Source organism: Pan troglodytes, chromosome 3, assembly GCF_028858775.2.
Source record: "Pan troglodytes isolate AG18354 chromosome 3, NHGRI_mPanTro3-v2.0_pri, whole genome shotgun sequence".
Classification (NCBI taxonomy): Eukaryota; Metazoa; Chordata; class Mammalia; order Primates; family Hominidae; genus Pan; species Pan troglodytes.
Window position 1 is genome coordinate 47,790,001 of NC_072401.2, and position 1,136,039 is coordinate 48,926,039.

At 39.2% G+C, this 1,136,039-nt stretch overlaps 1 protein-coding gene, 3 long non-coding RNA genes, 2 other non-coding genes and 3 pseudogenes across 15 annotated transcripts; 4 read left to right on the top strand and 5 right to left on the bottom strand.

The window, feature by feature from the left end:
• Nucleotides 1-67,178: 67,178 nt before the first annotated feature.
• On the top strand, nucleotides 67,179-109,300 carry LOC134809880 (uncharacterized). The gene is made up of 3 exons (XR_010156555.1): nucleotides 67,179-67,306; nucleotides 105,349-105,467; nucleotides 108,098-109,300. It is a non-coding gene; the product is annotated as an uncharacterized LOC134809880 (long non-coding RNA).
• LOC471187 (bridging integrator 2-like) lies at nucleotides 75,829-77,525 on the bottom strand (annotated as a pseudogene).
• A 68,212-nt stretch (nucleotides 109,301-177,512) lies between the features above and the next one.
• On the bottom strand, nucleotides 177,513-177,619 carry LOC112209035 (U6 spliceosomal RNA). Its single transcript, XR_002943722.1, has one exon. It is a non-coding gene; the product is annotated as a U6 spliceosomal RNA (small nuclear RNA).
• Nucleotides 177,620-224,198: 46,579 nt separating this feature from the next.
• Nucleotides 224,199-225,342, bottom strand: LOC100615436 (heterogeneous nuclear ribonucleoprotein A3-like; annotated as a pseudogene).
• Nucleotides 225,343-309,700: 84,358 nt separating this feature from the next.
• Nucleotides 309,701-930,436, top strand: RASGEF1B (RasGEF domain family member 1B). Of its 10 annotated transcripts, XM_054682938.2 has the most exons (18): nucleotides 436,157-436,204; nucleotides 526,755-526,808; nucleotides 529,438-529,600; nucleotides 531,446-531,506; nucleotides 754,162-754,245; nucleotides 897,617-897,799; nucleotides 899,516-899,638; nucleotides 900,349-900,486; nucleotides 908,876-909,091; nucleotides 909,582-909,656; nucleotides 911,316-911,411; nucleotides 911,526-911,628; nucleotides 914,773-914,852; nucleotides 916,226-916,321; nucleotides 922,085-922,180; nucleotides 922,856-922,979; nucleotides 924,449-924,521; nucleotides 929,041-930,436. In XM_054682938.2, the coding sequence occupies exons 4-18, from the start codon at nucleotides 531,489-531,491 to the stop codon at nucleotides 929,063-929,065; spliced, it is 1,530 nt and encodes a 509-aa protein (XP_054538913.1). In that variant the 5' UTR covers nucleotides 436,157-436,204; nucleotides 526,755-526,808; nucleotides 529,438-529,600; nucleotides 531,446-531,488; the 3' UTR covers nucleotides 929,066-930,436. The 10 variants fall into 10 exon arrangements, with proteins under 10 accessions (XP_009445930.2, XP_054538912.1, XP_054538909.1 ...); XM_009447655.5 differs by lacking the exons at nucleotides 529,438-529,600; nucleotides 531,446-531,506 and adding an exon at nucleotides 309,701-309,870; XM_054682934.2 differs by lacking the exons at nucleotides 529,438-529,600; nucleotides 531,446-531,506 and adding an exon at nucleotides 359,424-359,439.
• LOC107974261 (uncharacterized) lies at nucleotides 369,469-373,489 on the top strand. Its single transcript, XR_001716887.3, has 2 exons — nucleotides 369,469-370,541; nucleotides 373,202-373,489. It is a non-coding gene; the product is annotated as an uncharacterized LOC107974261 (long non-coding RNA).
• LOC100615702 (cytochrome c oxidase subunit 5B, mitochondrial-like) lies at nucleotides 431,122-431,514 on the top strand (annotated as a pseudogene).
• LOC104006054 (uncharacterized) lies at nucleotides 859,436-886,520 on the bottom strand. The gene is made up of 3 exons (XR_679603.4): nucleotides 886,265-886,520; nucleotides 870,765-870,851; nucleotides 859,436-859,652 (listed from the first exon to the last, which is right to left on the bottom strand). It is a non-coding gene; the product is annotated as an uncharacterized LOC104006054 (long non-coding RNA).
• A 92,267-nt stretch (nucleotides 930,437-1,022,703) lies between the features above and the next one.
• On the bottom strand, nucleotides 1,022,704-1,022,819 carry LOC112209171 (U5 spliceosomal RNA). Its single transcript, XR_002943819.1, has one exon. It is a non-coding gene; the product is annotated as a U5 spliceosomal RNA (small nuclear RNA).
• Nucleotides 1,022,820-1,136,039: the final 113,220 nt, after the last annotated feature.

The window sequence follows — 1,136,039 nt, forward strand, 5'->3', positions numbered from 1 at the left end:
TGCTACCAGATTAATTTTGATTGTTGTGTTAAAATGTTTACAAGCTGCACTTTAGGCAGATAATTAGTACTAAATGAGAGACACTACTTAGATTTAATTTTAAGGATTAATTTTGGAGATCAAACCCATTCTTGAAAAAAACTTGTAACCCGATTTTTGTACTGTTTTGTTTCTGTATGTCTGACTCATTTAAATTGCAATTCTCAGAGCCGTTTCTAGCAGTACCTCTTGGCCTAGATAATTTTCTGTCCAGCAGACACTGATTTTCAAACTAACAAGAATTGAAAAAAGATTTTTTATATACATCAATTTGGTAATTAGTTTCATGTTTTTCTTGATGGTTTTCTGTGTTCTAATCTGAGCTGTTTGCCCTTTTTGAATTGTTGAGTAACTGTTGAGTTGGGGCTTTGCCATTGTTCTGGGTTTCCCTTTGCGCCTCAATTTATGATCTGTTTCCTAGATCTGTGGCTTTGTTGGTTTGGTGTAGGACATCTTCCAATAGCTTAGAGACCTTCCTGTCTGTAAAGTTCTATTTTGCATTGGATTACTAAGTTTAGCTACGTAGAGAATTCAGGTTTGGTGAAGAAATTTATTTTATTTGTTTTTGAGACAGCATCTCACTCTGTTGCCAGGCTGGAGTGCAGTGGTGCGATCTCAGCTCACTGCAACCTCTGCCTCCTGGGTTCAAGCGATTCTCCTGCCTCAGCCTCCTTAGCAGCTGGGACTACAGGCCTGTGCCACCATGCCCAGCTAGTTTTTGTATTTTTAGTAGAGACGGGATTTCACCATGTTGGCCAGGATGGTCTCAATCTCTTGACGCTGTGATCCGTCCGCCTTGGCCTCCCAAAGTGCTGGGATTACAGGTGTGAGCCACCATGCCTGGCCAGAAATTTATTTATTTTTTTTATTTTTGAGACGGAGTTTTGCTTTTGTTGCCCAGGCTGTAGTGCAATGGCATATCGGCTCACGGCAACCTCCGCCTCCTAGATGCAAGCGATTCTCCTGCCTCAGCCGCCTGAGCAGCTGGGATTACAGGTGTGTGCCACCAGGCTCGGCTAATTTTTTTTTTTTTTTTTTTTAGTAGATAATGGGGTTTCACCATGTTAGGCTGGTCCTGAACTCCTGACCTCAGGTGATCCACCTGACTTGGCCTCCCAAAGTGCTGGGATTACAGGTGTGTGCTACACTGTTCTTTGACCCAGAAATTTATTTTAAATCTTGGTCTTACATATGGAATCTTTCTTAACTCTGAAATCACTTGGAATTTTACCATTGTTCTTATGGTTCACAACTGTATCTTGGGCTTATTTAATACATTGTACTGGTCACTCACTGAATCTTGTCATTGTATAAACTTGCTCTTCAGATACGAGAAATATTACTGAACTGATTGTTCTTTCCCCATCTACCATCTCGATCTTTGTTCTCTGGAATTCTTGTTTGGGTATAAGCCCTGGACATGTGTTTCTGTTAATCTTTCAATTTTTGTAGATATCAGGTCTTGCTATGTTTCCCAGGCTGGTCTTGAACTCTTGGCTTCCCAAAGTGCTGGAGTTACAGGCATGTGCCACTGCACCTTGCCTAATTGTCAACTTTTAAAAACATCCCAAAATTTAAGTTGTGTTAGTTTCTTTTTTGGGTGTGGGTGTGTGTGTGGGGTGGAGTTCTCTCATCGCCCAGGCTGGAGTGCAGTGGCACTATCTCGGCTCGCTGCAACCTCTGCCTCCTGGGTTCAAGCGATTCTCCTGCCTCAGCCTCCCAGGTAGCTGGGACTACAGGTACACACCACCATGCCCGGCTAATTTTTGTATTTTTAGTAGAGACAGGTTTCATCATCTTGGCCAGGCTGGTCTCCAACTCCTGACCTCAGGTGGTCTGTCCGCCTCAGCTTGGCCAGGCTGGTCTCCAACTCCTGACCTCAGGTGGTCTGTCCGCCTCAGCCTCCCAAAGTGCAGGGATTACAGGCGGGAGCCACCGCGCCTGGCCAATTGTGTCAGCTTCTAAGACCACCCCCTCATCTGTTATAAATAAATATCAACATACCTTTTTCTTATCTCTAAGGTTATTAATGATAACCTGTTTAAAAGTTTGTTTCCAAGATGCTTTGTTTTCCTGTTGCTTTGGCTTCTGGTTTTCATGTTAGAAAATTTCTTAAGGTGTTTGGTGATCCTTGGGTCACATTTAGGAGTGGAACATTTTAAATGCTAATTGAATGTTATGTGTGTGGGTCTGGCAGGGTGCTTTTCAATCACTGGCTTCACTGTTGGGTGATATGGCTGTGTCATTTTATTGAGAAATCACTTGATACATTTCCTTGTTTTGTTTTCTCAAGCTGGTCAGGCTTACCAGAGGTGTCTTACTCTCCTCCCTAAAGGATAAGAAAAGGTGGTCAGTTTCTGATCCCAGTGGAAAAAGAGGTTGAGGGATCTCAAAAAGTAAACTGTTTATTTTCATCACTGTGCCTATTCAGTCCAACAGCTCTTTTCTAACTTGCTTAAGAGAGTACATCTCCAGTTTTCTGCCAGGGTTCAGGAGTCAATTGCCAGCAGTATAGAGGATCTGGAGGTTTAACTAATTGTTAAGTGACTTTGAATCGATCTTTTGACCTGTTTCATCTATGTTTCTACGGGTACTTGGGCTGCCAATTCCTAAATCTTTGCGGGGAGTCAGGGTGTTCTGTGATGTAATCTGTGATATAATCTGTGATATCCACACTGTTGACAGCTGGCAGAATATTTTTTCCTTCCTTCTTTCTTTCTTTTTTTTTTTTTTTTTGAGACAGAGCCTCACTCTCTTGCCCAGACTAGAGGGCAGTGGCACGGTCTTGGCTCCCTGCAACCCCCACCTCCTGGGTTCAAGCGATTCTCCTGCCTCAGCTTCCCAAGTAGCTGGGACTAGAGGGATGCGCCACCAGGCCTGGCTAATTTTTGTATTTTTAGTAGAGATGGGGTTTCACCATGTTGGCCAGGCTGGTCTCGAACTCCTGAAATATTATCTTATCCCCCCATTCCCCAGTTTTTTTAGATAACTCGTTTTTAGTGTGACTGCAGAAGAGACTGGGCATGACACAGATTATTTTTTGTAGCTTTTTTGTGTAGGTGGGTGATTGGTGTAAGGTTTAGGAGAACAAAAAAGGACAGGTAAATTAATATTAACAGGGAGCTCAGTACCCCTGCTTCTAGAATTTGACCAACAAAGTGAAATTTACAAATAGTTGGCTGGTTTATTATCAAATTAACCTGTGTTTACTAATGGGTAGTGTCATGTAGCTTTGATCTCAATTCTCAAAACAGTTTTGTAGACTCTGGTTAGAATCCCACTTTTTCTCAAGTAATGAGCTTTCTAGGTCTGTTGTTCTGAATCAGATTTTGATACCTTTTGGTTTAGTAGGTGTCTGCTACCAGGTGAGTTAATTTCTCTTCCTTGGGTCCTGGGTTTCCTTTTTTGTCTGTTTCTTTCCTAACCTTCGATGTGTATAGGGTTGCAAGTCATGTAAGCATAATACTCTTTACATCCTGGGATAGTATTTGCTTCTTTGTACTTGGTCGTGCACAGTTGAGAATACAGTGTGGGTGTGGAACACCTGTCCAGGTGCCAGTTCATGCTGACAGTTTTGAAAGGTAGTCTCATTAGAATCCAGTTATTAAGCCTGTCTGTTGTATACATGAGAAACTAATTTAGTCTCTGCTTTTACTATTTTAGTGCTTGGAAAGTTTCTTTTTGTAGTTAAGACTAGTACTTTAAACGTATGTTTAGGGCCTTTGAGGTATTAGGAATTTTGGAAACTGGAAAGATACAATCTTTCTATCACAGTATTTGTGTTGATCCTGAAATGTCTGAGTTTATTTTGTTTGGAGTGAGTTTAACCTGAAATGTCAAAACCTAGATCCATAATATAGCATCACATCTCAATAAATTTATTTGGAAGCAGTTTCTTAATAGTGCAGTTTATCAATGAACTAACATTTAAGGATGACCCTAAACTATCATAAAATTTGATTTTTTTTGAAAGCTACCTTTCCCTTTTTTTTTTGGTTGGGGGGGAGGTGGTGGAGAAAGGATCTTCTTGCTCTGTCGCCCAAGCTGGAATGCAGTGATGTGATCACAGCTCACTTCAGCCTCAACCTGGGCTCAAGCGATCCTCTCACCTCAGCCTCCTGAGTTGCTGGGACTGCAGGCAAGCACCACCACATCCAGCTTTTATATATATATATATATATATATATATATATATATATATATATATGTATATATATGTATATATATGTATATATGTATATACTTTTTTTTTTTTTTTTTTTTTTGAGACTGAATCTCACTTTGTTGTCCAGGCTGGAGTGCAGTGGTGTGATCTTGGCTCATCACAACCTCTGCCTCCTGGGTTCAAGTGATTCTCCTGCCTCAGCCTCCTGAGTAGCTGGGACTACAGGTGCACGCCACCACATCCGGCTGATTTTTGTATTTTTAGTAGAGACGAGGTTTCACTGGATTGGTCAGGCTGGTCTCGAACTCCTGACCTGGTGATCTGCCCGCCTCAATCTCCCAAAGTGCTGGGATTGTGTGAGCCACCTCGCCCGGCCCAGTTTTTTTTTTGTTTTTTTTTCATTTTTATTTTTTGAGACGGAGTCTCGGCTCTGTCTCTCAGGCTGGAGTGCAGTGGCGCAATTTTGGCTTACTGCAACCTTTGCCTCCCAGGTTCAAGCTATTCTCCCGCAGCCTCCCGAGTAGCTGGGATTACAGGTACACGCCACCACACCTGGCTAACTTTTGTATTTTTAGTAGAGATGGGGTTTCACCATATGACCAGCCTGGTCTCAAACTCCTGAGCTCAGGTGATCCGTCCACCTCAGCCTCCCAAAGTGCTGGGATTACAGGTGTGAGCCATTGCACCCGGCCTAATTTTTAAAATTTTTTGTAGAGATGGGGGTCTTACTATGTTGCTCAGGCTGGTCTCCAACTCCTGTGCTCAAGTGATGTGCCTGCCTCGGCCTCCTGAAGTGCTGGGATTACAGGCGTGAGCCACTGTGCCCAGCCTAAGATACCTACTTTTGACAGGGTTGAGAAGGGTATATCCTTTCTTTAATACTAGCCATATTCAAACTGTTATTAGGCATAGTTAGGAGTCGCCTGAAAATTTCCAATGAGGTAAAATGATTCTAGCAAGATAAATATTCAGTTGTGCAAATGGAGTCTGCTTGTCCTGTTAGTTGGTAACAGTTGCTTTTAATCTGGTAAATTGGGTAAGGGTTGATTATAAGCTGGTTGGCATTTCAAAGAGGCTTGTAGGCATCTATATCAGAATCACTTAGAATTGTTTGGGAGTGTTGCCTGGGATTCTGTATTTCACATACACCACGTGATTTTTTTTTTTTTTTTTTTTTTTTTGAGACGGAGTCTCACTCTGTTGCCCACACTGGAGTGCAGTGGCACGATCTCAGCTCACTGCAATCTCTGCCTCCCGGGTTCAAGTGATTCTCCTGCCTCAGCCTCCCAAGTAGTTGGGATTACAGGCTCCTACCACCATGCCTGGCTAATTTTTGTATTTTTAGTAGAGACAGGGTTTCACCATGTTGGCCAGGCTAGTCTTGAACTCCTGACCTCAGGTGATCCGCCTGCCTCGGCCTCCCTGTGTGCTGGGATTACAGGCGTGAGTCACCGCCCCTGGCCTCCAAGTGATCTTAATTGCATAGTAATGTGTTAAGGACTTTAATGTGTTAACTCTTTAAGATAGAGTTAAACACACTGTTTCCTAAGGGTTTGTTTTTACATCTTCTGTAAAAACAAAGGTATATGTTTTACTAAACCAGCATTTTAGTTGTGGACCCTAAGTCTACCTTGAAAAAAAAAATGATATGATTTTTAACATTCTAATGAGTACAAGATGACAGTGAACAACAGTAATGTACCAAGTCAGGGAAAGTAGGTGGTGGGGGTGGCTACAGGCTGGGAACATGGTGAGTTGCTTGGTATTGTTTTAAAATTCTCTACAGCCAATACACTCCCCTTATTGTCTGTATCTTGCCTCTGCCCTGATCTTAGCCATCCATTGCATTATTATGAATTGGTAATCAACAACTCTGATAGAAATTGACTTGCTATTTTCTCTAATTGGGCTGGTTATATATTGCCCTATTGTCCTTAGCGCCTTTTCGATTCTCAAGAAGGTTGCATAATTCCAGCAGCCTTCCATGTAAATGGCAGTAGTATAGAGTAGCTGAGATAAAGAATAGTCTCCAGGGGACTGACTATATAATATAGGAAGTTGAAGCAGTAGGGTAGTTCCTAAATGTTAATAAATTTCCCCCAGTAAGCCCTGTAAAGGCAGGGAATTGGAGCGGGGGGTGGGGGGTAGGGGGCAGGTGTTCTCCCAAGGGCAAGGAGAAAGGACCTTACAAAATTATTGTATTAAAGTCTGAAATGCTTTATAGGATTTAGAGCCTAAGTAGGAGCATGGTGTTCTTGTAATAGCAATCCAAATCTGTTATTTTAGTTGTTAAGGGAGAAATTCTTTAAAAGTCTTCAAAGAAATTAGAGATAGGCATTAATTTATTAAACAGTGATAATAGAGGTTATTGGAATCTATTTTGGGAAACTTTAAGTCATTTGGTATTGGGAAGAGAGTACTTCAAGGTTAATTTGTATACATTTAATTTTGTTATAAGAGGCTGTACTCTGTTTGCACTCTAGAATTAGGAAGGTTACTTTCCTGACTTTTGTATTTCTCAGGAAAAAAAGAATTGGAAGAAACTTAAGAGGTCTGTTAATGCCAGTACCTAAACGTGACATTTAACATGGCATGGAAGCTATGCTTTGAATAAACACTTGAGAAAAGGAATTACATAATTTCTTTTTTGTTGTATGGATGGCTTTGGATTATACAGAGCTTAACATTTATATAAAACACCAGTCTGAGACTGATGAAGTGAAAACCTTTTTATTATAAAATAAAAATTGGAAGAATGGCATTTTATTACAGTATAGTTAAGAGATTGGCTAAGGCAGTAAATAAAACTTAGAAATGCTCAAATTTATTGTAAATTGCTTTTATAATCATTGATATATAAAGCATGCTACTACTAATCAATTAGTTTTATGTATTAAGACCTATCAGCATGTCTTTTTTTAGTATCTGGTTGACTTAAACATGATGTTCTCTGTACCATTTAACATTTTCAAGACATATTCTCCCCAAGCAAATTCTGTTGGAACCAAGTGTTTCCAGTTCTAGAAGTTTACTTCTAGAGTCTTCGTATGAAATTTACAGTTGGGCTTTCATAGGGTTTTAATTTGCACTGAATCCTTCCTTCTGAAAGATTACTTATGTTTAAAGTATAATGTAGCAGTGCTTTTGTCTTACAATTAAACTCTTATAGCACTCATGCATTTTTTGCACTGTCTTTTTTTTTTGACTTAAGCTTTTTTCTCTTGAATGAATACCTTTAACATAGAACTTATTAGTTGAAAAGGTAAGGCAACTACTGGAATGTTAACACATCACATAAAATTTTTAAATGATGGGATTGTTTGGAAAGTTAGCTTATGCTAAGGAGCAATTTCCAGTTTTCTTCGGAATGTTTATGAGGCAGGGTATTGAGGGCAGGAAGATTTTGTGGGGATGTTCAATCTTTGTAATCTGCTGGGCTTGCTATCAAATGTGACACCACTACAAGTGCTGGTAAGCATTTGCCATTTTATGTTACAACATTTTTGGAAAATGGTAAATTGAATTTGATGGCTAAGAGCAATAATGTTAGCAAAAGTACTCATTATAAATGCACTATTATTTCACTATTCCACTTTTTACTTTTATGTCTCAAGAACTTTTAAAGGAATGCGGGTCACTTAGTGCTGGTCTGTTAAGAGAGAAGTCACCATTATGTTGGGTCATGGTGTGGTGCTAAGCAGGTCTGCTCCTCAACAAACGACCTCTTTGTCTGTAACCAGCTTGTGATTTGCCTTTTTGTTCTAAAAAATCAGAGGCCGGCCGGGCACGGTGGCTCACGCCTGTAATCCCAGCACTTTGGGAGGCTGAGGTGGGTGGATCACCTGAGGTCAGGAGTTCTAGACCAGCCTGGCCAACATGGTGAAACCCCATCTCAACTAAAAAAAAAAAAAAAAAAAAAATTAGCTGGGCGTGGTGGCAGGCGCTTGTAATCCCAGTTACTTGGGGGGCCAAGGCAGGAGAATCACTTGAACCCGGGAGGCGGAGGTTGCAGTGAGCCAAGATCGCGCCATCGCACTCCAGCCTGAGGGAAAAGAGTGAGACTTTGTAAAAATAAATACATAAATAAATCAGAGGCCAGAATTTAATGGTTTTTGTTATTCTAGGTTCTGCCATGATTCTATGAGATTCTCTGAGAGGCCTTGATCCTATAGTGGGATAATATAAACTTTCAAAACAATTTAAAATAATCCTTTTTAGACTTATTAAAATATGTGGGGCATTCTATTTAGCAGATTTTTCAAAGTTTCTAGTTTAATACATTCAGTGGAATAGATTATTTCAAATGAATGCTTTTGTGGCCCAGCTCTGTCATTTGCCCAGTGATATTGGGTAAATTAACCATCTCCAAGCCTCAGTTTTTCCAAGTGTAAAATTATATTACCTTTCTTAGGAATGGACATTAAATGATAGTCATGTAAAAGTGCTTGAGGTTAGCAGTTCTCGGCCTCATTGTGAGGTTAAACAAACATTTTGAGGCCCCATCCCAGGCTTATGCAGAATCTTCAGGGGTGGAGCCGAGGAACATGTATTATTAAGATCATTAGGTGACTCTGATGCTGAGAATTGAAAACCAAAGCTTCACATTTGTTGATATTAACCATGTTTAAGAGCTATGGAAATCATGCATCTGAAAATACCAAATGTTAATACTTACATGTGCTGGGCATACTGAATACAAAGAGGAGTGTGATGTGGCCAGGCTCGGGAGTAGAGACAGCCATCAACCATGATAGAAGGAGTGCCCTTTCTCGAAGTTTGCCTCGGCACCCTCAGGGAACTCCCTACTTTTGCTTCTGCAGCTCTTCTGGACTTCCTTGGCCGATGAACCTTCAGGAGATTTGACACAGAAGCCCTATGATTTTGGTGACTAATTAGGAAAGAGAAGATGAGCAGAAGGGAGGAGTCAAGGTAGGCTAAGAGTTTGTAGATTACAGGATAGCTGTGATCCCATTTATTGAGATTGGAAATCAAGTCAAATAAGCAGGTTTTGTGGGGGAATGGAAGAATGTATAGTTTGGGGATCTAAACTTAAGTGTTTGCATGGTATCCAAGTGGGTATATCTAGTAGAGAATTGGAAAATGATTTGGAATTCAGAAGAGGGGTTAGATCTGGAGAGAGCAACAGCATGGGAGTGATTAAGAGCACGTTGCAGAGTGGGAAATGAAGAGAACCAAAGACAGAGGTCTGCTGCAGGCCACTTGAATGACTGAAAGATACCATAATTGAACACACCAATGCATAGTCCACCTTGTGCACCCCCACAGCAAGCTGTTCCTCTTACTAGCGCAGTAGACTTGGGCATTTATGCTTCTGTTTTCTCATGTGTAAAATGGAAATAACAGTAGTGCCTACATCAGGGTTGTGAGAATTAAAGAAGGATTTCTAAAGTACTTACAACAGTTACTGGAACACAAGTGCTCAATAAGTTAATTGTTAACTGCACTGCCTTTACCTATTGATATAAATTCGATTTATGACACTTCATGGTAGAAATAAATTCGATTTCTAATAAGATCCAATTCCTATCCCACTTATAACCAATGGAATCTTCCTCAGTGATTTGAGCCTGTGTTGATCATCATCTCTTAACTTATTCTCTGCCATGCAATGTACCACTTAAATATTGACGCTGTTGCTTTAACCTGTTTATGATATTTGTTGGACTTCTTCCTTCAACTGGAATGTAAGCTTTCCTAAAGGATTAGAGATAGGCCTTAGGGTTTTTTATTTTTATTTTTTGAGATGGAGTCTCACTCTGTTGCCCGGGCTGGAGTGTAGTGGCGCAATCTCAGCTCACTGCAACCTCCGCCTCCCAGGTTCAAGTAATTCTTCCTGCCTCAGCCTCCCGAGTAGCTGGGAATACAGGTGTCTGCCACCACGCCCAGCTAATTTTTATTTTGTATTTTCCGTAGAGACAGGGTTTTCCATGTTGGCCAGGCTGGTCTTGAACTCCTGACCTCAGGTGATCTGCCTGCCTCGGCCTCCCAAAGTGCTGGGATTACAGGTGTGAGCCACTGAGCCTGACCAGGTCTTACATGTCTATATACAAACATCATTCTATTTTTCAAACATCAGTTATTTCTATCTATGTAGTAGCTTAGGATAAACCATAATGTTTTAGAATTGTTTTGGTGCAGAGTAGGAGCTCAATAATATTTGAAAGCATAAATAGATGAAAAATCTAAGATCACTTAATATTTGTTTCTGCCAAGCTATGTTCTGACAGTTCTAGCATAAATACCAGGGAAACAATCCTTATTAGGCAGCATTCGACAGCCCATAAAAATATAAATTATCTTGAAAACTCTTAAAGACTGCCTTAGAAAACAAGTATTATGTAGGACTTCTTGCTTGGAACCAGGGTGATAGCCTGTGCTTTAAGCATGCTACCAGTGAAGAGAAAATCTCAAAGACACATAATTCACTTAGACTTTTGGTCTTGGTATCCTAACATGTAAAGTGCAAGGGGTTAGATTAGGTGATCTTTAAGTTCACAGTTCTCTAGCAATAATTATGCTACTAACTGGTGATCAGGATACAAATATGTTTTATACATAATTTTACTTTACAGAGATGTTAAGGGGCAAGTTTTATAGGGCTTCAAAAATAACAGCAGCAAAATACATGACTATTCCTCTTCCAACTACTCTTGTCTCTACCCTGCCAAAACAACCTACTAAACTGACAAGAAGTGAAATAATACGATGTATCTTGTCTGACCCATAATTAAGGGATCTTAATTATTACTCTATGGGTTCCATGGCTATATGCCACAGTAGGGCTTATCTTAGCAGTCAGTAAAATCTTAGCTTTCCAGCTGTGTGACCTTGAACATGCCATTTAACTTTGCTATTTTCTCATCTGCAAAATAAAGCTGATAATATGAACTAACTTACACAGCACTTTTATGCCAGCCACTGTTCTGTGTGCTTTATGTGATACTCGCTTAATAGTATTATTGTAAAATTAAATGAGACACCCCTCTTCCAAGATACTTAGTACATTGTATCAGAGTAAGCAGTCAACATATCGCCTATTTTTTCCTGAGTCTGAACTGCAGAAACTCCAAAGTTTCTAACATTTAAGATCCTTTAAAAAATATTTTGTGAATGGAAAGGTGGTATTGCATTGGAGGAATAATGAGCTTGGTGGCTATTTAAAATGCTGGTATTTGATAATTACCAGAATTAAAATGAGTTATCCTGAAGTCAGGATGTCTGTTCCTCAGGAATCACTAACGGACTTATAAAACAGACTTCAGACCTCAGTTTCCCACTTGGGAAACAGAACCCATGACGCCTTGTTACTAACTGCAAAGTAAAGTTGGATGCTTTAGTTATTTGAAATCTTAATAAGTTGAGGTTACTGGAGGAAGTGTATTTTTTTAAAGGCTGTTAGGATGGTGAGATAGGAGGAGAGGACCTATGTCCTCTCTCTATGATTTGTTAGAGAAAATGATATGACTTACTAATTTTTTAATCCTTACACAAGGAAATACATAGTATAAAACATGATAGTTTGAATTTTCATTTCAAATGAAAAAACTGTACAAGAGGTGAATGTGTATCTCTGAACTGTACTGATGTTAAAATTCTCATTTCTAAAATCTGATTTTAAGGTCAAAGTCATTTCATTTCTGGCTAAGCAGGAAGATTACAATAATTTAATCAATGCCACAAATGCAATTATCTTTTCCTATTAAGTAAGAATTACTATGTGGGAGACATAACTTTATTCATTAAATATTACTAACAGCCCCATTTTACAGATGAGGAAAAGGTGCACAGGTTAAGTAGCCTGTCGACATTACAGAAATGGGAGAGGTACAGTGACAAGAGTTAAGGGACAAGGAAATACTTCCAACCTCCTTTTCCTCCAATCTTATTACCACTACAGAATGATTTCATAACTGTTGGTTGTAGAAATCTCTAATTACGTATAGCCATTTACTGGTGTCTGTTGAGGATGGCAAGAAAAAGGGTCATGTTGGTATTACATTTGTACTTAAAAGAATGATAATAATTGAAAGGAGGATTGCAATGGTGATAATTATGATCTTTTTGAAGTATTTCTACCAAATCCTCCTAGGAATCTTTCTTGTTTTTTGGAATTCTTTGGCCTGAAATAAAAATAAATACAAATGTCATGTTTTACTTCCATTTCTGGATTAATGTGCACACTCTAATACTTCTCAGAGCTATCTGAAAGAACAGATGTAGCTTTATTTTGACGAATCCTAAAACCTCTTAATAGGATTCAACAGATTTTTATAAAGTGATGCATCAAGGTTCCAGGCAGCTGCCTTGTTGTGTTCAGCTGTAATTTTATTAGCCTTATTAGCTCTGTGACCTTGAACAAGTTATAATTCTTTTAGCCTCAATTTCCTCATCTTCCTGTATGATTTTACTTAAATGCTATCATCTCTTACAATAATTGCTACCTCCGTTTCTATTCTGAAAACCCTATTCTCCTTCAATACTTAGTTCTTCTCCGCAGTACTTACCTCTTAACTAACATTATGTAAATTTTATTTATTGTTTGTCTAGAATATAAGCTCCATAGAGGCAAGGATTCTTGTGTTTCATTTACTGCTGTAGTCCCAGGATGGAACAGTGCATGACAGACAGCAGATGTTCAATAAGTATTTGTTGAATGAATGAATACATAAATCTATAAAATTGTGATAATAGTGAGAGGTGAAGCCAGCTGGACTTCCTCGGTTAAGTGGGGACTTGGAGAACTTTTCTGTCTAGCTAAAGGATTGTAAATGCACCTATCAGCACTCTGTGTCTAGCTAAAGGATTTTAAACGCACCAATCAGCACTCTGTAAAAATGCACCAATCAGCACTCTCTGTCTAGCTAAAGGTTTGTAAATGCACCAATCAGCACTCTGTAAAATGGATCAATCAGCGCTCTGTAAAATGGACCAATCAGCAGGACATGGGCAGGGGCAAATAAAGGAATAAAAGCTTGCCACTCCAGCCAGCAGCCGCAACCCTCTCGGGTCCCCTCCCATGCTGTGGAAGCTTTGTTCTTTCACTTTTCACAATAAATCTTGCTGCTGCTCACTCTTTGGGTCTGCACTACCTTTATGAGCTCCAGCATTCACCTCGAGGGTCTGAGGCTTCATTCCTGAAGTGAGACCAAGAACCCACCGGGAGGAACAAACAACTCCGACATGCCACCTTTAAGAGCTGTAACACTCACTGTGAAGGTCTGCGGCTTTACTCCTGAAGTCAGTGAGACCATGAACCCACGGGAAGGAAGAAACTCCAGACACATCTTAACATCTGAAGGAACAAACTCTGGACACACCATCTTTAAGAGCTGTAACACTCACCACAATGGTCTGCGGCTTCATTCTTGAAGTCAGCGAGATCAAGAGCCCACCAGAAGGAATAAATTCCGGACGCATTTTGGCGAACCAGCTGGGACTGTCACCAAGTGGTGAGTGCTCTTGGACCCCTTTCGCTTGCTATTCTGTCCTATTTTTCCTTAGAATTTGGAGGCTAAATACCAGGCACCTGTTGGCCAGTTAAAAGCGACTAGTGCAGCCACCGGACTAAAGACACGGGTGTCAGGCTTTCTGGGAAAGGGCTCTCTAACAATCCCCGACTCTTCGGAGTTGGGAGTGTTGGTTTGCCTGGAACCAGCCTCCGCTTTTCCTGTACTTCTGGGCTGAGCCAAGGGTTGACAGAGAGGGAAGCCATTCAGCTCCAGGGTCCCGACAACAAGTTGGTTGACCCTGCGGCCATAAGTGGAACTCTCAAAGTCATGTTGCCCAAGCGAGACTCACCCATCTATCCTATCTATCCTGACCCTTGCCTCCTGGGTCCTAATGCCTGTCAGACAAACTTCCTCTTGCCTCTCTTCTTTGAGGCTAGTCCCACTTCTAAAAACCACTCCCTGTCTCTGGTGCTTTTCTAGTTTCTCCTATAATAATGATTTCTAGTATAAACCTCAGGACTTTGTTCCCTTCTTTAGGCACCCAGGCTCACCAATCAGAAAGACATAATTTTTGCCCAAAGCCCCATCTGGGGGGTGGGACTATCTGGAATTTTAGGATCCCTCCTCAGACTAGCAGGCCTAACAAAAGCTATTCTTGAAGCTAGGATATGGGGAGCTTCAGAAATGATATCCTTCCTATTCAAGTGAGGACAAAAGGTGTCACATTTCCAACCTTGAAGATCCCTTCCCTCCCTCAGGGTATGGCCCTCCACTTCATTTTTGGGGCATAACATCTTTATAGGACAGGGGTAAAGTCCCAATACTAACAGGAGAATGCTTAGGACTCTAACAGGTTTTCGAGAATGCATCGGTAAGGGCCACTAAATCCGATTTTTCTCAGTCCTCTTTGTGGTGCAAAGAGGAGGACAGGCAAGGGTGCAGGTTTTTGAGAATGCATTGGTAAGGGCCATTAAATCCGATTTTTCTCGGTCCTCTGTGGTCTAGGAGGACAGGCAAGGTGCACATTTTTGAGAATGTGTTGCTAAGGGCCACTAAATCCAACCTTCCTCGGTCCTCCTTGTGGTCTAGGAGGAAAACTGGTGCTTCTGCCGCTGTGTTGGTGAGCACAACTATTCTGATTAGCAGGGTCCAGGGACCATTGCGGGTTCTTGGGCGGAGGTGGAAACAAACCAAAACTGTGGGTGGTTTTTTCTTTCAGATGGGAAACACTCAGGAGCCAACAGGCTCACCCTTGAAATGCATCCTAAGCCATTGGGACCAATTTGACCTGCAAACTCTGAAAAAGAGGTGGCTAATTTTTTCTGCACTATGGCTTGGCCCCAGTATTCTCTCTGATGGGGAAAAATGCCACCTGAGGGAAGTATAAATTACAATACTATCCTGCAGCTTGACCTTTTCTGTAAGAGGGAAGGCAAATGGAGTAAAATACCTTATGTCCAAGCTTTCTTTTCATTGAAGGAGCATCCACAACTACGCAAAGCTTGCAATTTACATCCCACAGGAGGACCTCTCAGCTTACCCCCATATCCTAGCCTCCCTATAGCTCCCCTTCCTATTAATGGTAAGTCTCCTTTAATCTCCCCTACCCAGAAGGAAATAAGCAAAAAATCTCCAAAGGACCACAAAAACCCCTGGGCTATTGGTTGTGTCTCCTTCAAGCTGTAGGGGGAGGGGAATTTGGCCCAACCTGGGTACATGTCCCTTCTCCCTCTCTGATTTAAAGCAGATCAAGGTAGACCTGGGGAAGCTTTAAGATGATCCTGTTAAGTACATAGATGTCCTACAGGGTCTAGGGAAAGCCTTTGACCTCACTTGGAGAGATGTCATGCTATTAGATCAAATCCTGACCTTTAATGAAAAGAATGTGGCTTTAGCTGCAGCCCAAGAATTTGGAGACACCTGGTATCTTAGTCAAGTAAATGATAGAATGACAGCTGAAGAAAGGGACAAATTCCCTACTGGTCAGCAAGCCATCCCCAGTATGGATCCCCACTGGGATCTCAACTCAGATCATGGGGACTGGAGTTGCAAACATCTATTGACCTGTCTTCTAGAAAGACTAAGGATAATTAGGAAAAAGCCCATGAATTATTCAAATGATGTCCACCATAACTCAGGGAAAGGAAGAAAATCCTTCTGCCTTCCTCAAGAGGCTATGGGAGGCCTTAAGAAAATATACTGCCCTGTCACCCAACTCACTCGAGGGTCAACTGGTCCTAAAAGATAAGTTTATTACCCAATCAGCCGCAGATATCAGGAGAAAGCTCCAAAAGCGAGCCCTGGGCCCTGAACAAAATCTGGAGGCATTATTAAACCTGGCAAACTCAGTGTTCTATAATAGGGACCAAGAGGAACAGGCCAAAAAGGAAAAATGAGGTCAGAGAAAGGCCACAACCTTAGTTATGGCCCTCAGACAAACAAACCTTGGTGGTTCAGAAAGGACAGAAAGTGGAGCAGGCCAATTGCCTGGTAGGGCTTGTTACCAGTGTGGTTTGCAAGGCCGCCTTAAAAAAAGATTGTCCAACGAGAAACAAGCTGCCCCCTCACCCATGTCCACTTTGCCAAGGCAATCACTGGAAGGCACACTGCCCCAGAGGACAAAGTTTCTCTGGGCCAGAAGCCCCCAACCAGATGATCCAACAACAGGACTGAGGGTGCCTGGGGCAAGCGCCAGCTCATGTCATCACCCTCACTGAGCCCCAGGTATGTTTAACCATTGAGGGCCAGGAAATTGACTTCCTCTTGGACACTGGCGTGGCTTTCTCAGTGTTAATCTCCTGTCCTGGACAGCTGTCCTCAAGGTCCATTACCATCCAAGGAATCCTGGGACAGCCTGTAACCAGGTATTTCTCCCAACTCTTCAGTTGTAATTGGGAGACTTTGCTACAGATAGTAAGTATGCTTATCTAATCCTACATGTCCATGCTGCGATATGGAAAGAAAGGGAGTTCCTAACCTCTGGGGGAACCCCCATTAAATATCACAAGGAAACCATGGAGTTATTGCATGCAGTGCAAAAACCCAAGGAGGTGGCAGTCTTATGCTGCCAAAGCCATCAAAAGGGGAAGGAGAGGGGAGAACAGCAGCATAAGTGGCTGGCAGAGGCAGGGAAAGACCAGCAGAAAGGAAAGAGAGAAAGAGACAGAAAGTCACAGAAAGAGAGAGGAAGAGACAGAGACAAGGAGTCAAAGAGAGAGACAGAGGAAGAGACAGAGTCAAAGGGAGAAGGAAAGAGAGGAAGAGACAGAAAGTCATAGAAAGACAGAGAGAGGAAGAAACAGAGAGACAAAGAGAAGGAAAGAAAGGAAGAGACAGAAAGTCATAGAAAGAGAGAGGAAGAAACAGAGAGACAAAGAGAAGGAGACAGAGGAAGAGATAGGCAGTCAAAGAAGGAAAGAGAGGAAGAGACAGACAAAGAGGGAGTCAGAGAGAAAGTCAGAGAGAAAGAGAGACAGACAAAAGAGTCAAAGAAAGAGAGAAAGAGAGAGAAGTAAAGAAAAAACAGTGAACCCTATTCCTTTAAAAGCCAGAGTAAATTTCTGTCCACCCAGCCAAGGCATATTCTTCTTATGTGGAACTTCAACCTATATCTGCCTCTCAGACAGTTTGCAAGAAATAACAAAATCTATCCTTACTCTACAATCCCAAATAGATTCTTTGACAGCAGTGACTCTCCAAAACCACCGAGGCCTAGACCTCCTCACTGCTTGAGAAAGGAGGACTCTGCACCTTCTTAGGGGAAGAGTGTTGCTTTTACACTAACCAGGCAGGGATAGTATGAGATGCCTCTTGGTGTTTACAGGAAAAGGTTTCTGAAATCAGACAATGCCTTTCAAACTCTTATACCAACTTCTGGAGTTGGGTAACATGGCTTATCCCCTTTCTAGGTCCCGTGACAGCCATCTTACTGTTACTTGCCTTCGGGCCCTGTATTTTTAACTTCCTTGTCAAATTTGTTTCCTCTAGGATTGAGGCCATCAAGCTACAGATGGTCTTACAAATGGAACCCCAAATGAGCTTAACTAACAAGTTCTACTGAGGACCCCTGGACCAACCCACTGACCCTTTAGTTGGCTTAGAGAGTTTCCCTCTGGAGGACATTACAACTGCAGGGCCCCTTCTTTGCCCCTATCCAGCAGGAAGTAGCTAGAGCAGTCATTGCCCAATTCCCAACAGTGGTTGGGGTGTCCTGTTTAGAGGAGGGATTGAGAGGTGAAGCCAGCTGGACTTCCTGGGTTGAGTGGGGACTTGGAGAACTTTTCTGTCTAACTAAAGGATTGTAAATGCACCAATCAGCACTCTAAAAATGCACCAATCAGTGCTCTGTGTCTAGCTAAAGGTTTGTAAATGCACCAATCAGCGCTCTGTAAAATGGACCAATCAGCACTCTGTAAAATGGACCAATCAGTGCTCTGTAAAATGGACCAATCAGCAGGACGTGGGCAGGAACAAATAAGGGAATAAAAGCTGGCCACTCCAGCCAGCAGCAGCAACCCACTCAGGTCCCGTCCCACGCTTTGGAAGCTTTGTTCTTTCTGTCTTCACAATATATCTTGCTGCTGCTCACTCTTTGGGTCCGCACTACCTTCATGAGCTGTAACACTCACCGCAAGCATCTTCAGCTTCATTCCTGAAGTCAGCTAGACCAAGAACCCACTGGAAGGAACAAACAACCCCAGACACACCACCTTTAAGAGCCGTAACACTCACTGAGAAGGTCTGCAGCTTCACTTCTGAAGTCAGCGAGACCACAAACCCACTGGAAGGAAGAAACTCTGGACACATCTGAACATCTGAAGGAACAAACTCCGGACACACCATCTTTAAGAGCTGTAACACTCACTGTGAGGGTCCGCGGCTTCATTCTTGAAGTCAGTGAGACCAAGAACCTGCCAGAAGGAATAAATTCTGGACACATAGTACATACCACATAGTACCCTAGATTATGCAGATTAACTGAGATAGTGAATACAAGACATCTAGACTGCCATATAAGAGTAAATTATGTCACTATTCTTGTGACACTTTTTTTTTTTTAAGACAAGTACTCACTCTATCGCCCAGGCTGGAGTGCAGTGGCATGATCTCAGCTCACTGCAACCTCCACTTCCTGGGCTCAATGGATCCTCTCCCCTCAGCCTCTCAAGTAGCTGGGACTACAAGTGTCAAAAATTAGCCACCATGCCTGGCTAAGTTTTGTAGTTTTTGTGGAGACAGTTCACAATTTGACCATGCTGGTCTCCAACTCCTGGCCTCAAGTGGTCCAGGTGCCTCAGCCTCCCAAAGTGCTGGGATTACAGGTGTGAGCCACTGTGCCCAGCCAATTGTGACAATTTTTTGATGAATAATGAAATACAGATCTTGTTAAGTATTTTGTGATACAAAAAAGCATCATATTTTAACCCAGCTAAATCTAAATAAGCTTACTTTCATTAACATGCAAAACATTATTAAAACAATTCAAGGATTGCTGAGCACAGTGGCTCACACCTGTAATCCCAGTACTTTGAGAGGCCGAGATGAATGAATCACTTAAGGTCAGGAGTTTGAGACCAGCCTAGCCAACATGGCAAAGCCCCGTCTCTACCAAAAATACAAAAATTAGCCAGGCGTGATGGTGCGTGCCTGTAATCCCAGCTACTCGGGAGGCATGAGAATCACTGGAACCCAGGAGGCAGAGGTTGCAGTGAGTTGAGATTGTGCCACTGCACTCCAGCCTGGGCAACAGAGTGAGACACTGTCTCAGAAAAAAACAAAACAAAACAAAACGGCCAGGCGTGTTGGCTCACGCCTGTAAGTCCAGCACTTTGGGAGGCTGAGGTGGGCGGATCACCTGAGGTGAGAAGTTCGAGACCAGCCTGACCAACATGGTGAAACCCTGTCTCTACTAAAAATACGCAAATTAGCCGGGTGTGGTGGCACGTGCCTGTAATCCCAGCTACTCGGGAGGCTGAGGCAGGAGAATGGCTTGAATCTGGGAGGTGGAGGTTAGAGTGAGCTGAGATTGCACCATTGCACTCCAGCCTGGGCAACAGAACAAGACTCCATCTCAAAAAAAAAAATTATATATAACTGTTTCTGCTTCTTATATAGCTATGATACAACCACATTGCTTGCTGTTTACATGGACTTCTGCTATCTGCACCTGGATAAGAAGTAAAATTGTAACATATTTCAATTAACGTTCTTTATGTATCAGATAAGTTTCTTTACTCAATATGTATGGTCACTTTCCACAAGCAAAGTCAAATGTACATGGTTACAGTGTATGCTATAGGTGGCCTTGGTCCTGGTATGCCACATGGCCTCACAATTCTAATGTATAAGTTATGGGAGCCCCAGGTTTATATATCCAAGATACTGTTGGTTGTTTGCAAGAATCTGGCATATGGAAGCAAGGCGAATTGGTGTACTTTCCGGGACATTTTAATTTATTGAGTGCTTTAGATGCAAGTACTATATGACACACATATGTATTTTTGCATCTTAATATGCAATACTCATAGTAATCTTGTGAATATTCCTATTTTACAGTGTTGAGGAAAATGAGGCTCAAAAAGGTTTAAGTTACTTGCCTAAGGTTATATAGCTAGTAAGTGGTGGAGTTGGAATTCAAATCCAGAATTGCATGACTACACTGCCTTGTGTAGAAATTTTTAACTAAGGTATGAATGGAGTTTATATTCTCTTAGATGATTTGCTTTCTTTTTTATTAATGAAATGTGCATATATAGTTTGAAAATGCAGAATTCTGTAAAGTTTATGAGTAAACACAGAAGTCTGTTTTCCTACTCCTTACAACCCCCGAATCTATTTCTCAGAGGTAACTACTTTTAGTTCTTTTTGTCTGTTTTGTTTGTTGCGGTATCCCTATTATTTAGATCAACGGCCCTCAACTGGGGGTGATTTTGCCCTCCAGGAGACATTTGGCAAGGCCTGTAGATATTTTTGATTCTCACAACTAGAGAGCGTGCTACTAGCATCTAGTGGATAGAAGTCAAGGATGTGCTAAATATCCTAAAATGCATAGGACAGGCCCCCCACAACACCGAGTCCAAAATGTGCTAAGGTCAAGAAATCTTGACCTAGAACAGTGTTTGATATATAGTGGGCACTCAATAAATATTTGTTAAATGTACCTCAGTTAGATGTTTATTTTTTTCCCCTCGAGTTTGTTTTCCTCTGCATTTCTAGAAAGTGTATATATTTCTTGATTTTTCTGTTTTCATCTATGGAAAAGAGGATTTAACTCTTATCATACTCCCGTATTCCCCTTCCTCAAACAGACATCTTTTCCTTCTTTTCTGTCCTTTCTTTTTGTTTAATCAAAACTGTAAATATTAACTGAGTCATGGATTAAACTGACTTTAATGCATAACTCTTTGGTTTTTGTAGAGCTAATTATATATATATAAAATTATATATATAATTAGCTCTAGATATATATATACACTTTTTTTTTTACTGCTCCTTGCAGAGCAGGGCTACCCCGTAGGCAGTGTGCCCAAAATAGCCATATACCTATTATTCATTTGGTCATTATGTTGCTTCTCTAGAGCTAATAATAGGTAATAATATACCTATAATTAAACAATATGTTTTCATTTGTTTTTAATCCATCAACCATTATTTAATTCTCAAACTCTCCAAAGGAGCTGAAAAAACATCCTCCTATTGTTCATTCTTGCGTTGGATCTTTCTGCTTTATCCTGAAGAAGTCCTTAAGAGAGCCTTTTGACCTGCTGCAGTCTGGTTTGGTTGGGCTCCATGCAGGTTTGCTATAGAGTTTCAATCTTGGGATCATCGCTAATATCCTGGTAATGTCCTCCTCTTGTGTTGAGTTTTCTTTCTTCTTTCTTTCTTTTTTTTTTTTTTGAGATGGAGTCTCACTCTGTCACTCACTCTGTCACCCCAGGCTGAAGTGCACTGGCATGATCTCGGCTCACTGCAACTTTCGCCTTCTGGTTCAAGTGATTCTCCTGCCTCAGCCTCCCGAGTAGCTGGGACTACAGGCATGCACCACCACACCCGGCTAATTTTTTATATTTTTGGTACAGATGGGGTTTCACCATGTTGGCCAGGCTGGTCTTGAACTTCTGACCTCAAGTGATCCACCCGCCTCAACCTCCCAAAGTGCTGGGATTACAGGCATGAGCCACTGCGCCCGGCTGTGTTGAGTTTTCTATTTTTGTCTCATGTCTTTCTTGATTTATTCACTCTTGTTGGTGGAAAATACCTGCTAAAAACTTTCTTGGGATAAATGGGAGGTATATTTCTGAGAACATAAATGCCTAGAAATGTCTTTATTCTACCCTTACATTGAGTTGGTAATTTGGTTGGGTATATAAATCTAGTTTGGAAATCATTTTCCCTCAGAACTTTGAAAGCATTCCTCCATTTTTCTTTAGCTTCCAGTATTATTATTAAGAAATTGATAGCATTCTAATTGCCAATTTTCTTTTGTCTCTCTCTCTGAAAGACTTCACAATCCTCTCTTCTTGTTTCATGTTTTATAATTTCAAGATTACAGGCTTTCCTGTGGTCCTGATTTCTGTTCACTGAATCTAGAAACTCATGTTATTTAGTTCTAGGAATTTTTCTTGTATTACTCTGATTTCTTCATTTTCTTTTTCTGGAACTCCTGTTATTCATATGTTGAATCTCTTAGATTGATTCTTATTGTCTTTCTCTCTGACTGAATATCTCAACTTTATATTACAATAATTCTATACTGAATTTTGATTTTTTTACTATTGTTTTAGTTTCCAAAGCTCTTTTTTTCTGTGAATAAGCTTTCATAGAGCTTTCTGTTCTTATTTTAGGAATACATTTTCTTCCATTACTTCTCTCAATGTATTAAAGACATTTTTTTGAAAAATGAAGCTTTCTTTTGTTCCTGCCTTATATGTTTTGTCTGAGCACCTTTCCCCCATTTTTTTATTATAAAGGATTTTCTCAAATATCTCATGATCTTTATTGTTGATTTACTAAAATTATAACTGGAAACAGTATGAGTGAGTGAGGCTTGTGATTTGGTGGGGTTCCTTGTAGAATAATTCAGTGTGGATCTGGCCATTTCAGTGAGGGTATCTGCAAGTCTTTTTCCTTGGACTAGTCAGCTTTTCTAGAGAGGAATTTTTTAATCTCTTGCTGGGGTGAAGCTGGGTAGGAGAGAGGTTGGGGAGTGATGACCATATTCAGGATGCAGACTTCCACTTAGGCCATCTGATGTTAATATGCTCATCACTCTGGCCTCAACTGGACCTAGTATCTGAGTTTAGAGCCTCTCTGCTCTGTTGTCTTTAGACAATAAAATTTCTTTTCTTTTCTTTTCTTTTTTCTTTTTTTGAGATGGAGTCTCACTCTGTCGCTAAGCCAAGGCTGGAGTGCAGTGGCGTGATCTCAGCTCACTGCAACCTCTGCCTCCCAGGTTCAAGCTATTGTGCTGTCTCAGCCTCCTGAGTAGCTGGGATTACAGGCGGGCGCCACTACGCCCGGCTACTTTTTGTATTTTTAGTAGAGACAGGGTTTCACCATGTTGGTCAGGCTGGTCTTGAACTCCTGACCTCGTGATCCGCCCACCTTAGCCTCCCAAAGTGCTGGGATTACAGGCGTCAGCCACTGTGCCTGGCCAAGAGAATAAAATTTCTATCCCTTCTCAGGGATAAGGCAAGGAGGCAGCATGGCTGTATAAAATAGGTAAGGGGATCTATGGGTAACATGTTCCTTTTAAAGGCTTTACATGTAGTTTTTTATTTCTGGACTAATACTGCATGTCTACTTTTAGAAGTACCATTGCATCTCCAATTTCTTATCCAATTTCTTTCCAAGGTTCTATGGCTTGGATCAGTTTGCATTTTAATGCCTTTTCCTGTAATAAACTTATGCTTTGCTCTATCTACTGAGGCTAATAACAACAGACATCCAGTTTCAGGGTGAAATAAAATATCTTAAATTTTTTTTTTGCCATGGTTTTCTCAAATTTTGATGTTGCCTCTTTTCCTGTAAGAGACACTTCATACAGTCATGGGCTGCATAATGACGTTTTGGTGAATGATGACATATACAATGGTGGTTCCATAAAATTATAATACCACATTTCTCCTGTACCTTTTCTATGTTTGCATATATTTAGATACACAAATACCATCTTGTTTCAATTGCCTAGAGTATTCAGTACAGTAACATGCTGTACAGGTTTGCAGCCTAGGAGTAACAGGCTATAGTATATAGCCCAGTTGTGTAGTAGGCTATACCATCTAGGTTTGTGCAAGTGCACTCTATGATGTTCACCCAATGATGAAATCACCTACTGATGTGTTTCTCAGAATGCCTCCCAGTTGTTAAGTGATGCATGACTGTACATATAATGAAAAACTTAATAGATCCATTAATATTGTGGATTATGTATCTCTATAATCCTGCCACTATTACTACCCAGAAATACTAGATAAACAACAAGAAGCAAACTTTTAAATGCAAAACTGAACTTGAAAGAAAGTAAGGGTAAGGCCAGGTGCAGGAAACTAGGAAAGCAGTGAAAATTCACACTGATGCTGCTGCTTCTCTGAATTTGAGAGAGTGATGAAGATGTTGGCCTCTGTCATCCATGGCCTAGGATTTTGGGGCTCACAGGAGACAAGAGGCCAAGCGTGGGCTCACATGAGGAGTACAATGGAACTACACTGAGGTTCCATCCTTCCTGCCTAAACAAACAAACAAACAAACAAACAAAAAACCAAGAAAATAGAAAATAGCAAGTGTTGGAGATAATGTGGAGAAATTGGAACCCTCTTACATTGCTAGTGGGAATTAAAATGGTTCAGCCACTATGGAAAACAGTTTGGCAGTTCCTCAAAAAGTTAAACAGAGAATTACCATATCATCCAGCAATTCCACTCTGTTGCATATACAAAAGAATTGAAAACTGGTGCTTCCAATTATGAACAAAGTTCTATTCAAAAACAAAAATGTGTACACAAGCATTCATAACAGCATTATTCACAATAGCGAAAAGGTAGAAAAAACCCGAATGTCTATTAACTGATGAAGAGGTAAGCAAATTGTGGTATATGTGATGTTGGAATAATGGAATTTTTTTTAGTCTTCAGAAGGAATGAAGTACCGATATGTGCTACAACATGGATGAAGCTCGAAAACATCATACTAAGTGAAAGAAGTCCAATACAAAAGATCACATATAAGTCAATTTATAGGAAATTTCCACAGTTGGTAAATTCATAGAAAGAGAAAGCAGATTTGTGGTTGTCAGGGGCTGCTTAATGAGTATGGGGTTTCCTTTTGGGGGTGACAAAAATGTCTTGTAACTAGATAGAGGAGATGGGTGTACAACATTGTAAATACACTAATTGCCACTGAAATGTATACTACAAAGTGTTAATTTGATTTTATGTGAATTTTACCTTGATTAAAAAATATTCTGCCCTGCAGTAGAGAACAGATTGTGTATGTAGGCTTCCTACTCAAACCTAGTGGCCTCAAGGTAGTTGCAAATAAAGAAAGGTTAGGAGTGAGAAAATAGAACTGACCATTGGCACAGGATGGACTAAATGAATTACAGTCATCTTTCAGTATCCATGGAAGGAGGAGGGCTTGGTTCCAGAACCCCTGAGAATATCAACATCCAAGGATGCTCAAGTCTTTTATATAAAATGGCATAGTATTTGCATAACCTATGCACATCCTTCTGCATACATTCAATCATTTCTAGATTACTTAGAATACCTAATACAATGTAAATATTATGTAAATAGCTATGTTGTATTGTTTGCATTTATTTATTTATTTTTAAAATTATACTTTAAGTTCTAGGGTACATGTTCACAACATGCAGGTTTGTTACATATGTATACATGTGCCATGTTGGTGTGCTGCACCCATTAACTCGTCATTTACATTAGGTATATCTCCTAATGCTATCCCTCCCCCCTCCCCCAACCCCACGACAGGCCCCGGTGTGTGATATTCCCCATCCTGTGCCCAAGTGTTCTCATTGTTCAGTTCCCACTTATGAGTGAGAACATGTGGTGTTTGGTTTGCCGTCCTTGCGATAGTTTGCTGAGAATGATGGTTTCCAGTTGCATCCATGTCCCTACAAAGGACATGAACTCATCCTTTTTTATGGTTGCACAGTATTCCATGGTGTATATGTGCCACATTTTCTTAATCCAGTCTATCATTGATGGACATTTGGGTTGGTTCCAAGTCTTTGCTATTGTGAATAATGCCACAATAAACATACATGTGCGGTGTCTTTATAGCAGCAAGATTTCTAATCCTTTGGGTATGTAATACACACCCAGTAATGGGATGGCTGGGTCAAATGGTATTTCTAGTTCTAGATCCTTGAGGAATCGCCACACTGTCTTCCACAATGGTTGAACTGGTTTACAGTCCCACCAACAGTGTAAAAGTGTTCCTATTTCTCCACATCTTGTTTGTATTTTTTAATGTTGTATTTTTTTTGTTTTTGAGATGGAGTCTCACTCTGTTGCCTAGGCTGGAGTGCAATGGCGCGATCTCGGCTCACTGCAACCTCTGCCTCCTGGGGTCAAGCGATTCTCCTGCCTTAGCCCACGCCCAGCTAATTTTTTGTATTTTTAGTAGAGACGAGGTTTCACCGTGTTAGCCAGGATGGTCTCGATCTCCTGACCTCGTGATCCGCCCTCCTCCGCCTTCCAAAGTGCTGGGATTACAGGCGTGAGCCACCGTGCATGGCCTGTTATTTTTTTTCATTAATTTTTAATTTTAATTTTCAAATTTATTATTATTATTTTTTTTTTGAGATGGAGTCTTACTCTGTCACCCAGGCTGGAGTGCAGTGGTGCAATTTTGGCTCACTGCAAGCTCCGCCTCCTGGGTTCAAGCGATTCTCCTGCCTCAGCCTCCCAAGTAGTTGGGACTATAGGCGCCCGCCACCACTCCCGGCTAATTTTTTGTATTTTTAGTAGAGACGGGGTTTCACTGTGTTAACCAGGATGGTCTCGATCTTCTGACCTCATGATCCACCCGCCTCGGCCTCCCAAAGTGTTGGGATTATAGGCGTGAGCCACTGCGCCCGGCCTAATTTTTATTTTTTTGAGACAGGCTCTTGGTCTGTTGCCCAGGTTGGGGCGCAGTGGTGCAATCATGGTTCACTGCAGCCTTGACCTCCCAGGCTCAAGTGATCCTCCCGCCTCACCTTGTTGAGTAACTGAGACCACAGATGCACACCACCACACCTGGCTAATTAAAAAAAATTTTTTTTTAGTAGAGAAAAGGTCATGTTGTGTTGTTCAGTCTTGTCTCAAACTCCTGAGCTCAAGCAATCCTTCTACCGTGGCCTCCCAAAGTGCTGGGATTACAGGCATAAGCCACTGTGCCTGGCCTCTGTCATTATTTATGTACGGTATGACTTCTATGCAGAAAATGCAAAGACACTTACAGACAACAATATTACAATAATAGAGTTCAGCAAGATTTGGGTCATAAAAAATCTGTAAAAACTGATGTGTTCAGCCGGGCACGGTGGCTCATGCCTGTAGTCCCAAAACTTTGGGAGGCCAAGGCGGGTGGATCACTTGAGGTCAGGAGTTCGAGACCAGCCTGGCCAACATAGTGAAACCCCATCTCTACTAAAAATACACACACATACACAAAATTAGCTGGGCATGGTGGCGGGTGTCTGTAATCCCAGCTACTTGGGAGGCTGAGGCAGGAGAATCACTTGAACCCGGCAGGCAGAGGTTGCAGTGAGCCAAGATTGCACCATTGCACTCCAGTCTAGGTGACAGAGTGAGACTCCCTCTGAAAAAAAAAAAAAAAAAAAACCAAAAACTGATGTGTTCCTGTTAAAGAAAATTAAGATGCATTTTTAGAAATATTTACTATCAAGCAAAGTCCTATGGATAAAAAACATTAATTTACAGTAGCAACAGAAACTGTAAAATATAAAGAAATAAACCTCACCAAAGGTGTACAAGACCTTTATGAGAAAAATGATAAAAATCTACTGAAAGATTTTGAAAGAGGCCTAGAAAAAGAGGAGTAGCGTGTTCAGAGATGGGAAACAATATTTTAAAGATGTCAGTTCTCCCTATATTAACATAATTCCAATTAACATACTAATATTTATGTGTGTGTGACTTAAGATGTAGATTCTAAAATTCATTGAAAGAGAAGCCTTGCCAACCCAAATTTCAATAAGTATAAAGTAGGCAAGCTTGTCCTACAAGACATTGAGACTCCTTCTAAAGCCAAAGTAACTAAAATGATAAAGTACTGGCCCAACAATATATACATAGACCAGTAGAATAGGCTATATAAATCAAAAGCATAAAACTTTGTCTGTAATCCCAGCAGTTTGGGAGGCCGAGGTGGATGAATCACCTGAGCTCAGGAGTTCGAGGCCAGCCTGGCCAACATGGTGAATCCCTGTCTCTACTAAAAATACACAATTAGCCAGGTGTGGCGGTGCGCGCCTGTAATCCCAGCTACTCAGGAGGCTGAGGCACCAGAATTGCTTGAACCCACGAGGCGGATGTTGCAGTGAGCCAAGATCACGCCGTTGCAGTGAGCCGAGATCACGCCATTGCACTCTAGCCTGGGTGACAAGAGTGAAACTCTGTCCCCCACCCCCGAAAAAAAACAACTTTGTCTATGAAAACTTTATATATGACAGAGTTGGCAGTATAAGTTAAGTAGGAAAGGATAATATAGCCAAAAAATAATGTTTGGTCTACTGGTTATACAGAAAATAATAAATGATTCCTATCTCATACCATATGCAGAAACAAATTCCAAGTGTTTCAAAGATCTGTTTGAGAAACAGAATTTAGAGCTTTTAGGGACAATATAAGAGTATCTTTATAACCTGGGGTAGGGAAAGAGTCCTTAAACAAGACACGGAAAGCATAAACTGTCAAGGACAAGTGACTATGTGAAAGTTAGACGGTTTTGTCATAAAACGTTACTATGCGCAAAGTTGAAATTATTTATTAAAAATTATTTTTCCCTACCACATTGTTAAAAATTATAAGTATCAGAAAGAATAGGCCAGGTGTGGTGGCTCACACCTGTAATTCTAGCACTTTGGGAGGCCAAGGCGGGTGGATTGCCTGAGCTCAGGAGTTTGAGACCAGCCTGGGCAACATGGCTAAACCTTGTCTCTAATAAAAATACAAACAATTAGCCGGGCGTGGTGGTGTGTGCCTGTAGTCCTAGCTACTCCGGAAGCTGAGACACGAGAATCTCTTGAACCTGGGAGGCAGAGGTTTCAGTGAGTGGAGATTGCATCACTGCACTCCAGCCTGGGCGACAGAGTGAGATGCTGTCTAAAAAAAAAAAAAAAAAAAAATGCAGAGCAACAGGAACTCTCTAGTATAAACTGGCATAACACTTTGGAGAGCAATTTTGAAATATCTGGTAAAATTAAAGATGTACATATTTTAAGATTCAGCAATTCTATTTCTATGTTTACATCGTAGAGTAAAGGTCCCCAAAATGTGGTGCAAGCAACCCAGTGGGTGCCAGCAACCCAGGAGATTGCATAAGATGATCTACATTTGAGGGCAGGAAAACAAGGTTGGACTCTCTACCCTATGTGGGCATAGGGGCACCGCTGAAGGGTTTGAAGAAGTCCACAGATAATGATCACACTTGGATTTTAAAAGATCACTCTGGTGCCAGTGTGGAGGATGACTGGAGTGGAATAGAACAAAAGGCAGGAAGAACATTTAAATCTGGGGATTACCACAGTCAGACAAGAGATACAGAGCTTGGAGTGACACCGTGAGTGGCCTGGGGAGGAGCAGGAGAGGAATTTTAAACACAATTCAGCTGTACTGTATGATTCTATTTATATAAAATTCTAGAAAAGGCAAAACTATAGTGACAGAAAGCAGATCAGTGGTTGGTGAGACTCACTGTCAAAGGGCATGAAGATTTTAGGATGAAGGAACTCCTATATTTTGATTGTGGTTACAGACAGTATACAATTACCAAATTCATCAAATGCTACCCTTAAAATGAATGAATATTATTATATATAAATAATACCTTTTTTTAAGTGAAAAAATGGGGCTAAGAAAAAAGATTTAGGAGGTAGAATCAATAGAACTTGGTTATGTGCATATTTTGCTTTATACATAGTGGCTGTTTTTCTAGAAAAGATGTATAGAAATAAAATTGAAAATGCTCTAAGGAAACTATCAAAACTAGTATTCAGGCTAATTTCTAATAGAGAATTTCAAACATACACAAAAGTTGACAGAATGACATAATGAAACCCAATATACTCAATATTCAGCTTTAACAATTGTCAATTTATGGCCAATTTTGTTTCATTTATATCCCATTCTGCTTTTACCCTGCTACTCAGTTATTCTGAAGCAAATGCTAGATATTATATAATTTTAACCATAAAAATTTTAGTATAAATCTGTAATAAGTAGAGTTTTTAAAAAAAAACCACAATACTATTACACCTAAAAAATTAATAGTAATTCTTGAATGTCATCTAATATCCAGCCATAGTTCAAATATCTAATTTTCTCACAAAGTTATATATTTTCCTTTTTACAGTTTGTTTGAATTAAAATCCAAATAAGGACCATTTGATATACCTTTTAATTCCATTTAAAAATTATTATTATGGCCAGGCATGGTGAATCATGCCTGTGGTTCCAGCACTTTGAGTGGATTTCTTGAGCCAACATAGCAAGACACATAAATTAGCCAGGCGTGGTGGCAAGCTCCTGTAATCCCAGCTACTCAGGAGTCTAAGGTGGGAGGATCGCTTGAACACGGAAGATCAAGGCTGCAGTGAGTTATGACTGCACCACTGCACTCCAAGTTGGGTGACTGAACGAGACCCTCTCTCTCAAAAAAAAGAAAAACAATTACTATCATTTTACAGAGACGGAGGTCTCACTGTGTTGCTCAGGGTGGAGTGCAGTGAATATTTACAGGCACAATCACAGGTCATTGCAGCCTCGAACTCTTGAGCTCAAAAAACCCTCCTGCCTCAGCCTCTTGAGTAGCTGGGATTACAGGCTCATGCCACTGCGTCTGGCTTTAACTTCATTTTTAAAATAAGTTCCCTTTCTCTCCTTTTTACCTTTGCAATTTATTTGTTGACTAATCTGTATTTTCTTAATGTAAGAACTCCTTCTATTATGCAAATAAGCACTGTTTAATTTAGTTAGTTTCTTTTCTATTTTTTTTTTTTTTTTCAGAGACAGAGTCTCACTCTGCTGCCCAGGCTGGAGCGCAGTGGCACGATCTCAGCTCACCGCAACTTCTGCCTCCTGGGTTCAAGTGATTCTCCTGCCTCAGCCTCCCGAGTAGCTGGCACTACAGCCGCGTGCCACCACACCTGGCTAATTTTTTGTATTTTTAGTAGAGATGGGGTTTCACCGTGTTAGCCAGGATGGTCTCGATCTCCTGACCTCGTGATCCGCCCACTTCGGCCAAAGTGCTGGGATTACAGGCGTGAGCCACCGCACCCGGCCGAGATTGTCTTGCTCTGTCACTCAGGCTGGAGTGCAATGGCATGATCATGGCTCACTGTAGCCTCAACCTCCCAAGTTTAAGCGATCCTCCTGTCTCAACCTCCTAAGTAGCTGGGTAGCTGGGACTTCAGATGGCTCACCACTGCGACTGGTTAATTTTTAATTTTTTGTAGAGACAAGGTCTCACTATGTTAGCCAGGCTAGTCTGAAACTCCTGAACTCAAGCTATTCTCTGGCTTTGGCCTTCCAAAGTACTGGGATTACAGGCATGAGCCACTGTGTCTTGCCATGGGTTTCTTTATTTGGATTGTTTTATAATTAATTCTTTTTTTTTTTTGAGACGGAGTCTCGCTCTGTCGCCCAGGCTGGAGTGCAGTGGCGCGATCTCGGCTCACTGCAAGCTCCGCCTCCCGGGTTCACGCCATTCTCCTGCCTCAGCCTCCCGAGTAGCTGGGACTACAGGCGCCCGCTACCACGCCCGGCTAATTTTTTGTATTTTTAGTAGCATTCCAAGAATTTTTTGATGAAGTCATAGATTGGTGACATAGGATTATCTCACAGTATGCCTAGTATGTTTTTGCTTTTGGCAATTTGTCTCAAGGGCAGCAATCGTATGACTTACAGCACTGTTTAGACATCAACACAGGTGTGAGTCACTTACAGTTGTTTGGAGATCATCTGTTCTATCAAGGAAGGTATTCAATCTTTCTTCTTTTTCCAAAATTTTATCGATATTTTGTGTCATTACATTTTTTACATCAGTCACTTGACGGCTCATTGTGGAAATGGTGCGGTCACCTGGATTTTTATTGTATTTCATCTATATAGAAATGAAATATAGAAATTTTATTTTATAAACGAAATCCATTATAATATACTGTACAAACTGGAACAATAATGTGAAAGGCGTATTTCACTTTTATTTCAGTATAGAGAATCAATTGAATCTCACATTGTCCCCCCTTCATCTTGCAAAACAAAACGAAACAAAAAGGCAGAGGGAACGGATAAATCAATGTATTCAATCAGCAGTGGAAAGTTTTAAAAAATTTAAATTTGTTTATTTTACAAAATAGACTTTGTTTTTTGGAGCAGGTTTAGGTTCACAGTCAAATTGAGTAGAAAGTAGACAAATTTCCCATATATATTCCCTTGCTACCACAAACGCACAGCCTCTCTATCAACATCCTGCACTAGAATGGTACATTTGTTACAACTGATGACCCCACAGTCCATGATTAGGGCTCATTCTTGGTGCTGTATCTTTTATGTGTTTGGACAAATGGAAAATGACATGTATCCACCATTACAGTATTATACAGAATAGTTTCATTGCCCTTAAAAGTCCATGCTCTGCCCATTCAGCTCTCCCTCCCACCAGGCACTGGCAACCACTGACTTTTTTTACAGCATCCATAGTTTGCTTTTTCCAGAATGTCATAATTGTTGTAATCATATAGTGTGTAGCCTTTTCAGATTGGCTTCCTTCACTTAGTAATATGCATTTAAGGTTCCTCCATGTCTTTTCATGGCTTGTTGCCTCATTTATTTTTAGCACTGAATACCATTCCACTGTCTGGAATTACCACAGTTACATCCATTCACTTACTGAAGGACATCTTGGTTGCTTCCAAATTTTAACAATTACAAGTAAGGTGGTTATAAACATCCACATGCTAGTTTTTGTGTGGACATGTTTTCAACTCATTAGGGCAAATACCAAGGAGTGTGATGGTTAGATTGTATTGTAAGGGTACGTTTAGTTTTGTAAGAATCTGCCAAACTGTCTTCCAAGTTGGCTGTACCATTTTGCACTCCCACCAGCAATGAATGGAGTTCCTACTGTGCCACATCCTTGTCAGCACTTAATGTTGCCAGTCTTTTGGATTTTGGCCATTCTAATAGTTATAATGGTATTTCATTGTTATACTTTGCAATTCCCTAATGGCATATAATATTGAGCATCTTTTTATATGTTTATTTACCATTTGTATATCTTTTTTGGTGAGGTGTCTATACAGGGTTGTTTTGTTTTGTTTTTTTTAAACCAGCATCCTCTATGACTCACCTGATGCCTATTTTAAAATCAGGTTCTAAAAAATTATTGTTGTTGAGTTTTAAGAGTTCTTTGTATATTTGGGATAAAAGTCTTGTCAGGTTTGTCCTTCTTCTTCTTCTTTTTTTTTTTTTTTTGAGACAGGGTCTCACTCTGTTGCCCAGGCTGGAGAGTACACAACACATGGGAATTCTGGGAGATAAAATTCAAGTTGAAATTTGGGTGGGGACACAGCCAAACCATATCATTCTGCCCCTGGCCCCTCCAAATCTCACGTCCTCACATTTCAAAACCAATTATGCCTTCCCAACAGTCCCCCAAAGTCTTAACTCATTCTCATCTCAGCATTAACCCAAAAGTCCACAGTCCAAAGTCTCATCTGAGACAAGGCAAGTCCCTTCCACCTATGAGCCTGTAAAATCAAAAACAAGCTAGTTACTTCCTAGATACAATGGGGGTACAGGTATTGGGTAAATATGGTCATTCCAAATGGGAGAAATTGGCCAAAACAGAGGGGTTATAGGGCCCATGCAAGTACAAAATCCAGTGGGACAGTCAAATCTTAAAGCTCTAAAATGATCTCCTTTGGCTCCAGGTCTCACATCCAGGTCACGCTGATGCAAAAAGTAGGTTCCCATGGTCTTGGGCAGCTCTGCCCCTGTGGCTTTGCAGGGTACAGCCTCTCTCCTAGCTGCTTTCATGGGCTGGCATTGAGTGTCTGTGGCTTTTCCAGGTGCACAGTGCAAGCTGTCAATGGATCTACCATTCTGGGGCTTGGAGGATGGTGGCCCTCTTCTCACAGCTCCACTAGGCAGTGCCCCAGTAGGGACTCTGTGTGGGGGCTCCAACCCCACATTTCCTTTCTGCACTGCCCTAGCAGAGGTTCTTCATGAGGGCCCCACCCCTGCAGCAAACTTTTGCCTGGGGGTCCAGGCATTTCCATACATCTGCTGAAACCTAGTTAAAGGTTCCCAAACCTCAGTTCTTGGCCTCTGTGCACCTGCAGGCTCAACACCACGTGGAAGCTGCCAAGTCTTGGGGCTTGCACCCTCTGAAATCACAGCCTGAGGTGTACGTTGGCCTGTTTTGGCCATGGCTGGAGTGGCTGGGACACAGGGCACAAAGTGCCTAGACTGCACACAGCACGAAGACCCTGGGCCCAGCCCAGGAAACCATTTTTTGCTCCTGGGACTCCAGGCCTGTGATTGGAGGAGCTGCTGTGAAGGTCTCTGACATGGCCTGGAGATATTTTCCCCATGGTCTTGGGGATTAACATTAGGCTCCTTGCTACGTATGCTAATTTCTGCAGTTGGCTTGAATTTCTCCCCAGAAAATGGGTTTTTCTTTTCTATTGCATAGTCAGGCTGCAAATTTGCCAAACTTTTATGCTCTGTTTCCCTTATAAAACTGAATGCCTTTAACAGCACCCAAGTCACATCTTGAATGCTTTGCTGCTTAGAATTTTTTTCCACCAAATACCCTAAATCATCTCTCTCAAGTTCAAAGTTCCACAGATCTCTAGAGTAGGGGCAAAATGCCACCAGTCTCTTTGCTAAAACATAACAAGAGTCACCTTTGCTCCAGTTCCCAACAAGTTCCTCACCTCCATCTGAGACCACCTCAGCTTGAACCTTATTGTCCACATCACTATCAGCATTTTGGGCAAAGCCATTCAACATGTCTCTAGGAAGTTCCAAACTTTCCCACATTTTCCTGTCTTCACCTGAGCTCTCCAAACTCTTCCAACCTCTGCCTGTTACCCAGTTCCAAAGTCACTTCCACATTTTCAAGTATGTTTTCAGCAAGGCCCCCTTCTACTGGTACCAATTTACTGTGTTAGTCTGTTTTCATGCTGCTGATAAAGACATACCTGAGACTTGGAAGAAAAGGTTTTAATTGGACTTACAGTTTCACATGGCTGAGGAGGCCTCAGAATCATGGCAGGAGGTGAAAGGCACTTCTTACATGGTGATGGCAATAGAAAAATGAGGAAGAAGCAAAAGCGGAAACCCCTGATAAACCCATCAGATCTGATGAGACTTACTCACTATCACAGAATGGCATGGGAAAGACCAGGCCCATGATTCAATTATCTCCTTATGGGTCCCTCCCACTACACGTGAGAATTCTGGGAGATTCAATTAAAGTAGAGATTTGGGTGGGGAAACAGCCAAACCATATCACATTGCTTTCACTGTATCCCACATGTTTTGATACATTGTATTATTATTTTCATTTAGTTTGAAATATTTTAAATTTTTCTTGAGATTTCTTCTTTGACTTGTGTTACTTAGAAGTATGCTGTTTAATGTCCAAATACCTGGGGGACTTTCCAGCTATCTTTCTGTTACTGATTTCTAGTTTGATTCCACTGTGGTTTGAATAACTATATATTGCATTATTTCTTTAAAATTTATTAATGTGTGTTTTATGGCCCTGAATGTGATCTCTATTAGTCAATGTTTCATGTGAGCTTGAGAAAAATGTGTATTCTGCTGTTGTTGAATAAAATATTCTATAGATGTCAATGATAACCAGTTGATTAATGGTACTGTTCAAGTACATTCTTTCTAATTTTCTGCCTGCTAGAACTGTCTATTTCTTAATGAGGGGTGTTGAAGTCTCCAAATATAGTAGCGGATTCATCTATTTTTCCTTGGGATTCTATCAGTCTTTGCCTCATGTATTTTGCCATTCTTTTGTTAGGTGAATATACATTAACAATTGCTATTTCTTCTTAGATAATTGACCCTTTTATCATTTTATAATGCCTTTTTTTATCCCTGACAATATTCCTTGCTCTGAAGTCTACTGTTTGATATTAAAATAGCTACTCTAGCCTTCTTTTGATTAGTGTTAGAATGATATGTCACTCTCCATACCTTTACTTTTACTCTCTATGTGCCTTCGTATTTAAAGTGGGTTTCTTTTAGCCAACATATAGTTCAGTTTTGTTTTTTGCTCCATTAGGACAATTTCTGTCTTTTATTTAGTATATTTACACCATTAATGTTTACAGTGATTATTAGTATAGTTGTATTAATACCTACCATATTTGTTACTGTTTTCTATTTGTTGCCCTTTTCCTTTGTTCCTATTTTTGTCTTCCACTCTCTTCTGCCTTTTTTGCTTTTAATTCACCATTTTTATGTGACTATATTATTTTATTTTCTCTCCTGTTTTTAAAAGTATCAATTATACTACTTACTTTAAAAAAGTGGTTTCCAGGCCGGTGCGGTGGCTCACACCTGTAATCCCAGCACTCTGGGAGGCTGAGGCAGGCGGATCCCCTGAGGTCAGTTCTTGACCAGCCTGGCCAACATGGTGAAACCCCGTCTCTAATAAAAATACAAAAATTATCCGGCATGGTGGCAGTCGCCTTAATCTCAGCTCTCGGGTGGCTGAGGCAGGAGAATCGCTTGAACCTGGAAGATGGAGCTTGCAGTGAGTTGAGATTGTGCCACTGCACTCCATCCTGGATGGCAGAGCGAGACTCCATCTCAAAAAAAAAAAAGAAAAAAGAAAAAAAAGTAGTTTCCCTACAGTTTGCCATATACATTTACCACTAATTCAAGTTCACTTTCAAATAATACTATACTACTTTATGGGTAATGTAAGTACTTTATAATAACAAAATAATCCTAACTCCTCCCTCCTGTCCCTTGTATCATTTCTACCATTCATTTTACTTATATATAAGCTATAATCATTTAATACAGATGCTCCTTGACCTATGATGGGATTATGTCAAGATAAACCCACTGCAAGTTGAACATATGTGTCAAAATGTATTGAATAACACCTAACCTACTGAACATTATAGCTTAGCCTGCCCTACCTTAAATGTGCTCAAAACACTTACATTAGCCTACAATTGGACAAAATCCTCTAACACAAAGCCTATTTTATAATAAAGTGTTGAAAATCTCATGTAATTTGTTGAATATACTAAGCTGAAAGTAAAAAACTGAATGGCTATATGGGTACTTGAAATGCAGTTTCTACAGAATGCATATTGCTTTTGCACCATCATAAAGTTAAAAAAATCATAAGTTGAGCCATCACAAGTTAGGGACAGTTTGCATATTGTTGTTATATTTTGAACAAACCGTTATCTATTAGATCAATTAAGAACTAAAGTTTAGGCCGGGCGTGGTGGCTCATGCCTGTAATCCCAGCACTTTGGGAGGCCGAGGTGGGTGGATCACGAGGTCAGGAGATCGAGACCATCCTGGCTGACATGGTGAAACCCCATCTCTACTAAAAATACAAAAAATTAGCTGGGCATAATGGCGGCTGTAGTCCCAGCTACTCAGGAGGCTGAGGCAGGAGACTGGCATGAACCTAGGAGGCGGAGCTTGCAGTGAGTGGAGATCCCACCACTGCACTCCAGCCTGGGTGACAGAGCAAGAATCTGTCTCAAAAAAAAAAAAAAAAGAACTGAAGTTTATATTTTACCTTCATTTATTCCTTCTGTAATCTCCTTCCTCCTCCTCCTCCTCCTCTTCTTCTTCTCTGTATATACTGTGGTTTTAATGTGTCCCACAAAGTTCATGTATTGGAAAGTTAATGCAATAACCCAATAGATGTGTTCATTGTAATATCCAATAATCCAATAAATTTCTATTCATTATAAATTACCCATTCGTAGTATTCTGTTTTAGCAGCACAAAATGGTTGAAGACAACACAGATCCAAGTTTCTGACCTATATATTTTTATCTTAGATTCTATATAATTGTCTTTTTAAAAAAATCTTTTATTTTGTTTTTAACATGATACACCTAGGTGTAGTTTTTTTTCTTTTTTTTCATTTATTCTACTTGGTGTTCTCTGAACATCCTGGATCTGTGGTTTGATGTCTGACATTAATTTGGGGAAATTATCAGTCATTAGTGCATCTAATATTGCTTTTTTTCCTTTCTCTCTTTCTTCTACTTCTGATATTCCCATTATGTGTATTGATCCTCACAAAAGTGTGGGAGAACCTCCTATTACTGGGCCCCCACTGAAGCAATTTGTCAGTTACTGTTTAGGTTTTCCTACCCTATTACTGGTTCATGTGAAGGTTTCTGCTGACGGGTTTCTGTTCTAGTAAGTTGTGAATCTCTGTATTTGTCTGTCTGGATCTTCAAGTGGCAGCAATTTGCCCTATGACCTCACTTCTCTGATGGATATATAAAAAATTGGTGATTTTACAGTTTGGCCAGTTTATTACTTGTCGTTAGGATGGAGTGGTAACCTTCAAGGTCCTTACATGGTGGACCCGAAACTGGAGGGCCATATAAATATTTTTTTATTATTTCTAAAAAAATTTTTTAAAAATTACAATGGATTTGGGGGTACAAGTGTTCTTTGGTTGCATGAATGAATTACATAGTGGTGAATTCTGAGATTTTAGTGTACCTGTCACTTGAGTAGTGTACATTGTACCCAATATGTAGTTTTTAATCCCACACTCCCTTCCTACCCTTTCCCTTCTTCTTTTTTTTTTCTTTTTTTTTTTTTGAGATAGAGTCTCACTCTGTTGCCCAGGCTGGGGTGCAGTGGTGCGATCTCGGCTCACTTAAACTCTGCCTCCTAGGTTGAAGCGATTCTACTGCCTCAGTCTCCTGAGTAGCTGGGATTACAGGTGCATGCTACCACACCGGCTAATTTTTGTATTTTTAGTAGAGACAGGGTTTCACCATGTTGGGCAGGCTGGTATCGAACTCCTGATCTCAGGGATCCACCCGCCTCGTACTCCCAAAGCGCTGGGATTACAGGTGTGAGTCACCGCGCCTGGCCACCCTTCCCCTTCTGAGTCTCCAAAATCCATTGTATCACTCTGTCTGCCTTTCTGTACTCATAGCTTAGCTCTCACAAGTGAGAACATGTGGTGTTTGGTTTTCCATTACTGAGTTACCCACTTAGAATAATGGCCTCCAGCTCCATCAAAGTTGCTGCAAAAGATATTGTTTCATTCCTTTTTAGGGCTGAGAAGTGTATTCCATGAGGTATATACACATTTTCTTTATCCACACATTAGTTGATGGGCACTTAGGCTGGTTCCATATCTTTGCAATTGTGAATTGTGCTATAGTAAACATATGTGTGCATGTGTCTTTTTCATATAATGATTTATTTTCTTCTGGGTAGACACCCAGCAACGGGATTGCTGGATCGAATGGTAGACTTGCCTTTAGTTCTTTAAGGAACTTCCATGATGTTTTCCATAGAGGTTGTACTAATTTACATTCCCACCAGCAGTGTATAAGCATTCCCTTTTCACCACATTCATGCCAACTTCCATTTTAAAAAATTTTTATTTATTTATTTATTCATTTATTAACTAAGACCACTCTTCCAGGAGTAAGGTGCTATCTCATTGTGGTTTAAATTTGCATTTCCCTGATGATTAGTGATGTTGAGCATTTTTTCATATGTTGTTGGCCATTTGTATATCTTCTTTTGAGTAATGTTTATTCATGTCATTTATCCACTTTTTGATGAGATTATTTATTTTTTCTGCTGCTTTAAGTTTCTTGTAGATTCTAGATACTAGTCCTTTGTTAAACACAGTTTGCAAAAATTTTTTTCCACTCTGTAGGTTGTCTGGTTACTCTGATAATTATTTCTTTTCCTATGCAGAAGTTTTTTAGTTTAATCAGGTCTCATTCATTTATTTTTGTTTTTGTTGCATTTGCTTTTGGGGTCTTAGTCATGCATACTTTGCCTAGGCCAATGTCCAGAAGAGTTTCCCCAAGGTTATCTTCTAAAATTTTTATGGTTTTAGGTCATATTTTTAAGTCTTTGATCCATCTTGAGTTGATTTTTGTACAAGATGAGAGATAGGGATCCAGCTCCATTCTTTTACATGTGGCTAGCCAGTTTTCCCAGTACCATTTATTAAATAGGGTGTCCTTTCCCCAATTTATGTTTTTGTATGCTTTGTCAAAGATCAATTGGTTCTAAGTTTTTGGCTTTATTTTTGGGTTCTCTATTCTATTCCATTGGTCTCTGTGCCTACTTTTATAAGAGTACCATGTTGTTTTGGTAACTATAGCCTTGCAGTATAATTTGAAGTCCAGTAATATGCCTCTAGATTTGTTCTTTTTGCTTAGGATTGCTTTGGCTATGTGGGCTCTTTTTTGGTTCCATATGAATTTTATAATTCTTTCCTAATTCTGTGAAAAATGATGTTGATATTTTGATGGGAATTGAATTGAATCTGTAGATTGCTTTGGGCAGTGCCCTGGGGATCTAAATAAACTTGAAAGGCAGTCTCGGCCACAAGGAATGCAATTCCTGGACAAGTCCTGGTGCTGTGCTGAGCTTGGAGCTAGTGGACTTGGGGGGCAGGTGAGCTAGTGAGACACTAGCCAGGGAGGCCAAGGGAGTGCTTGTGCCAACTCTCCCCCAACCCCAGGCAGTGCAGCTTGCAGCTCTCAGAGAAATTCTTTCCTTCTGCTTGAGGAGAGGAGAGGCAAGAGTAAAGAAGACTTTGTCTTGCAACTTGGATACTAGCTCAGCCACAGTAGGATAGGGCAACAGGTAGAGTTTTGACACCCTCATTCCAGGCCCTAGCTTCTGGACAATAATTTCTAGACATATTTGGTGCCAGAAAGGAACCAAAGGAACCTGCTGCCTTGAAGGAAAGAACCAGTCCTGGTAGGATTCATCATCCACTGACTAAAGAGCCCTTGGGCCCTGAATAAGCAGCAGCAGTAGCCAGGTGTTATACGCTGTGGGCCTTGGGGAGACTTTGAGATGTGCTGGCTTCAGTTGTGACCTAGCACATTCTCAGCTGTGGTGGCTACAGGGAGAGACTCCTCCTGCTTGAAAAAAGGTGATGAAAGAGTAAAGGGGACTTCATCTTGCAGCTTAGATACCAGCTTGGCACTAAGTGGGTTCTTGGGATCCCTAAATCCAGGCCTTCACTCTTGGATGGCATTTCTGGACCTATCCTGGGCCAGAGGGGAGCCCAATGCCCTGAAAGTAGAGTCTGTGGCCTGGCAGCATTGTGTGAAATGCCTCTGGGTCTTGTGTGAGTATCAGCAGCAGCCAGGCAGAACTTGCTACGGGCTTGGGGAAGTGCTGGCCATGGAGAGAGACCCCTCTCCTTATGGAAAGGAGAGGGAAGAGTGGGAAGGACTCTGCCTTGTGGCTTCGGTGCCAGCTTAGCCATAGTAAAATAGAACATCAGGTAGATTCCTAAGGTTTCTGACTCCAGGCTCTGGCTCTTAGATGGCATCTCTGGACCTGCCTAGGGCACTGGGGGAACTAGCAGTTCTGAAGGGAAGGACAAAAGCCTATCTGGCTTTGCCACCTGCTGATTGTAGAGCTCTAGGGCTTTGAGCAAACATGGGCAGTGGGCCTCGGGTGAGACCTAGTGCTGTGCTGGCTTCAGGTCTGAATCAGAGCAGTCCTAGTGGTGGTAGCCACAGGGTGCTTATATCACCATTCCCCCAAAGCTCTGGGCAGTTCAGCACAGAGAGACTCTATTTGGGAGAAAATAAAGGAAGACAACAAGAGTCTCTGCCTGTTGATCCAGAGAATTCTTCTGGATCTTACACAAGACCATCAAGGGGGTACCTCTATGAGTCTGCAAAAGCCACAGTGTTACTGGCTTTGGGGTGCCCCTGAATGCAGATATGGCTGCAGTGACCAAAAACTTAGATCACAATACCCAAGTCCCTTTGAGTACTTAGAAAGCCTTCCCAAGATGAATGCGTATAAATAAGCTCAGACTGAGAAGACTACAATAAATATTTAACTCTTCAATGCCCAGACAACAACAAACATCCAGCATCAAGACCATACAGGAAAACATGACCTCACCAAATGAACTAAAGAAGGCATTAGGGACCAATCCTGGAGAGACAGAGATATATGACCTTTCAGACAGAGAATGCAACATGGCTGTTTTGAGGAAACTCAATGAAATTCAGAATTCCATCAGATAAATTTAATAAAGAGACTGAAATATTAAGAAGAATCAAGCAGAAATTCTGGAGCTGAAAAATGCAATTGACATACTGAAGAATGCATCAGAGTCTCTCTTTTTTTTTTTTTTTTTGAGACGAAGTCTCGCTCTGTCACCCAGGCTGGAGTGCAGCAGTGTGATCTCGGCTCACTGCAAGCTCCGCCTCCCAGGTACATGCCATTCTCCTGCCTCAGCCTCCTGAGTAGCTGGGACTACAGGTGCCCGCCACCAAGCCCGGCTAATTTTTTTGTATTTTTAGTAGAGACGGGGTTTCACTGTGTTAGCCAGGAAGGTCTCGATCGCCTGACCTCGTGATCCGCCCGTCTTGGCCTCCCATAGTGCTGGGATTACAGGCATGAACCACTGTGCCCAGCCCACATCAGAGTCTCTTAACAGCAGAACTGATCAAGTAGAAAAAGAATTAGTGAGCTTGAAGACAAGCTATTTGAAAATACACAGTCAGAGGAGAAAAAAGAATAAAAAAGAATGAAGCATGCCCATAAGATCTAAAAAATAGCCTCAGAAGGGCAAATCTGGCCAGGTGCGGTGGCTCACGCCTGTAATCCCAGCACTTTGGGAGGCCGAGGTGGGTGGATCACCTAAGGTTGGGAGTTTGAGACGAGCCCGGCCAACATGGTAGAACCCTGTCTCTACTAAAAATACAAAAATTAGCCGGGCATGGTGGTATGTGCCTGTAATCCCAACTACCTGGGAGGCTGAGGCATGAGAATTGCTTGAACCCGGGAGGCAGAGGTTGCAGTGAGCTGAGATCATGCCACTGCACTCTAGCCTGGGTGACAGAGTGAGACTGTCTCAAAAAAAAAAAAAAAAAAAAAGGCAAATCTCAGAGTTATTGGCCTTAAAGTGGAGGTAGAGAGAGAGAGATAGGAGTAGAAAGTTTATTCAAAGGGATAATAACAGATATCTTCCCAAACTTAAAGAAAAATATCAGTATTCAAATATAAGAAGATTATAGAACACCCAAAGAGGATTTAACCCAAATAAGACTACGTCAAGGCATTTAACATTCAATCTCCGAAAGGTCAAGGATAAAGAAAGGATCCTAAAAGCAGCAAGAGAAAAGAAACAACATTCAATGGATCTCCAATACATCTGGCAGCTGACTTTTCAGTGGAAACCTTATAAACAAGGAGAGAATGCCATGACATATTTAAAGTGCTGAAGAAAAAACCCTACAATAGTGTATCTGGCAAAAATAAAACATAAAAGGGAAATAAAGACTTTCCCAGACAAACTGAAGCTGAGGGATTTCATTAACACCAGACCTTTCCTATAAAAAATGCTAAAGAAAGTACTTCAATCAGAAAGAAAACAATGTTAATTAGCATTAAGTAATCACCTGAAGGTACGAAACTCACTGGTAATAGCATGTACACAGAAAAGCACAGGATATGAGAACACTGTAACTGTGGTGTGTAAACCACTCTTATCCTAAGTAGAAAGATTAAATGATGAACCAACAAAAAATAATAGCAGAAACAACTTTTCAAGACATAGACAGTACAATAAGATATAAATAGAAACAACAAAAAGTTAAAAAGCAGGGGGGATGAAGTTAAGATATAGAGTTTTTATTAGTTTTCTTTCTGCTTGTCTGTTTACGCAAACAGTATTAATTAGTTATCAGGTTAAAATAATGGGTTATAAGATATTATTTGCAAGCCTCATGGTAACCTCAAACCAAACAAATATACAGTGGATACATAAAAAATAAAACACAAGAAACTAAATTATATCACCAGAGAAAATCAACTTCACTAAAGGAAGACGGGAGGGAAAGAAGGAAAAGAAGACCACAAAACAACTAGAAAACAAAGAACAAAATGAAGAGTAAGTCCTTACCTATCAATAAAATAACATTTAATGTAAATGAACTAAACTCTCCAATCAAAAGACATAGAATGGCTGGCCAGGCACATTGGCTCATGCCTGTAATCCTAACACTTTGGGAGGCTGAGGCAGGTGGAATGCCTGAGCTCAGGAGTTTGAGACCAACCTGGGCAACATGGTGAAACCCCATCTCTACTAAAAAAAAAAAATACAAAAAATTAGTTGGGCATGGTGACGTGCGCCTGTAGTCCCAGCTACTCAGGAGGTTGAGGCATGAGAATTGTTGGAACCCAGGAGGCAGAGGTTGCAGTGAGCTGAGATAGTACCACTGCACTCCACCCTGGGAAACAGAGTGAGACTGTCTCAAAAAACAAAAACAAAAACAAAACAAAAAAACAAAAAAACAAAAAACAAAAAAACAAAAAACAAAAAAACAAAAAAACAAAAAAACAAAAAACAAAAAAACAAAAAACAAAAAAACAAAAAAACAAAACACACATAAAGGCATAGACTGGCTGAATCAATTAAAAAAACAAGACCCACTGATATGTTGCCTTCCAGAAACACACTTCACCTATAAAGACACACACAGGTTGAAAATAAAGGAATGGAAAAAGATATTCCATGCCACTGGAAACCAAAAAAAAAAAAAAAAAAAAAAAAGAAAGACTGGAGTAGCTATATTTATATCAGACAAAATAGATTTTTTTTTTTTTTTTTGAGATGGAGTCTCACTCTGTCGCCCAGGCTGGAGTGCAGTGGTGCAATCTTGGCTAACTGCAAGCTCCGCCTCCCGGGTTCATGCCATTCTCCTGCCTCAGCCTCCCGAGTAAATGGGACTACAGGCACCTGCCACCATGCCCAGCCAATTTTTTGTATTTTTAGTAGAGACGGGGTTTCACCATGTTAGCTAGGATGGTCTTGATCTCCTGACCTAGTGATCCACCCACCTCAGCCTCCCAAAGTGCTGGGATTACAGGCATGAGCCACTGCGCCTGGCATTTTTTTTTTTTTTTTTTTGAGATGGAGTCTCGCTCTGTCACCAGGCTGGAGTGCAGTGGCGTGACCTTGGTTCACTGGTTCACCACAACCTCCACCTCCCGGGTTCAAGCGATTCTCCTGCCTCAGCCTCCCGAGTACCTGGGACTACAGGCACGTGCCTCCGTGCCCAGCTAATTTTTGTATTTTTAGTAGAGATGAGGTTTTACCATATTGGCGAGGATGGTCTCGATCTCTCAATCTTGTGATCTGCCTGCCTCAGTCTCCCAAAGTGCTGGGATTACAGGTGTGAGCCACTGTGCCTGGCCTGACAAAATAGATTTCAAGACAAAAATATAAGAAGATACAATAAGGTCACTATATAATAATAAACGGGTCAGTTTGGCAAGAGGATATAACAATTTAAAATATATATGCACCCAACACAGGAGCAACCAGGTATATAAAGAAAACATTAGCACTATATTGCCCAGGTGGAAGTCTCTTTTAATCTATGGTTTCTCCTTAACTTTCTCCACTTGGCAATTTATTTTTTGAAGAAGTTAGGTCATTTGTCTTGTAGAGTTTTTCATATTCTGAATTTTGCTGATTATATCACTTCAGTATCATTTAATGTGAATGCTGATCTCTCTATTTCCTATAAACTGGCAGTTAGAGCTAAAGGCTTGGTCAGATCCAGTTTTGATATTTTTGGGTAAATGTGTTTCAGATGTGTGCTTTATAAGACTCATTGTGTGGCATCAAGAAGCACATTACTGTCTCTCTTATTTTGAGCTTAAGAAAAATTAGTGGGTTTAGGTGTTCTGTTTCATCCATTACAAAGTTCCTCATCAGGTTTTTACCTAATTTTTTTTGTCAGTTATTGATGATGATTGTCTAGGTCCATTATTTCATTAGGGATTCCACAATGGTGATATTTTACCACCTCTTCATCATTTATTAGCTAGAATACTTCCATAAAGAGAAATGACTTTTCCCTATCAACTTTCTGGTTCCTTTGAGGTATGGTTCATACAAGAATGTTAGAATAAATGCTTGATTCCTTCCTTTTATTTATCAGTTTTCAGAGTAATGAGGTAGATTAGTAGTACTTATCAAAGTTGAGTGATGAAAAATTTTTCCCCCTTTGGTGGTATCTAGCAACTCATGGAGTTTAACATTTTTGATGTGCTAAAATCCACTGCAGTTAGGGTCCTTTTTGACGCTCAAATAATTCTATCACTGGCCAGAGGCAACCTCTTCAAGTTGTCTCCTACAGTCTTTTGACATGAGCATAGACTTTGATAGCATCTTTGTTTTTGATGGGGCAAAATGTTTCTGGCTTATATGTTACCTGTCCCATATTTGGAACCAGGCTTGATTTCATTGAGGGGAGGGTGCTGAAGGAAAGTGCTGAAAGAAAGGAAATTGCTGAAGGAAAAAAGTATTTAGAGACTATAATCTAGAAACTAAGGTGGCTGACTACTGTTGGGGTTGGTCATTGTTTCTAGGCTTTCTCAGTGGATAGGCTAGGAAATTTTGTTTAAGAGAAAACATATCATGTAATATATTTTCAATGAAATATTTTTAAATATTTACTTTACTTTTTTTTTTTTTGAGACTGGATCTGGCCCTGTCTCACAGGTTTGAATGCAGTGGTGTGATTGATCTCAGCTCACTGCAACCTCCGCCTCCTGGGCTCAAGCCATCTTCCCACCTCAGCCTCCTGAGTAGCTGGGACAACAAATACATACCAACATGTCCAGATAATTTTTTTTTTGTATTTTTTGTAGAGATGGGGTTTCACCATGTTGCCCAGGCAGGTCTGGAACTCCTGAGCTCAAGTCATCTATGCCCACCTTGGCCTCCCAAAGTGTTGGGATTACAGGCATGAGCCACTGTGCCCAGCCCTAATTTTCAATTAAAATTTGAGATTAGAAGTTTTACTTGACTTCTTTGATTTTATATTTGCAACTCTTTTTTTTCTGAAAATCTTGAGTCTTAACAACATTAACAATTATACAAAGTAATATATCTATACCTATAAAAACCAATTTTAGAATAGCAATACCAATATTATTAGCAATAATGTGATGCTTAAAAATAAATACCTTGAGATTTACTTTTAGTTCTTCAGTTTTTTTTTTATTAGGGTATAATCCCACTAGGAATATATAATCAAATTACTGTGTTTTAGAGCCACTTGAAATAAATTTTCACTGTCTTTTAAGCCACTAACTCAATACACAGGTTTTTTGTTTTTTCCATGTTGTTTTAGAGTTTTAGAGATTATCCTAAAAATTAGAATAAAATTCTATAATGACAAAATATACATAAAAATTTTACCATTTTTCCTATTTTTTTCTTTTTTCAATGATCCTAGAAATCCTTCCAACTGACAATTTTTAAGTATATAGTACAGTGGCATTGAGTACATTCACATTTTGTGTAACTATCACCACCATCCATCTCCAGAATTTTTTTCATCTTCCCAAACTGAAACTCTGTACACATTAAACACGAACTGCTCGTTTTCCCCTCCCCCTTCTATTTTCTGTCTCTGTGAATTTGGCAACCACCCTTCTATTTTCTGTCTCTGTGAATTTGGCTACTCTAAGTACCACATATAGGTGGAATCAGGCACTATTTGTTCTTTTGTGACTGTCTTATTTCACTTAGTAGGGATTACTTTAAAGTTTTAGAATTAAGTGATATTTTAAGCCGGGCGAGGTGGCAGGCGCTTGTAGTCCCAGCTACTCGGGAGGCTGAGGCAGGAGAACGGCGTGAACCCTGGGGGGCAGAGCCTGCAGTGAGCCGAGATCGCGCCACTGCACTCCAGCCTGGGCGACAGCGAGACTCTGTCTCAAAAAAGAAAAAAAAAAAAAGAATTAAGTGATATTTTATGATTGTGTAAAACATCTACATGGTTTTGCAGTCAAATTTGCCAAATGAGCTTCATACAGAAGGACCTAGTTCCTTTTTTCTCTTTTCCGTAAGAAAACATCAGCAAGAAAGAGAGGTCCACTTTCTACTCTTGTCATTTCTTTTCCCCCTCATCCTCACATAGGTAACCACTTAATGATTTTGGTTTGCCTTTCCCTGCCTGTAAAAAAAACTGTAAGTAAACAAAAAATATATTTGTTCTTATTCCTTCTTTCTTAAATAATTGCATATAAGAATATTAAATAAATAATAGTGTATCATAAATTCTTTCCTTTTTTTTTCTTTTTTGAGATGGAGTCTCTCTCTGTTGCCCAGGCTGGAGTACAGTGGTGCAATCTTGGCTCACCACAACCTCTGCTTCCTGGGTTCAAGAGATTCTCCTGCCTCAGCCTCCCAAGTAGCTGGGATTACAGGCATGTGCCATGAAGCTTGGCTAATTTTTTTTTTTTTTTTTTGTATTTTTAGTAGAGATGGGGTTTTGCTGTGTTGGCCAGGCTGGTCGTGAACTCCTGACATCAAGTGATCTGCCTGCCTTGGCCTCCTAAAGTGCTGAGATTACAGGCGTGAGCTACCATGACTGGCCAAAAATTCTCAACCTTTATGTTGCTTTATTAGCTTATCAATATATCATGGATATCATTCCTTATCATTTTATAGAGATAGTTTCTTATTCATCTTTACAGCTCTTAACTCATAATTGCTAACTGATTTGTCAGCTTTGTAAAACTGGTAATACGATGGGTTCCAAGATGGCCGAATAGGAACAGCTCCAGTCTACAGCTTCCAGTGTGAGCGATGCAGAAGACGGGTGATTTCTGCATTTCCAACTGAGGTACCAGGTTCATCTCACTGGGGATTGTCAGACAGTTGGTGCAGGACAGTGGGTGCAGTGCACCGAGTGTGAACCAAAGCAGGGCGAGGCATCGCCTCACCCAGGAAGTGCAAGAGGTCAGGGAATTTCCTTTCCCAGCCAAGGAAAGGGGTGACAGACGGCACCTGGAAAATTGGGTCACTCCCACCCTAATACTGCGCTTTTCTGACAGTCTTAGCAAGTGGCGCACCAGGAGATTATAACCCCGCGCCTGGCTCAGAGGGTCGTATGCCCACAGAGCCTCGCTCATTGCTAGATCAGCAGTCTGAGATCAAACTGCAAGGCGGCAGCGAGGCTGGGGGAGGGGCGCCTGCCATTGCTGAAGCTTGAGTAGGTAAACAAAGCAGCCAGGAAGCTCAAACTGGGTGGAGCCCACCACAGCTCAAGGAGGCCTGCCTGCCTCTGTAGGCTCCACCTCTGGGGGCAGGGCACAGACAAACAAAGACAGCAGTAACCTCTGCAGACTTAAATGTCTCTGTCTGACAGCTTGGAAGACAGTAGTGGTTCTCCCAGCATGCAACTTGAGATCTGAGAACGGACAGACTGCCTCCTCAAGTGGGTCCCTGACCCCCGAGTAGCCTAACTGGGAGGCACCCCCCAGTAGTGGCAGACTGACATCTCACATGGCCGGGTACCCCTCTGAGACGAAACTTCCAGAGGAACAATCAGACAGCAACATTTGCTGCTCACCAATATTCGCTGTTCTGCAGCCTCTGCTGCTGATACCCAGGCAAACAGGGTCTGGAGTGAACCTCTAGCAAACTCCAACAGACCTGCAGGTGAGGGTCCTGACTGTTAGAAGGAAAACTAACAAACAGAAAAGACATCCATGCCAAAACCCTATCTGTACGTCACCATCAACAAAGACCAAAGGTAGATAAAACCACAAAGACGGGGAAAAAACAGAGCAGAAAAACTGAAAAATCTGAAAATCAGAGCGCCTCTCCCCCTCCAAAGGAACGCAGCTCCTCACCAGCAACAGAACAAAGCTGGACGGAGAATGACTTTGATGAGTTGAGAGAAGAAGGCTTCAGACGATCAAACTTCTCCGAGCTAAAGGAGGAAGTTCAAACCCAACGCAAAGAAGTTAAAAACCTTGAAAAAAGATTAGACGAATGGCTAACTAGAATAACCAATGCAGAGAAGTCCTTGAAGAACCGGATGGAGCTGAAAACCATGGCACAAGAACTACGTGACAAATGCACAAGCTTCAGTAGCCGATTTGATCAACTGGAAGGAAAGGGTATCAGTGATGGAAGATCAAATGAATGAAATGAAGCGAGAAGAGAAGTTTAGAGAAAAAAGAATAAAAAGAAATGAACAAAGCCTTCAAGAAATATGGGACTATGTGAAAAGACTAAATCTACGTCTGATTGGTGTACCTGAAAGTGACGGGGAGAATGGAACCAAGTTGGAAAACACTCTGCAGGATATTATCCAGGAGAACTTCCCCAACCTAGCAAGGCAGGCCAACATTCAAATTCAGAAAATACAGAGAATGCCACAAAGATACTCCTCAAGAAGAGCAACTTCAAGACACATAATTGTCAGATTCACCAAAGTTGAAATGAAGGAAAAAATGTTAAGGGCAGCCAGAGAGAAACACTGGGTTACCCACAAAGGGAAGCCCATCAGACTAACAGCAGATCTCTCGGCAGAAACTCTACAAGCCAGAAGAGAGTGGGGGCCAATATTCAACATTCTTAAAGAAAAGAATTTTCAACCCAGAATTTCATATCCAGCCAAACTAAGCTTCATAAGTGAAGGAGAAATAAAATCCTTTACAGACAAGCAAATGCTGAGAGATTTTGTCACCACCAGTCCTGCCCTACAAGAGCTCCTGAAGGAAGCACTAAACATGGAAAGGAACAACTTGTGCCAGTCACTGCAAAAACACGCCAAATTGTAAAGACCATTGATGCTAGGAAGAAACTGCATCAACTAATGAGCAAAATAACCAGCTAACATCATAATGACAGGATCAAATTCACAAATAACAATATTAACCTTAAATGTAAATGGGCTAAATGCTCCAATTAAAAGACACAGACTGGCAAATTGGATAAAGAGTCAAGACCCATCAGTGTGCTGTATTCAGGAAACCCATCTCAGGTGCAGAGACACACATAGGCTCAAAATAAAGGGATGGAGGAAGATCTACCAAGCAAATGGAAAACAAAAAAAGGCAGGGGTTGCAATCCTAGTCTCTGATAAAACAGACTTTAAACCAACAAAGATCAAAAGAGACAAAGAAGGCCATTACATAATGGTAAAGGGATCAATTCAACAAGATGAGCTAACTATCTTAAATATATATGCATGCACCCAATACAGGAGCACCCAGATTCATAAAGCAAGTCCTTAGGGACCACAAAGAGACTTAGACTCCCACACAATAATAATGGGAGACTTGAACACCCCACTGTCAACATTAGACAGATCAACAGACAGAAAGTTAACAAGGATATCCAGGAATTGAACTCAGCTTTGCACCAAGTGGACCTAATAGACATCTACAGAAACTCTCCACCCCAAATCAACAGAATATACATTCTTCTCAGCACCACACCGCACTTATTACAAAATTGACCACATAGTTGGAAGTAAAGCGCTCCTCAGCAAATGTAAAAGAACAGAAATTACGACAAACTATCTCTCAGACCACAGTGCAATCAAACTAGAACTCAGCACTAAGAAACTCACTCAAAACCGCTCAACTACATGGAAAGTGAACAACCTGCTCCTGAATGACTACTGGGTACATAATGAAATGAAGGCAGAAATAAAGATGTTCTTTGAAACCAGTGAGAACAAAGACACAACATACCAGAATCTCTGCGACACATTTAAAGCAGTGTGTAGAGGGAAATTTATGGCACTAAATGCCCACAAGAGAAAGCAGGAAAGATCTAAAATTGACACCCTAACATCACAATTAAAAGAACTACAGAAGCAAGAGCAAACACATTCAAAAGCTAGCAGAAGGCAAGAAATAACTAAGATCATATCGGAGCAGAACTGAAGGAGATAGAGAAACAAAAAACCCTTCAAAAAATCAACGAATCCAGGAGCTGGTTTTTTGAAAGGATCAACAAAATTGATAGACCGCTAGCAAGACTAATAAAGAAGAAAAGAGAGAAGAATCAAATAGATGAAATAAAAAATGATAAAGGGGGTATCACCACCAATCCCACAGAAATACAAACTACCATCAGATAATACTATAAACACCTCTACGCAAATAAACTAGAAAACTAGAAGAAATGGATAAATTCCTTGACACATACACTCTCCCAAGACTAAACCAGGAAGAAGTTGAATCTCTGAATAGACCAATAACAGGCTCTGAAATTGAGGCAATAATTAATAGCTTACCAAACAAAAAAAGTTCAGGACCAGACGGATTAACAGCCAAATTCTACCAGAGGTACAAGGAGGAGTTGGTACCATTCCTCTGAAACTATTCCAATCAATAGAAAAAGAGGGAATCCTCCCTAACGCATTTTATGAGGCCAGCATCATCCTGATACCAAAGCCTGGCAGAGACACAACAAAAAGAGAGAATTTTAGACCAATATCCCCGATGAACATCGATGCAAAAATCCTCAATAAAATACTGGCAAACCGAATCCAGCAACACATCAAAAAGCTTATCCACCACGATCAAGTGGGCTTCATCCCTGGGATGCAAGGCTGGTTGAACATACACAAATCAATAAACGTAATCCAGCATATAAACAGAACCAAAGACAAAAGCCACACGATTATCTCAATAGATGCAGAAAAGGCCTTTGACAAAATTCAACAGCCCTTCATGCTAAAAACTCTTAATAAATTAGGTATTGATGGGACATATCTCAAAATAATAAGAGCTATCTATGACAAACCCACAGCCAATATCATACTGAATGGGCAAAAACTGGAAGCATTCCCTTTGAAAACTGGCACAAAACAGGGATGCCCTCTCTCACCACTCCTATTCAACATAGTGTTGGAAGTTCTGGCCAGGGCAATCAGGCAGGAGAAAGAAATAAAGGGTATTCAATTAGGAAAAGAGGAAGTCAAATTGTCCCTGTTTGCAGATGACATGATTGTATATGTAGAAAACCCCATCGTCTCATCCCCAAATCTCCTTAAGCTGATAAGCAACTTCAGCAAAGACTCAGGATAAAAAATCAATGTGCAAAAACCACAGCCATTTTTATACATCAATAACAGAGAAACAGAGAGCCAAATCATGAGTGAACTCCCATTCCCAATTGCTTCAAAGAGAATAAAATACCTAGGAATCCAACTTACAAGGGATGTGAAGGACCTCTTCAAGGAGAACTACAAACCACTGTTCAATGAAATAAAAGAGGATACAAACAAATGGAAGAACATTCCATGCTCATGGGTAGGAAGAATCAATGTCGTGAAAATGGCTATACTGCCCAAGGTAATTTATAGATTCAATGCCATCCCCATCAAGCTACCAATGACTTTCTTCACAGAATTGGAAAAAACTACTTTAAAGTTCATATGGAACCAAAAAAGAGCCCACATCGCCAAGTCAATCCTAAGCCAAAAGAACAAAGCTGGAGGCATCACACTACCTGACTTCAAACTATACTACAAGGCTACAGTAACCAAAACAGCATGGTACCGGTACTGAAACAGAGATATAGACCAATGGAATAGAACAGAGCCCTCAGAAATAATACCAGACATCTACAACTATCTGATCTTTGACAAACCTGACAAAAACAAGAAATGAGGAAAGGATTCCCTATTTAACAAACGGTGCTGGGAAAACTGGCTAGCCATATGTAGAAAGCTGAAACTGGATCCCTTCCTTACACCTTATACAAAAATTAATTCAAGATGGATTAAAGACTTAAATGTTAGACCTAAAACCATAAAAACCATAGAAGAAAACCTAGGCAATACCATTCAGGACATAGGCATGGGCAAGGACTTCATGTCTAGAACACCAAAAGCAATGGCAACAAAGGCCAAAATTGACAAATGGGATCTAATTAAACTAAAGAGCTTCTGCACAGCAAAAGAAACTACCATCAGAGTGAACAGGCATCCTACAGAATGGGAGAAAATTTTTGCTATCTACTCATCTGACAAAGGGCTAATATCCAGAATCTACAATGAACTCAAACAAGTTTACAAGAAAAAAACAAACAACCCCATCAACAAGTGGGCAAAGGATATGAACAGACACTTCTCAAAAGAAGACATCTATGCAGCCAACAGACAGATGAAAAAATGCTCATCATCACTGGCCATCAGAGAAATGCAAATCAAAACCAAATGAGATACCATCTCACACCAGTTAGAATGGCGATCATTAAAAAGCCAGGAAACAACAGGTGCTGGAGAGGATGTGGAGAAATAAGAACACTTTGACACTGTTGGTGGGACTGTAAAGTGGTTCAACCATTGTGGAAGAAAGTGTGGCGATTCCTCAGGGATCTAGAACTAGAAATACCATTTGACCCAGCCATCCCATTACTGGGTATATACCCAAAGGATTAGAAATCTTGCTGCTATAAAGACACATGCACATGTATGTTTATTGCGGCACTATTCACAATAGCAAAGATCTGGAACCAACCCAAATGTCCAACAATGAGACTAGATTAAGAAAATGTGGCACATATACACCATGGAATACTATGCAGCCATAAAAAATGATTAGTTCATGTCCTTTGCAGGGACATGGATGAAGCTGGAAACTATCATTCTCAGCAAACTATCGCAAGGACAAAAAACCAAACATCGCATATTTTCAGTGATAGGTGGGAACTGAACAATGAGAACACTTGGACACAGGAAGGGGGACATCACACACAGGGGCCTGTTGTGGGGTGGGGGGAGGGGGGAGGGATAGCATTAGGAGATATACCTAATGTAAATGACCAGTTAATGGGTGCAGCACACCAACATGTCACATGTATACATATGTAACTAACCTGCACGTTGTGCACATGTACCCTAGAACTTAAAATATAATAATAAAATAAAAACTGGTAATACTTAGGAATACAGTTTGAGGTTACATACCATATACTTTCATAACACTTGTTGAAAATCTGCAGCAAATGCATTTGAAGGAGAAAAATGTTCTTGTGACATCAAAGGATTTCTTGTAAAAGTATCACTAATCTGGAGAAATTAATGGAACTATTTAACCTATATAGATCATTTTAACTGGAGAATTATAGAACAAACATTCATTTGAAGCAAAGTCTAGCAGAATCCTGAAAAATAAAAGAAAACACATCATTTTTGGCTTTTTGGTGGCAGGGCATCCTTTCCATTTAAAGATGGCATATTCATAAACACCGTGTTTGTCCCAGTCTTACACGCTGCTGTTGTACAGATTAGAACCTCATACAGTATGATTGCAGGTGCTATTCCTTGATATATCTGAGGACTTGAGGGGAAGAACAGATGTTTACCTCTGGCAGACAAGGAAAGATGGGATTTTATGGTATTTTTTAAATAGTGCTTTCATTTTCCTCTCTCACCCATACCCTCAAAATCCATTCAACAATAATGAAACAATGCTAAATAAATGTCTTAATAGAAATACTTAATGAATTTCTCAGAAGCAGTGGTAAAAAATGACATGGTTAGTAATGTTGTGTTACCTAGTTTTGGAAAGGTTACAGAGTTGGGATGTTTTGTCATAATGCACAGAAAAGAAAAAAATTACAGTACATTAAGCTAAAATGACTTACAGTGTTTAACATCTGGACTCTGGCAATTTTCTAGGCATAATTGTGGAGTTAATTTTAATATTTAGGCCTTATAGCCCTTAACTCTATATTAGTTTGAATTGGGTTAAAGCAAGCAGATACATTAAACAGAAAATATATGCATGATTCATGAATGTGACTGGCAAATAACTACTACATTGGTAACTATAGTATAGCTGACTAATTTTTGCATTAATATTTTTTACTAAAATATTTATCCTGAATTATATATTTATAAGTAATTTGAAGATTAGTATCATTTACTTTTTAAAATAAGAAACAGTCACACTATTTGAACCATAAAATTACCAGAATAACGGTTTGGCTCTAGTCTGTCTCAAAGACTGCGTTTCATGAACTCTCCTTCTGCTCAGACATCACACTCAGGATGCTATGAGCAGCAGGTGATATCTAGTGAGAAGGTTAATCGCCTTTTAAGATATTTATAAAAATCTTATGTATCTACATAAATACATACACAAAAGTACTCTGTTTATCACAGTTTAGACATGCTGGCTATTGTCAGTTAAAACTTTCCCTAGAGACGGTATGTCTTGATTTAAAAAACATTTTTTGATTAACTCTTCTAATTGATATATATACTTTAACACAAGTGTCTTTAGACTACCGATCTAAAAAATTTTTGATCACTTACCTCCTCACATACATACTTTGTAAATTAAGTACATGTGCCATTGAAAAAGTATATTAAACACTAGAGTAGCTTAATTTCTTTCTTAATTTTTAAAACAAAATAAATATAAGGAGAAGTTCTAATAAATCTGAGTGGATGATCTTTGCAGGCCTTACTTTAGGGCCAGGCGAAGTATGGAAACACGAGCCAGATGAGGGATGCAGGTAATAAATCTCTGAAGGTCAGGAATGGCTCTGCTTTACATATAGCAGGTGAGTGAGCTGCTTTTGTTTAGCACACTACTACTAATAAACTATAAAGCAGAGACCTCACAATTTCAGTAACTCAAAAAGTCCTTACAGTACAATAAAATTACTTACGTTTTTAAGAAATGCAGATGGTGTCACAGAATCCAAAGCATTGTCTGTAGCACATACATAAGTGATTCCATCAATAAAGACAGTATGGCAAACATAGCTTTGAAAAGAAAACATGATAATATTAAAGAAGTACCCACACAGAGAATTTAACTTCATTTTTCAAGCTTTCATTAGTGGTATTAAGAACTATATAGATAACTTTTTATAATCAGAATAATTGGTTGGGTGCAGTGGCTCATGCCTATAATCTCAGCACTTTGGGAGGCTGAGGTGGGAGGATTGCTTGAGCCCAGGAGTTGAAGATTGGCCTGGGCAACATAGCAAGACCCCATTTCTACAAAAAATACAAAAAAATTAGCTGGGCATGGTGGTACACGCCACACTGTATTTCCAGCTACTTGGGGGGCTAAGGTGGGAGGATTGATTGAGCCAGGAGGTTGAGACTGCAGCGAGCCATGATCACGCCACTGTACTCCAGCCTGGGTGACAGAGTGAGACCCTGTCTCAAACAACAATAAAAAAACCAAAACCAAAGAAGCATAATAATTAGAAGACCTCTCATATATTTGAAAAATTGAAGTAAATTATGTTAAGTGAAGTCTGTAGAATTTAAATATGTATTTAAAATTGCATCAATATAAATAAATCAAAGAGAAAACTAATAATTTGGTATATATATATATATATTTTATTTTTTGAGATGGAGTCTCACTCTGTCGCCCAGGCTGGAGTGCAGTGGTTCGATCTTGGCTCACTGCAACCCCTGCCTCCTGGGTTCAAGCAATTCTCCTACCTCAGCCTCCCGAGTAGCTGGGATTACAGGCATGTGCCAACATGCCTAGATAATTTTTGTATTTTTAGTAGAGACAGGGTTTCACTATGTTGGCCAGGCTGGTCTCGAACTCCTGGCCTCAAGTGATCTGCCTCCCATGGCTTCCCAAAGTGCTGGGATTACAGGTGTGAGCCACCACGCCCGGCCTATATATATATCTATATTTGAAGTCACTCACATTCCAAGACTGAATCAAGATTCTGACTAAATAGAAAATGCTATGTTCGGCCGGATGCGGTGGCTCATACCTGTAATCCCAGAACTTTGGGAGGCTGAGGCGGGTGCATCACGAGGTCAGGAGTTCAAGACCAGCCTGGCCAATATAGTGAAACCCCGTTTCTACTAAAAATACAAAAAATTAGCCAGGTGTGGTGGCGGGCACCTGCAATCCCAGCTACTCGGGAGGCTGAGGCAGAAGAATCGCTTGAACCCAGGAAGTGGAGGTTGCAGTGAGCCAAGATTGCGCCATTGCACTCCTGCCCAGGCGAAAGTGTGGGACTCTGCTCGTAAAACAAAAACAAACACAGAAAATACTATGTTCATTGAATTTTAGTATGCCTATATTTTAGGTAGACATATTTAATTTTGGTACATCTTGGTTTTCTATACATTAGAATTAAAAATTTGTAAACTGCAAATACCAAATATTCAGGATGAGTTGGGGAGGGAGGAATGAATGTTAAAGTGAACCACAGTATGTTAAAATGAACCTTAGCATGACCACTCAACCATCTAGACCTTTCTGCCTTCTCAGAGTCCCACAGTAGGGGCTAGAATCCCCTTGGAAAGTGCCTCCATCCTTTACTGCCCAACAATCCAGAAAATGCAGGAATATGCAACAAAAATAGTTGCTTGGTGCCTAGACTTTAGTCTTTGTGAATACTATCTCTAAATGGTTAACAGGCAACAGACATGGTCAAATGCTAAATTGAATGTATATGAGAATGAGGAAACTCAGAAACAGGAAGAAAAGATAATTTCAGAGGCAGAAAATTTAACATATGAACCCTTTCAGTGTAAATCCTTCACATCATATCATGAATACAATATGCTACAAATGTTTTTAATGATTATATTGATTTATACACATAATCTCCACCTAGAAAACATTTTTATTTAAAAATTTGGTGGAGTCCACTGAAAAAGAGTTGCTAATTGTACCATCTATCTGAAAGTTACACATGTAATTTGAAGTAAATTGATACTGCATGTAAAAAAGAGATATTTTAAATTTATGCTTAGTATGTTATTAATACTATGAGTAATATTCAGAAAGCATCTATAATCTTAAAAACAACTTGAATATCTGATGTTCAGGATATATCATTAATTGACAAAAGCCAGGTGGAGAAAAGTGTGCATGATGTGCTATCATTTATCTATCACATCATACGCTACCATAAGGGAAGTTCAAATGTACATACAGTAGTCTCTTATTTGTGGCTTCACTTTCTGTGGTTTCTGTTACTCATGGTCAACCGCAGTCCAAAAATAGGTGAGTAAAATGCAATGAGATGTTTTTGTGAGAGAGAGAAAGAAAGATGACATTTACATAACTTTTGTTACAGAATATTGTTATAATTGCTCTATTTTATTATTAGTTATTGTTGTAAATTTCTTATTGTACCTAATTTATACATTAAATGTTATCATATATGTATAAAAACACACAGTATATTTTATAGGGTTTGGTACCATCTGTGGTTTCAGGTATCCACAAGACTGGGGGTCTTGGAATGTATCCCCCTCAGATAAGGGAGGGCTACTGTATGTACTCTATATTGTGTTCTTTTTTTTGAGACAGGGTCTGGCTCTCTCACCCAGGCTGGAGTGCAATGGTGTAATCTCTGCTCACTGCAACCTCCACCTCCCGGGCTTAAGCCATCCTCCCACCTCAGCCTCTCAAGTAGCTGGGACTGCAGGTGTGCACCACTATACCCGGCTAATGTATTCTTATAGAATGTATTTCTTATAGGAAAAAAGAAAAGAAAAAAAGATAAACCAAAAACTTGTTCAAAATGGTTACCTACATAGGGGGAAAGAGTAGTAAGGAGAGGAACAGAATGCAAATTAGACTTCTCGAAGGAACTGTTTTGTAGATTTGACTTTGGTACCGCATATATATTTTGCATAATAAAAATGTTATTAATGAAACTTTAAAAAAAAGTAACCATTAGGTCCGGGCACGGTGGGTCACGCCTATAATCCCAGCACTTTGGGAGGCCGAGGTGGGCGGATCACAGGGTCAAGAGATCGAGACCATCCTGGCAAACATGGTGAAACCATGTCTACTAAAAATACAAAAATTGCTGGGCATGGTGGCGCGCACCTGTAATCCCAGCTACTTGGGAGGCTGAGGCAGGAGAATCGCTTGAACTTGGGAGGTGGAGGTTGCAGTGAGCCAAGATTGCACCACTGCACTCCAGCCTGGCGACAGAGCGAGACTCCGTTTAAAAAACAAAGAAAAAAATAACCATTAGAAATCAGAAACAAAATGAGAAAGATGACTTTGTATTGAGTGATCAAGGCAGGAGATGATGGTGGCTTGGTTACTATTTGGAGAGGACAGGCAATGGGATTTGCCCATGGATTGGATTTCAATATAAAAGAGACAAGAGTCAAGAATACTATAGGTTTTAGGCCTGAGGAACTAGAAAAGTGATATGTGGAAGACTTCTGGAAGAGGCTTAGCTTTGGATATGTTTGAGATACTTTAATTAGACATTCAAGCAGAGTGGAACAAGTGAGTATACGAGTCTGGAGTTCAGAAAAAAAGGTCTTCAAAAGATTCAAATTAGAATGTAGAAAACAGGTAAGCAAACAGCAAATAAGAAAAGTATCTCTTTTTAAAATCATTTCAGCTAATTTTGTCTGTGAATACAAAACTAGATTATTACCATTTTGCAATCCCTTATAAATTAGTGGCTCTTGGGCCTAGCAATGAGTATCGATAGCTGCTAACATCTCAAAAGGAGATATAATCAGATACCACGTACCATCTGATGCAAAAACACTCGTACTACAGTCCTGCTGAAGGGGTTGAGCCTCTGGGTTGGCTACTTGGTAAATGGTGACCTGAATTTTGAGTATGCAATCAGCAAACCTACACTGTGGGAAACTCTGTCAGTTCTTCAACAATAAACTGCAAGGGAAAAAGAAAAAAGAAATGGAGGGGGAATAAGTGGATTTAAAGAGATTTAAAAGACATCAAATTAAAAAATGGGCAGGATTGGGCTCCCATCTGAGGATGTGTATTTGGGTGCTGATGCAATGAAGAAACAGGGAAATGACTACTATGGAAGCTGGGATGGTGTCTGATTTTGCTGGGATGGTGTTTGATTTTGCAGGGATGGTGTTTGCTTTTGCAGAGATGGAGGAAGCGGTGAATGGGACAGGACATATGGTGGGGGTGGCTGGCAGTATTCCGTTTTCTTTGGCCTAGATGATAATTGCTGCTGGAGAGAGTCCCTTGCTACACTTCACAAAGCTATACATTCATTAGATGTGATATCTTTGTATCTCTGTTTTACTTACGATAGAAAGGTTAAAACAAACCTACTCTAAAAAAAATGAAGAGCCTTAAAAATAATAGAACCTTTCTTTTCCCTCACTTCTTCCTTTACTAGCAACTGTTTTCAAGACTGATTTAGGCCATACCATGTAATGTCCTAAGTGAAGCTTAAGAGTGATGTCCACTGTTTTTTGTTGTTGTTGTTTTGTTTTGTTTTGAGACAAGGTCTTGCTCAATTGCCCAGGCTGGGGCGCAGTGGTGCGATCACAGCTCACTGCAGCCTTGACCTCCCTGGCTCAGTTGATCCTCCCACCTCAGTTTCCCAAGTAGCTGGGACTATACAGGTGCTTGCCACCACACACAGCTAATTTTTTGTAGAGATGGGGTTTCACCATAGTGCCTAGGTTTGTCTAAACTCCTGGGCTCAAGGGATCCACCCGTCTCAGCCTCCCAAAATTTTGGGGTTACAGGCGTGAGCCACCATGCCCAGCCAGCCACTGTTCTCATTCTTATTAAAGATATTTTAAGGTAGATGTTTCCTTTTTCGTTAATGAAATGTTTTGGGTATACCCAAAAGAATGGAGAATAAGATAACAAGAACACTTTTAGACCTGTCTAAAAGTGCTAGACTAGTTAGATACAGTTAATATATCCTCTTTATACCCTTCCTTAAATTTATTTTCTGTTTTCCATTTGAAAAGGTAAACACTATCTTAATTTGGTGTTTATCATCCCCATTCCTGATTTTATACTTTTACAGATAGAAGTTCTCCTTTCTGAGGGTTCGATCAAGAGTATGTGTAACTAGTGTTTACGTCATCATCGGAATTATTTTCTGGTAATTGTTCAAAAACAGATCTGTATTAGAACTTACTTTACCTTCCCATTTGAATTATGGTCTTTGGTTCAGCTCTAAGAAGCACTAATCTAAGCACTTTTGCCACTGCTTCCTAAAAATAAATTGTCAGCATTTACTTTGCAGAAGATTGTAGTGTATTTCATTATTCTCCTCCTAAATTTATCAATGTTCTAATTAGTTTATTAAGGAAAACCAGTTCACTAGGAGAACTAATGAGTGGGGATTCATAATGCATGGTAACAGTCAAGTGATCCTGAAATATTCATATGAATCTGAAGAAAAATATTAAAACCACATAAATATACATATAATATACACATATATGTGTGCAAATATAGGTTGAACTACATAATCTTATTTTTATTTTTTGTTTTTTTTGAAATGGAGTCTCGCTCTGTCGCCCAGGCTGGAGTGCAGTGGCGCGATCTCTGCTCACTGCAAGCCCTGCCTCCTGGGTTCACGCCAGTCTCCTGCCTCAGCCTCCTGAGTAGCTGGGACTATAGGCGCCCGCCGCCACGCCCGGCTAATTTTTTTGCATTTTTAGTAGAGACGGGGTTTCATCGTGTCAGCCAGGATGGTCTCGATCTCCTGACCTCGTGATCCGACCGCCTCGGCCTCCCAAAGTGCTAGGATTACAGGCGTGAGCCACTGCACCCGGCCCCATTTTTACTTCTTTTGTGATACTGCAGTTGCTTCAGGCCATCTGGATCAATAATCTTATTTTTACAATCATATCTTATACATGGTTTCAAGGCTGGAAAGCACTATCTAATCAAACATCTTTTCAGTAACCACTAGCTACTGAAACTATAAATAAAATGTTAATAGTTAAGGATATTCATCTTTTATTTTCTGAATACCCTAAGCAGTCTTACCTTATTTTTTAAGATAAAAATTTTTATTCACTATTGTTCACTGATCTCTTTCTAAAAAACAAACAATTGCTAAGAACTCTTATACCTGTTTCTTATAAGGCTCATTCTTTGGGGAAAAATTTGTAAGATACTATGACTATCCAGAATAACTTAAATGTAATCAGTTATATTCAGTCCCATTAATTTACTTTAGAAGTGTTAAAGAAATCTGAAAGTTACCCGAGAAGTCTTGAATGGCTATAATCCCAATTAATTTTTCCATTTTCACAAAATAACACGAAATAAAAACTTTTATGGAAGGGCAAAAGTTATTATTAATGGTAGAAAGTAAAACCGGAAACTCTTGGTATTGCCTGAAAAGTCCCAGTGATATTTTCTAGGAAAGGATTTCCTAAAAAACTTGAAAAATTAAAGGGACACACAAACTCTCAATTATTAGTAATGGAACATATTCCCACATTTCCCCCAAGTGTCTCTTTTAGTGTATAGTGTAAACATTGGTATCTTAGCAAAATTTGAAACAAAACAAATGGCAATATGAGGCAGTAAAATGAATGGCAAAGTGGGTTCTAGTTGTGTTTCTAGAATTAATGTGTTGCATGACTTAGTGACTTGTCTGGGTCTGTTTACTCGTGGGAAGAATGAAGAGATTGGACAGATGATCTCTAGGATCCCGTTCAGTGCCAGGATTCTATAATAGCAGTTAGTTGGATCTCATGATTAAACTTTGGTACTCATGTTTTTCAAATGGATATAAAATTTTTTATATCCTTGGCATTGAGGGAAGATGTGATACTTTTTTCTTTTCTTTTAACCTGAACTATTTCTTGAAGCTCCTTGCTATTCTTTTTCTCCTCCCTAGTCAGCTTTCTGCACAGCAGTCATTCCAGGCCTTCAATGCTCTCCTCCAATTATATACTGCCTTATACCTCTACTTTCTTCCCTTCCTGTATGCTTCACCAAGAGAGGTCACTTGGGGCTTATGAAAGATTTTAGTTTTCTCTCTCCTTTCTTAATTAACAAATTAAAAAAACATTTATTGAGAACTTACTGCCTATTATGTATTAGGCACTGTACACTGGAAAGACAGAGATGAAGACTGTCCCTGTCCCTGAGTTCGATGGCAGAGACAGACAAGTGAAAGAAGATTCTAATTCAGCCTGGTAAGTAGTTTGGTAGAGGAATGTAAGTTAACCTGTGTGTAGTGGAGGCTTCAAGGGGAAAAACTGAGAAGAGTCTCAAAGCATAAATGTTATACTGCCCCAAAATGGAGAAAAGTAATTTCCAGGTAGAGGGAAAAGGAGATGCAGAGGGAGACCATGGTGAGATTGCAGAACAGCACGAAATTCAGGATAGTTGGAGCACATGGGTATGTGGGGAAGGGAAGGAGATAACCAGAGAGGGCCTTGAGTGCCAGGCTAAGGAGTGTGGGTAATGTAATCAGTAGCCACCAAATTATTTTAAGCAGGGGAGTGATATGATCCTATTTGCTTTTAGGAACTATCATTGGGGCAGCAGTGTGGAAGTTGTTTTTTAGTAGGACAAGGCTGAAGTCTGGGAGATTAGTTAGGAGGCGTTTTCAATAAGCCTGGTGAGAGGGGCTGGGATGAAGACATGGTTCAGAAACAAGGAGACAGATTTGAGATATACTCAGGAGATACAAAACTGATAGAACTGGGTGATGAATGAACAGATGTGAAGCGGAAGAAGGGAAACAACTGGAGGTGACTCCCAGTTTCCAGCTTGAATAGCTCAGTAGAGCTACTAAGCAAGTTCAGAAATAGTCATGTGTCACTTAACGACAGAGATACGTTCTGAGAAATGAGTCATTAGCCAATTTGCTTGTGTGCAAACATCACAGAGTGCACTTACACAAACCTAGATGGTCTAGCCTACTACACACCTAAGCTATTATGGTATTGCCTATTGCTCCTAGGCTACAAACCTGGACAGTATGTTACTGCACTGAATATTGTAGGTAATTCGAGCACAATGGTATTTGTGTATGTAAATGTCATAAACACAGAACAGGTACAGTAAAAATGTGGTATTATAATCTTATGGGACCACTGTCATATATATGGCCTGTCATTGACCAAATCATCATTAGGCAGTGCATGACTGTATGCAAGGAGGAATCTGTTAGGAAAGACAATTAATTTAGTTCTGGACATGATATGTTCTATTAGGCAATCTAACTCAGGAGAGAGATAACTTTGGAAGTGGGTTTGGCTGTAATCAGAGGAAAGGTGTCTATGGATGTGAATGAGTGTGTCAAGTTAAAAGAGGACTACAACGAGAACCTTAAGGAACACAGCATGTAAGGGATTGGTAAAGAAGAGAGCCCCAGGAGGAGACTGAATCATATGTCTATATCCACATTCTCCTTTCCTGAAGAGAAAGAGGGTATTCCCCTAATCTGAGGCTCACATCTCTACTGCCAAATTGGATTCCATACTTTTGTGCCCCTTCAAGCCTTACTCCACCAATAGCCCCCTCGTCTCTTATATCTTTGACCTTTTCTTTCCATTAGCTTAACTTACATGTGAAAGTTTTCCTTATATTAAAAAAATGAGGTGCCTTCCTGGATCATGCTGCATCTAGCTTTCACTCCATCTCATTCCCTTTCTAAATTTTTGAAGGAACAGTCTAACCTCATTCTCCCTACTTTCCTATCTCTCACTCATTTGGTGTAAAGGTACTGGGCTTCTGCCTCTGCTCTTCTCCCAAACTGCTTACAGTACAATCACCAATCATCTTCCCATTGTAGAGTCTAATGAACACCTTTTAGTTCTTGCTCAAGGTGTTGACTGGACTAGACATGAACTTATTGGGGACATGCTCAACTTACTGGGGATATGAGAAATTCTTGTAAATTTCTTCTTTTGGCTTGTAGGACACCACAGCTCACATTTGGTGACCCATCTCTCTACTTTCTTCTTAAACCATGTTCTGCCTTTTGGTCCTCCTCTTTTCTCACTTTCTATACATTTCCTGGGCAGTCTTACCCATTTCTACTCCTTTTAACGGTCAGTCTTGACTCTCTGAATGCTAGAGCAATATATTCATTACCTACTACACATTTTTCTGACTTAAAACCCTTTGGAAATAGGTGGAAAAATAAATACACATATAGATTTGGCCATTTTCAACAGGTAACAAAATTCAACATGTCCCAAACTCTATTCTTCTCCCCTACATTCCCTCCCACCATTTTTCTCCTCTTTCTATGTTCTCTTTGTAGTTCAATGCCACCTATGAAAAAATTCTGAGGCTTATCCTATGCATTACCTTGTCCAGCATCCGACATATTCAACCAGTTATCAACTCCTGAGAATGAAGTTTAGAAAGTCTCCTTAGGGGCCGGGATCGGTGGCTTGTGCCTGTAATCCCAGCACTTTGGGAGGCCGAGGCAGGCAGATCATCTGATGTCAGGAGTTCGAGACCAGGCTGACCAACATGGAGAAACCCGGTCTCTACTGAAAATACAAAATTAGCTGGGTGTGGTGGTGCATGCCTGTAATCCCAGCTACTTGGGCGGCTGAGACAGGAGAATTGCTTGAACCCGGGAGGCAGAGGTTGCAGTGAGCCGAGATTGCGCCATTGCACTCCAGCCTGAGCAACAAGAGTGAAACTCTGTCTCAAAAAAAAAAAAAAAGTCTCCTTAGGATCTGCCCCTTCTTTCCATTTGCACCATCATTGTCTTAGTGCAGGCCCATCCATTCTAAATGGATGTCACCCTCCCAATCTACCTTCCACATTGTAACCAGACCAAACTTATCAGAAGGTAAATCAGATCTTGCTATTCCTCTGTTTATAAATCTTAGTTGCTCCCCAGGTTCTCTGGGATGAGAAAACAGCTGTATATAGGACCCTTCATTTGCTGTCTTCTGCCCACTTTCCTGGCCTTATCTCCAGCCTCTACACCCTCATCCTTGTGTTCCAGCCACACTGAGGTTCGTGGGAATCTGCAGACACACCATGCTCTTTTCTCTCCATGGAGTTCTCATTCCCCTTTCCTGTGCCAGGCTAGGACTAATTCTTACAAGTTTATAAGCCAAGAGCCCATCTTAAAAACTACAAGAACAATCGCAACCTACCTCCGTTGAAATACTTTTTACACTCTAGGACAATTGTCTATAGCCCTTGGATATGAAGGGGCAACGCCAGGCTCATGTTCACTGCTGAATCCCTGATATTCTTTACTCTGGGATTTTGTGACAGAAATATGTTCAATAAATGTGTGCTGAACTGCAGGTCATTTCTCCGCAGGAGAAAGACAAATTTTAGGGTCTATCAAAGTTGGACCTGGGTTCAAATAGCCACCAAACCCAGCACGTGCAGCGCCAGCTCTGTCCCCTAGGTGACGCACGTGCGGCTGCCGCCGGGACGCCAGCCTCTCGCGGGGGCGGGGCCTCTTGCGGGGGCGGGGTCTCTCGTGGGGGCGGGGTCTCTCGCGGGGCGGGAGCTTGTGTCCCCCGAGCCGGTTCCGGACCACCTCGCAGCGCCGCGTCCTTAGGGGCGGGCTCGGGGGGCACCACCCTCGAGGGGCGGAACCCGTGGGGGCGGTGGCGTGGATCCGGAGGTAGCTGGTAAGAACCTCCAGTCAGTGTCAGCTCCGCTAGGACCGCTCGGCCATTAGCAATGCAGCTGTAGATGATCGTCATAGCAGGCGGGCCAGTGAAGGAAAGGCTCCTCGGGACCTAACCGTCCGGGACAGCCTCGGGGCGGTGACCGGGGCGGGGCTTCGGGAGAGGGCGGTGCGTGCGCAGGCTCGAAGAGGGACTGATTGGCAGGGAGAGAGGCGGGGCCGTCTCCAGCCCTAGCGGCGCGTTTGACGGGACACGGGCGGGGTCTCTGGAGAAACCTGCTTTGGGTGGCAGCCTTTCTCCTTAAAATCATTTGTCGAGCGCCAGTGTACTTCATAGTGTTTACCTCCTTATGATTCATTCACAATCTAGAGCATGTGAAATGTAGACCTTGATTTTAAAGAAAATTAATTCATTAATCCAGGCATTTATTGAACTCCGGCTGTGCGCTAAATGCCTTAGATTCCTGGGTATGCAAGTAGGTCGGCCCCGACCTTGAAGTTGAGGAATTCATATTCTAGTAGTGGTTACAGAGGCACAGGCGGAGAAACGCCAGTCTCAAGTGGTATGCGTGTGCTATCAGGGAAAGATGAACAAAGCTGCAGAAGATGGGATGGAGAGCTAGCAAAGCTTTAAAAGTCCTTGACTTAGAGGATGGGTTGGCGTTCTCTAAGTGGGGAGGAAAGAAAGATAGGAGAGTCTAGGCAGAGGGAATAGCTTCTGTAAAGGCTTGAAAGAAGGCAGGTGGGTTTGGGGGATGAGTGTGGCAGAGAAAAGGTGTATGAGAGAGTAGGTAGGAGGGCAGAGTGGAAGGAATGGTAGCATGACTTTTGTTGTCTTAGACCTTGGGTGCCTTGACAATAATTTTTTAAAAGTGTGACCTTATATATTTTCATCACCAAGGTATTGTGGTAGAGTGGAAAGAGTTTGCATTTGAAGTCAGACAAACTTAGATTCGTATATGGGCATTGCCCATGTACTCCATGCGTTTATGTAACTTAATCTTTCTGAGAGTCAGTTTCCTAGTTCATAAAATGGGGGTAATTGTCAAGTTTAAATGAAATAATTATGCAAAAATATTAGCATACAGTAGTTATGCAATTGCAGTAATTTGTGATAAGTACATATTACTTTCTTGCTCCCAATGGTGTAATCTTTTTTTTTTTTTTTTTGAGACAGGGTCTAGAGTGCAGTGGCATGATCACGGCTCACTGCAACCTCCACCTTCTGGGTTGGAATGATCCTTCCACCTCAGCCTCCTGAGTAGCTGGGACCACAGGTGTGTGCCATCACGCCTGACTAATTTTTGTATTTTTAGTAGAGACGGGGTTTCACCATGTTGGCCAGACTGGTCTTGAACTCTTGACCTCAAGTGGTCCACTCTCCTTGGTCTCCTAAAGTGCTGGGATTACAGGTGTGTCACTGCGCCTGAACCCAATGGTGTAACCTTAAAGAATGACAATCAGTATCCTGGGTGTCTGGGTGAAGGCAGGTAGTCAATTCCGTTTCCTTTAACACAGGGTAATCAAATTGGATTTGACAAGGAAGGAGCGAAACTGGTCTGCACTATAGCTCCTGAGAAAAATGCCTTGTTGAATCATGTATCCTATATACAGGAAATCTCGAATCAGTGTGTCTTACCAGCTTGATAAGTGTGTCTGTGTTACAGGCAGGGTGACTGATTAAAAGCACTGGTCACATTACTTATACCTGGGAAGAGGAAATTTGTTAACTCTGGGGTAATGCTTTTGCTTACCCCAGGGTCTTGCTTACAGTAAAAACAAACCGAATAAACCTCACCACAAATCTATCTTTTTTGAGCCCCTTCTCCCTGGTGAGCTTTCAGCACAGCAGTCATTCTAAGCCTTTAATCCTCCCCTCCAATTGCATACTGTCCCTTGTGCTTTCTTTCCTTCCTGTATGTTTTCTGTATGCTGTATTATTCCTGATAGCCAAGGCTTACTCTAGTCAATGCCAGGTTTCCTCACTTCACTCAGGATTTCTCCCTTTCCTTCTTTCCCCATGGGGTGGCATCTCTGAGTGTGGGAAACTTGGTGGAGGGAAAGAGCTCCAATTAGTGACCTTCGTCCCTCTAAGGTGGAATCTGCAGCTAATGTTTGTTTTCTGTCTGTCTCTGATCACCAGTCACACACTCTACTTGGAACCCCAAGGCCCCTTTAGGTGCTCTGGTTCTCTTTCAGCCACTTTTTTGGTCCTCTTGGAGGCGAAGAAAAATTCCCACTGCTCCCACATGTCATTCTGAGGCTGCGGGTGGCTCCAGAGGCTGTGTCACATTATGCCCTCCTGTCGCACTCTCCTGTTGTGCTGTGTCACTGCTATCATGTGGGGAGCAGCTTTTAGACCTTACTTCATTTGGGAAGCAAGCTCTTGGATCCCCAATTTACTAGGAGTCTTCTCATCACCACACTATGTCACCCCTCACTTCCTAGAGAGGGCTCTAGCTAGTTGGAGTGCTTCCTTCTCATTCTGTCCTTCTCTGACATGTGGACATTCCAGCAAGTCTAGGTAGGTCAACTCTGACCACCCTGGGCGTTTTCCCAATTGATGCCATGAACATTGATTGTCTGAAACCTTTTTTTCCCCATATACTCTGTTTTCAGAGAGTTCCCAAAATCTATTTTGAAACTTTTTAGAATGAGAAGCTTTTCTGTCTTACTCTCTTCTTCCTCCATCTCTCCTTCCTCCTCCTCCATTTTTTTCATTCTCCATTTTTGTGCCAAAGAGAATAACTGAGAATGAAAACCATGGCAGGTAATATAAAATATCACAGACATTTCCACCTTTCCCTTGATAGTTTGATACAATCTTGAGGATGCAGCAGAAAGAGTGGTGAGAAGCTAGGATCCTGGGAAGGTGAAATGGGACATTTCACTGTTGTTAATTTCTTTCACAACATGCTTTTAGACTCATCAGTACTTTGACTGGTGAATACTACTATCATTGCTTTTTATTTTATTTATTTTTGAGACAGAGTCTTACTCCGTTGCCCAGGCTTGAGTGCAGTAGCACGATCTCGACTCACTGCAACCTCTGCCTCCTGGGTTAAAGTGATCAGCCTCCTGAATAGCTGAGATTACAAGTGTGCACCACCACACCTGGCTAATTTTGTATTTTTAGTAGAGACAGGGTTTCATCATGTTGGTCAGTCTGGTCTCGAACCCCTGACCTTAAGTGATCCGACCCCCTCAGCCTCCCGAAGTGCTGGGATTACCTGCGTGAGCCACTATGCCTGAATTATCATTGCTTTTTAGAGGTTAGCTTCCCAGAAGGAAGAGCAACTAATTTTTTAGTCATCTGACTTCTTAGGTCATTAGAGAGTTTGTAAGTGTTTTTGTCAGCTGGAGACTTTCAAGCACTCACTAATTCAAGATGCGTCTTATTAAGTATTGAAGTTCTCTCATAAAGGACTGTTTTTTTAGTTATTGTTCTTCAAAATGGAACATTTTTATAATTTTTTTCTTTAAGTATGTGATCACTGTAAAAATTTAGGCTGGGCACAGTGGCTGAAGCCTGTAATCCCAGCAGTTTGGGAGGCCCAGGTGGGAGACCCACCTTAGCCCAGGAGTTCAAGACCAGCCTGGACAACATGGTGAAACCCCGTCTCTACAAAAAATAGAAAAATTAGCTGGACGTGATGGTGCGTACCTGTGGTCCTGGCTACTTGGGAGGCTGAATTGGGAAAATTGTTTGAGTCTGAGAAGTCAAGGCTGCAGTGAGTCATGATCGCACCGCTGCACTCCAGCCTAGGCAATAGAGTGAGACCTTGTCTTAAAAAAAAAAAAAAAAAAGCAAACAATACTAGAGTAAAAGCCTGTCTATTTTTACCATCCCATAAAAGAACCACTGGAATAATCTAATTTATATTTGTCTTTTCATTTTTGTGCATTTTATATACATTTTTCTGAAAAAAATTTTTTTTTAGACCGAGTCTTACTCTGTTTTCCAGGCTAGAGTGCAGTGGTGGGATCATAGCTGACTGCAGCCTCGAACTCTTGGTCTCAAGTGATCTTCCTGCCTTCGCCTCCTGAGTAGCTGGGAGTACAGACAAGTGCTGCCATGCTCTGCTAATTTTGTTCTTTTTATTTTTAGGCAGGGTCTCACTGGTCACCTAGGCTGGAGTGCAGTGGCACAATCTTGGCTCACTGCAGCCTTGACTTCTCAGAATCAAGCTGTCATCCTACCTCAGTCTCCTGAGCAGCTGGGAATACAGGCACATGCTACCATGCCTGGCTAATTTTTGTACTTTTTGTAGAGACTGGGTTTCACCATGTGGCCCAGGCTGGTCTTGAACTCCTGGACTCAAGAGATTCATCTGCCTTGGCCTCCCGGAGTGCTGGGATTACAGGCGTGAGTCACCATGCCCAGCCTGTTCTTTCTTTTCTTTTTTTTTTGAGATGGAGTCTCCCTCTTGCTGCCCAGGCTGGAATGCAGTGGTGCGGTCTCGGCACACTGCAACCTCCATCTCCTGGGTTCCAGAGATTCTCCTCCTCAGCCACCCAAGCAGCTGGGATTACAGGTGTGTGCCACCACGCCTGGCTAATTTTTATATTTTTGGTAGAGACGGGATTTCACCATGTTTGCCAGGCTGGTCTCGAACTCCTGACCTCAGGTGATCTGCCCGCCTTGGCGTCCTAAAGTGCTAGGATTACAGGCGTGAGCCACCGTGCCTGGCCTGTTCTTTAAATTAACAATGTTTTCTTTGACTATCATATATATATCTCAGATGTTTCTTTTGAGGTTTATTATTTGATTTTTCTTTTTCTTTATGGTGTCTATGTTTTTATTTAGACATTTTTGTTGGACCTTAGTGTCATACTAGGCAAGGCCTCTTTTTCTATCCCCATCCCCAAATGTAAATGTTTTCTTATTTTTTTCTGTTACTTTTATATGTTTGTTTTAATGTTTAAATCTTTAATCCACCTGGAATTTGTTTTTGTGCCCTTTATGAGGTTGGAATTTGCATCTTCCCAAATGGACAGCCAACGATTTTATTTTTTTAATTATACTTTAAATTCTGGGGTGCATGTGCAGAATGTGCAGTTTTGTAACATAGGTATACACGTGCCATGGTGGTTTGCTGCACCCATCAACCCATCAGCTACATTAGGTATTTCTTCTAATGCTATCCCTCCCCTAGTCCCCCACCCCCCAACAGGCGCTGGTGTGTGATGTTCCCCTCCCTGTGTCCATGTGTTCTCATTGTTCAACTCCCACTTATGAGTGAGAACATGCGGTGTTTGGTTATCTGATCTCGTGATAGTTTGCTGAGAATGATGGTTTCCAGCTTCATCCATGTCCCTGCAAAGGACATGAACTCATCCTTTTTTATGGCTGCATAGTATTCCATGGTATATATGTGCCACATTTTCTTTATCCAGTCTAATATTGATGGACATTTGGGTTGGTTCCCAGTCTTTGCTATTGTGAATAGTGCTGCAATAAACATACGTGTGCATGTGTCTTTACAGTAGAATGATTTATAATCCTTTGGATATATACCCAGTAATGGGATTGCTGGGTCAAATGGTATTTCTAGTTCTAGATCCTTGAGGAATCGCCACACTGTCTTCCACAATGGTTGAACTAATTTACACTCCCACCAACAGTGTAAAAGCATTCCTATTTTTCCACACCCTCTCCAGCATCTATTGTTTCCTGACTTTTTAATGATAGCCATTCTAACTCGTGTACGATGGTATCTCATTGTGGTTTTGATTTCCATTTCTCTGTTGACCAGTGATGATGAGCATTTTTTCATATGTCTGTTGGCTGTATAAATGTCTTCTTTTGAGAAGTGTCTGTTCATATCCTTTGCCCACTTTTTGATGGGGTTGTTTGCTTTTTTTCTTGTAAAAGTGTTTAAGTTCTTTGTAGATTCTGGATATTAGCCCTTGGTCAGTTGGATAGATAGCAAATTTTTTCTCCCATTCTGTAGGTTGCCTGTTCACTCTGATGGTAGTTTCTTTTGCTGTGCAGAAGCTCTTTAGTTTAATTAGATCCCATTTGTCAATTTTGGCTTTTGTTGCCATTGCTTTTGGTGTTTTAGACATGAAGGCTTTGCCCATGCCTGTGTCCTGAATGGTATTGCCCAGGTTTTCTTCTAGGATTTTTATGGTCCTAGGTCTTACGTTTAAGTCTTTGATCCTCTTGAGTTGATTTTCATGTAAGGTGTAAGGACAGGGTCCAGTTTCAGTTTTCTACATATGGCTAGCTAGTTTTCCCAACAACATTTATTAAACAGGGAATCTTTTCCCCATTGCTTGTTTGTGTCAGGTTTGTCAAAGATCATATGGTGGTAGATGTGTGGTGGTATTTCTGAGGCCTCTGTTCTGTTCCATTGGTCTATATATCTGTTTTGGTACCAGTACCATGCTGTTTTGGTTACTGCAGCCTTGTAGTAAAGTTTGAAGTCAGGTAGTGTGATGCCTCCAGCTTTGTTCTTCTTGTCCAGGGTTGTCTTGGCTATGTGGGTTCTCTTTTGGTTCCATATGAAGTTTAAAGTAGTTTTTTCCAATTCTGTGAAGAAAATCAGTGGTAGCTTGATGGGGATAGCATTGAATCTATAAATTACTTTGGGCAGTATGTCCATTTTCACGATATTGATTCTTCCTATTCATGAGCATGGAATGTTTTTCCATTTGTTTGTGTCCTCTCTGATTTCCTTGAGCAGTGGTTTGTAGTTCTCCTTGAAGAGGTCCTTCATATCCTAGGTATTTTATTCTCTTTGTAGCAACTATGAATGGGAGTTCACTCATGATTTGGCTGTCTGTCTATTATTGGTGTATAGGAATGCTTGTGATTTTTGCACATTGATTTTGTATCCTGAGACTTTGCTGAAGTTGCTTAAGGAAATTTTGGGCCGAGACGATGGGGTTTTCTAAATATACAATCATGTCATCTGCAGAGACAATTTGACTTCCTCTCTTCCTATTTGAATACCCTTTATTTCTTTCTCTTGCCTGATTGCCTTGGCCAGAACTTCCAATACTGTGTTGAATAGGAGTGGCGAGAGCGGGCATCCTCGTCTTGTGCCGGTTTTCAAAAGGAATGCTTCCAGTTTTTGCCCTTTCAGTGATATTGGCTGTGGGTTTGTCATAAATAGCTCTTATTATTTTGAGATACGTTCCATTGATACCCAGTTTATTGAGGGTTTTAGCATGAAGCAGTGTTGAATCTTGTCGAAGGCCTTTTCTGCATCTATTGAGATATTCTGTGGTTTTCGTGATTGGTTCTGTTTATGTGATGGATTATGTTTATTGATTTGCATATGTTGAACCAGCCTTGCATCCCAGGGATGAAGCTGACTTGATCATGGTGGATAAGCTTTTTGATGTGCTGCGGGATTCGGTTTGCCAGTATTTTATTGAGAATTTTCGCATCGATGTTCATCAAGGATATTGGCCTGAAATTTTCTTTTTTTGTTGTGTCTCTGCCAGGTTTTGGTATCAGGATGATGCTAGGCTAGCCTCATAAAATGAGTTAGGGAGGTTTCCCTCTTTTTTAATTGTTTGAAATAGTTTCAGAAGGAATGGTGCGAGCTCCTCTTTGTACCTCTGGTAGAATTCGGCTGTGAATCCATCTGTTCATGGACTTTTTTTGGTTGGTTAGCTACTAATTACTGCCTCAATTTCAGAACTTGTTATTGGTTTATTCAGGGATTTGACTGCTTCCTGGATTAGACTTGGGAGGGTGTGTGTGTCCAGGAATTTATCAATTTCTTCTAGATTTTCTAGTTTATTTGCATAGAGGTGTTTATAGTATTCTCTGATGGTAGTTTGTATTTCTGTGGGATCAGTGGTGATATACCCTATATCATTTTTTATTGCATCTATTTGATTCTTCTCTTTTCTTCTTTGTTAGTCTGGCTAGCAGTCTATCTATTTTGTTGATCTTTTCAAAAAACCAGGTCCTGGATTCATTGATTTTTTGATGGGTTTTTCCTATCTCTATCTCCTTCAGTTCTGTTCTGATCTTAGTTATTTCTTGTCTTCTGCTAGATTTTGAATTTGTTTGCTGTTGCTTTTCTAGTTCTTTTTTTTTTTGTCAGAATCAGACTTTATTTAGCAATCTGAAAATGTGTTCTTCTGGCTTTAAGTCTTGCAAAATGGGTCATAAGTCAAAGATTTATTCACTGTCCTCTGAGTATGTGTGGTTATGTCTCTGTGTAGACAAGTGTCTGTGTCTATAGATACTTTTGCTTTTTATAGTGATTATAGCTCCACCTTAGTTAATGTATAAAGTCTTATTCTAATAATGCTAAAACCTGAATTAAATATTCCCTGAGTCTAATGTTCTCTTCTCCTCCCAGCCTGCCTCCCTCCATCCCTCCCATAAGGCTGCTCCTCCACCTCCATTAATGCCAGGTCTTTAGACAGCACCATCATTTTACTGAGAACCCAGGGATGGATGCTGTCTCTTATATCCCTCTGACCTATACCCTCTGGTTGAAGAGCTTCTCTGGGGAGGTGTGGGGCTTGGGGAATCTTGGCAGTTTCTCTTCAGAGTTATGCATTTTCACTTGTAGATACCTCTTCTTGAGGTTCAGATGCTGTGAGGTTGCTCTTGTCTGGTACTGTGGAGACTTTAAGCTGGTCTTGGCCCTCCGAGGAGTCAGCTGAGACAAGCTTATTATCATTTTCCTTGTCTTCCATCTTCTTTGCCTCTCCAGGCTCTGAAGCAATCTGAGATGTCATTAAGGTGGGGGAAGTACAAAGTTCTTCGAGGTTCTGATTGTGGATGTTTTCATTTTCTTTGGCCTCAGGAGTTCTTACTGGCTTCTCTGGTGGTTCTGGATTAGGAGAGACCTCTAGGGAGGTCCTAGGACTTGGAGTCCCAGTCCCCAAGGAGGCCCTAGGGCTGGTGGGTGAACCCCCTCCAGAGGCTGGAGGGCTGGAGGGTATGTTCCCTGAGGAGGGCCTGGGGCTTGCGGTGGCTCTGGGTGGAGGAGGCCTACTAGGGGGTGCTGAGGTCCTCTGGATAGAGGCTCTCTTCTTTGATTGTTCAGATTTGTCACCTGCGGTGCGGGTTCAGAGGACTACTTCTGCGGCAGATGATAAAGGGTGTCCTGAAGGGCTTAGGGCTCCACCTGGTGATAGAGCAGGGGAGCTGGGGGGAACTTCCTCCTGGGACCTGGCACTCTCAATGATAGGAGAGGGCTGGGCCTGGGAGGGGCCATTGCAGGTTAGTAGAGGCTCTTCTTCCTCAGAGGAGCTTGCTTCAGATCCTTCCTTCCCTATTTCCTCATCTTCTAAGAGCTCCTTGATCTAAGAATTGTCTTCCCCCTGGGCTGCATCAGGTGCCAGATCTTCAGTTGCTGAGACGGATTCACTCTTACTCTTCGAGGAAAGTGTAGAGGGACTAGTAGGTGAGGTAAGTGGACTGGAGACTGTAGATGTTCGAACTGGGGGAGAAATGACTAAAGAGCGCCTGCTGCTGCTTGATAGTCTCTTCACCACAAAGACTTTACTGGAATGTTGCTTCTCCAGTTTGCTCATCACCTCGGAGAGATTGTGGTTCAGCTTGCTCATTTCCCTGTAGAAGACATCCCTCAAGTTGGAAATGTTTTGGAAGATGGTCACATCGAGCCAGTATGACTATTGTAAAGAATAGGCAACTCCTCTAGTAGTTTGTTGATTTGCATATGTTGGTTCAGATCTTCACACACAGTCTGGGCTTTGTTGAACTATTCCTCTGCCTTGGCAGTCTTGGCCTCATCTTTCTTGGCATTCTGCACTGCCTCCAGGTGATGTCAGGCACTGTCACAGTCCACGAGTTTCCACCCCGCTTGGCAATTCTCTCCTTAGTTTTGCTGAACTGGGTAATGTACTTTTCCATGGTCCTCACAGCCCGGTCAGCAAGTTTCTCCTCTAGTCTTCCCAAAGGAGATCATTATTCTCTATGATGGCCTTCAGCTCCTCATGACCATCCCACTCACTGCTGTAGATCTCCTGCAGGGTTTCTTACACTCTTTTTGAGCTTTCATGCATCACTTTGACTGCACTAAGGAAGTTCTTCAGGTCCTTGTATAGTTGTGGCCTTCTGCCTGTTGTTGGTAGAAGTTGTTAGCACTTTGTTCAAATTGTTCATCTTTGGTTTCTACAGTTTTCCCCGATTTCTGCAGCACCTTCTCCTGGGCCCTGCTGAACTTCTGCACCTGCTTGGTGAAGAGGCCGGCTGTGCTGCCCGCCTTGCCCTCTGCCATCCTGCCGGCTCCCTGGGGGCTGCCACCCTGGCCCCATGCCCTGTGGTTTTCTTGCTTCCCTAGTTCTTTTAATTGTGATGTTAGGGTGTCAATTTTAGATCTTTCTTGCTTTCTCTTGTGGGTATTTAGTGCTATAAATTTCCCTCTACACACTGCTTTAAATGTGTCCCAGAGATTCTGGTACGTTGTGTCTTCGTTCTCATTGGTTTCGAAGAACATCTTTATTTCTGCCTTCATTTCTTTTTACACAGTAGTCATTCAGGAGTAGGTTGTTCAGTTTCCATGTAGTTGTGTGGTTTTGAGTGTTTCTTAATCCTGAGTTCTGGTTTGATTGCACTGTGGTCTGAGAGACTGTTTGTTGTGATTTCTGTTCTTTTGCATTTGCTGAGGAGTGTTTTACTTCCAATTATGTGGTCAACTTTAGAATAAGTGCAATGTAGTGCTGAGAAGAATGCATATTCTGCTGATTTGGGGTGGAGAGTTCTGTAGATGTCTATTAGGTCCACTTGGTCCAGAGCTGAGTTTAAGTCCTGAATACCCTTGTTAATTTTCTGTCTTGTTGATCTGTCTAATGTTGACAGTGGGATGTTAACGTCTCCCATTATTATTGTGTGGGAGTCTAAGTCTCTTTGTAGGTCTCTAAGAACTTGCTTTATGAATCTGGGTGCTCTTGTACTGGGTGCATATATATTTAGGATAGTTAGCTATTCTTGCTGCATTGATTCCTTTACCATTATGTAATGCCCTTCTTTGTCTCTTTGATCTTTGTTGGTTTAAAGTCTGTTTTATCAGAGACTGGGATTGCAACCCTTGCTTTTTTTTTTGCTTTCCATTTGCTTGGTAAATATTCCTCCATCCCTTTATTTTGAGCCTATGTGTGTCTTTGCATGTGAGCTGGGTCTTCTGAATATAGCACACTGATGGGTCTTGACTCTTTATCCAACTTGCCAGTCTGTGTCTTTTAATTGGGACATTTAGCCTGTTTACATTTAAGGTTAATATTGTTATGTGTGAATTTGATCCTGTCATTATGATGCTAACTGGTTGTTTTGCCCATTAATTGATGCAGTTTCTTCATAGTGTCGATGTTCTTTACAATTTGATATGTTTTTGCAGTGGCTGCTACCAGTTGTTCCTTTCCATGTTTAGTGCTTCCTTCAGGAGCTCTTGTAAGGCAGGCCTGGTGGTGACAAAATCTCTCAGCATTTGCTTGTCTGTAAAGGATTTTATTTCTCCTTCGCTTATGAAGCTTAGTTTGGCTGAATATGAAATTCTGGGTTGAAAATTTTTTCCTTTAAGAATGTTGAATATTGGCCCCCACTCTATTCTGGCTTGTAGGGTTTCTGCAGAGATCTGCTATTAGTCTGATGAGCTTCCCTGTGTGGGTAACTCTACCTTTCTCTCTGGCTGCCCTTACCATTTTTTCCTTCATTTCAACCTTGGTGAATCAGGCAATTATGTGTCTTGGGGTTGCTCTTCTCAAGGAGTATTTTAGTGGTGTTCTCTGTATTTCCTGAATTTGAATGTTGGCTTGTCTTGCTAGGTTGGGGAAATTCTCCTGGATAATATCCTGCAGAGTGTTTTCCAACTTGGTTCCATTCTCCTCGTCACTTTCAGGTACACCAGTCAAACATAGATTTGATGTTTTCACGTAGTCTTATATTTCTTGGAGGCTGTGTTCATTCCTTTTTATTCTTTTTTCTCGAATCTTGTCTTCTCTCTTTATTTCATTAAGTTGATCTTCAATCTCTGATATCCTTTCTTCTGTTTGATTGATTCAGCTATTGAAACGTGTGTATGTTTCACGAAGTTGTCGTGCTGTGTTTTTTAGCTCCCTCAGGTCATTTGTGTTCTTCTCTACACTGGTTATTCTAGTTAGCCATTTGTCTAACCTTTTTTCAAGGTTCTTAGCTTCCTTGCATTGGGTTAGAACATGCTCCTTCAGCTCAGAGGAGTTTGTTATTACCCACCTTCTGAAAACTACTTCTGTCAATTTGTCAAACTCATTCTCTGTCCAGTTTTGTTCCCTTGCTGGCGAGGAGATGTGATCCTTTGGAGGAGAAGAGGCGTTCTGGTTTTTGGAATTTTCAGCCTTTTGCACTGGTTTCTGCCCATCTTTGTGGATTTATCTACCTTTGGTCTTTGATGTTGGTGACCTTTGGATGGAGTCTTTGAGTGGACATGCTATTTCTTTCTGTTTGTTAGTTTTCCTTCTGACAGGCCCCCTACTGCCCATCTGCTGGAGTTTGCTGGAGGTCCACTCCCAAACCTGTTTGCCTGGGTATCAACAGCGGAGGCTGCAGAACAGCAAATTTTGCTGCATGATCTTTCCTCTGGAAGGTTTGTTCCAGAGGGGCACCTGTCAGATGCCAGCCAGTGCTCTCCTGTGTGAGGTGTCTGTCGGCCCCTACTGGGAGGTGTCCCCCAGTCAGGATACATGGGGGTCAGGGACGCACTTGAGGAGGCAGTCTGACCCTTAGCAGAGCTTGAACGCTCTGCTGAGAGGTCTGCTGCTCTCTTCAGAGCCATCAGGCAGGGACGTTTAAGTCTGCTGAAGCTTTGCCCACAGCTGCCCCTTTCCCCAGGTGCTCTGTCCCCAGGGAGATGGGGGTTTTATCTATAAGTCCCTGACTGGGTCTGCTGCCTTTTTTTCAGAGATGCCCTGCTCAGAGAAGGGAAATCTGGCAGTCTGGCCACAGCAGCCTTGCTGAGCTGCTGTGGGCTCCACCCAGTTTGAACTTCCCAGCAGCTTTGTTTACACTGTGAGTGTAAAACCACCTACTCAAGCCTCAGCAATGGCAGGCACCCCTCCCCTCACCACGCTTGAACATCCCAGGTTGATCTCAGACTGCTGCTGTGCTAGCGGCGAGAATTTCAAGCCCGTGGATCTTAATTTGCTGGGCTCCGTGGGAGTGGGGCCTGTTTAGCCAGATCACTTGGCTCCCTGGCTTTAGCACCCCTTTCCAGTGGAGTCAGCGGTTCTGTCTCTCTAGCATTCCAGGTAACACTGGGGTATGGAAAAAAAGAACTCCTGTAGCTAGTTCGGTGTCTGCCCAAATGGCCACCCAGTTTTGTGCTTGAAACCCAGGGCCCTCGTGGGATGGGCACCAGAGGGAATCTCCTGGTTTGCAGGTTGTGAAAACAGTGGGACAAGGATAGTATCTGTGCCAGCGTTCCTCAGGCTCAGTCCCTCACGGCTTCCTTTAGGTGGGGGAGAAAATTCCCCGATCCCTTGCACTTCCCGGGTGAGGCGATGCCCCACTGTGCTTTGGCTCACCCTCTGTGGGCTGCACCCACTGTCCAACCAGTCCCAATGAGATGAACCAGGTACCTCAGTTGGAAATGCAGAAATCACCTGCCTTCTGTGTTGATCTCACTGGGAGCTGCAGACCGGAGCTGTTCCTATTTGGCCATCTTGCCACAGAATCCTACTGCCAACTATTTTATAACACTTACTGAATATCCTTTCCCCACTCATTTTTTTTTTTTTGAGGGATGGGGTCTCACTCTTATCACCCAGGCTGCAGTGCAGTGGGGTTATCATCACTCACTACAGCCTCGAACTCCTGGCTCCATCCTTCCATCTCAGCCTCCCAAGTAGCTGAAATTATAGGCATGAACCACTGCATCTGGCTTCCACAGTAATTTGAAATGCCACTTTTACCATAGGTTAAAGTCCCATATATATATATGACTTTATATATATATGACTTTATATATATATATGACTTTATATATATTGTATATTGTTCTATATATATATATTGTTCATTGGACTTTAGGGTTGATTTCTGTGCTCATTTCTGTGCTAATATCACAATGATTCAGTAATTGTAGCTTAAATGACTTTACATTTAACAATTTGGAGATAATTAATATATTTACAATATTCAGTCATTGAGTCTTCCCATCTAGAAACATGAGTTGTCTTTCTGTTTATTCTACTGACTTCCTATGATCTTTTTCATAAAGACTTGACAAATTTTTGTTACATTTATTCTGGGATATTTTGGCTGTTCTTGTTAATGGAATTTGTTCTCCATAATGTTTTCAAACTGGCTAATTTTGGCATGTAGAAAATCTATTAGCTATATTTAATTATTTGCATATAGTCTGTGCTCCATTATATTTTAATTTCCTTAAGGCCAGTGGCTTCCCATAGAGCTCAAAGAGCTTTGCTCAGCATGAACATGACATAGGATACTATTGCTGACTGTCATATTAGTCTTTTCCACTATGCTTAGCAACCAGTGGAGGAAACCTCAGGTAACAGTATTTGTGGAAACTGGATAATGATTCAAGGTAGCGTAGTAAGAAGACACTGAAGGGACTTTGGCATCAAGCATACCTGGATTTGAATCCTTACTTTGCATCTCTGAACTACACTTTGTTCCTTAGGCTCATCTCTGTGCCTAATTCGTAAAATGAGCTAAGGCATATAAAGCATAAAGCATATAGTGACTGGCCTTTAGTAGGTGTCCATAATGGGGGTAGCTGTAACAGATGGCAGTTATGATCATGATGGTTTCATATTTTCATGTAACCAAATCTATCCATTAAGATGCACATTACATTTTTTTAAAATTTCTTCCTTTTTTTTTTTTGAGACCAAGTCTCACTCTATCGCCCAGGCTGGAGTGCAGTGGCACGATCTCGGCTCACTGCAACTTCTCCTCTTGGGCTCAAGCGATCCTCTCACCTCAGTCTCCCAAGTAGCTGGGATTACAGGCATGCACCATCCCACCAGGATAATTCTTTGTATTTTTAGTAGAGACGGGGTTTCGCCATGTTGGTCAGGCTTGTCTCAAACTCCTGACCTCAAGTAATGCGCCCACCTTGGCCTCCCAAAGTGCTGGGATTACAGGCGTGCACCATTATGTCTGGCTAATTTTTGTATTCTTTTTGTAGAGATAGGATTTCATCATGTTGCCCAGGCTGGCCTTGAACTCCTGGGCTCAAGCAGTCCTCCTGCCTCAGCCTCCCAGAGGGCTGGGATTACAAGCATGAGCCACGGCACCCGACCCACACCTGGGTCTATATTTACAAAACTTTATGGAAGGTATATTAATATAAATAATAAAAAATCCATAAAAAGAGTTATTTGAAGTGTTGGGTGTGTGTGTGGGGAAGGGTGCGTGTGAGATGGGCTGGTCAGGAACACTACAAACCTGTGATTACAGAGTGGATGTATCAAATATTTCCTTTGACCTTCAGAAATACCATATATCCCAAATCCAAAAACAGTCATTTGCTACCTGAACCTTCTGCACCAGCTACCAATTGTGAAACTCAACATGATGGGCTTCTGTTCTTTGCCTAAATCATGGTGAAAACATTCACACAAAGCCATTAGTTCTCTCTCTCTCTGTGTCTCTCTTTCTTTCGATGAGGTGTCTGTCACCCAGGCTGGAGTGCAGTGGTGCGATCTCAGCTCACTGCAACCTCTGCCTCCCTGGTTCAAGCGATTCTCCTGCCTCAGCCTCCTGAGTAGCTGGGACTACAGGCGTGCGCCACCATGCCTGGCCAATTTTTGGGGTATTTTTTTTTTTTGTAGAGACAGGGTTTCACCATGTTGCCCAGACTGGTCTCGAACTCCTCAGCTCAAGCTCGAACTGCCTCAGCCTTGAGTGCTGGGATTACAGGCGTGAGCCACTGCACCGAGCCCAAGATGAATATTTAAGAAAGTCCAGCCTGGACTGTGTGAGGTACCTCTTTATACGTTTAGAGGACATGTTTGAGTCATCATTTAAGGCATATGTTATAGGAATTTTCTAAAATTCTTCGTTTTGAAAAGTGTGTTATATGTCAGTCTCCCCTCACTAGCTTGTAAATTTCCTGAGAGCAGGGGCCATGTATTACCAAATCTTTTTATCCTCAGTACCACGCACAGTTGTGGACACAAATTAAGTGGCTGCATTTCATAGTATGAAGTACAATAATTTATTTAATCATTCCCTTCCTGTCTCTAATTTTTTTTAATAATACAAAAGAGGTTGAATTTTCATTTTTTGCTAAGAAGTATAGCCATATTTAAGACAGCATGTACAAGTGGGAAACATTGCTGAAGGCCACCCAAATGTGGGCATTGTACTATCCTGTGGTTGTTTTAAATGTAGCTGGCATGTGAGAGCCAGCAGAGGGAGCACAGAGCACAGCGTTGAGGGAGAAAGCAGCCTACAGTTGTGCTAGGGAAGAATTGAAGAGGACACTCAGGGATTTTACAGAGGAAGGAAATGAGAGCTGGGAAGAAGGTCATTTCTCATCTTCATTCTTGTCTGCCTTGCTCTCTTTTGTAACTCATTCAGGCTCAGACAGGCTTGTTCTTATCTTTTGTCCCCTGCACTGCAGCTTTCCACAGCCCATTCCTGTCCTTTAGTTAATTACACAAGAAGACCCACAAGTGCCATCATGTTCTCCACGCTGGTTTCTCTTTGGGCCAGCTCAGTTACTTAGCTCAGATGCAGCAGGTAAGTATTGGTGAGATTCCCAGAAAAACACTGAGGAACCCAGGAGCCTTGATCACACATCTGTACTGAATAAAGCCAAGTGGGGACCTGAAGGATGGGAGACAGGACTGGGCTTAGCTCATCTCTGCACTAGGATTTAAAGAGGCAAATGAAGCCTGGCCAGGGGAGTGCTGTAGGGAGTGGGGTTTCTGGAGAGAGGAAGGAATACCACTTCCTGTTATATTGTCTTGCATAAGCAGATCTGAGGCAAGCACAGAACCACATGTGACATGTCCCCGGTCACAAAGAAGCCAATGTAGGCTGGAGTTTCTCAGCTTTTCCTGTGCAATACTAGAGTGTTAATAGGTATTCTGTAAGAATAAGATTTGTCATCAAATGTGTGTGTGGATTGAAAAAATTAAACAGTTTTCTTTACTGTGGGAGTCCTTAGGTCCTTCATTAGGCATGTTAATATAGTTTGTGAAATTCTGATAGAAGGGGCTATGCTATGTGGGCTTTCCCAGCTTATGTGGACTGAATTTATTTCATTTTATTTTATTTTAGAGACAAGGTCTCACTATCTTGCCCACACCTGAACTCCAGTGCTCAAGCAATTCTCCCACCTTAGTTTTTTGAGTAGTTTGGACTATAGGTGCATGTCGTCATGTCTGGCTTAATTTTTAATAGATGGTATCTTACGAGATGAGTATACTATGAATTACATTTTGGAAAGTGTTGAAACAGATTTGCCTAATGTTTAGGAAATTAGGTCATTAAACCATGAAATACAGTCATAACACTTTCAAAAGAGCACTGTCTTCTAAGGTCTCCCGTGGCTTTTCATTCCCAGGGAGGTGTGGAGGGGTAGGATGGTGAAGGGAGGCATATCAGAATCCTGAGTGGGGCTTTTTGAAATCTCTTCCTCTCAGTTATTTCAATAACATTCTTACTATCTCTCCCCATAGTTGAGGACCTTTTGAATAGTGAGCCACTGCTATTACTGGAAATGATTGCATCTCTCAGGTGTATTGGAGGAGAGAAAGCAATTGTAAACCATTGTTCTACAAGTTGAGTCAAAAATTCTCTACATGGCTGGGCATGGTGGCTCATGCCTATAATCCCAGCACTTTGGGAGGCTGAGGTGGGAGCATCACTTGAGCCCAGGAGTTCAAGATCAGCCTGGGCAACATAATGAGACCCTATCTCAAAAACAAACAAACAAACAAACAAACAAAAAAAACCCAAATTCTCTACATGTTGTTTAAGGTTTTCTATTGCATTCTCCAACTCCAGTGTTTTCCTTACTTTAACCTTCTTCTCCTCCCCATGTTAATCACTACCATAGCCAAATTAGTTTACTCACTTACCTGAGATTATATTATGCCAGTGACAGAGTGGAAGCTTGTGGTTATACAATCTTTCCCATGTTCTCCTAATTCTTTCTCCATCTTTCAACATCTAGCTTAAGTCTTACTTCCTTCTGAGGTCTCTGGTAATCTACAAGCCTACATCACCTAATTTTTACATTATTGGCTTCTGTAATTAATTGCATACAGCTGATTCTTTGTTATCAAATTTATTTGGTTTCAAAAGTTTGTAAAGTTGATTGTTTGGAATGTAGAGCACATTTCTCTGCAGCAATATTGTAGCTAAGTCAAGGCACATTTGCAATAAAAATAGTAGAAAGCAATCTCTAGCAATTAAACAAATCAGAACTCTAGTAATTAAACAAAACAGGGAATCAATAAGACTGAATTAGCTTATTCTCATTTATCTTGGGGTGCTGGTTTTTAAGGAATAGTAGGTTTAATTAAAAGAGGATGAAGAGGTATTGGAAATTCATGGATATTCTGAATGGGCCTTATGGGGCAATTTCACAGAAGACATGGGCTCTTTGTTATGTCTTCATTATTTCGCAACCTGTAGCCCTCCATTTCCATGATGCTGATATCTAGCTACTAGCGCTTTTGTACTTAGCCACGATTTGGATTATTTTTGTCTTAAAAAACATTGTGGGAGAATGTCAGCAAAAATGGCTGAGTAAGGACCTCTCAAAATTTTCCCTTCCATAAGAGAAATGAAAAAACTGGCAAAATTATTCAGAATTAACATTTTCAGAACTCCAGAAATTAACTAACAGCTTGTAGCAAACCAGGGATCATTTATTTAAGAAAAATGGCTGCATCTCAGTAAGAATAGTGAAGTCTGTGGCATTTTTTAAATTATACTTTAAGTTCTAGGGTACATGTGCACAACGTGCAGGTTTGTTACATATGTATACATGTGCTATGTTGGTGTGCTGCACCCATTAACTCATCATTTACATTAGGTATATCTCCTAATGCTATCCCTCCCCACTCCCTCCACTCCACAACAGGCTCTGGTGTGTGATGTTCCCTACCCTGTGTCCAAGTGTTCTCATTGTTCAATTCCCACCTATGAGTGAGAACTTGCGGTGTTTGTTTTTCTGTCCTTGCAATAGTTTGCTCAGAATGATGGTTTCCAACTTCATCCGTGTCCCTACAAAGGACATGAACTCATCATTTTTTATGGCTGCATAGTATTCCGTGGTGTTTATGTGCCACATTTTCTTAATCCATTTGGGTTGGTTCCAAGTCTTTGCTATTGTGAATAATGCCACAATAAACGTACATGTGCATGTGTCTTTATAGCAGCATGATTTATAATCCTTTGGGTATATACCCAGTAATGGGATTGCTGGGTCAAATGGTATTTCCAGTTCTAGATCCTTGAGGAATTGCCACACTGTCTTCCACAGTGGTTGAACTAACCCTAGTCCCACCTTCTACTTTCCAGCTATGCAATAGCCTTAAAAAGTAACAACCCATATTTTTGGGGGCAGCCACCAGAGTGGGTCTATAACTCTTTCAAAGCCTTGTGCTCTAAGAATTGTCATCCAACTTGTCTGATGATTCCCTAGAAGACCCCACCTATAAGGCTGACTGAGAACTCACTCAGTGTTAAGTCCCTTTCTGTCCTAGGGGGCATTGTAAAAGACAATTGTAGGCAAGTGTTTTAACTTTGCCTACAAAGTTGCCTGAGGTGATGGACAATAACTGGGGCAAAATAGACTAACAAAAAGCTTAAAAGGACTAACTGGAGAATGAAATATGCATAGGGGCTTTGCAAAGCTTTAATATATTCCTGGTATCTGGAAGGTAATTTACATGAAAGGGCTGTAAGCATGCTTAGAAAAGAATTGAGAAGACTCTAAGCTAAGCTCTCAACTCTGGTTTATCTTGAGATTCTGTACAAGCAGGAAGTGAAGGCTAAGGTGGAGTTGTAAGATTTTCTAGTTTTAAAGGTGTGCACTAGTACCCACACAAAGTCACTCAGAATACTCTGGGAGATGTATTGGTTCCAGATGTAAGGAAATCTCTGTTTAATCATTAGCTTGTCAAAAGTTAACCAAGTAGAGACAGGAACATGGCAACGAATACAGACTTTACAGAATTAGTTCTGAATAGTCACTAAAACAAACAACAACAATTCCTGTAGATGAGGAGGGAGGGATCTGATTGTAAGAGTTGTAACATTATATTATTATATTTTTTTATTTTTAATGTGTTTTTTTTTTTTGAAATATAGTCTCACTCTGTTGCCCAGGCTGGAGTGCAATGGCGCGATCTTGGCTCACTGCAACCTCCATCTCCCGGGTTCAAGCGATTCTTCTGCCTCAGCCTCCTGAGTAGCTGGGATCACAGGCACCCGCCATTATGCCCAGCTAGTTTTTGTATTTTTGTAGAGATGGGGTTTCACCATGTTGGCCAGGCTGGTCTTGAACTCCTGACCTCAGGTGATCTGCCCCCCTTGGCCTCCCAAAGTGCTGGGATTACAGTCATGAGCCACTGTGCCTGGCCAACATTATATTATTTTAAATGTCCAGTTTTCAACAAAAAACGAGTGCACTTTACTAAGTTTTGAACTTACTTGGGATCCATTACTCTTTCTTATATCCTATTTTTCCCTTTTGGTATGGGAATGTCTTTCCTATGCCTGTCCTACCATTGTATTTTGGAAGTGCATAACTTTTTTAGTTTTACAGGTTCATAGCTGGAGAGGAATTTTGCATCAGGAAGACTTGTCACTTGTCTCACCCACATCTGATTTAAATTTTTTTTTTTTTTCGGAGACAGTCTCACTCTGTCACCCAGGCTGGAGTGCAGTTGCATGATCACGGCTTACTGCAGCCTTGACTTCCTGGGCTCAATCGATCCTCCTGTCTCAGCCTCCTGAATAGCTGGGACTATAGGCATGTGTCACTACGCATGGCTAATTTTTGTATTTTTTGTAGAGATGGGGTTTTGCTGTGTTGCCCAGGCTGGTCTCAAACTCCTGGGCTCAAGGGATCCTCCTGCCTCAGTCTCCCAAAGTGCTGAGATTACAGGCATAAGCCACTGCACCTGGCCTGATTTAAATATTTAAGTGAGACATTGGACCTTAGACTTTAGAGTTGATGCTGGAATGAGTTACGATTTTGGGGGCTGTTGAAATAGAATGAATGTATTTGGCATATGAGAAGGACATGAATTTTGAGGGGCCTGGAGTAAAATGCTATGGATTGAATATCTGTGTCCCCACAAAATTCATATGTTGAAACCTTATTCCCCAATATTATGGTATTTGGAGATAGGCCTTTGGGAGGTGAGCAGGTCATGAGGTTGGTGCCCTCATGCTGAGATTAAAATGCTCTTCTTATAGGAAGAGACATAAGATAATTTACTTCTTCCCTCTCCACTGTGTTAGGGTACAATGAGTAGGTGGTGGTCTACAAACCAGGAAGAGCCCCTTGCCAGACACTGGATCTGCTGGTGCTTTGGTCTTGGACTTCCCAGCTCCCAGAACTATAAGAAAAACACGTTTGTTGTTTAAGCTACCTAGGCTATGGTATTTTTGTTATAGCAGCTGGAACTAAGAAAGAGTCCTTTAGGTTGAATCGAAAGAACTCTATACAGTAACTCAAACCTATATGAAGAAATAACACAAGTAAAGTAATCATGTAGGTAAATATTAAAAGCATATAAATGTATTTGTTGTTTATTATTTATCTTTTTTTCTCATATCTGACTTAGAAGGCAATTGCATGGGGCAATAACTATAAATCTGTATTGATGAGCACATAATAATAATAGCATAGAGGAGTTGAACTATTTAGAGCATTTAAAAAAATATACCATTGGGCTGGGCACGGTGGCTCATGCCTGTAATTCCAGCACTTTGGGAGGCCAAGGTCTGTGGATCATTTGAGGTCAGGAGTTTGAGACCAGCCTGACCAACGTGGTGAAACCCCGCCTCTACTAAAAATACAAAAATAAGCTGGGTGTGATGGCACTTCCCTGTAGTCCCAGCTACTTGGGAGGCTGAGGCAGGAGAATTGCTTGAGCCTGGGAGGCAGAGGTTGTAGTGAGCCGAGATTGCACCACTGCACTCCAGCCTGGGTGACAAAGCGAGACTCCATCTCAAAAAACAATTATATATATATATATATATAATTGAAATTAAGTTGATATTAATCAGAACTAGATCGTTATAAACTGAGATGTTAATGGTAACTCCCAGGGCAGCCAATAAGAAAATAACTCAAAAATATATAATAAAAGAATTGACAAGGGAATTAAAATGGTACATGAGAAAATATCTATTTAACACCAAAGAAGACAATATTGGGGGACTTGAGGAATAAAAAAGACAGGTAGAAAACAGATAGCAAAATGGCAGACATATATCCTACCTTATCAGTAATTAAATTAAATATAAATGGGTTATGCTCTCTGTTTGAAAGCAGAGATTGGCAGCATGAATAAAAAAAAGATCCAACTGTATGCCATCTACAAAAGACTCACTTTAGATTCAAAGACACAAGTAAATTGAAAGTAAAGGTTGGATAAAGATATGCCATGCAAATGGTAACCAAAGAGATGGAGTAGCTATACCAATATGAGACAAATAGATTTTAAGACAAAAAATGTCACTAGAGACAAAGAAAGACATTTTGTCATGCTTAAAAGGTCAATCCATCAGGAAGACAAATTTATAAACATATATGCACCTAACAACAGAGTCCCACATTACACAAACTAAAAACTCATAGTTGAATAAAAAAAATAGAAAATTAAAAAACAATAGTTGGGACTCCACTTTCAGAAGGGGAGAGAACAACTAGGCAAAAAAGTAAACAAGGAAATAGAAGACTTAACACTATAAAGCAATGATGCCTAATAGATAACCATAGGACACTCCAACAGCAGAATGCACAATATTCTCATGTACCCATAGAATGAATATCCTCCCAGGTAGACCATATATTAGGCTACAAAAGAAGCCTCAGTAAGTTTAAAGGGATTGAAATTATTACAAAATATGTTATCCAACCACAGTTCAATGACATTTGAAATCAGTAGCAGAAGGAATTTCTGGAAATTCAACATATGTGAAAATTAAACAACATACTCCAAAATAACCGAGAAGTCAAAGAAGAAATCACAAGAGAAATTCAGTCACACTTGGAAATGAATAAAAATGAAAACACGACCATGAAAACCTGCCAAAATATAGGATGCAGCTAAAATGGTACTTAGAGGGAATTTATAGAAATATAAATTCTAAATTCAAATTCTATCAATTAAAGTCAATCAATAACTCTTTAGATTTAGTAGAAAATCCTAAAGAATCCACTAAAAATCTGTTAGAACTAGCAAACTATTTCAGCAAGATTGCAGGATACAAGATCAACATACAAAGGTCAATATACAAAGATTAATTATAGTTTTAGACACTTGCAATGAGCAATCAAAAAATAAAATTAAAAAATTCCATTTATGATGTTATCAAAAATAATTAAAAGAATAGGAATAGATTTAACAAAAGAAGTACAAACCTTATAGTCTGAAAACTAGAAAATATGTTTGAAAGGAATTAAAGAAGGTCTAAATAGAAGAAATCCTATGTTTATGGATTGGAAGACTAAACATTGTTAAGATGACAGTATGCCCCCAATTAATCTACAGATATGATACAATTCCTATTAGAATCCCAGTTGACTTCTTTATAGAAACTGTCAAGCTGATTCTAACATATGTCAAGAGATATTAATAGCCAAAACAATCATGAAAAGGAGGAACAAAGTACAATAGCTCACACTTCCCAATTTCAAAACCTACTACAAAGCAATGGTTATCAAGACAGCATGGTACTGGCATAAGAATAGACATGTAGATTAATGGAGTAGAACCGACAGTACAGACATTGGTCCTACATTTATGGTCCACTGATTTTTGACAAGGGTGCCATAACCATCCACTGGGGAAAGAATAGTCCCTCCAACAAATGTTGCTGGGACACCTGGATAGTTACAAACAAAAGAATGAAGTTTACACTGTATAAAAAACTAACTCAAAGTAGATGAAAGACCTAAATGTAATAGCTACAACTATAAGACTCTTAGAAGAAAACACAGCCAGTAGGTAAATCTTCATGACCTTGGATTTGGCAAAGCAGTCTTAGATATGATACCAAAAGCATAAGTAACAAAAGGAAAGACAGATAAATTGGACTTAATCAAAATTAAAAACTTTTGTGCTTCAAAGGACACCAACAAGGAAGTGAAAGGCAGCCCACAGAATGGGAGAAAATATTTGCAAATCATATATCTGATAAGGGACTTGTACCTAGAATATATAAAGAACTCTTACAACTCAGTAATAAAAGACAAGTAACTCAATTAAGAAATGGGACCTAAATAGTCATCTCTCCAAAGAAGATATACAAATGTCCAATAAACACATGAAAAGATGCTCAGCATTATTAGTTATCAGAGAAATGCAAATCAAAATCTTTCTGAGATATCACTTTAAACCCAGTAGGATGGCTTGAATCGAAAAGCCAGATAATAACAAGTATCACTGAGGTTGTGGAGAAATCAGAACCTTTATACACTGCTATTGGGAATGTAAAATGGTGCAGCTGCTGGCAGTTCCTCAGATGATTAAACATAGAGTTACCGTGTGACCCAGGAGTTCCATCCAAGAGAAATGAAAACACATATCCACATAAAAACTTGTACATAAAATTTTACGTTATTTTTAGTTGACACATAATAATTGTACATATTTATGGGGTACAGTGTGAGATTTCAATACATGTATACAATATATGTGCAGTGATCAAATCAGGGTAATTAGCATATCCATCACCTCAAACATTTATTATTTCTTTGTGTTGGAAACATTCAAAATCCTCTCTTCTAGTTATTTGAAAATAAACAATAAAATATTGTGAACTATAGTCACCCTATAGAGCTATAGGACACTAAAACTTATTCCTCCTATGTTGCCATACTTTTGTATCCATTAACCAATCTCTCCTTATTCCCCTCTCTTCCCACATTTACAGCCTTGAGTAATCACTATTGTACTCCTTATTTCTATATGAACTTTTTAAAGATTCCATCCAACCCCACTGGAAATGAGGAAAAATAAAAAAAATAAAAAATTAAGATTCCATATGAGTGACAATATGTGTTACTTATCTTTTTTGCCTGGTTTATTTCACTTACTAACGTAATCATGGCTATACTAATTTACATTCCCACCAACAGGGTGTAAGAACTCCCTTTTCTCCATATCCTTTCTGACATTTGCTATTTTTTGTCTTTTTGATAATTGCCATTCTAACTAGGGTGAGATGATATCTCACTGCGGTTTTGATTTGCATTTCCCTGGTAAGTGATGTTGAGCATTTTTTCATATACTTCTTGACCATTTGTATGTCTTCTTTTGAGAAATGTTCAGTTCCTTTAAAAATCAGATTATTATTATTATTATGTTGAGTTGTTTCAATTCCTTGTATATTCTGCATATTAATCCTTTGTTGGATAAATAGTTTGCAAATATTTTCTCCCATTCTGCAGGTGGTCTGTTCATTCTGTTGATGGTTTCCTTTGCTGTGCAGAAGCTTTTTAGTTTGACAGAATTTCATTTATCTATTTTTGCTTTTGTTGTCTGTACTTTTGAGGTCTTATCCATAAAATCTTTGCCCAGATGAAGGTCCTGAAGCATTTTCCCTGTTATGTTCTGGTAGTTTCTTAGTTTTGATCTTACATTAAAGTCTTTAATCCATTTTGAGTTGCTTTTTGTATATGGTGAGAGATAGGGGTTTGGTTTCGTTCCTCTGCATCTGGATATCTAGTTTTCTCAGCACTATTTGTTAAAGAGACTATTCTTTCCCCAATGTATGTTCTTGGTGCTTTTGTTGAAAATCAGTTGGCTGTAAATATTTGGATTTATTTCTGGGCTCTCTGTTCTATTCCATTGGTCTATGTGTCTGTTTTTATGCCAGTACCATGCCATTTTGATTATTATAGCTTTGTAGCATATCTTGAAGTCAGGTAGTATGATGCCTCCAGCTTTGTTCTTTTTGCTTAGGAGTGCTTTGGCTATTCAGGGTCCTTGGTGGTTCCATATAAATTTTAAGATTGTGTGTTCTTGTATGTGAATTTTTATAGCAGCATTATTCATAGTAGCTGAAAGATAGAAACAACCCAAATGTCTATCAGCTGACAAATGGATAAATAAAATGTGATGCATACTATAATGGAACATTTTTAAACCATAAAAAGAAATAAGGTACAGATAAATGCTACAACTTGGGTAAACCTTGAAAATACACTAAGTGAAAGAAGCCAGACACAAAAGTCTACGTATTACATGATTCTATTTATAAGAAAGTCCAGAATAGGGAAATAGATGAAGACAGAAGGCAGAATAGTGACTGCTTTGGGCTGCAGGAGAGATAGCAGCCCAGAGGGAGGGTTATAACTAAAAGACGTATCACCTTTTTTGAGGTGATGAACTGTTCTAAAATTGGCGATGGTTGCACATATCCGTGAATTAAATCTTTGAACTAAAAATCATTGAGTTGTATACTCTAAATGGGTGAATTGTATGGTATGTAAGTTATAGCTCAGTAAAGCTGTTTTTTTTTTTTTAAGATATCAAATCTACAATCTCAACTTCCATCTTAAAGTAGAAAAAGAAGAACAAGGCTGGGTGTGGTGGCTCACACTTGTAATCCCAGCACTTTCGGAGGCTGAGGTGGGTGGATTACTTGAGGTCAGGAGTTCCAGACCAGCCTGGCCAACATGGTAAAACCCCTTCTCAACTAAAAATACAAAAATTAGCCAAGTGTGGTGGCACATGCCTGTAATCTCAGCTCCTTGGGAGGCTGAGGCAGGAGAATTGCTTGAACCTAGGAGGGAGGCGGAGGTTGCAGAGAGCCAAGATCATACCACTGCACTCCAGCCTGGGTGACAGAGTGAGACTCTGTTTCCAAAAAAAGGAAAAGAACAAATGAAACCCAACATAAACAGAAAGAAAAAAATTAGACTGGCAATAATGAAATAGAGAATAGAAAAACAGTAAAGAAAATCAACAAAGCCCAGGTGCAGTGGCTCACACCTGTAATCCCAGCACTTTGGGAGGCTGAGGCGGGTGGATCACAAGGTCAGGAGATTGAGACCATCCTGGCCAACATGATGTGAAACCCCATCTCTACTAGAATACAAAAAAAAAAAAAAAATTAGCCGGGCATGGTGGTGCACACCTGTAGTCCCAGCTACTTGGGAGGCTGAGGGAGGGGAATAGTTTGGACCTGGTAGGCACAGGTTGCGTTGAGCCAAGATTGCGGCACTGCACTCCAGCCTGGTGACAGAGCAAGACTCCATCTCAAAAAAAAAAAAAAAAAAAAAAAAAAATCAACAAAACTAAATGCTGGTTTTTAGAAAAGACCAACAAAATTGAGTGAAAAAGTAACTAATAGGAAGTCAAATAAGAATAATAAGAATTATTATTATTATCTTTAGAGATATGGTCTCATTCTATTGCTTAGGCTGGAGTGCAATGATGTGATCATGGTTCACTGCAGCCTTGAACTCCTGGGCTCAAACGATCCTCCCACCTCAGCTTCCTAAATAGCTGGGACTATAGGCGTGTATCACCACACCTGGCTAATTTTTAAATTTTTAGTAGAGATGGGATCTAGCTATGTTGTCCAGGCTAGTCTTGAACTCCTGGCCTCCAGCAATCCTCATGCTTCAGCCTCCCAAAGTGCTGGGATTACAGGTGCAAGCCACCGCACCTGGCCAAATACCTATTTATGTACTTGGGAAACTGGATTTGAGACCTAAATCTGCTACTAAGTTTCTGATGTGAGTTTGAGAATTTTCCTTAACCTTCTTAGGTTTCACTTCCTTATCTTTAAAATTAAAGCAGTTCATATGGATTCAATAAACTCTATTTCAACAAATTCAGCATTAGCAAGGTCCTACCATTAATAAGATATAATTCCTGTTGTGCCAGATGTGGAATTATTCTGTTTTGCAAACTGACCTAAGCCAATCTGGCTATTGTCAACAGACAGATTCTCTCAGTAAATGTTGGTACCTGTGATCATTAGAGGTGGGTGGAAGCTGTATCTCCTTTGCTACAACCTTGCTACCTAGAGCTATTTTTTGATAAAAGCAAGCTTTGAATCAAATTTTGCCTCAGGTACAAGGATCTATTGTTCCGCAAGCACAAAAACAATTATATAGCCAGTTCATATAAGCACAGTGAAGTCCTCATTCTCTCTCCTTTTAGGTTTCTGAGCAAGATGCTTGCATGAAAGATTCAATCTAGGGCCAATGCAAAAATATTGTGAAAGCAGCAGGATCAGCTAGCCTTCCAGTTGGGTGAGGCAATCAAATTCTTTGTTTTGATGTAGGTAGGGGGAATCATAGCATTGAATGCACTTCTATTTCTAGAGTTAATTCTAAAGATGTTAAGCTGCTAGTCTTGGCTGATTCTTACATCAAAGGGCAGAAGTGATTGCACAATTTATTAAGCTAACTACACATTAAGAACATCACTCATTTCACCAATGAAACATTGTATCTAACCTTGTATCAGCTATCTGTTGCCACAGTGATACTGCATAACAAACAATCAGAAAGCCTTAGTGCATAAAAAATAAGTTTATTGCTAAAGTGCCTGAGTTCAGTGGAGGGTCAATTAAGCAGCTCATCTGATCTTGCCTGGGTTTGCCTACATATGTGGGGGTCAGTTGGCTGTTGGCTGGGGCTACTGGGGCAGCATAGTTTTGTTCCATGTGCCTGTCGTCCTCCAGAAGACTATGCAGGGCATGTTCTCATGGTGATAACAGAGATGCAAGACCAAATAAGCTCAATCAGCAAGCTCTTTCCAAGTGTGTGCTGATGTCATGTCTGCTAACATCCTATTGGCCAAAATAAATTATGTGACTGAGCTAGAGTCAAGGGGTGGGGCAAACACACTCTCCATAGTGGAAGGGCACTGGTGTTCTCACTGTGTTATTCTCTGTAATGTTGCTTGTTTCTGTTTTTGAATTAGGTGTAGAATTTTAAAAACCCAAGATAAAAGCAGTGAACATCATGTTGCTTTCATTATCCAAGGTCTGTGGCTGTGAATTAACACATGCCATGAGTTCATATGTCAGAAAACTGCTTCAGTGTTGTATTCTAGTCATTGGTGTCCATGGAGGAAATATTTATCTACTGTTACACATCTTTATCAGCAGTGTTAGATACCATGGTTTAAATGGTACTGGACAATGATTTTTAAATCTGGCTTATCTTTTGAGGCTATCAGTCTTCAAATAGTGAGTCTTGCTGGGGCTCTATTAACTAGGCCAAATCAAGAACGCTTTGCTAACCTGTGAAGTTGGAGAATAGAAATGGAGAAAGTTGAACATCATATAAGCTAATTTTTGTATTGTCCACTTGGTGGTAGAATTGTTTTCAGAAAGTAGTGTGAAGAGTAATGAGCCAAGTAAAAGAGAAATAGAATGTTATGAATTCTTAGCCAGGAGAAAAATGCAGCACATTTTACATAGGTATTCTAATCAGCATTATTACTTTTATTAAAGTATAAAAGATAGTATAATCCAGGGTAGGTGTGTTTATATAATAAGTTTTAAATGTTTTTAATTTTTTTTAAGGAGTAGTGATAATTCTATTTCCCAACACATCAAATGAAGCTACTTGCTTACTGGTTAGAGTTCGGTGCTCAGAAATACAGATTTTAGAGATTGTCTTAATTTGGGTATTCCTTACCACCATTTAATCTTTTCTTTCTCCTATTAAAATTAGAAAAGTTCTTGTATATAACACTACTCTTACAATGTTATGTAAGTCCTTCCTACTCAAATTGTGCTGGGAGTTCACAATCAGTCTGGGCAATATGGCAAAACCCAGTCTCTACAAAAAAGAAAATACAGAAATTAGCCAGGCATGGTGGTGCACACCTGTAGTCCCAGCTACTTAGGAGGCCGAGGCAGGAGGATTGATTGAGTCTGGGAGGTCGAGGCTGTAATGAGCCGTGATCATGCCATTGCACTCCAGCCTGGGCAACAGAGCAAGACCCTGTCTCAACAAAACCCCCAAAACAAAAAACGAAAAACAAAGTGTGGTGAGCAACATTGGCATCACTTGGGAGCTTGTTAAAAACATGTGGAATCTTGGCTTTCATTCCACACCTACTCAAACCGACTGAAATTTAACAAGGAGAATCTCCCAGGTGATTTGAGTATAGTTTTACATGCACTGTTCTCCACTGGTAGAATGCAAACAGTGGATGATGAGGTACGAAGTGAAGAAAAGTGGGACAGATATCAGGACTGGAACCATTTAACAGGTATTCATGGATCTATTCTGAACTTTCAATTGCCCATGCTCCAGCACTGTAGATTGTGTTTAAGAAGCCATCTGTAGTTCTTTTAGATTCTAAAAGAAAGAAGGCAGAGTGTGTTACTAATTCACCAACTTATCAATCAATCATCAAAATACAGGAGATTCTATTTTGGCCTAGCCAGCCACTGATGGTGTGACATTTGGTAGGGCATTAATCTCTGAGTCCTTAGCATCCTTATCTGAAAACAATGAGATGGTTGGGCAAGTTCATCCTTTTCAGCTTTTTGGAAGATGCTATGCTTTTAGGCAGGGTTGATAGTCAACTGGTAAACACAGGTGGCCCTGTCCCCATCTTTAGACTGGGTTTTGTTTGGACTGGCTGGTGCCAGTCACCTACTGGTACTTAGGTGGTTTGAATATTTTTCCAAACAATGATTATAGGGGAACTTGCCAGGTGCAGTGGCTCTGCCTGGAAGCCTAGCACTTTGGGAGGCCAAGATGGGAGGATCGTTTGAGCCTTGAAGTTTGAGACCAGCCTGGGAAACATAGCAAGACTCTGTCGCTATCAAAAAATTTTTTTAGGCTTGGTTCAGTGGCTCACACTTGTAATCCCAGCCCTTTGGGAGGCTGAGGTGGGCAAATTGCTTCAGCCCAGGAGTTTGAGATCAGCCTGGGCAACATGGTGAAACCCCATCTCCACTAAAAACACAAAAATTATCCAGGTGTGATGTTATGTGTCTGTAATCCCAGCAACTCGGGAGGCTGAGATGAGGGGATTGCTTAAGCCTGGGAGGTCGAGGCTGCAGTGAGCTGTGATCATGCCACTGCACTTCAGCCTGGGTGGCAGTGAGACTCTGTCTAAAAACATTTATTTTTCTAAATTTAAAAAATAATGATAGGGGAGCTAAGTGTCAGGGACTGTTAGGGACTAAGTAGTACCATCATAGGTTCCAGAGTACTTGCTTGTCATGGACTCAGATACATGTCTATGTAGAACTGAGGAATCAGAAAGTTGAATTAGGCAGAGCAGAGAATGGAAGGTACATGGGCTTTAGTGTCAGTCTTGGGTTTCTATGCTAGTTCTGTTGTTTACTAGTTATATGGTTTTGAGTATATTACCTGAAATCACTTAGTATCTTTTTTAGGCTATAACATGAGATTAACATAATAATAACATGTACCTCAAAGTAAAATTGTGAGGAATTAATAAGAGAATTTATGTAGAGGGTCTGGCAAGTGGCAGATGCTCGGTAGATGTTAGTTTCCTTTTCACATGTGTGTCCATACCCAAATAGCTTGTATGTAGAGCTTTACTTCTGCAAACTTCTATAAGGTGATACAGCAAATGAACAAAGACACCAGGTACCTTAATAAATTACAAAAAAGCTAATCATTAGGGCAATTCTAGTTGGGGTGGAGGGAGGTTATACATTCACCTGAAACTCTTGCCAAAATCAAAGATGGACTTTCTTCTTTCAGCCAGTGATCTTTCAACATTTTTGCTTGCATGCTCTCTTCAAGCATTTTGAAAAAAACAAACACAAAAATAGCTATGTATTCCACATACATTTTAGAGTTGACATCTAAAATTAATCATCATAAGTTTAAATAGTTGCAAAGGATGTAATTTCTGGCATAATATAAATATTACCATTTGAAAATAAAACTATTGTTTATCTATCATAGATTAGAATATTTAAAGCAAGAAGCAAGAAGCACACTGGGAAATACCAATTTACAAGGTGGACCATTCTGAATTTTTACAGTTCTTAGTGAGAAACAGCTTGGTGAGGACTTGCTTTCCCAGCATCTCATTCTGTGTCCTGGGTGCTCCTTTAGGTTTATTTCAAGGAAGAGAAGGTGAAAGTTTACATATTTATTCCTGACAGTTCAACGCTGCATCTTTGAATAAAAGCTGGGGTTGGCAAACTTTTTTATTTTTATTTTTTTGAAGAGGAGTCTCGCTTTTGTCACCCAGGCTACAGTGCAATGGCACGATCTTGGCTCACTGCAACCTCTGCCTGTCAGGTTCAAGCAATTCTCCTGCCTCAGCCTCCCAAGTAGCTGGGATTACAGGCGCCTGCCACCACACCTGGCTATTTTTTTTGTATTTTTAGTAGAGACGGGGTTTCACCATGTTGGCCAGGCTGGTCTCGAACTCCTGACCTCAGATGATCCGCCTGCCTCTGCCTTCCAGACTGTTGGGATTACAGGCGTAAGCCACCGCACCTGGCCGGCAAACTTTTTCTTTTCTTTTTTTTTTTTTCTTTCTTTATTTTATTATTATTATACTTTAAGTTTTAGGGTGCATGTGCACAATGTGCAGGTTAGTTACATATGTATACATGTGCCATGCTGGTGTGCTGCACCCATTAACTCATCATTTAGCATTAGGTATATCTCCTAATGCTATCCCTCCCCACTCCCCCCACCCCACAACAGTCCCCGGAGTGTGATGTTCCCCTTCCTGTGTCCATGTGTTCTCATTGTTCAATTCCCACCTATGAGTGAGAACATGCGGGTTTGGTTTTTTGTCCTTGCGATAGTTTACCGAGAATGATGATTTCCAATTTCATCCATGTCCCTACAAAGGACATGAACTCATTATTTTTTATGGCTGCATAGTATTCCATGGTGTGTATATGTGCCACATTTTATTTCTCAAACTTTTTCTTAAAGGACAAAATAGTACATACTTTAGGCTTTGAGGGTCATACAGCCTCTGTTGTAATTACTCAGGTCTCCCATTGCAATGTGAATGTGGCCATAGGCAATACATAAATGAATGAACAGGCCTATGTTCCAATAAACTATGTACTCTTTTAGCAGTCACTCCTCATCTCCCCCATCACACTCATAACCCCTATCTCCCATCCTCTGCCCCCATCCCTAGGCAACCACTTACCTACTTTCTGTCTCTGTGCATTTACCTATGCTGGACTTTTGGAAGCCTAGAGCTCGCTCTGTGATTTTGTAAAAACCCAATTCTCTATATTAAATCTCTTTTTGCTTAAAATGCCTTGAGTGGTTTCTGTTTCTTGTACTGAACCCTAAGTGGTTCAGAGTTAAAGGAGAAAAATGAAGAATTTTCATCTTTTAAAGAAGAGGTTTTTTTTTTTTTTTTTTTTTTTCTGAGAGGGAGTCTTGCTCTGTTGCCCAGGCTGGAGTGCAGTGGCATGATCTTGGCTCACTGCAACCTCTGCTTCCTGGGTTGAAGTGATTCTCCTGCCTCATCCTCCTGAGTAGCTGGGATTACAGGCATGTGCCACCACTCCCAGCTATTTTTTTTTTTTAAATGGAGTCTCGCTCTGTTGCCCAGACTGGGGTGTACTGGTGTGATCTTGGCTCACTGCAACCTCCACCTCCCAGGTTCAAGCTATTCTCCTGCCTCAGCCTCCTGAGTAGCTGGGATTACAAACACGCACCACCACGCCCAGCTTAGTTTTGTATTTTTAGTAGAGACAGAGTTTCACCATGTTGATCAGGCTGGTCATGAACACTTGACCTTGTGATCCACCCGCCTCGGCCTCCCAAAGTGCTGGGATTACAGGCGTGAGCCACTGTGCCTGGCCTAATTTTTGTATTTTTAGTAGAGATTGTGTTTCACCATGTTGGCCAGGCTGGTCTTGAACTCCTAGCTTCAAGTGATCCGCCCTCCTCGGCCTCCCAAAGTGCTGGGATTACAGGCGTGAGCCACTGTGCCTGGCCTAATTTTTGTATTTTTAGTAGAGACTGGGTTTCACCATGTTGGCCAGGCTGGTCTTGAACTCCTAGCTTCAAGTGATCCGCCCTCCTCGGCCTCCCAAAGTGCTGGGATTACAGGCGTGAGCCACTGCGCCTGGCCAAGAGCTTGTTTTTTAATGAGTGATAATGAGTCTCAAATTGCTATATTTAGATTCAATTGTACACATGTTAAGACACCAATACTTACAGCACGCCAAAAATTATCCTTTTAAACTAATTATATTTATAATAAAAATTTAGATGTTTCACTTAAAACTGTGCAGAAGAGCACTAAAGTCATAATGGCAAGCTCACTAGTTTTGCAAATTTCTTAGAGGTGAAATGCAAGTGCAGGAGTCTGAAGACTTGCTTCAGGCTGCACATGATTATCTCCAGAATGTTCTTGGAACCTAAGCCTTTGACTTTATACTTTCTGGCTTCATTCTTTAAAATATGTCTATTAGCATTACAAGTCATTTTTGTTTGATTCCTTAAATGTCAAAACACCATGTATTTATTATTTAAAACTTTCTAACAATACAGACATGAAGGTTCTACCTTTAACTACACTTTCTAGGGGTCACCGTAATTAACATATTTTATCCTTTGAGATCTTTCTCTGAGACAGGAGCTGTAAGGGAAACTTACTCTGTATAGTAGATGACTTCTTGAGGTGTCTCCAAGGATCTAAGATCTACATACAAAATTAGTGTATTTCTTTGAAAGCCTAGCACAGTGCCCTACCTGTGGTACTTAAATGAATCTTTGTTGATACTCTTCTCCAATTTAAATGATTCAGAGCCGTGACAAGGAGTTAAAAAGTAAATCATTTAAGACATGAGTCTGAACTGCACATCTTTATAAGATCCTCTGCACAGCCAGTGCTTTTTTTTTTTGTAATTACGTTATTCACCTTTTAAAGAATGTGGATACCTATAACACAGAAATAACAAATGTCTTTTTTTGTCAAGTGTTATTTTTGTGATGTGAACAAAATGAGGTGATTCTTTATGCTATATCATATTCAGTAAAAATAATACTGATAATACCTGAATTTATAATTGTTTTATTAAGTGCTTTATATTTTACTTCATAGGACTTTGAAATGTATCTTATTTGATCCTAGTGAGGCAGACTTAATAAGGTCATGCACATTTTAGAGATGAGTAAATAGAGGCTAACAGAGGTTCATCAACTTGTGAAGGTCACACAGTTAGTGGTAGAACTTCAACAAAAACATTTTGACCTTAATGTTCTTTTCCCTATGAATGCACCTTACATTGTCTAGCAATTGCCTTTATTAATTGGGTAAGATGACTTTGGGGGACAATTTTGAGACAGTTGGCATATGCCTCTGCAATTTTTGCTTATTATTGCATCACTTTCTCGTTTTGGAAGCCAAATGATAGTTTAGCACAGTTACTATAACTCAATAAATTAGTTGTGGCCTGATGAGGGTGCTCTTATCCAATGCATGATTTGAGAATTGATGTTCAATCTAGTTTATAACATCACATATTGCTTAAGTAAATGAGTGTGTCAGTATATTTATCTTGGACCAAATAGAGTATTTTAGTTTAGATCTTCCTCTCTTTTCCCACCTGTGCAAAGAACTGGAACCTCCACTTTCCCCCTTATTCTGAAGACACCACACTGTAGTTTTAAAATAATAATGAACCTTCCAGAGATCAGATTGATTTAACTCTGATTCTGGAGGGAGAGTATGGGAATATGGGAAGGGAGGCTGGATCTGTCCAGCACTGAGAATGGTCAGCAGCTGAGGAAACTCCTTTAAAAAGCCCTTCTGACCCTCTTCTCCCAACCCGAGTCCTAGCAGTCCAGGCATCACATAGGTAGGATTCCTTTGTGCACGTCCTCAGCTCTTAGATTAGCTTCCCTAAACTTTTGGCTGATGACAAAAGTTCTGAAGTGTAGATCTGTCCTTCTTGATTTACTGATGGAAAAATTACCTTTAGGTTCTGCTTTTGTATCCTATCTGCTCATTTATGGACTGACATGGATAACGCCTTCCTGGCTGGACCTTCTTCTCCGCTTCCGCCATCATACACACACACACACACACACACACACACACACACACACACACACACACACACACACACACGTCTCTCTCGAGCAGGTGCCGTTCCACCCCCTAATCCTGGGAGGCTCTAGATAGTACAGGAACATCCTGTGCTCTGTCAACCCATTAAGCACTTTCATTGGCTTGCCTCTGGACAATACAATAATTTATTGAAACCCATTATAACTTGGAACATTTGATTCCTTAAATTAAATAGTATCAGACAGCAGTGACTCTGCCACTTCCTAGCCTGGAAACTCTGGACAAGTTACCTAACTTCTTTAGTTTTCGGTTTCCTCTTTTACAGAGTAGGGCTAATATGATAGTACCTACCTTAATGTGTGGTTGTGACAATTTAAAGATTCTGTAGGAAAACCAGTTCGCTTATGGCCTGATCATTATGTCTAGAATATCCTTTAAAACAAACTGACTTTATACTTTGTGGCTTCAGTCTTTTAAAAAAAGTTTTTTAACTTTTAGAAATAATTTTTCTTTGATTCCTTAAATCAGTGGTCCCTAACCTTTTTGGCATCAGAGACCAGTTTTGTGGAAGACAATTTTTCCATGGACTGGGGAGGTGGGGTGCAGGGACATGGTTTTGGGATGATTCAAGTGCATTACATTTATTGTGCACTTTATTTCTATTATTATTACATTGTAATATAAAATGATGTAATTATACCACTCACCATAATGTAGAATCAGTAGGAGCCCTGAGCTTGTTTCCTGTAACTAGACGGTCCCATCTGGTGGTGATGGGAGACAGTGACAGATCATCAGGTATTAGATTCTCATAAGGAGTGTGCAACCTAGATTCCTCACAGGCACAGTTCACAATAAGGCTTGTGCTCCTATGAGAATCAAATGCTGCTGCTGATCTGACAGGAGGCGGAGCTCAGGCAGTAATGGGAGCCATGGGGAACAGCTGTAAATACAGATGAAGCTTTGCTCACTCACCTGCCACTCACCTCCTGCTGAGCAGCCCAATTCCTAACAGGCCATGGACTGGTACTGGTCTGTGGCCTGGGGGTTGGTGACCCCTACCTTAAATGATAAGACATCATGTATTTATTATTGATATATGACAAATACTCAGTATTGTTAAACATACTTGGTCATAGGCACTAACTTTAGGGACCAGGGTATTTTGGAGTGGGGGCAGGACTAGTAAGAATAATCTTAGGAACAATAGCTTGAAATAGGGACCAAAGAATAGATCCTATAAAGTCAAAAGCAAGAACTTAATGATAAAAACTTAGGGTAGGGGGAGAGATTCAGGGTCCACACAGGAAATTAGTTATCATTTTGGGATATAGCATCTTGGGTATAAGTGGCAGTAAAGGGTGCTCAGATTACATTGGGAATCCCAGTCATTCCCTCCCTAAGCAGCCTAATAGGAAGGATGACTCAGTGTGAAACCTCCCCAGGTTGAGTGCTGGAGCAGCTCAGGGAAACTCGGATCAGTCCATGCATTATACTCAGAAAGGCAGAGGTAGAAAAATCTACAGATTGGCACCTGAAATGATAAAATACAAGTATTTGCCTTCCTCCCCCAGCGTTTTACTCTTTCACAGTTTATTTTTATACATTTGAGATGATGTAGGTGCCCAGGATTTTTCTAGTCAAGAAAGTGCTCATTTGGAGATCTCAGATATTTTTGGTTTGGCACACTCTTTATAGTAATGGATTACTGAATTCCAGAGCATTTGAAATGATACAATTGATATGATTTTTAGTGCTGAAAAAAGAGGACTCTCCCAATATATATATAAACTTTCAGTGATGTTCTTTTTCTTACCATCACTAAGTTGGTGTTTTAAACTTATCCTTGTCTTCTTTCTCTGTTTTCAGCTTCTTAAATGCTGCATTGAAAGGATGAAACAGAACGGATGTGAACAAGAGTTCCCTGAGAAAGGACAGCTCTTAGAGAGATAGGATAATTACTGGACTCAAGAAGATACCAAATCATGGTGTGCATTTCTGCGTTGTGTTTGGAAGAGGAACTAGGATTGTTATGAAAAGGAAGGATGTGTTCAACTTAGAAGAATTAAACCTCAACCATCTGTCTCTTCCAAATGGCATTCTTGATTCTAAAATCTTAAGTAGAGTGTAAAGTTATTGATGGATACTGTAGTAGCCAGGCTAAGCTGAGCTATTCAGTGGAACAGATAAACCCGAAAATCTCAGTGGCTTAACACAACAAGATTTATTTCTTTTTAGTATCACAATCTGATGTAGATTGGGTTGGTCTCCTGCTTGGCTTTCCATCAAGTGACAGCTCAGGGATCCAAGTTGCTTTTATTTGGAAACTGTCATCTTGAGAGCATTTTGTTTCCAGCTGTATGGACAGGAGATCCAGAAGGTGTGGAGAAGTGCATCCTTCCTGGATCACAAATGATACATCACTTTAGCTCACATTCCATTGTTAAGAATTAGTGACATGATCCCACTGGGATTCATGGGGTCTGGGATATGGAACACATGGATATTTGGCGAGCATGAACAATCTTTGCCATAGAAACATTACCTCTATTATGTTATTCTGTATCCCTTATCTTCTCATGGTAGATTTCACATAGGATAAGTATCAGGAAAACGTTTTTCTCTCCTAAAATGTTGGTATTCTTCTTTTTTCCCTCTGGAGTCAGGAACTTTAGATTTAATATTAATGACTATCTAATCTGAGATTTTTAGTAGCATCATGTATCCTATTTCTCTATTGTGTTTCTGGAATAGTTTTATTATTGCATTTTAACTGACTAACTGTATTTGATTTTTTAAAAATTGCCATAATCCTTTCTAGTTTTAGCTGTTCATTTAATGAACACTTACCAATAGCAGATGTGTTGATAAGGATGAAGGATGTTTTTGGCTGCAACAGAAAAACTAATAAGTGGTTTAAGCAATAAGAGTTTAATTATCTGACACAAGAAGTCTGGCAGTTTCAGGATAGGTTAATTCAATGGTGTGATATCATAGAGGATCGTGTATACTCACTTTTTCTGTTTTATAAACGTCAACGTTTGATGGTGTTCCCCCTTCCTGTCACATACAGCTTAGTAGTTCCAAGTGTTGCTTGTCATGGTAGACCCTAGTCAGGCCTGGGTCTTGTGACGCAGGAGACAAATATGCTCACAGACTGGTCGTTATGACATGGCTGCAGTGTGGTGCCACCAGGCCTGCATCACGCCTACTCATCATATAATATTAGATTATATAGTCTGTGGAAAATGTTGCAAAATGATACTGGTGGCAGGGTCAGAAATTGTATTCAGACTTGGATGTTAGATCCAGGCAAATGGCTTGTTGAAAAGAGATTTCTCTTTAGAGAGAAATCATGTTGGTGTACCAGGTGACATGTTTGGTTGGGGGTGGGGTGGGGGGGACTGCTTGGATAGCATGGTAGTGATAGAAGTGTGATAAGCTGGATGCTGGATATAGTTAGAAGGATTTACTGATCAATTGGATGTGAGGAGTGATATAGAGAGAGATGTTGGGAATGACTCCAAGTTTTGGCCTGAGTGATGGGAAAAATTGAGTTGCTATTTATCAAGATAGGGAAGACCAATGAGTTTGGTGCTGTCATAAAATAAAATGTATCAGATTTTTAGCAACAACTGGAAGTAAGACATTGCAAGGAGTCTGGGCTGGGCTGAGATAGAGTTCAGATGGCGAGCTGGAATCAGACTGCTGCCCCAGGTCCTGGGACCCTGCCATGCAGAAAAGACACTTGGCATGGGCAAGGACTCCAGTATGCCAGAGCCTCTTCCTCCTTTCTCAGGCCAAATTTGTGTCCTTGCAAAATTTGGCTACAAATGTTAAATTTACAAAGACCTCTGATACCCATCATCCCACCCAACTCTCTGGAGAGCCTTTGTAATGTGGTAACTGCTCTTATGCACATAGCCAAAGACTTGAAAACAGTCTCAGAAAAGTTGTAATTTCTACCTTCATTCATTTAAAGAACACTTACTAAACACTTATTTATTTATTTTTATTTTATTTATTTATTTATTTTTGAGGCACAGTCTCAGTTTGTTTCCCAGGCTGGGGTGCAGTGGCACGATCTCGGCTCACTGCAACCTCTGCCTCTCGGGTTCAAGCGATTCTCCTGCCTCAGCCTCCCAAGTAGCTGGGACTACAGTCATGCACCACCACACCCGACAAATTTTTGTACTTTTGGTGGAGACAGGGTTTCACCATGTTGGCCAGGCTGGTCTCGAACTCCTGACCTCAAGGGACCTGCCTGCCTCTGCCTCCCAAAGTGCTGGGATTACAGGCATGAGCCACTGTGCCTGGTCCCAAACATCTATTAAGTACTTGCTGTATGTGGTGAAATAAACCCCAGCTCTCCTGATTCAAGGTTAGTGTTCTTTTCACAAATCTACTTCAATACATCAAATCCTACTTCTCTTTCTTTCTATATTTAACTCATAAATATTCCTCTTCTGTCATTTGTGGTTTTGAAATGTCTGCAAACTCATGGATACTATTCACTTCTAATGAATAGAATAAAGCAGAAGAGATGGAATATAACTTCAGAGGCCATTTCATGAAAGCCACTGTGGCTTCCTACTTGTTCTCTTGCTCTCTCTCTTAGAACACTTGCTCTGGGGAAAGCCAGCTGCCATATTGTGAGCAGACCTATGAAAAGGCCCACTTGGTGAAGAACTGAGGCCTCTGGCTGATGGACACATGGGTGACCTTGCAATCAAGTCTTCTGGCCTCAACCAAGCCTTCAGCTGAGACTGCAGCCTCATGACAGATCCTGAGCTAGAAGCATCCTGCCATCCTAATAAGCCACTCTTGAATTTCTGACCCTTAAAAATTGTGAGATAAGCACCTGTGCTTTTTTTAAGTATTAGATTTTAAAAACCCTGAAAAAATAAAGAAGAAAAAAGACAACTCATAATCTCACCACATTAAAAAGAATAGCTATAGAAAAATTCCAGTAGTATAAAAAGGAAAAATGGAAATAACTCCCCACCATCCCTGATCTTTAGTTCTTTTTCCCAGTGACATTTTCTTTCCCAAGAAATGTTCATGCATATGCAATATATGTGTAAACCCTTTAAGATGTTCACAAAAAGATCATGTTACACTCATTCGAAAAACTTAATATTATATCTTGAAGGTGTCTTCATATCAGTATACATACATCTATCTTAGTTTGTTAATAGATTTCCCATAATTTAAATGTACCATATTTCTTTTACCAGTCCCCATATATGGACATTTAGGATATTTCCAGTATTCTTTTCTGTTATAAAAATATGGTGATAAACATTTTCATGCTTTTTTGAGTATCTTCAAGTAAAGTCCTATGGGTAGCATTCTGGTATCACGTTGTATATGCATTTAAAGTTGATGCTATTCACTTGTTCCACAATCTTTGCTCCGAGTTTACACTGATGAAGCATGAGAATGCTATATCCCCACAAACCTGTGCATATTGTTGATAGTAAGCATTGTTTGCTATTTTCTGACTATTTATTTTTCTTCTTTTGAGAATTGCCATGCCTAGAAGAGTGCCTGTCTTATAATATATAAGATAATAACTTGATAGCTAGCATTTCTGAGGCTTCTTGTGCCTTTAATGTATATTTACTGTTTTGATACTTACAAAGACCCTATGAAGTAGGCACTATTATTATCTGCTTATGGCTGGTGGGAAAACTGAGCTGTAGAGAATTTAAACAAACTGTCCCAGGTCACACAACTAGGAAGGGTGGAGCCAGGATGCAAATGATATGGAATTTTAAAAAATGGGTAGTTGAGTGAATGAATAAATAGATGACCTGTTTACATCCTTTCTCATTTTTAATTGAATTTTGTTTCTTTTTCTTTCTTATTTGTAGGATCTTTGTATATATTATGAATATTAACTTCTTTCCTTTTCTACATGTTGCAGATATTCCCTCTGGTCTGTTATTTGTCTTTAACTTATTTATTTGCCACCTTTTGATACTCATTTCTTATTCACATTAGAAAACCCTCAAAGTACTTAAAAATATGACTCCAGATATTGTTGTTAGGACATGTTTGAGGAAAATAGTGATGATAATTTAGGTGTACAGAGAAATTCTGACGTGGGTAATACAGAGTCTCCCTAAGTTAATCTAAACATGAAAAATAACCACAGGGGAATTAGTCGCTTTGTTCACACTGCGGTACTTTAACATTATAATTCCCCTTTAGGCATATTTATAATTGAAAAAGAAGGTGTTGGGGGCTTTTGTATTATTAGATTGACATTTGGGGAAATGAATTTTTACTTTATCTGCAACAAATGAATCCCAATTAGTTAAGTGGCTCTGGGCTAAAGGAACTATAGCGACTTTCTCATTTTCTTTCTACTTTTTGAAATGCCCTTCCTTCCCATTCCTATGAACTTCTCTCATCCTGCTGAGCCAAGTCACATTTCACTTTGCTTGAGGCCTCTAACCCTTCTCTGATGTCCTGAAGGATTCTTCAGGGAGACTCTATGGCAAACGTCTTTCTTTCCTGTGACAGCCCCACATTTGATTAGGTGTTCACTTTCCATCCTGTGTCCTCAGGAATGTGATCATATCTCTAGCTTCAGAGTTTAAGTTTGAATTAGTCTAAGCCTAAGCCAGTGTTCTCAAACTCTAGCATGCATGAGATTCACTTGGGGAATGTATTAAAACACAGGCTGCTGAGCTGCACCCCCAGAATATCTGATTCCATAGGTCTTGGGTAGGGCATTTCTATTAAGTTTTGAGGGAATGCTGATGCTGATGGCCCAAGGACCAAACTTTGAGAATCAGTGTTCTAAGCCAGTCATGATGATCCAGTATTCTTTGCCCAGGATTCGTTTAGGAATGGACGTGTGCCCCAAATCCTGGTCAATGGCACTGAGGAGACATCTTCTGTAGAAGGGTTGTCTCACTAATAAATGCATGGATGGAGACCCTCCTTCTTTGCTGGGTATATTCCTGGGTTTTTGTAACATTTGGAAGTTCTGTGGTCAGTTTGTGAGCAGAAGGAAAAACTGTTGATAAATTGAGGATTGCAAAGTGAGCAGAAGAGTGGAGAGGATCTTGATCCTGGATGATGTCATTGTGCCACTGAAGAGCCAGCTCTGGATCCAGCCTAACCCTGGGCTTTTTTGTAGAGTTGTCATAGATACTTTGTGGAGTTTTATTAATAATTTGTGTTAAGCATTAAATAGCATTAAATCTATAAAATACAGAGAATAACAATATATGAACACGCATTCACACAAAGCCTAGCATAAGAAAATGATATTACCATTACCCTTGCGGTCTCCCAAAGGCAATAATGGGTATTGAAGGTAATAAGGGGATGGAAGCTCCTGCTTCCCCTAACAAAATTTCCATCCCTGTAAAATTTGTGTACATCATTCTCTGGCTTTGTGTATGTGTTTTCAGTTCATTTGTTTTTAAATGTTTTTTTTTCCCACATGTATTTGTATTCTTAAAAGTATATTACTTAATTTTGCCTGGTCTTCAATATTGTACACATGGTATCATACTGCATATTTTTTTAAACTTGTTTATGCTGGACATTATGTTTCTCAGATCCATTCATGTTGTTATTGCAATTTATTTGCTTTTACTGCTATATTCTGCTACATGACTCTTCTGTTAATGGATATTTTGATTGTTTCTAGAGTTTTCTATTCTTTCTGTATTTCTCCCTCTCTTTCTCTCCCTCTTTTTTTTTTTTTAGAGTCAGGATCTTGCTTCTGTTGCCCAGACTAAGGTCCAGTGGCATGATCATAGCTCACTGCAGCCTCAAACTCTTGAGTTCAAGCCGATCCTCCCACCTCAGCCTCCTGAGTAGCTACAGGAGAGCACCACGACTCCTGACTATTCTTTTTTATTTTTAAAATTTTATTATTATTTTTTCCAAATAAAAAAAATAGAGACAGAGTCTTGCTATGTTGTCCAGGCTGCTCTCAAATTCCTGGGTCAAGTGATTCTTCTGCTTCGGCCTCCCGAAGTGCTGGGATTACAGGCACGAACCACCGTTCGTTTGTTCGTTCTTTCTTTCTTTTGTTCTTTCTTTCTCTCTTTCTTTCCTTCTTTCTTTTGTCTTTTCTTTCTTTCTTCTTTCTCTTTCTCTCCCTCCCTTCCTTCCTTTCCCTCCTCCTTCCTTCCTTCCTTTCGTTCTTTCTTTCCTTCTTTCTTTCTTTCATTCCCTCCCTCCCTCCATTTCTCTCTTTCTTTCTTTCCTTCGTTCCTCCCTCCCTCCCTTGCTCTTTCTTTCTTTTTCTTTCTTTCTTTCTTTCTTTCTTTCTTTCTTTCTTTCTTTCTTTCTTTCTTTCTTTCTTTCTCTTCCTTCCTCTCTCTCTTTCTTTCTCTTTTCTCTTCCTCCCTTCCTTCCTTCTCTCTCTCTCTCTCTCTCTCCCTCTCTTCTTTCCAGGGTCTGGTTATTCATGTGATCTCGGCTCACTGCAGCCTCAACTTGCCAGGCTCAAGCGATCCTCCCACCTCAGGCTTCCAGGCAGCTGGGACTACAGGCACACACCACTGTGCCCAGGTAATTTTTATATTTTTCATAGAGATGGGTTTCGCCACGTTGCCTAGACTGATCTCAAACTGCTGAGCTGAAGCGATCCTCCCATCTTGATCTCCCAAAGTGCTGGGATGACAGGCTTGCACCACTATGACCGGCAGTCTCCTATTTCCTATGGTGAACATGTGAGAGTGTTTTTCTACAGCAGCATTTCTCGAGTGATGTGCTTTGCACATTGCTGTGCTGCAAATGGGTTACAGGGGTGTGGAGATACTGATTCCCTCTGGCCCTTGGGGTGACTGGGCAGGGCCTGGGCAGTGATAGCCCTGGAGCATGTCACCCCCTGGCCCAGTCAACTCTGGTTCAGAGCAAGGAGGGCTTCCCTAAAGATGGAATTGCTGGGCTGCAGGAAGGTACTTTTCAACCCTGCTAAGGATGAAGTGATTCCCAAGATGCTTATATTTATTTATCCTCTTTCCATGGAAATAAGTGTTCTCTTGTTCTACATCCTTGAGAATCCTTGCTGTCTGACTTTAAAATTTTTGACGATATGTTGTTGTGAAATATTTCACTGATATTTTAATTTGTATTTATATGATTATATTTTTGTATGTTCATTAGCTATTTGGCTTCCTTCTCTGAAATACTTAATTTTTTTGCCTGTTTTTTCCTATTTTTTTTCTATTGGATTCCATGAATTTTACTTATTTATTTTTAGAAGTTCTTTATATATTTTAGATGTGAATTCTTTAATAATTATATAACCTACAAAGATCTTTCAGTGAAGACTTAATTTTTGACTCATTTTATTGTGCCTTTTGTTGAATAGAGTTTCTTAATTTTAAGTTACTCAAATTTATTATTTTCTTTTATGGCTTCTGCTTTTTGTGTCTTGTTAAATAAATCCTTACTTTGAGTACACATTATCTTCTAACAGTTTTATAATTTTGCCTTTCACAGCTAAATGTATAATCCATCTGGAACTGGTGTGAGGAAAGAGGTCCAATTTATTATTATTACTATGATTATTATTTGAGGCGAGGTCTTGTTACATTGCCCAGGCTGCCTTTGAACTCCTGGACTCAAGTGATCTTCCTGCCTCAGTCTCTTGAGTAGCTGTGACTACAGGTGCACACTCCCGTGTGCAGCTTTTATTATTTTTTTTAATACAGTTAACCAATTATCCTAGGAGTATTTATTGGTGTCTGTCCTCTTCAGTGATCTATCTTACCAGCTCCATCGTATCAGGTTTCCATATGTGTGAAAACTGCCTATCCCTTCACCAATACCAGTATCTTAAAGCCTTGTAATAATTTTTGATATCTGGTAAGATAAGCCCCTTCACCTCCAACTTGTTCTTCTTTATTGCTTTCTTGGCTATTCTTAGCCCTTTGCTCTTCCATATTTTTTTTTAGAATCATGTAGTCAAGATCTGAAAAAGAGTATCTTTTGGGAATTTGATTAGTGTTACATTCAAACCATGGATTGGTGTGATGAGAATTAACTTTTTTTTTTTTTTTTTTTTGAGACAGAGTCTCACTCTGTCACCCAGGCTGGAGTGCAATGGTGCGATCTCAGCTCACTGCAACCTCTGCCTCCTGGGTTCAAGCGATTCTCCTGCCTCAGCCTCCCTAGTAGCTGGGATTACAGGTGCACGCCACCACGCCTGGCTAATTTTTGTATTTTTGGTAGAGACGGGGTTTCACTGTGTTGGTCAGGCTGGTCTTGAACTCCTGACCTCGTGATCCGCCCATCTTGGCCTCCCAAAGTGCCTGGATTACAGGCGTACCACCACGCCTGGCCTGATAATTAACATTTTTATGATACTGAATTTTCTAATCTGTTAATATGATATTTAGCCTTTTTTTAAAAATGAAGTTTTATAGTTTTATCAGAAAGGTATTGCTCATCTTCTAATAAGTTTATTATTAGGGACTTTATATGTTTTAGTGCTATTATATATGGTACGTATTCATTAAATATTTCCTTTTTGTTGATAGTGAATGGAAATGCAATAGATTTTTATACCTTGATTTTGTATTGTTCAACTTTGCTAAACTCTCTTATTATTAACTCTTTTATTAACTCTCTTATAGGTTATTATTTAATCTTTTACATAGACAATTACATCATCTGTAAACATGACTGTTTGTTTCTTCCTTTTGATTCTTTATTTTTTTTTCTTGCATTACTACACTGGTTAGGATACCCAACCAATGTTGAGTAAGAGTGGAAGTACAGGAACTCTTGTCTTCTTCCTAATCTTAAAGTGAATGCTTTTGGTATTCTTTTTTTTTTTTTTTTTTTTTAGTCAGTCTTGCTCTGTCGCCTAGGCTGGAATGCAGTGGCGTAATCTTGGTTCACTGCAACCTCTGTCCTATGGGTTCAAGTGATTCTCATGTCTGAGCCTCCTGAGTAGCTGGGACTATAGGCACCCGCCACCACGCCTGGCTAATTTTTGTATTTTTAGTAGAGACAGGGTTTCACCATGTTGGCCAGGCTGGTCTCAAACTCCTGACCTCAAGTGATCCGCCTACCTCAGCCTCCCAAAGTGCTTGGATTACAGGCATGAGCCACTATGCTTGGCCACTTTCAGTGTTTTATCATTAAGTGTAAAGTTTCCTATAGGTTTTTATAGATATTCTTTATTTTTATTTTTAAGTTTTGGGGTACATGTGCAGGATGTGCAGGTTTGTTACATAGGTAAACATGTGCCATGGTGGTTTGCTGCACCCATCAACCCGTCACCTAGGTATTAAGCCCAGCATACATTAACTATTTTTCCTGATGTTCTCCCTCCCTTTACCTCATCCCCCACAGGTCCCAGTGTGTGTTGTTCCCCTCCCTGTGTCCATGTGTTCTCATCTTTCAGCTCCCACTTATAAGTGAGAAAACGTGATGTTTGGTTTTCTGTTCCTGCATTAGTTTGCTGAGGATAATGGCTTCCACTTCTATCCATGTCCTTGCAAAGGACATGATATTGTTCCTTTTTATGGCTGCATAGTATTCCATGGTGTATGTGTACCACATTTTCTTTATCCAGTCTATCCTGGTTGGGCATTTGGGTTGATTCCATGTCTTTGTTAGTGTAAATAGTGCTGGAATGAACATATGTGTGCATTATCTTTGTAATAGAATGATTTATATTCCTTTGGGTATATACCAAGTAATGGGATTGCTGGGGTCAAATTTTTATAGATATTCTCTACTAGGTTAAGAAGTTCTAGTTTGCTAAAAGTTGCTGTTATGAGATTTATCAAATACTTTTTCTGCATCTGTTGAGGTAATTGTATAATTCTTTCCATTAATTTTTAATGTGGTAAACTATATTTTCTGATTTTCTAATATTAGACTAAGTTTTCATTCCTGGGGTAAAACCAACTTGTTTGTAATATATTTTCTCTTTTATGCATTGTTCTGTTGTTCACCGATATTTTCCTTAGGATATTTGCATCTGTGTCCCTGAGAAATACTGGACTGTAATTTCTTTTGTCCTTCTGCCCTCGACAAGTTTTTGAATCAAGGTTTTGCTAGACTCGTAATAAAACGAGTTGACTTGTAGATGTATCAGTCCAATCTCTGCCTCCATCACCAAGTGACATTTTCTTCCTGTCCGTGTGTCCAAATTTCTCTCTTCTTTTAAAGATACCAGTCACTGTATTAGGGCCCACCGTAACTCAGTATGACCTCATCTCAACATCTGCAAAGACCCTATTTCCAAATAAGGTCACATTCATGGGTATTGGGAGTTAAGACTTGAACATATCTTTTTGGTGGACACAATTCAACCCGTAACATAAATATGTATATTTAAGTCACCTAAGTCTAAAATTAGCCAATGTCTTTACTTTCCTTTAGACAACATAATAATGGTAGAACATTTCACTGCTTTCTGTCTCCTTAACTTATGTGGTATCATTGCTGTTTTTCTTTACCACACAAGTCCTTTTTATTATTGTGTTTATAGTCTGCATTTGTTTAGATTTAAGCATGCATTTGCCACTTTGGTTATCAATCCATTATCTTCTTGTCCACATTATTGCTGTTGCGTAGTCAGCTCACAGTCCAATTGCCATTCCTCTGCCTTTCATTAGGGTGTTTTTAAAAAAAGCTTTACTTTTTCTTTTCTGTTCTACAGTTTCAATATAATTTGTTTAGCTGTGTTTTATATATCTTGTTTGAAATTCATTGGAATTCTCGAATCTGTGGATTGGTATCTTTTTATCAGTTCTGGAAAATTCTTAGCTATTATATCTTCAAATATTGCCTCTACTCTCTCTCCTCTCCCTTAAAAAAACTCTCCTATTAGAGGTTTATTTTTAGTCCCTTTCATTCTTTCTTCCATGACTCAATTTTATTTCATATTTTTCATCTTTTTGACTCTGTTTTCTATTCTGGATAATTTTTTTTTCAGATTCATCTTCTAGTTCACTAATTCTTTTGTCAACTATGATACAGTTTTTTCAAATCTACTTGGAGATTTTTATAGTGTGGTGCTCTTATGTTTTCAATGCCTTCATTTATTCTTTATATTATACTATGTTGTATTATACTTATAGCAAGATGCATCAGAGTATTCTAATAGCTGAAGTCTTGCAGATCTGATTCTGCCAACTGCTCTTTCTGCCTCTAGCATATGTTGTTCCCGTATGTGTTCTGTATCTCTTTTGTTTGTATTATGAACTCATATTTTTTTGAACTTATCTGTGATCATTCCTTTTAGTTTAGGCTGAAGGTAGCTTACATCATGGAGGATTTGCCCTTGTATCAGGTAACTGCAGGTATCACCAGCCTGGGGCTATTTTAAATTCTGAGTGAAGTTGAATTTTTTAGGTAGGAATTTGGGCTGCTATGAGGGCCAACTTGTAGATACAAAAATTCTCAGGGTTGATATTTAACACCAGGATTGAAATTTCCCTTTTGGAGATCTGGTTTTGTTTTTCTACTCCACATGAATTTTGAGGGTGTAGTTTCTTTGGGGATAGGCAGTTCCTGCTCTGTGTGGGACCATCTTCTATGTGCCTCACCTCTTGGGATGGCTTGTCATTGACTTCTATCCTCTATGGCCTGTGTGTTAGTCCAGTCTCACACTGCTATGAAGAATTACTGGAGACCGGGTAATTTATGAAGAAAAGAGGTTTAATTGACTCGCAGTTCCACAGGTTTACAGAAAGCATGACTGGGAGGCCTCAGAAAACTTACAATCATGGCGGAAGGCAAAGGGGAAGAAAGGACCTTCTTCACATGGTGGCAGGAGAGAGAGAACAAGGGGAAAGTGTCACACACTTTTAAACCATCAGATCTTGTGAGAACTCACTCACTATCACAAGAACAGCAAAAGGGAAATCCACCCCCATGATTCAATCACTTCCCACCAGACCCCTCCTCCGATTCGACATGAGATTTGTGTGGGGACAGAAAGCCAAGCCAAATCAGCCTGTGAGGCCTTGAAACTCTCATGGCTCAGCTTCATACAGTTCAGTGAATCCTTCAAGGTGAAAGGCAGCTTCTGTGTTCTTCCTCTCTGGTCACCATTTCCACCCAGTGTTTTTTTCGCTCTGAATATTTATTACTAATTGGAATACTCAGCTTGTCATTTAGAAGACTAAAAATATTTTATTCAGTGTTGTCTATTGTTTACAATGGTAGTGTTAGCCATAGTACTTAGTAATCCATGTTGCTAGAATTGGAAATGCAACACCTTAGTTTAATTGGCTCTTATCTTAATTGCTACATTTAATTGGCTCTTATGTTAAGTGCAGTTGAAAGCTAGCTGACTTACATGCTATTTAGTATTTTTTTAATTTAATTTTTTTATGCCTTGCCCCCTCTGTGTGAAAGTATCTTATAAGTAGGGACTCTGTCTCATAGTTATTTATTTATCTATCCTTTATTTTCTGGAGTGATTTAAAATTTCCTTCTTCTTGTTCTATGAACACCATCAAAAATTCCATTGTGGTGTAATCTACATTGTATCATACAGATTGGATATTACATCCAGAAATTGACACAAAATAATTTCTCAGATAATGTCTTGATATGTACTATGTAAAATATGACCACCATCTTAGATGATTTCTATGTTTTTGTTTCTAAAGACTGTACACATAAAACAGATCCAAGTGTATAAAAAGTTCGCATGGATGCATAAAGATACGTTTGCAGTTCTACGCTTCAGGTAAGTGGGTTTGTGAGGAATTCTGGTACATGGACTTGGATGTCAGACTGGCCTATTTGGGTTATGCTTTTTCTGCACTGTACTAACTACATGTACTTGGTAAATGACTTAAGTTCTTACCTTCAGTTTTCTAATTTGCAAGATGGGGACAATCATTCTGATCTTGTGGAGTTGTTTTATTAATAATGTTTGCAAAGAGTCTGTCAGATGGTAGGCACTCCAATTATTATTATAGTTGACTTGACCATTTCCGAGGGCATCTAGCCTAGTAGCAACTTGATTTTTAGGTATCCAAGCCCTACCACTAGGCTCCTAATAGTCACATTCTTAGTTAAGACTATCCATGTACCTCCTGGATTACTCTGCTCCTATCTGTCAGTCCCATAGCAACTACCCATTTTATGGGCCAGCACCCTAAATGGGAGTAGGAAGTCAAGTAGACGTTGCAACAGGTGCAGCCTTGACCCTCATTCTCTAGGCTTCTGTGTCTTGGTGAATGTGGCTGCTTCCAGGTGTTGCATGGTGAATATTACTATGGCAGAAAATCTCTTGTTCCTTTTTAGTTAATCAACGGAAGAATATTCTTTGAATTTCTTATTAAGACCAAGCCATTCAATATTACTTCTAGTCACCGGTGAAATTTATTTAAGAAGATAGGGAGACTTTGCCAGAGGGTGACCTTCATGAGTTTGTCTTTTGCTTTCTCAATACAGACTCAAGGAGAAGTCCTGAGAATAGCCTGGAAGCCTAAGGCTGTAGAACTTATTGTCGTTCCTCAGGCCACTTACACCTTAACCAAATATGAAGAAAATTGAAATTCAAAATAAGCTTTGATGAAGTCACCATTTTTCCTCATTTACTTCTACATTTGATGGGTATAGTCAATAGTATTTGATAATATTCATATGACTACTTCATGTATTATTACCAGTTATTCATTTAAAATCTAATTTATCTATAGGGCAAGGGTTTACTTGTGAAAACTCTGATTCTAGAAACCATTAGAACTTTTCAAATACAGATTTTCAGTGCACTTGTAACCACTTCAAGCCTGGCTTCCAAATCTGTCCTAGTGGTACTATGGAAACCTTTTAGTGTTGTGCATGGGTCATATAATTATAAATTATAACCTCTTGCTCATTTTGATACTTTTGGTATTCTTAAAAAAACTTGAAAGGGCAGGGAAAATGCTTCACGGGGAAAAACAATATAGTAATTTTCTTTTCTTTTCATTGAATCAATGTCAATTTATTTTAATTATTCTTTATTTGCTTTATTTAAACATTTAAAAAAAAGTCTTTTTTTTTTTTTTGAGACAGGGTCATGCTCTGTTGGCCAGACTGGAGTGCAGTGGCATGATCATTGCTCACTGCAGCCTTGAACTCCTGGGCTCCGTTAATCCCCCCCTCCTCAATCTCCTGAGTAGCTGGGACTACAGGTATGCACAACCATGACTGGCTAATTTTTAAATTTGTTTTTGTAGAGGTTGAGTGTCACTATGTTGCCCAGGCTGGTCTCAAACTCCCAGACTCAAGGGATCCTCTCGCCTCAGCCTCCCAAATTTTGGGTTTACAGGTGTGAGCCACTGCATCCAACCTCTAATTTATTTTAGTTGTTTAAAGTGTAAGTCACTCAAATTGCCAACCAATCAAAAAAATCAGTCTTGAAGTAGACAACAATATAGAATTCCCAAACTAGGCTTTGCTCCAGTTTTTTTCTTTTTCTTTTTTTTAAGGAGAATCCGATTCTAAATACAGTCTCTTATCAATTTACAGATCGTTAGAAGTCACATATTTTAAACCAGTTTGGATTTTCTGTGATTATCACTCAAACTTATTTACTAATTATTTTTCTAAATAGGAAGATAAATCTCTACTCAGTCTTTCCCCCTCTGATGGTCCCATAAGAAATCATTTTGCTATTAGCCTGGAAATGTTCCAAAAACCTAACAGTGTGGTGGCAGTCTGCAGCATGGTATCAAGGGAGACATCAGATGTTAGTTCAAATGTGACTTTTATGCTCTTGATCCCACATCTGAAAGTAAAGATGCAATGTATCTCTCAAAAGGTGGTGCTGAATAGGAGTGTTCTATCTCTGTCAGCTCATCAGCCTCTGGGGAAGTACAATCTAAAAGCCATCAGTGGGCTCCTGGGCATTGCCTTTAATCTGGGTCTTTTTTTGGGTCTTGAAATATGGCAGTAGTAACCAATTTAAAGCAAGCAAATGCTAATCATGCAGAAGCCAGCTGTATGAGCAGCTCTCATCTGGGGATTTAAAAACACTTTGCAAAACACAAGACATTAATCTTCACAGTGGTCCTTTGGAGTCATAAACATTCATCACCACCCATCTTTGCCACTGGGAAATCTGGGATTTCAAAGCCTTGGTGCAGGGCTGCCCCCAAGGTCCTAGGCAGGTCCCGTAATCCAAGCTGTGAGCAGACCATAAGGCTCTGGAATTAATGTAGTGAGCAAGGCACAATGGGCCAGTGGGGACTTGTGGCTGACAGGATGGGGCCACTTTTGGGTCTGTGAAAGTACTGGCTCTACCTGGACCCTGTTCAAATGCTCTGTGTTATCTGAGGAAGTGTTAATGGGAAACAGAGTGAGCTGTTACTTTTGGCTTTGGTCTCTCCGTTTCCCTGATTATTTCTCTCTCTATAGGTCTGTCTTTCCTACGATCACTCTGTTAATTTGATTTATCATGTCTGAAGTCATAGATTCCTGGCCTTTTAGGACGCAAAGAATCCTCAGAAATCTACCACTTTTAGTCTCTCCATGAAATTGGGCAGGGGTGAAGTTATTGGCAGTGAAGTCTTAGGCATAAGGGAAGAACTCTATTCCTGTTTCTTTACCTTTTCCCCTGAAAATTCTTGGCCCGTGGCAGGTGCTTCATAAATATGTTCTGAATAAATGTATGAATGAGTAAAACCATGTTGGGGGTAGGGGTTGGAAGAAAAGGAATCGTGGCAGTGGTAATTGTTCCAACATTGTTCAGGTAAGGCTCAGAGATTTGTTGAAGATCCATGTCTTCAGGTTGCTATCCTAGTGGCTAGGTACCTTTAACCAGTTCACATCCCTAATTTTACAGAACAAAATACTAAGGACCACAGAGACTTTAAGTGATCTGCCTAAAGTCTCGTAATTCTTAAAAATGCAGGCATATAGCAAAATATAAGAAATCACTGGATTCTTTCCTACTTAATGTAGAACCAAAAAGTAATTGGTATAATGTCTCTGGACAAGTGGGTTAAAGTCTTGATCTGTCCTTTGTTATTTGTGACTGGCCAAGGTCACTTAATTTTAATAAGTAGTTATTTCTTCATCTGTAAAATGCTAATAATGATGCTAACTGAACAGGGTCATCATGGAGATTAAATAGGAGAATGAATATGAAAGTGGTTAGCAGATGGTAGCGTATATATATTAATAAATAGGTATTTTATAATTCTGTTTAAATATTAAGGTTCTTATTGGATTTTTTTTCTTACTGAATTACATATAGCAACTTATTCATGGTGACTCATTAGACTTCCAGACAATTTGGTAGTTATTTAACAAAGGGTGTATTATCGAGGAATGAGATTTTGTAAATATATCTGGGGAGTGTCAACCATACCCAACAAAGAACAATTACGTATTGCATCAATGACAATGTTGAAATAAAAATATTGGGAAATATATTGCAGGAAGTTTGAGGCTTCCTTGTGTGTGAGAGAGAAGGGAGTGGGTGAGGCAGAATGCCTGTGAATGTTATGAGCTGTGTGATACATAGTTGATAGAAATCTCGAAGGTAGAAATTTGGGCCTTAGAGTTTTAGAAAAAGACTTTATCTATATATAGGTATGTATGTATGTATTCACCTATCTATCCGCCCCAACCCCATCCATCTATCCTGTATCCATAGCAGATGCTTGGTTGTCTACTCAGTAAACATTTTCTACTACCTCTTCCCTTCTGGAAAACACACCTCTTAAGTGAAGCTGAAAATGACAGATTCTCCTTTTCTCAACAGTGAATCGTATTTATATGACTCAGTTTTGACCAATGAGATGTGAAAAGAATTCTTCCAGGATGTTTTTGGGGAAGACCTTTCTCCCTGTTAGATTTATATGAGGAGGACATTTTTTTCTCTTCCTGTTCTGTGCCCTGTGGTGTGAGGACATGGTATTTGGAGTTGTTGCAGTGATCTTACTTCCTGAGACAATCAGCCAAAGGATGAAAACCCAATGTGCTGAGCATATCAGAGCAAAAAGATGGAAAGAGCCTAGGTCCTGGATGACACCATAAGTTGCTGGACCAATTCTTGAGCTACGTGCCTTCAGATTTTGTCGGACTTGAAATAATTAGATGTCTTTATTGCTTAAATCACTCTAAGTTTGGTATTACTTTAACACAGTCCTAGGTATACAAATATTGTCTCTTATTTTATTTTTAAAGAGACAGGGTCTCACTCTGTTGCCTAGGCTGGGTAGCCGGGATTATAGGCATGAGCCACTGCGCCCAGTGTACAGGTATAATCTTAATGTACTTTTTCGCCTCTTTGTCTTAGAAAGAATTTAAGGTATGCCACAATGCAGTATGGTTAAAGAAAGTTGAAATAGGTGAAAAAAGAGGCAAAAAAAAAAAAAAAAAAAAGGAATATGGAGTGAGGACTGATGTCAATACACAAAAGGTATATCATGAAATCTTGTATACTTTCTAGGAGAAAGCAATATTTTATTTTGTGGTAGAAGAAACACTGTTAGCACGATGTTCAATAGTTTCCCATAAAAGTTTGTTGAATGAGTGATTAAGATTAACAGCCCCTGTGGGCAGAAGCTCCTTCCTTCTCTCCTTCCCTCTTTTGAGCATGAAGATTTTAGCATGGAGAGTCGGGGAAGTCTCCAATGAACAAGTGTTGAGACTGAGGCACTGAAGTGCCATTATCAGATGGTTTCCTGACCCTGGGGATTTTCATTGGCCACTCTGCCAGAAGGAAAAAAGGAACTCATCTGCAGAGAGGAAGGCTGAGAAGATTAAAAACTAGTCCTCGGATCTCAATTCTATAAATCTATTAAAAAATGACAAAACATGGAAAGTGTTGTCACTACATAATTTGTAATGCCAAGAACTGGAAAGAACTTAAATGCCAACCTAAAAAGGTGGGGACCATATTGTACAGTTTCACATTGTAAATTGTGATTTATCTGGTGGATGGAATGTTAGGTGGTTAGCATTTATTTACATACTTCTACCCACATTTACATTTTCCACAACAATAACATGTCCCTGCCTAAGGTTTCGCAGTTGACTCGGTCCAATGGAAACACATTTTCTCCCCAGCACAGGCAAACCTAGCATCCTAGCAGTCAATGCCTCTACCTCTGCGGGATGTTGGCTTTCCCCCCAACCCCTTTAGATCCAGCTTGCAGAACTGCATTCATCATCCTCCTTCTTCAGGATGCACTCTCATCATTGGTTCTGAGTGATGATCATACCTATTTTAATTTGGTTAGAATCGCAGCTAGATATCCTATATTTCAAGGACTATATTGTAAAGTTAATCACATCAATATACTTTATATAAAATGGGGAAAAAGTGGATGGAAAAATGTATGGATTAAGAAGTAAGGAAGAAAATATATAACGTATAGCTGCTACAGTCCTCATTTATGCAACTGGCTGGAAGAATAGTTGATATTCATAACCCTTTTTTTCTACCATTTATGCTGTTTCCTTTGCTCTCAGCCAGCAGGTTGTGATTTTTTTACCTGGTGGGTGACCCAAACTCCCATTTCTATTACATGTGAGCCTTTAGTTGTCCTGAATGCATCAAGTGGCTAAGTCTTCTATTCATATTTTACCAGTGGGCATGACGGTACTAGGAGCCACCATCTCCTGGTTCCACGTATACTCCTCCCTAGCCCTAGCCCCACGGCATTGCCTGCTTTTTTTTTTTTTTTTGAGACAGAGTTTCGCTCTGTCGCCCAGGCTGGAGTGCAGTGGCATGATCTCAGCTCACTGCAACCTCCACCTCCCGGGTTCACGTCATTCTCCTGCCTCAGCCTCCCGAGTAGCTGGGACCACAGGCGCCCGCCACCACGCCTGGCTAATTTTTTATATTTTTGGTAGAGACGGGGTTTCACCGTGTCAGCCAGGATGGTCTCAATCTCCTGATCCGCCCGCCTCGGCCTCCCAAAATGCTGGGATTACAGGTGTGAGCCACCGCGCCCGGCTGCATTGCCTGTTTTTGATCCCCAAGCCAATAGGTAGGTCTTTGTTTTCCGCTGTTGCTTGTCTCTAGATTTTTTCTGGGTCACAGATAAACTTATTTTATTTTTGAGCACTGCTATACCTTTGAAATATTTTAAGTTTCTCATTACTATGCTTTTGGAAAGGAGGTGGGCGTGAGATCACTTCTGCTATACTATATTGACACACTGTGGTGCCCCAACCCAATTCCCTCTTCAGGGCTGGCACTTCCGTGACTGCTAAGAGGATGGGACACCCAGGCTCACAGCTGTGTCCTTCACTGTGATTTGCCTCGGCTGCAGGTAACTGCCTCACCCAAGCTTATGCCTCCTCTTGGCTAATGTGGCTGTACAAACATCTACCTGCTTGCTTCAATTTGGAGCAACTTCTGCAGGGCCATCCCAACCTAGAGCCTCCTGTAGATGGGCTGGCATCTCAGCTGCAACTGCTTTGCTATCAGCTTCTCTTTCTGCCCCCTCCTGCCTTATTCAACTCTTTACAGGTGAAGCAGCTTATTTACCTCCTCACAGGTGAAGCAGCTTATTTAACTCCTTACAGGTGAAGCAGCTTATTTACCTCCTTGCAGGTGAAGCAGCTTACTCACCTCCTTACAGATGAGGTGGAGAGTAGAGTGCTCCTGAAAACACTGAACTTTCCACCTCAGAGTCTATTTGGGAACCAGTCTAAGACTAGAAGTTCACCAGAGAAACTATTCAGTGCCCTGCTAATGAAACCTGTGCTTTAACTGGTGCGGTGGGTATCTATTATATTTTTCCTAGCAAGCCTTCTCTTTTCTGGAACTTGCTCTTCTTTTGGAAACTTTCACTCCCTGTGACCCCAGTCACATTATTTATTGTAAGATCTTCAATATTCTTATGTGACCTTACTTTTTATAATTCCTCTTTTGGCTTAATCTAGTTCGAACTGGGATTTCTCCTTTTTGCAAAGAAGCATTAGAAAGTAGTTCACTAGGTTAAAGCATTATTTTACAAACCACTATATTAACAGGCATGGTTTATTAGATTAACCAACTGCAGCCCAACGAAGGGCAGGTTTTAAGACAAGATAAATGAATTAGGAAATATAGTATTTGTTATTTATTTTTCTTAACAGAAAAAGTAGTACAGCTTATTGTGGAAAACTTGGAAAGTAGGGGGGAAAAGCTCATAATCCCACTGCCTAGAAATACCTAACTTTTATCATGATTATTTTGTATATTCCTCTATTCTTTTATCTAGAGATATGTGTTATGTATACATATTTTCTTTTAGAACAATGGGATCATACTGTTGGTGAGCTGCTTTGAAACGTTCTAATATACTATGAAAATATTTTGTGTCATTAAGTACTCTTTTATCACATGCTTTTGAAAAAACTGTTTAAGTTCAAGGGTACAAGTGCATGTTTGTGGTTTCTGTTAAAGTTGTGTCAGGGGGGTTTGTTGTACAGATTATGTCATCACCCAGGTATTAAACCTAGTACCCATTAGTTATTTTGCCTGATCCTCTCCCTTCTCTCACCCTTCACCCTCTGAAAGGACCCCTTGTGTGTTGTTCCCCTCTGTGTCCGTGTGTTCTCATCATTTAGCTCTCACTTATAAGTGAGAATATGCAATATTTAGTTTTCTGCTCCTGTGTTAGTTTTCTAAGGATAATGGCCTCCAGCTCCATCTGTGTCCCTGCAAAAGACATGATCTCATTATTTTTTATGGCTGTGTAGTATTTCATGGTGTATATATACCACATTTTCTTTATCCAGTCTGTCACTGGTGGACATTTAGGTTGATTCCATGTCTTTGCTATTGTAATAGTGCTGTAGTGAACCTACGCATGCATGTATCTTTATAATAGAATGATTTATATTCCTTTGGGCATATACCCAGTAATGGGATTGCTGGGTGGAATGGTATTTCTGTCTTTAGGTCTGTGAGGAATTGCCACACTGTCTTCCACAATGGCTGAACTAATTTACACTGCCACCAACAGTGTATAAGCATTCCTTTTTCCCCACAACCTCATCAGCGTCTGTTAGGTTTTCTTTTTAATTATAGCCACTCTGACTGGTGTTAGATGATGTCTCATTGTATCACATAGTTTTTAATAGCTGCATAGTATTCCACCATATGGTTGTATTATAATTCATTGAATCAAACATGAATTCAGGTTGTTTCCAAATTATTTCTGTTGCCAATGATATAGAGAATGAGGTCTTAGCTGAATCTTCGAACATAATTCCTGGAAGTGTAATTGATGAATCAAAACATTTGTATATTTTAAGACCTTTTATATGAATTGCTAAATTGGTTTCTAAAATGATTGTATCACCTTACACAGCAGCAGTATATAAAAGTACACTTTTCTGACATTGAGTTGTTTCCTTAAAAGAATTTTGTCAATTTGATAGGCAAATGGTCCTTTCTTTAACTCATGTTTTTTTAATTACCAATAGATGAAACATATTTTCATGTTTATTGTTTCTGTGTGTGTGTGCGTGTGTGTGTGTGTGTGCATATGTATGTAAATTATGTCCTTTGTCCAAGTTGTTTTGGCATGTTAAAAATTTTCTATATTTTATAATGCAGATATTTTTTCCAGTTTGTCATTTGCCTTCTAATTTTATTCATGGAGTCTTTTGATGTGCACAGTCAAATTTAATAAGTTTCTTCTGTGGTTTCTGTTATGCTTGAAAAGGCCTTCTCCCACCCTAGGGAAGAGGAACTTCGCTGGGAGGTGGGGTCACCTCTGAGGGAAGACAAAAGGGAATAGACAGAGAAGAAGGCAGACTAAGCCTGCGGCAAACTCCAGAATCCTGACAGGGGCCCTGAATTGTGTCTTCTCTCTCCTTCATTTTACAGATGAAGGAGCAGTGGTCTGGGGAGAATAAGAAATCAGATTGAAGTAGCAGATTACAAAGTCTCATAATAACAGCATTATCCATGGAGGGATCTATTATATTTTTGTAAAAAATAATTAATTTAGTGATGGTTAAAAGCTTAAAAATTCCTTTCATGCTCATTTTATAGTCTAATGCTGGTCACAGTATTGAAATAAGGAATTAAAAATGCCCCTGCAAGCTGATTACATCTTTACACTTAGAATTGATGGTTCTAATTTCTTTTTATTGATTGTGTAGCATTTTATAAAAGCTATATGGATGTCATGGTGCTTACCCAAAGCAAACTCGCTGTAGCAATCATCATCCATCTATAATTGTTAACAGTGTCCACAAATTAAACTGGAGGAACTTGAACCTGAAGAGGGAAAATAGGCTGTGTAGCACTCAAAATGTGGTAGCTTGTCTTGTTGGCTCAAGGACTGGAAACAAATGGCAAGTAAGTCAATGTTCCAGAAACAGGCTTTCCATCCATGAAGTAGTATATAGGGCTGCCAGATTTAACAAATAAAATGTGGGACACTCAGTTAAATTTGAATTTCAGATAAACAATGAATAATTTTTAATATAAGTCTGCCCTATGCATGATTTGGGGCATACTTGTACAATAAAATTGTTCATTCTTTATGTGAAATTAAAATTTAACGATGCATCCCTGTTTAATGCAACAGAGACCATTTGTTATACACATTAAATACTAAACCCATTCATTGCATGTATTATATGAGGTTCTTTCTTTAGCACTCCAACTGTAGTGTAGTTGAATGAACAAGATACTTTCAAGGAAAAGTGGACCAAGAATCTCATATAGATTAGAAAAATGGCATGAAGTAGAAATATTGTATTAGTTTCCAAAGGCTGCTGAAAGAAAGTAGCACAAACTGGGTGGCTCAAAAATAACGGAATTTATTGTATCATAGTTCTGGAAGCTAGCAGTCTGAAACCAAGATGCCAGCGGTGTCCTGCTCCCTCAGAAACGTGGAGGGGAAGCCTTACTTGCATCTTCCTGGCTTCTGGTGGCTTGCAAATAATCCTTTCTGTTCCTTGATTTGCAGCTAGCTACAGCACTTTAATCTCTGCCTCTGTTGTCACGTGGCAAGCTTCCTGTGTGTCTCTCTTCATATGGTATTTCCTCTTTTTAGAAGGACAGCAGTGGGTTAGGGACTACTGGGTTAGGGCTCACACTAATGACCTCATCTTTAACTTGAATACATCTGCAAAGACCCTGTTTCCAAATAAGGTCACATTCACAGGTAGCAGGGGTAAGGACTTCAACATATCTTTTTGGGAGAGACAATTTAACATATAACAGACATGCTTGCTTAATATCCTTGGTTATATATTACAAATTAGAAAGCAACTTTTACTGTAGTCATTTTACTATTTGCCAATTACAAGTGCAGATACTGCCCAAATCAGTTTTTGATTGGAAAGATTTTCATTTTTGAAAGAACAAATAGACATTTTTATGTGGGGTTCTAGAATTTAAGCTTACATGTTTGGCCAGCAGCCTAAACTTCATGCTAGAAGGAGAAAGCTCTGGGGACTGCTGTATTAATCAAACAGAAGTTTATATTTATCTGAACATAAGGTAAATTTTTCCTTTAAAGGAAAATAATAGTACTGCTATTAGACTCTCAGATGTGATGGTCAGGTGAAGGCCCCCTCTGCAGTCCCAGAGGGATCCCTCATAGCATCTTCAGTGACTTCTAGTATTAGTGTCATAAGAAGTGTGTGTAGGGGGATGTTATACAATTTCCAGGGAATTTTGCTTTAAAAAATTTTTTTATTTTAAAATACTTTAGGGGAGCATTTATACAACAAAGTCCAAGGAACTCCTTAGTGGTGAATAAATAACAAGAGCCTAAAATAAACAGCAAAGGTGGCCAAGTAACTTGAAATTAAGTTATGGTGTTGGTATCACATGGTATAGTTCATCATAGGCTAGATCAGATCAATTTTCTAATTCACACTAAGTCAAGGAAAGTAGGGTGTTTGAATATATATATATGTATATATCTATATGTACATATATACACACATATATATGTATATATCTATATATACATATATACACACATGTATATGTATATATCTATATATACATATATACACACACATGTATATGTATATATCTATATATACATATATACACACACATGTATATGTATATATCTATATATACATATATATACACACATATATGTATATATTGATATATACATATATACACACATATATATGTATATATCTATATATACATATATATACACACACATATATATATGTTCTTGGAAAGACAATATAACAGCATTAAAGAAAAATTAGAAAAACATTTTTGAAAAAATTTAAAATTACCGTAATCTCAGAAGCCTTATACAAATATGTTCATTTTTGCATACTACCTTCCACTCTTTTTGTAGTGCAGTGACATACCATTTTAAAGTTGGTAATTTCCTTATAATAAAGTAATGCATGTGTTTGAAACTTCAACGTTTCCTTCTTTGAAATGAAGGCCACCCAACTTTAAAAGACATCTTCAACTTTGGCCTGTCATATAAAAAGATCACAATAAAAATATTAAGAAATTGCTTGGCATGATGTATAAGGTTGGGTTGTCATAACAGAGGATGTTGGTTGGCCTTGGGAAGGATTTGTAGGCTGAGTTTTTTTTTTAAAGACAGAATTTCACTCTTGTTGCCCAGGTGGAGTGCAATGGCATGATCTTGGCTCACTGCAACTTCCACCTCCCAGGTTCAAGCGATTCTCCTGCCTCAGCCTCCCAAGTAGTGGGGATTATAGGCCTGCACCACCACGCTTGGCTAATTTTTCATACTTTTGGTAGAGATGGGATTTCACCATGTTGGCCGGGCTGGTCTTGAATTCCTGACCTCAGGTGATCGGCCCGCCTTGGCCTCCCAAAATGCTGGGATTACAGGCATGAGCCACTGTGCCCAGCTGGTAGGCTGAGTTTTTAAAGTACAAACTCGTGATTCAGGTTTGCGAACGTTTTACCCAAATTGTTTAAGTTTAGATGTATTAGTCTGTTCTCATGCTGCTAATAAAGACATATCCAAGACTGGGTAACTAGAAAGAGGTTTAATGGACTCACAGTTCCACGTGGGTGGGGAAGCCTTACAGTCATGGTGGAAGGTGAAAGGCACATCTTACATGGCAGCAGGCAAAGAGAGAAAGAGAGCCACGTGAAAGAGGAAGCCTCTTATAAAACCATCAGATCTCATGAGACTTATTCACTACCCCAAGAACAATGTGGGGGAAACAGCCCCCATGATTCAATTATCTCCCCCCGGTTCCCTCCCACAACACGTGGGAACTGTGGGTGCTACAATTCAAGATGAGATTTGGGTGGGGACACAGCCAAACCATATCACTAGACATAAATTATTTTACTTCTCATTATTTTTGTGTGCTAATTTTGAGGAGAAATTGCTTTTTGAAATGGATTCATCTCTGATATGTTAATATTTTTCATAGGGTATTCTTTGGCAACATCTATTAGTCGCTAACACAGAGCTTCTCTAAAAGCTTTCACGCTGTAATCAGGCTAATGCGTTTTCTTGGCAAATCCTGACACAGTAGACCTTTGGGTGCTTAGATATTTCCAAGATAGGAAGGACCTTGATTGGGAGTAAGTGGACTAGGAAAATCAGGGAGCCTCATGTGCATCTTTTCTTGACCACATTTTAAAGTTGAACCACTGGTTGGCTCAACCCCTTCCCATCATCACTTCTGCTTTGCCATTTCTGGTGCTTCATGGCTGGTACCACGGAAGCCTCTTACCTACCAAGCTCATCCTGACCCAGGTTCAAAGCCAGTTATCATGGAGGCAGGACATTGTAGTCTTGGGTTCCTTACTTTCTGCTTAGCATGAGTCGTTTTCTTAAACCTGGGATTTGGATCCACCTCTGGGCTTCTGTTAGACTGGCTGACTCTAAGCCCAGGTTTCATGCTCCAGTAACTACTGGGCTCCAGTTCTACTCCCTGTGCCTCATCCTGTCTACTCCTGTGTGCATCACCTACCTGCTCTGGTTGTCAGCTCTGGTACCTCTTAACTTGCCTTGTTCTTGCCAAGCCTTTTCCCAAGAGCCAGTACCCTGCCTTAGCTTCTGAGCTAGGTCACGAAGGCTCTGCTTTTATCCTGGGCAAATGTTGTAATGTCACTCTTTTCTTTCCCTTGCATTTATAGCTGCTATTTTTACCCACGTGCTGAGAGCCCTCCTCCACTCTTCTCTTAGACTTCCTTGGTGGACCTTTGTTTCAATAACTGACATTGTTTTTATTGTACCTAGCCCATGTCCCTATGTTGGCTAGGTCTCTCTTTGAGTGGCTGTCCTAACCTGCTTCTGAGGCCTATATGCTGATTTTTTTTTTTTTTTGAGACAGAGTCTCTCTCTGTCGCCCAGGCTGGAGTGCAGTGGTGTGATCTCAGCTCACTGCAACCTCTGCCTCCTGGGTTCAAGCGATTCTCCTGCCTCAGCCTCCTGAGTAGCTGGGGTTATAGGCGCCAGCCACCATGCCTGGCTTATTTTTGTATTTTTAGTAGAAATGGGGTTTCATCATATTGGTCAGGCTGGTCTCGAACTCCTGACCTCAGATGATCCTCACGCCTCAGCCTCCCAAAGTGCTGGGATTACAGGCGTGAGCCACTGTGCCTGGCCTATCTGCTGAATCTTTAATCCCCTTCCTCCCTATCTGCTCTGTGCTGCTGTGAAACCCTGTTTTGTCATATACCAACTTCTGAGACAAAATGAAATGAGCCCACTATTTCTGAATGATTCGTGGATTTTTGTCTTGAGAGTTCAAGGTTCAGGTTTTGAGAGTTCACACAGGTTCACACAGTGTGATATTGGTTTATTTGAGTTCCTTCTGTTCTGTATTATCTGTTAAGGACCTTCATAGAGACAGCTTATAGCACATAGTGAAAAAGTGTTTACTGGCTAATGCATGCATGAATGAATGAATGTGTAAACCGTTGAAGGTTGTTCAGATGAAAAAATCCAAAGCTCAGGAAGGATATCTGCTTGAGGTCATTCATAGTAGATAGTAGAAGAGCTGATATTCAAAACCAGTTCTGTTTGACTTCAAAACCCATAGGAAAACACCAAAAGTGGCAGCTAATTTGTGTAGTAGAAGAAATACCCTTGGGAGGCCAAGGTAGGAGGATTGCTTGAGGCCAGGAGTTCAAGATCAGCCTGCGCAACACAGCCAGACCCTGCATCTACAAAAACTTAAAAAAATTAATCGGGCATATTGTGCATGCCTGTGGTCTCAGCTACTTGAAAGGCTGAGGCGGGAGGATGGCCTGAGCCCAGGAGGTCGAGGCTGCCATGAGCTATGATGGTGCTACTGCACTCCAGCCTGGGTGACAGAGCCCTTATCTCTGGGGAGAAAAAGGAAATACCTGTAATTTTCTCTCTAGGAAGGGCGTATTTCAACAGGTAAAGAGGAAATACTGATAGGTTTTAACCTTTTCACATGGCTTCTAGTTTTATTGATTGTGTCTTGGAATGTTGAGTGTGAGCTATTGTACTGCTGCAGTGTCTGTGATTACATTGGAGAAATGGCAGTTGCTTTGTGTGTGACCCAGTCAATGTGTGATGCTCCCTGAGAGCAGTGAGAGTAGAGGGTTCTCTTGAGAGACCCCCTGGAAGAAGAAAAGCACCAAATGAAGATTTGAGACTTGATTCATTGTGTTTATAACACAGGACAAACCTGTACCCCAAGCCATAGGTCTGATGTTTTGTGGTCACACACCAGGGCAGGCCTGAAACAAAAGTGTATTTTTTTTCCCCTGAGACCTAAGGAAGCTGTTAGGAAGGTCTTCAGAGGCTTCTACAGATGCCCCAGTGCTTGAGATACCTCTATGTAGAGGATTTTAATATTTGTTTCCTTTTTTGGTGCCATGGATTCCTTTGGAAGTCAGAAGAATGTTTTTGAATGCATCAAATGAAATATATAGGATTACAAAGAAAACCAATTTTATTGAAATCTGGTGATATTACAGTAGGTCTAATAGCTGCTGTGATTTTGAAGTAGAGATGTTTGTAAATGATGTGGTGAGGAACCAACAACAATGTGATGTGACATGGAAATCTTTGGGCTTTTGATGGGTGACAAATTCATAGGCGCTGCTAAAAGTACTGTGGCTTGTGCCCTGCATCATGATGGAAAGAAACTTAAGTTCGGGGTTTGTGAAAAAAAGAGAATCTTTTCCTCATCCAGGTTCACAATGCCCTAGGTGAAGAACCCTTTCTCTTTGGGTAGGAATATAAACTGGTTGCAAAGCAGCTACAGCAAACTCAGTTGCCCAGGCCTCCCAGTAGGTGGCAGAGGGATCTATAAGGCAATTACTATGTGAAAATTGAGCCCAGATTCATCACTTCACCTCTTTATGCATCACTTTCTTCTGTGTCACTGAGTGAGATGTGCTGGCTCCATCCTTACCCGAAGGTTAAATGCAGTGATCTATGTCAAATAAAATATGTCACATGCCTTAGAAGCAAAGTCAATATTTAGTAGGTGTAATTTCATCCAGACAGATGTAGGGAAAATTAAATGGGAGAGATTAGTTTTCATTATTCATGATTCTTTCTTTATCCAGTTTTTGTTCTCTTTGATACCCTTCCTAATAAATATTGCCTCATGATGATAATTTGTAGAATCATCATTTTTTAAAAGATCTGGATTAATCCTATCTCTTCCTTTAACAAAATTTGGTTTGTTATCACATTACTACCAATAATTTAAAATTTTCTTTGTTAGTTAAAAGATACTGAAAAAAAAAAGCCGAAGAAAAGAAAAAAATCACCTGTAACTTTTCAACCATTTTTGGGAGCTGCATAAAGAAATGAAAGTGATCCTGTTCTCTGTACCTCTACCCTACAAGAGAAACACAATTAATGGTGTGATTTTTAAAGAATTGTCAACTTTTTGCAGCTTGGGTGTGCGTGTGTGTCTGTGTTTGTGTGCATATGTGTGTGTATTTTATTGATCTTTGTAATCATTGTGGTAATGCTAATGATTTCTCTCCAGGGTGCTTTTCTATACCTTTCTTTGGTAAGATTAGTCTTTTTGGGAGTGGCAGTTCTATTTCATGTGGTCCTTGAGTTGATCACAGAACACTGCTGTCCCCTGACACTGAGATGAAAAATTAAGACCCAGGTCTGGCTGACCATAGGAATTCATTGGTCAGGAATAGGTATTTGAAGGATATTATCTAGATTGGTATATTCAGCAGTCTTTCAACATCTACTTCCTTTGCTATGGAGCTTGGAATGCTAATTTTCTCAATTTACCTTTACAGAGTTGTGGCCTTCTGACACCATTTTGCCAATAAAAAGTGAACAGAGGTCTGCTGAGGGTTTTGGAGGAAGTCTTTGCTTTCCTGATATAGATGTTGCTACTTTTTTCTTAACACCCTGTCCCCAGGGATGTGTTAGTTGGAGCAGCAGTGTATTAATCTGTTCTCACACTGCTATAAAGAAATACCTGAGACCGGGTTTTTCTTTTCTATCACGTTGGCAGGCTGCAAATTTTTTCAAACTTTTATGCTCTGCTTCCTTTTTAAACATAAGTTCCAATTTCAGATAATTTTTCTCAAGTTCAAAGGTCCACAGATCTTCAGGGCAGAGGCAAAATTCTGTCAGTCTCTGCTAAAGCATAGCAAGACTGACTTTTTCTCCAGTTCCCAAGAAGTTCCTCATATACATCTGAGACCACTTCAGCCTGGACTTCATTGTCCACATCATTATAAGCATTTTGGTCAAAACCATTCAACAAGTCCCTAGGAAGCTCCAAACTTTCCCACATCTTTCTGTCTTCTTCTGAGCCCTCCAAACTTTTTTAACCTCTGCCTTAGTTCAAAATACAATCATGCCTTCCCAACAGTTTGCCAAAGTCTTAACTCATTTCAGCATTAACTAAAAAGTAACAAAATGACCAACTATTTCCAAGAACTAGCAAGACATTTATATTAGACATAAGCCTTTAAGCCTTTCTCAATAAACCTTTAACCCTTTCTCAAGTTCATTGAGAAGACTCTCCTTCTCTTGAAGGAGTCACCTTCATTTCAGTGCTGCCACCTTTGGTGGTTCCTTTGCTTTTTGGAATCTGAGTTGAAGCTCTGGCTCTGTTTAGCACTCACAATGCAAATGCTGGGCCCCACCTGCATGGAAGTGCTTCTTTACTCTCATATTTGGCTACAATGCTGCTCAAGGCATGGGATCTAGCCTCCTGAGAAGGTTCTGAGGGGTGAGATGGTCAGTTCCAAATGGAACTTGATTAACAGACACTGGAGACAATAGAGAACTGGGTAAATAAGCCTTCCTCTTTTTTTCCTTTACTGGACTGCTCCAGGATGGTTTCTTCTTGTAGCCTATTACAGAGAAGTCCCTGTACCAAGTGAACTCCTGTTGAGTGAGCTGTTGTGTCTCTGCAGATTGTTGTGAACTGGCTGGTGGCTGGTTCCACCTTCCTAGGTGACGCAGCAATGCATTGCTTCACATCTTTCCTTTCGTCCCTTCCCTTTCCTCTCACTGAAGCCTTTTTGGGCTTGCAACTTCCTAATAAAAATTTAGCACTTTAATTCTTACCTCAAATTCTGCTTCCTGAAGGATTCATGCTAAGACATCACTCAATGTATATTTTGTGATGATTATCCTAACTAGCAGACCTTAAGACTATGGATGATTGTAAGGTTCAGTGAACTCTGATATTTCCAGAAATGCTTGTTTTAAAAGCAGTTCAAAGGTCCCATTTCTCCATGGTATTAAGCTGTAGTTATTGAAGTTCACTAAAAAAAATTCTTATTGAGAAAAATAAGATGACCTCCTCATCATATGATTATCTTTTCCTGATCATACATGTAATACATATTCATTGCAGAAATATCAAAAGATAAAATAAACTAGAGGAAAGATAGTAATTATAACACAGAGACCACAATTGGCTGATTTCTTTTTAGCCATTATCTCTCTTTATATATGCATATGCAAGTATGTATGTATATGGATATGTATATATATCTATATATAGATATTTACATACATCTTTTTATAAAAATAGGACCAAGAAATCCATTCTGTTTTGAAGCCAGCATTTTACATTCAACATGTTATGGATATATTTCCATCCCATTAGTTCTACATTATTCTTTTGCCTCACTGTATAATATTCCATAATTTTTATAGGATGACCTAATATTATCTTAAGTAGGCTGTTGTGAGAATCAAGTATACAGTAATATATTTAAGTGTTATTAGTAAACTATAAAACATGATACTAGTATAAATTATAATCTTATTTGCTGAACTAGAAAGTTGAAGATATTTTGTTTGTGGCTATGTTTTTCTGTCTAATTTATCACTTTAGTCTTTGTTTTTTCTGAGTCATCCATTCAGAAGAGGTTAAAATAATAGTAATTGAAATTAGTGAAACTTTTCCTGCTGTAGTGTATGAGATTTGAATTCTGCTGCTCTGAAGATAATGCATGAAAGGTGTTGTGTGAGTTTTTTTGCCTCTTTGGAGGGCTGGTGAAGCTAATAAATGAACTCATTTTGTCTAACCTCTTTATGCGTGCTTATGTTTTTACATTCCTAACAAGAAATGCATGACCACTGCATACTCTTAAGGAGCAAATGTGCAGTGTAATTTCAGACCTGTCAACCCTTTCTGACACCGCTGAATGACTTTTGCTGTGCAAAGAATAATGTCACCTGGAGGGGCTATAATAATGAGGAATTTTAAAATCAATAATAGATAGAACTTGTCAGTGCCAAGGTTTAAATTGTTAGGTAAATTAGGCACAAGTGCCTAGTGGTCATTGTTGTTTCTTCATGATTATCAGGATTTCACTTACTGGAAGACCAGAAAGCCAAGCGGGTGATTTGAGTGTCTCCTAAAGGAGATATATATGTATATATGCATGTATGTGTGTGTGTGTGTGTGTGTATATATATATATGTATGTGTGTGTATATACATGTATGTGTGTGTGTATATGTGTGTGTGCGTGTGTGTGTGTGTGTGTGTGTGTGTGTATATATATATATATATATTTTTTTTTTTTTTTTTTTAACCTAAGAGTGAATTCCTGGGTTTGGATAGGAATTGGCAGAGCATTGGGTCTTGTGTATTGAAATAATCTTTAGTTAAACAAGTTGTTAAACATCATCATTTTACATTACAGGCTACATAATATAAGACACTGCTTGTCTGGCAGCTTAAGACAAGGTTTCATTTTACTCAAGTATTTGACTATGGTGTTCTTGAGAGTCAAGGCATTTTTCAATTTTGAAGATTCTTTGAGGATTTTACTTGAGTCAGAAAACCTCAGTAAAAGGAACAAAGAGTTTTCTTTAAGAGTAAACAATTCTGAATTTGGCCCAGAAAAATGTGGATTGTTTCTTAGCACAGCATTCTTTTTTTTCAGGCAGGGTTAATAATGATTAATGTTTTATTTATAATATTAGCTTGAGAAACTGCAAGGCTGTTACTTCAGAAACCTGCCTAAGGAATCAGAGAGGATCATTCCCTTTTCTGGGAAAGACACTGTTCACTGTTATATCTGAAGAGGCTGAGAAACACCTCTAGCGTGCTTCGAGCTTCCCTCACTTTCCAAGCTGCTGAGGGAATTACCTCATTGCTGCTCACCCTCTCCTCCCTCAGCCTTCATTGGAGAGATGGATGTTAAGCTGCAATTAAATACCTAGAAATTTATTGGTGTTATAATAAAAACATATGTAGTATTCCTCTAATCAACTTGCAATGTGGTAATGAAGCAGGGGAAGCATGAAATTGACAAAATTGTTTAAGCGTTTTTAACAGTACTGTTTAGAGTTTTGGATTCTATTACTGTCAAAACACAAATTCACCTCCTGTGGTGCCAATCAGAATGTTTGTTTTTCTTATTTATCAGTTAAGCACTTTTGTGTTTACCTTATTAAAGGGTATTTTTTTTTGTGGGGCAGGGAGGGAAGCAGGGTGGTAGCTATTTATGAATATTGGTTATTAAGATGTGCAACTTTGGATCTGCTTCCTCTTAGAAAATAGATTCTAACTAAGATTTGTGGTTACTCTTCAGTGACATTTGATATGGTTTCTTTAGCAAAGCTACCTTTTGTTCAATCCCAGTAGCCTTTGCAAATGATTTCTTTATACTCCTTTTCTTCTATGAGTCTTAGAGAATGGCTTGTCCCTCCTGTGAGCTGTCACTCAGCCATTAGTTAGCATGTGTCAGTAAGGAGGCAGTCCTGCCTAGGAGGCAGTCAGTAAGGAGAGGTCGAGAAAGAACTTGAAGTTGGGGATGGTCTGTACAGACACAATACCAAGTCTGTCATCATTGCCCCCTCAGATTCAGCCAATGAACCCCCGCTATTATTTCCAGGGACTTCACCATCCTTCTCTGTTACCACATTGGCTTTTACATATTTGTTTCCTGGCTACTCTTTGATTGCTCCAAGTGTGGACAGGTAACAATCACACCAAGGACCCACTCCTTTTCAGAAGACGCAAAGGAAAGACATATTTCTCTTTCCTCTTCAATGGTGTGGACATTCTGCCTACATTTGTTGGTGACATTTTGTTATTGATTGTGGAGATCTGATGTGGGCCCAGGAACATGTTGAAGGGAAAAGAGGATTTCCCATTCTTCAGAGCTGCTTTTCAGCCACATAACTGTGCTTTATTAAAAGCATCATGTCTGGTGCATAGTAGTTGCTTAGAAATATTTGTTAAATTGTTAAAAGTAATATTTAACTTTTGCCGAGTGCTTACAATATGCTGGACACTCTTTTAAGTGCTTTATATGCTCTAGCTCATTTAATTTAACAGATGAATGAATGTTAGGAAAGATAACAGAAGAAATTGCCTTTCAGCTGGTCAGATGCTAAACTGGTCAATATTTTATTAAAATTCCTGGACATGTTCAGTTCAAATTCACTTTTGAGGCTGGTAGAAAATATTTACTATATGTACCCAGCACTGAAAAATTTTCACTTTCAATTTCTGCGATCAAGGTAGGTGTTTAAATCTCAGTGATCTGAAGAAATAGAAATAAATTTCTATCTCTCTTTTTTCAGATTTGATAGAGTGAGTGGATGTTTGGAAGTTGTTATTGTAAATTAAAATTATTAAATCTTAGTAGTATTTTCTCACACATGTTTGAAAATGGATATTACAATTTTATACCACAATGCTTATATAATAATAAACTCTTAGCAGATTGTTTGTGATCATACAGTTTTTCCTAAGAGTTCTTTTGCAGGGAGAACATGACTGTTCAGAATATTATAAGAATAATTCACGCACATTAATAAGCGACATGCAGTACCTTATACATCTTTGTTGTAGTCAGTGCCTTTTGCTTAGGATCTCAATAAATGTTTGCTGAATTCAATAAAGATAATTTGGAAAACACACAAAAAATCTACATTCTCATCAATATACACTTACACTATTAGTGTTTAGAGGAGTTTCATTCCAGATATTTTTTTTTACAAAAGGATAGCAAGCACATCTTTTATTTATTACAATCTTTGTAACTATTGTTTCAACTATATTTTCAAAATGGAAATATCTTTATATCCTTTTTCTTGTTATAACAGGAAAGATATAGCAAATTCAAACATTTAGAAATGCATTAAGTACCAAATGAAAATTTTTTATAATTTTACTTCCCATAGATAACATGTTTAACTGTTTCATTCATCATTTGAAATACCTACTTATTATTCCATTCAGTTGGTATAACCATAATTTACTTAGCTTTTTCATTATTATTGAGTATTTAAGATTTTTCTTCAAATTTTTGTTGTTATAAATACTCTAATGAATATCGTTGCACATAAGGCATTTCCTATATTTATTTCTCTGAGACAAATTTCTCAAAATGGAATTACTGAGTAAAAGGCTATGAATGAATGATAGGCCTTTGATAAATATTTTAAATTACTTTCAAAATGGTTATGCCAATTTATATTTTCAACAGGGGTATATAAAAAGATCAGGTTCACAACATTGTTGCCAGTATGGACTATTATTCAACAAAACACTTGCTAATTTCGTGAAAAAACATAGCACTTTTTTACTGTAGTTTTATTTGCATTTCTTTAATTTCTGTTAGGACATTTCCCAATGTTGGTTTGTCAGTTGTAGTTTCTTTTGTGGATTGTTTATTTGTTATAAGGCTATCAGGTTCATCGTATTGTATATGTGAACCTGTAAGTTGTAAAAAGATTAATCATTTACTGCAAAAGCTAATTTTTTCTCAGTTCATGCCTTCTAATTTTTTTTTTTATTTGGAGAGATTTCCAATTTTTATGCAGTAAGGCTATTGATCTTGTTTCTTCATTGCTTTTGAGCTTAGGAATTCCTTCTTCTTCCAGAGGTTTTATAGTTTTTCTTTTTCTTTTTTCTGTTTGTCACACTTAATTGATGCTGGGGGTCAGGAGGAGACCTGGAGGAGTGTGTGGGGGCAAACAGCTGCAGGTAGGGACAGGGCAAGTGCTGAGGCCTGGCTATTGGGCAGGGAAGACAGTTTCCACTGAATGCACAAGGGATGAGCAGCAGCTGGTACTCCAGGGGCGGGTGCTACTTCACAAGCACGTGCAGTAAGACATAGTCTGTGACCAGGCTCTGCCTGCAGCAGAGGAAGAGAAGGGACAGATAGAATCAGCACTCCCTCATCCAGCACCTTCCCCTTCCACCCACTGAGAGTTTTTCTATGCTACGAGCTGTAACTACTCAACTTTTTGATCCATCTGGAGATTATGATAGTTATGGCAAAAGAGGGAATTCTCTATTAGTTTGTTTTTCACATTTTTATTTTGTTTTATTTTTTGAGACAGGGTCTTATTCTGTCACCCAGGCTGGAGTGCAGCGGCACAATCATGGCTCACTGCAGCCTTGACCTCCAGGGCTCAATAGATCCCCCGCCCCAGCCTACCAAGTAGCTGGGACTACAGGCGCACACCACCATGCCCATCTAAATTTTTCTATTTTTTATAGAGACAGGGTTTCATTATGTTGCCCAGGGTGGTCTTGAACTTCTGGGTTCAAGTGATCTTCCCACCTTGGCCTCCCAAAGTGTTGGGATTACAGGTATGAGGCACTGTGCCCGGCTCTTTTTCACATTTTCGTCTCATTTTCCCAACATCATTTATTAAGTAACTTTTTCCCTCTCTCTTGATTTATAATGACTACAATATCATACTTTTAATTTTTAGGGTCTAAGTTTTAGGGCCACAGGGTCTAATTCTCATTATTTATTTGAATTTAGGCATATGAGCCGTTTATTATTTGTATATATATTATTTTAACTACCTTAATTTTGTAGTTGGTTCAGCACGTTTTTTGAGAGCTTACATGTATACAGTTCAGTAACTTACAAATTTTTATTTGTAAATATTCTTACCTGTTTATTCTATTCAAATGAATTTCAGAACACTTAAAGTCTCCTTAATTCTGTTGGGATTTTAAATACAAATATACATTTTGGAAGCCTTTATATATTTATCATAATTTTCCTATTCTTACTCAAATATTATTCTATAAATATTTTTGTTTTTTCATGATGTATGTATTTCTCATGGAAATTTTCCCTTTAAAATTTTTTTCTTTCTATAGTAAATAAAATCTGTTTTAAGATTATATTATCTAATTAGACTACTATATTGGAATGTTATTTATTTAAAAATATTTATGTTCGGCGGGGCGCGGTGGCTCACGCCTGTAATCCCAGCACTTTGGGAGGCCGAGGCGGGCGGATCACGAGGTCAGGAGATCGAGACCATCCTGGCTAACACAGTGAAATCCCGTCTGTACTAAAAATACAAAAAATTAGCTGGGCGTAGTGGCGGGCGCCTGTAGTCCCAACTACTTGGGAAGCTGAAGCAGGAGAATGGCGTGAACCCGGGAGGCAGAGCTTGCAGTGAGCCGAGATCGCGCCACTGCACTCCAGCCTGGGCGACAGAACGAGACTCCGTCTCAAAAAAAATAAAAATAAAAATAAAAAAATAAAAATTAAAAAATTATGTTCTATCTAGCCATTTTTTAAAACTTTTTTTTTAGTTTTACTAGTTATTGGAATTCTCTATTTGGTTATTCAAGGTAGCCACTCATCTGCAAATAATGATAATTTTGTCTTTTCCTTTACTGCATTCATGACTTTTGTTTTATATATATAATACTAAATATTGGTAATAGAAAGTTTCCTTATTTTATGCCTAATTTTAATATTATGCCTATAGAACTTATTAAGCATGAAGCTGGTTGGTTGGTTGATATAGAAATTACTTTTTGTTTATTGGGTGTTTATTATGTGCCAAGCACTGGGCTATGTATACATGAGGTTAGTGGTGGTGTTTTTATTTGACCTAGGTCTGTTTCACTTCAAAGTCTTTTCTCCTTTTTGTCCTATTTTAAAGCTAGTAATGAAATCAGGAATGGAGGTTAATTTTATTAAATGCCTTTTTGGCAGCTGGGGAGTTTTATTTATTGATGTTATAAATGTATATTTCATCTTTAGTATAAATTGATATTCTTCCTTATTCAAAGAAAGTATTTCAGTAACTCCTATATATTCATATATTAGGATAAAAAAATGAATGACAAGTTGGGGCAAATGATTAAATGGTGAATTACGGATCTTCTTGTTTGGCTTTTTCCGTCACAGCATATTGTATTCATAAGTTTCTCATTACTGGGCCATTCTTGTTTTCTCTGCTTAATTTTATTTGGTTACCATAGATGATATTTTGTTGAATTATATTTGCTAACATTTTATTTGTAATTTCACTCTTATACTCTTAAATGAAATTTTTCTAAGTCTCCTTCCACTCTTTTCTTTCCTTCCTCTTCCCTTTTCTTCCCTGTCCCTTAGCCTTTCCAAAAAATTTTTTTTGTACTATCTTTGTGAAGTTTTGGTATTCAGGCTATATTTGCTTTTCTAGAGTTTATGAGATTGTTTTCCATTTCTTACTTATGTTCTTTCTGGTGCTGGATCCATTTGCTTCATATGATACTATCTGTCCCTCAAATTTTGAAAGAATTCACCTGTAAAACATGATGAGCTGGGAACATAACCATTCTAGTAAACAAGATAAGTGGGAGAGGAAAGTTGGTATATAGTTTTTATTCTTTGAAAATGCCTGCCCTTCTTTGCAAGTTAATTCTCCTTCTAAATGAGAATAATAACAAGGACCTTTGTACCTTTGAGATTAAGCAGTATCTTAAACTGGAATTTTCCTGGCGCAATAATTACATTTGCTGCTCCATAAGTTCAGACTTGATGGTTTATTGACATTAGTGGTCCCTGAAAAGCTTCTTGATGATTTATTTTGTTCCTGCTCTGCCCAGGTGACAAACCCACTTATTTTCCTCTTTGTTGGCATATTGAGGGTACAATGTCTTCCTACTTTGGGAAAAATCATGATGTAGTGCTGAGAGCATGGACTACTTTGGAGATCATTGGATCTGACTTTCCAAGCCAACCACACTGCTTATTATAATGTCAACTTTCCTCATCCCTCAAGTGAGACTAGAAATAAAGTCAAGCCATTGGTTTTATGGAAAAATTAAGTGAAAAAATCTTTTTCAAATGCTGAGCACAGATGGTAGCTCTTTTTATTCAATGCTTCATATTCATTGCTTCTTTTTTATTACACCAACAGTGTCAAAATGTAGTCAGAAATGTAAAAAATGTTAACTTTTTAAGTAAAAAATAACTTTATTGAGGTATAATTTACATACAATAAAATGCTTCCATGAGTGTGTATGTATATTTTTAATTTTTAATTACTATGGGAACATAATAGCTGTATATATTAATGGGGTACATGTGATGTTCTGATACAGGCATACAATATGTAAGAAACACATCAGAGTAAATGGAATATCCATCACCTCAAGTATTTATCATTTCCTTGTGTTAGGGACATTCAAATTCTATTCTTTTGGTTATTTTTAAATACACGGTAAATTATTAATGACTTTAGTCACCCTGTTATACTATCAAATAATAGATCTTATTCATTCTATCTATGTATTTTTTGCACACATTAATCATCCCCACTCCATTTCCCCTCACCCCCATGTTACCCTGCCCAGCCTCTGGTAATGATCATTCTACTCTATAGCTTAATGAGTTCAAATGTTTTAATTGTTAGTTCTCACAAATGAGTGAGAATATGTGAAATTTGTCTTTCTGTGCCAGGCTTATTTCACTTAACATAATGTCCTCCATTTCCATCCATGAAACTGACATGAAATGACAGGATTTCATTATTTTTTATGGCCGAATAATATTCTATTTTGTAATATGTGCCACATTTTCTTTATCTGTTCATTGATTGATGAACACTTAGGTTGATTGTAAATCTTGGCTATTGTGAATAGAGCTGCAATAAACATGGGAGTGTAGGTGTCTCTTCGATATACTGATTTCCTTTCTTTTGGATATAAATCTAGCAGTGGGATTGCTGCATCATATGGTAGCTCTATTTTTAGTGTTTTGAGGAAACTCCATACTGTTCTCCATGGTGGCTATACTAATTTACATTCCACCAACAGTGTATGAGGCTTCTTCTTTCTCCATATCCTCACTAGCATTTGTTATTAGTTTTTGATAACCATTCTAACTGGGGTGAGATGATATCTTATTGTGGTTCTGATTTGCATTTCCGTAATGATTAATGGTGTTGAGCATTTTATCATATACCTGTCTGCCATTTTTATGTCTTCCTTTGACAAATGTCTGTTTAGATCTTTTGCCCATTTTTAAATCAAATTATTTATTGAGTTGTTTGAATTCCTTATTTATTCTGGTTATTAATCCTCTGTCAAATCGGCAGTTTGAAAATATTTTCTCCCATTCCGTGAGGTGTCTCTTCACCTTGTTGATTGTTTCCTTTGCTGTGCAGAAGCCTTTTTACTTGATGTAATCCCATTTGTCCCTTTTTGCTTTGGTTGCCTGTGCTTTTGAGGTATTACTAAAGAAATCTTTGCCCAGATCAATGTCCTGTAGAGTTTCCCCAATGTTTCCTTTTAGTAGATTCATAGTTTAAAGTCTTAGATTTAAGTCTTTAATCCATTTAATTTGATTTTTGTATATGGCGAGAGTTTCATTCTCTTACATGTGGACATCCAATTTTTCCAGTACCTTTTATTGAAGACTGTCCTTTTTCCAATGTATGTTCTTGGCATCTTTGTCAAAAGAGCTCACTGTAGATGTGTGGATTTATTTCTGTGCTTTCTGTTCCATTGGTCTATTTGTCTGTTTTTATGCCGCTACCATACTGTTTTGGCTACTATAGCTTTGTAGTATCATTTGATGTCAGATAATGCTATTCCTCCAGTTTTATTCTTTTTGCTCGAGATAGCTTTGGCTATTCTGGGTCTTTAGTGGTTATTATGAATTTTAGGATTATATTTTCTATTTCTGTGAACAATGTCATTTGTATTTTGATAGGGATTGACTGAATCTATAGATTGCTTTGGGTAGTATGGACAATTGAACACTACTGATTATTCTAATACATGAACATGAAATATCTTTCCATTTTTCGGTGTCCTCTTCAGTTTCTTGTGTTAATGTTTTACAGTTTTCATTGTAGAAATGTTCCACTTCTTTGGTTAATTGCTAGATATTTTATTTCATTTGTAGCTATTATGAATGGGATTACTTTCTTGATTTCTTTTTTCAGATTTTTCACTGTTGGCATAAAGAAATGCTACTGATTTTTGTATGTTGATTTTGTGTCCTGCAAATTTACTGAATTTATTTATCAATTCTAATACTTTTTTGTGGAGTCTTTAAGTTTTTTCCAAATATAAGATCATATCATCTACAAGTAAGGATAATGTCACTTCTTCCTTTCCAGTTTGGATCCCCTTTATTTCTTTCTCTTGTCTGATTGCTCTAACTAGGACTTCCAGTACTATGTTGAATAACAATGGTGAGAGTGGGCATCCTTGTCTTGTTCCAGATCTCAGAGGAAAGGCTTTCAGTTTTTGCCTGTTTAGTATGATACTAGCTGTGGGTCTGTCATATATGGCTTTTATTGTGTTAAGATATGTTCCGTCACTGCCCATTTTTTTAGAGTGTTTATCATGAACGGATATTGAATTTTACTGAATGTTTTTTCAGCATCAATTGAAATGATATTATTATTTGATAACGATAATTTAAATGATCATATTCTGTTTATATGACATATCATGTTAATTGATTTGCATATCTTGGACCATCTTTGCATTTCTGGGATGAATCCCACTTGGCCATGATAATGATCTTTTAAATATGTTGTTGTATTTGGTTAGCTAGAATTTTCTTGAGAAATTTTTATCTATGTTCATCAGAGATAGTGGCCTGATGTTTTCTTTTTTTCTTGTGTCTTTGTCTGATTTTGGTACCACAGTAATACTGGCCTTGTAGAATGGGTTTGGAAATAGTCCCTCCTCTTCGCTTTTTTTTTTTTTTTGGTATAGTTTGAGTAGGATTGGTGTTAGTTCTTCTTTAAATGTTTAGTAAAATTCAGTAGTTAAGCCATTGAGTCCTGAGATTTTCTTTGCTAGGAGACTTTTTATTATGGCTTCAATCTCATTACTTGTCACTGGCCTATTCAGATTTTGGGTTTCTTCATGGTTCAATCAGTAGGTTGTATGTGCCCAGAAATATATCCATTTCTTTTAGGTTTTCCAGTTTATTGGCATATAGTTGTTCATAATAGCCTCCAATGATTCTTTGAATTTCTGTGCTATCAGTTGTAATGTCTTCTCTTTTATTTCTGATTTTATTTATTTGGGTCTTCTCTCTTATTTAAGTTAGTTTGGCTAAAGGTTTTTCAATTTCACTTATCTTTTCAAAACACCAACTTTTCATTTTATTGGTCTTTTGTATTATTCTTTTGCTATCAATTTCATTTATTTCTTCTCTGATCTTTATTATTTCTTTTTTCTATAAATTGTAGGTTTGATTTGCTCTTTCTTTTCTAGTTCTTTAAGATGTATTATTAGGTTATTTATTTGAAGTTTTTCTACTTTTTGGATGTAGGGACTTATTTGCTATAAACTTTCCTCTTAGTACTGCCTTTGCTATACCTGATAGATTTTAGTATGTTGTGTTCTCATTTTCATTTGTTTCAAGAAATTTTTCTATTTTCTTCTTAGTTTCTTCATTGATCCACTGGTCATTCAGGAGCATACTGTTTAATTGTCATGTTTTCATATAGTTTCCGAAGTTTCTCTTGTAATTAATTTCTAGTTTTATTCCATGGTAAGCAGAGAATATACTTCATTTTATTTCAATTTTCTTTTCTTTTTTGTAAATACCAGGCAAAGATCAGGTGAAAGATTTCAATTTTTGTGAGTTTTTAACGACTTGTTTTTTTGCCTAATATATAGCATGTCCTTGAGAATGATGCATGTGCTAAGAAGAAAGTGCATTCTGTAGCTGTTGGATGAAATGTTCTGTAAATATATCTATTAGGTCCATTTAGTCTATAGTGCAGATTAAGTTTGATGTTTCTTTGTTTATTTTCTGTCTGGATGATCTGTCCAATACTGAAAGTGGGTTGTTGAGATCTTCAGCTATTATTGTATTGGGGCCTATCTCTCTCTTTAGCGCTAATAATATTTTCTTTATATATCTGGGTGCTCCATTGTTGGGTGCATATATATTTACAATTGGCATATCCTCTTGCTGAATCGACCCCTCTATCATTATATGATAACCTTCTTTGTCTTAAGATTTACACTATCTAATATAAGTATAGCTACTCCTGCTCTTTTTTGGTTTCAGTTTGCATGGGATATGTTTTTTCCATCCCTTTATTTTCAGTCTGTGTCTTTATAGGTGAAGTGAGTCTCTTGTAAACAACATACAGTTGAGGTCTTATTTTTCTATCCATTCAGCCACTCTATGTCTTTTGATTGGAGAGTTTATTTCATTTACGTTCAATGTCATTATTGATAGTTAAGGACTTACTACTGCCATTTTGTTATTGTTTTCTGGTTGTTCTGTGGCCTTCCTTTCTTCCTGTCTTCCTTTGTGTAAAAGTGATTTTCTCTGGTAGTATGTTTTAATTTCTTATTTTTTATCTATCTGTTGTAGGTCTTCGATTTTAGGTGACCATGAGGCTTGCTTGCAAAAAACATTTTATAACCCATTATTTTAAACTGATGACAACTTAACTCTGATGACCAAAACAAAAAACAAAAAAACCCCCAAAAAACCCCAAAAAACCACACTCCACTAATAAACAAGCAAAAAGAAAACAAATAAAAACTCTACACTTTAACACCATCCCTCCAAAACTTTTTAACTTTTCACTGTTTCTATCTTTCAATACTATCTACCTGTTAAAAAGTTGTTATAGTTATTATTTTTGATTGGTTTGTCTTACTCAAGATATGAGTGGTTTAACACTACAATTATAATATTACAGTAGTCTGTATTTTTTTGTGTACTTACTGTTACTCATGAGTTTTATACCTTCAGATGATTTCTTATTGCTCATTATTGTCCTTTTTTTCAGGTTGAAGAACACTCTTTAGCATTTTTTGTAGGACATGTCTGGTGTCAATGAAATCTATCATCTTTTGTCTGGGAAAGTATTTTTTTTTTCTCCTTCATGTTTGAAGGATTTTTTGCTAGATATAATATTCTAGGATAAAAGTTTTCTTTTTTCTTTCAGCAATTTGAATATGTCATACCATTCTTTCCTGGCCTACAAGATTCCCATTGAGAAGTCTGCTGCCAGATGTATTGGAGCTCCTTTATATGTTATTTATTTCTTTTCTTTTGCTGTTTTTAAGGTTCTTTCTTTATCCTTGACCTTTGGGAGTTTTGTTTATTAAATGCTTTGAAGTAGTTTTATTTGGGTTAAATCTGCTTAATGTTCTATGACCTTGTACCTGAATACTGATGTTGCTCTAAATTAGGAAAGTTCTATGTTATTATTTCTTTCAATAAACTTTCTACCCCAATCTCTCTTTCTACCTCTTCTTTAAGGTTAATAACTCATAGATTTACCCTTTTGTGGCTATTTTCTAAATCTTGTAAGCATATTTTATTCCTTTTTATTTTTTTAATCTTTTTTATCCTCTGACTGTATATTTTCAAATAGCCTGTCTTCAAATTCATTAATTCTTTCTTTTGCTTGATCAATTATGCTGTTGAGAGACTCTGAAGTATTTTCCAGTTTGTCAATTGAAGCTTTCAGCCAGAATTTCTGCTTGATTTTTAAAAGTTATTTAAATCTCCTTGTTAAATTTTTCTGATGAGATTCTCTGAATTCTTCTCTGTGTTTTCTTGAGATTTGTTGAACTTCCTCAAAACAGCTATTTTGAATTCTCTCTCTGTAAAGTCAAATATCTCTGTCACTGGGGGATTAGTCAGTGGTGACTTAGTTCATTTGGTGAGGTCATGTTTTCTTGGTTGTTGTTGATGCTTGCGGATGTTCATCCATGCATGTTTGGGCATTGAAGAATTAGGTATTTATTCTAATCTCTCAGTCTGGGCTTTTTTGTACCCATCCTTCTTGAGAAGGCTTTCCAGGTATTCAAGGGAATTAAATGTTATGATCTAAGTCTTTGGTCACTGCAGTCATATCTGCACTAGAGGGCGCCCCATGTCCAGTAATGCTATTATTCTTGTAGACTTCTACTGCCTTGGTGGGCTTGGGTAAGATGGGGAGAATTCCGTTATGAGGCAGTTTCTCATTCTTTTTCTTCACTTTCTTCAAAACAGGAGTCTCTCTCTCTCTCTGTGCTGGGCTGCCTGGAGTTGGGGGAGGGGTGACGCAGACACTTCTAAGGCCAGTACAGCCAGGACTATCCTGGGTCACATCTGAAGCCAGTACTGAGTCTTGCTCAAGGCCCATGGTAACTACTGCCCAGCTACCACTGGTATTTATTCAAGCCCCCAGGGGTCTTTAGTTAGCAGGTGGTGAATCCTTCCAGGACTGGGTCCTTCTCTTTGGGCAGCAGCTTCCCTTCTGGCCCAGGGAGGATCTAGAAATGATGTCCAGGAGCTAGGGCCTGGAATTGGGCCATTTCAGAAATCTGCTTGGTGGTGCTGGTGCTGGTGGTGGTTCTTCTTTCTTCTTCTTTTTCTTTTTTAACTGTGTCTAAGCTGGTTCCCAGGTTGCAAGATGAAGTCCTCTTTACTCTTCCCTCTCCTCTCCTCAAGTGGAAGAAGTCTCTCCCCCAGCTGCACTGCCTGGAGTTGGGGGAAGAGCAACAAAAGCACTCCCTTGGCCACCACAACTGTCTTGATGGATTGTGTGCACTCCAGTTCCTCTGGCTCCCAGCCCAGTGCAGCAACCAGACTTGCCCATGGACCGCAGTCCCTGTGGCCTGACTGCCTTTCATATTTATTCAGGACTCCAGGGCTCTTTAGTCAGCTGGTGGTGGAGCTGGCTGGCACTCAGGTTCCTACCCCGGGGCAGAGGATTCCCCTCTGGCTGAGGGTAGTTTAAATGCTCCCTCCCTTCTCCAAGTACCGGTGTACTTGGAGATTCTCTCTCTGCAGGCTGCTGTTGGGGTGAGGGGCCATGCAAGACTGTCTTTCTTACCGTTTTCAGTGCCCCTTTCCCTTTTTTTTGGCCTCTGTTTCTTGATTCATGACCCTTTCCTTGATATGGTGTTAAAACCAGGCATGGTGATTGCTCACTTGATTTTTGGTTCTTATGAAGGTGGTTTCTTGCATGGATAGTTGTTCAATTTGGTGTTTCTGTTGGGGGACGATTGCTGGAGGGTTCTGTTCTGCCATCTGGCTCTGCCTGTCCCTATTCTATGAGTTTTGAGAAATGTTTACACAATCAAAATATAGAACATTTCTGTCCACCCAAATGGTCCCCCTGTTCTCCTTCCCATAACCACCATCTCCCAATCCCAGTCCTAGGCAACCACTGATCTGCTTTCTATCATTATAGATCATACTTGTCTTTCCTACAGTTTCATATGAATGGGATTATGAAGTAGGCACTCTTTTGTTTTAGGTCCCCCCCACCCACCGCCGCTCACCCCTCAGTGTAATGTTTTAGAGATTCCTCTATGTTGTGGCATGGAACAGTAGTTGTTTTTTTTGTAACAATTTGGGCTGTTTTCAGCATTTCGTTATTATTATTATTATTAATACTGCTATAAACCCATGTGTACTTTAACAATGAGTTTTGTTTTCAGTGTTTTCATAAATTTTTAAAAATTATTTTTTGGAATTTTTGTGGGTACATAGTAGGTGTATATATTTATGGGGTATGTGAGATGTTTTGATACAGTCCTGCAGTGTGAAATAAGCATATCACAGAGAATGGAGTATCCATCCCCTCAAGCATTTTTCCTTTGAGTTTCAAACAACCCAGTTACATTCTTTAAGTTATTTTAAAATATGCAATTACGTTATTATTGATTATAGTCACCCTATTGTGCTATCAAAGAGTAGGTCTTATTCATTCTATTTTTTAATAAGTGAGAATGTACATATGTTTTCTTTTAAAGGATACTTGGGAGAGGAATTCCTGAGTCACATGGTAAATGTATGTTGACCTTTCTAAGAAACTGTCAAATAGTTTATCCAAGTGGCTGCATTGTTTTACATTTCTACCAGCAATGTCTGAGAGTTCTAATTGCTCTATATCCTTGCTAACGCTTGATATTCTCAGTCTTTTACATTTTTAGCCATTTGAGTGGGGATGTTGTGGTATCTTTTGTGGTTTTAACTGTATTTTCTTTATGACTAAAGATGGGGAGCATCTTTACATATGCTTTTTGGCATTCTATGTATTCTTTCTGTGAAATTTCTGTTCAAATATTTTTCCCATTTTAATTGTGTTATTGGTCTGCTTTTTATAAAGTTATAAGAGTTCTTTATGTATTGTACCTACAAGTCCTGGTCAGATAAATGTATTTTTTTCTAGAAGTTTTATAGTTTTGTTTTTATGTTTAGGTTTATAACCCATTTCAAATTAATTTTTGTGACTAGTGAAGTAAAGGTCAAGGTTCACTTTTCCCCATTTGGATATTAAGTCTTAAGATCAGATAGTATGAGTACTTTGTTCTTATTTTTCAGAATAGTTTTGGGGGTTTTAGGTCTTTTACTTTTCCTTATAAATTCTAGAATCAGCTTGTCAGTTTCTACAATAAAGCCTGCTGGGATTTTGATTGATATTATGAAAAATCTATAGACCAATTTGGTGAGATCTGATGTCTAATCAATATGGAGTCTTCTGACATGAATATAGGTTATGTCTTCATTTTTTTCGGTCTTTATTTTGTCTCAGCAATATTTTATTATTTTCAGTGTAAGGACTTGCATACTTTAAAAAAATTGTCCCTAATTATTTAATATTTTTTGATATTATAAATGGTAGTATTTTAAGATTTGAATTTCTAATTGTTTCTAGAATATAGAAGTAGAATTGATTTTAGGTATTGTTTTTGTATCCTGCTACCTTCCTAGATCACTTGTTATTTCTAGTAGCTTTTTTCTAGGTTCCTTAGGATATCCTATGTTCATGAGCATGTCATGTTTACTAATACAGGCAAATTTACCTCACCTTTTCCAATTGGCATGCCTTTTATTTCCTTTTCTTACATTACTGCACTGGCTAGGACTGTTAGCAAAATGTTGAGTAAGAGTAGTGAGAGAAGCCATCGTTATTTCTGATTTTAGGGGGAAAGTATTCAGTTTTTCACCATTAAGTAAGATTTTTCATACATCAATTGAAGAAGTTCCATTCTATTTCTAGTTTGCTGAGAGTAATTAACATGAATGAATTTAGATTTTTAATTAAATGCCTTTTCTGTATTTGTTGAGAGGATCATACTGTATTTCTCCTTTTTTTGGTTAATATAGTGAATTTGCATTGATTACTTTTCTTTTTTTTTTGAAACAGAGTCTCACTCTGTCACCCAGGCTGGGGTGCAGTGGCGCGATCCCGGTTCACTGCAACCTCTGCCTCCCAGTTTCAAGCAATTCTCCTGCCTCAGCCTCCTGAGTAGCTGGGATTATAGGTGCCCACCACCATGCCTGGCTAATTTTTTGTATTTTTAGTACAGACAGGGTTTCACCATGTTAGCCAGGCTGGTCTCGAACTCCCAACCTCAGGTGATCTGCCTGCTTCGGCCTCCCAAAGTGCTGGGATTACAGGCGTGAGCCACTGCGCCTGGCCACATTGATTGCTTTTCTATGAAACCTTTTGTTTCTGGGGCAAATCCCATTTAAACACGGTGTTTTACTCTTTACATATTGCTGGGTTTAATTCTGCCTAAAATACCAGTTATTTCATAAAATTGGGTACAGATCACATAGGATTTCACGTAGCATTAATTCTGTTGAAAGAGATAGTGAGATGCAAGGTATAAAGTAAAGCAATTGTTTTTCTAAAACTAAGAGTAAGACGGTAACAATTGAGGAAAATTGGTGATTTGTTTTATTGCTATAGTATTAACTGACACTGAGCCAAAGCTTTCTGTTTTATAGAAATGTCTTTAGAAACATGGGGGAATTCATAGTGAATATAATTTCCTAAGAATTTCCCTTCCTTTTTTGTTGAACTTGTCAGTTTATATTCTTGCTAGTGAGTTATGAAAAGCTTTATAAATGGACTTCAATTACTCTACCTGCCTTGAGAGTTGACAAATGCAATAGCCTAGATGTTTTACGTGGGCTCTGCAATCCAATATCAAGGCCTTTCTTCCCAGTAGAATTTAAGTAATGTAAACAAAAAAAGGGCATGGGGGAATGAAAATGTGCAGAGCAAAGTTTTTAGGAGTAAATCAGTTTGAGTGATGATATAAGCGTCATGCTTGTATTACGATTGAGGATTGTTCTGCATTGTATTATCTGGGGCTACACATGGAGAGTGGTCTTTAAAATTGCCACTAGATTTCTCACAGTGGAATCTCTGCCTCTGGTAAGAGGTAAAGTTCTGGTGAGAGGTAAGAGGAAAGTTCTGGTAAGAGGTAAAGTTCCAACTGGAGCCTTCAGGACAAATGTGTTGTGAGCACCTAAAAATATTTAAGGAACACCCTTTACATTTGTATAGAAGTGTGTGTATCCTTCTTTTGAGAGTATGATACTCATTTCCCAAGGACCTCCAGATTCTTCCAGTGCCTCTTGCTGTGTCCACCTATAGAAAGAGATAGCTATCCCAAGAATAATCCAGAAGGCGTGGTGTAGTCAGCAATCAGCAGTCAACATAGTTCCTGTATGTATGAGACTCAGGAGTTTTGCTCTAGTGTGAGGACTAGAAAGCCAGGTCTGCACACAGCTCAGTGGTGCATTTTAGGGGCACATTAATGTCTGTGTATGGAATGTATGAATATTCAAATGAAAGAATGTTTGCTAGCTTAACCAAAAGTTATGATGTCAGAACTACCTGCATGTGATAACTGTAGACACAGTGCAGTTATTCCTGGGATATAGATTTTAAACATTTGAGGAGTATTAACTCTTTATTGATAAGGAATATTGGGAGAATGAGGAAGAGAGGGTTAGGTGTTAGAGGTTTAACCTTATTAGGAAAGTAAGTAAAAGTCGATGGTTCTTAAAGTGTGGCCTGTGTTCTGTGGATCAGTAGCATCAGCATTACCTGAGGTGTTAGAAATGCAAACTCTCAGGCTCTATCCTAGACCCATTTACTCAGAAACTCCGAAAGTGGGGGGCCAATCATTGGTATTTTAATAGGCCCTTTAGATAAGTCTGATGTACGGTAAGGTTTGAGAACGCTGGTATAACACATTGGCTCTCAACTCTGGCTGCAAAGGATAGAATCACGGGAGGAGTTTTAAAAATATACTGATGGCTGGGCCCCAAACCAGATTGATCAAATCGGAATTTCTGAGAGTTGTGGACTTAATGTTTATTAACATTGGAGCAAGGATGTTTGTTATATATTCCCCAGACGAATTTAATATTCAGTCAGAGATAAGAACCACAGACAGAGGGCACTGGTTTGATTGTGTCGTTACTTTAGTTGTGGTTTTATATTTTTATTTTTTTATTAAAGAAAAAAACATATACAGAAAATTGTGTGTGCAACTTGATAAATTATTACAAGGTTAACCTATCCATGTAGCCGACACCTGGGCCAAGGTATAGACCATTACCTGCACCTTACAGTCTCCTTGAACTTTCTCCTAATCACTACCGTCTCCCACATCCTCTCATGTGATCACTATTTTGACTTTTAACATTATTGATTTGTTTTGTAGGGCATTATTTTTTAAAAAGTATGGTCCTATATCATTGACATCAAAATAATCTGACATTCCTATTAAAATGCATATTCCTGGGCCCCACTTCAGACCTTCTGAAAAGATGGAAGCAGAAATTTCCAGTAGGGATGGAAGTAGAAATTTTAAACAAATTCTATATTTATTATTTTGTACTAAAATTTGAGAACAACTGTTAAAACGATTATTGCTATCACTCATTGCGACTCTATGGGCCAATCCTATTCCAAGTGTTCTTCATATACGCATCTTATTTCATTGTTACAACAACACTCTGAGATAAATCCTAGAACTATTGCCATTTTTCAGAAAGTTGAACAGAGGCTCATTTAGGTTCAGTGACTTGCGCAAGTTTATACTGCTTGTGAGAACTAGATGCAGTCTCCAGAGACTGCATTCTTAACATGCTTATTCTGTTTCCCTTAGGGAAAGCAGGTAAGACACGCAGATGTATCAGAATAGCACTGCCCTATCACTAACCTTTAAAAAAAAAAATTGATCTGGAATTAGGAAACATTCCAAATTTCCATTGGGAACAACACTTGTTCCCTCTCCTTTCTTTTGGTGTTCTTTTATTTTGCATACATTGTTCAAGATTCCCATATGATGCCAGGCGTGGTGGCTCATGCCTGTAATCTCAGCACTTTAGGAGGCCAACTCAGGTGGATCACTTGAGGTCAGGAGTTCGAGACCAGCCTGGCTGACATGGTGAAACCCTGTCTCTACTAAAAATACAAAAATTAGCTGGGCAAGATGGCACATGTCTGTAGTCTCAGCTAAACAGGAGGCTGTGGCACTTGAACCCAGGAGGAGGAGGTTGCAGTGAGCCAAGATCGCACCACTGCACTCCAACCTGGGCGACCGTGCGAGATCCTGTCTCAAAAAAAAAAAAAAAAGAAAAAAAAAAGATTCCCATGTGAGAAAATAAAAATTATTGCTAAAATTTTAGTGACTTAAGGTATTGTCCCTTTAGATGGTTTCTTAAAAAAAAAAAGAATTATTTAGTACTAAAAGTAAAGTTTGGAATGGAGGATCTAGGCAACAGTAGATGGGCCATTTCAGGTGGAAATGGGATATGTTTTGGGGCTAGAGCCATATTAGAAATTACAGACCATATTTTGTGGGTGAGTGCTAGTACAATATATCTCCTGGTCTGTTTGGTGAGAATGTCTATTAGAAAGGAAGTGCATTCTCATTTGCACTGAAATTTGAAAAGTAATACAACAGTTGAAATTCTTAGCTTCACCTTTTTAGTACAAGGTTAGCAAATGATGGGCCCTTGGGGTAAATCTAGGCCTTGAGCTATGAATGGTTTTTACATTGTTAAATGTAAAATTTAAAAAGACTGTTGGGTTTTCTATTAGAACACTTGTTTAAGAACTGACGACATTGCCTCTTGGTTTGTAAAACATAAAATGTTCTTCTGGTATAGAAGATAATTCCAACATTGCAATTTACACCAACAAAAAGGGGTGCAGTCATGTTTGTTTACAACATAAAAACATAAATATTTCTTATAAAACTTAAAAACTCAATTAAGAAGTGTTTGTTGGATGTGTGTGTGTGTGTGTGCACATGTGTGTGTAAGCCAAAGGCCTGGGATCCTCCTCTTAGTTGTGTTTGAGTGTAACCCAATATGGCAGTCCCTGGACTCTGATTATTGACTGACAATCAGCCTACCTGGGCCTTCCTTGCAGTTAGGCAGTTAGATGAACATCCTCCCCTGTAGCACATCTGTGTGTTCAAGGGCCTGCTTATTTTCTTCCTAAGAAATCAGTGAGCACTGGATAACTATACCTACAAAACACAGCATAAGATTTTATTGTGATCTCTCAGACAAGCCTGGAGCTTGTTAGGAAAAATAAACTCTCCAAACCTGCTTTTCTAAACTCCTCCCATTACTGATTGCCTTCCTTGTATCGGATGTTGATCTAGGTCCTTTACATGGTCTCATTTAATTCTCTTGACTTCACTGTGAGATATTATTATCTTCCTTTTACAGATGCAGAAATACTAGGCACAGAGACTTTTCTTAGAGCTTTGGCTCTGATTCTTCAACACGTGATGCAGGGATAGGGAAACCAAACAGGTGTTACGCAGAAACACAGAGGAAATCTCTACATTAAATAATAACCTATGAGAGCATTATTATTTGAATGTCTAATTCATATATAAATAGGAAATCTCATTTTTTTGTGGAGTATGCAAGCAAATTCAAAAACATCCTTTAGGCACAGCAGGAATTTCAGGAGCAGATGCTTGCTTTGCTGTTTGCTGCTTGTTTTCTATTTGTTCTGCAGGCCATGGCCACAGGCCAGCTCTATATGTAGGTGGGATAGAAAATGGCCCAAATGCTTGACTTCTCTGTAGCTACAATGTAAGATTACGGATTAGGGACGTGGGGCTTCCTTCCATTCCCCTATCTTTTTTGCCTATTTACTGATGTGTGAAATGCATTTAACAAGAGACAAAAACTTTCAATCACTAATTGAAGATACACTTCTTAGCAGCAACTCCCCAATACTCTGATACCAATCCATGTCTCAATTCTGGCACGTATCATGCTGTGCAGACTGCAAGTTATACTTCCATGTCTGCAACATCCAGCAGACTGTCAAGCCTAAAATAATTTGCTTATTAAATATTTGTTGAATGAATGAGAGCATACATTTGCACTTATGGAAAAATGACTGATATCAGAACTTTCCCTGATAGCTGTTTTTGACAGGAATGGGTCTGGGTGCCTAATGGGTGAGGAAGGAGCTCCAGGAGAAGGGGAAAGAGCCAGAGAGAGGAGACAGAGAACACTAAAGCAAACTTAGTCTCTTTCACAGTTTCCTTTACAGTCAACCTCACATTGGCTAGCTGAAAATGGAGCTGTTTGAGCAACATGAGAAAAATCTCTTACACTTGTTCTAGTGCAAAATTAAGCCAATGGGTACAAGTCTTTCTAGTATCCAAAGTGCATAGCATGCTACCTAGAACTATAATACTATCAAAAATAATGAAGCATCTTTTGGAAAATGAGTCTTAGCAGAGCACTTCAGTTTTGTGTGTTGGCAGAATTTTTGTTTTTGTTTTTTCTTTTTATCCTCTATGACTTGTTTTTAGGATTTAGAGTTAGCAGCCATCTACTTCACTGATTTAATCTGCAGTTCCTAGGGAACTGTTGTGAGGCAACGTGCATTGAACCTAGTAAGTTGGAATTAGTGGCCTGTCCACAGCAAACTGGAAGTGCTAGACTGGAAATGCTCAGAAATTAATCCCCCCAGGCAGGAGCCCTCAACCAATGAGTGATGGGAGTCTGAGGACAAATACCCAAGCCCCCTTGCTTCTCTGGGCAGACACCCTAGGTAGGTGTTTTATACCATTTCCCCTTTCCCATAGGATTCAGCTCCATTCACTCCCAGTGGTAACTGCTTGAGGACACAGCCTTTATTTGTAGCCTTTCCTTCCTTCTCTCACTTTCCACTCACCTACTGGAGGTAGTGCTTCTTGTGCCTCCTCTAGAAATTTATTGCATTTGAATTGTTGCCATGGGGTCTGTTGAGAGAATGAGTGGCAGGGGAACCAAATGTCACAGAGAACCCAAATGAAGACAATGGGTTTTGCTCAGTAAACACAAGTATTTTGTGATCATCATTTAAAACAAGCTTGTCCAACCCACCGCCTGTGGGCTGCATGTGGCCCAAGACAGCTTTGAATGTGGCCCAACACAAATTCATAAACTTTCTTAAAACATTATGATTTTTTTTGCGATTTTTTTTTTTTTTAGCTCATCAGCTGTCATTAGTGTTAGTGTATTTTATGTGTGGCTCAAAACAATTCTTCTTCTTCCGTTGTGGCCCAGGGAGCCAAAAGATTGGACACTGAAAAACTACTATGTATATGTGTGTGTTTTCTTCTTTTTTTTTTTTTTTGCCGTGTTGGGGGTGGGTAATGGAGGGACAGGGGTGGGCTGTATGGGTTTCCCTTGACACTTGACCTCCCTGGCTTACTGTGGGCTATTAACTCATTGGTGTTGAGGGAGTGAGAGTCATTCTTGTCTACAAGTAACTGCATCATTCAGGAAAATCTCCTTTGCTTCACAGAGTCCTTTGCCATCGGCCTATTCATCAGCTCTGGCGCAGCTGATGTTGATGGCATTGCTCAGAGAGCCTCCTCGAAAAGCCGAGATGAGAAAAGCTATTTAGCTTCCATTTTAATCAGGTGCTAGTGCCTCTTTGACCTTGTCCTTGTGCACTTCCTTTTCCTCACCCGGCAGTGTTCCAGTTGTACCAGCACGTGGTGGATAAATAGAGCATTTAGGTGAGGGTAAGGGGTGAGGCTCCTCTGTTCCTTGTGATGTGTCTCCCTTAGTTACACAATGTGGGTTGCAGCCCTGTAGCACGGGACATAATAGGACAGCAGTGTCAGACATTATGAACGTGTCAGGATGATGAATTTACTATTACAGTATCACCATTGGCAGCACACATAATGCACTATATCTCAATCAGTCATTTTCCATGGTTACATGTTGTGTGGGATCAAGCTACTTTTTTTTCTTTTGGTTCTGAGTGATGCTTGTAAAGGTGGTGGTGAGAAGAGCGGCAGGAGTGGATAATTTTGGATAGCCTTGTTTAACTGTTTTTGGCAGGAGGCTAGGGGCTGTGGGGTGTGTGTGCGTGCGTGTGTGTGCGTGAGAGAGAGAAACAGAGAAACAGGAAGAGACAGAAAGAGGGAGAAAGAGAGAAAGAGAGAGACAGATGTGGGAAATGGGAACTGGGAGGGGGAAAAAAGGATGGAAGCAATATTATTATTAAAGCGGTTAAGCCTTAAAGTAAAAGTCTTTATTAGAAGCCATTTAGGAAACTTATGCCACATAAGAATTTACCTGTACTCCCCTTCCAGTGCCAATTTGCTCAAACCTAGGGTGGGAAATTGGAAGCTGTTATTTGTAACCACTGCTGGGGTATCAACCTGGAAAATGATCTTTAGCATCTCGTGTTTTCTCTGTTGCTTTCAGCTCTGCTGTGGACCCTCACTCACCTTGTGGCTGCTGGTCACTGCCTGGAACCCTTAGGCACATCTCACTGGTACACGGCTGCTTCCCTCTGTAGGATAAGCAGGGAGTTTGATCAGGACGAGGCATCCTTTCCATTTCTGCCGTCTTCCTTTATTCTCCATTGCATTATTAACACCACTCACAGGGCGATAGGAGTGTATCTGACTTACTGTGCTGGAAAGTTTGGGACAATTAAAGGAAATTAAAGGGTGTGAGTTGAAAACTTAAATCTGTGTGATAAGTATGACCTTTAAGAGGGTCTACGAGGAAAACATCAAGAAATGAAATTCTTCACAGTAGGGTACTTGTAGTAGGCCAATTAATAGTTAACCAAAGATGTCAGATTTTAATCCCTGGAGCCTATAAATGTTACCTTGTAAAGAAAACGTGTTTTTGCAGATATGGTTTGGCTAAGGATCTTGACATGGGGAGATTATGCTGGATTATCCAGGTGGGCCGTGAATCCAGTCACATGTGTCCTTAAAACAGAGACAGGAGATTTTGCACAGAGAGGAGAAGCCGATATGAAGATGGAGGCAGAGATTGGAGTGATGTAGCCTCAAGCCAAAGAGAGCGAATGGCTGCAAAGCCTTGAAGAGGCCGGGGCCGGGCCCGGGTGCTTCCTGAAAGCCTCTGGAGGCAGCGTTGTTCTGCTGATGCCTTGACTCCAGACTTTTGGGCTCCAGAACTGTGAGAGGAAACATTTGTGTTTTCTTTTCTTTTCTTTTTCTTTTTTATTTTTTATGAGACGGAGTCTCATAAAAAGCGGAATGAGCGATCTCCGCTCACTGCAATCTGCGCCTCCTGGATTCAAGCAATTCTCCTACCTCAGCCTCCCGAGTAGCTGGGATTACAGGCACACGCTGGATGCCCGGCTGATTTTTTGTATTTCAGTAACGACGGGGTTTCACCATGTTGCCCAGGTTGGTCTCAAACTCCCGAGCTCAGGCAATCTGCCTGCTTCGGCCTCCCAAAGTGCTAGGATTACAGGCGTGAGCCACTGTGCCCAGCCAACATTAGTGTTTTCTTAAGCCACCATTCCTCTTCTCTTTCTTCTTGGAGTCAGTTTTCCCAAGGCTAAGTGGCTGGGCCTAAAATAATTGTGGCCACTCCACTCTGGGAGATGCGATTGTAGACTAAAGTACAATAAAACTGTCTAGATGGAGATGGGGACTCTGGCACTCCAAGACTCACAGTGTGGTCCAGGGTGAACAGGGGTCTCTCTTTTGTGTCCTCTTTTTTTTTCATGTTTTTAAATCAATTTCTTTGTTTTTTCTTTTTTTTCTTTATTATACTTCAAGTTCTGGGTTACAAGTGTAGAACGTGCAGTTTTGTTACATAGGTATACACATGCCATGGTGGTTTGCTGCACCCATCAACCCGTCACCTACATTAGGTAATTCTCCTAATGTTATCCCTCCCCTAGCCCCCCATCCCCCAAAGGCCCGGGTGTGTGATGTTCTCCTCCCTGTGTCCATGTGTTCTCACTGTTCAACTCCTACATATGAGTGAGAACATGCGGTGTTTGGTTTTCTGATCTTGTGATAGTTTGCTGAGAATGATGGTTTCCAGCTTCATCCATGTCCCTGCAAAGGACATGAACTCATCCTTTTTGATGGCTGCATAGTATTCCATGGTGTATATGTGCCACATTTTCTTTATCCAGTCTATCATTGATGGACATTTGGGTTGGTTCCAAGTCTTTGCTATTGTGAATAATGCTGCAATAAACACATGTGTGCATGTGTCTTTATCGTAGAATTATTTATAATCCTTTGAGTATATGCCCAGTAATGGGATTTGCTGGGTCAAATGGTATTTCTAGTTCTAGATCCTTAAGGAATCATGATGCTGTCTTCCACAATGGTTGAACTAATTTACACTCCCATCAACAGTGTAAAAGCGTTCATGTTTTTCCACAACCTCTCCAGCATCTGTTGTTTCCTGACTTTTTAATGATCGCCATTCTAACTGGCGTGAGATGGTATCTCATTGTGGTTTTGATTTGCATTTCTCTAATGATGAGTGATGATGAGCATTTTTTCATATGTCTGTTGGCTGTATAATTGTCTTCTTTTGAGAAGTGTCTGCTCATATCCTTTGCCCATTTTTTGATGAGGCTGTTTGCTTTTTTTCTTATAGATTTGTTTAAGTTCTTTGTAGATTCTGGATATTAGCCCTTGGTCAGGTGGTGGATGGGTGGCAAAAATTTTCTCCCATTCTGTAGGTTGCCTGTTCATTCTGATGATAGTTTCTTTTGCTGTGCAGAAGCTCTTTAGTTTAATTAGATCCCATTTGTCAATTCTGGTTTTTGTTGCCATGGCTTTTGGTATTTTAGACATGAAGTCTTTGCCTACGCCTATGTCCTGAATGGTATTGCCTAGGTTTTCTTCTAGGATTTTTATGGTCCTAGGTCATACGTTTAAGTCTTCGATCCATCTTGAGTTGATTTTTGTATAAGGTCTAAGGAAGGGGTCCAGTTTCAGTTTTCTGCATATGGCTAGCCAGTTTTCCCAACACCATTTATTAAAAAGGGAATCTTTTCCCCATTGCTTGTGTGTGTCAGGTTTGTCAAAGATCAGATGGTGGTAGATGTGTGGTGTTATTTCTGAGGCCTCCATTCTGATTCATTGGTCTATATATCTGTTTTGGTACCAGTACCATGCTCTTTTGGTTACTGTAGCCTTGTAGTAAAGTTTAAGTCAGGTAGTGTGATGCCTCCAGCTTTGTTCTTCTTACCCAAGACTGTCTTGGCTATGCGGGCTCTTTTTTTGGTTCCATATGAAGTTTAAAGTAGTTTTTTCCAATTCTGTGAAGAAAGTCATTGGTAGCTTGATGGGGATAGCATTGAATCTATAAATTACTTTGGGCGGTATGGCCATTTTCACCATATTGATTCTTCCTATTCATGAGCATGGAATGTTTTTCCATTTGTTTGTGTCCTCTCTTATTTCCTTGAGCAGTGGTTTGTAGTTCTCCTTGAAGAGGTCCTTCACATCCCTTGTAAGTTGTATTCCTAGATATTTTATTCTCTTTGAAGCAATTGTGAATGGGAGTTCACTCATGATTTGGCTCTCTGTTTGTCTGTTATTGCTGTATAGGAATGCGTGTGATTTTTGCATGTTGATTTTGTATCCTGAGACTGCTGAAGCTGCTTATCAGCTTAAGGAGATTTTGGGCTGAGACGATGGAGTTTTCTAAATATACAATCATGTCATCTGCAAACAGAGACAATGTGACTTCCTCTCTTCCCATTTGAATACCCTTTATTGCTTTTTCTTGCCTGATTGCCATGACCAGAACTTCCAATACTATGTTGAATAGGAGTGGTGAGAGAGGGCATCCTTGTCTTGTGTCGGTTTTCAAAGGGAATGCTTCCAGTTTTTGCCCATTCAGTATGATATTGGCTATGCGTTTGTCATAAATAGCTCTAATTATTTTGAGATATGTTCCATTGATACCTAGTTTATTGAGAGTTTTTAGCATGAAAGGCTGTTGAATTTTGTCAAAGGCCTTCTCTGCATCTATTGAGATAATCATGTGGTTTTTTCATTTTATGTGATGGATTACATTTATTGGTTTGCGTATGTTGAACCAGCCTTGCATCCCTGGGATGAAGCCGACTTGATCGTGGTGGATATGCTTTTGATTTGCTGCTGGATTTGGTTTGCCAGTATTTTATTGAGGGTTTTGTATCTATGTGCATCAGAGATATTGGCCTAAAATCCTGTTTATTTTTTTGTTGTTGTGTCTCTGCCAGGCTTTGGTATCAGGATGATGCTGGCCTTATAAAATGAGTTAGGGAGGATTCCCTCTTTTTGTATTGATTGAAATAGTTTCAGAAGGAATGGTACCAGCTCCTCTTTGTACCTCTGGTAGAATTCGGCTGTGAATCTGTCTGGTCCTGAACTTTTTTTGGTTGATAGGCTATTAATTGTTGCCTCAATTTCAGAACCTGTTATTAGTCTATTCAGAGATTCAACTTCTTCCTGGTTTAGTCGTTGGAGGGTGTATATGTCCAGGAATTTATCCTTTTTTTCTAGATTTTCTAGTTTACTTGCATAGAGGTGTTTATAGTATTCTCTGATGGTAGTTTGTATGTCTGTCGAATCAGTGGTGATATCCCCTTTATCATTTTTTATTGTGTCTATTTGATTCTTCTCTCCTTTCTTTTTTATTCATCTTGCTAGCAGTCTATCTATTTTGTTGATATTTCAGAAAACCAGCTCTTGGATTCATTGATTTTTTTGAAGGTTTTTTGTGTCTCTGTCTTCTTCAGTTCTGCTCTAATCTTAGTTATTTCTTGCCTTCTACTAGCTTTTGAATTTGTTTGCTCTTGCTTCTCTAGTTCATTTAGATGTGATGTTAGGGTGTCGATTTTAGATCTCTCCTGCTTTCTCTTGTGGGTATTTAGTGCTATAAATTTCCCTCTACACACTGCTTTAAATGTGTCCCAGAGATTCTTGTACATTGTGTGTTTTTTCTCATTGGTTTCAAAGAACATCTTTATTTCTGCCTTCATTTTGTTATTTACCCAGTAGGCATTCAGGAGCAGGTTGTTCAGTTTCCATGTAGTTGTGTGGTTTTGAGTGAGATTCTTAATCCTGAGTTCTAATTTGATTGCACTGTGGTCTGAGAGATAGTTTGTTATTTCTGTTCTATTACATTTGCTGATGAGTGTTTTACTTCCAATTATGTGGTCAATTTTAGAATAAGAGTGATGTGGTGCTGAGAAGAATGTATATTCTGTTGATTTGTAGTGGAGAGTTCTGTAGATGTCTATTAGGTCTGCTTGGTTCAGAGCTGAGTTCAAGTCTTGGATAGCCTTGTTAATTTTTTGAGTTGTTGATCTGTCTAATATTGACAGTGGGGTGTTAAAGTCTCCCATTATTATTGTGTGGGAGTCTAAGTCTCTTTGCAGGTCTCTAGGAACTTGCTTTATGAATCTGGGTGCTCCTGTACTGGGTGCATATATACTTAGGATAGTTAGCTCTTCTTGTTGAATTGATCCCATTACATTATGTAATGGCCTTCTTTGTCTCTTTTGATCTTTGTTGGTTTAAAGTCTGTTTTATTAGAGACCAGGATTGCAACCCCTGCTTTTTTTTTGCTTTCCATTTGCTTGTTAGGTCCTCCTCCAACCCGTTATTTTGAGCCTATGTGTGTCTTTGCACATGAGATGGCTCTCCTGAATACAGCACACTGATGGGTCTTGACTCTTTATCCAATTTGCCAGTCTGTGTCTTTTAATTGGAGCATTTAGCCCATTTACATTTAAGGTTAATATTGTTATGTGTGAATTTGATCCTGTCATTATGATGCTAGTTGGTTATTTTGCCCATTAATTGATGTAGTTTCTTCATAGCGTTGATGGTCTTTACAATTTGGCATGTTTTTGCAGTGGCTGGTACCAGTTGTTCCTTTCCATGTTTAGTGCTTCCTTCAGGAGCTCTTGTAATGCAGGCCTGGTGGTGACAAAAAGCTCTCAGCATTTGCTTGTCTGTAAAGGATTTTATTTCTCCTTCACTTATGAAGCTTAGTTTGGCTGGATATGAAATTCTGGGTTGCAAGTTCCTTTTTTTTTTTTTTTTTTTTTTTAAGAATGTTGAATATTGGCCCCCACTCTCTTCTGGCTTGTAGAGTTTCTGCTGAGAGATCCACTGTTAGTCTGATGGGCTTCCCTTTGTGTGTAACCCAACCTTTCTCTCTGGCTGCCCTTAACATTTTTTTCTTCATTTCAATCTTGGTGAATCTGACAGTTATGTGTCTTGGGGTTGCTCTTCTGAAGGAATATCTTAGTGGCGTTCTCTGTATTTCCTGAATTTGAATGTTGGCCTGTCTTGCTAGGTTGGGGAAGTTCTCCTGGATAATATCCGGAGGAGTGATTTCTAACTTGGTTCCATTCTCCCCGTCACTTTCAGGTACACCAATCAAATGTAGATTTGGTCTTTTCACATAGTCCCATATTTCTTGGAGGCTTTGTTCATTTCTTTTCACTCTTTATTCTCTAATCTTGTCTTCTCACTTTATTTCATTAATTTGATCTTCAATCACTGATATCCTTTCTTGTGCTTGATCGAATCGACTATTGAAGCTTGTGTATGCTTCTCAAATTTCTCGTACTGTGGTTTTCAGGTCCATCAGCTCATTTAAGCTCTTCTCTACACTGGTTATTCTAGTTAGTCATTCATCTAATCATTTTTCAACGTTTTTAGCTTCCTTGCAATGGGTTAGAACATGCTCCTTTAGCTCGGAGAAGTTTGTTATTATCAACCTTCTGAAGCCTACTTCTGTCAATTCATCAAACTCATTCTCCATCCAGTTTTGTTCCCTTGCTGGCAAGGAGTTACGTTCCTTTGGAGGAGAAGAGGCATTCTGGTTTTTGGAATTTTCAGCCTTTCTTCTCTGGTTTCTCCCCATCTTTGTGGTTTTATTTACCTTTGATCTTTGATGTTGGTGACCTACAGATGGGGTTTTGGTGTACATGTCCTTTTTGTTGATGTTGATGCTATTCCTTTCTGTTTGTTAGTTTTCCTTCTAACAGACAGGCTCCTCAGCTGCAGGTTTGTTGGAGTTTTCTGAAGGTCTACTCCAGACCCTGTTTGTCTGGGTATCACCAGCACAGGCTGCAGAACTGCAAAGATTGCTGCCTGCTCCTTCCTCTGGAAGCTTTTTCTCGGAGGGGCACCTGCCTGTATGAGGTGTCTGTAGGCCCCTACTGGGAGATGTCTCCCAGTCAGGCTACATGGGGGTCAGGGACCCACTTGAGGAAGCAGTCTTTCCATTATTAGAGCTCAAATGCCATGCTAGGATAACCACTGTTCTCTTCAGAGCTGTCAGGTAGGGACGTTTAAGGCTGGAGAAGCTGTCTGCGGCCTTTTGTTCAGATATGCCCTGTCCCCAGAGGTGAAATCTAGAGAGGCAGTAGAGCTTGCTGAGTTGCAGTGGGCTCCGCCCAGTTTGTGCTTCCCTGCCACTTTGTTTACACTGTGAACATAGAACCGCCTACTCAAGCCTCCGTAATGGCAGATGTCCCTCTCCCCACCAAGCTCCCGCTTGGTTGATCTCAGACTGCTTCACTAGCAGTGAGCAAGGCTCCATCGGTGTGGGATGTGCCGAGCCAGGCATGGGAGGGGATCTCCTGGTCTGCCGGTTGCGAAGACCATGGGAAAAGTGCAGTATTGGGCAGAAGTGTACTGCTCCTCCAGGTACAGTCACTCATGGTTTCCCTTGGCTGGGAAAGGGAAGTCCCCTGACCCCTTGCACTTTCCGGGTGAGGCGACGCTCCATCCTGCTTTGACTCGCCCTCCATGGGCTGCACCCGCTGTCCAACCAGTCCCAGTGAGATGAACCAGGTACCTCATTTAGAAATGCAGAAATCACCCCTCTTCTGCATTGATCTTGCTGGGAGCTGTAGATTGGAGCTGTTCCTATTTGCCCATCTTGGAAGCAATCCCCTTGTGTCCTCTTTAAGCTCTCATGGCAATATGAGTGCAGTTGCTCCTGTTTATTCTCTGAACTTACATGCAGGCATGCATCTGTGCACACGTGGGCACACATACATACACACATTCCTTTTAGGGGTACACGTGAATTCTCAGAGAGAGAGTGCAGTCTAAACTCATAAGGAGAAAGAAAAAAAACCTATCCCTAACTGCTTTGTAATTTGCAAGGTGTGATTCTTTCCACAGAGTCAGGCAACTATACTATTATGCCAAATAGTGTGGATTCCCTTCCTTTCTTCTCCCTTCCAAATTGCTCCCCTTTGGGATCTTGTGGAAACAGAGGGTCTAGTGCTGTACCATTGGGCTACTGGTGGCTGTCCCCTTAGTTACCCAAAGATGAGCATTGAGATTATTGCCTTGAGAAGGATTCCATTAAAATTTTAGTCTAGATTTTGCAAGGCCGAAGGCAGGTGACTGACTTATTTTCCAGCTTACTCAGTTGACTGGGACAGTGGGACTTTGGTCAGAAGGGCTGGGAGAGAAGAACTAGTTCCATCATAGAAGCAGGCAGAGGAAGCTCTGCCTCGCTTGGGGGTCGTGTTGCCAGTTGATGGTGCGGCAAGATTTAAAGGAGGGCTAAGAGCTCTCATGCCCAAAGATACCCTAACCTCTTCACCAGTCAAATTCTCACCATTAACAAGAGCTCAGTATCTGGTTGTCTGGAAAGCAAAGTGGAACCTTGGTCGGGCTGTCTTTCTCAAGCTGTCTCCCAGAATACCTTAACTATGTTTGAGAATGTCCATCTCTTAACATCTCAGCTGATATTGTTAGGCTTTTTAATCTTGTGTCACTCTTTTATGTAAGAAATAGGATCCTACTCTGATTTTAATTCACATTTCCTTGATTACTATTGAGATTAAACATCTTCTCATATGTTTATTGACAATTTGGGTTTTTTCTTCTACAAATTTCCTATTAATAGCCTTTTTTTCTATTTGTGTAATTTAGGTTTCTCACATTATTAATTTGTAGAAATTCTTTATATATTCCTGAATATATAATACAAACAGTTGTTGATATATCTTCTCCCAGTCAGTTGCTTGTCTTTTCACTTTATTTATTTTTTAAGGGGGGGTTATGTGGGATTTTATATTTTTATGTAATTGAATTTATTACTCTTTTTTCTTTATGGTTTGGCTTTTTGTATCTCATTTAATAAATCTTTCCCTACCCTCAGATCATAATGATATATGGCTATATTTTCCTGTAAAAGTTTCAGAGTTTTTTTATATTTAAGTATTTTAATCCATGTGGATTTTAGTTCTTTTATACAATATAAAGTAGGGATATAAATTACATATATATTTCCAGTTGGAATCCATGTTTTAGAGTTATTTATTTTGATTATAATGCCACCTTTATGTATATGTGAGTGTGTGCATGTATGCATGTGTGTGTATATATATGTATATACATGTGTATATATGTATATGTGTGTGTTTGTGTGTATATACATAAATTATATCATATATAATTTATGTTGCTGGGTGCAGTGGCTCATGACTGTAATCCCAGCACTTTGGGAGGCTGAGGTGGGCAGATTGCTTGAGCTTAGGAGTTCGAGACCAGCCTGAGCAACATGGTGAAACACTGTCTCTATGAAAAATACAAGAATAGGCTGGTGTGGTGGTGTTCATCTGTAGTCCCAGCTACTTGGGAGCTGAGGATCACTTGAGCCTGGGACTTTGAGGCTGCAATGAGCCGAAATCATGTCACTGCACTGCAGCATGGGTGACAGAGTGAGACTCTCTCTCAAAATAATAATAATAATAAAATCAAACAAAATGAATAAATAGTCTGTTCTCTTCCATTGATCTGTTTGTCTATTTCTGCCCTAATATTCATAGTTTTAATAATTACAACTTAACAGTAAGCCTCGATATCTAGAACAGTAAAATTCCCCTCCTCCTCTAACTTCTTTAAAATTATCTTGACTACTATTTGCCTTTTACCATATTTTTGCATGTTTTAACATAATTGAGAACATGTTATGTATATAATTTCATAACCTGCTACTTTTCACTTAACCTGATAACATATGCATTTTCAAATGTTATTAAAACTCTTGACATTTAAAACAGCTCAATAAAATATGATGGAGCACATAGGGAAATAACATGAACTGTATCGTATTTTATTTAACCATTCCCATATGGCTGGATAGTTGCTTTATTTTCATATTTTCTTGTTATAAATAATCATACCATAGTGAACATCTTTGTGTATAAAGTTTTTTTCCATCTTTAGGATGATTACACTAGAATATATTATCAGAAATAGAATATAATTAAAATTTTATTTTTAAGAGAATTTAAAGTTCTCCCCAGGACTTTTAGAGACTGTACATTTAACCAGGTCTTAATTAGCACCGGGTACTCTAATTTTTTAATTGAAAGATAAACTCATCTTGTTTAATAATTTTGCCTGTAGCTGGCTCTAAAAAGACCAAATTTTCCTTCTTTTTTTTAAAAACTTTTATTTACTTATTTATTTATTTATTTATTTTTTATTATACTTTAAGTTTTAGGGTGCATGTGCACAATGTGCAGGTTTGTTACATATGTATACATGTGCCATGTTGGTGTGCTGCACCCATTAACTCGTCATTTAACATTAGGTACATCTCCTAATGCTATCCCTCCCCCCTCCCCCCACCCCACAACAGGCCCCGGTGTGTGATGTTCCCCTTCCTGTGTCCATGTGTTCTCATTGTTCAGTTCCCACCTATGAGTGAGAACCTGCGGTGTTTGGTTATTTGTCCTTGTGATAGTTTGCTGAGAATGATGGTTTCCAGCTTCATCCATGTCCCCGCAAAGGACATGAACTAATCATTTTTTATGGCTGCATAGTATTCCATGGTGTATATGTGCCACATTTTCTTAATCCAGTCTATCATTGTTGGACATTTGGGTTGGTTCCAAGCCTTTGCTATTGTGAATAGTGCCACAATAAACATATGTATGCATGTGTCCTTATAGCAGCATGATTTATAATCCTTTGGGTATATACCCAGTAATGGGATGGCTGGGTCAAATGGTATTTCTAGTTCTAGATCCTTGAGGAATCGCCACACTGACTTCCACAATGGTTAAACTAGTTTACAGTCCCACCAACAGTGTAAAAGTGTTCCTATTTCTCCACATCCTCTCTAGCACCTGTTGTTTCCTGACTTTTTAATGATTGCCATTCTAACTGGTGTGAGATGGTATCTCATTGTGGTTTTGATTTGCATTTCTCTGATGGCCAGTGATGATGAGCATTTTTTCATGTGTCTTTCGGCTGCATAAATGTCTTCTTTTGAGAAGTATCTGTTCATATCCTTCGCCCACTTGTTGATGGGGTTATTTGCTTTTTCTTGTAAATTTGTTTGAGTTCATTGTAGATTCTGGATATTAGCCCTTTGTCAGATGAGTCGATTGCAAAAATTTTCTACCATTCTGTAGGTTGCCTGTTCATTCTGATGGTAGTTTCTTTTGCTGTGCAGAAGCTCTTTAGCTTAATTAGATCCCATTTGTCCATTTTGGCTTTTGTTGCCATTGCTTTTGGTGTTTTAGACATGAAGTCCTTGCCCATGCCTGTGTCCTGAATGGTATTGCCTAGGTTTTCTTCTAGGGTTTTTATGGTTTTGGGTCTAACATTTAAGTCTTTAATCCATCTTGAATTAATTTTTGTATAAGGTGTAAGGAAGGGATCCAGTTTCAGCTTTCTACATATGGCTAGCCAGTTTCCCCAGCACCATTTATTCAATAGGGAATCCTTTCCCTGTTTCTTGTTTTTGTCAGGTTTGTCAAAGATCAGATAGTTGTAGATATGTGGCATTATTTCTGAGGGCTCTGTTGTGTTCCATTGATCTATATCTCTGTTTTGGTACCAGTACCATGCTGTTTTGGTTGCTGTAGCCTTGTAGTATTGTTTGAAGTCAGGTAGTGTGATGCCTCCAGCTTTGTTCTTTTGGCTTAGGATTGATTTGGCAATGCGGGCTGTTTTTTGGTTCCATATGAACTTTAAAGTAGTTTTTTCCAATTCTGTGAAGAAAGTCTTTGGTAGCTTGATGGGGATGGCATTGAATCTATAAACTACCTTGGGCAGTATGGCCATTTTCACGATATTGATTCTTCCTACCCATGAGCATGGAATGTTCTTCCATTTGTTTGTATCCTCTTTTATTTCATTGAGCAGTGGTTTGTAGTTCTCCTTGAAGAGGTCCTTCACATGCCTTGTAAGTTGGATTCCTAGGTATTTTATTCTCTTTGAAGCAATTGTGAATGGGAGTTCACTCATGATTTGGCTCTCTGTTGTCTGTTATTGCTATGTAAGAATGCTTGTGATTTTTGCATATGGATTTTGTATCCTGAGACTTTGCTGAAGTTGCTTATCAGCTTAAGGAGATTTTGGGCTGAGACGATGGGGTTTTCTAGATATACAATCATGTCATCTGCAAACAGGGACAATTGGACTTCCTCTTTTCCTAATTGAATACCCTTTATTTCCTTCTCCTGCCTGATTGCCCTGGCCAGAACTTCCAACACTATGTTGAATAGGAGTGGTGAGAGAGGGCATCCCTATCTTGTGCCAGTTTTCAAAGGGGAGTGCTTCCCGTTTTTGCCCATTCAGTATGATATTGGCTGTGGGTTTGTCATAGATAGCTCTTATTATTTTGAGATACATCCCATTAATACCTAATTTATTGAGAGCTTTTAGCTTGAAGGGCTGCTGAATTTTGTCAAAGTCCTTTTCTGCATCTACTGAGATAATCATGTGGTTTTTGTCGTTGGTTCTGTTTATATGCTGGATTACATTTATTGATTTGCGTATGTTGAACCAGCCTTGCATCCCAGGGATGAAGCCTACTTCATCATGGTTGATAAGCTGTTTGATGTGCTGCTGGATTCGGTTTGCTTGTATTTTATTGAGGACTTTTGCATCGATGTTCATCAGGGATATTGGTCTAAAATTGTCTTTTTTTGTTGTGTCTCTGCCAGGCTTTGGTATCAGGATGATGCTGGCCTCATAAAATGAGTAGGGAGGATTCCCTCTTTTTCTATTTACTGGAATAGTTTCAGAAGGAATGGCACCAACTCCTCCTTGTACCTTTGGTACAATTCAGCTGTGAATCTCTCTGGTCCTGGACTTTTTTTGATTGGTAAGCTATTAATTATTGCCTCAATTTCAGAGCCTGTTATTGGTCTATTCAGAGATTCAACTTCTTTCTGGTTTAGTCTTGGGAGGGTGTATGTGTCGAGGAATTTATCCATTTCTTCTAGATTTTCTGGTTTATTTGCGTAGAGGTGTTTATAGTATTCTCTGATGGTAGTTAGTATTTCTGTGGGATCGGTGGTGATATCCCCTTTATCATTTTTTATTGCATCTATTTGATTCTTCTCTCTTTTCTTCTTATTAGTCTTGCTGGCGGTCTATCAATTTTGTTGATCGTTTCAAAAAACCAGCTCTTGAGCTCTTGGATTCATTGATTTTTTGCAGGGTTTTTTATGTCTCTATTTCTTTCAGTTCTGCTCTGATCTTAGTTATTTCTTGCCTTCTGCTAGCTTTTGAATGTGTTTGCTCTTGCTTCTGTAGTTCTTTTAATTGTGATGTTAGGGTGTCAATTTTAGATCTTTCCTGCTTTCTCTTGTGGGCATTTAGTGCTATAAATTTCCCTCTACACACTGCTTTAAATATGTGCCAGAGATTCTAGTATGTTGTGTCTTTGTTCTTGTTGGTTTCAAAGAACATCTTTATTTCTGCCTTCATTTCGTTATGTACCCAGTAGTCACTCAGGAGCAGGTTGTTCAGTTTCCATGTAGTTGAGCGGTTTTGAGTGAGTTTCTTAATCCTGAGTTCTAGTTTGATTGCACTGTGGTCTGAGAGACAGTTTGTTATAATTTCTGTTCTTTTACATTTGCTGAGGAGTGCTTTACTTCCAACTGTGTGGTCAATTTTGGAATAGGTGTGGTGTGGTGCTGAGAAGAATGTATATTCTGTTGATTTGTAGTGGAGAGTTCTGTAGATGTCTATTAGGTCCACTTGGTGCAGAGCTGAGTTCAATTCCTGGATATCCTTGTTAACTTTATGTCTCGTTGATCTGTCTAATGTTGACAGTGGGGTGTTAAAGTTTCCCATTATTATTGTGTGGTAGTCTAAGTCTCTTTGTAGGTCCCTAAGGACTTGCTTTATGAATCTGGGTGCTCCTGTATTGGGTGCATATATATTTAGGATAATTAGCTCTTCTTGTTGAATTGATCCCTTTACCATTATGTAATGGCCTTCTTTGTCTCTTTTGATCTTTGTTGGTTTAAAGTCTGTTTTATCAGAGACTAGGATTGCAACCCCTGCCTTTTTTTGTTTTCCATTTGCTTGGTAGATCTTCCTCCATCCCTTTATTTTGAGCCTATGTGTGTCTCTGCATGTGAGATGGGTTTCCTGAATATAGCACACTGATGGGTCTTGACTCTTTATCCAATTTGCCTGTCTGTGTCTTTTAATTGGAGCATTTAGCCCATTTACATTTAAGGTTAATATTGTTATGTGTGAATTTGATCCTGTCATTATGATGTTAGCTGGTTATTTTGCTTGTTAGTTGATGCAGTTTCTTCCTAGCCTCGATGGTCTTTACAATTTGGTATGTTTTTGCAGTGGCTGGTACCAGTTGTTCCTTTCCATATTTAGTGCTTCCTTCAGGAGCTCTTTTAGGGCAGGCCTGATGGTGACAGAGTCTCTCAGCATTTGCTTGTCTGTAAAGGATTTTATTTCTCCTTCACTTATGAAGGTTAGTTTGGCTGGATACGAAATTCTGGATTGAAAATTCTTTTCCTTAAGAATGTTGAATATTGGCCCCCACTCTCTTCTGGCTTGTAGAGTTTCTGCTGAGAGATCTGCTGTTAGTCTGATGGGCTTCCCTTTGTGGGTAACCCGACCTTTCTCTCTGGCTGCCCTTAACATTTTTCCCTTCATTTCAACTTTGGTGAATCTGACAATTATGTGTCTTGGAGTTGCTCTTCTCAAGGAGTATCTTTGGGGCATTCTCTGTATTTCCTGAATTTGAATGTTGGCCTTCCTTGCTAGATTGGGGAAATTCTCTGGGGTAATATCCTGCAGAGTGTTTTCCAACTTGGTTCCATTCTCCCCATCACTTTCAGGTACACCAATCAGATGTAGATTTAGTCTTTTCACATAGTCCCATATTTCTTGGAGGCTTTGTTTGTTTCTTTTTATTCTTTTTTCTCTAAACTTCTCTTCTCGCTTCATTTCATTCATTTGATCTTCCAACGCTGATACCCTTTCTTCCAGTTGATCTAATCGGCTACCGAGGCTTGTGCATTCATCACGTAGTTCCAGTGCCATGGTTTTCAGCTCCATCAGGTCCTTTAAGGATGTCTCTGCATTGGTTATTCTAGTTAGCCATTTGTCTAATCTTTTTTCAAGGTTTTCAACTTCTTTGCCATAGGTTCGAACTTCCACCTTCAGCTCGGAGAAGTCTGATTGTCTGAAGTCTTCTACTCTCAACTCATCAAAGTCATTCTTTGTCCAGCTTTGTTCTGTTGCTGGTGAGGAGCTGTGTTCCTTTGGAGGAGGAGAGGCACTCTGATTTTTAGAATTTTCAGTTTTTCTGCTCTGTTTTTTCCCCATCTTTGTGGTTTTATCTACCTTTGTTCTTTGATGATGGTGATGTACAGATGGGGTTTTGGTGTGGATGTCTTTTCTGTTTGTTCGTTTTCCTTCTAACAGTCAGGACCCTCAGCTGCAGGTCTGTTGGAGTTTGCTGGAGGTCCACTCCAGACCCTGTTTGCCTGGGTATCAGCAGCAGAGGCTGCACAACATCGAATATTGGTGAACAGCAAATGTTGCTGCCTGATTGTTCCTCTGGAAGTTTTGTCTCAGAGGAGTACCTGGCTGTGTGAGGTGTCAGTCTGCCCCTACTGGGGGGTGCCTCCCCAGTTAGGCTACTTGGGGGTCAGGGACCCACTTGAGGAGGCAGTCTGTCCATTCTCAGATCTCCAGCTGGGTGCTGGGAGAACCACTGCTGTCTCCCAAGCTGTCAGACAGGGACATTTAAGTCTGCAGAGGTTTCTGCTGCCTTTTGTTTGGCAATGCCCTGCCCCCAGAGGTGGAGTCTACAGAGGCAGGCAGGCCTCCTTGAGCTGTGGTGGGATCCACCCAGTTCGAGCTTCCTGGCCGCTTTGTTTACCTATTGAAGCCTCAGCAATGGCGGGCTCCCCTCTCCCAGCCTCGCTGCCACCTTGCAGTTTGATCTCAGACTGCTGTGCTAGCAGTGAGCAAGGCTCCGTGGACATAGGACCGTCTGAGCCATGTGCGGTATATAATCTCCTGGTGTGCTGTTTGCTAAGACAGTCAGAAATGTGCAGTATTAGGGTGGGAGTGACCCGATTTTCCAGGTGCTGTCTGTCACCCCTTTCCTTGGCTAGGAAAGGGAATTCCCTGACCCCTTGTGCTTCCCGGGTGAGGGATGCCTCGCCCTTCTTGGGCTCATGCTTAATGTGCTGCACCTACTGTCCTCCACCCCCTTTTCGACAATACCCAGTGAGATGAACCTGGTATCTCAGTTGGAAATGCAGAAATTATTCGTCTTCTGTGTCGCTCATGCTGGGAGCTGTAGACTGGAGCTGTTCCTATTTGGCCATCTTGGCTAGAGTCCAAAAAGACCAAATTTTCTAACAACACTGAGCAATATTCCTAAATATTGAGGAAGGAATGGAGTAACAATAATTGTTTGCATGGGGTGGCATTTGAATGAGAGAGAGAAGGGCTTAAATAAATTAATCCCTTCTTAAAGAAATTAAACTCTTCTATTTTCGTGTCAGGAATGAGGATATTTCTGTTGATTTAACTAACTATTCTCATTTCTTCCTCATGTTCCCTGATTTCATGTGCAGATTTTAGAATATAGAGCTCTTTGACAGATTATTTAAATCCCAGTGAGGTGGAACAGCATTCAGATTGTTTATAATGACTATCATCAGTGGCAAATTAGTTTAGCCTGTCTCAGTTTATTCTATTTGACAGCTTCATGTTTATTTCACACTATAGAGGCTGAAAAAGAAAACACATGTAAAAGAGAACTTATTTTTCACTTAATTAAATGAATAAGAAACACAACCAAGAATGTGTTTAGGACCCTGTCCTGGCCACAAAAAGAAGCTGACCCTGAAAGATGAAGCCAATTAGAGTTTCCTAGTAGGTTTGCTTTACTATTTTGTTTTTGACATACTAGTTTCTTTTTTATTGAACTGTGTCAAATTTGTATTTTTCTAGGAAGGAAATTTAAGAAATAGTCAACTCATGGTAATTGCATGATTGCTTGGCCTTTAGAATGTGTTATCTGTGACCCATATCTTCTAGCCATGAGTTTGACAAATGATGCACTTTTACCTGTTACTTATTACAATCAGAAGGTTAACTTTTTTTTTTTTAAACAGAGTCGTCCTTGTGCAGGCGCCATGCTAATCTTCTTTGTGTCATTCCAATTTTAGTATATGTGCTGCCAAAGTGAGCACAAGAATAGTTTTAACGTTTCTGCAAATTTGCTTCTTGATGATCTGCTTGGATACTACCCTTTCTTTAGGGTCAACAGATGTTTTGTTCTAGGCCTGTCTGTTTCACCAGCTTCTAGTCAGTGTCTCTAATTAGTGCAAAGTAGTATTGGTAGCATAAATTGAACACAATAAGAAAGAGGGATCTATTTATGGGAAACATATTATAATTTGCTTCCAATAATCCGGTTTCACAAAGAGAGCATGGGTATCTAACTGGGACTGGACATTTACCAACATGTGAAAGCAACCATTCACCAAGCTCAACTGTACAAGGGGTAGTGTAGGGAAGAGATTAGGAGAAGGGCTGCCTGTACCAGAAACTGCCTGGGTGTGTACGCTGATACCACTATATTCTAGTTGTGTGACCTTGATCAAGTTTCTTAATCTCTCTGTGCCTCAGTTTACTTATCTGTGAAAGAAAGTTGTAAAGATTAAATTAGTTAACATTATGTACATTGTTTGGCACATGTAATTACTAGGTAAATATTTGTGATTATTATCATTTTCTATCTGGAACCTTGAACAAAGTCCAAAGGTGGTGAACACATTGGGTCTCAGGGAGACTTCTGGGGTCTCAGTCTATTCCAAAAGAATTACATGTTAGTGTCACAGGTTGAGTTCCCTTGGAAGCAGCCTCTGAGATTACCATGCAGGAACTGTTCTGAGATTAGCATTAGGGACTGTTCTTGAGAATATTACCCAAGAAAGGGAAGAAGCAGATCGGATGAAGGGAGTTGTTGGGCTGTGATGTCGTTTTAACAAAGGCCTCAGGTAGCCATATGGGAGTCTGAAGCTGGTATGGCTCTTCGGAGTTGTTCTGACTTGGGGCTAGAGGTGGAGGCCTTTATATTCCTGCATCAACCAGTCAGTGGCTGTGGGCTTCCCCAGGAAGCCAGTGTAACCTTGGGAGCAGAAGGCTCTCTATATCCAAGGTGGTTCCGGAAGAAGGCTGGCAGCTGAGGACAGAATGTCAGCAGCACTCCCACCAGTTGGGGGAATAAACTCCTCAATCCTGAAGGCTTACTGAGGTGGTACATCACAGTACCCACTGTAGCCAGAGTTACATTGTGACCTTTGAGGTCACTGAATTCCACCTCACCTCCCACTCCTGTCTCATTTGCTCATCTGGTATTTAAGCCACCTCTACATGCCTACCTTACTGCACTTTGTCCCCATTGGTTCATTCTTCCACAGCAACTCCCTCTGCGGACCTTTAACCTTCTTGTCACTGTCATCCACTATTTTTCTCTGACCTGGTCAGATCTTCACATTCATCTCTTATCCCTGACACACAGTCTTCCTCTTCTGTTTAGATCTGCTCCCATTCGAGGCAACTTCTCCATGTAAATGACCCAGTTAACAACGCATTGGTTTCACAGTTCTTCATCACCCAGAGTAGGTCAACTTCTTTCCATCATCATTACCCACTCCAGATCAAGCCAACTCTATTTCTCACCAGGACAGCTACATTTGCCTTTCCAGACCCACATGTGCCCCAACTCAAACTGTTCTGCAGCATTGGGAGTGTTCTCAAGATATTGATGATGTCTTTCCTGCCCTGCTTAAAACTCGTAAGTGACTTTCTGTTGCATATAGAATAAACCCTTAACCCATGGGCTGCAAGGCTCTCTGTGTCCACATCTCTGGTTGCATCTTGCATCACTATCCACAGAGTACTCTGCATTCTGGCTGTACTGACTTTCTAAGTTATTTGAAAACTCCGTGATCCTCTTGCTGTCTTTGCATGTGCATTGCTCTCCATCTCTAATACCTAGTATTAGGTATTACCTAATCACCTCGTCACCTAGTCAATATACGCTTCATACTTCAGGAGCCATTGAATCATCTCTCACTTAAGGAAGACTTCCCTGACTCTCGAGACTGTATGGGGCCTCCTATTACAGGGTCTGTAAATACATTTCCTTCTTCCCAGAACTTAGAACAAGCTGTAATAATATATTTGCAAGGTTTTGATTAATATTTGTCTTCTCCTCTAGCATATCTGGAACTGCTTGCCCTCAGATCTATTTCTTGTACTTTCCCTGTTTTGAACCCTGTTGCAGGCTATGGCTCCCAGCCTCCTGAGTCTGTGAGCTTCAGGCTGGGTTTGCCTAGTGTCAGGCAATGCCAGGAAATTGGGGATTGGGGAGAAGAAGGAAGAGCTCTGACTCTCTCACTCTTTACTTTCACTACAGCTAAACAACAGTTATATAGAAAATACAGAAGCAGAATTTATAGATCTGTGTTTTATAGCAGTCTTTCATTGGAAGATTATTATAATGGGTATTTAATGTGTATAATAATGTGTATTTCTTTCTCTTTCTTTTCTTCCTTTCTCCCTCTATTCCCCCCTCTATTTCCCTTCCCTTCCCTTCTCTTCCCTCCCTCCCTTCCTTCCTTCTTTCCTTCCTCCCTCCTTCCTTCTTTCCTTCCTTCCTTCCTTCCTTCCTTCCTTCCTTCCTTCCTTCCTTCCTTCCTTCCTTCCTTCCTCTGTCTCCAGTTTTCTCTGTTCTCTTTGGAGTTGAGCCCAGTTTCTGCCCTCCACTGCAAAACCCCATTGCAGTGGTCGCTATATCTATCATGATGGTCCTGAATGAAGTCTGCCTTACTGTTCTTTACCAACTGTTATGAACAATTTTTTCTTTCAGAGATGACAAGGTAAATTAATTAGAAAATTAATTAATTAAGGAAAAACCCCAGAAGGAATACAATGCTGGGGCCGGGGTGGTTGGAGTTTAATTTTGGCTTTTTGCATTTTATGTAATGCCAGTTGTAAGCTGTGATCTGATCTAAGCCAGTTTGTTTTTGCATAAGTGTGAGCCAACTGTATATACAAAGAAAAAGATACAGTTGGCTGTATCTTTTTCTTTGATCAACACCAGTTATGCAAAAACAAACTGGCTTAGGTCATAAAATTAGTGATATTTTACCACTATTTTTTGGGGGTTGATAATAGTAACCACCAAAAATTTTAAGGTAGACATATCTTTATGCCGGTATCAGGTTACATTGACAGCAAGTCCAACTCTTAAGATCAATTTCTCTATACACACAGGTTTTATATATAAGAACTTATTAGCAAGCAGTCACAAAAATCATTAATATCAACTGTTTTGTAAAGTTGATGGAACCTTATGCTGTCCTATTAGCTGTCACCATGACATTTATTATGTACTTATAAAAACTAAAAATTTAAAAGTTAGTTGCAGAAAAAATAGTTCTTAGCAGAAATTTAAAACAAGTGATACGGAGGGGTAAGTCTTATTTACTGATATTTATTTGAACATTCCACTGTCCAAAAAGAATTTAAACTGACTTATAGGGAAGAATAAAGATACATATGAAATAGCTCACAAAATTAGGATGAAGAGGAAAATTATAAAAGAAAAAGGGTGGAAATAAATATGCCAACCATAAAACTCCTAAAAAGATTCCCAATTCAGATTTTTTCCCCTGAGCACCAGATTCACATATCCTGTTGCCTATTGGATTTGAATTATGATATCTGTACTTTAAGACAGGGTTGAATGTATGTTTGCATTAGTAAATTTAGGTTGCACTGTAAGTATTATCAGTTACCCTAATCAGAAATCCACATCTGAAGTGGGGTCAGCTAGTGCTCTAATCAAGAAGCCCAGCTCCAGCACTATACAGATGTACTATTAGACGTACTTCTGTATCTTTTTCTTTGATCAAAACAAGAGCTTTAATTAGCATAATGAATGTTAAAAACAGAGTTTCACTGATAAAATTAATAGCCCAGAGGATGTTAGAAGAGATCTCAACCATCATTCTCAGCAAACTATCGCAAGGACAAAAAACCAAACACCGCATGTTCTCACTCATAGGTGGGAATTGAACAATGAGAACACATGGACACAGGAAGGGGAACACTACACACAGGGGCCTGTTGTGGGGTGGGGGGAGTGGGGAGGGATAACATTAGGAGATATACCTAATGTTAAATGACGAGTTAATGGGTGCAGCACACCAACATGGCACATGTATACATATGTAACAAACCTGCACGTTGTGCACATGTACCCTAAAACTGAAAGTATAATAATAAAAAAAAAGAAATGAGATCTCAATGGAGAAATTAGTGATATTTCACTGGTATTTACTGAATAAAATATGTACTTTGGAGACACTCCTTTCCCTCACAAGACAGACTGTAAGAAGATAGCAAAGTCCATAGTCTCAATCTTTATGGACAATACTTGAGATTTAATGTTTACATAGTCTTCTGTCCAGTCATTGGGATTGAGGACTCTAGATACCTAATGCATTTGCCACAGGTGAACTTTTTTTTTTTTTTTTTTTTGTCTTGAGACGGAGTCTTGCTCTGTTGCCAGGCTGGAGTGCAGTATGTGATCTTGGCTCATTGCAACCTCCACCTCCGGGATTCAAGCAATTCTCCTGCCTCAGCCTCTTGAGTAGCTGGAACTACAGGCGCACACCACTACGCCCAGCTAATTTTTGTATTTTTAGTAGAGATGGGGTTTCATCATGTGGCCAGGATGCTTTCCATCTCTTGACCTCATGATCCGCCCACCTTGGCCTCCCAAAGTCCTCAGATTACAGGCGTCAGCCGCTGCGCCTGGCTAGGTGAACTTTTTATGACAGTGTCTGTCTAGAACCATGGCACCTACTGGTGTCTCCCTGCTTACCTGACCTCTCTGGGATGCACTTCTTTTTTAAATTTTAATTTTTATGGGTATAAGTAGATGTATATATTTATGGGGAACATGAGATATTTTGATACAGGCATACAGTGTATAATCACATCAGGGTAAATGGGGTATCCATCACCTCAAGTATTTATCATTTCTTTGTGTTACAAACATTCCAATTATACTCTTTTAGTTATTTTAAAAGTACAATAAATTACTGTTGACTGTGGTCACCCTTTTGTGCTATCAAATACTATATCTTATTCATTCTATCTAACTATATTTTTGTCCCAGTTAATCATCCCCACTTCTCTCCCCACCCGCCACCCGCCACACTTCCCAGCCTCTGATAAACCATTCTTCTACTCTTTGTCTCCATGAATTCAATCGTTTTAATTTTTAGCTTACACATAGGAATAAGAACATGTGAAGTTTGGCTTATTTCACTTAACACATGTCCTCCAGTTCCATCCATGTTGTTGCAAATGATAGGATCTCATTCTTTTTTTTTTTTTTTTAATTTTATTTTATTTTTATTGATCATTCTTGGGTGTTTCTCACAGAGGGGGATTTGGCAGGGTCATAGGACACTAGTGGAGGGAAGGTCAGCAGACAAACAAGTGAACAAAGGTCTCTGGTTTTCCTAGGCAGAGTGTTTGTGTCCCTGGGTACTTGAGATTAGGGAGTGGTGATGACTCTTAACGAGCATGCTGCCTTCAAGCATCTGTTTAACAAAGCACATCTTGCACCGCCCTTAATCCATTTAACCCTGAGTGGACACAGCACATGTTTCAGAGAGCACAGGGTTGGGGGTAAGGTCATAGATCAACAGGATCCCAAGGCAGAAGAATTTTTCTTAGTACAGAACAAAATGAAAAGTCTCCCATGTCTACTTATTTCTACACAGACACGGCAACCATCCGATTTCTCAATCTTTTCCCCACCTTGCCCCCCTTTCTACTCAGAAAACCGCCATCGTCATCATGGCCCATTCTCAATGAGCTGTTGGGTACACCTCCCAGACGGGGTGGTGGCCGGGCAGAGGGGCTCCTCACTTCCCAGTAGGGGCGGCAGGGCAGAGGCGCCCCTCAGCTCCCGGACCGGGTGGCTGGCCAGGCAGGGGGCTGACCCCCCCATCTCCCTCCCGGACGGGGCGGCTGGCCAGGCGGGGGACTGAGCCCCCCACCTCCCTCCTGGACGGGGCGGCTGGCCGGGTGGGGGGCTGACCCCCACCTCCCTCCCGGACGGGGTGGCTGCCGGGCGGAGACGCTCCTCACTTCCCAGATGGGGTGGCAGCCAGGCGGAGGGGCTCCTCACTTCTCAGACGGGGCGGTTGCCAGGCAGAGGGTCTCCTCACTTCTCAGACGGGGCGGCCGGGCAGAGACGCTCCTCACCTCCCAGACGGGGTCGTGGCCGGGCCGAGGTGCTCCTCACATCCCAGACGGGGCGGCGGGGCAGAGGCGCTCCCCACATCTCAGACGATGGACTGCCGGGCAGAGACGCTCCTCACTTCCTAGATGGGATGGCGGCCGGGACGAGGCGCTCCTCACTTCCCAGGTGGGATGGCGGCCGGGCAGAGATGTTCCTCACTTTCCAGACTGGGCAGCCAGGCAGAGGGGCTCCTCACATCCCAGACGATGGGCAGCCAGGCAGAGACGCTCCTCACTTCCCAGACGGGGTGGTGGCCAAGCAGAGGCTGCAATCTCGGCACTTTGGGGGGCCAAGGCAGGCAGCTGGGAGGTGGAGGCCGTAGCGAGCCGAGATCACGCCACTGCACTCCAGCGTGGGCACCATTGAGCACTGAGTGAATGAGACTCCGTCTGCAATCCCGGCACCTCGGGAGGCCGAAGCTGGCGGATCACTCACGGCTAGGAGCTGGAGACCAGTCCGGCCAACACAGCGAAACCCCGTCCCCATCAAAAAAACACGAAAACCAGTCAGGCGTGGCGGCGCGCGCTTGCAATCGCAGGCACTCGGCAGGCTGAGGCAGGAGAATCAGGCAGGGAGGCTGCAGCGAGCCGAGATGGCAGCAGTACAGTCCACCTTTGGCCCAGCAAGAGAGGGAGACCGTGGAAAGGAGAGGGAGAGGGAGAGGGAGAGGGAGAGGGAGAGGGAGAGGGAGAGGGAGAGGGAGACGGGAGACGGGAGAGGGAGAGGGAGAGGGAGACGGGAGAGGGAGAGGGAGACGGGAGAGGGAGACGGGAGATCTCATTCTTTTTTAAGGCTGAATAGTACTCCTGTCTATATATACTACATTACGTTTTCTTTACCCATTTGTTTGCTGATGGACACTTAGGTTGCTTCCAAGTCTTGGCTATTGTGAATAGTGCTGCAGTAAACATGGGAATACAGATACCTCTTTGATATACTGATGCTCTTTCTTTTCGTTATATATCTACCAGTGGGATTGCTGGAAAATATGGTAGTTCTATTTTTGGTTGTTTGAGGAACCTCCATACTGTTCTCCAGGGTGGCTGAACTTATTTACATTCCCACCAGCAGGGTAAGAGGATTCCCTTTTTTCCACAACCTTGTTTGTATTCATTGGTCCCTATCTTTTGGATAAAAGACATTTTAATTGGGGTGAGATGATATCTCCTTAAGGTTTTGATTTGCATTTGTCTGATGATCAATGACTCTATGACTAACTTGTAAGACTATGTGTGGAGTATTTATTGTCCCTTCTATTTTCTTTTTATTTATTTATTTATGTATACATTAAGTTCTGGGATACATGTGCAGAACGTGCAGGTTTGTTACATAGGTATCCACATGCCATGGTGGTTTGCTGCACCCAAAACCTGTCATCTACGTTAGGTATTCCTCCTAATGCTATCCCTCTCCTAGCCCTCCACCCCTCCATAGGCCCTGGTGTGTGATGTTCCCCTCCCTGTGTCCATGTGTTCTCATTGTTCAACTCCCACATATGAGTGAGAACATGCGGTGTTTGGTTTTTTGTCCTTGCGATAGTTTGCTGAGAATGATGGTTTCCAGCTTCATCCATGTCCCTGAAAAGGACATGAACTCATCCTTTTTTTATGGCTGGATAGTATTCCATGGTGTAGATGTGCCACATTTTCTTTATCCAGTCTATCATCCAGATGGACATTTGGGTTGGTTCCAAGTCTTTGCTATTGTGAATAATGCTGCAATAAATATATGTGTGCATGTGTCTTTACAGTAGAATGATTTATACTCCTTTGGGTATATACCCAGTAATGGGATTGTTGGGTCAAATGGTATCTCTAGTTCTAGATCCTTGAGGAATTGCCACACTGTCTTCCACAATGGTTGAACTAATTTACACTCTCGCCAATAGTGTAGAAGTGTTCTATTTCTCCACATCCTCTCCAGCATCTGTTGTTTCCTGGCTTTTTAATGATCCCCATTCTAACTGGAATGAAATGGTATTTCATTGTAGTTTTGATTTGCATTACTCTAATGACCAGTGATGATGAACTTTTTTTCATATGTTTGTTGGCTGCATAAATGTCTTCTTTTGAGAAGTGTCTGTTCATATCCTTCACCCACTTTTTGATGGCGTTGTTTGCTTTTTTCTTGTAAATTTGTTTAAGTTCCTTGTAGATTCTGGATATTAGCCCTTTGTCAGATGGATAGATTGCAAAATTTTTCTTCCATCTGTAGGTTGCCTGTACAATCTGATAATAGTTCCTTTTGTTGTGCAGAAGCTCTTTAGTTTAACGAGATCCCATTTGTCAATTTTGGCTTTTGTTGCCATTGCTTTTGGTGTTTTAGTCATGAAGTCTTTGCCCATGCCTTAATTTCCCTTCAGGAAATTCCTAGGAGTAGAATGGCTGGGTTGTATTTTAGGTGTATGTTTAAGAAAGTGACAAACTATTTTCCAAAGTGGTTGTGCCATTGTACATTCCCATGAGCAGTATATGGGAGTTCCAGTTGCTCCTCATTTTCTCCAACACTTGGTATGGTCAGTCTTAAAATTTTGCCATTCTAGTGTGTATGTATTGATATCTTCATGTGATTTTAATCTGATTGTGGTATCTTGTCAGATACCACTTCACAGGGAAGCAGTTGTCAGCTAAGGAGCTGGCTTAGGGATAAGAGCTTGTGGAATTTGAGTGCTTGTGGAATTTGAGTGGAATAGAGTGCTAACTCTAGCATGTTATCATATAGACATGAAATCAATAGCTGATATAGTACAATGACCCTAAATGATGAACTGATGTCTTTTGCCATCAGTACCAGTGACCCTTCATAAAATACGTGTATCTTGTTCCTATATCCTTAGGTCTGCCACATTAGGAGTCTGATTCCAAGGTATGATTCAGGGCTGGGAACAGTTTTGCCATAGACATGGTGTGTATTCCATTACATTTTGCAGAACCACCATATGAGTCCCTTTGCCAGTAGAGCAAGAGCAGTAACAGTGCAAAAGGCCTAGTGGAAACTTCTGAAACTGTCCCCTTTCTCCCTGGCTAAGCTAATACACAAAAAAGAATCTCACATCTTGACCATCAGGGAAGAAATTAATACCACTCTTAAAAACCTAAAGAATAAAGGAGTGGTAGCCCCATCACACTTTTTTTTTTTTTTTTTGAGACAATCTCAGTCTGCTGCCCAGGCTGGAGTGCAGTGGCATGATATTGGCTCACTGCAAACGCTGCCACCTGGGTTCAAGCAATTCTCCCGCCTCAGCGTCCCGAGTAGCTGGGATTATAGGCATGTGCTACCAACCCTGGCTAATTTTTTGTGTTTTTAGTAGATAAGGGGTTTTGCTATGTTGGCCAGGCTTGTCTCAAACCCTTGTTCTCAAGTGATCCACCTGCCTTGGCTTCCTGAAGTGCTGGGATTACAGGCATGAGCCACCACGCCCAGCCAGCCCCATCATATCTTATTTAATTCACTGGTTTGACCCCTACCAAAACCAAATGGATCTTAGTAGATAGCAATAGACAAACCACCACACACTTAACCCAGTAGTATTTCCTTTGCAGCTGCTATGCCAGATATGGTACTTAAAAAAATTGTACAAATATATGGGGTACATATGAGAATTTATTACACGTATATAATGCTTAGTGATCAAGTCAGGGTATTTAGGTTATTCAGCGCTCCAGTACAATATATTTTTGTTAAGTATAGTCACTCTAGTCTGCTATCAAACATTGAATTTATTCTTCTATTTTACTGTATGTTTGTACACTTTAAGCCACTTCTCTTTATTCTCCTCCCTACCCCCGACCTTATCCTTCCTGGTCTCTGTTATCTATCTTTCTATTCTCTACCTCCATGTGATCAAATTTTTTTACCTCCCACATGTAAGTGAGAACATGTGATATTTGTCTTTCTGTGCCTAGCTTATTTCACTTAAGATTAGTGGCCATTAGTGTATCTTCTTTTGAGAAATGTCTGTTCATGTCTTTGCTCAGTTTTTAATGGGATTATTTGTGTTTTTTTTTCCCGTTGAGTTCCTTGTAGATTCTGGATATTAGTCAGATGAATAGTTTGCGAATAGTTTCTCCCATTCAATAGATTGTCTCTTCACTCTGTTGATTATTTCTTTGCTGTGCAGAAGCTTCTTAGTTTCATTAAGTTCCATTTTTTCTGTTTTTGTTTTTGTTGCATGTGCTTTTGAGGCCTTAGTCATAAATTCTTGGCCCAGACCAATGTCCAAGAGTGTTTTCCCTAGGTTTTCTTTTAGTATTTTTGTAGTTTCAGGTCATACGTTTAAGTCTTTAATCCATTTTGAGTTGATTTTTGTATATGGTGAGACAGAGGGGTCTAGTTTCATTCTTCTGCATGTGGCTACCTAATTTTCCCAGGACTATTTATTGAATAGCATATTCTTTCCCCAGTGGAAGTCTTTGTTGGCTTTGTCAAAGATCAGCTGGCTGTAAGTATGTGGCTTTATTTCTGGGTTCTGTATTCTGTTCTATTGGCCTATGTGTCCATTTTTATACCAATATCGTATTGTATTGCTTACTATAGCCTTGTAATGTATTTTGAGGTCAGGTACTGTGATGCCTCCAGCTTTGTTCTTTAAGCTCAGGATTGCTTTGGCTATTCAGGCTCTTTTTGGTTCCTCATAAATTTTAGGATCGTTTTTCTAGTTCTGTGAAGAATGATATTGGTATTTTGATAGGGATTGCATTGAATTTGTAGATTTCTTTGGGCAATATGGTCATTTTAAACACTATTAATTCTTTCAATGTATGAGCATGGAATGTTTTTCCATTTGTTTGTGTCATCTATGATTGCTTTCATCAGTGTTTTGTAGTTTTTCATGTAGAAATGTTTCACCTCTTTGGTTAAATATATTCCTAGGTATTATTTTTTTGTAGCTAATATAACTGTCATTGCCTGATTTTCCTCTCGTGAGATCATTGTTGGTGTATAGAAACACTACTGATTTTTGTACATTGGTTTTGTATTCTGAAACCTTACTGAATTCACTTCTCAAATCTAAGAGTTTTTTTTTTTTTCCTGGAGTCTGTTCAAGTTTGGTAACCATGTTGCTCAAAGCTTCTGTATCTTTACTTTTTTTTTTTGTCTGATTGTTCTATTAGTTACTAAGAAAGCATATTAAACGTTCTCATTGTTTGTGGATTTGTTTATTTCTATGTTTAGCTCTGTCAAATTTTGTTCTGATACATTAAGGCCATATAATTGGGAATAGAAATTTAGAACTGTTACAACTCCTAGGTAATTAAAACTTTTATCATTATAATTTTGTTTCCTGCCTTTTGTCTAAGTTTTTTTGTCTTAAAATCTACTTTATCTGATATTAATATGGCCACACTGTTTTTTTAAAAATTTTTTTATTTCCGTGGGTTTTTGGGGAACAGATGGTGTTTGGTTACATGAGTAAGTTCTTTAATGGTGATTTGTGAGATTTCAGTGCACCTATCACATAAGTAGTATACACTGAACCCAATTTATAGTCTTTTATTCCTCACCCCCTGCCCACCCTTTCCCCCGGTATCCCCAAAGTCCATTGTATCATCCTTATGCCTCTGTATCATCATAGCTTAGCTCCCACTTATGAATGAGAATATATGATGTTTGGTTTTCCATTCCTGAGTTACTTCACTTAGAATAATAGTCTCCAATCCCATCCAGGTTGCTGCAAATGCCAGTGATTCATTCCCTTTTATGGCTGAGTAGTATTCCATCATATATATATATTCCATCATATGTATATATATATATATATATGTATATATATATATATACTCCATCTATCTATCTATCTATCTATCTATCTATACCACAGTTTCCTTATCCATTCATTGATTGATGGGCATTTTGTTGGTTCCACATTTTTGCAATTTCGAATTGTGTTGCTGTAAACATGTGTGTGCATGTATCTTTTTCATATAATGACTTCTGTTCCTCTGTGTAGATACCTAGTAGTGGGACTGCTAGATCAAATGGTAGGTCTACTTTTAGTGCTTTAAGGAATCTCCACACTGTTTTCCGTGGTGGTTGTACTAGTTTACATCTCCAGCAGTGTAGAAGTGTTCCCTCTTTATTGCATCCATGCCAACATCTGCTAGTTTTGATTTTTTAATTGTGGCCATTCTCGTGGGAGTAAGGTGGTATCACATTGCAGTTTTGATTTGCATTTTCCTGATTATTAGTGATGTTGAGCATTTTTTCATATGTTTGTTGGCCATTTGTACATCTTCTTTTGAGAATTGTCTATTCATGTCCTTAGCCCATTTTTTGATGGGCTATTTTTTTTCTTGCTAATTTGTTTGAGTTCATTGTAGATTCCAGATATTAGTTCTTTGTCAGATGTTCAGATTGTGGAGATGTTCTTCCACTCTGTGGGTTGTCTGTTTACTCTGGTGACTGTTCCTTTTGCCAAGCAAAAGCTCTTTAGTTTAATATAGTCTCACCTATTTGTCTTTGTTTTTATTGCATTTGCTTTTGGGTTCTTGGTCATGAACTCTGTCTGAGCCAATGTCTAGAAGGGTTTTTCCAATGCTATCTTCTAGAAATTTTATAGTTTCAGATCTTAGATTTAAGTCCTTGATCCATCTTGAGTTCATTTTTGTATAAGGTGAAAGATGAGGATCCAGTTTCCTTCTACATGTGGCTTGCCAATTATCCCAGCACCTTGTGTTGAATAGGGTATCCTTTCCTCACTTTGTTTTTGTTTGCTTTGTTGAAGATCAGTTGGCTGTAAGTATATGGCTTTATTTCTGGGTTCTCTATTCTGTGCTATTGGTCTATGTGCCTATTTTAATACTAGTACCATGCTGTTTTGGTGACTATAGCCTTACAGTATAGTTTAAAATCAGGTAATGTGATGCTTCCAGATTTGTTCCTTTTACTTAGTCTGCTTTGGCTATGTAAGCTCTTTTTAGGTTCCATATAAATTTTAGGATTGTTTTTTCTAGTTCTGTGGGGAATGATTGTGGTATTTTGATGGAAATTGCATTGAATCTGTAGATTGCTTTTGGTAGTAGGTCATTTTCACCATATTGATTCTACCCATCCATGAGCATGAGATGGTGTTTCCATTTGTGTCATCTATGATTTCTTTCAACAGTGCTTTGTAGTTTTCCTTATAGAGGTCTTTCATCTCCTTGGTTAGATATATTCCCAATATATATATTTTTGCAGCTATTATAAAAGAGGTTGCATTCTTGATTTGATTCTCAGCTTGGTTGCTGTTGGTGTATAGGAGAGCTACTGATTTGTGTACATTAATTTCGTATCCTGAAACTTTGCTGAATTCATTTATCAGTTCTAGGAGCTTTTTGGAGGAGTCTTTAGGGTTTCCTAGGGATACAATCGTATCATCAGCAAACAGCAACAGTTTGACTTCCTCTTTAACAATTTGGATGCCCTTTCTTTCTTTCTTTTTTTCTGATTGCTCTGGCTGGGACTTCTAGTACTATGTTGAATAGAAGTGGTGAGAATGGGCATCCGTGTCTTGTTCCAGTTCTCAGAGGGCATGCTTTCAGCTTTTCCCCATTCAGTATTGTGTTGGCTGTGGGTTTGTCATAAATGGCTTTTATTACATTGAGGTATGTCCCTTGTATGCTGATTTTGCTGAGGATTTTAATCATGAAGGGATGTTGGATTTTATCAAATGCTTTTTCTGCATCTATTGAGATCATTTGATTTTTGTTTTTAATTCTGTTTATGTGGTGTTTCACATTTATTGACTTGCACATGTTAAACCATTTCTGCATCCCTGGTATGAAACCCACTTGATCATGGTGGATCATCTTTTTGATATGTTGTTGGATTCAGTTAGCTAGTATTTTGTTAAGGATTTTTGCTTCTATGTTCATCAGGAATATTACTCTGTAGTTTTCTTTTTTGGTTATGTCCTTTCCAGGTTTTGGTATTAGGGTGATACTGGCTTCATAGAATGATTTAGGGAGGATTCCCTCGTTCTCTATCTTGTGGAATAGTGTCAATAGGATTGGTACCAATTCTTCTTTGAGTGTTTTGCAGAATTCAGCTGTGAATCCATCTGGTCCTGGATTTTTTTTTTTTTGGTTGGTAATTTTTAAATTACAATTTCAAACTCACTGCTTGTTACTGGTCTGTTGATGGTATATACTTCTTCCTGATTTGAGCTAGGAGGGTTGTATATTTTCAGAAATTTATTCATCTCCTCTAGGTTTTCTAGTTCACGCATGTAAAGGTGTTTGTAGTAGCCTCCGATGATCTTTTGTATTTCTGTGTTGTTGGTTGTAATATCTCCCATTCTGTTTCTAATTGAGCTTATTTGGATTTTCTCTTCTTTTCTTAGTTAATCTTGCTAATGGTCTATCCATTTTACATATCTTTTCAAAGAATCAGCTTTCAGCTTTTTATTTCATTTATCTTTTGTGTATATTTTTTGTTTCAATTTCATTTAGTTCTGCCCTGATCTTGGTTATTTCCTTATCTCTGCTGGGTTTGGGTTTGGTTTGTTCTTGTTTCTCTAGTTCTTTGAGGTGTGACTTTAGATTATCTGTTTGTGCTCTTTCAGGCTTTTTGACGTAGGCATTTAGGGCTATGAACTTTCCTCTTAGCACCACCGCCTTTGCTATATCCTGGAGGTTTTTAAAATATATATATATTTATTTATTATTATTATTATTTTTTAATTGTACTTTAAGTTCTAGGGTACATGTGCACAACATGCAGGTTGTTACATATGTATACATGTGCCATGTTGGTGTGCTGCACCCATTAACTCGACATTTACATTAGTTATATCTCCTGACGCTATCCCTCCCCCCTACCCCCACCACACAACAGGCCCCAGTGTGTGATGTTCCCCTTCCTGTGTCCATGTGTTCTCATTGTTCAATTCCCACCTATGAGTGAGAACATGCGTTGTTTGGTTTTTTGTCCTTGTGATAGTTTGCTGAGAATGATGGTTTCCAGCTTCATCCGTGCCCCTGAAAAGGACATGAACTCATCGTTTTTTATGGCTGCATAGTATTCCATGGTGTACATGTGCCACATTTTCTTAATCCAGTCTATCATTGTTGGACATTTGGGTTGGTTCCAAGTCTTTGCTGTTGTGAATAGTGTCACAATAAACATACATGTGCATGTGTCTTTATAGTAGCATGATTTATAATCCTTTGGGTATATACCCAGTAATGGGATGGCTGGGTCAAATGGTATTTCTAGTTCTAGATCCTTGAGGAATCGGCACACTGACTTCCACAATGGCTGAACTAGTTTACAGTCCCACCAACAGTGTAAAAGTGTTCCTATTTCTCCACATCCTCTCCAGCACCTGTTGTTTCCTTTTTAATGATTGCCATTCTAACTGGTGTGAGATGGTATCTCATTTGGTTTTGATTTGCATTTCTCTGATGGCCAGTGATGATGAGCATTTTTTCATGTGTCTGTTGGCTGCATAAATGTCTTCTTTTGAGAAGTGTCTGTTCATATGCTTTGCCCACTTTTTGATGGGGTTGTTTGATTTTTTCTTGTAAATTTGTTTGAGTTCTTTGTGGATTCTGGATATTAGCCCTTTGTTCAGATGAGTAGGTTGCAAAAATTTTCTCCCATTCTGTAGGTTGCCTGTTCATTCTGATGGTAGTTTCTTTTGCTGTGCAGAAGCTCTTCAGTTTAGTGAGATCCCATTTGTCAATTTTGGCTTTTGTTGCCATTGCTTTTGTTGTTTTAGACATGAAGTCCTTGCCCATGCCTATGTCCTGAATGGTATTGCCTAGGTTTTCTTCTAGGGTTTTTATGGTTTTAGGTCTAACATTTAAGACTTTAATCCATCTTGAATTAATTTTCGTATAAGGTGTAAGGAAGGGATCCAGTTTCAGCTTTCTACATATGGCTAGCCAGTTTTCCCAGCACCATTTATTAAATAAGGAATCCTTTCCCCATTTCTTGTTTTTGTCAGGTTTGTCAAAGATCAGATGGTTGTAGATGTGTGGTATTATTTCTGAGGGCTCTGTTCTGTTCCACTGATCTATATCTCTGTTTTGGTACCAGTACCTTGCTGTTTTGGTAACTGTAGCCTTGTAGTATAGTTTGAAGTCAGGTAGTGTGATTGTTCCAGCTTTGTTCTTTTTGCTTAGGATTATCTTGGCTGTGTCACTGTTATTATTCAATTGAAAGAATTTTTAAATTTCCAATCTTGATTTCATTGTTGACCCAATGATTATTCAGGAGCAGGTTACTTAATTTCTATGTGTTTGCATGTTCTTGAAGGTTCCTTTTAGAGTTGATTTGCAGTTTTATTCCACTGTGGTCTGAGAGAGTACTTGGTGTAATTTCAACTTGTTGAGACTTGTTTTGTGGCCTATCATATGGTCTATCTTGGAGAAATTTCCACGTGCTGTTGAATAGAATGTATATTCTGCATTGGTTGGTTAGAATGTTCTGTAAACATCTGTTAAGTCCATTTGTTCCAGGATATAGTTTAAATCCATTGTTTCTTTGTTAACTTTTTGTCTTGATGACCTGTTTAGTGCTGTCAGTGGAATATCAAAGTCCCCCACTATTATCGTGTTGCTGTCTATCTCATTTGTTAGGTCTAGTAGTAATTGTTTTATAAATTTGGGAGCTCCAGCGTTATGTGCATATGTATTTAGGACTGTGATATTTACATGTTGGACAACACCTTTTATCATTATATAATGTCCCTCTTTGGCTTTTTTAACTGCTGTTGCTTTAAACAGCAGTTAAAGCTGTTGTTTTGTCTGATGTAAGAATAGCTACTCCTGGTCACTTTTGGTGTCCATATCCATGGAATGTCTTTTTCTACCCCTTTACCTTAAGTTTTTGTGAGTCCTTATGTGTTAGGTGAGTCTCTTGAAGACAACAGATTCTTGGTTGGTGAATTCTTATCCATTCTGCCATTCTGTATCTTTTAAGTGGAGCATTCAGGTTATTTACATTCAATGTTGGTATTGAGATGTGACATACTATTCTATTCATCATGCTAGTTTTTGCCTGAATACCTTGGGTTTTTTTTTCATTGTGTTATCATTTTATAGGCCCTGTGAGATTTATGCTTTAAGGAGGTTCTATTTTGGTGTATTTTGAGGGTTTGTTTCAAGATTTAGAACTCCTTTTAGCAGTTCTTGTACTACTGACTTGGTAGTGGCAAATCCTCTCAGCATTTGTTTGTCTGAAAAAGACTGTATCTTTCCTTCATTTATGAAGTTTAGTTTCACTGGATACAAATTCTTGGCAGATAATTCTTTTGTTTATAAAGGGTAGTGAAAAAATCCCAATCCCTTCTAGCTTGTATGGTTTCTGCTGAAAAATCTGCTGTTAATCTGATAGGTTTTTCCTTTATAGGTTACCTGATGCTTTTGCCTTACAGCTCTTAAGAGTCTTTCCTTTGTCTTGGCTTTAGATAACCTGATGACTATGTGCCCAGGTAATCATTTTTTGCAATGAATTTCCCAGGTGTTCTTTACGCTTCTTGTATTTGGATGTCTAGATCTCTAGCAGGGCCAGGGAAGTTTTCCTTGATTATTCCTCAAATAAGTTTTCCAAACTTTTAGATCTCTTCTTTGGGAATAGCAGTTATTCTTAGGTTTGGTCATTTAACATAATCCCAAACTTCGTGGAGGGTTTGTTCCTCCACAACCTTTTTTTTTGTTTTGTTTTTTGTTTTTGAGACAGAGGTTGCTCTGTCACTGTGGCTGGAGTATGCAGTGGCATGATCTCCGCTCACTGCAACTTCTGCCCCTTGGGTACAAACAATTCTTGTCCTCAGCCTCCTGAGTAGCTGGTATTATAGGCATGTGCCACTATGCCCAGCTAATTTTTTGTATTTTCGGTAGAGACAGTGTTTCTCTATCTTGGCCAGGCTGGTCTTGAACTCCTAGCCTCAAGTGATCCATCTGCCTTAGCTTCCCAAAGTGCTAGAATTACAGGCATGAACCAACACACCCAGCCTGCTCTTTTTTTTTTGTATTTTAATTTTCTTTAATTTTTTTTATTATTATACTTTAAGTTTTGGGATACATGTGCAGAACGTGCAGGTCTGTTACATAGGTATACATGTGCCATGGTGGTTTGCTGCACCCACCAACCCGTCATCTAGGTTTTAAGCTCCGTATGCATTAGGTATTTCTCCTAATGCTATCTCTCCCCTTGCCCCCACCCCCTGACTAGCCCCATTGTGTAATGCTCCTCTCCCTGTGTCAATGTGTTCTCATTGTTCAACTCCCATTTATGAGTGAGAACATGTGGTGTTTGGTTTTCTGTTCCTGTGCTGGTTTGCTGTTTGCTGAGAATCATGGTTTCCAGCTTCATGTCCCTGCAAAGGACATAAATTCATCATTTTTTATGGCTGCATAGTTTTCCATGGTGTATATGTGCCACATTTTCTTCATTCAGTCTATCATTGATGGGCATTTGGGTTGGTTCCAAGTCTTTGCTATTGTAAATGGTGCTGCAATAAACATGTGTACATGTGTCTTTACACTAGAATGATTTATAATCCTTTGGATATATACCCAGTAATGGGATTGCTGGGTCAAATGGTATTTCTGGTTCTAGATCCTTGAGGAATTGTCACATTGTCTGCTGCAATGGTTAAACTAATTTACACTCCCACCAATGGTGTAAAAGTGTTCCTATTTCTCCACCTTCTCCCAGCATCTGTTGTTTCCTGACTTTTTAATGATCGCCATTTTAACTGGTGTGAGATGGTATCTCATTGTAGTTTTGATTTGCATTTCTCTAATGACCAGTAATGATGAGCTTTTTTTCATATGTTTATTGGCTGGATAAATGTCTTCTTTCGAGAAATGTCTGTTCATATCCTTTGCCCAATTTTTGATGGGGTTGTTAGCTTTTTTCTTGTAAATTTGTTTAAGTTCCTTGTAGATTCTGGATGTTAGTCCTTTGTCAGATGGATAGATTGTGAAATTTTTCTCCCATCCTGTATGTTGCCTGTATACTCTGATGATAGTTTCTTTTGCTGTGCAGAAGCTCTTTAGTTTAATCAGATCCCATTTGTCAATTTTGGCTTTTGTTGCCGTTGCTTTTGATGTTTTAGTCATGAAGTCTTTGCCCATGCCTATGTCCTGAATGGTATTGCCTAGGTTTTCTTCTAGGATTTTTTATGGTTGTAGGTCTTATGTTTAAGTCTTTAATCCATCTTGAGTTAATTTTTGTATAAAATGAAAGGACGGGGTCTAGTTTCAGTTTTCTGCATATGGCTAGCCAGTTTTCCCAGCACCATTTATTAAATAGGGAAGCCTTTCTTGATTGCTTGTGTCAGGTTTGTCAAAGATCAGATGGTTGTAGATGTGTGGTGGTATTTCTAAGGCCTCTGTTCTGTTCCATTGATCTATATATCTGTTTTGGTACCAGTATCATGCTGTATTGGTTACTGTAGCCTTGCAGTATAGTTTGAAGTCTGGTAGTGTGATGGTTCCAGCTTTGTTCTTTTTGCTTAGGATTATCTTGGCTATACAGGCTTCTTTTTGGTTCCATATTAAATTTAAAGTAGTTTTTCTAATTCTGTGAAAAAAGTCAGTGGTAGCTTGATGGGGATAGCATTGAATCTATAAATCACTTTGGGCAGTGTGGCCATTTTCATGATATTGATTCCTTCTATTCATGAGCATGGAATGTTTTTCCATTTGTTTGTGTCCTCTCTTATTTCTTTGAGCAGTGTTTTGTAGTTCTCCTTGAAGAGGTCTTTCACATCCCTTGTAAGTTGTATTCCTAGGTATTTTACTCTCTTAGTAGCAATTGTGAATAGGAGTTCACTCATGATTTGGCTCTCTGATAGTCTGTTATTGGTGTATAAGAATGCTTGTGATTTTTGCACATTGATTTTGTGTCCTGAGACTTTGCTGAAGTTGCTTATCAGCTTAAGGAGTTTTTGGGCTGAGACAATGGGGTTTTCTAAATATGCAGTCATGTCACCTGCAAAGAGAGACCATTTGACTTCCTTTCTTTCTATTTGAATATCCTTTATTTCTTTCTCTTGTCTGATTGCCCTTGCCAGAACTTCCAATACAATGTTGAATAGGAGTGGTGAGAGAGGGCATCCTTGTCTTGTGCCAGTTTTCAAAGGGAATGCTTCTAGCTTTTGCCCATTCAGTATGATATTGGCTATGGGTTTGTCATAAATAGCTCTAATTATTTTGAGATATGTTCCATTGATACCTAGTTTATTGAGTGTTTTTATCATGAAGAGGTGTTGAATTTTATCAAGGCCTTTTCTGCATCTATTGAAATAATCATGTGTTTTTTGTCACTGGTTCTGTTTATGTGATGGATTACATTTATTGATATGCATATGTTGAACCAGCCTGGCATCCCAGGGATGAAGCTGACTTGATTGTAGTAGTTAAGCTTTTTGATGTGCTGCTGGATTTGGTTTGCCAGTATTTTATTGAGGATTTTGACAATGATGTTCATCAGGGATATTGGCCTGAAATTTTCTTTCTTTGTTTTGTCTCTGCCAGGTTTTGGTATCAGGATGATGCTGGCTTCATAAAGTGAGTTGGGGAGGAGTCCCTCTTTTTCCATTGTTTGGAATAGTTTCAGAAGAAATGATACCACCTCCTCTTTATACCTCTAGTAGAATTTGGCTGTGAATCCATCTGGTCCTGGGCTTTTTTTGTTGGTAGGCTATTTATTACTGCCTCAATTTTAGAACTTGTTATTGGTCTATTCAGGGATTTGACTTCTTCCTGGTTTAGTCTTTGGATGGTGTATGTGTACAGGAATTTATCCATTTCTTCTAGATTGTCTAGTTTATTTGCATAGAGGTGTTTATAGTATTCTCTGATGGTAGTTTGTATTTCTGTGGGATCAGTGGTGATATCCCCTTTATCATTTCTTATTGTGTCTATTGGATTCTTCTCTCTTTTCTTCTTTATTAGTCTGGCTAGCGGTCTATCTATTTTGTTAATCTTTTAAAAAAATCAGCTCCTGGATTCATTGATTTATTGAAGGGTCTTTCTTATCTCTATCTCCTTCAGTTCTGTTCTGACCTTAGTTATTTCTTGTCTTCTGCTAGCTTTTGAATTTGTTTGCTCTTGCTTCTCTAATTCTTTTTATTGTGATGTTAGGGTGTTGATTTTAGATCATTCCCACTTTCTCTTGTGGGCATTTAGTGCTATAAATTTCCCTGTACGCACTGCTTTAGCTGTGTCCCAGAGATTCTGGTAAGTTGTATGTTTGTTCTCATTGGTTTCAAAGAACATCTTTATTTCTGCCTTCATTTCTTTATTTACCTAGTAGACACTTAAGAGCAGTTTGTTCAGTTTCCATGTAGTTGTGCAATTTTGAGTGAGTTTCTTAGTCTTGAATTCTAATTTGATTGCACAGGGGTCTGAGAGACTGTTTGTTATGATTTCTGTTCTTTTTGCATTTGCTGAGGAGTGTTTTACTTCCAATTATGTGGTCAACTTTAGAATAAGTGCGATGTAGTGCTGAGAAGAACGTACACTCTGTTGATTTGTGGTGGAGAGTTCTGTAGATTTCTATTAGGTCTGCTTGGTCCAGAGCTGATTTCAAGTCCTGAAAAACCTTGTTGATTTTCTGTCTCATTAATCTGTCTAATATTGACAGAGGGATGTTAAAGTCTCCCACTATTATTGTGCGGGAGTCTAAGTCTCTTTGTAGGTCTCTAAGAACTTGCTTTATGAATCTGGGTGCTCCTATATTGGGTGCATATATATTTAGGATAGTTACCTCTTCTTGCTGCATTGATCCCTTTACCATTATGTAATGGCCTTCTTTGTCTCTTTTGATCTTTGTTGGTTTAAGGTCTCTTTAATCAGAGACTAGGATTGCAACCCCTGCTTTTTTTTTGCTTTCCATTTGCTTGGTAAGTATTCCTCCATCCCTTTATTCTGAGCCTATGTGTGTAAAGACACACACATGAGTTGGGTCTCTTGAATACAGCACAACAATGGGTCTTGACTCTTTATCCAGTTTGCCAGTATGTGTCTATTAATGAGGACATTTAGCCCATTTACATTTACAGTTCATATTGTTATATGTGAATTTGATCCTGTTATCAGGATGGTAGCAGGTTATTTTGCCCATTAATTGATGCAGTTTCTTCATAGCATTGATGTTCTTTACAATTTGGCATGTTTTTGCAGTGGCTGGTACTGGTTTTTCCTTTCCATATTTAATGCTTCCTTCAAGAGCTCTTGTAAGGCAGGTCTGGTGGTGACAAAATCCCTCAGCACTTGCTTGTCTGTAAAGGATTTTATTTCTCCTTCACTTACGAAGCTTAGTTTGGCTGGATATGAAATTCTGGGTTGAAAATTCTTTTTTTTTTTTTTTAAGAATGTTTAATATTGATCCCCACTCTCTTCTGGATTATAGAGTTTCTGCAGAGAGATCCTCTGTTAGTCTGATGGGCTTCCCTTTGTAGGTAACCTAACCTTTCTCTCTGGCTGCCCTTAACATTTTTTCCTTAGTTTTGACTTTGGTGAATCTGATGATTATGTGTCTTGGGGTTGCTCTTCTTGAGGAGAATCTTAGTGGTGTTCTCTGTATTTCCTGAATTTGAATGTTGTCCTGTCTTTCTAGGTTGGGGAAGTTCTCCCAGATAATATCCTGAAGTGTGTTTTCCAACTTGGTTCCATTCTCCTCGTCACTTTCAGGTATACCAGTCAATTGTAGGTTTGATCTTTTCACATAGTCCCATATTTATTGGAGGCTTTGATTGTTCCTTTTCATTCTTTTTTCTCTAATCTTGTCTTCATGCTCTATTTCATTAAGTTGATATTCAATCTCTGATATTCTTTCTGCCACTTGATCAGTTCAGCTTTTGATACTTGTGTGTGCTTCACGAAGTTCTTGTGCTGTGTTTTTCAGCTCCATCAGGTTATTTATGTTCTTCTCTAAAGTGGTTATTCTAGATAGCAATTTGTTTAACCTTTTTTCAAGGCTCTTAGCTTCCTTGCATTGGGTTAGAACATGCTTCCCTAGCTTGGAGGTGTTCGTTATTACCCACCTTCTGAAGTCTAATTCTTTCATTTCATCAAACTCATTCCCCATCCAGTTTTGTTCACTTGCTGGCGAGGAGTTGTGATCCTTTGGAGGAGAAGAGGCATTCTGGTTTTTGGAATTTTCAGCATTTTTGTGCTGGTTTTTCCTCATCTTTGCGGATTTATCTACCTTTGATCTTTGATGCTGATTACCTTTTGATGTGGTTTTTGCGTGGGTGTCCTTTTTGTTGATGCAGGAGGCCATTATTCTTAGCAAACTTAGCAAACACAGGAACAGAAAACCAAATACCACATGTTCTCACTTATAAGTAAAAGCTAAATGATGAGAACACATTTCTTTATCTCTAGTTGTTTACTTTTGTCTTCAGTCACATTGTCTTGTCTTCTTATTTTCTTGGTAATTTTGACTGAGTGCTAAAGATTATGAAAAACTAGAGATAATTTGTAGCTCTAGATGTTATCTCCCTCTCAAGGAAAATTTATATTTGCATTTATGTAGGCTAGATACACTAGCAATCCCAGATCTTCTTAATCAAATCAACATTTGAAATGATAAGAAGTTGAGTTTCAACCTCTGCTGATTTGTTTTTAGTTTATTCTTACAATCATAGTGGGTAGGTCCTCAGGATCTCAACGCAATGCCAGAGGATTTGTCAGCTGCTACCCACTTCCCAGTGGACCCTGAATTCCAATTTTTGTCATCATAGTCCTGTTAGTCTGTTGAAACCTCTGATGAGCTTCTGAGCCTCTCAGCTGTTTCTCTGGGAACACTGGCAGAGTTCTTTGGTAGACAAGCGGCTCAGATGTCCCAGCTCACTTCTTGGGTTTCCTTATTCTGTATGATGGCTATGCAATTCTTCAATGCTTTACTATCTCTCTGATGCCCTCAAACAGATTTTTAAAAATACTTATTCAGTTTTTCAAGTAGTTTTCAGCAACATGTTTGGTCTAATCACTGTATGCACTAATGAACACTCTTTCCTATGCCTTTAATTCTCAAAGGACTATATTCTTGGTACTCAAGAATTTCTGGAGTAAACATAATGACTGCTTTAAATTATGATGAGAATATTTATTTAAATATGCTTGAGATTGAATAAAAATATATGCCAATTTATAAAATAATTACTTTTTACAATTGAACTATCTCCTTATGTCACAAGTTCTCTTATTTTAAACTTGCCCCAATTATAGGCAAAATCACCCTAAATTTCTTTCCTTAGTCTTTTTTTTTTTAAATGGGGCATTTATTTTTGGCACAGTGTGAGTAAATCAAGTCCTTTAGCACATCTGAGATAGGATTTTAAATAAAACAGGGCTTCTGAACCAACTACGTAAGTCAGCTGGGATCAGGAAACTATACTTCATAAGTTTACATCTTTTTAGGTTTCTTATGTCTTTTAATCCAACTTAGAAATTAACTTTTCTGGTCTGGGGACAAATGAAGTGGATTTTGGTTTTGTTCACATTTGAGCCAGAATATTAAAGAGGAAATAATATTCTCCTGAATGTCAGAGTGTTGACAACAAGGTGGAATTGGAATAATAGACTCTTCAGAAAGAGATAGATGAAAGTCAATAAGAAATAAACAAGTTTCCTACAAAACTACTCACCACTCAGAAAATTTTCTCCAAGAGCTTATTTATGCTCCATCATTGTAAAGGTTTTGTCACCTTCATGCAGTTTCTCTCATTTAGTAGACAGAGCTCACTGTGGATTATACCATTACCATTATACCATTATGGCATCATGTATGCCATATTAATATATCATCCCCCTTATTCGTTGCATTGTCCTAGTTAAGCATTGTACCGCAGTGTACCACCAAACCAAGGAAAATTGAACTGATTTAGTCATTCTTCCTGCTCCCCTGAACCTAGAACACTTGGGGTTTGACTTTTTTTGGACTGGGAAAATAGTGTAAAATTTATGTAGGAAGCAACAATTCTCCAGAGATATGAGCGAGCCAAAATCAATTTCTTTTCATGTTACATAACTAGACTGAAAATGACTGAGTAAAATGGAGGGAAGTAAAGTGAAATGTTCAAAGTGGGTTTCAATGGAAGAATTTTAATGTCACAGCTTATCACATATGGGTATGTCACCCATAATATTTGGACAGCTATGGTTAGAAAGAAAAACAAGGTGATTTCATATTCGATGGGGCAGAAAATGTGCTCACAGTATTTTTTAATTTAGTGAGGTTTGTCGCCTATTTTCTAGAAAATGTTCCTGTATTTAGTGATGTGTATATATGCATAAAATCCTACACATTACTTCTGATTATGTTTGTTACTTACAACTTTTCATATGGGGGTTATTATCATTTTATAGTTTATATATGCACATTATATTAAATATTTCTTTGGTATCGATGGGAAAATAAATCATTGGTATGAGAAAACACTGGCATTGTTAAGGTATTCATCTGGAATTATTCAACCTTTCACAAACAAATGAGAAAGATTATAGGATTAGACCAAATCCTGGATTTCTTTCCCTCTCTGCCCATCTGTATTCATTATAGTTGAAAGATAGACAAATGAAGCTATTGGTAGCTCAGTCTTTAAAGCTTTATTACAATTTAAAAGCGTTGAAAGAGAGAGAAAATAGAAAAATTATCAAAGGCTGGAAATGATCATCATATTAAGTAGTTGAATATTCCTGTTTAAAGACAATGAAAAATGAAGATAGGTGGTGTAAAGATATGACTTCCTTATTGGTATTACTCTATACTCTCAATTTCAAAGAGATTGAGCACAGAGCTGTGAAAGGCCTGTGCAGAATGTAGAACTGACAATTAGGCACATAAATGAAATGGGTCAGTGGTTTTCAGTTCTATATAAATTGCACAAGGCAAGCCCACAGCCTTGGCTAAAACCCACACCAGAATCCAAGACTTCTCTGGACTGTTGATCTGACTATTGTTATCCTTCCTGGACCCCAAGAGAGTGGACAGAGAAAAGGACACAGCTAGGTAGCACAAAGCTACCCCAGGAAATGCAAAGGCTATCATTAGTCTTCTCCCCTTTCCCCAAAGCACCCTCCTTTTAATACAAGAATCCAATATTTGTCACAACAGTCCATGGGCACTAGGGGAAGCTGAGCACATCCCTGTTTCCTGGGAATCCCTGAATGGCATCAACATAATTCTGTCTACTGCCACAGTGATTGATTCTGGAATAGACATGTGTCACAATAACAGATGCCTGCTGGGGATCTTGGATAGAGTGGTTTCTTTAAGAGAGGGCCTCCAGGAGAGATGCTTACTCTTCCTCTGGACATGTTTATGATGTTAGGCCTGAAACTACTATGGCCAACTTGAAGAAGACATATGGAAAAAGAAGAAAGAGAAATGAGCCAGAACCCCGACCAGACCATATCTGACCAATGCTGTTAGAGCTGTGAGCTAATAAATTTATTTAATTGTTCATGCCAACTTAAGGGCGATTTACCTCAGCAGAGATTATCTCTCTTGACAGAGAAAGGAGGTCCACTTTAAACCCAAGTGGTTCCTTAGCCAGAGGACCACCCACAGGGTCTGTTTCAAGGATCCCTTGGCCTATTTGATCTAATAAGAGAGCTATAGAGATGCTCTCCTCTGGTCCAGATATATTTTAAAATTTCACCATTTGTAGTCATGCTCTTCAAAGTTCTCTGATTTATAAGCCTAGAGCATGCCTCCATAGGCCATGCCTGCTAGAATGGATCCTCTGTATGCAATCTGATCTAAATCCTCATGCGTGGGTCCAGAATACCTGCCATGGTCACCTACAGGTTGTGGAATACAAATCAAGTGGTTCTTCTCTCTGATAGTGCCTCATTTCAACACAATGTCTAAGAAGAAAACCTGTTGGTAGAAGATGCATTCTCACTGACAGACTCCTTCCTGCCTTCTCTAATTTCCCATGCCACTTTTGTTTTTACAAAAATATTAGTCCAGGCACATCATCAGTTTCAGGAAGAACTGTTGAGTCCTTCTCATCTGAAAGTGGAAGCTATTGTGATACAGGCAATTTGCCAGTGGAAAGGCTTGGTTAGGTGTGATAATAAAGGTGGCACTTAAATGATCTCTAAGTAGGCCCAGTAAGAATAGCTGGGTTGCACTCCAAGGGTAAAATATCTATAGTGGGGCTATGATATGCTACAAATAAACTTTTACAGTGAGAAATCTGTGATATTCGTGTTGTAGCATATTATAACCTTGCAATCAGATAGGTATGTGTTTTGTACTTTAATAATATTATCAAGTCAAGATCAGTGGTTTTCATGCTTGGTTGGGAGTTGAGGGTAGAGTAGAACAGAGCATGTGGAAGTCATAATACTTTAGATATGGCACCTTAAAGCATGGATGTATTTAATACCATTCTAAATACTAGACAGATTTCGCAGGTAGAATATCTGACTCTATTATGTATTTAATTCCAGTGGCACTGGGCTTCTTTGTTCTAACAATAGGGCCTTTCTCTGTTCATTGTTCTAGCCACAGAAGTACCAGTCTAACATCTAAAAACAATTGCAAAGCAATTACAATTTTTACTATAATCTCTTCGATAATGCCAAATGGAGATGACATTTATAACACACTGCAAAACTTCTAAAAGCCTTTTACCTGTCTATCTTGCTAAAGTCTCATGTATCAGGGTGTGGTAGATGACTCTAATTACTCTTACTCTCCCCAGATTCTTTGGAACTTCAAAAGCAGAACTTACTGGCCTTTCTTTTCTTTCTTTTTCTTTCTTTCTTTTTTTTTGAGATGGAGTCTTGCTCTGTCACCAGGCTGAAGTGCAGTGACGCGATCTCAGCTCACTGTTACCTCTGCCTCCTGGGTTCAAGTGATTCTCTTGCCTCAGCCTCCTGAGTAGCTGGGACTACAGGTGCGTGCTACCACGTCCAGCTATTTTTTTTGTATTTTTAGTAGAGACGGGGTTTCACCATGTTGGGCAAGATGATCTTGGTCTCTTGACCTGATAATCTGCCTGCCTCAGCCTCCCAAAGTGCTAGGATTATAGGCATGAGCCACCGCGCCCGGCCTGGCCTTTATTTTCTTGTCCCTACTCTCTTACCTTCTGGATCTATTTTCCTAGAGTAAATTTTGGCCCTTTCCTATACAAATCAGTCAAGCCAGTATAGGATTTTCTGATTTCTCACTGTCACCCATTTTTAAGATCTGCATAGTGAGACCCAGGAATTGTGCATATGAGGACATAATTCTCCTTAGCATCACTTAAAAATTGTATTTATTCATTTTTATTTTTTAGCATCACTTTTGATGTGTCCAACATTTGCCTCTCCAACATCTCTTCCTGCCACAGCCCCATTTACATGGCATACTTCTGCCATCAAAGGGTTTTTAAGCAGAGGAGTGACATGATCATACTTGCATTTTAGAAAGGTTGCTCTGACTGCTATTTGAAGAATAAATTGGGATTTTATTGGAGTAGGGAGAAGGAGAAGAGTAGAGAAATCAATTAAGAAACCATAGTGTTGTGCAGAAAAGCGATGTTGATAGTTTGGACCAGGGTGGTACTAGTGCGGCAGCAAAGGAGGTAGATATGAATTGAAAGGTTTGAGATATATTTTGGTAATTTCTGGCTAGGGAGGAAATAGAGCTGGTATCCAGAGTAGGGAATACAGACAGAAGATCTAGTTTATAGGAAAATATTGAGATTGGTTTGGGGCATGTCGAGCATAAATTCTATGGGATATCTAGTTGAACTGTTCATTCAGCATTTGACTTAGGTAAGTTTAGGGGTGAGGGCTAGAGATATGGTTTTGGGAGTCATCAAAGCCAGCTTACAGATGGCTTTTGAGCCCATGAATTGTGATGGACCTATCTTGAGAAAGCATACATACTACTGAGCTATTAGAGGGCTGACAGCAGAACCCCTGGGAGCACTACCGTCTAACAGGTGAACAAAGGAAACTTGAGGGAAAACCAGGAAAAAATAGGACAGACTCAGAACTCCTGGTTTAGACCAAGGGAAATAGAGTCCTTGGTCTGATCAATAAATAAATTAGACCACTGCAGGTACAGTGCTTACTTCTAAGTTCCAGCCTTTTACAAGGGCAGCGATAACAACTGTGTGTCAGAAGGAAGGCTACTGGATGGTGGGGAATCTGGAACCCAAGCCAAAACAGAGTGTTGAATACTTTCATACCGAGATGATATTTATCCTATTTGCTATGCAGGAGAGGGATTTAATTTTGTTTTTTTAGTTTCAGAAGGAATAATAAGGGATTAAGGAAGCACATTTCAATCAATATAAATAATAGTTTTTACCAGCTGTTAAAAAATGGAATAGGTTGACTTGTTTGGAATGAGCACCCTTTAATAGAGGAAGTATTTGGGCAGGACCTGGGTGACCCCCAATGAGGCATGGTGGAGCAGGGATTCCAGTCCTGATTAAGAGATTTAACTATTAAGGTAACTTCTCATTTTAGAAGTCAGTGATTCTGTTAAATTGTTGTCTTTCTATATATACATATTTAATGCATATATTGCAGGCTGCCACACACAGAGTGTCCGTGTTTGTGTCAGTCAGTAAACTTAGGGTGAATAGAAGGAGTGACATTTTATTCTTTGGAGACTCTAAGTGAAAGCGACATGAATCTTCACCATGTTCATATGGGCACTCATGAAATTTTGTTGAGAATTCCTCTGAGAGAGAACGTCTCAGTATTGAGTCAGTTTTGCAGCCTTGAACTGAGACAGTTGACGAGACATCTTATAATAAGAATAAGAGGGCAAGATGCCCTAAGGGCTTCACATACATTTATATCAAAATGCTGTGAAGGAAAATCAATGTTTTGCTTCTGGCAGTGAAAATCCAAACCTCACCAAATTACTAGGGATGAACATTTTATTTTCAAACACTAGAGAGAAGAAAAAAGCCCCCACTAACCTTAGCAAGAGCTTCACTGTGTCTCTGGTTGTAACGTGGTGTGATAGGCTTGGCAATGACCCTATTTTGGAACTATAATTCATTCCTTATTTCATTCAAGTGTTTTTTCCTAAATCGCCTTGGTGAAACCCTTCTTGATCACCCAATGTAAAATCTCACATGATGCAATATTTCATTTCTTCTTTCCCTGAATTATGTTTTTCCTTAATACTTGTCATCTCCAGAAAAAGGATCGCTTCTGCACAGCAAAAGAAACTATCATCAGAGTGAACAGACAACCTACAGAATGAGATAATTTTTTTTAAATTACACTTCAAGTTCTGGGATACATGTGCAGAACGTGTAGGTTTGTTATATAGATATACACGTGCCATGGTGGTTCACTGCACCCATCAACCTGTCATCTACATTAGCTATTAGAAAATTTTTGCAATCTATCCATCTGACAAAAGTCTAATATCCAGAATCTACAAGGAACTTAAACAAATTTACAAGAAAAAAACCCACTAAAAAGTTGGCAAAGGACATGAACAGACATTTCTCAAAAGAAGTCATTTATGCGGCCAACAAACATGAAAAAAAGCTCAACATCACTGATCATTAGAGAAATGAAAATCAAAACTACAGTGAGAGACCATGTCACACCAGTCAGAGTGGCAATTATTAAAAAGTAAAAAAAAAAAAAAACAGATGTGGGCCGGGCACAGTAGCTCACACCTGTAATCCCAGCACTTTGGGAGGTCAAGGTGGGCAGATCATCTGAGGCCAGGAGTTCGAGACCACACTGGCGAAACCCCATCTCTACTAAAATACAATAAATAAATAAAAATAAAATAAAAAAATGAAAAATTAGCCGGGTGTGGTGGCGGGTGCCTGTAATCACAGCTACTAGGGAGGCTGAGGCAGGAGAATTGCTTGAACCCAGGAGGCGGAGGTTGCTGTGAGCTGAGATCATGCCACTGCACTCCAGCCTGGGCAACAGAGTGAGTGAGACTTCATCTCAAAACAAAAAACAAACAAACAAAAACCCAGATGCTGGTGAGGTTGTGAAGAAAAAGGACTGCTTTTGCATTGTTGGTGGGAATCTAAATTAGTTCAGCCACTGTGGAAGACAGTGTGGCCTATCTTCCACACACTGGGTCATGTGGTGGAGGGGCGTGGGGAAGGGCGGCATCAGGAAAAATATTATAGCTAATGCATGCTGGGCTTAATACCTAGGTGATGGGTTGATAGGTGCAGCAAACCACCATGGCAAACGTTTACCTACGTAACAAACCAGCACATCCTGCACATGTATTCCTGAACTTAAAATAAGATAAAATAAAATACAAAGAAGGATCTCTTCACAAAGATTTGAGTGCAAGTGGTATTTGGGATATGATTGCAGGAAGCCCAGTAGGGGAATGGGAGGGTGAGACAGGGAAAGGAAGGAAGCCAATTCAGGGTGGAAGGAAGCAGGTTACTGGACAGCTGGGATTCAGTCCTGCTGGGGCTCTCTGGGAGCCTGCACAGTATGTCTTGGAGTTGCTACATGTGAGGCAAAAGGAAGCTGGGGCATTTATCTACCCACTCTCATCACTCTGTGGTCAATGGCTGCTGTGTGGGGGATAGGAGCTTTAAGTTCGCAGCTCTTCCAGTCTCTGTGCTTGGACATGTGTCCTCCAGCTGTCAGAGAAAGCCTCCTGCTTTATTTTGTAGTAGGAACCTGGGGGTCAGAGTGGATGGGAATGGGGAGTCTCAAGGGAATTTGAGAAGGGCACTGATAGTATCTGCTAGAAAGCTTGTTATTCCCTAATGGACTGGGTATTTTACTTGATTATCTGTATTGTGTCTGTCTCCTACTATCACATAAGCTTCATGAAGACAGACTTTTCTCCGTTTTGTTCACTGAGTGGTATTAGAAGCATGACCACTGGGTTATTCATTCAATATTTAACAATTATGATTTAGTGCCTACTCTGAGCCAGGCAAGAGTACTGCTCTCATACTCTTTGATGTTATGATCTCCAGCAGGCTAGGCAGATCTCTGCTGTTTTTGCAGCTAATTTTTAGCCTATACTGAGTCAAGGAATTAAAAGAGTAAGATGATAATTAGACAAATACTTTGCTGTAATGCATATTTTTGGTAGCTAAATAAATAACCATGACAGCATGACCTGCTAGGCCAGAGAAAGATCGATAGGGTGTGGGAAAAATGCAAACAATGTATTAGAGTGGCTACTCTAACCCCAACGTCCATAGACAGTCTTCTTGCTAACTGAGGGGGTCTGGGCACATGGAAACCCAAATCCAAAGCCTACCACTGGCCAATGATTGGATTCAGGTCTTAGGAAGTTGCAACCTTAGGATCATAATCAACGAAAATACTTTTGCTTAAATCTGACAAATTGCACCGATGACTCATTGAGTTTGTAATTAACGCCTCTTTGAGAACATTTTTTAAAACCATGTACAACTGTTAAATTACATTGCACTTGCCCTGAGCTTTTTTCCTGCTACTGATTTTTTTCCTACCTAAGTTCAGAATATTTATTTAAAATATTTGGCCCATCTTTTCGGCTCATCACTGTTCTGTTTCTGAGTCCCAGCTTTATCCCATCTAGCTTCCTATTATTTCTTAATTTACAAGCCAATGTTTAGTTCTCACTTATCTGCTCTATCCTTTGACTCTGATCCATCCAAAACTTACTCCATCCCATACCCATGCCCAAGCCCCTATTCCCTCTGAACACATTATAGATACAATTAATTATTGTTCTCAAAAACTATGAGCCCTAGTGTATTTTTAAATTTTAATCAATAGGCAAATGAATTTTGATTATACATTATTTGTATGTAGCCACACCTCTTTTCCCTTCTATTAGTGGTGTTAATCAAGGATTGATCAGACTGAAAACACTTTCAAGTTACATTTCTACAATTTCTACCTTTGAATTTTTCCTCTGTGGTCAAATCTGTAGGCAGCCAAAGGTATAGATAGACAGCCCATAGTTCTAGTAATCATTCTTGTTAGTACTCTTCAGTGATGCTTCTAATGGGAGACTTTCCTGTATCCAGCACAAGAATATGTACTGTTTTTAAATCATTCATGGGAACCTCTAGAGTGTATCCCAAAGTGGGGGAGTAAATTTATTTCTAAAAGCGAATTTGAAACATTTTAAAGTTTAAAGCAGGGAGAAAAAATTAGAGATGTTTGTTTTATATAGGCACATCTGGCTTGGTAATAAAACTTCAAGAAGAGGCAACTTAGGGGCTTTTGGTAAATTAGGTTATCATTAAATAATTTTTTAAATATTATTTATCATGTGTTATTAAGCTAGGCATTGCCTGAAGCAAGGTGGTCATAGCTAAATGCTTGTAGGAAAATTAAACATGATTTGGAAGGATCTGTACCCCAATATGTTAAAATTTACTAACAGCGTCTGTGAGTACAAGATGCTGGGTCTCTTTTGTCCCAAAGACAGTATTTAGACCACAGCAATCAGCCAAATCGTTAGGCCATGTGGGATCCACCAAGGCCTTGCCTGAGACCTTATTCTTTCCATTCCCAGAAGCAACCAACAACAGTGGCACAAACATGCAAATGAACAAACCATGTGGTTCTGCAAACACTAAAAAATAAATTAGAAAAATAGAGAAAAAGCTTTTACATTGTGTTAAAAATTAGGAACAACAAAATGTACATTTTAATTTATGAGCTCCCTTGGTATTCCATAAATACCAAGTAAAATAATGCGCTTGCTGGTGTGATAAATTAGCAGACACCTTTTTTGGCGTCAAGTATTCCTGTGTTGCAAATCACTGATTTTATTAGATAGTGGCACTAGCAGCAGTCTAATGCTGCCTCATGAAAAAATCCATAATAATTCAATCTAATTTTAATGATCCTGGAAAATAATAGTAGATAGAGGAGTCTACTTGCTCATATTCCTAGTTTCTAGTCATGTCTATGGAAATGAATGTGATTCACAGACATTTGTTGCTATTTTTTTTAACAATGGATGAAACCAACTCAGTTTATCTTCACCTGTCCAGTTCACACATCATCTCTCTCCTCAGCATATTTCTTGCATCTTGTATATGTTTACAGCTTGTTTACTTATTCATTTGGTTTCTAAGCTCATTGGAGGAAGATCAAAACTAATTCAGTTGAACATTTAAACCCATTATAACTCTTCTGCATGGTAAAAATGCACATAATGGTTTACATTTTTATTTTGGAGAATAATTGAAAATAATTGTATAGAACGTTCTCTTTGGGCATATAACTAGAAATATGAGGAGTCTCTAAGACAAATAAAAAATGGATCAATGCCAGTCTTGGAGTAGACTGTTACTCTGTCTTATTTGCCTTCTAATTTCATTTGTTTATTGATATGTAAATATTTATTCATGTGACACCTCCATTGTGTGAAAGTCATGCTATTTTCCTGCTAATGCAAACCCTCTGGGAATTCACAAGAACTTGATGAGTTCTCTCAAATAGGTCTCTATCTTTTTTCTTTGACTATGGGGAATGATTTATCCACCACAGTGTCAACATTGGAAAAGAACAGGACATTATTATATTTTTGTATGTTCTGATTCTTGTGTATTGGTACCAGTATCTACCCATCAATTAGACCATATGCATGTTTCAAATATCTCAGGATAAGAGAACATGCTACTTCTCAAGTTCCACAGTTGTTTAAATTACTTTTCTAGATACAGATAGTTATATTCGTTATATTCAAAGTTATGTTATCAGAATATGTTCTTTGCCTGATTTTGCCTGTTTGAACTATCATTTACCAACAAAAACTGCAATTACTTTTGCACCAGCCTAATATTTACTTTAATAAACTATTACTTGGTCAGTTACCCATGTTTCTATTACTGTGCATTTTCTTGTACATATGCTGTTAGTGTGATGTATATTTATTGGTGTACAATTTTAGCAGTATGAAGAATGATATTATTATTTTGTTTCATTACATTTTATATTCATTTATTTATTTGAGACAGGGTCTCACTGTGTTACCCAGGCTGCAATGCAGTGGCATGATCATGTCTCACTGCAGCCTCAACCTCCCAGGTTTAAGTAACCCTCCCACCTTAGCCTCCTAAGTAGCTGGAGCCACAGGCACATGCCACCACGCCTGGGTAATTTTTGTATTTTTTGTAGAGATGAGGTTTTGCCATGTTGTCCAGGCTGGTTTCGAATTCCTGGGCTCACACAATCTGCCTGCCTCAGCCTCCCAAAGTTCTGAGTTTACAAGCGTGAGCCCCTGTGCTCGGCCTGTTTTATTACATTTTAATGGCTTTCACCACCATTTGTGTCTGATGCTACTGAGAAACGTATCCTTTAATAGATATATAATACTTTGAAAGTAAGTGGTAACAAGAATTTCCTAAGAGAAAATCTGATTACTAGAATTATAATAAAAAGATCTGTTCAGTTTCCTCAGTGAGACAGAAAAGACTCTAGTCTGGAGAAATACAGATTAAAAGTAATGCAGAGTTTACTTGCTAAGTTTGCTTTATGGGCGTGCATGCCTATAACAGACTGTTTACCTGACTCATCGTTCTTGGAGGTTAGGGAGGCCACATTCTATTCTGACATACTGCATAATTACTGTTTTTGCAGACATTGATGATCAGCCCTAGAAGTCCTTGTGTTTTCATGGGTCAGATTCCATCTATTTCTTTAGTCCTACAGTCCCACATTCCTATACTTTTTTTTTTTTTTTTTTTTTTTTTGGGATGGAGTCTCACTTTGTTGCCCAGGCTGGAGTGCAGTGGCACGATCTCGGCTCACTGCAAGCTCCGCCTCCCAGGTTCACGCCATTCTCCTGCCTCAGCCTCCCGAGTAGCTGGGACTACAGGCACCTGTAGGTGCAGGTACAGCCGTGGTGACGCCCGGCTAGTTTTTTGTATTTTTTAGTAGAGACCGGGTTTCACCATGTTAGCCAGGATGGTCTCGATCTCCTAACCTTGTGATCCGCCCACCTCGGCCTCCCAAAGTGCTGGGATTACAGGCGTGAGCCACCGCGCCCCGCCATTCCTATACTTTTACAGCCAAATCTATTTGCTTCGTCCAGTTGTTCCTCAGGTGGGTAAAAGATTTATTAATTCTCTAAAGATAGCATATTCCAGATATCCTGTTTATCTGGAAAATAACTGATTTGGACCATACTGTCTAATAATCTACTCTACTCTCAAAAACCCAAAGAAGAAATACCTGTCTTAATTTATAAATTTTGGCTAATCTTTCTTGTGGCAGATGGAAATGTCAATAACCATTCATAATCTCTCCCACTGAATTACGAAGAGTATTTTGTTCTTAATTGGATTTTGCTTTTTAAGTATGAAAATATCTTACTGTAGCACATGGTTTTTGCTGTTGTTGCTTTCCTCCTGAAATATCTGCTAGGACTTAGGCTGCAGGATAGTTGACTCTTTATCTTCTCCAGCATATATCAGTACTGGTACTGATATCTTCAACATGTAGGCTCAGTCTCTCCAATCCCTAAGTCAAACCTTAATTGATCCTGAGCAAGGTGGACCTTCTAATGGTGGACTTAGACTCTTGGGCAGGTGGGTAAAGAATTACTGGTGCAGCTGTAGTTTCTGTATCCGTGTGATTGGAGTATGCTTGAGTTGTCAGGTAGAGTTGGACTTTGGGGGTATGCATGCTTTAATATACATAGAGTTCCTTACCAAGATGGTTATTTCTTTTATTTGCTGATTCATCGTAATACTGGCATATTGCATTCTTCTTGACCACATTTCGAAATGCTCTCACTTGGAGCCCTACTTCCAAGACCTAAGTTGCCTGGACATAAAAATAAGACAGAAGGAATCCAGTTGTCCAGAAGGTAGTACAGACCATCTTTAGAGCATGTGGGGGAACTTTTTCTGGTTTGGCCTAATCCATATCCACTCTCTAAATTCTTATATTCCTCCTTATACCTGTGATGTTTCCTAAATAATGGATAGCCTAACTTGGGAGGCAACTTGTACCCTATATGTACTGTCTCTTTTCTTTCTATTTTTTAAAATAGAGGTGGGGTCTCACTATGTTGCCCAGGCTGGTCTCGAACTCCTGAGCTCAAGTGATCCTCCTGCCTTGTCCTCCCAAAGTGCTAGGATTACAGGTGTGAGCCACCATGCCTGGGCATGTCTCTTAACTTTTCCTCAGTTTCTGAAGTTTTCCGTAGCATTAGAGCAATACATGGACTTTCCTGTATATAATGTTGTGGTGGGAAGATGTTTAATAGCATTCCCAGGGATATATAAAACCACAAGATAAGTTGGTTTAGTTTCCCAAAACTCAAGCTATTATTTCCTAAAGTTCTCCAGTTTAGCTTGGGCTCAGTGGGAGTAGTTCTGCTGCTCTACCTGGTGACCACTGGAGCTAGAGTATTTAAGATGGAGTGTTTGAGATGGTTTCTTTCTAACATGTCTGGTGCCTCAGCTGCAAGAGCTGCGAGAGCTGGTGGTTAGCCAGGCATTTCTTTCTCTCTCCACATAGTCTTTCCATTAGGGTAGCTGAATCTTTTTATGTGGTGGCTCAGGGCACCAAAAGAGAGCGTTCCAGGAAGACAAAGCTCATTGTGAAAGTACTTACTAAACTTCTGTTTGCATGGTACTTGCTAATACCCCATTGGGCAAAGGAAGTCACATGCCCCAGCCTAAGGTCAATGTGGAAAGGGCTTGAATACTGAAGACATGATTCACTGGGAGTCACCAATGGAGTAATGTGCCATGAATTTTAAAGATGAAGCATGTAATTTCAAGATTACTCTTATGGTGGGCCAGGACTCAACTATACTGGATAGTGCATTTCCTTTTTTCTGTTGCTGAGAACCAGTCTAAGCCAGTTTAGTATGCACAACTATTAGCTTCTTTTTGGTATATCTTGGGAGTTGTTAATGATTGGAGGTAATGAGGGTTAATTACTCTCTCATAACCTTGTATCAGGTTATAAGGAAAGCAAGTCCCAGACCAAATTCTGCTATTCACGTAGAGTAGCATGTCTGAACGCAGGCACAAAACAATCCTAAACTACTCTGCATACATCTCTTAGGGATCTAGCCTAGGGCTCTATTCCTAAGGATGTAGGTTCCAGAGTTCACTAGAATCTTACAACCTCTTTGTGTAAGCATGGAGAACATCCATAACATATTTCTGATTTCCCAAATGAAAGCCAAATTTGTATCAATTAACCAGCCACAAATTCCACCAATAAAAACCCACTTCTAACATTATGCTGATTAGAAAAGCTCCAGCTTTGATGGAAGAAAATAATGACTAAAGAACTTTTAGTCTTTTCTAGTGCATGACCTTTCTAATAAAATTAGCTAATCATCCCTAGAGAGTAGATTTATGATCAGGGCAATATCCTGTAACAAGAGTGTAACTGTAACTGTAACTGACATACACAATCTATACTAAAGAATATTAAAATAAAGTGGGGATAAGTTGGTCAAAGGGTGAAAAGTTATACTTACGCATGATAAATAAGCTCTGCTAATCTATTTTGCAGCGAGAGTAGATACTAAATATTTTTCCCATAACAAGGATGATAAATATGTGAGGCCATGGATAGGTTAATTACCTTGATTTAATCATTTCACAATGTATACATATATCAAAACATCACTTTGTATACCATAAGCATATGCATTTTTTATTTGCCAATTATACTTTAATAAAGTAGGGGTAAAAAAGTATAGATACCGTAATATGTGCCTTTAAGGGTGCTTTGGTGGAAAAATTGGAGAAGCTTCACCAGCTTCACCAGAAAATTAGGACCTTGAGGATTATGCCTTGTGGATGAATTGCTTCTGAGAACAGATTGGAGAAGCCTTCACCAGCTTCAGCAGAAAATTAGGACCTTGAGGATTATGCTTTGTAGATGAATTGCTTCTGAGAACAGCAGCATCCCAGTTCTCAAGGAACTGTTTCCAAAACAAATCTAAGTTTTGTGCACATGTGAAAAATCCATAATGTTAAAAACATTTTATAAAAATTTTTTCTTGTATTTTAATTGTTTATTTTCAAACACACACAAAAGTAGAAGCTATACCCATCACTCAGTTCAGTGACTATCAGTATATGACCAAAATGCTTTATCTCTAACCCCCTGTCACTTTCCTCCCTGCTCTTTACACCAGATACATTATTTAAAAGTAAATCCCAGATACAATGCCATTTCATCTCTAAGTACTTCAGTGTATATTTCTAACAAGGGATAAGAGTTCCTATTAGCCTAAGAATCATACTATCAATACACCTAAAAATGAACAATTCCTCCATGTTGTCAGTGTTCAAATTTCTCTGAATCATAATTAGAATTGCAGATGCTCTTTGACTTACAGCAGGGTTATGTCTTGGTAAATCCATCATACGTTGAAAATGTTGTAAGTCAAAAACGCATTTAATACACCTAATCTACTGAACATCATAGCTTAGCCTAGCTATGTGCTTAAATGTGCTTAGAACACTTACATTAGCCTGCAGTTGGGTAAAATCATTTAACACAAAGCCTATTTTATAATGGTGTTTAATATCTCATGTAATTTATTGAGTACTGTTCTGAAAGTGAAAAACAGGTTGGTTGTATGGGTACTCAAAGTATGGTTTCTACTCAATGCACACCAAAAAATTGTAAGTCAGGGATCACCTGTAGTTTGATTCAGGACTCAAACAAGATTGCATTTGGTTGATATGTACCTTGGGCCCTTATATTTCCTGTAAATTGGTAAATCCAGAGCAGGGTTTTTCAACCTCAGCACTCTTATCAGTTTGTACTGGATAATTATTTGTTGTTGGGGGGTTGTTCTATGTTCTAGGTTGTTTAGCAGCAACCCTGGCCTCTGTCTACTAGTTGCCAATAGCACTGGCCTCCAGTGTGACAATGAAAAATGCCTTTAGACATTGCCTAATGTGCCCTGGGGGCAAAATTGCCCCAGTTGAGAGCAACTGAATGGGATTTGATCCCATTTGTATTTAATATTTTGTCAAAAATATTTCACCATTGATATTCCTTATTGCATCACATTATAAGCACCTCTTTTTGATTATGGGTCCAAGTGCTGGCAACATGATTCATTCATGGCAAAGTTTCCCACTTATCTTTTTTTTTTTTTCCAGACAGAGTCTCACTCTGTCACCCAGGTTGGAGTGCAGTGGCACAATCTCAACAATCTCATCTCACTGCAACCTCTGCCGCCCAGGTTCAAGCGATTCTTCTGCCTCAGTCTCCCGAGTAGCTGGGACTACAGGTGCCTGCCACCATGCCCGACTAATTTTTGTAGCTTAGTAGAGACAGGGTTTCACCATCTTGGCCAGGCTGGTCTTGAACTCTTGACCTCGTGATCCACCTGCCTCAGCCTCCCAAAGTGCTGGAATTACAGGCATGAGCCACTGGGCCTGGCCAGTTTCCCACTTATGCCGAAGGATTTAACAGCTGCTGATGATCATTGCCCAGATCAATTGTTTTATTAGGGATTTCAGGAGAGATTTTCTAATTTTATCTTCTTTCTTCACTTATTTTCTGGAATTTTTCTATATAGAAGAACTTTTCCTTCTTAACTATCTGATTACCATAAAATAATTTCTACAGGAGTGGGAGAATAAATTTGGTTCATTCTCATTATTTACCATTTTTCTGAAAAATGAATTAGTGTCCAGTGAGTCTTTCTTTTAGTATAACTCTGAACTCATGGCTTTAAAACATATATTTGATGCATTTTAATCCACTGTGATCATTATTTTTTCTGATGCTCAAATTGCCCTGTGGGAAATAGGAGCCCCTTAAAGTTTGCTCCTGTTTCTTTGACAAGACGGTGGTGTTTAGTCAGTTTTAAATTTTCTGGTATGACAAGGTGTTATAGGATCATCTCATACAATTTTCTTTTGTAGCCTTGAAGTCAGCTATTTTCCTAAGAAGTCTTGGTTTGTTTCACTGGGAGGTGTTATATAGAGATCATGATCTGTGTGCTAGGGGTGCTCATTAATTTTGAGTTATTATTGCTTCTAGGTTTTTCTGGAGAATAGAGTTTGGAAGTAAGTTTTTCTTTAAAGGGAAAAAATTAAATGAGTTCTCATTGATGTTTCTAATCAAATTTAGTATTATAAAGATTTTTATTTAATTCCTTTGATATACCATTTGCATTTCATTTCTCTTACACTAAACATTTTATTTCTAACAACTTAAGAATTACTTGTTTTTTATTATATAAGTTTCAAAATAATAATATTATTATTACTAACAATATTATTATTGAATGTAGTTTAGGATTTCCTTGCAGTAATTTTTATTCTTAGGATATATACCTTTGGGGAGAGAGAGATTGTTTCAAATTCATATGTTGAAACTTAATTACCAGTGTGATAATATTAAGGGTGGGGCTATGTAAAGACACAGCGTTGATGTCCTCAGGAGGATGTAGCAACAGGGTGCCATCTTTGAAGCGAAGAGGAGCCCTCACCAGACACTGAACCTGCTGGCACCTTGATCGTGAACTTCCCTGCCTCCCAAACTGTAAGAAATAAATTTCTATTATTTATAAATTACCCAGTCTCCGGTATTTTGTTATAGCAGCATAAATAAACTAAGACAGCTTCTCTGATTTGGAGGGACACGTTCAGACTGTAGCAGAAGTCTCGCTTCCATCTCTGCCCCCTCCACTCTATTCCCTCCCTTTTCTTAGAGTATGCACCCTCAATGGAGGTGATATTCTTCCCAAGGGAGTAAAAATTTGTTTGGGTGTTGTGTGAAAAAATGTTAGTAGTCATAATGGTTTGTGGCCCTCCAAATCTCAAAATTACCTAACGAAATCTTGTTTCTTAGTGTTTAATTTCTGTCATTAGAGAGAAATTAAACACTTCAATGTTTCCTTCAGGAAGATGATAAAAAAGAGATTTAGAAACACTGCTCTACAGGTGATCATCTTGTTATATTTGAGTATCCTTCCATTTAATCAAAATATATTCATATAAGTGGGCATATGTAAAAATGTAAGTATTTGTATTTTTTTTCTTTCTCAGATAAAAGGCACAAGCCTTGTGCATGTGCATACACACCGTCCTGCCCTTGCTTTTTTTCACTTAACAATATATTTTGGAGAAAACTCTATGGCAAAATGATCCCCAGCTGAGAGTAATGCTGTATAACAGTACTGAGAGCTATCTCACTTCTTTTTACGGCAGCATCATACCATTTTGTGCATGTACCATAGTTTATTAAAGCAGTAGCCTATTGATGGGCATTGAGTTGTTTCCAGTCTTTTGCCATTATAAAAGTGCTGCAATAAATGTCCTTATGCTTACTTACATCATTTTACTTCTTTGCTAATGTATCTTTGGTAGGATTCTTATAAGTGGGATTGCTGAGTCAATGTGTAAAAGTATATGTAATTTTTCTAGATATTGTCCAAATTCCCCTCCTTAGGGTTTGTACTACTTTACATTTCCAACAGGAAGATATAAGGGTGTCTGGCTTTCCATAGCCTCACCACAGAGCATGTTGTTAAATATTTGGAATTTTGTCCATATGTTTAAGAGACATTTCTTTTTCTGTGAACTGTATCATTTACCCATTTTTCTATAGGTATCTTCATATTCTTTTCTAACAGTTCCCTATTAGAGATATTAAGACTTTACAAGTGATTTATGTTGCAAATCTTTCCCCAGAAACCTCCACAAAAATTTATGTTTGTCTTTTGATTTTGCTTATGTTATGTTATTTTTCAATGCAAAAGTTTCTTTGTTATGTGTGATCAAATGTATCCCTTTTCCTTTATCACGTCTGGCTTTTAAGTCAAAGAAGTTTTCTCCAATTCCAGGCAATAAAAGAGTAACCCATACTTTCTACTAATTCTTATGTAGTTTATTTATTCATTTATTTAACATTTAGATTCATTTGGAATTAATTCTGGCATTTAGTGTAAGAAATGACTCCAGTTTTATATTTTTATACATAACTAACCAGATGTCCATTAGACAGTCCATTTGTTCCCTACTGATTTGAGATGCTGCCTTTAAAACATTCTAAACTTCCATATTCAGTGTCATATACTTTTGGATTTTAATTTATTTTTCTATTTATCTATCTACCAATTTGTATGCTTATACTGAAGGCTTTATGATATGTTTTAATATCTGGTGGGGCTAGCCTCCCTTCCCCATTGTTATTTTTTTATTGTTTCCATTGATATTATTGCTTGTTATTTCAAATAAAATATATAGTTAACTTGTCTAGCTCTGAGAAAAAAGTGATATATACAGGCATACTTCAGAGATATTGCAAGTTCAGTTCCAGACCGCTACAATAAAGAGAATATCACAATAAAGGAAGTAACATGATTTTTTTGCTTCTCAGTGCATATAAAAGTTATGTTTACACTACAGCATAGTCTATTAAGTGTGCAATTGTATTATATCTGAATAAATAATGTATATTTCTTAATGAGAAAAATACTTCATTGCTAAAAAATACTACCATCTGAGCCTTCAGCACGTAGTAATCTTTTTGCTGGTGGAGGGTCTCGCCTCATTGTAGATGGCTGCTGACTGATCAGGGTGGTGGTTGATGAAGGTTGGGGCAGCTGTGCAATTTCTGAAAATAAGACAATAGTAAAGTTTGCTGCATTGATTGACTCTTCTTTGACGAAAGATTTCTCTGTAGCATGAGATGCAGTTTGATAACATTTAACCCACAATAGAATTTCTTTCATAATTAGAGTCAATCCTCTCAAACCCTGCCCCTGCTTTATCAACTAAATTTATGAACTATTCTAAATCATTTGTTGTCATTTCAGCAATGTTAACAGAATCTTCACCAGGAGGAGATTCCATCTCAGGGAACCACTTTCTTTGCTCATCCATAAGAAGCAACTCCTCATCTCTTGAAGTTTTATCACGAAAATACAGCAATTCAGTTATATTTCCAGACTCCCCTTCTATATAGTTCTCTGGCTTTTCCCACCACATCTGTAGTGACTTCCTCCACAGAAATCTTGAACCCTCAAAATCATCCATAAAGGTTGGAATCACCTTCTTCCAAAATACTGTTAATGTTGATATTTTGTCCTTTCAGGAGTCAGGAATGTTCTTAATTGTACTTAGAATGGTGAATTCTTTACAGAAGGTTTTCAATTTACTTTTCTAAGATCCATCAGAGGAATCACTATCAATGGCAGCTACAGCCTTACAAAAAGTATTTCTTAAATGTTAAGACTTGAAAGTTGAAATTACTCCTTGAACCATGGCCTGCAGAATGGATATTGTGTTAGCAGATGTAAAAACAACATTAATCTTCTTGTACATCTCCATAAGAACTCTTGGGTGACCAGGCACATTGTCAATAAACAGGGATATTTTGAAAGGATTTTTTTTTTTCCTGAGTAATAGATCTCAAAATTGGGCTTAAAATATTCAGTAAACCATGCTGTAAACAGATGTGATGTCATCTAGGCTTTGTTGTTCCATTTATAGAGCACAGGAAGAGTAGATTCAGCATCATTCTTTTAAAATAAACTTTACATGAATTTATTAATAAATTTTTATTAATAAACTTTATTTTAAATAAAACTTTATTTTTATTAATAAACTTTATTAATAAACTTTATTTATATGAATAAAAGAACTTGAGACAATTTAGCTCAATTTTAATAAAATGTTTCCCAAGCATTATTTTGACCAGGTACCCAGGTTTAAGTTACGAACATTGACAGTGTCCATTATATAACCACACTGGAAGTTATTAAGGACTTAACCATTTTCTAGTATTAGCCTATTTTCTACACTGCTTTTCACATATATGCCCATTAACAAATGTAATGTCTGTTACATTTATTGGTTTATGAGTGTTTCTGGAAAACTGCCCTATGTGTGAAGACCAATTTCCACGCTGGCATTGCATGCATCCAAATATTAATGCACAGAGGCACAGAATTAGAGCAACAAGAGAGCATATTCAAACACTAGCATGCCTCATTCCCCTTTTTATTGCTTATTTTGCTTAGTACTTCTTAAAACAAAAATAAGAATCTTGAATTCAACGTTCAACTACCAAAGAAAGAATAACAGCAGGGCACATACTCAGGGCTCGAATGAAATTGTAAGCACTAGCTGGTGCCAAACACAGTAGACATTGATATATATATATCAAAACCGTATTATCTAAAACTCTTCTCAACTAGGGCCTTCCAAACAAATTGGTAACAACATGATTTATGTTGAAATATACACAATAAGTAACAGTATGTTCTTTGGGAATTTAAGAACTCCGATTATCCAAATTTGAATTCAGGTCTGTAGGAAGTGAGAGGCTTGTACTAAGCAACTGTGCTACATTTCTGCTGCAGTTAGGTTATTTTGGACAATTATACCTAAACTATCCTTGGTTTCATCCAGCAGAGTGTATAGGGTACATACAGGAAAGAATGTCAGCCAGTTAGGGGTTTAATAATGCATGATTTTTATTCTCTTGCTCTGAGAACTTGTATAAAAAATTTAAACCAAGGAAAATAACTCAAGATGTATGGACTTCTTGTGCTTTCTGAAAGAAAAAAAGGTACCCACTAATTTGCTCAGATATAGCAGGCTTAATGGTTCTATATTTTGAAAAGACTTTAAGAATGGTTTCTAATACAGGAGAGGGAAAACATCCACTATCCCTTTTCAGAATTTAAATGGAGGGCGGTAAACATTCTTTACACCCAAAACCTATGGCAGCAGTTCAAATTTGACCAAGGTAAATATAGAATGGAGATGTTCTAAACACAGCTAGGACTCAGCAAGTCTAACACACTAAAATCATATGATTACATTTTAAAAGAAAATACACAAAAAGCAAATAGAAATTTTGAGATTTTTTTCATTTGAAGGTAATCTTAATGCTATTAAATTCACAAATGCTGATTTAAATACCCAATCCTATTTATCTAAAACATACATTGCAAACACACAGATATCTATTCTCTCCACATGTCAGCACCCATTCATATCATGGTTTGGAAATGGGGAGAACAGATTCCCCATAAACTGAAAGTCAGCAGGTGTTTCTTTACAGTTAACTTTAGCAACGTTCATAAAAAATAATAATTAACAATGACCTTCTTGTTAACGCACAAGGAAACACCTTCAAAACTGCATTTTGTTAAAGTTTCTGTACTAAAATGTAGAAAAACTGAACTACACAAATATTGAAAAGTTAAAAATTCCTTTTTATTCCTGGTACCACTACCACAATTTACAGGGCAATATACCTGATGTAATGAAAAGAAAAAGACAAAGACAAAGCTACAACAGATAAAAGACCTCAGGAATGTACATCTAATTGACACTACATTGCATTAATCAGTAGCTGCACTTTGTGCAAACTGTGGCTATGACAGTCCTGAACAAGAAGGGTTTCCTGTTTAAGCTGCAGTAACTTTTCTGACTATGGATCATCATTCCTTCTGTGGCAGATTTTTACAGTACCTCTAATGCATTTGGGACGACTGTCTCAAAGTAACTGCAGCTTTCCTGACAACTCACTCTCTCTCTTGCTAAGAACTGTAGCCCTTTTCTGCTGTTTTTAGAACCTTCTGCTACCATATCCACCACTTCCAACACCAGTCCCACCACCATAGGGACTGCCCAAGCTTCTTCCACCAAAACTACCCTCTTTCATGGGTCCATAATTTGATTGTTGTTGTCCACTATAATTTCCAAAATCATTATAGTTCCCACCACCACTATAGTTACCACCGCCAAAATTTCCTCCTTCACTGTGACCATCATATCCTCCACCACCGCCACCATATCCACCACCTTGGTTTCCATATCCTCGTGTACCACCACCATAGCCCCCTCTACTACTATAACCAGGACCACTGCGGGAAGTTGCCACCATCACCTCCAAGTCCATTATATCCACCATCACCTCCTCCATAACTACCTCTGCTGCCACCACCTCCACCACCATAGCCTCCTCTTCCACCAAAGTTTCCACCACAGCCAAAATTATCTCCATCACTTCCAAAGTTTCCTCCACAACCCATAAAATTGCCAGATCCACATCCACGACCTCTCTGTGACCCAGCAGACTGCATCTCTTGTTTAGAAAGGGCTTTTTTCACTTCACAATTATGCCCATTATTAGTGTGGTATTTCTGAACAACAATTTTATCAGCTGTATCATGATCATTAAAAGTTACAAAAGCAAATCTTCTCTTTTTTCCATTCTGCCTATCTTCCATAACTTCTATGGTTTCAATCTTGCCATACTTTTCAAAACAGTCTCTCAAATTCTATTTTTCTGTATCTTCTTTAATACCACCAACAAAAATTTTCTTCACTGTTAGAGACCAGGCTTTACAGAATCCTCTGTAGAAACAGCTCTCTTTGGTTCCACTAAACGCCCATCAACCTTGTGTGATCGAGCACACATTGCTGCATCCACCTCTTCAACACAAGAATAAGTCAAAATGAAAGCCCCTGGAACATTTGGTTTGGAGGTCTCTCATTACCACACAATCTGTCAGTGTGTCCCATTTCTCAAAATGTTCTCTTAAATCTGCAGTTTCACAGCTTAGACTACCAATCAACAGTTTTCTCAACTGTTCTGGTTCATTCGGATCATGGCCCTCCTCCCCCTGGCTGCTGCAATGGCTGGAGTTGGGCTGGGGGTGACCTGGAAGTGGTTTTACCTCCATTTTGAGAGATTTAGCATCATTCTTAAGGGCCCTAGGATTTTTGGAATGGTAAATGAGCTTCAACTTCAACCTACTAATTCAACCTGCTGTATTAGCCCCTAACAAGCGAGTCATTCTGTCTTTTGAAACTTTTAAGCCAAGCATTGACTTCTTCTCTCTAGCTGTAAAAGTCCTAGATGGTGTTTTCTTCCAATAGAAATCTGTTTCATTTGCATTGTGTTATTTAGTATAGCTACCTTCGTTGATGATTTTGGCTAGATCTCCTGGATAAGTTGTTGCAGTTTGTATGTTGGCACTTGCTGTTTCACTTTCCACTTTTATGTTATTGAGACCACGTCTTTCCTTAAACCTCATGAATCACCCTCTACTGTTTTGCTAGTGTCCAACTTTTCTTCTTCAGCTTCCTCACCTCTTCCAGCCCAGCCTTTGTAGAATTGAAGAGAGTTAGAGCCTTGTCCTGGATTAGGCCTTGGCTTAAGGGAATGCTGTGGCTGGTTTGATCTTCTACACAAACAACTAAAACTTTCTCTAGACCAACAAGAAGGCTTACATTCTTATCATTCATGTGTACACTGGAGTAGCACTTCTAATTTCCTTCAAGAACTTTTCCTTTGCATTCGCAACCTGGGTAACTGTTTGGCACCAGAGGCCTATCTTTCGGCCTGTCTTGGCTTTCAACATGCCTTCCTCACTAAGCTTAATCATTTCTAGCTTTTGATTTAAAGTGGGAGATGTGCAACTCTACCTTTTACTTGAACACACAGAGGCCATTGTAGTGTTATTAATTGGTCTAATTTCAATACTGTTGTGTCTCAAGGCAATGGGAGGCCTGAGGAAGGAGAGAGATGGGGAAATGGCCGATCAGTGAAGCAGTCAGAACATACACAACATTTATTGATTAAGTTCATTGTCTTATATGGGCTAGGTTCCTGGCACCCCAAAACAATTACATTAGTCACATCAGAGGTCACCGGTCACAGATCACCATAACAGATAATAATAATAAAGAATTCTTTGAAATATTACGAGAATTACTAAAATGTGACACAGAGGCATGAAGTGAGCACATGCTGTTGGAAAAATGCCACGAACCTTCAATATGTTAAAAATGTAGCATCTGAGAAGTGCAATAAGGTGAAGTGTAATAAAACGAGGTATGGCTGTCTTTTTCATTGGGATTATGTTAAATTCATAAAGTCATTTAGGGAGAACTGACATTTTGATGATGTTGAGTTTTCCTAAAAGAAGCACAAGGTGCCTTTTCATTTGTTCAAGCCTATTTCTGTGTCTTTCCCGAGTGTTCTACAGTCTAGACATATTTTGACTGTCATACCATGTAAAGAGCAAGGCTGTCTCCCTCCCATCCCACACACAACTTCCAGTACATATGTTTTCAGACTCATCCTCTCAGTTTTGTAGCTAGGATCATTTAAACCTGATTCTGCCTTTCTGGAAATTTGGGAGATAGGGAGAAGAATTGCACGTAGAATCATGAGGGTATGGGCTTTGGAGTCAGACTGCCATTAGGTTAAATTTGGCTCTGTCATTTATCAGCTCTGTGACCAACAGCAAGTCCTCATTGGCAAAATAGAGATTTTTAGCTGTATTAGTTCGTTCTCATGCTGCTATAAAGACATACCTACGACTGGGTAATTTAGAAAGAAAAGAGGTTTAATTGGCTCGTGGTTCTGTGGGCTGTACAGGCTTCTGCTTCTGGTGAGACCTCAGGCAACTTAAGAATTATGGCAGAAGGTGAAGGGGAAGCAGGCATGCCTTACATGCTGGAGCAGGAGGAAGATAGAGTGAAGGGGGAGGTGCTATACACTTTCAAACAACAGAGAACTCTATCACGAGATAGCACTAGAGGGATGTTGCTAATATTAGAAACCACCCCCATGATCAAATCACCTCCCACCAGGCCCTACCTCCCATATTGGGAATTACAATTCAACATGAGATTTGGATGGGGAGACAGAGCCAAACCATATCATACCTTTCATGGAAATAAGAATTGGATAGGATAACCCATGTAAAGCAGCTAGCACAGTGCCCGATATGAATAAGAGCGCAATTTAAGTGGTAGCTGTTACTTGCCCTAGGCACTGAATTTTCCCAGTAACTATTCTGGTAGTGAATAATTTCCAGTATGGAATTGAAAACCCTATCACAGGCCTCCTGATGTGATGTGTTTGTAACACATCATACACTGTTACATATATTTTTTAAAAAATCTATCCATCTTCCACCCATGTTAGTTTCATTGATTCCTGGCAATACCATGCTATTTTGAGGTTTTTCTTTTTTCCCATGAGTTGGCATTTTTCAGACTTTATATTTTGTCTCACTTTTACAAAATGCTGGACTAACCTGAATGTAGTGGCAGAAGCTTCACTAGTCTGAACAGTGATGGATCATCTTTTCCTGGAAGCCATCAATCAACAGTAGCTAACAAGAATATGGAGTGGGGCAGGAGTGGGAGGGGGTGCGAAGGTCACTTTACTTGGTTCACTGACTACTTGCTGTGAGCCCTTTTGATTGATGTAGTAAAAATTTCTGCTGATTGCATCACTATTTCAGGAGAGTGTTGACTTGCTTTCCCCAAGCAGATTTCCGATTTTAGTTGAGAATCAGCATTCTAAACTCTTACCATGTCATGCAGACAGCAACATTAATTGAGCACCCACTGTCTGCTGACCGCTACACAACAGAGTTAATAGTACGTAGAAGGCCAGGGATGGCTTGTCTTAGGGGCTCGGTCTGGCTGTACTCAGGGGACATGGGCCTGGCTGATGGGCAATTTATTGATTTAAGGAAAGTGGGCTGATGAGTGCTCAGCCACCATGGAGGGTGCAGGGCTGGGTGTGCTTGTTCACCTGACATGTGGGTCACCACAGGGAGGCCAAGGTAGGGACAGGAATGAAGATTCTTTGTTGCAGATGCAGGGAGTGAAGCTTGGGGCTGTGGCCAATGGACTAAGAGGCAGTCATGTAGTCCTAAAGCCTCAAATGAAAGCTATGGAAATCGAGCAGACGGTGGGGCAGAAGGTAAGCCAAGGTCAGAGGCAAGTAGCAAGCTTCTCTTGGGAGGTGGGTTGCCCTTACAGGCTGTGAGGGGAGGTGCCACCCTTTGCAGAGGACAGCACAGGACAGCCCTGGGAGTCGAGCCAGTGAGCAGGGTCTCAAAGGGACCCTGACCTCAGGGTGGGAGAGGCCCTGTGCCTGGAGCTAACAGGCTCCACACTCCATAAGCAAAGTTGCTGTACCCAGTAGGGATGGAATCATATCAATAATAGCAGCACCTTCATTTATTTAGTGCTTTTAATGCCTCAGAGAGCTTTCTCCTCTTTTACCACACATGTATAAAGTGCTGCACTTTCCCTGGGGAGACGACGCCAGTGGCTTCCCATCAGCTCTTGCCCTTTGTGTTGTTTCCCCAGAAGTGTTTATAGACTTGTTTGATTAAACCATACTTTTTGGTCTCATGATAATCCACAGGAATTGGAAATGTCAGAGTGAAACCATATATTGTCCATATCCTCACACTTTTTGAATTTTTAAATTTTTTTATAATAGATTTGGGGGATATAAGTGAAGACTCTTTTACATGCATATGTTGTGTAGTGATGAAGTATACTCACACTTTTGTGAGATATGAACACACACATTCATTTTTTCAACTGAAAATTCTTATTGTGAACGCACAAGGTAGCAGGCACTGCTTGGTGCTATACATGTACACATATTTCTATGTAAAAGATGTGTCTATATGTTATTATCCTATAAAATCTCCTCCTACCCAGAGGTCAGACTGGTGGTGGCCTCAAACATTCAGAACACGAGTTGGAAAAGGGTCGTAAGGGAGGCTAGAAGCTGCAGACGGTTAGAGACTTTATTCCACAGGAAAGACAGAATTGCCCTCAGGCGGTTGCTCAGAACTACTGTGTGTATAACGCAGCAGATGATAGCAGCAGGACTCACTGACCTCGGTGAGAAATGACAGCTGACAGCAGAGGGAGGGGACAGAAGAACTGTTGAAAGCAGAATCATTTCTTCTGAATTCTCTCTGGTACTTCAGCACAATGGTCTGAGGCCATTTCATTCTGAGCAGTGCTACATTAAATAGCACAATAATTAATAGTCAAAATGCTACTAGCTCATGTTTGCATAGCTTTTTAGAAATTACAATTCTTTACAGTATATGGTCTTATTAAATCAATGCAAAATCGCTATGGCAGCATCCATCAGAATCACCTGGAAGTTGTTAAAACACACATTGCTGCTTGCTTGTCCCTACCTCCTCCCATCTTGAGTTTTTGATTCAGTAGGTCTGAAGTGGGGCCCCAAGTCAGTCTTCCTGATAATTTCCCACACGACTCTGCTGCTGCTGGCTGGGGCCACACTTTGAGAACCACTGCCCTCTAGGGTATGTGTGGCTTCTTGTATTATTACTGTCACTATTTTACAGAGGAAAAATGAAGTTTCAGAGAAGTTGAATTACTTAACCAAGGTCACCCAGGTGGCAGATTTCAGACTTCAGTTTAAGTCTTCGAAGAATAAGCCATATGTTTTTTCAACTATGTGCTATTGTCTCAGATATTTTTCCTAAAAAATTAGAGTTTAACACGTTAAATTTTCTTCAAAGTACTTGGAATTAAAACCTTGTCATTGTAGTTTATTAGAACATTTACGTATGTGGCATATATTCTTCTTTGACAATACTGGATGAGGTTCTTGGTATGTGTAGCTTCTGGAGCACTTAGAACATTCAAATAAATGCTAAGAAATTAGGGTGACTGGGTGGAGAAGGAACACATGGAGGAAGTAGGATTTGAAGTGACTGGGGCAGGTGCAAATCCTTTGGAAAAGAGTCATAAAGTAGCGGAAAGACATGACAGTTAGCAGATCAGAGGGAAACTGGTATTTTAGGAGCATTTTCCTGCATGGATAATTTAGCCAACCCAGAATGATTGTATTGACTTTGATTTGATGTTGGTCTTCTCTAGAGGGAGTCTGTAAGGGTTTTTTTCCAGCTAAACAACCATTTTGCTTCCAGATTAAGAATGCCTAAGAAAATATCCTATTATGTTCATGGAAATATCCTATTATGTTCAAGAAAATATCCCTTATGTTCATGTTTATGTGTCCATTTTTCTTTTCTGTGAGTTTTTTCCCAAGTCCTTTCTAAATCAATTTCAGAGTTATGAAGAAGCCTCTTAAGCACCTCTAAAGGCATTTTAAAGAAAATTCCGAGATCACTTATGTCCTTTCATTTCAAGACTGTGATAGCTGCCATTAATGCAGAAATGTGACATTAGTCTTTCAGGTTGTAACCAGGCTGGATCAGGTGGGGTTCAGTCAGGAAAACAAAACCCCTGTAGGCATTTTAAATATGGAGAGATTTAATAAAGGTATCGAGGTGCTTACAAAACCATGGGAAAGACTGGAAGAGTGAAAATCAAGGAGACTGACATTAGTTTCGGGTTTACTGCCACAGAAAAGCAGAGAGCTGTTGCAGCTAAGAATCAAGAACCTGCAGGAATGTGGCCAGTGGCCTCACAGCTTTCTTCAGTGCTGAGGGGCTGAAATGGGAAGGAAACAAAGACGCCACTGCATAAACATACCTGTGAAACTCACGTATTTGTCTGCCAGTGCTTCCAGAACAAGAAAAAAGAATGTCTTCTTCGTCTCTTCCACCTTACTAGTCTTGCAGGAGTGCAATTTTATTGATGAAATCTAAGAACTTTCGAGTTTACAGGATCCATTTGAAGCAAAATTTATGTCACTACACAGATGTGGCTTTTTCTTCAAATTACCAACTAGGGGTGGACACATGGAATTTTGCTGGAAGTGGAGGTCTTCACATCTCATTACCAAACCTCTGAGCTATGAAGTTTCACTGCATTTGCAGTTTCTGCATTTGGTTTTGCTTGACAGGTATTAATGACTTATTGATTGTATTTTTATTTGTAATAAAACCTTAATTCTTAGGAATCATGCTAAAGCAGAAGCTTCCATTAATTAGATTCCCTCTCTCATAGGCCTTCTTTGGAAAGAAGTTTTATCACTGGAAAATGGAAAGTTTTAATTTTTACTGCAAAAATTCAACAATATATCCAATTACCCAATTAATATAAGCCTACTATGGTTGAAATGTGTCCCCCGAAGTTCATGTGTTGGGAACAATCCCCAATGCAACAGTGTTGAGAAGTGGGACCTTTAATAAGTGATTAGGTCCTGAGGGCTCTGCCCTCATGAATGAATTAATGTCATTATTGCAGGAGTGGGTTAATTATTGTGAGAGAGGCTTTATTATAAAGGCAAGTTTGGCCCCCTCTCACTCTCTGGCTCTTGAGCCTGCTCTCTTGCTCTCTACCTGCTGCCCTCGGATGATGCAGCAAGAAGGCCCTCACCAGATGCAGGCCTCTCGACCTTGGACTTCTCAGCTTCCAGAAATGTAAGAAATAAATTTCTTTTCTTTGTAAATTACTCAGTCTTTGGCATTCTGTTATAGCAACACAAAATGGACTAAGACAATGTCCATTATACAAAAGTGGGAAAAAAGATAATATTTTATATATTTATATAACTAATATATATTTGTTTAATCTGTGCTCCTTTATTGGAATTCTAATTGGTTGCAGTTTTTATTTTTCACTTTAAGTACCAATGATTATGTAAACGGTCTGATACATGCATCCTACGATAAACAATATCCTTGGATAAATTCCTAGTAGATTTTTAGCATCTAAAATGATGTACTTTTAGAGGATTTAAAAATATGTATTTATAAATTGACTCCCAGGAAGATTAGGATACTTTTAATCTCCTACTAGCTGTGAATAAAAGTTCCCGATTTTCTGAACTCTTACCAATATTGGGTCTTATATTTAAAAAAGTTTTGCTAATCTGATAGTTAAAATGTATTTAATTGTTTTAACTTGATTTTCTTTGATAACTAGAGAGGATGAAGATTTTTTTATATGCTATTATCTTTTCACATGTATTCTCCTAATGAAATTATACCTTTAGCCTATTTTTCTATTGGGTTGTTAGACTTCTTTAAAAAATGATTTGTAGTAGCTCTTTATTAATTAATGATAAAATCACTTATCCCTTATTTATGTTGGAAATATTTTTCTCAAACTGCTGTTTGCCTTTTAATTTCATTTTATATTTCTGAAAGAATTTAAATTTTTTAGTTAATCAAAAATTCCTTCCTCCTTCTCGACTGCCTGCCTGCCTGCCTTCCTTCCTTCGCCCCTTCCTTCCTCTTTCCTTCCATCCATCCATCTTTCTATCTGTATTTTTATCTTTCTCTCCCCTCCCTCCCTCTCACCCCTTCTCTCTTTCTTTTTCTTCTCGGTCTTTCTCTCTCTCAAGAAAAGGCAAGATACTGGTTAAGCGGGCTCATACATTTTAGAAAGGTCCAAAGAGAATTGCCAAGAATTGCATAAGAACGTTCAGTTTCATAAAACCTGTAGTTCTGTAAGAAGGTTCTACCTAGATAATGTCATAATTAGGGATGATTATGTCATTAGGGATGATATAGGCAAATACAAACTCAGCAACCAAAGTCTGCAATAGGCCATGTGTGAAATGTTTAAAAATTACTGAACAAATGCCATAAAAGAATTGCTTCTTGTCTTTTGGAAGTTAAAAATAAACTAGATGTAGGTTTCTCACTTATGAAAGTAATATGTAATTTTGGTAAAAAGTTAAGAAGGCCACCAGTGGCCTTCTCACACTGTAAGAACTCTACCAAATAGTTTCTTGTGTATCCTTTTAGAAAGTTTCTACATATGCACAAAAATAGAGAATATCCCTTAAAACACCTCCTCTATAGATACATGAGATAATACCGAATGTAATATTCTGCAGTTAATTATTTTGTTAATTAATGTCGAATTTTAGACCTCTTTTTACATCGCTACATTAAAATCTAGTCTTTACTGTATACGGTAGTATGCTCTATGAATATATCATAGTTTATTTTACTAGATGTTTCTAGATGCTCATTTGATTGGCTCCAGATTTTAAAATTTTATTATTATTTTTTAAAGAGATGGGGTCTTGCTATGTTGGCCAGGTTGGTCTTGAATTCCTGACCTCAAGTGATCCTCCCATCTTGGCGTCCCAAAGTGCTAGGATTACAGTCATCAGCCACCACGCCTGGCCCTAGTTCTGTATTCTTGTTCTAAGAAAAACTGCTGCAATGTGATTATTATACAGTTAACTCTATTTCTTTTTTTTTTTTTTGGGATGAGGTGTCACTCTGTCACCCAGGTTGGAGCACAGTGACATGATCTTGACTCACTGCAAACCCTGCCTCCTAGGCTCAAGAGATCCTCTCACCTCAGCCTTTGAGTAGCTGAGACCACAAGCACATGCCACCACACCCTGCTAATTTTTGTATTTATTGGTAGGTATGGGGTTTCGCCATGTTGCTCAGACTGGTCTCAAATTCCTGAGCTCAGGCAATACACCTGTCTTGGCCTCCCAAACTCCTGGGATTATAGGTGTGAGCCACTGTGCCCAGCCTATTGTAAAGTTAACTCTTGAACAACACAGGTTTGAACTCTGTGCGTCCGCTTATAAGTAGATTGTCTTCCACTTCTGCGACCCGTGAGACAGTAAGACCAACCCCTCCTCACCTTCCTCAGCCTACTCAACATGAAGATGATGAGGATGAAGACCGTTATGATGATGCACTTCCATTTAATAAACAGTAAATATATTTTCTTTTTTCATGATTTTCTTTCTGTTTTTTTTTTTTTTGGAAGGGGAGTTTCACTCTTTTTGTCCAGGCTGGAGTGCAATGGTGTGATCTCAGCTCACTGCAACCTCTGCCTCCCGGATTCTAGCGATTTTCTTGTCTCAGCCTCCCGAGTAGCTGGGATTACAGGTATGTGCCACCACGCCCAGCTAATTTTGTATTTTTAGTAGAGACGAGGTTTCACCATGTTGGTCAGGCTGGTCTCGAACTCCTAACCTCAGATGATCCGCCCACCTTGGCATCCCAAAGTGTTGGGATTACAGGCATGAGCCACTGCGCCCTGCCGATTTTCTTAATAACATTTTCTTTTCTCTAGCTTAATTTATTGTAAAAACATAGTGTATAATACATGTGAAATACAAAATATGTTTTAATTAATTGTTAATGGTTTCAGTAAGGCTCTGGTCAACAGTAGGTTTTTTGGCAAGCCAAAAGTTATGTATGAATTTTTGCATGGGAGAGTCAGCACCCCTAACCACTGCATTGTTCAGGGGTCAATTGTATTTATATTTATTGTATATTGGTCAAGAAATTTGTGGATAAAATCTCTGAAGTAAATTCTTGCAATAGAAAGTATGTGCATGTAAAACTTTGGAAGAGCCCTCAAAATATGGTGCCAATTCATTTCCTTACTGACAGTGTATACAAATATAGAGGAAAGCTTAACATGTATATTTCAGTTAAAAATTGTTCACAAAATAGATCAGATTTGCCTAGTTTCAAACCAGAGTGCTACGCCTAGAAGCAGAGGTCAATGAGAGACTAATACAGAAATTATTGAAAAATCAGAATTATTTCAGAAAATAGGCTAAGTAGACATTAAGTCCCTCGGTTTTCCATTTTTGAGTCATAGCTCTTACGTAATTTTCCTTGGGAGATTGTTTCTAATATTTCTCTTTTTAATAATTTCAGCTTTTATTTTAGATTCAGGGGGTACATATGCAGGTTTGTTACCTGGGTAAATATTGCACGATGCTGAGGTTTGGGGTACACTTGATCCCGTCACCCAGGCACTGAGCATAGTACCCAATAGTTAGTCTTTCAATCCTCGCCTCCCTTCCCTTCCTCTCTGCTCAAGTAGTCCCCAGTGTTTATTGTTGCCATCTTCACGTCCAAGTATACTCAATGTTTATAATTTATAAATGAAAACATGCGATATTTGATTTGCTGTGTTCCTGTGTGAATTCGCTTTGTTTCTAATATTTCAATCACATATTTTGTTGGCTATTCATTTCCCTTCCTTTGAGTTACTTCTGTTTGCCCTGACTTAATTCCCTTTTAATCATATTGAATAATTTCTCTCATTTCCTTTAGGAGTTATTTGTTTTCTCCATTTCTCAGGTACTGCCTAATTATTTGCTCTGTGGATGTGGGTGCCTTCATGCCTTCATGCTTTCATATTTGCCTACCTCAATTCAATGATAGTGCCACTCAATATTATCTTCAAATGTTTCAGTATTTTCCTTGATCAGTAGAGCTTTATGCATGTGTGAGATTAGTGGTCAAAGTAATAATTATTTATAAGACCTAATGTGATTAATTTTGTTATTTCCATTATGAATGTAAATAATAATGTATCTCAATTCAGATGTGATCTTCTTATGTAAGTCATTTGTTTGATAAAACATAATTTCTATAAGTAATTAATGTTCATATTCTTTTCTTTTTTAAAAACCACTTTTTCAGGGTATGAGCTATACATATAAGAATACACCTGTGGGGCCAGGCATGGTGGCTCATGGCTGTAATCCCGGCACTTTGGGAGGTGAGGGCAGATCACTTGAGGTCAGGAGTTCGAGACAAGCCTGGGCAACATGGTGAAACCCCGTCTCTACTAAAAAATACAAAAATTAGCTGGATGTGGTGGCACATACCTGTAGTCCCAGCTACTGGGGAGGCTGAGGCATGAGAATTGTTTGAACCTGGGAGGTAGAGGTTGCAGTGAGTCGAGATCACGCCACTGCACTCCAGCCTAGGTGACGGAGCAAGACTCTGTCTCAAAAACAACAAAAAAAATACACCTATGAAACCATCACCACAATTTATGCCATAAACATGCCCATAACATACCCATATGCATCACCTCGAAAAGTTTCCTCCTACTCTCTTTATTATTTTTATGATAAGAACACTTAATATAAGATCTATTCTCTTAGCAAATTTGTAAGTAGACAATATAGTATTGTTATTGTTTACATTCTTTATAAGCATTCACTAATGACTTTTCAAAATAATTCTGACAGCTTTACATTTCATATATTATTAAGCAATCTGTATAATGAGCTTGTTTATTTGGATAAGACAAGTTCAGTTTTGTGGAAAATTTTAGGTTGAGATCTGACAGCAATAAAAATATGGTAACAAGTATTAACAATTTTTACCTCTGGATAGAGGGAAGTTCTTTTTATTTTTTTTGTTTACCTAAGTTTAAAAATTTATTAATAATAACCACATATGACTTTGTTTAAAAAATAAATAACATTTTAAACACAGTGTGTTTTTCTACAGAGCTCAAAGAAGATCCATGGAAAGAAAAAGAAAGGAGTGTAGAGTGTAGAGTGTATGAGATGCTGGCTCACAATTTATGATTCTGTTCCTTCAGTGATTCTTAAGGGAGTTGAGCAAAAATAATTTTTATGTCCTTTATTCTTTCTAGAAATGGATTATTTAAGCAGGTGAACTACTTAATTTTTCAAATTTTATGACCTTGTATATGGAAAAAAAAACAAACCGTGAACACTAGAGGCTTTCCACTTGCAAAATAGCCTTTTCAGGTTTTCCTGAGCAGAATTCTGCGCATTCCAAAATGAATATACTAAGCATCTGCATTAATTTGCTAGGGCTGCCATAATAAAATTTACAAACTGAGTTGATTAAATAACAAATTCATTTTCTAACAGTTCTGGAGGCTGGAAGTCCAAGATCACGGTGTTGGCAGATTCTTTCTGAAGGCCATCTTCTTTTTCATTATTTCAATAGTTTTTAGGGTACAGGGAGTTTTTGGTTACATGGATGAGTTCTTTAGTGGTGATTTCTAAGATTTTAGTGTACCCATCATCTGAGCAGTGTACACTGTACCTAATATGTAGTCTTCTCTCACCCTCTTTAACCTTCTCCCTCCCCCAAGTTTCCAAAGTCCATTATATCATTCTTATGGCTTTGTGTTCTCATAGCTTAGCTCCCACTTGGAAGTAAGAACATACAATATTTGGTTTTCCATTCCTGAGTTACTTCACTTAGAATAATGGCCTCCAGCTCCATCCAAGTTGCTTCAAAATACATTAGTTCATTTCTTTTTATGGCTGAGTAGTATTCCATGGTGTATATATACCACATTTTCTTTATCTACTTGTTGGTCAGTGGGTACTTAGGTTGGCTCCATATCTCTGCAATTGTGAATTGTGCTGCTGTAAAAATGCATGTACATGTGTCTTTTTCATATAGTGACTCCTGTTCGTTTGGGTAGATACCCAGTAGTGGGTTTGCTGGATTGAATGGTAGATCTACTTTTAGTTCTTCAAGGAATCTGCATACTTTTTCCATAGTGGTTGTACTGATTTCCATACTCATCAGCAGTGTAAAATTGTTCCCTTTTCACCACATCCACACCAACATCTATTGTTTTTTGACTTTCTAATTATGGCCATTCTTGCAGGCGTAAGGTGGTATCTCATTGTGGTTTTAATTTGCATTTCCCTGATGATTAGTAATGTTGAGCATTTTTTTTGTATATTCATTGGCTGTTTGTACACTGAAGGCCATCTTCTCTTTGTGTGTTCACATAGTCTTTCACCTGCCTGTGTCTGTGTCCAAATTTCCTCTTCTTAAAAGAACATCAGTCATACTGGGTTAAGACCCACCATAATGATCTCATTTTAGCTTCATTCTGTAAAGACCCTCTCTCCATAATAGGTCACATTCTGAAGTACTGGAGTTAGGACTTCAACCTCTGAATTTGGGGCTGGGGGAACACAATTCAATCCATAACAAAATCTGAAAAACTTTCCTCTCTGTTGAGAAGCTCTTTGGTTCTATAACCACATAGTGGATGTCATATAGTGGTATTTAACTTTTTTTTGAGCTAGGAATTTTTTTGAAAATGAAAAGTAGGGGCTTGGAACCCAGAAAAAAGCACATATATATTAAGTTTCACATCAAGGAGTTTACAGACAGCTACCCCTATCCTCAATCTCTTTCTCTCTATGGACCCCTAGGATCAAGAACCCTGGTACAAATGCTATTACAACCACGAAGTCAGGGAATTCAGTGATCAAATCCATCGACTAGCTCTTTGTAAGTCACACAACTTAGCAAGGTTCATCAGTACTAGGTTACAGTTTTATTTATTTATTTATTTATTTTTTAGGTTTTGGAGCACTGTTCTTCAGTATTTTTTTCTTTTCTTTTCTTTTATTATTATTATACTTTAAGTTTTAGGGTACGTGTGCACAATGTGCAGGTTAGTTACATATGTACACATGTGCCATGCTGGTGTGCTGCACCCATTAACTCGTCATTTAGCATTAGGTATATCTCCTAATGCTATCCCTCCCCTCTCCCCCCACCCCACAACAGTTCCCAGAGTGTGATGTTCCCCTTCCTGTGTCCATGTGTTCTCATTGTTCAATTCCCACCTATGAGTGAGAACATGCGGTGTTTGGTTTTTTGTCCTTGTGATAGTTTACTGAGAATGATGATTTCCAATTTCATCCATGTCCCCACAAAGGACATGAACTCATTATTTTTTATGGCTGCATAGTATTCCATGGTGTATATGTGCCACATTTTCTTAATCCAGTCTATCATTGTTGGACATTTGGGTTGGTTCCAAGACTTTGCTATTGTGAACAGTGCCGCAATAAACATACGTGTGCATGTGTCTTTATAGCAGCATGACTTATAGTCCTTTGGGTATATACCCAGTAATGGGATGGCTGGGTCAAATGGTATTTCTAGTTATGGATCCCTGAGGAATCGCCACACTGACTTCCACAATGGTTGAACTAGTTTACAGTCCCACCAACAGTGTAAAAGTGTTCCTATTTCTCCACATCCTCTTCAGCACCTGTTGTTTCCTGACTTTTTAATGATTGCCATTCTAACTGGTGTGAGATGGTATCGCATTGTGGTTTTGATTTGATGGCCAGTGATGGTGAGCATTTTTTCATGTGTTTTTTGGCTGCATAAATGTCTTCTTTTGAGAAGTGTCTGTTCATGTCCTTGACCCACTTTTTGATGGGGTTGTTTGTTTTTTTCTTGTAAATTTGTTTGAGTTCATTGTAGATTCTGGATATTAGCCCTTTGTCAGATGAGTAGGTTGCAAAAATTTTCTCCCATTTTGTAGGTTGCCTGTTCACTCTGATGGTAGTTTCTTTTGCTGTGCAGAAGCTCTTGAGTTTAATTAGATCCCGTTTGTCAATTTTGGCTTTTGTTGCCATTGCTTTTGGTGTTGTAGACATGAAGTCCTTGCCCATGCCTATGTCCTGAATGGTAATGCCTAGGTTTTCTTCTAGGGTTTTTGTGGTTTTAGGTCTAACGTTTAAGTCTTTAATCCATCTTGAATTAATTTTTGTATGAGGTGTAAGGAAGGGATCCAGTTTCAGCTTTCTACGTATGGCTAGCCAGTTTTCCCAGCACCATTTATTAAATAGGGAATCCTTTCCCCATTTCTTGTTTTTGTCAGGTTTGTCAAAGATCAGATAGTTGTAGATATGCGGCGTTATTTCTGAGGGCTCTGTTCTGTTCCATTGATCTATATCTCTGTTTTGGTACCGGTACCATGCTGTTTTGGTTACTGTAGCCTTGTAGTATAGTTGGAAGTCAGGTAGCGTGATGCCTCCAGCTTTGTTCTTTTGGCTTAGCATTGACTTGGCGATGTGGGCTGTTTTTTGGTTCCATATGAAGTTTAAAGTAGTTTTTTCCAATTCTGTGAAGAAAGTCTTTGGTAGCTTGATGGGGATGGCATTGAATCTATAAATTACCTTGGGCAGTATGGCCATTTTCATGATTTTGATTCTTCCTGCCCATGAGCATGGAATATTCTTCCATTTGTTTGTATCTTCTTTTATTTCATTGAGCAGTGGTTTGTAGTTCTCCTTAAAGAGGTCCTTCATGTCCCTTGTAAGTTGGATTCCTAGGTATTTTATTCTATTTGAAGCAATTGTGAATGGGAGTTCACTCATGATTTGGCTCTCTGTTTGTCTGTTATTGGTGTATAAGAATGCTTGTGATTTTTGTACATTGATTTTGTATCCTGAGACTTTGCTGAAGTTGCTTATCAGCTTAAGGAGATTTTGGGCTGAGACAATGGGGTTTTCTAGATATACAATCATGTCATCTGCAAACAGGGACAATTTGACTTCCTCTTTTCCTAAATGAATACCCTTTATTTCCTTCTCCTGCCTAATTGCCCTGGCCAGAACTTCCAACACTATGTTGAATAGGAGTGGTGAGAGAGGGCATCCCTGTCTTGTGCCAGTTTTCAAAGGGAATGCTTCCAGTTTTTGCCCATTCAGTATGATATTGGCTGTGGGTTTGTCATAGATAGCTCTTATTATTTTGAGATACGTCCCATCAATACCTAATTAATTGAGAGATTTTAGCATGAAAGGTTGTTGAATTTTGTCAAAGGCCTTTTCTGCATCTATTGAGATAATCATGTGGTTTTTGTCTTTGGTTCTGTTTATATGCTGGATTACATTTATTGATTTGTGTATATTGAACCAGCCTTGCATCCCAGGGATGAAGCCCAATTGATCGTGGTGGATAAGCTTTTTGATGTGCTGCTGGATTCGGTTTGCCAGTATTTTATTGAGGATTTTTGCATCAATGTTCATCAAGGATATTGGTCTAAAATTCTCTTTGTTGGTTGTGTCTCTGCCCGACTTTGGTATCAGGATGATGCTGGCCTCATAAAATGAGTTAGGGAGGATTCCCTCTTTTTCTATTGATTTGAATAGTTTCAGAAGGAATGGTACTAGTTCCTCCTTGTACCTCTGGTAGAATTTGGCTGTGAATCCATCTAGTCCTGGACTCTTTTTGGTTGGTAAGCTATTGATTATTGCCACAATTTCAGAGCCTGTTATTGGTCTATTCAGAGAGTCAACTTCTTCCTGGTTTAGTCTTGGGAGGGTGTATGTGTCAAGGAATTTATCCATTTCTTCTAGATTTTCTAGTTTATTTGCGTAGAGGTGTTTGTAGTATTCTCTGATGGTAGTTTGTATTTCTGTGGGATTGGCGGTGATATCCCTTTTATCATTTTTTATTTCATCTATTTGATTCTTCTCTCTTTTCTTCTTTATTAGTCTTGCTAGCGGTCTATCAATTTTGTTGATCCTTTCAAAAAACGAGCTCCTGGATTCATTGATTTTTTGAAGGGTTTTTTGTGTCTCTATTTCCTTCAGTTCTTCTCTGATCTTAGTTACTTCTTGCCTTCTGCTAGCTTTTGAATGTGTTTGCTCTTGCTTTTCTAGTTCTTTTAATTGTGATGTTAGGGTGTCAATTTTGGATCTTTCCTGCTTTCTCTTGTGGGCATTTAGTGCTATAAATTTCCCTCTACACACTGCTTTGAATGTGTCCCAGAGATTCTGGTATGTTGTGTCCTTGTTCTCGTTGGTTTCAAAGAACATCTTTATTTCTGCCTTCATTTCGTTATGTACCCAGTAGTCATTCAGGAGCAGGTTGTTCAGTTTCCGTGTAGTTGAGGGGTTTTGAATGAGTTTCTTAATCCTGAGTTATAGCACTAAACATGGAAAGGAACAACCGGTACCAGCCACTGCAAAATCTTGCCAAATCATAAAGACCATCGAGGCTAGGAAGAAACTGCATCAACTAATGAGCAAAATAACCAGCTAACTTCATAATGACAGGATCAAATTCACACATAACAATATTAACTTTAAATGTAAATGGACTAAATGCTCCAATTAAAAGACACAGACAGGCAAATTGGATAAAGAGTCAAGACCCATCAGTGTGCTTTATTCAGGAAACCCATCTCATGTGCAGAGACACACATAGGCTCAAAATAAAAGAATGGAGGAAGATCTACCAAGCAAATGGAAAACAAAAAAAGGCAGGGGTTGCAATCCTAGTCTCTGATAAAACAGACTTTAAACCAACAAAGATCAAAAGAGACAAAGAAGGCCATTACATAATGGTAAAGGGATCAATTCAACAAGAAGAGCTAACTATCCTAAATATATATGCACCCAATACAGGAGCACCCAGATTCATAAAGCAAGTCCTGAGTGACCTACAAAGAGACTTAGACTCCCACACAATAATAATGGGGGACTTGAACACCCCACTGTCAACATTAGACAGATCAACGAGACAGAAAGTTAACAAGGACACCTAGGAATTGAACTCAGCTCTGCATCAAGCGGACCTAACAGACATCTACAGAACTCTCCACCCCAAATCAACAGAATATACATTTTTTTCAGCACCACACCACACCTATTCCAAAATTGACCACATAGTTGGAAGTAAAGCACTCCTCAGCAAATGTAAAAGAACAGAAATTATAAGAAACCGTCTCTCCGACCACAGTGCAATCAAACTAGAACTCAGGATTAAGTTACAGTTTTATATCTTTCACCTGAATATTGATAATTGAAGGAATTGAAAGCAGTCCTGTAAAACTCACCCTCAGTCCAGCAAAACCAAAGTCTAAGCACAGGTCAGCATCTCTTCCAAATGACTGGAACAGTTCTCTCAGTTTCTAAAGATGTCTCCTGATGCCAGATTTTAAGCACAGATCAATTGTGAGGGATGACAGTCCTGCTTTTGGACATTCCCTGGGTTTAAGGCTATTAAGGATGAGATGCAGCTATGCTTGGTTACATCTGGAACACCATTGAGGTGTGGTCCAGCTTTGGTTAGTCGTGGATGAGGGAAATGTTGGCTAATTGGGTGGACTTTCCACTTAGGGTTCTTTTCCATATAGAATCCATCAATGCATGAGGCTCAAGAGGAATTTAATATTACTTGAAACTGGGTCAGAGTTCCCGGGCCTGGGCCTCTAATCAGTTCCTGAAAATGAGGAGGATTAAGGCATCTTTAGCCGTGTTATCATTTGTAAATTAAGAAGGTGGAAAAATTAAAGTCAGTATTTATAGAAGTGAGCTTGAGACGGGCCCTGTGCCATGTCTATAGAGCTTCCTATAGAATATGTGGACTTGAATTAATGTCTGGGCCCGGTGCTGAGAATATCTGAATGGCCCTGTTTTTTTTTTTTTTCTGGTACATTATAAGAATGTGTCCATCTGAGGCCAGTTCCTCACTTTTTGTTTTGTTAGTGCACCCCTTTGCAGGGTTTGTGAGGAAAAGTTATTAATATTTGGGTTCATTTTATTTCAGTGTTCTGAAACATTATGTGGTTCTAACTTTTGCCTTACAATTCATGTAGATTTAAGTCAATTGTTAAAACAAAATTTAAAATGCTTAGTCAAGAATACAATGAAACTGGAAATCACATAAAATTCTGCAGTATATAGCTACATCAAAATTTTGTATACAGGTGAGAAATACAGTAAAACAAAAAGAAGCTTACAAATATACCAGAAAATTTTAAATTAAATTATAAATTTTGAATGGCTCTGTAGTTTTATATGAATGTATTTTATTTTCTTTGTCTTTTTATTCATGTGAAAATTTATGTACTTTTAAACCTATGTTGTTTTAATATGTTTTTTCTGGAAATTAATTGCCCACCAAAAATTAACAAAATCTACTTTTACTAAAAAAAATTGATTCAATAAAGTATGAAATAAACCTATGTAATACATAAAACTAACTTATTTAAAGAAGGGAATTAGAGATCCTATACTTGATAAATGAAATCAGTATCAATATATTAATATTTTTATTTCTTTACTTAAATATAAAAACCTTTTCAATGTACTGGTTTTTTTTGTGACTTCATCAACCTGTCTGTGCTATTTAGGTGAAAAACTCACGAATATACAAAATTAATGTTTTTTTCTTCCTAACAAGACTCTTAGGAAAAGGTTTATGGGTTTGACATTACATTAAATACTCAAAACAATGCTAATAGATGAAACAGTTACCAACTTTTAACCTTACTAATGGAAATAGTATTTACAGTTTTGGGTACAGATGGCAAGAGTTCCTTAGGATTAATTTTTTAAAAAAACCTGACTTAAGAGTTTATTTGGATTTCATCAGTTTTCCTACTAATGTGTTTTTTCTGTTCCGGGAGTCAAGCCAAGATACCTCATTGCATTTACAGTGCATTTTATTTTAGTCATTTCTATTGTTCCCATATTTTATAATAATTGCCAAGCAGCAGAAATCCTGACCATTGTGTGTGTGTGTGTGTGTGTGTGTGTGTGTGTGTGTTTGTGTGTGTGTGCTGGGATATTTTTTTCCCTCTTCTATGGCAGAATGGTAAAAGTCATCTTTTGGGATTTATGGGATTTGGAATCAAAGTGACCTGAATTGTTTTAAAGTGACCTAAATTTTAATCCCAATTTTGCTACTTAATGTTGGGGCATTGATTACATCACCTACGCTCTCTAAATTTAAGTTTCTTCATCTGTAAAATAGAAACAAAAATGATAATAATACCTATCTCAGTTAGTTGTAAGGACTGTATATGAATATACAATGAACTGCAGTAGTGATTGTTGCTATTATAATTACTTATTGTCTTGTGAAGATACTAAAAGAAAGAAAATTATCTAGAGAACAGATTGTCAAGGATGATTTTTAAGAATGGGGGCGGGGGAATGGCACAGAAAAACCACAACTTGAAAAATCAACTCTGAAATGATCAAGAATCAATTGCTTGGTAAAATTAAGAAGGTTTTCTATTTCTCGCCAGCATATTTATATCAAAATGTGTAACATGGGGCCTGTTTTGTTACTTGGCATGTTCCCGGCCATTTGTAAAGAAAATGTTCAGCAGCTGTTGCTCTGGGAGGCAGATGGATGGATGACATTTGTGAATTGTATTTTTCTGATGGAGAAACTGAGGTACCAAGTGGTTAATTGTTTTTCCCAACCTTCCACATCCATGAAACATCAAATTTGAAATTACAGTTCATGAATATCTTCTGCCTTGCTCGCAGGGAGGCCAGCTGAAGAGTGGGGCTTTTGTGTTTGGTACAGATGGCCAACTGGTAGTGCTTACCAGGGCTTCCCTCCCCTGCAGCCCCCCACCCTCAAGTGACAGCTTTTTGCATCTTCTTGTCTAATTAAACTACCAACAGAGAATGCCAGTTATCTGCTTGTGTGACACCTCTGAATATTAAGTAGCCTTTGTAATTAATTATTTTTTGAAAGGCTTGATCCTCCATAATTAAATAAATCTTTGAGAATTAATAATAGGTTAGCACAGTATATGGACTGAAAAACACCATGAGTGACAACTTGGCTGTGAGGGAAGAATTTTGCATCCAATATAGTGTCTTTATTGATCAATCTTTGAGGCTCTGAATGCTCCCAATACTAACATCACAATGTTATTTCTTTCTCTGTATTCCTGTGCACCCAAGTAGAACCAATAGTTCTGCACAGGGTAAGATATAAAAATGCAGGTTGGCTTAAATATCTTACTGCCCAACAGGGCAGTCTGTGTAGTACAGGAGAATATGCTGTAAGCAGCTGTCTGGCTCGTGTCACCCTTAGAGTTGTGACTGTGATGCTGTTCAGTAACTTTTGTGTCCTTCTGTGCTGGCAGTGACATGGAGACCAGATAATGGATGCTGGCAAGATCTGGGAATCAAAGCCATGGAAAGGGTGCCATTGGTCAGGTGGCCGTGTTCTCTGAAGAGCTTGTGGGGTTTTGCAGACAGGGCTGGCTCACCCCAGAGGACAATCTAGTAATCTACTATGTCATCACTAGTAGATCTAGATAGATGAGGAGCCTGCCTTTTTTTTTTTTTTTTTTTTTTTTTTGCCTTGGTGGGGTCAGACAGCTGGGGAAGCAGAACAGACCTGCTGCTGCAGGGGTATTCTGTCTCCGGGACCCGGCATCATGTGATTTGGTTTGTTTGATGAAGTTGTTTAATATTAATCTTTAGGGGTCTAGGCTGTTTGCTGCTCAAATTGTATAGCACAAGTGTTTAACCAGAAGTAGGGTGGTGGAAGGGACTGTGAGTAGAGTTAGGTGAGCAAAAGTATAGAATGGGTTATACCCATGTGTACATTTACAGACGATTTCCTGTCCGTTCCTTTCACCTTGTCCCCTTCTCTTTCCTCCTTCCTGCTTTCCCAATCGCTGCCTTTCCCCTTGTCTATGTGTCCTGAGTTTGTATTCTTGTTTGGTTGGCATCAGCATTGTCTTGCTTAGATTTTATCTTTGAGAGTAATGGGATTAGCATTATAGAATTTTAGATGTAAATGATGTCTTGGGAGTTCTGGATAAGCCATGGAGACTCTTACGGATTCTGAAAAGATTCCAGGTTCCTCCCAGGGGTTTGACTTTTTGCTAGATAAACTCAGAGAACCTGTGCAAATGCAAATTAGCAGGAACCCGAGGAGTTCTTACCAGCCCAAGGGAGGCAGGATAGCCTAGGGATGAAGATCATAGCTGATCAAGTTAGACAGCGGGGGCGATCCCAGCTCCACCATCCTGTTTTGTTGCCCTGAGTAAAATTCTAGCTGTAAAATGAGGTAATAACAGGTATTCCACATAGGACTGCTGTTTACAATAGCAAAGTCATGAAACCAACCTGAGTGTCCACCAACAGTTGGTTGGATAAAAAAAATATGGTGTGTGTATAATATATAGTATACACGATGGAATACCACACAGCCACAAAAAAGAATGAAATCATGTCCTTTGCAGCAATATGGATGGAGCTGGAGGCCATTATCCTGGTGAACTAATAAAGAAGCAGAAAATCACATATCATATGTTTTCACTTATAAGTGGGAGCTAAATAAGGGTGCACATGGACATAAAGATGGGGAAAATAGGCTCTGAGGACTCCAAAGGGGGTAGAGTGGGAGGAAGGTAAGGGTTGAAAAATTACCTACTGGATACAATGTTCAATATTTGGGTGATGGGTACACTAGGAGCCCAACCCCCATCATTACACATGTAATACTCATGCAACAAACAAGCACACGTGCCCCCTCAATCTAAAATTAAAACAAAACAAAACAAAGCAAAAACCTAGGAGTGCTATCTGGCTCAGAAACTTAGGTGTAAGGATAATGGTTCTCATGATAATTATCATTGTAATAATTTATATACATTGAATGATGTGTACTCCATATATCTTGTCTTTTGACATAGTAGTTAATTTCGAATAAGTACTATATCTGTATGGCTTAAAATTAAAAAATTATAAGAGAGATTTAGTAAAAATTTCCTTCCTTCCCTCTACTGAGTTACCATCTCCCAGATAAATAAATAATGACTGCTTTTCATTTCTTGCATAACCTCCCAGAGATGTTTTACACATAAACAAGAAAATATGAATATATATACATACATACATCTAGAGAGAATATATCTTTTCCCCCACTTCATGGCACAAATAGTAGCGCATTCTACATTGTTCTTCACTTCCTGCTTTGTCTTTAGTTAATCCTTACAGCAGTCCTACACGGAATAGCTGTTATTACCTCATTTTACAATTAGAATTCCGCTCTAGCTGAGTAATTTGCTCAGGGTAACATAGCAGGATGGTGGAGCTGGGATCACCCCCGCTGTCTAACTTGATCAGCTACGATCTTCATCACTGGGCGGTCCTGCCTCACTCAGGCTGGTATGGTCTCCCCAGGGTTCCTCCTGATTTGCACAAGTTCTCCAGGGAACCCCATGTGGTACTGACTGTAACCACAGACTCCAGCCAATAGTTAGGGGTGGCAAGACTCATTCAGCTCTGCACCAGTTGGCAATTTTTCCCATGAAGTAATGATTTTTAAAAACTGTAGTCAAATACACACATAACACATAAAACTTACCATTTTAACCAAGTTGAAGTGTGCAGTTTAGTGTTAAGTACATTCCCATTGTTGTGAAACCTATCTCCAGAACCCTTTTCATTTTGTAACACTGAATTTCTATACTCATTAAACAACTGTCTACCCTTCACCAGCCGCTGGTAACCACCCTTCCACTCTGTGTCGCTAAGAATTTGACTACACTAGGTACTTCCTATAGGTGGAATAACACTGTATTGTTTTTTTGTGACTGGCTTATTTCACTTAGTGTAATGTCCCCCAGGTTCATCCATGTTGTAGAATGTGTGAGATTTTTCCTTTTAAAAGCTGAATAAGATTCCAGTGTATATGCCACATTTTGTTTATCCATTCATCCATTGATGTACACTTGGGTAGATTCCACCTTTTGACTTTTGTGAATAAAGCTGCTATGAACACGGGTGTACTAATAGATCTTTGGGTCCCTGCCTTCAATTCTTTTGGGTTATATACCCAGCAGTGGAAATTCTAGATCAGGTGGCAATTCCATTTTTTATTTTTTGAGGAACTTACCATACTGTTTCCACAGTGCCCACACTAGTTACATCCCTACCGTCAGTGCCTAAGGGTTCCAACTTCTCCATATCCTTGCTTACACTGTTATTACTATTTTTTTAATAGCAGTCATCTTAATGGGTGTGAGGTAGCATTTTTAATAGCATGCCATTAAACATATTTCTTAATTCTTGTATTGGGCACACATGCCATAGAATTCAGAGTTCTTTTCACCTCAGGCCCTCCCCCCCACTTTTTTTTTTTTGTAGAGATGGGGTCTCACCATGTTGCCCAGGCTGGTCTCAAGCTCCAGGGGTATAGCAGTCCTCTTGCCTCAGCCTCCCAAAGGCCTGGGATTATAGGTGTGAGCCACCACACCCAGCCAGGCTCCCTCTTGAAGGCAGGGAAAGGGCCTGTGGAGGAACATCCAGCTTAAGGCCAGGCGAGGCTGGCAGCTCAGCCCAGCACACCTGCTCAGACCCCTCCACCCACCAGGGGCCCTTGGTGGGCTCACTGTGACTTAGTGTGGCTACATCTTTTTGCTTGTTATTTTCCAGCAGAGAGGCTTTCCTGACCTTTGCCAAAAAGAGAGGATGGGCTTCCAAATGCAGAGGAGCCATTTCCATCTCAAAGGTAACGCACATTCTCCATCCTTCCTGGGTAATTGCTTGTTTTGTTAAATTTTTCATTCAATAAGCCAAGTCTTTGTGAGATATGTCCACACTCCACTTCACAGTGTCTTTTTTTTTTTTTTTTTCGGATGAGTCTCACTGTTGTCGCCCAGGCTGGAGTGCAATGGTACGATCTTGGCTCACTGCAACCTCTGCCTCCCCAGTTCTAGCAATTCTCCTGTCTCAGCCTCCCAAGTAGCTGAGATTACAGGCACCCACCACCACGCCTGCCTAATTTTTGTATTTTTAGTAGAGGTGGGGTCTCACCATGTTGGCCAGGCTGGTGTCAAACTCCTGACCTCAGGTGATCCACCCACTTTGGCCTCCCAAAGTGCTGAGATAACAGGCGTGAGCCACCGTGCCTGGCCCACTGTGTCGTTTTAAAAAATCCTCCCTGAAAGAAGATGGCAATATTTTTCTCCTGCAATGTAATGCTGCAGGGTATATCATGTCTTATGCAGACTCCCCAGGTCAGTGACTCAGTTGGACAATTTATTTATTTTTAATTTGTTTTATATTTCAACAGGTTTTTAGGGAGCAGCTGGTATTTGGTTACATGAATAACTTCTTTAGTGATGATTTCTGAGACTTTGGGGCACCCACCACGTGAACAGTATACACTGTACCCAATATGTAGTATTTTGTCCCTCACCCCCTTCTCACCCTTTTCCCCAAGTCCCCAAAGTCCACTGTATCATTCTTATGCCTTTGCGTCCTCATAGCTTCGCTTCCACTTATGAGTGAGAACATACAATGTTTGGTTTTCCTTCCTGAGTTACTTCACTTTGAATAATAGTCTCCAATTCCATCAGGTTGCTGCAAATGCCATTATTTCATTCCTTTTTATGGCTGAGTAATATTTCATGGTATGTATATAAATATACCCCCCCACACACATATATACATATACATATATACATTTACTACATTTTCTTTATCAACTTATTGATTGATGGGCATTTGGGCTGGTTCTATATTTTTGCAATTGCAAATTGTGCTGCTAGAAACATGCATGTGCAAGTATCTTTTTCATATAATGATTTCTTTTCCTCTGGGTAGATAGCCAATAGTGGGATTGCTGCATCAAATAGTAGATCTACTTTTAGTTCTTTAAGGAATCTCCATACTGTTTTCCATAATGGTTGTACTAGTTTACATTCCCACCAGCAGTGCAAAAGTGTTCTCTTTTCACTGCATCTATGCCATCGGTCAGGCAATTGAAATGAGCCATTTTTTCTCATCTCTGGAAATGTTTTCTGGAAATGAGTAGGTGGCTTGAATCGCTTAGGGACCAAGAATGGCCTGCGCTCAGTACCACAGTGAGGTATTTGTCTGTATTCCAAGCCTTCGCCTCTACATCTCCTCCAAGGCTAGTGGTCACTAGGAAGGAGGCGGAGCACCTTAGTGTGTAGTGCAATCTATTCTCAACCTATCTCCTGCATGTCCCTGAATATGGCCATTAAAAATATATGACAATATAGAGATAAATTTTGATAAGAGGGAATGAAAAGAGAAAACTTTCCCTTTGAGTTAAGGTGAACAGAATCTGGGCACTGACACCAACTCCAGAAAACTCAACATCACTATTGCTTTGCCAATTTCATTTGCTACCCAGAGTTCTAAGATGTTCAGAATCCTCCTATTTCTCCTTCTCTGCTGTTGACAGTCCTGATTAGTGGAAGCCTTGGAAACATCTAACAAATCCAAAAGGCTTTGTTTGTTTTGTGAGAAGTTAGATGATCGTAACAGCCTATTTCCTGAAGTAGCCTGTATTTCCTCTGGATGTTCCTTTAGTTCTTACTGTACTGATAAAGAGCATTATGTCATTGTTATTCTGGCTGTGTCCTCTTCATTGGTGATGTACTGCCAGAAGTCCTGGCTTTTTCCCCTCAACATGTTCAATGGAGACTGTGTCCTCAAAAGGATTTTTTAAAATCCTATTTTCTAATGAGAATAACACCACAATGGAAGACCTACATATTCCTACCAATTGTCTTAGAATCAAATAAATTGAAGGTATGGTTAATAATGTGTCATTAAAACAAAGAAATATCTTTCTATAAATTTTCCTTCAAATGCCCAGACATTCCAAGTGGCTCCACTAATTCAGGTCATATAAAGTAAGCATAAATAGCCAGGCACAGTGGCTCATGCCTGTAATTCCAGCACTTTGGGAGGCAGAAGCGGGTGGATCACGAGGTCAGGAGATCAAGACCACAGTGAAACCCTGTCTCTACTAAAAATACAAAAAAATTAGCCAGGCGTGGTGGCAGGTGCCTGTAGTCCCAGCTACTCAGGAGGCTGAGGCAGGAGAATGGCATGAACCCGGGAGGTGGAGCTTGCAGTGAGCCGAGACTGCGCCACTGCACTCCAGCCTGGGTGACAGAGTGAGACTCCATCTCAAAAAATAAAATAAAACAAAACAAATAAATAATAAAAAAATAAAATAAAGTACGCATAAATGTATTGCATGTGTTGTTTATTCAAAGGGCCCCAAATATGCATAGAAAGTTTAAATAGAGATTATAAAAATGCATCTCTACAGTGTGAGAAATTGGGCCATAACTAGACCTTTAGGGTTGAAGAAACTTGAGAAAGATCTATCCTGCCTCATTTGATACATAGGGGAAATGAACCCCATAGCATTAAGTGACTTGCTTAAGGTCACCATGTTTACATTAATTCAGATGTAATTAATGACAGTTTTGCTGACTTTCTTAGAACTTAAGAGTAGTGTGGTGTGCTTATCAGAAGCCCTCTGTTACGTTATTATGGAGAGACTTATTACGGAAAGACTTATTACCCCAGCTGTAGGAGTGTTGGCTGTGGACAGCACTCAGCTTCTGGGACTTGCCCTTGGCTGCGGACTCTTGCTGAACTTGCTGACTCTTTACCCAAGGTCGCCCTCCTATCCCCAATGCGTCTAATGACTAGGGTGTCTGGTTGATGCAGCGGTATAAAGGCCTGGTCCCTTCAGCCCTAACAGGAACAACTCTGAAGCGTCACTAGGAGTAGCTGAAGCCATTGTTGTCCCTGCATTGTGACCCAACTCCTTCCTCTGCCCAATGCTGGTTTCCTCCCTCCCCTCCAGTCATTGATCTTGAGAGCACTGCCTAATAAGTGTCCTGCATGCAACTTCCATGCTTCTCAGGAAGCTGAACTGGGGCATTAGTCAAACCTTTGAAGGATATTTTGGATCAATGGTTCTTTAAAAGATTGTGCCAAGAAGTTTGAACTGATATCTTAAACTCTTTGTACATTTTCTTGGAGAGTAAACATGTATTGAAAGTGGTAAGTTAACTCAAATTTAAAAATATATATGTATATAAATACATATGTATTATATATAACATATTATATATATTTTATTATTGTTGTTATTTCTTTTTAGAGGCAGGGTCCTGCCCCGCCACCCAGGCTGGACTGCAGCGGCTCGATCGTAGCTCTCTGCAGCCTCCAACTCCTGGGCTCAAGCAATCCTCTTTCTTCAGCCTCCCGCGTCACTGGGACTACAGGTATGCGCCACCACACTCAGCTAATTTTTTTTTTCATAGAGACAGGGTCTCCTTACATTGCACAGGCTGGTCTCAAACCCCTGGCCTCAAGAAATCCTCCCGTCTTGGCCTCCCAAAGCACTGGGATTACAGATACAGGCCACTGCACCCAGCCTATAACATATTATATACAACATATATTATCTACAAATTTATATGCACACATATTTCTAGTAATGCTGCAATATCTCAATAAGAACTTTAATTGGAACAATTTGGAAAAGGTGTGTTCTCTTAACTTACTAGTTTTTTTTTTTTGCATTCTTTCCTTTCCTTAAGCAACAAATTGACAGTTATCAAAGAAAGAAGAAAGCTCCCTGGGTTTTGTGTTTGGGAAGAAGGGCAGGATGATTGGTGGGAATAAGGAGATGGAAGACATTTATGATCTGGTCTTGTAAAAATTAAATCTGAGGATTAAAAAAAGAAATATACAGAAAATAAATATTTGTGGATACTATTATCTAGAATTAATATTTATTCTTAAATTGTCATATTTGATCTTTAAACATATGAAATAAGATATTACAGACACAATACTGAAGATTTTCTCTTAACAACCCTGTGGAGCCCTTGTCCTGTCTGCCTTCAGAGCTTGGCTGAATCACTGGCCAGCACAGCAGCAGATCCTTGACACCAAGAACACCGATGGGTAAACGTGGACAGGAGCCAAGGCTGAGGGTTTACTGTTTAGCATCAAATGAGCAGAGTGATGAAATCAGTGTTGAAAGCAGAACACACCTTCCCTGCTTATGGACATTCAATAATAATGGAGTTAGGAAAGTACAAATTGAATTCCAGACAATGAAACTGCAGTGAACAAACCCTTTGGGAAAATAGTTCTTTTATGATACTGCCAGTAACATTTTTAAAGTCTTCCAAATTTGCAGGGATTGCGTGGCTTGTGTAAAGGGGTTTGGAGCTCATAATGAATTCATAAATAACTCCTCACATCCCCAAGTAAATTTCTTCTCCTTCTTCTCTGTTCCAGTAAACTCACTGCTGAGTCATATGAATCAGAAACCTGGGACTCTTCCTAGAATTCTTCTCTGGCATGCCCAGTTGATTTAGCCTCTAAAGAGTTGTTCAAATCCCTTTCTTCCCCTTTATGCTCACTCTGTCCCTATTTGGACCCTCATCAGTTCAGGATTGTTCTATTGCAGAAGCTTCCAGATGGCCTTGATACTTTGGCTCTCGCTCCCCTGCCACCTACCCACCCCACCTCACATGCAGGATTTACACCACCACCATAGGTGCTTCCTAAATTGCTAATCTGGCAGAGCATACCTTAAACAAAAAAACTCATTGGCAGTTCTCCACTGCTCATAAATTAAATCCAAGCCACCCAGGGAGGGCTTCAGCCCCCTGCCTTCTGGCCTCTGCCTGGTCTTCAGCTTCATGCACCAAGTCTCCAGGTCCATACTTTATATTCCTGAGCTGATTGTACACCCCGCACCCCCAAATATTTCACAGCTCCATGCCTTTCATTAGGCCCCTTTTTTTTGTCTTGTAATATAACCCTGGATTTGACTACTTCAGTTGGCTAGCTCATGCTTTAAGACTCAATGCTGGTGATTAAGGAAATCTTCCATCATCTCTTTCAGTGGGGCTCTCTATCCATTTTTATGTCTGTCCCTCCTACTCTACTGTAAGCTTCTAATCTTATTAAACTCTCCATCCCAGCATCAAGAACAGTACCTACACTTAATTATGCTTGTAAGTGTTCATTGAGTGTCAAGTCAGGGCGGCTGGGACAGAGGTTGAATTACTCTTCAGAAACCAGGAGTGTGGCCAGATCTAAGCAGCATGTGAACTCCCTGTTGCTGGATGGAGCATCGGTGAGACAAGGGGGGCATGCCCAACATGAGCAAGAACAGAAGCCTTTGCCTTACCTGCAGTGGTCTCCTCTCCAAGAAGAAGGTGGAGGGCTGGGCTCCAGGTGTGTTTAAGTATTTGCTGAATCTCTGAGAGCCTCTTGGGATCACTTGGGCTAGATCACTGGGGTTGGGAGAGATAGTGTGGACTTCATGTCATAGGGCAAGTGGCAGGGAAGGGTGAAGGTGGTAGGTGGGACAAGATGTCATTGAGCACTGCTGGAGTATAAAAGAACAGTAGCAAATTTTGCATGGAAGGGACTGGTCAGATGACATGTTCCTCCCTTTCTTTATCTTCTTCCTCTTCTTTTCCTCCTTTTCCCTTTTATTATTCTTTTCACTTCATCTTCCTCTGCCCTTTTCCTTTAGTTTTTGCAGACATAATACATTCTGTATTCCAAATAACCTTTTAATAGTAGTGGTATATAAAAAAGGGTAGAGAACGTCTGTAGAAGTGCAAAATAAATTTGGGCTCAAAAGGAAGTTTGAAATTAAAACGATGAAAAATAAAGTAGTTCATTCAAAGTTTGGCATCACCAGCTTTAAAATCAACCGTAAATTAAGCACTGCATTACTCAAGGCACATTGCCTTGAAGCATGAATCTAGTATTATTCTCGCTACTAAAACAAAGTACAAGTTCAAGATGATGGGTTGTGAACCCAAATGGGAAAATATGTGGGGTTAGGTGATATGATATAATGCTTAATTTCCCTCAGCACCTGTCCATCATATATAAGGTAATGAGTTTCTTTGGTCATTTGTGGATCACGATTTGCATAAAATAGTTATGACTTTTTGTCAATGGCTTGAGATGCTAAAGATGAATGCTAGACTTCAGAGCATTTATATCGCAGATAAAACCACCAGTGACAGGACCACATAAGAATTTCTGTTGAAATTGAATTTATGGTGTTTTTTGCATTTTCTGACTTTAGTTTAAAATATGTCCAAAGGCCAGGGGATATAATTTCAGACTCTTCAAAGTATGATCTTTTGACCTGCATTAGAATAACCTGAAATGCCGTTTTGATCCCTGGACCCTACCTCAGAGCTACAAGATCGGAATAGCAGGGAGAAGGTCTGGGCTCTGTGGTTTGTTTGAAAGCAATCAGGGCCCATTTTCTGAGGCATGCTTACTTAGAGTCTTCTGATTGTGCATTATGAAAGCGATGGCTGGTATCAGAGTAGCATGGACTGAAGTGATGAAACATACTGTAAGCTCCAAATGATATTGGATGGAAGATATAGTTTGCTGCCACAAATGGCTGAATTGGAGTTAGAAAGTATAAATGTGGTACTCTTTGTGCCAGACAAATGGCAAAGCTAGTGAGCTTCAAGGAGACCGACTTAGTGGTGGGGAAGGGCTCCTGGGTGGCCATGGGAAACTCTTAACGTGGTGAGATGACAAAGCAATGGCTCAAACAGTGTCATGACCCAGGAGGTCATGGGTCTTAACCACTGCCAGAGGGTCTTAACCACAATTGTACTTGGCTGCCTGACTCATGCACGGGAGGTTTTTTTCTGAGCATAGTCCTGACCTTGAAGAAAACCCCACAGGGAAGTGGGCTGTTTTGTAGGCTGTGAATTGCATCTGAGCCGCAGCCAATTTCATCTGCTGCTCTGTACATCTCCTGGGCCTTCAGCTAGCCAGCCCTTCTGCCACTGTGGTGAGGCAAGCCTGCAGTAAAACTGTGGTGCCAGATGCATATGCAGTCGGCCCATTTTCCTTGGTGCGCGAAACAGAAAGTCATATCATGATCCCTCTTCATGGCTTTCAACCTGTTTGGTGGTATCTAAGAAGAATTTAAACATATTTTCCTGCTCTGATCCATTTCTTTTCCTGACAACTTGAACAGCACTATACCTATTATATAACTCCTGTATCTAGCAACATAATTCCTAATAAAGTGTGTCAGTGAAAAGTCACTCTCTATTTTATTTAATAGAAGCATTACTGTTCATGATATAGTCACATGACATCTTAGAAAAAGATATTAGATTTATTCCCCAAATTTTTCAGGTTACTCTAGCATTGGGAGTATGTGAACACTCACTACTAACTTAGAAACTGTTGCTTCTCCACTGTGCTGCCCAGATTCATCATGAGCAGAGTGAGAGGGTTACGGCTCACTTGTTTAAGCTCTGGATGTTTCTTTCTGGCTACAAGAGAAAACATTTGGGCGCCCTGAGGTCTTGGACATGCCACCATCCTGACCTCATAGAGAGCCTAGCAGCTCTGCTTTTGTGCCAATCAAAGTTAGAACATTCTTGCAGACCTCCGATTGTGGTGCTTACATACACTTCTAGGGGATGCAGCAAGGCTGCCCACACTGAGGTGGGAGGGAGGATAGAATAAGGCAGAGAGCAAAGGGCTTCTACTTCAGGGTCTCTGACAGTGTTGCCCACTGGTTCCTGCCTTCTTGCTGAATCTCTCTGATAATTCTGGACTCTGGGCTTTGTCTGTCTAGAGCTATGGCACCAATTAGTGCCTCCCGGCTTACCTGACCTCCCTGGGATGCACTTCTTTTTTAATTTAATTTTTAATTTTATGGATACATAGTAGGTGTATGTATTTATGGGGTATGAAATGTTTTGATACAGGAATGCAATGAGTAATAATCACATCATGGAAGATAGAGGATCCATTCCTTCAAGCGTTTATCCTTTGTGTTACCAACAATCCAATTATACTCGTTTAGTTATTTTTAAATGTACAATTAAATTATTATTGACTACAGTTACCTTGTGCCATCAAATAGTAGATCTTATTCATTCTTTCTAACTATATTTTTGTACCCATTAGCCATCCCCACTTCCTCTTCACCCCTCCCACTCCCCTTCCCAGCCTCTGGTAACTGTGCTTCTACTTTCTATCTCCATGGGTTCAATTGTTTTGATTTTTAGATCCCACAAATAAGTGTGATGTTTGTCTGGCTTATTTCATTTAGCATAATGACCTTGAATTCCATCCATGTTGTTGCAAGTGACTGAATCGCGTTCTTTTTATGGCTGAATAGTACTCCATTGTGCATAAGTACTACATTTTCTTTATCTACTCGTCTGTTGATGGACACTTATGTTGCTTCCAAATCTTGGCTATTGTGAACAGTGCTGCAATAAACATGGGAGTGCAGATATCTCTTTGTTATGCTGATTTCCTTTCTTTTTAGTATACACCCAGCAGTAGGATTGCTGGATTATATGGTAGCTCTATTTTTAGTTTTTTGAGGAACCTCCATACTGTTCTCTATAGTGGTTGTATTACTTTACATTCACACCATCAGTGTATGAAGTTTCCCTTTTTTTTCACATTCTCGCCAGCATTCATTATTGCCTGTCTTTTGGATAAAAGCCATTTTAATTGGGGTGAGATTATATCTCATTGTAGTTTTGATTTACACTTCTCTGACAATCAGTGGTGTTAAGCATCTTTCATAGACCTGCTTGCCATTTCTGTGTCTTCTTTTGAGAAATGTCTGTTCAGATCTTTTGCCCACTTTTAATCAGGTTGCTAGATTTTTCCCTATTGAGTTGTTTGAGCTTCTTTATTTTTTTTCTTGCTCTGTTGTCCAGGCTGGAGTGCAATGGTGTGATGTTGGCTTGTTGCAACCTGCGTCTCCCGGGTTCAGGCAGTTCTCGTGTCTTAGCCTCCTGAGTAGCTGGGATTACAGGCATGCATCACTGCATCTGGCTAATTTTTGTATTATTATTATTATTATCTTTTTTTTAAGTAGAGATGGGGTTTCACCATGTTGGCCAGCCTGGTCTTGAACTGCTGACCTCAAGTGATCCACCTGCCTTGGCCTCCCAAAGTGCTGGGATTACAGGTATGAGCCACCATGGCTGGCCTGAGCTTCTTATTTATTCTGGTTTTTAATCCCTTGTCAGATGGGTAGTTTGCAAATATTTTCTCCCATTCTGTGGGTTGTGTTTTTACTTTGTTGACTGTTTCCTTTGCTCATGGGGTGCTCTTCTTATATGGCTGAATCTTGCAGCCTTGTTCACCTGCCCTTGCCTCTCTCATTGGCAGTATCTATCAGAACCCCACCTAGGAAAGCAGGCCTCGGGTACTGACCCCTCCTGGCTCTCCAGCTTCTGTTTCCATCAGAACCTAGATCTTACTGAAACCTTCACTTAAGCTCTATGTCAGCAGGCACTATGTTGATTTGCTCACTCTCATATTTCCTGTGTAGTAGCTACCCAATTATTGTTGTTCAAGTGTGGATGAAGCTGTGTACAGACTTTGGCATTTTAAAAAGGAAATCTGTATTTTAGGGTTTGGAACCTTGAAGGAAAATCATTTGGAGAAAAGAACATGAAAGCTGTGATTCCATTTCTGTTTACAGTAATTCATGTAGTTCCCTGTAGTTATCAAGAGATATTTCCTACATTCTTTTCAGCTCTTAGGAATAACAAATAAAAATAGATTTGCCCTTCCAAAATACTGACTTAATAGCATTATTCCTCCCACACCCTCTGTAATATGAACTATACATAGAAGGGTAAAAAAAAACTCTCTAAATCAGAGACTTAAGTTGAATAATACTGAGGCTTAAAATCTTGAAGAGGCCACTATAATTGATGATTCTAACTCCAAAATAAACACTCTTATCCCTCCCCCCAACTCAAATGTCATAAGAGCCAACTTTTCCACCTAAAATTTCTTGGTAAACAAGATTGAAGAATGGAACGAATAGATACATATTTTTTCATCCCAATTCTTATATATTATAAAGTGAGAGGAAAATCACTTATGACCCTGCTGCCTTAACTTCTTGCAACTATGTTCCTAATATTGGGATATTAGTGTCTTATCTGAATTAAAGCCCGAGCTGAACTAGCATGGTGCTAATTCATCCTTTTTTATTTTCTGTTTTTAACTGATTTAATTTGACTTCTTGTTGGTGGTCACTGCAGCATGGCAAATGAACTGAGGTTGATATCACTAACAAAGTTTTTCAAGAAATAAATTAGAAAATTTCTTCCTAAATAGAAGGAACTAGAGAAAGCAAACAGACTCTTAAGACAAAGCCAAACCTGGATAAGAACATGTTTTTACATCATTTTTAAAGGAGCAGAATATACCTTAAGATAGGAGGAGCCCAGTGAATCCTTAAGTTGGTCTCTGTATGTGTTTATGTGGGAGCAGGATGGACAGAAAAGAGATTCTACTATCTTTCCTAGGACAGTTTCAAGGAGCAACCATCTTAGTAGTGATTAGTACTTGTAGGAAGCTGTAAGTTTGCAAATGTTTTCTCATCTGAACCGCACAGCAATCTTGTGATGTAGTAGGATAGGCAATATTGTTTCCTAAACTCATCTTATACATAAGAAATGAGTGCTCAGGGTGTTGTAAATCTTAGCAGTAAGTAAGTATTGGAATTGAGAATCATACATCTTGCTCATTTCCACACACCACCTCCTGAAATATTGGCTGCCATAGTTCTTAGGAGGCCGACCAATCTCATTAGCCATGGATGACCTGAAGACTGGGGTTCGTATGAGATATTTACTTTGCATGCAGTTTTTTGGGGAGTTTCTTTTCTTTTCTTTTCTTTTTTTTTTTTGAGACTGAGTCTCGTCGTATCGTCCAGGCCAGAGTGCGGTGGTGCGATCTTGGCTCACTGCAACCTCTACCTCCCAGGTTCAAGCGATTCTCCTGCCTCAGCCTCCCAAGTAGCTTGGATCACAGGTGCCACCACCACACCCAGCTAATTTTTTTTTTGTATTTTTAGTAGAGACGGGGTTTCACCATATTGACCAGGCTGGTCTCAAACTCCTGACCTCAAGTGATCTGCCAGCCTCGGCCTCCCAAAGTGCTGAGGTTACAGGTGTGAACCACCGCGCCTGGCCAAGTTTCTTTTTTTTTACATGTATTTAGGATGATTGCCCTAGCATCTATTGCTTATTTGGTCCAAATTCTGGAATAAACATTGGAATAAACTCCTACCTGGAGTTTATTCAAATAAACTAGTATCTTACCTGGAGTTTATTCACATAAACTATTATATTTGATATAAATTATGTCAAACCTACAATAAAGAGAAATTTGAAGGATGTTTAAATTCGGTTTGATTTTCTTTGGATGCTTTGTGTTCTTGGGTTTAAATGGTGACATAATTCACACTGTTCCTGACAGGAAGTAGAACGGAAGTCTCATGGCACTGCCAAAATATATCATTTTCCTTTTAAACTCCTTACTTATTTGAGTTTTGCTTTTTTTCTGTTGGAGAAAGAGACATTAAAGCAGATTTACTCTATAGCTAATTCTTGGTTATATTTGCCCACAATCCATTACCTGCAATTCTGAATTCCAGAAAGCCCTGAAAATCCTAAATTTTTCTGTAAGTTTGGTACAAACTTATTTGGTGGAAATACCAGACCTAAACTAAAATGAAGCTATTTCTAGTTATTTATGTCATTTAATGTGGATATTTATGTGTTTTGCTACAGAAATACTAGTACAAGGTGCTGTTCAAATCCCATTCAGGGTATTACCTAAATATGATTGCACTATAAAATCAAAAAATTCTGAATTCTGAAATGCATCTAGCCCCAAGGTTTTCAGGAAAGAGATTCTAGACTGGTTCTGAAGAAGAAAAGGGAGAATATGTGTGGATAACACAGAACAGTGGAGAAGTGCAGTATGGTAGATTACATTACCTTTCATCCACATGAGTGCCTTCCATGGTGGAAGATTACACATCTCTACCCTGTTGGACTCAGATACACCCATATGACTTTCTTTGGCAAATAAATAAGTGGCAGAAGAGATGAGCCACTTTCAGACAAAGTTTTAAGAGCCAATATGTAGCTCTCCATTCTCTCTTTTCCCTCTGCCATGAGCTCAGCAACGCTCCAGATGAAGGCTGGAGTTCCGCCTCCTAGGTCCCCAGTGAAGCCTGACATGGAGCTGTAGCTGATCTGTACTCAAGATGTGGCAAGAATGAGAGAGAAATCTGTGTTGTTTAAGCCTCCACAATATAACTTAGACCATCTTCACTGACACATACAAAATCATATGCCCGCTGGGATGGAGGCATCCATTCATGTAACATCTGTGGGCACTGACACAGTTAAGGTGACCAACACAGTCATTGTCCTCTACGGGTCTGCAGCCTTGCTACATAGACGAATGGTTCAGGAGATGCCGTATCAGGCCTGACCTGCAACACAGCCATTTTTCCTTCCCAACCCCAGTTCTGGTTCCCACGTGTAGGCCCAAGGCCAAGTGTCCCCTGACTTTAAGTATCCAAATACATGCTTAGATATTAATACATACATTTTTTTTCTTACCTTACTGGATTTAATAAATTACATAAGTAACTTGTGCTTATTATCATAAATGTAACGCAAAAGTATACATAGAAAAAAGATTATTCTCCCTTCATCTTCTTCCTCCAAGGCCACCCCTAAGGTAACCAATGTTAATAATTTGTGTACCCTTACATACGTTTTTCTGTACAAGGCAAATTTATATAGATATGTAGGGTTACTTTTTCATATTTCTCTACTTGGAGCATTACTTTGCCAAGGACAGCCATCCAATTCAGTTATTGGATCTAATTAGGCTTAATTAAGTCTTTTAATTATTAATAGCTTTCTTTATTGAATGTTTAGGATGTCCAAATTACTCTTACAAAGACTTTACTATATTGAATCCTTTCAGCAACTCTGTGAAGTAGCTACTATTATTATTGGCATTTTCAGTTTGAGAATGAAAATTGAATAATTTGTGAGTTACCGAGCTTAGGAAGTGGTAGAGTAAGAAACAGGCAGTCTGGCTTTTAATCTCTGAGTTATGTTGCTTCTCTAATTGCAAAATAATCCATGAATGAAGGGGCAATAATTTATTCAATCATTTCCCTACTGATTGGAGATTGAGGTGATTTCCTCTCCTTTTTTTTTTTTTGCCACTGTCAATGATACTGAAATAAACCACACTGAAATAAACAATGTCGAAATACATACTGATACTCTTATTTCTGTTGAAAAGAATACCACATTGATTTTTTTCTTGTGCTTAATTTGAGAAAATTCTACCCACTCTGGCATTCTCAGTCCTGGTTAGGCAACGGGTCCTGGTTCTCATAATTCCTACTCCAAGAACCAGTTTGTTTCACCAGATCCTCTGAATACTCTCTCCAGTCCAGGACAAAGTGGAGAACCCTATTTAAGTCAATGCAGCCTACATTTAGAAACAGGAGGAAGTGAACTGTAAGGAATTATCTTCTCCTAGATGTGTCAGATGCAATCACACGACATGAATTTATGAAGTGAAGTGAAATATTTGTTTTGATTGTTCACTGATTAAGAATACACTCTAATGCACAATCTTGACAGACATCTAGGGCAGCTATTCTTACTGTAAGAATCTAGGTCAGGGTTGCCCAACTTCTAGTATAGCAGTCTCATTTCATTAAGGAATTATGCAAAGAAACCTCAGTTCAGTCTGCACAATTGGTGGCTTCATCTTCAGTATTTAATATTACAGAAGCCCCAGCAGTTGTCAATGTTATTGTCCATTGATTTGAATGTTTTCTTCCTTGTCGCTCAGTATAGAGTTTGGAAAACCAATTAGCTGGGTACTTAAAAAAATGGACATACCATATTGAAAGTGGACAAATAATTTAATATTAAAATAATTAAGATATTTGTGTCAGACTAAACCCCACATTTTGAAGATGCTTAAATTGTAGTTTTGCAAAAACCTGAAAATGATTTAAATGGAAATCATTAAAAATCTCTAGAGGTATGTTTTAAAAATTTAATCTAGAAGTACCACAGGGTCGGTATTTATCAACAGATTGCTACAATGTGCTACTGTATGAAAATTGGACAGTGAAAGAGACTCGGCTACTTTTAGATACATTATTCAGTGCAATGCAGAGAACAAAGTCATAGCATAAATGGAGAGATTTTGCACGTGTGGCTGGGAAATGTATTTTTGTGTTGGATAGGGTTTGGGGGTAGATAAGCATGTGTTCTCCTTTAAATTGGTTCTTTTAGTATATGTAGGCTTTAGGATAACCAATAGTCGTCTCTACTGTATGTATTTGAAAAAAAATGCATTCAAGATCTTAAAAATTGATTATTGCATGTTTAAGAAATTCTGCAAAGCATCACAGCATCTCTGTCCTGGAACGCTAGTTTGTTCATTTCTCCCCTCAACATTCCCTTCCATTCTGTCTGCATTTCTACTAATGTAGGGGAAGGGCACAGGACCATTTAGGTGTGAAACCTCACACAAAGCATTCAGGATGGAGGCCTCAATCAGTTCTTTTACTCTGTTCGTGTGAGGGTGGGGAAGGTGACAAATATTTTAACCAATCCACATTATCTTGAGTATCACTATTTTCACTAGCAGAAGCCTGTTTCCACATTCATGGTGCTGATTAAGATGACTCCTAATTTAACCAAAAGAACTCTCTTTCTGAAATTCTTTATTGTAATTAGCAAAGGCCAGGTGATGGCCAAAATATGAATACTCGAAGTACAAGCACTAGTCCCGCTGGTGTGTGGCCTTTTTTTTTTTTGACATGGAGTCTTGCTCTGTTGCCCAGGCTGGAGTGCAGTGGCGCAATCTCGGCTCACTGCAAGCTCTGCCTCCCAGGTTCACGCCATTCTCCTGCCTCAGCCTCCTGAGTAGCTGGGACTACAGGTGCCCACCACCACGCCCGGCTAATGTTTTGTATTTTTAGTAGAGACAGGGTTTCACCATGTTAGCCAGGATGGTCTTGATCTCCTGACTTCGTGATCCGCCTGCCTAGGCCTCCCAAAGTGCTGGGATTACAGGCTTGGTGTGTGGACTTTTACCCTATTAATGTGGGTTCCTGATTGGGACAACTGACTGTCTTTGAGTAGAGATTAAGCTAACTGATATGGTTTGACTCTGTGTCCCTACCCAAATTGCATCTTGAATTGTAATCTCCATGTGTCGAGGGAGGATCTAGTGGGAGGTGATTGGATCATGGGGGCCGTTTTCCCCATGCTGTTCTCATGGTAGTGAGGGGGTTCTCACGAGATCTGGTGGTTTTAAAGGTAGCAATTTCCCTTGTGTTCTCTCTGTCTCCTGGTGCCTTGTGAAGAAGGTGCCTGCTCCCTTTTCATCTGCCATGATTGTAAGTTTCCTGAGGCCTCCCCAGCCAAACCACTGCTCAAGGAAATAAAAGAGGCTACAAACAAATGGAAGAACATTCCATGCTCATGCGTAGGAAGAATCAATATCGTGAAAATGGCCACACTGCCCAAGGTAATTTACAGATTCAATGCCATCCTCATCAAGCTACCAATGCCTTTCTTCACAGAATTGGAAAAAACTACTTTAAAGTTCATATGGAACCAAAAAAGAGCCCGCATCGCCAAGTCAATCCTAAGCCAAAAGAACAAAGCTGGAGGCATCACACTACCTGACTTCAAACTATACTACAAGGCTACAGTTACCAAAACAGCATGGTACTGGTACCAAAACAGAGATATAGATCAATGGAACAGAACAGAGCCCTCAGAAGTAATGCCGCATATCTACAACTATCGGATCTTTGACAAACCTGAGAAAAACAAGCAATGGGGAAAGGATTCCCTATTTGCTAAATGGTGCTGGGAAAACTGGCTAGCCATATGTAGAAAGCTGAAACTGGATCCCTTCCTTACACCTTATACAAAAGTCAATTCAAGATGGATTAAAGACTTAAATGTTAGACCTAAAACCATAAAAACCCTAGAAGAAAACCTAGGCATTACCATTCAGGACATAGGCATGGGCAAGGACTTCATGTCCAAAACACCTAAAGCAATGGCAACAAAAGCCAAAATTGACAAATGGGATCTAATTAAACTCAAGAGCTTCTGCACAGCAAAAGAAACTACCATCAGAGTGAACAGGCAACATACAGAATGGGAGAAAATTTTCGCAACCTACTCATCTGACAAAGGGCTAATATCCAGAATCTACAATGAACTCAAACAAATTTACAAGAAAAAAGCAAACGACCCCATCAAAAAGTGAGCGAAGGACATGAACAGACACTTCTCAAAAGAAGACATTTATGCAGCCAAAAGACACATGAAAAAATGCTCACCATCACTGGCCATCAGAGAAATGCAAATCAAAACCACAATGAGATACCATCTCACACCAGTTAGAATGGCAATCATTAAAAAGTCAGGAAACAACAGGTGCTGGAGAGGATGTGGAGAAATAGGAACACTTTTACACTGTTGGTGGGACTGTAAACTAGTTCAACCATTGTGGAAGTCAGTGTGGCGATTCCTCAGGGATCTAGAACTAGAAATACCATTTGACCCAGCCATCCCATTACTGGGTATATACCCAAAGGACTATAAATCATGCTGCTATAAAGACACATGCACACGTATGTTTATTGCGGCATTATTCACAATAGCAAAGACTTGGAACCAAGCCAAATGTCCAACAATGATAGACTGGATTAAGAAAATGTGGCACATATATACCATGGAATACTATGCAGCCATAAAATGATGAGTTCATGTCCTTTGTAGGGACATGGATGAAATTGGAAATCATCATTCTCAGTAAACTACTGCAAGAACAAAAAACCAAACACCGCATATTCTCACTCATAGGTGGGAATTGAACAATGAGATCACATGGACACAGGAAGGGGAATATCACACTCTGGGGACTCTTGTGGGGTGGGGGGAGGGGGGAGGGATAGCATTAGGAGATATACCTAATGCTAGATGACGAGTTAGTGGGTGCAGCGCACCAGCATGGCACATGTATACATATGTAACTAACCTGTACATTGTGCACATGTACCCTAAAACTTAAAGTATAATTAAAAAAAAACCACCTCTTTTCTTTATAAATTACCCAGCCTCAGATAATATCTTTATAGCAGTATGAAAATGGACTAATACACTAACACATTCTTGTGTTCCATCATCTGCGCTGAAGACTTTTAAAGTCTTCTTGAACCATGATGGTCTTATGCAAGCCCTTAAACTCAGCTGCTCTCCATGTTGTTGCTGTCTTTCCATATTCATGCAGATTTTGCCTTTGGCCGCATACTCATTTCCATTTCTAGCACAGCTCCTGCCCCAGCTTCACTCATGACAACAGTTCTCTTTTTATAACTAAGTGGATGAAGTGCAGTAATCTCATGGTTACTTTTTTGAGTGATCATTTAAGTACTTTATTTACTATTGCCATTGTGCTAAATGCAGTAAGTTTTGACTTAAAAGATGTAAAGATCTGCTGAAACAGAAAAAATATTTGGAAGTTTCCCTTTGGTGTCGAAAGGTTTCCACCTTAATATTTTAGGGTTCTGCTTCCTTTCACTCTAAAGTTAGGGGTTTGGACCACAGTAGCCCTTTCTTCCCTGTAGCTTTGATAATCTGAGGTGGTCGTCCTTGCCCCAGCAGAGGCTTTCTTAGGCTAATCTGGCAGCTGCCTGAGAGGTAAAGCCATAGAATGGGGCCTGCTTTTTTTTTTTTTTTTTGAGACGGAGTCTCGCTCTGTTACTCAGGCTGGAGTGCAGTGACGCGATCTCGGCTCACTGCAAGCTCCGCCTGCCGGGTTCATGCCATTGTCCTTCCTCAGCCTCCGGAGTAGCTGGGACTCAGGCGCCCACCACTATGCCCGGCTAATTTTTTGTATTTTTTTTTTTTAGTAGAGACGGGGTTTCACCATGTTAGCCAGGATGGTCTTGATCTCCTGACCTCGTGATCCACCCGCCTCGACCTCCCAAAGTGCTGGGATTACAGGCGTGAGCCACCGCACCTGGCCGGGGCCTGCGTTTTAAAAGACCTGCTGACTCGGGTATGGGTCTTTTCCCTCATGATGGTGAATCAGAGAATTCTTGTCATCACTATTTGATAATCCAGTCAGCTCTGTTCTGGTAGTGACAAATGGATGTGTACAGAAATAGTACCAAGACTCTGCTACAGGTGGGGCATCCTTTAGACAAGGAAATACATCAAAGGAGGAATCTGTGGGATTCAACTCCCTTCCTTCAGTTTTTATGCAGACACTGATCAAAAAAACATGATGAGTGTACCACATCTCTCCATCTTTGCTTTTAAATTGAGTTCTGCTCTCTTAGCAGGTTGCATAATTTGTTCAAGGCAGCAAAGACTCTTTGCCTTTGAATATTGAGAGTTGTCTTAGAGGAATAATGGGGCTGGCATTGATGTCTCAATTTAATCTTAATTAAATATTATTTTATAATAGGCCTTGCTTTAATGTCCATTTATTCTTTAATGATAGAGTTATTCCTCATTATACAGAAATTCATGATAGTGAAAATTGAAAGAACTTACAGATATATTTATTTGATACACACTATCTCTTGATTAAATTCAAGGAATGTGCAGCTTCCTTGTCTATGTTCTAATAAAAGGACTCTATTTGTTCATTTGTTTCTGTATTTTTTTTGTTGCTTTTCTCTCTGTTGTCTCTTTAGTTCCTGTGATTTTGTTCATTTCAAAAAAGAGAGCAGCTTAGACCATGTGGTTGGGTACTGTCTGAGCCTACTAGTTACTAGAAAATATAGGGAGGAGGATTGGCAGAAATTGGCCACTTTTCCAGTCCATTTTTTTTTTTTCCTGGAGAGTTTAGTTTAACTCTCTGCTTTTCCTTTAAGTCATCAAGCCGTCAGGTTAAGCAAAGACAAACCACATACACTTATAGTCATATTTTGATTATTCTTAATTTATCAGATATTTAAAATTCAAGGACTTTTTTCTATAATCTTAAATTGTAATTTTTTTTTTTTTGAGACGGAGTCTCTCTTGCCCAGGCTGGAGTGCAATGGTGAAATCTCGGCTCACTGCAACCTCCGCCTCCTGGGTTCAAGCGATTCTCCTGCCTCAGCCTCCCGAATAGCTGGAATTACAGGCGTGTGCCACCAGGCCTGGCTAATTTTTGTATTTTTAGTAGAGACGGGGTCTCTCCATGTTGGTCAGGCTGGTCTCGAACTCCTGACCTCGTGATCCACACACCTCGGCCCCCTAAAGTGCTGGGATTACAGGCGTGAGCCACCGCACCCGGCTTAAATTGTAATTTTTATTATGTTTTAATTCAAACTTTCTCTCTCCCCACCTCCTGCTCTTATCTTTTGGAAGAATATACCTTTCTTTGCCTTTTGTTGCTGACTCTGAAGATATCTCATGACACTGCAGTTCTTACTTAAATTCATGTTTGGTCAGTCTGTTTGCTTTCTCAGGCCTACTCTTTGCCTTTTCCCACTGTGTTCTGTGCCCTGGCAGTTGGCCTACTTCAACAGGCTACCTCACATTCTAGCTTTAGATTGGCTTGGCCAGTGTGAGTGTTGGCGGGGATTAGAGGGAGGAAGGAGCCTGAGGCCTGAAGGTGACCCCCCTTCCCTCTCTTTGTAGTGTCCCATGGGTTGGCTGTATTTCTGGAGTGGGTTACAGTTTCTGAAAAATGCCCTTTGCCACACACCTTGTCTCCAAATTCTAGTAGCTACATTGCCCCTTTAGGCTTATGGGTATAACAGGGACCACTGATACTAATTCTGCATTGTCTCTTAAGGTTTCCCTACCTTCTGTAGACAGGCCCTTTATTACACTTTCCAACTGGAGTTTGCCATCAGTTTCTTGCAGGGGTCCTGATATGGGTTGACTGTGTCCCCACCCAAATCTCACCTTGAATTGTAATAATCCCCATGTGTCAAGTGTGGGCCGGGGGGAGATAATAGATTCTTGGGGGCAGTTTCCTCCCTACTGTTCTTGTGGTAGTGAATAAATCTCATAAGATGTGATGGTTTTATAAATGGGAGTTCCCTTATTCAAGCTCTCTTGCCTGTCTCCATGTAAGACATGACTTTGTTCCTCATTCGCCTTCTGCCATGATTGTGAGGCCTCCTCATCCATGTGGAACTGTGAGTCAATTAAACTGATTTCCTGCATAAATTACCCAGTTTCAGGTATGTCTTTATTGGCAGTATGAGAATGGGGATATTACCAACTTTACAGAATTGTTACAAAAATATGTATGAGTTCTCAAAAATGTTATTGTATTAGCTTGACTATAATATGTTTAATGTAATGTGATGTAATATAATATACTATAATAATATAATGGTTAAGTTCCCCTTCAATATACACTGAATACCTTCCTACTGGTAAAGTCTGGTCAATTACCAAGCAGTCATTTTTTTTTGAGATGGAGTCTCGCTCTGTCTCACCCAGACTGGAGTGCAGTGGTGCAATCTTGGCTCGCTGCAGCCTCTGCCTCCTAGATTCAAGCGATTCTCCTGTCTCAGCCTCCCAAGTAGCTGGGACTACAGGTGTGCACCACCACACCTGGCTAATTTTGTGTTATTAGTAGAGACAGGGCTTCACTATGTTGGCCAGGCTGGTCTTGAACTCCTGACCTCAGGTGATCCCCCCACCTCGGTTTCCCAAAGTGCTGGGTTACAGGCATGACCCACCATGCCTGGCCCAAGCAGTCTTTTTTTTTTTTTTTTAAACTCCCCCACACTTTGTGCTGCTGATGTTGTGTTTCAAATTATGTGGACCCCTTCCACCCACTGTGCCCCACAAGTTCCTGCTTCTCTAAATGGCACTGTATTTCCCATGGGTGGTGGCAACTGCTCTGGCGATCTCACCTTAAGTCTGTGGGATTTTCAGATGAGTCTTCTTCAAATGGTGAGTGGTGGAAGCAGGATTGCCTGGTGAAGTAGAAGTCTTTTGCTGGTGTCTTAATTCTGAGCATAGGCTGCTGACTGTTCAGGTACTATGCATTATTGGGTAATCCAACTGCTTTAGAGGATAGCTGTTTTTTTGCCTCTGTCTTTAAAAATATATATCTCTAAAATATTATGAGACCACTTGCCGAACCCTGAGAGGTGTTGCAAGGATCAGCTAATTGATTATTTTAAATGTTTTGAAACTGGCAGAGTGTTAGAAAGAAAGGCAGGCTCAATAACTTTAGCAGGCTCAATGGGAGTACAAACTGTACAAAATGACTCTCTTAATTTGCTTTGGTATCTAATAGAATTTGCTTATTGGATAACATGTCCCATCAAAATGAGTTATGTGTGTTATTACATTAAAACATGACCTGGGAAAATGCTTTAAGATAAAAAGAGCTATTTGGAAAATATACGGAGCTTTTGTCAAATGGAGTTGCAGCTTCGAAAACCACTTGGGTTTTTCTGACTCAAGGGAAGCCCCGTGAAGCATGATTCATTTGTTAAGAGCCTACTGTGTGTCAGGTACTGGAGATGTGTTACCATAGTTCCCAGCCTCAGAGGCCCATGGAGTAGAAGAAGAGGCAGATAGACAAACAGTCAAAACTCTTTAACAGTATGTGATGGGGTTACCATGGATGAATATACAAGGTACAGAGTGATAAAAAAAAAGTGGTAATTAGCTCAATCTTGGGGGAAATCAAGAAGGATTCATAAAATAGGAAAGGCTTGAGTTGATCTTTAGGAATAAGGAAAATTTGCCACCTGATAAAGGGGTGAAGAACATTCCAGACAGAGGGAACAACATATGAAAAAATTTCTTTCTGTGTCGTTCAAAATATATTAAAGAATTTCAACTTCCTTTATATCCAACTTCTATCTTATTCTTTGCACATAGTAGATATTCAATTAATACTTGTAAATGAGTGGTAGTGGGTGGTAGGATTATACATAGTGAATTCACTTTTATTCATTGGGCTTGTCTATATTTTTTACAATAAGCATGTCTTTCTTTCATAATTAGAATATTTAAAAATATTTGGGGTATGGTTGTCAGGGCCTGGCTGTACTAGAAGTGAAGGTTATTGTAGTGAAAGAAGTCAGCAGACTTTGGGCTTTGGTGTTTGGGGACAGCAGTTGGGCAGAGGCTTGACTGCCAAGGATATTGTTGGAAATGAAGATAGAATGATGGGTTGTGGCTCATATTTTTGGACTTTATGTTGTAGATAGGAAACCATTGAAATTATTAGGCAGGGGGACCATAATAAGTATACTCTGGCAACAATGAAAAGCATAATTTGGTTATGGGAAAGATTTAAGGGAGGGGGACCAGTTGTGGCACTTTTATAATCCAGGTGGGAAGTATGGAAAGTTTTCCTGTTTGGGTAGGGGAAGAAGATAATGCATTTGGTTTTAGGATAAATTTAAAGTGTTGGTGAGATCGTCTCCAGGAAGGCTACTAAGTCCTCAGAACTGCCTGTGGGGACAAATCAGCACCTAAAACATCACTGATGCCAGAGACCTGGGAGAACTGGAGGAGGAGGATGCCTAGGATGTCACAAAGGCAAGAGAAGAGCAGAAGAAAATGGTCCTGTAAAACCCAGGGGAGACAATGACGGGGAGGTGGTTCAGAAATGAGCAAATTAGTCAGGAATGAGGTTATTTTCTTTTCTCCAGATATTTCCTCTTCCTCTCTGCCTTCAGGTTTCTGCTCAAATGACCTTTCTTCTGAGATGTCTTCCCAGACCACCTACCTAAAACAGCACCCTCATCACTTCCTATCACCTTTCCTGAGCACTGTTTTAAAATGTAGATTTTAGTATTATTCAGATGTGATGAGGCCAACAGATTAGGAGAGAGTTGCCCTCAAAAAGAGAGTTGGTTAGTCACAGTTCTGAAGAGGAGGGGGCGTGGCATGCCGATGGCGGGAGGGTGTCACTCAGGGAAGGACCCAGAGTCAGTCGGAAGGAAGAGGGGAGTGAGCGACAAACATGAGCAGAAGGCTTTATTGTGTTTTTTGTGGGAAGGAACAGGAGAAGCAGGATGAGCAGATTTAGGATTGCCTAGTTTGAATAATTTCACTGCTTTGGGGCATAGGGCTTGTCCCTAGCTGTTTGGTACCTGGTACTGGGGTGATTAGGGCAGGGTAATAGTGACCTGAGTGTGAGAGCCCAACAAAGGAGGTGATTGGGGTATGGGCTTCCAATTGGTTGGTTTGCTCATGAAAGATGCACTCTAAGAATTGGCTTGCTCCGGGAGGAGCAGTCTCTCCAGGATCAGTACAGCCCCAGATTTCAAAGCATCACAATAAAAAGACAAGCTTTCTGTTCCTGAATTAATTCGTTTAGGATTATGGCCTCCAGCTATATCCATGTTGCTGCAAAGGACATGATTTTGTTCTTTGTTTATGGCCACGTAGTTTTCCATGGTGTATTATGTACCATACACATTTTCTTTATCTAATCCATCATTGATGGGCACCTAGGTTGATTCCATGTCTTTGTGGAAACTAAACATTGAGAACATATTGGCATAAACATGGGAACAATAGACACTGAAGACTACTAGAGGCGGGAAGGTAAGAGGGGAGTGTGGGTTGAAAAACTACCTATTGGGTACTATGCTCACTACCTGGGTGACAGGATCTGTGCCTCGAATGTTAGCATCATGTAATATACCCATGTAACAAACCTGTGCGTGTACCCACTGTATCTAAGATAAAAGTTGAAATTAAGAAAAAATGAATAAAATAAAAAGTCATGCTTAGTACGAGCACCACCTGACATTATACTGCACGTTTATTTGCTTATATGAAGCAGTGCCAAGGCTGGGACTAGGGTGAGTGAGTAAGGCACTCCCCTTGGACATAAAATGTAAGGAAGGCCCCAAAGCTCAATAGTCAAGATTAAAAAAATATACATTTATTTTAAGAAGCACAATTAATATGAAAATATCGATAATGAACAAAATATTAAAATTTCATTTATTTATTTATTTATTTTTGAGATAGAGTTTTGCTCTTGTTGCCCAGGCTGGAGTTCAATGGTGCGATCTCAGCTCACTGCAACCTCCACCCCCTGGTTCAAGCGATTCTCCTGCCTCAGCCTCCTGAGTAGCTGGGATTACAGGTGTGCGCCACTATGCCTGGCTAATTTTGTATTTTTAGTAGAGACAGGGTTTCACCATGTTGGCCAGGCTGGTCTCGAACTTGTGAGTGATCTGCCTGCCTCGGCCTCCCAAAGTGCTGGGATTACAGGCGTGAGCCACAGCTCCCAGCCAAAATATTAAAATTTTAAATAAAGACAGGATTAGTAGCAGTGTTGTGCTGAGTCATGAAACAGAAGAGCCTGAAACAAAAAGAAAAATCATTATCTTTTGATTTTTAAAAGCTATTGTGTTAAAATAGTGGTTATCTTGGTTACTGAGTTTTTTTGGCATTCCCTTACCTTTTGCATCATGGGCAAGTGCCTTGCTTGCCTCACCTTCCTCCTGGGCCTGGGGAATACCATGGGGGACCCTGGGGTTGGGTGGAAGGTGGGAGGGGAATTAGGAGCTGAGATTCGGCTGTTCTCCTTCAGAGGAGGTGTGCCTTTTCCAATTTTCACTGGTCTAGAACCATTTAGTTTTTTTTTTTTTTTTTTTTTTTTTTGAGACAGAGTTTTGCTCTTTTTGCCCAGGCTGGAGGGCAATGGTGCAATCTCGGCTCACTGCAACTTCCGCTTCCTGGGCTTAAGCAATTCTTGTGTCTCAGCCTCCCGAGTAGGTGAGACTACAGGTGTGCACCAGCACGTCCGGCTACTTTTTTGTATTTTTAGTAGAGACAGGGTTTCACCATGTTGGCTAGGCTGGTCTCAAACTCCTGACCTCAGGTGATCCACCCACCTCGGCCTCCCAAAGTGCTGGGATTACAGGCATTAGCCACCGCACCCGGCCAGAACCATTTAGTTTTAATGAGAAGAGGAACTGTGTTAGTGAAGAATATGTTTAGCAGCAAATAATATAACACTTTGGCTTAAGCAAGAAATGATTTAATTTTCTCACATTGCAAAAAATCTGGAGGTGACCACTGCTGGAGTTGTTTCAGTGACAGTGTGGTCGGATCTGATGTCCCTTTGGGTTTAGTTTTTGTTTTTAGAAGAAGGAGCACCATCCACATCTGTCCTTCACATCAAGAAAGCTCAATTCTTAGAAGGAACATGATTGGAAAAAAAAATAAAAAACAAAAAGAAAGCTCAATCCTTTTCAGAAACATTCTTCCCAACAAGTTCTTCTTAAACCTCTTGCTCAATCCTGAGTCAAATGACACCCTCACCCCTAGCCTCCAGCCACAAAGGAGGCTGAGAAAGTGAGGAGCAGAACTGTCAAGACTGACTAGGACAAATCTTGCTCTGCTGCCTGTGGCTGGGCATTTTGTCCCTTTGCACAGCATTGAAGTTCTTAGCAACAAAGAAAGATTATGAAAGCAATTAATGGTATCTGCCACAGGGCCTTTGACTGCTGACATCCTTTCACAGGAACAGGGATGTTAATATCTTAGCATATTTACATATTTTTCTCCTTTCAAGTATAGTAAACATCTTCCTTACTGTCCTGCATGGCATCCAGCCCACTGATTTTTATGGGCTTAGAACCCTGTAGTATTAAAGGGTCAGTCTGTGGTACCCCTGGAGATCAAGCCCTCCAGCCCTGAGGAGAAGTGAACACGGAAAGCGTTACAGTCATGGCCTGCTTTCTCATAAATGACTCTGAATTGGCTGCGTGTTTAAGTCTTTACTCCTGCTGGGCCTTCTGTCCAGGACCCTACCTCATCACTGGAGACAGATGCCGTCCCTGGGGTGGAGACCCAGGGAAATGGATCATTACATTTTACTATTTATTTATTTATTTAGTATTTATTGATCATTCTTGGGTGTTTCTCGGAGAGGGGGATTTGGCAGGGTCATAGGACAATAGTGGAGGGAAGGTCAGCAGATAAACATGTGAACAAGGGTCTCTGGTTTTCCTAGGCAGAGGACCCTGTGGCCTTCCGCAGTGTTTGTGTCCCTGGGTACTTGAGATTAGGGAGTGGTGATGACTCTTAAGGAGCATGCTGCCTTCAAGCATCTGTTTAACAAAGCACATCTTGCACCACCCTTAATCCATTTAACCCTGAGTGGACACAGCACATGTTTCAGAGAGCAAGGGGTTGGGGGTAAGGCCACAGATTAACAGCATCCCAAGGCAGAAGAATTTTTCTTAGTACAGAACAAAATGGAGTCTCCCATGTCTACTACTTTCTACACAGACACAGCAACAACCTGATTTCAATCTGATTTCTCTTTCCTTTCCCCACACTTCCCCCCTTTCCACTCGACAAAACCGCCATCGTCATCATGGCCTTTTCTCAATGAGCTGCTGGGTACACCTCCCAGATGGGGTGGTGGCCGGGCAGAGGGGCCCCCCACCTCCCAGACGGGGTGGCCGCCGGGCAGGGGCTGCCCCCCACCTCCCTCCCGGAGGGGGCGGCTGGCCGGGCGGGGGCTGTCCCCCACCTCCTGGAGGGGGCGGCTGCCGGGCGGAGATGCTCCTCACTTCCCAGACGGGGTGGCTGCCGGGCGGAGGGGATCCTCACTTCTCAGACTGGGCGGCCAGGCAGAGCCGTTCCTCACCTCCCAGACGGGGTGGCGTTTGGGCAGAGACACTCCTCAGTTCCCAGATGGGGTCGCGGCCGGGCAGAGGCACTCCTCACATCCCAGATGGGGCGGCGGGGCAGAGGTGCTCCCCACATCTCAGATGATGGGCGGCGGGGCAGAGGCGCTCCCCACATCTCAGATGATGGGCAGCCGGGCAGAGACACTCCTCACTTCCTAGATGGGATGGCGGCCGGGAAGAGGCGCTCCTCACTTCCCAGACTGGGCGGCCGGGCAGAGGGGCTCCTCGCTTCCCAGACGGGGTGGTGGCTGGGCAGAGGCTGCAATCTCGTCACTTTGGGAGGCCAAGGCAGGTGGCTGGGAGGTGGAGGTTGTAGCGAGCCGAGATCACGCCACTGCACTCCAGTCTGGGCAACATTGAGCACTGAGTGAGCGAGACTCTGTCTGCAATGCTGGCACCTCGGGAGGCCGAGGCTAGCAGATCACTCGCGGTTAGGAGCTGGAGACCAGCCTGGCCAACACGGCGAAACCCCGTCTCCACCAAAAAAATACGAAAACCAGTCAGGCGTGGCGGCATGCGCCTGCAATCCCAGGCACTCGGCAGGCTGAAGCAGGAGAATCAGGCAGGGAGGTTGCAGTGAGCCGAGATGGCGGCACTCTACAGTCCAGCCTCCGCTTGGCATCAGAGGGAGACCGTGGAGAGAGAAGGAGAGGGAGACCATGGGGAGAGGGAGACGGAGAGGGAGAGGGAGACGGAGAGGGAGAGGGAGAGGGAGAGGGAGAGGGACAGGGAGAGGGAGAGTACATTTTACTCTTTAGCTACACACTGAATAAGCAATCGCTATTTATTGATTTTAAAAAGTTCCTGTCTGGGATTTAAGATCCAGTAGAATGTGATGGAGGTGTCTGAGATTCTTAATAGTATCTCATTAGAAAAAGAAGAGCATACAAATTCCATGGTCTGGATGTCCCCACATATTTTAATATGGAAGAAATGAGTTTATTAATACTGTTTGGAAGGAGAAAAGAAACAGAGAACACATCTGAAGAAGTAACATGTTAAGTTTAGATGTGTGTATGGAAAGCAGACCCTGCCTGGGTGGATGTGAAAGAGTCTGTGTTGATGATAGATGTGCACTGTGGGTCTCCATATCAGCATTTACTGCCACTTGCTTCTTTACCTTTTTTTTTCTCTGCTTCCCTGAGCCACAGTGAATCCATTACTTGTTCCCATGATTGCCTTCTCCAGTACATTTGCAGAGTAAAATCTTCATTTTATGCACACATAGCACACTTTTAAGTTGAACCATGTTTTATTCTAGATTCCTAAAGTTAGATGAGTCCTAACCAAGTAACTCAGTCTAGAATTTCTTGCCTTGCCCTTTGAAAGATCTTTCCAGAGATAATGTCTTCATAGGAACAGTGAAAAAGACTTTGGCAGGGCTGATCCTAACTGCATTCATTGGAAAGCAAATGTGAAAGGCTTGATAAATATGAAACTGCACTTGGTTGTTTTCTAGATAGTGTTCAAAGAAAGGGGCCCCAGTCCTGTCTTCTGGATACTTATTATCTAAAATTTTTTAAAAGTGTAGAATAATTAATGGAGTTGATTGTTCTACTTCTTATCTATAATGCAATAATTTATTATCTTTATTATTATTATTTTCAATAGTGAGAATCAGAGGAACTGTCCTACCAGCTCTGTAATTACAACCTTAGATTGCCTTACCCCTTGCTCAGAATCTTTCCTTGACTGCATTGACCCACCTTAAGAAATCAACGTTCCAAAGATGCACCTGCTTTTCGTACCCTATCTAAGAACTCTGAGCCTAATCTTTAAGCTGTGAAAAATGGACACTCACTTCCCCTAATGAGACAATATTTCAGAACCTGCATGGTGTTCTCTCTTGCTTCAGTAATTCAATAAAATTCAAAGTAATACTCAAAAATAAAACCCCAAATAAAAGTTAGTGTGTATTCTTATAGGGCATTTTCTACATAGGTAAAATAAATACATCTTTTGAGGTTGAGGGTGAAGACGAGGAGCAAGTCCACTGAAGGTCACATTCAGTCTAGACCTGCTGAGCAGACAGTGTGATTGGGTGCTTTTGACTGTTCCAGCCTTTCTCAGTTGGGGTATCGACTTTTCCAGGTTCTCTCTGATATCCCCACGGGAGGTTCTTCCAGAATATTTTCAGTACAGTTTTATAATTCCTGGCATAAATATTTGTTGGATGATCAAACAACTGAATGCCATGCCTTTCTGAGCCTACAACAGACCCTTGACATTTCCGATGACTGTCTCTGGAGACATTCAAGAATCCCTAGATTTGTGCACACCAAACTCCTCTGTGGCATATAATTACCTCACAAAAAGGATATTTTTTGAACTGGCTAGAGCAGTCACTGAAATTTCAGCATTTTCTACCCTGTCTTCATATACAGCATACTGTGATTCTTTCAAGTCCTAGATCCAAGTCCATTGCCAAATTTGACATTCTACTCTTTAATGCGTTAAAAATTCCAGTGGGAACTCAACCTGGATTTCAATTTGAAATGCCCTTGAGATTTCCTCATTATGCTGCAGGTACTAGGTCTCTTTCATTCATCTGGTGACATTTACTCTGATACTACAAGATGGCAACTTGTCTGTCTCATGGCAATTACTCTGGCCCACTGTGGCAATGCTTCCATTTGCTGTTTGTCCTGAGAGTGGTTCCTACATGGCTGATGCCCACTGAAGGTGCTGCTGAAGCTGATGCCTCTATTGCTAATGCCAGCCAAGTCCTGTGCCCAGGAAGCAGAGGATGCCAATGTCTGATGTCAAGGCCCTGCTACCTGTACTAGGAGTACTGGTTTCCAGGCCACAGAGCTGCCAGCAGGAGGGCTGGGATGCCCTGTGATATCCTGTCTCATAAAGGGCCAAAGATTATAATTTTGTTATTTTTCTGCTTCTTAGGCACCCATTCCTTCTTTATGTAAGCCAAAGTACAAAATAATTCAAGTTATAATTCAGCACTCCTTATAGCATAAGAGTGTATAGGAGAAATGCAATTTTAAAAAGGTCAATTTAGGCAATGTGTAAAGTCTGGTAGTCTTTATAATCACTGTGTCTGTAATATGCCAGACTTGGGGAGTTTATTGCTTTTTTGATTTGGGGAAGGTATTGTATCCTATACTGTGACTCAATTCTCAAGTCAACATATAAAGAAAAATAATGAACATAAGCAAGGAATGCTCAAAATTCTCTTAAATTGCTCATAAATATACATGGCCGTATTTACATGTCACAATGAAGACTGACATACTATCCTTTAATAAATCTGACACAGCTGGTTTTCCACCAGCATTGAAACAAATCACTATTTGACTGCTAAAAGTAGTTGTGTTTAGGGGCCCTGTTGTATCAGAAATATAGCTTTAGATTCTATAACGCTATGGAATCCAGCAAGATTTTCATGCTGTGAGAGGTGAAAAACTGAAGCCAACTAAGGGAAAAAAATGGGGCAGATTCACCCCTTCCATGAAATAATAGTAAAAGTAATAAAATAACAAAATTAACATTTATCAGACATTTTTAGGCACGTTACATACATACTCACTTAATCCTTATAATAAAATCAGAAAGTGTTTGCCCTTACTCTGCCCATTTTATAGAAAGTAAAATTGAGGCACAGAGAGGTAGAGAAGTCAAGTGACTTGCATCGTGAGAAGGTGGCAGAGCTGGAGTTTGAACTTAGGCAATCTAGCTCCAGTGCTCTTGTTCTTAACTGCTTTATTCTATACTTTTCACCATGATTGCACTAGTTCAATGATCTTTCCCCTTTTCTCTCTAGGGAGGATGGAATTTAATAATTTAAAATTTTTAAATGATGAGACTTTCTTGTATTTTCTTGTTGTAGCAAAAACTCAAATGATACTAAAAGGCATATAGTATACCATAAAGAGATGATCTCCCATATTCTTGGCCCCACATATAACGAATGCTAGGGATTTGTGTATTTTTCCCCTTAGGATTTCTTTTAGCATGCACTCACACATATATTGTTGTTGTTCACTACATACTTTACTCTAATTTCTCTTTTTACTTATCAATGTCATAGGCATCTTTCTGTATCTGTGTATAGAATTCCACTTCCTCCTCTTAAAGAGCTATTTTCAGCCACACACTCTTCCACTAAATGAATAAACTATCATTTGCGTTTGTGTGTTTCCCTATTGATGAACAGTCAGGATTTATAATTTTTTTGCCAGGTTTTTACTATTATAAACTCTGTGGCAAACATGCTTATTTGTTCTTGTAGTCTTCTGTGGATTTATTTTTTTAGCTTTAAATCTTTAATCCATGTGGAATTTATTTTGTACAGGAGGTGAGGTGGGGATTACAGTGATTTCTTGACTTTCCTCATTCTAATGATTACCCACCTGAAGAGATTCAGTCTCCAGGCACCCAAGTAAACACATTGCATCTGTTACAAAAATACATTGAAAATTGTAATAAGGGGGAGTCTCTGTAGTGGAAAATAATAGGTAGTGTGTTGGGAAGAGGCAGCAGAAACAGCAGGCTTGACCAATATAGGACTGAGCAAGGAGCTCTGCTTTCAGGTTAGAATGCTGCATTCTAATTAGGAATATTACTCCCAAATGTTTAGCTGCAGTGGTGGGGGGATTAGAGACCCCTGCTTGCTCATCATAATTCAGAACCTGAACATCACAATGTCTGATTAGATCTTCTCTCTTTTGAAAGGTCAGCCAACAAAATTGTCATGTTGTGTCATTCAAGGTCTAGAAGTTACTCTGCTATAAGCTTGATGCATTTTTTTTTAAAGTTAAAAATTGTCCTGTTACTGTCTAGTGTCTTTTAGTAACCTTTGCTAGACTAAGATTCTGGCAGGCCATCATACAGTGATATCTGAAATCTTTCAGCCACTTAGAACAATTCTAGGCCTTTATGTATTTTTTCTTTATCACTTTGGACACTATGCCAGAAAGAGCCTCTCCACCTTAAGCCTTGCGGTATGTTTTCCTTGGTGTTTACTCACAAATCAACATTCAATTCACTCTTTGTTTTGAGTCTTGGATACTGTAATTGAATATTACTTTCAATTAATTTCCATGGGAAAAAACTCCTGAGGTAAGCTATGCTCTTCTGGAAACATAATCTTTATACAGAAATTAATGAAGCTAAATTTTCCCAATTTTATTGCTTGGCTGTAAGTGTCTAAGTTGGGGAGATATCTTAATTCTTTTACAACACAAGATTCTTAATTAGAATTCTGTATGGGGTGACAAGTTCAGAGGACAAAAACTGCAATTATGGGCAACCGTTTTGCATGACAGTTGCTGCTGCCTGGCTTCATTGACTTAGCCCATCCTGCAGAGGCATCCTCTTGGTTCTATTGGACCAACCATCTCAGTGCTCAGAGCTGTTGAGCTAAAAAGTCTAAGGATCTGATCTGTGGAGAGGGGTATTCAGGGCTGACAATTATCATTATTACTATTTTACTATTTGTGACTGTCATCTAGACCACTAATTTCATGCACAGGTAAGACTCAACTATTTTAGTTACATTCTGGGTTAAGTCTTGTGGGTTATGAAGGAAATCTCATCACTACAAATACCAATATTTTCTGAAGTGTGGTTGCATCAGATTACTTGGGTGTTTAGTCAAAATGCTGTTTGTTGGATTTTATCCCAGAATCAGAATCTCTGGTGGTAGACCTCAGGAATCTATTTTTAACAAGTCTCCTATGCTGTGTACATTAACATTTGAGTATCTGATTTATAACATTTCTTCTACAGAAAAAATGTACTCCTGGTTCTAACCAGCTGGCTTCAAAGTATATCTTTATGATTTTGTGTGTGGGTGTGTTGGGTCTTGCCTGTGTGTGAAATCAGTGATCTGGATGACAGACACATTTCTAAAGTGTATAGCAAACAACTGGTGAATAGATTATGGCTCAGGACATTAAATGTTCAGTTCTAAGGTATGGTGCTAGGGGACTACGCTGAGAATTACTATGAGAATTAAAGCACAAAATGAATATTCAGCTGGAAGCTGAAACTGCAAGATACCTGCAAATCCTGGGAGACTTACCTTCTTAGGGTTACTTCTGGGAGATCCCTTTTTTTCTGCTCTGCATCTAGGGATGGCCCTTTATCTTCTCTTTCCCAGTATGGTAGACCCCTTCTTCTTGATCTTTCCAGCCATAAACAAAATCTTTATAGAGGATTGAGGAATCAAAGGAAAGTAGTCAGTCATGCTGCTGTATCATGCAGCATAGAATTCAACTTACAATCATGTATTAAACATTCCTGGCCTTGACAGGGGTTTTGGCCAACTCATCACAGGGTATGGCTCACCAGTCAAAGCCACTTCATGTCATATCCTGGCCTCTCTCTGTCTTTCTGGCTCCTTGGTCTCCTTCATTCCTGTCACCTCTCCAGGCTTGCTCTCAGGACTGCCAAGTTCTTATTCTTTTATTCAGAAAACATCAACTTGCTTGAGCTTCTACTCCCAAACTCCCCCCAGAGCAACCTTTACATACCCAACACCAACCAAGGAGCTTGGTTTCACAAAAGGGCTACCTACGTAGTCTTTTCTTTCACAGACTCCATCCTCCTTAAAATACAATTTTGGGATTAAATAGCATTTTCCTAAGGTCTATTATATATTTCTATATAATATGTAGGATATATATTTCTATATAATAAGGTCTATTATATATTTCTTCTGTGGAAAAATTAATTTTATGTGGGCTTTCCCAAATGCATAAAAGCTGAGAAGGAATTTTTCCTTCCTACATTATCAAAGAATCTTTTTGTTGGGAGATGGTCATCTAGAAAAAGTTAAGCAGGATTTTTATAAGGTTTTAAAAGGCAAGTGCACATCAGGCTCTCTCAATTAATCTAATCAGTCTTTACAACACTTTTACTAACACATTAAAGAATGCGTCATTTATGTTTGTGGCCAGATAAAGGAAAACAGAATTATTTCCCACTTGCCAGCAAAAAGAGTTCTCGTGACGCCAGGTGAGTGGCATCTGCAAGGTCACTCAGGGCATTCTGTGTGACAAATCATATTTTGAGAATAAAGCAACAGAATTAAATTGTTTTCAGTAGGATTTACTTTCTTGCTATCTTATCTTTTGTATATCTGAGAGCTTTCTGTTTTGCCTGGAAAGTCATTTTCCAGACGAGAGATCATTTTATTTAGTGCTCTTATTTTCTTGGTAAGTATTCTAAATTTTTCCTAGTAATTCCTATTTTTATGCACAGTGATTCTCAATTGGTGAGAAAATTATGATCTCATAATCTCTTTTCCTTGTACTTGCTGAATGATTAGCCTCATTTGCTGTGTGAGTTCCACTTCACGGTTGTGAAATGATGACTCTCCCTGACTCTGGCTGAGCATGTCGTCTTGATGGCTTTGACCTTTTCCACGAAAACAAGGGAGATGAAAAGATGTGACATGTGTGTAAATTGTCACTCAGATAGGGTTATTTTGGCCAACAGTTCAAAATATATGCTTTGCTAAACTCCCAGAAGGTACCAGTAGGCGTGTTTTGTGTTTGGGGTTTCTAAGGCATATGAGTCTCATTTTTAAGCAACAAGGGTTTTAAAAAATCCTAATTGGTCATTAAATATAAAGAGTCCATTTATATCCTGAATCACAAGATGTGTGAATAAATGCATTACAGACTCCCAAGGAAAACCCTGCTCTTGAGTGGTACGGTTAAATTTGCTTCATCTGCACTGTGATGGATATTACTTCCACTGCACTTAATTGGAATAACTGACAACTTTAGATTCAGAGCATTTTGATGACTTCAAGGGATGTATAAGTATCTTACCAAATCCATTCAGATGGTATTCTCAGTTTGGTTAGGGGTCTCACTGTAGTAATTTGCAGGTGTGACTGATATTAACTTATAAATTTCCTATGACTAGTCCTTTGTTGCTTTCAGGCTTCCCCACATTGGATAATGATTGCTTAGCAAGCATATTTCACCTTCCTTCTCTGCAGGCCCTTTATTGCTTTGAGATGTGCCTCTATGTGTGTGTGTGTGTTATGTGTGTGAGTGTGTGCACGTGTGTTTTTAATAGTGATACATGAGACAGTATTTCCCACCAGAGCATATTAATATGAGATTTTGAAGCCATTTCTTACTTGACACATTTCTCTTTTCACTTGGCTGTGCTTTTAGTTAAGGGGACTTGGACTATGTTTGACTGGCTAGGCAATGATAAAACAGTAATGACAGTGTTGAAATATACACATGCTCTAACAATCTGTATGATATCACACCTGGTCCAGTCCTGTGATATTATTTTTAGTAATCCCCATCAGGGCGGGTTTGAAGTCCTGCATAATAACTCTAATATGTTGCTGTCATGGAGCTGGTAAATTTACATATGGGTGAAGTGATTAATCTTAAAAATTCTTTTTTCATTTTTATGAAAAATGAGATTCTCATTATCTGACATTAGAACATGATCTTTTTTCGTCATTTATTTTTCTTTTCTATCACTAAAAATTTAACCCTATGCAACTACATTGCTTAGGGTTAAATTTATCACCAATTTTTGACTCATTTTAGAGACTTTAGAAACACACGAAATTGTGCTACAAAGATGAGTATAAATTTATTTAATCGTAACAACAATTCTACGAGGTAGGAACTTTTGTTATCCTCACTTTAAGAATGAGAGACTTAAGTACAGAGAGATGAACTAACTCGTCTGAGGTCACACAATCAGGAAGCTGCAGAACCAAGAGTTGAACCTAGGAATGGTTTTGATGCTGGGGAAAAACACACAAAAACAGAACACTCATGTAATACTTGCTCTCTCTTTGTAATATTTCAGACATACTTACACTAAAAAAAAACTTCATTGTTTATCTGAAATTCCAATTTCAATGAAAATGAGTGCCCTGTATTTTATCTGGTAAATTCAAACCGAAGTTGTCTGGCTTCAGAGCCCACGTTCTTATGCTAATTCTGCCTAAACCCAGGCTTAATTGGTTGGTGTTGACTTTGCACATCTTAGGTAATTTTTTTTCTATATTTACCCAAGGTTTTTGGTTATTGTTGTTGTTTGTTTTTAGTTTTTCTATCCAAGGTTTTATTGTTCAAGAAGATTCTTCTATCTAGAGGTATAGCTTACTATCCATGGTAGTGAGAAAGTTAGCAAAGCCTTTAATTTGCTCTATGCTCGGCATTGTGTCAAAGATTAATGAGGATTTGTTTCACCCCTAAAGGAGCTCATAATCTAGTAGAAAAGATGGAATGTAAAAAGCTAATTATATTATAATAGAATAATAGCTTTTCTGTATTATGAGCTGTTAACTCTCCTTAGTAGGTTTGGGGAAAGCATCAGAGATTAGGGAACATTTGAAGTGAGCCTTGAAGGATGAACAGGAGTTCATTATAGAAAGATATTATGGATAGAAAGGAAACAATGTGAAAAAAGGCAAGTATCTGTGAATGTGCGTGGTGGAGACATATTTTTTGTTTTGTTTTTGGTTTGTTTATTTGTTTGTTTTGAGACAGAGTCTTGCTCTGTTGCCCAGGCTGGAATGCAGTGGTGCAATCTTGGCTCAATGCAACCTCCCTCTCCTGAGGTCAAGTGATTCTTGTGCCCCAGTCACCTGAGTAGCTGGGATTACAGGTGTGCACCCTCATGCCTGGCTAGTTTTTGTATTTTTTGTAGAGATGGGGTTTTGCCACATTGGCCAGGCTGGTCTCAAACTCCTGGCCTCAAGTGATCCATTGGCTTCAGACTCCCGAAGTGTTGGGATTACAGGTATAAGCCAGTGTGCCCAGCCTGAGACATGTTTTTTCTTTTTTTTAACATAAGGTATATGTGTTCTGCTTAGTAGTGGATGATGAGAATTAGAGAGTGGGATATGGATATGACTTCAAGGACTTTTAAACTGAAAAGTGATGTGATCAGATATATGTTTTAAAAACATAACTGTAGTAGCAGTGTGGCAGATAGGAAAAAGACTGTGGGTAGACTGGACAACTGAGCCATTTTAAAAGCACTGTTGATCATCTCTTCTTTGTGATGGTTTGGATGTTACTATGGACTGAATTATGTCCCCCACAAATTCATATGTTGAAGCTCTACCTCTCAAGGTAATGGTATTTGAATATGGGGCCTTTGGGAGATAGGCTTAGATGAGGGAATGAAGCAGGGTCCTCACAATGGAATTAGTGCCTTTATAAGAAAAGACATCAAAGAGTCCTGTTCCCAACCCCTCTCTGCCATGTGAGGACACAGCAAGAAGATGGCCATCTTCAAGCCAGGAAGAGAACCCTCTACGGAACTGACCATGCTGACACCTTGATCTTAGACGTCTAGTCTCCAGAACTGTGAGAAATAAATTTCTGTTGTTTAACCCACTCAGTCTATGGTATTTTGTTATGACAGGTCAAGCCGACTAAAACAGGTGTACAATTTGTTACAGGCAAAATTTATGTCAAATGCTCCAAAGTTGACTTTGAGGACATATTCTATAAGAATCCATTCATTTTATTTCTAGGATATACCAGCTTCTAAAATTCTTAATTATTGCATACAAAACAAGAAAATAATTTACATGGGAAAATAATATGGCCAATACTAAATGTAGAGTAATGGTATAAAAGAATTTGTCTGTTTTTTAGTGCCATTAGAGAAAACATGCTACCTACTGTTGGTGAAATTTTGTTGGCTAATCTGCTTTGTTGGCTCTCTTCCTGTTTGCCCTCCATACAGGTTCTTGGTTTTTCTTCAACCTGATGAGTGACTGGGGAAGCTTGCCTATCAGGAATAGAGATTCCTTGCCTTCTGGCTTCTGGTTGGGTTTGGGCAATGCAGGAAACTGATAGGACATCCAAGGGAGGCAAGAGTATGCAGTCCTGTCCTCACTCTGCTGGATCACGCAGGTTGGCTGCTTCCCTCTCTTGAAAGGCATAGCTTCAGACTCAGGTGTGCCCCCTTTCAAAAAGTCCTCTCTGGCTTCTGATACCTCATGTCCTATTCAGGTCTTGGGTGGTAATCTCTTCCCTCCCACCCACCATCATCTTACTAGTTCCAGGTATGTTTCTATTCCTTGCTGATTTCCTTCTTTTTTCCTATTGAGAGGAGAGAGAGGATTGTCCTAAATCATCAAAGGAGCTCTGCTGGCTTCTAGATATTGTATTAAAGAGGGGAACAGCTTTGTGCCTATATGCAAGTCCTCGGCTGTTCCTAGGGTCTGCAAGAGGATGTGGCCTAGCATGGTATTGGGCAAATTAACCAAATGTGTAACCCAGTTCCATCTGTCTTAGTCATACTACATTAGCTTGTAAATCTTATTTTGTTGGAGGTAAAGTAAAATTAGGGAAAAATTGAGAACAAATGTAAGGTTGCTTGGGAATGTATACTTCAGGGTATTACAAATCTGGGAAGGAAAAACAAATTGCTTAGGCAGTATGGAAGAAAGAGATCTGGATGTATGTTATCAAAAATATAAAGGCATTTGGCTGGGCGTGGTGGTTCATGCCTGTAATTCCGGCACTTTTGGAGGCCGAGGTGAGAGGATCACCTGGAGGCAGGTGGATCACCTGAGGTCAGGAGTTCGAGACCAGCCTGGCCAAAATGGTGAAACACCATCTCTACTAAAAAGACAAAAAAATTAGCCAGGTGTAGTGGTGCATGTCTGTAGTCCCAGCTACTTGGGAGGCTGAGGCAGGAGAATTGCTTGAACCCAGGAGGCAGAGGTTGCAGTTAGCCGAGATCATGCCATTGCACTCCAGCCTGGGTGACAAGATATTTTATGAAAAGTAAACACCCATTCATTTCATCACATGACATTAGATTATGCAGAGGGATTATGTAACATAGGCATTGAGTAGGAAACAAATATATGGTAAACACTTTGCAAATTACACCATGCTACAGAAATGAAAGTTACTACAATAGTAATCCTATTTTTCAATATTCTACCATTATTAGAATATTCTGTCTAGATATTACAGGGACATCTTTTTTTTATCAAGATGGCTTTAATTTAATCTCATCTGCTGCAAGTAATTTATGATCTCCTGAGTTATCTTACAACCTTGGGCTTCTGTGAGACGTAAGACATAATGTGAGGAAAAAGATGCTTTAGCTCACAAAAGGAAATCTGAAATATATTCTACACATTCACACTTCAATGATGATGATAATGTTAATTATTAAATGTTCTCCATAAGAGGATCTGAAGGCACTGTGAATAGAATAAGCAACAGGGAGTCTGAGCTAGGTAAAGACGGGAAGTAAAAATGATTCCCCTAATGTCTTAAATGCATGTAGGTCTTAAAGGCATACATTTCCACTCCTGTACATGGTCTTAATGGAGCTTCCCCCTACCTTGTGGAAAAGGAAGTAGAAGCTGTTTGAGTTTGGGTCCCAAAGTGAATATGTACAAAACTGCGGCTGTTATCTAGGTCTCCTAACTTTTACTTTTATGATAGGTTGTCCAAGCTTCCACTCTTTGAAATACTACAATTTTGATGGGAAATTTGTGAGCACATTGAGGGAGAATGAAACCAAACAACCCAGTCAGTCTCTTAAAATTATGTGACCTGCTGCTGATGAGAAAGAGTTAACTTGGCAATAAAGCCACCATAAGGTTATATTCATCTGAACACTATGTGGTTGAAAGACAACTTGTTATAATTAACAAGTTCAGCAGGACCTTGGTAGCAGAGGATAGACATTGAATTCAGAGAATAAGTGCTGATTTGCATCTTATGTTCTTGGTAACTTTTGACATTGATTTGGCTGTATTTGTATTTGATAAAGTTGCTCTTACTACTTAAAAATACTTCAAATGGGAAAACTTTTATTTTGACCTCTTTGGAAACCTTTTGCAAATAAACAGAACTCCAAGTCCCAAATGAATAATAGTGCTCAACTGTAAATTTAATGCAGTGAAACTTACAATTATATCAGTGCTGCCACCCAACTCAAGTAAATCAATAGCTTCCTAGCTGCATTTGTACTTGAGGATTGTTGTGGCAGTGGCAAATTTATTGCTGCAAACCTGAACTGTGAGGAATTAATACCAATGGTGTAGTATGCTACCAATGCAGCTCTGGTTGCCCAGTTGGAGTAGGGAAGGATGCTCTGGTGCACTTTTTATGGCTAATGCAAATTAGTAGATAGTTGTGGGAATAAAGTTCTCTCCTTGATCTATGGCAGGAGATAGCTAGTGTGCAAGAGTTCATTTCAGACTGTAATTAGTTTATTCATTAAGGTTTGGGAATTCAATGACACAGCTGTATGAGGTACCATTGAAAGCTACCTGAGCATATGGCAGAAGGGTAATGCAAATTCAGTTCCTGAAAGAAAAAGGCAAAATGGTGCAGCTCTGTGCTCTTATTTTACATCCTGCAGTGATTCCTTGAAGCAGGAGTGGTGATTTGATTATATTCCAAATCTTCTAATGTACATTGACTTTAGATGGAGGTGATATTTATTTTCCTTGAATGCTACACGAAGTACATATAAATGTATATAACACATCCCCACATGCATCCTTAGACACCTAGATACATAGACAAAAGACTGAACACTGTTTTTTGATTCCCAGCAAGAAAGACTAACATCTGTATCTACTAATAATGACTGTCTCCCTTTCTGTTTTTTAGAGTTAATTACTAGTCTTACGAGATTTTAAGTTTGATTAAGGTGTATATACACAGATGAAATAAAACTATTGGTTGTATCTGATCTTTGTAAGACTTATGGGTATTCATACATATATGTAAAATTCAACCTTGCTTGTGCAATGTAAGCACTTGGGTAGAGAGCTTCTCTGAAATCTGTTTGTATTGTAAAGACTAATCTGACTTCAGACTTAGCCATATTTATGTAAAGTTTAAAATCCATAGAGCACTCGACTTACAAAAACCAAGGATTGTAATTCAAGTAGGTTATAGAAAGAATCAAATTTTCATTGTTAGGAAGGAAGCCCAGTAGGTTGAAAAAAATTGATCGGAGGGAAGCAGAACTCGATTTGAACCATTATGCCAAGCCATCCTTATGCCTCTCTCTATTCTTCATATATCTCCTGTAAACACTCTCAATGAAAATGTTACTGAAGTCAAAGCATCCAACCAGAGAAACAAACAGGTGCAGAATTGTGACAGATCCCTCATACTTTTGTTCTTGGCAATTGATTTACTCTACAATTAGTGCCAAAATCTATTTATTGACTACATTGTGTGCTTATAACACTGTGGTTTCTTCCTCCTGTGACTCTCAATCCATATTGATGGATCACACAAATGAAAGAAAATTCTTCTCCCATACCTAAGATGTTGAAACAGGAAGGATTTTGCAAGAATGCACAGTAAGATGATACTAGTGGCTGTTCCTTCAGAGTCTCAGTATAAGGAAGCTTTATATCCTATTTTGTGGTTTTCTGTATTGTCTAAATTTTGTTAAAATGTGTGTGTTACTTGTATAATAATTCAAAAGTTTTCATTTTCATTTTCAGAAATAGAGACTTTTTTTTCTGGGCAGGACCTAATGTTTGTGGTTGTGGGAGGCAGGTGGTTGCAGGTATATGGGCAGGAAGGGGACAACCATGGCTGTAAGTGGTAGGTTAGGGAGATGTTAGGCGTCAGAGTGAGGATAGGGTCTGAAACTACCCATATCAGAACAGATCTAGCAGCAAATTCAGCCAAGCAATGGGTTGAATTAAATGAACATAAAATCCTTTTAAGTGGTGATAAAAATCAAGGACTCAGGCAGGCAGCATAATCCAAGATCTAGTCTGATGGTCGTCAATGAGAGCTGAAACAAAAGGAATCAGTAGTCAGATGGCACAGTGCTAGAATCAGGAGACTTTCCTAGATGAGGCAGCTTTTTACCTCATCCCCCAAAACTTTCATATCTTTAGGTAAAATAATCCCCATGACAGAGAAATACCTACACAAGTATATATAAGAAGAAGCCTGAGGACACACGTGATGGATGAGGGAGTGCAGGCAGACCTTTACTCCAGTTGCATTTATATCCCTGGTGTGAACCTCATGAGTATATTACCACAGAGAATAGCAAGGCATTCTTCTGACAGTCTGTGGACAATTCTGCCATTAAAAAAAAAAGTCTTTTAACAAGGCATGGTGGCTCTCACATTTGTAATCTCAGCACTTTGGGAGGCCAAGGCAGGCGGATCACTTGAGGCCAGGAGTTCGAGACCAGCCTGGCCAACATGGTGAAACCCTGTCTCTACTAAAAATACAAAAATTAACTGAGTGTGGTGGCGCACTCCTTTAATCCCAGCTACTGGGGAGGCTGAGGCAGGAGAATCACTTGAACCCAGGAGATGAAGTTTGCAGTGAGCCAAGATCATGCCACTGTGCTCCATCCTGGGTGACAGAGCGAGACTCTGACTCAAAACAAAACAAAATAAAACCAACATAAACCAACTTTCCTGTGGAGGTGAGGGGAGAAGCAGCAGAATTCTGCTTCTTTTAGGCTCACACGAATTTGGCTGGGTTATGTTTAGACTGTTTTGTTCTTCGCAATGAGGGTTAGTGAAAGCTGCTTGTCCCCAGAATATGTGTTTTCTAAGGAGTACCTGTTGGCTAATTCCTGATTACTCAAACTTTTGCTGATGTTTTATGTGTGAAGAAAAAATAAAAGTTAAAATCTGCCATTGTGAATTTTATAATACTTTTGAGGAGATGAGAAACAATCATTTCTTCATTTTAACGTTCAATCATTCAGCAATTATTAACTATACTAGATACAATATCTAAAACAACAAACAGGATAGGCACATTTCTGCCTTCATGGACATTACAGTTAAATGAATTACTTAAATGACGCAAAACTTCTATTTTACTTATCTGCCCCAAATGCCCTACCTTCTCACTTAAATCACATTTTTTCTTTTTTGCAATGAAGAATAGTACAAAATTAAACAAGGCCTTGTAATGTTAAAGCTTTTCTAATTTTACAAAATGATTTCAGCACATTTACTAGTATCTGGTGAAGAATTTTGATAATTAAAATTCAGCTATACTAATTAAAACAAATGAACAGTCTGTTTAATGCCCTTTTCCTTACAATTTTTAATTTCTGTTTTGCTTACTCCTGACTTTGCAGAATTCTGTAGTTCTCACTGGGGTTTTCCTGTCATTAGGGAAATTTATGAAATTATGCAGCTCAGAAAACATGAAGGACTTCTACAACAGTAATATCTGAATAAATGTAGGTTCCTTTGGGTCAGCTCCTTTAAACCAATGAATTTAAACTGATAAGTAATCTAAAAGTCAACCTTTACATAGTATGTTTATATGGTATGCTTTAAATATATCTATATGTTATATATGTATGTATATATGTAATATATATAATATATTTTATATATATAATGTTTTAAATACTATATTTAAATAAGTATATATAATGTTTTAAATACTATATATATATACTATATATGCTATATATCTAGTGTATATATATATATAAGGTACTATATATAAATATATAATGTTTTAAATACTATATTTAAATAAGTATAAAGCATGCTAAAATACTTATTATTTTAGCATGCTAAGGTTAAAGTTGATTTCCTATAGGTTTATATTCTCCAAATCTCCTTGGGAATTAAAAGCTATATTTGTGATATGAAATCAACTAAATAAAAGCTACATAGAAAATAGGAAGCAAGAAATTATAACAAAATGTTAACAGGGTTGCCTCTGGGTACCGGGGTCATGAGGTTTTTGTTTGTTTACATCTTTTTTATATTTCTAAGTTTTCAAAAATAAGCACATAGTATGTTTTAGAAACTACAGTAATAGCAAATGCTAAATAATTTCATGGGTTGACATGTCTTCCATAGATAGGACTTTTCTTTCAAAGCAGGTCTCAACTCTCCCTTTAAGCAATCCAGTCACATTGAAGATAGACATCTTTTGGCTCATTTTGTTTTATAAACTGGTGTTTCATATATTTCATTAGAACACTAGCTCTAGGTCCTTTTAAGTGAGTTTGATCCAATAGAAAACTTAGCTTGATCCTTTTGATTTAATCCAACTTTGAAAGTATAGTGCTGCCCTGTGATTTAATGTAATATCAATAATAATAATAACAATATCTTTGCAAAGTGCTAGATCACAGGCATGGAAACTTTTGAGAGAAATCAGAGTCCCATCTGCCAATATGATTTCCACTCCAACTCCAGATCCCCAGAATAGGAGAAACTTAGTACATGGTTCCAAGCGAAATGACAGAAAGTTCAGGCGGGCTTCATGAGAGTGCGGTGAGGTTTTAGGACACGTGTCTTAGACCTGATAAAGATACGGGATTTGGAGACCAAGAGTTCATTTCATTTCCTAAATTTGCCACAGGATAACTGTATGAGCTTGACAAATTAGTTAGCCTGTCTGAGTTTCTCATCTGTGAAATGTGGCAGGTAACTTCTACCTTTCAAGGTTGTTGTAAATAGGTGATGTACATAAAATATTTACCTTCGTGCTAGGGACATGTAGTTATTATTGGAACAGGAGAAAGATGCCTGTGGGTGGAAAAGTCCTCAGGTAAGTTAATATCCCTGACTACCTAATTTAGGAAAGTCTGTCCTTCCCAAGAATAATTCTCAACTCTGACAAGAAGTTATGAAAACACTTTTGGGGTTTAGAACCTTGCTAATGGCACTGAACGGTTCTGCAAGGAATCAGTATCATTGCCCACACACTAGCTAAGTTCATCCCTCATTAGTAATGTGTGCCTGCAGATATTATGTCTTTGCTCTATCTTATCTCCACTAGGATGCCATCCAAGAGAACATGTAAGTAAAAATCTAGTTGTTGTGTCTTGCTGTTAGCTGAGCAATTGTAGGGACACATTTACTAGTATCTGGTGAAGAATTGTGATAATTAAAATTCAGCTATACTAATTAAAACAAATGAACAAAGTCTGTTTAATGCCCTTTTCCTTACAATCTTTAATTTCTGTTTTGCTTACTCCTGACTTTGCAGAATTATATAGTTTAAGCTAAACATCCTTGACAACTGAGTTGCCAATTAAGGTTAAATGTATTACACTAACGTAAGTTGAACGAGCCACAAGAAGTACTCTATCTAGGCTGAAGAACGGCCAACTTTGAATGACAAAATGGCACTTTCTAAACTTAGACCTGGGTTTTACTGGGGGTGTTGGGCATTCTTTCTTCAAATCGCAAGAGGAAAACAGTTTACAATTGAGCCTGCACTTGGGGCTTGTTTATTGCCTATAATTATTCTTCCTCTTCAAGGTTACAGTTGAGCATATTTTACATCCTCCTCCTTTTCCTTTTCATTCTTATCAAGAATTATTTACTGAGCAGCTATTATGGCCAACACACTAAGCCAAATTTTGAAATATCCAAAGATGTAAGACAGAATCTCTGCCCTCTGTATTTGCTTGGGCAGTTTAGTTATACAGAGGGGATGGAAGAGCCTTATAGAAGGTCATTTTTGATGATGAATGCCAGATAAGTTTCTGTATAAAATATTCTGTATCGACAGTTTGGTAAAAGAAACTGAGCCTTTTGGTCTCCTCCATTAACAGTAGGTGAAAACATTTTACTTGCCTTCAATTTTCTCAGATCACAGCAGGTGCTGCTCCCTGATCTACATTTTCTATGGGCAGTAAAAGTCTAAGGTGTCATTTGGAATTTAAGAGTCATGCTCCATTAACACTAATGAGTGACTTATGGTTAAATCTTCATGGATCGGCCTGAACATCTCCCTGTAGGTATTGCTTCACATTTCATTTCAATGGGCATCACACCAGCCTGCACTAAAATTGCTTGCATCATTTAACCTGTAAGGTTGTCCAACAAACCCATGATTGATAGTTTGGAAAGTATTCAGCTTAGTCCAGCCTGTTACTGAAAATTTCCTGGTTTCCTGGTTATAGTTTCATGTTCAGGTCAAATACAATTATAAATTTCCAGGTCCTAATCGTTTCCTGCAGTACTTGGGTCAATATACTCTATATGTGGAATAGTATGACTTTTAAATGACTGTGCTAACAATAATGGAAGCATACAAATTTACTTCTAAAAGCTAGAGGTTTAAGCTAAACATCCTTGACAACTAAGTTGCCAAACTATACATATGTAAGAAACTATACATAGTTGATTTTGTAATGGTTTATAAAATAACCTTCAAATTCACAGGCATGTGGGTGAGCAATTTTTAAAATGCCTTAATGAACAACATAAGAGACCCCAAAAATCCTGCTTCTATTTCCCACATAAGTCTGAATAGTGCTTATATTAATTGTATTTACCTTGATTGCAAATTTAATGTCAGGACACATTGTTTGGACACATTGTATAATTCAAGGTCAATAAGAAGGTGTTTTGTTACATGATTTAGTCATGAGCCACAGCTTGAGGCATCACCCTCCTACCACTAATGAGTTGCCTCCAGGTTTTCCTCTATAACCACAAGATTCTGAACCTTTGAACTGCTCCAGGGGTGGGGGTGTCTTTTTGCCTGTGTGTTTGCTCTTTCATTTGGGGAACTGGTCGTCTACCACTTTTTCCTAACAAATCAAGTGAGTCCCTGTTGCAGTCTGGCTGTTAGATTGGGAGCCATTAATAATTGGCAATTTGTAGCTGTCATAATGATGCTGGGGATTTTCCAGATGGCTTTTCCCTTTCTCTTGAGAAGGACTAAGACTTGTGCTTATTCCCTTTGATGGGGTTTTAATCAACAGACATTGGTCATGACCCTTGACTCACAGTAGAAACAGGAGTCACATGCTTGCCAGAGCTTTGCTTTTCTGATGAAGGAACAAGGCTACAGGAGGGCAGGTATAGGATGTTTTAGGATAAAGATGGTGGAAATATTGGAGTGAGTGGGATTGTGAATTTAAAAAACAATTGGCCAGTGGGTATGGTTAGTGGGTACAAAAATATATTTAGAAAGAATAAGACCTACTATTTGATAGCACAACAGGGTGACTATATTCAATAAAAACTTAATTGTACAGTTTTAAATAACTAAAAGAGTGTAATTTAATTGTTTGTAAAACTGAGGATAAGTGCTTGAGGGGATGGATACCCCATTCTCCATGATGTGATTATTATACATTGTATGCCTGTGTCAGAACATCTCATGTACCCCATAAATATATACAAATACTATGTACCAACAGAAATAAAAAATAAAAAATTGCCCAATTAAACTTTAAAAATAACTAAGTCAATTTTAAAGGGAATAGAAGCAGGAAGTTGAGAGCATTATGTCTCCTTTGGGCCTACCTCGGTGCAAATCTTGGGTAGGCACTTAAGTTTAAATTAGAAACAATATGGTAGTTTCTACTATTATTTTTATAGCAAATAATTTTCTCACATCCAAATTTGTTCACCTTCTTGTCCCTCCACATCGCTCACTCAATCTTAAGAAAAAGAGAAGAAAAATGTGTTCTTTATAAAGTTTTACATTTTAATGTTCCTGGAGGAACATTCTACTTCAGCATGGGGACAGTGGTGGTTGGAAAGTCTCTTTCCTGTGGAGCTGATGAATGTCCCAGCGTCAAGCTGCTTTCCGCCTTATAGTCGATGTGCACAGTCTTCCCTTGGTCTAAACTCCTGTTCCTAGGCTTTCCTTTAGGACTCTGCTTAGACGTTACCTCCTTACCTGCTTTCCTTGACCTGCTCTGTCTACACCAGCTCCTCCCCTCCCTGCCCGTGACACCCTCAGCCTCCTGACTCTGCTCCATTCTCCTTCATAGTGCTCATCCCTCCCATGTAACTGCACATTGTCTGCCTCTGCCACCAGGAAGGAAGCTCCGTGAGGACAGGCACTGTGTCTCTTACTGTTATACCCCCAGGTACTGGTAACTTATAAAGACTGAAAAACCATAAATTGGATGAGTGTATTCATGTTCCACCTTAGGCTCAGAACGTAGAACCTGAGCCTCTAAAGCATGCAGCTCTCCTCTGCTTGTTGCATTATCATGGATCATCTATTCCCCAACGTGCAGTTTCCCACATTTCAACATTTCTAAAATCAGGGTACATATTAAAAACACACATTTAATGTGGTAGTGGTTCCCACCCCTCAACTGATACACAATTAAATGTGTCTTAGAATCAAGAACATCATGGTAGACAGAAAAATGATGCCTTCCCCCAAGATATTCATGTCCTAATCCCTGAAACCTGTAAATATGTCACCTTACATGTCAAAAGGGACTTTGCAGATGTGATTAAATTAAGGATCTTCAGATAGTGAGCTTATCCTGGATTATTCTAGTTGGCTCATGTATTCACAAGGGTCTTTATAAGAAGGAAGAAGGAAGGTCAGAGTCAGAGAAGATACGATTATTGAAGCAGAATTTGAAGCAATGTGGGTCCACAAGCAAAGGAATGCAGGCATCTAGAAACCAGAAATGGCAAGGAAAGGAATTCTCTCTCCCTTAGAATCTACATAAAGAACACAGCCCTGCTGACCCATTTTAGATTTATTTCTGACCTCTGGAGCTATCTCATCACAAATCTGTAGTGTTTTAAGTTTGTAGAAATTTGTAACAGCAGCAATAGGAAACGAATACAGACATGCTATTACAAGCAATAGCATATATTGCATTCTGGAAATTTCAATGTCCCGTTTTATAATCTTCTTGCACATTGATAAGTTATGTTATTGATTTTATCTCTCTGGTAACAAAATGTCATTGATATTTCAGGATCCAGACAAGGTATAATTGCGGAATCTTTGATGCCATTTTGCAGATGCTGAAAATGCCCCATTCATATCCTCTTGACCTACATCAGAGGTCGCCTGTAGTTAGTTCCTACAATAGAGTGAACAATCATACCAGAAGAATCAATGCCTGGGACTTATAAGTTCTCAGGATGCAGCACTTTCCGTACTAAAATCATGAAATTCCTGGGCAAACAGAGATGGGTTGTTCACCCTACTTGTACATGGGGTGGCTACCTGCATATGATGAGGATGTTCTTTGGCTATAGGCCCCTCCCCTTCAGATATACGTGGTGGGAGTTAACACTGCAGAAACATTTCTCAAACAATGAAGAGTGAGAGTTGGTGGCTATGTATCCAGCTTCCCTGATTCCCAGTGGGAACATTCTGAGGCATGTTCCATGTAATCTTCCAGACCGAACCCAGTTGCCCACAGCACTCATCAATGACCCTCTTATTGGCTCACCTTCCTTCCTTGTCTTACTTCTTCAACACTCACCATGCTTCCTGGATTACTTACCAAGTAAAGTATTTGCACTCTGTCCTTGTCTCATAGTCTATTTTTGGATGAACTCAAACTAGGACATCACCTTAGCCTCAAGAGTCTTACATAATGTGTGCAAAACGCTTAACATAAGCCCAAATATATGAACCCTGTTTTCCCCTTGAGCTTCCCTCCTGCTATCCTTTCTCTTGCTCACCAGCATCAACTATACCAGCCATGACTCAGAAGCTACTCTGTTCCCCATTCCTTCCTCAACATAGGCATTTTCATTTGTTGCCTGAATGTTCCTGTCATGGTCATCCTTTAGGTCCCCACTTGAATGTCACTTCCTCATAGACTCTTCTTCTCACCCTCCAGACTATGAATGACTTTCCATGATCCTCCTGTGCTTTCCTTCATGGTACGTGCTCCAAATGACATGAGTCAATTATGAGGATGATTCTCTGTTTATATGTGGGTCTTGCAAAGGACCCGAACACACTAGTATCACATGGCATGAGTATAAAGTAAGGTTTATTGGAAAAGCACAGGCAAAAGTTCATGATGGTGCATGTGTTCTTGTGCTCTGTCCTCTGGCCGACTAGCTGAGATGCAAGCTGGGCTAGGCACATCTGGACATATTGTGGGAAGTGCTCCAGGAGAGGGACCTTGCTGTGTACCATTGTACAAATTTATAAGGAAACTAGAAGAGGCAGGGACATCTAGTCAATGTGTGATAGTAGAAGCTTCCTGGACAGAGAGTTGATGGCCTTATTAGATCAGCACTTAGCCAGGAGATGTATCATCCCAATTTTTTTTGTGTGTGTGTGTGAGATGGAGTCTCACTCCGTTGCCCAGGCTGGAGTACAGTGGCATGGATCTTGGCTCACTGCAACCTCTGTCTCCCGGTTTCAAGCAATTCTCTTGTCTCAGCCTCCCGAGTAGCTGGGACTGCAGGTGTGCGCCACCACGCCTGGCTAACTTTTTGTATTTTTAGTAGAGATGGGGTTTCACCATATTGGCCAGGCCAGTCTCAAACTCCTGACCTCATGATCTTCCCGCCTCAGCCTCTCAAAGTGCTGGGATTACAGGTCTGAGCCACCATGCCTGGCCCATCCCAATTTTTAATGGAAAATTCCATTAGTTAAAAAAATTTGAGTTTGTACTTTGAGCAAATGTATATTTATTTATAAGTTTATACAAGCACCACTGTCAAGCTAAATGTCAAATTGCAGAGAAGCTGAATTTCTTCTTGAAGATAATAATAAAAAATAAATAAAAATAAATAGAAGCTGAACAATATCTTTCCATATGGTAATAGATCACATACCACACTTTGAAGATTATTGCCCTTGAGCAGTGCTTTCATGAGCAGACAAATCACCTGGGGAGCTTGTGGTTTGTGAAGTGGACTTTCAGTAGTCAGGCTTTAAAGCATCTTGCTTTCCAAATATTTATAAGCCACTGACATTTATATGCTCAGGTTAGACAGGGTGAGATGGTCTTTTCTGTTATTTTGGAATAATTGTCTTCTGTCTCATGCCCTGATCTTACCAGGCAGAATCAGTGCCATGTGTGCAAACTTCACTGTGTTGCCCACTGGAAAATACACAAAGTGAAGAGCAACTGGGCGGGTGAAAGTTTGTTGACTCTTTATTTCTCCTGGCCTTTGAAATCTAATTATCTATTTTTATTCCTTTGAAGAGATTGCAAAAACACATGGAACCCCACAAACAGGCTCTACACTGGGTGCTTTTCCTGTGCCATTTCATTTCATATCTTGCTATAACAGCAGAAACCAGCCTGAATATAAAGAGATGCTGTGTGTATGTGTGTGTGTGTGTGTGTGTGTGTGTGTGTAAGGCTTGGCCTTCCCTTCTGACCCTCTATTTGATCTGCTGTGAGGGATGGGGCAAACCACTCAAGCTCCCTGTGCTCTGGGATGCGGGGAGGATTTCCCAGTCAGTGACAGAGTCTGAGTGATTTGTAGGCATTTGTGTGCTCATTGTCTTGCCCTCTAGGCATCTGCAGTGTTGTATCAGGAGGGCAAGAGGGTTCCAAATAGATTTAATATTCCTTGTATGAGCTTCAACCATCTGCCCGCCAGCTCACAGTGTGAGCATAATGTATGTTTCCAGAATCAAACACAAAGAGCTTATTTTTTTCCCTTTCTTTTCATTTTTTTTCAAAGCCTTTTAATTTAGATCATTTGTGTTTTCTTTGTCTTTTGGAATAGGTTACTAGGGTCACCCTTTCTGCAATTATATTTACTCTCATTTTGTTTTCCGATGCCCCTGCCATATTTAAATTAATGGTTTCCCCTTTCCTAATCTCCATCTAGCCCCCACAGAGTGTATCCCTTAAATAAACATCTATAAAATCTTGTGATGGAGCCTATGAGGTGATGGGAATTAAATGACAGGTTTTTCCCAGTGGGTGCAGATTAGACCATGGATACCTGAAAATTATTCCCAGGCTAAATCTGAGTGCTGTTTTCCTGAGGGATGAAACTTTGGCTTTTCTTCCTCCTTCGAGAGAAATGTTGTGACTGTTGATGGGCCTATTCTAGTAGCTGTAGCTCATTGTACGACCAGAGTTATTTGGGTATTGGGTCTTTGAACTAAAATCCCTTTCTCATTTTTTAAAAGGTAATTGACATGAGGGATCTTGAGCTCTTAAAGAGAGGAATATAAGCTGAGTCAGTCAAATGGAGTTTTTATCTTAAAATCTCACTTAGGTTAGAAAAATTTGGTAGCAGAATTTGGAAAACTCTTTAATTTACATGAAAGTTGGGTGGGGATACCACTGCTATTCTCCTAGCATTATTCAGCAAGCAGGTGTGGGCAGGGGTGACAACAGTGAAGTAAACTTGGAATACTTTCTTGTGAAGGCTTAAGGGCATAGGGATCAAAATTCTTTAGGTCTGCTTATTTTTATTCTGTCAGCAAAATTGGCATTGTTTTGCATTAGACAGTGCATAATTAAAACTGCTTCCTCTTTAAACTCATTCCATATTTCCCTCTCACTCTATGGTGAGGCTGAGAGAGCCTGATCCCTTGCTGCTCTTCTAGTCTAAGGATGATGGGATGCCAGGTGAGGATGTGGGTATGGAGGACTGCCTGGATGCCTATTCAGGCTCCATGTCTTCCTAGCTCTGTGACCCTGGGAAGGTAATCAGCATGTCATGCTGTATTTTCCTCAGTTGTAAAGTAGGGATTATGAAGGTATCACCCAAAGGAGTTGATGACAGGATCAATTGTAATAATTGCATAATAATATATGTAGAGGGCTTAGCACAGTGCCTCCCACGTAGTAGCATGCTGGCTATTGTTACTGTTATTATAATGCTACAGAAATGAAGCATGGGGAAAAATGGACCTGTTGATTCCAGATCATGACTTGTTCTGTTTGGCTCTGGAAGATGACTGAAACACACCTCTGCCCATGGAGAATTGAGAGGTGCTGAAGAACGAGAAAACAGAAATAGTATAAAAGAAAAAGCTTTGGTTTAAATATGTGGCTGCTATAGAACTCCTGGAGGTATGTGGTTGGGTGGGAACTGTCTCTCCTTTTCAGGCTGGTGCAGGATTATCCTTGCTCACTCCCCAACACCCTCAGGTGTTTAGATTTGGTCTGACTCCAGTCATTTCTGACCTACATTTGTTGTGAGACTGATAGAGCCCTCTATCAATGGTGACAAAGGGGTGACCTTGTCTAGAACTCTTTAATCTCACCGAGTATCAAACACAGAGCAGATCTGGACCTCTGCAGATAGGGAGAACTGAGACTGAGCCAAAGTTTAGGGGATGGGGTGGATCTGATCTGGCCAGAGCCAAGAGCCTGTGCATTTACTTGTCCCAGTTTCCTCTCATGTGGACTGTTAGGATGGTGGGCCAGTCCAAGAAGGGGTGGAAGCAATGAAATGCAAATAAAATTGGTATTTGCCTCACGTCCCTTCTGGGTGATTTTTTTCATCTTTAGGTTTCCCATAGAGGACCCAGGCTAGCTCACTGTTCAGCACTATACCTGCTGTGGCTCTGCTTTACAGCAGCTGGCTCCCTCTCTCTGCTCCATTGCCTGTGACCTTTATGCTCTTTGATCTCTGCAGCCACCATCACTCACTCGGAAGTGCAGAGTCCTGGCTCTGATGCTTCCTTACCTGCTATCTAGCTATGATCCTACTCACTGCTGCCTGTTGGTGCATTTGGCTCCAAGGGCTCCAGATTGATGCTTTACTTCCTGCCCAAGTGAACATTGGCTCTCCACTCTCGAGCTGTGGTTCCTAAGGGGGTGGCATAGCCTTGATGCCACTGTGGGTTTTGTTGTTGTCACATAGTACCAGTCTCCTCATTGTCATTAGTGTTGGCCCAGGCACTGCCACCATCACTGTGGTGAACCAGGCCCTTTGCCACAGCACAATGACTCTTACATCAAGTCCCAAACTGACGAGAGGGGTGCCTTATTCTCTTAGTCTATTATCACATCAGTAATATTGTAAGTTTTCAATGTTCTCCAGTTTCTTTGGGCTCATTTTCTCCAGGCTATGCCTCTCCTGTGAGTCATAATACAAGTTTCCTCCAGGGCTGGATTAGGAGGGAACTGGCATCACACTGAATGACTTAACTCCTTAAACAGCCTAACCTCCTTTGGTGCTGACCATTAGCTGATTAGACTGACCTGCATCTTGGATCTTTTCCATATTAGAGAATGTCTCCTTCCCATCCAGGACAGCCAGAGCAAGGGTGGAAAGGTTAGGTTTATCTGTTTGCTCATTAAAGAAGCTCTGGTCATCAGTTTCAAGATATACTGCAAAGATTCTCCCAGGGAGTCCCATTATAGTGTTTCAAATAAGGAAACTTAGGTGGCTCACTGTGCCAGGACCTCAAATTGTTATATAAAAGGAGTAAGCTTGGCTGTGATGTGGGAGTGGTACCCTGAATCCATGATGCTGAGTTCTTTTCCCTTCCTTCATTGGTCTTTCCCTTCCTTCTTTTCTCTTTTTTTTTCACCTTGTTCAGAGAAAAGTTCATTTTTCAGTCAAAGTCTCAGTCCAGCATGGTGCTGGGGCAATGACTCAATGGAAAGAGCATGTGCTATCTATCAGGAGATTTAGAATCTGGCCCCAGCTCGACCAATATAGTAGCTGTGTAAACTTGGTAAAAAAACTTAACTTCTCTGTGCCTCTGATTCTTCAACTGTAAACTGGGATATGAGACAGAGAGAGAGAGAGAGAGAGAGAGAGAATGAATGAATGAATGTGTATGTAGTGGGCATGGGATGAAATGATCTTAAAAACACTCTTTTTAATGGATGTTGGCTTCTAGCAACTAGTGATAGAAAAGGCCTGGTATACATAGGCTTTGCCACCCACATTCTTAGGCAGAATGGGGGCCCAGACAGATACCACATGCTTGCTTACTGTACCAAGAAAGAAATGAAGCAAACATTAAATTTAAATCAATAGCATTACTTGAACACAGAAGACAAAACTGTTTTCCCCCAAATTGTTTTGATTGCTGTCAGTAGCTGCTATTTGGTATGGAATCCATTCAGATCATCAAAAACCAGAGCAACATACAGTGCATGAAAAGCTGTTGTAATTGGCACCATTGTAACTCTATACGGTGTGTGATCTTAGCTGGGAGGAGGGAGAGTTGTAGGATAACTTGTAATCTAATTTTCTTTGTTGTAAAATAGAATGTTACCATTGTATTTCTGTGGAATAATAATTATAACATCTCACACAAATAGAGTGCCTTTCTCAGGAGGTGCTTAAAGAGCTCAACAGACATTCATTCAACCTTGTAAACATAGTAAAACCTGGCTTGCTTGCATTTCTCTCAATTGAAAATTCCTATTAACCAGCATCTTTCCTCATCCATCCTACTGGGATAAATGATTTTTATACTCACCCTGAGAGACACTGAGGTGCCTTCTGAATCATCAAATAATTATGAAACCTTTGGTAGACCTTCAATGTTAATTGCAATTTATGACAGCCTAATTTTTTGGAAAGTGGTAATTCATATGTTGCAGAGATGATAATTAGTCAGAATAGTTGGTTAATCAGCCTGCTCTATTTCCTGACCATACTGAAGTACTGAGTTTACAATAACTAACATGGGATCTCCCTCTAAGACCCACAAAGGAAGCCGGGTAAATGAAAGCAGTGTTCTTTATTACTTGGCAGGCATAAATTACCCAGAATTAATCATTCTGGGCAAATGACAATTTCCAAAGGTTGATTCTTCAACTTCTACATTCTCTTGTAAACTAAATAAGACGAGAAAATAAGTATGTTTTAAACATAGATTTCACTTGCCTCTTAAGACTTTCCCATTTCTAGTTATTAAGGCCATTGTTGATAACTATTGGCTCTTAGCAGCAATGGTGAGTGTCTTTAAAATCAAATTTTGGATGATGTTTTGTAGAACCTTTTCACAAGCACCAGAGATTTCTTCAAGAGAGTGTCAGTGCAGTAGATTTAGTTGTGTTAATTGGTCCATCCTAAATGTTTTATTAAAGTGATAAGATCTTAAATCAATTAAGATTAACATGATGACTAAAAAAAGTCTAGGTTCTTAATTATGGGATTGTAAAAAAGTATTTAAATTGGTATTACACTCAAGTTCACTGCAGAGAATCTAGAAAATTAAGGAATATATAAAGAAGAAAATAAAAATAATCCATAATTTCATCACTCACAGAGAACTATTATTGCCTTTTGGTGTATTTCCTTACATTTTGGCCCTAATGTATACATATGCATGTAAGTATTTTATAAATTTAGAATATGCTACATATACTGTATGCTGCCCCCTACTAACATTACCTACAGGCATTTTCTAGGTCATTAATTATTCTTTTAAAACATACTAGGTTTTGATTATATGTACCATGGTATATTAAGTCACTCTCCTGTTGTTTTTATGGTTTACAAATTTTAGCTTTATCATGCTGTAACAAGTATCCCTGTTCATTTGTTTGTCCATCTGTTTGTCCATGTATTTAATCAATTTTTATTGAGTATTGTGTGCCAGGCTTTGGGCCATGAGCTGAGGATATATCATTAATCATCACCCTAGTCAGAGTTAATGTATTACTATTAGGTAGTATGGACCAGGTCCTCTATTAGTACTCATATAATAATTATATGAATCATTCTAATAAGTGAGTATAATAGTATTACCTAATTAAGTTCTTATGAGGTATTATTATCCTTGTTTTCCAGATGAGGAAATGGAAGCTTAGAGAATTGAAGTGACTTGCCCAAGATCACTCAACTGGCAATTGGCAGAGCCAGAATTCAAGCCCAGGCAGCCTGAGTTCAGTCCTAGTCTTTGAACCATGGTGGTTACTGTGTCAGTAGAAAAGACACTCACTTGCCCTAACAGACATGACACAATTTTAAATGCAAAAATCTTTGAGTGATTCTCTGATTATTTTCTTAGGATAAATTCTACAGATGGAAATACTGGGTAAAAAAGTACGAACAACGCTTCTAGTAAATGATACTGCAGTCACAGTCCTAAGTGGGGAAAGACCATAGATGATAAGATTATTTTTTGGTTTGCTTTCCTTTCTTTTCTTTTTTGTCCTGGGTCTCTGTCCTTGCTCTACCAATGACAGGAAGAAATAGACATGGTAGTGATTCAGGCCTGGGCATGCCCTGGAGAAAGTCTGGGCAATGCTCTTGCTGTTCAGGCAGGGTCAGTGGGTTGCTGCCTTTCAGACATGTTTATTTCCTCTACAAGATGCAAGACATCACAGAGGAGAGGGCACGGGGAGAAAGAAGCCATCAAAGGAATGAGTCTAGATTGCAAGTAATGTATAGCCTCTTAAGATGACTGTCACCACAAGAAAATGCATCTGCTCAGTAAAAATCACCAGGTTCAGTTAAATATATATATTTTATATATACATATTTAATAGCTGCTCCTTGCAGAGCAGGGCTAACTCCTAGGCAGCGTGCCCAGAGTCAGCCTAAAGACTTAAAAAAATTCAATTAGTATTTAGTACAGTCTCCCTTGTGCCTAAACCACAGATTATTCATATACAGCAAGTGACTACCTGTAAATATTCCCCATGCTCCTCATTATTGCACACCCCTTCTCAAGTCCCTCTTTCTCAAATGAACATCATCCGTCCTTTGCCCTATCTCCTAGTGCTCAGCACAGACTTGATTGATGGCTGTTCTAGGTTTGATTCCTGGCTCTGCCATTAACCCTCTGTGTGGTCTTGGATTGATTCTCAGTTTCTCCCCTTTAAAATAATAGAGTTGTAGTGTCAATCCAATGAAATGCCATGTGTAGACAAAATAGCTAATCTTTATTGAGTTCTTATTATCGGTACCACAAAATAAAATACCGTTCTAAATGTTTTAAATACACACCTTTACTTATTCCTCAAAATAATCATGCGGTAAGCAGGAGTCTACATAGCTCTTATGATCTTCACCCTGGAATTACTTCTGTGATTATAGTACATGGCAAAAGCAACTTTGAAGATGTAACTAAGGTGACTAATGAGCTGACCTTAGAATAGAAAGATTATCCAGGTGGGCCCAATGTAATCATATGAGACCTTTAAATGGTAAACATTTTCTCTGGCTGTTGGCAAAAGAGGAAGTCAGATTTGAAGCATGAGAAGGATTCAATGCAGTTTCTCCTTGAAGATGAAGGAGGCCGCATAAGGAGTCCAGGAAGCCTCTAGAAGCAGAGAGTGGCTTCTGGCTGACAGTCAGCAAGAAAACAAGGACCTCAGACTTACAGCTGCAAGGAGCTAGATTCTCCCAACAACCTGAAAGAGTTTGGAAGTGGCTTCTTCCCAGAAACTCTAGGTAAGAGGCCAGCCTGGTTGGTTTTAGCCTTGGTTTTAGCCTTGTGAGACTCCAGGCACAGAACCCACATGAACCCACCAGACTTCTAATCTACAGAACTATGAGATAATAAATGGGCATTGTTCTAAGCTGCTAAATTGTGGTAATTTGTTATGATAGCAATATAAAACTAATATATACCATATGTGGTAGGTACCTTTATTATTAAACCCATTTTGCAGATGAGAAAACTGAAGTACAGAGAAGCAAAGTCACTTTTCTAAGTTTCACATTATGTCTTAGGCAATTTTGTGCTGCTATAAGAGAATACCACAGATTGAGTAATTTATAAAAATAGACACTTATTTCTTACATTTCTAGAGGCTAGGAAGTACAAGATCAAGGCTGGCATCTAATGAAGACTGCTGTCTGCTTCCAAGATGGTACCTTGAATGCTATATCCTCTGGAGGGGAAAAATGCTGCTGCATCCTTACATGGCAGAAGACAGGACAAGAGGGGAGAACTCCCTTCATCAAGCCATTTTATAAGGACACCAATGTCATTCATGAGGGTGGAGCCCCCATAAATCAATCACTTCCCAAAGGCCACACCTCCAATACTGTTGCATTGGGGATTACATTTCAACACGAAATTTGGAGGGGATGAAAATGTTCAATTCATAGCAGTATCAGAAATGGGATTTAAATGGAGGTAGTCTGCCCCCAGAGCCCATGTTCACCCTAGTGACATGGTGACTGAGACATTCATTGGTACTTGTTACATATTAGTTCTCTTTCCTTTTTAATATAGCCCGGGGGCACCTTGCTGCCACATTTCTTGATTTCGCTGCTGGGGGTTAGCTGGTGGTGTGGCAGGGTTCTGGAAAACACAGAATAAAAATAACATACTTGGAGCATTAGTTTTAGTCATGGGGGTAGGTCTTTTGGTTTTATAACAAACCTGAATATTTTGTAGGTTAGAATGCAGAAGTTAAAACCAGATAGAAAAAGTTTGAGAAGCACTGAGATGATGTATTCAAATGAATTGAGTTGAACATCTTTCCTTCCTCTTTTATCCCTTAAATTCACAGTGAATTTGTTGCACCAGCTAGAATTCTGGAATGGCAATTAAGGAAATTGGGACCCAGCTATTCATTACCATCTATCTTCTATTCATCCCGTCCAACGAGTATTTATAGGGTGTCTACTCCATGTGCTGGGTGTCACTGATACAGTATGACTTGAAGTAATGAAAACTTTTTCAGTTCTGTTTCCTTGCATATCAAATCAGGTGATTTGACACAACTTTCTCCAGGGTCGTGTCTGTCACCAATCTAGTGTTTTCCCAGTCCTTGAAAGTTTATGTCAGCATTTTTTTTTTTACATAGTAGGGCCATGTTTCTCAAAGTAGAGCCTGGATACCATCTACATCGGAATCTCCTGAGATGGTCCAGGGTCAGAATCAGAATCACTGATTCAGAAACATGGGTTGGGGGCCCAGGACCCCTCATTTTAAACAAGCTCTATAGGTCAGGTCATTCTTATGCACGTTAAAGCTTGAGATGTACAACTATGGGGGTGCAGAATAAATATACAATATAGGCCTGGTCCTAAAAGTCGTTTTTAATGAAAAGACATTAGCTGGGTGTGGTGGCGGGTGCCTGTAATCCCACCTATTCGGGAGGCTGAGGCAGGAGAATCGCTTGAACCCGGGAGGCGGAGATTGCCGTGAGCCGAGATCGCACCACTGCACTCCAGCCCGGGCAACAGTACGAGACTCCGTCTCAAAAAAAAAAAAAAAAAAAAAAAAAAGGAAGAAGAAGAAGAAAAAACAGGGTCATCAGGGCCATACCTATTTCAGTCTCCATGCCGGTCCTTAGCTCTCCGGCCGGAGCCAAGGACAGGGAGGGAGCTGTGATCATGGAGCGTATCCGGCCCAGGCCCTAGTGCCTACAGTCACCTTTCCTCTTTTGGGGCTTACCTGGGTCTGCCCCTTTCACTGGTTTGGGATAATGTGAGAACAGGAGGGGGAGTTCCTCCTCCGAGGCTTAGGGAGCTTTTTCCCTTTCCCAAAGGAAGGGTGGGGCGGCGCCGGCCGGTGCAGGAGCTCCTGCGGGCCGCTGGCATCTGGCAGCAGCGACTCTCCCGGGTCAGTCAGCAGAGCGAGGCGGCCGCCTTTCCACCCCGTGAGTGCTGCCGAGGGGAAAACTGGGGAAGTGGGTCAGCCCGGAGGCTCCCATCCACAGACCCTCCCCCGCCCCGGCCGCCCGCTCTCCCTCGGAGCTTAAGGCGTCTGCTCCCGCCCGGCGGTGTTGCCCGAGTGGCCCTGCCCAGGCGTGGGTCGGGCCGGTGTCTGCGCCAAGGCGCTGCGCCTGCCGGCTGCCCTTGCTCACGCTTGGCGCCCATCCTGAGGCGCCGTTGGCCCTCCCGCCACCCCCTCGGCGGGGCCCTTCCCTTTACTATGGTAATAGTGACATTCAGAGGGAAAGGCTAGCGCGGCGACGGCGCCCCGGTTCCCGCAGAGCGGAGGCTCGGGCTGCGGACGGGGCTGCGCGCACTCGCACCGCTGGACGCCGCGGGGCGGGCCGCCGCCGCGCTCTCCCCGCCCGGCCCAGCCCCTCCGCCGCAGCCGCGGGGCAGCCCCGAGCCACGGCCCCGGCTGGCGGGCGGGCTGCGGGCAGGATCCTGGCGCTCGGGCTCTGGCAAGGGGAAAGGACAGAAACGGCGCATCGGGAGGGACCCTGCCTCACCGCTTGTATATGGCAAAGTTTCTCGCCGAGCTCCTGGGCTGCACGTTGCCGAGCAAGGGCGCCTCTCCCATGTTTGAGGTAGGTGGAGGGTGTGTCCCCTCAGGGACCCCTGGCGGGCCTGGGGGTCTTCCGCAAGTTGACACGTGTGCAGGCTCGCCTGCCTGGTTTCCACCTGGCCATCGGGCGGGACGGGGCAGGGGAGGAGGGCTAGGCGGAGACCTGGACCTCTGGAGACGGGTGTCTCACTCTTGGACCTCAGTGAATCTTTGTTGTTTTTTTTTTCCCCTTCCCAGTTGACAGGTGAACACGTTTTCTGTCAATCTGGCTGAGTTCTGCCAGTTGCTCTTTACCTAAAATGCCAGGGATGTCTAAAAATGAGCAGTATCCTGCAGTCCCCTTTGCTGCCTACTTTGTTTTTTTCTTTTGGTCTGAAAACAACAGAAAAATCTTCCGGTCAAAAGGTTTCCACCTTCTTACCTCCTCTAACTGCTCCCCTCCCCCAATCTCCAGCACAGGGCAAACTCCATTAAAGTTAACTTGTGTCTTCTGTGAATGAGATACACTGGGGATGAGGAGGGTTAAGAAGGGATTTGCCAAATCAGGTGAACAAATAGCAACTCCTAAGGCAAGTTCATCTAATTGCTCACACATGCCTGCGGTGGCAATGCTGCTGCTGTGAGGCATCTCCGCACGGAGTCATTTAGGAGACGGCTGGCTGGCTGGCTGGCTTTCCTATATTGACCACTCAGTAGGGAGAGTTTCATACTGTACAACCCTTCCCCGCCCTCCTTATCTCTACAGTAAGAACAGAGAGTGTCCTTTGTCTTTCTACCCCGCCCTCCCTCAAGAGATTGCCTAACACACCGACCTGACCTAGAGTGCTGAGGCATTGGCCAGGTTAACCAGTGCTGCAGTCTGCGTTGCACTGCTCTCCACTATCAGTCGTGGTCACTGTAGCCTGATGACTCTCCCGGCCAGCCACTCCAGGAGCTGCCCCAGGCTTCCCTGTCTGCAGTTTCTTGACTGGCCAGAGAAACACAACTTGGTCTCTTCTCTGGTGAACGCAGGAGTTTGTCCTTCAGCAAGGCACCTCTTCTGGTTCCAGAATCTTAATATGTTCTCTGGCTGCTGGTGAGTTTCTTCTCACCTTTGGCACCTGTAGCCGTTCTTACCTTCTGAGATTTTATGGTCACATACCTTAGATTTTGAAGCTCAAATTACCCAACCCATAACCTCTGCTGTGTGACAAAATGGCCTTTAAGCAGGGCGATCCCAATAGTAGGTGATAAGGAGGAGCTGGGGAAACAAGAGTAGGGTGGGAGAAGCCAGGCTGAAAGGCCTGGGCAGTTGGTAGCCTGAAACCTACAAAATAATGAAGAGCCTGGAAAAGTTAAGTTTTCCAGACCTGCAGTGAAAATTAGCTGTCACCTTTGGCATGCAACATCACTGCCCATTTGCTGCTCTGTGAAGTGTTATGTAGCATTTGGGGGTCACTCTGGAGACCTGAGATGCTCCCTTAAGTTGCTTTTCTCTTTGGCTTTCTCTTCACTTGTGTTTGGATTTTTGTTCTTAAATCACCAAATGTGCCAAGCGATTTTGGTTGTGTATACTACCTCTTTTATCCTCCAGCCAATAGATGCCCCATCTTGATTTTTCAGAATGATTGGCTCCTAGTCATTCCAGAGAGGAGGCAGCCTATAAAAACTAGCCATAGACATATTTAGGCAATTGCAAAAAATTAGTGGCTGTTTTGTGTTTGAAGAGTTCTCAGGAAGGGGAATTCCCTCAGTCCTTGGTCATGCTTCATGTCTTGCTCTGTGTTATTTTCCACCCATCTAGAGGTAGAAGCTGCTTGTAGCATCTGCCCACTCTGTCTTTCTACAAAGGATTGATTCAGTGTTGGCTGACTCGACCTAACACGTCCCACCTACGTATCATTCTTAATCAGTGTTCCTGGACAAACTCAGTAATCTTCCCTTTCCTACCTTTGGGGAAAAGCAGTGCCCAAAGATGAACTGAATTAGGAATGTGCTTTGAGGATGCTTGCTTCTCAGGCAATAGCCCCTTCAACACACTCTTGCTCAAAAATGAAGAGGCAGTCGTTTGGGAAGGAGGGAAAGAGAAATGTGTAAGAAAGATATTCTTAAACCTTTCTAAATATTCATTTCCAAAAGTGAAAGTGCTAGGACACTTGAGAAAAATTTAGGCAGGTTTTTATTTTCACCAAATGCTCCAATTCTAACTTTGGTTACCTTTAATTTCAGAGAGATCAGGAGAAGAGATGGATGTTTTTCTAATGAATGGCCTTTTGTTTCATTTTGGTTAGAATGTGGACAATAATGTAGTTTCTTCCCACTCAGGCCACTTTGGTTTGCACAGAGGATATTCTCCCTGAGAACTGAATCTGGGACCTCTTGTGTGTTTGCAGTTGTCTGACAAGAGGGAGTGAGTGACAGGTTATAGAGAAAACAGGGCCAAAAAAGTCACTGTTGTTGAAAAACAGCTCCAGTGTGTGCCCTGCTGCACCATTTTCATAGGCTAAGGACAGAGTGTGTACACTGGAAACACAAAGTGTCTTAATGATCATTTTGTTACCCTCTTGCCTTGTTTCTTCCTAGTAAAGTATTTAAGTTTGCACACCAAGTTGTTGAGAACAATTAAATTTCTAGAAAAAAGCAAAGGATCTTAAGTCTACCCCAGGGCCGTGGCAGTGTCCTGAGCAGTGGGCTGGATATTTGGAATAATGATTGTGCCACACCAAGGCAGAGCACCTAGAGAAAGAATGGGCTTGCTGTGTATTCTGATGTCTAGAAACATAGGACAGAAGCATGCAGGCAGGTGGTTTCAGACCTGGCAGTTCCCTGTGTGCTTGAATGGATGGATACATGTCTGGCTCTGGCAGCCACTCCTCCCTCATGGAGCTCTTAAATATTATGAACCTGCCCCCCACCTCCAGCCCCAATCTTTCTTTTCATGGTGCCTTAGTAGCTTTTGGCATGGCAGTCAGTGATGGGGTTTGAGTTCCGGGACAGGAAGTGGGTGGGAAAATAATATAGTCAGAGGCTGTTGCTTTTTCATCTTTTGTGCCTCTCTTCCCCCAATCCACAAATCTGCATTTTTAAATCCCCGTCATTCTTCATCATCTTACCTGGTGGTACACCTTGAAGAAGACAAATTCATTGGGCTGAACACGTAGAAAAGGGATGTTCAATTCTATGCCACCATTCATGGATGTGGTCTCCAGAATTGACAAACCTCATGTATACTGTATGTGTTTTCGCCTGGTTTTCTATCTCCACTTGTACCGCTGCCTAACTGTGACAATACATAATAATGATCAGTTATTGCCTACTCTGGGCCAGGCATTGTTCTGAAGTCATACTATACATGATCGCAGCTATCCTTCACATAGTCTTATGATATAGGTGTTAACAACCATGTGTTACAGATGAGAAGATTAGGGTTTAGAGAGCTTAAGTAGTTTGCTTAAGATCATTCTAGTAATGTATGCTGGAGAGAGGATGCAAACACAAGTCTGTTTTATCTCAAAGTTCACTTACCTTCTCCATATAGTTACTTGGTATTCTGGAGTTTGTTTTGTTTTGCTTTTTGTTTCACGTTTTTTTCTACCTTTTGTTTTTTAGCTTCGTTCTTAGATATATTCTTTTTGGAAGAAGGAAAGATAATCCCCCATTCTCTCACTGCCCTCACTATGTTACCATTGGGATGTGTATTAGTCAGTTTTCACACTGCTATAAAGAAATTAATTACCCAAGCCTGGGCAGATTCAAGTGCAATTGCCATGACCATTTACAGATAGCTTCTACTTATTGAGCATTTCTGTGTATCAGCTTGTTTTATCACCCCAATAATGCTATGAGGTAGGTGGTATTGTCATCCCTGCTTTGGAAATGAGGAAGCCAAGGCTCAGAGTGATTACATGAATTGTCCAAGGTCACTCACCTACTAAGTGTCTGAACTGTAAGGTAAATCCTGGATTCTGGTGCCACAGTGCTTTGCCAGCCATCTGTATTGACTCACCTAGTTTTGTATCCTCTGATTTTTCATCTCATCCCCTCTATCTTTTGTACTATTACCAAAATCATCTTTCTAAAAGCTGAACTCAACATGGTGTCCATTTACTTCCCACAAATACTTAAAAAAATTTTTTTTTAAGTCTGGCATGGTGGCTCATGCCTGCAATTCTAGTATTTTGGGAGGACAAGGCAGGAAGAGCGCTTGAGGCCAGAAGTTTGAGGCCAGCCTGGGCAACATAGTGAGACCTTGTCTCTACAAAAAAAAAAAAAAAAGAAAAAAAGGCATAGTGGCATGTGCCTGTAGTCCTAGCTACTCAGGAGACCAAGGCAGGAAGATCGCTTAAGCCCAGGAGTTCCCAAGGTTGCAGTGAGCTATGATAGTGTCACTGTACTGCACTTCAGCCTGGTGATATAGTGAGACCCTGCCTCTAAAAAACCCAGTTTTTTTTTAGTTTTATTTGTTTATGTTTTAGAGATGGGATCCAGCTATGTTGTTCAGGCTGGACTCAATCCCCTGGACTCGAGGGTTCCTCAAGCCTCAGTCTTTAGAGTAGCTGGGACTACAGGCGTGCACCACCACACCAGCTATTTACCCCAGTTCCATTAGTGGTTCACCATATATGCAGATTCAACAGGGCAAACTTCCTCCACATTATGGTCACTGCCTGGTTAACTTGCCTAATCTTTCCTTCCTACTACTATATTTCTAATATTCCAGCAACTTTACTCCCATTTCTTGATTATGTTCTCTTACCTCCAAGCTGTTCCTCTGCCCAGAATATTCTTCCTCTAATAGTCACCTATTGAAGTTGCATCTTCCTTCGAGGTTCAGCTCAAATCTCACTTCCAGATCCACCCATCTTAAACAATATCCAGGCTCTACCAGAGGCCCACTGAATATTATGTGTGTGTGTGTTTTTTTTCTGAGACCTTGGACAACTTCCTCTTTGAACTTCTCTATGCTCCAGTTATGTCTTCAATAGGGATAACAGTAGTGCTTAATTCAGGGTGGTGAGTGTTAAATGAGTTAATGCCTGTAAAGCACTTAGAATAGTGGTCAATACATGTTAATTTTTGAGACTGTTGCATGTGTCTATGTCCTCTTCAGTGTCAGGAACCACGTATTTCTTAATTCTCTAGTACTTGGCATGTATTTTGAACACAGTTTTGCATCAAATAAATGTCTGATGGATCACATTGATTTTTCTAACCCTCAACATTCATGATTTTCTTTGCCTTTACATTATTTATTGTTTATCTGAAATCCATATTTAACTGGGTACCTTGTATTTTTATTTGCTAAATCTGGTGACCTCGTCTTACCTTCTCCCTCTTTCCTCCAGAACCCTGCTCCTAGAGTCCAATCCCACTTACGTGTGTAATCCTTGTTCCCATCCTTCTCTCTTTATAGCTGCTACGCTACCCGAGATCTTGTCCCTAAGCCAAGAGAGTCACCAATAGGGAGTTGCAGCTGGGTCAACTGTCTGTCCCCACTGCCTCACTGGTATGGAAATGCGGGAGTGAGCAAGCTTCCTATTGCAGTGTCAGGGCTGTGACTGAGAAGTGTATAACTAGCATTCTATGTATTCATGCTTAATGTGTTCACCAATTCATTCAGGCATTCATTTATTCAACAAATCTTAAATACTGTCTTGGTGCTAGCCACCCTATGGAAGCCTTGTTAAGAGACATTCAAACTGTTTTGACTGTGACTCATGGTAAGAAATATATTTTACATTGCAATCCTGGATTGCACCTATTTACACCTATAACAGTGAAATTAAGTTTTCAGAATAATACTTTTCCTTATGACATGGGATATCCTCTGATCTTTGCAGTTTTATTCTTTCCTTTTCATTCTATTAAAAAATAAACTGGTAAAGACCCACTAAATTGATATCATGGGTTACGACCCACAATTTGAAAAGCACTGCTATATAGGATAGTAAGATTCTGTTTTTACAAAACAATTTGTATTACCCCATTATCTCAGTATTATATTTATACATTATTACACTATACTTTGGAAGATTCTTGTGGTCTATCTTGGGAAACCAGTTACCATGTAATAACATTATTTTTTGGGGGAGAAAATGTATTCAGAGTTTCAAACTACTAACTTGCCAAACAACATTTGATAAATATCCTGCCTCTAAATTAGGAGGCATTTGGGTAAAAGATTTGGCATGTTACCCAAACATATTTTATTGCATGGTTTTTTATTTAAACAATGTGCCTGAATTTCAATGATTTCTCTCTTAGCACCCACTAATGACAAACGTGCTCCACTGGTTGGATTGATTTTCAGGGCTACGTTTTATAAATCTTCCCATTTTTATATTTCAGTTAACTCCATCCCTTCTCTCCTTAAAATGGTTATATTTTCAAGCAGTTTTTTTCTTTCTAATTTGCCTGTTAAAGACCTTAATTTTGCCCATTACAGTTGAATAGCTGAGCTCCTTTGTCTGTTTACGTGAATCTTATACACTCTCATCCACTTGGTTATTCCGATGGGCTTCAAGCATCTAGAAGATGAACCATGTGATCAGGCTGTTTTGAAAGCAAATAACTTGGACAAGTATGACTGTAGCTTCTCTGATTGGATGCTGGTGGGTGATCATAAGAGAGAAGTTTACTTTGAGAATAATAGCTCCTATTGCCACAGCTGGGCTTTCTGTGAGGGTCATTTGAATTTTAAGCTAATGGATAGTGGGTTTGTCTTGTAAATTCACAATTCAGTTTGTTTGAGGGCCAATTGGATTGCTCTACCACATCTGAGCCAGTGTATATTCAGGGGCAACTCTACTTACCTTTTGTGTTAGCTGCTTTTAAACGCCACATGTGGTCCTAAATGCTTGCATTTCATTTATAAGAATATTTGGTCCCATTATGATTACATCTGTCTAATGGTTTCTTGCTGAGAAACTGTTACATGATTTTTTTTTCTTTTTGTATTTTGATAAGGAAAGGCTGGTGTTTCAAATCTGTCAAAGGGCCAGTGCTGGCAGCATGTCATAGGGAGCAGGGATAGGAGTTTAATTCTTTGATGTATTTCCCTTTGCTTAGTTCTTTTCAGTTTATAATGGTGTTCTTGTATATTATGAATTTCTTTACTTTGCACGTCTTTGATAAAATACAGCAGGACCAGTAGTGACATTTACATTAGGAAAGTTCTACCTACCTAGAGTTGCCTATTGAGGTAGCCCATAAATAAAATGGCAACTTTTATTTATCTGAATTTGTGATGAGTAGGAGCTGTGCTTTCTACCCTTCAAGATTCTTAAATGTAGTCTAGGCTTCGTTCTCCAAATGCCTATAATACATTAAGAGTATCCTATGATCCTTTCAAGCCCCTACATTTTCAAACCAAAATGGAAGCCATATTTTCCTCCTGGCATCCACCTGAAGCCCACTTCTCCTTTCTAACTCCATTGTAGGCCAAAAGTGCCCATTTTCTTTTCACCTTGAGTAGCACTTTGGTGCCATCTTTGCTTTTTCTTCCTTTTCCTCTATGAACAATCTGTCAGTGACTCCTGCAGATTCTTTGTTGGATTTATTCCTTTCTTTTTATCCATATCACTCTTCATGCACTGATCTGACAAACATTTATCAAATATCTGCTATGACCTAGGAGCAGTAGGGCCCAGAGAGGATTTCACAATAAGCGACTAATTGTTTTTCTTTCCTCAAGTCTCACTTCTCTCCACTCTTCCTGAATAAACTGCTGCTATACCACAATGCCTTTTCAATTATCACTTTCCTATACAAGAGTCTACATGACTTTCTATTTCCAAAGGGTCAAGTCCCTAAATTCTGCCTAGATTATTTCTAATGTGTTCTAGTAAATGTCTCACCCTACCTAGCCAACTTTATTCCTTGCCATTGATTTTCTTCAAGGATCCTCACATGTTGAAAAACAAATTCTTGCCTTTGTTTATGCTATTTGTCAATCCTCTAACAATGACCTATGTCCATTCTTTCCGCTCTTCCTAACTGAACCCTACCTAATCTCTAGGGCCATATCAAAGAGCCAGCCCTCCATGAAGCATTCCCCAATATAGCAAAGAAGCTCAGAACACGCAGGCTGAGGAACACATACTTGGCTTCCAATCCTGGCTCCTCCACTTCTTAGCTATGTGGCCTTAATAAAGTAAGTTACTTCTTGGTGCCTCAGTTTTGCTTTCTGTACAATAATAATAATAATAGCTACTTCATTGGGTTGTCATAATAATTAAATAAGGTAGTTCAAATAAAATACTTAGCATAGTGTCTGGAATATGGTAATGGACAAATAATATGTATAATAATAATTATTATAAAATTTCCCCTTGACCCCAAACTCTGAGTTATCCCTCTTCTTTGACTATCTTAGAACATACCTTATACTTTTCTGAATGTTCTGCATTGCTGAGCAAAACGTAGGTGCTAAATGAATGCTTATTAATTTTGAAAACATTCCATGTGCTGCTTTAGCAGAATCTGGGAACCAGTTTATTTTTGGATATACTTAATTATATTTCATGAAAATGTGACAGCCACTGTCCTTTAGTGATCCCATCTCTGATCTATGGGATGTGTGTTAATGCTAACTTAGGCAGCAGTTGTGTAAATGATGATAATATACATTTATATACAACTGTGGCAGAAGCAGTACTTGAAAAATGTGCCAATTATGAATGCCACTTAAGTGAAATTCAACCATAGATTGCAATATAATTAAATACAGGATATTTTTTATTTTTCAATTGGGTTGCAAACATGTATCCTCAATTTAGGTCAAGTGAAGCAAATCCATGCCATAAGACAAGATTTTATTAATCAGACTTTATTTTCCATGCCGTTGGTGGAGCATTCTGGCTGGAAGTCAGGTTAGATTGCTCCAAAAGTAATTTACTCCAATGAACACTTACCCAGTGGGCTTCCTTATTATATTTCCAGTGGGAAAGTAATGATACCGTAGTTCTCTGGAAGCCCTGTTGGGTGCCTGGAAATATGGGAATTTACTTTCATGGAGATTATTTGAACTTGACTGGAAGTCAAGTGAGTGTACCTACAGGGAGGCACAAAGGCCGGAAAACTAAAGAGTGACAGTGTTACCAATTGCAAAGAACCTGCATAGGGAGTCCTAAGACCTGGATTCTGAGTCTAGACCATCTCCTCACTGGTTGTAAGCTGTTGGAGGAAATCTCCTTATCTCTCTAGTGTCAATTTTCATAGCTCGAAAATGAAAGTATCAATATTCGATTTGCTTCACTCACAGAAATGATGTGAGGCTCTAGTGTGGTAATAAATGTGAAAGTCCTTTATAAAATTTCAAGCATTATACAAATGTGAATTGTCATTACTGATACTGTAATGATGACAGCAGAAAGATAAGGTGTATACTTGGCATCCTGGGCATGCAGGAGCCTGCTGGGGAATGGACTGTTAGGGGTGGTATAAATGGTGAAGAATAGAAATGCTTCTATTTGAAGGGTAGAAAAGGAAAGATGAAGCAGTCAGAATCTTCAACTAGAGCTCAAGGTTTATGAATCCAATGCTTAGATCACCAAATAGGACTCTCATATTTCTTCGAAAGTCATCTTGGAGTGCTTAGGAACTTTGGTGACAGCCTGAATTTCAGGCAGCCTTAAGATCCTATGGTTTTATTTTGTGGAGATTTCTTTCCCAGAATTATGTTATTCTGTTTAGAATATGATTGTGAAGGGATATGGTGGGAATTAATCTGATCATGATTGAGACCTCAGAGGAAGGCTGCAGGCTTGAATGGGTTCCTAATGGTCATTGGAGTTTACATTTTGCCTTGGGCAGAGTCTAATTCTTCTAGAGAAAGTCCTTGATTTATTTTTAGTTTCTCACCATGTCCAGTATATTTTACCTTACACAGTGCATCCTGCCTTGGGGGAGCGCTGTGGAGGATACAAAGTAGGGTAAGATTAGCCCAGCCTCAAGCTCATAGACAGATGGGGAAGAGTGACTGCTTGAGTGTTTCATTCTCCTTTTATATGTAGGTCCCCACAATGGCTGTAACCACTCAGGCATGTGACAGATTCATATATCTCTTACTTTTTCCCTGCAAGTCCTCATACTTAGCGTTTGTGAACCTGGGTTAGGCATAGACATGTCTGGGATTTAATTTCCTCTCTGTAAAGTTGATGTTTTAATAGATCCTACCTTATAAGGTGGTAAGGTAGTGTATGTAATGCACTTAGCTCAGTGTCTGTGACATAGTTATTCATAACAGCAATAATAATTTGTCTACTAAACTAGTCCTTCAGCATCCCATGGTTTTAATTTTTAAAATTCTTAACAATTATCTAAATTGTGCTGTTTACTTGCAATTAGCATAATTGTATTGTAGCCAGGGGGAAGAGAGGGCTTACAGAGTATAGAGAAAAGGAATAGTGAGCATTAAAAAAAAAATCTGATGGATTGTTGGGCCAGAAATTCCATTTCATTCTTTGTTCTATGTTTAATGCCAACTTTGTTATTAGAACCATGTTAAAACTTTTTTCTAAGAGTTCAAAATATTTCCAGTTACCCTTTTATATATGACTACTGATCCCTAGAAGGAATAATAACACACTCGACATTCTCCAGGCAGTCCCTCTCTGGTAAATGAGAACTATCTCAAGGGTCAGTAAGTAGAAGTAACAGAGGCAATGTTCTCAGATGGTATTAAAAAAATTTCCCAGGGGTATATAATGCATTTATAATGGAGGCCCCCCTTGCCATGTCAGAGCTAAGATTTGGCTATGTCCATTGTGTGACAACCTCTGGAATCTATTTGTAGCCAGACAGATACATAGAGATTAAGGTACTTTCTGAGAACTCAACTTCAACTAGGTTTAAGAATGAAATTCTATCAACATAGGGGAGGAGAGATATCCGTGACAGAAGACCAATTGCAAGGAAGGGCTGCTGGGCTAGACCCAGAAAGAGAGTCTGAGGATCTGGGATTATAGATTGCAGAAACAGATAGTGGCTGGTGTTTGAACTCCCTCCTCTTTCCCTCTGTCCCCTGAGCCAAGTGCCCTGTGCCAGGAAAAACAGCTTAACATATCATGATCCAAGCCACCCTGCTACAGTGCCCTTTCAGAGAGCAGAATCAGAGGAAAGAGCTTTTTCAGTGCAAGGGGAGCACTGGTGGCCTGGGCAGAGCGGTCATGGGGAGTTTGCTGCAGGAGTAGTAGGGGTGCACAGGCCACCTGGAGCCAGCCTGGTCCAGTGGCTGCCTGGATTGGTTCAGGTGCTTACATGGCATAATTTCCCCAGAGGACACCTCCTGACACCAGAAGGAGGAAGGATCCTTGGAAGAACATTTGATATTCTTAGGGTGGGAGTGGGTTTGTGTGGCTAGCAATATTTGGGTGTAAGTGATAAGGTGACTTCCTTTGTAATCATATTTGTGTACATAAAATGGGTCCATATAATCCTGTCAACTTCCTTCTTTCCTATTCTGTACTTGAATCAGTGATTCCCACAGGCTACAGGTCGATCTTTTGTGAAATCGAATCCCCCACTGATATGATTTTGCTGTGTCCCCACCTAAGTCTCATCTTGAATTGTAGTTCCCTTAATTCCCACGTGTCGTGGGAGGGACCCAGTGGGAGGTAATTGAATCATGGGGGCAGTTACCTCCATGCTGTTCTCATGATAGTGAGTGAGTTCTCACGATATCTGATAGTTTTATAAGGGACTCCCCAACCCTATACCCCGACCCCCGCTCATTCTTCTCCTTGTTGCTGCCATGTGAAGAAGGACTTGTTTGCTTCCCCTTCCACCGTGATTGTAAGCTTCCTGAGGCCTCCTTAGCCCTCGGAACTGTGAGCCAATTAAACCTCTTTCCTTATAAATTACCCAGTCTCTGGTATGTCCTTACAGCAGCAGGAGAGCAGAACACCCACCAAGCCATTTTTTTCCCCCAATGAGCTTACTTTTAATGTTCATTTTAACCACATTTTATATGTGTTAAAAAGTGTTGTTTATCTGTTAGGAGAAAGTGGGGTGGTATAGAGAGGTCAGTCACACACAGAGCCACATGCAGACAGAAAGACGGACACACAGTGATTTGTGCCTCAAATGGCCATGATGATTAAACCACATCATGACCAGTAAAGTGACTCAAGAAACCTCACTGATTTTATTTACCAACTTTGCTCCAAACCTTAAAACGTGCTTTGTGTACCTGAGGCCAGCCTCATAGGATAGTTCTCAGAGGTTAACAAATAGAACTTCCTTTCCTTTAGAAAGGGAGTTTCTGTTGTGCCTCCTTCCTGTCCTCCAGCTTAGGGAGTTCCTTTCTAAGAATCTGTGACATAGCTATGTGCAACTTCATTTTTTTCCATCTTACTCTGCAAATAGAAACTGATTTCATTTTTTCTCATGTATAAAGAAATAGTGCATCTGATTTCACAGGCCAGAAAGAAATGATTGGAAAGCATCCAGCCAAGCCCTGGGGAACTCCCTAAAATTATCCTCTACCTTATGGACTGTCCAGATTGTTTGCATGTGTGACTGGGGAAGATGGGGGCAGGGAAGAGGGACTTGGGGAAGACAGTTTTCTTGTGCCCAGATGCTGTGAGTATGTCAGATGGCTGGGTGAGCACTCTTGATGCCTCCTGTGATTTTAGGAGTCTATTTGTTTGGTGCCAGGTTTGCACGTCCACGCAGCTGGGCAGACCCTCTGGGGTTCCTAGTTAATGCAACTCCCTCTCTCTGCATGTTATGTAGACTTTCCTTACATGTGACTACTTCCTAGACAAATGGGGGGAGGACTTTTCTTGGCTTACCTTGGGTTGTGTCTTTGATTTGTAATTGCTGTGGGTTGGAGTGACTAAGAAAAATGCTCTCACTTTGTAGCGTTGATGGACAATAAACAATAGTAATGGTTCTTTAGAATTTACCAAAGCACCTTACGTACATTATTTTACTAGAAACAGAAAAATTTCAGGGAGCTATTTTACCCTATTTAGAGCTATTTTACCCTATTTAGAGATGGAAAACTAAAGAACAAGGAATTAAGAAATATTAACTATTGGAAAAGAGCAAAATTGTCCAACCGGTTTTGCAGATATTTAATTTACTACCTTTTTCCATGTAAGCTTTCCTTCTTAATAGGGTAATGGTTATCAGGGATTCGGGTGTGAGCAGGAAATGGGGAGATTTAGGACAAAGGATACAAACTTGCAGGTATGTAGGGTAAGTAAGTCTAGAGATTGAGTGTAAAACATACCGTTGTATAATGATGGCATTTTTGTGAAGAGAGTAGATTTTACATGCCCTTACCACACACACACACACACACACACACAAAGGGTGGCTATGTGAGATGATTGATATGTAAATTTGATTGACTGCAGTACATCCAAACCTTATGTTGTTTACCTTAAATATATACAATAAAAAGATAGCACTGGAAAGTCATCATCAATTGAAATCATTAATATGAAATTTTTGAAAATCATGAAGTATTACAAAAATGTAAGGTATCTATCTCAAATACAGTTTGGGACAATGGAGGCTGCACCTAAATGCCATAAAATGTTATTGTTATTTAAACAAAAAATTCCATCATTATTAAAGGGCCTTTACATCTCTGGCCTTGCACATTTATATGAATACAAATGGGAGCAGCTTTGATTATACGTTTCCAAAATCATTCCCAAGCCTTTTTTGTCTCACAACATTAGTACAAATCACACCTGTCATTTCTGACCATCCTCATCTCTTCCTTCAATTTCTTTATATCACTGGGTAAAGAGTACCCAAGCCATGAACTGTAGAGAATAGTTATATTTTTCTATCTGGAAAAATCATTCCTAAGGTGCAGCTGGTTGGGGTGATGACCCAGGATTTTATGTTATGGAACCTTCTGTTCCGCTGACTGAGAGCTTTATCAGTGGTAGAGAATAATTAACACATTTCTTGGCACAGTGCTTTGTAGATTTTGAAGTACTTTGACCAAATCTCTCTTAACAGCTTTTGATACATTATTATTCCCATTTGACACATTTAGAAGCTGAGGTCCAGAGAGGTAAGGTGAATGTACTGACATAACAACAGGCAGAAACTGATGGAGCTAGGACGTTAGCTGTAGGTCTTCTGTCCCAAGTTCTTCCATTCTTTCTAGGGTAACCTGGGTATTAACTGTGTGCTCTCACCAGTGTAAGGAGGCAAGCAAGACTCATATATATTAACCATCTCAGTGATGACTTTAACATCACCAATGCAAAGAGGTGGCACTTCCCACTTCCTGTACCTAAGGCTGCCCTTTAAGTGATTATCTTCTGGAGTTTAAATTTGAATCATTATTCTCACCTGATACTTACCATCTGTAGGATCGTAGACGAGGTACTTAACATCTCTAAGCTTCAGTGTCTTCATCTGTAAGGTGAGGACAGTGGTTATTATGAAGATTTAATGAAGAAATATATACAAAGTGTTAAGCACTATGCCTGGCATGTAATTAACATTAGATGTTACCTCTCTTCTTATTTTTCTTATTTTCTACTTCGTGATTGGGCTTGAATTACATTTTAGCCTGGTCCCTCCTGTATTAACTTTTTTGGAGGGCAGGCATTGAGTGGACATGTGATGGGAGTGAGAAAGGCTTAGGAGAAGACACCTACTATATACTTTGTCCTCAGCCCACATAGAAACCAAATTAGACTCCAGAGCACTTGCAGTGATAGAAGATTGGTTTGATTTTTTTTGGGGGGGGGGTAAATAGACCAGTGTTTATTTTTCTTTGTGAAGTCTCTTAGCCACCACATACTGTGCTATGCTGATTGTTCATTAAACAAGTTTTTACTTAGTCCCAATTATGTGTTCCATATGTGTGCTTGGTGCTGTAAGGATTACAAATAGAACAAGATGTGGTCTCTGCCCCAAGTTTACTTGAGGAAGCTTGATTTCTAAGCCCAAAAATAGAGTCCTATTCTGAGCTGAGGTGTGGTAGAAAACCACTATGTCTGTTCTAGGGTAAAGATTTCATGAGCTAACTCTTTTCCTAACATGCTTCGAAGTGCTGTGACACCACTTAAAATATTTCTTCAAAAGGAGTTCATTATAGAAGAAATAATGCTTTTCCAGATTCATGTTATAAGTAGGCAGAATACATTATCATTTGTATCTTGCTACTTTCTAAGACACAAATAATGATTAAAAATGGTAAAAATTGAGATTATATCTGAGGTTGTATCTGGTTGTAAAACCTTTTTCAAATAATGGATCTTTATTGGATTTTCTGATTTTGTTTTGTAGTGCCTTAGGCAAATTACTTTCCTCGTATGTAAAATGCTCTAAATGAAAATATCTCACTGCACTGTGCTGCAAATTAAATGAGATATGATGTGAAAACACTTAGCTTTCACTCAGTGCCTGGCGCATGGTAGCAAATATTCAGTTAGCAATATTTTTCTTTCTATATTGATGGATATGCTCCTTGTCTTTCCTAGAGGTTTAAATGAAACCTCCTTTTGAACTCCCATCTCCTGTTGTTCACTTTTATTCTGCTATCCCCTAGAGCATTTTGATATTGTTTACAGCTTGGCACGGCTCTTCATGCATAGCCCATCAAAGAGTTAATAATGCTGTGCTCCAACATTTCTGGGTTGCTGGAGCTACTTAATCAGAGAAATCATTATAGCTCATTTTGTGCAACCCATTGATGTCCAAAGCAACTAATTAGAGAGAGTGTATAGAAAATCAATCTTTACTATAACATTGACATTTCTTCCAACTTAAGCAATTGGTTTGCTTACATTCTTTTTGCAAACCTGTAGAGATTTAAAATTATCCCAGATGACTACATTAGAGGGTTCTAATAGGCTCTTGGTGTTAGAATAAAGATTATTTGAACATTAAATACATAGTTAGAATTTGGAAGGGATCTAGCACATTACATGAACTCACTGGACAAGTAGTTTGCACTCATGACATCATTAAAGAAGCTCTTTGATAATCTAGCCCATTTATAAGTAGAGGGAAGAGGAGTGTGTTAGGTCTTTCCTTTACCCCTGAAGTTCTTGACCTTCCCCATCACAAGTTCCAGGAAGCCAACCTGCATGAAATAGAGCAATAGAGTTCTCTTGGCCTCAGTTTCTAACTGGGTTTGGCCAATGAGGAGTATTGCTGAGAGAGACTGGAGGCAGTGAAAATTGGGCGGGCAGACATTTGTTAACACTGCTCCCTAAATGTGAGACCTCCTTGGGCTGACTGTCCCTCTACCTAAGATCACAGCTCCTATAAGGTGGTCGTCACCACACAGCCTGTCTCCAGTTTCCCGTCATTGTCCCTTCTCTTGCTACTTTAGGGTTGGTAATTGGGCATGTTACTTGCCTCAAAATATTGCACAATGCCTTGTGGTTTTCCTACATCTTTTCTACATCTTTGTAAATAGTCAAAATTTTATTGAATTTTCCTTAAGTTACCTTTTTTGAATATGACATGTATTTCCTACTAGAACCCTGAATGATAGAGGAACAGTAGCAGCTTCTGCTTGAAAGATAAAAGTGACCATCTGAATGACTGGTTTGTAAACAATTCTGTCAATTCATTAAAATGCTGTGTGCTTCATTATACATGCATGTAAAAGTGGATAAATTCACAACATGAAATCACAAGAATGATATATAAAGATGTAACTTGTTTTTGTTGCAATTTGTAGTTAAATGAAAAGTGATTTGGGTTGAATGAGGATATTATTAGAGCTTCTGTAAATGTCAGTCTTAAAACAGTTGAGTGTTTACAGATGTAGTGGAGCACAATATGCATTGCATCTCTACTTCTTAACTTGGAAGTGAGGAATTTGAATCCCCAAGAAGTTAGATCTGAGTTGCCCAAGGTCAGACAACTACTGTATTGGTTCATTTGGGCTGCTACCACAAAATACCATAAACTGAGCATTATAATTAACAGAAATTTACTTTTCTTAGCTCTGGAGGTTGTCCAAAATCAAGGTGCCAGGCAGATTGTGTGTGTCCTCACAGAAGCTGTCTTTCAGTTTAACCTCACTTGATGGAAAAGGTAGGGAGACTCTCTTAGGCCTCTTATAAGAGCACAAATGCCACTCCTGAGAGCTCTGCGCCCATGACCTAATCACCTCTCAAAGTCCCAATTTCTAACTCAATCACCTTGGGGTTGAGGATTTTAACATATGAATTTCGGAAGGACTTAAATATTCAGACCGTAGCAACTAGCATGTGGCAAAGCTGGGTCTTAAATCTCATCTCATGATTCTAAAGCTAGTGGTTTTGGGTTTCGATTTATTTTTAAAAGGGGAATTAAGTGCAAGTGAGGAATTTCAGTTTACAATAAATCACCTGTCATGTCAGCCAAACAAAACAATGTTATGATGATGTTAACACTGTTTTTAAATTTGTTTATTCATAAGAGAATTTTTTGCTGCACAGTGCTTTTTGGTTTAGAAAATGTAACTTATACTTGTGCTGAGTGATAAATTATAAAAACATTTAGAAAAGAATCCCAGTCCCCAAATAGATTTTATTATTAAAAGAGTTTCCAGGGAACTGGTCTGTCTTCACTGTTTCATATCAGAAAAATATTTTATTTTCTATTGTGTATGTGGTATGTGCACCCTGAGAATTGGAGTGGTTGTTACACAGAAAGTGTCAGTGTTTCTGCCCTTAACATAATAATAGCCTAATGCAAGGGAGATAGGGTAGAGATGATACCCAAATTGAAAAATAAACAGGGTAAAATTTTCTGTTTAAGCCAACTGTTAGGACCTACTAGATAATGCCTTCAGTTAAAGGGTAGGGCCCTGAAGTCGAGGGTAGAAACTTACATTTTTTAAACAGTCTCTTCTACCTCTTACATGTGGGCAGGGAAAATGATAATTGTTCAGTAATATTTGACAAATAAATGAAACCGCAGTAGGTGTTCATTTAGTATTTCAGGAATAAGAAAGGGAGTTTGGGCTGGGTATGGTGGCTCATGTCTCTAATCTTAACACTTGAGGAGGCTAAGGTAGGAGGATTGCTTGAGTCCAGGAGTTTGAGACCACTCTGGGCAAGGTAGTGACACCCTATCTCTACCAAAAAAAAAAAATAGTAAAAAAAAAAAATTAGCTGGTTCTGGTGGTGCATGCCTGTAGTCCCAGCTGCCCAGATGGCTGAGGTGATAGGATTGCTTGAGGCTGCAGTGAGCCACTGCACCACTGCACTGCAGCCTGGGCAACAGGGTGAGAGAGACCCTGTGTCAAAAAAAAAAAAAAGAAAGAAAGAAAGGAGGTTAGGTCTAATCTGTGTTTTATCCAGTTCATAGTTGCTAGGCTAGATGGCTTATGCATTGTAACTATTATTTTGCTATATATTGTGAGAGAGAGTGTGGTGATAATTTTTTCTATTTCGGTTTGCATCTAGAAAACCCAATTGAATTATCAATTCAATATTAGCTCTTTAATAAATTAAAAAGTGAAACTGTTTAGGTAAACAAATCAATAACATGATAGTTTAAATCAATTTTACTATGAAACATCATCACTTTTCTTGTGCATAAAACCTTGAAAATTAATTAACATAATCTGTTTATTGGCTTTAGTTTTTATACTTTTATACTGATACATAACAACAGTCACTCACACCAGCTAGTTGTGTTAATTTTCCTGCATTTTTATAATGTACTAAGATGATCTTTGCTCTAATTCTGATTTCTAGTACAGAATTACTATAGTAACATGCAGAGTACACATTACTATATTAAATGCATATGTTAGTATTTTAAACTCTAAAATTTGCTTCTGTGCAATGCAAATATATTCCATTCCCTTTAAAACATCATATATGGGTGCTTGCCTTTTTAATATCAAGACTGGCTTGATTATCTTTTGAGTGGTAAAGCTTTCTGAGAAAGATCTGTTGAAAAGATAATGGACAAATATATGTTTACCCAAATGTAAAAAATATATTGTAATCACGACATTTCCTTCAAAAAGAAAGTTGAATAGAAAATTACACCATTATCCTCTAGGGAGGGTGCCTAATGCCCTTTCATCTTATCAAATTAGTTATCTTCCCCATTGGACTCCGAGGTGGAAGAATACAGACCTAACAGGTTGCAGGACTCAGATGGGCCATATATGAGAGTAGGTAAAGTCACTATATGCATATGTTTGTCTCTTTTTCTTCTTCCTTTCTTCCTTCTAAAATGATAAGAGCCAGGAAAAACTCCCACTTGAGAAAATGCACAGCTATCTCTTTCTCTTTTTTTCTCTTTCTCTTTCTTTTTTTTTTTTTTTAATTATTATTATACTTTAAGTTTTAGGGTACATGTGCACAATGTGCAGGTTAGTTACATATGTATACCTGTGCCATGCTGGTGTGCTGCACCCATTAACTTGTCATTTAGCATTAGGTATATCTCTTAAAGCTATCCATCCCCCCTCCCCCCACCCCACAACAGTCCCCAGAGTGTGATGTTCCACTTCCTGTGTCCATGTGTTCTCATTGTTCAATTCCCACCTATGAGTGAGAATATGCGGTGTTTGGTTTTTTGTTCTTGTGATAGTTTACTGAGAATGATGATTTCCAATTTCATCCATGTCCCTGCAAAGGACATGAACTCATCCTTTTTTATGGCTGCATAGTATTCCATGGTGTATATGTGCCACATTTTCTTAATCCAGTCTATCATTGTTGGACATTTGGGTTGGTTCCAAGTCTTTGCTATTGTGAATAGTGCCGCAATAAACATACGTGTGCATGTGTCTTTATAGCAGCATGATTTATAGTCCTTTGGGTATATACCCAGTAATGGGATGGCTGGGTCAAATGGTATTTCTAGTTCTAGATCCCTGAGGAATCGCCACACTGACTTCCACAATGGTTGAACTAGTTTACAGTCCCACCAACAGTGTAAAAGTGTTCCTATTTCTCCACATCCTCTCCAGCACCTGTTGTTTCCTGACTTTTTAATGATTGCCATTCTAACTGGTGTGAGATGGTATCTCATTGTGGTTTTGATTTGCATTTCTCTGATGGCCAGTGATGGTGAGCATTTTTTCATGTGTTTTTTGGCTGCATAAATGTCTTCTTTTGGGAAGTGTCTGTTCATGTCCTTCACCCACTTTTTGATGGGGTTGTTTGTTTTTTTCTTGTAAATTTGTTTGAGTTCATTGTAGATTCTGGATATTAGCCCTTTGTCAGATGAGTAGGTTGCGAAAATTTTCTCCCATTTCTCCCATACAAACATGGAATGTTTGTATCCTCTTTTATTTCATTGAGCAGTGGTTTGTAGTTCTCCTTGAAGAGGTCCTTCATGTCCCTTGTAAGTTGGATTCCTAGGTATTTTATTCTATTTGAAGCAATTGTGATGGAAGTTCACTCATGATTTGGCTCTCTGTTTGTCTGTTATTGGTGTATAAGAATGCTTGTGATTTTTGTACATTGATTTTGTATCCTGAGACTTTGCTGAAGTTTCTTATCAGCTTAAGGAGATTTTGGGCGGAGACAATGGGGTTTTCTAGATATACAATCATGTCATCTGCAAACAGGGACAATTTGACTTCCTCTTTTCCTAAATGAATACCCTTTATTTCCTTCTCCTGCCTGATTGCCCTGGCCAGAACTTCCAACACTATGTTGAATAGGAGTGGTGAGAGAGGGCATCCCTGTCTTGTGCCAGTTTTCGAAGGGAATGCTTCCAGTTTTTGCCCATTCAGTATATTGGCTGTGGGTTTGTCATAGATAGCTCTTATTATTTTGAGATACATCCAATCATTACCTAATTAATTGAGAGTTTTTAGCATGAAGCATTGTTGAATTTTGTCAAAGGCCTTTTCTGCATCTATTGAGATAATCATGTGGTTTTTGTCTTTGGTTCTGTTTATATGCTGGATTACATTTATTGATTTGTGTATATTGAACCAGCCTTGCATCCCAGGGATGAAGCCCACTTGATCATGTGGATAAGCTTTTTGATGTGCTGCTGGATTTGGTTTTCCAGTATTTCATTGAGGATTTTTGCATCAATGTTCATCAAGGATATTGGTCTAAAATTCTCTTTTTTGGCTGTGTCTCTGCCCGGCTTTGGTATCAGGATGATGCTGGCCTCATAAAATGAGTTAGGGAGGATTCCCTCTTTTTCTATTGATTGGAATAGTTTCAGAAGGAATGGTACCAGTTCCTCCTTGTACCTCTGGTAGAATTTGGCTGTGAATCCATCTGGTCCTGGACTCTTTTTGGTTGGTAAGCTATTGATTATTGCCACAATTTCAGAGCCTGTTATTGGTCTATTCAGAGAGTCAACTTCCTCCTGGTTTAGTCTTGGGAGGGTGTATGTGTCAAGGAATTTATCCATTTCTTCTAGATTTTCTAGTTTATTTGCGTAGAGGTGTTTGTAGTATTCTCTGATGGTAGTTTGTATTTGTGTGGAATCGGTGGTGATATCCCCTTTATCATTTTTTATTTCATCTATTTGATTCTTCTCTCTTTTCTTCTTTATTAGTCTTGCTAGCGGTCTATCAATTTTGTTGATCATTTCAAAAAACCAGCTCCTGGATTCATTAATTTTTTGAAGGGTTTTTTGTGTCTCTATTTCCTTCAGTTCTTCTCTGATTTTAGTTATTTCTTGCCTTCTGCTAGCTTTTGAATGTGTTTGCTCTTGCTTTTCTAGTTCTTTTAATTGTGATGTTAGGGTGTCAATTTTGGATCTTTCCTCCTTTCTCTTGTGGGCATTTAGTGCTATAAATTTCTCTCTACACACTGCTTTGAATGTGTCCCAGAGATTCTGGTATGTTGTGTCCTTGTTCTCGTTGGTTTCAAAGAACATCTTTATTTCTGCCTTCATTTCGTTATGCACCCAGTAGTCATTCAGGAGCAGGTTGTTCAGTTTCCATGTAGTTGAGTGGTTTTGAGTGAGTTTCTTAATCCTGAGTTCTAGTTTGATTGCACTGTGGTCTGAGAGACAGTTTGTTATAATTTCTGATCTTTTAGATTTGTTGAGGAGAGCTTTACTTCCAACTATGTGGTCAATTTTGGAATAGGTGTGATGTGGTGCTGAAAAAAATGTATATTCTGTTGATTTGGGGTGGAGAGTTCTGTAGATGTCTATTAGGTCTGCTTGGTGGAGAGCTGAGTTCAATTCCTGGGTATCCTTGTTAACTTTCTGTCTCATTGATCTGTCTAATGTTGACAGTGGGGTGTTAAAGTCTCCCATTATTATTGTGTGGGAGTCTAAGTCTCTTTGTAGGTCCCCAAGGACTTGCTTTATGAATCTGGGTGCTCCTGTATTGGTTGCATATATATTTAGGATAGTTAGCTCTTCTTGTTGAATTGATCCCTTTACCATTATGTAATGGCCTTCTTTGTCTCTTTTGATCTTTGTTGGTTTAAAGTCTGTTTTATCAGAGAGTAGGATTGCAACCTCTGCCTTTTTTTGTTTTCCATTCGCTTGGTAGATCTTCTTCCATCCTTTTATTTTATCCATAGGCAGAGACCTATGTGTGTCTCTGCACGTGAGATGGGTTTCCTGAATACAGCACACTGATGGGTCTTGACTCTTTATCCAGTTTGCCTGTCTGTGTCTTTTAATTGGAGCATTTAGTCCATTTACATTTAAAGTTAATATTGTTATGTGTGAATTCGATCCTGTCATTATGATGTTAGCTGGTTATTTTGCTCGTTAGTTGATGCAGTTTCTTCCTAGCCTCGATGGTCTTTACAATTTGGCATGTTTTTGCAGTGGCTGGTACTGGTTGTTCCTTTCCTTGTTTAGCGCTTCCTTCAGGAGGTCTTGTAGGGCAGGCCTGGTGGTGACAAAATCTCTCAGCATTTGCTTGTCCATAAAGGATTTTATTTCTCCTTCACTTATGAAGCGTAGTTTGGCTGGATACGAAATTCTGGGTTGAAAATTCTTTTCTTTAAGAATGTTGAATATTGGCCCCCACTCTCTTCTGGCTTGTAGAGTTTCTGTCGAGAGATCCGCTGTTAGTCTGATGGGCTTCCCTTTGTGGGTAACCCAACCTTTCTCTCTGGCTGTACTTAACATTTTTTCCTTCATTTCAACTTTGGTGAATCTTACAATTGTGTGTCTTGGAGTTGCTCTTCTTGAGAAGTATCTTTGTGGCATTCTCTGTATTTCCTGAATCTGAATGTTGGCCTGCCTTGCTAGACTGGGGAAGTTCTCCTGGATAATATCCTGCAGAGTGTCTTCCAACTTGGTTCCATTCTCCCTGTCACTTTCAGGTATACCAATCAGACGTAGATTTGGTCTTTTCACATAGTCCCATATTTCTTGGAGGCTTTGTTCGTTTCTTTTTATTCTTTTTTCTCTAAACTTCCCTTCTCGCTTCATTTCATTCATTTCATCTTCCATCACTGATACCCTTTCTTCCAGTTGATCGCATTGGTTCCTGAGGCTTCTGCATTCTTCACGTAGTTCTCGAGCCTTGGCTTTCAGCTCCATCAGCTCCTTTAAGCACTTCTCTGTATTGGTTATTCTAGTTAGCCATTCGTCTAAATTTTTTTTCAAAGTTTTCAACTTCTTTGCCTTTGGTTTGAATTTCCTCCTGTAGCTCGGAGTAGTTTGATCATCTGAAGTCTTCTTCTCTCAACTTGTCAAAGTCATTCTCCGTCCAGCTTTGTTCCGTAGCTGGTGAGGAGCTGCGTTCCTTTGGAGGAGGAGAGGTGCTCTGCTTTTTAGAGTTTCCAGTTTTTCTGTTCTGTTTTTTCCCCATCTTTGTGGTTTTATCTACTTTTGGTCTTTAATGATGGATGTACAGATGGGTTTTTGGTGTTGATGTCCTTTCTGTTTGTTAGTTTTCCTTTTAACAGAGAGGACCTTCAGCTGCAGTACTGTTGGAGTTTGCTAGAGGTCCACTCCAGACCCTGTTTGCCTGGATACCAGCAGCAGTGGCTGCAGAACACCCCATTTTCATGAACTGCGAATGCTGCTGTCTGATCGTTCCTCTGGAAGTTTTGTCTCAGAGGAGTACCTGGCTGTGTGAGGTGTCAGTCTGCCCCTACTGGGGGGTGCCTCCCAGTTAGGCTGCTCGGGGGTCGGGGGTCAGGGACCCACTTGAGGAGGCAGTCTGCCTGTTCTCAGATCTCTAGCTGGTTGCTGGGAGAACCACTGCTCTCTTCCAAGCTGTCAGACAGGGACATTTAAGTCTGCAGAGGTTACTGCTGTCTTTTTGTTTGTCTGTGCCCTGCCCCCAGAGGTGGAGCCTACAGAGGCAGGCAGGCCTCCTTGAGCTGTGGTGGGCTCCACCCAGTTGGAACTTCCTGGCTGCTTTGTTTACCTAAGCAAGCCTGGGCAATGGTGGGCGCCCCTCCCCCAGCCTCGCTGCAGCCTTGCCGTTTGATCTCAGACTGCTGTGCTAGCAATCAGCGAGACTCTGTGGGCATAGGACCCTCCGAGCCAGGTGCGGGATATAATCTCCTGGTGCGCCATATTTTAAGCCCATTGGAAAAACACAGTATTGGGGTGGGAGTGACCTGATTTTCCAGGTGTTGTCTGTCACCACTTTCTTTGACTAGGAAAGGGAACTCCCTGACCCCTTGCACTTCCCGAGTGTGGCAATGCCTTGCCCTGCTTCGGCTCGTGCACAGTGCGCTGCACCCACTGTCCTGCGCCCACTGTCTGGCACTCCCTAGTGAGATGAACCTGGTACCTCAGATGGAAATGCAGAAATCACCCGTCTTCTGCATCGCTCACGCTGGGAGCTGTAGACCGGAGCTATTCCTATTCGGCCATCTTGGCTCCCTCCTTTCTCTTTCCTTTCTGTCTTGTAAGAGTAGAAAGCTCTTTCTCAGAAAAGGTCTAGCAAGCTTTCTTGCTATCCCTAGATTCACTCTCTTCCTTCCACACTTCAACAAATGTGAAGTTATCCCAGCAAGAGTCTCAATGTTAGAGAGTGACAACTATATCTGTTTCTTCATTGTTGGGTGCCCAGCACATAGCAGTGTTTTCCAGTTAGCAAGCTTGTAAAATGAATATATGAATGAATAAATGCGTAAAACTCTACCATCTTTTTTCCACAGGTCTTCCCCTTCCACCATCTCTTTCATCATCACTAAGAAAACTTGAATGATATTCTATTCCATGAGTGTATACTTAAGGATATAAGATGCTTTTTAAAATTTAAATTATAATTTTAATTTTGAGACAGTCTTTCTCTGTCACTCAGGCTGGAGTGCAGTCCATGATCTCAGCTCACTGCAACCTCTGCCTCTTGGGTTCCAGTGATTCTCCTGCCTAAGCCTCGCAAGTAGCTGAGATTACAGGCACACACCACCACTCTGGGCTAAATTTTAGCAGAGGTGGGGTTTCACCATGTTGACTGAGCTGGTCTTGAACTTCTGACCTTGAGTGATCTGCCTGCCTCAGCCTCCCAAAGTGCTGGGATTACAGGTGTGAGCCACCAAGAAGCTTTTTTTTTTTTTTTTTTTTTTTTTTTTTTTAATAGGCTCTTTTTCTCTTTGGCCTTGGAGGCTTTCAGATTTGACTCTCATATTAACCTGATTACATTTGCTTTAAATATTGAGGGTAGATAGGGAGGAATGTTAGTATCCCTAATGTGATTTTCCCTTCTCTGGGGAAGCACTGGGCCCTTAAATATTTTAGGGGACATTGATTGTAAATTCTAAGATATATTGTGATGACAACTTTAACGTTGTTTAAATTGATTAAGAAGATTTGTGTGTATCTGACTTAAGTTGATACAGTTAAAACTGTTCATGCTTTTCAAGTTACTAGTATTCAGTTGAAGAATACAGAAGCATAAATTTTAATGCACTTTGCACTTTTTTGGGTAACTTTTTGTATGTTCATTTTATTTCCTGAGTCGTTTTCTGTACAAATCTTCAATCACCATTAATTGGAACAGTTAGATAGTAAATACAGGAGGTTTTCTTCTCAAGGCAAATAGTTTCTGTTTTATTCCAAGATGTCGATCATTTTGAAAAATGTTGCAAACAATGAAAATGGAAAAATTTCCTTATTACCATAAACATCACATTAACTTGAAATATTAAAACTATCGGCTGGGTGTGGTGGCTCGTGCCTGTAATCCCAGTGCTTTGGGAGGCCCAGGCAGGGGGGGCCACTTGAGTCCAGGAGTTTGAGACCGGACTGGGCAACGTGGTGAAACCCCATCTCTACAAAAAATACAAAAAAATTGCTGGTTGTGGTGGTGTGTGCCTGTAGTCCTAACTACTCTGGAGGCTGAGGTGGGAGGATCACTGGAGCCTGGGAGGCAAAGTTTCAGTGAGCCGAGATGGTGCCACTGCACTCCACTTGAGTGACAGAGTTAGACCCTGTCTCAAAAAACAAAACAAAAGACAAAACTATCCATGAACTTTTTTTTTTTTTACAATAACTTTTAAAACAACCCTACTAGCTTTTCTCCTCAAGTTCAGTGTCCTTTCCTACCCATAGTGACTGTCCATGGTGCTGAAATCATACTGTCTTTTTAGACATACTCACAAAATGATGGCGACATAAGACAATTTCTATTCCAAGCCCCTCATTTTCAATGAATATTATGGAGTGCCTAACCTACAGCTTGTAATGGCTGATAAGGGCAAGAATCCATGTGCTTTCCCCACTACCCCAGGCTGGCAAACTTGCCTTCAAACCTGGAAGATCCCAACTAGAGTTAAATGTGAAAAACTCTAGGGTTCAATTTGAAAAGTGAGTTACTGTATTATGAGTCTTCATAATATAGTAATGAAGTGTCACCAGCTTGTAAAAACCCTCCTTTTGAGGGCTGTAAATCCTGTTTGAATTTTTTTTTTAATTCTGAATTATTTCTGACATTTGAGTCTTTTGAAAGCCTTCTTAATATTCTGACTGACTTTGAGGTACATTTCAAATACAAACAATTACCTCATTATCTTGGAACCAGTATTTAAAGTGGTTCACTGTCAACTAATGATTTAAAAAAATTTGGGAAAGGATAAGATTTAGAAAAATAAATCTTGAGACTCCTAGGTAAAAACTTTGAGATAAAATATGAACCCATCCTTCTAAATTATGCTTAGCAAAATTTTATCTGATAAAGATTTATTTCCCTTTAGGATTATTTGAAATACTACTTAGCTTATTCTTGCAAATTAGATTGCTAATTTTATTTTCCCTATTATTTTTGTCCTGGTTTGACTGTCTCTTGGAAACACTTGAAATCTATTTTGGTATTGTCTTTTAAAAATTAATAAGATTACTTGTATCTTATTTAGAATATGAAGAAAATTTTAGAAAAATGAAGACATAGTGTCTTCCAAATATATCTATTGGAAAAATAGCAAAAAAATCCCTTAAATTAAACCCATGTATTCACTCTACTATATAAGTACATACTGTTTGTTCATAATTGTGGTAGGAAAAAATTAATTTATGACAGTCCTGGCTTATCCTTCTTAGTTTGTAATTTAGTTTGTTTAAACATCAACACTCATTATTTTTAAAAAGCTTTATTGGAGTATAATTGACATACAATAAATTGCTATAAAAGTGTAAAATTGCTATAAAGTGTACAACTTGACAGATTTTGACATAGGCATATACATGTGAATCTGTTACCACAATCAAGATAATGAACTGGCCCATCACTCTCAGAAGTTTTGTTGGCTCTGTTATAATCTTTCCATGGGTACCTCACTTCTACCACCAGGAAGTCACTGATTTGTCCTCTGTCACTAGGAGTTAGTTCATATTTTCCAGAATTTTATCAATGAAACCATGCATTTATAATCATTTTTGTCTGGCTTCTTTCCATCATTATTTATTATTCACCCATGTTGTAATGTATATAAATGTTCATTCTTTATTTTGCTGAGAGTATTTTATTATGTGAATGTGCCATAATTGGCTTATCCATTTACCTATTGATGAACATTGGATTATATATAGTTTTGGCTCTTACAAATAAAGTTGCTGTGAATATTCATGTACAAATGGACATATACTTTCATTTCTCTTGGGTAATACCTAAAAGTGGAATGGCCAGCTCATGTGGTAGGTATATGTTTGCTATTTAAGAAACCATCAAATTGTTTTTCAAAGTGGTAGGTTCATTATATATTCCCATTAGCAGTGTATGAGCATTCCAGTTCCTTCACATCCTCACTAGCACTTGGGATGGTCAGATTTTAAAATTTTAGCCATTCTAATAGGTGTGGAGAGATATCTCATTGTGACTTTAATTTGTATTCCCCTAAGGACTAATGATGTTGAGCATCCTGTCATGAGCTTATTTGTCATCCACCACTTCTTTGGTGAAGTGCCTATTCAAATCATTTGCCAAATTCTTTCCCTGATTATTATTTAGAGAGTTAAAAACATATGTCTGGGCACGGTGGCTCACACCTGTAATCCCAGCACTTTGGGAGGCTGAGGCATGCAGATCATGAGGTAAAGAGATTGAGACCATCCTGGCCAACATGGTGAAACCCTGTCTCTACTAAAAATACAAAAAAATTAGCTGGGTGTGGTGGTGCGTGCCTGTAGTCCCAGCTACTCAGGAGGCTGAGGCAGGAGGTTTGCTTGAACCTGGGAGGCGAAGGTTGCGGTGAGCCGAGATCACACCACTGCACTCCAGCCTGGCGACAGAGTGAGACTCTGTCTCAAAACAAAACAAAACAAAAAACTGAATACAAATACCTTATCAGATAAAGGATTTGCAAGTATTTTTTCCCCAGTCTGTGGTTTTTCTTAATGCATTCTCTTAACTGAGTCTAGAAGTTCTAAGTTTTGATTAGGTTAAATTTATCATTTTTTCTTTTATGGATCATGTGTTTTATGTGATATCTAAGAAATTATTATTTAACCCAAGGTCTCAAAGATTTTCTCATGTATTTTCTTGTAAAAATGTCTCAGTTTTACATTTTACATTTAGGTCAATGATCCATTTTGAGTGAATCATTACATGTTATTTGAGGTATGAACCAGACGACGATCACTACTACTACTTCTCCTCCTCCAACTCCTCCTCCTCCTTTTTGTTCTTCCTCCTCCTCTTAATTCGTCTCCTTCCTTCTTCTCCCTCCTCCTTCTCCTTTTCTTCCTTCTTTTCTTCCTTTTTCTTCTCTTCCTTCTCTTCCTCCTTCTCATTCTTCTTCTGTCTTCTTTCTCCTCCTCCTTCCCTTTCTTCTGTCTTCTTTCTCCTCCTTCTTATCCTCCTCCTTCTTCCTTCTTGCTTCTTTATATGTATTGCAATCCAATTACAGCACCGTTTGTTGAAAAGATGATCCTTTGCCCACTAAATTATCTTTGTATGTCTCTAAAAAATCAGTTGTCTATGGAACTTTCTGTACTTTCTACTCAGTTTTACTGTAAACTTAAAATTGTTCTAAATAATAAAAGTTTATTTTTTAAATAAGAATTAAGGCTGCACATGGTGGCTCACGCCTGTAATCCCAGCACTTTGGGAGGCCGAGGTGGGCAGATCACGAGGTCAGGAGTTCGAGACCAGCCTGGCCAACATAGTGAAGCCCCATGTCTACTGATAATACAAAAATTAGCTGGGCATGGTGGCACACATGTAGTCCCAGCTACTTGAGAGACTGAGGCAGGAGAATCGCCTGAACCCAGAAGGCGGAGGTTGTGGTGAACCGAGATCATGCCACTGCACTCCAGCCTGGGCAACAGAGCAAGACTCCATCTCAAAAAAAAAAAAAAAAAAGGCAGCAAAAGTACATTCATGCGCAAATCAGTACCTTGTTCAATTTTTTTGGAGAGTCTCTGCAGATCTTTGGAGTCTTCTCTCTATGAAAATTTATCCTCTTTGGAACTCTATTGTGCAAACTGTAGCTGCCTTGGTCTCCCCAGCCTCAGCTCTGTCTTCTCAGCTCAGTGATTTGGCTGGGCTCCACTGGATTCCTTTTCCCTGGGCCAGTGTCCAGAAACTCTCAAGGCAGTAAACTGGCACAATGATAGGTCTCCCCTTACTCATTTCTAGTCTCTCAAGGATCATCACCTGCTCTCCACTGTCTTGAAAATCATTGTTTCATATATTTTGTTGTTTTGTTGTTTCAAGCATGAAAATACATTTGGCCCCTGTTATTCCAAACACTGTTATTATAATTGAGGAGTAATTATATGCTAAGTCATGTGTTAGATACAGTAAGCGTAGCTGTTGGAATTAAGTAGAAGTAATTTCCGGAATGATAGGAGAAAGATACATGAAAGAAGGGAATGAACTGAGATTTGAAAGTTAAATAGAATCTGGATACATATAGCAGAGGTATCATATCTCTGCAGTGATAAATAGTCCCCCTCCTGCCACAAAAGAACTATGGAGACATGAATGAAGAAGACCTTTGTTATCAACTATCTTAAGGGACCAGTCTACATATTTACTTCAAGGAATTTTGTTTGTTTAACCATGTCTTTCAGATAGAAACTATTAAGAGAGTCAGTGAAATGTAAAGTTTAGCCATTTGGGATATATTGTTTGTTAATACCAGGTTTAGTTTTCAGTATCATGTTGTTTTACTACGTGAGTTTTTATTGAAAATAATAAATGAATGAGTTTTGGAAACAGATCCGGATTTGAATCTGGCTCTGACATTTATTAGATGTGTTGCCTTAGAATAGTTACTTCTTTTAGTTTCAGTTTCCTCATCTTTAAAATGGGGATAATGATGGTATGAGGATTAAATGAGATCATTCATATGAAGTAATGCACAGAGCCTGATACAGATTGAACTCTCAATTAGTGTTAGTTGCCATTTATCTTAGTCTGTTTGTGCTGCAATAACAGAATACCACAGACTAATTTATAATGAATAGAAATTTATTTTTTCACAGTTCTGGAGGATGGGAAGTCCAAGATCAAGACACTGGTGTTTGGTGAGGGCCTTCTTGCTGCATTATCACATGGCAAAAGGTGGAAGGACGTAGAGACAAAAAGGGGGCCAAATTTGTTTTTGCCTTTTTATAATGGCATTAATCTTACCCATGAGAGCAGAGCCTTCCTGGCCCTATCACTTCCCAAAGGTCCCATTTCCTAACATTACCACAATGGCAGCCAAATTTTAACATGAGTTTTGAAGGACAAACATTCAGACCATAGCACCATTATATGTTATATTGTAAAGGTAGAAAGGCAGTTGCATTAAATATCTTGTAGCAGTCCTGGTGTGATTCCATCCTGCATGGCTGTTCTCTGGAGCAGTAGTTGATATTTATCTCCATCTGGCTTCTCTCCCACCTGAGTATATGCTACCACCAAGTGAAGACTGATGGACATGACCATGAGCCCCCTGAGGCCCTAGAACTATCTTTTTTTGTCACGAGCTAAAGGCCCACAAAGATTAGTATGTTAAAGTGGGTAATGATGAAAATGAGCACCAGTTATCTTTAAGAATAGTCAGTTTAGAATACCAGAAATTATTGTTCCTAACTGTAACTTTGTACCCTTTGACCAATCTCTCCCTATCCCCCCATGCTCTCCCCTCCCCAGCCTCTGGTAACCATTATACTACTTTCTACTTTTTTTTTCATGAATAATCAGATTACTTTTTTATTGTTCATTTAAAAATTTTTTATTATTTTTTACTTTAAGTTCTAGGATACATGTGCAGAAGGTGGAGGTTAGTTACATAGACTATAGCTAACAGTAATGCATTGTGTATTTCAAAGTAGCTAGAAGAAAGGATTTTAATGTTATCACCACAAAGAAACAATAAATGTTTAAAGTAGAAGATACACTAATTACTTTGATTTGATCATTATACAATGTACCATGCATTGAAACATCACACTGTATCCTATAAATATGTACAATTATTATGTGAAAATTCCAAATAAAATAAAACTTTAAAAACTGGATATTTCACATATTCACAAATTTGTAAATTAATATCAAATTTAATCCAATAAAGAAATATTTGGATTCAAAAAAAAAAAGAATAGTCAGTTGAGGGACTGGTGCAAAGGATGAATTGTACATTGTTGAAGCAGAGGCAACATATGATGAAGGCAGGTTAATTAAAATAACACAGGCAACTTTGAAAATGTCTTCACAGCCAATGGGTTCCTTAAGGGCTTTAAAAAATTTTTATTTTAAGTTCTGGGGTACATGTGCAGGATGTGTAGTTTTGTTACACAGGGAAATGTGTGCCATGGCAATTTGCTGTACCTATATACCCATCACCTCAGTTTTGAGCCCAATATGCCTTAGCTATTTTTCCTGATGCTGTCCCTCCCCCTGCCACCTCCACCCCCAACAGGCCCCAGTGTGTGTTGTTCCCCTCCCTGTGTCCATGTGTTATCATTGCTCAGCTCCTACTTATGAGTGAGAACATGTAGTGTTTGGTTTTCTGATCCATGTCCCTCCAAAGGGCATGATCTCATTCCTTTCTATGGCTGCATAGTATTCCATGGTGTATATTTACCACATTTTCTTTCTCCAGTCTATCATTCGTGGGCATTTGGGTTGATTCCATGTCTTTGCTATTGTGAATAGTGTTGCAGTGAACATACACATGCATGCATCTTTATAATAGAATGATTTATATTCCTTTGGGTATATACCCAGTAATGGGATTGCTGGATCAAATGGTATTTCTGGATCTAGGTCTTTGAGGAATCGTCACACTGTCTTCCACAATGGTTGAACTAATTTACATTCCCACCAACAACGTAAAAGCATTCCTATCTTTCAGCAGCCTTGCCAGCATCTGCCGTTTCTTGACTTTTTAATAATCACCATTCTGACTGGCGTGAGATGGTATCTCATTGTGTTTTTAATTTGCATTTCTCTAATGATCAGTGATGTTGAGCTTTTTTTCTTATGTTTGTTGGCTGCATAAATGTCTTCTTTTGAGAAGTGTCTGATCATGTCCTTTGCCCACTTTTTAAATGTTTTTTTTTCTCTTGTAAATTTGTTTAAGTTTCTTATGGACTCTGGATATTATATCTTTGTCAGATGGATAGGTTGCAAAAATTTTCTCTCATTCTGTAGGTTGTCTGTTTACTCTGATGATAGTTTCTTTTTCTGCGCAAAAGCTCTTTAGTTTAATTAGATCCTTTTTGTCAATTTTTGCTTTTGTCCCTTGAGGACTTTAAAATAACACTTGTGGTCTTCTGGTTGAAGTGTAGTTCAGGGCCAGTGCATATTAGTGGACAGCGCTTAGTAACTATGGAGGAAGATGCAGAGTCAGAAGATGAAGAGGAGAAGGATATGCAACTTTTAAGTATATCTAGAAGGCAGTCCACCTGTGGAGGTGATAAAAGGTTCCACAGAGAAAAGTAAAACTTGCTGCTGATGAAGATGATGATAATGATTTTGATAATGAGGAAACTGAAGAAAAAGCTCTAGTGAATAAATCTGTATGAGATACTTCTGCCAAAAATCAAACCAGAATGGAAAAAGACTAAAAATCATTAACAAGAAGATCTAAAGGTGAAGAATTCTTCAAAAAAACAGGAAAAAAACCCTGAAAACACCAAAAGGACCTAGTTCTGTAGAAGACATCAAAGCCAAAATGCAAGCAAGTATAGGAAAAGGTGGTTCTCTTCCCAAAGTGGGAGCCCAGTTCATCAGTTATGTAAATAATTGCTTCTGGATGAATAAACAGGAGGCTATTCAAGATCTCTGGCAGTGGAGAAAGTCTCCTTAAGAAATTAGTTTAAACAATTTGTTAAAAATTTCCCATCTTATTTCATTTCTATAACAGTTGATATCTAGATGTCTGTTTGATAACACAGAGTGAGAACTTTCCCTACCATGTTTGATAAATGTCCAGGTTCCACTGCTAAGAATGTGTTTTCCAAAATGCCTATTTGGTTTTTAAAGATGGATCTCCACCCTCTGCTTGGTTTTAAATATGTATGAAATGTGTGCTAGGATATAGTAGTTGCAGTGGCCAGACATGGAAATGGCAGGGAGACAAAAATGTACATGTGAAATAAACTCAATGTTTTAATAAAGTAAAAAAAATTGTAATATTCAGCCTTCTGACATCAAACTATTTGTTTTTCTCATAGAATCTTATAACTGAAAAAACTATATTTGAGTATAATATTCTTCTATTCATTTATTTCTTAAGCTTTATTTTATTTAGTACTCTCAGTCTTTGCCCGTATGGTAACAAACATCTTAATAAAAATGGAAAAAGCATTAGCTTTGGATAACTGTGTTCATCTTAATGGTCATGCTGAATTGACTAGACAACTTTGACTAAATTAACTGTATTTATTTGGACTTCCATTTGCAATTTTTAATCTGAGTCTTCTCTCTCAATCTCTATTTTATCCCTGTTACTCCCGTCCTGGTCAAGTTGGCATCCACACCCAGCAGTTTCTCCATGGGTTTTGTCCTGGAAGGAAGCTTTTGTTCCTCAATTTTGAGATTTTATAAGAGCCACGCTCCTCCAGCCCCTTCAGCCCTCCCTTACTGAGAACGTTTTGCACTACAAATTGGAATGTGCAGAGTTCTTTCGAGTCTCAGCCACTGTCCTCACATTGGCCTGCTGTGCTTCCCAGGGACCACTGGTTGATAGTTTTTGAGTTTTCCTGTTCTCAGATCCCTCAGATATTCTGCTTCTTTCTCTTATCTCTTACATGGTAGCTGATACCCTATAGGTCTTGTGGCTGGCTGGTCATTTAATCCCCATCTGTTCATATTTTCAGGTTGCTGGGGAAATCTTAGCACCTCATTGTTACCATGGTGTAAATATTGGCCATGAGTTTTTGGTTTTGATATTCTGCTTGCTCTGTCTGTTTTTATGTGGTGGGGGTGGTGGGTTGGGGAGATTTAAAAACTATATTGTGGTTGCCATCATCTTCCCAGAATTCCTCCCTGATCAGTCCCTTTTCCACATTTATCTCTATTTGAGATATTGCCAACAGTTTTCTGGAAGCGCTGACCCACAGGTTAATTAAATGGAAACTAGATTGTGATAAAAGAAACTAGCCTCACTGGAGGTGGCTTGCTAGTACAATTCTTTTAACGTGGGCATTTAATTTTTCTGGATGTGTCTGTCTGGCGCTTTGGATACATTACTTCCTTATTACTCAATTTGCAAATATGGTGACAGTGTATATATCATTTTTATGCATTTCAGATATGCTGTGAGTCAATTTCTGTTCTCCTGCTCTATAAACATTAGAATTACTTTAAAAAATGGATTTAGCACCATTACCTTAAGATTCAGGTATTGGTTCTAATTCTCCATCATGGGAATTGTAAAGGGGTTTTACTTTTTGCCATGTTGAGTACTTTTTTAAGTGTTCCTGTGTGAGAGGGTTGCTTTCTTTTCTTTCCCTGACCTCATGTCTTTCTTGGTCTTAAAAACCATTCAGGCCTGTAGTCCCAGCTAATCGGGAGGCTGAGGCAGGAGAATGGCGTGAACCCAGGAGGCGGAGCTTGCAGTGAGCCAAGATCACGCCACTGTACTCCAGCCTGGGCAACAGAGCGAGACTCCGTCTCAAAAAACAAAACAAAACAAAACAAAAACAAAACAAAGAAACAAAACAAAACCAAACCATTCAGGTTGGGAATAAAGGAGGTGAAAGCCTTCTTAGGGTTTTCACTGGCTTCAAACCTAGTGTCAATTAAACAAGTCTAATTTCTTTTGGAACTTTGCCTCTATTTTGAGGAAATTAATCATTGCAGAAATATTCATTTGGTCATTTGAAACCTTATGAATTTTTGTTTGAGTTTAAAATTGATTAGAAGTGATGCTGGTAGTACTCTGTGGTGAGTGAGAAAGGAAGGAAGCAGAATTCATTATCCCCTCAAATCTATCACACTGCAAGGGCATTTTCTGAAAAATCATTATTGTGAGCATGTTGTTAGACTTTACTATGAAAGGTGAGTGGATTAGAAATTTTACCTAATTCACAGGAGAGGAAAATAGGAATCTGAGAAATTTCTAAAAGACCTAGAAGATATAATTAATTCTCAAACTTCTTCCTTGTGTTCTGTGCTCAGCTATAGAAATGTCTGATTTTTCAACAGCAATAATCATTGATTACCTACACTTTCTCTTACAATAACAATTTTTACCTAATTTTCAGAGAGATGCAGAAAGCCCTAATTTTGGGAACTGTAGTAATTGCTACTGATTACACACATTTTTTGGGGGGTGCATAAATGGACTTTGATGTACTTGGAGTTGGGTGATTTACAATAGGAGAGGTTTTCTCCATATTTTACCTCACTTCTTGTCCCAGCACAGCCCATCTTCTCCTCTCTGGAGTCTTGCTGTGTGTGGTACCCAGTTCGTGACTACTTAATGCCCACTTCTTCACCCTTGCCAGGCTATTTTCCACCATCTGAAAAGCCTCCCACGTCAACTATATTAGTAAGAGTTAATCTGTCTATTCTTATCTTGATCAAAACTCAATTCCTGCAGGAAATCTTCTATAAATGTTATTCCCTCTGAGTGTGCCATTGGGGCACCATCCCTCTGGCATGTGTATATTCAGTTTGAATAATAATGCTTCTCACTGCATTTAATGTAGCTTTCAGTGCAAGCCGAGATCTTAATAAATAATTCTTAACTAACTAACCTATCACCTTTCCTTGTAGGAAAACCAGTAAGTAGGTTAACCTCATGTATCAAAAGTTTTTATTCAGGTTTTGAGTGTTTTAGCATAAAACAAATGTTCTATGACAACTAGAGGAGGATGAGTTTAGGTGAATTAAGTTTTATAGTGCAACTTGGTTATTTGTATATCAGCACTTAAATATAACATGTAGTAATAACTATATAAATGTTTTTTGAATTATAAAAGGAACAATTATATATAACTGCATACCAGGCACTTTGCCAAGGAATCTGGATCATCCTGTTTAGGAAGTATGTGCTATTATTGTACTTACTTTACAAATGGTGACCTTGATATTTAAAGAAGCTGGGTAACTTGTGGGAGATTACTCAGGCAATAAATGGCAGACCTGTGGTTTCTTTACAGGCAGTCTGAATCTAGAGCTTACATTAACTGCTTCATTCAGTCCTAATTCCAAGAGTAAGAACACCATGATAAATCATCTTTTTTTCTTGTCCATTTTACCGTACCTAGGCAGATTTCAATAGTCCAGAGCAATGCTTCACAAAAACTTTTTCATGATAACCAGCATCAGAATCATTATATTGTATAACTGATTCATTGACTAAACATTGGCCTGTGGGATATAATCTAAGTGCAGCTTTGTTTTTTTCTCTCACTATCCTAGCTTTGTTTGGAGGTCCAGTCCACACTGACTCTTGCTTTAGGAAGTTCTCTGCAGCAGAATCTAAAACAATTTGTGGTCTGCTCGCTGTCCTATATGACCTGCCTTGTTTAGAGGAAACATGCATATATCCATTACCCCCATAAATTCTGGGAGCAAAGACTAAACTAAGCTGGTGGCGATGAGTTCAGCCTGTGCTCCCAGAATCTATGGGGGTAAGGGATATATGCAAGTTTTCATATGTATATATCCTCAGGCACGTTCACTTTTTCAGCAGTAAGTTGAGCCTGCTGTCTTTCAATAGCCAGGAACACATTTCAGGCTCTGTGAATGATCTCGTGGGTGTCCCCTGTCTTTGCACACTCTGACCCTTTTTTATATCCTTGTTTAGATGAGGCATCCAATGCGATGGAACTAGTTTGAATAATTTCTTTTGTGGATTCTGCACATGGGAGGAGTGAGTGAGTGAGGGGTGTGACTCCCACTCACTCTGGTATCTGTCATATTGGTGCCAGTGCAGGACATTTCATTTTGTCCCTCCAGACTCTCTCTCAAGTAAGTCCTCTCTGTCTTCTTGTGCAGCCCAAGAGGCTGAGCCATATAGACCGTATCAATGTGCTCCTACGGGAGCCCTCTGGCTTCCTGTTGACATTTGTCAATTGAGAGTATCAGAAGAAGCAAGAAGGGAGAAGAGTAAGGTGGGGGTATTGTTTCTCTGGGTTCCCTCTCTGGGTTTCCTTGGGCTGCCTGCTTCCCTCGACGAACACCACAGCTTTTGTCAAGCAGTTCTCTCTACCCACTGCCTGTACTCTCTGATTCTGGTAACTAGTCTCTTTCCTTGCCCTTTCAGGTCTAGGGAAGTTAATAGGTGCCTTGTTGTTTCTAGTTTTGGGGTGCTGCATTACCCCTTGTGGTTTCCCTATACCCTTCTTACACCTTTTGTGAATTCTGCCTTTATGAAACATCCCTCAGTTATCTCCTTCAGTGTGACATCTCTTTCCTGGTGGGATCTTATTTGATATGACACCTCAGTTGACACTGACATAGAGATGCTGCCCTTTTAGCATCCTGTTACACATGTTAAAAATATAGATTCCTTAGATCCCCATCAGACCTACCGAATCACAATCTCTGGTGGTAGCATTTGGGATCCTGCATTTTAAATAAGCATCTCAGATGATTCTAATGCTCACTGGAGATTCAGATTTAATAGAAGCTGTATTAATCTGTCCTTGCACTGCTGTAAAGAAATACCCGAGACTAGGTAATTCATAAAGAAAAGAGGTTTAATTGGCTCATGGTTCCACAGGCTGCACAGGAAGCATGACTGGGGAGGCCTCAGGAAACTTTCAAGTATGGCAGAAGGTGCCACGTAAGAAGGTGCCATCTTACATGGCTGGATCAGGAGGAAGAGAGCGAAGTGGGAGGTGCTACACACCTTTAAACAACCAGGTCTCATGAGAACTCACTGTAATGAGAAAAGCAAGGGGAAAATCCAGCCCCATGACCCAGTTACCTCTCATCAGGCCTCTCCTACTACATTGAGGATGCCAATTTGACATGAGATTTGGGTGTGGACACAAATCCAAACCATATCATTCCACCCCTGTCCCTCCCAAATCTTATGTCCTCCCACATTGCAAAGTACAATCATTGGCTGGGTGGAGTGGCTCATGCCTATAATCATAGCACTTTGGGAGGCTGAGGCAGGTGGATCACTTGGGGTCAGGAGTTTGAGACCAGCCTGGCCAACATGGTAAAACCCCATCTCTACTAAAAACATACAAAAATTAGCCAGGTGTGGTGGCGTGTGCCTGTAGTCCCAGCTACTTGGGAGGCTGAGACAGAAGAATTGCTTGGACCCGGGAGGCAGGAGTTGCAGTGAGCGAAGATCACCCCACTGCACTCCAGCCTGGATGACAGAGTGAGAGTCTGTCTCAAGAAAAAAAAATAATCCGTTCTCAACAGTCCCCCAAATATTAACTCATTTCAACACTATACTAACTCAAAAGTCCACAGTCCAAAGTCTCATCTGAGAGAAAGCAAGTCCCTTCTGCTTATAAGCCTGTAAAATAAAAAAAAAACAAGTTACTTTCAAGATACAGTGGGGGTACAGGCATTGGGTAAGTATACCCATTCCAAAAGGAGAAATCAGTCAAAAAAGAGGGACTACAGGCCCTGTGCAAGTCCGAAACCCAGCAGGGCAGTCATTAAATCTTAAAGCTCCCAAATAATCTCCTTTGACTCCATGTCTCATATGCAGGCCACACTAATGCAAGGGGTGGGCTCCCAAAGCCTTGTGCAGTTCCACTGCTGTGGCTCTGCAGGGCTCAGCTCCCATGGCTGCACTCATGGCTAGCATTGAGTGCCTGTGGCCTTTCCAGGTGCATGGTGCAAGCTGTCAGTGGATCTACCATTCTGGGGTCTGAAGGATAGTAGCCCTTTTCTCATAGTAGCTCTCTCATGGTAGCTGTGAGAAGAGGACTACCATGTGTGGTAGATCTGTGTGGGGCTCCAACCCCACATTTCCCCTCTATACTGCCCTAGTAGAGGTTCTCCATGAGGGCTCTGCCCCTGCAGCACACTTCTGCCTGGACATCCAGGTGTTTTCATACAACCTCTGAAAGCTAGACAGAGACTCCCAAATGTCAACTCTTACCCTCTGTGTACCTGCAGGCTTAACACAGTGTGGAGGTACCAAGATTTAGGGCTTGCACTCTCTGGAGCAGCAGCCTGAGACATATCTGGGGCCCTTTTATCCATTGCTGGAGCTGGAGTGACTTGGACACAGGGAGCAGTATCCTGAGGTTGTGCAGGGCAGTGGGGCCCTGGGCCTGGGCCATGAAACCACTCTTCCCTCCAAGACCTCTGGGCCTATGATGGGAAGGGCTGCCAGGAAGGTCTCTGAAATGCCTTGGAGGCGTTTTTCCCATTTTCTTGGCTATTAACATTTGGCTACTCTTTACTTATGCAAATTTCTACAGCAGGCTTGAATTCCTCCCTAGAAAATGGGTTTTTGTTTTCTACCACATGGTTAAGTTGCAAAGTTTTCAAACTTTTGTGTTCTACTTCCATTTAAAATAGAACTTCCAGTTTTAAAACATCGCTTTGCTCATGCATACACTGTTAGAATCAGCCAGGCTACATCTTGAATGCTTTGCTGCTTAGAAATTTCTTCTGCCAAATACCCTAAATCATTGTTCTCAAGTTCGAAGTTCCACAGATCCCTAGAGCAGAGGCACAGTGCTGCTAGTGTGTGCTGCTAGTGTCTTTGCTAAAGCATAGCAAGAGTGACCTTTACTTCAATTCTCAATAAGTTTTGCATTTCCATCTGATATTACCTCAGACTGGACTTTATTGTCCATATCACTATCAGCATTTTGGTCACAACAATTAAACATGTCTTTAGGAAGATCCAAACTTTCCCTTATCTTCCTGTCTTCTTCTGAGCCTTCCACACTCTTCCATCCTCTGCCCATTATACAGTTCCAAAGTAACTTCCACATTTTCAGGTATCTTTATAGCAATGCCCTACTCCTAGGTACAAATTTTCTGTATTAGTTTGTTCTTACATTGCTGTAAACAACTACCCGAGACTGGGTAATTTATAAAGAAAAGAAGTTTAATTGGCTCATGGTTCCACAGGCTGAACAGGAAACATGGCTATGGAGGCTTCAGGAAACTGTCAATCATGGCAGAAGGTAAAGGGGAAGCAGACACATCTTACATAGCTGGAGCAGGAGGAAGAGAGCGAAGGGGAGGTATACACTTTTAAACAACCAGATCTCATGAGGACTCATTATCATGAGAACAGCAAGGGGGAAATCTGCCCCCATGATCCAATCACCTCCCAACAGGCCTCTCCTACAACACTGGCGATGACAATTTGACATGAGATTTGGGTGGGGACACAAATCCAAACCATATCAGAAGCTTAACACCAGGAAGTAGAAATCCTGGTGTTTTGAGTGAGACCCAACAGGCAGGAGTTTAACCAGGGTACACCAGCCTAGAAGGCTTAATGAGTTCAAATTGGCAAAGTGCTTTAAGATTCAATAATAGAAGAAACAATATGTTCATACTACCCTTGTAGCATTTGTGTTTTCTTATATTTTCTTCAAAAGTTGACTTAATTCTTTTGAGCAAATTGATTATTTTTCCACCATTGTATAGCTCCTATGGGTGGTTTTAAAAAACATTTTTCTTGAGATTATAGACATGGCTTACCAGTATCAGTTCAAGTTATTGTGGCCTAATACATAGATCTAATATCATTGTTGTTAATAATTCAATTACATAAATAGTTTTTGAAATAACTCTTATTGCTAAATGTTTTCTAGAACATTTTTTAAAAAGGAGAGTTTTGGAATTACCTTTAATAATGGTATGGCAGGCATAATAATTTCCCCTGCTGCAAATGTCCATGTCCTAATACCTGGAACCTGTGAATATGTTAGATCACATGGCAAAGGGAAATTAGAATTGCAGATGAAGTTAAGATTGCTAATCAGATGACCTTGAGATATTAAGATTATCCTGAATTACCCATTGGTCCCAATGTAATCACAAGGGTCTTTACAGTGGAAAAGGGAAGCAGACGTCAGAGTGAGGTGATATGAAAAGGAGTAGACCTATTTTGGCTTTGAAAATGGAAGGGGCTACAAACCAACGAATAAAGGCTGCCTCTGGGAGAGGGAGAGTCTTAAAAAGGCAAGGAAACAGATTCTCCCCTAGAGCCTCCAGAAAGGAACACAGCCCTGATGATTCCATGATTTTAGCTTAGTGAGACCCATGTTGGACTTCTAACCTACAGAAATGTAAGATAATTTGTTTTAAGCCACTGAAGTTATTGGTAATTTATTAGTAATTGGTAATTTGTTACAGCTGCAGTAGAAGACTGACATAAAGACTTACAACAAATGGGTGGGAGGTGGTTTCAAATAATAAATCAATACTTTAACTGGAGTCATTTACCCTGTAAGCCTCTGAGTATGTAATGGCTATAATTGTCATATTCGAATATTTGAAAATTTAATTCATTCCTTTGGAGACTTAGTGAGTGATATCATGACTTTTTGATATTTTAATTATGAGGTTGGTATGGGAGCAAATTATGCACAGGGAGTGACAACTAGGAACCCGTGGTGCACTACTGGACCCATTCTAAGCCAGGGCTTGACTGATGCTGCCTAGAATGTCACTGACTTTCATTCTGAAGGAGATCAGCCCCCTAAGAGATGATATCTCCATAGAGATCCTGTTCTTTTATGTCTCTGGGAGCCTGTCAGCTCATTCCTGTGTAGGTAAAGAGGCTGGTCAAGGAGCAGGAACATTTCTGCCCAGGAGGGTGGTTCATGCTCCTGAAGTGGGATCTGAACAGCAGCCCAGTGAAGCAGCTATCTTTTGTGTCTCCCTCTTGTTTAGGGATATGGAACTCTTAAGAGTTCCCACTCTTCACTGTATTGCTTAATGGGCAGCACTTGAGACCTGGTTATGTTGAACCAATGAACAAATAATCTTCAGTTCCCCAATTGTGTTCCCTTTCTGAACACAAATTTTTGATGCAGGTGAAGAAAACATGCCAATACTGTTGGCCTTTTATCTTTTCTTTTGTTACCAATTTGGTTATGGGAGGGAACTGGTTTTCTCTTCCTTGAATCTTCCCATTATTCCTTCTTTGGAAAGGTTTTGGAAGGTAACATTTGGGGTGGCTAGAAATATCCTCTGTGGATATTTCCACAGACCAGAGAGGCTCTGGGGTCTCAAGGACGCCAGAGCAGGGTCCTGAGGTGTAGAGAAAGTGGAGGAATGGCCGATTTAAGGGAGTGAGGTGATGGGGTCCTTGAGGTCTCCACCTCATCTACTTCAGCTGAGTAGAGTAGAAAGCAGATGGATTTCTGAGTGGAAACCTTGCCTAGGAACATTTGCCTGGAATGTCCTCTTGTGTTATGTCTCTTGGGCAGCTAAGGAAGAGAGTAGGTGGCTGGACAGTGCATAGTTTAGTTTTGCTGAAACTCTCATAAGAATCAGAAAATATTTTTTATCTATAAAAAATTCTTAATTATTTAATAAGTTTTCAGTTACTTTCAGAACATTTTGCTTTTTTAAGGAGAGAAGTAAATTCATAACCTTTATTATTGGATGTTTTCATTAACCAAAGTTATGTATGTACATGGCTTAGAAAATCAAATATTCTTTGAGGTTTTGACAGCGGCATCCCTGAACTACCTGCTATACCCTCATTTCTGATTTCCAGAGGAAATTTGGATATAATCTCCTAATTCTCATATTAAACATTTTATATTTGCTATCATATTTTAAATTCCCTAGAACTAATTTTTGATTTCTGAATGCTGACAAGGATTTCCTCCTCAGGCTCTGTCAAACTTTCTTCCTGACTAGGCCTTGGCCTGCTGAGCCCAGTTTTAGCAAGAATTCTTCTATGCCAGTTTACTGAGAATCCCCCATTCTTAATATCCAATCAAGTTCCTCATTCTCCCAGGCTTGATACCCAGCAAAGTTTCTTTTAGTCATTTTCCATCCAATGACTCACTCATTCTGCCCATTGGATATACATCTCCAACTGTCCCTGTTGTATTTAGAGTTGAGTTCAGCCTCTTTCTCCTACTGTAATAGTCTTGACTCCTATTGCAATGGTCTTGAATAAAGTCTTTCTTGCCTGCTTAATTAGTCTGGTGCCATTTCTCTTTGATGGTGTTTCTTGCCTGCTTAATTAGTCTGGTGCAATTTCTCTTTGATGATGTTTCTTTTGTATAAATTCTTTTTCTTATTTTTGTCAGTGTAGTATCTTCTTTTATGAACCAGAGAATGTTAGTGACTTTTAAAATAAAAGTTTTCTTTTCTCTGCTTTGTTTCTACAGATTTAGAGAGGCTTTTTTTTTTTTCCTGGAAAATGTTTTTTTTTTTTTCTCTGTTTTCATATTTAAGAATGGAGCACTATTCGGATTGGAACTTCTGTGTGTGAATACTTATCAATTGGTAGCCTTTACTTTAGGATGATTAGGCTAAGCCATTTCATTGCCTCTACCTCCTCCTTCATTCCCCCATTAATACCTGCTCTTCCTTTCTCTGGTGCTGTTTAGTTTCTCCAGAGAGAAATTTCCCAAGCTTCTGCTTGTTGGGGTAGACAAGGGCACAGTTAGTTAAGTGAGTTCTGGAAGCAAGTGTGAATAAGAATCTGGGAATCTCACCTTTAAATGTGTGGTTTTATGTAATTACCCTATTGTAGTAGTCTCTCTGTATCCATGGGAGATATATTCTAAGACCCCAGTGGATGCCTGCAACTGTGGATCATGCCGAACCCCATATATACTGTTTTTTCCTCTACACGCATACCCGTGTTAAAGTTTAATACACAGTAAGAGATTACCAATAAGAATTAATAATAAAATTGAACAATTAAAACATATTATAATAAAAGTTATGTAAGTGTGGTCTCACTATCTTTTTATCTCAGAATATCTTATTGTATCTTACTCACTTATTTTTGGACCTGGTTGACTGCAGGTAACTGAAACCACAGAAAGTGAAACTTCTGATAAGAGGAGACTACTGTATTAGTTCAGATATTCCTTACTTTCTCTATCCCTGGTGTCCCCAGCCCACAATGCCTCCTATTCACTAGATTTAGTGAATCTAGTCTTCTGGAGTTTGGGAAGGATGTTTAGAGGTCAAAGAGCTTTTTATACAGATGCCCAGTCAATCTTCCTGTTTTCAGCCCTGCACAATTTTCTACTGTATGATTTTCTAGTGTGTAGAGGTACAGAGTAACTCTAATTACTGACCATTTTCATGATTCTGAAGACATAATCAACTGGTTTCTTTCACTGCTGGCTTAGGGTTAAACTTTCTTAGGTCTGCTCAATCAGGATCACCTGTCTGTCTGTTGTCTCCTTTCCCTCCTCAAATATTTTGTTTCTGTCTTCTCCTAATTTTTTTGGTTGGTCTTTCCCAAAAGTGGAGTGTCAGAAGGTGTTCGATGCATCATGTTTAACAGGAAGTAAATGCATACATTTTAGAAAGTTTTTCAAGATCTTTCTTAGCCAATTATCTTCTCATTTCCTTTCAGTCAATAAGAAATTCAATTCACCTTAACATCACAGTCCCTCCCAACAAACTTAGAATTAATAAATGATGATGGAACTATTGATCTATTATGTAAATAGATACATTATGTTTCCTTGGCACTTTTTAAAGGTTGTAAAGCAGTACTATATTAAATAAATCCAATGAAGGAAAATAATTCACAATAGAGAATAAATTACATAAGTGAAAACTACCTCACCCCCCATATTGCATTAAAGCTGAGAATTATCTCAGTAATCACCTAACAATAGGGGTCCATATTGATTTTAACTGCTAATTACATCAGAGCTGTGCCCCTGAGTTAGAATTTTAAATCTAATTCTGCATAGTCTGAAAGTGCTTTCCGAACTCTAAGTGAGTTGTAATTTAAACAGAAAGAAATTACAGATCATGGCAAAACAACATATCTGACTAGCTTATCCCACATGAACTGATTTAAGAACTTTTTCATCATCTTTTATCAAGCATGATCTGGCCTTGTATTTTGGACCAAGGAGTTATAAATTGGAATATTTAACACCAACCCCAGTAGAATAAAACTTCCAACAAATTCAGAATTAATAAATGGTGATGGAACTATTCAGACATTAAGATTGGATATTTCTTTTGTTTGTCAAAGCCATTTGAGTGACAAATAAAAATCTGATTAGAATTTAAGGAGATGTAAATGAGGTAAAGAAGTAGCACGAATAAATTCCTGTTTGCAAAAATGCAGGGCTTGTCTTTCTCTGGACTAATGCCTCAAATCTCTACCTTCCTTTTGAAGGATATAGAAGTAAACACTGACAACACAGGGTTTAAAATATTTGTAAGTAGACAGATACGAATTTTTGGTTGTGAAAGAAAGGATGTAGAAGATTAGTTCAATTGACTCCCTCTACATTCCATTCCAAACTCGCATTATAATGTTATAGAACATTCTCCCACATTTAAAAATGCCTCTTATAGTTCAATAATGTGACACCAGGTGATGAGGCACATCAATTACTAACAAATCCTCTGGCATATTTCTGTTTTGATAAGTAATCCTTAACAATATCCTTTCAATAAACTTCTTTTTTCAGTAAAATGAGATTTATTTTCAGATACTCTTTCAACAAAGTCAAATGGTCTTCTGTACAAGGAAAGGTATAGTTAGACTATTGTATTGTCAATATTTCAATCTACAGGTATGTATTAAATATCTCAATATGCTCTGAAGTATAGAAAAACACGGTTTTTTGTTTAATTTTATGAACACACCTACCATAGTGCCAGTCACATAGTAGATAATTATAAACATTTTTTGGATTTCAATAATGCTAAAATTTGTTGACTACCCACTGTAAAGTAAGTCTTAAGAAATAAAATACCAAACAAGACTTAAGCCTTTTAGGCAAATGAAGAAATAGTCAAATAATAATCTCAAAGTAGATGACAGTTACCTATCACTTACTCATAGGCAGAGTTGATATTTAATTAATATTGGACATAGACATAAACTACATCAGTTGGTGTATAACCACTGCTCTGAACACCTACCCATTCCACTGCCCTCAGCACCCTGGCCCTCTACAATCCAGCAACTAAAGGAAGGAAGCCTGACACAACAGGAGGTCTGCAGGGCTGAGAGTCCATTTTGATTGGTCAATGTCTAGGATATATTGTTGTTAAATATCTTGACTATCACTCCTGTCAATATCACCCTTCCCCTCTCACCAGGTAATAATTGCTTAGGGAATGTAAATAAATTTTCATAGTAGCTGGATGCAGATTTTATTAGTGTGCAATCAGTTCTTTTTGGGTGGGGAAAATAGAATGCAGCATTTCCCAAGCTCTTTTCATGGAAGTGTTGATGATTTGCTTGAAAAATGCTGGATTGAACAGTTTATACTTATTTCTTTGGTATAGAATGTCTCAGAGCCTTGAACATATGACTTTACATTTTAAATCTTTAGGAAGGGATATAATATCTCTGTTTCCCAAACCTACTCAACTGTGGAGCCCTTTTTTGCCTTGAACACCAATTAATATCAATGGATATAATGCTAACTACAATCCTAAATATTTAGGATACCTCTTTGCTTCTCCTCATGTGTATAAAAGATTAGCATTATTTATTTTTCAATTATCAATTTTTTTGTCATATTAAGGCAAAGAAAAGTTGTTGACTATTGTTTTAGTTCGGCTACACTAGGTCATTTTGTGGGAACCCAAAATACCTAAATGTTAGTGTTTTGACATAACAGAAGTTGCTTAACAACACAAAAGTTGCTGTGAGTGGGGCTACTGTTCTTCAAATAGTGACCCAGTGATGGGGCAGCTTTTTTCTTACGTTGGGGAGCAGTTGGAATGTTTGGTGAGCCCTACTGTCTGTACCACAACTATATTGAAAAGTCAGGAATATTGTCTAATATATTGATTGTCCTTTGGTTTTATTTTAATAAATAAAAAGCTACATATTTTATCTCCCTCCAAAGGATTTTTACAGTTCTGCAAATTAGCCATTGAAAAGTGTCAGTAGGCCCTGCTTAGCCCATTCTTAGAATGTATGTCAGCATTACATGTTCAGACATTTTGTTCAATCTATGCTGTAGGCAGACAGGATTGAGTTTGGTTATCAGATTTCTGTGCTTTTTGACATCTTGTTTACATATCATTATCGTTCATTTCAGTGTTTCTTATTCTTTCTGGCCATTTGGTTAATGTGTGTCTAGATACTGAAAGAAGAACTCTATAGTTTTTTTCTAGACATCAGAAGTACTGTCTTTTACCATGATTATTTTCCTAAGAGACAGGTGAGAAATCTTCCCTAATTTTGGCACAACTGACTGTCTCTGTTGAAGAGATATTCTTGTCTTTGTTATCAAGGAGATAGTGCAAAAGGATATGAACACTGACAGAAGTTGAACATAGTATCCTGCAGTGCCTGGTCTAAACTAATTGCTCTTAATTTTTCAGTTTTGTGAGTAGCACATTCACTCAAATTTATTCAGATGTTGGTAAAGCCTCCATTATTACCTCCCACCTCTCAGGCTCTCAGGTGTCATCTACCTGAGTCTGAACATTTTATTGGGAGGAAAGAAGCTACCTTAATCTGGTGTAGACCAATGCTGAAGGATGCTGTATCAATGCAAAGGATGAGTCCCTTCTTCTGATTACTTAAAATTTTTCCAAAGTGATTTGGACTCAACAGGGTTCACTAATGTAGTTATTTTTTTTTTTTTTTGGAGACAGTGTCTTGCTCAGTTTCCCAGACTGGAATGCAGTGGCCCTATCTCGACTCACTGCAACCTCTGCCTCCCCAGTTCAAATGATTCTAGTGCCTCAGCCCCCCGAGTAGTTGCGATTACAGGCGAGTACCACCTTGCCCGGCTAATTTTTGGTATTATTAGTAGAGACAGGGTTTCACTGTGTTGGCCAGGCTGATCTCAAACTTCTGGCCTATTAGCATAGTTTTCATCATGGTGCTGTCAGTAAATATCCAGGAAAGCTCAGCGGCCGCACCTGTATCTGACACTTTCCTTCTTGGTTTCTCTTGTTCTTTCTTTTCCTTCCTAAATTCTCCTAAACAGGTATGGCCTTTGTGAATTTAATTTTAAAAATTCATAATTTAAAAAATTCAGCAAGTACTGGTTTGCAGCTATATTATACTAAGCCCCTATTGGCAGTCTTTTCTCCTGGCTTTGTGAATTCAGTGTTTTGAGAAAATAGTTTTCTTTACCAAAAAAGTTTGGGACCCAGCTTAGAGTGTAGAAAAGAAAAAATAATTTCCTTTCTACCCTCTGTAGTTCTTAGTTGGAATAGACCCCTGTAATGAAAGACAGATTAACAAGAGAAAAACAAGCAGAAGTTTAATAACATATATGCCTCCTGTCTACATGGGGGATAACCCAGAGAAATGAGTAAATGTCTAGAGTAAATCTTAAAGACTTGTCATAGACCTCAGGCTTAAATACCATTATTTTCTGAAAAATGGTATTACTTATCTATCAGAGAAGGAGACAGCCTTATAAATGGAGATTTCCTTTTGTAAGACAAAACCTTTTTTTTTTTTTTACAAAAAGACAACTGTTTAGAGATATGCCTATGTCTGCAGTTTCTCAAAATAACCAGCCCAAAATAATCGTTATGCCAAAGAGGCATATTTTGGGGTGGCATATTCTGGTCTACAGTCATATTTTGGGGTGGTGTTTTCTTGAAACCCATAAAGAGTTTTCAGCCTCTTAGACCTTTTTTTTTTTTTTTTTTAAGATGGAGTTTCACTCTTGTTGCCCAGGCTGGAGTGCAATGGCTCGATCTTGGCTCACTGCAACCTCCACCTCCCAGGTTCAAGCAATTCTCCTGCCTCAGCCTCCCGAGCAGCTGGGATTACAGGTGCCTGCCACCACACTTAGCGAATTTTATATTGTTAGTAGAGATGGAATTTCACCATGTTGATCAGGCTGGTCTCAAACTCCTGACCTTGTGATCCGCTTGCCTTGGTCTCCCAAAGTGCTGGGATTTAGAGGCGTGAGCCACCACGTCTGGCCGGATCTTTAAAATAAAAAAACACAATTTAAATTTAAATTAAGAAGCAATATATGCTTATTGTAAAATATTAGAAATAACAGGGAAAGAAAAAAAAATTTGCCCTTAACTCACTCTGCCCCCAAAATAACTACTGTCATCATATTTGTGTATAATATAGTTTTTATGAACTTTTTCTATTGGTATAAATAATTTCTCATAGTTGCAAAAATAGTATAAATACATTCCATTTTTTAATTTGCATTTTATAGACTCTTTTCCATATTTTATTTTTTTACATAATCTTCATATTTATCATTTTAGTGGGTGTTTACCAGTTTACTGGGTTAAAATGATGATTGCAAAATGAGTTATAGTTAGAAGAAATGAATTCTTTGAGAAACATTTCTGCTTCTATTTTGTTTGTTTGAGCAGGGTTCTGAGATACACAGGTCACTCTCCTCCTCACCTGGGCATGTGCACACCTATTTCTTTATTGGCTTTGTTTTCCCTCTTTTGCTTAATACTTGAAATACTTTTTCATGTATATATGAATAATATTAGAAACTTATTTGGAAGGAAATAATGAGTGAAAGGAGTGGTCTCTGAAGATGATCTTTCTGGATAGAGTCAAAGGCAGAGCTTTTCATTTTATCTGACATTTCATTCAAGTGAAAATAAGAAACTGCAGCTGTATTTTGTTAACTGCAAAACTGTGCATATACATCTGAGGAACTTTTATCAAACGTCTTAGCAAATGATCATCAATGCTTCTAATTGATTCATTACAATATGTGTACTTATTTGAGCATATTCTTGGGTCCTCTGCATTCAGATGGCCTGATTTGTAATACATGCCATTCTTTTCCATGGTTTGCATATCAGAGATGATGCTTCTCCCCACCCCACCCCCACTGCTGCTGCTGCCTCTACCTGGGATTATGCAGATTCTGGTTTAAACCTCTTTATTCTTTTCTGCAAGTGCACAGCATGATGGACTTCATTTCTGTGGGTAAATGATAATGGATTTCAGCTTTCACCAGTGACATTTGGAAACTACATATCTTAAATCATATGTGTGCCACACAATAAAAATGATTGCCCTGTTCTAACGATGTGAAAATGTAAATAAAAATGAGTGCTGTAAATATGTAGAGGCCAAATCTTAAAATGAAAGCAAGGAGTCCTAATTATTTTAATGGAGACAATTTTATGATTTTTCAAGCTGGATGTAAAATACAATCTTATCTATAGTGGGTACTTGGGATAATCAAGGGAAGGCCGTTAGGAAGGGTTTAATTTATTCTGTCAGATGTTCAGGGCTCTAAAACATTTCAACAAATCAAAGCCATCACTTGAGAAATAACACATTAAAAGCCAGCATTGGATACCACAAGCCTGCGTCCTTCCTGCCCTTTAATCCCGGTAGCAGTTTTACATTAAATAAAGCATACTTATCATTGATTAGCACTTATTTTGATCTCACTGGGTGTACAGTGCTTTTTGATGCTCTAGATGTCAGAAGATTCAGTTTCTTGTCTAAAATAACTGAGTATCTTTTGTTTATAAAGATAAACATAATGTGTGGACGGTGTTGAAAGAGTTCTGATAAATTTGTCAGACCTGGGCTTTATGGTTGGGATCTAGAGGAGGAGGAGAATCAGGGCAGCAAGAAAGGGCCCGTGGGGCAAGGGTATTTGGAAAAAGCGGGGGTGTTTCCCTAAAGAGCAGTGACCTTGAGAGATGAGATTATTGGAACCTCAGATTCCAGTGATGCTTCTTGAGGCAAAGAAACCTTTGCCTTATTCCCTTATTCCCATTTACTACTAGCAGAGAATGGGAATCAGTTTCCTGCCTTTACTAAAACATAATGAGCTTCTCTTTCTCATGCTTCTATTCTGTAAGAGGAAGCGGAGGCTTTTCTGTCCCAAATGCTGGGGGAGGACCCTTCCTCATTTCATATTCCTGAATCATCTGGGCCTTTGCACTTGTAGTATTGACTTGTAGCAGTGACACCTCCACCTCTGCGTAATATGTCTTTCAAGTGAGAAGGCTTTCCTGGTCAATACTGAATCAATTTGTGCTGGCAGTCTAATTGAATGCCTCCCTCAGACAAATAGGTCACTGGGGGAAAGGGTAAAACCTTGATATGCAGATCTGAATCGAAGCCCTCAGTGAAAGCTGTTTTAAAAATATATATTCCTCTTGACAAGTAGTGTATGTAACAAATGCAGTGCTAGTTATTTGCTCAGCAAAATGAGCATAAATCAATCTCTTTATAGCCTTCTTTTTATTTGATTACTATTATACTTTAACTTGATCTCTGCAGAAAGAGAGAGAGAGAGCATACAAAACTCTAGAATGACCCCTAGGATGGGAAATTTCTTGCCCTAAAGTTTAGGGTATGTGGATATCCCTTTATTAAATGGGATACCATTTCCATTTAGCAAATTATATTGATGATGTTTAAATTATTTGACATCTTTAATATTCACAAATTACAGCTTTTCCAAAGATGAGCTTGGTTTTTCTCAGTGTTCTCTTGGGAACTGATGAGAAGAAAGGGTCAGAAGACTCTCAGGGGAGTGCTCAGAATTGTGTTTGCTTCTTCCTAAAACTCTCTTTTAGTCCTTCTATAGCTCTATATCCAATTTACATGAGGAAATGCAGAAAGCTTAGCTAATTTACTGGTATGAACCAAACTCTGGTGTCTCCAAGGCCCAAATACTTTTTTTCCTTACAGGGTTAATTAAATTTTATTATCACTTATTAAGATGGTATTGGGGATAACCCTTTTTATTAGTCTTTCATCTACTGAAGGAAGCCAGAATATGTTACTCCAAAAGATGCCTCTTAGACATAAAACTCATTTTGAGCTGAGGGCAAATGGAAGGATTCAGTCATAGGAAAGACTCTCTGCTCTTCCCCTATCCCTCCCCGTTTTTTGCCCTGATACATATGTTTACTGCAGGACATATGTTTACAAAGGCAAAGGTGTCTGGCCTCCCTTCCTTACCAGGGAGAACAAAGGTTAACCGCTGAAGACAACTCTAGACCCTTATCAGCCTGGAGAGGACACCAGTTATCTACATAACACACTTTACTAACTAGTCTTTACCATTTATTTGCCTTACCACAATTTGCTGCCCCTAGAGACTCAAAAGTTCTTTTCCTTTGTCCTGACACTTATCTAAAAATTTACTGTTCTTTTTTGAAGATGCTATATAAGCTGGAATTCAAAATGTCCTCTTAGAGAATTACTCATTCCCTGAGTGTCTCCCATGTAGCTGTATGAAATATGCATGTTAATAAACTGCTTGTTATTCTCTTGTTAGTCTGCCTTTTGTTATGAGGTCTGTCCCACCAGTGAAACTAAAGATAGGTGGAGGAAAATTATTTTTCTCCCCCTATACTACATGACATGAAAATGTATGCATTCTCTGTATATTAGTTTCTCATTGTTGTTGCAACAAACTGCCACAAACTTAGTAGCTTAAAACTAAACAAATTTGGCCGGGCGCAGTGGTTCATGCCTGTAATCCCAGCATTTTGGGAGGCTGAGGCAGGTGGATCACGAGTCAGGAGTTCAAGACCATCCTGGCCAAGATGGTGAAACCTCGTCTCTACCAAAAATACGAAAAATAGCTGGGCGTGGGGGCGGGTGCCTGTAATCCCAGCTACGGGGGAGGCTGAGGCAGGAGAATCGCTTGAACCTGGGAGGCGGAGGTTGCAGTGAGCTGAGATCATGGCCACTGCACTCCAGCCTGGGCAACAGAGCATGACTCCATCAACAACAACAACAACAACAACAACAACAAAAACAAAACAAATTTATTATTTTTCACCGCTTGAGGTCAGAAGTTTAAAAATGGGTCTCACTGGGGTAAAATCAAGGTGCCGGCAGGCTTGCACTCTTTTTTGGAGGATGTAGGGGATAATCTGTTTTCTTGCCTTTCTCAGCTTCTAGAAGCTGCCGCTGTTCCCTGGCTCATGGTCCCTTTCTTCATCTTCAAAGCTAGCCATGGCTGGTTTAGTCTTTCACACATTGCATCACCCTGACCTCTGCTTCTGCCATCATATCTCTTGTCTCTGACTCTGACCATCTCTTCCACTTTTTGCCCACTTGGTAATCCAGAATAATTTTCTCATCTCAAGGTTGGCTGATTAACACCCTTAATTCTTTCTGCAACCTTAATTCCCCTTTGCCATATAATCTGACATATTCATGAGTGCAGGCAACTAGGACATGTACATCTTTGGGGGACAATTATTCTACTTCCCATACTCTGTGAAGTCTTTTAGCAGAATTATACAGTGGCAACAGGCTCACTGAAGTCAGACTGCCTGAGTTCAAATCCTAACCCCCTGCTTTCTCACTGTATGATTTGGGGCAAGTCAATGATATTCTCTGCATCTTGGCATCCATATCCGTAATATGGAAATAATAATTTGTGGTGGAGTTTGAGATACTGTATATAAAGTGCTCATCATATGCCAGTACATGACATAGGGTAGATGTCCAATAAATATTGAACATGGGGCTCTGTGCTCCATAAGATTTCATAGATATTATGTTGTTTGTATTCACAGTATGACTCTTACTAGTAATACATCTCTAGTTGATTTTAAACTTCTTTTAACTCAAAGTTGTAATTGTAGAAAACAATATGGCTTACAATTAAAGGAAATCTTGCAGGGGAATCTACCATACTAATACTTTAACACAATCACTTGATTTTTAAATACTTCTAAGTCTGCTTATAAACATTTTATAGTTATTTACAGGCTTCTAGAGAGTAGGGAGGCACTGGCTTGAACATTATTAGCATGCAATGAATGCAGGTGAATGACTGAATGAATCCTAGGAGGCTGAAGTGGCCAGAGGTGAGGGCAGAGACTGGGAAGTGGTAAGGCTTTTGCATTCTCACATTCCTTTTGCCGCACCAAAAGTCCCCTAGCAGGTCACTTAACTTTGCTGTGTTTAAATCTTCTCAACGCAGCAAAGACATGGCAACTTATTTAGAGCTGCCTTGATCAATTCAGTGAATTTGGCTTTAGTCATGTGCAAGTAACAGAAAACTGGGCTCAAATAGGCTAAAGCAATAAGATGTTTATCAGCTCTTGTAACTGAGAAGTCACGGAGGTAGGTCAGGCTTGGGGCCAGCAGTTCACCAATGCCATCCTTTTGTCTCTACCTTTCTCTTCTCTGTTTTCAGTATGTCTGCTTTAGTCTAAGGCTGGCCTCTCTTATCACAAGACAGCTGCTAGCAGTTTCTAGGGCTCTTTGCTTTCTTGCTTCTGTCCTGCAGGAGGAGAGAGAAAAACTCTCAGTGGTAGTCACAAAAGAGTAAAGAACTAGCTTTCTTAGAAACCAAGAAGCAGCTGGGCGTGGTGGATCACACCTGTAATCCCAGCACTCTGGGAGGCCGAGATGGGCAGATCATGAGGTCAGGAGATTGAGACTATCCTGGCTAACACAGTGAAACCCTGTCTTTACTAAATATACAAAAAATTAGCTGGGTGCAGTGGTGGGCGCCTGTACTCCCAGCTACTCAGGAGGCTGAGGCAGGAGAATTGCTTGAATCCAGGAGGGGGAGGTTGCAGTGAGCCGAGATCGCGCCACTGCACTCCAGCCTGGGTGACAGAGCGAGACTCCCTCTCAAAAAAACAAAATAACAACAACACCAACAAAACAAGAAGCAACTCTTCATATCTCATTAGATTGAGTCTCAGACCCTTGAGTCATCCCTGGACCAATCACAGTGGCCAAGGGAAAGTGGATGTTGATCAACTTAAGCCAATTAGAGTTCACCTTTGGCTCTGTGTGTGTGTGTTCAGCTTTTCCCTAAAGTGAAGTTACCAAATAAAATGTAGAAAATGTAGGCTGGCCAAAATACTCAAGCTGCATGAGGGGAGAGGTTTATTCTGAGCAGTCAAACCCAGCAAAAATGTAAACAGCTCGGCCCGTCTGGGGGTATAAAAGAGGAAACTTCTAGGCAATGAAATCTGGCTGAGTGGAGTCAGAGTCTCTTACACCTTTTTAAGCAGGTTCCTTTAATCATCCTTCTGGCTCATCATCTTTTTAATTTATGGAGCATTTCCTAAGGGTTTCAATGCAAAGATTTGCTTTTAAAGTGTCAAGTACTTCATTTATTCATTTGCAAGGATTTATTAAAGACCTACTCATGCAAGCTGTTCTGCTGAGCGCTGGGGATTCAGAACTGAATAACAAAACAGCCGCCAAGTTTAAAGATCTTACTACCAAACAGAGCCCCTGAACTGCTAGGATTCTTGGTTGATTTCAAGGATAAATCCTTGTCAGATTCTCAGTCTGACTGTAATTGGATCAAGAAAGTGAAGTCTTTGTGTCTGTACCTGAGCAGAAAGAACTCACCCACTTGTATCAGAGGGATCAATGTTGGGGGACAGAGCTGATGCATTTTGGAAAGGATGCAAGTAGTCTGGAAGAAAGGTGCATAATCAGTAGCAGAGAATGATACAACTTAAGCTTCTTGTATTAAAGTTGTAAACATAGGACAGCTGGGAGATGGGACGGAACAACTGAAATTGGGATATAGAATGTTGTTGCCGCTTGAAATGCATTCCACGGGGGTCTTGTGTGAACTTAATTGAAAGTGGTTTAAAACCATGCAGTTGCATCACAGTTCATGACCTCTATTGGGAAGCCCTAGGGAGGAATCTGGGATCGAATCTGTCAATTAAAATCCTATTTTCTATCATAGAAGTTGGCCATCTGGGTCATCCTGAGAGTTTCTACTGTTGATGAACTTCACATTCTAACTGCTTTCTCTCTAAATAACTACGTCCCTAGGGTAGAAGGTGCAGATCCCTAGGTGCATATGAAACTTACTTAAGCAGTAAAGTGATTTCCTGCAGGTCACCTTAGGAAATCCTGAAGGACAAGGGTCTAGGCTGGGGCAAAAGCTAGGGTTAAGCCAAGTTGCTTAAACTGTATCCCTTCATGTGGTTACCATTCCCTTTCAATTTTGTAATGTTTGAGTGCTAGATGGACAGAGAAAGCCTAAGTATATTAAAACACATTTAGTATTATAATCAAATAAAATTTCAAAGAAAACTAGGAGGACCCATATTTATGACATTTTTGGTCATTATTATACATGTGACAGTAGTCGTGGTGATATTTTCTGCCTGTTATTCTAATTAGTAGTACTTTGATACAGTCAGACCAGTTTTAAGTTCTCCATTCTTTTTGTTCATTTTCCAGCATCCATAAAACACATTAAGACAAATTGTCAGAATCCCTAAAGGGGGCCTGTCAAATAAAACCCTCTGTCCAACCTGAGTGCTAAGGAAGGTAAGAATTAAAGCAAGAAAGTAAAGCAGATCAGAGTTCAAAATGCCAACTTTATTACTCCTAAAGGCTCACTTGGAGTATGCGTTTCATCAGATGTTCCTACCTAGTCATGGGCTGTGCTGGACCAAGGCCTATTCTCTGTGGGTTGGGGTGACAGATGGCAGGTTTGCTCTTGGAGGAATACAAAAGAACCAGGAGGTAAAAGAGAAGAGCTGAGCGTGTCCAGTTTATTCCTTTAAATTTTTCCCTTAGGCAAGTCACTCCCATAGATCATGGGTGTTACATTAAATGAGCTCCCTCCATTTGGAAAGCTTCATCAAAAGCAGAGAAGTGTTCTCTTTAATGCATAAACAGTTCTTTTGATATTTTATACAGTTTAATCCTCTGTTTATATACGGACTCAGCCACACTATCATCCAAAGACACGATCTTGGATTCAAAATAACTGTGGACCTCCTCTGTCCACTATTATCCCCTCTTCTACCCTTGTTCTTCCTCCACATGCAGTAAAGCTGGTCACTGAGCTCAGGCTTTTTGAGGTTCTCTTCTGTATTTATTTTAAATTATTTAATTGTATTAAATCTCAATCCTACTCATTGGGATTGTAGCTTGTCGTATGCCAGTCATTTTATATACGTCATCCCAATTAATTCATAACAAGCCTTAAGAGTAGGATTTATTCTCATTTATAGAAACCAAAACTGTCTTTTAGAGAGGGTAATTCATCCACGGTTAAAGGATAGTAAGTAGTGAAAACAGGATTCAAACCTGTGTTCTTTCACTCCAAAAGCCTATACAAGGGCTGAGACTGAAAGAAGCTGATAACCCCAAGTAGTTAATTCTGTGGTTTTGGCAATATTGAAGACGGGTCTGAAACAGGTGAAATGCATCTATCATGTCCTGAAAAGTGAGCAAGGCCACATCAGTCTTTCTTTCCTAGAAGAGGAATGGTGAATAGCTTAGTTGGGTATTGAGCTCTCTGAAAAGGGAGAGAAAGGTAAGAGAAAAGCCACTTACATCTTTAATATAGGCATCTGTCCTCCTAACCCCCATAACTTAGAGAGAAGTTGCAAGCTAGAAGGCTGCAGCATTAAGTTTCCTAGCTTTTCTGCACATAGTAGGATGTGGACTTGGAAGAGGCTTGATTTACCTTTGGGTGGGAGCCCTGAGGCAGAGAGAGTCAGGTGGGTAAACAGTGAGTTGCATAGCTTATTGACCTACTGTTTTCAGGCATGTGTTCTCAGTCACTGGCTCCAAAAGGCCTCCTCTCTTTTAGGGCTCCTCTTTCCTTTCTTTCCTCCAGGGAGGACAGAGGGTTTTATTTAAGAGGCCCCCTTCAGGAGTCCTGACAACTTGTCTTAATGGTATTTATGGATGCTGGAAAAACGAACAAAAAGAATGGAGAACTTAAAACTGGTCTGGCTATATCAAAGTAATACTAAGTAGAATAACTGGCAGAAAATATCATCATAACTGTCACATGTATAATAATGACCAAAAATGTCATAAATGTGGGTCTTTTCTTTGAAATTTTGATTGTTAACACTAAATATGTTTTAATATACTTAGGCTTCCTCTGTCTATCTAGCACTCAAACATTATAAAATTGAGAGGGAATAGCAACCACATGAGTGGATACAGTTTAAGCAACTTGGCTTAACCCTAGCTTTTGTCACCAGCCTAGACCCTTGCCTTGTGAGATTTCCTAAGTTGACCTGCAGGAAGTTACTTCACTGCTTAAGTAAGTTTCATATGCCCCAAGGGATCTGCACCTGCACTGCTAAGAACTCATAGCTCCGTGGTCAACAAGGGCTTCTCTGCTGTTAGTGGAGGAGGAGAAGGAAAAGTAAGTGAGCATTCTATATTTCTTTTTGGGGGAGTAGGCAGCTGTGCACATGCATATCTGTTTCTGAGGATACATGATTTCCGATTATCTTTGTCTCTGGAGCAGAATGCTTTCCTTCACTTTCTTCCTGGTGAATAATGCCATAAACATCTATTACTTTCATCTCTGGAAGTGCCATGCATGTTCCACTCCAACTACACCATGTCCCAAACCTCTAATCAAAATATTAAGGCAACCTGTCATTCAAATCCTATCTACCTGCAGCAGTTCCCTAGACAAAGTCATCCACATTGACTACTATGTGCACAGCAAGTTGCTTTTTGATTTAAGAGAAACTTGAAATTGTTGTAGCTCAGGAATAGTGTATTGGTGATGACTACTTTTCTTCTTTCCTAATTATCTGGATATCTGATAAGAATAATGAACATCTCACCCAGAACTATAGGCAAAAACCTATACCTCTGGTGTGCAAATGACTGTGACTGAGAGGGAATGGCAACCACATGAGTGGGTAGAGTTTAAGCAAGTTGGCCTGTTATGTAGTGTGGGCCTGAGTCACACAATCAAATTCTTAATTGAAGAGAGATGGCAAAAGGAGATTTTAGAATATTATTAACAATGTTTCTGAAACACTTAGGATTTCCCATAACAAGGAAATATTCCCAGGTTTCTGGTTCATTGGTAATTTGAGTTTGCCTTTGTAGATTTACTCATTTCTCTTATTAACACTAAAAAGTAAAATAAATAAAATTAAGGCCATAAAAATTCATTCTCTTTGTTTCTGCACTGCCCAAGAATACTATGGAGTAAGAACTCCAGGAAACTTAACTTGATTTTAAATTCTACCAATAAATGTAAAAAAGGAAAAGAAAACTATGTTTCATTAATTTCTCTCACTCTGTGTCCATCTTCTTTAAAACAAAATTGGAGCCTCTGCCAAGATTCTGTTCCATTGGTTTTAGTATTAGTTGGGGTGAAGAAGGAGCCTATCAGTCCTTTCTTTAAAATTGTACCTTGGAGACATTCGTGTTGTTCATGGAGTACTTAAGAGTTTTGCCCTTGAACTGATTCCCAAGCAGGAACTCATTTACAGACTTCAATATGAATATGTAATCCACATGTCCTTGAATTTGGCAGGACCATTGAAAAAGAACCGACATGTTATATGTGATATATTTTTTATAAGGCACCTTAGTGCCATGTCATAGATTAAAATGGGCAGGTGATTCTGGCCAAAAAGATAGTTTGTTAAATCTAGCTACAAATGTGGAAATTTGACTTATGTTTAAGTTTTCCTGTCACTAGAGAATAGTTTGATACAATTTTCTTTGTGTAATTGCAAAGAATTGTTTGTGGTGGGGAAAAATCCTTTAACTTGCCAGAGGGTCTTTCCTTTGCCTTTTCTATTAATAGCTCACATTTCTTGAGATCTAATATTGGCCAGCCCTTGTGCTACATACATTGGTGCATTGGTAAATGTTTAGGAACTGGATCTCAAAAATAGTTCCGATTTGTAGCTTTTGCCAGTTTCTGTGGTGTAAATACTCCCACCATGGTCAGTTTCAAGCCATGATTGTGATGTCACTGAAGGGAGTGGGGAGTTGGGAAGACATGCTACCAGTAGGCTCTTGTGGGAAAATAGGAGTCAATTCCAGTACAGCAGTGGCTAGATGTTTACATGTGCTAACTCTCAACGCAGTTCTACGATTTAGATACTGTAACTACCACATTTCAAAGATGAGAAAGCTGAAGCATTGAGAGCATTAACTTATCCAAGTGACACAGCTGGTAAGTGGGACAGCCAGGATGTGCACACAAACAAACTGGCTTCAGAGTCCATGCTGGTAAACATTTTGCAATCACCTTCAGCCCTGGTAGTGGTTTCACCTCCAGTTCAGAAGTTTGGTGGACATATTGTTTATCAATATGAGGTCACTGAGTGTGAAAATTATAAAGTAGAAAATTGTATTACTCTATAATTCATCTATGTTTTATATCTTTATATATAAGTTCATCTTTGTAAATTACTTAAGATAATGGTTATACGTGGTCATCATTTGGGGGCTAAGATTGTGTCCATTTTTGGGAATATCTCTTAGAGTAAGTAAAAACCATCTCGAGAGTGTCGAGAGTGAGTGTTCTGGTAGAAAATGGAGGGTGGGGAGCCCCTGTGGACAGATGAGGGATGACGGGTAGGGTCTGCCATCAGGGACTGGGAACCCAGGCTCCTGGCTGTGAGTCACATATTACTTAGCTGGAGCAGCTTCCTGGACCACTTCCACTTGGATTTCCTAGGAGTGCCTCTACATGTCTGCTCCTCTGCCCGTGAGCCTCAGGAAGTGGCTTGAGCTCAGCATCTCATAAGTGCTGGTGTCTCCATGATTTGAGCTATGAACCCCAGGTAAAGGTAATATGCCCCCTCAGTAACCTCTCCTTAGGCTTCTTGATGTTGAAATTTTGTTTTTTGGGTAGAGACTTAAGTACATAGCAATGAATGATCTTTTTTAAGGGAGCCTTGACTCCAATTTAGGTATAAGATTCTGTTACCAAGGAAATTATAACTGTAATTACTATTTTTTTAACACTTAAACTCAATGCACCCACAATGGTATCTATTAGGTTGGTGCAAAAATGATTGCAGTTTTTGCCATTACTTTTAATGACAATTAAATGCAATCATTTTTGCACCAACCTAAATATATGTAATTCACATGTGCCCTGAAGGAAGTTGCTTCCCGTCACATCTAGTACTGTTTATAAATCATCTCACTATTTCACATGTGCTATTCGAGCATTGCACAGTCAATACAAACAGAAAAAAAAATAGCCTTTTCTTGGTAGCTCCACACCTCTACTGCCACCCACCTCCCCTGCTTCACCTCATGCCAAAGAAGCACCAAAACCAGTCACCTAAGATCTTTGTGTCTGGATCAGACTTTATAGCGAGTCAAAGGGGCTTACATTCTCCAACAACATTAGTAACTTGAAATTAAAATTTAATTTTTGGTATTATTTACAAAAAGACTTGTCGCAATTTCCTTCAACCTAAACTCTAGTTTTCTTTCATCTCCTTTGTTTTATGTTTCTCTTTTCTGACCCCAGAAAGTTCTATTTCATTGTCTGGTTTTCTCTATTCAACTGCTGCCAAAGTCAGCTCCAGGCATCAGTCTCTGCAAACTAAAATCCCATTAAAAGTGTTCTGAAAAATCCTGACCTTTTCCACCCTTCTCCACTTGCCTTTAAAGGGGGAAGGGCCATGCAGAGCGTTGGTCCTCACTGATATGAGATAGGCCCATGTGCACACACCCCCTACCTGTACCCACTGGGCAGAACCAGCTCACTTTTGGTTCTGGTAACAATTTGATTTTTCCCTTTCACATAGGACACATATAATTCTAGGATTTTCTCTAATGCAGTGTGGTTGTAGATGTAGTGATGATATAGAAGGTGAAATTATAGCTTAGTATGATTGTTCAACCATGCAGTCTGTTTTGTCCTTCAGAGGTTCCATCTCATTTATATCTTTTTATTTCAGTATCAGTTTTATTATTTAAATTAATCCCATTAATGTAGGGATGGATTTTATGGAATAGAGATTATAGAAATATCTGGCAACAAGAATCTGTGTTCAGGTGTATTCAGAGGGTGGGTGCCTTTTGTAAACAGGCCCAAACAAACTTACTTGGATATGCTTTTGGGTAGATCTTAGTAGCCCCCTAATAATTACAGGGTATAATGATTGGCTACCCACTCCTCACCCCCTTGGCACCGGGTCGTAATGAAAGCAAGTCTTAGATTAAATTTTTCCACTCATGCAGATACTTATTAGCAAGCACAGTTATAACACTTGTTCTGCAGGTGGATGAAGCCACAGTTCTGCTCTTTTTGGTCTCCCAAAACATCTTGCAGGTAAGGTTCACTTGAGGCAATGCAGCCCTATTTCAGTGTCAGGAATCAGTGAACTATTGGGAAACCAAAAATCTGCTGACCCACTGGCTGGGCACAGGATGTTTAGCGATTAAGCTACAATTATAAGCCTCATTATATTTTGATACTGTTTTCATGTGTTAATATATGTAGGGGCGTGTCCCAATCCACCTGTTTTGAATCCCTCTAATTTCATCTATGGTAACCCATTTCTAGCATGTGTTATGCTAATTGCAAGCCACTAATTGCACCCATGAAAACCCTTTTTAGCCTTTATTAAGCCACTTGTCAAAGCCTCTGGTGTTGATCAGAGATAAGGACAGCTGAAGGCGCTTGTAGTAGTTGCCCGTGATTACATGGTGGCTGACTATCCCTGGAATGTAAATTTCCAATTCTGGTAACTATAGTTAGATTGTAGTTTAACAGTTATATAACACCATGTTGTAACAAAGTAGGAGTTTAGAAGGAAATATCCTTTGTCCCAAGATATTTAAGATTTTGAATGTTCTTTCTAATCACAGGACATCATTACTCCTCTGCTCCAAAGAGTATCTCCAAGACTACAGAGACAGCATGATACTGTTCCTTTTTCTGCAGCACAAGATTACAAACAGAAATAGAATACACTGTTGGAAATGAACATGAATGAGGCCAGTCTGCTTTGATAGAAATACATCTTGTGATGGGTTAGAACTTAGAACTTTCTAAAGGGACAGATACTCACTTTTCTGGCCTATGAACTTTGTTCCCTAAAAAATGAACTAAAAAGAATGCTAGAAAAATGTAGAAAATAAATCCCTAGAAACATCTATGTGGTTTCTTTGTATTTTATTTCTTTTAAATTCAGTGTGGTAAATATTGTTTATGACACGCAGACCAAATAAAATACATAGCAATTTGAAACTCTGCCCACCATTAAGTGTGGGTTTTTTTTTTCTGGTAATTTTATATCTCAATTCAGACAAACTGATGCTTGTTCCATTAAGGAGAAAAAGACAAATAAGGGGAGTAGGCAATTCACCTTCCTAACCAACCTGCAAAATAAAATATGCATGGAAACTGTGGTTCTTAATTAGCCAAGGACAATGGGAAAACAAGTTTATGCAAGGCCACTTGAAAATTGGTTGCAAATATGTCTACATTTTTATATTATTTAAGTTAGATGGCAGATTTATATTTCTAATTAGGATCTCAAAGGTAAAAATTTTATATTGAGTTCCATTGGAGGAGTTAGAAACGAGCTAATAATTTTGTTGATACTTGTGTTCTAGAGAAGTGAGTTCAAATTTTGATGTATAATATTTTATAGGCAGATTTGAATAAATGGCTTCCTGTCAGTCACGGTAGACTGCTTATGCTTTTACTTTCTGGCTGCCACATCTTTGAACATAATTCTCCTTGTCCTCATTGACCTATTCCCTTACTGCCAATTCACTGACCTCTCCAATCTGAACTGTATAACTTTTATTGTGCTAAGCCTGTGATTTCTTCAATGATAGGATGGCGAAGCCAGGGAGGATACCTGCATTTGGATCTGCATTCATTTGGGATCTTGGTGGTAGGATCAGAAGGACATATCCAGTTGCGAGTGCTGGGAAGTCAGTAAGTGTGTCTCGGTAAACATGGTACCTAGTAAGGAGCGAAATTTAAAGTCGTCCATGATGTAGGGATAGAAAGGATATAGCATTTGTGCTCAGCAGCCCTAGCCTTGTACACAATTGAAAGACATCACTAATTGAGGATGATATTCTTTTTTTAGGACCTTAACATTGCCTTGGACTTCTTCTTAACAAAGTGCTCTATGCAGCCAGTACACTTAAATGAATTGATCCTTGTGGTCTAATTGGGCAACTTAAATAGCAGACAGATCTAGGTGATAAGAAATTGCAGAGCAGGCAATATCTGGAACACAGCAGTTGGACAGTTCATAGGCATTGTTGGAGCAGGCTCTTAGTCACTAATGAGCCTGAAATGCTAGTCCTTTGGAGAGTGACAAGCAAAAGCAAGACATGAAGCATTCAATTGTTAAGGTAACAGGATGTGGGAAGGTTACCAAGATGGGGAACAGGACAGAGTTCCAGAACTGGGCTATCAAGTGGGGACTGGCACTCAAGAAGAAAGAAAAGTCATCTTATCAGGCCTGGGGAGGAAAGTTGAAGCTGAGTTAGCTACAGGGAGAGCTTGATGTTATTCCCTAAAGTGATTAGGGCAAAGAGGGAAGAGAGGAACAGTTTTCATTTGGTACCTGCTGTGTGCCAGGGACTGTTTAGTACTTTACAGACTTGGTCTTATTTCAGAGGCAGCTTCTGTAACCCCTTCTGCCTCATAGTAGGTTTATTCCTGGCCTAGATCCAGGCTGCCCTACAGAGACCTAGCACCAGGCCAGAGCCATCACCTGCCACCTACTCTCTTATTATTTGTCTTTTAAAATCCTCAACTGTATTTTAAGCTCTCAAGGGAAGACACCAGGCCTGCTGCTTCTCTGTATTCTCCTCAGGGTCTTATGTGTCTTAGGTACTTGAGAAACAATTAATTGATTACTATTTCCTGGTACATGTGGCATCTGCTTAGACAAAAAATATTTCTGAGGATTGTGTCTCAAAGCAGATCTCTGTGAGACCAAATCCTGACTGTCCTTGCACTTCAGTCTCATATAGTCATTGTATAAGTAGGTAACACCAGTAAGAAGTAAGCTGCAGATCTCAATATGTCATAAGTAATTAGAGAGAATTCACCCAATGGGATGTTTTTCACACGGAAACTCTATGTGAGGAAGAGTCTGGGCTGCCAGCTGTGAGGCCTAAGAAAGGAAACACAGTACTGAATTCTCACAACTTCTCTAGGATGAGAAACCAAGAATCCCAGAAATGTCCCTGCAACCCCCCTGCTCACCTAATGTGCCTTTTGTTTTGTCTGCAACTCCTATAGTACTTACCTGCACCTTTGAGTTAAGTCCATAAGCGTATATGTTAAAATCTAGTTAGTCTCTGGAATACTTACATTAGACCATTATCAGTCTTCTGTTCTGCAAGATCAAAATGATGATTCTCGGTCAGTCGTGGTGGCTCACACCTGTAATCTCAGCACTTTGGGAGGCTGAGGTGGGTGGATTGCTTGAGCCCAGGAGTTCAAGACCAGCCTGGGCAACATGCTGAAACCCCATCTCTACAAAAAAATTCAAAAATTAGTTGGGTGTAGTGGTGTGCACCTGTGGTCCCAGCTACTGAGAGGGCTGAAGTAGGAGGTTCTCTTGAGCTCAGGAGGTGGAGGTTGCAGTGAGCCAAGACTGCACCACTGCACTCCAGCCCAGGTAACAGAGTGAGACCCTGTCTCAAAAAAAAAAAAAAAAAAAGTGATACTCTTTCTCTAAGGTCTGTCCAGTTAAGCTTGGCATTGCAATATAATTTGAGAGGAAAATTGTGTCCAAATTAAAAATGAAACAAATGGTATGTTTATTATGTCACTGACTTCTTTGGGCAAGGTAATAAACCTCTTTAATTCTCAGTTTCTGCATCTCTAAAATGAAGATAACAATGCCTGCATACATGTTTTTATGAGGATCTAAGACAATGCTCATAAACTACACAGTATGTAGTAGATGCCCAATGAAGTGTGGATGTTATTACTACATTTTAAAATTGGTTTTTGGAAAGTAGGAGATGAACCATTCTTGTCCATCTTTATTCTTTTCTGACTTTTTCTTTATCCAAAAAAAACAAATGAACCAACAAAATATAAAATCATTGTGATGTGTTACATTTTTAGTATTTCTATCCATTGAATATGCAAGTATTTATCATTTGTTACTTTATCACTAAGGTAACATATACCATAATGTAAGTGCAAGTACAAATATTGAGGCATATGCTATAGGGGTACAGCATTTTACCCAAGCTGTCAGGGAATTTAGCTGATAGACAAGGGCAAGATGAACCTTTGATGTACAGATACTATTGAAAAAAGCAAACCTGTGTCTTTGAAGGCACAAGAAATCCAAAATGCAAATATGGAGGATGTCTCCCTATCACACCCCCATCCCTGCCATGTTCTTCAATATTATAGTTTTCAGTATTTGTTCTAGCTCTCAGTGACCTTTCAATCCTAACTGATATTCTTATTTATATATTTAAATATTCTTATTTATCTCATATCTCTTACATAACCATGACAAATCACAGTGAGATGTACAAAGACAATCCTAATCCAACAGTATCTTGGCACAATTAGCTTAAGAAAAATATTAATTCATGATAAAAGCCTGCTGTGTTGTATGTAAGTGTGTGTGGCCTTAGTCACTACAGAACTGATTAATATTCCGCAAAAATATTTTTACAAGCTCAGTTTCAGTTACTATAATCATGACAATAATTTTTCACACCCTGGCACCTATTGAATTAGCAACCAAGTTCTTTTCTTGAGCCATTATTCAAATGGATTCCATCTGCATTCAAATTAATCTCAAGATCATAGAAATTAACAATGGGAAAGGTACATTAAATCACATAGTCCATTTCTTTGCTAGGGGAGAATTGATCTGTACATTATAATCTCTAGTGCTTTGTCTGGTGTGTTTTAAATGTCTCAAATAAGTGTTATTCTGATTCTGGGTGGTCATCTCTTCAAATTCCAGGGGAAATTCTTTTTCACAGCCTACTGGTGTGTGTGTGTGTGTGTGTGTGTGTGTGTGTGTGTATGGATTTTCTGATGCTGTGCAATTTGCCGGTGCTCAGAGCCTCTAGGAATCAGGCAATGAATTTTCCAGAGGGGTGTGTGTGGGGGCGGTGGGGTGGGTGTATGCATTCATTGAAGGGGTTTAGGTGAATCATGGTGAAAGGGAGAGAAAGACAAAAAGAGGGCAACTTGAGAAGGATGGTATGTTCGATTGTATTTGAGATTGGACAGTTGTTTGCTTTCATTTAGTGATACCCTGGGTGGTTTGGGGAAGAGAAGGGGGAAGTAGGCATAGTCACTAAGCCAAGAGAGGGGCACTGAAAAATGTTGATGAGTCTGATGCCAATTTGAGTAGGAATTATGACATTTTTAATGAAGTCAAATATCTAGAAGTCAAGTGAAAAATTCTTTAACTTAGGTTATATATTATTAATCTTACATATGGATACTGTATAAGTTATGTGCTCTAAAGTAGAAAGTCAGAGTCTAGGCATTCTAATGTTAGCCATTTTTCTTTCTTTTTAATTCAGTTGAAGCCTTCCAATTAGACAGATACAGAGACAGATAGACAGAATAGTCATCTATACTTACCATAAAGCTTGAGAAACAAAGCATTATCAGTATAGTATAAACCCTGCCTTGATTGTTGTTTAACTCAAATGTTCTCAAATTTCTTATTTATAAAATAAGATAAACAGAAGTGAATCAAACACTTCAAAAATGTTAGGGCATAGCATAAATGTTAGGTCATAAAATATAAATAACAGCAAAAATGTTAGGAGATAAAACAAATTATATGATTAATAACACATACATTATTAAAATTAAATGAGTTTTATAGAAGACGGAGAAAGAGTTGTCCCTAGAACTGACATGAGAAGCACAAGGATTCCTTCTTTCAGAATCTCATGGAATATAAAGATCATAAAGGACCTTAAATTTATTCACCTTCTGTTGTGTTGCTTGAATTTCCACTTTAACATCCAGGACAAGTATCTGTTCAACTCTTGCTTGGTCACCTTCTGTGGTGAAAAAGTCATTAGCACTCAAAGCTTCAGTTAATAGTAGTTTGAAGGTTCTTATTTCCATTCAGACTCAAACTCTCCCTCCTCAACACTTTCACCCATGGGTCCTATCCTTAAGGGCCATACAAAACTAATCGAATCTCTTAGAACAGCTCTTCACACCGTTGAACACAGTTGTCACTGCTCCTTGCCTCCACCCTCTGAGTGCTCCTACCTCCAGTTTCTTAATCTAATTCACTCTTTCCCAGACACCATTGCTCTGCCTGCTTGTTTTGGACATGACTGTCTTAAGTGGTGGCTCCAGGCAAGCCTATTCTTCACAGTCTTTATGAAATGCATTCCTTCAGTGCCTGGAACATAGCAGGGACTTGATTTTTATATTTGCTACATGGAAGAGCATATTCTAGCTAACCCCATAGAATATGCATCTAGTATTGTAAACCTCAGTTTACAAAAACAATTTCTTCAGTACCTCTCATGTCATTTTCTCCCCAAGTCTCAGTCCTCATTAGATGAGGGAAAAACATCACTTTTGCTTCTAACTCCTTCAGTCTCTCACAAAGTGATCCACCTTTTTTGATAAGCCAAAAACACAGCAAGAATTACTTCAATTACTTCCTCTCCTCCTCTCTTCCAAAAAAGGAAACCAGTTTGCATTTCACACATACAGTACTCTCTCAATTGCTAGCTAAAATGTATTGAGGGTTTACTTTGCACCGAGTACAAAGCCTTCCTGTAACCTCTGAGAAGCCATGGTATAGGCTTTACTGCAGTGACATGATGGTATTACTCAGGCTGCAGCTCATCCATATAAAATCCTTGTGCAAAGTGTGAAAAGGTACCCTCTGTGGTGGGCTCCTAGAAAAGCCTTCTCTGCCCTGCAGGAAGCCCCCTCCCTTCTCTATCAAACACCTTAGTGGAATCACTCTTGGACAAGCCAGCAAATCAGATCTGATAACAGAAAAGCTCTTGGAAATGTTTGTTGATTAAAGAATGATGTTATGAAAAGAAACAAACCAAATGCTAATTAGTGACTTCAAGGGGAATAAGCCAAAATAATTTAAGTTTAGCCCTGCCTGCAAAGTAAGGCCACTTTGCTCAGGCATGTACAATTTTGCGTAGAAAAATACTAACAAATTCCTCAAGGGTGAGGAAGGTTAATAATTTGAAACTGGACCTGCTGGGGTTCCTGATGCTGTTGAGTCCACTGCCTACTGGATCACTAACCTTGCCTTTTCAGTTAAGTGCTGCTGTACAGACAGAAGGTGGAGAAACCACCCCTGCAGGTTGCCTGCTGCCTGATGGTCCCAGCTCTCCATCCCAGGTATTTGTTTGGTGATGAAAAGCTGAGCTCATGAAGAAGTGGAAAGTGCTGGAAGAAAGAATTAACACATCCCTCCTAGGGAGGCCAAATGTTAGATCAATCATGTCTTCCAGCCACTACAGTGATTGCAGGGAATGAGATGTTAATTTATGCACAGTGCCATCAGGAGCCTGGGAAGTGAGTTCTATGATCTGTCTGATTCTTCAGCCAATGTAGCTGCCTCTCTGTAACCTTTGGGCTCATGGCAGGTGCACCCCCCCTGACTGCAGTGGCCACCTATGGGATCCGCAGACCAGGCTTCATCTCCTTACTTTCCTGTCACTTTCCACACTCTCCAGCATTTCTTCCTCCTTCCCCTTGTCTAAGTCTGAGGTGCCCTGGTGGTAGGACAATAAGGAAAACTTTGCAGTCACTTGGAAAAATTGCTGACCAACTGAAAATACATTTCTACAACCTGCAGGGAAACAGTGATGTGTGTAAAAATGAAATAGGTTTATTTTCTGTGGTTTTGAAGAGGCCATTTGGAACTATGGAAAATAGCACCCAGTTTTGCAATACTGGGAAGCTGACCTTGCAGTTTGTATATGGTTATCTACCCACCCCCGCCCCCCCACCGCCATCCCCCACCCTCACCTCTGCAAAAGCCTACGTTCTGTCTTTTTCTGTGAAGGCGGATGGGGAAGAGGTAATGGAACCATCAGCAAGCAAGCCAGAATTCACCCCCTAGCAATATGAATAATTAGACGTTCTTAAGTGGAAATTGGAATGGTTACAGATGATGTAACATTTGTTGATGTAAAATGGAATGTCCCCAGCAGCATAGATAGCTTTAATTGTTCCTATCCCAGAGTTTTTATAAAGCCAGTGATAAACTATATTTTGTAGTATTTTTATGGCAGATGCCCTGGATGGCAAAAAAAATATGGAAAGTTATCTTTCTAGACAGAGCAAGAAGGCTCAAAGAGCAGTGCTTTGTGCTGCATTGCAAGTGTAATAAGCCAAAGGTCATTTTCATTTGCTTTTTGTTTGTGTCCTGTCACAAGGTATAGGACACCTTGTAGGACTGAGCCATGTGCTTGATCTTGATGAAGTGCTCTGTTCATTTTGTTACTCATTTCCTCTGCAGTATCTCTTATTCAGAGGGACTGGGAGGGAGGATGACATGATAGAAGTTTGGAGAAGAGGATGAGAGAGTTTCTTGGTCTGGTGTGTGGAAAGGTCAGATTGAATGAGGGGACCTTTCTGGTAGACCTCTTATGCTGATGACTCCGGTCACCCTACAAGAGCTTGGAAAAGTGTCATGGCTCTGGGTCATAGAGGAGAGGTTTGTGCCATTGTTTCCAAGGCTGTTTCGTTCTTGATATGAACCTGCCGTCATGGTTCAGTGATTATTCACAGACTCACAGATGGAAAAACTCAACCTCCAGGGGCCATCTCTGTAGTGTGTCCAAATTCATATTCTCTAATTTCTAAGCCATGTCTCAGTACAAGCTATCTTTGAGCATATGGTGTCCATTTTAATGCACTACACTGACTTGTCTTCTCAGTAAGGTGTTTCACATAGTACTCTGGTACAGCAGTACAAACATCTGTGGATTGTGAGAAGTGCAACCCACTTCCACTTCCATGGCTCCACCCTGGCTTCAGCTAGGACTGGTTCATCACTGAGGCCTAGACACTGCATTTCAGTTTCACTCCTTTTCTTTGCATCACTCTAAATCTCCTGGTATTGGCTGTGGATCTCACTGTGATATCTGTGCTCTGGACTTTCCTCCTGGTCTTTCTGCCACTCTGGTCTCCACTGCTTGCGCATTTCATGGCTTATCCCTCCATTCAACACTGTTCTAAAAACAGGAAAAGAAATCCTTGTCCTTATGGAGCTTACATTCTAGTTAGAGAGAGCAAGTTAAAAAAACAATAAGTAAAAAAATACTCCAAACACCCAACATCCATATATGTATGTAGAGGAGAGTGTTGGTGGCAGGGTTAATTTTGTGATACAGTCAGTGCTGCTCCTGTTCCTATGCTGAAGAACTCTACTACGTACCTACCACCTTCTTTCTGGGTAGCCATAGAATCTACCTTCCTTATCATTTTTGGGTTTATTTATTATTTATTTTTATTTTTAACACCTTTATTGAGCTATCATGGACACATAAAATAATATATATATCAGTTTTTCATATATATCATATGTAAATGATATATAATATATAAATGATATATAAATGATTTTTTTTACTTTTTTTTTTTAATTTACTCTCTCCAACTAGAATGTAAGCTCCATAAGGACAAGGATTTCTTTTCTTGTTTTTAGAACAGTGTTGAATGAAGGGATAAGCTATGAAATGCACAAACAGTGGAGACCAGAGTGGCATATATGTAAATGTATACATATACATATGTGTACAATTATATATGATATATATGTATACATATCATTTTGCTATATCATGATATATATCATATATATCATTTATATATATGGTGTACAACTTGATGTTTTCATATACATATACATTGTAAAATGATCACCACACTCTAGCTAATTAACATTTCTATCACATCTGGTTACCATCTAGTTACCATTTGTGTGGGTGTGTGTCAAGAAAATTTAAGATCTCTCCTTTTAGCAAATTTCAAGTATGCACTACAGTATTTTTAACTATTGTCCCTGTGTTGTATATTAGACCTCCAGAACTTATTCCTCCTGTCTGACTCAACCTTTGTACTATTTGACCAACATCATGCCATTTCCCCTTGTCCCCTAGCCCCTCTTTCTTCTCTTCTCTTTCTGTGCCTTTTTTATTTCACTTAGCATGAATCCTCCAGCTCCATTCATGTTGTCACAAATGGCCAGATTTTCTTCTTTTTTAAGGCTGAATGATATTCCACTGTATAATTAAATAAACATACAAATGTATGTATACTACATTTTCTTTATCCATTCATCCATCAAAAGACATTTAGATTATTTCTGTATCTTGGCTGTTGTGAATACTGCTGCAGTGAGCATGGGAGTGCAGATATCTCTTTGACACAGTGATTTCATTTCCTTTGGATATATACCCAGGAGTGAGATTGCTGGATCATATGGTAGTCTATGTTTGAATTTTTGAGGAACCTTCATACTGTTTTTCACAATGGCTGTACTAATTTACATTCCCACCAACAGTGTACAAAGGTTTATTTTTCTCCACATCTTTACCAACACTTGTTTTCTTTGTCTTTTTGATAATAGACATCCTGATAGGTGTGAGGTGATAACTTGTGGCTTTGATTTGCATTTAGCTGATGGTTAGAGACATTGAGCACTTTTTTGTATGCCTGTGGAACATCTGAATTTTTTCCTTTTTTTTAGAGAAGTGTCTATTTAGGTCTTTTGCCCATTTTTAAATTGGGTTTTTGTATTTTTGATACTGAGTTGTATGAGTTACTTGTATGTATTGAATATTAATATTTTATCAGATATGTGGTTTGCAAATATTTTTCCCATCCTATGGGTTGCATTTTCATTTTGCTAATTGTTTCATTTGTGGTGCTGAAGCTTTCCCCATTTGTCTATTTTTGCTTTTGTTGCCTGTGCTTTTGGTGCATATTCAAAATACTATTGCTAAGACGCTAAGACCAACATCAAGAAGGTTTTTCTCTAATTTTTCAGCTTATAGTTTCAAGTTTTATGGTTAAGTCTTTAATTCATTTTGAGTTGGTTTTTGTGTGTGGTGTGAGAAGGGGTTCAATTTCATTTTTTTTTTGGAAGAAACAATAATTTCTCTGTTTTGTGTCCTTGGAATGCATGTTGAAGATCAGTTGACTGTAAATGCATCTGTTTATTTCTGGGTTCTCTATTCTATTGCATTGGTCTATATGTTTGCTTTTTATGCCAGAACTATATTGTTTTGATTACTATAGCTTTGTAAGGAATTGTCAAAAAGTGTGATGCTGGCAGCTTTGTTATTTGCTCAAAGTTGCTTTGGCTATTTTGGATCTTTTGGGATTCCATATCCTTCTTGGATTTCTATTGCTTACCCCATTGAAGTGTGATAAAAGTGGAATTTTGCTGAAGATGGAGAGCTGCTTCATTAACATTGCAGAAATAGACTCATTGTAATAATCTGAAAATCTAGGGCTTTTCCTTTGTCGGAGTCTAGGTATTTGATTTGGGCTGACTGAATTAACTGTAGCACTGAAATGTTGTGCTCATTACCTGTCACTTCCAAATGGATGTACATTTCAAATTTATGGTGCTTTTCCATTTTAGTAAAATGTTTTTACAAACACAGTCTCATTTTAGCTTCACAACAGTTTAGGAAGGCAGGCAGATCAGATAGCATCTTCCTCATGACAGTATCACACCATGAATTTTGGTCCTACTGTGTTTCCCTGAGCATGTTACTTAAAGTCATAAAGCTTGTTTCTTCACCTCCAAAGTGGGGATATTAATACTTACCTTGCACAGTTCTGGGTGAGGGTTTAATGAAAAAATATACGTAAAGGTACCTATTAATAGATAGTGCCTGACACATCATAGGGATGCTAAATGACAGCTGTTGTTATAATCATTATTATTTGCAGTTGAGAAACAGTCTCACAGAGGGAAGCAACTTGTCTGCTATGGACCAAATGTGTGAGTTCCCCCAAAATTCATATTGAAAGCCCTAATCTCTACTGTGATGATATTTGGAAATGGGCCTTTGGGAGGTAATTAGGTTTAGAGGAGATTGTGAGGTAAAATCCCAATGATGGGGATCAGTGCCCTTATGAGAACAGGAAGCAGCCAGAACAAGGGTATGGCAAGAGGCAGCTCTCTGCAAACCAGGGAGAGGACCCTCACCTAATATAGAATCTGTCATTACCTTGATCTTAGACCTCCCAGCCTCCAGAACTGTGAGAAATAAATGTTTGTCTCTTAAACCACCCAGTCTACGGTATTCTTGTTATAGCTGCCCAGCCCGAGGTTGTTAATGATAGACTGAAACCCAGATTGAGAGTTTGTTGTTTTTTCCATGGCAACACCAAGTTTATGTGACACTGTTGTGTAGTTGTTAGGAAACTCAGTGAGACATCTGTATTACATTTTAGACCCATAGCCTTTTAATACTATCAAAATATTAAAGGTCGACAAATAATTAGTGTAACTGATCTTTTGACATGGTGCTCATTTCAGGGAGAAATGGAATCTATAATCAGAGACAAAATGATTTTTTTAGTATTTGGATGGTCTCTTCAGGTCCCAAAATGTTATCCATGAACTTGAGAGAAGAAAACACTAGGATAAAGTCAAACAAAGAGTGAGAAAGCTTCTGGTGAACCTAGGGGTGAGTAAAGAGGTCTCAATGCCTTTGAAATTCACTGGGGATATTGGTCTCAGAGGATATTTTTCTAAGCGATAGATAGGATTTTCCCACCCTGAGGCATCTAGATGAATTAATTCCCTAATTGTGAATGATTAAGACATGTTCCCTGGGCTCCTCCCTGAAAGGTTTATTGGGATGGATATATTGCTTGAACAAAATTGGCACTAAGAACTGTTTAAAAACAACTGCAGCACCCACCAGCTTTCATGTACCTTCAAGACTATTTTCTGCAATGTACATATGTAAGGCTTAAAATGTCCTGTATTTTAAATAAGCAGCCCCATTTGTGTAGTGCTTTATGATGATGAAGTACTTTTACATACATAATCTCATTTTAGCCAAATGACAATTTTGCTAAGTAGAAGAGCAGGTATTCTTCCTGTTTTCGTGGTCGGGGATGAAACCCGTGGAGGGTGATCAGTGTTGCAAACTCAAACCCCATCAGTTATGAGACAATAGGGAGTGGGAGATAATCGGAAAGAAACTGCCTGGTCTGAAAGTGCTTAGATCTAAAAATGTGAAAAACCCTGAGCTGGCCTATTAAAACATGTCTGTGGGTCAACATGGCCTCTTATTTATAATGTTTCTAAAGTCATAAAGCTTGTAAGTGGCAGAGTTAGGCCTGGGTCCCAGGTCTTTGTCTCTACATTCAGTACTCTTTCTCCAGCACCTTTATATTAAGTCCCTTGGGTTTCTATGAATAATAACAATAGCTAATATTTACTGTTCAGTTTACCATGGTCACTCTGTTCTTCTACACCCTATTTATTTATTTAAAGTCTTGCGACAACCTAATGAGGTGGGTATTGTATTGCACCCATAATGCAGTGAGGATAGTGAAGCCTCAAGAGAGGAAGTGGCCTGCCCATCAACATGTCACATAGCTCAGAAGCAGAGGAACCAGCATTGGGAGGCATGCAGGTTAGTTCTAGAATGTATGACATATGCATAGTATCAGAGCACTCATTCATTCTCTGAAAATGAAAAAATAAAAAAATCTGTCAGCCAGAATCACAGGTGTATTGTCTTCTTGATAAAAATATTGTTTTTAGAGTATGGAGATTTCTCAAAAAACTAAAAATAGGATCACCATATGCTCCAGCAATCCCACTACTGGGTATTTATCCAGAGGAAAGGAAATCAGCATATCAAAGGGATACCTGCACCCCCATGTTTATTGCAGCACTATTCACAAATATGGGGAGTCAACCTAAGTGTCCATCAACAGATGAATGGATAAAGAAAATGTGGTACTTATATACAATTCAGCCATAGAAAAGAATGAAATCCTGTCTTTGCAGCAACATGGATGGAACTAGAGGTCATTATATTAAGTGAAATAAGTCAGGCACAGAAAGACAAATATCACATGCTTTCCCACGTGGGAGCTAAAAACATTGATCTCATGGAGGTAGAGAATATAATGATAGTTACCAGAGGCTGGAAAGGGCATTTATGTATGTGGGGGTGTTGAAGTGAGGTTGGTTAATGAGTATAAACATACAGTTAGATAGAAGGAATAAGTTCTAGTGTTCAATAGCATAGTACTTAATATATTGTATATATTGTATATTTCAAGGTAGCTAGAAGATTGAAAATGATCCCAACACAAAGAAATGATAAATGTTCAAGGTGATGGATATCCTAAATACTCCAACTTGATCATTACACATTCTGTGCATGTATCAAAATATCACATGTACCCCATAAATATGTATAAATATTATCTATCAATAACGTATACTGTATTTGAGAAATCTCTTTATGATGTAAAAGGTAAGACTGAACCGAGTACCTTTTTCAGGACACCAGCTGGCTCTGCAAGCATCGTCAAGGCTGGTGCCTGGAATTCAGGGCCCTGCAACAGTGGGAGAAGCCTTAAAGTAGCAGGGATGGTAGGAAAATTAACAGCCCTGGGAGGGGCATGCTTCATCTCTTTTGGAGATGTGATGAGAGTATAAAGGATATATGTCCTCAAATTAATTTGAATATTTTTTCATATCTTTCCCCTCCTGATCAAATTTTCCACTTTGCTTTTTAAATAATAATTATAAGAAATGTTTCCATTGCTTATTAGCTATAAGACTTTGGGAATGTGGCCGAACTCCCCTGCACTCTCACTTCCTCATCTATGATAATAGACCTGTCTCAGGAATAATGTAAGGAATATATGCATATATGTAAAGCACTTAGCATAGTTTCTGGGATCTCCTTTATAAATGCTTAATAAGTGTTAGCTGCCATCATTGTTACTGATTTAAAAAGTGATGGTAAAGTCTTAGAACTGGTATATTTCATCATAGTCCAAATTAGAAACATACAAGCTGATCACTTGGGTCAGTGATTTATTTTGTTCTAGCTTAAAAATATACCCAAAACACTTTATTGAGTTTCACTGTATATCAGGCCCTCTGCTGAGAGTTTACATACCCCATGACTGATTTGATCCTAGTGCCAAATTTAAGAGATAGCTTGGGCAGAAACTAATATTATTTCCATGTGATACTTGTGGAAACTGAGGCTGGAGAGGATAAATGATTCTCAAAATCACTTAGCTAATAAAAGGAAAATCAAGACTATTAATGAAATCCAAGCTTTCTGACTTAAAACCCAATGCTTTCTCCCAATTCCCACCCTGTCACTCTCCCCTGACCTGCTTTTGTTTATCTCTGCTGATTACCCTGCTGTCCCTGAATTCTGGCTGAACACAATGGTAAGCCAAATGCCTTTGCCTGAGGCCTTCAGGCTCTGCTTTCAGCTTCCTTGCTTTACAAAGATTTTTTAATGCTTAAAAAGGAGTTTTTCTTTCACATTTAAAATTTTCTGTCTTGCAATTTTCCAAATCTATGAATTCAATGTCCTGTGTTCTATATCTCATTAAGGAACTGAATGATGGCTTTATTGAATACTCTTTAAGGCTTATGCTGAGTCACTTGAAAAATGATCATATTCAAAGGAAGATAAATTGAGAACTGGTGGCTATACAATCTATGAGAAAGACCTAGAGCACCATGGTGTCTATGTATGTGTCTCAATTAGTGAATGAAAATTTGCCAAATTATGCAGTTGATTGGAGCAAAAGAGTCAATGGCGTAATTTTTCTTTATGAAATGAAAAACTCACTTTATTTTTAAAACTAACTTTTGCTTGATCTTTGGCCTCATTTTAGTTTTGTCTTTGCCTTTCCCTTCTCTGGGGTATGGCTCCCTTCACTGTCATCCCCATTGTCTTTGTCTGACAGTCCACTTGAATGAACACTGCAGACCACTGAACAGGTCTAGCAGCAGTTGAGGCTTGTAGGCACTGTGCTGGTGCTGTGTGCTGCATGCTTGGCTGCTGCAAAGAAAGTGCAGCAGCTCAGAAGGAACTCCATGTCAATTGGGGCCAGAATGGGATGGGGGTAACCCCCTCACATCCTCTTGCTGTAGGCTAGAGTGAGAATTATTTAGTAATATGCACAGTTTCTTATCTGTTCCAGTGGGGAGGAAATGCTAAGGATCAGATATATGGGTGAGTCATTCATATACATCCATTCATCAAAAAGTTATCAAGGCCTCCTATGTGTTTCTCTCTAAAATATAAGCTCTAAAAACCTAGCACAGTGCTTTCTACGATTTTCTGTTGAATGGACAAATTAATGAACGAGGAGAGGAAAAACACTGTGCTATGGGAGCATGTAAGAGGGAGACTTGATTGCTCAAAGAAGACTCCAGGAGGAAGAGACATGTAAGAGGGGACTTGATGGATGAGTATGCATTAGTTATGAAGTAAACAGGTGTGTGAGGATCTGAATCCAACAGTACAGTATTCTCTAGAATCCTCATCACAAGGGCGTACAGAAGGTGGCCATGATGGGCACAACCAAGCATAGGGAGACACTCCAGAATAAGAGCTACTGGCAACATGAGAATAGAGCTGGACATGGGTAAGAGGTGGCTTGATCTGTTTGTTATGTGTTTGTTTATTTAACAAATACTAGCACTTACTATGTAGTGGACACTATTCCATGTGCTTTATACGTTCATTCTCATAACAAAACTATTTATTATTTCCATTTTACAGATGGGAAACTGAGGCACAAAGAAATTAAATAACTTACCCAAGGTCCCATGGTAAGTTGTAGATAGGGCCAGGATGGAAAGCCAGACAGACCAGTTGCATTTTCTTAATCCCTTCACCATACTAACTCTTACTGATGAGCAAAAGAGAGGTTGAGGGACTTGGGCTTTCAAGACAGGAAAGTCACAGCTACACCTGGAATCCTAGGGGCTGTCTTTATACAAAGGCAAGGAAGCTTCTACCAAAAGCAGATAGGTATCTTGCTTTGTGATAATACAGTAACTTAAGTCCCTGTTGCATTTAAATAAAGAGAAAAACGTTCTTTTAAACTTTTTCTGACCTTTACTATTGTGTGTGAAAAGGAAAAATAAGTAGAGAGAGAGAGAGAGAGAGAGGGAGAGTGGGAAACTGGGTATATAAACAGGGTAAATTTTGCTTAGTGTTATAGGAATTCAGCCAGCTTTTTGTTCATTCCTGGAGGGTGATCACTGCTAAAGCCTGGTCCTGTGTTCCCAAAGCTGCCCATTATGAAGTCTGGAGTTACTTTTGCCTTCTATTGCTTCAGACACAATCAGAAACCCCAAGTAAACCTTGAAATGGTGGTATACAAGAGAGAGTCTGGTGCAGAGATAATTTGAGACTCCCTTCCCCAAATTACCTAGATGAAATCTTGATGTACATGCCTGGAAAGTTTTAATAAATATAGTTGTAATTATTACCCCAAATAGTTTGTCTGTTTCTGAAATTTCTGGAAATATTTTAAAACAATTTATGTTTAGATTTAAAAACTGACCACTTATTTTTCTTATAATCTTTTCTATGTGGAGCTTTTCTGGTGTCAGTGAATATGATCCCTATAGTGGAGTCAGGAGGAATTCCATGAAAGGCCAATGTGGATAAGATTCATGATATGAGCCAGTTGATGGAGCATCGGTAATTCAGATTTGCTAGGCTGGATTGATAGAATGACCTTTGGTGAAAACAGCTTGTAGCTATTGTTTACAATAGATTTTGCTTCTAACCAGTGTTTAGTGAGTAGTCCCCCCAGCCAATTGTATATTGGCTACTGGACCCAGGAGCTCAAGCTCATTTTTTCTCTCCCTAAAAGCACTATCATTTCCAGAGGCCAATGCATGTTAAAAACCTATTCCTGGGGTTGCTTTGTCAGGAGAGGGAGATATAGTAAGAGGTTGTCAGGAACAAACAAAGACATCCTTGACAATAGCGATTTATCTTGCTACCTGCAACATGCCCTTTGGTTTGATAGCTGCATGGGCTGGCTGGGATTATTTATCTTGAGCTCACACTGATATATGGAAGTGTGCTTCTGGCGGCTTCCTTCCTTTCTTCCTTCCCTGCCTGCCCAGTTTCCTCCGTTCATTCTTCCATATCAGAGGGCTGTCAGCCAGCGTTGTCCTGGGGAATTAGAGGGGAGGGCAAATGCCTAGAAATATCTTAGGAGAAATGATATTCTTTGCAAGCAGGACTTTATCTAGTTTCTTTTTTCCTGTCAGTTAAGCCTTAGGAAATCAGAGATACCTAGGAGCGTATCTGGCATGTGCAGGGAATGTTAGACTGTGCTTCTCTCTAGCGGTGGATCTCCTTCAAGCAGACCGTCTCTCATCTTTTACATTCTCAAAGAACAGCCTCCTTTATGCTTCCTTCTGCTGCCTGGGCTTGTTCCAGGTGATGTTAACATGTGACAGGTGCAGGAAGACCTTGGGCAGCAGCTCTCCTATGTTTGAGCCTGGGAAAATGCTGCTCCCTCTCTTAAGAATCTTGTCTCCTCGTTACTCCATACTTCGCCTAGCTACTTCCTGATGGCTATTTACACATGCAGCTCAGGGATGACCTTTTCTCAACAGCTCAGCTTCCCTTCTTAGACTGTGAGTTAAAAATCTTAGAGACGGAGTCTTGCTCTGTCACCCAGGCTGGAGTGCAGTGGCGCGATCTCAGCTCACTGCAAGCTTGGCCTCCCGGGTTCGCGCCATTCTCCTGCCTCAGCCTCCCGAGTAGCTGGGACTACAGGCGCCCGCCACCACGCCTGGCTAATTTTTTGTATTTTTAGTAGAGAGGGGGTTTCACCGTGTTAGCCAGGATGGTCTTGATCTCCTGACCTCGTGATCTGCCCGCCTCAGCCTCCCAAAGTGTTGGGATTACAGGCGTGAGCCACTGCGCCCGGCCCAAAATCTTAGAGTTTTTCAGGTAGTTGAAGGCTGGAGAAAGTTATTGTTCACAGGTCCCTGGGCACTGACTCTGATATCTTCTGCCCAATCCCAACACAAATACACGTGAGCGCGCACACACACACACACACTCACTCTTGCACCCTGCCCCAAAAGAGAATGTGACCATATCCTTGCTGGTTTAGTTCACAAATCAGGTGATCCCAGTGTTTGTAATTGGAATCAGGTTGTCAAGACCAGATGTTGTTCTTCGAAGACTTAACTGGGAAGAATTTAATGAAGGGACAATTTCCAGCAGTGTGGGTGAGTTTAAGAACCAACAGGAGGTAAAATACCCAGGGACTAGTGACAGCAAGAATGGCAAGGCACAGGAACAGAGCTATTGATGCCTCGAGAGAGACGTCACTGAGAAAGAGAGCCGTAGAAATGCAGCTGTCTACTGGAAGCCCAGTGAGGTAGGGATAAGTGGGGAAATTCATCCAACTGCCATTCTCCTCAGGGCCACTCCCAACCAGAAGCTGGAACAAGGGTCATGGAAGCTCAGGTGATGATTCCATCAGGGTCACACTCCTGGGGCACAGAGCAAGGCAGGGAAGCATAGTGTGTGCATGGCCCGAGGGGCAGGGATGCAGGGTCAGCAGTGGTGAGGGCAAATAGAAAATAGCATATAAACATCTATTTTGTTGTTCCATCAACCCCCTTGAACCCCCTTTGGGCAGTCTGGAAAACTGTCAGGTCAATTTTCAAAAGAATCTTAATAAATACAAAAATAGAACACAGAGAATTACAAAGGAAACCAATTATATTGAAATATAGTTATCAAAATACTAAAAATATGAAATTGCGATTAAGTAATATAGATGTTTGTTTATTAACACATGAAACTACAAAATCTAACAATGACCAAATGTTCTAAATAAGTATAAGTGATATTTCAAGATACCTCCAACAGCAGAAATGTCTATGAAAATATCTCCAGTGTTTCTATTGGGGATAAAGTTTTAGGTACTTCTAGTGTTATTATGTTTTGTTGCCTACATTCATAGCTGAAGAAAATTCTAAATTGCAGTTAGAGTTTGTGATGTAGATAAAGACATAACTTCCCCCATCTAGGTTCATGGAGCACTGAATTCTATCCAGGGCTCCTTAGAGGTCTGAGAACCTTAGATTAAGAATGCTTGCTTTAAATATAAGTGCAGGGATTGTTAAATTGTAGGGCAGTGGTAATGTAAGCCTGAGTGTGAAAGGACAGCAGTGTAGCCAGAATACCGTTTAACAGTGGTAGGATGCTTAATGTGCATGTCCTAGGGACGTGGAAAATTCATACTAAGAAATGATGCATTTACCCAATTCAGTGGTAGCCCTCTGCTTCCATTAAGTACAATATCATTGGCTGTGCTAGAATATAAACTTCATGAGGAGGTGATTTTAAAAAAACCTTGTTATTGAAGTATTTTATATAAAAATATACACACACACACACACACACACACACACATATATATATATGCATGCATATATCCTAAGTTTATGGGTTGATGAATTTTCATGAACTGAACTCACTGGTGGAAGAGGAACACAGATCATCACCAGCATCCCTGGAACCTCCCTCAGGTCTCCTTCCTGCAAGGGTAGGTACCCCATCTCCCCCAAGGGTAGCTGGTATCCTGATTTCTAACAACATAATGAAGTTTTGCCTGTTTTTGTTATTTATAGAAATAGAATAATGCAATGTGTATTCTTTTGTGTCTGGCTTCTTTCTCTCAAATTACATTCATGAGATTTGCCCACATTGTTCCATGTAGTTGTGGGTTAATCATTCTCATTGCTGTATGACATCTCATTGTATGAATGTACCATAATTTATCTGTTCTGGTATTAATGGGAATTTGGGTTGTTTTGAGTTTTGGGCTATTATGGGTAATAATTGTTATAAATATTCTAGCATACATTTTATATTGAACTACGTCTGTTGAGTATATACTTGGGAGTAGAATTGCAAGGTCATAGGGTCTGAGTATATTCAACCGTAGAAGATACTGCCAATTTTCCAAAGAGATTGTGTTGATTTATACTTCCACCAGTTCTAGTTGCTCCAAATCTTCACCAACGCATAGCGTTTTCTATCTTTTAAATTTTAGTCATTCTGGTAGTAGTAGCCCCTTGTGGCTTTCTTTTAAAAATGTATTAATATTATTTTTGATTGATAAATCATAATTGTACACATTTATGGGGTACGTTGCAATGTTTTGATGTGTGCATACAGTGTGGCATGGTTATTAGATCAAGCTCATTAACATCCATTGCCTCACTTACCTATCTCTTTTATGGTGTGACATTTGAAATTTACTCAGTTATTTTGAAATACATAATACATTACTATTAACTATAGTTACCCTGCTATACAATAGATCTCAAAACCTGTTCTTGTCAGTCTGAAACTTTGTACCCTTTGATCAACAACTCCTCCATTCCCTCCCTCTTTACCCTCCCAGCCTCCTGTAACTATCCTTCTACTCTCTACTTTCATGAGTTTAACTGTGTTAGGTTCCACATGTGAGTGAGTTCATGTGGTATTTGTCTTTCTGTGCCTGGTGCATTTTACTTAGCATAATATCCTCCAGATTCATCCATGTCCTTGTAAATGACAGGATTTCCCTCTTTTTAAGACTGAATAAATTTGGGAGGCCAAGGCGGGTGGATCGCCCGAGGTCAGGAGTTCCAGACCAACCTGGCCAACATGGCGAAACCCCATCTCTACTAAAAGTACAAAAATTAAGCCGGGCGTGTGGCCCACACCTGTGATACTAGCACTTTGGGAGGCCAAGGCAGGCGGATTGCCTGAGCTCAGGAGTTCGAAACCAGCCTGGGCAACATGGTGAAACCCCGTCTCTACTAAAATACAAAAAAAAGTTAGCTGGGCGTGGAGGAGTGCACCTGTGGTCCCAGCTGCTCAGGAGGCTGAAGCAGGAGAATTGCTAGAGCCCAGGAGGTGGAGGTTGCAGTGAGCCGAGATTGTGCCACTGCACTCCAGCCTGGTGACAGAGTGAGACTCTGTCTAAACAAAAACAAAAACAAAAACAAAAATTAGCCGGGCATGGTGGCGCATGCCTGTAATTCCAGCTACTTGGGAGGCTGAGGCAGGAGAATCGCTTGAACGGAGGCAGGTGTGTGGGGAGAGAGGGAGGCTGCAGTGAGCCGAGATCACACCACTTCACTCCAGCCTGGGCATAGGAGCAAAACTCCATCATCCATCATCTTGGAAAAACAAAAAAAAGACTGAATAATATTCCATTTTGTACACCATACTTTCTTATTCATCTGTTGAAGAGCACTTAGGTTGTTTCCATATTTTGGCTTTTGTGAATAATGCTGCAATGAACATGGAAGTACAGATATCTCTTCAACATATAGATTTCAGTTCCTATGGGTATCTACCCAGAAGCGGAATTACTGGATCATATGGTAGTTCTATTTTTAGTTTTTTAAATAATCTCTATACCATTTTCCATAAAGACTTACTAATTTATAATCTCACCAACAATGTACAAGAGTTTCCTTTCCTCCATATCCTAACACTTGTTATCTGTCATCTTTTTTGATAAAAGCCATTTTAACAAGTGTGAGGCAATATCTTATAGTGGAAAATTTTAATTTGTATTTACGTAATGATTAGTGATGCTGAGTATTTTTTCATGTACCCACTGGTCATTTGTATGTCTTCTTTTGAGGAATGTCTGTTCAGGTCCTTGGCCCATTTTTTAATTCAGTTGTTTGAGTCCCTTATATATTATGGATATATAACTGCTTATCAGATGTATAGTTTTAACATGTTTTCTCTCATTCTTTGAGTTGCATTTTTACTTTGTTTTCTTTGCTGTGCAGTTTTTTAGTTTGATACTGTCTCATTTGTTCATTTTCAGTGTTGTTGCCTATATCCTTGTAGTTTTAATTGGAATTTTTCTGATATCTAGGGAAGTTGAGCACCTCTGAGTTCATCCAGGTATTGGATATTTGGATATCCTCTTTTATGAAGTGCTTATGTAACTCTGTTGCCTATTTTTTTAATACATTCTTGATGAATGTATGTTGTATTTATCCAAGGTAAGCCACCTTTGAGTATTCCAGAAGGAGAAAAGTTATTATATTATTATTGATAACAGTACTGGTCATATCTTAAATTATATACTGTTTTATGAAGCTTACCAAGTACTATTCAATGCATGCTCTGATTTGCCTTTCACACTACCTCCTAAGAAGAATAGATATACTGCCATCTACATATTACAGGTGCAAGACCTGAGGCTCAGAGGGGCTAAGGGAAACAAGGAAGCCAGGACTAGACACCAGTTTAGAACTGGAAAAAATTCATCTATATGGTGACTATTACATCTGTGCTACTTTCAAGTGTAGAGATGCAAAGAATTGTTGATGAGATGTTTGAATGGAAAATAAAGAATAGAGATGTTTAAAATGGAGAGTCCAATCATGGCTACCACCCTCTAGCTGGCACACCATGACAGACAGTCTTATGGGGTGCCTCCAGGTTGTGTCAATTTTGAGCTTTGATGAGGTCCTAAGACACCTAAGATAGGGACTTGGTATCAGTATTCAATGTAATGACTTTTAAAGTGATTATATATGCTGTATAGATAGTATTTTTGAAGGTGTTATTATTCTTTAAATCCACCATTTTAATCATTACACTTCCTGGAATCTTCTTTTCCTTTTGGATTCCTTCAATTACAACTTCTCCCATTGAAAGAGCATCATATTTCATCCACTTGATTCCCCAGGCCATTTACTTAGATTGATTGAATAGTAGACTTGGGAAACAATTTCAAGGTCACCAAAACAACCCTCTCAGGATTTTGCAAATGAGGGCATTAAGTCCCAGAGAGGTAAAGTGATGTGTTCAACATCACAGAGCCAGTTAATGTGGAGGATGATGTAAAATAAGCTGGGATGGTGGAGTTGACTTTAAATAGGAACGATTTTCAACAGGAATTGATTTTTTAAACAGTTTTATTGAGGTATAATTGATATACAAAAAACTGCATATGTTTAACATGTTTAACATGATGAGTTTGGACACATGCATACACCTGTGATAAAGTTGATTAAGCTGAGTTTTAAGGGAGGTGAAAAATTCCAGTATTCTACGGACAGAGGATTGTTTTCAGGACCAACAAGAATTTCGCATATCTGGATACCACTTTCCCGGGATGTCCCCAAATCCAGGAGCATAAATTTAGGCAAGAACAAGCCCTTTGAGGATGCCTAGTTTTCTCTTGGGGTTCCTGGGTGATGTGTTTCTTCATAGTCTAACCAATGAATTATGCAGGCTGCAAGCAGCAGCATTTTCAGAGAACTGGCTCACAATCTATGTGAATTATTTTGCAGAGAATTAATTTTCCAGTGGGTCAAATCAAGCTTTATTAGAAGCTTCACTTTAGGGAAGATAATATTCTTGGAAACCTCTCAGAAATTCAAGGTAGATCTTCCCGTACTAGATAGAGTACTTCTTATTTTAAGCAAAGTCTTTGCTTGCTTGAAGAAAAAATAAGCCTTTCTGATATAAAAGGGGGCATACTTGTGTTTTTCTGCTTTGTTACAATGTTTTCTGGGCTACCTCTTAATTCTTTCTTGATGAGGTGTACTGATAAAACAGCATTCCTTTCTATTTGGAGAGGAGGACTTAGACCTTTGAAAGGGGCCAGTCTTTTCCTTCTCTAGTGACAATGTCTCTTTGTGGAGTGGCACTCTCTTAACTGCATTTCTGGTGGCTCCCCTGCTGCAAGCCTCTGCTCCATAGTGCTGAGCCCTCTTGTTGTGTTTGTGTGTAGGGGAAAAAGTGGGGTTGGCAAAGTTCTAGCTCAGGAAAACCGCTGGTGGCTTTTATTTGTGACATTTCTGGTACACAAATCCAGAAATGTAATTCTTTATTTCAACCCTCAGTCATGGAGGAACACTTGTAAAGAAACAGTTGTTCCAATTAATCTTCAGCTATATCCTCCTGATTAATCAGATTTTGTGCATATTCAGCCCAAATCAAAATGATTGACAAACCTCTGACTTTGTGGGTGGCATGGAATGGTGCTTTCAGAGCTTATGTCTAATCAAGGGATCCCTAGGAGGTGGAGGCAAAATAGGTTTCCACGGTGAGGTGTCCAGGTTCACTGAGTGTTCCTACAAGTGACTCCACTCAGAAAAGTAAAAATAACACTGGACAGAACTCTATTCTTTACTACCAATCAATTGTGTAACCTTTGCCAATTCATAGAACTGTTTTGAGCCTCAGTGTTCTCAGGTGAAAAAGGGGGTATTTTTGTTGGAGTTCATCTCTAAGCAGCAGAAACTAGCTCTCACCACCTTAAATAGAAGAGCATGTTTTGGAAAGTGCTGCGCTGCCCATAGAATCTGCAGGAGGCTTAAGACTCAGGCTTGAGAAAGGGCAAGAAGCAGAGCAGATCCAGGAGCTGGAAGCAGGAATACCTGCCTCGCTAATGAATGGTGGGCTCACCTTCTTAGGCTGTTAGTTAGAGGTGTACTTCTGTTCTATGTAAATATAGACAAACCAAGGCTGGTGCGGAGTCTTCACAATCATTCGGGATCCTGCTTGCTGAGCACCTGGTGTTTGGTTTCTCAGTTCACAACTGTGGATTTGTAATACCAGTACTTAGTTTACAAGAAAAAAAGTGATGGACATTTCCAGTCTTTTCACTTCTGATACAGTTTCTCTTCTGGAATATATATTCAGAATTTGGTTTCCTTGAAGATAGGTAGTACACTTACTGCCAACCTGAAGCTTGAAACATTTGATACAGTTTTAATTTTATTATATAATTATATAAATAAGTTGGAGAAGGCTCTGGAGCTTGACATACTTGACATTTAAATCTAACTTTGCAAAACCATTTACTGGGCTAGAAAAGAATTTGCTGTGCTTTCTCAAGTCTACCTGGGGATGTTGTCATAGGAGAATAAGGAGCATCCCTAGAAGGGGCAAAAGGTATGTTTGAAGTTGACTTTTATTTTCTATTCATTGAAGTAGATGATCTTGGTTAGGCCTTTCTCTGTGCCGGCCATACATTTAGCAATAGTTACTATAAACATTACATCTTTGGGAAATATTTTTGTGGAAATACACTGTCATTGAATACATCAGAGCCTTTCTTTCTGCTATTCTAAAAGTCATTTGGAGCTCAATTTAGAGAATTGCTGGTTTTAAGGAGCTGAAATTCATGCTATTCATTTAGTTTAGTGCATTTTAATCACTTACTTAAGAGTTTAACCATTTCAGGTCTTTTTCTTCATCTAAAAATTACTGAGGATATTTGCACATTGCCACCAGATATTTTCAATCGGCAAGAGTTAAGTAAACCAAGGTATTGACTTCACACGGGTTTTTGTTTTCATGTTAGGAGATGGGTGGGGATTGCAAGAAAGAGCCTCAATCTTGGTTTTACGTCACATTTTGGAAAGGTAGTCTATGTATCTGGCATTCTCAAGGAGCACTGCTCTTGCAGCCATCAGTGACATGGATGAGCTGTGGAAATAGTGTCCTATTATTTTCCCATCAGATTCCCTGGTAGTGTCCCCCATAGGTATAGACTGTCATGTATGTCTGAGTGATGGAGAGTCCACACAATCTCCATGGGATGAATGTGGCAGAGGTGGCCAGACATACCCCCAAATTCATGCCCCATTTTTATAGTAGACAGTCATCTCTGATAAGTAGCTACCAAGCAGGGGCTAAACTTCCCAACATTTCTTGCCTCTAGGCGTGGCCATGTAACTGTTTCTCACTAATGGAGTGGTCACGGAAATGATGTGTGTGGTATCTTGCCTATAGCATTTAAGAAGCAGGGATGCTGCTGCTCTGTTCTCTTTCCTCTTCTCCTGGCTGTATGTCGATGATTCCACCTGGGCATGGTGGGGCCATTGTGAAGAGGAATGCCACCTGTCAACTCATAATATCCACCTTTTATTCTTATCTGAGCAATAAATAAATTTTTATTGTGTTTGAACTGTTACACATTTGTAGGTCTATTTGTTGAATCAGCTAGCATTACCCTATCATAGAAAAGGAAATAGATTCCCTTGGGTAGACCTCTGACCTTGTCACTCTATGTTTATTGTGTCTTTGAAAAATCCTTTGTCCATCTGAACTCATTGTAGAAAGAGAAGACGAGGGTACATTTCCTGTGCTTGTAACATCTATAGGTGGGCACAGATGTATGAATGAAACTAACACTCCTTAGATTTATAAGTCCCAAGTTATTCTCCCAAATGTTTAGCTCATTGAGAGGAAGCATGGCATAGTGGTTGTGTGTAGGCTGTGGAGCCAGATGGGTATAAATCTTGCCTCTGTTGCTTACTGTCTTTGTGAACTTGGGCAAGTTGCTTAACCTTTCGGTCTTTGTCTCTTCACTTGCAAAAATACTGGTGATAACACTGCTTATCTCAGAGGAATGTTAGGAGATTTAAATGAATTAATAAAGCTAAATGCTTAGGATGTTTTCTGGTTTGCAGTAAGCACACAATAAATATCCTTTCTTGAAATTTTTCAAGGACTTTGTTGTGATTTAGCTTAGTACTTCTAAAGACCTTTGCATTGTGCTTATTTTCACATAGCATAAGAAGCTTTTACATGAAAGGGAATGCCATTGTTCGTGGGACAGAAGCAAATCTAATATAAACAAACAAATCACAAGCACTAGCTTCTGGTAGATTAGAAGACAGTGGTGATAATAGTAGTTTATAGTGCTTACTACATGTCAGGCATTGTTTTAATTTTACATATGTTAGCTTATGTAATCATCACAATAATCCTATATATTAGGCATTACTATCTCCTTCATTTTACAGATGGGAAAATTGAGGCACAATGAGATTAAATTGCCCCAGGTCACACAGCTAGTAAAGTGGCAGAGTTATTTCTTCACGTCCAGACAGTCTGGCTGCAGAGGCTGTGCATGGGAGACTCCTGTTCACTTTTAGCACCTAGTCAAGGGCCTCTCTTTTGTGAAATCTTCTGTGAAGGCTTTTCTGATATGTTTTTGAGGGTTGTTTACCACTACCTATGCCAGCTACCACTCTATCTTGTACAAGTTTGATTGTAGCAGGAACCACACTATATTGTAGTCATTTGTTCATATTTCTATGAGTTCCTTGTGCATGTAGACTATCTTGCGTTTTTTTAAAACTTCAGTATATCTATAAATGGCCCAGAGATCTTGTTGGAATGCAGATTTCAATTTAGTAGGTGTGATGGTTAATTTTATGTATCAACTTGAGTGGGCCACAGGGTGCCCAGATATTTGGTCAGACATTATTCTAGATGTTTCTGTGAGGATATTTTTGGATGAGATTATTGTTTAGCTCAGTAGTAGACTTAATAAAGCAAATTGTCCTTCCAAATGTGGGTGGGACTCATCCAATCAGTTGAAGGCCTTCATAGAAGAAAAAGGCTGACTTTCCCCTGGAGTAAGCAAGAATTCCTCCTGCCTGACTGCCTTTCAGCTGGAACTTCAGCTTCTTCATTTAAAAAAATTTTAGATGCAGAGGGTGTATGTGTAGGTATGGGTATATTGAGTAATGCTGAGGTTTGGGCTTCTAAAGACAGCACATCCGTTTCTTCATGGCTTTGGACTTTAACTGAAACATGGCCCTCCCTAGGTCTTGAGCCTGCTGGTCTTCTGACTAGAACAAGCCCATTGGCTCTCCTGGGTCTCTAGTTCTCTGACTCACCCAGCAGATCGTAGGACTTGTCAGTCTCCATAATCTTACAGGCCAGTTCCTTATAATAAATCTATCTATATATAGTTAAAGAAAGATATAAATCAATTACCTATTGGTTCTGTTTCTCTGGATAGCCCTAATCTAGTAGGTTTTGAGTGGGGCCTGAGATTCTACATTTCTAACCAGTTTCCAGGTTAGGCTGATGCTCCTGTGCAGTGGGCCACATTGTGAGGAGCGAGGATGAGACTGTCTCATTCACCTTCATATCCTTGGTCTCTAGCAGAGTAGGCACCCTGCAAATTTCTGTTGAAGGTTTTGGATAAAGTGTTTTTTTTGTTTGTTTTGTTTTGTTTTGTTTTGTTTTGAGATGGAGTCTCGCTCTGTCACCAGGATGGAGTGCAGTGGTGTGATCTTGGCTCACTGCAATCTCTGCCTCTGTGGTTCAAGCAGTTCTCCTGCCTCAGCCTCCCGAGTAGCTGGGATTACAGGCACCTGCCACCACGCCCAGCCAATTTTTGTATTTTTAGTAGAGACGGGGTTTCACCTTGTTGGCCAGGATGGTCTCCATCTCTTGACTTTGTGATTCGCCTGCCTTTGCCTCCCAAAGTGCTGGGATTACAGGTGTGAGCCACTGCACCCAGCCTAAAGTTTTCTTTTGTTCTGTTTTTTTTTTTTTTTTTTTTTTTTTTTTACTAAGTGAAAGATTCCTTAAAAAAAACAAAACAGAAAAAACTCAAGGAAATAGTAATAAGATTAAGTAATTCTGAAAACTGTAACTTCACCTTTAATATAGTCCAAATTTGACCTAAATAAAGGGGAGAAAAGAGAAGGTTAAATCAGAAAATGACAGATTGTAAGAGCTAAATGCAGCAAATGGAAAGCAAGATTAATGAGACTGATTGGGACGTACTGAAATCTACCCATGGCTAAGCATAGAAAAGATGAAATTAGCTTTAGTACTTGTGGGTTTAATAGCATGGATTTGAAACTAGGCACTGCTGGTGTGTCTTAATGTTATGTAAAATTTTGTTCCATGCATTCATGCATTGAAAAGTCATTTTAATCACTGGTAAGTGATAATGTATCCATAAAGTTTAAGCCTGATAACCTTCAGTTAGTTTCATGGGTCATTATTTTCTGCTGCGGAAATGGTGCACCTCACCTGCTGTGTTTTCTCTTGGAACTTTGTTCCTGAAGTTTGGTTACACTATAATCAGCTTAACAAATTCAAGCTTTAATTTCTGTGTGGTAAGTGTTGATAAGATGTTTCATCATTTGTCTTACTCATTTTCTCTTAGTAACTAGGGTTTATTTACCAGATTTATACACCTGTGAGTCTAAGCTTAAAATTAATGTAGGAAGCACATAAAAGATGAAAATGCTAAAATAATAACAGAAGAAGTCAATAGGAGTAAGACATATACACAGACTACACACACATACAATCCAAGATGTCACTGATTGTAAGATGGTGTCATCTTTCAATGCATATGTCTAATAGTGTATACTGCTGCTAAAATTGAAAAAATGCAGCACTATAATACATTATAATTATATAATATATAATATATTACATATATATGATACATCTCATTTTCAGAGATAATAACATGAAAAAATTTTGCACTTTAGAATTTGTGAAATACATTGTATGTTTATGTATACATGTATGTGTGTGTAGATATATGACTAAATTAATACATATATTTATTTATACATACCCATTCAGATGTATAGACAATGTTAAAAGCTACGTTTCTATGTATTAGAAGTCAGACTCTGTCTGGAAAGCTGTAGATACTCTATATAGAAAGTGCAGAAAATTGTTTTTCTTGTACTGTATAGCTAGAATCTGAGACTGCTATATTTTAGGCTTATTTTAAATGTTGGGAATTATTGAAACAGAAGTCCATTGTAATGTTCTTAGGGCTTAAGCTATTTCAGGCTTCAAAAATAATACCTATTTTGACTTCTGAAATTGAAGATCTTTAGTTTACAAAGACAATTATAATTTAAGTAAAAGCTATTTGATTTTTCTTGCGAAATATGTGTTCTTTGATATGTCCTTCTGTTATCTTGGTTTTTTTTTTTTGGTAGACATTTTAGTGCAGATCTGCCACTTTAAAAAATCTTATTTAATCTGGGGTCTCATTTAAATTGACCCTGTTAATCAAACCAAATTGCCAAGGCTTTCACTTGTATGACCTGGTTAAAATTGCAGGGCAAGTTCAGAATTGCTTCGTACATACAGACCTCCCAAAAATTCAATAATGATTTTTAGTGTATGTGGATTTTGTGACAAGTAGCAATGGACTTTATGTGAGGAACAATTAAAAAGCATCAATACTCACTAATGTCTTGCACCAAGGGACTGGAATTGTGAAAAAGCTATGGACTCTAGGAGCATGATGGATATTGTAGGCAAAACACAATTGTCATGGAAAAGCTAATGATCATTATTTTTCATGGATGGAACTTCTACGCTGCCAATAAAACCTTTCGAATGGGTGGACATGTGTCCCTCAGGAAACATGTTTAGTCATTGTTAATCTGTTTTCTCCTTTCCTTGTCCCCAAATCCTCTTGAAGAGTTAGATTATTTAATGTTGAACCTGGTTTTATTTCATGTTGCTTTCTGTTTATATCTTGTATTTGAACTAAAAAGGCTAGTTTATTCACTACAAAAACAGGAGTAAAAGATGATCATTAAGGGGCTACTAAGATAGCAAGACTACAGGAATCAATAGCAATAAAAATCTCATCTCATTTTTAAAGAGAGAAGAATCATGGGCATTTTGCAAAACAGTATTATTAGGCAAAATAAATTGCATTTTTGCCTAGATAAAAAATCCACACTGTTTGAATAATGACAGAAGATGTAATATACTTGGAGTTAGTAGGAATTGAGTAATTCCTGTGTGTTAGGCACCTACAACAACCCTAAAAGCAGTACTCTGACTAGGCTGATTTTACAGATGCAGACACCGAAGCCCAAAGAAGTTAGATAACTTGATTAGGCAATGTCCTATCAAGAAACACATTCAAATTGGGTATTTGGAGGAGAGTTTACTTAAGAGATTATTTATGAGGGTGTTAGCAAGGTTTAAGGAACAACAAGGAGTTAGCAACATCAGGAGTCAGTTCTACCCCTACAATTAAGGGGACAGGGAGGGGGAACAGTTCCTGGATCCAAAGCTCTATAAAGAGGACTGCCTGATGGGGTCTGTGGACTTGGGGAGAGGTATGTTGCCAGGTTCAGAGACTCTGCAGGGAGCTGGTGTAATAAATACCTAGCTTCACTCTCCTACCCTCCGGCATCCTGCTGGTGCCTTTCATTGGCAGAATCCCACTGGAAGTTAAAGGGCAAAAGAGCCATTGATGCAGTCACTATGGTTTAGCCTCCAGGACACAGAGTAGGACGGCACATGGATGTGGAGGAGCAACGGGGCGACAACCAATTGCCAGCTGTCTAGGTGTTAAGAGTTAGTAATTGGCAGGGCACAGGAATAAATGCAGGCAGTGCTGGTGCTCTTAACTGCCTCATGGCAGATGCCTTCAGTTTTCTTTCAGAGTTCATCTAGGATTCACAAAAATTCAATGAAATGTCTTAGCAGCCCCAAACATTGGTTATTCATTCTTTATTACTCACTTAAAATTTCATCAAACCTTCATTTCTAGTATTACTGGAAGAACATCTTGTCTTTCCTTCCCTGGGTTCTATGAGTACAGGTTTGTTTTTGGCTCTTGACTATTTGTTTTGTTACTTCACCATTCCTCTGTGGAGTGTTCTTTTATTTTTGGGAGTGCTTTTCCAATTATTATTATAGCTGAGAAGAAATCAGTTCTTATCTTAAGCCAGGTAGATTTGGGGGTATTTTGCAGTATCAGGAAAGTAACTGTTTCCAAAAAAACAAAGAAAATTGCCTTTTAGTGTATGTGTCAAGGAGCCAAAATTCCTGAAGAAAAAGGACTCTCTTTGTGAACAGGCAGATAAATGAGTAAATGATGGTCTGTTTTTATGTTAAAATGTAGTTATTTCCATAGATACCTGATTCATAAGGAGTAGTTATGTGGTAATGTTTCCCCAAGTCTATTTGAATTATGCATAGCATATTATAAACTTGTAGCTTCTTACTCAAATATTTCAAAATATTTTTTCAAAAATTATTGATGTGCAGTGCCTTAAATAGAGATTAATAGATTCAACTTTCCATTTTTATATTCACTTGCTACAAGATAAATTTTGGAAATATATTAAGGCTTATTGATTATAGTGATCTTAATTTTTATCTTTGAAAAAAGTGTAATGAAAATTTTGTATGTTAAAATGGGATATTATGATGACATTTGACCAGACCAAGCTATTCCTTGTAGGGAGTAGGGAGCCCCAGGTTACTCAGGAGTCTACATCTGGTCATGTGGTGTGTGATAGTTACAGAGTTTAGCACGGCTAGTGATAGCTTCAGTGGACAGCTAGTTTGATGAATATTCTGCTTGCTATTAATAATAACTAACATTTGTATGCAATGTTAAGACTTACAAAGTACTTTTATACACATACATCATTTTATCTAACCTTCGACCCTGTGGGGAAGTTCTTTTCTTTTTCTTTTCTTTTTTTTGAGACAGGGCTTGCTCTGTTACCCAGATTGTAGTGCAGTGGGGCGATCATAGCTCACTGCTGCAGCCTCAAACCCCGGGGCTCAAGCCTGGGAGGAAGTTATTCCTATCATCAAAATACAAACAAGGACATTCAGTGTTCAAAATCCAGTGTTTGATTTCATAGCTAGTGGGTGGTAAAGCCAGATACAAACACATTTTCTGACTCCCAAGTTTGGATGTCTTTTTGATTATCTAATGTTGACTTACAAAGTATCAACCCAACTAATCGACAAGACAGGGCTGAGTTTATGGCTTATGCAGTGAGGGAGAACACTGCTTTGACAGAGTCTTGACAACTCTTAGAGGGGGAGAGGCAAGGTTGGATTTTATTGAGAATTAGAAGTTTGGTTTAAAATTGGTCTTTCAATGCAGGGACTGATCAGGAATGAATAAGAATGGCCGGGCATGGTGGCTCAGGCCTGTAATCCCACCACTTTGGGAGGCCAAGGTGGTCACATCACCTGAGGTCAGGAGTTCGAGACCAGCCTGGCCAACATGGTGAAACAATTTAGGATTTGATAGAAACAGCAAGGTGAGGTGTTCCAAGAATTTTGATACTTCTTTTTTTTTCAACTTTTATTTTAGACTCAGGGGATACATACACAGGTTTATTCTTGGGTATATTGCATGATGCTGAGATTTGGGTTAGGAACGATTTCGTAGTGAGCATAGTACTTGATAGTTTTTTGATGCTTGCCCCCATCCCCACCTCCCCACAGTAGCCCCCAGTTTCTATTGTTCCCATCTTTATGTCCACGAATAGTCAATGTTTGGCTCCCACTTATAAGTGAAAACATGTGGTATGTGGTTCTCTGTTCCTGCATTAATTCACTTAGGACACTGGCTTCCAACTGCATCTATGTTGCTGCAAAGGACATGATTCCTTTCTTTTGTGTGGCTGCATAGTATTCCGTGGTGTATATGTACCACATTTTCTTTAACCAACCCACTTTTGATGGGCACCTAGATTGGTTCCATGTCTTTGCTATTGTGAATAGTGCTGTGATGAACATGTGAGTGCATGAGTCTTGTTGGTAGAACACTGTGTTGATACTTCTTATTGAAGACTTAATGGTCTTTTGGGAAATTCTTGTAATGAACAATCAAGTTACGTGCCTTAGCAAGAGTCTCCTGGAGTGGCAAAGTAATACTAATGAAGACAATAGATTACAGTCATGTTGATTCAGACAGTTAGCTCTGTGTGTGTGTGTGTGTGTTTGTGTGACAGAGAGAGAGAGAGAGAGAGAGAGAGAAGGAGGGAGAGAGAGAGAGAGTAGGTAGTTCCAAGGTAGATCCTTGTTGTCTAAGCTATGTATGGAGGTAGATGGTTTAGGTTCCCAGTGCCCCCCATCTGGCCATTCTTTAGCCTGAGTTGAATGATAGATCATTTACATCCAGGGGTGTGATGGATCAATCCAGATATTCACCAGTGTCTGAGGTGTCACAATTGCATATAAGTATCTGGGTGTGGTTGTTTCTACCTCTGTAAGTTCAAGTTTTCTTGCTCTTTCTGTTTGATGATAATTTGTTAGATCACATCATGGACAGAGACTGCACAGCAGCATTTTAGACTCTGGAGATCACTCATCTGAACACTGTGGCAAAAATACCAAGAGAAGGATTATGATCAGAGTTTGTAGTGACATCCTCATCTAGGAGCTGAGACAGCCCATATTAAACGAAGAAATGAGATCTCATACCAAATGAGAAGAGCCCACAGCACTACATATGGGGTTATTAGCTACATTACCCAAATTTTTTTTATTTGCTTCTGGGTCTTTTTTGTGCTATTAAAGATCCAAGACAGGTCAGCATGGATGTACCTATAATATTCTTTCTGTAAAACAGCACATCCCCCTTGAGAGGCCAATATTATATCTTAAGCAGCTCTATTCTGAACCACTGTCTGTCCAATTTGGTCTATACTCTTGGTGTCATGGTCTGACTCAACTGGGAGTCTTTGAACTGTAACATCTAGGAATCTTCCTACTTAAAAATTTAATTAATTAATCAATCAATTAATTTTATTTATACGTAATAGATGTACATATTTTGGGGGTACATGTGATGTTTTAACATATTTATGTAATGCATATTAATCAAATCAGGGTATTTGGAATATCTATCGTCTTAAACCATTTTCTTTATGTTGGGGACATTTGAATTATTCTCTACTAGCTATTTTGAAATATACGATAGATTATTGTTTAGTGCTGCTATTTATTTATTGAACAATAGTCTTATTTCTTCTATCTAACTGTATTTCTGTACCCATTAATCAACCTCTCTTCACACCCACCTCACCCTTACCCTCCTAGCCTCTGGTAACCACGAGTCTAGTCTCTGTCTTCAAGAGGTCCACTCTCTTAACTCCTGCATCTGAGTTAAAACACGTGAAATTGTCTTTCTGTGCCTTGTTTCACTTAACATAATCACCTCCAGTTGCATGCAGCATGCTGCTGCAAGTGACAGGATTTCATTCTTTTTTTATGGATGAATAATATTCATTGTTCATATAGACCCCATTTTAAAATTTTTCATTCATCTATTGATGGGTACTTTCATTCATCTATTGATGGGCACTTACATACAAAATGTGTATGTATATACCACATTTTACATTTTTTCATTCATCTATTGATGGGCACTTAGGTTGAGTCCATATTTTGGCTATTGTGAGTAGTGCTAAACACTGGAGTGCAGATATCACTTCAATATATTAATTTCCTGTTTTAAGGGATAAATACTCACTAGAGGGATTGCTAAATCATAGGGTAATTGTATTTTTAGTTTTGAAGGAATCTCCATAATGTTCTCCATAATGGCTGTACTAATTTACATTGACACCAACAATGTATGAGTGTCCTTTCTCTCCATCCATACCAGCATCCGTTATTCCCTGCCTTTTCGATAAAAGCTATTTTAACTGGGGTGAGATGATACGTGTGTGTGTGTGTGTGTGTGTGTGTGTGTGTTCAGAGTCTCATCCTGTCACCCAGGCTGGAGTGCAGTGGCACGATCACAACTCACTGCAACCTTGTCCTCCTGGGATCAAGTGATACTCTTGCCTGAGTCTCTGGAGTGGCTAAAACTACAGGCATGAGCTACCACACCCAGCTAATTTTTAAATTTTTTTGTAAAGATGGAGTTCCACTGTATTGCCTAGGCTGGTCTTGAACTCCTGGGCTCAAGCAGTCCTCCTGCTTTGGCTTCCCAAAGTGCTGGGATTATAGGCATAAGGCACTGTACCTGGCCTCATTTAGGTTTTGATTTGTATTTCCTTGATGATTAGTGATATTGAGCATTTTTTGTTACTTCTTCGTCATTTTTTTGTCTTCTTTTGAGAAATGTCTATTCAGATCTTTCCCCCATTTATAAATTGATTTCTTTCTCTCTCTCTCTTTGTTTTGTTGTTGGGTTGTTTGAACTTCTTGTATATTCTAGTTATTAATCACTTGTTAGATGGATAATTTGCAAATATTGTCTCCCATTCTGTGGCTTATCTGTTCATTTTGTTGATTGTTTCCTTTGCTGTGCAGGAGCTTTTTAGTTTGATGTAATGCCATTTGTCCATTTTTCCTTTGGTTCCTTATGCTTTTCAGGTGTTACTAAAAAAATCTTTGCCCAGACCAATGCCCTGGAGTGTTTTCCCAATGTTTCCTTGTAATAATTTCATAGTTTGAGGTCTTTTAATTAAGTCTTTAATCCATGTTTATTTGATTTTTGTAAATGGTGATACATAGAGTCTAGTTTAATTCTTCTGCATATGGTTATCCAGTTTTCCCAGCATCAGTTTTTGAAAAGACTGTGCTTTTCCCAATGTATGTTCTTGGTGTCTTTGTTGAAAATCAGTTCACTATAAATGCATGGATTTATTTCTGGGTTCTCTATTCTGTTCCATTGGTCTATATATCTATTTTTATGCTAGTATCGTGCTGTTTTAGTTACTATAACTCTGTAGTATATTTTGAAGTCAGGTAGTGTGATGTGTCCAGCTTTGTTATTTTTGGTCAGGATTGCTTTAGCTATTCGGGGTTTTTGTAATTCTATATAAATTTTCGGATTGTCTTTTCTATTTCTGTGAAGAATGTCATTGTTATTTTGATAGGTAGTGCATTGAATCTATAGATCAGTTTGGGTATTACATTTTAACAATATTCTTCCTATTCATGAACATGGAATGGGTTTCCCATTTTTTGTGTCTTCTCCAGTTTCTTTCATCACAGCTTTATTGTTTTTCTTATAAAGATATTTTACTTATTTGGTTAAGTTTATTCCTAGATATTTTATATGCCTTGTACCTATTTTAAATGGAATTGCTTTCTTGATTCGTTTTTCAAATTGCTCATTGTTGGCATATATAAATGTTGCTGGGTTTTGTATGTTGATTTTATATCCTGAAACTTTACTGAATTCATTTGTCAGTTGTAAGAATATTTTGCTGGAGTCTTTATGGTTTTCTAAATATAAGGTCATATCATCTGCTAACAAGAGTGATTTGCCTTCTTCTAATTAGGATCACTTTTATTTCTTTCTCTTGTCTGATTATTCTGGCATAAACTTCCAGTTTTAGAAAATGATGCCCTCTTTCACTTTTATTCAACATAACAGTGAATAAAAGTGAAAGAGGGCATCATTTTCTTGTTCCAGATCTTAGAGAAAAGGCTTTCAAGTTTTCCTCATTCAGTATTTTGTTAGCACTAGGGCCATCATATATGGCTTTTGTTGTTTTGAGGTATGTTTTTTTCTTTACCCAATGCATGAGCATTTTTACTATAAAGGGATATAAAATTTTATTAAATGGCTTTTCAGCATTTATTGAAATGATCATATGGTTTCTATTCTTGGTTCTGTTAATGTTTTGTATCATTTTTATTGATTTATGTATGTTGAACCATCCTTATATTCTAGGGATGAATCCTACTGGATCATAGCGAGTGATCTTTTTAATGTGTTGTTGAATTTGGTTTGCTAGTATTTTGTTGAGGATTTTTTTATCTGTGTTATTTAGAAATATTGCCCTGTAGTTTTCTTTTTTTGTTGTGTCCCTTTTTTGGCTTTGGTATCAGGGTAATGCTGGACTCATACAATGAGTTTGGAAGTATTCTCACCTCTGCAATTTTTTTTCAGAGTCTGAGTAGAATTGGTATTTGTTCTTTAAATGTTTAATAGAATTCAGCAGTGAAGCTATCAGGTCCTGTGTTTTTCTTTGATGAGAAAGGTTTTATTATGGTTTTGTTCTCATTACTCATTATTGGTTTGTTCAGGTTTTTTTCTTTCTTCAAGACTCAATCTTAGTAAGTTGTGTTTGTCCAGGAATTTATCCATTTCTTCTAGGTTTTCCAATTTTTTGGCCTATAGTTGTTTATAATAGTCTCTAACGATTCTTTGTGTTTCTGTGGTGTCAGTTGTTATGTCTCCATTTTTGCTTCTGATTTTATTTATTTGGGCTTTCTTACTTTTCTCTTAGCCTAGCTAAGGGTTTTTCCATTTGGTTTATCTTTTCAAAAAGCCAACTTTTTGTTTTGTTGATCTTTTATATTTTTTAAGTCTCAATTTCACTTATGTTTGCTCTAATCTTTATTATTCCTTTCCTTCTACTAAATTTGGGTTTAGTTTGTTCTTGCTTTTCTAGTTCTCTGAGGTGCGTAATTAGGTTGGCAAGTTGAAATCTTTCTGATGCAGGCATTTATTGCTATAAACTTTTTCCTCATTAGTGCTTTTGCTGTGTCCTGTAGATTTTAGTATGTGGTATTTCTATTTATATTTGTTTCAAGATATTTTTAAATTCCCTTCTTAATTTCCTTATTGACCCATTAACCATTCAGGAATATGTTGTTTAATTTCCCAATGTTTGTGTAGTTTCTAATGTGCCTCTTATTATGAATTTCCAGTTTTATTCCATTGTGATCAGAAAAGATACTTAATGTAATTTCACCTTTTTTTTTTTGAAGTTTTTGAGACTTGTTTGGTGGCCTAACATATGGTCCATTCTGGAGAATGTTCCATGTGCTGATGAGAAAAATGTATATTCTACAGCAGTTGGATGAAATGTTCTGTAAATGTTAGTTAGGCTCATATCTGTAGTGTAGTGTGTAGTTTAACTCTGATGCTTCTTTACTGATTTTCTGAGTGGGTGATCTGTCTATTACTGAGAGTGGGGTGTTGAAGTCCCCTACGATTTTTATACTGCAATCTATCTCTCCCATTAGATACATTAGTGTTTGCTTTATATACATGGGTGCTCCTGTGTTGGGTGCATAGATATTTAAAATTGTTTTATCCTATTGCCAGATTGACTGCATTATCATTCTATAGTGACCCTCTCTGGTTCTTTTACAATCTTTGACTTGTAGTCTATCTTATATAAGCATAGCTACTTCTACTCTGTTTTGGTTAATGTTTGCATGGAATATCTTTTTCAACATCTTCACTTTCAGTCTATGTGTATCTTTATGGATGAGGTGAATTTCTTGTAGATAGCATATAGTTGGGTCTTGTTTCTTCATCCATTCAGCCACACTATTCTTTTAATTGGAGAATCTAGTTCATTTCATTCAGTGTTACTATTGATAGGTAAGGACTTATTAATGCCATTTCGTTACTTGTCTTCTGGTTATTTTGTAACTCCTCTCTTCCTTTTTTCCTGTCTCCTTTTGTGGTTAAGTGATTTTCTCTGGTAGTATGTTTTAATGTGTTTCTTTTTTTTAGTATATTTATTACAGGTTTTTGCTTTGTGGTTGAAATGTAGAAAAAAAATCTTACAACAAGTTATTTTAAAGAGATGACAACTTATCTTTGATCATAAAGAATAGAAACAAGCAAACAAACAGGAAAAACTAAAAAGACTCTACAGTTTAACTCCATCCCTTCCACATTTTTAAAGCTTTTTTGTTGTCTCAATTAATATATGTTTACATTGCCTATCCTTAACAGGCTGCTATGGCTATTTTTATTTTTGATAGCTTTGTCTTTCAGTCTTCATGGTAGAGTTATGAGTGGATTGTATACCACAATTCCAGTGATAGAGTATTCTGAGTTTGTCTGTTTACTTATTTTTACCAGTGGGTTTTATACTTTTAGATGTTTTCTTTTTGCAAATTAGTGTTGTTTTTTCATTCAGATTGAGCAGTTCTCTTTAGTATTTCTTGTAAGATGGGTCTGGTGGCGATGAATTCCCTGAGCTTTTTCTTTTTTTGGGGGGGGGCGGGGTGGGTCTGGTATCAGGTAGTTTTCGTTGGGTATAGAATTTTTGGTGGACATTTTAGTACCTGCCCACCAATCCCCTACCCCAGCATTTTGGATATGTCATCATGGCCTGTATGGTTTCTGTTGAGAAGTCTGTTGTCAGACAAATTGAAGTTCCTTTATGTATTATTTGTTTCTTTTTTCTTGTGGCTTTTGTCTTTGCCCTTGACCTTGAAAGTTTGGTTATTATATGCCTTGTGATAGTTTTATTTGGGTTTCATCTATTTAATGATCTCTGACCTAACCATACCTGAATATGTATGTCTTTCTCATGTTTTGGAAAGTTTTTTGTTATCATTTCTTTGAATAAGTTTCTATCCCTTGCTCTTGCTCAGTTCCCTCTTGAACACCAGTGATTCTTAGATTTGGTCTTTTGAGGTAATTTTCTATATCTTGTAGATATTCTTTATTCCTTTTTGTTCTTTTTAATTTTTTTCCTTCGATGTATATTTTCAGACAGCCTGTCTTTAAGCTCATTGATTCTTTCCTCTGCTTGATTCATTCTGCTCTTGAGAACCTCTGATAAAATTTTCAGTTCAGCAAATTTCTTTTAGTTCTACGATTTCTGTTTGATTTTTTACAATTATTTTAATTTCTTTTTTAAAGTTATCTGATAAATTTCTGAGTTGGAGGGAGCCAAGATGGCCAAATAGGAACAGCTCCAGTCTACAGCTCCCAGCGTGAGTGACGCAGAAGACAGGTGATTTCTGCATTTCCATCTGAGGTACCAGGTTCATCTCACTAGGGAGTGCCAGACAGTGGGCGCGGGACAGTGGGTGCAGCGCACCGTGTGTGAGCCAAAGCAGGGCGAGGCATTGCCTCACTCGGGAAGTGCAAGGGGTCAGGGAGTTCCCTTTCCTAGTCAAAGAAAGGGGTGACACACGGCACCTGGAAAATCAGGTCACTCCCACCCCAATACTGCACTTTTCCAATGGGCTTAAAAAATGGCGCACCAGGAGATTATATCCCGCACCTGGCTCGGAGGGTCCTATGCCCACAGAGTCTCGCTGATTGCTAGCACAGCAGTCTGAGATCAAACTGCAAGGCTGCAGTGAGGCTGGGGGAGGGGCGCCTGCCATTGCCCAGGCTTGCTTAGGTAAAGAAAGCAGCTGGGAAGCTCCAACTGGGTGGAGCCCACCACAGCTCAAGGAGGCCTGCCTGCTTCTGTAGGCTCCACCTCTGGGGGCAGGGCACAGACAAACAAAAAGACAGCAGTAACCTCTGCAGACTTAAATATCCTTGTCTGACAGCTTTGAAGAGAGCAGTGGTACTCCCAGCACGCAGCTGGAGATCTGAGAACGGGCAGACTGCCTCCTCAAGTGGATCCCTGAGCCCTGACCCCAGAGCAGCCTAACTGGGAGGCACCCCCAGTAGGGGCAGACTGACACCTCACACGGCCGGGTACTCCTCTGAGACAAAACTTCCAGAGGAACAATCCGACAGTAGCATTCGTGGTTCACGAAAATCCGCTGTTCTGCAGCCACCACTGCTGGTACCCAGGCAAATAGGGTCTGGAGTGGACCTCTAGCAAACTCCAACAGTACTGCAGCTGAGGGTCCTATCTGGTAGAAGGAAAACTAACCAACAGAAAGGACATCCACACCAAAAACCCATCTGTACATCACCATCATCAAAGACCAAAAGTAGATAAAACCACAAAGATGGGGAAAAAACAGAGCAGAAAAACCAGAAACTCTGAAAAGCAGAGCACCTCTCCTCCTCCAAAGGAACGCAGCACCTCACCAGCAACGGAACAAAGCTGGACGGAGAATGACTTTGACGAGTTGAGAGAAGAAGGCTTCAGACAATCAAACTACTCCAAGCTACAGGAGGAAATTCAAACCAAAGGCAAATAAGTTGGAAACTTTGAAAAAAATTTAGACGAATGTATAACTAGAATAACCAATACAGAGAAGTGCTTAAAGGAGCTGACGGAGCTGAAAGCCAAGGCTCGAGAACAACGTGAAGAATGCAGAAGCCTCAGGAGCTGATGCGATCAACTGGAAGAAAGGGTATCAGTGATGGAAGATGAAATGAATGAAATGAAGCGAGAAGGGAAGTTTAGAGAAAAAAGAATAAAAAGAAACAAACAAAGCCTCCAAGAAATATGGGACTATGTGACAAGACCAAATCTATGTCTGATTGGTGTACCTGAAAGTGACGGGGAGAATGGAACCAAGTTGGAAAACACTCTGCAGGATATTATCCAGGAGAACTTCCCCAATCTAGCAAGGCAGGCCAACATTCAGATTCAGGAAATACAGAGAACACCACAAAGATACTCCTCGAGAAGAGCAACTCCAAGACACATAATTGTCAGATTCACCAAAGTTGAAATGAAGGAAAAAATGTTAAGGGCAGCCAGAGAGAAAGGTCGGGTTACCCACAAAGGGAAGCCCATCAGACTAACAGCGGATCTCTCAACAGAAACTCTACAAGCCAGAAGAGAGTGGGGGCCAATATTCAACATTCTTAAAGAAAAGAATTTTCAACCCAGAATTTCATATCCAGCCAAACTAAACTACATAAGTGAAGGAGAAATACAATACTTTACACACAAGCAAATGCTGAGAGATTTTGTCACCACCAGGCCTGCCCTAAAAGAGCTCCTGAAGGAAGCACTAAACATGGAAAGGAACAACCAGTACCAGCCACTACAAAATCATGCCAAATTGTAAAGACGATTGATGGTAGGAAGAAACTGCATCAACTAACGAGCAAAATAACCAGCTAACATCATAATGACAGGATCAAATTCACACATAACAATATTAACTTTAAATGTAAATGGACTAAATGCTCCAATTAAAAGAAATGGACTGGCAAATTGGATAAAGAGTCAAGACCCATCAGTGTGCTGTATTCAGGAAACCCATCTCATGTGCAGAGACACACATAGGCTCAAAATAAAAGGATGGAGGAAGATCCACCAAGCAAATGGAAAACAAAAAAAGGCAGGGGTTGCAATCCTAGTCTCTGATAAAACAGACTTTAAACCAACAAAGATCAAAAGAGACAAAGAAGGCCATTACATAATGGTAAAGGGATCAATTCAACAAGAAGAGCTAACTATCCTAAATATATATGCACCCAATACAGGAGCACCCAGATTCATAAAGCAAGTCCTTAGGGACCTACAAAGAGACTTAGACTCCCACACAATAATAATGGGAGACTTTAACACCCCACTGTCAACATTAGACAGATCAATGAGACAGAAAGTTAACAAGGATACCCAGGAATTGAACTCAGCTCTGCACCAAGTGGACCTAACAGACATCTACAGAACTCTCCACCCCAAATCAACAGAATATACATTTCTTTCAGCACCACATCACACCTATTCCAAAATTGACCATTTAGTTGGAAGTAAAGCTGTCCTCAGCAAATGTAAAAGGTCAGGAATTATAACAGTCTCTCAGACCACAGTGCAATCAAACTAGAACTCAGGATTAAGAAACTCACTCAAAACCGCTCAACTACATGGAAACTGAGCAACCTGCTCCTGAATGACTACTGGGTACATAATGAAATGAAGGCAGAAATAAAGATGTTCTTTGAAACCAACGAGAACAAAGACACAACATACCAGAATCTCTGGGACACATTCAAAGCAGTGTGTAGAGGGAAATTTATAGCAGTAAATGCCCACAAGAGAAAACAGGAAAGATCCAAAATTGATGCCCTAACATCACAATTAAAAGAACTAGAAAAGCAAGAGCAAACACATTCAAAAGCTAGCAGAAGGCAAGAAAAACTAAAATCAGAGCAGAACTGAAGGAAATAGAGACACAAAAAACCCTTCAAAAAATTAACGAATCCAGGAGCTGGTTTTTTGAAATGATCAACAAAATTGATAGACCGCTAGCAAGACTAATAAAGAAGAAAAGAGAGAAGAATCAAATAGATGAAATAAAAAATGATAAAGGGGATATCACCACCGATCCCACAGAAATACTAACTACCATCAGAGAGTACTACAAACACCTCTATGCAAATAAACTAGAAAATCTAGAAGAAATGGATAAATTCCTCAACACATACACCCTCCCAAGACTAAACCAGGAAGAAGTTGACTCTCTGAATAGACCAATAACAGGCTCTGAAATTGTGGCAATAATCAATAGCTTACCAACCAAAAAGAGTCCAGGACCAGATGGATTCACAGCCGAATTCTACCAGAGGTACAAGGAGGAACTGGTACCATTCCTTCTGAAACTATTCAAATCAATAGAAAAAGAGGGAATCCTCCCTAACTCATTTTATGAGGCCAGCATCATCCTGATACCAAAGCCTGGCAGAGACACAACCAAAAAAGAGAATTTTAGACCAATATCCTTGATGAACATTGATGCAAAAATCCTTAATAAAATACTGGCAAACCGAATCCAGCAGCACATCAAAAAGCTTATCCACCATGATCAAGTGGGCTTCATCCCTGGGATGCAAGGCTAGTTCAATATATGCAAATCAATAAATGTAATCCAGCATATAAACAGAACCAAAGACAAAAACCACATGATTATCTCAATAGATGCAGAAAAGGCCTTTGACAAAATTCAACAATGCTTCATGCTAAAATCTCTCAATTAATTAGGTATTGATTGGATGTATCTTAAAATAATAAGAGCTATCTATGACAAACCCACAGCCAATATCATACTGAATGGGCAAAAACTGGAAGCATTCCCTTTGAAAACTGGCACAAGACAGGGATGCCCTCTCTCACCACTCCTATTCAACATAGTGTTGGAAGTTCTGGCCAGGGCAATCAGGCAGGAGAAGGAAATAAAGGGTATTCAATTAGGAAAAGAGGAAGTCAAATTGTCCCTGTTTGCAGATGACATGATTGTATATCTAGAAAACCCCATTGTCTCAGCCCAAAATCTCCTTAAGCTGATAAGAAACTTCAGCAAAGTCTCAGGATACAAAATCAATGTACAAAAATCACAAGCATTCTTATACGCCAATAACAGACACACATAGAGCCAAATCATGAGTGAACTCCCATTCACGATTGCTTCAAAGAGAATAAAATACCTAGGAATTCAACTTAGAAGGGATGTGAAGGACCTCTTCAAGGAGAACTACAAACCGCTGCACAATGAAATAAAAGAGGATACAAAGAAATGGAAGAACATTCCATGCTCATGGGTAGGAAGAATTAATATCGTGAAAATGGCCATACTGCCCAAGGTAATTTATAGATTCAATGCCATCCCCATCAAGCTACCAATGACTTTCTTCGCAGAATTGGAAAAAACTACTTCAAAGTTCATATGTAACCAAAAAAGAGCCCACATCGCCAAGTCAATCCTAAGCCAAAAGAACAAAGCTGGATGCATCACGCTACCTGACTTCAAACTATGCTACAAGGCTACAGTAACCAAAACAGCATGGTACTGGTACCAAAACAGAGATATAAATCAATGGAACAGAACAGAGTCCTCAGAAATAATGCCACATATCTACAACTATCTGATCTTTGACAAACCTGAGAAAAACAAGCAATGCAGAAAGGATTCCCTATTTAATAAACGGTGCTGGGAAAACTGGCTAGCCATATGTAGAAAGCTGAAGCTGGATCCCTTCCTTACACCTGATACAAAAATTAATTCAAGATGGATTAAAGACTTAAACGTTAGAGCTAAAACCTTAAAAACCCTAGAACTAAAAAACCAAAAAAACCTAAAACCAAAAAAACCTAGGCGTTAGCATTCAGGACATAGGCATGAGCAAGTACTTCATGTCTAAAACACCAAAAGCAATGGCAACAAAAGCCAAAATTGACAAATGGGATCTAATTAAACTAAAGAGCTTCTGCACAGCAGAAGAAACTACCATCAGAGTGAACAGGCAGCCTACAAAATGGGAGAAAATTTTTGTAACCTACTCATCTGACAAAGGGCTAATATCCAGAATCTACAATGAACTCAAACAAATTTACAAGAAAAAAACAAACAACCCCATCAAAAAGTGGGCGAAGGACATGAACAGACACTTCTCAAGAGAAGACATTTATGCAGCCAAAAAACACATGAAAAAATGCTCACCATCACTGGCCATCAGAGAAATGCAAATCAAAACCACAATGAGATACCATCTCACACCAGTTAGAATGGCAATCATTAAAAAGTCAGGAAACAACAGGTGCTGGAGAGGATATGGAGAAATAGGAACACTTTTACACTGTTGGTGGGACTGTAAACTAGTTCAACCGTTGTGGAAGTCAGTGTGGTGATTCCTCAGGGATCTAGAACTAGAAATACCATTTGACCCAGCCATCCCATTACTGGGTATATACCCAAAGGACTATAAATCATGCTGCTATAAAGACACATGCACACGTATGTTTATTGTGGCATTATTCACAATAGCAAAGACTTGGAACCAACCCAAATGTCCAACAATGATAGACTGGATTAAGAAAATGTAGCACATATACACCATGGAATACTATGCAGCCATAAAAAATGATGAGTTCATGTCCTTTGTAGGGACATGGATGAAACTGGAAATCATCATTCTCACTAAACTATCGCAAGAACAAAAAACCAAACACTGCATATTCTCACTCATAGGTGGGAATTGAACAAGGAGACCACATGGACACAGGAAGGGGAACATCACACTCTGGGGACTGTTGTGGGTTGGGGGGAGGGGGAGGGATACTTTTAGGAGATATACCGAATGCTAAATGAGAAGTTGATGGGTGCAGCACACCAGCATGGCACATGTATACATATGTAACTAACCTGCACATTGTGCACATGTACCCTAAAACTTAAAGTATAATAATAATAAAATAAATAAAAAAAAGAAACTAAAAAAAATTTCTGAGTTGCCTTTTGTGCTGTTTTGGAGAACACTGAGTTTTCTTAAAACTGCTATTTTGAAGTTATTTATCAGAGAGCTCACCTATCATTGTCTCATTAGGGTTGGTCACTGATTCCTTGCTTTTTCTTTTTGGTGAGGTCATGTTTCCCTATTTGCTATTGTTCCTTGTGAATGTACATCTTTGTCTTTACATTGAAGGATTAATTATTTCGGTCTTCTCTACATGGCTTGTTTTTGTTTTTATTCATTATGTTTGCTTAGAGATTTCTTTGCAACATATCTGTTTAATATCATTTCTGCCAGGTCACTGCCGCCTTTTAAGTACTTGATGGTGCCTTATGCCCAGGTTTGCTTTGGCTCTGGCAAACTTTGGACCCCTGTCTGTCCTGGATAGGGGAGGTCCCAAAAGTGATATCCCTACAGTGTGGGAAGGATAGGTAGGTGTTCATACCCAGAGAATCCGTGGAATGAATGCCCTACAGTGTGCTGCTGAACAGCCACTCTGATGTGATGTGTCATTTGGTCCAGACACAGAGCAGCATTTTCTGGGCTGGCGATGCTAGTCCCACCTCCCTGTCTTGGTCTCTGGCTGTCCTCAGAAGTTTTTCTCCTTTCAGGCACTCATGATGTTTTCCATTGGTTGAGGCAGGGCAGGTCTCCTGCCAGGGAACCCAAAATGGTGGGGAAACTGTTTGACCACCTCAATCTCACGTTTTCCACTGTAGTAACAATGAGTCAGAAACAATTCTGAAAGTAAGTATTAGTTTACCAAAGTAGGAAGTTTCTGTTCAACTATGGGTAGTAATCAGTAGGCTTTTCTTCCATAAATACAGTAAATTCATTAGCGGTTACACAATGCTTTACTTTTGGTGAAAATATATCTATATGATTGTCGAATAGCATTGTAACATTTTGGTGCCATTGGAAGAGTTTAGCATCACACAATGAAACTTGTATTGAGGTCATAGGTAAGTATGAAGCAAAAACAAACAAACAAGAAAAAAAAACAAAAAACAAAACCAAAAAAAACCACAAAAACAAGCAAACAAACAAAAACCCCCAAAGTAATGTGTCAAAATTGTGTGAAAAGGAGACGGCTTCCAAATACTCACCATATTAATAAACCACAGCTACCTGTCCAATTAGTGAATACTTTCTTAGAAATGAAATAATTTTTCTCTTGAGAATTCATTTATGCTTCCAGTTAATTTAGGGCTTTTTTGAAATGTGTCAAGCGGTTGCATATGCTGCAAAAATAATTATCTAAAACCTTGTTCTTTTTTATCTTACTGGAGATAAATTGTATATCTAGTGAAGCTTGTACCTAATACAAGGTCCTTCATGGTTACTTCTCTTGTTTCTGTGCCCCTGATGCATGTACCTCTCCCAAATCTTTTTGTTTGGCCATGGCAGGAGTGGCAGCCCAAGTACTCCAGAATCTTGCAAAATGCTTGTATGGGTCTGTGCCCTGTAAAGCTGTGTGGATTTTCATATGCCTATTGATAGTAATTTAGAAAATTTAATTGACAGTTGCGGAGGGAACAGATAAATCAAATACAGAACAAAGAAAGGTGTAAGATGTTTTCACAATGCAACATTAAATTATACAAAATAAACTAATGTCTTAGGACAGCATTTCTGTCGTTTTGGACATAGCACACATAAAGCAAGCTACTGAGCCACATCAGAGCATCTTGCTATATTTTGATGTATTCTTAAATGCAGGTAACCTAGGATGAGTTATGGTTGTGGAGCCTTGTGTCTTCAAGAACTGGTTGAAGAAACAACACGAGGGCACATGAAAAATTACACCTTAGCTAACCACTGCTGCCACCACCACCACTACTATCACCACTGTAACACTATACTTTCTTGTCTGTTTTTATTATGCCAGAAATTGTCCTAAGTGGTTTATGACATTTTCTCATTTAACCTTATGGAAACCCTCTAAAATAGCTATTATTAGTACTCCCATTTCATAGCCAAAGAAACCAAGGCTTAGAAAGCTTATGTAGCAGCCAGGAGTGGTGGTTCATGCCTGCAATCCCAGCACTTTGGGAGGCCAAGTTGGGTGGATCATGAGGTCAGGAGTTCAAGACCAGCCTGGCCAAGATGGTGAAACCCCGTCTCTACTAAAAATACAAAAATTAGCTGGGCGTGGTGGTGGGCACCTGTAATCCCAGCTACTCAGGAGGCTGAGGCAGAGAATTGCCTGAACCTGGGAGGTGGAGGTTGCAGTGAACTGAGATTGCGCCACTGCACTCCAGCCTGGGTGACAGAGCGAGACTCCATCTCAAAACAAAAACAAAAACAAAAAACAAAAACAAAAAACAAAACAAAAGCTTATGTAGCATAGTTAAGGACATATAAACAGAAATGTGGTAGAGCTTGTATTTACAGACAAGTCTCTGACTCAGCAACATGTGTTAGTGAAATTCCAGTTTAAGCATTTAAGTGTTTGTATGTGGAAGCAGCCCCTATGATACCTAAAAGTGAAGTGAACATCAACACTTCACAGAGTCAGTAGAATCATTAAACTTATAACCTGTCTACAGTGATGTCATAGAAGTACCAAGTGGGATATCTGGGAAAAGGGAGCATTTAAATATACAATTGGGGAAATTTCTGGTTAGTGGCTACAATTCCTCTAAGAGCCTAGGTCTTAGATGGGGATAAGGGAGAGTTATGACCCTACAACCAAGTCAAAGTATTTTTAATCCAGGAAAAGTAGAATCATCTTTTAGGCCTTTGGAACAGACTAACAAACAGAATTTGGAGGGAGTGGTAGTCATACATCAGACTCTCAGAAATTGCCTTTTGAGTAGGAGTGGAGGTCTCTTGACACTGAGACTTATGATTGGAGAAATCCAATTTGAAGTTCTATAACAGAGTAGGTAGTGTGGAAGGGATATACTTCACAGTAAGAGGAATTTATTTTACTTCTGGGTCTCTAAGACTTTCTTGTGAAGTAATAGGTCTACTCTGATTTAGGAAAAGAACCTCTTGTAAAGAACAGAGTGGCTTTTACTAGATACTTTCAAAGTCTAGGCTTTCTGTGTATTTCTTTCCATTATACTGAGAGTTGGAAGGAGGGACTAACATAGTGAGAGCGTGGAAATACTGGCCATAGCCTTTATGTCTTCTAACATTTTGAGAAAACATAGGGTCTATTTTTTGCTACTCAAATTCTCCAACTAATGTTTTAAACTCAAATTTTAGATTCTTCTTTGGAGGAAAGCAGGCTCTTCACTGTTTACAAGGTTATTTTTGAGTTGCAAAATTCTGTTTCTTCTCCGTATTCCCCCATTCAGTTTTGGCTGTCACAATCAGAAAGCTTGAGGACACTTTTTTTCTTGCATCTGTAGTGGAAACCTTAGCAGTAGATAATAACTGCTCCAGGTCTGTTAAATAGATGCATTCTCTAATCAATATTTATATTTCAAAGGATCTTGCGTTTTAAGGAAAAGATTCACTGTAGAATTTTTAAATACAGTTATTAAAGTACACATTTACACATCACAAATTATTTTGAAGTGACTAAAGAGAAAAGGAATATACATGTAAAGAGTTAGAAGCCACTTTAATTGGCTGTCAATTGGAGAGCAATCAGAAACAAAGATAAACTTCTCTTAAGACAAAATGTGAGTCAATTGGAAAACCAGATTTGTTTTACAAAAATTCTCACAGACATAACTTATCAAGCATACTTGTACTGGTATTGCGTCATGTTGTCACTGATCACTTCTCTTTGTCTTGTTTTTACGTAGTTGATTCCACAAGCTATTGTTGTCCCAGTAATGGGAAGTCAGCTTTCGGTGACAGTTCATACCATAAGGATCCCCTCCTTGGGTAAGGAGCCTGCACCAAAGATAGTCATCTAGCATTTGTTTTTGTAATTTCAAATCAGTGTTCAGCATTGACAACCTATCAAGTAGAAAAATAATGGTATCTTACCTTTATATAACGTATGTTTTATGAAATTTCTGCATGTTTCTCTATAGGTGAGTTCAGTGTTATATTTGGAACTTTGTGTTTCTTATATTTTAGTCATTTATAAATAATACAGAGGCTATCCATGACCTTATTTTTTAAATTGCAAGTATCCCTGTTTAGACTGGTATAATATATATTTGGTTGTGGAATGAGAAATGGGATTAGTTTCCGCGCTTTTTGAACAGTGTTTGTTATTAAGTGAAAGAAAAAAGAAATAAAGGCAAAAAAGAAAGATAAAGGCCCCAACTTAAAGCCTGCCTTCATGATCCATAAGTACCCACTCTTTTTGTCTAGTCAAAACCCTTTACATAAATGTAGTGTTATGATCCCCATGTGTCAGGCTCTGTGCTGGTCACAAGATACAAAATGGAATAGAATATGGTCCCCACTTTTAGGGAGTTTGCAGTCTAGTTCAGGAGATGGACCAGTTCACCATCAACTGTTTTTCAATTTGCTCAATGCTATTATAGATTGGTTTAGCTAAAGTGCATTTTCAGAGTCTAGTGGAGGTTGAACAATTCTGCTTGACTAGAAGGAGAGAGCTGGATAATACTTCACAGGAGTCTTGACATTGGAAGTGGGTTTTGGAAGGTGAATTGGCATTGAGAAGGGGATGAAGAAGTTAGTAAAGCTTACATTGGACCTATAAGCCACAGCCTATCAGACAACTGCTGTGTCTGGCGCATGAAGTAGGTGGGAGCCGGGCTTCTGCTGAGATGCGGTCTGCAAAGTTAGAGTGGAGGCTGCTTATTGATCATGGGGCAGCAGAAGGTGGACAGGAATTCATGCAGTAATGGAGGAAAGGTGTGTGAGAGAGAGACATGGGAGAGATGAACTAGGCAGAGACACATTCCCTGTACAGTCTTACTTAAATTCCATATTAGAAGCACATAACCAGTTTTTTGTTGTTGTTCAATTCAACTTCACAGATATTTGCTGAGCATTTAATATATGTTTAAAAAGAGGTCATACAGGCTATATTTATATGGTATCACCATGGGTGTGAATGATATCTCCCAGGAAGACTATGCAGAGAAAACACAAACGGTAGCAGGGTGGGGAGGGGAGAACTGACGTAAGAGATGGACCAAAATAGCATGATTGACAAGGTAGGAAGAGACCCAGGGGAGAGTAGCCATGGAGGCCAAGGGTAGACATTCAGGAAACTAGGAGTGGTTAACGGTGTCACAAGCTGCAAAATGGTAAAATAAGAAGAAAACTGCAAGTTGACACTTAGAAGATCATTATGAATGGGATACAGAGCAAGTAGGCAGTGGGGGTCCTGGGGATGGAGGGTAGCAAGTAGCCATCTCCCAATTTCACCTAGAGCTGACCCTGTACAAAGGAGTCTTATTTAAGGTGATTTGAATACTTTGTTAACAGCTCTTAGAAAAGGTTGGTTGAGGAAGGAGATTGAAGCCCTTGGCTTAAATTAAGGTTCTGGATTATTTATGGATTTAATTTATCCCTGTGATCCATGTCCCCAGTTGACACAAGCTATCAAGAGTTAGCTGCATTCTTTTCTTCTTGAAAAAGTATGAAGAATATTTAATCATAACTGAGCTGCACTAATAGAAATTTTAATAAAACTGGGCTGAGCTAGGACTGGGAGGTTGCATAAGCAATCAGAGAGTGTGAATGTTCCTCTGGGTGCACTCTGTGCACTTGGCATAATTCTTAGGACTGAAATATAGTATTTAATCCGAAAAGCTCACAGCGTTTTCATAAATGCAGTTTAATTTAAAGTCTATGCAAGCATGTGCGGTACATAAAGCACAATTTTCTGGGACTTTTAAGCCTCTCTACAACTTAGATAAAAGTTAAAAGAATAAAATCTTTGATAAATTTGATAGCATGCTCATTTAAATTGTTTACCTTCAATGGAAATCCAAGTAAAGATTGAAACTCCACCTGCCTTTCTACATACTCAGTTTTTCCTTGAGGATAAATAAGAAGGCCTGAAGAATTATTGTCATCTGGAGCTTAGAGGTCATCTAGCACAGTGTCTTCATTTTGCAGTGAGGAAACTTAGAGCCACAGAGGAGAAATGACTTTTCCAAGGTGTATTACTGTTAGTGGCAGTGCTGGGAATAGGGTGAAACCCCACATTGCTACTATTGCTGGCAATAAAAAAAGCAATATGACTAAAACACTACAGATTCTTCTAACTCCTCCTTCAGACCTCTTTAATCCTGCTAGAGTTTTCTTTCCAAAAACAAATCTGATTGTGTCATTCCTTCCATGTTAAAGTCTTCAGTGGCTCCTCTGAATAGTAGCCAGACCCCTACCTATTTCTCTGGTCGTATGTACCCAACCACTGACCCTCATGGGCTACTTAACCATGTGCAGTCCTGGAACTCATCTTCTCTCATGGCTTTTCATTATGTCTTCCTGGGAGACCCATCCACCTCCCTGGTGCTTAACAACTCCTGTTCATCCTCCAAAATTCAGCCTTGTACTGCCACCTCCCAGGAGCCTTCCTGCACCTTCTCCTTTTGTGCTCCCATATTCTATGCGGTTGCATTTCTGTTGTAATACCTGCCACACTGACTGACGACTGTTTGCTTATATGTTTGACTATTTGCTTATATGTTTGACTGTTCAGCTAGAAGATCCTTGAGTGCAGAGAGAATGTTTTACCCATTTTGACATCCTGAGTGTACAATGCCTGGTGTGTATAGGGTTCAGTAAGTGCTTATGGAATTGAATTGAACATTAACAACAAATCCAGAGAATTGTGAGTCTATAATAGAATATTTAGATGACAGTATATCCTATGAGCCCTCACCAGTTTGAAACTAGACTAGTTCGTCCACCTCTTCTGCCAGTTTTCCATAACCTTTGGAGAAATTGGTCAACTTGTTATTCCCTAGGGACACCGTATGCATTTATTCTTCCCACTGTGCCTTTGTCCATGGCATTGTCTCTGCCTGCCAAGCCCCTCCTTGTTTATTTAGCAGTTATTGACTACCTTTGTGTCTGACATTGTGTTGGACTCTTATCTTTTCCTTCTTAAACAGGACTCTACTGTTTGAGGCCTCCTCAAGTCCTACTCACACTTGTATCTTTTTCTAATCAATGGTTGCAGTCTTCATCACTTTACTACTTCCTATAGGTATGGCACATTGATATTTAATAAATGCTACCTTTTATGGTTATTTTTCATTCTGGGCATATTACATACCTATTCAACTAAATTATAAGGCTCTTGAGGGCAGAACTGTATTTTCAGTGGCAAACTTTATGTAGAGTCTTAATACATGTTGGTCAGTGATCAAGAGGACTTGAGGGGCACATTTTTATGCTGAGGCTCTGTCATTGTGCAGTGTGTTTGTGAGGATGCTATTCATGGAGACAGGTCAGGATGGCGGTGGTCAGGGATTCTGGAATTGAAGGGCAACTTTGGGAAGCATAATTGTCCAAGTTCATTAAAAGTAAATATCTCCCAGATGGAAAGATTAGATCATGTAGAGATTTCCCCAAATTGCATTGATTTATAGGCTTAATACCATAGCAATTAAAATCTGATTGGGATGGGGAATAATTTATCCGAAAAAATAAATAGAATTTACAAAGGAAATTCTGAAAAAGTATATTGTGAGAGGCTACTTTATTTAGCCTTTAAAAAGCTACAATTATTAAAATATTTTAGTACTCATTCACAAATTAAAAAATATATTTTTCCTTTGTTGTTTTATGTATGTGTGCATGTTTTGTATTATACTATAGTGCAAATGTAAAAAATGCCTGTAAACAATCTCATTTTGATGAGTCTTCACTTGAGGTAATGGTGGAAAAAAGCTTTAATATGCTTTCCCTCCCTTCCCAAACACCACAGGGCAAGAAGCTGGATTACAGTGAAAGAAAAGGCATTGAGAAGTTTTTTTTTTTTTTTAAATCATGGTCCCTTCACATAAAAAATAATTATATTATTCCAGAGATAACACAAAACAGAGGCAAAGGGCAGAGTTTTTCTATAGATATTGTTAGGATGTCCAGTTAGCATTTTTGGGGTGGGGGGATGGGGGAATCTAGTAAAATAAATACCAAATAGATTAAGTAATTAAGTATAAAAATCAAACCACAGTCCAGTGTGAAAAACCGAAGATTTTCCAAACTCTGGAGGGGGTATACTTTACATACTTGGGGCTCAGAAAGGGCTTAGTGATGGCTTCATTGCACATGAAGATCTACAGTACTCATACTGACCCTGTCCAGCACTGGGTCCCCAACAGCAACCGGCATATATCGGGTTCCACGGTTACTTGTAAGAATGTGGGGATGCATGGAGTGTAAATGAACGTGTAGACCTTCAGACTGATTGGCTTTGAGAGTTCTCTGTGTGCATGTGTGTATTTTGGTTTCCTTTGAACTCTAGAAAGAGGAGAGAAGAGGAAATGCCCTCATGGGACTTCTGTGTCCCCATTTCTGACACTTCAGGGCTGTGTCATTCTTCATGTATTATTGGAAGGAGGTGCAAAGGAGGACAAGATCTCAACCAAAAGAGAGAGAGAGAAAAAAAAATGAAGTTCTTTTAAGGATGTAAGATGGGGAGTGGGATGTGGTGGGAGTGTATTCTAAATGCTTTTTAAGCAATTTTAATCATCTTTCTATTTCTGTGGTGGCAAATAAAATGTCTGCCTCTCAGGACTCATGTCTTTTTCTCTAGCTAAAAAGTACTTGTAAGCTGGAAAAGAAGCTCCTCCATTTGGATTTTTGTTAGTTTCACAACTGCTTCGTTACAGACATCAATTGGCCCATCACACTGTAGTCATAGCTGGCTTAGTTGGCTTTCTGAGGACAGAGCTGTATCTGCCTGGCTCACCATTGTATCCCGTGCATTTATCTGTTACCTATTTTAGAGTAAAAACTTGAAAACATTTGTGGAATGAATAAATAAATGCCTATTGTTTATATTCAGAGAGTGGTAGAGACCTCTAAGACATAACCCTTGATTTGGAGTTTATCATGTGAAAATATCTGGCCTTTATTAACACTTTCTTTGTGGCATTATGTTTTCAGAGAACGCTCAGTATTAGACTTTCCTACATTAATTAGCCTTAGAGACATATGAATCCAGAATACATTACAGTCATTTGTCTTGGACTTGTTCATGCACTGAGTTCATTGTTTTATTTTGAGCACAGCTCCTTCTTCCCCTCTGGACTGTAAAGTTATTAATAGAAATAGGAGCTTCCCAGCTTCAGTGACATGCCTGAGAGGGATGTTCAAAAGAGATAGAAGGATTCATCTCCTAAGTAATTTGTATGCTTGGAGTACCACTCCTTAGAAACCCTGCTCTTTGTTGCTAACGTGGTTCATGATAGGGCTGGCATGCAGGAGTGAAGGCAACCAGGGAAGACAGGGAGAAACTGGAGCCTAGAACTAAATCCCTCCTGTCCCCACCCCAAGACTAGACAGGTGCTAAGGGTGGGCCAGATGGAGGCACTAGCTAGCAGTGGGAAGAAAGAGTCATGAGGCAGTCCTGGAAGAGGGTGTAAATGTAGACAGCAGGCAGAAAGGCATCTGGGAGATGAGTTAAGTGTGGTGGTTAAGAACAGTAGGTTTTGGAAGCAACTCAAGTGTCCATCAATAGATGAACTACAGACCGTAACTCCCTTGTCTTCTGCCTTCCACTTTGGTTTGGCCAATGGGCACTGGCAGCAAGTGATAGGAGGATGACAGGAGAGAATCCTCCAGCTTCTCGCCTGCTGGGCTGCATGCTGGCAGCCACTGTGCCCCTGCAGTACTTTCTCCTGTGGCTAAAGCTCTCTCAGAGATTGCCTGTGTGGGGTTAGCGATGATAATCACTTCCTACTGTTGTTAGCCTGGGGTGCCTCCCCATCTCTTATTGGTTTCATTAAGCCTGTCTGCACCTCTGTACAACTATGCTTGATTAAACTCTCTCCAGAGAGCCCCGTGTTTCCTGCTGAGTTCTTGACTATTGCAGTGATACAGTGCTATTACCAGAAAGAAGGGGATGGATGCAGGGCAAACAATAACAACAGATGTCTGGCAGCAACTGATGCTGACCCACCATGGCCCCCTGGATTATAACTCTCCAGTCATCCCCCACAGACAGGATTGGGCCCACAGCTGTCCAGTTACCCCAGATGTGAGAAGAGAATAAAATTGGAAAAAGAGAATCTAGAAGGGCCTGACAGCAGCCCAGAGTGACCAGAGAGGAGTTTTGTCCTATGCATTTGTACAGATATTCCTCTAAAAGGAAGGACTCCTTACATTTCTGTTGGGAAGTCAGATACTTTCCCTTTCCCTAGTGTGGATGAGCAGCTGGTGGTCCTACATTCTAAAAGAATTGCATTTCGGGGTGTCATAGGCCTTTTGAATTTAAACTGTCTTCATGATTTCTTTTAAAGAAGATTGGATTGAAAAACAACTCCCAAATCAGAGGAGTATCTTCTGTCAATGCTGTGCAGTCAGTCTTGACTGCATTGTTAGCATCCTGCAAATTGTGAAGTGACAAACACTCTTGTTTCTGAACTTTCCATTTTAGCCACTTCTTCTTGTGTCATTCCAGAAAACGAGCAACACATGGATGTGATGTGGGAGACTTTATTAATGTCATATCAGCTCAGAGGTGTCCTTTGTGCCAGTCTCTGAGCATGGAGTGACACTTCCAAACAGGTTATTATTTCCATGAGTTATTGGGTTGCTAATCACCCCATTTACAGAGTGATCCCATTACATTATCCTGCAGTGTTCAATTAAGGGAGCTTAGACCAAAGCCCATATTTAAGAGCGCTCCCTTTTCTGTTTCATCTTGAGGTTTAAATTGAATTCTCTGATGTTGGTAGAGCAACCTGAATCATTTCCTAATTCAGCTAAAAATAGCAGAGGGATCATAAATGCGGACCCCTTTCTCGATGTGAGTAGTATCACGGGTGGGGAAAATGCTTCGTATTTGCTGGGAGAGGCCACTGAAATTCCCTTTTGGTTTCCATTAAAATCCTGCATGCATTGTACTCAATCACAACTGCAGGCTTAGATGTCAGAACGCTCATTTTCATAAATAGGCTTGGAAAACATAATCACATTCAACCCTTGCTGTTTTGAACTCTGGAGTAACTTTAGAGAACACACTATTTTAATTAACATTTATAAAAGTTAAGGTCAAAATTCCAGTTTGTTATAATTCAATTATAGAAGGAAATCAGGGATTTCTTTTATAAGGTTTTCTTCTGCTGCTCCTGCCTCTTTTGAGTATGTGTGTGTATGTGGGAGTCAAGGTTAGCCTTGTTAGGTAGGCTATTTTTATTTAAATATGTTGAAGTCTACAATAAAACATTACACAGACATTCCCCAAGTTGCGGGCGTGATGGCTTCAAGGTTCCTTCGTGGAGCTGGAGCACTGGCTGCGCAGGCCCTGAGGGCCTGTGGTCCCAATGGGGTGGCCGTGGTGTGCTCCATGGCATCTGGAGGTGGTGTTCCTACTGATGATGAGCACACGACTGGATTGGAGATGGAGGTCATGACGGTTGCAGGGAAGGGACTGGACCTATACAGTATATGACCCCCAAAGGCAGTTTCAGGCACCAAGGAAGACCCTAATTTAGTTTCCTCCATCACCAACAAGAGTATAGTGGGCTGCATCTGTGAAGAGGACAACTGTGCTGTCATCTGGTTTTGGCTGCACAAAGGCGAGACCCAGCAGCAATGCCCTAGCTGTAGAACCCATTATAAGCTGCTGCCCCACTAGGTGGCCCACTGAGCCCATGCACTAAGTTACTCAAAATGTGCTGTAAAGTTTTTCTTTCCGACTAAGACTAGCTGTTGTATTGGCTGATATACCAGATCAGGCTGTATAACTTATCTGTGAATGTTTCTTGTATATGTGGTGCCAGTTACAACATAATAACTCCTCCTCTACCTTCCCCACTGCCAAGCTATTCTGCTCTCCTTTCCTTCTTGCCATTCATTAGTTCCAGAGAGCAATCTTGGGGTTCTTGGACACTAATGCCAGCTAAAGTCTGACTTAGGCAAATTTCTGACCTACTTACCTCTTCTCCATGACTTTCCTTCTTTCTTTTGAGGCAGTTATTGATGTAGAATAGTTTTCATTGCCTTATCTTTCCTTTCTTTTTGAATTTTTACTCAATTTTTTGAGAAAAGCTAGTTTTTTTCCTTTTCATTTTCTCCCCATTTCTGCATTTTCCAAGCTAGGGGACAGGTGAAAATAGGCAATAGTCCATTTCTGGTGAGAGCTGGCCTGGGCCGGTGTGCCTGCCTCAGGGAGCCGTCTAATAGCCTTTTTAGTTCCCTTGCTGCTCCTTACCACTAGGAGTCCTGAGTGACCCTATTCATAGCTGCTAAAGATCAGAGCAATGCTGGTGATGCACGTGAACTGAGAAAAGCAAAACCATCCACTTGGGAGGGAAGGGCGAGTGGCATCGGACACATTAGCTGTGAATACCATGTCTTGAAATTTCTTTAAAGGCCTCTTCAGAATTCCAGAATTTCTACCTTGGTCTTCATCTTCTTCAAATTAAATATACATTTTGTTTTACACTATTATTCAAGATATATGGAAAAAGTAAAACAGGTTCTTAATTGATTTTTATTATTTTCTGCTTTAATTGTCAGTAGTGTGGTAGTTTACTGCTTTTTATTGCAATTACATAGCATTTCAGTTATATTAGTGATTAAATAGGCCTTTATGGTGTAGCCTATAAAATTATCTCTATGGGGAAAGTAAACTCTAGTCTTTAACACCTAACTTATGAAAGAAATTTTTAGAAGTCCTCCAGATTGTAAATAGGAGACCCACTCCATAGCATGGAATGGGCAACACAGATGATCTTTATTAAGCCCACTCGCCATTCTGCCAAGACCCAAGAGCTCATTTAATGTCAAATGAAAAAGGCATTTCTTTATAATTGAATTGGCTTTTAATCCCCTATAGAAATTGAGGGCTTTTCCTTTAAGTCATATTGACTGTCATGACTTTGAGTTGTATACAAAGGCCATATTCATGGATGTTTGTGGAATTTAATATGGTATAGAAGCCCAGCCAAATTTCTAAAAAATATAAATAAACACACACTTTGTATGCTTATTTTTTTTTTAATTGGAGAGGTTAAAGAACTATTGTAGATCTGCTTTTGGGCTAGTGTGAATAATTTGCCAACATTTACCCTGTTTCAATTCTCCTAGCCCAAGTTACCACTGTCCTTGGCAGGTGAGTATTTCTCAAATCATTCTTTGTAGACCATATATCTATTTCAGTTCTCTGGGGTGCTGGTTAAAATGCACATTCCAGGGAGATATCCTACACCTACATCTTCTTACTTGGAATCTTTGGAGTTGGAGTTGGGAAAATGGAATGGTTAACAGCCCCCTAACTGATCTTTATGAACTCTAGAGTTTGAGAAGCATTGATCCAGACTTTCTTTCTCAGGATTTACATGGTTGACAATGAATGTGATGATAATGGTCCATTTTGATTCAGGGCTTAGTTTTGCTGGACCTCCATTTTCTGGATTTTTGACTTCTTCTTTGGAGTAGATTTGTATTAGTTTTCTAGGGCTTCCATAATAAAATACACAGGTTGGGTGGCTTAAATAACAGAAATTTATTTTCTCACAGTTCTGAGAGAGACTAGAAGTCCAAGACCAAGCTGTCAGCAGGGTTGGTTTCATCTGGAGGCCTCTCTCCTTGGCTTGTAGATGGATATCTTTGTCTTCACATGGTCTTTCCTCTGTGTATGTGTATTGTTTGTGTCTTAATCTCCTCTTCTTATAAGGATGCCAGTCATATTGGATTAGGGCCTGTCTATATGACCTCGTTTTACCTTATTTAGCTCGAAAGCCTCTATCTCCAAATACAATCACATTTCTAAGGTACTGGGGTTAGAATTTCAACATATAAATTTTAGTGGGAAATAATTGAGCTCATAACAGTCTAGATGGTTTTCAAAACATGATATGAATAAGTGAAAGATGAACACTTGATTTCATCTCAAGTTTCTTTCCCCATCCTGGCTCTGTCCATTAGAAGGAGGTCTACTACTGATTGGTCTCTCTTGTCTAAGGCAGCAGAAGGGAAGTAGGGACAATGACAACTTGCTTTTCATTGGCCCTGTTCCTCATAAGATCTATTTATTTGCTTTAGGCTCAACTGTTATAAATGACTAAGGGTGGCAATTCTCAAAGGGAATCTCAGAAGTAAAAACTCTTGTCATAACATTAAGAAGACATTCTTTGCCTTTTTTATTGGGTGACATTTGCACTGATTGTGTAGAAGCAATGGTGGCTAAAACTGTTGGTGCTTTAGCATGACTTAATGCAGTAGCACCAAACTGTATAGTAATCTTTATAATTTCACCACTGTGCATTTGCACTGCAGGAAAAAAAAATGCCTGTTTCACTTAAGAATGCCCTTGATGAAATACTAAAAACTATTAAGTTTGTTAAATCTTAACCCTCGAGTACACATCTCTTTAGTATTCTGTGTGACAAAATGGAAAGTATGCATACAGCACTTTTGCTCCATTCAAAGGTTCAGTGGCTGTTTTGAGGAAGAGCACTGTGCAGTTGAATTGTGAGCTGAACTAGTCTCTTTTTTTCATAAAATACCATTTTATCTTAAAAGAACAAGAGATGAACTATGATTATTTAGATTCAGGTGGCTAGCAGACATGTTTGCAAAAATGAATGAAGTAAGTGTATTACTTCAAGGAAGCAACTGACAGTATTTGTTGCCTGTGATAAAATTCAAGCTTTCAAGAGAAAATTAGCATTTTAGAAATCTTCTATCTGTTACTATGAGCTTAATACCTTACAAGCAGTTGAAGATTTTTTTCGGTGAGGTTGGTTATTAACAAATGTGATTTTGGGGATATTATATAATGAAATGGGTCAACATTTGGGAATTCTGCATAACTCACTGAACCAATGTTTTCAAAATGACCAATGCAAGATGCTACAAAAGATCTATTCAAAGTGTAAGATAGACCAACACATTTTAATGTAACAGAGTATAAAATGTTCATGGTATGATTTCAGACTATACATTGCAACTAACCCTTAAGAAATTACCACTTGTCAAGTTTTGGCATATTATCAGAGAAGAATATCCACAATTTTCTGAAAGGATCATTACAAATACTCTTTCCTTTTCCAACCTCATATCTGAGTGAGGCTGGATTTTCTTCATTTATTGAAAGCAAAAACCTATCAAAATAGATGAAATTAAAAGCAGTTTTGAGAATCTAGCTATCTTCTTTTTAAGCTAAACATTAAATAAATTTGCAAAAATGTAAATGTCATCTCACTTTTTTTCTGTTTTGGTGTATACATACAATATGTTTGTTAACATGGAGTGAATTTATTCTTGCTATTTTAAGATGAATTAATAAATACATGTTTAAACATTTCTCAACTCCAATTTCTAATAAGGTGAATATTAGTAGATATAACCCATATAAACAAAAGCTTTTTGGGAACTTCAAACTTCAATACTTTTAAAAAGTATAAATGGACTTTGAGACGAAAAAGTTTGAGGACTGCTGACTTAGGAAGACATTTTTCTAGCTATGTTGCAGCAAACAATTTAGAGTTAACTTTGATTCATAGTATGTTTAAAGAAAAATATATTCACTGTGTGAATACTAAATATAGTAAGCTTGACTTGCTTTTTTCTCATTGGGAGAAAAATCATAATAATATTCCATATCAAAATATTCTTATGCATGGCTTAATGCCTGGTTTACCTTTGCTAATCCCAGATCAGTTTAGATAATCATGAACAAACTGGAATAAAAAAAAGCCCTATATAAGAACTAATGTTTTTGAGAGCTTTTTTCAATGTAATGAAAATTTATTTAAGTTAACAGATTAAAATCTGCCCTATAGAAACGCACTTGGAAATCTTCCCATAAGCATGTTCTTTTCTTCATTCTGTCTGTTTTGTTGCGTTCCAATTTAGAGGACATTTGTTTCCTTCCTTTCCTTCTCTTTTTTCTTTCTTGCCTCTCGTTTCACTCATTTTCTTCCTTCTTTCCCTTTCCTTTATTAGAGCTGCAGGCATTTCTTCATGTGCTGCAGTTTTTGGTTTCTGCCAGTGTCCTCTAAGAAAAGATGCTGACTTGGTAAATATGAACAAGGCATTGCCAAAGTGTAGGTCAGTCTTTGCATTCTCAGCTCTAGAACTTAAATAGTATGTAAATTTCAAATATCAACACTGGAGTCTGTGCTGTGTTTCTAGTCTTAGATTTCTAGATGCTATGAAGGAAGTTTAGGGGAAAGGATTTTAACTTAAAACTTATACCTCCTATAATAGAAGAAATGACTTCAAAATACATTCTACTATTATACTGTGTTTTTCATAGATTTCTTTCTCATTTTTTCCTCTAGTCTAAAAGTCATTCCCGAGTTGGCCTGAAATCAAGCACCAAGCAAAAGGTATGTTTTTTCTTCCATAGTGTTCCTTTAAAAAATAATTATTTTGGGTGGGTGCTTCTATTTATTTATTTATTTATTTATTTTTCTTCCTGAAGAGAATGACTTGTCTTTGGATGGCCAGGGCATACCCAGAAACAAAGTAGTTCTTATTCCCACATGCTTTGCCTTCATAATAGCAAAACTGAAATGGGAGAGGGATCCTTGAAATGAAATATAATTTGAGGGAGATTCTTGAAACCCAGTGACAGAACCTGAGAATTTTCCCATGACTTACAAGCAATTCTGAAAGCAAGGTCAGAAGATACTGTGCTATATTCAGCTCTTTTATTTTCTAAGCACTTCACAGTGAAGGAATTGTTCCTATCTCAGTTCATATTTTTACTAAACTTTATTCTCTCAACATGTGTTGTGGAGAATAACCCTCACTTATGACCTGTGATAAATTGGTTAAAACATGAGCTCTGTGAGTCAGAAAGAATTGGTTTCAATTCTTGGTTCTGCCACTTTGCTATGTGATCTTGAACATATTTGTATAGAGAAGATGATCATACCCACTAGGGTAGCATATGTTAAGGATGAAATAAGATAATATATGTGAAAACACTTATATCCCAGTACCTGGTGCAAAGTAGCCTTTTAATAATTTTGAGGTTCTATATTTCACTGATAGTTTAGAAATTCAAAGAGTAGAAAATTTGAAATTTCAAAATATTAATTCTCAGATAAACACACATGAGTACACACATACACACTTAAATTATGTTAATTCCTGGTGATACATGGGGCAAGTTTGGAGAAGTTCATGTTTAATTTTAGAGAGGTTCATATTTACATATTATTCTTCCACTGTAGAAGTTTGCACTGATGGGAGTACTTGCCTAGCTTTTCAGAATAATGCACATAGTAACTCAGAATACCCTTCTTGATGCCAACTGTCAGAGAAAAAACACTGCAAAAATTGAAAGCATCTAAGAGGTGCTGAAGAGGATTAAAAGACGCAACGTATGTGGAAGCATTAAGCCCATGCCTGTGTCAACAGTAGCTATTTTTGTTAGAGAAACATTATGTTGATTGAGAAGATGGACAGACCCAGATTCCCACCCAGCTCCAATACTTACCACATAAAAAGAGCTAACATTGATATAGCAAGCCCTGTGCTCCAGGTACAATACGAGCATTTTACGATGAACTCATTTAATAGTCTCAGTGACCTAATGAGGTAGGTGTTCTTGTTTCTCAGGGCTTGTCAGGAGAATACCACATCAATAATTGGAAAAGAGAATCTAACTGGTTAACCGGTTGTAATGTTTTAATGAGGTAATGAAAAGGGTAAAAAGAAGGGTAGAAAGAGAGCTGTAAGGTATTAGGTAGGTAGCAAGCAATTCCAGGGAGCAGCTGCCGTCTCCAGGGCTGAGGGAGCAAAGGAAAGAGCTGGGATTACCAACACTTCCTGGACACTTAGAGGAAGGGCCCCACAGAGCTGAAATTCAGACCTCTGAGGAGGGGGCGGGTGCCAGTATCCCTGAGGGGCACATAATGAGGCTGATTCTGGAAAATCTACAAACTGGCTCGGTGGCTCTGTAGGAAGAAGAAAAGGATGGTACTGCTGAGGCGAAGTTCATAAGAAGCACACGGGAAGGAGCAAGTCCCATGTTCCTCCTCGGGCTCTGCCCCTCTCGCTAGCGCCCCTACTGGCAGATATTACAAGAAGCAGCTGACTCAGCCGAAATGTGGTTCTCAGAGTTCCAGCCCCAAGCATCACAAAGCAGATAATAGAAACGTGGGCTTGGAGATGAGCGATGATAATTTAGCAACTGGCACAATTATTAGCTCCATTTTTCAGATGAAGAAACCAAGGCACAAATATATTAAGCTATGTTTGTCCAGGGTCATGCAGCTAGGAAGAGGCAGAGGCAGAATTTAAACCTAGTCAGTCTGGATCCAAAAGTTTATGCCCTTAACCCCTTAAACAAGTGACTATGGACAGAAACACTTTTCTGACTCTTTTTTAAAATGGAGATAATACTTCTTAATGTGCAGGGCTGTCGTAAGGGTTAAACAAAACAATATAAAATATGTGCCGATCATACTTCTTGGTACATAGTAGGTTCTCAGTTAATACTAATTCTTGTTAAATATATTTTTCTTGCTTTAAGTATGAGAGGTTCATTTTGCCTTGGTGACTTTATGTGTAGTTTTGAGAGTATCTATATTGCCTTTGCCTTGGAGTGGTTCCATTGCCAGTGAGTTGTTTATTTAATTTAATTCCTCCAACTTTACATATTTTAAAGTATTTAAAGTTTTCTGTGTTGGAAAGTAAACAGCAGAGAGAAGTTAATCCTGGAGCTTGATCAATGGAGGCTTTATTGAGGATTTCCTTAAAACTCAAAATTTATCAGGGGCTATGTCAGAGCACAGAACTGGTCTTTCACTTCAGATTTTAAACAGTGGGAGAAATCATTAAACGTATTCATTCATTATTTAATGCAACAATTATTTATTGGGTGCCTAATTGTACTGGATGCTGTGCTGTCCATCAAGGGTTATATAAACACTGACCGATGGACCCTGCTTTCAAGACTGTTTCTTACAATTTAGTAGTGAGTATGATGCAACATCTCAGCTGCACATTCTCCCTCACTCTTTTTCATCTTGGCAGGTGTGTTATGTGTGTGTGTCTTGCTACATAGATGTAATGCTATCTTGTGGGTAAAATATCTATTAGGCCTACTACCGAGTTGACCTATGTCCAAGGGAGATTAATGGGTGTGGGGAGGTATGAGGGGAGGGCAGCTGCCTCTCCTGAAGGACAGTCATTCATTAACTGGGGAAGAGACAAATGTCAAACTAGACACAGGGAATTAGTGGGAAAGGCTGAGAGGCCAGGCACACTGGAAAGCCCTTGGGTCCCTGGTGGTAGGTGGTAAGAAGTATGCATACAGGGATGTGAGAGTTAAAGGGTCCAGGCTGGATGCCATGATGCTTAATGGGCCTTTTTGCTCTAACGTGGTTGATAGCTTGGGAGACAGGATCTAGGACAGCCAAGACCTTAGAGTCCTGGTAGTAGGTAACTGTGATAAGATGAGGAACCTCTTTTATATAAGTCAGGCTTCTTAAAAATGGTTTGTTCCCCGTCTATGTTTACTTTCTTTTGTTTAAAAGTGCCAACTGCCTGAGTAGCCCTAAATGAACTAAGGGAAGAGCTTTGTGTAGTACTTCGGTCAGAACTCTAAGGGGAAGCTGGCCTTGGAGGTCAGCAAGGTGTAGTGGTGGTGTCCAAGATCCTCATGAGAAAATTCCAAGGTCATAGTCATGTGGTCAAGATCTTGTAGTTTTTTCTGGAAATTCTGAAAAAATTAAAGAGATTAGGTTTTGTGGAGATATATTTTATAGGACATGGGAATACCCAAAACCAGTCCTTGATCCCTGTGGCTCAAGAGAATCAGAGGAAAATAAACGAATACGGGACAAAAACTTGCACATGAATATTGTTTCCCTAATGTAGAACTTCAGTGAGCTAGGCTGAGAGAAATTGAAGACTCTTTTGTCTCCATTCCATAAAATCTACTCACTGCTCCCTAAGTATCTTTTCGAGAGTAATAACAATAGTAAAATAGTATACAGTCAATGCTCTGGTTGCTTTGCAAACATTCTGTGGTTGCATTGTTTTCATTAAAGATTTTTTTTCAGATTATACTTTATTTTTTAAGAGCAGTTTTAGGTTCACAGCAAAATTGAGTAGAAGGTACACAGATTTCCTGTATACCCTCTACCCCTTACCATGCATAGCCTCCTGCATTGTCAATTCTCCCACCAGAGTGGTACATTTATTATAACTGATGGGCCTGCATGGACACATCATTATCACTCAAAGACCTTACCTTACATTAAGGTTCATTCTTGGTGTATTAGGTCATTCTTGTGTTGTTATGAAGAAATACCTGAGACTGGATAATTTATAAAGAAAAAGGATTTAATTGGCTCATAGTTTTGCAGGCTGTACAAGCATGGTGCTGGCATCTGCTTGACTTCTGGGGAGGTTTTAGGGAGCTTGGCAGAAGGCGAAGTGGATCAGGCATGTCACATGGTGACAGCAGGAGCAAGAGAGAGCAAGGGGGACGATGTCACACACTTTTCAATAGCTGGTTCTTGTGAGAACTATCACGAGAACAGCACCAATGTGATAGGGCTTAACCATTCATGAGAAATCTGGCTTCATGATTCAGTAGCCTCCCACCAGGCCCTACCTCCAATATTGGGGATTACAATTCAACATGGGATTTAAAGGGGACAACATCCAATCTATATAACTTGGTGCATTATACTATATGGGTTTTGACAAATGCATAATGATGTGTATCATTACAGTATTATATCATTACAGCATAATGATGTGTATCATTACAGAATAGTTTCATTGTCCTGAAAATCCTCTGTGCTCTGTCTTTCATCTCTCTCTCCCCCCACCACTGAGAACCACTGATCTTTTTACTGTCTTCATAGTTTGCTTTTCCCAGAGTGTCACATAGTTGGAATTATATAGTATGTAGCCTTCCCAGATGGCCTTCTTTCACTTAGTAATATGCATTGAAGTTTTCTCCATGTCTTTTCATAGCTTGATAGCTCTGAACCTTTCAGCACTGAATAATATTTCATTGTCTGGATGTACCACAGTTTATCCATTCGTTCACTGAAGGACATCTTGGTTGCTTTCAAGTTTTGGCAATTATGAACAAAGCTGCTATAAACATTCCTGTTGGATGGACATAAGTTTTCAACCCTTTTTTTGGTAAATACCAAGGAGTGTGATTGCTGGCTTGTATGGTAAGAGTATGTTTAGTTTTGTAAGAAACTGCCAAACTGTCTTTTGCATTCTCATCAGCAATGGAAGAGTTCTTATGGTTCCACTTCCTTGTTAGCATTTGGTGTTATCAGTGTTCTGGATTTTGGTCATTTTGATAGGTATACTGTGGTATCTAATTGTTTTAATTTGCATTTGCCTTATAACATGTGATACGGAGCATCTTTTCATATGATTATTTGCCCTATGTATATCTTTTTTGGTGAGGTGTCAACTAAAGTCTTTGGCCAATTTTTTAATCTGGTTGTTTTCTTTCTCATTGTTGAGCTTTGAGAGTTCTTTATATATTTTGGATAACAGTTCTTTATCAGATAAGTCTTCTGCAGATATTTTCTTCCTGTCTGTGGCTTGTCTTTGGATTCTTTTGACAGTGTCTTTTACAGAGAAGAAAATATTCATTTTAATGAACTCCAGCTTATCAATTCTTTCTTTCATGGACCATGCCTTCAGTGTTTTCATCCCATTTTTTCAGAAAGAAAATTGATTTGCTAAAGCCTATAGTTAATAGAGTGTTTTAAATATCCTCATTCTCCCAGCCAAACATTTCACCATGCCATGGTGTTCAGTGATCTTGAGTTTAATATATCCTTTTTCCTATCAAAGCAATCTACTCAGATCAGATAAATAAACTCACAGTAAGTTACACTTGATTTATATGACTTCAAGTCTAATATCTCCTAAGGGTATTTGCATTTTAATAGGTAGCAGAAGGGTACATGTTAGCAAGCAGGGTACATGTTTTGGTTGGTAGAAAGACCTTATCTTTGCTGTTAAAATTACATTGTTTACCTTCAAGATTACTTCAGCAGGAAACATCAATTGGTTAGATGACCTAGGGTCACAATGCATATCACTGGTGTGCAGCCAATACTCCAGTTTGGAGCATTGAGGCTAGCATGTTTGTATTCAGTCCATGATCTTCCTCCCACCCCCATTCCCCATGAACCTCCTCACTTATGAGTGTAGTGTCCCTTGTTCCCACTCAACCGCAAACTCTCCTCCAAACAGAAGTTGTATTTTGTTAATATTTGTAATTTTCCCAACTTCCTTCTCTTTTGTATCTAGTATCTGAGAGTTTCATAACTATTGATAAGAACACCCTGTGCCCCCACGTTACAGCAGAGAAACAATGCCATGGACTGTGGTGATGCCTAATGTTAGTCTCAGGTCCCTGGAGAAGTAGCTTTTAATTTTTCCTGCTAAAGACTAAAAAAGGCTCTTGAACATTTCTTGTGTTATTCTTGTTTTCTCATTCGATTCTGATGCTCCCTTAGCAGTGTTCTTTTGCCCTTCGAATCCCTCCACTCAATCCCCACTCCCTTGCCCCCATTCGCAACCTCCTTCACTTTCAGCATCCTGCACCAGAGTGGTACATTTGTTATCATCAATGTAGTTACGCTGATGCTTCTTTATCACCCAGAATCCATAGTAGTTTACATTTGGGTTCACTCTTGGTGAACATTCTAGGGGTTTAGAGAAATGTATAATGACATGTGTCTATCTAATATTGTAGTATCGAACAGAATAGTTTCACTGCCCAAAATACTCTTCAGCTCTGCTTACTAATCTCCGCTCCCCTCAACTCCTGACAACCACTGATGTTTTTACTGTCTCCATTGTTTTTTTGTTTTTTTTTCCTTTGAGATGGAGTCTTGCTCTATCACTCAGGCTGGAGTGCAGTGGCATGATTTCGGCTCATCGCAACCTCCACCTCCTGGGTTCAAGCGATTCTTCTGCCTCAGCCTTCTGAGTAGCTGGCATTACAAGCACCTGCCACCATGCCTGGCTAATTTGTGTATTTTTAATAGAGACAGGGTTTCACCACAATGGCCAGGCTGGTCTCGAATTCCCGACCTCAAATGATCCACCTGCCTTGACCTCCTAAAGTGCTGACCTTACAGGTGTGAGCCACCGCACCCAGCTGTCTCCATTGTTTGGTCTGTTCCAGAATGTCACATAGTTGGAATAATGCGGTATGTAGCCTTTTCAGATTGGTGTCTCTTGTTTAGTAATATGCATTTAAATTTCCTCCATGTAGTTTCATGGTTTGATGGCTCATTTGTTTTTAGCACTGAATAATGTTCTGTTTTCTGGGTGTATCACAGTTTATTTATTCATTTAACTACTGAAGGACATCTCAGTGTCTTTCAAGGTTTGGCAGTTGTGAATAAAGCTGCTATAAACATCTATGTGCAGGTTTTTGTGTGGACGTGTTTTCAACTCATTTGGGTAAAATGAAGGAACACAGTTACTGAATCAATTTTTATTTTTATTTTTTTCCCACAAATGACTCAGAGCCTTTGCTCCATTTCCCTCAAGTATCTGCTCCAACTTTTGTGTTTTCTCACTTGTGCTTCCTTGGTTTTGGCCATGTGTTTCCTGCATTAAGTCTCCAGAGTCCCCAAGAATGATCTATGTCCCCTTGGAGGAATGTAAGAAAGAGTGAGATGCTCTTTATCAGTAATGCAGGGGAGGTTTTTAAATTTTTTTTAATTTTTAATTTTTAATTTTTTTTTTTTTGAGACAGAGTCTTGCTCCATTGCCAGGCTGGAGTGCAGTGGCACAATCTCGGCTCACTGCAACCTCCGCCTCCTGGATTCAAATGATTGTCCTGCCTCAGCCTCCCGAGTAGCTGGGACTACAGGCGCCCACCACCACGCCCAGATAATTTTTTTTTTTTGTATTTTTAGTAGAGACAGAGTTTCACCATGTTGGCCAGGATGGTCTCAATCTCTTGACCTCGTGATCTGCCCGCCTCGGCCTCCCAAAATGTTGGGATTAAAGGCATGAGCCACTGCGCCTGGCCCATGCAGGGAAGTTTTTAATGTAGCAACTAGATTTGGACAAGTCAAGGAGAAGAAACCAGAGGATGAGTTTATAGCACCTAAGAGTTAAATTCCAGTCCTGCCATGCAGTTCTTACGGCCATGCAGTTCTTACTGGGCCTTTTACATCACTATGAGGGTCTGAACACTGAATCTACCTTGAGGGAAAATAAAAGTCACTGCTTTCTGATAGTGACAATTATCAGGCTCCCTAGAGCAGAGCCTGTATTATTATCTTTAATCCAATGTTATCTTTCCATGGCCTGTGAAAGATGCCCAGTGGCTTTTTGGAAGATGCTGCCTAATAAAAGTGACAAAACAAGCAAGCTGAATTTAAAAGTTAGAGATCCTCTCTACAGACTCACAACAATAGGGACTTTAGGAGAGCCTATTATTTCTATTTTTTTTCCAGAAAAAAATGCTGAATTAACATTTTAATATATTGGTTAATTAAAAAAATCTAATTAACTTTTCTAGATAGAGGGAAGTTTTTGAGGCAAGTATTATTCAAAAGATCAAAGGCTATGTGTTAAACACACTGAAACTAACTTTTATAGTCATCTCTTCTCTGAATTGTATCCATAAAAAGACCCAGAAGGACAAACTTGGCATTTTAGCAATGTAGGTCAAATTCTATCGCTATGAGCTCCAGGGGACAGGCTGTCCAGTGCTTTTACTCTTCTTGAACTTGTGTTCTATTGAATAGCATTTGGAGAATATGAGCCTGGGTCTGAGGCTTTGAGAGTATATCATGGATTTTGTAAAAAATTTGTTTTTAATTGACAAATAATAATTGTATATATTTATGGGGTCCAATGTGCCATAGATTTTTAATGTGATGGCATTTGTTAAATGGGAATTGAAGTCATTTCACTTTTTGTCTTATCCTTTTTCTCTTCCCTTGCCTTGGTGGAGAGCAATCTAAGTCTTACCAAGGTGTGTACTCCCCCCATACCCCACTGGCTCCGGTCAAGGGTCTCCTTCATTTCCATCTTCTCTCCCTTAATTTTCAAACATCCTGAGACATCCCAAAGATAGACTGCATGTTCAGATTTGCTTACGTTACAGTCAAGCATCTCAAACTTAGAAGAGTGGGCTTCAGGAATGGTGTAGGCCAGTGGCTTTAGGAGCCCTCTTCAGCAAAGAGCGGGTGTATTCTTGTAAATTGTGTGGGAAGTAAGGCCCAAGCTGGATTGCTCAAAGCATTCACCTTGTATTTCTGGAGCAAAGGAAAAATAATAGTGCCTCAGAGTACAACTCACTTTGTTAAATATTAAACATGGTCACTTTCCAGTTCCCCTGTGGTTTCCTGAGTTTCAGCAGGTTTATTCAAGCTCGTCCTCTAGAGTGCATTTCTAGCCTGTGAGTTAAACCCAGTTTTTCAGAATGACAGTCACTCTCAGAGGTGGGGCCTAGGTGAGGTTTTGCTGGGAAATGTCAGAAAGGAGCTGTAAAGCCATCCAAATGTGATGCCATTTCTTCCCTTCTTGAAGGGACTACCAACTGGAAAACCCATGGCACAACTCAGAAAAGCTGGTCAGACTGTTATGAGGTCAAAATTTTGGTTTTGTGTCTCTATGTAGCCTTTATTTTAGGTTAACTAAAACAAAAGTTTTCATAAATAAATTAAAATCTTCAGTTCTTCAGAAATGCTCAAGGTAAGATTTAAGAAATAAAGAATGAAAATCCATCTCATTTCCCCCACTTCTTATAACAAATACCATTCTCTATGCAGAGATTAGAAAATCAGGCCAGGTGCAGTAGCTCACATTTGTAATCCTAGCACTTTGGGTAGCCAAGGTGGGAAGATTGCTTGAGGCCAGGAGTTCGAGATTAGCCTGGGCAACATGGCAAGACCCCATTTCTACAACAAAATTTAAAAAATTAGTTGGGCATGGTGTTGTAGCTATAGTCCTAGCTACTTGAGAGGCTGAGGTGGGAGGATTGCTTAAGCCCAAGAGTTAGAGGTTACAGTAAGCTATGATCATGCCACTGCACTCTAGCCTAGGTGACAGAGTGAGACCCAATCTCAAAAAAAAAAAAAATCACAATTCAGTTATGTTTTCTTTTGCCCATTTGAGTGATTTTAAAAAATACTGAGCCAATATTTTAAAATATGAGTGTTTTCACATAAATACCTGGCTTTCTGGCTTGTTTTGAAAAATTGGAGTATCTGAAAAGTTAGCTTGGATTTCCAAATGCCAACGATCAACCATGATGAGGGGCCCCTGCCCACTCTAAACAGGGAAAGGCACCTGCAGTTAATCACAGTCTTCACCTTTCCCTGTTGTATACCTGATACACTCCAGCTCATGCCTTTCACTGCCTTCCTGGCCCCTAGTAGCACTGAAGTCTTTGACTTCTAATCTGTGGGATATTATGCTACTGTTTTCCCTGAGGAGTTCAAAGTCCTTATGCTTTAGCAGAGCTCAACCCTGGGCTGTCTTGCAAACACATTCTATTTAGCAAATTCATTAATTATGGTTCAGATTTTCTTTGAAACATGTTAGGCTCCAAGAAAATTAATTTGAACAAATATTCTTTGTTTTAAACTTATTTTCTTGCAATGCATTGTGACATTAACACTTTTTAGTAAATAATTCCGTTTCATACAATCTTGCATTTCCTCTAAGTCCCTAGACTTACAGAATGACAGTTCTGCATTCTATTTAAGCTAAGAATCGTTTTCTATTAAAATGAAATTAAAGATAGGTGTTAACACATGAATAGTCTGGCTTCCTACATAATTACATTAGTCCAAGTTCATATATTATTCCAAACATGAATCTTTCAGGCCAAAAATATTCTCAAACATCAATACCGAATCCTGAAACAACCAATGTAGGGATTAAATAGGAGGGAGAAATATTAATATCTTCACAAAAGGAAGAAGTAGCAAGGAAAAGCTGGACTTTAAAATGCAAATGATAGGATTCTGGGAGGCTGCTGCCTGTACTGATGGGTCCAGAACCTCCAGAACCATGACCAGGTACTGGTCTAAGGTAAGGTGAGTGAGGCAGGCACAGAATTTAAGAGGGTGCCAACAATCTCAGTTATCACCAAAAATAATTTATTAACAAGTTCTGTTATTTCCCATCCTCCCCATTTTACAGCTGAAAAAAACTGAGGCTTAAAGATATTGAATAACTTGTCCAAGGTAACAGCTAATAATTGACAGAGCCAGGATCCAAGCAGCTTGACTACAGAACCTACCCATGTCCATTTACTATAAAGTCTGGTACTTCTTGACTGACTCAGCCTACAGTTAGATCGTCACACTCGTTGGATGCCAGCGTGACTCCACTATCCTGATGGTACCTACGAGGTTCATGACCTCAGCGCAGCCATACATAGACTGGCTCTAGGGAGCTGAATTAATTTAGTGGGCAGATGTGGCCTGTTGGTTTTCTTGTACTTCAGGCCTTCTGTTCAATGCAGTGTTAGGGAGGAGAGGGAGGAGACGGATACAGGGAGAGAAGGAACGAGAATCAGGAAATACGTAGACACAGAGAGACACTGGAACCTAAAGACCAAAACAATGAACAGATAACCTGTGGTTGGTGGAGGCAAGAGCAATGGAGAATGGACTGTTTCACCATAAAGTGTGAGCCCAGAATGGAGAGCACGGTGGCATCCTGCAGCTGAAGAGAATTCACATAACTCATACTAGAGCTGTACTGAAATGACCTTCCAGGCTCTGGGAGTATGTCTGTGGCCACTCGAGCTTGTTTTCTGGCTTCCTTGCTGTGTGTTCGTCTCTTGTCCTTCCCTAAACATCCATCTTGAATTTTAAACATTATTTTAAATTGGCAGTCCATATATTAATAGAAATAGCCTAAGGTGTTTACTGCAACCCAGAAGAGCCCAGTGGGCCCCATCCCTGCTTTCAGGACTCCCTCTTCCCCATCTGAGGTGTCCTGTTGTCCTGTCTTTTCACTGACCTCCTTTTTTCCTGGCACCTGCCTTCGTAGCCATCATTATACTAATATAAGAGCCTTTATCAGCAGAGCCATGTTTTTCCTTTGCGATGCTTCATGAAATGGTAAAGAGCCCAGTTGTCTGTGCTCCTGCAGCTGGGAGTGCTTCGTTATGTCAGTTTCTCCATGCCTTCAGGGCCTGAAGCAGAGAGTGAGGAGGAGAGGGCTGGCCAAGAAGGGGGCAGTGTCTGAGAGGGAAGGCATTCAGAGCTAAGAAGGAAGTTCTGTTACATTTGCAGTACACTGGAAGCATATCTGTCTACAGGCATATTTCCTGTGGAATACTTACCTTTAATTTCAGACTTGCTGCTACTGCCATAACCAGATTTAAAATATATTTGGTAGATGTTCCTGCACCACTTAACTCATTAAAAATAATATTTAACTCTCTAACTCAGTGATTCTCAGTCCTGTCATATTCAACAACCCATTTGGCAATAAATATTTAACATTTTGTAATGATGACTCTTTTATTACTTGTATGGATAATATAACCTATTTATGCATAATTTTTAAAATTCTCTAACTGTACAAGAAAAAATAACAGGAAATGAAATAAGTAAATATCAATTATTGGGCAGGAGTCTACCAGAGAAATATAAGGCTGTCAAGTATTCTTACCTTTTTTTAGCTGGGACTGTGAATAATGCAGTCTGATAAGGTGTTTTATATTAGCCACTCAGAACAATATGAGTGGTTAATATATAAGTACCATTATATTCCATGATGTGGTTGCCCGAAAAGGTGACTGTGGCAAGCAGAATAATGGTTTCTCCAAAAATGTCCATGTCCCAAACATTGGAACCTGTGAATACATTGCCTTACATGGCAAAAGGTACTTTTCAGATATGATTAAGTTAAGGATCTTCAGATAGGGAGGTTATACTGCATTGTCTGGTGGGCCAAATGTAATCACAAGGGTCCTTGTAAGAGAGAGGCAGGAGTATTAGAGTCAGAGAAGGAAATACAACAACAGAAACAGAGGCTGGAGTGATCCAGGGCCATGAGCCAGTGAATGCCAGCAGCCACTAGAAGCTAGAAAAGGCAAGAGAAGGGGTTATCCTTAAAACTTCCCGAAGGACCACAGACAGCCCAGTGGGTCACTTTAGACTTCTGATCTCTAAAATTATAAGAAAATAAATTTGTGTTGTTTGAAGCCCCTATGTTTGTGGTAATTTCTTACGGTAACAAAAGGATACTAATACAGCCATCAACTCTTGGAAAATTCCAAACTATCAAAGTACAGTCTTTATAAAATTTATATGATCGCTTCCTTCCTGGACAATTCGTTATGTATTCAAAGTGTGCAAAAATACTTTGTAATTATACGTAAAACACAGCTTGATTCTAGACTCAAAAAATTATTAGGGTTTTCCTTCTGTTGCCTATCAAGTCTTCTGTTTTCATGCTCTTATGTCCTCTCTCTTCTCTACTCTCACCCACTTGCAGTTTTTGGTTTATATCTCATGCCAAGCAATTTAGCTTCCACCTTTTTTTGAGGTCTTCTTGCAGACAATGGCCTTGTGGCTTTGCCTTGCCTTTGCAGAGCAGCCCTTTAAGATGTTTTCCACAAACATGGTTCCTTCCCCCAAGGATGCCAGCTACTAAAATTCTTGTATGAGGAAGTTGTTCTTCCTTCAGCCTAAAATGACCTTCAGCTTCCAGTTCCTGAGTTTGACTGATGCCCAGTGGTCCTTCAAAACTCATCTCAAGTGCCGTATCTTCCAAGCAGCATCTTTCACCTCCACTTCATGGATAGGTCCTCCTCTTGGGTTTTCATTGATATCTAGACTTATGTATCTTTTATCTTTTACCTACTTTGTTTTTTCTGTGTGCAAACACTATGCTAAGCATTTTAGATATATTTTGTCATTTATCTTCTATATCAATCCTGTGAGTTATTATTTATCCTCATTTTATAATGAAGAAACTGAGACCCAAAGAGTAAATATTTAAAATTTATAGATTAAAAAATAAAGGATTCTTGTACTTAGAATCCTTGATGTTTACAAAATATTAAGTTTCAAAGGGTTACCTTTAAAAGGATTAGATGTTTACAATTTTTTACCCATTAGTTATTATTTATTATATTTGTATGTACATAGAGAAAAGTTTTCAGACTATGCCCCAAACTCTTCAGGTTGTCTGGGTTTACTTTATGCCTTTGTATCATTTGAACTTTTTACAATTGTTAATTAGTGGGTTCTAACTTATTTGGCCTTCATGTATAAAATTTAAAGAAAAAAATAAAGGTTTTAATGGTGTTTTAAATATTTTCTAGGCCAATTCTTTGCTTTTATGTTTTTAAATATAATTTTTCATGTGTAATAACAAATTTCATTCATTCACATACTGATATGCTCCATGCTTACTTGAGTGTCACTATGAACCAGGTTCAGATCTAGGCATGCAGTATGATAGTGAATAAGAAAGACGAGGGCTTTGCCTCTGTGGATCTCACTTTCCAGTGGCGAATGTGTTCAACACTCTAGCAGGTAGCCACAGTATTATGAAGAGAAAGAAAGCAAGGTAAGGGCTAGAAAATGGTGGGGGGTTCTCTGATACACAGCTGAAGGAGGTCTCTTCGGGGGTCTGATATGTGAGCATGGGCCTGGGTAAAGTCAGTGAGAAAGCCATGTAAACATCTGGTGAAGTGTGTTGCAGAGTGTCATTTATAATGTGTATGCAATAATTTGGGTTTTATTTTGAAATCAGAGTTACTCATATCGAAGGTGTCTATTGAGCATGTACTAGGTGCTTGGTGGGTAGGATTGGGGTAGATAACAGGGAAATATGAGACATGACCTTAGCCACCTTGTTTACAATCTTGATGAGAAAAAATATGCATGTAAAAATATAGAATAGTAAAATATTATGGAATTATTTGACACTAAATTATATGACACAGATTCTAGGTTTTGAGAGATCCCTTTGGGTCTTTCCCCTTTTAAAAGTAAAAGTATAATTTTATTAGATTCAAACCTTCTTAAGGACAAGGCAGTAGAACTAAAATAAGAAGGTGAGAAAAAGGTTCTCTAATAGAACTTTAGTTCTCACTCCTGTAGGGATGTCTTCCTCTTAGGACGCTACTGAGGGAGGTTGTGAAGTATGATTCTGATTGGAGATAGGAATCTCTATTGGAAACCAGACAGTTGATTTACGGTAGATGGCATCCGCAGAAGTGGTAGGTTTCCTTGGACCCAGACTCTTGTGTCACTGAAGTATGGTGGGAAGAGTAGCAAATGTGTTATTTTTCTTGCTTCTCTTCCCCATGGCTCCCATGTGCTATCAACAACTGAGATTTCAATTTAGACTTAAAATCAAATTAAGACTATGCACCAGATTTAGCTCATTTGGTGATGTCAATAAATGATTTGTGACTAGAACATGAATATGCTAACAGTATTTGTGCTAGTGGGATTATGACAGTTTCTGTATTTTTCAAGTTTTCTGCTTTCCACAAATCCTGATTGTTCATAACACAGTTTCTAATTATACTTCAGTTTCTGATATTACCTATGAAATAAAAAGAGGTAAAAATTAATAATTTGAAAAAGCATTAGATTCATTTTGCTAATGAGTACATTTCCAGTTTTCACAATAGACTTTTCTCTACTAAATTTAATATTTTGCTTCAAAGATTGATGCTTGAATCAACTCTCTTTTATTTTAATGAGGAGTATCATTGCAAGCATTAATTATAATATGTAGTGTTCACACTATGATTTTCACCCAAAAATGTAGAAACATATTTTTAAAATCAGTAATCCCTTAAATAAGCCTACCATAGCAGATAGGCAGCAAATATTTACGTTTTTAAAGAAGGGCTTAGAGGTTAGCTGACAAGAAAAAGAACACAGTGACAAAAAAACTGGATAAGTTTTTCTTCCGCCTGATAGGAAATATACTTTTTTGAAAAGCTGCCTAGACTGTTCATCAAACTGATCCTAATGAGGCTAGTGAGGTTTCCTGAAATACACATAAATACAAACCTGAGTAGGAAGGCTTTCCCTGTGGTTTTGATTTATAATTTCATTAGCTGCAAAATCAAAGACAAGGCTCCCCTTTGTTTTGTTCTGTGGTGTTAGAATTCCAGGCAATGAGCTCTACATGTGCTGCTTCTCAGATGGGGGCCTTTTATTGTTTCTGATGCTCTTTCTTGCAATTGCACCATGGCAATGTGCTAATCCTAGTCCTGTTTTCCTGCACATGCCTGCCTTGCCTTTCCTTTGCTCTGCCCCCTATAACAGTAGGATCAAACCTTGCAGGTTAGATTGATTCTCATGCTCCTCCTTGTCAGTTGATTTCTGGCAGGAATCAACCAATGGAAGGTTCTGGAAGGTTGGAGGTTGGGAGAAGCCAGAGCCCCCAGCTTCCTCCAGGTGATCCAGATGTCTGCCATCTCCCTTTATGCCTGTAGCTTGGGGAGGTGGGTAGTGGCTTTCTGCTGCTGCTAGTCTCTGGGCTGCCTCACTTTCCTGTTTGGCTCTCAGCAGCTCTTGCATTGCCTGTGCCACCAATTCTCTGTTGTTAAAGTTTCTGTTTTAGATTTAAAGTGGTTTTTGATTTCCTACTTAGACCTTGGCTGATACAGGTATCATTTCCCAGGGATACTTGCTAACAGAATGAACTGTGGTTTTCATGAGAATTTTTGGAAAATTAAAGTTTATAAAATTTACCTCATTTTAAGCCTGAAGGAAGAGAATAATATGGGAAAACTTAGAAGATAATAATGATATCATTTTGTAGGCAGCTATTTCTGAGCTGATGAATTATTTTACATGCTGCTATAAAATGAGACATTAATTTCATAGACCTTTGAGTTTCTTTAATATACACTTTGGATTTATAACATTTTTATAATTAGCAAACGATCTAATGTGAAATAAAATGATCCCACTACAAAATACTAATTGAAATACTTAAAAGATTATATATAACAGCATAACATCATTGTCCTTATTTGAGACAGATATAACCATAAGATAGACTGAGAAATAAGTTTACATGATTTTTCTGAGATAGAGGAAAAATGTATATCCTGGATCAGTTACCAGCATTGATAAGAAAGGGACTAGTATCTAGCATCTTCCACATTTCCTTAGCCACACAGCGTTCTGCAGTGGGAAAGCCACTGGACTTGGAATCACAAAACATAATTCTTATCCAAGGTGAGGTTTGATAGAGACAGGGATGTGCAAGTCATTTATTGAGGGAAGGACTTGTAAGGAAGTGAGGGAATACGATGGGGAGGGATCCAAGATAAGCAAAGATGTGTTTCAGCTGAAGTCTAGTCTCAGCCTGATTGCACAGGAAACATCGGAGCTTGAATGTCACCAAAGTGGCTGGGCTTTGGTACCCCTGTATCAGTCGGTCATTCACTGTGGGAGGCCCCTGGGGTAAATGTATATAATCCCCCAAGCATTAACATGGAGGGCAATTCTCTGGAGAAAGGTGCAGCTATGAGCTCCTAGCAGCAACACCCACAAGTTGCTGACAGGTGGATAAACTGACCTAATAAAAGAGAGATGTGTGAGACAGCCACAGCATCTGCTGTAGATACCAAAAAACACAGTGTCGTGTCTCTATCACTTACAAAGCTTTTGGTACCAGACAGGATATGTAACCCCTCCAAGCCTCAGTTTCCTTATCTGTTTTAAAAATAAAAATGTCAGGGAGTTGGTAATAAGAACTACTTTGACTATCACTCATAAATGTGCTTTGCAGCTGGAGACGATTATCCTAAGTGAATTAAAGTAGAAACAAAATCAAATACTTCATATTCTCACTTTTAAGTGGCAACTAAACATTGGGTACTCATGGACATGAAGATGGGAACAATAGACACTGGGAGCTGGCAGAAGCAGGGAGAGGAGGAGGAAGGGGGACAAGGGCTGAAAACTACCTATTGGTACTATGCTCACTACCTTGGTGATGGGACCTCAGGTAGTGACCTCAAACCTCAGCATCATGCAATATACCCATGTAACAAACCTTTCCACATATTCACTGAATCTAAAGTAGCATAGGAAGTAGATATATAAGCAGTGAACTATATTTTGTAATTGATTATTTTAATACAGAGCATACAAAAACAAGAGTAATTAATCCTGCCAAGAGAAATCGGAAAAGTCTTCATATAGGAGGTGGTATTTGGGTTGACCATTAAAAGATGAATACGAGTTTTCAAAATGGACATAGGTAGACAGAAGGCGTGCTGAGTAGAAAAAACAGCATCAGCAAAGGTATAGAGACATGAAATCACCTGGAATGATGAGCTAATGCCAGGTGCTTTAGTGACTAATGCAAAGGGTGTGTTGTGGGTTGGGGTGGAGATAATTAGATAAGTAGAATGTGTGGAGAAAGGTTGAACCAGGCCAGATGGCAATGCCCTGTATTATATTCTAAGGAATCAGAGCAGAGAGACATCACTAACATAGATGTATGTGTATAGACCATACACATACAGTCAACATAGTGGAAATATTAAACCGAGGTGTGACTGGTTGACAAGGCAGTGTTGGAGTGAAGGTCTTGCTGGAGTTAGAAGGAGCCTTACCTGCCATTTTCAAATGGGTTTCAGATGCAGTCTTACAGTGAAAGTTAACACAGTCTAAAAGTCAGAGTTGTTCTGATGGAATCATTGAGGGTAAAGGGTGAGAAGGGGCCTGTAGGATGGGGGCCCAGAGACCTATCTGAGTGTCCCTTTGCTCTTTTTGTTTACCAGGTGAAAAAACAAAAAGTCACATGAAATTGTGTATGATTTACCTTAGGCTAGAACACGAATCTGTGAAAGTGTTGGAAAACCTTCCACCTTACGTTTATGTTCTTTATATATCTAAATATTATGGACAAAATCTCAAATGACGTGTGAAGTTTTGTTTCACAGAATGTTGAGTTGTAATAGAGTCCAGTCAATGTTGGCTGTTATTATTACTGTTTTACCCATTAACCAAAGCACTCAAGTATATTTAGGAAGCAGGTATGGGAAGGGTGAGGGAGAGAGAGTGTGAGAATGTGCTGAATCCCTTCTTGGATCTGGGCTGGGGAAGGGAAATGGGAGTCCTGTGTCTGGGCTGATGATGGGACAGCTGTCAGAAGTTGTCTCCTGCAGGCTACAGTCCCTCTCTTTGTAATCATTCCACAGTCTCAATATCAGTCTTGGCATGAGGTGGTGGAGGCAAGTTGTAAAATGTTCTATGTCCAAGTTGCTCTGAGCTCTTATCTTCTGCCCCATGGTGACACATATCTTCTTCTTAATTTGATCCCTAAATGAGTTATCTCAGTTGGATGAGAGGAGCAAAACGCAGAGGGAAGGGTAGCAGAGGAAACACATCCATGAGTGGGGGGCAGCAGGACAGAGGGCCTGCTATAATTACCTGCGGGGTTTTTTCAAGCTACTCACCTCTCTTCTTCCACTAGAAGAGTGGACATTATACCCCCCTTGGGTAAGGGGAGGTGACTGGTGAGCCTCTAAGTCATGGAGAGTGCTCTATTCCTTAGCCATGTTGGGGAGAAAAGTAGTTCAAAACCCCTGATTTAACCTTTGCTTCTTTTTTGTCCTTCTGATAAATTCTTGGGAGAATCCTTTCTAACTTCATGTTAGCCATGACACCTAGCAAATTGCTAGCTCTCAGTATTTATTTATTACAGCCCTTAGCATGTATAATTAATCCTAATGATAGTATGATAAAAATGAGAACCATCACTGCTGAAAGTTTTAAGGTCATATGGTAGATAGTTCTGGACAAATTCCAACATTTCTTTCCTGATTTAGCAATGGGGAATGGAATAAGAGGAAGGAGATCTCATATGTGTTTTCTGTGATCCTCTGTCTTAAAGATATTCTGTATTCGGAGTCACTTCTAAACACCTAGAGTCATGAGTGAATAATAATGACATAAAAAAGAAAGATGGCTGCAAAGAGCTTTGCATTTTGGTAATTTGTAGGTAAAAGGGTAGGTGAGGGGGAGGAATTAATAATTTATAACTAAATCTTTTAAATGAAATAAGCTTAATACAAATCCATAGCTTAGTTCCAATGGAGAGGGTTTTAAAAAATTTCTCCAGTGCAGTTTAGACATATTTAAGTAGCGGAAAAGAAATGGTACAAGGTTAACTGTATTGTAATTTTATCTCTTTTTTAACTTAAAATTTTATCACACAGAGGCGTGCACATGGTTATAAAAGTCAAAAAGTACTGAAAGACATATATACAAAAAGAGCAGTCACCTTCTCCCCTGCCCCAACTCAAGGCCATTCTCCAACAGTAGTGAACTGCTTACAGCTCTTTTCTTGTTCTATGACTTCCTTTATTGCGAAGTTGGAATTTTTAGTTTCATACCCTATCACCTCACCTCCTATATCCTTTAAATATAGTTATTTTATAATATTTGGTTACATCCATATTCATGGGTGTTTTTTTTGTTTTTACTAGGTAAATGTTATTTATTGCTGAGCCAAAAAGTAGGCTATGATTACATAGCTTTATTTTATAACCTTCTGTTTTTCCTGGATTTAACAACTGCCTTGTTCATTTTTTAAATCTGCTTCACTGCCTTCAGATTTCTGGCCCAACTCTTCCCATACCCCACAACAGCTTTGTCAAATGTCTTAAAATTTTTCTCATAATCATACCTGTCAAATAATCTATCATATCCATTTTTTTTGAGACATCCGTATCCTTCAGCTATTCTCTTTCACCCTAGATTGGGTTCTCCTGGGGCCTGTTGCAGAACTGGACTTTGCCTAATTCACTTTGCTTCTCTTTCTTGTGTCTGGGATGTCATGCCATTTTTTTTTTTTTTTTTTTTTTTTTAGTTTATGTATTCATCCTCCTGTAGCTTCCTGAGAAGTCATGGGAGGTAAGTGTTCTGAGACTTCAATGTTTGAAAAATAGTATTTATTTTACCTTCATACCTGATTAATAGTTTGGCTAAATTGAGAATCCTTGGTTGCAAATAATTTTCTCTCAGAATTTTGAAGATATGTCTACACTGACTTCTAGCTTGTAATGTTGCTTTCAAGAAGATGGATGTTTTTCTTATTCCAGATCCTTTGCCTGTGACCTGTTTTTCCTTGCTGGAAACCTTTAAGATCTCTTTATCTCTGATAATCTTGAATTTCACAATGCTATCCTTAGTATGGGTTACATTTCATTCATTTGCTGTGTCTTTTAAGCCAGAAATTCATGTCTTTCAGTTCTGTAAATTTCCTTGGTTTGTTTATTTCAGAATTTCTCCATCGATGATTTCTCTGTTCTCTCTTTCTGGAACTCCTATTGGTTGGATTGAATCTCTAACTTTCCAAAGTTTTCTGCCCTATTCTCTATTTCTTTGTCATTTTGTTCTACTTTCTGGTGAATTCCTTGACCTAATCTTACTGCCTTTTTACTGTTTCTTATTTTTAAATTTTAGTGCTATTTTAAAGTCTGTATCTAAAATAACTTCACTAAAAATTTTTTTTATAGCATCATGTTTTAATTTCATGGATGTGAGTTTTTAAAAAATTACTTTTAAACTTCCTACTTTTTTCCTTTTCCAGTAGACATGCTAATACATCCTCCATGCAGGAGGGGACAGGTGCCAAGAGTGTGTCTATCCCTAGGCCTGTTTGGGAGAAAAGTGTCAGAACTCCTGAGACTTCTGATTAGAGTGTCTTTGAAGTTTTCTTTTCTTCCTGCATTGTATCTGTTTCTTGTGAGTTTCTTTTATTTTCTCAATTATTGATTTGCTTGTTTCACTTTAATATCGCAGACTTTCCCCACATGCCTGGAATCCTTGGCTGTCTATTCATATTCAAGAGAAAATCTTTGGAAAGCTGAGAGGAAGTTTTTTGTTTATTCATTGGACTTTTCAACTTGCGGGCTTCACCGCAGGGCCATTAGGATGACATGGCTTTTTCAGCAGGGACCTTCAAGTGTCAGAATCTGTAGTATTTTGGCTGAAGGTAGTTTAGTTTTGCTAGAGAAGTTTCCTCCAATCATCTGGGGGTTCATTCTGTGCAGTCTGCGACTTTCATTTCATCTCCCTGTTTTCTCTCGTATGTCTAACCTCCACTTGACCTTCTACCTCTTGTCTCTGAGTCTGGATCCTTACCTCCTCCAGCTGGGCTAAGGAAGCAGTAGCCAGACCCAGCCTCTTCCCACCTTCAGAGGCACTTGTGCTCCTAGCCTGTCTGGATTCTGTGAGCATTTCCAATTCACTTCTCATCAGTGCCTCCCTTTGGAAGCACTTAGCTGTGTCCTGGCTTCTCTCTGGTGAGCCATCTACTTCTCTATTGCTTTCTGCCATCTTATGATTTAGTTCACAGTTAAAACTGTCTCCAAAACGGATGAAGGTTGACTTTCTATTTCTGATTCTTTTTTCCTTAAGTGTTTGGGTGATGTTTAAGATGAGAGAGGTTGGGCTGGGTGCAGTGGCTCATACCTGAAGTCCCAGCACTTTGGGGAACCCAGGCAGGAGGATTGCTGGAGCCCAGAAGTTTGAGGCCAACTTGGGAACCATAGAGAGATCCTGTCTCCACAAAAAATTTAAAATTAGCTGGGTGTGATGGTGTGCACCTGTCGTCCCAGTTACTCAGGAGGCTGAGGTGGGAAGATCGCTTGCGCCTAGAAGATCGAGGCTATGGAGAGCCATGATCATGCCACTACACTCCAACCTGGGCAACAGAGCAAGACTCTGTCTTGAAATGAAATGAAATGAGAGATACTGGAAATATATGCTGTCTTGAAACTGAAAATCTGGTAATCATCACTTTAATTATAATGGGCAATAATTGGTGATGGCTAAGTAAATTGCTGTGTAGAAAGACATTTTTTTCCTCTTAAATTTTGTATCTGCTGAAAGCTGATACACAAATCTGATGAAAATATGCCTTTTTCTTAAATTTGTGAGGGCAGGTGGGAAACAATGGAAGTGGTTGATTATGGCTGAAAATCACATTGCAGCATATTTTCCCCCATCATTGATAGACTGGGGATTTCTTCCCTTATTTTCATACGAATTTATACTTTCAGATCGCATCAAGGTTAGAATACGATGGAAGGTTGTAGTGAATTTTCCAAGTGATCTGTAGTACTCTGAATTTTTGCACAAAAGTCCCAAGTACAATCTCGACCTGTGGAAAGAGTGCTCGATATTCTGGTGTCATGTAAACTGACACATCATGGTTAAAAGCAACAGAGGGAATAGGAGAAGAGTCAAATGGCAGGATTATGATGGGAAGAGGATACTGAAGTATTTCCTGAGAGAGAGAGGTTTATGGGATTGATACAAACAGGAACCAGATTATAGATGGTCAAAGAGGATAGTTGATGATACTGAGTACTTATTTTACATGGCAAGGTCTGTGCTTGGAAGTGCCTTACATACATTATGTTATTTAATTATCATAATAACCCTGTAAGGAAGATGCCATTACTTTGATTTTACAGGTTAGGAGACAGAAAATGAAGTAACTTGCCCAAATTTACACAGGACCAGGGTTCAGTTCTGGGCAGGCTTACCCTGGAGCCTCTGCTACTAACCCACTCTGTGGTGAATGAAGAAACCATGGAGATAGTGAATAGAAAAAAGGGAGGCAGCCAGTATTAATGTACATCCAAGGAAACCGTGCCCCAGGGGTCTTGTGTGTATTTCTGAGAAGAGGGGTGAGAAAAGGCACTGTGTCAACATTTGCTTCTGCCTGAACGTGCACCTCCCAGTGCTCCTCCATCAATTAGGAGAACTGTCTTGAAGAATGCTGCCTCAGCTTCTGAAGAGAAGACCCCAGGACATACATTAATGAGAGGAGGGGGAGTCACAGCTGACAGAAGAATAAAGCTCTCTGAGGGAGCCTGGGGCCCCCAGTGAGGCCTGGAGCTTGTTGACAGAGCAGCAGGAGACCCCTGCTGCTGGGCTCCCCCTGCCTCTGTAGCCTCCCTGCTGCATCTTGGAAGAGCTCACTCTTCCCACCGTGACTCGCCTTATATGGGACAATTAATGAGCAATGCGATGGCAGGAGACACTTCTCTATGTTGTTCATAGCTTGGGCTTGTGATCAGACAATCCACCATTGCCCTCCTGGTTCCCTTAGAGAAGTTTGCAGAATCAGGTTGCAAAAGCAAAGGGCCCAAAGTTAAATGCGTCACATCTTTCATTTATTTAGTCAATTGCTTTTGGGAGAAGCACGGATTTAGAAGGGAGTGCTGTTTTGTTCTGAGAGGTAATCCCTCTTTGGTCATTACTAGAATGCTTATTAGAATTACTTTGGACAAGAATGACTGGATTCTGTTACTCACTAATTCAATACAGAAGGAAATCCCTTAAACAAAACAGTATTTTTGAAGGGCTTTCCTCTGCTAACCTGGTTTTGATTCTAAGAGGAAGGCATTATTATTCCCTTTTTAAAGATTAAGAAACTAAGGCTCAGAGATGTTTATGTAAGTACTATACCCAAAGCCACACAGGTGTTGAAATGGAAGCAGAAGTAAGATTGCCTTGCTCTTAATCAGCATGGTGCTCTTTCTTATTAATTTATTTATTATACTTTAAGTTCTAGGGTACATGTGCACAACATGCAGGTTTGTTACATATGTATACATGTGCCATGTTGGTGTGCTGCACCCATTAACTTGTCATTTACATTAGGTATTTCTCCTAATGCTATCCCTCCCCACTCCCTCGACCCCACGACAGGCCCTGGTGTGTGATGTTCCCCACCCTGTGTCCAAGTGTTCTCATTGTTCAATTCCCACCTGTGAGTGAGAACATGTGGTGTTTGGTTTTCTGTCCTTGTGATAGTTTGCTCAGAATGATGGTTTCCAGCTTCATCCATGTCCCCACAAAGGACATGAACTCACTGTTTTTTATGGCTGCATAGTATTCCATGATGTATATGTGCCACATTTTCTTAATCCAGTCTATCACTGATGGACATTTGGGTTGGTTCCAAGTCTTTGCTATTGTGAATATTGCTGCAATAAACATATGTGTGCATGTGTCTTTATAACAGCATGATTTATAATCCTTTGGGTATATACCTAGTAATGGGATGGCTGGGTCAAATGGTATTTCTAGTTCTAGATCCTTGAGGAATCGCCACACTGACTTCTACAATGGTTGAACTAGTTTACAGTCCCACCAACAGTGTAAAAGTATTCCTATTTTTCCACATCCTCTCCAGCACCTGTTGTTTCCTGACTTTAATGATCACCATTCTAACTGGTGTGAGATGGTATCTCACTGTGGTTTTGCATTTCTCTGATGACCAGTGGTTATGAGTATTTTTTCATGTGTTTGTTGGCTGCATAAATGTCTTCTTTTGAGAAGTGTCTGTTCATATCTTTTGCCCACTTTTTGATGGAGTTGTTTGATTTTTTCTTGTTAATTTGTTTAGGTTCTTTGTAGATTCTGGATATTAGCCTTTTGTCAGATGGGTAGATTGTAAAATTTTTCTCCCATTCTGTAGGTTGCCTGTTCACTCTGATGGTAGTTTCTTTTGCTGTGCAGAAGCTCTTGAGTTTAATTAGATCCCATTTGTCAATTTTGGCTTTTGTTGCCATTGCTTTTGGTGTTTTAGTCATGAAGTCCTTGCCCAGCATGGTGCTCTTTTCTTCATCCCGTGTCATGTTTCCTTTTGCTGAGAGTTTGCTAAAGACAGCATGTTATTAAAACACTTCTTTGTCCCATGGCCCCATGAGATCACCCAGGAAGGGTCAGTTAAGCAGTTGGTTGCTCATTGGGCATTTCTTTTTTGGTTATATATGTGCTCAGTACATTTCTAGGCACATGGAGAAAAAAAGTCAGGTCACGTTTTCTGTCTTTGAGGAGTCTGCAGTCACATTGGAAGACATAAACTTAAAAAAAATTGCTTAGAGAACAATAAAGTTCTTAATCACAGCTATGTGGTAAATGTAGGATTGCCAAAAAAAAGAAGAAAAGAAAAAGGGAGGATAGCATAGGCTGGAATAATTGGAGCACAAGCAGGGTGGTATGCAAGTGGATGTGGACAGATGGATAGAGATGGAAGGATGGATGAGACATAGGAGGATGAAAAAAGTTTTTTCTACCGGTGGAAACAATTAGAACAGGAAAAGGGAGTATTCTGGGCTAGCTTCAGAGATTGGGGTAGTGGTGAAATGGTGGAGGGAGTGAGGAATGCGTGTATGTGTATATATACATTTCTTTTATCTCTTTTGTTCTTTTTGGCTTTTCCCTTTGACATGAAGGTATAATTTAAAGTGAGATTAAGAAAGAAAAAAAATGCCACGTTTTCTTGCACCTATACTTAATGTATTTTTAAATCTATTTATTTTACCAACCAGTTTTTGAAGGCAGAGGATGAAAGTAACCAACTCTCAAAATATTATTTTTAGGACAGTTACTAGTAATTACTGAATACATTGTCTGACTTTCCATTTTAACCAACACCTCTCCAGAATTGATTTCAGGGATTTTTCTTTTTTCTTAAACAGGTCTCTCTGTCAGAAAATCCACATGAGAAGAATTTGTATTAATGCAATAAATTGAGAAAAATAAGTACAAATAAGATTATCACATGAATGTCAGCCTATGAATATCTATACAGGGGAGAAATTAGACCAGTCAGAACCTGTGATTCCCATTCAGTGTTTCCATAGTGTTGTGAATAATCTCTTTTCTTTGCTATGCTGCGAACTTCTAGAAGAAAGCGACTATGTTATGTGCATCTTTACATCCCCGATGTTGAGTATATGCCTAATTGGTAGAAGTTACTCAAGTCATGTTTAGTTGAATGAATAAATGACTATATAAATGGAAGTCTAGGCTTCATCCTGTACTAATTAGGGTGGTGCTAGTGCTACAACAAGTAAGCCCCTAAATTAAAGTGACTTTGCACAACAAAAGTATAGTTATCACATATAAATAGTCTAATGTAGTGTTCATGGTTGATGGTGACTGTCCTGTACTTGGTGATTCATGGATCTGGGCTCCTGTCTCGTGGCTGTGCCTTCCCCTAGGTCTTGAGACCACTGCATATGGTTGGCAGGCAGAGAAGGGAACATGAAGAATGTCCAAGTGACATATATCACTTATGTTCACATTCATATAACTGGAACTAGCCACATGACCTACCTAGGGATGAAGAGGACAGGAACATATGTCCTTGACTGGACAGTTTCCTCAAAAAGACCACTCAACATATGGATGAGATATATGGATTCTAGTGACAGCTAATCATTTCTTCCACATCCAACTTTAGCACTTCCTACCTGTGTGATCTCAAGCAAGTTCATAGCTTCTCTAAGTTTCTGTTTTCTTACTTATAAATGGGGATAATATAATCCTGTAAGGATGTTGTAAATATTAGATGATACGGTGTATTTGAAGTATCCAGCAGTAGAGCTTAGCATATGCTTTATATATAAGACCTGTTATAATATTGTTACTTTTCATATTTTGATTCAGTTAAGATACTTAAGACACTTTAATGTGTTAACATTTATTTTTCTTTAACCATGGTCATGGCACATGCAAAGTTACAGCAATCCAAAGAGAACATATAGTTTCTTGTCTTAAGGCAGAAGTAGTGGAAACTTTTAGATTAATGCTCCTACTGGGGCCATGGCACATACTAAGGGTAAGGTAAGGTATGATACCCATTTGGTAGTGTGGACTTTAGACAAAAATCACAACTTTCATTAAACAAAAATTTTAAATAAATTAAAAGTTTTATTTTAGTTTCAGGAGGTACATGTGCAGGTTAGTTACATGGGTATATTGGATGGCATTGAGGTTTGGGGTACAAATTGTCCCCTTAGCCAGGTAGTGAGCTTAGTACTCAATGGATAGTTTTTCAGCCCTTCCACCTCCTTCCCCTCTCTCCCCTCGGTAGTAGTCCCTAGTGTCTATTGTTCCCATCTTTATGCCAATGAGTACCTAGTGTTTAGCTCCCACTTATAAGTGACAACATGCAGTATTTGGTTTTCTGTTGCTGCATTAATTTGCTTAGGATAATGGCCTCCAGCTGCATCCAAGTTGCTGTAAAGAACATGATTTCATTCTCTTTTATGGCTATATAGTATTCCATGGTGTATATGTACCACATTTTCTTTATCCAATTTACCATTGATGGGCACCTAGGTTGATTCCATGTCTTTGCCATTGTGAATAGTGCTGTGATGAACATACAAGAGCATTTGTTTTCTAGGTAGAATGATTAATTTCTTTTGGATATATACCCAGTAATGGGATTGCTGGGCCAAATGGTAGTTCTGTTTTAAGTTCTTTGAAAAATCTCCATACTTCTTTCCACAGTGGATAAACTAATTTACATTCTCACCAGTAGTGTGTAAGCATTCCCTTTCTTCTGAAGCCTCACCAGCATCTCATTTTTTGACTTTTTAATAATTGCAATTCTGACTGGTGTGAGATGGTATCTCATTGCGTTTTTGCTTTATATTTCTTTGATGGTTAGTGATGTGGACCATTTTGTCATATGATTGTTGGCTACTTGCATGTCTTCTATTGAGATATGTTTGTTCCTGTCTTTTGTTCACTTTTTAATGGGGTTGTTTTTTGCTTGCTGAATTGTTTAAGTTCCTTACAGGTTCTGGATATTAGATCTTTGTCAGATACATAGTTTGCTACTATTTTCTCCCATTCTGTAGGTTTTCTGTTTATACTGTTGGTATTTTCTTTTTTTCTGTGCAGAAGCTCTTTAGTTTAATTAGGTACCACTTGTTTGTTTTTGTTTGTTGCAATTGCTTTTGAGGACTTAGTCATAAGTTATTTCCCAAGGCCAATGTCCGGAATGGCGTTTCCTATGTTTTTTTGTAGGATTCTTACAGTTTGAGATTTTACATTTAAATCTTCAATTCATCTTGAGCTAATTTTTGTTTACAGTAAAATGTAGGGGTCCAGTTTCATTCTTCTGCATATGGCTAGCCAGCTATCCCAGCACCATTTATGGAATAGGAAGTTCTTTCTCCATTGCTTATTTTTGTTGATGTTGTTGAAGATCAGATGGGTGTAGGTGTGCAGCTTTAATTCTGGGTTCTGTATTCTATTCCATTGGTCTATGTATCTGTTTTTGTACCAGTACCATGCTGTTTTGGTTATTGTAGCCTTATAGTGTAGTTTGAAGTCAGATAATGTGATTCCTCCAGCTTTGTTCTTTTTGCTTAGAATATCTTTGGCTATTCTTTTTTGTTCCATATGAATTTTAGAATAGTTTTTTCTAATTCTTTAAAAAATGACATTGGTCATTTGGTAAGAATAGCATTGAATCTGTAGATTGCTTTGGGCAGCAGGGACATTTTAATGATATTGATTCTTCTAGTCCATGAGCATAGAATGGTTTTCTATTATGTTATCTATGATTTCTTTCAGCAGTGATTTGTAGTTTTTATAGAGGTCTTTCACTTCGTTGGTTAGATGTATTCTTAGATAATTTATTTTTTCTGTGTGTGGCTATTGTAAATGGGATTACATTCTTGATTTGGCTCTCAGCTTCAACATTATTGGTGTATAGAAATGCTGCTGATTTTCGTACATTGTTTTTGTAACGTGAAATTTTACAGAAGTCAGTTATCAGTTCAAGGAGCTTTTTGGCAGAGTTGTTAGAGTTTTTTAAGTATAGAATCATACTGTCAGTGAAGAGAGATAGTTTGACTTCCTTTTCATATTTGGATGCCCTTTATTTCCTTCTCTTGCCTGATTGCTCTGGCTAGGACTTCTAATATTATGTCGAATAGGAGTTGTGAGAGTGAACATTCTTGTAAAAAGAATAATTTTCTTTTGAATATTTACTGCAGATCTGCTAAGAGAAATTACATATTATCACTGTGAAAGGTTGATTGTCTTGTAGGCTTACCCCATCCTAGTGGAGCTAGATGGGATGGAGTTTTTACAAACTTGTCTCATAAACCAAAGGGAATAAGAACCAGGACACTGGGGAAAGGAGATCAAAGGAATGTAAGGGCTCTGGGTCATGGGAAAAGAAGAGAAGGGAAGGAAAGGGAAGGGAGAAGTGAGGAAAGCAAATGGAGCTGTGATGGGTCACCGAGATTTTCCTTTCAGAACTGAATTACTCAGTCTCCAGATGCTAACAGTGCACTGGCTGCTGAAGGCGAACAGCTGAGTCCTCTGTCAGAAGTTGCCCTTGCTTGAAGGCAGCTGCTTGGCCCAAGGTTACAACCCTTCTCTAATCAAGTTGGCACTGCCAGGACTCATTGTAGGCATTACTGAAGGGTCATTCCGGCTTGGTAGTTCCTTGTGGAGTTGGCTGAAGCTTCTATAGCAATCAAGTGCAACTTCTCCTTCTGCTCAGGCCTGTTTCTCTTATCCTTCACAGCTGTGGTTCTTCAAGCACTTCTCTACAAAGTTTCTGAATGCAAATCTCCATCTTAGAGTCTGTTTCCTGGAGAACTGGACCTATGAGAATAGGGAAGGGAAAGGAAGAGAAGGGAAAGTAAGGAAAGTAAAAGAAAGGGGTGAGAACCCAAAGGAGAGGGGATTTTTCCCTGTAGACCATCATATGCAGTCATTCTTGAAGGCATCTAAATTGAAAGACCCCTTCCTGTTAACCTCCAGGAAAATTACTCAGAATAGTTAGACAAACGACTCCAACTTGAAGTAAAGGACTCTTTGTACCTTCTTCTGGATTCCCTTGATGTGCTTGCTCAGCTAAAATTGAGATTATTTAATAATTTAATAATTTTAATAATTTAATAATTCTGCTCACCTTCCACTATAAGGGCTAGTACTGGGTTTAGGTAGTAATTCTGTATACAGTCTGCTTTGTTACAAAATCTGTTTTCTCCATCCTCTCCCTGCTCTGCACCATAGTCGAACTTAACCAGCTCTGCTGTGAACAGAGCAACACTGTATGTGCAGAAGAAAATGTATTTGTTAGAAGAAAAGGGAAAAATTGTACTTACGGTTTCCATAGTGAGGAGCTTCCACCAAGAGGCCTTACGCTTCTCTCTCCTGCTAGTAGGATATGGAAGTGGGTTTCATGGTCTTCCATACCAAGCATACAGTGGGCCTGCAAAAGTTAAATTTTAAAATAAATTATACTGGCCCTGTAATCAGTATGGTCTTACTAGCTGGGGTGAGAGGGATTTGATGGAAACACAACTCTGAGACTGGGGAAGGTGGGGCCCCATGGACTAGAAATCCACATCCTCATACATGTCTGCTTAAAACCATTAACCTTCAGGCATTCTCAGTTAGCTTTATCTATTTGCTGCCATTTATGGACTTGTTTCCTAATAAGGGCTCCCACTTGAAGGATACCGTTAATATTCTATGATTTCCTTCTATTTCAAGAAATTCTGTTTTCTTTGTGGGTTTGCCACTATGAGATTCAATTTCCCTGATAGATGTGTGTTTTCTGCCCTCCCTTGTGTGATTAATTCAGAGGAAGCATTTATCTGTTGTGATCTAAATGTGTATTTGTTTTACCCTGAACCAACAAGACAATTACAAATGTTGTCTTGCCTGCAACCATAGGCTTAGAAATGCAGTTGTCACAATGTAAGCCGCAAAGCATGTGACTTCGGGGCTCTGTGCTGACACTTGACTAGCTGAATACATGCAGAAGCCAGAAAGTGGAAAATTTTTTACTGGCAATGATGAATGATTTTCTGCCCTGCAGAACTGGCAATGGACTTTGCTTGGACCTTAATTTGACCCAGAGTTGTTCCTATAAGTATGCAGAGTAACATGACTGTCTCACTTCCCTACAATACTATATGCCTGAGGAAACTCTAACAATATTAATTGTGTGGAAGTGCCCTGACTTCTCCCACCTGCCTCAGGGTTCTCATGGACTCTAAAAGCTCTGATGGGCCCCAGCATCGGAGATAGACTCTGAGACTGAATGGATCTTGAGCAAGCAGCTCATCCTATGTTGAGGACCTGGGATAGGGCTATTGCTCACAAAGGAAAATTCAGGGATGGAGCAGCTCCATTGATATCCTGGGGAAGGTGGGGCCCCATGGACTACAAATCCATATCCTCGTACATATCTGCTTAAAACCCAGTAGCCCTCTGCTGTCATGTGCTTAACATTCAAAACAAATTCTTTACTGCTTTCAGGGCCAGGCCAAATAAAGTTCTGAAGGCAAAGATGATAATGAAAAATACTGGTAACTGTCCCATCTTTGTTATTAAAGCTGAAAAAATATGACTTAGATGGTACCCTTCATAGTGACAACCCTGAGTATCTAATGCTATCTTGAGATGGTTCCTCAGGGAGCAGTTTTATGTCATTTTCTTGTAACTGTCACTCTAATGTGCTGAAGTGAAGCTTTATTGTCATTTGCATATTCTGAAAGTTTACTGAATTTTAAAAATGTGTGCCTGAGAAATAGCTTGTCTTGATTTATTTAGGAATTTGGATTTTTTTTTTTTCCTGGTTGGAAATGCCACAAACCTGGCTGCTACACTGATCATTTATTTGGTATAGCTTTATGTGGAGTTAGTCCAAAGAGTTAGGATTTAAAAAGGTATGCTTTTAAAAGTCATGATTCCCATTCACAGTAAAATAAAGGAGTCATACGTGTAAGAAAATACTTGGAGTCTAGAATTCCCAGTATAACGCTATGGATTAAGTGCTCTAAGAGCAGGCAAGAAAGTGAAGGGGAGCATTGACCATGTCAGCTTGAGGTACTTTCACAGTGGGAGTGGCATTTAAAGTCGTTTTTGAAGGAATAAGTAGGAGTTTGGAGGATGAAGAAAGATAGCAGAGACCACTCCAGACAAGGGACAGAGTATGAAAAGGCAGGAGATACAACACAGGGGGAGGGTGCTTGTGGATCTGAAAAGTGTTCTGTGGCCAAGAGGGTACATAGAGATTGTAAAGAAGCTGTACATGATTGCCTGAGGGATTTACAACAGACACATGGGGCCATGGGAGGCTTTTAGGCAGGAGAATGAGTCAAATACTACATAGAGTAAGGTGACTGCACCTTTAAGAACCACCAGTGAGGGACTTGAACCACCAGTGAGGAGCAAGAAGGGAGGTGTGAGGTCCTAACTTCCTGATTCACTGGCTTCCTGCATGCTCCAGGGTTCTTCCTGTCCTGGTGCAGGAGGTATGGTTCTACTTTCAGCATTGGAGAGAGGAGCTTTTTAGATCACAGGAAAGGATGTATGATGATGGGAGCTGTTCCTGGAAGCTTAGCTTAGTTTATGCCTTTTTCTTTAGTGATTGTGTTAAGCATTTAATACCTGACAATAAAATATTGTTTTGCTTAAACTAGCTATCATAGTATCTGTCATCTACAACTGGACTCAAAATGATACAGCATCCCACCAGGCCTGCAGGCTGAGCTAGGAAGCCAAGAAAGAGACAGCTGAGTTTTGTCAGACTTGATGAGTGGGGAGTAGGAACCAGGGCACAAATGCAAGTGGAGATGGCTCATAGCCAGGGATGAAGACAAGTGAAACTAGGTGGAGACAGAGCTGGGGAGGGTGGGAATGCCTCCTGGCACTGGGAGTCTTTGTGAAGATAAGGGTTGCTTTCACTGGATGTCAATAGGTGAGGCATACCTTGGCATTAATAAGGAAAACATGCCAATAATTTTGTGAACCTCCCAATATGCTATTACTGTGGTAACATTTAAATCTGATCACAGAGGGTGGTAAAGCATGATTAAAAAATTAAATGAACCTATTTTACTTTATTTTATTTTGAGACAGGGTCTTACTATGTCACCCAGGCTGGAGTGCAGTGGCACAATCATGGCTCACTGCAGCCTTGACTTCTCCAGACTCAGGTGATCCTCCCACCTTAGCCTCCTGAGTAGTTGGGAGTACAGTTGCATGTCCCCACTCCCGGATAATTTTTTTTTTGTATTTTTTTGTAGAGACAGGGTTTTGCCATGTTGCCCAGGCTGCTCTTCAACTCCTGAGCTCAAGTGATCCACCTGCCTTGGCCTCCCAGTCCGAAGAGCTAGGATTACAGGCAGGAACCACAATGCCTGGCCCCTCTTTCAGATATTTAGTAAAAATTGTTTTGTGTATGTGATGAGAAATAGAAAAAAAACAAAGCTGCAGAGAGATGCTAGTTTGCTAGTGTGCTAGGCAGTTGCTAGATTCACTCACCAAGTCCATCCTCAACAAGCTGACTGATCTTTGCAAGACATGGCCCTTTAAGGTTCACTTGCATTTGAAACCACAAATGTTAAATTCATAAATACTAACTGTCTGTGTTTTTGTATGTTAGTTGTAGGCTTGTTTTTTAGTTAAACTAATAGATTCGAAAGTAAATCTGCCAGACAAATACTTTTCTTTTTAAGTACTTTGTGTGTTGGTTGGAAGCTTGTTATTTAACAAATACCTGACAACTAAATTATTAGTCATATAGCCTTAATAGTCTATGGATAAAATTGAAGTCATTTCATTATTAATGTTTCATTTACAAAGCCTTAGTGGCTATCTTTTGCCTCGAGTATTTCAGATTTTCCTTAGTTTCCCTCATTTAAAGCTAACAAAGAGCTGGATTTGTGTAGACAGCAAATATTTTTTCTAGAATTTGGTCAGATAATTAGAAAGTAGACATATTGCTTCTGTCCTTCCAGTTGGATTTTATATTTGAGTAGTTTATCAGAAATTACAAATTTGAAGACTGATGGTGGCTCTAAATGTGTTTTGTTTGCATGATTTGTTTTGTTTGCATGATTTCTATATGATTTCTATATGATGCTTGAATTAGTTGCCAACAATAAAAATTGAGAGATCTTACCAGAAAGCCCAGGTTTTCCAGCAACCCGGGTGCTCATCTGGCTGGAGCTGAGTAGCCCTGATCCCATTGGAAGGGACGTGGCACTCCACCTCCAGGTGGCCCCAGCCTGTGTGCTGCCTGTTTCCCTCATTTACATTGCCTACCTGACTCCTATGGGCATTGAAGTTTATGACCCAAGTTATGGCTTATGATTGAATAAATAAAAATGGTCACCTATAACTGGAATACAGGGTCCTCTGAAAAATCATGATGTTAAGAATATCCAACTATTGGTTATTAAAACTGTATTTGTAATGTAATCTTCCTTGTGAAAAAAAGTTTTTTTTTCAATTCATGGTCTGAGCTATGCAGAGTTTGAAGATTCACCAAGTATAACCTATACTACATTACCATTATCCTTTTTATTCAGCATTCACTGAGCACCAACTTGGAAAAGAAATTTTGTAATCAGGGCATTTATTTGGTCCCTCCTGTGATCCTCCAAATTGCTTATTGATTCCATCATTTAGGCTTCTCTATCTTCGCCATGTTCTTGGGCGACCTGGTTCTGCTCTATTTCCTTCTCTTTTCTCCAGTGCGTTGTTTGATGCACTAATATCTGTATCATCTTTTTTCTCATTCTTTTGGCTTGAAAAATGTATCTTTTAGTAATGAAGTGCATGCCTACAAAATAAGCATAAACCTATAGCCACTCTTTTGGTAAAATATTCAAAGAAAGCCAATTTAGCTCCTCTAATTTACATTAAAAAATTAAACGCATCTATGCATTCATTTGTTCAGCAGATACTTGTTGAGTACCTCATGTGTGCCTGATGTTTCTATATCTGAAGGGTGCCGTAGTGAATAAAAGAGAACAAGATCCAGCCACATCCTAGTGGGAAGACAGGCACTGAATGAGCATATTGGAGTGTCATGTCAGGCAGTGGCAGTGACATTGCCATGAAGAACCATGATGCAGGGTAAGGTGATGGAGTCGCATGGGTTCCGCCTTAGGTGGGCTAGGAAAGTAAGGCAACATTCGAGCAGAGACCTGAATGAAGTAAGGGGATGAGGCATGTGGATGTTTGTTGGATGCTTTCCTGGCTGTGGGAACAGATCTTACAAGGGCCCTGAGAAAGGATATTCGTGGTGTTTTCTGGAAGACCCTGAAGGCCAGTGTGGCTATAAGTTAAGTAGGATTTGTAGGCTTTGTAGCCCATGAAAATGACTGGGTTTTACTTTAATTGTAGTGGGAAATCATATAAAGTATGTTTGTTTGTTCGTTTACAAAGCGTGTTATGCTGAGGAGCAGAGCAGGCCATAGAGAATGCCTGACCAGTAGTGGGATTATTCCTGAAATCACGTTCAGGTCCCATATGATTGAGGTGGTACACAGCTTGACTATAACCATGGCCAATTGTTCTGCTCCTGCCCTGCCAGTGCCTCCAGGCTCCTTCCCTTCTCCTTGACTACCCCTAACTCCCTCCTGCTGGTGCAGGGTATTCCTTAGAGAGTGTAACACAGTGCAAAAGCATCGCATGCAGGCTTGTCATACATTTGTGATTTGTGATGTACTTGCATTGGTGCTCATTTGAGTCTTCTGGGAGAACATGGATTCCAGGAACAATGAATGTGTGATGTAAGCAATATGAATATCTGGATGTTCACTCAAGGATGCATCTGCATTTATTGGAACTGATAGCAGAAGTCCTGGCTTGGCAGCATTCTGTTCAAAATCCTCCAGGTGCACATTTGGATGGGTATGCATTTATTCAGGTGCATCCATTAGGAAAGGTAATTTTGATAGAAAAACTAATTTGTGATACCCCATTGACCAAATGGCAAAAGCATTTACTTTCCCATACTCCAAAGCATCTCAGTAATGATATAACTGTTTGGAATTATCATTCTCATGTTAAGGACTTTATTACTTTTCCTCTTACAATGCCTTATCATAAGGACACTGATTTACCTGTTTTTCTAGTAGAGAAGGTGGTCCACCATTAACTTCTAACTAAAGCCCGCTGATAAGTGTTCCCATGTCAAGTGTTCATTTTCATCTTAAGTTAGAAAGATTATTATAGTTTTGATTTGTTCCTGTTTTCACTTTGGCATGATTTTTAATTCCAAGTAATACTGCAGCATGCTTCAGAACGTTTCCTCATCTCCTGTTTCTCTGCCCCTTAGTCACAATACTCCAGGCATCCTGGCTTTCTTGTTTCCAGTCTCAGTTTTTGAGCTTGCTGTTTGCCTGAGCAACTCTTTTACAACATGTCCACATGGCTCTGTCCCTCACTTCCTAAAAGTTTCTGCTCAAAATTTAGCTTATGATTGAAGCCTTTTCTGACCATCTTTTGTTAAATACTCCATCTATCTCAAACCCAAGGCCTGACACTGATCTCTTTTATTCTGCATTACTTTTCCCTGTAGCAGTTATCACCCCCAGCATGCTGTTTACCTGCTTGGTTACTTGCTTATTGCCTCCCTCACTGGAGTAAGAGCTCCATGAGAGCAAGAACTTTGTTGTGATAATTGCTCTCTCCCTAGTTCTAGAACAGTGTTCCTCACAAAGGAGTCACTCAATAGTCTTAAAAATGAACAATGATGGCTGGGTGTGGTGGCTCATGCCTGTAGTCTCAGCACTTTGGGAGGCCAAGGCGGGTGGATCACCTGAGATCAGGAGTTCAAGACCAGCCTGGCCAACATGGTGAAACCCTGTCTCTACTAAAAATACAAAAATTAGCCAAGTGTGGGGGCGCATGCCTGTAATCCCATCTACTTGGGAGGCTGAGGCAGGAGAATCACTTGAACCCAGGAGATGGAGGTTGCAGTGACCCGAGATTGCACCATTGCACTCCAGCCTGGGCGACAGAGCGAGACTCCATCTAAAAAAAAAAAAAAAAAAAAAAAACTATGCTGATAAATGGCTGATGAAGTCAAGGTCAAGTTTACCTCTGTTAGTAGCATATTTTCACCAAATGAGTGACTTTCCATGGAGTAGCTCCATCAAAAGCCCAAAGTAAGTAATCCTTCTAGCCAAGTGTTTGCACAGGCCATTTTTCTTTGGGTATTGGGCTGATTTTTCTTAGGAAAGAGGAATTTGCAAGTGTTGGTCCACACTAACAGACTGTATTGGAGTGGGTCTCTGAATCCTTGTTCTTCAAAGTGTGGTCCATGGGAGCCGTCTTATTGCCATTGCCTGGGAGCTTGTTAGAAATGCAGGATATCAAGGCCCACCCAATCTACTTAATCTGAAATTGTACTTTAACGCAGGTGATTCCTATGCATAAAGTTTGAGAAGGACAGTGCTAAATCACATGACTTTGACCTAGAAATCAGAGGGTATCTTCTTTTTCATTTAACCCTGTTTTGGAAATCATCATTAGTAAATGGGCTAACTTAAATACTTGATACTCTTTTTTTTTTTTTCAAGTTGAAAGCGAACATGGATTTTGAGTTAGTCACTTAATCTCTCCTTAAATTCCTTTTCTCTATGAGGAGGCAGTGGTTTAAAGTATTTGTGTGTGTATATATGTGTGGGGTATGCCTTCCAGACCCAAGCTGGAGCAGATCTGTGGATATCTTCAGTCCCACTTTCCCCTCTCCATTTCCTAACTAGAGTTTTCCAGGACCCTGTAGAGCCACAGATGGAGAAATTCACCTTCTCAGGAAAATGGTGATAACATTCTATTTGAAGAGAGTCATCCAATGCCCTCATTCCCAGAAAGAATCCCAACCGATGTGTTAGTTGGATTGGAAAAAAAAGTTATTTAAGGCCTTACTCTTGTGTCAGATACTATTCTGTGTGCTTATAAATTTATCTAACAATAACTTGGTACGATGAAAGTGATGCTATTGTCATCCTCATTTAAAAGTTATGGAAACCAACTCTTGAAAGGGATCAGTCATTTGTCAAGCTCACACAGTATAAGTAAAGAAGCTGGGATTGCAACCCAGGTGGTCTGGTCCCAGGACCAGAGGTTTCACTATTTTTGAGGGAAGGTCTTGCAATTTTACTACTACCTGTTAGAGAGAAATATGAATTAAATGTTGGTAGAAGGCAATTGCAGGCACTTCAATGGGACTCATTTGAAAGACAAAAGTATAAAATACTGAATTTTGATCTGAATTATCAAGCATTATTTATTCCCTTTGAGGCTCATAGTTTAACCTTTTGTTATGCAAAGCTGCCAGTGTGATTTTTCCAATGCAGAAACTGTCCAGAATGATTAACAAGTTGTATTTATTATTCACTGTAACTACACTAACAAGTAGAATAACTTGAGATTGTTAAAATTGCTCTCAAACCACCTTCAGGCAATCATTAGCATGCAAGCAAGAGGAGGCCGCCCCAAATAGTAATTCCAGTGACTTGATGAGGGGAAGGGGAGGGGAGTGGGAGAAGGAACCATAGTGTGTTTAACACCTTTTATGTGTGAGGCCTGTGCGGGTGTCTTACATACATTATCTTATTTAATCTTCACAACACATGAATTAGGTAGTATTATTTCCTCTGCTTTATAAAAGAGGAAAGAACGAGGTTTGGAGTTAACTATTAACCCGATGGAGGCATGATTCCATACAGGATTACCTAACCTCAAAGCTCATCTGTTTCCCAACTTAGCATTTTGAAGAAAAACAAGGAAATATTTTAACAGAAACAGATCAACATATTTATTTTTAAAATAAACATTTCCCCACCCTAGTTAAAATAATGCCGTTCTCTTTCTCTCCAAGCTCAGATTAGTTGGCAATGGTAATAGAAGTAAATTGAAAAAAAAAAAAAAGATTAGTGGTTTCCAAACATATCATTGGCTGTCTGAAAAATACAAGAGTAGTGAAAAATTGATATATCTGTATTCAGATACATTATCTGTTACATGTCCAGGTCTAATAAATACCCATTTGTTCACTTTCTTTGAAGGAGGGGTTGGCTTTGCTTGGAGATATAAATATATACATGGATTCAGCTACTTCCCCAGCATCATACTCCATGGCTTGTGTGCATTGATCTGTGCGATAAACACAGGCGGCAGGAAGTCTACCCTAAATCTTCATTCTAGTGATTTCCTTTGCTGGATGCAGTTGCCCTAATACTGGTGAATTCTCCAAATTAAAAATCCACGCTGATTTTACCTGTCCTTGTTCTCATCTCCTACAAAGACAAAACAGATTGTGATTCAAATAGCCTAGTCGTCCCTATGAGGCAGAATTTCTTGACATATTTCCAGGCGTGTTGAAAGTCTGCAAAGGAGAGGAGAATCTCTTTTCACTTCAAAATGCATACTGTTTTTCACATTCCAAAAGGAAGGCAGCTGGGGCTCTCAGTCACCGTGGAAGCAGGCTGGCTTTCTGCATTTTTGCAAAGTGGCTTTTATAGCCTTTAATGAGGCAGCAGCCCCAGAAATTGCTAGAGAATCAGCATATTGAATGTCTTTCCCCTATTCCCAGTTCAAGTGGCTTCTCCAGTTTAAAATTAAGGACTTCCTGGAAGTCCTCAAGATGACTCATTCTTATGCTGCATCTTGATGTGGCCTTCCTTACATAGGGATTTAACATTCTAGTAATTTGGGGCATCATTTTTGAATGTGGAGTTATCAAAGCTTACAGACTGATCATTTTAATTTGAATAACCTTTGCAGTGTCTGGTACAGAATGAAAAGGGAGGGCAATCATGTCTCCTGTGCCTTTTCCCTATCCTGGGCTTCTTAAAATCCGTCCAGTTATTCTCTAGTGACCGTATTTTTCAGCTTCCTGAGGCAGCCAGCAAAACTCTGATGTAAAAGGATTTGTCATTTTGATTCTAGTCGAAATGAAGCATTTTGTACAGTACATGAAAAAATATAGAAGTCTTTTCAGTGAATGAACAGCCTATTATCCATAGCAAAACTACAGTGTTTTATGTCTGTCTGAGAATTACTGATTACAGCAACAGCCCAGGCAGGAAGCAACTAAGCTGCTGCTGAATTGTTGTGGCCTGAAAATAGATGGGAGCTTTATTTTTTTTTTTTAGAACGCTTTCAATTGGTGCCATGGTCTCCATTTTCTAAAGTATAAATAAGATCTTTGGTTAGAAATCCTGAGGGTAAAAGGCAGCTACATAAATGCAGGAGACATTCTATGACTGCCTGGTCAATTTTGGAGTTAGAAGGGAATGATGGATAACTGATTTGTTCCACTAATGACAAAGCTCGCCTCTTTGAAACCTGTTTACCTTCATCGGATGATCTATCAGCATTTCCCAGCTGTGTCTGTGACAACCAATTTGAAAGGAAGATCAGTACCATTTATGACTAATATGTCTTGATTTGGGGGAAGAAAACGAAGTCTTTTATGGAGACTTACTACAGCTTCAGTATTCACACATCATGACCACCAAGGTTCGAGCTTGTCTTTTTGTCTCTTGGTACAAAAATGCTAAGTACAGGAGAGGAAGACAAGAAAAAAGATGTTATCACAGAAAGGGTTGTTTGATATTCTGAGAAATTTGTAGTAATCATAATCACATGGAGCGCTTCATGTTCTTGCACTCAGGGTCGGCTTCATGGGCTCATGACCTGTGTGGTCACACAGAGCTGGCTCTCAGAAGGTTGCACTTGGTTTAATGCTCTGCTGTTGTCTTCTTAAAATAGTTGATCATTTTTGAACAAGGGATGCTCTATGTTTATTTTGCACTAAGCTCCACAAATTATGTAGACAGTGCCGCTTGTAGTTTAGAATTAAAAGATGGGTAATGTGAGGACTCTGACCATATGTTCCAATCTCTAGTTGATTACCAATTGAGATTGCTTTCCTTTTTCATTCTCATTCTGTTTTTCTCCTTTTGTTCTTTCCATACAGAGAGAAAATTTATATAATGTATAGTTGAGACAGTCTGAGCTGAGGTCATTCCTCATTTACTTGCTGTGTGACCTTGAGCAAGTGACTTTATTTCCCCAAGCCTTCGTTTAATTACTAATGAAGTGGGAATGATAATAGCATCTAAGTCACAGAGTGGCTGTGAGGAGTAAATTAGATAATGCTTATAAAACATCTAGCATAGTACCTGACCATGGTAAGCACTCAGTAAATAAGCTATAAATTTTCTTTTACTCCAATATTTGGAGGCATCCACATATCTCTAACATTTTAATATAAAAATTTTCAAACATACAGAAAAATTAAAGAATTTTATAGTGGACACTCATATCCATGTCCTAGATTCTGTCATGAACATTATACTATACTTGCTTTATTGTGTACTTATTCATCTACTCATCTCCCTGTCCACACACCAATCCATCATATTTTTTGATACATTTCAAAGTAAATTGCAGGTACGAGTACATGAGTACATTTCCCCTAAACATTTAAGCATGAAAATCTTTAGAGCTCAATATTTGTTATATATATATTTTTTTGAGATGGAGTTTCGCTCTTGTTGCCCAGGCTGGAGTGCAATGGTGCAATCTCGGCTCACCACAACCTCTGCCTCCTGGGTTCAAGCGATTCTCTTGCCTCAGCCTCCCAAGTAGCTGGGATTACAGGTATGTGTCACCATGTCCAGCTAATTTTGTATTTTTAGTAGAGATGGAGTTTTTCTATGTTGGTTAGGCTGGTCTTGAACTCCTGACATCAGGTTATCAGACCACTTTGGCCTTCCAAAGTGCTGGGATTACAGGTGTGAGCCATGTCCAGCAATATTTGTTATATTTTTTTCTTTTGTGGTAATGCAGTGAAATCCCCAAATCTTAAGTGTATTTTTGCTGAGCTTGGACAAATGCTTGTACTGATTTAAGCCAAATTCCTATTAAGTTACAGTCTTAGCTTGGGGTGCTATAACAAAGTATCATAAACTAGGAGGCTTATAAACAACAGAAATTTATTTCTCACAGTTGTGGAGACTGGAAATCTGAGATCAGGGTGCCAGCATGGTCAGATTCTGGTGAGGTCCCACTTCCTGGTTGCAGACTGCAGATTTCTGGCTGCAGCTTCAAATGATACACAGAGAGAAAACTAGCTACCCTTCTTCTTATAAGGCCCCTAATCCCATTCATGAGTGCTTCACCCTCATGACCGAATTACCTTCCAAATTACCACCTCCAAACACCTTCTGTTAATGAAACCACTGAAAGGATTTTTTTTTTTAAAGAGCAAGCAGTTTACAAACCAGGGAGAGGCAGCCTTTGCTACAAAACAAAGACAGGCGAGAACAAACAGAAGAGTTGTCCTTTATAGAAAAGTTGCCACCCAGTTTCTTACTCCAGTTGGCTATGCAAATGAGGGATGCAAACTTGTTTAGTTCCGATTGGTTGACATTAAGATTGAAAGCAGGTAACAGTTTCTGATTGGTTGACATTAAGACTGAATGCAGGTAACAGTCTATTGGTTAAGTTCAGGTGGCCAAATGAGACTTTCCAGGGGAGAATGTCACAGGATCCTTAGGGTGTTTACTTTCCCAGCGGGAAACCTCTGTGGCTGGTGTTGCCTTTGCCTGAGCTTATTTTTATTTTTATTTATTTATTTATTTTTGAGATAGGGTTTCAATCTGTTGCCCAGGCTGGAGTGCAGTGGCACAATCTTAGCTCACTGCGACCTCTACTTCCCAGGTTCAAGCAAGTCTCATGCCTCAGCCTCCCAGGTAACTGGGATTACAGGTGCACACCACCATGCCTGGCTAATTTTTGTATTTTTAGTAGAGACGGGGATTCACCATATTGGCCAGGCTGGTCTTGAACTCCTGAACTCAAGTGATCCACCTGCTTCAGTCTCCCAAAGTGCTGGGATCACAGGCATGACCCACCACACCCAGCCTGCCTTTGCCTGAGTTTTGCTTGGGCCTGCTGGGCTCATTCCACCCACTTGGCCCAACAGGCTGCGCTTGGCTTGCACTACTGGTCCAGGTCCTATGCCTGCCAAGGGTGAGCCAGGCATGTAGTAGCAGGGGATGTGTAACTGAGTGAGTGTGGGGTCCAGCCAATGCACACAGCCAGGTGCACCAGCTAGATCTGGGATGGCAGCTCCAGGCACCAGCACAGATGCTGGCTCTGTGCAAGGCTGCAGTTGGACCAGATGTATTGCAAGTAGCTTCTGCTGCAGGCATCAACCTCTGGACAAGGAGACCATGGTGGCATCCAAAAGCTTGGAGACACCAGGAACTGCAGAGCTCCAAAGAGAGTGTTACAGAATGTCACAGCCCCGGTCTGGGGAGCCCCAAGGTCTGGGCTCCTAGAAGGGCCACAGCTCTTCTCTTCTTGTCGCCTGCAGCATGGCAAGCGGGGGGTGTGTTTCAGCCCTGTTCATGTTACAGCTCTTTCAGTCCTGCCATTTGGCAGGTCCCAAGTTCATGTCCCATGTCCAGGAAGAATGAGATATGTGGATAACTGGAGGGTGAGAGAGGAGCTTCACTGAGCAACAGAACAGCTCTCAGGAGACTCAAAGTTAATAGCTTCTTTCTGTAGACAGGTTGTCCCGACAAGTGTTCAGTTCTCAGCAGAGAGGAGACCCATGGTGGGTAGCTCCTTTCCATGGGCAGGTTGTCCTGAAGAGTTGAGGAGACCTGAAGTGGGTAGCTCCTTCTTGTAGCTGGTAGTCCCTATGTCTGTCCAAGCCTGGCTGAGTCCAGGGTTTTTATGGGCTCACAAGGAGGAGGTGCATGCTGATTAATCCATGGTCCTGGAAAAAGCATCATAAATTTTCACTCCAGGCTGTGGACTCCACTCAGAACTGGCAGCCTGGCCCCCAGGCTTCAGGCCATCCTTGGCTAGAAGGTAGAGTTTCACCAGGGACCTGTCCCTTTCTGCCCAGGAACCTGTCTGCCTCCTCGTGTCAACATGCTGCCTCCTTGCATCAATATGCTGTCTATACCGCTCAGGCTGTTTGTGCTGAGGGGTGGCTGCAGGCCTGCACTGAGCTGCCCTTAGCATCCCCCATCTGGCTTCCCTCCCATGCTCATCGGTGCCCAAAGTCTGGAGGGGGGTAAGGTGGCAGGGGGCTGGCTTGTCAGTGCTGCCCTGAGTGTGTGGACACCTGGCCGGTTTGTGACAGTGCTTGGTCCTGGCCACAACCTTGCTCCACACCAGAATGGGTGCTGGGAGCAGGGAGAGGCCAGGGAGTGGGAGCAGGCACCTCTGAGCCTGCGGGAGCCAGGGGCTTCCTGAGCACCCCCTGAGAGCAGGGGTGCCCAGGTCTGCAGCTGCGGCTGGGCAGCTGCAGCTGCACCCAGGAGTATGGGGCTCCCACCCCACCAACTCAGTAAATAGTGGGGCTCCTGCATGTTCCCGGCCCCTGCCAGCTCCATGGAGTGAACGGCCCTGGCTGTACCTCCCTCCCCCACTGCAGCTGGCATCCCCACAGCAGCTGCTCCAGATGGGCCACCACTGTCATCAGTTTGTTCAGGTGGCATAAACAGGAACACACAGCTATGGAAGTCTCTAAGTTACACAAGTGTGTGGTTTTCTCGGGAATGCAGAGTGTGTGTGTGACATCTAGTCAGCAGGTGGCCACTTGCTTCCATTTTGAATTTAGGCCTAGTTAGCCACTCAGGGTTCATCATGAAGAACTGGCCATTTCAGGATTCATACATCACATTGGGGATTAGATTTCAACATATGAATGCTGGGGAGATAAAAACACACAGTTCCTAACAGTTACAGAACTTTATCATTACCCCTAGATACTCTTATGCTCCTTCTCAGTCAATCCCACCCCACTCTTCACCCACAGAGGCAGCTACTATTCTGTTTTTTTTTTTTTTAGGTTAGTTTTGCTTGCTCTATGACTTCATATAAATGTAATCATATACTATATACTCTGTGCAGCTTGTTTTACTCAGCATGTTTTTAAGATACATCCTTATTAGTGAGTATTCAGCACTATATTTGATTTTATGGCTGAAAACTACTTCATGCATAACTGTCCCATGGTATGTTTTACCATTCTCCTGTTGATGGACACCTGGGCTCTTTTCAAATTTGGGCTATTATGAATAAAGCTGCTATGAACATTCTTGCAAAATTCTTTCTGCAGAAATCCTGGACCGGAGAGTAAGTAGTTTTATAAGAGATAATCATAAATTGCCCCAAAGTGGCTGTATCCAGTGGTGTGTTGGTAAATGCTTATCAACAGACTCCCCCCAAAAGAAGAAGACCAAGAAGGAGGAGGAGGAGGCAATGATGGCAATGATTATCACCACCACCAATACCAGATGCTAAATTGCCAATTCCATCATGTAACTCCCACCATGGCCAATTTCAAGCTTCCAATGTGGAGTCATTGGAGGGCTGAGATGGGAAGAGATGTAAGTAATTTTATCTTGAGAGCCAGGTGGATTCTGCACACCACTGCTTGTACTATTTTATATTCCCATTGGCAGTATGTGAGCATTCCAGTTGCCCTATATTCTTGTCAACACTTGGTTCTGTCAGTTCTTTTCATTTTAGCTGTCTTGGTAGATGTTAGTAAATTTAAAATTTGGATTTCTATGGTTACTATGTTGAACACTTTTTTATGTGCTTATTGGCCATTCACAGCTCTTCTATAGTGAAAAGATCTGTTGAAATCTTGCCCATTTTTTATTGGGAAGGTTTGTCTAAGAAACATTTGTCTATCTCCAAGTACTGAAGATATTCTCCTACCTTTTCTTCTAAAAGCCTCATTATTTAACTTTTATGATTAGTGTATAATTCATTTCAAATTAATACTTGTATTTGGTGTGAAGTAGAGGTCAAAGTTCATTTTCTGGCATATGGATGACCAGTTTTTATAGCAACATTTGTTGTGACTTTTCTGCCCCTGTTAGATTGTCTTTGTCAAAAACTAAACTCATGGTTCTGTTTTTTGTCTCCCTACTCTGTTGTATTGATTTGTTTGTTGATTATTATACTAGCGACACATTATCTTAGTTACTATAGCTTAATAGTTAGTTTTGAATTCAGGTAGTGTAAGTCCTCTAGCTTTGTTCTTTTCCAAGAATGCTTTGAATATCCTAGGCCCATTGCTTGCATTTTCCCATATTTTCTACTAATTTTTGTCTGAGAATATAGCATGCCATTTTTTTATATAATGACCTGTCTACTTTTGAAAGTTAAAAGTTCTTTTTAACATTTAGCATATTATGAATACTTTATAAATACTAAGAAATTTTCCAACATTGTGGCCAAATCTTATCATTGTTATTTTATTTTATACAAGGAGTAACTGGATCAGAGAGGTTAATTGGTAAATGCCATATGATTATTTGGTGAAGTAGAAGTCAGGTTTTCTGCTTTTAGGGACAGTGAATTCCATTAGACCGTGCTACCTGAGGCAATCAGTGTCAGTTCTTAATACAAGCAGGGTGCTAGATTTTCTAGTGGCCTGCCATCAAGTGAAAGTCTCAGATTATTTCTGAAGTATAAATATGTGCTGATAATTACCAACTATTGTCAGTGACCTTTGTTGCTTTATCTAACTTGTATTATAGATTGGGAAGAATGCTAGTGGACTATCCAAACAACATTCCCATTCCAAACATGCTGTTTGGATTCCATACTGGAATCCCTTCTAAGAAATGTTAGAGCCTAAGGAAGCCAATTAATCACTATCTCTCTTCCTTTTAAATTGTGATCCACTTGAAGTATACATAGAAAAGTTAGATAAGACTCAAACATTGACTATAATGCAGGCAAAGTTGATTCAGAATCTAATGTTCAAAGTGGGTTTCTGCTTTCTTATACCCTGGATTGAGCCCACTCACTTAGATGTAGACTATACAGCTAAATAATGACAAGTCTTTCTACCCCTGTAAGGCCAGGATCTGTCCTGGGATGCATTCCCACAAAGAGGAGACAGAAATGGGGGAGAATGGATGTGATCTGTGTTCAGGCAGCTCTGAAAGGGAGGGAGCCTCAAGAGAACCTTGTCTAAACATGACATGGAATTTCTCCCCTTCCCATAGGGTGGAGCATCTAAGGGTAAGAATAGAAGGCAGAGCAAAAGTTTCCTTTTAAAATGAGAGAGGTGGGCCCTAGGCAGAAGTGTCAGAAGAAGAATCTCTGCTTGTCTCTTTCAGTCATGGGGACCTGACTCCCTGCCAGGGCAACCTACTTATTTTTAAACATCTCCTTTTGTGATAAAGTTCTTCCTTATTTTAAGTTGAAGCTGCTTCTTTGATATTCTACCTTTGGTCCTAGTTCTGTTTTCCTGACACTCATGGGATAAATCTACAAATTATTTTGGCAGAGTTGAAGTACTTGAGTATGTTGTTGTATCTTTATTCTCTGGCCTACATTTAGCAGTTCTTAACTTTCTTACATCTGAAATGTACACCTTGTATTCTTACCTGCCCTGTGTCCATTCCTCCATTCTTGAACTCCTGAGCTCAAGTAGTCTGCTTGCCTCGGCCTCCCAGAGTGCTGGGATTACAGGCGTGAGCCACAATGCCCAACCCATTCCCCCCTTCTCTTTTATTTTAATAGCATCCAATTTTTCTTTAGGGAATCTCTTCTTTCATTCCTGAACTGTTTAACTGGCTGGTGCTATGGTTTTAATGTTTGTATTCACTCCAAAATTCACATTAATCCTCAATGCAACAGTATTATGAGGCGAGACCTTTAGGAGGTGATTAGGGCATTGAGGGCTCCAACTCATGGATGGGATTAGCACTTGATAAAAGGATTGGAGAGACCTAGGTGAACCTCTTTTTTGTCTTTCCACCACTTCTGCTATGTGAGGATAAAGTATTCAAGGTGCCATCTTGGAAGCAAGGACTGGGCCCTCACCAGACACTAAACCTGCCAGTGCCTTGGACCTTAGACTTCCCAGCCTCCATACTATGAGAGATTAATTTGTGTTGTTTATAAAATACCCAGTCTCAGGTATTTTTTATTATAGCAGCACAGACTAAGACAGATAGGATTAAACATTGCCTTTATAATCTCCCTTTTCTCTGCCTCCTGGAGTAGGTACTTGATTTCATGGCCAGTCAGTGGATTTGAAACACCAGGGTCAGGAACTCACATGAACTTTGACTTCCAGGGAAATAGTTGTATTCTTTGAATATTTATCTTCTGCCATACTGCAACATCAAAGCCTTATGGAAACTCCAAATATTTTATTGATGCCAAGTTTGCATCCAGTCAATTTTCTGGAAGAATTAGACACTAGCCAAATAATTCTTCAGTTGCATCGACTTGCTATCATTGAAATGACCTCTAGAATGACTGGAGAGAAATTTCTTGGCAGTTTATGTCTGGATCCTCTGCCCTTGGTTGCACATATATTGCTACGAATAAACAGGCAAGGTCCTTTCTGCCGGGTGTGATTGCCTCAGTGAAGCTGAACTGTTCTACTCAATAAAATAAAATGAAACAATCTATACTTCCCTTTGGATTCCTACAAATTACAATGAATGATGAAGTTTTTATTTTGCCATCCTTATTTTCTATAATTAAGAATGAAATTTATTTAGTGAATTGTGCTGGCTACTTAGTGTTTCTGCATTACCCAAGGTAATTGTTACTTAGAGCCAGTTCTTTATTGCCTGCATTTAAAGGTTTATTTTTCTTTTGTTGTGGTTTCTTGGCTTTGCTCCTGGCAGGGCTGACAAATTAATAGGCATAAAGTACTGTAAGTATTTGCAATTAAAGCAAAGTGGTAATAAAGGTCACCTGTTCCAAGAAAGCTTCTCTTTCAAAAATCCTGCTGAAATCAATGCACATTGAGTATGAATTGTTCTCCGTGCTGTAGCTCCTTTTCCAAAATCAGGTTTCAAACATTTTTCTGCTAATTCAAAACAAATAATAATTGCAAGTGGTAATCTTCAGCTTTACCACATTTCCTTGATTGTTGTCAACTGTATTTTGAACAGATCTCTCTCTTATAAACAAAAGGAGACAGAAACAATTGCACTTATTTTAGCCCCCACCCCACTCATTTAATTCAACAAATATTTATTAAATATGTCTTATGTAGTCAAAGCTGGAAATGTAGAGATGCAAAGCTATAGACTATCCCCTTGAAGAGTCACAGTCCAGTAGATGGAGATAGAGATAATTGCTGAGTGATGTGATTCGTTTAACAGCAGAGCAATGTTGGAAGTACAAGGGAAGCTGTGATTAATTTCATCCTGAAAGGTAGAATGGGTAGTCTTTGGGAGATGTGCTTTAAGGGATGAACAGAAGTTCTTCCTGAAAACAAGTGGGAGAATAGTTTGTCAGGTGGAGGGAGGAACCTGTGCAAAGCAAGGCAGGGTCAAACAATCTTTCTCATTTTGGAAACTACAAGAAGTTTGGCGTTCCTGGAATATAAGGTATGAAGTGGAAGATCTGGAAGTCTAGGCTGAGTGATTATGTCATGAAAGAACCCATGTTGGAATTTATCCACTGGGAATAAAATGATTTTTAAAGCAGAGAAGTGACATGATTATCAATATATTTGGGAAGATTGCTCTGGAAGTAATCTATGATCAGATATTACTTGCTAATTTTAAGGGAATAGGAATATGTGGTCAGTAGCCAATTATTTTTAAGTTGGGTCTAGGAAAGCATAAATAATTGAAGTCCTTAGGTGAAAATTATTTGGCATAATAAGTAAAAAATTGGTATCAGGTTTGGTCCTTATTCCATTGTCACTACGTAACTGTGACAAAAATAACTTCTCTGGGTCTTATTCCTCTTGTTTCCTTATCTGACCAATGAGGCAGTTGAACAAATTCTCTGTAGTCTCTTACAATGCTAATATTTTATAGATGTCACCCAGTAGATTCAGTTTACTTCCCCATCATATTTTTTAAAAGAGCTTGAGTGGCAAGCAGGATTTTCTCCTGTCAATAAAGAATAGGACAGATTATATTCACTGAGAATAGGATAGTTTATTTACTCTGATTAATAAAGAATTGCTGGGCCTCTTTTAAGGATCTCCCTCTCCACCCCCCACTGATACTATATATGCTTTGATAAATCTAAAATTTCATATCTTGGATTCCAACTGAAAGTTTAAAAGTCTGAGGAGATTTAAGGCAGAAATCATATTTTATTTATCTATGCAGCTCCATTATCCTTAGTGGATTTTCTTTCTAAAGAGATAACTAGCAGAAATCTTTTTAGGCCCTTTTAATTGGCTTTCTCCATGCTTACCATATTTTCTATGCATCTACTTTTCTACTTAGTTTGAGGAATTGGAATTCTTTTTCATTTATCTCGAGGATTATAGACTCAACAGAAATGGCAATGAAATAGCTGTTCTATGTTACCAGAATAGGTTGAAGAGTGGGCTTTTTTCTATAATGGTTTTCATCTGAAGTGAGAATAATGTAGTGTCAAAATAGTTGTTCCTAAGTAGTTAGCCAATGCAAATTACCTCAGATAATCAAATACTTGGGAATTTTTTATCCTGAGCATTAGAGTTTGTTATAAATCAGTTTCATTGGCACATGGATTAGGGTATACTCATGGTCCAATTGAGTCTTTTGAATTTAATGATACCAATTCTGATGTAACATACTTAACTTTTGATGTAAATAATACTTTTGGCTTTTAGCACCAATGCAAAAGAGCAATGGCATATTGTATAAGGGCTGGAGATTTGGAAGTAGAGAGTCCTAGAAGGCACATAAAAACCATTTTTAAATTACCATAGTGATGAAAGGATTACAAAATTTTCTTTTTTAAAATTTATTTTTAATTTTTATGGGTACATAGGTGTACATATTTATGTGGTACATGAGATATTTTGATGCAGGCATACAATGTGTAATAATCACATCAGGGTAAATGGGGTGTCCATCACCTCAAGCATTTCTCCTTTCCTTGTATTACAAACAATCCAATTATACTCTTTTAGTTATTTTTAAATGTACGATAAGTTATTTACTGTAGTCACCCTATTGTGCTATCAAATAGCATATCTTATTCATTCTATCTAACTATTTTCATACCCATTAACCACCTTCACTTCCCCTGCCCAGCTTCCATTATCCTTCCCAGCCTCTGGTAACTATCCTTCCACTCTCTATGTCCATGAGTTCAGTTGTTTTCATTTTTGCCTCCCATGGATGAGTGAGAATATGTGAAGTTTGTCTTTCTGTGCCTGGATTATTTCACTTAACATAATGTCCTCCAGGTCCATCCATGTTGTTGCAAATGACAGGATCTTATTTTTTTTTATGGCTAAGCAGTACTCCATTGTGTATATGTATCACATTTTCTTTATCCATTCTTCTGTTGATGAATACTTAGGTTGCTTCCAAATCTTGCTATTGTAAATAGTGCTACAATAAACATGGGAGTGCAGATATCTCTTCCATATACTGATTTCTTTTGGATGTATACCTAGCAGTGGGATTGCTGGATCATATGAGATAGCTCTATTTTTAGTTTTTGAGTAAACTCCAAACTCTTCTCCATAGTGCTTTTACTAATTTACATTCCCACCAACAGTGTACAAGGATTCCCTTTTCTCCACATTCTCACCAGCATTCATTGTATCCTGTCTTTTGGATAAAAGACATTTTAACTAGGGTGAGATGATACGTAATTGTAGTTTTGATTTGCATTTGTCTGATGATTAATGATGTTGAGCATTTTTTCAGGTACCTGTTGACCATTCATGTGTCTTCTTTTGAGAAATGTCTATTCGGGTCTTTTGTCCATTAAAAAAATTGGATTATTAGATTTTTTTTTCTATGGAGTTGTTTGAGCTCTTTATATATTCTGGTTATTAATCCCTTGTCAGATGGATGGTTTACACATATTCTCTCCCATTCTGTGGGTTGTCTCTTTATTTATTGTTTCCTTTGCTGTACAGAAGCTTTTTAACTTGATATAATTCCATTTGTCTATTTGTGCTTTGGTTGCCTGTGCTTATGGGGTACTACTCAAGAAATCTTTGCCCAGACCAATGTCCTGGAGAGTTTCCCCAATGTACAGAAGCTTTTTAACTTGATATAATTCCATTTGTCTATTTGTGCTTTGGTTGCCTGTGCTTATGGGGTACTACTCAAGAAATCTTTGCCCAGACCAATGTCCTGGAGAGTTTCCCCAATGTTTTCTTGTAGTTGCTTCATAGTTTGAGGTCTTAGATTTAAATCTTTAATCCATTTTGATTTGATTTTTGTATATGGCGAGAGATATTGGGTCTAGTTTCATTCTACATATGGATATCCAGTTTTCCCTGTATCATTTATTAAAGACACTGTCCTTTTTCCAATGTATGTTCTTGGCACCTTTGTCCAAAATAAGTCAACTGTAAATGTATGGATTTATTTCTGGGTTCTGTATTCTGTTTCATTGGTCTACATGTCTGTTTTTATGCCACCCAGTACCATGCTGTTTTGTTACTGTAGTTCTGTAGTATAATTTGAAGTCAGGTAATGTGATTCCTCCAGTTTTGTTCTTTTTGCTCAGGATAGTTTTGATTATTGTGAGTGTTTGTGGTTTCATATAAATTTTAGGATCGTTCTTCTATTTATTTAAAAAATGTCATTGGTATTTTGATAGCAATTGCACTGAATCTGTAGATTGCTTTGTGTAGTATGGACATTTTAATAATATTGTTTCTTCCAATCCATGAACATGGAATATCTTTCCCGTTATTTGGTATGTCCTCTTCAATTTCTTTTATCAATGTTTTATGGTTTTCATTGTAGAGACCTGTCACTTCTTTAAGTTTATTCCTAGGTATTTTATTTTACTTACAGCTATTGTAAATGGAATTACTTTCTTGGTTTATTTTTCAGATTATTTGCTGCTGGCATATAGAAATGCTACGGATTTTTGTACATTGATTTTGTATCCTGTAATTTTACTAATTTTTTTTTACCTGGTATAATAGTTTTTGGTGGAATCTTTAGTTTTTTTCAAAATATAATATTATTCATCTGCAAAGAAGGATAATTTGACCTCTTCCTTCTCAGTTTAAATGCACTTTATTTCTTTTTCTTGTCTGACTGCTTTAGCCAGGGCTTTCACAGCTATGTTGAATAACAGTGATGCAAGTGAGGATCCTTGTCTTGTTCCAGATCTTAGAGGAAGGGCTTTCAGTTTTTCCCCATTCAATATGATACTAGTTAGAGGGTCTGTAATATATGACTTTTATTGTGTTAAAGTACGTTCCTTCTATACTCAGTTTTTTGAGGGTTTTTTATCAGGAAGCGGTGTTGAATTTTATCAAATGCTTTTTCAGCATCAATTAAAATGAATGTTTTTGTCCTTTATTCTGTCTATATGATATATCACATTGATTTGCATATGTTGAACCATCTTTGCATCCTTGGGATAAATCCCACTTGATCCTAGTGAATAATCTTTCTAATGTGTTGCTGAATTCTGTTTGCTAGTGTTTTGTCGAGGATTTTTTGCATCAGTGTTCAGCAGGGATATTGGCCTGTAGTTTTCTTTTTCTGATTTTTTTTTTTTAAATCAGGGTAATACTAGCCTTGTAGAATGAGTTTGGGAGTATTCCCTCCTACTCTATTTTTTTCTGGAATAGTTTGAGTAGGATTGGTGTCGGTTCTTTAAATGTTTGCTAACATTCAGCCATGAAGTCATTGGGTACCAGACTTTTCTTTGCTGGGAGACTTTTTATTACAGCTTTGATATTGGTCTATTACTTGTTATTGGTCTATTCAGGTTTTGGATTTATTCATGGTTCAATCTTAGCAGTTTGTATGTGTCTAGGAATTCATGTTTCTTGTAGGTTTTCCACTTTATTGGCATGTAGTTGCTCATAGTAGCTTCTAATGATCCTTTGAATTTCTATGGTTTCAGTTGTAATATTTCTGTTTTCATCTCTGATTTTATATTTTTGTATTATTTCTCTTTTTTTTTTTGCCAGTCTGGCTAAAGCTTTGTCAGTTTTCCTTCTTAGGTGCCAAGCTTCTCTGGCTGAATATCAGCATGGGGACATCCCTATGTGTTGATAATCTCTAGCTAATTTACCAGTAGTCCAGAGACTCCACATTCAGTTGAAATGGCTCGTGTCTGTTCCCAACCAACAGAGAACCAGTCCTGAGTTTCTCCCTTCAGGGAAGTGGGTTCCCCTCTAGCCCAGGGCAGGTCCAGAAATGCTGTTCAGGAGCTAAGGACTGGAATCAGGGACCCCAGGAGCCCACTTGGTGCTCTCTTCCTCTGTGGCTGAGCTGGTTCCCAAGCTGCAAAACAAAGTCCCTTTTATTCTTCCTTCTTCTTTTCTCAAGGTGAAGGGACCTCTCCCATAGCCTTCACAGCTGGGAGTGTGCTGGGACACACCTGAAGCCAGCACAGCTCTGAGTCTTACCAACAAGGCCCATAAGGAGTACTGTCTGCCTACCACCGCTGATTATTTAGAACTTAAGGGCTTTTTAGTCAGCAGATAATGGATTCTGCCAGAACTGAGTCCTTGCCTTCAAGACAGTGGGTTCCCTTCTGAGCCAGGGTGTCTAGAAATATTGTCCAAGAGCTAGGGCCTGGAATGGAGGCCACAGGACTCTACCCTATTCTAGTGCCTATTTCTACTGTGGCTGAGCTGGTATCCTAGTTGCAAAACAAAGTCCTCTTTACATTACCCTCTCTTCTCATCAAGCCAATGGAAGGAATTGCTCCCAGAGCTGTGTTTACATAAGGCTTAATGAAAGAAAACAACCACAGATTCTTCCTATCTTCATGCAGATTTGCATAGTTTGCATATGATTTGCATAATTTGATGTCAAATGAAGAGAATCTTCAATCTTTGCAACTTTCTTACCAGTGTCTTTTAGTCTTTATTTTTTCCTCCAAATAACTGTAACTGTCTTTCTTGATTTACTTGCTCTTTAGTTTCCAGGATAAAACAACTATAGTTGTAAGAAATCCAGTCTTCACTTTGTCTAATAATATTCTTTTTATCTGTGCATGTTTCAATGATCAGTTGGCTTAAAAGTTGTTGTTTTTCTTATTATACTAGGCTTTTGGGTGTATATCTGCTTACTGAAGTATACGGCATAAAGTCATAGTGCAATTGACTTTATTTACGTGGAGGAGTAATAAGTGGCTTCCTTTTATGGAAAACATGGTGTGTTTTTAAAGTGTGAGGCAGTAGAATATGGCAATTAAGAACATGGACGCTAGATCCAGAATGACTGCATGTGAATCCCAGCTCTGCCACTTATTGGTTATATAAGCTTGGGCAATTACTAAGCTCACTATGTTCAATAGTGATAATAAACTCTTATCTTCTTACAGAGTTGTCGTAAAAATTAAATGAGTTCATTCATTTTAAAAGTCTTAAGTCAAAGTGTTAAAAAATATTAGATATTATCATTATTTGGGGTCCCCACTAATGCTTTTTTCAACTTGGTACCAGAAAGTGAGATGGGAAGAGGCATCTGAAAAATCTGTATTTATTAATGTTGAAGAAAGCTCTAGGTAGTTAAATATAACTATGTAAAACTTAGCTGCCTTTAAGTTAATCTCTGCACTTAGTCACTTGAAAACAAACAAAAAACACAAAAGCCCCAAACACCTGTCTAATATCCTATTAAAAAGTGCTAAAAACAATAAAAAAATTACAAGTTTCTTAAAAATTCCTTTAAAATGCCTATAGTCTCTTTTATACAGTACAAAGCAGGAAATAAAAATCTTTTCCCCATCTCTTTTTCTTTCAATTCTATATTTTATCAATAGATAAAATAATAATGTCCCTTATGAGAAATAGCATCCTAGATTCAATGAAATAGGATATCTCAGGTGACACACTGAGGAGGACTTCTCACATGCCTTGCTCAAAGAAGGGCACTGAGGAATCACAAAACATCCACCTCAAAGGACTCCTCCACCACAAAACATCCCAGTTGGCTCTTGTCTCTCACACTGTCTTCTCTGGATGTCTTCTCTCCTCTCCTCACCTACCTCCTGTTCTTTCTTCTTCCCCTAGTACAGATTACATTAGCTGTTGTGATTCTTCTTGTTCTTCAACTCATCCTGTACCTCAAATCAATGCAACAAAAGACCCAGGCCTGGTGACTCTCCTAGTCACAAAGACCTGTTTCTCTGGCAAAGTAGAGGAAGGGGGAAAGTTGTGATTACATTAATTTGGGGGTCACTGTTGTGCAAGGATAGCTGCAGAGATGTATTTCCAATCCAATTCTCACCTCTCTACCTTATTTATCTGAGCCCATTACCACTATCTTTACTCTCATGTTTCCTAGGCCTCACCAAAATTAGAGACTGTGTTGGGAGCAGGCCCCCCAAAATCTGGACATAAACTGGCCCCAAAACTGGCCATAAACAGAATCTCTGCAGCACTGTGTCATGTTCATGATAGCCATAACGCCCATGCTGGAAGATTGTGGGTTTATGGGAATGACGGCAAGGAACACCTGGCCTGCCCAGGGCGGAAAACCGCTTAAAGGCATTCTTAAGCTACAAACAATAGCATGAGCTATCTGTGCCTTAAGAACATGTTCCTGTTGCAGTTAACTAGCCCAACCTATTCCTTTAATTCAGCCCATCCCTTCGTTTCCCATAAGGGATACTTTTAGTTAATTTAATATCTGTAGAAACAATGTTAATGACTGGCTTGCTGTTAATTAATAAGTGGGTAGATCTCTGTTCGGGGCTGTCAGCTCAGAAGCCTGTGAGACCCCTGATTTCCCACTTCACACCTCTATATTTCTGTGTGTGTGTCTTTAATTCCTCTAGTGCCACTGGGTTAGGGTCTCCCCGACCAAGCTGGTCTTGGCAGACTGTATGCATACCTCAGTCTACTGTTGATGGGCAGTGTGACTCAAGAGGTTAACATGATGGTAGATCTAGGAGTTCCTGAGATTTCTTTTGGAGTTGAAAATGGCTTGTGGTTTTCTAAAGTCTTTTAACCCATATAGGTATAATAATAATCTCTGCTTCATTGCAGAAGTCTTTGGAACATGTAGAAATCACTGGGAACTCAAAATAAAGGTGGGCAGTCTGCCTTGGTGTGGAAGGGATTGCTTGAAATGTAATCAAGAAGAGGTAGTAAGAGGTAATATTTGAAATGTGTCTTGAGAGATGAGTAAGTGTTGAGTGGGCATGTTTCTGGAGGAGAATTGGGAAGGAATTGGGTAGAAATGTGGGGATGTAAGTTCAGGCAAAGATATTAGCAAATACATAGGAGAGATTCAGAAGAACCCATTCAGTGGACAATAGTTTGGTCTCTGTGAAGCACGGGGTTCAAGAAGAAGGCAGGGTTTGTAGAAAAATATAAAGTTAATTTAGACATACTGAGTTTGTATGTCTGTAAATCATTCAGGTGAGGAGATCTAAGAGGATTGTGTATGGGTTTGGAGTAGTAGCAAGTTTATGAAAGGAAATATGGATTTGGGAGTTTAGAACACAGAACAGGAACAGTTAGGAGAAATGGAATACTAAAGCTGGAGGGGTAGATGGTTGTGGTAGTAGACTATTATAATAGTTTAGGGTTTTAGAAGTAGAGCAGTCCTGAGTTATAACAAAGTCTAGTATAAAAAATTCATATTAAGGTGGTGCAAAATTGTATACATTGTAGCATTTATAATCACATTTAAAAATGACTTTGAGCTGGGTGTACCACACCCAGGATTACAGGCATGAGCCTGTGATCCTAGCACTTCAGGAAGACAAGGCAGGAGGATTGCTTAAGCCCAGGAGTTCGAGATTAGCCTGGGCAAAATAGTGAGACCCCATCTCTGTAAAAAATACAAAAATTAGCCTAGCATGGTGGCATGTGGCTGTTCCAGCTACTTGGTAGGCTGAGGCAGGAGGATCACTTGAACCCAGGAGTTAGAGGTTGCAGTGAGCAGTGATTGCACCAGTGCACTCCAGCCTGGGTGACAGAGCAAGGCTCTGTCAAAAAAAAAGCAAGAAGGCAAGCAAGCAAGAAAATGACTTTACTGTTTGCAGAATTCTTTTCACATAAAATAATAATGAAGTGCATCATGAGAACAGTATTAGGAGTTTGAATGTCTTCTTTTCCAACTGCCCTGTCTAATTTTACATATAACTTAGTCTGTAATGGAAAGGAACCACTCCTGGGCTCTATAAGCTTTGACTTTTCTTAGACTTCTCTAAAAGATGGAATAGAATTAAATAATTTGGCAACTATAAAGCTTCTTTACTTGCAAAGTTAGTTGCCAGTAGGGATATAATAAAAATATTGGAGATTAGCTATTCTAATACATATTAATTTGTCCCCAAGAAAGAAGGGTAATAATGGACCAAGGCAGGTCTGGAAGGGGCTATAGCTATAGATGAGGTTGAGGCCTTTGAGGACAGCCTTTAGGCTCTGCCCCTACTTGTAGGTGACTTGGATATGTCTTTGTCATTCTATTGAGGATGTCAATGAATTTTATGCTATTGCTTCTTCAGAAGTTGTATGTGTTATTGTCTTATTCTCAGGCCTTTGAGAGGGACTGAATCCTTCCCTCTCCCACATTTCACCCTGTGTAGTTTTATAGTGATGCCCTGTAGATATTATATTGTATTTACCACTCTGAAGTCTTTGGGGGAGGTTATGGATTAATTCCATTTATTGAAGGCAGTTCTTGCTGATCTATTTATTTATGTGTTATTTCAAGATGATTTTTACCATGATCAAGCTCTAAACCTTTAACCAGCCATTTACCAAAAATTAAGCTTTTTTCTAAAGAGATGTATGTACAAAAGGCAAGGCCAGACAAATCTATTCTCTTTATCACTATTGGGGTTTTTGGTCACAAACCATCCCGTGATTTGTGACTAGGTCTCCTGGATGCTCCCATGTATGACACCTTTCCTCAAGGTAGCTCTGAGGCTCAGACTGAACTGCTTCCTTAATCTTTTTCCTTGAGTTTCATTCTGTTCTGTTGTGTTCATCCTGTGATCACAGGAAGCAAGACAAGATGGCTAAAGGAAAAGGAGGACATGTCTCTAGCCTAACACAGAAGGACTAAAGCTGTTTCTACAGGCCTTATTTATCCTGTGGCTAGCCCTAGTGATATGATTTGGCTCTGTCTCTACCCAAATCTCATCCTGAATTCCCATGTGTTGTGGGAGGGACCTGGTGGGAGATAATTGAATCATGGGGGTGGGTCTTTCCTGTGCTATTCTCGTGATAGTGAATAAGTCTCACGTGATCTGATGGTTTAAAAAACACGAGTTTCAGCCAGGTGTGGTGGCTCATGCCTATAATCCCAGCACTTGGGAGGCTGAGGCAGGTGGATCACAAGGTCAAAAGATTGAGACCATCCTGGCCAACATGGTGAAACCCTGTCTCTACTAAAAATACAAAATTTAGCTGGGTGTGGTGGTGTGCACCTGTAGTCCCAGCTACTCGGGAGGCTGAGGCAGGAGAATCATTTGAACCCAGGAGGCAGAGGTTGCAGTGAGCCAGGATTGCACCACTGCACTTCAGCCTGGCAACAGAGTGAGACTGTGTCTCAAAAAAAAAAAAAATCAACAACAACAACAACAACAACAACAAAAACCAACGGGAGTTTCCCTGCACAAGCTCTCTTTCTTCTCTTGTCTGCCCCAGTGTGAGATGTGCCTTTCACCTTCTGCCATGATTGTGAGGCCTCCTCAGCCACGTGGAACTGTAAGTCCATTAAACCTCTTTATTTTGTAAATTACCCAGTCTTGGGTATGTCTTTATCAGCAGCATGACAATAGACTAATACAATAAATTGGTACTGGGAGTGCTGTTGAAAAGATACTAAAAAATGTGTAAGCAACTTTGGAACTGAGTAACAGGCAGACGTTAGAACAGTTTGGAGGGCTCGGAAGAAGACAGGAAAATGTGGGACAGTTTGGAACCTCCTAGAGACTTGTCGAATGGCTTTGACCAAAAAGCTGATAATGATATGGACAATGAAATTCAGGCTGAGGTGATCTCAGATAGAGATGAAGAACTTGTTGGGAACTGGAGCAAAGGTGACTCTTGTTATGTTTTAGCAAAGAGACAGGCAGCACTTTGCCCCTTCCCTAGAGATTTGTGGACCTTTGAACTTGAGAGAGATGATTTAGGGTATCTGGTGGAATAAATTTCTAAGCAGCAAAGCATTCAAGGGTGACTTGGGTGCTGTTACAGGCATTCCATTTTAAAAGGGAAAGAGAGCATAAAAGTTTGAAAAATTGCAGCCTGACAATGCAATAGAAAAGAAAATCTCATTTTTTGAGGAGAAATTCAAGCTGGCTATAGAAATTTGCATAACTAATGAGGAGCCAAATGTTGATCACCAAGACAATGGAGAAAATGTCTCCAGGGCATGTCAGAGACCTTTGTGGCAACCCCTCCCTTCACAGGCCCAGAGGTTTAGGAGGAAAAAATGGTTTTGAGGGCCAGGCCCAGGGTCTCTCTGCTGTGTGCAGTCTAGGGACTTGGTGCCCTGCATCTCAGCCATTCCAGCTGTGACTAAAAGGGACCAAGGTACAGCTTGGGCTATTGCTTCAGAGGGTGGAAGCCCTGAGCCTTGGCAGCTTCCATGTGATGTTGAGCCTGTGGGTGCCCAGAAGTCAAGAATTGAGGTTTGGGAACCTCTGCCTAGATTTCAGAGGATATATGGAAATGCATGGATGCCCAGGCAGAAGTTTGCCACAGGGGCAGGGCCCTCATGGAGAACCTCTGCTAGGGCAATGCAAAAGGGAAATGTGGGGTTGGAGCCCCCACAGGGAGTCCCTACTAGGGCACTGCCTAGTGGAGCTGTGAGAAGAGGGCCGCCATCCTCCAGGTCCCAGAATGGTGGATCCACCATGCTTGCACCATGCACCTGGAAAAGTGGCAGACACTCAACACCAGCTTAGGAAGGCAGCCAGGAGGGCAACTATACCCGGCAAAGCCATGGGGGAGGAGCTGCCCAAGGCCGTGGGAGCCCACCTTTTAGATCAGAGTGACTTGGATGTGAGATGTGGAGTCAAAGGAGATCATTTTGGAGCTTTAAGATTTGACTGCCCCACTGGATTTTTGGGCTTGCATGGGGCCTGTAGCCCCTTTGTTTTGGCTAATTTCTCCCATTTGGAATGGCTGTATTTACCCAATGCTTGTACCCCCCATTGTATCCAGGAAGTAACTAATTTGCTTTTGATTTTATAGGCTCATAGGCGGAAGGGACTTGCCTTGTCTCAGATGAGACTTTGGACTATGGACTTTTGAGTTAATGCTGAAATGAGTTAAGATTTTGGGGGACTGTTAGGAAGGCATGATTGGTTTTGAAATGTGAGGACATGAGATTTGGGAGGGGCCAGGGGCAGAATGATATGATTTGGCTGTGTCCCCACCCAAATCTCATTTTGAATTCCCATGTGTTGTGGGAGGCACCTGGTGGGAGGTAACTGAATCATGGAGACAGGTCGTTCCCTTGCTGTTCTCATGACAATGAATAAGTCTGCTGAGATCTGATGGTTTTAAAAATGGGAGTTCCCCTTCACAAGCTCTCTCTCTTCCCTTGTCTGCTGCTGTGTGAGATGTACCTTTCACTTTCTGCCATGATTGAGAGGCCTCCTCAGCCACATGGTACTGTAAGTCAATTAAACCTCTTTCTTTTGTAAATTGCCCAGTTTAGGGTATGTGTTTATCAGCAGGATGAAGACGGACTAATACACCTGGTTTCTGCTTGCCTTTCTATAGAGGGGATGTGGAGGCAATGAAGGAAAGGAGGAAAAGGAGAAGGAGAGTGACAGTGGCATTTCCTCCTGCTGTGGGTAGGGTAGGAGTTGGGGGAGTGGAGTACAGGAGAGAGAATTCAAAAGGAAGTCAGGATTCCAGTGATCAAATCCAAAGGAAATGCTATGGCCCCAGATCTTTAACCTTTATCACACCAAAAATGTGACCCAATATTGTCCTTGCCACCATCATACCCACCATATATGTTCTCCGTAGGAGTGGGTGTAGGAGAATGGGGGAGAGAGCCTTGAGCTCTTTCTAGAGATTAACATTTGGTTTTTTGTTTATTTAATACATATTAATATTTATTGAGTATTGTTCTAGGCACTGTGTACAAATATATGAAAAGTGAGAGGGAGAAATTGAGAGAGAAACTGAAATTTTGGTGGTTAGCTCTGGATTTAAACAAAATAAAAACACTCTTTATCACTCTGATATATTTAAACTACCTTAAGAACAACTGTCATATAGCCTATGGGTGGGTAGTTTCTACATCATCACCAGTGAGATTTTAAAGTTTTTCACTCCTTTCCTTCTATATATTTGTAAAAAACATGTGATACTGAATTACTGAAGATTGAGAAATTATCCAAGTCCACTTTCATCCTGAGTTAAGAAATTGGGAGATTTATCAATTTATTGTCTTGGCAGGTTACTTACCATGGCTCTATGGTTTTTGGTCTTCTGAAAGCCAGAGTGAAGAGTGCCAGGTTATTTGGCAAGATTTCTGTCCCACTGTGCAGTCAGACAGACATATGCTGAAGTGCGGAATAAACCCAAATCTTTTTTTGAACTAGGGACCAGTCGACTTTCTGCAGATGTGGGTCATGGTTACTCATGTAGAACTTTACATTGAAGACCTGCCTGTAGATAGAGAAGATAGTAAGTTTATGGCTCTCTGTTGGTTGGGAACAGACATGAGCCATTTTGACTGAACATGGAGTCTCTGGCCGCTGGTAAATTAGCTAGAGATTACCAACACATAGGGATGTCCTCATGCTGATATTTGGCCCAAGAAACTTGGCACCTAAGAAGGCTTTCCTAGCCAACCCCTAAGAACAAATTGGCTCAGAGTCTGGCATTGGGAGCTGAAAATAATCCCAATTCCAAGGCTAAGGTACATCTTTTGGAGAAGGTATAAAGTCCTGTTTTTACCCATCTTGTTCTTATTTATTTTCATAATTAATTTCTCTATAAATAGGTACAATTGAAAGTTAACATTTTCTTTACAAATTTCTCTAATTAGGCCAGGTGTGGTAGCTCACACCTGTAATCCCAGCACTTTGGGAGGCCAAGGTGGGCAGATCACGAGGTCACGAGTTTGAGACCAGCCTGACCAACATGGTGAAACCCCATCTCTACTAAAATACAAAAATTAGCTGGGTGTGGTGGCACACACCTGTAATCCCAGCTACTCAGGAGGCTGAGGCAGAAGAATTGCTTGAACCTGGGAGATGGAAGGTGCAGTGAGCCGAGATCGTGCCACTGCACTCCAGCCTGGGCAACAGACCAAGACTCAGTCTCAAAAAAAAAAAAAAAAAAAAAAAAAAAATCTGGAATTACATTTGAATTCAGCCAAAGTACTCTTCTGTAATACTTTCCAAGTTAAAATATCAGTTCGTTCATTTGTTTTTTCTTTCTTTCTTTCTTTCTTTCTTTCTTTCTTTCTTTCTTTTTTTCTCTCTCTTTCTTTCTTTCTTTCTTTTTCTTTTTTTGACAGGGTTTTACTCTTGTTGTCTAGGCTAGAGTGTAATGGCATGATCTTGGCTCACTGGAACCTCCGCCTCCCAGGTTAGATTGATTTTCTTCTTTTAGCCTCCCAAGTAGCTGGGATTACAGGTGTGTGCCACCACTCTCAGCTAATTTTTGTAGTTTTAGTAGAGACAAGTTTTCACCATGTTGGCCAAGCTGGTCTTGAGCCCCTGACCTGAAGTGATCCACCCGCCTTGGCCTCCCAAAGTGCTGGGATTACAGGTGTGAGCCAGAGAATTGGTAGAGTCTTTCTGTGTTTTCAGTTAAGTTTAAGAAGTTGAACTCTCTATTTTGGGGGCAGTTTAGAAGGTTCCACACATTTCTGATGATGGGGTTTGGAAACTTCTTCCTAAGTACTAGGAGTAAAGAGTCTGGTAGGAATAACTGGATGTGAAAACATAAAATTAATGACCAATTTATCATCTCATAGGTTTCTTAGTCCCAATGGTGAACCTGTCTGTAAAGTCAGAGAATTTGAACAGCAACAGGTTATTCCCTTCACTTGCACAATTAATTAAAAGCCCTTGATTCTTCCTTGGTGAAAAATGAGGGAAATTTCCAACAGGAGAGCAAATTCTGTAATGTTGGCATGGAATGCTGGAAGCTGAACAGCTCTGTCATCAGACCAAACCTGGTCCAGTCTTTCTGCTACCTGCTTCATGTTTTGAATAGATTAGTGTCCCTCTTGAGTGCATATGCATTTAATCATTCACTCACATTTGACTTTCTTTCTCTAGGTCCTCGTTTTTTTCTTGCTTATTTCAGGTTTTTATAGAACTGCATTATATGGAGGCATGATTCATATGTCTTATTTTTCCTCCAGTTATGAAATTCTGTTTTCTTTTGCAGAGATTAATGAATCTGCTCTAAATTTCAAATAATGATAGCTTTTGTTTTCTGGTAACTAGCCATGAGCTTTATATGTTTTCTTATAAATAATGTCCTTATTTGAATATCTGCCTATACTGCCATGTTGAAATAAGATTATCTCTGAATTAGCGTGTTTGCCAATTTCCAGGCATAACACATTCTTGAAAATGTGCATGAAAGATGAATGCATAAAAGATGATCAATGGACTTGAAAATTTCAAGGTGCCATGGGGTAGGATGGATAGCTAGTGCTAGAGAGCTAAAAATGTATTCTAAAATCCTAATTACTCCTTTTAGATATCCTATTCATTGATATATTTGTCTCATTTCATATACATTCTTTAATTTTTTTCTTTCCCATTAAATACATGATTGACAAGTTTAAGTTCCATCATGTCTTGATTGAAAGTTAGGAGTTTCCACTTTTGGGAGAGCTAAGAATTTGCTTCTTTGTCTCTCTTGTATGATTTTGATGAGATCTTCATTTATTATCATTAATTTTAGCATATGAATTTATTTTTGTCTCATTTTGGCTTTACAAAAAAAGGACAAAATAAAATATCCCAAAAATTGCCCACAAAAGATACTGTGACACAGGCAAAGAAGGTGTCACTGCTGGAACTGAACTGTTAGCCAGCTGGTAGCATCACTATGCAATGGTCTGAAATGGTCACTGGGCGGTTTGTGTTCAGACGTTTAGGATGGAAAAGGTTTGTTTCGGGGTATACTTATGCAATTGTGAATGTACCAAAGCCTAAAATTATACAAACATGACATCTTCATATAATAAATATGGCTGTGACTTAAAAAATGGTCAGATATTTAGGAAAAACACAGAACACTGATTGGTTGCTAATTAGACCACTAATTATCAGGAAGGGAAGAGAGTTTGACTCCCTCCTCCCCACTGCCTTGTAAATAAAAGGTGGAACATGGTTTTCCAAGTCAGTGGATTTGGGCTGAAGTTGGTAGAAATGTAAAATTAAAAGGAGGGCACTGAATAAAAAGAATATTCATTCACAGTGAATTAAACAGCTTTTGTTCAGTTAAATTATGGAGATCTTTACAAAAGAGTACATTTAGAAAAATAGATAATCAAAATATTCTATGAGAAAATTATGATAGCAAATACTAAAAGATACTTTGTAGAAATTTGAAATTTGGCTGATGAAAAAGTTTAATTTTTTTTTTTTTCCTGGAGAGATGTTGTGTTAAACAACTATTAACCTCAACAGGAAAGGCATCAGGTTCAAGAGGCTGAAGAAGAGACCTAGAAGCAGCAAATGAGACATGGGGTTTTATGAGGGGATTACATACAGGGGAGAGAGTTCAGTGGTGGTGGCTAGACAGGAGAACCCCACCTTACATACAGAAATAGTCCAGTGGTGGTGGACCAGACAATATATCCACTTGACCCAGTGGTGGCGGGCTGGGTAGGAAAACCACAGTGCTTGCAAACAGCATGCAGTTGATACAGCATTTTCACAGAACACTCCTGCTAATGATCTCCCCCTTTAACCTTCATCAAGCTGAAAACTCAGGGCCTCAATTCTCTGTTATGGTCTGTGTTCCACAGAATGGGGCTTGGGGGCTCCTGTGTTTCTCATAGACAGGGAACTAATGTCCAGGTTGGCCACTCCCTAATTCCCTAGCTTGGAATACAGATTCAGGTGCATCTGCCATACAGGGTCATTCTAAAAGTATGCTTCAGTTATTGCTGTCACGTGCATTTACCCTACAAGAGGCTATTTAAATTATAATGTAATAGTGTATTAAAAGCAATTCTTTGGAAAACCTTTGAATGAGAATCCCTCTGGGACTTTGGCAATAGCTCAATGGAAAAGCAAATGCATCTGTAGTGGGCAGGAGCCTCACGGCGGCCCAGATGGCCTGGAACCCAGGGGGGCAGTCCCCAGCCTTCCTAATGACACATTGAAAGGTGATGATCTTTGGCTTGGTCAAAGCCACTGTTCCTGTCCTAGAATGTCTGATTGGGCAGGTATGACAGAAGAAGATCTGCCTGATTTGGTGGTTGTAACAGAAGAAGAGGATACATTTCTAGACAGATTCCCCCTTCTAGCATTCACTTTGCTTGTCTGTTTCGTACCTACAGTGCTCCAGTTAAACTCTGTTAGTATAATAGTTATTCCCCAAACACCACCACCCTTTGTAACCTCTAAGCCTTTACTCTTGTCTGTTACATCTGTATTAAATCACTTTTCTGCCTTTTTCATCCACCGAACTCCAATCTAATGTTGAAAGGCTAGCTGATGTGAAGTAGGTTAAGAAGGGAAATTTTAACAACCCTTCAGTTCTTCCACCCTAACCAAATACAAAACCAACAAAATTATCTTCTCTCTGAACTTCCATAGCACTTTTTACTTCTTTGTTACATTCCAGTGATTACAGTAATTAGTGTACATTTTTATCTCTTCTACCAAATTATAAACTCTTCAAGGAGGGAAAAAACTACATTTGATTCATTTGCTTACTCATTGTGGATTCTTCTGCCCTCCCCTTCCTCACTTTTCACTGTACTTTGTATATAGTAGACATTCAAATAGTAAATTATATTAAATATTAAATAAGTTTAATATTTATCTTAAACATTAAAGATAAATTTCACTCTGCTATGTAAGATAAGATTAATGCACATGGCATGCACCATTTAAAACTCTGAAAAAGGAAGTTAAATAAAGGAAGGTAAAAGAGTCAAGAGACTTTGTCTTTAATATCTCTTAAACTAAAATAATAATATTATTGTATCTAGTAGAACAGTAAAAAAGCTCTTACTGGACTGTCTTCAGATTCCCTGGAAACACACACTGACCTGGGTATTTGTGTGCAAGAAGTTTATTGGGGAGTGCTCTGAGGATGAGATCAACACCTGTAGAAAAGAGGGAGCAGGAAGCAGGCGAGCAGCTCCAACGGAGGCCCCAGCTGATCCGTGGGACAGTTCTGAAGCTGAGCGGCACCTCAGAGTTGCTCTGCCTTGGGTCAAGAGGACCGAGTCTTTATACCACTATTATTGGAAAGGTCTGGTGACCTTGGGCTAGGCAGCATGCTGGCTAAAGGCAATCACTAGAAAATAACTCAGCTGAGAGCCATCTTCTACTAACAGTCCCAGCAGCTGAAGGAGTGAGTGCTCCAGTCCTGAGGAGGAGATGTGGGCAGGGCACTGCAGCAGCCAAGGCTACACTAATGCCATTGGGGTGTTGGTCGGTGATTTCAAAAAGTCAGTCAAAGAGGAGAATCATAAAAAATGATACATACACGCACAAATACTCTATTTCAACTTAAAATATAGGAATGTGAGTTGATTTGCCTTTTACTTATAGGAATAAGGCCTTTGAGTATGGGCCACTGGTTGATGTTTTACATCTTGTGCAGATAACATAAATAGATCATTGTGTAAAATGTTCTGTTTCAGCTTATTTAGAGATGCTTGTGAAACATGGTTGTCTTTTTTACACATAATTTGAAAGCAATATTTTTAGTGATTTGCCTATATTATGTTTTAGTTTTTAAATTTGATTTTATATTTTCTCATATCATAAAAGTACATATTTTAAAGCATCAAACAGTCCTACAAACCTTATAATTAAAAACAGTAGTATTTCATTCCACCTCTCCCTGCTCTTAATACCTACTATTCTCTGTAGGCAATCACTTTAACTCCCTTTTCCATTTTTCATTTGGATTCACCTCTATACAAACATCCCTGTGCTTATGTTATTTTTTGTGTTAATTTTTCAATTTTGGATATTTTCTTTTTCTGAGACAGGGTCTTGCTCTGTCACTCAGACTGGAGTGCAGTGGCACTATCATGGCTCACTGCAGCCTCAACCTCCTGGGCTCAAGCAATCCTCCCACCTCAGCCTCCCTCTGAGTAGTTGGGATTATGTCTGTGCCACCATGCCTGGCTTATTTTTTAGTTTTTTGTTGAGTTTAGGGTCTTGCTGTGTGGCCCAGGCTGGTCTCAAACTCCTGGGCTCAAGTGATTCTCCTGCCTCGGCCTCCCAAAGTGCCAGAATTACAGGCATGAGCTACCATGTCCAGCTAGTTTTAGATGTCTATTCATGCCTTCTACAGAAACTGATGAGTTTTCTTACATCCCCTATCTCTGTCTCCCTTGCCCTGTTCTTCAACACATACTTCCCCTCTTGTCTTCCAAACATGATTGTTTGAAAGTTGTAGCTTCTATCATTGAGCCTGTGTTACCATCACTTAACAGCTGAGCCATGTATTACAATATGATTGCATTTACTTTTCTATGTAACTTTTATAGTTTTTTTCTTTTTTTGGACTTACTAGTTACCAATAATACTTTGTCTCAATTTCTTGAACTGTAAAATGGTCATAGTAACTGTACCTATCTCGTAGAGTTGTCAAAACTATATGTTTAACTATTAGTTTTCATGGACTTTGTTTTTTATGTACTAATCCCTAATTCATCTTAAACTTTCTAACAGAGCTGTAAATATCTTTTTAATATACTTGATTTTATATTAAGTGCTCAATGAATAAGTGTTGAAAACTATAGCCAATACTCTAATCTGCGCTGTATGAATGACAAAGCCATTTAATTGCAAGAGCAATGCATTTAGAATTCTTGGCAAGGCCTGAAACTGCCCCTTCCTAGCTGTGTGACCTTTGGCTAGCATATTTGAGTCACAGCTTTATCATCTGCAAATGGGAGAATTGGATTAGATAGTCCCTAAGGTCTCTTCCAGCACTACGATTCTATTATGGAGAAAAGCATATGCAGAAAATACCAAACTATGTAAAATATGTCAATGAAAAGAATCAAACTCTAAAATATTTTGAAGGAATTTATTCTGAGCCAGATATCAAAGACCAGTGACGTGTGATATAGCCCTCAAGAGATCCTGAGAACATGTACCCAAGGTGGTCAGGATACAGTTTGATTTTATACATTTTAGGGAGACACAAGGCATCAGCCAGTATTTGTAAGAGATACATTGGTTTGGTCAGGAAAGGCAGGACCACTGGAATCGAGGGCTTCCAGGTCATAGGTAGATTCAAGGATTTTCTGATTGGCAATTGGTTTAAAGAGTTAAATTAAAGAGTTTAAAGACCTTGACTCAATAGAGAAGAATGTCTTGGTTAAGATAAGGAGTTGTGGACACCAACCAACCCCTTATCTTATGCAGAGGAGGTCTCCAGGTAGCTGACTTTAGAGATAATAGATTATAAATGTTTCTAATCAGAGTTGATTTCTTTCTCCGAGATCAGGAAAAAGGAAGGAAAAGCAAGGGGATTCTCTTCAGAATGTAGATTTTCCCCAAATCAGTCAGCTTTGCAGGACTATTTCAGGACATGGCAAATAAAACATATTTGGGCTTAAACTACTTTGATTTCCTTCTTTATCTGTCGTGTGATGTTATGCCAGAGTCAGGTTGGAAAGTGAGCCACATTATATAGGGTTAAATAAAACCCCTTTGATGAGACATTATGGATTGTAGGATGTAACCCACCAGTCCCCTTAGATACAAATTTGGGCAAGAGAAGAAAAAGGTCAGTGTTTAGTTCTCAAATGTAAGATTGCAATGACATAGCTTCTACCACCTCTAGCACCACCTCCAGAAGACCTCTTAATAACCTTTTGGGCAGGATTATGCGACATCACTCACACTATGATAAAGGAGAATTTTGTTGAGTCATTTTATACAAACAATTGTCCTACCCCTTTGGGACACCTAGTTGTAATTTGCGGGCACCACCACTAAATGTCGCTATAGGTTACATAACTAAGTGGTCAGGAGTGCTCTATGTGTGTGTTCTACAAGCTTTGAAAACTGCCATTTAATCTCCTTATAGATTTAGAACTACATACCTTAAGTACTTAAACCAAAGTATTAAAAAACCTTGAAATTAAGATTTTTAAAGAAGGCAGTAAAACACAAAATGCTCTTTATTTCTTCCTTGCATATGCCTTTTCCCTCAAATGTTGTTTCTGTGTATCTAGTCACTGGTATAAACCAAGTAAACTGGTATTTAAAGGAACTCTTAACTGAGCAATTGCTCGACTCTCAGGCCTGCACCTTAATGATTTTTCTTTCCTCCAAAGATAAGAGATTAAGCAATAGGAGGAAATATGGGTCTCTTTGTTTTCTGTTTCTTGTGTCTGTTGTATTTCCAAGCTTATCTAAAATCCTAGACACTTTAATGTATTTTATTGATTTTACAAAAATATGCACATATTTTCATATTTTAACATTTCTGAAATTATGATGCTTTATATAATTAATAGCAACATACAATTATACTGGTAGCACTTCTCTTTCTTAGTGATATCTCATAGTCAACTTTTAATTTGATAAAATGTTGTATCTGATATTATAATGTATCCATCTGAATTTATTAGAGTTCAGGGCTGTCTTAAAGAGTTGTTTGACAGGGGAACTTCGTTTTCTAATCAATTTTAAAAATTTTTTTTCATTTTATTTTATTGTATTTTTAGATAGAGTCTTGCTCTGTTGCCCAGGCTGGAGTTCAGTGGTGTGATCTCGGCTCACTGCAAGCTCCACCTCCCGGGTTCAAGTGGTTCTTGTGCCTCAGCCTCTTGAGTAGCTGGGATTACAGCCATGCGTCATCACACCTGGCTAATTTTTGTATTTTTAGTAGAAACGGGGTTTTGCCATGTTGGCCAGGCTGGTCTTGAACTCCTGGCCTCAAGTGATCCTCCCAAAGTGCTGGGATAACAGGCATGAGCTAACGTGCCTGGCCTCTAATAAAATTTTGTAGGGAGTTAAGAGTGGAAGAGAATAACATTTATTGAATGTCCAGTATAGTCTGGACCTATGCACTTTGCGAGTATGATGTATTTAATACTCATATGCTGGAAAGTGGGCTTTTTTTCTTTCTATTTTATGGGTGAGAAAACCGAGGCCTAGAAAGGTCAGTAACTTGTACAACTTGTAACTTGTCATACTACTAGTACGGGTCACTGTTTGAAATGGTGTATTTCTGATTATAAATCTTAGACTTTTCCTACCCTGTTACATTGATATTTTACAGTTCCCTTTAATACCAGAACATTTTTCTAACATATAGAACTCAGCCCTCTTTGAATAATGTAGTTTTCTGACAATCCTTTAAAAATATTGATTAAAAATGTTTGATTAAACAACCTAAGAATGATTTTTCTGAACTCTAGTCTCAATCTTTGCGATCAAAAGGGTAGAACCAGACTCGATGTCTCCGAGAGGTGAATTGCTTCTCCAGAGAGTAATGGTGCTCTGCAAGAGACAGCATGGGGTGTGTCAAACTCATGTAGAGTGTTTGGATCCCCTTAGTCTTCTGGTAGACCACTTTAGGAGACAGTTTTCAAAATGCCTTGAATTGAAACAAACAGCCCCAACCAAAAAAATAAAAAAATAAAAAAATAAAACCCCAAGGAATATTTCCTCCAAGTCTCTTCCTTATAGAAAGCTAGTTTATCAGCTCTATGTTATGGTTTCTATCAGAGTCCTTAAGTGTCCTGGAGATCCAGGCTGTAGGCAAGATGCAGTTGATAGGAAACGCTTAGTCAGTGTCCCTTTACTTCCCAAAGGGCAAGGCTGAGAAATGAAGAGCAACTTCCTTTCGTACATCTTTGCTTTGACAGTCCTCTGCATTCAAATGGCACTCACTGGTAAAGACAAGGGCAGAGAGAGAAGAAAACAGCTTACTGATTGTCACTGTGTTTGCACAGGCCAGAGGTACCTAAATTTCAATTCCCAGCAACTCTCAGAAACTGCTGAAATGCATTGCCTTTTAATTCCCTACCTCATATCCTGAAGGGCATTTGTTGTCTACAGGATGTACTTATGTTTTCCATTTTCAATCCTCCTTTTACAGGTTCCCCTCATTTGTAAATCTAAAAATGAAACATTAGCAATCTGTCAGCGGTTCTGTTCCATTCATTTGTCTAGGGGTTTATTATAGAAATACTTTTTATATCAGCAACTTAGGATCTTATGATGATAAATATTCTGTTGTCCCATTTCACAATGATTTCTCAAATAGTGGGCATATGACTACAACATGTACAGGAAATAATAGCTGAAAATTTGAGATCACTAAGGCATGAGTTGATTACCATTGTTTAAAATTTCTTTGGCTTAAAGATGATACTATATGCTGAAGCAATTTTGAAATGATATATTTAACTTTCAATCTCTTAAGGGACATAATGACTCTATTATGTGTTATCTGGTTGAAAACCATTGAATGAAAACTATTTGCACCTATTCAGAGCCATCCATCCGTCGTCAAAGTGCTCACTCTGGGAAGGAAGGCCAAGTGACAAGCCATGAGGCTTTTTATTTTATTTCAAATTCTTGGACATTCCAATGTGAAACCAATGAGAGTATGGGTATATGTGGCAAAACGTTAAGACCAGAGTCACCCAATATCTTTCTGAATACTAAAATTGGGGACCTCTTTCAGTTCTTAAGTGATTTCTTAGTTGCATCTCACTCGTTTATTTAATCATTTATCCCTTCAATCATTCTACAAATATTTATTGAACACTGGCTATGTGTCATGTACTATGCCAAGTACAGAGGATACGCTGTCAATATGACAGAGTCCCTGTCTTTGAGGAACTAATATTCTATGAGAGTTACAGGTAAGTAGACAGTTAAGTGTATGATGATAAGCACTATGATAGGGATAAGTAGGATGTGAGGTGGGAGGAGATAGAAAATTTTAGTCCTGATTTGGGAGACTGGGAGGGATTGTTTCCTGGGCTTGTTCTGTGACAACATTCTCATCTGGCTCTTTTCCTACTCCTCCGACTACCTTTTCTTAATTTCCTTGGCTGGCTCTTCTTTCTATTCATCTTAATAAATATCAGTGTTTTCTGGGGCTTCCTTCAGTTCCTTATTTCTTATAATTAAACACTTTCCTAGGCAATCTCAGTCATATCTGTGGCTTTGACTATCCTTATACACAGTTGGTGCCTAACTATATCTCTAATCAGCCTTACACTATTAAACTAGTGATTCATTCATTATTTTATCAAACATCCATTGGCTATGTATCATGCATCTGGAGTGACAGAGATGAATAAAATTGCCTTCATTAGCACTCACTGAGTTTTCAGTCTAGCTAGCAAGAACTGCATAAGATATTATAAAATACATGAGAATGAAGGACCTTAGGAACACAGAGGGAAACCACTAACTAACTACTCTTCGGGGAATCAGAGAAATCTTTTTGGAGGGAAGTGGCCATTGACCAGTTGATTAGGGGAAGGGATTTTTAGGCAGAGGAAATACAATAGTATGTGCAAGGACTTGGCAGTCTCCTTGGCTTGTCCAGAGAACAATCTATGGGTTTGTGGCTAGTTTATAGGATTCTTACACTGTAAGGATCTAGTGTAAGAATATAGCCTGACAAAATAAGGTGTAGTTGGATTGTCAACAGACACCATCCTTAGAAGCAAGTACAGTAGGCACTGACGGGCCGGCAGAGATCATTAAACTGGCAAATTGCAGAATCACATTTGGTTTAGGTAGACATTGTGGTAGGAATGTAGAGGATGGACTGGTAGCATGGAAATCTGGTAGAAAATGAAATAGGAGGTGACTAGGGTCTGAACTAAGGCAGTGGCAAGGGCAATAAGAAAAGGAAGCTTTATGATTTAAGAGTCTTCTATAGTAGCATCAATAGGATAGGATGATTTGAGAGAAAGGTAAGGAAGGGAGAGGAGTCAAAAAAGACACTGTGGTTGAAAGAATGAATAGATGGTCTCACCATTAACCAAGATATGAGCAATTGGAGACAGATTTGGAGTAGAGGACTATAATATGTTCAGTTCTGGACAAGTCGACTTACAGATGCTTATGGGACATTTGAATGGAGATATGTCATAGGCAATTAGAAATAAAGAATTTGAAGCTTGGGAGGGGCACCAGGGATGGACAAACACATTTAAAATGAATATCATTTAGTTAGTAGTTGAAGCCATTAAAGTGGATGGTTATGTTTATATTCAACAAATCTTTTGAAATATCTACTATTTAAATATCTTTTTAAAATATCAATACATTAAAAAAAATCTATAGCCATTGTGTCATTTAGAGTAGCAGAGTATGGCTGGGTGTGGTGGCTCACGCTTGTAATCCTAACACTTTGGGAGGCTGAGGTGGGCAGATGACTTGAGTCCAGGAATTCCAGACTAGCCTGGGCAACGTGGCAAAACCCAAACTCTACAAAAAATACAAACAAATTAGCTGGGTGTGCTGGTGTGCGCCTATAGTCCAGCTACTTGGGAGGCTGTGGTGGGAGGATCACCTGAGCCCGGGGAGGCTGAGGCTGCAGTGAGCTATGATTGTGCCACTGGACTCCATCCTGAATGACAGAGTGAGACCCAGTCTCAAAAAGAATAAAACAAAAAGTAGAATAGGAGAAGTATGGCTTATGGCATGGTCACTGCTTCCAAAGAGTTCTCTTGAGATAAGGAACATAAAAAATGCAATATAAAATGAAAAAGTTTATAGAAGTGTGTACAAGCATAGAATTCGCACAAAGAGAAACGAGATCACAGGAAGGATGGGGAAGACAAGGAAGAGAAAAGAGAAGAGAACGAAAACAGAACTTAGTCAAACTTCTCAAAGAATAAGCTTCACAGCTTCATCATCTCTTGAAGGCACACATATATCTCATTCTTCTCTATCCTCCCAGCAGTACCCAGCCTGATCCTGGAACATGAATGCTCAGTATTGTTTGTTTAATAAATGGGCCCAGGGCCGTTGTAAAGAATGAAAGACAAAAAGAAGCATGGGATTTCCCCAAGCCCTGGGGAACACATGAATCATTTCTTGTTATCCTTTAGCTTGGAGTGCTTGTGCAGGTGGAACTCAAAATAAACCCTGAAGAAATGAAGATGCAGCAATTTAGAACCAGAATAAGGACTCCATCTGTCAGTGCTCTAATTATGAAATGTGTTTATGGCAAACCAGACCTTTTTATTTTTATTTCTGGTATGCAGTAAAATTGTGTAGCCATCGATTTTCTGTCAAACCATCACTTAGAGAGTCTGAGATAATGCCACATCACTATTCATTTACTAATGACAGTGCTGAGCTTTTAAACGGGAACCCATCACACTGGGCCTGGCAACCTCCATTCTTGTTGTTTAAATTATTTGTAATAGCTGGTAATTATGACAATGTCCTTCTTCCTTGACCTTGTCCTTCCTTTCTTCCCCACCTGCCAAATTTGCAGGTTAGTATTTCATCAGCTTAGATTACAAATGAACATAGTTTGGTGTTTTTGTTTTCTTTTTAAGATGGATCTATTTAGGTGTATGTTAATATGCAGAATTACTATGAAAAAGAAAAAGGAAGAAAACATTCTGGTAAAAGCCTTATGGTAAAATATATTCCCCTATCCCACTCCCCCACTCCAACATGAAGGATCTTTCTCGGGGTTCAGCACTTTCAACTTCATTGCCTGACTGGGTCATCTGTTTCATTCTCATCTTTCCTGAGAATTTTGAAGGAAGGAATCCTATCATCAAGCACACACAGCTAAGTTTGAGACTAATGTACGTTTTAACCCTCCTCACACCCATCCCCACAAATAATTGCAATTATGGTATGATGTTTTTCATTGTTTTATCTAGTTGACGTTTAGTTTTTCAAGTTAAAAAATATTTTTTTCCTGATTATATTCTATCTCTTGCTGCAGAAAAGATAATGGTTTCTGGAGGGTGAGCTTTGGGAGCTCCTTGAGTGTCTTTCTCAATAATTCAAACTTGCAAGCATAACCACATGTGCATGTATGTGCGTGTATGTGTATGTGTGGGTGTGTGTATGTGTATGTGTGTGTATATGTGGGTGTGTGTTGAAAATGATCATCCACAGCACTTTTCTTTCCTCTCAGGCACTGCATGGTATTCACTGTATAAGTTATTCAGGTAGTTCAACCAGGAGCATGAGAATTTACCAGTATATACTAATTCAAAGATCAGGCCAGGCAAGGTGGCTTATACTTGTAGTGCCAGCACTTTGGGAGGCTGAGGTGGGCAGGTCACTTGAGGTCAGGAGTTCAAAACCAGCCTGGTCAACATGGTGAAACCCCCTCTCTACTAAAAATACAAAAGTTAGCCTGGCGTGGTGGCACATGCCTGTAATCCCAGCTATTTGAGAGGTTGGGGCATGAGAATCACTTGAATTTGGCAGGTCAAAGTTGCAGTGAGCCAAGATCACTCCAGTGCACTTCTGCCCCAAACAACCCCACAAAGATCATTTGAGGAAGAGAAGGCCAATCCCTCCTCCCTGCTGTCATCCAGTTGCTCTACAGCCTGGGCTTTAAGTAAGTATGTAGCTGTTTCCTTGCTTCCCAAGCCACCACTGTGTGCTTTAGTGGCACAGATATATCCCTATAAATAGGCATTTGTGAACTCTGTAGGGTAAGTGTGGTTGGAGACAGAGATGTAGAAGATACTGAGAATTCTCAGAAATTCTTATTATAAGAATCACTATTATTTATACAATACACATCACCTTAAATTCTTACAAAATACTCTAAAGTAGATGGTCTTGTTCCCATTTTACAGATAGGGAGTTCAGGCTCAGAGAATTTCAATGATAAGTCCCAGTCCACATAACAAGGGGCAGAGCTGGGGTTGATCCATTTCCCTTCCATTAGGCTACCCTGTTTCCTAGAGGGAGTCCTTTGGCCCACCCTCACTTTTATGTGAGCATCTTTGAGGAGGATGTCAAGTTGCTAAGAGACATTCGGTAACCATGGCTTTCTTCTCAGTTCTTTTGAAAGTAGGTGGTGATGATGTGCCAGGGTGGAGGGAATGGGGAAGGAGGTGACAGAAGACGAGACTCTGGAGAGAGTAACAGCCAAGAGCTGGCTAAGGCTATGGATTTTCTCTGTTCACCTCAAACTTGAGTATGAAGAGTCAGAAACTGAGAATAAGGTTAATGCAACACTTCTGTGTACATCAAGGAAACACACAGTCTTAAGGATGAAGGGGAATTGGGATAATTAATTTGGAGAAAAATCCCTGCTGTCTAAGAACTTATGACCGTGGTGGGTTACACCAGTAATTTGGAAGGAGTTACTCTCCTCAAGGGCATTAACTTTAGTTCCAGGGATTCTATAACCCCATGCAGTGTTAGCAAATGATATTTCTTCCTGTGAACTATTTTCTTTATTCCTTGCTGCTTTCTTTGGCTTTACCTTGTGCCAGACCTGAAAATCTGGAGCTGTCTGCCCAAGTCCAGCCCCCTCCAGAGCACAGTGGCAGGGTTCCAATTCCTTATGGCAGTGAGTGTGAAGACATTTCTGCATGCAGGGTAATATTTATGGCTTTGTCAGCTGTTGGCACCATAGACATGAGCTCAAGATGGTCAAAGAAGGTTTAGTGGAAGATGAATGTTTATTTAGAATGATGATCTAAGGACCCACGTTACAGTGTAGCCTCTGGGAAGTAGTCCCCTTCTAGTCCAGAACATTGCCTGAGAGAAGGAATTTTTGGTTCAGCAGTACCCAAGGGTCAAATGTGACCAAAGATAGTGACCATTTGCCTTTAGAGTTGCTGTTTACCTCAGAAGGCCTTCTGGCTGCTCACACTTTTGTGTGTGATATGTATCTTCTTGTCCTCTTTACTGATTCCATCTGAAGATGTGGTGATTGACAGGCTTATGTGTTTGTTTCCACCCCCACACTGACTCCATGACTCAGAATCAATTGACCATCATCCTGGCCTTAGTGTTAGTATTTATTTCTGGAAAAGTAAGAGCTAGATCTTTCAAGCTTTCAATACTATTACTTTATACAACATATTTAAAACTTATTATGTTTGTCTCATCCTCCTAATAAACTTCCAGGTGGGCAGAAAAAAATATTATGCTCCTTTGAACACCAAATGTGGTGATTCAATCAAATTTAGGAGAATAATTGATGGAACTAGGGCTATAGCGAGGTTTTTCTGATTTCTAAATCTATATCCAGGGGTAGACAAATTATAGCTTGCAGGCCAAATCTGGCCGATTGCGTTTTTTTGTTTTTTTTGTTTTTTTTGTGGTCTGTGAGCTAAGAGTGGTTTTCTCATTTTTAAATAGTTGTAAAAAAGAAAACAAAAAAGTGCATAATATTTCATGACACATGAAAATTATATGAAATTCAAATTTCAATGTCTGTAAGGCTTTATCAGAACATGACCAAGCTTATTCATTCACATATTGTCTATACCCTCTTTCCAGCTACAGTGACAGAGTTGAGTAGTTGTCACAGAGACCTTATGGACCTTAAAGCCTAAAATATTTACTATCTGGCCCTTTACAGTGAAAGTTTACCAACCACTGAAATAGAAGATCAAGAGAGACCCCTGTATTAGTTTGCTAGGACTGCTGGAAAATGTTGTTTGTTTGTTTCTGTTTTTTTGAGATGGAGTCTTGCTGTGTCACCCAGGCTGGAGTGCAGTGGCGTGATCTCGGCTCACTGCAACCTCTGCCTCCCGGGTTCAAGCAATCCTTCTTCCTCAGCCTCCCAAGTAGCTGGGATTACAGACCTGTGCCACCATGCCCAGCTAATTTTTGTATTTTTAGTAGAGATGGGATTTCACCATGTTGCCCAGGCTGCTCTTGAACTCTTGATCTCAGGTGATCCACCCGTCTTGGCCTCCCAAAGTGCTGGGATTACACGTGTGTGCCACTGTGCCTGGCTATTTTGTTCGTTTGTTTTTGATTGACTCTCGCCGTGTTGCCCAGGCTAGAGTACGGTGGCATGATTTTGGCTCACTGCAACCTCTGCCTCCTGGGTTCAAGCAATTCTCCTACCTCAGCCTCCCGAGTATCTGGGATTACAGGTGCCTACCATGAAGCCTGGCTAATTTTTGTATTTTTAGTAGAGACAGGGTTTTACCATGTTGGCCAGGCTGGTCTCAAACTCCTGACCTCAAGTAATCGGCCCACCTCAGCCTCCCAAAGTGCTGGGATTACAGGCATGAGCCACTGCACCCAGCCTGGACTGCTGGAAAATGTACTACAAACTGGGTGGCTTAAAATACCAGAAACTTATCGTCTCATGGTTCTGGGATCTAAATGTCCAAAATTCAAGATGCCAGCAGGGATGGGCTTTCTCTGAGACCCTGGGCAGAATTCTTTCTTACCTTGTCCTGGCTCCTGGTGTGGCCACAATCCTTGGCCTTCTTTGTTTGTAGGTGCATCTGTCCAATCTCTGCTTCTGTCCTCACATGGTTGTCTTCACCTCATTTTCCCTCTGTGTGTGTCTGTCTTCAAATTCCCCCTTTTTGTAAGGATGCCAGTGTTATTGGCTTAGCACTCACTCTAATTACTTCATCTTAACTGGGTCATCTGCCAAGATCCTATTTCTAAATAAGGTCACATTCACAGGTACCAGGGATTAGGACATCGACATCTCTTTTTAGGGGACACAATTCAACTCATAAGACTCTTTCCACAGTAGCGTGTTGTCCCCTTGTTATCATTTATCATTTGTCTTTTCCTGCCTTCCTCCCTCTGTTCCTCCTTTCCCCTTCTCGCTTTCTCCTTCCTCTTGCCTCCCTTGCCCTATTCACTATATATTTGACAAATATTTATAACATCCCTGCTGTGTTCTCATTCTTATGCCCAACACTGTGCTCATGTATAGGGTAGAAAGATGACTAACAGTTGGTCTCTGGTCCTGGTGAGCTTACAGTGCAATGCACAAGATAACTCACCTGTGGTGAGTTTTGTAAAAGGGGTTTATATAAAGTACAGTGGAAATTTGAAGGGATCTTAAAGATTTAAATTCCTAAATATTGAGTAATAATATTTGGAAATCATTGACAGTGCCTATTATTTAATGTACAACAGCTGTGACTCAAAAATTATAGATGCTAATATACATTGAATTTTAATTTTTATAGATTTAGGGGGTACAAGTGCAGTTTTCTTGTGTGGATATATTGCACAGTGGTGAAGTCTGGGGTTTTATTATGTACCCATCACCCAAATAGTGTACATTGTACCAATAGGTAGTATTTCATCCTTTAGCCCCCTCCACCCTCCCCCACTCCCTCGCACCTTTTGGAGTCTCCAGTGTCTATTATTCCACTCTGTATGTCCGTGTGTACACATTGTTTAGCTCCCACTTATAAGTGATAATATGTAGTTTTTGGCTTTACGTTACTGAGTCATTTCACTTAAGATAATGGCTTCCAGTTCCAGTATAGAGTTTCCTTACCATTCCTTTTTTTTTTTTTTTCTTTGAGACGGAGTCTCGCTCTGTCACTCAGGCTGGAGTGCAGTGGTACGATCTCGGCTCACTGCAACCTCTGCCTCCTGGGTTCAAGCGATTCTTCTGCCTCAGCCTACTGAGTAGCTGGGACTACAGGTGCCCACCACAATGCCTGGCTAATTTTTGTATTTTTAGTAGAGACGGGGTTACACCATATTGGCCAGAGTGGTCTCGAACTCCTGACCTCGTGATCCGCCTGCCTCGGCCTCCCAAAGTGCCAGGATTACAGGCATGAGCCACCACGCCCAGCCCCTTATTATTCTTTTAAAGTCAAAATGTATAGAAATGTTCTACTATCTTCTCTGCTACAATTCTTTCAACGCTTCTTCCTTGTAGCATTTACGGTGTCAGATTAGGATATCCAGCATTGGGGTGACAGCCTGAGTACAGGCCTTGTGCCTGGTTTTTTATATTAATGTTGATGGCTTTAGAGAGACTTGGTCTGCAGCTTTGTGGGATGGATCCCGTCACCATTCAGTGCTTTTTGTCCAAATATGTTGCTTTTTGTTGTGTCTTCTTTGAGGCTCTTTGTTGCTCTGCTTTCTGCTCCTGGCACTAATTGGCCACATTCAAACACTGTTGTGAAGTGTGTGAAATGTGTTTTGACAGCTTCTCGTCCGCTAGCCCCAGGGCTTAGTGTCCTGCTGGTCTTGCAGGAACCTCCTTGCCAGGGTCAGGGGTACTTATTAGTTAAGAAAATTTAGGCAAGTCACTTAATCTCTGTGTTTCTTAGTGTCCTAAAATAAGATTAATAACTACTTTATAGGATAGTTTGGAAGTCCAAGTTTAACAATGTGTGTCTGGCCGGGCGCGGTGGCTCACATTTGTAATCCCAGCACTTTGGGAGGCCGAGGTGGGCAGATCACCTGAGGTCAGGAGTTTGAGACCACCCTGGGCAACATGGTGAAACCCCTTCTCTACTAAAAATACAAAAATTAGCCTGGCATGGTGGTAGGGGCTTGTAATCCCAGCTACTCAGGATGCTGAGGCAGGAGAATCACTGGAACCCGGGAGGCGGAGGTTGCAGTAAGCCAAGATCGCACCATTGCACTCCAGCCTGGGTGGCGAGAGTAAGACTCCATCTCAAAAAAAAAAAAAAAAAAAGTGTGTCAAGGGGCTTTAGACATGGAAAGTATTATATGAATGATAAATGTCAGGAGGTATCATTAGGATTGTTACTAATTAAAATTATGCTCTGGAAATTCCAGAGACATTTTCTTCTTTTGTGAGGTCGTAAAAGGCATAGTTATCATTGACGTTAACTTGCTTTGGGTATAGCCTAGACTACTGGTTCTCAAAGTAAGGTTCCAGGACTGGGAGCATCAGCTATACCTAGAAATGTGTTACAAATGCAAATCCTTTGGCCTCACCCCATCCCTTCTAAGTTGGAACCTCCAGGGGAGGGGCTTAGCAATCTGTGTTTTAATAAGCTCTCCAGATGATTCTTATGCCTCTGAAGTTTGAGCTCCGTTGGCTTACAGCTATGCCCAGCTGGATATGGGTAGGCTCTGATGTGCTGATGTTTTTCCACCTGAGCTTCCTTTCCCATATGGAAGGGGTTCTGTAGGCATAAATGTGTGCCCCTAAGATTGAGCTGTCACAACATGCCTGCCACCGATGTTTGCCATTTTTCAGCATAGGAAAAGATCCTAGGATTGTAGGTTCTTGAAGCACCATATTTGCTAAACACAAATGAATCAGGGATTTTGGTAGGGGTCCAGAGAGGGGATTTTAAGGTGCTCCCTAAGTGAGAAAATAACAGTTGGATGAGATGACTGGTAAACTATTCTGTGAAATTCAGTAGAGCTGCTCTGAGCTTGGTTCCTGTTCTGGATACCAGGTTTTTGTCTTTTTTCTAACATCCTTAGTCTTCCTCACATGAACACCCATCTGTTAGACTGGGGCCTGCCCCTGCTCTGCCAGGTCTGAGAAAAAAAAACCCGGGAGTTTGCTGTACACCCTGTGTTTCCCATCATGCCCCTGGATTGCAGCCATGCCACGTCTGTTATGATATAGTTACATGGGTAAAGTGAAACCATGTAACTTTACCCATGTAAATAGGTTACATGGGTAACCGGACAATAGTTACATGGGTAAAGTGAAAACCAGAGCGGTGCATTTAATGAAGGTGGAAAAGGGGAAGTTGTGGGAAAAACATTAGGCAGATCATGGTACTGTCATGTTGATTCACGAGGGAAGAGGCACATGGTAGGTATTCAATAGATGGATATTGAATGAATGAAGGAAGAATGAATTTGGAGTTTGGGGAGCTAACCAAGCTACTTAACTTCTGAGCATCTATCTTATCCCAGATGAACAGATATTATGGCTTGATTGAGTGAACTATTAAATATGTTTAGTTTTAAATGCACACACAAATAGATTTGATCTTTCAGTAGTCTGAATTTCCTCCCATCAGCTTTCCCTTAATTATCCACAAGTGTTCCAAGCCTTCATTAGCTAAATAGGATGCAGATGATGGTCATTAGTCTGGGATATAAATCCTGCTGGCACATTCAATGGCTTTTCACTTGGTTAATTGAAATTTTCAGTATTCATGGACTACAAGAAAACACTGTAATTTTATCATTTATTTGGTGGTATGTTTTTTCCTTTGGCTGATGTTTTATAATTATGCAGTTTTTTAAAAAAAAATGTGAATGCCATACTTTGCCTGGAGGGAATACCACTGTATCCAGTGTATATCTATCAATACTAGTCTACTAAAGCATGAAGACCTAATGGAAATTCATACTTTGTCTAGAAATCCTAGAATTGGCTGGCTAAACTGTCTAAGAAAGCATCCAAGTAGTGTGCACTTTGGGACTCATTGATTTAAGTGTAAGAGACTTCCAAATTGTTAGTAATGTGATAGGTCTAGTCTTGACATCTACCAATGAGTAAGAAATCATCCATTGTGTCTGTGAGGTGCAAGGTATCAAATGGAGATGCTTTATGCAGACATCATTCCTTTAAATGGCTGTTAGCTTTCAACTGTATTTGACATTCATCAAACCTACCTGGCCTCTGTCTGGTGGTATCAGGCTGAGAGTGAAAAACACACCCAAACACAGGTACATACATACATAAAGGAACAAGTAATACGTGAAATAAAATTTCATAATATTAGTATCTTAGAGATTCAATTTCTGAATTTCTTAATTTTATAATTCAATATTTAAGCAATTCTCTTGCACATGACTGTTCCAATTTAATGAAGTGTCAGATGTTTGCTGTTTTAAAAATGTAAATCTTAGTTATAAGCATTACATAACAGAAAATGACACAGTAGAGATAGAATAGATTTATTTCTGTTTCTTTCTCTAAATTGAGTTTAATGGGAATAAACAGCATTGTAATAACTTTCAGAGGTAAACTCTCTCTTAGAAAAACGAGTATAGGACATATGGATTTGGCTGGTTGTAGTGGCTCACACCTGCAATCAAAAGTGCTCAGCACTTTGGGAGGCTGAGGTGAGAGGATCACTTGGCCCAGGAGTTGGAGACCAGCCTGGGCAACATAGTGAGACTCCATCTCTACAAAAAATTTTTAAAAAATTAGCCAGGCATGGTGATGCATGCCTCTGGTCCCAGCTACTTGGGAGGCTGAGGTGGGAGGATTGCTTGAGCTCAGGAAATCGAGGCTGCAGTGAGTCATGATTGAGCCACTGCACGTCTTTCTGGGTGACAGAATGAGACTATCTCAAAATAAACAAATTAATTAATTTTTAGAATATATGAGGTCTCTTTTCAGTGCTCAATCACTTTGCAAAAACATTTCCACCAGCGAGAATTGGGTAAGCAACATACCTTCTGGAAGTCTCTCTCTGTAGGCTGGACTAAATGAGCCACCAATTACTGATCTCCTATCTGCGGGCTCTCTGTCTAAGGACTTATTAGGGACATTTTTTTTTTTAATCCCAGTTCACTTTTCCTTTTAGGTCAGTTTTCCCTTTCTGCCCACTTGGAATATTTCTACAAACAGTTATTAATGTTAATTTAGGGAAGATATGTTGGAGTACCGGTCTTCTAAATTAACCACGAATGTATCTCAAAGTCAAATGTAAAGGCATTTTATGTTACGCTTTTGTGAATCACCCGTTGTGATGGTTAACTTTACATGTCACCTTAACTGGGCTAAGGGATGCCCTGGTAGCTGGTAAAACATTATTTCTAGCTATATCTGTGAAGTTGTTTCTGGAAGAGATGAGCATTTGAATCAGAAGACTGAGTGAAGATCTGCCCTCACCAAGGTGGGTGGGCATCATCCAATCCATTGAAGGCCCAAATAGAACACAAATGCAGAGGAAGGTGGAATTCGTTTCTGTCTGGGCTTGGACATCCATTTTCTCCAGCCCTCAGATATTGGAGCTCCTGATTCTTGGGCCTTCAGACTTATGCTGGTGGCCTCCCTCCCCCTTCCTCTGGGTTCTCAGGCCTCCAGGCAGGGGCTGAATTACACCACTGGCTTCCCTGTGTCTCCAGGCTGCAGATGGCACATTGTGGGAGTCCTCAGCTGCCATGATCACACAAACTAATTCTCATAAGAAATCTCCTCTTATATATCTCTATATATCCTACTGGTTCTGTTTCTCTGGAGAACCCAAATTCATCTGTGAAATTCTCTTCCCCTCTGTAGATAATCAGGAGCTGACCATATTATTTAGTCAGATATGTTCTTTTATCAGAGGATGAAGAAAGAACTAAGCAGTATGCTCATTGATTTCCAAACAATGTGTCTGATAAAATCAGGTCCACTTTCTTCAAATTGGCCAAGGCTCTCATGACCTAAAAGGAAATGAATACGGGTTTCCTCACTTCATAGTGAAGAATTCAAGACCCCAAGGCCAGTGATCCACTTTAAGCTCACAAGGAGGTCTGTTAAGAAAGGACAAGAATTAGGCCCTAGACTCCTGAGCAAATTTGCTTTTCTGTCCAAAGGTTCTATCATAAAAGGCCAGCAAACTTTTAACTATAATATGGGGTCATGTTCAACTAGAGTCAATCAGCCACAGCCAGGATCTGCCCTTGGTAAAAGTGTGTCAAAGTAGATTGTAGTGGACTTGGCAATGCTGTGCACAGAGCTCCCTGCTGCCAGGAGTCCTGCCAGCTGACTGCCCTCAGCTATCAGTCCTCCCAGGAAATTGCCCTTGGCTGGAAACAGTCATGTTGCCCAGGATCACGCTGCCTTCCCAGGGCAGGCCTCTGTCTCACTCCAGCTTGGGATGAGTTTAACCTGCTTCTGAGCTCTCCATTTTGTTGGATGAGATCTTTGTTGAGTCTGCACCATGGTCCAACTTCTTTATCTTCTCTATCCCACATCCTTCCCTATCCTCCTATAAGTGGTGATCTCAGGAACACTTCCTAATAAAGCTTCTGCTTGCTAATTTCCATAATTTCCATCTCACAGTGTGCTTTTTAGGGAACCTAACCTGTGACCTGTGTCTTTAGATTGCTTACCATCACTATGAGCGTCCAATATCCTCATGACTTAAGTCTTCATTTCTCTCCTATCAAAATCTGCTTTTGAAATTATTTAAAAAACAAGCTGGGTATGTTGGCTCACACCTGTAATCCCAGCACTTGGGGAGGCCTAGGCAGGCAGATCACCTGAGGTCAGGAGTTCGAGACCAGCCTGTCCAACATGGCGAAACCCATCTCTACTAAAAATACAAAAACTAGCTGGGTGTGGTGGTGGGTGCCTGTAATCCCAGCTACTCAGGAGGCTGAGGCAGAAGAATCGCTTGAAACCAGGAGGCGGAGGTTGCAGTGAGCCAAGATCGTGGCACTGCACTCCAGCCTGGGAGACAGAACGAGACTCTGTCTCAAAAAAAAAAAAAAAGAAGAAATTATTTAAAAAACCCCCCAAAACTCCAAGGTATAACAATATGCTTTTAGAAGGGATCTGATAAACTCATTCCCTTTCAGATGTAATAGACCAATGAACTATAATACATGAAGTGTCCAATTTTCCCTTCTGCCATGACAACCCCCCCATATCTTAACATCCCTCATGAGTTTGTCTATTATGAATCAAAGCCTTATGCTAAAAACAGAGCTCTAATAAGTGAGATTTCAGGCATTAGTTTATAAATGGTCAAAAGAGAAGTCTCACCTATCTAAATTCTTTTTGGGAAATTGCTAAAACTGTCCATGTATAATACTGTTCACTTCATGCTGGTCACCCCACTAACAAGGTTAGAAGTCAATGCTCTAAAAAAGTCACTTGTGCTTTATTGTGCTTGTGCTCCTGTGACAAACCCAGCATCATGCCAACTTTGGTGGAGGTGACCCATTAGGAGTTTCCTTTTTAGTAGAAAAATATTGATACAATCATCAAGAAAGTCACAGCATGGCCAAGTCACCATTTTTTGAGTCTTTCATTTTCAGTAATTAAGGTGAACATGTTATTGGAAGGTTTAGAAAGCCCACCCAAAGTCACTCACAATAGCTGCAATTAGTAAACTGGAATGCCAGTTAAAGTCTTTTGAAGCGGAGAATGAAATGAGACTGACCAAGCGTCTACGTAAACTCCCCTTAGAAAATGGCTAAAGTAAGGGGATGGACTCTCATTGACCCGTGCCACCCCTCTTTCACACTCATTCCAAGTCTTGAGATTTTGCATACGTTTGCCATTTGGCTAAAGTGTTTCCTTTCTACAAATGCAACATTTAAAATTACCTATGTATATATATATTTTTTACTGAAGCTAATTTCACCCATCTCTGACTCTAAATTTCCCTCCAAACATGTTTCTTTGGTCACTTGAGACTGTCCTCAAAGGTTGACTGGTATTGTTTAATTGAAGATCATTTCCCCTGGGGCTATGGCACTAATGTCTGAATTCTTAGACATGTTCCTTAATTTACTCTCCCTAGGGTGGCAGTGCTCATGCATCTTAAAGCTTACTTAAAAATGCAGTTATGGTCTCTTGAGTTGCCCCCACATGGACTCTTCAGTAGCTGGAGAGTGGGTCCTCCCTATGTTCTGAGTCCCATTTCAGACAGAGAATGAAACTTGAATTCAGGGTTGAGCAGAGAAATTTTCACCGCTAGACTTGCATTTCCTGGAAAAAATTTTAGTTGCATTAGCCAGGGAATCAGGATCATTTCTATAACTAGCCCCTTTAGGGTTTAGACCAGTTTTCTCAAATGTGGGCAGTTTTTCCCGCTAGAGAACATTTAGCAATGTCAGGAGACATTTTTGTTTGTCAAGACTGAGGTAGGTGGAGATTGTCAGTAGCATCTGGTGGGTAGAGGCCACACATGCTACAGAACCCCCTACAGTGCACAGTGTGTCCCCACATGCCCTCAAAACAAAGAGTTATCTAGTCCAAAAACATTTACAGGGTCTTCACTGAAAAAGCCTGGTTTAGCCAAACCAAGCAGATAATAGACAACAGCTTTACGCTAAATATAAGGTGTATTTTGCCATTATTTAGAAGTCTTTTATCTCTCTTCTTTCTTATATCCCTGAGCTTCACTTTATAATAGTGTTTCCTGTGAGGCTGCTTTTCCAGCACAGTGCTTCCAAAGAAATGTTTTGGGATAAGGACTGCAGTTTTGCCACGTTATTTTCTTTTGCATCTACTCAGTTCATATTTATTGGTTATCTTCTTTGTGCCAAGCACTGGGCTAGTAATGGGACTACTGCAATGACCAAGTTTCAGTGGGTCTTTACATTCTTGGAGCAGAAATCTGGGAATCAACACTGAGGCCTCTCTCATGGCACAGTGCTCATGTGTACAAATGAGTAAAGATGATGACAAGTCATAAGGAAAACATCTGATGGGAAGATTGTGGGTGGGGTAGTTCACGGTAGCATGTGGAATGCTGCCTGGTTCTTTGGCTTTTCTCTCTGTCCTGCCCTAATCTTTGAACAGACAGCAAGAATATTATTTCTTACATCCCCATTGTAATACAGAAATGAGAGAAACTAAGATATACCTGGCAGCACAAAGAGCAAGAGGACATGAAATTTGCAGGGCTATACCTGTCCTTTCACCACCTGCTACTGTGTTTCAGGGCTGAAATTAGGTCAACAGGATAGATCCTGGTAACTAGAATGCATCACGTGCCCTTATTCTCTTTGAGTGAAGATGACTGCTTCTCTATGGAAACCATTTTCTTCTTTTTTAATTTTTTGACAATTCTGCTTTTTGTGCCTGTTTTTTGTGAACTTTTCATTTTGTCCTTCTTTTTGTCTTTTGCCTTTCCTCTTTTCTTCTGCCACCAGAATTCTTCCCTTCTTTCAGTTTTCCCTTTTTAATTCAAACTTTCCCAGTAACATTTATTCCTTCCCTCTCAAATGAAATAAAAATGGCCAGCAAACCAAACTTGGAGATTATATCTAACCTAAACCTTGAACTTAATTTTTTAAATTAAAGATGCACTTTTGTATGTGTATTCACATTCTGTCTTTTCTGTCCTTTAATATTGCATGTTGTTTTGACCCAGAATATGTGCTGACTTAGATCCTTAGCTTTCTCACATGCTTATTGCAAAACAGACAAACAAACAAACAGAAAGCAAAGCAAACCAAAACCTTAGGTGAGGTGGTAAATATTTTTATGATGTTAAAATAGCAGAGAGTAGGAGACAGTTTATATACACTAGATTTTCCAGCCATATACAAGCATGTTTATTGCAGCATACTTTGTAATAGCAAACAAAAGAAAACAAGAAACAACAACAATGAAAGAACCAAAACCTGTTGATCAATAAAGGAAAGCATAAAATTATGATATATTCATATTATGACATGTTATATAGGTATTAAGAAGAATGAATTAATCTGCATGGGCTGAACTGGAAAGATGTTGATAATATATTCTTAATTAAGATGATATGATCATAAGAACGAGACTTCTATATAATATGTGCAGACATATTTGCGTGGGAATAGAGAAAGTGTGGAAAGATGAATACAAATTTGTATTATGGGTTACCTCAGGAGGATAGGGTATAAAAGAGACTAACTCATTAAGAATAAATATTAGTTTTATAATTAAAGAAAATGTAAAAAAGTTTACTGAAAAAAATCTCAATACTGTTTGTATGGCTGACCATAGCTATGTATTTATTCATAGGATTGTCCAAAGGGAACATACTTGCATGTAAATCCCAATATAGCCTTGAATGTTGCAGTGCCTTTTGAGTGGTTCATCAGGCCAAGCAAGTATACATACAAATGTGTGAGAAGTCAACTACAGGGAGAGTGAGTGCATTAAAGATAGCAGAAAGGAGATAGCAAGCCCTGGTATTGTTCAGACTCACAAATCTCTTACATAGGCAGAAGCTCCATTCTCCCACGTGGGCTCATAACAGCTGTCATTTGAAAGATTGGGCATAGCTGACTCTAACATTATGCACATATCTCTTTAAGACAGAAGATCATATGTGTTTGGAGGTGGGTTCTGGAGTTAGATGGCTTTGCTTCCTGACCTAACTATGTCCAAGGTATATAGCAATTAACCTAATTGTGCGTTCGTTACCTTGTTTGTAAAATGAAGATAACAGAATCCTTACCTCACTGAATGGTTCTTGGCCCATAATGAACGTTCCAGCTTGGGTAGAGAAGCTTTGGGAATAGTGAAGGCAGACACATTTTAAAATTCACAGAAATCAGTAGGGGACACAGAAGGTAGTGCCTACCTTGGATTGGAAATGAACGTGGAATGGTCACTATCATTATATGTTAACAATTCTAAAGTGTTTTCCATCTTCCTATTTTGTAGACCACCATTTTCAGCACATTGGCCAGTGAGAAGTCCTTATCTGACTGCAAAAAGGTAAGTCAGCATCCAAGAATTCCAGCATACTGTCAGAGTAATAAAGGCTTCAGAGTTGGTGATATTTGAATGAAAAGCTGTGATATCAGTGAGGATGTTCTGATGGAATATTATGGCTCTCTTTCTTTAGAGATGGAAATGTGAATGGTTTACTTTAAGGATGTGGGAAACTCCATTATTTGACAGTATTTTGTTATAGAGAAGCTCTGGTTCCATATATTTACATATCACTATTATCTGATACTTTATCCTGGCAGATGAGCATCAGGAGAGTTCAGAGAATGCTGTATAAACTGCATTGCAGGCTTCTATATCTTTGTTTGTAAATTTAAATATAATAAATGTAAACCTAATATAATGTAAAAATAATTTTGTATTTTGAAAGCTGATCATATAGCATAAAAATCTGGTTTGGATTCACCACAGTCAAGCTTGAGAAGTTGTCATGCTTTGCAAAAGGATTAGCTTCACTAGCATCTGATGGAAGACATCCCTGTGATAGATCAACTTTGAAGACTCCCTGCTATAGTCTCGTGTCTAATTCCTGGCTTTTGCAGGCCAGGGGTCACATTTATCCACCTGTTTAATCTCAGATTTAGCTAGATATTCTCCTTTTGGGGGGAAGAGAAGTGGCTTCATAGTCCAAACAACTCAAATTCTTTGACACTATCTATTGATACAGAAAACCAGCTGCATATAGAGTTGACCTGTGCATAATATATAATTCCTTGGCATTTCTTAAGATTTTATATTATGGCATTGTCTGCTGTGCTGCTTCTGTTTCTAATGTTGCTTGATATGGAAGTAGGTAGCAGAGTTACTTACCTTTAAAGGTGGTGTGAGGGCCTACTGCTCTAAGTACCATTCATTTAATTATTTTGATAATTTTAAAATCTATTTTATTACATCTCCATCTTCACTGAATTATGCTATATTTGTCTTGTTCTCTGCACTGAGTTGTATGCTGCCTGAGAATGAAGACCATGTATTATTTTTAGAATTATAGATCTTGGCTAGGTGTGGTGGCTCATGCCTATAATCCCAGCACTTTGGGAGGCCGAAGTGGGCGGATCATGAGGTCAGGAGTTCAAGACCAGCCTGACCAACATGGTGAAACCCCATCTCTATTCAAAAAAATACAAACATTAGCGAGGTGTGGTGACGTGCGCCTGTAATCCCAGCTACTCGGGGGGCTGAGGCAGGAGAATTGCTTGAACCCAGGTGTTGGAGGTTGCAGTGAGCTGAGATTGCACCACTGCACTCCAGCCTGGACGACAGAGTGAGTGAGACTCCGTCTCAAAAAAAAAAAAAAAAAAAAAGAAGAATTATAGATCTTAGAGAATGAGAAGGACTTCTATGGGACTTCTAGTCTCACCTTTTTACTGGGGTGGGACTGCCACTGATATCATTTATAGATGGACCTCTATCTCTTAACTGAATATTCTATTGTCAGGGAACCCAGTGAGCCTATGTGTCAGGCACACTAATGTGCACTAGGGAGACAATCCACAGTGTTAGCAAGTTCTTTATTCTACTGAGCCAATAGCTGTCTCCTTTAGATTCCTTCCTAGATATTTAAGTATGAAGCCAGTTAATATGTTTTTCTGAATCTCCTTTCTACCCCATCTCCAGGCTAACAATTTTCCTTTTTCATTTCAATGGGACATTGATATGATTGATTTCCAAGAGCATGGACTATGAGATCATGTTTTCTGGTTTTGAAACCTGGCTCTGCTCCTCACTACTTATGTGATTTTGGGTTGATTGTATAACCTACTGGTTCCTTACTTTTATCATCTGTAAAATGGGCATAATAATTGTGCCTATCTCATATAGTATAAGAATTCATACATATAAAATGATTACAAAATTACCCAACACATAGTGAATGCTGTATTAGCTATTATTATTATTGCTTCTAGACAAGATTATCCTTTTTTTTTTTTTTGGCTCACACAATCTTTGTTATTGATGTCAAGAATTGTGTGTCATCTCCAGATGTGGTCTGTCTGGCAGAAAGCATCACGGGACTTCTCACTCTACATTCAACAAGCTTTGTTTACACACCTGGTGTATGCCAGGTACATTATAAGGTGTGGGCTATGATGTGAAGGCAAGCTATAGGTTTTCTTAAGTGTAGCACCACTACAGTGTAAGATGGCATCAGTTTCTACTTATGAGCCATATCTTTCTGTTGGCTATGTGAAGTTTGAAGTCTTGTATGTGGCCTTAAGGCATTTTCACATGAGCTGCTGTTAAAACAGGACTTTCTTTTATATTTATGTAAATGATTCCTTGAATATGAAGATAGGACATTTAGCTATTCCTATTGGTTTTTAAAATTTTTGATCAATTAATTTTTTGAATTATCCAATTCTGTTATTGGGCTTATGCACTATTTCTCCCAGTTCAATGTCATGCACAAATCAACATAGCATAGTCAGTTTCTATGACTTCAATTTTATCCATCTAATCAGTTAACAAGTGTTCACAGAACATCTGCTATGTGACATGCATTGGACTATCATGATGAACAAATCACATATGTATGATCTTTACCCTCATAGAACTTATAGATATTAATAAAGTAATTAGCAAAATTGTGATGGATGATATAATTTTTTTTAAGTTGAGAGCTCATGGGATCCCATGCCAGGAGAACCTAACCTAATCAAGGCATCAGGGAAAATTTCCCTGAAGAAATGATGTTCAAGCAGAGATCCAAAGAATGAATGAGATTTGGCTCCATGAGCACAACATGGTGGCAGAACAGCAGGTGTGAATGTCTACAGGTGAGGGGGAGAACGATACAAAATTCAGAGTGCCTGAAAAATGACAACTTGAATTGGAAAAGATGAGCAATGTGGTCCTGGTACAACTATATTAAGAGTTTAAATTATTCTCAGGGTAATGAGAAATTTTTAAAGGGCTTGAATTTGGGAAAGTCGGTGTATGTGCCATGATATGATTTTTAAGATCACTTGGTTACTGAAGGACAGAAGAAGCAGGATTTAGATGTGAAGTCTAATTATAAGGCTACTGCTATAATCTAGGCAAGAGATAATAGTGGCCAGGATCAGAATAATGGCAGAGGGGAATCAAGAAACATTTGAGTATTTCTCAAAATCAACAGTATATGATAGTTTGGTTATGGGAAAGGAAGCAACTAAGGACAATTCTTAGATTTCTGACATCGGCTAGTGTCAGAATATTGGTGCTATTTTCTGAGACAGGAACCACTAGCAGAGGACCATATTTAGGGAAGAAGTTGATGAGTTCACAATGGTATATGTCATTTTGGTGGTATGTGTAAGATCTAGTAAGGATGACTAGCAGACAGCTGGACATTTTGATTTATAATTGAGGAAAGCATTCTGAGCTGAATATATGGATATGAGAGGAATATGCATAGAGAGAATGATTATAAGAGTGGGAATGGATGAGATTACCCAGAGATGGTGTGTAAGGTGAAAAGGAGGAGGGTTTTCAAGAGTCTTGAGGAAAGTTAACATGTAAGAGCTGGGAGAAGACTATGGATTTTGGAGGGAAGAGGGAAACTGAGAGGCCACAGGGGTTGGAAGACACCAGAAGAATGTGATGTCTGAGAAATCAAGTCAATAAAAATATTATCTATAAAAGAAGAGGTAGTCGTAAATATCAAAACTGTTGCTAAGTGATTAAGTAAAATAAAGACTGAAAAGTATCCATTGGCTTTCTTAATACCATAGGCTTTTTGGTTTTATTGAGATCGAAGTGAGGGACACAGAAGCCAGATTGTAGTGGGACTGGGACTTAGCTGGGATAAAGAAATAAAAAGTCTCCCTGCTTTGACAATTCGTACTCACATGAATTCTATCCCTTCTTCCTTCCTTCCTATTGCAGGGCAAGATGGACTTAGTAGGGATAAAGAAATAAAAATGGTAAAATAGAGTCTTCTAAAAGCAATTTTGTTGCAAGAGGAAGGAGAGAATTGAGTAGTTGGGTAGGGTTATGGGTTGAGATATGGTATCTTACAATGAGGCATTTGAGTGTGTTTAAATGCTGTAAGAAAGAAAACAATAGGAAGGGAAAGGGGTAAGGATCCACAAAGAAGGTGGGGAATATTCTCTGAGTGACATCATTGAAAGGATTGAAGACTTTGGATCCTAAAGCACGGAATTATCCCTTGGATGGAGGGACACATCTTGCCCTGCAATAGGAAGGAAGGAAGAAGGGATAGAATTCATGTGTTAATATGGAAGGCTGGGTGCTGTGGCTCATGCCTGTAATCCCAGCACTTTGGGAGGCCGAGGCGAGCAGATCACGAGGTCAGGAGATGGAGCCCATCCTGGCTAACACGGAGAAACCCCGTCTCTACTAAAAATAGAAAAAAATTAGCAGGGTGTGGTAGCACGTGCCTGTAGTCCCAGCTACTCGGGAGGCTGAGGCAGGAGAATTGCTTGAACCCAGTAGGCAGAGGTTGCAGTGAGCCAAGATTGGGCTGCTGCAATCCAGCCTGGGTGACAGAACGAGACACGATCTCAAAAAAAAAAAAAAAAAAAAAAAAAAGAAAGAGTTATGGAAGCAGGGAGCCAAAATGTGACCATACCATCAGATGACTCTGATCAATTTATCTTTTTTTTTTTTTTTTTTTGCAGGGAAGTGGGATTATTGTTCAACCTCTTCTGAGTCTGCACAACTATGTTATCCATTCATGAGGTAGAACGTTTAAAAAAGAAATGTTTAAAGTTGTTTACACAAATACTATTTTTTCTGTTTTATAGGCAGAAAAATCAAGAGGGACTTTGGTAAATATATTATTAATGTCAAGTTACACTATTTTCACAGTATTTATTTAGTCTACAGCTACTCGCCCATAATATTTTATATGGATAGCACCATTCACATGATCAGCAATCTCTGGGCAATCTAGTTTGTTCAAATGAGATCTATCTTAAGAAAATTATTCTAGAGTCTGTGTCACAAATAATGAAATATCTTCTGAGCCAAGAATCCATGCTGCTGACTAACTAGAGGTCTTTTCCACGGTCCACAGACCGTGTCCAATGTACATGAATTTTTTCTACATTCTGAACATTCTTCTCTTATATTCACCACCTTGGTTAATGGCTTCAACACACTTTTTTTTTTTGAGACGGAGTCTTGCTCTGTCACCCAGGCTGGAGTGCAGTGGCGCGATCTCGGCTCACTGCAAGCTCCGCCTCCCGGGTTCACGCCATTCTCCTGCCTCAGGCTCCCGAGTAGCTGGGACTACAGGCACCTGCCACCACAACCTGGCTAATTTTTTGTATTTTTAGTAGAGACGGGGTTTCACCGTGTTAGCCAGGATGGTCTCGATCTCTTGACCTCGTGATCCGCCCGCCTCAGCCTCCCAAAGTGCTGGGATTACAGGCGTGAGACACCGCGCCCAGCCAGCTTCACCATACTTTAATATTATCCCTGGTTTCTCCCTTTCTTTTACTTCTCACATCCAACTAACTGTCAAATCCCGTAAATTCCATTGTGAAACATTCCTGGGATCTTCCTGTCATTTCTTCCCTTTCCTCCTCATCTCTCCTTTAGAAGTTTCCAACAACTCCCTTCTCACTCTTTTCTTATACCACGTTTCCCATATCCACTCCATTTTCCAAAACACTATGAAAGTTACTTTCTGGAAAACAAATAAACTACAAACACATCCATTTATGTCAAATCTGTGAACCAAAAATAAAATTCTAAGGTCCCCCAATCATCTAAAGGGACTTCCTCCTCAGCCAGAGCTCTTAAAACTTAACCTGAAAGACTGGTTCGGGCCATGAAGGGAACTGGGGTGGGACATGCCTCATTATACCTCTCCAGCATTAACGTCAACACAGACTTTAAGTCTGATCAGAAATATTTTACAGCCTGTTCCCTCTGAAGCCTGTTAGCTAAAAGCTTCATCTGCGTGATAAAACTTTGGTCTCCCCCACCTCTTATCGCAACGCAAACATTCCTTTCTATTGATCCCAGGTCTTTAGACAAACTCAACCAATTGTCAGTCAGAAAATGTTTAAATTTATCTGTAGCCTGGAAGCCCTGCCACCCCTTGAGTTGTCCCGCCTTTCAAACCAATGTATTTCTTAAATGTACTTGATTGATGTCTCAGGTCTCCCTGACATGTATAAAACCAGGCTGCATCCCAACCACCTTGGGCACAGGTCCTTAGGACTTCCTGAGGCTGGGTCACAGGCATGCATCCTCAACCTCAGGAAAATAAACTTTCTAAGTTAACGGAGACCTGTCTCAGATTTTCTGGGTTCACAAACCTGTACTTAAGAAACACCTGAGGGATTTCAATTTTATTCAAAATAAATCCCAACTCCTCTTGAGAAGTCGTTACCATTCCTGTTGTCTCCAGTCTCAACTCAACTTGAGAAGTCATTCCCATTCTCTCCACCCTCATCTCCTGGTACTGCACTGGAAGCTGGAGTCTAAAGGCCTTGAGCAGACTGCTCCTGAACGTGAAAATCTTGGGTAACTGTGCCTGGTGTACAAACTTTTTCTTTTTTCTGGAATGCTTTCCTCTCCCTCTGGTCTGTCTGGAAAACTTTTACACTTTCCTGGAGAGGTCCCTTATATTGTCTCTTTCTTTTCAAAGACTATCTTGATTTCTCCAGTAAAGATGAGAGGTTTTACCTACTGGATTCGTAATATTTTATACTTAATATAACATCTAACAACAATCACACACTTTGTCTAAAGTTTACCACATCCCCAGCCCTGTGAGAAGTGCTTTACATGGACTATTCAATTTGATTTTTCTAACAACCCTTTAAGGTAGGCAATTACTATTACCATTTTACAGATAAATCAGTTGGGACCTTCAAACATTATGGAACTTGCTTGAGGACACTCCAGTAGTAAGTGTTGGAGCCACGATGTGAATCCAGGCAGTCTGACGCCAGAAACATTGCTTTTAGTGTTTTGCTACCTCCTTTCCCCTTTGGATTTTAAATATTTATGGATCTGGCTTCCCCCTAAACTATCAGCTCTTAGAGGAAAGGAACAATGACTGATTCTGTTAGGTATAGTAAAACAATACCTCACAGGTAGTAAGAACTCAGTAAACATTTATTTAATGAATGGATTTGCTATACACATGATTATCAATTGGTGTGTGATTATTCTAATATCATTTTGTTTGTTATTAGAAACAATCCTGCTATATACATGATTATCAATTGGTATGAGATTATTCTAATATCATTTTGTTATTAGAAACAATCTTGCTATATACTTGATTATCAATTAGTATGAGATTATTCTAATATCATTTTGTTTGTTATTAGAAAAATCTTTTTTTCCCTTTCCCTAGGAATTGAGAAAAGACTATTTATACTCAGCATTTACTCGTGAAGGGAATTTCCACACTGAAATAAGGTGTTAATGGATAGCTGGGGAGATTGAAGTGTTTTGTTTGGCCTGAGGTAGCAAATCCCCAAGGCCTGCCTCCAAACACCACTTTAGAGAGTTATAAGAACCCTTGTTGTTATTTTCAGTCAAAGACCAGTTTATTCCTTAATTTGGAAAACCAAGGAACATCTAGGGGACATACATGAATTCACTCATTCATTAATAATTATTTATAAAGTGCCTCCCATTACAAGACAGTCGTTATTGTTAACATGTTGCAGAGGAAAAAACTAATGTGCTGAAACATGAAATGACTTACTCCAGGGCACATAATAAGCTTTAGTCAGACTCTTAGAGGATAGGCCTAATTCCTATTTTCTCATTTATTCCCTGTACAACCTCTGCGTCCTATGCTGTTTAACTAAAACTCACATCTAGAAGATGTGTGTTGCGTTGATGAGCACCAGAGATTGCTCCTCAAGTCTGCTCCATAGTGTCTCATGCCGCCTGTTTTATGTTACTGATGTTTATATCTTTGTATCTTGATATTTTTACATCTCTTGGTGCGGGACTTTTGGACCCAGTTATTTTGACTCAGCAATTTTTGTGCAGGAACATTCTGACATAGCACTGTTGAACCTCCAACGTTTTAATTATTTGAAAGTACAGAGAAGGTGCAAAAAGGATATCCTCACCCCTTCTCCGAGGTCTTGTGACTCCCACCCCTAGGGCATATTTTAGAGGTAGGATAGGAATGATAGACAGGTAAGTGTGATAGATGGGGTGAGGGTCATGGAAAGGATGAATCCCAGGGATGGATTAAAGTTTAGGGATGTCTGTTTCACAAATTACTTGAAATGAAAAAAATAGTGGTGTTTCCAGTTTGGCATCAAAATGCTGTGCTTCATCCTGCTGTAATTTCTGTCTACATATGGTAACCTAGAATTCCATCTGGAGTCCCTGTATGTAGTCATAGAAATAGGTTCCTGAGGTTGGAATCTTATTTTTAAACTTCAGCTACCATTTTGATGGTTTATTTTACCTTTTTGGTGGGGGAGGGGACTCTGTTTCTCTCTCTGTCTTCCCCTGCTCTCTCTCTGTGAACTTCTGATATCTTAATCCATATAAATGACAACTTTTAAAAAATAGCTTAAAAATTTCATTTAAAAGACGATTTTTAAAAATAATTTAAAGACAGTATTTAGAAAATGTATTCCTATTGTGTAAAAGAGTGTTGGTTTTAGAATATCTGGGATTTCCTAAAGAAAATCTGTTGGCCACTGTAATGGCATTATTGGTGGCTGTGTTATCTCTTCCTTTCAAATGTTGGCTTTGACTTGGGTTCCCTTTCCTGTTACTAATGATGTGAGTGTGTAAGTGTGCGGAGAATGTGCCCATGTGGTCCGTTGCCCACTGGATGAAGTTTTCATTTTTACTAGACATCAGTAATGCTTCATTCACATAGACAATTTTCCTTCAGGAAGAGGTAACTAAGAATAGAGAATGTAATGGGCTATTGGAAGACTCAACCTTTTCATCAATGTTGATGAATAGGTCTCTAGGTAATCACAACTCAAGGTAATAATATCAGTGGTTAAGACATTTACTGTCACAGTCCTTTGAAACTATATTGTGTCTGGCTTCCTCTTTTAATGTCTAGATGGTGTTCAGTGACCTCCACAAAGCTGGTTGGGCAGATTCCCATGACTCTCAGCCTCTTGGCAGAATTTTCAGGCTGGTAGGTCACAGAGACTTCTTCCCATGCCCTGAGAAAAGGCATGAAGACAAAGTCAGCCGTGTCAGCGGGAGGAAATTCCTCAGTTCTCCTCTGGTATGACAGAATGCCATGTTCTGGAGCAGTCACAGCAAAGAATATCATTTCCAGCAAATTTAAACACTGTTTACTTCTAAAATAGATTTTTGGAAGCAGTGAACGTTCATTTTTGGCAGAGTGCTGTTTTTGCTGACTTGCTATAGGGCTCTCTGCTGGATACAGGATGTTAGATACACATTGCAAAGTTCCTATCTTTTTTCATATGTGCCAATACAGGCCACTAATTTATGGGAAGGGAAGTTGCATCACTGTTAAGAGAAGGGAGTTGCTATACTCTTCTCCCCTCCCTTCACCCCCGCCATATCCCTCCTTTCCTCCCTCTTCTCCTGTCACTGTCTCTGCAAAGAAAGAGCTCCTAGCAGTGTTTGGGGAAAGGATTTGTGGTTCTGGATTCCATGTCCTCTCCTTTCAGGCCTTATTGCCCGGCTTTGGTTTTTATTGTTGCATTTTTCCATCCTTCTCTCCTGAGAGGCAGTATGGTGTGGGGGTTAAGAACACAGGCTTGAGGGCTTTATTTCTGAGATTCTACCACCCATGAGCTCTACAACTCTAGCCATGTTACTTAGCTTCTTTGTTCCTCACTTGTTTCATCAGTAAAATGAGACAAAGAATGATATTGACCTACAGAATTGTTGTAAGGATTGAATTTCTGTTTGGATCCATGGAAAACTCTTACAACAGTGTCTCAGTGGGTGTTCGTCATTATTATTTCATCCCTGCGCTCACAGAGAATGGTCTGAGCCTTGGTAGCTTTGAGTCCAACTTTATCTTTTTGCTCTAACAGAGCAACAATATCAAGGAAAGTACATCAGTAGACTTGGGCCAACATTAGCATTTGGAAAAAACTTGGACTGTAGTTGCACTGGATAAATACCCTCAGATGGTTCTTTAAATCTTAAGATAATTCTTAATAATTGAAATAGACTCAAGTTCAGTTTTGTTATAAGTTCTAGTTCTATAGAAGCAATGCATTTCTTAATAAATGAAGCATAAAACCTTCCAAACAGTACTGTACAATGAATCTACTTTTCTGTATCTCCAACACCTAACACAATTATGAGCACATAGTAGACATTCAATAATGCTTGTTAATTCCTAACTTTGGCATGATATTATTTCTCCAAAGGCCTCCAGAGTAAGGCTTGAGGTAGAAAAGAAAGGAAGGGGAAGAGTCCCCTCTTGGTATGTCTTCATATGCCAGCACCTGGAACATTCACAGGTAGGAAAAAAGTACCTTATTACCTGCTTAGAGGTACAGAATAAAATACAAAATATTCCTCTCCCTCATATAAATATCCATTGCTTTTTCTAAATGTTCATCTCTTTTCACCATTAGCATTATAATATTTTAGAGGAGGTGTCATTTATTAATGTGGTATGGGCTAAGTAGAGTCAATACTGTGGGTGGAGTGTATTTGTGGGCTTTTCTTTGGATTGAAAGGAAGCATTTCAACATATGGATGGTTTGGGCTGATGAATATGAAGTGCTATGGAAATGTGCACTTTTTTGCTTGCAGTGTAGAAGCCATGGAGATAATTGAGTAGATTGAATACTGGTGAGTTCCTCCATGTGATAGCATTACATCTCTAGGCTAGGAATTTTTTATTCTTAAGCTTATGATAATGAAATTTTCATATGGAAAGTCACATATACCCAAGGTCAAACCAAGTAGTCATAGTTCATAGGATTAGAATTCATTGTGGAAAATAGTCTCATGGCCAGAAGAAATGCATTGCGTTTTTATGTGTAACAGTTACCCTAAGCCAGAATCAAGAAATAAATAATAATCATATTTTGTTAAGGTATAATTTACATTCAGTAAAATGTAGTGATCTTAAGTGTACAGTTTAATGACTTCAATTTTTAAATTTTAGCAATAGAATCACATCAGTAGCATTACCTGGTGCCTTTTGGGGTGTGGGATTTTTTGTGAATTGGCATTACTGCTAACCACACCACTGCCAATGCTGGAGTATACCCATTATTCCTTCCTGGCAGCTGCTATAATTGTCACTGTCACTTCAGAATTAACAGCACATTTAGATACATGGATGTATAATATAGTCATTGTCTGTAGCAGTATCATTGCTAATAAGAAAGGTAGTTAAGGGCAAATGTCATGGAATATGTTGCTCTGATCCTCTTTGAGCTGTAATTATTGTGGCTGCATCTGCCTGAAAACGAGTTTCAAGAATATGACCTTTGTAGTCTCTGGTTCAGGGATATATTGGAAACAGTAATAATTAGCAGTACAACCCCCCCTTCCCCACACATACACCTTAAAAAAGCTATTTTAAGCTACCAATAAAACACAGGTTTTTCTCATAGCAATTCCAGACAGCCAAATAGTTTAAAGGGGAACAGAAATAAAAGAGTCTTGCTAATCTTGCAAACTGTGCATGCAAAGGGCATTTAATAATAGTACTTTTTCTTGCATTTTTTTTTGTTGTTGTTGTTGTGAGCAAATGCTGCAAACTACCAAGTTCAGCTGTGTAATCACTAACTTGATTTCACTCATTTCTTTGTTAAGTACTAAAGATATTATGGTGTGCTTTTGGCTGTAAATTGTGTTTCCCTTGTGATTCTAGAGTTTTTCTGCTTGGTTGCTATATTATTGAGCTTCAAGGGCACTGTAGCAACTTTTTCTCCTTCCTTTTACCTATTTTCCTTTCAGATTTTCCAGAATCTTACATAATCAAGACTGGGCAATAGTTATTAAAGTATGTGCACGTATACACATGCATGCATTTAATTTTACATAATGTATTCTGGAGGGTGAGCTTTCATAGAGATACAGTCATTCCTCAGTATTGGTTGCAGGACCTCTGTAGATATCATAATTCACTGAGGTTCAAGTTCCACAGTCCACCCTGAGGAAACCATGGCTATGAAAATTGACCCTTAGAATCCAGGGGTTCTACATCCCTCAAATACTGTGTTTTCAATCCACTGTTGATGGAATCTGTGGATGCAGAACCCTTATTTTCTTAGTCTACAGCAAAATGTGCTAGATGTGAAAAGAAGCAGAAAAAAACGTAAAAGATGAGTCAGTATGAGAAATGGAGCAGAGTTCGTGTAAATTGGATCTCTGTAATGGCCGGCAACTCTTTTTCATAAAAGTGGAGTAATCAGAATACTTAATTTACCTCAATTAAGAGTGATCACTCTGGCTATTGTTGCTCAAAATGGCACCAAATCACTCTACAATTGAGCTAATTGCAACCTCTGATTTAGTGGCTTAGCGCTGTGATTTTTCTTTTGTTTACATAAATGATCTGTGGAGCAAAAGCAATCCCTCCTTCTCTCCTCCTGTTTATTGTTTTTCTTTATTATTTTAATTCCACCCTTTGATGATTGCTATAATCTCCTAAATCATTGCTCATGTTAACCACTAGATAGAACAGCTATGTAATGGTGACCTCAGAGCTGTTAGACTAAGCAGCCAGTATGGTGGGTGCACCATGAGACCCAGACTTACCTGCCACGGACTGTGCACCTGGTCCTGTGAATTCTCCTGCAGGCTCAGGTAAGGCAGAGTCAACAGGATGCAGTGTTTCAGGGAGGGCTATTTCTGTGTTTACAAAAGGAGTTGTCCAACTCCACAGAGTTGACCTCTGTGGTCATGTCTAGTTCTAAAACTCTATGGTTTCATTACTTGCTATGATGGAAAATAGTGGTGGTGGTAACAGTAGTGCCAGTAATTCCTTTAACAGGGTGTGTGTGTGAGTGTGTGTGTGTGTGTGTGTGTGTGTGTGTGTGTGTGTGTGTTTAAGAGATGGAGTATGTTGCCCAGGCTGGCCTCAGACTCCTTGGCTCAAGCCATCCTCCAGTCTCAGCCTCCTGAGTAGCTGAGTCTACATGCATGTCACCGAGCTGGCTTTCAGTGTATATTTTTTGAGGAGCTACTGTGTTCAAGTACCAGTTCACATCAGTGACTAAAAGAGATTAAAAAAAGTCCTTTCACCTCAGAATATATTCTATTGGCAGGTGAGACATAATATACAAAATACAAATTAATTAATTACGTAGTATCTTAGAATGTGAAGAGAAAAAATAGGAGATTTGGAGGCTCTTGGGGAGGCACATGTTACAGTTTTAAATAGGGTGGTCATTGAGAAGGTATCATTTGGTCAAATGGGATGGAGAGTTAGTTACACAGATCTTTGGAGGAAGAGCACTCCAGGCAGTGGGAACAACCAGTGCAAAACACTAAGACCAGAATGTGCCTGGGGCATATACAGAAGAGTAAGGAGGCCAGTGTGGCTGGGTGGATAAAAATAATAAAAGCTAACATTTATTGAAGGTTTATTATGTGCCAGTGACTGTAATAGACTCTTTTTAGGGATTAATATATTTCATACTCACAACAGCCTTATGAGACATGTTCTGTTCCCATCTTTATTTTCAGATAATGGAATGGAGGCACAAAGAGGTTAATTAACCTGTTAAAGGTCACCCGGTAGGCAGATGCAGACTGCCCAGATTCGAATCTAGTCTGTCTGACTCCAGAGTTCACGTTATTTTTTTAACCACTTGTAAAGAACACAAGAGGGTAACAAAAGTAGTTTTCACTTATGGTTAATAGCATTCCAGGTCAATGTGAGAGCTCTTCATTGCTTATTGATCAACTCATTAGTGAATACTCATTAATTATATTAATATTACTTATTAATTCATTTTGAAATATATGTTATGTGGCAGGAATTGAATCAAACACCACCTGGCAGAGGTTTGCTCAGGTTAGTCCCTTCTCTTTTTTCTTTTGCTCAGGCAGATTGAAGGAAGTGCCTGGTATTGTGAGATGGGATTTGCTTATTAGAAATCAAATGTCCAACTTTATGGCTGAATCTGGTGAGGGCTGAGATTTTTGCCTATCATGGCATTATTTTATTTTGTTAGGTCGTGCGTTTTGCCTGGAGTTTTTTTTTTTTTTTTTTTTTTGAGACAGTCTCACTCTGTCACCAGGCTGGAGTGCAGGGGCGCGATCTCAGCTTACTGCAACCTCCGCCTCCTGGGTTCAAGTGATTCTCCTGCCTTAGCCTCCTGACTAGCTTGGATTGCAGGTGTGTGTCACCATACTTGGCTAATTTTTTGTATTTTTAGTAGAGATGACATTTCACCATGTTGGCCAGGCTGGTCTCCAACTCCTGGTCTCAAATGACCCACACACCTCCCAAAGTGTTGGGATTACAGGTGTAAGCCACCACACCCAGACTGAAAACAATTTTTGAAGAAAAATGTACAGTATTTTATAGAGCTCCATGTGTGCCATTTCAATATATTGTCTTACAAAGCTCCCATAGAGACTGGGCCTTTGTTATGGAAAAGCATGCAAAGTATTTAACATATATCACATTTTGCATACTGTTTGTCTTCAAATATTGATAGTAAATTGGGTAAGGGGCAATTGCAAAATGTTTTGAGAATATGGGATTGCTGAAATATGTATAGAAAATGGGCGGGCCCTGTTAGATTAAGTAATGATATTTTAAAAGTGTTATCTGACTCCAGTAAAATGCATTGGCAAAAGTATACTCTGAACTGTATGTGATGTTTCCTGCTTGGGCTATATTTCGTGTTGCCTTTTCTTAATTCTGTCAGTAACAATAACAGTATCAAAAAGTTGGAGGATTTCAGGACATACCCTAAAGTCACAAAAGCATTTTTAATTTTACTATTTTATTTTAAAAGTCTGGGCAGCTAGAGGCATATTTTGTGACATTTTGTAAAGTTGAAGCCTCCAGAGATCCTTAAGTTCTACCCTCATTTTGGACAAGCTCTGAACCTATTACCAAATTCTTATGCAAACTGTTTTTGATAGTTTAAGTTTTGTATTTCTACTTAGCTCACGCAAAGATAAGTGTCAGATTAGGCAAATTTAGTGTGACGCCAGAAGCCTGCTTATATTTATGGAGATTGTAGTTGCTTAAAAACATTAATTTCAAGTATTAACAAAAAGATTTAGCATTTTATCATTTCACTGTTACTGTGGCTTTGACCACAAAATGTTCATTGTGTTGGGGAAAGAGTCTGCATTTGGCTTTTTAAAATAGATATAACCTATTACAAGGTATTTTTGCAATTACAATTTCTACGTTGTGCATCTCAATAACTTCAATTTATTTTTTCTCTTTTCTTTCTTTCTTTTTTGCTTTTTCTTCATTTCTCTATTGAGCTTTTTCTACTCGCTCTTTCCTTTCTTCCTTTGTTTTTGATTTAATACATCAAGTAATAAGGTATAAGTTGTTTTCATGTCCCCACCTGACCCCTCACAGATACACCAAATTTATTCAAATCTTCTTTAGGCTCTGGCTGAGAGGATGGTTTGGATTCATCTAGACTTCATAAATTAATTAATTAATACATATTGATGGCCTCTCATGGATTATTTGGAAGATAAAAGACAAATGACTCCCTGTCATAAATGCGCTCATGGTTTACTTTAGGGGAGATGAGGCTACTTGGATCAATGAATCACAATAGGGTAAACTCTATAATAAATGTATAAATAAAATGCTTTGATAGCAGAGAAAAGGTTGTGAATAACCCTCCCTGGGAGAGCCACTAACTTGTTCTACCTGTTTCATTTAAACTCTTACTGGGACACCATCTAAATGCATTCCTGGTTTACTGAATAGGTTTTGGCTGCTTGGTGGACTATTTATATTCTGAGTCAGGGGCTTGAGGGAGGTCTTCTTAAAGACTTGCCTGCCCCATGGAAATGAGTGGAATAAGTCACCAAGTTGCTAGTGCTTTAAATATTGTCACAAAAGGTCTTGAGCTCTGTCCTGCTCTGTTTGGGGTTGAGCCTAAATTTAATGCTCTTTTAAAACCACAGACCATGCAGACTGCCTACATATGTTGAAAAAAAAAATAGTGCTGCTGGTGTAGAATTGCAAGATAAGCAGAGAACCCAGTAAATGACTCAGTGGGAGTTTTCCTCAAGGGAAGGATAAAGAAACGAGTGCACTGTTTTTTTGGCAAAGGAAACTGGTGCTTAACATGATTATTGTAACTCTGGGCACTTAGCTTTTCCCACTGGGGAGATCAAACGTGATAAAGGCAGAGCTGCTCTTCCAAAGCTGAACCTTCATGAGCTCAAGTGTCCAACTGAGATGTCAAAATGGCGAATATCTCTAGCACAGAGAGCCCTTCAATTAATTAGCCCTTTGGGCTGGCAGCTTGCCACAAAAGCACCTGAACAGAGTTGCCTGTGGAAAGAACTGCAGAGGGCCCTTGCCAGCGACCTGCTGCTTCCCCAAATCCTGCCACAAGCATCCACCTGTCTCCATGGGAAAGACAGGTGCCATGTCCTTTTGATGAGGAATCTGTTTCCACTTGGTGTTCTTTGCAAAGACGTTCCTGGCAAAGTATTTTCTTCCATGCAGCCCTAGAGGTGGAAAAAGGATGAAAACGAAAGTACTGTTTTACATTTCTTTTGGAGCGCCATGAAAGTCAGCACCTAGAGCAAGGAGAAGGTGTCTAACAAAGGTGGCACTCCTTGCTGAATCAGCGCCTGTCATTGTGCATTAGCTCTGGAAATCTCAAGATTGTTCAGGTAGGAAGAGATCTTGAGGCTCTCTAGTGTTTTCAAGGTGATCTGGTGTTTTGAGGGAGGTCTTCTCTTATTACCTCTTAAGGTGATTTGGGACTCAGTTGTTACAAGTGCTGTTGCCAGGTGTCTCAGAGGAAGCATCGTGTAGGTTTGCAAATGTTTTGCATGCCCTCGTTGTGCTTCCATGCAGAAGGAAGCACTGCTTCTGTTGCTGCAATGGATGCCCTTTGGATGTTGTGCTTTGGTTTACTCAGAAAGGACAGAGAACGTGCTCATCTTCCTTTACAGAGTTGTACTGGGAAAGAAGTCATAGGACTGCAACGAGGGCTGTGAAGCTTCTAGTCCTATCCACCCCAGGGCATCTGGCTTTCTTCCTCTGGCCTTAATCCTGGGCCACTCTTCATCTTGGTGGGCAGATTTCTTTTTATGATCATTTCCTCAGTGATTCTCCTAGCTCTCAAGTATTTTTAAAAATCTTTGAAGCTTCTAAAGAACATGATGATGTACTTTCACACATCAAATGGGGTTATTAGTTATGTATTTACTGGTGAACATAAGTTATGTAATATTTATTAATATTAATATATTATGTAATGTTAATTTTAATATTTAATTGTTACATAATATATAATATTATTATTTAAAGCACCAGATGATAAAATTTCCAATTCTTCTATAACCACTAGATGACTCTGCAGTCAAACTGCCTGTATAAAATGCTGCCTCCAGCACTTATTAGCTCTGTAATGCTGGGTGAAATTACTAAACCTCTCTGAGCCTTCATCTCTTCATTCTTAAAATGGAGATAATAATAGTAACCACCTCATAGAGTTACTATCCAGTCATGACATCGAACCCAAAGACCAGGACCTTACGAGAGTATCTACATCATTTCTGGATGTAGCTTCTCTGGAGAGGGAGACAGATCTACCTACCCTCTCCGTGGCAAATTACCCCGCATACATGCTACATATAATGGTGGAATTACTCCCATCAGAAAGGGGAAATTTAGACATTTGCAGCAGCTGCTGGTTGTACAGTCCTGATACCTGTGCAGGCCAATGACCCTTGATTAGGTCTCACTTCTGTTTCCAGGAGATAATTTCCCAGGCCACTGGTTCTTCCTCTGAGAGGGCTTGCTCTTACTATTCTTCTCCTTGGCCACATGTGAAGATGGCACTGGAGAATATGCCCTTCCTAGGGGAGGAGCTACTTTCCTAGCCTACTCCCTGCTCATTGAACAGCCACAGTCCATTTCATCTTAGGCTCTCTAGCTCTCTCAAAAACTTAGTTGGCTTTCTTCTTTGGTTTCCAGTCAGTTTCATATGTTGATAGGTATACTCATAATTATCTTATTTAAAAAAATTTACATCTCTTTTTTCTTTAAATTAAAGTATAACCTACACTTAGAAAATATACAGCTTTTAAGTATACTAGCTCAATACATTTTGTATATTCCCATGTATTCACCATCCATATCTGATCTAGAACTTTCCAAGTACCGTGGCAGACTCCTTCGTGCCCCCCAGTAAGACAACCACTTTTCGGACCTCTTATCACCATAGATTAATTTTGCCTGCTTTTGAACTTTAAATAAATGGAATCATACCATAATTACTTTTTTGCTTCTGACTTCTTTTGTCCAACATTATGCCTGTGAGAGTCTCTATGGTCTTGCATGTAGCAATGGTTGTTTTTCTTTCCAGGGCTGTTCAGTATTCTTTTGCCAGAACATACCACAATTATTAATCCATTCAACTGTTGGTATACTTTTTAGTTGCTTCTCATGAGGCTATTGTAAATAACACTACGATGATTATTCTTGTACTTTTTTTTTGGTGGCCACAAGCACACTTTCACTTGGGCATTTGTACAGGAGTGGAATTTCTGGGTCATCTGGCATAGATATTTATGTTTAGCTTTACTAGAGCCTTTCTAATTTTTTTCCAAAATGGTGTATCACTTCTTTTCATAGCCTGTAAGAGATAAGTACTATAATCTAGAGCTCTGTGAGGTTGCAAGCTCTATACCAATTATAATAAGTTTTGCCCCGTTCTCCACTGTGGTTCATAGAACCCGGATAAAGAATCTTTTTGACCAGAGCCCCTTGTTGGCATGAGCTATTTCCACTTCTAGGATGCTCTCCTCCATTCAGGGAAGGGAAAGGCAAAGTCTGCTGAGGGTTCTGTGGGGTGTGTTGGCTTCCTGGTCCTTTTTCTTGGGGGTTTTGATTGAGCTGCACCTCCTCAATGGTTACCAGTACCTCTTGGACTGGATCTGCCCTCAGCTCTTGAAAGACCACCAGCTCCCCTTGCATGCTCTAGACATTATCAGTGAGAGCCTGGGAGTCCCTGTCCTAACTGAACAGTGATTCTAGAACTTCTACAGGAACACTCCTTACAGATAAGCTGCCTGTTTGTTCAGAGACCCCTTGGGAGAAAGTAGGACACTGCATTCCCTCTTCTTTGGAGCTGGCTTCTTCATAAGCTCTAGGGGCCAGCAGCACTGACCTTGTGCCCAGGCAGGGTGACTGGAATTTTACCTCATCCTTTGCCCATTCAAGGATTTCCTTGGGGAAGGAAGCAGTTAGAGTGCCACATCTATCCTCAAGTTTATTCTCATTAAGCACTGGATTGATTGGATTTAGCTCCAAGGTCAAAGTATCTGAGGAATCCTGGCTGGGATTCTGGTCTTCTGCCTGTGCCAAGGGCCTGGGAGTCCCGGGGATGGAGCTAAACAAAGGTAAAGAAGCAGATGGTGCTGGTCTATCAAGTGACTTCTGCTGGACTGTGGTCTGCCTGGAGCTTTTACAAATGCAGCTTTGGTTTTGTGTGATACAGTTGGATTAATCTTACTTAAAGGCAGAAGGGGTGTCCAAAGAAATTTTGAAGAGTGACCTTTAATTTCTTAAGGCAGCCTGATTGAGAGGAAGGTCAGAACCCAGAATCTTTGTGCTATTAAGCAGGACTACATTTACTCCTTTCATTCACTATTCTTTTATTTGAGTTGAATTCTTTCTGTTAATTTATAAAATAATCAACTATGGAATTTCTGGCTTTATCCAATGTGTTTTAACTGAGTGTCCCAGGTCTCACCGGGCTCTCACAAAAATATCAAGAATATTATATTTTGCCAACTCCTAGCACCCACCTGCTGAAGTAGTCAACTCTGTTCTTGGCCATGTTTCTCACATCATGTATTTCTGGAAGCCTCCAGGAGTTTTTCACATCTACTTCTCAGGTTTCCTCATGGAAATCTGCTAACTAAAATTACCTGAAAGAAGATTGTCACTGCCTTGGCCTTTGGCTTTCTGTGAAAATACTGCTCCCCTGTTGGTCTGGTGGGTGGGTGCGCACCACCACTGCATGGCTGTGCTCTGTAATCCTGCAAAGTGCTGCTGTGCTTCAGTGATGAAATGGGAGAACACGCTGCTCACCAGCTCTACCAAGAACTTGGGCCTTCAGGCCTCAAACCAGCACTGCTTGTGCTCAGAGTTTCACAAACTCCTTCATGAACACAGTGCTGTCAGTGTCTGTTCTTACCACCCTCCCCAGTGGGTCTCAAGACCTGTTTTCAAATCTAAGAGGAAAGATATTTGCCATAGCATTCCCCACCATTATGCTTGTCTGCTCCTTCCTTGTCTATATTGTTCTTTTCTCCTGAACTCCCTTGCACCAAAATTTATACCCTCTCTTTCATCCAAAAACAGCTTTTAGGTGTCTTGGTTTTTAAATGTATATGCTCAGATGGTCAGTGGTCCAGTTTCATAAACAGGGAGCCTGGGAATCCTAATCTTGACTAGCTAGGATGTTCTGATAACCTATCCAAAGTCGGTGCTCACAAGACTTCCAGTTCTAGAAAAGTGTGAGGGTGAATTAAGTAAAATTTTGGTCTTTTTGTTCCTCCAGACACCAATCAGCTGGTAGAGGAAATTCATTCTGTTTTCATTGCTCCTTATCTCTGTAATGTTCATTTCAACAATGTCTGGATCGAAAGGATTGAGAGAACCAGAGTGTTTATAGATTCTTAACTTGATCTCCATTCATAAAAAAGGAAGCTAGTGCACTTATTGAACAACCCATTCAACATCCTTGAAACCAAGCTTGCTACCTCAGCATTTAAAAAGTTGCGTTTTGTCTGCAAACTCCTTCTAGTGGGATCAGCGAATACCAGGCAAATTCATGGCCTGGTCAGGAAAACCTGCCAGTTTGGCTTAATGTTTTATTGCTATTTGTAGCAGAATTTTAAAAATATATATACTTTATGTGAAGGAATAGACAATTCCAGAGAAAAAGACTGAAATCAGATTGATTCTATGAAAATTAGCTACTCGTAACTATGTATGCTCTCTCAAACTAATATTGATTGATCAAGGGAAATCATGTTTGAGTCACCATGATGTAGTAAAAAGATCAAGATCAAGACCTTGGATCTGGTTTCATCATGGGCTTGTGTGGTTTGGAGGAAGTATCTTAATTTCAGCATCTATTTTCTTATGTGGCAAATGATTGTAATAGCATTTAGGCTCAATATACAGTTTTTTGTGAGGGTTACCTGTATATCTATCTGCTGGAGGGGCACTAATGTGGTTGCCTCCAGTGAGGGTGGGGAAGAGGAGAAAAAGGAGGAGGCAGAAAGAAGACATTTCTGTGAGATCTATGGGAGGACAGGAGGGGAAGATTTAAAAAGTTGTTACGATTTTGTGAAGGGAAGAACAGGGCAGAAAGAGCAAATTGGGGAAAATTTGTTGTGATGTTTCATCCCTTTCTAATGACAGAAGCTGAGGCAGTGCCCCTCTTCACGAATTACACTATGATAAACCCTATATACTGCTAACTATTCAAGAGCAGGAATGGCAATACTCTTACTTCTGTCTTCCCAGCATACTCAGACCAGACCCTGGAACGGAGCAGGTTTTTGATGAATGCCTGTTGAATGATGAATAAACGGATGAAGGGAACCAAGGTATAACATAATCACATGAGGATACAAAGCAATCTCTAGATGAATGATTGCTGAATGAATAAGTGAATGCACAATTTTTATCTGATGATTGTGCAATTTAGGTTAATTTGAAGACTGTAGGGCACACAAATAGGAGGATACAAAATACAAAGTGCAAAACACTGGTGAAACAGCACGCAGACTGTTTTGAACCCCTGCTGCTACTGCAGCTGCAAGGGTTGGTTAGGAATTTGTTCGAGTGATAAACAAAAGGACTATGTACATACAGTTTTGGGACTTCCAAGTAATAAAGGTATCGTTTGCACTTTCAGTCTGAAGATTTGTCTTCCAAAAATGAGGCAATGGGAAAAACCCCTGTTGCTGCCATACAATGTTATACAAAATGTGCATTGGAAAAGAAGAGCAGCCCCTGTAAAATTGGGTGAATGTGTGGAAATGCTCACAGCTGTGTTAATAAAGTATTTAAAAGTCTGACCTTGAAGCATTTGCCAAAAATTTAGATGCTAAAGAACTGTAAACCCACTAGGGCCTCCTTTGCACGCTGTTAACACTCTGCTTACGTTTATTGCATGCATGAGCTAATCAAGGGAAATTGGATCAGGACTTTTAGAACCTTCTATTCTTCTGTTTTGTTTACCAAAACACTAGCTTCTAGAGAGATTGGAAAAATAATGGGTCATCTAGATGGAAGAAGATGTGGTATTTAAACAAATTTATTCACAGATAGGTTTAGGACTTGGCAAGGGAGAATGAGGTTATCTGTAGGCCTATATTTTTCATTTCAGAACAAAGAACTGTATCTGGCATAGGAAACAGCCAAAGATAAGCAGGATATAAAAAATGAGTCTGAAAATTATTTGAGAAAGAATATTCTGTCATGAAATGTGCTTTAGGGGTAAAGAAGGAGAATAGTTGAATTTCTTGAATCACCTGTGGGGGAGGATACTTTTATGCAAAAAAGCTTGCCACCGTAAGGTAGACAAATACCAAAAGCTTAGCTAGCTTTAGGAGCTTAGAGTAAGGGGGAGAGAGGAGCAATAATACTGGTAGTGCCAAGCCACTTGAATTAGCTGAGATCTCTTACTGCTCTGTGTCTTCCAACATGTTGTTCCTTCTACCTTTCCCTCCAACTTTGCCAGGAAGTGCTTCAGCAGGCCCCTATCACATGTTACCTTGGCAGCAGAGACTTCTACCACTCTCCAAACTGCTTTCTGTCCTTTGTTTCCCAGAACAATTGGACATGTATTTTGTTTCTGCAGCACTCATTCACCTAAACTTCATGAGCACCTGTCATGTGCCAAGCACTGTGAACACAAAAACGTGTAAGACAAAATTGCTGTCTGCAAGAGGCTCACAGTCCAGTAAAGGAGGTAACATTTGCAGCAAAAAAACTACCCAAAGGGTATGGAAGATGTGCTGTGGAGGGCGACTTGGTGGGGAGAGGAAATACCATTTCACATGGAGAGAACAGCTCAGGTAAGCCTGGGGAGACTTGAGATGCCTGTGGTTGCATTTCTGGCATCACCGGTAGTTCAATGGGTAACTGTCAACCTCATTTTCAGTTCTTGGAATTAAACTGATTCATCTGTCATATAAACCAGGGGTCCCCCAACCCCCAGGCCATGGACCAGTATTGGTCCGTGGCCTGTTAGGAACCAGGCCACATGGTAAGAGATGAGCAGCGGGTGAGTGAATGAAGCTTCATCTGTATTTACAGCTAATCCTCACTCGGATTACCACCTGAGCTCTACCTCCTGTCACATGAGTGGCAGCATTAGATTCCTATAGGAGCACAAACCTTATTGTGAACTGTGCATGTGAAGGATTTAGGTTGTGAGCTCCTTATGACAATCTAATGCCTGATGATCTGAGATGGAGCTGAGGTGGTGATGCTAGCACTGGGGAGTGGCTGCAAGTACAGATTAACATTAGCTGAGAGGTTTGACTGTACAGAGACCATCATAAATCAAGTGCTTGCAAACTCATATCAAAACCCTATCAGTGAGTGGCAAGTGACAAGCTGGTGGCAGGCTTTATAGTGGCACGCAGGATGATGTGTTTCAATTGTACAGCTGCGTCTGGTGGCCTTAAAAGTATGTTTGAGACAGCTTCAAATCTCCATACATTCTGAATTCAAGTCAAGATGGGATATTCTGAGATCACCACAAAAGTACTGGAAAGCCTGCTTCTATTTCCAACAACCTATCTTTGTGAAGCAGGGTTTTCTGCAGTGACAGCAACCAGAACGAGCTTACGGAGTAGACTGGACATAAGCAACATACTTCGGGTGTCACTGTCTCCCATCACCTCCAGATGGGACCATCTAGTTGCAGGAAAACAAGCCCAGGGCTCTCATTGATTCTACACCATGTTGAGTTGCATAACTGTTTCATTATATATTACAATACAATAATAATAGAAATAAAGTGCATGATAAATGTAATGCACTTGAACCATCCTGAAACCATTCCTCCCCACACCCTGGTCCGTGGAAAAATTGTCTTCCACGAAACTGGTCCCTGGTGCCAAAAAAGGTTGGGGACCATTGATATAAACCATACATGCTGGATGGCATTAAAGAAAATCATGTGGAACCCTGGCCAACCCTATCCCAACTCACTTCTGTTTGACCCAGACCCATTTGGTTTACTGATTGCTCTTATCTTCCAGATTTAAATTCCTGACTCTGTATCCCCTAAGATAGATGTCTGCCTCTGAGGCGTCTCTTGGATCATCAACACTTCCTGACTGTCCTTTCCTCTGCTGCTGCTGCTGGCTTGGCTTTCTCTTCAGGCCCTGGCCTCTTCCAGGTGAACTCATTCCCCTTTAGGCCCTAACATGACAGGTGGCTACCCTTGCCTGGTTCCTCAGGTGGTATCACAATCCTCCTAAGAGATTGGGCTTTCCATCACCCACTTGGATGGAGCTGCTGCCACTGTCTTTTATGGCCTGCACCTGGGAAACACAGGCCTGGGTGAGAACACAGACTTAGGCACACGGCAGCAGATAGCTCTGCTGATGGCCACGGAGGCTGGAGAGGTCAAGTAAGGAGGCAGAATGGTATGTGTTTCTACTCCTGAGGTTAGAAGCTAAGGCAACAGTAAGTCCTTATTGTGCCTCAGAAACACCTGAGGAAATTTAATAAACTGGAGATTCCTGAGCTTACATCTTCTTGCTGAGATTCTGATTCATTTGTTCTGGCATGTGGTTTGGGCAGTGGCAAATTTGAGAGCTCTTTGGAGGATTCTTACCTGCAGGCAGAGTTAAGAACCAGTGAATTAAGGGAGTGAGTGGTTTCCCATGCCTAAGTGTATTTTCTGATGCAATGGCCCTGGTTAAGTGGACCCAGCATGCTACCAACCTGATCTCCTCCATGGCTTGGGTACTGCTTCCAGGTCCCCACTGCTAGGTGATCTGGAAAGCTGTGGCACCTCCCTCATTGATCTTTGTTTGACACCACCTCTAATGTGGCCTCAGTGTTGTCACTCTCTGGGATTCTTTGAACTAGACTCGCATCTCTTAGGTCTGCTCCTTAGAAAGCTTGAGTCATGAAGTTGTCTCTCTAAAACCAGCTCATCTGGGCTTCACAGACTGAAAACTTGAAGTCATGTGTTTGGTTCACAATACCCGGAGGAATATTGACTAAATACACATCCTAATACACATATCCATCCTTACTTAAACTCTCAAGAAAAATATAGGGTCTGTCATTGTATCTGGTAGGATTCATGCATACGTGGTTAGGAAGAACTTCACAGATGATTCTAATAGGTCAGACTCTGATTGAGATCCTCTGCTAAATGATCTGAATTTTACCTGGAAGACATCAATAAATATTTGGACTTCTGACCTGTATTTGTTCTATGATAGAAACTGCTAGGCTATCTGCCTACCAAACCTTTTCATCCCTTTTTCCCTAGTAATAGAGTGTGCTGGGCACATGTCTACCTAGACAGGAGTTAAATTTCCCACTCCTCCTGTAGTTAGTTGTGGTTCAAGAGACTGAGGTTTCACTAATAAAAAGTAGAAGTGATGTTTACTGCTTCTGGGCTGGGGCTCTTAGGATAGTGAACAGCCTTCTCCATGGCCTCTCTGTACCCTTCCTGCTAGCTGACCAGGGCAGCTTTGGAAGCCACATGTCGAAGCTGGCAGAACCATTGTCAGCCCAAGGCTCTGAAAGCACAAATGAAGCAGAGCTGACAGCCAACCTGAAACACTCACCCCAGACTGGTACACGAGAGAAAAATGAGCTTCTGTTCCTAAGTTATATACAATTTTTGCCTGATCTTGTCTTACCTTGATTGTTTTGATTGAAATTCATGCTGCCAACAATGCAGTGGCAACATTTTTGTCCCCAAAGCAAATAGTTCCAGGTTATGTTAACTTTCCCAAAGGTTGGAAACACTACCTAGGAGAGGTCTATCAAATATGACTATTCCAGGATATAAATAGAGCATGGAGCAGACAGGTGGCTTGACTAAGCTGGGCCAGTAGGGCTTCAGTCTTCCAGCATGGCACTTTACATCCACTCTCTATCTGACACCTGAATGGTCAACTGCCTTTTCTTATAAACCAGAATATCAGGGAGTGTCAGAAGTTTCAAACTCTGAAAGATGCACTGAAGATCAAAGATGTAACTTATGTCTTTGAATTCATTTAGCAGCTGCCAAATCTGCCATTAAGCAGACTTTAAAATCATATATTTATTGTGTGCAACATGATGTATTGAAGTACATATACATTGAGGAATAGTTAAATCTAGGTAATTAACAAATGCATTACCTCACATACTTACTACTACCTCTGCTTTTTTTTCAAGAATCCAATATATCATCATTAATCATCACCATGCTTTAAAGTACATCTCTTGAACTTATTCTTCCTATCTAACTGTAATTATATGTCCCTTGACCAACATCTCCCCATTCCCCCTCTCCCTAAGTACCCTGGCCTCTGATAACCACCATTTTGCTCTCCACTTCCATGAGACCAACTTTTTCAGATTCCACATATGAGTGAGATCATGCAGTGTTTGTCTTTCTGTGTCTGGCTTAGTTCACTTACCATAATGTCCTCCAGTTCATCCATGTTGTTGAAAATGATAGGATTTTGTTCTTTATTATGGTGGAGTCATATTCTATATATGTGTATATATACCACATTTTCATTATCCATTCATCTGTTGATGGACACTTAGGTTGATTCCATATTTTGGTTATTGTGAATAGTGCTACAATAAACATGGGAGTGCAGCTGTCTCTTCAGCATACTGATTTCATTCATTTCCTTTGGATGTATACCCAGTAGTGGGATTGCTGGATCTTATGGTAGTTCTATTTTTAATATTTTGAGGAACCTCCATATTGTTTTCTGTAATGGCTGCACTAATTTACATTCCCACCAACAGTGTGCAAGAGTTCCCTTTTCTCCACATCCTCACCAACACTTGTTATCTTTGTCTTTCTTATGATAGCCATTCTAACAGGAGTGAGATAATATCTCATTGTGGTTTAGATTTGCATTTCCCTGATGATTAGTGATGTTGAGCAGTTTTTTTCAGAAACTTATTGACTATTTGTATGTCTTCTTTTGAGAAATACCTGTTGGGATCTTTTGCACATTTTTAAATTGGGTTGTTTTCTTCTTATTGAGTTGAGTTCCTTATATATTTCCATATTAATCCCTTATCAGATGTATGGTTTACAAATGCTTTTTTTCATTCTGTAGGCTGTCTCTTCACTCTCTTGATTGTTTCCTTTGCTGTGCAGAAGCTTTTTAGTTTGACGTAATCCCATTTGTCTACTTTTGCTTTTGTTTTCTGTGCTTTTGGGGTTATAGCCCAGACCAGTCTTGTTTCCCCTGTATTTTCTTCTAGTAGCTTCATGGTTTCAGTTCTTATGTTTAAGTCTTTAATCTATTTTAAGTTGATTTTTGTATATGATGAGAAATGAGGGTCTACTTTCATTTTCCTGCCTGTGGATATCTAGTTTTCCCAATATTGTTTATTGAAGAGACTGTCCTTTTTCCCATTGTATTTTCTTGGTGTCTGTTGAAATCAGTTGACTATAAATGCATGGATTTACTTCTGGAATCTCTATTCTGTTCCCTTGGTGTATGTGTTGCTTTTTATAGCAGATTTTTGTTTTTGGAGGAAATCAGGTAGATTTCCCAGCAGCCAGAAGATGCTGAGAACTTGCTGAAATTCAGACTTACCCAAGAATGGCCCCCAAAAGATATTAAATAAAGAGATGGGAGGATCTTTTTAAATGAATTATCTGTCATTTAGTTATTTCTGTATATAAGCAGGTAACTCAAATACTACAGCTCTGCCTTATTGCCATATTACTACTGGCTGACTTTAATAACCATTCAAGACCCTGAACATGATTATACAGACTTCTGGCAGCCTGATTAATGATAAGACCCATTCCTACACACACCAGTCATTGGAACAAATGTGCATGGACCAGATACATCCAAAATTCCAAAGTGGAGAATAGATTTGCTCCTAATCCACAAGGACTGATAGATTGCCATTATGATGGATTTCACCATGAACCTGCCTCCATCCCACAGCTACAATGGGTCTGCCCTTACTAAGATGGTAGAACACAGAGAAGCACATAATAGTTACAGAGTTTTCATACTCTGTTCATTAGGGAAATTCCTCCCTATACAATTAATGCTTGAACTCTGATTCCAGGTATCAATTTATATGATGAATCTAGAAGGCACAGTTCAAAATCTTGTGTGTCCAGAATCATCCATCCTGGGATCCTAATCTTCATGCTGATTGTCCAATGTAACATGTTAGTAGAATCCTGGCCCCTTCTACATATAACCTGCCATTCCATGTATCTCAACACTGTTAAACCTAACATATAATGATTTAAAACCCTCCTCAATACAGAAAATCCTACAGCTTCTTTCTCTATTTTTTATTGCACCTCCAAATACTACAACTTCAATATCTGGCAGGTACCTGGAAAAACTGCCAGTTATTCAAGAAGATTTGTAAGATACCCTTTTTAGGTCAAGAGGCAATTTGGTGCTAATTCTTATAGACCTGGTCATCAGGAAAGCAGTCTGAATGGAAGAAACCTTATTTTCCGAGCACGAATATAGAATCTTTCCTATAAAAGGATCTGGGGACCACTCTTTTGAACTATTTTAAGACAAGCAAACAAAAATGATGGCATTCCATTTCTAATATCCTGTGCTTGTAGGCTCACCCTGGCTTTCACTGCTCCCCATCACATCTGCCCCTCAGAAATTCTGCCCTCACATCCATTCTCAGCCTAGTCATCACAGCCTTAGGCAGACAGAGAGTATATAGGAGTGGACTTTACCATCCCAGAGGACAATAATCCTTTTCAACACCTGATTCAAGGGAAAGGTATGGGCCTCAGCCTACCTCTCACCTGGACAATTCCTTGGCCATGCTAGTGTATACCATCTGATAAATCCAGAATGGCCTTGAGACCCACTGAACAGGGAAGGATTACAGGAGAAGGCCATGCACCAACCTTCACCTTATTCTAGCCTTTTTAAATGTAGACAACTGTGAACACAAGCTGCAAAGGCTAGCTGATAGAGTTCAGGGATTTCACTAGCACTCTACGCTTTGATTCTGACCCATTTGCCTTCACTCGGTCTCCAAAATCTGGCTCATACTTGATTTCAATAACCACCTGCACCCACTTCCAAATTTGGTCATGTTTTCTACCTCTCCCACTAGGCTTTCAGATTTTATTTTCCTTTAAGCCTTCTGGCCTAGCTCACCCACCCCACTGCCCACCTGTACCTGAACATGCACATGTATACACAGAGACATAGGGCAATGGAAGTATGATGTAAGATGAGGCACAAGTAGTAGTCGAAGACCAGAGGATGAATGACCTCCTAAGTAGTTTGGATTCCATCCTTCAGACTGAAGATTCACTGAAGAATTTTAAGCAGGAGAATGACATTTTAAAAAGATCTTTTCTCTAATAAATGCAGCATGCAAGATATTTAGAACTGGTTACCACTAAAAGCAAGATGCTACTGTGTTAGCTGAAGCCAGAACTAAAAGCATGCTTTGTAACTTAGTTGTTCCTAGGCCTTTCCTTACTCTTAGCTCTTTAAATAACAAGAAACTTTTTATCTACCTCTGTGTTCTGTCTGCCATATAATGGTTACTTGATCAACATTTTTAAAACTAAGCCAAGCAAGCAAGCTTGATCTGCACAATCAATGTAAATTGGAAATATTAGAAGAGGCAGCAAAAGGGAACCAAGGAAGAGAGAGGGGAAATATAATAATAGAAAAGTAGGTTTTTACCTAGAACATGGGGAGATGGGAGTGGATAAAACATGTTCTTAGGAAAGAATATATGTGCAAGTTTCAGTAGGCACATATCACACAAAAATAATAAAGTATGTGGCTTTTCTAGAATGTAAGGGAAAAACAAGAATAAATTGTGGAAGACTAAGAGTGCAGTTTATGTGGCTGGAAAGAAGATGACATGGTTTGGATATTTGTTCCTGCCCAAATCTCATGTTGAATTGTAATCCCCAATGTTGGAGGTGGGGTCGGTGGGAGGTGGTCAGTCATGGGAGTAGATACCTCATGGCTTGGTATTAAACTCGTGATAGTGAGTTCTCACGAAATCTGCTTGTTTATAAGTGTGTGGCAATTTCCTTTCACCCCCCCCCTTGCCTTGTGATGTGCCTGCTCCGCCTTCACCTTCCACCATGATTGTAAGATTCCTGAGGCCCTCACCAGAAGTGGATGCTGGCACCCTGCTTCTTGGACTGTCTGCAGAACCATGAGCCAATTAAACCTCTTTTTGTTGTAAATTACTCAGCCTCAGGTATTTCTTTATGGCAATGCAAGAATGGCCTAATACAGAAGAGAAACTTGATGTAATTTTAGTTCCAACAATGAAACCAGATACAAAGTGGAAACCCATTGTTGATGAAGGAGGAAAGGAGAGCTGTTCATAGGTAAGATTTCTCTTGCATGGAATCTGAGTTGGAAGATGTTCATAAAAAATAAATTGTGAATGCACATCCTCCTCAAAAGATATGTGGAATGGAAAAATTATTTAAGGACATACATCTTTCTGTACTGTAAGAATGACAGCTTGAGGGAAGAATTTATATCTTGAGAAAAAACGGTGGAGCCCACAGCAACCGATATCTGATACATGAAGCCAGCTACTTGGAATAAATCAGCCAGAAGATGAGATTGAAGCACAACATTCGAATCAAGTTTACAACATGGATATAAAATGACGAAGCTGGTAAATGGCATTAACAATAGTTACGTGCCACAAAAATGACAATAGATGTGAAATGTAAAGTGAATAAAATACCCCTTAAAAGTTCAGCTACAGCAACAACTGAGTGTTCTAGCTTTCTTGCAATAAATCTCTTAATCTGTGTCTCCTACTGGTTCTGCTTTCTTTGGGTGAACCCTGACTGATACACAGATTAACAGTTGGCTATACATAGAATCAAGCCTTGTATTGGCTGCTCCATTCATTATACAGTCGTGGGTCTGGCTAGTCAATTCTGAAATCCATAGGTCAGGCTGTCCAGAAAGGAAAGCTAGAACTCTCATGCTTGGGCTGAAGCTGCTACCCACAGTGGGAATCTCTTCTTTTTTTCAGTCCTGCTCTTAACGACTTTCAGCAGATTGAATCAGTACCACCCAGACCATCTAGGAAAATCTCTGTTAAAGTCAACTGATTATGGTCTTTAATCACAACTACAAAATACCTTCACAGCAACAACTAGATTAATGTTTAATTGAATGACTGGGACTGTAGCCTCGCCAGATTGACACATCAAAAGATCATCATACTCTCTTAAGAAAAAAATGAAAAAGGATATAATTATAGAAGCTCAGTCAGAGAGCATGCTAGTCATTTATTCTGATAGAAAAGAAAGGGAGAACACATTTAAAATATAGGACTGGACTATCAGAAATGTTAGATGGAGCAAAGCCATTTGTTCATTCACTTACTCATACACTTGTCCATTCATCAAACATTTGTTTCTAGTCAATGTATGAGATAGTAAGAGTATAGCAATTAAGGCACAGCCTTTTCCAGTAAGTAGCTTCCAGCCTGGTGGGAGAGATAAGAGAATTAAAAATACATACTAACTTGTGTGTTTTAGAATACAATATCATAGAAGCATATATACTGTGGGAACAGTAAGGAAGAGCCATGATGATGGTAGAAAAATGGTAAGGAACCATTTATTAAAGGTATAGAAATAGATGACGGACCAATAAGAATTTTCAGCATGTATGAGAAGATTAACAACGACAATGAGAATAAAAATAAAGTTTAAAAGTAGGCAAACATGGGAGGGTAACCTTGTTTCCTCTTATATATTCATGATGGGTGGCTCCCCCCAAGAATATATATGATCCCACCAACAGTAATGAATATTCTTTTATGGCCTGTAAAAAATAGCACAGTCTCAGAGGGCAACTGTGCATCTACTAGGCTAAAGGAAAAAGAACATGCTGTATAGAATTTATTCACACTTCGGGGTTACTGTATTTCAGCTTTAAGAAGCCAGAAGATGATAATGATGGGTTGTGTATGTGGTTAACTGAAATACCAGATGCCTGAGTTGGCTCAAAAGGCTCCACTGAAAAGAAATAATTTTTTATTATAAATTTATCTGTCCAAAAAGGCACCAGGTTATGTTTTCTTCTTCTTTTCCCCTTTGCCTTCCAGAATAGATGGATCACCATTGTATCAACTTGGACTCTTGGTTGTAATAAACAGAAATCAATTCAAACTGGCTGAACAAAAAATAACTTATTTGTAAGAATGCATGAATGAATCATAGGCCCAAAGGCAGGAAGGTAGGCAGACCTCAGAAAGGAGCTAGGCCTAGACACTGGGATTTTCATCATCTCTCTCCTTTTCTCCTTTCTGCCCAATAGCTTCATTCTCTTTGGGACCAGCTTTCTTTGCTCACCAATATGCCCGGTGGAATATCTGCTGCACTGTGGAATGTTGGTCCCAGAGTTAATTATTGCTGCAGCCACACAGAGAGACCATCCCAGTTTCAAGTCTGATTGCCTGGTTTAAATCAAGTGTCTTCCCTATTCACTTGGCTATGGCCCAGGGCTGGGCGTAGAAGGCTTTGAGGTCCACAGTGGGAGAGATGGGTCATGGGCTAGTTAGAGCGCTCCAGGGAAGCACACAGAAAGAGAAAGGGGATGTGGAGCTTATCATAAACCTGTAACCGCACATGTGAAATTCTCAATTGCCACCCTTTTTTCCCTAACCTGTGGAGTGGGTCTTATTTTCACAACCCTACAATATTATGATGCCTGAGATCCACACTGAAATGTTCAATAAAAAACAGGCAGTATGCTTCACTGGTTTTTCCACTTTAGTAAAACCACCCAACATCTTGGGAGGCTGAGGCAGGAGGATCACTTGAACCCAGCAGTTTGAAACCAGCCTGGGCAACATAGCAAGACCTAGTCTCTACTAAACATAAAAAATAAAAAATTAGGCATGGTGTCTTGTACCTGTAGTCCCAGAAACTCAGGAGGCTGGGGTGAAAGGATTGCTTGAGCTCAGGAGGTCAGGGCTGCAGTGAGCTGTGACTGTGCCACTGCACTCCAGCCTGGGTGACAGAGTGAGACCCCTGTCTCTAAAAACAATTCCAAAAAAAAACCCCAAACCAGTCAACCAAACAAAAACCATAATAACACATTGAATTAAGCATCCACCTTTTCCTCTTTCACTTCAGTCTGCCTACGCCAGAAATTAAAAAAAAAAAAAAGACAGTAGATTATTACATGATCATTTAGTCCTATGTGCTCAGCTTTGTGGAAATCAATATCAAGGAAACAAAGGAAGCATAAGAAATAGATCTGGAGAAAAAGGGCTTGTTATTTATTGGAAGAATAAAATGCAGGATTGAGGATAAGACTATACCAGGTTAATTTTTAAATACAACCTATCAGCATGATACATATAATATCACAAAGTTCTTGATGAGTGAAATACTTGGGGTGCTGTTCTCTCTTGGGCCTCATGTGCACCTGCTGAGTCAGTCTTCCAGATGCAGAGAGGGGATAAGGTTCATCCTATATAACTCTCCTCCTTCCCAAGAGAGATAGGAGAAAGGCCAGTGAGATTGGGGCAGAAACCCTAAGAAACGCCTGGCTGGGAAGAAGGTGGATATGGTTTTTGAAATCAAATTTATTATACTTCTTTCTCCATTATGCCATACTGCTGTCCATGGATCTATGAGTGATGATAATTGCTCTATTTTTCTGAGCTTTAGCCTTTGTAATTGTCCTATAATGATAATATATTTTACATGGTAATATGCTAATAAGAGTACTATATATAAGATTAGGTGAATTGTATTTGACAAATTTAATTTTAAAAAGCCAACAGGAAAAACCACATCCCAATGAGATTAAACGCTGACTTAAGTCCTCAAAGCGGGAAATTGCTAGAAGGTTAATTTTGCCTTTATCTCTGCCCTGCTCCCTACTCCCAGAGGGCTTTGCAGCTGCTCTTAGAGCCTGTACCCCGGAGTCTTTGAAGCACTGTGAGCTCCTGGGTGAGGACGGGTGGACTTCAAAGTGAGCTTTTTCCTAGTTACTGTTATTACTCATCTCTCAATAGGTCCTATAAAGATCAATTAAGCAGATGGAATCTAAATGAATGAGTTTAGAGGTTTGTGGGGAAAGTTGATCAATAGGTTTAAAAATAATTCCTTGTTTCCTGGCTCTGGGTCATTTTCTCCTTCTTTTATATGTAGCTCAACAGAGCAAAATCTCTACTGGTTTTTGACAGGAAGAGGCTGTGTGATTTTTTCAGTGTATTGGTGGTTTCCAAGCTTGGTTATGTAAGAAAAATTATCTCAAGATGTTTGATACAATTCTCAAAGCTGAATTTGAATGTTGAAGGTAAACATGTCACATCTAGCTTTTGAGGAGGTGGAATGGAGTCTCCTTCAGAAATATTACCAGAAAGGGAGACCATTCTGCTTGCTGTCTGCCTGCCATACTTCTTAAGGGTGTGAAGGAAGCAACTTCTGTTTTAAAGATTCACTGGAAAAACAGCCACAATTTTATTATAAAGTACATCTAAAATATAAATTTAATGCTACTAGGAAATATAGTATTTTTCCTCTTAACTGTAATTATACCCTGTATTGTACACAGAATATCCTGTCTGACGTGGGAATGATTAATTTTATCTGTCAATTTTGCCGGGCCCCCCTGCCCATATATTTGGTCAAACACTACTCTGGATGTTTCTGTGAGGGTGCTTTTGAATAAGATCAACATTTAAATTAATGGGACTTTGAGTAAAGCAGATGGCCTTCCATAATGTGGGTGGGCCTTATCCAAGCAGTGAAGACTGGAGTAGAACAAAAGACTGACTTCTCCCAAACAGGAGGGAATTCTAGAGCAGATGGCCTTTGGGCTTGAACTGCAATATTAGCTCCTCCCTGGGACTCCAGCAGGATGGCCTCCCTTGCAGATTCTGGACTTACCAGCCTCAATAATAGATTAACCAATTAATGAAATAAATCCCTCTCTCTCTTTCTCTCTCTCTCTCTCTTTCTCTCTACACACACACACACACACACACACACACACATACACACACACATGCATACATACTCCTTGTACTCAAAAGCAAAGCTGAAATTTCAAGATTTGATGAAAAATACAAAATAGAATCAATCACCCTGCCCAAGTTTGTATACCCTTCACATGAAGTATCTTATTACCGCCATCTTACAGTTACCTTACTGGACCTAGAATAACTGATGCTAGATCAAGGAAACTACTTGTGTGGGAAGTCATCTAAAAATGCTCTTTCTTGACTATTACATAAAAAAATGTAATATATTCCTATTAGATTGAACCAAATGAAAATGCTCCTTTAAAATAAGTCAGACACATTCAAATGTCAGCAATTTCGTGTGGTTCAGTCTGACAGATCAGAGATTGAACTAAATATGGTACAAGGAACCTTGTCTGCCGCAAATTTACAATCTAATACTTACTAAAATGTGTCCCATGTAATCTACTTCTTATCACAGCTTTTGTTCTAATTTATTAAGTGCTTGCTTAAATAAAGCACCTTTTAAATTATTTATAAACTTGTACACTTAAGACACAGTATTTTAAAGGAAATAATACAGTCTCTACCATTTAAATAAAATTTTAAGGGGAGCTATCTTAAAGGTGCCTCTTTTTTTTTTTCATTTTCTCCTTCTTTATATTTTCCTTTAAATAATGGAACTCAACCTCTCTATTTGTCAGGGTTCTCCAGAGAAACAGACCAATAGGAGGTATATATATATGTGTGTCTATGTGTGTGTGTGTACATATACATATGTACATATACATATGTACATATACATATGTACATATACATATGTACATATACATATGTACATATACATATGTACATATACATATGTACATATACATATGTACATATACATATGTACATATACATATGTACATATACATATGTACATATACATATGTACATATACATATGTACATATACATATGTACATATACATATGTACATATACATATATATACACACAGATACACACAAATAGGAGGTATATATATGTGTGTGTGTGTCTACATATGTGAAATGAAATCTCTCTTTATATATAGATAATGTTAAATATTTCTTTTTCCAAAACACACCACACATACACACACACATATATATATAAATAGATAGATAGGCGTATCCAAATTAACATATAAAATTAATCATTCCAACCTCAGACAGGATATTCTATGTATAATACAGGGTATAATTGCAGTTAAGAGGAAAAGTACTATATTTTTAGTTTACTTCCCACACAAATAGTTTCCTTAATCTAGCATCAGTTATTCTAGGCCCAGTAAGGTAACTATACAATGGCGGTAATAAAATACTTTATGTGAAGGATATAGAAACTTGTGCAGGGTGATTGATTCTATTTTGTATTTTTCATCAAATCTTGAAATTTCAGCTCTTCTTTTGAGTACAAGGAAACACCCTGAAACCAGAGACAAACTCTCTTTTCCCTCTTAATTCCATGGTATGGTGACTGGCTGTGGGCCAGGTGTTTACACTGATGCTATTGAAGTGCCAGTTGATGTTCAATATGTCTCTGAGGTGGTATTGATAAACTTGCACAAGAATAATTTATGACATCCCTAGTGATTCATAGTAGAGCAAGATCTATAACTATGTAACAGTTCCTGACATTTGGATAGCATTTCACAGTTTAGAAAACTCATTCTTCTTTCATCTTTGCACAAACATCATAGAATACATTGTCTTTCCCATATTTATAATGGAGAAGAGGCAGTCCAGAGAGCTGAACTTACTTGCTGAGGTAACATAATGGCAGGGGCTGGAACTACAACCCACTCCAGGAATTGCTGCTTACCACCTTGGAATTGATTGCCAACTTTCTTACAACTTGCCCTTCTTCTTCCAATTCAGCTCTACCCATTTTGTGGATCAACTCATTACTGGACCACAAATTGCGGAGGTTAGCAGGATTCTGTGAACATTTTCAGGGATGTGTTTCCAAAGAAAATTTTAGCAGCTCACTACTGTGTTCTAGTAAATGGGCTTGGCTATCTCTGGGCTTGTTCTTTTTCCAAAACACAGTGCTAACTTTGCAAACTGCCCATAACATGCAGGCACTTGGAAAACCCAGCCATCTGCATGCATCTGAGCTAGCACCAACGCCTCACAGCAGCCAGCTGTTTCCAATGCAACCTCACTTGCCTAGTGCATTCAAAGAGGAGACAACATCAAGATATCCCTGTGGCTGTAGTATAGAAAGCTGTATTTGGAAACTGGAAAATGTGGGAAGAAAGATTTGTGAGGGCCTTGCTAAAGCTCTGCCTCAAGTGCTGAAGAACAACAGGGAGTAAGTGGGCAATATGTGGCCATTAACCAGCCTGGCTCTTAACTAATGTGAATGGAAGAGTCCTTTACCGGCAAAGGTGCACACTGATGTAAGTCTCAGAGAACATGCGCTGGAGTTCCAGAGCTATGCCTGACTTTGCTTTGTGTCTGCCTGAGGGCTATGCATAGAGCTCAGCACATAGATGAGAGGAAAAATGGTCAAGGTCAGCAGAATGTTCTTTGTGGTCACAGGAAGACGTTGCCTCTATAGTTAAGGAAAAATTACCAACCTCTTCCTTTCAATATGCTTCAGCACTCTTCCTGGTGTCTTTCTTTGAAGGAAGAAAAGTGCAATTCTCCTTTGCTATTTGGTGTCTGAATCTCTCTTCACTACTGCAAAAACTCACAGAGCTTGTGAATATCTTCAAATTTAGTTCACAAGATTCCTAATTATATATTTTCTTTCTTGTAATTTATTTTTCAGGCCTCTGCCTAGACATTTATAGCTGTTTCATTCCTTTTGGCTCAGTGCCACAGGGACAATTCTGGCACAAAACAAACATTAGCAGACTAGAATACAAGATCAATCTCTTATCTTAGTAATTACCACCCATTTCTGCTGACAAAATCTTCAGGTCTTAAAGAGAAAACAAACAGTTTATCTGAAAAGCAGAGGAAAGATTTGTCTGTAATTTTGCCTCTCTGGGTTTGCACTATCAGGAGAATTTTTAGTACTGACTTTTCTGTTTGGTGTACACTTTAAACAGCAGTTGTGGTAACAAAGTCATTTCTGGGCTTCAGTCTCACAGCTAATACACTAAGCCTTGGTTTCTCCATCTGTAAAGTTGGGATAATCATAGCCACCTCATGGTGTTGGAAGATCAAATGAGATAATAAATGAGAACACACTTTATAAGCTGTAAAGTGCTATATGAGTTTTAGCTATTAGCTATGGTGATGGGGATTATAATTTTTGGAAGTTAGAGAGTCTCTGCACTGTCAGTTCTAAGTTGCCCTTTCCTTTTTTTGCTCACTTATGATGAATGAATTTGTTTGTAGGTTTTACAATAAGAACACACACACGCACACGCACACATGCACACACACACACGATTCTTTGTAGATTTCTGAGAATGTGAAAATCTTCATTTTTAAAATTGTAAGACCACATAGTTCTGAGAGGTTTTGGCAAACTATAGCCCATGGACCAAATGTGGCCAGCTTCCTGTTTCTGTAAATAAAGTTTTATTAGAACACAGTTTATTGGAATAAGTATACCCACTTGTTTACTTGTGGTCTATAGCTGCTTTCAATGTGCAGTGGCAAGAATTGAGAACTTGCAATAAAAACTGGATGGCGGTTGGGCGCAGTGGCTCATGCCTGTAATCCCAGCACTTTCAGAGGCCAAGATGGGCAAATTGCTTGAGCTCAGGAGTTGGAGACTAGCCTGGGCAACATGGTGAAACCCCATCTCTACAAAAAATAAAAATAAAAACAGCCAGGCATTGTGGCATACGCCTGTTGTACTAGCTACTTGGGTGGTGGGAGGATCACTTGAGCCAGGGAGGTTGAGGCTACAGTAAGCCACAATCTTACCACTGTACTTCAGCCTGGGAGACAGAGAGAGACCCTGTCTCAAAAAAAGACTCATGGCTTACAAAGCCAAAAATATTCACTATCTGGCTTTTTATAGAAAATCATGACCTCTCAATTAGATCAAAGGATTTTGGTAAAATAAAAGGGTTCGGTGAAATGGACATTTTGATACACTGGTGGTATGACAGGTATGACCTTTCTAAAGGACAATGTGAAAATATGTGCCAAGAGTTTGGAACTTTTATAACCATTTTTAGTCACTGAATACAAGTACAATGAATGTTAACAGTGTTTACTTCCGAGATATGGACTTCAAATGCTTTTGAAAACAAACAAAAGCTTTCCTAACTTTTAAAATTCTCTGCTGACATTTAAAAATCTTTATAAAGACCACATAATAACACAAACATGTCAACTTACATGATGTTGGTGGGAAAATATGCTCCTAGTTCAATGCCGTTTTAGTGGTAGTTGTTTAAGGAGCTATGGAGTAAAGCCTTTTGGTATGTGGATGAGCATCCTGTAATTTATTTACTTATTTTTCAGCTATAGAGCCTGTTTAGTTTTCTTTTAAGTTGAACAGATGCTAGGTGTTAGGTTCCTCTGTGCTCCTTGCTATGAAATGCTTCTGCTTCCCTTGTAATTGATTACACACACACACACACACACACACACACACACACAAACACACCTTCCATAGACCCAAAAGGGCAATTCAATATTAGTACCAATTTTTTTTTTTAAATCTGCGCTGTCAACTTTTCTTTTTCTGGAGCAATTCATTTCATGTTGAAAGTCCTGATGTTTAACTAACAGTCTTTTCTTTTTTTTTTTTTTTTTTTTTGAGACAGAGTCTCACTCTGTTGCCCAGGCTGTGCAGTGGCGTGATAGATCTCGGCTCACTGCAAGCTCCGCCTCCTGGGTTCACGCCATTCTCCTGCCTCAGCCTCCCGCGTAGCTGGGACTACAGGCGCCTGCCACCACGCCCAGCTAATTTTTTGTATTTTTTAGTAGAGATGGGGTTTCACTGTGTTAGCCAGGATGGTCTCGATCTCCTGACCTCGTGATCCACCCGCCTCGGCCTCCCAAAGTGCTGGGATTACAGGCGTGAGCCACCGCGCCCGGCCTCAGTCTTTTCTTTGGTAGACAAGAATTATGGTGGCTGGATGAGTTATTTTAAAGATTCAGCAAAATTGTTTCTGATAGAACAGCTACAATTGCAATAGCAAAACTTTGCCCCCAAAAGGAAACAAGAAATTAAAAAAGAAAAAGAAAAGGAATACAAGTTAAGAGCCCTTGCTATGGCTTAAAAATGACTTTAAACTGGAATCTATTTGCATTTATTATTCTTTTGTAGTCAGTATACACTATAGTCAGTGTAGTCAGTGATAGATCCCTTCATTGGTATCTTACATTCTTCCTCCAGAGATAAATGCATCTGGGAAGGTGGTAACCCATAGCAACCAGGCACTATGTGAGAGTGGCAAACTAACTTGGAGGTGTGCTTAATATTTTCTTGGTGAGGAAACCTTATGTGAAGGACTTCTTTTTTAAAAAATAATTCTCTAGGAATGCACTGTGTCAAGTTTCATAATGAATGCACTGTAAGAAATGCTACTAGTCGAAGGCACTTGCTCAACCTTCGAAGTTCAATTTCAAGTCTGCACAACTGTATTAGAAGGTCTGGGGGCTTCTAAATACAAAACACGAAGTGAGTGCTATGCAAAAACCTGTGTTTTCTCACATTTAGAGGGGCAATTTTGGTGATTACAAAGTGACTTTTGCTTCAAGAGTCAGGAAATAGGCTCATTAAAAAAAGACTGTATTCTGTGTATATGCTGATGGAGATAAGCACGCATGCATAACATGATTTATAGATAAATATGTCCCTGAGTAGTGATGGAGTGTTACTGTCTTGGCTGGACTGGATACGTTAATGAAAAATTTTGAGAAAGGCCTGTCTTTCCCACCTACAACACAAACACAGCACAAGATGGTATTTGCTTTAGTATAGAAATGGAATGGCTATTGTTTCTATTTTTACTGTTAAATTTCTCTGCAAAATAGGAAAGCTCACTAAACTGATAATTAAATCAGAGAATAGAGACAAAGCATGAACTAGTTAGGATGTAGGAGAAAGGTCTCATTGTACTTCATTCTCTAGAACAAAACTCAATGGCAACTCTTCTCAAATAAAAAGAAGCCATTCAATTTTTAAGGATAAAACATTAATGGTGACCCTTCACATTTGCAAAATGTACCTTCATTCCAAGGATCATAACACATGGCGGCCTTGTTGTTAATTATACCTTGCCCTGTGAATTAAATAACAGAGCAGATTTTACCACATGGGGAAAAATGTCATTTTAATACCTAAAGGGGTATACGTGCGTGTGTGTGTGTGTGTGTGTGTGTGTGTGTGTGTGTCAGAGAGAGATATGTAGATACTTTGTGTGTGTGGTTGTGATATACATGTATGTATATATTTTGAGATCCCTATGTATGTGTGCTTGTGATATATATATGTTTACATATGTGCATATATAACATACATATATACACATACATACTACAGAATTATTTGCAATAGCAGAAAACCTTGAACACAATGTTTATCAATAAGGAATGGGCTATGTAAATGATGAGACTATACAGGTTTTTAAAAGAATGAAATAAATCTCTGTGTTAATATGAATGTTTTACAAGTTATAAAATTAAGTAAAAAGAAAAAAGTGCCGAACAGTATGAATGATTCCATTGATATAAATAAAAGGATATATACACAGACATACATATACAAGTCAATTTCAACTTTTTGGTTTTGGAAGGATACATAAAAATTTTTGTTAATAGTTAAATGTGGGGAGAAGGAGTGGAATTTGGGGGAGAGAGAATTCTACATCTCATCTTATGTCTTTCTAAATTACATGGATTTCTATGATGTGTGTGTAAGGCTTTTGTCATTTAAAAACATTAAGGCTTAACTAAGGGGTAGAACTTATGTTTTGTCCTATACACTTCTTAGCATTTGAAAATATCTAATGTATGTTATTAAAAACAACATTTGTGAAGTATAGTGACAATTGACAGACTTTTTAGCTATATGAAATAGGAAGAGAATGTTAGTTTTCCTCCCTTTTTGTTCTACAGTTAATAATGAAGTCAAAGGAAATGCAGTGCCATCCTGAGCCCTGCAGTCATTTCTGGTATCCATGCTGCCTACCTGTAGAGAGTAAATCCAGCAGAGAATGCTCTCTGCAGTTATATTTGACAAATGTATTTAACCACCACAGTCCCTGGTTATAATTTCACATTCTGACGATGCACAGAGTTGAACAGATCTAATACCCAGTAGTCTGATAATTGAAGGCTTATAGTTCAGGGCTTAAATTTCCTAGTGTCTTCAAATTCCATAATTAAGACAGCCCAGAATTAAGAGAGCTGTGAATTCTCTCACACAGAAGAAAGCAGAGAAGGAATGCAAAAATTGGTGTAAGATCCAGTTTCAAGTAGGGACCACCTATAACATTTGATTTCTAAATTGTATGTAGATAGTATGTCTCCAATAAGTATATCAGTACAGCACTAACCAATACATAAACATTTTAAGTCATGTTTTGAGACAAATCAGAAGGAAATATTACTAATACCTCCTACTTAGGGGCTTGTGATTTAGACAACTTTGGAGTTAGCTCATTTTTACCTTATCCATAGAATCAATATTGTGAGAGAGATTAACCCCAAGTCTCTAGGACTCCCCTCTCTGGGAATTCAGTGGTGGACTGCAGACATGTCAAATGGCTAAAACAATGTTGTCTTTATCTACTTATTTCTCTCCCACTTTGCATGTTCGTGTAATTCTCTCTTACAGCATACGTGCCTTTTTTCTGTGTAATAAACAATGGTTGCTGCAAAGCCTCAGATCATAGTTATACTTTTCTGTCAAACAGATAAGGAGAGTCTTTTTCCAATGGGCATTATTAGAATGGTCCAGGGAGGACCTCTTGGGCTCTTGAGGATCATGTGGCAGTTCCATAGCTAATTGTTGGTTTTAGAGCATGTGGTTCTGTGACTGGCCTGGCTTGGCTGCCCACTTCTGTAGCTGAGACTAGTGACTGAGGTGATATCATGATTGGCAGCCCAGTGAAGTTCTCCTAGGGAAACAAGAATAACTGTCTCTGTGAAGAAACAGCATTTAGGAAATAAAAAAACTACAGCTTTCATAGTCTACTATTGGTGATGTCAGAAGCCATTGTTTCCCCTTCATGCTTATCTTAAATGTAACTCTGTTCAATCCTGCTTATATCTACAAGTGGACTGAGGCAAGGATTAACAGAGTATTTGGGAACTCCAGTTTTCTAGTATCTGTTGTTAATACAATAAATTCTTAAATCTATTGCCTTCTCTGAGAAGTTTCTCTCGTATTTTGAAGTATTGAGAATCTTCAAAGCCATGCCTATTCTATCGTAATTATTTTTAAAAGATCTTTGTCCTCCTAACCCTGATATTAATAAAGATTGTTGAGAAACATAATTAAAACAAAAAGAGGTTTAATAAGTTACTTAGGTGGCACATCAAGCAAAAGCCAGAGCTTAATCACGAACATAGAGTTTATATCTTACAGTTTTACTTTTATTATTTTAAGAAGGTGAAGGGAAACCCCCAAATCCAAGTAGAACAAACCCCAGTGGGAGGTTTGGCTTTTACGACCAATTGTTATGTAATCAGAGACCACTATTACTTTATGGCCTGGCATTGGTTACAGATGAATGGAAGACATCTGAAAAGTCTATTTCTTTTCTTTTCTTTCTTTCTTTCTTTCTTTTTTTTTGAGACAGGATCTCACTCTGTTGCCCAGGCTGGAATGCAGTGGTACAATCTTGGCTCACCGCAACCTCCACCTCCTGGTTTCAGCAATTCTCCCATCTCACCCTCCCAAGTAGCTGGGACTACAGGCCTGTGCCGCCACTCCCGGCTAATTTTTGTATTTTTAGTAGAGATGGGATTTTGCTATGTTGACCAGGCTGGTCTTGAACTCCTGGCCTCAAGTGATCCACCCATCTTGGCCTCCCAATGTGCTGGGATTACAGGCATGAGCCACCATGCCCAGCCTGAAAAGTCTTTTTCTTATCTGAGAAATTATTAAAATTTTTTAGACACTGAGTTCTTTTTTGAATGGGGTATTGTAATCAATCCTTTGTGTAGCAATTCAACTAATTATCTTGTCTAGAGTTCTAGGTGCATATTTCTTATTTCCAGAGTTGTTTCAAGGATCATTCTCACTAGAAAGCTCTGATCCAGGACAAATTCCTTCAAGTTGTTCTTTAGGTACAATGACACCTAAATGGCCTCAAAGCATAGTTTAGACAATAAATTATAGAATATCAAAGCTATAGAATCATCACTTTTTAAAATATACTTTCAACAGTTTATTTCATCTTTTTTCTTCTAAAAAATGCATATTTGAGTCTCTTGGTCCAATATTTACGAGAAGAAACAAGTGGGTTTCAGGCATCATTATCTTACTACAGGAGGCAGTAGTTAAGATCATACTAGTTAGAAGTCAGAGAATCCTAAGATTTAATTCTGACTTTGCTGTGTGACATAATTATCTCAATAGATGCAGAAAAGGCCTTTGACAATATACAACATCCCTTCATGCTGAAAACTCTCAATAAACTAGTTATTGGTGGAACATATCTCAAATTGTCTCTGTTTGCAGACGGCATGATTCTATATTTAGAAAATCCCATTGTCTCAGCCCCAAAACTCCTTAAGCTGATAAGCAATTTCAGCAAAGTCTCAGGATACAAAATCAATGTGCAAAAATCACAAGCATTCCTATACGCCAACAACAGACAAGCAGAGAGCCAAATCATGAATGAACTCTCATTCACAATTGCTACAAAGAGAATAAAATACCTAGGAATACAGCTATACCTCTTCAAGGATAACTAAAAACTGCTGTTCAAGGAAATAAGAGATGACACAAACAAATGGAAAAACCTTCCATCCTCATGGATAGGAAGAATCAGTATCATGAAAATGGCCATACTGCCCAAACTAATTTATAGATTCAATGCTATTCCCATCAAACTACCATTGACATTCTTCACAGAATTATAAAAAACTACTTTAAATTTCACATGGAACTGAAAAAGAGCCCATATAGCCAGGACAGCCCCAAGCAAAAAGAACAAAGCTGGAAGCATAACGCTACCTGACTTCAAACCTACAAGGCTACAGTGACCAAAACAGCATGGTACTGGTACCAAAACAGACATATAGACCAATGGAACAGAACAGAGGCCTCAGAAATAATACCACACATCTACAACCATCCAATCTTTGACAAACCTGACAAAAACAAGCAATAGGAAAAGGATTCCCTATTTAATAAATGGTGTTTGGAAACTGGCTGGCCATATGCAGAAAACTGAAACTGGACCCCTTCCTTATACCTTATACAAAAATTAACTGAAGATGGATTAAAGACTTAAATGTAAAACCCCAAACCATAAAAACCCTAGAAGAAAACCTAGGCAATACTATTCAGGACATAGGCATGGGCAAAGATCTCATGATAAAAATGCCAAAAGCAATTGTAACAAAAGCTGAAATTGACAAATGGGATCAAATTAAACTAAAGAGCTTCTACACAGCAAAAGAAACTATCATCAGAGTGAATAGGAAACCTACAGAATGGGAGAAAATTTTTGCAATCTACCCATCCGACAAAGGTCTAATATCTAGAATCTACAAGGACCTTAAACAAATTTACAAGAAAAAAACAACCCCATCAAAACGTGGGCAAAGGATATGAACAGACACTTCTCAAAAGAAGACATTATGCGACCAACAAATATATGAAAAAGAAGCTCAACATCACTGATCAGTAGAGAAATGCAAATCAAAACCACAATGAGATACCATCTCACACCAGTCAGAATGGCGATTATTAAAAAGTCAAGAAACGACAGATACTGGTGAGGCTATGGAAAAATAGGAACATTTTTATATCATTGGTGGCAATGTAAGTTAGTTCAACCATTGTGGAAGACAGTGTGGCAATTCCTCAAGGATCTAGAACCAGAAATATCATTTGACCCAGCATTCCCATTACTGGGTATATACCCAAAGGAATATAAATCATTCTACTATAAAGATAAATGCACACGTATATTTATGGCAGTACTATTTACAATAGCAAAGACATGGAACAAACCCAAATGCCCATCAATGATAGAATGAATAAAGAAATGTGGCACATATACCATGGAATACTATGCAGCCATAAAAAAGGAATGAGTTAATGTTCTTTGCAGGGACATGGATGAAGCTGGAAGCCATCATCCTTAGCAAACTAATACGGGAACAGGAAACCAAACATCACATGTTCTTACTCATAAGTGGGAGCTGAACAATTAGAACACATGGACACAGGGAGGGGAAAAACACATACCTGGGCCTGTCCGGGGGAGGTGGAGTGAAAGGGGAGGGAGAGCATCAGGACAAATAGCTAACACATACAGGGCTTAAAACCTAGATGATGGGTTGATAGCTTCAGCAAACCACCATGGCACATGTATACCTATGTAACAAACCTCCATGTTCTGCACATGTATCCCAGAACTTAAAATAAAATAAAAAAAGATTATACTACTTAAAAGTCAGAGAATCCTATGATTTAATTCTGACTTTGCTATGTGACAAGTTTCTTGGACAAAGTTTCTTTACCTTTCTGAGTCTGTTTCTTTCTCAGTAAACAACAGATGATAGTGCTTAGATAGTATTGTTGCAAATGCTAATGAGTAATATTTGTAAAGGACTTATGTAAGAACCAGGTATGTAGTAAATTCTCATAAATTTACATTTGTTTGAATTGTTATTTTGGCCATTATTATACTTTTTATGTCATAGGAAAAAAACCTGCGAAAATCTATGTAAGATTGTGGTGTTGTCTTCTTTATCAACTTCTGATTCTAGTACTTATTTGTGGAACAAGCTATGTGAACCTGTCTGGAATAATTGATTGTAGAAAATTTTTGTGGTATGTAAGGTGACTACTTTAAGTTTTGCTTAAACCTCACCAGGTATCTCTTTTCAGATGTTTCTGTACTTGCTCTGAAATTGTAAACATGTTGTCATTATGTCATTGAGTGATCCCTGCTCCTTCCTTGCATTGGAAATTTTTATCAGAGCTTGGTTCTAGGAAAAGCTTTATCTCCCTTGGGAAAGTAGTGGATTTCCTCTTCTCATATCAAAATGACTTACACAACTTATCACATTTTCCTTAGTCTGGTTTGTCAGGAAGATTGTAGTTGGTCTTTTCACTCAATCACAACCACCTGACTCATTGTTATATTTTGGATATTTACTTTTTCCTTTTCTTTCCAATTAAAAATCTTATTTTAGTAATTTATTTTTCCTTACTTTTGCTGTGCCTCATATAGTTTTGGGAAAGTGGTGAGGCAGAAAAAATATGTATGCATATGTATATACATCCTCATATAGATTTATTTTGTTAATTTTTATTTGAAAGTTTGACACACAAGTTTAAGTTTTGATATCAGCAACCCCCTTAACCCAACTAGCTCTCTTTTGCCTTTGTTAATTTCTTTCACATTTGTCCAACAAATATTTCTTGTTTCCAATTGATGGGATTTTTATTTTTATTTTTAAATTGACACAAAAAATTTTATGGGGTAAATAGTCATGCTTCAATACCTATAATGAATAGTGATCCACCAGGGTAATTAGCATATTACCCTGGATTTCATCACCTGGCACATGTATTATTTCTTTGTTTTGGGAACATTCAGTATCTGCTTCTAGCTATTTGAAACTATATAATACGTTAGTGTTAACTGTAGTCATCTCACAGTGCTATAAAACACTAGAACTTATTCCTCCTATCTGGCTGTAGTTTTGTGTCCTTTAACAAATCTCTACCCATCCTCACCCTCTCCCTACCCTTCCCAGACTCTAGTATCCTCTGTTCTTTTTACTTCTATGTGATCAACCTTTTTTAGCTTTTACATATGAATGAGAGCATGTGGTGTTTAACTTTCTGTTTTTGGTTTGTTTCACTTAGCAAAATGTCTCCCACTTCTATCCATGTTGCTACAAATGACAGCATTTCACTCTTTTTAATGGATGAATAGTATTTCCCGGTATACGTATACTACATTTTCTTTATCATTTATCTATTCTTGGACACCTAGGTTGATTCCATATGTTGGCTATTGTGAATAGTATTGCAGTAAACATGGGGGTGCAGATATCTCTTTGATGTACTGATTTCTTCCTTTTCTTTAGAGAAACGCTCAGTAATGGGAAAGCTTCTGTACAGCAAAGTAAATAATCAATGGAGTGAAAAGGCAACCTAGGTAATGGGAGAAAATATTTGTAAACTATTCATCCAACAGGGGATTAACATCCAGGATATACTAGGAACTCAAACATCTCAACAGCAAAAAACCAAACAGCTTGATTAAAAAATGGGAAAATGATCTGAACAGACACTTCTCAAAAGAAGACATACAAATGGCCAACAAATGTATGAAAAAAATTATCAATATCCACTAATCATCAGGGAAATGCAAATGAAAACCACAGTGAGTTATTATCTGACACCAGCTGAGGATGGCTATTATAAAAAAAACAAAAAGTAACAAGTTCTTTTACTTTTAAGGCGAGGGGCAAGGATGGGGAGACGGGGCAGCTCTTACACATGGTTGGTGGGAATGTAAACTAGTACAGCCATTGTGAGGAAGTTCCTGAAAAAAGCCACAGATGGGCTGGATTTCAGGCGGGCGAGGTTTCCATAAAAAGGAATCAAAGTATCATCAGTGAGCTTATGTCCTACTAGGGGATATGGACTCTTGAGAGGAAGTACAGACCTAATGAGATCCCAGTTGCTTCCATTTAAAAAGTTTAAAATTTGATAACCATGCTGTTAATTTTGATGGAAAAATGACAGCCTAGGAGAAAGACCTGGGCTTTTTGTTGTTGTTATTGACATTATTGCTGAATCTGTTGGGATTCCACTAGCTTGCCCATAGCCTCAGGTGAAATTGGTTTTTCTGTTCGTTATCTTGGTGCCTTTTCTATAATAGCTACAAATAAGATATCTTTTCATATCTGTGAGGAAAGGGAATGAATTTTATTTTGTCACATCCCTGACTATGCTCTTAAAGACAGGGAGAAAATATAGCTTAAGAACCTCTGGTTACTGAATCCCATTTTCTTGTCATTTTGTACCATACTTTCGGGATGTTTCTCAGGGCAACTTACTATCAGTGCTTAATGTTGTCCTATTTTCCTTCCCGTGGTTTTTTTTAAAAGACAACAAGAGGCCTTTTATCCTATTTCATGAGGAAATGCAATGTATTATTAATCACGATTATTTTATTTATAAGCCAACACTGCTTTGGAAGGGCCAGAGCCCCACTAAGGATGATTCTTCCTGCTTTCAAGTCAGGAGCCTCTTTAGGGTTGTTTCTTTTCACCTAAGAGAATGTTTCTTTACTTGAACATAATAGTATATTTTATTTAGGAAAGCTGTTCTTTTGTGTTAGGGATAATCATACTCATTTGGATTTATTTTCTCAATGTCTGTTGAACTACCACTCTGAGTTTTATGCCATGTTGGGCCCTGGACTGAATGTAGCTGCCTTACGCTGTGCTTTTAAACTCAGTAAAGTCTAGAAGTAGGAATATACGATAGTTAAGGAAGTTATATCATTTTTGTTGGTCTCTTAAACTTTGAGTCTAAGAACAGGTACTACGTATGGGAGGGACTTTAGTATTTGCTGTTGATCCTGCTTATTAAAGTTGGTGTGACCAATTATCTTGGTTTTAGCACTGAAAGTCCTGGGTCCCGGGAAACCGCTTAGTCTTGGACAGATTAGGATATTTAGTCACCCTAACTTTGAAGCTTAAACAGAACCTGTGCCATAAAATAGCCATAATGTGGTTTTAGACAGTTGGATCCTAATTTCTAGTGAGGCTATCTTAAGCACAGTATTTTACTTGCAAAGAATAGACACCTACTTATCAGCTTAAGAAAAGAGAGTTTATTATAAGAAGTCTTACTGAAATCAAAGAAAACTGAGCAATCATACTCTAGGAAAGGTGAGACTCAGGGTGACTCTGAGGATCTCAGCAGCTCAAGTTCAAGGAATTTTAATCTAGTATTCTGCTATTAATATGAGCTAGCTCCAAACTCCCTCAGGTTCTAAGTCCCTTAGTTCAGATTTTAGAGAACAAGAATATCATTGACTCAAACATGCCTGTGGATTGGTTCCTCTGAAGTTTTTACCCAAATTTGGTTCATTTAGTAGTGGATGGGAGCCCAAGTAGGAATTACTGCAATTGACTGCCCAGCATCTAGCTCACCCCAGGTACCATGGTAATTCCATTCCCTTTGCCTGTAGTTGGTTTGGGAATGGACATGTGACCCAATTCTGGCCAATGAGACCTGAGGGGGGATTTTCTGGAGAACTTCTAGAAATAGTTCCTCAGTCCTCGGACTCAGACACGATGTCCTCTTGGATACTGCTATATCTACTTGTATTGTCTGGAATTATGGCACCTATTGGCTATTGTGAATAGTGCTGCAGCCTGAGGATGAAAGCAACACAAGAAGGGCAGAACAGAGAGAGAGAAAAATCTTGAGTCTTGAATGGCATCTTTGAGCCACTGAATCAACCCAGTCTGCCCCACCTCTGGATTCCTTGTAATTAGAAAAATTTAGAAAATTTATTATTTAAGCCATTTTAAGACATGTATAATGTATCCTGTATCCTGAAGTATATAACACATCCTAACAAACACCAACTGGGTCGTGGGTTAGCAGGGCTCCTCCTTTGGATGGAATATATTTGTTAGGAAAGCAGGAAAAGAAAGAAAATGAGAGGTATAATTTCCACATGAGTAAACCAGAGATGTAGTACAGCTCTTCTTTTGAACCTCTGCCTTAATGAATTGATGCTTGTTTTGAGTGTGCTGGGTACATTCCCTCTATCCTGAAAGAGAATAAAATATCCTATGACCTTTTACCCACAAATATCTTGGCTCTAGTAATAATCTAAGGAGGGCCCAATAGTCAATGAGCCCTGCTACCTATTAGCTGCCAGAAGGAAGGACCTCAAAAATAGGATCATCATGATAGACTAGACATCTAGTATTAACTGAATTATAATTAACCCCATTCAGAAATGTAACTTATCTGGTTACTCAGGATAAACTTAGCAAGCAGTTCATTTTAGAGCATATGCACAGAAGTTTATTAATCAAGGGTAAATATTTTGCAGGTGTTTTACTGATATATATATATATATATATATATATATATATATATATATATTTATTTATTTATTTTAAATGACCAAGTAGTCATTTGATAATATCTATTTTTATAACTGTCCAGGCCTAAAATATTTGGGCCATGTTTTCATGTTTGTGTCATTGAGATTGTTGATTAATCTGTGTGTTAGAATGGGAGAATCTTGGACTTCCCCAAGGGAGGAGGAAAGCTCTATCTAAAGGAGAATATTTTTTCCAGATCATCCAAGAGCCTGTCTCAGAAAAATATGACTGGCTGTTAAAGCATATGGTCAGCACTAGCTTCACAGATGTGTGATCTATGCAATCATGCACACCCCCACTCTCAGAGAGACCTCTCTGGGTTAAATATTCTTCTGTAGCCATTTTGAAATTCTTAATGATTGTGAACAAGGAGTCCCATAGTTTCATTTTTCACGAGATCCCATGCATTGTGTAGCTGGTCCTGTATAAGATTCTGTAGTTATCTGGATCTGGTAGCATCAAGTAGTTATATTCTTGGTCCAGGTCAGGAAATAGAATTTTGAACGTTTCCCTTAGTTCTTATCAAAAGCTCATAGAACAGCATTTGAAGAAACTGTCTGAAGGATTTGTGGCCTCTCCAAACTCTTCTAAACATGCTAAAATCAATTTCTGGATTAAGCCAGACTGGGTACCAATAGTGTCTGCACCTCATCATTTGCTGCTCTCATTCTCTATCTCCCATTGCTTTATTGAATTGCTCTTTGGGAAACAGCCCTCATATTGAAGGATGTCTAAAAAAGACTATATGACACTCATAGTGTATTTGGAAAGATGTTGAGGGTATTTATAGCATTATCCACTATTCTTACTATGAAGATAAATAAAAGACATTTCTCTTTGTTCTAGTACCAAAAATAGCTGTGTTTTCTTGACCAGTTTAACTGGTTTATCTCTCAGAATCGCTTGATTTTGTTGCCCTATTTGTCTTGGTTGCTAGGAAGGTTGGAAACATAACTAACTACTGAATTCACAAACCTCATATTTTGCATTTTGTGTAATAACTTAATCTTTGCTTTCATCTTCTACACCTCATTCTCCCCCTGCCTTCATTTTCTCACCTACTAATTTTTTTAATAGCATTCTATTTTTGTCCTAGTGTACAATTTTATAAGCTTCCTTTAGTTTTTTTCTGGAATATGGTAATATCCATATATTACCTATTAAAAAAGTTACTTCTTATTTATATCATGTTCCCACCTGGGAACATATAAGGGAAACATTTTTAAAGTAATGGTAAGATTAGAGGAATGAAGAACAATGATGGTGTTTTATTATGTGGAGATACAAAAGAGTACTTTTACAATGGTGTTAATGTGAAATATGATAAGAAAAATATTTGGTAATAATAAACTATGACTTGAAATAGATAGAGTCTTACCCTGTGTAATCAATTGTATTTGAGTTTCAATTCACAATGACTGTTGAAAAAAAATTCCTCCATCTCTTTGTGTCTCCTTCTCATCTCTGGAGTAGATATTGACATAAGATATGTCTCCAAATATTTATGAGAGGTGTTTAACATTACTAGAGTTAAAAAAGAATTCCTTCAGTATAGCTAGTTTTGTAAGCACAAATAATTATTATTGATTTTTAATAAAGCTACTATTATTTCAATGTTTCTTCCATTTATTTTTGGTAAAGAATGGAAGATTGTTAGCATAGTGCATATAAAGTAACTTTAGGAAGAAATACATGAATTGTGATATGTAGCTGTATTTTCTTTTCTTCTTCTTTTTTTTTTTTTTTTTTTGAGACGGAGTCTGTCACCAGGCTGGAGTGCAGTGGTGCGGTCCTGGCTCACTGCAACCTCTGACTCCCCGATTCAAGTGATTCTCCTGCCTCAGCCTCCTGAGTAGCTAGGATAACAGGCATACACCACCACATCCAGCTAATTTTTGTATTTTTTTAGTAGAGCCGGGGTTTCACCATGTTGGCCAGGATGATCTCGATCTCCTGACCTCGTGATTCACCCGCCTTGGCCTCCCAAAGTGCTGGGATTACAGACCTGAGCCACTGCTTCCGGCCTGTAGCTGTACTTTCTTATTTTGAAACTTGCATTGTCTTGTTTTTCTCATGACATTTTTGTTCTTATAATTCATTCAGTATTCATTCAAAAATATTTATTCAGGATCTATTATGTACCAGACATTATTTTAGGTGATAGGAATACATCAGTAAACAAAAAGCTCCCTGCCCTCATGATGCTCACACTCTAGCGATTTCCTCTCAAGTCATCTACATTTATTTCTTGAGTGTATGTCCTTTTTCCAATGCTATATTTTCTTACTAGTATGTTAAAATCATCGTTACCTGAGATATAACAGTTGTCCATGTTTAGGGTTTTCATCCTCCTTTACTGATCGGATAGTTAGAAGTTTCACCCAATTTGCTGGTGAACTACATATTTTACTGATTATGGGGGTTATGTGGTGTGCTTGATTTGTGCTAATTTACATAATTTTCTGATTAATCTACATATTAGCCTTTTGACCTTTGCACTTCTTCAAATGTAGAGGATTAGTCTGCACAATTTGATAGAAAAGAATCCACATCTGCTATTTTTTTTCTTTTGCCTCAATTAACACACTTCTGATAATATATAGATTTTCTTCCCAGCTAAGTATGAATAAGTTACTTTCATTCTGGTAGGCACTGCACCATTGAGCATTGTCCATATTTAAAAAAAAAAAACTATGCCAATTTTTGTTCAAAGCAAGTAGAAAAAATATTTTAAGGAATCTGTTAAACGAACATAGAAATTTCTTAGCCTCAATAGCCTCCTTGTTTAACTATTTAGAGGGAAACAAAAGGGTGATGCTATTTGCAAAAATTAATGAGTTTGCAGTTAGGATTCAAATGAATATGTAGCACAGTGCCTGGTTAGATGAGGATTTGAAATTTCTTTTCTTGAAGCAATGATATTTAACTAAGTCATTTCTCTGATGAGATAGAGAAAAGCCACCAAGAAATAGCTTTGTTCCAGGATAATTATCCTGGAGGGAAGGAATTACGACCTTTCTTTGGGTGGCTTGACAAAGGCCAAGGAGATGTTAAGCTTTGATCTTATACTTTTGAGGCTCACTGTTCTCAGAAGCTCTGGTGGATTAAGATGGCTCTAGGATGCCACTTTCTTTTCCCAGCCTAAGGGAAACTCATGAGGAAAAGAGAAGTCTCAGTTGGCAAAATGGGTTCAACAGCTGGACTTATAGGTCTGGGTGGAGAGCTGATATTAACGAGTTTAATCTATCTACTACCCTGACTTTGCTTTAGGAACAATGGCTGGTTGTGTTACTATAGCTAAAGAACAAAGAACCTGGGCTTCAAGGGGTCAAGCTGAATGGAGCAGAATCTCATTCCTTGGGAAAACCGGCTTGGCCTGTGCAAGGATCTGAGCTAGCTGGCATAGCCCTCAAACAATGGGGAAGGGCCCTGTGGGCTGGGAGAATTCTGAATAGCCATGTTGTGTGGCTACCACTAGAGCAACATCAACTGAGGAATGAAAATGACTAGTGGGCTGAGTGGGCTGAGCAGAGTTTTTGACTTCTTGATGCGAGGCATTTGGAATATGAATTTTTAGTAAACTTCTAGAGTGGGTGGTGGGTGCTTGACAGACATATTTTAAAATTTGACAAAAGAAATGAAGTCACATAATCTGATTACATGTATATTAGTCCATGTGAAGATGTTTGCAAGTGCATTGGCTGCAACCGCTTTTCTAAAGCAGCAAAACGTAATTGTGGACACTGTAACAAGGAACATTTCAGCTAGGCAGCATTTGCAGATCAATTGGTGAAATAGCTAATCAGCTCTTTCCCATAATTAATGTGAGTGGTATCATTTTGAATTAAATTGTTACCACTTGATGCGTCTATACATCTTTGTGTAGTTCTTCTTACTGTTGGAGAAAGTCTGTATATCGTTTTAAATCCAAACAGTTCTATAATTTTACAACTCCTCATGAACTGTGGAAAAAAGTATTTGGTCTCTTCAAAAACTACCTCAAACCACTTCAATCTATGACCTTTTTCTATTCTTTTCTATACATAGAAATAGTTTTCTTAGGATCTAAGAGGGGCTTTATTTGGCTCTCTTGGCCTAAGTTGTCTCATCATAGGGTTTTAGTGTACAGCTCTTGTTTTTTCTGTGCCTTTAACACTCCAGTAGACATTATGGACTTTTTTTTTTTCCATCTCTGTTAAGATTGATTGTAATGCCCATGGGCCCCAGCAAACTTCCCAAGGGCATGCATGTTACACAAGAGTGGCTCAGCAAAGTGTGAGGACTGGTTTCTCATGGAGCTGAAGGGTGACCTAGAGCACATTTCTCTTTTCTGTTTCAAGATATATATAAAATATTTTGAAAACTAAACATTTAATGGCCATAAAAAAATTCTGGTGATAGGGTAGATTAGATTATCAGAAAAAAACTTTCCTGAAACACATTTTAAAATACTGAAATAAGATATTAAAACTTATATGCATTTATATTATATATGTAATTGAGTGGGAGGCAGAATAATGGAATTCTTCGGATTAAGGTGTGATACAGAAGTTTGACTGCATACAATTAAGCCAAGTTTCAAAGCTGGCCTTGATCTGAAGTATCTGCTGATCACAGGTGGTCCAAAGCTTGGGTTTTAATAGGCCACATATACATGGAAGTGGGAAACAGCCTAGGGGCCCAAGCAGGTTGGAAGGCCAGATCAGGGTTTGAATGTAAACCCACAACCCCCAAAAGGCAATATGCTTAGTGGATGTGGCAGAAAATTTTCTGCCCCAGAGATGATGTGAATATGCACCTACTTTAGTTTTGGCTCGAGTTTGGAACAAAAAAATAAAAATTGCCTCCTCTGATAATTCCTTAGCACAAACCACCATTCACATAGGATTGGGACTTGAATACACACTATGCTGGAGGTGCCAAAACTCTCCAAACTGTGTATTTAGTGTAAGATGGCCCTGGCTGGTATGGCCTCCCGGTGGCAAGTGGAAGCAAAATGAATTCTCCATGAAGGTATGCACTTTAAACAGGACCTCAAACATTCCCACAGATGATGTTCCAAGTAAGATGAACTCATTCATAATTTAAAAAGTCCTTATAGACATGAGAAAATAAGCCACTATGAGCAATAACAGTAACGAAGAACTGTAGAAGCAAATCTGTAAAAACTACAGCACTGAAATGATCAGATATTAAATATATATAACTGAAAAGTTGAGGGTATTCATTTTACTATCAACAGTAAGATGAAGATGCCCAATATTATTGCTCTGTATTCTTCATTGGGGCAGGAATGAATCAACTGTGGTTTATGTTTGTATTTTTCTAACTAATAAACAAATAATTAAAAACACAACATGTCTGTATTTGTTTTTAGGGCCTCCATGATAAAGTACTAGAGAATTGGTGGCTTAAACAACAGAAATTTATTTCCCCATGGTTCTGGAGGCTAAGTCTAAGGTGAAGGTATTGGCAGGGTTGGTTTCTTCTGAGGCCTTTCTGCTTGTGAGATGGTCATTTTCTTTCTGTGTCTTCACATGATTTTCCTCTGTGTGTCTCTATGTCCAAATGTCTTCTTATAAGGACATCAGTCAATTGAATTAAGGCCTCATTTTTACCTAATTACCTTTAAAAAAAACTTATCTGTAAGTACAGTCACATTCTGAATGATGAAGGGTTAGGACTTCAGTATGTGAATTTGGGGGCTGGGGGGACATAATTCATCCCGTAACACTGTCCAAAGGTGGTAAGAGCTGTAGGAAAAGTAAAGTGAGAAAGGGGATTAGAAATATCTAGGGGCTGCAATTTTAAATTGGATTGTTAGGAAAGATCTCACTGAGAAAGTGATACAAGCGAAGACCTCAAGGAGGCAAAGAAGCAGTCCCTGCAGAGGTCAGGGGGTTTCTGGTGTCTTCCAGAAAAGCAACAAGATACCATTTCACATCCACAATATCAGCAATAACTAACAGATCTGAGGATACCAATTTTTGGCAAGGATGTGAAGAAATGGGAACTCACATACTGTTGATGGGAAGGATATAAATTGCTATAAATGCTTTGGAAAATATTTAGGCATTTCCAAGTAAGATTGAAGATGATGACATAACAGTTCCATTTTCAGGTATACACACAAAGAAACTTGTACCTAAATATCAGGAGAAAAGTGTAAGAATATTCATGGCAACATGGCAACAATTCATAGCAGCAAAAATTTGAAAAGAACCCAAATGTCAATCAACAGAAGAATAAATACATAAATTTTATAATTAACAAACTACTATATAGCAGTAGAGGTAAGTGAAATATACTTACATGTATCAACATGGATGATTATCAAAAACATAATGTTAGGCATTTATACTATGAGCTTCTATGTAAGTAAAGCTCAAAAGCAAAGCTAAACAATTTCATTTAGGGACAGACGCACACACACACACACACACACACACACACACACACACACACACTCCTCTTTGTGGTAAAAAGCCCCCTTAAAAGCAAAGGAATGATTAACAAAAATTCAAGATGGAGTTCGCTCTGATGAGGAGGGAGGGAGATGGGTTGAGAAAGAGTATACAGGGAAACTTAAAGAGGTTCTTATTCTATTTCATAAGCTGGTTTGTTACTATATAGGTACTTAGATATTCAAATATGAAAATCTTTGGCATGTTAAAGTTAGTATAGCTAAAGTATATAAATCAGAAATTACAGGAATTAGCACATAGAAGATGGGTTAAGAACAGATTTTTGTTTTTGACATCTGGTGATTGGGTACGTATATCCCCCTAAAATCAGTGTGAGAAAATAGTGTTTTCTTTAAACACAGCCTGAAGTCTACATGTTGTTTTGTTTTGTTTTTTCCATTTAAGCAGATATTTTCTATGAGAATTGGGGAAATGTTACATAATTCTTTATTGCAACATTAATGCTATATTTATTAATGTACTTTTTCATACATTAAAACACTAACATTTTATGTCTTAAAAATGGAGAAGCAGATTCAGCACTAGGCAGAATCCAGACCGCAGTCTAATTCAAAGCAGGCAAAGTTTCAAGTACTGGGCGGGCATGATTAACCCTTATTTAGACATCTGTTTCTTTCTTTTTTTTTTTTTTTTGTGACAGAGTCTTTCTCTGTCACCCAGGCTGGAGTGCAGTGGCACGATCTCGGCTCACTGCAACTTCCGCCTCCCGGGTTCAAATGATTCTCCTGCCTCAGCCTCCTGAGTAGCTGGGATTATAGGCATGTGCCACCACGCCCAGCTAATTTTTGTATTTTTAGTAGAGATGGAGTTTCGCCATGTTGGCCAGGCTGGTCTTGAACTCCTGACCCCAGATGATCTACCTGCCTCGGCCTCCCAAAGTGCTGGGATTACAGGTGTGAGCCAACATAACTGGTAGACATCCATTTCTTTTCTTTTGGCTAATAGGGATGTTTAGCTTCTCTGACCAGCTGTGCCTGTTGATGACCCAATACGCTACCAAAAAAGAGAAAATAAAATAAACTCTATTTCCTCACAATGGAGTATTATAAATGTGTGATTAAAAATTGAAATCATTTTTCTTGGTGGCATATCTTTACTCATAGTTCTACATAAGCTTTGTAGTTTGTCTGTGAGCATGTTCACATTTGTTTCCTAACTTGAGCCTTAAATAACCCTCAGAGGTAGGTAAACACTTGGAATTACAGAGGAGGCAAATGATGTTAATGCCGTTAAGTCCTCTTGTTGATAAATGAAAGGGTCAGAATTTGAGTCCAGATCTTTTCATGTCTAGTCCTGCACCCTTTCTCTTAAAACATGTTGCCTTTCCCTAGTTCCCCAGTTTGCTGTTTGGGGAATACATCATTTAGGAAGGATTTTTGTTAGAGGTAAGTAAGTGATAACACCAACAGCAGATAAAGAGTGGTTTATTCTTTGCACATCAAGTCCAGGGCAGAGGTAGGCACTGCTGGTGTTGGTTTAGATTAAAGGCTCAAAATGATTCTCACTGATGTCTCTGTTCTCTTGTGATCACAATAGTTGTGGCAGCTTGAGATACTGTGTCTATTCAGGGCAAAAAGATAAAAATTGGAAAGGTGATGCCAACAGCTTTTCTTTGCATCTTTTTGTCCAGAGTTGTGACATATAAATATCTCTTATTCAAAGAGATGCTGGAAAATTATATTGTGTTGTTTGTTTTCCAATCTCTATAGCAGAGGCAGGCAAAGGAGAATAAAGTTGAAATAAATCTGCGTTTTATGTAAGCCAGCCTACAGTGTGCACCAGAAGAAATTGGAGACATAGCTTAGATGCTGATGTTGAGGGCTTTGATTAGTTAATATCTGTGTAACTATTTTGTTTTTAAGCTTAAGAAATTCTTTGTAAATCCTTTTTCTATGGATTGTTCCACCAGTGGACCATAAGTAATTACTGAGATTCTGTCAATTAAAAAAGGGATTGCTAGGGAAGTTAACACAACCATCAGCGGTGTTCCTCTGTGTTCAGGTGACTTCCTGATCAATCTTGTGTAGATGTAGCAGCTCACCTTGTCCTTGGCACTGACAGCTTTGCCTTTTGCTTTTACATAACATCAGACAACTTGAGGCCTAAGAGATAAAACCAGGGTCCAGATGCTAAGAGCTATATGTAGGTGTTTTTTTTTTCTTTTATAAATTCAGCTAGACATAAAGAGCCATCCCTGCTCTCTTTATACATACATCTATATAAACCTTTGGGATATACTGTAAAACAATGGTTGGCAAACTTTTTCTGTAAAGTGACACATAGTACACATTTTAAGGTTTTTTTTTTTTGATACAGAGTTTCGCTCTTGTTGCCCAGGCTGGAGTGCAATGGCACGATCTTGGCTCACTGCAACCTCTGCCTCCTGGGTTCAAGCAATTCTCCTGCCTCAGCCTCCTGAGTAGCTGGGATTACAGGCATGTGCCACCATGCCCAGCTAATTTTGCATTTTTAGTAGATACAGGATATCTCCACATCGGTCAGGCTGGTCTCGAACTCCCGACCTCATGTGATACACCCACCTCAGCCTCCCAAAGTGCTGGGATTACAGGTGTGAGCCACCGCACCCGGCCTATATTTTAAGTTTAAAGTACTATTATTGCCTTTCTGGTGCAATGAATGAAACACTCTGCTTTGTTTGTTTGTTTGTTTGTTTTGTTGTTGTTGTTGTTTTGTTGAGATAAGGTCTCACTATGTTGGCCAGGGCTCAAGTGATTCTTCCACCTCAGCCTCCCAAGTAGCTGGGACTAGGCATGCACCATCACCCCCAGCCTATCAACTTTGCTATTATCAAGTAAAAATAGCCACGAAAAATCTATAAATGAGTGAGTGTGACTGAATTCCAATAAAATTTTATTTACAAAAACAGGTGGAGGACCAGATTTGACACCTGGGCCATAATTTACCCACTCCTGCTCTGGAGAGGGGCTCTGGAATAATTATCAGAGAATATGAAATAATAGTAAAACCTAGACAGTGTTCATTGTGTGCTAGACCTTGCTCTAAGGCCCTTTGAAATATTATTTCATTTAGTTCTCATAGTAATTATGTGAGGTAGATACTATTAATAATTCAGTTCACAGATGAGAAATAGACACAGGAAGGTTATTTGTTTTGTTCATGGCCCCTGACTAGTAGAATCCTAGTGGGTCTTCCAACTCAGAGAGTCAGCTTCATTGTGTACATGCTTCCAAGGTGGTTTTTGTAAATGTCTTTCAGCAAAATTAAACAGTTAATAAAGCCAAAGAGTACTTCTCCATAAGCCATCTGTCCACCCTTAGATCCATTCATCCATTCATTCAACCAAGTTAACAAATATTTACTTATCGCCTCCCCTGTGGTAAGCAGTGTTCTAGGAAGTGGTAACACAGCAGTGAACAAGGCTGGCATGACCCTGCCCTCCTGGGGCTTGTCGTCTAGTAAGCACAGCCAGCTGGATAAGTAAGAAAGTAACAAAGACCACATCAATAAGTGAAGGAGTTAAGACTAGACCATGTGATAATGACTGGGTTGGCCCATGAAGGCCTCCGTGAGGAGGTGATGCTCAATTTGAGACACAAATAATGGGAGAAACCAACCAAAGAAAGTTTTGGAAGGACGGGAGTCCCTGGCGGAGAGGAAAACAAGTGTGGCACCCTGAGGTGGGAATGAGCCTGGCCTGAGGGATATGCAGCCTAGCATGGAGAGGGCCAGGCAGGCAGCTGCAGAGTCAGCCAGGGTGCTGAGCACCGAGGACCTTTTAGGCCAAGACCTAAGATTTAAGTCTTGTTCTAGGTTTGGTGAGAGTTGCTTGGGGGGTTTTATGCAGGAAAGCGAATGATCTGATTTGTGGTTTGACATAATTACTCTAACTGCGCTGAGGAGATTACAGGAGGGACTAGAGGGGAAGCAGGAGGCTGGTTTGGAGGCCAGTGCATGAGTCCAAGTGAGAGAACGTGGTAGTTTGGCCTAGAAGTTAGGAGTAGAGAGAAAAAGAGTGTGAAGATTTGGGTTTTTATTTTTGTAGGTAGGCTATACAGAAGTGGTGGGTAGCTTGGATATGGCTGAGAGGAAGAGGATAGGTTGAGGACAACCCCTGTGGCTTGGCTTGAGCATATGGTAACATTTACAGAGGTGGGGAAGCCCAGGAGAGAAGCAGATTTGGGAGGAAAAGGGGCAATCAGGAGCTCTTTTTTGGATAAGTAAGTTTTGTCTGAACATTATATAATCAGGTGGAGATGTCAAGTAGACAGATATCTAAATCTGGATTATAAGGCGGAAGTTATGGCTGAGATAAAAATTTTGGTTATATGCATATAAGTAATTGTATCAGTTAGGTTATTTCCTGCTACATGTAACAGGAAACCCAAATTAAACTAGGTTAAATGATAATGGCATTTATTATTTCACATAAGAGGAAACCTGGACATACATAAGCTTCTGGATGGGTTTATCCAGTACTTCTTTTTTTTTTTTTTTTTGAGACAGAGTTTCGCTCTGTTGCCCAGGCTGGAGTGCAGTGGTGTGATCTGGGCTCACTGCAACCTCCGCCACCCAGGTTCAAGCGATTCTCCTGCCTCAGCCTCTCGAGTAGCTGGGATTACAGGTGCCCACCACCATATCAGGCTAATTTTTGGATTTTTATTAGAGACAGGGTTTCACCATGTTGGCCAGCCTTGTCTCAAACTCCTGACCTCAAGTGATTTGCCTGCCTTGGCCTCCCAAAGTGCTAGGATTACAGGTGTGAGCCACTGTGCCCAGCCTCATCCAGTACTTCAATGAGATCTTCAAAGACCTAAATGTTCCCTTCTCTTCATTGTACTGCAGTAGTGTCTTCTGTATCCCAAAGTTTGTTGTTTCATAGCTGAAGTCAGAGCTACAGGTTTCCTCATTCATATTGGAAGGGAGAGAGAAGAGAAGGAGGAGGAGCAAGAAAAACAGAGAGAGAGAGAGACTGGTTAACTATTGCTTTCTCTAAAGAAAAAACAGGCTAACTGCGGGCTTCCTCATTCATATCGAAAGGGAGGGAGAAGAAGAGGAGGAGTAAGGGAGTGGACTGGCTAACTGTGGCTCTCCTTTAAGAACAAAAAAAGCTTATTTTCCAGAAACCCCCAGCAAACCTTTGCTTATGTCTTATTGACCCAAATTGGCTTAGGCCTGACCATCCCTGAACCAGTCACTGACAATGATAATAGGATTTCCATTATTGACTTAGATAATGTATTTTGTACCTGGAGTACAACCAATTTGGGAAGTCAACCTCAATATCCATTATTTAAACCCATGAAATCATATGGGAAAAGGTAGAGATACAGAATAAAAAAGAGCCCAGGCCTGTGCCCTGAAGAATTCTAATAAAGCAAAATTAAAATCTGATCTTTTTATCCTTCTTCTTGGATTCTACTTCTTGGATTCTTTTTTATACCCACATGCCTGAGTAGAGCACAGCTGTACAGAGTACAGGTGGGTCAAAATCTACCCGTGACTATACATGTGAAATTTGCATAAATGCCAATGCCAATTCCATATTCCATATGCTGAGAAATAAAATCATGGATGATGGATGGACAGAATGCTGGAATGCTGAATCTTCAAAACCTCTGAATAGTCAGAACTTTAGGTGGGGACCAAAAGGGAGGGGATATGGAGGAATGATAATATAGTAAGTTTGGCAGGGCATTTGGGCTTTCCTGTATTTATTTGTTTACAAGTCTGTTTCTTCCTCAAATTTTTGAACTCCTTTGATGAAGGAACTGTATTTTATTTACTTTTGTATTCTCAGGGCTTAAATGGTGTGCTGTGTCTGTAAAATGTTAAGTAAATGTAAGAAGGAAAGGCAGGGAGGAACATTAGATGGAATGAAATAGGCTGACATAGGACTGTAGTTACATGAAAGAAATGAATAGTTTTGCATTTTTGTTTGAAGCTGTTAGCTATGTTGTGAAACCTGGCTAGAGGTCCCCCATGTTAAAAAATAAAAAGTTCCCTAAAAGTCCCCAGTAGTCTTCTTAAGCCAGTTGTTCCAGCAGGGGTGATTTTGCTCCCAGGGTACATGTGACAACATCTAGAGACATTTGGGGTTGTCACAACTTGGGTATGGGGGTGTGCTATTGGCATCTAGTGTGTAGAAGCCAGGGATGTTACAAGGCATAGGACAGCCCCCACAATCGAGTTATCCAGCCCCCAAAGTATTAATAGGGCCGAGGTTGAGGAACCCCATCTTAATTACACATTGATATGGTTTTCTGCTTAATGATTGTGAATTTACTTTCCATTTCCTTTTAGAATAGAGTCTATAGTCATCCAGGTAATGATGCCTGGAGAGGAGCAGAACCAATCCTGAATTTCAGGGTCATGTGGAACTTTTAAAAATACAGTCAGCCCTCTGTATCTGTGGGTTCCACATCCGAGGATTCAACCAAGTAAGGATGGAAGATATTCGGTCAATCAATCAATACAATAGAACAATAAAAATAAAAATAATCCAAATAAAAACCAATACAGTATAACAACTATTTACATGGCATTTACATTGTATTAGGTATTATAAGTAATCTAGAGATTATTTAATGTATGCAGGGGGATGTGCATAGGTTATATGCAAATGCTACTTCATTTTATATGAGGGACTTGAGTATCTGCAGATTTTGTTATCTGTGGGGTACTGGAGCCAATCCCCTATAGATGCTGAGGGACTACTAGAATCCATGTGGTGTGTTTGTGTAGAATTTACAGAGATACCTTGGTTGTAAATAAGTTGAGCTTTACCTGCTTATATCCATTTCTTTCAATAATAGAGACTTCATCATTCTTTCCATGAGGGCCTAATTTGGATGGAACGCCAAGAGTGTACAATATACATTAAGCAATGATCAGACGAATGAAAAGCTGTGTAATGAAACCTACCCTGTTTTCCATTTTCCCACTCCCCAAATGAGAAGTACTCAAATGGCACAGCACTAAAGCATGTAACAGTGCTGTCCTGTCTACTAGAGCTTTGTATTTGGAAATGATCACTAGGCTCATGTCCCACGAGCTGAAGGATGCTGAAAAAGGGCTCCACACAGCTGTAAATATCCTGGGAGATCCCTAGGATAAGGCAGGGAGTGTTTGGATGGTTCCAAATCTGGCAGACTTCTGTGCAATCACATCTGCATGCATAGTTGTGATATCTCTCATTACAATTTTAAATGATGAGCTTGTTTTTTAATGAACATAAATTGCCTTCAATAGATGTGGTGATTGAACACAGTAAATATTTTTCTGTGACACTAAAAATAGTAAGAACTCTAGAAAGCACTTCTCCTTTCCGTTCTGCAAAAGCTTTTCTTCCTATAGCACATAACCTCTTGATGGTGGTTACTTACACACATACATCCTTCTCACTGCCTCTATGGCAATCTTCTTTACTAGAGAGAGTTCTTTCTGGGCCTAGTCAGATCCCACTGCCCTTAGTAAGGCTGAGCTGGCCTGGGAGATCTGTTGCCCTTGGAATGTGCCACCATGTTGGGGGTTGAAGAGTGCCTTTGGGAAAAGCTGCTGGGTTTGGGACAGAAAGGGCCCTTTTACAACAGACTGCCTTGGCACATGTCTGGGCTTCTGCACCTCTGTTCCTTATGGCAAACAAACAGCTTGTTCTTTCCACACATTTTCCAGGGCCTACCATCCCCTCAGGAGCTGCTCATGCAAATTATGTGTGGCAAAGGTTGTCTTTCTCTGTCTTATTGTCCTTCTCTGTCATATTTTTCTGTGAGCGCTCATCTCTTCATTGCTATGTCAGCAGTCTTGGTGTAAGGATAAGAATTCCCCACCATCCAGGCTGCAAGAATGTATTCCTGTACCATGCCCTTGGTGGGGGAGAGGGGACTTGTGTTAGAAAAAAAAAAAAAATCTATGCTTGTGGTTCCAGGTCTGATGATTTATAGTAGCACTGAAAAAATAACTATTTTTTTTTTTCAAATTCATATTGGGCACAAGTGGATTAAAAAAGGAAAATAAAAATCAACAGCTCAGAATACAGTTCACAGATATTCAAAAGGGCAGCTTTTAAACATTTCACTTTAAGGTCACTCCATATTTCTAGAATACTAGTGCATTTCTACCTTGCCTAATCATTTCAGAAAAATAAAGTGTTATTGTCCAGGAAGAATGGGTTTCTGTTGATTCTGCCACTTTGTTTTCTCACATTATCCCCTTGAAGTCAATACATTCATACTTTGGTAATCTCAGAGAAAATGTAGAAAATATTGCTAACATCTTTCCTTAACATTCGAGATAGTTTTCATTATGTGGATAAATCTCCCTTTGGGGGGCTGGAGCAGGAAAAGGGCTTTGGGGATTCCTAGCTCTAAGATGTGGCTCTCCTCGCTGTTGTTACAGTGCCACAGGCAAGGGCTTGCCCTCAAATAGGCTGCTCAGAAGCAAAGAGGGTTCTTGTCAGAGAGGCTGCTGCTTGGGAAGGAAAGGAGAAGAGCTGTGAATCCATCACCCTGTTGGCAGTGAGCCTGGTGGTTACAAAGGGGAAGGCTCCATACACAAAGCAAAAGGGCTACACTTTGATTTCTGAATGGAACCTTTCTGGCAGCACTTCCCTGGAGCTAGATCCTCAGGAGCTAATGACATAGACTTTCAAGTGTTTTGTAAATACACGCCTACTATTAATGCATTTAAATAAAATAAATTCATTATTCAGATTGCTAAGAAAATGACATCCACATAATTATCTTTTATTTTTCTGTCAATGTGCAAAACACTCTATGGTGTTTTTAAAATTTTTGACCTTTGTATAATGCTAAATGAAGGCCCCAGGCTTACTAACTAGCTCATTGAAAAATGTGTTCTTCAGGCATTATTGTGAGGAATGCAAATGAGGATGCATCTTGAGGAAAGGGGAAGGATGGAATAGACCAAATCCTAATACACAGCTCTGCTACATATTTACCTACCAGTTTGGTGAGAGTGATAGGAAATGAACTGCAAATAAGCCTAAAGAGTCTCCCCTCACCTGGAATGTAGAAGAAAATATGATTAGAATGGGTTCTTTCCAACCCCATCCAACGAGAACAGTGAAGAAGCAGGTCTGAGAAATACTAGCCAAAAGGTAATATTTACTCTCAGTAATGAACAGAATCTAAAGGAGAGTTTCACAAGGAAGGAGATGCAAACTGCTGTGACACTGGGTGCAGCAAGGTCCCATGAGATTAGGACTGAGAAATGTCATTAGACTGTTCGATAAAGAGGCCCTTGGTTGACCTCAGAAAGACAGTTTCAGGAAAGTGGTTAAAGTGCTAGAAGAGTTTTAAGTGAATTGAGAAATGAACGTGTGATAAAGAAATAGAGATGTGCCTATGGATTATTCTTTCTAGGGGTTGCTCAGGAGAAGAGAAGAGAGCTAGGGAAATTGGCCAGAGGAAGGCATTGAATTAAAGGAAGGTTTTTACTAATTGGAAAGCAATGAGAAAATTTGGAGGTTGAGAAGAAGGAGCTATTGAAAACAAAAGGTTAAAATACAGGAAGAAAATGCATGGAGAAGCCCCAAAGAATATGGGAAAAGATAAATATTGATGCATGGAAAGAGAATGCCTAGTCCTCAGTGATTACAGGGAATGAGGTTAAAAAGAAGCATGACTATGGATAAATTTGGTGATGGCGAGGAGGAGGAAGTTGAGAAGATTAATTATGGATTGTCTCTATTTTTCTGTGATGTCAGAGGCAAACTCATCTCCTGAGAGCACCAAATAAGGAGTGGGCTAAGGGGCTCTGAGATAGGGTTGAAATATTAAAATATCCCGTTTGTGAAATACAAGAGGAAATTCACCAGCTCAGGACAAGAAATTGATAGGTGGTCTGGCAGAACTTCAAAACCACAAACTCTTAGTGGTAGCACTTGATATGAATAGTATCAACTTTTTCAAAGGTGATCCATGGTCTGGGGAGAGGAACACAGAAAGTAGGTGGAGAAAGGGTTAAAGAATTTGAAAAATAGATATAAGCAAAAAGGTTAAGTGGGTGAAGAAATTAAATATTCCAGATGGTGAGGAGTTGAAGTAATGACTTGTTGGCTTATCCTGGAAGAACGAGCTGATGCTAAGAGGAGAAAAGTGAGAAGTCAAGCCACATGAAATCTGAATGACATTTAAAAGCAAAGGATTCCGATTTAGGGATTTGAGAACTGGTGAGATAGCATTTTGTGGTTAGAAAGTAAAGTTTGGAGTTTAAGATTTTGGAGATGAAGCAGTTCCAGGTGAAGAAAAGATCATTGCCATGAGAAGTGATTATTTCAGTAAAGTGTGGGTAAAAGAAATTAATGGTTTTTAAAAAAGGCAAAGGTTCCTTTTTATCACAATTTACTATGAAAAATAAAGTGAAATCTCTATGAGGAGTGACCAGCCAGGACTGAAGTTGCAGAAGATCTGCTTAATCATGATTAATTATGAAAAGCTTTCCCCATAGGAAAGAGTGTTTTCTTGTTTGCTTATTTTTGTGCATGCTTACTTAAATAAAGGGAATGGAGAGTCTGGCTTTTCTTTCATTTTTAATGTCAAATCTCTAGGAGCTGAAGAAAAAGCAACACAGATGTGATTACTGCTCTGAATAATAAATTCTCCCTCAATGCTACCAAATTTCAAATGACTCATGTTGCACTTATAATTGTCTTCTAATAAGAATGTGACATTAACATATTCTCAGCAACATAGTAAACTTTTGTTTGCTGATATACTGGGCCTTTTATTAGCCTTTTCATGTATATCATAGGATCAATTTTCTGTTCATCAAAGCTTTATGCTTGAATCCCTCATAAATGTCCTAAGATATGACATTTATGTGTATAATACATTTAGAGAGTTTTGCCTTCCAGCACAGAGGGAAGAGAGTAGGAGGCTCTACCTTTCAGTTCCACAAGCAACAAAGTCACTAAAAGCAAGATTGATGACTGGAACAAATTGAAATCTTGGATGACAGTTGTCATGGAAAGTTTTAAAATCTCTGTAAAGTTCTCTCTCAGTGAAATGTTGTTACCTAACTGCTCAGATTTAGTCTTTGTTGTAGTCTGTTTTGTGCTGCTATAATAGAATACCATACCTGAAATGGGGTCATTTGTAAAGAATAGAAATTTATTTCTTACAGTTCTGGGGGCTGGGAAGTCCAAGACCAAGGCACTGCCAGATTAGGGCCTGGTCTGTCGGCTTCTAAAATGGTGCCTTGAATGGTAGATCTTCCAGAGGGGAGGAACAACGTGTCCTTACATGGCAGAAGAGCAGATGAACAGAAAAGGGGGATCCCACTCCCACGAGCCTTTTTTATAGCAGCATTAATCCATTCATGAGGGCAGAGCCCTCGTGACCTAACACCTCTCATTATGTTCCATCTACCAACACCATTGCATTGGGGATTAAGTTTCTAACACATGAGTTTTCGAATTTTACATTCAAACCATAGCAGTCTTTACATTTTGTATTACTTCCTATTTGCTTGCTTTGAGAACAAAGTTGATAGGGATATAGAAAAGAGGTAAGACAACTTAAAAAATAATTTATGTAAGTTAAAAAAGTCTATAAGGCTGATCTATTTGGTTTCTAAGACTCAATTATTTCACTTTTAAGTGATTTGTTAAGCATATTAGGTCTTAGATTGTGCCCTGGAAATTGTCCATTAAGAAATTTCCAAATTATTTATGGTGCAGTTTTATTCCTCATAGCTTTGTCTTAAATGTTATATGGAAAAAGCCATAGCAACTTCACCTGAGCATGGCTTAGGTTGGCTGATGAGGAAATGAGACTGCCAGAGTTCCATGAAACGTGAATTTCTCAGAGTGAACTTTAAAGGGCTGGAAAATAGGCCGCTATTGTTTTCTTCTGCCTGGTTTCATGTTATACATTGCCAATGATGCCACTGTCAGAGATGTTTAATTGTGCTGGTCTAGATCAAAGAGTTTAGTCAAACACGGTGCACAGAAAAGACACTGGAAAGCCAATGAAATGTTGTTCAATGGAGCCAGAAATGAGTGGTGAGCATCAAGCATGATTGTGCAGCTGACTCACAGGCTGCCAAGGGAACAAGTTGGCCCAGCACATGTTGGCCTGCAAGCTGTGTGGAACTCTCCTCCCTCTACTCCTGCAGGTATCTTGGAATCTGGAATATTTTCAAATAGATTCATATTCCATATGGCTGATGCTATGGTCTGAGTGTTTGTATGCCCCCAAAATTCATATGTTGAAATACTAACCACCAAGGTGAGTTGGAGGTGGGGCCTTTGGGAACTGTTTCCACCTCCATGAATGGGATTAGTACCTTTATAAAAGGGAACCCAGAGAGCCTACTAGCCCCTTCCACCAAGTGAGGACATAGTGAGAAGGTGCCTTATATGGTCCTCACTGGTTGTTGAACCGGCCTGCATTTTGATCTTGGACTTTTCAGTCTCCAAACCTGGAAGAAAGAAATTTCTGTTGTTTATAAGCTACTCAGCTTAGGATATTTTATTATAGCAGCACAAACAGACTAAGAAAGGTGAACTGATATTTCTTACAGCTGGCTGTTATTCTCACCACTCCCCCAGACCACTGTTCAATACCAAAGCATATGGATCTGCTCTTAACCAACAACACTGATGATCTAACCTCCAGTCCCTGATTTCCTTCCATCCAATCCCTATCAAAATCTTTGTCGCAAGAAATAGTTATGAAGGAGCATTTGCAGATGTTACAGTCCACACACTCCTCTAGATAGAAAAATTTTTCCCTTGCATTAAGAAGACCATCAGAGAACTGTCTACCTCATTCCTTATAGAAGTGCTTTAGCTTAACTGCACTTCAGTTTGAACTGCTCTTGGTTCACAGCACAGGTTTTCCCAAACAACAGCTGAGCATCCTTTGCAATTGATTTTACTGTAGGATGTGTTTAATGGCTTTGTCCACCACACCCCATAATGTCCCACAAGATATTGCTCTGATGTCTCAGTACCAGGAAAACGCATGTTACTACTGAGTGGTTGGTTTATCTTCCTTTTAAGGACATGATGCGTCTTTGTAACATTTTTTCCCTTTTTGCTTTAGCCGTTGGAAAGTTAGAGCTAAATTTGGGACATAGCTCTAAAGACCATAATGCTAATTTTACCCTTTATTATATTCTCATCCACTTTAACTTTTACACCAACTCTTTTAAGAATTGTATATCCTTTTGTGATCCATATATTAAGAACCCAATAAAATTTCTCTCTAACGTGAAAAAAATTATGATACAAAGTCTCAAAGCTTTGCAAGTAAAGTGGTAAAAATACAGCTCCTGGTGCTCAAAGACAATGAAAGTAATGAGCTCATGACTAAGGATCCCCTGAGTGGAACTGGCTCAGTTCAAAGTATATGGACATGGCAAAAAATGTCGGCTGTGCAGCTTTGTGCCATTTATTTTAAGCCAAAAAGACATGGCTAAAATCAGTGTTCTCTGGAGTGTGCTGTACAGAACATTAGTTCTTTGTCAAGGGTTCTATGATCAAATACGTTTGGGACACTCGAGGAATATATGTAGCTTTTCAAATCTAAACTGCAGGATGTCTAGAAGGTTTTAACACACATGCATTATGAATCTCCAAGAAGCAGACTCTATGGTACAGGGTTTCCAAATTTATTTGACAATTTATTTTTCCTGGAGCATCTTCAAGAGCTAGTTTTATTTGACAAATGCTGGGGTAGAATAACGCCATAATAATAATAATTATTGTTATTACAAAGGACTGTTTCCTCTTAAAATATACAGGGCAAAGACCTAGATATTTATTGCTGGTATTCTTAATTTCTTATTTTAAAATCAAAAGTGACAATGCACTAGGAACAAAAGCAATGAAGATTTTCATAAGCCAGGTATGGCGTTTTATGGATTTATTTAGTGGAGTCTTCTATACTTAGGTTATTTCTTCTTAATGTTTGAGGTTCTTAACTATAGAACAATGTGGTGTTGAGGTGGAATCCTTGGCAACATGCTAATTTTATGACATAGTTACACTTTAGGAGGGCACAGTAGTGAAGTGATTGGAGTCTAAAATCAGACGTGACTTTAATTTATGGCTCTGTTACTTACTGATATGTGATTTACTAGATATGTGACTTTGCAAAAAAGTTTCTTAAATTCTATAAGCCTTGGTTTCCTTTCCTGTAACATTGGGATTATAATATATGTACCTCCTAGAGTTGTTGTGAGGATTAAATGAATTTATATGTATATATTATGTCTGTGTATGTATGTACAGTGTCTATCACAATGATTTTCATATTGTAAGTATCTAATGAATTGTAACTATGATGATATTTGCTCATTCAGCATTTATTGAGCACCTGCTAGGTAAAGGGTACTACAGGGTTTGCAGATACAAATATGAATGAGTCATAGTCCTGTCCTTGAAGAGCATGCAGTTGTCAAGTAGACAAATAGCGGACAGTTATGTAAGTGTGTAAAGTGAAGTGTTTATGGATTCATAATAAATATAAGTACTTAAATAGTGCAATTGCAAAAGAGAGGATTGTCAGTTTTGGGCAGATGGAGCAGGGAGGTGGCTTGCACAAGGATTCACTGTGGATGCTATTTTTGAGGTGAGTTTGAAAAGGTGGTTAGGTATTTGCCAGGAAGAGGACTGTGAGGCCAGGGGTGCTGGCAAGAGATTTATGAGCATGAACAAAGGCAGAATAAATTTAGGAAGCTGCAGGTAGCTCAGAAGAGCTGCAGATGGCACATGCAGGTCAGGGGCGTGATGAGAAACCCTGTGGCAGGGCTTGGCAGTGGCTAGATCATCGAAGGTCTTAAATCGCAAAGTGAAGCCTTTGAAGTTCCCTAAGCAATAGAGAATGATTGAGGAATTTAAGCAGTAGAGTAACTGTATCAGATGGTTTTAGATTAGCACTGCTCCAGGTGTGGCTTGTATTTTTGCTGTGTTAGCATCACCTTGGAGCTTTATTAGAAGTGTAAATTATCAGACCCCACCCAGAGCTACTGAGTAAGAGTCTCCAGGAAAGGGGCCCGTGTTTTGGCAAATCCGGTTACATCTTGGATAGCATTTAGGTTGGGGAAGCACTGTTTTAGATCCATCACTCAATGCATTTTATAGAGGGTAGACTGGATGCTCTCCAGTTACATGCAAGGAGATTAATTAGTAAAGAGCCATTGTCCAGGTGAGGAATGATGGCAGAATCTGAACTAAATTAGCAAAAGTGGAGGAAAAGAAGAAGGAGACATAATACAAATACAACGAAGTTTACTTTATGGAACCTTAGTCTCCACCTGGATGTTGTATTAGATAAAGGAACGATTCAGGGATGATTCCTAGGTTTCTTGCTTTAGCAATAGAATGCAGTATTATGCATTAAAATAGGGAATACAGAAAGAGTACAAGGCATTTTGTTTTGTTTTTAGGCAGGGAGAGAGCTAAATTATGAATTTTGTTTCCAACATATTAGAAGTGCCTGTGGGACATCCAGATGGAAGTGCACTTATTTTTGGCTGCTGGACCTATGGACCCACGCTCAGCAATGAGGTCCTGACCAGTGTTAATGGATTCAAGAGTCATGAACATCCAGTGGGGAGGCAAAGCAACAGGAATGGATGAAATTGGAATGAGATCCGAGTATAGAAATGTGGGTAACAGTAGATATTTTTGTGGGTCTTTATTATCATGTTATCCCTTTTATCTTAACACTCTTTCCTCTCAGCAATACATGCACCAGTCAAGCTAACCCACTTGAGATTCTCTGGATACACATTCTATCTTAACCTCTGGCTTTTTCACAAGCTGTTGCTCTGCCAGGAACATTCCTTGTTCTCTCTGATCCTAGTAGACTCCTACCGATCCTTCAAAACCCACCTCTAAAGCAATCCCTTCCCCAGGAAAAGTACCTCTTCTAGATGCTTTCTTAGAGTTATTGTACTAAGTAAAATGGACTGTTTGCCTCTATGTTCCCTTTGTGCTTAGTTCCTGCTGGTAAGGTCTGTGTCTGGTTCAACCTTTCACCTCAGTCCTGGAAAGGTGCTTGACACATAGCAGATGCTCAATAACTAATTGCTCAATGAGTTATGAAACAATGGTCAGAGGAAGAAGGGTTGCCAAAGGAGGAATAAGAAAGCATGGTAGTAGAAGTAGAAGGAATGTAAAGAGAGAGGGATAGCATGGAAACCAATAAAGGAAGTTTCTAGAATGAAACAGTCAGTAATGTTGAGAGCTTCCAAGCAATCCTGTAAGATAAAGACTTAAAATACTCATAAGATTTGCACATTAGGTCAGTAGTGCCCTTTATCAGGGTGGCTTCAGTAGAGTGAGCTCAAAGCAGAAATCAGACTGTAGAGTTTGAAGGACAGCTTGGAGGTAAAAGAGTGGAACTTAAACTATGAGAAACTGTCCCATGACGGGAAGGATGGAAGAAGGAGATGTAGTTCGGGTGAGGGCTCTCTGAAGTGAGAGATGACTTAACATGCATGTGCTATGCTGTTGAATATGGCCTGGCATAATAAAAAATCCAATGTAAAGAAGGAGGGAGAAGGAATGATAACTGAACAAGCTTCCAGCATAGAGGAAAGAGATCAAGCTTCATGAAGAAGGATTAAGCTTGAACTGGAAGGGGGCCTAGAAGGGGCAGAGATGTGTTGGATATAGATAAATTTATAGGGGTGGGAGAAGGAAACTTAGGGAGTTGGGAGAAGGAAACTTAGGGAGTTGAAGATTGATGGCTTAATTTTCTTAGTGAAATAGTGAGCAAGTTTATCTGGTATGAAGCCGTGTGTGTTGGAGGTGGCTCAGATAGGGAGAGAGGCCTGGGGAACATACGCCTGGAGGGGAATGACGTGACTTGGAAGACCCAGCAGATGGAGCTGACCAAAAATACATTATTATTTTTTTTCAAAAGGAAGTCCCATCATCTTAAAATTAGCGTCCCTTACGTATTGATTTGATGAGAACTCTTTATTGAGTATATAGGAAGTGTCATGAGGTCATTATTAATTTACGGTGTTATGCTTCAGTCTCTCTCACTGACGACAAATTATTTTTAAAGGACGGTCCTTCCAGAATTCAAAGAATGTTATTTGTCTCATCATCTAGCTATTTATACACTATGTAAATGACCTGAACTTCTAATAACAGTGCAATCCATGTGAGACGCCCATATTACAGAAAGAAGGGAGAAAAACCCAACCATGTTATTACTTTGGTTGAGTTTGTCATATTCCTTAGTTAAATGCATGAGCAAGCCATGCTGCACTGTCTTGAATTAACTATTAATCAGTATAATATATAAAGATATGCACCTTAAAATTATGGTTTTATGTGTCAAGTGGCACCATAATATTAAACATTAACACTTACTGAGTTCTTGTAAAATAGCGTAATATTTTGCTGCAAGCTTTCCTAATATAATCTCATTTAAACTTCACAATAATTCTGGGAAGTAGTAAATATTTAGATCTTATTTACAGATGAAGAAATTGAGGCTAAAATGTGTACCTTGTTACAACTGGAAGACCTTATGTTAAGTGAAATAAGCAAGTTACAGAAAGACAAACTTCACAGGTTACCACTTATTTGTGGGAGTTAGAATTAAAATAGTTGAACTCAGGGAGACAGAGAGTAGGATGATGGTTACTAGAGGCTGGGAAGGGTGGTGGGGGTGGGGGTGGAGGTGGGGAAGGGGGAAGTGGGGATGGTTAATAGGTACAAAGATATATATAATTAGATAGAATGAATAAGATCTAGTATTTGATAGCACAACAGAGCGAATACTGTAAACAAAAATAACAGAATATAATTGGATTGTTTATAACACAAAGAAATGATAAATGCTTGAGGTGATGGATATCCACTTACCTTGATGTGATTATTATACATTGTATGCCTGTATGAAAATATCTTTTGAACCCCATAAATATATACACTTACTATATACCCACAAAATTAAAATAAAATTTAAAAAAGAGTAAAAACATGTACCTTGCTTTACTTTTAGCTTGCCATTCAAAAAGGTGTCAAGTTTAGAGGCACTGATATTTAGCTAAGAGTTCTGCATTTTAACTGCAATTTTACAACATTTCGAATTTTAAAATTTAACAACACTAAATAACTTGATAGGAAGGTTAAAAGCCTAGGCTAGCATGACCTAACTACTGTGTTCATGATGGACAAATACAAGGCATGTGTGCCTTTCTATTCCCTTCTAGGCCCATTGCAGACATTGATAATCAATTGTAGCACACTTTCCTGGGGGCCCAGACTTAGTCTCAGAGATTTTCACAAGAGGGTGCTCCGGGCAGTCACTACTAATTGATTTTCCACTCAGAGGCGAATATACCCAATTACTTTGTGAATCACATCTGGTGGACAGGAATGCCAGTTCAAATCCTCCAAGAAGCAGCCAAGATGGGATAAGACCTATAAGAGTTTTTTTGGAGGAAATGCCTGGGAAGAATAAAGAGAAAGGGAGTAATTATAGGCAGGGAGAGTCTTCAGACTACAAGGCAGGTCTGACACCTGTAAAAGGAGAGAGGGAAGGAAGAATTGGGTAGACAGGGTCTCAGACTGTAGCACAGCTCTGAGAAAGTTTCAGCCAGGATGATGTGTTCCCTGAGCAAAAGTATCTCTTAGAAGAATTCTCACTGGGCAGCAATGGGCTGGCCCTCAAACCTGCCCTCTTACCATGCTCACTTGCTGGCTGTGAGTAGTCTGGGGGAAAGATAGCTTTAGAGTAGTAAATTCAAAGGGTGGCAGCTGGAACTTTCAAGTCAATCGTGCTCCCCACAACAGGTTCTCTTGAAGACAATTTGAGTGTACACTTCCATGACAACCATAAGGCTCGTTGGAAATGTCTTAGTGGATCCTCTAAAGATCAGCTATGGATTTTGATTGTGCTATCAAAGCTGGCCATTCACAGAGCCACTGAATGTTCCTTAGCAGCTAGAAGATTAGAATGACAGTTCTGTTTCCTAGAATTGTGGCTCATCGTCCTGAGTTGTTTGTGGAGCTCTTGAGCCTTTCATCATCAGTCCCTGAGGAAGAGGAGGAAGTGCCAGCTACTCTTTTTTTGTTTGCCAGCTGACCCCTGCTCTTATCACTTCATCTAGTAGGAAACAGTTTCACTTTCACTTAGCAAAATCTATCCTCTTTGTTATAAGGATTGTAAAATAATAAAATATGATTAAAATAGTATCCACAAGAAATATGTTTAAGATGTTCAAATATTCCTTGAAATTACAAATATAGAAATGTCTGTGCAGTTGACTGGCATTCTCCTAAATCATATCTTCACTGAAATATATATCTATTTATCTTTTTCATGTGATGCACTTTTTTTTCTTAACAACAACAAAAAAAAACCAAAGATTTTGCCACTCAAGGGTTATTAACAATGAGTAGCAACTCAGCAAAGTTTCTTGAGCTAGTAAGTAAGTTTATTCACTGAGTTCCTCCTGCACACCACTCTCAGAGCATGTGCAATTCAAAGTGTACTTGGGTAAGATGACATGTTATCACACATTGTAATGATGACAACAGTCACAGTTATTGACTACCTCTAGTGATTGCCCTGTGAGTGCCAGGGCACTGTATCTGAAATATATTAATATCAGATATTTATAATAACTCTGTAACATAGGTGGTACTATTGCCTTTCAGAGAGAAGGGAAAAAAGGGAGATTAGAGAGGTTAATAGGGAATAAGTTTGCCAAAGTCAGTAACTGTCAAAAGTAGGATTTAAAGCCACACCGTCTGGCTCCAACTCCTAAGTTCTTAATTACTGTTTGGAGTTACTCAAAGAGTTGAAATCAGTTTACACCAGGAGTCTGTTGCATGTAATATTATACCTCCCAAATTTGAAGCATCAGGTTTGCCTTTAAGGCTAGACACAAATATAATTAAATACACATAGTATACATATGGCTAAGGCAACCCTTACCTAAATATTGCAGTTGTGCTCCACACCTTAAGGCTTGCCTCAGAAAAAGGAGTTTTTTTTTTTTTTTTAAGGGACTTTTCTAATGGATATTAGAAGTAGAGAACAATTTCTATGTTTATCTCTTATCAAAGTTATCCTGAGGCCAAAGATAGTGTTCTAAGTTACAGGTGAGCAGAGGCTGTGTCTAGGTTATCCCCAGCTCCTAGGCACCATTCCAGGAACATACAGGAAGCTCCATGTTGACATTGCCTGAGGGATTGCTGGCACATTCAGCTGCTAAGAAAAATATGATATTCATTTAATAGGAGATCATAAGCAAGAAATAATGTAGCAACTTCACTTAAATTAAGCTGGAAGAATAGCTGGAATGTCATGTGTCCCAAATCTGCTCAGTAGTCTGTTCTTGTTTGGAGTTGAGGGTGGTTCTTTGTGGGTCTGATTTTCCTAAAGACACAGAAAGAGGCAATGGGCTTAGTCATTAAGAAGAGAAAATGAAAAGGAAATTTGACCACTATTTTTTTTAAAAGCCTTATTATAAGGCCTGGAAAAATGTGTGTGGCAGATCAAAACAGCCAGGTGTTTGGGTAACAGCCCTCTGTGGCCACCTGGCTGAGGGCAGCTGGTCATCAGAGTAGATGAGAAAAACATCTTCCAAAAAATGAAGAGTTAGCCTATGGGAGGTCACTGGAAAGCACCCAATGTGTGGGAAGCTGCACACAGACCATAAATTATGTGCATGAAGAAAGAATTAAAGGAGCACATTTTAGATGTTGCCAGGGTCTAATGAAAGGTCTCTTTATACAGAAAAGTAGACATTCTTCTAGGGACTCAGTTGACCCTTCAGACACTGGTAGGTCAGAAGACACATTCAGCAGTAAAGATATGGAGAAACTTACTTCAGTGCATAACTTGATAACATTGAGCACCTCCAGAAAATGAAACACCAAACTTAGGGGTCTGAGTTATAAGGCAAGTCTCTCCAGGTTAAGTGAAAGGAGCGAAAGCTACTAAAATTTGGACAAATGTAATATAATGGCCTTTTGGGAACGTAATCCAAAATATATGATATGGTTTGGATTTCTGTCTCCACCCAAATCTCATGTTGAGTTGGAGGAGGGGCCTGGTGGGAGGTGATAGGATCATGGGGGCAGATTTTCCCCTTGCTGTTCTTGTGATAGTGAGTGAGTTCTCGGGAGACCTGATTGTTTGAAAGTGTGTGGCACTTCCCTCTTTTCTCTCTCTCTCCTGCTCCACCATGGTAAGATGTGCTTGCTTCCCCTCCACCTTCTACCACGATTGTAAGTATCCTGAGGCCTCCCAGTCATGCTTCCTCTTGAGCCTGCATAACTGTGAGTCAGTTAAACTTATTTTCTTCATAAATTATTCAGTCTCAGGTCGTTATTTATAGCAGTGTGAAAAGAGATTAATATATGTCTTGAATTTTGAACTTCTTGCCCCGTAAAATTATGTAAGAATTACTATGAACTGTATTTATCAGGTAGACTTTCAAAATGTTCCTGCTTTCTACTCATTTTCCACTTCTTCCACTCACCTCTGACCCCACTTGTATTTCCAAGCCAACAGCTTACTGTAAATAAGAGTAAGTTTTTTTTACTTACTTATTACATACATGTTTGGCACTTATTACATACAGGCACTGTTCTAAGTGTTTTACAAAAATTAACTTGTTCATCCTTACAATAGCTCTTTATTATTATCCCTATTTTACAGATAAGGAAACTGAGTCACGGAGAGGGAATTGACCAAAAAAAAAAAAATTAAAAAGAACAACAACAATAAAATACCCAGCACCTAACAAATAGGGGAACAAATAAATAGCACTACTGTTGTCAAAATAATGCTGATGGTTTCAATAACCAAGAGCTGGAGACAAAAGGTGGAAAGGGAAACAGAAGAAGCAGGCAAGAAACTAGACTAGAGGAACAAATTAAAGAGGCTTTAAAAAGACTAGTCTTAAGAAAGATAAGAACTGGGCCTAAAGTCTGTAAAATTAGGTGATTATTTGCTTACTAAAGGGACTTTAGAACTGAGGACACTCTCTGAATCCTGAAAAGAAAAGAAAATACTTTGGTGCTTTATAGTCAGCCTGATGATTATAAACCTTGAACAAGCCCTGGGAATAAAAGGAAGAGAGGGAGAAGAGGCCACAGATGAGGAGGCACAGGAGGACACGGTGCTGCGGACTGTATGGTGACGGCCATCTGTCATGGTCCAGGAGGACACAGAATGGTCCTGTGGACTGTATGGGGATGGCCATCTGTCAAGGTCCATAAACCCTCAGGGCTTTGGCTCCCAAACCATCTTCTGTGGGGCCCTCAGAGAAAAATTAACCAGGCTCCCACTCCCCTGGCACAGCAGTCTATTGTTACACATATGTTCAAATTGAGACCCTGTTTTCCATGGGAAGCTGTTTTTCATTTCTGCATATGCAAGCTGAATCAGGCAACCACGAGAGGCCCAAGGCCGCTCCTAGCCTGTCTCTTTCCCTGTCACTGCATTTGCTTGTCTCTCTCCCCGGCTCCTCTTGCTGCCTTTGAAGCAGGTGCCTTCACCTGGAGTCCTGTGGACTGGAAGTCCATGTGCCAGGCAAAAGGCTCTCCCTGCTTCACTATTCTCAACCCCAGTCACGGAGGAGACTCTGTTGCCAAGAACTGGGCCAGAGAAAATACAAAAATTGTTTTCAACCAGGCAAAAATATGCAAACAAACTGGTTTGAAGGAAGGTGCCAAGCAAATCCACAGTCTTAGTTTCTGAGTTACAGCAGAGGGAGGGAAGTCAGGGATTATCTGTGATTGTCTGTGGCTCAGAAGTAGAAGTGAAGGGGATTCATTGCTTTCTGTGTCCTTGCTGAGTCTGAAAGCTGAAAAATGAAACATGAATATTCTCAACTTTATCAAGTTGGAGTCCTTAAAATACAAGTTAGATTAAAATTCGTCTTCTCTCATTTCATAAGATGGCTGATGTAGCTTATCTTTTGAGTGCTTTACATGGCAAATACAGAAGGTGGGGTTATCTCCTCTAATTTCCTTTCTGCTCTGATGTGACTTTGAGACCACCCAGATCTACTTATTCTGCCCCTCATCTACTGGAGGAAGGAAAAAAGGTCCTTACCGGCTTATTTTCCTGTATCTCAAAGGTTACCATCTCTTTGGTGAGGAGTTAATCTAAAAAGGTCCTTACCTGCTTATTTTCCTGTATCTCAAAGGTTACCATCTCTTTGGTTGAGGGTATGAGATGTGTACAGACGGTAAACTTCCTGAGAAGAGAGAGAGGCAGAAATACCTCTCCCAGATGGTAATCATTACAAACTAGGGCAGGTAGAAGGGTGTGTGTGTGTGTGTGCACATCAATTTGATTGCCAGCAACATCTGACTTGTCAATTTATTGGGTAAATCTTCAGGATTAACTGATTACCAACCTCTATTTGGGCTTGTCTTTGTTTTCACAATGTATTGTGAGACATAATGATATCTACATTGTTTAGCTCAACTGTGGTTTTCAACATTGGCTGCACATTGTTATTATCTGGGGAGCTTTACAACTTCCAGATGGGTGGATTCCTCCTCCAGAGAGTCAGGTTCAATTGGTCTGGGTGTGGCCTGTGCATCAGGACTTTCAAAAGCTCCCCAGGTGATTCTAATTTGCGGATGAGACTAAGAACCAGGGCTAAGAACTGAAGGTTGAGTTACTTCCTAATGAGAAATGTAGGAAGATTCCTCAGGCTATTGGGCCAGATGAAAGGACATGTTATAGGGACATCATTAGTTAAAAAGAGAAGACACTGAAAAGAAATATCTAAATGCAGGTCTTTCTGTTTACAAAACAGTAGCACCCATGGCTATGAGTCTGTTACAGGAGGCCACAGAAAACACTTGATCTCTCCCAAGTTTTCTTCTTGTCATTAATCTGTTTGTATCCATGAAAACTATGGTCCCCTTCTCTTAAATACCCATTGATATTCAGGAAACCCGCAGGCCAGAGGTACAGCTTTATTAGCAATTGTGCCCACTGGTTTTCCCTATAGTTCAAGCAACAAAACAATCTCTACAAACAAAAACTCACTGTTTTCTGTGCACATCAAATAGACACCAAAGCCGAGAGTTCAGATTTGTTACCTCCAATCTCCAGGTGAATAGACTGTGAAGCTAGAAAATTACGCTACTGAGAATGTCAGATTCACATTGTCTTTCAGCATCTTGGGACACTTGGATAACTGTCAAGACATCTCTTGATTTTAGTTAAAGAATTCCCTTCCTTGTAAATCTATCAAATACTATCAGTGGTAACATATAGCCTTTGCTGAGCACTTGCTATATACTAGGCATTCTACTAAGGGCTTTGTGTGGATTATTTTATTTAATCCTCATATCAATTGTGGGAATTGGATGCTGTTTTCTCTATTTTACAGGTGAAGAAATTGAGACTTTATGTGGCCCTATGACGTGGTTATTATCTTGCTATTGGTAAATGTCAGGGCAATGATTTAAACCTACATCTGTGGCTTCAAAATTCAAACTTTATTACTGTTCCCCTTGCTTTGTAGACCTCCAGTATAAGATAATTCAATTTTGCTTGTTTCTCAGACCCTTAGATTATCCCTCCCTAAAATTTTAATTAATTTAATTTTAATGCAATTTTTTGTTGATTTATTTAAAAATTAGTCTTTCTCTAGGAGTTTGCCAGTGCATACATGAACCTCAAACAACAGCTGAGTTTATGACTGGGGACTGAGATGTTTCTTTGTGCAATTTAATAAATCCCAAGAAGGAAACAACAACAATAAAATCCAAAGTAATAAATGGTTGCTGGGGTTGGGCAAAGTGGCACATGCTAGTAATCCCAGCATTTTGGGAGGTTAAGGCAGGAGGATTGCTTGAGGCCAGGAGTTTGAGACAAGCCTGGACAACACAGTGGGATCCTGTCTATACCTTAAGAAAAATGTAATAGAGTTGCCGAATATGCTCATGTGTTGACTCGTATTATTGGTACTGCTATTTGGTCAGCATCAAAGACCAAATTTAATACTTTATAAAATTTATTTTCCTGCTTTAGCTAATGGTTGTTATAACATTTTGCTCATGTGCCAGAGATACTTGAAAATCTTCTCAAAACTATTATTAGCAAGCAATATAAAACAGGGCCAGGGTTTCTCTGCTATTAATATTTGGATATATTGGATGAAGACATGAGGTATGATGGTGTGAGCTTTTTTAACATTGACTATATTGCTACAAAGCAAATAAACAGTTACAGAGGACAGGAGGTCAGCAAACGAAGGTTTTGTAAATCTGCATTTGACTGTGTGTGTGCATAGGTATACATGTAGAGAGGTCTCCATGTACGTCTTTCACTAATTTCTGTCCTGCACATTTAGTGTGATGCTCTAACCTCTGAGAAATCCTGTCATTTTAGTGCGCTCTGAGTGAATGGTTTGGGCTGCACTGCTGTCTGAGCTTGTCCTGCTTTTCTGAGCGTCCGGATGGGGAGGCTCTTCTATGACAGGGATGTTTATCTTGCCATTATAGAGCCATCAGAGGTTTTTGCTTGGGGCTCTGCACTTGAACTCACTGTCAGTGGATGAAGGCCATCCATGTGGATTTATGGGATCTCTAGCACCTCTAAAATATGTTGCAGCTTCTCAGTCTTATGAGACCAGTAAGCCTAGAGTAAATCAATATCAAGGATAGGTTTATTTTCTTTTAAAGCTTTTTCTCCTCTGAGGCCAAGACTGCATTTTCACTTCTCCAAATAAAGCATTTAGCAATCTATCTTTTAATGCTTTGGGTTCCTCTGACTTCTGGGCTCAAGGCCAGAACAGAGTTGAGGAGGTGATGGGAGGAGGAGATGCTCCTTCTCCTTTGTTGACAGAGCAGCCTGTGAATTCACTGTCCTTGAACTTTGGGATGATACACATGGCAGAATGCTGGGAATGTCCTTTGATGGTGGGACCAGGTTTTGTTCTATTGTGATTGTGATATATATTATAATTTACATCATTCCATATGTATAATTATATATAGGTGTGCTATAATATAAACTATAACTAAAATGAACTTCAGAAATAATGCAAAGATATGTGCGAAACGTAGAGAGAGGCTAGAGTGGTCAGAAAGACTTTGTGGGATTCATACGGGCACTCCACATCTCACTCTCCTTCCAGATGTGCAGTGCAATATAGAACTGCATCCCACACTCCCTTGAATTAGGTGTGGCCTTATGACTGTTTGGGCCAATGAAGTAAGCATGGAAAAGAAACAGGTCTTTTCTGGGCAGAAGCATTAAGAGCCAGTGTGTGCTTTGCAACACTCTTCTTTCCTGCTCGCATGGTGAATGGGGCTGCTTCATCAGCCCAGGTCCCTGATGGAATCTCCTTAGTGACCCACTACAGACCTGTAGAGAGAGAGCAAGACATAATCTTCTGTTATTTGAAGCTACTGAAGTTTGGTGTTATCAACGTAGTCTGATTGATAAGGAAATCATGTTAAAGCTCCTGTATTAAAGTGTAATAGAAATGTGACAAAGGAGATTCCTCAAGAGGAAAGGACTTGAAGATTTCTTGTATGTTTGTTTTAACCTTAAGAACTGTTGGGGCCAGTAAACGTACAGAGCTTTTAAAAAGTGTTAAAATGCCCAGGACAAGTTCCATAAAGCCTTTGTTTTATTTTGTTTTTAATTATGGTAAATGTACATAACATAACATTTACTATTTATTGTATTTTTAAGTGGACAGCTCAGTGGCAGTAAGTACATTCACATTGTTGTGTAATCATCATCACCACCCATCTCCACAACTTTTTCATCATCCCAAGCTGAAACTTCATGCCCATAAAACAATAATGCCTCATTCCCTCTTCCCACCTTCTACTCCACCCCTGCCCCTGGCCATTCTCCTTTCAGTCTGTATGATTTTGACTACTCTATATAACTCACATAAGTAGAATCATACAATATTTGTTCTTTTGTGTCTGGCTTATTTAAATCCTCTTGGTTTCATTTTCAGTAGAAAAGACTGGATTTCAGTTTTTGCTGGCAACTCCTGTATCTATTTAGCTATTTTGAAGATAGTCTTTGCTCCAAGAAGAAAGAGGGATCACAAGAATCCATCATAAGGACTGACTCTGGTGGTGGGTTGAGGTGGCTTCATGCTTTCCAGGCCAGAGGTCAGCAACCCTTCCCAGCTGAAATGCGAGTTCCAAGCTTCCCTTGGGTCAGGGGTTAGGGGTGCTTTCAAACCCAGAGTGATGAAGTTCTGCCTTCTGCTCATACAAGGAAAGGATTGCCGTATTCTACAAATTGAGAGAGAGGGGGAGTTTTGATTTCTTTTAGTAGCAAAGGTTGGCCCAGTGTCAGCAGATAGTTCTAGCTTTCAGAAGGGGTTGTGACAATGGTGACAGATCCTGAAGTCATATTCAGTCATCCTGTGCCCCATCAAAGACAGAGGGAGTCTTGTTTATCATTCTTTTTGCTTGAAGAAAAGTATCTTGTCAGAAGTTGTCTGGAGATGTTATTACCCTTTTGGTGATTTCTTTTCCTTTCCTTTCTTTCCTATTCATATCATATTCATATCTATTCATATCAATAGATATACCGAGTTTAACATACACAAAGCCATGAAGACCAATGATGCCAGATGGCACTGACTTTTCCTTTTCTTTTCTTCAGAATTGCACTTGTTAGAAGCACATGTGTAGTCTAAGATGGACATCAAAGAGGTGGAGGATGGTGGTGGGAGTGGGGTCAGAGGATGACAGAGGATACAAACTCAACTGCACTGATGTCATCCCTGAGTTCCTGTTCAGGAAGGCAGGCAGCATGTGGAGGAGATGGGTGAGTCCTAGAGGTCCCTGCTGAAATCTAGCTTTTGCATGTTCTATCAGATTTGGCCACCTGGAGATAATGGTGAAATCCCTGCCTTCTGTTTATATTGGAGTTTTTGTTTGGAAATGAAAACAATTGAAGGTTATTTTTTTAAGGGTCCTGGGAAATAATTGTCATAGAGGTAACAAAACCGTGCTCTGGTTTAGACATTTGCTCAATAGATATTACCTCATGTGTCAGGCATTTAACTGGGGGCTGAGAATACAGTGGAAGAATAAACATGGTTTCCTCCTTCATGAGGTTTGTAGTCCAATGAGGTGACAAATATTATTTACTCAATCAATAAGCCAGTCAATAAGTATTTATTGAATGATAATTATGTTCTAGGCATAGGGGATACTACAGGAAGCTAATTAGACACGAGTTACATAAAACAAATGTCAAATTGTAACTGTAATGAGGGCTAGGAAAGAGAGGTGCCCTGGACCACAAGAGCTATTATGAGGGTTCAGCATGGCCAGAGAGAGCTTGTTCGGTGATCTGAGGGACAGAGAGTTCAACCAGGTGAAAAGAGATAGGAGCATTCCGGGCAGAGGGAGCAGCTTGTGCAAAGGCCCTGTGGAGGAAAGGATATTGGTGATAATGAGGGGGGAATGGAGACCTTTGTGGTTCAAGTTGGGAGAGAGGGGACTGGAAGACAAGTTAATTTTGAAGGAGTGGGCAGGGGTCAGTCATGAAAGGCATCCCTATAAAAATGAGAGGAGCCTGGCTTATCATTGTCTTTGTTAGAATGTGTGTATCCCCTTCTATTCCTCCTCAGCTTAGTACCATAGTTAAGAGCCTGAATTCTGGAGTCAGGCTGCCATGATTAGATACCAGCTCTCCTACTTAAAAGCTTTGTGACCATAAGCAAGTTACTTAACCTCTCTGTGCCTCAGTTGCCTTATCTGTAAAATGGGAAATATAATAGTACCTACCTGATAAACTTGAAATTAAATGAGTTTATATATGTAAAATACCCAGAATAATGCCAGGCACTATAAGCATCATATGAATATGATCTATTATGATGATGTTGATGATAATAAAGAACATCACTGTTCAGAAGATATTCCCCAATGTTTATGCATAAGAAATCCATACCAAATCATATCCAGAATATATAAATATTTGCATTATGAGCAGAGAAAACCTAAAACAAACTGTAGGTCTCTTCAGTGTTCATTTATGGTATGGAAAAATGCATTTCTCAAGTAAATCATCTTGGAAAAGTCCTCTTTAAAGCTGCGAAAATTAAAATAAATTCTACTCTGCCTAGTGTGTATTTGAGATATTTGGAAGACAATGTATTCTTGATACTGATTCAGGTAATACTCTGGATTGAGGAATGGCAGAACTCAAAACCTCTTATCATTTTATCATTGATGCAACTGAACAATCAGAATGGTAGAGCCAGAAGCAACCTTAGAGATTAACTAGTCATTTGTTCTGATTTAATTGGTTGTTGATTTCTGCATGAAGTGATCACATTAGACAAAAAGAGCTGCCAGCTTAAACATTTAATAGATAAGTAATTAATTTAACTGAGACACTTCTGTGAAAATCACAAATACCATCTGCAGCTTCTCCTTTGGAAGCTGGTAATGTATTTTTGCTGAAGGGCTTTTTGTTTTTGTTTTTCACTATTCCTGAAAAAGTAATAACAGCCTTACTTTGTACCAATAGATTTGGTAACATTGTGAGTTATCATGCCCTCTATTTCGATGGCACTATATAAGCAAATGAACATTTTATTGAAAGCTCACTATGCATGAGGCCTTGTGATGGATGCTTTTATATGATGTCGTCTTTAATTCTCACAGTAATTTTATGGAGTCTTGGACAGGTCTTGGGGCTGCTGTTCTTGGATCCCACCTCACCCTCCCTCTGCTCTGTCAGTGTTACAGGGAGACTACAGCCTCTCCTGGCCACTGGTTCTGGGTCGGGTCTGGGCATTCAGGCACTGGTGGAGGTGAGGGTGGAGAGAGGAGCCAATCTGTTTCTCTGCTCCCTCTCTGCCTTGGGCTGCATCTTCTCTATGGCTTCAGCTCCCAGGACTGGCAGGCCATGGTTCAAACTTCCACTTGGTGGCTCCACTGGAGGTTCCAAAATAACTTAGGTTCTCTCCTCCCTTAGTCTCTCCAGTCAAGGGATGGTGAAACTCCCTGCTCTTGCTCATGACTGGATTACCCCATTGTCTGCTGTTTGGCTTATAATCTTCATCACCTGTATAACCAGTTCCCTGTGCTACATTCCCTCTATTAAACATATTCGAAATAATTTCTGTGTTCTTGTTCAGACCCCAATTTATAGAGTTTCATATATTTAATTATAGCTGCTTTTTTTAATAGAAGAGGAAACTGAGGATCATACTGGCTAAATGTCACAATATTAAGCTCAATATCACAAATCTACTATTTAAATCAAAAAGTCCTCATACTCCTAAGCTCATACATACTTTTTCTACTATTATGCTTTAGTGTCTTTATAACTGTCTAGAAAGGAGAATTCTTATTATGGGGAAATCTTTCTTGGATCATTAATATCATGATGGGTTTTCCTACAGTCCTGTGTTAGTCCAACTGGATTGAAGACCCAGAGGATGGGTTTGAAGGTCAATATCTGACATGTCTCCGGAGAAAGAATTATTAGGCCTCGGGCAGCAGATCAGAAAGATGCTCTTTTGTATGTCTACTGAAATTTGGTCTTTCAGGAAATCCTCCACAGATCCATGGAGCCACCAAGTTCTGGCTACTCATTTAGGACAGATGATGAAATCCTGAAATAGTTTGGGTATTTGTCCCCTCCAAATCTCATGATGAAATGTAATCCCTAGTGTTGGAGGTGGGGCCTGGTGAGAGGTGTTTTAGTCTTGGGAGTGGATCCCTTGTGAATGGCTTGGTGCTGCCCTTGTGATCATGAGTTCTTGTTTAAAAGTGTGTGACACCTCCCTCCTTCCTCTCTTGCTCCCACTCTCACCATATGACATGCTGGCACCCCTTCGCCCTCCACGCTGATTGTAAGCTTCCTGAGGCCTCACCAGAAGCAGATGCCAGCACTTTGTTTTGTGTACAGCCGGCAGGACCATGAGCCAATTAAACCTCTTTATAAATTACCCAGCCTCAGGTATTTCTTTTTAGCAACACAAAAATGGCCTGATACAATTCCCTTTGTTCCAATGTGAATAGAAAATTGAGATGTTTCTGGCCGGGCGCAGTGGCTCGTGCCTGTAATCCCAGCACTTTGGGAGGCTGAGGCAGGAGGATCACGAGGTCAAGAGATTAAGACCATCCTGGCCAACATGGTGAAACCCTGTCTCTACTAAAAATACAAAAATTAGCTGGGTGTGGTGGCGCATGCCTGTAGTCCCAGCTACTCAGGAGGCTGAGGCAGGAGAATCACTTGAACTGGGCAGGCAGAGGTTGCAGTGAGCTGAGATCATGCCACTGCATTCCAGCCTGGTGACAGATCGAGACTCTACCTCAAAAAAAAAAAAAAAAATTGAGGTGTTTCTGACCTTGAATTATTGAATTTGATCAAAATCTGGAGAGAGATACTCTTAAATTATCATGAAATCCCACCCACAATCAAATACTTCGGACTTTATCATAATTTTAGGCTTAATTTTTAGACTCCTTTCAAAAGAATAAATCATAGGCTAAAATGTTTTTAGTCTGAACAACTGAAGGAATGAGCATAGCATTACTTTACTTGTGGGGACTCTTGTGAAGAAGTTGGCAGTCAAAGAAGAACAAATAAAATGTTGAACCAGCAGTAGAAGAATAACCTCCAATTTCTCTCTTTTTGCTCAATAGTAAGAATAATAGTGGAGAATGTTGAAGTCTAGGGGAAGGGGTGTCTGTGTGTGGGTGTGTGTGCATATGTGTAGGGGGAAGGGATACAATGAGGAGCCATCAAAGAGTGAATGACTTAATCATGTGTTAAGGAAAATAGGTAAAAATGTGTTGGTAGAACATAGCAATAAGGAAGAGGATCTGGATGAAGGATGCTTTTATGATGCTATTAATATATTTTATATATATAGCATTGTTATATATATATTTATAATGATGCTATTATATAGTTAAGAAAGGTAACAAAAATTTGAACTACCTGACTTTGGAATAGCAGCTACTAGTAGATGCACAAGATGATGAAGATGTGGGATTGATAAGATTTGCTAATTTATTGGGATAGAAATGAGGGAGGAGAAGACAATTGAAGATGATTCTGAGACTTGAAGTCTTCATGACTTTCCTTTTTTCATATAATATTCAACCCAAGTAACTTTTTATACTGTTATGGAATTTTCATATTGCTATGGGAACCTGGTTGGTCCTCAGTCTTCCCTTTGTTGAGCAAAGAGCCTGGTGCTGTAGTTCCATCTGTAGCACAAAGAGCACCCAAGAGCTTCTGAAGTCATCAGGATGCTGACCCTGTATGAAGACCATAGCATGGCAAGTAAGTGGGGCACTTTACTTAGCATACTCCTCCACTTCAGTCAGACTGGTCTATGCACTGCCCTGGGGGCAGACCATGCTCTTTCTGCCCTCTGAGTCTTTGCCTCAGTCACACACATCTGCCAAGATGTAAACTATGGCTAAATCATTTGGTATCTACATGCCAATGAGGCTTCAATATCCTCTATCTGCCTATATTTACATGTAGAATGAGTCCTATATTATGGATCCTACACCTTCCTAGAAACTTGAAACATTGATAACATTCTAATAGCAACGGTGGTCATAGGTTATGTAATAGCAACAGCATTCATAGGTTATGTCCTTCCATGGGTTCAAATATCTTCCTGGGAAACAATAATTACAAACCTGCTATCAGCTATTCTGTACATTGGAACAGACCTAGTACAATGGATCTGAGGTGGCTTTTCAGTTGACAAAGCCACCCTTACAGGATTCTTTGTTTTCCATTTTATTCTATCTTTCATTATTACAGCCCTACTAGCTGTTCACCCCCTACTCCTACATGAAACAGGTTCCAACAACCCTTTGGAAATTTCATCAGACTCTGATAAAATCCCATTACACCCTTATTGCACGATTAAAGATATTTTAGGCCTAGTCCTACTTGTCCTGCTCCTCCTAATACTAGTGTATTCTCACCTGACCTGCTAGGAGACCCAGACAACTACATCCCAGCAACCCTCTCAACACTCCACCCCATATTAAGCCAGAATAATACTCCTTATTTGCCTATTCATCACACAGTGAATGGCTACAAATCCATGGGAGTTTACAGATATTTTTAGATTTCTGGTACATCCTTATAAGGTAAGAATTTTGTACAGGGTCAGGCAAGGGATGAGGAAATTATCTACCTCAGAGCCACCTTAGGTGATGGGTAAGCCTTGAAGGATGGTTCTCATACCTAGCATATTCCTCCACTTCAGTCAGACTGGTTTGTGTACCACCCTGAGGGCAGACAACGCTCCTTCTGCCTTTTGGGTCTTAGTCCTCTCACCTGCAGGACCTGCTGCTCCTCCCTGCCAGTCAAATCTCCCCAAGCCTGCAGAGCCTGAGTGCCTCCTGGTTGCTGCCCTACACCCTCTTAAATAATTCATTTTCCTTTAAACAATCACAGTGTACATATTTCATTTTGTTTTATACTTTATTATATATTACATTTTATTATGCTTTAATTTCTCCAATTATGTTAGTCTAATCTTTCAAACTAGATCACAAACTCTTTGAAGGAAGAACTATTTCTTAGTCTTTATTATCCCCCATGATGCCTAGTACAGAGTGAGTACTTGCTGAATAATTAATTTAGTGTGAAAAATTAGCCCCATCTTCTCCTAGCCACTTTATCTACTTGATTACCTTCTTCTTTAGCTACTGGATTGCAACCAAGCATATGGACATGCAGTACAGGTTCTGAATACTGAAACATTTCTTGCAGGCAAAAGAATGCTGTGACCAAAGAGAACTCCAGATATGGTAGTGAGCAGGGAGGGGAAAGAAAGAAAAATGCATTTAGAAACACAACTTCTTATTTGACCTGAGTGAACTTGTTTGCTAGAAGTTACCGAAAAGCAAAGGTGCTCAGAACAATGGTCAGTCCATCTTCAGACTCTGGTATGTTTTAGAACAATAGAAAATGACATAGGCCAAGAAATTCTTGGTGGGACATTTGGGTAAAAAGTGTTTTCTGCTTTAAGAATGTAGATTTAAGAATATTAGCTTCTATGTAAGTACAAGAGACCAGCAGGTTTATTGAGCTGGGAATGTTATGGCAACTTCTACCTACATGTTGAATTTTTCATCATAAATGTAGATGTAGGTATTTTAAATTACACTACAAAAATGATGAAACTGATACCTAGAGAGTTGAAGTAACTTAACATCAATAAATCATCTTTTTCAAGAAGTCTTCTCTAAACTTCAGGATTCATTAAGCATTGTTATATCTCCAATAGTAATTTGTGACGATCTTTATTGTACTACGTATTATTTTTTTAAATTATTTTTAATTATTATAGATAAATAGCTGTACATACTTATGAGATACGTGTGTTATTTTGATACAACCATACAATATGTAATGATCAAATCAGAGTAATTAGTATTCACTCTGTACTAGGCATCATGGGGGATAATAAAGAGTAAGAAATAGTTCTTCCTTCAAAGAGTTTATGATCAAGTATTTGGCATTTCTTTTGGTTAGGAACATTCCAATTCTATAGTTTTTGTTATTTTGAAATATACAATAAATTATTAACTGTAGTCATCCTATTGTGCTACCTAACACTAGATATTTTTTCTATCTAACTGTGTTTTTGTACTCATTAACCATCCCCTTTCTACCCCGCGTCCCTTCCAACTACCTTTTCCAGTCTCTGGTAAGCATCATTCTACTCTCTCTTTCCATGAGTTTAATTTGTTCTTTTTTTTTAGCTCCCATATTAGTGAGAACATAGGATATTTGTCTTTTTGTGCCTGGCTTATTTCACCTAACATACTGTCTCTAGTTCCATCCATGTTGTTACAAATGACAAGATTTTATTCTCTCTAGTGGCTGTAAAATATTATATTGTGTATATGTAACACATTTTCGTTATCCATTCATCTGCCAATGTACACTTAGATTGATTATGTACCTTGGCTATTGTGAATAGTGCTGCAATAAACATGAGAATACAGATATCTCTTCCATATATTGATTTCCTTTCTTTTGGATATATACCCAGTAGTGGGATTGCTGGATCACATGATAGTTATATTTTTAGCTTTTTGAGGAACCTGCATACTGTTCTCCATAGTCGTTGTACTAATTTATGTTTCCACCAACACCTTTCTCTACATCCTCACAAGTATTCATTATTGCCTGTATTTTGGATACAAGCCAATTAAACTTGGGTGAGATGATATCTCAGTATAGTTTCAATTTGCATTTCTCTGATAAGTAGTGCTGTTGAATATTTTTTCATATAACTATTGGCCATGTGTATGTTTTCTTTTGAGACATGTCTATTCAGATCTTTTGTCCATTTTTTTCTTTTTTCTTTTTTGAAAAATGTGGCAAAAGGATCTTTTTTTTAATCTTCAACTTTTATTTTAAGGTCAGGGGTACGTGTGCAGGATGGGCAGGTTTGCTACATAGGTAAACATGTGCCATGGTGGTTTGCTGCACAGGTCATCCCATCAGCTAGGCATTAAGCCACATGCATTAGCTATTCTTCCTGATGCTCTCCGTCGTCTTTGACCAGCAGGTCCCAGTGTATGTTGTTCCCCTGCATGTGTCCATGTGTTCTCATCATTCATCTTCCAGCTTTAAGTGAGAATATATGGTGTTTAGTTTTCTGTTCCTGCATTAGTTTGCTGAGGATAACAGCTTCCAGCTCCATCCACATCTCTGCAAAGGACATGATCTTGTTCCGTTTTATGGCTGCATAGTATTCCATGGTGTATATATACCACATTTTCTTTATCCAGTCTATCACTGATGGGCATTTGGGTTGAGTCCATGACTGCTATTGTGAATAGTACTGCAGTGAACATACATGTGCATGTATCTTTATAATAGAATGATTCACATTCTTTGGGGTATATACCCAGTAATGGGATTGCTGGGTCAAATGGTATTTCTGCCTCTAGATACTTGAGGAATTGCTACACTGTCTTCCACAATGGTTGAACTAATTTAGACTCCTACCTGCAGTGTAAAAGCGTTCCTTTTTCTCCACAACCTCACCGGCATCTGTTGTTTTTTCACTTTTTAATAACTGCCATTCTGACTGGTATGAGATGGTATCTCATTGTGGTTTTGATTTGCATTTCTGTAATGATCAGTGATGTTGAGCTTTTTTTCAGATGTTTGTTGGCTGCATAAATGTCTTCTTTTGAGAAGTGTCCGTTCAGTTCATGTCGTTTGTCCACTTTTTTATGGGGTTGGGGTGTTTTTGTAAATTTGTTTAAGTTCCTTGAAGACTCTGCTTAGACCTTTGTCAGGTGGCTAGATTGCAAAAATTTTCTCCCATTCTGTAGGTTGTCTGTTCACTCTGATGATAGTTTCTTTTGCTGTGCAGAAGCTCTTCAGTTTAATTAGCTCCTATTTGACAATTTTTGCTTTTGTTGTGATTGCTTTTGGTGTTTTCTTCATGAAATCTTTGCCCATGCCTATATCCCGAATGGTATTGCCTAGATTTTCTTTTGGGGTTTTTATAGTTTTGGGTTTTACATTTAAGTCTTTGGTCCATTTTGAGTTAATTTTTGTATAAGATGTAAGCAAGGGGTCCAGCTTCAATTTTCTGTATGTTTGCCCATTTTTAATTCGATTTTTTTTCTATTGAGTTCTTTATTCTGGTTATTAATCCCTTGTCAGATGCATAGTTTGCAAATATTCATATTTTCTCCCATTCTGTGTGTTGTCTCCTCACCTCACTGATGGCTTCTTTTGCTGTATAAAAGCTTTTTAGCTTGATGTAATCTCATTTGTCCATTTTTTGCTTTGGTTGCCTGTGCTTTTGAGTTCTTATTCCAGAAATCTCTAACCAGAACAATGTCCTGGAAAGTTTCTCCAATGTTTTCTTGTAGTAGTTTCATGGTTTGAGGTCTTATATTTAAGTATTTACTCCACTTCTATTTGCTTTTTGTATATGGTGAGGGATAGTGGTCTAGTTTCATTCTTCTGCATGGGTATTCAATTTTCCCAGCACCATTTATTGATGAGGCTGTCCTTTCCCCAAGGTATGTTCTTGGCACCTTTGTCAAAAATAAGTTGACTGTAAATGCATGGATTTCTGGATTCTCTATTCTGTTCCATTGGTCTACACGTCTGTTTTTATGCCAGTACCATGCTATTTTGATTACTATAGCTTTGTAGTGGTATTTGAAGTGAGGAAATTGATGTGATTCCACCAGTTTTGTTCTTTTTGCTCAGGATTGGTTTGGCTATTCTGGATCTTTATGGTTCTATATACATTTTAAGATTGTTTCCTTCTATTTCTGTGAAGAATGTCATTGGCATTTTGATGGAGATTGCATTGAATCTGTAGATTGTGTTGGGTAGTATGGACATTTTAAAAATAGTGATTCTTCCAATCCATGAACATTGAATATCTTTCCTTTTTTGTGTCCTCATCAATTTATTTCATCAATGTTTATAGTTCTTGTTGTAGATAACTTTCACTTCTTTGGTTAAATTTATTCTTAGGTATATGTTTTTATTTGTAGCTATTCTAAATAAGATTACTTTCTTGGTTTCTTTTTCAGATTGTTTGCAGTTGGCATATAGAAATTCTGCTGACTTTTGTATGTTGATTTTGTTTCCTGAAACTTTACTGAATTTGCTTATTAGTTCTAATAGTTTTGTGGAATCTTTAGGTTTTTCTAAATATAAGATCATATCATCTCAAACAAGGATGATTTTAACTTCTTCCTTTCCAATGTGGATGCCTTTTGTTTATTTCTGTTGCCTAATTGCCCTGGCTAGGACTTACAGTACTGTGTTGAATAAAAGTGATTAAAGTGGGCATTCCTGTCTCATTCCAGATTTCAGAGGAAATGCTTTCAGTGTTTTCCCCATTCAGTATGACACTAACTGTGGGTTTATTGTATGTGGCTTTTATCATGTTGAGGTATGTTCCTTCTATACCCAGTTGTCTGAGAGATTTTATCATGAAGGATGTTAAACTTTATTGGATGCCTTTTCAGTGTTTATTGAAATGATCATATGGTGTTTGTTTGTTATGAGACAGGGTCTCAGTCTGTTATCTGGGCTAGAGTGGAGTGGTGTGATCACAACTCATGACAACCTTGACCTACTGGTTTCAAGCAATGCTCCCACCTCAGCCTCCAAGTATCTGGGACTACAGGCATGCACCACCATGCCTGGCTAATTTTTGTATTTTTTTTCTAGACACAAAGTTTGAAACCAAGCTGGTTTCAAACTCCTGGGTTCAAGTGATCTGCCTGACTTGATATCCCAAAGTGCTGTTACTACAGGCATGAGTCATTGCACCCGGCCGATCATATGTTTTTTGTCCTTTATTCTGTTGATATGATGTGTCGCGTTGATTGATCTGCTTATGTTGAACCATCCTTGCATCCTTGGGATGAATCCCACTTGATCATGATGAATGATGTTTTCACTGTGTTGCTCAATTTAGTTTGCTAGTATTTTGTTGAGGATGTTTGCATCTATGTTCATCAGGGATGTTGACCTCTAGTTTTCTTTTATTGTTGTGCTTTTGTCTGATTTTGGTATTAAGGTAATACCAACCTTGTAGAATGAGTTTGGATAGATTTCCCTCCTCCTCGATTTTTTTTTGAATAGTTTGAGTAGGATTGGTGTAAGTAATTCTTTAAATGTTTGTTAGAATTTAGCGGTGAAGCCATAAAATCCTGGGCTTTACTTTGATGGGAGACTTTTTTTATTATTGCTTGTATCTCATTAGTTGTTATTTGTCTATTCAGGTTTTGGATTTCTTTATGGTTCAATATTGGTAGGTTGTATGTGTCTAGGAATTTATCCATTTCTTATAGACGTTCCCATGTATTGGCATATAGTTTCTCATAATAGTCTGTAATGATACTTCAAATTTCTGTGGTATCAGTTATAATGTCTTTTTTTTTTCATTTCGATTTTATTTACTTGGGTCTGCTCTCTTTTTTTCTTAGTTAATCTTGCTAAAGGTTTGTCAAGTTTGCTTATGTTTTCAAAAAAACAATTTTTCATTTTGTGGGTGTTTAGTTTTTTTTAGTCTCAATTTTATTTATTTTTACTCTGATCTTTATTTCTTTATTTCTAATGATTTTGAATTTGGTTTGCTCTTGCTTTTCTAGTTCTTCATTAAGGTGCATTATTAGGTTGTTTATTTAAAGCTTTTCTCCCTTTTTGATGTAGATGTTTATTGCTATAAGCTTCCCTCTTACCACTGCTTTTGCTATATCCCATAGATTTTGGTACATTGTGTTTTCATTTTTCATTTGATTCAAAAAATTTTCTAAATTTTCTTTTTAATTTCTTCATTGACCTAACGGTTGTTCAGGATCATATTATTTGATTTCCATGTGTTTATACAGTTTCCAAAGTTCCACTTGTTATTGATTTCTAGTTTAGTTTTATCATATTTAGAAAACATACTTGGTATGATTTTATTTGTTTTGAATTTTTTTAGACTTGTTTTGTGGCTTCACATATGATCTATCCTTGAGAATGTTCAATGTACCAATGAGAAGAATGAATATTTTGTAGCTATTGGATGAAATATTCTGTAAATAGCTATTAGGTTCATTTGGTCCATAGTGTAGATAAAGTTCAGTGTTTCTTTGTTGATTTTCTGTATATATGATTATCCAATGCTGAAAGTTGGGTGTTGAAATTCTCAGCTAATTTTGCATTGGGGTATATGCCTCTCTTTAGCTTTAATAATATTTGCTTTGTATATCTGAGTGCTCCAGCATTTGGCTTATATATAATTAGAACTGTTATATCTTCTTGCTGAATTGACCCCTTTATCATTTAATAATGACCTTGTCTCTTTTTACAGTTTTGGTCTGGAAATATATTTTATGTGATATAAATGTAGAGTTACTCTTGCTGTTTTCTGGTTTACATTTGTATGAAATATTTTTTCCCACCTTTTATTTTCAGTCTATGCATGTCTTTATAGGTGGAGTGATTTTCTTGTAGGCAACATATGGTTGAGTCCTATTTTTATCCATTCAGCCACTCTGTCTTTGGATGGGAAAATATAGTTCGTTTACGTTCAATGTTATCATTGAAGGTAAGGACTTCACTATTGCCATTTTCTTTTCTGGTTGTTTTGTTGGTCCTCTTCCTTTCTTTCTTCCTTCTTGTCTTCCTTTGTGTAACAGTGATTTTCTCTGGTAGTATTTTTTAAATTTCTTGCTTTTTATTTTTTGTGTATCTACCATAGGTTTAAGTCTTGTGGTTGCCACAAGGCTTACAAATAACATCTTATAACCAATTATTTTAAGCTGATGACAACTTAACTCTGCTTACAAACAAGCAAAGAGAAAACTGAAACACTCCACATTTTAATTCCTATCCTGCTTTTAGACTTTTTCTTGTCTCTTTTTATGTCTTTTATTTTGTCTATCACTTAAAAAGCAGTCGTAGTTATTTTTGGTAGGTTTATCTTTTACTCTTCTTGCTGAAGTGCTTTCTTTTATGGATAATTGTTCAATTTGGTGTTCCTGTGGGGAGACAATTGCTAGAGAGTATTTTTCAGCCATCTTGCTCCACCCCTACATATTATTTTATATAATAAATATAATAATATAATCGCTTTATATTTTTGCCTCATCTGTTTGATCACAGCCTCCTTGGGGGCAAGGAAAGTTCAGGTTCTAAGTCTAGTGTTTTTTTTTTTTTTTCTATATTACATTTACCCTACCATTTCACATATGTCATGGACCTTGGATTTTAAAACACAGAATGTCCTTCTGTTATTGATAATAATTACCAGCTTTATTATATAGTAAAGGTTACTTAATGTGTCCTTCTTCTCTATGAAAGGGAGTATTTATAATTTTTTTAATGAGATAACAACCTCATTGCATTTTAATTGCCAGGGATCCTCTGTTTGTAAAAGTCAACATCAAAAGAAGATATCTTATAGTTATAATTGCTCCTTGGCAGAAAGGTTACTACGGATGCTGGAGAACATTCATGGTTAATTTTGTAAAACCATGGCTAATGGGACAAATCCCTCAGCCATGGAGACTGTGCCAGCTGAAAGAATATAAAGAGCTGCAAAGGGAGAAGCAGGTTATGGGCTCTGTCCCTGGGCTTCCGAGAGGTTCATGTCAAAGAGAAAGCAGGCAGATGTGACTCACTCAGTCAGCTGTGGGTGGTGGTGGCCTCAGCTGTCACAGCTGGGCTGACATCAGCAACATGTGATTGATATCAGTGCAAAGGCAGCTCCCAGCCAGCCAGGAGTGTGTGGCAGGAACAACCAGGGCTTGAATCCTGTGAACAACCAGGGCTTGAAAGTCTTCTGTTGGGGACAACAAATAGGAGCAGTGAACCCTCTCTTGCCTCCCAAAGTCTGACTAGGCTCAGGGACTTGGAGAGTTCATCTCAGAGGTGTTGTGACTTGTCCTAGATCACACAGAACATTAGAGGTCAGGCTGGGACTAGCAACTGGATCATCAAACTCCCAGGCCAATGCTGTCTTCATAGACCGCCCAGAAAAGGAAAACATGAGCAGATTTTTAAGAAGTTGTAAAATCAGGTTAAAATCAACCTGACACTTGAACAGCTTGCTTCTTCAAAACAAAAAAATGGTCTTTCAGGTATTCAGTAACTGCAGTGATTTGACACAGCAGCTTATCATTATTTCCTAGAGGTGATTCTTGTAGTTTAACCCAGAGAAATATTTCAGTAGTGCAGTCATCATGTATTTGCTGATCTTTATTGATGTATAAGAAACAACAGCAGTGATACATGCAAAAAGGAGATTTAATTGGGGAATCTTTTCCCATGTAAGCAACACTGTGCCATTCAAACAAGAAGCAGTAGTGCATAATTAAATCTATAATCATTGAAAAAATCATTTTAAAAGATAATAAACAGCTTGAATTTGGTAAACACTTCACTTATTCAAAATACTTTGATGAATTGTATCTCATTTGATCTTCACAGCTACTTCTGTATAGCTTAGGAGAAAGTAGTAGTCACCTATTTTGTAGATGAAGAATCTGAAACCAGAGCAGCTTGGCAATTTGCCCACAATTACACAGCAGTTACTACTAGAGCCAGGACTAGAATCTTGATTCTTTATTTAGTGCTTTTGTGTAATAAAGTTCACAATGTCCTATCTGAAATTTTGAAATACAAACAATAGCCTAAGTTTATTTATTTTTTTCTTTTCTAACTTATTTGATGGTAAAACTACCTGTTCTGAATGACTTTCGGTAACAAAACCTGTTTTGAGATGACAGGAAGCTCTGTGTTGTTCTCTTTAGGGAGAAGATTCATGTTTCAGAGCAGAAATGTTAATGCGTTCAGTTACAGGATGCTGCCCCAGACCAGTGTGTTCTGTTTGTTATATGAACCATATTGTCTTTCTAAAGTCCAAAAATTTTCTGAATTCAAAAGCGCATCTGAACAGAAGAGCTTTGGATAATAATTGAAGTAGACTGCCTGTGTCTTCTTCTAGTGAGGAAATGAGGTGTTTACATTAATTAGATATTCTGGTTTATAGTCACCATAGGTACAATATGTGTATTGCTAATATTGAACAAATGAGACTGTGATGAAATCCCCTTAATATTGACTCAGCAGTTGTTGTGAGGGTTAAATAAAATAATTCAGGCAAATCAATTGGCATAGTGTCTGGTTCATAGGACATATTTCATAACTAGAGTGTTAACTGCTATCTTTCTTAATAAACTTTGTATCCTCGTATCACAGATGAGGAAATGGTAATAGGCAGAGAGGTTAAGTAACGTGCCGGAGGCCACGCAGCTAGTAAATGACACCACCAGAACTGGACACCCAGGCTACCTCTCACACTCAAAGCATATGTATAACCAGTAGGGTATATATTTTCTTGGATCTTTCAAGAGGCTGTAGAAATCCTTCCAGATCATCATTATGAAAATTAATTACCGAATCATTGGACTGTAGCATGTGGAAGTGCTGTTTAATAGCCTGCTGGTTAGGTCAGATTTTGCTGGCTAAGGAGAGAGAGGGGGAGAGGGAGAGAGGGGAAAAGGAAGAGGAAGGGAGAAAGAGACAGAGAAGGATTAAACTACTAGAAAATACCTTACAAATGAAAAAATTGGAATGAGCATAGAGCAATTGGGAAATCTCTATTCTAGAGAATTATTACCAGTTCAGTCACTCCCTTGGATGGATTGAATGAAGTCTTTCTGGGAATTAGATCAAAGAGAAAGCACTCTCAGGGCTTTCCCCAAAATTCTGTGGATCAGGTTGATGAAACTTATGGTTGGGGGAAAATAATTTTGTGTTTAGATAATGAGAATTTCCTCCACTCCCACCCATTCCTGGCTTTTCTCCCTGTGGCTTTTTTGCCTACTTGGTTTCCTTACTCTGAACCTAGGAACTATCTTCTTTTAACCATGCTTTGGAGGGGAGTGCCTGCCCTTTGAAGGTGGGGGAGGCAGGTGGGCCCAGAGAGGAGAGGGCAAGCACAGAAGGCAGCAACACAGGAGATAAGAGGAGAGCAACGTTTGCCTCAAAAATGGATTCTGATCCTGAAGCAGCTTTCCTGCGACTACCCCCGTCCCAGATGGTGAGAGGAGAACTTGAGCGCCTGGTGCTTGTGGTCTGTCAGAACAGGCTGGCAAGAAAGTGAGCCCCTGGGAAGCTAAGCCTGAGATTAAAAGGACTCGGTCTATCCTGTTGGCAGCTGCTCCAGCTCACCCTTGTGCGGTGTGGCCTCAGCGCATGTCTGGCTTTATTTGCTATTTGGGGCGCGGCACTTGAAAGGTGCCCCCTCCCCCAGACTCCTTGACATTTGTCCAGAGATTAATTGAGCTAATCCCCTTCTTGGAAGAATAGGTTGGGAAGTCTGTGTTCAGGGAGGGTAGGGAGGCAGGCTGGGACTGAAGAGGCATGCATTAATAAGGGTGCTAGGGCTTGCTGGACCCTTTGAAGAAAGAAAAGCAAATTTCTCTGCTGTTCCTGGACGAGGCTGACAGGTGGGCAGGGAGACTGCAGTTTCTGTGTTTCGCCTGGCTTTGCCAGAAGGTCTGTGTGCACCAGCAATAACGACTCTTGACAGCACCAGCTGTCACTCAGGGATGAATTACTCCCAGGACACCTTGGCCTGCCATTCTCATCTCTTGTACTAAGGGCAGAAGGTGAGAGCCCCAAGACAGGCTATCCTGACAGGGGAGGCACATATTACTTGAATACTTGTCTGGGATAGTTAGAAAAAGTGCATTTAAATTTTGTTTTGAATTAGACATTAAAATTAAACATCATTTATTATTTTGTGTTTTTGATGGAGGGACGAAGACAGGGGAACATGAACATTGTTTTCTTATGCTGTGTGCAACTGTCCATATTTTGGGAGGGGACACAAAGCTTTTCACCTTACCGTACAATAATCATAGCTAGAATTGGCAGGGTACTATCATTTCTGCCTGTAATCCCAGCATTTTGGGAGGCCAACGTGGGAGGATCATTAGAAGCCAGGAGTTCAAGACCAGCCTGGGCAACATAGAGTGTGTCTCTACAAAAAATAGAATAAACTTAGCCAGATGTGGTGGTATGTACTTACAGTCCTAGATACTTGGGAGGCTAAGGTGGGAGGATCACTTAAGCCTAGAAGTTTGAGGCTGCAGTGAGCAGAGATTGTGCTACTACACTCTGGCCTGGGTGACAGAGTAAGACCCTGTCTCTAAAAATAGTAGTAACAACAATAGCTAGCATTTATTGAGTTGTTGTGTTCTAAGCATTTTATATGTATTAATTCTTCTTTCTTTTTAAACTATACTGTAAGTTCTGGGATACATGTGCAGAACATGCAGGTTTGTCACATAGGTATACTCGTGCCATGGTGGTGTGCTGCACCCATCAACCTGTCATTTACATTAGGTATTTATCCTAATGCTATCACTCCCCTAGCCCCCCACCCCTCAACAGGCCCCGGTGCATGATGTTTCCCTCCCTGTGTCCATGTGTTCTCATTGTTCAACTCCCACTTATGAGTGAGAACATGTGGTGTTTGGTTTTCTGTTCTCGTGTTACTTTGCTTAGAATGATGATTTCCAGCTTCATCCGTGTTCCTGCAAAGCACATGAACTCATTCTTTTTTATGGCTGCATAGTATTCCATGGTGTATATGTGCCACATTTTCTTTATCCAGTCTATAATTGATGGGCATTTGGGTTGGTTCCAAGTCTTTGCTATTGTGAATAGTGCTGCAATAAACATACGTGTGTGTGTGTGTTTATAGTAGAATGATTTATAATCCTTTGGGTATATACCCAATAATGGGATTGCTGGGTCAAATGGTATTTCTGGTTCTAGATCCTCGAGAAATTGCCACGCTGTCTTCCACAATGGTTGAACTAATTTACATTCCCACCAACAGTATAAAAGCATTCCTATTTCTCCACATCCTTTCCAGCATCTGTTGTTTCCTGACTTTTTAATGATCGCCATTCTAACTGGCATGAGATGGTATCTTATTGTGGTTTTGATTTGCATTTCTCTAATGACCAGTGATGATGAACTTTTTTTCATATGTTTCTTGGCTGCATAAATATCTTCTTTTGAGAAATGTCTGTTCATATCCTTTGCCCACTTTTCGATGGTTTTTTGTCTGTCTGTTTTTGTTGTTGTTTTTGTTTTGAGAGAAGTCTCGCTCTTGTCCCCTGGGCTTGAGTGCAATGGCTCGATCTCAGCTCATTGCAACCTCCACCTCCCGGGTTCAAATGATTCTCCTGCCTCTACCTCCCAAGTAGCTGGGATTAAGGCACCTGCCACCACGCCCAGCTAATTTTTGTATTTTTTAGTAGAGACAGGGTTTCACCATGTTGGCCAGGCTGGTCTCAAACTCCTGACCTCAGGTGATCTGCCCGCCTTAGCCTCCCAAAGTGCTGGAATTATAGGTGTGAGCCACTGTTCCTCGACTGGTTGTTTGTTTTTTTCTTGTAAATTTGTTTAAGTTCCTTGTAGATTCTGGATATTAGCCCTTTGTCAGATGGATAAATTGCAGAAATTTTCTCCCATTCTGTAGGTTGCCTGTTCACTCTGATGATAGTTTCTTTTGCTGTCCAGAAGCTCCTAGTTTAATTAGATCCCATTTGTCAATTTTGGGTTTTGTTGCCATTGCTTTTGGTGTTTTAGTCATGAACTCTTTGTCCATGCCTATGTCCTAGGTTTTCTTCTAGGGTTTTTATGCTGTTAGGTCTTACATTTAAGTATTTAATCCGTCTTGAGTTGATTTTTGTATAAGGTGTAAGGAAGGGGTCCACTTTCAGTTTTCTGCATATGGCCAGCCAGTATTCCCAACATCACTTATTAAATAGGGAATCCTTTCCCCATTGCTTGTTTTTGTCAGATTTGTCAAAGATTAGATGGTTGTAGGTGTGTGGCATTATTTCTGAGGCCTCTATCCTATACCATTGTTCTATATATCTGTTTGGGTACCAGTACCATGGTGTTTTTGTTACTATAGCCTTGTAGTATAGCTTGAAGTCAGGTATCATGATGCCTCCAGCTCTGTTCTTTTTGCTTAGGATTTTCTTGGCTATACGGGCTCTTTTTTGGTTTCATATGAAATTTAAAGTAGTTTTTTCTAATTCTGTGAAAAAAGTCAGTCGTATCTTGATGGAGATAGCATTGAATCTATAAATTACTTTGGGCAGTATGGCCATTTTCACGATATTGATTCTTCCTATCCGTGAGCATGGAATGTTTTTCCATTTGTTTCTGTCCTCTCTTATTTCCTTGAGCAGTGGTTTGTAGTTCTCCTTGAAGAGGTCCTTCACATCCCTTGTAAGTTGCATTCCTAGATATTTTATTCTCTTTTTAGCAATTGTGAGTGGGAGTTCACTCATGATTTGGCTCTCTGTTTGTCTGTTATTGGTGTATAGGAATGCTTGTGATTTTTGCACATTGATTTTGTATTCTGAGACTTTGCTGAAGTTGCTTATCAGCTTAAGGAGTTTTGGGGCTGAGATGATGGGGTTTTTAAATATACAATCATGTCATCTGCAAGCAGAGACAATGTGACTTCCTCTCTTCCCATTTGAATACCCTTTATTTCTTTCTCTTGCCTGATTTCCCTAGCCAGAACTTCCAATACTATGTTGAATAGGAGTGGTGAGAGAGGGCATCCTTGTCTTGTGCTGGTTTTTGAACGGAATGCTTCCAGCTTTTGCCCATTCAGTATGATATTGGTTGTGGGTCTGACATAAATATCTCTTATTATTTTGAGATATGTTCCATCAATACCTAGTTTATTGAGAGTGTTTAGCATGAAAGGGTGTTGAATTTTATCAAAGGCCTTTTCTGCATCCATTAAGATAATCATGTGGTTTTTGTCATTGGTTCTGTTTATGTGATGGATTATGTTTATTGATTTGCACATGTTGACCCAGCCCTGCATCCCAGGGATGAAGCCGATTTGATTGTGGTGAATAAGCTTTTTGATGTGCTGCTGGATTCAGTTTGCCAGTATTTTATTGAGGATTTTCGCATCGATGTTCAACAGGGACGTTGGCCTGAAATTTTCTTTTTTTGTTGTGTCTCTGACAGGTTTTGGTATCAGGATGATGCTGGCCTCATAAAATGAGTTAGGGAGGAGTCCTTCTTTTGCTATTGTTGGGAATAGTTTCAGAAGGAATGATACCAGTTCCTCTTTGTACTTCTGGTCGAATTTGGCTGTGAATCTGTCTTGTCCTGGGTGTTTTTTTTTTTTTTTTTGGTTGGTAGGCTATTAATTACTGCCTCAATTTCAGAACTTGTTATTGGTCTGTTCAGTGGTTCAACTTCTTCCTGATTTAGTCGTGGGAGGGTGTATGTGTCCAGGAATCCATTTGTTCTAGATTTTCTAGTTTATTTGCATAGAGGTGCTTATAATATTCTCTGATGGTACTTTGTATTTCTGTGGGATCAGTGGTGATCTCTTCTTTATCATTTTTTATTATGTCTATTTGGTTCTTCTCTCTTTTCTTTATTAGTCTGGCTAGTGGTCTATCTATTTTGTTAATCTTTTCAAAAAACCAGCTCCTGGATTCATTGGTTTTTTGAAGGGTTTTCTGTGTCTGTATCTCCTTCAGTTCTTCTCTGATCTTATTTATTCCTTGTCTTCTACTAGTTTTTGAATTTGTTTGCTCTTGCTTCTCTAGTTCTTTTAATTGTGATATTAGAGTGTCGATTTTTAGATCTTTCCTGCTTTCTCCTGTGGACATTTATTGCTACAAATGTCCATCTATACACTGCTTTAGCTGTGTTCCAGAGTTTTTGGTGCATTGTGTCTTTGTTCTCATTGGTTTCAAATAACATTGATTTCTGCCTTAATTTCGTTATTTACTCAGTAGTCATTCAGGAGCTGGTTGTTCAGTTTTCATGTAGTTGTGCAGTTTTGAGTGAGTTTCTTCATCTTGAATTCTAATTTGATTGCACTGTGGTCTGAGAGACTGTTTGTTATGATTTCCAGTCTTTTGCATTTGCTGATGAGTGTTTTACTTCCAATTATGTGGTCAATTTTAGAATAAGTGCGATGTGGTGCTGAGAAGAATGTATATTCTGTTGATTTGGGGTGGAGAGTTCTGTAGACATCTATTACGTCTGCTTGGTCCAGAGCTGAGTTCAAGTCCTGAATATTCTTATTAATTTTGTGTCTCGTTGATCTGTCTAATATTGACAGTGGGGTGTTAAAGTCTCCCATTATTATTGTGTGGGAGTCTAAGTCTCTTTGTAGGTTCTAAGAACTTGCTTTACGAATCTGGGTGCCCCTGTACTGGGTGCATATATATTTAGGATTGTTAGCTCTTCTTGTTGCATTGATCCCTTTACCATTATCTTTGTCTTTTTTGATCTTTGTTGGTTTAAAGTCTGTTTTATCAGAGACCAGGATTGCATCCCCTGCTTTTTTCTACTTTCCATTTACTTGGTAAATATTCCTCCATCCCTTTATTTTGAGCCTATGTGTGTCTTTGCACATGAGATGGGTCTCATGAATACAGCACACTGATGGGTCTTGACCCTTTATCCAATTTGCCAATGGGCATTTAGCCCATTTACATTTAAGGTTAATGTTGTTGTGTGTTAATTTGATCCTGTCATTATGATGCTAGCTGGTTATTTTGCCTGTTAGTTGATGCAGTTCCTTCATAGTGTCAATGATCTTTATAATTTGGTATGTTTTTGCAGTGTCTGGTACCAGTTTTTCCTTTCCATATTTAGTGCTTCCTTCAGGAGCTCTTGTAAGGCAGGTCTGGTGGTGACAAAATCTCTCAGCATTTGCTTGTCTATAAAGGATTTTTTTTCTCCTTCACTTATGAAGTTTAGTTTGGCTGTATATAAAATTCTGGTTTGAAAATTCTTTAAGAATGTTGAATATTGGCCTTCACTATCTTCCGGCTTGTAGGGTTTCTGCAGAGAGATCTGCTGTTAGTTTGATGGGCTTCCCTTTGTGGGTAACCTGACCTTTCTCTCTGGCTGCCCTCAACCTTTTTTCCTTCATTTCAACCTTGGTGGATCTGACGATTATGTGTCTTAGCATTTGTCTTCTTGAGGAGTATCTTTGTGGTGTTCTCTGTATTTCCTGAATTTGAATGTTGGCCTGTCTTTCTAGGCTGGGGAAGTTCTCCTGGATAATATCCTGAAGAGTGTTTTCCAACTTGGTTCCATTCTCCTCATCACTTTCATGTACAGCAATCAAATGTAGATTTGGTCTTTTCACATAGTCCCATATTTCTTGGAGGCTTTGTTCATTCCTTTTCATTCTTTTTCTCTAACCTTGTCTTCATGCTTTATTTCATTAAGTTGATCTTCAATCTCTGATATTCTTTCTTCTGCTTGATCGGTTTGGCTATTGATATTTGTGTGTGCTTCACGACATTCTTGTGCTGTGTTTTTCAGCTCCATTAGGTCATTTATGTTCTTCTCTAAACTGGTTATTGTAGTTAGCAATTCCTCTAACCTTTTTTCAAGGTTCTTAGCTTCCTTGCATTGGGTTAAAACATGCGCCTTTAGCTCGGAGGAGTTTGTTATTACCCAACTTCTGAAGCCTACCTCTGTCAATTTGTCAAACTCATTCTCCATCCATTTTTGTTCCCTTGCTGGCAAGGAGTTGTGATCCTTTCAAGGAGAAGAGGTGTTCTGGTTTTTGGAATTTTCAGCCTTGTTACACTGTTTTTTCTTCATCGTTGTGGATTTATCTACCTTTGATCTTTGATGTTGGTGACCTTGGGGTAGGGTTTTTGTGTGGAAGTCCTTTTTGTTGATGTTGATGCTATTCCTTTCTGTTTGTTAGTTTTCCATGCAACAGTCAGGTCCCTCTGCTGCAGGTCTGCTTGAGTTTGCTGGAGGTCCACTCCTGACCCTGTTTGCATGGGTATCACTGGTGGAGGCCGCAGAACAGCAAGGATTGCTGCCTGTTGCTTCCTCTGGAAGCTTCATCACAGAGGGGCACCTGCCAGATGCCAGCTGGAGCTCTCCTATATGAGGTGTCTGTCGACCCCTGCTGGGAGGTGTCTGCCAGTCAGGATACAAGGGGGTCAGGGACCCACTTGAGAAGGTAGTCTGACCCTTAGCAGAGCTCGAATGCTGTGCTGGGAGAACCGCTGCTCTCTTCAGAGCTGTCGGGCAGGAAAGTTCAAGTCTGCTGAAGCCACCCCTTCCCCCAGGTGCTCTGTTCCAGGGAGATGGGAGTTTTATCTATAATCCCCTGACTGGGGCTGCTGCCTTTCTTTTAGAGATGCCCTGCCTGGAGAGGAGGAATCTAGAGAGGAAGTCTGGCTACAGCGGCTTTGTGGAGCTGCAGTGGGCTCCACCCCATTTAAACTTCCTGGAGGCTTTGTTTACAATGTGAGGGGAAAACCGCCTACTCAAGCTTCAGTAATGGTGGACACCCCTCCCCCAACCAAACTCGAACATGCCAGGTAGATTTCAGACTGCTGTGCTGGCAGCAAGAATTTCAATCCAGTGTATCTCAGCTTGCTGAGCTCCATGGGGTTGGGGTCTGCTGAGCTATGTGGCTCTCTGGCTTCATCCCCCTTTCCAGGAGAGTGAACAGTTCTGTCTCGCTGGTATCCCAGGTGCTACTGGAGTATGAAAAAAAACTCCTGCTACTAGCTCGGTGTCTGCCCAAACGGCCTCCCAGTTTTGTGCTTGAAATCCAGGGCCCTGGTGGTGTAGGCATCCGAGGGAATCTCCTGGTCAGTGGGTTGCAAAGACCGTGTGAAAAGCATAGTATCTGGGCCAGAATGCACCGTTCCTCAGGGCACATCCTTCAGGGCTTCTCTTGGCTGGGGGAGGGAGTTCCCTGACCCCTTGCGCTTCCTGGGTGAGGCAATGCCCCACCCTGCTTTGGCTTGCCCTCCCTGGGCTGCGCTGACTGTCTAACCAGTCGCAATGAGATGAGTCCCAGTGAGATGAGCCAGTTGGAAACGCAGAAATCACCCGCCTTCTGCGTTGATCTCGCTGGGAGCTGCAGAACAGAGCTGTTCCTATTTGGCCATCTTGCCAGCGACCAGTTATTCTTCTTAACTCACAAAGTAGTTTAGTCTTATCTCCATTTTACAGAGTTAATAAAAATCTCCCAATAAATGCTAGTTGTGGTTGTTGTTGTTATTTTTGGAGACGAGGTCTCACTCTGCCCCTCAGGCCAGAGTGCAGTGGCACAATCTCAGCTCACTGCAGCCTCAAACTCCTGGGCTTAAGTGATCTTCCCATCTCAGCCTCCTGAGCAGCTAGGACTACAAGTACATGACCTGCCTGAGGTCATTTGTAAATGTGGTACCAACACTCAAACTCAGGCAGTTTAGTTTGTGGCTCTACCCTCTTAACCACTCCACTAGGCTGCATCGCTATCAGAGAGAAGAGAATAAGCATTTTGCCTGGGCTGGTCCCAGGTTAGAATATGATTTCAGTTTGATTGAAAAGTTAATTGAAGATGGTGCATCCCAAGAGAACTGAGGATAAAGAGCCACGGTAATCCTTTGAGGCCCCTGGGAACCTCTGAATGATATGTGCCTAATTGTGCATACCTTGTGGAAAATGTGGAGAATGTCCTCGAACTCATGGGATTCCAATCTTGTGCTGTGTTTCTTTGTGAATTATAGTAGATACTATTATAACAAATATGAAAGTACTGGCAGTTAATGAAATAAACTTATCAGAAAGGAGTTCTTACAAGTGGAGTTTCTATTGATGCCTGCTATGAAAACTATTAATAATAAGGAGTTTAAAAAATGTCATTGAAAGGTGAAAGGAAATCTGCAGAGGTATGAATATCAGTTCATTCTTTATCAGAGGTAAGAGAACTAGGTCACAGAGATTGCTTTTGGGGAGGGGCTGAAATGACAGACGCTAATGTCAGAACAATGACTGGAGAGTTTTTAGCATATCTTTATGGTTTTTGAACACAATGAGCAATCTTCGATTTGGGAGCAGCTGACTTGTCCCTTCTTTGTAGCCACTGTCCCAGCAGGAAACACACATGCAGTCTCTCTTCTTCTAGCCATTTTTTTTTCCTGTTGTGAGGATGGGTCTCTCCCGGTATGAGACCCCAGTAGCTAGTTTCAAGTGGGTTAAGAAAAAGAAGGAAGAATAGATGCAGAATCAACTCACTTCCTGTTTGATTTCAAAACAATCCTAAGTAGGAGTTTTATTTTAACTAAAGCTCTGAGAAGTTGCTAACTCAAGAGCACATAACAAGTGGCAAAACTGGATTTATAGACAAACTGTGACATCCAGAGTGGTGTTTTCCACAGTGTGTTCTACTTGTCACCATGTCTCCAGCACCAGGTGGTAACGACGGTGAAGAAAGGGAAGGAAAATTTTTATCCCTCTGCCTGGCTGAAGCCCCTTTCCCTCCTTTGCTTTTCTGCCATGCCCAGTGCCAGTCTTCTTGACATAGGAGGGGGTGGGGGCAGGTGAAGGCAGTGGCCACCCTTGTTTCCTAATTCCCCATTCTAGATCCTTCTCCCGTGACACAGTCTCTCACCTCCTTCCTGTGCTTTTCATCCTGCCGAGATCCTTACTACTCACTTGGACCTGAAAGCAGCTATGCCACTGTTGACTCCTTAAGATAGAAAATGCCTTTGGTAATCTGCATTAAGCTCCACAGCCTGACAAATCTGAGGGGTAAATTTTCCTGAGTACTAAGGGAGGTGTTTTTTTTTTTTTTTTTCCAGTATCTCAGTACAGGGTTATAATTGAGACATCACTACACCCAGAGAAACTTGATGCTAGAATTTGTCAGAAAAAAAATGTATTCTAAACCAAAGACTTCCAATTGAACTGTTGGAATAGGCTCTTTTTATAAACTAGGGATCACTAGCAAAATCTCTTGTTTCCCTATATATAGTCTTCAGTTTCTGATCAAATGTTCAGTGGTTTTCCAGTTGTATCAGTTTTTGCATGAAGATCAATCAACATCTTAATGATACCAGGTAAAGTCATCTACATCCATCTGACTTTATTTTAACATGGTTTCATTTGATAGGTGGCAGGAAATGAAACCAGGTTTTTCCTTCTTTGTACTGCCCTGGTGCCTGGAGCACATGCACTCCGCTGCACACACCCCACTATAGTTGTGTATTCACTCACCTGTCTCACATCAGACTGTGAACTCCTCTGTTGCATGGACCATGTTTTAACTCATCTTGACTCGTAGCGCAATATCCTTCCACTCTTTCCTTGTCCAATCTATTTTCCACAGACCAGTCAAAGAGAGCTTTTGAAAACATAAATCAGATTTTGTCATTTTCTTGCTTAAAATCCTTCAAAGTCTTCCCATTGCCTTAAAATAAACTGTGCATGCCTGACCAGGGCTCACTACCCCCTGTAGGCTCTGGCTCCTGCCTGCTCTCAGCCTTGCTCCAGGCCTGCTGGCCTCTGCTCAGTGCCCAGTGCTGTGCTGCCCCAGGGCCTTGAGCTTGCTCTTTCCTCTGTCTGGAATGCTCCTCTCTTGGCTTTTGCATGGTTGGCTTCTTCTCATGCCTCAAGTCTTAGATGCTTAAATGTCACCTTTAATGTCAGAGAGATCTTTCCCTGAACACTCCATATGAACTATGTCTACCCTGTTGCTTTCTATCTCTGCACCCCGCTTAATTCCTTTAAAGAAAGTCTTCACTTAACATTGTCATGAAAACTACATCTTTAAGCAAAACGATGTATAATGAAACCAATTTTACTATAGCCTAATTGATGGAAACAAGAGTTAAGTTCCCACGACGTATTTCTGGTTACAAAAACATCACCAAACTCCTAAATAAAGACCCAAAACACTTCTAATATTAAACATTGAAATAAATGTGAGCTATACATACATTTAAGAAAAATTAATCAAAACAAGTAAGATAATTATCCAAATTCTGTTTGGCATGCAAGTGGCCGGAGCTGATCCTGCGGCTCAGGGCAGAAGGTGGGAACCAGCCCTGGATGGGAGCCATCCCATCGTAGGACACACTCATGCACACCCACATTCACTCAGACTGGGACCATGTAGACATGCCCATTCACCTAATGTGCACATCTTTGGGATGTGGGAGGAAACCTGAGTACCTGGAGAAAACATACGCAGACATGGAAAGAATGTGCAAACCCGTCACAGACAGTGGACCTGCCAAGAATTAATTTTTTTCTCAATGTTATAATGAAACAACATTGAATGAAATGATGTTATTCAAGGGCCTGCTGTACATATCACAATGAGCAAGTACTTTGTTCATTGACTTTTTGGGGGTTCTCAATTTCTCTTATTGAAATGTAAGCACCATGAGGACAGGGTCTTCATCTGTTCACAGCTGTACCCTCAGCATAGAGTGGTGCTTAGCATTTCACATGTAGCTGTGCTCCATATACATGTGCTGAATAAATGAATGCATGAATGAACAAATGAACAATCACAGAGATTTCCTTATAGTCATTACCCAGTAGGAACTATGTGTCAAGACTCTACCAATGGTTTATAACTTTTGTGTTTACACAAGTGGATAATGTGTCCCCTCACACTGGCAAACACACCAGCTACTCAGTCCCAAGAGAAAGTCAGCTCTTATTTATGACAGAGCCCTGCCTGAGAGCAGAGGTGATGTCCAAAAGTCCCAATGGTATTCCACATATGCTGCTGTCTCTGCCCAGCCTGCCTCCCTTTTCCTGCCAAGTCCTATATCTTTTCCAAGCCGGAGATGGCCAGACTGATTTTGAATGCTCTAAGTATAATGAGAAACTTGGGAGATTCTCACTTCTGAATTTGGAGATCCTCATTCATAGCTCTTTTTATCTGCTCTTACAAGAGGCTTGTGAATGAATTGGGGTGGATAATTGGGATGTAGCCCCTCTTAAGACTGTCACCCCAATGACAGCATCACTCCCTCACAAAGCTAACCATATTTAGAAACAGCTTATTTATATTGCCATATCTAAAACCCTTTTTGGGGGCTCATTTCCAGATCTTGTCTTAGTAACCTTAGAAGCAAAGGAGTAGTCTCACCAAGTCTACAAACATTTAGGGTGACTTATATTTTGGCTCACCCTGATAATCCCCCAACTCCTCTTAAAGGAAAGATGACCAAGATGCCAGCAGACCAGGTGTCCCCAGTACCTTGATTTCCCCTTGATTTATGCAATAATGCCATGGGAGCACACTGTGGAAAATAACCCCTCCAAAAATATTCATGTTCTATCGATCACTTAAAATAAGTTTTCTTAGGCTAAAGTGATATTTTGTTTCTAATTTTATAGTGTTTATATTCACAAAGCTTGCTAGAATTTCCAGTATGGCCCTTTAGTTAAGTTCCTGTAGCACCATATTACTAATAACCAACATGGAAGCAGAATAGAAAATGACAGGGAATTTTCTAATAATATTCAGGAGAATTTTCTTTTATCTTTATATCATTAGCCATTTTGAGATTGAAAAATAATTTTCTAAATTGTAGCCTAAGGTGATAATCTTCTAACTACAGTCTCCTTTCTCAGTGAAAGGGTTGGAGTCTTTGTTTTGTTTATTGCCTTTGAATCATTTATAGATTTAAAGCCACCCCACTGAGCACCAACTCATCTGCCAGATGCATCGGGCCTCAATGGGTTGGAAGTGAAATGAGGGGTCCCAAGCAGGGAAAAAGATGGAAACCATATTCACAGTTTATTTGCTCACAGATGTTCACATAATAGAAGCTGAAATTTAAGAAGTAGTTTCTTTGTATTTGGCAAGAGACAAAGGAAAACAGTTGTGTGTGTGTTGGGGGGTGAGGGGGGAGGTGGGAAAGCAATGAAATCATGAGAAGGATTGGGAATATCCATGTTCACCAACTTGAGCAGGGGAAGCTCATTGACAAGGATACTGATTTTCATTCCCAGGAACACCGACTGACATTCGACTCTTGACAAATCCTCAGCGAGTGACTTTTACATGAGGAAGGGACTAGGGTTTGATCCTGGATGATGACTCGAAGACCTGCCTATTGATTCCTCCCCTCTCCCAGTACCCTGAGGAGTGGTAAGGAAATCATGACGCAGTGTCGGGGTCCTGACAACTCCTGATGCTTTGTGGTACTGCTAAGACATTGCCTACAGACGTTCTCTCTGCTGGTGTCAGTACTGTCGGTTTTGGTCTGTGTTTATCACAGTGACCTGTCACCTTTGTGGTATAGAGATCTCTGTTCACTCATGCAAGATAGGGTAGGACAATGTAAGTGAAAGAAGGACATTACTGCGACTTTATAGGTTTAGACTTTCTAGACTAGAAGGTTAGGAGCTGTGTTATTTCCTCCTCTGTGTTGTGTTCCCATAATCATTGTCAATGACCAAATGAATAACAGGCTCTGAATTATTATCTTTATGGCCTGAACAGCTGGATTTCTTTTAGGTTTGGCTGAGTAAAAGATTAAGATGCTTTTCCAATATACTGATAATTCTTCTAAAAATTATATGTAATTATATTCTACATTGATGTTAACTGAGTTCTCAGATTGGGAAGTATCTCCCTTCTCCCTTGCCCTGGCAAACAGTGACTGTCTCTATTAAAACTGCAATGCAGACAGGACCATGCCAGATTTTCCAGACATTGTTCTATTGGCATTTTCAAGTATCTTGTTTTCACTAGAATGAAACTTAAACATATATTTATAATTTAAATTCCATTCCTTACATTCTTAAAACTTCTGCTTTTGAATGGTAATAATAATACTCACTAGCCAGGCAGGCTAACTACTGTATGAAAAAAACCTGCATTTCAGTAGCTTGATACAATAAATTAATTTTCTTTTTCAGATGGGAGGGATGAGGAGATGTTCCATTCAGAGACCCAACTTCCTTCCATCTTACAGTTCTACCCTCTTTTATATTCTTAGTGTCTTATCCATTCAGCTGGAGAATGAAAAAACAGAGAATTTTTTTTTTCAAGTTCAATAGCTCTTGGGGATAAGTGGTTTTTGGTTACATGGATGAATTGTATAGTAGTGAAGTCTGATATTTTAGTGTACTGGTCAGACAAGTAGTATACATTGTACCCAATATGTAGTTTTTTTTCTACTACCATTTCCCACCTTCCCCCTTCTGAGTCTCCAAAGTCCATTATACCATTCTGTATGCCTTTGCATACCCATAGTTTAGCTCCCACTTACAAGTGAGAACATGCGGTGTTTGGTTTTCCATTCCTGAGTTGCTTCACTTAGAATAATGGCCTCCAACTCCATGCAAGTTTCTGCAAAATATATTATTTTATTCTTTTTTATGGCAGAGTAGTATTCCACATGTATATATACCACATTTTCTTTATCCACTCATTGGTTGATGGGCAGGCACTTAGGTTGGTTACTTGTCTTTGCAATTATGAATTATGAATTGTGCTGCAATAAATGTATGTGTGTAGGTTTCCTTCCTTCATTTCCTTTATCAAATAGTAGTTCTACTTTTAGTTTTTTAAGAAATTTCCATTCTGTTTTCCATAAAGATTATACTAATTTACATTTCTACCAGCAGTATATCAGTGTCCAAAAAGGAGAGACTTTTATGCACCAGAGATGTTTATGGTCAGGCCAGGAGGAGCCCAGTTATTTCCACTTAACTTTACTGATTACAATTTGGTCATACAACCACACCTTAGTAAGAGGGAAGTGTAGTTTAGACATCATGGCTAGGAGGAAAAGGAGAACCCAGATATTGGTATATCCTAGCAGACTTTAAACTAGTCAGCTACATATGCCCTTAGAACATTAGTTGCCAGGTCATATCGTGCAGAGCAAATATCTGTCAAATGACTGACATTTGTGAGCTTGTGAGCCCACTCATTGGCATTATCTTCAACATCTTCATCCAGGGTTGACTCAAGACCATCTGAAGTTGAAGCAGTAGGCAGTACAGACGTAGGAGGGTGTTTCCTGCCTTCTTGATCATGTCTCTGATAGATATTTTATTTCTGGCATAGAGTAATGACTGGCTGAAAACATTGAGTAACTTATAATCAGTAGTTGGTGACAGATTAATTTACTTATGATTTTCCTCTTACTTTTCTATTTCTTGGAAGATTTCTGAGTTAATGACAGATTCACCTGGCCAGTTAAGAAAATTCACCCTAACAATCTGCATGTGTGACCATGAAGATTGTAAGACATAAAGATAGTCTGTATTACTTTACTTCTGACTGAAGTTGAACTATTAGGGTATCTGGGGTACTAAACACTAGATCATCAGACATCTACTGCAGATTAAAATGAACTTATGACATGTCTTCTTTGCCCATTAGGCTTTCATGGCTATTAGCTCCTGGAGGCCTGGGACTTGTTTCATGCATTTTGCTCCTCTGGCACTTTCCTTGTTGTCTCTGACATGGTAGATCCTCAACATATGTTCCCTGCAGTGGTTCTCAGAGTGTGGCCTCAGGACAGCCACAGTAGCTAGCACTACCTGTAAACTTGTTAAACATGTACTCTTGGGCACATCACAGACCTACTGAATTAAAAACTCTGAGGGTAAAGCCCAGCAACCTGTGTTTTAACAAACCCTCTAGGGTTCTGAAATGTGTGGAAGTCCAAGAACCCCTCCTTAAAACTGAAATGGACAGATGTTGACTCTGCAGACCTCAACACTATTTTGTACTTCATTGTTGTTCATCGTTCTCATCTGTTTAATCTTTGGTTTTAACTCAAGTTTAAATAAAGCATATTGAGAACTTTTTGTAGAATCTGATATTTCTGGAATTTACCCATAATAATGGAACATTTTGCAGTTTCACTGTATATCCCATAAAATCTCTGTCAATATCAAAGCTTAGCTTTAAGAACCACTTTTAAACATTCCAGATAATTACAGATTTGGAGGGAGATATTTTTATAGTTTTAAAAAACATTTTCATACTGTACTGAAACTTCATTTAGAAGATTCTTAAAACAGGTAACAAAAGTTAAGTAATGTGGTTTTAAGGCAGTAAAATAGCTTTATGGCCATTTAAGACATAGGCTGGAGGGCCAGACACTGGTGCAAATTTAGACTCTGATGACGTGTAGCTGTGTGACCTGGGACAAATTATTTAACACTAGGTGCTTCAGTCTCCTCTGTAAAATAAGGATAATAATAGTGGCTACTTCACAGGGTGATTAGGAGAATTAAATGAGTTAATATTTGTAAGTAACTCAGAATAGTGCCATGGTAAGAGCTATGTAAGTGTGTGTTAGAGGAAATAATCATCTTTTAAGAAATTAAAAGCGCATGATGAATACTTAATTATTCCAAATGTGGTGGAATTGAGGGACAGTAAGAACGGGGAACAGCATACTTTTAAAACAGTGTTTGTCTGCACATCAAAATCAGCTGGTGTTTCAAAAATGCAATTTCTTAGACCCATCTGCACCCCCAATCTTACTAACTCAATCTCTCAGTGAGACACACTTGTCTACACTTTTAGCAAGCTTCTCAAGCTGATTCTTATGCCTAGTAGAGTTTTGAAGAACTTTACAATAAACAGCATGGTAGGATGAAAATGGCTTCCCCCTCAAAGATATTTACATCCTAATCTTGAAACCAGTGACTGTTAACTTATGTGGCAAAGAAAAAAAGCCAGGGGAAGGGGTCTTTGCAGATGTGATTAATATAAGACTTTTGAGATGGGGAGATTTTCTTCGATGGTCTGCATTGGCCCTAATGCAATCACTTGTGTTTTTTTTTTTTTTTTTTTCTTTTTGAGACGGAGTCTTGCTCTGTCGCCCAGGCTGGAGTGCAGTGGCGCGGTGTCGGCTCACGGCAAGCTCCGCCTCCCGGGTTCACACCATTCTCCTGCCTCAGCCTCCCGAGTAGCTGGGACTACAAGCGCCCGCCACCACGCCTGGCTAATTTTTTGTATTTTTAGTAGAGACGGGGTTTCACCGTGTTAGCCAGGATGGTCTCGATCTCCTGACTTCGCCATCCACCCGCCTCGGCCTCCCAAAATGCTGGGATTACAGGCGTGAGCCACCGCGCCCGGCCCACTTGTGTTCTTATTAGAAGGAGGTATGGGGAGGGGATTTTCTTTTTTCTTAATTTTTATTTTAAGTTCCGGGGTACATGTGCCAGGTGTGCAGGTTTGTTATGTGGATAATCGTGTGCCATGGTGGGAGATTTTCACACACACTGAGGAGATAGAAGATGGAGCAGAGGGAAATTTAAAGATGCTGGCCTTGAAGATTGGAGTGATGCAGCGACAAGCCAAGAAATGCCACCAAAGGCTGCAAGAGGCAAGGGCAGTTCTCCCCAGAGCCTCTGGAGAGAGAGAGTTCTTGCCAACACCTTGATTTCTGGCTGGTGATTCTGGCCTTTAGAACTGTGAAAGAATAAATTTCTGTTGTTTAATATCACTAAATAATGGTAATTTGTTCCAGCAGCCACAGGAAAATAATACAAGCAGCAGCCTTTAAGTTGTTTGGTTTTATACCTATAAATAAAATATTTTGAGCACATGATCCAAAATATGTTGACTCAAATATTTTTGCATGACACTGTACCAATTTATTTATGCATTATAAGACACACAAAATAAAAATTTTAAATGAAGCACTAAGAAGGGAAATTAATATCTAAAAGTAATTTTATATTACTAACAGTATAAGAAATCTTTTACTCCTAAAAATTATTGTTTTACAGTGAAAGCAATGTGATAGAATATGCTACATTAGTTTGAAAAATCTTAGTTTAACACTTTCTTAAAGATATGCTTCAAAGTTTGGCTTACTTAGATTATTTCATTCTAACGATTATGTGGCCAAAAAAGATACATTTTGAGGCTATGCAGATTCAAAAAGAAGTAGTACATCCTTGACTATCCTTACTAAATCAGGAAGTTATTTTATTTTCCAATTCCATTTGCAAATTATGCAAATAATTTTTTAAATCACAATCAGCTAATACATTTCCACCTTAACCATCTTGTCAATCAGTTGCTTTTTTGAACTAATCAGATGATACCAAGTCAATATACTTTTTTTGTGTGCGTGTGAGACAGGGTCTCACTCTGTTGCCCAGGCTGGAGTGCAGTGGCATGGTCATGGCTCACTGCAGCCTCAACCTCCCAGGCTCAAGTGATCCTCCTACCTCAGCCCTCGCTGAGTAACTGGGATGACAGGTGCATGTCACCATGCCTAGCTAATTTTTAATCTTTTGTTGAGACAGAGTCTCACCATGTTGCCCAGTCTAAGTCCATATGTTTTCAACAAATAGATTCAAACCCAATTGAATGTCTTTATTTGAAATATTTAAAAATAGCTCCAAGTTTCTAAAGGAAGCAGATAAGAGAATATTTAAGTGAGACATAGTGTTTTCTGGCAACAAGATCACGTAATCATGGAAATATTTCCAGACATCTGTTTTCAGAATGTTCTCTTTTTTAAGTGATTTTTTGATTCATTGTAAAAACACTCCTCTCTCATGGAAGGAAATACTAAAAAGGAAAAAAAAGAATTAAATCTTTAGAAAGTTAATCAGTGGATTTATTTTTTCAAAAAATATCTTCTAGATACCTTCCAGGGTTGGTAATCTCTTATATTACATAAAGCTTGATAAAATTTGAACATCTGTATTTTTATAAAAAATATGAAACTCACCTTTAAGTTTAACAACTCTTCAATACTGTCATGAGATAGCTGATGAAACTCTTTGGAGTACATGAGTTTTATATTTCATATTTCATACAATCATTCCGTTGTAAAATATTATAATTATTTTACTACTTAAGATAAAATAATTTATAAATATATTTAATAAGATAGATACTTGCACTATGTTGAAAGCAAATCAGTGGTTAAGGATGCCGCTGCCATCTCCTCAGAGCCTGGGACTTCCATGATTCTCGGGGTACCTCATTCACCATGCCCCATATTTAACTTTTGGATATGCAGCCAATTGTGAGAATGTGCCACTGTCATTCTGTATATATGATATTAGTCAAGCTTAATTTATTTTTTAGTGTTTGGATGAAAAACAAATAGAAATAGAAATTCCAATATTTTTTCTGTCATAAAGTGATGAATACTTTTCAAACTTTCTGGGATGCTGACTACTTTGAAGACTATAGCTTCAAAATGAGAAGAGTTTGCTGTATAGATTATAGAGAATAGAATGGGATTTGTCAAGATGGTACAGAAAAGAAGGACCTGAGACAAAAAAGGGAAAGGCTCAGGAGAATGGATGACAGAAAGGGATGAGAACCAACATGGGAAAATAGAAGTGGTTGTGCAAATGTCCTAGTAAGGTTTTCCCCAAAATAGACTCTGAGATGGAGATGGGTATGCAGCAAGTTTATTACGGAGCGCTCTTGAAGTCAAAACCCTGGACAGAGGGAGAAGTTGGGTGGTTGATTGGCCTCAGCAAACCACATGGGGTGCTCTGAAAATGGGATAGTTTTTGCGAGTTGTTTCAAGTTGGGGTGACAGGGGGTGAGCTTTTATAGCCCACATTGACCAGTCATTGGATGCAGACTGGCTTGGAAAGAATTTGGGCTTGTGTAAGGCAGCAATTCCCTGTGAGTGTTGGGAGCCAAAGGTGTCCAGAGCCAAGGTCATCAATGAACACCCTTCCCTGTTGCTAGGACAGTGAGCCCCCTACTTCTCTAGCACTGGCTTTCCTGCAGCAAACGTTCATTGCTACCAACAAAGACTCTGAGTCTGAGGGAACTGAATAGCATTCCTATAAATCAAATAAATATTTAATTAAGATATACAGAAAGTAAAACTTAGTTTTAAAATACTACATTGATTAATTGCCCTCTCTAGGCCACAAAATCTCACCAAGGGCCATATCACCTTCTAGAGGCTGAAAATTGTTTCTGGGGGGTAAAACACACACACACACACATATGTATATATGTGTGTGTGTGTGTGTATGTATATAATATGTGTATATATGTGTGTGTGTATATATATACATTCACACACATATATATATGCATAAAACACAGTACATAACAGTACATAACAGTACCACCATGTATTTGTGGAATTAAAATGGCTGAGAAACGATGCTTTCGACAATTAATGGATAGTAGGATAGTAATTGTGTGAGTGTGTGTGTTGGGGAAGGAGGAGGGCACTCTGAGTATTTTAAACAAAATATTTAGAACTCAGGTCAAGAAAGACATATGTAAGAAGAGGAAGATCCTTCTTTCCCCACAGAAAACCAAGAGGTCTTTAAAGAAAAGCCATTTTTTCTCTCATAATCTTTAGATCCTGTCAAAGTCCTGGGCATTTCTAAACCAAGCCCTTGAATCTTCTCCCTGATGCAGGTGATCGGTCTAAAGGGCAGGTGGCCCCTTGTTTGTAGCCCTGGGGTGGGAATATCAATTACCTATTAGGGAGAAGGAACTCAAGGCCCAGAGGAGACACTCGATCCACCAAAGGTCACAGGAGTCAATGACAGCTTAGGACCTAGAACATTAACTGAAGCTTTATTCACTTGAAAACCCAGTTTTCCAGGACAGAAAGCAAGCTGGTTTTCGCTCAAAGATGAATACTTCTGTGTGGCATCTGACACTCCATTTTTCTTAATTACATAGTTTTGGTGCTGAGGAAGATATGAGTGTCTTTGTGGGACTGAAACAGAAAAGTCAGACTGTTCAAATATGAAGCATTACGTAAACTGAAAGGGATACATTATGATCAACAGTTAGAAGAAATAACGAGGAAAAATTCCATTCAAAGAAATCTAATTCTTTACTGAAAAGAACCAGAGTTTCCAAATACTGTGCTGTGCTGTGCTATGTGTAAACAAGACTGAGCCTTAACCCTTATCTTCCACAGGGGTATAAATGGCACCCCTTGAGCTGTACAGTACAGAAGGCCTGATCCCCTGTGAGGACAGTGCCAGGTGCATAGTAGATGTTAAATAAATATTTTTTGGATGGGTAAATGTGCTGTCAGCTCCCTTAAGCTTCCATAATCATTTCCCTGCTAGACTCTAGCAAACCTTCCTCTAGTTGTCCTGGTTGTGACATTGAAACAGGGTGGAGTTGTGTGACATGTGTTACCTGATAGGTGCAATTATTATCCTCCTTTTAGAGAAAGTGTATGAATAAACAGTATATAGAGGCTTTAGGAACCAAATATCTCAGGTTTAATTTTTGCCCTTTGGCCTGATTTGCTTGGTTTTCAAAATATAGTGAATTGCCCTGGACCTACAGAATGCATAGTGGCCATCCAAGTAACCGTTCAAGAGGCATTTTTTGAAAGCCTCTTTACATGCCAGGCCCTGAGCTATATTGGAGGGGTACAAAGATAAATGATATAGACTCTACCCTTAATTAGTTCATTATTTAGTAGATGGCAGCCCCTAGAAGATTGGGGTTGTGAGAAGAGGGCAAATTCACTAGGACAGAAGTTGCCCAAGGTATTTGTACTTGAGAGAAGGCTGTGCTGTTGGCATATTTTGTGGGCCTCTTGGGATACCTCCACCCCAGGGCCTACCCTTGGGGATACCCCCACCCCTGTTCCCTAAGCATAGGCCCTGGGCAGCACCCAGTTTCCCTACTTAGGGATGCTCCTAGACAGATCACTGTGGCAGCAATCTGAGAACAACAAGGAGGAAGGTGCAGTTGAAGTTTGAATTTTAAAAGATGGGCTTGGAGGCTATGGGGTAGTGGTAGTGAGGCTGGAGAGGAAAGTCTGTGTGTAAATGATGCAATTCATAGTAACAAATATTTATTGAGTGCTCGCAATTTGTTAGGCACAGTTCTCAGCACTCTGCATGTGCCGATTTCATTTAATCTTCACAATCATATGTGGTTGATATTATTATTATTATTATTCTTGTGTTTTTCAGATGAAGAAACTGTGGCATAGAGTAATTAAGCTACTTGCCCAAGGACACACAGTTAGTAAGTGGCAGAGACAGGTTTTGAATTCTTAACCACCACTCTATCCTGCACTGGACTTGATAGATTGGAGGTGAGAAGTGCGTTGAAGGAAGGGCACAAACCACTCCTTATGATGTACTCACTATGATGGGGAACACCAGAGGGAAAAAAGATTTGGGATGCCAGGAAGAGTGTGGTTTGGGACAATTTGGGACCTGTAGGTAGAGATGCTTAGTTAGCTGATGGTGTATGGTTCTGGAATTCAGGAGAGAAACCTGAGCCTAAAAGAAATTGAACTATATCAAAACTAGGCAATCCACATGTAGCAGAGAACTAAACGGTTTAAATAGCATTTGAAAATTTGATCTTGTACTTTCAGAAGCTCATCTCCAGAGTCACCAGATATCCTCATCCCTAGCATTTATACAAAATGAGCTTTTATTCATAAAGTTGATTTCTCTGGCTATTCTCATTGGGAGGCCAACCTCTGAGTAGTAGCAATGATGGATTTACAACTATTCATTTACAGTCTTTCACCCAGCATTTTTGACATCATTGACTGGCATTGTTGGTTTAGTTTGTGTCCATGGAACAATTTCTGTGTGAAACTAATTGACATATATGGACATGGGATGCACGGCATTGGTCCCATTGGCACCACGTACCAATCAAAGGAGCTGATTGAGAGCAACATCAAGAGAGAGGGGAGATGCTGATGACATTTTTACGAGTCTGCAGAAAGAATGTTTCAGGGCTTATGTGTTCAATAAATCTACTTGCAGAACGGATGGGGAAGATAAATTAATGCCTGTGCAGTTCTTTGTTCCCTGTTCTCCAAAAGGGGGCTGCCCACATGCAGCTGTTCTTAACAGGAAATTGCTTTTCAATCTTTAATGAAGGATGTTCTTCAAGTGCAGCAAGTGCACCCTCTCCAACCCCAAATCAGAATATGCCCCCATTTTTTGCCCTTTGCGGAATGCCTATCATGGAATCCATTATATGGAGATCTTAGGTGATGAGTGGCTTAAAACCAAAGATCTTCAGCTTTAGTGTAGTGATGGCTTCCTGGGGCAGAAGTTATTCATGTAAACTCACAAAGCTGCTTCTCTCTGCCCTTCTGGGGATGGGAGTAGGGCAGGATGCTGGTGCTGCTGAACAGGAGAACTCGGAGCATGTTGTGTTCTCACTAGTCAGAAAATGGACAGAAACTTGAAAAAGAGAAAGAAAAATAGCAACCAATGCACAGTCACTCTGAAGAAAAGCTGAGCCTGCAGTTTTCTGAATAAGCAGGATGATTGGTGCCTCAAATTTTCTGTCTCTAATAGCAATTGACTAAAGGACATTCCTTCTCTTCTCTTTGTAGCCAGGACGGGGTTGCTAAGTGAGTCCCCCTATGTGAGAAATGAGTGTTTCTTGACAGGAGTTAGCATTATTCTCACACTCTCTTGTTAAACCACTAGTCTTTAAACTTTCACAGTTGTCTTCCCCTACCAATACTAGAAACCTCAGTAAAGACTCTTAATAAATGTATGTATTCTTAAATTATGTGTGTGCACATGTGTGTAATACTCTACTTATAACATGAACATTAAAAAATTCTATCCCTTGCCATGCAATTTAAGCATACTGGAATGCACTTGCTTGAAAATAGCATTATTTCAGTTATTGGTTATTAGTAATTATTGGTAAAAAGAAAAATTCCTTATACTGCAATAGGCCCACATGTGTCTCAATAACAAGCCAAAGAAAGCCTGGATTGGAAAGAGAAAAAGACTGAAGAGACTTCTGCTAGAACCTAGCAGGGAAGGGATCATAAAAGGATGTTTGTTCAGCAAATATCCACTGAACACCTATTTTGTGCCTTTGAACAAGACAGGCCCCTGCCCTAACAAGCCTGTGTTCTTCTGAGAGAGTCCAGCTGCCCCATTACATGACTCAAGAGGGTGCATTTACGTAGGCTTCATGGCTGCCCTGTGAGGGGAGGTGTTGATGAGGGAAACCAGCGAACATATGCTGTGTCAGATAGAAGTAAATGCTATGAGGAAGAATATGCAGGGTGAAGGGGTAGAGTATGAGAGAGGCTGATCTTTCCCGTGGGGGAAATCTTCTGAGAATGGGGATTTGAGCCTTGACCTGAATGCTGGGAGGCAGCTAGTCCTGTGAATATTGGAGGAAGAGCATTCTGGGTATTTATTTGGGGTCTCATCCTTACATCCTTGGTTATAGGTGACTCAAGCTCAGCAGGCCCGAGAATGACCTCCTGAAGGGCTGGCTGGCTCCTGGGGAACAGGAGGGCCCATCCTCAGCAGCTGTGAGCTGCCACATAAATAAGGCCCAGGGCTTTGTTACAGCCAGTCTGCTCCCTGTCAGGCCTGACAAGGCAGCATACTTTGTGTTTGCTAATAATGGATTTCCTTTCTGAGGCGCCATCAGGCTCTGAAAGCACTAACCGAGTTGGTAAGCTGGGCTCCTCTTTTCCTACTTCTCCCGGTAGAAGGCTGCATCCTCAGAAGCTCTTTCAGCCATTTATGAACATAGATTGCCATTGTCTTGTAAAAAATGAGTTTCTAAACCATGCAAGCAGTTAAATCACCAGCTGGCTAGACCCTAGACTTTAGCTACCAAGTATTTTAGAAAAATGGTCTTTTATGACACTGCTTGTAGGGAAGTAGGAAGTTTTGTTGTAAGGGCGATGGGGAGTTTTGGGAGTCTCTTTCCCCACATATTTCTACTGAACTGTTAAAACAAGTCCAACAAGGCAATGGTTTAAAAAAATTTAACAATCTCCAACCCTGCTCTTCTCTAGTAACATATATGGCAGAGGCCAAGAGTGTAAGCTCTATGCCAGACTGCCGGGTATAAATCCTGCTTGCCAGTTGCTAGCTGTGTGATCTTGCACAAGTTATTTCACCAATTTTGTTCTCAATTTCCTTATCTGTAAAATGAGACTGTAAAATGGAACATTCTTTTACTCACCTTATGCAGTTGTTATAGTGAATGGGTGGTGCATAATGCTCTTAAAATAATACCTGCTACAAAGTAAGTACTATTCTCATATTAGCTCTTACTAACATAGCTATCATGGGATGCCTTTTTTTTTTTGTTTTTTTTTCTCTTATGTCATTATATAGAACTTGGCAACTCATTTTTTTTTTTACTGAATCCATCAACAGGCATCCTTCTAGATTCAAATCCAAGCATATGTAGATATTATTAATTTTTAACAACTGCCTAATGCTACTTAATAGGGATCACCAGTTGTTTGAACACTACATTTTTAGTAGGCATTCAATTGTTTCTAAGCTTTTACTCTTACAAATAATATAGCAATAGACTATTGTACATATATCCTTTTTTATGTTGCTCTGTTTCTAAGTGATAAATTCTTTAAAGTGGGATTGCTGGATCAAAAGTCATGAGATTTTAAAATGGTAATAGATATCCCAAAATATCATAGCAATTTGCACTCATACCAGAAATATATGAGTGCTCATTTCCCCATGTGCTTACCAGCAGTGGATATTTTTAATCTTTAATTTTTTTCCAGTCCAGCAGGCAAAAAATAGAATCTCATTGTCCTTTCAATTGACATATCTCTGACTGCCAGTGAGGTTGGGTACATTGAAAGGTTCTAAGTGGGGGCATTAAATAGTAAAATTTCCAGTTTGAAAGATCAGTAGGGCTACAACATGGAAAGCTGAGAAGGGTGGGAGTGGGAAAGGTTGATCTGGAACTAGGGAGGATCGTTAGGATGCTGTTTCAGTTCTTCTACCTTTACCACTATTTTGACAATAACCTGTATTCCCAAATGTCAACCTCTAACCCCTGATCTTCGTCCTGGATTTCAGCATCATGTTTCTTTTTCTGTATCTGAAATGGAGTGCTAGTTGTGGAGGCAGATCAAACTCCACGTACCCTGAACACATTCCTTTTTTTTATGTCCTCTCTCTCCCAAATCTATCCTTTCTCTTATTTACTGGATTTATCTAGTGACCTCACTATCCCCTTCACTAAATACAGGGGTGTTTAGTTAATGTTGCCTACACTACAAAACTTGGGGTTACTTTTCAGTCCTTATCCTTTGCCTCCCACAACCAGTCAATCCCTAAGTCCTATGATTTTACCGCTTGTCATTCGAGTCCTCCCTGCCTGTCATTCTTTCTTTTGCTGCTGTTGATCACAACCTCATCTTTTTCTAGATTATTGTAGTAGCTTTGTGGGTTCTAGCCTGATACTGTTACTTTATTCTATTCTCTCTGCTTGGAATTTTCTTCCCTCTTTTGCCCCCTGATAGTGAAATGAAACTTTCTCCTAAGCTCAGCTTGAGTGTTCCTTTTTCAGGGACATCTCCTGTTATTCACATTCTTGCTCCAGGCAGAGCTAACACTTCCTTCTCTCCTGCTCCTGTTGCATTCTGTACATTCTTAGGTTTCAAAGCATATTGCATATTATCATCACTTGAATGCATAGCACTTTTTTTTCCTCCAAATATCTGTGACTTCCTTGTGAACATGGTCCATTTTTTTCATATTTAAAAATATTTTTAATTGGCACATAGTAATTGTACATATTTATGGAGTACACAGTGATATTTTAATATAATGCTACTTAATATATACAATGTACACATGATCAAATCAGGGTAATTAACATATCTATTACCTCAAACATTTATCACTTTTTTGGGATGTTGGGAACATTCGATATCCCTCATCCTTTTATCCAGCACAGCACCTGCAGAAAGGTAATATTTAACAGTTTGTTGAACAAGAAAAGCAGATTGGCTTAAATTTTTGCTGCTAAGAATTAAATTAATTAAAAATGTATTTTCTTTTAAATTTTAAAAATTATAAAGTAGTGCTGGCTCCTTATAAAAAATTTGGGAAAAAATTGAAAAGTTGAAATCAAAAAAATGATAAAAACTCATCCATGTTCCCATTTATAATTTTATCTTGATTTTTCCTTCTTAGTTTAATGAACACATAATAACCTGCAGTGGGATGATTTTATTCCCCTCTTCTATAAGTCCCCATTCCTATAATTTGGGAACCCCATACTAAACTAAAAAGAAAGGAGCCTGCTGTAATGTCAATTAATAGTGGGAAAGAGAAGGGTAATCCGTTAATATAAGAAAACATAAAAATATCTTAACAGAAGGTTATCCTTCACTGTGTTTTGATGGATGTAATATTTTTTCACACTGAAGCCAGTATGGTGCCCCTGGGGTCTAGAGTTAAGTCCTTGTGGGAATTGAATTTGGGGGTGAAGTGAATAGACTGTGAGCACCCATGTTGAATTCCACCACTTGATGTGTGTGCTTTGTCACTCTCTCATCGTCATGTATTTTTTTTCTTAATAGTAAAGTCTCTCTCGTGAGATTCTGCTTCTCTACCTTATTCATTTTCGCTGACCACCTAAAGCAATCAACAAACCAGTATTCGTGGTCTACTTTGCGTTAGAGCTTGAAAAAGATGAGGTGGGATAAATCTTATCCCACTAGATCTTTATATCATTAGATCATTTATATCACAAACTTCCTTTGGGATTGCAGGTGTGTACTTGCTTCATCAGCTAGGACAGTAAATCTGTTTTGCATACTGACTCTTCTTCTCTTTCCTATGATGAGATGTGGGTACAAGTTTTATTTGTTATTTATAATGGCATAATTTACATACTCAATCCTATATTGAATTTATATGTTTTTTAAATTTTTAACTATTATAATTGTTGTAATTAATAAATATTTGCAGCATTAAGCATCTTTCCTCTTCCTTTTGGACGAAGTGTGAAAAAAAGAAAAAAAAAACATTTTCCCTATATTTTAGTCCTATATCCTTAAGCCATTTCTAGATGTAGAATTACTGAATCAAAGTATAATAATAATTGGAGGCTCTTCAAATATTTTGCCAAGAGTTTTTCAAATTTACACTCTTTCCTGTTATATATGAAAGTGACCATTTTGTTACACCATTTCCAACAGTGAAGATTAACAAAAAATAAGTCCTTACTAATTTGCTAGGTGAAAGGCAGTTATAGAATTTTTACAAATTGTTTCCTCACATCTTCAGGAAATCAAGATTGACAGAGACTATTCACCTGTCTGGAAAGGTTTTAACTGTACTAAAGTCTGTTATGGATGACTTTAAGTGTTCTGATAGCTCTGTAACTCTAGGATACACTGAGTATTATTCCTGTCTACAAGGTGCAGGATTGTGTTTCAAAAATGGACAGTTATAAATAATATGTGCTGTGTCGTCTTTATGTAGGAGGAATGACAGACATCTTATAAGAGATATAGCAGTTGGGGGCCCCAAGGAGAAAGGAAAGGAAAGATTTAATTAAAGAGTAGGTTGGGTGGTCTGGAGAGGGAGGAGCTCACTAAAATTTGCTAACTATGCATTTTAGTTTTATGAGCAAAGGACTGTTAGAGAATGTTACATGAAGCTTACTCTCTATTTCAGTTAAAACACACACACATACAGATACACACACACGCACACACAGATATGTGCATACTCATCTAGGTTAAGGCAGAAGATGGGAAACAGATGGAAAGGCACAACAAAAACTTCAGGAGTCTCAACTACCTTTAAATCAGAACATTCTGCTTATTGAGAGTTCCTGTCTTTCATGACATTTGGTTGCCTTTGTATAGCCATCTGCCTTTCTTGAGCTTATAAACTGCAAAATGCAAGACTTGGATTTCAAATCACTATTTGGAAATCATAATTTCAACGTCCCCAGAGGAGGAAGTGCTATTTGTAGCAAATGCTCCTCAAAGTATTTCTAGCACTTCACAGATATTTTCTCACTAGTCATCATATATTTTTATTGTTGTTGTTCCTTAATAGAGAAATGAGACTGGTGATATGAGCTTCTGCTGCTCATCCTTATTCATTCTCATTGCTCAACTAAATAAACTGACAAATATATATTTGTTGTCTACTTCATATAGGGCCTTGAAAAAGACAAAGAAAGCTAGCTAAATCTCGTCCCACCAAATATTTCTGTTTAGAAGAAAAAGACTTGAGGTGATTAGTGATGAAATGAAGATCTGTTTTCAAATACATCGCAGTCAAGTTTGGTGGAGATACGTGTTCATCAATAGTAGCATGGTTTCAGTGGGTAGTGATTGGGGTGAATGCAAGACCAAGGTTAATAAATAGCTGAACTTCTATAGAGTCTAACAATTTAGAAAGAACTTGCAAATGAATTATTCTTCCTTGAGCCTCACCAAAGCCCCATTTAGGACCAGAGTCTTCAGTTTACAGCTAAGGAAATTGAGGCTCCTAAATGTTAAATAAATAACTTAAGCAGAACCCCATGAGTCCGAGCATAAACAGTGATAGACATCACAAGTTCACGATTCGGTGAGGAGATTTGCCTGCTTGGATCCGAAGATTCTGCAAAGTAATTTGCAAAGAATAAGATTTCAGAGGTAGGGTAGAGCCTTTGGAACTAAATTAGATGAATTGATTTTTTTAAGTTGTGAGCAGGAATGTAATACATTAAAAATGATGTTTGGCCTAGGATGGAGGTTAAACTGGGATAGGGAGAAGTTTGGAGAGGCTGACTAACTTGTGTTGTAATAGCCAATGTGTGAATTTAAATGTTGGATAAGAGGACGATATAAAATGGAGAGGAAAAGGTCCAAATGAAGGACATATCAATAATCCCAGCAAGTTGGGAGGCTGAGGCAGGAGGATTGCTTGACCCAGGAATTGAAGACCAGCCTGGGCAAGATGACAGAACCCCATCTGTATAGAATAATCTTTAAAAATTTAGCTGAGCATGGTGGTGCATGCCTGTAGTCCTAGCTACTCAAGAGGCTAAGGCAGGAGAATCACTTGAGCCCAGGAATTCGAGGCTGCAGTGAGCTATGATCATGCCATTGCACTCCAGTCTGGGAGACAGAGTGAGACCCCATCTCTAAAAAACAAAACAAAACAAGAAAACATGGAGGTCTTAGTAATTAAATGGACATTGTTGATGATAAACAAGGGGAGATTCGGTTTTCAGGCTGGATGGCAGTTTAGTTGACACAGACATGGCTCCTTGAATTCTCAGACAGCCAGACAATTCTCTGAAAGTGTTCGCAGTGCTGGAGGAACACAGAGCTAGAGCGTAGTTACATAGCAGGAGTTTTCTGGCTTGTGTATAATTATCAAGTTAATTTGATGAAGTGAGCTATCAAATAAGAGATAGGGAGACTACACACCTGATGAGTGGCTTTTACCAAAGTGATGTTTCCAGTGTTGATCAGTGTGTTTCTCTGCTATAAGAACAGCAGTGCCAAACCACTGGATCTAGTTTTCTGCCTTGTTTGGTGACGGTGTTTTTTTCAAGCTGTGCCATGGGACAGGTAGGGACTAGAGTTCTTTAGTAATGAAGATTTCCATTATGAGGAAGTGTAAAGTTTTCAATCACCTTGCAGAAAAGTAGATATCACTATTATGACAATTTGTACTGCTCCATCTTAGCCTGACTAGCACCATTTCTGAAGGTACCTTTCAAACCTATTACTGCTATTGTAGAAATGCAAGCTTTGACCAAGTCATGTCTGTGTGTGTGTGTGTGTTTGTGTGTTTGTATCAGATCTACTGTTAAAGAGACAGAGACAGGATGTAGTGAAGAGGCCTGAACTTAGGATTTTCACCGGGATTTTCCCAATCTGCTGTGAGGCTTTGTCCTGATTGTCTGACTTTGGGCAAATCCTTTGGTTTCTCTATACCTGTTTTCCCATCTATGAATTAACAGTTGGGCTACAGGCTGCTTATAATCTGTGCCCTTCCGCCCAGTTCCAGCATTCTATTGTTACATTCTATTTAACATTTGCTAGGGAAAAGTAGTAACTCCTATACCTTCAGTGTGCCGAATAAATTGGTGTAACTATATTAAATTGATAACATTAGCAAAAGATAGTTTGCTAGCCACTCAGAAACACACTTTTCCCCATCACTGGAAAATAAATAAACTTGAATAGATGATTTGTGTAATATTCCCTTCACAACTCTTTAATTTAGGAGTTTCATGTGAGGAAAATAAGTGTAACTTTTTTCAAAAGAAATAAAGCTCCAGAGTTTAAACTCACTGTTTTATTACATCTGCTATCTGGAGGCAAAAGAAGTTTTTTTTTATTATTTTATGGAAAAGTGATGTCTTTTATTCAATAGATTAATATGGGCACCAAATATTTCCATGGTGGGAATGGGGTGGTTAGGTTGGGCAGTAGAGTTGAAGTAATACAGTGCAGAAAGAACCAGGTAGAAGCAAAAAAGATACTAATCAAGTCCATATTTCTTTTAGGGGGAAAAAAGACACAGTTGCTCCAATGAATCTCAAATTAGTAAATAAAGAATAGTTGTTTAATTATTCAGCTACATTCTCCCCATAAGTGATGAGAATGAAGGGAACTGAATAATCTATTTAAATTACATTGTCACCCGGCATTTTTGGGGGTCTTGGCTACTTTGTCTCACCCTGGAAAGTTTACTCTCTGTATTGGCATCAGCCCACTCCTGAGGATCACATTGTCCTTGATGGTAGTAGTATACTTTAGGTGTAGCCAGTGAGTGCTTGGTGGCGAGGGATGGGGGGAGGCTTGAGACACCTGTGTGTATCCTCCCAGACTCCATCAGGGAAGCACATGCCTTGTGAGAGGGCAAACCCCTGCCTTCCCCTGTAATATATTGTACCCTGTAATTCTAAGGCGAAATCACAACTCCTTTGGTTGCTTTTGAGACCTGCGCTTTTGAACCAAAGTTGGACTGTTCCGTAAGATTCCCTACCCAGAGTTTAAAGCTCACTCTGATCTATCCCCAGTTCACTGCAATCTTTTGTTCCATTGCCTGGGTTCTGTAGCCTTCCGTTACAGGATGCAGGTGCAATTTTGCTAGCAGCTAAATCTGGTCCCTTGATAACTACCAAAGGCAGTGGCTTCCAACAGGGGCCGCATTGGCCTTGGGCCTGCTGTGTGGTCAGACTGCTAATGACTGCATCTGATATTTGTCACAAATGCCCAGGAATGAAGATATTCTAGTCTAACATTCTTTTTCTGCCTCTTATGTGAATTTGAAGTTGCTCATAGCTGGTATAAAGAAGAAGTGAGTTGCCTGCTACTAAGCGGGTTGCAGTTCCTCCCTGGTCTCACCTTCCTTATCTGATAAATGAGAGAGTTGTCTGAGGTCATTGTCTACTCCGACACACCAAGATATCACAATATCCACATTTTATTACTGTTTTCCTATCAGGTTCCTGCTCAAATCCTATCCACTGCAAGAGACCTCTGTGGTCAGACTATCCTGCGTTCATCAAAATTAATCTCTTTGTGATATTGTCTCATGGTGTGTCCTATGGTAACCCTTACCACAGCCTGCTTTGTATTTTAGGCCTTGGGTCTGTGTCTGTCTCCCTGACTAGACTGTTAACTCCAGGGTATCAGGGCTGCTCATGTCTTATTTATCTTTTCATTTCTCTTAGTGCTTTCTGCATTGCAGGCAGGCACTCCGGAAGTGTCTGAGTAGTACAGAACTCCTCACTTGTAGTCATAAAGAAACAATCTGTAATCAAGTCCTTAGGAATACAACAGGTAGAATCTCAATTTCTATTAACCTCTTTAGATGCTTAGCAATTGAGGAGGTCGTTAGTTTCTTCTCCCAGCCCAAAGTTAATTAAAAGGACAGCTGGCTCCAAGAATTCTAGTTCCCTAATGCATTTTTAAAGTTCTATAGCAAATAAGGTTATTTCAATTCCTGCCAGATTAATGACCTACAGAGAAGCAGCCTGTACTAATATTCTAGAGATAGCAAGTCTCGGGATCCATTGAGAGCAGAGACCAATCCATGCTCTTTTTCTGCCCTGTTGGGGCAGGAAATTCAAAATGGTGTCATTCAGTGTATTCATCAAGTGTTTATTGAACTCGTAGGATGTTCATGGTATGGCAGGACATACCAAGCTGAAGAGAACACAGCCTCTGTTGTGAAGAAGCTTGGGGTTTTATAGGTTCTAAGAAATCACTCACATGACTCTAATGTGAGGCTGAGTTTAATAAGTGCAATTAGCAAGTGAGAAAATGCCAGCATGGGGTTCAGAGAAGAGAAAGCTACCATCTGACAGCAAAAATTATGAAAAGCTTATTGGACAATGTAGAATTTGAGAATGGCATTGAAGGATAAACAAGATTTTAGTAGATAGAGGAACTGCATGAGCAAAGGTGAAGAAATGGGAAATCCTGGAGCATAGCTATAAGAGTCCAGTTTATTCAGAGTGGAGAGTACCTATGTAGTCATGAGAAATAAGAGGGGAGGTGGGGAGGGCTCGGGCCATGGAGGATGTTGGATTCCAAATGTATGGCTTGTCCTGAAATTTGTAGGCATTAGGGTGCTAGGAAAGGATTTTGATTAAGGGAGTGAATATTTTAAACCAGCGGTTGGCAAACTGTGGCAGGTGGCCCAAATCTGAACTGCCATAAAGTTTTATCAGAGCTCAGTGTGGCCTATTCATGTATGTATTGTCTATGGCTGCTTTTGGACTACATGGGAGAATTGAGTAGTTGTGACAGAAACACTGTCCATATGGCCTGCAAAGCCTTCATTATTTATTCTCTGATCTTTTACAAAAAATATTTGCGGCCCCCGGATATAAACATCATTCATTCATATAACCATTTATTCATTTATTCTTGATTAATTAAACAAACATTCAGCATTTACAAAGTGCTAGGGATATGCTTTGGTATTCTTTTCCCTGTTATTTAAAGTTATGTCTTTATTCAAGTTATCCTTTAGAATCGTTCAGAGAAGTTACATTTTGTGTAATTCATTATTTGACATGCAGCTTCTTCAAATGCTATGGGAAATGTTCCTTTTTCTAACACTCTTGGCTAATTGTATCAGGGCTAAAGTTCCTATATAAAGTAATGTTTATATCAATGATTCAGGTACAAGGTGAAGTTCCTATATTGTAAATTAAAGACAGAGAGGTCAATTATACTGTATACATAAAAGTTAACTTGGCCTCTTTATCAATAACTGCTGGCCTTACCTTTCCTATGGAAAGATGGTAACAGCAGGGAAGAGCGTGGGCAGGTTTTCCCGCAGCCTTATCCCCACCATCACCTCTACCACTGCTCCCGTTCTTGTGGTGTTCAGCTATGGAGCATGAAAGTATTCCTATCATGACTATATTAGTTTTTTAGGGCTGCCAAAACAAATACCACAGACTGGGGTGGAAACATAGAAATTTGTTTTCTCGCAGTTTTGGAGGCTGGCGATCTGAGATCAGTGTGTGGGCAGGGCTGGTTTCTTCTGAGGCTTCGCTCCTTGGCTTGTAAATGGCCATCTTCTCCACGTGTCTTCACATGGTCTTTCCCCTATGCATCTCTTTTGAGTCAGCTCTTTTCACAAGGACACCAATCAGATTGGATTAGGACACACCCATATGACTGTATTGTACCTTAATTACCTCTTTAAAGGTTCTATCTCCAAATACAGCCACATTCTGAAGTACTAGGGGTTAGGACTTAGACATATGAATTTGGCATGGGTAACAGAATTTAGCTCATAACAATAAATAATTTGTAGAATATGTGTTTTATTTTTATATTTGAATTTAATTTAAATGATATCTCTTTATGAGAACATCTCACATTTTAAGAACCACACGTATCTTCGTCCCATTTATGAGCAAAAAATTGTGATGCTGTGGCTGTGGAACAGAGAGCAAGCAGTCCACATATATATCAAGCTAGGGATTCCATCTGTTTACCACCATCCTCTACCCAGCTGACATCCAGCAGAGGGAGATCTCCAATCTCCTCACATCAGTGCTGCTGAATTTATCTTTCTAAAGGACAGCTCATCGTGTCTCTTCCACTACTGTGGGCATTTTAAGGGAAAGGATTGTGTTTGATTTACCTATAAACCTTAGGAGCCTAGCTCATTGCCTGGTGGAGAGCAGATACTCAGTAAATATTTATGGAAATGAAAGTGAGATGCAAATACATAAAGCTGGTGCTGTTTCAGTTAATAATTTTCATAATAAATGATCTCAAAATGTAGTTGCTCAAAGCAGTAACTATTTTCTTATTCACTGGTTCTGTGGGTCAGAAATTCCAGTGAGGCACATTCAAGATGGTTTATATTTGCCGCACATATCCAGAGCCATGGCTGAAAAGATTTGAAAGCTTGGAATGAGTTGATGGCTGAAATTTTTTCACTCACATACCTCGCACCTGGTGAAGGCTGCCTCGGCAATACCAACTGGAGCACCTATGTGCAGGCTTTCCATGCGACAGTCCTCACAGCTGCAGGGTCATTAGACTTCTTTGCTGCTGGCTTAAGGCTCCAACCATAACTATTTCAATGAACAGGGCAGAAGCTGTATCACATTTTATTACCCAGCCTCAGACATAACACAGCATAATAACCTATTGCATAAGCTATTACAGCATATTGTACTGACCAAGGTTTCACAGGACTGCCCAAATCCAAGAAGAAAAGAATTAGATTCCTTTACTTGTTGAGGAAGTTGTACTCATACATGTTATATAAAAAGTGTAGGATGGGAGTTATTGTTGTGGCTGTCTTTGGAGAATAAGAGCTGCCATTAAAAAAAATCAACCCAATCAACAGATATTATACAGAATTATTTTTGGTCATGAAGTGTCAAAGAGGCTTGAGGATGAATACTATTATCCGTGTGATGTCAATAGAGAAATGGTTAAATAAACCATCTCCTTGGTCTTATCCAGCCATTGAAAAAGTTATTTATAATGATGTGTAATAACATGGAAATGTCAGCTACATTACTGGTTAAGCTAGATTAGAGGAAGCAGCTTGATGTATGTCTACAATCAAGCTTCCTATTAATTCCCTTCCTAAATTAATTCCCTATAAATTCCCTTCCCTTTTCCACCCAGAATTATAGGCCATCCTCTTCCAGCAGTCTTTCTTCATGGAGGAGCCAGCATACATGCTTATGCAGGCAAACAGATCCCAGAGAAAGGCCACTGTGTGATGAGGTTTTTAAACTGTAAATTTCACCCGAATGGATATGTGGACCAGTGGAACAATGGATGGCAGATTCACAATCTCCACGATCATATACATTACCCTTTCTGTCTCAGAGGTAGAGTGATGCTGAAAGTGTTTCTCCTACCTTCTCCCCTGTCAGGAAGAACTTCCCTCTTAAGTGAAGTATGAGTGGTGTGAGTGTGTTCCTAAACTAATATTTATGTAATAGGTGAAAAAGCTTGTTACAAAAATATGTGATTTAACTATATACACATATAGCACACACGCACTTAAACCTTACATATAGAAAAAAAGAGACTGAAAGAAAGTATGCCAAAATAAATACTACTTATCTTTTGGTTGTGGGATTATGGATACCTTTTTCTTTTCTCTATGTTTTAGTATTTATCGAATTGTAATTAATATGAATTACCCTTTAAAGAAAAAACTGGGCTTACTAAAATTAAAAAAATTATTAAATTATCTATCTACAAATGATAGATCACTTCCTAATATCTCTTTTGGAATAAGCTCTGCTATAGGATTACTACAAGATTTAGTAAAGCACTTTGAGAAGAAACATTCTAAGAACAGATTTCTCTTTCTGGAAACTGAAAAAAAAGTCAAATCTAAAACTCGACCGGTCCATGAAGAAGTGAAAAAAAGATGGTAATATAAACCACAAATAAAATTTTAAGGCCCCTCCAACCATTTGAATGGACCCCTCCTCTCAGCCAAGGGCATTCCAAAATTAACCTGAAAAACTTGTCAGGCCTTAATATAAGGAGGGGTGAACATTCCTCATTATACCTTCTTCCCTTTTGGAACTCAGGAAAATCCAACCAGCATTAACATCAACACAGATATTGAGTCTGATAAGAAACATTTACAAGCTATTCTCTCTGAAGTTTGCTATGTGGAGGCTTCATCTGCATGATAAAACCTAGGTCTCTACAACCCTTTATTGTAACCCAGACAGTCCTTTCTATTGATAATAACTCTTTCAACCAATTGCCAATTAGAAAATGTTTAAACCTACCTATGAACCAGAGCTCTGCTCCTTTGAGTTGTCCTGCCCTTCCAGATCAAACCAATGTAAATCTTAACTTGTATTTGATTGATGTCTCATGTCTCCCTAAAATGTATAAAACTAGGCTATGCCCAAATCACCTTGGGCACATGTTCTCAGGATCTCCTGAGGGCTGTGTCATAGGCCATTGGTCATTCATATTTGGCTTAGAATAAATCTCTTCAAATATTTTACAGAGTTTGACCCTTTTTGTCAACAGTAATAAAAATATCAGAATACAGAACTGGTAAAAATTCAGAGTTCTAAACATAAATATATTTCAAGTGTTATTTATTACTAGAAGGATTATGATAATATGGCAACATTAATTGTCTTTGGGTCATGGACTTATATGAGTGCCCTTTGTTCTCTTATTAACACTTTTCTGTATTTTCAGTTGTGGGTATAAATTACTTCAATAATCTGAAAAAAGAGAGACAGAGTGAGTTCAAGAGCTGGTGAACCAGTGAGACTAATAGACAGGTCAAATCAGGGTATTGACTTGGACTTGGTCTTGGGCAGCATAATTTTTGCTAGCAACGTAAGGACATTTCTTCCAAAAGAAGAGGGGCATTGACATTTTTTCCTCAGCTTTGAGCTTTGTTCTGGCCTGGATTTTGGCTCAACCATCTAGAGCTTCTTGAAAGTGGATGACAGTCATTGTCCCCACAAAGGCATAAAACAAGGTTCACCAGCAGATGCCTGTGGAATGCAGACAGTGGGCCTGAGCAATGAATTCAGCCTACTTGTGTTTTCTTTGGCATGGATAGTGTTTTAAGAAAACTGGGAGACTTAGTATAAAAATCTAGAATTTTGGCTTCTAAAAAATGTGAAAACATTTGGTATTCATTCCAGTATGGACACCAGATACCAGAAGGGGGTTGTAGCTGCCCTTGGTCCCTGTTATTTCCCCAACACTGGTATAGAGTTGTGGTTACAATTCATCATCACACCTGTACTGTTCCTTTGAATAGAAGAGAATGCCAGGTCACAAGGACCTAGTGTTTCAAGAAAAGTATTTTCTTGAGGAAGAGAGGAGAAGTTAAGAAATGTTTGATATGCAAACAATGGTCTACTTATTCATTTAGGTCACCTGCCTGGGCTGGTAGTCCTTTGAAGTGGTGACTTTGCTGGGGACTTGGGAGAGTAGTGCTGAGAGTCTCTCCAGGTGTCACAGAGTACAAAGGAAATGGATTTCACAGCCCAGGACCAGGCTGTGTGAGACTGAGGGGAGGGTGAAATTATAGGAATAACATGCACCCTCTGTCATCCTCCCAGAAGTTCTAAGGAGGTCTTTACCCTGGTAAAAACCTGTATCAGTCAGAGAGGCTTGGTTATGCGATGGTTTCCATAACAGACCCCAAAGCTCGGTGTCTTAAGGCAGTGGGTTTTATTTCTTCCTTACACTATGTGCATGTCCATTGTACGTGAGCCAGGAGCTCTGCTTCATGGCATTATCACTCCAACACTTCTGCTGACAAAGCAGATGCCACCTGGAACATTGCCAGTAGCTGTAGTATGGGGAAAGACAGCCATGGCACACTGCTCATTGGCTTTTCAAACTTGTTCTCGGAAATAACATACATTATTTCTGCTCACATTTTGTTGGACAAAGCAAGTCACATGACCATGCCTAACTACAAAGATTATACTTCTTATAATTAAATCATGCCCAGATGTCATAGTTGGAAATGTTTGGTAGATGGCTCTGAGGACTACAATATAAACTTCTAGAATCTCTCTTAATTTTTTGGTCCTACAGAAGGAATTTGAATCAGTCTACCTTGAATTGGGCTCATGTTGACTTGACTGTTTGTGTTAGCTGTATTAGGGTTCTCCAGAGAACAGAGCCAACAGAAGAGAGAGAGAGAGAGAGAGAGAATATGTGTGTGTGTGTGTGTGTGTGATATATATATATGACATAATACATCTCTTTTTAAATATATATTCTATATACATCACTAACTCAGCACACTTGACTGGTTTGTATTTTCCTAAGGGAATGCATCAGTATTCTTCCCTGAAAGATTTTAATGGTTGCTCAAAGGTATTCAAACAGACATTTTAGTCTTTCAGGGGAGTTTTAGCTACTGAAAAGTCACATCTATTATCAACAAGATATACACTGCTTTTTATTTTTAAAGTACCTCCATATGATTTGTCTTTGTGGAGAAAGGGAGGTTATATATTAAAAAATTTTATGCAGATATTTCCAGGTTTGTATTCCCCCAAAATGTGACCTGCAGCTGGGAGTTGTCTGGTCTGACTGGACATTTATTTACTTTTATCAAAGAGGGATGATAAGAAATATTTCTATATATTAATTAAATAGGAGACAGGCTGGGTGTGGTGGCTCATGCCTATAATCCCAGCACTGTGGAAAGCCTAGGTGAGCGGGTCACTTGAGGCCAGAAGTTTGAAACTAGTCTGGCCAACATGGAGAAACTCCATCTGTACTAGAAATGCAAAAGTTAGCCGGGTGTGGTGGTGCATGCCTGTAATTCTAGCTACTAGAGGGGCTGAGACACAAGAATCACTTGAACCCGGGAGGCAGAGGTTGCAGTGAGCCAAGATCATACCACTGCACTCCTGCATGACACAGTAAGACTGTCTCAAAAAAAACAAACAACAAAAAAAAACAAACCGCACACAACAACAACAACAAAAAACATATTACTAAAGTCCACATGTTGGGGGAAATAAATATAAAGCTTTTCTAAAAAGCTCTATATTGTTAGTTAATGTATGATTTGAAGTTTTTAAAAATTTTCATCAAGGAATGCAAAACCTTTATGCAGGTCTCTTGATGTTTTACTTAGCCTGTTAAATAGGAGAAACGAAAAATATTGTTGGATATTGTAAGGATTCTTCCTTACAAATGCCTTCTCTTCTAAAATATGGAATCCATAGTGGCATAATTATTTGCTCTCTCCAAGTCAGGATCCATGAAAGACCCAGGCTCATGGCTTAGAAAAGCAAGATCCCAGCTCATTTGGCTGGTCATCTCATAATACATAAAGGGTCATACTCTGAATTGTACTTACTGGTGGATTTCTGATGACTGGTTTTGTGTAAGTGTAAACTGTCTGGATTAAGAGCAGAAATAAAGGTGGCCTCAACAAAAGAGAGTAGAATCAACTGTCTCTTTGAGAAAATAAAATATAACGCCCGAGTACCAACAAACTGTCTTCCAAAAGTCCTTATTCCAGGAGCTTGGCTGTTCTAAGCCTTGACTTCTATAGGCACCATCCCTTCAGCGGCCTTTATGCAGGACAGCTGGCACTTTATTTTCCTGCAGAGAAAAGCAATTCCATTCTCCCCAGGTGGCTGGAGGCGTCATTTCTTCTTGTACCAGTACGTGCCTTCTTTTCATCTAAGGATCCCTGAAGCGTTTTGCAAAGAATGAAGAAATACTTGTAGATAACAGAAAGCATGTTACCCCATTTTACAGATAGAGAAGCCAAGAAAGAAAGCCTTAAAAAGCAAATGAACAAAAAGCCATTTTTCAAGTATAGCAGGTGATATTTTCAGGCAGAAGACAGAAATCGTGGCTGTAGTTCTAATGGAGTGATCAGATTAAATTACTATTCATAGGCACATTTTCTTGGCGTCTTCAAAATTAGACCTGCAATTAAAACATAATTATACTTTGCTCTTTAGTGGTACCTTTCACCCAGGGAACAGAAAGTGCTTTACAAACATTAATTAAGCAGCACAACACCCTATGAGGAATGTAGGAATTATCCTGCTCTTAGATATGGTTTCACTGAAACTGAAGAATTTAGTAATTTATCTATGATCGCTATGGGAAGTGTCATTCAGTATTCCATAGGGCTGAAGTCTTTCTGTGGTCTTATCCTTCACTTAGAGTCTTTTAAATGCCACAATAACCTTTTATGAAAAGTATTTTTAACAACTTCTTGTTATCAGCATTTTGTGTTTCTAAATTTTTTTATCTGTGCTTTTGTGAATCCTTTTAATTATGTATCTATTATAAATTTTAAGTCAGAGATTAAACATAGGGAACTTTTGGTATTTTTATTCATTAGAGTGCTCTAAATAAGTTCTCAATGTTATCTTTTATTAAATTTTTATTGAACTATATTAAAGTAATACAGAAAAGTGCACACATCATAAATATAAGGCCTGATACATATTCACAAAGTGAACACACCTATGTACCAGCCAGCACAGAGCATTACAAGCACCCAGAACCCTTTCATCCTGTGTCCCCACTTCCAGTCACTGCCCTCTCATAGGTAACCACTAGCCCGCATTCTAGCAGCATAGATTAGTTTTGCCTGTTTTTTTACTTTAGGTACATGGAATTACACTATAGGTGGTGGTTTTTATCTCTCTTCTTTCACTGAGCATTATGTTTGTGAGATTCATCCATTTTGTTGTCTGCAGTCATACTAAGTTTATTCTCATTGCCATAGAGTAGTCAATTGCTTAAATATTCCACAACTTCTTTCTTCTACTGTTGATGAACAACTGGGTTGTTTCCAATTTGGGGTAATTTAAGTATCATTTTTAATGGTATGTTGCTGCACACACTCTTCATCAATTAGGTTGAAATAAATCAAGGGTATTCTTTTGACATGCATTATCATTAAAACCAGTGTCTCAATTGTTCATTGAGAAAAATGAATGATGTGTAATAAGGGGTTACTAGATGTCAACTATGCTTCTAATAAAGAGGATTGAGGTCTTAAGAAGCTGTTTCCCAATTGTAGGTTTGGGAAGAATCCTAACCTTTTCCTCAAAACCTGAAAATATCATCTGACTTTATTGGTTGGTTGAATTCACAAGAGGCAGCTCTGAGAAGTGGGAAGAGCACAGGTGCCAGGTAGCCCTGGATATGAATTCCAGCTCCAACACCTGCTAACCACGTGACCTTGGCCAACTCAGCCTTACCGAACTCCACTTTTCACAACCATCAGACGGTTTCTAGGGTTGTTGAAAGACATGAAATTAAATACATAGCACTAAATAGGAACTCAGTACATAGCATATATTATTAGAAATTTTCTGACCTAGTTTAACTCTAAATCCTGCTGGATTATAGTTTGGATTATTAAGAATATTTATTTGAAAAATTCAATGAATATTTGTACAGTAAGTGCAGAACTATTTATATTCAAAGAGACCCCCAATAGTAAATGGACCTCCAATATTGTTTCCTTTTAAGATATATTAATGATGAATATACAGTGGTCAATTAATTCAATCTTGGCATCTCTGAAAGAGTTTATCATAGATGGAATAAAAAAGCAGATCAAATATCATTACAGACATGCTCCTTAAACTACTTGACTTAATGTATGGTTTAGCTTAGAAAATTGTTGGTTTTTAAAGCTCAGAATTCTGTGGAAGTCAAAGCTTGGGCAGGAAATTGCTGTGAGATCTTGCATTTATTGGATGCTACATCAAGCGCTTCATCTTAAATGGTACTTTAGAGATGATAATGATTGGCGTGAACTGAATAAGAGGGGTGGATATTCTTTTGCTTGATTCTCATAGGGCTACTTACCAATTAACTACATTCCTCATATTCCTGGATTGACATTAGAAAGTCATTTGTCTAAATCCATTATCCCTTTGTCACCACCTTTTCCTATTCTGTCTTCACCTATCTCAGGAAATGGTACACAGTTGCTCAGGCTAGTGAGCAACACTCAAGCCTGAGTATTCTTGACTCTTTATTTACCTCACACCCAATCTATCCAAAAATTCCTGCCAATTCTATCTCCTAAATATTGTGTGAATCCACCTGCTTTTCTCCATCCCATTGCCACTATCATACTTGGGTCCACCAATATCGTCCACCCGGATCACTTCAGGAGCCTTTCACCTGATCTCCTAGCATCTGTTTCTGCCCTTTTACCATTCTACCAGTGTGTTGCAGCTAGAAGTAATCTTCTAAAACAACAAATCAGATCTATTTTGTTTCTGCTTAAAACCCTTTAATGGTTTCACATTGAATCTGAAGTAAAATCTGTAATCCTTAACTGAGCCTTAAAATTGACTCTTTTCTCTTTTGCTTCTCTGTCTTGATGGTTTCATGCTTTAGCCACACAGACCTCCTTTCTGGTCTTTGAATGTGTATGTCTTTTTTCACATGCTTTTCTCTTTACCTTCTCTTCCCTAGCAAATTCCTTCTAATTCTTCAAGTCTCAGGTTTAACGTATTTCTTCAGGAAAACATGATCTCATGAGTTCATGCATTGAATAGTTGGGTTTCTCCACTGTATCCTCTCATAGCACCATCTACTTGTATTTATAATATTGTTCATACTTCACATTTTACATTTAGTGGTTACTTTCCCTAGTAGTCTGTAAGCTATATGGGAGCAGTGGTTTTGTCTATTTTGTTTACTTATATATGTCTATTACTAAGTGATCAATAAATATTATTGACTGAATCATGTATTTCTATAGGATAGGATTAAGTTGTTAACATATCTCCAAAAGAAACAGTGGGCAAGTTTTATCTCTTGAGAAATGGTAAAATGGTATTTTAAAATAGTGAAGTCATTGAAGGAAATTGTATGTTGTTTGTGAAACTAAGGATGGCAAGCCCCTCAAAAGAGACTATAAAAGTTTCATGCTGATACTTATTTATACCATTTTTCTTGATTTATTTTGTTATCAATAAATAGAGCTTAACTTCACAATATAATTTAAGCAAAAGCAACAATAAAATACAATGTATATGGTCTTTGATAACTCAGTAATGACATGCAGCAGAAAAATATACCCAAAGGAACTCCTTTTCCAGACTACCTATTCTAAACTCGTAATGACTTGTCTTCTTTATATATTGAGCATCTGCAAGATGAGAGATGATGCCTCTTTCTCCCCTCTGCTGCATCAGCTGTGTGCAATATTGGCTCCTTATAGTAGTGCACAGGAATCACTTCATTTAGAATCTCCTGGGGTTTTTAGTACAAGTGCAGATTCCTGCTCCCATCAAACATTTAGTGAATTAAAATCTCTCTCAGGGATGAGGACTAGTGAACCACGTTTTTTAAGAAGAACCAACATTTTAAAGTTGTCAGCTTAGTGCCTAATCATTACAGGTATAGGAACTGACAACAGGCAAAATGATGTTAACTTTGGGGAATACAGAATTACAATTTTTTCATGCCTTTGTCAGTAAGGTCACAGTGTCAGCCATAACCTTGAAATAAGCCTGAATCTCTAGCATGGTAGGAGTCATAGAAATAATGCTAAAAGGACCTCAAAAGATCATTTGGTTAAGCTTTGAGCTTCAGACATATTTATACCCAAACCACACATGACTGTTAATGGTCTGTTTCCTTGCTGGAGATGTTTAAGGACAGAGAACCCATTAATATATCTGGGTTTTACCACTGAGACAGTCAGATAATCCCTAGGTGATCCTCTTTCAAGTCAACTAAAACCTTTGGGATTTATGTAGGATTTCTTTCTTTTGCTTGGTACTTAGTAAACACGGAGAACAACTAACACAATCATGATCTAAAAATACTTATATATAGACATCCTTTCCTCCCTCAGGACTGATGCCGAACGGTACTTCCAAACTCAGACTTATTGAATTAGAAGAAACCTTAGACGCTACTTAAGTTGAACTTTCTCATTTTACAGACAACTAAACAAATGCACAGATTAGCACCATTCAGTTATAAATCTGATAGATTTGTAGGCATATTTCAACACCCCAAATTAATTTTTATCCTGGGTTATATTTTTTCCACTGTGCAGTTAGAAAGCATCTGGTTCAAATTCTTCTCTATCACTTACTGCCAGTATGAGTTCAGCACATGATTGGACACACCTGAGCTTCATTTTATCATATAGTAGAAGAAGATAAAATCTATTGGGTACAATTGTATTGAGAATAGAATGAGATGTAGCACAGTTCCCAGAATATAATAGGTGCTCAGTTGAAAAATGCATGTGTTTGTTATTGGTACAATTTTTTGGAAGGCAGTTTGGCAACATATATCAAAATGTAAGATATGCATTCTCTGTGACTTGGCAATTTCACTTATTGTAAACCAGGTTCCACATGCAAAGTTCAGAAATCTCTTATAGAATAGCTCACTATTAGTTACATGTGGGACAGAACTTATTTACTCAAGGAAGAACGCAGAGTAAAGTCTTGATATAACCCAAATACTGTAGAACAGTGATACTGTCCTTTGACAACCTTCTAGAAGAATTTAACTGCATTGAATTTACTCATAAGAAAAGTAGTAATGATAAATAATGAGAGGTAGGTAATAGTTTATTTAATGCATATGATGTGCCAGCTCTAAGCTTATTTACTTAATCTCTGCAATAAATGTTCAATGCAAGTATAATATTAAACATATTTTAGAGAGATAAAGCAAATTGTGCATCTTGTGGGGAACAGTTGAGTGGCAGGGATTGTCATAATTAGTGATTGAACAGATGTTGGTTTGATTCTGCAGCCAAGTGCTCAAATCTGTAACTCAATTCTGTGGAGATTTAAAATCAATAAGTTTGTGCCAAGGCCCGATCCCAGACTTTCTGAGCTAAAAAGGTGAAAGACAACCAAGGTTGAGAACAACTGTCATAACCATTAGCTTCCTGTCACTCTGTGCCCTTATTGTGGTCTACTTATTAAAAAGATATAGTCAGCCCTCCACATTCATATGTTCTTTACCCATCAAGTCAACCAATGGCAGATTGAAAATATTCGAAAAAAAATTCCACAAAGTTCCAAAGAGCAAAGCTTGAATTTGCCACGTGCCATCTACTGTATTGAATCCACAAAAATGAAGTGATTTATAGACATTGTATAAGGCATTATCAGTAATCTAGAGATGATTTAAATTTAGTGTGTGGAAGGGCCAGACACGGTGGCTCACTTCTGTAATCCTAGCACTTTGGGAGGCTGAGGCGGGAGGATGATATGAGGCCCAAAGTTTGAGACCAGCCTGGCCAACATGGCAAAACCCTATCTCTAGTAAAAATACAAAAATTAGCTGGGTGTGGTGGTGCACATCTGTAATCCCAGCTGCTCAGGGGGCTGAGGTACGAGAATCGCTTGAACCTGAGAGGAAGAGGTTGCAGTAAGCCGAGATTGTACCACTGCACTCCAGCCTGGGTGACAGAGCAAAGCTCTGTTTCAATAAATAAATAAATAAATAAAGTATATGGAAAGATGTGCATAGATTATATGCAAACGCTATGCCATTTTATATAATGGACTTGAGCATCCATGGGTTTTGGTATCTGAGAGGGGTCTTGGAACCAGTCTTCCATGAATAGCAAGACAGTAGTGTACACTACTGTACATATGATGACCATCAATTATTCTTGCTCTATTTTCACCCATTGAACTCTTCATATAGCATCTTCAAATTGCCTCAGAGTGAGGTCCCCATGTGAAAGACCTTGATGAAGAAACCTAATTAACTACATATGCACTTGAATATTTGTTTTACTTACTAATGATTGGGTGTAGGTTTTCTTCTTTCCCCTCTTCAAGAAAGCTGGGGTTTTCAGGCAGCCACAGACTGCAATATAAATATGAGGAAGAAGGGAGGGAAAATCTTGGAAAACTCCGAGGCCTGACATTTCCCAGACATGCCATAATTTGCTTTTGACCTTGCTCCAAAAGGCGTGGTTTCCATAACAGAATATGTGTAATGTAATGTGACCCTACTGGAGCAGTTCCGCATTAGGCTTCAGCCTTTCCTTTCTTACAGGCTGGGACTGCATTTGTTGGTTCTACCCTGCTAACTGCTAAGACAGGAACTGGTGCCTGGGCCCTGCAGTCTCCGCATACTACCCATCTTCATGGCAGCTCCAAGTTTCAATGCTGCTTCCTTCTCTACCAGTATCATAGATTGGGCGGAAATAATGTGTGCCCCAGGTTATATGTGTAGTTTACAAATGTTCATGAATTATATCCTCCTTATAAGCATTTCTGCCTGGTAAAGAATCAGGGACCTAGAATAGTTTTTCTTTACATTTGGTAGCAGAAAAGATTGAGCAAGATTTGGGAGGTGAAAGAATCTCCCAAAGCAGCATGGGGATGCTCACAGAGCTAGACAGAACTCACTCTCAGCAGTTCCAATCTATCAGACATGATTACCTCCCCATTTGCCTTGTAGGCTGTCTCACTCCACATGAATCTTCTGACCCGAGCTTCCCTCCTGAAAGAGACAACAAGGTTGGAAGAGGGGTCAGCTGTCTGGGTGATTTGGCAGTGCCTTCCATTAGGACTGCTTCTTTCTCCATAATGATGAAATTTAATCTCACAGTTTAAATGCTTGTTCCAAAATATTTCGAAATGTGAAATACATACGAGCCAAATGACAAAAATGTTTTTTTAAAAAACAAAAACATGGGCTTCTTGTCACCCACCACACTAGCTGTTTCGATGTCTGTTCAGTCAGTACATTATTCTTTCTGATCTTCATTTCTGATGATATCCAGATGGTCTAAAAGTCAATCTTTTCCGTGTGAGAGAAATTCTCTGTGAAGTTAAAAGTGAGTAGCCGTCATATTCAGATGGTGTGGATAGGAATTAAGTGGAATGATATAAGGGTTGTCTGTATTCAATTAATAGTAATTGATATTTAAATAATTACAGTGACTATATATTCACCTTGGAGTTAGGCTTTATCATTAATGTTCTTAACTCTTAAATGGAAACTGTATCTTTCTCCTTAAATTATAGGATACTTGTAAAAGCCAAAATTGCTAATGTTAACATTTCTTTCTATTTTCCCTAACTCTTCTAGAATTAAAATATTGTTTTGGTGGGTTTGAAGACATTCTGTAGGAAGCTTACCCCAGGTGGATTCTGAGGGCTTGAAGTGGGTCACGTTGTCAATTATGGTGTTTAAGGTTTATTCTCTTTCCTTTTAAATGTAACCTTAAAATGGCTAATTAATAATAACTTATAATGATAATATAATTTTTGTTTGTCATCATCACTTATCACACTTTTAAAAGAAAATAATGATTTTCATTTTTAAAATGAAAATATCAGTGTCAGCCTCTATCAGTTCAGTGTCTATCCAGTGCTAAGCACTATGATAGACACTTTCATGTATTATTTCATTTAGTTCTTTTTAGAACCTATAAGATGGAACATAATTATCCATATTTTATAGATGCAGAAATAGAGGCTGAGAGAGTTTCAGTAATTTCCCTAAAGCTACACAAATTGTGAGGATGAAAACCCAGGAGAGTTGGACTCCAAATCCCGGCTCTTTCCACTTTGCTACATAGTTTACCAGATGAAAAACCTCCATAGACTATGTTACTATGGAGCGAATGAAAGGTAAAAAGCTTTCTTATACCAGTTGCTTGTTTACTGCTAGAATCCAAATGGAAATAGGTGATGCTTCACTTTCCCTTCCCATACACAGATATGTTCACACCATGTTCTAGAGTGGGGATCCTCAGCCCCAGGCCATCGACCAGTCCTTGGCCTGTTAGGAACCATGTCACACAGTAGGAGATGAGCAACAGGTGAGCCAGCATTCCAACCTGAGCTCCATCTCCTGTCAGATAAGTGGCAGCACTAGATTCTCACAGGAGTGTGAACCCTATTGGGAACTGCACATGTGAGGGATCTAGGTTGTGCGCTCCTTATGAGAATCTAATGCCTGTTGATCTGTCACTGTCTTCCATCACCTCCAGATGGGACCATCTAGTTGCAGGAAAACAACCTTAGGACTCCTACTGATTTTACATTATGATGAGTTGTATAATTATTTCATTATATATTGCAATATAATAATAGTAGAAATAAAGTGCACAATAATTGTAGTGCATTTGAATCATCCTGAAACCAACTCCCCACCCCCACCCCCAGGGAAAAATTGTCTTCCATGAAACCGGTCCTGGTGCCAAAAAAGTGGTTCTCTGAACCACTGTTCCAGAGAACAAGTGTTAAATAAAATTATAGGATGCCATTTTTTTTTGACTGAGCTCCTGTGCCATACCCCAACAGACCAAACTAAAATGGAGTCACTAATGCTAAGTGCCATATGACTAAACTGAAATTTCAAGGACGGGAAAATCCTTCAACAGACTAGTTTGTTTTTGTAAAAACAGGAGATTCACAGCAAACAATTGGAAAGGGCCCAGTTAACCTGAGCCAGCAGAGTATGCCAGCTTTAACCCTTACAAGAAACTAACCTGCTATTAACCAATCCGCTTTTAGTATTATTCTATTTCCTTGTCCCTGCTTAAGCTGCCTTATAAAAACCAACTGTTCCGCCATGCTCAATGGAGCACTGACTTTTTTATGGATGAAGTGTTGCCCAATTCATGAATCATTAATAAAAACCAATTAGATCTTTAATCTCAGTTTGTTGAAATTTTGTCTTGATATAGGTTAGTAGTTGTTGATTTTCTTAGCGGCTAGGGTGTGGGAGAGAACCTTACATAATTGTCTATTGTATGGCAGATACTTAGAAATGGAATTTCAGAAATGCATTTAGTTATAAAAATTGTAATATGAGGATTTGAAAAATACTCTAGGGGGAAGAAAACTGCAAAATGGATGCTGTCATGTAAGAACTGACTATGAATGTCTCTAAAGACCTAAAAACTCGCACTTCGCCTTTTCTGTCTTCCCCACTCCTTCTCTCCCCTTTTCTCCCTCTCTCCCATGCTTCTGTTTTTATTCTCACTCCAACTCTATAGCTTTCTCATTATAAATAATTTTCTTTTCTAACTCACCAGAAAGATTTAACACACTCCACCGGTATAAGAACTCATGACTGCAGTAAAAGGAGGTGGCCTTGGGCAGCAATACAGAGTTTGCAGTTACTTCCTAGATCCTTTCTGCGGTCCCCGCAGTGTGGTCTATGAACCAGCAGCATTTGTCATTACCTGGAAGCCAGTTAGAAATGCAGAATCTCAGACCCCATCTTAGACCTAAAACATCAGAATTTGCCTTTTCACAAGACCCTCAAGGAATATATATGCATATTAAGTTTGAGAAGCACCACCCTAGCTGAGTCTTATGGGTCTTTCCTTCCAGAGAAGAATCACTACTTTAAAGGGAGAAGGGATTTGTCCAATGACATTGGTTTCAGGGTCCTTCTGTAGTTAGCTATGGTTAGGACTGGGGCTGGTCTGTGGATGGGGAGACATGTATTACTGCATGTTACAGAACAGGACTGACAGTGCACAGGTAAAGTGTCTGATGGGGATTCTGGTTACCATTTCACTACCACCACTGATAGGGTTGCCATAAAGCAGGTCCTTTGGGGCCTGGGCTTTTGTAGCAGTCATGTCCTCAATTCTCCATCAATAGACACACACACATACACATGCACATATACATGCATCACATATGCGTGCTCCTGCCCATGTCAAAAATAGTCATGTGTGCTCCTAAGGGAAAAGGAAGAGAGAAATCAAAATCCATTATGTATCTGCCACATGCCAAGCATTGCAGTAGGTGCTTTCACTAAAAAACCAGAGAGAAAATATCAGGTTATTGTGAGCATGCACTCAATTACTAGCCAGACTTCATTAAGCAGAACCTCTGCATATTTAATAGATGTTTAACTGGTATTTTTAATGATAACCTCATTAAATGATTAAATTAAATGATGAGATCCTAAAAATCTAAGTCATAAAAAGTAATTATATTAATTAGAACATTCATGTTTATAATATCATCCTAAAAGTCAGTTTCCAAGCAACTTCAAATGCAAAAAAAAATATTCTAGCCTAAACATTATACATTTAACCCCAGCGTTAGTGGCTTGAAAGGGACCCTCTTTCCCAAGAGTGGTTTTCTGGAGTTAGAGACTGTGCTCTGAGTACTGTAATTTAAACAGTTGTTCCCTTACCAATCTCTAGGAAGCCTGTCTTTTACAGTATTTCTTTCTTACATAACAAGTAAAAGTTTCCCAGAACTTACCCTCTGCAAGGACCGGTATTCCTAGCATGGGATTGAGTAATTCTCATATTCTAATCCTTTAATTCTCTGACTGGCTGGGTGATTTGGGGATGTCACTGAATTGCTTTGGGTCTCAATTTTGCCCTCTGTGAAATGTTAAAGTGGTGGGTTTGACTAGGCTCTAAGTTCCTTTTCATCTCATACATATATTCTGGAATATACGAACAGGATATTTTAAAATAGAGTACGTCAAAGATTTAAATGGATTTGGCTGGGTCTTCCCACATGCTTCCAGCACTTCCATGCACCCAGAGTCTTCATTTCCTAAAACACCCCTCCTCTTAGAGGCTTGGCTTGTGTTAGACATCAGCTTAGCTACTGGGCAGGAGCCAAACAGCCTCCTGGTGGTGAGGTACTAATTGATGATCACTAAACAAAGAATCTTGTTCTTGTGATGACACCATGGCTTCATACATAGATTTGAGTGTCTGTAGTTGATTAATAGGTGGCACATTCAACATATATTTTTGTTTTTAGAATGTTTACCATATATTCAGGATACAGTGTGTTCTAACTATTTGAAAATTATAAACTCATTGATGGTATAGGAGCGTAACTCTCTGCAGTACCAAATTTTTGATCGGCAACACAAGCAAGAGAAAGAACATAAGCTTTGAAGTTAGAAGGATTTGTGTTTAGATAGAGCTCCTTACTAGGTGAGGGGCAGCTCTGGTCATGACAATTAAATTCTCTGAAACTCAAATTCCCAATCTCTTATGTAGGGGTAATGATATCTACTTTGTAGAGTTATGATAACGATTCAGCATAATGTATACAATGCTCCTGTCATGTAGATGCTCAATAAATGCCTGCTATTGTTTGCAACTAGAACCATGGTTCTCAAGTGCGAGTTTGTGAGCCAGTGTGATCTTTGGCATCATTTTCACCCTTCCAATAGTGTAATATATTTGCAGGGTACATAGTTTTTCACAAATTTAAATTTATATCATGTTGCTTTTTACACAATGATATTGAGAGTAGCAATTAATGTTTTTAACTTATTTAGCAAAAAAAGAGGTAGTTTTAAGACAGCTAACCACATTTTGCTTGTCTAATTTGTCTGATCTATGAATCCAAAATAATAAGATTCATTGAATTAAGATATCTTAATCATAGTGAATATTAAGATCTACTGAATCAGATGATTTTCAAAATTGAATCATTTTAATGAGGACAATAGAATTCCCTAGCTACTTCATGCTACAGCCAGTTACTGTCTCCTGATTTCCTATTATACTTATCAGGATAACAGTTCACACTTTTGTGTGTGTGTGTGTGTGTGTGTGTTGTTAGCACCAGTGCTCAGTGTAGTCTCAGGTTCTTGTATCTTCTCAAAAATATTTTGGAGTCAGACAGAACAATGCAAAAAAGGCAGATATTGTTGTTATAGAGTGTGGACCCTGTAATCAAACTGCCTGGATTCAAGTCCTAGATCCACCACTGGCTAGCTATATGACCTCTAGTAAGTAACGTACCTTTTCTGTGCCTCAGTTCTATCATCTATCACATTCTGAAATCAACAGTACCTATGTAATAGGGTTGCTGCGAAGGTTGACTAATAAAATCCATGTAAGCATTTAGTGTAATACCTGATATATAGTAAGGACTCGATAAATAATAGCAAAAACAACAAGCAGATACAGAGAAGCGAATCAAACACTTGAGAATTGGGGAGTTGGACAGGCTTAAGATCCACCCACTTCCATCACCTTCCCCTCCTTTTTGATTTCATTATATGACTTTAGGCAAGGTAGTTAGCATCTTTGCATCTGATTTTCCTCATCTATATAATACCTACCTCACACGTTTATTGTTAGTCTCAAATAAGCTGTAATATGAAAATTACTTAATATTGTGCTTGACTCATAGTTTGCACAATAAAAGCTTTACCTACTCCTTTTACAAATCTGTATTTCACACAGCCCTGCCTCTGTACTTTTTACATAGTAATAATTAATAGATATGTCTTACAGCTCTGTACCCATCATTGTCTGATTGCCTCTCACCTGCATTTTCAGTTACTCTATGAGAGAGAGGAGAGCCTGATACTGGTTGCGACCAGGGTTAACTAGATCTGTTGGCCGTTCCTTTGCTTTAGCCAAAATTGCCTCCTGATAGACTTCTCTGATTACAAGGGAGTTTATCAGGAAGGACAGTGGATTGGGACAGTCTGCGACAACTTGTTAAAGTTGGGAGGCTCATGGGCCCACATTCTTTTAAAAACATGCCATATTTTAAGAAGATTTTGTTTGAAGTCTCTCTCTTCCCTGAGAACTCCAACCTCTAATTCTTCCTTTATGTGATTCTCACATTATCTGTTCATGAGGCCAAGGTGGACTTCCCTATTAGACTTTACCACAAATCCTGGCATGCATGAGGAAAACTTGTGAGACATATTTTTGGCCTTAAACTGATAGATCCCTCAAGTTAAATAAGTTCCACGTTCTTAAGGAAAAAAAAAGTAATGCAATTTTAAGAACCGTTTTGGAGTGAGATAAAGTTTCATTTTCCCTGCTGGAATTGAGAGAATAAAGGAATGAGTGATTATAGAATAAATAGCTAAAATAGTTTTAAATATGTTTAAAAACCTCTGCCTTCATATGATGTTCTAACATATAAGGATGCAACATTTCTTACTTCAGCCTTCTTCCTGTGCCTTTTTATTTATTTATTTATTTATTTATTTATTTTTGAGACAGAGTTTCACTCTTGTCACCCAGGCTGGAGCTCAATGGCGTGATCTTGGCTCACTGCAACCTCCACCTCCTGGGTTCAAGTGATTCTCCTGCCTCAGTCTCCCAAGTAGCTGGAATTACAGGCACCCTCCACCACGACTGGCTAATTTTTTTTTTTTTTTTTGTATTTTTAGTAGAGATAGGGTTTCACTATGTTAGCCAGGCTGGTCTCCATCTCCTGACCCCGTGATCCGCCCGCCTCAGCCTCCCAAAATGCTGGGATTACAGGCATGAGCCACTATGGCCGGCTGCCTTTTCCTTTTCTTAACCTCTTGTAACCTGGTGCCTGATTCCTTTTCTTTTTCTTTTCAATGAAAGCAGCATTTAAGGAGAGATTCCTTCCAAATATAAGCATGTAAAGAAACAGTTAAAACTCTGACTCTTTGTGAATTGTACTATAAACTCTGACTCTTTGTACCATAAAAGGTATGGGGTGAAAAAGTGGCAAGCATTTTCTGTAGAGGGGCCAAGCAGTGGTGGGCTTCCCATCAGGCAGCAGATGACCTCTTGCCAGGAACAGGAAAGGACCAAGTGCTGAATGCCATGTTCACTTGAGCACCTTTACTGCAATGTGTCGCACCTCAGGACCCCTACTCATAATAGAACATAGAGAGAGAAAGAGGAGCAAGAAAACAAATGTTTGTTAATATCAGCCACACGACATAGCTTTTCCAAAACCTAACTTATTCAAAGACCATTTATGATTTTTTTCCACGTCTGTATATTACCTCTTCTATTACTTCCAGGATTTCTTCTTTAAAGGAATGGACCTTAAAAAAACACATTCTAGTTTTGTCTTAAGAAAGAACATCTAAGACATTATGGGTTTTATGTTCTAGTTTCCTAACACATAAAAAAGAAACCCATGACAACTAAAATTAAAATGTAAAATGTGTGTATTACTTAAAATCATCTTGTGTAACACTAGTGATAAGCATAGTAAACTTTGGGAAATATTGAACTGGATTGTCCTGCTGTTGAAGTTGCAATCAGGAATTCTGGCCACATTTCTTTTTTCTTTTTCTTTTTCTTTTTTTTTTTTTAAGGCAGAGTTTCACTCTGTCGCCCAGGCTTGAGTGCAGTGGCATGATCTCGGCTCACTGCAACTTCCGCCTCCCGGGTTCAAGCAATTCTCCTGCCTCCGCCTCCCAAGTAGCTGTGCCCAGATAATTTTTGTATTTTTTGTAGAGATGGGGTTTCACCACGTTGGCCATGCTGGTCTCCAACTCCTGACCTCAGCTGATCTGCCTGCCTCAGCCTCCCAAAGTTCCGGGATTACAGGCATGAGCCACTGTGCCCAGCCTTGGCCACATTTCTAATGTGGTATTAGGAATGTAGAAGATAAGTTGCAAAGCCAAGGTTGGTAGAAATACCTGTAGATGTGCCCAGACATTCAAACCTTCCTTCCCTTTATGTCTGCTCTCAACTCCTCCATTCTAATCATATATGCCTGAAAGTTAGGGCTTCTCTGTCTTTTGCCTTCCTGACCTCCATACTTAATTACCATTTCTGCTTCATCACTGATTGTGGTCTGGGGGTTGTCAGCCTCAGACTGATGATGCCCTCATGTAGAGTTTCCCTTTGCATTGGTTTCCTTTTGACTCTGGGCTTTTCCTAATTTTTATTATTATAAAGCTAGTAACAGTAAATTAGTACAAAAGGGCTAAAATAGCTCTGGGAAGAATCTTGTCTGGAGGGATTTTTTTTGTGACCGGGAATGGGGCTATTATCAGTTAAAAAGCAAATCTTGTAAGAAGAGAATTTCTGAGAAGCTTAAAACAAAACACTGTGTCTGCCTATATCCGTCATAAATATTTTGTATCTTAAATGTGAAAAATGTGGACCACCCTCACTGGTCCTTTCATTATCTCCTGAGCCAAAATAGTGTTCAATGTTGTAAGAAAGTAATGATTTCCAAATATTCTTAAACATGATTTCACTATTCTTCACATGCATCCCCAGAGACCATGGACAGTTTTAGGGCTGGATAAATACAAGTTCAAAAACATTGAGGAAATTTACTAGTCTAAAACTCAATCTTCTGCCTGGTTTAATACTCTCTGCACTGATCTGTGTTTTCTCTCTTTCTTTTCTTTTTTTCGAGACGGAGTTTTGCACTTGTCACCCAGGCTACAGTGCAATGGTACGATCCTGGCTCACTGCAACCTCTGCCTCCCAGGTTCAAGTGATTCTCCTGCCTCAGCCTTCTGAGTAGCTGGGACTACAGGCGTGTGCCACTCACCCAGCTAATTTTGTATTTTTGATAGAGGTGGGGTTTCACCATGTTGGCCAGGCTAGTGTCAAATTCCTGACCTCAGGTAATTCGCCCTCCTCAGCCTCAGAAATTGCTGGGATTACAAGCATGAGCCACTGTGACTGGCCTCATTTTTTTTTTTCAGTTGAAAATAATATACATAATCTGGCACAAAATAAAAATACCTAAAATATAAGAGGATAATGAGAAGGCCAGAGAGGCTGGTCCACCTTTACCAAGATATTATCTGAATGAAATGTGGATTATTTTAGGGACAAAATGTGTAAAATAGCACTGGTATGTTATATTACTACTGTAGTTGGTTTATAAAATTCACAATAATTCCATTGATAAAAATGTCAACTGAATGTTATATTTATAATAAATGGGATTAATCTGGGGCCATGAGGCTGTACTGTCTACATTCATAGTTTTAACCAAGAGTCTTATTTGCAGTAAGGTAACTCTTCAAGTCACCTGTTAGGTGAAGAAGAGTCACACCATCTGCTGAAGCTTTAAAATGGAGGAACATGCAAAGACCTCAATGCTTTTGAATTCTTCTTCCTCTAGAGTGTCTGAATTTCAACTAGGTTTTAGAAATATGAAATTCCTGAGTCGTATTTACCCACATAAGCAAGTGCAAAATGGCACATCCAAAATAGGCTTATTACCAAGGGTGGAGGTAGAAACCAGGTCAGTGTCTCTGAGGCCACAACAGGGTATTATTCACATTGTGTGGGCAGCTGTTACATTGAAACTCCGCTCAGAGTATTGCTGTGCCTGCAATACTGACTCCTTTTCTCTGTCCCAACCACATAGTTGCATGCATCTGGTAGTTGCAGACCTTTTACAATGATATCTAAAAATTATTGCTCTTGGGTTTTCTGGATTCATGGAACTAGTCCCTCCTTATCACATGTGAATGTTTTGAAACCTAAAATGGGAAAAAAAAAAAAATGTTACAGAAGAAGTAGAAATAGTAATGTCACACCAGTTGTTTCTGTTGGTTGTTTTAGAATTGTTAGAAATATGGAAAGTGTTTGCTAACATAGCTGAATCTGACCTTTAGATTAAGAATAATGGAATAACAGAGGCTTGGACTTTGCTGATGAAACCTACTCAAAAAAAAAAGAACACAGATAATACTTCCAACAAAAGCAAGGCCAAATTTCCCTCTTTACTACTCTGCATTTCTATATCCTATGATATTTCTTCCAATTCTCTACATATCTACCTTGTGTCTTCACAACTTGAAAGGCAAGGATAAGCCTTTAAGATTAAAATGATTTGTTTATTTGTATTTAAATTCATAGCTCTACTTAAGTAAATACACTAATAAATAATTGCAGAGTTTCTTAATCCTAGAGCTCTGTCTTTGGCCCATTTAATTTCTTCACTTGACTTTTATACCATAAACACTGATAATTCATGTATGGAAAGAAAAGGATGTTGTTTGACTAAAGCTTTTTGCTGAGCAGCAACTCATTACCACTTCCATCTACCAGATGTCTGACATTACCTTTCAGAAAGAGTCTGCCCTGCTATTATCCATCAACCAGATCCTTAGACCTATGGCTGGGAATTCAGCTTGTGTCAGCCCACAGATCAAACCTCTGTGCCCTCAGTAAGGCAGTACATCACAATAGAAAGAGCACTGGAAATCTTATTTTCAAATCTTGGTTTGCCACTGTGACATGAAGCAAGCTATTTAACCTCTCTTGCCTTGATTTTCAATGAAATAAAATTGGATAAGATCTGGACTTGTCTCAAGTGCCAGTTCAGGTTCATTGATGGTGGTATGCTGGAGAGTGTGGAGAAAGATTATAAGACTGAATCTCGGCACAGCGGGAATGAAGAGCCTCATGGATTGATTCAGATCCAGGCTTATCCTAATTGATTAGCTATGTCTTTCCTGGACAGGCAATGACAGGAATGCCTTTTATTAACCTTAGCTAGAAATATACTCTATGGTGCATTTCAACTCTATTTTAGAGAATTGTAGTACATCTCCTTGAAGAAGCTGCAAGAGTATTCTGTAATTTTCAGAAGCAGAAATAGAAGTTCTCTTGACCAAGATAGGTTTTTAGAAACTTGAATTTTTGAATGCTTTGGCCCAGCCTCTCATAATCTGCTTTTGATTATCCATAACCAGTTGGAACAAATGACCAGATGATACACCCTGTCTGGGGAATGAATGAAAGTACCCACACATTTCTTCCTCACTCTCATGAGACAGGACTTGGAAGGTTTACTTTGTTTACTAGTCAATCAACTCATAATACATTGGTATGAAGTGCTTAGAGCTAGTTGTAAACTGGAAACTTTATAATTTTCATTTCATGGGATCAGCTCTGAGAGGTCTTTAAATCAGGCAGAAGTCATACAATTATTCAAGGCTATACAATCTTAAGGAGAAAGTTTGCCATATAATTATAATGTTGACTTCTATCCTTTGGGATTTATGATAAGTGCCCTGAAGAGTTTCAGATACACAAATCTGTCTTTTGTTTGCTCATTTAATAGAGAACTCTAAGGTCCTAAGAACCTCAGAAATTTGAAGATTTGAACCATTGTTTACTTATCCATGGGGCTAATTTGCTTGAATTAAAGCTGGGGCTTTGGAATCACTGTTCATTACCATCTGACAGTGTACTTTATATTTGAGTAGGAGTTCGAATTTGGGGGTTCTGGACCTATTTTTGTTTTAACTGGATCTATTCCGAAATTTAGACAAGTTGCTAAAGCATAATATGTCCACTTTCCTTCCCAAACAATGGGATATTTAGTTCTGCCCTTTGACTGTACCTCAAGAATATCCCAGGAATCATAGACACTCCAGGAGATCCTTCAAGGCCATCTGGTGAAACTCACTCATGTTATTAGCATTGTTGAAGTTAGCTAGGTTGTTACCTACCCTGTGCTTTTATGTTAAAGAGCCCTAGGTATTCTCTTAAGCACAGAGATACCGGTTATAGTGCCCAAAATCTGCAGAGACTCTGATTTTGGATGTGAAATACTAATGTGATTTTTACCTAAATCCACAAAACAAGTTCATCCACTTTGGGATTTCTCAAATATCTGGAATATCTTAAGCAACAAAAGCTGCTGTCAGGGCATAAGTGTGTGTTGGCAAGTGACCAAAGCAGACTTTATACCCTTCAGCCTTCTGTACTCTCTTCTCTGACATTCACTTGTTTTGTAAAAGGCAAAAACAAACTAACAAAAACAGGAGTCATGTGTCATGGTTTCACTTTCCTTAAAATCTATTAACTTCCAGAGGCCAGATCTGCACATCTTCAGAGAGAATACGATTTTATTTTAACGGATCCTCTCCTAAACTATGAATTTAGTGGACTTTCTTCATATAACTAGGTTTACTGTTTTTCTGTCAATGTCTGTTCTTTCTCCTTCTCAACCAATTTTCCCATTCTTTATTCCAAACGAGCAATGGGGTGAGGGTGCAGATCTCTAAAGAAAAAAAGGAGCCCTGATTTGTAGGGTTTTCCAGTTTTTGTGGGGTGAATACTCCCACCGTGGCTGTTTTCAAGCTACCAACATGACATCATGAAACACAAGGTTGAGAAGAGAAGCCCAGCATCACACCTTTTATAGCCTTACCATCACACAAAAGCAATATATGGAAGTAAACTTAAGAAATAGATAATAGTAAAATGTAGCAAAGTAATTAGGAAGTGATGAGTTTTGAGTATATGTTACCTGTTTTACACATAATTCATTTGTTCATTCATACAGTTTAATTTTTAGTAACAGTTATGTTTAGCAACTGGGTCACAAAGTTCCTGAAAATTTAACAGTTGGCTCTTATGAGCTGGTATGGACTGGTTCCAGCACACCATTGCACAAGATTTTCAGAACTAAAGTTCATTAATTCCCTGGGAATTCTTGAAAAACTGGACAGGGAAATGTAAGTCATCGTAAACTCTTACCCTGTACAAAATAAATTAAAGAGCAGGGATGTATCCATTTAATGAGCTTTATTTGGTGCTCGGTGAAAGCCCTGGCATTTGAGCACTTAATGAATAGATCATATCAACAGCAAAGAGTGAGGAGACCAGGCTTGCCAGATAGGCCACTCCTGAAAACATCAAATAGACTCTAAAATTTTGAAAAGAAAATAAACACAACCGAATATGAAACCAGAAGAATTTGGTGAGATACATTTTTGCAAAGTTAATCTAGACAATATAAAAACAGAGAGATAGTATTAAGTCTGTCTGGGAAGGCAATACTGTAGGTATCATTGTTCATTGTGTGTGAAATGAAAGAAGTAAAGAAGAAAGGCCAAATGGAAACAGAGGCTTAGGGTTTGATGTATGTAGGTAGATTAAGAAAATATAATTTGTATTTACCCTGGCTACAAGTGAGTGGATCTGAGACCACCATAAGTCAGTCTTCAAAGCCCAGTTAATTGGTGAGAATAGCTCAAGGTGCTAGGAGGGAAGATGAATTTTACTATGTCTAGCAACAGTGGGATAAAAAAGTAAAAACCTTTTTCTATTCTACAGATCTTTCTTCTCTTTCTGCAGAAATTGTCTCCAATCAGCATACTTCCTTACTCCCCACATCTTTGTTGATTCTACTTTCTCTGTTATAACCAAGCATTTACCTGGAAATGTCCTTATCCATTTCTTGCACAATCCCCCTCACTGTGTTGTCTCAACTTCTGCTGTCCTTGGAATTACAGCTTGAATATCAGTTCCAGGAAACCTTCCTTAACCCCCAAGTCCTACATGGAAGACATACTGAGTTGAAATTTCTCACTAGTTTGTCTCAGTAGACTTAAACTCATTGTAGACGGAAGTGTCTTATTCTATTGTATTCTATGTGCCTAGGAAAATCCTGATTATGTAATAGGTGCTCAATAAGTGCTTTTTCTAAATTAGTAAAATAAAGAATCAATGCCCACATTGACAACAGGGTCTAATACAAGCCAAGATGTACCATTTAAATTTATAGTGCACCTGATAACTTGGCAGAACAACTTGGGTGCTTCTGCTATATCTCTTTGAAACAGAACTCAAGGAACCTGAGAGTCTTTCTGTTGCTTAATATACATGGTAACATTTACATTACTAGATGATAATGCTGCCTTTACTGCTCTTTCTGAAAAAATGAGAGAGACAGTCAATTAAGGACCGTCTTTTGATGAACATACCTTCTGTTTGGCCTTCTTTATGCCAGTCCCTGTTACTCTTTCATCAGCTACATTAATGTCCTTTTTTTTCTCCTTTCTCTAATTGCCTTTTGGGGATCCTTGCTTACCATACCAAGTATAATAGATAGTCTTTAATTATCTGGATGAAATGAAGAGGGACAGTTGATCCCAATGCTAGCACTCACCACCTTTGAGCACCTCCCTTCACTTCCACCTAAATAATTAAATGCATGCTCCTTTCTACTGCACTTTAGCACTCTGGCAACCACTGCTATCTCCATATTCATGGAGACAAAATGGAGAAAGAAAAAATTACAGGTTAGACAGGTGTCTGGTGATAACCTAAATTACTATCTGTGCAGAAAGCAAAATGTTGACATAGCCCTATTATACATTTCCAAAGACGTGAAATTCAGGTTCTAAATTAGAGGCAGAATTCCATTATGTAGCGTGATAATTTATTCTCAGGTGTGTGGGAGGTGTATGGAAGTAAAATGGCTTTAGCACCTATGGAGTGGAGCTATTTAAGTTGGAAGATATGTCACATGTATGATTTTAAATGAGCAATATGCCTTGTGCTTTGAGTTTTCAGAGATTTACTCCCTGCAGTCTATTAAACTAAACATGGGTGTTTGTCATTGCCCTCTTAAAGCAATGTAGGCACAACTGATGACAATCTGTCAAGAGTGAGAACTTTTGCTTCTTTTGTGACTCCACATTCCATATGGAATGTCCCATTGGCATGGATGAGATGATCAGTCTTGATCTGTACTTTTTCTGCTTTATCTTATTACCTCTACCAAGTATGAGAGTCTCAGGTGTCCTCATTACTCGTTCAAAGCCTTTCAGAACAACATGAGCAAGCCTTCAGTATTGTGTTATGTGTTATCTCCTTAGTCATTGGAAATGGCCATTTTGGAGGCCTGGGTATTTGTTAATGGTCTCTTCTCTCTTTGTTGAATTGAATAGCAACTTTTATAATAGTCAATAATTTAATACCTTGAGGTTCCAAAATAAATTTATATTCAACCTCTTTAAAAGATCAAAAATCTTAACTCTCTCTTCTGTTTTTCTTAATGTAGAATTTTATCTCTGTCAATCCTTTAGGACTCCACTGAGAAGTTCAAAACAGTTTACACACGTTGTGTCCACTTAAATCTCAGGAGTGTTGGTTCAAAATATTTTATTTGCATCAAAGTCATTAAGAAAATCTGTGGTAATTATTTTCAATGCCGCCTTTAAAACATTGTTTCTTAGAGCATGGGCCAGTCTTTTTGCATCTTACCTGGAGAACTTGCTTAAAATACAGATCCTTGGGCCTCACACTAGATATTCTGAATCAGATATCTAGAGGTAGGATCCAGGAATCTACATATTTAACAGGTTCCTGGATGACACTGATAAACTTTGTAGAAGAAGGACCATAAATTTAGAACATTAAAAAAGTAAAATGCAAGAAACAGAGCTTTCCCCCATTGCTGCTATGAGTTGAGAAAAGTGTATTATTGGGTAGCCATGTAGGTGGGTATGTGTGGCAGAACCTGGGATGTGGTATGGAAGTTTGGCATTATCTCTAAACACTAGTAGACTTATGAATCAATAACAGAGTGGCCTATAATTGAACATTTATATTGTACAGGAAATGGCCTATTGTAGAACAGTCAGACTCAATAATAGAGATGGGATGGAACAAATAAGTTTCCTGGGCCCCAAGTAATGTGTGCATTTCTTCTCATGATGTCTGATGAGTAGGTGATCTAAGGACCAGAATTTCTTAGGCCCATGCATGCATTCATTCACTGACAGATAGTTATTGGGCACTTACTTTGTCTCAGGTGCTATGCTAGAATTTGGTAATATAGATGTAAACAAAACATATGTGTTCCTTGCCTTTATGGGGCTTATAGAAGCATGAGAAGGAAGATATTAAACAGGTAATCTTAGAACCTTAGAAGCCTAATAGACTATCTATTAAATGGATAATCTTAGAATAAGTACATAGTGACAATTTGTGGTAAAAGCTTTGAAGGAAAAGTACATGGTGCTAAGAGCTTATGACAACAGGATCTAATACAAACCAAGATATAACGTGTAAATTTATAGTGCAACTGAAAACTCAACAGACTAAGTTGGATGGTTCTCCTACATCTCTTTTTTATATATAATAAATATCATCAAAATAATAGCTACCTTTATTGAGTGCCAACTATCTGTCATGGTACCATGGAAGATTTTATAAATGTTTTCTCAGTTATCCTTCACAATGACTTCATAAGTCTTCTACAGCTATTAAATGCTTCAACTGGGATTCAAATCTGGTCTCTCTGATCCCATTGCCTATATTCTATTCACTGCAATACATTAGACAAATATCATAGATTCACAGAATGTTCACACTGGATAGCACATCAGAAATCATCTAGCCCACAACTCAACTCCTTATTTTATAGAAACCAAAACAAGGGTTATGTAAATGGACTGAACTCTCCAATCAAAAGACGTAGACTGGCTAAATGGATGAAAAAACAAAACCCGATAGTCAGAGAAGGACTGTGTGGTAGATAGAGCTCCCTCTCCCCTCTCCCCTCTCCCCTCTCCCCTCTCCCCTCTCCCCTCCCCCCTCCCCCCTCTCCCCTCTCCCCTCTCCCCTCTTTCCACGGTCTCCCTCTGATGCCGAGCCGAAGCTGGACGGTACTGCTGCCATCTCAGCTCACTGCAACCTCCCTGCCCGATTCTCCTGCCTCAGCCTGCCGAGTGCCTGTGATTGCAGGTGTGCGCCGCCACGCCTGACTGGTTTTCGTATTTTTTTGGTGGAGACGGGGTTTCGATGTGTGGGCTGGGCTGGTCTCCAGCTCCTAACCGCGAGTGATCCGCCAGCCTCGGCCTCCCGAGGTGCCGGGATTGCAGACGGAGTCTCGTTAACTCAGTGCTCAATGGCGCCCAGGCTGGAGTGCAGTGGCGTGATCTCGGCTCGCTACAACCACCTCCCAGCCGCCTGCCTTGGCCTCCCTAAGTGCCGAGATTGCAGCCTCTGCCTGGCAGCCACCCCGTCTGGGAAGTGAGGAGCGTCTCCGCCTGACTGCCCATCGTCTGGGATGTGAGGAGCCCCTCTGCCTGGCTGCCCAGTCTGGAAAGTGAGGAGCGTCTCTGCCCGGCCGCCATCCCATCTAGGAAGTGAGGAGCGCCTCTTCCCGGCCGCCATCACATCTGGGAAGTGAGGAGCGTCTCTGCCCGGCCGCCCATCGTCTGAGATGTGGGGAGCACCTCTGCCCTGCCGCCCCGTCCGGGATGTGAGGAGTGTCTCTGCCCAGCCGCCCTGTCTGAGAAGTGAGGAGACCCTCTGCCTGGCAACCGCCCCGTCTGAGAAGTGAGGAGCCCCTCCGCCCGGCAGCCACCCCGTCTGAGAAGTGAGGAGCATCCTCCCTCCTCGTCTGGGAGGGAGGTGGGGGGGTCAGCCCCCCGCCCGGCCAGCCGCCCCGTCCGGGAGGTGAGGGGCACCTCTGCCCGGCCGCCCCTACCGGGAAGTGAGGAGCCCCTCTGCCCGGCCAGCCGCCTCGTCCGGGAGGGAGGTGGGGGGGGTCAGCCCCCCGCCTGGCCAGCCGCCCCGTCCGGGAGGCGAGGGGTGCCTCTGCCCGGCCGCCCCTACTGGGAAGTGAGGAGCCCCTCTGCCCGGCCAGCTGCCCCGTCCGGGAGGGAGGTGGGGGGGTCAGCCCCCCTCCCGGCCAGCCACCCCATCCGGGAGGGAGGTGGGGGGATCAGCCCCCTGCCCGGCCAGCCGCCCTGTCCAGGAGGTGGGGGGGGCGCCTCTGCCCGGCCGCCCCTACTGGGAAGTGAGGAGCCCCTCTGCCCGGCCAGCCGCTCTGTCTGGGAGGGAGGTCGGGGGGTCAGCCCCCGGCCCGGCCAGCCGCCCCGTCCGGGAGGGAGGTGGGGGGGTTAGCCCCCTGCCTGGCCAGCCGCCACATCCGGGAGGTGAGGGGCGCCTCTGCCCGGCCGCCCCTTCTGGGAAGTGAGGAGCCCCTCTGCCCGGCCAGCCGCCCCATCCGGGAGGGAGGTGGGGGGGTCAGCCCCCCGCCCGGCCAGCCGCCCCGTCCGGGAGGGAGGTGGGGGGGTCAGCCCCCCTCCCGGCCAGCCGCCCCATCCGGGAGGGAGGTGGGGGGATCAGCCCCCCGCCCGGCCAGCCGCCCTGTCCGGGAGGTGAGGGGCGCCTCTGCCCGGCCGCCCCTACCGGGAAGTGAGGAGCCCCTCTGCCCGGCCAGCCGCCCTGTCCGGGAGGGAGGTGGGGGGTCAGCCCCCCACCCGGCCAGCCGCCCTGTCCGGGAGGGAGGTGGGGGGGGTCAGCCCCCCGCCCGGCCAGCCGCCCCGTCCGGGAGGTGAGGGGCGCTTCTGCCCGGCCGCCCCTACTGGGAAGCGAGGAGCTCCTCTGCCCGGCCACCACCCCATCTGGGAGGTGTACTCAACAGCTCATTGAGAACGGGCCATGAAGACAATGGCGGTTTTGTGGAATAGAAAGGGGGGAAAGGTGGGGAAAAGATTGAGAAATCGGATGGTTGCTGTGTCTGTGTAGAAAGAGGTAGACATGGGAGACTTTTCATTTTGTTCTGTACTAAGAAAAATTCTTCTGCCTTGGGATCCTGTTGATCTGTGACCTTACCCCCAACCCTGTGCTCTCTGAAACATGTGCTGTATCCACTCAGGGTTGAATGGATTAAGGGCGGTGCAAGATGTGCTTTGTTAAACAGATGCTTGAAGGCAGCATGTTGGTTAAGAGTCATCACCACTCCTTAATCTCAAGTACCCAGGGACACAAACACTGCGGAAGGCCGCAGGGTCCTCTGCCTAGGAAAACCAGAGAACTTTGTTCACTTGTTTATCTGCTGACCTTCCCTCCACTATTGTCCTGTGACCCTGCCAAATCCCCCTCTGCGAGAAACACCCAAGAATGAAAAAAAAAAGAAAAAACAAAACCCATTGATCTTTTGCCTACAAGAAACACACTTTACCTATAAAGACACACAAAGAATGAAAATGAAGGGATGGAAAGAGATATTCCCTGCCAATGGAAGCCAAAAAAGAGCAGGAGTCATTATACTTATATCAGAAAAATATATATTTCAAGATAAAAACTATAAGAAGAGATAAAGAAGGTCACTATATAATGATAAAGGGGTCGATTCAGCAAGAGGATATAACAATTTAAATACATATGCACCCAGTACTGGAGTACCCAGATATATAAAAGAAATATTACTAGAGCTAAAAAGAGAGATAGGCCCTAATAAAATAATAGCTGGAGACTACTGTAGCTCAACATCCTACTTTCAGCTTTGGACAGACCTTCCAGACAGAAAATCAACAAAGAAGCATCAGACTTAATTTGCACCATATGGATCTAATAGCTATTTACAGAACATTTCATCCATGAGCTGCAGAATACACATTCTTTTTCTTGACACATGGCTCATTCTCAAGCATAGACCTCACATTAGGTCACAAAACAAGATAAAACATTCCAAGAACTGAAATAATTTAGAATTAAGAATAAGCATCTTCTCTGACCACAGGGGAATAAAGCTAGAAATTAATATCAAGAGGAAACTATACACATACATGTAAATTAAACAATATGCTTCTGAATGACCAGTGGGTCAATGAAGAAATTAAGAAGGAAACTGAAAAATTTCTTGAAACAAATGATAATGGAAACACAACATATAAAAACCCATGGGATACAGCAAAAGCAATACTAAGAGGGAAGCTTATAGCTACCAGTGCCTATTAAAAAAAGTGGAAAAACTTCCAGTAAACAATCTAGCGATGCATCTTAAAGAATTAGAAAAACAAGAGTAAACCGAACCCAAAATAGTAGAAGAAAAATAATAAAGATCAGAACAGAAATAAATTAAATTGAAATGAAAAAAATACAGCAGATCAATGAAACAAAAAGTTGGTTTTTTGAAAAGTTAAACAAAATTGACAAACCTTTAGCTAGACTAGGAAAAAAAAGAGAGAAGATCCAATTAAAACCAGAAATGAAAAAGGAGACATTACAACTGAGAACTGCAGAAATTCACAGGATCATTAGTGGCTAGTATGAGCAACTATATACCAATAAATTGGAAAATCTGGAGGAAATGGACAAATTCCTAGACACATAAAACCTTCCAAAATTGAACCAGGAAGCAATCCAAAACCTGAACAGACCAATCATAAGTAATGAGATTGAAGCCATAATAAAAAGCCTTCCAGTAAAGAAAAGCCCAGGACCTGATGGCTTCACTGCTAAATCCTGCAAAACATTTGAAGAAGAACAAATACCAATCCAACTCAAACTATTCTGAAAGACAGAGGAGGAGGGAATCCTTCCAAACTCATTCTATGAGGGCAGTATTACCCTGATATTAAGACCAGACCAAAGACTCATCAAAAAAGAGAACTAGGCCAGGCGTGGTGGATCACACCTGTAATTCTAGCACTTTGGGAGGCTGAGGCAGGCAGACCACTTGAGGTCAGGAGTTCAAGACCAGCCTAGCCAACATATTGAAACCCCATCTCTTCTAAAAACACAAAAATTAGACAGGTGTGGTGGCACATGTCTGTAATCCCAGCTACTCAGGAAGCTAAGGCATGAGAATCGCTTGAACCTGGAAGGCAGAGGTTGCAGTGAGCTGAGATCATGCCCCTGCACTCTATCTAGCCTGGGTGACAGAAAGAGATTCTGTTTCAAAAAAAGAAAAAAAGAAGAAAAGAAAACTACAGCCAGTATCTCTGACGAATATTGATGCAAAAATCCTCAACAAAATAGAGCAAACCAAATTCAACAATGTATTAGAAAGATCATTCATCATGACCAAGTAGGATTTATCCCTGGAATGCAAGAATGGTTCAACATATGCAAATCAATCAACGTGATACGTTATATCAACAGAATGAAGGATAAAAACCCTATGATCATTTCAAATGACATTGAAAAATAACCTTCAACACCCCCTCATAATAAAAAAAAATACCCTCAAAAAAACTGGGTATATGTTGAGCACAGTGGCTCATGCCTATAAATCTCAGAGCTTTGGGAGGCCAAGGTGGGCAGATCACTTGAAGTCAGGAGTTAGAGACCAGCATGGCCAACATGGTTGTGCCTCTAGTAAATTTACAAAAATTAGCTGGGCGTGGTGGTGCACACCTGTAATCCCACCTATTTGGGAGGCTGAGGCCAGAGAATCACTTGAACCCAGGAGGCAAAGGTTGCAGTGAGCCGAGATCATGCTACTGCACTCCAGCCTGGGTGACAGAGGAAGAGTTTGTCTCAAAAAAAACTGGGTATAGAAGGAACATATGTCAACATAATAAAAGCTATATATGACAGATCCACAGCTAGTATCATACTGAGTGGGGAAAAACTGAAAACCTTTCCTCTGAGATCTGGTACATGACAAGGATGTCTACTGTCACCACAGTTATCCAACATAGTACTGAATGACCTAGCTAAAGGAATCAGACAAGAGAAAGATATAAAAGGACATCTTGGAAAGGACAAAACAAAATTATCCTTGTTTGATGATATGATCTTATATTTGAAAAAATCTGAAGACTCCACAAGAAAACTACTAGAACTGAAAACCAAATTCAGTAAAGTTGCAGGCTACAAAATAAACGTACAAAAATCAGTAGCATTTTTATATGCCAGCAGTGAACAACGTAAAAAAGAAATTTGAAAAGTAATCCCATTTACAATAGCCACACAGAAAATTAAATACCTAGGAATTAATCAAAAAAGTGAAAGATCTCTGTAACGAAAACTATAAAACACTAATGAAGGAAATTGAAGAGGACACCAAAAAATGGAAAGATATTTCTAATCTACAGATTCAATGCAATCTCTATAAAAATACCAATAACACTCTTCACTGAAATAGAGAAAACAATTCTAAAATTTATATGAAACCACCAAACACCCAGAATGACCAAAGCTATCCTACTCAAAAAGAACAAAACTGGAGGAGTCACATTACCTGCTTTCAGACTATACTATAGAGCTGTAGTAACCAAAACAGCAGTGTACTGGCAGAGACAGACACAGAGACCAATGGAACAGAATATAGAACCCAGAAACAAATCCACACACCTACAGTGAAGTCATTTTTGACAAAGGTGCCAAGAACATACACTGGCAAAAGACAATCTCTTCAATAAATGGTTCTGGGAAAACTGGATATCCATATACAGAAGAATGAAACTAGACCCCTATCTCTCATCATATACTAATACAAAAATCAAATCAAAATGGACTAAAAACTTAAATTTAAGAGCTCAAACCATGAAACTACTACTAAAAAAACATTGGGGAAAATCTCTAGGACACTGGTCTGGGCAAAGATTTCTTGAGCAATACCCCACAAGCACAAGTAACCAAAGCAAACATGGACAAAAGGAATCACGTCAAGTTAAAAAGCTTCTGCACAGCAAAGGAAACAATCAACAGAGTTAAGAGACAACCCACAGAATGGAAGAAAACATTTGCAAACTGTCCCTATGATAAGGGATTAATAACCAGAGTATATAAGGAACTCAAACAACTCTTTAGGAAAAAAGTCTAATAATCTAATCAAACAATTGGCAAAAGATTTGAATATAAAAGAAGACATAGCCAGGCCCGGTGGCTCACACCTATAATCCCAGCACTTTGGAAGGCTGAGACAAGTGGATCACCTGAGATCAGGAGTTCAAGACCAGCCTGGGCAACATGGTGAAACCCCGTCTCTACTAAAAATACAAAAATCAGCTGGGTGCAGTGGTGCATGCCTGTAAACCCAGCTACTCAGGAGGCTGAGGCAGGAGAATCGCTTAAACCCAGGAGGCGGAGGTTGCAGTGAGCCAAGATTGCGCCATTGCACTCCAGCCTGGGCCACAGAGCAAGACTCCATCTCAAAAACAAACAAACAAAAAACAAAACAACACAAAAAAAAACCCCCAAAAAACAAACAGAGACATACAAATGGCAAGCAGGCATATGAAAAGGTGCTTAACATCATTGATCATCAGAGAAATGCACATCAAAACTACAATGAAATATCATCTCACCTGAGTTAAAATGGCTCATATCCAAAAGATAGGCAATAACGAATGCTGGTAAGGATATGGAAAAAAAAAAAAAAGGGAATCTTTGTACTAGATGAAACTAGACTCCTGTTGGTGGGAATGTAAATTAATACAACCACTATAGAGAATGGTATGGAGGTTCCTCAAAAACTAAAAATAAAGCTACCAAAATACTTTATTTTACTGAAATGCTTTATTTTACCAAAAATAAAGCAATCTTACTGCTGGGTGTATACCTCAAAGAAAGGAAATCAGTATTTTGAAGAGATAACTGTACTCCTATGTTTGTTGCAGCACTGTTTACAGTAGCCAAGATTTGGAAGCAACCTAAGTGTCCAACAGATGAATGGATAAAGAAAAACGTGGTACATATACACAATGAAGTACATTCAGCCATAACAAAGAATGAGATCCAGTCATTTTCAACAACAGGGATGGAACTGGATATCATTAAGTGAAATAAACCAGGCGTGGAAAGACAAATATCACATGTTCTTACTTATTTGTGGGGTCTGAAAATCAAGTCGATTGAATTCATGGACATAATAGAGTAGAAGGATGGTTACCAGAGGCTGGAAAGGAGAGTGGGGGTTTCAGGGAGGGAGGTGGTGATGGTTAATGAGTACAAAATAAATAGAAAGAATGAATAAGAACTACTATTTGATAGCACAATGGGTAACTATAGTCAATAATAACTTAATCATATATTTAATAGTAACTTAAGGAGTGTAATTGGATTATTTGTAACTCAAAGGAAAAATGCATTCTCCAGGGTGTGCTTATTTCACATTGCATGCCTGTATGAAAACATCTCACGTAGGCCAGGCGCGGTGGCTCATGCCTGTAATCCCAATACTTTGGGAGGCCGAGGCAGGTGGATCACGAGGTCAGGAGATCAATTCCATCCTGGCTAACACGGTGAAACGCTGTCTCTACTAAAAATACAAAAAATAAAAATAAAAAATAGCCAGGTGCGGTGGCAGGCGCCTGTAGACCCAGGTACTTGGGAGGCTGAGACAGGAGAATGGTGTGAACCCGGGAGGCGGAGCTTGCAGTGAGCCGAGATCAGGCCACTGCACTCCAGCCTGGGTAACAGAGGGAGACTCCATCTCAAAACAAACAAACAAACAAACAAACAAAAACAAACCAAAAAAACAAAACAAAAAAAGAAAACATCTCATGTACCCCATAAATATATAAGCCTACTATTTTCCCACAAAAATAAAAATAAAAAAATACAAATATTGTTAACTTATAATGAGGGAAAAAACACAAGGGCTAAGCACCTACCAAAATTCATATCCAAACTAGCTGGTAGCATATCTGGGTCTAGAACTCGGGTCTTGAGTCCCAATCTAAAGCTCTTCTCCTACTACCTTATTGCCTCTGTATATTTTAATTATTTGTATTCTGCTGGGAATTGAACATTTAATTGAGTCTCTGTGCTAGGTTTTGAAAACTGGTCTAAGCTGCAGAAATAATTCCCTGTCATCAACATTTTTGCTCTACTGCTCTTATTTACCATTGTCTCTGTAGTCACCTTCTAAGTATTCAAAATCTACCTTATGATCCTTAATAGTAATGTACTCCTTTTGAAGTGAAAATAATACCCTGTTGGCACACCCTTTGTAAGAAAGGTACTTTTTAGTTATATTTTCCATAGTGGAAATGGATGTATTTTTTCTGTTTTTCACCCTGAGGTACAGCAATCCCAAGGGTAATGGCAAGGTACCTGGGACCCATAGGCTAGCAGGAGAAACATGGCACAACTTCCTAGAGCATTAATTTAGTCAATGGCAAATATTTTTAACCTTTTTCTTTAACATTATAGCAAACATCAATATTTATAGAGTACAATGCAAAATTAGAATAAAATTGTTAAGATAAATAGAAGTCTTCAAAGAAATCACCTGCTTGTAACTGAGTGCTTCAGACTAACATCCTCAAAAGCATACTACATCTTTTTCAGTTCCAACATGCTGATTCACCTGCCCTCCCACATACGTTCACTCTTCTTTGCCTTTAAAGATAACTTGATGAAAACAATTAGATAAAACGTGCCTTAACCTTTATTACACTCTCTGGCCTTTTCTCTTCCTAAAGGTGTCATGTAGAGGAAACATCTTGGGGTTTGGAATCACTGAGACATGAGTTTGAAACTTAAAACCAAAACTTTCTAGATGTGGGACTTCCATACTGTGATCCTCAGGTTTTTTAGCTGTATAATGGAGATGTTATTGGGTATACTGTAGGCTATGTTAATGATTAAATGGGAGACATGTGAAGTACCAAATGCAGTATGGGGGGCATAGGCAGCACTAGAGACATGACAGTTGATTGTGATCACATAAATCACAATTACTTATTTGTCAGATGGCAGGCAGAGGTCAGGGGCATGGGGTATGGCCAGGGAAAAGAGAAAGCTATTGGTCCAAGAAGGGTTGCCTCATGTCTTGGCTTCTGGAACATTGAAATAAGATGTAAGAGTGAAGGACACATGTGCACACACACACAAACACACATGCATGCACACACATGCATGTATACACCCATATACACACACTCACATACCTGCACTTGTGGGGAGAGGGGAGAAGCAAATAATAGGTGAGAAAGATTGGATCATGGGAGAGAGGCTTGAGAAGCTTGAAGCTTTTGAGACATGAGGAGTATGAATCAACCTGTCATAAGAAGACCAAGAGTCATTTTTCCATCTTGTTTTTTCCCATCAAACACTAGTTTATGTGTAAAAAAGATAAGGAAACAACTGGGATATGATTTTTTTTCTCCCATAGACACTTTATTTTAACTCTAGTCTTTATTTCTTCTCAAAACAACTGTGGCAAAACTGTGATGTCAAGATCAGAAAATACATAGTGCCAGAATTTTCGTGACTCTTGGATTTTGCCCTAAATTTGAACTTTTTAATTTTCCAGTTTGTTTTCCCACTTCCCGTTTCCATGGCCAAGAGCTTTAAAAAGATCAGAAAATAATTATCATATAATACTAAGCTCATAGGAAAAATGGTTTTATGAGTCAGGTGCAAATTAATCAGAATTACATGTCTTAAAAAATTTTCAGGAGGCTATATATAACTTTTCAGGCAAAAAAATGGATTTGGTTCATCTGAGCTGTAGAAACTACAGTCAGTTGATGAAACCAGCCAATAAATTCCTATACTCTGTGTGCATTATGCTTGTAAGTGTCTCCCACACACACCCACAGTGCAGGAGGCCCAAACAACAGTTCTATGTGGATCCCCCTTCAGTCTGCCTCTTCCAGGGAAGAATTGAAGAGAAGCCAATTGTTCTGAAGATCAGAAGAGGGTTGTGCTTGGCTGCTGGCCTGTGGAAGAGAGAGAATGAATTCCATACCCTCCTCCAGAGAAGATATTCCGCCCACCTCTGTTCAGCTGCCACCTGCAGCTCATGCCACTGATCTCACCATACTTTAGGAATGAGAAAATAAGCGTCCCAGTATCACCTCCTCTAGCTATGGAGAAGATGACTTCATTCTATCTTTCAGTAACATCTCCATGAGTTTCTTGATTAAGCCTATAAGGAGTTTTGACATCTTTATACTTAAAATAATTTTAATGTTATTTCTAAAAATAAAAATATCAAAGATAAGTGAGAACCTCCCTGAACTGCATCCCCTCATGACTGTATCCTACTTTTCACTCAGATATACTTCTCTGGGCCTCTCTTCATTACACCTTTTGAGAATATTCAGAGATATCTACTCCTTTAAGGAACTGGAACTGGTTGGAGGTGACAAAGCTCTCAGACATGCTTACTTTTTTTTTCTTCCCTGCTAAACATCTCTGAACATTGCATCACAGCCAGATCTGCCATGGTACATTCTTATCTAGCTTAAAGGCATCATTGCTGGCCTGCCTTGGAGAGAAGACCCACTGATCTTCTCAACAGTGTATGACTAAAGCATAGAGGAAGGAAAATGCTGACAGTTGTGATTAAAGACAGGGGTGGTTTAAACTGGATGCAGGTAATTGTCAGGGCTAAAAGCTTAGGCTCAATGAATCATGCTTTCCTCAAAGAGAAATCATTAGTTATGGGGACCTTAGGAACTTGTTCTACTTTATGGAACCAGGATAAGGTGAAAAGAGAGGTATGGAAAGGGGAACTAATAAGTACCTTTTGAGCATTAGCTTACAAAGAAACTGTGGGTATTTGCTTTCACATAGTAAAGAGTTAGATAAATTTGCTTCTCTACTGAATTGACTGTCATTTTATAGATACAACCATAATTAGGATCGTTTGTTTTCATGATATGTACTTTTGGATGACAATTGTCAGTCCAGAGGGTCAATAACTGAGGCCAAGAGCACTTGGCATGTGGAATGAATCATTGGTGCCTATCTCCCTTTTAACAGGAGAGATAAGTTGAGAATTTGAGGCTAAGTGCGGGATTTCCTAAGACTCTTCCTAGCCAGGGGCAGTGGCTTACAGACTGTGTTAAGTAGAGCATTTCCTCATTCAACAAGTATTTACCGAGTTGGGCACTGTGCTAGATGCTGGGAGTAAACAGAAGAGGCATATCCCTGACCTCATGGAGTCTCTAGATCAGCAGGAGGGAGGCACATCAAATATTTGCCCTGGCAGCTGGAACACCCAGACTTTCTATGGGCCCCCACCAGCTTCAGTAAGAGCTCTGGTTTCTCAGCTGTCTGTCAAGAGTGTCTTCAAAGTCTGGCTCACTGGCAGGCTGTATCATTATCACCTGGGAAGCTTGTTTACAATGCATATTTCTATGACTAATCCCAGTTTTAAAAAATAAAAATCTCTGGCTTTTTAGCAAGCTTTCCTAAATATTTCTGATGCCATAAATTCTATCTTTGCACATTTTAACAGTGATAAGCCTTTACAATGTTTCTGCAAGAGGGAACACATGAGAAAGTGTGTTGGTTTGTGGAGAACACTAGATTTGTGGTTTCCAGATGCAACTTTAAACGTTGGTTCCTCTAGTTACAACTTTGTTTTTGAGTCTTAATTTTTTCATCTTTTAGCTTATTGAAGGGTTCATGTAATAGTGCCAAGTCCAGAGTCTGTGCTTACTTCTTTTGGCTTCTGTATTTAATTAGTAACTAGTTACTCATAAACAATGTTAAAACAGAAGCCATTGACAGGGAGAAGAAATTTGTAATATTTGTAAATAATAGATAAAGTACTGTTGTTCACAATATATTTTAAAAGAATTTCTACAAATCAGTAAGCAAAGACAAATAACCACCTAGAAGAATGTGCAAAGGATGTGAACAGGCAAGTCATAAAGAAGGCAATCTGAACTGGAACAAACTCAATAATTTACAAGAAGATGAAAATTAAAACAACACAAGACACCTTTTATTGTAATATGTCAGATTGGCAAAAATTAAGACATCTGACAATATTGAGAGTTGTCAGGATGCGGGTGCAATGGTACTCTCCTGCGTTACTCTTGGGAATGTAATTTGATAGACCCACTTTCAAGATATACTGACATCATCTAGTAAAATTCAAGATTTAATACTAAAGTCTCCATAATTCTACTTCTGTATATATACCCAACAGAAACTCTGGTATAACTGCACAGAGTCATATAATACAATCGGTATTGTAGCATTGTTTGTAAGAGTAAAGAATTGGAAACAATCTAAATGTCCATTTTTAGAGGAATATTTAAATAAAATGAACAGTTGAAAGTAATGACCTACATCAACTGGTTATATTTTAAGAACATTATGTTGAGTGAAAATAAGGAGAAAGAACACTCAGTATGAATCATTTATATAAACAAAAAAGAACAAAAATAATATATATTGTTTTCTGATGCATGTTATATATGTATAATTTTTAAAACTGAGAAAGAACCATACAAAATTTATATGTTGTCAGAGAAGGATAATGGAAAAGGGATGGGCTGAAAAATATGTTTGACTATGTCTGTCATTTAATTCCATTAAAAAAAATACCAAAACCTGGAAGAAATACAGTCAAATGTTAAAAGTTGTTATATCTGGACCATAGAGCTACAACTGTTTGTTGTTATATTGTTCTTTGTAGTTTTCTGCAACATTCATGCTTTTGAAATTTTTAAAAGGAAATCAATGACCCTTCATTGTTGCATAGCTCAAGAAACTATTTGGTTAGATGAGATGGTGGTTGCTAACCTGGAGTGCAATGAGTGGTACTGGTATATCTACTGGCTAGGGGTTCTGGGGTCGGTTGGGGAGTATTGGAGGTCCCCAAAAGACTTTCAGGACCCACCCATGGAGAGGAGACCCCAAGAATATGAACCATGTTGGTAGTATAATTGTATTTGTTTTTAATGCTCTCAGCTACTGTTTATGTAGACAGTGAAATTACCAGTCAGAGACCCAGAGAATAAATAGCTCTTTTTCTTCTCTTCCACATCCCCCCTTCTCACCCTACGCCTGCCTGTGGTTTGGCAGCCACAGTTGACTGCTTTACAGTTGGCTGCTCCTCTTGGTTTCTATTTTATCTTCCTGTCTGGTAGGTGGTTGCTGTGGGAGTATGAAGGAGGCAAGCAAAGAAGAAAAGAAAGAGAGAGAGGATGTAATTGACTCTAGATAAAGAAGAGCCATTTCTTGGCTTTTCGTTCAAAAGATCAGGTTTTATGATCTGAAGAAAACATGACTTTAGAGATGAAGGTACTGGGAATTCTAACTTCTAGGTGCCTGAGCAGTTTTGTAGTGACCCTTAAGTTCTTTGCAGCCTGTCCTCCAGAAATGCTGTTCATGCACACACATACATACACACACACACACACACACACACACACACACACACACACGCAAATTCCACTCCTGCCTCCTACACTTTAGTAAAACCCCCAGCTTGTTTGGACAGCATCCACATCTGTGAATGGAAACCAGTGTGTTCAAAAGAGTAAAGCAGAGGCACCACATTCATTTTAAAGTGCTTCCTCATATGTACATTTAACTTCCAACCTCCAAATGATACAACTCAAAGAAAAGAAAGGGTTTAGCTATTTGTCTTTACAATTAATATGTTGTCAAAAGACCTTTGGCATTGATATACCACATAGATTTTTTTCTTCTTCCAAAGAAGGTAGGTGTTTCTAGATTCCATCCTGCTAGAAAAGAGATGCCTTGGTATAGTATAAAGCAGTGGTTTCCAAAAAGTGTGGTTCCAACACTAGCAGCATCAGTATCACCTGTGAACTTGTAAGAAAGGCATATTCTTGGGCCCTGTCTCACACTACTACTGGTTGAAGGTACAATAGTCTGTGTTTTTAACAAGCCCTGTGGGTGATTCTGATGCATATTAAAGTTTAAGAACCTTTGCTCTCAAGAACCAGCACTAAGCCAGAAACTAGAAGAGAAAAATTCAGGTCTCAACTCCTATACTTAGCATCTGTGCCACCTTGAGCAAATAACTTGTTAGGATTAAGTGTTTTTTATTTAGCATAAGCCCAGCAACTGTTTAGTGAAGAAGTAATACCAATGAAAGTTCTCTGAAAACCATTAAGTCCTATACAATTTAAGTTATTATTGTTGTTATCTCATCTGGGGAGCAGTTTTGTTTGCTAAAATCATATGCTCCAGTTGAAGCCTCTTTTCTGCTTCTCTTTGAAGGTGTCTTTTTACCATCCAGGAAGAGTTGCCAGCTTTTGTAAATACAAATAAAGGATATACAATTAAATTTATATTTCAGATATACCACAAGTATTTGTTTAAACATACATGTCCCAAATATTGAATGGACATCGTCGTCCTAAAAAATGACTTGTTTTTGACAAGTCCTATATTTAATCTGGAAACTCTACATCTCTGAGGTCTTTTGTTAAGGTTAGGGACCAGGTTTTATTGATTTCCAAATGCTTATGTATAAGAAGGAATGTCTTAAACAACCAGTAACAGGAAATCTCACAGTGGTTTTAACAAATAGAATTTCTTTGTCTTACACAGCAGGTAGTCTTGCCGGGAGGTGATTCTAGGAAGGATTCAGTGGCTCAAAGACATCAAGGATCTTGTTCTGGGTTCCTGTGATTCTCTTGGTCTTTCTTTCATTGTTACAAAATGGCTGCAGTGGCTCTAAGCCTCAGATTCTCACAGAACTTTCTTGTCAAACAACTTTATAATATAGTCAGAAGAATAGTTTATTTCCAAGAGTCTTTCCAGCGAACTGGAAAAATGTCTAGTTTTCCCAGTCTCTAGATTGGAGTTAACCAAGGTGGGAAGGTTTGGGAAGCAATTGGGGTAGCTAATTGAAAGTGTCTTCCAGTGCTGACCCAGCATCTATTAAGTGCCTATTATATGCCAACCCCTGTGCTTAGTGTTAGAGAGACAGAGATGTGTAATGCAAAGTTCTTGTCCTCCAGGAGTTTATAATTCTACTCAGGGAGACAGATATGAGTCAAATGAATTGACATTACTAGATACATGCTATGTTAGAAATAAGTTCCTTGTGTAATGGAAACCCAGAGACCACTTTCCTCAAGCCAGGAGTTTAGGAAAGATCCCTTGAAGAAATGCTACCTAGCCTGCAGTAGATGCTTGGGATTCTGCAAGAATTAAATCGGCTTATATGTAGTTTCTGGCACATAGTAAGGAGCAATGGATGTTAGCTCTTGTAATGATTAGTATCCTTATGGAAGCCGGTGGTTGATGTGTCACATGGGTGTTCATCTTTTATTGGATGATCTAAAGTAGGGGGTATAATCAGTGTTAACTTTCACAAGGTTAGGAAGTTGGACAAGGAATGGTGAAAATGAGTAGAAAATAATCAGATGGCAGAACCAGGGAAACTAAAATCCATAGATCTAAAGAGCCACCGAATCAGTGCTTCTCAACACTTTTATAGTGTATGTTCCTTTATATACATGTGTGTGATCCTCATATGATTATTAATGTATTAATGCTAATTGAAATTTAAAATAAAACCAAGACTGTAACTAAAACAAGTCAAAACAATGGGAAAATATGCTGCTTTGTTTTCAACCTGTAACACAGCTTCCTTCACTTCACAAACCCATTCAGATACCCTCTCTTCTTCCTGCTCTGTAAATAAATTATTGCTTTGGAGATCAGATGAATTAGCAGTTTTTTTAATTCTGTGATTTTCCAGGTCCCTGGAGGGTGCCATAAAGGCTACTGAAGGGAAGGCCCAATTTTCTGCAGTTTGATGTCTAAACAACCACACACACCTCCTCCCCCAGTACACACACACACACACACACACACACACACACACACACACCCCAAACAGGACTTTTATTAAGCCAAGGCAAGAGAGTCAGATTATCTGTCATCTTCTAGCTGTGTGGACTCAGGCAAGTTTCTTAACTTCTTTGTGCCTCAGTATATTTATTTGTAAAACAGGAATGACAGTAACATTTCCTATTTTATAGTATTATTAAGAATGGCAATTAAATGAGGTAATTCACCTAGATTACTTGGCACAAAGCCTGGCAAATTCTATTTACGTAACAACTTTGAATTATTAGTAGTACCATTTTTATTATTAGATATTGGAGGTTTGAATATGATTTATCTCAACAACAAAGAGTTCCACTGCAGGGGGAAAAAATAAAAGGCTATGGTTGTAGTCAAATTTCCTTCTATTGCTGAAGCCATTGAGGTTAAAGACATGAAATGACTTGTCTAAGGTCTTTTGGTTAGTGGTAGATTTAGGTTCAAACATCATATCCCAGACTATCACTGCAAAGCTTGTATAAACTCACAGTTCATAAGGCTTCACTGCTCAAAACAATTTTTACTTGAATTATTATAAACTAGCACCAGATAGCAACAGCCCATTAAAATATATTTCAGGCACTGGTTTCTATGCTTTGAGGTCTGATGTAAACAGTAGATAACCTACTTTAACAGCACATATTAATGTCCACCCAACAGGCCCACCGGTAGGATACCCATCCAAGTCTCTTTTCAATTGCTACCCCATTCTCAGTTTCACTATCTCATCTTAGAGAACAATCGCTCCTCCTAACAGACTGAACTCTTGCTAATCCACTAAACACATTTTGAGAAGTGGGTGATATGGTTTGGCTGTGTCCCCACCCAAATCTCATCTTGAACTGTAACTCCTATAATTCCCACATGTCATGGGAGGGACCCAGTGGAAGGTAATTGAATCATAGGGGTGGTTTCTTCACATGCTGTTCTTGTGATAGTGAATAAGTCTCATGAGATCTGATGGTTGTATAAATAGGAGTTCCCTTGCACAGGCTCTCTTGCCTGCCACCATGTAAGACATGACTTTACTCTTCATTTGTGTTCTGCCATGATTGTGAGGCCTTCCCAGCCATGTGTAACCATGAGTCAATTAAATGTCTTTTCTTTATAAATTACCCAGGCTTGGGTATGTCTTCATTAGCAGCATGAGAACAGACTAATACAATGGGCTTAAAAAGCTAATAAATTCTCTCCAAAGGAGAAAGTCACCATACTCCTCATAGGTATTCCATTCTCATGGACTCACAGTTTAGAAATTTATCTTTAACTCTTTTTTCTCTTGCCCACGTTCCTGCATTACTTTCTACAGAATGTTCAAAGATTATTTCCTAGACCCAGGTCTGCTTGGTTTCACTAACTTAATCTTCTCCTTTAGTCAGGTCATTCTCCTTGCTGGACCCAGCAGGTAATAATTTCATCCAAACTGGGCTTAGACAATAGGAGCAATTGTGTCACATGACAGGAAACCCAAGAGAGCAGTTATAGAGTTGATTCAGTGGCTCAATATCATTAATGGTGCTGGGGCAGCTTCTCTATAATTTTCTTGTGTCTCCTTCATGGTTCAAAGTGGCTACTATAACTCCAAGGATTATGTCCTTTCAGAATAGGGACCTAGTCCTAGGGAGGACAGACCCTTGTATATTGTTCCATTCATGATAGAGGAAAACCTTTCTCAGAGTCCATCAGTAGCCTTATCCTTTTGTGCCAGGATGGGTGTGGTTGTCCATGCCCTGGCTTCAAAGGCAATTGGGAGACTCCGTGGTGGGGGACGGACTCTACCATGTAGGAAAAAGGGAGGAAGGAATGGTTATTTTGTAGGTATGTTAGTTTACTAGGGTTACCCTAGCAAAATACCACAGACTAAATGGCTTAAATAACAGAAATGTATTTTCTCACAGTTCTGGAGGCTGAAAGTCCAAGATTAAGATGCCAGCAGGGTTGGTTTCTTCTGAGACTTCTCTCCTTGGCTTGTGGGTGTTTCTCTTCTCACCCTATATGGTCATTCCTTTTTATACGGACACCAGTCAGATTGAATTGGGGCTCATGGCCTCATTTTAACTTAATCACCCATTTAAAGGCAATATCTTCACACACAGTCACATTCTGAGGTACCAAGCATTAGAGCTTCAATGTATGAATTTTGAGAGGAGACCCAATTCAGTCCATAACAATAGGCAAACAGCTTTGCTTGTCATACAGAGACAGGTTTCCTTCTACCCACCCTTGAACCTTTGTATGTGCCTTCCTTCCTATAGAGAATCACCTTCTCCTCTCTGGTTTTTAAAATACACTCATTATCCAAAACAGATCCAAATGGGACTCCAGGAATCCCCGCCTTTACCTTTCCTCCTCTTCCCCAAGTACTTCGATTGAACTCTGCCTCCATTCATATGCATGCATCTTTATCATTGAAGATTTATTAGCCTAGGAAAATTTGATTAGAGCTGAACAAATTTATAGACAAATCATGACAAATCACACAGTATGAATGCTTGTTTAGACGAAACCTACGTTTTAATTTCAGTGATCTTTGGCTGAAGTTGGGGAAAGCTTCATCATGCTGAGATGGGAATGTGATCTAAAGTCTACTAAAACCTGCATGTTAATTCATCAATGTTACATGTTGAAGTGGGAACTTGAGGAGAACTTGGAGTTCCATGTGCGATCTCCTAAAGCGACTTTAGAATATGAAGCTGGAAAATGAGTCTTTAGTTCAAAGGGAGAATTGATTGGACACTTTTTTGTATAATGTTGGATTCCTGATCAGAAGATTCTCAGCAGGCCGGGCGTGGTGGCTCATGCCTGTAATCCCAGCATTTTGAGAGGCTGAGGCACACAGATCACTTGAGCTCAGGAATTTGACACCAGCCTGGGCAACTTGGTGAAACACCATCTCTACAAAAAATAACAAATTAGCCGGGCATGGTGGCACTCACCTGTAGTCCCAGCTACTTGGGAGGCTGAGGTGGGAGGATCACCTGAATCCAGGAGGTTGAGGCTACCATGTTCACACCACTGCACTCCAGCCTGGGTAACAGAGCAAGACGTTATCTAAAAAAAAAAAAAAAAAAAAAAAAAAAAAAAAAAATTTCAACAGAATTATGGTCACATGCTATATGCTTCCTCCTTTCTACCTATCCTCCTTATACTGTGCTAGTATGGAGATGGGAGAGTGGCAAATTCAAGATGCAAAAAAGCTCTTCTACTTTTATAGTGGCAACCATGCCTCCATTTGATTTTCAGCTGTATGTTTAACTTCTTAGTCTTCTATAAAAAGAGTATATTTCTCAGAGGCAAGATCTGAAGTCGCTTATTGATACAATCCTCTTGAGTATGGAATTCTTATTTGTCACAGCTTCTCTTGGTAACTTTTAAAAATTGACTATTGCAAGGTTATTTTGAATCTGGAAGTTTTTAAAGAAAATAAGAGACTGTGGCTATGTGAGCCTGCTTATTAAGGCATCATGCTTTCAAGTCCCCTCTGCCGGTGCAAAGGTCTTTTTATCTCTGATCAGTGGTGGACTTCAAAGAAAGGGACATATTTTGCACATCTTCCCTTTCTGCCAGTTCCTTTCTATGCAGCTTTTATTGAAAGGAAGCCAGCACACACCTACACACACGACATGCACACAAAATAACAGGTTTCTCGGGCCAGGGCCTTCAAAGGCTAGCCCCCAACCCAGTGATGTTCTGATTTGTGAAAATTGCCTTTCACATCAACAGTACTTTGTTGTCAGGCTCATAAGAAAAAACAAAGTGCCAGAAGTTGTTTTTTTTTTTTTTATGTTTGAATGATCCACTATTTTATAACATGCACACTTATGCTTTTTAAATTTAAAATCAACAGAGGCCTATCAACTCTAATACATTGTGATAAGCTCTAAATGATTGGCACAAATAATGGACAATAGGAACATGAAGCCAGACACCATCAGTTCTGCCTGATAAAAGAAGAATCATAGATGAGGTAAGAAAGAAGGAAGCCTTGAAAGATGAATAGAGCAGAATCTTCCTAGACTGAAGGGTAGGGAAATCTGGGCAAAGGCAGCAACATGGAGGAGTGAAAATGATGGGTCTTTTGAAGGAATGACCTTTCTAGTGGCAAGAAGTTAGAGGCACCAGGACAAAGGTGAGTAGACAAGATTTCAGAGGGAGGAACACACTCACAAGTTAGGTTTTAAAGGATGCAGGGAACTGGGAAGTCAAAAAAGGGAAAATAGATGGCATAACAAAGTATACAGGAAAAGGTCTTGGCACTAATATTTTACACAATTGGAAGGACTGTAGACCAATACTTGTAAAGTAGTTAGAGAACAAGCAAAAATATTGTAATATCATGTGCCCAGCTCAACTGTCTAAACTGTAAATGCATACTTAGATGCAGAGTTTGTTCTGAGGTTGGCAAGTTTAAAGAAGTCTTCCTGGAGTGGGTAGAGATGGGACAAGGTCTGACAGGTTAGGAGACTTGAACCATAAGAGGAAAGGAGAAGGCATTCTCCCTGAGCAAAATCTTAACAGAAGGATTAGCATGGTGGGAAGAGAGGTATATATGAAAGACAATAGAGATTAGCCCAGTAATTATGAGGGAGGTTTAAGTTGTAGTCAATTGGTTTATTTCAGTGCTTCTCAACCTTGACTGCACATTGGAATCTTTTAGGGAGGTTTAAAAATACTGATGCCTGGGTCCCACCCCTAAGGATTCTAAATTAACTGGTCTGGAGTGTGGCTTGGCAACAAGATTTTTAAAAGCTCTAGAGTACAGCCAGATTTTGAGGGTATATTAGGGAGACCCACATATTCAAAGCCAAGGAATTTAGATTTGGTTCCATAGGCATTGCCTATTTTTAAGTGATGGAGACATGGAATGGAAGTGATCTGTAAGAAAGAGAGAGCAAGCTAGTAATGGAAAGTGGATTGGAGAGATGGTGGAGCTCCTGGAAATGAGTGGGACTAGAAATCCATAGAGAAGTCTTGGCATGAGTTTTCAGAGCAACAGGATAGCATTGTGCCCATGGTAAAGGAAAGAGGAGGGCAGGCCCCAAAGATGCATTAAAGAATCATCCCAAGAACCTGATAAAACAGACAGCATGATTTAACAGAAAGAATGGGGATTCTGGAGGTGGATGGATTTGGGTTTGAATTTCAGCTCTGCCCAACTTCCAGCATGATGACCTGGGCAAGCACTCTAACTCCTCCTTTAAATGGGATCTCCATGCTGGAAATAGAGATAATAATACTGACCTTGCAGAGGTGTGGTAAAGAATAAATGAGATCATGTATAAAAGTACCTGGCTGGTGTGGAGTAAATATTCAGTAAAAGCAATCTGTGTTTTCGTTCCTATAGAGAATAAAAAGGCTGACTGGTTAAGAACATCCACTTTGCAGACTAGTGATCTAAGCCTAGCTCAGCCCCTTGATAACTTTTGACTACAGATAAAGGGGACAATTTCTCTGATCATAAATTTTCCCATCTGTAAAATGGGAATAATATTCCCTACCTCATAGGGCTCCTAGGATCGTGCTTGGTACATAATACACACTCCTTAAATGTTTGTCAAATAAAATATTTAAAGAATCAAGAGTTTTGAGAATAATAGAAAACACACAATACTTATTGTGTGCCAGCCAATATTCTCAGTGCTCTCTATATATTAGCTCCTTTAATCGTCACAAACCCATTAATATGATACTCCAACTATCCCCGTTTTATAGGTACAGAAACTGAGTTCAGTAACTTGCTCAAGGTCACACAATTGGTTTATAGTGGTCCAAGATTGTTTGGCTTCAGTTCCTACTGTTAACCACTGCTTCACACATAGTGTCTAGCTTATAGTAAGCACTAAATTTGTTATTAACACATTTCATATACATAATTACTGTTATTGGTATTTAGGGAACAAAGGAGAAACAAGCATGGTGGTGCCATCTATAGAAATAGGAGAAAGAGATGAGAGGACAGAAAATCATAATTCTTCAGGAAACTCTCCCATATTAGGCCTTGCTCAAGAGCATTCTTATTTCCCTTAAGCCCATTCTAAAACTAGACTTCTAAGTGAAAGAATTTCTCAGACACCCAATTTTCTAAGCTAGAGTTCCTCTTGAGAACCTGCATTAACCTAACCTCAGTAGGACATAGAGTCACTGAGACAGGGCTGTTGTGCATGGCTGTTCATATCGTTCACTATGCAACTGCACGCCCCATCCACACCATGATCTATGACAACCCCTGGAGTTTTGCTGTGCCCGACTTGCAAGATCATACTCTTCCTGGGCAGGGCCAACTACGTAATTTGCTGAGCCTCGTGCAAAATGAAAATGCAAGAACTCCATATTCAAAGGGCAGGGAAAAAGTGCCAGTAAAGGCACTCATATTTTAAATGTTTAAAACTTTTTCCTTTCTTCCACGTTCTCTCCCTCATCATAATGTTTTATTATTACTATTATTTAGTGTTGCAATCCCTTGGGCATGGGAATGAAGGGCAGTACAGAGCCTCACAGGTGCCCAGGGATCCCACCCTGCAACTCAGCTCACCAGTTGCCAGGTTTCCTCTCTCTCCAGATGCCAGGCCCGCCAACAGGCTGTGTCCTGGCAGAAAGCTGGGGGTTGAGGGGTGGGAGGAGTCAATCTTCCCTTCCCATGTACCTGCTGTCCCAAGCTACAGTGACTGGTAGCCCCAAGGGGATTGCATCCTTCAAACCAGGACATGCCAGGTACCTGGATCCAGGTGGGTGAGAGACTTACCTCCACTCCCCTCTCCTCCTGGCCTATCCCCTCCGCCACCCCCTGCTGCCACCCAGCAAGCATGCATGGTACTGCCAGTCTGGAGAGGAGATGGCAATAACCACGCCCTGTGCTGGGAGTCCAGGGCCCACAGGCTCGATCAGGATCTGCCCTGTACCCATGCCTAGTCCTTGCAGGAACAAAGGGTGACAGCAGTCACTGGGCAGGGTGGGGAGGGGCAGCCAGCAGGGCTTGGGCAGAGATAGACATTGGCAGTTAGTTTGGAGTCCCTTTAATATAACATGTATGAATACAGCCAGCCTGTATGCTCTCCCAATATAAACCAATTGATACATTCAAGTTTTCATATATTTTCAAACTAAGACCCTGAACCCATTAGCAATCCCTTCTTATTTCCCCAACAATCTCCCCCGACCCCAGCCCTAGGAAACCACGAATCTACTTTCCATTTCTATGTATTTTCCTATTCTGGGCATTGTTTACCACATTGAAGTTTTGGTGTGGACATGTTTTTATTTCTCTAGGGGTCTAACTGCTGAGTCATTTGGTAACTCTGTGTTTAATATTTTGTTTGCCACAGCATCTGTGCTACTTTACATTCTTACCACCAATGTATGAGGGTCTCAATTTCTCCACATCTCCAAGCTAGAGTTCTCCTTGACAACCTGAGTTAACCTAACCTCACTAGGACATAGAGTAACTGAGACAGAGCTATTGTATATGGCTGTTCATATTGCTTGCTTGCTTTTCTTAGGCATGGTTAGCCACAAAACCTATCATCAGTTCAACTGGGTTATGCATTAAGAAATGCATGCATTTCTTTCTTTTCTTTTCTTTTCTTTTTTTTTGAGATGGAGTCTCGCTCTGTCACCTAGGCTAGAGTGCAGTGGTGTGATCTTGGCTCACCGCAACCTCTGCCTCCTGGGTTCCAGTGATTCTCCTGCCTCAGCCTCCTGAGTAGATGGGATTACAGGCTCATGCCACCATGCCCAGCTAATTTTTGTATTTTTAGTAGAGACGATGTTTTACCATGTTGGCCAGGTTGGTCTTGAACTCCTGACCTCAAATGATCCATCTGCCTCAGCCTCCCAAAGTGCTGGGATTACAGGTGTGAACCACCACGCCCAGCCAGGAAGGCATACATTTCTTAATTGCTAATATTTATTGTTATCCCTGTTTTTGATTACAGCCATCCTACAATGGTGTGATGGGTGTAATGTACCTTGTTGTAGTTCTGATTTGCATTTTTCTAATAGCTAATAATATGGGACATCTTTTCATGTCCTTACTAACCATTTGTAAATCTTTCAAATCTTCTGTTTAAATTCTAAGCCCATTTTACATATATATGTAAAATATTATATAATTTAATATATATAAAATTAAATGTAAAATATATATTAATATATATTAAATTAAAGGTAAAATTATATATATTATAATATATATCTATATAATATATATTATTTTACCTTTAATTTAATATGTATTTATAATATATTATATATAATATGTATTATATATAATATATTAAATATAATATGTATTATATGTAATATAAATATATTATATATATTATATACATTATATATTATATATAGATATAATATATAATATATCTAATATATTATATATCTAATATATCTAATATATTATATATAATGTAATATAATATATTATATATTATATTAAAATATCATATAATATATTATTTACAATATATAATATATAATATATTATTTATTATATAATATAATATATACTATATATAATATAATATTATATACTATATATAATATAATATTATATACTATATATAATATAATATTATATACTATATATAATATAATATTATATATATTATATATAATATTATATTATATATAATAAATAATATTATATTATATATTATATAATATTATATTATAAATAATATAATATAATATAATAAATTATATATTAATATATAATAAATAAATAAATATAATATTTATTTATATATAATTTTATATGTTTATATAAAATATAATATATAATATATATAAAATATATATATTTATTTATATACATTTATTTATATTTATATTTATAAATAAATATATATAAATATATACATATATAAAATATAATATATATAATTATATATAATTATATATATTTATTATATAATTATATATAATATTTATATAATGAATAAATATGAATAAATATAATAAATATATTATATATAATATTATATATATTACATATATTATATATAATATTATGTATTATATATAATATTATATATAATATTATGTATTATATATAATATTATATATAATATTATGTATTATATATAATATTATATATATTGTATATATTATATATAATATATGTAGAATATATATAGTATATTATATGTATATTATATATTGTATTATATATATAAAATATTATGTTATAGTATATTATATTATATATAAATAGAAATATAATATAAACATAAATATAAATATATAATATAATATAAAATAAATGTAAATATAATATAAATATTATATATATAAATATTATATTATATATTATTATATAATATATAATATAATTATATTATATATTATTATATAATATATAATATAATTATATTATATATTATTATATAATATATAATATAATTATATTAATAATATATAATAGATATAATTATATATATTATATATATAATATAATAGATATAATTATATCTATTATATTATATAATATAATAGATATACTTATATCTATTATATTATATATATAATTATATATAATTATATCTATTATATATAATATATTAGATATAATTATATCTATTATAATAGATATAATTATATCTATTATATTATATATAATAGATATAATATATAATTTATATATTATATATGTTATATATTATATATATTATATATAATATAATTATATATATTATATAAAATATAATAGATATAATTATATATAATATATAATATTATATATTATATATAATATATATTATATATTATAATAATATCGATATAATATATATCTATCTATATATATATATTAGAGTCAGGGTCTTGCTTTGTCACCTAGGCTGGAGTGCAGTGGCATGATCATATTTCACTGCAGCCTCAAACTCCTGGGCTCAAGCGATCCCCCTGTCTCAGCCTCCCAAAGCACTGGCTAAGCCCATATTTTAATTGGGATATCTTTCTTTATTTTATTGAGTTGTAAGAGTTCTTCATATATTCTAGATATAAATCTATTATCAGATATGTAACATGCAAATTTTCCCCCATTTTGTAAGTCATCTTTTTCGTTTTCTTGTTGATGTCCTTTAAAGCATAAAAACTTTTAATTTTGATTCAGTCTCGTTTATCTATTTTTTTCTTTTGTTGCACTTGCTTTTGGTATTATATTTAAGACCTTGCTTAACCCAAAATCATTTAAGATTTACTGCTATGCTTTCTGCTATGAGTTTTATAATTTTCTTTCTTACATTTAGGTCTATGGTCCTTTTGGGGTTAATTTTCATCTATCATGTGAGAAAGGGGTCCAGTTTCATTCTTTTGCATATAGATATGCACCATTTGTTGAAAAAAAAAAAGTATTATTTCCCCCATGGAATTGTTTTGGTACCCTTGTCAAAAATTAACGTCTAGCCTTATGCTGCCTTATCTTGAGAGAAATGCCTTATCATGAGAAAATGACTCAAGTTTGGGAAATCTACTGATTTTGTCAGATTTATTTTGTGTCTGTAAAACATTTAAAATTATCTACCATTACCTTTTTAACAATTGAATGATTTGATTTAGCCTGTATTCGATATTTCACATAGAAAATTTGGTGGTAAGAAAATTATTATCAATTTTTTTTAACTTTTCTAAAAAAGAAACGCAAGCAAGCAAACCCTGGAGACCTGGCTGGAGGTCACAGCTGTGTCTGCCCACACTGCTTACTGCCACACATTTTCCCAAATGCCTCTTTCCCCTGGTATTCATTCCTTAATGCATAACCCAGCTGGACTGATGGTAGGTTTTGTGGCTAGGTAACCATGCCTAATTCTTTCTTTATGTTAATTGCTATTAGTTTATTATACAACTCTAGTTGTCTTGTTTACCCCAATATCTCAAAATTCCTTTTCTCTGGCCTGAAGCTAAAACATAGCAACTGTTTGAAGAGCAACGCTCACGTGGCTAGTGGTTCAGGATTGGTTGTCCTCCCTCTGGGTCTTATCCTCATTTGTATAGCTAAAGGATGAGGTGCAGACGCTGAAAAGGGTGGCAGGCTGGCCAGTCAGAGCCGCTGTATATTGAAAGGAACGGCAGCACATGGGCTGCCTCTCAGGGATGTTCTGCCTGTAAAGAATGTTTGAGAGAGGCAGGTGGCAGAGAGGTAATCTGCATCTCAGAGGCCCAGATGGTTCCAGGTCTCCAAAACGCTCCAAGTAGTCTTGGGATGCTGGCCTAATAAAGCCAATGATGATTTAAACCCAAAGAGGACAGTAGAAAGTGATTCTCAAATGGAAGTTGGTGTCCACCAATCCCTCCCCAGGCCCGAAGACTCGATGGTTATCTCCTTAGTGGTGTATGCTATGGTGCTTCATCCTTCCCTTGCAGGGAGGAGCAGGGTGGATGTGGGAAATGGACCCAGTAAGGGCACTGAATAGACAAACAAAATCTGATCAGCCTTGAATCATTTTTGTGAGATGATGTAAGGAATTAACTCTAGGTGTTGTTTTCTCTGACACTAGGTCTGAAAAACTTTAAATTGCCAGAGAAATTTATTTATTGACATTTCTGAGAGACACCTATAATTATTCCATCTACATAATTTGTGTCAACTTCTGCTTCATTCTGTGTGTGTGCCAGAGATGTAGAACTGGTTTATCCCTACTTCAGAAATCAGAACTTCCTATCCTTATAGAGGTTACTTCTTTGTAGTTGAATATAGGAAAGAAAGGCTCAAGTAACATTGAGTATTGTTTATTTAATTAGGATTTTCCTTTGAAGAACTATGTATTTGTCAGTTTGAACTTGTAACGTGGATGGATTCTAGAGCACTTACCTTCACTGGAGCCTAGTACTTTGAGGTTCTAGATCCCTCTCAACCTTCTGCTAGGCTGAGAGTTTCCAACCTTCATAGGAGATGCTTTAAAATTCAAAATATATGTGGATAATAAACTGTTGTAGTGGTTCCTAATGATGAGCAGAATTACACCTGGAGGCTGTTTAGAATAGCGTTGCTGTTACAATGACTGAGGGGACTACTGGAATATGCTGGATAGGCAAGAGATGCTATATGTCTTTCAATGTGAGACACTGCACAACAAAGAATTTTCCCACCCAGAATGTGAAGAGGGCCCCCTGCACTGAGAAACAGTGATCATTTGCCTGAGCCTGAGTCTCATCTCTGTGCTTTTGAGTGGATCTAATAACCAGTAATGAGGAGTCACAGGATGGTCTAATGCAATTGTAGCATCACCTGGGTCTTTGGTGCTCATTTCCCTTCCTGCTTCCCTGAGGATCTACATTCAGCTGAGCTCTGTGTCTAGATACCATCTTCCTCCCGTAGCCTCATTCCTGCCAGCTGAACCGAATGTCCATCTAGTTGTTCCCATTAATAGTAATAACTGATCTCTCATCCCAACTTCCTTTGCCTGGCTAACTCCTACTGAGTCTTTCACCTCACTTCCTTGGGGAACCCATTCTGGGTCAGGAGACTTATCTCTGTGCGCCCTCTCTTTCCTCAATCACTAGGAATAATGACAATGTTATAAGTGCTGTTCATGTGTCTATGCCCCTTACAAGGTGCTAAGGGACTGTGACTTCTCAGGCACTGTGTCCTTGATGCCTAGCTGTGGCCTGGCACAATTCAGGTGTTACACAGATGCTTCTGGATGTGGAGAAGGCACCTGGTCTCACCCCTCTGGCTCTCCCCATTCCAAAAGTGGTTCCTGTGGGTACCTTCCTCTAGCTTCAGCCCTCTGTCTACAACCAGCCTTCTTGATTGAGACTCTTTACCTGGCCAGCTCTCAGTGGGGAACTTGAGCAGAGCCTGAAGGGGAGAACAGCAGTCATGGAGAAGGGAGGCAGGGTTTTCATGAGAAAGCAGGCAGGGAATTTGTGGTCCTACAGCAAGATCTGTAAGACAAGTAAGATGAGCTGTGGTGGTGTGGACTCCCTGGGGCCATATAAGGAATTAGAAATAGCTTCCTAAATCATTCATTCTTTTCTAACCTTAATGCAATTCAATTAGAACAAAACCTGGGTCCAGTGGGGTCCCCAACCCTCAAAACCCTCTAGCCAACTTGATGAGAAAGGATGTTGTGGGTTTTATGAGAAAAAACAATCAGGAAATAATATTTCTTGAGTAATGCTTTTGGCATTTAACATTGAAGAAAACTAGTTTATTACTTCGGAGTCAACAACTCAGGCAAATTTTTATAGGATTTTATAGATTCTCCACATAATCATTACATTGTAGTGGTGCCTACAATATGCCAGGGACACTAAACATGTGCATGTCTGGATCCATTGATTATTAATTTTCCCCTCCAATCCTTACCACAATCCTAAGAAGTGAATATTGATTTCCCTGTCTTACACATAAGGAAACAAAGGTTGTGTAACTTGCCCAAGGTCATCCACCTTGTAAGTGGCTGAGATGGAATTTGAACTCAGGTTTGTCCGAATTTCAAGTTTAACGTGTTGCAGTTTGCCTTTGCAGATGTATCACCAGCCTTGTATACCAGCTTTTCTTTTGCGCAGTGCTTTCACTTCCTCATTCTTATAGAGGCTGTGTTCTCTGTCACGTGGGGTGAGCCAATGGGCTGAAGAAGCATGAGGAAAAGGAGACTCGGGTATGGCAGGTGGCTGTGTGGAGAGGACACTTGGTAAGACTGCTGCCAAGTTGCAGGTGTAAATGATCCATGAGATAAATGAGAAGCCTTCCCCTGTACGACTGCTTTTCATCAAGCAGAAATGATTGAAAAGATTCTGGGTCAAAGAATTTACCTAAGTTTATTTTTATAGAAATTTTGTGTTTTAGAGCCAGAAAAATATTTAATCTGACTCAACTAGGAAACCTGTACTCATAAATAGATTCTCCTGAACATAATCAAAATGATAATTTCCTCCTCTGGGCTCAACCAGCCCTGGTTGCCCTACTGCAATTATCATCTCTCTGCCAGTCTACTATGCTATTTCATTTTGTCAATCCATACTAATTTTCAGGCAGTGCAAGGAGTTGTGTGTGTGTGTATATGTGTGTGTGTGTGTGTGTTTCCCTGCAGCTCAAATCATCTCTGTCTCCAGAGGAAAGCATGACTGCTGTAATTCAAACTGAATTTGCAATTCCCATGGTAGCCTTTATCACTGTTGTGCAAACACTGTCCTCTTAAAAACCTGTCTGAGGGATAGCATTTGATACCTGTGCATCATCTGACTCCATGAGGCCAGTGTTGAAAAGCTTGCTGTCCTTCTCATCAGGCCAGTTGAAGTATGGCCTAGTCATAGTGTAAAATGGCTGTTCTTTTCCTCTGGAGCATTTCCTACATATGCTGCTTATCAATAGGAGTGGGTCATCACTAAACAAAAGAAATGAGCAGGCAGAGGGAGGGGATTGTCAGTGTTCCCTGGAGGTTGAACATTTTAAGTGTGTACATAAGTGTGCCCAGTATGACAGAGTCACTTCCTGTGCTGAATCCCCTCCACAAACACAGGACAATGTCATGAGGTGTATGATGTAGATAATCACATGGTGTGTTGCAGCAACATATTCAGAGCTTATCATCAAGAGGACTTTTGAAATAGGCAGGTGAAGACTCCATTTCCGTTGTCCAGAAAGAGATGATGAGAGTGAAATTTCAGCATCATAGCCTATGTGCTGTCAACATGGATGTAATAAGCTTTTGATAATTTACAGGCTGTTTTTCTGCTCAGTGAATGATTTAGGGCCTTTTATTCTGTGATTGACAGGGCTTCTTTCACAAGGCAGGCATGGGGAGGGGAAATGACCATTTTCCAACTCATTTCCAGTGTTGCTGAAGAACTTCTTGTGGGGTGTAGAGTATAATCCCCAATAGCTGGGACGCCCTGGGATGATTTTTGGATAAAAGTATATTTGACATGTCAGTATCACCCTATTCCTTACAGTTGGCACCCTATTCCTTGCAGTTGGCACTTGCAATTCCCAAGGCTACCATGGGAATTGCAAAATTTTTTTAAAAAAATATGAGATTGGAATTTCCATTTCTGTGCCCTAAACATGAGATATAATAGCAACATCCAGGTCACTGTGATTAAAGATCTCACCCCACGTTTGATGCCATAGTCCATGTTCTGCTTTTTGAGACTGGCTCTTCCTCTTGTTTCCCTTAGTTTGCACTCTTTCTGCTTCCACCTACCTCTCAGACACACCCACAGCCTCCTTTGCTAATTCCGAATTTTTCCACTCAGCTTCATGATGGAGGAGCTACCTTGAGATCTATAGTCACCCCACTTCTCGGCTCCATTCTCTTCCTCAGAGCTATTCCATCCACTCCTTTGTCCTCACTCACATGTAAATCTGTTAGTGCCAGAGCTGAATAGCTCACTACCTACTAGGTATCAACCTAGAAACATCCAGCAGACATCTTAGACTTAACTAGTTGAAAATCAAACTAAATACTGTTCCCTTCCTTTTTCTGCTGTACTCAGGCCTCCAGTTCCCAGAGTTGCTCATCATCAGTAAGAATTTCCATGTATCACATAAATTGCTTCACCTTCTTTGAAAAGAAATCTGGAAGACTTAGTTATAATGAAAAGTATGTATACTGGCCGGACACAGTGACTCACGTCTGTAATCCCAGCACTTTGGGAGGCCGAAGCAGGTGGATCATTTTGAGGTCAGGAGTTCGAGACCAGCCTGGCCAAGATGGTGAAACCCTGTCTCTACTAAAAATACAAAAACTAGCTGGGCGTGGTGGCAGGCACCTATAATCCCAGCTACTCATGAGGCTGAGGCAGGAGAACCATTTGAACCCAGGAGGCAGAGGTTGCAGTGAGCTGAGATCACGCCACTGCACTCCAGCTTGGGTGATGGAGTGAGATTCTGTCTCAAAAAACAAAAAAAAAGTACATATACCTTTTAACCCAGCGATCCTATTTTTAGACTCTATCTTATTGAATTCAAAGCACCTCTCTATATAAAGATATATTTGTAAGGATGCTTATTGTTAGTGATAGAAAACTGGGAACAACCTGAATTCCCATCAGAGCAGAATAGATGACAATGAGTTATGGCCATCTTGCAGCTCTTCAGTGTGAAAACGCATCTATGATATATTCTGAAGTGAATAAAGCAGCTTGCAAATTAATATGTACATCATCCCATTATTATAAAAACAAAATTAACAAAAAACTCTACCTGTGTATATGTGTTTGTGTGTTTGAATGGACATGGGAATGGAGGAATAATCAGCTGACTTAATGTTATTTCCCAGGGTGGGGTGTGGTGGGGATGAATGAGCACGTGTTGCCTTTGTAATATTTGAAAAAAAAATTTAATTGCTCATCATTCCATATTTCTTGCTAGTCACTCAAGTAGGAATCTTAGCATCACGTTAGACTCCTCCTTCCCCCTTCCTTTTGCCAATGATTCATTGTTTCTGTGTCTCAATCCTTCACTGGACTGTAAAGGCATTGAGGGCGAGGCCTGTGTATGGTAATGTCTCCTGCCTAGTACCTTGCACATTTCTTTCAACATACGGTTATTGACTTGAAATAAAGATTTTAATGTGTGATTTATCCAGTTTTCTATTATACGGATATCTCTTGATTTTTATTTCTAATACAGAGGGATGCCAGTGCTTTTGCCAAAATCCTCAAATCATATACCACCCTCCCCCCCCTGCTGTGGAAAATGTGGCCTTGGGATATGCAATATTACATCATGTACTCTTCCATCCCAGGTTGAGTTACTTAGTCTTCTCCTACACATATTTTTACCCACCTCTGCATCCTGCTTTCAGTGTCACTTAGAGTCCTTTGGATAAGAGGCAGCCAAATGGGGTAAATGGGCTAACCGTCTCTGAAGGCCTGTGTGCATATGTGCACTGAAGTAAGCATAGAACGGTACCTGTGTCAAATACATGATGAAGAAGTTGGCCAAACATCCAGGTATTTCCTGATGTCAAATATTTGGCAATGTGAAACAGACATCTTAAAACCAATTTCTAAATTTTGTCTCCTCTATATTAAAGATTAAATAGAGAACTCAATCTAGGGAATCTTTCACCACACCTGTGGCCTTCTTCATATACATACACCCACACACGTGCGCAAACACGCTGCTGCATTGCACTTTACTTGAATTTCAATTTGCTGAATCATGATTTAACTGGCTTTGCTCCTATGGCTTTCCAGGACTGATGGCTAATGTCTGAGTTGCCTGAAAGGGGGAGTGGCAGCTGTTTGGTCAGATTTGATGGATGAATTGCTCCACTGATCTTTCTACCAGTTCTGCATGCACTGTTTCATCCTGCATTCCAGAGCTTTGACCAAATTCTGATACAGAGATCTGTGATTGGCCATCCTCAGTTTGTTGGATTGCACAGCACATTGAATAACCAGGCATGATGTCATTTTCACGCAAAGTAACAGCAACACATGATCTCTTAAACCAGATTGAGTTAAATCATCAAGCTGCTATTTATATCCCTAGCACTTCTCAGGCTGAGAGTGCAACAGCATAGCAGCAGGTATCAATTACAATCCTCATTTGTTCTTGGAAGTTGCTAATAGGGGAAGTAAGAGCTGTTCCTTATCCACAAGATCCCTGCTTGTAAGAGAGAGAATTTGGCATCCCATTGGGTAATATAAACTTCAAAAACAGTAAGAAATGAGTAGTTAAAAATAGTTGACTGGAAACCTATTGTGGTTCCTAAAGAATGCTACCCTTTGTGATGTTCTCTATATATAGTTATGAGGTTCTAGGCTGAACATAGTCAACAGACAGAATTTTATTCAGGAGTTATGCTTCTTGAACCTGCTCTCTCTGTATTTTGCATTTTTTAAGAGTTGATGTCAAGCTAGTAACACTTAAGGGGTTTCCTTTTCCTATATTGGTAGTGAGTTCTAAATATGGCCTTCTCACTCCAATCAGTTGGCTACTCTGATTTAAGTCAAACCATTGAAAAGATATTCTTATACAGCTTGCCTCTTTACTGAGCCCTCCTCGCCTACCACCCTTAGCTCTCCAAATAAACAGGAAAAGCAACCCCGAGCAACAAAATATCTGTTGAATAAGCATCATCTCCTAGCATCAGAAGTTAGTGGGAGCTTTGCCCAGGGAGAGGAATTAGAAATCAGCCTATAAAAATAAATGAATCTGTTTCCATAGTGATGGGAATCTTTCTCTCCATAGTTTTTAATCCTGTGTTCTCCCACAGATCCCTTAGGCAGAATAACAATAAAGTCGAAGACAACATTTTATTATCTTAATGGATCCTTAATTTAAAGCCAAAAGCCTTTAAATTATCTTCCCAAAGATACCATTGACCGTAACTTTTGGAATTGGATACCTGAACGTCGTTGCAGGAGGAATATCATCTCCTAGAACCCTAGCCAAGCAGGAGGGATGAAATGAGGAAGACCTCGTGGGTTACACATGCATTTTGCATGCAGCGTTTCCCGATGAGTAACACACCTGTCATGTTTAATATTTCATTGGTGAAGAAAATGTGCATCTGTCTGTGTTCATCTGCCGAGTGAAATTTTGCACTGATGGAGCCTGTGTGTGGTGAACACGACAGAGCTCCCTCATTACTTCCCTAAATTGTATTCCACAGCAAACAGGAGAAATCCATACCAGCAACAAAGCCCGAGCCACTGCTCCTTACCCACCAGCCAGCTTCAGGGGGTCCTTCACCTTTGTTTCTGCAGCTACGACTAGGCCTGCCTCTGCCATCACATGAAGAAGGCTCAGAGAGGCCCAGCAGCTGTGGTTTCAGAAGTATGGCTGCAGAGACAAAGGACCCAGAAGAATAAATTCCTGGGCAGAATTGTCCTAGGATGCAGGTGAGGAACTGGGAGCCCCATGAGGAATACCGAGCTGGTGGAAATGTCCTCTACATACATGGCAAACTCATAAAGCAGGTGGTCCATGTGTGGAATGATGCAAATGACATGAATAGGAATTATTTCAAGATTGTTGCAAAACTGAATGTGAAAGGGCTCAATAAATATCTTTGATTTTCCACGAGAAGTCATCTCAATGGGAAAAAACGTCTTGACTCTCTTAATTCCATATAAGCATGAATATATGTCACAGTTTTCTTGGAAAAAATTGAGAGTTTCATGCCTGTTGCCCAGGATAACTTTTTTGTTTTTTGAGATGGAGTCTTGCTTTGTCACCCAGGCTAGAGTGCAGTGGCGCGATCTCGGCTCACTGCAACCTCCACTTCCGGGATTCATGCGGTTCTTCTGCCTCAGCCTCCTGAGTAGCTGGCATTACAGGTGTGCACCACGATGCCCGGCTTTTTTTTTTTTTTTTTTTTTTTTTAATGGAGTCTCGCTCTGTCACCCTGGCTGGAGTGCAGTGGTGCGATCTTGGCACACTGCAGCCTCCGCCTCCCGGGTTCAAGCGATTCTGCTGCCTCAGCCTCCTGAGTAGCTGGGATTACAGGTGCATGCCACCACATCCGGCCTATTTTTTGTATTTTTTAGCAGAGATGAGGTTTTACTATGTTGGCCAGGCTGGTCTCCAGCTCCTGAACTCAAGTGATCTGCCTGCCTTGGCCTCCCAAAGTACTGGGATTACAGGCATGAGCCACCACGCCTGGCCCCTAGGATAACTTTTAATGCCACCCTTTTCCATTCTCACAAGCATCTCAAAGGTTTGAATGATAAATGCTAAGGCCACCCTACTTATAGTCCAACATTGCAGGTCCATTCTTCCACCACTGCTATTTTCTCTTTCTATGTCTTTCTGTAAATACACATGCTGTTTCAAGACAGATTTGTGTGACTTTCTGATAATGGAGCAGTTGCCAGGTATAGACCCTTTCAAACTAAAGATAAGTGGAGCCATGAAGACATTTTTCTCAAGATGAAAAGTAGAGAATGAAGGTGTTCCTTCTTTCTTATGGTGTAATACCGAAGTTATGTAATAATAACCCATTAATTAGTTTGTCACGCTAGATGTGAGGTTCTTGAGGACAAAGGGAGAATATTACTTATCTTTCTATTGTCATGGGCAATTTATAGGCACGTAGCTGCAGTTGTAAATGAATGAATATAGCAATATATAAGGAGAGGGTTTATTTGAGCCTAATACCAAATAAACTTTGGAGGAGAGGGGTTGAGTATTAATACATAGCAGTGGGATAGATGAGGCAGGAAAAAAGAATTTTGGAGACTGTCATTTTTTTCTCTTTTCATCATTTAACTTTTTCCTAATTATAAAATATTACATTTGCATTGTGGAAAATTTAGAAAGAGAAATGGAAGAAGAAGAAAAAGAAGAGGAGGAGGAGGGGCAGGGAGAAGGAGAAGAAAGAGAAAGTGAAGGAGAACAAGAAGGAAAAAAATCACTCACTTCCCGGAATAATCATAATTCACTTTCTGTGGTATAGATGTCTTGTGTTTCTCACTCGTATTCACATATGTGTCAATGTGTGCCTGTATAGTCACATGATTTTTGGAATGCAGTATCTTATTAGGATCACTGTAGTTATCAGCAAGCTGTTTCATAAAGTGCAGCTTTAGAATCAAGTGGAGAATTTATGTGAGTACCCCAAGTGGTGGGGGAGAAACTTGAAGAAATAGTGGGGATTATTTTTATTTTATTTGGGCTGAAGAATGTTCTTTCCAAGGATATTCTGCCTTTGACAGAGTCATTTGTCTCTAGGATCAAGTGAATACAGTAGGAACACTGAACTTGGAATCAGAAGATTGCTACATATATTCTGAATTAATCATTTACTTGTTGTCTGACCCTGGGTTAGTTTTTTAACCACTTCAAACCTCAGTTTTATCACCGTGGAAGTATCTATTCTTACCACATAACATCAATGTGAGACTCAAATGAAATCTGAAACATACTTGATAGTATCTAGAACATAGTCAGTAGGTGGTGGCTGATATAAACAGAGGTAGATATATTCTTTACAGTTCCTTATGGAATAGTGTTGATGGGGAAAACATAAGGTTTGGGACATGAAGATGGTTTGAGATTGTGTTTAGCCCACAAACGATGTGATTATGAAGCAATTCATTTAACTTATTTTGAGCCTTAGTCTCCTCATCAACTACTTGAAATCATTTCTATAAGGAAATGTTAATGTAACAAATTTTACATAATAATGATGTTAGTTTTCTTACTGGGAAAGTTGGAAGCAGAAGGAAGAAGAGAAGAGGGAGGCGAAAAGAGAATGTTCTATAATGCTATTCTGAAAGATAGATGAGAAAATGACATTTTATTACTAAATATCATCTCTCAAATCATGTACCTTCAAATTGAGGCTATATTTCAGTTGTTTTCAACCAGGGCTATATGCCACAATCACTGAAAGAGTTAAAACAAACAAACAAACAAATAAACACAATGCCTGAGACCCAGTTGAATGAGAATCTCTGAGTGGTTGGGCTGGATATCATGATTTTAAAAGCTCTCAAGACCATTGTCATGGGCTGCCAAGTTTGAGAGCTGCTATGTGTCCATGCCTCCAAAGGAAGCTATTGGTGAGAAGCATGACTGATTTTTACAACTCAGGGGGCTTAGACAGGAAACTTGTTGATACCGCATGTTGGCAGGAAGATGGAAAAGCTGGGAATGGACTGATCAGAGCTGGTGGAGCCAACCTATCGATGGAAAGCAGCTTCCTCCAAAGTTACAGGGTGCTATAAAGCGTAGAGTTCAAAGGCAGTTGTGTGCTCAGCTCAGCAGGGAAGGAAGGCCCCTATGAATTTCAGAGGTATAGGATCATTGCAATTCTGGGCATTCCTCCCATGTCTGGATGACTGCAGCACCCCCCTCCCTGGCTCCCTGTCTCTAGTCTTAACCCTCTCCAAGCTGTTTTCCACACAGTCTAGCAGTTTTTCTATTCTAGTATAACAGATTACCACAAGCACAGTGGCATAAAGAAACACCCATTTGTTAGCTCACATTTCTGTAGGCAAGGAGTAGCTGGATCTCTGCTCAGGGTCTCACTAGGTTGAAATCATGGTGTTGCTTGACTGTGGTCTCAGCTGGAACTTGGGATTCACTTCCAGGCTCATTCAGGCTGCTGGCAGATTTCAATTCCTTTCCATTGTAGGACTGAGGTGCCATTCCCTTGCTGGTTGTTAGCCAGGGGCCCTCTCATTTCCTACAGGCCATTCCCATTGCTTGTCACATGGCCCCAGCCAGCAATGGAGAATCGTACTTATATCCAATTTATCAAAAGAGCTCAGGCTGGGTGCGGTGGCTCACACCTGTAATTCTAGCACTTTGGGAGGCCAAGGCTGGTGGATCACTTGAGGTCAGGAGTTCGAGATGAGCCTGACCAACATGGTGAGACCTCATCTTTACTGAGGCAGGAGACTCGCTTGAACCCAGGAGGTGAGGTGGGGGTTGCCATAAGCTGAGATTGCACCACTGCACCCCAGCCCAGATGACAGAGAGAGCCTGTCTAAAAAAAAAAAGAAAGAAAGAAAGCTCAGTCCCTTTTAAGGGCTCACCTGATTAGGTCAGGCTCACCAAGGATAATCTCCCTATCTTAAAGTCAACTGATTTATGACCTTAATTCCATCTGCAAAAATCTCTTCTATACACACACACACACACACACACACACACACATATACACACACATATATATCTCAATTATATAATATATACTAACATACTAATATGTACTATATATAATATACACTAATAATATATAATATGTACTAATATCCTATATAATATATAATATATATAATGTATGTACTAATATGATATCTAATATATATCAATTATATCATAATATATGTTATGTTATGTTATGTTATGTTATGTTATATATTAGTGTTTACTTCAATAACCGAGAGAAGATATGGGTACACTTGGGCTGGGAATTTGAGGAACTATCTTAGAATTTTGCCTACCATATAGTCCTAATATATGCTTAAAACTTTTCAGTGGATGCTCTTTGCCTGCTGAATAAAGCCCATGTTCCTTAGCATGGCATCTAATACTGCATAATCTGGCTTATGTATCTACACTTGTCTCTAATTACTGTGTGCCTGCATCTCATTTCAACTACACTATATGTGCACCAATTTGTTCATATTTTTGTGGCTTTGTATACTATTTTGTTTCTTGATTTTGAGCTTTAGCTAATGCTATTTCCTGTGCTTAGAATGCCTTTCCTCTCTGTATTCACATGAAAAACTGTTTGTGACCCAGCACAGCTTCATCTCCTCTAGGGACCTTTCTCTGGATTTATTCATTCACTAAGCAAATATTTACTGAGCACCTACTACGTACTGTCCTAGGCACTGGAGATATAGTAGTTAATCTGACGAAGTTGCTCTGTCTTGCAGAGTTCACCTTTTAGTTGGGAAAACAAGCAAAACACAAAAATAACTACACAATTTGTCAAATGGTGATAGTGCTATGAAAAAGAATAAAACAAAATAAAGAAAGAGGCAGAAAATGATGGGCAAGTTGTCATTTTATAAACCATCAACCTGTAATGCTTCTGTCATAGGTGACATTTAAGCAGAGACCTGAAGGAAGGCAGGGAGTAAACAGAAATATGAGGCAGAGCCTCAGGGGCTTTTCCCTTGCTGTTTCATTTTTTCTCCACTATTTGCTGAATGGATGAATGGGAAAGGGGGTGCAGGGAGTGTTCTAGGCAGAAGGAACAGGAAGGGCAAAGGCTCTGAGGCAGGAAGTCCTTCAATGCTCAGCTAATGAACATTAGGGATATATATTGATTTAGTACTGTAATTAGAACTGAAACTAGAAAGCTCTTGTGGTACAACTCTAGGGAATAATAAAGTACACTCGTCCGCCTTCTTTCTCTCTTTTCTTCTATTTCTGGTTCCACCACCCAGTGTCAGATTTGTTTTCCTTTCTTTGCTCTGAGGCTTTTTCTGCTTACTTACAGTGTCTATTGCTTCATGATTTTGCATTTCATGTGCCTTGCCATGAACCCAACTCTGCTTCATGGTGCTTTTTCTTCAGCTTTAATTTATACTACCAACTGGTATAGTCTGCCTGCCTAATTAAATTCAAATTTAGGAGACAGAGAACTTAGTTATCCCAGCTCATCTTTCTTTTTTTTTTTTTTTTTTTTTGAGATGGAGTTTCACTCTTGTTGCCCAGGCTAAAGTGCAGTGGTACCATTTCAGCTCACTGCAACCTCCACCTCCCAGGTTCAAGCGAGTCTTCTGCCTCAGCCTCCCGAGTAGCTAGGATTACAGGCATGCACCCCCACGCCCAACTAATTTTGTATTTTTAGTAGAGACGGGGTTTCACTATGTTGGTCAGGCTGGTCTTGAACCCCTGACCTCAGGTGATCTGCCCACCTCGGCCTCCCAAATTCCTGGGATTACAGGCATAAGCCACCATGCCTGGCCCTCATCTTTCTTTTAATACCAGCAAGCCAAAGGATTAGCTTGGCTCAGATGGTGACATTAGTGTAATTACCTGAACCCTGGATGAGGGTGAGAGGAGGGAAGAAAAGAAAAGGAATTGTGTATTTAAAATGTGGCTGCTTAGCTATCAGGGGTTAGAGTGGACAAAAGTCCCTCGAAAGACAGTTTGGGTGAGCAGACACCAAATGACTTCTCTAATTCAGGAAATGAGACACATTCTTCAGGAAGACTGAAGGTTTACTGGGGAGCTTAACTATCAGCACTAAGTACCAAGAATCAAGAGTAGCTTGTGAAAAAAAATAGAACCAATATTCAAGAGTGCAGCGAAGACAAGTTTGGAACAGGAGAAGGCAGTGAGCAGTTGGGGAAGGAGTCAAAGAAATATCACCAATGGAGGCTGATCTGTTTTCTTTTCAGAGGCTAGTATCTGCCACTACTTTATTGGGCAATGAAGGAAATGGGGCAAATTCTCAAGGCCATATACATATAAAGAGATGTATTAGACTAATCCAGGAGAAAAACTGCAGGGAAGCCGAGTGTTAGTACAATGACAGTATGTTCTGGTCCTCATTCACTGAAGACTTACTTGGTGCCAGGCACTGTCATAGATATCAGGAATATGTCAATCCTTCCCTGCCCTAGACACTCCCTATCCCCTTTCCCTGATTTATCTTTGTTTCTTGAGCTTTTAACTTTCTGAAATACTACCAATTACACTTACTGATGTTTTATGTCACCCCTCGAATCTAAGTTCCATGGAGTCTAAGCTCCATGAGGGCGAGACGTTTTCTGTTTTGTTCAGTGTTGTATTTGCAGCATCTAGAAAATGCCTTGTTCAGTCATTACTTGTTGAACAAATGAATGAATTGCATTATTTGTCTGAGTTACTTGCACAGAACTGAGGAGATATCACATTTATGTCAAAAGGTGTCTGAAAACTAAATAATGATAATTACATGAATGTGATTGCACATGTAAGAACAGCACTGAAGGCAAATTTTTTTTTCATTAAATTAAAGGAAAACAACTACACTCAAAGGTAAAGATGTAGTCATTGGCCCACTCAAGTGATTCAGTCAAGACTTACTGGCCCGCCATGAAAATTTGTACCTGAACCAGTACCTTTCAACACTCACTTCCTTTTCCCTCATTGAAAGGGAATTTGTTTTTAGCCCCTAAAATCTCAGTAGCTTAACTCAATACAACATATGCAATGCTGGGTTGCAGGAGGTTGCAGGAAGTCCTGTTTTTGTGAAGTTGCTCCAGCAGAGTCCATCTTTCTGAATAGAGATGTTCATGTGGACCTGATTCCCTGAGGCCCATTAAGCAAGACAAGCAAGTGCACCTATCTTCTAAAAACAACAGATTCTGGCTTTTTTTTTTTTTTTTATCTTATTATGAAGGAAATTCCATCATATCAGCCCAGCCACTGACCTTGAACACTCAGGCCTGGCAGGAGGAGCTGTGCACGGTGTCAACAGGCCCAATTTTTATAAATTCACTCTGTTCCTCATGGTGAATTTCTAAATTCCTCATGGAGCAGGGTGAATTTATAAAATGTTTGCAGGCAGTAGTTGTAAAAGTAGGCAGTGCCAGGAAACAATTAAGACATTTCCTATTTCTCTCAAAATTTTTAAATTATAATTTCTGGGTAGACTAATTGACAAATTGGCTCATATAAGGAAAAGAAGTTTACTTAGACTATTAAGAAAGAATATTAAGCATTATAAAATAACATTTTTTTCATTATTATAAATATATGTCCACTATAAATTTTCAAAAGAAAATACAGAAATGCACACAGAACGCAATTCAGCAACAAGGACTCAAAAAATATTTTCACTCACTTGTTTTTTACAAGGCAGAATGGTAGGTGCTAGGGATACAGCAGCAAGGAAAACATAAGACTTCTTGCCCCCATGGAATACTATTCAGAGATCATAACTGTTAAACAGTTAAATGTGAAATTGAAATCAGTGTCTTTTGACTTGACTCCTGATTGTAAAGAACAGGGACTTTCTTTTATTTGCACACACACATTTAACTTTAGGACATTGAAGCAAATGGGCATGGCCATAGCTTACAGCTACTTTGGGTGTAGCCTATTCTCAAATCAAAGTCACTCTCAGAGTGCATCAGACCTTCCAAATCAAGACACATGCATTGGACTGATATCATAGGCTATGAAAAGCAAATAAACAGCTGCATCTGCAACATGTTTTTCACTAAATTAACATAATTCATAGCTATATTTCAAATGTGTGGATGCCACCCATAGAAAATCAGCAGGCAAGTGAATCCTCTCAGTTTATTATAAAGTTTAATATTAAGCTAAATTCTTGACTGATGGTAAAACTAACATTGACATTAGCTAGATTCCAACTTTCAGACAAAACAAATAGGTTTCACAGAGACCAGAGTTCATATTCAGCCAAAAGCAGGGGAATCTCCTGTATAAAAGTTGGTAAAATAACTCTTCCTTACTCTATGAATTCTGTCATAATACTTTCTGTTACACTCTCATTTATTTGGTGGTTGGTACTAGAACTTCTCAATTCTTATCAGGTCAAGTAGAGTCCAGATATAGACCAAATGTAATAATAAATTAAAGTGGATCAACTTTTGTTTTTATTTTTTAAACTATTTATATGCATATACTAATATTAACAGATAAATTGTAAAGTTAGAAAGAGAATGCTAAGAAGAATATAATGGCTGTGTTGTCATGTCTTATTTGTATTTTTAGCTTTTCTCTAAGAGTTTAAGTCAAGAGGATCATTCAATACATTAGGGAATGGGAATTAGAAGGTAGCTGATTCAGGGAAACTAAATACCAGGTTGGAGACACCTTTGGCGGTGAGGACACCTAAATACCAGGTCCCGGATCCACAGTGCTGACTCATTCTCTGAGTTTCTTAGCTGAGTTTTTTTTTTTCTTTTTTTCTTTTTTTTAATTTCAGAGCCTAAATGGATTGTTCTCCATCGAGAGCTGAATTCTACCTCAATCTGTCTTTAGCTATTCAGTGAATTTTCATGGTTCAGAAATCATCTTTTTAAAATTATGATTATAAATTAAATGCTAGGGACACTCAAAAAGAGTGGACTGTCCGTTCAGAATACTGAGGATTGGAAGGAGTGTTACTTGAATTACTGGGGTGTACATTTTCCTGGTGCTGCGCAACTGGGCTTTGCATCCGCTGAGTATCTGCCCTTCTCCAGAAGAGGCTGCCTTTCTCTGACAGTGGGAAGGTATTTCCTTGCCTGTGAATATGACTGAGGATGAAGTATATTCAGATATTCAGGATCACCTGGTGTCATTCATGAAGGAGTCAGCTGCCCACATTCTGAAGACTTAAAGTGGCACTCCTGGAAGTAGCAGCTGGTGTGCATGTGGCTGCTAAACACTCACATCAGCCTAAACTGCAAAAATAGAAAGCACCAACACCAAAAATTAGCTTTGCATTTGGATGGAGGGCACAGTTTTCACTTCTCTTTAAGGCTGATTAATTATACAATTTACATGTAGCAATCACTTGTAAATTATAAGCAGCAGGCAACAGATGATACTGTAACTGTCTGCTCAATAGTAATTTTTAGAGAGAGGCTTTCAAAATAGAATTGGTTTATCAAACAATGTAATTAAACAGGCTTCAAAAAGAAAATATTTAAACTCTCCTTATTGCCCTACTTTACCCTTTCCTATTTGGCCGAGGGAAGTCCTTTCTTAGGGGTTGTAACTATTGATTTCCAGGTGGATTCCAATGTTGCCCTTTGATGTAACATGACTTTATAGGTGCTACATGATATGCAAAAATGACCTTAGTGTGCTCCAGATCTAGTCAGTTTTTAAATTTTTCTTTTTTATGTCATCTATGTTTTTAAAATCATAGAAACTTAAAAAGCGAATTGAGGGAGATCTCATCCAAGGAAAAAATCTTATCCGGGGTCATGAACCAGTAAAACTTTATGCCAATCAAACATCAAAAATTATTACCAACATAACAACAGCAACAAAGCCAAACATGTTTCCACACTAGCTAACCAACTGAAATATACCAATACTACAATATATAAAATTCCTACAGGTTAAATTTATACAGTATTTTGATAAGCTGATTCAAATTTTGTATTTAACTATGAGAATGAAATAAAAACATAACAGCAAACAAAATTATATTTCTCCTGTACTCTACACTCACCCTGAGAAAAACAGCATCTTTAAAAAAAAAAGACTTGAGTGTAGATGGTGAAGAAATGTATGGTTTTTTTGTGACTTAGCAGCATTCTGACCTGTAATGTGTTAGGGATGCAAAATAGTTTATGATTATTAGTTAGCTACCTAAGACTGTTTTGAGTTAAATTGGAATGCAGTATCAGCAGCTGGCAGTGAATGAAGAATATTCACAAACAATTTGTCATGCACTCCACTCCCTGGAATGTTCCATCTTTCTCATGACACATCTACCCTCTTGCCTAGGATGCTCTACATAGACACTGGAAAAAAATAACCCTGGAACATAGCTGGTGATGTTTGAAGTTATTGACAGTTAACAGAATATGCTCTAAATACCTTTTATAAATAAATCAACTCTTTCTTGGATTTAAAAATAATCTATATCATTGTGGTATATTGGTGAACAGCAGAGTCTTTGGAGCCAGACAATCTTGGGTTTAATTTAAATCCTTCCTTTGTCACTACTTGTAGTTGATCTTAACTAAGTTATTTGAACTTATTAGATGTGAGTTTCCTAATCTAAATAAATGTGAATCATACCTGTTTCATAGGGTTTGGCCTAACATAGTAGCTTGCATAAAATTGGCAAGTTAGAATGATTAACTGAGATGATTTCTGGCTATCTACCTGTCTGTTTCTCTCTGTCTCTGTCTCTGTCTCTCTCTCTCTCTCTCTGTCTCTCTCTCTCTCATCTATCTAGGGATGTATGTGTGTGTAAACATGTGAATACAGTATCTGCTTGGCAAGAAGTCAATACAAGATGTTACATAATGGCCTTAGGGCCTTTCTTCTTGCTATTCTCCATCTGTAATTCTTCTCTCCACATTTTTCAGCTGTCTTGTAAAGTTCTTATTTGCAAGCGACAGAATCCAGCTCTGGGTAATGTTAACAGAAAAGTAAATGCAGATGTTCAGGCTCACCTAGTGTCATTCATGAAGGAGGTAGTGTAAATTTGGTATTCCAGAAACATACTGCTGGAGGTAGTGTAAATTTGGTATTTCAGAAAGTTGGTAAAACCACTTTAGAAAACCTTTGGCATTGTCTGTATTGGGTACATGCAGAGTCTATGATCTAGCAAGTCTATTCACATTTACAAACACCATAGAAAAATGTATATATGTGTACCAAAAGGTATAGACAAGGATACTTATAGCTGCATTATTTGTAACAGCTTCAAACTGAAAACAATGCAATGTCCATCAATAGTGAAATGGATAAAGTGTGATATGTTCACACAATGCAATGCTACCCAACAAAATGAAAGTGAATGAATGAGAGCCATACACAATGGCATGATGAATCTCAGAAACCTAATATCAAGTAAAAGATTGCAGATCCAAAGAATAAATCCTGTATAATTTCATTTATGTAAAGTTCAAGAACAGGGGGAGAAAAATGATGGTTTTAGAAATCAGGATAGTGCCTTCCTTTGGAGTAATGACTCATAGGAGAAGTGGAAGAGTTTCCACCAAGATAGGGTCTTGGTTGGCCTTCAGGTTGCTGAGCAGGAGGCCACTTGCCCCAGGGAAGGTAGAGATAGTATCTCTGTCCTGGTTGGCCCAAGAGGTCTGGGAAGGCATAGACTGCCTTGCTTGGAGATGTGAGAGGAAAGTCAGTCCCACTAAGGGATATGAGATGATTCCTTGTCCTGAAACGTGCCCTATGTGTGCTTTTAAAATTTTTACCTTTCATAATAAAATTTCAAATAAAAATGTCATTGGCATTCATCCTCTCTACTAAAATAAATATTACTATCAATTTCTTTTTGTTTCTGAGAGAGAGAAGCTAGCATTTGTGTGGTACTTTACATTCTAGTTTGAAAGTCATGCTCATATGCTTTATCTCATGGAGTATTGCTTTGAGAACGAAACCAAAGTCAAGAATGCCTCTGCCACTGTGTCTTACCAGAATGGCCATTCCCAATAAAACTATGAGCTGATTAGGGCAGGTAAGAGAAATGGTAGTAGGGTTTTTATTTCCTTTTTAAAAAATCAGAGAGAAAAAAAGTCTCAAACCCAGATCTGATGCTGTTCTGTGCTCTTCAATCCAAATGAAGTTTGAATAATGGATCACATTTTCTAATAAATAAAACAGCTAGTTTAACAATTAAAAAGTAAATGAGGCCAGGCACAGTGGCTCATGCCTGAAATACCAGCACTTTGGAAGGCCAAGGTGGAAGGATTGCTTGAGCCTGGGAGTTCGAGACCAGCCTGGGCAACATAATGAGACTCTGTCTCTACCAAAAGAAAAAAAATAAATAGCTAGTTGTGGTGGCACGCACCTGTGGTCCCAGCTACTTGGGAGGCTGTGGTGGGAGGATCACTTGAGCTCAGGATGTTGAGGCTGTAGTGAGTCTTGTTTGTGCCATTGTACTCCAGCCAGAGCAACAGAGTAAGGCTCTGTCTGAAAGTGAGCACACAACGCTGTGGGATGAACTCTACAGCAGGTGCTGCCCTGGGCACATCCACATAGGAGTCACCTCTAGTCTTATTCTAAAGTCAGCCCAGGGAGGGCTCTCCTGTTATCAAGAGAAGCACATCTATTGATAGGTCCATAACTGCTTTTGTAAAACACTATTTTCATTCCTAAGAATTATAATCATAATTAAATACCTAAAATAATGTTAATTACATAGACAGTACTTTTAGGAGTATTTATTTGCTTGCCCCATTAGACTGGAGATCAAAATGGAAAGGCCTACTTTTGGCTTATAAATCACTGTGGTGTAGAACATGTAATCAGGGAAAACCAAGACCCAGTCATAGAGCAGATGCAATCTGGGCTGCCCCACTGCACCTGCCCTCTCAATTGCAGTCACTGGTTACTCCTGTCTCCTCTATTTCCTACCAAAACCTGATTTTAAAAGTTTATTCTCCCTCAGCCACTTTCTCCTTAGTGTGAATAAAAACCAATGTGCCATCTCTCCCAGGGAATTTTGCACATTAAGCCTTTTGCTAATTATTCATCACAGAATGAGCATCTCCCCGCACCTCACCATCAAGAAAGTTCAGGTTCAGGTAATCAATGGGTGGGGCATCTTTAACCTTTGCACTTATAATTGCCCCACCTGTCTACTTCCTGAGTGAATTATGCCAATGGATTATCACTCCATTTGGCATGTCATCTGCCAACTTGCCCCACTTAATTTCTAGTAACACAGAAATTTTTAGGAAGACTACTTAAGATCTATATTTTTTGGAAATGTTACTACTATATATGCTTCTTAGAAATATTAGCGTAATTCTGAGCAATCTTTTAGCTTCAAGGAGATTACGGTATCTTCCACACTATGTTCAGAGCTGTTTGTCTTACAAGAGTTAGTAAAAAAAAAAAAAAAAAAAAAAAAGTGAATCCAAGAGTCACTATAAGAAAGATGTAAGATTATCAGCCAAAATTCATATGCTTGTGAAACAGAGAAAGCCCTGAAAATGGGAGAACAAAGGCTTATTCTCTTTTCCTTAAAAGTTACATGTAACTATAAAGATGCATGGATATTTCTTGTTTTTTATTATTTTAGCATTTCATAGAATTTATGCCAATATTGATTGATATAATCTTTGAGAACAGAAATTTTGTTTGTCCGTATAGTCTCAGAATCCAAAGCTTAACTTCAGCCTGTAGTTAGAGTATTGACAGGTGCATGGACCACATGAAGCTCCTGAGTTTTTAGACAGATTGTTTTTGGTGATTTTGGAATCCAATTTGACTATCTCTGTCACTTGTATTTTACCTGAGCTCCTGATTTAGGAAAAGTGCTGCAATGTATCAAGTACAGTTTGTCATAGGACTCTAGCATTAAGATACATTTCACTTAGATGGCCATGAATGCCAAGGCAATTATATAGACGAACCAGTTTTTAAAACTGAATTTTGTCAATTACTTTTTTTTGTTGTTGAGACAAAGTCTCATTCTGTCGGCCAGGCTGGAATGCAGTGGCGGGATCTTGGCTCACCGCAACCTCTGCCTCCCGGGTTCAAGTGATTCTCCTGCCTCAGCCTCCTGAGTAGCTGGGACTACAAGCACGTGCTATTATGCCCGGCTAATTTTTGTATTTTTAGTAGAGACAGGGTTTCGCCATGTTGGCCAGGCTGGTCTTGAACTCCTGACCTCAGGTGATCCACCTGCCTTGGCCTCCCTAAGTGCTGGGATTACAGGCATGAGCCACTGCGTCTGGCACAGTTACTTTTTTCACTGCTCACCAACGGGATTGATGATTGTCTTGCCTGTGCTTTGGTGTCTAGAAATGCTTTCGCTTTCAACAGAGCTGGCTTCATTAATTGCAAGGCCCCTTGCAAAATGTAAATGCAGAATCCCTTGTCCAAAAAGAAGGGAAAAAAATGTCATTCAACATACTGAAATGTAAAGTGCTTTTTATTCTTCTGTAGTCTCTCTCTCAAGTTGTCATGGTGTTTTTTTAATTTGCTATTTGTTGTCATTCTAAGAAAAATCAAAATTTAAATTAATATGAATTTTATCATTCATCTTTATATTGTACAATGTCAGCTTTGAATGTAAATGTAAGAACATTTAATTCATATCCAGAATCACTGAAATTATACAATTTACATTTTGTAGCTCGTACATGCATATGTATTTCATTCTTACCAGAACAGTGGACGTGTTGTACAACTGACTCAACAGTGTTTATTACACTTCTTGATACACATAGATTCTACCAACACTTTCTACTTTTGGCTAATATTGATGAGTAAATAAAGACTAAAAGGAAAAGGACTATATATTTCCTTATCGTTTTTTACCTTCTATGTCACTGTTTTCAGCATAAGTGACTAATACAAGAAAATAACATAAATTAAAAAGTATATGATAAGGTTCCTTGGTTGTTTGTATTTCTTATAACACCACTGCTTTCCTATTGCATACGAAGCAAGTTCTGGTTTAAGTGGAAAGCATGATCTCTTGGAGTTGTCAGCATCCTTGTTTACTCAGTTGAAGATACCACCTTGTACTTGCTTTGAGTCTTCCTGAACTCCCACACATTGTGATTTCACTGGAATTGTATGCTTACAGGACACTGCACACACTATATTCAAATGGGGTGGCAAGTAGCAACAGACATGCACGTGGTGCTCACCCCTGTGCTCATGTGCTTCCTCCATTGTTCCATCCACCTTCACTTATAAAGCCAAGTTTAAGAATACAGTTATTAAGAATTTTTAAATGGCAACAACATAGCATTATACCAAGTGGGGGCCCAGCTGAGGACCAAGTTCAGTGCTATTGTGCAGATCAAGCATTCACAGAGCTGGTGAATGAACTATTGCAAAGGTAACTTGTTGCCAAAATGTCATCCAGAAGGGCATCCTAGTATAATTTATTTATATCTGCATTATTTATTCACACCACCTGTGCACATTTTGTTCTTTTGACATGGAACAAAAGCAGCACACCTTATTCTAAAAGATGAAACCCTGCCTTGCCCATCAATATACAGGTTTTTTTGCCTTTGATAGGTACCTTTCCTTGCCCATTCTCCATCCAAACTCTAAAGGCAGCTTCATGCTGTTCTTTTATTTTTTATTTTTTGGACCACAAAGACACAAGACTAACATGGATCTGAATACATGAGCAAGATGAAGTGAGGGCATTCACTAAGCACAGGCACAGAGCCAAGTCATATAAAGGAAAACTTGAATTTTGTTCTACAGTTAGTTGTGGGAAACTGACTGATTCTCCTGAATCTGACCTCTTTGTAAACTCAGATCCCATCATCTTGTTTTAGCTCCCAGGATCCTGCCTGATCTCTGGGCTTCCAGCCTCCCAGCCTCAGACTGTTTTTTTGTTTTCTTTTGGGTTTTTTTTTTTTTAGTTTTGCTCTTTTTGCCCAGGCTGGAATGCAGTGGTGTGATCTCGGCTCACTGCCAGCTCCGCCTCCCAGATTCAAGCAATTCTCCTGCCTCAGCCTCCCAAGTAGCTGGGATTACAGACATGTGCCACCACACCCGGCTAATTTTTGTATTTTTAGTAGAAACGGGGTTTCACCATATTGGTCAGGATGGTCTGAAACTCCTGACCTCCAGTGATCTGCCCACCTCGGCCTCCCAAAGTGCTGGGATTACAGGTGTGAGCCACCACACGCAGCCTCAGACTCTTCTAATACATTCTTTACCATGACACCAATGTGATCCTTATAGGGCACATAGTCATCCAGACGTTCCTTGCCTAAAATATTTTTCTTGCTCTCCCTTGCTCTTAATTATCTTCATGATAATTAAAGTCCTTCATGGTTTAGCCCTGCCCAACTCTCCAACTTCCTACGTATCCTATGATCTTTCAGACAATGTGCAATTACTCAAATGTTTGCTCTCTCTTTCCTTTCTATTTGTGTATTTACCCACTGCCTAAAAAATTTTACTCTCTTTTCTTTGCCTGCCCCTCTCTTACTTGTCTTTTAAGAATTATCTTAGGAATCCATCCTTTTCTTTCTTTAACTATTCACTTTTTATTCAAGAAGTATTTTTTGAGCACCTGTGATAGGCCAGGTGCTGTGCAACAGTTTTGGGATATAGTGATGGACAAGAACAGAAAAGCCCCTGACCCGGGGGAAGCTGAGAGTCATCAGGGGTGGAGACAGATCATATATGCTTTCTCTCGAAAAGTCACGCAAATACGTGTACCAAAAAAAAAATGCCCAAATTAATTAAAATTATGATTAAGGTCACAAAGGAGAAATGTTTTCTGGAATTAAAGCATAGAAGCAAGTCAATATAACCCAGTGGAAATTACAGTTGAGCTGGATACTGAAGGGAAGATTGGATTAATTTAGAAAGGAAAGTGAAGAGTTGGATGCCAGGAGGTGGATCTGTGTTTTTGTTCTTGTTGTTGTTTGTTTGTTTGTTTTTTTATTGGAAGAGAGAAGAGCATAAGGAGAGGTTCTGGGACAAGAGAGAACTTGATATTCAAGGTACTAAAAGAAGGAGGAAAATGGTGCAATATAAATTGGAGAGGTAGGAAGAGGCCTGGCCAAGAAGGACCTTCTAGACCAAAGTGAAATTTTAGTCTGTATCTAAGAGCAGTGGGAAACTTCTGAAGTGTTTGGTTTAAAGAGGAGGAGAACAGAGTGGAAGGATCACACTTCAAAATTTTTTAAAGAGCTCTCTCAGCCATCATATCGAGAGCAGATCTGAGGGGAGCAAGAATGGAAAATCTTCCACATTTCCAAGGAAGAGTTGTTTATGAGGGAAAGTAGAAAGAAGTGGGAGTTACCACTTCTATAAAGATTTATTGATTTCCCTAACCCTTACCCCCTCTACCTTCAACTCTGGATTAGAACTTCGTTCCTGTGTTCCAGTGGAACCCTGTGTTTATTTCATTTAATCTACACAACAACCTCGCCCAATGGTCATTAGTAGTATCTCCACTTGGTGTATGAGAAAGTTTAAGGTTTGGAAAGGTGTAGCAACATGCCCAAGTCTCTGCGAGTAGTAGATGGTAGAGCCAAGACCAATGAGAAGGGGAGATGAAGGCATGAGAAGGAACAGAGGGATAAATAAGTATAGTGTATGCATGGGAGACAGTAGAAAATTTTAGCTGTAACAAAAAGTTAAAGTTGAGATAGGAAGACAGATTAAGGCCAAAATGTAGTGCAAAATGTACACAAAGAATAAGGCATTTAAAAGCAGAGCTCAAAGGTGGTGAATGCTGTTTGTGCCTTTTGGTTCTGAGCGATACCCTAACCTAAATTAACTGTCTCTCCTTGCCCGTCATCCGCACTCTTACCATGTCCTTCCCTTTTCTTGTAATCCTAGCAAGATTCTGTACTCTTTGGTGCACTTCCTCGCTCCTCCGCTTCCTAGAAACGTGCCAGTAATCTAGCTCCACTTCCATTTCCAACCAATGGATAAGTTCCCATGATTTCTTCAGTCTGTCCCCTCCTCTCTAGTCTTTCTGCTACTTTGCTAGTGCCGATATCCAGACATTAGCCTACCTTTCCTTGTTGTGGTACCAGCAGCCTAAATAGTTGCCTGGTTTGCAGTCTTTTGTCCCCTCAAACACATCCTCCTCTCCACGAAGGAAATCCACTGAAACATTGTTAAAAGAATCTTGTGGTTCTTGCCTTGCACCATCTCTCACCAACCCAGTCTCACTTGGGAAGATCTAACAGCACCAGATTATTTGTGGTTCACAAAAAAACTATTTGTAACTGCTTTTATAAAAAGCAGTTCTTTTTATTCCATACCTCTTTTCTTGCACTCGTGAGATTTCCTCCTCCTTAAACAGCATACATCTCTTTTCATATCCTCAGACCTGCCATCCTCTCCCACCCCACACCACTTTATTGTCACCTAACTTTTATTCTGTCCCCTTATACTCAGCTCCAGGGTCACCTCCTCCGGGAAGGCTCCCAGCAACAGGGGGTTCCTTTGTGTTAGACGTTCCTCCTTTTGCTCCCCCTGCATCTTCTGCATACCTCTAGTCTTAATATGTACCACTTCTTTTAAATAGAATTTGTTCACCTCTTCCCCCAACTACACTTTGGGGACCTCCTTGAGGGTAAGGCATAAGATATCTCCAGTGCCTGCTCAGCACTGCCATGCAGAACCCCACCCCTTCAGATGTCTGCATCTGATTTGTCACTGGTCACTGCAACACCCTCTCCCCAGTTCATTGGAAAACCTTTCCTACACTGACTACCTTCTGCCCTGAGTTGTTTTCACCCATATTGAAGCCCTTTTTTTTTTTTTTTTTTTTCCCTAGGATGCCTTGTATTCGTTGGCTAGGGCTACCATAATATAGTACCACAGTCTGGGGATCTCAAGCAATAGAATTATTTCCCCTCATATTTCTGAAGGCTAAAAGTCTGACATCAAGGCATGGGCCGTATTGGTTCCTTCTGAAGCCTTGCAGATGGGTGTTCTTTTCCCCAAGTCTTCACATGGTCTTTCCTCTGTACATATCTGTACGCTAATCTCCCCTTCTTATGAGGACACCAGTCAGATTGGATTAGGGCCCACCCTAATGACCTCATTTTAACTAATTACCTCTTCAAAGACCCTACATCCAAATACAGTCATATTAATATTTGTCATATTCTGAGGTACTAAGATTTAAGACATATGAACTTGGAGGGAAAGTAATTTAACCCATAAAATGCCTCTTACCCGTTAATACCTTTCCCCAAACCTGCTGCCAGTCTCAAGCAGCTCCCACCTGCAGAGATGCAGGTTACAGCGTCCCTGCCTCCCTCTTTCCCTGTTATTGAAAGCACTGTTATGAGCTGTTTGCATTTGGACTCCCTAGTTCTGGGATTTTGTGTATGAAGTTGACCTCCAGTGATATATGGGAACTAAGGAAAATTATTTCTTCTTCTATGTGATGCTTTCACATGTCTGAATAGATGACTTCCTATTTTCATTTCCCTTCTTATTTTTCCAAACGCCTATAGAATCTAGAGTTTATGTCATACAAGTGAATGGACTATTGTGCGCTGTAATATCACATGTCATGGTTTGACATTCCAAAGAGATGTATAAAAGATTGTTGATTGTTTTCAGACAAATAAAGAAGATTGGATCTTCCTTTTTATAACAAATAAAATAAAATAAAAACAAATTATATACTATACTTTTTATTGCTGAAGAAATGAGCCACAAAGAAGTTACTTGTCAAGTAAGTGTCAAAGCCAGTTTTCAAATTCAGGTCTTCAGACTGCAAAGCCAACAATGTGCTTTTCACTATATCATTATCTTATTTATAAGGAACTTAGAAGCAGACATAAATGTATTTCATAAGCACTTACTTTTATAAGCCTATGCTTATTTTATTAACTCGATTACTTTTTAAAAATATTTAAAATATTTGTTCATTGTTGAAATTTTCATTGTATGTTTTATTTTAAATGAGTTTAAAATTTATATTTATAATTATGATTTATAATAGAAAAGTATTGGATATGTTTACAATTTAAAAGTAAACATACTCATTTAAACTAATAAACTTCTAAATAATCTATTTTGTACCTTTTATAATTTTTATAATTGTTATGCTTTTTATTTAAGCATTTAAAAAATAATTTCAACTTTTAGTTTCAGGGGTACATGTGCAGGTTTGATACATGGGTGTATTGCATGATGCTGAAGTTTGGGGTAAGAATGACCTTATCACCCAGGTAGTAAGCATAGTACCCCATACGTAGTTTTCCAGCCTCTGCCCTCCTTGCACTCTCCCCACTCTGGTAGTCCCCCAGTGTTGGTTGTTTCCATCTTTATTTCCATGAGTACCTAATGTTTAGCTCCAACTTGTGAGAACATGTGGTATTTGGTTTTCTGTTCTGTGTTAATTCGTTTAGGATAATGGCCTCCAGCTGCATTCATGTTGCTGCAAAGGACATGATTTCATTCTTTTTATGGCTGTGTAGTATTCCATGGTGTATATGTACCACATTTCCTTCATCCAGGCAGCTGTTGGCAGGCACCCAAGTTGATCGCATGTCTTTGCTATTGTGAATAATGCTGCAATGAGCGTATGTGTTCATGTGTCTTTTTAGTAGAATCATTTATTTTCCTTTGGATATAGACTCAGTAAGGGATTACTGGGTTGAATGGTAGTTCTGTTTTAAGTTCTTTGAGAAATCTCCAATCTGCTTTCCACAGTGGCTGAACTAATTTACATTCCCAACAACAGTATATAAGTGTTCCCCTTTCCCCACAGCCCTGTCAGCACTTGTTGTTTATTGACTTTTTAATAATAGCCATCTGACTGTTGTGAGTTGGTATCTCTTCGTGGTTTTGATTTACATTTCTCTGATGATTAGTGATGCTGAACATTTTGTCACATGTTTGTCGGTCACTTGTATGTCTTCTTTTGAGAAGTGTCTGTTCCTGTCTTTTATCTACTTTTTAATGGGGTTATTCAGTTTTTGATTATTGAATCAAGTTTTTTAAAGATTCTGGATATTAGACCTCTGTCAGATAGTTTGTGAGTCTTTTCTCTCATTCTGTAGGTTGTCTGTTTACTCTGTTGATAGTTTCATTTGTTGTGCAGAAGCTCTTTAGTTTAATTAGGCCCCACTTGTCAATTTTTGCTTTTGTTGCAATTGCTTTTAAGGACTTAGTCATGAAGTCTTTGCCAAGGTCAATGTCCAGAATGGTGTTTACTAGGTTTTCTTCTAGGATTCTTATAGTTTGAGGTCTTACATTTAAATATTTAACCCATTTTGAGTATTGTATATGGTGAAAGATAGGGTCCAGTTTCATTCTTCTGCATATGGCTAGCCAGTTATCCCAGCACCATTTATTGAATAGGGAATCCTTTCCCTATTACTTATTTTTGTCAATTTTATCGAAGATCAGATGTTCATAGGTTGTCAGCTTTATTTCTGAGTTCTCTGTTCTGTTCCACTGGTCTGTTTATATTTCTGTTTTTGTACTAATACCATGCTCTTTTGGTTACTGTAGCCATACATCATAGTTTGAAGTTGGGTAAGGTGATGCCTCCAGCTTTGTTCTTTTTGCTTAGAATTTCCTTGGCTATGCAGGCTCTTGTTTGGTTCCATATGAATTTTAGAATAATTTTTTTTCTATTCCTGCAAAAAATTGTTAGACATTGTTAGTCTGATAGGAATAGCATTAAATCTGTAGATTGCTTTGGGCAGTATGGCCATTTTAATAATATTGATTCTTGAAATCCATAAGCATGAAATGTTTTTCCATTTGTTTGTGCCATCCATGATGGCACATGATGGCAGATGATTTATTTCAGCAGTGTTTCGTAGTTCTCCTTGTAGAGATCTTTCACCATCTTGGTTAGATGTATTCCTAGGTATTTTACTAAATTTTGCGGCTATTGTAAATGGGATTGTGTTCTTGATCTGGCTCTCAGCTTGAACATTATTGCTGTATAGAAATAGTACTGATTTTTGTACATTCATCTTGTAGCCTAAAACTTTACTGAAGTCACTTATCAGTTGTAGAAGCCTTTTGGTAGAGTCTTTAGGTTTTTCTAGGCATAGAACCATATTGTCAGCAAAGAGAGATAATTTGACTTGTTCTTTTCCTATTTGTATGACTTTTATTTCTTTATATTGTCTGATTTCTCTGGTTAGGACTTCCAGTACTATGTTGAAAAAGAGTGGTGAGAGTGGGCATCCTTGTCTTGTTCCTATTCCTAAGGGGAATATTTCTAGCTTATTTGCATTTCTATAAATTTGTATATTACTTATAAATAAATATTTTTATATAAAATTCTTATAAAATTAGCAAGGAGCTAAGTTACAGTACTTAGAAAATATTTGCTGATTGACAATAGGTGAGGAAATCTATTTATTAAATTATAACAGAGATTCACTGATACCTGCTATTCTACTCTGAAGAAGGCACCAGGGAAGACTAACAAGAAAATGTTTTTTATTAACATGAAAAATAATAGTAGCACTTATTATGTAAGTTTACTTGCTGGACTGAATTTTAAAGTCCTCCAAGCCAGCCTATGATATAGGTACTATTCCATTTTACATTTGAGGAAACTGAGGCTTAGCAAGGCTCATTAACTTATTCACAGTCTCAAAGGTAGTAAGCTATGGAGCTGACATATTTCCGACTCCATGCTCACTGTCTCACTGTGACACAAGCTGAAGAAATTACAGGATAGAGACATAGTCAGCGATTACTCATTGAAACCAGGAACATATTGGGTACAGGCACTTGAAGCCAGTGAAGCTCATAAAAGGGACATTGGTCATCTGACACTGAGTTACTTCACCTCTGTGGTGTTTAGTCTTCTAACTTATAAATATGAGGTTGATGATGGCAGTTCCTCAGGGATTTGCTGTTAAGCAAAAAAGAGTTGGATGTGTGTGTGTACATACATATGTACTATATCTCTAAATACATATATATAGTACATACATATGTACTATACCTCTAATATATATACATATATAGTACACATGTACATATGTATATATGTATAAATATATAGTACATATGCGTATATATTAGAGATAGCTGTATAAACCAGTTCAATCCTTTTGAAAAGCAATAATTGGATAGTAAATAAAAAGAGCCATAAAAATGTCTATATTTTTGGCCTGGAAATCCTACTTCTAGAAATATATTCTAAGAAATGATTCAAAAGGCAAAAAAAAGAGCATATGTAATTACAGGGAGAAAATGGAAATGATAAAAATATATATCAAGATATAAAATACATTATAGTCTATGCTGATGGAACATTGTATAGTCACTAAATATTACAACTCTAGAGACTATGCAACGAGACAAAATATGTAATATGTGATGCTATGTGGATACAAGAGGTTAATACAAAGTGGTGTTCTAGCTTAATACACATGCGTTTGGATAAAGCCTGGCAGAAAACTCCAAGATATGTGAGTATGGTGAAGGGAATGTGGTGCCTTCTTTCAGAAGTCCCATTAATGTGGAGTGTTTCTCGTTTTAATGTTCTTTGTAATTGTAGCCTGGTGGTAAGTACAGGTGGTGCTGAAGATGCATGAAACATGGGGAAGGAAGGTAACCGCACAAGGGACATTTTAAAAATCAGCATGTAAAACAACCAGGAAATAGAAATTTAAAGGCAAAAATTTAGCAGAGCATTCAGGGGAAATGGGTACTGAGGGAGGTGCTGAAGAGTACATTAGCAGGTCAGGCTCTAACAAGATCCTGCCAAAAAAAACTGGAAACCCAGAATGCTTGTGAGTTGGTTCTCCCCTGTGACCTTCTTTCTGCTGGCAAGCCTGTGATAATAGCCCAAAAGGAAGGAAGAAAGTGTAGCAGTATGCACAGTTTACTTAAGTTCACCAAAAACTGTACTCGACTGTAGAAAAGGGAGGAAGTCTGGTCAAGCCTGAGTGAGTCAACGTTTAATCGCCCTCCACCCAGTTCTCCTCCCTTCCCAAGGCCACCTCAGCTTTATGTCTGTGTGCTTGACCCTTCCAAGGGAGGAACTCCAGCTGTGAGGGGAGGGACCAGCCCAAAGCCCTATTGGTTGGTCTCAACAACCAGGTTGAGGGGCCAGAGAGAGCAGGGACCAGGACAGTGGTGATGATCTACATCACATCCCCTTTTAGGAATTTTCTTTTTCCTCTGTTTCCTCTGAGTATTTGAAAGGTCACAGCTCCCTCCATATCCTAGGCCCCAGAAAGAGCCCGTAGCCTTTGAGCAGTGTGAGGAGCAACCAAAGTGCTTTGTCATCAGTTTGTTGAAAGCTCTCTACCGATGCAAGGTACAGTTATTTTTGCTCCTTAAATAATGAGTGACAGGATGAGGTTGGAGATGGGAATGGCAATCTTTAAGGTAGAATCTGCTTCCATCTCAAAACAGAACACACCGTTACTAGCCTTGAGGTGCGGGGAGGAGGAGCAGGCATTGGATGGATGTGAACATCCTTGTTTTGTATGGAGTATAAAATCAAGACTTCTGCGAGAGGAGGCATTCTTTCAGAACTATTAGGATAATTTGGGCTGCCTGGTGACTCAGCCTTAAGCAGATGCCACTTGGTCTGATCCCACTGCTCAATCAACTAGCTGAGCTTGCCAGATGATCCTCACATCTTTATTTCTTAAAAACCTTGATTATCGCTTTCCTTTTGCACCAGAAGTTGCTCTTATATTTCAGGCATCAGGATAAACACTGAAGGTAGTAATTACAGTTCAAGGCCTTAACAACTTCTTTGGTCTCCTTTTAGGGGTCCAATCTGGAAAGATAGCACCAGATACCTTTCACATAGAGATTTCTGAGAAGTTCTGTAGCTTTTTGGAGTTCTGTAGCTCTGAAGTTATTATGGGAAGAAGATAAGGGTACAATTACCCTCATTTTCCAGAGATCTGGAGAGGATGGCTGGTTTGCCTGAGGCTTCAACAACTTTTCTGTAATTCCCTGCTAGTCTCCTTATTCCAAGTCCATTCTCAGCGTCCACACCCCCACATTCAGCAAATGGTGAGTTAGTGTGAAACACTGTTAAGCATCAGTCACCCAGACTGTGTGTGTGTACATACATATGCACCATATCTCTAATACATATAATACATATATACATAGTACATACAAAACCCTGTAGGTGGGAAAAGCCTGAAATGAGGATGGGGGATAGGAAAAGGGAAATGCTATTTAATAATAACTATATGTCCCTCATTGTTCTGTGTTTTGCATATGAACCCACTGTTTCAGAAGTTCCCTCTTATGTGTGGCCCAGACTTACGTTTTTCCACCAAATAAATAATTTATAAGTAAGAAATCTATGCTTTGCAACTGCTGGGTTGTTTTGGTCTTAGGTATACCCAGTGTAAATGTATCAGGGGAATGTTTGGTCTAAAGAAAATCAGGCTGCATAACACCTTAAGAAAGCTAGTTACATGTTGCCATAGCAACTGGAGGAGCCTCAGAGTGAAGGGCAGAGTTCTTCAGATTCATCTACTGCCTCTGCAGATTGACTTCCTTGAAACAGAATCATGTTTCACAATCATCGATACTGAACAGTTATTTTCATTTTTAAAAAGTTACAACCTTAAGTTGATATATTTTGGCTTTTTCTCTGGTACCATTCAGTATCTTTTTACCTTTGGAAGGTGGGAGTTGGTAATGGTATCCTTTGAAACTTTCATTCATGCATTCACTAATATAGTTGGGACCTGTGCCAGTGGGGTTTGATGGTAATTACTCTTTGATGGCTGGAACATGACCTGTGAAATGAGTTGCTGGTCTCACTTTAACTCCTAATGGACAGAAATCCGCGTCTCTCAGAACCCAACTATAACGCTTGTTTTCAGGCCCCGGGAAGAAGTTAGCAATTTGAATGGCTTCTCCTGAGGGTAAACTATAGGGTCTGTTCCCCAGGAATTATACTTTGCCTTTCTAGACCACAGATATCATTGCAATTAGTCTCAAAATACCCTGTGAGATGTGTGTAAATAACACAAACCACATTTGCAGACAGGGCCACCCTTTGAGAGTACAAGTAATTTGCCTTAGGGGAAGGGGGTAAGATAATTAGTAACAGCAGGAGTAGAGATTCCAGATGTTCATACTCCATTCCTTGCTAAGTCCACAGGAAAAAAATATCTTCCTTTTACTCAAGAAACACAGCCAATTAATGGACAGTGTGGGTGGGAATGGGTCAATATTTGTTGATTAATTTTTGAAGTTCATTTTTATTTTATGGGGTTTATTGGTGCCTACTATTAAGTTTTTTTTTCCCCCGATAACAAGTCTCTTGATGTCTTCTCTACCAAGACTGAAAAAAGTGGGTGAAAAATGTGTGTAGTGAGAACTGGGGCTGGAGGTTGGAGAGAGCTGGATTTATTGGGGTGTTTTAGAAATTAGTAAGGACATAAAGAAAAAGATTCCGCTGACACAAGCAATAATTAATTGAAAAAAAAAGAGCACATACATTGTATAAGATCTGTTTTAGATTGTGAAGGATACAAGGTAACTAAAGCATGTGTTCTGTCCTCTGTAGCTCACATTCACAGCAGATAGTCACAAGTACTCTGTTTAGTCAATTTTCTGCTGCTATAACAGAATACCACAGACTGGGTAATTTATACAGAGAAGCTATTTATTTGGCTTATGGTTCTGGAGGCTGGGAAATCCAAGACTATAGCACCAGTATCTGGTGAGGGCCCTCCCATGGTGGAAGGTGTGAGGAAGTGAGCACATGAGACAGAGAGAAAATGGGAGTTGAACTTTTATCAGGTGCCTACTCCAAAGATAACTTAACACATCCCCATGAATACAGCATTAATCTATTTAGGAGGGGAGAACCCAGATAGCCTAGTTACCTCTTAAAGGTTTCATCTCTTAATATTTTTACAAAGGCAATTATGTTTCTGACATAGGAGCTTATGGGGGGCACATTCAAACCATAGCACACTCCAATAATAGTATTTTGGGACTTGGTAGGGAGAAATTTATTCTGACTCTAGTAAGAAGTAGAGAACAATAGTGAAATGTTTCATAGGGAATTTGAGCTGGGCTTTATAGAACAAGTAGGAATTCACAGGCAGATATTACAGAAAGGCTATTTTAGGAATCGTGAGCAGCATAAAGAACAGCATAAATTGGAGACATTCGCAAAAATAACATGGGCCAATGTGACTTGAGATTTAGGGTAAACTATAGGGCAGAGTTGGAGTCAAAACTGAAAAAGCAAAGACTCTTTGGGAGGGCTCTAAATAGCAGGTAGAGTACTTTGGAAATTATCCCATATGGAATCAAAGATTTGGAAACCAGAGGGTTACATAGGGTCACTTCGTTTGTTTGTTTGTTTGTTTTGAGACGGAGTCTCACTCTGTCGCCCAGGCTGGAGTGCAGTGGCACAGTCTTGGCACACAGCAACCTCTGCCTCCTGGTTCAAGCAATTTTCTTGCCTCAGCCTCCCGAGTAGCTGGAATTACATACCTGGCTAATTTTTGTATTTTTAGTAGAGACAGGGTTTCTGCATGTTGGCCAGGCTGGTCTTGAACTCCTGATCTCAAGTGATCTGCCCACCTCGGCCTCCCAAAGTGCTAGGATTATATGCATGGGCCACCGCGCCTGGCCGGGTCATTGTTTTTATGCAATGATATATTAGAAAAGTTATTTTTTAAAAGATTCACATAGTCTGATTCATGTTCTAAGAAGATATCTTAAGAGGTGAACATATTCTGAATTTATGTCAACATGTGTGTAATTAGTTCCCTCAAAATGTCATAAATGGTGTCCCTGTACAAGTTTAAATGGGTTTGCACAGGCTGCAAACTAAAGAAACCATGCAAAAATGCTGACTCAAGTATTTCAAGTGACAACTATCAAGTTTAAATGCTTGCGGCACTGTTGTATCAGGGAAATGGATCCATGCAGCTGGAAAGCCAGGCACATCCCTGAAATTTCCCTTTCTGTGTTTCCTTTCTTGCAGGAACAGCAATGGAAACCTTCCATGTACAGCAGCATAACTCCAGTTTGCTTTCCAAGCCCTCTGATTGAGAAGCCAATAGACAAAGTAAGAATGAACCTACTTTTATCAGACACGATGATTCGAGCCAGTTGGCTGTTATTTCTTTTTGCCTTGAGCTATTTCGGTGAAATAATAAAATTGATCTTATAAAAGTAACTGGTATAATTCAAAGTTTGTACTATTTGGTTGGCCTTAGTAGGACTTTCTCGGGCAAAATGTTGAGTCTGAGAAAACTTTGATCCGAGAGTCCCTGTCCTCAGTGTCGGTCTCCACATCCCAATGGCATCCTCCCCATCTTCCTTCACTCTTCTGATCTCTCCACTCTGATTCACCTTCCCCTGCCTATGGAAACTTATAAGAAAGAGGGTGCTTTTAGTCACTGACATCTTCATGTGGAAATCAGCCACAATACTAACTGTACAATATTTGTCATTTAAACTATCTTTCAGACTTAAAGATTTTGCCTCTAGAAACTACAGGTATATGCTTGAACTGCTCCTGTTCTGGACCTGCAGTCACAGCCATCAGTCCCACTGGGGAGTATAGCACCCTAAAGGAAGAGTGTGGGGCTCTCTGAAGCCAGCCCACCTGGCTTCAAGTCACAGGTCTGCCATTCACGGGCTGTGTGACTTTAGCAAGTCCCCTGTTAAAAAAAAAAAAAAAAGATCCAATCAAACAAAAACTCATTATAATGGTACCTGCCTCATGGGGCTGTCACAAAGATAAAATAATTTATTTATTTATTTATATATATTTTTGGAGACAGAGTCTTACTCTGTTGCCTAGGCTAGAGTGCAGTGGTGCGATCTCAGTTCACTGCAACCTCCGCCTCCTGGGTTTAAGCAATTCTTATGCCTCAGCTTCCCGAGTAGCTGGGACTACAGGCATGTGCCATCACACCTGGCTAATTTTTTGTATTTTTAGTAAAGACGGGGTTTCGCCATGTTGCCCAGGCTGGTCTCGAACTCCTGAGCTCAGGCCATCCACCCACTTCAGCCTTCCAAAGTGCTAGGATTACAGGCGTGAGCCACCGCGTCCTGCCTAAATAATTTAATATAAATCTGCAAAAGCAAGGAATTTTTTTTTAATTTTTACCTATTTTGTCCACTGTGTATTCAGGCACTCAAGGAGTTATGCAAATGAATTGAATACATGAATAAATGAAAAGCTAACTAGTAAGCTTAGAGAAACTACATCCCCAATTTGTTTATCTCAAGAAATAGAAGAAGGAGGTGTTGTATTTCAGAAAGAGAAACCAAACTCTGGTGAGTAGATCAAGCATATCTTCCAGGTATACCTTAACAGAAGGATCACAGTGTCCTTGGGATTCTCACCACCTTCCTGTCCTTTGCTACTGCAGTACATCTCTGGACCACACGCAATTCAAAATCTAGTATGAAACATAGTCACTGCCAGGAAAAGCCAAAAACAAACAAATAAAAATTCTTTAAATAGTGTTCTTATAGATATATGTGGGTAGAACCAGAGGGGGTTTTTTTGCAGTTTTTAGAGGAAACGAATCTGTTTTCCTAGCTAATTCCTGGTAATTTTGCCTTGGCCACAAGTCCTGCCAAGGCAGCTGTATGCGGAGTGTGAAATCCCGGGTGAAGCAGAAGCCGCCTGTCTGTGCTGTCAGCGAGGCTGACATTTTGCAGGCGTAGCAGGGGAGCAACCCTAGTTTCTTGGGACTGTGTTTCTGTATTTTGTGTTTGGTGAGGTCTGCACTTCCCCTCTGCTGACTTCAGTTCCAAGTAAGAGGAATATCCTTTCGCCCAAAGATTAAAGCAACCAACCGACAACAAAACACACCCTGGATGTCACAGAATGTGTTGCTAACTGTTCCAATATTCACAGCCTTGCCCCCATGGCTGTCCCCTCTAGCCCCCATATTTTGACATTGTTTATATAGCCTCTAAATAGATCACCAGTTTGTCTGTGGAGACAGAGAGAAGCCTTTTCAAAGGCGAAGGTCAAAAGTCAATGAACCCCTCAGGGGTCGCTTGACTAAATTTCATTTCAATTCAGTATGTGGTCCGGAGTTTACTCCCTGGTTTTCTAGGCATGAGGAGGAACAGAAGCAGCAGTATACAGATGTTAGGGAGTGGCTTTTTGAAATGCTTTTCAGAGAGGGGAAGTGAATTTAGCACAGTATGACCATGCATGGTTCTGCGATATTGTCTCTCTGTGTGATTCTCGGGCCCTCCTTCCCCACTGGGGCGGTTAGCAGATGGGCTTTCTGTACGGTGTCACCAGGACTGTTCTGGGTCGAGTGAGATCGCTCCCAAAGGACGCTCTTGCTCTCTTTTATCGTAGCTCTGGCTTATGGGCTTAATATACTTGCTATAAATTACTCTAATGAATTTATTTTGCAGTCAGCTTTGATATTCATCTACCTGGAGGGGAGAAATGACGCTAAAAAATGTAAACAGAGTCAATCTATAATTATAGGGGCCCATGGAAGGCAGCATTTGGGTGGATAGTTGAAACCTATGGTTAATCTGCCCAGAATCCAAACTATCTTCCTCACTACCAAGAAATTTCGAGGGTAAGGCTGAAAGCTGGCTCAAGATGGGATTTTCACCACCCAAACAATGATCCTCCAAGCTGAATCAGGGATCAGCATTTTGTTGTTGCTGTGGGGGAAGGGGGTGTTTTGTGAAAACCCACAATTGGAAAACAGAGGATTTCAATGTGAGCACATGATAGAAAATAACATTTTGGAGCCAGCTCAAATCTTAAAACTAAATGATAACTCTTTTCCTTAATGGTTGTGATGAGAGGGTAGGCATAATGGGGAGAAACTCTTGGAGCAGAGAGGAAGAAGCCAGAGAAATCACTCTGGGCAACAGGCAAGCAAGCCTAGAATATGTGGTTATCTACCCGTCAGATAAAGAGAAATCGAGTGTTTTATTTTACATAATTGGAGTCAGAGCCTTTTGAATGAAACATACAAATTTATGTAAATAAGAATGCAAATGTTAAAAATATGTGTCTTGGGATTTCCTGGGGATAACCTGGCAGCTTTGTCTTCCTTTCCTTTGCAGCTGCTAAATATTGTGTTGTGAAATCTCCAGCTGAACTTATTCCATCAAATCCCACAATGTTACAGCTAGAAGACTTTTCTTTGTAATCTATAGGAGATACTTTGGAGGATGAACTAAAACAGAGTAAACTTTAACATATTTTACAGTAAACATGTTACTCCTAGTGGTTGCACAGGCCAATAATAAATGCAAAAAGAATTGCAGGATTTTAATAAATTAATGGGAGATTCAAAGTAGACTACTGAAAGGGAATTGGACAATGATGATGAAAACTAAAGCAGGAACTGAGGGAAATAGGTAACATTAGAGGTTAACATAAAAAATTACCAGGCTCTCTGCAAAATTCTCATTGGTGCTACTGGCAAGGTATTGTGCATATCATGCCAAGTTAAAACAACCAAGTAAAATGCGATGACCTCAGCAAACTGTGCAGGTTTCTCCAGATACACAAGCAAACAACTGCTCTGAATAAGGGGCTGCCCATGACCATGGCTGCCAACTTGCCTTTCTCAACAGAATTTAGGAGACACCTTAATCTGATTGACTTGTCCTCAATCCAAAAAAAAAAGTAATAAATAAAATTATTTTATTTGACCAGAAGGAAATGGAGAGATAAACTGCTTTGAAGGATAGCAGTGTTATTAAATGAAAGGATGTCTAAGAAAGTAAACAAGACTCCCTAGGCGTTCTGTATTTCTGAGTGAGGGAAAGGGAAACTGAAGGAGCCAGGTGGAAGTAACTGGATAAACAACAGATTAAAAAGAAAGGAACTGGTGAACTTTGAATCAACAAAACACAGATCTGCTTTATTTCAAAGTTGGGAAGCCTCCATGGGAAGAAAAAATTAGAGGTGTCCTTTTCATAGATTAATCTTTAGCTTCTTTTACCACCACACAATTTTTCCTAGCAAAAAATGTTTAGCTTAGCTAATGGGGACCATTTTAAGAGTAGTCAAGTAAGTCACAGGCTGTTCAAAATTACTGAACATTATATTATTATATTATGGCTAGATATGGATGGACAGCACTAATTCCACAGGTGCCTTGAGACATCATATTCATTATTTAGGGCTGTCAGTGACCCAAGAAGATGGAGAAGTCAACTCAATAACTAGTGTATTGACTACTGCTGCTTCCAAAAAATACTGAAAGTCGTGTGTGGAATAATTGGAAGATATTGATTCTTAGCAAAGCAAGTCATAACAACTACTATAGTTGTATAAGAACATGATCTTAGTTTTTCTGTGAGTACCCCTGATTTGGCTGGAACTCTTTTGCTATACGTTTAGCTTCTGGTCACTGAGGCAAAATGTGTTAAGCCAAGTAATTTTCTTCTGTAGCTTTTTGTGATGAGGTGAAGAAAAGCTTCCAGTCAAATAGTCCATTTTTTTCTTCTAAAATAATGGAAGCTTCAGTTGGGCATATGGCCACCCAGATAAAAAGCACATTTATCAGCCTCCCTTGCAGCTAGATGTGGCTATATGGCTAGATTATGGCCAATGGGATGTGAGTGGACATGATGTATGTAACTTACAGGTCATGTCCTTTATAAAAAAGCCCTGCCCCTTATGTTAGCTGGAATACAGATGTGGTAACAGAAGCTAGACCAGCCACCTGAGACCAAGAGAGAAGGGCAGAGAAACAACATTGAAAAGTTGAGGTCTCTGATTCCATAGAACACTTGGCTGCTTGTGCTCTGACTATAATTGCCTAAGACAGAAATACACTTCCGTTTGGTTTATGCCACTACTATTTTGGTCATTATTACTGTGGCAGCAATAATATCTTACTGCACAATTACACAGAGCAGAGAGTAGGCTGCCTGTTCTGTGGGAAGTCACTGAGAGAACCTGATACAATAAATAGCAGTGAAAGGAATGGAGATGCTAACTTGTTAGCACCCATTTCCTAAATCCAGCCTCGTTGAGAAAGAAGAGGCAGATAAGCTAACTTCTGGCTTGAAGAACATGGTGGTGAGCAGGACTCTGCTTAGCAGAGAGCCCTGTCTTTCAGTTCTGAAGGTAGTAAACCTAGGTATCTAATCTCAAAGAAATTCTCCTTAGAACTGAGGCAAACAGATTCTACTGAAACTACTCAAACTCGAGTCCATTTTCTATCAAATAATGTTTCTATTGATACTAGCTGTTTGTCCACTGTAGTGAAGTCCATTGTCTATCAAACAATTCTTCCAAGGATACTTACTGTAGGTAGGAGGTGTCATTAGTTTGGGGATATTCACAAATAGTTTCATGTCTGTATTTCACATAATATTCTATTTCATTATCTGAGGCAGGTTTGGATTCCCTAGGGCAACAATCTTGGACTCCAGCTTTTGCTATAACTCTATCACACAGGCTTTCTATGGGAACAGTAAATCAGTACCTCATACTTCATTCTAGATCCATTCTTTTTTTATTTAACATGAAGTAATACTTATTGTTTTGGCTTAATAGATTAACCCTCTAAAAAGGCAATGGTTACTATCATACACTAGAGTCCATGGCAGATTTTTTTCATCCTGCCTTTCCCCTAAATGTCTGAAACCGTGATATGTACATAGTAGCCAGGTAGTGCCTGTCTGTTGATGGTGAAATGAATGCAAAATTTTAGTTTGTTATTCAGTTAGGTATTTTCATCTTCTTATCCTCATTCATAATGGTTTTTGAAGTAGTATTCTATGTTAGTGGCTTACTATATTTGACTAAGGACAAATAATTTTTAAAATCAGTATTATCTGTACTGTCTTGTAAATATTAAATAATCAGAGGGGGGACTATAGATCTCTTAAATTTAGAGTCCTGGGTTCTCACTACCACCCAAGCATAACCTAGGCTGAAGTTTACTACATTAATTCCATCTGTAGGAGTTCAACTGGGTAAAAAAATACAGTCTAATGCATTAAGGTGAGAAGTTTATCCACCCTAACATTCCTAACAGGCAAGATGGTTCTATAAATAGACTCGATAAACTCAGAAGAGTTGTAATAAAATTTAACAAATGAGCTTAAGCCAATGGCAATTCATTTTATGTCCTCCTTTAAGGATAAAACTATTTAATGTTAGCTCTCAAAAGCCAAAGAAAATAAATGAAATGTGAACAATTAATATCTGTAGAATATTTATTAGGCTTATAAATTGATTAATTTTAGAAGTATGTAGATGCCTCCCCACTATAAAACTGAGAAACAATAAACGTGAGAAACAGGTATCATTCTTGTTCTTCTGATCCTGCTTTACAGCTTATCTTTAAAGGTTAAAACATATGGTACAACATGTATGGACTAAATGCACATACACATCACCATATACTGATGTTTAAATATAAATAAATGTTTTGTTAACAGCATGTGCACACGAACACAACACACACCATCCTCAGATCCTTGCTGCTGTGGAATGTGCTGCTATCAAAGGGCACAGAGTCATATTTGTATTACAGAGATATTGTTTATTCTTTCCTTGTCGCAATGTGCTGATACTTTTCCATTAACACCACCCTAATGTCTCTTCCAGAACCCAGGTGAAAAATATCAAGTGGAACTTCTGATGGAAAAATGCTAAGTAGATGGCCTGGTGTATTACTGAGGGAAAAAGAAACTTTAATTTGTACCACCTGAGAGTAGTCAAAACACATGACCTAAGGCTGCCATAGGATGCATATACCCTCTTTTCACATAGATAGGAAAAAAAAAAATCACTGAGCTCTGTGAAGCCGCACCACTGAATCATCAGCAGGATTAATACAGAATTAAGGCAGTTTTGCTACCTTCCCAATCTCCTTGCCCTTGAGTTCCTTTTGTTATCTTCCCAGTACTCTTGAGAAAGCCAAAGGAAGCACTCCCTGGAAATATTGCATTCTCAGCTGAAAGCTAGCCAAGCATCCACTAAGAAATAAACAGACATTGAATACCTACCATGTGTGAGGCAGTGTGCTATAAACTGTAATCCAGGGCAATTTTGTATAAATGATAACAGAAATAATAATTATTACAACAATTACTATTGTTTGAGGACTCTGTGCCAAACACTAACGTAAGTTCTTTATAAGCATTATCTCATTTAATCATCTTACAGATGAAGCCTAGGTGATAAACAACTTGTTCAAAGTCACAAAGCTAATAAATGGTACGTTGGCATTCAGACCCAGGCATGCTGACTCAAGAACCTATGTCTTAACCACCTGCTAGAGAAGTGCTTTTTTATTTGGACAATCTCTTTCCTATTCCTAGTTGAAATATAATCAAAGTTTCCTGAGAGGACACAGAAGGATGCCAAAAAAAGTATGACCTGGCTTATATTATGGGTCACTCTGGCTACAGTTAGCCAACCTTAGATTTTCATTTTCTAAAGGGCCCCAGTTATAAATAGCAACTGTGCACAAATGGGAAATAATGTGTGAGCATGCAGCCTTAGGCTGATCCTTTAAAAGCAGTTGTTTTACAAAGAAATTTAAAGGGAGTATGAGCTGCAAAGATGTCACCATGAGGTTACTCAGATCAAAATAGTATTCTTCAGAAGCCATTCCGTATATTTAGGTGTCCCAATTTATCTCCTCTGGGAGAAGGAGGCTTAGTGTTCACCTAATCCATGAGGTTATGCATTTAATTTTCAGAACTTTAACACTGTCAATGAAAAGACTCAAAGTGATATTATTAAATATCATTAAAGTTCAGTTTAATGAAAGAATTACAATCAAGTCAAGGGTAGAGCTAAAATCTCCACTCACCACTAATGCCTGTAAAGTTTTTGCATATAGGCAGCTTGGATGCCTGTTAAAATAAATGAGTACAAATGAGGTGAACAGAGAGCAGATCGCATAAAAGTTTATGGTCTGAACAGTAGGGAGGTAATTAGTGGAGCGATGAACTCCCCAGTTGTGTCTGTGTTTTTAAAGGTCACTTCCTGTATTTCATAAAAGATGGGGGATTACTTTCATAGGACTTTGCTTGCACCATTGTGAACATTTATTTCAGCCCACCTTATTTTAAGGTTGTTTGATTGCACATCTGTCTTTTGCTCTGGCTTGTAATCTCCTTGACTAGGGGCTGAAGTGGTGCAGGATCATGCTCTATTAATGTCCCCAAAGCACCAAGCACAATTCTTTTCACATAGTAGCTGCTTGTTAAGGAGAGGGAGTGGCAGAAGAAGGAAAGGAAAGCAATTCTCACACTGATGAATCCGAGATCCATGTTTTCTGATTACCTGGGTTCAGGTTGCTTTTTATTACATGCCTTCTGAAACCTCTCTAATGAATTCCTTACTGGAAAATTTAACTTTACCTTAAAAGACAGTTGCTTACAGAATGATAACGCTTGAAAGGCTCTATTCATTTGGAAAAGTCAGAAACTACAATTTTTACACTAAGGAGTTTCAAAAAGAATCAGCCATAAGAGATGTTATGTTGAGATTAAAACAAAATAGAAGCCAAGCCCTATGACCTGTGCCTGTAATCCCTGCTATTCAGGAGGCTGAGGTGGGAGGATTGTTTGAAAGCAGCCACTGCACTCCAGTCTGGGCAACATGGTGAGACCTCATCTCTAAAAAAAAAAAAAAAAAAACAGGGAGAGAGAGAAAGGAGAAAATGAAAATGTTCTTATGCTTTGTGAAAGGAAGTTAGTTGTTTCCTTCATTCACAGCACCAGTGAAGGTGATCTTGCCAGGATTGGTAGGAAACCCCTAACCGCCAAACCCAGAGAATACATTCCAATTCTTCTCTGACTTGATCTTCACAGCATTTGACTCAATTGCCCTCTTCTGGAAAGTTGTTCCTCTCTTGGGTTTTATGAGAGCAGACCATTCTAATTCTCATCTGACCTTCTTGGTCTCTCTTACAATACCTTCAATGTTGTGTTACCCAGTGTTCCATCCCTGGTGCACTTTGTGTTTTTTGTTTGTTTGTTTGTTTGTTTTTGTTTTTGTTTTTTTGAGATGGAGTTTTGCTTTTGTTGCCCAGGTTGGAGTGCAATGGCACAATCTTGGCACACCACAACCTCTGCCTCCCGGGTTCAATCAATTCTCCTGCCTCAGCCTCCTGAGTAGCTGTGATTATAGGCGTGCGCCACCACACCTGGCCAATTTTGTATTTTTAGTAGAGACGGGGTTTCTCCATGTTGTTCACGCTGGTCTCAAGCTCCTGACCTCAGGTGATCCACCTGCCTTGGCCTCCCAAAGTGCTGGTTGTGTTTTTTGTGTGTGTATGTAAATCAACTCTCTCCCTTTGAGCAGTTGTCTTTATTCTGTTGGTTCATTTACTCAACCTGTTCAGAACTAAACTAGTTAGCTTCTCTTTCCCTTCTGCTTCTCGTGCTCTACAAATGTTCTGTTTCTCCCTCACTGAATGGTCCTATCTTCTACCCAGCAATTCAGGCCAGATATCTGGGTGTCATCCACAATTCCTTCCTTCTCGTGCATTCAGTTAGCCACCAAATTCAGATGGTGCTTGGTCCTTAACATCTCGCTGTCTCCTTCCTCATTATGAAATCTCTATTTATGGCCCTCATCATCTCTCATCTGGACACTGCAGACAAGTTGTAAATATGATCAACTTACTTTCTCCACTAAGATGTGGAATGGCATCCTATTGGCTTCTGAGTTGGTCCGCATCTCTGGATGGCAGAGGGAGCCATGTGGGATGTATCTACCCCTGGCCTCAGTGCCCACTGCCCATTGCCTCCAATGCTGTACCCCAGTCTCAACTTCACAACTTGGTGCCGTTGTTCACCCTGCTCCTTCTGCTTGTTCTTGTCCAGTTCCTTTCTCTTTCAAAAAAATCTATCTTACAATTCACCTCCACTTCTTTTCCTCCACTGCTAGAACCTCTGTTCTGGGTTAAAACTGTACCTTGCACTTTCTTTTATTACAGTGTTGTTCTCACTCAGTTGAAATAGCATGTAATTGTCTCCTCTGAGTAATGAGTGTGTCTCTAATCTTTGTCTTGAATGTGTGGCACATACTAGGCACGGCATGGTCCAGAAATCCTGCTTGTGCCTGTGAATACCTTTTCTATTCATGTCACCACATACTGATAATGCAGAGCTCATTCAAACCTAGACTTCAGAACTCTTCTTCTCACTTGTATATTTTTTCATTCTCCAGCCAGAGCACCAGACTCTTAACTTCATTAATGAGGAAAATAAAACACTTCTTTTCCTTACAGATGATTAATGCCTATTACTATGCTAAAACTCATCTTAAGGAAAGGAAAGATTTTTATCAGTTAAGACCACAAAGACTCAAGCCTCGGCCAGTGTGAATTCCTCTCTATTAACTGATAACAATGAGATAATTGAGGAAGATAGGCATATTAAACAATTTAGGCGATTCTACCCAATCGATTTTATTGAAGAGAATTGCAATGGGAGTTAGAACTGCCTGCTGTGCCTTTAGTAGGCAAGAGTGATAAATGTGATTAGCAATTCCAGATGCTGTATGTATAAAGAGAAGGAAAAATGGTTACTGACTCCAGCTTGACTTTTGATATGAGACCAATCACAGAAGAAACCTAGGCTTCCTGTACCTTGAAAATATCTGACCTGTTTAAAGTTAGGCATTCTGGTAGGGGAATGCCAAGTGTGAAAAGATAAGAGCTTTGCACCTATGAATTTAAACACCACACAAAGAAGAGCTTATTGCATTAAAATTGTAGTTTCGGGTTTTAGTCAAAACTGATCATTACAAAAACAAATTTTAATGATATACTTCTAGAGGATATGAGATACAAAAAAAAAACAAAATCCTCACATACTTTCATTTCGGCATGGAACAACTCTTACTATGGGGAAACCACATTTATAATGATATAACCAACAAAGTTTTATCAATTGTATTAGATGCATATCATTTGATCGATAGTGCTAGGTATTTTGAAACATACTAAAGAAGTTATTCCAGTCTTAAGGGATACAGACAGACTTATTCAGTGCTGGAAGGTCATTTAAATGTCACCTACTCTAACTTCCCATCTGTTGCTTAAATCTGTTCTACAAACATCTGCCAATCCTCCTGTAAATATCTCCAGTGATAGGGAACTTTCTGCCTTGTGAGGCAGCTCATTTCACATTTATACAGATCTTATTATGAATAATAATAAATATATTGAGTGCTTACTATGTGTCAGACCCCGAGTTAAGTGTATCTTCAAAAATCCTATTTGATCTTCATCACAACCTTATAAAATGGTATAGTTATTAATTCCATTTTAGTGGAATTAATGATGAGAAAACTGATGCTTAGCAAGGTTGGGCAGCTTACCCAACAACACATAGCTGGTAAGTAGAGGACCTGGTTTTGACACTATGGTCTACATTCATGAACAGTATACAAATGCAGCTTCTCTAACTCAACTTCCTTCCTATGTTGACCTTAAATTTACCTTCTTTTAGCTTCTATTCATGGGTCCTAATTTTTAGTGGGTCGACACTAAACACGTCCAATCCCTTTTCCACATGGCAACTCTTAAATTAGTTGAAGGTAGCTACCTAACCCGCTTGACCCTTTCAGTCTTTCTACTGGATTTACAGTTCATTGCCTTCCAATTTTCCTTATATGAGATGGTTTCTGGGCCCTTCAGCATCATGGTAACTGCCCTCTGGACTGACTCTATTTTAGCCTCTTACACAATTCACACAGTATAAAATTACTTTTTATGTAGAATTAGTTTTGTTGGAAGAATGGAAACACAAGGTTGAGTTAGATGCTTGTGGTCAATCAAAGTGACTAAATGTTTTGCATATATGTTGGCAAGCTCTATCTCTGCTTTCCTATATTCACAAGTTGATTTTTTTTTTAACTTGAATTTAGAGCTTTGCACTTGTCACAGTTATTTTTGTCTTAATTGTGTGGTTTATTATTCTAGAATGCTGAAATCTTTTAGGATTGAGATTCTGCCATCTGACATTTTTTTATATTCCCTTTGTATCCATTAACTTCTGCCATATATTAAACCACCCCAGACTTAGTGAATTTTAAAATAGCAACTTTGCTTCTAATTCCATGTGTCAGCAGTTAGTTTGGGCTCAGCTCAATGTCCTTTTAGACTTGACTGGGCTCACTCATGCATCTGTGGTCAGGTGGGAGCTGGTTGGTCTAGAAGAACCTCAGCTGGGATGGTTAGTCTCAGCTCTACATGACCTTTCATTCTTCAACAGGCTAGCCTTGGAAAGGGAGGGAATCCCATGACAGCAAATGAAATAAGAAGGCCCCCTGAGTCCTCAGCTCAGGACAGGCATATCTTCACCTGCCCCACACTGTATTGGCCAAAATAAATCCCAAGGCCAGCGAAATAGAAGGTTGGAAAAATAAACTCTATCTCTTGATGGAAGAACATTCAAAATCACTTTCCAAGGTCCTACATGTAGGAAGACATGAAAACTGTCATTTTTGAAATCTGCCACCCTGTTAGAATCATGTCATTTGTGGATTTGATAAGCACACCATCAAAATTACCCCCTTTAAAATTTCATAGGAATTTCAATTTAATAATGTCTAAAAGTAAAGTCCTATGTCATATCATTTTTGCTTATACAATCTAGTTAGACAACCAATACACTGTAAACAGTAAAAGAAAAAAATATATGCTAAATGATAACATTCTGTTTCTGAAAGGCATAATTTAAAGGACAGAAAGATCTGTAAGGGCCACCATCAGGAAAATGCTTCTTGATGAGATTAAACTTGGTCTAGATTTTTAAAAAGGCTAAAATCTGAATTGGAAGAAAGGCATTTAGGTTAGGGATTGGCAAGTGTAAAAGCACACAGGATCAGAGAATGGACTAGAGTGACAAGATTGGAGAGTTAATTCTGAAAAATGAGTGGGAGAAGAAAGCCTGGCTAAGTGGTGAGGGATCTATAGTGAGAGAACATGAATTTGAATTTGATTTGGTAAGCAGTAGGGAACTATGGATAGTTCTTGAGCAAAAACATAATGTGATTAAAATTTTTGAAGACTAACCTAGCATTAATTTGAATGTAAATTTTTGGAGTCAGGGAAACCATTCATAATAAGCCTTACAGCTTTTCTCTTCTTTTCTTTTCTTTTCTTTTTTTTTTTTCCCTGACTGAAACCAAACATCTGATACTGATTTTTCCTAAGGTAGAAAAGAAATGGCCCAAATAATTACTTTCACAATAAGTTTCATTTCTACCAACTTAAGGAGCAGGCACAAAGTGTCAACATTTGGAAACAGGTGAATGTGTTCTTTTTCTTAAAGAAGGGGAAAAGGAAGTGTAACTACTTCTGCTTAAGTCTGAGTTGTATGTCATGTGTACAGATTTTTCAAGGTTATTTCCCTCAATGGCAAAATGATGGTTTGCAGAAATAAAAAGCTGACAGTTTCAAGATTCAAAAACTTAGTGATTCAACAAAACCCTGAGTAATCACAAAAGTGTAGTTTTCCATTCTGGTATAGAAGTCCTCCTCACTGTTAGAGGACACAACAGACACCCAATTTTCTCAGCTATTCACTTAGACTGAGTCTAACTGTAGGGTCTCTGTAAATAAACCACTCTGTAATCAATGTTCTAATGCCAGGATGCCAAGAGCGTTGGGAAAATTATTAAATGTTTAGAAAACAGTTTAGGATTCCCCCTAGAAAAACACGAATTTGTCACAATTCCAATCACTAGATGGGTGATGTGATAAAGGCCATTTTCACTACTTGTCTTCAGACTTTCTTGGGACACATCCTTTCTGGAAGAAATCAATTTAAGTCTTCATTTAACCTTGTACACCAAAATGAATTCCAAGAATTGAATGTTAATAAATAAATAAATAAATAACATTTTGGAAAAAATACTGATGATTGTTTAATGATCTAATATTTTAATAGAGTAAGACTTTCTTAGCTTAAAAATGTTGGAGCCCTAGGGTGCTAAAGGATCTAGGCAACAATTAATGCCTATTAAAACCATTAGCTCTTTGGGAATTTTGTAAAGGGTACATCAGGCTGACAATACCTGAAATCACTAATTAATTTTAACATTGCTAAATGTGGAACACTCAGAAATTATGTGTCTCATGACATGATGCAATAGGAAGTTTATGGCACCACCTATGAAGTATTCTGCCTAAAGATATTAAACCTGAAGCTTATCAAATCTGTAAATCTGACTACGACTTGACTGAAAATTTAGTGACAAAGGAATATAGTAAATGACATCACAAGGATATAGCATCCAAACCCAGAAAGCGGATATTCTTTAGGATAAATGACCCAGTTTCCTCAACAACGAAATGGCCTGTAATAGAAAAAAGAGGGAGAACTTAAAATAACATACCAACCAAATATAGCACATGGATCCTGTTTTAATATGGATTCAGAAATCCAATTCTGAAATGACATTTTTTAAAAATCAGGAGGCCGGGCGTGATGGCTCATGCCTGTAATCCCAGCACTTTGGGAGGCTGAGGTGGGCGGATCACAAGGTCAGGAGATCAAGACCATCCTGGCTAACACGGTGAAACCCCATCTCTACTAAACAAAATACAAAAAATTAGCCCGGGGTGGTGGCGGGCGCCTGTAGTCCCAGCTACTTGGGAGGCTGAGGCAGGAGAATGGTGTGAACCCAGGAGGTGGAGCTTGCAGTGAGCCGAGATCGTGCCACTGCACTCCAGCCTGGGCGACAGAGCGAGACTCTGTCTCGAAAAAAAAAAAATCAGAAAAAACCGAGCCTGATTGGATATCAGACATGAAGGAATTACTGTTAATGTTGATGAGTGTGTTTATTGTATTTTAGAAGCTCTTATCCACTAGAGACATATTCTGAAGTATTTATATATGACATAACATTATATCTGAGATTTACTTTAAAATGCTTCAGCAAAAGAATCCTGGGGAAAGGGGAGAGAATTGATTAAAGAAGAATTGCAGAATGTTGATAGTTATTGTGCCAAGTAGTAAGACATGTGGGTTTATTATAATATTCCCGCTACTTTTGTGTATGTTTGGAAATGTCCATTCAAATTATTTCAAAGTCATTGGAAAAAATCACAAAGGAAAAGGTCAATATGTTCTATTTAAACGAAATTAAGAACTTCTATGCCTTCTTAAACAGCAAGCTGGGGAAAATATTAGTTACAAATATGGCAGACAAGCAATTAACATCTGTTTTTATACACATACATGCATATGCGTATACATGCAGGTTGATAGGAAAAATACTAAGCATCTAATAGCTAAGTGATAGAATTCAGAAGGGGAAATATAAATTGCTTAAAATGTCCTTTTAGAGATAATCATTAAAAAGCAAGTTGAAGTATTTAAAATTGCTAAAGCAAGCTGTCCTCTGGAACATCTATGCCTATTATGTCCTGGAAAACAGTTATTTCCTATGATCAATGAGAAATTTTTGAAAATACGAGCAGCTTTCTTATTAAATGACAAAAAAGTCCCATGTGCTGTACAGTAAGGACTATTTTGGGAAAGTCTTTCTAACACTTCTTCAGTGCTGATAAAATCCCAGACAAGAATCTTTGCTGGGGCTGGATAGGTAGTGTTTCAAATGAACTCAGGGAGTGGGTTGTGACAAGGAAGGGCTTCACAGGGTGTTTCTAGGGGTGTTGACAATGTTCTTCTTAATTTGGTTGATAGCCATATGGGTGTTCCTTTGTAACGACTTATTAAACTGTGCATACAGATTTTATGCTCTTTTTGGTAAATGCATTATATTTTATAATACAATTTTTTTTTTAGAGTAAACTTCAACAAGCGTGGTCACCCTTGAGCTGAGTTGCTTTATGTGGTGGTTGGCTCCAAATCACCCTGAGTGACCAAAGTGGACATAACTGCTTTAGAATGGAGTTCAGCATAACAGTAGGGTGGGGGCTCTATAATGGTAGAAGTTACTTCCCAAGAGGAACTCTTAACTCATATTTGGCTATTCGGGTTTTCCCCAGAGGCATTATTGGCTGTTGCGGGGGTGTTCAGTTCTGGAAATACCCTAAAATATAGTACTCCAGGAATACTAGTACTGGTAGATAGTACTCCAAGAATTCTCTGAGAAGGTGTTTTTTCTTTTTTCAAACCCATCCATATGGGATGTTTTTAAGGACAGAAGAACTCCATATATTTGATAAATTAAGATACTGTCCTCAGGACTTTCTATGAATGGGCAAACTCTGAGATGGCTTTCTAATGGTGAAGATGGATTTATTCTTTTTTTTTTTTTTTTGAGATGGAGTCTTGCTCTGTTGCCCAGGCTGGAGTGCAGTGGTGTGATCTCCGCTCACTGCAAGCTCCACCTCCCGGGTTCACGCCATTCTCCTGCCTCAGGCTCCCGACTAGCTGGGACTACAGGTGCCTGCCACCACGCCCGGCTAATTTTTTGTATTTTTAGTAGAGACGGGGTTTCATCGTGTTAGCCAGGATGGTCTCGATCTCTCACCTCATGATCTGCCTGCCTCGGCCTCCCAAAGTGCTGGGATTACAGGCATGAGCCACAGCGCCCGGCCTGGATTTATTCTTAACTATTTTAATCTTCCTACCTAGCTCTTCCAGGGGAAGATGGGAAGCTTGAATAAAACAGTGGATGATTAGATTAAGCTATGATATTCAAAAATCTACCAAGTTCCTTCTCTAACATTAACTTTCAGCTCTATGATTCTGCGTGCAATTTGTAATTGACATGTCCAGAAGGCTTGTGTGCTGAGCAATCATATCTGGTCAAGATCAAATCCTATTCTTAGTATCAGGTGCTCAACAATAATTTGTTGTCTATTGTCATGCAAAAAAAAAAAGATAAAAACAACCCAAGAATACCAAAGAAAGATGTTACCATTTGTTGATAAAATTGTGGAGATAATCTATTTTAAAGTTGTTTTTAGAAAACCTACTAAATATCTCAAATAGGAAAATATAAATATAATAGTAATTCATCTTTAATGGCTTCTAATAATTAAATACTTTATCATTTAGAATAAGTAACTAAGGCTTTTCATGAAACCATACAACTCTCATTATGTTCTGTAATTTTCTCTTCCCACTTCTTTCCCTAATCTCCACCAACTTTATCAAATTACCCAGGACCAGAGTGGTATATTTTATCTTCAAGAAAGTCTCTTCCAGGGACAAGAAATTTAATCTTTAAGTTTCATCCATGAGTTTGGAATGTTAATTAATGACAAATAGAAATGTTATTTGATTATTTACAATAGAATTTGGATGTCTTTTCTTGTTTTTTTTAAAAAACAAAACTCTTTTTCTGATTATGGAAGTAATACTTTATTTTTCCTCATTATGGGTAATTTGGAAAATTCAGGGAAGGTCAAAAAGGAAACGAAAATTTCCACAATCCAAAGATAACCATAGTTAATATTTTGTTGTATTTTCTTTCCATGTGTGCATACATTTGTGTTATATAACTTAGATAATTCAGCATATGTAGTTTTCTACCTAATTCATTTTAGCTTCATATTTTCATGAGCATTTTACAATGTCACTAAATAGATTTCAAAGATCTCAATTTTAATAACTAATATTTGAGTGTATTAGTATAGCTTAAGTTATTTTTACCAACAACTAATTCCGGACATTTTGGTAGCTTCTAATTTTTGTCATTATAAATAATGTTAAAATAAATGATGAATATACTTATGCATAGATCTATGTATGTTTCTCTGATTACTTCCTTATAATTATTCCTAGAAATGAATAACAAAGGTTAGAAACAAAATTTTACAATACGTATTACCTAATTAGTTTTTAAAATTATGTTCAGTCTATGTTTTTACTAGCAATATATAAGAATGCCAATCTCACTATACCTCCATCAGCACCGAATATTATATATATATATTTTTTTGTTTTTTGAGACAGAGGAGTCTCACTCTGTTGCCCAGGCTGGAGTGCAGTGGCCCAATCTCGGCTCACTGCAACCTCCATCTCCCAGGTTCAAGTGATTCTCCTGCCTCAGCCTCCCAGCTACTAGGGAGGGCCATCACATCCAGCTAATTTTTGTATTTTTGGTAGAGATGGGGTTTCGCCATGTTTGCCAGGCTGGTCTTGAGCTCCTGACCTTAAGTGATCTATATGCCTTGGCCTCCCGAAGTGCTGGGATTACAGCCATGAGCCACTGTGCCCAGCCTGAATATTGTAATTTTTAATCTTTTCTAGTTCAATAGATTAAATCTCATTGTTTTCATTTGCTATTATTTATTTAGTAGTGGGGTTTATTTTTTCCCATGGCTGTTTTTTATATGTCTGCATCTGTAAAATACATGTTCATTTCCTTGATCCATTCTTCTATTTGAACGTTAGTATTTTAATACTGACTTTTAAAAAATATATGTGACAGGGATCAAATAAAAATACATTAAATCATATATTTGTTTAATTGTGGAATTGTTTTGTAATCTCTCCACCTTTCCCTTTCTCTCTTTTCTGTTCCTTATTTCTCTGCTCATAAGGAGAAATGTTGAACTCTGCTGACTGGAGTGAGGCGGCGTTGGGAGAGCATAGGCTAAATTGATAAACATAAGAAAAAGCACGGACATATATTTAAAAAAAATAAGATGTGGAAATATAGAGATACCTGATTGGGGGCTAGGGGAATATTTATGAAAACAGCAAGAGGTTGGAGCTACTTAGCAAGAGGGATAAGAGGAAGATAAGAAAAAAAGCCAGGATGGGCTACTTGTTCCCGGTTTGGGGACAAGATGATAAGGAGTATGAGCAGCAGCTCTGATTAATGAGGCTTTGATGAAAGGGATGGGCAAAGAGGATTTTTAATAAATTGTACTGTGTTTCATGCAGTGAAATCTCGTTTCCTGCTATTAATACCTCTGCTCCTCCAAACAAAACAAAAGTCTTTAATAAAATGTCTATAGTGCTCTTCAAGGGCATGGAATTTGATTTGTGTTTTGTTTGGATGAGTCCTTGGGGTAGGATGGGACTTACCAGGAGTTTGAAAAGCCCAGGTTTATTATTTAGGTTAAACTCACATAATAAATATAAATAATCCTGTCATATTTTTAAACAAATATTTCCCCTATTGTCTGTTTTATCTTTTAAGGCTTTCATAAAACTTTATGAAGATGATATACATGCAAATGTTTCTCACTGGGCGTAAAAGATGAATTGGTTGAGATTTAAAAATTAGGTTTTATTTTAATACTGCTTTAGAGTCTGGGAGGTGGATATAGAAACTTGTAGGCATTCTAGGAGGCGGATATAGAAACTTGTAGGCTTTCTAGGAGGTGGATATAGAAACTTATAAAACTTAGACTAAAAAAAGGTCTCTTCTGTCTAGGCAATAAAATTTTTTAACCAAATATATAGCATTAGACACACATATAATACAGTGAGGTTTGGGGAACCTTCCCCTGGGCCCCTTCCAGTGACGCAGGTAACTTGGGTCAATTCTGTCACAGTCATACCTCAGCATCTGCAGGGATTGGTAACAGGAACCCTGCAGATAGTAAAAGCTGAGGTCAATGCTGTATGCTAAAGTCCCTGGTACAAAATAGTGTAGTACAGTTGGCCTTCTATATCCCTGAAAAAAGATAAGGCAAAACACTCAAAAAAAGAAGACTTCATATTCAGAGATGCTACTGCTACTTTCATTAAATGGTGGGTGGGCCAACCGTATTATGCTTCTGCTGTATTATACTTTTTGACATCTAAATAAGTATATCTATATATCTCTGTCTCTATATGGTTAAATCTACAGGTGGGTGTGTGTATTTATTGGAGTGACCCAATATCATCACCCTTCTATACTTCCAATTTTTCTGTGATGTCAGTATTTACATTTAACACTGAAACAATTATGGGATGAATGACTTTGATGTGTAGGATGAGGTGAGGATTGAGGTTGATGTTTTCCTCCAGATTATACCATTTTTTCTAATATTATCATTGGAAAGTTAATTCATTCCCTGTTAGTTTACGATACCAAGAAAAGAAAAATAGCTCAGAGCAGTCTGCACTGAGATATACAAAATTTACCAGGCCCAGAGAAGTGAGTATGGGACTTCAGCCCCACATTCATGCCTGGGAACAATTATTTAAAGCCATTTTTTCTCCTAACTGCCTCACTCATTATCTTCATGTTCCTGGAAATTGTGATACAAAAACCAATATATAGTCAATTAATAGTTTATATTAACTTAATATAAATTCTTGGTAAACACCTTAAGAACTACCACTTCTATTTTCCATAAAAACCCACCCATAACTACCACTAATCAGAGTATATATTCAAGACAACTTAAATTTATGCCATCAGGTGGCCATTCTCAAGCTTTGGATGATGATTAAGTATTGAGTTTTTTATAAACTATATACATAGGGAAACAAGACAAGGATGCCCATTAAGACCACTAAATATAGAGTTTATTATAGACTCTATATTTAATCATATTTTCTAAGCCAGGCACAGTGGCTCATGTGTGTAATCCCAGCACTTTGAGAGGCCTAGGCGGGCGGGGATCACTTGAGCTCAGGAGTTTGAGCCCAGCTGGGGAACAGGGTGAAACCTGGTCTTTACCAAAAATACAAAAAAAAAAAAAAAAAAAAAAAATCAGCCCAGTGTGGTGATGTGCATCTGTGGTCCCAGCTACTTGGGAGGCTGAGGCGGGAGGATCACTTGAGCCCAGGAGACAGAGGTTGCAGTGAGCCAAGACTGCACCACTGCACTCCTGCATGGGTGAAAGTGAGACTTTATCTTAAAAACAAAGAAACAAACAAAAAAACATGTTTTCTAAATCTCTTTGAGGTTGACAGTACACAGAACAACTTGTGAATTTTTAATATGCATTTTGACTCTGGTCACCATACTGAACCTTTAAAACATTAATTCTGATGTTTTATTCAGTCTCCTGGGCTTTCTGAAGAGATGTATACTCTGTATAGCTAGAAATAAAATATCTAGAAAAGAGATAAAATCAATTGCACTTTTTATATTTTGATTGGAAGACTTTCCAGGAAAGTTTTTATAATACTGGAAAACAATAGCCAGCTCATAGCTAATTATGGAACACCAGAGATATTCCTATCTAATGCTGATGTCATTAAGACCACTTTTTATGGCAGACACATTGCAAATATCATTTAATATTCTCATTAACTTAGTAAGGGAGGCATCACTAATACAGAATACATTTAACCTTGATTAAATACATAGTTCATCAATGATGCTATATTTTAGATGAGGAAATCAAAACATGAAGTGGTGAGGACCTTGCCAAGGGTTAAACAGGCAGTGGGATTTGAACCCAAGTCTGTGATGTTCCAGTCTTGTGTCCGGAATTGGTGGGTTCTTGGTCTCACTGACTTCAAGAATGAAGCCGTGGACCCTTGTGAGTGTTACAGTTCTTAAAGGTGATGTGTCCGGAGTTTGTTCCTTCTGATGTTCAGACATGTTCGGAGTTTCTTCCTTCTGGTGGGTTCGTGGTCTCGCTGGCTTCAGGAGTGAAGCTGCAGACCTTCACGGTGAGTGTTACAGCTCTTAAGGCGGCGCGTCTGGAGTTGTTCATTCCTCCTGGTGGATTCGTGGTCTCGCTGGCCTCAGGAGTGAAGCTGCAGACCTTCGCTGTGAGTGTTACAGCTCATAAAGGCAGTGTGGACCCATGAGCAGCAAAGAGCGAAAGAACAAAGCTTCCACAGGGCAGAAGGGGACCAGAACGGGTTGCCAATGCTGGCTCTGGCAGCCTGCTTTTATTTATATGGCCCCACCCACATCCTGCTGATTGGTCCATTTTACAGAGAGCTGATTGGTCCGTTTTGACAGGGTGCGGATTCATGTGTTTACAATCCCTGAGCTAGACACAAAAGTTCTCCAAGTCCCCACTAGGTTAGCTAGACACAGAGCCCTGATTGGTGCATTTACAAACCTTGAGCTAGATACAGGGTGCTGATTGGTGCATTTACAAACCTTGAGCTAGACACAGAGTGCTGATTGGTGTATTTACAAACCTTGAGCTGGACACAGAGTGCTGATTGGTGTATTTACAATCCCTTAGCTAGACATAAAGGTTCTCCAAGTCCCCACTAGACTCAGGAGCCTAGCTGGCTTCACCTAGTGGATCCCGCACCGGGGCGGCAGGTGGAGCTGCCTGCCGCCAGTCCCTCGCAGTGCACTCACACTCCTCAGCCCAAGTCAATGGGACCAGGCGCAGTGGAGCAGGGGGCTGCGCTGCTCCGGGAGGCTCAGGCCCCCCACAGGAGCCCACAGCGGCAGGGGGAGGCTTGGGCATGGCAGGCTGCAGGTCCCGAGCCCTGCCCCGCGGGGAGGCAGCTGAGGCCCAGCCAGAATTCAAGGGCAGCGCTGACGGGCCAGCACTGCTGGGGGACCCGGCGCACTCTCCGCAGCTGCTGGCATGGGTGCTAAGCCCCTCACTGCCTGGGGCTGGCAGCACCGGCCAGCTGCTCTGAGTGTGGGGCCCGCTGAGCCCACGTCCACCCAGAACTCGCACTGGCCCACAAGTGCTGCATGCAGCCCCGGTTCCTGCCCCCGCCTCTCCCTCCACACCTCCCTGCAAGCCAAGGGAGCCAGCTCCAGCATCAGCCAGCCCAGAGAGGGGCTCCTATGGTGCAGTGGCAGGCTGAAGGGCCCCTCAAGTGCGACCAGAGTGGGCACTGAGGCCGAGGAGGCACTGAGAGCGAGCAAGGGCTGCGAGGGCTGCCAGCACGCTGTCATCTCTCAGTCTGATCTGTTCAATAGACCTCATTGCCTATTTGTCCTTCCAGCAAAAGCAAAGCACTCCATTTGGAGTGTAAGTATATTTAAATTTTATAAAATGCTTTTACATACTTCATTTTCTATTTTCTCAGAATTAACACTTAAATAGGTCCATGATAAATTCTAAATCATATAAATAAACACAAAAACTTTACATCCCTTACCTTATAGGTGGTTTAGCGACATCACAGTGTCTGTCATCCACTCCCTGAAAAAGACAAGCAAAGCACTCAAAGACTACTTCCTATTCAGAGATGCCTTTGCCTCTTTAATTAAAACTGTGAGTGTGTCTCTGCTGTATTCAATAATACCGAATTGGAGTAATTTTATGAGAGAATTGGTGTGAGTTCAGGGCTTTGGGAGAAACCCAGATTAGAAAGACTAATTGTCCTATCATGTTGGGAAAGAAGAGCTAGTGGAGAATTTTCAAGTTACCATGTGGATAAAATTTGTGTGAGGGAAGGGGATAGATTTTTTTTTTCTTAAGCAATTTCCAGATTTGCAAAGGGCAACATTTGATATCATGTTTTGAATGGAGCCTAGATTCCTCATAGCTTGCTGGAGGCTTTACCAAGCATTGGTGATGCCATTGCTTGAGCTGATACCATTTCGTCTATGAGCTGATACCATTTCAACCTTTCTTATAAAGATAATTATGGCATTGTATATTCTTTTAATCTTTCTATTAGAAAATGTGGATTTAGAGTTTAGGTGCACATGTTGTTCCTGTGTGCCTAACTTGCTCATCTGAACTTCACAGTGGCCTTTGTCCCAGATTTTCTTGTTCCATGACTAAGATCAGGTTAGGGTGGGGCTCTGTCTGAATTATGATGGCATGGGGAAGCTGGAGAATACCCACTGTGCCCTCATAAAAACATTTGTAATGGATTAAGTTAGGAAAACAGCACTCGAGATTTTTTTGAAGTCAGGCTGAATTTCTCCATGTTAAATTCTACTGATTAAACTGTGTAGCTGTGTGTGTGTGTGTGTTGCCTCTTCTAGCAGGTAAAAGGATTCTTGAAAGAATGATTAAGCTGTGTAGCTGTGTGTGTGTGTGTGTGTGTGTGTGTGTGTGTGTGTGTGTGTATCGCCTCTTCTAGCAGGTAAAAGGTTTCTTGAAAGAATGATTAAGCTGTGTAGCTGTGTGTGTGTGTGTGTGTGTGTGTGTGTGTGTGTGTGTATCGCCTCTTCTAGCAGGTAAAAGGATTCTTGAAAGAATGTTGGAGCTTTTCCAGAATCCTCTGGGTAACTTCAGGTCTTAGATTTTTTAATACCTAGGGAATAATTCTAACAGCATTAACAGTAATCAGCTTCACTGACACTCAGGTTCTTTATATAATGTATCCTACTATACATTATTATTTAGCCATTGAAAACTATGCATCTAAAGCATATGTAATAACTTGGGGAAATAGTTTATAATCATCAATAAAATATCTTAATTCAAATTTAAATTGAGTCAGGTCTCTTTTGGTTGCCAGTAACATTGACCCTACTCAGATAAAAGGACTTTTATTTTAAGTATGTTTCAGGAGCCTCATGAGAATCAAAGCATAGGAGTCAATAACAGACCTCTTGGAAACTGAATCTGGAAAATTACTAAGCACAAAGGTCTTCTCTCAGGCTACTAGATTTTCCTGTCAAGGCTTCTCCCTGCATGCCTACTCCATATTTCTCGCTCTACCACTTCAACCTCCTTCCCTTAAACATAATTTTGCTGTCTTCATAACTTCAGCAGGCACATTGTCCAAAATGTTTTCCTTAGCTTCAATTATATCATGCATCTGCTCATCTCAGCCTCATTACTAATTGATTTCATCTCTCAGTCTCCCAATTCCAAATTCCTAAATTGAGTGGTCTAGCTCATTTTTTTGTTTGTTTCAGTCAAACCACAACTTCTAGGTCCTTCGTTAGTTAGAATGGACTGTGGTTGTATCCAGTGGCCAGAGAGGTCAGGTCACATTGGTGTAAGGTATGTACGCCCAGGCTGGAGGAGCCCTAGGTGAACAAACATCATACATGTGTCTAGTACTTAAATATTATGTAGAAATATGTATAGAAAATAGAATTAGAAAAATAAACAAAAATATTAACAGCAGTTGTTTTTAGGTAGTGATTTTACAAAGATTTTTCTCTTTATTTTGTCTAATTTTTCTTTAATGAATCATTTTATAATCACAAACATTGTAAACTTCATGCATAAAAACATATTTAGAAGAATGATAATGTTAAAACTAAAAGAGACTTCAGGATGATATAATTCAGCACCACCTCGATTTATAAAAGTTGAAACAAGCCCACATAGATGAAATGACTTGCCCAAAGTCACAGAGCAAGGGAGTGGCCAAGCTATGAGTTTTCCAACTCTTTTTCTTAAAGGATCTCAGCTGCACATGATACTGCCTTGCCTGAACCAAATAAGATAAATGCCTCTGATTGCAAGTCAGAGCCTGTAGGTAGCAGATCTTTGAGTGTGCCATATACCTGTAAACTGTGCTCTACATCTTTAGAGCTTGGAAGTTTGTTAAAATAACACCTTGTTGACTTAAAGCAGAACTCTAATCTGTAGGTTTCATTAAACCATCATTTTACTATGAGGTACATTTTGTTAAGGGCTTCTATTTACACAGTTCAAATTGTCAGCTCCATTTCATGTTAAAGTAATACCAACAGTAGAGCAGCAAAAGAGGAATGAGGGAATTTCCAGATGTGAAGTACAGTCTCACTCTGTGCTTGTGTCTGTCTCTCCACTCGGGTGGTTTTGGGTTCCTGCTCTCCAGTGTGTTTACTCTTGATGGATTAACATGATCTCTTAAGAACAGTATAAAGTCTTTTGAGGTAAGGTTGAGGTAGAGATTGGGAGGAGCATGAAATGAGATCTACATTATGGAAAAAAAGGAAAGGAAAGGTAGAAATCTACTAAGGTTCCATTCGAAAACAGGACTTCAAGCTGAAATGAAATACCATCGCTTAAAGAAAAAGATTACTACACAATTTGAAACTTCTCCAGCTTAACCTAAAGCAAACAAAAGCCCTGAGACATTTAGTCATTTCTGGGCATCAAAATGCTCAAAGATAATTCTGGCTCAAAGGCACATAGAACACGTAAATTTCCCCTGCATGGAGCCTTAGAGAACCTGAAAATAGGATTCAGATAGAAGTTCCTGGACTTGATTTTGAGTTTATTTAGTATTCATTTCACCTTTGGTTTAGGAGAGGATAAGCTAATACAACGTATGTCATATGAATGACAGACTCAAGGCTGAAGAAGTCTCAGTAGTCTATAATGATAGCTTGAAATATGCAAAAAAAATTGAGATGAAAAATTTTAAATATAAATAAATGTAAAGTCCTAAACTCAGAAACAAACAAAAATTAGTCACACAAATAAAGCATAGGCTGATGTTGTGTAATGGTAATTGACATAAAAACATCTCCGAAGCTTCAGTTAATATCAAGCTTAATATAAGTCAAGATTGTATAAGACAATGATCATAGAAAAAAAGGTCTAAAATAATTTTTTTCAGGTTTTAGTATTTCATATTAGAAAAATGGTGTAAGCAGACTGGAAGATGCCCAAAATAGGGAGTAGGGTCTGTAAACCGTGTCTTAGGGACTACAAATGTTTATTTTGGGTGAGGATATTCAGTTTGGGGGAATGAGGGAATGGAACACATAATAATGCTTTTCAGATATTTGAAGGACCTTCATAAAGTTAGACAGCTTTCATATAGAAACAAAGCATTTAATTTACGGGAGGCAGAATTTACTTCCAAATGAGGAGGATCTTTATATAATGATCAAAGCTATCCCCTAACCAGAATGAGTTACTGTGTGAGATAGTGTCTTCTCTATTATTAGAAGAGTTTAAGCAGAGGTTAAAGAACGTGTTAGATGATGGTGGGGTTTCTCATAAGACTATGATATGACAATGTGTATGAAAAACTTAACAGTCATTTAAATTGTTTTTTATTCTTTTCCATCATTTTTTGCAAGATATATAACTGCCTTTAGTTAAAGGTAAATATTGGCTAAATTTGGATAATAAAATGACTTAAAATAACAGCCAATAAACCAGCAAACTTGACCCCAAGCATTCCATAAGTAACGAGTTTTCTTACACTTGTGGAAGTGCAATGAGACCTGTGAACTATTTTTTTTACAATTCTCTCAACAAACATTTATTGAACATCTACCATGTACTAGGCCGGCACTATGGCAGAGTCCAAGACACAAGTATGGAAAAGACATGGTTTCCTACAATTCCGGTATATTTGGGACTATAACCCAAATAACATGCAGGATGGTATATTCTTAATACTAAAATGAACTTCCATTTTAAACTTTTCTTGATTTAATGTTCCCCCATCTTGTTACATGCTTTGACATCCTTAGGTGAAAGTTGTTCATATGTACCTTAGTGAACCATTTGTAATATTTTAGTAACTTTCAGGTGAAACCCTTTAATGTCTGCCAGTTAAGAAAAATGGTTTTACTACATTCTTTTAAAGTGAAGTAGAAAACAAATGTGTGTGAACAGTATTTGTTACAGGCATCTTCCTCTATCCTGCTGTCTTTGAATATCTAGCAGGTTTATTCAGGTGCTTATACCTAAGATATATTTTTATCTTACTAGTTGAGCTAGTGAAATTTAAGTTCTGAAGAAATCTCAGATAGAGGCTCTTTGATCTGGAATATTCCACAGTTAATGTGTGAGCAGATGTTGGCCTGCATTAAGCACTAAGATCAAAAAAGAGTTAAATGGGAGGTTAACTTTGCAGGCTTCAGTGGTATCCAGCTGGTTCTGGACTTCTACTTAGACATGAAGCAATTGGCAAATTGGGTTCCAGTGTTATTTGCTCTTTGATTACTTTGCAGCTAGCTGCTTGCTTGCTTTCTTTATATGTATATATGTATGTGTGTGTGTATCTCTCTTTCTCTTTTTTTTTTTTTTTTTGCAAATTACATCAAATTGTTGCTTTTGTTGTTTAAAGCAATCTCTGAACTTGCATTCAATTTGCTAAACCACCACATTCCCATCTGGGTGTGTAGGTTCGGGGGGTGGGGTGAAGCTAGGGGGAGAAGTCCTTGACCAAATCTGTGTTGCTACTTTTGAGCTGAAATGTGATCCTTTTCAGCAAAAGACAAGACAGACTAATTCCCCATATGGAGAAAAGCCAGGCGGCTTAGCAAGCTGGACACGTCTTCACCATTGCTTGTTGCTTAGGGTTGGCTGTCTAATGAATCTGCGTTCTGAGGACTCAAGTATGAGAGCTATGTTCTTAGAAAGATTCATAACCACTTTTCTGAATACCCTTCCCCTTAAATCCACAAGACAGCACAGTTGAGTGTCAGTTGCTTTATTCCAGAATGTCCGACAACAATTTTTAAATAATCATTATATCCAAATACTCTTTTTGTTTGAACAACATGTATCAGCACTGAAACAGAAGCCACCATTGGTTAAACTCACACTCCATCACCAATGGCACAACTATGGGAAATCAGATAGAGTGCAGTAATAATGGTGAACTAGAGTGTCCTCAGATTATATGACACTTTCCTGCTTACCTAATGCAATCTTATAAAATGCGGGAAAGATCTCTTTTCAAAGCTGTCTGTGTATATTAGTAAAAATAGAAATATTAGATGTCTTCAGCAGTAGCTGGGATCCAAGAAGAATCACTGGTTTGTATCTTTCCAGTCCTGGTGATCCCCAGGCACAGGCTGGTTGAAATACCTATGCCAAGTGGTGTTAGAGGAGTTCCTTCTAGTGATACTACTCTTGCCTGGTTATGCTGGAAAGAGCACCTTCATAGTCCTCCCTGCTGTTACTGCTGGACTCTGGCTATTATAGAAGACAGGCTTGTGATTTCATTCACTGTAGCAGAAGTCACATCAGTCTACTTACAGTTCCTTGCAGTATTTAACAGTTGTGTCAAAATGAGCAGAGTAAGAGCACACTCAAAAATATCCATATGACTTTTATTTGTTTTAAAAGTGTTCATCTAAAGCAGAACAGGGAGAGTCCATGTAAATAACTCTCCAAGAATGACTCCACTTTTTTTTGGTGTGTAATGGAACATCTTCAGTACCGCTATCCCTACCAGATTGTCACATCCTTTCAGCTGAGCCCTTGCTCACATCATGCAGCACGATACTATCAACACAGATAAGTTTCAAGCCCACAATTTCTGAAAGTCAACTGAGGGAACTACAAAATTTATTGCTGGAAATTCCCAGATACCACTCCTATATGTACAGCGTTATGATTGTTAACGCGAGGGATGGAGCAAGAAGCACTGATGCTGTTTTGCATAATTATTAAGGAAGTTCTAAAGTCCTGAAAGAGCCAGGTAGGTTCTGGTCTAAAGATTCTTAATCACTTTCTATGATTTATCATAGTGCTGCAGCTTTATATTTCTCTCAAATTTTACTCCAGACTATTAGGCATAGATTCTGGCTAAAACATTTTCTTCTTTTAAATAGTTTGCAGAAGTCTTGCATATAGCATGGCCAAGATAAAATATGCATATCTGAGGAATTAAAACTGCTCACAAGCCATTAGTATAAATGTCTTGCTTATAAATGATGAATTCTAGGGAGGAAATCATGCTATTATTTCAAGGAACTCTGATTGTTGTCCTCTTGTAGTTTGACATGAATCAGTCTGAGCTCCTACCAATTAAATATACATTCTTATTATCATAGCAAAATGAACCAGAGGCTTTCAAACATCAAAATATCTGTTGGAGCTGGCATACAATAAACTAAGGTTCACCTGTCCAGATGGTTCTGGACATCAACTTTAGGTATAATATCCCTTCCAGCCTCAATAAAGCATTCAACAAAGACTCCAAAATTTACCGTACTTGATGATGAATCTCAGTAGGACATTGATAACCCAAAGGCACTAGCCAGTGAGACTGTATTAAAACATGCAAATAAATTTACAGGTATTAATGATGATATTATATCCAAATTTAGACCAGCCAAAGCAACACACCAATAAGAACCAAACAGGTTTTGCATTAGGGCGGGTCCCCATCTCCTCCCACTTGCAAGTAGATCTCAAAGCAGTGTTTCCTCTACGCTGCTGGGTGAACAGAAGCCTAGTGCCCATGTAAGCCATGAGCTACAGCCTCCCCTAACCTTTGTGACCATGGTGACTATGCTTGCCTGGCCCACCTACTAGGCCTACTTCCTTTTAACTCTTCAGCCCTACATAACTTTCTCAGCTAGTTTCTATGGGACTGTTTTTCATTGAATTAGGACTTCCTCACTGGTCTCACCTTGGGCTTCCAGGCTTACTGGATAATCCTACCATGGCTACTGAGGGCAGATACCTCAAAATCTGAACAAGATGAGTTCCTGAAACCTCTAAGATCCATTTTTTTTTTCTCTAACCACTGAATCTGGCCCAGATTTGATTGGAGTTTCTCACCCTCCTTCAATACTTGTTTTGATCTAATAATGCTACCCGGTTGTGTAGTAGACTTTTCCGAGGGCCCTGACTTGGTGCTGCTTCAGTCTTTCCTCCTAGGCAAAAGCTTCTATCAGAGCTTGACCTATGCTAAACTATATTTTAAATCTAGAAATGCATTTTATAACAGACAAGTAGAGGGTACTTCCCAACAGCATCAGTGATCTGGAGCATTTTAGATATTCTTACAGATAAGAGACTGCAGAAGGTAGGCATTAACATTCTGTTTGTAGATTCAAGGGCATGTCAAGCTTGAACAAATATGCCTTGCAAAATTTATTAAATTGTAAGCCAGGAGTGTGTTGTAAAAGTCACATCACATGGACTTAGTTAATCTTTATTATTCTGTAATGTAAAATATATGAATTGGATATATTCAGTGGGCATAGAGCCATAGATCTAAAAAAAAAAAAAAACTCAGTAATAGCTTTTAAATGATTCTGCTGTAATAAGTGTCAGGAAAAGTTGATTCTTGTTTTAGTTTTTCAACAATATGAAAAATAATGTATCCTGGGGTCCTTTGCTAAAGTTGGGAGACTATATAGCCACAATTTCCATTGCTGAAATGTCAGTGTGAACACACAGAATTGGCTTTTTCAGAGAGAAGCTTCCACTTAACCTTGTGAGGGGCCTATGAAAATCTCTTGGAAAGGGAAACAGTTCACAGCGAGAATGAATGTTTAGTTAAATCACCAGAAGAGACCAATTGTACAAAGTTGCCAACAGAAACACTACCTGGTTATTATTTAAGAAAACTGGAGTTTCCAAGTAGGATCTATTCCAAAAGTTATTACTTTTGGAACCCACCATGTTTGAATATTAGAAAAAAAATATCTTTTGTTTGAAGAAATAATTGGTGGCTGAGCTCTGGAGGTAGTATAATTTAAAGCAGTGGTCCTCAAGTGTTCCAGTGCCTGAGAATCACCTAACGGGCTTATTGCAAATGCAGATATCAGGCCCTACTGTGAGACATTCTGGTTCAGTAGATTTGGAGTGAGGCCCTATAGTCTGTCTGCAAAATAAGTACCCAGGTGATTTTGTTGCCAGCTCCATGAAACACCTTTGAAAAATTGAGGAAGTAGCATGGATTTTGATAGTGGACAGAAGTAGACAAATCCTAATTTAGCCACTTGTTTGTTTGTAGTCTTAGGCAAGTTCCTGCACTTTCTGAGTCTCAGTGTCCTTATCTGTAAAGTGAGGATACAATACTCCCATAGGATTGTTGTAAATATTGAATAAAATTTGTATAGAAAGCACATGCAACAGATAGTAGGTATTTAGTAAATGTTAGTTTTCTACCAAAATTTTCTACCAGGGTTATATAAAAAGTAGAATGATAAAATGAGACTTGGAGAGGAACTGTAAGTCTATTATTAGTACATGACTGTGTAGTTTATTGTCCAAACTGGGACACTTTTGAGAATTAAAGGGAGGTTCTAATAATACTTTTTGTTTTTAGAGATAAAGTCTCCTTCTGTTGCCCAGGCTGGAACACAGTGGCATGATCATAGCTCACTGCAGGCTTGAACTTGTTGGCACAAGCGACCCTCCTGACTCAGCATCCCAAGTATCTGGGACTACTGGAGCACACTACCATGCCCAGTCTGCCATTGATAATTATGCTAAGGCAGCCAGTGTAAACCCAGGACTGTATAGTCACCTTAATTATCAGTAAGATGAAAGATCATATATTTGCATTGCCTAAGCTCAATCTACTTGATATAGTTTGGATACTTCCCCCCTCCAAATCTCATGTTGAAATGTGATCCCCTTGTTGGAGGTGGGGGCTGGTGTGAGGGCTTTGGGTCAAGGGGGTGGATCTCTCCTGAATGGTTTGATGCCACCTTTGTGGTAATAAGTGAGTTCTCATCTTGTTAGTTCACATGAGATCGGATTATTTAAAAGAGCCTGGCATCTCTCTTGTTCTGTCTTTGCTTTCTGCCATGAGTAAAAGCTTCCTGAGGCCTTACCAGAAGCAGATTCTGGTGCCATGCTTCTTGTACATTCCCGCAGAACTCTGAACCAAATAAACTTCTATTCTCGATAAATTATGTGGCTTCAGATATTCCTTTATAGAATCACAAAATGGACTAACACATTACTCTCCGTGATTCTTAAACTGAAAGAAGTGGATGTGATCTTTTCAGTTGACTTTGCAAAAGCTTTTCAACTACTGTCGTTAAGCTCCTTGCTGCCAGGGCCTGTTCCCAGTGCATTTCTACTGTCTCTGCAATGGCTGGTATTGGTACAATGTACTAAACATAGTAGATTCCTAAGAAAAGATTTTTCAAATGACTACATGGATTATTATCAGCACTTTAGTTTCTGCATCAATCCAGTTATTCTCAAATAACAGATATTCTAAATCAATAACTTCCATTTTCTGTTTTGTCTGAAAATTTCCAAAAGCACCAGAATGATGAGGATCATAGCACAATTCTGTTCAAATTTCTCTATTTTTTTCTATAAAGAATTATGTAGAATAAAGCCCACTCATCCCATGAATCTCTAAATGCAGGTCAACTGACAACTTCATATGCCAAAGAATGCCATTTTAATAACAGAAGGTGGTTGGTCGTTCCTTTTAACAGGATATCATCCTTGCTGTCAATAGATACTTTGGTAGTCAAGAGAAGAATGACAGAAAATAAAAGAATTTTTAGCTCTTTTAATACCCTTGAAGCTGAAATAATTTAAAATATAAAGAAAATGGAATATCAAGAACTGTTGATTTAAGGATATTTATTGTAGACATGTTTGTATCAGCAAAGGACCAGAAACAGTTTGTGTTCAACAAGGTGGGACAGGTGAAATAAATAATGGTAGCAGTTCTTAAAATGTGGCCCATAGACTTCTGTGGTTGACTATAAGAAGAAAGCTATTTCTTAGTAATACAAAAACATTCCTCACCGTTTTCATTGTTTTGACATTTCCACTGCAAATGCAAAAGCAATGGTAGGTAAAACTTATGGTGCTTAGCATGAATCAAGGTAATGGCTCCCACTATCTTCGTAGTTATTATATTCTTCACCACCACACAGTTTCATTTGAAAAAATAAAAATTTTACTTAAGAATATCCTTAATGAAGCAGTGTAGGTGATGACCAATTTCATTAAATCTTGACTTCTTGAGTACTTGTGTTTTAATATTCCATGTGACAAAATGGGAAGCATGAAAAAAGCATTTTTGCTGCATCTCGAAGTGCAGGGGTTGTCTCAAGAAAAAGCACTCTGCAATTGTTTCAATTGGAAGTTGAACTATAGCGGAGTAACATTTTTCTTGAAAAAATGACTGACAGATAAAATGACAGAACTGAGTATTTGAAAGATACTTTCTCAAAAATAAATGAAGTGAACTTGCCAATTCAAGGAAAGCAATGGTCCATATTTCTTGACAATGGTACAATTTGAGCTTTCAAAGGAAAATTAGAACTTTGAAAAGCGGGCTGTCACAGTGGCTCACTGTAATCCCAGCACTTTGGGAAGCCAAGGTTGGCAGATCACTTGAGGTCAGGAGTTCCAGACCAGCCTGGCCACCATGGCGAAACCCTGTCTCTACTAAAAATACAAAAATTAGCTGGGCATGGTGGCATGCACTTGTAGTCCCAGCTACTCGGGAGGCTGAGGCAGGAGAATCACTTGAACCCAGGAGGCAACGGTTACAGTGAGCCGAAATCGTGTCATTGCACTCCAGCCTGGGTGACAGAGCCAGACGTCTCAAAAAAAAAAGAATTTTTTTTTGCAAAGTATGTATCTGCCCCTATGAACTTGACAAAATCCCAATATTTAATAACTTTCTGGGAAGATTGGTGTTGATATTAATATAATTTTGTAGTATCATATAAAATATGTCAACATTTGAAATAAATGGTTAATGCATGATGCTATAAAATCATATATGGGTAAATGATTCATTCAAAGTGTAAGATAGCTCAATAGAATTTAATATAACAAAGTAGGAAAAGTTTATTGAGGTAGCTTCAAATTCTGTAATGCAACTAATCTTTAAGAAACTGCCGGCTGGGGGCAGTGGCTCACGCCTGTAATCCCAGCACTTTGGGAGGCCAAGGTGGGAGGATCACGAGGTCAGAAGTTCGTGACCAGCCTGGTCAATGTGGTGAAACCCTATCTCTACTAAAAATATAAAAATTAGCCGGGCGTGGTGGCATGCTCCTGTAGTCCTAGCTACTCAGGAGGCTGAGGCAGGAGAATCGCTTGAACCCGGGAGGCGGAGGTTGCAGTGAGCTAAGATCGTGCCACTGCACTCTAGCGTGGGCGACGGAGCGAGACTCTGTCTCAAAAAAAAAAAAAAAAAGAAGAAGAAGAAGAGGAAAGAAACTACCACTTTGGCAGGGCTCAGTGGTTCATGTCTGTTATCCTAGCATTTTGGGAGGCTGAGATGGGAGGATCACTTGAGCACAGGAGCTCAAGACTAGCCTGGTTAACATACTGAGACCCTGCCTCTACAAAAGTTTTAAAAAATTATCCAGGCATGGTAGCACGCACCTGTAATCCCAGCTACTTGGGAAGCTTGAGGCAGGAGGATGGCTTGAGCCCAGGAGTTCCGGGCTGCAGTGAGCTGTGATAACACTACTGCACTCCAGCCTGGGAGACAAGAGTGAGAGCTGTCTCTAAAACAAAAACAAAAACAAAAAACAAAAAACTACCACTTTGAGTTTCAGTGTAGTTGGAGAAGAACATTTGCAATTATCTAAAAAGCCTATTAAAATACTCCTCCCGGCGGAGCATGGTGGCTCACCCCTGTAAATCCTAGCACTTTGGGAGGCCAAGGCAAGTGGATCACTTGAGGTCAGGAATTTGAAACCAGCCTGACCAACATGGCAAAACCCCTTCTCTACTGAAAATACAAAAATAGGCATGATGACACATGCCTCTAATCCCAGCTACTCAGGAGGCTGAGGCAGGAGAATCGCTTGAACCTGGGAGGCGGAGGTTGCAGTGAGCTGAGACTGCGCCACTGCACCCCAGCCTGAGTGAGACTACGTCTCAAAAAAAAAAAAAAAAAAAACTCCTCCCTTTTCTACTTCCATATCTGTGTTAGGCCAGATTTACTGCAACCCAAACATTATCTGCAACAGATTTAATGCAGAAGCAAATATGAGAATTCAATTATCCTCAATTAGGCCAAACATTAAAGAGAGTTACAAATTTTATAAAGTAATGCCATTTTTTTCTCACTAAATCTTTTTATTCTGAAAAATATATTAATTTTAATTTTCACCAAAAGTGTATTGTTTATATTAATATGCGATGGGCTTATAAATAGATTAACTTTTAATTAATATATTTTAAATGTATCATGATTAATTTCTGATACATAGAGATAGATAGATAGATAGATAGATAGATAGATAGATAGATCTATCTATCTCTTTGGGATCTTTAGTAATTTTTAAGAATATAAAGTTTTCAGAGACCAAAAATGTTTAGAATTGCTGAGTTATGGTATATTGATAATATGGAGTTCTCAAAAGGGGGAAGGGTGGAAGTAGGGTAAGGGTTAAAAACTTACCTATTGGGTACAGTATTCACTATTTGGGTGATGGGTATGCTAGAAACCCAAACCTCACCATTATGCATTATATCCATGTAAGAAACCATTATGCATTATATCCATGTAAGAAACCTGCACATGAATCCCCTGAATCTCTAAAAAAGTGGGGGTGCTATGCAATCATGGAAAAGAGTGAAGTAGATTTATATGTGCTTATGTGAAATTTATTCCATCCTGTATCGTTATGTGAATGAAGCAAGTTGCATTATAATATGTATAGTATGCTTCCATTTGTATAAAAAGGGGAGAATAAACATATAGAGAAACATAGTTATATATACATATTATTTATGTGCATGTTATATAAACATACATATACACATTATTATTATGAATGAACTGTGTTTACATTTGGAAAAGTGGCCTAGGATTTGGGTACAGGGGAAAATAACTTCATGGTATATCCTTTTCTATTTTTAATTTTTTTTACATTGGATTTATGCTATTAAAATTAATAATTTTAAAAAACAAGAATTATACAAAGAGGTAATAAATTGTCCAATATTTGATTAACATGCTTAGTCGGACAGAATTGGTCATAAACCCTAGAAATATTAACACTGAGTTTACCAACTTTGGCTCATTAACTATTAAAAGAATGTCTCCTTTTCAGTTCACAGTTTCAAATTTTAACTTCAATCATAGCAAATAAGTACTTTTTGTCCTGCTTCCTGTCTTTCTACAAACATTTATTTTTCATTAGTGTTAAGCAATTTTACTGGCAGTGCTTATTTTTGTTAAAATGCAATGGCACAATTTCATAGGCAGGAAGTGTCTTTCCTTCTCACTGGATTCAGTTTATCGGATGAGGGAAGACAAACAGAACATTTAGGACAGAAAAGATAAGGATCGCGGGGGCAGAAATTACCAAAAGAATAAGGGGAACAAATGAGAATGAGAAAGGGATGGGTGACATTGGGAGGGGCGTGAGGCCAGAGAGTGAAATGGGACAGAGTGAAGAACAATCTGGAAAGAAATCAGGAGAGGAGGAGGCGGAATTAGTGAAGGGTCAGAGAGCAACTGGCTAGGGAGGAGTGAAAAGGGGAAAGAAAAGCAGAAATTGAAACAAGAAACTGAGTCGAAAACAAAACAAACAGTCTATTGAAGAAAAGTAGCCCCCACAACAAGTGACTGGGGGATTGCTGACCTTGGCTGCAAGAGAAATGGGAATAAAAATCTCCAGACGGAAATTCAGTGGAAACTGAGGAATTGAAGGGGACATGACACTTGACAAGAGGGCAAATATTTTGATTTAGATGAGACTCTTTCCTTTTAGATATAAATTTGGGGTAGATAGTTTCCAGGTGCCAATGATGGATCTCTCTAGCTTTCTGTCCCCATGTTCCATCTGGGAGGCAGAATGCTAGGGAAGGGGATGCTGTGACAGCTGGGTAAAGAGCAGGAAAGGAAAAAGAAACTCCTGTGATCCCTTATCCTGTGAGGAGAAGAGAGGACAGTGAAAGGGTCCTTTATCCACTGGCTGTGCAGCTGGAGACCGTGTCTGTCCCTCCAGCTGAGCAGCAGCCCAGCCACTTCTGACCCAGACAGTCCCTGACAAACAGCGTTCCACCCACCAGCCTCGGACTGTGGCCAAGGAGCTGTGGGAGGCGGGGACTCAGCAGAGCAACCTCCAGACTAGAAGATGAGGGAAATGGAAATGTTGAGAGAGAAAGGCAAAGAGGGGACTCACATTCACAAAAGTGACACTTTTACACTAGAAAAACTTGAGTACCTAAATGGAGGAAGAAGGGTAGGAAGAGGGGCCCTCACTCAAAGGAACAAGTCAAAAATACACCCAACTGGATTTTGACCTAAGGGTTTGGCTATGATTCATTTTAAGGAGTATTATTTATTCTGTGATGATAAAGAATTTGGGGGTTCTGTGTCAGCAGTTTGTCAGTGTTGTTATCATCACCCGGATGCTGGATTGCCCAATTTTAGGACTGAGCTCTGGCAACTGGAACCCAGTTCTCCAGGGTTAGAACTATGTCTAACCCTGATCTGCTCTTTGCAAGCAGCTGGCTGTGCCATAGAAAGGACATCAGCAAGCTCTACCAGGCAACAACAGAACTAGCTGCACAGGAGTAATGTACTGATCTGCCAGCATAAAACATGTATTAGTCCACAGTGCATGCTAGGATGAACATCCACAGAAAGCAAGGACAGGACAAGCTAGTCACATTCTTGTCCTTTGGTACCATTATGACCTGTCTATATGGTTTCAGTTGGGCAGAAATATTAACATAATAGCCCTAATATTGGGCTAACACTGAGAAAGAAGCACGTGTTCTCAAGTGATGCAAAAAGTAAGCAAAAGTTTTTTTTTAATTACCCTAAAAATAAGTGATCCTACCAGGAGTGGTGGCTCACGCCTGTAGTTCCAGCACTTTGGGAGGCCGAGGTGGGCGGATCACAAGGTCAGGAGTTTGAGACCCGCCTGGCCAACATAGTGAAACCCTATCTCTACTAAAAATACAAAAATTAGACTTGCGTGGTGGCGGGCACCTGCAATCCCAGCTACTCGGGAGGCTGAGGCAGGAGAATCGCTTGAACCCGGGAGGTGGAAGTTGCAGTGAGCCGAGATCGTGCCATTGCACTCCAGCCCAGGTGACAGTGCAAGACTCTGTCTCAAAAAAAAAAAAAAAAAAAAAAGATCCTAAAACAGCTGGGGATGAATCATTCAACATAGTTGATCATTTGTCCCTTGAAACACTAGATTAATTTTATTGTAAGCTTTTTATGTGGAATTATATTAAACAATGTAATTCATTTTTCAGCTTCTTAAAAAGTATATTCTGGTTATATTTTTGCCTTTCTTTATTACTCAGTGTTAACTATTGTTAAAATTAAGTTATTTTCCTCTACAATTATATATTAATGATCTGGGACCTACTGAAGGTTGTGGACTTGTTTGCCCCTATGCCACAATCTGTATATCAACCGGATGCTTCAAGGTTTTCTTTTTATAATTTTCTGTTCCTTTCCTTGTTGCCACACTATCAGTAGCTAACTCCACCCCTTCTCAACCCCCATTCAACTTGTTGGCTCTAATCTACTAAAGTCTTGGAAGTCAAATAGCTATGTGTACAAAAATTATGGATAAGGTAACAGGAAATAGGCTCTGAATCAGTACGTGAGCAAAATACCTGAACTTTAGTGTGTCAAATTTGTCAGTTTGTCGGTTTCAGTGTGTTTTTTGTTTTGTTTTATATTCTCATCTATGATCTCATTAACAGAGACTTCCAGGTGAATTCAGGAAAAATGAAGTACTTTTTAATATAAATTGAGGAAATCCTAGCCAATTGTTGAGCTTTATTGACCACAAACTTGACAGTGGAAATAATATTTGCAGAAAGGAAGGGCAGATTATTTTCTCCAAAATCAAAACATATTTATGACCCTAAAAACTTTAATTTGTGGCTATTTTACAAAATTTTAAAAATAAAAACTTTTTAGATCTCAAAACTTTTACCAAAGATACCCACTATTAATATTATGGTCTTTCAGAAACTACCATTTAAATGACTGCTGGTTTTCTTTTAAATGGGAGTAATAAGATGGAATTACAGAGCTCATCATTTTGTATATATAGCACAAGTTTGTAACATCTCTACATATCATAAATATTTTTGCTTTGCAACATAATCTCCATTAAGAGCTCAATTATTGCCTAGTATATTGAAAGGGTATACGTCAATGTGTATATTTATTGATCATTGTACATATCAGTGTATTTAGATTTTTCCACTTATTTTGTGAATTTATGTATTTGATATTTGAACATAATTTTTTTACCAGATTGTTTTAATTTTGCCTTAATATTTTATTTTCTTTTGTCAGTTTTAACCATATTGTATAAATTATACAAGATAAATTCATTTTTCTAGCAAGATGTATTTTACAAAGATATGAACTAAAAAATAGAATTCATTTGGATGGAAACTTTCTTGACAGCACCCTGTGTGAAAACACTAATCAAAGACATCTGAGGTTGTTTTGTTTACTCAGATGTCAAAAAGTTTTTTCTCTCTCATCTTGCTTATTTTAAACTTTGTCTTCCTTTTCTCATTCAAAATAATGATTTTTAAAAGGCTATTCCTTTTCTGAATCTCCTGTATTCTCCAACCTATAAATAAAATCCTTTGACTCCTTTTGAAGTAGCAGTGATTCAAGCCTTATACTTAAACCAGGTGTATTGTTTTTATATTTATTGGTAATATATTACTTCATAGCATCCAAATGGATAAAGAGAATTTTGGTTACAGAATGTCCATACTAGAGGGAAATCTACTCATCATTGATCTTCCTCACAGATATCTTGAGAAAGAAAATATAGCTTTTATTCCTCTGTTTCTGAAGTACATGGAAACTATAGCAAGGAATTTAAGGTCATATTATATCACTTATTAAATTTATTAGGATTTATTAGTTGTACCCATCTAGCATGATTTTCAGTAAGAGGAGAAACTTCCATGTGGAGACTCAATAATAGATTTAAAATACCTGAGTCAGGTATTACACTTCTCTCAAAGATTTAAGGCATCCTTGAAAAAGAGTCTAAATGCAATAAGTTAGTGTAATATAACCAGTCTGCTGTGGAACATTTTCACCATGTCAGATCTCCCAGTAACAGGTTTTCTGAACTTAGGCTAGTGACAAGCTTACCTAGGCCTCAGTTCCTTCATTTGTAAAATGAAATGATTTGGTTCCATGAGGAGGCTGTAGATAAGCACAAGGTGCTACTCCTGGTTAGAATCTCAAAGAGAGTCAACATTAGAATGTTGATCTGAAAAAGCTAAGATATAGGAAGAATATTCTTCAGTTATGACATAGACTCCACCATTTATACAGGTTGGAGGGAAAAAATACTTTCTCATTTTCATGATTACAGCTGCTGGTTTCATTTCCTCCTTTGTAGGAACCCCCTGTTTTGACGTACAGGAAGGATGCTTGAAATAGAAGTGAAAGCAGAAACTCCAGGCAATATAGGAAACACCAAGTGAATGTATATGCCTGCAAGGGGACCTAGCTCTTTATCATTCTGAGTAATTTGGAAGGAAAGGTATTTAACAATGTCTGCTTCCTCAAACAATACCTTCCTTAGGTGAATGTACTGCCTAAAAGGTATTAAACATCTGAGTCCAAATTTCAAAGTAGAATTTCCCAAGGAATTTTCTTATAATAGAAATAAATGTTGTCACCTACTATCAGAGGTCAATTGAAATTTTTTGTTATAAATTCCTATCAACTTACTATTAGTAATTAAATAGTTAGGGGCCTTTGAGTAGAAAGGCTGTCAAATGAGACTGGCAATACAGATGGCTTGTAAAGAGAACAGAGTCATCAAATACTTCTTAATGAGTAGCTAGTTCAAGGCAATCCACAGCACCTCTCTATTTTGCCAAGCATGTTTTTGGTATGGTTATGGACATGGTGCTCCTGCAAAGACATTGCCCCAAATTCAGCATCTTTCTACATGGTTGCTTATACTTCAAGCTGTTTAATAGCCACAGCACCCTCCAAGGCTGGGCCTAGATTAGCATTTTTGAATCTTTTTTGATTATAACCCACAAAAGAAATGCATCCTAAACCATGATCCAGGACTCCCATATGTGAATGTATGCTTGTACGTATATCTACGCCAGTCAGAACGGTGATTTTTAAAAAGTCAAGAAACGACAGATGGTGTCAAGGTTGTGAAGTATGAGCACTTTTACACTGTTGGTGGGAATGTAAATTAGTTAAACCATTGTGCAAGATGGTGTGGCTATTCCTCAAAGATCTGGAACCAGAAATATCATTTGAACCAACAATTCCATTATTGGGTATATACCCAAAGAAATATAAATCATTCTATTAAGAAGATATATGCATGTGTAAGTTCATTGCAGCACTATTCACAATAGCAAAGACATGGAATCAATAGAAATGCCTATCAATATACTGGATAAGGAAAATGTGATACATATACACCATGGAATACTATGCAGCCGTAAAATAGAATGAGATCATGTCCTTTGCAGGGAGGGACATGGATGAAGCTGGAAGCCGTTATCCTCAGCAAACTAACACAGCAACAGAGAACCAAACATGGCATGTTCTCACTCATAAGTGGGAGCTGAACAATGAGAACACATGGACACAGGGAGGGAAACAACACACACTGGGGCCTGTTGGGGGTGGGGTTGGGGGAGGGAGAGCATTAGGAAAAATAGCTAATGCATGCTGGGCTTAAAACCTAGATGACAGGTTGATAGGTGCAGCAGACTACCATGGCACATGTTTACCTATGTAACAAACCTGTACATCCTGCACATGTACTCCAGAACTAAAAATATAAATTAAAAGAAAAAAAAAACAAAGCATATCCAGAAAGAGTGTCAGGAAATGATACTCTTACCAGATAGGATGAGATTTCCTGTTTTAGCGTATGTTGCTTTGTTAAAATGCTGTGATGACCCACTATACTGAAGATACAATCAACAAATAGGTTTCAGTCTACAGTTTGAAAAACATTGATCTAAATTAATAATAATTATGATAATAAAAATAGCAACAGTGAGTAACAATACAATAAAAAGTTTCAACCAACAGAACCCTGGGCCTTCTTTAGAAGAATTAGTTATTTAAGAGTGACCTTGAGCAGGAGATATAGAGAGACTATCTTATAGTGTACGAGGATTTTCTGAAAATTAATAAAATTGTGACAACTGCTTTGGAGACTCTTTGTCTCATTCCACCTGTGTTCCTGATTCATCTAAATACTGTTGCTTCGGATGTTAGAAAGATCTACTTCTATATATACTCTGATCTTAACTGGACTTGAGAATTAAAAGAGAATTTAAATGTATAACATATCATAATTTTTTGAGCTGCTAAGAAAGAAAAAAATGCTGCTAATTATGATTATAAAATCCCATGAATTCTATGACACTTAATAGACATGTTAAAATATGAAAAAACATACTTTTTTTGAAAGCGTTGCTTCTAAAATGAACACTGAACTAAGACTCACTTGGGGGCTCTCCTCAGGCTTTCTGGGTCCCATGTTCTTCCCTTCATAGGAGAAATGGGAGTTTGCTTATCTGTGGGGAAAATTAGCTAGGATTGTATTTTATTAATTTTGTGGAATTTTTTAGAATTATAAATTCAAAAGCCATCCTTAATGACAATCTGGATCCTACCTCCTCATGTTACAGTTGAATAATCTGATACCCAGAGAGCTGATGTGACTTGCCCCAGTTAACACAACAAAGTAGAGACAAAAATAAGTTTAAAAGAGAAAAGAGGCCAGGTGCGGTGGCTCACGCCTGTAATCCCAACAGTTTGGGAGGCCAAGGTGGGCGGATCATCTGAGGTCAGGAGTTCAAGATTAGCCTGACCAACATGGAAAAACCCCGTCTCTACTAAAAATACAAAATTAGCCGGGCGTGTTGGTGCATGCCTGTAATCCCAGCTACTCGGGAGGCTGAGGCAGGAGAATCGCTTGAACCCGAGAGGCAGAGTTTGCAGTGAGCCGAGATGATGCCACTGCGCTCCAGCCTGGGCAACAAGAGCAAAATGCGGTCTCAAAAAAAAAAAAAAAAAAAACAATAGAAAAGAGAAAAGAAAAAAACATCTAGTTGTCAGACTGGAAAGGAGAAGTGGTAGCCCAGGGAAAATCGGGGCTAGAACCCGAAGCCTCTGCTCCATTTGTTATGTCTCCTCAGCTTTTTAAAAAAAAATAGCCATAGGCTCCTTCCACCCTTTTAATTTAATATTTCCATTCTGTGAAGAGATATAAATTATTGCTGGAAACTCTTTCTCAAACATCGTTTACATGATGACACTAATATTTTTTCCTTCTTAAGAAACTCAGGAGCTGCTTTGGTTTCAAACCAATTATTTACTTTCTGTCAGGTGATCAGGATCTTCCACTATCATCTTAATTTGTTTATTTATGGTTTATACCCTACACACTTTCTATAAGAATTAGCTGGATCAGCCTTTCCACCTATTCATCTTAATCCAGTCACGCTATCCTATCTACTGTTTCAGTAAATCCCCTGCCATCATCTACATGTGGTGTGAAACTTTCCAATTCTGTAACTTTACAAATGCTCTTCATTGTTAACTTCTGTTTTCTTGTAAATCCAACATTTATCTCCTTTGGAAAACAATCTTTAATTAACATTGTTTTGTGGTCCATACATGTTTAAACATATTCTACATTCCTTTCATTTTTACTCAACAGTTAACTTGAAAGATGCTTTCTAACTGATCTTGGCTTTTATGTATTGTGTTCCCTTAAGGGTACCACTTTTGCACTGCCCTGACTTCAAGGATGATGCTCAATCTACAGCGTTTCCTGACTCATGTGGTCCCTGTCCTCAAGGAGCTAACAATTTAGTAGTAGCACATACTCCCCACTGAGCTACAGGAAGGAATACATGCACAAAACAGCAAAGCTGTGTTCATGCTTATTCATAAATGGTTGGTTCATCACCTCATGAATAGCAGAAGGCACAGAATATTTGGCTAACGAGAGACTCTGACCTCCTCTCCCAACACTCACTATCTGCATCTTAACATTCATCCCATACTTAACTATCTCCAGTTCCTCAAGGATGCTTTGTCACACCTCTGTGCCTTCATTCATAAGCTTATTAGCCTAGAGCACCCCTCACCCTGTTCTTCACCTGGACCAGACATGTCCTTTACAAAATCTCTCAAGAAAGGTTCTTTCTCACCACCACTCTGCCCATGCTCCCTTTCACCATGCGGCCATGAAGTTTGAGTGCCTATGGCCCATCACAGCACTTGTCACTGTATCCTAATTGTCTGCTGACATTTCCCATCTCAACCAACCTGACAGGTACTTGTGGTAAGGCGCCAAGGATCCTTTGGCACCTCGAATGGTACTGGCAACTATAATCTGTGGTCAATTCCCATTATCCCAGAAAAATGAAAAGAAAATAAATTTGATCAAAATGCCATCCCTACCCTTAAAGGGAATGACACTTTGTGAGGTTAGTGAACAAACAGAACCACAGTTGCTCATCCTAGATATTAGAAGTTATTCTTAGAGTCAGATTGCTCTTCAGAGTTCATTTTTGATGGAGAATATGTCACATAAGCTTGTTAGCCATATTTTAGAAAAAAAATACCATCTTCTAAAAGGTTAGAGCCAGCTGGATTTCTGTTTCAAAGACTCATCAGGTAGCCTTAGCAATGCTCTCTCTCTCTTTAATACTGCAGTAGTTTTATCACTGCCATAATATTTTCCAGGTTGGGTAACTCCTGATATATTGCTGAGCTCATTTCCCCTTGTTTCTTTACCTTTTAAAACTAGTTATATGCATATTATCTTTAATAAAGTTCTATTAATTCATTTCAGTTCACTTTATCCTCTACTATTGCATACACTCCATTGACAATGTCTTCAGAGCCAGGGAAGGGTTCTTCTTAAGGAAGGAGAAGGCAGTTGAAATTTCTTTTCATGTACTCAATGAAAAACCTGAATATCAGTCAATTTGCATTCTGGGATTCATAGTCTAGAGATTCCCTGTGCCTTGAAGCACAAAAGAAGCATATCTCTGGACAGATCTTTGGTGGGACCCAAATATGAATCATATTAGAGTATCTAACTGTCCTGCTTTGCTAGAGGTCAGGAAGTTTAACCTAGTAGAAATGAAATGGACTCTGCAGTCATATAAATATCTGCAGAATGCCACATGCATTGTGAGGATGATGCAAAGGGCATCTGAGTCACACAAAGCTTGATTTATCTTCTTCTGCAGTTTGCCACCTGGATAGTGTTGGGCAGTTTATCTCTATACCTCATGGGGTTCTTATGAAATATGTATGCAAAAGAGTACATATAAAGTCTCATAGGTATTTAATGTAAGGTACATATTAAGTGCTTTAAAATGTTGGTTATTGCTAATATCATTTCTAGGCTATTTTATAAAATTGCTACAATATTAAATAATTTTTCAGTACCATCTCACATTATTCAAAGACTTAAATTTAAAAAACAGCCAATAGCCTATTGGGCTTCAACACCAGCATTGATATTGTAGATTTTGGATTTTTTTATGTTACTTATTTCATTTTGTTTTGATTTTCATTCAGGAGTGACTGCTGGCTTACCCCATGCCAAACACTAGTATTGTTAAAAGGTTGAATTGCACATGAATCTAGAATACTGTTATTGATATTCAACAGAGTTCCTTGTGTGTGGAGTCCTTTGTAAAGCTCTCTGGTGGCTTCTTTTGGCTGAATCAATTACTTTCGAAAACTTTATTTATCCAGGAAAAACCTGAGCTGGGGAGATGACTTTATTAAATGACTCGTAAATCCAAGAAGCAGCTTCCAAATTATTTTGTCCATGATATGTAGGAAGAGAGCTCTTACAAAGTCAACAGGAAACAAGAGGGATTTGTTCCAGAAAATATAACCATGCCTACTTAGGCCATGAGAGAGTACCTCAAGATTCTGCCTATAGATTCAAGGTTCTGGAGGCAGATTCTGTAAGCAGCAGGTCTATTTAAAAGAGCACAGCATTTTGGAAAGCTCTTCATAATTTAAGGGTAAAGATAGATTACTAAATAGAGAAAATCTAGATATACAAATATTAAAATGTGAAGAGGGGTTGGTGGGATTGCAGGTAGATTTTTTTTAATTTATGATTTCTTCTAACTTTAGTAATAAGATAAAAGTCACATAAAAAAGAAAGTGAATGCAGTTCAAAATTTATCAGAATGAAGTTCACAGATCTTTATATCAGTTCCTATCACCTGATATCAAGTCACCTTAGCTACTGATATAACTATGAAGTGGGAATTGGATTATATTTAAAGTACCTGGGCTGAAATGCCCCTAGAAATTGCAATATTTGCAGCGATACTCATAAATACCTGGGAGAACAAGATAGATGTCTACGACATTTTTTTTTCCTGTTCATGTGGATAACAGCATCTCCCACAGAATATTTTCAAAGGTACTTTTGCCTGGATCACTGAGACCCACATGCGTCCTTTAATACTTCACTTAAAATAGTGGTTAGAAACTGTGATGTTTATTCATTAAAACTGTGATCCTATCATTTAAAAAAAAAAGAAGTGTCTGCTTGTTATTGCAAGGAAGTGGCACAGAAGCCTTTTAGTAAATAACTGACTTATCCCAGAGGACTAGGAGAACTGGACAAAAAGAATTTTACAAAAACAAACATATAAGCAAACAAACATATTTATAAAAATTAAGATACACCATATGAAGCAGAAACTTTAAAAAATGAGTAAGCTTGTCTTGCCTTCCAAAGTTAAAAAGGTAGTAATTAGAATTCAGAAAACAAACAATAGAAAAACTCACTGAATAATTCTTACCACCAAAGAACAAAGCCATGCCAAATGTCAGCTCGCAGAACCACACAGAACTCAACTTCTTCCTAAACCAGGAAAGATGAAGGAAATAATATAACAAAGAATGCTTTGTGTCTTAAATTTTGTTTCACTTTCTGGCGGCAAGATAAAAAGTCTCTTTCCCAAAATGAAGCCAAGTGATCTTGAAGGTAAACTCTGTGGGCTAGAAGCCATTCAACATTGAACTTTCAGTTAGACCTCAGTTAAACAAAAACTCCAGGTGAAGAAAGAAAACCCAGAGTCAACTGCCTTGAGAGAGACTGGAATAATTCCACACCTACTGATGGCTGAGCCTCACCCTTTGTTGAGTAAAAGTTTGTGTTGATTGTGGCAAGGGGATCTGCTGGGTATGCCAGGGAAGTGTATGCTTGTTCATTTTTGTATGGTCATTCCTTTCAGGCATGAGTCCTTCATGAGAGACGAAGTAGAGTGTAGGTTTATTATAGGTTTTAGGTCTATTTTTGAAATTGTGTTTGGTGTATTTAATGCAACTGGTAATTGCAAAATCCACCTCACCTGTTGTAAGTGAAAAATATGAACTGTTATCTTGTTGGCCCTATGAAATTCTGCACTTGGTATTTAGTATATACTCTACGTTCATTAGTTGCTTCTGACAAGATGTTCTGCCTTAGCACCCAGTTGCAGTCTTTTCCTTTTCTTTCCTGTTCATTATGCTTTAATGAGGACCATATGAGGGTAGAATATGTTATCTTTTAAAAATTACGAAAATTTGTATAGGCAAACGATTTTCTTCAATTTGATGGCCAAATGTTAGAATGTTAGTTTTCATATCATTTATAATCTTATCACAATTTACTTAATGAAGTTTGGTTAGATTTCAGTGAAAATTATCTTCCACAGTAGTTCCCCCCACCCCCGTGACCCCCATCCCCAACCCTGGGAAGGGGGCAACCTTACTACAATGAGTAAGTATGGTACAGAATTTCATGCAAATGAGGTGTGCCAGCAGTGTACTAATTTAAACGTATTTAAACAAAAACAAAAAAAAGAATGCACAAACACTGTTACTTAGATCACTGCAGCTTCTAGGACCCAGTTTCTTTTACTGATTTAAAAACAAAACAAAACAGAAAAACCTATAATATTCAAATGAAGAACTCCTCACTCAAATAAAGTTTTATGATTAGTTGCTACCTCTACCTGCCACTCTAAACACTGCTTGTCTTGCATGGCAAATTATGTTTTGTGAATCATTGATCTGTCTTAGTTATTAATCATTATTTACCCAGAAATCCATGGATAAATAGACCCCACCAGCAGGTGGTTCAAGCAGTGACAGGTAGTAATATTTCTAGTCTTCTCTTTAAAGACTTTTCAGGGTGGGACACAAAAGGAAACTCTCCAAATGGTTAAATACACATTTAGTTGAACAAAGATTGATTTCTACAATTATAGCAACATCATCCCAACAGAGATAGAGAGAGTAAAGTGAAGTTGTATATTGGAATTTTTACACATTATATAACTTTGCAATTCATTTATTAGAGTAGTAATATGGTTTGGCTCTGTATCCCCACCCAAATCTCATGTTGAATTACAATTCCCAATGTTGGGGAAGGGACCTGGTAAGAGGTGATTAGATCATTGGGGCAGATTTCCCCCATGCTTTTCTCATGCTAGTGAGTCAATTCTCACAAGATCGTCAGGTTTAAAAGTGTGTGGCACTTCTCCCCACCCCCACAACTTCTTCTCTTCCTCCCGACCCCTCTCTGCTGCTCCGCCATGTTAATATGAGCTTGCTTCCCTTTCACCTTCCACCATGATTGTAAGTTTCCTGAGGCCTCCCAGTCATGCTTCCTGTTAAGCCTATGACACTGTGAGTCAATTATACTTCTTTTCTTCATAAATTACCCAGTCTCAGGTAGTTCTTTATAGCAGTGTGAGAATGGACTAATACAAGTGAGCAGAGTATAAACTAGATTGTAGGACTTCATGTAGGTATCCTGTTTGTCAGTATTTATGATACCAGTAACTTTAATTATAATGGAAGGTGTCATTTTTCTCCGCATATCTTTTACTTTTGAAATTCTATGAGCAGAATTTTTATTGGTGCAAAGTCTTTCCCAGATATTTTTAAGCCAAGTAGTATTCCATTTTTTCCCCACAAATATGGTAATTTGATAATTATAAAATCTAGCCCTTATTGAAAAATGTTAATATATGTTATCAATGTTGCTAAATATCTAGCTGTGTGATTTTTGTTTTAAAGATAGATTCTGAATTGTTTGTCAAATAAATATTTAATGAGCATCTGTTATTTGCTAGCTATTGGGAATTCTGATCTCAAGGCATTTCAAATCTAGTAAAGGAAACAAATAAAAGACAATAAAAAATCAATGTGAAAAAGGTGAACTTTAAGCATAAAGAAAATATGCTACAATAAACTTAGCAACTTATTGGCTCTTTTTTCTGAAATGTATAAGATTACACTAGCCTCAGGGCCAGTTATATCTAGCGGCTCAAACAATATTATCAGGACCAGGATGTCTTTCTCTCTTTCCAGCTCTTGACTTGGCTTTCTTTGTGCTGGTGTCATTCTTAGGCAGCAGATTGGTTCCAACAGCTCCAAGCTTACTCTCACCAAAACAGAAACCCCAACTCATTAGTTCCTGCAGAAGTCTCCGGGCTGGCTCTAATTAGCCCTTCTTGACTCATGTGACCACTTCTGATACAGACACTGTGGTTCCTGTGATACACCATTGTCATTGGCTGTCTGGTTATATGGACTGAGATAAGGATTGATACATCTACAAGGAAAAATCAGAGTGCTACTAGCAGGAGAAACAGCAGATATTTCACCATACATGATCACCAATTATACGAAACAAGAATTCTCATAAACACTAGATTCATTGACTTTTTTGTTTATATCAATTTCTACTTTATACTAAGTGTGTCTGTTCTGTACTTGAATATTGTCTGTAAGGAGAGGTCTATAGCAGATTTCCCAAGAGGGACACACAGAATCACTTACTGAAACTGATGTCCACCACAGAGTTGAGCAATATTCCAGTGTACCACTGAAGAGCCCAAGGCATGAGCAGACAAGGCTAGAAAAAAGCAACTGCAATGAAAAGTAAGATTGGATAAAGAAAAGCAATGTAAAAAATAAAGAAATATGGAACAATCAGTAAAGCATATTCCCAAATTCTTCAATTCGCTGATGCTTGGGAGCTGTCTCTATGGATGCCTGTAGAGATTTATCCTACCAATTGAGAAAAATAGTGTAGATCAAATGAGCTACAGTGACTTCCAAGTAATTTAAAAATTATTAACTAAAAGAAATATTTTTAATTCTTTAATTTTTATCTCAGAAAACTGAATAAAAGCAAGAGACAAACTAATTAAAAACCTTAAAATGATCCTTCCTATTTGTAGAAAGATATTTGTTTTATTTTCCAAAATGTTAATTTAATGCTTTAACATGGCAGGTCAGTTACATAAGCAGGAAATAATTTATCAGTAAATAATAACTGTGTTTTTCCACAAGACCAAAATGTTCCAGTGACTTCTCAGTAAATGAGTTTACTTTATAAAAGATCTATTTTTATAACTCAAAGGTCATTACTGGTCATTGCTACCATAATTATTCCATAAATAAACTGAAAAAAAGAAGTATATTCAAGAAATTCTGTAATAGAAATCCAGGCCTAGAATAGTCATGTATGAAAAAAGGTAAGCTTAAGTATTTATTATTTTTTATATGTTCACAAATCTTTCCAATTTAGGGACTACCTAATGATTCTAGTAACAATAATAAAAATTATAGTAAAAATTAGTTCCTCCCTGTACTTCATAGCACTTTATGTGTCTGTTATAGCATTTATCATGTTTCATTTTTATGAAATTCATTATGTCCACATTTCATAGAAAAGGGTTTATGGCAGGTATCATTTGCCTGTTTACATGTCTGCCTTTATACTTAGACTGTGAGATCCTTAAGGACAGGAACTAAATATGATTTTTAAAAAATCTTCACACACTGTATTTAGCACCTACAAAAGTTCTAAATAAATGCTGAGTAAAATAAAAAATGAATAGATGAATTAATAGACTCTTCCATTTAAATGACTTCTTGAACTCCTCTATTTATCTTCTTTGTTAGTTTCACATTTTAAGTGTCTCAAAGCTCACTTCTCCTTAAGTTAACCAGCCCTCATGTATATGCCTGCTTACAAAATTATATTATGACTTATGCAGAGTGGAGAATGACAACCTGGGCCTGGGTCAGATTCACTGCTTAAGTGTGGACGTGGCTGGCAAAGTCTGGTTAACTCTCAGGACAGACCCGCCAGTTGTCTTTGTGTTGAGTGAGGAAGAGACTCCTGGTGGAAAAATGCTAATGATAATTATTGCTGACATTATGGACGTATATGGGTATGTTTGGTAAATTCTTAGTCTGCTCCGTAGATTTTCAGGGAGAAAGGGGACTGTGATTATCTTCTGGAAGAGAATTAATTCTAAGGGAAAGTAGCCAAGTGTGACAGGCCAGTGAATGCACCAATGGCACATTCTTTCTTTGGAAGGAAGGAAAGGGGGCTCTCTGCACTAGCAAGGCTGCCACTTGGATTGTCTTCTCTGCCAGCCCATTAGACCCAGCAAAGGCAGGAAGATGATAAGCCAAAGCCGGAAGAACTCTCTTAATAAACTTTCTAACACTTGGGGGGTACAGACTAGAGTGCTTTGGGATCCCTAAGTAAGTTCAGCCATTTTCCCTCTGCTCCTTCCTCACCAGCACTTCATCAACTGCATAGTCTCAAAGGAAGAAATGTAATCTCCCATCTTCATGTTTTCACAGAGGAGGGAACTTCTTCCCATCAGGGCTGTGGCTTTGAAAAAAAGCTTCTAGCTTCTCTGCCAACCCTATCCCTGCTTCCCTACAAAGGAGAAGGGTAGCTCCTTTCACTGGTGACAGCCTCCTGTTAGGAAGAATTTCCCTGTGTTAAAAGTGACTGCTCCTGCACAAGTCTCTTGCTCTTTATGGCCCGTGTGCAAGCAGTGGCGCTCACGTTCTCCACCCCTCTGCTTCCATGGGATAAAGCACAGAGGGAGAGTCAACCTCTTACTCTTTCCTCTTTACACTCTGGTCAGCCAGTAATGAGGTCAGATAGGATGGGCCTGTGATCTTCCAGACAACTGGCTCGATGGCAAGTTTGCTCTGAAGATCTATTTCTCCCTTACCCTCCCAGTCCACCTCAGGCTCCAGATGGCCCCAAGGTCTGAATGTGGGTGGGGATGCAATGACATGCTTTGGCTCTGGATCCAAATTGCATTTTCCAATCCAAATTTACTGTGGTTCTCAGAGCCTCTTGGGCACTTGCCCAGATTGCTAATAAATCTGGTTTACTAATAAACTCACAAGTGATCATCAACTAGCTTTCAGTTCCTAGAGTCTGTACCTTACCCATTGGAACCAGGTGGGGAGTCAGGGTGGATCATAATCTCATTTCCCATACAACCCAGATACTGCTCAGACACTGTTGAGGCCCAGGGAATCAGTAGAGTGTGCCTAACAGGGTGGTGGCAGAGGAGTGTCGTGCACCCTGGAAAAGCTGGCACAGTGGCCTGATATAGTGTTGGTGAAGCACACCAGCCACAGCTGGGCCTCGAGGAGCAGCGGGAGAGGCTGTGGCTCTTTGCTGAGCATTGTTGGAGGAGCCGCAGTGCCCAGCAGGCATCTACTCGTGATTACATATGAGAACAGGAGATAGCGGCTGGGGATTCCCAGAAACGTTTGACCCTGGGGAAGCTTTACATGGCTATTGAGAAACTGCATCACGTAGGCAAAGCCAGTGAAAATTAGATTATTAAGTGATCTCATTCATATGCTCAAGCTTATGGCCCTTGGGAAAATTATAGTTACCCTCATTTTACTTTCAATCTGAGCATGTGTTGTGTTCATCTGCACCTCGCCCAAATTGGGTGATTATATCAGGGATATCAACTGATTAATTCACTTGAAATGCTGACATTTTGCATGTTGCTGTTTAAACGAATATCAGTTAAAATAAGCAAGCCACGGTTGTCATGAGGTATTAATGTGCTAGTTCAAGCATTTAAAATTATTTTTTGATCATGTCTGTGAGCCCTGAGTTTGGAATATGGTCAAGAGTAAGCCTGCAAGCTAGAAATGAAGACATGCTCCTGAAATTATTTTTCAAAGCCGGTGTCATTATGTCAAGCTGATTCTGTATGTCCCAAAGAAATTCTCTTTCTTGCTACCTCAAAACCACCTTGAAGATCAAAACTGTTTGGTCTCAAAGATAATTTTTTCAGCTAAGTTGTTATTTCAAAAGATAATGCAAAATCTATATACAGTTTATATTTGAAGGCTGTTCCAACAAATAGATGCTACTTAATACTTTTTTAATATATTTGACTTTTGACTCAGCACCTAAATATAATATATGCTTTTATAAACGTACACACACATATTCTTATTTTGCTATAAAATATAGCTTTTCACTTACAAATATTATGGTTATAATTTTAGACATTTCCCAAATTTTATGATTCATTTCAATTTTTCTATCATAAACAGTTATTCTCTTACATGTGGTAGTAATATTTGTTTCCTATTTTCCTTTCTTTTTTTTCTTTTTTGAGACAGTGTCTCACTCTGTCACCCAGGCTGCAGTACAGTGGCATGATCTCGGCTCACTGCAACCTCCGTCTCCCAGGTTCAAGCGATTCTCCGGCCTCAGCCTCCCGAGTAGCTGGGATTACAGGCGTGTGCCACCATGCCCGGCTAATTTTTTTGTATTTTTAATAGAGACGGGGTTTCACCGTGTTAGCAAGGATGGTCTCTATCTCCACACCTCATGATCCACCCCCCTCAGCCTCCCTAAGTGCTGAGATTATAGGCTTGATGTTTCCTATTTTCAATGAAATAAAATGTAATAAAATCCTGAAACTATGGAAATACTCTTCTATGCATTAGAATATTTATATGGTTTCTGTTCTTTTACCTTTCAAGAATCAGAAATTTAGGACTGGACACAATGGTTTATGCCCCGTAATCTCGGCACTTTGGGAGAATTGCTTGATCCCAGAAGTTCAAGACCAGCTGCCTGGGAAGCATAGTGAGATCCTACTTCTAAAAAAATTTTTTTTAATTAGTCAGGTGTGCTGGTGCGTACCTATAGTCCTAGCTACTTGAGAGGCTGAGGTGGGAGGATCACTTTAGCCTAGGAGGTCGAGGCTGCAGTGAGCCTTGATCGTGCTACTGCACTCCAGCCTGGGTGATGGAGTGAGACCCTTTCTCAAAAAATAAGATTTAATCACTTACTGTCTGTAGCCTGGATCAGTATTAGAGCTTGGGGTTTTTCAAATGGAAAATTCACATCTAAATTGAGTTTGATCAGCTTTCACATCATTAATTTATTCCATATATTTAAGAAAGTCATTTCTAAATGAACCATATGTTCTCAATATTTTTATCAGTTAGGCAGTCCTTAGGGTGTTTTTCTAGCTGTATTGACAAATTGACAAATAGAAAGATTTTTTTTTCTGTAATTTTGCCCCAGTAGCTTTTCCAAAAGGTAATGATAATGTTTTGACCATAGCAAGGTAGTCTGGCATGATGAGGTTAAGGAGTAGACTTTTAAGAAAAGGAGATGTGGCCTCAAATCTTAGCTCCACTGCTTACTGGCTGTGTCATTTTGACTAAGTCACTGCAACCTTCTGAACCCCAGTTTCTGCATATGTGAAATAGGAATTGTTTATGCGTGCTGGGCAGGTTAAATGAGACAAGATTTGTTGAGTACCTGTAACATGGTAGGAACTAAAAAATGACATATTTAATATCTAATAATACATTTCTCTAGAAGTTCAGCTATTTATGGGTTTAATTCACTTTTTAATAGTTGTAAAGTTATAGAACTTTGAAGCTGGAAGTTACTTTAGAGGTCAATTAAGTGGTATTTCACAGATGAGGAAACCAAGGCACTGGAAAGTTAAATGGTGTAGAGTCTTTGCCTATACGTTTTGTATAATAAATGAGAGGCAGAATCTTACTTGTTCTTTTCCATCTTAAAATGGTAGGAAAAACGAAACTTCAGGGAAGTGGTAGCAGTTATAAGGCAAATTCCAATGACAGTGTATGGTTCATACCTAAAGTAAGGTAAATCCAACTATTCAAAAGGAGGGAGAAGTTCTTTTACTTTACTATTAGAATGCATCTGAATGCTTTAGAGAATCTTGAAAATTCTGAGCTGCATGCATATCATCAGTTGTCCAGTATCTGGGGAAGCAGTCATTCATTGTGATTGATGACTTTATATCTTAAAGATATTTTAGATACACTTAAGGTATTTTTATCTGAGACTATTACAGGGTTTTAAATTTGATTTTGAGAAGTAAAAATTCCTGGGCCCTAATCCCATTAACTTCCATATATAGAGGGCTTCATTTTTATCTGCAGAACAAAAGGATTGGCTTAGGGGAGTATTTCCCACATTGCAATCTTTACATTACCACGGTCCCAATTTTTATTGTATTCATACATGTAATGTTATTTGCTTTTTAAAATAGCCTCACTTTTTAAACTTAACCTCATCCTAAATGATAATATCTAGGAAGTGGCACATTTGCTATACTGATTACATCTTTTCTCATATAAAGATAAATTCATGACTATTAAAATAAAATATCTGCCTATACCACCTGAAAGTATCTCATGTACCACTCTGACTTTCTTACAGCCTTAGCATAGTTTCACTCTTATTCCTGCTCGTTCCTAATTTTGGGCAAAATAAAGTGAGATCTGCAATAACAAAGCCCTTTCTATTCGCAAGCTTTTAGTCTCTGGGATAAAAAAGAGCCACCACCCTAGACCCATGTGCTTTTTTGGGTGAAAGGGGTGGAATCCATGTGCTTTTCTATAGACACTAAGAGAATATAAAGGCAAAGTATAATTTCCTCTTTGAAATATTGGTTTAAATGATTGAAACACCAACACTAGGAAGTATTGTTATTTTCAGATTACTTCCAATAACATCAAATTAAGTCCAAATCTTTATTATCAAGTTGAACTTACCCAAGGAAGCGTCACATAAAAACTATCATTCTTTTTTATGAGACAGAGTCTTACTCTGTCACCCAGGCTGAAGTGTAGTGGTGCGACCTCAGCTGACTGCAACCTCCACCTCCTGGGTTCAAGCAGTTCTCTGCCTCAGACTCCCAAGTAGCTGGGACTACAGGCACCTGCCACCACTCCTGGCTAATTTTTTTGTATTTTTAGTAGAGACAGGGTTTCACCATCTTGGCTAGACTGGTCTTGAACTCCTGACCTTGTGATCCACCTGCCTCGGCCTCCCAAAATGCTGGGATTACAGGCGTGAGCCACCACACCCGGCCAAAAAACTAACATTCTTAAAAGCCTTTGGAAATGTTAACGGCCCCCAAAAAAACATTCCTTCTAAGAATAAAGTATTTGAATAAGAACATGTGGAAGAAAGTACGTAAAAATTAGCCCTTATTAATGAAGAGTGAATATTTTGGAAAAGATCTTGGAAAGCAAAAGGAAATCCCAGTCCCACAGCAATGTTTTCCAGTAGACATAGACACTGATGTCTTGATGGACTTTTTGCAAAATTTCTTCTCTTAACCAGGAACTTAACATTACATTCCACCATTTTTCTCAAATCTAACAAATCCATTTTCCTTTTTTGTTTTTATTAAACGTATACACAGAATTATGGCTACTTTTACTAGATAGATAGATAGATAGATAGATAGATAGATAGATAATAGTTTAATTGATAGATATATACGTGTGTGTGTATGTATCTATGTCTATATAGTTAACATAGACATAACATGCTTTGTTTGGAAGGACTTTAGTTATTATCTCAACATCACTCAAACTGTCCACAATTTCCATGCAATGTTAAATGAGTATTCTATTAAAAAAAATCCATGATTAAATAACATTGGTTAACATTGGATTAAACAAAATTAAACAATATATAACACTACATACATTTTGAATTTTCAAGAAGAGCAACTAGTAGTACTCTCGAACTAAAATGTGCATATAAAAATGCATTTTGATGGGTCTGAGATGGGACCTGAGGTTCTGCATTTCCAACAAGCTCCCAAGTGATGCTGATCCAGTTGGTCCAAAGCCCACATTTTGAATACTAGGGGCGTCTTTCTTAAAACTTTATTTCAGCAGTGAACTGTGCCACCTTACATACAGTTGTTTTTTAAGGTTTTTGGTTGACTGGGTGAGCAGTGAATTGGTTGATATTTGTTGGTTTTGAAAATAAACTTCCTTTGCTGAGCAGAAGCTCTTTAGTTTAATGAGATCTCATTTGTCAATTTTGGCTTTTGTTGCAATTGCTTTTGTTGTTTTAGTCATGAAGTCTTTGCCCATGCCTATGTCCTGAATGGTATTGCCCAGGTTTTCTTCTAGGGTTTTTATGGTTTTAGGTCTTACATTTAAATCTTTAATCCATCTTGAGTTAATTTTTGTAGAAGGTATAAGGAAGGGGTCCAGTTTCAGTTTTCTGCATATGGCTAGCCAGTTTTCCCAACACCATTTATTAAATAGGGAATCCTTTCCCCATTGCTTGTTTTTGTCATGTTTGTCAAAGATCAGATTGTTGTAGATGTGTGGTGTTATTTCTGAGGCCTCTGTTCTGTTTCATGGGTCTAAATATCTGTTTCAGTACCAGTACCAGGCTGTTTTGGTTACTGTAGCCTTATGGTATAGTTTCAAGTTGGGTAGCATGATGCCTCCAGCTTTGTTCTTTTTGCTTAGGATTGTCTTGGATATATGGGCTCTTTTTTGGTTCCATATGAAATTTAAAGTAGTTTTTTTTTAATTCTGTGAAGAAAGTCAATGGTAACTTGATGGGAATAGCATTGAATCTATAAATTACTTTGGGCAGTATGGCCATTTTCATGAATTGATTCTTCCTATCCATGAGCATGAAATGTTTTTCCATTTGTTTGTGTTCTCTCTGATTTCCTTGAACAGTGGTTTGTAGTTCTCCTTGAAGAGGTCCTTCACATCCCTTGTAAGTTGTATTCCTAGGTATTTTATTCTCTTTGTAGCAGTTGTGAATGGGTGTTTGCTCATGATTTGGCTCTCTGTTTGTCTATTATTGGTGTATAGGAATGTTTGTGATTTTTGCACATTGATTTTGTATCCTGAGACTGCTGAAGTTGCTTATTAGCTTAAGGAGTTTTTGGGCTGAGACGATGGGGTTTTCTAAATATACAATCATGTCATCTGCAAACAGAGATAATTTGACTTCCTCTCTTCCCATTTGAATACCCTTTATTTCTTTCTCTTACCTGATTTCCCTGGCCCGAACTTCCAATACTACGTTGAACAGGAGTAGTGAGAGAGGGCATCCTTGTCTTGTGCTGGTTTTCCAAGGGAATGCTTCCAGCTTTTGCCCATTCATTATGATACTGGCTGTGGGTTTGTGGCACATAGCTCTTATTATTTTGAGATATGTTCCATCAATACCTAGTTTATTGAGTATTATTAGCATGAAGGGGTATTGAATTTTATTGAAGCTTTTTCTGCATCTATTGAGATAATCATGTGGTTTTTGTCTTTAGTTCTGTTTATGTGATGGATTATGGTTATTGATTTGCCTATGTTGAACCAGCCTTGCATCACAGGGATGATGCCGACTTGATCGTGGTGGATAAGCTTTTTGATATGCTACTGGATTTGGTTTGCCAGTATTTTACTGAGGATTTTCGCATCGATGTTCATCAGGGATATTGACCTGAATTTTTCTTTTTTTGTTGTGTCTCTGCCAGGTTTTTGTATCAGGATGATGCTGGCCTCATAAAATGAATTAGGGAGGATTCCTTCTTTTTCTATTGTTTGGAATAGTTTCAGAAGGAGTGGTAGCCAGCTCTTCTTTGTACCTCTGGTAGAATTCGGTTGTGAATCTATGTGGTTCTGGACTTTTTTTTAGTTGGTAGGCTATTAATTACTGCCTCAATTTCAGAACTTGTTATTGGTCTATTCAGGGATTTAACTTCTTTCTGGTTTAGTCTTGGGAGTGTGTATGTGTCCAGGAATTTATCCATTTCTTCTAGATTTTCTAGTTTGTTTGCATAGAGATTTTTATAGTATTCTCTGATGGTAGTTTTTGTTTCTGTGGGAACAGTGGTGATATCCCCTATATCATTTTTTATTGCATCTATTCGATTCTTCTCTCTTTTCTTCTTTATTAGTCTGGCTAGTGGCGCCTATCTATTTTGTTAATCTTTTTCAAAAACCAGCTCCTGGATTCACTGATTTTTTTGAAGGGTTTTTCATGTCTCTATCTCCTTCAGTTTTGGTCTTAGTTATTTCTTGTCTCCTGCTAGCTTTTGAATTTGTTTGCTCTTGCTTCTCTAGTTTTTTTAATTGTGATATTAGGGTGTCGATTTTGCATCTTTCCCACTTTCTCCTGTGGGCATTTAGTGCTATAAATTTCCCTCTAAACACTGCTTTAGCTGTGTCCCAGAGATTCTGGTACATTGTGTCTTTGTTCTCATTGGTTTCAAAGAACTTATTTATTTCTGCCTTCATTTCATTATTTACCCAGTAGTCACTCAGGAGCAGGTTATTCAGTTTTCATGTAGTTGTGTGATTTTGAGTGAGTTTCGTAATCCTGAGTTCTAATTTGATTTCATGGTGGTCTGGGAGACTGTTTGTTATGATTTCCGTTCTTTTGCGTTTGCTGAAGAGTGTTTTACTTCTAATTATGTGATTGATTTTAGAATAAGTGCTATGTGGTGCTGAGAAGAATGTATATTCTGTTGATTTGGGGTGGGGAGGGAACAGGCAACCTACAGAATGGGAGAAAATTTTTGCAATCTATCCATCTGACAAAAGGCTAATATGTTTATTGCAGCACAATTCACAATAGCAAAGACTTGGAATCAACCCAAATGCCCATCAATGTTAGACTGGATAAAGAAAATGTGGCACATATACACCATGGAATACCATGCAGCCATAAAAAAGAATGAATTCATGTCCTTTGGGGGGACATGGATGAAGTTGGAAACCATCATTTTCAGCAAACTAATGCAGGAACAGAAAACCAAACACCACATATTCTCACTCATAAGTGGGAGTTGAACAATGAGAACACATGGGCATAGGGAGGGGAATATCACACACCAGGGCCTGTCGGGGGGTGGGAGATAAGGGGAGGGATAGCATTAGGAGAAATACCTAATGTAGGTAACAGGTTGATGGGTGCAGCAAACCACCATGGCACATGTATACCTATGTAACAAACCAGCACATTCTGTATATGTATCCCAGAACTTAAAGTATAATAAAAAAAGAAAATAAAAGAAACTTCATTGTTCTACAATTTTTGAAACTTAATATAGCTGAATCTCCTCATTCTATAGGATGGTGAATATCAATTTTAAAAATCACTAAATCTAAAAGGTAAAATTTACTTTTACCTTTATAGTGGTTTGGCCTTCTTCCACTTAGGCTGTTTTTGGGAAAACTTTAATTCCTATACTATTTCAGGAAGGGATGAATGGCTTGGGAATTGAAGGAACATGTGTCTTTTAAGTTCTGTTATAATGTGCAATGAAGCATGTACTCACTTCATAAGCATACTTTATAATGTCCTGGGATTCTATAGCCAGACTAAAATTTTACTAGCAAATAATTATATATTATTGACATTTTTTGGTCTGTTGTTGAATACCTAATTATGGGATCATAGAGAAATCACCCAGCTGCTTCAGATATCCAGCAACTCCACTCATTCACCTACTCATCCGCTTACTACCCATTCACCTGTCCATTCACCTGTCCACCTATACGCTCAGACCCTCACATGTCCAACTTTCCACCCACCCATTCAGTCACATGTCCATCACATATCCACCTACCCATCCATCCACATGGTTATTCCTTTATACATTATTTTGTTCAACAATATTTACATGATGTTGTTTCTTTGTAAACAAACAGCAAAAGAAAAGTTACCACATTATGTGTTTTACTCTACAACCTACCTTAAACTCACAGGTTAGTGTCCTAATACACTTCCTTATGCGCTACAGTCTCAATGTGTAAAGAATAGTTATTTCAAGGGTGGATGTTAAACAATGGCCAGGATGATGCAAGTGTAGGGAGAGAAGTGTGCCACCTGTCAGCTGAGATCTAAGCTGTTCAACGTATCTCCTCAACCTGATGTTCTTAATCCTTCTTTCCATGAAGGATTCATTCAGTCCTTTCCTATCATATATCCTGGCATTCCCTTTTGTGCCAACGAATCTGAGCTGCTTGAAATTGCCTAAACTATGCCTTTGATTATACTGTTTCCTCTGTCTGGTTTGCATTTCCTGTCCATCCTGTATGTCTAGTTCATAGCCAGTCCATTTCTTTCCTCTCTAAAGTTTACCACATCTGCTTGCCCCTGATTTGTCACCCACACTTCTCTTGTGATGCTCCGCACTTTTGACCTGTGGTCTAGTTATTTATGGGGATGTCCAGTTTCTCCTATTAGACACAAATCCCCCTGGAAAAATGAGGCCTGCATTTGATTTATCATTGCCTCCTTCACAGAACCTCATGCAGGGCATTCAGTAAATATTTCTGGAATGAATCAATCATCTATACTTCTGATTGAATGAAGACTTTCAATGTGCTGATTTCATGAGTAACTGAGGAGTTTGAGGCTAAAAAATATCCAGTGCCTATAAAATTCTTATCTAACTGTATGAGTGGATTATAGTTGGTGAATCTTTTGTAAAGTATTTTGCAATACCTTCACCTGAGGATGTTAGTATGTTTCAACGTGATGTTATAGTCTTGATTTAATTAAAGAATTGACTTTCTGGAGTGTAAGCTAATAAAATGTCTTTACTCTTAGACATACTAATTCTTACACTATTTGTTTTTCTCTCTAAAACTTTCCTTCTATTATTCACCAACTCAATGTCAAACTTGTAAAGAATCACCTAGATTTGTTGTTTGGAACTTACGATCCAGTGACAATTTTCACTCTTTTTTTTTTTTTTTTTTTTTTTTTGAGACAGAGTCTCACTTTGTCTCCCAGGTTGGAGTGCAGTGGCACAATCTCAGCTCCCTGCAATGTCCACCTCCCAGGTTCAAGCAATTCTCCTGCCTCAGCCCCCTGAGTAGCTGGGATTACAGGTGCATACCACCATGCCAGGCTAATTTTTGTATTTTTAGTAGAGACAGAGTTTTGCCATGTTGCCCAGGCTGGTCTTGAACTCCTGATGTCAGATGAGCCACCCGCCTTGGCCTCCCAAAGTGCTGGGATTACAGGCGTGAGCCACTGCGCCTGGCCAATTTTCACTCTTATCTTTGGCTTTCAGATCATGTTGAGGATGCATCAGCAAAATTCTGGCCTACCTTTTTTTTTATTTAAGAAAATGATTATAGCTCTTGCTGTTGCATTCATTACTTTACATCATCCCAAACACTACCTGAATTCTCAATAATTATTATATGAAGTAGAAGAGAAAAGAGGTGAAGTGAGGTGAGGCGAGGAGAAGAGAGAAGAGAATGAATTGGCTGGTAGCTCAAAATAAGAGCCTAGAGAATTTTCTCAAGCCTGAAGACAAGAATGAATTTGTAAACACATATTTTTACAATAACATATTTTAAAAAAATGTAGTCTAATACTTTTCAGGCCCTCATCTTAGTGCCTTTGCTAATTTGCATGATTGTGTTGAGGTAGACCTAAATTTTATCTTAGTTCTTCCCATTCTTCCTTTATCATCAAAATCTTAAAATTTTAAAATGACAACTTTGAAAATTATAGAGTATCCACATTTTTACTCTGAATTGTTACAAGAAAATATAAAAAGCATGTTAACATTTATTCAGTTGTCCATGTAAATTTACCTGGACCTTTTCACCGAAAGTGGAATTGGCAAGCTCTTAGGGATAGAGCCGCTTCCACAAATGCCTAGGATCTCCTAGCATCCTTACTCAGTTACAAGACTGGTGCTCAGCATCTTAAATATGCTTAATCAGCCCTGTCAACTGAATGGACCTTTTTTATGCTAGAGAGAATTTCATGTTGATGACAATGAATAATAGTATTTAACATTTATATGGAATCTTCCCATGACCCACAGGTCCTCTCCATGGTACTCCTCATGTTGGGATCACTCTTGTTTCTCTATTATGGCCATGCTTGCATTGCCTTTAGGTTAGGGCTGTGGCCTTGGACTGTCTGACCACCAGGATTGGAGTTGTTGTAGCTATAGGCACCAGAGATTTTTACCCCCTTATTGAAGAGGAGCAATAATAATAATAATAATAATAATAATAATAATAATAAGCTCGTGTCAGCCAAACATAGTAGTTTTCCCTCTCTGGGAGCCTTGAGCAGTTTAGTAGACAAAGCTTTGAATATACTTTTTAATTTCCAACACCTCTGGAGGTTACTTTTCCTTCAGTACTTACAAACGGGTCCTGCAGATACCTACTGAAGTCCTATCTGGTCTGGCTGCTTTCAAAAGCCTCCCTTGACACTGGCATCCTGCAGTGGAAGGCCCTCCTTTTCATATCCTCCCCACTCTCACTGTTGGATGCCCAGGACTGAGTGCCACTGAGCAGTATCCCCGGAGGGACACTCCCCAACCTTGCATTTAATCGCTTCCCTTTGTGGGACATTTCTGCTGACTGTAGATATCTGCACCTTGGTCTTCCCCTACCAAATCCTTTCACCCTGCTGAGGCCTTGGAGGCAAGAAGGACCAGGGCAACTATCAGTGCTTTCTCCTTTAGGGACCTGTTCCATCATTTCTAACGTCATTTTCTTTGGAAAAGATAATTTGCATCCCAAACAAATAACTCTCCAATAAATTTGGAACACAGACTGTTTGATTTGAGGGTTGTGTGTTCTTACATTGAGGAAGTGCAGTTTCATGTACATACGACTCTCTGATTGCTGAGTGAGAACTTAACATTAAAAAAAAATTAATTCTCTGAGGACAGGAAACTGCAGGCAGCTGCTTTTCTATCCATTCAAGAATCACTTTGCTCCTTTATAGCAAAAGAGCTGAACTATGAAATGAACTTGGGGTTTGGATTGGAGCTAGGTATTTTAGCAGCCATTCAAGAGTCTTTTTGGTGGTATGTCCATCAAATAGCAAGTTTGTGAAGCACTGCTATAGAAGTGCTTAGTCTTGTTTTTTGAAGATTAGAGCAGGATAGAGAGAGAGCAAGAATCCAGAGTTTCATATAATTTTTCCTTGCAGCTAGAGAAACTGAGGCAATGAAAAGAAGAACATTATGCAAAGATACAGAGGGGGGTCTGCAATTTTGAGAACATGTTCTTTATTTATTCTGTCATTTCCAGGAAGTTAGTTGAAAGCCAATCCTATTTTTAGATGAGTTTAGTTGTCTGGGATATTTATTATTATTACCACTCCATCATAGGGAAAGGTGGTGTGTTTTAGGGGTAAGGTTAATTACCAGACTTCTATCAAAGACAAGATTTTAAGAAAAAAATTAGATTTATTTCCTTATAAATTTCAACAAGTTCAGTTCTTTTTTTTTATTTTATTATTATTATACTTTAAGTTTTAGGGTACATGTGCACAATGTGCAGGTTAGTTACATAAGTATACACGTGCCATGCTGGTGTGCTGCACCCACTAACTCGTCATTTAGCATTAGATATATCTCCTAATGCTATCCCTCCCCCCTTCCCCCGCCCCACAACAGTCTCCACAGTGTGATGTTCCCTTTCCTGTGTCCATGTGTTCTCATTGTTCAATTCCCACCTATGAGTGAGAGCATGCGGTGTTTGGTTTTTTGTCCTTGCGATAGTTTACTGAGAATGATGATTTCCAATTTCATCCATGTCCCTACAAAGGACATGAACTCATCATGTTTTATGGCTGCATAGTATTCCATGGTGTATATATGCCACATTTTCTTAATCCAGTCTATCATTGTTGGACATTTGGGTTGGTTCCAAGTCTTTGCTATTGTGAATAGTGCTGCAATAAACATACGTGTGCATGTGTCTTTATAGCAGCATGATTTATATTCCTTTGGGTATATACCCAGTAATAGGATGGCTGGGTCGAATGGTATTTCTAGTTCTAGATCCCTGAGGAATTGCCACACTGACTTCCGCAATGGTTGAACTAGTTTACAGTCCCACCAACAGTGTAAAAGTGTTCCTATTTCTCCACATCCTCTCCAGCACCTGTTGTTTCCTGACTTTTTAATGATTGCCATTCTAACTGGTGTGAGATGGTATCTCATTGTGGTTTTGATTTGCATTTCTCTGATGGCCAGTGATGGTGAGCATTTTTTCGTGTGTTTTTTGGCTGCATAAGTGTCTTCTTTTGAGAAGTGTCTGTTCATGTCCTTTGCCCACTTTCTGATGGGGTTGTTTGTTTTTTTCTTGTAAATTTGTTTGAGTTCATTGTAGATTCTGGATATTAGCCCTTTGTCAGATGAGTAGGTTGTGAAAATTTTCTCTCATTTTGTAGGTTGCCTGTTCACTCTGATGGTAGTTTCTTTTGCTGTGCAGAAGCTCTTGAGTTTAATTAGATCCCATTTGTCAATTTTGGCTTTTGTTGCCATTGCTTTTGGTGTTTTAGACATGAAGTCCTTGCCCATGCCTATGTCCTGAATGGTAATGCCTAGGTTTTCTTCTAGGGTTTTTGTGGTTTTAGGTCTAACGTTTAAGTCTTTAATCCATCTTGAATTGATTTTTGTATAAGGTATAAGGAAGGGATCCAGTTTCAGCTTTCTACATATGGCTAACCAGTTTTCCCAGCACCATTTATTAAATAGGGAATCCTTTCCCCATTGCTTATTTTTCTCAGGTTTGTCAAAGATCAGATAGTTGTAGATATGCGGCGTTATTTCTGAGGGCTCTGTTCTGTTCCATTGATCTATATCTCTGTTTTGGTACCAGTACCATGCTGTTTTGGTAACTGTAGCCTTGTAGTATAGTTTGAAGTCAGGTAGTGTGATGCCTCCAGCTTTGTTCTTTTGGCTTAGGATTGACTTGGCGATGCGGGCTCTTTTTTGGTTCCATATGAAGTTTAAAGTAGTTTTTTCCAATTCTGTGAAGAAAGTCATTGGTAGCTTGATGGGGATGGCATTGAATCTATAAATTACCTTGGGCAGTATGGCCATTTTCATGACATTGATTCTTCCTACGCATGAGCATGGAATGTTCTTCCATTTGTTTGTATCCTCTTTTATTTCATTGAGCAGTGGTTTGTAGTTCTCCTTGAAGAGGTCCTTCACGTCCCTTGTAAGTTGGATTCCTAGGTATTTTATTCTCTTTGAAGCAATTGTGAATGGGAGTTCACTCATGATTTGGCTCTCTGTTTGTCTGTTATTGGTGTATAAGAATGCTTGTGATTTTTGTACATTGATTTTGTATCCTGAGACTTTGCTGAAATTGCTTATCAGCTTAAGGAGATTTTGGGCTGAGACGATGGGGTTTTCTAGATATACAGTCATGTCATCTGCAAACAGGGACAATTTGACTTCCTCTTTTCCTAACTGAATACCCTTTATTTCCTTCTCCTGCCTAATTGCCCTGGCCAGAACTTCCAACACTATGTTGAATAGGAGTGGTGAGAGAGGGCATCCCTGTCTTGTGCCAGTTTTCAAAGGGAATGCTTCCAGTTTTTGCCCATTCAGTATGATATTGGCTGTGGGTTTGTCATAGATAGCTCTTATTATTTTGAGATATGTCCCATCAATACCTAATTTATTGAGAGTTTTTAGCATGAAGGGTTGTTGAATTTTGTCAAAGGCCTTTTCTGCATCTATTGAGATAATCATGTGGTTTTTGTCTTTGGTTCTGTTTATATGCTGGATTACATTTATTGATTTGCGTATATTGAACCAGCCTTGCATCCCAGGGATGAAGCCCACTTGATCATGGTGGATAAGCTTTTTGATATGCTGCTGGATTTGGTTTGCTAGTATTTCACTGAGGATTTTTGCATCAATGTTCATCAAGGATATTGGTCTAAAATTCTCTTTTTTGGTTGTGTCTCTGCCCAGCTTTGGTATCAGGGTGATGCTGGCCTCATAAAATGAGTTAGGGAGGATTCCCTCTTTTTCTATTGATTGGAGTAGTTTCAGAAGGAATGGTACCAGTTCCTCCTTGTACTTCTGGTAGAATTCGGCTGTGAATCCATCTGGTCCTGGACTCTTTTTGGTTGGTAAGCTATTGATTATTGCCACAATTTCAGAGCCTGTTATTGGTCTATTCAGAGATTCAACTTCCTCCTGGTTTAGTCTTGGGAAGGTGTATGTGTCGAGGAATTTATCCATTTCTTCTAGATTTTCTAGTTTATTTGCGTAGAGGTGTTTGTAGTATTCTCTGATGGTAGTTTGTATTTGTGTGGGATTGGTGGTGATATCCCCTTTATCATTTTTTATTGCGTCTATCTGATTCTTCTGTCTTTTTTTCTTTATTAAGTCTTGCTAGCAGTCTATCAATTTTGTTGATCCTTTCAAAAAACCAGCTCCTGGATTTATTAATTTTTTGAAGGGTTTTTTGTGTCTCTATTTCCTTCAGTTCTGCTCTGATTTTAGTTATTTCTTGCCTTCTGCTAGCTTTTGAGTGTGTTTGCTCTTGCTTTTCTAGTTCTTTTAATTGTGATGTTAGGGTGTCAATTTTAGATCTTTCCTGCTTTCTCTTGTGGGTGTTTAGTGCTATAAATTTCCCTCTACACACTGCTTTGAATGTGTCCCAGAGATTCTGGTATGTTGTGTCTTTGTTCTTGTTGGTTTCAAAGAACATCTTTATTTCTGCCTTCATTTCATTATGTACCCAGTAGTCATTCAGGAGCAGGTTGTTCAGTTTCCATGTAGTTGAGCGGTTTTGAGTGAGTTTCTTAATCCTGAGTTCTAGTTTGATTGCACTGTGGTCTGAGAGACAGTTTGTTATAATTTCTGTTCTTTGATATTTGCTGAGGAGAGCTTTACTTCCAAGTATGTGGTCAATTTTGGAATAGGTGTGGTGTGGTGCTGAAAAAAATGTATATTCTGTTGATTTGGGGTGGAGAGTTCTGTAGATGTCTATTAGGTCCGCTTGGTGCAGAGCTGAGTTCAATTCCTGGGTATCCTTGTTAACATTCTGTCTCGTTGATCTGTCTAATGTTGACAGTGGGGTGTTCAAGTCTCCCATTATTAATGTGTGGGAGTCTAAGTCTCTTTGTAGGTCACTCAGGACTTGCTTTATGAATCTGGGTGCTCCTGTATTGGGTGCATATATATTTAGGATAGATAGCTCTTCTTGTTGAATTGATCCCTTTACCATTATGTAATGGCCTTCTTTGTCCCACAATATCATATCCAGCCAAACTAAGCTTCACAAGTGAAGGAGAAATAAAATACTTTACAGACAAGCAAATGCTGAGATATTTTGTCACCACCAGGCCTGCCCTAAAAGAGCTCCTGAAGGAAGCACTAAACATGGAAAGGAACAACCGGTACCAGCCACTGCAAAATCATGCCAAATTGTAAAGACCATCAAGACTAGGAAGAAACTGCATCAACTAACGAGCAAAATAACCGCTAACATCATAATGACAGGATCAAATTCACACATAACAATATTAACTTTAAATGTAAGTGTACTAAATCCTCCAATTAAAAGATACAGACTGGCAAATTGGATAAAGAGTCAAGACCCGTCAGTGTGCTGTATTCAGGAAACCCATCTCATGTGCAGAGACACACATAGGCTCAAAATAAAAGGATGGAGGAAGATCTACCAAGCAAATGGAAAACAAAAAAAGGCAGGGGTTGCAATCCTAGTCTCTGATAAAACAGACTTTAAACCAACAAAGATCAACAAGTTCAGTTCTTATTGTTGGACACAAGCAAAACAATATAACACAAAATTAAGAATATATTTAAGCTTTGAAACATAATAAAACCCATCCCCTGGCTTAAGAACTAGAATATTAACAACACTATGGAAACTTCTTGTGTGTTCTTCCCTAATCTCCTCCACTTTCTCCCCAATCTCCACACAGAGGTAACTACACTCCTGGATTTTGTGTTTGTCTTCTCTATGGCCTAATTTTAGTAGTTTTATCATATAAGCATGTATTACTAGTCAACGTAATATTAAATTTTGGCTAGGGCAGTGGCTCATACTTGTAATCTTAACACTTTATGAGACTGAGGCAGTAGAATCACTTGAGGCAAGGAATTTGAGACCAGCTAGACCCAGTCTCTACAAAAAAAAAAAAAAAATTGAAAATTAGCTGGGCCTAGTGGCACACATGTGTAGTCCTAGCTACTTGGGAGGTTGAGGTGGGAAGATCCCTTGAGCCCAGGAGTTTGAAGTTATAGTGAGCTATGATCATACAAATGCCCTTCAGCCTGGGCAACAGAATGAGACCCTATCTCTGAAGCAATGAAAGAAAAATAGGTTTTGCTTGTTTTTTGAGTGGCATAGAAATGGTATCTTGTTGTATGCATTTTTCTGTATTTTGGTTTTTCATTCCAATATTATGTTTCTAAGATTCATCTATATTGTTGTGTAAGCTGTAATTTATTCATATTCACTGCTATATAATATTCCATTATGTGACTAAATCAAAATTTATTAGTGACTCTTGACAGTAACATTTTGGGTATGCGAAGGAAAAATAATCAATAATAGGCTGATGCACTTGTCCAGGAATTTTTCTAGGTCAGTGGATTTCAATTTGTTTTTACTGTTTTAAAAAATGAATACATTTTGGCTGAGCGTGGTGGCTCATGCCTATAATTCCAGCACTTTGGGAGGCCGAGGCCGGCAAATCACCTGAAGTTAGGAGTTCGAGACTAGCCTGGCCAACATGCTGAAACCCCGTCTCTGTTAAAAATACAAAAATTACCTGGGCATGGTGGCGGGCGCCTGTAATCCCAGCTTCTCAGGAGGCTGAGGCAGGAGAATCGCTTGAACTGAGGAGGCAGAGGTTGCAGTGAGCTGAGATTGCACCTTTGCACACCAGCCTGGGTGACAAGAGTGAAACTCCATCTCAAAAAAATATATATGTTTTATCCCAGTACACATACATACATAAATAATTTTAACAAAGTTTAATAAAATCATAATATTTTTACTGTGTATGAAATACTCTAATATTTCTATTCTTGTCCATTTTTACTTTGTAGTGTTTAACTGGCATTTGGTGAGGCCCACCATATTGATTTCTTTACCCTCTGTATTGCAAACCACAATTTGAAAAACACTACTTTAAGTCTTACAGTCAGGAATGAATTACAAGGTCAGAAAATATAGCATGCTGGCCAGGCTTATGCCTGTAACCTCAGCACTTTAGGAGGCCAAAGTGGGCAGATCACTTGACAGGCCACCAGTCTGGGCAACATGGCAAAACCCCATCTCTACAAAAAAGAAAAAAAAAAAATTAGCTAGGCATGGTGGCGCATGCCTGTAGTCCCAGCTATGGAGGGGGCAGAGGTGGGAGGCAGTGAGCTGATATTGCACCTCTGCACTCCAGGCAGGTGACAAAAAAAAAAGTATAGCATGCTTATTTTTAATATTCTTAATTTTATTGGGACTAGGAAAAAACTGTGTAGTAAAATCCATAAAATATTTATGCACAGTGGTTTTTATTTATTATGATCACTGTGATTATAAGATCTTGTCCCCCATATTAGTGAAGCTCCTCAATGAGAAAAAAAAAAGTCCTGCATATTTAGGAGTCTTTTTATCTAAACTGAATTTTGAATAAGTCCAGCACAAGATAACATAATTCTTCAAATTACTTTGGAAAGTTAAATTTTGTCATCATAAGGAGAAAAATACATTTTTGTTTTCTTTGTGATAGGAAATAGTTGGTGACTTTCTAGGTTAGGAATAAGAAAGCTAAACACCCACAGTCCTTGCACCTGAGCATCACCTCCCCTGTGACTTTCTAACTCTAAGCAGCAGACAAGAGGTACTGATAACAGATCTACACCCACCTCTCTTTGACTGCATAAAGACGCTTTAGGAAAAAATTCCATATTCTAACTTCTTGAGGGGAACATTGGAGAAAAGTCTCTTCCATATAACCTCAAAAGCAAAGAAGTCCTAAGAGCTCCTTTTTAGATTTTATCAGAGCTGATGGAGATTGACCATTTTCCACTCCAAAATACTGGTAACTTCAAGCCTCAAGGGACAACATTCCTTCCTGTTATGAAAGAATTCTCCAAAGCTGGGGGCATCTGGGTACGAGGAATCCTCACTTCAAAGAGAGCAGAGTTCAAAGAACCTATTCTGCTGCTGCTTTCCCCTTGCTCCTCTCACACCTAGTGTGAGGAATGGGTAGATAAATTTAGGATTCTCAATGAAGTGCCTGAGAATTTAGAATATTCTGTTTGTCTCTAGACCCGCTCTTTCTTGCTTATGAAATGGAATTATTCTATATTAGAAGAACTTCTAGTTTCATCCCTAAGCAGGAAATATTTTTAGGATTTATTTAAAAATTTTTATAATTATGATAACATTGAGTTAGGCTTACATAATAAATTAGTGTCTACCTTTTTAGCCTTCCTTTCTTTGGAGACTAGTCAAAAAGCTATAAATTTTTCAATTGCTGAGTCTTTAAACAGATTTTTAATTTTTTATTATCTTTCTTCTTTTTATATGATTTTATTAAGTAGTTTTGATCAGTGTTTACATTTCTCTTTATTTTTGTTTGTGAATTATTAGCACCCTTACAATTTTTACTTAAGAAACAATGTTTATGTAAGAAACAGTTTACATTTTGGAAAGAGTAGCAATTAACTGTGAGAGCTCTGAAGCCAAACTTCTTGGGTTCAAAGCCCAGGTCTGTCATTTACTAGTTGTGTGACCTCAGGCAATTTAGACATTTGTGCCTAAGTTTCCTTATCTATAATATGGAAATAATTTTATCTTCTTCATGGGTTTTTCGTAGTATTAAGCAGGTTAACACATGTAAGTACACAAACCAGTACCACAGGAATAGGAAAGGCTCAATCCGTGTTAATTATTCTTATAACTGTCATCATTTCTACATAACTGCACAGTTATTCAATATGACAACCATGGCCTCCCTCTTACTGCCTAAGTACCTAAGATTGATTATTTGTCTATAAATATGTTTAAAACCAACACGTTATTTTTCCTCTCTGGGGAAGTATATTATCTAGTATAACATTCTGGTGAAAATTCAGCTTTGCTTAGTTGTCAAATAAGATGAAGCATATTAAGTACTTTGCAAACCATAAGGTACTATACAAATGTCACATATTATAATACGTACTACTAAGAAAATTTCTTATTTTGTGGATGCTATTATTCAAGAGACATCTTATCTTTCCTTTTGGAAATAAATTTGAGGTGGTTTTCCGATAAAGAATAATCTTTATGGAGCCTCAAAAATCTTAGACCAAGATCTGTTGATGACAGTTTTCGTTATTGGGATAAAGATTTAGATTGTATGAGATTTAAACACATTTGGAGTTTCAGCTTTTCCTTCAACAAAGATATGAACAGGTTGTTGTCCTTTGTTTATCAAAAAAGCAAAGCATTCTTGGTTGCAGGAATTTCAAAACGAATGTTAAATTAAATAGTTTCCCAGAAACTTCAACTCTCAGACCATTTGATGCATACTTCATTTAGCTAACTGTAACTAATTGCCTATTTTAAGGAATTTCCTGGGAAAGAGACATTCAATATGCAGACCAACATTCAATTGCTGGATGTTGTTTCTTAGACCATCAACACGTAGTATTCTCTCCTTCATCAATTTCCTCTTGTATACACAATGTAAGTCTCCCTTAAATAAGAATTGATCATAATATATACTATCCTTTTTCAAGCTGTCAGTCCTACTGTCTGTCTTTTTGTTATATCAACACATAATGTTATCACATCTAAGAGTATTTCCTTTGTGTATGTTTGCTTCCCCAACTAAATTTTAAGCCATTGAATTAAGAATCATCTTATCTTATTCATAATCTCTTTATAACAGCCAACAAAGTGATAAGCATATAATAAATGCTCAGTGAGTACTGATTTCATTGATTGATTAATTGAAATTCACATGAGCCTACTTTAGAATTCAATGAGATAAAGCCTGTATTTTCCCCAATATGAAACAAGACCTCATAACAGAAACCTTTTTACTTTTTCTCAACCCCTTCTACAGGATTCTCGAATACATCCATCACTTGCAGATATAGCAGTATGAAGGAGAAAGAACTCCAGCAGGAGTTAAAATGTCTGGGTTTCAGTAATTAACTTAAGCAAGGAATTTAATATCCCTGAGCTTCAGTTTTCTCATCCATAAAATGGGAAAAATAATGTCTGCCTCTGTATTTTGAAGATTGGAGGAAATATGTAAGATGCCTAACACAGAGCCTTGTTGGGGTGCAATAAAATGTAGGCTGCTAAATACCTACTTAAGTGTAGGTGCCAATTTGATTTATAGCTGGTTTTCTTAAGGACTCACTATGCCCAAAACCAAGTTTATGACCTCTTCCAGATCCCAAACCTGGTCTTTCTTCAGGGAATGGCACCTTCATCCATCCACTTACACAAACCCAAATCTAGAATTCTCTGACACTTCTCATAACCTCTTTCACACTTCCAGTTTGCAAACCAGTGCAAACTCTTTATCTCCTCACCTTCCGCAACCACCAGATTAGTTGATTCTATCACCTTCTCTCACTGGGTCCAATCACTATACCTCTATCTAAGCTTCCTGTATCCCTCATGAGTGGCTCCAGTCTGCTCATATGCAAGGATGGCCTTCCTTTGTGAATGGCAAATCTGATCACATTATTCCCTCGCTGCCTATCACTTTCAGAAAAACCAATACCTGAATCCTTCAATTGGTGAATCAGATGGTATGATCTGCTTCATACTCTGCAGGATATTTTCCATTTACCCCTCTAGGTCCACTTTATCCTTCTTCACCTTGCTCTGTGCCATGGGAGCTGATCCTTCTAGGCTGCATCAAAGAGCTTCCTCACTCTCTGACTTCCAATTAGTTTGATTAAAGAACAGTGGGAGATGGGAAGGTGGTGGAAGATTATAGTATGGTGTTTATTCCCCTGCATCTCCTCCTGCTGTCTAGCCTCAGCTTGACTGCATCTCTTTACAGAAGGTCACAGCTACTGTTTGGTGTTGATGGCAGTGGTGGCCTGTCTGGAGCAGCCACTGCCATCATGCCAGCTGCAGTAAGAGAGGCATGGCTGGGGCTGCAGGCTCCATAGAGCTAGCAGGAGACTGAATAGGCAGAAGCCCCAACCCCTTCCAGCTTGGAGGGGGCGGGAAACCTGCCCTCCTGGGTACAGCTGCAGCCACCCAGCCAGGCTTCAGTGTCAGGCATCTCTGCACTCTCAAGGGCCCAGGTCCTCCTTCCACTGTAGGCTCAGAAGTGCCTGCTCCTGCTGTCTGGCCTCTCCCTGCTCCTGGCACCAGCTCTGATTTCAGAGCAAAGTTGTGGCCAAGCCTAGGTGTTGTCACAATCTGGTTGGGTGCGTACACACTTGGGGCAGCACTGACATGCCAGCACCCTGCTGCCTTGGTCCCCTCCGGACACTGGTTGCTGATGAGTACAGGAGGAAAGCTGAGGGGGTGGTTTTGAATGGAACTGCAGGCACCTCTGCACACAAACAGCCTGGATGCTATGGGCACTGTGGATGGCAGGTTAATGGCAGCAGGAAGCAGACAGGCTCCTGGGTGGCAAGGGGCAGATCCCTGGTGAAACCCCACCTTTGAGCCAGGGATGGCTTGAGGCCTGGGGGCCAGGCTGCCAGTTCCACGGACCAGAGTGAGAAATTATGGTGCTTTTTCCCTGGCTCTCTCATGGCTACCCAATCAGCACATACTTCTTCCCTTCTGAAGCCCATAAAAACCCCAGACTCAGCCAGACTTGGGCAGATGATGGGACAACCTGCCTGCAGAGAGGAGCTACCCACTGGTGATCTCCTCTCTGCTGAGAGCTGAACACTGGTCAGGAGGCCCCTGCCTGCAGAGAGGAGCTACCCACTGCAGGTCTCCTCTGAGCTGTTCCGTCTCTCAATAAAACACCTCTTCACCTTGCCCACACTCCAGTTGTCTGTGTTCCTCATTCTTCCTGGACACAGAACAAGAACTCAGGAACTGCAGAATGGTGGGGCTGAAAGAGCTGTAACACAAACAAGGCTGAAACAATCCCCTTGCTCACCATGTTGCAGGTGACGAGAGGAGAGAAGAGAGAAGGAGAGAATTGCTGTGGCCCTTCAGAGAGCCCAGATCTAAAAGCTCCCTGAGCCACAGCTGTGGCACCTTCTTTGAGGCTCTGTGTTTCCTGGCACCTCCAAGCTTCTGGAGGACACTGCATTCCCCAGTGCCAGCCATGGAAGATGCTTGCCATATGCCTGGTCCAGCCACAGCCTCACAGGGAGCCAACACCCCTGCCGGCATCTGGAGGTGCCCACCTCACCACAGTCAGCATCCCTGAATGTGTGCAATAGCTGGATCCCATGCTCACTCACTCACACACCCCTTGCTGCTCTGTGCTTGGCTTGCCCTTGACAGGCATGGGATCCGGGCCAGTAGTGCTAGCCAAGCACCGCTCCTGCTAGGCTGAGTGGGCAGAATGAGGTCCGCAGGCCCAAGCAAACCTTGGGCAAAGGTGCCATGGGCCACAGAGGTTTCCAGCCAGAAAAGTGACACCCCAAAGATCCTGTGACAGTGTTATAGCTGTTTTCCTCCAATACTCACTATCCCCAAAACCAAGTTCATTTCTAGTCACAAAGCTGGAAATATTCAAATTTCCAATTCTTTAAATAGATTTTTAATTTTTCATTATCTTTCTTTCTTTGTATATAATTTCATTAAGTACTTTTCATCAGTATTCGCATTTCCCTTTATTTTTGTTTGTAAATGGTTGGCAGCTTGACAATATTTACTTAAGAAACAATGTTTATGTAAGAGACAATGTACATTTTGGAAAAAGCCTCCTTACATTTTGGCTGCACCTCTTTATAGAAGGTCACAGCTACCATGTGATGTCTCTTTCCTATTACCATTTTCTCTGATAAATGCTCCCGCTTTCCATTTTGATGTCTAGGGATAGAAGTAGCTTTCCATTCTTGCTCATCCTGGAGTACTGTTCATTCCTTGTTCCTTTCCCTTAACTATTCAGACATCATTGCAAAGAGCCCCTTTATTAAACTGTCCTCAGTTGCCCTATTTGAGTGTGCCCTCTGTTTTCTGCTAGCTCCTGATGGATCGAGCCATTCTTCTCTCCTGGAGCCACTGACCTTTCAATTCTTCAAATATTCCATGCTTCCTTCCATCTCGACCTAGATGAATCTTTCTCTTTTCCTAGTTAATGTTAACTCATCCCACAAATCTCAGCTCAAATATCACTTTCTGATGGAAACTTTTCCTGACTCCCAAAGTAGGTCAGGTAACTTAGTAATATGCTTTCCTACTTCTGTGTAATTTTCCACAGCCCTTGTAATAAGATAAATACATCACTTAATTGAAGTAGGTCTCTGCTATGAATAGGGGAATCATGTCTGTTTTGCTCAGCACCACACCACAGTCCTTAACACAGTGTCTGGTATATGTGGTGCTCAGAACATACATGATAAAAGAATGAATACATTCAATTTGTTAGTCCCTAACTAGAGGTACAGGTGTATTTAAGTTGACCACATTTATCTCTTTATTTTGTGCGGCCATGTCCCATATGCTAATCACATTTTGGACAAAGAGATTATTTTTACTATTTTAGCCAATCACAATTTCTAAAGCTAAGCATTTTAAAGTTCCATTATATTAAGAATTTCCTGGCTACCTCCTTGCTGTAAATGACTCTCCCTGTCTTCTTCCCATACTCAGCTGTTTTTATGTACCTCAGCCAATAGTTTTCCCCTTTCCATTATCTCCTTTTTGTAGCCTGGAATGACTCCCTTCCTTCCCCTATCCATTGGGCTGAACCTTTCATCTCCTTCGAGGTTTTGCTCAATAGTTTCCTCAATGAAGTCTACTAATCATACTACTTAAAATTTTAGAAGCAACCCTCTCTCCTAATCCCCTGGACCTTGCTGTGTTTTTCGTTAACTGTTACCATCCTCTAACATTGTTTGTATATTGACAATGCTTATTGTTTATTTTCTTTCTCCCCTAGTAAAATCTGTGTATTGCAAACACCTACAGCAGTGCCTGGCACATAGTGGGCATTCAGACATATTTGTTGAATGAATTATATAGGTATCCTTTTCTCAACTCTTGATCTGCCCATGCCTGTTCATTTACATGTACTCTTCTCCCACAAGGCAAAAGGCAATTATATATGTAAAGAGTCTCCCTTGTTCCTTCTCCCACCTAGGCAAAACTTTATGACACAAAAATTTTAAAAGAAGTCTCATGAGATTTAAAGGAACTACGCTTACCACACATAATTCTTAAATTTGTAATGAAGCAATGTGAACACAGTAAACATGCTTTTTGGATTAAATGTCCTGCACTCAGTAAATACTTTGTTATGAAAGCAATAAATTGAAGGCAAATGGTAATGAAAGTCCATAAAGGTGTAAGTGAAATGCTTAATCTCTATTTCCCAAGCAATTAATTTCTATTTCCATCTTATCTGCAAGTCACTTTAGAAATATCATATAAAAAGCAGATTTGTCATGTAATCTAGCAAAGGGAACTCCTTATGAATTTGTACTTTGGCCATTCTCTGTTATTTTTATCATTGATATGCAACATGATTAGTCAAGGCTCTGCAAAACTGAAAGAACCTTCTGAATTATTACACATGAAATTTTCAAAAGCATTTTAGGTCACATTTTATTTATTGAATATTGGTTATCCATGCCCTGTATACATGGTTACTCTCTTGTAACCATAATATTCCAACCAATCAATCCAACAGGAAATGTCTATTAAATAACTAGCATGTGCTCATCCTAGCATTGCTTTATTAACCAGAACACCACACCTCTGAGCATACTAAATGCTGAGAACTTGCTGTCTTAGTGACAACTATGAAATATCTGTTAGTCTGAAATTACTTTTATGCAGATGCCACTAAATGGCTGAAGAAAAGAGGGTGAAGGCTGGTTAACATTCATATCAGTTCTCATACCTTCATGACACTGCCTCTTCTCAGAGGCTTATACCTCCTTTCTGTGCATGATTATTCTTGTCAAAACTCTAATTGTTTTTTCCTCATTTAAGTGAAACACGGTAGAAAATTTTGCCTGAGATATATGTGTCTTTTTTCCTCTCATTTACATTATGTGTTAATAAAAGAGCAATTAGGAAGTACAAGTTGAAGGGAGAAAAATTAATTCTCAATTATTTCGTATATTTCATCACTAAAGGTAACCACTGTTAATTGTAGCATTTATATTTTTTCATGTGTTTTTTTTTTTTTAACACACAATCACACACAACAGTGATCTGAAACTGTCAATAGTGGTAACTAGAAAAAGAACAGCTCAAGCTTATAAAAGTGACATCTATAAAAAACATACCAAAAAGAAAAAAAAAGAAAGAAAAAAAACCTAGCCTCTAGGGTAAAGGTTAACAACTGAACTGTCACTTAGTGTTGATGACTTGCTATCTCCTAAGCTTAGAACTTTCAGGGAATTAGTTTATGATCCCAGGCAGCTTTCTCGGCAGAGGGGAGGGTGCCTAGTTAGCCCTAATTATTACATTTTGTTTCACATTCCCACTTAAACAGCTAACCTTTTTTTCCAATAGGTCTGGACTCTGGCAACCATAGCTTGAACTGACTGCACTGTTCTTTCTCTAAATGGCCTTTTGTGTGTGGATAATGACCCCACTCTCTTGAATAGGGTTTCTCTCCACATGCTGTAGCTAAATGGAAAAAACAAAGCAAAGAGAAACTGCAGTAAAATGGCCCATAATGGCCTCCTGGGATGGGGGTAGGCTAGACTCTCAGACTTTCACACTTTCCTTCTTCTAAAGTTTCGTAGAGAATAATGCTATACCTCAGAGCAGGGGGACTGCACCTTATGGGATTTTGGCCATGTTCTGGTTTGCGGTTTGAAAGACAAGCTGTCATGAAGTTAAAGGCTGCCTGGGTCTTCTGGGTGGAAATACTGCTCGCTTCTTCATCCAGTTGACTGAATCAGAGCCTGCCTCAGAATAACTGCTCAGAAATAGGAATTTCTTCTTGGTCAACCCCAGGCTTTGAAGGGCCTTTGGTCATTCTTGCCCTTGTGCTACAGTTCTGCTGTGATAATCTGAATTTGCCATGTTCGTGGTACTGGGAAATCAAATGAATGAAAGCTCTTAGAAAGCCATCTCCTGACTCTACTTTATGTATCAAGGTTTAGAATTATCAGAGCAGAACCTGGTGTTTGCCCCTGTAGTCCCAGCTCCTTGGGAGGCTGAGGTGGGATGATCACTTGAGTCCAGGAGTTTGAGGCTGTAATGAGCTGTGGTTATTTCACAGTACTCCAGCCTGGATGACAGAGTGAGACCCTATCTCCATCTGTTAAAAAAAAAAAAAAAAAAAAGGTAAAATTATCAGAATGAACTTTTTTGTCCATTCGAGTAACAGGAGTTATGGTGTCAAAGCTTGCAAAACTTTAGGCCAGATTTTGACCCACCTATTTAACATTTCAAAATAATTAAAAGCATATGTACGTATCCCTGTAGTCATCATGGATTCCATTATCTCCATGGAACTTAAAGTAAGGTAATTTTAAGGTCTAAAGAAAATATGTGTTAGTGAAGCCTCCATACCTAGTCTAATTGACCAACATCTCCTCCACTTTTGGTTCTCCTCCCTTATATGTCTTTTGGTTCTCCTTCCTTATATAAGAGCACTTCGTAAATTATTGGACATTATATAAATACTAGTCAGTGTGAGCTAGTCACTCACCCTTTTCTCCTGTACTGAATTCCCTCCATTACACCATATTTACTCGGTACTTACTAATTCCATCCAACCCATTTCTTCCACCTCATCCCCTGGGTATTTTAATAGTTTCATTTAATGAAGTAATAACCCATAGTGGGTTAATAAAGGGCAGTTAGCGATGCTAGGGTACAGCCCTTTGAAGATTTTTAAGGTACTTTTCCAAGGTGATTTATTAACTCCTTTTGGGTGCCTGATCTTAGAAAAGGGATATGATAATACACATCTTCTTTACTCAAACTACTAAAGATATAGGTGTGGCATGTGCATGTGTGTGTGTGTGTGTGTGTGTGTTTAGTATTTTTTAAGAACAGCCTCTGCATAAGCAGGAGAGGAAGAACTGGAGTGGAAACATGCACAGAGGAAACTGAGGAGATTGTTTTCTATTATTGACTAACCTCGTAAGGGGAGACAAATATTAGCTATTACCCTATATTAATTGAACATTAACTTAATATGACAATTTTTGTTTCATCACAAGAAATTCTGAATAGGTCTTCAGCATATTACAGTTTTACAAAATGCTATCTGTTTTAAAAATCAAGGAAAAATGAAGTTTGAAGAAAATTCAGAAGAGCAAACTTGTTCTCTACGAAGGTGTAGTCCAGCCATTTGTGTAGACTCCTAGTCTTCCCAGAAGATTTTTTGAGGCAAGTTCAGCTTTGCCCAATAGCTTTGGGCTGCAGATGCTGAAGGTGAGAGTGGTACCAAAGAAAAATACTGACTGCCTTATAAACCTTGATTTTTACACATGGATGAAGTGCCTTTTGACTCTATTGAACTGATGTGATTTAGTGTTTATGATCCATACGAGAATCTGGAAGGTGATTAAAGTTTCTAACACTATAGATTGATATATTTTAGCGTAACACTCTTCCTCTTAAGTGCTCTTTGTTGGTCTATAGATGTGTTCTCATCAGTTGAACCATTTGCTAGTGGCCTCGATCAGTGCAGATAGGCTTGGAACACTTTCAGAGCAGAAGCTAAGTATGGTGAATGCTAAGAGAAAGAAGGGTCAGAGACTAGTGGCAGGCAGCCACCATTAGATCATAACTGATGAAATAGTCAGTGAAACTCTCTATCACTTTGCCATGGGGAATTCATTCATTAATGTAGTCACAACTCTTTATTGAGCATTTCTTATTTGCTAGACATGGTCTTAGGGTCCAGGGCTACAGAAGATAAATAAACAGGTGATCACTACCCTCATGAGGTCACATTCCACTGGTAGAGTTGGAATTGTAAGCAGATTCATTACAAATAACAAAGTAATAGCTCTCTCTTATTTCAAGTGAGTTCCTGCCACTGTTCTAAGTAATTTGCGTGCATTAGCTCATTTAATCTCACAACAACTCTGCAAAGTATTATTATTATCTCATTTCTACAGATAATTGAACCAGGGCACAAGGAGACTTTTGTACTTGTTCAGGTCACACAGTAAGTGATGGAGCCAGGATTACAACCTGCCCTTCCTTACAACCTGCTCTTCCTTACAACCTCTGACACCATATTCTGAAAGAGGTATAAAAAATGGATCAGGAATTTCTTAATAGAGATTTGCATTGCTTTAAAACCTTTGTTTTATTCCTGTCTATCATATATAACTATTATTAAGAGTTTGGTGAATTTCCTTTCATCTTTCTTTGCAATGGGTTTGCTGCTTTTTTAAAAAAGCGTAGTTGTGATTAAATACAGGTTGCATATACAGGTTGAACATCCTAATCTGAAAATTCAAATCCAAAATGCTCCAAAATCCAGAACTTTTTGAGTGCCAACATAATGCTACAAGTGGAAAATTCTACGCCTGATCTCATATGATGAGTCCCAGTGCAAACAACGTCAAAACTGTTTCATACACAAAATTGTTTTAAAATGTTGTATAAAATTACCTTCAGACTATGTGTATGTGGCGTATATAAGACATCAATAAATTTTGTGTTTATTATAGAATTGGGTCCCATCCTTGAGATATATCATTATGTATATGCAAATATTCCAAAACCTGAAAAAATTCAAAAATCTGAAATGTTTCTTTTCTGAAACATTTCAGATAAGCGATACTCAACCTGTACAATTTTTAACATGTAATTCCGAAGTTTGTCTATAGGTTTTGAATATTATTAAGCAATGACAGAAGTCCTTGAAAATCATTGTTTAAGGGCTTTCATAACCCAAAAGATGCTATTTTTTAGGTACATTAAAAAAAACTAAGTCCGGAGAGAAGAATTTACTAGATAGAGCATATATTATGATAATAACTTACTTTTAAGAACCATCATGAAGGCTCACTTACATATTGAAATAGCCACAAAGCTCGGGTATCACAATGATATTTTAACTTGATATCTTCTTGTTACTTAGCCTCTCAAGTTAAATTGGTTTGTCAGAATTGTAAATGCATTTAAAATTGTAGAAATTTTCAACAAATATTCAACAAGAACTCAGTCAGAATAATGTTTCCCATATACCAATTTTATTTAAAAATTACAAATGGGGGAGGGGCATAAAAATCATGATTAACGCCAGTTTTTCCATAAAGTGTATTTCTGTTTACATTTTAATAATGATATAAACAGGAATACTCTGCATTCCATGGGTTGCACATCTCACCTATTAAAAAGGCCTGTGAAACTCTTGTTGGAAAAATAAGGAAGTGAGTGGGGAAAATGTGCTTCAGACTTTCAAACTGTAGCTACTGGCTTTTGTATCAGAAGTCAATTTTTACATTTGAAACCCCAACTGATCCAAGCAAATTTTTCAGCTTGCAAAGTAATGAGTTTAAAAACGAGTCCCTCCTGTTGTTGCTTGATTTTCTTTCTACTTCAGTTGCTCTTTCAAATAACACGCTGAAATGCTAAGGAAGCAATTTTCAGAAATGCACTGGTAGCTAAATCACAGCTGTATGTTGAGACCGCATGTAGGTGGACTTCGCCAGCGTTACCTAAAGCCTCTATGATATTCTAGTATGACTTAAAGGAGAAAGAAATCGATGCCTAAGAAAGGGAACTACTTAGCCTGGGTAGACCAAAGCAGAGTGAAATTGCATGGCCATGTACTCATGAGAAGACTCTAGTCTTTATGATTGCCAGATTCACTAAAACGTTGCTGTAACATTGACTTGATAGTAAATTATGTAATATAAGACAAATTTACTGAAATCTTTATTTAAGATAAGCTTTAAAAAAAGAAACACTATCAGACCTAAGCACTTTACTTAGATTATCTTATTTGATTCGTATAAGAATGCTATGCGGTAGCTACCATAACTTCCCTCATTTTATAGAAAAGAAAATTGAGGCACAGAAATTAAGTAACTAGCCTATATTTGCAGTTAAGGAGTGGCAGAGCTGGAATGTGAACATAGGCAAAGCTTTCCAAAGCTTTGTATTTTGCCACTTCCTCATCTAAAACCTCCAATAGCTAATAGCTACCTTCAGCTAATAGCTTATCAATGCAATTGACAAGAGATGAGTGGGCCAGCGCATATCTTTGGGGAGCAGGGAATGAATGAAGGCATAGGGTTTTTTTAAAACCAGCTTTCCATTCCAGTTCACCCCATAGGCTAGTGATTTTCTTTGCTCGCATTCTCAGATGCATCCTCCAGTCTTCTCTGCCCTGCTTCTAGGCTTTCTGGATTCTAGGTAGAGTTGGTCATTGGTAGGCACTGGCAGGAGAATGAAGGGCAAGAGAAGAGAGGCCAGGGGCTCTCTTCCTCATGCTCTATTTCAATGCACTTCTCTGGCACTGGCTGCATTTTTTTTTTTTGCCAAGGAGCTGCTCCTGCCCTTTCAGCCTTAGCAGTGGTATTAGCCTCCTGTCGCTGGCGTCCGGGTGCTTCAGCATGTCTTATTTCTTCCCTTAACCCTATCTTACCTCTTTAAGTCATCCTTTCATTAAAGTCCCTTCTCTTGAATTATCTGGGTGGAAATTGTTTTCTGCTGAGACCTGACTGAGAGGCCTTGTCTTCTCTTCTTATTCCTCTCTACATGCATTCACTAAACAAACATTCTCTGAGCCAGGTACTCTTCCAAGGGCTGGTGGTGAAGAACTTCATGGAGAATAAGATAGACAGGATCTTCCTTTTCTAGAGCTTAAAATATCTGATGCCTTCACTTCTTTATTCTTTTGTTCATTCCCTACTTCCCACTCATCGCTTGCCAATTGTAATTCTTTAACCCCAAATACTTCTTCAGCAAAATTCCAGCATTAAGACGTTTTTTTGAGCACTGTAAAAGGCTAGTTTCTGTGCTAACAATAAAGATTCTAAAATAAATTCTAAAAGTATTCCCTTATCAATCCAGCATTCCAGGTCTTGTTTCAAAGACTCCGTAACTGTCAAAAACCCACAGAAGCAGATGGAATTTTCCTGAGTGAACTGGAGCTGACTATTTGCCCCTTTAGTATGGCCAGCTTCCCAGATGATTAAGAGATGCTTGTGTTGTAGGATAATTTATGGAATTATTAAGGTATTTTTCCCTAACCATTTCCAAGCAATTAGCAAGATTTGGGGGCTCCTTTGTCTCAGGAGATGGATGTTTGAAGAAAGCAAATGTTTTCTACAGGCAACTTACCTTCCTGACCTTTGTTTCTTGAGGCCTGTGCTTTTAAGGAAATCATGGTAGTGGGGAAGGGAGAGATGAAGTTTGGAGGCAGGCCATGAAAATGCCACTGCTGAAGATTTAGGAGAGGACAGAGGCTGCATGTGGCCCAGCATTCCATCGAAGAGGCAGTGGCTGTCTGTGTCCCCAAGAAGTCTGACCTCTAGGCTCTCAGCTAATGCAGATCTCCCAAGGAGGCCAAACCAAGGTGTTCCTGAGATCCCTGCAGCATCAAGGATTCCCCTGTGTGTTCAATGGCATGAAACCCCCTGCCTGTAAGGGACAGCAGTAGCAAGAATACTTTAACTTATTCTGAAGTTTGGTTTCCAAATGAAATTATTACATGCTTTCAGATTCCAATGTTGCTTGATTTCTTAGCAGCTAGAAATATTTTCCACTATTTTTTTCAGCACTAAGGTCATTTAGTTGATATCAGTGCAACTCAAATTTGTATATGAATTGTTAACTCATATTTACAAAACTCTAAGCTGCATTTAAGAGAAAGAAAATTGTAGCTCCCTGGGTAAGTAGGAATATTCCTTCCAAGTGGACCTTTAGTTTTCCCTCTCTGCTTGCTCATGATAGTTGGGGGGTTGGAGTGTGGGGGGAGGGAGTGAGTTGATTGACCAGATTATCAAATTATCATTTAGAGTAGGAATTGGCAAACTATGCCCCAGAGGCCAAATCTAGCCCACCACCTTCTTTTGCATGGCCCATGAGCTAAGAATGATTTTTGTATTTCTATATGATTGGGGAAAAAATCAAAAGAATAATAATATTTTGTGGCACTGTATTAGTCCATTTTGTATTTGCTATAAAATAATACCTGAGACTGAGTAATTTATAAAGAAAAGAGGTTTCATTGGCTCACAGTTCTACAGGCTGTATGTACCTAAAGCGTAGTGCTGGCATCTGCTTCTGGCAAGGCCTCAGGAAGCTTCCAATCAGTGCAGCAAGTGAAGGAGAGCCAGCATATCACATGGTGATGATGGGAGCAAGAGAGGAAAGAGGGAGGTGCCACACATTTTTAAACAATCAGATCTCACAAGAACTCACTATCACAAGGACAGCAGCAAGCCATTCAAGAGGGATCCACCCCCATGACCCAAACACCTCCTATTGGGCCCCACCTTCAACACTGAGGATCACATGTCAGCATGAGATTTGGAAGGGACAGACATCCAAACCATATCAGACACATGTAAGTTATATGAAATTCAAACGTCAGTGTCTATAATAAAATTTTATTGGAACACGGCCACACTCATTCGTTTATATGGCTGCTTGGCACTACAATGCAGAGTTGAGTAGTTTTGACAAAGAACCACAAAGCCTCAAATATTTCTATCTGGCCCTTTATAGAAGCTTGCTGACCCTTGAGATAGGGTGAATGTGGTCATTTTTATTCCTAGGCCTTGAACTTGGCTGTCCAAGAGAGGATCTAGTCACCTAATACCTAGATTTATTTATATCTATATGGTTGTTACTCACCCAAGAATAAAATTGGCATCAGAATAGACTAAAACAAAAAAGGGGGCCATCCCCATGAGTTAAACAGAAATCAATACATATTGAATGAGCTTAGCCTGACATACGAAGTTCTCCCAGAGGCATTATAATAATGATAGCTTCCATTTATAGAACTCTTACTATATGCCATGTACTTAGCAACTCAATCCTCAAAACAGCCCTGAAAGCTGGATACTTTAAAGCTCTTGTGAAAGTGGTGCAATTAGTTAAAATACAGAAATCAAAAGGTATGTCCAATGTGACTCTAGAGGCAGGAAAATGCAGAGAAAGTACTACTTCTAACACACAATGCAAAGAGGTGGGGTTTTCGCCCACCTGCCATGACATTTCATCTTGTGGTAGACCAACCTTATAGAGTTGCTATGAGGAATCAGTAACCTAACTTATGGGAAAACACCTTACCGTGTCTGGCAAGTAGTGGTTGCCCAGTGAGTGTTGATTTGCTTCCTTCTCTTTTTTTTTATTCCGAATTAAATTTCATATTTACCAAAAACCTATTTGGGGTATACACAAAGATCAGAATAGTACAGCAATAATTAATGAAATAATTAATAAAATAATAGTACAGCCATATCGAAACGGCTGGGGACAGGGGTAGGAGCTTTTTTTCACCATTTATACTTTTCACGTTGTTTTGATTTTGAGCCATGTAAATGGGTTAGCTATCAAAAAATTAAATTGCAAATTTGTAATGAGGCTTAATTTGGAATGTATTGATTTTAGAATTCTCTGGTAGATATGCTTACTCAATTTTATGATGATGGTTCCCCCCAATAATGATTTTATTTGATTTCATGCTTTTTTTCCTACTATTTTGAAATTAATTTATTCCCTGACTTGAAAAATAACAATCTAATTTTTTTATTTATATAAATGACTCATGGATATTAGTGATATCAGCCTTCAGTTCATTTTTGTAACCAACACTTAGCTTCCTATAGTTTGTTACATCTGACTTTCATGTGTTTTCTATATACTTTTATTTCAAACCAGTAGCATTATTGGGGCAAACACATGTATTCTGTGGTGCATAAAATACTGACTATTTAGTCAATACTATATCAAGTTAAATAGTAACATATTTAGAAGTTAAAATAGGCCAGGCACGGTGGCTCAAGCCTGTAATCCCAGCATTTTGGGAGGCCAAGATGGGCGGATCACTTGAGGTCAGGAATTCAAGACCAGCCTGGCCAACATGGTGAAAACCCATCTCTACCAAAAAATACAAAAATTAGCCAGGTGTGGTGGTGCATCCCTGTAGTTCCAGCTACTCAGGAGGCTGAGGTGGAAAAATTGCTTGAATGACAGAGTGAGACCCTGTCCCCCCCAAAAAAAAGTTAAAATAATTTTTTTTTTCTAAATGTACCAAGACATTTCACTGGTTGTCAGTAAGAGAAACACGTCCAAGTTCCCTCACCAGGAAACATGTGTCCCTCTGTGTCCTGGCTCCTGCCCTCCCCTCTGCTCACTCCCTAATGCCACTCCTTCCCCCTTCAGCATCACTAAACCACTTGCAGGTCTCAGGGCCCCCATGCTGTTTATCACATAGTAGGTGCTTAGTTAATATTTGATAAGTTGATGAATGACCAATAAACTTGAATGACTAATGAGCTTTCTGATACTGGTTTACTTTTCCAGAAGGGCTTCTTGTTACAGAAACTAGATAGGCTCAATTCCCTAATATATGTACACCCCATTACTCTTAATAATTATGTGTAATTTTCTATATTATTAAATTAGCTTTTATAAGCCAGTCTCTCCTGAGTTTAGTGAACATGGATCAAACCATCTATATAGAAAAACTGGTGAAACAATGAGCCTATGGCTTGAAACATACACTGTAGAAAGAAGCATCCAAGTAGCACAAAACAGCTTAACTCACCTCCATGCACATGACCCTAGCAGAGTTTCTGACCCAAACTTTGTCTCCAGTCCATCCTAGATAGCAATAACCTCTCCAAAATTCTGCTGTCGTTCTTTTTCTGAAGGGCTCATAAATCAGATGTTATTAGTTAGGATAATCTTCAAGGCTCTTTGTTGACTGGTCCCAATATACTCTTTTTGAGCCATTTTCCCCAGTGAAGCTCTCTATTCCAAGTAGGTCAGTTTCTTGAAGACATATGCTCTGTTCATTTCTACCTTCAAATCTTAACCTATATTCTTTCAGTTAAAGAAGTCTCCTGAGTTTATTTGTTTTTAAAGTGGTCTGTTTTGCTTATGCCAATTAAAATTCTGTGTATCAAAAAAACCTAAATAAAACCCATCTCATTCCCATAATCTTTCTTGGCATCTGCTGTTTATACCATAACATCTAATAACTTGTCTGTATGTGCTCTACTTGCTTCCCAGTTGCATTTTATTCATACATCTTGTCTGCTCAAACAAAGGACTGTTCTTTTGAGACCTAGGTTTGGTTTTTTGCTTCCTTGTCATTTCTCCTAATGCCTACCACAGAGCTGACTGGACTGAGTAGGTGTTCTAAGGATACCAATTAAACTGAATCTCCAGAAAGCACTTTCAAATTGGGAGGCAGAGAATGAAGGAAATGGACACATACTATCTGCCATGATGGGTATTTGTTATCTAAAGTAATCCTCACAAAATTCTGCCAAGCATTTATTATTAACCTTACCTTTTAGAGATGAACAAGCAGATGTTCACAAAAGCTAAGTTACTTGCCCAGTGCCACATGGCTAGTGTGTGGCAGAGCTGGAATCTGAAAACAGATGTTTGATGTCAAAGCGTTTCTTTTTTTCCCCTCTTTTTACTCAATATTTTGCAATGGTAGCAATCTTTAAGACTGAGGAGTATGTTACTATGCATTCTTAGTGGGTAATTTCATGAAAAAATTAGTTTTGCCTATAAAATGGCATTATCATCTTTCTTTTAAAATAAAATTAAAATTGCATAGAAGACAGCTTATCGTTATCAAGTAAAATATGGAAACATAAGGGGAATCATCAGGGAAATGAAGTCAGTAGGGAAATAAAAACCTTGCCCAGGTTAGTTAACTAAGAAATCCTGAGTTTAGACAAACTTCAGGCTCCCAGACTTTTTGGAGAGGCAGCAAGAATATCAAAGTATATTTTCTATTGCCTGGAAAAGGGTCTTTCAAAGATCCACATTGTTTTTCTTCATTTCTCTCTTGCTTAACTTTAGAAGACAAAGTAAGATCGTACAAGTTTGATTTCTAATACTTTCCAAAACAAAATCTAGGCCCAGTATACTAAGAAGGCAAAATGGCAAAAAAGCAAATTAAAAAAAATTTTTTCATTAAAACCCAGTTCCTTTTTCTACCTATAAACCTCAACCACATTACCCATTCTCCCTGTTCCTGTGCCCCCAGCTGCCCTGGAAACAGAGTATTTGTTTAATATCTTTTTCTCTGTTAAGCTTTTTCTTTCTCTTTGGTTTCTCATTGAATGGGGGACACCTGTGTTGTGTAGTGGGCATGCTGGGGGGAGGCCAACTGTATCTCCTGAGCTATAGCAGAGGGAGGGAGGGTTCAGCCTGTCTCACAGGAGGAAAACTCCCCCTGAGAAACTTTCAAGGCCTTTTTGTGGGATGACTACAGAAAAATACATTTTATTGACATCTTGGTTGTTTCCAGTTATTCCCATCATTTCTCCTGCCTGTGAAATCTGGAAACTCACATGCTAAGTCATACACATGTAATTCCTCTAGCTGACAGACATCATTCGGAGGCTGCATAATAAGAGGAAGGGAAAGGGGGAGGGGGAGGAGGGGGGGCTTTCTGAGGAGGCTGAAGCTTTCCTTACATACAAAAACCATTTCCCTTTATTCTAACCCCAGGCTTGTTTTAATTTCAAGCTATTAATTTGAAATAGCTAATCAGTTGCTACAGGCATACACACACTGCCGGGACTGCAAAATACCTGCCCTTTTCTAATCAACCCCAAAGTGATAATGATTTATATGTATAATGTGCACTTAGTCTGTAAAGCCCAGGCACTTTGCACGAGATGATTTGTGGAGATTATTCAGTAGGATTTTCTAATTCATACTAATGTCTGGGAGGCCCATGGAGGATTCTCACATTTTCATGATTGAACAAGAGAGTGAACACACACATTTTTTTAAAAACACAAACTCTAGGAAGAGGTTTCACAAAGCTTATTTTATGCATTTCCTTGGACAAGTATCACTTTGTTTTGAATGTTTATCATTCTCCATGGGGTACTAGTGGAAATGCCCTAGGAGTCCCTAAAGAGAAGTGAAGTTTACATGGCCTGAGTTCTCATTGCTGCTTCAATACCAAATAGTTACCGGGAAGCAGGATGGGTTTCTTCATTTAAATGAGAATTATTTGGTTTGGCTTAATGAAGCAAGAATTAACTGTTAGCCGTATCACTTAACCCACTGCTGTGATGTATCTATCTTTATTAAGGAAATCTAATACATTCTTGGCAGGTTGCAGCAACCTACACATTTGAGGGAATTGGTAAGAAAGAAGACTATTGATTTTAATTGGAATGACAGCAGGAATTTGAGAGAATGCAGTAATCTGCACTGAAATGAATGTTACCACTATCCCAGCTACAGTGTGTGTCCTGTCTTCCACCCAAATGGTCAATCAGATCTTCACTGACATTGCAAAGTGATGTCTTGACTACCCCTACTTAAATCCCACTCTGGAGATTCCATTTCCATAATGGACCACTCTCTCGAGGGAAAACACAGCTGCAGCATCATTAAGTGCCCAACCCAGCATAGCACCTTCCCTTGGAGTTCTGCCATTCAAGTCAATTGCAGTGTTGACCCAAATGAGATTATTAAATATCTTGGGAACATTATAATCCCAAGAAACATGGTGGCCAAAAGACCAATTTATACTTACTTAAATTTGACTCATCTTTCCCAGAAAGCCTTTCTCAAACTAAAGTTTAATTCAATACAATAATTGAAATATACTCACCATCCAAATGGGTAGATTCCTGAGGTCAAATGCTTTAATTATTGGGGCCATTATAACATTAGAGACAGGGAGTCATGAGAAAGAAAAAGTCTGGCAAACAAGGGAAGTAACTGAGGATTTGTAAAAGTCTGGCAAACAAGGGAAGTAACTGAGGATTTGTTTTTTAAATAGAAATTCTATTTGTATGTCGCTTCACAGGAGTGCTATTTTATTTTAGTACCTGCCTCTCAATGGTCTCAGTATACTTTACCAATAACACCTTTTTATCATTTAAGTGTCTCAGGTTCTGACTTTTGCAACTTCCAAAATATGCCTTTTGCCAGTAATAAGTGAGAATTAAAAAAATTACAGCATATTCCTGAAACATCATTTGGGTAGAATAATTTTTTTGTTCTTTTCCATATATCCTTATTGTTGGTTCCTATCCTAATATTTTAAGAAGGAAAGAAATCCTATTGTGCCTAGAATAGGTATAAATATGAACATCTTCAGGCCCCTCTTTACAGACTTTGTTTACTATTCAGTATTGGATATATGGAAAAATAAGCAGAAGAATAGTGAATTAGCTTGTGTTGCATGTCACTAAGGTTGCAAATTTATGAAGTGAATCAGACTTCAGATCCAATACTTGCCAAATACTGCTTGGACAGTTATATTTTGAGCAATTATTTGCTGAAGATATGTCTGCAGAATACACGGATACCTTGGGAAGAGGTATTGATCATTTCAACTCCCCCCAGCCAATTCTGAACAAATGACTGTACATGTTTTTAAGGGAACTGAGCATGTTCCCTAAGGATGCCCCGTAGTTTTTCTGGTCCAGTGTTTCTCTATTCCTGTTATCACAGTCATATTCCAGCTGAGGTAATTCCATCTTAATGTGCCTGTTACCTATCAAAATGGATGTCACAGTACATTTCCCCCACAGGAGACCGCTTCTGTGGGTAAACGAGGCACATATATCTGGATTGTCACACACTCTAGAAATCCCCTGGGTCTTACAAATGCTTCAAATTTATAGCTGCTAGTTTTAGTGTATGTGGGTGTGTGGGTGACTGTCAATCAAACATGGAGCTTAACATTTACTGTGACTTTTTATATTGAAATACAATTTCTTTTCTTCCTCTGTGGTAAGCCCAGAAATGGAGTGGAACAAGTTAATTAAAATATTGGTGGCTTAATACTTTTCAGCCACTGATAGTTTCCAGTCAGCTCTTCTCTGGAACATTCTTTGTCATTGTGAAGCTAATCTGGAGCCAATAGGAAGATTTTTCTAAACATGAAATAATTTCTTCTAAGGTCTTTCTGCCCTCTCTCTTAAAATCTGAAGGAAACAATCTCATGGACTATTCATTAATGCTTTGACCCCTCTGTGCTACCAATAGAATCCGGGGCAGGGTGGGGACATCACATTTTATGAGCACATACACAGAAAACAGCTTTATCAGCAGGGATCAATTTGTCTTTTCCTATGCATTACTATTGAACTCTCTGCCCATCAGCAATCAGCTGACCCCTGAGGAATAAATACCAACAAACTCCTTCATAGGTTTTAAAGTTTATTTTGGGTCCTTGATGTCCTAGAAATAGAAATATACAAGAAGAAATTTATTTGTATGTTGGCTTCTTTGCTCTTGGTGGAATTATTTGAAGAATTATTTTTAAACTAAAATATTTTATTACACAATGAATGAAAATGTAATCACGAAATGTTCCTTTTCCAGAAGTTGCAAACTGGTAGCCCATAGGCCACATCATGCCTGCCCAGATACTTTTGTGGTCTGCCTGTTTTTGTTTTTTTTTTCTTTTTTCTTTTTTTTTTTTAGACAGGGTTTCGTTCTGTCACCCGGGCTGGAGTGCAGTGGTGTGGTCACAGCTCGACTTCGTGGGCACAAGTGAGCCTCCTACCTCAGCCTCACCAGCGGCTGGGACTACGGGCATGCACAACCACATCCAGCTATTTTTTTTTTTCTTTTTACAGATAGGGTCTTGCTATGTTACCCAGGGTGTTCTTGAACTCCTGGCCTCAACTGATTATCCCACCTCAGCCTCCCAAAGCCCTGGGATTACAGGAGAGAGCCACCATGCTCAGTTACATGTTTTTTATTAATTGAATTAGGAACCACTGTATGTGACCTGGAAGTTTCACATAGAAATATGGATTTGGAGATTCTTTTTTTTAAAAAATCTCCCAGTATGGGGTCTGTACTATCCCCAGAGAGGAGCTAGCAGCAACTGTCCCCTCTCTATGAGGCAAGGCTTCCAGTAGCCATCTTTCAAAGGAGAGATGGGATCCCCTTTTATCAGGCATAAATCCTTTAGTTGCCGTCTTTGGGTAGATATGGGCCCTCCAGTTTGCCACAGTTGTTTCCTCCCAATACAAACCACAAATTCTTCTGTAGGCTTACTAGGCTTACCAGAGATACTTGATTTTGTAATCCCTGTTCTTGATGAGAAACTGTGACAAATGCTAATTTGGATTTCTTAAGTAACTTCCTTCCCAAGAAAACAAATTGTTCATTGAGCACCTATCTGTGCCAGGCACTTTTCTTGCCCTGACAACTCCAGTAGGTATTTTATAGTCAAGAGAAGTGGAGCTTGGGAGACTCAATAACTTGCCTGGGACTACACAGCTCATAAGTGGGTGAAATAAATTGTATTTCTATTGCCTGGTTCCAAAGCCCAGACTCTTCCACTAAACCTCTCAAACACTTCAGATGGCTCTACACAAAATCTTATTCGTTTTACCACATCCCTGTTGAGAGTAAGGAATTGAGTAGGGAGGTCTAAGAGGGAAGGGGAAATTTTGATTTTTTTTCCCCCTCATTTGCTACATCATCATTTTCTTCTTAGACCTGTAATAACATCATCTACTTTGGTTTTTGAAATTACTCATGACAAGCTGTGAAACCTAACTTACGTGTGGCTTCTGTAGGCTACTAGAAAATTGGCATCCACATGGCTGTCATTCCTTCACTGGCTGTATAGTCTCCTCTTCAATTGCTGCACAGCTGTATGGAGCTCAATTTGTAATAAAAGTGGTTTAGTGCAAACCATACATACATAATGGTCTTTGATTTCCCCCTCGGCTTTGAAAATCTCTCTTAATTATCTGCCTGTAGACTTGGAATTTCTTTGCCAAGTCTATCTTCATTTACTGAAGTGTCTCCAGAGTACTACTTTTAGAGGAATTTCTTCAGAAGGGGAAACTGGCCCTAAGCCCTCATGTTGAAGAAGGTCAGTGTAGCAATAACATTGACTTACAACTTACTTCAGTAAGGAGTCCCTTTAAAAAGGCACTCTGTGCCCACTCTGTTAAAAAGAAAAAAAAGTTGTGAAAATAGAAGTGAGGAAGGCAAAGAAGAACAGTATAAAGCCACAGCTGGGAGAAGTAACAATTTAGTTGAGCTGATTCCCTGGTGTGGGGAGGAGGCCTTTCTTCTGTTCTGTGTGCCTCTGAATTCTGCTTACCCCAACACACTTGAACAACTTTGCTGATACCTGCATTAATAATTTCTGTCATCTATTCAGTTATTCATTCAAGCCTTCTCTGAACACCTATGTAAAATGATACTTCTCTATTCTTTTCTATCCCCTTGCCAGGCTTTATTCTCCTCTTGTCACACGTATCACCAGTCCATTATATTGTATGTTCAATTGTTTTATTTTTGTTTCTCTCTGTTACCTAAATGTAGGTCTCTGAGGACAAGGACCTGGCCTGTTTCATTTATTGCTATACCCCTAGCACCTTGTGCATGGCACATAGGAGAAACTCAATAAATATAAGTTATTGAACTTCCACTATGTATTTAGGATCTAAAAATGAATAAGACATGATTCCCACCTTCGAGGCATTCATAGACTTTTTAGAGACAGATGTAAACATAAACGCATCTTGCAGTATGAGAACTTGACTGGTATGCATGACTTCAGCAAAAGTGATTTAACTGATTAACTGCTGCACTAGGTGAGTGTGATGATTAATTTTCTGCATTACCTTGAATGGGGCATGGTTTCCCAGATTTCTGGCCAAGCATTATTCTGGATGGGTCTGTGAGTGTTTGGGGATGAGATTAACATTTGAACTGATTGATAGACTGAGGGAATCAGATTGCCCTCCCTGTTGTGGGTGGGCCTCATTTAATCAGTTGAAGGCCTGACTAGAACAAAAGGGCTGACCCTCCCAGGAGTCGGAGGGAACTCCTCTCACCTACTGCCTTGAGCTGGAACATTAGTCCCTTCTGACTTTCAGAATTGGACTGAAACACAAGCTCCTTTTGGGTCTTGAGCCTGGTGGCTTTTGGACTGGAACTACACATTGGCCCTCCTGGGTCTCCAGCTTACTGAATACAGATCTAGGGAGTTTTCAGCTTTCGTAATTGCATAATCCAATTCCTTATTGTGTGTGTGTGTGTGTGTGTGTCTCTATATGTATGTCTATATGTATATCCTGTAGACTGATAGGCTATATCTACATATCTGCACATACAGATATATCTATATATCTATAGGCTATATCTACATATATAGATATATCATATTGCTTCTGTTTCTCTGAACCCTGGCTAATACAGTGGGCCAGGCATACAGACTTAAAAGCATCATACCCTGCTTCTCTAAGAGACAGATGCCAGCTGGAATTAGATGTGCAAGTGGTTTACTAAGAGAAGAGCCTGTGAAAGATAAAGGACAAAGTGGAGGGAGCTGGAGGAGGTGGAGGAAGCCTGCAGCCCATGATGCAGCTCTGAGACCTATGAAAGGAGAAACAGAAGAAAGGATTGAGTAGGAAGTGCTTCAGACCAAAGTGCAGTTCTGAGAGTTGTGGCCAGCCTGATGGAGAGTCCCTGAACCAAAGGCGCCCATTTGAGGAATCCCCCTTTAGGCAGGAATGGCCCAGCTCTAGCACCCACCACTGTACTCAGTCATTGACTGGGGCAGCCTGGGGAAGTGTGACCTGGAAGTGAACGCTGCAGTCAATCCAAGGTACAACAGCTGAAGACTATGAATCAACTATGCCCCACACAATAGGCCCTCCCACAGGGAGATTCGAACAGGGCACCTTCATGACCCATTCTTCTGGCATGCCGTTCTGAGGCTGGGGGTGGGCTTTCACAAGTTCTGACCATCATAGAATCTCTATGTGGTAAAGAAAATATGTTCTTAAAGTGGGGTAGGGGCTCCCTAGGAACCTGTATTGAAGCTTATGTTCTTATTTAGATTGTATATTTACCAAAGCCAATCTTGGAGCCATCTCTGCTCACATGCAAGAGTGGGCCAGGCTGAGGAAGGATGATGGTGGGAATCTAGGAAAAGGAGGGGCCTGGAAGCTGGACTCTTTGTCTCTTCTGCTGAAGCCAGAGACTTGGGAACAGCAGGCACCTGTCATCCCAAGGTGCTGGGATGGGAGGAGGACCTGGTTTTTGAAACCAATGATACATCAATCCATGGGCAAACTTTGGTACCTACACTCTATTTGACAGACCTCTGGCTGATCTCAGCCCTGCCTTGGATACATTGCAACAGAACTGGGAGAAATATGGCAGAGATCAGCTCTCCTTAGTTGAAACAGAAAATCCCCGAGGATGGGCAGGAAAAGATACTAGATACTAGACTACCTGTTCTTCTGATAAATCATAAAATGTTTGCTTGTTAAATGATTATAAATCTAGTTCTTTCTTTTATTCCTCCTTTAGGATCAAAATTTATTACCAATTCAGAAGATTAGTGTGGGCTGGGCTCCCCTGTAAACATTTCCCTCTTTATTATATTTCCCCTACTCTGCAAATTAAGAGAACTGCCACTTAAAGCCTGTAAAAAACAACCCTGTCAATTAACTCTGATGGAGTCATAGTGATGAAATATTAGCTAGTGCTAGACAGGAATCTGGAGATCCTTTATTATTACATATAGAAAGAAATGAGTGATTACCCAAGGTCACCTGGCCGACTAACTGCAGAAACAGGCTGGGACCCAGGGCTTTGGTTCTCAGGCCAGAGCTCTGCTCACCATGGCAGCCTTGCTTTCTTCTCTGATTGTACCCGGTTTTTTGTTTGGTTGCTTGGTCGGTTTTGGTACTTTTATGCTAGAGAATACTTGGTTAGCCAAAGATTTTTTCATAACCCCTGTAAAGCATGAATTTCACTTTTTTAGGGAACCACTTTTTCCTCTGGCTAAGAGTTTTGCACCCCAACTTAATGGGAAAAAAACCAAACATTGTCTTGCTGCAGGAGCCTATAAAAATGCCATTTCTTTGAAAACTGGCAATGGCTAACGCCTCACATAAACCTCTGAAGGAAGAAAAGGACGGAGAAGCTAAGGTGCACAAATCACCCAGCTTTGTGACTGGTAGAGCTAACACTTGTTTACTGATGTGGACGGTTCCAACAGCTGCTTGTCTGCAGACTCAGAAACTTCTTTGAACTAGAAGGAACTTTGACAATTATCTGTGAGGAAACAGAAAGAACATGTCCCGTGAGCGCCGTCACAGGGCAGAGTCAGAACCGGAACCCACGCCTTCCAACTCTTAGTCAGATGATTGTCTGTGACAGAATATTTGGAAGACTCCAAGGATGAGGCTTTTAATTTCAGACAAGTAAGTGCAAATTAGGAAGTGTGTCAAAAGTCAGTGCATCGACTATGATAATCATTGTTTTGCCCTTATTATGTTCCAGGAACTGTTCTAAGGGCTTTACATGGATTGAGTACTTCCTTACACTGGGCTATTAGTCAGCTTTCACCAGGCTGTGTTACAGCAATAACCCCCAAATCTTAGTAGTTTGCAATAACAGAGGTTGTAGGTGGTTGTGATGGGTGAGACTCCTCCAAATGGCTTCTTCAGTGCAGGATCAGGGTGAATGAGAAGACCCTATTTGAGATATGTCATTCTTGTGGCAGACAGAAAAGGGCGCAATGGCCCAGAAAGCCTTTGCTCAGTCAGGGCATATGTCATTTCCACTCAAATGCCACTGATCACGGCAAGTCACGTGGCCAAGCCTGATGTCAATGAAAGGAACACAACAAGTCACATGACAGTAGCCAGGGATAATGCAGCAGACTAGCAGACTAAATATTTCTGTTCCTTCAGAATTCATAGGTTAAAATCCTAATCCCTAATGTGATAGTATTAGAAGGTGGGACCTTTGGGAGTTGATCAGGTCATGGGGGTGGGGGCTTCGTGAATGGGATTAGTGCTCTTATTAAAGAGACCCAAGAGATCTCTCTCATCCTCTCTCTGCCATGAGGACACAAGGAGAAGTCATCCTCTCTCTGCCATATGAGGACACAAGGACAGAAGAGGGCCCTCGCCAGAACCCAAGTATGCTGGCATCATGATCTCAGACTTCCAGCTTCCAGAAGTTTAAAAAATAAATGTTTGTTTTTTAAGCCATCCAGTCTATAGAAATTTGCTGTAGCAGCCAGAACAGCAGCTAAGACAGATGTGTGTCTGTGTGTGTGTCTGTGTGTGTGTGTGTCTGTGTATGTGTCTGTGTGTGTGTGTCTCTGTGTGTGTCTGTGTGTGTCTGTGTGTGTGTCTGTGTCTGCGTGTGTGTCTGTGTGTGTGTGTCTGTGTGTGTCTGTGTCTCTGTGTGTGTGTCTGTGTGTGTCTGTGGGTGTGTGTCTGTGTCTGTGTGTGTGTCTGTGTGTGTCTGTGGGTGTGTCTGTGTGTGTGTGTCTGTGTGGGCGTGTGTCTGTGTGTGTGTGTCTGTGTGTGTCTTGTGTGTGTGTGTGTCTGTGTGTGTGTGTTTTAACATGAAAGGTAGCAAAATATTTGAAACAATATTGCAATCTACCACAATAAGAATCACCACTTAACATTTATAAGCTCATCTGATCTTCACAACAAAACCTATTAGGTACGTAAAAATATCATCTGTTATCTAAAGCTTATACAACAAATGAGAGACAGAGCTAGTATCTGAACCCAAGCAGTCAGCCTGAAGACTGATCCTTAATCAGCAGGCCATGCTGCTTTTCAAGATTTGCTGCCTTTCATCTGCTAACCCTCTGTCAGACACAGTTCCCTTCTCCCCTACTCCCTCCGCCAACTGGTAAAGTCAGCCAAATGCCTAATGCCGAGACTTCAGCCATCTGTTATTTTTACCTACATTGCCACATTCATTTATTTATTCAAAAATATATATTGAGCATCTGTGGACATGACGTGATACAAAGCAGTAGGCAGAGAGTGGGTACAAAGATACATCAGAAATAGATGATGGGTTCTGTTCCCATGAACCTAGTGAAAATTTATACAACTAAAATAATAAATCATAAACACATATGAACCTACAATTAAATTGCTATGGGAAAGCCAGAAGAATAAGCAAATTATTCTGGTGAAGGAGCTCTAGAAAAAGATGGGAGAGAGACATTTAGTTGTCTTTGAAGGATAGATGGAGTATGAAGGTGGGCAGATGGAAGGGAAGGAGAGGAATGCATGAATATAGGGCGTGAGGACATGTGGTGGGGCCACAGAACCATTAGTTCCAGGCCACATTCAGGAGGGCCCACAGAAAAGTTTATACCCTGACTCAGTAATGCATACATTGGCAATGCTAAAGACGTCCTATGTCACCCTATTTTAAACTATTCCAGTACTGGATCACACTGCCTGTGATGACTAGGAATGAATATTTTTATAGACCCTGTAATTATCTTTGAATAGCACAATTATGTGACATTGTGTTTTGTAGACACTAAAAGCATTAATTTGATAAATGTTACCTTTGAAAATACATCAAATTTTTCAAATCTTGTTTTGGCTTTTCTTCATTTCTAAAAAATATACCAGCAGCTTCAAAAAAAGAAAGCAGATTTCATGTCTTTCAATGTCTTTACAGTAAAACACGGTGGGAAGAAAATACAATAATTTTGGCTGCAAAAAAATCGTTCAGTTCATACTTCAACAAATATTTAATGAGCACTTAGTATAAACAGGGCCTTATTCTAGGTGTTGGGGATGTTGTAGTGAAGAAAGGGTACACATTTCTGTCGTCATGGCATCTGCATTCTCCTGAGTATATAAAAGAAGTAGTGAGAACTGAAAAGCTAAGTTGTGCGTTTGTGGAGGAACCAGACCTTGACTGCCAGGCTAACTAGTAGGCAGCAGACAGTGGGGAGTCATTGAAAGTTTTCTGCAGAGACATGATGAAAGCTAGCCTTTAGGGGGTTAATCGGGCAGCACTACGGTAGGTGGAGGTGAACTAGAAAAGGACTTGGGTGGAGGAAGGGGCATTCAGAAAGCAGTTTATGCCATGCAGAAGCAGTTCATGGTGTCCAGCAGATGCAAAACTGGTCCTGAAGTCAGGTAGGCAGAGTGAATGCAAAGGTTGGACAAGATGTAAAAGATCCCCATGAGATAGAACAGCAGGGGAAGAATTCCTCATTGTGTGAATGTGAAACCAAGGGAAAAAAGAAAATCAAAGTTCCTGTGTACTCATCTCTGGTAAGGGCAAGGTGGTTTAGCCCAGAGTGGGCTTTGGCATCAGATGACCTTAGCTTCAAAGTCTGGTCTGACATTTAACAGCTGTGAAACTTTGGGCAGGTTGGTCAATCTCTCTGAGCTTCAGTTACCCCATCTGTAAAAGTAAAAAATAATTCCTAACTGCAGGATTAAATAAGATAATAAGTGTAAATCACAGAACACAGACAGCTCCCAGTAGCTTTTTACTGTGATTATTATAGTTACATGGAAGATGAACTGCCTTGGGGGATGCATTTGAAGTAACTGCTGGACACCCAGAGGGAGATGTTGAGCATTTTCTGTGCTGAACACTTGACAAACTTCATCTCAGTTTGTCACGACAAGCCTTTGAGGAAGATATGGTTGTCATTACTATTTTACAAATGAAGAGAATGAGATTTAGTTAACTAAACTTAGCCCAGCCTAAACAGCTAGTGAGGTGCAGAACTCAGGTCCCCCGACTCCAAAGCCCATACTCTTAAAACATTCAAGGTTCGGAGCAAACCCAGAAGAGCCACTTGATTTAGTTTAAAAACTCTCACTCTCCCTGGCCACCCATCCTCAAACGCCTCCCACAGGCACCACTTGGCTGGCCCTGATTCTCCTGCGTGCTTGTGAAGGAATGAGTTCAGTCTGAAGGGAGCCACCTGCCCATCTCAGCAGCCTCTTTTGGTAGATTAGAACAGATTTTGCTGTTTCTGCTCAGATACTTATTAGTTAGCATAATCACGGTCATAGACAGACAGCTCTTTTGGCCCTGGTCAGGTAGTCATTGTCCTTCCAGATTTGCTATGTCCTATCTCTGGTAATATTCACCAAGCTTCCTGGGGCTGGGAGTTAACATGATTGAAACACACCAACCCAGGAGTCAAGACCCAGGTTCATTTTAGGCCTTTATCACTTACTACCTGTTCAATTTGGGGAAAGTTTCTTGTCCTTTTTGAGCTTCTTTCTCTTCTTCATTTGCAAAGCAGAGATAATGACCCCAGGTTCAAACCAGTCAACAAGGAAATGAAGACAATCTGCAGAAGGAATCACTGTGCAACTAGCAACCATTTTCTGTGACACCCCCTCGTCCTAACAGTGCCCAGATGGAGGAATGAGAAAGATGTGGGCTCTTAGCCCCAGAAGATGTCAGGAGATTCATGAGCCACAGAATATGCCCAAAGGAAACATCTTCCTGACCCTTTCATCAGACTACCTTGACCTTCTGTTAGACCTATTTTAATTCTTCTTTTTTTTCCCAAGTGCAGTCATATTGACTCATATTTCACTCAAGAAAATGTGTGGCATTCACAGGAACAGCTCTGTCCCTCTTATTTTGATGTTAACTTCAGCATTACCTGTGTAGATTACAGGTTTCTGATCCAAAACAAGCTCTGCTTAAAACAGAATGGAAGCAGCTCTCTGACTCACTTAGCAGGTTAACATCAAGCATGTTAATAGCTTTGCCATTGCTCAGTGAACAGATTCTAGCAACAAAGACTACTATGGTGTTCTTTCCTGATAATTTTCTGTGTATAGATCCACAAATTGGCTTTCAGAAATTCATGGCACAAAGATGGCATTTGCCAGCCAGTATTTGGAAAGAATCTGATATTCTCAGAAGAAAAAGTATGATGCAAATTGTTCTGTAATGTTAGGGGAGCTTAACTTTGCTTCTATTCGAAGTCAATCCCTTTAAAATATTGGCCGGGCACAGTGGCTCATGCCTGTAATCCTAGCACTTTGGGAGGCTGAGGCAGGCAGACTGCTTGAGGTCAGGGGTTCCAGGCCAGCCTGGCCAACATGGTGAAACCCCGTCTCTACTAATAATAAAAAAATTAGCCAGATGTGGTGGCAGGCGCCTGTAATCCCAGCTACTTGGGAGGCTGAGGCAGGAAAAGCGCTTGAACCTGGGAGGTGGAGGTTGCAATGAGCCAAGATGCGCCACTGCACCCCAGCCTGGATGACAGAGCAAGACTGCATCTCAACAAATAAATCAATAACTAAAATAAGATAAATAAAATATGAACTCATCTCACTGAGCAAAGACCTGCCTTTTTATTAACATTCACTTCTCACACTGCCTCACAAGCAGGCGTTTTCGTGTTTTCCCTTTCTTTTCCTTTAATGTACGATCTGGCCTGTCTAAGGAGACACTGAAATGCCAGAGCAATCAAGCGAATAATCGGCATTTACTGTGGGCTCTGCCACATTTTCCAACCAGAAGGACAGCAGAGTTGAATGAGTGGGGGTCTCTTTGCATGTGGCTTTGTGCAGCAGGCCTGCCAAGCATTACTATTCCAGCCCTTAAACCTGTGCCAGACTGTTAATGTCTTAATGCTTATTCAAGTGTCAGGGAGTGCTGGCAGATGTCAGAGAGAATGGGAGGCTGTCAATAAGGAAATTACTTACATTCACAGGGTGATTGCAGCAGTCTGTCAGGTAGCGTTTGAGAGGATGTCATGCTGAAAGAAGGAAGCCAAGGGAAAAAAAAAAAAGGGTGGCAGCAAGCAGCATTGAGGGAGACTCTTTTAAAAAAATTGTTTGTGGATTTTTTTTTTCTTTTATTTCTGGAGCTAAACTTCAGATACAGCAGTGACACACAGGTCAAGAAATAAACAAGAAGGTATTTCCTGTTTGTGGAGACCTTAAACACAAGAGCTGCGTGACAAGGGGCTTTCGTTGCTTGAAACTGACAGAAAATTCCAGCTGTTTTCTGAGATGGTAGCAGGAATTAGCAACGCATAGGGTGTTCCAAACGTTATATATGTCATCCAACAACCCTTTACCTACCTACTATGTGCTAGGTGTGATCAATAATGCAGTGACTAAATGTACACAGGAAATATATTTTTAAAACACATTTTTTAAGTTCTAGGCAGGGAAAGACATCTTCTTTGCTGTGCAGTTTTAAGATGAAGAATTTGAATGAAGTAGTATCTCACCCATGCAACTTTCACAGCGCATGCCTTTCTTTGCTTGCATGGGGAGGGGACTTGAAGAATGAGCTTCTGGAGAAGGCAATCTTGCCTTTAAAAGCCTCTCTTAGTTGTTCCGGATTTGCCATGGTGATTCTATTTATTACCTCCTTACGCCTGGAAAGTTCTATTCCTGTCTCTTTTATTTTACTGGTCTTTATACTCTCCACCTCATCCCTCCAGGGAGAGCCTCCTCAGGAGCTTATAATGGGGTTACATCTCAATTAACCCATCATAAGTAAAAAATATCATAAATAGAAAAGACATTGACACTTTCTGACAAACCCATTGTAAATTTGAAAGCTTTGAAGTTGAACTATCCTTAAGTTGGAGTCTGTGGGTCTGTGGATGTGCTTGGAAGAGGAGGGAGCAAAAATACTGTTGTCATTAGTCAGTAGTCAGATGCAATTGTCTAATTACATGGGAAAAGATGTGATCATAGTTATGAAGCTTACCTTTTAAGTGAAAAGTCAGCCCCTCAGAATCACCCTGGAAACATGAGACATCTCTAGCGCTCATCCCTGATGATGAGAAAAACACCCTTGCATTTAGAGAGAATATGGCAATTCAATTCATAGTTAATGGTGATTTTTTTAGGGCTGTCATTACTTAATGTCACACTTGCATGGTAACATAGCTCCCTTTCATATTTCAGAATTTATCCCAGAAGGAATAAAAGAGAGGATGTGAGTCACATTTGTTAGTTAGCTTTAGACTGACCAGTCAAAGAAAAGCCACTATTTTACTGATGGAAACTCCAGAGCTGATGGTGCTCAAGAGTACAAGAATCAAGGACAGGGAACTTTTTTACAGAGTACCCGAGTCAACCAGACTCCTGAAAGATGCCACTGCAGTGATTGTCTCTGTGGGGACAAAACCAGCTGGGTGAAATAGGGGGTAATAGCTAAAGTCGAGATGTGGCCTGGACAGATTCCCATGCCCCCACTCTCTACTGCCCTTCTGTCCACAGTTCCTCTCTTCTCCCCTAGATCAAGAGAGGTGGAGTTTGGATTCTGGATAAGAATGTGCTCAGGTCCACATCAGCACAGCCCTTTCCCCAGGAGCATCCCGCCTACCTGCTGGCCTGCCTGTGTACTCATGGAATTTTCAGGGCGCATACCTCAATCAGTTTACACCAGTCATGGATGAGGCTCCGGGCTTTTTGAAGTGTCCTCTGTACCTTTGAAGTGCTCTCCCCAAGGGAAGATAAGCAAATTTCTGGGAGAAAAATGTAGCAGGACTTAACCTATCCCCAGGGAAATTCTTCCAGAGATACCTCACATTTCAGGAAGGAGTAAGTAAGTTTTTATGAAGATACAAAAGGCTTTCCATCTTGTTCTCGCTAAGCTGAAGCAGAGAACAATCAGGTTGGAAACCCTCTGTGATCCACATATTAGCTCTGAAATATCTTTCTTCCTCAGAGCTATAGCTTCTCAATGCCCACCTCCACTGGCCTTTACACCAACTACAGACGACCTAACCTTTTCTCCTACGTGCTGCAATATTAAGCTGTAGGTAAAAGTCAGAGCATATTCATCAGTCAATCCAGGAATACCACTGAAAGAAATACTTAAAAACACAGAAAAACATGCTCTCCATAGACACAATCAATATCAAGGCAAAATTCTGGAAATGCCAGAAAAACATTAACGAATAATTAAATTTCCCATGTGCATTTATTTTCCCACTTGGTTACTGCTTATTTTACTAACTCTATTAAAAATTTTAAATCCACTGGAATCACTCTGTTTTTTACAAATTAAAATCCATAGTGTTTTTAAAATATTTTCTTCCTGCTCCCATCCTTTCTAATGTTATGATGGCTGTTATGCTCAGTTTTCATGTTCCTTGTATCCTGTTCTCCAGTTGGATACCTGTCAAGGGGCAAAGAGAAAAATAATATCACAAAGCCAATAACTATCATTTATTAAATACTTACAGAGTGCTGGGATAACCTCTTTGCATTTATTATGTTACTAAGACTTTAGGACAATCCATTACCCTTATTTCATAGGTGGGAATTAAGGTTTAGTAATGTTAACTCAAGAACCCTAAGGCCGGGCATGGTGGTCCACACCTGTAATCCCAGCACTTTGGGAGGCTGAAGTGGGCAGAGTCACCTGAGGCCAGGAGTTCGAGACCAGCCTGGCCAACACTGTGAAATCCCAGCTCTACTAAAAAATACAAAAATTAGCTGGGTGTGATGGTAAGTACCTGTAATCCCAGCTACTCAAGAGGCTGAGGCATAAGAATCGCTTGAACCCAGGAGGCAGAGGTTGCAGTGAGCTGAGATTGCACTGCTGCACTTCAGCCTGGGCTACTGAGCAAGACCCTGTCTCAAAACAAAATATAAAACAAAAACAAAACAAAGAACCCTAAATTAGTAATTCTAGTTCAAAGGTCATTTCCTCAGAACCACCACCCTCAACTAGGACATATACTTCTTACATGCTTTTTTAAAAAAAATCTTATCATAACATTTTGAATCTTTCCTTCATAGTTCTTACAAGAGTTTATAATTTTATATTTACTTGCAATTATTTGATTTAAGTGTATTTCCTTGTTAGACTTTAAATTTTAAGATAGCAGAAGCTATGTCTACTTTTGCTATTACTTAGCCTGTTATACAGTAGGATTATAATATATACTGAATGAATCAATATTAGAATGACTTAATTAATAAGTGAACCCTTATCTATCTAACTTCAGAATTTGAAAGCTTCACTTTAGACAGAAAAATTGCTTTTTAAATTAAATCCTAGGTGAGGGAATATACAAAGTGATACACAATCTGCAACACCGAGTAGTGCTAAACAAGCTACCTGGGTTTGAATCCCAGCTCCACTACTTTTTAGCCATTTGATCTTGGACATGTTCCTTAACCTCTCTGTGTCTCAGTTTCTTCATTTGCAGAATAAAGATAATAAGAGAACTCACCTCATACAGTTACGAGGGTTAAATGAATGTGCAACTTCTCAGAATAGCACGTGGTACTTAGAATGTTCTGTGTATGTGTTGGATATTATTATTACTCAGTAACTTACTTGGTATACAGAACTATCCCAGGCTAATTTCATTTAAAGACCCCTATGTGATAACATTTATTCATTGACTCAAACCATCTGTTCTGGTCCTTCTGGTTGGAGGATCCTAAAAGTGTTCATCTTAAAGGAGGTCTTTTCTCTTTCAAGAAGAAAATACCCAACATGAATCCATCTTGAGATTTTTACTAATATTTTACTCTACAAATGTAGAAAGGAAATATTTAGTGAAGATAAATAATGTGTAAATTTTGAGCATATATTCCCTTAAAAAAGTCTCTAATACTCTCCCATTGGGCCGACATCCTCTATGATCTTTATCGGTAATTGTGGAATGAGGCATAGCAATCGGGGGGCCTGAACAGAGTTACGCAGTTCCAGATCCATCACAGCTCAGCCACCTAGTAGCTGCTTCTTGTTCACTTCCTCAATTAGAAAATGGAGATTACATTGACTAGATTGTTGTGATGATTACATGAGATAAAGCCATAAAGACCTTGGTAGGTCAAAAATGCTTAGTAAAACTTTTCCGTAACATCCCTCCACTCTTATACTTCTACTTATAACCATCCCAACTAAGACTTGATCACCACTCTCCTATGCTTTTGTGCTTTCTCTGATCACTTCTTTAATGTTTCTCCAGCCTTCCTATGACTGGAGTAACCAGGTGATCCCTCTCCTTCACATTTTCCATAGTCTCTCAAGGCCAAGTAATAGAAGTAAAGTAGTAGAAAAATGAGTCATTCAGTCAAAACATGTGAATGAGAATTTGTCTTCACTTCTACTTCTGACTGGCTACTTGATTTTGAGCAAGTTACTTAACCTACCTAGGTTTCCTTTTGCTCTTCTGTAGGAGTGAGACTCCATGAAGCATGTTCTGGAATCAGCTTTTTTCCCCCTCTGCCCTATCTGTTTATATCTGTGTCATAATTGCAGTAACAGTAGTACAACTTTCATTTATACTTTCCAAAGTCTTTTACATTTATTGTGTTATTTGGCCACTATATCAACGTTGTGAGGTATCCCAAGTTAGGCACCCCACCTCCAGATAAAGAAATTGAGAGCTAAGCCAGAGAAAGAATGTTTGACTTGTCAAGGTCACAGAGACCCTAGAACCCATATATTTCACTGTGGTAGGTCAGGCTTTTATGGTGCATCTATCGTATGCATTGCACTGGACAAAGTGCTAATGATAACAGTCCCATACTTTTTTGTAATAGAATACATGCACAAAGATAAGTGATAACCCAAAGCAGTAGATGCTAAGAGGCAAATGAGCAAACCACAGTTACTTTTTATCTTATTGATTTGCCTGTGAAAAAATAATTCCGCCGGGCGCGGTGGCTCGCGCCTGTAATCCCAGCACTTTGGGAGGCCGAGGTGGGCGGATCACAAGGTCAGGAGATTGAGACCATCCTGGCTAACACGGTGAAACCCCGTCTCTACTAAAAATACAAAAAATTAGCCGGGTGTGGTGGCGGACACCTGTAGTCCCAGCTACTCGGGAGGCTGAGGCAGGAGAATGGCATGAACCTGGGAGGCGGAGCTTGCAGTGAGCTGAGATCGGGCCACTGCACTCCAGCCTGGGTGACAGAGCGAGACTCCATCTCAAAATAATAATAATAATAATAATAATAATTCCTTATTTTCTTAGATGAAATTTTCTCCATCATTGTGTGAGATAGCGTTCCCCTCTCTTGGATTCCATGGAGAGCTTGATGGGAGAAAAAGATTAATTTTACTTTGACACCATTACTTCAGTATCATGTAAGCACATGCCTTGGTTTGGATATCTTTCAACAGTGGTCTGTTTGGCTTTAAATAGTGCATGTTTAAGTGTAATCTAAAACTTTGTAATTCTGTAAAGCAACAAAAATCAATATTGAAAATTATCATGAGAAGGTTTTTTTTCTGAGTTTTTTCCCTGAGTCCATTTTTAGCACTAAGTATGTGAGAAGTATGCAGAGTTTCAGTTTCATTTTTAGCGAAACTGGTAAGTAATAGAATTGATTCTGAAACTCCACAGCAAGAATAAGGGATATAAGACTGTCTGGGATACTTTCTACTTAAAAACATGCATTTCCCATGGCTTTTGATAGGGATTTTCCAAAATTTTTAGATTTTTGAATATGTGCTATATTTATGCTGTTCAAACACAACAAAATATGACAAACTGTCTTGTGAAAAGTTTCCTTCCTGTTTCTCCCACCCACTGTCTTACACCCACCAAGTTCCCATCCCCTCCCCTAAATAGCTAACTACTTACCAGTTCCTTATTTATCTGACCCCAATTTTTCATGTATAAAATATTACAGTACAAATATATATTCCTTCCTGTTTCCTTTTATAAACAAACAAACAAACAAACAAACAAACAAAAACAGGGTCTTGTTCTGCCTCCCAGAGTAAGATCTGTGCTCAAGTGATTCTCCTACCTTAGCCTCCTGAGTAGCTGGGACTACAGGCATGCACCACCACACCCAGTTAATTTTTTAAAACATTTTTTTCTTACTATGTTGCCCAGGCTGCTCTCTAACTCCTGGTCTCAAGTGATCCTCCTGCTTCAGCCTCCTACAATGTTGGGATTACAGATGTGAGTCATCATACCTGGTCTCCCTCTTTTATATATATTGTAGGATACTCTACATAATGATTCTATATATTTTTTCACTAAACAATATATTAGCATTCCATATCAATACGTAGTGTCCCTGTGGTTTCCTATTATACTGCAAAGTGTTTGATTCTGTTATTACATTTTATTTATTAAATAAATACAATTTATTCATTGAATTCACTAATGATGGATATTTAGTTGCTTCTAATCTTTTCTCACAATGGAATGAGTAATGTTCTTTATGTGATATTTCACATAATGAGTGGAAGGTATCTATACAATAATTTTCCTTAGTTGGTATTATTTGATCAAAACATATATGCATTCGTATTCCTCCACTATGGTAGATTTTCTTATGAGTTAAAGGAAATCTTATGAGTTAAAGGAAAAGTTCTCAGAATTAGTTTTAATTTACAATTTTGCTGTTATGAGTGAGAGTGACCCTTTTTTATCAGTATAAAAGCCTTTTCAGGTACAAACTGTATGTTTGTGTCTTTTTCTGATTTTCTATTGGATTATTAGTGATTTTCACTTAGTAACAGTACAGTAAATAAGTGTATATTCATCATTTCCTAAATTTGCTCTTGTTATCTTTTTTTTTTTCAAGAAGATACTCATTCTTGACTCCTTTTTATTTGAAGCTACAGGTGTAGAATTGTGGCAATCACGTATGAGTCATACACCTTTTTTCATTCTGTTCTTAGGATTTGGCCAAAGTCAAATTCAAACAAATAGAAGTATAACTATACCCTAAATCCTTCTCTTTCTATAGCATTCCTCCACATGGTTAAAATTTGCTCAGTATCTTTAAAACAACAACAGTTACAACCAAGACAAACTCCTGATCTTTCTTTCACCTTAAGTGATTTTGGAATCTTTCTACCAGTCATTAAAATAAGAACTGGAAGAACTGGTAATGTGAAAAGAAAAACAGAGAGTGAATTGTCTGCAGCGTAACTAATGTAACACTATAGCTAAATGATTGTTTGCTCATTTTTCCTTTCTCAGAAGTTTGAAAATGATTCTTTTCCCATTGATATGTAGTTTTCAGAAATTTGCAAAGCAGTGGCCTATTGTGATTTCTCTAAAGATGCTATAAAATTAACCTGTTGGCTTCATAGTACGCCATGTAGTATGAAAGGAAGAAGTATGAAAGGAAGAAGATGAGGTTGCCTGTAAGCTGAATGTTAATTAACTAATAATTAATTAATTCAGCATGTAATATTGAGTAGTAATTATGAGCCAAGCCATCTGCTCAACTCTGAGAATATGTAGTAGTAAATAAGAAAGGTGTACCCCTTGCTTTTCAGAGCTTATATTCTAAACCAGTTCCTTTTTACCCCAGTTAACACATGAAAATCACCTGGGGAGCTTTACAAAAATACCAATCCCTTTGTCCAAGTCAAGAATTTCTAGGGGTATAACTCAGGAACAAATATTTTCTTAAAACTCCCCAGTGATTTCTAAGTGAAGACAGAGTTGAAACCACTAGTCTAGCCAGACCTCAGAGATAGCTAGGAAACCACACAATATTTTGAAGAGGAAGTGGTCATGGAAATTTTGATGTGAAGTAATATGAACTATGTAGCATTGACTTGGAAACATTCTTGCCACAATGTTTCACTTAAAAGCAATAAGGGCATAAGACCTGCATTCCAAGGTATAGATAACAGAGAGGATAGAAGAACAAGTTAAATGACACTTTGAGGAAAAATATCAAACAAGTTCAGAAATTGGTACTAAGCCAAATGGCCTGGCTTCTTCAAAAAAGACAATGTCAAGAAAAGCAAGAAACGGTTGGAAGTGAGGTAAGAACTGATAAAAATTAAAAGAGAATAAAGAAACACCAACCAAATATAACACATGAACCTTGAGTATATCCTGGTTCAAAATGTCCTTGGGAACAATTTAGGAAATTTAAATATGTACTAGAAATTAGATCATATTAGGGATATTAGGGGATATTGTTGCTTTTTTTTTAGGTGACAATTATATCATTATCTATGCACAAGAATGTCCTTATTTATATATATTTTTTCGAGATGGAGTCTTGCTCTGTCAACCAGGCTGGAGTGCAGTGGTGTGATCTCGGCTCACTGCAACCTCCACCTCCTGGGTTCAAGCGATTCTCCTGCCTCAGCCTTCCGAGTAGCTGGGATTGCAGGTGCCCGCCACCACGCCCAGCTAACTTTTGTATTTTTAGTAGAGACGGAGTTTCACCATGTTGACCAGGCTGGTCTCAAACTCCTGACCTCATGATCCACCCGCCTCAGCCTCCCAAAGTGCTGGGATTACAGGCGTGAGCCACCGTGCCCAGCCAAGAATGTCCTTATTTTTAAAAGATTCACATTAAAGTATTTTTATGGGTGTCTGCAACTTTCAAATGGTCCTTCAACAACACAAAATGAAATCACACATATAGATAAGCAAATATAGTCACACTTTTTAAAGGTGTTTGGAAGAGGCCGAGGTATTAAAGATGAAAGAGGCTACTGAATAGTGATGATAATTATATTTAATTAGCTACAATTTCTTGAGTAAGTTCTATGTTCCAGATAATGTGCTAATGACATTATATGCATGATTTAATTTTATTTTTAAAATAAGCTTGATTATTTTAATCTTATGAATAAGAAAACTGAAGCTTGGAATGATTGAACCACTTGTTCAAGTTCACACTGAGCTACATTTGAACCAAGTTCTTCCTGTTTCCGTTGTGGGTGATCTTGATCATTACGCAGCTTTGCTTCCACCTTAAACTGCAATATAAGCACTGAGGTAATGGAAAGCCCATTTGCTTTGGATTTACTTCAGTTACAGCACTTATTACAATGCAAATTCACCTAATTATTTATGTGTCTGCTCCATAGACTGTGTCCTCCTTGTCATACAAAGAACATAATCTTTGGTATCAGGTCCAGCTGGGTCCAAATCTTGGCTTTGTAATTTATTAGGTATTTGTTCTTAAGCAATTTATAAACACTTTTTCTGAGCTTCAGGTTTCTCTTCTGTGAAGATAGAGATACTACTAGGTGCTGAATAGGGATTGTTATGCAGATGACATAAATATATGTGGAAAGTACTTAGCACAATCCCTGGCATATACATATATACATACATATAGTGCTCAATAATGTTAGTCATTCCCTACCCACCCCACCTTCCCTGAAATTTAATTTGTATGGCTATAAATAATTCCTGCTTATACAGGAAAAACCCCTGATGTTCAAAGTGATTGCCAATGCTGGATCCCCCAGTCACCTGAAGCAACCATTAAGTATCAACTTGGCATCAGGGACTATGGCTTTGAATCCCTAAAAGCTACAACAGAACTTAACTAGTATTCAAAACTATGTGTTTATTAGTGTTAGGCCATCAGTATCATGGTCATTATGATTTATTTATTAAGGCTGTGCTAGGTATTAAATTTTCCCTCTAGGAACTTAAAATTAGGATATTTTCAAAGGGTTTCTAAAACTTAGGCAGAAATAGTTATTAGTAATCTATTTTGGGACTATGCAAGTTCATTCCAGGTAAGTGGAATAGTACGAAGAAAGTCATAGACATGGGAAAACTTAGGATCTTTTTCCCCCAAAGACACGCAGTCCACTCAATTGAATTACTGTGTATATAGAAGTGTAAATAAGAGAGGCCAGACACTGTGGCTCACACCTGCAATCCCAGCACTTTGGGAGGCCAAGGCAGGTAGATCACCTGAGGTCAGGAGTTCGAGACCAGCCTGACCAACATGGTGAAACCCCATGTTGAAACCCCATGGTGAAACTTTACTAAATACAAAGCAATTAGCTAGGCACGGTGGTGCATGCCTGTAATCCCAGCTACTTGGGAGGCTGAGGCAGGAGAATCACTTGAACACAAGAGGTGGATGTTACAGTGAGCTGAGATTGCGCCATTGCACTCCAGCCTGGGCAACAGGAGTGAAACACCATCTCAAAAAAAAAAAAAAAAAAAAAAAAAAAGCCATAAATAAGAGATAAGATTGGAAAGTTTGGTTAAGAATCTTGATTTCTTAAATATAGCAAACCCATGTCAGTTTGGGAGCCAATGAGCAATTCATGCTCTTGACATAGCACATATCAGTGGTAGTCTAGTAGAGCAGTATGTTATATGTGAGTCTGTGTGTGTGGTGGGATGTGGTAATCAAGTAGGCAGTCATTTCTCTAATCTCCAAATCCAATGGAACCAGAAATGGCAAAAGAAAGTAGGAGACTTTGGGGGGTACAAAATAAGAGGATATAGCCACTAGCTAGATATAGGCAAGAAGCTTGAGAGAGGAGGTCAAGCTGACTCTGAAGTTTCATGCCTGTGTGGCCAGGAGAATAAAAATATCATGATCAAAAATGAGAAAATCATAAGGGGAACCTGGCTTGGGGGAGGTGAGAAATTTCCTAAGTAAATTATGAGTTTGTTAGACCTCACCTCTGTGCCTTTTTAAAATGAGTCACTCTAAAACCCACCTTTAGAGGTAGGTCGTCATAAGGCTGAAGGCTTAAAACAGTGAGATTTATCTCTTCTTAGGTAGCAGAGCAGGGCACCTAACATCTTTAGGAGCCAATAAATGGGCACAGAACAAAGGAAAGGGCTTTCAAAGTTTATATTTGGGCCAGTAAGCACAGATTAGCCCAGAATACCCCTAGCCTGAAACTTATGGGTGTTCCATGGCCCATGGGGTCTATAACTCAATTTTCTTTATGGATAGGCTAGTTGAAAAGCAGGGGAATAAGGTCAGGTGTGGTGACTCATGGCTGTAGTCCCAGCACTTTGGTAGGCTGAGGCAGGCAGATCCCTTGAGCACAGGAGCTTGAGACCAGCCTGGGTAACATGGCCAAATCCTGTCTATACCAAAAAATACAAAAATTAGCTGGGTGTGGTGGCACATGCCTATAGTCCCAGATACTCAGGAGGCTGAGGTGGGAGGATTCCCTGAGCCCAGGGAGGTCAGACTTGTAGTGAGCCATGATGGTGTCACTGCATTATAGCCTGGGGAACAGAGTGAAACCGTGTCTCAAAAAGGAAAGAAAGAAAGAGAGAGAGAGAGAAGAAGCAAGGAAGGAAGGAAGGAAAAGGAAAGGAAGAGAGAAAGGAAAAAGGAAAGGGAATAATTCTGGAAAGTGAGTTTTGGGGAGGGAGGTAGGTAGTAGATTTAAAAATGCAACATATTTTGTCTCATTTATTTATTCAATTGATATTGAGCATCTACTAGATATCAAGTATTGTGGGCATTAGGGTTTAGACAAAATTTTTGTTAGTGTGTACTTTTTATTCTAATTATCCTATTATAATTTATATTCTATTTCCTTGTGGTTTTGATTTGCATTTCTCTAATGATCAGTGATGAGGAGCTTTTATTCTTGTTTGTTGGCCGCATAAATGTCTTCTTTTGAGAAGTGTCTGTTCATATCCTTCACCCACTTTTTGATGGGTTTTTCTGTTTTTTTCCTGTATATTTGTTTTAAGTTCTTTGTAGATTCCGGATATTAGCCCTTTGTCAGATGGATAGATTGTAAAAATTTTCTCCCATTCTATAGGTTACCTGTTCATTCTGATGATAATTTCTTTTGCTGTGCAGAAGCTCTTTAGTTTAATTAGATCCCATTCATCAATTTTGGCTTTTGTTGCCATTGCTTTTGGTGTTTTAGTCATGAAGACTTTGCCCATGCCTACGTCCTGAATTGTATTGCCTAGGTTTTCTTCTAGGGTTTTTATGGTTTTAGGTCTTATGTTTAAGTCTTTAATCTATCTTGAGTTAATTTTTGTATAAGGTATAAGGAAGGGGTCCAGTTTCAGTCTTCTGCACATGGCTAGCCAGTTTTCCCAACACCATTTAGAGAAATGCAAATCAAAACCACAGTGAGATACCATCTCACTCCAGTTAGAAGGGTGATCATTAAAAAGTCAGGAAACAACAGATGCTGGAGAGGATGTGGAGAAATAGGAATGCTTTTACACTGTTGGTGGGAGTGTAAATTAGTTCAACCATTGTGGAAGACAGTGTGGCGATTCCTCAAAGATCTAGAACCAGAAATACCATTTGGCCCAGCAATCCCATTACCGGGTATATACCCAAAGGATTATAAATCACTCTACTATAAAGACACATGCACATGTATGTTTATTGCAGCACTATTCACAACAGCAAAGACTTGGAACCAACCCAAATCCCCATCAATGATAGACTGGATAAAGAAAATGTGGCACATATACACCATGGAATACTATGCAGCCATAAAGAAGGATGAGTTCATGTCCTTTGCAGGGGCATGGATGAAGCTAGAAACCATTGTTCTCAGCAAACTAACACAAGAACAGAAAACCAAACACCGCATGTTCTCACTCTTAAGTGGGAGTTGAACAATGAGAACACATGGACCCAGGGAGGGGAACATCACACACCCGGGCCTGTCATGGGGTGGGGGGCTAGGGGAGGGATAGCATTAGGAGAAGTATCTAATGTAGATGATGGGTTGATAGGTGCAGCAAACCACCATGGCACCTGCCAGATAAATTATTACTCCAGAAGTAGAACTTCCATCATTGAAGGTGAATCTCAAGTCTGCTTAAATCAGACCCAGAGTGGAGGTATTATTATGCCATAGTCCATTTAATTGCAGCCACTGTATTTAGTACAAGCCGAAGCCTTAGGGAAAAGTCAAAGCAGATCCCCAGGGGATCTTTTGGGCATCATAAAGATTAGCGTAATGCAGATATTGAGCTTCAGAGAAAAGATATGACCATAATCCCTAATATCAGTGTGGTTAGGTCAAGTCTATCACTTCTGGGCCTCTGCAAGCCTCTTGGCTGTTAAGGTATCCAGATGGAACCAGCCTAATCCCCTCATTTTACAGTTGAGAACACCAAGAATCTGAAATGTTAGCTTCTCCCACAGCAAAGCCAGTATAGCAGGTTCCTGTATTTGTTCCTACACTGACTAGAGTCTCTTTGAAATATCCGCCTAAGGCTCTTTCTCCCCAGGTGAGACAATGAGTCCCTTCCACTGTTTGCTCTCAACAGGTTGTCCTGTTTTGCATTTCCTCCCTCCTTCTGTGTGCTCTGGAATGAGTTCTGCTAGCCTTTGTGCAAATGGCTCATTTCAATATGCTGGTCGTTTCTTCCTAAAAGAATTGTTTAACAGGTTCAAACATTGCCTCCTTGAAGCATGGGTTGTTACTCTTAAATTTGAAGTGAAAAATTTCTACCACAATGTAGTTTGCAGATCTTAAAAGAGCAAGGATGGAAGGAAGGAAGGAAAAAGGAATTAAGAAAGGATCCCAAAACTCATGTATTCACATATGAAGCCTACTAGGTACCTTGTCAAGTGAGATGTGCCTCAGGTTTATCATTGTGATAAACTTGGAAGGGTTTGTTCTGGCAGGATATATGCTTTTTTTTCTCACCTATGGAAAGACACAGAACAAAATTCATGTTCATTTTGTTATTGTTGTTGTGTGTTCTGAATCAAAGGATGGCAATATATCTGTCATTAGCCTTAATGCAAGAGCAAGAACAGGACTAACCAAAACTGTATCTGTTTAGTGATGTTTTCAAAAGTATGTCTTAGTTCAACTATTTTGGAGAAAAATAAAACTTCTTAGTATTTTTGAATTTAGAAATTTGGGTTTGTGATTGCCTTTTATAAACAGCTGGTGTTTGACTTTTTAACTTAAGAAGGCAGGGCATTCAAGAGTTTGTTTGAGTTCTTAAAAAAAAACAACAAACAGACTAAAGACACGTATTTATCTATGGAATTTTATCCAGACTAAGATATTTTATTTTGCCCTTGGCTATGAATTTCTTGCTGTGAGATGTTAAATTCATACATTAGTCTTTCTTAGACTTCTTTCCTTACATACTTAGGAGATAATCTCTTTTAAATTATTGAGCAATAGTCTAGGTCAGAAAATGCCTCATCTCTTCAACACTTTCCAAACTCCACTTCAAGCAACAGTCATATTCTTCCACCCCGTCTCCTCTCCTAAATACATCTCCAAACACACTCCTTGACTGTCATGACAGACCTGAAGTAAATGAATCATCCCCCTAATAAGAAGACATATCCTTACATTCAACCTCCATTTCACTTTAGTTCTTGACCGCTCTTCAGAGACAGCTATTTGGAGACAATTATGTGGATACTTGTAGATTCTAAAATTATCACTGGTTAATTCCAGGCCCTGGAAACATTAATCACGTGCTAATGGTGTTAGCCTGTGGGAGAATTGACTTTAAAGCAGGTTTCAGTCACGAATCAAAGCTCATTTGTGTGTTAACTATGTGTCACAATGTACATCACTGTTTCAGAGGAGACACACACAATCACATCAAAAAACAAAAGGGGGCTAATTTGATAGGCTATGTGAGATGCATAACATTCTTTAACATACACATACACATAGAGTATATTTAACATACACATAGAGTATAATTTTGTACAGTGAAGCCAAATAAAATTCTCTGGACTACTGATTGACAGTTATACTTCATAAATGTGATTAATCAATGAGAGGAAAAAGGCAAAGCATAACATTATCAGTATATATTGCCTTAAAATGTAAGCTTTAAATATAGAAGTTTAAGGTTATGTAGTATAGGTACATGAAAATATCCAATTTTAATTATAAAATTCTTTAATTTTTTTGAAGAAACTTACAAAATAAAAAAGTATAAACACCCATCTACCTATGACGCACAAATGATAATAATGAACATTTTGTCATATCAGCTTTATGTTGTTCTTTAGGAAAGAATTCAAACACTACACGTAAAATTGAAGTCCAATTCCCATTCCCAGAGATAGCCATCCTCTGTCTCTAGTGAAATACAATTAAATTACATAACATTTCCTTTTATTTTTGTGTAGAAAATAGATTCAACACTATGCTTTTCCATAACAATATCTAAATATTTTTTGCACAGAGATTCTGGCTTTACTACTGAAATCATCTGTGTGTCAAAATGAAGGTTTAGACATTTTACAAATTTAAACTTCACAGAATCGTTTAGAAATCACACAAAGACTTCAGGGAAATGCTCTAATAGTCTTGTGAAAATTATTTTATTATACAAAATAGAAAATATCTTAGGTACATGCTTTCATGGTGACAATAGTAAATGCTAATTAGAGAAGCTTTTTTGATTGACATAATTTCTTGAATTTACTTTTTGAAGTATAATTAATAGTTACTTTAATGTGGTTACTTTAATGATAAAGCCACTAAAGAGCTTACTATTTTACTACCTTGAACATTAAATCATAAATAGCATTAGCATCATTTAGAAAATTCTCATAAAATGTAATATCTAGAGACTTTATTTTATCAAGATATATTTAATAGAGAATAGTTGTCATCAATATTTGAAAACAAATTAAGCTTCTATAATGTCAAAGTAGCTCTATAGCTCTACCCCTGCAGGGATTATTAGGAAGTAAAATCATGTAGGATTTGAAGTCCTGGGATTATCTGTGCTCTTTGACTAGTATAACTTTGCTATTATCTTGTTGGCCTAGGAGAGATCATTTAATCTCTCTGGGACTCAGTTTCCTTGTTCAAAAATGCCTTGGTTGGTGGCACAGGGATAGGGAAAGATTAAAAGAGATGATCGTTAATACTTTCCCCAACTCTAAAATTTTATTATTGTATTACTCATTTTCTCCCTGTCCCTTCCTAGTCAATGTGCTAGATGATTAGTCTAAACCAAGGGGATCGTCTAGCAAAATAACCAGAGTTAACATTAAAGGCTACAAGAATCTGACTTAGGAAAACCTGTTCTTAATTCGTTATAAGACCAACTCATTAAGAAGAAACCAAAAACTGCTAGAGAGAGAAATTACACATGGAAAAATATAAGTATATTTACTATAAAGATTGTTTGGATGAATAATATTCATCTAAATAGATTCATGTTAAACATATTTGAATTTCTATTCAAAACAGTAAAATGTCTAATCAAAATAATGCATGTTTAAGATTATTAAATGTTTCTTTGTCGGTACAGGGAAGGTAAGTTACTATGTATTATATAATCAATGAAGAGGATGACTGTCTCATGACCTTGTGATCAGGCCAAGTTATATTACTTCTCATTATCAATATTCTTTCTGAGGGTGTTGCAAATAATTACTTTGTAAGAGTAAATAAGTATTGGCAAATGAGTAAAATAATGCTTATTTAAGAAAAAACAGTAAAGTTGCCTTTCAACAGTTCTTGTTTATAAATGAAGATATACTAACTTTTTACATCTTTTTAGGAGACTTGAAAATCTACTATCTGTTTTGGGATTTCCCATGTGGTTGTCACATTCTTTCCTACAACTTTAGGGTCTGGGAAATAAAAAGTGACAGTGATGAAGAATCACTTGGATATGTTCACTAGACCTCCTGAAGTTATCTTTTTCAGCCAGTTCTCTTCTGTTTAGGAGTATCTTCTTAGCAAGTTTAAAGGGATGGCTATCTATAATATTTTTAGTGATACCAGAAGAGAAAAGTATATGTCTTCTATAATGACCACTGTCAGAATTGAATGACCCTCACAGACCCCATGTTCTCCCTAAATGAGATAATGGATGTGAAAGAACACTGTAAACTATAACAAATGTTGGAAATTATTATTGAAATGACCATTCAAAGGCTGACCCCGTCATTTGTTTCATCACACAAATTCCTTCTAAGTGTCAGAATTCATTTTATAGTTATATTGGGATTGATGGCACTAGACAGGGACTCAGGATCTTGAATATGGAAGTCTTTGTGTCCTGCTGTGGTCATTCTTCCCATCAGATTTCAGGGCTATGTATGTACAGAGGTTGATGCTAAACATATACACACACTTTTAAAAATTACTCTGAAGTTCCAGTATGGTCCCCTATTAATTTTATTATTATGTTACTCATTCTCTCCCTTGTCCCTTCCTACTCCATGTGCTAGACATAGATTGGCAATTAGTCAAAACCAAAAAGATCTTCTAGTAAAATAATCAGACTTAACATTTTAAAGCTACCAGAATCTGACTTAGATAAACCTGTTCTTAATTCTTAATAAGACCAACTTATTCAGAAAAAAAACAAAAAGTCTGACCCATGAACAGCCTTCCTTTCACTCAGGCTAGCGGCAGGAAGAGGGCATGAAACCAAAGCATGCCAAGCAGCTTCCTTCTCCTTTTGCTCTAGGCCCTCAGACGATGAGGAAAGGGAAGTCAAGGAAAAGCATACTTAAATAGCAAGGGGAAAATAAGGGATTTCTCTAAAGTGTGGAGCTGGGTTGGTCTAATTATGGCCTAAGACCCCATAATCTTTTGTCATCATACAAGAGAGGCCGTGTACATCAGACTTATGAAAAATGGTTTGTGGGTTTTAGCTTTGAAAGTGAGAAGGCCTAGGCTGGGGTCCAGATTGACTGTTGATAGGTGGTGTGATCAATCCCGTTTTTTCCTTCCATTTACAATCTGAGGTTAAGATTACATATCCTTGAACGGTTCATCTCCATAATCCAGAGTGACACTGAGAAAATAAATGAAAGATAAAATGTGGAAGTGTTTTGGGGAGTTACATGGCCATTTCACAAGGCTCTTTAAGATATACACAGTGGGAATTTAATGCTGAAAAAGGATACCATTCTGCTACAGACATGTTTAATGTTTTTCTCACATTGAAGCCATAATCCATTCCCTTATACAATTCCCTTTTTAATCCTATCTAGTGTTCTGGTGCCTCATTCTTCTTTAAAATGATAAATTTTAAATATCTGAAGACAAACATGCTTGTGAGATTTTCATGGAAGGTTCAAGTGTTTTAAGGAAATTGTAAACCACAAATACTAGTATTAAACTCGTGTCTATGAAGAAAACTAAACTTGTGTCTTTGAGACAAATAACATCGCTTTGCAAAAAAAACTGGCTTCTAGTTTAATTTAAATACACATATCTAGTAGTTTTAAACATTACTTCATAAGTCCCACAGTAATTGAATGAATTTTATGAATCGGGAAGGCAAGAGGATTAAACAGAGATATACAGATTTAATTCATGGCTTCTCCAGCTGAGTGTCCTTGGCCAGTGACTTACTCTCCCGAGCCTCATTTCTTCCTCTCAGAAATGGAAATAATAGTACTTATCTCTCAGAGTTTTGGTGAGGATTGATAATACTGCGAATAAAAAATAGCTCCCTGCTAACAGGGAACTATTAACAGAGTTACACAGATGTAGTGAAACACTCAACAATGGATAAACAGAGTGAGCAACACCAACAAATATCAACATGGATAGATGATCAGAAGTCTAAGTTGCGGGGAAAACGAGACACAGAATGAGAGAGATTGCACAATAACATTTGTGTAAATACACTCATGTGTACTCACATAAGACAATACCATCATTGTTCATGAAAGGTGGATTGAAAAGTTCACACTAAATACTGTGTGATAAAATCTGGAATTTTAGATGAGGAATGAAAGGAACTAAAACAAAAGAAAGAGGGCTGGACATGGATTGGTCATGATGATTGCTCTAATTTTATGCATCTGAGCTACAAGAGGACTGGAAAAGAAAAAAATAATGCTTAGCACAGAGCCTGCCATATAGCAGAAATTCTAAATACAGGTGGCTGTTTTTTAATACTGGAGTGAGATACTACTTAGCAGATTTGCATCAATTTGATTGGCATTATTGAGCTTACTGACATTTACAGATAGGAGTTGAGCCAATGGAGTAAAAAGATCAGAAAGAAACTGAGGAATAGAGAAAGGAAATTTTTTTCATGATAGAAAATAATTCAGACATGATAATAACAGCAATTCGTTATTGAGTACTTATTATGTGCTAAGCATTCATTTATTCAACCAACATATATTTACTAAGTGCTTCTTATATGTCAGACATTGTTCTAGACGTTGGAAATACAGCAGGAAAACAACGACTACAGTGAGTACAACAACATTCCCTGCTGTTATGGAACTTATATTCTAGTGAGAGGGGAGAAGCAATAATAAGTAAAATATATAGTATGTTAAATGGCAATACGTCCTATGGAAGAAACAACAAGAAAGCAGGGAAGGGTTATACGGAGTGAGGGGTGACTGCAATTTTAAATAGGGAGTCAGGGAAGGCTTCTGTGAGGGACATTATTTCAAACTCATTTCATGTATGATCTCTTTTAGTCTTCTCAACACCCTATGAAAACGTTACTTTGATTAACCATGACGCTATTTTTCAGATGAGTAAGTTGGTCCAGAGTCCATCAGTACCTTTTCTAAGGCTTTATAGGTGGCTCTGTGAGAGAGATAGGATTAGGGGTCAGGATGCCTAGCTCCAGATCTGTCTCTTTATTTAACACTCGGCATACAGAAAGCTAGAAGGAACCCAGAGAGATCTGCCAAAATAGGGGGTGGGAATGCTGTTTGGAAAGCATTGCATTAATATTATCATGGTATCCATTGTATACTTAAGAATCTAAAATAAACTTCTTTGTTGCGGGATACTTTAGAAAGTAAAACTGGGCAAAATCTTCTGGTCTGGTGTCCATAGCCAGAGGTTACAAAGGATATGTCAGATATTCTCATTAAGAAATCCTGATTTTCTCCAACTCCTAATGTCTTTTTTATTATTATACTTTAAGTTCGGGGGGTACATGTGCAGAACGTGCAGGTTTGTTACATAGGTATACATGTGCCATGGTGGTTTGCTGCACACATTAACTTGTCATCTAAATTAGGTATTTCTCCTAATAGTATCCCTCCCCTAGCCACCCACCCCACAACAGGCCCTGGTGTGTGATGTTCCCCTCTTTATGTCCATGTGTTCTCATTGTTCAACTCCCACTTATGAGTGAGAAAATGTGGTTTTGGTTTTCTGTTCTTGCGTTAGTTTGCTGAGAACAATGGCTTCCAGCTTCATCCATGTCCTTGTAAAGGACATGAATTCATCCTTTTTTATGGCTGCATAGTATTCCATAGTGTATATGTGCCACATTTTCTTTATCCAGTCTAACATTGATGGGCATTTGGGTTGGTTCCAAGTCTTTGCTATTGTGAAGGATGCCGCAGTACACATACACATATATGTGTCTTTATAATAGAATGATTTATAATCCTTTGGGTATATACCCAGTAATGGGATTGCTGGGTCAAATGGTATTTCTAGTTCTAGATCCCTGAGGAATTGCCACACTATCTTCAACAATGGTTGAACTAATTTACACTCCCACCAACAGTGTAAAAGCGTTCCTATTTCACCACATCCTCTCCAGCATCTGTTGTTTCCTAACTTTTTAATAATTGCCATTCTAACTGGCATGAGATGGTATCTCATTGTGGTTTTGATTTGCATTTCTCTAATGACCAGTGATGATGAGCATTTTTTCATATGTCTGTTGGCTGCATAAATGTCTTTTTTTGAGACGTGTCTGTTCATATTCTTTGCCCACTTTTTGATGGGGTTGTTTTTTTTTCTGGTAAATTTGTTTAAGTTCTTTGTAGATTCTGGATATTATCCCTTTGTCAGATGGATAGATTGCAAAAATTTTCTCCCATTCTGTATGTTGCCTGTTTACTCTGATGATAGTTTCTTTTGCTGTGCAGAAGCTCTTTAGTTTAATTAGATCCCATTTGTCAATTTTGGCTTTTGTTGCCATTCCTTTTGGTGTTGTAGGCATGAAGTCTTTGCCCATGCCTATGTCCTGAACGGTATTGCCCAGGTTTTCTTTTAGGATTTTTATGGTCCTAGGTCTTATGTTTAAGTCTTTGATCCATATTCAGTTGATTTTTGTGTAAGGTGTAAGGAAGGGGTCCAGTTTCAGTTTTCTGCATATGACTAGCCAGTTTTCCCAACACCATTTATTAAATAGGAAATCTTTTCCCCATTGCTTGTTTGTGTCACATTTGTCAAAGATCAGATGGTTGTAGATGTGTAGTGTTATTTCTGAGGCCTCTGTTCTGTTCCATTGGTCTATATATCTGTTTTGGTGCCAGTATCATGCTGTTTTGGTTACTGTAGCCTTGTAGTATAATTTGAAGTCAGGTAGCATGATGCCTCCAGCTTTGTTCTTCTTGCCCAGGATTGTCTTGGTTATGTGGGCTCTTTTTTGGTTCCATATGAAGATTAAAGTAGGTTTTTCCAATTCTATGAAGAAAGTCAATGGTAGCTTGATGGGGATAGCATTGAATCTATAAATTGATTTGGGCAGTATGGCCATTTTCACAATATTGATTCTTCCTATCCATAAGCACGGAATATTTTTCCATTTGTTTGTGTCCTCTCTGATTTCCTTGAGCAGTGATTTGTAGTTGTCCTTGAAGAGGTCCTTCACATCCCTTGTAAGCTGTATTCCTAGGCATTTTAATCTCCTAGTAGCAATTGTGAATGTGAATTCACTCATGATTTGGCTCTTTGTTTATCTGTCATTAGTGTATAGGAATGCTTGTGATTTTTGCACATTGATTTTGTATCCTGAGACTTTGCTGAAGTTGCTTATCAGCTTACAGAGATTTTGGGCTGAGATGATGGGGTTTTCTAAATATACAATCATACAATCATGTCATCTGTGAACAGAGACAATTTGATTCCTCTCTTCCTATTTGAATACCCTTTATTTATTCCTCTTGCCTGATTGCCCTGGCCAGAACTTCCAATACTATGTTGAATAGGAGTGGTGACAGAGGGCATCCTTGTCTTGTGCCGATTTTCCAAGGGAATGCTTCCAGCTTTTGCCCATTCAGTATGATACTGGCTGTGGGTTTTTCATAAACAGTTCTTATTATTTTGAGATAAGTTCCATCAACACCTAGTTTATTGAGAGTTTTTAGCATGAAGGGGTGTTGAAGGTGTCGAAGGCCTTTTCTGCATCTATTGAGATAATCATTTGGTTTTTGTCATTGGTTCTATTCATGTGATGGATTATGTTTATTAATTTGCATATGCTGAACCAGCCTTGCATCCCAGGGATTAAGCCAACTTGATCGTGGTGGATAAGCTTTTTGATGTGCTGCTGGATTTGGTTTGCCAGTATTTTACTGAGAATTTTCACATCGATGTTCATCAGGGATATTGGCCTAAAATTTTCCTTTTTTGTTGTGTCCTCCCAGGTTTTGGTATCAGGATAATGCTGGCCTCATAAAATGAGTTGGAGAGTATTCCTTCTTTTTCTATTGTTTGGAATAGCTTAAGAAGGAATGGTACCAGCTCATCTTTGTACCTCTGGTAGAATTTGGCTGTGAATCCATCTGGTCCTGGACTTTTTTTGGTTGGTAGGCTATTAATTACTGGCTCAATTTCAGAACTTGTTATTGGTCTATTCAGAGATTCGACTTCTTCCTGGTTTGGACTTGGGAGGGTGTATGTATCCAGGAATTTATCCATTTCTTCTAGATTTTCTAGTGTATTTGCGTAGAGGTATTTATATTATTCTCTGATGGTGGTTTGTATTTCTGTGGGATTGGTGGTGATATCCCCTATATCATTTTTTATTGTGTCTATTTGATTCTTCTCTGTTTTCTTCTTAATTAATCTGGCTAGCGGTTTATCTATTTTGTTGATCTTTTCAAAAAACCAGCTCCTGATTCATTGATTTTTGAAGGGTTTTTCATGTCTCTATCTCCTTCAGTTTTGTTCTGATCTTAGTTATTCCTTGTCTTCTGCTAGCTTTTGAATTTGTTTGCTGTTGCGTCTCTAGTTCTTTTAATTTTGATGTTAAGGTGTCAATTTTAGATCTTTCCTGCCTTCTCTTGTGGGCATTTACTGCTATAAATTTCCCTCTACACACTGCTTTAAGTGGGTCCCAGAGATTCCGGTACATTGTGTCTTCGTTCTCATTGGTTTCAAATAACTTATTTATTTCTGCCTTCATTTCATTATTTACCCAGTAGTCATTCAGGAGCAGGTTGTTCAGTTTCCATGTAGTTGTGCAGTTTTGAGTGAGTTTCTTAATCCTGAGTTCTAATTTGATTGCACTGTGGTCTGAGAGACTGTTATGATTTCCTTTCTTTTGGATTTGCTGAGGAGTGTTTTACTTCCAGTCATGTGGTCAATACTAGAATAAGTGCAATGAGGTGCTGAGAAGAATGTACATTCTGTTGATTTGGGGTGGAGAGTTCTGTAAATTCTATTAGGTCCACTTGGTCCAAGCTGAGTTCAAGTCCTGAATATCCTTGTTAATTTTCTGTCTGGTTGATCTTTCTAATATTGACAGTGGGGTGTTAAAGTCTCCCACTATTATTGTGTGGGAGTCTAAGTCTCTTTGTAGGTCTCTAAGAACTTGCTTTATGAATCTGGGTGTTCCTGTATTGGGTGCATATATATTTAGAATAGTTAGTTCTTCTCCCTGCATTGATCCGTTTACCAATACGTTATGCCCTTCTTTGTCTCTTTTGATCTTTGTTGGTATAAAGTCTGTTTTATCAGAGATTAGGATTGCAACTCCTGCTTTTTCTTTTTGTTTTCCATTTGCTTGGTAGATCTTCCTCCATCCCTTTATTTTGAGCCTGTGTGTGTCTCTGCACGTGAGATGGGTCTCCTGAATACAGTACCCTGTTGGGTCTTGACTCCTTTTCCAATTTGCCAGTCTGTGTCTTTTAATCAGGGCATGTAGCCTGTTTACATTTAAGGTTAATATTGTTATGTGTGAATTTGATCCTGTCATTATGATGCTGGCTGGTTGTTTTGCCCTTTAGTTGTTGCAGTTTCTTCACAGTATTGGTGTTCTTTACAATTTGGTATGTTTTTGCAGTGGCTGGTACTGGTTGTTCCTTTCCATGTTTAGTGCTTCCTTCAGGAGCTCTTGTAAGGCAGGCCTGGAGTGACAAAATCTCTCAGCATTTGCTTGTCTATAGAGGATTTTATTTCTCCTTCGCTTATGAAGCTTAGTTTGGCTGGATGTGAAATTCTGGGTTGAAAATTATTTTCTTTAAGAATGTTGAGGCTGGGCACAGTGGCTCACGCCTGTAATCCCAGCACTCTGGGAGGCTGAGGTGGGTGGATCACTGGAGGTTAGGAGTTCGAGACCAGCCTGGCCAACATAGTGAAACCCCATCTTTACTAAAAATACAAAAAAAAAATAGCTGGGTGTGGTGGCACAGGCCTATAATCCCAGCTACCTGGGAGGCTGAGGCAGGAGAATTGCTTGAACCTGGGAGGTGGAGGCTGCAGTGAGCTGAGATCATGCCACTGCACTCCAGCCTGGGTGACAAAGCGAGACTCCATCTAAAAAAAAAAAAAAATTGTTGAATATTGGTCCCCACTCTCTTCTGGCTTGTAGGGTTTCTGCAGAGAGATCTGCTGTTAGTCTGATGGGCTTCCCTTTGTGGGTAACCCGACCTTTCTCTCTGGTTGCCCTTAACATTTTTTCCTTTATTTCAACCTTGGTGAATCTGATAAGTATGTGTCTTGGGGTTGCTCTTCTCGAGGAGTATCTTTGTGGTGTCTCTGTATTTCCTGAATTTGAATGTTGGCCTTCCTTGCTAGGTTGAGGAAGTTCTCCTGGATAATATCCTGCAGAGTGTTTTCCAACTTGATTCCATTCTCCTGGTCACTTTCAGGTACACCAATCAAACGTAGATTTGGTCTTTTCACATAGTCCCATATTTCTTGGAGGCTTTGTGTGTTCTTTTTATTCTTTTTTCTCTAATCTTGTCTTCTCTCTTTATTTCATTAAGTTGATCTCCAGTCTCTGATATCCTTTCTTCTACTTGATGGATTTGGCTATTGATACTTGTGTATGTTTCACAAAGTTCTCATCCTGTGTTTTTCAGCTCTGTCACATCATTTATGTTTTTCTCTACACTGGTTATTCTAGTTAGCAATTCATCTAACCTTTTCTCCAGGTTCTTGGCTTTCTGGCACTGGGTCAGACCATGCTCCTTTAGCTCAGAGGAGTTTATTATCCACTTTCTGAAGCCTACTTCTGTCAATTCGTCAAATTCATTCTCCATTCAGTTTTGTTCCCTTGCTAGTGAGGAGCTGTGATCCTTTGGATGAGAAGAGGTGTTCTGGATTTGGAATTTTCAGCCTTTTTTGCACTGGTTTTTCCTCATCTTTGTGGATTTATCTACCTTTGGTCCTTGACGTCGGTGATGTTCGGATGGGGTTTTTCAGTGGACGTGCTATTCCTGGTTTTTAGTTTTCCTTCTGACACGCCCCTCTGCTGCTGGTTTGCTGGAGTTTGCTGGAGGTCCACTCCCGACCCTGTTTACCTGGATATCACAGTGGAGGCTGCAGAACAGCAAAGACTGATCTTTCCTCTGGAAGCTTTGTCCCAGAGGGGCACCTGCCAGATGCCAGCCAGAGCTCTCCTGTAGGAGGTGTCTGTCAGCCCCTACTGGGAGGTGTCCTCCAGTCAGGATACACGAGGGTCAGGGACCCTCTTGAGGAGGCAGTCTGACCCTTAGCAGAACTTGAACGCTGTGCTGGGAGATCTGCTGTTCTCTTCAGAGCTGTCAGGCAGACGTTTAAGACTACTGAAGCTGCGACTACAACCGCCCCTTTCCCCAGATGCTCTGTTCCAGGGAGGCGGGCGTTTTATCTATAAGTCCCTGACTGGGGCTGCTGCCTTTTTTCAGAGATGCCCTGCCCAGAGAAGGGAAATTTGGCAGTCTGGCCACAGCAGGCTTGCTGAGCTGCAGTAGGCTCTGCCCAGTTCCAACTTCCCAGAGGCTTTGTTTACACTGTGAGTGTAAAACTGCCTACTCAAGCCTCAACAATGGTGGATGCCCCTCCTCCCACCAAGCTCGAGTGTCCTGGGTTGATCTCAGACTGCTGCTGTGCTGGCAGTGAGAATTTCAAGCCAGTGGATCTTAGTTTGCTGGGCTCCATTGGGGTGGGACCGGCCGAGCCAGACCACTTGGCTCCCTGGCTTCAGCACCCCTTTCTAGGAGAGTGAACGGTTCTGTCTCACTGGTGTTCCAGGCGCCACTGGGGTATGGAAAAAAAAAGAACTCCTGTAGCTAGTTCGGTGTCTGCCCAAATGGCCACCCAGTTTTGTACCTGAAACCCAGGGCCCTGGTGGGGTAGGCACTGGAGGGAATCTCCTGGTTTGTGGGTTGCGAAAACTGGCACAAGCACAGTATCTGTGCTGGAGTTCCTCAGGCTCAGTCCCTCATGGTTTCCCTTGGGTAGAGGAGAAAATTCCCCAACCCCTTGCCCTTCTCGGGTGAGGCGATGCCCCACCGTGCTTCAGCTCACCCCCCGTGGGCTGCACCCACTGTCCAACCAGTCCCAGTGAGATGAACTGGGTACCTCAGTTGGAAATGCAGAAATCACCTGCTTTCTGCGTGAATCTCGCTAGGAGCTGCAGACTGGAGCTGTTCCTATTCAGCCATCTTGCCAGCAATCCCCTGCAACTCTTAATTTCTGGCTACAGGATCAGTAATGTCAAGGGTGTAAGTGACTGGCCCAATGTCATATGGCTCATTTGTTACAGAATCGGGATGGGAAAACTGAGCTTGAAAAATCAACCAACCAGCACAACCACAACAGCAGGGCAGGGCCACCCAGCCTCTGTGTTTCACTCTGCATGGCTGGCCCACCAAGTTCCCTTGGTCTTATGGCTTCTCATTTAAACTGCAGAGAAGCTATGGTTAAGTCAAAGGCTCAAGTAGGTTAGAGTGAATTACTGAATCAGAGGAGTCCTATTTACACAAAGGCGGGAAGGAGTATCATAAAGAGGAAGAAAAGTAAAAGGAGGCATAAATGAAGAAAATGAAGGAGGAATCCGCTAAGAATAGACAAAGTGAGCGTCAAAATGACTCCACCCAAGGAAGGAGAGGGGGAGGGACCCATGGAGCAGGAGGGAAAAGGATTCCTCCCCCTCAGTAATCTTAATTATAGCAGTATAGGACAGGTATGAATAGTGTTGTTTTATATATGAGAAAACTGAAGCTCAGAAAAGCTGTATCACTTACTCAAGGAAATACAGTTGGTAAGAGTCTCCTAATTCTGTAAATTTTTTCTTTTCATAGGTCTCTTTCTTCCCTTGTTTCCATCATTATTTCCCTCTGGCCTCCTTTTATGTGTACAGAGTGAAGTACGGAGGTTTTTACCTTTTTTCTGAAATAGTTATCAAATATCCCATGATGGAGTGAGTACGTGGTTACCATGACAACACAGCCCTCACTGAGGACTAGCCTCCCTGCTTTGCCTCCGGAATCATGTTTCACGGAACAGGTTCCTCTCCGTGCAACTTCTAGCAGCTGTAATTCTACATTTTGTTTGGGTGATTATTTGCTGAATGTATGTCCTCCACTAGACTATGTAAGTTTCACAATGGCAGAGACCAGCCTACTTTGCCAAGTGTGCCCCCAGCGTTTTGCACAGTGCTTAGCACCTGGATCTATGTGTTATTTGCTAAGCAAATGTTCTGTGGTTCCTCTCCGCTCTCTTCTGAAAGTTACATGGACAGTAACCTTTAGCCACAATTATGTTAATAGATACTGTGTAACGAGTCGGGCCGGTATTTACAGATAGTATACACGTGAATGAACACACACACACTCACGACTGCACAACAGCCCGGGGCAGGTGCACTCAAGAGGAAACGCGCACAGTCGGAGCCAGCCTGACCAACGGTGTTAAACACCGCTGCGCTGGGCTCCGCGGGCCTCTGCCGCGTGGGAGGGCACCCAGGCTGACGCGCTGCGGGAGTCTGGGGCCCACTGGGACTTGCCTGCCGGGCCGGGTGGCGGCGGCGTGGGCGGTGAGCTCCGCGGTGATTGGCCCGCGCCTGCCGGGGCGGGGCGGGGCTGGCAGCGGGAGGCAGGCGCCTGAGCTAAGGGGGGCGTGCGCGGCGGCGGCTGCCGTAGTTTCAGTATAAACAAGGAACCCGACTGGTTAGACAGATTTTGTTTTTCTTCTTCCCGCGCGCTTTAGCTCCCTGTCCTTTGGTCGCATTTGTGGGCGCGCGGCACGCAGCCGGGAGGCGGAGGACTCGGAGTTCACCTACAGGTAGGTTGTTCCCTGGCTGGGTTGTTCTCCCGGCTGGGGGACCACAGCCCGGAGCGGGAACTCCGGACCCTACTGCGCGCTGCGCTCTCCCTGGAGATCCCTGGGCCGCGCGGGGAGCGAGCGGGGCTCAGAGACTTCACCGGCTGCCGGGTGCGCTCCGAGGCGGCGGGAGATCCCGAGGCGAGTGAGCGCGAACGCGGGCGCCAAGAGCCGAGTTACAGCCCGGGACCGGGGGAGGGCCCCTGCCCGGCCGCTGCGGGCACCTGGGACTGCCGCGGCCCCAACAGGTGCGAGGCCGAGCCGCTGGGACCCGGGCAGGGCCAGGCTTGGGTTGGGTTGGGTTGTGCCTTCCCTCTTTCTCCCTGATCCTGCAGCCAGGCCTTCTGTCTCGAGATAGGTGGTTTTTGAGGATTTGACTTGAGTTGTAATCGCGTCCATCATTTTTTTCATCCCTTCTTTCCTTCGTGTGCATACCTAGGTTGATTCTTCCACTTCTTGACCAGTTTTGTGTGCGTGTGTGTGTAGGGGGAGCTGTTTATTTTTGTTGTCAGTGCCATGTAATCTAAAGTCTGACTCGTAGGAAGGGACAAGGGAACAGAAGTCACATACTCGCCACCGACAAGGTGATGTGCTGTCATCCTTCGGTGTTCACCTGGCAAACTTGGGAGACACTGAGTCGCCTTGCTTTTGCCAGAGCTCAGTTGAGTCGTCTCGGGTCACCTGCCTGGGGAATCTAAGATGAGCTAGAGGTATCTGGGAGCCTCGCGGGCAATCAGCTTAAGGGAGGTTCTTTCTAAGGGAGCTGTGAAAACAACTTAAGTGCTGCACCAGGGAAAAGGGCGAGACGGGGGCTGGGGTGCGCGCGCCTTTGTGTGTGTGTATGGACGTACCATTTCAATACTGCTTGCTGTCTTGCCCCAACCAAATCGGCGCAGTTCAGGCAAAAGCAACGTAGCTTAATCCTCTGACACTGCCGAGGGTGGCACAAGTGTGGCAGATAACACACGGAGATTGTCTAGACGGCGATTTTCTCTTCGGAATGTAGATGTGTCCATCCTCCCTGATGAATTCGGTGGATATGGTGTATATAGATGAATATGCACACAAATTTGTGTATGTGTTTGGGCCGAACGCGTCTCCAAGGAGTCCTTCGTCAGCACCATGTGACGACGGTCAGGAACTGCTGGTGTGTGTAGATCTATATTTAGCTCAGATGGTCTAATGGCCGAGGGGAGGGTCTCTGAACTGGGTGCATAAAGGGGAAGAGTCTAGGGATCAGGGTAGTGCACTCTTGAATGATGTCTGGCACAGTCACACTCAGATGGGGTGAATAATTGCCCTTTCCTCGTGAAAACAGTAGCTAGAGCTTGGCATGTGATGGCTATGCCTTAATTTAAAACATAGTTGGACCATGGCGATAAGCCTCTGCTAAGAAACAAGGAGGTTTACAGTTAAGCAGCGTATATACCTGGTTGGCCGTTTGGGTGAAAATAACTGGTCCCATGAGATTTAGAACAAATATAGAGTTGCTTTCTTTAATGAAAAGAAATAAAAATTATTTGCTGTTGAGGTTTTCATAACAGAAAAAAAGAAGGCAGCTTGTTAAACCCTATCATTAAAGGTAATTTTATTTTTTTAAGTGAGGGGCAGTGGTGGTACTAGAGAGGAGGACCTTAGGGCACTTTTGACAGATATCAGGGTTTACAAACAGCGTTATATTATGCCTTTCAAGCAGATTTTCTGGTGAAGATGAGATCAGCCACTGATTAACAAGTTTCTTGTTGGCATTCTTCCACTGCATGTCGGGTCAATCCTTTGTTTTCTTGGAGGTGGGCAACATTTCTAACTACTAAGCATATTGGCCTTGTACTTTCCAGTTGTCTAACGAAGTGTTACATTCTTAGAATTTATTTCTCCTATGGTGCATTTTCAGTCTTGCTTCATTTTATGTGCTCCACTGGATATTTTATCTGATACTAACACATCTAATACCTGGGAATCATACTGTCTTTTGGAGAAGAGAATCACCAGAAAGCATTCCCATGTATTGTCTCCCGCTAACCCCCTACAGCTTAGCATCTAATAGATTCTTTATATGTGTGTGTGTGTGTGTATATATATATATATACACATATATACATATGTATTTATATGTATAACTAAATCAAAGTATTATAATAACACATAGTTCTTATATAACATTTTATTCTTAGAACCTAAAATTAACTACTAGTTAATAGAGTACAATAGACCATATAAAAACAATTCAATACACCTTTCTAAGGAAAAAGACATGGTAAGAAAATTGAAGGGGAGGAGCTGGGGTCCCTAGTATGACTCAGGAGTGTTGGGATCAGCTTTGTCAATATCCGCAGAGTACCTGGAAGAATTGGACTTGGGAGGAACATTGGGATAGCCCCAGGAGAGCACCTCCTTGGAAAGGAGATGGGTGAAAGGAATGTTTTTTTCTTTGCTTGGGAAAAGAATCTAGAATCCTTGAAGCAGGGATTGGGAAACTTGATTCTGATGCCACACATAATAAATGAAAAAGCTGTGAAAACATTTTGTGACTTCTTAAAGGCCAATTGCACTGTTAAAAATGCTGTTTAAGACTTACGGGATTTTTATTAGTAGTAGTTGAATTCAGGTATTGCCAGCCCACCCCCCTCACTTTTTCAGACCTATAGTTGTCCTTTTTGATTCTCCAGTTAAAACTACAAGAAAGATCCATGCAACCTTTGCTTATCCTAAAGTGACAGATGTTATAGCCTAGTGCTGTGGGCATATTTCTGCCTTGGAAATAAGGAGACTTGGGTTCTGGTTGATCTGGAGCCCTAATCAGTGATTTATTTTTTCTCTATGCCTGCAGTATCTATAAAACGACTGTGGGGAGTTGAACAGAATGATTTATGAGTTTCTTTAGGTCTGTCATAACTGCTTTATTTTGTTGTACTACCGCTTCATGCATTTACACCCTGTCTTAGAGGTGGATTAATGAAGGGACAAGTGATTTGCAGTTAGGTGTTCACCTACTTTCTGGGTACATGGAAATGAAGAGAGGAGAGTGAAATTTCTTTTTTATTTATGAATTTATGTAGAAATTTAATATTAAACTGCTTTTTGCTTTTGTTTTTCTTTAGGTATGAATATTAAAAATGATTATCAAAAAGATTGGTGTCAGATTATTTTTTGGTCTATTAACTCAATATTACTATCCACTAAATTTTTAAATTTGTCTTCAACAATCATTTTTTCTTAGGTTTATATTTATTATTTCATTTCAGGATATGCCTATGTCTGGAAATCATTCAGTTGATTCAAATTTTATTAGGAAACCCTGCTTAGAAAATTAGTTTAACCCAGAGAAAGTACAAATTAGCCTGGACTACCAGTATCTTTCTATTGATCTAAAAGAGAAAAATGGGAAGGGATGAATATAGTTTTTCAAAAACTCACAGCTGGAAAATTATCCCAGTAACCATGTTACATACTAAAATATAAATAGAAAACTCTACTTTTTAATAAACATCCTCATTAGGTATCAGATCATTTTCCTGAGATGAATTAGGTGTAGAAAAAGAAAACCTTTCATTAAAGAATGTTCTCCACATGCTATTATCTAATTTGGGTTGAGATCTACCTTGTATAAATGATGATTCAGCGACTCATATCTGTGCTGTTCAGTATGGTAGCCACTAGTCATATGGGAATATTTAAACTTAAGTTTATTTAAATTAAACAAAATTTAAAATTTAGTTTTTCAGTTGCAATAAGCCACATTTTAAGTGCTAAGTAAGTCACTTGTGGCTAGTGGCTGCTGTATTGGATTGTGCAAAAGAAAAACATTTTCAGTATCCCAGAAAGTTCTTTTTGACAGCACTCAATTAGATAATGATGATTTTGATTATCCAGAAGATCATTTTTATTCTTCCAGGAAAATGAAATATTTAATTCTCATTATAGATGAGCACCTACAATGTAAGGCATTATGACCAAATGGCATTATTAGCCAGTACGTCTTCACCTGTACAGTATGAGCTGTATAGTTCAATAATATGCCAAGATCACAAATACCAGTTTCTCAATATATTTTCCCCATAACTCTAGTTATCCTTTTGCTTTTCTAAACCAGCACTGTTACTGCTACAAAGTGCCAACTCTTTGAAAGACAAGGAACGAGGAGCCATCTACTGTCCGGTTTAGGAACTGCATGGAAGATGTAGCTAAAAAGTTAATGCATAAAGAATGTATGCATTACATTCTTTACATTCAATATGTCCTGGGTTCAGTTCCCACACAGTAAAGATTTATTTCATAGAAGAGTTTTAATTGACTTTCCAGGTTATGTGCCGAAATGTCATTTGTGTTTTAATAAACTGCTAACAACACATCCCCAAGACAAAAGATGACAAATCTTAGCTTTGTTTTTCTTCCAAGGAAACCAAAGATAGTAAACTGTTTGAGTCAGAATCCCCTTCCTCCAACAATTAGGAATTAGTATGAAATATTTAAGCAGCATCTAAGACAAATCAACCAGAATGGAAATTAACTTTTTGTATGGATGCTGATAAATCAGGAAATAATATCACTGTTTCATTGCGAGAGAAATAGGATCTTCCTTCCTCAAAAATACTGATTTTTTTTCCCTCCCTTAACTGTGAAATCTACTAAGCATGTGGGACTCACTTTCAAAGAAGGTACTTATCTTGGAGTCTTGGAGTTTCTGTCTGTTCACATACCAAAGAAGTGAGTTGACTCTGAGTTGTCTTCTCTGTGTTGTTTGCCCTCTCAATACAATACCTTTTTTTTCCTTTTTTTTTTTTTAAGGAGGTAAGCAGAGGTGTAGCATTTCTGCAGTTTCCAGAGATGCTGTTAGAAATCTCTGATTTAGGACGTCTTCTGACTGAGGACAGAAATGGGAAGATAATCTGGAAATTTTCTTTCTTTCTTTCTTTTTTTTTTTTTTTGAGATGGAGGCTTGCTCTGTCGCCCAGGCTGGAGTGTAGTGGCGCGTTCTCAGCTCACTGCAACCTCTGTCTTCCACGTTCAAGCAATTCTCCTGCCTCAGCCTCCCCAGTAGCTGGGACTACAGGCACCCGCCACCACGCCCAGCTAATTTTTTGTGTTTTTAGTAGAGACAGGGTTTTACCGTGTTAGCCAGGATGGTCTCGATCTGCTGACTTTGTGATCCGCCCACCTCAGCCTCCCAAAGAGCTGGGATTACAGGCGTGAGCCACCGCGCCTGGCAATCTTGACGTTTTCAAATTTAAAATAAGTCATGTTTTAAATAGTGTCAGAAACTTGACTTTTGCCTTTCACCCTGGCTCAAATCCATAGTTAGATACACCCTATGAAAGTGCAGTCAATCTTTGTATTCTAGCAGGGCGAAAGGAGGCAGGCTGCAAGTACTTGAGATAACAGCTGGAGTAAAGCTGAAATACGTGAACTCTTAATTCAGATCTATGCAGCTTCAAGGGAGAAAAGGAAGAAACAAGTTGTTGAAGATGAATCTCACCAAAGGGCAAAGTTTCTCTGGCATCTAGATGGGAATTCGGGAACCAGTAATTCCGGGATATTAAATTAAACCTCTCCCCACTAAACAAATATGCTTTCAAAGTTCAGCTGTGATACGGAGGCCTTCATCTACTTAAGTGTTTTTCTTTTCTTTAATTGGGACACATGCCCAACATTTGAACAGAAGCTAAAATATTATGGTCAACATCAAGGCATTGGATTTATTAAATATTTCACCGAAGCACTCTATGTATGATGAAATAGGGATTGAAAAAAATAAACCTTTTTTTTTCTCTGACTCTTACATTTTCTGTCTCTTTCCAAGTGTAGAGGAAATGCTGACTTGACATTCTGGTAGAGATTTACAAAGCACCTATTGCAGACATTGAGGGATAGCTTTTGATTCAGTTCCCATACCGATCTTTTCCTCAACCTCTTTTCCAATTTGAATTGTTACCTGAAACCACCTTATCCTGGTGCACCTGCTTCATCATAAATAACATTGTGCAAAAGCAGTCGCTAATTCAAACACAGTCTGCTGTTTAGAAAAAGGCAGCTTTTCATCTGGCGCTTTAGTGGATTTGAAACCATTAGGCATGCCTTTCAAATCCATTCATATCGTAAATCACCCAGAGCTTGCTTCCTTGCTGCTGGATCAATGTCAGGCTGAAGTTTTTCAGGGTCCTTGGAAGAACATGATCTATCTTTGTGACCAAATTAGCTGCCTCTGTAAGATGTCTTGTCTGTCAACTAACTTTTCAACTTCCCAAATTAATTTTAAGAAAGAACATTCATCTTGTGTACCTGGGTTGGGTATATCTTGACTTCCTGTTGGAAGATTTTCCAGCATAACCTGTAATCTATATGCTAATTATGGTGGCTCTACACTTTCTTTTCGCCTGGTTCATTGTTTTAAAACCAGAGCCTGTTTTCCATTATCTCCCTGCATCTTCTAATATCCTAAAGTGCTGCCTCAATTTTTGCAGAAAAGAAAAGAGAAAGCCCATTTCAATAGCTGTACCCAAACCAAAATAATTATGATTATTTTATTCTCTTAACTCAGTTTGATAGGTACTACCTGAAAATACAAGAATTCCTTGATTTCTTTCTTTCTTTCTTTTTTTTTTTTTTTTTTTTTTTGAGATGGAGTTTTGCCTTTTTTGCCCAGGCTGGAATGCAATGGCACGATCTTAGCTCACAACAACCTCCGCTTCCCAGGGTCAAGCGATTCTCCCGCCTCAGCCTCCCGAGTAGCTGGGATTATAGCCATGTGCCACCATGCCCAGCTAATTTTGTATTTTTAGTAGAGACAGGGTTTCTTCATGTTGGTCAGGCTGGTCTCAAACTCCTGACCTCAAGTAATCCGCCCACCTCAGCCTCCCAAAGTGCTGGGATTACAGGTGTGAGCCACCACTCCTGGCCTAAGAATTTCTTGATTTCTAAGGAGCCAGTCTTGAAAGTGTTAGACCAAGGTTACTGTCAGAGCCACCATGTTCTTCTTCCTTGGCGTAGAGAAATAATATCTAGGTTCTGTGTAGGTCAGCACATGGACTTCTTAATCTGGGGTCTGTAAACTCCCTGAAAGTATATGAAAACTGGTGTGTAAATTTCTCTGGGGGTGGTGATGGGGAGAGGTTTGTGATCTCCCTAAAGAGTTAAGAGCCACTGACTGAATTGAATATACTCTGAGTTGTAAAGAACTGGCTTACAAATGCAACTTCGTAAGGTGAGAATAGCTTTTGAGATTAACCTGCTCTCTGCTTTATGTATTATTGGTAGGATTTGAATAAAGTCAGCAGCTTTTTCTTGTGTCTCATACAAATCTCTTTTTTTCTGAAGGAATTAGCTACTTTGAAGTTGGACTTTATGGTAAATTAATGCCAGTATTTAACTTGCTGTTCCATCCATATATTCTAATTTTGGAGAAGAGTCAGTTTTTCCTAAACAAAATTTTTTGTTAGCTGGTCCCCATTGATAGGTATATTGAGTTAGGCAAAATTTTTACTAACGACAGATGGCAGACAGTGGAGAGGCTGGTTCTGAGGCTGTGTTGCAAAGTGTAAAGAGGAGTAAGTTGAGAGTTTATAGGATCTCAGAGACAGAAAATATTAGTTGTGGAAGCTGAAAGGAGAAGATTTGCTGCCAATAAGGAAGGCATGAGAACTGCCTGACTGAATGAAATAAATGGAAGTTATGGGTTACGAGCAACCTTACCCTGAGCCTTTCTTCCCCTGGAGAAATTGTTAGGAAGTGATTCCTGGAGTTAATAGTGCCCAGGGATAAATACTTGCCTGGATTCTCATGCCCAGCACTTTGAATATTGGATTTATTTTCTTAACAAGAACTAAACCAATATTTAATCTTTTGGGCCTCACTTTTCAATTCCAGAACTGAAGCAGTTAGAATAAAAGACCCAGACATCAAGTCTGAGTAATACCGAACAAACAGTAGCTCTTGGTGTGGTTAACAAGAGGGAAGATACTTTAGAGAAAACAGACTACTATGTTTGTCTTCTTAGGTATTACAATTCTGTTCCACAAACTGTACTTTCTGTACCATTCTGCTGATTTTTCCTTGTGATTATAAAACGCTTCTATTACACAGGCAGTTGATCCTTCCAAAAACAGCTAGACTGGCCACTTGTTAGACATTGTCCAGCAATGAGTGATGAATACTGTGAGCCATGATTTTTCTCTTGGTCATTTCTTTCATTAAATTTTTTTTGCTGGAAATCTATAAAGTACACACAAGCAAATATTACTATATTTCATTGAGTCTAAGAGGCTATCCCTTGTTAGATGCTCTGTCATTGCATATATCACTTTAAAAGACTGTTAAGTAAACATGTTTTCTTACGATCCAACTGTTTACATGCATCCCGGTTTTGAGGATATTATAAATTTTTTTAAAGTCCATATTGGAATCTCTGGAATCTCTATGTCTTGATGAGACCATGCTTTGATGGCAAAGGTTAGTAGCTTAAATACTGCTGTTGACAGTTGAACTTTTTAATAAGAGTAATTAATGGTACTAATACTTCTTTGGAGCAAGGATTTATGTAGAACATGTAAAATGTATGAATTATTCTAATAGCCTACAATTTGAGACAGACTGACAGGATTTTCGTTTAATGATTAAACTTTAGAAGTTCAAAGAAGACCATTTGCAGCATATCATAATGTAGTGTAATAAATTTTGAACCTGGAGTCTGAAGACCTAACTCTGAAACCCTACTCCACCTGTCCCTTACTCCATGTCTAACCCCAAGCGAGTTATTACAGTTTTTCTGAACCTCAGCTTCTTATATAGTCAAAAAAAAGATGGGGATGCCTGCCAGATGAGGTGGTTGTAGAATCCAGGAAGGCATTTGTAGTCAGTAAACAATTACACAAATGGAGCCAATGAAATTCTCAGAGCCCTCTGCATCACGGATATCATAAGAGAGACCTGGAATGGGGATTCAGAGAGGTAAAGGTCTGTGAAATGTGAAGACATTTTCCAGCACACAATATCCCATAGTGAGAAGAATTATGACTAATGAAGGGAGAAGGGATTAAGGAATTGAAAAGATTCTGTCTGGAGTATATGGGGAGGTAGAAAAATAAGACTATTGTGCATAATAAATAATGGGCTGAAGTGACTTGAATCTCAGTAGTTGGTTATTGCTATGTGCAAGTTCAACAATCAAGGTGGTTTCATGGGAAAATGAAATCAGCTAATTAGCAGCATAACTTTGGGCTTGTTAGAAGGCAGAAAATAGCCTGTGACGTAACTCTGTTCTTACAGTTGATTTTTAAGTACAGTAAGCCATAACCCTTATTCATGTACCTCAATTTGGTTTCTGTCGCTATTTGCATTATATTCTTTTAGTGCCTTGTTGGAGGGAGTTTTCTAAGTATTGGTATTTTGCACCTCTTCAGAGAAATACTACAAGTGGTGTAGTTCCAAAAAACAATACACAAGCCTTTTGCCATTGCTCTAATCATAATGCTCTAAGAAGAACCTTGCACTAAAGAAGATAAGTAGTTTTGTTACTATTTTGGAAGGGATAAGCAAAATTGGAAATAACAGATGGAAAACATATCTGGTGGTGCTGAGGGTTTGAAGATTTCACAGCCATTAAGTGCCAGAATTAGGACTTCATTAAATCTGAATCTTTGTCCAGATCTGAGCTCTTGTCTACTCTGCAGGAATGAATAAATAATTAAGAAGTGCAAATACTTGGTAGCTTTTGGTGCTGATTCCTTGAAAACAAAATCTGAGTCACCCATGACCGTTTTGTGGGTTGGTGCTTACTGCTAATTAGCCTGTGGCCAGAGAGTACTTGGTGCAGGGGAGTTCCATCCAGCAAGGGTGCAGCGATGTGCCTCATTGCTGGGTCATCTTAGCCTGGTCACCTTACCCCCTTGGGTCTCAGTGTGCACCTTTATAAGAAGAGGAGATTGGACTAGATTGTGATGGCACATGGGCTGTGGCTCCTTCCATGACTGTCTGACAGTCATTGCTAATCACTTACAACCTACATTCTCCCACTGAGCTACAGCTTCCATATCTTCCTTGCTCATCCTCAGGCCTTTAGACAACCACTTTAATTGATTGCAGTTGGAAAGTGGAAGGAAAGTGAAATGAAATGTTTTCCAGATACTGGGCCAGGTGATTTCTGTGGTTCCTTTGAATATTTATCATTTTCTGATTTTTTGGAATTCCCAAATCCTGGCCAGCCATCTCCCAAAAGCACTTTGTTAGAATGGTTGCGCTAGCAATGAGTAAGTGCTCCAATGAAGGAAAATGTGTGGTTCCTGAAAGAAAAAAATCCCAATTCCAAGGGCATGACACTCCTCATGCTGCATGTGAAGGACACTGTGGTTATAACCATCTAAAACTTTTTAAAGCCAGAGGCAGCCAAATCCAGACAAAGGGTTCTCTCTCAGTTATCTGAAGGAACTTTTAGGTGCCTCTCATCTCACGTCCCTGCCTCCTCGTTTGAGGGCACTATGAGTTTCTCAGGGCAAGGACAGACTGGCTCTTATTCTTGCCGCCAAGGATGGCCAGTTTGCAACGATTATATTGCACAGGAGTAGTACTCATAGAAACCTGGCAATTTGAGGAGGAAAGAAACATACCTTGTCTATTGCCTTATAAAATGTTAACATTGAATAATTTATTTATTTAACTGCAGTTCCTACATGTGAGGTCTTGCCAACTAAGGGTGTGTGCAGACCATTTGTGTTAATGTTATATCCCATAGTGCCTGACCCTTTGGCTGCTATGACTATGTGCTACCTAAAGGAGAGCCATGGGGCCAATGACCCTAGTAGTGACAAATCTCTGTGAATAGAGTGGTTCTGTCATCACCTTCTTCCCATTTGTGGCTTTTTCATGGATCCCATTAAATTGTCCCTCAACACTGGTTTGTGGAGGGGACAAAGTACTCAGAAATGAAGTTGGTTTTTATCTCCCATTTATTTTTCTTGATGCTTCTTTTCTCTAATTCTGTTTTCACCTGCCAGGTTGGCTTTTATGATGGATGTTTTCTCTTAATGCCCCACCCCTGGCTGCCCCCTGCTGAGGCACATGCACAGGATGTGATGCTCTGTGTACCCATCAGCTGTAGCTGGAACAGATGCTCAAGGAGTGATGGATGTGACTTAGACAGGGCTCCACACCCCTCCCACATTGAGATGCAAATATCTTTTGGCATCTTAAAAAGAAAGATTAGTCCAGGTTATGTCCTTCTGCTGCCTCCACACACCCTGTCCCTGTCAGTCCATGGCTTGGAGTATGGCTCCCCTTCATTGTTTGCCTTCTGAAGCCCCCAGTCTCTGCAGCTCTTCAATGCCTCCATTGTGCAGACGTGGTGCCAGAGACTGGGAGTCTGTTCTCAGGGCCGGGTGCCGTCCCTAGGAATTCAAGTAATAACTTAATAGCCTCTGGCCTCTGCAGAGCACCCTCTGACAAGGCCTTTGTGAACTGCAAAGTACACAGATGGAGAGGAGCAACTTATCTCAGGACTGTCACAGTGCTCCTTGCTCCCAAATCAGGTGTCTTCTCAGCCTGCATGTTTATTGAGAACTGAGGCTTTACAGATACCACCCCACAGCCCCAGGAGAATTTAACACGAAGGGAAGAAAATCAACAGCATCTGATCTTTCAGTGAAAACTGAGGAGTCTACATGAAATCTTGTGTGTACACATATACATATATAAACATGCACACAGTATACTTCAACTCTAGGCCTACTTTGCAATTTAGTGTTTTCAGCTTCAATTTTGGTTGTCTTCCAGTACTTCAGATAGCTCTTCAGTGTTAGGTAACTTTTCCCAACCAAATTTTAAGGTGTACACATTTCCACCTTAGGAAAATTGTTGACTCCATGCGATAAAGCAATAGAAGTTCAGTTACCTTGCCCCTTTCACAATCTGATGTGAAGGAGTGACATCTAAATATGACAGCCAGAGACTTGAGTTTAAGTCCAGGTTGGGCCCCTCAGTCTAAGCATTGTATGATATTTGATTGAATGAGAGTGGTACTCAAAAGCATGCATACGTGTCGTACTCAGAGAGCAATTTGGTTCCTGATGGGCTCTGATTCTGTGTCAGAACCTGAACTACTATTTTAATTGCCTATTCTCTCGTTACTATTAAATCTTAGTGCCTATTAAAGCTTACCTTTATTTTCATATTGCATATTGCTGACATTATTTTTTCTTCTTTTTTATTCCTTTTAGGAAAGTATGCCTCAGACTCCTCCCTTTTCAGCAATGTTTGACAGCAGTGGTTACAATCGAAACCTCTATCAGTCTGCAGAGGACAGCTGTGGAGGGTTGTATTACCATGACAACAACCTCCTCTCTGGATCCCTGGAAGCACTCATCCAGCACTTAGTACCTAATGTGGATTACTATCCAGATGTAGGTATTCATGTTTCTCTGAAACACATCCTTGGCAATGAGTAGAAATTGCAGTACAGTAGGCAGGGACCATAGATAATACAGAATTATATCTAGGTTGCTAAGAATTTTTCTAACAAGAAATTGCATATTGATTATCAAGTGCATTGAAATCAAATTGAGCCTGGATAAGGATCAGATTTTGGTATACTATGTGTATCAATTTCTTTTCGGGTTAGTTACAACATTGTAGATGATCTGATACCATCTAAATGAAGTATCTGTAGAGCTGATTCATGCATATAGCTTAGTCCTTAAATAGAAATGTCAGAGAACATTGGATGCTCCCAGAATATGTAATGCCTTTTTTGTTTCCAAGACCATCACTATGCTAAGAAAAGTGAATGTAACCAAGGAAAGTATATGGAAGAGAAAACAAGATTTATGCTCGAGATGTAATTCTTTATAGATTTGACATCAGATGACAGGGTTGCTTTGTTTTACCTTGGTAACCTACATTTATATAGCTAGCACTTTCTAATCTAGGGAATTTGTTGTATATTTTCTCAGTCTTTACAGTAATTCCAAGAGGGAAGAGAGGAGAAAACGATTCAGAGTGTTGAGTATTTGCTGATGGTCCCACTCCCAGCATCAGCAGTCAAACACAGGTTTTCTTTCTGGGACAAGTGACTTTTTCCCCCTTCCCTGTGCTGCAGCTACCTCTATGGAATTGAGCTTAGTAGTAGGAGATTTGCCGAGCAGCTGGTTATTGATAAAGATCTCATGAAAATATCTAGAGACTACATTCATTTGTCTTTATAAATTTAATGATAACCTTGGTGTGCAAAGGATAGTTGGTGCTTGCCACAGTAATTCACCATAGTGTTTCTTACTGAGTTATCTCTCTGTGTATTTTGTTACATGGCATTTTCAGATATGTTGCCACACAGGGAAAACTTGTAATCAAAAGTAAAAGGAATCCCTTGTTCAGCCCTGTAAGTGTTTATGAGCTAGTAAAGGCGCCTAAGGAAAAAAGAAAAATCCCATGGAATTTCTCTTTTCACTGGGAGTCTGAAATTATTATAACAAATAAGCACTACTTCATTATTGGCTTCTTAGGAGACAATGTGGTTAAAGAAAAGTATATAGTGTTATATTGTGCTTTATTAAATTGCTTTGCCTTTAAACAAATAAATAGGTTACTTGAAAGCCTGCCTTTGAATGTTCTGACACAAACACTTTAGTGTGATGTGCTAGACACAGTGGAGAATTGTTGAGTGTTATGTGCATTGGGTAGGTAGGTTTTTTTGTTGTTATTTTTTGTTTGGTTTCCATTGAGTTACAAAATATTTGGACACACAACCATGTTTTGTATGGGTAGTATATTCAAGTAAGATTTATCTCTCTGGGCTGAATTTCATTCTTCTTTACTAAAGTGAGTTATGTGTCTTGGTATCCTGGCTCCCTGAGGAAAGATGTGAAAATGTGCTCTGAATAATTCCAGGAGCCAAACTTATCCTGTACTTCTGTTATTTTTAGTATGGTTTCAGGGAAAACATACATCAGAAGGTAAAGGAGAAATTAACCTTACACTGTTTTACTACTAGTAGGCATTACTTTTGAAACTGCAGCATATGAACTTGATCAGGAGAACTTAATGAAATAAGACATAGTATAAAGGCAAGATATTAATTTCAGAGAGAATGTAACGATGATGACTTTTTTCTCTTGCTGCAGAGAACATACATATTTACCTTCCTACTCAGTTCTCGGTTATTTATGCATCCGTATGAGCTAATGGCCAAAGTTTGCCACTTATGTGTTGAGCACCAGAGACTAAGTGATCCTGATAGTGATAAGGTAATGGTACATTACAATTTGTTTTATTAGGAATGCTTACTTTATGGCTTAGATTTTGTGAAGTTGGTTCCTTAAGTAACCCTGGCTTATCCCCAGGCTGAAGTGCATAAATGGCATCATGGCTATACAAGGGGAATTGTGAATGGTATAAAGAATAAAGAACACAGGATAAATCAAATGCAGCTCGGGTGCACTGGCTCACGCCTGTAATCCCAGCACTTTGGGAGGCCAGGGTGGGTGGATCACCTGAGGTCAGGAGTTTTGAGACCAGCCTGGCCAACGTGTGAAACCCCACCTCTACTGAAAATACAAAAATTAGCTGGCCCTGGTGACGCATGCCTGTAATCCCAGCTACCCAGGAGGCTGAGGCAGGAGAATCGTTTGAACCTGGGAGGCAGGTTGCAGTGAGCTGAGATTGCACCACTGCACTCCAGCCTGGGAGACAGAGTGAGACTCTGTCTCAAAAATAAAAGACATTAAAAATTTAAAAATTTTTAAAAATAAATTAATTAAATGCAATGGAGAATCCCTAGGTCCTGCCTTAAGTTGGTGGCACTTGGCATTGACATGGAGGGAGGGGGGCTGGAGCTTCTTCTTCATCCCTAAAGACTTTGCACTAGAAGTTTCTCAGTGACGCTCTTTGTAACTATTGATTTGATGTAGTCCATAGTGATAAATATCACTGAATTAGATTTGCTATTTCTCCCTAGAACCAGATGAGAAAAATTGCACCCAAAATCCTTCAACTCCTCACGGAATGGACGGAAACATTTCCCTATGATTTTCGGGATGAAAGAATGATGAGAAACTTAAAAGATCTGGCTCACCGAATAGCCAGTGGCGAAGAGGTTGGTAACCTGAATTTAGCGCAGCTGCTGGAATTCCCAGGCAGAGCCTGGGTGGGAAATGGTGCCGAATTATGCATCCTAATCTCCACTGCTTCCTCTCTGTTTTGCCTTTGGGCAAGCCCTCCACATCACATATTGGTCTATTTAGTATGTCAAGTGAGAATGATTATACCATCCCACTTCAAAGGGATATGATCTAGAGTTTTATGTGATTAATTTGGGGCTATGGTCATGTCAACTCATGCACAGGATTTATGTTGCAAGTATGTTTTAATTTTACTTTACTTTTACCTTTTTTCCTCCCAAAAAGGTTTGACACAGCTAGTTAGATGATAAATGGCATGTTAGTAGACATAAACACTAGTGGATACAAAGTAAATAACATTATTATATTAACCGAGGATAAATAGTAGATTAATAAATCATAAATAGAAATAGACATTCTGGGCCATGGCAGAAAGAAAATAAATACGCTCCTGTTGAGAATGAGTAGAGGAGGACAGGACTGCTGTGGTATGAGTTTAAGTTCCAGGTAAAAGGGAAATACAGCTGGTCATGTAATATTCACTGTCAGAAAAGGGGAAGTATAGTAATTATTGAGGGACTTAAATGAAACATTTAAAAACTTTCTTCTGAAGAACTTTGTATAGGGTCATAGAATGAGATCCTACAAACTGCTCTTTATGGTGTTTACAACATACCTTCCTGGATAGAAGCTGAGTTCATAGATTCATGTGTAAATTAGCAAAGATAATTCTTGGGGGAGGAGAAGACTGAGAAAATGAGGCAAGTCTTCCAGTGCTCAGAAGTTGATTTAAGGATAGACTCTAGTATAGGTAGAGATTAAAAGTAAGTCTCTTAGATAGTCTTTCATAAATATCACTTCCCTCAGTTGAGCCTTTGATAAGCACTAACTACTAGCTGTGACAAATTCAAGGTTATCCTTTTTGAAGCAGGACCAGAGGGCTGGTATTCTGTGTTGAGACTTGCTGGGCAAGGATGCCCTTGTAGTTTCCATGTTGCAGGTCAACTTCTGGGAACAAGTCATTCAGGCACAGATACACTTTCACCTGGAAAAAGTAGATGAAGCATTTGGCAATGATGTTGCATTTTATTCGTCTTAAAATGCATTTTCCATTACGAATAACCTTCCTTGAGAACTCTTTCAGTGGTGTGCTGCAACGTATAACTTGATACCCTATCCTTTTTTTCTGAGACAGAGCCTTGCTCTGTTCCTCAGGCTAGAGTGTAGAGTTGCGATCATGGCTCACTGCAGCCTTGACTTCTCTGGCTTAATCAATCCTCCCACCTCAGCTTCCCTAGTAGCTGGGACTACAGGTGCATGCAACTGTGCCTGGCTCGTTTTTTCTATTTTTTTGTAGAGACAAAGCCTCACTATGTTGCCCAGGCTGGTCTCCAACTTTTGGGCTCAAGCAATCCACTGGCCTTGGCCTCCCAAAGTGCTGGAATTACAGGTGTGAGTCACTGCACCCAGCCGCAATTTTTTGTGAGAAAAGGGGAAGTATATTAATTGTTGAGGGAATTAAGTGAAAAATTTAAAAACCTTCATCTGAAGAACTTTGGGGCTATGTTCACGTCAGCTCATGCACAGGATTTATGTTGCAAGTGTGTTTTAATTTTACTTTACTTATACCTTTTTACTTCCAAAAAGGTTTGACACAGCTAGTTAGATGATGATAAGTGGCATCTTAATAGATATAAACATTTTAATGCCATTTATCCCAATTTTACAAAATCAGACTAAAATTATGTAAGGCTAGCTTTTGAAAAATTTGTATGGGCTTTCCTGTATTATGTTCTCATGAAAATGGGATTAACCATTTTACTGTTACTTTTTGACATTATATTATGATGAACCCAAGTGCTCGAGACAGCCATTATTTCTGCCGGGCCGAATGAGTCATTTCCTGAGTCACTGTGCAAGTTATGACGGTTATAATCATTTTGCCAGTTTGCCTCTTACAGGTTCTAGCCAGGTATGAATTGATAGGTCCCTTGCTTACAAAGGCAAAAGTTAAGCATCACGGTGCAGTTTTGTAGTAAATCTTATGTTAGAGGGGTTAGCCGTGGAGTTCCTTGGCAGGGTCAGTGCTGGCTCAGTGACCTTGGTTTATGTATCTGAAGCTGCTCAAAAGATCAGTGACATCATAAGGGCTTTTTCTTGTATGAAGGCTGAGACCTAAGTCAGACAGTTTTCATTTCAGTTTGGTTGTCTTTAGCTACTTAACATTATATGTCAGTCATCTTATCCTCCCTCTATTGCCTTTATAACTTAGTTCTTTCCAAAAGAAACACCTTAAAAATCTTTTTCTTTTAAGATAAAATGTTGGCATTTTGAAAATACCAAATGGATGGTCCTTGTTGTTGCGGCAGTCAAAGGGGAGATCATTTTTATCTGTGTTTACCTGATGAGAATTGGTCTTTTTGTTTAACAGAATCAAGCCATTCGAGAGCTGGGTAGAACAGAGAGAAGGGCCAAACAGCCTTGTGACCCTGGCTTCTTTTCACCACTCCTGGGTTAATAACATATTCTTGATAGAAACCTTGCGAAGTTCAGATGGTTTTGAGCATGAAAAGAGATAAGAAGACAAGCCAGTTCTAACTGAGGAATTGATTAAACTAAGGGTTGAGTGGAGAGATGTCACCTGCCTTGATCGGGTTGGGTTTCACAGGGAGATGTTGTTTCTTTAGCTGCTTCTATTCAGTATTCAGAATTCAAATCCGCACTTGCCAGCTGGTTTATCTGAGTGTGTTTTGGCTAGTCCTCTAAATCCTTGCTCCTTTCTCATCTCTATAAATCACAGAAGTAACTGCCTTGTGTTAATGCCCTTTCAGCTCTGAAACTGTGTGATCGATGTCCTTCCTCCAGTTCTTTGGCTTCAGGCTCCTTATCAGTCACGTGCTTAGGTGGCTTTCCTCAGAGAGACCTTCCCTCAGCACCCAACTATGATCATACCCCCTCCCATTATGGGCTTTCACTGCTCTTCCCTTCATAGTCATTCTTAGCACTCTGTGATGAGTAATGATAGCTGGCCCTCTCTCTGTATTTGTGGGATCTGCATCCATGGGTTCAACCAACCTCAGACTGAAAATATTCAAAAAATATTAAGTCTGTACTGAACATATATAGACTTTTTTTCCTTGTCATTATTCCCTAAACAATACAGTATCACAGTGATTTACATAGCATTTACATTGCATTAGCTATTATAAGTAATGTAGAGATGATTTAAAGTATACAGGAGGATGTGCGGATGTTGTATGAAAATACTGTACCATCTTAGAGCGGAGACTTGACCATCTGCAGATTTTGGAATCCGAGGGAAGTCCTGGAACCAATCTCCCGAGGATACTGAGGGATGACTGTACTTGCATTTTTATTGCTTGTTTTCCCCTCTAGACCCCATGCTGTGCCCTCTTTGTTCACCATGGCATCCTTAACTCCTAGCTCAGTACCTGGCACCTAGTATTCTCTCAGTAGTGTTTGAATGAATGAGTCAATCAATGAATGAATGAACAAATGAATTACTGGAATAGGGAAAAATTATTTCCCTCTATTGGAAGGAATATGGGTCTGGGTTGGGATTTGTTGCTTCTTGCCTAGGACATTTTTTTTTTTTTTTCCTTTTGGCAGTCAGTGAATCCAGATGTGCCCTATATATAATTTAGTCAGGTTCTTCTGAATCTACCAGGACAGTTCTACATAATTTGGCTTAATATGTTTCTCCCCTGGGGATTTGCCCAAAATGAAGTGGTTTATTAGGACTTGCCTGCAAGAAACATGAAATGAAACTAATGATTGAATTACATGACAAATGACTGTAGTGGGTAGAATGCAATTTTCTCTTCCTTAAGGGGCTGGTCTTTATAATAAGAGCTTCTATCTTTATTTGCCAGGTAATTACTGTCACTGGCATTTGAAGTTATAAAAAAGAATAAGTACATATTTAGTAACTCATGACTCAGTGAGGAACCATGCTTAACAACACAAAGCTTGATTTCTCAAATGGAATCAACTGGCAGCAGGAAACTTTTAAAAGAGGTCATATACATACACTCTCTCACATGCTCACACACTAGTTGTTGTTGAATAGCTTTCCCCCATACTCTATTGCATACATTTTTCCCTTATATTTTGATGCAGTTTTTTGCTAACAACCTGATTGTACATTCCTCTGCCTCTTCCCCCAGTAAATTTTTTTAAAATTGCGGAATAGGCTGGGTGCTGTGGCTCATGCCTGTAATCCCAGCACTTTGGGAGGCTGAAGCAGGCGGATCACCTGAAGTCGGGAGTTCAAGACCAGCCTGACCACCATGGAGAAACCCCATTTCTACCAAAGATACACAATTAGCCAGGTGTGATGGTGCATGCCTATAATCCCAGCTACTTGGGAGGCTGAGGCAGGAGAATCGCTTGAACCCGGGAGGCAGAAATTGTGGTGAGCCAAGATCGTGCCATTGCACTCCAGCCTAGGCAACAAGAGTGAAACTCCGCCTCAAGATTGCAAAATAAAAATCTTTCAGCAGATATGCTGGTAAAGCATTGCTTCTCACACTTGGCTTATACAAGGATCAGCTGAGGAGCATCCAGAGCATGTGACACAAGTGCACTGCAGACCAAGTCGATCAGAATCTCTGGGGTGGAACCCAGGCTGCCCCCATTCAGCGGTTCTGCTCATTGCTTCCCAGCAGGTACCCTTGTGTGGTACCCTGAATAGAAGTGGTAATTTCTTACTATAGTATTTTCTGCCGGGATCCCGGGAAGGGGTGAGGAGAAGGTGCATGATGTAGGAATGATAACATGCATGGAATAGCAGCTGAGGCATAGAATAATGAATATTTTTAAATGAGTTGTTGGCTTTTTTAAGTGAAAAGAACTTTCTTGTGCATGTCTCATGCCTGTGTTATCCAATAAATCCCATTCTGTGGGAAAATTTTAAAACATTTTATTTTTAATATATCAAGTAATATAGGAATATATTCACTTAGATTTTGTTTAAAAAGAATTCATACAAAGCAAAAGAGGCCAAAAAACTCCATTCAATCCAACTTCTCTCTTAAAGGTAACAAGTGTTGTCAATTTTGTGTGTATCCTTCCGGCGCTGCTCCTATGTATACAGGTGTTCACAGAAAGTAGTGTGTATGGCTTTTGTTTCCATGTGTGTTTACCTAGTATTCTTCACCCTGCTTGTTTTCTCTGTGTTATGTCTTGGAAACCCTTCCATGTCAATGTAGGTAGCTGTATCTTCTTTCAGCTGCTATGCAGTAGTCCAGTATGTGATTGGGCCATATTTCTTTTTCTTTTTAAAAACTATTCTATTGGACACAAACAAGTTAAATTTGTTTATACTGAAAACTCAGGCGTTTTCTGAGAAAGACTTAGCAAAGAAGATTAAGTCCCTTCTTCATATCAAACTCTGTTTAGTAAAGTAGTAACATATAGTTGTGGGTTGCTCTTGTAAACAGGCTTTACTGACTGTGAAACTTCAACTTTGTAACATGTATTTTCTACTCTGCACTTGATCTTAGCCAAAAGGGTGAGAAGCGATTCTACCCTGGATAGTATATGCTGTAATTAAGTATCTCCAAGAAGGTGTTTATTAACCATTCTGAGTAATATACTGGGAAATATTTGCATAATTATTAGAAGTAGTATCTAACTCTCATGTAGTCATTTGTTATGACATTTTGGACAAAGGACTGAATAAAACATTTTAAGTTGGTAGATTTTGTTTGTTTGTTTGCTTTGTTTTTTGAGACAGATTCTCACTTTGTTACCCAGGCTGGAGTGCTGTGGCATGATCAGGGCTTACCATAGCGTCAACCTCCCTGGCTCAAGCAATCCTCCCACCTCTGTTTCCCCCAAGTAACTGGGACTGCAGGTGTCCGGCTAATTTTTAAATTTTTGTAGAGGCTGGGTACGGTGGCTCATACTTAATAATCCCAGCATCTTGGGAGGCTGAGGTGGGCAGATCACTTGAGGTCAGGAGTTCGAGACCATCCTTGCTAACATGGCAAAACCCCATCTCTACTAAAACAAAAACAAAAACAAACAAAACATCAACAACAACAACAACAACAACAACAAAAAATTAGCTGGGTATGGTGGCACACACTTGTAATCCCAGCTATTCAGGAGGCTGAGGCACGAGAATCGCTTGAACCTGGGAGGTGGAGGTGGCAGTGAGCTGAGATCACACCACTACACTCCAGCCTGGGCAACAGAGTGAGACTCTGTCTCAGTCAGTCAATCAGTCAATCAATATATAAATAAGTTTTTGTAGAGACAGGGTCTCACTATGTTGTCTCGATCTCCTGGGCTCAAGGGATCCTCTTGCCTCATCCTCCCAAAGTGCTGGGATTACAGATGTGAGCCACTATGCCTGGCCATAGATTTTTACTGTAACTCAAGTTTATAAAATTAAAAGAGGAGGGGGAAATAGGAATGAGAGATTTAAAATAACCCTCAACTCATCCTTGAACAGCTTTGAATTCCAAAAAAAAGACATTTCCCTTGAGTGACAAACATATTACCAAATAGCATTTTCTAAACTGATAACCTTAGTGCTGTATGGAAGGTGGGATTTTTGTCTGTTCAATTTTTAAATACATAGATGTTTCATTAGTGATTTTAGGGTGATCCATGACTGTAGAGAAAAATAGGGGTCATCTAATGGACGAGTTTAAAGAACTCAGCAGAATATACACTAACAAATAGAGAAGAAAAGGAAAAGAAGGCTGTGTATGCTTTTTACGCCTTAACTATGCGAGAGTTAACCATTTCTAGATATGTTGTCATTCTCCTCATAAGCAAATATCTCTTCTTTTGGGTTTTTGTAATATACTCTAATAAATAAAATTGCCTCTATAAAAAAACTATGGGTCTTATACTTGTAGGTAAATGCCACTTAATTTTCAGATAATTAATCTCAGCAAATGATATTGTGGTATTTTTTTTAAAGCCAATGGAGCCATAAACATAGGCCTTTCTACATCTGTAGGTTTACTGGGGATATTCTCCTTTGGAGATTTAACCTAAGGACCGTGTTAGCATTGAATCAGCCTGTGTGCCTTTCTCTGATACAGGCATCATAATTTACCTAGAAGAATATTATTTTGGAAATTTTTGGCTAGAAAAGGAAGACTGAATGGACTCTGCAACTTATATCATAGCTGTGCCCTGGGATTGATGGATTATGAAGTCATTTCTTGATTTAACAAATGTTTTAAAAGTCAGGAGGTTGACAGTTATCTAAACTACATGCAGTGCTTTTTTAAACCAGTTTCTCTTAAGCATGAGGCTGTAGCATAATGAAGTAGCAAACAAAGTGGCACCTGGGAGTAGTGTTGCAGGGAGAATTGCCATGTGGAGGAGTTTGGTTGTGAACATTAATAGTGAGTCATGAATGCAAAAGAAATGATTATGAGCCCAGTGGAGGTCAGATGCCAGAAATGAATATCCACTGCTTCCTCATGGTAATCCACATTTTATGTGTAAGTCAAGAAGGTGGTAGGCCGGACGCGGTGGCTTATGCCTGTAATCCCCGCACTTTGGGAGGCTGAGGCAGGCGGATCACAAGGTCAGGAGTTCGAGACCAGCCTGGCCGACATAGTGAAACCCCATCTCTACAAAAATACAAAAATTAGCCAGGCATGGTGGCACATGCCTGTAATCCCAGCTACTCGGGAGGCTGAGGCAGGTGAATCGCTTGAACCTGGGAGGCGGAGGTTGTAGTGAGCCAAGATCACGTCACTGCACTCCAGCCTAGGCAACAGAATGAGACTCCATCTCAAAGAAAACAAAACAAAACAAAAAAAAGAAGGTGGTTCGAGGGGGTGAGTTGGAAGCAATGGTATATTTCTGTTAGGTAGCCAGACTGATGAGATTGATAGGACTAGAGAAATCAAGAAGGTGGCCCTAAAGAAAAAGCCTTAGGAAAAGGATGCATTGACTTGCGATCAATGTATTTCAACCCACCAGAAGTAAACTGGTAGGTACATTTCTTTGCTGGAACAGAGGACATTCAGTTATACTTAGTACTCATTATACTGGATTCCCTCAAGATGTAATCTAAATTGTCACTGGAGTGTTTTCATGGCCCAACCTGAACTGTACTCTCAGTCGCAACCCCAAAGAAGAACTAAACCTTACAGGTTTGAAAATGCCTTATGCATGTGTCTCAAACTGTTAGAGCTAGCTGAATCTTCCCGTAACTGCCCTTAACCAAGTTTATTCTCCAATGTCCAGGTAAAATCATTTGAGGACACAGTCTCTGAGTTTGCATGTCCAGACATGCAAACCAGACATGCGACCAGTTGCAAAACCAGACATACAGAGTACGGATGTAATTCTTCGCTTATTCCCTAGCAGACATACAGAAAGAATGTCCAGCAAATGATGCAGTGTCTGATCCGCAAGCTTGCTGCGCTCAGCCAGTACGAAGAAGTCCTGGCAAAAATCAGCTCCACATCCACAGATCGGCTCACAGTTCTCAAGACCAAGCCACAGTCTATACAAAGGGATATCATTACTGTCTGCAACGACCCTTACACGTTGGCCCAGCAGCTGACTCATATAGAGCTGGTAAGGCCGTTATCATCTTTGCCCTTTACAACCACAGATTTGCTTTGCTTTGGCAACCAGACAATATATTTGTCAGCGGTAATGTCACAGGAGAGGTCAGAATAATCCAAGTGGGAAATCATCTGAGATAGCTGATACATACTTTGTTTATGGATTTGAATATGAATGCTTCTGATATTCTGGGGATTCACTTGTAAATAAATACTAAACAAGGCTGAAGAGCAAAGAGTTTATTGACCTTCCTCACCTTCCGCCTCTAATCAGTTTTTCCAAAACCTGCTCAGCCTTTCACTGTCTTGTGGAACATTGACCCAAGCAGAAAATTGCCTCCGCACAGACCTTGAAGATGATGAAATTATTTAGGGCTAAAGGCTTATTTTATAATCTTCATTAAAAAACGGGGGGTGGTGCCAATAGTCATAGAGGGAGTTGACAGTCCATTTCTTTTCATTTTCTTTAATACTGTTGACCTTCTGGGTTTGTGTTTCAGGAGAGGCTCAATTATATTGGGCCAGAAGAATTTGTTCAGGCGTTCGTGCAGAAGGACCCTTTGGATAATGACAAGGTAATCAGTCTACCCAAAGGTCAGCACTGAAACCAAAAATGGAATTTATCAGTCTATGATAGTGGGTATAAAGGACGGAAGTTAGAACTATATTCTGTTGTAGATTTTAAAATCAGAATTTTTTCTTTCCATCAGCCACGTCTGATTCATGGCAGTTTTCTTGAGCGAGGTCTCCAAGCTCCTTTATAATATTGCCCCATCAGTAACTTGTAGCCTTTTCTTCCTCCTTATTGGGAAATTTAGTAAGACCTTTACAGCAAGTAGATGCAGGCATTTGTGGTGATGAAAATAGGAACATAATGGTTTTAGCAGATTAAGAATCTGCTAAGAGAGAAGGTTCTGCCCATAATTCAACAATAGCAGGGGCAGGAAAGACAGGATGCACATCCAGCTTGCTGAGCAAGGGGCTTGACTGCTTTGCCTCTTGTTTTAAGGTGAATCTCTCATGAGAGGTTTATTGCCTAGGTGCAGCCCACTATTAAAGAAAATAATGCTGGGCAGGGACTGTCAAATCAGTGTACACATATAAGAAAATTTTTTATCTCCCAGTGACCTGGAAGCATTTTGAATTGTTAGGCAAAGACTACAGCACACGCTGCTGAAAGCCCCCTTCTGAGAGTGGGGGCAACAGCTGCTTTCCGGCCTTAGAATAGTGTCTCCTAATACAGGAAGTGAAGAATTTGTTTTGCAGTAGAAGGCTAGTGGACTCTTTGTTTGTCTCTTTCTTTTGGAAGGAAGGAAAGAGGGGTGTAATTAGCCTCTTCAAGCTGGCCTTGAACTTCAAGATGAGATTAACTTTTTTGCCTTTGAACAATGTGTTACTCACCCTACTAAAGACCATGATGGTATAGACTTCTGTTTATCTACTTGGGAGATACTTAGTTTGTTGCAACATTATGTTCTAAAATTTTGTCCTATGCTTAATTTTAAGAGAAAATGTTCTACTCCTCTGTACTCTTAGCCATTTTTTGCTGTATCGATTATAGCAGTTGGTATTTGCACTCTATCTGAGTTGGGATTGTTTTGGAATGCAGCCAGAATTCTTCCTCTGAATTGTGTTTCTCAAGATACAATCCAGACTAACTTAGTATCTTGGGAAGAGGGGTAGGGACACTTTTTCTTTGGAGGCCGAATCTCACTCTGCCACCCACGCTAGAGTGCAGTGGCACGATCCCGGTTCACTACAACCTCCTCCCGGGTTCAAGCAATTCTCCTGCTTCAGCCTCCCAAGTAGCTGGGATTACAGGCACGTGCCACCATGCCCAGCTAAGTTTTTTGTATATTTAGTAGAGATGGGGTTTCACCATGTTAGCCAGGCTGATCTCGAACTCCTGACCTCTGGTGATCCACCCACCTCAGCCTCCCAAAGTGCTGGGATTACAGGCGTGAGCCACCACGCCCGGCCTAAGGACACTTTTATAAATGCATCAGAGTACATTTCTAGGCCTCAAGTGTTTCACTGGACTATCCTAAAGGACTTTGATATTTCTGTAAGGATAATCAAGAATGCCAGTGGTTGTCTTTCTCTCTCTCTTTCTGTTGTTCTAAAAAGCTTTCCTAATCCATAAACTGAGAATAAAGGCTCGTATTTCACAAAATGAGAGTCCACTACATTGTTTTTTTTCTCTAACTCATCTGTTTACTTTGTTTTCTCTAAAGAGTTGCTACAGTGAACGGAAGAAAACACGAAACTTAGAAGCTTACGTGGAATGGTTTAATCGCCTCAGCTACTTGGTTGCTACGGAAATCTGTATGGTGAGGAAATGAATTTTCTGTCTCCTAGTTCTCAACATTATTTTTTCATACTTATTTTAGAACTGTTGGGCCTTCATACTGGATAACTGCCCTCTATTGTCTTTTACTGTGTAGCCTGTTAAGAAAAAACACCGAGCAAGAATGATTGAGTATTTCATTGACGTAGCTCGGGAGTGTTTTAACATTGGCAACTTCAACTCCTTGATGGCGATAATCTGTGAGTATTTTGTGGAGGATACATGTCGTTTATCTTTACGAATCCTGTAAAATGAACCACAGAAAATGTGCAAATAGTATGGTTTTGTTAGTACAGACTGTATTTTTTAATCCAGAGTTATTTGAGAATGCCCAAAATGCTTTAAATAGCCAAATGAGTGCAAGTATGTGTGTAATCTTTCTTAAGTATGCAAGAATTGTTGGAATGTTTTAAGTTAACCTTAGCTAAATATTCATCTACAAAGGCTTATACATAAGATATTTGTCTACGTAAAGAGTTTTAAAAAGTATTTTGGCAGCTTGCATATCGAGTATTATAGAAATAATGATCCAAGACTAAATTATCTGATTCCTTGGACAAGAGAGTGGCCTAAGAAACGGGTACATTTTCTAACTGTTCAGGCTTCTAGTACTTATCACCCACAGACCTTATTACTCTAGTATACAAACTCACTCCTCTATATCATGGAGGTTTTAACATCAGAGACCATGTTTCTTTCCTTTCATTCTATAAATATGTATGGTAACAATATGTCTTGGTTGTTCCAATTTATACTTGTTGTCTTGCCTTAATTATTGATAATAGCTTTTGATAGTAGCTCTTTCATTAAAAAGTGTCCTAGTTTGTATGATCAATTATATGGCCATCTTATAAATTTGTAGGTGCTCAATAAACATTTGAATAAAAGAATAGGCTGGGCACAGTGGCTCACGCCTGTAATCCCAGCACTTTGGGAGGCAAGGCGGGCGGATCACAAAGTCAAGAGATCAAGACCACCCTGGCCAACATGGTGAAACCCTGTATCTACTAAAAATACAAAAATTAGCTGGGCATGGTGGCACATGCCTGTAATCCCAGCCACTCAGGAGGCTGAGGCAAGAGAATCGCTTGAACCAAGGAGTCGGAGGTTGCAGCGAGCTGAAATCATGCCACTGCATTCTAGCCTGGCGACAAAGGGAGACTCCGTCTAAAAAAAAGGAAGAAGAAGAAGAGAGTTGAGGTCTTTTCGAAGGATCAGTTTGAAGCTAGAGAGTCACCAAACTTAATTCAAGAATCTTAATCTAATAAATTCTCCCTTCCACCGATTTATTTTTCCGTTTTGTTTACATATAATTTCCTCTTTCTCTCCCCCCATAAAAATACTGGCCAAGTCTCAGCTGATTATTTTTCTGACTAACTCTGTGAAAATAGCAAACAGAAAGATTATCTGAATCAGGGACTGAAAGGCCCACAGTCTAGATAATAGATTACTTAATTTCCCTCTTCTACTAGTAAGAAAATGTCAAGGCAAGCCATAGCATCGGAGAAAATGTATGTAATACATAGAGCTGACAAATAACTTGTATCTAGAATCTATAAAGAACCCTACAAATCAATAAAAAGACAAATAACCCAGTAGAAAAAAAAGGCCAAAAGACTGAAACAGATATGTCATGCGAAAGGATACTGTATATTAATGGCTAACGAGTATCTGAAATGGTGTTCCACATCATTAGTCATCAGAGAAATACAAATTAAATTGCAGCAAAATATTAGTACCATTGCATACACTAGAATGACTGGAATTTTAAAAACTGGTTACACCAAATAGTGTTAAAGATGTGGAACAAGTGGGGCTCTTATTGTACATTATTGGCAGGAGTATAAAATGGTACTACTACTTTGGAAAACTGTTCAGCAATTTCTTATAAGGCTAAACATATTTCTACCCTGCAATGCTGAGATTGCACACACCTACATATTTACTCCATGAAAATGCCAACACATGTCCACAGAAAGATTTGTAAAAGAACACAGCTTTGTTCATAATTGCCCAAGACTGGAAACAATCCATATGCCCATTTACAAATGAATGGCTAAATAAATTGTGGCATGTTAATACAATGAAATACTGTTTGGCAATAAAAATGAACAATTGATACATATAAGTAACATGGATTAATTTTAGAATCATTATGTTGTGCAAAATAAGACAGACACAAGAGTAGATACAGTATGATTTCATTGATATGAAGTTCTAGGACAGACAAAACGAATCTCTGGTTTTAGGCAGCCACTGTTCTGATTTCTGTGGTGGTGGGGAGGTGACCAAAGAGGGTCCAAAGGAGCTTTCTGGGATCATGAAATGTGCTACTATATCTTGATTGGAGTGGTAATACATGGACTTACACATTAGTCAAATTTCATCTAATTATGTGTTTAAGATCTGTGTATTTTTTTGTATGTAAATTTTACCTCAGTTAGGAAGCAATCTCCCACTTCTGGTCCTTAAAATATGAATGTTGGTGGCATGGAATTAATATACGTACTCATTTAGGCTGGCGTGGGTTCCTTTTCTGTACAACAGCCACTGTAATATTTTTCTGAATAGTTATAGTACATAAAGTATCATTCAGGAGAGGCAGCATGGCTTGTTGGAATGAGTGTGGGTTATGGTGTTAGCTCCATGTGAGCTTCCATCTCTGTTACTTGTTAACTGGATATCCTTGGGAAAATTTCTTACTCCCTGGAACTTTAGCATATTCTTTTAAGAATGTTGAGAGGATGTATGAGATAGTACACGCAAAGCGTGTTTGACACATTAGTTTCTAGGTCAAAGGTCAGCAAACTATGACCCGTGGGTCAAATACGGTCCGTCACTGGTTTCTTTATGACCAGTGAGCTAAGAATGGTTTTTATCTTTTTAAATGATTGAAAAAAATGAAAATAATAATACTAACATTTCTAACATGTGACTGTAATATAAATTCAGATTTCAGTGTACATAAACAAAGTTTTACTGGAACACAACCATAACCATTTGTTTATGTAGTTATCTACATAACTGGATGGTGGCTGTTTTTGCATGACAGTGATAGTGTCTTGTAGTGACGACACAGACCATATGGGCTGAAAGCCTAAAATGCTTACTCTCTTTCCCTTCATAGAGAAAATGTGTTCACCTCTGCACAGAGTCAGTGATAGCATTTATGCTGTTTCTCAACTCAGAATTTGTGAACAAAAAAAGTTATAAAATTGGAGTTTGTTACTTACTAATTTTAGAATTCTCAGTAATGAATGTATTTTAGAAGTATGTGTTTATCGTTTTTCTTATTTCTCTCTTTCAATTTTCCTTTTTTCTCCCCCTCCATTTCAAATGGGAAGCTGGTATGAATATGAGCCCAGTCTCTCGACTAAAAAAAACTTGGGCCAAAGTGAAGACTGCAAAATTTGACATTCTTGAGGTATGTGAAGCTGATGTTTTGCTGTTAAGTAACACTTTACACCTGGAAAGTGGAATTCCTTTATGTGGTCTTGCCTCTCCATCAGACTACGACAGAGGAAAAAGCCCATCTATCTTTACAGACCCAGGGAAAGGAAAGTGGGTAGAATTGGAGGGGAAAATAAATCAGGTTATGTACTGGTTGCTTTATAGGTAGAGATGTCCATTCTGGGGTTAATTGACTGGGGAAATAGTGACCTGTCAGTCACATCACCTTATATGTCAGAATGGAATTTTGGTCCTGAGCAGTTGAGAGTTTTACTTCACTGTGAGCCTATTAACTTCATTTATCTTCAGTGTCTCGGGGGAAGGGTTCCCCATCCCTACAGTAACATTTGTTCATCATCCTTTCAACGAATTTAGCTGACCTGTGAAAAAGCCCTTCCCATACAATTCTGAGGATAGTAAGAATTGTGGGCCAGGAGCAGTGGCTCACGCCTGTAATCCTAACACTTTGGGAGGCTGAGGCAGGAGGATCACCTGAACCCAGGAGTTCAAGACCAGCCTGGGCAACATGGCGAAACCCCACCTCTATAAAAAATACAAAAAATTAGCCAGGTGTGGTGGCATGTGCCTGTAGTCCCAGCTACTTGCAGGGCTGAGGCAGGAGGATTGATTGAGCCTGGAAGGTGGGAGCTGCAGTGAGCCAAGATCACACCACTGCACTACAGCCTGGGTGGCAAAGTGAGACCCTGTCTCAAAAAAAAAAAAAAAAAAAAAAAAATCGCGTGCAAGAGTATGTGTATTTGAATCATATTCATCTCAGTACTACCTTGGTATATCAGTGCTTCGAATTACTATCTTTGGAGACAATAAGAAAGTGTTCTCTCCCAAGTTTTCTCCCAAATTGGAAATTACCATTATATATATAATGTTATGATCTATTCATACAACCTAATACATTTATTTTCCTTCTTGCAAAATGATATGCTTCAATTATTTGTGCATGATTTGTCACTACAAAGTGTTGGATCACTATGCATGGCTAACCATCAACGGGCCCGTTGACCTTCAGATGCAAACAGGAAATTTTTCTGATGCTGGTGTTTGACTCTTATTTGTTTTACATCTAAGCTCAACAATTAGCCTAGAAAGAATGTGGTTTAGGTTTAACATTATTGAAGCTGACATCAGCTCGCATAATTACACCAAATCTCAGGAAAGAAAACACTTGTGTCATGTGCATTTGTGTGTATGAGAAGGATAAATCATATTCCTACTGAGTTTCCTAACTTATTTTGAATTTTGTATATAGCTAAATATGTGATCTTGTAAACTTCCTACAGAAGTTTACAATAAATAAATAGTTAATATTCTTCTCTCTTTTATCTATAGCATCAGATGGACCCTTCAAGCAATTTCTATAATTATCGAACAGCTCTTCGTGGGGCAGCACAAAGGTCTTTAACTGCTCATAGTAGTAGAGAAAAGGTATGCACTTAAAGTAGTATCTTTCTTATGGTAGAGTTGCTGTGTTTTATGCTGAAATGCTATGTGAACTACTACACTGAAGTTTTTTTACTTGTTAAGATTTAAGAGAGAGACATGTGTACTCTAGAAATGATACCACTTGACACACAGAGAAGGAGAATGCTACCAGAAAGTTTGTTAGACTAGATATTGCTATGTTACTATTACATTACTTAAATAATTACTCTGTAGTGCCTCTTAATTGTGTTTCAAGCAATACATTAAGTCATATGTTAAGATGACTAATAGCATTAGAGAGTAATTTAGTTTAATGGTTTAATGGAAAATAGACATTTAAGCTCTGCACAAGGTAGCCGACTTAATATAACCTTTTCTCTTAAAAGAATTAGCTTACCTCCCATGGTTAGGTCATTTATTTTCAGAAAGTGGGTTAGTTGCTATAGCATTAGGTGTGCTGTTACTAATTGGATTATGGGGGTAGCAGAAAAAGCACAGGGGTAATGTCTGAGAAATTAATGGTCCTTTCTCACTCTACCCTACTCTTAAAACAAGTTAGTACCATCCTGCATCTACCATATTCTTGATTCTGAGGGTCCTTTCTTGGCACATTTTGGTGTCATATTTCTTTACAGAGGAAGGATAGGCTGTTTCAACATTTGTCAGTCATGTTATTTGAGAGGTGAATACTTAGCTATGGTAACTGGGTTAATGAAGGTTGCTTGATGGAGGTTATTTTCGGTTTAGATTCCATCTATCTTTTGACTTAAACTATATCTTCCACAAATAAAAGAAAATGAGGTAAAAAACATTTCATGGCTTCCCAATCACGTCCCCTGAAAAAGGTTCAGCCTCAATGATCTGAAATAAAAATAAACACAAAACCCCACCTTTAATAAATGCGAACTTGGTTCTCAATCAGATCTGAAATATCAGTTCTAACAATGTTTGAGGGATATTGTAAATACTTCAAATTTTTTATTTAAATAAAGAAAATTATAAGATCAGAGGGAGTATGAAGCAGAGATGACAGTCTTACTGTAGCCTGACAGAGTTTGCCAGCTTTTAAGTTTTACTTGCTCAATCCCAGTAATCTTGTGATTAGATTGAGAAAAAAATCTAATATGAGGTCTTTTAAGCTTCAAACAGTGAGCACATGTGGGAGGATTGCAGTACACTGAAGAGTAAGCCCACTGAAGGGGCTGTATGTGGCCTCATTCACCTTCTCTGTGTTGCAGGGCAGGCAAGGTTCTCTCTGCATGGGCTTCAGTGAGGGCTTGGTGGGCTCTGCCCCAGGGAGGAGGCTGTGGAGTCATATCTGTGAGTAGGGAGCTGCATTGTTGGCCAAAGAAATTCTGAAGTGCAATCCCTCCAAAATATCTCAGTTGTGGAATTCTAAGTTTTTTTCTACAAAAAGTCCCAAGTATTTACCCTTCACATCATTTAATAAATTATGTCTGCTTTAGTTTTGTTTTGCTTTAAACAGGTTCTATGTGAACATATAAATTGTACTCTGTAGTTCATAAAACAAATGAAATCACAGCCATTCAATTATTAAAAAGTCAAGAAACAATAGATGCTGGCGAGGCTGTGGAGAAATAGGAACACTTTTACACTGTTCTTGGAAAAGTAAATTAGTTCAACATAATTTACGTAATTATGGAAGACAGTGTGGCAATTCGTCAAGGATCTAGAACCAGAAATACCATTTGACCCAGCAATCCCATTACTGGGTATATACCCAAAGGAATATAAATCATTCTGCTGTAAAGACACATGCACACATATGTTTACTGCAGCAGTATTTACAATAGCAAAGACATGGAACATTTGGGTTGGTTCCAACCCAAATGCCCATCAATGATAGACTGGATAAAGAAAATATGGTACATATACACCATGGAATACTATGCAGCCATAAAAAGGAATGAGATCATGTCCTTTGTGGGGACATAGATGAAACTAGAAGCCATCATCCTCAGCAAACTAACACAGGAACAGAAAACCAAACACTGCATGTTCTCACTCGTAAGTGGGAGTTGAACAATGAGAACACATGGACACAGGGAGGGGACAACACATAACTTGGGCCAGTAGGGGGCTGGGGGGGCAAGGGGAGGGAGAACATTAGGACAAATACCTAATGCATGTGGGGCTTAAAACCTAGATGACGGGTTGATAGGTGCAGCAAACCACCATGACACATGTATACCTATGTAAGAAACCTGCACGTTGTGCACACGTATCCCAGAACTTAAAATTTAAACAAAAAAACCACAGCCATTTTAAAAAATGCCATCTCTTTTTACAGTTGGGCTCAAAGGCTAAGAGTGAAAGCATTTCTAGTTAAATCCACCTTTTATTCAAGAAAATTGGGATTCTTGGCCAGGCGTGGTGGCCCACGCCTGTAATCCCAGCACTTTGGGAGGCTGAGGCGGGTGGATCACCTGAGGTCAGGAGTTCGAGACCAGCCTGTCCAATATGGTGAATCTTTTGTATCCTTTTAAATCTCAAGTTTGTGTGGTCAGAGTGGCACATCTCTAGGTACCTAATAGAGAACAAACCAAATGTGTCTTCCACACAGCAGCCCTTAAATATTCTTTAAATAGCTGTTTGTTTTTTTTTGTTTCTGTAGGTACCTGTGTCTCCAGGTTTTTAACCATTTCTCATATGATTACATGGCTTTAAATCCTCTTGCCATTCCAATTCTGCTCCTGTGAACTTACTTGGTCCTATTTATCAGCATTCATTTCTAGGTGTGGAACTGGCAAAACCCTTATGGTGCAGTTGCTGGGTCTCTGAATTAAGAATATTTTGAAAGGAAATTCGAAAATATTATTACCTGAGAAGTTCTCCTGCTAAAAACATCATTGACAAGACCTTCAGGAAAATGAACTTTTGCTTTCTCCTACTAATAATGTGTACATTCACTTAGCTCATGGAAATCTGAAGTCCTTATAATCTGATTTTCACTATATTAGATTTGTATAGGGGCTACAGATCTGAAGGGAATTATCCATGAATAAATGAGAAGTTGAAGCCTGCAAGGCTTCTTTCTTGCATACAGGCATAAGGAACAGAGCAGTAAAATATCCTAAGTAAGATTATTTCTATTTCTATGAAAGAGTGATTGAGATAGTCAATAGTGGAGCATCTTGCAGGCACCCCTGAATGCAAAAATCATGTAAGGTAATAGCCTCTGCCATCTAGAATTTATAATCCAGCTATAGGCACCTGGCGTGAATTTATGAGAAGTTTAAATATCAATAAGAAACAGTAAATGATCAGCACTGCATGAATCTCACAGCTCAGCACCAAAGAATAGAGCACAAAAATAAAGTTCTTGTTTAAAAGCTGCTACAATATACAAATATTACATCTTGATTATAATTTTATTCTTATTTCCCTGGGGCTGTCTTATGATGATGTATCCTTATTATCCTCTAAGTGCATATTCACCTTAGACACAGTAGCACAGAAGACAGTATGAAGATGAATGAATATGGCTGTCTTCCAGTAAAACTCAATGGCCACTGTCATTTGAATTTCATATAATTTTCATGCATCTTGAAATATTATTATTTTTTGATTTTTTAGCTACGTAACAAATGTAAAATGTGTGACTCCTAGGCCATAAAAAAGAGGCCTGAGGGCCACAGTTTGCCAACTCCTAGCTTATACCACCAGGAAATTCTGAAGCGAAATTTTTTGCTGTTGTCTGGCAGCATCCAAAGTCCAGTATTCCCATTCACAAATAGTCTTTCAGAGAAGCAAGGTTCAGTTGTACTTTTACTATTGTTACTATGCTGTTTAGTTCTAACATAATGGAAAATAGCTAATCACATTAGAAGGAAAGGTAATGAGATCTTTACTAGTTTGGCTTTAGAGACTGTCCGAGATAGTAACAAATGATTAAAAGTATATTTAGGTGAGATGTCAAAAGAGATCAAAACAGAAGATTCATCTTGGTTATTTTCAGAAATCAATGAAACAAAAATAATCAAAACTTGTTTTTTAAATGACTTTGGTGAAAATCTGAATTTTTCCTTAGAAGGGAATTGATACTTAATATTTTTACGTGTGAGCCCAAAAGTATGTTTTCTGTTCACTCAATATAGAAGTACCACCTGAGTCATAAGCTTAGGGAACTTCAAAGATCTGACTTTGGGGGAACAAGATAGGCCCACGATCGGCGTTTAGTGGATTTTTTACATTGTAGGAAATTTAGGATCTTTAAAAATATGTTGACATTTGAGAGAAAATGGAAATTACTGTATGTGAGCCTTTTTCTCTGTTTCTTGTAGGTTTAGTATGATTTGGGGTACTTAGAGATTATTGCTTTAGGTTAATTAATTAAATACCACCTCATCAAGCCAAAGAATTCAGATGGGAAAGTATTTTTAAAGGTTTATTGTTTTTAAACAGCTATTAATTTTAATTTATACATTCATATTTCCTCCTTCACCTGGGGCATATTTGTCTCAAAACATATTATGCAAGGTACTTCTTAGGTGATTTCCTATGAGAGCAGGTGCTAACTTGTTCATCATACACAGGCTAGGTTTACAATAGAAAGTTTGTAGCAACTATTCTAAACTGAACTCTCACATTATCTTGAGGAATGTCTTCAAGAAGAAATAAAATGTTTATCTAAAAAAAAAGTTTATCTTAAATGTAGACGTCTAAATAATAAGCAGTACAGCTTCTAGCAGGGAGATGGGTCATGCATCTTAAAATCTTGGTACATGGCTGGGCTTGGTGGCTCATGCCTGTAATCTGGGCACTTTAGGAGGCTGAGATAAGAGGATTGCTTGACCCCCATGAGTTGGAGACTAGCCTGGGCAACATAGTGAGACTCCATCTCTACACAAAATTTTTAAAAATTAACTGGGTGTGGTGGCACGTGCCTGTAGTACCAGGTATAGGAGGGTGAGGCTAGAGGATTGCTTGAGCCTAGGAGTTCAAGGCTGCAGTAAGCCATGATTGCACCACCGTACTCCAGCCAGGGTGACAGAGAAAGACCTGTCTCTTAAAAAAAAAAAAAAAAAGGCCGGGCGCGGTGGCTCATGCCTGTAATCCCAGCACTTTGGGAGGCCAAGGCGGGCAGATCACAAGGTCAGGAGATCGAGACCATCCTGGCTAACACGGTGAAACCCTGTCTCTACTAAAAAATACAAAAAAAAAAAAAAAAATTAGCCGGCCATGATGGTGAGTGCCTGTAGTCCCAGCTACTCGGGAGGCTGAGGCAGGAGAATGGCATGAACTGGGGAGGCGGAGCTTGCAGTGAGCAGAGATCGCACTACTGCACTCCAGCCTGGGTGACAGAGCGAGACTCCATCTCAAAAAAAAAAAAAAAAAAAATCGGTGCCTGCAATGATAGGTATTCTATTAACATTTTGCTAAGGGGTTGCTAAATGAAAGGCAAGAGTTCTTTTAGGTATTTTTTCTTTCATAATAGCTAGAGTTTTCAGATTTTATTGCATACTACTGCAATGAGAAAAATAGGAAAAATTGTAATAAAAGTACTAACCTATTCACTTCCCATTGCTACTTGTCCTTGCTGTGCTTTGGTTATAGCAGTTGTAGTATAAGCAAAATTATGTAAGGGAAGAAATTGCTGTTGTGTAAGAAACAAAACACTGTACCTTAATTCTTTGTGGCCTTTCATATAATCAAAAGTTAATGTTGTTCATTAATCTTGTGTATTTTTATGAAAGGCTAAATATTTGTTTGCCCAGACAAACCAGAATCTTTTGTTTCCTCTAGATTGTGATACCATTCTTCAGTCTCTTAATCAAAGATATTTATTTCCTCAATGAGGGTTGTGCCAACCGCCTTCCCAATGGCCATGTCAATTTTGAGGTGAGTGTGATAAAGTAGGATACAAAAATCCAAGCACAAGGAGAGGGGCAGCTTCTCCAGCACCGCATTCCTGGCCAGGCAGCCAAAGCCAATTCTGCAGTTTCAGAACAAATTATCTCTTTCCATATTATTTTGTTAGAAATTAACAATACCAAGTAGAAGAGAATAGCTGAGCCATTATGATGATGATTATTACTATTTGAGGGAACTTGAGAAAATTTTTTTACCTCACAAATAGAGTTTTATTAAATGAAGAAAACTATTTAATTCAGAAGATTAAATACCAGAAAGTAGCTGCAGTAGCTCACGCCTGTAATACCAGTCCTTTAGGAGGCCAAGATGGGAGGATTGCTTGAGGCTAGGAGTTTGAAACCAGCGTGGGCAACAGTGAGACCCTGTCTCTGCAAAAAATTAAAATATTAGCTAGTCGTGGTGGTTCGCACCTGTAGTCCCTGCTAGTAGCAGGGAGGCTGAGGCTGAAGGATTGCTCGAGCCCAGGAGTTTGAGGTTGCAGTGAGCTGTGATTGCACCACTGCACTCTAGCTTTGGTGACAGAGTGAAACCCTGTCTCCTTAATAAAATAAGAAGGAATCATTTCAAATGGTATTGCCTCTCCCAAACTCATAATTATTTTTTTATGATCACCTTTATATTCTTTTTTTACTTATCTTCCAGAAATTTTGGGAACTGGCCAAACAAGTGAGTGAATTTATGACATGGAAACAAGTGGAGTGTCCATTTGAGAGGGACCGGAAGATCTTACAGTATCTGCTCACAGTACCAGTCTTCAGTGAAGATGGTAAGGCCATTCAATAGGAGCTACCACTAGCATCCCCAAATCCTTCATTTAGGAAATTAGTATAGAAATGCTTGGTTACTCATGTAGTAATGAGGCCTGTCCTCTGATCTGTTCCATGTTAAGAGTTTTCTGTTTCACAGAAAATGTATGATTTGTCCCTAAAATATTTGCACTTAATATTCACCTATAAACAGTATGTTTCCGTGTTTAAGTATTCTTTATAATACCAGATTTGCAAAGCTATGGGCACAAATGGGGTTATTGAAGAATTTTTTTTTTTCTTGCTTGAGCTTACTTGAATAGACAAAAGGTGTTTTGTGGTATGTTGATAGTCAGTGTAATTTGGAGAAAAATAACAAAAACAGTAAATTGCTACCCGCTGCTGTTTAAAAAAGTACTGGAACATTTTGACCTGTTAAAACATTAGGGAATTTGAAGCAGAAAAAGATTAGATACAGAAAAAAATCATCAGAAGTGAGCTCATAAAATACTTAGAGATTTATTTTATTGATTTGTTATATCCTAATATTACAGGAGTTAATAGCACCTATTAACAGTTTCTCATAGTAGATTGATAGTATTTACAATAATGACTTTTTTTTTTTTTTTTAAGACAGCAACTCACTCTGTCACCCAGGCTGGAGCGCAGTGGCACGATCACAGCTCACTGCAGCCTCAACCTCCTGGGCTCAAGCAATCCTCCCACCTTAGCCTTCCAGATAGCTGGGAGTACAGGCGTGCACACCACCATGCCTGATTAATTTTTTTCTTTCTTTTTTTTTTTTTCTTGTAGAGACAGGGTTTTTCTGTGTTGCCCAGGCTGGTCTCCAACTATTGGGTCACATGATCTGCCCACAGCCTCTCAAACTGCTGAGATTATGCCACCACACCCAGCCAGGAGAACATTTTTAATTAATATCACCTATGCCAGAGGGGATTTGTTTTTAATCTCTATAAAGAGGACTAATAACAAAGTTTTGAATTTTTAAATGAAGAGTCTTTCTGATTTAAAAAGGAAGAAAAATATTAGTAGAATGGAAAATTGGCCTAGAAAATTTTTACCTAGGCTTTTTACCTAGTAAAGGGTTTAAAAAAAAAAAGAAAAAAGGAAAAAACAACTCAGGCTACCAGGAAAGAACTCCCACCCCTTTCTTTGTAAAGAACATTAAGTCTGAGTATACGACAGCATCATATGGCTTACATTTTATAAGCTTTTTTTTGCCTTATACATTCTTAGGTAATTAAGTGCATTTTTGGCTTAGAAGCCCTTGGGTTTTCATTGAGATGGTCAGTCAGAGGCAAAGTGATATTCTGTGTTCTTCATGAAACAGTGAAGCTTCTTGGTCATGACTTGATATTTTGAAGAGTATTTTGCTATGGAGTTTGGCTCAAGTCGAACAAGGGTGGTGGTAGATAATATATCAGGAGAAGGCTTTAATGTTAATGCACTTTCTTTTGTTTGATTGTAGCTCTCTACTTGGCTTCTTATGAGAGTGAAGGACCTGAAAATCATATAGAGAAAGACAGATGGAAGTCTTTAAGGTGGGTCTCATTCTTCTCATTGCTGCACAAGTCTGAAGGAAATTGGCTTTCCTTGAAGAAAGCCACATGCGTTCTATAGGAAGCTGCTGTCTATCTGTTCCAAGTCCTCTGCACTTTATCTCTTGTACACCAAATCTTTGTGGCTCAGAATTCTCACTACCATCATTCTGCTTTATTGTCTTTCTTTTTTTTATATTGGCAGGTATACAGTGACTGTTCTTTTTCTCTCCCATTATTTAATAGAATGAGGAACTGAACCATAGTATGTTAAAAAAAATGCATTGACTTTGTCTAAAATATCAGAAGTTCAGACTTTATTTCTGAAGAGTTCTTCTGACACTAAAATTTTATTTAACCTGAGATAAAGAAAGAAGTACTAGTAGGCTTTATAAAGTTGGGTTTGCCACTTTCCAAGTGGATCTCAGTCACCTCTTTGTTTGAGAGAGTTGGGACTTTAAACATAATCTGGAGATTTTTCAGATTTACAACTTTTGATATTCTATGAGTATGTTTGAAGAAAACTAGAATAGGGTTAAATTTGTATTTTAAGCATTTGAGATACTTTAATAGGCAAAAGCAGCCCAGGGTATAATATAATCAAACTTGTTATCATTATAGTCCTACTGAGAAACTCAGAATGTATACCTTTTTGTACTAGGGTTTACAAGCACATTTTCTCTTATTTTTGTGGTCCCATAATCATTTGAGAGCCTTCATTATACTTGATATTAGGCTAGATTTCATGAACCAGGATATCTAAGATATACTTGGTTTTGTGTGGTTGTGTTTGTTTCAAAGGAAAGCTTAGGCCTTCTTTGTACCTCCCAATGATGAGGGATAAGGTATGAAGGCATTGGAATTCTTATCCTTAGGATATCATAGTAATTGGTGAAGGATTGGAGATGTTCCTTGTATGCCCAGACACAAACATAAAGAAGGTTTGGCTAATGCCTAAAGCCATGGGATATAACAGGCTTGTTGGGCTGATGCCTATATATATATGTACAGAACTAATAATGCATTGACTAATTATATATATATTTTATATATATAATATATATATAATTTTGTGCTTGGCAGTGGCACATTTCAATTAAAATTTTGTATTACTCTGTGTTTGTATTAAAATATTTCACTGTGCTATTTAGTATTATTCATGTGCAAAACATGAGCCTCAGAGTGCATATCTTGCTGGATAAAAGATTTGAGAATTACTCCTTTTAGTTATCCTTTTTTGATACATTTTGCCTTCCATATGTCTCCTTTTTAATCCCTCCTTTCTGTATTTTTAAAAACAGTAAGTTTGGTGGGGTCCCTGGGTATAGCTTAGCTTTTGTTACTTTTCTTGTAGATTTTTTTAAAAATTGGTTAGCAGATTGGCTACACATAAATGATATCTGGTATCTGCATTACCTGTGGTCTCCAGACATTTTAAATTAATCCAGACCTACCTACAAAATTATTTTATAGTTCTTTTTATTTTATGACATATTAACTAGTGGTTAGATTGGAAAGGTTCATAAGTCAAAGGTTTGACTTTAAAAGCTAAAGATTGAACTGTATAATGTCTTCCCACGTCTGTACTGTTCACATAATATATGACATCTAACATTTGATTGTGAAATGGGAAAAGTTCCCTTGTGCCCCTCCCAGGGCATGCGATGGGGGTGTGGTGTGGCTTCCTTCTTCAGTGCCCTGCTGCTCAAACCTCTAGAGGAGCATACCAGTGGGCAGGCTGTGGGGCTCCGACCCCACGGCAGTGTCTAGGGGTGAATGTTTATAGCTCTTGAAGCCCCAGTGGGCCTGTATTACAAGGTGCTCCCTTATTTTGCCATCTATAGGTGGCTTGCGTTAACCAGCTCAATTAGACCCTCTACCTTATGGCAAGGACAGAGGGCTTTCTGTGTCTCAGCATTCTTGCCTCGGTGTACTGGAAGAATTGGGTCGCACATAGGCTTGGAAAATGAGTGCAAAGTTTTTTGTTTGTTTGTTTGTTTGAGACGAAGTCTCTCTCTGTCGCCCAGGCTGGAGTGCAGTGGGAGGATCTCGGCTCACTGCAGGCTCCACCTCCCGGGTTCACGCCACTCCCCTGCCTCAGCCTCCCAAGTAGCTGGGACTACAGGTGCCCGCCACCACGCCCGGCTAATTTTTGGTATTTTTAGTAGAGACGGGGTTCACCATGTTAGCCAGGATAGTCTCGATCTCCTGACCTCATGATCCGCCCGCCTCAGCCTCTCAAAGTGCTGGGATTACAGGCGTGAGAGTGCAAAGTTTTATTGAGTGGAAGTAGCTCTCCGCCTATGGGGGAGCCCAAAGGGAGATGTTTTTACACTGGAGTGGGGCCACTCAGTGGCCCAGGCTCTCCTCCGACTGTCCCTGCCAAACTCCGCCTCGTCCCGCCGGTCAGTGGCCTGCCAGTGTGCTGGCGTCTGTCGGTGTGCCCATCTGCCAGCGTGCTCCCCTCAGTGTCCTCTCGATGACCAGCCCCTCCTCAGACTGCCCCTGCCAAACTCCGCCTCATCCCGCCAGTCCGTCCTGCGTGCTGGCATCTTTCGGTGTGCCCTGCCGGCGTGCCCTTCTACCAGTGTGCTCCCCTCAATGTCCTCTCGACGACTCGCCACTTGCGTCTTCTTCAGCAGATGTATTCCTCACCACGTCCAGCTACTTGTGTGTCTGTCTGTCTGCCGGCGGTCTCGGGTTTTTATAGGCCCAAGAGGGGGGCGTGGTGGGCCAGGGTGGTCTTGGGAAATGCAACATTTGGGCAGGAAATGTCTGTCCTCACCTAGGTCCGTGGGAGTTGAGCCCTAGCCAGGGACCTGCCTTTCTCTACCCAGCACTTCCCTTCCCCATTCCGTATCATTTAAAGGGACCGTGCTCTTCCCCTCCCAGCACTCCCATATCAATTGGTTGAAATGAAAGTTACATTCTTTGGTATAAAAGACAGTTTCCACGTTAAAATTGTTTTTTAAGGAGCTTTGAAAAACAGCTCTCATCTGTGTTGGTGTTCAAGCCACACACTCTGCCTTTTCCATATCCTGTCTGTTCTCATGGCCCAGCTCCAATGCCTCCCCCGTCTCTGGCCCGTTTTTCCCTAGAAAGAATTTCTCCAGAACTCATACACTCAGGAGGCACTCTTCCTCTCTCGTTACCAGCCATGTGGTTTTGTGTAGTGTTTGTGGTTTTCTCTATTGCTATGTAAGCCCCTTGAGGGCAAGCACAGGGTCTTCCCCTAATGTCTGCCCCAGATCTGGACACAGTGTCTTGCTCTCTATTACTCGTCAGCCCATGCTCCTGTAGTGTCATTGAATGGTACTGGGTTATCGCAGGTGTTGGCCAAGGCATAGCAACCAAGAAGAAGTTAAAACAAAATAAAACAGGCTATTATAATTTACAAAATACATACGTTAAGTGGATACTAAGATTAAGCATAATCATCCCTTGGTAATTATGGGGGATTGGTTCCAGGACCTCCTGCAGATACCAAAATCTGAGAATGCTCTAGTCCCTGGTATAATAAAATGAAACTTTCTGTTGCTGTTGTTTTCAGAAATATTCTTTTCCTGTGGCCATCAGTCTTACTGATTCAATAACACATAACCTGTTAGGGTAAACTCAAAATAATAAATAGATAATACTTGAATATAGCCATATGCATCCTCTCTTATACTTTAAGTCATCTCTAGATTACTTATAATACCTAATATAATGTAAATGCTATGTAAATAGTTGTTGTACCATAAATCATCTCTAGATTAATTTCAATATCTAATATAATGTAAATGCTATATACATAGTTGTTATACCATATTACTTAGGGAATGATGGCAAGAAAAAGAGTCTGTATATATTCAGTACAGACCCATATTTTTTGTTTCAAATATTTTTGATCTGCAGTTGATTGAATCCACAGGTGCAAAACCCACAGATAGAGAGGGCTGACTATATTCTGGAATCATTGTACCTACCTGAAAACTTTTATACATTAGCTTTGAAGGCAGTAAGATATTTTTACATAGATGCTTTTCTTGGTGGCCCTAGAGCCATTCATTGCAGACATGTAGATTCATCAGTGGCAGTGACAAATACACCTCTGACGGCAGACACCCTTATTGTCAACTATTGTTTAAACTCTCCCAATGTTCATGGAATGTGTTGTGAAGCTGCTTATATCTACCAAGTAAATCCATCTGTGATAACCTATACCTAAAAGCTCTTTATCATTAATGATCTTTGCTTTTTTTGTTTTTGTTATAATATAAACCTACGCAAGATATAGATTTATCTGTTTAAGCTTTTGCCATCTCCATTAATAAATGTTTGTTTGTTTTTTAAGTGACTGGCAGTTTTCCCAGAGAGCCAATAGGACTTAAAAGCTTGATTTCTTTTTTTCCTGGTTTAACTTTGTAAAATCAAACTTAAAACACAGGAAAGATAAAATTAGTATTACACAAGGCATTTTCATCCTAGTTCAAGTAGTCTGTTACATTCTGTCTTAGGTTGTGTTGTTTTTATTACTCAGGTCGAGCCTCTTAGGCAGAGTTTAACACATGGGAGCTGCCTGCCTGCTGCTGCTGCTGCTGCTTCCTGCAGATCATGGAGGGGCTGGCCTTTGTTTTCTGGCATCTCGTACCACGAACACTCATGAAGACCCTGCAGTCATTGGAGCACCCCGGTCAGCAAAGCACACAAGCTCACTCAAGACCAGATGAAGAACTTATTTCCTGCAGCTGACAGATAGACTCAGATTTTGTGAGACTGAAATGTTCACTGAAGACACTTGAGAAAGAATCCTCTAAAAATCCCGGCTCTGCATATGATTCATCTCCTGGAATTTCCATGTGAATCACAGCTCTGCACCTGGATGGAGTTTTCTTTTGTGTGTGTGTGTTTTTTTTTTTTATTTGGTTGAACATTTGCTGCTAATGGGACTTGCCCAGCTGAGTGCTGGCTCTGAGGAAGCCCATGTTTCTTTTGTTAACTTAAATGAAGAAAGGAGTGGAGGGAGGGGATCTAAAACCCCCCGTTTAGATCCCAAACCTTAGCTCAATCAGTATTGCCAGAGAGGGGTAAGACTGGTTGGAAGCTGACTGCAGACTTTGTTTCCCTTTAGTGTGTGCTGTGTTGTAAATTTTTCTCCTCCCTCCTCCTCCAAGGTTTTGAGTTGGCTGCTGGTTAGCAAACTCCTTTTTACCCATATAAGTTATTTAATATAATAATGAAGCTCAACACTGTGGTAGGAAAATAGCCACTAGGAAGAAAATAAAAAGCAGAGTTTGTCATTGGACTGCTTAACATGCTAGAAGGACTTTTTTTTTTTTTTTTTTTTTTTTTGCTCTTCTGAGCTGTTTACAACTGACCACTGTGTTCCACAGATGTATTTTTCAGTAGCTTTTTGTTACTTAGTTTTCCATGATGCCTGTTATTTTTCTCTTGTAAATTTAAATGAGCTGACTTTAAGGATCTTGGGAAAACCCATGGCATAATTACAATTTTCTTTTTAACCGACTTTTCATTACTTTTGGGAGTCTGTTGGTAACTAAAGATGTCAACAAAGAATAAATTGGAAAAGTTACCCCCCCACTATAGCAGTAAACAAAACAGATGAAAAACACCTTGCTGTTAACTCAATGGTTGATCTAATTGTGAAATCGTTCACCTTGTTAAACATCTAAGTAAGTCTGTAGTCGCTCTGCAAACAGCCATTATATTTATTTACTCTAGAAGAAACTGTAGAGTAGTAATTCGTGCTAATGAAAAAAACAAAATACCATGTTCAAAACAGATGTATTTGAAAACTTAATGACATGGTTCCAAAAACTAGAGCATGTATGTATGCTGTGCATCATCTCAGCAGACCTAAAATATCCCCAAGTTGTCCCTTTACAGCCATCAATATATTTTACACTCTGCGGCCAGGAGTTGTGGCGTCTTTCTTTTCTTTTATGGGTGGAATTGTTGGGGGCGGACATGGGCTATAATCACAGTGGATCAGTTCAAGAGACTGGCTAAGAATGTATCTGAGGAAGTTACCTTAACAGTTTGTGCATGGGCATTTATTTTTTAAAAAAGAATGATAGTATTATTTGCCAGGCATTTTCTAAGTGTTTAGCATAGATTCATCTCTACTTATTAGGGGTGGAAATAATAATAACTTGTACAAGGCCACATAGCTAATGAGAGGCACAAATACTTGAAATGGGCCTTCTAATTCCAGACCTCAAGCTTTAAACCACACCACCACAGCATCTCAAACTTCAATATCCTTGCAAATAACCCGGGAATCTTTTTTACATGCAGATGCAGATTCTGTTGGTCTGGGATGAGGTTCAGGGAATGCTGATGCTGCTGGTCCTGGGATCCCGCTGAGAGTAGGAAGGCACTTCCGCCTCATGATACCTGTTGAGATTTTAATTTATGGGGGTAGCTGAGTGATGACACACACAGGCCAGTGCCACTGAAAGCTTTATATTACTCAATTTCCCCAGAGAAAGGGCACATGCCATGCCATGCCATGCAGGGCCACAGGGGAAGCACCGGTGTCAGTCGGGGGCAGAAGCAGGAGCAAGAAGAAAGCATAGGCTTTGACTGAGGTTTCTGCAGGGAGGCAAGGCAGAGCAAGGCCAACAGTTTCCAATTGGCAAGTCTGAATAATTCCAGCAGGCTCTGGGCTGGTGGGGCGGTCTCCATTTGCTTGGTACCTAGCCCCTGGGGTGAGTTAGGGCAAATTCTATATTGGCTTGGTGTGTGAAAGTTAGATAAAGGGGAAGGTTGCGGCTATGTTCTTGACAATAGTTAGATATGCTCAGGGCTCAGTCCTTTGCTGTCTCCAAGAATTAGCTAGTCCTGGGAGTCTCTTCCCTGCCAGCAAAATTTATAAGATACCAGAACATCATAAGATACAGAAAAAAAACCATGATGAATGCAACTTCACAATATTGCCTCCTTTTTCCTTGCACTGCCTTTCCCTGATCCCTCTACCACTTTGGTTATTGTGACAGCAACAAGATTCATCTTTCAACCATCTACACCAGGGGTCAGCAAACTATGGGCTGATGGCCAGATCTAGCCAGCTGCTTGTTTTGTGTGGCCCACAAGGTAACAATGCTAGAAAAAAAAAAGACTTCATGATGTGAAAATTATCTGAAATTCAAATTTCAGTGTCCTTAAGTAAAGTTCTATTGGAACATGGCCACACATTTATTTATATATCTTCTTGTGGCTGTTTTCTGCTACAGCTGCAGCATCTTATACTAAACAGACTGTATGGCCCATAGAGCCTCAAATATTTACTTTATGGGACTTGATGGAAACTTTACTGACCCCTGATCTAAGTGTTTCTTTTAAGCATTGCAAAGATAGTTTGCAAAAATGCTGTGAGAGCTCTATTATGGCATTAGATACCTAAATGTAGCAGCTGAAAAAAATTTCCTAAAGTGGTATTAGGCCTAAAAAAAAGTGATTCTAGGGCTACTTAAACAAGAAGTTTTTACAGCAAGAGTTACATCCTCTACTCATTTTAATGTCTAGGTAAGCCAGAGCTTTAAATCCTGTATTAATTTACCTGTGAAAATATTTCATATTCTCCCTTTTGTGCCGTGTGTGCGTTGGATTCCCCAGTGGGTGTATAGATGAATTTATAATTTATGTGGCTGGATGGAAGCCTGGGTAAATACAAGCATAAACAGCATCAGGCAATGGCAGTCGATAGACTGCGATTCAGGATGTGTTCTGTCCAGGCCTGCCGTTCATTCCAAAGGCCTGCATTTCAAAGCTGCAGGCTTGGAGCTGGGACTGCTGGGAAGGTGGGGGACAGGGTTCAGAACTGGTTGGGCTTAGGAAGGTACCAGGAGAGTGCACCTTCTAGTATTTGAAATGTCCCTTCATTTTGAGGACACAGGAGTGGCCTACCTTTCATCTAACAAAGACAACAGAATTGAAAGCTGATTGTCTTTGACTTTGAAGGGTTTATTGCTTTATCTCTTTGCTTCACCTGGCTTTGGCACCTCTGTCATTTCTTCATTTACTGTTTTTTCTAGCATACTTTTAACTTCTTTTTGTACTTTCTCTTTCCAACTGCTGTCCACATGCCACCTGTGTATAGAATCCCAAGAAAACATAACCCACCATTAGAATTTTAGTTGCTAAACTATATAAGAACTTTGAGCTGTAGATTGTCAACATCCTCTACCTTCCTTTGGTGCCATTTGTTTACCCCTTAGTCCGAACAAAAAACAATACCTGCCCCTGTTCCAAAGGTGTCTTACTATTCCGATAAAGAATGCATGCCTGGGAATAAAAAGAAGCTTAGACTAATGTTCCAATGGAGCTAAGTGTTCAAAGAAATTCCTGAATTCATTTCCTGGGGGAAAAAAATGTGGTTAGTGACCTGGAAACTACTAACAACTTATAAAACTCAATACTCTGATGGCGACTCTGTTAGCTTTACCCTTAAGACATTTTGAAAGGGAAGACTTTTGTCAGAGTTGGGCTTCTAAAGTTTTAATAGGAAATTGAGGCACTTTCTGTATAATTCAAGCCAAAGATTTTTTTTTTCTGGGTTTGAATGATTGGATAATTGCCTCAATTCTCTTTTCCATGTAATTGAGATCACTTGACTCTTCTTAGTGCTAATAAAGAGATGTTGGGATTCACGGCTTATTAACCAAACCTTTCAGTTTGTGGACCTGTCATTCAAAACTGCAAACAAGGCTGACCCCGTGCAAAATAGACTACTGCCTTTATGCTATACTAAGAATCAATTCCTCTTAAAGGATGCATTTTTAAACTTTATGCAATGAGGAAATTTCCAGGTAGCCAATTTTCTTTATAGTGCTAGCAGCCTTCAGCAAGCTTAAACTCTGCCCTGCAAGCCTGAAACCCTGCTTCTCTAAGATTCTACATAACAGGAGATTAAACATCCAAATGTGTATAATCGCATTCTGGACAGTATGAAGAAGCTGTCTTGGAATATTGTTAACTATTAGAATACTTAAAGTGTGCACATCACCCAATTTAGGATTTCTTGGTCATAGTAGACTATACTTTAGAAAATTAAAGAGGAAGAAGGGGCCGGGCACAGCAGCTCATACCTATAATCCCAGCACTTTGGGAGGCCGAGGTGGGCAGATTACTTGAGGTCAGGAGTTTGAGAACAGCTTGGCCAACATGGAGAAACACCATCTCTACTAAAAATACAAAAAATAATTAGCCGGGTGTGGTGGCCTGTGCCTGCAATCCCAGCTACTTTGGAGGCTGAGGCAGGGAATCGCTTGAACCTGGGAAGCGGAGGTTGCAGTGAGCCAAGATTGCACCACTGCACTCCAGCTAGGGTGACAGAGTGTGACCCTGTCTCCAAAAAAAAAAAAAAGGAAACTGATGTTTCTGAGAATAAAAAGGAAAATTACTCCTTGATGGATGTCAAACCAGTGGGTTTTCTACAATGAAACAAAGTTTGCTTTCTTTCTCTCCACCCACACTGCTTGGAGAAAATGAAAGTTAGCAAAAATCACCTTTCTCCAGATGAATCATTGTGGGAAAGTAAGTTTAGCAGAATGTGCTGTCAACTTGGTTGAGATAAGGCAGTTGGAGAACTGGCATTATTAAATTTTCTGTGGTGCAATTAGGAGTCCTCCTAAGTGCAGGTGAGCTGTGGTGAGGAGTTAACGTATGCTCAGTAAATATGTGCTGAATGCATGAGCAAGGCAGTTATTAATCTGGTTATCATTGGGGATTCACAAATTTCACTTTATATCTTGTAACAAATCTCAAATGTGCCCCTGAACCATCTGGATTTTGAAAAGTGATTCCAATCCATTGTCATGGGTGGCACTATTCCCAGAAATCAACAAAGGAAATCCAAGCCACTGAGGGTTTTTAAAAAATTATGAGTATTAACTAGACTGTTATACTCTTCTGTGTTTATATGTAGTACCAATAATCAAGACAATAAATCCATCTTTAACAATAATATAAAAAGCCATCATTAAAAACAAACTAGGACCAACATGGTTTAGGATCATGGGATAAATCTGAAATCCCTCCCTGTGAGAATTCTTGTCTCAGAATGTGAAAACGAAGTGCTAAACCTCACTCTCCCCAGATTTCCAGGATTTTGTGGAAGCCTTCCCACCTTTCTGAACTTCTGTCCTCATCTGTGAGTAATGGGTCTGGACTAATTGAGATGGAATGGGCCTTCAGGGGTCTGTGGTTTGGGAAAGCACTTTCTCAGTTTGCTGGATTAAAAGGTAAATTAGCAAGTAAATGCAGCATCCTACATATGTGCCTCCAACCTCTTCCTGTCTGACTCTTTTGTTCTTTAATTGTACTTGAAGAGGGAAGGGATAAGAGGCTAATTGCTACTCCCTAGGACACAAGGCAGTGATAAAGGCTTCGCTCACCCCTACCCCTCCAGTTGCAGGCAGTCACACAACTACATACAGTTCTTCATGGTAAAGAGTGATTATTACCCAGACCAGGAATTAGAAAATATCCTTGTGAAAGGTCAGTTGTATGATTTCAAAGGTGCTAGATTAAGAAAGCATAGTCTAAAGACTGCAAAAATAGCTGTGTTGTGTAGACTACATCTTTGTCATAGCAGCTGTTGTAATTGCGCTTGTTGACATAGATAAAATAACATATAACTTGCCTGGTCACACCTAGTCATTTGCAAATGAGTCACTTCTTGGCTCGAAGGACCAAGACTTAGAGAAGTGATAGTCAGAGCCAACTTCTGCATTTTGTCAACGTTCACTCCTTAGGCCAGAGTGGGGACCTCCTTGAAGGCTGTCCTGCCAGGGTAAGCTGAAGAATTTGACATACATGTTAGGGAAAGTCCTCCAGTGAAAGAAACCAGGGCATATATCAGTCCCAAGTGGGTGAATACCTTCTTTCCTTGGGCTATAAATACTCTCTGAATCCTACTCCAAGTAGGCCTCTTCTGCAAAAGAGGAATGATCAAAGGAAAAAGACAAAAACTAGTAAGAGGAAGAAAAATGTTGAGGAGATGTAAATAACAAATTAAATAGCTTTTGACAAGGGAGAGTTTAAGAAGAGGTATGACAGTAGTATCTTTCATGCGTGTCCGTGTGAAGAGACCACCAAACAGGCTTTGTGTGAGCAATAAAGCTTTTAATCATCTGGGTGCAGGCGGGCTGAGTCCGAAAAGAGAGTCAGCAAAGGGAGATGGAGTGGGGCCGTTTTATAAGATTTGGGTAGGGAAAGAAAAATTATAGTCAAAGGGGGGTTGTTCTCTGGCGGGCAGGAGTGGGGGTCGCAAGGTGCTCAGTGGGGGAGCTTTTTGAGCCAGGATGAGCCAGGAAAAGGACTTTCACAAGGTAATGTCATCACTTAAGGCACGGACCGGCCATTTTCACTTCTTTCGTGGTGGAATGTCATCAGTTAAGGTGGGGCAGGGCATTTTCACTTCTTTTGTGATTCTTCAGTTACTTCAGGCCATCTGGGCGTATACGTGCAAGTCACCGGGGAAGCAATGGCTTGGCTTGGGCTCAGAGGCCTGACAGTGTCCAAGCATCTGAAGCATTTGAACTCATTTAAAATCTAATAAGAAAACAATGAAGCTAGGAAATATGTTCTCTTGGGAGATCACAAATTATTTGCTAATAAAATATATATTAGGTAAATGAACGGAACTAGATAATTAGGGGGATTATTTTCAATTACAGTAACTCACTGAACTGACTCAATAAAATCAATTTCATAAAATTCTAGAAGCTAGGTATCACCAACCCCTTTCTACCTATTCAAAAATTAGCATGGCCTTTGTGAAGGGCAAAGAGGAACTAGATGGAGTGCTTGCTCTCTCAACCAGTTTAGACTTAGAACAAAGAATAACCTAAGAGGTTCTTAGCATCTCCCCCAAAAGGCTCCAGAATTGTAAAATGCTGTTTCCTTTAGGATATTTTTACAAAATTTGTCTTAAAGATTAATCCAACCTATAATGGCCCAGGTTTATACCGGAATAAGTGTGATCCCTTAGCTCTACTCTTACATTTAATAAGAGCAGATGAGAGTGCAGGTCTATTACTAAATTTTATAAGAAGGTGAGAGTGCAGGTCTATTACCAAAATAGTCTTACTAGTAGAACTTCTTGTGTTCAGAGAGTTCACAGCACGGTGAAGGCAGTTCTTTGGTTTTTCTCCTCAAGGTTGACGCTGCCAATCTTGAATGAGCCTGAAGAGGTCTTTACTCTGCTTTCCTGCAGGCCCAGGTGTAGGCTGTGGACCTTCAATTTCCAGCAGGTGTAGGCTGTGGACCTTCAATTTCCAGGCTCTTTTTCTGCTCAATGGAACTAGCAGTACTATGGTTCTACAAGAGGTGAAAGGAATGAAGGAGGAGAGTTCTGCTGATTGGCTACCCATTACAGCATGACTCCCAAGTGATATGATATCTAGAGAGCCTCTCTTTTCTTTGTCTTAACGAAGGGTCCTATCTATTATCCTTGCTTCCTGGGTCTGGGCCCCAGGAGGTCAGTGGGCAGGTACCCATCCTCATCTGCAGAGGATTGGGGGATGAAGAGAGAAAACTCAGCCCTGCTAATAACTGACGACACCATTTCCAATGAGGCTGGTAAGTTCCCAGCTCTCATCCTACTTCCTAACATGCTCTATGTTTTGAAACTTCCCGTCAGTCTTCTCTCCAAATTGAGACGTCTGTTTCTTCATGGTCTACCCATTTTAGCAAGGAATTTGAAAAAATTGGTGGTTTAAAATTGTTAATCTAATTCGTACTGTAATGTGATTGATTGAGAATCCTTTCATGTAAGCTTTCTAGCTGCTAGAGTTTTAGGGCATATAATGGAAGGAAATTAAAAAATTCAGGCAGCAAGGGGAGAAATGTGTATGGAAGGACCTTGTAAAGCCTTGTAAAACTCTGAGAGGTTTAAAGGTATTACCAAGTGATTGATTCACTTAGCCATCGAGCTGGTTGGTAACTGGCCTGGGACTAGAACCACAATCTAGGACTACTCTGCTGCACTAAGCAGATTCCCTACAAAGTAGGCCAGCCTGCCTGGGATTCTGTCCAGTTTCACTCTCCTAAGCAATTCTTCGTGTTTTCAGCTATTCTAGCGCTTTTAAATTCACAGATTCTCTAATTGCCAAGAAAAAAAATGGAATTCGTTTGAGGTTGACTGAGTACCTACGTATACTACATATGATGCATAGCGTCAGAGCTATTGAGATGTGACGAACACCCAGCTCCTGTGTTGAAGGAGCTCACCTTCTCCTGAGGAAATGGCCCTTGCAGTGCAGCAGGTGTTCAGAATCAATCTCTCCTTCATGCTGCTGTTGAATCCTCTAATCTTAGCTTCCTCAGCTTAGAAGGTCAGGGATTTCTCATGGTGGATGCAAACCTGAGACTTCACAAACATTTTCCTGGGGAACTCATTCTGCATGTGAGTACAGGGCCAGGCAGCCACATGTTGGCATGTTGTTTTATCCTGCACAAGGTGGAGGAGGCTGACTAGGGACTGAAATCCAACCAGTCCCCCAGTCCTCCAGCTGTGTACTGAGCCTGCACCAAGGCAGCCTCCACCAGAGGGAAGGGTACTTGATTGTAATTCATCCTCCTTGAGGAGGTTCCCTTTCCTAATTGGCACAAAGGCTTTTGATACGCTAGCAACAGCCCTGCAAAAGGACACTACCAAAATGCTCTATTTAAAGAACTACCTCGTGTTTGTGATGGCCGAAAACAGGGTAAAGTTGAGGCTTAACAGGTGGTTAGGAGCCAGATTTGGACTCTATGCTGAGGAACTGCACTTTATTTTAAAGATCAATGTAAAACCACTCAAGGATTTTTAGCAGTGAAGTGGCAAAGTCAGAGGTCCATTTTAGCAAGATAGCACTGGCTGACCAGTAGAGAGTGAGTGGTAGTTGGGGAAGGAGGGTCATGGAATAAGTTAGAGGGACTGGATAGGAGAGTCTTGTCTTAGACCAGACAATAAACTAGGAGGCTCTGAGCTAAAGCAGGGAGGATGAAGAGGAGGAAATGGATTTGCAAAATGTTAAGACAGTAGAGATAAAAGCCCTGGGTGAAGGACCGTGTGGGCACCCTTGTGGACAAAGAGGAATTGAGGCTGGGCAGCAGCCATTGTAGGTAGGTTTGTGTTGTAGGGCAGAAAGCAGGTGATCTCTTCCCTCCCCACCACAAGGGCCACAACTGACACCCCCATAACAAAGACAGGTTAACAAGGGAAAAGCATAGCAAATTTACCTGATTATAGTTTCACATGACACAGGAGCCTTCAGAATGAAGACCCAAAGATACAGGGGAAGCTTGTGATTTTACGCTTCAGTTCGATGAAGCAGGGAGAGTGGTGTAGAAATGTGATTGGATGAAAGGGAAGGATCTAATAGACTGGCCGGGAAGCCAACAAAGCCTGTCTGTTTAGGTTCTTCTCTCCTCTCTCTGCAAGGTTTCTTCCTCTCAGGTATGGGGTAGGACCTCTCTGAAAAGAGGGTCTGAATGTTTTTACGGTCAGCTGTTGCACAGAAAGGCAAGGGGAAGGTTAGAGTAGTATTTTTAGGTTTTATGGCTAGCTTTGGGGAAAAGGGTTCTAGTTTCTATGGCTTGCCTTGGTGGGAGGCTGGGGGTTGAGAGTTAAGAGGCCAGGAGGTCAGAGGGAAACTTTGCTTCTGAGGCCTTCAGCTTGGAATGCCGTTTTCTCAGCCCTGCAGTGCTGTGGGTAGAATTGTGTCCTCACAAAAAAGGTATGTGGGAGTCCTAACCCCCGTACCTCTGAATGTGACCTCACTTGGAGGTGGGGTCTTTACAGAGGTAATGAAATTAAAATGAGGATTTTTAGTGTGGATATTAAAACCATATAACTGGTGTCCTTAACAAAGGGGAACATTTAGACATACACACACAGGGAGAACCCATGTGAAGATTGGACCTATGCTGCCACAAGCCAAGGAACTACCAAAAGTTAGAAGAGGGGCTGGAACAGATAATTCCCCAGGCCCTTCAGAGGGAGCACCACCCTGCAGACAGCTTCTGAGACAGCTGGCCTCCAGAACTGGGAGATGGGCCATTTCTGTTGTTTAAGCCATTTCCTTTGTGGTACTTTGTTACAGCAGCCCTAAAAAACTAATACAATTTGTTTCTTTATGATTAAATTATTTATTACCTAAAATCTTTGATTAATTAAATCCCTTTAATAAAGGGGAGATTTATAAGGGCATTAAACAATACTTCCCACACTTGACTTTGAGCTCCTCAACTACAGTCATTCCATTTTGTTGCCAAACATCCTTTGAAGGTTTCATATTTCATTTATTTATTACCCTCAATTGTATCACATCTTAATCAATGTAAAGCAAATAGGGAATTTGAAATGTATACTTAAATCAATGAATGCAATTAAACACATATCCTGGAAACTGATGTGATCTAGTCCTGAGGCCCAGCCCACCTCAAGATGGAATGCCTAGGCCAAATGGCAGAGTCAGAAAGGACTCTAGAGAAAATAATATATTTCTTCATTTTATTGATGCACACAGAAAGGTCTTGAGAATTTACGTGACCTTGAGCAAGTGATTTAACAAATTGGTGACAGGGGTAGAAGTTAAGATTTAATCTCTTGACCTATAGACAGTTTTTTTCCTCCTTATACTGCTGATTTAATGCTGAATTTCATTTTAAACTGAGTTAGTTTGATGCTACTCCTAGTTTTTAAATACAGATGTTGAAAGTCAAATGATCAGAGACTCCCCATCCTGTAGTAGATTAAAAGGTGTAATAAAAATAAATAGCAGCCTATAGGAGAGCAAGCATGAGGTAAATGTATAGAGAAAGTAAAATTATTTTATCAAGTTTATCTCATTGGTCATTTCTCAATCTCCATTTCTGATCACACTAAATCTTGAAACACAGGATTCTCCCAGGATTCAGGGGCTCTTTTTTTTATATCCACTTTATAGGTGACTTCATTCATTCCTATGGCTTTAAAATCCTCCACTACCTGATGACGTCCATTTACAGAACTAGACCTTCTCGCCAAGAGGTGAATTCACATTTAAATGTATGGAGCTTAACCTTTAGGACCTCTTATTTGCACAACCTCTTCTTTTTTATTATTTCAATAGGTTTTGGGGGAAACAGGTGGTGTTTCATTATATGGGTAAGTTCTTTAGTGGTGATTTCTGATATTTTGGTGCACACATTACCTAAGCAGTGTACACTATATCCAGTGTGTAGTCTTTTATCTTTCACCCCCACAGCCACCCTTCCCCCTCCCTGGGTCTCCAAAGTCCGTTGTATTATTCTTATGCTTTTGCGTCCTCATAGCTTAGCTCCCACTTGTAAGTGAGAACCTATGATGTTGGTTTTCCATTCCTAAGTTACTTCTCTTAGAATAATGGTCTCCAATTCCATCCAGGTTGCTGTGAATGCCATTATTTAATTCATTTTTATGGCTGAGTAGTATTCTATGGTATATTTATATCATATTTTCTTTATCCAATCATTGATTGATAGGCATTTGGGCTTGTTCCATATTTTTGCAATTGCGAATTTTGCTGCTACAAATGTGTGTGCAAGTGTCTTTTTCATATAATGACCTCTTTTTTTTTTTTATTTGAGACAGAGTCTTGCCTTGTTGCCCAGGCTGGAGTGCAGTGGCACGATCTCGGCTCACTGCAAGCTCCGCCTCCCGGATTCATGCCATTCTCCTGCCTCAGCCTCTCTAGTAGCTGGGACCACAGGTGCCCGCCACCACACCCGGCTAATTTTTGTATTTTTATTAGAGACAGGGTTTCAAAGTGTTAGCCAGGATGGTCTCGATCTCCTGACCTCGTGATCTGCCCGCCTCGGCCTCCTACAGTGCTGGGATTACAGGCGTGAACCACCGCACCCGGCCAGTGACTTATTTTCCTCTGGGCAGATACCCAAGAATGGATTACTGGATCAGATGGTAGATCTACTTTTAATTCCTTGAGAAATCTCCCCACTGTTTCCCATAGTGGTTGTACTAGTTTACATTCCCACCAGCAGTGTAAAACCGTTCTCTTTTCACCACATCCACACCAACATCTATTATTTTTTATTTTTTAATTATGCTATTCTTGCAGGAGTAAGGTGGTATCGCACTGTGGTTTTGATTTGCGTTTCCCTGATCATTAGTGATGCTGAGCATTTCTTCATACGTTTGTTGGCCATTTGTATATCTTCTTTTGAGAATTGTCTGTCATGCCCTTTGCCCACTTTATGATGGGATTATTTGTTTTTTTTTTTTTTTCTTGTTGATTTGGTTGAGTTCCTTGTAGATTCTGGATATTAGTCCTTTGTTGGATACATAGTTTGCAAAGATTTTCTCCCACTCTGTGAGTTGTCTGTTTGCTGATTATTTCTTTTGCCGTGTGAAGCTTTTTAGTTTAATTAAGTCCCATCTATTTATCTTTGTTTTTGTTGCATTTGTTTTTGGGTTCTTGGTCATGAAGTCTTTGCCTAAGCCAATGTCTAGAAGGGTTTTTCCAAAGTTATCTTGTAGAATTTTTATGGTTTCAGGTCTTAGGTTTAAGTCTTTGATCCATCTTGAGTTGATTTTTTTATAAGGTGAGAGATGAGGGTCCAGTTTTATTCTTCTACATGTGGCTTGCCAATTATCCCAGCACTATTTGTTGAGTAGGGTGTCCTTTCCCCACTTTATGTTTTTGTTTGTTTTGTCAAAGACCAGTTGGCTGTAAGTATTTGGCTTTACTTCTGGGTTCTCTATTGGGTTCCATTGGTCTGTGTGCCTGTTTTTATGCCAGTACTATGCTGTTTTTGTGACTATGGCCTTATAGTATAGTTTGAAGTTGGGTAATGTGATGCTTCCAGATTTCTTCTTTTTGTTTAGTCTTGCTTTGGCTATGAGGCCTCTTTTTTGGTTCCAAATGAATTTTAGGAATTTTTTTCTAGTTCTGTGGAGAATGATGATGGTATTTTGATGGGAATTGCATTGATTTGTAGATTGCTTTTGGCAGTATGGTCATTTTCACAATATTGATTCTAGCCATCCATGAGCATGGGATGTTTTCCATTCATTTGTGTCATCTATGATTTCCTTCAGCAGTGTTTTGTAGTTTTCTTTGTATAGGTCTTTTACCTCCTTGGCTAGGTATGTTTCTAAGTATTTTTTTCTATTTTTCATTTGCATATGCTCTCCTAAGTCTCTGTATTTAATTTTGTATAGGGTCTGGCATTCCTTATCTTAAAGGAGCTTCCCCCCAGAATATATCCACTCCAGGTTCCACAAGCCTGGATGCACTCCTTGTCCTTCCCTGAACTTCAGACTAGTACACTACACCCCCACGGGAACGGCCATGTCCAAAACAAAGAAAGAAAACTCTTGGTTTTCTCACCAGTGGCAGTCACTGCTGCTATTCATCAAATATTTCCAACTTTCTTAAGTCCAGATATGCAGTAGGTTGTGCTTCCTTCCATCCCCTTTGAAGTTAGGCAGTGCTTTGTGATTGCTTTGTTTGATGAAATATGAGTGGAAGCAACTTCACTTCCCATCAGGCACTTTGGGAACCAGAGTGCAATTCTCTATGCTCCTTCTCACTGCTGTGGTGGTGAAGGCAACCAGTGTCAAAGTGAAGCCTCCGACCCCTTAGGTTCCTAAGTGAATCCTCTGAATGGAGGCCCCTGCCAACTGGCAGTGGAAATGTCCTAAGCGAGAAGGAGATTTTTTTTGGGTTAAGCCATTGAGACTTAGGAGTTGTTTGTTACCACAGCATAACCTAACTTATCCTGATTGATACACCTCCCAAGTCTGTGCCTCTTCCTGGCTTTCTACCTCAGTAAACACAAATTCAATCTTCTGGGTTGCTTAGGACAAATTACATGGTCTCATCCTTGATTTCTCTTTCTTTCACTGCACATCAATTGTCCTGGAGACCTTCAAATGTATCTAGAAACTGACTACTTCTCACTACTTCCATGTCAAGACACTGTCATCTGCTGGATTATTGCAACAGTCTTCTAAAGCCTCGCCTTCCTTATGGCCTAGTTGTCACATGTCAGCTAGGACAGCTGTTCAGAACACAAGTCCACTGGTGTCACTCATCCCATTACTCATATTTCTATAATGGTTTCTCATCTCCCTCCAAGTGAAACCCAAGGCTCTGTAAGATCCAACCCTGCTGCCTCTCCAGCCTCATCCCCTGTGATCCTGCTTTGTGATCATTCAGGTGTAGCCACACTCCCCTTGCTAGATCGTGCATATGCTCAACCTTGCCCTTGCCATTCCCTTGGCCTGTAACATCTGTCCAAGGCAGCTTTGTGGCTCATTCCCTCTTCTTCATCTCTCTGCTCATATGTTTCCTTCTTCACGAGGCCTCTGGTTTCCTCTAAATCAGCTACTCTCTTTCCAACATTCCCATTAGTTTGGAATAATAAGGGAAAATGTTACTATTACATGTTAGGTTCTCTGTTGAACTCTTGATATATAATAAATAACCTCATTTACTTATAACTATCCTGTGAAATGGAAACTATTATTCTTATTTAAAGAGTACAGTAATTGTGGCTTAGGGATATTAAAATGAGCTTAAGTTCACAAAGCTGGTAAGCGGCAGAACTCAGATTAATCCATCTGCCAGACTCTTAAGCTATCCCCTTAATTGCTATGTAAGTCTGCCTCATAGATTAGGAAGAGTCCAAAGACATAATAAAACTTGATTTTGGCAATTTTAAAAATAATTATTTATATCATCCTATTGGCAAACAAATTCAGACTGTATGAGAGCACAGTTAGGAGAATTCAGAGCTTGCTGAGCAACGGCTCCCACAGAGTGTGGATTAATAAGTCAGTGCCAACTTCAATACAGGTCTGTAATGGTGTGGCAGTGTTCTGGCTCTGCCCTGGTCTTGCTCTCACTCCTATTATTCACCAGGATGAAGACTGGAGAGGCCAAAAAACTGATGTGGCATTGATATTCAAAAAAAATTTTGATGCAATAATGAATTAAATCAAACCAGATAAAGCTTGGCAGACTGAAGTTAAACTTTGCATTTAGGTTCAAAACTCAATATTGTAAATTCAGTGGGGGAGAAAACATTTCTTTCCTTCTTTTTTTTTTTTTTTTGTTTGAGACAGAGTCTCACTCTGTCACCAAGGCTGGAGTGCAGTGGCACAGTCTTAGCTCACTTTAGCCTCTGCCTCCCAGGTTCAAGTGATCCTCCCACCTCAACCTCTGGAGTAGCTGGGATTACAGGTGTGCACCACCACACCTGGCTAATTTTTGTATTTTTTTGTAGAGATGGGGTTGCACTATGTTGTTCAGGCTGGTCTCAAACTCCTGATGTCAGGTGATTGGCCAGTCTCAGCCTCCCAAAGTGCTGGGCTTACAGGCATGAACCACTGTGCCTGGCTGGGAAAAAACATTTCTTACAAAAGTTCATGTAAAGAAACCTAGTGATTTGAACTGACCCTTCTCTTCATGTGGACCGAGAGTATGACACCACACAGGTGTTTTTAGGAACCATCTTAGTCTCAAAAACTCCTTATCCAGATTGAGGAAGAATAGAGGTGAACTAGGCTGCTAAACCATAGCTCTTTTATTTAATCCTATTGTTTTGTCATCCTATTGTTTTCAGTTATGAATAACAAGCTTTAAAGGGAACATTGACAAACTCAAGGCACAAAGAAGACAGTAATAAGGGTGGTGAATTGGAGGAATTAAAGCCATATGAGAGCCTCTTCCTGGATCCAGAGTTGTTAAGTCTGAAGGATGGATGTTGGAAAATTAATCACAGTCTTACTTAGGCTTACTCTACTGTGTAAAATGGAAGAATTGAGGCTAATATGTGAAAATTACAAGGAAGCAGATTTCAAGTCAATGTAAATATTTTCTAATCAACAATTATGTCCTGCATCCCTAATGATTACAGAAGATATTCCCGTGGATAGTTGCATAACCGTGCCCCTACCTTCAAAATGCTCTCTGACCAGTAAGAGAGACAGCTCAATTATAAATGTTGACCTGCTTAAATGCAATCATTGACGTTCCTGTAAGAGTCTGTAGTTGCACAGAGGAAGGAGTGATTAATTCTCTCTCCCTAGGTGGTCAGGATATTTCACAAAAGTGATAATTAAGCATAACTTAGAAGCATAGGTAAGAATTTTTCAGGGGGATAAGTGGTAGAGAAATGCTCCCTGGAGAAACTAGTAAAATAGTTAAGGATATCATATAAGGATGTGAAGAAGCCAAGTAAGGGTGTGTTAGTCTGTTCTCACACTGCTATAAAGAAATACCTGGAATTGGGTAATTTATAAAGAAAAAAGACTTAATTGGCTCACAGTACCGCAGGCTACACAGGAAGCATGGCTTAGGGAGGCCTCAGGAAACTTTCAATCATGGCAGAAGGCAAAGGGGGAGCAGGCATATCTTACATGGCTAGAGCAGGAGGAAGAGAGAGAGGGGAGTTGCTACACACTTTTAAATAACCAGATCTTGTGATAACTCACTCACCATCACAAGAACACCACCCAAGGGAAATCCACTCCCATGAGCCAGTCACTTCCCACCAGGCCCCACCTCCAACATTGGGGATTACAATTTGACATGAGATTTCGGTGGGGACACAGACCCAAACTATATCAGAGTACAATTTCAGATGAAGTCCCAGACTCAGCCTGATCCCATGGGGAAACCTGTAGCATAATTTGCACCTCAGAGTTTGTTCCCTTTGAAGCAAAGGAGCCAAGCTTTTGTACTCCCATACAAGTCTGTTCATGGTTATGGGCTACCCTGATGGACGGGGGCTGGAATACAAAACGCCCAGGCATATGTGGAGCAGGACATCTCCAGAGCAATGCTCCGAAGGTCGTAGATTTTAGGATGTGAGGCATTAGCAGCAAGGCATAAAGAAGTTGGAGGATGAGTACATGATATGCTTAAAGGGATCTGGTAAAAGCACCATCAGTGTCCTTTACTGGGGACATGAAAAAGAGGGTCTTGGCTGGGTGCGGTGGTGCATGCCTCTAATCTCAGCACTTTGAGAGGCTAAGGTGGGATGATTGCTTGAGCCAGGAGCTGAAGACTAGCCTGGGCAACATGGCAAGACTCTGTTTCTTAAAAAAAAAAATACAAAAATTAGGCAGGTGTAGTGGCATGCAACTGTGGTCCCTGCTACTCGGGAAGCTGAGGTGGGGGTATCTCCTGAGCCCAGGAGGTAGTGAGCTATGATTACTCCACTGGTCTCCAGCCTGGGTGGAAAGCGAAACCCTGTCTTGAAAGAAAAAGAAAAGAAAAGAGAAAAGAAAGAAGAAAAGAAAAGAAAAGGAAGGAAGGAAAGAACAAGGAAGGAAGGAAGGAGAGAAAGAAGAAAGAAAGAAGAGAAAGAAAGAAAGAAGAGAAAGAAAGAGAAGTCTTCAGCAAAAGAATCAGTCAAGCAAGGGCATGGAATATGATGTGTGCTTAGAGGGATAGGTGCAATTTTACTGGAATAATAGGGTGAATAGGAAGAAAAAGGCTAAAGAGGTAAAGTGGTCGACTTTTGTGGTACCCAGGAAAAACTCCTTCAGTAGGCTGTCTCAAGAGAGACAGGAATCCCATATAAATCTTAGGGAAAAATCTACAGTACATCGATACTTCATGGAGGCTTTTCTGGGTTGTGATTCAGGGTCTAGGTGCTGTAGGTATCTCAGTGGAGGACCAATGGGTTATTTTAGTTCTCTGGAAGATTTTTTTCTCACCTTTTCTGATTCAAAATCTGAGGTTGACCTAGCAAACCATCACTGACCTAGTATGAGCAGAATATTTTGTATCAGCACATTTCTTAATTTGCTGAAAAACTGTGGGCCTGCTTGGCCATCAGCTGTCACTGGGAATATAGATTAATATGTTATTGGGTATAACGGGGAGATTAAAGTGAGAAAGGAAGTAGTGGCCATAGTCCATGTGCCATGATTGACCAGAATAAGCTTTTCTGGAGCCAGGTCAAGAAAATCCTTGTATCAGTCATCCATGGCTGTGGAACCAACTTCACAGGGCCATGCAAGTGGTAAGTGAGTAGGGTGAGGCCAGTGAGGTGAGTGTAACAACAGGGGCATGCAGTTTAAAGAGACACTTACTCTTATGTCATGGAAGTGCAAATGAGGCCTCCTTGAATTTTGCACCCTAGGTGCTTCACCTCCCTCAACTTAGTCCCAGCCTCAAAACTTAATAGTTTAGCTCATGTACCTGTGAGTTAGTACTTTGGGATGAACTCAGCTGGTCAATTCTTCTCACTCCCAGTGAAATCCAAGGCCCTGTAAGCTCTAACTTGCTCGCTCTCCAACCTCATCTCCTGGTCTATACTAGGCTTGTTCATGTGTCTGTGCTCAGCTGGGTTTAACTGGTGGATGACGGTGTTGGCTGTAATATTTGGTTGTGAAAATTGTCACTCCAGCAGCTAGAGGAAGAAGGACTGGCAAGGTGAGACTGGAGGTAATAATAAATCAGGAGCAAACAAAAAATAATGAAACCTGTAGCAAGAGAGTAGTAGGATGGAGAAGAGAGGAGGACCGAGAATATTTAACAGAATGAATACGTATTGATAATATAGTTGGCATGCTGGAAAAAAAAAAAAAAAACACTGGAATTTCAGATTAAATCCACTCCAAAGGGAGGGCTTCCAGTTTCAGTTAGGTCCTAAATTCTTCCCTCTGCCCATGGCTGTTCCAGCGTTCACTTTCTTCAACTCTTCCCAACCTCATTGCTACTCACTCTCAGCCAACAATCTCGCTTCCTTATTCATGCAGAAAATTGATGTCAACAATGGTAAATCAACTCATCTTCCATCTGCCTCCATCTACTCCCCGCCCTTCTTTCCACCTTATCTCTGTCCGCCCCCACCGTGGCTATTTCCCAGGGCTCTCAGAGGGCAGTCTCTTCCTGTCCAAGCTTAAGGCCTCTTCCTGTGATCGCCATCCCATTTCCTCCCCTCTCCTTGGCTCTTTCTGCAAGTCCTTTTACAAAAAGTTATGGTCCCTGTTCAGTATTATGGGGGAGAAAGGCATTAAATGTACTATAATATATTGTAGAGGCATACTTTCAAAATTTCTGTTATGGGTGTAACTAGCAAATAGTCAAGTACTAAAAAAACAGTTTGGACATCTTATACAAATATGGGAGCCAGTTATGAAGTTTCTTTGTTTCTGATTTTGACTTTGGAACTATACGAAAAGTGTTAACTCTTCCCTGAATCCACACAGCACATTTTTTTTTCTTCTGGATAACTCTGGTATTTTACCTGAAACAACAGGTTGTCAGTGAGATGCTCAGGGGCCTGAAGGAGATAGAAATACTGGAAGAAGATCAGAGAGTAAGGACAGACATTACTGAGGGAGTGGGAGGGATTCATTTATGTGGAAACATGAAAGCAGAATTAACTAGGCAATGACTAATGATATGATAACTGTCTACAAACACCAAGCGTGTATGATGTGAATGCCAAGAAGTCAAATTGCTTCACTCGGCACAAAGATACAATCTGTACAGTAACACAGTAGACAAAATAAATAGAGCATCCTGAATTACCATCACAGAAAATTCCCCCAAATAAGTAGAAATCGAAATGATTTAATGAAGACTACTTCATTTCTTAGGACAACTCGCATCCATCCATCCATCCATCCATCCTCCATCCCTTTCTTCAGTAAACTTTAAGTACTTAAGGAGCTACAAAGGAACCAGCTCTTCAGCTTTCCCCATTCACACCTCATGGGCCCCAGCCTCTATCCTTTCCTTTCCTTCATTGCCTGAGTGGCCTTCCTGAATCATCTTTATTGTTACTTTCCAACAATAGCCAAAAAATTATTGCTAAAAAGGCCAAAGCAATAGATAGCATCTTGATGTATAAGGAAAAAAAAATCCACAGCAGCCTTGACATGGCATTCAAGGCTACTGTTGATCCTGGAGGAGGCATACCAGCCTAGAGAGTAAGCATGGGTCAGTGCAGTCTATCACCACTACTCTGAAAGCACACCAAGAGTTGTGTCATTGACTCCCCATCACTTACAAATTCTCCCTTTCTCCTATGTGATACTGACTCACCCCTCCTATCATCATCTTCCGAGATCACCGGGGCAGTGGTAAGCCCATTTCTAAACAGTGGTACTGAAAGTGTCCCTTTTCTCAGGAAATTTACCATCGACATCACTGACACTAAGGATTAAATAATAATTTCCCAATCACGCATTTATTCAATAAACTCATATTGAGTGACGGCGTTGTGCTAGGTTCTTAGCTGCAGTCTAAAAGCCGGTGTCACACAGAATGCCAGGACAGAGTCTCATCTTCAAGGAATCATTTCGGTGCTGCTTGCTCCACTAGAGACACTCAGTTTGGAGTTGTATTTTATTTATTTATTTATTTATTTATTTATTTATTTTTGAGACAGAGTCTTGCTCTGTCGCCCAGGCTGGAGAGAAATGGCGTGATCTCAGCTCACTGTAACCTCTGCCTCCCGGGTTCAAGCGATTCTCCTGCCTCAGCCTCTCAGGTAGTTGGGATTACAGGTGTCCACCACCATGCCCGGTTAATTTTTGTATTTTTAGTAGATACCGGGTTTCGCCATGTAGGTCAGGTCTTGAACTCCTGACCTTAGGTGATCTGCCCGCCTCGGCCTCCTGAAGTGCTGGGATTACAGGCATGAGCCAGCGCGCCCAGCTGGAGCTGTGTTTTACAAAGTGTCAGTGTCTCAAAACCTGCGGTGGACTATAGATACAGGTCATAGGAGTTACCTGTGTGGATGGGATAGGGCCAAACAGCAATGAGTTGGTAGTTCGGAGCTATTTTAAGAAAAAATCCAAGAAGGTTTAGTTTATTGTGGACGGGTGGGGATTGGCGGTAGAAAATTACTAAATTTATTAGAAAAATCAAGGAGAAAGTATCATTCCGTGAATTCCTGCAAAGGCGATGGACCCAGGGAATGGTTGGGGCATTCTACTTCCAGAAGAACACTCAGCATCTTGAACAGGATGAAACTGGAAAGTATGGATAAAGGAGTAGAGTGCTGAATTTTTCAAACAGACCTTCCAACTTTCCAAAAAGAAAATGAACATTCAATATTTAAGGGGTCTTTATTGCCATCAAGTGGTGGAAACAAGGATAGCGCTAAAAGAATTTAATATGAATATTTTTCTAAGTGGCAGGGAGGCTGGAAGATACTAACCTTCAAAGTAATTACTGGATTTAAAAGCCTTTATTTAATTAGGGTACTATCACAGTTTTGTAACCTTTTCTGTATTTATAAGTTCTATATTAATTATTCTCCTGATTTCTACTCCTGGCTCTATTGTCCAATCCCTGTAGCCTTAGTTGATGATGGTTATATCATTGGAGAAATGCTGCCACCTTGTGGGAGATGTGAGAAGAAGTCCCGAGAGCAAGTGAGAAATCATGTATTAACTTTGTGAAGAGAAACTTGTACTCTTTTAAGTAGGAATTTATCCCTGAGTAAAATTGTTAAGCCAGAAGAATTCATCTTTAATATTTCTGTCCTCCCTTTTTTTTGTAGGCAAAGGGCATACATTACTTTTCAATTGTTCTTTGTTCACTTCTGTGTGACTTTGGGTAATTTGTTAGTTTCCTTATCTGGAAAATGTGCAAATGGGCATAATAACACGTATAGAACGAAAGAAGTATTATTTTCCTTTATTATTTGCCTCTTTTTTTTACACTAAAGTGTGTGTGACTGCTGTGCTGTTTTTCCTCTTCTTTTTCTTTACTTTCTTTCCTTCTTTCTTTCTTTTCCTTTATCTTTTTCTTTCTCTTTCTCTTTTCTTTCTTTCTTTTTTTTTTTTTTAAGAAGGGATCTCACTCTGTCACCCAGGCTGGAGTGCAGGGGTGTGATCTCAGCTCACTGCAGCCTCAACCGCCCCGGGCACAAGCGATCCTCCCACCTCAGCCTCCAGAGCAGCTGGGACTACAGGTGCATGCCACCATGTACGGCTAATTTTTTTGTATTTTTTGCAAAGGCAGGTTTTTGCCATGTTATCCAGGTTGGTCTCAAACTCCTAGGCTCAGACAAACCACCCACCTTGGCCTCCCAAGTGCTAGGATTATAGGTGTGACCCACCGTGCCTGGACTTGTGCTGTTTCATAGTCATGGCAGTCCATAAAATGCAGAGCAGCAAAAATACATTTTTATTTTTGTAAAGGAACATACTTTTCTAGACCTTGAATCCTCCTCATCCCTCTCTCTGACAGTTTCTAGTTTTTTGAGCCCAATTAAGAAGTTTGGTCAAATTGAAGATTCGTCTAACTCAGCTCCTGCTTAAACCCCCCACTTCTACTTCCTCCCTGCAGGCTGCGTTTTGTAGGTCGCCACTTCCTTTGGTGCTCCTCATACACACAAGGCAGATCCTGAATGCAGGTGAGGCCGCGAGATCCACAAAACACAGATTTCCCATAAAGAGGCCAGGGACACAGTCCAAATCTTATCTACTTAAGAAGAATATGGAACCCCTGCTTACATATTACTTTTCCTCCTGTTTCTTTACAGTGGTAAAGGGAGCAATAGATTGTCAAACTGGAAAAATATCTCACGTGAAATTTTAGTTTTTGACAATGAATAAGAAACAGGGCCATTGATTTCAATTTTCTAAAGTTAACACCTCTAAAAATGATAACCCCTGAACTGAAAACCTAGAAATCCCTCCAGGACTGAAATTTCCCAAAAGATTGCCCTCATTTCCCACAGGTCTCAAGTGCCGCCTTCTTTCGTCATTAGGTAGTTAAGGAGAAACACAGTTCCCCACATCAGCCCTGTCTGGCGGGTATTGAAGGGCTCTGGAGGTTCTGGGAGATGTCCCCTCTCCACCTCACCCAAACATCCAGCAGAGGAGGCCAGTGCTTCCATCAGCCTGGGATCTCCTTAGATCCACCCCCACTTCCATTTTCATAGTATCTTTCCTCCTTGTGATTTTTGGCCTTGCTTCTCTTCAACTGACAACATCTAAGAACTATACAATCATAGACTTTTCATATGTATATATGGAATGTGTAGAAAGTAGAAAGCTTTAGTCTTGAGTTATAGGTAAATACAGAAGAAAAAGCAATTTCATGTTAAAGCCATTTCTGTATCAAGTATAGCAATTTCTGTGAGATAAGGAATGTGTTTAGGTGGGATATCTGAAGTCTCAGAAAATTACTTCACAAAGGTTAAAGCATTCTCTGGGCAAGGCGAGTGGATGTCGTGGTCCTGCTTTGTCAACTGTTACATGGTAGTGTTTTGTTAGTACATAGAGGGCATGGCCTTCAGGGAGAGGTGGTCTCCTCCTCAGGGAAACCTGGTCTCCATTACTGCCTCAGTTTCCTGGTTTCTCCCTGAACGATATTCCAAATATCACAGCGTACCCACCCTTGGGCCCAGTAACCCCTCGTCTCCGTCACTCACAAGTCACGTAGGGAAGCATTCCTCAGATCGCTGTCACTTAGTGGCAAATGCAGTTTGCCTCCCACTCAATTCCATCTCTGCAGCCTATGGTCTTCTGGCTTCCTGGAAACCAGAATCAATCAGATGTGGATCAGATGTGGATGGTTTAAGCAGGAGGTATGCGCAGTTTCCTTCCTAGGATGCTGGGGCCAGGACAAGTCAGCCTGCACGAGCAAGGCACATGTAACACATATGCTCACACATGCCCCAGATTTTAATCCCATAATCTGGGTCAGGATCTGTTGTCATGAACACGAGAGACCAATTGCCATGTGCTTACTCTTTTCCAGGGTACTGAAGCAGAATTACTGTAAACCAGCGATCCTGACCTGGAGTTCATGGCTGGGTTTCAGAGGACCTGTGATCTTCTGAAATGGTATGTAAACTCTATGTGTATGTGTATGTGCCTGTGTATGTGTTTTGCTATGTCTATATTTCTGAGGAGAAAGTCCACGTATTTCACAGAGTTTTTAAAAAGATTTGTAATCCCTCAAAATGTTTGAGGTCTGCTAAATGGCTTCCCAGAGTGTAAGAATTTGGTCCTCTTGGGACCCAACTGTCCCATCTACCAAAGGAAAAAATGAAACATAGCCCAACATCTACGAAGCATCGAGTGTGTGCCAGCCATGCCCATATAGCATATCTCATCTAATCATCTCACCAACCATGCAAAGAAAGCATCATTCCCCTGCTCTCAGACCAGAAAGTGGAAGCCCACAGAGGTCAAGTAGCATGCCCAGCAAAAGCTGGCATTCAAACTAGCATTGCCAGCCTCCAACACCCATGTCCCAGCCACCACCGCAGCACTCTGATTATCTTTTGTCCTGCTTGGATTTCTTTCCTTCCTTCCTTCCTTCCTTCCTTCCTTCCTTCCTTCCTTCCCTCCCTCCCTCCTTCCCTCCTTCCCTCCTTCCTTCCTTTTTCCAACTCTCTCTCTTTATTCTTGTTCTTTAGCCACCCTTCTGCTTTGTGGAAATCAAATCAGTCCATTCCCATCTGACAGGTGTCTGCCCCTTCCTTCACCCTTTCTTGGCTTACCACAGAGTTACACACTGGTGGCCCTTGGGTCAACTCTGCCCTGCAGTTTTTTTTTTTTTTTTTTTTTAATGATGAACAATATTTTGCTAATATTTAGAAACTGGAAAAATTCACATAAAAGTTTGGATTTCAAACTGATTTTGAGAAAAATCAGAAGATCTAGCAACCCCAAGCCCACAGTCTCTCTTGATAAAGGGACGTTGGGCTGAGTTGGTGGGGCTTGTGTTCTCCAGTTCCCTGCAGTCCTCACCACTCCCTCTCTGACCCCTGCATCGCTGTCCTATGTCATCTGCTGGGGGCCTTTGGCATCTGAATTTTAACTCGTGGCATCTCCCTTCTCTTTGTTTCCTCTCTCCCCTCCTTCTGCCTTGCATATTCCTCAACTGTGGGCTCTCCCTCCCTAGAATAAACACCTTTTATTTCTCCTTCATTTATTTACATTCTCTCTCAGGCTAACTTCTGCTGTCTTCCTCCTCTTTCCTGGTATAGAACTAAAGACAAAGATAGGCAATTGGAGACTGTGCTGTCTATTATGTGTCTGAACGCTGTGGGGCTAAGGTACTAAGCAGGGCAAACCCGGCCGGGGCTTCCTTTGTCTGTTAGTATTTCCTTTCTTGTGCGTCTCTTAAAAAGAAAAAGAACAACCTGACGCACATAAGTATGTTGTTAGTTTTATCCCAACTGTATTGCATCTAAAAAAAATACATAAATAAATAAATAAAAAGCAAAACAGCCAAGTTGGAGGAAGTGAAAACGGAGCCCTGGGACCCTGATTTATCTGTGCTTGCCCCATTTCTCGACACTATACGACACATGGACATTGTGGTGCTTCTGCTGTAGCAGGCTTTTTCTGTGACATGGGGCATCTGATTCTTTGATTTCCAATGTCTCGCTCTCTGAGTTAAGTTTTTTGAGCCTAATATGATTGGATGTTCCATTTGTTTTACAAATAATTTATTCAACATAAATTACGGCAAACTTCCAACATGTCGTCTTTTCTCTTTCACCAATCTGGAGAAGCAGGCAATGAGAGGACAAGATGTCCTTAGAGAGATACAGTGATATTAAGGGTTCCTGTGCTTGACTCCAAAAGTGCATTTACCAAATTCTCCAGGATTAATGTGCCCACTCATTACAGTGGTGTTAAAAGGAGAAGGTCAAGCTTAGCAAGGGAGAAAGTGGCACATATCCAAAAAGAAAGCTGCAAAACCCTGGCAGTGGCCACCAACCCTGCATGTTCAACTTTACACACCTGTGGTCTTCAGAGTCTCACTCTTTAACAGATGCGTCCTAAATCGTATGTCATGCCAGTGAATTTGGTGAATGAAAACCTATTTTCTCACTGGAAACAAATGTCTCACTTCAGAGATGTTTAATCAGAATATCTGGTTGATCTTTAGTTGATAGTGACTCTCATCTGTATGTTTATTTATCTAGACAAATTTCTTCATTACATTTTCCATAATGGATATATTTTAATACATGTAAAGAAATCAGCTAGTCCAATAATTTGAAACTTTAGGACCAGAGGCTACCGAGGGCAGTGAATGAAGGTAATGCACAAGGCCAGAATGCTAGCAGTGTCTGAATCAGTGTGTCCACGGACTCAGCTGCCTGTACACTGGCTACTGAAAGTATATTATATTTTAGATTTGAAAGGGGCTGAGAACCACTGGGATAGACTCTTCTTCACATATGGGAGCTCCCAGATGGGTTAACCTTGTGGGACAGGAAGACAGCAAGGGAGCAGTGGGGCTTGTTGCTCCTGGGCTGGAGTTCCTCCTGTTATAATCTGTTGCCTGAACCAGAAGTCCCTGTTGAGGAATCCTTTGGCTGTAGCCCCCTCAGTAGTTCTGTAGTAATATCATTTGTGGTATTAGTGTGAAAGCATTTGTTGTTCTCCTCTTGATTTTCCAGTGTGATATGGAAATGGAAGACCAATGAATGGAGGACTAGGTACGGATGGGAAATTATCTGTACTATAATTTCTTCTTGCTCATCTTAACCCACTTCCCTTTGCCTGCAGTGGCAAAGGGAGTATGTGGATATTGTCCCCTTAGCTAATAAAGTGTTCCTTTCAGGCATTCCTGGGCCTGTCTCTGTTCTCCTAATGCCTTTGACCGAGGCTACAAAGCTGATGTGTGGAGCATCCAGGAAGTGTGTTCTGATAGGATTCCCAGAAGACCTGCCACCTGCCAGTTCTGTTCTGTTTTCCTGATGGACCACTGCTCACTGTGAAATTAAACATTTGCAGAAGGCCTCAGATGACCTTGAAGAGCTCACTAAGATTCAGGAGCCTTGATTTTATCCTGGAATCTGACACTAGTGTGCTCTACAGTTCACTGAGTTCCTCTCGTTCTCTCTCCCTCTCACTCATTCATGTATAGGATTATTAAGTAAGACATTTTCCCCTTCTTTGAAAATGTTAGTACTTATTTTCAGGCATTCAATTCAAATATTCCAAATGTCTCCCACATGCATGTAAAGCACTATAGTAGACACGTTGGGGCAGAAAGTAAAGAAAAAACTAAGAACATTATGATGATGATGTTATTCCTATTTTATACATAAGTAAACTGAGGCTTAGTGAAGCTAATTAAATTGCAAAAGCTCGCCAACCTAGGAAGAGCTGGCATTCAAACCCAAGTCAGTTTGATTTCAAAGGCCGTGTCCTTCTCATTGTTCCGTGTTTGCTACAAAGATGATTGGAATATGGCTTATTTCTCCAAGGGGCTTTAAGCCCAGAACAGATGAGAGTGCATATACGATAACTATAATTCAAAGAGTATTCTGTAAATTCTGCATAATAGACAAAAATACAGGGCTATGGGAGAATGATAAACGTGAAAATTATTTAAAGTTATGTGTGGTTCTTTGTTGTTGGGAATGTTGTTGCCATGGCTACAACTTGAGCCTCTCTCATAGTTCTGAATTAAAAGCTGCACAGATGTATATGCACATACGCTGACATCAATGGACAAAGTCATGCCACAGATGACAGCAAATGCTAGTGTTAGAGATATTCAGGGAACTTTAAACTTTCCAATAGCTGTGAGCAGCAGGCATTGGTGCAATTCCCTGACTCTACACCATCCTCTCCATCTATAGTTTGCAACTGAGCCCTCTCCATGGTTCATTGACGTAGTTAGCTCCTCAAGGAATCAGTGCTGATCTGAGCTTGTCCTGCTGCTGCTACCTAAGGGCAAGTTAACACCATTCCCCAAATGTGGGAATGAAGGATTTTAGAAGTCCCACTGCAACATTCTGTAAGGAACCAAACACTCATGCTCTGCAAAGGTTAAACCCCAGGCCAGATTCCAGATTCTTATCCTCCGAAGCTCTATGAGAGAACTGTTACTGCCTTCAGAGACTATGGATCTGGCTCAATAAAAACAAACGAATTTATAACTGTGTTACAGACACATTCCACTTGTAACTCCATTAAGAGGCATTACATGCTAGATGTTCAGCCCCATGACCATTGTAGCTGCCAGACCCAAAGCAAAGATTCATTTGATTTTCAGATATGACCTTCTTGGGATCAGACCCACCAAGCTCTGGATGCCCAGAAGGCTGCTCAGGTTGGAACACCTGTAGCCCCCGCGCTGGGGATTAAGAAGCACTTGTTCCAGCTGTAAGCCTTGCCAAATGTCTCCGCACCACAGAAATGAGATCTGGCCTGCGTGGAGTGCAGGGGGCCCCCAGCTTGCATCACATTCTTCCAGGCTTAATCTACTCAACAACCAAAGTGGAAACAGCTTTCTAGCCCCTCTTAGCCAACTGAGTATACAATATAATCTAATGTTGCTATATGGCAACCTTAACAGTAATGAACTCTACACCATGTTCCCCTAGAGAGCTATGTAGTGCTTCCCTGAGGGCATGATTTTGGAACAGTTTTTCAATAGGAAAAAGAATCATCTAATGTACACTTAGCAAAAGGTGAAGCTTTAAATGGCAATGACAGTTTAGTTAATATGTATCTTTAAGTTGTTTCCTTTTTTTAGCTGAACAGATAACAAGTTCTGTATGTGGTGCAATAATACAGAACCAGTGGTATTGGGACTTCTATTTAGGAGACTATACCTTGTCTAAGTGTGGCCCAAATGCATAGGCAGACACATAGCCTTTTTAATGTATCTCTCCATAACATTATTCCTGGGAGCAGGAACTGAGAAAGGCAACTTGGAGCTGACTTCACAGAGCGTGGCAGAGTGAGCGCCCCGAATTGGTTCCAGGAGAGCTGGAGCCCTGATTGTGGTCTGAGATACTTATACATTCTTGACTGTCTCAGCCAACCCCCTGGAGGAGGACTTTTCATCTAGTGTTTGTTGAGTAGTTTCCTGACACTAAATCCATAATATTTCTAACAAGGGCCCTCTTGCCACTTAACTTGCCTCACTTTAATTTCTTATGTCCTGTTTCTTTCTTCAGAGATAATATAATAGGGTATTCTGGAAAAGACTTGGATCTGAGAGGTTTTTAAAAAAAAAAAAAAAAACTCTGAAGAGAAACCAAGAAGAATGTCATTTAAAAAATTTAAGTATTTCCTGCCTCAATATAAATAAAGAGTTGAGTTCACTTTTACAGTATATTATCTTATTAATTTTTGAAATTTTTTTGTGAGGTAGGGTCTCACTATGTTGTCCAGGCTGGTCTCAAACACTTGGCTCAAGCAATCTTCCCACCTTGGCCTCTAAAGTAGCTGGGATTACAGGTCCTTGCCACCATGCCTGGCTATTCTTTTTATTCTGGTTTTATTCTATTCGAGTTTTATTCAAAACTGAAACAAAACAGAAATATCTTAATGGTAGACCCATTTAATTAAACAAAAATATCTACCATTGGTTCTTGGAAGAAAAATTAAACACAGTAAAACAACCCCAAACTGAGAAATTCAATGTTCTGTTGGTAATGTAGCCACCGAGCAAAACTTGAGGTCAGTAACATTGTCCTCCCCTTATGTTTATTCTGTATCCATAACACAGAGGTGTCCAGCACAAGGCAGGCACTCAGCACTTATCTGTTGACTGCCTGACTTGTCTCTACCACTTCAGTAGTTGCACAGGTATCTGTGTTCCAGATCGAGTTCATCTCTTATCTTACACTGCAATAGTGTGGGCCTTATCTTAGCAAATGGTGTGTGTTTCTCAAATTGTGTGCAACTTACATTCTTATAAAATAATCATTTAAAATACATCAAGGGAAAACCATTTTGAGAACCCTACTGTGAATTTTTTTGCTGATTATCTTAGGAAGATGAAAGTGGAATATGTTTTATGTGTATGATTCTGTTTTATAGAAGTAGACCACTTTTACAATTAGGGCTACTACCATTGATGTAATTGATAGTCTTCACTCCCCCCATCCCAGAAAGGCCTGTGTTGTTTTTGTTACATATGTACTTATTAGAAATGATTTCTCACTATACTAATTTCCCTGAATATTTCTGCTGAGATTTTACAGGAAAGTCTGTTTCTAGTTTCATGTAGCTTTGTTTATGGGTAGGATGGGATCTTCTTCTCATTAGCACATTAAGGGGAGAGAATCTGGAAGGAGTGAATTTTGTTTTGTTCTGTTCCTCCACTAGCCACTATATGAATGTAGTAAGAAGCAGAGGGCAAATGGGTAGAAAACAAGTGTAAGTTGGAAAATTCATGCAGAACCCCAAGGAAGAGAGGACAAATGAAGATAAAGCCCCAACACAACTGAAGTTACCATATACATTCAAAAAAGAATCCTATTCATGCCTATAAGATATAATATATTACTGAGGGAACAAACTGCCGTCAAACATATGGCATGCCAATAAAGAAAGGAGAAGAAATCCCAGGAGCCCAGATCAATAAAAATAGTTTGATTACATAGTATTATGGTTGACTAAATGCATTTTAAAATATTATTTTCTCAGATACTGAACAATCTTCTCATAACAGCTATTGATTATTTGGGTTCAATACCCTGTAAGTCTAATAATGTTTCCAGAATTGCTGCAACTATGGATTATAATAGCCTAATGAATCACAATTGTTGAGCTCCTAAGATAAGTTGAATCTAGTCCCTTTGTCCTGTATTATAAAGGGCTTCTGCTGTGCATGTCATTTAAAAGTATTCAGCTCACAGAAAGCTATAGCTAACAAAAGGTCCAACAAGGTAGAAGAAAAATAGATCGATTTAATTCCTCTGAGCTCAACATCAACATGTTTTGGGCTGACAGGTAAATATTGACTGAAACAGACCTGAGGGCCTCAAGACATGCAGAAAAAAATCCTTGCCCTATTCCTGGACAAAGGCCACAGTTTTCGTTTTTCTTAATGATAACAAAAGGTTGTTGGAAGTCAGGCATTGCATGGCAGAGCCACATAGAGCTCCTTTTTACCTCTTAAGGAAATGTAGAAAATCCTGTCACCTGCCTGAGGAAATGACAAAAACTCCTGAAGATAGAGAGAGAGAGAGAAATCCGGAGTGTGGTGCAGTGATTAAATGATGTGTTACAGCATGGAACTAGTGCTGAATAATTGGCCAGAGGTAACTAGAAATATGGGTTAGTGTAACTTCTTTAAGCCAAGAATGTGGGAAGTTAGTTCCAAAATGAACCACCCTGTACTCATTCTGAACAAATTTGGTTTTACAAATTCTACTGCAATATAGCAAATTGTGTCTCTAATCTGTATCTGAATATGAATTAATTTTGTGGTCCACAGTAGGTACAATATTAAGTAGGGGCAGTAAGTGGGGTGGTAACATTTTACAGCAAATTACTTTATGCTTCTTATGGAGATTAAGACATAATTCCCTGCTTGAATAATGAATACCAATAATAGCATTATTCAGCCACAAAGGCAAACTTCAGTACATATGATGAATGAAAATAATACCTAACATGTATTATATCCCTTTCACGTAACAGACACTATTCTAATTGTGTTGCATGTATTAGCTCACTTAATCCACATTCAATCCTATGGGGTAGTCGAGTGGCCAAGGTTAATTGGTCCTCCATGATATTTCTTATTGTCTTCCATGCGCTGGGCCCTATGCTAGTTCAGCCCTCACCATTTCTCTCCTGGAGCTCTGTGGGTGCCATCCAATGAGTCTTATTGCTTCACTGTATATGCTGCACCCACGTTGATTTTCCTGAGGTCAACCAAGTTCTTAGCTAAATTAGAAGTAGATGCTTACTTAGAATAAGTGAAGAATCTGAGCTTTCCTGGAAAAGCTATTGCAGACACTTTCAGGCAAATGAGCAGGACTGAGAGAAAAATATTCATTAATCGGCAGGGATAGCTGGCCAGAGTCAGAGCTGTGTTACGAAGAGTGAAGAAGGCAGTTTCAAAGGCAAGTCAGGACTGTGGCTGTAGGCTAGATCAAAATGTGCTTTTCTCAGTCAGGAGATGAAGGGGACACATGCCAGGAAGTTGGCAGACAGAACATGCAGGAGGCAAGCTTGGCAGAGCCCACAGCCCCAGATGCCTTGAGGGCTAGTGTAAGGAAGAGTGAGCCTGTTGGTTAGAGAGAAAAGGTAGGTAAAATGGTACCATCCTTTGAGTCCCTTTACTCACAGGTCTTACTATTCCTTCTCTAATGCCTTTTCATTGTTGACTTGAGAATATAACATGTCAATACATTTCCTCAAAAAGATTTGTGGAGAAGGGCCTCACTATGGACAATGTGCTACCCCATATCCCCAAACTCAGCCTCAATTCTGATGCCTGGAGCCAACCCAGAAAAGGAAGCTTTGCAAATAGTCTGAGAACCTGCCTAGACCCTGTTTGACACTGGTGCCAAATGCAAACCACTGTGGCTGAGCAGTGTGACCCATCCCTGGTTCTGACGAGGCTGATAAGAAGGAGCTAGAATCTGGTGAGCTAACCACTTTGGGCTTCATTAGCGTAGAACCCGTGCTGTATGAACTCATCCATGCCCCTGCTTTTGTGTTTTTCTTTCTTTTCTTTGGTTGTTCTTCCACTGTTGTAGTTGCCTACATCTAAACTCAGCCTTCAGGACCCTGAATCCAAATTTCAGATTCCTTAACCAGTTTACTAGACACGAGCATCCTGAGGAGTGGAGAGAGGATGACGAAGAGGTTAGGAACACACACTTAAGAGTCAGACCTAGGTAAGAATCCTGATCTTTAATATCTATGTGGCCCTGAAAAAGTCCCTTTCCCTTGCCTTGGTGTTTTCCTTGACAAATGAAGATAATAAGTCGCTAGAGAAACATTATAACAATTATATAATATAGGTAAAATGCTTAGTATAAACCCTAGTCCATAGTATAATAAAAGCTCATAAATGAAAATATTTTAAATTTATCTTGTACCTAATAGTGTTTGGCATATTGGAGATATATAATAATTGTTCATTGGATTTAACTGATTTTTTTTTTTTTAGTGGACGTATTCAGTAAGCGTAGTGATGTGGTAGGAATTTGATACAAAGTTCTAGACATTTTCAGGACCAATCTAGAGTCATGAGGAGCTGTCACTTGATCTGTTAAACAAGCTCACTAATGACCCATGAGTCTTCAGGTTTTTTTTTTTTTTTCTTTGAAATAGAGTCTCACCCTCTTGCCCAGGCTGGAGTCTAATGGTGCAATCTCAGCTCACTGCAACCTCTGCCTCCTGGGTTCAAATGATTCTCCTACCTCAGCCTCCCAAGTAGCTGGGATTACAGGTGTGTGCCACCAGGCCTGGCTAATTTTTTGTATCTTTAGTAGAGACAGTGTTTCACCATGTTGGCCAGGCTGGTCTTGAACTCCTGACCTCGTCATCTGCCTACCTCAGCCTCCCAAAGTGCTGGGATTACAGGCGTGAGCCACTGTGCCTGGCTGGGCCTTAAGTTTTTTTTTTTTTTTTTTTGAGATGGAGTCTTGCTCTGTTGCCCAGCCTGGAGTGCAGTGGCACAATCTCGGCTCACTGCAAGCTCCGCCTCCCAGGTTCATGCCATTCTCCTGCCTCAGCCTCCCCAGTAGCTGGGACTACAGGCACTCGCCACCACACCTGGCTAATTTTTTGTATTTTTTTAGTAGAGACGGGGTTTCACCATGTTAGCCAGGATGGTCTTGATCTCCTGACCTCATGATCCACCCGCCTTGGCCTCCCAAAGTGCTGGGATTACAGGCGTGAGCTACTGCGCCCAGCTGTCTTTAGGTTTGAATATGTTTGTTTTTACACAGATACATGAATCTTTGAACTGAAAGCAAAAGTAGCCCCAGGGCACTGTGGCCAGAATCAGTTTCTGCTTGTGCTCCTTATAGTTCACTAAAAAGTGAACCGCAACTCCAGGCTTAGTTACCAAAGGCTAAAGACCATAGCCAGGCTAGGTCCACATGTGGCTCAGTTTCCCAACACTGTAATTCTCTGTTCTTTTAAAAATATTCCTTCCGTTGACTTTAAAATAGTAAAATAAGCTGTTTAGTGAAATTATTTCTTCTGAGGAAAGCTCCACAATTTGAAATGACACAATAAGCTGCCAATAAAAAGAATTAATACAAGAAATCACTTGAAAAGGGTTTTCCTAGGAGACAGAGACAGGTCAGTCACCCAGTCAATGATAGTTATTGTCTTCTTTGTGCTGAAAATGATGAATATGCAAACCATAGCACCCAAGGTTAAGAGAAAAATGACTGAAGTAGACAACATGTTCTATGAATTTAGAGGAAGGAAAGATTGGTAGCACATGATGTGAACTTAGAGAATTACCCAAGTATTCCTGCTTCCCTGCCTCCTTCTGCACCCCAATCAATTCACAAACTTTGGCCCAGAGAGCCAGGATGGTTAGGGGATACCTCCAAGCCACAGCCAGTGAGTAAAAGAACTGCTGACCTCTAGTCCAGAGCTTGTAGTCCTGGATGTCTCCTCTGTCCCTCTGAGGTGAGATGGAGAAGGTTTGCACAGGCTCTTTGAATAAAGAGGACCTGACACAGGTTTTGATGGATGGGGGGATTTTGGAAAAGTAGGAAGGTGAGGAAAGTTATTCCAGCTAGGGGAAATGATGAAAGTATGCAAAATTGGAAAAGTGGGACAATAAAAGATACCTTCCCAGAACACTGCATGAATGAGTTTTATTGTTATGGGAATTAACAATAAATATAGGGCAGGTCCTTGAAATATGGGCGTCTGCTTCTTTCATTCTTGCTTGAAAACCTTTGAAGACTACTCATTGCCTAGAGAATAAAGTCCAAATTCCTTAATAGAGAATTAAGAGTCTTTCACATTTTTGGTTTAATCTACTTGCCTTGTCTGTTTCTCCTCTGCCACTGGAGATTAACATTCCGCAGACAGGTCTTGGGTACTATTATGACCCTGCCATGTACTTACTAGGTTGGTGCAAACGTAATTGCTGTTTTTGCCATTACTTTCAATGGCAAAAACCGCAATTACGTTTGCACCAACCTAATGTAATGTTCTTTGATAGGAAATGACTTTTTTCTTTTCTGGCTAGCATCTGTGAATGAAGCCTTCCTCCAGCATCACTTCCTGTGCTTTGGAGGTAGAATCAGTCATTTTCTCTTCTGCTGCTCCAGTATCAGTGTTCCTCTCCCATGATGGCACTGTGTGATCAGGACTTTTTTCTGTGAGTGACTTGAGTAGTGAGACCTTCTACAATGCCTGAAATTTTATAAACATATGTCATTTATAAATGTCTACTGAACTAGTATGAAGCCTGAGTGAAGATGTACCTATTAATTCACAATTTAATAAGATTCATAAGGCAACTCCTCCAGAATGGTCAGTTTTGCACTACAGCCTGTAAGAGGCTGGAACCAAAGGTATACAAGTGTATTTTGGAGTGAGGAGAGTGGCTGCTTGGATTGGGAGAGTTTTAACAATGAGATAGTTGTATACAAAGTCAAATGCGGATGACAACATATAGCAAATATTTCAAGAAGGAGCAGACTTCTTACTGAGGAACGTGAGAGCTATCTAACCTTCTAAATACTACCCTGTGTAAGGGGAACTATGGGGAAGAGAAACTAGATCTCAATGCTCCCTAAAGTTTCCATAAATTGTTTCATGGATGGTTAGTGGCTTGGAATTCCTAGTCACTCAATACTTGGCCATAGTATAGATTTAGAATACTCAAGACTAATGCATTCTCTTTACTAAAATCTGGCAATTTGGTATAGAGAAGTGGGTTGACTTGTTTGAGACTCATAAGGACATGTTTTTCCTGTCTGTCTTTATGTATAAGCCAAGGTAGTTATAAGGTGGGGACTCCCTGATCTCTTTTACTTATGTTTGCTATGTCCACCAGATGCTGCTATCCTTACCATGAAAGGGGCACGTGAGAGATTTGCACTATCTTCCTCATGCCTGCTTTCTTCTGGGATCTATGTTAGTCTCCTTCTTGCCTTCTGCATTTGGGGAACCCCTGATCATAAGATGTCCTTAGGTTTCATCTTGCCAGGCCAATCATATGGGAGTTAAGACACGAAGAAAGCTCGCCAGACAGAAGAAAAGTAGGAGGGTTAAGGGAAGAACAGCACATTCATGCTAATATATTTCTACTGAGAACATTTTTTTGCCTCACTAACATATCCATCCTCTCATTGACGCCTTTCTGTTTCCATGAGTCTCTGACTTTGGTTTTGTGTTGAGTAGATTTGGGGAAAGCCTAATGTGTCCAGGTCAAACACATAGGATTCCATGAACTAAGAAATAAATTACTCCTCAAATTATTTTACTATAGCCTACTTGGCCATCATGAAGCCATTGATGGGATTATTTGTACTTGGGTGATCTCCTGCTTAGTTATGAATATCTACATGGATACGAAGTAGAAACAACTCCTTAAAATAAAAAGAGGTAACATTGTAAGGCCAGGTTCCAAGAAATCATCCAATCAAAACCTCACTCTCATTTCTCCAATCAACTGTGGTTATTTGCATTTCAACTGTACTGTATTTTAACTGTGTGTCAAAATAACTTTAGCTCCCTCTTAAGAAAAAAGTTGACTCAAGGAAAGGAACTGCAGAGATAGATTTTCTCAGATGTGGAAAATAATACTATGCCATACATGCTTCATTGTCTTATTTATTTATTTTTTGATGAAGCGTTTAAAAAAAATTAAACCTCATGTCATTTCGCTCATACATACTCAGGGATGTGCCTAAAAAATTTAGATATTTTCTCTCGTCATTGCAATGACTCATACCTAATGCAGTTAATAATTCCTTGGTATCAATCTAATACCAAGAGCATTTTCAAATTTTTCTCATTACCTAAAAAAAATTTTTTTATAGTTAATTGACTTAGAGTTCAAAGTCCACACATTGTATATGAATGTATTTGGATCACTTCAGCTGGATACAGTAGCTCACACCTGTAATCCTAGCTGCTCTGAAGGGAGGCTGAAGCCAGTGGATTGCTTGAGGCCAGGAGATCAAGACCAGCCTGGGCAACATAGGGAGACCCCATACCTATTAAAGAAAACAAAGAAAAATTAGCTGGGTGTGGTGGTGAGTCTATACTCCCAACTACTAGGGACAGTGAGATAAGAGAATCACCTGAGCCCAGAATCAAGGCTGCAGTGAGCTATGATCATGCCACTGCACTCCAGCATGAGTGACAAAGTGAGAATCTCTTGAAAAAACAAAAACTCACTTTAAATCTAGAGCAGTTCCTAGACCACCTTGAATTGTCCCACATTCTGGATTTGTGTGTTTTCTCATTGCGTCATGTGATGTATGTGTTTTCTATCTCCTATAAACTGGATCTTAGTTTTAATTACATTAAGTTCAACCTTCTTGGAGGGTGGGTGGGTGCACAAATACTTTATAGATGGTGCTGTACAATTCCTATTGCATCACATCAGGAGGTATGTGATATCTGGTTGTTCTACCTACATGGTGCTTTAAGACAGGTCACACAAACTACAGCTCACGTGCCAAGTCTGGCCTGCTGCCTGTTTTTGTAAATAAGGTGTTAGGGGAACACAGCCACACTCATGTCATCTATGATAATGGCAGCGATGAGTAGTTGCTACAGAGATGGTATAGTCTGCCAAGCCTAAAATATTTATCTGGTCCTTTACAAAAAATATTTGTTAATTCCTGGCTTAGTGTATACATGTTATGACAAACTTATCCTCCAAATGAGGAACCAAGGGCTCTAACTGCTAAACTGACTTGCCTAAGATCACACAGTCAGTAAGTGGAGGAAGCAGGGCCCACCAAGCCTTCTTTCTGTAGATCCTGTCTCTGCTCCTTACCCGATCTTGTTGCCCTCCCATTAAGCCATTCTGCTTCCTAAATACCAAGTAGGCAGGTATCAGCAAAAGTTTTATTCTATCCCTACCCTGTTCCCACGAGCATTCCAACAAAGCTAGAACTCAGATACTTGAAAGATGCACAGAGAAGGAGGTGTAATCTGATACTTTTAGCTGTAAGTGACAGCAAATCGGACTCAAACTAGCTTGAACAGGAATTTATTAACTGTCTTAACCAGAAGCCAACGGTGCTCTCAAGGTCCCATGTTCATTCTGTCTCTTTTTTCTGTCTGCTTAGTGTTGATTTCACTTCTTTATGTTAGTTCCCCTCCTGATCTCAGATGGTGGCCAAAGGGCTACATGCATTCTTGCCACACCCAGTGGGAGAGAGGGAAGAGAAACCATACTTTCAAAGATGGCATATTATCCAGGTGCAGTGGCTCGCACTTGAAATTCCAGCACTTTGGGACACCGAGGCAGATGGATCACTTGAGCCCAGGAGCTCAAGAACAGCCTGGGCAACATGGCAAAACCCCATCTCTACAAGACAGACAAACAAACAAAACCAAAATTGGTCGGGCCTGGTGACGTGCTCCTGTAGTCTCCCAGCTACTCAGAGGCTGAGGTAGGAGGATTGCTTGAGCCCAGGAGATTGAGGCTGCAGTGAGCCATGATAGCACCACCGCACTCTAGCCTGGGCGACAGAGCAACACCTTGTCTCAACAACAACAACAACAAACAAACAAATGAAAACCAGCTGGCATATGAGTGTTTTTTCCTTTAGTCTAATTAGGCCCCCACCTCCATCTCTAGAATACTAATTGCAGCCAGGAGAACCACATACATTAATTGGCTGGGAATAATCAGGTTCGTCTCCTTCTAGGGCTAGAAGTGGAGTGGATACTTGAACAGCATAGGATTTTGTTAGAAAGGAGAGGGGGAAATGAAGGGGAAAATCAAGTTTTGGGGAAACTGTGGTTCATGGTCTTTATAGGGGCTAATTTAGACACCGTATTCTTTTTTTTTATTTTTATTATACTTTAAGCTCTAGGGTACATGTGTACAACTTGCAGGTTTGTTACATAGGTATACATGTGCCATATTGGTTTGCTGTACCCATTAACTCATCATTTACATTAGGTATTTCTCCTAATGCTATCCCTTCCCCTGCCCCCCACCCCACAACAGGCCCCTGTGTGTGATGTTCCCTGCCCTGTGTCCAAGTGTTCTCATTGTTCAATTCCCACCTAAGAGTGAGAACATGTGTTTGGTTTTCTGTCCTTGTGATAATCTGCTCAGAATGATGGTTTCGAGCTTCATCCATGTCCCTACAAAGGACATGAACTCGTCCTTTTTTATGGCTGCATAGTATTCCATGGTGTATATGTGTCACATTTTCTTAATCCAGTCCATCATTGATGGACATTTGGGTTGGTTCCAAGTCTTTGCTATTGTGAATAGTGCCGCAATAAACATACGTGTGCATGTGTCTTTATAGTAGCATGATTTATAATCTTTGGGTATATACCCAGTAATGAGATGGCTGCGTCAAATGGTATTTCTAGTTCTAGATCCTTGAGGAATTGCCACACTGTGTTCCACAATGGTTGAACTAGTTTACACTCCCACCAACAGTGTAAAAGCATTCCTACTTCTCCACAACCTCTCCAGCATCTGTTGTTTCCTGACTTTTTAATGATCACCATTCTAACTGGTGTGAGATGGTATCTCATTGTGGTTTTGATTTGCGTTTCTCTGATGGCCAGTGATGATGAGCATTTTTTCATGTGTCTATTGGCTGCATAAATGTCTTTTTTTGAGAAGTGTCTGTTCATACCCTTTGCCCACTTTTTGATGGGGTTGTTTGATTTTTCCTTGTAAATTTGTTTGAGTTCTTTGTAGATTCTGGATATTAGCCCTTTGTCAGATGGGTAGATTGCAAAAATTTTCTCCCATTCTGTAGGTTGCCTGTTTACTCTGATGGTAGTTTCTTTTGCTGTGCAGAAGCTCTTTAGTTTAATTAGATCCCATTTGTCTATTTTGACTTTCGTTGCCATTGCTTTTGGTGTTTTAGTCATGAAGTCCTTGCACATGCCTATGTCCTGAATGGTATTGCCTAGGTTTTCTTCTAGGGTTTTTATGGTTTTAGGTCTAATATTTAAGTCTTTAATCCATCTTGAATTAATTTTTGTGTAAGACGTGAGGAAGGGATCCAGTTTCAGCTTTCTACATATGGCTAGCCAGTTTTCCTAGCACCATTTATTAAATAGGGAATCCTCTCCCCATTTCTTGTTTTTGTCAGATTTGTCAAAGATCAGATGGTTGTAGATGTGTGGTGTTATTTCTAAGGCCTCTGTTCGGTTCCATTGGTCTATCTCTCTGTTTTGGTACCAGTACCATGCTGTTTTGGTTACTGTAGCCTTGTAGTATAGTTTGAAGTCAGGTAGCATGATGCCTCCAGCTTTGTTCTTTTTGCTTAGGATTGTCTTGGCAATGTGGGCTCTTTTTTGGTTCCATATGAACTTTAAAGAAGTTTTTTCCAATTCTGTGAAGAAAGTCATTGGTAGCTTGATGGGGATGGCATTGAATCTACAAATTACCTTGGGCAGTATGGCCATTTTCATGATATTGATTCTTCCTATCCATGAGCATGGAATGTTCTTCCATTTGCTTGTGTCCTCTTTTATTTTGTTGAGCAGTGGTTTGTAGTTCCCCTTGAAGAGGGTCCTTCACATCCCTTGTAAGTTGTATTCCTAGGTATTTTATTCTCTTTGTAGCAATTGCGAATGGGAGTTCACTTATTATTTGGCTCTGTGTTTGTCTGTTATTGGTGTATAGGAATGCTTGTGATTTTTGCACATTGATTTTTTATCCTGAGACTTTGCTGAAGTTGCTTATCAGCTTAAGGAGATTTTGGGCTGAGATGATGGGGTTTTCTAGGTATACAGTCATGTCATCTGCAAACAGGGACAATTTGACTTCCTCTTTTCCTAATTGAATACGCTTTATTTCTTTCTCTTGCCTGATTTTGCTGGCCAGAGCTTCCAACACTGTGTTGAATAGGAGTGGTGAGAGAGGGCATCTCTGTCTTGTGTCAATTTTCAAAGGGAATGCTTCCAGTTTTTGCCTATTTGGTATGATATTAGCTGTGAGTTTGTTATGAATAGCTCTTATCATTTTGAGATATGTTCCATCAATACCTAGTTAATTGAGAGTTTTTAGCATGAAGGGCTGTTGAATTTTGTCAAAGGCCTTTTCTGCATCTATTGAGATAATCAAGTGGTTTTTGTCATTGGTTCTGTCTATGTGATGGATTACGATCATTGATTTGTGTATCTTGAACCAGTCTTGCATGCCAGGGATGAAGCCAACTTGGTCATGGTGGATAAGCTTTTTGATGTGCTGCTGTATTTGGTTTGCCAGTATTTTATTGAGGATTTTCACATCAATGTTCATCAGGGATATTGGTTTAAAATTCTTTTTTTGTTGTGTCTCTGCCAGGCTTTGGTATCAGGATGATGCTAGCCTCATAAAATGAGTTACGGAGGATTCCGTCTTTTTCTATTCATTGGAATAGTTTCAGATGGTATGGTACCAGCTCCTCTTTGTACCTCTGGTAGAATTCGGCTGTGAATCTGGTCCTGGACTTTTTTTGGTTGGTAGGCTATTAATTATTGCCTCAGTTTCAGAGCGTGTGATTGGTCTATTCAGGGATTCAACTTCTTTCTGGTTTAGCCTTGGGAGGGTGTATATGTCCAGGAGTTTATCCATTTCTTCTAGATTTTCTAGTTTATTTGTGTAGAGGTGTTTATAGTATTCTCCGATGGTAGTTTGTATTTCTGTGGGATTGGTGGTGATATCCCCTTTATCATTTTTATTGCGTCTATTTGATTCTTCTCTCTTTTATTCTTTATTAGTCTTGCTAGCAGTCTATCAATTTCATTGATCTTTTCAAAAAACCAGCTCCTGGATTCACTGATTTTTTGAAGGGTTTTTTTATGTCTCTATCTCCTTCAATTCTGCTCTGACCTTAGTTATTTCTTGCCTTCTGCTAGCTTTTGAATGTGTTTGCTCTTGCTTCTCTAGTTCTTTTAATTGTGATGTTAGGGTGTCGATTTTAGATCTTTCCTGCTTTCTCTTGTGGGCATTTAGTGCTATAAATTTCCCTCTAAACACTGCTTTAAATGTGTCCCAGAGATTCTGGTACGTTGTGTCTTTGTTCTCATTGCTTTCAAAGAACATCTTTATTTCTGCCTTCATTTCGTTATTTACTCAGTAGTCATTCAGGAACAGGTTGTTCAATTTCCATGTAGTTGTGCAGTTTTGAGTGAGTTTCTAATCCTGAGTTCTAATTTGATTGCACCATGGTCTGAGAGACAGTTTGTTGTGATTTCTGTTGTTTTACATTTGCTGAGGAGTGCTTTGCTTCCAACTATGTGGTCAATTTTGGAATAAGTGTGATGTGGTGCTGAGAAGAATGTATATTCTGTTGATTTGGGGTGGAGAGTTCTGTAGATGTCTATTAGGTCCACTTGGTGCAGAGCTGAGTTCAAGTCCTGGATATCCTTGATAACCTTCTGTCTCATTGATCTGTCTAATATTGACAGTGGGGTGTTAAAATCTCCCATTATTATAGTATGGGAGTCTATGTCTCTTTTTAGGTCTCTCAGGACTTGCTTTATGAATCTGGTGCTCCTGTATTGGGTGCATACATATTTAGGATAGTTAGCTCTTCTTGTTGAATTGATCCCTTTCCCATTATGTAATGGTCTTCTTTGTCTCTTTTGATCTTTGTTGGTTTAAAGTCTGTTTTATCAGAGACTAGGATTACAACCCCTGCTTTTTTTTGCTTTCCATTTGCTTGGTAGATCTTCATCCATCCCTTTATTTTGAGCCTATGTGTGTCTCTGCACATGAGATGGGTCTCCTGAATACAGCACACTGATGGGTCTTCACTCTTTATCCAATTTGCCAGTCTGTTAGACACCGTATTCTTTATGGGGCTAATAAGAATATGTCCCTGCTGGGGAAAAAGAAATTCTGACTAAATCCGCTGTCTCTGATTAACTGTGTCTATTGTTTGTACACTAGGATGAGATTTGGTCTCAGGGTGGAACATTTGTAAAATATTTATATTCCATTAGCTTTTAAATCCAAGGTTATCTTCATAGAAAAATTACAAATTTCCATCAATAGGTAACATTTACATATTTTTCAAATATTTAAAATAAACTTGAAGTGAATAGCGCTTAAATGATAATGACTTATTAATTTGTTTCAGAAACTTGCAGAAGTAGATCTGCAATAATGAAGGAAAAAACAATCAGTAAGAACCAAAACTATATGAACTATAGCATGGGATTTTTAACCTAAGGAAAAAACTGTTAAAAAAGCAACTGCAATTTATTTCTGTGCTAACAAGTTCTTGACAGGTTAACTTTAGATAATTTAGATAACGGCAAGAACATTACCTTTTTTGTACACTGTGTTATAAAGTTTGGAAGGAGAAAATGTAAAGATGGATTTTTGGAAGATGTAGTTCAGTACTTCTAAAATATAACTGTCTATTATAATTGCCTGGAAAGTTTTTGTTAAATTCAGAAATTCTATTTTAATTGGGGTGGGGGTGATTTTTAAAAAACTCCCCAAGTGATTCTAGTGTACAGTCAGCTTTAGTTGAATCTAAAGACAGGCCAAAAACCCTACTGAGGGGTCATCCACTCTAGGCCTGGACCCCAGTGCTCAAGTCTAAACCAGAGAGACCAATTATCATATTTCATTGATTTTAAGATGTGCGCCATAGCTTCTGCCCACCTCTGCCAAATGCATCTCTGAAACTGGGACATGGTCAGCCGAGGCAGGCACTCAGACAGCCTGAGCAGGTGCAGCATCACCTGCAGCCAGAGTGGCAGCAGGTTGGGGGAAATTGCTTGGGCTAGGGTTTTTCTCCTTTAAGAAATGCAGCATCACTCTCACTTACCATACATAGATATGCACAAGAGTAATATATGAGAAAATCTGTCAAATAAATCTAGAAGAACTTTCAAAAAATGTGAATAATTCTAAGTGAGAAGAAAACTTTGAGTGATAGCTTAATTGGTAACAATTTTGTCTCCTTTCTTTGTAGTATACAATGTAATCAGTGGTGTCTTAGATTTGATGAAATATGGTAACAATCATCTAGTGTTACAATAAATGTATTTTTGAAAGAAAGAAACCACTATTGATCATAAATAGGCAACAATGACAACAAATCCTTACTTTTTCTCACCTTTCTCCCTGTGATAACTAGATACTTAGTCATTTGAAAATCAGCTTCTTCCTTCTCCCATGACAAAGTTATCTATGCACTCCAATCAACAGTGAGGACTCTAGTCAGCTAGTTGTTTTTTCCAATCCTGCTTTTAATATCCATTGTGAACATTGATTTTAAGCAGAGTCATTAGCTGCCTTTATGGTATGACATGAAGGGTGCTGAGAAGCTTGTCCTGGAAAAACACACTATTTTTCATCAATGCCCAGACTTTAATTCATAGAAATTTTTTTTACTTTGGGTTATTATCATTGGATACTGTTCAATACATGCCTGATAGAGGTAGTACATTAAACACTTCTTTCCCCACTAATAACTTAGTAAATTAGTTTATCACAACATTTTAAGTGTGTCGTTATGTGAGGACAGTATTTGATACAGAAGGGAAAAGAAGAAAGAGTAGAGAGATATGTCCAAGGCAGTGGTATGTTGGTATGTGATTAACAATGGGCTGGACTCCAGGAAGGAAAAAGCCCTGATGTGTAGCACTTGCCAATTTCCATGGTGTAAATATCTCCACTATTACTGATTTCAAGCTACAAACCTCTGGTTACTGAATGTGAAGTTGAGAAGTTGAGAGCAGAAACAAAGGAAAACCTGGGCAAATTCTTTGAGCAAATAAAGATAGTAGAGGGCAGATGAGAGGAGAAAAGACCCTGTGGCTTCCTCAGGTCTGTGGAGGGTAGCAATGTTAAAAGGATGTGCCTGCTGATTAAGGATGGATCCTTAATCTACTCCTATTTCCCAGTTTTTCAAGTATAATGGAACAGAATTGTAGTCCCACTCTTCTTTATTATTTTTAATTAAGAATTTATTGGGTGATTTTATGACTTTATAGTTCAATCAAGAGTGGTTTATTTCTCCAACTAATATCGGTAGAATCAAGCTGTAAATCTGTGTATCTTGGGTGTTCAGCTACCTCTACACACATGGAAGACATACACGTTTTTGGCTTTTGATTTAATAAATTAGAAGATTCTCATATTTGTGGTCTTCTTGAATATGTGTATACACACACATATTATTATTTGTGGAAAAATTATTATTTTCCACATATTATTAGTGGAAAAAAGGAAGATGCCCAATTAAAATTACATGCAAAGAAAACATTTTGTCATTTTAATTTTATTATTGGTTATTTTTTAAAACAGAAAATCTGTCATGATGTGCTCTCTGAAAAAGAATCATTGGGAGCCTTATGTGGTTCTAAACATTTCACCCTTTTGAGAAAAATAATGAAATAGTAATTTAAATAGGCATTTTAGACTTTAAAGAAAGAACAAACTTTTCCTAGAAAGAGACACAGGTTAAAGGCTTCCTTTGAGAATTTTTTTCCCTTCTAATTAGTTATGTATTGATGTTACGTGTCTCATGTTAATTACCTAATTTCTCCCCGGAGATCAAGAACTCAGCCATCAAAAATCAGGATGCTTTGCTCAGGAAGAAGCTGAAACAATTTTGTTTATAATGATATGGTGGATATAAAAGATGTAATGAAATGGAAATCTTAAGTAGGAGATGTAGAGAAATATAATATAATCTCTTTACCATTTTTAAGCAAAAAAGGAATTTTTCAATCTATAAATGTATAATTCTACAGGAAACTCACATATGGGCTCAGATTCAGAAAAGTAATTGTCAGGTTTTTCTTACTTAATACTTCTCCCCATCTTACTTACTCTCCTCCTCTTTCCCAGTCCATAAGGACCTCTGTCTCAGGAGAGGCTCATGGATGGACAGTAAATGAATGCTCTTCTGAACTTTTGCTTTAACTATATGGATGTGTTTATGGAACTCTCATTTGGTGATGGTAGCCTATAAAATGTTTGTTGAACTTGGAACAGTGTCAAGAGTTTTCGATGGGTCTCAAAAATAATTGTAATAGTTTCCCCTACCCCCTTGTTTTTTGTTTTTTAAACAAAAATCTCATGCCCCTACAGCTACTTAAAGGAAAAAAACACAGAAGGAAACAAAACCCAGATTTGGTACCTGAAATATAAATTCTGGAAGAATTTCTAATTTGCAGGTTGTATATCTTGGTTGAGCAAATCTTTGCTTAGCTAATCAAGTGCAGAAAATTGGACTAGGAATTTTCTGAAGATAGTTTATAAATAAATAACACTGATGGTATCAGAGACAGATGGCTATCTTTCTCTAAATATATCCTCTAAGGATAAATTTAAATATATATATACACATGTATATTTCCAGTCATATGAGTATTTTTCTATGAAATATTCTCATTGATTAGTTTTTAGCAAGCATTCCATAGCCTCGATTTACAAACAGGATGACTTCCTTGTCCTCCATTTGGTATTTTTTGCCATTTTTTTCTAAATTTAAATAAGTTATTTGTAACTATATGAATATGCATGCTTTATGACAATGAAGCAAAACCTTCCACCTGCTGGCTGACTTCTTAATTCCCAAGGTTTCATGGCACTATGGTGGGTGAGAAATACACAAACTTCACAGGAAGGGCAAAGTTGAACATTCCGGTTTACTTTTTTGAGCTGGGGTTGGTGTTTTATATTTTTCTTTCTTCCCAGGCCACCTCTTACTGTTTTGTGTAGTTAATAGCCAGCTCAGCCACAAGGTCCATATGCCTCCAAAGTGTTTATGGGGCACCTGCACCTGAGAATTTGATAAGGAATTCCTGCTGTGATAAAAAGTGCTCTTAGGTCAAATGCGTAGTGGTAAAATTAATTGTTTTGAGACTGTGTGTCTCAAGCCATCTATAAAAGTTGTATTATTTACTGCCTAGGATACCACCTGTGTAATGCAGCTGTCTCAACCGTTTTATGCACACATACACACCCCCCCACACGCATACACAGAAAGAAAGAGAAAGGGAGGAAGAGAGAAGTTATATTCAAGGGGTGATTTTATTTGGGTTAAAGCCATACTCTCTATAGAGGTTTTGTTTTTCACCTAATTGAAAACATCTACAATACTCCTGCCAAAGAACCCCGAACACAGGCCAACCTGGAGATGGCGGCCTTCCCGTCTCCAAACTATGAATCATTGATGATCTTGCCTCAAATCTAGGCCCAAGTATAAGGTTCTGCTTATCAAACAAAAATAGTAGCAAACAGCAGAATCATTGAAGTGACAGTTACTTGATTCTCAGCCAAAGAATTGTCATTAGGCTTTTAGTCCTCAAATGTTTCATGGAAATAGCTGAAGTGAGGCTAATTTTAAATATCTCAGGGAGCTCAGTGAAAGGTCTTTCCTACTTGTACTCTCTGGTGCATGCTTTATATGGCCATTTGACATTTTCTTGCCCTCTAGACCCCACCTCCATTTGTTAAAATAGATTCAACAGTGACAAAGCCCTGTTTGGTTAATGTATCACTGTTAATTTATCAGTCTCAGTTAATTTACCTCTGAGGTCAAGTTTCTTTCACAGGACACAAATAAGGAGAGCAAAGATCATTCTGAGGCTAAAAGAAAGGAGACTGAGGGGCCTGGCACGGTGGCTCATGCCTGTAATGCTAGCACTTTGGGAAGCTGAGGTGGGCAGATCACTTGAGGTCAAGAGTTCGAGACCAGCCTGGCCAACATGGTGAAACCCCGTCTTTACTAAAAATACACACATAAAAAAATTAGCCAAGTGTGGCACCTGTAATCCCAACTACTTGGGAGGCTGAGGTAGGAGAATTGCTTGAACCCGGGAGGCCGAGGTTGCAGTGAGGCGAGATCACTGCACTCCAGCCTGGGCAACAGAGTGAGTGACTCAAAAACAAAAAAAGAAAAAAAAAAAAGAAAAAAGAAAAAAGGGAATAGGCTGCTGATTTTTTAGCTTAGATCAGGGAGGTCTTGGTGAACTACAGCCCACAGGACAAATCCTATTCTTTGCCTATTTTTCTAAATGAAGTTTTATTGGAAGACAGCCATGCTCACTTAGTAATATAGTGCCTATAGCTGGTTTCACACTATAACACTATAAGAGCAGAGTTGAGAAATCATGGCAGAGCTAATGCAGTTCACAAAACCAAAGATATTTACTTTCTGTGCCACTATACAAAGTGCCAACCCCTGATCACTAGAGGTTAGTGTTTAAGGACTTTCCTGGGTTTTGCTATCAAGCAAGTAAGTGCCCAAGACCCCTGAGCCTGTGGAATGAAGCATGAAACAAAGCTCCTGGAAATGATGGCAACAGGGCAAATTTGGCTTTTGCACACATCAGTGGTGAGCTGTCTGTCAGAACTCACAAACCTGGATGTACAGCTGACCCTTGAACGACACAGGTTTGAACTACACAGGTCCACCTGTATGTGAATTTTTTTCAAGAAATATACTGAGAAAATTTTTGGAGATATGTGAGAATTTGAAAAAACTTGCAAACCACGTAATGTAGAAATATTGAAAACATTAAGAAAAAGGTATGTTATAAATGCATGAAATATATATATAGATACTAGTCTCTTTATGATTTACTACCATAAAATATACATGAATCTATTATAAAAAGTTAAAATGTATCAAAACGTGTGCACACAAACATGAACCATACATGGCACCATTTTCAGTTGCGAGAAATGCAAACAAAAGTTAAAATGCACTAGGAAATCATAACTGCATAAAAGTTACTGTAGTACACACTGTACCACTGTAATAATTTCCTAGCCACCTCCTGTTGCTATTGCAGTGAGCTCAAGTGTTACAAGTATCTGCTTACAACATCATGTGATTCTAATTATCTCTGAGTGAGCAGTTCATCTCTTCAGTAAATTGCATATCTCAGTAAAAAATGATTTTTCAAGGTTCTTGCCTATTTTTCACTGTGTTTAGTGCAATACCATAAACATTGAATAACACTGTGAGACCCATATGAAGTGCCTCTAGTGATGCTGGAAGTGCTCCCAGGAAGCAGAGAAAAGTCATAGCATTACAAGAAAAAGTTGAATTGCTTGATACGTACTGTAGATTGAGGACTGCAGCTGCGGTTGCCTGCCATTTCAGACGTGATTAAACTTTCAGACACGACTTAAACTTTCCATAACAATAGACACAGTACAGTACTGTAAAGCTATTTTCTCTTCTTTATGACTTTTTAAGTAACACTTTCTTTTCCCTAACCTACTTTAAGAATACAATGCATAGTATGGTGTTATAAAATATAACATGCAAAATATATGTAAATTGGTTGTGTATGTTATGGTAAGGCTTTTTGTCAGCAGTAGGCTATTAGTAGTTAAGTTTTTGGAGAGCCAAAAGGTATACACAGTTTTTTTTTCTTTTAGATGGAGTCTTGGTCTGTCACCCAGGCTGGAGTGCAGTGGTGCGATCTCGGCTCACTGCAGCCTCTGCCTCCCAGGTTCAAGCGATATACACAGATTTTTTTATTGTGCATGTGGTCAGTGTCCCTGATCCCAGAGGTTTTTAAGGTTCAACTGTATCTAAATGTGGAGACGATAATTTTGGTGAAATTTCCTAAACGTCATTGCAAAGAACATTAGTGCCATACAAAAGATTGATAATTTCATGAAAAAGTGACTACCGAGGGGAAATAAATGTATTATATGCTTGGGCTAAGCAAAGTTGGAGAGTTTTCTTCACTCTAAGTCTTATCATTCACTAATGTATAATTATAGTTATTCGCTGATATATAATTATAATTTACTAATGTGGAACATAAGAGGAGTGTAATGTGCATGTTACAGTATTTCTCAATCTTACTTAGCAATAGAAACATATTCTTTTGGATCATCTAGAAATATCTTATGGGCTACATCTTGTCATGGAATACTATCTAGAAATCCTCTCCAGGGTCTCAGGACGCCTGAAATCTGTTTCCATTTTTCAATATTAATTGCTCCAGTTCTCTTTCCAGCTGGCAATGCTGATATTTGCTGGGTACACAACAGTACAGCCTGTCCAGTTGTTAAATGTCTTGAAATACTTCTTTACCAGCTGGCAAACAATAACTTCTCTGAACCGTTAAATACACCCTATATCCCTGGCTAGCCTGGTTTCTCTGCTGAGATCTTCCAGACATCTGCACATTCTAATGAATAAAGGTTATCACTTGGCAGGGGTGTGGAGATGGGAGGAGGAGGTTCAGGATTATTCTCCAGCACTACCAGAGCCTGTGTCCTGTCTGGTCACTGCTCATACCCTACAGGTTTTTAACTATTTTGGATAAAACTCTCCAAATTCTAGGATGAGTGCATGTATTTTCTAGCCCACTGTAAGTGTCTTGCCTGTAATGATACAGATGCCACAGCATCACTGAAGCAAACAGATTATGTGGCACAACAAGTTTAGAAACATCAGGACTATTGTGCAAGTGCAAATGGGGAATTAGAAGTTTAGAGCAAAGGCCTAAATTCTCACATAAGCACCTTATCTCTCCCAGCTGAGTAAATATAGCTTAATGCAAGTGACTAGTGATGACATCAGATATACCTTGAGTATTCTCTAAAAGGCAATAAAAAAGAGAAAAGATTGGTATTTCAATGACGATTAGCAACAAATTTGCGATGCATTTGAGAAGTGTTTGATCCATATTAATATGTCAAGAAGTGTTGGTCTAATGGGGGACTCAGATAAATAAATAGTCATGGTAATATGATAGATAAATGCTGTGATGGGGAGAAGCACAGGGCTGAGCACCTCAACTGGACTTGGGCAGGGCAAATTAACCATGAAATATTTTTTGGAGGAGGAGACATGTGAGCCAAGTCGGAAAGTATGAGCTTGTTAGGATGGGAAGGAGAATGGAGGAGAGCATTTCCGATAGAGGGAACGGGGTATTCTGACTTCAGCTTTGCTTCTCATGTTTTTTCCTCTTAAATTCCTGTCTCAGTACTCAGCTCAAATTATTATATTTGTATACTTGTCTTATCTCTTCTATTACAGACACTATGAATTTTTGAGGGCAGAGTCTTGATCATCTTTTTATACACTCACTCTGTCCATTATATAAGCTTAAAATAAATTTGTAAAATTAAGTTGGGAAAAGTGTACATTCGTATTACTTAGGGTTGTCCCGAGAAACAGAATAGGAAGATGCCTGAATAGAAGCCATCATCGGTAGTCCCTCGCAACAGGAACACTAATTGAATAACTACCAGCACATAAAAACACACCTTCGTAAGAACCAAAAAACCAGGTGAGCAATCACAGTACCCAATTTTAACTTCATATCACTGAAAGAGGCAGTGAAGTGGGTGGGAAAAGCAGTCTTTGATCACCAGTGCCATTCCTCTCACATCCCCTGGCAGTGGCTGCACGTCATGGTGAATCTGTGTGCTTGAGGTGGGGAGGGCACAGTGATTGTGGGACCCTGCATTGAACCCAGTGCTGCCCTGTCACAGTGGAAAACAAAACTGCACTAAACTCAACCCACACCCACCCACAGAGGGAGCACTTTGACCAGCCCTAGCCGGAGGGAAGTTGCTCATCCTAGTGGTCAGAACTTGAGTTCCAGCAACCTTTGCCAGGGTGGGCTAACATGCTCTGGGGTCCTAAATAAACTTGAAAGGTGGTATGGCTACAAGCACTGCAAATCCTAGGCAAGTCCTAGTACTGTGCTGGGCTCAAAGACAGTGGATGTGGACAACAACTGGGGTGGCCAAGGAAGTGCTTATGTCACCTTCCCTCAGCCTTCTGTTTAAGGAGAGGAGAGGGAAGAGGAAAGAGGACTTTGTCTTGCTTCTTGGATACAAGATCAGCCACAGCAGGATAGGGCACTGGGAAGAGTTTTGAGGCCCCCACCCCAGGTCCTAGCTCTGAGGTAACATATCTAGAACACCCTGGGCGAAAACAGAACCTGCTGCCTTGAAAGGAGGGCTCCAGTCCTGGCAGTGTTCATCACCTGCTGACTAAAGAGCCCTTGGGCCCTGAAAAGCCATCACCAATCACAAGGTAATATGCAATGGGCCTTGGTTGGCGCTCTTAGATGTGCTGGCTCCAGGTACCAGCTCAGCCACAATGTGGTAGGGCACCAAATGGGCTCTTGGGGTCCCTGATTCCAGGCCTTGACTATTGGACAGCATTTCTGGACCTTCCCTGGGCCCAAAGAATGCCCACTACCCTGAAGGGTGAGTCCCAGGCCTGGCAACATTCACCACAAGCTGACTAAAGAGCCCTTGGGCCTTAAGGGAACATTAGCAGTAGCCTGGCAGTACCCGCTGTGGGTCTGTGGTGGTGGTGATGGCCGTGGTGGTGGTGATGGCCATGGTGGGGGGCCCCTCTGCCTATGAAAAAGGGAGGGAAGAGTGGGAAGGACCTTGTCTCATGGCTCGAGTGCCAGCTTCACTGCAATAGAATAGAGTACCAGGTAGATTCCTGGGGTTTTCGACTCCAGTCTCTGGCTCCTGGATGGCATCTTTGGACCTGCCCAGGGCTTGAGGAATCTTGCCATTCTGAAGGGAAGAACACAGCCTGGCTGGCTTAGCCACCTACTGATTATAGAGCCCAAGGGCTTTAAGCAAACATAGGTGGTAGTCAGGTAGTGGTTACACTGGGCCTTGGGTGAGACCCGGTGCTATGCTGGCTTCAGGTCTGACTCAGTGTAGTCCCAGTGCTGGTGGACACAGGAGTGCTTGTGTCCCCCTAGTCCCAGCTCCAGGTGGCTCAGCACAGAGAGACTCTGCTTGTTTGCAAGAAATTAAGGGAAGAGAACAAGAGTCTCTGCCTGGTAAACCAAAGAATTCTCTTGTATCTTATCCAAGACCACCAAGATGGTACCTATATAAGTCTGCAGAAACCACAGCATTACTAGGCTTGGAGTTCCTCTAATGCAGGTACAGGTTAGATCACAACACCTAAGACTCTTTGAATACCTGGAAAGCCTTCCCAAGAAAGATGGGTACAAACAAGCCCAGACTGTGAAGACTGCAATAAATTCCTAACTTTTCAATGTCCAGACACTGAGGAACATCTACAAGCATTAATAACATCCAGGAAAACATGACCTCACCAAATGAACTAAATAAGGCACAAGGGATCAATACTGGAGAAACAGAGATATGTGAGCTTTCAGGCAGAGAATTCAAAACACCTGCTTTGAGGAAACTCAGAGAAATTCAAGATAACATAGAGAAGGAATTCAGAATTCTATCAGGTAAATTTAACAAGGAGATTGAAATAATTAAAAAGAATCAAGCAGAAATTCTGGATTTGAAAAATGGAGTGAACATACTGAAGAATGCATCAGAGTCTCCTAATAGTAGAATTGAAAAGCAGAAGAAAGGATTAGTGAGATTGAAGGTAAACTATTTGAAAATACACAGAGGAGACAAAAAATTAAAAAGAATAGAAAAGAATGAAGCATGCCTACAAGATCTAGATACAGCCTCAAAAGGGCAAATCTAAGAGTTATTAACCTTAAAGAGAAGGAGAGAAAGATACAAGGGTAGAAAGTTTATTCAATTGATAATAACAGAGAACTTCCCAAACCTAGAGAAATATATCAATATTGAAGTACAAGGAGGTTATAGAACACCAGGAGATTTAACCCAAAGAAGACTATTTCAAATCATTTAATAATCAAACTCCCAAAGGTCAAAGGTAAAGAAAGGAACCTAAAAGTAGTAAGAGAAAATAAATAAATAACATACAATGGAGCTCCAATACATCAGGCAGGAGACTTTTCACTGGAAACCTTACAGGCCAGAAGAGAGTGGCATGACATATTTAAAGTGCTGAAGAAAAAAAACTTACCCTAGAACAATATACCTAGTGAAAAAGCTAGTGAAAAATATCCTTCAAACCTGAAGGAGAAATAAAGACTTTCCAAACAAACAGAAGTTGAGGGATTTCATCAACACCAGGCCTATCTTGCAATAAATTCTAAAGTGAGTACTTCAATCAAAAAGAAAAGGATGTTAATGAACAACAAGAAAGCATCTGAAAGTGCAAAACTCACTGGTAATAGTATGTACCCATAAAAACACAGAATATTATAACATTGTAACTGTGGTGTCAAAACTACCCTTATCTTAAATAGAAAGACTAAACAATGAACCAATCAGAAATATAAGTACAACTGTTCAAGACATGGTATATTAAGAAATAAATAGAAACAACAAAAAGTTCAAAAATGAGGGGATGAGGTTAACATGTACAGTTTTTATTAGTTTTCTCTTTGCTTGTTTATTCGGTGTTTTCTTCAGTTTCAAATAATGAGCTATAAGATAGTATTTGCAAGCCTCATAGTAACTTCACATCAGAAAACATACAACAAATACACAAAAAGTAAAAAGCAAGAAATTAAATTATACCACCAGAGAAAATCACCTTTGCTAAAAGAAAGATAGAAGGGAAGGAAAAGAATACCACAGAATAACCAGAAAACAAATAACAAAATGGCAGGAGTAAATCCATACTTATCAATAATAACATTGAATGTAAATGGACTAAATTCTCCAATAAAAATACAGTAAAGTGATTGAATGGATAAATAAACAAGACCCAGTGATCTGGGTCTAAGATCACAAGCACAGGTGACCAAAGCAAAAATAGACAAGTGGTATCACATCAAGTTAAAAGGCTTCTGCACAGCAAAGGAGACAATCAACAAAAGGAAGAGATGACCCACTGAATGGGAGAAAATATTTGCAAACTACCCATCTTACAAGGGATTAATAATTAGAATATATAAGGAGCTCAAACAACTACATAGACATGTATCTAATAATCTGATTTTAAAACTGGTGAAAGATATGAATAGATATTTTCCAAAAGAAGACACACAAATGGACAGCAGTTATATGAAAAGGAGCTCAACATTACTGATCATCAGAGAAATGCAAATCTAAAACTACCATAAGATGTCATCTCACTCCAGTTAGAATGGCTTTTATCTAAGAAACACACTTCACCTACAAAGACATGCATAGAATGAAAGTAAAGGGATGGAAAAAGATACTCCATGTCAATGGAAACCAAAAAAGAATAGGAGTCACTATACTCATATCAAAAGAGATTTCAAGATAACAACTATGAAAAGAGACAAAGAGGTTATTGTATAATGATAAAGGGGTCAATTTGGAAGGAAGATAGAACAATTGTAAATATATATGCACCCAATTCTGGTGCACCAAGATATATAAAGAAAATATTATTAGAGCTAAAGAGAGAGACAAGTCCCAGTACACTAATAGCTGAAGACTTCAAGACCCCACTTTTAGCATTGGAACTATCTTTCAGATAGAAAAGCAACAAAAAATCAGACTTAATATGCACTATAGACCAAATGGACCTAATAAATATGACAGAATATTTCATGCAATGGCTGCAGAAAACACATTCTTTATCTCAGCGCATGAAGCATTCTCAAGGACACACCATATTTTAGGTCACAAAACAAATTTTAAAACATTAAAAAATTAAAATAATATCAAGCATCTTCTCTGACCACAGTGGAACAAAACTAGAAGTCAATAACAGGAGGAATTTTTGAAACTATACAAACACATGGAAATTAAACAATATGCACCTGGCCGGGCGCGGTGGCTCACGCCTGTAATCCCAGCACTTTGGGAGGCCGAGGCGGGCGGATCACGAGGTCAGGAGATCGAGACCATCCTGGCTAACACGGTGAAACCCCGTCTCTACTAAAAATACAAAAAATTAGCCGGGCGTGGTAGCGGGCACCTGTAGTCCCAGCTACTCGGGAGGCTGAGGCAGGAGAATGGCGTGAACCCGGGAGGCGGAGCTTGCAGTGAGCCGAGATCGCGCCACTGCACTCCAGCCTGGGCGACAGAGCGAGACTCCGTCTCAAAAAAAAAAAAAAAAAAAAACAATATGCACCTGAATGCATTGACAGTAGGTCAATGAAGAAATTATAAAGGAAATTGAAAAATTTCTTGAAACAAATGATAATGGAAACACAACATACCAAAACCTATAGGATACAATGAAGGCAATACTAAGACAGAAGTTTATAGCTATAAGCACCTACATCAAAAAAGAAGAAAAACTTTGAATAAATAGCTTATCAATATTTCTTAAAGAACTGGAAAAGCAAGAGCAAATCAAACCAAAACTTAGTAGATTAAAATAAGTAATAAAGATCAGAGCAGAAATAAATGAATTTGAAATGAAGAAAACAGTACAAAAATCAACAAAATGAAAAGCTGGTTTCTTAAAAAGGTGAACAAAATTGACAAACCTTTAGCCAGACTAACAAAGAAAAAAAGAGAGAAAACCCAAAACAAAATTAGAGATGAAAAAGGAGACATTACAACTGATACCACAGAAATTCAAAGGATCATTCATTAGTGGCTACTATAAGCAACTGTATGCCAATAAATTGGAAAATCTAGAAGCAATAGATGAATTCCTAGACACATATAACCTACCGATATTGAACCATGATGAAATCCAAATCCTGAACAGACCAATAACAGGTAATGAAATGGAAGCTGTATTAAAAAGTCTACCAGCTAAGGAAAGCCAAGGATCTGATGGCGTCACTGCTGAATTCTGCCACACATTTAAAGAAGAATTAATACCAATTATACTAAAACTATTCAAAAAAATAGAGGAGGGGGTAATACTTCAAAACTCATCCTATGAGGGTAGTATTACCCTGATACAAAAAACAAAGAAACATCAGAAAAAGAAAACTACAGGCCAATACCCCTAAAGAATATTGATGCAAAAATACTCAACAAAGTACTAGCAAACCAAATTCAATAACACATTAAAAAGATCATTCATCATGACCAAGTGGGATTCATCCCAAGGATGCAAGGATGGTTCAACATATGCTAATCAATTAATGTGATAAATTATGTCAACAGAATGAAGGACAAAAACCATATGATCATTTTAGTTGATGCTGAAAAGACATTTGATAAAATTCAACATTCCTTCATGATAAAAATTCTCAAAAAACTGCATATAGAAGGAATATACCTCAACATAATAAAAACCGTATATGATAGACCCATAGCTAGTATCATACTGAATGGGGGAAAACTGAAAGCATTTCCTCTAAAATCTGGAACATAACAAAGATGCTCACTTTCATCAGTACTGTGTTTTTTAACACAATACTGGAAATCCTAGCTAGAGAAATCAGGCAGGAGAAAGAAACAAAGGGCATCCAAACTGGAAGGAAGAAGTCAAATTATCCTTGTTTGCAGATGACATGATTTTATATTTGGAAAAACCCAAAGACTCCACCAATAAAACTATTAGAACTGATAAACAAATTCAGTAAAAGTTGTAGGACATTGGACTGGGCAAAGATTTCTTGAATTTACTTCACAAGCACAGGCGACCAAAGCAAAAATAAACAAGTGGTATCACATCAAGTTAAAAAGCTTCTGCACAGAAAAGGAGACAATCAACAAAAGGAAGAGATGACCCACTGAATGGGAGAAAATATTTGCAAACTACCCACCTTACAAGGGATTAATAACTAGAATATATAAGGAGCTCAAACAACTATATCGACATGTATCAAATAATCTGATTTTAAAACGGGCAAAAGATATGAATAGATATTTTCCAAAAGAAGACATACAAATGGCCAACAGTTATATGAATAGAAGCTCAACATTACTGATCATCAGAGAAATGCAAATCCAAAACTACCACAAGATGTCATCTCACTCCAGTTAGAATGGCTTTTATCTAAAAGACAGGCAATAAAAAATGCTGGTGAGGATATGGAGAAAAGGGAACCCTTGTACACTGTTGGTGGGAACATAAATTAGTACAACCACTGTGGAGATCAGTTTGGAGGCTCCTCAAAAAATGAAAAATAGAGCTATCATAATATTCAGCAATCCCACTTCCAGGTAGATACCACAAAGAAAGGAGCATATCAAAGAGGTATCTGCAGTCCCATGTTTATTGCAGCACTATTCACAATATCCAAGATTTGGAACCAACTCAAGTGTTCACCAACAAACATAATATGGTACATACACACAATGGAATATTATTCAGCCATAAAAACAATGAAATCTTGTCATGTGCAACAACATGGATGGAACTGGAGATCACTATGTTCAGTGAAATAAGCCAGGCACAGAAAGACAAACTTAGCATGTTTTCACTTATCTTTGGTTGCTAAAAATTTAAACAATTGGACACATGGAGATATAGAGTAGAAGGATGGTTACCAGAGGCGAGGAAGGGTAATTGGGAGGTTGGGAGGAAGTGGGGATGGTTAATGGGTACAAAAAATAATTAGAAAGAATAAGTAAAAACTAATATTTGGTAGTACAACAGGGTGACTATAGTCAATAATAATTTAATTGTAAATTTAAACATTATGGAAAGAGTATAATTGGATTGTTTGTAACACAAAGGATAAGTGCTTGAGGTGATGGATACTCCATTTACCCTCATGTGATTATTGTGTATTGCATGCGTTTATCAAAACATCTCATGTACTCCGTAAATATGTATATCTACTATGTATCCATGAAAATTTTAAAAAGAATAAGATTTATTTATTTATTTAGAGACAGAGTCTTGCTCTGTCATCCAGGCTGGAGTGCAGTGGTGCCATCATGGCTCACTGCAGCCTCAACCTCCAGGCTCATTCAATCCACCCACCTCAGCCTCCTGAGTAGCTGAGACTACAGGCTTGCACCACCATGCCCCATTAATTTTTGTGTGTGCGTGTGATTTTTTTTTTTCTTTTTTTGTAGAAATGGGGTTTCACCATGTTGCTCAGACTGGTCTTGAACTTCTGGGCTCAAGTGATCTGCCTACCTTGGCCTCCCAAATTTCTGGGATTACATGCATGAGCCACCATGCCTGGCCTGATTTTATTGTATTTATTTATCACTTGAAAAAAATATCTCTATCAATTGCTTTGGGAGACCCACCTTATACCAGTAAAAATGAGGCTTTAAAAATACCCATTTTAAAATCAGATTATTAGATACAGTAAAATGGAGGTTTTAGTTCTTTTTTTAGGGCTTCCTAAGAATCTCCTTAGAGGTGTCCAAAGACTTCATACTTGAAGCATATAAAGTGGCTACCAAAAGAGTATATTACTGTGTTAGTTGCTGGCCTATGGGCATTAAGGTATGATTTTAGTTAAATCTCTTACGATTGCCAAGTGAAAAAATCCATTTCCAACCATTTCATGCATCAAAGAAATTCAGTGTAAGTCCACTGAATTAACTCACGGATACACACCCAAGAAGTTAGGTAAATGTCATGAACAGGGCCTAGGTACTGGCCAGCTGTCAGGAACCCGGGTAAGGAGTTATCTCCTTCTTTCTTTGATTTTGTTTGGCTGTGTCTCCACCCGATTCTCATCTTGAATTGTAATGCCCACGTGTCAAGGCGGGGAGGGGGGGACCTGTAGTCCCCACGTGTCGGGGGAGGGAGGCGATTGGATCATGGGGGCAGTATCCCCCATGCTGTTCTCGTGATAGTGAGTTCTCATGAGATCTGATGGTTTTATAAGTGTTTGACAGTTCCTCCTTCACATACTCGCTCTCTCGCTCTCTCTCACTCTCTTCTCTCTCTCTCTCCCACTCTTGCTCCCTCTCGCTCCCACCTGCTGCCCTGTGAGATGTGCCTGCTTCCCCTTCCGCCATGATTGTAAACCTCCTCAGCCATGCGGCACTATGAGTCAATTAAACTTCTTTCCTTTGTAAATTATCCAGTCTTGGGCAATTCTTTATAGCAGTGCAAAAATGGACTAATACATTCTTCTTCAGTCTTTCCCTCTTTCTCTTCCTCTTCAGGCAGCATTTCTCGCTTTGGCAATCACATGGCTAAATACTACCACCCACATTTCCAGCTCATCAAGTTGCCCACTTGGATTGCTGGGTGTTTCTTAGTTCTAGGCCAAGATTGTGGAAAGATTTGTTTGGATCATTTGCTTTCTATTCAGTAATGGATGTGGGAGAATGTCACACAGTATAGACATTGCTACTTTGATTTTCTTTGCTCCTCCATGTCGATGGAATTGTCAGAGAAGCACAAAACTTAACTATTATGTTTGTGCCATTTAGTGTTAACAGCAATCTTTGCAGGCAGGAATTAGTATTTCCATTTTTTTCACCAGGCAACTGAGGTTCAGAGGGAAATAATTCCTGTAGATCATAAAGTTAAGACCCCAAATTGAGACTGTCTGACTCCAAAGCCTGTGACCTGTTCTTCTTATCTATTTCTTCTCAGTTTCTGGCTAGAAAACGATTTGCTGCAGAGGGGAGATGGCAACATATGTGGACAAAGTAGATCAACTACTTGCCTGAGATTGTAGGAGTTGTGATGGGATGCCATTCCCTACCTAAAGTGAACCAGAGGAAAACATTTTCGTGGGACTTGTCTTAAAGGGAGGTGGCAGAGCCCCTTGGTTCAAAGTGGCATGGACTTGGATAATACTTCTGAGGTATCCACAGCACCTTCTCATTTCAGAATCTGCTTGCACCTCTGAGAGACCGGCTTAATCGTGTGTGTGTGTGTGTGTGTGTATGTGTGTGTAAATTTAAAAAGGCATTAGCTAGAAGTCAAGGTTAAGAAATCATCCTGATTTTTTTATTTTCCACTTTTAACAGAAATATCTTCATATATAAAGTAGAACTGCTTTATATTATTGACCAGTGCAAATCAGCTCCTAAGATTGTCTGCGTGGTATATTCACTATTCAGTCTCTGAAAAGCCTGAAAAACAGGGAAGCATATGGTCTCAATTATGGATTTCACTCATTCCAAGGTTTTGCTCTTTTTCACATAAGCAGGATTTTTTAGCAGGTTTATGACACTCAGTTAGACAAAGAACTACACTGCCTTGCCTGACTGCACCTCGCACTCAGTTCTCTCACCTTTCCTGCGTTTCCCCCTGAGGAACTTCTAATTATTTTTTCTCTCAAAAGGCAGTTTTCTCCTCAGTCTGTTTCTCATCTTTTCAATGTTTTGTTCTTCATCCTTTCTTAATTCAAGGGGTACTAATGCATTAGCTTCCCTATAAATGTTACACATATTTATTTACCCTCATTTAATCTGAGTTTGTATGAAACGATTCGGGGATGTGCTTTGGCGGCACTGTTGTCAGGCACGTTTCTGCTGTTCCTCCCACTAAGCTCCTAGCCTTTCTCCTGAGGTATTTTTTTTAGCATATGTCCCCAAGTTGACATTGGTAAATCCTCCAATGAACCCCCACCATTTCTGTGACACTTCCAGACACCTCATCTGTCTTTTGCAAAGCAAGTAGGCAGCAAATAAAAGCTACCCAACTATTGCAAAATGCAAATTTTTTATCTGTGGGATCTGGGAATTATCAGTCAACACTTATCTGGGAATTATTGATTAAGCACTTATCTACACTGTCCTCAGCACTGTGTGGACAGTCCCAAATGTCCCCCGCCCCCATAAAATGAGAAAACACAATTCTTGTTCTGGCAAAAATTATAATCTAATAACGGCACTGTCACGAGAAAACAATGAACACTAAAAGAAGACAGAGCAAGTGCCAAAAGAAAGTGTGGGTCATGAGGCACTTTTTGAGCCCAGAGGAGGAGGAGAGCGTGTCTGCTCTGGATGGGCTGTGCCAGCCAGCCGGGGAAGGAATCAGTAAGGATAAAGATAAGAAAATCTTGGGCATTGTCTAATACAACATGCTAAATGCTTTATCTAAGATGGAGGGATTTGGGAGAGGCTAGTGGGAGGTAAGGCTACAACAGTATTCAGGGCAATTTGGAAATAGGACTTAGATTAAAAAGAATAAAATCAAGATTTATCCTAAAGGCAACCCTAAGTTTAAATTCATTCAAATTTATAGTATGACCTCTCATTCTCCCTCTCTCTCCACTTATTTTATATATCTAGAGAATGAGATCTGGAAAATATTAGAAATTTCTTTATAGTATTTACTTTGATATTTAATATTTAAATATTTTTCTAACATATTTCTAATCAAATATTAGATATGTATCTAATCAAATATTAGATATATATAGATATATCAAATATAGACATATCAAAATAGATATATCAAAAAAGACATATATCTAATCAAATATATTTAGGTGGTAAGATTTGGGATCATGCGTGGTTTTCTTTTTTGTATTTTTCTTTATTGCTTAACTTTATTTTTTTTTTTTGAGATGGAGTTTCATTTTTGTTGCCCAGGCTGGAGTGCAATGGTATGGTCTCGGCTCACTGCAACCTCTACCTCCAGGGTTCAAGTAATTCTCCTGCCTCAGCCTCCCAAGTAGGTGGGATTACAGGCATGTGCCACCATGCCCGGCTAATTTTTTTTTTGTGTGTGTGTATTTTTAGTAGAGACGGGATTTTACCATGTCGGCCAGGCTAGTCTCGAACTCCTGACCTCAGGTGATCCTCCTGCCCTGGCCTCCCAAAATGCTGGGATTACAGATGTGAACCACCACACCCTGCCTATTGCTTAACTTTTTAAAATATTGATTGTGTACCATTTTTATGAAAACAATGAAGTCATCAGTGTAAAAAAATCGTAAATGTGAGGTCACTTGGAAGGAATTTGCAAAATGATGTTCTAAGTCATATTGCCACATAGAGGGCAGGTCACAGACAGGCGGTACACCCTTTCATTACCCACAGTGACGTGACGAGAGGAAAAAAAAGTCTTCCCATTGAATTCTTTGTAAGGACCGAAATGGCTGAAAAGTTAAAACTGAAGTCTAATTTTTTAACATCATGGAAGTCAAGCAGGTGTCAATTGTTATATGAATTTTCTAACTTTTTAAAAAGAGGTCCTGGGTTTACACACCCAACAACTTTCTACTTAGCTGGCATTTTTCTATCAAAGAAGAAAAATAGGAAATAGCCAAACATAAAACAAGCACATTTAAGACACTTTTTAGCCCCATCACTTTATTTGGGATTTCTCCATTTACTCACCCACTTTCCAGAGGCCCTGGAAGCCTTGCCAGTGTGGTCCAAGCAGACATTGAGTGCATGCCTAACTTTAGGGGTAGTGGACAACTGTAATATCATTCATCCCAAAACTAATGGTTACTGAAGTCCTTATACTGTTCACTGACAGTTTCAGGTCAAAGAAAGAGTTAACATAGACTCATATATATTTTAAGTCAGAAGAAGTCTTAGGATTTTGTTGTAATTATAAGGCATTTGATTGATTTTTTAGAAAATATTTGAGAAATTGATTTTTGAGAAAATATTTATTGGTTTATAACAATTCCATTAATTGCAGTTTCAGCTACATTGTCAGTCAAACATTTCACCAAAACATGCCTTCATAGATTACTACATAAATAAAGCCTGATACACATATCACTGTCAGCCTGTAAGGCTAGTGGCTATACCCCACTACCAGCATTTTGTGGTGAGATAGAAATTTTAACAGGGGAGATTTGTTCTGCTTTTTGACAATATTTAAATTTGTATTAGTAAAACAGCACTTAAATGATTACATGATTGAGAAAGGATAAAAACTGACACACTTCTGGAAAACACACAAGGTTGTAAAATTTAAATCCCAAAGGATCAATATATAGAATGTTGAGTGAGTGAAAACAGTATTACATAAGCCTCATAAGGACATTGTTCACTCACTGAAGAATTAATACAAAGAAAAACTCGACTAAATTTTTAAATAATTATCTGCATAGTAGTTTCAATTCTTTGGTTTGCTTTTTTAGTGAAAATTGTCCTATTTATAGAATAATTGCATTCTGGAGCTAGAAAGACCTTAGAAATTATTTCATCCAACTTTGCAAGGACTAGAGCAAATGACAAATCATCTATGAAGGTTTTTCAAATTCTCCAGTTAGAATTAATTTTTTAGAAAACTCATTTATGATGATAAAACTTATTAGATATTCACTAAAAAGTTTGATGAATATAGACAAAAATCTCATTTCAATCTGTTCTATTTTTTCCAGAATTTCCCCACATATCTATTACATAAAGTTTTATCACAAAAAAATTTTAAAAATTTTAATGGAAGTATAGCATTTTATCATGTGGATGAACCATAATGAATGTAACAGTTTCACTATACTTTTGGAAATTTAGATTTTTTTCTTAATTTTTATTATGACAAATGAAGCTATGATGCCCTCTCTGTATGCATTTCTGATTATATTTTAGGATTAATGTTTAAAGGTGAATTATTGTTGAATGGTAGGGATTGTTAATCTGCTTTCCAGAAAATATCCCCCATAGCGGCGTATGAAAATGGCAATTTGTCTTTCTTGACTACAGCACTTTATACTTTCATGAACAAACTAATCATGTTGTTTCTGATGCTATAATTAGCTGGGACATGTCTACATCATTAGAGAGATAAGGAAACCAAAATTCAGACCATGTAGTTGAATTGCCTATGTTCACATAATTAGTGGCAGAGTTAAAGTTAGAACCAGGCTATCTTGACTTCCAATCTGGTGCTCTTTTGTTATAATTTCTTATGCACTCCTTAACTATGTGTATTATCATTATGGCTCTAACTATATTTTCAAATCCATTTTCTTTTAAGACATTTCTAGGTGGCTACTTAGATGCCAGAGTGCTTAGGGTTTTATGCAGTACCTTCTCATTGATTTAGGACCTTTCTTTGTTTTTTTTTCTTCCCAATTCAAGTATCAAGAATTCTAATATCTTGCAACATCAGCATCATCTTTTGTGTTTGTTAGAAATGCAGAATCTCAGCTCTACTCAAGCCTACTGAGTCAGAATCTGCATTTTAATAAGATCCCTAGGTAATTTATAGACACATTAAAATTTGAAAAGTGTAGTTCTAATACATTTTGGTGGGTCATCTTTCCTGCAACATGGTAGCCAATTAAAAAAAAGTAATGGTAATAGAAAAAATAAAGATATACACTAATACCTTGAATTGATGAATGATAATACCTTTCCCCAAAATATGACTAAATAGTTTCTATACAGTCATTACAAGTTAGGCCATAATAAGTAAGACTCTTATTTCTTATGGCACAATAATAAAAGATTTTATGCCTGGAAACCCATTTTTATCACAAAAGTAGCCAATTTTGATCATAAATTGAAAGATCATGCTATAAAATGGAAATAAAATATAAACTATTAGGAAAAACAATTATTTGGTAAAACCAAGCATTTTTTTTGTCTTTAGAGGATATTTCTGTAGGGACCAAATTGAAGGTTCCTTCATAAAACACACATCCAGTGGAGTCAGGAATAAATACAGATTATTTTCTTCTGGCAAAGCTTCGTGTTGCAAATGAAGGTATTTGTTGTTGCTCCCAACTTCTACATTTTATTCCAAACTCTGATACTCTCTCCTTAAAATGTTGTTACTAATTTGATGCATGTGAATGTTGGGTAAAGTCTTCACGGGGTGCATGCGAAGATTTAGGGAAGCCGTGGTATTCTTGGTTTACTTGTGTAGCCTCCTTCACTCTACTCCTTGGTGATTACAGCTGAGTTTTGCCTTTCCTTTGAAAGGCTTACGTGTGATAGGAGAAGTTGTAAATGGTTCGTAGGGTTTTAACAGATCCAGATCTATATTTTGACCCACCTCTCAGGGAGGTACAATGCCCATTGACTTCAAAGGAAGTTCTCTGAGAAGACTGATCTGGTGTCTGTGATGGAGGGAGTGGGAGCAGCTGTAGAGAGTACACATCCATGGACTGAGGTCTTCTCAGGACTTTCAAGGAATCAGAAAAATATGCCACGTACAAAGCTTTAGCCTTTCAAAGAGTTAGGGTAAAAAGACCCTTGAAATTTCAGGAAGAAAAGAGGAAACACTAGTAATTTAAAAATTATAGCAACTCCTAACATTTTAAAGTTACTTTACAGAATTTTTTTTTTTAGTTACTTTACGGAATTTAATGAAAACTTGCTGTATGAGACAAAAAATATCTTTAGTTTCCAAAGACAAGATTCGTTAATTTGGACTCTATAAAATGAAATAACTCATTTGACTATGAGCAGATTCCACACCCCTCAATAAAAATGTACCCCTGGACATTGATTCAACTTTAGTTGCCCTTCTAGAGGAAAGCAAGTTTCACTGCTTACTCACAAAACCTGTATCTTTTACATTGCAGCCCAAACTTCTTTAACTTGTGGAATAATATTGCCACTTTTCAAAATGCTCTCAGAAAGGAAAAGAATAATTATAACATAAAAAATTTTAGCCAAAGGGGATTTTCTTCTTCAAACACTCTTTGTAAAAATTGATTTCTTCTTTATAATGTTAATAATCAATAAAAGCCTTTACTCAAACTCCCCAAAGTGCCCGTGGTAACCCAGCCCTTCGATAAATCTAGGGACTCTCCCAGGGGTTTCCAGCCCAAACCACCCCACCACTTTTATGATGATATATGAGGGTCATATACAAGGACTTACCCAACATCCTCTAAATTAAAAGTCATTGGAGCAGGTAGTTTAAGGAACAGATTTATAACAGGTTTCAAATGAAACAAAGGTATTCCTTACAGCTGTGAGCCATCTGCAACCAATTTTCTCATACTCAGGGTATATCGAAGATAAATATTCTCCCCGTACCCACCCACCCGCTCAGTACACTTAGAGACTCGTATAATATGCCACCCAGAGGAACCTTAACATTTCCAAAGCATACAGCTGCTCAACCTTACTTTGGCCTTTCTCTTGTAGTTCATATCGATTTCAAATCATTGCTACACTCACTGCCTAGATCCTTACATTGTTGTTTAATCTGAAAACGCTGGTTAGAAGAGTCAGGATCATTTTAATTGCCATAAGTTTCACAGCTATGACTGATTATTCACTGTGGTTGTGAGTAATATTAGAATCATAGTGTGAATAATTTCCCATAAGAGTGCATAGAAAGATATGAATATACAGCGATATATCCTAGTGGTCCATAGAAGGCTTGGATCTGACAGACATGAGTTTAAGGCTTTCTACTAGCTATGTGACCTTGGCTTCCATTTTTTTCAACTGTAACCTAGGAATATAAATAGTATCTACCTCATAGGATTCTTGGGAAGATTAAATATGATAATGCATGTAAAATGCTTAGGAAGATATCCGGAAGGAATGTAGTACCAATAAAGATTAGTTATTTTTTAAAATAAGTAATAATACATTCAAAGTTACTTTTATTAACCATGATGATAAATATTAATCATAATAACAAGATACTAAGATTAGAATACAACAGGTAATCTCTTTGATCAATCACCTCATAATATTGCATCCTATACTACACAACAGAAACTATTGTTTGTGTTTATCCCTGCATTTATTTACCAAACTGTCCTTCATAGAACATTAGCATTCCAAAAGATACAATAGGACACACATACACACACACACACACACCCATACACACACAGTGGATAAAGAAGATAGAAGAATCCTGGGTTGAATATAGTTAAATAGTCTTTCCTGCAGAACTTTCCAGAGTGCCTAGTATACTGATTGTCATTGCCGTTTTCAATATGATGGTGGTAGTGGTGGCAGGGACTATAGATTACATTGTTTCCTAATCTATTTATTTATTTAGAGATGGCAGAATCTTGCTCTGTCGCCCAGGCTGGAGTGCAGTGGCACTATCTCCGCTCACTGCAAGCTCCACCACCTGGGTTCATGCCATTCTCCTGCCTCAGCCTCCCGAGTAGCTGGGACTACAGGCGCCCGCCACCACACCCGGCTAATTTTTTGTATTTTTTAGTAGTAACGGGGTTTCACCATGTTAGCCAGGGTAGTCTCGATCTCCTGACCTCGTGATCTGCCTGCCTTGGCCTCCCAAAGTGCTGGGATTACAGGTGTGAGCCATGGCACCCAGCCTCCTAATCTTGTTTTATGAGAGAAGACCCCACTCCACCACCCAGAATACCTATATATGTGGTTTATTTAATGGTCTGGACTCGGTGTGGTATAAACATGAAATACTTATTTTTTTCCATTATTGCCTTCAACTGCCCACTGGTGTCATAATGATATGACTGGATCTCACAGCTTTCTGGTCATTGTAGTGAAATAGTCCAGTTAACAGCTTCAGTCTCCTTTCCTATGTAGTACTGTAGGCCGTTCTCTTCCCCAGCACAGGCATTCACAGTAGGGAGGGAACTTGGCCTGATCCTTTGCCTTTTCTCTCCTCCTTCTTCTGGGTTCTCTTTTATTTGTGTTGGGATAGGAAAGAAGAATTAATGGTTAGAAAGAGTAAGTGTCCTTTTTAAAAAATAGATGGGAGTGCATGTTAATATACTATTGTATGTCATGACTATTTTTGGAAAACTAGTTAGCTGTGGAGCCCTATGTGTGATTTGGCATGACCAACATCCAAATGCCAATTCTCTCAGAGGGCCTTTGCTTACATTCTGTGGGAAGTGAATCATCACTACATAATCCCCTGACGATCTCCTGGATTGATCTCTTCCAACATCTCTCAGTTCCCACCTGCATGGTCCTCTTGCTTCTGGGGACCCCTCACTAGCTGGCTGCCCTCTTAGGTGCAGTACTGGTACCATGGCTCAAATCCAGCAGTCTTCCATGGGAGCCTATGTTGTTCACTGCCAAGCCTTGCCACCTTGCCTTATCTTCCTGATTCTCTTCAACTCAACTCAGATAGCCACAGGTGATAGACTAGCAAGTCCACTGCATGAATAAGCATTTAAGTACGGAATTAGATATCCATTGCCCCTTCTTAAAGGTGCTGCCAATTTCTAAGGGAACCTCTACTAGCACTTTCTTTACTTGATATTTGGAGTGAGGAAGCTACTTCTGTCTTCACAGGGAGGAGAAGGTAGAGCCACGGTCCTATCCACTTCAGGCCCCAAACTCTTGAACTTATGTGTTTTTTTTTTTCTTCCCCCATCTCCCTCCTTATTCTTTATGCCTAAAAGATGGGGTTAGGCTTGTGTGATGATGGCAGTTATTGGAGGTAGTTTAGCTGCCACTTACTAAGCCTGAGAGATAGTGAGCATCTGGTCTCCAGTTGCAACAATTCTCTTTACTCTTCAGAATGCAGATTGTTCCTGGTTTGGGTCTAATTAGCAGAAAATTCTGCTCAACATTTTGTAACAACTGTTAAGGTCTTGCAGGGCACTGATTTCAGTGCAAGCCAGTTCAGCAAATGCTGGATTGGAAGTTTCATGAAAACAGGAACTGTAATTGTCTTGTTAAATTTTGTTTCCTTCAGTTCTTAACAGGAGCTCAGTGAATATTTGTTGAATGAACAAATAAATGAATGAATGACCTAACCTATTCATTAAACTGTAGCACGGATAAGAATCACTTTGGGAACTTGTTTTTAAATACAGATGCCCAGACTTCAATGGCAGATATTCTCACTTAGTAGATCTGGGGAGGGGTGGAATATGCTTTGAGAAATATTGCCTAGTCCATGGATAGATTAACCTTGTATGATTGAGTAACTGCTGGTTAATGATTGCTTAAATACACATTTCAAATGCATTTTTTCAGCAATTCTCTTTCGCCTGCATATAAATAAATATCAACAGACGTATTCAGGCACAAACACACACATGCCCTTTAGGAAAGAGTGAAGAGGAAATAAGGCATAGGATTGATAGTTGAATCAATGCTTTGGGACTCATGAATATATAGCTTCATGGAAAATGTCTCTGGGAAACCCTATAACCATTTCTGACTTTTACATGTAGGTGAAAGTTCCTTTCTTTATTATGATTAAATCATATGTTTATATGCTACAAATCAAGATTCCTTAGTTCCCTAGGTCCTTGTCTCTGGCAAAATCCAGGAAGGAGCCATGAATGGGAACTGTGGTGCTTCCATTTAGCAGGTGCTACCTGTTATGAGAATAAATTATAGATTTGATTCTCTAGAGTTTTCAGTGCAATGGATTTTACAAGCACAGAATACAAATTGTAACCCCAGTACTTCCCCATAATGGTCATCCTCATTGCAGGTGAAGAAAATACTTTTAAACTATACACCTGGGGTATGTGAACTCATAGAACTTGATTTAATTAGGAAAGATTTGAATAGACAAGGATAATATTTTTAACAGAAATGAACTCAAATAGCCACAGCTTACTCTATTTCATATATTTCTTTAAAATCTTTTTATTGAAATAAACATATACGTAGAAAAATGCATTTCACATCTTTGTGTTTACTCTCAGTTGCATAACTTCAGTTCTTTTAGAAACATAGAATACTTTAAAATATATTTCTTACTTGTAATGAAGTTTCAATGTGACCATGTAATAAACAGTTATAGAGGTCAGGTTGTATTTTGTAGATCATGCCATTTCCTTTTTTCCTTTTTTTAAATTTTAGATTCAGGGGGTACATGTGCAGGTTTGTTACATGGATGTATTGCATGATGCTGGGGTTTGAGCTTCAATTGAACTCATCATCCAAATAGTGAACACAGTACCCAATAGGTATTATAGTTTTCCAACCCATGCCTCCCTCCCTGCTTCTCCTGTTGTGGGGTCCACAGTGTCTATTGTTCCCATCTTTATGTCTGCGTGTACCCAGTGTTTAGCTCCCACTTACAATAAAGAACATGTGGTATTTGGTTTTCCGTTTCTGCATTAATTTGCTTAGGATAATGGCCTTCTGCTGCATCCACGTTGCTGCAAAAAACAGGGGACAGGATTTCATTCTATTTTTACAGCTGCGTAGTATTCTGTCATGCATAGGTATCACATTTTCTTTATCCAATCCACTGTGGATGGGCGCCTGGGTTGATTCCACGTCTTTGCTACTGTGATAGTGCTGCAATAAAATGTGAGAACAGGTATCTTTTTGGTAGAATGATTTATTTTCCTTTGGACATATATTCAGTAATGGGATTGCTGAGTCAAATAGTAATTCTATTTTTAGTTCTTTGAGAAATATTCAGACTGTTTTTCCCAGAGGCTGGTCTGATTTGCAACCCCCCTAGCAGGATATAAGCATTCTCCGCAACCTCATTAACATCTGTTACTTTGGACTTTTTAATAGCCATTATGACTGGTGTGATATGGTATCTCATTGTGGTTTTGATTTGCATTTCTCTGATGATTAGTGATGTTGAGCATTTTTTCATATATTTATTGGCCACCAGTCATGCCATTTACTGGTATTTTCTAGAAAGGTAGAGCACATTATTTGGCATTTTGCTATCTAATAAAGCTCCGAGAACAATCAGGCAAAATGTAAGTGAAGGAGGTCACAGTTTTGAGGGTTCGAAGTGATAAACTTCTCAGGGCGAAAGTCAGGAAGAGCCCACAGCTTTCAAATTTATAAGTGATGAATAGGGCTGCAACAGCTCCTTTACCTCAAAGCTAAGCCTTAGAATGAGATCTATGACTATAAGACAGAAATCCAGGGTGATCCATGCCAAAGTGTTCTTAAATAAAAGTACAGACTCAAAGAGTCATGGCATATGTAAACTGCAGGATTAATAAACATGTCTTCTCAACAAGAAATAAGTCAGCAAAATTGAAACCTTCTATCATGAAATGCAGCAAGTCACTTGGAGTTGAATAGTTGGCTGTGCCCCCCTCCTTTCCTTTCCTCCCATTCCCTTCCTGCCTTTCTTTCCGTCTTTCTTTCCTTCCTTGTTTTTCTCTCCCCTCTTCTCTCTTGTCTCCTCCACCCCTTCCTTCCCTTTTTTTTCAGCTCAGATTATTAATTTCTATGTGAACAACCTTAAACCACTTATATGGGAGAGACTATAGTCTAGATAAGCAAAGTAAACCACTATTTAATCCTGAAATCCTATCAGAGAGGTCTTTTTAGAGCCTACATTATTTCTGGCCCCTCAGGGATATGTGTGAGAGTGAGAGGGGTTACGGGAGAGAGGTAACTTGGGAAAAGGATGAGGCCAGGCATTTTTAATCATCTTATGATGTCTACTGAGAGCTGGCTTATTTACCTGTCCTAAGGGTTCCCAAAGTTTTTATTCCTTTTGGCACTGAGCTCTACATACATCCAGAGTAATCGTAGAAGACCTGATTTGATCTAGATTCCAAGGATAGCCTTCAGACATCAACAGGAAATCTACACAAACTCTGTAATGCTTCAGAGCTGGTGCTGGGGCAAAAGACAGGTGTAGGAATCTACACAGGGGAGGACATGAATTCTCAGGTCACTTAACTCTGACTATAAACCCCAGTGGCTCACTGGTATTATCCAAAACATTGCATTGTTTATTGGCTGTAAGGGGGTGGGACTTGGGACACTTATATATGGCATATTTCGATTTAACCACTTCCCAAACATGATAAAAATTGTTTTTTTTTTTTTCAAAAAAAAAAAAAAGAGAAAAGATATCTAAGTGTTGTTCATCTCAAAACAGCCATCTCTCTGCCTGGACATAATTTCTGACACTGAAGCTAGACCTATTCCCCATTCACCAACCAATCATTACCTTACACTGTGTTCTAATCCCCACCAGGACTCCAGCTGGTGCAGCAGAAAGGGATTAGCTTACTGACTAAGGGAAAAAAAAATAACCTTCTGTGGGACATAAAGCCATAGGTTTCAAACCTAGAGGATTCTTATATAATGCTGAGTGATTTGTGGATACAAAGGGGAAATTTTAAAATATATTCCATCTTTAGTGCTCCTCATAACTGTTATGAATGAAAAAAATTCAGGCGCCCAGTGAAATGTTTTAAAATGTTCTCACTGGTTTATTTGCTTTGATTACTTAATGGAAGTACTCATGCAACAGAATAAAAACACATAATAATGCAAGACATAATTATGACTTATAATTGCAATTATGAATCACTGTTATGCATACATTTATGTGTCCCATATGCAGCTAATGGCTCTCTTTCAATGATACCCAGATACTTTTCTGCTGAATTAACACAAAGACATCTTGTATTTTTGTGGCTGAATTTCTTTTTAAAGTGTATTAACCGAATGCATTCTTTTAAAAATGTACATTAATTCACAGTTGTAGGTGAGTTCCTAAAGGTCAGCTGCAGACTGATGATTTTATGACTATTCACAACCTGTGCTATTCCTCCTCATGATTCGTCAGATGAGTCTATGTCTTTAGGAACAAGTGGAGCTAGAAATAGTCTGGACACTAAAATGAATGTGGTACATTTAAGTGTCTATGTCATGTGTGTCCTTTTAAAACTGATAACATCTCTAAAGTTGCTAAATATATTTTTTGATTATTCACAATCTGAATCCAACAAGTATAAAAAGTTAAAATTTTTAAATTCAATAATTAAATGAAGCTTTTTATCAAACTGTTTTCTATCTCTTTAAGTGGGCCTAGCCTAGTAAGAGAAATTTTACAAAATTTTCAAATGTGTCAAATGCTAACCTTTGATTCTTGGCCCCAAGAATAGCTTTACCAATGTGTTTGCTCTGCATATTAGGACGGATTAGATAGCTTTGCATATGTTAAGTAAAAACACAGGGAAGTTAGGGGAATATTGGTAAACTTATGAAACTTATATGTTGATTTGTAGATGTATCTGCGTCATCGGCTGAAAGTTTGTATTCCCCCAAATCCCTATGTTGTTCCCACTGTGATGTTATTAGGAGATGGTGCTTTTTGGACGGAATTAGGTTTAGATGAGGTCATTAGGATGGGATCTTCATGATGGGATTAGTGACCTAAGAAGAAGAGGAAAGGGGGAGAGCTCTTTCTCCACAAGCCCACACTGAGGAAAGGCCATATGAGCATACAGTGAGTGAGTAAGCAGCTGTCTTCAAGCCAGGAAGAGAGCCCTCACCAGGAACAGAATATGCTGGTACCTTGATCTTGGACTTCTAGACTGCAGAAATGTGAGAAATACGTTTCTGTTGTTTAAGCCACCCAATCTGGTATTTTGTTATAGCAGCCTGAGCTCAGACAATCTGTTAAGAATATATTCAGTTATAAATAACAGAAAACTCTATGACAGTAGATCTAACATTAGGATTTACTTGTATTAGTTCGTTCTCACACTGTTATAAAGAACTGCCTGAGACTGGGTAATTTATGAAGACAAGAGGTTTAATTGACTGTACAGTTCTGCAAGCTGTACAGGAAGCATGGCTAGGAGGCCTTAGGAAACTTACAATCATGGCAGAAGGCAAAGGGGAAGCAAGTACATCTTGCCATGGCAGAGCAAGGGAGAGCGAGCGAAGGGGGGAGGTACCACACACTTTCAAACAACCAGATCTCATGAGAATTCACTATCACAAGAACATCAAGGGGGAAGTCCGTCCCCATGATTCAATCACCTCCCACCAGGCCCCTCCCATGTCACAGGGGGTTACAAGTCGAGATGAGATTTGGTTGGGGACACAGAACCAAACCATATTGCTTGTCTCACAGAAATATTCAGAGATGAGTAGCCAGTGCAAAACATGTGTGGTCGCTCAGCAGTGCCATTGTGACCCACTCCGCCATCTGTAACACTCAGGCCATTATTTCCATGCCTCTTGCTTTATAGTCACAGAATGGCGGCAGCACTTCCACACCTCCCCTCTGTGTTCCAAGTGTGTGCAAGAAAGTTGAAGTCTGTCCAGTTTTACCAATGAGACCTTGTCTTTTTACTTGGGAAATGTTGCTTTCACTAGGGATTTCTGTCTCTCATTGGCTAGAACTATGTCATGTGATCACTTTGAGCTGCAAAAAACCAAACAAATAAAAAAGCAAAAACTGCATCCATCTATAGGTTCAGGGATCTTTTAGTTGAGAAAAAATATCAGAAACCTTGTACCTCTTGGACCACCCAGGATCCGTTCACATCTTCCTTTACATAAATATTCTTTATGTGGAATGCATTTATACCCTCTTCAAGAGAAGCAACCCCCAATTCCCAGCTACTGCTTTCTACTTGAAGTCCAGGATTTCTGGCTGATATGTAGATCTCCCCATGAGACCTGAGTGTGGCTCCATTCTCCTGGGAGATTCATTACCCACGTGGGCTGATTTGGATGTGACTTGGGGGTGAATATGTGAGGCATCAGCAAACAACATCTAGCGTTTGTATCCTTCATGTCCTCTATAACTTGTGCACTGTTGTTTGCTGCTTTGGTAATAAAACTGAAACGAAAGGAACCTGGAACTGAGTCCAAGTCAGAATTCTTGCAAGCTTAGATTCTACAAACTTTGTGGTCTGGCCTAATTCATTGGGCTAGTTGTGCCATGTCTACAAATCATCAAAACAACTGGTGGACTCAATGAAGAACAACAGAATCATGGGTTAATCCAGTCAGTATGGTCAATCCTGTAGCTTTATGTAGACACAGCTTCCAAGTTTTTGTTTTCTCATACACAAGCTCTTAAAAACAGTCACAACAAACAAACAAACAAATCTTGGATAGACTTACAACTTTCACCTCTACCTCCTTATAACATTTGGCAATTTAGAGAGTTATTACCAGCTTCTCCAGTCTTCCTGCAAAATCCCTACTTCTTCCTTAAATTTAGAAGAAAATGTCAGAATTCCGAAGAAGGAGACTGCATTCCACATTCCATTTTATTGTAAAAACAGCAGTGCCATCTGATTTATGCTCCCTCTGTGACATGTAAAAGGAAGGCACTGCTCATAGAGCAACACATTAATTACCACCGCTGTCTTCTCTATGCACATTAGAGCTTTCTCTTAGTTTCTGATCAAAGGAAAAAGGAACAATAAGAAATGATTTGGAACCTGAAGCCCAGGAAATGAAGAATGTTTCGTTTGGAAATATCTCGCACAGTCGTTTTGAATCTATATCCCAGTCCTGGATTACTGGGGACTGATAGACCGTGGTTGTTCCTGTGTCATTCAATAAATGCAAGCAAATATTTTAAAGAATCCACTGTGACTGAATGTTGATTTGGCCTTAAATGTGGATATCGGGGAGCCTTTTAAGAACATGTAGCTTCTGGGCTCTTAAGATGTAAACGAGGCTTGAGCTGAAGCCGCATTTACTTTAGCCACTAGAGGGCAGCACGGCCCAGAAAGTGTGAGCAGGTAGATGCCACTTCTCTGCTTTAAAGGGTGTGTGAATGGTTTCTGGGGCTACAGCAGGTGGGAGGGAGCCCTGAAAAAGCAGACAACTAAAAAATAACCCTTACAATGACCCCCATGGAAAAGTTAAACAGATATGCAAAGATCGCTACATTTCTTTAGAAATCATGGTGACTAAGCAGAGAAAATTAGATGAATATACAGTACTTAGATATTTATCCCCCACACCAATAATGGAAGAAAAGGGAATCGGGTACTCGGCTAACCTGAGAGCAAGGTACCAAAGACAAGAGAAAGGTCAAAGTAGAGTTTTACTCTTTTGAAGGTAATGACGCTTAAAAGCATTTAGAAGCTGACTGGCCTGGGTTTATATGCCAGTTCTAGCATTTACTCGGCTTTGTGATATTGAGCAGGTTATTTAATTCTCTCAGCTTCAGTTTGCTCATCTGAGAAATGTGGATAACCACAGTCGCTACCTCCTGAAGGGGTGGTGAGGCTTAAGTGGAGTAAGGCATATGAAGAACTCAGCTTGTTAGCCCTTAGTAAATACAGGCCAGGACTATGGGTAAGGTGACTTCACAGTTCATTGTTGGGAATACATGTTGCCCTTCCATAGCCTTTTAAGCCTGAGTCTCAGGCTCCTGAGTGGGAGACAAAGGCCAGGAATACGTGGCCCTGGCAGAAGGAGGAAGAGGTGCCAGTGCAAACACTGTGGCTAACACGCTGGTCCTCCCAGGGTCTTACACAACCTGACATGTTCCAGGCAGGACACTGTGGCTGGCCAGGTGGCTGCATCCTCCAGCCTTCTCACAGAGAATAAGCAGGCTGGGAACCCAGCATAAAGGTGGGCTGAAGTGAGCAATAACGGCTGATCCCTGTCCCTCATCTTTTTACCTTTAAAATGCTCTGCCGCATTGGCAGGAGAGATAACAGAGTGGGTGGTTGAGCAGGACTGTCTGGCGGAGAAGGACAGCCCCTGGCTCCTGTTTTTGTTCTTTCTACTATTTTGGACTCTTCTTCTTAGCTCCTTCCTTTCTTACTTCTTTTAGTCTTGCTTCTAAAATGATCAAACTCTTCGTTCTTTTCTGCTTTACAAGCATTTTTTCTTTATTCATCCTTTCCAACAGGTATTTATTGAGAACTTACTGGATGCCACATACTGGGAACACACTGGCAAATTGAGACCAGGGTTCTGCTCTAAGGAAACATTTTCTAGTGCAGAAAACAGACAGTAAACAAGTGAACAAATCTCTTTTAGTGAGATTTCTTTCCAAAAATTAAATTAAATCCAATATTCTTTATTAGTTGAGCAGTACTAATAGCATAAGGGTTGCATGAGAGAGACTGGGGGAGAAATCTGGGCTTCCTGGCATCTGGAGCCATACCAATCACTTGCTCAAATCTCAAGTGGTTGCATTTTTTAAATAAGGTACAGAAGGTCACTTTCCCCTCATTAATAATGTAATATGTGATGTGGAAGGGGGGACAGTTCTGGGAGTCTCAATAAACTCAGCCCGCTGCCACTTTGGTCACTCCGTCCTGTAACCCCTCAGCATGCTGCTGGTAACTTTGGCCCAGAGCCAAGGCAGTGGTTGAAGAGTAAGCAAAATCACTGGCAATTGGGACATAAAATTCTACCATGCTGGAAGAAATATAATTTTTATAACCAAGTATCTTTTCTTGCTAAAGACCCAATTTATCCTTCCTTTCATTCATTTATCTTATTCATTAAGCACTTACTATATGATTGGTACTGGATGAACAAGGATAGACAAACATATATTCTGTCCTGTAACTTTCAGTATATATAGAACCAGAATTTCCAATCATTCAGAGGCTAGGCCACTCATGCAAACACATGAATGTAGTTGAGTACTATTGCAAGCACAGTGGTTACTAACATTAGGCCTTAGTGTTGGGGAGACAGCAGAGAGTAATGAGGTCAACGGCAATCTAGAGAGTACTCTCCCAATCTAAAGGAGCCGATGTTAATAACTCTAGCATATCATTGCTATGTAGGAATGAGGGCCCAGTGTTGCTTAATCTTTAGCTTTTTGAAAGAAGTAGGAAATCTACACTGTTATATAAAATATACTATTTGAAAAATGTACTCATTTAAATTTTTGTGAGGAACAAAGTGCAATTATTTTAATTAAATGCCTATATTAACAATTAATATATTAAATAATACAGATTTCTTATATATATTTATATAGATAACTCAGATTTTTGTTAGAATCACACCAAACATATCTATATATGTGCACTCTGATTATGGTGTACACATATATGTATAGACAGATGTACAGATTTATAAAAATTTTGATTTTATGTATCTTTAAATCTGTCTATATCTAGATATCTATATCTATACAGTAAATTTGGCCAGTAAGAGTCTAGCTAGCATTCTCTATTTAGAGTAATAAAATTTAATATCATTATCTACTTCCATGAAAACATAGTCTATCTTTGACTTATTGACAGCTTGTATGAACTTAAAGGGCCTAAATTCAAAGGGCAAGGCAAATTGTGGCAGAGCAAGGGAAGAACAGATAAACAGACACATTCATAAGAAGGCTGTGTGAAGTGTCTCTAGTGTAAAAATGCCATAAGGAGAAATAAAATTCCACCTCGTTAGGTGTCATTATGTCCGTGGGATCTTCACAAATATGAATCTTAATACCATGGCTTTACCTTCCTTAAACAGAAGTGGTCTAGAAAGAAAACAGTGTTCTTGTTGGGGAAGAAAATGATACATACTTAGTAAGCTGGATAAATTTATGAACCAAAGAAATGTAACTGAAATCATTGGAACCTCCTCACATGCCACCTCCTGAGTGAATAATGATTAGATAATTGCTTTTCACTCTAGGCAGAAGCCTTGTCATTAAAACTCATTAGTTGTCTTGCAATTTGCTTGCCTTCTGAAGAGAATTACTGTGAATATAGTACCTGAAGGGTCAGCTGGGCAGCACAGGGGCTGGCTTAGATACATGGTGGAACAACGGGAAAGAATATTAGGAAACGCAAAGCCAGCACATGTGTTATCACTGGCAATTTAGAACATAGCCTTCCAAACAATAATCCCAAATACTACCTAAAAGAGCAAAACCAGCTGAGAGAAATAGCCCAGATGTTTTCCTCTGCTTGTAAAAGAAAATACCACACAATAAATTGGGAGAGATGACATCAAAGTAGTCCAGGGTCTTAATGGAGTGAAAGATATCCATACGGCTTTTGTGCATTTTCTGCTGTACCATGGCATGAGCTCCTCTGGATCTGGCCAGCTCATATTGGAAAGTACACATCTGGAAACAGTGTCACAAATGCTCCAAAAGCTAATTCTTTCATTGATAAGTAGTTGCTTCTTTAGGAAAAATGAAATAGCACAAGATTCTCAGTTAGGCAGATTATTTACCTCCAAGAAAAGTAAGGAGCTCCATGTATAATCTAAAATAACAGAACAGAGAGTAATCAAAGCAGACCTTTACCCTTTTGAGGGTAATGACACTTAAAAGCATTTAGAAGCAGACTGGCCTAGGTTTATAGGCCAGCTCTAGCATTTACTCAGCTTTGTGATGTTGAGCAGGTTAAAGAACCAGTTAGAACATTGGATACGTCAGAGTCCTTGGTCTGACTTGTTTCAGTGAAGCCAGAGCACTGATGTTGGATCTTCTGACATTTTGTGGGTGTGTTCTGCTTAGATCCTCTTAGATCTCTAACCATTTCCATGCACACCAGCCGGGTTTACGATGGCCAATACCTGCTCTTGGGCTGCTGGAATCCACTTTGCCAATTGAAATACCTAGGAATTACCTACCCCCTAGGAGCATCATTACAGATTACTTAAGAGGGTAGGAATATGAATACCCCAGCTCTGCTTCCCCTTAGCAGGATAACTTGGATGTGTGTGTTTTATTCCATTTCCCAGAGCTTCCCAGTTGGATTAAACTCCAGCTGCCCACTGAAGGTAGCTGGCTTAATAATGTGCCTGTATTGACTGCCTTATTTTCTCCATCTCATCTGTCCCTGGATCTCCCAAATAAACTATGTGTATTCAGTTCTTATTTCAGGGTCTGCTTCTCAAGGGAACCCCACTAACATACACCCCTACTGAAATAATTCCCCCTCTTTAACCTTTATATGGAAAGGAAACACATCTCAAAAGTGAGGGGTACTGCAGATAAACATCAGCTGAAGCTTTGTTTTTTTTTTTTTTAAATCAGAATGCAGCTTCTTACTGAATGCATATCGTGATGACTTCAGAATTATTAACCCTTCACTTGCTCAGTGTCTTCCACATTTTCCTGTGCTCTGCTCTGTATGTAGTGTGGGAGGAATTCAAGTTCAGAATAAACTACTTGGCACTATCCCCTCCCCTCAAACAGAACATGGTGATTGTGGGATATCACAAGACACTCTTGGCTAAAGCAATTAAATATAGGGAAGATGAAACTTTTATGTTAAATAGGAGGTTCTAAGATGATATGTAAATCAAATTTTGGTCTAAGAAAAATTTGAGATTATTTATTAAAACTACATTTCCAGCCACAAGCCTCAGAAAAACAGATTAATAGGTCTAAGGTGTAAAACCCAAGTATTTGCATTTTAAATAAGTGTATCAGTTTTAAAACCTGGTCCCCAAATTCGTTGATGCTCCTTGTATGGAGAGCTGGATTCTGTCTCCTCTCCTTGACTCTGGGTAAAGTCACAGTTTAACCAAGAGAATATAGTGGAAGGGATGCTGTGCAGGTTTCTGGGCCTAGAATTTGAACAGTAGGTTCCACCTTTTGTCTCTTGGGATACTTATTGTTGGAACCAAGCCACAGTGCTATAAGGAAGCCAAGCAGCCATATGGTGAGGCCCTATGTAGGTTCCAGCCAACCACCCAGCTAACACCCAGCAACAAGCCCAAGACACATGAGTGAGAGAGTGGGCCTGCTGAGGATTCCAGCCCCTGGATGTTAATCACCTTCAAGCAGCACCTGCTGACTCTGTGGAGCAGAGATAAGCCAAGCTTACCAATCCCTGCCCAGATTGGTGAATGAATGACTCTTGTTTTAAGCCACTGAGTTTTGGTCTGGTTTATTAAACAGTAATAATAACCAGAATAACAACTTATTCAGGTAACTCGTAAGTTTATGGCCCATGTACTTTGAAAAATACTCTTTCTGATAATCAAATGTCAGGAGATTATGCAAAAGATATGGGGTAAAAACTATTAAAGAAAATAATGTGTTTTTTTCAAGATGGCTGACTTAGTGACATCAGATGCCAGTTCTACTCGGAAAGAAGATCAAAGTTACTGGTGAATGGACAAGTTTCAAATGGAAAACTGAGGGAAGAGAACCAGAAAGTGTCAGGGAGCACAAAGGAAGAAGCTGGGCTGCAGAAAAGGAAAGCAGTAAGAATACGGCAGAGATCAGCCCCTGAGGAATGTGGAGCCCTGCAGAAAGAGTAGGTGGGAGTGCTTCTCTGCTTCCCTCACCCCTCTGACAATCTGCTGACCACCAACTGTTGGGGAGCCCCTCTCCCCTGGTGACCCTGAGCAATGCTGTTAGTGGCAATTTGGGAACTTTCCAGGGACAGAGACCTGGGTGGCCAGCTGGTGTAGGTGTGCCCACACTCTCTCATACCTGAACTGAGACAGCAGGTGCCATACTGGTTGTGCACCCATAGTGGGCCACTGCCCTGGCCAGGGATTCTCTGCCGTTGAGTCACCACACCACCATACCTAACAACCTGCTTGGACTTTGGCAAGCACAGGGGACAGTGGGTCCTCAGGAAACTGCAGAATCCCTGGAAATCTAATGGTCTGCATGGGCCCCCCTAAGGGAGGGGGGAGTACAGCCCACCAGGGCCTCCCTTGGGACAAAGGAAACAGAGGTGTGATGGCAATCAATGAAGGGGACAGCACTGATGCCTGGAAATGGAAGTGGAGAGGGGGACTTGTCCTGCCCACTGCCCCACTCCTGTCCTCTGTTGCAGACACAGCAGTAGCTCTTCTCACTGGGGGTGAGTATGTGGACATGCGGAGAAAGCATTTTTTGTGCTTTTCATGCCAGCTCCACCCCCCACTGAAATTGACCCTATGCCACTTGGATGCCAAAGGACTGGACCCAGCTACTCCTCCCTTTGCAAAGCGGCAATGTCTTGGCAACAGAGGACAGAAAAATTATGGAGCTGCCTGCACTGGACTGCGGGAAGGGGCAAAGCCTCTTCAACTCATTTTGGCGGTAGCCATCAGAGGGGCATATCCGTGTCCTGCAGTCACACTGTGGTCAGGAATCAAAGGTCACAGTCTTTATGAACTGAAGTTCATAAGTCCTCTGACAGGAGCATGATAGGGAAGTGGGTTGCATTCCTGCCTGCTCTGGATGAGGAGCTGGTGAATCCCTCCTGCTCCTTCCTCCAAGACCTTGGCACACCTCAACACAATCTCTTCCTACCCCACTACCCTGCATCAGAGAAGGTGTATTCTTTTTTATTTAATTATTTTTATTTTTTTATTTTTATTTTTTTAATTATACTTTAAGTTCTAGGGTACATGTGCACAACATGCAGGTTTGTTACATACGTATACATGTGCCATGTTGGTGTGCTGCACTCATTAACTCGTCATTTACATTAGGTATTTCTCCTAATCTTATCCCTCCCCCCACCCCCACCCCATGACAGGCCCCACTGTGTGATGTTCCCCACCCTGTGTCCATGTGTTCTTATTGTTCAATTTCCACCTATGAGTGAGAACATGGGGTGTTTGGTTTTCTGTCCTTGTGATAGTTTGCTCAGAATGATGGTTTCGAGCTTCATCCATGTCCCTACAAAGGACATGAACTCATCCTTCTTTATGGCTGCATAGTATTCCATAGTGTATATGTGTCACATTTTCTTAATCCAGTCTATCATTGATGGACATTTGGGTTGGTTCCAAGTCTTTGCTATTGTGAATAGTGCCGCAATAAACATACATGTGCATGTGTCTTTATAGCAGCATGATTTATAATCCTTTGGGTATATGCCCAGTAATGGGATGGCTGGATCAAATGGTATTTCTAGTTCTAGATCCTTGAGGAATTGCCACACTGTCTTCCACAATGGTTGAACTAGTTTATGGTCCCACCAACAGTGTAAAAGTGTTCCTGTTTCTCCACATCCTCTCCAGCACCTGTTGTTTCCTGACTTTTTACTGATTGCCATTCTAACTGGTGTGAGATGTTATCTCGTTGTGGTTTTGATTTGCATTTCTCTGATGGCCAGTGATGATGAGCATTTTTTCATATGTCTGTTGGCTGCATAAATGTCTTCTTTTGAGAAGTGTTTGGTCATATCCTTTTCTCACTTTTTGAGGGGGTTGTTTGATTTTTTCTTGTAAGTTTGTTTAAGTTCTTTGTAGATTCTGGATGTTAGCCCTTTGTCAGATGGGTAGATTGTAAAAATTTTCTCCCATTCTGTAGGTTGCCTGTTCACTCTGATAGTAGTTTCTTTTGCTGTGCAGAAGCTCTTTAGTTTAATTAGATCCTATTTGTCAATTTTGGCTTTTGTTGCCATTGCTTTTGGTGTTTTAGACATGAAGTCCTTACTCATGCCTATGTCCTGAATGGTATTGCCTAAGTTTTCTTCTAGGGTTTTTATGGTTTTAGGTCTAACATTTAAGCATCATGCTACCTGACTTCAAACTATACTACAAGGTTACAGTAACCAAAACATCATGGTACTGGTACCAAATCAGAGATATAGACAATGGAACACAATAGAGCCCTCAGATATAATAGCACAGAACTACAACCATCTGATCTTTGACAAACCTGACAAAAACAAGAAATGGGGAAAGGATTCCCTATTTAATGAATGGTGCTGGGAAAACTGGCTAGCCTTATGTAGAAAGCTGAAACTGGATCCCTTCCTTACACCTTATATAAAAATTAATTCAAGATGGATCAGAGCAGGCTGTTTTCAATCTTCATCAGCCCACCTGAGGATGAGCTGGCTTTTACTCTTAAGCACCTCCAATGTGGCTGCGGGCCATGGATATTGCTTCAGTTCAATAAGCCTGAACTGCACTACTAAATAAAAATCCTGCTGTCAGAAGGGCTTAGTGCTAGTCCAGAGATAAGCTTCTTGAATCCTCCACACCCTCAGCCCTGCGGGAGATAGTGTGTAAGCTCATACAATACATAACTACAACAAACAGCATCTGAGAAAGCACACAGAAGCTATCCACAACCGAGGAACCCAAACAGAGCCTTAGGCCTCTGAAAGTACCCACAAACAAAGCCAAATAATCATACACAACATACTCCATGGTCATACCCTCAAGGAAAAAAAGAATACAAAAATTTAGAAGTCTCATCCAAATGATTGCAAATTCAAAAATAGGAAGGAGCAGCTCCCTCAGATGGAAAGAATCAGTGCAAGAACTCCGACAATACAAAAAGCCAGAGTGTCTTGACACCTAGGATTGCACTATCTCTCTAGCAATGAATCTTAATTAAATTGAAAGTCTAGAATGACAAAGAATTCAAAATATGGATTTCAAAGTAACTGAATGAGATCCAAGAGAAAGTTGAAATTCAACACACACACAAAAAAACAGAAAAATGACTCAGCACATGAAAGATGAGACAGTTATATTAAGAAAAAATGAAATAAACCATCTGGAATTGAAAAATTTACTACAGGAATTTCAAAATACAATTGGAAGCTTTAAACAATAGACTAGATAAAGACTAGAAGGAAGAATTTAAGAGCTTGAAGACCAGTCTTTTGCATTAACAAAAACAAAAAGACTGAGAAAATGAACAAAGCCCTCAAGAAATAGGGGATTACGTAAAGTGACCAAACCTACACTTTATTGACATTTTTGAGAAAGAAGATGAAAAAGTAAGAAATTTGGATTATGTAATCAAAGGAATACTTCAGGAAAATGTCCCTAATCTTGCTAGATTGATCAACATTCAGATACGAGAAATTCAGAAAATACCTGCAAGATGCTATAAAAGACAACCATTCCCAAGCATATAGTCATCTGACTGTCCAAGGTCAATGTAAAAGAAAAAATCTTAAAGGCCACTGAAGAAAAGGATCACATTACCTGTAAAGGAAATCCCATCAGACTGACAATAGAATTCTCAGCAGAAACCTTACAAACCAGAAGAGATTGGGGGCCTAATTTTAGCCTTTTTAAAGAAAAAAAAATGCCAGCCAAAAATTTCATATCCTGCTAAACTAAGTTTCACAAATGAAGGAGAAATAAAGTCTTTATCAGGCAAACAAATGCTAAGGGAATTAATCATCACCAGACTAGGCCTACAAGAGATGCTCAAAGAAGTTCGAAACATGGAAACAAAAGAACTATACTTGGTATCATAAGAGCACACATAAGTACAAAGCTAACAGATCCTATAAAGCAATTACACAATTCAGACTACAAAGAAACTAGGTAACAAAAATATGACAGGAACAAAACCTCACATATCAATATTAACCTTGAACATAAGTGGCCTAAATGCTTAAAAGTGGCAAGTGGGATAAAACAACAACAGCAACAACAAGGTCCAACCTTCTGCTGCCTTCAAGAGATACATCTCCATGTGTAATAACACCCATGGGCTCAAAGTAAAGGGATGGAGAAATATCTATCATGCAAACAAAAACAAAAAAGAGCAGGAGTTGCTATTCTTGTATCAGATAAAACATACTCCAAAGCAACAACAGTAAAAAGAAGGCCATTATATAATGATAAAGGGTTCAATTCAACAGGATTTTACTATCCTCAACATATATGCACCCAACATTGGAGCATCCAGATTCATAAAACAAATGCTGCTAGACCTCAGAAAAGAGATAGACAGCCATACAATAATATTGGGAGACATCAACATACCACTGATAGCACTAGATAGATCATCAAGGCAGAAAACTAACAAAGAAACTCTGTACTTAAATTGAACTCTTAACCGAGTAGTCCTAATAGACATATACAGAATACACCACCCAACAACCACAGCATACACATTTTTTTCTCATCTGCGCATGGGACATTCTCCAAAATTAACTACATGCTCAGTCATGAAACAAGTCTCAATAAATTTAAAAAATCAAAATCATATCAAGCATTTTCTCAGACCACAGTAGAATACAATCAGAAATCAATAGGAAGAGGAACTCTCAAAACCACACAAGTATGTGTAAACTAAGCAAATTGCTCCTGAATGACTTTTGGGTAAATAACAAAATTAAGGCAGAAGTCAACAAAAATGAAACTAATGAAAATAGAGACACAACATACCAAAACCTCTGGGATACAGCAAAAGCCATGCTAAAAAGGAAGTTTATAATGCTAAATGCCTACCTAAAAAAGATAGAAAAATCTCAAATTAACAACCTAATGTCACACCTAAAGGAACTAGAAAAATAAGAACAAACCAAACCCAAAGCTAGCAGAAGAAAAGAAATAAAAAAGGCCAGAGAAGAACCAAATGAAATTGAGATTAAAAAAACCCACACAAAATGAAAAGTTGGTTTTTGAAAGAACAAACAAAATGGGTAGATCGCCAGCTAGATTAACAGAAAAAAGAAAGGAGATTCAAATAAGCATAATCAGAAATGACAAAGTATAATGAGGTGACATTAGGACTGATACCACAGAAATACAAAAAAATCCTCAGAGACTGTTATGAACATCTCTATGCATACAAACTAGAAAACCTAGAGGAAATGGATAAGTTCCTGGAAATACACAACCTCCCAAGATTGAAGTAGAAAGAAATTGAAATCTAGAGCAGATCAACAGCAAGTTATGGAATTGAATCAGTAATGAAAAAAATCTTCCCACCAAAAAACTACAAAAAGCCCTGGACCAGATGGATTTGCAGCCACACTCCACCAGATGTACAAAAAAGGGCTGGTACCAATCTTACTGAAACCATTCCAAAAAAATCAAAGAGGAGGGCTTCCTCCCTAACTCATTCTACAAAACCAGTATCATACTGATACCAAAATCTGGCAAGGACACAACAACAAAAGAAAACTACAGGCCAATATTCCTGATGAATATAGATGCAAAAATCCTCAACAAAATACTAGCAAAACAAATTCAGCAGCACATCAAAGGGATAATTCATCATGATCAAGTGGGTTTTATTCCTGAGATGCAAGGATGGTTGAACAAATGCAAATCAATAAATGTGATTCACCATATAAACAGAATTAAAAACAAAAACCGTATGATCATCTCAATAGAGGCAGAAAAAGCACTTGTTAAAATCCAACATCCCTTCATGATAAAAATTTTCAACAAAATGAAATCATATCCTCTGCAGCAACATGAATGCAGCTGGAGGCCATTATCCTAAGCAAATTAATGCAGAAACAGAAAACCAAATACCACTTGTTCTCACTTATAAGTAAGACCTAAATATTGGGAACTCATGGAGATAAAGATGGCAACCATAGACACTGGGGACTACTGGAAGGGGGAGAGTGGGGAGGGGGCAAGAGTTGAAAAACTGTTGTGTACCATGCTCAGTACCTGGGTGACAGGATCATTTGTACCCGAAACAGCATCATGCAATACACCCAGGTAACAAACCTGCACGTGTACTCCCTGAATTTACAATAAAAGTTGAAAACGAATCTTCAACAAACTAGGCCTTGAAGGAACATACCTCAAAATAGTAAGAGCTATATGTGACAGACTCAGACAACATCATTCTGAATGAGCAAAAGTTGAAAGCATCCCCTTAAGAACTGGAAAAAGACAGGGATGTCCACTGTTACCACTTCTATTCAACATAGTACTGGAAGTGCTAGCCAGAGCCATCAGGCATGAGAAAGAAATAAAAGGTATCCAAATAGGAAAAGAGGAAATCAAATTATCTGTCTTCACTGAAGACATAATCCTATACCTAGAAAACTGTAAAGATTCCTCCAAAAGACTCCCAGACCTGATAAATGACCTCAGTAAAGTTTCCGGATACAAAGTCAACATACAAAAATCAGTAACATTTCTATGTACCAATAATGGTCAAGCTGAGAAACAAATCAGGAACTAATCCTATTTACAATAGCCACACACACACACAAAAACTACCAAGCAATACATTTAACCAAGAAGGTGAAAGATCTCTGCAAGGAGATCTTCAAAACACTGATGAAAGAAATAATAGATGAACAAGCTAATGGAGAAACATTCTGTGGTCATGGATCGAAAGAATCAGTATCATTAAAATGACCATACTCTGCAAAGCCATCTACAGATTCAATGCTAATCCTACCAAGTTACCAACATAATGTTTTACAGAATAAGAAAAAAAAATAAAACTCATATGAACCAAAAAAGAGCCCAACTAGTCAAAGTAATCTTAAGCAAAAAGAACAAAGCCAAAGGCATTATGTTATCCAACTCCAAACTATACTACAAGTCTATAGTAACCAAAACAATATGGTGCTGGTATTAAAAACAGACACATAGATCAATGAAGCAGAATGGAGAACTCAGAAATAAAGCCACACATCTACAAACAACTGATCTTTGACAAAGTCAACAAAAATAAACTATGGGTAAAGGACATCCTATTCAGTAAATGGTGCTGGGAATACTGACTAGCCATATGCAGAAGAATGAAACTGGACCCTATCTCTTAGCATGTACAAGAATTAGCTCAAGATAGATTAAGACTTAAATGGAAGACTGAAACTATAAAAGTCCTAGAAAAAGCATAGGAAAAATTCTTCTGGACATTGGCCTCCACAAAGAATTTATGACTTAAGACCTTAAAAGCAAATGCAACAAAAACAAGAACAGACAAATGTGACTTAATTAAATTATAAAGCCTCCACACAGCCAAAGAACTATCAATAAACAACCTATAGAACTGGAGAAAATTTTTGCAATCTACCCATCTGACAAAGGTCTACTATCCAGCATTTATACAGAACTTAAATTTATAAGAAAAACACAACCCAGTTAGAAAGTGGGCAAAGGACGTGAACAGATACTTTTCAAAAGAAGACATGCAGATGGCCACAAGCATATGAAAAAATGCTCAACATCACTGATCATTAGAGAAATGAAAATCAAAATTACAGTGAGGTACCATCTCACACCAGTCAGAATGGTTACTATGTAAAAGTAAACAGCAACAACAACAACAACAACAAACACATGCTGGCGAGGTTGCAGAGAAAAAGGAACGCTTGCTTATACATTGTTGTTGGGAGTGTAAATCTGTTCAACCATTGTGGAAGACAGTGGCAATTCCTCAAAGACCTAAAAACAGAACTGCCATTTGACCCAGCATACCATCACTGGGAATATACCCAAAGGAATATAATTTGTTCTGTTATAAAGACGCATGCATGCATATGTTCACCGCAGCACTATTCACAATAGCAAAGACATGGTATCAATCTTAATGCCCATCAATGGTAGACTGGAAAAAGAAAATGTGGTACATATACAAAACGGAATAATATGGTGCCATAAAAAAGAACAAGATCAAGATCATGTCCTTTGTAGGAACAGGGATGGAACTGTAGGCCATTATCCTTAGCAAACTAATGCAGGAACAGAAAACCAAATATTGCATTGTATTACTCCATTCTCATGCTGCTATAAAGAAATACCCGAGACTGGGTAATTTATAAAGAAAAGAGGTTTAATTGACTCATAGTTCTGCATGGCTTGGGAGGGCTCAGGAAACTTGCAATCATGGCAGAAGGCACCCCTTCAAAGGGCAGCAGGAGAGAGAATGAGTGCAAGCGGGGGGAATGCCAGATGCTTATAAAACCATCAGATCTCATGAGACTCATTATCATGAGAACAGCCTGAGGGGAGAAACTGCCCCCATGATCCAATTACGTGCCCTTGGCATGTGGGGATTATTACAATTCAAGGTGAGATTTGGGTGGGGACACAGAGCCAAACCATATCATGCATGTTCTCACTTATAAGTGGGAGCTAAATGATAAGAACATGTGGACATATAAAGGGGAACAACACACACTGGGGCCTATAGGAGGGTGAAGGGTTGCAGTCGTAAGAGTATCAGAAAAACTAACTAATTGGACTAGGCTTAATACTTGGTGACAAAATAATCTGTACAACAAACCCCCATGACACAAGTTTACCTATACAACAAATCTGCACATGTACCCTGGAACTTAAAGGTTAAGTTAAAAACAAAGAGGACAAACATGCAGCCAACAAACATATGAAAAAATATTCAATGTCACTAATCATCAGAGAAATGCAAATTAAAACCACAATGAGATACTATCTCACACCAATCAGAATGGCTATTATTAAAAAGTAAAAAAAACAACAGATGATGGCAAGTTTGCAGAGAAAAGGGAATGCTTATACACTGTTGGTAGGAATGCAAATTAGTTCCAACTATATGGCAAACAGTCTGGAGATTTCTCAAAGAACTAAAAGCAGAACTACCATTCAACCCAGCAATCCCTCTATTGGATATCTACCCAAAGGAAAAGAAACCATTTAATCAAAAAGACAGCTTGCATTTTTATGTTTATTGCAGCTATTCACAATAGCAAAGTCATGGAATCAACCTAAGTGTCAATCAAGAGTAGACTGGATAAAGAAAATGTGGTGTTTAATTTTTTTAAGATGTGATGTTTAATGTTTAAAAGAAAATGTGGTACTAATATATACCATGGACTACCATACAACCATAAAAAAGAATGAAATCATGTCTTTTGCAGTAACATAGATGTAGGTGGAGGCCATTATCTTAAGTGAAATAACTCAGAAACAGAAAATAAAATATCATGCGTTCTGCCTTAGAAGTGGGAGCTGAACAATGGGTACTCTTGGACATTAAGATTGCAACAGTAGACACTGAGGACTCCAAAAGTGGGAGGTTAAGAGGGGGGCGAGGTTAAAAGTCTACCTATTGGGTGCTATGTTCACTACTTGGGTGATAGGTTCACTAGAAGTCCAAACCCCATCATTATGCAATATACTCGTGTAACAAACATATGCATGTATCCCCTGAACCTATAGTTTAAAAAAATAATGAGAAAAAGAGAAAATAATGTGATCAGTGGTTATATGCAGGGAAAAAAGTATTTTAATATTAGGTCTCAATCAATAATATGGAGAGCATGAATCTCAGTCTACACATTCAGATATATAGAAGAAATAATTTTTTAAATTTTGATAAGGTAACATAATTTTTTTTTCCTCATTCCATTTTTCTGCAATGCTGAGGCACTGGGAGTTTCTGATCTTGGCTACCGTTTATTCACCCCGTGGCAACTACTGACATTTCCTTGGTCCCATGTCCACTGATGGATCACTGCTTAGGGTTTCTAGTCCCTGACTCCAAGAACAAGGCTCTTTGAAGTCCCGCTGTCTGAGCTGCTTCTGTCCCTGGTCAGCACAACAGGACAACATGCTGGTGCAGGGCAGTCCATGGGCTGCCCAAGGCCCAGTGGTCACACTTTGCAGTTGTTTCTACTCCGCATCATGCTGCCTTCTTGGGGTCTCAAGTGGAAGAGTGAAGTGGGTAAATGAGTGAAGTGTACCAGTTGTAAGATAAAAGGTGCTGTCGCTATTTAGCTCTATCTAATTGTTGCCATAAAGGAATTTGGGTTCAGGGTGCCAGATAGTCTGATATTTCAAGAAAATCCTGAAGTGGTCATTGCTATGTGGTATCTCCTGATATTAACTGCATATAACAAAGACAAAAATTTAAAATATATTAAGGTGAAATGAAACATATCTGTCGGCCAGCTTTACAGCCTGCCAGTTTGTAAGCTCTGACTTAGTTAATTTTATGTGTGTGTGGGTTGAGGGGGAGGGGATATAAACAGCAAAGCAGAACAAAGAATAAAAAGAAATATTGGAAACAAAGCTCGATCCAGGAGTTTTTCAAAAATATTATCCCAGTGAAAAAGAGGGAATAAAGGATAATGTAAAACTTAAAAAGACATTTTTCAATCTAGCTTCAAATGAGGGCAGTTTCTATGTGTCAAATAATCAGCCAGTTAATAAATAGTGCCTTGCCTAGAATTCAGAGCCCAGAGCCCAGGATGACCTAGGGTATTACAATTGAAAAGGAGATGAGAATGGAAAGAGAGCTCAATAGGAGAGGGCCATGAGGCTCCGAGAAGTCAGTTTACAGAGATGCAAGCAAGCAGGCTTTCTTCTCTGTCTGATGGCAATTTTGAATGTTAGGTTTATCTTCTGACTGAAAAGGAAGAGCAATTGAAATTCACGAGCATTTCTTTACTTACTTTGAATATGATACCATTCAGAGAGTAATCACGAACCCTCCCACTCAGACATAATCACTGCTCTCTGAGTTTAGCTCCTAAAATGTTAATTAAAACAATATGTTAAACTTAGGGTCTAAAAAATGAGCAAGGGACAGAGGAATGCAAGCCTTGCTAAATGAATATAGGTCACTGGGGAGCCAATGAAGAAGGAGATTTCTACACAGCGGTCCCTTGTGCTGTCAGTCAGCCTTCTAGAGCAATGCTAGAAAGGGCCAGATTCAAGATCATATACACTTTAGGAGATAGGCCAGGGAGTTGGTCTGAAGTTCTCCATACTATGAGATCTACATTTCCTTTTGCATGGCATGCAAGAGGGCATTTGGGGAATGCACAAGAGTGAAGACGTATTTATAGTTAAGGCTCTTGTTGAAGGCGAGAAAAACAAAACAAAGCAAAAAACCAACTCTAACAGATCTAAAGCAAGAGTAGAAATATTTGCTCACATAACTGTCAAGGATAGGATTGTTGTAGCTCTCTCCAGGGTCTCAAATGATCTTATCAGGACTTAGTTACTCTTCTCTCTTGACCCTAACTAGACACCAGCCCAGAAGTTCCAGGTTAACACTGAAGTTTCAGGTTCAAATTCAATGGAAAAGAGAGCATCACATCCCAGTGGTTCAAAACTAAGCTCCAAAATTAGCTCTGATTGCACCAAAACAAATTACATGCCAACTCTTGATTCAATCCTGTGACTAAGGGAATATTGGCACTTTGACTGGCTGGGACTAGGTCAGGCCACACAATTCAACGTTGGAACTTTTCTACATTTTTTTTAAAAATCCTACCAGTTCTTTTTCTCTTTATACTTTAATTTGAGTCCTTTGCATTGATCTGTCTTTCAGTTAATGGAAATTGTGTCCCATCTGCTGTTAAACCAATCTGTTACATTCTTACTTTCATATATTACATTGTAAAATTTTAGAATGTCCATTTGATTCTTTTGTTACAGATTCACCCCTGATATGTACAAGCATTTTCAAAGAAGCATTATTCAGAATAGATAAAACTGGAACCTAAAAACTTTTTAAAAATTATTATGTTAATAATCTTAATTATTCTTTTATATATAAAATAATATATAGAGACCCTTGCCAAAATAAGGCCTCAAAAATTGATTTAAGACTCAGAGTTGTTCCTCTTCATGAAAATCATTAGTAAAAGGAGAAAAATTTATATGATCTGAAAAGAAACTGGAGAATCAAAATAATTTCTATAAAAAGTAGAATAGATAAATTATCTGTTATATTCATAGAATGAGATACCATATAGTAACGAAAATGAATGCACTATAACTATATCCAACATCATGGATGAAAGTTAAAAACTTAAGACACAGCAGTCAAGTTATTCACTGTGTGGCAACTACTGACATTTCCTTGGTCCTATGTCCACTAACGGATCACTGCTTAGGGTTTCTAGTCCCTGACTGCAAGAACAAAGCTCTTTGAAGTCCAGCATTCTGAGCTGCTTCTGTCCCTGGTGAGAACAACAGGACAACATGCTGGTGCAGGGCAGTCCATGGGCTGCCCAAGGCCCAGTGGTCATACTTTGCAACTGTTGCTACTCTGCATGATGCTGCCTTCTTGGGGCCCCAAGTGGAAGAGTGAAGTGGAATCATAAAATAATATGTGATTACATTTACGTGAAGTTCAAAAACAGACTAAAATAGCTAGGGACCAATATTAAGGTAGCAAAAATATAAAAAAAGCAAGGAAACAATTGTGAATAAAGCCAGCATATATACTTTTGGATAGCTATAGTATATTTTGCAATAAAGAAAGTATAAAATAAAGGAAAGAGGGAATCAAGGGTTTTGGCAAACCCATGAGAACATAAGCAGTTTACTTCTGCCTTTTACCTCTATGGTGTCTTCTGTTGCCTATTTTCAACACTATCACAAACTTTCCACAGTGATGTTCTCTCTTTGTGGCCCGAACTCTCCACTCCTGTCCTAGAAAAGTGGTCAGTAATGGTATCTCCTGCAGCCCTCTGTCACTGGACAGAAAAGTCAGTGTGTATTCTAGAAAGAGTTACTCACATGTTTCTATAATCAGTATGATAGATAGGTTCCAGGAGCAAATATGAGATAAACCATAGCTGCAAGGAAGTTGGAAATAAGACAAATGAGATTGTGCCCTGGGAGTCACACTATAAAATCAGATAATGAATTTAAACAGATTTGTAAATTCCCACTAAATAATAGGTAAGTTTTTTTAGTATTTACAAAGGCTAATTTGTGAGAAATATTACATATGTAATCCTTATGACAATTTTGCAAATTAAATGAGGTTATTTTCTTAATATTGCAACGGAGGAAACTGATGTTTAGGACATTTTCAATGAAGTCCTCAAGGTCACACGGCCAGAAAGTGGCAGAACTGAGATCGTCTAGCTCTCAAGCCCTTGTCCTGAACTCTCACATTATAATATCCTTATGAAAGAGGTGCAGTGGCTCCCAGGCCTGAGCAAGACTGGAGAATTTCATCATCCGTGATATAATTTAGCAACAGAAGTGTGGCACATCAGAGTGACTTGGGAGGCCCAATCTGGGCATACTTCAGGAAGAGAAGGTCCAGCCAATCGACTGTTTCTCATGATCCTTTAGGTTTAAGGATATTTCTACAGTGAGGTCGGATAGATCAGGCTTTCTTAGCCTCATGATACTAGATATTTTAATTAGGCAGATAATCTCTTGTCCTCTGAATTCTTGTTTAGCAAGCAGCTTTCTGATTATAAGTTGACTTTCCAAGAAGAACACATTAGAATTTGGAGTCTGTGTCAATGTGAATATCCTCGTGTGTGAGAGAGCTTTTATCTATCATTCTCTACAAATGTATTGGCATTCTTATTTGCACAAAAGTTTTGTGAGCTATGTAAATGTGAATTTTCTCATTAGAGGTTGGATTCTGAAAGCTGGATCTATAAAAATCTGATTTCTGAGTCTGGAAGACTGAAGACCAATCTCTGAATATTGGCAAATTCATCCAAGTAAAGTTATTATGTAAAACCTTTTGCACAAGAAGCCATTGACCCTTTTGTATTCAGACTTTAAACCTGATGTGGGGTTTAACTTTTCTACTTAACTTCCATAAGTGTATCAGTTCACTTTATCTGGTGACTGTCACACTATAAAGCAGAATAAACCATGAAGCCATTAAATTTCAGTAAAGTGATATGGTAGGGAGAGGTTTAGAGGAGTGCTATAGACTGAATTGTTTTCTACCCCAAATTCCCATGGTAAAGCTCTAACCTCCAACATGATGATATTTAGAGGTGGAACATTTTGGGAGGTAATAGGTTATGAGGAAGTCATGAGTCTTGATGAGATTAGGGACCTTATAAGAAGAGACATCAGAGAGAGCTTGCTTCCGTTCTCTATGTATGCGCAAAGAGGTCACAAGACCACACTGGGAGATGGTGGACATAGAGAAGCAAGGACATCTATAATGCCCTCACTAGAACTTGACCATGCTGACACCCGATCATGGGTTTCTAGCCTCAACAACTGTGAGAAAATAAATTTCTGTGGTTTAAGCCACCCAGGCTATAATATTTTGTTATGGCAGCCCTAGCAGACTAACATAAGGGGTCAATGGAAGAAAAGGAGGCAATATTCCTTTGAGTGACTGAGATGCTATGGCAGGGGTAGGACAGGCTCAAGAAACCTGAAAGGCCAGCCCAGGAACATAAAGAACCCAGAGAACATCATCTTAAAAAGAAGAAATTTGAGAAACTCCCTTTGCTTCATTTAGGACTGTCTTATATTTGGTATTCTGCACCAGGCCTCTCCTCTTAGATTTTTCTGTTTTCTGCATCTGTTTTATTCAGTGGAAGAGTTGCACTAGTGTCATCAACACTCAGAGCACTTTTAGAAAGTAAAAAATTTGACTCACTAAAAATGCTTCATTACATAGTATTCCTTTCACAGATCATTCTTTCCTTTCTGGAAAAGAATCAGGTTATAAAACCCAGGGAATGCAGTTACCAGGACTTTTAAATGGTGTTTGATTTTTTAAAAGCCTAAGCATCCGACCATGGTTTTTCCAAGTCAAACAGCAGTTTTAAAACTAAGAGGCTTTGAAGTCAGAAGTCTGTAATGCTGTGAGCTACTCTCTCTCCTGAAATAGTAGGTGAGATCAGATGAGAAAATTCATACAGATACTGTTTGTGTTTCTCCACATAGAAGGTCATTTCTTAAGCGTCTGCCCTATAAACCTTACTTAGGTTCTATAATGCACTGAGACACTTTTTTGAAATATGTAAGAAAAAATTTCAGTGGGCTGAGAAAAACTTATGTAACCACACTGTTATTACTTTTAAACATGAAAAATGTCATTTTCCCTTTACTTTTCAAATAACGAACAGAAAGACCCAGGCTTTCTGAAGGTTACCTAGCAAGCCAAGACCAATACTGATTTTAAGCTCACAAAGATAGAGGCCTCTTTAAAGAATGCAAAGGCCCCAATAATAATAGCTATCTTTTATGTTGTACCTACAACATACCAATTACTTTGCTTGCTGTCTTGCTTTATTTTTCATGGTTGCAGGACACCCTCAATGAGTTATTTATAATGGATAAAGAAAGTGAATTTCAGAGTGGTTAATTAACTGGACCAAGACACATTACTCATAAGAGGCTGTGTCAGAATATCAAACCAACTCTCTGATTCTGAAATTCACCTTCTCTCCACTATGCCATGTGAGATCAATAATAATATCTTTATTTCTGGACACACTCAATACATCTGCTAATAACTACATTTTAATTTTAGAATAGTAGAGAACTTTCAGTGAGAGTAACAATGGTCCAATGACTTGAATGTTTTTTATAACCATAGACATTTTTTTTTCCAAGCAAAGCTGATTTTTTAAAACAGTAGTATGTGTTTGCCAGGAAGGCAGAAAAGCTAGAGTCATTGAGGACTGTGTTTTACCAGAAGGTTCTAATCATTCCATGGTAACCAAGCATTAAGGTATTGACCTGCATAACTAACAGTGATCATAATAATTCACACTTGTAGAGTACTTTTCAGGTTGGAGATAAGTTGTTTGGAAGAAGACAAGACAACTGGATCAGAAAAGAAGCCACACCATATAGTGAGATTAGCTTTCTCTGGGAAATGCTTAGATCAAAGTTTCTATAGAGACTGTGAGGAATTCTATGTCACAAATTGTCACCAGGAAAGCAGTCTACTGAAAAATGCAATAAATACAAAAGGAGTTGGAAATTGGGAATTGGCTTGTTATAACAATGTGTCAAATGAAGAGGGCTGAAGTGGAGGTAGTTATACATAATCAGAGTGGGAGGAATATTACCTGGAAAAATAGAGGTGTAAGGGTGGATTTATGAGCAGTCTACTGCATTAAAGAAAGAAGGATGTTTGTTCTGTTTGACAGATCTATCCCCACAGGGGAGGAAAGTGATCCATTAGTTTGCTTTATCTTCATAATGCTCCCAGGATAATCCAGCTCCTTGGCCCTGATTTTACACTGTCTAAGCAACCTTCTGATGGTAATTGGGTTTCCCAAATAGATTTCTTTCCTTGGAAGGAACTGAGTAGACAGACTGACATGATTTGATCTGCTTGGCAGTGTGATTTCTCACTGTAGATTAAGATTTTGGCTCGGGTGATGGGTGCACCAAAATCTCACAAATCACCACTGAAGAACTTACTCATGCAAGCAAATATCACCTGTATCCCAATAACTTATGGGAAAAAATATTTTGGCTCCTGAATTTGGTATAATTGAGTGATTCAAGTCAGGTCTCTTTGGGCCTGACTTCTCAAGACCCCGAGTCTATAGAACTGACAATAGCAACCACTTACATTTGTATAGTAATTTATAGTTGATAAGCCTTCTGACCAATGTCATATCATTTAGTCACAATATGTCTGTGAGTTAGTTATTATGATCTCTGTCTAATAAGACTTGGAAGAGTTAAGTGAGTTTCTCAAGGCCATCTAGTAAGAGGAATACAAGACACAAAACCTAGTGCTTCTGAGGCTAAATTCAGAGCTTCTGCACTACCAGGGACAGGTGAGTACACAAATGTGTAAGAACTCATGAGATTGAGTTTGCAACAACTTGCAGGCTTACCAATATCTTGCTACAAGAGATATTGTAGCAATATCATTTATCTGTTTCTAGATAAAGGAGGTATTTTTTTAAAGCTTATTTAGCTGTCACCCCCAATCTCCTCATTCCCCATCCAGCCATGGGAAACCCACTAACCAGAAACCTAATTTCTGACTCTATAGATTTACCTTATTTTTGACATTCCACATAAATGGAATCATACAATGTGTGGTCCTTTGTGTCTGGCTTCTTTCACTTAGTATAATGTTTTCAAGGTTCATCCAAGTTGCAGCATATATCAGTGTTTTAATTCTTTTTTTATTGTCAAATAATATTCCATTGTATGGATCTACCACAGTTGGTTATCCAGTCATCAGTTGGTGGACATTTTGGTTGTTTCCACTTTTTGACTATTGTGAATAGTGCTGCTATAAACATTCATGTACAAGTTGTCTTGTGAACATGTGTTTTCATTTCTTTTGGGTATATAACTAGGAGTGGAATTGCTGGATTGTATAACTGTAAGTTTAACCATTTGAGAACTGCCATATTGTTTTCCAAAGTGGCTATTCATATTATATTCCTACCAACAGTATATGAGAGCTCCAATTTTCCATAGGCTTACCAATACATGTTGTTATCTGACTTTCTGATTATAGCTATCCTAGTGGGTATGAAGTGGTGTCTCATTATGATTTTGATTTATATTTCCCTGATGGCTAATGATGCTGAGCATCGTTTTATATGCTTACTGGTCCTTTGTGTATCTTCTTTGGGGAAATATGTATCCAAATCCTTGGTCCATTTTTAAATGGGGTTATTTGTCTTTTTATTATTGAGTTGTACTAGTTATTTGTATATCCTGGATACAAGTCCCTTATCAAATACATAATTTGAAAAAACCTTTGTCTCATTTTATAGGTTGTCTTTCCTCTCTTGACTTTGTCCTTTGTATTACAATAGTTTTTAATTTTGCTGATAACCAATTTATCTATATTTTTTCTTTTATTGTGCTTTTGGTGTAAGGAGGGATATTTTTGAATAAAGAAAAAAGTTGATTACATGTCTAAATGGCATTAATTATTACTTCAAGGTAAAGTATAAAAGAAAGCACAGTTTCTGAGGATAAGTGTCTGTTTTTACAGAGTTTGCATTGTGATGAAAGAAAAAGTAAAGAAAGAAAAAAGATAGAACACAATAAGGAAAGGATAGAAAAAATGTTAGGAGTAAATATTAAAACAAATTTCAACCATATCTTATTACTAGCAATGTTTATTATTGTCCCATTTCTTTGTAGAACAAACATCATATCAGCAGAGTAAATCTATCAAATATTGACATTTGGATTTTTTCACATTTTTCTAGACACGGAAACAACCATGACTATATTGTACATTTTTCTTTAGAACTAGTATAGGTCAGATGAGTTGTCCAAATATGTTTGTATATGATTTAATGGTTGATTTTAAATTACTTTATGTATATATCATTACTAAAATAGCACCTTGCTTTACATAGAGGTCTTAAAACTTCTTCTGAACATTATATAGTCTCTTTTTAGAAAACAAGATATATGTACCTTCTACCTTTTACACAATTAGATTTCTTTCCTCATCTGTTGACAGGTATTTTATGAGTCACATCTGCAATATCCAGTAATCTGCTGCAAGAAATAGTGCTGATTTCATTAGAAAATAATTTGTCTTTCAAAACACTTCTTCAATACTCTAAACAATCTCTAATAATATAACTTAATAATATATAATCAAGGAAAATGCTAGGTACAGCAAAGGAAAAATAAGCAAATTCAGCTCAGTGTTAAATGAAGACACTTTTCCTGAGATTCTCCTTAACTCAAGTGAAGGAATGGATAAACAATTTTAATCTATGAATTTTCATATATAAATACATGTGTGTGTAATTATGATGTTTATGATTGCTCTGTACCTAGGTTTATATCTAGGTTTAGTTTTATTTACTCATCAGAATTCTGAAGTGTTGATGGGGTACATATTCTAGGAGTACTAGAATGGTTACAGAATTCAAACAGTAAGGCTTAAGCTCTTAATCAAAGTTGTAACTAAACTGTTATTTTTTTGGGGAAATATCTATCAAATCATTTAAACCTAAACATGCAAACACTATATTTAAGATGGTAATTTAGACATACACTCAAGTTATGATTTCTGACCTCCCTGTTTATTTTCTTTTTTGAGACGGAGTCTCGCTCTGTCACCCAGGCTGGAGCGCAATGGCGCGATCTTGGCTCACTGCAAGCTCAGCCTCCCGGGTTCAAGTGGTTCTCCTGCCTCAGCCTCCTGAGTAGCTGGGATTACAGGCACCCACCACCATGTCCAGCCAATTTTTGTATTTTTAGTAGAGATGGGGTTTCACCATGTTGGTCAGGCTGGTCTTGAAATCCTGACCTCAGGTGATCCACCTGCCTCGGCGTCCCAAAGTACTGGGATTACAGGCGTGAGCCACCATGCTTGGCCCTCCCTGTTTATTTTCAATTTTTCTATTTCAACTAATTCCAACCTTTTTTTCTATGCACACTTTTTTACTAGAAAGTTCTTCTGTGGCTGATGCTGCTTGTCTAACATGAAATCCAAATTTTCCTAGGTTTTGGGCTAGTTTCCCAGAATGTGGGATATTTTTGTAACAAAGTGACTAGAAGTTTTTTTCCCTCTTACATCTAATTGATGTGTTTTTCCAAAATTTAACTCTTTCAGTTGCCAGAAACACACACAAACACACACACACACACACACACACAAATGATTTGAGCTCTTATTTCTTCTGTTTAGTTTAGTTTCTTCCATTTCTTGTTTTTCAGCCATTTCATTTTGCTTCCGAAAAGCAAGAGCAAATGCTCATAATGCACAGGTGCTCGTGCTCTCAAAAGAATCCTGTAGGCAAAGCAGGTGGCCTGATGCAAGCAAGTCAGAGCTCTTTTAACTGAACTCTGCTTTGCTTACTTGCTCCAGTTTTTCAAAAACAATAACCCACACAAATGTCCCTTGGATGTTGGACCATTACTGCCCTTGTGCCAGTTTCTAGTTCACTCCCTCACTTCTGCCACCACTGAGGCATATACTCCCCAATAGTCTGCTGTTTGGAAACTTAGCCTGTTCATGCCAGTTGAACTCATTATTAGAACTATGTAATTTAATAGAATACTGGGGAAACCAAAGAAGAAATGATTACACAAAGAAAAGGGTATTGTTTTTATGAAAATAAAATTAAATGTTTTGGAAAGAGTTTAAATTTTGCTTAAAATTAGTATGGAAAATGAACCGATAAGCTTGGGGAAAAGGCAACAAAAGTAGAGTTATTTAACTAAGTCTGAATTTAAAAATGGCCTAGTTGCATTTACTCATAAATGTGTATTATCTTATCCTACGAGCATTTACTGAGCATTTACTACGTGTACTAAATAGCTGAGTAGGTAGGAATATAAAAACAAGTAAATCACAGATGTTAAGATAATAAAGTCTAGTAGGGAAAGAAGTTGTGTGAACATGCATATTGCAAGAAAATGTCATGGCTATATTAAAGGAGTGTTTTTTAAAGCCTGGAAATGTTTAAATAAATGTGTTATTGGCTCCCAAGGGACATTTAAAAATAATGATTTGTCTCCTCTGATGATATGCAATATTTTATAAATATAAAACGTTTGAAAAACAGAAAAATGTAAAGAAGAAAATAAAAACCATCTCCAGTTCGACTACCCAGATAATTACTATAATTTTTTGGTGGATTTTCTCTCAATCTTCTTTTACTCCTTCTTTAAACATTATCTGTGTGTGTGTGTGTGTGTGTGTGTGTAACATGCTATATTAATTATATCATTTTATTGTATTATATTATTTAACACTAAAATTATATAATTATTTATAAGTACTCATACATAAAGGATTTTCTTTTTACAATATTGGGATAATTTTGTCTCCCTTTAACAGGTTTTAAAACATATTAATGACAACATAGTATTTAAACAAAATTTTAAAATTATTAAATGTCTATATTGAGAACAATTACATAAATAAACAATACTAGACTTAAAGGTGTCAACCCAGGAGAAATTTCTTTTTAATTTTAATTTTTATTTTAAGTTCCGGGTACACGTACAGGATGTGCAGCTTTGTTACATATGTAAACATGTGCCATGGTGGTTTGCTGCACCTATCAACCCATTGCCTAAGCCCAGCGTGCATTAGCTATCTTTCCTAATGCTCTTCCTCTCCCAACCCGACCCCCTGACAGGCCCCAGTGTGTATTGTTCCCCTTCCTGTGTCCATATGTTCTCATTGTTCAGCTTCCACTTGTAAGTGAGAATAATGTGGGGTTTGGTTTTCTGTTCCTGTGTTAGTTTGCTGAGCATAATGGCTTCCAGCACCCATCCATGTCCCTGCAAAAAGCATGATCTTGTTCCTTTTTATGGCTGCATAGTATTCCATGGTGTATATGTATCACATTTTCTTCATTCAGTCTAACTCATGGGCATTTGGGTTGATTCCATGTCTTTGCTATTGTGGATAGTGCTGCAATGAACACACGTGTGCATGTATCTTTGTAATAGAATGATTTATATTCCTTTGGGTATATACTCAGTAATAGAATTGCTGAGTCAAATGGTATTTCTGGTTCTAGATCTTTCAGGAATCACTACACTGTCTTCCACAATGGTTGAACTAGTTTACATTCCTACCAACAGTGTAAAAGCATTCCTATTTCTCCAGAACTTTGCCAGCATCTGTCATTTCTTGACTTTTTAATAAATGCCATTCTGAATAATGTGAGATGGTATCTCATTGGGGTTTAGGTTTGCATTTATCTAATGATCAGTGATGTTGAGCTTTTGTTCAAATGTTTGTTGGCCACATGAATGTCTTCTTTTGAGAAGTGTCTATTCATGTCCTTTGCCCACTTTTTAATGGGGCCATTTGTTTTTTTCTTGTAAATTTGTTTAAGTTCCTTGTAGATTCTGGATATTAGACCTTTGTCACATAGATAGATTGCAAAAATTTTCTCCCTCTCTGAAGGTTACCTGTTTGCTCTGATGGTAGTTTCTTTTACTGTGCAGAAGCTCTTTAGTTTAATTAGATCCTAATTGTCAATTTTTGCTTTTGTTGCAATTGCTTTTGGCGATTTTGTCATGAAATCTTTGCCAGTGCCTATGTCCTGAATGGTATTGTCTAGATTTTCTTCTAGGGTTTTTGTTTTTATCATTTTGGGTTTTAAATTTAAGTCTTAATCGATTTTGAGCTAATTTTTGTGTAATGTGTAAGGAAGGGGTCCAGTTTTAATTTTCTGCATGTGGCTAGCCAGTTTTCCCAGCACCATTTATTAAATAGGGAATCCTTTCCCCGTTGCTCGTTTTTGTCAGGTTTGTCGAAGATCAGATGGTTGTAGATGTGTGGTCTTATTTACGAGTTCTCTATTCTGTTCCATTGGTCTATGTGTCTGTATTTGTACCAGCACCATGCTGTTTTGGTTACTGTAGCCTTGTAGCATAGTTTGAAGTCCAGTAGCATGATGCCTCCAGCTTTGTTCTTTATGCTTATGTTCTTTATGCTTAGGATGGTCTTGGCAATACAAGTTCTTTATTGGTTCCATATGAATTTTAAATAGTTTTTTCTAATTCTGTGAAGAATGCCAATGGTAGTTTAATGGGAATATCATTGGATCTATAAATTAGTTTGGGCAGTATGACCATTTCCATGATATTGATTCTTCCTATCCATGAGCATGGAATGTATTTCCATTTGTTTGTGTCCTCTCTGATTTATTTGAGCAATGGTTTTTAGTTCTCCTTGAAGAGGTACTTCACTTCCCTTGTTAGCTGTATCCTAGGTATTTTATTCTATTTGTAGCAATTGTGAGTGGGAGTTTATTCATGATTTGGCTCTCTGCTTGCCTGTTGTTGGTGTATAGGAATGCTTGTGACTTTTGCACATTGATTTTGTATCCTGAGACTGCTGAAGTTGCTTATCAGCTTAAGAAGCTTTTGGGCTGAGACGATGGGGTTTTCTAGATATAGGATCATGTCATCTGCAAACAAAGATAATTTGACTTCCTCTCTTCCTATTCAAATACCCTTTATTTCTTTCTCTTGCCTGATTGCCCTGGCCAGAACTTCCAATACTATGTTGAATAGGAGTGGTGAGAGAGGGCATCCTTGTCATTTACCGGTTTTCAATGGGAATGCTTTCAGCTTTTGCCCATTCAGTATAATATTGGCTGTGGGTTTGTCATAAATGGCTCTTATTATTTTGAGGTATGTTCCTTCAATGCCTAGTTTATTGAGAGTTTTTAACATGAGGAGTTGCTGACTTTTATTGAAGACCTTTTTTTTTTGCATCTATTGAGATAATCATGTGGTTTTTGTCTTTAGATTTGTTTATGTGATGGATTATGTTTATTGATTTGCATATGTTGAACCAGCCTTGCATCCCAGGGATGAAGCCAACTTGATTGTGGCAGATAAGATTTTGATGTGCCGCTGTATTCAGTTTGCCAGTATTTTGTGGAGAATTTTTGCATTGATGTTGATCAGGGATATTGACTTGAAGTTTTCTTTTTTTGTTGTAGCTCTGCAAGCTTTTGGTATCAGGATGATGCTGGCTTCATATAACGAGTTAGGGAAGAGTCCCTTCTTTTCAATTGTTTAGAATAGTTTCAGAAGAAAGGATATCAGCTCCTCTTTGTACTTCTGGTAGAATTCAGCTATAAATTCATCTGGTCCTGGGCTTTTATTGGTTCGTAGGCTATTTATTACTGCCTCAATTTCAGAACTTGCTATTGGTCTCTTCAGGGATTCAACTTCTTCAAGGTTCTGTCTTGGGAGGGTGTATGTGTCCAGGAATTGATCAATTTCTTCTAGACTTTCTACTTTATTTGCATAGAGCTGTTTATAATATTCTCTGCTGGTTGTCTGTATTTCTGTGGGGTCAGTGGTGATATCCTTTTTATCATTTTTATTGTATCTATTTGATTCCTTTTTCTTTTCCTCTTTATTAGTCTAGCTCATAGTCTATTTTAATTTTTTCAAAAACCCTGCTCCTGGATTCATTGATTTTTTTGGAAGGGTTTTTCATGTCTCTGTCTCCTTCAGTTCTGCTCTGAGCTTGGTTATTTCTTGTCTTCTGCTAGGTTTGGGGTTTGTTTGCTCTTGGTTCTCTAGTTCTTTTAGTTGAGATGTTAGGTTGTTAGCTTGAGATTTTTCTAGCTTTTTGATGTTGGCATTTAGTGCTATAAATTTCCCTCTTAACACTGCTGTAGCTGTGTCCCAGAGATGCTGGTACATGGTCTCTTTGTTCTCATTGGTTTCAAAGAACTTGATTTCTGCCAACATTTTTTTATTTACCCATGAGTCATTCAGGAGCAGATTGTTCAATTTTCATGTAGTTGTGTGGTTTAGAGTGAGTTTCTTAACCTTGAGTTCTAATTTGATTGTGCTGTGGTCTGAGAGATTGTTTGTTATGATTTCAGTTCTTTTGCATTTTTGCACATAATTGATTCCAATTATGTGATCAATTATAGAGCAAGTACCATGTGGCCTTGAAAATAATGTACATTCTGTTGTTTTGGGGTGGAGAGTTCAGTGATGGTGGCCACCCCTCCCCCCGAACTCGGTCTTCTTAGGCGGTCTCCAGCCTGCTGCGCTGGCCAGAGGGGATTCCAAGCCAGTGGGTTTAGCTTGTGGGGTTCTTTGGGAGTGAGGCCTGCTCAGCGAGGCAACTTGGCTCCCTGGCTTCAGCCTCCTTCCCACAGGAGTGGACGGATCTCCTGCATCACCGGAGTTCCCAGAGCCTGAGTATGCAAAAACTCCTGTCTCAGTGCCTACTGAGCTGCTGCCCACCCGAGCAGCTGCTGTGAGTCTGCATAGCTCTGTGCTTGGGACCCAAGGCCCTGGTGGTGTGGACTCACGAGGGGACATCCTAATCTGTGGGTTGCAAGGATCCATGGGAAAGCATGGTTTTCAGGGAGGAGTAGCACAATCCCTCACCGCCTCCCTTGGCTGGGGGAGGGAGCTCCGTTTGTCCCGTGCAGCTACTGGGTGGGCCTTTGCTCCACCCTGCTTTTCCTTACTCTCTGTGAATCATGCCATCTGCCCAATCAGTCCCAATGAGCGAACCTTGGTACCTCAATTGAAGATGCAGAATTCACTCGCCCTTTTCATCCTTCTTGGTGGGAGCCACAGAGGGGAGCTGTTTCTGTTTGGCCATTTTGGCTGCTCCCTAGGAGAAATTAAAAAAAAAAAAAAAAAAAAAAAAAAAAACAGAAAAAAAGGAGTTACAGGCCAGGTGCAGTGGCTCACATCTGTAATCCCAGCACTTTGGGAGGCTGAGGCGGGTGAATAACTTGAGGTCAGGAGTTCGAGACCAGCCTGGCCAATATGGTGAAACCCTGTCTCTACAAAAAATACAAAAATTAGCCGGGTGTGGTGGTGCACACCTGTAATCCCAGCTACTCAGGAGGCTAAGGTGAGAGAACTGCTTGAAAACCCAGAAGGTGGAGGTTGCAGTGAGCTTAGATCGCACCACTGCCCTCCAGCCTGGGAGATAGAGTGAGACTCTATCTTAACAAAAAAAAATTGTTATAAGTGACAAGTATTTGGATTACATTGTAGAGAAGCCACTGATTTTTTTTTTCACATCAGTTGACCATTTTGAAGTAATCTTAGCCACAGTGACATGGCAGGACATTGCAGATCAAAACAACTCACATACAGCATTTTAGTATTTAGGTAGGCATTTTCACTTCTATGAAATAGCTGACATCTACTTTTGAGAGGAGGGTCTCACTAATCTTGCAGATTAACGTCCATCCCCTTCCTTGCACTTTCTCTTCCTGGCTAAGAAATAGTATCAAGGAGAGGAAAACCAAGCTGTGGTGAAGCTGAAGGTCAGTGGTGAGACAACTGCCAGGTGCCCACAGGGCAGAGTGGGGCCCAGAGCTGATTCAAGGCTCAAGGAGGTTGTGTCGGCCAATGGCCAGTCTTCCTACATTTTGTCTCTCAGAAAGAGGGCTCTGATGCGCTCATCTACCAGATGTGTTTTCACTGAAACTCAGCCTTGTGATTCTATGGGCACAGATATCATGTCCATGAAACAATGGATGCAGACTTGCTTTGGAAGTCTGAAGTTCAATGCATTATGATCTGCTGACTATTCTTAAGGAGTTGGTATATCTGGGACCTTTCTTTCTGTACTGCTTCATCAGTCTTTCACCACTGAACATTGTCTTCTCCCACAAGAAAATTTGCTGGGGCTTTGATGAGGGACCCTGATCGGAGACCCTGTGCTCACGGGGAAATAGAGGCAGGGCTCCTGGGCCGGGTCTAGAGGAAGGCTGCCCCTCACTCTGTGCACTGGTAGCTTGCAGAGCTTTGTGCAGGTGCCTCACCCAGGCACTCTGCACACTGGTGTAGATAACATCACAAGTTTGTGGCTTATGAACTAGCCAGCGCCATCAGGTCTGTTTCTGGGAATCCTTCAGCCTCTTCTTGAATCACCTACTTTTATTGTTCCAGCTCTGGACTTTGCTCTTAGTCTCCACTCCTGCCTGGAAACAGAACCCTAATTCTTCACTTGATTTCCTGTCACACATTCTCCTGGATTTGTTTAATGATTAGAGATGATTCTCTCTAACTATGGGTACAGTTCAGAGGCATGTGACCTGTCCAGAGCTTGGCTTAATGCTCTCCTGTCGCTGCCTTAAAATTCCTAATAATTTTTGAACAAGGATCCTGAATTTTCATTTTGCAAATGACTCCACAAATTATGTAGCCTGTCCTGTCTGTGACACCTAGCCACAACAAGCCACTCAGCCCATTGCCATGGCTACCCCCAAATACCAGCCTGGCTAAGGCCCTGGGCAGAGGGGAGTCAGACTGATGAGGCTGAGGTCCCTACTCTTTCTCTCCTTGCCAAAATGGGTAAAACAGTACCCATAGCTAGAGGGAATCAGTGATGCCTGCTGAGGCTGCCGTGGGGAAGTCAGGAGTTGAGAGCTAATTTAATAACATTTGAATTGAGATGTTGGGAGCTAACACTGGCTCAATCTTTCCTTCTTGCTGTCAGGCTTTAATGAAAAACAAAGAAAGGAAATAAAGCAGCAGCCAGCGGCCATTCTCCACCTCCACAGCTTGGAAACCTGAAGGTGACCTGAGCTGGTGTGAGGGAGATTTAAACGGAATAAGTTTAGACTTATGTGATTTTGGGATAACATTAGGTTTTTACTTATTTATTAGTGCCTTATTACTTAATAGTAATCATGTGAACTATGAGTTCTGTCCAATATTCACTCAGAGGTAGAGAAAGAACAAGTTGAGAGTGTAGGTTTGAAGAGACAGTGGCAAGAGGAAAAAAGTTGTATTTTGCTTGCACCCTATTGAATCCAGCTTATTTAATAAACTAGATTCAAGAGCCTTACTTCCTGAAGGCCAGTGGGAGGATGAGCAAGCGGATCATGAGGGCGTAACTCAAATTAGACTGCAAAGCCTACTCTTGTTATTCATGAGGCTAGCCCCAAAATAATGCAAGGATTTATCTAGTTCCTACTAAAATAACAACTACCATTTTAAGGTGTTTACTATGTTTTATGAATTACATAATTGCCACCTCACAATGAGATATTTTAATAAATTGTGTGTGAGAAAGACTAAAGTCACTAAGTCATAGAGTGGGTATGTATAGAAGCCAGCACTGAAAGCCAGGCTTGTCAAACTCTGGAGCTTATGCTCTCAACCATTACCTTATTCTGTCCTTACAGGAGCTAAAAAACTGAGTTCTTCAGATTTTTCAGCATGCCTTTTTAGGCAGTCTTTTTTGCAATACTCATATATAATAACCAGTAAAATGGCATCATTTTCAACCAAACAAAAGCAATGAAATATCTTTCTCACTTACTTTCCCCTATTCTCTTGCTCTTTCATATTTATACATAAAAACCATAAAACAAATAACAAACAACTCACTCAAACTGATTACACTAAAGTTAAAATTTGAGCATATGTATAGTTTTTGAAAATCCCATTCAGCTGGAAAAACAAAAGAAAGAAAAAATGTTTTAACCTAGTCTGTTGTCTGTATCAAGTTTCAGATGGTGAAGGAAACCATGAAGAGAATTACTGTTCTAGAGAAAATTTGATCAGCAAGGAAGAAGTTCTTGGTAAAGTAGGACAGGACCGTATTGTCCCTTGTCAGATGTAACCCCAGAGTTCCAGGAAATAGCATAAAGCTAAGAGAATAGAACTAGGGTCTCAGAACTGCAAATGACCATGAGAATAAGAGGACTGTATCTGAGAAACAGACATAGCTACCCAGAGCTCTCTCCATCAATCTTGGTTTACATAAGAACAGGCACATTACGTGAAAGAATAAATACTTGAACCAGGAATTACATGGACCTGTACAAATGGTATGAAATAGGCTGATATTCAGAATAAACACAGGTTTATACAGTCTCTCCCTAATCCCAACTCAAGCACCTTACACACGCAACATTTTCAAAAATGAGGACACTCTTCTCAACCCTGGATGAAGCTTGGAGAAAGGCTATTGATTTTTCTTTTTTTAATTTTTAATTATTTATTTATTTATTTATTTTTTAAATTTTTTTTATTATACGTTAAGTTTTAGGGTACATGTGCACATTGTGCAGGTTAGTTACATATGTATACATGTGCCATGCTGGTGCACTGCACCCACTAACTCATCATCTAGCATTAGGTATATCTCCCAATGCTATCCCTCCCCCCTCCCCCCACCCCACCACAGTCCCCAGAATGTGATATTCCCCTTCCTGTGTCCATGTGATCTCATTGTTCGATTCCCACCTATGAGTGAGAATATGTGCTGTTTGGTTTTTTGTTCTTGCGATAGTTTACTGAGAATGATGATTTCCAATTTCATCCATGTCCCTACAAACGACGTGAACTCATCATTTTTTATGGCTGCATAGTATTCCATGGTGTATATGTGCCACATTTTCTTAATCCAGTCTATCATTGTTGGACATTTGGGTTGGTTCCAAGTCTTTGCTATTGTGAATAATGCCGCAATAAACATACGTGTGCATGTGTCTTTATAGCAGCATGATTTATAGTCCTTTGGGTATATACCCAGTAATGGGATGGCTGGGTCAAATGGTATTTCTAGTTCTAGATCCCTGAGGAATCGCCACACTGACTTCCACAATGGGTGAACTAGTTTACAGTCCCACCAACAGTGTAAAAGTGTTCCTGTTTCTCCACATCCTCTCCAGCACCTGTTGTTTCCTGACTTTTTAATGATTGCCATTCTAACTGGTGTGAGATGGTACCTCATAGTGGTTTTGATTTGCATTTCTCTGATGGCCAGTGATGATGAGCATTTTTTCATGTGTTTTTTGGCTGCATAAATGTCTTCTTTTGAGACGTGTCTGTTTGTGTCCTTCGCCCACTTTTTGATGGGGTTGTTTGTTTTTTTCTTGTAAATTTGTTTGAGTTCATTGTAGATTCTGGATATTAGCCCTTTGTCAGATGAGTAGGTTGCAAAATTTTTCTCCCATTTTGTAGGTTGCCTGTTCACTCTGATGGTAGTTTCTTTTGCTGTGCAGAAGCTCTTTAGTTGAATTAGATCCCATTTGTCAATTTTGTCTTTTGTTGCCATTGCTTTTGGTGTTTTGGACATGAAGTCCTTGCCCATGCCTATGTCCTGAATGGTAATGCCTAGGTTTTCTTCTAGGGTTTTTATGATTTTAGGTCTAACGTTTAAATCTTTAATCCATCTTGAATTGATTTTTGTATAAGGTGTAAGGAAGGGATCCAGTTTCAGCTTTCTACATATGGCGAGCCAGTTTTCCCAGCACCATTTATTAAATAGGGAATCCTTTCCCCATTGCTTGTTTTTCTCAGGTTTGTCAAAGATCAGATAGTTGTAGAGCCAAATCATGAGTGAACTCCCATTCACAATTGCTTCAAAGAGAATAAAATACCTAGGAATCCGACTTACAAGGGATGTGAAGGACCTCGTCAAGGAGAACTACAAACCACTGCTCAAAGAAATAAAAGAGGATACAAACAAATGGAAGAACATTCCATGCTCATGGGTAGGAAGAATCAATATCGTGAAAATGGCCATACTTCCCAAGGTAATTTACAGATTCAATGCCATCCCCATCAAGCTACCAATGACTTTCTTCACAGAATTGGAAAAAACTACTTTAAAGTTCATATGGAACCAAAAAAGAGCCTGCATCGCCAAGTCAATCCTAAGCCAAAAGAACAAAGCTGGAGGCATCACACTACCTGACTTCAAACTATACTACAAGGCTGCAGTAACCAAAACAGCATGTTACTGGTACCAAAACAGAGATATAGATCAATGGAACAGAACAGAGCCCTCAGAAATAACGGCTATTGGTTTTTGAGAATGGAAGAGGCCAGGCTCAATTTCCCAGTCTCATGGATGATAGGGACAGCAGAAAGACCAGCTGACTCAATAACTGTCCCCTACTCAGGGAACCTTGATTTGGTTCTCTGGTGATCCTCCTGCAAATTTCAGGTTGTCTGATCCAGAGAAAGGAAGCACATTCAGGACACAGAATAGGATTTTAATAGTAATTTTTAATAGAGAAGAAGCCCATTTCCCTCCACCCCGCTCCTATCCTTTATGATATGTGGTGGAAAAGAGTTGTAATGATCAGAATTATTTTCTAGCAGAAGAATGTGATTTTGAGGGGAAATCTTTAGCCCATTTGGAGAAGGTGAGACCCTAAGTAAGGAAGTTGCACAGCGAGAACCTCAGACATACCTACCTCAGAAGGCCACTGTGGGCGTGAAATGTTAAGATCTGTAAAGCACAGGGAACAATGCCTGGCATGCAGTAGAATATCACAATTGTCTATTGTTGTCTTCTGTAGGATCTTGCTCAGAATGAATCTCAAGATAAGAAGTCTTTTGTCTGCTATAACTACATTCTCTCCTTTTTAAAAATGAAAACAGCATTTGCCCATCTGTAGACTTTTCATATCTGTCCTCTTTGTCTATCTCTAAAAACCAGAAAACAAAAACCCAGCTCTCCTGTAGGTACTCCATGCTCTTTGCAAGCAGGAGAATATAATTCATGAGGACCAGGAGAGTTGCATAAAATTTACAATTTCCCTCTCTATTTTTGAACTTCAGTTGTTTTCCTCTCAAATTTGGACTTTGCACCATTAATATCACTTTCATTGATAGATAAACTTGAGTGGAATGGACATTTGGTAGTTTATTCTTTATATTATCCATTCCCCAAAACTAAGTATATGCTTTTCTTGCTCTTGTTCCTTCTTCAGAGTTTAAATGACATTTTAATAGCTCTTAACGTCTTATATAAAGGTGTCTAGGGATGCACTGCTCTGCCTGCCATGCCATTCCAACCTCTCACCCCTAGGGCAAGTGAGGACTTCTGACAGGTGGCGTAGAGGGTGAGTTTGGGCAATAGCCCTTCATACTCATCCTGAAAGGCAGCCCCATTTGCTAAAACAAGGAGGTGGAGAGAGAACACAGGAAGAGTTGAAGGAAGATCTTCCTCAGCTCAGACCCTAATGCCTGCCAGTTCCTTCCTCACACACCCCTCTGCCTCTTTAGAACCTGAGTCTTCTCCTCTAGTAGAAGGTTAGAGACATCACATGATGGCTTAACTCAGTCCAGTCATGGATGAAACACTGAAATCCACCAAGGAAAGGAAATTTGTGAAAATCGTATAGAATCTGTAAAAGTACAAGTTATATGAATATTGAACACATAAAGTCAAAGCTTACTTGAATATATGTGGAGAAAATTCCCTGAGAACATACCCTGTGATAGCACAAATCCAACTAACACAGAGTTGGCAACTGGTACTTGTTCTGGGCTAACATTTCTCACGTGCTCTCACAACTCGTTGCTGGGAGAATTAAGCCCATCCTATGTGGCTCCTCTGGAAGAAGACTCTTGAAAGCCTGCTCCTCGTTTCCTCCAGACTTTGCCACTTGAATCTTTTTCCCAGGTTGATTATGCTTAGTATCTTTTACCGGTAATAAGTCATGACTACGAGGATCACTGTAGGTTGAGTCCTGTGAGTCCTCGTAGGGAATCATCAAACCTGAGGGTGGTCTTGGGAACCCCAACTCAGTATCCTTGAAATGTTTCCTATTCCCTGTGTCTTTTCAGGGGCTAGTTCACTACAGAAATATTTCTAGTAGGGACAGAGAACTGTTTCCATACTATGTATCAATTTCTGGCCCTGCATAGACTAAATGAGAGGGGAGGCCATGTTAATTCACCCAAAGTGTAAAATTAATGATTTTTTATCCAAGTCTTCTCCTGAACATACATATTATAGAATAATGACTTTTGAACTTAATTATTCAGCTATGGGATCCTTTATATGTAGAAAAACCTTATGGGAAGGCCAATACATGAAATATTTCAAAGTAAGACTGCTCTGGTTGGGGAAGCCCTCAGAACCTTACCTGTTCATGTTCCTTCCCCTTTCTGACATCGAGCAGGAAAATTCAACGTGGAGCTTACTTTAAAAAAAAACTGTATACCATAAATGAGAGCATTATGCAACTTTATGTCCTCACAGTGGGAAATAGATGGTAAAGTAATTGCAATATTTACTAGTTAACTTATAAACGGAATACCAAAATTAGGTTATGACAACATCGTGTTCATTTCTTTAATCAGAAAGGAAACTCTGAACAAGAGAAAGTCATAGATGGCATAGCTAAGGGCATAACTGAAGTCCCACTTCTATATCTGACTGTTTTCCCCTAGCACATAAAGAAGAAAGTAGAGAACTAATTGTTTTTAAAGTATCTATTATGAGCACACTATGTATTATTTCTTATAATGTTTAGATAGCCATGAGAGCTACTTTCTCTCCATTTTAATGACCTGGAGGCAAATCCTCACATTGTTGCAGAGTTGGGATTTGAATCTAGCTCTGACTCATTGCCACAACATACTGAACCTCTCAGGGTCAGTCTGTCAGATCACTCACTGTTTGACCCAACTATCTGGCTTACTAACCTCATGTGCTATGTTTCTTTCTCTTCTAGCTGCTGAAGTCTTTTTATCTGCATAAAGAATGGCTGGAAGGCCCTACTTCTGTATGCCCTGCAAAACAGATAGATTAGGGGAAAGACATCTGATCATCCCTCTTCAAATAGAAGGCATTGAAATCTGGATGAGCATGTAGCCAAAAATATCCTCAATGGTTCGGCAGTCCTTGCTAAACTGAGCACACAGGAAATGTGCTTTAATTACCACTGGCCACGTCTATCTGAAAGATATTTTGCTGTTTGTGACTGTTTCTTAGTTAGCCTGATGCTTTTGTTTAAAAAGTTGGTTCCTGATAGCTGCTTGTCAGCCTGAGTTTCCTAATTGGCTCCAGTTTTTCTGTGTTTCTTGAAGTTGTGCTTCAGTGAATCCTGAAAGCATTTCCTCTTTCCTCCCAGCTCATGATTATCTCACTTCAGCTAGTCACACAACAGCTGTCTGGGATCCAGCTGTCACCCTCCAATGCACGTGAGCAGTCCAGCAGAATGACATTACTGTGTACCCTGGCTTCACTCCAAGACTGGGGGGTGACATTACTCCCCTTGGATGATGGAGGATTGACGAATGAAGGAAGTTAGGACAAAGTTCATAGCTGTAAACACCCCATCCATCAGCAAGGTGTAGTTCCAACAGGTGACAGATATTTGAACAGCAGAGATAACATGTACTTTTATTTTTATTTATTCACTCCCTCAAGGCTTAAAGACAACAGTGAGGTAGTATATACTTCTCAACACTGGCTATGAAACATGCTGGGAATGAGATTCAACTCTAGACAGAAAAAAGGCGGGTCACCAGGAAACCAGCCAGCTTGGCATAAAGGTCAGAGTAGTCAACAGAAAGAAGTGCACCACTCATTAGCAAAGACCAAGACCAAGAAGAGAAGCAAAATAGATTCAGTTTGGGTCCACACTGGACTCAAGAGGTTTTTTTTTTTTTTTGAGATGGAGTTTCGCTCTCGTTGCCCAGGCTGGAGTGCAATGGCATGATCTCAGCTCACTATAACCTCCACCTCCAGGTTCAAGCAATTCTCCTGCCTCAGCCTCCCGAGTAGCTAGGATTACAGGCATGCACCACCATGCCTGGATAATTTTTGTATTTTTAGTAGAGATGGTGTTTCTCCATGTTGGCCAGGCTGGTCTCGAACTCCCGACCTCAGGTGATCTGCCTGCCTCAGCCTCTGAAAGTGCTGGGATTACAGGCGTGAGCCACTGCACCTGGCCAAGCGGTTATTTTAAAGGATTATTAAAAGGATTATCAATTTAGCTAGTACTGTACATTTTAATCCTTGCAACCTAAGAAGTATGTATCATTAATTCTGTTTTATAGGTGAGAAAATCATGGCTCTGAGAATTTAAGAACTCTGCCCATGGTAATGTCATTAGTAAGTGGTAGAGCCAGGATATGAACCTGGTTCAGCTTAACTGAAAGCAGGTGCCAGTCAACTATGCCACACTGTGATCAAAACCAAGGCAGCAGTATCAAGGTACAATTCTAAAACGGAACTCTTTATGGTCTCCCAGAAATGAGTATTCCTTTGTTCTTTCTTTATCTTAGTTACTGGCAGCAGGATTCATGCACGCCAAGTCTGAAAGCTGGGACCCATCTTGATGCCTGCTTCTCTCTCACTCTTCAAGATTCATCTCATACATTGCCTCCTTTACAAGTCTTCCTTTACCTCCAGATTAAATGCTTCCTCCATTATAAGCCCATACAATCTACAGCATCCTGTTAATATATTATGTGCATATTTTCCTCTTCCACTTTAACTGGGCATCTCTAGAGGTTAGAGATGCATTCCACACATCTTTGTATCTCCATCACATAGCAAATGACTATCACATAGTTCGTAGTTTAAACGAATAATTGAAATAATAGAAAGGACGGATGAATGAATGAATGAGTGCATACCAGAATATAAAGAAAAGTGTGTTTCCTTTCCATTTTTTTTTCCTTTTAGCATTAACTAGAAGAGAATTTTCACCCAAGAATGCTGAATATTATAGTGGACCTTGTCTTTGGTGGCAGTTTTACAAGATGTGTGGGAGGGAAATAACAAGTACACAATATGTTTACAGTTTTAATAATCACTAATTAAGCACTTTGGATGGGCATAGGCCACCAGATATTTTTAAGGAAAACAACGGCTTCTCCAGGATACTTAATAAACATTCAATTATGGAAAGCTACTTTGGGCATTAAGGACGCCAAAATTCATGTTGAAGATTCTTCAAGGGCTGCATTTTTTTTTTTCCTGGCGAAGACACTGGATACATGTGCTTTCTGGATCCTCTCCCTTCAATTGTACAAAACTTAGCAGAAGTCACTTGGCAAGTTTAGGACTAACTGTGGCTGATCACCTGCACCTATTTGTCTCAATGTGATGCCTGAGCCCTATGGTGGAATTGTTTCTACTTGCTTCATACATCTGGGGAAAAACTATGGTTGCACTTCTTGTATTTTTCCAAATAATTGTTCGAGAGGACCACTTTTCTTATTAACAGAAAGTCCAGAATCACTCTTAATTCCTTTTCCACAACACTAATTTTCCGCAACCTTGAGGGTTTGATTAATTTGGGAAGGGGGGCTGGGGTTAGCACTGCTTCCAAATGCCAAGTACAAAGCAAACCAGAATAGTGGTTGAGTCCACTGCTGCCCTTGCTTCTTGCTGCTGCATTCAGTTGTCAGATGGTTGGTGAATGGCCCACTGTCTGTCCAGGGCTCTCTGGTGCCCTCTTAGAATCCTAGGCTGAAACTCTTCATTTCACACCCATGTGGCCAGAGGCTTTTCTAAAAGGACAACCACTGAGCTAAGATAGATGGTGATTCTGGCTTCAGTTACCCTCTGTGCTGGAACCAGCCCTCCCACCAATTCTTAAGACCTTGTATAGAATGAAGATCATCAAAACTGACTCCCCTTGAACAATGTGGACTTTTTGATGATCTTTCCTGCCAGTGAAGTCTTGTCAAAGCCACTTGGCCCACTGGATTCTCTTACAGTCTCAGAGAAGTAGGGGTTAAGTCTGCCTTCTTGCCTCCAAATCCTCAGGTTCCTATACAAATAAGTCCTCTTTTCCTCAGAAATCACTGCTTTTCAGAATATTTTGAGGAATAACTTGCCTCTCTCCCTTCATCTGGAGCAGGGAGTATTATACAATGAGAAGGTCCGCTCCAGTGCTCTATGTTCCTCTCTGTCTTTGTCTCCATATCGCTATGTTCATCTGTATCTCTATCTCACTCTATCTACCTCTTTCTATAGAGATAACAATTGTTCATTACCCACAGGGAGAATCATCAGATTTTCATTAACACTTCTTTTTGTCACAGATTTTATCACCAGTATCATTGGCCACAAAATGAATGGTTATAGAGCCTAAGGGTAGACTAACCCATGCTATTGTAATTACTAGAGAAGCCTATAAACTGATTGAACTGCAGATTGTCTTATGATGAGCTGAACGTCCGTGAGAAGACTATCTCTCAAATATTTATATTTACTAAAAACTGTACTTTTTCTTAACTGGGTATTGTTTATCTTAAAAACACTGTGAATGTAACATTTGATTGATTTCTTCTTGGCTAAAAAATTCAGAATTAAATGAACAGAACCTCACAGTAAGCATGTATTTATTCTAATATTTACCCTGATTTATCAAAAATTTTTTTTTATTTTATTGAGTGGATACATTTTCTTAATATATCTTTAAGATGTTAAATTTTAAATATTTTTGGATAAAAATTATGTCACAAAAACCAGGAGGGGTTTTCTAGTATCTTCTTTGTATAAAAGCAACAATTTTTTTTCTTTCCAACTTTTATTTTAGGTTCAAGGGGTACATGTGTAGGTTTGTTACACGGGTAAATTGCATGTCATGAGGGTTTGCTGTACAAATAATTTTACCACCCCTGTAATCAGCATAATATCCAATATGTAGTTTTTCAATCTTTCCTCCTTCACCCTCAAAAAACTCCATTGTCTATCATTCCCTTCTTTGTGTCCATGTGTACTCAATGCGTAGCTTAAAGGTGAAAACGTGTCATATTATGTTTTCTGTTCCTGAATTATTTTGCTTAGGCTAATGGCCTCCAGCTCCATCCATGTTTCTGCAAAGGAGATGATTTTATTCTTTTTTTTATAGCTGCATAGTATTCCATGGTGTATATGTACCACACATTCTTTATTCAGTCCACCACTGATGAACATCTAGGTTGATTCCATGTTTTGTTGTTGTTAATAGTGCTGCAGTGAACATATGTGTGCATGTGTCTTTATGACAGAAGGATTTATATCCCTTTGAGTATATACCCAGTAATGGGATTGCTAGGTTGAATGGTAGTTCTATTTTAGTTTTTTTGAGAAATCTCCAGACTGCTTTCCACAATGGCTGAACTAACATACATTGCCACCAGTAGTGTAAAAGCATTCCCTTTTCTCTGCAATCTAACTAGCATCTGTTATTTTTTGACTTTTTAATAATAGCCATGCTGACTGGTGTGAGATGGTATCTCATTGTAGTTTTCATTTTCATTTCCCTAATAATTAGTCATATTGAACATTTTTTTCATATGCTTGTTGGCTGCATGTATGACTTCTTTTGAGAAGTGTCTGTTCATGTCCTTTGCCCATTTTTTAATGGGGTCATTTGTTTTTTGCTTGTTGATTTGTATAAATTCCTTATAGAGTCTGGATATTAGACCTTTGTCAGATGCATAGTTTGCAAATATTTTCTCTCACTCTGTAGATTGTCTGTTTACTCTGTTGGTAGTTTCTTTTCCTGTACAAGAGCTCTTTAGTTTAATTAGTTCTCACTTTTAATTTTTATTTTCATTATAATTGCTTTTGGAGTCTTCATCATGAAGTCTTTGCCAGGACTGATATCCAGAACGGTATTTCCTAGGTTTTCTTCCAGACTTTTTATAGTTATGGATTTTATGTTAAAGTCTTTAATTCATCTCGAGTTGATTTTTGTATATGGCATAAAGAAGGGGTCCAGTTTCAATCTTCTGCATATGGCTAGCCAGCTATTCCAGCACCATGTATTTAATAGAGAATCCTTTCCCCATTGCTTGTTATTGTCAACTTTGTCAAAGAACAGATGGTTGTAGGTGTGCGGCTTTTTTTCCGAGTTCTCTAACTTATTCTATTGGTCTATGTGTCTGTTTTTGTACTAGTTCAATGCTGTTTTAATTACTGTGGCCTTGTAGTATAGTTTCAAGTCGGGTAGGGTGATGCCTCCAGTTTTGTTCTTTTTGCTTAGGATTGCTTTGACTATTCAGGCTTTTTATTTTTTATTTTTTTGTTCCAAATGGAGTTTAGAATAGTTATTTCTAGTTCTGTGAAAAATGTCATTGATATTTTGATAGGAATGACATTTAATCTGTAAATCGCTTTGGGCAATATGGAAGGAACAATTGTTAGCATTATCTAGAGTAGGTGCATTTCAGAAAAAAAATCAGTGTGATTTACAGCCTATGCTGCTTTTAATTATATATGGTGTAATAATATACCTTTATGGGAAAAATTTCATTAATAAGACAAGAAACTTTATTTACATGTTTTAGGGAAGCAGATAATGTCAGTGGATTTTAATATAAAAACTCTTTTGCACTCACTAAATAATGTATTTTTAGGATATTTAAAATGTATTAATGCATTCATCAGAAACAATACCTAGTATATAATGAAGTTATTTGCCAAAGCATTTTCTTGAAGAGGTCATGAAGTCATCTTTATGGACAGTCAAAATTAAGAATAATTTTTCTTCTAGATGACATCTCTTACATGCCATATTTGGATCCTGTCTTGTACCACTAAAGGAATGTTACCTAACTAGTGAAAGGGATGAAAGGGCCCTTGATATTCTCTCTGCTACTATTAAGTTAAGCAATGTTAAATAAAGAATCAAGAAATTACCCCAATAATTCAATACGAATTTTCCTCCCAATCCAAATATTAAATTCTGGTTGGCTGATTTGGTTAGAATACATTTCATTTAATATTAAAAATCAGGTTCATTCACTTCAATGGTCAGATAACCATCTGGAAAGAAATGTTTAGTGCCACAGCCACAGACTACATCCTCAAAGCCAACAAGCAATCTCACAAATAACTTCCCAGGATATGAAACAGATAACATGTGAGAAAGATAGGCTCCAAGCTCTTTGGCACAGGCATGTGTTAACCAGATCATATTTGAAGGACAGAATGTTCGCTATGTTCATTGTTTAAGTGCACACCCAAGAATCAGAGTCTGCTTATATCATGTCTAAACTTCACCTTGCTTTTGGGAGGAGCTCATCTTTTCATCCCAAGTGGTCTTCTGTTCTTCTTTTGGGTGTGTTATTTTTCACTCCCAACTTTGTGCCATCCAAAAATCTGATAAGCAAATGTCTTGCATCTTCTCTTATGTCAGATGGCTAAGCAGCCTAGGGCCAAGTAGAAAGACATATGCCTGGCACTAGAGACCTCCATCTGGATTGACTGAGACCCTTTTTGTCACAGATTCCTGGCACCTTTTCCTCTTAGTAATAAATCCTCCTTAATGTACTCTCCTTATGTTCACGTCTCTTCATCTGCTTCACAGACACATCTTGCCTGGAAAGAACCTATGAGGCCTTCTCACATTCCACATTGCCCCTATCCCAGCCTAAACTGCTAACATACATTGCATTTGTGCTTTACTGTAGTATTTGCCACTTTATTTTCATTGCATTTCATTTTTATTATATGATTTTGTGGTGTACAACATATTTTGATACATATATTCATAGTAAAATGATTACTGTAATCAAGCAAATAAACATGTTCATCTCCTCACATAGTTGCCTTCATTTCATAGCAAGAACACCTGAAATCCACTCTCTAAGCAAATTTTCAGAATGCAATACAATATTATTAACTGTAGTCATGTTGCACATTAGCTCTGTAGACTCGCTTCTCTTTTTCTTCTTCTTCTTCCTTTTTTTTTTTTTTTTTTTTTTTGAGACAGGGTCTCACTCTCGACCAAGCTGCAGTGCAGTGGCACAATCTCAGCTCACTGCAGCCTCGAACTCCTGGGCTCAAGAAACCCTCCCACCTCAGCCTCCTGAGTAGCTGGGACTATAAATGCGCACCATCACACCTGGCTAATATTTTTGTATTTTTTGTAGAGACAGAGTTTCACCATGTTATCCAAGCAGGCTGGTCTCAAATTCCTGGGCTCAAGCGATCCTCCTGTCTCGGCCTTCCAAAGTGCTGGAATTACAGGTGTGAGCCGCCACTGTGCCTGGCCAGAACTTTAGGCTTGTTCATCCGACATATCTGCTACTTTATACCCTTTAACCAACATCTCCCCATTTCTCCCTATCTGCACCCTTGTCAACCCTCATTTCACTCTCTGTTTCCATGTATTTGGCTTTTTAAGATTTCACATATTAGGGACATCATGCATTATTTTTATTTCTGTGTCTGGCTTATTTATGTAGCATAATATCCCTGAGGTTCATTCATGTGTTTTCAAATGGCTGGATCCCCTTCTTTTTAAAGGATTAATAATATTCCATCATGTGTAGTATACATATACCACATCTTCTTTATCCTTTCAGCTGTCAATGGACACTTAGATTGTTTCCATGTCTTAGCTATTGTGAATAGTGCTACAATAAACATGGGCATGCAGATATCTCTTTGATATAATGATTTCATTTCCATTGTGTGTATTCCCAGCAGTGGGATTGCTGGATTGTATGGTAGTTCTATTTTTAATGTTTTGAGAAACCTACATATTGTTTTCTATAATGGTTTGTACCAATTTATATTTTCTCCAGCATTGTACAAGTGTTCCCTTTCCTCCACATCCTTGCCGACACATGTTATCAGTCATCTTCTTAATCATGGCTATCCTAACAAGTGTGAGAACACATGTCATTGTGGCTTTGATTTGCATTTCCCTTATGGTTTGTGATGCTGAGCACTTTTTCATGTACCCATTGGCCATTTTTATGTCTTCTTTGGAAGAATATCTATTCGAGTCCTTTGCCCATTTAAAAATCAGGTTATCACATGTTCTCACTCATAAGTGGGAACTGAACAATGAGAACACATGGTCACAGGGAGGGGAACATCACACACCAGGGCCTGTCGGGGGTGGGGGGTTAGGGGAGGGAGAACATCAGAACAAATACCTAATGTAGATGATGGGTTGATGGGTGCAGCAAACCACAATAGCATGTGTATATCTATGTAACAAACCTGCACATTCTGCACATGTATCCCAGAACTTAAAGTATAATAAAAAAAGACAAAAATAAAAATCAGGTTATTCGTCTTATTGAGATTCAGTTGTATGAGTTCCTTACGTATTTTGACTATTAATCCCTTATCAAATATATAGTTTGCAAATATTTTCTCCCAATTAATAGGCTGACTTTTAAAAAATTATCTTTGCTGTGCAGAAGCTTTTTAGTTTGACGTAGTCCCACTTGTTTATTTCTGCGTTGTTGCCTGAGTTTTTGGTGTGATATCCAAAAACATCATTTCCAAGACCAATGTCAAGCAGCTTTTCCCCTGTTTTCTTCTAGGAGTTTTAGTTTCAGGTCTTACTTAGTTTAAGCCTTTAATTCATTCTGAGTTGATTTTTTGGGTATGGTGTAGACTAAGGGTCCAATTTTATTCTTTTGCTTGTGGATATCCAGTTTTCTCAGAACCATTTCGACTTTATTTTCAACTATGTTTCTTGACAAGAAAATTCTGTGGAACAGTGTGTGTGTAGGACGGGGCATCTTTATGGGGATCAGAGTCCCAGTGCAAGACCAAGATCCAGTCTAAATATAGTTAGGGACATTAAAAAAAAGAGAGCATCAGAAAATCAGGGTATATATTGTTCCACATTAATTGCATCTTCAGGCTTCCTTTTTCTCACAGGGAATCTTCTGGGAGGACAGCTATTCACCTGAGGAAAGAGGGTTGATCAGGAGGACTGTTGTTTTCCAACCTCAGCCCAACAAAGGCCAAGGACCAGGTCCCAAAGATATTTCTGTTTATTAAAACTATAATCATAATGACTATTGAGTATCATCTTATGTGCCAAGCACTATTCTAGGAGCTTTAGGTACATTATCTTATTTATTCATGAACTCAGTAGAGAACTAGGAAAGAGACTTGAGGTCAGGATAGTACAATGTAAACTACAGGAATCTTTGTAACTTCCTCATGTGCTTGTTTAATTCTTTTACCTCTGTAATAGCTTCAATTTCCTTAAAATGATATGATCGTCATTTTAAGAGTCACAGGAAAATGTAGGACGCCCTCCTTTTACTCCAAATCCTGCTTTTAGGGAAAACAGAGCCACAGGCTGGAGATTAGTGTCAGCAACAACAAGAGTGAAACGCAGGAGAGTCCTTGAGTGGTGTACTGATAAATGCTTAAAAAATGGTCCTGGGGTGGGGGAAAGCTCTGATTTATAGTGTTGCTGGTTTCCTTAGTGTAAATATTCACACCACTGCCAGTTTCAGTATACCAACATAATGTCACTGAACACGGAATTGGGAAGAGATGACGCAAGTGGCTTTTGTGAGCTGGTTGAAGGCCAGCTCCAGGACACCCCTTCAAAGAAAATTGACAGGATTTCCCTTGGGCCTAGAGACTGAAGCCAGCTGGGGTTTATTTAATGTCCCTGACTCAGCTTTGAGCTGTGTAAAGCTAGAATTGTTACTATCCATCTTGACATCCACAACTTCTAGCACAGGTTGCGATACAGAGCATGCTTATAAATGGTTTGAGAGAAAAGAGCCCAGATTTCAAGTTTGCTCTTTATTACTATGTGACAGTTTCATCTTGAAGATGTCACTTAACTTCTCTGAGCCTCAAGTTTCTCATTAGAATTATTGGAGTTTGAAGTGGTTCTTCTCCTATGTCATTTGTCTCTGAGATGCCATAAAAAGCGTATTATTTGGCCGGGTGCAGTGGCTCACGTCTGTAAACCCAGCACTTTGGGAGGCAGAGGCGGGTGGATCACAAGATCAGGAGTTCAAGACCAGCCTGGCCAAGATGGTGAAACCCCGTTTCTACTAAAAATACAAAAATTAGCCAGGTATGGTGGCAGGTGCCTGTAATCCTAGTTACTTGGGAGGCTGAGGCAGCAGAATCGCTTGAACCTGGGAAGTGGACGTTGCAATGAGCCGAGATTGCGCCACTGCACTCCAGCCTGGGTGATAAAGTGAGACTCCATCTAAAAAAAAAAAAAAAATCATTATTTTTCTTCAGTCAAGATGCAGGTTTATAGTTTTTCTTTGATTTCTCAAATTAAAAAAAAGCATGTGTGGTTAGTTAATGAGTACAAAATAACATACAGTTGGATAGAATAAGTAAGTTCTAATCTTAGAAGAGTAAGATGGCTGTAGTTAACGATTTATACTTTTAAAATAGCTAGAAGAGAGGACTTGAAATGTACCCAACACATAGAAATGATAAATACTCAGATGATAGATACCCTAAATACCCTTACTTGATCATTATTCTATGCACATAGGAAAATTTCACATGTACCCCATAAATACGTACAAATATAAGTACCCAAAAAAGCAGTGGTTAGTTTAGTGAGCCTTATTGTTTGCAAGCCCATGTGGGCTGTTAGTGATAAATGCCTCCTTTACTTAATGCTTAAAAGACAGTGTTATATTGATCAGGTATGAATTTTATAGGCTACAAGCTTAGTTGTGCAAAAATAGGGCTTTTCTTAAAACTAAGCTTGACTTTATTCTTGAACCTTCATTCTGCTCCCTAGTGGACAGTGTAATCTTCCAAAATCAAAGAAAACCATTGCATTCTGCTGTTTCTCAGGCAATTCAGGCCATTTGTACTCATGTTGGAACACCAAAATTTGTGCCTTGTAATTTTCACCTCTGCATATGGCAGATCATTGCAAATTCATAGGAACAGCATAAATCTGCTGTGACGGCTGTTTATAAACACAAACTGAACTGGAGCAGGTTGTCTTGAAGCAACTGAGTTTGCAACTGATGTGGCCTCTTGGGAAAGATAGCCTAGACCTTTGGTTTGTATCAGGCTGAAGTTGATTTCCAAGACACCAGTGGCAGCCAACTCACTCCATGTAGACCCATGAGGCTGCTATTGGAGGGGGCTGTGTCCATTGTCCCCTAGAGGACCTTCTGTGGATGTGGAGCAGGAGGTTCACACAGGATATAGGCAGAAAGAGCAAACTCAAAATGAAATCAGCTCCCTCTGTACCAGGAGGAGAGACAATGTGGGCATTTCTTATAATATATGCCCCTCTCTGGAGCTTAGAATCAACCTCATGGAGGAAAGGGAGAGGAAAAAACCCTCAGAGAGGGTTTTAACCCCTTTCTGAATTATAAACTTGAATAATTGAGACAATGATGGAGTTTAATAGAATTTAGATTATTTTTTGTCAGATAAAATTGGGGCTGGGAGCCAGAAATCAGATTTGACTATAATGAGTTGTTGATTGTGGAATTCCTAACTGAGAAAATCATAATATATTTTAACATTTTGTTAGAAATTGACTCCAAGATTTTTGGTCTTGTGTTTTTCAAATACATTTCTCTCCTCTTCTTTGGAATGGGCAACTATTCCATTTTGATATTCTCAACATCTCCTCTGTTTTCTGTAATTATGCAAAAGTTATGAAAGTGAGCAATGTTCACATTTGCAGATTCTTTCAGTACTTTGAGAGGGAAATCATCTCTGTCTGGAGATTTTAGTTTATTTAAAGTAACGAAGAGCTTTTTTTCTCCCCAACTGCTTTCCACTTAATCCTGGGTTTCCGTTCCCTTGCCATCATGTTCATTCAAACCTTTCCAGCTTGGAGATTGCTCCTCTTTGTTTATTATGATGTACTTTTTATACTGAATAGAAAGATAAGGCTTATTTACCGGTAACATCAGTGATGGTTGATAAATAAGGGTTTGTGCTATAATTAAATGCAGCTTTTAAATTACATAATCCAAGTGAAGTGGAGAACTAATATAAACATGCAAATGAAGTTAGTCAAGAACATTTTTAATTGATCTAAATGAAGTGGTTTTGCATCTTAAATTATTTGGAAACTCTAGGTGCCTCATTTTGCCCCTTTACAGCCCAGCAGTTTTCTTGGCATTTCTCTGGCAAAGAAAAGACACTGTGGGAAAACCCTTAGACAATTAGCATTTGACTCTCTCTTGGCTAATTAAAGAAAGTCAAAGTCAAAAAAGCAATGGAAGCTTTTGAGCTCCTAATAAATTTTAGATCTTTCTGCAAGACTCTTCTCTATCACTCTTTTTCGGGAAGACAGAGATGGTTCACTGTGACACCAATGAAGCTTAAACTTCAAGGTCCCTCCCTGGGACAGGCTCCTTCCAGTGCCCTGGAGCATGGGTCAGGCAATGTTTTCCCATGGACATGGGTTTTTGTAAAATTTGCAACACTACAGTATCTAACTGCAACCTCTTTGGGCCCTAGTTTTGTTACTCTTTGATTTCCTCTCAGTCATATTTACTCTCCAGTCAGGTGGCCTTTGAGGGTCTGTGAACATTTTTGGGAATCTTTTTCCCAAATAATGTATGTATTTATGGTTTACAGTCAGTTAAATTGTTGCCAATATTTTCTTTGTGAGAGTGGTTTTCAGGTGGCAGTGTGCCACAGAAGGTACAGGGCCAGTGGTGGCTGGTGATACACCAGTGCCCAGTACTGGAAGCATGTGGATAGTGGAGGAGAAACAAGGCTTGAAGTGCAGAGACTCAAAAGCCAATTGGTGAAAAACTATTCCAGTCGTTGGATGCATACAATTGTAAGCACTGTAGAGGACTTGGTTCTTCTTGATTCCTAGTCAAAACGGACATTCTCTCATGTCGGGAATATAATCAACAATGCAACATATACAATTATCAACCCCCTATACACTGGACAGGAACTGGCAAAATAGAACACATCCGAGTTCCTGTGTTTGTAGGACATAAACTGGTAGCAATTGATGAACAGCGAGGTCTATGTGTGAGGTCATGGGCTTAAGTCTTCTCAATTGCCAATAATAAAAGACAAACTTTAATCATATTAGAAGAAAGAATGAATTAGCTTTTTGATCTCTTTTCATAATGTATTAAAAATCATTGTCATAGGAAGAGGTCATATGGGAGTATGCAACCAAAAATGTAGGGAAAAGCTATTGCCAAACCATGTTAGCAGTTATTTCGTAAAACTCCTTTTGCTATTTTCAAGACTTATGCAGTATTAGAGATATTTTCAGCTTTTAAAAATTTGTAATTTATGATGACTCATTTTCTCAATCTGAACACATTTTGTAATTGTAATTTTGTATTCTTTTCCATAAATGGTCCACCAAAAACCAAAATGTGTTTTTTCAAGAGGTACCATATTTTCAAGTGATACATTCTTTGTCTTTCTCACAGATGAACACATTTCAAGTCTTATGTATTGAGAAGCTGTGATATACAAACGTGTTTCATACCTATGGTTTTCCTTGGGGAAATTTGCTCAGCCTCCCAGAGGTGATAAGCCTTTATCTATAAAATAGAAAGAACAGACTGGCTCACAGGGATACTTTCGGGATTCAAAGAGGACAAAGGATGCATGTGGAAGTATGTTTTGAATTATTGGGTGCTATTTAGACAGTCACCTTGGCACATAGGCATTGAAAATAGGCTACCTCTGTTTTATTCCTGTTCCACCTTATGAGTAATATATCTCTGGGCCTATTCATTTCCTCACCTTTAAAAAGAGGGGAAAGATAACCAACTCGTAAGATTGCTGAAATCATTAAATGGGTGATGGCTCTTATTATTACTGAATTATGACTGTTAGTCATTACTAAGACCGGTGTCAAATAATACCTTTGAAGAACTACAGGGAGTTACGGGGACTTTTTAAAAATTAACTTATTGGCTGGGCATGGTGGCTCATGACTGTAATCCTAGCACGTTGGGAGGCTGAGGTGGGTGGATCACCTGAGGCCAGGAGTTCAAGAGCAGCCTGGCCAACATGGTGAATCCCTGTCTCTACTAAAATACAAAAATTAGCTGGGCATGATGGCAGGTGCCTGTAATCCCAGCTACTCAGGAGATGGGAGAATCGCTTGAACCTGGAAGACAGTGGTTGCAGTGAGCCGAGATCATGCCACTGCATCCCAGCCTGGGTGGCTGAGTGAGACTCTGTTTCAAAAAAAAAAAAATTACTGCTTTTTATTAAAATGTATTATTATTTTTGTACATTCATTTGTGTGAGATTCACTTATTTCACAGCCATGAAAATTATACTGTCTTTTAGTTTTGTAATTGATGGTATTTTGACATTTTAGCTTGAGGATTATGAAAAAGAAATACCTCATATAGCTAAGTCTTAATGATTTTGTCACATTTATAGTGTGAAGGCACATCAGGTCAAAGAAGCAATAACAGGCACTAATAAATGTCCAGTACCTTGTAGACATCATAAGATTTTGAGCATGATTTGGTAAGATGAATTAATAAAGTATCTTTCTTTTCTACCAGGTTTTTAAAAAAGTCTATGGTATTTCTTATTATTTAATACCTTATTATTTATCCCCAAAGAATAGGGACAGATAATAACCTTTGGAAAAAGTCTTTCCCAAACTCGTGCTCTTTTACTTTCTTACCTCAGCAGGAGACATTTCTCCTTTTCTCGTATTTGAAAAATTTCTTCCCTTGCATAGCTGCATTTCACATAGAGTTAATCAGGGAAATTGCCTTGAAGCCTATATTTTGGTGGTACTTGGCATAGCTTCAGAGATCAGGCAACAGGATAGAGGCTGGGAATTAGTAAGAAAATGACAACATTCACTGGTACTAAAAAAAAAAAGATAGGAGATGCTATATATATATTTACAGTGAACACTTGAGTCTAGTTTCCTGGCAACAATGTCCTTTCCTGAACATCTCAGTGTTTCCTGTTTTCTGTGAATTTCCATCTCAATGGCTTTCCTTGTGGTTCATGTTAAATGTTCCAATTACCAGTGGTGCATAACAAACTATTTCTAATTTAGTGGTAAAGAACAACCACCATTTTATTATGATCACAGATTCTGGGGGTCAGAAATTTTGACAGAGCACATTAGGGACTCCTTTTCTCTGCTTCATGTCTGGGGACTTAGCCGGCAATAATGGAACAGCTAGTGGATGGTAACTTGAATGGCTGAAGGCTGGAGTCATCTGGAGGTTTCTCCACTTGCATATCTGACTTCTGGATTGGAATGACTTAAATTTGTCTTCCCTTGGAACTATAGACCAGACGGTCTACTTGTGGTCATATGGTTTGGGCTTCCTCTTAATATGGCATGCCCATAGCAGTTGAGTACTTCAAGAACAAGTGCTGTAGTGAACAAGGTGGAAGATGCACAGCCTTTTATGACACAGCCTCAGAAGTAACAGTGACACTTCTGTCATACTCTACTGATCGAAGCAATTACAAGCTTATATAGATTCCAGAAAGGGAACATAGATCTCACTTCTCAACTTAAGAGATGCCTGTATTAGTTCATTCTCACAATGCTTTGAAGAAATACCTGAGACTGGGTAGTTTCTAAAGGAAAGAGGTTTAATTGAGTCACAATACCACATTGCTGGGGAAGCTTCGGGAAACTTACAATCATGGTGGAAGGCAAAGGAGAAGCAAGGCACCTTCTTCACAGGGCAGCAGGCATGGAGTGAGTGAGTGCAAACAGGGGAAATGCCAGATGCCCATAAAACCATTAGATCTGGTGAGAACTCAGTTATTATCATGAGAACAACATGGGGGATACCACCCCTATGATCCAATTACCTCCACCTGGTCCTGCCCTTGACATGTGGGATTATGGGGATTACAATTCAAGGTGAGATTTGGGTGGGGACACAGCCAAACCATATCATTCTGCCCCTGGCTCCTCCCAAATCTCATGTCTTTTCACATTTCAAAACCAATTATGCCTTCCCAACAGTCCCCCAAAGTCTTAACTCATTTCAGCATTAACTCAAAAGTCCACAGTCCAAAGTCTCATCTGAGATAAGGCAAGTTCCTTCTTCCTAAGAGCCTATAAAATCAAAAGCAAGCTAATTACTTCCTAGTTAAAATAGGGGTACAGGTATTGTATAAATGCTCCCATTTCATATGGGAAAAACTGGCCGGAACAGAGGGGCTACAGGCCCCATGCAAGTCTGAAATTCAACAGGTCAGTCATTAAATCTTAAAGTTCCAAAATAATCTCCTTTGACTCCATGCCCCACATCCACATCATGCTGATGCAAAAGGTAGACTCCCAAGCCCTTGGGCAGCTCTGCTCCTGCAGCTTTGCAGGGTATAGCACCCCCCTGCTCCCAGCTGCTTTCATGGGCTGGTGTTGAGTGCTTTTGGTTTTTCCAGGTGCACAGTGAAAGCTGTTGGTGGATCTACCATTCTGGAGTCTGGAGGATGGTGGCTCTCTTCTCACAGCTCCACTAGGCAGTGCCCCAGTGGGGACCCTGTGTGGGGGCTCCAACCCCCAATTTCCCTTCCACGTTGCCCTAGCAGAGGTTCTCTATGAGGGCTCCACCCCTGCACCCCTGGACATCCAGGCATTTCCATACATCCTCTGAAATCTAGGCAGAGGTTCTCAAGCCTCAATTCTTGGTATCTGTGCACCCACAGGTCCAACATCATGTATAAACTGCCAAAGCTTGGTGCTTGCACCCCCTCAAGCAACAGTTTGAGCTGTATATTAGGCACTTTTAGCCATGGCTGGGATGCAGGGCACCAAGTCCTGAGACTGCACAAAGCAGCAAGGCCCTGGGGCCAACACAGGAAACCATTTTTTCCTCCTAGACCTCCTGGGCCTGTGATGGGAGGGGCTGCCATGAAGACCTCTGATGTGCCCTGGAGACATTTTCCCCATTGTCTTGGTAATCAACATTTGGCTCCTTGTTACTTATGCAAATTTCTGCAGCTGGCTTGAATTTCTCCTCAGAAAATGGGTTTTTCTTTTCTATTGCATTGTCAGGCTGCAAATTCTCCAAACTTTATGCTCTGCTTCCCTTTTAAACATAAGTTCCAATTCCAAGTATATGGAATATATTTGTGAATGCATAAAATCGTATGCTTTTAAGAGCACCCAAGTCACATCTTTAATGCTTTGCTGCTTAGAAAGTTCTTCTGCCTGATACCCTAAATCTTTTCGCTCAAGTTCAAAGTTCCACAAATCTCTAGAGTAGGGGCAAAATGCTGACAGTCTCTTTGCTAAAGCATAGCAAGAGTCACCTTTATTCTGGTTCCTAACAACTTCCTCATCTCCATCTGAGACTACCTCAGCCTGGACTTCATTGTCTATATCACTAGTAGCATTTTGGTTAAAACCATTCAACAAGCCTCTAGGAAGTTCCAAACTTCCCATGTCTTCCTGTCTTCTTCTGAGCCCTCTAAATGGTTCCAACCTCTACCTGTTACCGAGTTCCAAACTCACTTCCACATTCTCAGGTATCTTATAGCAAGGCCCCACTACCTCGGTATCAATTTACATGTTAGTCTGTTCTTACATTGCTATAAGGAAATACCTGAGATGGGTAATTTATAAAAGAAAGAGGCTTAATTGATTCACAGTTCAACATGGCTGGGGAGGTCTCAGGAAACTTTCAATTATGGTGGAAGGTGAAGGGGAAGCAAGGCAACTTCTTCCCATGTCAGCAGGACAGAGTGAGTGAGTGCAAGCAGAGGAAATGCCAGATGCTCATAAACACATCAGATCTGGTGAGAACTCACTCACTATCATGACAACAGCATGGGGGATACCATGCCCATGACCCAATTACCTCCACCTTGTCCAATGCTTGACACGTGGGATTATGGGAATTAAAATTTGGGGTGAGATTTGGGTGGGGACACAGAGCCAAACCATATCAATGTCAAAGGATTTTCAGCTATGTTTTAAACTTGCCTCAGTACACAACTTTACATTAACAACTGAGGTTCAGGAATGAACACATATAATTGATTTCCCTGGATGGCACATCTCAAGAAAGAAATCTTGGTAAGAAAAGTGAGATGAGATATGCAATCTTTAAGAGTCAGTATTCTGTCTTAGAAAGGACTTTACATAGTGGGAATCGATGGGTCAATATCCTGTATTCTCTGCTTGAGACTTTTGACTTTGAGAATCAGTTTTCCTGTGAGGACTAATAAAACCTGTCAATCTTCATGGTTGGCATGAAATCCAATGAGATAACATGAAGACCAATATACCAGCTTCTATTAACATGCCATATCATCAAGGCAAACCTAAGGCAATAAAAAATCAAAAGTCAATAGTCACCTGATACTCAGTCTTGATTTAGCTTAATGAATCACAGGTTCCCTTTCTAGAAGGGAAACTATGACAATCTGATGGCATCGTGAAGTTCAATTTTGTGAGAAGCCCTGTGATGCACAATTGCACGTGTGTCACTGTTTTAAAGACCTACATCACTCTTCAGGCAAATCATATATTATGACCACATTTCAGGTTTATCTATAACATAAAGGATAGCAATATAATAGCAAACATTTATTAAGAGCTTACTGTGTGCCAGGTATTACACTAAGCACTTTATATGGATTTAATCCTTAACAACCATATTATTATCTACTTGTTAGGATGGGGAAACTGAGGTTTACAGAGATTATGTACTTGATGAAGATCTGGAAGCTTATAAGAAATAGAGCTGGAATTTGAATCCACCTTGAATACATTATACTGCCTAATGATACAAAACTTTGTTTGATAGCCTTTTTAGGATTATGCTAATATGGCATCAAATTAAATTCTGATCCATTCTAATTAATTTAATTCCATGAATATGTATTGGACAGCTCTTCAATCTAACCGAACTAATATTTAGTGAGTGGTTAATATAAACTAGGCACTGGTATATAAATTTAACAAGATGAAAATTTCACCTTCAAAGAAAACACACAGTTAATCAGAAGAGAAAAACACATAAATAACTGTAATATTGGGTGGTAAATTCCAACATAATTTTAAACATTGTATTGGTGCAAGTTAGAAAAACAAACCAGACACAAAATCTGTCAGCAAACACTTGTAATTTACTTGAAGAACTTAATTCTTATACAGTTTCATCAGGTAATTTAGATAAATAGCTACTCTATGCCCAGATTTATGGTGAGTGATAATTATTGATAATTTCTTTAGATTTGAAGATGGTACTACTTGATAAAACAGTCAGATTTTCTTTTATGTGAATGTGGCCAAAACTGTCATAAAATAACCAATGGTGCTTTTTATAAAAGAATTACTAAAAACACTTGACTAAAGCTACTACACAGAGCAACTGTCATTGTGGGTACATGGTTTTTAATTTTGAAGTATTAATCACAGAAGAGGAAATTCATCCCTGAGAATGGTCTGTTGGATGGTTAATCATTTCTGTTAGTTACATTTTGACCCATCATCCATCCATCCATCCATCCATCCATCCATCCATCCACCCACCCATCCATCCACCCATCCATCCTATCCATCTAATGTCCATCCCACTCCATAGGTGTATAATGAGCATGTTAAATTTAGCTGTCAGCTATGTGCTGAAGCTGGCTCATACAGGCTTGTGAGTGATAATTGTTAAATTTCTAAGCATTTTACATACTTTCCATACAACCATTTAAAAATCAACTTTTATAAACTTAAAATTAAATAAATTATATTAAAAGTAAAGTTAATAGATACTCAAAACTCATCAGTTCCTAATTATTTTACTACATTTTAGTGTTGTCTGTGCTCTTAAGGTTATTTACATTTACTCTGTCTAAATGATGCAGGTACTACGTAATAGTGTGTTACTTTGCATCTCTTCTCAACTCCACATTCAGTGATATTATGTTAACAGCTTGAAATCAACTGCAGTGGGAATATTTACACCTTGGGAATTAGCACTAACACACTTTGGTATATGTCATGGAGTAAAAATGGCTGGAATGAGTGTTTTAAGTAATGGAGATTTTTGAAAGTACCACTTTGTTCTTTATTTTGTAATGCATATCTTTTACTTTACTAAACATTTTAAATAAACCAAGTACATTTGATAATTTTAAAAAGTAAATTATCTCTGGAGGCTTTATAATTTTAAAAAATCTAGTCTGATACACAGTCATACTCTGTGTGGCAACCCCTTTAACTCTTAACTTCTTCTGGTAGTTGTTTTAGCATTTAGAAAGGATATTCCTACATTGCTTTTATCTCAATTACCAGTTATGGACATTACATATTAACTTTCTATTATGATAGATGAAAACATTGCTTTTTCAAATTCCATTATTTTCTCCATACAATCTTCCTAAGTCAGTGACATCAGCATTTTTAGTTAAATCTATCATTGCTTATCTTATTATTACTATATGTATCTTGGTAACTATAGATACAATAGTATGCCGATTTTTTCCCTTTTTATAAAGCATTTTTCCCTAAATTTAATAATTGAGTACTTGTTTAATGTTTTTAGTTGCCTAATTCTCTTTATCCCCATAAAATGTAGTTCACTGTATATTAGCCATTATCACTGTTGTTGATTCTCTTATTGTTCTCCATATGTACTTAGTTATTTAAAATGTTTTATCACATCATCTATTTTAACAATTCTTGAAGTCCTCTCTCCTGAAGTCTTCCACCCTTCTCCAACTGGTACTGGTTTCTCTCTAGGCTTGCTGCATAGGTGTCATCCTAGGACATAGTTAGGCTTTGTGGTTGGAGCTATTGTTGGGAAAACATGTCTTCCTCTTTCTTAGTTTAAGGCATTTTTTATTGTATTACACCTACCAGTAGCTTTCTAAGAAACGGTATATAGTAGATAGATTTTATGACACATCAAAATACTTCATTCTACCACATTTGATTCTAGAAATTGAAATTGAAATTATTTTATCTTGGAATTTTGAAGGCATATCTTTGTATTGTAGTAGCCCATGTTGCTATCGGGATATCTGTTGTCCAGTACGTTTGTATTTGACCTTCTTTTAGTCTCTGGAAACTTTGTGGATTTTCTGCTTTTTCCTAATATTATAACATTTAAAAATAATATTCCTGTGTGTTTGTGTGTGTGTGTATTATAATTCAATGAGCTGGGCATTTATTGAGCATTTTCATTTTCCTCTAGTTTTACCATGGAAGAGTTCCTGGACTTTATCTTCCAACTATGTTATTAATCATTATTATGTTTTTAATTTCACTCACCATATTTTTAAATGGTCTAAAAGGTCTTTACAAATCACTTTGTTGTAAATGTCTCATATGCTACATTTATTTATATTTTACTCTATTTCCGTTCTTAGAGTCTTTGTGTTATAATAGGTGATTTCTATACCATTTATTTATAACATATATGGATAATTAAATTTACTTTTTTTATTTTATATTATACTCTTTACTTTTCATTCATTTTGCTAAGTACTTCATGGGATTCTTCAATCTGCACATGATGCCTCTAAAAATACAGCATGATATTCAAGTTTGTTAATTTCATAATCTAAGGACTCGATCATCTTTTATTTTCCCATACTTCTTCCGCCAACCCTACAGTCTTAGAATAATACTAAATTTATATTGTATGTTTAGTAAATATTGTTTATTAGACATTCCACTGTGCACTTGCTATATAGAGACTGTCAGGAACCTAATTTATTTAATTTCCTCCAGTACATGGTGTTGTTAGATATTATAAAAATATTTACTGAATGAATCAATGGCAGGATTAGCTCATCCAGAGAATAGCTTTAAAAAATAACTTATTGCTCCAAATTAATTTTTACTTGTGCAGTAGATGGTGGAAACACATTAGGAAACCCTTCCTCTTAGGCTGTAACATTATGATCTCGGAGAAAGGTAGTTGTAAGCAAGCACTTCTTTAGTTATATTTTTTTGAAAGGAGATGCTATTCTCACTTACCACTGTACTATTATTTTTCTCTGGGAATATTTCTCCAATTTATAATAGATGTCAGTGGGGGAAAATAGTATTTCCTTCATAGAAATTTATTTTATGATCAAAATCAATACAACCTATCTGTTCAATAAAAACAAGTTGCCTACAAAAAGACGATAACAAAAATATCTATTACACAATTTTCATTCTCTTATTACATTTCTTTTAAACAAGAGATGGTTAAATAACACAGCTTAATTTAGTCCTATTTTGCTTTTTTTTTTCAGGCTCCCTTTAATTAGCCTGATGAAGTGAGTTTTAGATCATAAGTCTCATAGGAGTCTGAGCCAAGTTCCCAGCTCATCAATGTCTCAGTCTTTCCAAATTTCTCATAATGTTATTTAAATGTAATACAGGTCTGTATATCAAGCTTTTTAGAAAGAAGAGATCTAAGACAGTTCAGATTTAGAATTTAGTGGATCCAAAATAATGTGCTGTGCAGAGTTTATTAAGGCTTTTTATGTGAAAGTGATTAGCACTTGTAACTAGGCAGATACTTGGCAAAGTTCTACACAATTATCTCCAGGATTGATCTAGAGAATTATTTCACTTGTCTATCTCTTATTTTCTTCTTTCACATCTCCTTCCTTCATGTTTAAATGAGAAGTGACAAATTAACCCCTAACTCAGTCGTTGACAAAGTTTCCATCACTTTTCCTGGTTTTCCTGAGACTGGGTGTAGTTTGACTGAGTAATACGGCAAGATAGGGAAGTAGGCAAGGAGGTAAGAATAAGGTGAATGGGTTGCATGTATGCTGGTCCTCAAAAGAATCATCAATAGCCTGTGCCACTCCTGGCCTACTGTTTATTATGGATTTAAATGGACATTATCGTCTTGGGATTGCCATTTGGTTCTAACACTAGACTATAAGGGCTTTGAGAAGATCACATTGCCAATCACCCTGTCTGCTTTCCTTTCTTCCCTGCAAACATCACTGTGTACCAGACACCATTCTTGTGAACAAAACAGATAGGATGATACTGACAGAGACAACATACACATTAGATAATTTATATGTCTAATATCTTAGAAAGTGACAGGAACTGTGAAGGAAAGTAAAGCTGAGAAGGGCATAGAGAATCCTGGAAACAGGGAGTGAGACCACAGGTTTTATCCAAACCTACTGAATCAGAACATCCAAGGATGTGAGGAGCAGGTATCTAAATTACAAACGAGCTCCCCAAGGGATTATGACACCTTCCAAAGTTTGAGAATCACTGATCTAAATAAAATTCCTTGTGCTGCACTGCATCTCAGAAGTAGAGAAAGAGCATTCTTCTCCAAAAGTTTCATTTTTTTTTGTTCATTGAGGCTGTTTTTTTCTATTTGAGTTTCCTTTGAGCATATATTGAAGGCTTCTTAGAATCCACATGCTCATTTCCATGGCTCCCGTGCTGATAGCTGAAGGGTGCTTTTCAGAGGAGATGGGGAAGTCAAGAATACCAGAAATTTCAGTCTGTAGGAAAGACACACTGGTTGGTTTCAGTAAAATAAATCAGAGAAGATACTTAAACAATGAGTTATAACAAAATAATTAACTGTCATATTACTTTATTGAATTACACAGGAGTGCTTTCATTTGACATGAGGATGCAATTCAATTTCCTTTTGCTAAAAGACATGCAGAGTTATAAATTTTTATTATCTTTATCTGTGGAAACAGACTACTCCACATGGCTGTAACATCATACAACCAGTTGACTAAACTTTTGGACATGGCAATAAATCTTGATGAACTTTGTCCAGTGGTCTTACTAGTGAAAGATTAAAAACTAACATATAAAGCAAATGACTTAATAAGTAACCCCTGCTCTTCAGAGACAGAATGATTGGGGCTTTAGGGAAAAACAATGGAAGTACAAATTTTTCCTTTTGGCTTCTCTTAGCAACCTTGGGTTTCTGTCTTAGCGGATTCTGTAGTCCTCCCGTGAGCTAGATGTTTGTGCAGGGACATAAGAAAATGCTTTTTCCGCTGACCTCTATGTGAGCCATGGGAAACAGGATTTTGAAATGAAGGCAGGAAATAAATAAGACATTTCCCTTTAGTTTTATATAAGAGTAGTTTATTAATTTACTCTTAAAAAATTACTATAGGCCAACACTGTTTTTATATTTTAAGCATATAAGTTGAACACACTCCAATTTAACTTTGGCTCCAAACAAAAGGGCATCCTGGGTTTTAAACTGATGAAGCAAATACATTCTCTTTTTGCTCTAGAGAGCCTGGTCCTTTTTGAATGATCTCTTAACTTTGAAATTGCTGGTATTTTGTTATAGATGTTGAGGAGCTAAATAAATAAGTGAGAAGCATCTTGACATTATGAAAAAAAGTTCTTAAGTTGGGTTCCTGAGTTTGAATTATTAATTACTTGTATAGTCTTTTGGGGTCTCCATTTTTCATTGGCATAAACTGGAGTAATACATAAGTCCAAGGACTGTTGGAAGAATGAAATAAAACAACATGCAAAATCCTCTGGCACAGTATCTAGCACATATAACATACTCAAGGGATGCTAGTTCATATAATATGGCATGACATGGTGTTATGCTTCATCCAAGGATCAGTGTACATTATTCCAGTTGGTGAAGAGTTCTACATCTGTAGCAGGAGTTTCATATGAGAGAATTTATTATCAATGATTTTGGTAAAAATTTTACACTAACTGGGAACTTTGGATACTGTACTTGCTGCATATAATTATACCAACAAAATCCCAAGACCCCTGGAGCAATAGACCTCAAGAGAGTATAAACAAATTTTAATAATTTTCTTCATAAAGTGAAGATCTGCTTCAAAAGATAACATCAAGACTGTATTTTTCGTTCTGTTAGTTCCTAAGATAAAAGAAAATACTGATAAAGTGTGTATGGGTAGGTAGCAGAAGAGGCTGATGTGTGTGTGTGGGAAGGGACGGAACATTTCTCAGGATTCTAGTTTTAAAGGTTTATTGACGATGGATGTGAAGAATCAAAGTATAACAAATTTATACTTTGTAAGTATAAACTTACAAAGATCACAAGGCTGACTGTGAGAATACAATTGTTCTATGTGGACTTACTTTTTTAAGCCTGAGAGGCTGCTAACAACTTGGGGATCTGTCCTGGACAGCAGCAGGTTTACTGTTGAGATCCTGTTGGTCTCTGGCTGCCAGAGTCTGTGTGATAGCAGACTGAAATTGATCTCCATCCTTGCAGACAAAGAATAGCCTTATTGGCTCGAGCCAGGACCTCTCAAGAACATGGGACGGGCCGGGCAAGGTGGCTCATGCCTGTAATCCTAGCACTTTGGGAGGCCAAGGCGGGCAGATTGCCTGAGCTCAGGAGTTCGAGACCAGCCTGGGCAACAACAGTGAAACCCTGTCTCTGCTAAAATACAAAAAATTAGCTGGGCATGGTGGTGTGCGCCTGTAGTCTCAGCTACTCAGGAGGCTGAGGCAGGAGAATTGCTTGAACCCAGGAGGCAGAGGTTGCAGTGAGCCGAGATTGAGCCACTGCCCTCCAGCCTGGACAACAGAGTGAGACTCCGTCTCAAAAAAAAAAAAAGAACATGGGATGGGACAGACATACTCTCTTGCTCCTTCTCATAATTAAGGAAATATACTTTTCCCTGGGGCAGAACATTGGCTTAATTGTGGGACAAGAATATGAAACGTTCGCCTTCCAAACCAGCAGAACCTTCGTGTTATTGTGAGTATCCAGCTACAACACTTGCCTTTCCATGCTACAAATCACTAAGCTTGGCACCCACATGTCAGACTAAGAAGACAAAGAGTTATAATGTGAGGGTAATTTACAAATTGTTTCTTTGACAAAAAAGAGTCTCAGAGGGTATTTCATAAAATATTGTATTATTCCCTTTTCTTACATGCTCTTTTTACATAGAATTGAGCCAGCAAAGCTCTTTTAAAATTAATCTTTATTTATTAAACATTTCATTAACCCTTTTTCACACTAAATGATTAGAAGTGGGAAATGAATTAGCACAATTCTAAAACAATACATTATTCCTGAATCTGCTAATTTCACAAGTGTCACTACTGTACTTTCCACAGTCCATTAATAAGACAGTATTGTACATTCAGATTTGTTTTTTAATCACTCCTTGGGAGAAATGTTTATTACAGTTGGGATCTTTTTTTTGAAAAACTTGCCTATGGGGCTAAAATACAAACTTACAAAGAGTCACAGAACCAATTTTTCTTAAGGCATTTTTTTTCCTATAAAGGATGATAGTCCTATTCGGTAAAGCAATTTACTCAAAATGTATACAAGCTAGAGCACTGTGGGAGGGGTGAAGGGAAGGAGAGGGAAAACCAGCAACATAAGCTGAGTCTGACTTCACATTTAACGGCCCTCAGACTCCCTGAGGAGGGTCACGCATGAATAGAACATAATTACATGATAAAGCAAGGCAGCGTTAGAGGATTTCCTTTCAGACAAATCGTGTTGGCAGAAACAGTTCTAGGAATGGATGCCAGCCAGCTAGATCAGTCTCTTGGTGTAAGTGGAGTTAAAAATACTTTTTCCTGAGGCCTTTGGGCATGGCTGAAAACTAAAGGTGAATGGACTCAAACAGGTGGAAAATGATGTGAGTTTTATGGACTTGAACTTGGCATTGCAACACTTCTAAGGACTTGTAGATCCTAAGTGCCACGGTGGAGGTTTTCCTCAAGCTGTGCTTAACAATGTTGTCTCTTAGGAGACTGACACAGTCCCTTCATATACCTAAGTGGGAATCTTTTTCTCTGTAACTAAAGCCAAGTTTGTATCAATGATGAACTGAATAGTACAGTGACTTTGTTTCTCTGCTGTATACTACTAATAGGGAACAGTGAATAACTCTAACTCATGAGAGCAAGCATTCTGGGAGATACCAGAGTGAGATAACAGGACTGATTCTCATTTTCTTTCATCCTATGCCTAACGGCAAATGTGCAAATCCCTACATGGCAATAAAATATGTGCTCTTTAAAAATAACCTGAATTACTCTGAAAGTCAAATTGAAACCTCACTGACTTCACCTCTTATTAAAAGAAGTTCCTAGACCAAGTCTGGAAAAAATGCTTCATTTTCCTTGACTCTGGAGTCAGTAAAAGAAGACCTTTTCAGAGATTGTTAGAAGTTAAAAAAATCTATAGAGCACAATAATATCTCAACAAATTCAAGATTCGGTGGTTCTAACATCCGTGGGTCTTAGAATATTGCTACTGAGCATACACTTTAACAAGGCAAGAGACAAAAACTTATTTTTTAAGTTATGGAAAGTTCATTCCTCTTGGCATGCCTGTCTATATCTCAGAGCTCAGTGATAAAAACCAACGAACCAGAACATATTTTCAGCTGGAGTCATATGTGTCTTTTAGCAACTAAAACTATGTGTCCTTCTTGTGTGGCTTAGCCATGTCCTATAGAGGTTGATATCATTTCAAGACACTATGGAAGCATGGCACACAGCCCAGCCTGAATGATGTAGAGAGGTACCATCAATGCCTTCTTGGCTCTTCCTTGTCACTAGCTCTCAGTGCAGAGCCTGGTGTTCCATTAGAGAGCTAGGCCACCTTGCCTGATGTTTTTGATTACAGTGTTTGTTTATTATTTATATCCCATCACTTGAAAAAATTTTGAGATGGTTTTGAGACTCTTTAGGTCCTTATAAAGATGGTTTTTGCTTAAAGGAGGAGGCGGTAACACTTTTCCTTTCAAACCTTGACCCTGACTCTGAAAAAAGGCCAGAGATTTTTGTTAGTATAAGGGAACATGCGGCAACTTCATTCTGAAATAACAAAATAAGGTGATAATGCTCATAGTCATTAGCAACTAAAACTAATAGAGAATCCTTTCAATAAGGTACCTCTTACATTAACATAAAACTTTTAACAGAAAATTTATTAATATATGCTTTGTTCTTGTTTGGAATTTGGAATTTTCTTTTAAGCTTTTTTTCTTAGACATGATTTCTACTATTAAGAAAATAGCCCTCTCCAATTTGCATTCATGTAGTACTTTCTACAGCATATAGTAAAAAATGTAGAACTTACCTGTATTTAAATAAAAATTTCTTCATTTCTCTAAATGAAGAAAACTAAAGGGAATTCACTGTTTTCTTATTGAAATGAAAATATATATTGAAGTTTAGGAAAAGTTTATCCTCAAGTAAGGTTCATTGCAAAGTTCTAGACATTTTATTTTGCTCACAAAATTTTGTGCCACCATAAGAGGTTTAAAAGACATAAAAGCAAAGCAAAGAGGAGAGAGAGAAAATACATGTCAGTAAATTACTGAAAGAAAAATCCACATTTTACATCTGGTTATGTGAGGAAACACCTATTCTCCCCTGTGGACCATTGAAACAAATTGTTGAGAACAGAACCTTGTCTTGGTAAGAGGAAAATATATATTCCACACTTTAGGTATAAGTTGAAAATGATAAACAATGTAACTGGGGAAGAAATGGGAGAAATTTTGTTGCTTCCATATGAAAGGACTGCATGTCCATGCCATACAGATTGGGGGCCTTGGGGGAGGCACAGAAGGAAAGAAATTCATCTAGTAACAGAGGCCTGACAGCACCCAGGGTCAGAGCCAAGGTCTTCCTCTAAAGACACACATGATGATGAATATGTTGACTTTATCACTCTGCTTTTTGGGAAGCGTGACAAATGCAGTGTTTCTCTGTGTATTCATCCCTCAGTTTCTGGAAATTTTACTTCCAGAGATTAATGATCCATCACCTAATTTATCAGGCCAATGGATTTATTTCTGAAAGACTTGCTAGATGATCCTGATTTAAGTCATCCACTTAAAAGTCCAATTCACAGCCTCAGTTTCATTATTAAGCTATAACCACTGCATCCCCAAATGGGTTTGCTGGTCATCTCCATAGTGAAGGCCAGTGAGATTATTTCCCTTTTATCGCTTTCATGTCTAGCAATACCTATGCCTGTCCCAACCACGCCCACGAGAAGCCTACCTCTGGCAATGATGCTCAGTCAACAAACTCAAAGGGATGTATGTCTTCCATGGAACCCTGTGACACTTCAAATGCTTACCTGTCTATATTAGATTAGTACTATTTTAGAAGATTACACTTATAAGTAATTTTTAGTATATTAGGATTATTAATAGTATATTAATTATTTTCATAGTATATTAGATTATTCATTCAGCAATATTTGAATACTTACTATTTGCCAGACACTCTTTTAGTCCTATGAACAATACCATTAACAAAACAGACACAAATCTTTGTGATTGTAGAAGGTTATATTCTACTGGGGGAAAACAAAATAAACCATAACCATAATAAATAAGTAAGTTAACTAGGTGCTAAGTGCTATGAGCAGAAAAAAGAGAACAGGACAAGTAAATCAGTAGTGCTGGAGGGGGTGGTTATAGGAGGTAGGTGACAGTTTAAAATAAGGTAATTGACCAGGCACGGTGGCTCACGCCTGTAATCCCAGCACTTTTGGGAGGCTGAGGCGGGTGGATCACGAAGTCAGGAGATCGAGACCATCCTGGCTAACATGGTGAAACCCTGTTTTTACTAAAAATACAAAAAATGAGCCAGGTGTGGTGGCACGCAGCTGTAGTCCCAGCTACTCGGGAGGCCTAGGCAGGAAAATCACTTGAACCCAGGAGGCTGAGGTTGCAGTTAGCCGAGATCACGCCACTGCACTCCAGCCTGAGTGACTCAGCGAGACTCCATCTCAAAATAAATAAATAAAATAAGGTAATCATCATTGAGAAGTTGAGTTTTGAGCAAAACTTGAAGAAGATAAGGGAGTTACCTGGGGGACGAAAGATCCAAGTAGAGGGAACAACCCGTACAAAGATCTTAAGGCAAAGAGCTATTTGGCACGTTCAACAAACAGCCAGGATGCTCTGCGGCTGGAGCAGAGGGAGCTGGGGGAGACTGATGAAAGATAAGGTCAGCAACTAGAAGAGGCGCAAGATGCAGGGAGCTGATCATGAGTGTCTGGTAGGACATAGTAAGGATAGGGGCTCTTACTGTAAGTGAAATTGGAAGCTATGGTCGGGTTTTAATCAGGAGAATGGCATGATTTGTGTTGTCATCTGAATGTGTGCCTCCAAAATTCATGTTGTAATTGAATCCCCATTTTGCTGGTATTAAGATGTGGAGTCTTTTAAGACAGGCTCCAGCCTTATGAGTAGAATTAGTATCCTTATAAAAGAAATTGAAGGGGGCTGCCTTCTCCTTCTGCCGTGTGAGGACACAGAGAAGGTGCCATTGGTGAGGAACAAGCCCTCACCAGACACCCAATCTGTTGGATCCTTAATCTTAGACTTCCCAGCCTTCAAAATTTCTATTGTTTTGATTATTTATAAATGCACCCAGTTTAAGATTTTTTTTTGTAGCAGCCTGAACAGACTAAGGCAATCTCGCAGTTTAAAAGAATCACTCTACCTATGTAAGAATAGAGCACAAAGTAGGAAGGGGAGAGGCTGAAAATAGTCAAGAGACGACTTCAGTAACCCAGCTACCAGATGATGTACCCTGGACCTGGCAATAACAGTGGCGGTAGCAAGAGCTATTCTAAAGTTTCTGCCCAAAGGATTTCCTAATGGATTTGATTACATAGACCCTGCAGGGCTCCAAGCCACACCCTTTGGGCAGTAATGCTCTAATACTTTTTGCCTTTGGTTATGTCTGTTTGTAGTTCAGATTAGATAAGCCTACAGTCCCATTCCTTCACTTTTTTTTTGTTCATTTATTTCTAATTACGTATTTGTTGTACATTTTATTTCTTGTTAATGATCTTCTTATTTTGACACTTAGAGAAAAAAGAATGAAAAATACTATTTGTTACAATTATACAAACCATTTCCTGTGCTGGGTATTTAAATGCATGTAATGGATTAACTAATATTTATTAAATACTTACTACATGTCAGGTTCTGTGTTAAATACTTTTATACAAATCATCTTTTTTAATCTTCTCAACAATCATGTGAAGCTACTATTACCTCTTCTTACAGATGAAGATGCTGAGGCTTAATAAAAGGTAAATCAGCTGCCTAAGATTATCTCATAAGCAGAAAAGCAGGGAATCAAACTCAAGTTTATCTGGAGCCCTTAAGTATTTTGCTTTTCATTTAATCTTCATTCCTGATGACCCAAAATGCTGTGAGGTTAAGAATTATTGTCTTCATGTAAGTTAAACAACTTTCTAGTAAATTATTGTTATTTTCTCTTGCAAATCATCTATTTGTATGTGTGTGCAGACTCTCTCCAATTGGATTATTAGTTCCATGAATCTAGAAAATCTAGAATCTACAATAGCATATGGTGTATGCTATTGAACATACACTATAGTTAGGGTTGAGTATAGTTAGGGTTGAGTAAATATGAGTTGATTGATTTTGTGCTGCGTTTTTTCATGGGATCACCTTACACCATATGCAGGGGTCAGATTCTACCTCTTTGAGTTCCCCAGAGTACACATTGCATAGTTTGTGTTCCAGAAATGTTATTCACAGCATATGTTTCTTACTTAATCTATCTCTGTTATTCTACAATGACTCTTTCAGCTCTCACCCAGCTATTTTGTCTGCTATGTCTCTTATGAAAAGAAACAAACACTATTTTTTAATAGAACATTTTTATTGTATTCCCACTTGGGAAGATAAAAATGAATCTGACATCAGACCTCAAACAACAGCAGTGTTCACATGGACTTACTTTTGCTATCTTGGCCAATCTCATGAGATCTGTAAATTTATAGTATTCTTAACCCCTTCAACAGGTTCCTTCAGGGGAGTCAGTGAGAACTAGATAGTAATTCTAGCCGGGTCAAGAAAACATGGACAGGTGTCATTGATAGAAGAGGCATAAGCCTATCTGCTAAATGGGGAGTTGGAGGCTCAGGTTTGGTTCCTGAAGAGCATAGAAAGAGCTTGTAAAGAATTATATGGCATTTACACACTAGCTTCTTGCCCTTTTTTTTGAATATTTTCTTTATTCATGGACCATAGTGGAAATCTCCACTTCTGCAAAACAAAGAAACAAGCAAATAATAACTGCAAGAAGACACTAAAAAGTACACTCCTCTTTTACTTAATGGATTATTCTTCTTCCATTTTCCTATCTTAATATTGATTTCCTTTGTATTGATTTCCATTTGTATTAGCCCACATGGCTGCCAAAACAAAATACCACAGGCTGTATGCTTTAAAGAACAAAATGTATTTCTTACAGTTCCAGAGGCTGAAGTCTAAGATCAAGGGGCCGGCCAATTCAGTTGCAGGTGAGGGCTCTCTTCCTGGCTTGCAGATAGCTGTCTTCTCACTGTGTTCTCATGTGGTCATTCCTTGTTCTGTTGAAGTGGAAAGAGAAGGAGAAAACTCTGGTCTCGCTTTCTCTTCTTACAAGGACACAAAGCCTGTCTGATTAGGGCTTCACCCTATGACCTCATTTACCTCTAATTACTTCAGTAATTGTCCTCTGTCCAAATGAAGTCACACTGGAAGTCAGGGCTTCAATCTATGAATTTTGTGGTGGTGAGGGGTCAGGGAGAACAGGCAGAATTTAGTCTATGGCAGGGTCTATTTTTGTGGTTTATCTTGAAACTGGGATATGTCTATTTATTGAATTATTGAGTATAAATTTTCTTTATCTGTAATATAATGCTCTGACTAGTAATTATTTAGGAGTGATAGATCTATTTCTGGAATAGCTGAGTGCTGTATTACTCCCATTTTAAGATGAAATAAACAATAACTTTAATGATGAAAGCAGATGTTTAAAATTAGCCTTGGGGGACTGACTGCTTCTGTTCAGGGTGTCATCAGCAAATCTTATTAACAATTTAGGAGGTGCTTAAAATAATAAGTTAAATATATTCTATTATTAGCTCTAGAATAGAGACAATTGTTTTCAAATATACTAATTTCCTTTACTGAACACATATTATACAATACTAATATTCCAAACTAGCTTATAATAACAATTTAATCAAATTATCATATTCCTTGCTTTATAATGTAGTCAAAATAAAGTCATGTTACTAAGCCAGCAATGTTAGGAGGAAAAAGAGTATTGTTGATCCCTATTTAGACATTAACTTACTAAAACCATCTTCACCTCATCTAATCTATGTCTATATGACTTTCTAAACAACAGATTGGTTTTAGTCAATTTAAGGAAGTAGCTGGCTAGTACAATAAGCGGGAAAATAAGAGTAAATAGTTTTTTGATTAAATACATGTGGTAATGACTGTACTATTTATTATTCTACTTGAGTCAGACACATAAATTGTAATTTTCAAGGTACATTTGGAATTTGAGCTGCCAAAATCAGAGGCTTTTGATAGAATCCTGGAAAAGGAAGGAACTATAGAATCTTCAGGCTCAACCCTTTCTTGGTGATCATGGCCATTACTCCAGAGGGACAGTAGGAATGTAGGAGCTCATGCCTAGCAGAATCTGGACTAGAATCTGAGTCTAGGTCTTTTCAAGTTATATCAAGCTTCTCACCTATATCACCCCACTGTAGATCTGGATTATATCCAAAATATACTGCAATGTTCTCTACCTAATGAAACATTGCTAAACAAGGGTTACCTGAGATATTTCTTGACTAAAAGGGTCTAAATATGCATGGAAATATTCTTCAAAGAATATGAGAACTAGCCTTTCTTTGTTGTCCTGAGAATTGTGTAGGCACAATGCCTAAAAATTGCTATATTAATTTTTTTAGAAAATTATAATTACAAAAAGTTATAATTTTTAAGTTTAAAGAATTTTCTGGAAAGAGTATCTTATGTTTTATTTACTAGGTCAATTCCTACATCTTAACTATTTTGCTTTACATTTCTTTCTTGAATTTGTGAAATTTCCCTTCCTTCTCTCACTAGCCATAAAGAGTTTACTCTTGCTAACCAGGTACCACGATTAGTGCAGGTAAGAAAGCCACGTGTGCTTTTGCACATGTCTTCAGCAAGGAATTGGTGAATTGTCACCATTTTCTTTTGAAGTCTATGGAAATACTACAAGAATATACCTGCGTATTATATTTTTAAAATCATACTGCAACCATTTCCTACTTGTATGTAGCGTGTGATGTGAAACAGCTGAAGTGTTTCAAAAATGGGGCAGATATATTAGAAAACACATGTACGTGAAATGCTTAAATTTTGTATTGAGTTTGATAAATAGCATGAGACCTTGGGAAAGTCAGAATGTTTACTAATCTGTGGTATGTCAAGAGTGCTGTCATATTTATGTGGTTGCACTGTCAAATTTGAGCATGAGAAATGGCTTGGTTTTCTCATAGAGAGTGGTAGAGTCAAAACATTGTGTTATTGAAGAATTAGAATTAAGACATGGTATATACTAAATGTATGTATATATACACACATATACATATATACATGCACAAAACTGTACATATATATAAACAAATCCACATACATATATAAATATATATAACCTATTATGCATAAACAAGAATACTAAATTCTGTGAGAGCTACAAAAAAGAATAAGGCTGTCCTGGGGAACATGGGATGTAAATATTTAAATAACATTGGTTAGAAAATGTTCAGGCCTTGGTCAGGTTTGTCGAAGATCAGATGGATGTAGATGTGTGGTGTTATTTCTGAGGCCAAAACAAGCAATGGGGAAAGGATTCCCTATTTAATAAATGGTGTTGGGAAAACTGGTTAGGCATATGCAGAAAACTGAAACTGAATCCCTTCCTTACACTTTATACAAAAATTAACTCAAGATGGATTAAAGACTTAAATGTAAAATGTAAAATCATAAAAATCCTAGAAGAAAACCTAGCCAATAACATTCAGGACATAGGCGTGGGCAAAGACTTCATGACTAAAACACCAAAAGCAATTGCAACAAAAGCCAAAATTGACAAGTGGAATCTAATTAAACTAAAGAGCTTCTGCACAGCAAAAGAAACTATCATCAGAGTGAACAGGCAACCTACAGGATGGAAGAAAATTTTTGCAATCTATCCATCTGACAAAGATTTAATATCCAGAATCTACAAGGATCTTAAATGAATTTACAAGAAAAAAAAAACCATCAAAAAGTGGACAAAGGATATGAACAGATACTTCTCAAAAGAAGACATTTACGTGGCCAAACATTTGAAAAAAAGCTCATCATCACTGGTCATTTTAGAAATGCAAATCAAAACCACAATGAAATACCATCTCACACCAGTTAGAATGGTGATCATTAAAAAGTCAGGAAACAACAGATGCTGGAAAGGATGTGGAAAAATAGGAATGCTTTTACACTGTTTGTGGGAGTGTAAATTAATTCAACTATTATGGAAGGCAGTGTGGCGGTTCCTCAAGGATTTACAACCAGAAATACCATTTGACCCAGCAATCTCGTTACTGGGTATATACCCAAAGGATTGTAAATCATTCTACTATAAAGACACGTGCACATGTATGTTTATTGCAGCACTGTTCACAATAGCAAAGACTTGGAACCAACCCAAATGCCCATCAATGATAGACTGGAAAAAGAAAATGTGGCACATATACACCATGGAATACTATGCAGCCATAAAAAAGATTGAGTTCATATCTTTGCAGGGACATCGATGAAGGTGGAAACCATCATTCTCGAGAAACTAACAAGGGAACAGAAAACCAAACACTGCATGTTCTCACTCATAAGTGGGAGGTGAACAATGAGAACACATGGACACAGGGAGGGGAATATCACACACCAGGGCCTGTCAGGGGGTGGGGGGCAAAGGGAGGGAGAGCATTAGGACAAATATCTAATGCATGTGGGGCTTAAAACCTAGATGTTGAGTGGGTGGGTGCAGCAGACCACCATGACACATGTATACCTATGTAACAAACCTACATGTTCTGCACATGTATCCCAGAACTTAAAGTAAAATTAAAAAAAAAAAAAAAGAAAAGAAAATGTTCAGGCCTGTGATAAGAGGCCAGGAGACTTTAGATGATGGTAAGGAAGTTCTGGAAAGGGTAAGGAGACATAAAGATCCATGTTGTCAAACAACAAACAAATCCTTCAAACCAAACAAAGGAAAACCAAATCCACTGCGCCTCCTGGACAATTCCTAGGAGTCCTGATCACAAACTATAGAACAGGGCTGCCTGAAATCAAATTCCTGCTCTACTCTTACTACCTATGAGACCAGAAAAAAGTCCTTTACTTCATTCTGCTGGTTTCTTTATTTGTACAATGAAGTTGATGGGAGCGCATACTTAACAGGATTGTCATGTGGACTAAGTGGATAAATATACGTAAAATACTCCAAAGCACGGAAGTGACACAACTCAGAAGCTCAGCCTAGGCCCTTAATACAGGGAAGGGGATAATTTGGTGTAAGCAGAGGGAAAGGAAGTGCTTTCTCTTGCTATCCCTAAGGACAGTATATTTTTCAGCTTTAAAGTCTGTAAAAAATAAAGCGAGAAATACTAAATTGGTTAAACATCAAGCTTGCAACTTCAAAATTTAAAAGTCCTAGGAAATTTGAGCTCAATGAGTCTTGTAATAGTTGTTTCACAGAGGCTCCCTGTGTGCTTTATTGGAGTTAATAATAACAATTTAATCATTTTTCCAAATCAAATTATGAGGAACAGATGAGTTAACATTGTTTTGTAGACTTTTTCACATCCCAATATTTGGGTCAGAAAAAAGAAAACACCCTGCCTTTATGTTGTGTTACTGTCTCCCCAATTGATCCCAGCCCCTATCTGAGGACAGCAATGTTCCTTCTTAAGTTAGTTGCGATCTCTGAGTGTACAAACTGTTTCCTGGGCTGCTGGGTACTTTCAGAAGCAGCATTTAGGTTATTATAGCAAAACACAGTGAGTTTTTTTTTAACTGATGTACTTTGTAAGTAACTGTCAGAAAAATTATATAAAAATTCTATTCTTTTAAGTCGTAAATTAGACATCTGAGAGTGCTTTCCTTTCAAGATTTATCTACAGAGTACTTTGAAAAAATATGACAAAAACAACAACAAAATCCTTTCAATGATTTCCAGATAAATACTACCAGTAATGTTTGTGTTTAGGTCTTTGAGGCTGCGTCACTAAACTGGAAATTCTTTTCTCCTTCAAAGATGCTAGAGTTGTTTGTTGTTCATTTGTGTTTTTTGTTTTTAATCCCTCTCTCTCCTCAACTTGTCAGACTGAAACAATAGATAGGTATGCCTTTATGATATTAAAAAATACATAAATAATTTCTTTCCCTGGTGGACATACCTTGTTTTCATTGATTGATATTTCCCTGGGAAGTCCAATGGGTGTAGGAAAGGACTGTAGAGGGACTGACCAGGCCTAAGGAATAGTGCAGGTAAGTTTACCTGAAAGATCAAGTTGACTAGTGAGCCTCACATAGGAATTAGGAGACGGGCCTTTGCATTTTTGAAAGAGTGAGTCACCTGAAAAGACCGAAATCAACTTTTGTAGTAAAGAAGTTACTCTCTTTCTTTTCTTTTTCTTTTTTTTCTTTTTTTGATACGGAGTCTCACTTTGTTGCCCGGGCTGGAATGCAGTAGTGTGATCTCAGCTTACTGCAACCTCTGCCTCCCGGGTTCAAGCAATTCTCCTGCCTCAGCCTGCAGAGTAGCTGGGATTACAGGTGCCCAACACCATTCCTGGCTAATTTTTGTATTTTTAGTAGAGACAGGGTTTCACCATGCTGGCCAGGCTGGTCTTGAACTCCTGACCTCAGGTGATCCACACACCTCAGACTCCCAAAGTGCTGGGATTACAGGCATGAGCCACTGAGCCCAGCCAACAAGTTACCGTTTCTATGCACCTAGGTCGACTGCAAACTTTTAGCAACTTTGATTTTTTTTTTTTTGTCTGAAGTATTTTTGACTGCTAGGGAAGCTGGAAGTAAAGGGAAATTACTACTCTCCAGAAAAGGAAAATTATTTTCCTCAGTCACTGATGTGGATTGGTGAAAACATGCCCACATAACTCAACTCTTGAGTAGTAACTCTGAGGTGAGTGGTCTACACCAATTCCTGGAGCTCCAATTGCCTATGGTGGAAACTGGCATGATCATGCCCTCTTAATTGGCTTCCTTCTCTTCCTTGCCTCTCTTCTCTACACCCCTACCAGGGTTTTCCTGTATCACCTCCCAAGTAAACTATTTGCAAATGAATCTTGTCTCAGGGCTGGTTTCTGGAGGAACCCAGGTGAAGGCAGCTTGATCCACCAACATACTTGGAGAAAAAGAAAGCATTTTATGTCAGAAGATAGAAAATGACAATGTTCCCAGGCTTCCTTCTTTCTCTCCAAAAAGACCACCTATGGGTACGGATGGGAGAAAATCGATAGCATAAAATTCTTCTATTTTTTTCCAGTGTTATTGAAGAATAATTGAAAAATTAAAATTGTATACATTTATGGTATACAATGTGATAATTTAATATACATGTGCATTGTGAAATCATCATCACAAGCTAATTCACATATCCATTAACTCATACAGTTGCCCCCCCTTTCGTGTTGATAACACTTAAGATCTACTTTCTTAGCAAATTTCGATTATACATTACTATTAACTATAGTCACCATGCTGTACATTAGATCTCTAGAAGTTATTCATCTTATAACTAAAAGTTTGTACCGTTAGACCAACATCTCTCCATTTCCCACACTCCTAGTCTCTGATAACCATCATTCTAACCACATGTAAGTGAGATCATGAAGTATATGTCTTTCTGCATGTGGCTGTTTCACTCAGCATAATGGCCTTCAGATTCATCCATGTTGTCTCAGTTGGCAAGACCTCCTTCTTTTTAAGGTGGAATAATATTCCATTATATACATATAATATATATATATTTATATGTGTATATATGTGTGTATATATATGTGTATATATATGTGTGTGTGTATACATATATATATATGTGTATATACACCACCCATTCATCTGTCAACAGACACTTAGGTTGATTCCATATCTTGATTATTGTGTATAATGCTGCAATGAACATGGGAGTACAGACATTTCTTCAACACACTGATTTCACTTCCTTTGGGCATATACCCAATAGTGGAATGTCTAGATCCTATGATATTCCTATTTTTAGTTTTCTGAGAAACCTCCATACTGTTTTCTGCAATGGCTACACCAATTTACATTGCCACCGACAGTGTGGAAGGGCTCCTTTTTCTCCATATCCTTCCCAACACTTGTCTTTTGACTTTTTGATAATAGCCAGCTTAAAAGGTGTGAGGTAATATCTCATTGTGGTTTTGACTTGCATTTCTCTGATGATTAGTGATGTTAATCATTGTTTCATACACCTTTTTGCCATTAGTATGTCTTCTATAGAGTTGCATGAATTCCTAATATATTTTGGATGTTAATTACTTATCAGATATATGATGTGCAAATATTTCTCTCATTCCATATGTCTTTTCATTTTGTTGGTTGTTTTCTTTGCTGTGCAGAAACTTTTTAGTTGGATGCAGTCCCACTTATTTTTGCTTTTGTTGCCTGTGATTTTGGTGTCATATCCAAAAAAGTCATTGCTAAGACAAATGTCAAGAGTTTTTCTCATGTTTTCTTCAAGGAGTTTTATGGTTTCAGGTCTTAAACTTTTCTTTAATCCATTTTGAATTGGTTTTTGTGTATGGTGTAGCATAAAGATCTAATTTCATTTCTTTGCATATGGATATCCAGTTGTCCCACTATTTATTGAAAACCCTATCCTTGCCCTATTGGATGTTCTTGGTACCTTTGTCAAAAATTTGCTACTATAGGTGGGATTATTTCTGGGCTCTCTGTTTTGTTGTATTGGTCTATGTTTATGCTATTGCCACACTGTTTTGATTACTATAGCTTTGTAATATAATTTGAAATCAGGAAGTGTGATGCCTCCAGTTTTGTTCTTGATTTTCAATATTGTTTTAGCTATACAGGGTCTTTTGTGGTTTCATATGAATTTTAGAAATTTTTTTTAAATTTCAGTGAAAAATGCAATTAGATCTCTGATAGGTATTACATTGACTCTGTAGATCACTTTGGGTAGTAGAAACATTTTAATAATATTAATTCTTCCAGTCCATGAACAGAGTATATCTTTCTTTTTTTTGTATCTCAGAATTTTTTTTTTTTTACTGTTTAAAGTAAACTATTTATTGGTTTTGTTTTTGTTTGCTTGCTTATATTCAGGGAGTACAGGTGCAGGTTTGTTACATAAATATATTGCATAATGTTGAGGTTTGGGCTTAGTATCCTGTCACACAAATAGTGAATATAGTACCCAATAGGTAGTTTTTCAACCCTTGATCCCCCTCCCTTAACCCTTTTGGAGTCCCAGTTGTCTATTGTTTTCACGTTTAACTCCCATTTATAAGCGAGAACATGTGGTATTTGGTTTTCTGTTTCTGCATTAATTAACATAGGATAATGCCCTCCAACTTCACCCATATTGCTGTAAAGGTCATGATTTTGTCATGAACACAGTATATCTTTCCTCTTGTCTTCTTCAATTTTTAAAAATTAATATTTTATAGTTTTCAGTGTACAGTCCTTTTAGTTACTTGGTTAAATATATTCACAATTGTAAATGGGATTTATTTTGAGCTGTAACCCTTCTAATTCTCTCCCTTTGGAAGAAAAGGCCTGATAGAGTCATTCAACTTTTTCCTCCTGTGTCTAGTTGGTTGAGGTATGCTTCAGGCTGCCTGCCCTGCCATCATCTAGGAAACTCATTTTGTGGTCTCTGTCCCTGCTACTGTGTCTATTGCCTTGAATGACAGCTCGGCATTAGCAGTACCCTCAAGTGTTTGTGTGGCCAGGAGAACAGGTTGCTGCATACGTCCACTTTAGGCAGATTATTGTGTGCTGTCACATGTGCATGAGGTTATGTGGCTCCCATTCTCTGTAGCCAGGCTCACCACTCCTCAGGAAATTGTTGCTGATGCTGTGGAAACTAGAGATGTCTGCCTCTGCTCCCAAGTCAAGTAGTCAAGGGTCTCACAGTCCTCTCCTTCTCTCACAAATCTGAGAAACCTGGTATATGTCAGGCAGAGTATCACCTGGGTGTTTTTAGGTTGAGGTTGGCTGTAGTATCATCACAGGCCTGTATAAATTTCACTCCTTCTCTCTCTCCCTGAGGTTCCTGCTCTTTGGCCTTAAGCATAGCATAAAAACATTGTTTGAAAGGCACTGATGGCTTCATATGATGGTGGTTGGTCATATGGCTTCACTAGTTATTGATACTGTTATAGCACAGAGAGAATTGTGACATTTCACTATTATATACTTGATGTCATTTAATCTGACAATTTTGTCTTCTTTCAAGTAGATAGAGAAAAAATATATCTTTCCTTTGGAACTATGGGTGGGTGGGAATCAGGAGGTGTATGCTCTTCTCTCCCCATTATATTTAAGTTACAGCCACTCCTTGTACTCTTTTACCTCACATCCCCCGGGAAACTTTATAGACTGCTCCACATCCATACAGACTTCCCCTTTTGGAGTTCTAGGCAAGGAAGCAATCTCCTAGCCCTGCCTAATACTCAGGATTTTGAGTGTTAGCAGGAGATGAGCAGATAGCCAAGGGCATGACAGAAGCCACAGGGTTGCTTTAGGGTCCTATAGGGGAGTGGAGGGTGGAGTAAAGTAGGCAGACTGAGGCCCTGCAGGGGCTGGGGAAATTAGGATATGGGTGCAGTAGGGCACCAAGTAAGGCAGGGCCCCAAGCTGGAAGACTCTTCAGGAATGAAAGGAAAGTTATTTTGAAGTGTTGAGACTACAAGTCACCCTAGCCAATAGCAGCTCTATTTCCTGCCCAGGTCCTAAACAAGTCGAAAAATAAAAGAAATGAGAAAGGCCAACAATATCACTTTTGTTTCTGATAGAATTAGATGGCCACCTTCCCTGCCATATTAGAAGTCTGGCTACCCTGAAGACTCCATGCTGGAAAGCCCATATAGAGAGACCACACACGGATAGAGAGAGAGGCTGCAGGTGCCCCGTTCAGACATGTGAGTGAGTGAGACTGCAGATGATTTCAGTCCTGGACACTATTTGATTGCATCCAGAACCACCTAGCCAAACTCTTTTCATAATTTTAACCTGCAGAGATTATATCATGTTAAATAATTGTTTTAAGCCATTGAATTTTGTTACACAGAAATGGGTAACTGAAATCCTATTTTCTCATTTTGAAAAAAATTGGTTATCATTTATTGGACAAAACCTTATGCAATTACCATTAGGAAGCTCTATTTTTGTGTGTGTGTGCCTGTGTGTAGGTGTGTCTTTAAATATTTTTCAGTTTAATGCATCTTTATGAATTATTATTATTATATGTTTTATAGGCCAGCTAATAAATAACATCTACAAAAGGCTTGAAATCCTGCATTTCTAACACGCTGCCAGGAGATGCTGATGCTACCAGACCAGGGATAACACTTTGAGCAGTAGGACACTAAACTGTATTGTTTTGAATACCAGCTGGTAGGCTGGATGTCTCCTAGTAGATTGCAGGTTGTGGTACTTTTGGGATAATGAACTCTTGCTGCCTCACTATAATGCATCACAAGATTTAAAATTGGATCAGAACTTCCTGTAACAAAATGCCAGCCCAAATGCACTAGTGGGCTTTTCAGGCCCTTCTTCCTCCAGGTCTATCTGTTTTATTGTTGTCAACCCTTGTGCAAGGCCTCATTATAAAGAATGTCTTTCCAATGTAACATGGCTTTGCATTGTGACCAATATGTTCTCCTGTTCTTGTAGGTGGGGTAGATTTAAAATAAGTAGAAGGGTTCATGTTTATTGGAGTTTATTTTAAGGCCTTGTAGTAATTAATATAAATTTCCACAGGATAAATGATTTTAAGAAACTATAATTAAGTTTTCCATAATGCTTATTACTTGGGGAAGCAGTACGTTACCAATATTCAAGTAGTTAGTAAGCACAATGTTAGGTTTACGTCCATTCTATTCCTGTTTTGATTTTTATTCCTGTTTGGATTTTGATTTTTTCTTTTTTTTGAGATGGAATCTCACTGTATTGCCCCCGCTGGAGTGCCGTGGCATGATCTCAGCCCACTGCAGCCTCCACCTACTGAGTTCAAGCAATTCTCATGCCTCAGCCCCTCAACTAGCTGGGATTACAGGTGTGCGCCACCATGCCTGGCTAATTTTTGTATTTTTAGTAGAGATGGGGTTTTATCATGTTGCCTAGGCTGGTCTTGAACTCCGGACCTCAGGTGATCCACCCACCTTGGCCTGTAAAAGTGCTGGGATTACAGGCGTGAGCTACCTTGCCTGGCCTTTTTGTTTGTTTTCTTAAAGCTAACATCTAAATAGTCATGCATCCTGGATTTAGGTGTCAGCTGGATAGTAGAGAGAAGCTAGGCAAGGGTTAAAAAATATGGTAGCGTGGCAGGCCAGGTCTCACTAATGCAGGCCTCCATAACAACTGTTTCAGTACTGACTGAATTGTTAAGCTAAATATTAAAAGCTGAAAGAGCCAGGGTCCTTATACAAAGGCTGGAATGTTAATAAAAGCGCACCAAGAGTTTTGCCCAAGCATGACAAGATAACAAAGGAATTCTTGTCAGGGCCCATTTAGGATTAAACAAGTTTTATTGGGGATCTGAAGAAACTCCCCAGGCCTCCACAAACAAGTTTACTGGGGGTCTGAAAGAACTCCCTAAACCTCCATGGTTTAGCAGCAGACAAAATAAGGGTAATCACCCCAGCACCTGGAGCCATTTAGATTAAGTAAATTTACTGAGGCTCCAGAGGAAGCTCTTCAAGACTCAGACCTTAGTTATAGATTAAAATAAGTTAATCACTTATGTCTTTAGAGGAATGCACAGTTACATATAGACATATAGTGGAGAAGGTATATGAGCTCTGGAAAACTTTGTAATTTTGAGTTAGTCTGGTGATAATTTGCAGGCCTTCTCCCTGTAACTGGTTATAAAAATAAAAACTCTTTCCTCACCAGTTCATCTGCATCTCGTTATTGGGCCATGAGAAATAGCAGCCCGACCCTCAGTTTGGTCTGGGAAAAGTAGCAATTTAATGCTTGAAAAATGACTCCCCTATACACCCATGTTTGGAAACGGATTATAATAAGAAAGCAGGCAGGGCAAACTTCTAGGACCCTAGGCTAGGCAGGGCTGTAGCTAATAACTTAAATTTACAAAAGAACCAATACTCCAATTCATCTCTGTTAGTCCAACATGGATGATGTTGCAAACCCCACAATTTTAGCAGCTTTATTAATTGACATTCTTGAAGTCTCGCATACTATGAGAATAGTTATTATTCAATAATGAATAAAAATTGAAAAGGAAATAAAAGGTAATTGACTAGGCCACTGAAGCGCACACAGTTATTACTGATGCTGAATGCAGCTAAAGAAGTCTGGAAACAGAGTCACCAATCAGCACACTAAAATGCAAATGTAGGTGAAAGTCATTCTCTGTGAAAGCCACTTTAGACAGTTTGGAAGAGGTGATTGTCTCACCAGATGCATAGACATCAATGCAGGGATACAAGAAATATGAAAAAGCAAGGGAATATGATGCCACCAAAGGAACATAATAATTATTTAGTAACAGATCCCAAATGAAAAGAAAATCAATTCATTTCCAGAAAAGAAAAGCAAAGTAATGATCTTAAGGAAACTCAATGAAATAGAAGAAAATATTGACAATTCAACAAAATCAGGAAAACAAGTTATGATATGAGCAAGCAATTTAACAAAGAGAAATCAAAAGAAAGTAATCAAAGGGAAATCCTGCAGCTGAATAACTCAATGAATGAAATAAAAAACACTATGGAGAGCTTCAGTAGCAGCCTTGATTAAGCAGATGAAATAATCTTTGAACTTGAAGATAGGTCATTTGAAATTACCCAATAAGAGAAAAAAAAAGAAATAAGAATGAAAAAGAGTAAAGAAATCTTGTAAAACTTACGGGACACAATTAAGCAAATAAATATTTGGGTATGGGAATTCCAGAAGAAGAAGAGAAGGGAAAAGCATGGAAAAACCTATTACATGAAATAATAACTGAAAACTTTCCAAGTCTGGAGAGAGATATGGACATCAAGATTCATAGAGCTCAAAGATTTCCAAATAGTTTCAACCCAAAATGTCCTTCATAAGGCACATTATAGTCAAATTGTCAAAAATAAAAGACAAAAAGAACTTTTAAAACAGCAGGGAAAAAGTGTCAAGTTACATATAAGGGAATTCCCATCAAATTAATAGCAGATTTCTCCACAGAAATCTTACAGTCAAGGAGAGAGTGGGATGACATATTCAAAGTGCTGAAAGAAATTAATATGCAGTCAAGAACACAATACCCAGCAAAGCTATCCTTCACAAATGAGGGAGAAATAATTTTTTTTCCAGATAAACAAAAATTGAGGGAATTTATCACCACTTAGACTGGCCTTACAAGACATGTTCAAGTAAGTCCTACATCTGGAAGTGAAAAGATAGAAACCACTATTATGGAAACATGCCAAAATATGAAACTCAGTGGTAGAGAAGACACACAAAGGAGAAAGAGAAAATATCAAGCCTTATTACTACAGAAAACCACCAAGTCTCAATGATAAACAGTAATAGAGGAAGAAAAGAACAAAGTATACACAAAAACTTAGAAAACAATTAACAAAATGGTAGAAGTCCTCACCTTTCAATAATAACCTTGAACGTGACCAGATTAAATTACTGACTTAAAAGATAAAGACTGACCCAATGGATTAAAAAAATGACATATCCTGCCTACAAAAACTCACTTTATCTGTACAGACACATATAGACTGAAAGTGAAGGTATGGAAAAAGATATTTCATGCAAATGACTATCAAAAGTATGCAGGAGTAGCTAGACTTGTGTCAGATAAAATTGACTTTAAGTTAAAAATTTTAAAAAAAGAAGAAAAAGAAGGTCATTATATAATGAAAAAGGGATCAATTCAGAAAGCAGAAAAATAATTGTAAATATATATCCACTCAATACCAGAACACTCAGATCAACAAAGCAAATATTTTTAGATCTGAAAGGAGAGGTGGATCCAATACAATAATAGTTCAGCACCCCACACTCAACATTGAATAGCTCATCTGGGCAGAAAATCAACAAATAAACATAGGACTTAAACTGTGCTTCAGATAAAATAAACCTAACAAATGTTTAGAGAACATTTTATACAATGCCTTCAGAAAACATTCTTTTCATCAGCTCATTGAAAATTCTCTAAGATAGATCACATATTAGACCACAAAACAAGTCTTAACAAATTTAAAAGAATTGAAATCAAATCAACTATCTTATAGGATTGCAATAAAATAAAACTAGAAGGCAGTAACAAGAAGAATTTTTGAAATTGTGTAAATACATAGAAATTTAAAAACATGCTCCTGAATGACTGCATCAGTGAAGAAATTGAGAAGAAAAAAATATAAAATTTATTAAATTAAAATAGAACCACAACATAACAAAACCTATGAGATACAGCAAGAGCAGTACTAAAATGGACGATTATAGCAATAAACACCTATATCAAAAAAAGTAGAAAGATTTCAGATAAAAAACCTAATGATGCATCTCAAGGAACTATCAATGCAGGAACAAACCAAATGCAAAATTAGTAGAATAAAAGAAATAATAGTTTACCTATGTAACTACCTGCACATCCTGCACATATATCCCAGAACTTAAATTAATTTAAAAAAAAGATCAAAGCAGAAGTAAATGACATTGAGACTAAAAAAAGAGAGAAGATCAACAAACAAGATGGATTTTTGAAAACATAAAGGATTGACAAACTTTTAAGTAGGCTGAGAAAAAAACAGAGAAAACCCAAATAAGTAAAATCAGAAATGAAAAGAGTCCTACCAATTGAGGCAACAGAAATAGAATCATTAGAGACTATTAGGAAAAGCTATATACCAAGAAATTAGAAAACCTAGAAGAAATGAATAAATTCCTGGACACATAAAACCTACCAAAATGGAACCATGAGCAAACAGAAAATCTCAACAAGCCAATAATGAGAAATGAGATCAACACCACAGTAAAAAGTATCCCATCATAGAAAGGTCCAGGACCTGATGGCTTCAATGCTGAATTCTACCAAATATTTAAAGAACTAATACTAATTCTGCTCAAACTCTTACAAAAAATTGAAGAAAAGGAAATTCTTCCAAATAGATTCTATGAGGCCAGCATTACCCTGATGCCAAAACCAGATAAGGACACAACAACAACAATAAAACTATAGACGAGTATCCCTGATGAACATAAAATGCAGAAATCCTCAACAAAATACTAGCCAACTGATTCTAGCAGCATATTAAAAGGTCATTTACCATAAACAAGTTGGGTTTATGCCAGGAATGCAAGGATGTTTCCACATATGAAAACCAATAAACATTACATATCATATCAACAGAATGAAGGATTAAAAACATATTATCACCTTAATATACACATGTAAAAAATTGATATTTTAAACAATTCTTCATGAGAAAAACTCTCAACAAGTTAGGTGTAGAAGGAACGTACCTCAACATGATAAAGACTATATATGACAAACTCAAAGTCAACATCATACTAAACAGGGAAAAGTTGAAAGCTTTTCTTCTAAGATCTTGAACAAGACAAAATGTCTACTTTCACTACTTTTATTTTACATAGTACTGAAAGTCCTAGCTAGAGCAATTGGCAAGAGAAAGAAGTAAAGAGCATCCAATCCAAATTGGGAAGAAGGAAGTCAAATCGGCTCTGCTTGCACACAACATAATCTTATTTATAGAAAACCCTAAAAGCCCTTCCAAAACCTCTTAGAACTGACAAACAAATTCAGTAAAGTTTCATGATACAAAATTAGCATACAAAAAAGTAATCAAGAAAGCTATTTCATGTACAATATCTATTTTAAAAAACCTAGGAATAAATTTAACAAAGGAGGTGAAAGGTTTTTCAAGGACAACTTTAAAACATTAATAAAAAAAATTGAAGAGGACACGCAAAAAATGAAAAGACATCCCATGTCCATGGATTGGAAGAAGTAACATTGTGAAAATAACCACACTATCAGAAGTGATCTACAGATTCAATACAATTCTTATCAAAATACCAATGACATTCTTCATAGAAATAGAAAGAAAATCCTAAAATTTGTGTGGAACCACAAATGACCCAGAATAGTTAAAGAAATTCTCAGCAAAAAGAATAAAGCTGAAGGCATCAAACTACCTTACCTCAAAATATATTACAAAGTGTTATTAACCAAAGCAGCATGGCACTAGGATAAGAAGAGACACTATGACCAATGGAGCAGAATAGAGAATCTATAAATAAATCCATGAATTTACAGTCCACTGATTTTCAGTAAAGATTCCAAGAACACTAATTGGGGAAGGGACAGTCTCTTTAATAAATAGTATTGGGAAAATTGAATATTCATACACAGAAAAATGAAACTAGATCTCTCTCACCATACAAAAGCCAACTCAAAGTGGATTAAAGACTTAAGTGTAAGACCTGAAACTATGAAACTGCTAGAAGAAAACACATGGGAAACCCTTAAGGACATTGGTCCGGGCAAAAATTTTATGAAGAAAATCTGAAAAGTGTAGGCAAAATACAGAGTGCAAATAACATCTTCACAATGTAAAAATAGACAAGTAGGATTATACCAAACTAAAATCTTCTGCACAGCAGGAGAAATAATCAACAGAGTAAAGAGACAACCTGAAGAATGGGGGAAAATCTTTGCAAACTGCTCATTTGACAAGGGATTAATGTCCAGAATATACAAAGCACTCAAACAAGTCAACAACAAAGAAACAAGTAATGGAATCAAAAGATGGGCCAATGAGCTAAATAGACATTTTTAAAATAAGACATACAAATGGCCAGCTGGTATAAAAAAATTCTCAACATCACTAATTATCAGGGAAAAGCAAATTAAAACTATAATGAGATATAATCTTATGCCATTTAAAATGGCTGTTATCAAGAAGACAAAAAAGAAGTGCTGGTGAGGATGTGGAAAAAAAGGAAACTTTACATGCTGTTTGTGGGACTGTAAATTAGTACAACCATTATGGAAAACAATATGAAATTTCCTCAAAAAACTAAAAAGACAACTACCATATGATCCAGCAATCCCACTACTGGGTATACAATCAAAGGAAAGGAAATCAGTGTATCAAAGACATACCCGCATTCCCATGTTTATTGCAGCACTATTCGTAATGGTCCAGACGTGGTATCAACCTAAGTGTCTATCAACAGATGAATGGATAAAGAAAATGTGGTATACATACACAATGGAATACTATTTAGCCATAAAAGAACTAAATTCTGTCATTTGCAGCAACATGGATAATCTTGAAGAACATTGTGAAATAAGTCAAGCACAGAAAGATAAATACTGCAAGTTCCTACTCATATGTAGAAGCAAAACAATTTATTCATAGAAGTAGAGAGTAGAATAATGGTTACTAGAGGCAAGAAAAGGTAGGGGCAGGGGGACTAGCCAAAGGCTAGTTAACACCTAGAAAAGTAGAGTTAGATAGGAGAGGGAAGTTCTAGTATTTTATAGCACTATAGGGTGAATATAATTAACAATAAATTTTCTGTGTATTTTCAAAAGCTAGAAGAGTGAGTTTCGAATGTTCTCAACACAAAGAAATGATACATATTTGAGCTGATTTGATGATTACACATATATACATTTATCAGAATTTCACACTGTACCCCATAAATATACATAGTTATTATGTGTCAACTAAAAATAAAAATAAAGAGTGCAATTAGGCCGGGCGCGGTGGCTGACACCTGTAATCCCAGCACTTTGGCAGGCCGAGGCGGGAGGATCACGAGGTCGGGAGATCAAGACCATCCTCCCTAACACAGTGAAATCCCGTCTCTACTAAAAATACAAAAAAATTAGCCGGGAGTGGTGGCTGGCGCCTCTAGTCCCAGCTACTCGGGAGGCTGAGGCAGGAGCATGGCGTGAACCTGGGAGGCGGAGCTTGCAGTGAGCCGAGATCGCGCCACTGCAGTCCAGCCTGGGTGACAGAGCGAGACTCCGTCTCAAAAAAAAAAAAAAAAAAAAAAAAAAAGAGTGCAATTAAAGATCTTCCAAATGCAATAGTTTTAGACATATTATTTCCTTAACACATGTTTTTAGAGGTAAAATTGCTTTATACTGCCATCATGAATGAAATGCTATCTCCTCTGAGAGGCCTTCCCTAACATGTCCAAAATAGATTCCTCTTCTGTCACTGTTTATCCAATTACCTTATTTTACTTCTTGTAGGATTATCACTGTCTGAACTTAGTTTAATAATTTATTTATAACTATAGAATGTGAGGTCCATGAAGACAAAGATTTTGCTTGATTTGATCTTTACTATATTTCTAGCATCTGGAATAGTGCCTGGCATATGGTATATGCTCAATAAATATTAAACAAATAAATGTATATGAATCTCTGTTTTCCTACCATCTCCCTAGCACTGGCTATTATCATTTAAAAAGGCTTCAAATAGGTAAAAATTGGTATCTTGTTAATGGTGTAATTTTATGTCTGTTCAATATTTAGATTGTACTTTCTTTTCATATACTTACTGACTACTGTAGATTTACTTTAAGAAACCTGTAACAGTTCTTTATATATTGACTCATTGCCTGCTATGTATATTACTGACAAATTATTCTAAATGAATTTCTCTATCTAGATCACATCACTTGCATGTAGACTTTTCAATCCCAGGAAGACAGTGACAGAGACGGATAGTTTGAATAAGCATGGCAGAAAGACTTCATTCTGTTCTTGGAAGTGTGGTTGCAGCTGCTATTTGCAGCATTGGAGCCTTTTGCTTGCTCTGAGTTTCCTGAGTCAGCCTAAGGTCTTTAAAAGCATAGCCTCATCATGCCAATGTGACAAAGCTGGGCCTCATCATTTGAAGTTGTGCTTCAGGGAATCCTTAAAATAGTCCTTCCGTCCCATCCTGCTTGTGGCTGCCCTACTTAGCTCACAATTATGAAAGTTCCTTGAGTGTTTGGTGGTCAACTGTTTTCCAAATGGGGCCAGTTCTTTAAAGCCATGCTAAGATGAATGTCACTTTACTGCTGGAGTCCCTGGCTGGCCATTTCCTGTTCAATAGGTTCATTGAGAATGCTGTTGGAAATGCTCAAGCAAGAAGTGACTTCTGAGGTAGGCATCACTCTCACCATGTTCAGACGGGCTTTAACCTCTGAAATCACATTCTGCCTGCTGTCATCTCAAAGACGTTAGCCTTCTTGGTTAGGTGTTCTTCTTTGTCCATCTGTGCAATATTGGTTTGACAATTTTCTGACACATTGCAGGGATTGCTTCTCCCTCTGCATGACTGAAGAAACTCTTTACATATGGAAAGATTCCCCTGAAGCAGTATAGCACACTTTCATCTCTTTCTCTCTTTCTCTCTCTCTCTTTCTTTCTTTTTTCTCTCTCTCTTTCTGTCATGACAAAAAAGAGAATGGATTATGACAAGTGAAAAATGTGACTACATATGGTACTGTAACTTTGGCCTATCCATTTGGTGATGAGGATCTATATTATATTACATATACCTAGAATTGGTTTAAAATAAAACCATTATACCAACCTCCTCCTCTATTTAATATATTAGAGAAAGAGGAAGACCTCTAAATTTCAGCTTTATATTAAGATTTTAGTTATTATAAAATGAGGTGATTGGAGCTGGACAGGAATGGACCTGGGAGTGAAAGGTCTTCCTGCTGCCATTTAATTGGGTTGATTTCATGCTGCTCACTGAGCTTTATAAAGGCATAATTGGAGTGTGTAAATGTAGCACATCAAAATCAAAGTGAGCCTTCTGTAATAGTTCTGTGTGATAATTCAGAAACTCTTTGCTATGCTTTTTTTGTTTTTTATGAACCTGGCCTTAGTTCAACATGTAATTGAATTGGGCCAGTGATAGAATCTTCTACTCACAGATGACTGCAAAATTGCTCTTCTTAAATTGTTAACATGGATGTGAAATTGAGGCCATGCTGTTAAGTATTTTTTGTTTTTGTTTGAAAACAGTATAACTTTTTGGTGTTTTCCTCTAAGAAAGGGCAGTGCTAGTAGTCACAGTCTTTTTATGTATTTTCTGAGGGTGCACCTTAATGATCATTTTTATCTCCACTTGGCTACAGCTGAGGATCTGAATGTATGCAGAATAACTTCAGAGGTCCCAGTGGAAACCTTATTTCAGAAACCACCAGCTATAAACAATCTCTGGGCTTCTTTGGCATGCCACTGGTATACCCTTCCATCAGGTTAGGACAACACCTTCTTCTTTAGAAAAAAAACCTCTACCAACTTTTTTACTCTGGTCTTCTGTCCTTTGCAGAGGTGTAAAGAATTGTGCTTCCTTGTGTGGCTGATAAGCTTACTTCCCATACAAAGGAAGAGCAAGTTCCGTGAATACCCCATACTCTCTAGGTACTTTATAAGCCACAGTCAGCAAACCCACTCAATAGCCCTGTGCTTTAAGATATGCTACAGTAGGGGTCAATATGGCATGAATCTAAAACTGGGGGACTATTGTTTTGTCTTATTAAAAGCATGATTTTTATCTACCATGTTGTGAACAATTAGCTACTTCATGAAGACCTCTCTGAAAAATGACATTTTTCATTTTCTCTATTTTCTTTTCCTTTTTCTTGTTTGTATTTGGTTTCCATATTTGTTCTTTCAGTGCCATTTGGAATTGTTTGAGGAAGGGCATATAGCACAAAATAAAAAGTAATACTTCAACAATGGTTTTAAGTGAAGTGATGGATGCTGAAGATGGAGTGGATCTTACGATCACACTTCAGGTCACTGGTGTGCTAGAGACGGTTTGCCCTGACTCTTGAGAGCAGACTGTGCTCACCTCTTCCTAACTTCACATTTAGTGGGGTTACAGTGGTAGCTTGAAGTTAGCTGTGGTGCGAGTAATTTTACCACAGAAACTGGCAATCCTTACACATCTGGTGTGATTTTTCTCCCAAAAGACCCCGTTATGAAACATTTCTCAACGTGTCACTGCCTGTGGTCAATGAACGGAGAGTAGGAGGGCAAAAGTTAATCAAGAGAATTCACCTTTAGAAGCATTCCTGGTTGGCGAGAATAGCAGAGCTACTTCAGTTATATAACAATACATGTAAACGGAGACTATAAAGTACGGAGAGAAATTATTTTGAACAAATGCAAGAAAATAGGTACATCTAAATGGATTTTCTTTCAAAATTACCACAATGAAAAATGATGCAGCCATTCCACTTAGTTGTCTTTACTCAAATCCATTTTGAAGACTCTTCTTGAAAATAGTTTCAGAGAAATATTCATGAAGCACATACATGTTTTACGACTTCAGTCTGATATGTAGTGATACGTAAAAGCTAAAATATCTTCATTCTTACCACATTCTAATATGTAGCTGATGGCATTACCTAGTATTTCTCTAAGAAGTTATCTTTGCCGCCATGTTGCTGTGGTTCCCGGCAAGACTGCTTGCCCTGTGCACCCTCTGCAGCTCCCACCTCTGGGATCTATCCCCTATGATATCTCAGGGGCAAGGCTCTGGTGGATGAGGACAGATACTAGGACTGGCTCCCTCCATTAGGCCTCCCCACCACACCACCTTCCCCAGTGTCTCATGTCTGGACTGGAGTAGCGCTGGGCAGACAAATTAGCCCAGTTCCTCCGCAGAACTGTAACTAGGGAATGAAACATCAGTCTCCACTTCCTGCCGTCACCCTAAATCCTACCAGAAATCTTGTGGGGCTACCCACAAGATTGAGGGAGGAAAAAATCCCCCTTTTCCAGTAGGGGGAGCTGCAGGGAGGAAATAGTTTCTTTTTATTAAAAAACCCACTGTACTCCCCTAAAAGCGAACTCTATCTGGCTCCTATTTCTCATCTCATAGTGTTGCCGGATGGGAGGAGAGAAGTAGAAATGCCTTGTACTAACACCACAAGCCCTGGAAAGGTGTCTGGACTCCACTTCTCACGGTTCTTTCAGGAACTTAGCACTCTTTTCCCACTTGGCTATCGCCATAGTTGTTTTACAAGACAGAGCCTGATCCGGCACCTAATATCAGAAATTCTATTGCAAAAATAGATTTTTAAAAAAAGCTTTTATGCTTAGGAATTCAGTGTGTGAAAAATGGAGGCAATGCAACACATGAGACTTTTAAATGCTGTGTGAGAAAAGTAAATGGTAAATTTGTGGGTGGGTTTGTGCATGAAGAAGCTTGTACATAGGGAAGTCACGACTCTTCTCTTTTTTCAGCAGCGCACAGAGGTCTCTTCAGCGCTGCTTCATCACTATTCGTTTTTATCTTTACTCCCTAATCTTTTGAGGAATACTCTATCATATTTTGAAACCTTATCTTTTAGTACTCCTCTTGCTACTTGGAAAGAAAATGTAGAAGGTCAAGAAGAGAAGAAAAGCTTTGAAAAATTGTGTGATAGGTAACATCTACTCATTTTTATCCTGTTGGAAGAAGAATCACATTCGCTTAATACATGACACTGATTCAAAACAGGTGGACATAGTTTCAGAAAAGTGGTAGGAATGTTTGAAATTTGATTCCTATCGTAATTTCTTCCTCTCTGTGAGGTCAGTACTGGTATCTGAGGGGATAGACACATTTTACTTAGAGCTGGCTTAACACTGGGGCTGGGGTTCAAGCTTCACTGTAGAAAGATTGGAAAGAAAAAGAATAGGAAAGCAGGGAGGTAGGACTGAAGTGGTTTCTGAGGATGGCTGTGGCAAAAGGAAGGGCAGAGGAGATGGCATTTGAGAGTCACCTGGATTAAAAGGCAGGTTGAGTGGGAGAGAGGACATTGCTGAAAGGAAGGTAGTTAATTAAGCTGAATTCTGCTGTAGCAAGTCCCTGGGAAGTGCTGACATAGACTGAAGGATGATTGGCTCTGGGACACAAACCACTGTATAAATTATATGAAATGAATAACACATGGTAAAGGTCTTAGACACATATGTAACATATAATGGAAATTCAATTAGTGTTGGTTTTCCTTCCCTTCGTGCTCTTGATGGTGCTACCAGGTGGCACATAAAAACAGATTGTGTGAGTTTGGGTCAAAGTGTCACTGTGGCAATATTGTCTCAGTAGCACTTTCAATGCAGGTAAAAGTTCAATTCAATGTGTGAAATGGCTGAGTGAGAAAAATAGCAAAGTCACACATCAGGATAGAAATAAAGCTATACCCTAACCTGGCATTGAGAATGAAATAATAGGGGTCTAGCTTCTCTTGGGAAAGTAGGAGTAAATGGAAGCCCAAACCTAGCATCTCCAGGGGCTAATCCATGAGCTAGTGACCATGACTATGAGAGGAAAACTAAGCCCAGGGAAGAATGCTGGGAAGTTGTAAAAAAAAGTCATATGATGTGGAAGTCCATGGATAATGAACCTTGACATTTGGAACATGTTCAGGTGTTAAATCCAATTTCTATCTAAGGAGGTCAGAATGCATAAGGCAATTAAAAGGGTAGTGATAGGCAGCTGCCTGCTTCTGTGTGTCCTCTGGGTATGGGCTCTTGGAATCTCTGGCTAGCTAACCTGAATCTACAGTGTCTTGATTGTTTACAATGCCTTTTTATGGTTCCTTCCTACTATGAAATGTACAACTGCTAGTGAGAGAAATGCTCAAAATGAAACTTTCCTCTTTACTAATTAATCCACTCTTCAATCTTTATTTAGATACTCAACACACATGTGCGTGAGCATGTGTGCACACACACATACAGACACAGAGTGCCAATTAAGACATGAATTTTCCACTACCTAGAAAGACCTTCATGTTTCTTTGAGCCTTCAGACTGAGATCAGATGGTTCTTTCTGAAGCATTCCCCAACTCCTTGCCTTAGGGTAGTTAAGCTTTCATAATGTATTGTAATATTTCAGGACTTCAGAAAACTTTGCTTTGTGTAATGGGCCTACAAGACACCCTGAAAATGATGTTGATTAATTATCTTTGTATTTATTTACAGGATGGTTGGTTGTTATTTTCTGCCACTCACAATCAATTTTCCCTTTTATTTTGATAAGAGCATCTTATTTTCTTCTGGGAAATTTTCCCTCTTCCGTTGTGTGTACTTGGTGGGGTTGCCAATCTTGGTGGGGCTGCCAATCAGCCCCACCAAGGGGTAGGCATATGAGCCATGATGGCCAATTGGACTGAAATGGAACTATTTACCTGTTTAAGCAGAAGGGGATTTATTACAGAGAATGGAGTATCCAGTAATTATTTGCAGAAAAAAATAATTGTTATATAACAAGTAACAGTCTGCAAAGAGAACTGTTAACATCAGGAAGCCAAGGAAGTGGGAACCACGATGCCAACTTCTGATTGTCGTTGTAATCATTGGTACCAGAAATATGCACGTTAGCTGTGACTGACAGATAAGAAACCATGGCCACAATTGTTGGCCCCAGAGCCATGACATGCCTGCTGGGACTGCACCAACAAAATGGATGACCCATGCCATCCTCTCAATATCTAACAAGTGGCTAGCTACTGGGATTTCAGCTAAAGCTGTTGCAGAAAAATCAACCACCTTGCCATTTATGTTCTGCACCAGAAATTGCAGAAGCAGCACAAATGTGGCCTCCACCTCACTTCTGCCTTTCTGATCTCACATGAACACATGTGACTAGCTGAATATTATTAAGTACCTTCTGGAACACTGTCTGCAAACTAGACTATGGAATATAATGTTTAGCTTTCTGGCCTTAATGATGACTGAAGGGACTCTAGATGAGGGCAGAATGGATATTGAATATCAATCCACTATATAAACAATGGACTATCCCCCCAGGCTCTTGAGCCCAGTGGTTAAAGAGCAGAAGAAAAATGGTTGGAGCCAGTGGGTCCTCTTGCAATATCCTGAAGACTAGCTACCTAGATCCTCCAAATGCCCTGATCCTGTCCTTTTAGGTTTCTGCTTTTGTAGATTTCCTTTTGGGTCTGGGAGCCCCCACCAGGACCTTATAATTATTTCCCTTTTACCTGTAGTTAGTCAGATTTGAGTTTTGACATTTGTAATCAAACCACCTCAATGGATACATTTAGGAACCTAATTGTCAGTGTTGGCATCCTCAATTCTTGCAGAATGAATTTGGTTGGCCTTAACTCTGCATCTAGAGAGCTGGCTGCTACCGATGTGAATAGCACCCTTGGAATTCTAGTTTCTAGAATCAAAAGTCAAAGAAGTCCTTGGATGTCATCCAATCCAAACTCTACTTTTTTTTTTTTTTGTTATCAGACACATTCCTTTATTATTGACATAGAAATTCTTAAGATAGTTCATGTAGACAAAAAGTACAATTATTTTAACAGCATAGAAATACCTTTGAAAGAAGAAAAGGTATATAAACAACTCTTGAAAAAAAATTTTAGATTTTAAATCGTTCCCATTATTAACTAAGAGTTTTATTGTAGAATTCATAGCCAGACTTGTCAAAATCTGTAAATATCTTTTAGAAAGTTCTGTGATAAGGAAATTCATACTCAGTGGAAATGCTTTGGGGATTTTTAATGCGGAGATTGATCTTAATTTTTCAAATTACAACAGGCTTATCTATCAAAGCTTAATGAAATACAAACTTTGCGAATGATCCAGCCACAATCTTACATGCTATGCAGATTTCCAAATGCATTCCATGTCCTTCCACAAAAACACTTCCTGATGAATAATGTTTAACTTGGTCTTTTATAATAGTGGTCCAAAGACTTTGAAAAATATTCTTAAGAAGCTACTACAGGAGCTTCCAATTTAATGAATTTTAACAGCTGTTTCTGCCACTAGGCCTATAAGTGGAACTTGATTTCCCTTGAGTCAATTCCATTAATTTGTTTTTATTATTTTAGGATAGCGAATATGCTTCAGCTGGCTGCGTTCAGAAACTAGAATTGGTGTGGGTGGCACAGCAACTCTGGTTTCAATCAGTCTTCCTCTGAGGGCTTCCCCTGAAGACCACCCAGATGGATGGGTGGTGCAAGAGCAAGCAGGGCCACAGTGTGAGTCGCGGGCACATGGCTTCATTCTGCACTCAGGGGTGGGGCATTTCTGCTAAACACTTGGGAGAATTTCTCAGGAGATCAGGGCACTCAGCAGTTTTCTGAAGTGGTAGAGCAATATTATTTCCTCTCAGCTTGCAAAGTGCACAGACCATCCCTCGGGTGTTTAAGCCCACACCTGCTGGAATGCACTTGGAATACAAGGTCAAAAGGACAGTGCTCAAAATGCAGCTAGGCTTCAAGGGGACGGAACGTGACTTCAGATTCTATCTTAGTAAATTAGGGGTAATAATATCTGCCCTACCAATTTCTCAGGGCTATTATATGTATAATATATGGATATAAAGACAAATATATTTTAAAAATAAATATTGCTAAGCATTTCAAATAATTTTAGACAGAGGCTACTACTAAGCTTACCTAAAAATGTTGTGCCTTACAGACCATCCCTCTCTCCCTGTGGTGAGGTTGAAGTGAGGTTTATTTTTTTCCAATTATTTTATTGCCAAAGGTGAATTTCTAAAGGAGAAAAGTTAGGATATTTCCTTGAGAAATCTGAGCAATTGGGTCAGCACAGATTCTCTGAATTATTTATTTCTGATCATCAGTGCCCTTTGTCATCAGGTCATGGGCTTTATGCGAGTGCTAAGGAAAGAATCAAGTTGTACAATCATGTTGGCTCCACATGGTTTGTATTTGGTTACATCTTTATCATAACAGCTTAGTGCTTGGGTTTGCCTGACTCATAAGCTCAAGCTTTCAGAAGCTGATTACTCTGTAATGGATTGAATTGTAAATGGCATCTCAATGAGTAAAATAACTGTTATTTTCATTTTTATTTCCCCGTATCCAAACCTAATTTTTTTGTTTGATTACTGTTGCTGATTTTTGGTGTAGGCAGAGCTGGAAGATGTGGATGTGGCTAGAGGATTAAAAATATTGTTTTTTCCTGGTTTCAAATATTATATATATTTACTGTAGAAAACATGGAAAAAGCTAACAAATTATGATGAAGTTAATAGAAACATCCAAAAATGTCACCACTCAGAGTCATTCATTTGTAAGATTCTTGTTTAATTTTTTTCTTTTATTTACTATATAACTATATACTTCTTTTTTATTTAAAATAAGTACTATTCCGTGACCTGTTTTATTGCTTGTGTTAAGCATATTTGTTCATCTGTTAAGTATTTATTGAGTGCTTTCAACTATACATTTCTAAGTCACTACAAGATATTCACCATGGTTCATGTTTTACTAACTTGTGATCAACAAAGGATGGGAGGGATATAGCTTTTTTTTTCTTTTGTATGTGTGTCACTGATGCAGCTCAATCATACATCTGAGTTATCCCTAATTGGGTTTCTAAAGACTCTTAAATTTGAAGAACTCATAAAAATCAGCAGGTATGATCATTGTTTTTGTCAGTGAGTATGTGAGTCACTTTTATATTAATTTTTTTCAACTTAAAGAATGGCTAGCCATCACTACTGAGTATGTAAAGAATCTGTAGTACAATAGATAAATACCTCATGGCAACAAACTCTCTTTTCTACAACTTTAATACTTTTAAATCATACGATATTTTTATAAAAAATTGTCAGAAAAACCATTATGTCCACTTTTTCCTTTATAGTCAATACATTCAACAAACATTTTAAAGAACCTTTAACATACAAGACACTGAGCAGGAGAATACATGATTCTTAATCATTGAGAGTTTACATTCTAGTTGGGGACTGTATTAGTCTGCCCAGGCTGCCATAACTAACAGAACACCACAGACTGAGTGGCTTAAAGAACAGAAATTCATTTCTCACAATTCTAGAAGCTAGAAGTCCCAGATCAAGGTGTTGGCGGATTCAGTTTCCGGTGAGGCCTCTCTTTCTGGCTTGTAGATGGCCTCCTTCTTGCTGTGTCCTTTTCTCTGGGTACACAGGGACAGGAAGGGAGAGGGAGGCGGGAGAGAGAGAGAGAGACAGAGATCTCTGGTGTCTCTTCTTCTTTTAAGAACACTAGTCATATCAGATTAAGGTCCCATGCTTATGACCTCATTTAATCTTAAGTACTTCCCTAAAAGTCTTATATCCAAATGCAATCATTGGGGGTTAGGACAACATATGAATTTTAGAGGGACACAGTTCACAGGGAACCAGTCATGAATATAATTGTCTAACTTTTAAATGGTGCCATATGAAGATATAAATGAAGTGCTATACTTAATTTTGATTGGGGACTGAGGTTCCCAATCAAAGCTTCACAGATGAATTAGCATTTTAGTTTGTCTTAGACACAGACCCTGATATGAAGATTCATGTTCAAGCGAAGAAGTGCTCCCAGAAGAAACTAGTAAGGAAAGGGGTGAAGCAGAACAGGGAACAGAAAGAAGCCAAGAATAAGGGTGAGATTTCAGGCAAAGTCCTGGAGAGGCAGTTTTAGCCTGATATTGCAGGAGGACCCTAGAGTTTTGAGTTTTACCTTAGGGTTGGCCTGAGTCAAAGGAAAGTGAGCTTGATTTTTATACTCCTGTACCAGTCAGTCAGGGGCTAAGGGCTGCCCTGGGGTGAGGTTGGGGAGAGGGGGCAGGACATAAACTCCCAGGCCCTCTGAGCTCTGCTTCTATGAGCACAATGGCTCCAGCAGTTTCAGGACAGTCCTGTGAAGTGAGTTATAGGTACAAGCTATTAGAAGCACAAGCTGAGAGGCCAGGAGAAACACAAACAGCAGTGGTAAAAGAGATCTGAGAGGCTATGGGTGAAACATTGACTGTGTTCTCTACAGTGATGGGCATTGAAAGGAAAGAGTAGAATTTCAACAGATTTGAAAATAGGAAAGAAGATTCTAGACCTGTGCTGTCCAATATATTAGTCTCTAGTCATATATGACTAGTGGCTTCTGTATTGGACCATGTAGATATAGAACATGTCCCTCAACAGAAAATGTTCTATTAGACAACACTCTATCTAGACTAAGGATAGTATGAATAAAATTACAGAAAGGTGAAGGAGGAAGTAGTTTACTAGGAATATATGACCAAGATAGGTGACCAAAATATAGACTGTGATCAAATTACAAAAAGCTTTAGAAGCATTGATCCATTAATTGTAGCATTTAAAAAATAGACATTGTTCAATGGGAACTTACTATTTTAAGGACTCACCCTAAAAGTATATGTAAAAGTTGGAGTACCTCGTTTGCAATCCTGTATGGCCTCCATACCTGGCCTTATACTAGGTTTCTTTGTACCTTTAGTTGAAGACATTGTCTCTTATTTGGTCTTCTGACCACTCTTTTCCTTTACCTGGCCTCTTCTTCAGCCATTACTCCATCACTCGTTCCATTGCCTCCTCTCTTAGATCTAGGCTTGAATCTTTAATCCTGATTCCGCAGAGTTTAGATTTCCTACCTAGCGTTTTGAATTTCCTACTCTTTCTTATCAACTTTCTCCCACTTAGTCCCAATTGCATATAAATCCCCACTTGTATGTATAAAAGACTAGAAAATGTTAGGAGGTAGAATGAGGCAAAATCAGGTTAATGGATTCTGGAGTCCTGAGCATGTAGATAGACTATGGGCAAACAGTCAGAGGAGATAGAGAAATGAATGAAACAAAATAGAGGGGAGATAATAAATGGAATAAGAAAATGTTAGAGAGCAAGCTTTTCTGTATTCTTGAAAATAATCTCTGCCTTGATTTCTAAGGGAAAGATTGTATTCCCCATCTACACTGTCTGCATTAAAAGGGAAACCAAGGCTACTGGATTATTACGTCCTTGTTGTTCCCATGCTTCTTGTAGAGTAAAATCTCAATAAACTTCAACCCTTTATCAATCTACATTTTTTTCTGTACGGAAATTTATGAGAAGGAAGTAACAGACTTGCAAGCTTAAATCATGGGCTTTTTAAGTTAAAAATTATATTACTTGAACAATCCTAAAATTTATATGGAACCAAAAATGAACCCAAGTAGCCAAAGCAATCCTAATCAAAAAGAACAAAGCTGGAGGCATCACATTACCTGACTTCAAATTATACCACAATGCTATAGTAACCAAAACAGCATGGTATAAAAATACACACATAGTTCAATGGAAGAGAATAGAGAACTGAGAAATAAAGCCACATATCTATAGCCAATTGATCTTTGATAAAGTCAACAAGAGTATACACTGGGGAAAGGACACCCTTTTCAATAAATGGTGCTGGGAAAAGTGGGTTGCTATATGGAGCAGGATGAAACATGACCCCTATCTCTCACTATATATAAAAATCAAGGAGCTCAAACAACTAAATTGGAAAAAAATCTGATATTCCAATTTAAAAATGGGCAAAAGACTTGAATAGATATTTCTCGAAAGAAGATATACAAATGGGAAACAGAGTTATGTGAAAAGGTGTTCAATATCATTGATCACCAAAGACATGCAAATCAAAACTATAATGAGATATCATCTCATCCCAGTTTAAATCACTTTCATTCAAAAGACAGGCAATAATGAATGCTGGTGAGGATGTGGAAAAAAGGGAAAGCTTGTACACTGTTTGTGGGAGTGTAAATTAGTACAGTCACTATGGAGAACGTATGGAGGTTCCTCCAAAAACTAAAAATAGAACTACCATATGATCCAGCAATTCCACTGCTAGGTATATATCCAAAAGAAATGAAATCAGCATATCAAAGAGATATCCACACTACGATATATACGGCAGCACTATTCCCAACAGCCAAGATTTGGAAGCAACTTTAGTGTCCATCAACAGCCAAATGGATAAAGAAGATGTGGCACATATATACAATGTAGTACTATTCAGTCTTAAAAAACAATGAGATCCTGTCATTGCAACAATGTGGATGGAACTGAAGGACATTATGTTAAGTGAAATAAGCCAGGCCCAGAAACACAAACTTTGCATGTTCTAACTCATTTGTGGGAGCTAAAAATGAAAAAAAAAATTGAACTATTAGAGATAGAGAGTAGAATGGTGGTCACCAGAGGCTGGAAAGGGTAGGGGGTTTGGGGGGAGAAGTGGAGGTGGTTAATGACTATAAAAATATAGTTAGAAATAATAAATAAAATAATAAATAAAATCCAGTATGTGACAGCACGAGGTGACTACAAATGTACAATAATTTATTGTACATTTAAAAATAACTGAAAGAATATAATTGGTATGTTTGTAACACAAAGAAATAATAAATGCTTGAGGTGATGGATACCCCATTTACCCTAATGGAATTATTACACATTGTATGCCTATATAAAAATATCTCAGCTATCCCATAAATATATACACCCATGTATCCATAAAAGTAAAAACATCTTTAAAAATCAACTCAAGATGAATTAAAGCCTTAAAATTAAGAGTTGAAACTATAAAAGTACTAGAAGAAAACCTAGAGAAAACTCTTAGACATTGGTGTAGGCAATGAATTCATGACTAAGAACTCAAAAGCACAAGAAATAAAAATGAAAATAGACAAATGGGACTTAATTAAACTAAAAATCTTCAGCACAGTCAAAGAAATAATCAGCAGACTGAACAGACCACCTGCAGAATGGGAGAAACTGTTTACAAACTATGCAAGGACTAATATCCAGAACATACAAGGAACTCAGCCCAACTACAACAACGACAAAAACACAAATAACCCCATTAAAAAGTGGGCAGGGTACATGAATAGATATTTTTGGAAAGAAGACATACAAATGGCCATTTAGTACATGCAAAAATGTTCAACCTCACTAATCATCAGATAAATGCAAATTAAACCACAATGAGATATCATCTTACACCAATCAGAATGGCTATTATAAAAAAGATAAAAAATAACAGATGTTGGCAAGGATGTGGGGAAAAGGGAACTCTTATACACTGTTAGTGGGAATGTAAATTAGTACAGCCTCTATGGAAAACAGTATGGACAGTTCTTGAAGAACTAAAAATAGATCTACCATTTGATCCAGCAATCCTACTACTGTATATCTATGCAAAGGAAAAGAAATTATCATATTAAAAAGATTCCTGCACTTGCATGTTTTTCGCAGCACTGTTCACAATTGCAAAGATATGGAATCAATCTAAGTGTCTATCAATAGATGATTGGATAAAGAAAATGTAGCATATATACATAATGGAATACTACTCAGCCATTAAAAGAAAGAAATCATGTATTTTCCAGCAAGATGGATGGAAATGGAAGCCATCATTGTAAGTGAAACAACTCAGAAAGAGAAAGTCAAATAACGCATGTTCTCCCATAAGTGGGAGCAAAATTTTGTATACACATGGACATAGAGTATGGAATAATAGGCATTGAAGACTTGGGAAAGTGGAGGGGAGTGAAACGGGGGAGTTAAACAGGGGAGATAATGAGAAATTTCTTAATGGGCATAATATAAATTATTCAGCTGATGAATACACTAAGAGCCCAGACTTTGCCACTGCTCAATATATCCATGTAACAAAATTACACTTGTACTCTTTAAATTTATACAAATTTAAAAAATTAATCATAGTAAAATATATATAACATCAAAACATCTTGACCATTTTTAGGCGTACATAAACTTTAGTGTTAAGAACGTTTACACTGTTGCACAACCAATCTCTGGAACCTTTTCATCTTGAAAAACTGAAACTCTATACCCATTAAACAATTTCGTATGCCCCCCAGCCCCTGGCAACCATTGTTCTATTTTCTCTTTCTATGAATTCAATTACTCTAAGTACCTCATATTTAGAATCATACAGTATTTCTTTTTTTGTGACTGGCTTATCTCACTTAACATAATCTCCTCATGATTCATCCATGTTGTAGTATAGGTCATAATTTCCTTCATTTTAAAGGCTGAATAATATTTCCTCATGTATATATACACATTTTGCTTATCCATTTGTTAATCAATGGACACCTGGGTTGGTTCCATCTTTTAGCTATTGTGAATAATGCTTCTGTGAATACAAATCATGTAATTTTTACAAATAATCATTGAGAATAGATCTTTAGTTGGTAAATCAACATCTTTTTTAACATCACTTAGGTTTAATAATCATAATGGTAACCTGAAAGCACACCAAGATATTTTAAGCCATTGAAAATATTTGTTTGAAGGCAGAATTTCTTGTTAAGATATTTCATTATTTGTGTTCTTTGTCCTGGGCCATAGAGTCATAGTGATCACAGTTCAGAAGACTATTTTTTTTTAATGTCACAAACCTGCACATTGTGCACATGTACCCTAGAACTTAAAGTATAGTAATAAAAAAAAACCAGAAGACTATTTTTAAGATATTTATTATCTTTCTCTGCTGTCAGGTTACCATTATTTAAGAAGTATTAAATTACATTCTGTGCACTATACTTTTTAAAGCAGAAAACTAGTCTAACACATAATAGCATGACTTTCAATAAACATTGAAAGAAAAATTGATTACGGATAACATTTAATCTAACCAGAAAATTCTCTTCATCAGAACATAATAAGCCTTCCAATGCTTATTGACCATATTAAAACTATAAAGTATTGTGCTTCAAAGGGTGCAAACCCTTGATTTAATCACATGTTGAAAGGCTAAAAATGGCATTTGCGTGTAGTTAATTTGGGGTAGTTTGTCCTCAACCAGATGCAAGAACAACATGATTTCAAATAGGTCCTTTCAGAGCTGAACTTAACCCCAATACATGAAGCAAATCTTTTTAGAAAGATGATTTTCTCAGCCAGTTCAGCCAACTTTCACCAACCATAATTTTTACTGTCATGAATGCCTTCTCTTAAGATTTTTGTTCCTTTTTTTGGAATCTGCTAAATTGCATGGTGAGGTCTTTTTTCACCACATACTCACTTGTGGTCCCAAGCCCACTGAAGGCCTTGCAGCGTGTCTGTGCAGCTGATAAACAAGCTCACAAAACAGTTACAGTGAACAACAAAAATCCCTGATTTTCTAAGTTCAGTGGTCTCTTCAGTGTGGGAGAAGGAATGTGTGATACTGGGCGAAATAGCAAATATTCAGGCTTTTAAATGTATCATTCTGGGAAAAAATGTTTTAAAAAATACAGTCAAACCTGTTCGTTTTATTAACTCAAAGTGGATCTCAGTATAGCTTGATTCACAATTTTATTTCTTCAGTCCTTTTAGCCTTGTCAAGGTATTTATATTTGACCTGTAACTACTCCCCTTCAAGGAGTGACTATTATAATATCCTGACCTTCTGCCTGTTTAAACTTCTCAATGTGAAAATCAGCAGGGCTAGCTTCCTAGATAAAAGTACTTGCTTTTATATTTTCTATATCTCAGCAGCCTTGAAAAGGGACTGTGACAGATACAAGAGACCAAGATGCAAATATCTGAGCCTGCAGGCAGAGCTTGTGTCATGGCCATGGTTTCCTACATTAAATCCCATCCATGAGTGGGTAATATCTGTTCTCTCTCATTCCAGCTCCTTTCAGAGGGATATAATTTTGTCACATGGGCACTGTCCACTAAACCAGCCAGAACAGACAGTGAGTTGTATGATTGTGTACATGGGCAAGGGACTTGGGAGGAATTTGAGGCTGTGGTACACGGTGACCCCAAATGGGGAGAGATTTCCTGGAAACTGAACTTCAGCCGAAACCCAGAAGTTTAAAAAAGGTAAGAAAGTAAATGTCAGTTTATACCACTGGAATAAGTTATTGACAGTGGATTAGGGCAAAAAAAATTATAGTAATTATCTCCATATCCCTATCAACTATTTTTTTAATAACTTAATAATATCACTATTAGGTTTTAGAATAGTTTATCAATGTTTATATTTGAGAGTGCATGGAAATAGAATATTTTAAAAAGTGAAAACATACAATATAAACCATTTGGTTGTCTGCCTAGTTCGTTTATTTTCCTGCCTACCTTTTTTGGGTTCACTAGTCTCAGTGGGAACTCTGTAAACTTGTCACATGATTCTTACTGACTTGAGAACTGCAAATGAAAAATATTTGCAGAAGATGAGGCATATCATCTTGTCTCTTTTCTCTTTTTATCTACTTTAAAACTGGGTATTTGCTTTTTTTTTTTTTTTTTTTTTTGCTTCACTCTGGCCACTGTAACATATGATAGGTGCATGTATGATTCCTTTCCTACATATCCTCAAATATTTCTTTCTCCTGAGAACATTCAGAAGGTAGGAAAACATGAAAAATGATTATAGAAGTCTTAATTCAGAAGATCTGGATTCAAGTTCTAACTCTATTACTTATCAACTTTGCGATTTTTGATAAATTTCTCCACCTTTCTCTGCAACCTAAGAGTAATGATACCTGTCTCAAAAGTTATTTTATGGATTAAATGATATGATGGATGTCAAACACTGGGGAAGTTGTAACAAACCACACAAGTCTAAGACATTATCAAGGTTGGGCGTGGTGGCTCACATCTACAATCCCAGCACTTTGGGAGGCTGAAGCTAGAAGATGGCTTGAGGTCAGGAGTTCAAAACCAGCCTGGGTGACAAAGTGAGACCCCATGTCAAAAAAATAAATAAATAAAGATGATATTATCAATATAAGATTTAGGGTTGGTAAACTCAAAAGACACTAAACAAATAATTTCCTATTCTGGGATTAAAATAATTAAAATTAAATAATTAATTTCCTATTCTGGGATTAAAATAATATGATAGTATTAAAATAATAATGATATGGTGAATATATTAACAAATAATTGATCATGAGTCTCTAGATACTCTTGAAGGCATGATTTTATTAATCTTAACTATAATTCTGTGAGTTAGTTACTATTCTTCTATTTTACAGATATGGAAAACACGAGGCTGGGCAACCCTGTTTATATTTCTAGTAGGAACAAATGGCTTGATGGTCTGCAGTTTTAACCACTATTCTATACTGGTTCTCTGCTACTAACAGATTATTATATATATATAATAGAGATTATGCTCCCAAGAACTCTGTGATATATCTTGGGAACTTCAAAGACAATATCATGATACTACCATTGGTTCTGATGGCTAATGTTTGTGACAGAGATTTATAATATTTTTGAGATTTAGCGCATAAGATAATAAGAGGAAGCATGTTTTAAGTGCTTACTGTAAGCCAGACAGACATAACTCTAAATAACATTTACATATTGCACATTGAATCCTTTTAGGCCAGCAAGGTAAGCTATTCTTTAAAACCACACTCATTTTACAGATGAGGAAACTATTGCACAAAGAGGCTAAGTAACTTGCTCAGAGTTATACAGTCAATAAGAGAAAGAACAGGGATTTGACATGTCCAGCCTGGCTCTAGAGGCCCGTGTTCTTTTTGTTACCTTTTATTTTTACTTGTCACATAATTGTACATATTTATGAGAGACAGAGTAATATTTCAATACATGTATACAATGTGTGATGATCAAATCAGGGTAATCAGTGTATCTTTCATCTCAAACATTAATCCTTCCTTGTGTTGGGAACATTCAAAATCCTCTCTTCTAGCTTTTTGAAAATATACAAGAAATTGTTGTCATCTGTATTCCCTGAACAGTGGTATAGAACTCTAGAATTTATTGCTGCTCTCTAGCTGTAATTTTGTATCCATTAATCAAGCTGTCCCTATCCTGCCCTCCTCCTCTCCACCTCCAAAAGCCCATGTTTTAAACCATTACACTAAGTCCCTGATCATCTGTGAATATGAAGACATATCCATAGAGTACCTGATTCATTTTATTTGATCCTAAATAACAGACTTCAGTGTTGATGTCAGTCTTTTCAGTCATCAGTTACATATGCAGAAAACATACATATTCATTATTTCCACATTCATGAGATGCTGTCTCACACAACATTTACATTATTTCCCTAAGCTTCTTGTATATGGGGAAAATAAATCATTTAGAAAATGCGACTAAGATGAATAAATCCTATCACCTTGCCTTTTCTTTTTAATTCTGCTTCTTAGGAAGCCATATGATTAGAGGGCAATAAGCTTAGTCTTTATAATCCTGGCTCTAGCCTACTAGCCAGAGAGGAGTGTGACCTCACACAGGATACTTACTGTCTCCAAGTCTTAGTTTTTTTTGTACATAAAATAGAGATTCAATGCTTAAAGGATTCTTGTGAAGAATAGAGAGACCATTATGTCAAGTGTCTCCTTACAGTATAAACCTAATAAATATTGATTCCTACCTTTTTTTGCTTCTACCGGAATTCACTTGTTGTCTAAGCACTTTAACATTCTGCTTTTAAAACTCCTAAAACCATCAATTCATCTGAATTTCTCAGAATATCTGATATCTAGAAAAGTTTTTAAGGACATTCAAAACATTAGTGATTTTCACATACCTAGCAATGCAGACAGTCGCAGGGGATATCTGATGCCCTAAAGGGTGGCCTCATGATAAAATCTATGTGAAGAATATTCTAGCCATCTCAATGGCTGATTACTTTAGCTCATGTGAGTTACATTTATCATGAAAACCATCAAAATAATTTGTTTGGAATAATGTTATATGTCCTGGCCCTTACAGTCATAGTGATCACAAGTTCAGAGGCTATTTTTCAAATAGAGAAGCAGGGAATGTTAAGGAACAATTCTGGCTGCTGTAACTGGCTGTATATTTAATTTGGTTTTGTTTGTTAGGAACTGATATTCCTGAACAGAGAAAGATTATCAAAAATTTGTTGAATAAGGAAGAGTGCTTCCCAAACAGGAGAGGCTCCTGGAAACTTTAAGAAAGGGGATTCTAAAGGTTATTTTCTCAAGAATATAGACATCAATGTGTCTTCAATTTTAAAAGGTTTTTGGGGAAAATTTTCTAATATGGTCTGACACACAGACTTTCTGCTCAAGAGAGACTATAACAAAAAGTACTTCCTTGTTGGATCTGGCAAAATCAAAGAAATTAGATTATGGAAGGGACCCCTGAAGGAGCTAGAGCATCTCCAGAGAGAAGAGAAAAACAAAGAAAAATTGGAGAATGCTTTTCAACATTCAAAGATTAAAAAATAATTTGAAAAGAAAGAAAACTACAGTGATCTTATTGCATTACCAGGGAGGAAAGAAAGAAAAAGACCCCCAGCTAAAGAAGTGATGATTATATGCCAAACCAACTTTGTCCAGCTACAGACTACTAAAATAAAAGATCAAAGCACAAAAGGCTTTCTGGACAACCTCATACGGAGGTTAAGGCTGTTATCTGAAAGGTACAATTTGCAAACATAGAAGAAATTATCTACAAATCAATCTATTTCTATAAACAAGATAAACTTTACCTATTAACAAACTGACTTAGAGCCAAGCCAAACCATCAGACTTCCTGAAAACATAGGAAATGGCAGAAACTCAGTTAAAGCCAATGCACAAAGGAAAGTAGTGTGAAAATCAAGCAGTGGAAAGCCCTGTCCAATCTCCAGACAACCACAAGGGAAAAATGTTGACACTTGGAAGCAAGACAGTAATAGGCCCTTAGTACAGTGAGAAACTGTGGTGGTGGTGGTGGTAGTGGATGGTATGGGTACAGTAACATTTTTGAGAGTAGAATTGTCCATGATTTTTGGTCAATTATTCCCAATAAACTAAATTTTTACAAAAATGTCTTTAAAAGAAAAATATAACTACATAAACCATTGACTTACGTCTAAATATTGCTCTAAGGTATGAGTAGTCATCCTTTAAAAGCAGAAAACATCTTAATTCACAGCATTTTAAATAGTTACTAAATTATTCATGAAGTTGGGTAATGCCATAGTTTGAAAATTTGTCCCCTCCAAATTTCATGTTACAATGTGATCCCCAGTGTTGAAGGTGGGCCTAGTGGGAGGTGTTTGGGTCACAGGGGACGGATCCCTCATAAATGAGTTGGTGCTATCCTTGTGGTTATGAGTTCTTGCTCTATTAGTTCACACAATAGCTGGTTGTTTAAAAGAGTGTTACACTTCCTCCCCTCTCTCTTGCTCCCTCTCTTGCCATGTGACATGTCTGCTCCCTCTTTGCCTTCCATCATGATTGAAAGCTTCCTGAGGTCTCACCAGAAGCAAATGCTGGTGCCATGCTTTCTGTATTATCTGAAGAACAATGAGCCAAATACACCTCTTTTCTTTATAAATTACCCAGTCTCAGGTTTTCCTTTAGAGCAATACATAATGGACTAACATAGGTAATAAGACGTGTAATATGCAGGATAGGATTTTGAATGAGACTAATCCATTGTGAATGGATTGGAATTGTGAATTATCAGTTTCCCAATAAGGGAACCATAAGTCCACTTAACCAGGTAGGACTTTGCAATGCATCTGTTGGTCACAAGCCTAACTATTTAAGTATACAGGAAAAATTGAAAGGGAAAATATAGGACTTGAAGTAAAGGTGAATTAACTAGAAAAACTTCCTGCCAGGTGAAGAAATTGCCCATCAAAGCAATGTTTGGCTGGGAGATTCATAAGAGCTTTGAGACTGCCAAAAATATTTGGATACTCTTTGGAATACTAAGTTAAATTTGATGACCAAACACATTGAACACTTTCTGTCAAAAAGTAGAATTGCTCCTCTCAATATTTACTCAGTTGAAATACTTCTGACATGCATGAAATTTAACTTCACAGGACTGTTTATTTTGGTGAAAATATTGATATTTAGAGATGCAGCATTATACATAAAAATAAATAAACCGTGGTTTCTATCTGAGTGAGGGTGCTGTGAGGTGCACTTGATTTGATTTTTTTAGAAAATAGGTCATGTTAAACTTGGACAAGAACACACTTCGACGAACATATTTTTGGCAGAGGTATTGAGTGAAATATATTAACTTTAAGTTTAAGGTGATAGTGTGATCAGTGCTATTGAACTTCCCAAGGGACAACCTGAAAGAAAAAATGAAATATTTATGTGAAATTATAGCTAGCTCATCCTTGGAGTGCTAGAGAGACTATATTGTCAGGGAATGTTGATCTCAGCATTTCCCATGTAACCAGCACAGCTCTGGCAACTCACTTAGTAATATCCAGAAAGTCTTACAGTTTTAAAACCAAATAATAAATATACCAAAATTCAATAAATATGGCTGTAATCAGTTAACCTTTGCTGTGTAACAAACTACCTTAAAACTCAGCAACTTAAAATAGTCATTTACCGGGCTTTCTTCATGGGCCGCTATTCTGGGCTAGGCTCAGCTGGGCAGTTCTTGTCTTGCTGGTCTTTGCTAGTGTTATGGGCTGAATTACATCTCTTCCTTTTCAAAAATATATATATGCTGGAGTCCTAATCCCCAGTACCTCAGATTGATACAGTATTTGAGATAGGATCTCTACAGAAGAAATTAAGTGAAAATAAAGTCATTAGGGTGAACACTAATCCAATATGACTGATGTTCTTCTAAAAAGAGGAAACTTGAGCACAGACTTGTACAGAGGAAGATAATGTGAGCAAATGGGGAAAATGCCATTTGAACCTGAAGACAGGTGTCTACAAGCCCAGGAGAGAGAACTGGAACAGATTCTTCTTTCATAGCCCTCAAAAACAAACAAAAAACCCAAAAAGACACACAAAACACAATACTGCCTAATCTTGATTTCAGACTTCTAACTTCCAGAACTGTGAGAAAGTAAGTTTACGTTGGTTGAGCTCCCCTGTGTGTGGTGTTACAGGCTTTCTTACAGCAGCCCTCTCAAACAAATACAGCAGGGCTCTTTCATGCATCTGCAGATGCTGGTGGGTTGGCCAGCCTGGCTGATTGTGATGGCATCAGCTGGGATATCTGAAAGAATTGGGGCCTCTCTCCATGTGGTCTCTAATCCTTCAGCAGGCTAGCCAAGCTCATTCATATAGCATTTTCAAATTTCTTTTTTTTTTATTATACTTTTAAGTTCTGGGTTACATGTGGAGAATGTGCAGGTTTGTTACATAGGTATACATGTGCCATGGTGGTTTGCTGCACCCATCAACCCATCACCTACATTAGGTGTTTCTCCTAATGTTATCCCTTCCCTAGCTCCCCATCCCTCATAGGCCCCAGTGTATGATGTTCCCCTCACTGTGTCCATGTGTTCTCATTGTTCAGCTCCCACTTATGAGTGAGAACATGTGGTGTTTGGTTTTCTATTCTTGTGATAGTTTGCTGAGAATGATGGTTTCCAGCTTCATCCATGTCCCTGCAAAGGACATGAACTCATCCTTTTTTATGTCCATGGTATATATGTGCCACATTTTCTTAATCCAGTCTATCATTGATGGACATTTGTGTTGGTTCCAAGTTTTTGCTATTGCGAATAGTGCTGCAATAAACATACGTGTGCATGTGTCTTTATAGTAGAATGATTTATAATCCTTTGGGTATAGGCCCAGGAATGGGATGGCTGGGTCAAATGGTATTTCTGATTCCAGATCCTTGAGGAATTGCCATACTGTCTTCCACAATGATTGAACCAATTTACAATCCCACCAACAGTGTAAAAGCATTCATATTTTTCCACAACCTCCCCAGCATCTCTTGTTTCCTGACTTTTTAATGATTGCCATTCTAACTGGCATGAGATGGTATCTCATTGTGGTTTTGATTTGCATTTCTGTAATGTCCAGTGATGATGAGCATTTTTTCATATGTCTGTTGGGTGTATAAATGTCTTCTTTTGAGAAGTGTCTGTTCATCTTCTTTGCCCACTTTTTGATGGGGTTGTTTGCTTTTTTCTTGTAAATTTGTTTAAGTTCTTTGTAGATTCTGGATATTAGCCCTTTGTCTGATGGATGGATTGCAAAAATTTTCTCCCCTTCTGTAGGTTGCCTGTTCACTCTGATGATAGTTTCTTTTGCTGTGCAGAAGCTCTTTAGTTTAATTAGATCCCATTTGTCAATTTTGGCTTTTGTTGCCATTGCTTTTGGTGTTTTAGTCATGAAGTCTTTGCCCATGCCTATGTCCTGAATGGTATTGCCTAGGTTTTCTTCTAGGATTTTTATGTTCCTAGGTCTTACATTTAAGTCTTTGATCCATCTTGAGTTGATTTTTGTATAAGGTGTATGGAAGGGGTCCAGTTTCAGTTTTCTGCATATGGCTAGCCAGTTTTCCCAACACCATTTATTAAATAGGGAATCTTTTCCCCATTGTGTGTGTCAAGTTTGTCAAAGAACAGATGGTGGTAGATGTGTGGTGTTGTTTCTGAGGGCTCTGTTCTGTTCCATTGGTCTATATATCTGTTTGGTACCAGTACCATGCTGTTTTGGTTACTGTAGCCTTGTAGTAAAGTTTGAAGTCAGGTAGCGTGATGCCTCCAGCTTTGTTCTTCTTGTCCAGGATTCTGTTGGCTATGCAGGCTCTTTTTTGGTTCCATATGAAGTTTAAAGTACTTTTTTCCAATTCTGTAAAGAAAGTCAGTGGTAGCTTGATGGGGATAGCATTGAATCTATAAATTACTTTGGGCAGTAAGGCCATTTTCATGATATTGATCCTTCCTATCCATGAGCATGGAATATTTTTCCATTTGTTTGTGTCCTCTCTTATTTCCTTGAACAGTGGTTTGTAGTTCTCCTTGAAGAGATCCTTCACATCCCTTGTAAGTTGTATTCCTAGGTATTTTATTCTCTTAGTAGCAATTGTGAATGGAAGTTCACTCATGATTTGGCTCTCTGTTTGTCTGTTATTCGTGTATAGGAATGCTTGGGATTTTTGCACATTGATTTTGCATCCTGAGACTTTGCTGAAGTTGCTTATCAGCTTAAGGAGATTTTGGACTGAGATGATGGGGTTTTCTAAATATACAGTCATGTCATCTGCAAACAGAGAGAATTTGACTTCCTCTCTTCCTATTTGAATACCCTTTATTGCTTTCTCCTGCCTGATTGCCCTGGCCAGAACTTCCAGTGCTATGTTGAATAGGAGTGGTGAGAGAGGGCATCCTTGTCTTGTGCCTGTTTTCAAAGGGAATGCTTTCAGATTTTGCCCATTCAGTATGATATTCGCTGTGGGTTTGTCGTAAATAACTCTTATTTTGAGATACGCTCCATGGATACCCAGTTTATTGAGAGTTTTTAGCATGAAATGCTGTTGAATATTGTCGAAGGCGTTTTCTGCATCTATTGAGATAATCATGTGTTTTTTGTCGTTGGTTCTGTTTATGTGATGGATTATGTTTATTGATTTGCATATGTTGAACCAGCCTTGCATCCCAGGGATGAAGCCAACTTGATTGTGGTGGATAAGCTTTTTTATGTGCTGCTGGATTTGGTTTGGCATTTCCAAGTATCTAAGAAAGCAAGAGCAAAAGGTGTAAGGCCTCTTAAGTCTTATAACTGGCACAACATCACTCTTACCATAATTCATTGATCAAAGCAAGTCCCAGGGTATGTACAGCAATGGCTGGGCAAATAGACTCCACCTCTTGTTGGAAGACACAAGGTGTTGTAGAGATTTTTGCCAGTTACCATAATGCCCATTTAACATTATAGCACTGAACCTTTTCCAGAGATCAGAATATGGGACTACATTATGCTCCAATATCAATTCTGGAAATCTCTTAAAGGGAACTTTCTGTCAAAATTATCCTGAGGCTAAGCTGGGCATGGGGATGCATTCCTGTAGTTCCAGCTACTCTGGAGGCTGAGGAGGGAGGAGGATCCCTCAAGCCCAAGAGTTCCAGGCCAGCTCAGACCACATAGTGAGACCCCCCTTCTATCAAAAAAAAATTATACTGAAGCCAATATCTAAGTAACACAGACTAGGTTGTTGAACATCATAGGTGATTTTAAGTGTATTCCATTTCCATAAACAACTAGTCTTTCAAGCATATACTAACATAAAAGGACTGAATCACTATATTAAGAAAAGGCAACATCTCTACTTGACAGGCTTATTAGATACAAGTTTTATGGACAGAACTAAGGGCATAGTAAATTATAATAATTATTTACTTAGTGGTAAGTAATTATTTACTATAATTATTATTATAATTTACTATGCCTTTAATTGTTTAATTCTGTCCATAAATTATTTATATTATTTATTCTGTCCATTAATTTATTTATAAATTAAACAATTAAAGGCATAGTAAATTTATTATTTTAAAAATAGTAAATTATTGCTTGTTGAAACTGCCTTTCCCAAGTTCAGATCATTAAAAGTAGAGTTCAGCTACTTTGCTTGAACACAAAAGACTGTCTAGAATCACCAATATTACCTTTTAAAATATCTCCCTTTGATTGATAATTATTTAATTCACTTATTGAATAAATATTATGGTGAGGGACTTATTACTTGCAAGGTCCTAGTAACATAGCAGTGAATAAAATGGACCTGATCCCTACTCTCATAGAACTTTAGCAAAGAAAATATTAAGTCAATAAGAGCACACATAAAAATATAATTAAAATTGTAAAAAGTTCTGACTATTACATAAAGTATGCAATAAAATCTCATTCATTCAATAAGCATATATTGAAGAGATTATTATGAGGTAATGTGCTAGGCACTGGGAATGCCAAGGTGAATGAGTCAGACCCATCCCTTTATTTTAGAATGAGAGACAGATGAAAAACCAATTAGTTAACTAATTAAAAATAAACAAACACTTATCATTGTTATAACTTGTGGTAAGTGCTATGAGAAAACAAACAAGAAAAGGACAAAGTGGGGCTGTCTTTAGAGGCTGTGATCTGATGAGAACTGGCAGAGAAGGTGATATCTAAGCTGAAATCTACAGATGAAGGGTAGGCAATTCCCAGGCAGAAGAAACAGGAAATGCAAAGGCCAGAGAGGTGAATGATTTTGATATGATGCAGCAGGAATCTTAACTGAAGACCAGTGATCACCACGTTTGGAGGGTAGTGAGGCAGGTGGGGCAGGAGCCAGATCACGTTTGGATTTTATTCAAACGAAGTGAGAAGGAACTGAAAGAATTTTTTTTTTTTTTTTTTCTCTTTTTGTGACGGAGTCTTTCTCTGTGGCCAGGCTGGAGTACAGTGGCAATCTTGGCTCACTGCAACCTGCGCCTCCCGGGTTCAAGCGATTCTCCTGCCTCAGACTCCCAAGTAGCTGGGACTACAGGCACGTGCCACCACGCCCAGCTAATTTTTGTATTTTTAGTAGAGACGGGCTTTCACCATGTTGGCCTGGATGGTCTCGATCTCCTGACCTCTTGATCTGTCTGCCTCGGCCTCCCAAAGTGCTGAGATTACAGGCATGAGCCACTGCGCACGGCCAACTGAAGGATTTTAAGCAGAAAGTGACATGACCCATTGTAAGAACAATCTGCTGCTGTGTACTTACTAGACTGAGAAAATTAGGAACAGCAGTAGTGAGACCACTTTTAAAGTTGCTGCAGTAGTTGAAGTGAAGAAGGACAGTAGCCTAGCCTAGGGCCATGGGATGGAGGAATAGACAGACAAGTGCGGGCTTATAATGAGAAGGCATGATGTGGAGTAGAAAGGTAAGGGAAGGCCTCTCTAAATAAATTTTATTTAAGGCGAGAACCGTTAGTGGAGGAATAAGAGAGAAGCCTTCATTCACATTGTAACAGCAGGACTGAATTAAGACGGAAAGAAGCCTTAAGTTCTGAAAAGATACTGCTCTTCCTTTTCCCCAGAAACATACACATCCTTAGGTAATTCAAAATTAAAACTGTGCTAAACCACTAAGTAGGTGTAAGCAGGTTCCACAAGATTCAGATTTTTCCCATCACAACCATGTTCACGCTTTCACTTTTAAAATGTCACATATCAAATTATCTCAAGATAGTTTTGTTATGAAATCCTCAGCATCTGCTGAGTCTGTTTGTTTAAATCTGGCGTTTTACAAAGTCCCTGAAAAGGGAAAGTGTTTGAAGTGTTTGAAGCTGAAAGCATTATAGGAGTGCTGGGAAGGGAAGAGTGTGGTCCCTTTAAATGATATGGGAATGTGGACAGGGAAGTGCTGGCTAGAGAAAGGCGCGTGGTCCCAGGCTAGGGCTCTACCCACACCGACCTAGGTGAGGACAGGCACTTCTGCTTTCTCTCGCAAATGTTGCATTTTCCAAGACCACCCTGGCCCGCCAAGCCCCCAATTCTGGGCCTATAAAAACCCGAGACCCTAGGAAGGCAGAGACTGAAGCTGCTGGACAGCGAGAGGAATACATCCGCGGAAGAACACAAGCGGCTGGACATCTAGCGGGTGTTGAGGGGAGCACGTCGGTGAAACACCAACGTGTTTCACACACAACGTCGCTCAAACACTAGCGGGTGTTGAGGGGAGCACACCAACAGATGCCAGCACGCTGGCAGGCCATTGACCCGCAGAACAAGGCGGACTTTGGCCAGGGCAGTCTGAGGAGAGCCGGGCCATTGAGCCATCTGACTCCAGGGGAAAGCCATCTCCCTTCTGGCTCCCCCATCTGCTGAGAGCTACTTCTACTCAATAAAACCTTGCACACAATCTCCATGCCCATGTGTGATCCAGTTCTTCTGGTACACTAAGGCAAGAAAGCCTGGGATACAGAAAGCCCTCTGTCCTTGTGATAAGAAAGGGGATCTAATTGAGCGAACACAAGCCTTCCACAGACGGCTAAACCAAAAGATTGCACTGTAACACATGCCCATGGGTTCTTCAGGAGCTGTAAAGATTCACCCCTAGACACTGCCGTGGGGTCCGAGCCCCACAGCCTGCCTGTCTGTGTGCTCCCCTAGACATTTGAGCAGCGGGGAACTGAAGAAGCAAGACACACACCCCCATCACATGAGCTGTGAGGGGGCAAGGGAACTTTTCCCATTTCAAAAGTAGGCTGCATCCCAGACATAGGCATGGGCAGACTATGCAGGGATCTGCAAATTAAATAGGGGACTGGACCTTAAAAACAAAGAAGGAGATATGATAGGATGTTCAAGAGCAAGAGAGATTAGGGAAGTTCAGGGAGGACATAACTGCAATAACTCAGGCGGGAAAATGGTGTGGTTTCTAACACAGGTGTTGGTGGCCATGGAGGAAAGTTTCCCTCAGAAGCCAGGTCAGATGTTTCTGGAGGTCAGTTCTCAGCAGAAATGAAGAGCTTACCTACTCTGGTTTTTAGAAAATATATTTATTTTTATACCATGTCTACATTTTGAATGGAGAAAAGCAGAGTCGAGAGTTACTTTAATTGGTACAAAGAAAACGTCAAAGGCAATGTATTGGTCTACTGATTTCTTCCTTGAAAAAGCTTAAAAATGTCATTTCACATTTGGAAATGAACTCTCACTTTGTTCTGTTTTGATCGTATGGCTTGCTATAAAGAATATACTGTAGCTACTTTGGTTTGTATGTCTTACAGTGGCTTTTAATATTCTGACCTTACCTATTATTCAGTTTTGACTGTACCAATGTATTTTTTTCTTTTAATATTTTCATTTTCCTTGACTTTCCTATTAAGCTAAATTCATTTCTGATATTTGAATTATCTAATTTTTTAGTCAACAGGTTATATAAACTTGAGACAAGTAACACATTCATCTTCATATCTTGAGCAAAAACATAGTGCATGAAACAAAATAGCTGCTCAGTTTGCTGCAGAATGGAATTTAGACAATCCCTGCCCTCAAGGAGCTTGCAGATGACTTAGGGAGTCAGCTGTATTAAAAACGACACACAGTGTTATAAGTGTAACAGGGGAAGTATGTCAATACAGAATTAAAAGAGAAAATTAGAGGGTTAATTGTGCACAGCAGCATCAGGGAGAGCATTAAAGCAGAGGTCATTCCAGTGGAGCAGGTACGAAAAGACAACTCAGGTGGAGGAAACACCATGCAAAGAAGAAGCAAGGACCACAATCCTTAAATGTACTGGAGTGTACTGGGAAAGTAGTACTATAGAAGCAGACTAAGCTTAGAAACAAGCAGATGCAAAAACATATAGGGTTTGCGGCCAGGTTATGCAGTTTGAACTTTTTTTGACAGGCAGTCAGGCAGGGGACAGTGAAAGGTTTTGGCGTGGAAGCAATATGATCAGACTTGCCTTCTGCAAAGAGCACTTTGGCTGTAATGTTGAAATGAGGGCAAGTGCAGTGGCAGATTGACTTGTTAAGGTGCTGTGGCAATAGAGCAGGGTAGAGAAGACTATGACCCTAAGTAAAGCAGGGGCAATGGAAATGGAGAGATGGGGTAGATTTAAGAGATTCATAAGATGAAATAGACAAGACTTGATGACTAGATATGAGGGTTCAATAATAGGGAAGAACTGAAGAAGTTTCCAGTTTTATAGCTTTAGAGATAAGTAAATGGTGATGCTACCCACCAGGGTAGAAAATACAGGACTGGTTGTAGGGGAGTGGAGAAAGTTGACAGCAAAAAGGGAAAATGAGCCCTTCGGAACATTTTGAGTGTGGAGTGACTGCAGGCCTTTTTATTAGAGAACACTGCAGTGCAATGTCCTTGTATGACTTCCCCAGGCAAAGGTAGTTTTTCATAAAACTCATGCCTTTGTGATCCCTGTTTAACATCTTGTATATTATTATTCTCTCTATCCCATAGAAAATCTGCATTTTCTCCTGTGCTTTCTGTCCCAGTTAATGGTGACATGTCCCATCCACTTACCCAAGCCCATCAATTCCGAGTCAATATCAATTATTCTGCCTTTCTTAAAAGTCACATCTGATAGGTCACTCAGAATATTCTCTAACCTTTCCCCTCCCCTTCTCTTTATGGTCACCGTTTGAACCAGCATACCCACCCACTGCTATATACACACATATCTTAGCCCTCCCCCACTAACTTATCTCTCCAAGACCTTGTAGAGATTTCCTAATTGCTATTTCTGCCTCTACTCTTTTCCCTGAACTATGTGTTATTCACACTATTGCTGGAACAATTTTTCTATAACATGCTTGATCACATCGTTTTGGTAGTTAGAAACATCAATAGCTCCTCAATGCCTAAATGGTCATGAACAAAAACCTTGGTTTTTCATCATGTGTACAAAACCTATTTTTTTGACACAGCAAATTACTCCTCACTTCATTAATGATAACTCAATTGACTTTAAATATTCAAAGGCACTCTGATAGGTTAGTTTTGTGACTCTGTATCATTTCAGGTAGGTTTTGGACAGGTGAAAAGAGCCATCTGTCTCACTCCCACCACCACCACCACCACCACCACCACCACCACACACTGTTAGATTCAGTTCCACAATTAATTAAGGATTGCTAAGGATTGATTTGTTTTCCCCTAAAAGGTGTGTTGGAGTCCTGATTGTCAGTGCTTGTGAATATGACCTTATTTGGAAATGGATCTTTGCAGATGTAATCAAGTTGAATCCGTTAGGGTGGGCCCTAATCTAACATGGCTGGTGACTTTATGAAACGTGGAAATTTGAACATTGTCACATATAGAATGCCATGTAATGACAATGGCAGAGATTGAGGTGCTATAGCTACAAGCAAAGGAATGCCAAAGATTGACAGCCACCACCAGAAGCTAGGAATAGGCAAAAGGATTCTTCCCTACAGGTTTTACAGGGAGCAGGGGACTGCTGACATCTTGATTTCAGACTTCTAGCTTCCAGAACTGTGAGACAGTATATTTCTGTTTTTTAAAGCAAAAGTACTTTGTTATAGCAGCCCTAGGAAACTAATACAGATACCATATTCCATGGGATGCAAAATAACCACCAGCCTATCTTCTCTCAGCCTCCAACCTTTCTAGTGGGGGGCAGCTGCTTGCAGCACTGTCACTACATGGCAATGATGCTTCAAATTTAGAAAAAGTGCCATCATTGTACTTCCATGTGGAGCTTATATCACCATTCCCGAAGAATGTATAATCTGTGGGATTCTGTTCAACAGAATGTATACAAATGCACTTTTCTGATTCTTGATTCAAATTCAATGTTGGCAAAACCAAGCATGGAGAGAAACTACAGTGAGTGCTCAGGTGTCTCCAAATCATATCTGTGCCTCTAACTCACTGGAAAGCCCATTTCCATGCAGACTCACTTTTGGATAAAAGCAGTACAGTGTTACCTAGAGTAATAGTCCGTATTCACAATGCTATAATGATACTACCTGAGACTGGGTAATTTATAAAGGAAAGAGGTTTAATTGACTCACAGTTCACATGGCTGGGGGTACGGGGCACTCAGGAACTTACAATCATGGAGGAAGATGAGGAAGCCAGCACCTTCTTTACAAGGTGGCAAGAGAGAGAACGAACACAGGGGAAACTGCCACTTTTAAAAACATCAGATCTCATGAGAATTCCCTCACTATCAGGAGAACACCCCCATGATCCAGTCACTTCCCACCAGGTCCCTCCCTCAATACCTGGGGATTACAATTCCAGATGAGATTTGGGTGGGTACACAGAGCCAAACCATATCATTCTGCCCCAGGCCCCTCCTAAATCTCATGTCCTTTATATATATCAAAACCAATCATGCCTTCCCAACCATCCCCCAAAGTCTTAACTCATTTCAGCATTAACCCATGAGTCCAAGTCCAAAGTCTCATCTGAAGCAAGTAAGTCCCTTCCACCTATGAGCCTGTTAAATCAAAAGCAACTTACTTACTTCCAAGATACAATGGGGAACAGGCATTGGGTAAATGTTCCTCTTCCAAATGGGAGAAATTGGCAAAAACAAAGTGGCCGTATCCAAGTCTTAAACCCAACTGGGCAGTCATTAAACCTTAATGCTCCAAAATCTCCTTTGACTCCATGTCTCACATCTAGGGTATGCTGATGCAAGGGGTGGACTCCCATGACCTTGGGCAGCTCCACCCTTGTGGCTCTGTGGGGTACAGCTCCTGTGACTTATTTTGCAAGCTGGCATTGGGTGCCTGCAGCTTCTACAGGGGCATGGCACAAGCTGTCAGTGGATCTACCTTTCTGAGGCCTGGAGGATGGTGGCCCTCTTCTTACAGCTTCACTAGGCAGTGCCCCAATGGGGACTTTGTGTGGTGTTCCAACCCCACATTTCCCTTCCACAGCACCCTAGCAGAGGTTCTCTATGAGGGCTCTGACCCTGCAGCAGACTTCTGCCTGGACATCCAGGCATTTCCATACATGCTCTGAAATCTAGGCGGAGGTTCCTAAATCTCATGTCTTCTCTTCTGTGCACCCTTAGGGCCAACATCATGTGGATGCTGCCAAGGCTTGGGGCTTGCACTCTCCGAAGCAATGGCCCAACCTGTACCTCAGCCCCTTTTAGCCATTGCTGGAGCTGGTGTGGTGGGGACACAAAGCACCAAGTCCTGAAGCTGCACAGAGCAGTGCAGCCCTGGGCCCCACTCATGAAGTCATTTTTCTCTCCTAGGCCTCTGGGCCTGTGATGGGAGGGGCTACCGTGAAGTTCTCTGACATGCACGGGAGACATTTTCCCAATTGTCTTGGCTATTAACATTCAGCTCCTCATTACTTATGCAAATTTCTGCAGCCAGCTTGAATTCCTCCTCAGAAAATGGGTTTTTCTTTTCTACCATATGGTCAGGCTGCAAAATTTCCAAACCTTCATGCTCTGCTTCCCTTTTAAACATAGCTTCCAATTTCAAACCATCTCTTTGTGAACGCATATAACTGAACACTTTCAGAATAAGCCACGTCACATCTTGAATGCTTTGCTGCTTAGAAATTTCTTCCACCCAATACCCTAAATCATCTCTCTCAAGTTCAAAGTTCCACAGATCTCTAGGGCAGGGACAAAATGCCACTAGTCTCTTTGCTAAAGCATAGCATGAGTGACTTTTACTCTAGTTCCCAGTAAGTTCCTCATCTCCATCTGAGACCACCTCAGCCTGGACTTCATTGTCCATATCACTATCAGAATTTTGGTTACAACAATTCAACAAGTCTCTAGGAGGTTCCAAACTTTCCCACATCTTCCTCTCTTCTTCTAAGCTCTCCAAACTGTTCCAACCTCTGCCAGTTACCCAGTTCTAAAGTCATATCCACATTTTCAGGTTATCATTATAGCAGTGCCCCACCCCCAGTACAAATTCTCTTTATTAGTCCATTTTCACACTGCTATAAAGATACTACCTGAGACTGGGTAATTTATAAAGGAAAGAGGTTTAATTGATTCATAGTCCAGGAGACTTACAATCATGTCCAGAGGTGAAGGAGAAGCCAGCACCTTCTCCACAAGGCAGCGGGAGAGAGAGAGAGTACAGGGGAAACTGCCACTTTTAAAACCATCAGATCTCATGAGAACTCCCTCATTATCAGGAGAACAGCATGGGGGAACGGCCCCCACGATCCAGTCACCTCCTACCAGGTCCCTCCCTCAACTCATGGGGATTACAATTCGAGATGAGATGTGGGTGGGGACACAGAGCCAAACCATATCACCTAGTTTTAAATGCAGAAACTCAGTCCTCTTTGTCTTTTCCCCCCAGCATTGTGATATACCCTATTAAAGGCTTTCTATCTTGGTTACTTTTTTCTCTGTAGGTGTTTCAGAGCGTGACATTTAAACGAAAGAAATGAAATTCTGATTTTACCTCAATAAGGATTTTGTGGTATTTTACTATATACACTTTATCAAGTTTACTTTATTTCATTTGTTTCCTGGATATGCTATGCTCTTTCAAGTCTCTACTAGGTTAAGTTACGCATGAAATGTTTCTTTTTTTTGCATTTGCTTTAGTAATGGCACATAGTAGGTGCCTAATAAATATGTGTTGAAAGGCTTAGTGTATGCTGAATAAATGCATGCATGGATTATAGAATTAAAATAGCATTTTGTATTACATTGTGAAATTCTGGGAGACCTTGCCTTTTTCAATTTCTACTCCACAGTGTTGAATAAAAGTCTGCTGGCTGAATGAATAATTTGGTTAGTGAATGAATACTTAAATGAAGGATTACAGCAGGCTAGAAGCCCTGCATGTGGCAGTTTTCCTTTTGTCTTTTACAAGGGTTGGGAGCAAGAGATAAAAACTCATACAAGGGCCCAAAACTTTGTCTCATCTCTGTTAACTGAAGATTGAATGGAGCTAATCTAATTATAAGATCAAAGAAATGAAAATATTAAAATCTAGGAAAAATTTTATTGTATCATTTATTTATTCATTCATTCACTTGCTCACTTACACTTACGAATTGAGAAAGCATCTGACAGCTGAGTAATGACTCCACTTTTTTTTATTTTTTTAATTATTGGAAGTCTGATCTCGGGGAAGCTAATTGGGCCATTGGTTGAATCTCAGAGACAGCCAGCATAGTAATTGCCTTTGAGACCATCCATGACATAGGACATACTATGTGACTCATAAATTAGAGACGTGGTTCACAAAATGTGATCCAGGGACACATAGGAGTCCCCAAAACCTTTTCAGAGAGTCTCACTTCAGAATAATTATTATGACAGTACCAAGACCTCATTCGCCTTTTTGGTTTTCATTAAGTAGAGTTTCCCAGACACTATGGACGTAACAACAGATTGAATGCAGACATCAGTATGCAAATCCAGCTATCATCTATTAACCCAAATATTAAAGAAATTTGGAAAAAATATAAAACAATGCTTCTCTTCACTAGTTTTTTTGGGAAACAGTTATTTTTATAAAATGATGTCATTTGTGCTAATATGTAATGGTTTTATAATAGTTATTTTAGAATAAATAAATGTTTATAACAATTTCTCAGTTTTAATTTAGAAAATGATAAATATTGATAGATATAACCCACATAAACAAAAGTATGTTGAGGTCCTCAATAATTTTATGACTATAAAACTCTTTTGAGACCAAAAATGTGAGAACCACTAAATTAGATAAATATGGACTCATGAGAAGTTTCAAAACACACTGTCCTTTCAGAAAGTATCGCCTAGAGAATGTTTCGTTCTTGCTGGTGTGTAGGTTGGGCATAAAGGCAGAAGATGAATCATTTACATAGTTTAGGATGTCCACCTTTTTCTCTGCTTTATTGCTCTTAACCTACTCCCTCTATAAGAGTAACTGTAGTGTTTTCCCAGGAATCTGCAAACAGAATTGAATGTATACTTACTTATTTATTTTTGAGACAGGGGAGACCTGTCACTCTGTCACCAGCTGGAGTGCAGTGGCACAATCACAGCTCACTGCAGTCTCGACCTTCTGGGCTTAAGTGATCCTCCCACCTCAGCCTCCTGAGTAGCCAGGACTACAGGTGCGTGCCACCATGCCTGGCTAATTTTAAATTTTTTTGTAGAGACAGGTTCTCGCTATGTTGCTTAGGCTGTTCTCAAACTCCCGGGCTCAAGCAATCCTCCCATCTAAGCTTCCCGAAGTGCTGGGATTATAGGTGTGAGCCACCATGCCCAGCCTAGAATTGAATATTTAATCTATGGCCTGAGGCCAAACTCTAGGGTCCATTCTTTCTAATGCAAATCCCTCAAAGTGTTTTTCTCCCAGCACCATGAGGCCTCAGCTCCTTCACAAAATCGTTGAAGGGCAAGTCATTATAATCAGAGATTGGAAGGTATGCTAATTATGTAGTTTCTGAAATGTTCTCTCAATAAAGTAGCCATTCAGTAATGGGGAAAAATGAAATAACTCTTAATCACAGCAACAGAATTTTTAATAAGAATCCATAATTTAAAAAATTGATCTACAAACATTTTCACTTTTGTTAAATTGCCAAAAAAATTAAGATGTTTACCTCTGGTCTTATAGCTAAGTAGCCTAGCACATGCCTACATCCATTTAAGAAATGTTTATCGACCACCCATGATGTGTTAGGTACACTGAGAATATACGTAAATACCCAGCCTAGGAGCTGGTGTGTAGCCTGTGACTGGCCTCTGATAAATAGTCACTGAACCTTGCCTTTCATAAAATGAAATAATTAAAGACCCAGACAAACTATGCATGATATTTTTATTATACTTCATTAACATGGGAGCCTGTTTTAAATAACCACACTGGACAACTAAATTGGTAGTTTATTCCCAATTAGGGCCTCTTAAAGGAAGTGAGATGTGTAAATTGAGAAGTCAGTAACAAATAAAATAGAGGAGAGCCTCATGTAGCTCAGGCTAATCTGTAGTTATTCCCATTGGCAAGATCACAAAATGGAAATAAATAGTGGCATGTGACAATGTGCTAAGATAGAAGATTATGTAGTCGTGTCAGAGGCTTCCTCATGCAACATGCTGGCTAAATACAGGTCCAGAGATGATTTATTATTCGCTGTCTTTGAGCAGTTGGTTCTGCTTGGTGTTATGGTGTCAAATGAGCTCACTTAGTGGTACACTGTTTACGCAAACCAAACAAAATCCGAAAAACAATTTGACCCAATGAAGAACTGAAACTAAACAGTATTCTCAATTACCTTTATTTCAGGGAAATATTATTGCTAACTGATTAAATGAAACCTTTGGTGTCTGGAGGACTTTCTGTGAGGAAGGATCAGTTATAGACAATCTGGGTTTGGGAAATTTGACTGTATCTCCAGTGAGGTCCTAACAGATTTAGCTCCTCTTGAATGGTTATGTGAAAAGATAAATAAAACATAGTTCAAGCCAGGTTTCTGCTATTTAAATGCCATGATGGGCAGATAATAGCCCATATCTTCATGGTATAATACTTGAATCTAAAAAAAGCCTAGTGAAAAAAGTAACACCTAAATTATTTTCATTTATCTTCCATTACTTTGAAGGTAAAGGTGTCACTGTTGCTAATATAAATTGGTATATAACAACAATGTGAACAACAAATAACACAAACCAAGGAGCAAAAATTAGCCACTAGTGAAAAACCAGCTTATGCTACCCTAGTTGTTGCTAGCTAGGCATGGATTTTTTTAAAAACAATTATAGATAGGGCTGCCATTTATAGACCTCTTGCTATGTGCTATATCTATTTGTTGGGACACACAGCATCTGCATACCAAAATGGCTAACCCATCTCTGGTTACTTGATGTGAGGTGGTGCTGTCAGATGGAATTATTTCCCAGCATTCCAGAGCTATATTGCATTCTGGCTGGAAGTTATACTTGAGTAGGCTTTTAACATCATTCTGTTATTCACTGATCTTCACTAAGTGATTACCATGAAGAAGACATTGTCTTGGCTGCACTGGAGATTACAGTTTAATTCTAAAATGGCACATGAACATATAATTATAAAACTGCTTGATAAAAGTGGTGATACCACCAAAGTCACCACCAGGTTCTGGCATTGGAGAAATAGTGTGTATACACACACACACACACACAGAATCACACACACACCGGAATTGCTAGTTGGCATAATACTGTTTTGTAGATAATTAAGCATTTTATAATTTCAATTTTGTAATGTTCTTTTTTTGTAGCATGGAAGCCCCATGCAATCCTACAGGTTCTCGATAACCTATCGTCCTAAGCACTGTGGCTATATGTCTGCTAGATTAAGAGACTTGCAGCAGGGGAGTAACAAAGGCAGCTTTGAGTTCTAAAAAGATCACTTTGACAGCAGTGTTGGAGTGGGCATAGGAGTGGCTACAGGAAGATGGTGAAGAGACTTTTTCGGCATCCCAGCAAGAAATGCTGCTGATGTTGATGTTGAAGAGATGCCTAGAAATATTACAGATATATTTGGGGCAGAATTGCCAGGACTTTGTGATGGATTCTTTATGGAGGGTGAGGAAGAGAAGGAGACAAAGATAACTTTTCTAAATTTAAAAATAAAAAATCTAATTGGAGGATGGCTTATTTGTATAAGACACCAGAGGAAGAACTAGTTCTTAGGGAAAAGATATTCCTTTACTTTTGGACTTGTCGATATGTTGAGGAGGTAAGCATTTTACTTCTAGAGTGGAAATGTTGAAAAGGCAGCCAAATAATCTGTTCTTGATCACAGAAGTCAGAAATGGAAATACAGATTTGGGAATCATGAATATATAGATGATAATTAAAACAAGGATGTTTCTAGGCTTCTCTTTCTTTACAGCAACTGAAAAAGGGTACTACTTTGAAAAGGATGGCCACCCACAGAGAGGAAAGACAACCTTGCTCAACACTGCATGGATTTTTAATGTTTATGGCTCGAGGAAAGTCATTTGCAAGGGAGCCTGAGAAGGAGCAGCCAGTGAAGAAAGAGAAACTGGAGATTATGCAGTCACTGCAACTACTCCTATGAGAAGAAGTGAGGTAACTGCACTCAATGCTGCTGAGTGGCCAAGTAAGACAGATATTTCTCATGAAACTAGAAAGATGGAGGACATTAGTCACCTTAGGAAAAGTGTTTTAGGATGGTGGGAAGCCAGATCATTGAGTCTAGTAGACAAAATAATAGCTCCCCTAAGATCCCCAGGTCCTAATCCTCAGAACCTATGAAGATATGACCTTACATGGCAGAGAACTCTGCAGATGTGATTAAGGATCTTGAAATGGGGAGATCATACTGGATTATCTGGGTGTGTCAAATGTAATCACACATACTGGATTATCTCGGTGTGTCAAGTGTAATCACAGCAGTCCTTAGGTGTGAAAGAGGGAGGCAAGAGAGACAGAGTCAAAGAGCTTCGAAGATGCTAAGCTGTTGGCTTTGAAGATGGAGGAAGAGGAGGGGCCACAACCTAAGGAATGTGGATGGCATCTAGAAGTTGGAAAAAGCAAGGCAATGGATTCTTCTCTAGAGTCCCCATAAGGAAAGCAGCCCTGAAACAATTTTTTTTTTTTTTGAGACAGTCTCACTCTGTCACCTAGGCTGGAGTGTAGTGGTGCAATTTGGGCTCACTGTAACCTCCGCCTCCTGGGTTCAAGCGATTCTCTCATCTCAGCCTCTGAATAGCTGGGATTACAGGTGCGCACCACCATGCCTGGCTCATTTTTGTATTTTTAATAGAGACGGGGTTTCAACATGTTGACCAGGCTGGTCTCAAACTCCTGACCTCAAGTGATCCACCCACCTCAGCCACCCAAAGTGCTGGGATTACAGGTGTGAGCCACCACGCCTGGTCTGTAATACCATATTGATTTTAGCTCAGTGAGACCCATTTCAGAGTTCTGACTTTATGAACTGTAAGAAAATAAATTTGTGTTGCTTTAAGACACCAAATTTGTGATAATTTTTTATAGCAGCATTAGGAAACTGATATACCATAGGTCAAAGGAATGACAGAGGAAATGAAGACAGTGAGTGTGGATGTTGGGAAATTTGCGAAGGAGCAGTTATTACAAGATATAATGGAAGAAGCTCCTGCTTAATGTGGGAGAAACTTAAGGAACCAAAGTTCTTTAAGGACAGACAGGTGATCAAGAGCACAGGTAGAAGCCCTGAAGTTAGATAGAATAATGGACGCCTCATCGTAAGGGGAAATGAGGGAGAAAAGGGTATATCTTGTGCAGACAGGCTTCTAGATTTTATGTAGGGACACTGAGGAAGTTCTTATTGATGAGTTGTACTTAATCGCTCTGTGCCTCAGTTTCCTTATTTAATAAATGGCTATAATAATAGTATCTCATAGGGTCTTCCTGAGGATTAACTGCATTAATCCATGTCAAGTGCAGTGCTCACATTCATTGTAAGGGCTCAACACAAATTATTGTAATTGTATGAGTTTGCTAGGGCTGCTGTAACAAAGTTTCATAGACCAAGTGTTTTAATGACAAATTTTATTGTCTCACAGTTCTAGAGGCTAGATGTCCACAATCAAAGTGTTGACAGCATTGGTTCCTTCTAAGGACTGTGAGGAAAGAACTTGTTCCAAACCTTTCTCCTCAACTTGTAGGTGGTTGTCTTCACATTATCCTTCCCATATGACTGTCTGTCTCCGTGTCCAAATTTCTCCTTTTTAATAAAGACACCTATCATGTCAGATTAATGTCCTCCCTAATGTCCTCATCTTAATTAATTAAATCTGTAATAATCCTGTATCCAAATAAGGTCACATTCTGAGGTTCAGGGAGTTGCGATTTTGACATATGAATTTTAGGAGGGACACAATTCAATCCATAACAATTATTTGCTGTGAAGAGTCAGTGAGACCAATGACCATCAGTAAGAATGGTTAGATGAAGGTTTGAAGAAAGAGGAAAAGGTTTACCACATTCATTGTGGTAGAGAGAAATATAGCTGACCAGGTAAATTCAGCAAGATTACCAGGGAGCATTCAGTGCCCAGAGGAGATTGATATCAAGAATTCAGAGTGGTGTAAAACCCAAACTCCTTACCATTGCCTACAGGGCCTCATGTAATCTGGCCTCACTGTACCCTCTCTGAACTACATGGTATCACACTCCTCCATGTTCTTAGGTTCCAGCCCTGAAACTCACCAAGTTCTTTTGGCCTTGATATAGTTTGGCTGTGTCCCCACCCAAATCTCATAGTGAATTATAATCCTGGTAATCCCCACATGTCTAGGGAGAGACCTGGTTGGAGGTGATTGGATCGTGAGGGCATTTCCTCCATTCTATTCTCATGACAGTGAGTGAGTTCTCACGAGATCCTATGATTTTATAAGGGGCTCTTCCCGCTTTGCTCCTCCCAATCTGTCTCCTGCCACCATGCGAAAAGGTCCAAGTTTGCTTCCCCTTCACCTTCTGAAATGATTATAAGTTTCCTGAGGCCTCCCTAGCCATATGGAACTGCGAGTCAATTAAAACTCTTATTTATAAATTACCCAGTCTCAAGGAAGTTATTTATAGCAGTGTGAGAACCAACTAATATAGGCCTGTTGGCTATTGCACATGCTTTTCCTTCTGCCTGGCATATTCCTTCCTAGATCATCTTGTGGTAGGCTTTGTTTCATCATTTGGGCTTCACTCAAATGCTCCCTCTTAAGAGAGGTCTTCTGAAGACCATTTCTCAGAAGTAGCTCTCCATTCCCTTTTCTAGTTTTTCCTTTTCTCTTCTGTTATTTCTTTTAATAAAATACTCTACTCCCTAACATTCTAATGTGTTTTTTTGTATCTTTTTATTTTATGTGTTTATGCAAAATGAATAACGTAGTTTGTGCATATTATCTTTAATTTATGCAAAGAATATTGTGTTTTATATCTATATATATCTCATTGTACTTCTATTTTCTACTACTCTTATTTTTAACGTATATCATTTTGCTTTGGGAACATCTAACTTGTTTCTAAGTATTGTTTAACATCCTATGGCATATAGCCATAGGAACTTACCTATTTACCCTCCCAGAGATGCATACCCAGGTGCCCTCTAGCCTCTAATCATAACAATAAAAAGGAAGTTGCAATAAACATCCTAGTACGTGCTCCCTTATGGACTCATATGGGAATTCCTCTAGGATATATGGTATACTCAGAAGTGGAATTGTTAATGGGCTGTATGTATTCTTAATTTGAGTAAATCATTCCAGATGGTTCTCTAGAATGGCTTTACCAGTCGAATCTCCTACTATT

Bases quoted from the DNA above. Each gene is read 5' to 3' on its own strand.
- RASGEF1B (XM_009447655.5), top strand. From the start codon at position 309,802: ATGGCAAAGTTTCTCGCCGAGCTCCTGGGCTGCACGTTGCCGAGCAAG. The intron at 309,871-436,156 runs GTAGGTGGAGGG...TTTTTCCTCTAG, and splicing joins GCGCCTCTCCCATGTTTGAG to TCTAAAAGTCATTCCCGAGT. The intron at 914,853-916,225 runs GTATGTGAAGCT...TTTTATCTATAG, and splicing joins CAAAATTTGACATTCTTGAG to CATCAGATGGACCCTTCAAG.